Source organism: Heterocephalus glaber, unplaced genomic scaffold (assembly GCF_053883595.1).
Source record: "Heterocephalus glaber isolate CG9 unplaced genomic scaffold, H.glaber_assembly_v1.0 deba00001531, whole genome shotgun sequence".
Taxonomy (NCBI): domain Eukaryota; kingdom Metazoa; phylum Chordata; class Mammalia; order Rodentia; family Bathyergidae; genus Heterocephalus; species Heterocephalus glaber.
The window spans coordinates 7,438,600-8,592,032 of NW_028258329.1; the positions used below are offsets into that span (position 1 = coordinate 7,438,600).

At 41.6% G+C, this 1,153,433-nt stretch overlaps 4 protein-coding genes, 4 long non-coding RNA genes, 1 other non-coding gene and 1 pseudogene across 16 annotated transcripts; 4 read left to right on the forward strand and 6 right to left on the reverse strand.

Annotated features, from left to right (window-relative positions):
• Positions 1–33,523: 33,523 nt before the first annotated feature.
• LOC147824853 (uncharacterized) lies at positions 33,524–44,258 on the reverse strand. The gene is made up of 5 exons (XR_015441677.1): positions 44,143–44,258; positions 42,656–43,032; positions 41,213–41,287; positions 39,787–39,932; positions 33,524–34,951 (listed from the first exon to the last, which is right to left on the reverse strand). It is a non-coding gene; the product is annotated as an uncharacterized LOC147824853 (long non-coding RNA).
• Positions 44,259–84,417: 40,159 nt separating this feature from the next.
• Igf1r (insulin like growth factor 1 receptor) lies at positions 84,418–373,993 on the forward strand. 5 transcript variants are annotated; one of them, XM_004852704.4, is made up of 21 exons: positions 84,418–84,606; positions 134,398–134,943; positions 309,401–309,716; positions 313,160–313,308; positions 315,766–315,910; positions 324,020–324,234; positions 326,189–326,315; positions 327,877–328,115; positions 331,362–331,529; positions 331,753–331,957; positions 337,447–337,730; positions 339,303–339,439; positions 339,957–340,116; positions 345,151–345,253; positions 345,828–345,898; positions 349,546–349,775; positions 350,032–350,142; positions 353,503–353,662; positions 356,629–356,758; positions 361,996–362,130; positions 369,724–373,993. In XM_004852704.4, the coding sequence occupies exons 1-21, from the start codon at positions 84,513–84,515 to the stop codon at positions 370,103–370,105; spliced, it is 4,107 nt and encodes a 1,368-aa protein (XP_004852761.1). In that variant the 5' UTR covers positions 84,418–84,512; the 3' UTR covers positions 370,106–373,993. The 5 variants fall into 5 exon arrangements, with proteins under 5 accessions (XP_004852761.1, XP_087044427.1, XP_087044428.1 ...); XM_087188301.1 differs by lacking the exon at positions 84,418–84,606 and adding an exon at positions 84,772–85,496; XM_087188302.1 differs by lacking the exon at positions 84,418–84,606 and adding an exon at positions 133,911–134,235.
• LOC147824854 (uncharacterized) lies at positions 181,545–210,706 on the forward strand. The gene is made up of 2 exons (XR_015441678.1): positions 181,545–182,015; positions 185,357–210,706. It is a non-coding gene; the product is annotated as an uncharacterized LOC147824854 (long non-coding RNA).
• On the reverse strand, positions 319,054–320,612 carry LOC110350723 (uncharacterized). Its single transcript, XR_002397479.2, has 3 exons — positions 320,542–320,612; positions 320,252–320,447; positions 319,054–319,164 (listed from the first exon to the last, which is right to left on the reverse strand). It is a non-coding gene; the product is annotated as an uncharacterized LOC110350723 (long non-coding RNA).
• Positions 373,994–378,230: 4,237 nt separating the features above from the next.
• Positions 378,231–401,647, reverse strand: Pgpep1l (pyroglutamyl-peptidase I like). Of its 2 annotated transcripts, none has more exons than XM_013075060.3 (6): positions 401,488–401,647; positions 396,220–396,272; positions 382,228–382,350; positions 381,147–381,373; positions 380,746–380,890; positions 378,231–379,061 (listed from the first exon to the last, which is right to left on the reverse strand). In XM_013075060.3, exons 1-6 carry the CDS (start codon positions 401,645–401,647, stop codon positions 378,930–378,932), a joined length of 840 nt encoding a protein of 279 aa, XP_012930514.3. In that variant the 3' UTR covers positions 378,231–378,929. The 2 variants fall into 2 exon arrangements, with proteins under 2 accessions (XP_012930514.3, XP_087044433.1); XM_087188307.1 differs by lacking the exon at positions 401,488–401,647 and adding an exon at positions 400,900–400,992.
• Positions 401,648–401,671: 24 nt separating this feature from the next.
• On the forward strand, positions 401,672–486,976 carry Fam169b (Protein FAM169B). 3 transcript variants are annotated; one of them, XM_087188304.1, is made up of 9 exons: positions 401,672–408,914; positions 426,739–426,863; positions 429,584–429,683; positions 447,494–447,579; positions 453,123–453,300; positions 469,992–470,174; positions 473,188–473,319; positions 479,468–479,766; positions 485,985–486,976. In XM_087188304.1, exons 1-8 carry the CDS (start codon positions 408,884–408,886, stop codon positions 479,497–479,499), a joined length of 867 nt encoding a protein of 288 aa, XP_087044430.1. In that variant the 5' UTR covers positions 401,672–408,883; the 3' UTR covers positions 479,500–479,766; positions 485,985–486,976. The 3 variants fall into 3 exon arrangements, with proteins under 3 accessions (XP_087044430.1, XP_087044432.1, XP_087044431.1); XM_087188306.1 differs by having other exon boundaries at positions 453,237–453,300; XM_087188305.1 differs by lacking the exon at positions 485,985–486,976 and having other exon boundaries at positions 479,468–482,254.
• Positions 483,297–483,401, reverse strand: LOC147824855 (U6 spliceosomal RNA). Its single transcript, XR_015441912.1, has one exon. It is a non-coding gene; the product is annotated as a U6 spliceosomal RNA (small nuclear RNA).
• A 477-nt stretch (positions 486,977–487,453) lies between the features above and the next one.
• LOC147824856 (uncharacterized) lies at positions 487,454–570,467 on the forward strand. Its single transcript, XR_015441679.1, has 3 exons — positions 487,454–487,945; positions 559,589–559,730; positions 565,954–570,467. It is a non-coding gene; the product is annotated as an uncharacterized LOC147824856 (long non-coding RNA).
• A 9,776-nt stretch (positions 570,468–580,243) lies between these two features.
• On the reverse strand, positions 580,244–581,291 carry LOC101722902 (high mobility group protein B1 pseudogene; annotated as a pseudogene).
• Positions 581,292–914,383: 333,092 nt separating this feature from the next.
• On the reverse strand, positions 914,384–926,751 carry Arrdc4 (arrestin domain containing 4). Its single transcript, XM_004852706.4, has 8 exons — positions 926,498–926,751; positions 922,469–922,535; positions 922,088–922,235; positions 920,088–920,190; positions 918,817–919,073; positions 918,147–918,309; positions 917,459–917,613; positions 914,384–917,068 (listed from the first exon to the last, which is right to left on the reverse strand). The coding sequence occupies exons 1-8, from the start codon at positions 926,748–926,750 to the stop codon at positions 917,012–917,014; spliced, it is 1,203 nt and encodes a 400-aa protein (XP_004852763.2). The 5' UTR covers position 926,751; the 3' UTR covers positions 914,384–917,011.
• Between the last annotated feature and the right edge of the window lie 226,682 nt (positions 926,752–1,153,433).

Below are 1,153,433 nucleotides of genomic sequence, written 5' to 3' on the forward strand. Positions count from 1 at the left end.
GTGGCATCTGTAGCCAGATAGGAATCTATTTCTAATCAATACTCTTACTGGTCTGAACATTTATTCTGTTTTTTCCCAGGTTGCTATTATACAGCAGTCATTTATTTTCTCTTTTCCTCTTCCTGATCTTTCCCTCTTCCTGATCTTTCCCTCCTGGGTCAGTAACTTTTTAGCATGACCTTAAATATGTTAACAGAAAGATTTTGAGTTCCTCAGCCTTTTACCAATTCATGTTTCTTAATGTTTCAAGTGGGGTTTTCTGAGATTATCATTGATGTGTGTGATAGCTGCAGACCTGTCATTTACAGATACGTCAGAGGGGTGGAGTTGATATAAAACTGCACGCTGCACTTCCACACTGGTCCCCTTGCAGAGTTGCTGCACAATTGTTCCTCTGGAGTGTGAGACAGTTTCTTGTCCAGCACACAGGCTGAGAACCTGTTATGTTAGGGAAAGTGCAGGACACACAAAGGGAAGTAAGAGGATGTGCTTTCCTGGCTGGAATCTGGTGATCACGGCAAAATGTGGACAGATTTGGTTCACAGTAGTGTGCAGGGCAGGAAGCACAGGGTTATGGAAGCCAAAGGACAGGCATGTGACTTGCCTTTGTAAGGCCCAAGTGGCTTCCCAGGGTCAGTTGAATGTTACAGAAGACATGTATGGAAGAGCTGCTCAACCAGTTAAAATGGTGCTTGAAAATATTCTTTTTACATAAATTAAGATCTTGTTTGTCTACAAATAACAAAGATTTAAAAAATGACTGCAACATTGTAGAAGCACATTTTTCTCACCTATAATCAAAGTCCAGCAGTGATATGGGGCTCTATAGTGTCTGCCACCCAAGCCTGCTATCTGTGGCTCTGCCATGCATGGTGTATTAAGTGGCTTTTCATTGTTGGGACAAAATACCTGACATACACAACTTAAAGGAGGAAGGGTTTGTTCTAGCTCAGTTTCAGAGGTTTCAGTACTGGCTGGGTCCAAGGCAGAAATATCAGCATAGGAAAGCACAGTGGAGGAAAGCTGCTCACTTCATGGAAGCCAGGAAGCAGAAAGAGTTGGAGAGAGCCAGGGAGAAAGGGGCTGAGGACAACATATACCCTTCCAGCTTATACCCCAGTGACCTACTTCATCCATCTGGGCTCCCTCTCCTTACAGCTCATTGAATTTGTAACAGATTAGTTAATCCATTGATGAGGTCAGTGCCCTTGTGATCTAATCACTTCTGTAGGCCCCACTTCTGAATATTACTTTTTCGGGGACATTTCATATTGATTGTTTTGGGTTTTTTTGTTTGTTTGCTTGTTTTTTGGTACCAGGGATCGAACTTGGGTCCTTGAGCTTGCAAGGCAAGTGATGGAACCACTGAGCTAAATCCCCGGCCCTGGGACACTTCATATTGAACCCAAAATACATGGCTAACCTCTTGATCCAAAATACCTGCAAGAGTTCCAGCCAGGACATTATCATTCTAGGAAGCATAAAGGTGAAAGGGAAGGGAAAACAGCCTTTAAGGAGAGCTTCTAATATGCCATAATTTTCTCACTGACAAAACTTACCACATTATTCCACATAGCTGCAAGAGAGGCTAAGAAATAAGGTCTTCAACTAGATGGCAGCATTCCCAGGTAACAGCCAGTGCTGTTACTAAAAAAGAAAGGGAACTGTTGGGCAGCAACCACCTGTCTCTGGTGAAGTGGTGACTATGGGTGGAGAGAACTTTGTGTGAGCAAAGGAGGGAAGGAAAGCTTATCTCATCTGAGGGAATAAATAAAGTTAAGTAGGTCAATTTGGTTTAGCTTTTGGTTTGCTTTTGGTTTGGATAAGGCTGGGAAAATAAACAGATGCTAAGTCATGGAATATCTGCTAAACTGTGTCCTGCTGAGGACCTGGGATTTTATCCCAAGGACAACTGAGAGTGGCTGGAGGAGTTGTACCTGGGGTACAGAGGAAAATGCATGGGCAGTGAGGGCAGGGCCCTCCCTAGGAGGTGACCATCGCTTCTCAGGAGGAGTAGGGACTGCCTGGCCTAGTTGTCAGTGGCATCAGGGATGGGGAGAAATGAGCAGATTCCCAAGATGCTAGAGAGGTAGAACTGGTCAGATGCAAGTGAAGTGTAGGTGGCGAAGACAAAGATGGCCGACACAGGCTTCTCTGTGGATGTGATGCCATTCACCCTGGTGACAGAGAATGTGGAAGAATTTGGGTGGAGAAGGTGAGCTTGGTCTGGATAATCTATCTCCACTTACAGATTGGCTTGATCCACGTTTTAGGAGCATTGATGAGGTATAATTTACATACCATAATTCATTCAAATTAAGTGTAGTAGGAGTTGGGTGAGTCTAAGTAACATAGAGTTATGCAACCTTCACCAGGTTCCAGTTGCAGAAGACTTTTGTTGTTCCAGAATGCTCCCTCTGTGTCAAGTCCTTCCTACTCCTAGCTCCAGGCAATCACTGATCTGCTTTCTGTCAAATCTACTTTTTTTTTGGTACTGGGGGATTGAACTCAGGACCTTGCACTTTTGAGGCAGGTGGTGGAACCACTGAGCTAAATCCCCAGCCTCAGATCTACTTTTTAAAGAGTAGATGGAGTCAAATGAGTGCAGTGATTTTTCTGATGGGGGAAGGAGAGGGAATCGTGGTCCCTAGGACAATATTCTGGAATCACAGAGGGGGCTCTTTCTCATCACACACTGGCCCCTCACCCACTCAAGGGCTGGGTTTCCTTCCTGCTTCCTCCCCCTAGAGGGGAGTGGAGTGAATCAGGCAAAGGAGGATTCTTTAAGGGTGTTAGGGCAGAAGATGGTAGGGAAGTGTCGATCGTGTTGGGGTTTAGTAATTAGGTTGGTAGATATTTTATTTTATTATCAAGGGACCAACCCCAATTACTACTCCTTCTGTAAGATTTTCAAGTGCGGTTCAGCAATTTGCAAACTCAAAGGGTGCCTTGGCATCCTTTGATATCATAACTTCTCTTTTCTTTTCTTTTCTCCTTTTTTGACTGTGAATAATTCCACATGTAAACACAGATGGATAATCTTTTTTTTTTTGCAGCAATGCACCTCCACTGAGTGGTTTGAGAACAAATCACTTTGAATGTCCCTGGTTTACCTAAGGAAGACTGTTTATTGGGGATCTTTTTTCTTAGTCATTGACTTTAAACATATTATAGGCATCTAAAATTTCTCAAATTCCATTTCAATTATATCTATCTTGAGTAATGTCAAGATTTCTTAATTGGTTGTGGATGCTATCAATGCTAGGAAGACTATGACCGCTGTTTTAGAAGTGAGATTTATGTGGGCACTTTTTCCTCAGCTCTGTTCATAGTCTCAAAGCATTAAGGATTCAGAGTGACTTCTGGGTGGGGACTCGATATATCATATCTCTATTTCTCAAAGGGAGTTCTCCACTGTTTTAGTCTCCCCCAATCTTTCTGTCTCTTGGACAGATAGGAAAGGTTAGATATTAAGCACTGTTGAAACCAAAAGCTTTAAAAACCGTCAGAACAAACAGTCTTCAAACTTGACTTTGTGGCAAGCCACAATTGTAGCTTGTTGAAATTAACACATATCTCTCCACTGGAGAAAGTGGCAAAAGTGGCTGCGAGGCATTCACTTATCCCACAAATCTTCGTTGAGGACCGACTTGTGGCAGGCCGGGCATTAGGCACAGAGAGAGGGTACAGCTGTGGACAGGACAAGACTGGGCTGTGCTACTGGGGCTGACATTCCAGCCAGCCAGGAAGTAAAGAGGAGTAGGACCGAGTCAAAGTGCTAAGTGAAAGTGCTGCTTAGTGACCTGGAGAGCAAGCTCAGTGGGGCTTAGGCTGAATCCTAGATGATGAGAAGGAGGAGCTGAGGTCAGGAGGAGGATTTCCCAAGAGAGGTGCAGCGTGGCATGTTCAAGGTGCCTCCAGGAATCTAGTGGCTGCAGAGGGGGAACTGGACTGCCAGGCAGGGTCAGGATCAGCTGCCTGTAGCCTGTGGCAGACATTTGCGTTCTCTGGTAAGGGCTGCGGAGGGCCCTGGAGAAGGGTCGTAAGCAGACGTGAAACACACCCTGACTGCTTCTACGGAATGACCGCTGGCTGTGGCATGAAGGCTGGACCAGGGCTGGGGCAGGAGGAGAGGCAGGGAGATGGGTGAGGAGGCTATTGGGTAATGGAAATGGGAGGACTGTGGTCCCGAGTCAGTGGTGGTGAGGCAGATGGAGAGGTGGGGCATGTTTTAGGGTTAGAGCTCTGGGGTGCAATTTGTGGGGGCATGTGTGAGGGGAAAGAGAGGAACCACATAGCATCAAGGGTTTTGGCTTGAACAGCTGGCTGGAAAAGAAAAATGCTTCCTGGAGTCAGGAGAGGAGAGTGGGCGGGGGTTCAGAGTTCTCTTTCAAATGTGTTAAGTTGAAAATATCTATTCATTCACTTGGAGCCATTCATCTCATGTAGAATTGTGCCTTCCACTTCAGACACCAAGCACTTCCACTAGGATCATAAAGGTAAAAAATCTAGAGTTCTTGCTTTCTCAGATTCCTAGTTGAGCAGAGGAGGTTGTGATACGAGGTAATCAGTGACACCAGAAAGAGGTGTCAGGGACCAGGCAGGCCCCCTGAAGGGCCATTCATAACACTTAGAACACAAGAGCTCTCGCGCTCCCAGGGAGCATGGAGGCAGTTGGGTTCAACCACAAAAGGAATTCTTCCTGGGCACTAGAGATGGTGGCTGTAGGGTCTGTAATGCAGCCCTGGGGAAGGGGGGCTGGGGAAATGTGTGACCCAAGAGAGGAACCATGGAACCACCGTGACTTGGCATCTCTTTTAAACCTAGACCAAATTGAAGTAATAACATAGAACAAATATCATACATTTGTAAAGATGCACTATATGGGCAAATGTGCCCTACCACATTGGCCACTCATACAATTCTGCAAAGGAAAATGTAGTTTCCATTTTCTGGAGCTGTCTGTCCATATGCACAGAGGCCTGGAGAAGCTCAAGAACTTGCCTGTGGTCATTCAAGTGTTCCCAGGCAGATTTGCATTCCAGAAAGTCTCACTCTGAAGCCCACTGTGGGGAGAATAGAGAGGGACAGTGAGTGATATGTTCAGCGTGATCAGGATCCCATTTATGTTCGTGATGAGGTGAGGGTGCTCCTAACCACAGCCATGTATTCACACATATATGCCACATGTAGAACTTTTCTAGGAATAGTTTTTAAAGCAAAATACCTGAGAGGTTACCTTTGGAGGCTCAGAATAAAGGAGAAAAAACTTTTTTTTTTTTGGTGGTACTGGGAATCAAACTCAGGACCTTGTACTCACCAGGCAGGCGCGGTGCCACTGAGCTACATCGCCGGCCCCAGAAACTTTTAGTGATATGTTTATCTGTTCAGATTTTTAAAATATGAGAATGTATTAATTTCCAATTAAAATATTAAGGAGAGGTAGTTCATACAAGGGCATGACAGAACCCATGGACCACCTGGCTGAGCACCATTCTGCAGTGAGCTTTTTATTTTATTTTTTTAATTTTTTATTTTTTTAATTTTTTATTTTTTTTGCTTAAATTCTTTTATTGGTACATTTTAGGTATATAATACGTTTACATTTATCATTGAGTGCTTGTACCTGTACATGATGTATCTTGATTCTTATTTTTTCCCCACTACCTGTGCACCCTTCACCCCTCCACCCTTCCCTATTTACATACTTCATTTCCACTTTTTTTTTCTTTTCTCATAATTTTTCCTTTCCATTCTTTCCTTTCCCCATCTCCTCCCAACACCCCTACCCCTTGGACCTTTTCCTGTTTCAAAGTATCAATTGTTAGTTATTAATCCTCTTAATCCTTATTTACACTCTCAGTTTCTAACACTAGAGAAACTGTTCAGTATTTACACGTGTCTTATTTATTTCACTTAAGAGTATGGCCTCAATATGCATCCATTTAGCTATAAATGTCTCTAGTTTCTCGTTCTTTATGGCTGAGTAGTGCTCCATTTTATTAAAAAAAAAAAACACATCTTCTTTATCCAGTCTCCAGTTGATGGGCACTTGGGCTGTTTCCAAGCTTTAGCTATTACAAACTGTGCCGCTATGAACATGGGTGCACATATATCACTGTGGTATGATTCTTTTAATTCTTTTGGGAAAATACCCAGCAGGGGAATAGCTGGGTCAAATGGGAACTCCAGCCCTAGTTTTTTGAGGTATCTCCACACTTATTTCCATAGTGGTTGCACCAGTCTGCACTCCCACCAACAATGGAGAAGGGTTCCTTTCTCTCCACACCCCCGCCAGCATTTGTTATTGGTTGATTTCTTGATAGCAGCCATTCTTTGTGGGGTGAGGTGGAATCTCAGTGTTGTTTTCATCTGCATCTTGAATGACCAGTGATGTTGAACTGAAAAAAATCAGACCCCCCAAATTCAAGGACCCAATTCAAAAATGGGTATCTGAAATGAACAGACATTTCTCAGACAAAGAAGTAAAAGCAGCAAATAAACACATGCAGAGAGGTTTTTAGAATGCTGGGATCTTTGTACTCATTGCTGGGACAAAGTACTCAACACCCACAACATCAAGGAGAGGTTTATTTTGGCTAGTTTTTTAGAGAGTTCAGTGCATAGTTGGCTTCAAGACAAAAGGCTGTGAGACAGGCAGGTCTGCGCATGCCCTACCAAGGTCCCGAGTCGTGCAGAACACGCTGAATCAGCCCACTGCAGACAGGCAGGTCTGCGCATGCCCTACCAGGGTCCTGAGTCCCGAGGAACATGCCGAATCAGCCTACGCCCCAGCAACAATCCACTGCCCCACCCCGCTCCTCTGTACAGCCACCTGGTTCCACACTACAAAGAAGCATAGGATACCAGACCAGCAGACCACGGTACTGAGTCCCGCTGCTCCCGGCCCAGAGGTAGGGGCCTCTGAGCTGCCGACCCACTGCTCCTGGTCCTGAGGAAGGGGCTTCCCATCCACCATTGCTCCCGCTGCTCCCAGACCAGAGGAAAGGGCTTTTGGGCCACCTTCTGTCCTGCCGCTCCTGGCCCAGAGGAAGGGGCTTCCCGGCCACCATCCCTCCCGCTGTTCCCAGCCCACAGGAAAGGGCTTTTGGGCGACCATCCCTACTGCTGCTCCCAGCCCCTGTCCCACCTCTCCCAGCTCAGAGGAGGTAATCTGTGCAGGTGCCAACAGCCCCCCCCCCAGTTGAAATGAGAAAACACGTAAATAAGTCTCAAAACCAGACTTCCAGATCACCTACAGCAACCCCAAAGGGAAATGAGATGAAACACTCTGATACTTAACCACTTGGACCCACTGAACTGGCAACAAAAGGGGATCTGGAAAAAATGAAATCAGAAATAATTTTTCAGATAACAGGAGAAATTGTGCCCCTAGTGCAAGACATGATTAATAAATCTAGAGAGGAGCTCAGGAACATGATGGAATCCCAACATAAGAAACAAATGGAATCCATAAAACAGATGCAAATAGATTTCCAGGACATGAAAAACTCCATTGAAAGTCTACACAGCAGAATGAGCCAATGTGAGGACAGAATTTCAGATATAGAAGATAAGATTGCAATTAGTGACCAGGAAAAGAAAAATTGCTTCAAAATTATAAGGGAACATGAGAAATCAATCCATCAGCTCCTAGATGATGCAAAGAAGAATAACATAAGACTGATTGGAGTCAATGAAGAAACAGGAGAGAGTGGAGATGACATAAAAAATCTCTTCACAGAAATAATGGCAGAAAACTTCCCAAGTAGGGGAAAAGAGCTTGACATACAGATAAGTGAGGCATATAGGACTCCAAATAGCCTTGATCAAAAAAAATCTACACATAGGCATATAATTGTTAAGATTCCAGAAACTCAACAGAACAAAGTTCTACAAGCAGTTAGAGAAAAGAAACAAATCACATACAAAGGAAAGCCCATCAGAATCACAGCAGACTTCTCAACACAAACCCTCAAGGTAAGAAGAATTTGAAGTGACGTATTGCAAGCACTAAAGGAAAACAGCCTCCAAACCCAGATTGATGTACCCTGCAAAACTATCTTTCAAAATTGATGGAGAAATAAGATATTTTCATGACAAAGAGCACCTTAGGAACTTTGTGAATACCAAACCTGCACTCCAAAGAATTTTACACAATATCTTAGGAATAGACATTGAGGGTCACAACCCCAGGAAGCAAAGCAGAATGAACCCATCTGACATGACAAGAAATTAAATGTAAAGGGGGAGAACCCAACAAAAAGAAAAAGTCATGGCAATGACAAGTCAATATGTTTCACTTATAACCATCAATGTTAATGGTCTCAATTCACCAATCAAAAGAAATAGACTGGCAGAATGGGTCAAGAAGCAAAATCCAACAAAATTCTGCATACAAGAAACACACTTAATTCAAAAGGAAACTCATAGACTGAAAGTTAAAGGGTGGAAAACAATACTCCATGCGACAGGAACCCAAAAAAAAGCAGGAGTAGCTATCCTCTTGGCAGATCAAGTTGATTTCAAACCAACACTGATTCAGAGAGATGAAGAAGGACACTACATCCTTGTAAAGGGAACAATCCAAGAGGAAGAGATGACAATCATAAATATCTATGCACCAAATACTAGTGCACCCAACTATATAAAACAAATACTAACGGACATGAAAAGTCATATAGGTACTAACGCAATTGTAGTGGGGGACCTCAACACCCCACTGTCATAAATAGATAGACCAACTAGACAAAAAAATAAGTAATGAAATACTAGAACTCAATTGAACTCTTGAACAAATGAACTTAACAGATGTTTACAGAGTCTTCCACCCCACAAAATCAGAATACACATTCTTCTCAGCTGCACATGGGTCATTCTCAAAAATAGACCACATACTCACACATAGAACATGTTTAAGTAAGTGCAGAGGAATTGAAGTTATTCCCTGTATATCATCAGACCATAGTGCGATGAAATTGGAGATCCATAGCAAAAGAAACTCAAAAAATTTCATAAACATGTGGAAATTGAACAACGCACTTCTGAATAATCAATGGGTCACAGAGGAAATTAAAGAAGAAATCAGACAGTTCCTTCAATTAAATGACAATGACAATACAACATATCAGAATCTATGGGACATAATGAAAGCAGTCTTATGAGGGAAATTCATAGCAGTGAATATACATATTAGGTAAACAGAGTGAGCCCAATTAAACAACTGATGCTGAACCTCAAGCTTTTAGAAAAAGAAGAGCAGGACAAACCCAAAGCCCATAGAAAGGAGGAAATTATAAAGATCAGGGCAGAAATCAATGCAATGGAGACTAAGAGAACAATACAAAAATATCAATGAAGCCAAGAGTTGGTCCTTCGAAAGAATAAACAAAATTGACATACCCTTAGCCAACCTTATCAGAAAAGGCCCAAATCCATGCAATTAGGAATGAAAAGGCTAGAATTACAAGGAACCAAGCAGAAATCCAGAGGATCATCAATACCTACTTGAGAACCTACACGCCAATAAGACAGAAAACACAGAAGAAATGGACAGATTCCTAGACACATATGAATTATCAAAGTTAAATGAAGAAGACCTAAAAATTTTAAACAACCCAATATCAATCAATGAAATTGAAAACATGATTAAAAACTTGCCAACTAAGAAAAGTCTGGATCCTGATGGCTTCACCACTGAATTCTGCAAGACATTTAGAGAGGAACTACTGCCACTACTGTTTAAACTCTTCAATGAAATTCAAAGGGAAGCAATACTCCTGAATTCATTCCTGGAAACAAGCATCACCTTGATCCCCAAAGCAGAGAAAGACCCAACTGAAAAAGAGGGCCAATCTCACTAATTAACATAAATGCAAAAATCCTTAAGAAGATACTGGCAAATAGAATGCAGAAGATCATCAAGAATATCATACACCCTGACCAAGTGGGATTCATCCCAGGGGTGCAGGGATGGTTCAACATACACAAATCAACAAATGTAATACACTATATCAATAGAGTCACGGACAAAAACCATATGATCATCTCAATAGATGCAGAAAAAGCATTTGACAAAATCCAACATGCATTTATGATAAAGACCCTACAAAAAATTGGAATAGATGGTCTCTACCTCAATCTGATAAAATCCATCTATGAAAAACCAACAGCCAATCTCATACTAAATGGTCACAAACTGAAATCCTTCACAATAAAATCAGGAACAAGACAAGACTGTCCACTATCACTCCTATTCAATATAGTTTTGGAAACATTAGCCACGGCAATCAGACAAGAGAAAGAAATAAAAGGAATAAAAATAGAAAATGAAGAAGTGAAATTGTCATTATTTGCAGATGGCATGATACTCTATATAGAAGACCCCAAGAACTCCACCAAAAGTCTTTTAGACTTAATAACCAAATTCAGTAGATTAGCTGGATACAAGGTCAACACACAAAAATCAATGACTTTCTTCTACATAAACAACAGGCTCACTGAGACAGAAAGAGGGCAAAAAATTCCTTTCACAATAGCATCCAAAAAACTGAAATAACTAGGAATCAACCTAACAAAAGAAATCAAAGACCTCTTCTCTGAAAACTATAGCACTGTGAAAAGAGAGATTGAAGATGATATCAGAAAATGGAAAGACATCCCTTGCTCCTGGGTAGGAAGGATCAACATAGTGAAAGTAGCCATACTTCCAAAACCGCTTTATAGATTCAATGCAATCCCAATTGAAATCCCAGCCACATACTTCATGGACCTTGAGAAAACAATCCAAAAATTCATCTGGAACAAGAAGAGACACAGAACAGCAAAAGCAATTCTAGGTAACAGAGACATGGCAGGAGATATTACAACCTTCAATTTGAAACTATGCTACAAAGCCACTATGATAAAAACAGCATGGTACTGGCAAAGAAACAGACCTGAGGACCAGTGGAACAGATTAGAAGATGCAGAAACAGCTCCAGACATACTTAGCCACCTCACCTTTGACAAAGGAGCCAAACACCCTCACTGGAGGAAAGATAGCCTCTTTAATAATGGTGCTGGAGAAATTGGGTTTCAACTTGTCAAAGACTAAAACAAAACCTATATCTCTCACCATGCACTAAACTAAAATTGAAATGGATTAAAGATCTAAATATTAAAACAGAAAAACTGAACCGGCTGGAACAGAGGTTAGGTAGAACTCTTGAAGACATTGGTGTAGGAAAAGATTTTATGAAGAAAACCTCAGTTGCCCATGAACTAGCACAAACAATCAACAAGTAGGATCTCTTCTTACTAAAAAGCTTCTGCACAGCAAGAGAAACCACCAGCAGCGTGAAAAAAAAAACCCACAATGTGGGAAAAAATTTTCACCAGCGGTCCCTCAGACAAAGGTCTACTATCTCGAAACTATAAAGAACTTAAAAAAATCAGACCTCCCAAATTTAAAGACCCAATCCAAAAATGCGCATCTGAAATCAACAGACATTTCTCACACAAAGAAGTAGAAATAGCAAATAAATACATGAAAAAATGTTCAACATCACTGGTCATTTGAGAGATGCAGATGAAAACAATGCTGAGATTCCACTTCACTCCAGAAAGAATGGCTGCTATCATGAAATCAACCACTCACAAATGCTGGCGGGCTGTGGGAAAAGAGGAACCCTGCTCCACTGCTGGTGGGAGTGTAGACTGGTGCAACCTCTGTGGAAATCAGTATGGAGATAACTCAAAGAACTAGGACTGGAAGTCCCATTTGACCCTGCTATTCCACTGCTGGGGATCTTCCCCAAAGAATTAAAAGAATCATACCAGAGTGATATATGTGTGCCCATGTTCAAAGCAGCACAGTTTGTAATAGCTAAAACTTGGAAACAGCCCAAATGCCCATCAACTGGAGACTGGATAAAGAAAATGTGGTTTTTTTATAAAATGGAGTACTACTCAGCCATAAAAAATGAGTAATTAGAGACATTTATAGCTAAGTGGATGCACATTGAGGCAATACTCTTAAGTGAAATAAATAGGAAACACATATATAAATACCGAATAGTTTCTCTGGTATGAGAAACTGAAAGTGTAAATAAGGACTAAATGTATAATAGGTAAGGTGAAATAGGAAGAAAAGGGGCAAAGAAGAAGGAAGTGGGAGGGCTAGGGGAAAGGATAGAAGAGAATGGGATTAATATGAAAAAATGGAAAAATAGGAACAAAATCTTTGTAAATAGGGAGGGATGGAGGGGTTGAAGGGAGGGCTGGGCAAGGGTGAAAAATAAGAACCAAGAGAGACTATGTAAAGGTGCACATTTCCAATGATGAATGTCATTATATTGTATACCTAAAATGTACCAATGTTTAGAATGAATAATCGATAGTGCAAAGTAGGAAGAAAATGTCCAAAGGGGTAGGGGTAGTGGGAGGGGCAGGGGAAAGGAAAGAAGGGAAAGGAAAAATGATGAGAAATGGATAAAATGGAAATAAAGTCTTTGTAAACAGGGAAGGGTGGAGGAGGTGAAGGGAGGGCTAGGAATGGGGAAAAAATAAGAACCAAGATGCATTATGTAAAGGTACAATTCCCAATGAGAAATGTAATTGTGTTGTATACCTACAATGTACCAATAAAAGAATTTAACAACAACAAAAAAAAGAATCTCTATGAGTTTTATCTCACACAATGTTAGGACAATTTTCTTGAATTAGTTATATTTCATATGAATTAAAATTAATCTAAATTTATTGAAGAATTTAAGTATATTATTTTTTCACAATTATATAACGTGTTATACTTGGAAAAAAAAAAAAAGACAGAAAGGCCATGGTGGAAGGGTCTGGCAGAGGAGAGCTGCTTACATGGTAGCTTCGAAGAAGCAGAGAGAGAAGAGGGCATCTGGGGAAGGAGATGCATCCTTCTAGGTCACAGACTATCTCCTAATGCACACTCAGCTACGGAACACATCAGTGGATGAATCCACGGATAAATGTAGCAGTCCCATGATCAAATCACCTTCCCAAAGTCCTGGCTCTGACTGCATGAGAATCTGGGGAGCCTTTCTAGACCCAAACCATAACACTGGGTGTTTCCCCTGCCCACTACCCAAAGCCACTTTGCCTTTGCTCCAGGATATTGGAACTTCAGTTCCTGAACCTTCTTGTTTACCCTTGGCGTTAATGTCTATTGCTCTCATCTTGGAATACAAGGTGGGGGGCTGGAGGGAGGGAGGGAGAAACAGAGAGAGAGAGAGAGAGAGAGAGAGAGAGAGAGAATATCAAAGCTTACACAATTCCCTTGGAAGGAACTTTCTTTATCGTTTACCTTGAAGGATTGCAGTACAGGTCAGAGGGATTTTAGGGATGGAAACTCCAGTTACTGGATGATTTAGGATGCCTAGAGCGTCAAGCCAAGTGGGGCACTCTGGGCAGCAATAAAGAGGAAAAGGAGCAATTGAAGTTCAAATATTTCTTTTCCACATTATTCATGTGACAGCAACTCAGTGTGATAAATACCTTAACCACAGAGGTAGCAAATAAGTTGTTAACACAAATGCCAAAGCCATTCAGTTCCAGGAACACCAAATTGAAAAAAATCCCAAGGCAAACTCTGAGCTCTGCAGGAGAAACAGAATTGATAATTGATTAGTGATGTCTGCTGTGGCTAGGTACAGATAACTGAAATATGTGTGCCAAGCAGTTCTCATTCCTTTTTGAATTCAATCCTGCCCTTGGTTTTGTCCTCAGATGAGATGAGTAATTCAGATTCTCCTGGCTGATACGCTTCTCATTCTTCCCACTGTGCTCATAGCACTCAGTTTATACTTCTGGAACCACATTTGCCACAGCCTCTCTCGTGCCTGCATTAGTCACTTGTGTGTCTGTCTCTCTCCTTAGCTCACTCTCCTGAGGACCAGGGCAAGCCTATTTTCTTATTTCCAAACCCACTGTGCTACATGGAGTGGGCACCCAGATTGCTTAGGGAACAGAATGTTAGTGGAGCCCAGGACATGAGCCAATGGAGAATCCATAAAATACAGCCAGGGAAGGGAAGCTCTGGAGAGGGAGGGAGCCAAGTATGTAGAATCATCCACGTCACTTACTGTCCTTTGTATTCATTTTCTATGGCTACTGTAATAAGTCACCACAAACTTAGTGGCTGAAAACACAGATGTATTATCCTATACAGTTCTGTAGATTAGAAGTTCATGGCAATGCCACATTCTTTCTAGGGGCTCTGGGAAAGAATGTCTATCTGTGCTTTCTCCAGTTACAGAGGCTGCCTGCTTTCGTTCTATCTTCTAAGCCAATAAGAGAGCATCCTCCAATCTCTTCCACCACTCTTGAGAACTCTTGTGTTTATATCAAGCCAGCCAGGGATCATCCTGCAGAGTCTCTCTTGTCAAAGTCAGCTGGTTGGCAGCCTTTATTCCATCTACAACTTTAATTTTCTATTGCCATGTAAAGTAGCATGTTCCTAGGTTCTGGGGGTTAGGATGGGACATCTTGGTCTGCCTGCCACATCTTCAAATAAACCTACAGATGACTCTGACCTCCAGCCAGTGGATTTAGAGGACATGTCTCCTGACTCAGAGTCAAAGTGCCCTTTTCCTGTTTCACAAGGGTTAGGGTCCATGGGTATGGTGAGGGCCACTATGCTCCCATCCATCACAATGAATGGCATTGTGGTTGCACCAGCTGAGATGTGAGGTGCCTATAAGCCCCTACAGCACTGTCTATTCTGGAAACTTCAATAGGAAGCAAGGTGGGATATCCAGTTGCCCCAGGGAGTTTTCTTCATCCTCAAGATACTTCCCTTTCTGTTTGGGGATCTCCAGCAAAACTTGTCCAGTGATGGAATCCTTTCTGTACACACATGCACACACATACTTGGAGCTTTTAGTGGAACAAAAGTCCCTGAGGTGAAGAATTACAAAAGGTCCAACTACTTCCTTACAAATGGGGTGGAGGAGGGAGAAACACAGAAAAGGAAACATATATTAATACCTCAGAAATGTCTCAGGCCACACCTCTTGCCCAGTTTTGCCCAGGGACTATCTCAGCTCCATAAATGCCTCATTACCACCCTGCTTGGGGGATGCTTCCCATCCGGGTCATAGGAATTGGATAATATCTAAGCCCTAGGCAGGAGGCAGCTCCCCTGTCCACTGGCTGTGATATGGTAAATGCCCAGGCCAGACTGGGCACGTCAGAGCATCCCTAGGAGCTGAGGAGTGTTTACATGGCTGGCAAGGAGGCTGCCTCGGTGTGAGAAGGGGCCTGTTTAAAGTGGAAGGCCCAGAAGGATTTATGGAGGGCCAGCTGCTGAAATAGAGCCGTCATTAAGGAGCGATGGGCAGCCACTTGAAGTGGGAATATTTAGTAATGACATGAGCACAAACCTTGGTCAGGGAGGGCCTTCCTAGAATGTGCTGTTTTCTGTTTGCTTTGTGGGAGAGGAGAGTCCCTTGGCTTTTTTGGAAAATGGGAAAAAAGATGTGAGTTTAGTGCTGGTGAGAGGCAGAGGAAAGCCCTGAAAGCAAAAGTCCTTCATGTAGCCCCAGAGGCACAGGTGGGCCCTGGCTGTGACCCTGTGGCCTGCTGTAGGGCCGAGGCTTGGAGGAGAAGCCCACAGGGTAGGCAGGCCCTGGAGACTTACCCAGGTAAATCACGCCACTCCAGAGCCAGGGAGAGAATTCTGGTTTTTCCATCTTGCCTGTACTTCATTTTACTTGCAGAGACAAGAAAGACAAGCTTTTCCTTTTTCCTTTTTAGATTTCATTTAAAAATTTCAAACACTCTTAAAGACCTTGCAGTCTAAGACTTAAACAAATACAATTTCCATATATGCTACTTCAGAGTATTTACAAACTCAGTAGTTGTGCCATAAATAATTTCCTTAATGCATTCCTGCAACTGGGGACCCCATGTATTGTGGTCATGTTGCTTGGGTCTGCTCAGTATGCTTTTCTTTGGGGGAATACCTCTGCTTCATCCTTGCTCTGATTCTTCTGTCAGTCTTGGACTTTTCATCTTCCTCCAAAAAAATGGATGTATAACTTAAAGTGAACACTGTGATTGGTCAGGGGTAGACACGTGACCAGGGCTTGTCCAGTGATAGGACCACTTTCCCTGGATGTAGTGATTGGTCCAGGATGAGCACATGACCGAGGGAGTACACATTCTGATTGGTCAAGGGGAGACACATGACCCAGGCTTAACCAATCATAGGACCACTTCCTCTAGATACACTGATTGGTCCAGAATGACCACTTGATCCAGGCAAGAGTGAAGAGTGCATTTGGGGACTGGATGTCCATTAACTTGAAGAGAGGTATGCTTTCTACTGCAACGGTTAAACTGGACCGTCTTACCTGGCCATGGGAAGTAGCTTGTCTAGAGTAGGAGAGAACAGAGACCTGGCAAGTGTGAAACAAAATGGACACAGGGAAGGCAGAGAGAACAAGACATCATTCATGCCCTGGAACAGAAGTAAACTTAGAGTTGGTAACATAACTGGGCTTGTTTGTTGAGTGAGTTGAGAAATTCTCTTTTCATATTTAAGCTTTTTTGAGTTGAGTTTCTGTCATTTACAACCCAAAGAGTCCTGACACATTTGGCAAATACATTTTTTTAAAATGAAAAGACACTTTGTATATCCGAATGAGCATTTAAAATTCTATTTTCCCAATCTCTTTCCCTTGCTTATAATAGCTCAATTCTTTGTTTGCTGCATGTGTGCCTAATTCATCTGTAAATCCCCATATGTCTTATAACACAGAGACCAGGCCGCCTGTTCTTATCTCTGTCTCCTCAGCAGTGTCTCACCCCAGCTCCTTTGGCCAGCTCATGCAGCTGAGGAACAGCTGGAAGGAGACACCCTGTTGCTGATGGTAACATGGCCATTATAAGAATGGAAATCTGTGACATGGATTTTGTGTCCTTATGGTGGCAGGGAAGCCCCAGAATAGTGCAATAGGAGGAACCTTAATGACTGGAAGTGGGGTACCATGTAGTAGTGTAGGGCATGATTTCAGGAAGCAGAATGATGGCACCATCTCAGAGCTATCACTTACCAGCTAGTGTAAAGTTGGACTTCTCTGTGTACCCTGTTTCTTACCAACCTTATCTGTCCAATGGTCCTGATAATGACATCCAACCATTAGACTGGGCAGAGCATTCCACTGATACTATTCTTACTAATTGGACCCTAAAGCCCAGAAATACACTCCTTTTGCCCAGAATCTCACAAAATCTCTTGTGAAATCCTAGTCACCACTTTGCTAGCTATGTAACTTTTGTGAATCATTAAGTGTTTCTAAGCTCAGTTTTCCAACAGGAGAAAAGAAGATAACAACACCTCCCTTACAGGATTACTGAGGACTGGATGAAATAGTGCTAGTCAAATGCTGTGTCCACAGTAAGTACTCAGGGCACATGCGCTATCGAGGTGACAATTACAATAGCTCTTTCCCGGGAGATTAATATTGACCCATTTCAGCTATCTTTGCAAGTTGCAAATTTCTCCCAAGTGTGAGGCATGGCAGGGGGCTCTCAGCCTAATGTAGCATCAGAAATTCCATTTCTGGCATATTCCTCAACTCTTACACTTGCATGCACCTGCACACAAACACACACACACACACACACACACACTCGGGACCTTGTGCTGGGGGCTTTGCATTTTCATGGGCAAGAGGCTATTGCTGTTACAACTGCTTTGAATATTTTCTATTTGCTCCTTACCTATTTTAATTCAAGTGGAATATCCTGATGCCTTGTTCAATGTGTTATTTCCTTGTGCAGTGTTGCACAATGCCCTCTTCTCCATTTTCCAGGTCAGGAAATGTATTTCCTTGATACTTCCTTGTTCCTTTAAAAGGTGCTTATCTTAAAGGGTTCAATTATAGAGAAATAAATTAATATAATTTATTTTAATGTAACTGGCTTAAGACATCAAATTTTACCTTTAACCAAACTGAAGTTTTGATGCAATATTTACTTGATAATTGACTTTGTATAGATTTAAATGTACTAACATTATGCTAAGATGCTTTGGTATCTATTTCTGTCTCTGTCTCTACCTGTACCTCTCTCTATGATTGTTCCCTGTGCTGGGCATCAAACCTAGGGCCTCGTACATGCCAGGCAAGTATTCTACCACTCAGCTATACTTTCATCTCTTGGTATATTTATTGTCTCCCTCAGAAAAATGCTAATGCTACGGGAACAAAAGATTGTTAAACTTTTATTTGAAAGACAACTGATAGGTTTGGTAGAGTCAAGAAATGAAATAAATCAATATATAAATCAATATATAAATCAATATATATGGGGATATTTAAACATGTTTGTGAACCAGTTTTTTCAAGGAGGAAAAGAATGAAGAACTGGGAGAAGCAGAGGTATTTCTGAGCCATCTCGGTAGAGAGGACAAGAAATCACAGTCTAAACCTAGACCTGTGGAAGGATGGAGAGAGAACTCAAGTGGAGAAGAAAGCATTCTCCTCGAAGGATGCTGATGCTGGCTCTGGCTCCCTTGGGGGCAGAGAAACCATTTGCACATCTGCCCTCAAGCTTGATGGGCAGGCGGACCTGGGAGCAAATGAAAGATCCATTCATACGGCTCTTTTCATCCTTGAGTCAAGAAGGCCTGCTCAGTGCCCAGGTCAATGAGCCGTGGTGTAACCGCAGACGGCAGCCACCTCTGAGATGAAACACAAACCCGGGGTTCTTGCCAGAATATTCCACCAAGGGGGTGGGCGGCCACCACATACATCTCCAAGCAGTCATGAGCCACATACTAATGTATCTCTATCTCTGCCAAATGGTTTGGCCCTGTAGGGCTCAGACTCCCATTTTGTCCTTTCTGCCTCATGTGTGTCCCTGCAGTTTTCCTTCCCAGCTGAGTTGGGAAGCAGGATGGGTCAGTGTCATCAGCCCGGGATTTAGAATCAGACCAGACGTGAGCTCAGCAGAGTGCCCTGATGGTCAAGAAGAACTTGGAGCCAGATGTAGTGATGTGCGCCTTGCTCCCAGCACTCTCGGAGCCTTTGGCAGAAGGACTGCAAGCTTGAGTCTGACCTGGGCAACTTAGTGAGAGAGACCCTGTCAGAAAAAGTCTTTAGGGCCGGGGATTTAGCTCAGTGCTTTCGCCACCTGCTGCACAAGCACAAGGACCCAAGTTCAATCCCTGCCCCCCCAAAAAAAGTCTTTAGCTCAGTGCAAAGGCCTGGGTTCAGTCCCAGTGTAAAAAAGAAGAAGGGGGCAGGACACAGGAGCGGAGGGGAGGGAGGAGAAGGAAGAGTAGTTTGGCGTATACATTTGAGCGTTTCAATTTTAAGATTCCTTCTGGGCCTTCGTTTCCTCATCGATCAAATAGTACCTGCCTTATAGGTTTGTTGGGAGAATAAAGGAGATAACACAGAGGAGGACCCGACACAGACATCGGTACACAGTAAGTCCTTAGTACAGGAGATGCTCCCTCGTCCTTGGGGATGTATTCCAGGATCCCCTCCCACCCCTACCACGGCAGTGGATGCAGGAAGCTGTAGGTGGTGTGGAATTTAATGTCTTTTGGGGCTCACCTGGAAGTGCTTTGTATTAAGCCCTGACCATGCCCTGTAGCACTAACTTTTGCACTTTGAGGTGTGACAGCAAAACTAGCATCAACTTCTTTTTCTTCCTTCACGATCTCATAGATAAAAGATCCGTTCTTACTGTGGATCATAGCAACATCAGTACATGATTTTTTTCTTATCCACCAGTTAATTGTCAACTTGCCTGGATGAAAAGGCTTCTGGAGGTGATTGGAATGTGAGGCCACTGATGCCATCCCTGGGTCAACCCTCAGAGGAGTTCATAGTTGAATGGCTATTAGAAGGTGGTGGAGGAAGTGGGTCCTGGGGCATGGCCTTGTGGAATGCATCTGGTCGCTGGCCCCTTCCCTCATTCTGTTCTTTCCAAACCACTCTGCTTCCTGGCTGCCATGAAGTGAGCAGCTCTCTCCCACCACATCCTTCTGCCATGACGTCTCTACCTTGCAGCCGGACAACCATGGACCCAAACCTCTGAACCTAGGAGCCAAAGCAAACCTCTCCTCCATTAAGTTACAGGTGTGAGGTATTTTTTCCTAGCAACAGGAAAATGAACACACCTTACTAAGTTGAGACCCTTTACCTCTTCACCAAAAAACCCCAAGCACTTTGTGGCTTCTCTTTGGCATACCCAAATTGCCAGCATCACTACTATTGTGCTTTAGGGACAGTATTGTGTAAAATAAAACACTGTGATATTGCAAGTCAGTTTGATAGCCAAGATGACTGCTCAGGGATGCAAGGGCAGGTGGAGTAGACAACACAGATATACTGGGCAAAAGGATAATGCATATCTGGACAGGCAGGAATGGGGTGGTGCAAGGTTTCATCACACTACTCAGAGTGGCATGCAATTTAAAAGGATGACTTGTTTGTCCCCGGAATTTCCCATTTAATATGAGTAACTGAAGCTATGGGAAGCAAAACTGCAAATGGGGGGGGGACTGCTGTATCTATTAGCTACTATTATTTGTATTTTATTGTGATCACTGGAGTAAATGTGCAGCCTTCCAAGGTTTTAAATCACTCCATAACTAGCTTCCTGTGAAATGTTAAAAATAAGCCTTATTAAAAAATAACTTCCATGTATTGCAATCCCACATCAACATTAGGATATGAAGCCCTTTTTAAATTTGAGAATGATAGGGGCAAAGCAATTAAAAACGTGGAGATAAAACAAATTTTGGCTCAGTTCTCCTCCCCAGCAACTAGCAAGTGAGGGAGGAAGTGGGCATATGTGTGAGAGGTTAGGGTTAGTTTAACACTTCTGGTCTTGCATTCTACTCCAGGTCAAGTGAGTGGTGGTCCGTTCCCCTGACTCTCCCAAAGGGATCTTGGTGCCTTTGAATTCCTTCTTGCTCATTGGAATCCCACCACTGATGGACAGTTATTGGAGCCCTGCTCAATTTCCTCCCAGGAGCCTTTACTTCCCAGAGGTTGGCTTCATGTGTTTTGTTTTGTTTTGTTTTTTTTGGTTGTTGTTGTTGTTGTTTTTGTTTGTTCTTGTTTTCTTGAGACAGGATCTCACTCTGTAGTTCAGGCTGGGCTTGAACTCACTAGTAGTCCTAGGCTGGCCTCAAACTCACAGCAATCCTCCTGCCTCAGCCTCCCAAGAGCTGGGATTACAGGCGTGCACCACCACACCTGGCTTGGCCTCATGCTCTTAAATGATAGACAAACCCAAAACCCACACAGATTAAAAGTGTCCAGGCCTAGATTTTAGTATTTTAATTGTTACTCAAAGTTAAGACTTCTTCCATCCAGGCAAATAAGGACAGAGTGGCCTACATCACAGATTGCCTAGAGCAGTCCTAGTAATTCCTTTGGCCCTGGCATTCTACTTTTGTGTGTCCATCCAGGAGTTCTACTTTTCATGTAATATTGTTAGTTGTACTCCCATTGAAATAAGCTGGTATGGATTTAATAGATCACTAGATGGTTCTTTCAGCTCTTCTAAGGTCTCCATTAGGAGCACACAAGACTCATGCACAATGAATAGAGTTTGCACTCTAATTTAATGGGAAAATGGAGAGGTGAATGAAACATTTTTTTCCCCAGCCCTTTCCAGATTCAACATAACTAACACCTCCCTTCTAGGACAGCAGACTAAGAGAAGAAAGTGCGCACCCACATTGCTTGGGGACAGCTGACTTCTTGTCTCAAACAGGGGTGTGAATATCATCAACACCTCTGGCCAACAGCTGACCATGGTTGTGTGGAGTCACAGCTTCACTGAGCAGAGTTATATGAGAAATCAGTGGCTAGGTGTGAGCAGAATATGTGCAGAAAGTAGGAGCTGGGATCCTACTAGAGAGCACTGAAGGAGTTACCTGAAAGTTTTCCTCTGGTTGTTTTGTTATTTGTTATATGGTATAAATCCACAGCTATTAATTGGTAATGCTTTTTATTTTGTAATAAACTTTATCAATAGCAATGATCCCTCAAACAACATAAGAGCATACTTAATGGAATAAGTACTGCAATCCCATTCTTTCCAAAAATTCAGTGAGAAATATCCAGCTTGTACAAGACTTGTCAACATTTAAAAAGCACTAACATCTATTGCATTTATTGCATGCAGCTGAGAATGGAGTTTTATGGATCAATATACAAAGCATGACTTTTCATTTAGATCAAATTTCTGTCTTCTAAATTAATTTTTCTCATTTTCAACTCTGCAATTTTTGTGTGTGTGTGCAGCCATAGTTGTTAGTGTGTCAGCACCACTGGTAGCAGAAGAATTTTGCAAATGTTCAAGTGATGCCTGCTTTATATCAGTGGCATCAGATGCTTCAAACAGAAATCCAGTTAATTCTCAAATTAACATTCACCAATTCGTGGGCTCAAAGTGAGGTTTTTGAAGGTTCACTCTGTCAACACCAAAACATCTGAAATTATATGAACAGTTTTGTAAATCCAAATAAGAAGTTAGACACTGGAGATAAAATTGTTTTTACACAAAGATTTTATGAACAAAACCTCAGTGGCACAGGAACTTGCACAAAGAATAAACAACTGGGATTTCATCATATTAAAAAGCTTCTGCATTGCAAGATAAACCACCAACAGAGCTAAGAGACAACCTACAGTGTGGGAAAAAATTTTCAGCAACTGTACCTTAGACAAAGGACTACTATCTAGAATATATAAAGAACTGAAAAAAATCAGACCTCACAAATTCAAAGACCCAATTCAAAAATGGGCATCTGAAATGAACAGACATTTCTCAGACAAAGAAGTAAAAGCAGCAAATAAATATATGAAAAAATGTTCAACATCACTGGTCATTCAAGAGATGCAGATGAAAACAACACTGAGATTCCACCTCACCCCACAAAGAATGGCTGCTATCAAGAAATCATCCAATAACAAATGCTGGCAGGGTTGTAGGGAGAAAGGAACCCTTCTCCATTGTTGGTGGGAGTGCAGACTGCTGCAACCACTGTGGAAATCAGTATGGAGATACCTCGAGGAACTAGGCTTAAAGGTCCCATTCAACCCAGCTATCTCCCTACTGGGTATCTTCCCAAAAGAATTAAAAGAATCATACCACAGCAATATATGTGCACCCATGTTTATAGCGGCACAGTTCATAATAGTCAAAGCTTGAAAACAGCCCAAGTGTCCTTTATCTGGTAGCTGGATAAAGAAGATGTGGGGGTTTTTATAAAATGGAGTACTACTCAGCCATAAAGAATGAGAAACTAGAGACATTTATAGCTAAATGGATGCGTATTGAGCCCATCCTCTTAAGTGAAATAAATAGGACACACATGTGTAAATACCAAATAGTTTCTCTAGTGTGAGAAACTGAGAGTGTAATTAAGGAAACACACAGATGAAATTGCCTAATAACATATCTCTCGGATTGTGTTTCCATTGTGCGTCCTATGACTGTATTGAAATTTAAATTAGGGAGAAGCTTGGCTTATATGGAGTCTGCTAGCTAACTGGAGTTTTTTTTTCCAGATCATTATTTGTTCAATGTTGGTTTTGGGGATCTTTCTGAAACAAATCACATCCTCTGGTGTCTTGTTGGTGCTTGAGATGCTTTTTAAAATTATGTGGAAAAATGTTTAAGTGCTTTTCAGTTTTGGTTTGGTTGACTTCTACCATATTTGAATATTATTGCAATTTTTTCCCCTTGCATTCTTCTTCTTTGAATGGTTTTAATTTTCATATGTGTGTGTGACAATAAAGTTATTTAAAAATTGTTTTTACAGTAAGGACAGAATTACAAATTTTGAATACAGTATTATAGTTAAAGCATTGCTATTTCTAAATTAAGGATTTTGAGAAACAGAAATATATTTAGAATTAGTGGTGCTCAGGTGATTTATAATTGTACCTAAGCATTTTACTTCCAAAATATTACATTGATCATCTATGGGTTATCTATTTATTACCTTTCTATTTATACTTCTGCATGGGAGTATGTTCTCTCTCTCTCTCTCTGACAGGATCTCACTAAGTTGTCCAGCCTGGCTTCACATTTTTCGATCCTCCTGTCTCAGCCTCTGGAGTAGCTAAATTTCCTTTTCCTTTTTTGCAGTTAGTCATGAATACAATTTAAACATGTTAGAACCTTTGATAGACTATTTTATAAATCAACAAAAATATCCTTTAGTGGAATTAGACAATGAATCAACTAAATGTTGGATACATTTTGGCTACATTTGTTCCAAACAAATTATTCAAATGAATCAGATGGAAATATTCAAGGAATGGAATAACAAAAAAAAAAAATCAGCTTTTGAAGCTTTCTAGCTTCAAATTGTAATCATTTAAAAAGTGTGAAGCAGGGCTGGGGATTTAGCTCAGTAGTTCCGGCGCCTGCCTCACAAGCGCAAGGTCCAGAGTTCAATCCCTGGTACAAAAAAAACAAAACAAAACTGTGAAGCAGAAAGATATTACACTTCTTCCTCCACAAAACAAGAAAAGCACCATGTAGTGCCACTTCACATCTAGATAGATAGATAGATAGATAGATAGATAGATGAAATAGTAACAACATTGGTTAGGATATGGAGAAATTGGAATCCTTTTACTTTGCTGGTCGGATGTAAAATGGTTTAGCTGTTATGGAAAGCATTTCCTCAAAAAGTTAAACAGAGACTTACCAACTGACTTAGCAATTTCACTTCTCAGTAAATACCCAGAATAATTGAAAATAACTCTTCAAACATTTCTACAGGAATGTTTACAGCAGCACTACTCACAGTAGCCAAAAGGTATAAATAAACCTGGTGTCCAACCGAGGGTTGATAGATAAGCAAAATGTAGTACATCTGTACCACGGAGTAATATTCAACCCTATAAAGGAAGCAAGTACGGATTCATATTACAATAAAGGCAAACATCACAGGCATGTTAAATAAAAGAATTAAGAAACAACATCACATATTGTATGTTTTCATTTATATGCAGTCTCAAGAACTAACAAATCCGTAAAGACAAAACAGAGTTCAGTGATTGCCAGGGACTGGGGCTGGGAATGGGGAATGACCACTAATGGGTACAAGATTTCCTTTGGAGTTGATGAGAATGTTTTGGAACTAGATAGAGTTGATGGTTGCACAGCGCTATGAGTGTAGTAAATGCCACTAAATTGTACAATTTCAAATGGCTTTAATTAAAAGCAAGAAAGGAACTGAACATATTAAACCAAGTGATTTATAACCTTTAACTTTGAAATTCTGTAATTGTGCTTTGGAATATCTTGATTTATGGAAGGAATATTTCAGGAGGCTCCCATTTTTTCAATTAAATGTTTAGTGTTTTGTTCAGTAATAGAAATGAAAGCTAAAACTTTGCAGTACTTGAAGTTGGCAAAACATTTAAAAGAATAATAAATAGGGATAATTTACTCAAAGAATTTTGTACAAATGTTAGTCAAGGAAAGATTTTTATGAATCAGTGTAAAAATGTCAATATCTGCAGATATGTTTTGCCTAAATTTTTGCACAGTTCAAATACTGAAAAATTATAGAATACTTCACTTAACAGAATTTTCTCTGAGGTTACCAGGTAACTTTATACCTGTAGACAGTGTATTTTATTGTTAAAATCATTACTATCTATAGAGAAAATTTGCATCCTTAAGGATAGTTGCTGACAATTTTATGAAAAAAATTTTAGTTTTAAAACTATGCTAGGAGAACAAGTAAAACTAAGAAACTGATAAGAGTATGTGAATATCTGCCGAGATCAGTGATTCTGCTTATTTTTTAATTGTACATAATCAACAGAAAGGAATATTTTTGTTTTTCTTTTTTTATGTTTTTCTTTAATGTACATAAGTATGATTTTATTTTTAAAGAAATGCATTTCAAGAATAAATTTGGAAGATTTTTACAATGTAATAAAACAAATCGCTGTGTAATAAATATTTTGAAGTACCATTTTATGCATAGTCAGTCCCTACTTTTACTGTGAAAAGTATTGAATGTGGATGATCAATATCATGGTCAGCCCCGGGAAGTTCTGACAGACAGGCATGGGAGGCACCGGCCGCTCTACCCAGTTGTTTTCCATCCTTCTCTTCTAAGTTGGCTGAAGAAGATGGGAGGAGGAGAATTAAAGGTATTGGAAACTCCTGACTTGACTGGGTTAAGATAATTTGAAGCTGCATGTCTCATGGCCGCTTCCATGAGACTCTTTGACAATTTCCTACATTAAGAACCCCCAATGGGCCGGGGATTTAGCTCAGTGGTTTCACTGCCTCCTGCGCAAGTGCAAAGACCCGAGTTCAATCCCCGGTACCAAAAAAATAAAAATAAAAAGAGCCCCCAGTGAAGATTCCATTAAGTGACCATGCAGTTTGGGGGCAGCCACTCCCCACCTGACTCCTCACACCTATATGTGTGGATGGTGATTCTTGCTATTCAAGTCATGCCCTTCTCCCGGGAGGCCCTCTTAGATTTACAGCAGGATTTAACCTTAGCCTGGAATGTCATACCAGAAAGCGAGGAAATGAAAAGACCAATGCAGTGACATCAGAAAGACATAAGAGAAACAGAATGAGGGCCTGTGGTACAAATTTATGACAATTTACGTGTCAGAAAATGACTGGGATCGATTATAACATTGAATAAATATTCATCGGTGAATAAGTAGAAAACAGAAAAATGCAGGAAAATAGAAGTTCCTCATAGAAAAATATGAGGTTCTAAAGGTACAGGTGCAAAATTAGAAAATGACCGTTTTGTCACTAGAGTGTAACAACAGATTCAAGCAAGGGTCTCCAGTGGCTGAATGGAAACCATTAGACAGAAAACTGTCAGGGAACTGGACATTCACATCATTCTTTATAAATGTATCAGTCTTCTAAAAAGATATCTTGATATTGAGAGTCTGAGTCCTGGGTGTGCCTATCTGAACAAATGATCAAGTCCAGTATCATGGACAGTGGAAAGACTAATATTATATGCCTCTGATATGGTGCTATTTGAGGAAAACAGAAACACTTGGACTCCTGTCCCCAAAAGGGGAGGGGGACCCCTAACTTAAATACAATCCAGCCTCCAGGCTTAACTTCTAGACCATGGAAAACGAGGAAGAGCAGAGAAACAAGTCAGTAACTGCGTGAGGAAACCCAGTCAAGAGCTGAAACTGGAGCTTTCTACAGAACGAGACCAAATCCCTGAAAATCAACAATACTTCCCAGAACCCATAGTTTCATCTCTAAGTACCATTTCCTACTAAAGGGACACAAGAACCTGTGGAGAATTGGCCAGGTAGAAGTCTGGGGCTGCCAAGGTGTATGAAGAGTCTGTACTTCGTACCAGAGAGGAAGGAAGGTATCAAAATCCATTAGGGTCAGGTTAAAGACTCGGGAGCCAAACTGGAGATGATCAGAAACAATCTGAACAATAAGAATAAAGCTGCAGTGAATGGAAGCACCCCGAAGAAGCTAAAAATCAGTGCTTAAAATCATTGACTGCCATTGGATTTTGCTAGACACCAACTCATGTCCCTCAAATTTGATGAGAAAAGGCAAGGACTCATGCATTTATGCTCTTTCTTTTGTAGAATGTATTGCAAAGGTACTAAATGGTTTGTGGTGATAACTTTTACATATGTATTTCAGCTGATAAATGCAGAAGGAATGATGGAATTGTCACCATTTTGCAGTCTCAAGTGATATAATGTCTCTTGGCTATGCATCAATAGCTCCTTAGAGCATTTGTTAATGAAGGATCAGGATGATAGTGTAAATTTTAGTATCAAAAAGAGATAAGTCAGACACAGTGGGTTCCAAGACCTAGTACACAGCGCCTCTACTCCAGTGTTCTCACCAAAATATTGAACTCAAATCTGGTTTAGAACTAATCACTAGTTTACAGAAAAAATGGAAAGGAATAGGCTAAGACACCACGGATACAATCAGCAGAGTTTGGGATATGGGAAACTCTGTAGACAGATTCCAGTTTCTTCAACACATACACTGCAACTAAGGACAACAAGTGGAAGAGGGATTTATAGATTAAGAGTCTCAGAAGAGCTGTGCACCTAATACAATGTGCAAGTTTTGTTTGAATCCTGATTCAAACAAAGCCTTTGAATGGGAAAAATGAGAGAGGCAATCAGCAAATTTGAATATTAACTAAAAGTTAGGAAGGCAGAAAGGAAGAAGAGAGGGGAGAAAAGGAAGATGGAAAGGAGTATAAGAACACTTTCTCCAAGCAAATTCTTCCACAGAGACCCAAATGATACCCCAAATGGATCTGCCTGAGCATCTCAGGATGTCCTTTAAAAATCCTAGAGGTGGAGCCATGATGGCCTATGTTTATAATCCCCGCACTGTGGGCAGCTGAGGCAGGAGGATTTTCAATTCAAGCCCTGCCTGGGCAACTTAGTAAGACCAGTCCCCAAATTAAAAATATATAAGAGGGCTGAGGTATAACTCAGGCAAAGGTCCAGGGCTCAATCCTCAGTATTGAAAGAACAAACAGAAAAACCAGAGTGATCTCTGAGAAGGCTGAGGCTGAGTGGGCTTGTGGACATCAGGATCTACCATGTAGAAGATGCTGCCCACCCACTCCCACGTCTGGGCCAAAAGAGTCATCCCCGTGCCAAAATCTACCATGAAGTCTCAACCCCAACTTTCCTCATGGCCTCCACAGGTAAATGTGCCCCAAAGCTCATGAAGCATTCTTTAAGGAACGGTCAGTTGTAGAAAGAAGCCCCTCACAGTTTTCTCAAGAGGGCAACTTTAGGGTGGTAAGATTCTTTTTCCACTCCAACTTCCCCGCCTCCCATTTCTAATGCTAGCATCGGAACAGTGGTGGGAATTGCATTAGGTTTGGCTTTAGTGGGCTATGTGTGCATATGAAGGGGGTTGGTACCAGGACCCCCACAGGGTTCCAGAATTTGCATATGAACTATGCACGTGCTCCAATGTACTTTAAATCATCTCTAGATTCCTTCTAGCACTGATGCAATGTAAATGTTATGTAAATGGTTATTACATTGTATTGTTTAGGGAATGATGATAAGAAAAAGTCTAGACATGTTCTGTACAGATGCAAATATTTTTCAAATATTTCCAATCCACAATTGTTTGAATTTGTGGATGCAGAAGCTGTGAATAGGGAGAAATGAGTGTACTTGGCTTTTTGGCATTATCATGCACAGTGGAGCTACTGCTAGGTGTCTGGTACAGGGACAGCCCCCAGGCATACTTCTGCCTGCCACTCCGCTATTTACCTGATAGACAGAGACCATATATGTTATAAACTTGTCCTATGATATCTAGTACAAAAAGTTCACCGGTAGTGGAAGAGAAGCAAGAAGGCATAGGACTATAAGCCAGTCCAAAAAAGCCTGCCATATCTCACTAATGATACATAAAACAAACTCGATGGCACTGTCCCCAAATCTGACCACAGTTCTGATCATGTACAACACATTGCCAATAGTGAGCTGTGAGACTGAAGGAAACATTTCACAACTGTCAATAATAAAAAACAAATGTCATCCACCAACGCTGGAATAGTGGCACAGCTATCTTTTTCCAGCTTAGAAAACCCATTGCAAAATTGTTACTGTATGAAAAATGTGATTAAAAAGTGTGCAGACCAAAGAAATTATAGAAGTGTATGAAGAAGTCAATTAATGAAAATGTTACAAGTTGAGGGAGAGGAGATTTTATGTTGCAGTATTTTAAGATTTACAAATTTTATAATTTGTTGCCATTTTTTTTGCTGCTCTAAATATATATATCCTCTTCCAAGCCTGATTTGATATTTGTAACTTTGTACTTTTTAAAAGAGGACCCTCCTTGTACAACTTCAGGTCCTGCAAAATCTGGATCTCTTCAGGGATGCCTTACCTGAATCTCAAGGCTATTGGCATTGTCCTACAATGCTCGAGAGTCCTATAAAGTGTTGACTTCCTGTGGAACCATTCAGTAAAATGACTAATTCTGAGGGAGGCAGGGAGTGCTACGTTTCAAAGAACTTTCAAAACCGTAACATTTGCTGCAAATATTAGGCGTTTGCCATTGCCATCATCACCATCACTATCATCATCATCTGTGTGTTTACCAAGCATGAATATTTGAATATTATTAAACACATAACTTACACCAACTTAAGGTCTAATATTGAAAAGAACATAATTGTATGCATTTATTACAACATTTTAAAAAATCATATTTTTGCTTATATGAAATGTTTTCCTGAAACAAGAATATGGTGATTTATATGTACGGTAGCTCAGATTTTGAAAATTTACAACTAAACATTCTCTGGAATAATTTTTCAGAAAAAAAATAATTCTCTTATGGTGACTGCCAGTTTATTCTTTAGTAACTTTATGTAAAAGCGAGGTTTGAGTTCTTCCAATAGTAGTTTCCTTTTTTATGTCTATTATCATCTCATGACCTGGTGTTTAGAATTATTTTCTCAATGAAAAAACATTCTTTCACTGAAAATTAATAATTAAATGTACATTTTATTCTTTTCTCTGCAAATAATAAAAGTGGTACAGTGTATGTATGTATGGATGCCAGAAAACAAGGAAGCTTCTCATTAAGCACTTAATCCATTCAAAGGGAGTTTTAAAGTGTTCCTCTTAAAAATTAAAAATAAATACAGTAATTGCATTTGACCTGAGATGCTTCTGTTCTACTCTGATTACTCATAAAGCCCACCCAAGATTGCAATCATTGACAGATACCCAATCATACCTAAGTTTCCCATCTCATTTGCTGAAAATTGTCACAGAAATACAAATACTTCACGATTGTATTTGTACCTGAAATGAGCCCAGTAGAGCCTGCACTGATGGTCTTCCTAGTTCCTAGGGATCCATGTCACAAGATTCACGGGTCCATCACAGATGGCCCAGGAATGTGTATCAGAGTGTTCACCACCACAAAGCTAAATGATGCTCATTAAAAAAATGTAGACAAAACAGGACTGCACAAATCTTTTAAGAAAATCATAAAACCAGAAATAGCCTACAGTGAACATTTATGTAGGGGTTTGTTTGGTCTGTTTTCCAAATGCATATATGGTGATTTGTTTTTCGTGGGTGTCATCGGTATGATTTGTAACTCACTTTCCTCAAATAGTAGTACATCACGGTTGGTATTTACTTCATGAAATATATTCTGATCATGACTTTTAAATATGTTCACACTAACTTTTTAATGACTTACTTAACTCAGTGTTTAGTGACATTTGTACACAGCTTTGATCCTATCCTTTTGCATAGTCAGTATATACCTTGAAAGGAGAATTTCTGGCATTTGTCTTCATGTTTGATAAATCATTTTAAAATCCTTTCTAGTGGGCTTCAATAATTTAAATCTCAAATGTCCTCATGAGCCTTTGACATTAACATAAAAGCAACAATACACTTAAAATACTTATTACTTTAACTTGCCCACTTGACAACAAGTTTGAATTTTTAAAATATGTGTTCCTTGATGATTTCTATATGGTTTTTTTCTGTTGTTGTTGTTGTTTTTAGAGAGAGTGAGGAAGAATCACCTATCACTATGTATTGGGCAAAGCAGTTTTTTTCTTTTTAATTTGCCTAAATAAGTCTAATTTTTACAAATGACAAACAGAATATGCTGGAAGGTAATGGTCATGTTATGTTGTACTACATGGATGGGCTGGTGTATTTGTCCTTTGGGTAAAACACTGAAGACACACACACACACATACACACACACACACACACACACACACAATAGTGATCTGTAGCTAAACTGCTATGCTGTAAACTCACCCAGGGCATTTTGGTAGGGTGGACAAAGAGTAGGACCAACCCTGCCTCCTTCAGGACCAACGCCTTCTGAGGACTCAGTCTTCCAAGGAGGCAGGTCTAGCTCATTGCCCTGTTTCTTTTTTTTTTTTTTTCCTTTTAGTTTATTGGTACATTTTAGGTGTACAATAGTTACATTCCTCATTGGGATATGCCCTGTTTCTGCTGGGAACATTTCTCTGTGGCTGGGTCTCAGGGAGGGCTGGGACCGTTCCTTCCGGCCTAAGATGCCATGCAGCACGTTGGCAGGCAGACCCCACCAACTCCCAGCGACTGGCTGATTCTGGTCGAGCCTCTTCTCCCAGCAGCCTCACTGTCCTCACTGGGAAGTGGGAAACATAAATAGCAACATCTCACCCTTGGGTTTGCAGTGGGGAATAAGTGAGCTCAGAGGGCTAAGGCACTTCGTGGAACACACAACACATACTAAAGCTTTAATCTGCATTCCAATTGTAGAAGGTGGTTCACTTTTTCTTATCACTTTACAAAAAAGAAAAAGACAAAACAAAACCAAAACTGTCATATTTTAGAAATAACAATCAGGCCTTCCCAGATGACTTTACTAGCTGGTTGCTTGCTGATGGTTCAAATGTAGATTTAAATACAAATAATATCATGCTCCTTTCTTGGATAAAACACTCGCCAAACACCAAAAATATTCTTATTTCTCTTATCTTTCTATAGGACTGGCAGGTGACGAAGGACAAGAGGACAGGGTGGAGCACTGAGCATGTCTGGGCGCAGTTAGGAGCGGCTGACACCATAACACCCACCTAGAAGCAGCTTCGGCCTGCTGCCCGCCTGGAGCAGGGTGCTCCCCATAGACTGGCCATGGAGACACCTTTGGGTGTCATCCGTGAGACCTCGAAAATAGATTCCTCTCTGAGCTCTAGTCCTGTCCAACATTGACTTCTACCCAACGTGGCAGAGCAGAAGCCACGTGGGAGACATAAACGGAGCCCACACCCTTAGCCAAAGGCTGGCTGCCACCAGACAGCTGGCCGGGATGCTGCTGTCAGCGGAGAATGTGCTTGTCACCGAGAACGCCAGGAATCCGCCTGTTCTGGGCTCTGCCTCTCCAGCTAAACGATTTCCACTTGCTGCCTGCGTGAGGGGCTCTGTCGATTAGGTGAAGTGGTAGTATCCTTTCCCTGCACAATTGACAGCACTAATAAAAATAGATAACGTATTTTTAAAACCTACAGCAGATTGTCATGGCAATAAATAATTGTATCATGTTGCTGTCATAGCAACGAAGTCTGTGTAACAGAGACAAATCAAGGCTATATGAAATTTTTCTAAATTTAGGTGTTTGAAAAGAGTTAAAATCGTCTATAATCATGGGGAAGTGCATTAAAAAAACCTTAACCTTCATTGGAAAATATACTTTGGTCATTTTTTAAATATTGAATTATTTATTGTTATACTTCTTCATTCTCTTCAAATTATAAAACTCAACTTCCCTACTTTCCATATACATATATATATATATATAGACACACACACACATGCACACATAAATGTACACACACAGATCCTCCTCGTTTAACAATTGAGTCCATTCCTGTGAAAATTGGCCACAAAGTGAGGGATTGTATGTAGTATGTACATTGCAATATCCAGAACAAAGAAATGGTCAAAGGAAACTCCAAGTTGATGACTTTGCTTTTATTTGCATAACTCTTACATGCAGTACTCTAGTGTATAACAGAACATAAAGCTACAGTCCTGTACTGTGTGGTACAGTCAGCAAAAATTACAGTACTGTACTGTAGAAGAAGCCACCATAAGACCACACTGCCGCTCACATTCCTGGAGCTTAAGTTCAAACGCGAGTCGTAAGTCCGAGTGTGGATCATAAATCCGAACAATGCTCCTTGGTCATAAATCCAAACAGGTAGGTCTGAAGGAATATCTGTATATAACTACTCTGAAGACTTTTCATGAAGAGTGGAAGGCTAGACAGCATTCTCTTTCTCTTTCTCTTCAAAAGTAATTTACAAAGCAGAATATCATAACTCGTATACTTTCACTCAGCAAACAATGATACAATATTAATGGAATAGCAAGTTACATTAGCTAAGCCACACCATACCAAATTAATAGTTGGTTTCCATACACTTTTTCTTCGTTTATTATTACTACACGCTATCCAGTGTGTCATTAAGAACTACAGACTACCAGAGCAAACTATGATTATTTCCTGACACAGTAAACTTTCCTGACTTCAACAAAATGCTACCGAGATGACAAGTGACTTTACCCAAAAAGAAGAGAGTGATTTTTTCACAGGTATGTAATTATTATGCCATTAAGAGAAATCTTCAGTCCACAATAATTGCATGAAATACTGCCACAGTTCCCCATATGACAAAACAAGACCTCCAACACTCGATTTTGATGAAATAAAAATGCCTCTTTTTACATTTTTTTCTTCTGTAGAGATATCTCCTAGCAGGGTCCTCATAATGGACTATTATATCATAGAAATTGGGTTTAAATACAAACTTAGCTTAACTTGTAGCACAAAAGGCATTATTATTTAATTCTTTATACTATCTGTAGGTATTATTTTAGGAAAAAATTTAGATTACAAAATTTTTTAAAGTTTTAAACTTTTACAAAGTTTCAAAAATAAGTGATAATTAAAGTAAAATTAGCTGCTATTTTAATTGAAGTCCAAAATTGAATTATATATTCACTCTTGATAAGAAAGTAAAATGAAGAGATGCTTAAGCACTTACTCTGATGTAGAAGAAAACTAATATGAACATCGTAAATCATCTGAATAATAAATCAATGTCTCGAATGCTATTACTTTCTTTTCTCTGTCATGTCCCATTATCATTTTCAAAACTTATTTTTCTCAGCTGCCCAAGGTGACTCGAAGTGTGACTAGCTGGGCCTTGGATGAGGAGAAAGGAGGGGTGGTCACTACAGATATGGCTCTCACTGCTATCATGGCCATCGATTCGCTGCCTGGCCCCGGGGAGAGAAAAGGACCTTGTATGAGCAGGAGTAAATGTCAGGCTTCTGCGATTCTCCAAAACCCAAGGACTGACAGCAAGTGTCTGCGAGGAAACCTAGGAGAGAAGTAGAGAGACTACGAGTTTCCCCAAGTGCAGAAGTGAATATATTCATCCAAAGAGCGAGCACTGTGCTAGGAACAGGGCCTGCCTGGTTGCACTTTCTCCATGGACAGGTGACCCCTGACTGTGGCTATGGACATGGTCTTTTCTCTTGGCAGTTTGGTCAGGCACAGTAGAGATCACCATGGGTTCATAGAGAGAAACTTACTTTGGGGTGTGGTAGCTGCTTTTTCTCTACTCCTTTGAGGATTCTTTTTGCCTTTACTCTCTAGGGTTTTGTTTGTTTTATTTCATCTTAAAAGTACTTAGAACAATGTAACTTTTCAGTAATATTTTCCAAACATGGAAAATCATATCTTTTAACATAAACCACAGGAAGTTATCATGAATGCAAAAATTCCTTCACCAAAGAAGCATAGCTTGATCATTTTCCTCAGTGCAAAGCCTGAGTTTGTAGAATTACCACCTTGTGTTTATAGACCATAAATTTCACTACATATTTCTGAAGAAGGAAGGAAAAAATAAAATCAATCGGTATTATTTTTAAGTGATGGTAGTATGGAAAATTTCTATTTTCCTTTAATATTTTTCCCCACTCCTACATCTAGTTTTTATCCGAAAAACAATATTCTGTAGGGGAATCAAATTTATCTTCCTGTGTAGGTGGTGACTATAATCACTTCTGCACATCTCTGCCTTCTGTTTTCAGTTGTTCTGCTTATACTTAGAAGTGAAATCAACATGGTGGGCCTAGGTCAGATGAATGCTGTGACCCCTTTAGCTTTTAGATCCTGTGGGCTGAATGAAGTCCTACAATCACTCCATGCCAGCAGAGAAGAGGCAGAGTGATTAAGTCACCTTAACAATGACCCTAACTGTTACCTTTACTATCCTGATGTTATCGTCAATGTGACCATCACCTTGCATGTGGCATCATTAAACATTTGCAGTTTGTTTTCACATTATTTTCTCCTGAGACTGCATTATAACTTTACCCATTTTACAGAAAAGAAGACGGAACCATTCCACTTTGAGCTGTCCTGCACTGTAGGTCTCTAGGATATGCAGAACTTGTTTAGAGTTGACATTGATTCATAAGTAGCAAGTGATTTTTTGTGTGCATGTGTAAGAGGTGGCAGCAGATTTATCTTCCTAATTATGTTTTGCTTAGGCTAACATAAAAATCATCTTGCGTTCTCTGAGCATTTGCCAGCTGGGAAGTGGGGAATGTTTTGTGATGGGAGGATGCTGCCTTGAGATTGTAACTTGGCCATGATTAAAAGCAAACAAGCAGGGTAAAACGTGTAGTATGTGATCAAGCACATGTAATGTGTGTAGCGAGAGTTAATACCTTCAGAGCTGGCACACTGATGGCAATATTAACACCTAACAGATAAAATGAGCAATGCTTTCTGTTTGTAATATTTTCTATGACTAAGAGAAACACTTTTAGTTGAAAATATAGAAAGGTTTTTCCAAACATTAGATTTTTCCTCTACTCTGTAAGAACCAAAGAACCAACAGCCAACATCATACTAAATGGTCAAAAACTGAAAACTTTCACACTAAAATCAGGAACAAGACAAGGATGCCCACTATCACCACTCCTGTTCAATATTGTTCTGGAAAATTGGCCATAGCAATTAGACAAGAGAAAGAAATAAAAAGAATAAAGCTAGGAAAGGAAGAAGTGAAACTGTCATTATTTGCTGATGATATGATACTTTACATAGAAGACCCCAAAAACTCAGTCAAAAGCCTTCTAGACCTAATTGACAGATTCAGTAGAGTAGCTGGATATAAGGTCAACACTCAAAAGACAATAGCCTTCTTATGTGCAAATAGCAGACCCATTGAGAGAGAAATTTGGGAAATAATTCCTTTTACAATAGCATCTAAAAAAATGAAATATCTGCGAATCATCCTAACAAAGGAAACAAAAGACCTCTACACTGAAAACTACAGCACTCTGAAGAAGGAGATCGAAGAGGATATAAGAAAATGGAAAGATATCCCTTGTTCCTGGTTAGGAAGAATCAATATAGTGAAAATGGCCATACTTCCAAGACTACTATATAGATTTAATGCAATACTGATTGAAATTCCAACAGTATACTTCACAGAATTAGAGAAAACAATCCAAAAATTCATTTGGAAGCAGAAGAAACCTAGAATAGCAAAAGCAATTCTGGGAAACAGAGACATGGCTGGGGGTATCACAATCCCCAACTTGAAACTATACTACAAAGCTACTGTGATAAAAACAGCATGGTACTGGCAAAGAAACAGACCCGAGGATCAGTGGAATTGATTAGAAGATGCAGAAACAACTCCAGACATACTTAGCAACCTCATCTTTGACAAAGGAGCCAACCACCCTCATTGGAGAAAAGATAGCCTGTTCAATAAATGGTGTCAGAAAAACTGGATTTCAACCTGCCAAAGATTAAAACTAGACCCTTACCTATCACCACGCACTAAACTAAGATAGAAGTGGATTAAAGAGCTAAATATCAAGACAGAAACAGTAAACTTGCTGGAAGATAAGTTAGGTAGAACTCTCAATGACATTGGCATAGGGAAAGACTTTATGAACAAAACTTCAGTAGCACAGGAACTAGCACAAAGGATCAACAACTAGGACTTCATCTTATTAAAAAGCTTCTGGACTGCAAGAGAAACTACCAACAGAGCTAAGAGACAACCTACAATATGGGAAGAAATTTTTAGCAGCTGTGCCTCAGACAAAGGTCTACTATCTAGAATATATAAAGAACTGAAAAAAATCAGACCCCACAAATCCAAAGACTCAATTCAAAAATGGGCATCTGAAATGAATAGACATTTCTCAGACAAAGAAGTAAAAACAGCAAATAAATATATGAAAAAATGTTCAACATCACTGGTCATTCGAGAGATGCAGATGAAAATAACACTGTGATTCCACCTCACCCCAGTAAGAATGGCTTGTATCAAGAAATCAACCAATAACAAATGCTGGTGGGGGTGTGGGGAGAAAGGAACCCTTCTCCATTGTTGGTGGGAGTGCAGCCTGGTGCAACCACTGTGGAAATCCATATGGAGATACCTCAAAGAACTAGGACTAGAGGTCCCATTTGACCCAGCTCTTCCCCTACTAGGAATCTTCCCCAAAGAATTAAAAGAATCATACCACAGCGATATATGTGCACCCATGTTTATAGTGGCACAGTTTGTAATAGCTAAAGATTGGAAACAGCCCAAGTGCCCATCAACTGGAAACTGGATAAAGAAGATGTGGGTTTTTTATAAAATGGAGTACTACTCAGCCATAAAGAACGAGAAACTAGAGTCATTCATAGCTAAATGGACGCATATTGAGGCCATCCTCTTAGGTGAAATAAATAGGACACACATGTGTAAATACTGAATAGTTTCTCTAGTGTGAGAAACTGAAAGTGTAAATAAGGATGAAAATGATTAAAACGAATAATTGATAATTTGAAATAGGAAAAGGTCCAAAGCTGGAGGGGTGGTGGGAGGGGAAGGGGAAAGGGAAGAAAGGAAAGGAAAAAGTATGAGAAAGGAAAAGAAAATGGAAACGAAATCTACGTAAATAGGGAAGGGTGGTGGGGACGAAGGGCACACAGGTAATGGGGAAAAAAATAAGAACTAAGATACATCATGTACAGGTACAAACACCCAATGATAAATGTAAATGTATTGTATACCTAAAATGTACCAATTAATATATAAATTTAAAAAATAAAAAGAACCAAAGAAATTAGATTGAAACTAAATTGGGAGAAGGCATGTTCTGAAATAAACATTTAAATATGTGAAATCAATGCACTTAACCTTGGCAATTATGCTTTTAAAATATCAGTTGTCAATATTTTCCAGTGTGCATCAAGAGTCATCAGAACCTCCAGTAATTCTACTGTTTTAAGACAGCAATTATGTATAAGGGAAAATGCAGGGACATATTTGTGATATGTAAAGGTTGTAGCAATGTGGACAATATGTCTGATAAAATGTATTCTGGGAAAAGAAAAACGAACTTGCACGTAGCTTATGGTTATAATAACTTACAAATAAATATCAGAAAAGAATAGGAAAGATAAACACCTGGATAACAGTGACTAAGGGTGTGTTATTCCTTTTTTTTTTTTTTTTTTTTTTTGGTGCTGGGGATCCAACTCGGGTCCCTGCGCTTGCATAGCAAGCGGCGAAACCACTGAGCTAAATCCCCAGCCCCAGGTGTGTTATTCTTATTACCTTCTGTTTTCCAAATGGTAATCATTGGGATTTTTCCCCTTTTACCTTTTATTTCCAGCCCTTTCTCTCCTCCATGCTTCAGTGAGAAAAATGTAGCCTTGGATCATCCTGACTAGAAAACAGAGCGTGGGTCTACTCCCCCAGTGTCTCTTTCTAAGTTTAAAAATATATAAATGCACCCTAAAGTACAATAGGAAGTTGGAATGATTTTGTATGGATTGATATCTTTTTGCTATTGTTTTTATCATCAAGTCTGCAGAACCTCAGGTATGCTTTTACTCAATAACCATTTACCAATAACCATTGAGTAATGGTTATAATCTTCCATGGGGAAGATTATTACGGAACAGACTTTTTGTCTCTTGTAAGACAACACTTTAAAATGCTGTTCTCAGCCACTGTCTTGTCCTGTAAACCACGATCTATGTTATAAACTCATGCTTGAACTTACTTCTGGGAAAAAAATATTACAGGAATGAATTAACCTATAGGCTCTCTTTTTTTAACAAAACAAAACAAAACAAAACAGGCTTGTTCTATAGCCCCATTGCCTAGTTGAGAACTGTTTTTACCTGCTATTTTGGAGCTGTATCAGGGAACTTCAAGCCAAAGGCTTTGCTCATTTGATTATAATCACCCCGGTACATCTCTGCCTTCTGTTTCCTCCAGGTTGTCTAGGTCCTGTGGTTTTAATGCTTTGATGTTTTATCTTGAAGTTCTCTCAGAAGTAGGTAGGTACAGAGATTGAAAATAAGCAAGTGCACAAAAAGATTTTGTTATAACAACAGAACATAGCAATTGTTGTCTTTCAAGCTGTAGACGGTCTAAACTAGTAGAATATGAGAAAAATCAGTGTTCCTGCACCCCACCCTGTTCCCAGTGGTAATCTAGTTCAGAGTATGTCTTTTCATAGCTGTGAATAGACAAACTTACTTTATTCCAAAAGAGAAAGTTGCGTGGAAACATTTGTTTTAAATACAGAGTTTAAGGTAGTCTTAAGAATTTAAACTTTTTTAAAAAGTTTATGTTTTTTAAAAAAAATATAGAATGAGACCCAGGTTTGCATAATTGCTCACAATCCAGGCAAGTGAGACAACTAAGGTCCAGGTGAGTGTTCCAAAAATAGAATTCTGTTTTCTGTGGCAGACGAACTGGAAATTTACAGGTTAAGAAATTATCCATAAATCCAAATATTTAGTCAGACTCTTCTAAAGAATCTGAGCTGCTTAGCTTTGCAAATTCAGATGAAAATCTTCCAGAAACATGAGGGGGAAGCCCTCAATTGTTTCTGGATTTGATTGTTATGTGTTTGCATTTTGATTAAGCTTTGTCATTTCTTCTGGGAGGAGTGGAACTTCTGTATGGACAGTTCAGATATGTGATAAGCTTTACTAGTCATCTTTAAATCAGAAGTATTTGTTTCATCCATAGCTTTTCTTTACATTTAGTGCTTACTGGCAAAGGATAGGTTTGAAATCTGCTGAAAATGGATCACTCTGTCATTACAAATTATTAATGGTGGAGTTATATCATTTAAATAACCATGATGCTTTGAAAGTTGTTTTTTTTTTGGTACCAGGGATCGAACTCGGGTCCTTGCACTTGCACAACAGACAGCGAAACCACTGAGCTAAATCCCTGGCCCCAAGTTCTTTAATGAAAATAGATGATGCTATCTCTGTTAAAACAAATAATAGTTAATAGTTCATTTCCTCCACCTAAAAGCAAGCTGGAAAGACTACATCACTGCAAAAGGGGTGTTACATTTATTCAAAGAGGCTACATTCTTATAACTTCATTCTTTTAGGATGGCTGTTAGGCACAATCACTTAAAGTTTTGTTGGAAGTGTGGCTGGAAACATTGCACAGGATAACTAAAGAATGGGGTTAGGATACTCTATTAGGAAATAAATATCAAAAATCAAAAATATTTGTACAAGATAACAAAGGCAAAACATGTTAATTTGAAATACTAATGTAGCACTATACAATTCTTACCTGGCGCAAAGAAATCACTTCTTCCTCATGTGATGTTTCATATTTGTCTTGGGTAGTGACCAGGGACAGTACTACCTGGTATGATTTAGAAAAATGCCTTTGAAACCATCAAATCTGACAACACACACTCACACACATACATACATTCCCACACATACACCTTAACAGCAAATGTTTCCTTTTACATTCAACTTTTAGAATCTTATATAAATGGAATTTCAAAAATACATTGATTTTTTTTTTAGTTCAGCGCATTTCCTCCTTAGTATCAGCCAGCTATGGTGACACATGCCTATAATCCCTGCTACACTGGAGGTTGAGGCAGCAGGACTCCAAATTCAAGGCCAGCCTGAGCAACTTAGTGAGATCCTGTATCAAAAACAAAATAGAAAGGGCTGGGGATGTAGCTCAGTGATAGAATGTTTGCCTAGCATGGGTGAGGCCCTGACTCAGTCCTCAGTATCACACGCGCGCGCACACACACACACACACACACACATCATTTTAAATGGTCCGACAAACTATAGGATATCTATATTATGCAATACTATTTGGTGATTAAAAAAAGAATGAAATCTCAATGCATGGAATGACTTAGCCATCTTAATGGAAATCTAAACAGAAATGCTAATTCTGAAAGATTTTACTCTGCATAATTCTATTTCTATAGCATTCTTGAACTGATAAAATTATCAAAATAAAGAACAGATTGGTGGTTGCCAGGGCTTAGGGAAGAAGAACAAGGTGGAAGGTGAGTGTGTGTAGCTGTCAGAGGGAAAGGGAGGGGTCCAGGTGGTGCCAGAACCATTCTGGCCCTGGACAGAGATGTGAATATCCAAACATGCAGGTGGTCAACATTTTGTAGAACTAAAGACGTGAAGAAAAGTAAAACTATTGAAATCTGAACAAGATCCATAGATTGTGCCAATGCTAATATCTTGGCTGTGATATTGTAAGATCATTTTGCAAAATGCTATTGTGGAGGGCACCTGGGTAAAGAGTACACAAGATCTCTCTGTATTATTTCTTATAACTTCATCTGATTCCACAATTGCTTTCAACATAAAAAGCTTAATTTAAAATAGTGCATCATTTTAGGATCATGCCTCCTAACCTGATTAAAGCAATACATTGCCACTCTGAATAAGAATATCAGTATGACATGTGCAGGGAGAATATATACCACCCTGCCTGCCCTGCATCTTCACAGAGCCTGAGGACACCTTTGATGGAGTGGAAGAGTCCTCTACCTTTGGAACAAACCCAGACTCCAAAAAGCTTCCAAATGCTCAGAAGCTCCAGGGGATGCCAAGCTTAACCTGGCCCCAAAAGATATTCAGTGGAAGGTTTTCAGATTCTCTAGAACAAAGTTCTCATCTTGTTGTTACCACATATCAAAAATCCAGCTTCAAAAAACACAAAAGCACCTAAAACGTCTCTCACCTTCCGTGTGGACTCTCCTCTTTTTACAGCTGGTGGTTTTGTGTTTTGATAGGATAAGAAGAAATATATTTTCCCCCTTGCAAGCATGCATTCCTCACTCCAGAGCTTGAGGGTCAATATATGTCAAAAGCCTGCTTCCTAGCATCATGTCCTCATCCATTGGGGTCCCCCAAACCCCATGCACCTCCACATCCATCTTAGGCTGCTGTTGCTTCTTCCTTTTTTTCAAGCTCTGGGAAATGTCCAAGAAAACAGTTGTTTGGAAGAGTTCTGATGTGAAGTCCCTGTGTGAAGCCCTCAGATCTTCTTTGCTGAACTTTACAACTTTGTTGTGCTTCTCCGAATCCAGCTGGTCATACCAGGGAAGCTGTTAACAACTGCTCTAGAAAGAAATAAATCTTACTGTTTCTAAAGTCAAATACTTCAGCCATTAACACCCCAAATAGTTCTAATTCATCTCTTTCTGTGTCAGAACCTGTCCAACTCTTGCCCCTGGTTTGGTTTTAGTTATCATTCACTCATGTTCTTTCCTATGTTCTCCTGTTTTCATCTTACAGAAGCAAGCACACCTGCTTTGGTGTGACTTTTCTCTTTCAAGTCTTCCTAGCCCACACATGTCCAGAGCCACTAATTAACTCCATGGGGAGGATGCTACCTTCTCCCCCTGGTCATAGATGAAGCCTAGAAAACACCACTGCCTTTTCTTACTGGGGAGGAGCTACTGAAGTGGAGTTACAAAGATCCTTATGCACAAGTTGATGCAAAAAATGTTGATGCTCCAATCGGTTTGGAGAAGATGCGGTGTACTCCTCAATAGAGATCTTTAACATATGGTTTCCTAATGAAGTAGGGTGTCTCAGAATCCTCAAGTAGGGGCTGGGGATTTAGCTCAGTGGTTCCACTGCCTGCCTCACAAGCGCAAGGACCCAAGTTGGATCCCCGGCAACCAAAAAAAACCCCCAGAAAACAGATATACCAGAATCCTCAAGCTATGCTAGAGACTTTGGTGTACATGGTGTACAATAGTTCTGAGGTTTTCCCTTCTTTGGTATACTGAAGAGATAGTTTTGAAATATTAAAAATAAGTGAATAAAAATCGGAACACCTTTCTGATGGGTTTTAAATGAGGATGAGGAGGTCTATGACCCATGCTGTGGGTGAGTCAGCTCAGCTCGACATGGAGGGGAGGTTTGAAGATAGATACTCCATCACATCCCTGCATATTTGCGTGTCTTGTGGCTCCATCAGAAATCTGCCAGTCAGGGTGCCCTTCGGGGTCAGCAGGCACTCCCTTCCCTGTTGGACTGAAGGACTCCTTTCTTTCCTGTGCTTCCCCACCCCATCCATCACCCACCTGATGATGCACTGACATGGTGGGTGTGGATACCCCAGGTCGGGTAGGGGAGGCAGCCCGGGAGCATGCCCCCAAGGCCGGTCGGGCTAGTGCCAGCCTCTGGCTCTGGGCTGGAAGGCCAGTCAGCACTCACCTGCTCTCCCTCCCGCTCCCTCCTGGTTCTTCACAGCCGGTCCTCTCTTACAGGCTGCCTGACTTGGTGAACCCACTGGCCCCAACCCTGCTGGCAGTCTTGCATCTCACAAGAACAAGCTAGACAATAGAACAGTACAGTTTATTTCCACCTCTTAGCATTCACAATATTGAAACCGAAAACAAGGACATTAACTCCAGTAAGATTTTTGAGTTTTTGTGATGTGAGAGATATAAGTACTGGTCAGCTGGGGCTTCAGGGACCTGTTTTGAAAAGTCCATGTGGAACAAAACACTGGTTTCAAGTCACAACAACCCAGCGGCCTCGGGAAAGTCATTTCCTTTTCCCTAATCTGTTTGTCCTTTTGGAAAACAAAGAAATTGAAGCATGTGATTTCTGAGACTGTGTTCAAAGCTAACACCCAGGGGTTCCAAGAAATATATAAACAAATTCTGTGGAAGAAGGATGTTCCTGAGAAATGCAATGCCATTTAAAAAGAATTAGAAAATTTGTATATTAAAAAATCAAATTAGATTTAAATATTGAAAGTCCTTGTGTCTGAAGTTAATAATTAAGGACTAACAGACATAAATATTATGTGTATATAAAAGTCATGACAGCATCAAAGACCAAGGGACTGATCACTTATAATATGTGTCCTCAACTGAACTTCCTTCCCAGTGTCAGAATTACACCTATCACACCAGTGTTTCAGCTCAGTCTCTTTCTGGTAGTGATGGTGCTGTGGATATCTAACAACACAAAGCAAAAAACAAAATATTGCAAATGAATTTTCATAAAAATGAAATTATGAATTGAAAAGAAATGCTCTGAACTCAGAATGCTGAAAAAATATTCACATTTTCCTATCACTGTGGAACTATTTTGGCAAACCCCTTCCCACCAAAATGACAACTGAGTCATCCTTTTCTCAGAAAAGCACATGGTTGTCATTATTGGCTAGATATTTACTTTGGAGTAAATTTTAGCTCATGTTTTGGTAATAAGTTCCCAGGAAACGTGTCCATCCCCCTTCGGTGCAGTCTTAGGTGGGTTTATTTTAAGAGATGATGTCCCCAGCACCAGTCATCAGGCAGCAAGTACCTGCTGAGCTGACCAAAGGCCAAGACAGTGTGTCAACTTGCAACCAGCAGCTGGAACCGCCTCAGAAATCTCCAGTATGTGGATCACACAAAATTGTCCCGTGTCACTCAAGCAGAAGGGACTGGAGACAAAGATAGTGTGGGAAGGCTGTGGGGAACTTGTCGAAGAGAACAACAGGAAATCTAGAGATGGAGAGAGGAGGGAGAGAGGGAAGGGAAAAGGGAGGTAACAGTAATTAAGATGTGTTATGTACACATACCCACTGCCTGCGAGTAACGTAATCATTATGTACCGCAAAAACGTACTAATAAACATAAAAATAACAGTAGATGTTATTGACTGAGGGGTTCTCAATGGAGCTTCCCCATGTACATACACCTTCTCTTTAATTCTTCCAGTGATCTCATGTGGTGGTTCCTATTATGACCAAGAATCCAGGACAGAGCTGTCCCAAATTCATATATCACTTAGAGACAAAGGGAGAGAAAGACCCAGGCCTTCTGGACTCATGAAGAGTGAGGGTTCTTGGATTATGTGGAGCCATGAGAGGGGCACGGGGGCCTGAGTCCCTCTGAAAGTCTCCCAGCTGCTGGAGCTCTGCAGCAGGGAGGGGACCACTGGCCCACCCTGCAGGTTTTCACCAGTGGGCACCTGAGCCCCTGGGAGTCTTCTGAAGTGCTGGCTTTGCTCTGGAGGTACGCATATCCTGCGAGTCTACAGTTCCAGAAATCTCCAGGGGGAAGTTCATGCTTTGGGTTCATGAATCCCAGTTTGAGAAGCAACTTAGATGGTCTCTCTCCCAGCGGGGGTGGTTTTGAATGGCCGAATAAAGTTCTGGGAGAGAGTAACCCCCTGACTCATCTGCAAGCCACCTCTTGGTGGCGTCATTATAAAGATCCTTAAAAACTCATCCTCAACCAACTTTCCACAAGCAGGTGGCCTCTCTTACTTCATGGGGTGGGGAAATGAAGGAAAACCTAGTCTCTCATGAGGCACAGTAATACCGACATGATGTAGGTAAGCACAGAGAGGAAAATGATCCGCACCTTCCCTGTCCCTTCTCTGTCCTGTTGCTGGGGGAGGTCTACCAGCACCCAGGACTGAAAACTGCTTCTATGTTGGCATTTTAAGGGCAACTTCTTCTTTCCAAAGTGTCTTGAGGTCATTTTGGCTTCTTCTGCAGCACCAGGATCTGTGCCACTGGAGAGGAAATCCATGTGCTGTCCAGAGTGCAGCCAAACCCTTGGAGAGGGGGAGGAGGGAGCTCTTCTTGCCCTCCCATCCTTCCTGTTTCCCTGAGGCAATACGTGGCTGTTATCAAATAATTATTATTGTTTAACAGTAACTGAATCCATTGTGTACAGAAAGATATAGTCATCACCAGATGGACCTAAAATCTAAATGATGAAAACAGGCATCAAACAGACACAGAGAAGTCACGGGTGCCAGTGAATTGCATAAGGCCAGGGCACATGAGGAGTCACAAGGACTGAAAGATGTTTATTGTCATGACCGTGTCTGTGTCAAGAAGGAGTTGGGCAGTTTCCCTTCAAAGCGGAAGAGCAGTGTATGCATTTGAGAGGGGATGAGGCAAAGCTCAAATGCGGATGGGAAAATCAAGGCGTTTGATCTCTGCAGCTTCCAGAGGGTTACGCATGTGCGTATGTCTGTGTGTGTATTTACAAGGGAATGACAGAAAGAGAGAGAGCTACATAAAGGTAACGAGTTTAATACAATCAGCCCTTCATTATGTCACGCCCTATCTGGGAGTGGATTACACAATGTCAGTATCTTTGTTGTGATGTTTGGACTCTCCCTTGCCAAGAGCAAGCTTTGAAATCCCCTTGAAATGTGTCACACACTCTATTCCCACTCTGAAAACTTTTTCAGGTCCAGACCTCGGTGGAAAAGAGTCTTTTTTGCCAGAAATTTATCTGGAAGTGATTCATTTATTGTCTCATTTCTTGTTCTTGCTCTTTCATTTGGTGTGAATTGAAAGGCTCCGGAAGCCAGAGTCGCTGCTGTCCACCTGTGCAGTGGACTTCCAGCTGGCTGCCTCATGTTCCATATCTGCTGCCCCCCAAATGACCCATCACCTGTCCTGTGCCCCGAGACCCTCATTTCAGGAGGCATCAGCCTGGCCTAACCAGTTTCACTTTCTTTGCACCCCCTCACCCCCAAAGAGTGTCCTGGAGCAGGATCCATGACTCGTGTGGACCAAGAGCTCACGGCCCGGCTGCCTTCCTCTAAATAGCAGAACCCCGGGAACAGGGAAATGCCCGAAGCCGCGTTCTAGAGGCTTAATGGCACCTCCCAGAAGGGCACAGGCCCTCTGCCCTATAAAATAGCCCTGTGAAAACCAAACATACATTTAAAAATTCCTAGCATCTTCCATCCACTGCTATATCCCAAATTCCCATTATGATGACACTTTGCTCTGAAAAGATTCCAGTTGGCAATCTTAAGATTTTTTTTTAAGAAACTACTTAAATATCTGATGTGCGAAAAAACATTGAATTAAATTTACCATTTGTAATTGGAGCTAACATTAAGCAGAGTTTGTCAACAAGGTTTATGGAGAAATGTATATAAATACACAGACTTTTAGTGTACATACATAGCATGTGTTGGATGAAGAGATCTGTGAAAATATACAACATATAATTCCATAAGGCAGTGATTTCTTAGGCAAGGGAATAAAAAACACTTTTCAGGCTAAATTTTAGAAGGTTTTTTTTTTTTAATAAAAAAAACAAACCAGATGAGAGTTGGGTTTATAAAAAAGCATTTATCTCTTTTCGATCTCATTGGATGACTGGTCTCTTTCTTGCCACATTATTTGATCCATATTCTGGGGACTCAGTATATGTCTGTTTTCTTTTCTACTACACCCCTAATACCAAGCACCCAGCACAACACTTGGGACCATGATAGGGTTCTATGAATGGTTGTTGAACTCATTTATACCTGACTACCTGAAAAGCCCACCATTTCATTTAGAAAAGGGGTCGAGGAAGAGTTTTATTGCTTCCAAATTAATTTCTTTATTTCTACCCCTAGGAAAGCATTCTTTGACATTCCTGCTTTGATTGTATAGTATATGCAACTAGTAGTCATAATGTCTAATGTTGAAGGCTTACTATTTCTCACAAGTGTTTACAGTCTGCCAACACCTGTTGAGGTCAACATTGTCATCATCATGATGCCCACTTTACAGTGAGGGCAGTGATGTTAAATTGTTGTCCAATGTTACAGAGCCAGCAGGAGATAGAGCAAGAATTTGAGCCCTGGCCATCTGGCTTGAAACCACAGGCTTCATGGCTGCATATGCAGTTCTGCAAGCCCATTCCTGGGAGAGAATACTTCGGCTTTGGATGATAAAGACAAGCCATCTGCTTCCTCCAAATCATATGTTTTTAATTTAAAATCCAAAGCTACCAGACTCCCAAAACAAGACCTACTAGACTCAAATCCGAACCCAGAACATGTGACTGTGGGTAGATTTCTTAATCTCTTTGATGGCTGAAAAAACACTTAATTGCCCAACTCTCTGGCCCATGATTGGTACTCAACTAATGGTGACTAACTGTGTTTTATGTCATCGTTATAGTAGGCAAAGCTCGTATTCCTACTAGGTCTCCTTTCTATTGCCTCCTCCTCCCCCTTTTCATACATACTAGGGGAGTAATATGGATTTCATGTCCATGCCATCGAGATAGAAGATATTTATAGACAAACAACTGTAATTACAACAGGAAACAAAGGCAAGAAAGTGAGATCCTGATCTGCATAAATGCAGATAGCAGGGAAGTGATAACATACACGCTGGCAAATATTTTTGTGCCTAAAAGCTGGAGAGCTGCAAAACAAACCATCTCTATTTATAGTGGAGAATAGACAGCCTGCAGGCTTAGCCACTGCGCCTGCCTCTGCTGCTCACCATGAATGGGGGTTTTAGCCCAAGTCCCAAGTTTTGAATGACAACCCACACCAAGGTTTAGATTTAACATTTCCAGGGCCCCTATGTCATGAATTAAGTATGCGAAGTCCAAAAAGCTGGAATGGAATTTAGTTTCCAGAGGGATCAGGACCTTCTTCGAGTAACTGAGTATCTAGGGTGACTATCAAGCAAACACATGAGCAAGAGAACACTTTACCTATGAGGGCAGAGCTGAGGCCTCCCTTAAAAAAATGGTAAATACAATTCCGAGAACAAGCAGCCCCCTATATTCCTTGGGCTGGAGAGAATTGGGCGTGCAGGTATGTTTATACAGACTGGGCTCCCTGAAGAGGTTTTAAATCACTGAAAAGAATCTCAATAGGAAATGATACCTCCCTCCCTCATCTCCTCCTCTTCCTTCTCTCTCTGCTCATGCACATATGTGTCTGTACACGCGAGCAAGCACACACACACACACACACACACACACACACACACACAGAGCTCAGGATTCCATCCTCAAGGCTGCTGGCTTCTGTGGGTGGTCACTCCCCAAAGAATGTGTTCTTTTGGGTTCCCCTGCTAGAAGGCCTCCAGCCTTCTCTTCTGCCTCTGCCTTGCTTTCTGTAGGCTTTTTATTTAACTCTCACATTCTCTCCATGAAAGTTCTTTTGCTGATTTCCACTGACAGCCTGAAACCCTCTGAATCTGAAGCTACCCACGCTGTGTTCATTATAAACATAGACTGTATTATTTAATTTCTTTTCAAACTACAAAAATATTTCATTGCAAACAATAGTAACAGGAAGTTGGCCATATTGTTTAAGTGGGAAATCACGAAAGTGGCCAAAGAAAACCCTAATAAGAACCCAGGAAGAATTAATCTTTTTATATACATTTTTGTGTCCTTAGAAAAATTTACACTTCCAAAACTTTTTGTATTAGAACATTGAAAACCAAAAGTCATGAATCTGAAATAGCAAGGGAGCCAATACAGAAGTCATAGAAATGTCCAGATAATTTGAATTGATCCAGTCTCGATTTTGCCTTTAAAATATTTTAATGCTAAGAAAGTGAGAAGACAACTAATAAAATGGAAAATATATTTGGATTCCATGTTCATAAGGGAATAACATCTCAGATAGATAAACAATTCTTATAATTCAATATGAAAAAGACAAATAACCCAGTTGAAAAATGAGCAAAGGATTTAAATAGATATTTCTCCAAAAATATGCAGTGACTGATGAATACATGAAAAGATGCTCTACATCATTAGCCATCAGAGAAACACAGATCAAAACCACAAAGAGATTCTACCTCATGTCCTCTGTGATGGGAATAATAAAGATGACAGACAACAGCAAGTAGTAGGCAGGATGTGGAGAAATCTGAACCCTTATATGTTGCTGCTGATACAGCAATGGTGTGCCTGCTTTGGGGAAGAATTTTGCAGTTAAATGTATTTACCGTATGTGAAAGGTGAGATTTACCATATGACCTAGCAACTCTACTTCCAGGTATTTACCCAAGAGCAATGAAATTGGTACTCATACAAGGGAATATACACCAATCTTCATAGTAGTATTATTTATAGTAGTTAAAAAGTAGAAACAATCCATGTGCTTGCAGAGTCATGAATAAATAAAATGTGGCATATAGTATATCCATGGAGTAGAATATTATTCAGCCCTAAAAATGAATAAAGTACCAATATGAGATAAATGAGGATAAACCTTGAAAACACTATGAAAAAGGAAAGAAACCATTGATAAAACACATGTGACCCCATCTATATAAAATGTCTGGAATAGGCAAATCTATAAAGACAAAAAGCAGATTAGTGTTTGTCTAGACCTGAGGGTAGGGTGGAGGGAGCAGGGAGGTAATGCTGATGCATACAGGGTTTCTTTAGGAGGTGGTGGAAATGCTCTAAAATTAGACCATATTGAGTGCTGCACAACTTTATAAATATATTAACACTATTGAACTGTACTCATCAGATAGGTGCAGTCCATGGTATTTGAATTATATTTTAATAATCACATTTAAAATATAAAGTTAGGACCTTGTTAACATTTCTACCTGTTTGGCTATTTGAATCCTCATTGGTTTTATATGTCTATATATGCACACATATATATGCTTTGACATTAACATTTGAAAAATATAACAATGGATGGAAATAAACTTTCTACTTTTCTCAACATAAGTACTAGGAAATGCCATCATACAAAGGACAGAATTCATTTACTTTGGAGAACAACAAAGGATATACTTTTCAAGGTTTTTTCCATGGAACAATGCTACATTGCCTAAGTGTTTTCCAAAGCTTTCACATAAACACATTCCAACAATTATTTTCCTTTCTCGGGCACCAGCCAGCTATCTTACCTGGGAATCTTACTTGTACTGTTCCCCAGCCTCCAGCGTCTTGCATGGGGCGGTCCCTCCTAGGTGTGTGTTAAGAGTGTGCATATAGTTAAGTTGGCATCTGCCATACAGCTTGGGGTACTGCTGGTTCCACCATTTCCACCAGACACATGAAGAAAATGTTGAATGATTTCCACACAGTGTCTCTCTGTGTTAGGGACATCGTCCTGGTCTTCCCAGAGATTCCAATCCAACACGTACTCCCAAGAACAAGGGTGAGGACAGTGGGTCCCCTCTCAGGGTTCCTTCGGTCCACGTGGGGAAGAGATCAGCCTATGTGGACAACAGCACATTTCCAGGCGACAGGGACATCATGGTTAAAACCTAGAGCCCTGGAAAGGGAAGGGTCAGCCTGGGAGAAAAGTCTGGGGGAAGATGGAGGTGACTCAGGGAAGATCCAAGCCCCGTTTGCAATGCCATTGTGTGGGCAGCTCTGCCAGGCAGAGGTGAAGGAGAGAGAGCCAGGGGCACCTGTGGAATACAAGCTTGTGAAGCACCATGCAGAGAAACGGTGAGGTTGGCTGCCCATTTCAAGGGACTCTGTTCTGTGCGCTTAGAGGGGTGGCTGTGAAAGCACCCGAGTTAGAGGGATTTAGTGTCGATCCGTGGATTGGTGTACATGCATCAGTGGGGCTGGCTCTGCTGCGGGCGGGGGCGGGAGTGCTTGCCATAGCTCTACTGCCCTTCAGTCCAGCGGCACATTGTTATGTTGTTGCTAACTCTGCGATGGGTGAAGAATGGCCGTTGTTGTTCGAGGTGGGTTCCTGTTACGTTGCCCAGGCTGTCCTTAAAATTGCGATCCTCCTGCCTCATCCTCCCGAGTCGCTGGTATTACAGGTGTGCACCACTGTGCCTGGCTTGGACAAATAATTCATGGAAATTTTTCTTCATTGTCCGAAACAAGAACAGAAACTTTCACATAATATTACTTTGAAGTCTGGGAAAGATCCGTGGATGCAGAAAAGTTGAAATGCAGTGCCTACCCCACAGCAGAGGCTCGGAGGCTGCCAGCATCTTCTGGACCCCGAGTAGCTCGAGAAAGTGAGTGTGGAAAGAACGTGAATGAGAGCAAGCGGCTTCCGTCCCATACGGCCGGCCAGGGCCCTCCCTGAAAACACAGGGGCCCGCGTTGCATAGCAAACACCTGCTCCTCAGCCTTCTCGGGGTGCACCTGCCTCTCGACCCCCCAGGTAACTTTAACTCTCTCTCTCTCTCCGCAAGTCTCCTCTCCCCCAGAGCCTCCTGACATTTCTTCCCCAGCAGCGTCTCTCCTCGGCACTGTGGAAGCTCAGTATCCTCTCTCCTGGTCCTCACCAACCTGGTTCCAAAACACTCCCCTCTCTCTAGGCCGGGGCACAGGCTGATCCAGCTATTGCCTCCATGTCTCTAGTTTCCAGAACTACACTAGCACATTGCAACCCTCAAATAAATGTTTGTTGAGTGAAAAACCAATGTGTCTTTGGTATCTGATGGTGATCCCAAATGGAGGTTACCACTCAAATCTGTACTTCTTGCTTTGCTCTTAGTGGAGCTTATCTGGCTACGGTCTTTGGCTATTGAGATGGAGCAGAGAATAAAAATATGTTAGAGGGCCAGGGATTTAGCTCAGTGGTTTTGCCTCCTGCTTGGAAAGCACAAGGACCCGAGTTCCATCTCCAGTACAAAAAAACAAACAAACAAAAGTTAGAATCTAAGGGGACCAAAAAAAATCACCTGGTCTAAAATGCAAAATTTATAGATGAGAAAACAGGACTTTCTAGCACTAACTCTGATTTAACCACAGCTCCTAGGTGCCCAGCAATGCTAGTGAGCCCATGTCTACACGGGAACAGATAAGACGCTAGAAAGGAACGGATCCCGACACCTGCACTGAGGCGTGTACGGATGATTGCTCTGGAAGCAGGAGCCCTCGGTTTGAGCTCCACTTCTCTGGGGCTTTGGGAAAGTCCAGCAAACTTTCAGCTTTGGGTTCCCTATCTAAAATATGAACAATTATTCTTCTGATATTTTCCTCACAAGATTATTGTGAAATACTGGATCTGAAGGCTCTTTGGAACTTGTAAACATTGTATAATTGTTCGTTTTTACTCTGTTTGTTGTTATTCTCAATATACCCAGGGCTATTTAAGATGGGAGAAGACACTCTACTGTTGGGCAGTGAATTTTATAAATGTTGAAAGATCATAAAGATTGGACTTATGGGAAACAAGAATAGAGGGAGCTTAGCTAATGAGTATCAAAAGGGATTAGTTTTGGTGTTCTACAGTGTGCTACAGGGACTATAGTTTACAACAATTCACTGTATATTTCAAAATAATTAGAAGAGTCTGAAAGTTTGCAACACATAGAAATGATAAATGTTTGAGCCGAAGGAAATGCTAATTATCCTGATTGGATCATTACGGATTTTATATATGTATCAAATTATCATACTGTACTCCCTAAATATGTACAAATATTTTGTCAATTAAAAATTTTAAAACATTTTAGGGGCTGGGGATTTAGCTCAGTGGTTCTACCGCCTTCCTCTCAAGTGCAAGGTCCTGAGTTCAATCCCTGGTACCGCAAAAAAAAAAAAAAAAACTTAAAAAGTTTTAAAGGTAAAATACTAGAGGATGCCCAGGATCATTTGACTTGTAAAGCCTTCCTTGGAGTGTGGCTGGATTCACTCACGGGGAAGTTGCCAAGTGTTGGCTGATCTACTTGCATAAAGCCTAAGACAACAGACTATGAAATGGTAGGGTTACCCTGGGATTCTGAACACATCCTCTTGGCCCAGGTTCAGATCTGCAGCTTATCCATGAGGGAGAGCTGTATCTATTGCTTTGAAAACCCTCCTGAAAGGATGTGATCTGGTTGTGTTTATACGAGTGTAGGACACCATCTCCCTGCGTTCTTGCATATTAGCAAAATCTTTTCAAGGACGAATTACACAAATCAGTATCGCGTGTATGAATAGACTTAAGAAAGTCAAACAAGGGCTGGGGATTTAGCCCAGTGGTTCCGTCACCTGCCTCGCAAGCGCAAGGACCCGAGTTTGATCCCTGATACCAAAAAAAAAAAAAAAAAAAAAAAGAAAGTCAAACAAGATCAGATTGCCTGAAAAGGCTTCAAAAATGACTCAAAGTGCAGGCCCTTGGGGTTTATCTTCAATCTATTTCAGTCATCCTTCCACTGCAAGTAGAAATGAAGTCAAGTGTGTGGGGTCCATGTCATCATGACTCTCATTCACCTTCCTTGGCTTTTGCTGTCTTGCTCTAAAGAGAACAATAAGATTGTTTTTAGTCATCCCCTTGGGTGACAGATGGATGAGGAAAGAGGAGCAGTCCAGGATACAGGATGCTGACAGGACTCTACCTTGTCCTCCCTGCTGGGATCAAGCCCCAGCCCCTTGATTGTTTATATTCTTTCATGAAAAAACTACACATTCTTGTCTCATGCATGTCATTTACAAATTAGCAAGTTTAATTGCTGAGATATGCAATGATTTGTCTGGATTTTTCTATATAGGTACCCCTTGACTTATGAAGGTGTTACCTTCCAGTCACTCCATCATGAGTTGAAAAATCATATGTTCAAAATGCAATTAATGCACTTAGCCTACAGAGCATCCTGGCTTAGTGACACTGTACAGTATCTGTCACTTCCCTCATGATCCCAGGGCTGACAGGGATCTGGGGCTCATGGTCATTGATCTCTGCCTTCAGAATCAGACCACACACAGGTCCCTGGCCCAGGAAAAAAATCACAGTTTCTACTGGGTGTAGATCATTGTCACAACACCCTAAAGTTGTAAAGTTTTAAGTCCAACCATTGTAAGTTGGTTTTCATCACTATAATTATTCACAATGGATCCTCCAAAGACAGAAGCATGGCACGCTTACTTTTTCACTGATTTATCCACGAGTTTATCTGTTGTCTACCATGTGCCAAGATCTGTTTTAGGCAATGGAGAAATAGAGCTCAAGAGACAAACTCTCCACCCTCACTGAGATAGAGCCTAGGCAACTCTAGCTATAAGAGCCAAAGTACAGGGGAGAAAACTGTAACCCACCATCTTTAATCTCAACTGCTGATGGTTTAGAAGGTCCTTCCAATGCTCCTATCTCATCAAGCACCCCCTTGAAGGGCACAGAAGGTGGGCTGAGAGCAGATCCTGCAGAATGAATAGTCTCCCCACTCTCCACCCCCAGAAAATGCATCCCAAGAAACTGAGTTCTGTGCACAAGCTCTTTTTTGTGCATGTACTTGGCTTTGGATGCTAGGAGCAATAATCCCACTGGCTCTTACTACTGTGTCTTTACTTCAGGGCGAATGTAGCGGCCACACCACCAAATGAAGAAAAAAAGCACGTTCAAGTGCAGACTCTGTGGAATCCTGACCAAGCCTGAGCTTTTCTCTCTGCAGTGGGAATAATGCACAAGCATGTTGTCTTATTCTCAAGTTCTTTGGGAGAATTTCCTGAGTGGAGATAGGAGAATGAGCTTTGCAGCCAGTGAGCCATCAAGCAGCAAGGGATGGCTTTGTGGCATTTGCATTGCCTGTTGTCACCCTGTCTCCTGTTCCCCTGGCTGCTATCAAGTGCACTCCTAACTGAGGGGTGGCTCCAGCTGAGGATTCGCCTTCCTGGGTGTGGAGGACACAGGAGAAGGTACCAAATCATTTGATTATTTGCATCTTTGTTATTGGTCTCATCGCACTAGAACATCAACTCAGGAAAGAAGTTCAGTCCCTGTATTCACTAACCTAGCAGTTAGGACAATTCCTGGACCCTTTATCCATATTATCAATTATCAAGCTATGCTAGCATTACCATTGACACTTGTAATTGAAATATTATGTTCTTGTAGATTACGCATGATAACTTCTACTATGCAACACTATCAATTGTGGGATGACATTTCATTAATACTCTAATTATGAGCTCCCAGCAAGTGGGAGCAGGATGGCTTGGAGGACCCTGTCCAAGGGAGAGCTTTGCATCAGATCTGCTGGAAGAGTCACAGGGACATCCAGACTTCAGGCCTCACTGATGGGCAACCTTCCAGCTTCGTTGTTAGAGCTGCTCTGCTTCGCACTGGCCAACTCAGCTACAACACCATGCCTGTGTATTCTTTGAGGAACTCCAGAGAAACTTCTATTTGGAAGGGGATGTTCAAAGCTTTAATCTCAAAATAAAAATTTTTTTTGCCTCTCTCTATCCCATTTTACATGGTTGGATGAACTCCCCACGCAGCAGAAGCTTGGAAGGGCTGGTCCAAGTAAATAAATAGAATACCGGATCTGTTCTTTACAGGACCTGGAGTTCAGTAGGAGGATTGCAGAGATCCTGGAAAACGTAAAATAGGAAAAATGGAGTTGAGAGTTTTGGTCTCTCACGGGCGTAGCCAAGAACTACCTACTGGAGATCACAGGACACTGGATCTCTGCTAGGGGCAAAACACAAATAAATAAGATGCTGCCTGCCAAACTGGAGTTGTGCATCAACTAAGCAGAAACTTGTATTTTGTAAACACACTCTTTTTATTTCCTTTGTCTGTGTCCTTTGTTTTTCTTCCCCAGCACTGGAGATGAAACCCAGGACTTCCTAAAAGTTAGGCAAAGCTCTACCACTGAGCTACATCGCCAGCTGTTTTCTTTCTTAATTTTTTTGAGATTCCTTGTGAAAATGGCCCCATCCCATTTCAGCTCTTTCATAGGCACACAGGGAAAGGTCTGGATGCTTTCCTGTGCCAGAGACAGAAGAGAGAAGGGAACCCTCGCTTGCAAAAGCCCGTGGCCACCAGTGTATATTTGTGCAGCTTTTCCACATGCAGGAAGCTGTCTTCTCTCCCTTTTATCCTCAGAACTATTCTGTAATCAAGGTCAGCTGGAAAAAATTTTAGAGACCCCAGCCAGGGAGGGAAACATTCTAGAAGAGCCCACCGGGAGAGCTTTCCCCTCCTGTGCAAGCAGACAGCATTTTCTCAGATGGATTCTGGGGGCCAGGACCCTGTGGGTTGAGGCAGTCATTTCTCAAATAGGGCATTTCAAGGTCAAAGCAGAACTGAGTTATTACTTCAGGTTACCTCAGAGCCATTTGTACTCACAGGAGGCTGAATAACACATCACCCCCCGCCCCATGGTCCCTGGATATTTGTTTTTAATCCCCATACCTGCATTTAATAAACACGTATTTGCAGATGTGATTAAATTCAGGATCTTGAGGTGCAAGATTAACCTGGATCATGCAGGAAGACCCTAAATGCAAATGCAAGTGTCCTTAGGAGTGGTGAGCTGACGCTGAAGTGGACGATTCGACGTGCAAGAGAAGACAATGTAACCACAGCGGTAGAGACTGGATGCAGCCATCAGTCACGGACACCAGGAGCCACCAGAACTGGAGGAGGCCAACACAGCCCCACACACCCTGATTTCAACCTGGTGATCCTGGCTTCAGACTTTCAGATCTCAGAACTAAGGACAAATTTTTGTCATTTAAGCCATTAGATCTGTGGTCATATGTGATAGCACCCCACAGAAAACCAATATAGTGCTTTGATTTAAAACTGTACATTTCCTAAAGGTTTGGCGTATTGTTTGACTTGTTTTCCATTTGATTCCTAGACCCTAAATAAGACTGGGCTTGGGTCTATGCTCAGTACGTATTTGTGGGATAAGTGTTAGATGTTTATGACTCTTCAAGAGGAGTGTAATAATTTGTGGTACTTCCCGGACTTACTTAAAGAACCCTTTTGTAAAATGCACCTTTTAGTACAAGGGCTGCCTACTTTGGGAAATGCCAATTTTCTGTTTTGGGCTGAATCTTTGGAAAGATGTGGAGGGGCTTGTTTAAATGGTGTATTAAAGAGTTCTGGCTCCTCAAATAGGTAACCTGGTTTTCACCTTTGGAATGCCTGGCACTTCACAAAATGTCCCATTTTTAGTGGGTGGTGAGAAATGTTTGTGACTGTTGGTGCTCAGATTGTGAGGAAAAATATTTATGGGACTGAATGGCTCTGATCACACATTTATATTAACAAAGATGTGACACTGTGAAATGCTTAAATGCTACCCGAGCACTATTTATAGATTCTCCATTTAAGAGGCGAGGCAGTCAGAAACGTCATACTTACCTAGCTTTACAGTAATAACACTATTTATTGCAGGGATACAAATAGTAATGCTAGCAGTACTTAGCATCCCGCTTTCTGCTTCCAGCACATGCTAATGCAGCCTTTTGTGTGTCAACCTCAAATTATCAATTACAGTTCTCCTGAAGGAGTCCTATTTCCTTTCTTCTCCAAGGTGATTGGCGGTGTCTATAAGAATGAGAGAAGCCCTCACTCTCCTTGCTTTTCTCAGAGTGTTTAATTTTAGGCTTTTAAAAGAAAAAAAATGCCCAAAGACATCACTCAGATTTATAGAGAGTCTGAGTCCAGGGGCATGGTGGATCCAATTCTTTCACAGCACATAGCAGCACATAGCAGTGGATCCTGCTAAGCCCTGACCATGTATTATTCTGAATTTACTCACCAAATGGGCTTTGGGGAAGGACCCTGAGAAACACAGGAGGAAATGGTGTGAAGTCTGGGAAAAAAATCAAGTACCAGTGGTGAGGGTATTGGAACTATATCCAGTCTCTGTTAAGAAAGACTTTCTGGTGATGTTGCTTGGAGTGTTTTGTTATTTTCCCCAAAATAAGATAACTTTGTTGACAAATTCTAAGAAGCTCTGAAGAAGAGAGAGTTACACACCTAGTAAGCAGTGGCTGTGTGTGTGTGTGCGTGTGTGTGTGTGTGTGTGTGTGCTTGATGCTGAGAATGGAACCCAGAGCTTCTTCCATGCTAAACATGTGCTCAACTACTGAGCTACACGCCAAACCCAAAGTATATTTAAATGATGGATTAGGAAAGGCCAAACCCCAGAAATCAAAAGATGCAGAAGAAAAGAGGGCTTTTTAAACTCTAAGATCACAGGATTCAAAGAATTAAGTAACTCCTCACACCTGCCTCTTTTCAGGCAATCCACAACATCCAGTTGTGTTTTGTTATCAAGGTCAGTTGAAATAATGGACCACATTTGTTGTTTCACAAGATAATTTGCATTTCTCTCAGGTCCTCTTGAGTAAGTCAGGAATGCAGAGTTGTTCCTCTCTGATAAGATCATCGAGCTACCAATGAAAACATCCCAAATCTAGAAACTAGTGAATACAGTTAAGGTTTAGGAAGGAAGAAATTAGCCCCTTTTAGGAGCTATATATTAAAACAAGGAATAAGCATTTTAAAAGTAAGGGAAACCCCTATTGAGTACACACCATTAAAGCCCCTGTCCCTTCTCATACAAAGACCTAGAAGAATCACAATCAGAGTATAGATGACTTTTATTCTCGGATAAAAAGCAATGGGAAATTTAAAAAGCCATTGCATCTGTTGGGATTTTACCAACATGAAATGCAGTGATTGCTTTAAACAGAGCAATTTGGAATAGCTGAGAAGCAGAGAGACGGGGCTGGGGTGGGGTTGGGGAAAGCAATGCTCTGGAATACTGATTCGATAAAATAAAAGATGAACTAGATGATAAAGTGTACAATGAACAAGTATTAAACCCCTATTAATATCAGTTAATAATAGTGTCCCACCGTACCTCAAACTGTACACAAACTGAATTTCCAGAACAGATTAAAGGGCATAGACTGGACACTGAAATAGACAGTGGTGAATGTATACACTTGGTTTCATAAGCGTTTAAAGTATTCCACATCTCATTTGAAAAAAGAATCTCAGCTGTGTGGGGCAGTTACATAACAGACAGGCTATAAATAATAAAAAGAATTAGATCAATTGATATATAAATAAATGAACTCTGGGGTAATGGAATCATCACTAGAGGTTGACTTTTGACTACTCCTAGGAACTCTTTTGAGAGTGTCTTAGTTTTAGCAGAAGACGCTGGGTCAGTGACAGAGCTATATTTTGATTCCTAAACCCCATGCCCTTTCCAGCGAGGGCCCATGAATTCTGACAGCCATAGAAAAGCAGCCAGCTAGTGACTGAAGTTTCCCAGTCGACAAGAGAACACAACCATGTTCACTCAGTGTTAGGTTGAATACAAGCCATCATCTTGATTTTACCTGTTCTCTTCATACCCTTGTTTAAAATGTAACCAAGACTGGTAATTTTCTGCTTTTACACAGCGCTTCAGGTCAGGATGGGATCCAATTGAGACTGTAACATTTACAAAGGCAAGAGAAAACTCCTTGTAATCTTCCCTAGAGGGAAAGAAGAAAAGGAGATACAGAATATCTACCAGATTTGATGAAGGAAATCCGGCAGAAACCCCCTGAACATACCTTACACTTCTAAATAGCATTTCCAGATAGAAAAGCGTGAAAGCTATTTTAAGATTATTTATGTCGGATATACAAGCTATAAGGAAGAGAAACCAGAAAAGAAAAGAGGGCAAGTTAAACTTACCAAGATTCTAACAGTCAGAGGTTTTTCAAATTTTTATTAAATACCGATATTTGTTTCATGTTTCTTTTTAGAATTAAAAAGATGCTTTAATGTGACTCTTCCCCAAGTGAAGAAGCAAATTAAAAGTAGAACAAATAAGCAGAATAAGATAAATCAAATATACTCACAATTTTTTAACTATACGGTAATGCCAATGAATTAAATTCCTTTATTTTTTAAACAAGAGTTCCTGGCTATATTCAAGAAAAAAAATCAAGAATGTTTCACTTTAAAAGGAAAAACAGGTAGATGAGGACAGAATAAAAATAATTGGTTGGGTAAGGAAATATCAATCAACTATATCATGATATCAAAGCAGAATTTAAAGCAAGAGAAGTCAAGCAATTGAAGTAAGTTTGTTATGTGACCAAAAAAGGCAAAATAATTCTTGGAAACAAAAAGTATTACATTTATATGATCACCTTGCAACAAAGTACATGAAAAAAGCATGTACTTAAAATGGCAAGATAAAATTAAGAGATACAAAATTGTAGCAGGACTCACCATAAAAATTAGATGAAGTGGGGAAAAAAGAAAATAAAAATTTGTAAAACAGAAAATTACAAGTAAGACAAGTAAATGAATAATTTTATGGGGCAGATTTAATGGAAACACATAAAATGTGGAAAATTTTCACAGAAGAAAAGGAAAGACATTTTTATTAAAGGAAAAGTACAAAAAATTATACATACTACATTATAGAACCTGATTGCAAAAAAAGTAATACTTTATTTAAATAAACAAAGAATAACTAAATGGTAATGAAGTGAAAATTCTATCACCTCTTCAAAGAAATTTATAATATAATAAATCATTTTAAAATACAGAGAATGAGGATTCTAACCGTCAAAGCTTTGAACTTAAAGGAAGGAGAGGTTTAGGGAAAATACATTGCTTTAAATGTTTTTATTAATAAGAAAAACAAAAAATTTTAAACTAAAAATATACTAGATAAAGAACCAAGAGAAAACTCAAGTACATGCAGCAGGAAATAAATTGGTTTTGTAAAATTTTCACAAAAGGAAGAGTTTATGAAATGCCAAAGTAGAGCCTCTGTACTTTGAAAAGATGAAAAGGTGGAATTCATTAGCAAATTTAGTAAGAAAAAGTCTTTAAAAACATAGAAATTTAAAAACCCAATAAACAGAAGATAAAAAAACACTAGAAATTAAGTTACCCATTTACAATGGTAATACATTTAGATAACAGTTAAGTAAAATAAATGATTTTCTGAAAGTTACAGTATTTATAATGATACAATAAGAAACTGAGAATGTAAATAGGCCAGTACCTAAGCAAGAAATTAAGAATGTTACCCAGGACCGGCTTTCCTTGCTGCAACGAATTTACTGAAGATTTTTTCAAAATTTGAATAAAAACACATTACAACTCAAGAAATTTGTTGAGGTTGAACATTTCTTAGTTTTGTTTTTTTTTCTGAGCAGCAAAATGACCCTATTCTAAAAACTGATAAAATTAAAAAGATCTCTCTAGGCAAATATTATAACAATTAAAATATTTATAAATAGAATATGTTTATTTTTAGAGAATTGTCCACCATAAGAAGGGTCTATCATTGTAAATAGGCTCAGTTTAATAAAAATAAATTTATGAATAAAGTACATGATTTAAATAAATTAGAAATAAAATTTAGATGACCTTTTAAACAGCAGATTAAAATATTTGCTAAAATTCAATGGTCTTTCCTGGTTAAAAAATTTTTTTTGAACTAAAATCTAAAAATACTTTTTTAACCTCATAAAATCTACCAATTTATGATAGAGAAAAATTTGAAGCATTCCATTTAAAAACAAACCAAAAAAAAGATTTTGGTGTTGTTAAAATTGTTCAGCATATCTTTGGAGATTCCTGTCATTCTAACAATGCTTCAAAAATTCACTAGAGAATTAATATTATAAAGCATAAATCAGAAACATTAATTTAAGTTGAACTTGAAGAAACTAAGAATTCCAACTAAAAGTATTAAATTCAGGAAGATGTCCCAATAAAGGCAAAATCCACAAAACTCTAAAGCATTTCTAATGAAAACCAAAAAGTAACTGGCAATTGACTTGAATCAGTCCCATTCACAATACTGACAAGAAATACATAATATTATAGAATTTCCCTAACTTGAGATGTACAAATGAAACTAGAAAATGCTAAACTTTAAAAGAAAATGTAAAGGGAGATGAACAACTTCATTCATGGAGTGATTGAATATAAAGAACAATCTATTTGTTCCACAAATCACTTTTTGGACCTGATTTATTTTCAAACAAATCTACAAAAATACTCACAAAAATCTGATAAAAACTATTCAAAATTTATGCTTTAAAATAAACAGGTGTGAGTGACAAATATAAATTTTTAAAGTTTTCCTTATTATGTAATACCAAAATAAAATTTACTCATTGAAAAATTTTGGAAAATGCAGAATAATGTAAATAAGAAAATTTTAAATATTATGTTTTTTATTTAAATACAGAAACAAATTCTCTATTATATAAGCATTAGAGAATATAGAAGTAGACTATTCTGCAAAAGAAATTAGTAAATGGAAATAGTAACAAAGGAAATTAAAAAGTTATAATTATTTAATGAATACTCTGGAGATGCTTAAAAATCAGAATGATGTAAACTTAATTAAACGTACATCTCAATGGATATTAGTGTGATAAACAGTGGATGGATGAAATGATAAACTACTAATGATAGGAAAACCAGAGACAGTAAAATATGTATGGAAATAATTTTGATTACTTAAGCAACAGAAAGAGTAGACTGACAGAATTAGAGTTCTAAAAAGCACATGAGATAATGAAAAATATCTTAAGTAAATGGTGGACAAATGCTTGCTACCTAAAATAAGTGAAGGATTTATATAACTTTATGAGAACAGAACCAAATACCTCAAAAGACAAATATTAAAAGCAAAGGGGTGATATAAAGAAAATAAAACACAAATAGGAAACCAACATCTGATGAACTAGCTACCTTTTCCAAAATTTAAAGAAATCCAAGTGGAATAAGTATATTATCATTTAATTTAAAATAAATTAAGAAAAATGACAAAACTCATTGCTAGCCAAACTTTAGGGAAACAGGATTCCTGTTTTGTTAGTGGCACTAAAAATTGGTTCATTTCTTCCACAAGGATATCTGACAATGTATATCACAAATTTAAAAAATTTCCACCAAGAAGAACTTGTCTTTCAGAATTTATCCTAATGAAGTTAAATTTAATAATTATATGCAGTGATTCTTATAATCGGATTATCTAAAATTTCAAACACTGAAAACACTGTAATTGTATAAAAAGGGAAATTGTATAAAATGTTGGAATCAGCTGTTATAGTAGTTAGTCAAGGGCAGGGTAAATATCCCACCACATCAAGGAAGATTTTATTTAATAAAAGAATTATTCTAACGAAGTTTGACTCCTACTCCTTTCCAGAGGGAAAAAAGTTAAGGTAATTGCAGATACATTGACAAATGTGTACCAAAGAAAATCAAAAGTGGATAAAGGAGAGCATAAAAAAGGTAGGAAAATGTGGAAAAGAATGCAGAAAGGTAATGTAAAATCCATTAACATACGGATAAAAATCAGAAAAAGGCTTAAATAATGGAAATAATTGACTTAATTAAAGAAGGTGAATATTGTTTTAAAATTGGTTTAATAGTAAATAAAATGAAAGAAGGTAAGTTAAAGAATAGAAAAGGAACAGATAAACCCTAAAACTCCAGCTAGCTAGGAATCATACCCTTTGTGGTATGCAGTTTTGAAATCATAGCTTAGTAAGACCACCGGGTGGAATCGGAAATATATTCGCTCTGTCTGTGAGGTGGGGTGGGAGTGCGAAGTGAAAGAAAATGATTTCAGATCTGGCAATTTTGCCTGTTGGCTCATTCATTTCCTGGGGGTCTTTTTCTTTCGGCAGAAACGGTCGGAAGACTGGGTTGTTCAAGTAACCAAGCCAAATCTTTTGACTCCCTGGTCCTTGTGCCACTGTCTGTATTGTTTCTGGAGTCGATTAATGTGACATTGAGCAAATAAACTCTTCATGTTTTGTTTAAAAAGTAGAACAAAAACATTTTCATCAAACATCACTCTTTCCCTCCCTTTCTTGTGTGGCTGGGAGCGTGTGCGCGCGCGGTTTTGTGTGTGTGTGTGTGTGTGTCAGTGGAACCCACAGGGGAGTGGCGGGTCCTAGGGGGCAGTGATTCTTGCTCAGCCAAGATTCGGAGCATGAAGACCATGTGAGATTCATCTTCCTGTGACACAGCCTGACCCAACGCTGTTCCTGTATAAACCACAGTTGGCGAAAATAACCAAACCGAACAAAAATACTACGATAATTAGAAAAGAATGTGGTACATTAGAATGACAGTCTAGACTGCAGTTCAAAAACAAAGGAAGTACACGCATTTTAAAGAAAATGTGTCCTAAATCATTTGTTGCTAAAGTATCTTCTGCCCATTTATTATTAGGGTGCCCTTCATGATTTCCATCTTTCTACAGCCCTGACCAACAGCACCTGTGGGCTTTTTTTTTTTGGTACCGGGGATCGAACTCAGGTCATTGCGCCTGCACAGCAGGCGACCTGTGGGCTTTTTAACCCCTTCTTTTCAGAAAGGGCAACAAAGGCCCAGCACGGTGGTGCATGCCTGTAATCCTAGTACGCAGGAGGCTGAGGCAGGAGGATTGCCACAAGTTTGAGGCCAGCCTGGGCTACATAGTAAGACCTTGTCTCAAAAAACAAAAAACAAAAAAACCCAAACAAACAGAAAAGAAAAGGTATCAAAGTCCTTAAATTCTTTTGAGAGCTGTTTATATTATTAATTAATTAATTTTGCAGTTAGAGATTGAACCCACATTCTTCGAACTAAGCTACATCCCCTGCCCCCTCCCTTTTTCCAATTTTAAATTTTGAGACAGGGTCTTGCTGAGTCTAAATTGGCTGAGTTTGAACTTGTGAGTCTTCTGCCTCAGCCTCCCAAAGTGTTGAGATTACAGACATGTGGCATCATGCCCAGAAAAAGCCTTGTGCCAATATACCAGTTAGTTCTTTCTGAGCTTTATACCTCCTGGTCCATTCACGTCAGAACCGTCACGAATCGGAGTGGTCACATTTCTTGCAGGGTCTGGTGGACTGTCAGGCAGATGTTTCTGGAGGAGGTGACAAAAGCCTTTGCCAGAGTTCCTGATTGGCTCAGCTTTCCCAAACCTCCACCTCTTCACCTAGACAGTGCCATCATTCAGGCTGCCCTCTGACTTGGGATTCTCCTGTCTCAGCCTCCAGAGTAGCTGGGATTACTGGTGTGCGCCACCACATCTGGGAATTTTTTAAAAACTCAATAACATATGTAACTGTAAAAGTGCTATGCAAAGTCAATTCTTCTTTCATACTATCTGAAGACAGTTTTTCTCATTTTAAAATCTGAATGCTGTTTAAGAGTTGAGCATTCAGCATAAAAGCTACCATGCTCCAGGCACCCAAGTCATCACCGGCCATCCCTGCCCTTCTGTCCTGCTCCCAGGCCAGACAAGGTCCTGGGTGTCAGTCCGGCCCAGTGCCAGCTGCTGCCCAGCCACATTTCTTCCCAGCTTTCTTCATAGACTCCTCATCCTCCTGCCTTGTCCGTGTTGCCGCTGCCTGGCCGCATTCTGAGCCCTTGGCAATGCCCAGACCGTCCTCAAAGCCCACCTTAGATGGGGCTCGGCGCTCACATCTGTCTTCCACCTGTGGGCTGACTTTGCACCTACAATTCCTCTTCTTCCTCATGGTGCAGCTGGCTCGGCCTGAGGTCCATGGAGGTTCGTTAGAAATGGATCTCGAGGAGTGATTGGATGAGTCGGAACTGGAGGGCATGGACGAGGGAAAGCATTTCATCCAAAGCAACGGCAGAAGCAAAGATTAAGAGGTTGCAAAGTTTCCCAGGGTGGCTGGGGGGCCTGGGGCGGCTAAGGTCACCCCCTGCCCAAGGAACTGAGGACTTCTCCACCTAATGGTGCATCCAAGAGTGCCACAGGAGCTTAGTGTGGCAAATGGACTGATTCCTTCTACCCTATTTAATCTATAAAGGTACCTTTTCTACCGTCTTTACCAATGCTATCACTAGTCCAACGTCATTACATCTCTGTGGAATTTCTTCCCACCAATCCTGGAGACTTTTATAAGATGAGATACTCAGGGTTGCTGAAGATGCCATGAAACCTTTCCCTCCCACTTCCAGTAGGGGGAATTAATAGTACCTGGTAGTAAGAAATGTTTTCAAAAGAATACCCTTGAGCCAACCAATTTCCTTTGAGGGTTTTATTCTAGGGAAATAATCGAATAGAACAGAACAGATATGGACAAGGATGTGCAGTACAAATATATTTGTACAATATAATATATATTGTATAATATAACTATGTTTGTATTATATATATATTTGTATAATATATAAAACTAAGGCAATATTGAAAACTTCTTACATATCCACCAGTTGTTGACAGGTTAAAATAAATTAGGGCTTGTAGATAAGATCAGATTCTACTGATGTTTATACATGCAGTGAGAAAAGTGGGGAATTGAACTGCATAATCCCATGTGGAGGTAGGTGATCAATGCACATACATACGTGACCAGGAAAAGAAAAGGCATACCACATTAACCACAACACGCTCATGTAACAGGTGGTCCTACTTCTATTTTACTTTATAAGGTTTTCCAGGCTTGCTTTTCTCCCTGCATCTCTGTCTCTGTCAGTCTCTCCCCCCACCCTTCTTATAAGTATTTGTCCCTTTATGGAGGGAAGAGCATGAAGAAACATCTTTAATTTTTTTTCCTTTGGCCAGGTATGGTAATGCATCCCTGTAACCAATCCCAGCATTAGCACTGTGGAAAGCTGAGGCAGGGAGATCACAAGTTGGAGGAAGTTCTAGCCTAGACTACACAGCTAATGAGACCCTGTCTCAAAAAGCAAAACAAAAATTAAAAAAAAAAAAAAAACATAGATGGCTGAGGATGTAGTTCAGTCCAAAGATCCTGGGTTCCATGCCCAGTTCCCCGCCCCCCCCCCATTATTACTGTAAGGGCCGGGGATTTGGCTCAGTGGTTCCACCTGCCTCTAAAGCGTGAGGTCCCGAGTTCAATCCCTGGAACCAAAAAAAAAATTATTATTGTAAAATGTGCATAAAAATTTGCCATTTTAACCATTTTATTTATTATTTATTTATTTATTTATTTATTTATTTATTTATTGGTACCAGGGACTGAACTGAGGACCTTGCGCTTGCTGGGCAGGCAGCAGAACCACGGAGCTAAATCCCCGGCCCTTTTTTAACCATTTTAAAGTTTACAGTTTAGTGGTGCTAATTATATTTAAAGTGTTGCACAATCTCACTTTTTATCTCCAAACTATCTCCCTTAGATAGAAACTTTGTACCCATTGAACAATAACTCACCATTCTTCTCTGCCCTGGCCCTTGATGATGTATCTTCCATTTCTATAACTTTGCTTACTCTGGACATTTCATACAAGTGGAATCATATAGTATTTCTGTTTTTGTGATGGACTTACTTTGCTTAGCATGTCCTCAACATTCATCTGTTTTGTAGCATGTATCAAAATTCCATTTCTTTCTTTTTCTTCTTTTCTTGTTTGTTTTTGACACAGAGTCTCACTTTGTAGTGCACGCTGGTCTTGAGCTCACTATATAGCACGGGCTGGCCACAAACTTGAGGCGATCCTCCTGCCTCAGCCTCCTAAGCAAAATTCCATTTCTTTCTAAAGGTGGAGAGCCCTCTATTGTATGGATATACCATATTTGTGGATGGGCACTTGGGTTATTTTACCTTTCAGCTATTGTGAACAATGCTACAGAGAACATTGATCAAGAGTCTGTTTGAGCCTTTGCTTTTAATTCTCTGGAATACATTCCTAGAAGTGGAGTTTCTGGGTCATATGACAATTATCTGATTAACTTTTTTGAGGAAATTGCTGCTTTTTTATCAGAAAATTGATATATTTTTATATTTCAATGTGATCCAACTTCTGGGATACAGGGTAGAAAGTGGAAGTTTGATGTCACTATCTATTGGTTGTAAAAATCCAAAGCTTCAAAAATGTTCTCTTTCACATGTGCCCATCCCAGCTAGGAACCTAGTCAAACTTTTAGAAAATGTCAATATAAATTTAATTTATCCAAATATCCATGAGAGCTTCATGTATGCCAAGCATTTCAGGGCTAGAAGCTAAAAGAAACTTTGTATCAGTAACTCTTTTTTGGAACGTTTCAAGTTTCAAAATCACCCCTGAGAAAAACCACATCATTTACTTTATTGCAATTTTTTTTTCTTTTTGCCAACACTTACATCTTTTCCTCACATTTTCACACACCAAATTTTCAGTTCTAGGCAAACTCCAAGTATTTTCATTTAAAGGTTCTTTTTTTTCCTTAAGTCAGAATGTCACTTTGAAAATTTAGTCTGAAACTCAACGCTGTTTAGTTTAAAGAAAAATTTCTTAGGTAACTTGTCAGAAAAGCATGATTGATTGCTTATGACATGACTATCTTAAAACATGAGTCAAGGGCCAGGGATTTAGCTCAGTGGTTCTGCTGCCTGCCTCGCAAGCACAAGGTCCCGAGTTCGATCCTCAGTACAAAAACAAAAAAACAAGAACAAAAACACGAGTTAAGGAATTTAATAAAGCATATTATTTTCTCTTGAGATTAAGACATCTGCATAGTATCCAATTAAAATACGATGTTTCTTTGACCTTCCTGGATTTTCCCACAAAGCCATTTTATTAATCTAGCATAAAAGTAAAGCTAGTTAGCAGTTGTCAGGACAAAAGTATAACCTTTTTTATCTGCTTTAAAAACTCTTGTGTATACAAAAGTTCCATAAGTAAGAGAATGGGTGAAGTATGAATAGGAGAAGAATAATCTTTATAAACAAGTGTGCTTCAAACTTTTCTAGTTGTGTTACTCACTTGTACAATCTAAAACCAAAGGTGCATGGGAGAACAAAAGTAGTGTAGTTTATAGTGGAGTGTACTTTTTTTTTTTGGTACTGGGGATCGAACTCTGGACCTTGTGCTTGTGAGGCAGGTGCCAGAACCACTGAGCTAAATCTCCGGCCCATGGAGTGTACTTTTTTTTTTGGTACCCGGGATCAAACTCGGGTCCTTGTGCTTGCACAGCAGGCGGCAAAACCACTGAGCTAAATCCCTGGCCCTAAAGCAGACTTTTTACCACTACAACTTGACAAGCTGCATGACCTTGAGGACTTGGATCCTCTCCTTCTGCCTTGGTTTCCCCATCTGGAAAATGGGAGTGACAGTAATGACTTCTGGTGTTGGTTAAGGAAAGCAAAAAAGTACATTAGTGCAGGGCATGGCTCAGAGCGCTGCTCAACACAAGAAAGCTCTTTTCCTCTTCCTTGACAAGGACCTGTTCATAAAAGCAACATCTGTGCTGCACTAACTGCAAGTACTCCTTATCCATTTCTTTTCATAAATTTTCTAATTTATTGTTATTTTATTATCATGTTATTTTTCATAATTTTGAAAGCAATAAATGCCACCATTGGTTTAAAGGATTCTGCATTGCAAATGCTTCCTTTACAGTCACAATTTTCTTATAACACAGAGGTAGGAAACTTGGGGTTCCCTGAATGTCCACAGAGAGCCTTAGGGGATCCTGAACCCCAGAATCTGTTTCCAAAATTGTGTGTATAATTAGAAGCAGATTTTTTCAGGAAGAGAACCTGTAACTTTTATTGGATGATTGTCTTAGTTACTTTCTCATTGCTGGGACAAAATACTGGACACCCAAAGTTAAAGGAGAAGAGGTTTATTTTGGCTCACAGTTTGTAGAGGTTTCAGTCCAAAGCTGGCTGGCTCCAAGGCAGGGTGGCAGGGCAGAGGGACACGGGAGAGGAGAAACAGTTCGTGGCAGGGCAGAGAGGAAATAGAGCAATCAAGGTAGGAAGAGGGATCAAGGGACGCATCTAGCAACGCACACATGATCCAGTCACTTCCCAAAGCCCCACCCATGAGCGCATATGCTTGAGGGGGCATCTAGATATAAGCCATAACAATGATCCACTACCACTACTATAGATTTATATTGTGTCTCTTTTACTTTAATCCAGATTTGAAAATGTAGAAAAGATTAAATACTACTTGCCTACCTTAATACTGATTTTTTAAAAGAAAGTTAAGGAGGGAAATGAGAATGAGGTATAGGGATCAAAGAGAATGAATTAGTTAAAAAAAAAAAAAAAAAAAGAGGTCCCTGGCACAGATCAATAAAGTTGAATGTGATCCTCTGGTATCTGCAGCCCTTTGAGAAGTAAAAAGCAGACACTAGCCCAGGGGCAGCTGGTCTAATAAGCAGGCAAATGGGAGGATATTGGCTAAGTACAGATGATAGCAACTTAACACTGATTTGACTTAGGACTTTTAGCTTTTCAGTGGTGCAAAAATGATATACATTCAGTTAAAACAATGACGACGATAATAACTTTCAATTTTGGATTTTCGTGTTTGCCAGGCTCGTGATATGTGCTATGATCTTCTCTCACAATGTCGTCAGCCCCAAGGTTTTGATGGGACACAATGAATTCTCTCCAGTCCACTGGGTTGCTAAGCTAGGATGTCTGGTAGGTTCAGTATATTCTGTGCATTTTGGATTTCTGGTATTTTCAGCTTACAAAGGGTTTAATGTAGACACAACCCCAGTGTAGATGAAGGAGCATCTCTAAATGTAACGTGTTTATTGTTGGATAAATTTTCTGGTGGTCCACTGGATCATTTATTTAGCACCTGGCATATGGCCAGATCTGTGCTAGGTATTGTGTGAGCCAAGAGGAAGAAAAAGCCCTGTGGTTTAGGCACAGGTCTTTTTGACCTCAGGCATACACTGGAGAATGGGGAGTACATTGTAAACGTAATGTAAGGATGGTGCTGAACTCAATGCAACCTACTCTTTCTCATTTAATCTTCACCAGAGTTCGGTAGAGCATCAGCCAATTTCCCAGGCAAGGAAACAGACATTTTCAGAGATTTATCTGTGCCTTGCCTGTGTCATCTCACAGCAAGACAGGTTCCCAAATTTTAGTTGCTGCAGCAAGTTCTCCCGTCAACCCACGTGGACAAAATTGTTCTGGTGTCTGAGGCTTCGAAGATGTTTTTCCCAGATACCAAACAGTACTGTCTAGTAGCAACTGAAAAGGTGAATCAAAAATGGCATCACTTTTCCTTCCACCTCATAAAGCCTTCTCTGCCCTTTTTTCTACTATCATAGTCATGAGTTGCAAGGAAATATTTAAGAAAAACTCAACACCTCCATGACAATTGTCAAAGCTTGAAGAAAGAGGAAACATTTCTATATTTCCGCTCCCAAGTGCTTCAGATTTGGAGGAGGCCCTAGTTCCTATAGAAACATCCAGACCCCAGTATCCTGCCTCACCCGGCTTCCCGAGTTGGTGTCATGGTGACAAAGGAAATCCCCACATACCCTCTTGCCTTTGGTCCCCTAGGGATGATTTCTGTGTCTTTTTCCTGGCTGTGGTCTTCCAAGGAGTTTGTTGTTCAGGGATTCCTACATATGCTCTATGCCCCCTTTCAGGAGACATCTGATTGTCATGGTAATCCGGCCACGTCAACACTCACTTCCTCTTTGTGTATGTGGACACCTTCAATTTTCCCCTGGGCAGAGGAGTGCAGCTTTTGTGGATTACACAGAGAACAAAGAGCAGGGAATTTTCCCCCGGTCCAGTGGTGGTGGGATTTTAGTACCAACCAGCAGCTTTAGTTCTGAACCTGGGGTCTTGGTTGCCCTGCCCTAAAGACCCCAACCCCAGTGTCTTCAGCCTCCGCTCATCAGACGTCCACTCCTCCTTGCTGTCTCACTGCCATCACCATCCCCAGCCACAGACAGTGGTTTTTAAACTTTTAAAAAAGTTCACATGCTCCTTGACTTATATCGGGTTATGTCCAGAAAAACCCCAAACACACTGAATACACCCATGGTACTGTTGCAGCTCTGTGGTCTTTTCCCCTCAGGATCCCGTGGCTGAGCTGAAGCTGCTACCTCCCAGCGTCGCCAGAGAGGATTACACCACAAATTGCCAGCCAGGAAAAGATCAAAACTCAAAGTACATTTCCTATTGCATGTGTACAGTTTTCATACCATCCTAAAGAAGAAAGATCATCAGTGTAACCATCATTAAGTTAGGATCCACTGCAGTGGAGCCATTCTTTCCAAAGGAACTATGAAGCCCAAGGGCCGGGGATTTAGCTCAGTGGTTCAGGCGCCTGCCTCACAAGCGCAAGGTCCCCGGTATCAAAAACAAAAAACAAAAAAACAAACTATGAAGCCCAAATCCAGTCCATAAAACAACTGGACACCAAGCAGAGCTTGGGTGGGGAACTGGTCATATCTTTACCTTCCTCTTTCCAGCACCCTTCCTCCCGGGCAGGCAGCTCCCAAAGTCCCAGGAACACTGCTGAGGAATTCTTGATGGAAAGAAACAAAGCATTTACTGATCACTCTGTCTGTAACAGTTCTTGGCATAAAGAGCAAAATCCAATGCTGGGTGTCCTGATAAGCTCATGCATTCTTTGAAAGACTGCTGGGTAGCTGGACATTGTAAAGAACACTAGAAGAAACAGGCTCAAAAAACAGGGGGGAGCCTGGCATGGTGGATGGCACTCACCTGTAATCCCAGCACCCTGGGAAGCTGAGCCAGGAGGACTGCAAATTTGAGTCCAGCCTGGAGAACTTAGTGATTTAGTGAGATGCCATCTCAAAATATATACATACATACAAAAACGGCTATAGCTCCGTGTGACGGGATTATATCCCTAGTACCACAAAAAACAAAACCAAACCAAAAACAATGGGAAGGAGCAAGGGAAGAACAAGGACCTGTTCTGAAAGGACATTTTGCCTATGTTTACATTAGTGCCCACTGGAAGGCCCAGCACAATAAGCATGTCCTGGCCCATCAAGCTATCTGTGTGGTAAATGAATCAAGACATAAAAATGTCCTCATCCCCAAATGTCTGCTCTGTAAAGCACACATTTTTATCTAAATGCTGTAATAAGTTGAAGCACTTCCTTTAAGCTTTTTTTTTTTCCTTAAAAATGTATAAATGGAGCAATGGATGGTAGATGGTGTGAACCAGGTTTGTTGATGTTGGATGGGAGCAAGGGGGGAGGTGGCTGGAATAACCCCTACATATAGAAGTATTCTCACATATGTGTAAGTATACAGGTTAGTATACACACATACATTTCCTCGTTCTGTCAGCTGAGAAACCCTAGAAGCAATACTACTCCAGTAGCAACAAGCAGATCTAGTAGTCAGAGTTTGGTTTCCAACAGCAATCTCCTTAGGAGAACCAAGGCTGTTTGGAGAAACAGCTGATTCTAGGACCTGGGCTGGAGAAAAAACATGAGATGGGCCTGGAGCATCATGTAGTGCTAGAAAGTAAAAATGCCTAAATCCAAACAAAACCCATGGTGATGGATGTGGGTCAGCGGAACCCATGAGGCAGCTGCAATTGCTCCCAGTTGCTAAAGCTGGAACAGGTGGAGCAACGTGACACATAAAATAGTATTGATTTATAACCCAAAACATGCAATAATATCCAGGAGTCCATATTGATATAAATAAATGATTAAATGAATAAGTGGGGAGAAGAAACAGTTTTACATGCAGAAGAATTCCAAATAATTTACACAGATTCTGTGCCCCAAAGGAGGTGTGACTTTCTTCTGAAGGGTGTAGTTCATAAAGAAAGAGGAAAAGGGAGTAACTTTATGGTAAGAAACACTACTTCAGCAAGGTGATCCATCAACATCAAAAGGAATAATTACACTGATAGTGCGCACTTTTGATGGGTTATGAGAAGAAGGACATTTTACCTTTGTGATCTTCCTCACCAAAATACATCGCACAGTTTAATTATGAGAAAAAAAAATCAGACAAATGCCAACGGAAGGACATTCTATAAAATACCTGGCCAGTACTTCTCAAAACTGTCCTGGTTATTGACAACAAGGAGGACCTCAGAGTCAAGAGGAGTCTCAGGGGACAGGACAAATGTGATTTTGGATCTTGGGTGCGACCCCAGAGGAGAAAAGGAACATCAGGAAAAACTGAGGAAATCTGAATAAAGTAAGAATTTAATCAATAATAATGGATCAATATTGATTCATCAATTGTGACAAATATACCAGAGCAATGCAAGATGTTAGTAATATGGAAAACTGGGCGTGAGCACTGGGCACTCTTTTTGCAGGGGGGGACCACTCTTTATAATAATTCTGCAAACCCAAGACCATTCCAAAGTAAAAGGCTCATTTAAAAAAAAGGCAAAGGAAAAATTATAAACCAGATCACGAATACAGGACACATTGTAACAGATTCACATCTAGGATTCACAGATAGTAATATTTTGTCACATTCCTTTCAGTCTCTTTTGTCTTTTAGTGAAATAAAACACTGCCAATATAGTTGAAACGACACTCTATCCCTTCCCTCTCTCTTCGTCCTTGCAGATGATGTCTAAAGTTGCTGTTCATCACAGTAATGCATATTTTACACTTTTACCACATTATGTATGTATCTATTGACAATATATGCTATTGTTTTTGTGATAATAGTTACATAAATGGCAGCACATAGTTAACCTTTGCAAATTGCTCATTTGCACAATATTGGCTGTTAAATCTACGTTGATTCACTTAGACCTAGTTCATTCATTTTAACCTCTGTATAGTATTCTATTGCACAAATAAAGCACCGTTTTTCATCCTTCCTCCAAGAGACAATTAGATTGTTTCTTGTTTTTTTACTATTGAAACAGTGTTCTAATTAACATTCTTATATGTGTCTTCTAGTGCATGAGTCAAGAGCTTTTAGAATATTCTCTTTATGAATGGAATTGCTGGGTTGTTGGGTAGGTATATTTTTAAACTTTGGATATTGCCAAATTGCTCTCCAAAGTGGACGGACTAATTTATCTTCCCAGCAGCAGCAAATTCAATTCTCTCCATCTATCCTTGTTAATAGTTGGTACTGTCCAATTCTTAATTTTGCCACACATGGACCTGAGTATATCTTATTGGATATTCTGGTTTCTTCTGTTGTGAAATGCCTGCTTATGGCTACTGCTATTTTTGTACTGGCTTGGTTACTGAATAATATTTTATTTGTTACAAAGGCAAAACAAGATTCTTGGATATCTTAACCCAGGGATTTACTGGAGCAAGCTCAAACTGTCTTGTAAGAGTTAACAGGGTGCATCTCTTTGGAATATGTACCCAATAATGTCACAATGGTTGACCAAGTTGGTCATAGTGGGAATATTCGTATCAGTGAAATTGGCAAACTTAGCAAATCAGGACATCCCCCTCCCATAGCCTACATCAAAAATTTACCTGCATATCAATCACTATCTTAACCTCCATCTCTACTCCCACCTGTTCCAACCATCTCCTTCAATAGGACTGATTTGAAAGCAATACCTGGTTTCCTAACTTGGCTTCTCAGCCTGTTGGAACTGGGCCTTGAAACTCTTTCAGGAGCAAATTCATCAGCCTTTCTATAACGTAAGATAGATGTAATAGCCTTCTGAACTCATGCATCTTCAACTTTGAAGAACACTATACATTTTCAAGCAAAGCCAAGTTCCTTCTGCAGCCTGCTGGACATGGTATTCCAAGCACAGAATTAGAAGATTCAGTGATCCTGGGCTTGGAAGGGATCTCAAATGTCATCCCAACATCTTCTCAGTTGATAAGGTGCTTCTGTGGACCAGATTCTTCTAGCAGATGTGGGCTCTGTATGTGAATGGACATTCTGATGAAGAGGGCTCTCTTTCCCACATAAAGCACTGTTGCAAGCAGAGACTGCAAAATAATACTAATTATTTATGTCAACGGAAAAATACAGAAAATTCTGTCAAAGAACTGGCATATTTTCTTCTCATTAGTTTAGTTTGTCCAGCATGAAGAATAGTGGCCAATTTTCAGGTATTTGAAAGCAGAAGTCATACCGAACTTCTCTTAATGTCTAATATCTTATTCACTCCCCATGTGATGTAGGGACCAGCCCTTTTCTATGGTCCATGAGTGAGTGTTCAGTTGTCTGGTTGATCAGTGGTCAGAACAAAACATTATTCTGCAGATGCAGTCTCCATATGGCAAAACAGCAGAAGGAGGTACATAAGTTCAAGGGAGATCTCTATTTTGTAGCCTGTTGGTGCTTGACATGTTGACGTTGTCATAAAAAATTTCTGAAAAAACATACAAGCATACTTTAAAGAGTAAAGTTCAACTGGGATTTACTATTCTATTGAGAACAATTTTGTAGAAACATTCCTAGTGGGCAGTTAGGGGATTCCTCTTATGGATTCCCTGGGGCCACTTCCACCTGACTTGGTCATGTTTCTGCTTGTCTTTCTACACTCAGATTCTTAGTGGAATGTATAAAGGAATTTAGAATTTCTAAAAAAGTTCCTGCTCTGTGAAACTCTAATGTATGAAAAAAAATCTGTACTACTAAAGCAAATTAGGAAGTGATTATACCTCAAGCTGTTATTTCACAGAGAAGACAAATGCAGATGTGCAGATAAAGTGTATTAAGGTACCATGGACAATTAAAAACCAAAGACATGGGGGCTGGGGATTTAGCTCAGTGGCACCACACCTGCCTTGTAAGCGCAAGGTCCTAAGTTCAATCCCTGGTACCAAAAAACAAAAAAATAAAGGCATGATGACATTTTAGAGCATCAGTCCTCGCTATTTCCTATATCACTGTATTACAGAAGAAAAACCAGAGAGGTAGAACACCCTGTAAAAAAAGTCACACAGCTGTGCAGAGTCAGATGGGGCAGGGCAGAGGAAGTAGTTTGTCTCTTCCTGGCATGCTGCTGATAAAACATCTCAGAGCTGGTGGCATTAATCAGAGGGAACAGGGATTTTGATTTAACCTGAATTTTCATGTAATCTCAGATGCATTTCAACAATGAAGAAGCATCTTTTGCACTGTCTGCCAGACAGGGATCCTTATTATTGATGTGTTTGAAAGTTAATTACATGGAGGAGTAAAGACAGCACACTCATCTTCGAGACTAACCACTCCAAATGACAAGCGAAAAAGGTAGAGCCAGCACAGAACTGATGGCCCATGTGCATGTGTGCATCTGTGTGTGTGCATGTGCGTGCCTGTGTGTACATGTGTGTGCCTGTGTGTATTTTCCCACAGATCACCAGAGTGGATCGTACCTACAGACAAGTTCAAGTCAGGGACAGGCTGGTGTCAACCGCTCTTTACTTGGGTAGGAGGAGATCCCAGGGGTACTTATCACTCCCACCCCAGGCTTGGGTTTTCTAGGAACTTCCCTTACTGATGTTTCAGTAACTGTGGTACTGGAAGCAGCCACCAGCAGACATTCTCCCACCTGTGTCTCCACAAATGTTGTCTGAACCTCTACCTTATTTTCAAGTATCGTGGAGTAAGGCAGCATTTATGCCTTATGAGCTGGCTATCGGTGCATAACTAAAATAGAAAAGCTCATGCTGAGCATAAACATCTCAGTGAGAAGGAGACTTGTTGCTTGTCACTGTGTGGGGACCTGAACCACCTAGAGCAGTAGTGCCAAACCTATGGCATGTGTGCTGCAGCCAGCTGTTATCACTGAAAGCTTTGAAAGGTTCACCATCATGGAATGAGAGCCTTATTTCTATCTTCCCTGCTCCTCATTGCTCCACGGAGACAACCTGGTGTCTTCTACAGCTAAAGCCCCTGGCAGGGAACCCCCAACAGGCATATCTCTTAAAGTCTATCCAATTCTAGAGGCAACTGTGGGCAGGGCCATTGGAGTTTAGCATCTTTATTAAAATGCAGAATAGCAAAAATGGGAAGCATTGTGCTAGCCTTTTTTAGAACAGCTGCAAAATTTCTAAGTTACATAATGCACTCTTAAAAAATTTAAATTCAGGTATAATTACACACGATGAAGTGCACCTATCTTGTGTGCAGCTGGATGTTTTTGATGAATGTATACACAACCTTAGTCCATTGAGGTCTACAGCATAGTCGTCACCCCAGGAAGTTCTTCATGTCTGTTCCTAGGAGGTCATCTGAAACCCCTCGCTCTCCACCCATCAGGGGCAGCCATGGTTCTGATTTCTGTTTCCTAAATCAGTTTTGCTGTTCTTGAATTTCATATGTATGGACTCATATAGTATATATTCTTTTGAGTCTGGGTTATACATTCTGCTTTGGAGACTCACCCATGTTTTTACATGGATTAGTAGTTCATTCTTTTTGATTGCGAGGCAGTATTGCATTGAATGGATAGATTCATGATTGATTTATTAATCATGAATCCTTTCAATGTATCTTTACAGGTATTTTTGTGAGCATCTTTTCATTTCTTTTGGGTAAATAGCTAAGAGTAGAATTGCTAGATCCTAAGTTAGATGTATGTTTAACCTTCTAGGAAACTGCCAGTTTACATATTGTTACTCTTAGTTAATAAACCTGATTACTCAATGAAGTGAATTTTTATATATTTTTGTTTTATGATTTGCTTTTGTCTTAAATTGCATTACATGCTATGGATACACGTTCTACTAAGAGGCATCTTTAAGATTATCATTTTGGTTTTTTTAAATGCTTCTGAGTTGTTCATATGACAACTTAGAATCTGAAAAACTTGTATTGGAAAACCTGGACTCTTTCATGGGTCTTTGTATATTTTTCTTTATTGTCTTATTTCATATTCAATACACAGAATATGTGTAACAGCATGTTAGTTATGAAGCATGTAATTATAGAAGGTTAAGTTTGTAAATCCACCACTCAATCCAAGCACGAACACATTTCCAAGAACTCTGCAGGAGCCAGTGGACTTCTCCCTGCTTGCTCCAAGGGAATTCATACCTTTCATTAATCCTCCTGCTAAAACAATGCAAAACAAAACAAACTATCATATATTTAATGTCTTTGCTCTAAAAAACTTGCTGTAATTTCATAGTTTTCCCTGTTTTTAGGAGCTTTATCAAATGTTATCATGCTGTGCATGTTTTTTTTGAACTTGTATATTTTTACTCAACATTGTTTCAAAGATCAACACTTGATGTATGTGGCTGTAGTTCATTCACTTTCTCTGCTGTTTAACATTCCTTTCTGGGAATGTATCATAACAGGCTATATTTCTTGTGATACCTGTTAATTATTGTTTGTGTTATTTCTCATCTTTTCACTTGATACTTAGTCTTTGCAGAGTCTAGTACACTCAGAATAATTTGAGCTAAAACTGCTACCAAGAAAATAGCTTTTTAAAAAGAAAAAGAAAACAAGCCAGGAGTTTCTACCCTAAAAGGACATTTTATAAGACACCTGGGGAAAATGGTGCAAACCAATCAAAAGTGTGACACTTTGTCAGTATGGCTGTAAAGCAGACTCCAAGTAAGGTTTGTCTAAATGGTTTATTTCTAAGATTGAAAAAAAAAAGTTTGATTGGGTGTGCAGAATATAATCCTTAAACAAAATAAAAATATTTTTCAAACAGTCAGGTAGAGCTTGAAGACAACCTAGATTTTGTTTTTCCCCCCCTCTAAATGAATTGTATAATGAACCTAACTTCCTAACCTAAAGTTATCAATCTTGTTGACTTCCTACTATTTTAGGAAAACATTTAAAAACGTCACAAATAAAAAACCATCTTGATTTAAAAATCCCAAAACCCCAATCCCAAAACAAACCTCTACATTTCTTACAAATAACTGTATGTACTTCTTTGTATTCTACATATACTTTTGTGTTCTTGGGGACACACAGATGAACATTTTCATTACTAACACTAAGAATATTAATTTGTAAAGTTTTGAAAGATTTTTGGTTGCACTTCTAAAAATTAGAACTAAACTTTTGTTTTATTTTACCAGTATGTATTTGTCTTAGTTACTTTGCTTGTTGCTGAGACAAAATACCCAACACCCAAAGTCAAAGGAGGAAAGGTTTATTTAGCTCACAGTTTGTAGAGGTTTCTGTCCATAATGGGCTGGCTCCAAGGCAGGGTGTCACTGCAGAGGAGAAACAGTTCATGGCAGGCAGAAGGTAACAAAGCAACAAGGGACGATCACAAGTTTTTCTATCCTTTATATTTTATCTAAGCTACTTAGGCTGGGTGGCACTCACACCCTTAATCCTAGTGCCCTTGAGCCTAGCACTGCACCATGGATCAATCCCAGCATCACACACTCTAGATCCAGCCTCCTCTGAAGAAGCCACGAGGCTTTGGGGGGACGTCTAGACACAGCCATCACAGTATTTAAAAGTTCTAAATATATGAAAATATATTATACCAAATATATGAAAATACAATATTTATATTCCTTTGCGTTTAATTACAATTATTCTGCTTAAAGTACCAGGATGGATCTGCAAGCATTAAGGCTAACCTTATGGAGGGAATACTGAAGAAATATCTAAAAATTAGTAGACAAAATTATTCATGTGTAGTTTCTAATTTTAAAACAATGCATGCTAAATTTAAGATTCGACTAAATTTGTTGTTGTCCTGGAACTTCTAAAACGGAAATATTTTTATTTAAAAATTAAGCTGAATTTATGTTAAAGAAAACAATCCCATATGCATAACTCTATTACATTAAAAAAATGTTTTCTTTCTGTACAACTGATTCACTGAATTGAGCTAAAAAAAATTCCAAGGGGAAAACTGATCCAGAAAATAAATACAGAAAATAAGGGCTAAGTGTCTTTTATGATGGCTTTTGATTTGTTTTTAACTGTTAAGAAATCACTTACGAAAGATGGGTGCGCAGCGTAATGCAGAAATCTTTTACAACTCCCAAGCAATAAACCTTTCCTTCCTATAGACCAAGTCCCCTTTACCAGCCAGCCTGATTGAGGCACTTTTTCTCCTCGATCTGTTAAATCACAATCCTTCTATTAGCCATCTTCTTTTTTTATTTATCACTGACATCAATTAGCCTGAGTCATGCAACCCGACCACATTAAGAGCGACACGTGGTCCAATCACTATTTTCAAAAAGTCCACGTCTTTTCGAACTCCTTCCAGCCATTGCTGGGCTGTTTCCCCCTTTGAGGACCTGGCTCCGCAGTATTTGTGCATCCGATGGCAGCTCTGGAGACGTCGCGCCTCGGGGAAATGTCTCAGGCACACTCGAGAGAGCCACGGAGGAGACGTGGGGCTGCTGTGGCGCGGGTTGCCAGTCACTTACGCATCAAACGGAGCCAGGGGGACGTGGCGGCCCGGGCAGGTGCGGCGGCTCTCCGCAGTGGGCACCGCTCCCGGGTGTGCGCTGCACGTTCCCGGATTGGGACAGCAGCCAGCAGCTGTGTCCCCGTCGGGATCCCGGCCCCACGTCCCTTCCGGGGGCGCCCCTCGGACACGCCCCCCCCAGCTCCCGGATCGCAGCTCCGCACAGTGCACGCGCCCGACCGCTCCCCGCAGCCGCCCACGTGCTGGAGCTCAGAGCAGCGCGAGGCGGAGCGCTCAGGGCCGGCCGCCGAGCCCCAGCCGCGGAGCCCCAGCCGGGCCCCCACATTTCCTCCCCCGGAGGGCGGGAAAGAGGCGACGCTCGCTCGGCGGGCCAGCGCTCCCCGGGCCCCGCCGCGCCCTCTGGCGGCCGCCTTGGGGACGAGCCCTCGGCACGCGGGGCCGTCGATCTGGGCCGCTTCCCCGGCTGGGGGCCCGCGGCGGGTTCCCTCTCCTCGCGCCCCGGGCCCGAGGCGTGCGGGCCATGCCCGCCCCTTCGGGCTCCCCCGCGCCCTCCGGAACTCTGGGCACCCCGGGTGAGACTCTGCGGGCGCCCCAGGCTCGCGAGAAAAGTGCCCGGCGTGGTGGCCAGGGGGTCCCCCTTCTCCCAGGTGTGGCCCGCCGGCCGTGATCGGGCCTTCCAACCCTCTGCGAAAAAATGCCGCCCGCCCGCACTTATTTATTTATTTTGCAACAGCTGCAAGCAACAATGAAGCTTTTCACGAAACGGGGCAGCGCGCCTCCAGCCGCACTGTTGTTGTTTTCAATGAAGCTCTCGGCCTGCACTCCCGCCCTCCCGTCCCCGCCTCTCTCCCCGGCCTCTCCGCCGCTGAGCCAGGACCCGCGCCAGGGGCATTGTTTTTAGAGTCCTGCGGGAGGGAGGGCGCGTGCGGGGCGGCCGGCGCAGTGCGGGTGGGGGCGGGAGCGCGTGGGCGCGCGCACGCGTGGCTGTGAGTGTGCGCGTGTGCCGGGGCGGGCGGGGTGGGGGCGGCGCCTCGCAGCCTCGCGCCCCACGCCCGGGCTCCGCTCCGCACGTCCGTGGATCCGGGCTCCGGCTCTTGGTATGCGCCGGCCTGGGCCGGGCCCTCGGCGCGCCTCGGCTGCGGCGGCTCCGGAGTGTGCGCGCGGGCACGTGTGCGCGGCCCCGGGAGCGCGCGCGCGAGTCCCCAGCGTGTGGCGGCAGCGGCGCGGCGAGGTTGAGGCTCTTGTTTACCAGCATTAACTCCGCTGAGCGGAAAAGAAAAAAAAAAAAGGAAAAAAACCCAAGGAGGAGCGAGCGCACCGGGCGAACTCGAGAGAGGCGGCGAGCAGGGGACGCCGCAGCGAGCTGTCCCCGGCGTCCCGCCGGCGCTTCAGACCCTCCCGGACCCCCGCCCTCCACTCCCTGCGCGCCCCTCCCGCGGAGCCCTCCGGCGCAGCGCCTCGGCCGTGACCTTCAGCGCGCCGGGCCGCGAGGACCGGCAGGCGGCGGGAGCCGGGCGGGCGGCGGGAGCGCTGAGCGGTGCGGCCGGCCCGCCGCTTTGTGTGCGCCCTGGATCGGGGAAGGAGCTCGCGGTGGCGGCGGCGCTGAGGGAGGCAGCGGCGGCGGCGAGCGGAGCCCGGAGGAGGAGGAGGGGGAGCCGCTCATTCATTTCTCCTCCGCGTCCCTGCCCCTCGCCGGCCCTGCCCGCGACCTAGACTTCGGGGCGATCCTGCCAGCTGCGTCGCGCTCTCCCGCCGCGGAGGCTCGGGTGCCGACCGTGTGCGTCCCCGCGAGGCGGATTCGGGCTGTGCCCCCGTGCAGTTTCCTCCCGCGCCCGCCTCTCCTGAAAATGGAGGCCGACGACGCCGACAGCCCGCCCCGGCGCGCCCTGGGTTCCCGACTCCGCCGAGCCCTGGGCCGCGGCTGCCGGCGCTGAGTGGCCGCCCCGCGCCGCCCCGTGCGCGCTGCCCGCCGGGCCCGGCTGGCGCCGCTTTCGGAGTATTGTTTCCTTCGCCCTTGTTTTTGGAGGGGGAGCGAAGACTGAGTTGGAGACTTTTTTTTTCTGTCCCCCCCCTTTTTTTTGAAAAGAGGAATTTCGTCCCAAAGCAAAGGAATGAAGTCTGGCTCCGGAGGAGGGCCCCCGACCTCGCTGTGGGGGCTGCTGTTTCTCTCCGCCGCGCTCTCGCTCTGGCCGACGAGTGGAGAAAGTGAGTATGTGCCAGCCGCCCGCGGCCGCTGCGGGAACTTTTCCTTCGAGGGGCTGCGCCCTGCTTGCGAAACCCGAGTTGCCACCGTCGCAGCTGTTGGGCCCCTGGGCTCGGGCGCGGCGGGGCGGGGCAACGAGGGGCTCGGCCGGAAGGCACGAGCGGGCCCGGAGGGCCCACGATCGCGGGGTTGGAGCCCGCCGGCCCCGCTTCGCAGCATCCCCGCGCGGGAAGGGCCTCGGGTTTTCTCTTTGGCCATCCCGGAGCCCTCTCCTGCGGCTGGTGGTGAAGCAGCGCGCACACCCTGACGGCCCGGTGGCCGGGCCAGGCGCGGGGACTTGGCGGAAAAGTTGTCCCCGGGGCCCCCACCCTCGCTCTCCCGGGCGCCCGGGCCGCTGTGCGCACAGCGCCGAGCCCCGCGCTGCACTCAGACGGCGGTGACAGCACGACCCGTGGCCGCTTCTCGGGCCGCCGTTGGGGCGGACGGGGTTCTTTGGTGGCGGGATACTGGGGACCCGCCCGCCCCGCGGGGTCCAAGTGGACCTGGGGGCTGCCCGGTGGAGAGGCCCGCAGCCCCGGGATGTTTCCAAACATCCCGGGGCGGCCTCCTGCCTCCCAACTTGCCTTGCCCCTGGAACTCCTTGGGTTCATGGTCTTTCCCACCACACTTGGCGGTGGATCACCCCCTCCCGTCCGGGCGCTGCCCCGTGTGGCCTCAGGGCTGGGGGAAGCGCCCCTAGGGAAGTGGGAGGTCGAGGACCTCCATTGGCCAGGCTCTTCCGGGGAGCGCGGCCGAGCTCCTAGTTCAGAGGGCTCTGGGACGGTCCTCCGTTTCCACCCGCCCGCGGATGCCTTTTCCCCTGAAGGGTCTGGGGCGTCAGGGCCACGTCCAGGTGGGCACTAGTGGGCGAGGGGGTCAGAGGCCACGTGCATTTGCACACTCGTTCTCGGAACGCGGGGCATCGATGCAGCCTCACGGCCACACCGGGACACCTAGACGCTGTCCCTGGCCAGAGATGTTGAGCGCTGTCATCTCAGGAGCGTCGGGACCTGTGGCGGCAAGAGGGAAGTGTTTTGTTTTGAGAGTGGGCAGCCCGAGCCTTGGTTTTGTGGCCAGAGTTGTGTCGCGCTGCCAGCCCCCCGCCCCGCACTTCCTTTGTACGCAGTTAATAGGCAGTATAGCTCTGCGCCCGCTTCGCTTGCAATCTGATAGCTTTTGTTTTGGTGGTGTCGGGTAGGGGTGGGTAGCGGTAGGCAGGGAAGCTCGGGAGTGAGAGCTCCCCATGGCTTGTGGAGGCCGGAGAAGGAGGGGGTTTTGTTCCTCTCAAAAATAATAAAGTGTGGCATACTGGTACATTCGAGATATTAGGGTAATTGGAACACGATCGAAAGTTTAAGATGCAGACGCAGAACTGGGGCTGGGAACGGTCAGGGCTTGCTGGTGAGTAATGTTAACCCAGGGTATGCAGGTGGTGCCTATTAACTTCGAAAAATAACGACCCAGCCTTAAAGGGAGAGGGAGAGGAGCCGGAGGCTGCGGGGGCTGTGCGGCCCCATCTCGGGGAATTCAGGAAGGCTTTTTCTATAAACAAATCTTTCTTAAACTTCTCGTAAGAAAGGAGCCCACGATGGAGTGCAAGCAGATCTCTATAGAATTCGCCTGTTTATTGCATGGAGTAAGACGCAGGCGGGGGCCAGACCTTCCACAAATCTGGGCTCGCCTGTTCATTGTTTTCCAGACTTTGAGCACACACTGGATTGGGCGAAAGGCTTCAGGCTCCCTTTCTTTCCTCGGGGATTTAGGTGGGGTTTGGGGGACAGAGGAAGGTTTCTAACCGGTAAAAGCTACAGTTTACCAGACGCCTGAAAGCCGATCTTTTATAATAGTACGGCAGTTGAGTTTTATTGTTTAATTCAAGTTCTGAAATTCAAAATAGCAGTGACGGCCTGACTTCCCTGGGGCAGTACTCAGCATTTAAAATAGGACGTCTTACTGTTTGAAGTGTTTTACAGAAAGAATACTCTTTCTAAAAGGCGGCACTTTCTCAACACAGGCAGGGAAGGATACCTAAAGTGTGTTTGTAATCCTGTGCTGCCCAGACTCTTCCCAGGGATCCTTTAAAAATGGTTAATGCAGTCAAATCTGATGGATGGGCAGAAGGTACCCCCAAATCTTGACTCGGTCGGTAGCTGACTCTCCCATCCTCTTTGCAGCTCTGAAAACTAAATGATGTACTTAAGGCTGAAAGGTACAGACCACTGTGCTCAGGAGTAAGTGGCCCAGTCCTGTCAGAGATGGACATCTTTTGGCTGTGATCTCTGGGCAGATAGGAAGAGGGGGATGCTGTTGATCAGCAGTAGGTATTCTGTTGGCATATTTGAGGATTAATGATTTTTGAGTGGGACAGCAGCGAGGTGAGTGTTTTCTTTCTAACCTACAGTGGAACACTTGGCAGCTTGGGCAACGACTGCAGTCATATGGACATATTTACTTTGTACCACTGTAATGTGAGCGGATCTTCTAAATAAGGCAGGATTGGGAGTTATGAGTGACAGCCAAATAATCTGATGGCTGTTTTGTTGAAATCCACACCAACTTTAAACGTATTGTGGCAGCCCCCTGCCACAATTTAGTGGCACAATTTAGTGATCTTCTGCTCTTGGTACAGCAGAGACTACTATCAGAGAAATGTAGATAGGGGAAACGTTGGTGTTTAAAGAAGGTAGTGTTTTTTATTACCTCACAGAAGGAGAACCCAGAATAAGAACTTCTGAAAGTACCTAACTAGTACGTTGTAGTTTAGTCTCTCTAGAGGGAAACAGCAAGTAAATGGTGTTTTGTGGAGGGGTGGCTTATGGGCCAGGATTTGAAGATTAAAAGGTCATATGTTTGGTTTGTCAAGAGGATTGGAAAAATTCTTCTCTAAGAAATACGCAAAGGTTGAGTAGACGAGCCTTGAAAACATCAGAAAAAGTGAAAAAAGTCAGCTACAAAAGGTCCTGTCTTGTTGGTACCATTTATGTGAAATGTCCAGAATAAGCAAATCCAAGGACAGAAAGTAGATTAGTGGTTGCCAGGGGCCGGAGAAGGACAAGCACCGAATGGAGAGTGACTGCTAAGGGGTACAGGGTTTCTTTCCAGGTGGTGAGAATGTTCTAAACTTAGATTGTGGTGATGGTCGCACAGGTTTGAATATACTGATAGCCACTGAAGTATCCATTCTAAATTGGTGGCTTTTATGTATGTGAATTATATCAATAAACCTGTTTGTTTTTTTTTAAAGAAATATGCTAAGGTTGAAAATATATTGTGCTACGTTGGACATAAAATAAAAGTTAGTTCAAAATTCCAAATTAAATCTGATGTGTAGGTTGGTATGACCCTTTAAAAAAAATGGTGAGTTTTTCAGATCTGTGAATTCTAGCAATACTATAAACGATTCAATACCATCAGAGACATAGGCAAGCAGGAAATAAAGAGTCTTGGTCATATATAGTTTGAAGATTGGATAAACACAAGTGCATGGTCTCGCACACCTATAATCTCAGCAGTCTGGGAGGGGGCCTGAGGCAGGAGGATGGAAAGTTCCCTTCCAGCCTGGGCGATTTAGCAGTGAAGTGAAACCCTGCCGAAAAATGAAAAAATAAAAAGGGGCCAGTCTTAGCGCTCACTGTGGAGGTTCTATGTTCAGTCCCTGGTACCATACAACCAAAATACTAGTGATGTTTTGGCAGTAAAATCTTCATATGAATCTAAAACGATGTTAGTCTTTTCAGGATAGAGTTTAGACTGGATGCAGTATGGATGACTATGTGTCTTTCAGGTTTTATTGGGTATGTTTTCCAACAGAGAAGTAATGTGCTGCTTTAAGATGGTAAAGAATTGACACTCTTTTTTGATAGACCATATTAACCACAAGTGGTACTGTAGTGAAGATGAAGGATGTACTGTTTGTTTTAATGCAATGGTTTCTTTTTCTTTTTTGCTTATTTTGATTCTTAAATGGCTCCAGAATCTGAGCAGGAGGAGGTGTCTTTATTGGATGTAGTAGTTATTTCAGGCGTATAGTGATTTTCATGAAAAAATTAAATGTCCCATAGAACAAAAAGATTTAAAAATATAGCCAAGGCATTTTTGTTTTTATATTGCAGTGCCTTTATCCAAATTCATCTTTCCCTTTTGATCGTACGAAGACCTAGAGAATAGTTGTGTACATTGGTTTTTGGTCTTTGTCTAAGACATAGTTTACTAATAAAAATGTTTCTTGCTTCTGCTTTTGCAAGAGCCAGGGTGTGATGAAAATCAACTGTATCATTTTCACTTGTTGCCTTAGCTACTCTCCCCCCCCCCCCATATGCCATGGGTCGCCCTCATGGGATTGTTATTTCCTTTTTATTCTGGTCTCATTTGTTTTGTAAGATGTGCTGTAAAAAGCAGTTGAATCCAGCCAGCAATTAGTGGGCACCTACTGTATGAGAGCTGACTTTGTACTGGGCAGTACCTGAGTCTGCATAGAAAGAGGGCTTTGCTTTTGTTCTGCATGAAAGGAAGTTACTTGAAAATTTACATTGTTTTTAGACTCAGCATGGGATACATAGTTCTCAGAAAGTAGGCAGCCTTGTAAGTCCCTTTATCCCTTTAAAAACATCTCTGTAGACTTGAGACCTGCAGTAAACTAATGTCCTTGCTATTGGCTGCACTATTTTTTCCTTATTTATATTTTCCCTTATGTTGGAGTGTCACTGTAGGTAGTGATATACAGATCCTTGCCTACCGTACTGCTTTTCTAACACTGATTATGACAATTGTGTCTAAAAACATGCAGTGTCCTGGCTGCCTTTTGCCAGAGTGTTAGGTTTGTGCATGAATGTGGCCTTGCATGTTTGATCTGTGAGAAGAAGGGTGACTGCAAGTTCGAGCCCAGCCTGGGCCATTTAGTGGCTTAGCAAGACTCTGTTTTAAAAAGTAGAAAAAGGGCTAGGCATGCAACTCAGTGCACGGGCCCTGAATTCAGTTCCTAGTACACACACACACACACACACACACACAACTTACGTACTTATTTTGGAAGTTTTCTTGACTTGCACATTGCTTACTTAGCTCTCTGATAATCATAAGGAAATGTTTATAATTTTGGTTTTTTAAATAACTGTAAAAAACCTGGCTCTTTTTAAAAAACTGAGGGGGACAAAAATGTGATTGTGGAGGTGGTTCCTGAAAGTTTTTAAAGAAAATTTTAGTTATAAAACGTACATGTTTTGTACTTGGTTTTCTTTGATTTGTTTTCTAAACTCATTTAAGACTCAGCCCTGGTTCATAGAAGTATTTGTGCCCAAAGGCCAGCTTGCTTTGAACTGTTTTTCATAGACAATTTATGACAGGTGTTAGCCCATAAGATGAACTCTTCAGTTGTCCTAAATGTATAATAGTTGCCCACAATGCTAGGGATACGGTTTCTTGAGTTCTCTGAGATGATGTGAGGGAAAATTCTGAACGCTTTAAAGACAACAAAGCATGTAATGAGCAATGAACTCAGAGCCCCCCCCACTCCCACCCCGGAAAATGGAGTTTGGCATCAGATTAGCAAGAGGAAGTCTTCTAGTTCTTTGTAAAGATGAATTTGGCTCAAAATGGGGAGGAAACGAGGCAGGAGTTGCAATGTTGGGCCAGGGGTTTAGCTCAGTGGAACCACACCTGCCTTGCAAGCGCAAGGTCCCGAGTTCGAGCCCCAGTACCAAAAAACCAAGAGTTTTAGTGTTTGTGGACATTGAGACCTGTCAACATTTGAGGAACATAACTGACTTCCAGTATTCACAAAGATTGAAGCTTTGAAATATGGATACACCCCACCCCTAACCCACACCCCTGCAGGTCTGTCAAAGAAGTGATTTGTTCTTAAAAAAAAAAAAAAAAAAAAAAAGAGCATATGTTTGGTATATAAAACGGGTAGTAAATAAAGGATTTTTAAACAAGTTAGGTTGTCATCTCAACAGATGTACACATTCCCTCAGTGTTTCTTTTATTGAATCCGTTTGTTTTCATTTGACTGAAAATATTGACAGTTTCTTTGATTTTGAGACTTTTGGTCTTTAGAAGACTAAATCATTGTCTGTTTTTATCTTATTTTATTTTTTTGGTACCGGGTATCAAACTTGGGTCCTTGTGCTTATGGGGCAGGCAGTGGAACCACTGAGCTAAATCCCCGGCCCTTGTTTGCTTTTAAATGGTCAGTTGTACTCATGTTTTAAAGTTCCAAGTAGTATTTGAGAAGATGTTCCTCTTTTTTTCACATGTGTCTTATAAAACTAATTTCAAAATCTTAAGGAAATATTTTTTAACCTAAATTGAGAAATGGTTTACCCCCTTTTCCTTTAGGTTTAGAATTTTTTCTGATTGTGTATTTTACTGTAAGTTTTAAAGTTATGAATCAGGCCTTAGCAATTACTGCTACTCGTGCTGCTTTGTAAAATGAAAGAAACAAGCAAGTGAACAAGACTTTAACTTTTCTTTTTCTTGCCCTGAACTGCAAGGATTTTTAAACTTATGGATTGCTGTTCAGGTTTTACTGGAATACAACGAATTAGTTTCTTTTATGATGTGGGATGAAATCTTATGATTGCAGTGTCTTTTACAGTGTATTGTTGCTGTTATTTATTGTTTATGTTTCTCCTCTGGCTGAGTGCTGAGTGCTGGTGATGGCTTGGTTTATCAGCTGTGACCGTGTAGCTCACCAGCTGCCCACTTATCTGAGCTGATGGGCCTGAAGCTCCCACTTCCTTGTTTCTGGCGGCTGAGCTGCTCACTACAGAACTGTGTGTCTGAGTGCAGCAGTGCCCCTCTGCTGCAGAGATGGCTGTACCTACCTTACATGCCCCATATGGTCATAGTCTGCAAGACTTTACAAAAACATTTATGTCTTAAAGACTTCAGAATGTAGTCTGTTACTTACTATTCAGAAAGTTCTTGGCAGTGAGTGGAGGAGTTTGAAATTTTATTCTTTTATTCACAGCTCACTGTCTTAGGGCTTCCCCCCAGTATCACAGGGACCTTGTTTAGTAAGAGTTACATAATAAGAACACTATTTGTTCAAAATTGTGTATATCTCCACCCACCCAGTCAGATTTTGGCAGTTGGCACGTTTTTAGTATATGTGCTGCCGAAGCGAGCACAAGTTGGCACATTTTTGTTGGGGCTTTGTATACTTTTGTTTGGCCAGTTTCTTTAACGTGGCACTGGGTTTCTTTAAACTTTCTTTGGAATTATTGGTTAGTTTTAAAAGCATTCTGCTTTTTAAATTACACTCGACCTGGGAGAACAAATACACATTGACAATCTTAAAGCAGAAGAGTTTTATAGAACAGAACTTTAAGCTTTTCCTGAGATACTTTGAATGCTAACTAAGATACAGTTAGCAGTTTGTATAAAATTGATGTTTGGGAATGTGCTTGACTACATAAATAAAATTTTACCAATTAGGTTCAAGTAGATTTTAATTAATACCATTTTTAGGTGCAAAAGTCTGATGATACAAGGGAGCAAAGAGTTTTCCCAAAATTTGAGGTATCTTGGTGGCTTTTTCTCAATAATACTTGAAAAAAATAGGGAGCATCCAGAGAAAATCCAGGTGACAGTCCATGGTCCAGTCAGCTAGAGGTTTGTGGAGTTTGCTAAGTCATTAGCTACACACTATGTTTACATTGTAAGAGCCTCATCAACTGTGCCTGTATATTTGTCTGTATTTACTCTGTGTTTATTCTCCCCACCTGGCGTCCCTGGGTCTCATTGTATTGGGGTAACAGATTCATGACTTGAAGAGGAGATTGCTGCAAAAGCAGGTGAACACAGCGCAGTGGAGAATCTGCTGCCCGGTTTCCTTTAGTTCTGCTGTTGGATTTCTGTAGCAGTGGGTTCGAGGCACACGTTAGGTCACAGCGCCGTATAGTTTAATCACAGGGCGTTCTTTCGTTGAGAGTAGCCTTGGGTGTTTTAGGGTTGGGTGCTGGCCTCACAATTTTCTAACATGCACCTCACTAAGATTTTCAGCAACACAGTTGACTCGGAATGGGATTTTTAGTTAAATTTCAGCTTTGCCACCTGATGTTTTTCTGGAGAGCCCAGTTAATTGATGCTTCTTTTGACCTCACTGAGTCACTTGAAGTCGCTCAGATTTGTCCCTGTTTCTGGCTCTGCCCTGGTCCAGTCCAGACCCACATCTGCACACTCAGGCTCAGTCAGCCTCCAGACCAGCTCCGCCTCCTGTGCCAGCCCTTAGGTCCAGTGGACTTGCTGGGCCAACCTCAGACTCTGCCTTAGGCGGTGCTGCAGAGTGGTCCAAGAACCATGTCTCAGGCCCGTCACAGGCATGGAGCGGGCTCTTAGTGAGGTTCTTCAGCCCTCCCCAACCCTGTGCTCCAGCTTTAAGCCATGCTATTCCTGTCTCTAATAAGTCTTGCTCCTGGTTCCCGTAGTGTGGAGTATTTTTCCTCTTCTTTAAGCTACTAGTTCAACCCCCGCCCCCCGCAGTAACATAAAGTGCTACTCCAGAGCACGAGGAGGTCACCACATTCTAGATTCTTCTTCGCTGCCCATTAGTCCTATGTCTCTGAACAAATTATTTACCTTTTTTGAGTCTCAGACAGAAATATAGAGACTTAAAATAGCCGTGGAAGAAGGTTTCCTTTTCCTTACTAAATAATCAAATTAAGATATTCTCTAATGTATTTGGAAAAGCATAGTCAGAATATAGGGGTGGAATGTAGGAGTTTTTTTTTTTTTTTAAACTAAAAATCTCTTTGTTTTGGTCGTTCTGTAAAATGGGGATGCCCATACCTTTCTGAAAGTAGCATCCCAAATGGGTCTGTTTCTTCCTCCAGATGCATTTTATGATTGTAACAAGTTTGAGATGCTTCTCTGTGAAGCTTTTCGCAGACCTGATTTTCTCTGTGCACCTTTTGAGTTCATAGCCACTGCTGTATGGTTTTTTGTCCCCTGGCCCTCGTCATTTTAGGACAGAAGAGCCAGGGTGGCTGCTTTAAATCTTAGTTCCTCAGTGGCTGAGGTCTCAGGTAAATTATATAATTTTCCTATGCATTAGTTTCCTCGTTTGTGCAATGATAATTTTACTAGCTCTTTCATACATTTATTCATAAAAAAGTGAATTAATACTCAGCTCAAGGGCTTCAAGCAGACCTTTGCACCCTCTGAGCCCCTAGACTTGCTGGTGCTGTCTGTGTTCTTTGGATACTGCTAGAAATATAGTACATACTTGATATTTGATTGCCCTTAAGTGATACAGAGCCTGGCATGTAGTAAGTGCTCAATAAATGTATGTTCTGTAATAAAACTTTATTTTGCCTAAGGTGCTGAACAAGATTGAAGTTTTCTTTTAAAATACAGTGTGGCTTTTACTTTTTTCCCCAGTAAATAGTGGCCAGCCCCGAAGCTCCCCTTCCATTTCCAAGATCTATTTCGTTGCCTCTCCTAATCTTTTCTTTTGTCAGGTCCTGCCAGTGCTGAGGTGTCCAGTGTGCCTTTGCCCACCTCCCCAATACCCAGGCGCCATCTAGTGGCCAGACAGGAAATTCGGCCTCTTCCCTATCTGAGTTTGCATCCTCCAGAGGATAGGCTTTCTCCACAGCTTCCCTATTTTGCTTTCTGGCATGATTCCTGGGAGCTGATTGCAAGAAAATATGGATTGTGCAGGCTTCTGCAGAAATCACTGGGAGGTTGCTTCACTGTTAGGGAGTTAGGGTCTTCTGAGATGATATCAGCAAGCCCACTGTAGCTTTTGGGCAGATTCTTAAACATGGGGTGTCCTTTACAGCTGGGGTATTAAGGTACTTTTATGGGACTTATGTAAAAGTTTTAAAATATTTCTTTTGAATCTCAAAAAAAAACAATATTACTGCTTCATTTTGAGAAAAACACAGCAAGGCTTACCTTCCATCCCTCTAGTTAAATGTGTAGTAACACTTTTGTTATCATTCTTCTGTGTGTCCCCTTTGGGCTATTTTATGTACTTAGGATTTTCATGAGACAGAAATCCTAATAATGAATAATAAATACTTTCCTTAGTTGGCTGTGCTTTGTCAGATCATTTTCTGTATTTCATACTGTATTATAACTTTAGAACCTTATTTTCTCACTTCCTTGCTGAGATCACATACTCTACAGTGTACAGTGGCTTTAGACCTGTTTCCTTGTGGTTACCTTTTATTATTTTTTGTTCGGAGCTCATTTATTTGACCGAAAGGGCTTCAGCTTGCCTTCCACACAGACATTCTGAACAGCTCCTCCCTAGCTGGTTTTGAATCAGGCTTTGAATAGTGCTCGAAATACAGCATGGAACATACTTTGTATTTTGACCACCCTAAATTGTATAGAAGCTGGCACATAGTAAGTGTTCAATAAATGTGTGTTCAGTAACAAAGCTTTATTTTGCCTACGGTGCTTAACAAGAACTAATGAATTTCTGGTTTCCCTGGGTGGGTGGTGGCCTCTCTGTTTGGAAGGTCTCTATACCCTTGACCTCTGGCCGACTTCTTCAAGAATTAGCTGTTTCACCTTCCGGGGGCCTGGATTCTGCAGCGGGATGGTGGCTCTGATCCTGCTCTTATGCTACACTGTACCTTTCTTAGAACTTCTTCTTCGTCTGTGTGTCACTACTGTGGGGAGGGGGTGGTGCTTTGGTCACCTTTGAGTCCCCAGTTTCTGGTCCAGTGCCCAGCATATAGGAGAAGCCCAAGAAAAGGAAGATTTCTTAAAGGGAGCCCTCCTTCAGATTCACGCTGACAGATTTTTTATGTGTAAGAAGTATCTTTTCACCTAGTCATTGTAGCTCTGCCCTCTGAAACATTTTACCCCACCTGTTACTGTTCTGTGGATGTTGGGAGCAATAAGGTGATCTAATTTGTTTCATTAGGCTTTTTGCAGCCGGAGGGGAATAGAAAAATTAAAACTGGAAAACCCATTTGTGAGTCTGGCCTTATGTCAGGGAAGCTCACCTTGTGGATGGAGACCGTGTTCCATAAGTCTCCTCTGGATAAGGCTTAATGACTGTGAGCGACTCACGCGCTCTAGCTTGTTTGTAGGGTGGTAGCAGCCATCATGGAGCAGGCATCTGACGGCAGGTAGGTAGGTGTCTTTGGGCTGGCTCTGCTGTGCGGTGGTCTCCACGGCGCCTGAAGTAGCCAACACTCCCGAGGCCTCTCCCTCTTGCTGGCAGCTGGTTGCTCTCCCCCTCCTGAATGACAGGGTGGTTTGGGTCCTTTCTCAGCCACCGCTGGCCTGCAGAAGCCAAGATCCGGGCCAGAGAGAGATGGATTCTTACCAGAGTTTGTTTGGAACCAGGAGAATTACCGTGGACTGTTTGCTTCTGTTTCTTGCATTGTTTTGGTTTTGTGAGGCTGGTAACATTTTGCCTTGAACCCTGCAGGGACAGTAGCCAGATCTTAAGGGTCTCTGTACCCAAGCAGCCTGCTCTTCCCCTGCTGCTCTTTTGGGTGAAGCGCAAGGCCTCTGATGGTCTCTCAGGGGCCTCCCCGCACCGCTTTCCTACCTCTGGGAGAAGAAAGTTTACCTGTCTGGGATGTTTAAAGAGGCCTCCTGAACTTAATTAACATCTAAGAAATGACTGAAAGGCTTGATCTTCCTGAGGAGTCTTGTAAGGTGGGATTCTTCTTGTACAAAATGTAAGCATAGTCATTTGAATCTGGTCTGTTAATGTCGAGTGAGGCTTGTAAAAGGCACCTTGTGAGTCCCCCTGTGACTGTTGCGCTGCATGGATGTGTGGAGTTCCATCGAGGAGCTGCTGAGCCTCCTTGGCAGCCTCTCCTGAAGCCAGGCCCAACAGACAGTTCCCGTCTCTCCCGTGTGAGGCCTGGTGGAGCTGCAGCCCCAGGTCCCCATCTTTGATCCGGAATAACGCCACCCTAGCAGTTGTGCTGTGGGAATTAACAGCACTGTTTCTGAGATGCCCAGCAGAAAAAACAGATGCTTTTATCTCTGTCCTCCCTGTATGGCCATGGAGGGCCTGTCCTGCTGCCTTCCCTTCCTTACCTGCTGGGAGCGTTTGAACTGAGAAGTCTGAGCCTCATGTCAGCCTTTGGAACCAGGCAGCCAGGGTTGCTTCTCTGTACCCAAGAGGAGGAATCCCCAGTTATCTAGGCTGGCTCTGCTTCAAGGTTGTCTCCCCACCTGACCTTGGGGGTGTGGGCAGCGAACAGTGGTGAGCATACAAAGCCCTCTTTGTAGTTTCCAGACTGATGGCCTCCGGTGGACTCTGCTCCTTGAAGAACATTTGAAAAAAAATGCTTGATGTTTTTCTCAATCCCAAGGAGCTGTCAGGTTGGGAAAATTCAAATACAGGTTGGGCATCCCTAATCTGAAATGTAAAATATTCTAAAATCTGAAACGTTTCGAGCATCAGGCCAGCATCTTGTCAATGTTCAAAAAGTCACAGATTTGAGGATTTTACATTTTCAGATTAGAGACCTCTAACTGGTAAAATGTATGCAAATATTCCAAAATTGGGAAAACCTGAAATCTGAAACACTTCTGGTCCCAAGCATTTTGGATCATGGTGAACAGTATGAGGCAGTGCAAGTCCAGGGCCATGTGACAGGATGCTGAGTTTGGAGGAGTATGTGGGCTTTAAAGGGTTTGTTGGATTTCTAAGTCACTTTGGAAGTTTTAGGGAGGACATCTGGCCCTACTGTGCCAGACGGACGGAGTCTTTGACTCTCAGGTCTTGGGGGACTGCACCCCAGGAGGAAGAGGGTCGCATAGGTTGTGAGTGGCAGCCTGTGCCAGTGGAGTGGAAGGTGACATCGGGAGGAAGCGGGACCGCTGGGTGGAGGATGATGAGCCTGGGGACTGCTGGTGCCTTGCAGGGAGAGGGAGTGGGCAGCGGGTGTGCTAGGGAGGCTGCTCTGGCTTCTTGGTGGAGTTCGGGAGGTGAGGACTGGGCCAGGGAAGGGCCTGGGAATCAGGCACTCTGGGACTGCTTATCTTGGCTCCGGGCTGGTGGGGGTAACTGGCCATGTGTGGAGCTGGGTTGGTGGGGGAGACCTGGTGAGATGGTGGTCATGGAGGCTGGAGAGGCAGGGCACATGGCCCCAGGTTGGCCGGAGGACTGGGAGCCAGCCAGCTCACAGTGGTCCCTTGAAAAGGCCCCTGGCTCCTGTAGGGTACAGAATTGAGAGAACTAGGAGGGGCACACCTTTAGTTAGGCCTGATGCAGATAGCCCAGCGCTCTGGAAATGGTGATGCTGGTCTTTTTAAAGGAGAGGTGAACATCACAAAAGTGGAGGGACCATTTCCTTTGTTAGAGGGATGATAGGCACGGAGAGACCTTTTGCAAAAAGGGAGAGGGCTGAGCGGTGGACGGAGGGGGTGGGAAAGGGGTTGAGAAAAGAATGAAGGTGTGTTTGTGCACGTGGCAACTCCCCACCAGGCATGCAGTCATTATGCACTGCAAATGTGTACTAATAAAAAAGTAAAAACCTAAAAAAACCCGGTAGGAGTAATATGCCCTTTAAACTTACTCCTTTTCTCAAAAAATGAAAGTGAAAACTTCCCTTTTAGTGCCCAGGCACTAAAAAGGACCTTCGCTTTCTTCTGAGCTGGGTCAGGTGGGCAAGGCTGTCTGAGGGCTGAACTGCTGCAGTGACCTTGTGTTCCTGGAGGCTAGGATAGGGAGGGAGCCAGCTACCCTGAAGGGGGTGATGCCCAGCCCTCACACAAGCAGAGACGAATGACTTACTGAAAAGGAGATGCCAACTTTGCATCCTGGTCTGGGCTTTGCTACTGGTGCTTTTTAACTTGTGCTGATTTACGTTTTCAAACGGGTTGGGAATACTGTAATTCTTGATGGAAGCAACTGCATGCTTTGCCCGAGATTAGTGCTACTATGTAGCTGCCCGTTCTGCAACTGTAACTGTTTTCACCCACCCACAAATAACATTGAAAAATGCAGTAATGCCGGAGGCTTCTTGAGAGGGTGATACCATTTGGTCTCTGGGCTTTTCTGTTACTTTCTTGTTGCTGGGAATTTTAGTGCCCCTTCTGAATTTTAAATCATTTTTCATCTGTTCCAGTAAGCATAGCTTAAACATCTTAGTTTCTGTTTTCCCAAGTTCAAAAGTAAGTTTCTGCCTTGTCCCATCTGCTCCGCCCCCCCCCCCCCCATAGTTCTGATTCCCATTTGAGCTTAGAGTTAGATCCCAGAGACAGCAACTTAGAAGCCTGCTGACAAGGTGCACCCCCGGGCTGCTACTTACCCTCTGGGCTACAGTTTCCTCATCTGTGAAATGGAAAGTAACCGGGCTCCTTCCTCAGAAGGCTCCTTCCTCAGATCTGCTTCCTGACAGATTTCATATCCATGAGTCTCTTGAATGTAGTGCCTGTCAGAAACACTAGGGGTAAGTGGATGTTAAGGATGGGGGGAATACATGTGAGAGGTTATTTACTTGAGAGAGAGAGAGAGACAGACACAGGAGGGAGGGAGGGAGGGAGGGAGGGAGCTTCCTGGGTGTGTACAGATTTTGATGTTTGGCTCTTAGCCACACTTGCTCTTTCTGACTGTAGAGCTGAGACACTAGCATTGTTTTGTGTACAGAGAGTTTCACATGCGCTCTCAGTCAGGAGATGGAAACACACCCTCTCTTCCTCTACCCCTCTTCCTTCCAAAACTGCTCCTGCCTCAGGGGAAGGGGTTGAGGCATCCCTCCTCTGGGAGATGGATTATTTGGATTGCAAGTGCCCTCTTAAGGCTGACCTGCCTTGCTGTCCCAGGGGCCAAATGTCGGAAATGAATCATTCACATGTTGTGTGAGCTGAGCTGTGTAGTCTTTTGTCGATTCACTCTCTGCCTTCATCAAGGACGATGAAGTAATTAGGGGTCCTTCTGGGAAAGACACAGGTCAAGGGCAAAGGGAATGAGGCGGGGCTTGTGTTCCCGCCATATTTAGCAGACAGGCTCTAGAAGGCAGGGATGTATGGGTCTGGACAGCTAATTAGGAGAGTTTAAATTGAGAGTGGGCAAAATTGAGACTCTGTGCCACTTGTAGTAGCGGGCTGCCTGCAGGGATGAGGATCCCCGGAGTCCGGGCCCTGGAGTAGCCAGAGAAGGTTTCCCCGAGTCAGGAGGCAACCTGGATGTGGTGCCTGATGAGTAGATGCTTGCAGAAGAGTTTCTTCCAGGACAGGAGCTGCCTTCTACATCCAGCGCGCAAGGTCCCTGCTTCAAGCTTAGTCCTGCTTACATAACTTGTCAGTGGCTTGGGTGGTCTTGCCTGGTGCGCATCACCCATGGTGTTGCTATGAGAAATGTGACCCCAGCCTGGACCATTGAGGCCACCTATGTAACAATCTATAGACAGTAATGATTCTGTTTTCTTTTTGTGATCAAAGATCTCTCAGGAGGAGGAGTCAATTCCTTTGGTTTCAAACATTCCCTGAGACCAGCAAGCACATGAAAAGCTGTTGACTAGCACTAATTGTCGATGAAATGCAATTCAGACCTGCAACTGATAACACTTCACAACCATCCCTAGACTGCTGCCAGAAAACCAGACATAACAAGTATACAGGTCAGGATGAGGAGAAACTGTAAAATGGTGACACTATTTAAATGTAAGCAGGGCATGGTGGTGCACAAACTGTTATCCTAGCACTCTGGGAGGCTGAGGCAGGAGGATCACAACCTCAAGCCCCTTGGGCAACTTAACAAGATCTTATCTCAAAAGAAAAGAAAAATAAAAAGGGCCTGGAATGTAGCTCAGTGTGAAGGCCCTAGGTTCAGTCCCCAGTAAAGAAAAGCAAAAGATAACAAAACAAATGTAGAGTTGCTTGTGTTCTAGCAGTTGTATGTCTGGGTATAAGCCCAAAGAGGTAAAACCAGATATTTGTACAACAACAGACGCATTGAATAATGCTTTGTCTCAGCCAAAAAGTGAAAGCAACCCAAGTGTCCCTGGATGAATAAATAAAACACAAGGGAGCATATGCATATAATGGAGTAGCATTGGGCCTTAAAAAGGAGGAAATGTTAGGACTGGGTGTGTTGTGACAGGTACAGTTTCATTTGGGGGGAATGAAATCCCAAGATGAGTGGTGGTGATATTTGCACAAGAGTGTGACTACCCTTGATGATGCTGAACCATATGCACTAAAGGGATTAAAATGTTAGTTTTTATGTCGGGTGTGCTCCTCTAATTGTTAAAGAAAGCCCATATTTCTTGGTTGATTCAACTGTGGGTGAGTACCATGTGGGTCAGCAGGGAAACATTCCCAAAGACCAGTCAGTCACTGCCCATGGAGGGTGACGCCACAGCAGAGGGGAAGCTGCTATAGTGTGTTACCGGTGTCAGGGTGACCTAGGGGAACATGAGGGCGGGGCCAGGGAATGGGGAGGGGAGCAGATGGGTGCTGAGAATTGAGGAGGTGGGTCTGCCTTCAGCGAGAGAGTATTGTGACCCTGCTCTCCTTCCAGGGCAGAAGGTTCAGAGTCACACTGTTGGTGGTCACAGATGAAATTTATTGCTAATCAGCCATGTGATGTGTAACTGCTTTTTCATTTTCTCCTCTTTCCAGAGGAGAGATTTGTTTAGATATTTGGTTCCCTCCTTGATTATACTGGGAGTTGTTCATTTGTTTTGACAGCTCAATTTTTTATTGCAAGCGGATTCCCGCATCACACAGGGGTCCCTGAAAGGAAGGGATTAACTACCGGAGGTGAGACTGAGCCTCTGAACGAGGAGTGGGCCAGGGGCTCCTCTTCACAGGAGAGAACCCTGAAGGACCTTCAAGCACTGCGTGCGCTGTGTGAGGTCACAGGGCGCGTGCCTCGTGGAAGGCCAGGATTGCCTCAGCTCCTTCTGGGCACATGCACTCTGGGGCCAGCCCTTTGTACGCAGTTGTGAGCCTTGAGTTTAACAAGGCGCCAGGTTCAGGCCTGGACCTGCCAGATTCCAAACAAGACTGCCAGGTAGCCCAGCCTGTCTGGCTGTGGGCTGCAAGAGCTTTCTCCACCCGCCCTGACGGCAGCTCTTCGCTTCTGGGACCTATGGGAGGAAGTTGGCTGCCAGGCTGAGCCCGTCTGGTGTTAGACTGGCATTTTCCCTGCACTCTGGAAGCAGACCCGAGTGACTGCTCTGTCACAGTAGTCCCTGACTACGTGCTTGATTGTCTTTTTCTACCCGAGGCTCGGGCAGGAGGTGTAGTTCAGTGACAAGAGGTGGTGTGTGAGTGCCCCTTCCCAGACTGGTGACCACTCACTCTCGCTGGGTTGTACGGGCGCCTTCCCAGCATGGGCTGGACGGCTTCTCCAGCAGATGTTCATTGTTCATTTCTCGAAGCTGCCTGTACGTCCAAGGTCAAGGGGCCAGTGGTTTGGTTTTTGGTGAAGGCCCATTTCTTGGCTTGTAGATGGCAAGTGCCTTCTCCCTGTGTCCTCACATGGTAGAGAGGGACGCTTTCTTTATGCAGGGTCGCTGGGCCCGCTGTGGGGTGCGCTCCTCATCTGAGTCCAGTCACATTCCTAGCCCCCTTCTGACGCCGCTCCTAGGAATGAGGTGCACACCCAGTCATGTGGTCTCTGGTAAAGGATGCTGGGCTCTTGTTAAGAAGGAGTCCAGCTAAGCCCGGACTCTAAGCTCTTAGCCAAGTTGAGAGTTGGGTATAGATTAAATTTTAAAGCATAAATGGAATCCAGGACCTAAAAGTTTTATCAGCCTTCTTCATCTATGCGTTCCATACCCATGGGTTCAACCTCCCATGGCTCAAAAATATTTTTTGGGAAAAAATTATACCGCTATCAGACATGTATAGGCCTTTTTTCCTTTGTATTTTATTCCCATATCACAGTAGAGAAATTCTTTTCTTTCTTTTCTTTTGACAGGGTCTTGCTTTGTAGTTCAGGCCAGGCTTGAAGTCAGTAAGTAGCCCAGGCTGGCCTTGAACTCATTACAGTCCTCCTGCCTCAGCCTCCTGAGTGCTGGGATTATAGGGGTGCTAGAAATTGTATTGTATTAAGTACTATAAGTTATCTAGAGATGATTTAAGTCTATAAGAGATGTGGGGAAGATTGGCAAGCACAGTGCGATACATATACTACTCCTTTTAGTTTAAGGCACAGGGACATTCTTGGGTCTGGCACCCAGAGGGTCCTGGACCCAGTCCCCCATGGATTCTGAGGGACTTTGTTTTTCTTTTCTTTTCTCCTTCCCAGTACCAGGGATCAAACTCAGGACCTTGAGCTTTCCAGGCAGGTGTGGCGCCACTGAGCTAAATCCCTGAGGGACTACGTATTTTCAAGATGGCATGCTGCAATTTGTCTTCTCATGGAAGTGCTTGATAAGTGTAGTTCATCGTCTGTGTCCCCTGTTGTGTTTCTTTGACGTTGCTGTATGATGGGAGGCACTCAGTTCCTGAGAAATCTCACACTTTCCCATTCCCCACTGTAGGACATAGAAGTCGCTCATTTTAAATGATGCAGGAGCTACACAGAGAGAAGTTCTGTTCCTGGGGAGTTTAACTTTCACTTTTGGAAATCTCAGTATGTCTCTCCTCTCTTCCTACCTTGGGGAGCCTGTGCTCCTCTGACCTGTGAGGTTCCGGTCCAAAGTGTCTCTGGATCGTTCCGCAGGGTCTGTTTGCCAAGCTGACACCAGGGTCATGGGTTGGAGGGGTTGTGACAGAAGAGCCCTGTCCCTGCTGCTCACTTCAGAGCAGTAGCTGTGCTTCTTCCTCTGCCTCAGATCCAGCAGGCTGGGGAGGAGATTGCTAATTGTTTATAAGCATTAACTGTTTACCAGTCATACTTGCTATTTTAAATCTGACCCTGCTATTATGTTGTTTTCTTTCTGTTCACAGCTGAGCTTTAAACTGGGTAAAATTTCCTGGTGAGTCACTCCCATGACAGTAAAATCGGTATTGATCAAGCCTTCCTGTTAATCTTGTGAGCAGTTTAGAGACAGATGAAACAGTCTTAAGATTTCCGCCAGCTTGGATCCCCGAGTTCGTAGTACTTGGGCTTCCTGCTCATTGAGCCCCTTTATCTGCAGCTCTCAAACCTGCAGGGGCCCGGGGTGATTAACGTGCTGCTCAGAACCTCTGCTGCCTTCAGGGGCCTTCAGGGAACGGGAGAGGAGACTGTGGGAGATTTTTCCCCCCTTTTGCTCCTTGAGCTCCACCCTGGCTACCTGTTTGAATTTCCTGGAACCCTGTACAGTTATTTGTGAGGAATTTGTGACCTTTTGTTGTTGTTGTTTTTCCTCAGCCCAGGGCTTTGAATTCCTGGGATTTTTATTGAAGGCTGCTTTGAAAGTTGCCCTGAGGGGTGGATGTGCTGGCTGCTGTGAATTCTTATCGACTGATGGACAGAGAAAGATGGAGGGTTAGATATCTAGGAAGGTGTGGTGGGGCAGGGCAGAAGCGGAAACACGGGACCTTCTCCATAACTGGGCCTCTGGGCAACGTCTGTTAGGCCACCAGCTCATGCCCACCTTCCTGCAGTCCACTGGGCATCTCCCGGGGCTGGACAGCCCATGAGTGCTCCAGCTGTGAGTCCTGAGCCTGGCCCCAGTGTGGCCACCTGGAAAGGAAGCCACACGGGGCTCCTGCCAGATACCAGGCCTGCTCCTGGTACCCATGAGAGCATGGCCATGGATGCCACTTGGATTCAACTCTGGAGTTGAGTGGTTGGTGTTGCTGCTTCTGCAGAACAGAAGAGGCAGCTCAGGGGCCTAAGAGATGCTGGGCTGAGCTGGATAGGGAGAGTTTGGTTTTGTAGATGCTGAAAGACCCGGGGGAGGGTCTGTAAGATTCAGTCCCTGCCTTACCGGGAGCTCACAGTGTCCAAGGAGACAAGGAGTACACTGCTGTGGGGAATAGGACTGGACACTGTCCCGGTGAAGAGGAAACAACCGTGGAAATCGAGGAGGAGATCCCTGAAGGGGACCTAGAGGCTCTTGGGGGATCAATAGGGCTTCACCAGGCTTGGGTTCAGGTGGGTTCAGCGTGGGTTAAAAATGCAGGGCAGGGGTCAGCAAGGCTGGAGAAGGTGGGTTTTACAGTAGTAGTTGGAGATGAGGCTGTAGATGGTTTAAGGGGTCCTGAGAGCCCAGGCTACCGCATTGGATGCATTCTTAAGCTGAAGTGTCCATTAAAGACCGGCTCTGCTCTCCGAGAGGAAAGCAGTATCCTGGAGGTGCCTGGTCTCTTAGGGAGGGGTTTCTGTCTGGTGGAGATGGAAAGAAGGCTGGCCCCACCGATCTTGGGTGGACCTCTAACTTATCCAAGTGGGGCTGTATTTCCTCTGTATTTGACTGCCTTTGCCTGGGGCACATGGGCTTACACCAGAAAAAACCCTGCTAAATTATTACAGCTGACAACCAGTACTTAGAAATGGCTTTATTTCCTTTTCCGCCTTTGCTTTCCTCCCTGGATACGTGTTAGATACATGTAACATGACCTGCTCATATAAGGCAGCATGTTTACTTCCAGTACACAATAATTGAGAGTATTTTACAGATCATGGTACCTTCCTGTATTGGGGCCCTTGGCACTTCCTAGAAGGTGGAGGACTGTCCCTTGTACAGCCCTTTGTCAGAGGTAGTGAGCCCTGGCCTGTCCTGCCTGTTAGTGGAGTTCCATTTGAAGCAGGAGGCTGAAGTAAGAGCAGCAGGCACCCCCACCTGCAGGTGTGAAAGCAGCTTTGCAGTTTTATTTCATGGGTCTTTGCAGTTTACTCAGACTGAGCAAAAATCTGTCAGGTATCATCTTTCCTGAAAGCAGAAATGGCCATTGTTTCTAATCTGCAGGGATGTTCGGAGATGTAGAATGTTCAAGGTCGGAGTCCATTCTGTGTTGAATGTTGGAGAGAAATGAGGAGCCCAAAGCCTGGGGCTGGCTCTGTCTGCAGAAACTTTGAGGGCCCCCCCCACCCAGCATGGTAAACAAAACCCTGTTTGTAGAGAGCAGGTTCCAGCTGAGCCTGTAATTATGGGCATGAGGTTTCTGTGTTGATGGGGGCTTACTTACTGCTTAATTTACTCAGCCCTTCTCTCTCAAGTCTCAGCTCTTTTAAGATTCAGAAAATAATGCAAAATGCCTAAGATTTTTAAAATTCCTGGCCTTGGAAACTTGACTACATGAAAGAGCTGGGATTTTCAGGCTGGCCATTTCCCACTTCCTGATTCATAGCTTCCAGGATTTGTAAGCCTATTTTCCCCTCCTCACTTCTTTAAAAGTAGTGAAAGAAAAAAATAGCAAAATCTCCATTCCAGAAATTCTACTTCCTGTTGTTGTACTGCTGCGCTCTGAAAAATAGCTTTTCAAGTTTAGGCTCTTGTTTGGGCTTTTTCGAAGGAATTCCTGAGATCTTTTTGTTTAGACAGGCTGTATGAAGGCGATAAGTTAAAAGGACTTCAGCCTAATCAGCACGAAGGGCAGAGGCTTCATTTTAAGGTTTTTCTTAGCTTTACATTGTGTATATGAATAGAACCCGAGCAACTGTGAGGTGCCCAGCCAGGGTACACAAACATTCTCCACAGTGCCAATTGTTTCCCTCATAATATTTAATATTTACTTTAAAAGACATATTCAGACACAAATTACATATTGTGACTGTAAAGGAATTGGGAATATTTACGATTCCTGCAACAAGGGACAAAGATACAAAGTAATCAAGAAAATGTCGAAATGGCAGCCTTCACCTTTTGCTACCATCCCTTTTTGTGAAGTAAAAGTACAGATCAGCAGAAGCGCCCAAAGTTCAGATGCTTCCTTGAACAAATTTTACTTCTCTGATTTTAAGATTCTGGTTTCCTTTGTGATAAAAATCTCACTTTTTTTGTTTGTTTGTTTGTTTTGGTTTTGGTACTGGGATCAAACTCCGGACCTTGCGCTTGGGAGCCAGGCGGCGGCACCACTGAGCTACATCCCCGGCCCTAAAGATCTCACATTTTGAGAGACACAAAACCTTCCCAGCTTTAAGGGATGCTGTCTTGGCCCCTCAGTTGTTCCCTACTGGGTTGACCAGTTTTGGGTCCAGAATAATTTCATCTGTGGTGAATGAATTTTTTGGTCCAGATACTGATGCCTAAAAAGGATATCTGGTAATGCTTGATCAGAGTCTTAATGCAGATTAACACAGGTATTTCTGGTTAGGATTCCTGATGTGGAGCTTCTTGTTCTGTAGCTCAGTAACCTCATCGGAGACACTGATTGATGTCTTTTTAGCTAGGAGAGTCTCACAGTCCTCCCTGCCTGGGGTTATTGTAGGGTGCTTTTCGGGGCACACTTGGTTGTACACTCTATGTTAACTGATACGCTGGTGGATCCATTATACTCTCCGTCATTCTCTGGCTAATTGACATTGGTAGAACAGTCCTCCTCTGGAGGTCTCTTGTTTTGCACACTTCTCTCCGTGACAGATGAAAGGTTTCAAAGAAATAGAAAATTATCTTTCTTGTTGTTTTATCTTTCCTCAGCTGCCCTTCTAGTGGGAGATTGACAGGTCTTTTAGCTGTAGACTTTTGGAGGCTCTCAACAATAGAAATGGAAAAAACTCTCAGCTCCCTGGCTAGTGACTTTTTACTTATTAAAACAGAAGGACCTTTCACTCAGTACCCTTACAGATCATCTTTGAGAACACCTGTTCGTAGTGAATTGGGCAATGAGCACTGGATTCCCACAGGCTGGGTACATGCTCAGTAAATACAGTTAGACACTCCCAGTTGGACCTTTGGCTGGTGAAAAGTGTTTTCCCTTTCTGCCTGTGGGCTAAGGCTCCTGGGAGCTGGGAGCTCTGAATTTGGAGGTGGGCAAGTACTTTGTTTTTACTGTTCGGGATCAAACCCAGGGCCTCTCATATGCTAGGCAAGTGCTTTACCACTGAATACAGTGCCAGCCTCGTGGACATGTACTTTTAAAGACGGTTGTTCATTCTGTGAAATAGTTGATGTGCAAATACCTGATAAGCAGCCCCTCTGTGTCAGACTCTGTTTTATTTGAGACCAGTGTCTTTCTCTTTCTGGAAATCTCCAAGTTCCTTTTTTCTCCTCATCCAGTGAATTTTCCATTGTGGTTGTGATTTCTCTAGAAAATATTTGGACAAAATGTGCTGCCTTGTTTCTCTTGTCTTATGAAGGCTTTCTTGAGGGCTTAGACAAGTTTGATCAGTGGAATGCATTCCTGGTGGTCTCTGAATAGTTAATGCTATCTATAGTTCTAGAAAATTTGTGTTTTCAAAAGTATTAATGATAAAGCTTCAGCTCTTTGGACAGTGGCTTTTAGACATATTTTAAAATTATTATTGTAAAGCAGTTTGATTGTCACCTTGAAACAATTTATTATGAGACCGTTGCGAGACATACCACAAAAGTAAAACTATAGTGGTCATAGTGCTTGAACTTAGGTTTTTGGAAGGAGGAATTGTAAGCTCCATAAGAGCAAGAATTGTGTTCAGTGTTGGGTCCATGGTGACTGGTACATGGTGAATGTTTTTGTTCTTTTTTTTAAAAAAAGTGAAAATTATTTGCTTATTTATTGTTAGAAATAACTTTATGATATGATTTGCATCTCTACATGTACGAAATTACTTTGAGTAGCTAGGAATATAGCTATTAGATCAGAAAACACAAAAAGGAATTTCACTGCCTCCAGACTGGTTTCTGCTGTTTGACATCAGAGTGTTCCGTGAGTGTGAAGACACGGAGGTCCAAGAGCTCTGAGGTAACAGACAAGGCAGTAACCCGGGGCCTGTTCTCACCCCAGGATCTCCACTCCTATTGTCCCCTACGTGAGGTCTTCCCAGAAGGTCAGTCTGCTGTGATCATTGATTCAGCTATTCTGTCTGTGGAATGCTGGAAGGATCTCATGGTAGGACCAGTTTAAGGGTAATGTGCAGCACCCTTGGGGACAAATTTGTCTGTCACCTTATGCTAAAATCATTTTATTATGTTTAATGCTTTTTTAAAAAGTTGTAATAAACAAATGGCCATTAAGGGAAAATTAGAAAATACAGTTAGGAAAAACAGGAAAATGAAAATGAACCTTAATCCAGAGATAGCCTTTGTTAATATTTTCTTTCATCTTCCCAAGCGTTGCCCCCCCAAACATGTTTATATTTTTTAGAAAGTAACATTAGCATTATATTACATACACATAGAGCTTATTATACTCATTTTCTCATTTAGCATCATTTCAGATTTTTGTCTGTTACTATATCTTTATCAATTAGAATGTAGGCTTTAATAAAATTGTTAAAATTAAAATTCTGTAATTGCTAAATATAAGCATTTCATACTTTCTGCCATTAAACAGTGATAAAAATCATTATGTACTATTGTTGATGTGCTACTCAGATTCACTCTTTGGGTTAGACTTGTGAAAGTTGAAAGTATGGAATACTAAGAATTTGTATAAGTGTGCATGTTGTGATCCCAGATAAATATTATCAGAATATTTCTTAGAAAACTCCTACTTTAGGTTCCAAAAAGTAGTGCTTGTCACCCATACTCTTTACCAATATTGAAACTGAATTGTACCTTGCAATTGTAGCACTTAAAAAATTACATTTTGTTGTTTTAGTTTTCTTTTTAAATTATTGGTAGGATCTTCATTTTTCCCATTTTTTGTTTGGGTTACCAATGGATTCATAGAGATTTATGTAGATACTCTTATAAAGGTGTTCACCTTGTGTTGTCTGTATCATAGATATTTTCCCTGAATTACTATTGCTTTATTTTTAAAAGATTTTGGTTTTTCACCTTATTGACCTACACAGTGCTTTATTTTAATGTAGATCAGGTTTGTGCATTATGGCTTTTAATCTTTAGCTTTGAAAGTTTGCACTGAAGTTTGAGTCCATTTAGTGACTCAGTGAGACCCTCTCTAAAAAAATAAAAAAGGCCAGGATGTAACGGAGTGTGAATACCTTGGGTTCAATCCTCAGTGCTGCCAAAAAAACAAAAAAAGGCAAAAAAGTTTGCACTCATATGAAAGTCAATTAAATGTAATCATGCACGTGACTTCTCATTTGTGTCATCTTTTAATTTTCAGTATTTCTAAAATTTATTTTGCATTTACATAAAGTGAAGTATCTTCTCTTGTTAATAATTGTTTCCCCATGCTGTATTTACTATTTTTTTCCTTTACTGGATTGTCTAATATCTTTTATGTCAAACGCTGTATTTTAGGGCTTTCTTTTTCCACTGATCTGCCTGCTGAATGTGGTAAAATCATACCGTCTTGCATATTATAGTTTCATTGTACATGTTAACATCTAGGAAGAATCTTCACTCACAGAAATTTTGAAGCCTTCTTTCAGATGAACTTGTGTTTACGTGCCTGTGTAATTTGTTTTGTTTTTGCAAGTTTTCCCTACCACCCTCCCAAAAAGGAAAAAAAATTGGATTTTGACTGTCATTAATAAATACAGGGAAAATGGGAGAAAATAGTATTTACAAAAACTTGAAGTTTTCATTTAAAACCTTTCATGTCTCTCCATTTATTTATTATTATTATTATTTTTTGGTACCGGGGATCAAACTCAGGTCCTTGCACTTGGGAGGCAGGCGGTGGAACCGCTGAGCCAAATCCCTGGCCCTCCATTTATTTTTTTTAATCTGTCAAAAATCACGTCATAGAGATCCAATACTTTTCCTGATAATTGGCACATTTTTGTTGCTAATGTGGAAGGAATCTATTTTTCCATAGTATTTTTAACTAATTATTGCTTGTGTGTGAAGAAAGCTATGGTGTTTTGTTTACCTTGCACAGTAAATTGATTATTTCATCAGTCTATTGATGGCCCTTGTTTTAATGGTTTTCCAGTCGATTCCTGTAATTTTTCTGTGTAGAGAATCATTTATGACCAACAAGGATACTTTTGTTTTCATTTTCCCAGTACCTGATATCTCCTTATTGTGCTTAAGGTATTTGTCGTTTGGAAGTAGAAAATCAGCAGAATCCCATCTAGTAAAGGCTTCATCACCTAGAGGCTTTGTCTCAAGTTGGAGAAGTCGAGTCAGTCAGCCTACGGCTCCTGCTCTGTGTCCACAGAGGACACAGAGTACCTCCTTTCTTGACTGTACGGGGTGTGGCTTTTGTCCTCCTGGTCTCAACGTGGCCTCTGTACCTCCGGGCATCACATCTTTTCAGGCTGGAAGAAGTGGGAAGGGATTAAAAACAAAGGGCAGGGGCCGGGGATTTAGCTCAGTGGTTTCGCTGCCTGCCTCGAAAGCGCAAGGTCCTGAGTTTGATCCCTGGTACACCCCCAAAAAAACAAAGGGCAAAAAAACACAGAATGGGATGGCAGCAAGCCCCGCCCAGTCCGGTGTCCCTCCTGCTGGATGGCTAGAGTGGACTCACATGGGTCCTGGCCCCAGGGCCGGCAGGGTCTTGTTTCACCCACCTGTCCCGCCCAGAGCAGTGTGGAATGCTGATTAGGCACATATTTGTCTTAGTGTTTTTATTTTTGTTGATACTAATGGCAGTGGCTCTGATTTTTTTCAGTATGTGAGATATCCTTTGGTTTAAGAGAGGTTTTCGTCAGGTTGAAGGATTAGCTGTCTGCTTTTCATGGGTGATTTATTAGGGATGAGTGTTAAGTCTGCCTGTGTCATTTCGGCACCCATTTAGATTTGGTGGTTGTTGTACCTGTTGATGTAATGTAGGAATTGGCTACTCTGTAGTAATTCCTTCTCATATTCCAAGGGAAAACTATTTTTGCTTTTAATGGGTGACTCTTTAAAGTCCTAATTCACCTTGGTTTGTTAAATCACATATTTTGATCTTTTTCATCTCTCATTTAAGTGGGATAGCTTTATGCTATCTTTCCTGGATTTTGTTCTCAGATTTAGAGTGCTTTTGTAAAATGAGTTAATGACTTTCTCTTTTGCTTGGTTCTCTGTAACAATTATATATCATAGTATGGCAATAAACTGTCCTTTTGGTTTGAATGAACTCACTCGTTAAATGCTTGGTAGCTGGTGCTTTAAAAAATGGGTAGTTTTGTGTCAACTGTAAAAAAATTTTTTTTTCCCAAGGTTATTGGTGTGTCTTAAGTTTCTTTTTGAATCAGTGTTTGGAAGTTTCTCAGCAAATCAGTTAAAAATTATAGCTCAGTTGTTCTTTATGGTATTATTCCTGCTGTCTCTGTTTTCTTGGACTTTTAGTTGCTTTCTCTTTTATTCTTGGTTAGACCTGCCCAAGCTCTTCTTGTTGAATGCTCCCGTTAGAGCTACTTCCTCCCGAGCCCCCACAACCCTCCTTTCCATAAGGATTCCATCTCTGGGGCTGCTTGTTGCTGCATTGGCAGGTGCCGCTTCTCCTGTCCGTGCACCTTGCCTGTTTAGGGTGGCTGTCTGGCACCCAGCACCCAGTCTGGTGTTCATTCTGGTTTCTCTGCTGTCTTGGCTTACACCAGCAACTGATCTCTGTCGGGAGGGTTCACGAATTGCAATCCGCTCAGTGGGTGTTGGTGGGGAAGTGCACTGACCATGGAGGCTTTGTGGAGGAAGGTTTTTGCACGTCTGGGTTCATCCCAAGAGGTAATCCGTGGGTGAACCTTCAGTTGAGGTGGGGCTGTAATGTGCCAGATGTAAGAGCTGAAGACAGCTGCTTGCACAGTGGCTGTTGCTTCTGGCTACAAGAGGTTGGGCTGCAGCCTTGGCTGCCACCACCGTGGGACAGCCGGGTGCGGGATCCATGGCCTCTTGGGACTCCTGCTCCAGCTGCAGCCGTGGAGGTGCGGTGATACGTCCTGCACCTCACGTACAGCGAGGCCAGTCTGGCTCCATTATGGGTTAGTTTGACAGTCGTGTTCCTGCCGGCTTTAGACCTGCATTGGGCTTGAGTTTAGGGTCTTTCTCTGATGTTGTCCAAATTACTGTGTGGTGTGGTGTGCTGACTGTGAAGAGATTATTCATTATTCAGCATGAAAAGTGGGGAGCAGTGCTGTGATATGTATTGTTATGTAAAATCCATTAGGAATTTTTTTCCCTCTGTGGTTCTGTGGATTGACTCCAAACTTCACACTGAGCTATATCCCCAGCCTTGTTTGATTTTTAAAATTTCCTTTTTTTTTGTGGTACCAGGGATTGAACTCAGGACCTTGTGCTTGTGAGGCAGGTGTGGTGCCACTGAGCTATGTCCCCAGCCCGATTTTTAAATTTTGAGAGTCTTGCCAAGTTGTTAAGTTGCCCAAACTTTGGATCTTCCTGTCTCAGCCTCCCAGCCCTGCCCCCCCCCCCCGACTTCCTTTGGGAATTTTGATGGGTCCCTTGTATTCTTTTATGCTCAGCAATTTTTCTGTACAGGGCAGGGAATGTTTAGGACAGAGTTTACCACCCTCAGGTCCCAAAGACTAGGGCCTGTGCAGGTCCAGGATGGATCAGTGAGGGACAAGGTAAATGGTAGAGCAGGTGCATGAGTTCCCTTTCTCTATCCCCTTCTTGTTCTCCCCTTCCTGTTTCTCCCTCAGTTATAAAGATTCTTTAAAAGCAGGAAACAAATACACTTTCCTAGTATCTGATGAATGCTTGGCACACAGTAGGTATTAAGTAGAACAGGTAGATTTGGGTCGCTATCACATGCGTTGAAAAGAGATCTGGCTAGTTTGGCTGTGTGACCTGGAATGGAGAGACAGAGCCCTTTCTTCATGGGTATAACTCACTGATTTCACAAATGATCTAAATGTTTATTTAGGGTTCAAAAAGTAAAGTGCTCCATTTAGCAGATGGCGTCTTTCACGGTCCCATGTTCTCAGTTCTTCCCCCAGTGCTGCCCCGCCTCCTCTGTAGGTCCTGTTTTTTAGGAGCTGTTCTTACTTGGAAGGTGGGGAAGTTGCTGGGAAGCCCTCTGGGTTTTCCAAAAGGACTTGTGCTTGTGTAGGTATTGCGCAGTTGAGCTACATCTTGTTTACTGACATTGGCTTTTAAGGGATGAGATAATCTTAGCTCAGCTTAGTACAATACACAACAGTTTTGTTTGTTGAGGAAATCGTTGTCTGTTGAAGTTTTAAAAGATGTTCAGGACATTGGGAATTGCAATCAAGTGAGTATCCTCTTATATAAGTGCATCTGACAAGCCAATTGCACAAGTACATCTCATCAGTCACAGTTGGATGGCAAGGTTTATTGTTTAAAGTTGTGTGTGTGTTGTTTTTTTTTTAAGTTGGGAAGGGAAACCTCTATATAGAAACCAAATGGTTTCAGAGGCTAAGAAATGGTATGAAGGCCATGGATGTTTGGAAATCTGGACATAATTCATCGTTTAAAACTTTTTCTTCTGATCTCAGACGCAGAGACAGCTGTTAGTTGAACTACTCATATTTGTGCCTAATTTTTGAGATGTAATGAAATGCGACTGTCCCTACCACTCGGCATTTGTAGATCTTGGGGATCCTCCTGGGGGAGGAGGTAACGGCTACCGTGTGCTCTGGTGCTTGGCCAGTTTCACCTCTGAGCTGGACCTTGTGCTGGTGTCATTCCCAGGCTGTGACACTCATCCCCCAGCCAGCTGTTAAATCACTTTGGATGTGTTGACAGCCTCAGTGAGTTGCAACTTTAAAAAAACAAATTTCAAATTTTAAGATGGTAAGGAAATGATCTCTTAGTGAGACAGCTTCTGCCTAAAAAATAAAACCTTCTAAGACGTAAATTCAATGTTATAAACAACTTGTAATTTTCATAGTTTTCAGTTTCAGCTCCAGCAGCCTCTATGATAGATCTTAAATATGTTTATCACAGCTGGAAAAATGTTGTATTGTCATCCTTGTTTATCATAATGTGCCACCTACTCTGGTTGTGTCTTACAACTCTAGCTCTGCTTTTTTGTTTCATGCTTTCTAATGCAGATTTGAGGGGTAGGGGCCGATGAATATAAATGATACCTAGAAATTGAAACAGGGAAAAAAATGTATTTAGCCAGGACTCTTTCCAGGTTATAGCGAGACGTCAGTTGGCAACTGCCATGCTGTGGTTTATTGAATAATGCTGAATGCTTAGCACAACCCGCAGTGAAGGTCTTTTTATGGCCTTCTCTGAATGTTCTACAGACATAAGTGAAGCTTATCCAGAGGAGGATGGGACCCTCCTTTCCTTCCTTTTCAAAGGGAGCAAGATTCGGCCAGTGGGATGCTACAGTTCAGACTGAGAGAGAGAGTTGCGGGTGGGGAGGACCCTCTGTGGCTGAGAGCTTGTCTGGAATTTGGCTTTGGGAGGCCTGGGTTTGCACTGAATTCCCTGCCAATATTCGGTGACTGTGATTTGGGGCAAATTATTTACTCTTCCTGAACTTGAGATGTTTAGGAAAATTTGTGAAGAGTTTGTCCCCATCCTGTTAGGCCCCAGTTGGTCTGCTGTACCTGTGGGTTTTGCATCTGGCTTCAAGTCGAGAATACTCTTAAAACATGTTTTGTCTTTGAACCTGGACAGACTTTTTCTTGTCATGATTCCCTAAACAATGCAGAACAGCAGCTGTTTACAGATCATGGCACTGTATTGGGTACAGTCAGTCATTTAGAGATGATTTAAAGTCTGCAAGAGGGTGTGTGAGTCAGATGCAAGCACGATGCCGTTTTGGTAACAGGGACTTCAGCATCTGCAGATTTTGACATCTGCAGAGGGTTCTGGACCCAGTCTTCTGCAGGTCCTGAGGGAGGACAGGATACACTTCTCCTTCCTCTTCTTCTCCTCCAAACTCGAGATCATCCCTGCATTGGTTTTTCATAGCTTCGATTTGATCCTGCTACTGTACACAGGATTGGGTGCCATTTGTTAATGTAATTTGAAAAATCACAAATTCATTTAAATAATATCCTAGGCCAAGGATATTAAGGAAAGTCAGTTTTATGGATCAAGATCCTTATTACAAGATCCTTATTCCAAAGCTAAATGGAAACCAATGTTAGATTGTTTTAATTTTGTCAGTTTCTTGCCATTCTATCCCAGGTATAGTACAGGGTCAAATTTCGGTAGATGGGATATCTGAAGATTGGTTCCTAGCAGTTCACAAACCCATCTAACTTTTCAGTTGGAACTATCGACTTTTAAGAAGAACAATGGTATGTTGGTATAACAGCACCGTGACTTCTGAAAAGTGTATAGAAATCGAGCCCAGAAGTGAAATGCTGTATCCTTTGGACCCCTAGGGTTGATGGCTGCCTGTGCTTAGTGGAGGACAGGCCCAGCTTCCAGGGGTCAGTGCAGGGGGCTCTTAAGGATGGTTTTTGTCCTTGCCTTCATGAATGCTCTGCTTCCCATTCCCCGGCTGGGCACGTCTTCCTCTTTGTCTGCCATTGGACATCTTCCCAGTGACTCAGCCACAGTCCCTGTCCCTGACTGGCTCCAACTGCCTCAGGATCTGCCCAGGGTCCCATCAGAGAAGCCTCTGCAGTCGAGGACCCTGGTGCTGCTTCCCCCAAGTGACTGTTGAAGAAAGCTGGGACATGACTGTGTGGGAGCTGGCATGCTCCTGCTGCTGAGTCCCCTCCGAGCCCCCTGCAACCTGGTCCTGAGCCCTGGACCCTAAACCACTTTAACTTTGCTGTAGAGCAGTGCCACACAGAAGTGATTGAAATCACTGTTAAAAATTTGTTTAATTGTGGCACAGTACACTGTAGTGGATTAACTAATGGTCAAGCCGAACTGAATCAGCATGGTTGGGCGTGGAAGACCCACCTGAGAATTGTTGGCAACCGCATAAAAAGAGAACTGGAGGGGAAGATCGTGGGCTGTTGACTTTCTAGGAGAAACTTGCTGGGGATGGTTTTCCTGATGCAAACTTGGCTGTTCTTGTCGGAGGAGGAGCTCAGGGCCTCCATGTGGATGGGAATGGCTGCTGCTTTCATCAGGGGAGCTCTGATCTTCACCATGAACATCACTTCTTGGCTCCAGTGCAGATCCCTCAGCCTGGTGGCACAAATCCTTCACCCCCACTGGTGCAGGTTCTCTGGCTTCCACCACTGGCCTTTGGGTCTTTTTGTTGCATATCTTCGATACAGACAAGCATGAGACATTGCCGTGGGCTCTAGGCCACTGGCTGGACTTGGGGAGGACATTGCCTTGGACTCTAGGCCTTCAGCTGGACTTGTGCAGGATATTGCTGTGGGATCCAGGCCCTTGGCTGGAATTTTTGGGCCTCTAGTGTGTGGCTAATCTCTTGCACTTCTCTGCATTTGACTTTTTGGGTGAATATCATACAGTAATCCTTTAAGTTATGTGTCCTGTATTAAATGTATTCCCTTGCCAAAACCCTGACTACAGCATATGCATAACATAGCATTCACTGTCTTAACCGTTTTTGAGCCTGCAGCTCAGCACCACTAAGTACACTCACATTGTTGTACAACCATGACCACCATCTGTCTTTATAACTTACTCATTTTTCCGAATGGAAACTTCGTATCCATTGAACAGTGATTCCTCATTCCTCCTTTCCTTTAGCACTGGCAACCACCCTTCTTCTGTCTCTATGAATTTGACTACTTTAGGTACTTTGTATAAGTGGGATCATACAGTATTTTTCCTTTTGCATCTGGATTATTTCACACTGCCTAATGTTCTCAAGGTTCATCTGTCTTGTGCAGCATGTGTCAGAATTTCTTTTTAAAGGCTGAATAATATTCCAACAATAATATAGCTTGTACCCTATAGTATACAGTGCCTGTCCATTTATTTGTGGATGGACACTTGGGTTGCTTCCACCTTTGATTATTGTGAATAATGCTGCTATAGATGTGGTCTACAGCAAGTCCCTGTCTTTGATCTTCTGGGTATAGTATCCCCACAAGTGGGATTGCTGACTATATGGTATTCTATTTTAAATTTTTTGAGAAACAGCTATATTCTTCCAAGACAAGGTTCCAGTTTCTCCATATCCTTGTGAACATTTTTTCCCCTCTCCTCCCTCTTTGTTTTGGGGGATATAGTGATCACCCTAATGGGTATAAGGTGGTGTCTCATTGTAGTTTGATTGAGGGTATTTTGAAATTTTGATGTTTGAAAATATCAGTTATGAGTACAGACTGTCATGGGTATAGACTGGCTTACAATCTGAAGTTGTAGGGAGGAGGGACGAGGGTGAGTGTGAAGGACTGGTAGCTACTGCCCTCTGGTTGTCCTGCACTCTGAGCACTCATTCCTCAGGCCCCTCTTTGCCGGGGCCTTGTGAATGGCAGCGAAGCTTGGTGCGGTCCCTGTGGCCCTGTGCTCCCAGGCTGGTCAGCAGGTGAGGCCCAGGTTCAGCAGAGCTGAGTGCAGGCAGGGCCCTCTGGCAGCAGGGTGGAGTCTGCCCTGGGAGGGAAGATGGGTGTTGCAGCAGAAGGAGCTGCTGGGGGTGTGTGTGTCTTGGAGTCCGGAACCTCATCTTCCTGGCCCTTTTGCTGGGGGTCCACACTCACCTCTTTGGGGTGTGCTGTGTGTTTTCTAGAGCCAGCTCTCCTTGGCAGCATGAGACTGGGACTCTTGTTTCTGCCTGGCTTCTAGCTAGAGGTCAGATTTTGAAAATATTCTCAGATCTCCACAGACCCTAGTTTATCCATCCGTAAAATGGTATCACAGGTGCAGCTCCTGACTAGGTAAGGACCTGTAGTAACTCAGAAGCCCCATATTGAAGCTGTATGCAAATGGTTTGTGATAATAATTTTTGGAGAAAGGGCCCTGATTTTTTGATTATTTGTTTGTCTATTTTAATCAGATTTTCCAAGAGTTCTAGGACCTAAAAAGGAAGCTGTGATTAGTCTTGGACTCCCTTCAGCCCACCGTGGTTCTTGCCTTAGCTCACCAGTATCTGCATGTGAATGGCCCCCAGGATCCTGCCATTTCTGTGCCTCCTCCTTCCTTCTCTGTGGCGTGTGCGCTGACATTGGTTGCTCAGATGTTCATATCAAGTGGGCAGGCGCTCAGTCAGTTTTAGGGAAATTAAATCTCCCCGCAGAAATCAATGTTAGTGGAATTAAATCACTTGATCCTAAAAGCAACACGAAATAGATGTTTTTCATCTTCATTGGGCTGTTTTTCCTCTTTGGCTGACTTACAGTGTTTTGGTTTGTTCCAGTGTCCTTTTCAAGGAGAAACAGCTTTGAATGGCTGTACTAGATTACCAGATACGGGGGTCGGGGCTCCAGGGGTTTGTCATTGGTTGGATAACCAGAAAGTATTAAAGTATTAGAATATGTTCACTGCAGGCAGAAAGTTTGAAGGTGACACAGGAGGCAAGTTAGGATCTTGCTGTACTTTCTCCCAGCATGAGTGGTATTGGTTTCCATACTTAATGGCTCATCCTGGCTGCTCTGTTGGGAACAGCATCCACACTGAGCGAGGGCCAGGCCATCTCCAAGCGAGGACCCCTCGAGCCGACCTCTTTTCACTCCTGTGAACAGGAAGCTGTGAGCAGAGGATGGGGTGCTGTGCAGCATGGCCTGAGAAGCAGAATTCCAGTGTGTCTGTTGGCTCCTTTGGGTGTGGTGTGGGGGCCAAGCAGATGGAGCAGGCAGGGAATAAATATTAAGTATTTATGATCATTTTGCTTGATGATGATGATGATGATGATGATGATGATGATTATAGAGAAATAGAAGCTCATGGTAAACACTTAAACAGCAGAGGAGGGGCAGGAACCCCCTCCTCGCTCCGAATCTTCTTGCTCCATCCATTCTGCTTCTGGAAGGAACACTTTGCAGATGCCCCCATGTGGAGCAAGCAGCCTGTGTCCTGGCTGTTTTTTAAGCACACATTTGCAATTTGTGGTTTTCAGTTTAATGTTTTGGCTCTGTTCCTGTAGTAGAATGATCTCTGTTCCTAGAGTAGTTTTGAGCATATAAGAAATTTATGGATGTCAGCTCCTTGTGAATTAAATGATACAGAATCACACAATAGAAAGCAGTAGCCCACCTGCTCCTCACCTTGCCACTCCGTGTCCCTTTCTGTCCCGAGAAGGGACTGCTAGCAGCTCATTGTGTCTCCTGCCAGGTGATCTCCCTGGATTTATGTACCTGTTCATAGACAGGGGAGCAAGAGGGAAGAAACAAGCCACAGAGTAAAAAAGTTTTCTTTAAAAAACCAAATTGGATCACTGTTGTCTCTGAGGCTTGTTTTCCCTACCATATACATGTGCTCCCTTGGTCTTTTCTCCTTTAAAATAAACCTTATCTTTTAGAATAGTTCTAGATTTACAGCAGTGTTGTCACAACAGCATAGAGCCCCTGGATGCCCCTTAGCAGTTCCCACTGTTGACATCCTGTATCGCTGTAGTATGTTTGCCACAGTGGAGGCACCATCATCAGTCCGTGACTGTGAATGAACTGAAGGCACCGTTTTCAGTTGATTTCACCAGTGTTTGCCTGATGTTCTTTCCCTGGTCCCGGATCCCAGGCAGGACACCATGTTGCCTGCGGCTGTGTGTCATCTTAGCCTGCTCCTTTCCTTGACAGTGCTCAGCTCATCTTGTCTTTGGTGGCTGCAGTAGTTCTGAGGCACATTGGTAAGGTTTGTTGGAGACTGTCGCCTAGTTTGGGTTTGCCTGGTGGTTTTTGCGTGGTTAGCCTGGCACGGTGGGTCTGGGGAGAGGGGCCACGGGGCTGCAGTGCCCCCACCCCATCGAATGAAGGGTGCACATCACCAGCATGGCTTAACACCAGGGACGTTAGTCTTGACCTCCTAGACAAGACCTTGTGTGACAGGCTGCTCTACTATGAAAAGCTTTCAAAAATCAGCTGCATACTGATATTCTCTGTCTTTTTTAATTGCTGTGTATTGATCCCTGTAAGGAGATGTTGCAGTTTCTTTAAAAGATGAACAATTAGGTAGCTTTCTGTTTTTTTAATAACTAAGACTCTTCGGGATACTTTCACATATGTCTTTCTTTGCCCTACCTATGTGAGAATAGGATCCCTAGAAGAGAAGTTGCTGGGTCAGAGGTCATGGGCACTGGGACAGTTGTTTCCCCCCAAAATGACCATGTGCTCCTCCCTAAAGTAGGAGTGACCCTGCTGCTGCACATCCTTTCTCAAGAATGATGTTATTTTTTCTGTGGATATGATAAGTTAAAAATATTTCAGCTTGCATTTCTCCATTGTTGAGAAGTATATTCACCATACCCTGGAAACTTTACTAAGACGACAGTGAAACAGGAATCTCCAATCAGATTTGGGAAAAATCTATTAGTACCAAGCTCTGATAAAAACATGTACTAAATGGGATCCACCCTCAAGGAATCAAAGACTTTATCTAGAAGTTCTTTTTTGCACAGCACCTCTCTTTGATGCTCTTTGGCCATAGGCCCCAGCAGTTAACCATGGAGCTACTCAGTTTGTTGCTCTCTGTGTAGTGCATTGGTGACAGTAATGAGGAGGGCACCGGGGGGGGGGGGGAGAGTACCCTGCACCATGCTGGGCCCATTAAGCCTGGCCTGGTCCAGGATGAGCGGAAGGCAGCAGAGGTAGGGTGTTGTTGGCAAAGGGCAGGTGAGCGTTGACAGTTGGGACAGGATTTGCCAACCTATGGCATTTGAGAGTTTTGTTTGGATTCTGGTTTTCCTTTGCAGGGTGATTTCATCACCCTTCATTTGGAGCTGAGTTCCGGGTAGGGTCCTGGGAAGGCCGGTCCTCAGGATGCAGAGAGCCCTGCAGTTGGGCTCAGCGCGTCTCTGGCCCTGCCCTCCTGCCCTGAGCTCAGAGGCCTGCCTGCCTTTTGGATGCGTCCACCTCACTGGGACTCACTTGCTCCCTGATAGGATGACTGGTGTTTCCCTCTTTTCCTGCTGGAATCTCCCAAGCTGTACCTCCGTTATCTGAAAGAGGAGAGGAATGGAGGACATTGTTACTCCCAGAATGCTGTGCGCCTGTCTCATTCATGCTCATCATCTGGAAACATGTCTGTTGCCCAGGTCCAAGTAGCATTTGTGTCCATCCCTTTGTACTTAATTGATATATTTTTATGTCTCCAGTTTTTTTGGTTTTTTTGATGTTTGTGTGTATATGAGTTTTCTTTACCGCATGGTGTCCCAGCTCACTGACTTGAAATGAAGTAACACCCAGTGCACGGTGGAGGATCAGACAACAGGGAAACGCCTGCAGTGTTGTGAGGGAGATGGGGCGCTTCTCGTAGACCCTCTGTACCATCTGTTCACGCGTCCCCGTTCCATGCCAGGCTCTTTCATCCTCCACCAGACACCATCCCCAATGAGAGCCAGCTTGGAGAGGCTCACAGGCCCCGGTTGTACTGCTGTGTGGCTTTGGGAATGTCTGCCACCTGCCTGGAACGGCAGAGTTGTGGCAGCCCCGCTGTCACCGCAGCCCTTGGGACTCCATGTGCAGTGCTCCCGGCTCAGCACCCCTGAGCCCACCTGACTGGAAGCCTGGATGAGCCGGGACAGACTTGGGTGGGGCAGGGCTGGCAGGCTCCTGTGTCGGTCCCTATTGAGTGGTCTGCTTTAAAGGCAGGGCTGCTCGTGTTTGTCACAGCTCTCCACATGCTCGAGAATTATGTTGGTCTCAATCAGAACTTGTAAAGACAAAACCTCCCCAAACCAGTACTTCTCAGTTGTCATAGAAGAGGGTGTGGAGTTTGGGGAGAGTTGGTACTTTTAACAGCAGGGGAGCTTCGTGTGATCTGAATATCAGAATCAAAGAGTGTGTGTGCTGAGGTGGAGGAGGCCGAGTTCCCTTCTGGAGGGAAGTTGGAACTGTGCTGGGCACTGCGTGGAGGTAAAGCCAGGGAGCTGAGGTGAAGAAGGGAACGTGATTTGATGACAACAGGGAGCGAGCAGGAATGGTGGGGCCTGATGCAGCTGGAATCCTGTCTTCCCAGTCTGTGAGCTCTGCCTCCACGGAGAACAGGGCAGGAAGAGTTCTTACGCTTGGGTTATGTTGTGCGTACTTTTTTTTTTTTCCTCCCTCATGGGTTATGAACAGAAACAAGAATATGATGTTCTGTGGTGTGATTAACTCGTGGAAACAGTGTGTGCTTTCCAGTGGGATAGAAGATACAGAACAACAGCAGTTTTATCCCTTCACTGCTGAGTACAGGCTGTGAGACTGAAAACGGAGCCTGCAGAGCTGCCCACAGCTCCCTTTGTTGCCTTTTTCTGCAGTCATGAGCCAGGTTGACAGGTATCTCCCCTCGGGCCTGTACAGAAATGCCTGTGTTGATCACTTGGCTCTCGGGGGCCACAGTAGTGAGAGTCCCTCTTCCAGTCCTGAGCACTTGGCTGTAGCAATCTCTTCGGCCTTGAGAGATTCTCCCGAAGAGGGATGTTCTGCTGTATGCTTGTGTGCGGCAATCTGGAGTTAAGCCCCAGCTCTGTTGCCCAACACCTAAGTGATCCCTGACAGGGCATTTGTTCCTTATTTGGCTTCAGTTTCCTTTGATGTAAAACAGGGCAAATACTACCCCGAGAAGAATTATCAATAGTAAGTCGGTGAGGCTTATAAAATGGGAGAAGTGTGCTGTTCCATAGGAATCTTTATTACCTGTTTTAGGCAGTCTGGTCTGATTTCAAATACATCTTACTGTGTGCTCTTGAATGGAACACAGATGCTTCACCGATGCTGGTCCCAATTCTATGTCCCCCTTCCCCAGCAGCGCACACAGAACCTGACCCGCCCTTCTCCCCCTGAGGACCCTCACGCTTGGTTTCTGCAGCCATTCCCTGAGACGGGCTTTCTAGTCTCTGCTCCTCCCTGGCTGTCAGTTGGATCTGTTCTCACTGGGCTGACAGAGACCAACCCAGTTGGGGTGGGGGCTCTCCGAGGGCCCTTATTCCACTAAGTCTCCCTGAGGTACAGTCGAAGACTGCTTGACTGTTTTTGGGCAGACACAACACCCTATCATCACATACAGAAATTACATCCAATTAAATCTCCTAAGTCTCTTTCACACCTCCTACATTTGTGCATTTCTTTTTTTGCAACCAAGTGTCCAAATAACATTATTTCCTCTCTGTTGCAATTCCAATCTGTTGATCTTTTTAGCTCTGGACCCTCTGTCGCCAATGTATTTGCCATCTCTCCTAGAAACTTGTCATCCTTGAGTTAGAAACATTTTATCTGTGCCATTGATCAAGTGATTGATAAAAACATTGAAATTTACATGACTCAGAACCCCTTGGCTTTTCAGAAGAGACCTTCCTTGGGTTAGTGGTCAGCACTTTGAAAGGCCAGTACAGTATATTTACAAAAGAAAGACTACAAAATCCCACTTTGTTGTCGTTTATGAGGGTTTGTGGCCCATGACCTGCGGCTTCACTTTGAAACAGGGTTTTTTCTTCTGCTCCTGCCTACAGTGCTGCTAGAGTGAAGGGAAGGGAACGTTAGTACCCTTGGCTTGGGCCGTGTTTTGTGATTGTGGGTGGCTGCTGCCTAGCAGAAAAGTGTTGAGCTGCTAGGGAGCAAGGTGCGTAGACCCTTTCTGGGTAGCCAAGATTTGGTAGGGCGTTGGTTTTACACATCCTCTCCTGGCCAGATGCTAGGTAGGAGTGGCTTCCATGGGCTTTAAGGAAACAGCTCAGGAACACCTCAAGTTAGACCAGCAGTGGAGTGGGTTGTGGATCTTGTCCCGAATCCTGTCAGATTGTGAGGTGCTGCTGCAGTTTAGTTTGCAAAGATGGTTGGTTGCGTATGGTGTGTAGCTTCTGCCCACTCCACAGAGGGGTGTCGTGCCCACCTGCCCTACTGTGTGCTGCTGTGAGGCGGTGTACTCAGCTCCTTCCTGGTGAGTCCTTGCAGCACTCTGTGGCCCCCTGTGCCTGACATCTTGGGCTGTGCGGATGCAGGCCCAGAGCCACACCCAGCCTGGGTGCTGTTTTTTTGGGAGAAGTCCTGGGGATTGGACTCAGGCCCTTTACACTGAACTAAACCTCTAGTCCTTCTATCATTTCGAGGCAGGAGCTCTCTACGTAGCCCAGGTGGGATCTTAACTTGTCCTCTTGCCTCAGCCTCCCAAAGTGCTGGGATGACAGGTGCCTGGGTAGCATTTTGAAATGCCTGACTGTGTGCTTCCTCTGTGGCACAGTGGTGGCCTGCTTCCTGCTGGGCTCGCCTTGGCCCCTGGAAGCGGATGGGCCCTGTGGCCGCCTTCAGCCGTCTCTGCGCTTCTTGGCCCACATTGAGGGCAGGGTAGAATGCAGCAAAAATTTTCCCCTTTACTTTTTTCTTTGTACTTCTGGGGATTGTGCCCAGGGCCTTTGTACTGAGCTACACCTCTTGCCTTTCTTATTTTTATCTTGATACAAGATATCACCAGATTTTTAGGTTACCCAGACTGTGCTTGAACTTGTGACCCCCTGCCTCAGCCTTCTGAGTAGCTTATGATTACAGGTTTTCACCTCTGCGCCCAGCTTCTGCTATACTTAAAAAGCTGTGATAAAGTAGATGCAACACTTACCATCTTAACCATTTTTAAGTATGGTCATGTTAAACACATTCACATTATTATACAACCAGTCTCTAGAACTCTTTTCATCTTGCAGAACTGTGACTCTAGAACCATGATACATGAATTCCACATTCCCTCCACCCCTCCGTCTGGCAGCCCTCCTCTGCCTTAAGCCCCTGTGATCTTGACTGTGCTAGGTAATTCATATAGTAGAATCATGCAGTCCTTTTGTGATGGGCCTCTTTCACTGGGCATAACGCCAAGGTTTATCCATGCTGTGGCATGTCTCAGAATTTGTTCCTTTTTAATATTCCATTGTATGGACAGACTACATTTTTGGTGTTTTTTTTTTTTTGGTACCGGGGATTGACTTTGGAACCTTGCACTTACAAGGCAGGCAGCGAAACCACTGAGCTAAATCCCTGGCCCCAGACTACGCTTTCTTTTCTTTTTTTTTTTTTTGGTATCGGGATCAAACTCGGGTCCTTGCGCTTGCACAGCAGGCGGTAAAACCACTGAGCTAAATCGCTGGCCCCAGACTACGCTTTCTTGATCCGTTCACCCACTGATGGACATTCCACTCTATCTTTCGGCTTGTGTGAATAATGCTGCTATGGACACAGGTGTGCGATCCACTCTACTGTTGTGTGATTCCTGGCCACTGTTAGAGTGAATGTCCCACACATCATATTTACATGACGTTCCTGTGGGTAGTGAGTGGTGGAACCAGAGGCTTCTAGCTGCCTTTTCCCATTGTGTTGTGGGTGCTGAGGCTGCCTTTGCAGTGGCAGATGCCCTGCTTTGGGGATGCCTTCAGTATCAGGCCTCCTCTGCCCTTCTTTCACTACACGTGCCTCTTCCTGTTCTCCTTCAGACTCCTCCTCCTTCTTTCTTTACAACTGCTTAAACCCTGCCCTCTGCCCCCTTTCATATCTGTTTGATTGTTACGGGCCAGTCCGTGACAAGGCATCTGACATCTGTGTCCTGTCATGTTTTGCATCATGGCTGTGGCAGTGATTCATTCAACATCCAGCAGGGCAGGTGTCTTGGTCCGAGTGTGCGAGTGTGCACTGAGCACATGGGATTGACATTGGGACACCAGGTATACCACTACAGGAAGGCTGTGTGCAAGCGTGGTCACTGCTCTGGGTCACTGGACGTGGAGTCTTGACTCCATTGGGACTGGCTGCCCCATGAAGGCAGCAGTCTGTTGGTTTTGTTCCCTGCTGACTTCCCAACACTTGGGCAGTGCTTAGCACATGGTAGGCATTTTAGAAATATTTGGAAGAGTAAGTAAATTTAGTCTCAAACCTACATCTGAGCCTTGAGGAAACTGAGGCACAGAGTGGTGTAGTAAGTAGTCGCAGACCATGTGGATAGTTAGTAGTGGAACCAAGAATTGCCTGGTTTCTGAGTTCCAGCCCTGCGGCTTTCCTCTCCAACAGAGTCCCAAATCAGACAGAAGCCTCAGAAAGCCAAGAGGCTGGCCCACGTACTGAGGATGGAACCCAGGGCCTTATCCACACCAGGCAAGTGCATGCCATGGCTCTTCCCATTGAGCTACACTCCCAGCCTGGGGCTGATATTTTAGCTCCATGTCCATGAAGAATCACACTGCAGGGTTAGGGGAACAAGTGAATGGGATTTCCACACTGATTATCAGCTAGATTTAGGCATCTGGCTAATTGAAAAGAGTACAGGTCACTTAAGGAAATTGGAGCATTGCAGGGCAGAGTAAAGCACTTCTGAAATGAGCGTGTGAGCTGTAACTAGAACGATGTAATGTGTTTCATAAGACAAAGCCAGTGAGGGTAAGAGGGATCCAGGTCTGGCTTTTATGTAGACTGTTTGTCTGGTTCTGAGAAGAAAGTAAAAAATTGTGGGGATGAAAGGTGAGGAAGAAGGCAGAGGAGCCTGCCTTTTTATTTCTGGCAGGGTGCTTGCTAAGTGTGGGCCTTGTGCTGGGTTAGCCTCACCCTACATTTTCCCCAGGGCCCTCAGCCCAAGCTTCTGGCCATGCGTTCACCGTGGGAAGTGCACAGTGGCTCATCCTTGGAAGAGGCTGTGTGACTTTTAGCAGCTGCCCCTGAAGAAGGCCTCACAGTAGGACAGAGCTCAGGGTGTGGGGTGGGAGTGGTATATAACCAAGGGAGCCAGCACCTGTGTGCTGCTGCATCACAGTCACCGTCCATCCGAACTGTGAGTAAGTAGTAGGATTAGAGCCGCTTTCATGGGCAGATTTAAAAATACAGAGACTTAGAACATTGAACTTCAGGATATTTTAAGAGCAGAAAGGCATTTAGAATAACTGTGAGAGTGGGTAAAGTTGTTTTTATGAAGGTCCAGGAAAACAGTTCCTGCTCCTCCGTTAAAGCAAATAAAGCTCTATTCTGCACCAATCTGTTTGGCTACAGATGCTTTAAGTGGAGAGGACACTGGGGCTTGTGTTCCCTCTAGTCTTTGAATTAATTCCTTGTAAAGTTTCCATTTCTTAATTGGCATGGCAGGATATAAGCATCTCACCCATCTTTGTAATTCGTTGCTACATTGTAGCCTTCAGTTTTACTGTTCCCAGCCTGCAGGACTGCATTTCATGTGTGCATGGATTTTTAGATTATGTTTATATGCATGATAGAGATAGTTCTTATGTGGAGCAGTAAAGAACAATTTGCAAATTCAAATGACACATCATTTTTAATTTCTGTTCTCAAAGTCACCTGTGTAATGGAAATCCCTTACATTCCCATGATCGCCTTCAGTTATTGAAGGTGTCAGGTGGCCAGAATTGCTGTCTGTATGAAAGAGAAATGTACATATACAGTGTAAACACATTCTCATTGACACATGAAGATAAAAGACTTAACATGAATTGTGTCTGTTTACATTTAACACAGAAAATTCTACTCTAACAAACTCTGGAGTATCAGTAGTGTTTATTATCATAACATTGCCTTTTTTTTTCCCTCTCCTGATCTCTGAGTTTTTGGTTAGCTGCAGCGTACAGCAGGCTGAGGCTGCCTCCTTCCCCAGCTCAGGAGTGGTACACTAGACCCCAAGGGCAGGGGGCAAGGGTAACGGGACTGACAGCCCCGGGAGCACTATGTGGCACTAGAGATCCTGTTTCTGACTCTTTTTTCTTCTACCTTACTGTGTTCTGTGTATAGTTTTATAGGCTGCTTAGGGGTTTTCTGGTCAAGCACGGATCAGATTAAGAAATATGCATGCATGGGCTGTACCTGCATCACTCTGCAGGTCTAGGTGGGTAGGGAAGGTGGTGACAGAGCAGGGTAAAGGGTTCTTTCCTAGGGTTCATGGGGTGGCACCTGGAGCGGCAGGGTTGGTGTGGCCTGGGCACTTCTTAGAAACATAGATTTTTGAGTCCCACCATTTTGTGATTTATAAGCCCTCAGGTGCTTTAGATGCATGCTGAGGATTTTGAGTGAAGTCCTGCTGGGTGCGAAATAGAGTTGGCTCCTAAGCACCTTCTCAATCAGCTTTCTGGTCTCTGCCCTGTCTGCCGCTTCTGCTGTGACTCTGAGATTCCCCTAAGGCAGCGATGGTGAACCTTTTGGAGCTTAGTTAAACAGCCGGCTGCAGCAGGTGTGCCATAGGTTCACCACTACCCCTCTAAGACCACCAGCTGGTCACCTTTGGTGTGCAGTTCCTTCTCTGGACAACTACCCCCTCACCCTTCCCGGCAAGATCTCGGCGGCATTTGAGACCAGCTTCAAGGATCCAGTCAGTCCTCTGAGAAATCTTCCTGCTCTCGTGGAAACAGAGTCCTGAGCCCTCTCTCCGTTTCCAGAGTCCTGCCCATTGATCTACTAGAACTTTTATTTAATTTGCCACTTGCTCAGACTTTATTTGCACATTAATCCTCTTCTAACCTCTTAAATCATTTTGACTTTCACGGAATGATAGCATTTAGAGAGGGTTTTTGTTATATACTAAGTTACTGGTTCCAAAGAATTCATTTTAAGAGAAATAAAGAACTATTATGGTAGTTAGAGTGAGCCACTGGCTGAGACAAAATGGCTTTTTTTTGTACAAGAGAGTGAACTACATCCCCAGCCCCCTTTTTATTTTGAGACAGGGTCTTTATAACTTGCCTAGGCTGGGCTTGAACCTGGGGCGCTCCTGCCTATTCCTCCCAGAGGGTTGAGATTACAGGCATACATCAGTACACCTGGCTAAAATAAGCTTCTTATGCCAGCTCCCTCAGAACTGGAGATAATGGTTGGCTAATGTATTTTACTTATTTGTCTACTGTCAACCTATAGTAAAAGGATGCCAGTTTTATTTGCTAGTGTCTTTTATTTCTAACTCTAAGCTAAGAGTTCCCATATTGTTGAAGAGTTGGTCAAAACTGAAAACATTTTAATTAAATGGGTAACTTATGATATTCATTAATGGCACTGTGGACAGAAAGACAGAAGGGTAATCAGTGATTTTGCTAATTTGCCCTCCACTTTGTTGATATTTGTAATGGTTAGGTCGAGGCAACAAGACAGATTTTTCATTAACGTTTAATCAGTAATGTCGCCTGAAGCTCGTTACTGTTGACAGTAACACAGAAGTACTGACTTGATGGTTATAGCAGGTTCTACAGGGTTGGCTGTAGCAGCCCATTTTGGTGATGAGAAAAATAAAGTGTAGAGGTAGAGTATGTTCTTTTTTTTTTTGCATAAATTCTTTTATTGGTACATTTTAGGTATACAACATGTTTACATTTATCATTGGGTGCTTGTACCTGTACATGATGTATCTTGGTTCGTAACTTTTCCCCATTACCTGTGCGCCCTTCACCCCCTCCACCCTTCCCTATTTACAAAAACTTTGTTTCCATTTTTTCCTTTTCTCATCATTTTTCCTTTCCCTTCTTCCCTTTCCCCTTCCCCTCCCACCACCCCCTACCCCTTTGGAACTTTTCTTCCCATTTCAAATTATCAATTATTCGTTGTAATCCTTTTAATTCTTATTCACACGTTCAGTTTGGAGTGTGTTCTTACAAATGGCCCTCTGGGCTGCTGAACTCAGCTGTCTCATTTTTCTTCATCTAGGACCCCAAGGATGTGTCTAACAGAACATGCAGTAAACATGTGACTGCATTTCTTGCATGGCTCTTGCGAACACTTTGATACCCACCTTTTGTGGCTTTTCTCAGCTAAATGCTTTTCATTAACTTTTCCCTTTTCAGCATTTCTTAGGAATTTATTTTCCAAATTATATATAGGTTGTTTATACCTTTTGCTTACGTTCTAAAAGCAGAAATTCTGCCTCTTGAATTAAAAAAATTACATAGGAGTTTTGGGGAACAGATTTCCATTCAGCTGAAAGTCATATACAAAGTGCTGTCTTTGGGGAAGTGCATGCTGCCCCAAGTACCACATACCCTGGCTTCCCGGTTGGGCTGTGTCGGTGCCTCCATGTGTCTTGCTTCTGTGTCATTCGCTGGCCTAAGGGACCAGCTGGGACCTGCTGCCTCTCCTTTCCAGCTGTTTCTTTTTGCCCTGCTTCCTGCTGGCTGTCATTTCCATAAACTTTTATATTTTTTGTATGATTTAGAGAATGCTTTATTAGTTTCTGTAATCAAACCCACATAGATAAGACCTTACATATTTAACACAGTGTGTTAAATGGACAAATAGAAAGAAAAATTAAATTTAGCATTTCTAGAGCAACATGGCTACAAATTTCTGTACAATGCCATCTTAACATGGTAAACTGAGATAGTTTTTAAATTGACAGCACGCTTAAGAAGTTCCCAAATTTGAAGTTATATATATCTGTATATGTACAAGTATATTTATATTTATATAAAAAGAGCAATAATAGCAGTATGTTATACATCAATAGCAGCAAGAGCTTTTCCAGGTTCTGCAATCATCTGAAAAAAATTATAGAGACGTCCAGCACACTTCATTAAAAAGAAAAAAGAAAAAAAAAAACACCAGCAAATAACTTTTATTATTCTTTATAGGCCATTCTTGGATCTCACATCCTGAGTGTTTGGGTCTTTTTATGACATACACACAAACAAAACAGAAAAGTTGGGTCTTTTGCATCTGTAGCTTTGAAAAGGGAGAAATGGTATTTTGCAATTTCCTTTTAATCATCAATGAGCAGTAGTAGCACAGGGTGTATCCTTCTGCACTGTGCTGCGTATTTCCTTCCTCAGTGCACGTATTCTTCCATGGCGCGGTTGAGGCATGCTGTGTGCCCTTTCTTGTTTGTGGCTTGGGTCTTTTGAACACTGTGCTATCGTGCATGATCCAGCTTGGTTTCCTTTTTTTCTATTTCTATTGTGAAACACCCCAAAGACCAACAGTGCCAGTCACGGAATCCAGAACAGGTGGTTGCTGGGCCCTGCCTTGTACCTTGTGCCTTGGGCTTGTTTCCTCTTCCGGGATAAGTGAGTGGTTTCTTCCTCCATTTCTTTTTTTGTTCTAAAAATGGGAGGGAAAGTGTCAAGGATGAAGGCTGCTCTTTCATTAGAAGGAGCTGCCAGTGGCAGCTCTACAGCGCGGCTTCCATTCGCTGAGCGGTCTTCGAGGGCCGTGGGAAGGAGCCAGATGCCAGAGCGGAGCAGACTCTCCCCTCCTGCCTGCATTTGGATCGTAGGCTTAAAGATCGACACACCTCAGTGTGTGTGTTCATCCTCTTTCACAAGATTCTGAATTCTTGTGATCGGGAAATGATAGCAATTGATGCCGAACACTTCATAACGTGATGAAGCACAAACTGTATTGAATACAGTGATAGACTGAGTTCACACACTCCTGAATAAAAAACGCTGTGTACTGTGTGAGAGCACATTAATATATTTCATTTACAGTGGCATGGAAAGAATCCCGGCCCGAAAGAATAAAATATTTTAGGCTGGGCACGGGAAAAAAGGAAGTGTTTGCTCACCCTGGAGAAAAAGACTTGGTGCCTTGGGTACTCAAGGACTTTCAGTCATTGACCTGAAGTTGAGTAAAAGTGCAATGGAGACATGAGAGATGGGGAAGGAGGAAGAAGGAGTTAGGAGACACTGGGAGGGTGGCCACTGAAGCTGAAATATATAGGCAAAGCTCTGAGAAAATGACAGTTTGAACTGAAACTGGTGTGTGTGGAGGAGAATGGAACCGTGAGTGAAGGGGAGTGTAGTAGCTTTTTGTCATTGAGACAGAATACCTGACATACACGGCTTAAAGGACAAAGGGTTTATTTTGTTTATGACTTCAGAGGTTTCAGTCCATGGTCTGCTGGCTCTAAGGCAGAAACATCATGGCAGAAGAGTGTAGCAGAGGAAAGCTGCTCACCTCATGGGAGCCAGGAAGCAGAGAGGCAGAGAGAAGGTACACCCTTCAGAGGTGCGCCCCAGTGACCTACCTCCTTCAGCTGGTCTTTGCCTCCTAACAGCCCATTCAATGATGAGTTATGAATTCATCAATGGATTAATCCATTGAAAAGTTAGTACCTTCAATACATAAGTCTTTGGTGGAGTGGGGAGTTTCATATTTAAACCATAAGTGGAAGAAAGCAATCCAGGGAGCAGGGTGTGAGGATGGAAAGAGATTGGCATATTGAATATTGGTGGCCACTGTATGCTAAACAAGAAGAACATACTAGGAGACTAGGTAGGAGCAGGCATGGATGTATTCTGTAGAGTCTCTCTGGCCTGGTGTTGCCGTATGGATGGACTTAGGGGAAGGCTGAACTATGAGACCTTGTGTGCACAACATGACTTCTTCAAATCTACAGTATTTCCTCACATTTAAGGTGGCAATGATGTTGCCTTGAGTGAGGTAGGGTTGGGAACTTTGCATGAGATGGAACAAAGTGGTATATCCAAAACTTTCTAGCTTGCTTGGGCGTTTGTTGAGTTCTGGTTTCTCTTAGCCTCATTTTCTCATCAATAAAATGAGGGAATTGTACCAAATCATTTCACATTCTATATTACCAACTTTTGCCGACTCCTCAGCGCTTGGATCCTTCCATTCCTGTGCCCCACCTTCATCTCCACATAGTTCTTTCCATGGCTGTAATACCTGGAGCCTCCTTAGAGGGTGGGGCACTGCTTCTTTGGCTCTTGCATTGTATCATACATGTTGGGTGCTTCACACATTAGGGAATTGCATTGGACAGAAAACTTCAGTCTGTTTGAGAAGATTTAATAGTGGGATGGGAAGATTATGAAATCCCAAGAATATCTAGTAAGCAAGGGTTGTTTTGGTGTGTACATCTGGAATTTTAAAGGTAAGGTCCTCAAGCATTTTACCAAAAGCTTTTAAAATCTGCAGATGCATTTGTCCAGCAATGCCACTTCTAGGGATTTATCCTAAGACAGTAATATTGGATATCTATCAAGAACGTTCATTGGTATATTGTGTGAAATGTGTAAACCTGGAAATAACCTAAATGTCCAACAATAGGGAATTGATTCAAAAAGAACTCGTGATGTGTAGTAATACTCTAGGAATACCATCTCCTTATTAAAATGGTAACTTAGAAGGACATTCATTGGCTTGGTAGGATGTTCTTGTTAAATGAAGGAAGTACATTTACAAATATTGTTATTGTCTGATTTTATTTCCTTTCAGTTATTTATAGGGAAAGGATAATTGTTAGTAAGTGTTAATCTTATTTATCTTTGGATGTTGAGGTCACTGATGAATTTTACTGTCTTTTGCTATTACCTAACTTTACTATAGGAAGTATGTTTTCTTGATTAATAAAACACTTGATTAAAGAAGGACGTGTATGACTTTTTTCATCAAAGAATACTGTTTTCTAGTTCTGTGAAGTTAACCTTTGTATCTACATTAATGCCTTTCTGGGGAGAGCAGACAGTCACTGGGCCCACGTCAGATGTGGCAGGATGCATGGAGCATGGTTCTTTCATTTATTCTTTGCATCGTGATGACTTCTCCAGTGTAGACTATTGCTTCGTGCCTGCAGGCTGAGTGCAGTAGTAAGTTCTTGGCTGCTAAGCTTTTGTTCAGGCATTGGGAGCTGGTACTCTGCAGAAAGGACAAGCAGGGTATGTGAAGCCTGGCAGCTGTGGAGCTGGGCTGGCCCGGGTTACAACCTTGACTTCTGTGTGTAACCCCAGGCAACCCTGGGCTCCAGGCTTTAGTTGGGTGGTTAAGGCTGATTGTGCCTCCCACAGTTGCTGCATGTGTTGAACAGCATCTGACCCAGTGTGGGCCTGAGTGACAGCAGACTAAACAGCGACTCATGGATTCAGCTGCACCCATACCTCAGGTTGGTCTGCGGTGAAAACTTGAGTCTTTTCGCTTAATGAAACCAGGTTGTCTGCAAGCTGACCATATTATGCTTTGGAAAATAGTTTTAAGAATTTTTTTTAAAGAATGGTTTCCTTTTAACTGAGATGTGTCCTACCTTTGCCTCCTTGTCTCCCTTCAGTCTGTGGGCCAGGCATTGACATCCGCAACGACTATCAGCAGCTAAAACGCCTGGAGAACTGCACGGTGATCGAGGGATACCTGCATATCCTGCTCATCTCCAAGGCCGAGGACTACCGCAGCTACCGCTTCCCCAAGCTCACAGTCATCACCGAATACTTACTGCTGTTCCGAGTGGCCGGCCTCGAGAGCCTTGGAGACCTCTTCCCAAACCTCACAGTCATCCGCGGCTGGAAACTCTTTTACAACTACGCCCTGGTTATCTTTGAGATGACCAATCTCAAGGATATCGGGCTTTACAACCTGAGGAACATTACTCGGGGGGCTATCAGGATTGAGAAAAACGCTGACCTGTGTTACCTCTCTACGGTGGACTGGTCTCTGATCCTGGATGCAGTGTCCAATAACTATATCGTGGGGAACAAGCCCCCAAAGGAATGTGGGGACCTGTGTCCAGGGACCATGGAGGAGAAGCCGCTGTGTGAGAAGACCACCATCAACAATGAGTATAACTACCGCTGCTGGACCACAAATCGCTGCCAGAAAAGTAAGAACGCTACTTTCTCTGTTCCCCTTTCTTTCTTTCTCCTCTTCCTCTTTACTTCTTCTTCTTCTGAATGCAGATGTTCCCTATGGTGGGGTGGGATCCTGTTGCATTTAGGCCATGGCACACCTGCTGTGCAGAAGTGGTTCCTAATGGGGAGGTGTGTGTGTTGGGATATCTTGGTTGGCTTTCTTTTATATCTGGGAGCTCTTGGGGTGCAGGACTGTGGCATGGTTGGAGGCCATTGGCTGTTGTCAAGACTACTCAAATAACATTAGAAATACAGTGGTACCTCGGTTCACAAGCTTAATTTGTTCCATGAGTCTAGAGAAGATGGCCAAGTTTGTGTTCATGCAAAAAATATGCCTGTGGTCGTGTTCATCACCTCAGGGACAATTCACAAACGAAAACAAAATTTTGCCGATCACTTTAGTTTGCAAACCAAATTGGTACCACTGTAATCAGTACTTCTGGATTAGAAGCTTGTTGACTGACTAGCTTGGAAGTCCTGATGAGAAAGGTGACCTGTAGCCTCAGGATCTAGGAGCTCTTCTGTGTCAACTCTTCCATCCTTTTTTGTGAAGGAACATTTTTTTTGGCATGGCAGGACTTCCTTAGTAGGAAGATACTTCGACTATGGTTAAATAAAAGGTAGCAAAGAGCTTTCACATTTTGTAGCAGTGGTCTTTAGTTCTTAATGATGACCCCATAATGCTTAGGTGTTCTGGTTTATGGTGGGCCAACTCACCTGGTGGGGGTTAGGGCAGGGAACCTGTGCGTCAGTTTGTAAAAGTCTGCAGATCAGGCTGTACCTGCCAGCGGCTGTGCAGCAGGGTGCAGTTTGGGCTTCCATGTGCTTTCCCTTAGACCTGCTTACGGGACAGTTGTGAACATGTAAAATGTTATGAAATCAATCAGTGAAATAACTTTGAAGCTTCTTGTTTATTTATCTGCGTCATGCTTATTTTCCCATGAGAATAGCTGATCAGTACCTTGAGCATCAAGTTTTTTGTTTTTGTTTTTAATTTTAAAAATGTGGCCCTGGGCAAACATTTACCCTGTTGCATTCAGCAATGTTTAGGTATATTGACCAGGGAGAGTCCCCTCACTGGCTTAAAGTATTGTGTTAGCTATAAATGATTGGCCCAGTCAAAAACCCGCGGAGTTTATGTGGAATCCCACGTAAGGAATCCCATATTGTTAGGCTTGTCTAAATTGCATAGTGTGTAAAGTAAACAAATAAAAGGTCAGAGGCCTGGGAGACCCTTGTTTCAGTTCCCCTTCAGCCAGGGCTTAGCTGGAAAGGATGTGCTGACCTGCCACACACCTTTGGTGTCTGTGTGTTGGATCAGTGTGTGCATGTGAATCTTTGATTAGTAAGGGCAGGGAACTGCCAGTTCTTGAAGAGTTGAGAATGTTATAAGGCCACTTTGAGCATCAATTTGCTAGAGATGGAGGAAGGTACTTTTGTGATTGATTAAAACTGTGCCCAAATATTATCTTAACCACTGGTTTGAGAAAACATCAAAATACATTTTTTTTTTTGGTACCAGGGATTGAGCTCGGAACCTTATGCTCGTGAGGCAGGCGGCAGAACCACTGAGCTAAATCCCCGGCCACAAAATACATTTTTAAAGTAGCTAGCCTTAACATTTTAAAATTCTACTTTAAAAGTAAAAGATGTCATCAAGAGAGCCAGCGTGGGGGAGTGGACAGACATTAGATGTGGAGATGAGAGTACCAGGTGACCTCGGACAACCTATTTCTTGATGCCATAGTTGGGCATGTTCCTAAGCAGGCACTGTTATTCCTTCATGGTGATCAAATATATGCTTAGTTGGGTGAGGTGACACACCTGTCATCTGAGTGACTCCGGGGCTGGGGCAGGAAGATTGGTTCAAAGCCAGCCTGGGTAACTTAGCAAGACCCTGTCTCAAGGCTGTATCAAAATAAAAGAGGGCTGGGGGTATAGATCAGTGGTGGAGCATGCCTCTGGGTTTGATCCTCAATATCACAAAAAAACAAAAAGTACATGGACATGCATGAAGTGGTTTTGGAAACTCAAAAGATCTGCAGAAAAGGGAGGTGTTATTTAAAGAGTCACTGGGCCTGGGCAGGGGGCCACCTGCTCAGTGACTTGGCAGATGCTTACTTTGCTCTCACTCTGGGTTTTTAGCTGGTTCTGACAAGCTGCTTGCTGAAGAAGCGTGGAGCAGGGGTGAAGCCTGAAATCTGGGTTCAAGTCTGAGAGCAGTGACTAGAAATGAATGTGTGATTCAAATTGCCTGGGCCTCAGTTTCTTCATCTGCAAGACGAGATAGATCCCGCTTTCCACATAGGGTTGTTGAAAGAATAAAGGAAGAAAGCAGAAAAGTACCATGAGGAAGTTAGAAATTGGGCCCTGATGCTGGCGGATCTATTGGCTTGAGTGTTTCTCTGTCTCCCCAACATCATGCCCTGCAGCCTTTTCTTTGGCCAGCTCTCCCAGTCCTGCTTATGTTTTTCTGTGATTTCACGATGGAATACTTATTTAAAGTTGGTAAATTCAGAGAAATTGTCTTTTCTGTACTTTGTCCTGAAAATTCAGGCATGGGCACAATGTCTAAGAAGTTTTCAAGTTGAGTTGGAATTCTTTTTGTTTAGTTTCCCTTTCAACCTTTACTGTCTGATACTTTAACTGAGCACTTATACTGTGGCCTGTCTGAATTGAGACCTTCTCTAAGTAAAGTGTCCACTGGATTTCTAAGCCATAGTATGGGGAAATTCCTGTTAAATCTCATTAATAATTTTTATATTGATTACATGTTGAAACAGTATATGTTGGTTATGTTAGATTAAGAGAAATGTGTTTTTAAAATTAGTTTGCTTTTTACTTTTGAACATGGGTACTAGAACATTTGAAATTTCAGATGGTTTGCATTCCCTTTTTACTGGAGAGTACTGCTTTAGAGCCTTCCTTTAAGGTTGGAGCTCTTCCCCTTAATACCTCTCAGGCCTACAGGCCATGGCAGTGCTGCTATATCCTGTACCACTCCAGCCAGGGCACTTGTTACTTATTCATGGAGACAGGGAAGGGCATTGACAGACAGAATGTCTACCTGGAGTTTGCCACATACAAAAGAGGAAGCACCCAAGAGTCCCATTTGTTATTCTTCTGTTGCCTGGTACAAAAATGGAGAGGACACCTGGAAAGAAACATCAAGTCAAAGGCACGTGTGAACCTGTTGATGGAGTGGAGGAATACTCAGATGTGTAGTATTGATGTACAGTTTGACTTGCCATCCTTTACATTCCTCTTAGGTTAGGACTCTGCAGTGGCTGGCAGTTTAATAGTCCATGCCACTAGGGAAATGACCACTCTGTGGGGTTTCTGCACACTTCTGTATTTCTCTGTTCTCTTAAGGTACGAGAGAAGATTTTATGCAGGCCCTAGTTATTCCTTAAAAAGTGAGAGACCCTTAAAGAGTAGTCTGTGGCCTTTTCCCTTCAGCACATAACTGTTCATCTCATGTTTCCCTTTATTTCAACAAACTCCTCTTCTGGTTTTCTTCCTATGCCTGTAACTTGTTTGCTTTATTTTTCCCTTTCTTCATTCTGGTCTTTAATACTTGGTGGTTCTCTTAGTTACTTTTCTCGTTGCTGGAACAAAATACCTGACACTCACAAGTTAAAGGAGGAAAGGCTTATTTCAGCTCACAGTTTGTAGAGGTTTCATTCCATAGTTGGCTGGCTCCAAAGCAGGGTGGCAGGGCAGCACAGTAGATGGGCATGGCAGAAGAGAAACAGTCCATGGCAGGGTAGGCAAGAGGCAGCAACACCAAAGCAAGCCTTCCTTTCCCTTTTACCCTGTCCAGGCACAAGCCTTTTGGGTATTGCCACCCACAACCAGGGCGGGCCTTTCCATTATCCAGAGCTGTGCCAAACCAATCAGTGGACTAATTTAGTTCCACCACAGACTCAATCCCATTGCACACACCGTAAATCTAGCCAGCTCTGCAAAGCCCCACCTATGAGCACATGAGGCTTTGAGGGGATAGCTAGATACAAGCCATAACAGTGGTCCTCTGGTAGTCCATTTGGGAACTAATCCACTTGAAAAAAATATCTTAAACTGGGTAGCTGATAAATAGTGGCTTTATTTCTTATAGTTTTAGAGGTTGGAAGAACAAGGTTCTGGCAGATTCCATGTCTGCTAACATCCTGGTTCCTGGTTTACAGTGCCTTTTTGCTGTGTCCTCACATGTGGGAAAGGGCAGGGCATCTGTCTTGGGTCTCTTTATAAGAGTGCTAATCCCATCTATGAGGGCTCCACCCTCACAGCCTAATCATTTCTCAAGCCCCACCTCCTAGCATGGTCCCATTGGATATTAGGTTTTAACAGAAGAACTTTGGGAGGACCTAAGCACTCAGACCATAGCATGGCTAGAGTTCCATTTCTGTTGTTCCCATCGCATCCACTGTGCCCCTTTCTCCATCAGGCTCCCTAGTGCTGTCTCCAGTCCAGACCACATCTGTCCATCCACACACAGCCATAAGCAGTTGAACATCTGGTGGTCTTCCTCATCTCTTCTCTCTGATCTGTTTTTCTCAGTCGGGGAGCACCCTTGTCCCCCTAGTTCTCATATTAGAAACGTGGATGTTCTCAGGATGGGTCCTTTTCCAGGTGGATGCAAAGTCCTCACCAACCTAAATGTTGCTGCAGTCTACCTTCCTCCACCACTGTCCCCACGACGTGCAGTGACATAACCTATTTCCAGCCTCCCTGCTCTGGGCCGTGCAGCTGCACTTGGCACCAGTGAATATCCCAGCACACTTTGGATGGAAACGCTCCTTACCTACACTCCTGTGATAGGCCCTATGTGATCAGCACTTGTATACTGTATGATATCATACCAAAACTCCATGTGCCGCTCTCTCCCTCCTGCCTGCCGTGTCTCTGGTCCCCATTGGTTCTCTTTTGTGCTGACCAGCCACCCCCTCTGAGCTGGCCAAGCTCCAGCCTTGTCCTTTCTACTGGAAGACTTTAGGGCTCTGCAGTCTCTTTGGGCCTGACTCCTAGCACTTGGTGGGACACTCTTTGAAATGCTGCATAAGTTCTGGGTCTGTCATCCAGTTCATGGTTATCACCTAGTGGCAAACATGGCAGCTGGTTTGTGAAGGATTTGTTGACAGGAAGATCCGCTTTCCCACCTGAGCAGAGAGCAGTGTGCAGTGGATCTCTTCAGTGAGCCCAAAGATGCTAGGATTATGAAATGTTTTTCTGACATTTCCTGTGTCCTTGTTACTAAGGTGTACTGCCACACGAAAAATCTTTAGCTCTTAGTTGGCATAGAGGATCCACCATGGATGGGGGCTCTTTTCTCTCCTGCCATTGTTAGAATGATTCAAGGCCAAAGATGTAGATATGTGAAAATCATCTGAAAGATTGAAGCATGTTTCTTACTTCACACAGCATCTTTGCTGAAGGCCAACCACATGCAGGGAGGGGCAGGGGTGAATGCTCCAGGGTGCCTGTGGTTTTCTTTCCCAGTGCATTTGGCTAAGTGTTGCTTGTTGTTTGCTTAACATGGAAGCTCTCTGATATTCAGTTTCAGGTGTCGACATCGCCTCCAAAAACAAAACAAAATGAAAAACCAAAAAGACCTAGAACTTTAGACCTTACTACCAAGTCTCATCTCCAAGTACTTTTTAGTCTACCAGAATGAAAAAGCTTATGGTTTACTCACAGTGTCCTGATTATGTGTTCAAAAGCCTGGACTTTGCAGCAAATCCATGAAGGTGTAGACCTGGCTGTATTGGAAACTGGCTTTGCTGGTGGGGCAGCCTTATTTCAATTAAAAGGGCATTGACTGGGAACAGCGGTCCTGGAGTTTGTTGGATTGCCTACTGCCTCTGAAATGAGAAACCAGGGAAGTAGCAGATTGGAGCCTTCCAGTGAAAAGGCAGTAAATGGCTCCCTTTATTGACAAAAGGAAAACATTTTACTGCTGTGCCACTGATGGGATCAGCGATTTAAAATGATGGCAGGTGTGTAAAAAAGACAATTCTACATTTTTTCCTGCTATAGGTTCTCTGAGTTCTAGTTTATCAAATAATTCTGGCAAGGGTAGCATTGGCTTGTGGAGTAGAATTGTTTCCTTCTCTAGCTTTCTTAGAGTTCAGTGGTGGCAAACCTATGGCATGCATGCTGCAGCCAGAGGGCAGGGCACACAGAGCCCTCTCTCTTGGCACTTGAGCCAGGTCGCCCTAGCATCTCCCCAGCCAGCTGAGCATTCAGGTTTAATTGCAGTGTTGGCACTTTGTGATAAATACATGGGTTTTGGGTTGCAGTGTGGGCACTTGGTCTTTAAAAGGTTTGCCGTCACTCTTATGGATTGATTCACCTTGCCTTGCAGATCAAGGTGGAGGATTTGTTTAAGCACTTGTAAGTTTAAGCACTTTAAGCACTGCGAGATTGGGGTAGAGAACAGTTTCTCTGCCTGAGAGTCCACTCATGATGTGCAGCATTTCATCTTAACTTTTTTTTTTTTTAAACTTCAGCTCCCTGTGAAGACTGGAGTATATGTCTGTTTGGTGCTGTGTGTTCTGCCTCCAGGCTCCAGCAGGCTCAGGTCCTCCAGACTACTAAGGTGGATCATGATGTGGACCTGGATTTTCAGGTGGTGCCTGGCAAAAGGCCTGTGGCCCTGGATAAGAAAGCTGGCCCCCCTGAGCAAATGCACTCCTCCTTTGTGTTTTCTTGGGAGCTACTCTCTCCCCAGAACACCCTTGCTCTGCTCAGCTGCTCCCAGTGTGGGGGGTGACCTTTAAGGGGGTCCCATGGGCCTCACTGCTGTGCCTTTCATAGTCAGGTGTGGAGATCACATTCTGTTCTCCCCAGTTGTCAACCCTGTTAGCAAGATGGTGAAGTAGTTTGTATCCATGCCTCTTTGGAACACCTCTTAGCCTACCTATCTCTTAGAGTGTGTGTCTTGTTCCAGAAAGGCTTTGCTCTTGGCTAATTGTCATCTGATTAAGGTGTCACTCTCCAGGGTCTGCTTCCGAAGTTATTTTTTAAATAGGGATCTCATCTTAGACACTAAGAAGCTTTCAGAATGACTCTGAGTGATTTTTGCAATTTGAGATATTGGGAAAGTGCCCAGAGTCCCTTTAGATCCACCAGTTAAGCCTACTCGTGGGATGGTTCTTATTTCTTCCTGCTTCTAAGGAGCCTCTTTCTTTTGTGACATTAATATTTCTCTTCTGTTCTTTGCATGTGTGTGCCCGTGTGACATTGTCAGCTAGAATGGGGGTGACATGGAGCATGTGGGCCCGTGACTGATCTTGGCCTGGATTGTATTGCTCAGCTCTAGTGTTGAGAGTGTTTCAGAAGTGAAGTTTGGGGGCTGGGGATTTAGCTCAGTGGTTCTGCCGCCTGCCTCACAGGCGCAAGGTCCCGAGTTCGATCTCCAGTACAAAAAAAAAAAAGTGAAGTTTGGCTAGCATTGGAGCTGGAAGCCATCACTTGGATACACACCTCCTTCCAGCATATAGTGTGGATCAGGGGGTTAGGCTATAAAAGCTGGGATCTCTGACAACTGTCCTGGGCTGGAATACTTCCTCTTGACTTGGAGGTAGCATTGCAGAGCTCACTTTCCATCCATAAAACAGGGGTTTATTAGAATAATACCCGAAAACGCCTACCAGGTTGCCTGGCACACAGTAGAGTCTTAGTAAATGGTAGTACCTGCTGGTATTGTTTTAAAACTTTAAAAATAAGAACTGCATTCTGGCACTACCTAAACTTCTGAGCATTAAACTGGACTATGTTTACTGCCATATCTTAGGTTGTCTGTCTCTAAATTGCAGAAATTCAATTATTGTAAACAGCAGGGCATAGTGTAAGAGTGGTTCTTGCTAGTTTAATTCAAATTGTTCAAATTCTCGTGTCTGTCCAGATAAGCCATATCCTTAAAGAACATTCATTAGTGTATATATCAAGGTATGAATTTATTCTGTGCGCAAGCTCAATATTTGGGAGAATTTAAGAAATGTCAACAGATTCCTGTTTGATACTGGCATTACATACTATCTTTTAAAAATATATGGGTTTGTTTTGAGAGTATTAAAGTGGTCGCAGAATGGGTAAAGATAACAAGGAGGTGCATTTTTGTTTGTGACAACAGCACACCTCACAAAGTGAAGGTAGGTGACCAGTCTGCTCCAGGATGGAGCCTGTACCCATTTGTTCATGGGTTTGTGTGCATTTGCGTGTTTGTGTGTGCGTGTGTACCATTTTTTCTCCCACCCAGCCTCCTCTCCTGTTTTGTTTCACTTTCTTCCTCTCACCCCCATTGCAGGAAACAAACACTGCCTCTCTCTGTCCTCGCTTAGATCTTCTTTCCATTCCTGGGGATCAGGTGGGTGGGAAAATGCTGTGCAGGAATGCCAGGCCCTCTTCCGGAAGCTGGGCTTCTGTCTCATCTCATTATTGAACAGAAGTCACTTTTTGTTTCTTTCTTTTGGTCACAAACAAGCACCCAGTCCTCTCTTCTTTCTTTCTGCCATTTTTCCTGGCATCCACTTGGGATGGGAACGGAGGCAGTGTGTTTAGGGACTCTTGGTGGCTCAAGACGCACAGCCTTGGTGACAGAAGCTGTGTAGACTGAACTGCAAATCCTAAAAAGGTGTTGGATAAGGTAGGTGAGCTTGTGCAGGCGCCCAAGGTCTTGGGATGTCCCAAGAGCCCCCCAGGAGATGCTCCATACTGCGGTTACCAGCAAACCCTAGTATGCAGTACTTTTCCCTGCACATACATATACCATCAAGAAAGCTTAATTTATAAGTGAGTAAGAGTTGAACAACAATAACAAAGTAGAACACTATCAAATATACTGATAGAGTTGCTGAGCTCACTTTTGTAGTTTGGGGCCTGTATTAAGTAAAACAATTGTTACTTGAACATAAGCACTAGATACCATGGCAGTCAGTCTGATAACCAAGATGACTACTGAGTGATTAATAGGTAGGTAGCATATATAACATGGAGACCCCAGACAAAGGAAAACTTTGCCCCCAGGTGGGATGGCTGAAGATTTCATCACAATACTCAGAACAATGTGCAACCTCAAACTTAAAAATTGGAATTTTTCATTTATTATTTTTGTACTGGAGTGGACCATGGGTGACTGAAACTGCAGAGAAGGGAGATTAGGGTAGTTGCTGGAGCCCCTGGAAGCTGTGGAGCTTGGGTATCCTGTGTGCAGAAGCTCTGGCCAAGAGCAGTCAGTAAACTGAGGCTGGCTGGCCCGGGTGCTGGGCTGCCTCTGCCCACAGGGCCCTTGGGAGGAGAGCCAGCTGCAGCGCATTTACATCTGCCCTTGGCAGCAGATCTCGGAACCCAGGCTGCTCTTCTGGATTTCCTGGTAGATGCAGTGCACTTGGGGCAGCTTTTAGCAGCTGCTGAGACAAGGTAGTTGGGCGTCGTAGTAAAGAGGAGAGGAAAATAACTAACAGATCAGGAAGCAGAGGGCTTACAATGCAAAAATAGATGAAGATTGATAATATTAGAAATACTTCCTGGACGGCCCCAGTGTTGTTTGAATTAGGGGTAATTTTTTACCCCCCTCAAAAAGTATTAGTTGTAATAGAGAGACAAATAGAGACTAATCGGGTCCAGAAAAGATTAGCTTGGTTCTTTGGGTGTAACCTAGTATGATATTTGATTTCTTGACCTCTTAATGGCCTCTTTATGGTTTGCTAAGTAAATAATATTAGGTTCTTAGACTGTTCCTCAGGATGTTGGGATGTAGTTTTGTTCTGTTACTCAGTGAATTTGAATGATTGGATTATTTTGTAATATGTCCATATTCCTTTTAATGGCTTTGGAATAACTGTGTCAGAGAAGCTTTAGAAAGGGTTTTAAAGCAAAGTTGCAGAAAATGTAGCAAGTGCTTCTTGGTACTCACAAGGAAAGACAGAGAAGCTTCAGCATAGACTAGTAATCTGGTACCACCTCTTCAGAATTTCATGTGCTGTCCGAGTCCTGTGGTCCAGGTGGCATGTGTCACCTTCTGAGATCACTGTGTTTCCTGCCTCTTCGCCCAGCCCTTACCTCTTTCCTGGCTCGCGTGTGTGTGTGGGGGCCACTGTGGGGATCCAGTCTTGGAGGATCTTGTGTCATACACGATGATGAATGGAATTCTGAGAATGTATAATTTTCTCAAAAGAATGCTCCTTTAGCTCAACAAACATTTTTCGTTTGCTGAGAAAACAAAGCAAAACATCCTCCTTAGAAGAATCATCAGATGCCAGAGATGGGCAGTTAGGTGGAGGGTTGAACTTACAGTGTTAAGTGAACCAATGTGTATGTGTATTGCTAAACTCTGGATAAAATAGCCAAAGCTGCCCTCACGGGCTGACTTGCTTTTCAGTTTATTGATGACTGCTCAGCAGTGACAACTTTAGCCCTGCTGCCCACTGTGATGCTGGGTGAAAGGCTCAGATCTCAGTCAGACTCTGGGAACCACACGCTCAGTGTTACAGAGCGAGGGGACCTAGACCCTCCTCTTGACTTGGTCCCATTGGGAAGTTTATTTTGCTCTTTTGGATAACCACAACTTGATCTTATTTGGGCGCTGTTATCCTAATTCTTGGAAAGCCTCAGAGCATAGATAAAGGGCTGCAGAAGATGAGAAAGCATCAAGTGGTTATTAGAGAAAAATGATAATCGGCATGATGTTCAGACCCCACTTCAGCTGGTGAATAAAAGGTGAATGGGCTATGAGTGGTCTAGTGTGAGCCAGTTCAGGTTCTGCTCGGTATACAGAGTGCATTTTATATGTGCAAAATGTCGACTTTCACATGCCAGCTCTAAGCCTCCTGGAACTCCCTCTCAGGTTCCGCCAATGTATTCAAATAAATGCAAACCTTTCATCAGTGCCTTTCCATTACAAAGCCGGGCTAGGGAGGCGGGTGGTCTAGGTAATCACATGGCAAGAAGGTAAAGGTGGCAGCCCAGCCTCAGGATCAGCAGAACTTGCATGAAATTGGTGGACACATAAGCTTTGTTGTTTACTGCAGGAGCACGAAGCAGAGCTCCTCCACTGCAGCTTGGGTGAGTGGCCTGAGACTGCCACTCACTGCCCTGCTCTTTAAGTTTTCTCATCTTTTGAACTGAGTGAGCCCAGAATCTCTCTGCAGCTCTGAGATTGAGACTGAGATAGAAGAGGAGGTTGGTGGAGACCTTCGATGGATCTGTTGGCCTTGGCCGTTGGTAAGTGCTGAGACTGAAGAGGGGCTTTGTAGACTTGGAATAATGTGAAGCAGTCCACCCCTTTTGGATGGGCCCTGCTTTTAAGGACTGGCTCCAAGATTGGGTCCAGAGGGGTGGGCTGTGTACTCTAGGGGGTGCCTGTAACTCACAAGTTCCAAAGAGCTTTCTAAGAGGTAGTGGACATAGGAGGCTGAGAGGCTACTGAAGTGTCCCAGTGAAGGGTCAGAAAAGAATAAAAATGAATAAAGAAGGAGTTGAGAGCAGGAAATTTAGGTAGGACTTATGTTAATTAAGTCATATCTTTGAAGTGACTTTTTCTGGTCTGGCTTTTGCTATTACCAAAGTAAATTATTCCTAAGTACTCACAAGAAACGCTGATGTTACTCAATTGTGTGGAATGAATTTAAATTCATTGAAATCATTCTTTTTGATTGAGGCCAGTTTTCCCTCATCCAGAATCTGAGCAACTTTTTATATCACCCAGCAAGAATCTCTTCCTGCCATGGCTGACGATGGATGTCTTTCACAATGCCGTGGGGTGTTGTGGATTCTGCTATACTGTCAGAATGGTCAGAGCGAAATGAAAATGCTTTCTCAGTGGTTTGTGAGTTGGGTGCATTTTGCGCTGCCCTTGGGTCGCAGGCATCTGGGTTTGGCGCCATGCATGTAAGCCTCACCCACAGGAAACATGAACTGCTGGGGCCATGCTCTTCTCTGTCATCCATTCAGTCTTCCGAGGGGCCCTGCCCACTGTCCTTGCCAAGGCCTGGCCTCTGTGTGGCCCCTGTGCTGGAAGAGAGCCACTGGAATGTTGCTTGGTCAACTGTGGTCATTTTTCTCTGCTCCCTCAGTAGTTTGGGAAGATCTTGTTCGGTTCTCACTCATCTCTCTCCCCAGACAGTTTAGAAGACACTCAGTTTTTAGGACTGATGCCTTGTTGATGGTTTTTGCTTCTCCAGCTTCTTAGCCAGTGGGAGACCCAGGGAAGAGATTTTCTGTAAAAATCCGCTTCTGTGTGGGCTGGACCATACTTTGCATCTGCCTGGTTTGGTTCTCATGATGACTGGGAGGCTTGGCATGACAGGGAGGAGGAAGATGAAAAGAGAGAGGGGCTGGGACCAGGGTGAGGCCTGCAGATCTCAGAGGTGCTCTGTGGCAGAGCAGCGTGAATAGGAGGGTGAGCGCCTGTCTAAACGTTGTACCCAAGACTGTGATCTTGGCTCTTTCTTGGACTGGCCCTCGCGGGTATGGAAATTTTAAAAAGGGATTTGTAAAATATTTTCAGAAGACCAAAGTGGTCCCTGGTGCTGGCTAGAGTAAATAAAGCAACTAAATAGCAAGGGGGACGGAGAGACCACATGTGCACATCCACACATACTTGTTTTGGGTGAGTTCCTGCCCTTTGCTAAGTCGTAAATTACTCTGGGTCTCATGCTCCTCTCTAGCACTCCTGTGGACTGCAGTCCAGTGCCATTAAAGGAGTAGAAGAGAATACTCTGTACATAGCATTCCTGAGGGACAGGAGAATGGTGAACATGTTCGAATCATAAGTAACATCCAAGTTAGGTCTCCATATGTCTTTGCAGATTTTCACACTTATTACTTGGTCAAAGTGTCTGTCCTTTTCCATTGCCAGTCAATTAAGCTACCTTTGTTCCGTGGGTGTTCCAGGCTGGGCAGTATGAGATGACACAAATTTAAGATTTTGTTGGATGATAAGATAAAAAACACGTGACATTAAAAAAGAAGATGACAACTTCAATTTTGTGACAAGGCATTCCACAATTTTTGCAGAAAAAGTAGAGGCAACAGGTGCTAAGAGTGTGGAGTAGAGGAGCCAAGTATTCAGAGGTTTCCCTAGCAGATGTTGCCTCAGGTGAAATTGCGACCTTCCGTTAAGAATGCCCACACTTGCTCTAAAATGTTTGCTTAGCCTTGTATACATGGCCCTCATCTTGTGAATGGGTTGCACTCCAGAACTGGGCAGGGCATTTGGAATGTGGAGTAGATTATCTCATCAAAACAGAGGCCTGAATGGTGGTTTAGGTCCCACCCAGGTCCTGTTTGGCTTAGGGATGGTTCATGCATATCTCCCTTCTCTCCCTGCAGCTTTGATTCTTGGGGGAAAAGGCTTCACGAGCTGTAGCCTTGAAGGTGGTGCTTTTTCTCTCTGTTGGGGAAGGCAGGAGTGACAGAGGGAAGCTGATTGTTTCTACTTTATGTCCCTTATCAAAGCTCCCGTGAGGCCTTAGCACTTTCCAGATGTTCAGGATTGGAGGCCGAAAGGGTTGTGTTTGCAGGGAAGCGCAGACATGGGAGCTGGTCTTCAGTACTCCTCACTCCCCGCTTTCCTGGAAGGGAGGATTCCAAGTGGAACCAGGAACATCCCCTGAGGTACTGCTCCATGGAGAAGGCATGAAGCACGTGTGGGTCTTGTCCTCAAAGGACTTAGTTTCTCTGTGGCTGACATTTGGTTCTTTATTCATCCAATAATTTTTATAAAGTGTTGATTTGTGGTCCATGTCGGGTGTAAGACTCCCTGCTCTACTTTCAGGGCCATTCACTACATCAGATGACATAAAGTCAGCAAAGTAAATTTGAGGATGAAAGCATAAAGTTTTTGTAACTTTTTCTTATGGAGGATTGTTCTTTAGAGGGAGTTGTCTGCTGGAATAAAGAAATTTCCAGACATCCCCCTCCTCTCCTTGTCTCTTCTGTCCTCCAGTCAGAGAAGAACTCAGCGTATGATCTTTGGCCTGGAGAAATATTAAATCTGTGTTAAGTATGCAGACATGAATGGGCAAAGGAAGGATTTGTGGCTGATGATCTGCTGAAACAAATAAGTAATGTAAATGGGCAGAGAGAGATATTAAACTGATTGCATCTTTCAGCTCCTGGTACTTAACACAAAGATAAAGTAGTGAAAAAGGTTGTCATTTGAGGTAATGAAAAGATGAGGGAGTTTTGAAGTTAGCTGGGATTTTTCTGCCTGTTAATAGAGTGACTTGGATTACAGACTATAAAAGTAGAGTAGGGTAATTCCATTTAGCATGGATGACAACACCGACTGCTTTCTGAACAAGCTCTGTGCTGAGGGAGAAGCTAACATCCCCAGGCCTGGAATTTATTGGTAACAAACAGCTCATTTCACTCTTGTCAGAAGCCTTCATTTAGCATCCTGGGAAGGCTTGAGATATCTGCATTATGAGGCCATTTCGGTTTTTTTTAAATGCATGTTCTTAACATTATTTGTTTATTAAGTGAGGCAGTAGATTAGGACTCAGTGGATTTGATTCTCCTGTATAGTATACCCAGAAGCCCACAGTTTCTCTGAATTTTTATTATGTAATGAGGCACAATTTAATTAGCAGGTTTGAAAAGCATCGGGGGAACTTTGGCCAGTCCATGGTTAATTGTATTGGTGATTAATACTTGGAGAGAATAAAAAGAATTAAACAAATTTACCCATCTTTTAGGATTTTATGTTACCTTTCTATGTGATTACTATCACATAGTAAATGAGTAAACATTTGAGCTAACACACTAAGCCAAACTATGGCAGATAATGATGTATTTTTCTGACCTTGTGTCACCCTGTCCAGCAAGATTATTCCATTAGTACTGCTGGTGAACCGGAAGCCATAGCTACATGCTAACAGAATTATCTGTCTATCCATCCATCCATCCATCCATCCATTTTTGGTGCTGTTGAGGACTGAACCCAGTCCCAGTCCCTGTCATGGCCAGCAGGTGGTCTACCACTGAGCTGTACCCTCAGCCCCCAAGATTGATTTCTTAAGGAGACTCAGCTTTCTGATGTGAAGGAAGTTCTAGCTGTGGACTCCAGAAATGAGTTCCAGAGGGGAGCAGCTGTGGTCAGTTGAGGACCACACTGCGCCCAATCTGGCTTCCTGGCAGATAGCTTCCAAGCAGGGGCTTCTAGTGCAGGAAAAATTCATTGAGTACAGTGGAAGCTTAGTGATTACTGAGTCTGGTTCCCAATTTAGCCCAGGGGCCCAGCAAGCCTCAGCAAGTGCTCTTACTTCTGTATCCATCTAGGACTTAAGTAAGAGCAATCATGGCACCTTTTGCTGGCTGGTGGACCCATTTCCTGATGGAGTGGAGACCTCTGTAATAGACACACACCTCTGTTGTTTTTCCTTGTATTTAAAGTTACCTTATACAGCAAGGTAGCTCAGCTCTGCTTAGAAAAACAGGACATGATGCTTGAGAGCACTTTGCCCTTGTCCAACATACCCTGGGATGGAAAGTGAGGTGAGGCTTCCCTTGCAGTGGGTGAGGAGACCCACTTGTGTGTACAGAGAGAAGGAAGACAGGAGAGGGCCCAGACACATGACCGTCCTCCTCATCACTCACAGCAGGGTGCTTCAGACCTGTGCGGTATCTACTGATTTGGTTATTCAAGGGCACGCTGCCATGAAAATGGAAGAAAAGGAATCAGCCGGCCCTCTGTGTTCCACCAGCACTTTTTTCGGAAATAACTTCACATGCTCTATCTAATCCCTAGAGAAATCATAGTGACCTGGGGGAGGGGGAGTCAGCCAAGGCCACACTGGGAGTGGTGAAGGCGGAGCCTGGGGAACCTGGCCTCTCTCCCTTCCACTTTCCAGTCTCCCGCCTGAGGGCTCTGGTGCTTCTGCTCTCAAGGGGTCAAGGCTGAAAGAGGAGAGCTGGGTCGTGTGAGGAGCTGCACTATGGGCGGTGCTGACATAAAGGTGTCCCTCTGACCTCAGAGCACAGCCGCAGCATCTTACTCCGTCAGTCTTTGTCCCCTCTGCCAAGGGCTTTAGGTGGTTCCATATTTTCTGAATAGAAAAGGAAAAAAAAGACCGTGTCTAAATGCTGAGAATTGGGGGTGTGGTGTAGTGGTATAGCTCTCATCTAGCATGCCCGGGTCCCTGAGCCGGATCCTTAGCATATGCACGCGCATGCACCCACACACACCCACACCCACACCCACAAATAATATAGGAAAGATGAACATGAAAGAGTGATGTAAGCATAGTTAAATTACAGATGCTTAATTGTGAAGTATCTTGTTTCTGAATTTTAATTCCTTGCTTTTGTCTGAGTGCTTACATTCTCCTTTACTCCCTACCCCACGTAAAGAGGTTTCCATTTAACATCGATGAATTATTTCAGGTAGGAGGCAAAACTTTGATGTTGATCAGTATTCAAGCACCCTTATTTGGCTGATTTTTCACTAAGGGAACTTCTTTGTTTTTAAAACTATTCTTTAATTTTATGAAAATATCTTTAAATGGGTGAACACTTTAATTCTGATAAGTGGCAGGTTGTGGTAAAGGAAGAAAGGGATGTGGTTTACAGTAAACTTTTTAGTCTTTTATAAAAAAATGCAATTGTCAGACAGAAAGTAATATATATGAAGTGTCAGGAAATGATTTATCAAAATTAATTCTTGGATGGCTGATGTTTACCATGAATCAGACTCTTGAAAAATGATTGAGCCATTGCAGCCTTACGTTATTTTTTTGTCTTTTATTTATTGTGCAAACCAAGCTTGTGGCTGCCTGTCCAAAGTTACCGGCATTTGGCATTTACTGGATGTCTTTCTCAAGGAGAGAAAGGTGCACCCTGAAACTTGGCTTTCTGATCTCTCCGCAACATCAGGCCGAAGTGTGGGGCCAGATGCCACTACAGGGCCCCACAGGCGGCGGGTATTACCTGAGCATAGGGGACCACTCCCAGGGACTGGGGCAGGGGCGGGTCTGGACCTCAGGGCCTTCTTCCCTGCCTGCCTGAGCTCCGGGTGGGTCTGACACTGGCCTGCATTCCTGTGAGCTTAGTCATGGCGAGGCAGTGGCTGGAGGATGGGGAAACCGCAGGGCTCTCTGTCACCCCAAAAGAATGCAGGCTGGGCAGGGGCTGCTAGGCCCAGAAAGTTCTGTAGGCACTATGGCTTATCCATGTCAGCTGACTCAAAGTAAATCTACCTCACTGCCTTCTCCCATCAAAGCAAAAAGGAACACAGAACACGAGATAGCCGCTTTACTCGCTGAAGGTGAATGTTTTACTCACTTTTAAAAATGCACCTTCTGGATCTGTAAGCACACAGCTATTCAAGGTAGATGTTGTTGTGAAACGTGGTGTCAGAGGAGAAATCCTGCCTCTTGCTGCTGCTGCCCACCAGACATCCCTGTGTCTGTTGGCACACGGCTGTCTTGGATAGGTGGGTGGGAGTTGTCAGTGGCGGGGCCCCTCTGCTTTGCAGACCCTCAGGCGTACCACAGAGCAGGGACAACTTCCCAACTCCTGTCCTGGGGTCTGCTGTCTTGCATGGAAGTGCTTTAATGGCTCTTGCTTACAGCAGCAACCAAGAGCTACTTTGAGGACAGACCTGGCTTGCCCTCTCAGCTCTAACTCCTTGGTCAGGAGAGTTCCCCTCTCAAAGGCTTGCCATGTGCATGAGACCAGATGCTGCTCCCTTCTAAGGTGGCTGTGTGGAGTGGAGGATGGGGCTCAGTGCAGGGCGACATAGGACCATTCCTCAAGGAGATATTACCTGAGATACTAGTTTACTTTTTATGTGCCCATACATGTCATTGTTAAAGGTCAAAAGTGTTACAAGTACAAAAATAGTGCATTTTGAATTAGCTTCTCTCTTACACATTTTCAAAGGGTAGAATTTTTATCCTTTGTTCTTAAAAAATGTTAGAAATGTTATTATACATTAAGTGAAAAAGATGTAAAACAATATATACACACTGATCCTTCAGGTCCAACTTACGAAGAGCATATATGCTGGTATAGTCATTAAAAAATTTTCCAGAAGGAATCCCAGAAAGTAGTGAGCACCTACCTTTTGTGGAGAGCAACCGGAAGCGCCTGTGAGCTGCACCGCTCATCTTATTCTTCTGACACCATGTGGATTTTCTAACCATTTATTTTTATTGCTTTTATTCTTTTCAAAGGTCAACTTTTCAAAGAAAAGTCCATTTTCTGTTTTCTTCATTTTACTTCTGTGCGTTTAAAAAAACACCCCTGAATGTGTTGTTTTTAAAGCTGACTTTTCTGCTTGCCCCTGCCCTCCAGAGAGAACAGGCCATGTGGTCTCTGATCTCTCGGCTCCCTGGAGCATGGGCTGGGGCCTCCTCATTCTTCCCCAAGAGAATGGGGCTTTCTCAGGAATAGAAGCTTAGGCTTCACCTGTATCCTCCATGGGAGCCCTAACAGTAGGTCCTGGCAGGCCCAAGTCTAGAATCCCCGGGGGCAGCTTGTGTGTGCGTGTGTCTTCCCGTGGTAAACAGCCTCGAAAATGCTGTGAGCTTTTGGCAAGCACAGATGAGGTTTTTCCTGTGTAACCCTTGGAAAGCACAGTTCTCACTTGTAACACCCTGTCCGCAGGTCCATGGTATTATAATTAAAAATTTATGGGATCACAAGGGTGCATTTAACAGGGCATCTGGTCTAAAGGCTCAGATAAAAGCAGAATGTATGTCAGTGGTTCCCTTAATTTCTAAAATCCGATTATTTGTAGATTCACCTTACTGGATGCTTGTGTTGAATGTTCTACTGATGAAAGGAAAGAATGTTTAAACCCCAGGCAGACCCAAATTCTCCTGCCTGAACGTACCCCATCTTAATAGGTATTAATGACCTTGAGTACATCAGCTCCCTTCGCTTGGAAATAAGCTGTCATACCACATCGGTGGTTTTACTCTTTTTCTTTTTTTTCCCAGACCCATATTAAAACATTGATTTATACCATGATCCCAGGACAAAATAAATACAAAACTAAAATAAGTGTTTCCAAAGTACTTCTTATTTAATACAACCTTACTACTCATCTAGGACCACAGTATTTTCTTGTTCTGTTTTAGTGCTGGTGAAAAATATTTTAAAACCAATTTTGAGAACTGCCAATGCGTGAAAACTAATGGTTTGAAAAGCACGTTGCTGAGGTTTTTCCCAGCTCTGATTTTGAATCTGTTGGCTCTGGGTGAGAACTGAATCCTCAGTACTGATACACACAGTGCTGACCTTTGAGGTCGCCTCTTGTTTTTTTATGAAAACGAGGCTCCAAGGGAATTAACTGATTTTTTGCAGGGGCACCCCCCTGAGGACGGGCAGGAATTTAAGAATTTGAATGTATTTTCCCAACATAGGACTTATTTCATGGTTCACTGGCACTCATTTTTGAACATTTGAAATCTGTGTCTTAGATAATTTTTATAAATTCCTAATTTGTAAAGTTATTTAAGTCAGTTATTGAAGTAACGAAAACAATAGCTAACTTTATGCTTTTCTGCTTTTCTCATACTTTTAATGTTTAACCAAAAATTAAAGACTCATCACAGTACAATCAATAGATTATTTTCTGATGGCCTTTTATTAGAAGAACCTGGCTCAGAGTGATGACATAATATTTGAGTGCTTGTTATGTATCGGGTGCTCTTTCTACTGACTCACACTTGTAAATGACCCCGTTAGCTAAGTTCTAATCAGGCTTTGGTAGGAATGTAGAATCATTAGATGCATTTGTCCTAAAAGGCCCTTCTAGATCCAAGCTGTTGTGGATTGGTGCCTGGTAACTTTGATGGCCATTTTGAAATGTTACCATAGTGATAATTCTTCTGGAATCTCAAGTCATTAAAAGTGATATGGCCAACTCTGGGCTGTGTGCTATAAAAATAGATGTCATGGGATGTGTGAATCCTTTTTTCAACATTGTAGTTTATACCAACTGAAGGAACATTGGAGTTGTCTTGAATACTTATTAGAGTCTAGTTGCTTTGCTGAGTAATTCATCTGTTCACGTAATCATTAACCCCTAAGAATGAATGGCATTTTAAAAAATGATTCAATTTTTCCCTCATTTAATTTCACTTATTTTGCCCCTTCTTTTGTTCTTTCAGTGAATTTTTCAAAAGTTTGGTTATTACAGAAGATTAGTCATCATTGACACTGCTTCCATGGGTTTACTGAACTTCTGTCTGAGGCTCCCCAGCTTGGAGGCTGCCCTTGGTCTGCCTCACTGCCAGCCGAGGTGGCTCCTCTGGGGAGGACTGGATGCTGGCACGGTTCACACCCTGTTCCCCTGAACGTCCCGTGGACGTGTGAGAGGACAGTGTGCCCTTTCAGCCTGGTCCTGCTCCTCTTGCTTTTGAACCCCAGGGTAATAATTAAAAGGGTCTGTGTTAGTTCTTGTCTAGTTAGAGGAATCCAGGTTGGAGACTTGTAAATAGGGACGGACCAGTCAGTCCAAGGCATGAAGCAAACCATTGGAAAATGTGGTCGGCAGTGACAGTTGACAGCGTGTTTGCTCACAGTGGCGGTGTTTGGTTCTGTTGTTGACTGGAGTTCCTTTTGCCGGGGAAAGCCCAGCTTTACTTAGACAACTGGGTAGGGTGAGACCAGTTGCATTCCTTTGACCTTTGTGCTGGTAGCATCCATATTCACTGGATATTTGCTGCTCATTGCCTTCTCTACTGAGCTTGGCTCTGGGGATGCGAACAGGAGTAGATGTAGTTGTACTTCTAGGGGGACCTTGCTGCTGGGGAGCCCTATATGTATACTACACAACAGCCCTGTGGCCTTTACTTTACCAGGCTGTGTGCAAACTGCACTAGGAGGCTGGGAGGAGAGACAGGTTGGTATGACTGGGCGCAGGGAAAGGCTTGCCTAAGAGTGGGGCCTCAGAGGATGCAGAGAAGTTTGCACAGCTACCAGAGGTTAGGGGTTGGTGGTTGTAAGAATAGATGGACAAAGGCAGTGTAAAAGGATAAGTCACTGTGGGCTGATTGCTTCTAAAAATGAGGGTGAGGATGCTGGCAGAAAGCAAGTGGTGCTGGGTAGCAACTGCCTGCCCATGAAGCCTGACTTTATAGGCAGTGGCTGTGAAGGAGAGGGTGCCGTAAGCATCCGTGTGGTATACAAGTTCTCTCATAGCCACCGGGAGGGGACGAGAAGCTGGCAGAGCGAGAGGTGAAAGTGGATCCCGTTATGTGGAGCCTGAGCATAGAAAAGGGTGTCCTATAGGCTTGGAGAAGGATTTCTCAGGGCTTGGTAAGGATGAGGATGAGAGGGAAGGTGGAGGAGAAGCACCGAGCTAGTGGATGAGCAAGGACCAATTGGAAGAAACCGATTGACCTTTGCTGCCATTAACTAAGATCAGAGAGATCAGAGTAGGAATTTGGCATTGGTGGGGAGGGACAAAGAATGCTTGAGATGGTGGCTCATTGAGTTCGCACTGGTTGTGGCGTGGGTGGGTGGAGCTGGCCTTGGGAACACTGACCTGGCTGCAGAGATGGAGAATCTTGGGGAACTCCTGCTTTGGGGGTCACTTCAGTGGCACGCCTGAAGGGAGTGTGCTGTATTAGTCATCTTTCTGAGATACTGGGACAAATACCTGAGATAATCAACTTATAAGGAGGAAAGGCTTATTTTGGCTCACGGTTTGTTCTGGAAGTTTCAGTGGGAAGTGCTTCTGGGTGTGTGGTAAAGCGGTGTGCCGTGGTAGGGGAATGTGGTCAGCGAGGCCATTTACCTCGTGGCCAGGAAGGGTCTGAGGCCCCACTGTCCCCCTCAGGGACACCCTCCCATTACCTAAAGACCTCACACTGGGTCCCACTTCCCAAAGGCTGCTCTGCCTCCCAGTCGACTGCACCATGCTGGGACCAAACCTTTAAGCCTTGGTGGGTCACTTAATGTCTAAACTATAGCAGTGAGGGAGAGGGTCCTCCCAGGCCTGTGTTCTAATTTAGATGTTCATCTTTTAAATCATATAAGGAGTAGCTGATACCAAAAAGTGTCTGTGTGGGGCTCAGCACCTGGCATCTTCCACGAAGAAAAGCTGCAGGGCACCTCCATGCCAGGGAGCAATCAGGCTGATCCTAGGACTGCATCTGAAGGCACCTCTGACTCCAAGGAAGGAGGCTGTTTCGAAGGACCCAGGTCCTTTCTGTTGGGTTTCAAAGGAAGAAAGAGACAAAGGAATCGCAGAGAAAGGCCAGAGGAGGCCATCTCAGGTAGGGGACTCCCCTTCGAAGAAGCTTGCACTGTGGTTGCCGCTTCCCTTCCATCTTTTGAGAGAAGAATCCTCCAAAAGCCTTAAGCTTATTCTCAGGAGAAGCAATTTGCAGTGGAACTACCTGCTAAGATGAGAGCGTAGACCCCCCAGCAAGGTCTTAACAAGATCTGACTGAGCTTCGGTCTGCTTGCAGACTACTTCTCTTTCTGAAACCACTGTGATAGGAACCTCAAATAATCTACCCAAAGATATCTTCAGGAGGCAAAGCCTAGGGATTTGTCTTGTTTATCCCTAATCTTCTCTTCCTTTTTCTTTTTTGCTAGCTTTATGTCTAGATAATTTAGTACATTTGATCTAACAGGCAGGACCATAACAGGGGCTGATATTACATCCCCTGAAAGTCCTTTACAAACATACTGCAGTGGTGGTAGAATAGTGTTCCAAGCAGTGGGTAACATTAGCCTGCCTCCTGGGACCCTTAGACACAGGCCCTATCTGTTGCAATTCAGAGCTCTTAGATGTAAAAGAGCATTGCATCAAGTTCACATAAACGATATCACTATTTCCATCTGAAGTTTTTGTCATGTTGTAATTCTTTAGATTTTGTATTCTCCATAATGCTATCACTTGATGGGAAGATCGTCAGGCTGTGTGACTGGGCACAGTACCAGGTATTCTTGATTAGTCATCCTGCTCAGTAACATTAACCTGAAGTCATAGGACGTGCCAGTTTTGTGTTCTACTTTTTTAAAAAGATTTTAAATTGTCAGGTATAAATGCATCCTTTTAAACTTCAAGGTAGGTCAGCCTTAATCAAGTCTCAGTATTTCTCATCATGCTTTATTCTTCAAATGGAGAAAATGTAGCACGTTTCTATCCTTTGATTGTACACAGAATGGCCCACAAAAGACCCACAGAGTTTGGATCCGTGGAAGCTTTATAAAGGTGACATTTTAGCTTTGCAATAAAACCTCTGACCCCAAACCTGTGTCACTTCAGCTTTAGTCAAATGCTAACAGAGCAATTTAAAACTTAAACAGAGGTATGAACTTGATAAATAAGAGCATGTGGGGATTAATTGGTGACTACCATTCTGAACATTAACTGCCCTTTGTATTTGGAGGATGCCGGAAGGCCAATTGTGGACTTCTGAAGGCCTTGTTGATTCTGGATAAATACATTGTGGCAGTGCCTTCCATTTCATCATTACTTTACAGGACTCATGAAATGGCTTTCTTCTTGGTGTGATTTTTGCTTTTCTTTTTTTCTTTTTTCGTTTTTATGTTGTTCTGAATTAGGTATTACCTTTCTTTGCCAAGACAAATTTGTAGGGTAAATTTTTCTGTAGCCTGTATATAAAAACATGCATACCCATGTTTATAGCAGCACAATTTATAATAGCTAGATCTTGGAAACAGTGTCTATGCCCATCAACAGATGAATAAAGGTAAGGAAAATGTGGTATTTATACACAATGGAGTACTACGCTGCCATAAAAAAGATAGACTTGAGGCTTTCAAGGGTAAATGGATGCAACTTGAGAATGTGATGTTAAGTGAAGTAAGTCAGACACATGAGCTCAAATACTGCATGGTTTCTCTTATGTGAGAAACACAAAGAACAGAAGAGAAGAGAGACAAATGATAGGGAGAAGTTCAAATACTTCTCCAAATCACAAATTCCATGGTTTAAAAATATTTCAGTATATATGCTAACTGATTTCATTAGTACTACTTGTTTATGTTAGTTTGTTGAAAAGAAAGATTTGTATTATCTGTTTCTTTTTTGTAAGAATCTTTTTTGGTTTATGTCTTGTACTCTGAATAACTACTTTGAAGATAATGATACACAGTGTAATAACTTGTTACTCTTATTATTTGATTATGGAATTTTGTTTTATTTTTCTCATAACATTAAAAGAAAGGAGTATATTACATACCGTACTTCAGCTTCCAAGTGTGGGTGTGGATACCCTTTTTCCTCCACATCCAGGCCGTGTGTGAGACCCTGCGGTGTCCGAAGGGCAGTGCTGATTGGCTTGGCTGCCAGAGTTGGAGGAGCTTGGATGTGCTCTTCACTCAGGCAGGGCCTCTGAGTGTCTGGGCTCCTGCAGCACAAGGGGTGGCGACCTCCTGCGTTTCACCCCCTTCCTAACTTTCTCAGTCCAGGGAGGGCTTTGTAGCCCCAGTGAAAGTGTAATGAATGAAATATCTTCACTTTCATTCCTAGAGAAAAGGAATTCCTTTTCAACTGGCTTATGAAAAAAAAGAAGACCATTTTGCTGGACCTCAGTGATAAAGTCTGGGAGTGGGGCAGGCTTCAGGCAGGGAGGGGGTCTCCGTGATTCTGTGTGTCGTAGAAGGGTTGTCGGCAGTGTGAGTCCTGTGCCTGCCCTGACTTAGGGCTCAGTGCCCAAGAGCAAGGGGTCTCTATTCTTTTCCCTTCCCCTTTTTTGTCTTTTTGAGACAGGGCCTTGCTATGTAATCTAGGGTGGCCTAGAACTTGTTGTCTACTCAGGCAGGGCTTAAACTTGTGATCCTCCTGCTCAGCCACCTGTACACAGGTATAACAGGCATGTGCCACCATGCTGACACAACTCTGTTCTTTTTTTAAATTTTATTTTATTGGTACATTTTAGGTATACAATATAATGACATTCATCATTGGAAATTTGCACCTTTACACAATCTCTCTTGGTTCTTATTTTTTCCCCTTCCCCTGCCCTCCCTTCAACCCCTCCATCTCTCCCTTTTTACAAAGACTTTGTTTCCATTTTTTCATTTTCTCATATTAATTCCATTCCCTTCTTTCTTTTCCCCTACCCCTCCCACTTCCCCTTCCCCTTTGCCCCTTTTCTTCCTATCTCACATTATCTATTATACCTTTTAGTCTTTATTTACACTTTCAGTTTCTCACACTAGAGAAACTATTCGGTATTTACACACGTGTGTCCTATTTATTTCACTTAAGAGTATTGCCTCAATGTGCATCTATTTAGCTATAAATGTCCCTAATTTTTCATTTTTTTATGCCTGAGTACTCTGTTTTATTAAAAAACCACATTTTCTTTATCCAGTCTCCAGTTGATGGGCACTTGGGCTGCATCCAAGCTTTAGCTATTACAAACTGCACTGCTATGAACGTGGGTGCACATATATCACTGTGGCATGATTCTTTTAATTCTTTGGGGAAGATCCCCAGCAGGGGAATAGCTGGGTCCAATGGGACTTCCAGTCCTAGTTCTTTGAGGTATCTCCATACTGATTTCCACGGTGGTTGCACCAGTCTGCACTCCCACCAGCAGTGGAGCAGTGAAGAACTCTTTTCTTATGGTACAGACAGGTTCCTGGAGGCCTCTCTGCAGGTCATTCCCTCCATGTTTGACTTCCAGAAATGGGCCAGCTCAGGGCATATCATCCTCACCTTCCGGGAGGAAGACAACACAGTGGCTCCTTAAAAGAAAACATGCATATTCTGATCAGAAGAAAGAGGTTGCAAAACAACAAACCCTATCGTAGATGGCCAGTACCCGGTGTGTAGAAATGCATTTGGTATGTGAATACATTGAGGGGCTCCAGAGGTGGGCAGTGGACTTGGGTTTATTGCTGTCAGAGACAAGTGTGTTTAGAGTGAGGTACTTACGGTGGGGCCCTAGAAACAGCCTGTCTTGTGGCCCACATGTGTATGGCCTCTAGCTGCTTAACTTCTCCTCCTAAATGCTTTGCCCTGGAAGAGCCTGGTCCATTGCTCTGTTGTCAAAGTGGTATTGAACAGGCACATCAAATTAAAAACTTTGGGGATCACTCGTCAAAATGGTTTCCTGTACAGATCTCCCCTGAGGGGGGATTACAAGTACTTATGCATCCATTTCACTGATATATTGTGTTTATTAAAAGGGAAAAAAATATCTAACCAAGAAAGAAGGTGTAGCCAGCTGCTTAAAGAGTAGAGCTGATGGGAGATATTTTGATTACATTAATCCATATCCCGTTAGTTCACTTTGCCTCTGTTGCTGGTGAAGTTACTAATGTGAACTAATTACATTTGCTCTGAAAAGCCAGAATTTTTAATGCATCTCAGCAAGAAAGGTTAATATTATCAATTTAACGGCATGAATGAAACATTGTGTGTATTGAACTTGAACTGTCCTAAAAGCTTGCATAAGAAAAACTCGGTAGCTAGCTGCTTTTTGTAACTCCCTGTATATAAACAGTTCTTGGTTACACATGGGCAGTGGTTTCTTCTCTGCTTTAAGTTTCACAGGGGTGGTAAGTGGTCAGCATTGGATGAGGTCTCCTTATAGGGCCATACGGTAACTGTGTGTTATAAATAGCAGGCCATCTCTAATACAGGTGCTCCCTCTTTTTAAGAACTTCGCAAGAGAGCTGCATATATTTTCTCACTCGGTGAAGGTATTTCAAAAAAGGAAAATAAGTCTCTGCACTCCAGCATGGTAACACTGTCCTATTTTAGATGCATCTGTGAGTTACCATGACCTGTGGCACAAGTTGCTTTAAAAGTCAGTCATTTCCTTGGCGCCTCTGAGCCTCTGAAGACAGTATTTTGGAGAGTGGAGTGTTCTGGGCTGGGCACTCATCTGCAGGGACTTAAATGGCATGTCCTCTTGCCCTTGCACGTGGCACTCCAGTGATCCCTGATGTTTAATTATTTCCTGCTTTCATGTGACTTACTTAGCAGTAAACAATGAGAGTGGGAACAGCTGGCAGCCGCTCTCTGCCATGCACCCTCTTGGGAACTGCAGTGTGGCATTCTCTATGGGGCAGTGTGTTGAAGTGTTTGGCTGGTGACATTTTGGTGACCAGTTGGTTCCTCAGTGTCTTTCAGTGTAGAGATTAGGAACTGACAGAGGACTTGGAACCTTTGTGTGTTTTCTGCCCAGGACATGGCCTTAGAGTAGTGGAGTAAGTTGACAGGAACTGGAATACTCCTGGGTGGGACTCGTCCAAAAGGGTAGCTGAATTGCAGCCAGTTTGAAATAAGATAAATAAATCATAAAGAGTCCTCAGGAAAAGTTTGTAATTTTTCAAAAATAAGTCTTTAATTTTAAAAAGAAGAAGAAAGTTATCTTGGCCCTCTCCCTTCTTCTCCCCCTTTACCCTTCAACCTATACTTAGGATAAAGAAAAATAGGTTTAGAAAAGCATTTTTTCCCCTCATATGTATTTTAAACAGCCTGAGCCTGTTGTGATCCAGGAGAGAGAAGTGTGCTGGAGTGGGCAGAGGGGAGCGGCTTTGAGCAGTTAGGATGGGGAAGGAATGGAAGGTTCTGTGACCTTCCAACCTCCTCTCCTGTGCTCAGAGACTCAGGTCATCCCGTAGGTCTGTGCCATGAACTGGACTGCCTGGAGAAAACCCACACGGGCCTCTGATGGGTGTCATAGGAGCAAAAGGTTTCCCGTCCTGTTTGGAGTTGCGGGAGCCTTCTTTACTAGGGCTGTCGTCACTCCAGTTTGGATGATGGTCTAGGCAGGCTTTTCACTGGCCACAGTTGTCACTGCAAGTTTTTCCATGGTGCTCGGTCATCCCCTCATGTCTGGGACAAAATCCCATGACAGTTGGCCCTATTCATATCTAAATGAGTTCCAGGAGCCTTATGGTAGAGGAAATTGTAGCGGCAACAGATTATCCTTTACTTGGATAAAACATGGTTTATCCCACAGTTTGGTCCCTTGGTAAGGCCATGGCAGAAGCCAACTGATGAAGATGTCTTTTCTGAGGAAGATTTAAATGGCCTGTGGGGGCTGGGGATTTAGCTCAGAGGTGCTGTGGCTGCCTTGCAGGAGCAAGGTCCTGAGTTCAATCCTTGGTACCAAAAATTAAAAAAATAAAAATAAAAAAAATAAAATGGCCAGTGGGATTTGTTATCCTATTCAGCGTTAGGCTTTTCCAGTGCAGAGGTCCTTGGTAGATGGTGGGTGAGAGCCCACTTTTGCTGCCAGATACTGCAAGACATATCTTGCCTGTGACTCAGGACTGGTAAATATCAGACAGGCTCCATTTAGGAATGAGTGCACCAGAAGATTGTCCTACAAAATTCTGTGTGTTATGAGGCAGCTGTGTGACTCTGGGGCTAATTCATAAACACATTCCCATACTTTCTTTCTGAGACCCTCATTAAAGATTTGGAGTAAATTCCAGTCTTATATTCAGGTGAATTTACCCATTGAGGTCATAAAATACCAAAAGAAGTGGAAATTCAACCTTGTACTTGAACGCCTAATGATTCTCAAAATTCATATGGCTACCAGATCCTCCTTATAGGCATGCTAGGTAGGTATAATTAACCCCAGTTTGCACTGAAGACAACAGATTATATTCAATTATATTCAATTATATTCAATGACTTTGCAGATTTTTCAACTTCTTGAATGGCTTTGCTTGAACCTTCCTACCCTGCCAACTCTTTTAACCCTTTGTTACATATAGAAACACAAACAATGAAATGAGAACCAAACCCAAAGGTCTAAACTACATTTTTCCAACATGAAAACTTCATTGTTTATGTTGTTGCAAAAAAAAAAAAAAAGAGAGAGATTAGGGGCTGGGGTTGTAGTTCAGTGAAAAAGGACTTGTCTAGCATACACAAGGCCTTGGGTTCCATCCCCAGCACTCCAGGGGCGGCGGGGAAAAATTAGCGTAACTTTGAGTGTGGGAATAATTCACTCACTATATTTTTTGTTCTATAATGTACCATGTGGGGGTGTACTCTGCATGCATCTTAGAATTGACTTTGCTTATGGGTAAGACATACAGAACATGCATGAAAATGGTGGTGGCTGAGCTTGACCATTCTGTTTTGTGAAATGGCTCATGCATCCTGTCAACTGGGTGCCGCATTGAAGGTCTAGTCTGACAGATCTGCTGCCTTCCTGTTTGGTACACCCTTCCTAGTCTTAGACGTGCATACTATTTTTTAAAAAGTATTTCCCTCAAAATGGTACTTTGGAGTATTTTCAGAGTCAAAATATAATGGTGAATATTCATCCTAAATTGCGGACATTATGTCTTTTGATTCCAAATGGCGGATTCTCGGTGTCTGACTGGACTGTCCCATGAAAATTTGTCTTTTGAATCTGCACTGTCTGCATGAGGTTTTCATGAAAGTAGAAAGTAGTTTGTGCAAAGAGATACTTTTGCTAAAAGAAAATGCTAACTTTAGGACAGGAAATGCAATCTAAACAGTAGTCCTGTGACTGTGCCTAGTGTTCATCTCAGACCTCTGCTCTGTACACAGGTGAGGGGAGAGGTTTCACAGTAATAGGAAGAACCTGAGATGTCGAAGATTGCTCCAGCTCAGGAATAAATTTGAGAGCATGCTTTCATAGTGTTACTTTCCACTGAAAATATTTTGACTCCATTACTTACTTCAGAAAGTGAAAGTATTAAGGTTTCAAATTTGGTGTTAGTAATGTTGATATTTAAAAATCCCTTCAGGATTCCTGCATCTGTCTTGTTTTGCCATGTGGTTGTGGCCTAATATATGCATCTGTGTACATCATTAATTCACTATGGGTTTCCTTGGCTTTATTAGCTCCTTTCTTGTGTTTCCCTTAGAGAACATTGTGGCTTTATCAGTGGGACCAAGAGTAAATGCAAGCCAAAAAAGCATCTTACAGGTTAAGGATCTGAAGCTTTTGAGAAGAAAAAAACAATAGATAAGAAACCCAAATAGAGGCAAAACAAAGTCTTGTAGCTCATCCATTGAAACCCAGGTTCAGAATTGGCTGCAGGTTGCTTCCCAATCACACAAAAAGCTGACAGTTTTGAGGGTTAGTTACATGTGACATAAGAAACTGATATGTCTGGAAGAAGTAGGAGTTCTCTTTTTGAGGAAAAAAATTCAGCGAAGGGAAGTGTTTTATTTACAGTAAGCATGTGGCTTGCCATCTCCGTGGGGCAAAGATTTGGTTAGCCATATTTTGAAGGCAGGAGAAAGGAGGATAATAAAAATGCCTATACTTGGTTGCTCGTGTTAGGGCTGCACATGCAAAAACATTATAGAATCCACACAGCTTATGCCAAGTGGTTGGTTTATGAAAAGCTTCTTTCCGTTCCTTGGCATTCCCCACCTGCCTCTTTCTCCATCCCCTGTAATGAATTTGGATTGGCTCTTTAAAGAGATTGAGTGAAATTTAATTATCTAGGGAAACTCCACTTTGTCAGAAGTATAGTATTCCAGGAGAAAGGTCTTGCTGGCCAGCAAAGCTCAGTTGAGTATATTTGTGGTCTAAAAAATAGCCTTTCTCAACAGAAATAGCAAGAGTGATATTTATTTAATAATACTTAAAATTTTGATTTGTAAAAGAAATTTTATGCTCAGTAAACATCTGTATAACTTTTAAGGTTGATTAATGATCACAAGCTTATAGTTAGGAGAAAGAAGTTCTGGTGTTCTGTTATACTAGAGTGAGTACAGATAACAATGATTTATATATCAGTAACTGTATTTTATATATATATATACATATTTTAAATGTATAACTTTATCAAACACACATATACAAAAATTAAAATTATTCAAAGAAAAACAATGCAAGGGGAAAAAAAACTATAATAATACTCAAATATAGTCGAATTCAACCAAAAAACCCCTGAAAAGTACTTAAACATTTTTCCATATAATTTAAAAAAACATCTTAAGCATTAACAAGACATCAGAGGATGTGATTTGTTTTAAAAAGATTTCAGAACTAATATTGAACAAATAGTGGTCTGGAAAAAAAAATTCTAGTTAGCTAGTAGACTCCACATAGGCCAAATTTTTTTTTAAATTTAAATTTCAATACAGTCATATGACACGATGGAAATATAATCTGAGAAATATGTTATTAGGCAATTTTATCCGTGTGTATCACAAAATACTACACAGAGTGCCAGCTTCTAAGTGCATACTGAAAAGGTATACATCAGTCATCTGTGATAGCCCCTTGATATTATCCAAACACGCATTTAACACGAGGCTACCACTGGCATAGCAGCACACTGTTTTACAGTAAACTATTTTATATAAGTAGGATTATGCTCTAAAGGATGAAAAGCACAGTATGTTATAAGTACCTAAAACAAATAACAGTCATTTATCACAAATTTAAAGAAGAACTATCACCATTACTCTTTAAACTCATCAAGGAAATTGAAAGGGAAGCAAGGCTTCCAAATTCATTCCTGGAAGCAAGTATTACTTTGATTCCCAAACCAGGGGAAGACACAACCCAAAAAGAGAACTACAGGCCAATCTCTCTAATGAATATTGATGCAAAAATCCTCAAAAAGATACTGGCAAACAATACAAAGGGTCATCAAGAAGGTCATACACCCTGACCAAGTTGGATTTATCCCAGGGATGTAAGGATGGTTCAACATTCGTAAGTCAATAAGTGTAATATACTATATTAAGAGAGTCAAGGACAAAAACCATATGATCATCTCAATAGATGCAGAAAAGGCATTTGACCAAATCCAACCCCCATTCATAAAAAAAAACCCTACAGCAAATTGGAACAGAAGGTCTTTATCTCAGCTTGATTAAGGCTGTCTATGAAAAACCAACAGCCAGCATCATACTCAATGGTCAAAAACTTAAATCAGGAACAAGACAAGGATGCCCACTATCACCACTCCTGTTTAATATTGTTTTCCAAACATTAGCCACAACAATTAGAAAAGAGAAAGAAATAAAAGGAATAAAGATAGGAAAGGAAGAAGTGAAACTGTCATTATTTGCTGATGATATGATACTTTACATAGAAGACCCAAAATACTCTGCCAAAAGACTTCTAGACCTAATTGATAGATTCAGTAGAGTAGCTGTATGTATATAAGGTCAACACTCAAAAAACAATAGCCTTTTTATATACAAATAATAGACTCACTGAGAGAGAAATTAGGGAAACAATTCCTTTTATAATAGCATCAAAAAAAATGAAATATCTAGGAATCAATCTAACAAAGGAAGCAAAAGACCTCTCCACTGAAAACTATAGCAGTCTGAAAAAGGAGATCGAGGAGGATACAAGAAAATGCAAAGACATCCATTGGTCCTGGGGTAGGAAGAACCAATATAGTGAAAATGGCCACACTTCCAAAACTATTATATAGGTTTAATGCAATGCCGATTGAAATTCCAACAATATATTTCACAGAACTAGAGAAAACAATCCAAAAATTCATTTGGAACCAGAAGAGACCTAGAATAGCAAACGAAATTTTAGGCAACAGAGATATGGCTTGGGGGTATTACAATCCCCAAATTAAAACAATACTACAAAGCTACTGTGATAAAAACAGCATGGTACTGGCAAAGAAACAGACCTGAGGATGAATAGAATAGATTAGAAGATGCAGAAACAACTACAGATATGCTCAACCACCTCATTTTTGACAAAGGAGCCAACCATCCTCATTGGAGAAAAGATAGCCCATTTAATAAATGGTGTTGGAAAAACTGGATTTCAACCTGCCAAAGATTAAAACTAGACCCATATCTATCACCATGCACTAAACTAAGATCAAAGTGGATTAAAGATCTAAATATTAAGACAGAAACATTAAATTTGCTGGAAGAAAAGTTAGGTAGAACTCTTGAAGACATTGGCATAGGAAAAGACTTTATGAACAAAACCACATTGGCACAGGAACTAGCACAAAGAATGAACAACTCGGATCTCATTTTATTAAAAAGCTTCTGCACTGCAAGAGAAACCACCAACAGAGCTAAGAGACAACCTACAATGTGGGAAAAAAATTTCAGCAACTGTATCTCAGACAAAGGACTACTATCTAGAATATATAAAGAACTGAAAAAAATCAGATCCCCCAAATTCAAAGACCCAGTTCAAAAATGGACATCTGAAATGAACAGACATTTCTCAGACAAAGAAATAAAAGCAGCAAATAAATATATGAAAAAATGTTCAACATCCCTGGTTATTGGAGAGGTGCAGATGAAAACAGCACTAAGATTCCACCTCACCCCAGTAAGAATGGTTGCTATCAAGAAATCAATAACAAATGCTGGCAGGGGTGTGGGGAGAAAGAAACCCTTCTCCATTGTTGGTGGGAGTGCAGACTAGTGCAACCACTGTGGAAATCCGTATGGAGATACCTCAAAGAACTAGGCTTAGAGGTCCCATTTGACCCAGCTATCCCCCTGCTGGGTATCTTCCCAAAAGAATTAAAAGAATCATATCACAACAATATACGTGCACCCATGTTTCTAGTGGCACAGTTTTTAATAGCTAAAGCTTGGAAACAGCCCAGGTGCCCATCAATTGGAGACTGGATAAAGAAGATGTGTTTTGTTTTTTTTTTAATAAAATGGAGTACTACTCAGCCATAAAAAACAAGAAAACTAGAGACATTGATAGCTAAATGGATGCATATCGAGGCCATCCTCTTAAGTGAAATAAATAGGACACACATGTGCAAATACCAAATAGTTTCTGTAGTGTGAGAAACTGAAAGTGTAATTAAAGATTAAAATGACTAAAACGAATAATCGATAATCTGAAATATGAAGAAAAGGTTCAAAGGGGTAGGGCTGGCAGGAGGGGTAGGGGAGAGATCAGAGTTACAGGCTTGAATCTGGAAAGAATCCATATATAGATTGTGTCTAAAATTACAGGAAGAGATGTAGATAGAGAGTAGGCTGGAGCTCATCAGTGGGTTGGGAAGGGTCACTGAGATCAAACGAGAGAAGGGTGTGTTTCCAGAAGAAACACATACAGCTATGTACAGTACACAGTATTCGATAGTGTGATAAATGACTGTTACTGTATCATATATTTTTAAAGTTAGAAGAAAAGGATTCTCAAAATTTTCACTATGAAGAAATGATAAACATTTGAGGAGCTAAGTATGCTTTCTGTGGTTTGAACATTGTATGATGTATCAAAGCCTCATATGGTACCCCTAAACATGCATAATTTTTATGTACCGGTTAAATTTTTTTTTAAATGCTTTGTAAATTTCATTCTGACTTCACATTTCTAAACTTTTTATTTTAGTTGATAAATTATTAGCAGAAACTCTTGTGTTGACACGACCATTTTCCTGTCTAAGTCTCCATGATAGGTCTTTTGATATGGCTTAGCTATAGTTTTCCTGAGCATTTTGGGTAACAGGAAATCTGTGAACAATGAAAAATTCATGAGTCTTCAGTTTTTGTCATTTCTGAAACTCTTAGGTGCTACATATAGAAGATTTCTTTCTAGAGCTGGGTAAGATGGTAGATGTGCCCTTCCATCCTGCTGCCTGCTTTGTACTTTGCCTTCTTCACCTGGCAGTGGGAACATCTCTGTTGCCTTTTACCAGGTTTCCATATGGTCATGTTGCAAAATAGCTGAGCTGCCAAGTGCTTCCCAGGCCATGGCTAGATGCTTCCCACTCATCTAGTATTTCCTTGTAGTGGGACAAAAAGATGCCTTGCACGCCTGGTGACCAGTGCTGGTGCAGCACTGCATCTTTGCCCAGTGTCTCTTGTTCAGTAGAATCTTTCTTCACAACAGAGCAGGGGATGTCCTAAAGTAGTTGGATTTCCCAGGAGATACTGTGTGTGAAGAACCATCATCAAGAAATAAAGACAGCAAGTTGGATGTATAGTTCAGTGGTAGAGTGTGTACTTAGCATATGTGAAGCCCTGGTTTTTGTCTCTAGTACCACAGCAATAAAAAGAAATAAAATCAGGTCTTGATCTCTGTCTTAGTTACTCTTTCATTGCTGGAACCAAATACCTGACACTCACAAGTTAAAGGAGGAAAGGCTTGTTTTAGCTCACGTTTTATAGTGGTTTCAGTCTATGGCTGGATGGTTCCAAGCCAGGGTGGCATGGCAGAGAAGAAACAGTTCATGGCAGGGCAGGCAGGAATCAGCAAGCCTCTCTTCCATCTTTCCCTTTATTACATTCAAGCTACATGCCTATTGGTTGGTGCCACCCACACCCAGGGTGGGCCTTCCCATTATCCACACCAGAACTATGCTAAACCAGTCAGTGGACTAATTTAGTAATCACACACCCTTAATCTTTATCCACTCACCCTAGATCCAGTCACCTCTGAAAAGCCCTACCCATGAGCACATGAGGCTTTGGAGGCGGGGGATGACATCTAGATATAAGTCATAACAGTCTGTCTTCTCATACATATGAAAATGTGGTTAGTAATAAAGTTGTATATATTTAAATGTTTCCATTTGTATGTTATTTGTTCATGCTTATAAATATGCTCACTAATATGAGTGTGTGTATTTAAAAGAAATTTCCATCCCTGTAGCTCCAAAGCCAGAGGGGAGGCAAGGTGGTTTACATCTCGAAAATGGATACGTGTTGGATAGTCATAGTTAGTCCCTGTAGAAACCATCGTTAATAACAGATGTCTTCTGGGGCATACTCGAGTTTATGGTTTTGTTTTTCAAAACTCAGATTCAGCAAGATATGAATAAAGGAAGAGGCCACAGAAACTCATCTGATTCCAGGTCTGATAGAAGAGGCCACCAGGAAGCTCTCCCTGAAGAATGGGTCGAATCAGTCACCTTTGTGGTCCCAGTCCTCCTCCATGGCTGGTGGATGAGGAAGGTGAATCTCTGCTGTAAGAAGCAGACAACTAAGGGCCAGTGATTTAGCTCAGTGGCACCGCACCTGCCTCGAAAGTGCAAGGACCTGAGCTCGATCCCTCATACTAGAAAAAAAAAAAAGAAGCAGACAGCTAGACATGCACATTCATAGCAGAAGGAAACCATCAAAAAGTGGAGGCCTGTCTGGCAAGCACAAGGTCCTGAGTTTGATCTCTGGTACTGAGAAAAAAAGAGGTCTGGCTGTGCTGGACAAGTATATGAATATGTATGTCTCAACAGGATAGCTCTTGTGTTCTTACAGGTGAATGAGGTCATGCCAGCAATTCGCTCTGCAGGGACCTGGCCTGACTGATACATAGTTCTATATGTTTGGCATATGTTTGTCTCATTGTCCTTTTTTGTATTGTTTATTGAAATATCGATATAATTGTAATAAATATTTTTAGGTTGCATACTGAAAAAAAAGCTAAAAGATGCCTCCAACATATGTGAAAGCACCGAGCTGCCCAGTTGATGGCAGCCTCTGAGTACGGTAGCAAGTAGGTAGGTAAGCCAGCATGAGGTTGAGGCTTGGCTTGGTCTTTAAGAATTACTCTGTCCTCAGGAAGCCAAAGCTGTCAGCACTTTCTTTAATAACTGGGCCCTGAAAAGTTGGCTTGATAAGCCTTCAACTGGGTGTAGAGAAACCTTTTTCAAGATCAGGTCTTTTTCCTGAGGAGTATAACCAACCTTCTTACCTGTGTATCCTCTTAAATGTGCATTTAAAGTTAGCCAAGGCCTAGAAATTGGTCCACACAAAGCCAGATCAGTTTATGGATATATGAAGAATTTAATGAAATTTGAAAATAAACCCAACAGAACTCAGGCTGCTTTTTGTCATCATGAAAGCCAGAGGAGTCAAAGAGGACGTTGGTGTGGTGAGACACTGAAATTCTGAGAGGGGACGGGGTCAGGCAGAGAGCTGGCTTGGGCCAGGCCAGCTCCTGCAGTATCTGCATGCGCTCAGGGTTTGTTGAAGCGCATGTTTAAAATATAATATTATTTGAAGACCAGGAAGAAGTGCTGATTCTTCTGGATCATTTTAAGTAATATTATTTTCTCTTGGTAAAAAATTGGCTTATTTGTATATAATTGCACTCATAATGAATCCCTTAAGGAAACATGTTTATATAAATCATGATTTCATAATAAATAGGTTATTTTTATATATTTTTTTCTTTCACTCCTTTCTGCCAGGGACTAGCTTTTGAAAGCTGGTTCTAACTTTTGAAAATAAAGTACAGATTAGACATAAGGGAAGTCAGGTGGAAGCACATTACTTTTTAGAAATCATTTGCTCTTGATGAGATTTAGAAATGCAAATACAATAAACTGTTTCCATGACACAAATGTAGCATCAGGTTGTTCTGGTGTTCCTTTGAGGTCGCTGGAAGTAGCATGTTGTTTGGAATAGGGGCTGGTGATTCGTTCATCTCCTTTCATTTGTTCATTCGTTATGTAAACACATACAGTATTAAGTGCCCACTGGGTACTGTGGAGAGGGCGCATGTCCTTGTGGACTAATTGCTGGGAACATGTTAATCACACTAACCCTAACCCAGCCACAGGTAAATCGAATTGCATCTCTGATGAATGACACAAAGGTTACAGGTGGTGCTGCCCTGAGGCCCAGTGGGAAAGGGAATGACCTGCAAAGGGCCTGTGGTAAGAAGGAAGGGTCCAAGCCACACAGGGCTCTGACAGCCAGGTTGAAGGCTTTGTCTTTACCATAGAAGAAAGCTAAGTCAATGTCAGACATTAAGCAGGTGTGTTGTGTGACAGAAACAAGGTAGGCAAAATTGCCTCTGCGTGAAAAAAAATTGCATTGGCCAAATGTGAAGGAAAACTTTGGGAGAAGGGCAATTAGGAAGCTGTTAAGAGTAAACAAGGCAGAAAGGGTACAATTAAATTGGATTGGTAATGGAGGTCATCAGGAGTTTATTGTGGAAAGAAAGAGGGGTTAAAATGAACCAGACCTCTGCTGAGCAGTGATCAGGTTGTCAAAGGAACCTGGCTTAGAGGACAGCTGTGCCGGTGACCATGGCTGAGCTGGGCAGTGCTGGACTGAGATCAGGTGGCGAGGATCAGAGGTGCGACTGGTTTTCGAGGCACCTCTGAGTGAAGCCAGGGTATGGAACCTGGGGCTGGTGCTCGGAAGGAGTCCTGGGCAGGCGACTTACTTTATAGCAAGCGCCCTGTGTAGATGATACTTGAAGCAGAAATGCAGGTGAGAAGACCGTGCCATGGACAGAGCTTGAAGGAGGACCAGTGTCCAGTGGGAGGAGTATGTGTGGTAGAGGGGTCCCCAGTATGCTGAGGACAGTGGGGTAAGCAAGGGGCGTCCCAGCCAGGACTCCAGGGAGAAGGGGCTTGAGAGGAGCTGGCTAAAGGGACAGAAACCACACAGAAAGACAAGGGGAGACAGCCACTGGGTCTTGTAACAGCAGAGCCTTTGGCAAGCTCACCTGCAAGCCGGTGAGTGGAATGGTGGGGCCAGGAGTGCCATGGAGTGGGAGAGGACTGAGACGAGGAGTTGGAGAAGTGGAGAAGCAGGGCTGTCCGGAGCAGGCCGAGGGCTGGACTGCAGATCATGGATTCCTGAACAGAAACTGGAGATGGAAGGGCAAAGCTCCAGGAAGGAAGCAGGAAACACAGATGCAGACATTGGCTTTGCATGAGAGAAAGGAAAGATGCAGATGACAGTGATGTGACCTGCTCTCTGGTTTTTACCTCTAGGTTTGCTCTGAACTTTGTATTTATGTGGGCCTCGTTTGACCCCTGCCAAGCTCTGTGAGAAGAAACTGCTGTTCTTCTTCATTTGTACATGAGGACATGAAATCCCTGAGAGGCTAGGAAACGTGCCTAGGAGGAGGGCCGCACTGCGATGCGAGCCCCTGAGATGGGGCTCCTTTCTGCATATCCCCTCTACCAGCTGTGGGGTTGAATTGTGGCCTCCTACTCAGTACTCCGACCCAGGGGCCTGAGAGGAATTGTTTAATGATTGTTTTGGCTCAGTAAAATTTAACATGAACTGCATGCTTTAGGGGATGACTGTGTTTACTTTAATAATTAGTTCTTTTTCTAGTAATATTAACTAGCATAGGGAGGATGAAGCTAAATGCTCTTTAAGTAAAACAGCAATATCTGTATATTGATTTACTTGACTGAACTTTGTACTAAATTACAGGAGTTAATTTATACTTGGTTACCTTCTCGGTATTCCACAATGATGGTCATGCATTTACTATAGAACCACACTAGTTTCTGTCTCTCTCTCTCTCGGTCTCTGTCTCTGTCTCTCTCTCACTGATACTGAATTTAGGATCTTGTTTATGCTAGGCAAGTACTCTACCACTGAAGTCCTCCCTTCCCCCCTCCCTTCCCCTCCCCTTTCCCTTCCCCTTTCCCTTCCCATTTAGTACTGGGACTGACCAAGGGCCGCACACTGAACTGCATCCCAGACCTTCCCCTTTAATTTTATTTGGAGATAAAGTCTTTAAGTTGTCCAGGCTGGCCTTGAACTTGGAATTCTCCTGTCTTAGCCTCCCAAGTAGCTAGGGTTACAGTTTGTGTTAATCTTTACTGGAGCTTGTGCCTCCTGCTGCTCCTTGCAGTAAGCACTTGCTGACAAGACCCTACTTGGTAACCTGGTGGCCCTGTGGTGTGTGTGTCATTACTGCTACCTGTAACGGGAAGATGTTGGGAGGCGTGGGGGCAGTCAGGAGCTCACACGTGTTCTGGCCCATCCCCCTGGCTCCTCACCAGAACTGGTCTGGTGGGGCCTGGTAGTGGGGAGCAGTATGTGTTTCGGTGTCTCTGGTTTCGCTATGGTGTCGAGGATAAAGACACCCTCTACACCTAATCTTTGAGGAATTGCAGATGCTATGTGAAGGACAGGGTGAAACTCCTAATAGTTATTCAATGTCATCTTTGGAGAAGATGCTTTCAGAGCAAGAGGCTGCCTTGTGCCCCTGTGAACAGATCTCCAGGATACTAAGTGGAAAAGGCAAAACACACTTCTGTTTTGTAAAGTGGAAGAGGGGAAAGCAAGACTGTTTGCACTTGCTTGTACTTGTTTGGACTGACATGAGGAAAACCAAGAAACTGATAAAATATATGACACATTGGGTAGGTGGGGGAATGAAGAAAGGAACAGGGATGAGAAGGACACACACCTCAGTGTACATCTTTGTATCATCCTTAAAGTCTGTCCTTATATTAAAGCTTTCAAAAGTAGCTCTGGTGCTTTCTTCTGCTCGGTTGGGGAGAGGGGTCTTTAGAATACCCCAACCTAGGTTGATCTGCATGTTGGCATTATTACAAACTTGGAGGAAGTGCAAAAGGGTTCCTTTTTGTATCACTTCCTGTGTCTTTTCTGGGTTAAGGTGCATCTCAGAGAAATCGCCTGTCAGCCCCTGCTCTTTTGCATGTTTTCCCCAACCCTGCATCTTTCTAAAATCAGCCACACTAGGAGAGGGGACACTAGGAATTTTCATAGTTTATAGAAAGGAGCATTTCCAGACATGTTTTTCTTCTCCTTTTCCGTAGCGTTCAAGTCACAAGGTGTGCTGATCAATTATACCCATAGGGCTTTAAAATAGCTTGCTTTTTTGGTTGTGTTTTGCTTTTAGTTGGAGGATAGAGGCCCCTAGGTACATGCCGTGAGGAATTCAAAGGGCTCAGTGGGTGTGTCTAACTAGTTATTTCTTTGAACTTCTTTTGGCACTTGACTGGTGTCGGGTTTTTCACTAATTAGGGTTGGCAAAGGAACTCTTTGAACATTGGTTTGGAGCTGTGTTGTTCTTACACCCTATCTTTTGAGTTGAACCTGTGCTCTCTTGATGGATGAGCTTGTAATTCACCAGGTGCATGGATCATTATGATTAATTCTTGTAAGCTATCAGTTATTTAACCCTTCAGTGCCTGCAGTTCAAGAAACAGTACACAGTGTAAGGAAATTCAAGCTGGTATCCAGCAATTTCCTTTTCAAACTTTGGCGTTTTTAGTCCCCAGTTGTTTATACCCTGCTGTTTGGATGTTGACTGATCCCCAAAGGTCCATGCAGTAAAGACCAGGTTCCCAGTGTGGGGCTGTCAGGTGATGGAGGAAGCTTTTAGGGGTGGGGCCTGATGGGAGGTCTTTAGGTCACTGGGTGCCCCTGAAGGAGATCGTGGGAGCCTCCTGATCTTGCTTCCTAACTCATGGAGTGAGCAGTTTCTTCACGTTCACTCAGTCTTACCAGAGGCCCAGAGCGGATCTGCCCAATCTTAGACTGGAACCTCCAAACCTTGCGCTAAATACACCTTTCATCCTAGACACAGGTGATCACAATAGATGGTGAGTATTAGAACATTTATTACAGTAAAAGACATTGCCATTAATTCCTGTCAAAATATCCCCCTCCTTCACTTCAAACACACTTATCCCACCATTCTTGCCACTCTCTGAAGCAGTTTTGGAAGTTCTCTTTCATGAGTGTCTTTCCCAGGTGTGAACAAAAGTACAGTAAATGCTGCTGCCAAGTACTATCCAGTGGAAAGCAGGCTTGTAAAACCATTGCTGTGTGTTTTCATCCACCTTATTCACCAGCTGTGGTACTATGTGACTTCTGGCTTTTCCCCCAAATCAAAATGACAATGAAAGGTAAACATTTTGAATTGATTCAGGATTTCCAGACAGCACAGCAGTGCAACTAAACACACTAAGAAAGACTTCTAGAGCTGCTCAGAAAATGGCGAGAATGATAGCATAAGTGTATTCAAAGTGAGGGAGAATATTTTGAGAATTAATGGCAGTGTGTCTTTTACTCTAATAATTTTTTTGAAAAATTTAAACATTCCTCATAGTTTTCGATCACACCTTATAAGTTATTTGGGTATTTTATTATAGTGATGGAAAGTGCCTGACACATAGTCTTACCCTGCTAAGTCTGTAATCAGGTAGGGTAAATCATTTTTGGTGCAAACTCAGTTAATTGAATCTGGTTATTTTTCATCTTATCCTTATGGTGACTAAATCTTATGAGGAGAGGTATATGAGTTTGAGAAGTATGTTGGGGGTCCTGTAAGGAGATTAGCAGTGGATTACAAAACGATTTGGAGATTTAAAGAAAGTGAAATTGGGGACACAGATTACACACCTGGAATCCCAGCACTGAAGGAGGGTGAGGCAGGAGGGTTGCAAGTTCCAGACCTGCCTGGGCGACTTGGCTCAAAATAAAAAATAAAAAAGGGCTGGGGTTGTAGCTTTGCACAAAGGCCCTGGGTTTAGTCCCCAGGGACCCTTCCCCTCCCCTACAAAACCTGACTGCAGCCCAGGAACAGTGAATTGACTGGTGAGTCGTCACATTGTGGCTGCAACTTTTTAGGGAGTGCATAATGTTCGGCTGTATCTCTCTCTCCAGAGGGGACAGTATGATCACATTTGAGTCAGCTGTGTTGTAGTACACAGTTAATAGGTATCAGTAATGTGTTAGGAAATGGCTGTTCATTCCTTACGGTATCTGGATAATATCACCTATATCGTGAGCTTTAGAAACCCAGTGGTTTACAGAGAGAGAAAGAGAGAGAGAGAATGTGTGTGTGTGTTGAGGGGATGCAGATTAGTAAGGCCAAAGGATTTTAAAATGTATTTGAAAGACACAAATGTTTACCTGTTGAATAGTCCCAAAACTAAAAGTGCTTCCTCAGGAAATGGCCTTTATATGACAAAACTATGCTTTCCCATTAATGCTTTGGCATGCGTATCTCTTAATGTCCTTACCCTTTGGGTGGATTCTTCAGCAATTACATGTAAGACGAAAATGTGTGTGTAGATTGTCTTTTCCTATTGACTTTCATTGTGATATATGAAAATAGCAAGATCTAAAACAAATCCGCTTTTTAACTCCTAATGCTCATTTGTAGGACTCGCTTGCTTTTTTCTGCTTTCGTTTAAATGTTTTAAAACTTCTGCAACATGAGTAGTTAGTCCATTGGCCACTATGTGTTGGTACCCACACAGCAGACACTCACTTAATTGCTTTTATTCTTGGTTTTTTTTTGGTACCTGGGATTGAACTTGGGACCTTGCGCTTGCGAGGCAGGTGGCGGAACCACTGGAACCACTGAGCTAAATCCCCGGCCCGTTGCTTTTATTCTTGATTCGTTGTTGCTGCACTCCTAGGACTTGACTTTCAGCAGCTGCAGCAGTGCTATTCCAGGAGCTATAGAATTCAGAGGCAGATGAGAGGTGCTATTTAAGCTCCACCTAGGCTTGGCTGGATTCGTATATGTTGCATATGAAGTGTCTAAAGGGACTCTGCCCTGTGCGTCAGGGTAGGAATGCACCCCTGTCCTTGCAGAGACCCCTGATGTGCATTAATGAAGTGCTCCTTCTTGGTCCGTTATTCAACACATTTTTGCTGTTCTTGGAAGATGCCATCTCTTTTCTTTTTTCCTAGTTTAAAGAATTCCATTTAGGTAGGGTTAGTATTACAGCAGGAGAACTTAATAGGTGTTTACCATCTTCCTGAAACTCCTCTTCACCTGTAAGATGGGAGCGATACCACCTAAGAGTCAGCTGAGATGTCCCAGATCCACCTGTTTTGAAGTGCCAGGTAGTGAACATCAGGAACCCTGAACCTCGAGGTCAATTACAGAGATGATTCACTTTCGTTTTTAGGTTGACTGATAATTGGCAGGAGGCACCAGAACATTAGCTTGTGCTTTTCTCTTCTCTTCCGATACCCGCCTTCTCAGCCTTCTCAGTGGATGCTTTACGAACTTCATACCTGTCCACCATGAGCTACAGAATATAGCCTTTATTGGTACACCTACCTTCTTAATGTGCCATGTTCCTTTCTGTGCTTTCTCATCATAGATAGCCAAGGAAGTGCAGCCATAACAGTTAGAGCGGTATCTTAAATATTTGTACTGCTGTCTGTTCTTGGGGTCACAAAGTGATTTGGGTCACTCTGACACTGAATCAAATTAAACAACATGGCTCTCAGAAAATATGTTTAGCAGGTGACCAGAGAGCTGAAGTCTCATAACACAACTGAGAAATTTCATTAAGTTTAATTGATTAATTTCTCAAGCACCTATTGTCCATTTTGCCTTTAATTTTCATTTTTCTGAGTTTTCATTTAGCCATTGTGGCCTTGCTTGTTATTTAATAATGAATGGTTACAAATTGTTTGTGTGTTTTTGTAATTAGAATGTGATAGCAATCGTCTACCAGATGAGCTGACATTGTAATGACATGAAGTCAGTAACAATTATGCCTAACAGGAAAATTAATTATGTAATCCTATCATCCCATATTTTGCCTAAGAGATTAGATTTGGCTGTTACTAGGCTGCCTGGGTGGGTGACTGCATGGTGTAACACTTCTCACTTTTCTGGTTGGAGTAGCTCACCGTGTTTCTTATGTCACCTGGGAACATCCGTTTGATCATTTTAGATTTAAAAAATATTTTAGGCTTTTGTTCTGTTTTTGCATGGAAAGAGAGAAAAGGAATGGACCTGTTCTACCTGGATATTCTCCTATTTTCTCAGTGGACAAACATACTCAGTTTCAATCCTAGAGAGACCCTTTCTTCTTGCCCCTTTTCCTTAGCTCTAATGAATGGAAGCTGCAGATGAATTGTTGACATACAGCATTTTGATTCTGGCATTTGGAATTCCTCAACCTTGGAGCGGAGAAATCTGTTCCTCTGGCATGTAGAGCAGCTGCACGTCCGAGGTCCAGGTAGGGACGGAAGGAGGCCCGGAAGTCCTCCTCCAGTTACCTGGCACACCTCGCTGTGCCTCTCTGGGAGGGTCTTCCACCTGGTGCCTTAGGACAAGGGGGCTAGGTTGCCTGACCAGACACGATTATGATTATGTGAGGGATCCTGGAATTATCTAATCCAACCTCCCATCTTTCAGGTGCAAAAACTGATACTCTCAGATGTTTTGAGATTTGTGCAAAGGCAGTCCAAGTCCTGTGTGCCTAGTATGGTGTTCTGTCATACTTTGGTTTTATTTTCTTCTGTTTTAAACGTTTGCCTGAAACTACTCATCCCTAGTATAGTTTGTATATAGTCTCTAATGAATTTGGAAAAAAGTGGAAGAGTCAAGTTTCCAATAACTCCATCATTGAGAGAAGTGGAATTTATTTTCTTCTAGAGTTTTAAAATATGTTAAAATGGATTTTAATGAAGCACATATTTGAGTCTTCAATGGATATCTATTTACTTCTGGGTATTTTAAAGCCTTCCAATGCCTTATACTCCATATTTACCCTATTTTTGATGGCTGTGAAAAGTTACATGGGTGAAGTTAACACCAAGTACCTAACCATTCCCCAACACCACGCATTTGCCTTGGTTCCAGTTTCCTGTAATTATAAGTAGAGAAGTCTGCAGCTTGTTGTAACTTTATCTTTGTCCTTTATTTCAAGTTACTTCCCCAAAATACATGGCCTGAAATAGGGTTTTTAAATTTAGAGCTCTTGACCTCTGTGGCCACGTTGCTTTCCAGACAACCTACTCCAGTGTGTGCCCTGACTCGTACTTTTCTGTATGTGGGATGCTCACAGTGGTTTTGCAAAAAATTCTCCATGAAGAAGGAAAACACAGGAAGACAACGTAATTGTTTGGATGTAAGCTGTGGTTTGTGTGGGTTATTCCCCCCCACCAAGTTCATGTTATCCTGTGTAAACAACTTACATAAGCTCTTTACCGTTTATATTATACATTACTTTGTTAGTACGCTTCAGTGTTTTCATGGGAATTAGAGCACGAGGCTGTCTTTTTAGGGGTCTTCCCTGCAGAATTGTTTACAGGCATGGTTCCTTGGGTAGTGAGTAGAGGTGGCCCCAGACTCACACTTGGCCTTAGCATTGGCCCCCGTCAGACCTGCCCCCACTTGCAGAGTGTTAAAATTTAAGGCTATTCTCTGAACCCACCCAGGTCATTTTTGTATAAACTTAGGACACAGATCTGAAAAGTCAGTACTAGCTGACGGTTCCTGCTGTCTGTGGAACTGTTTCCATTGAGATTCATTTTTAAAGAATAGAGTGCTTATTAATGAATACATGTAGGCTTTATCCCATAAATAAATCTTACATGTGAATAGTATAGCTTGAGTTAATGATGTATATAACATTAAATTTACTTTGAGTTATTAAAAATCATCTCTACTTGAATGTTTGTCCAAATACATGATTTCAATCAATATCAAAGATTCCAGAAGGAGAACCTCATGTAGTACTTAGGTGACATGAGGAATTTGTTTTGGGCTGGAAAATTAGGTAAATTTTGATACAAATTCATGTTCTTCAAGGAAATGTTAATTTCCCCCCAAGAGTATATTTATAAAAATCAGTTGAACTTTACACAAAAGCAGCTTTTGAGTCACTTTAGTTTTTAACTTACTATATGAGAGGAGATTGTGAATAATTCCCTATTAGCCAAATAACAGTGAACTAATCTTTTTACAGATGCTTTTATTTCTTTGTATATTATATAGATTGTGAAGTAAATACCTTGGAAGATGTGAGCAGCAGAGATGTGCTGGGACTTCTGTACTTGGTCCTTTCCGTACCGAGAAAGGGTATTTTCAGGTTGTGCTGAGACGTTTTTCCTTTTCACTCTGTACTTTGTGACAGGGAGCTGAGTGACAGGAAGTTTCTGTGCCCTCCCCGTGAGGACAGCGTCTTCTCTGTGATACTGCCATGCCCCTCCCCCCTCCCCCACCCCCATTTCTCACTGAGGCCTGGTGTTCTTTTGTTTTGGGGAAAACTGAAATACTTTCAACGTACCATTTAACTTCCTTCTCTGTTGATACTTTTTCCTTCTCCTTATCTTGTTGTTAATCAGTAATATCTTTAGCAAATTAAACTAGTAGAAGGGTGAGGAGGTGACCAGGTTTCAACATTCCCCCTTTCTTAGTCTTTTTTGCTTCTAATGAATGACCCATAATTAACACGGGCAGCTTGGAAGCAGTAGCTGTGGGTGCCCCCAGCCCCCCTGTCTTCTCAGTCTTTTTCCCCTTGAAAACCCGAGGATTTAGAAGGAGTGTTTTACTTCTGCTTCCTTTGTCCTTTTCTCATTATCTGAAAGAGTCTTAAGTAATCTCCAGGAAATCCCTGGCCCTGCCAGCAGTCTGCCTGTGAGTGTTCCAGAGAAGTTTCTGCTTTTTAAGCGTCATCGGAGAAGGTGAGCTGGTGGTGTGGTTGTAGTGAGCTCCCCATACAGCAGCTGAGGACCACCAATGTTTCAGCTCAGCCGCAGTAATGTTGGGGAGGGAGCCCCCGAAATACCGGCTGCATTCAAAATAGCACAAGACATGGATTTAGGACTGTGAGGCAGCCCTTGGGAACCCCAAGGAGAGAAATTTAATTCCTTGTTTTTGTCTTCTTTTTTGAGAGGAATGAGCTAATAATAATTTTTTTAAAAAAGACTAGTAGGGTCAGGGATTTAGCTCAGTGCTTCCGGCGCCTGCCTCGAAAGCTCAAGGTCCCCAGTTTGATCCCTGGTACCAAAAAATAAAAAGACTAGTACTGACTAGCCTTCAAGACTAGGTGCAAATATTTAATCCTCTTAACAAGTCGGAGGGGCTGGGGGGTGGGGCGGGCTATTATTCCCATTTCACAGATGAGGAAACAAGCTGAGAGGTCAAGCAACATGCCGTCAGATGAAGTCCCAGTCTTGCAGTGTACTCTATCTGCCTTTCCAAGAAGGGAAAATGCATTAGAGAATTTCTAAAAATACATTAGAGGATCTCACGTGTGTGTGTGTGTGTGTGTGTGTGTGTGTGTGTGTGTTTGTGTGCGTATTTTTTAACAAAATGAAAACATTTAAAAGTGATTCAGGTGGCCTGGGGGGTGTAGCTCAGTGATACAGTGATTCAAGCAAAAAAAATATAGATGGTTAATTTAATCTCCACGTTTGTCTCTGTTCTTTTTCTAGGAATATAAAAATATATATGTATCTAATACCATTTGAAGTTTTTAAAAAATGAGATCCATGCTATTACTATGAACAATATTCTATATTTTCTAGCATTTTTATTTCTCTTAATGTATGGATATCACTTTAGGTCAGTTGTAGATATTGAAATAAAGTTTAAAATTATAGCAGTTCACAATATGGGTGATCCATAATTTAGTTACCTATCTCGTGTTTTCTTTTCTTTGTCTTTCCATGTTTTCTTTTGCTACTAAAACAGGACCGCAGTAAGTTCACTGTATATGTGTACGAATCCACCCTTATTTGTTTACTGGTACTTTTGTTTTTGTAGAAAAAGGCACTTCTGTGTTGTTCCTGGTTTAAATAAAAATATTTCAGTGTTTTAGCAATGAATATGCTTGTTGTTAAGTTTTGGTAAGTATAATTTATTGTATTTAACCTATGTATATCCATTCATGTTTTAATTTTTATTGAAGAGACTGATGAATTTTATTAAATACCTTTTTGGGATGATATAATTTTGAGCTTTTGCCTTTTTTGTGTCTGGTGTAATAAATTATGTTGATTAGATTTCCCAATAGTGAGTCATCTTTGCATTCCTGGAATAAACCCTAGCTTGTTGTGGTGCAGAATTTTTTTGATATGTTGCTAAATTTGATTTGCTAATGTTTAATGTTTTAGAATTGAAGACTTGAGATGGATCTGTAGTTTTTCCTCCTTACCTGCTTTCTATCAGATATTGATATTGGGGTTATATTTTTAGAATGATTTAAGTAGAATTTCATACTTTTCTAAGATCTTCATGTATTTATATAATGTAGGAAATGTCTTTTTTTTTTTTGGTACCAGGGATTGAACTCGGGTCCTTTGCTTGTGAGGCAGGCGGCAGAACCACTGAGCTAAATCCCCAGCCCAGAAATGTCTCATTTTTAAATATTACAGTGAAATAAACTGGAAAGCAACCAGGATGGGTATCTCTCCACCCTAACCCTATCCATTTTAACGCATTCCTGACAGGGCTGCGTGCGTATGATTGTCCCACAGTTGTTCAGGCACCACCAGTGGCTCCACTGGGCCGGAATGTGTTAAAGAAAAGATTCTTCAGAATATATTCAAGTTGTTCTTTTCAGCTCTTTAAATTTTTTTCTAAATGGTGATATTTTCTAATTCCTGGGAAATCATACAGTCTATTTAAAATTTAAGATTATTGCACAGAGTTGTAGTATAATATTGTTGTATCATTTTTACATGTTAATTTCTTCCTCATTACTAATGAAACATTTTTTGTCCTTTTTTATTTTTATTTTTTAATTTTATTTATTTGTTTACTTTTTGGTACCAGGAATCAAACTCGGGACCTTCTGATTGCTAGGCAGGTTGCGGAACCACTGAGCTAAATCCCAGCCCTTTTGTCCTTTTTTAAAGCCAGCTTGTCAGGTTTATACATGCCATCTTCAAAGGAATAGGCATATTAACTTTGTATTACCTTACTTTTTTATTTCAATATGTAATCTTTATTCACTTTTCTGCTTGACCTTAGTTTGTTGAATTGAGTGACTGTCTTGCTTGCTTGGTTTCTGGTATTCTTAAAATAATAGCATTAAAGGCCATTTTCTTTGAGAGCAGCTTTATGTATGTGCCTTCAGTGTGACCTTCATATTGTTATTTTCTAGATGGTTTGTAAATAAAATATTTACCTGACCCTTGACTTTGAGATTATTTGGAAGAATGTCACTGAGCTTTTCTATAGTTTATCTTTTGATATTTTGTTGTATTCTTTGAAGATAGCTCTGAAATTTCTGAGAAGACTTCCTAAGTTTTGCTTGTATCTAAGTATGTGATTAATTTTTCAGTGTTCCAGGACATTATGTGTTTTGTAAAATATAGAAGTTTCATTTTCTGTATTTAGTAAATCAGGCTGATGGATTATATTCAGATTTTAGCTAAGCTGCCCAGGCTGGGCTGGCTTTTGTGATCCTTTTGCCTCGAGTGCTGGGATCACAGGCTACCACGGTGCTAACCCTCTTGGTTCCATGTTTGTTTTTAACTGTTGAATTGAAAAGTAGTCAAACTATTGTTTTTAACTGTTAAACTTTCATATTTCTAAGAGCTTTTACTTAATGGCTTTACCTGTCATTTTGCTTATTGGATAAAAATGTATAATTTTTATGGTTGTCTCAAATTTTGTATTTATCATGTATAATATCCTTAGTTGCCCAGTTTAACACTTACAACTTTGAGTTCTTTGATTTTAAAATTGTTTCTTTTACTTTCTTTATATTTGTCTTTGCCTTGTATAGCTTTCTTCACCTCATTATTTAGCATTTTTTGGCCACTGTTTTGCAGAATAGGTCTCATGGATTTCTGGAAACTCAGTGCAACAGTTTTGTCTTTCATCAGGGAAATTCTGCCTTGTCTACGTTTACTACAGTAATAGATAAATTTAATTTCATTGCTTTTGTCTTAGTCTGTGGTTGCCACAGATCTAAATTCATTTTTCCTAATTCCCTTAATTTGAAAGGTGTAAGCTTTCCCATCCCACCAGTCTGTAACATTGAAAGTAAATCTTTATTTTTCTCCTAACACAGATCCCTTCAGATTACTGACTCTTCCACTGGCCGGATCCCTGCTGTTCCCATGACTGCACTTCACGGGTCTGTCCTCCACGTCAACCACTTCCACTCCTGAATTCCGTGTTCCTTCGGTTCTCACAGTTGTCCCTTTTGTCCTCCAGAACATTAATTTGATACTCTAGAGCAATAGATATGTTCTCTTTAATTTTAAAATTTTAAAAATATAAAACACCGGGAAGTTCCTAAGGTTTTGTGCTCCTATTGAGTCTTCATGTGTATACTCAACACTTCTGTGTTCAGCATCTCCTCTCCGTTCAAATGGTTCTGCTGCACTGGTGGCCACTGCTTCAGTTCAGCATGGCTACCCTACCTCAGGCTCCTGCGTGGTCCTCAGTGGGCTGTGGTTGTTCAGCGGCCACACAGGTCGTAGGTTGGTCACATTCAAGCAGTGGCGACCAGCAGGTGGTAGATGACAAGTCAGGAAACCGATACCCTGAAGCTAAGTTCCTGGGTTCCCAGTCTCTTGACCACAAGGCTTGGAAACAGTTCCCCCTTCCAGTGAAGCTGGGATGGCAGAATGACCAGGATCCATGGCCACCTTCCCTTCATGGACTCTCAGGTCCTTTGACCATGGTGGTCTACACCTGCTCTCGGAGATATTGAGGACACTCAGGCTTGGAAGGTCCCTGTCCGTGTGCTGCCTGTCAGCACTTTCAGCTACCATCTTTGGTTCTCCAGAGAGGGCACTGGGAGGGTGGCAGGATCAAGTATGTTTTTTCCTCAGGCCACTGTCTACTCCATAAAGATTTTAGTAGAATTTGTTTTGGGGGGGGGGGGTGGTACCAGGGATTGAACTCAGGGAGGCGGTGGCACCACTGAGCTAAATCCCCAGCCCTTATTAGAATATTTTTTATTTGCTGTATTTGTGAGACAAAGATAGAAACAAAGGTGTGCACACTTGCCTGTAGAAGCCCTGAAAGTGATGATATATCTGCAGTACAGAATTGTCTCCAGTGTAGCTGTAGGGAATTAGAATCCTTGCCTAAAGGAAGCCCGCCCAGTGCAGTATGTATCTGTTACAGAAAGGGCTCTTTCTTACCCTTACCCCAGCTCTTCCCCCACCCCAGCATCACTCAGTACAGAGAATAATAAATATCCATAGGATAACCTTTTAAAAATAACTTCTGTTGTATGCTTGTGAGTGTAAACACACATGCACACGCGCGCGTGCACACACAGGGAAAGGTGGCACTTCCTCACTTTACAGCTGGAAAATGGGGGGCAAAATGCCTAATCAGGTTGGCCCAAATTGGAGAGTGTTATCGTTGGCATCTCAGTGCAGGTGTTTGTGGCTTATATTCATGGTCTATTTATACAGAACATTGCTGGGGTGGCCCAGAAAGGGCTGCAGCACTAGTTTAAGCCTGTGTATGCTTATTCTTAATTTTAATGACAGCCTCATCTTTGGAATTATTTAGTGTATTTTCCCATTTTTTTCAGTATCTCAGGATTTTAGAGCCAAAGCACCTCTGTGACTTCCTTGGACCCAGGAAATATCTTCCCCCGAATCCCCGAATACCTGAAGAAACCCCCACCCCACCCCACCCCACCTCAGGCCATTTGATGAACACATGTATTTTTGCAGCAGATACTATAGAAATAGCTGCACGTCCTTGTAAAATTGCCAACACAAGCAAGGACCTGGAAATTGTTGCTATGCATGTATGTCAGAAGATTTCTTAACTACTTCTGTGCCGAATAAAAGGACACTTTTATTTTCAGGTTTTATAGGAATCTGGGCCAGTATGTTGGATACAGCTGAATATTTTTAATTTACTGGGCATGTATTTTAGGATAATCTGTGTTTATGAGTTCTAAACGTTAGTGCCTGCAGCCTGCTAATGGCAGAGGTGTCTACATTGGCCATCTGAGGTTCAGTCACAGTTTATCTTGCTAGCTCTTAAGTCCTCCAGCAGTCCAGCTACCTGTCCCATGGCACTTTGAGACCTGTTTCTTATCCAGGATGACCAGTATTTGCAGACATTAGCATTGGCTTTGCTGCCACGTTTTCTTGGTTATTGCACAAGAGCACCATCATTTTTCTCTTTTTTAATGAAGCATTATGGTCCGTTTACATAGTGATAAATAAAGTAATTACTGTAGCGATGGCTTTCTGCCTAAGTCATCTCGAAAACTGAATGCAAACTCTTTTTAATAGCTCCATAATGGTCTCTTGAAGTGTTACAGATTTTTATAATGATAGCTGTAATACAAGTGCCATTATTTACTGTGAGACTTGAACATTTTGACCACATTCATGGGCACTTGTGCGTCTCCAGCTGAGCTGAGCGCGTGCCGCCACTGCACTGCGGTCGTGCATGCACACTGGCGTCTGCAGCCTGTGTCTGCCAGGGCCTGGCTCGGCTGGAGAGCGAGGCCACACCACACCGGCCCTGCTTGCGGTGGTTGGCGTGTGTCTAGTCCAGCTCCCTGTTGCCATGTAGGAGGCTTTAGGAAATCTCTTCTAGCAAAATGGAGATTCTGTTTTGGGAACTGCAAGCCACTGCCCAGTTTGAGAGTATTATGTAGAGCATATTTCTTGTGTTTTTTGATTGCCCATCCTTTGAAACAGACCAAACGGAACACTGCAGTGATAAAAAGGAGAAGCAGACTTTCCCTGAGCTTTTAATAGGATGTCATTTGTTTTTTTGGATGGCAAACATACTAAAGCGTTTAAAAGTGACGCATACTCTGAAGAACCTCGTGCCAAATGTCAAGTAAAGCAGAGATGAGTTCAGCACCAAGCTGTGTGGATCCTGACTCTCTGTGGAGTCTGGACCTAAAGGCAGTGGCCGGGCGAGCGGCTCAGGTGAGCCTGGCTCCCGGTGCCAGCGTGTTCTCCTGTAGCAGAATCTGCAAGGGCACGGAGGTGTCCCTGGGTGTGCTCACCTTTGCTGTTGGCTGGTGTTGCTTTGGTGGCTTGTCTTATGGGGACCTGTCCTTGAGGCTTAAACACCAGTCAGTGCTGCTGGTCACTGCACAGTCCTTCAGCTCTTGCCGGGTCCTACATGTGTTTCAGGAACAGAGGAACAAGGTGGGCAGAACTGGTGCAGAGCCACATGAAAAAGAAGAAAGCACTTCAGAAGAGAGGAAGGGAGGGGAAGGGCGGACATGGACAGGGTGGCATTCAGGGAAGGTAGGGAAAGGACTTGCTGTCCAGTTCACAGAGGCCGGACCCTGGATTTGCTTCCAAGACTGGGTCTGGATGAATCAGAGCCCTGGGTGTAGACACCAGGACTCCAAGCCCCTCCCCAGCCTGGAAGGGTAGGGTGCAAGCGCATCCGCTCTTCTCTGCTGAGGTGAGAAGCAGACCCTGTAGTCACACTTGCAGCTAGCAGCCCAGTGACCTCATTTCTAGGCTTGAATCTTTGCCCTGTCAGAAAAGCCTTTTCTTCTATGGGTACCTCCCTGTCCTTCCGTTTTTGGGTCCTGTTCAGTCCCTGTCCTGTGTTCTTCGTGATGTAGCATTGGTTAATACAGTCATTCAGCAAATACCGATGGCCATTTGTCAGGCACCAGGCACTGTGCTTGTGTGGAGGGGTAGAGTGACGACGAACAGGTTAGGATTCTTGGCTCTAGGAAGCCCATGTTCTAGTGGGGGAAGCAGGACAAGTCTTACTGTTAATTACACAGGAGCCCTTTATTATTTTCTACCTGTTTTGTCTTCTAGTCTTGCTTCCTTGGCATTTATTTCCTGTTTTGAGGCATGCATGGTGTGTAAACACTGCTAGTACCAGTGCTGTGTAGACTGCTGTGAGCTTTTCTCCCCCTCTTGTGATGTGGCAACTTACGGGATCTGGCAACGCCCTGTAGTTCCTGCAGGTGTAGAGTGCCTACCGTCACTCCATTGCGTCCTCCAGAAATTCATATGCTGGAATCTTAACGTGCAGATTTCTATGTTGGTGTTTGGAGGTGTCATTAGGATTCGGGGATGTAGTCAGGATTAGGTGCAGTCATGAGGGTAGGGCTTACTGGCTTTCTAAGTGGAGGAGAGGCCTGAGCTACCCTGTTTGTTCTGTCTCCATGTGACACCCTCAGTCGGGCTGTGGTTGGGCAAGAAGCCCCTCACCGGGTGCCACGCCTGTGTTCACGGACTTCATCCTCCAGAAGCATACGTCCAGGAAGCTTCTCCTTACAAGTTATTTGGTCTGTAGCGTTCATAGCTGCAGGCCCCAGACTAAGACAGTGACCATTATATTTGCAGAAAGACATTTTGAAGAATGTACAGGAAACCTCTGAAGTTATCTCTTAACACCTACACCTTTTGTTATATCTTGGTTTTTGAACTTTGTGGTTCTGCTACCTATTCCAAAAACGTTTGTAAATGAAAAAAATTACAACTGTCAAAAATGCATATGTTCTGGAGGTTAATTTTTCTGTTATGGAAATCATGTGCATTCAAATACTGGTAAGTGAACTGCATTTAAAAGAAGAAAACTTTGAGGGAAAATTAAAACCCATGCCATGTGTATAAATGCCTTTGATAAAGTCTTCTATTTAATATTGGCATTATGTATGGCTTTCATCTTACGTAGTCTAGCTAGGGAAAATTTTTCCTAATCCAACTTTGTTTTCCTCCATGCATTTATGTTCTAGTTTCTGTCTTGCTAATTTTTGATGGTGGTTTTTGGAATAAGAAGGCAGTTGCAGATGATGGTGAGGGACTTCCTGTGCTTATTTTCCTCCCCGCCTTCTCCTCTCCTCTCCTCCCCTCCCTTCCCCAACCCCCATTGTTGTTGTTGTACTGAGGATTGAATCCAGAGCCTCATACATGCTGGGCAAGTGCTGAGCTATACCTCTTCCCTTTTTAGTGGTATTGAGGATTGAGCCCCAGGCCTTCACACTGAGCTACATCCACAACCCTTTTTTATTTTGGGACAGGGTCTTGTTAAACTGCCCAGTCTGGGCTTGAAATTATAATCTTCCTGCCTCAGCCTGCCAGAGTGCTGGGATTACAGGTGTATGCCACCATGCCTAGTTCCTTTTAAGAATCTTTTCATTTTTAAATTCTGAGACAAGATCTCACTAAATTGCCTAGGCTGGCCTTAAACTTGAAATCCTGTTACCTTAGCCTACCAGAGTGCTGGGATTACTGCTTGTTTGTTTTTAGCAAGAGTACACAGTGTACAGTTGATCTGGTTGGGACCTTTTCTTTTTATTTTTTAAATTTTAGAACAAATGATTTTGTCTCTTGTCCTGTCATGGAACCTAGTAACCTTTCCCATCTCCCTGCCACCTTTCCGTGGTAGTGAGGCATTGTAAGACGTGTTACTCTGTAGCGTCCTCAGGACCCTGGGAAGGTTATCAGGGCTCTTTGGAAACTTCTGGGTCTTGACCTCATCCAGGTGGTAAAATTTGCTGCAGCTTCACTGGTTACGAGGAAGTAGGTGGTTTAACCCTTTATGTGCCTGTGGTTTCAGTGCTCAGGCTGGAAAGTCCCGTGGGGACCAGGATCCCTGATGAAGTGAGGCTGCTTTGTTCTCACTGTGCCTCCAGGTTGGGGAGTGTCCAGAGGCAGCTGCAGGTACGGCAGCCACCCCACCTGGTAACACTGCTGCCCAGGGTGAACGGCTTAGCTCTGCAGTTCTTCTGGAGAAGGCAAATGTTGCTGAGAACACTTGGCGGATCTGATCGCATCTGACTTGTTCTGGAGGCTGCATTAGCAATAAATAGATGCTCCGTTCGCATATTTAACACCCCTCTTCCCTCAGCCCACACCTCTTCACTACGGGACTAGCTTTTCATTACATTCCAGAGCTTTTAATTACTGGAGGCTTTGTGTCTTCACTAGGATATAACTTTTCCTCCTGATTAACAAGCAGAAGCCACCTAAAATGCTGTAATTTATAACAGAATGGAGGAATGTTCACAAACAAGCTTTACTAGGTTTTAGTTTTTTCTTTTTTTTTTTTTTGTACTGGGGATCGAACTCAGGACCTTGCGCTTGCGAGGCAGGCGACAGCACCACTGAGCTAAATCCCTGGCCCCAGTTTTGTGTTTCTTATGCTACCTTCATTACAGGACAAGAAAAAAACTGTATTTTTGAAAGTAAAAATTAATTATTGATGTGCATAGAGTGTTTTTCAGCAAAGAAGTGACAGCGGGGAGGATGCTGGGGATGTCTGGCGAATAAGGGCCATCAGGTCTCATTACAAACAGAGGTCAGCACGGGGAACGGAGATCCTTTATAAATATTGTGAAGCATTTTCAGAGGTAGCAGATTATAGAAAATACTACACCAATTCATTTGTAGTATTTTTTTTCTAATTACTAAATGTTTGAATAATTCCTGACACTTTTCCATTCCCAGCTCTGCTGTGTACCGTGTGTGTGTCCACAGCATCAGAAATCTCTACTTTGAATTCTTTCCTTTTTTTCTTTGAGCACTAGAGATTGAACCCAGAGCCTTAGAGCTGAGCTACACCCCAATCTCATTTAAAATTTTTAAATTTTATTTTGTTGTATTGAGACAGGGTCTTGCTAAGTCACAAAATTGCTCATGCTTGGCTCAGACTTACTATCTTCGATCCCTCCTGCCTCAGCCTCCTTGAGTGATGGGATGAGGGGGCCTGTGCTACCATGCCTGGCTAGACTTCCTTCCTAATGTATATGGTAGGAGGTTTCCTTTTTAGAACTTTTTTATAATTAAGGTAAAATCCATATAAAAGTAGCCATTTAAAAGCGAACACTGTAGTACATTCATGGTGTTCTGCAGCCGTCATCTTTGTCCAGTTCCAACATACTCCCCTCACCCCAAGGAGGCCCGGTGTCTTTTTTTTTTTTTTTTGGTACCGGGGATCGAACTCTGGTCCTTGCACTTGTGTAGCAGGCAGCAAAACCACTGAGCTAAATCCCTGGCCCCTCAGTGTCTTTTAAGCAGTTTCTCTCCATCTCTCTCCTCTCTGCCCTGGGTAACTACAGTCTACATTCTGTCTCTGTAGATGTACTCATTTTGTATGTTTTACCTAAATACAGTCAAACAATATGTGAGTTTGTGTCCAGGTTTTTCACTTATATAATGTATAATGTTTCCAAGAGTCATCCATATCTCAGCATGTGTCAGTAGTTAATTCCTTTTTGTGGCTGAGTGCTAGTGTACTGTGTGCATGCACCACATTTTGTTTATATAAAAGATTTGCTTTTACTACGGAAATCCAGGACCTCAGACGTCTCGTCTCATCTGGGATAGATGCAAAGTTGGTGTGTGATTAAACCCTCTGTGTCTTTCCTTCTTTCTCTGAGACCCGGCAGTCATGCCAGGGCTGTTTACCTAGGGACGGTGCAAGTTCATACTCATGATAGTGAAAATACATACTTCAAAAGGAAAAATACTGGAAAATGACTACATATCTTGGATTCCTACAGTGCAGGCTAATCTTACCCGTAACTTAGAATGGCTCACTTCTGTACAAGCTCTCCTCTAGTGCTGTAGGAGTTCTCTGGCGCTTGGACAGCTTCTCCTCCCCACCCGGCATGCAGGGGTGCTCAGTTGTGTACCCACTGACCTCTCAGGGCCCAGGCATCCGGGTCCACTGGGGAGAAGGTGCCTGAGCAAGTGCTGCTGTGCTGGTGACAGGCATCACATGGTGGGCACGCCATGGCACACGAGGGAGAGGAGGGCTTCCAGGTCTGTGCAGTAGCCTGGGGGTGGCTGTGGGAACCTGGGCAGGGGCAGGGGCAGGGGGAAGAAGGTGTTCCGTGTAGATCGGAGGGGAAGGGGAAGATGGGAAGTGAGAAGGAAGGCTAGACACAGGGATACAGAGGACTGTAGGACCGTGCACCTCTTCTTCATGCTTTAGTTGGTAGGGGTCACCATGAAGGGTTTTTCCGCAGAACCAGAATTCCCCTAATTCATTCATTCTAAGGCTCGAGTAAATTTAATAACAATCAACTATCACCCAAGTGATGGATTTAATCCCAGCAGGCTTTCTAAGTCTCTGGAAGCCCCTTTCCTCGCCCTTCTGGTGTTGCTGAGCACAAGTCCTTATTTCCAGTTATCTTTGTTTTGATTCCCACCTCCTAGTTTTCCTCCATTTTCTGATTATTGGATTTATACTTTCACAAAAGAAGTATTGACAGTTCCAGTTTTATGAATGATTTAATACTTAAAACTTTGATCCATTGAAAGGTAAAAAGTAATCATTACATTCCATACCTCAAGGGCCATGTTTTGAATAAAACCTCCACCTAATTATCAGATGATGAATATATCAGTGTTTCATTCTGTTACACACAAAAGTATTGTGACTTCTGGGTGTTTCTATGTTGAGAAGTTTGAGAATCATAGAAAATCTAACTTCTAGGTATGGTACAGGCAGGATTCTCTGTAGCACTGAGCAACCTCCTAAAGACAAAGCCTTTCTTTTGATTAAGAAGGAATTTATTGTCAGTTAGTACAGCAAGAGTTGTTTAGCAGGCCATTAGTGCTTGAAACTCCATGTATGAAATTGCCAGATACTTCTCCCCTCCAGCAGTGGGTAAGGAATATTGTTTTCAGGGCACATATTTCCCAGTTAAGAAATGTTGATCGAGGTGCTTAACATCTCTGAGCTTCAGTTTCCTTGTTGGAGTAAAGAAGGTAATACTATTTCAAGATGTTCTATTAAATGATGTAGTAATTCGGAACCCGTAGAACCAGCAGCCGATGTGCCATTGTTAATGTAGCTGCATGAGAGAAATGTTAAGTCAAGTTGGGGATTGAGTAATGCATTTTTTGATTGTTTAACTCCCTGGAGCTTTATAAGGACCTATCTCTATATCTTAGTGGTCCTTTCAGTTCTCTTTTTAAAATCTTGCAATATTACCATCTGTCAGGGTTGATGCAGCTATTGTGGGTGGTAGGAAGCAAACATTTTGATTCATTCTTGAAGGCGTTGGAAACAGTATCACCTTCAGCTGTTTTGTCATGATCATCTTGTAACTAAGGGGTGGGTTACTCTGTTAATTCAAGTTACTGTGAAAATCTCAACAGGGGTTTACTTGCCCAAGTGACAAATTTATAATTTTGTTTGTAGAAAAATTCCAGCGGATCTAAGTAGCCAGCCACAGTGCTCTAGGGCTGCATGGTCTCAGAGTGGGGTGAGCCACAGCTTGCTTTTGGCCCCTCCTATCCTGGTTAGCTGTCTACCCTCCTATGATGGCTTCTGAACTATCAAACAAAACGAAAGAGAAAGCCAGGCTTTTCACATAGCTTATTGAGATTAATTTGTTTTCCCAGTTATACTTGTTTTCTTTGTATTCTCTGGTCATTAGGTATAGTTTTTGCATGCGTTTGTTAGGTTCTCCATGTAATCTCGTAATAAGTGGACTCTAGGATGAATGACCTCATCATCACTATTTTTTATATATGAGATGAAAAATGTTTCCAAGCATGGATTTTCCGGCTGCTTTCTTCTAAGGGGCGGGCTCCAAGTCTGGGGTGCTTCTGCTGGGGATCATGCACTGGAAGGAAGAGTGCATGGATGCACGAGACCTAACTGGGTGGGCTCAGTTTTTATTGTCCACCTCTGCATCAAATTTTGAAAAACTAAAACCAGAAACATTCACTTTTCCTCCTTAAAGAGAATCTATAAAATAAAAATATAACAAAAAAGCTTTATCAGAATAACCCAGAAAATAATTTTTTAATATCAGTATTCAACAGTTTGCAAAGGCAGTGCTCTTGTTGGTAGGTTTTTACCTTGATAGGTTTTTAGAAATGATAGAATTTGATATAACAAAGCTTATACTTCCTTGTTAAAATAGGGTGCTACAAGGATAGAGAGCACCAACCTTCAGAACTTTCCACCTGAATGCTTTGTGTCCTCTGGCAGTGGCCACCTCCTGCTGGTGCCCTGAGGACTGGCAAGAGGTGGGGAGTTCTATGTTAGCATTGTTCAGATATTTATGTGTTTGTGTAGGGGTGATGTTTTCTGGAGAATGTTGCCAAATAATAGAAATTCCCAGAGTTCCTGCATCTGCGGGCTGCTGCCCAGTGGGCTGTGCCTTCTGTGTAGCTGTGAGGTAAGATTCAGGTTGCTACCTAGACAGACAGACGGACTTTGTGAGTTAGTAAACTAAACTGCTGGAGGAGACAGCAGAGCCCTTCTGTGCTGGTTTCCCATTGAAGAGCGCCCTTCATTGGTTCTGCCCTCATAGACACTGTCCTTCAGTACTTTGGATGAACTTACATGTCCCAAAAATGGAACTGATGTGTCTTGATACCTTCTTCATTGTTGTTTTTTTTTCTTTTTTTGAGATTGGGTCTCACTGTGTTGCCCAGGCTGATCTGGACTTTCTGGGCTCAAAGAATTCTCCTGCCTCAGCCTCCTGAGTAGCTGGAACTATAAGTGTATGCCACCATGCCTATCTTTGAGATTTCTCTCAAGTGTTCTGCAAATTTTTCAACAGGAAGATTCTTCATATTTTCTTTGTTAGCAAACACCATCAGAGTAGCATTTCTCCATGTAATATCATGGCTCCTTTATCCACAAATGGCTACACTTTGTGTGTTGTTGCTTAAGTCACTTAAGCCCTTTAGAGCATAGTCAAACTTGTTTTGCTCTGATGAATATGGGCGGTAAAAAATGAATAGAACTTAACTCTTATTCTCATCTTGACTGCCAGCTTCCTTTGTTTTTTTGTGTAAAAACATAGTGATGTATGCACCCTTCTGCTCCCAGGAACCTTTTAAGCCCCCAGTCTTAACAACAATGCTGCATAGGACCAGAGAAAATAAGAACTCACTGTGTCATCAGTTCTTTCTTTTACATTTGGTAAGAAATACACTCAAACAGATCAGATGGTCTCAGAATCACAGCATGTTGTATTCTTAGTAATTAAAACTGAAGCCCAAATTGAATAAGAAATAATTTTTTATTGATCACTGGCATTTGTGAAAAAGGTTTAATTAGACGGAGACACAAAAGGGGACTTATTGGCACTTTCATTTAGACATTGCTGACACTGTTACTTTCTGTGTCTCGTTTTGCTTGGGAATTTATGATTGTTTTCTGCTTTGTTACAAGTATACCAGCAGTGAGCACAGTGTTACATTCGTTAGATAGCCTGGTGTGTGCTCAGAGCTATTTCCGGGCAAATTTTCTCTATCGTGGTTTTTGAGATGCTCTGTCTCCTTCTGCCTGGTGGATCATTGCTGTGAATGTTAATCTCCTATCTTTATCTTGGCCTCTGTGGTCTTGGGACGCCTCCCTGTGCTCAGTAGATCTCTTGGTGTGAAGTGGCCACTGCTTTTCCTGTCCCTTCTTTTCTGGCTCTGCCCTGGTTCTGGGAGGGATCTAACTTAAAATTTCTTCCTGATATGGAATCCTGGATTTCCCCATGTCCAGGTGACCTCCAAGTTAGGAGGTGATAATGAGTGTGTCTACTGTTTCTTTGCTGGGATTAAAACTTGGGGAAGAGGTAGGTTTGGGCACAGAGTTTTACTTTGAAAACCCTCGAGCCCTGAGTTCAGAGATATTTCAGTCCCTCGATGTTGTGTCAGATTTGTCTATATGCGCGGGCGGGGCGGGGGGCAGGCAATAAGGTTGCCAGTAGTCATCACATTCTCAGAGATTTCCAACCCTACACCTTTAGAAATTACCTAGCTGTCTCTAGCCCCTCTCTGCAGTGTGTTTGAATGTTTAAGGTTGGTGAATGACTCCTATGATGTATTTTTGTGGATGAAACTTTGAATAAGCATGATTGACGAGAGTGGGATCATCATTGCATAGTTGGGTGCACCTTGCAGTCTGCTGGGGTACTCAGAGTGGAGGCGTCAGTTGTCCACTGTCCCTCCTTTGTTCACCCTTCCGTCCACATGCTTACTGTGGAGATCAGAAAGGTCACTGACACACGCACCCTGCCACTCCTTTTGCCCTGGTATCCAGTAGGACCGTCGATACTTAGTGCTCTGAAGAATGAAGTTTATTAGGATTTGTGGGAGTTCTTTCTCTATGCTGTTCACCTTGTCCCCTCTCTGTCTCCACTGTTGTTTTCTAGGGTCTCCAGATTTGTCTTAGTAGAGTAAACCCATGTATAGGTGTGGAGGTGACACCTACATGTCTGTTCAACCAGGAAAGAGGGACAGGAGCAAGACTGGAAGGAGTAAGCAAAGTTTTATATATAGTGAAGCCCAGAAAACTGTCATGTCGGGGGTCAGTAGTTGATTTGAGCCCAGAATATGGCCCCAGGGAGAGATCCCCCCACAGGACCGCATGCCCTTCAACTGTGAAAAAGCAGCAACTTAGTCAAGAGATTTGAACATTCTCTGTGATAAAGGATAGGGGAAAAATTCAGGTCAAGGTTAAGCTTGGGTTGCTGGCTTATTTGATTCATTATTGGCAATTGTTACAAAGCCCAGGGTGTTTGTTTACCAGCCCAGCAGGATGCATATCAAGTTACTGATGTGCAAGCTGATGTTTGCTCCTCCCCTCCTTTCCTGCTCCACTTTTTTTTAATAAGCAGAAAGGCATTTAATTTTTAACAGCATGAGAATAGCTTAAATGGCCCCCCTCTAGTGGTGTGTTGGTAGCAGTTTAGGGGAGGAAGGACCAGCTTGGGCAGCTGAGCTCCAGAGAAGAAGTGCACCACTTCTGCCCTCACACACACACTGAAGTCTTCTCCAGTGAGGCTCCCACAGTGTGAACAACAGAATTTCCCTGGAACTCTTCCTTGAGATATGACCGCAAGGCTCCTGTGAAATAATTTGAAACTTACAGAAAACATGAAACAGGTATTTGCTTATGAGGAATTTTCTGACTTAAGAAACTTGTGAAATAAATCTTAGGCCAACTTTCATAAGAACTTCAAGCTCAGATTTGTAACTATTTCTTACAGTCCATTGATCATTTCTAGTCTTTTCCTGGAATAGGAACTTTTAATTCTGTTTTGCGATGCCTTTTTATCTTAAGTTGAGTCCTTATAGTGTGGTAGGCTCTGTTCTGTAGAACTAAAGATCCTCGATCCTCTGTATGTATTCCCATCTAAAGAGTGAAATTGAAGCTCTGTGGCTGCCATCTTCCTCAGAGACCAATATGGCTGCCATTGGCTTGGGAGCTCATTTTTACTAAAATGCCTAATTCAGGAAGATGGAGGCAACTGTGAATGCTGACTTCATCATAAAGGACAAATGAAAAATAAATAATGGACAAATCAGTTCCCCGAGAGGGGGAAAAATAAGTTAAAATGAGGTTGCCTGTTACTCTGGAAGGAATTCTCAAGAAGTATGTGGAACTTTGGCACGAGGCAAACTTGGGGCACTGTGGGAGTGGTGGATCAGCTTGCAGCTCTCTCCTCCTTCTGGAGACTCCGCATGGACTGCATAGCGGCCACATCTTTCCAGTGAGACTAACCCCAAACTTGGCATAAACTGACCAGAGGCTCCTCCTGTCTCCAAAGGAAAGGATACATTCTCCGTTATCAGTGTGAGGTATTTGCTAGCCTCAGTGAATAGTCCAGTGCAGGTTGATCCTCAGAGTACTGCTCAGGACTTTGGTTGGGAGATTCTGGGAAGCGATGCTGTCCTTTGATGTGAGCAAGCAAGCACAAGGCCCCCTTGTCATCTGAAGCCATCTTGTGATGAAGGTGGGGAAGCCTGGAACAGAGCAGGTATGGAGGGAGGGGGCGGGGCTAGGAGAGTCCCTGAAAACCAGAGAAGACGTTTGAAAATGCATTGCAGAACCGCAGCATCTGTGTTTCTCAGTCACCAGAACTATAGAGCTTACTGTGGAGCTTTGATTTGAAAATTGAGAATGGTTTCTGGAAGAAGAAAGGTAGAATATTACTCAGCCTTTTAAGAAGGAGGGAAACTCTGAGGATGCTGCCATGTGGGTGAATCTTGAGAATATGGTGCCAAGTGAAATATGCCAGTTGCAAAAGGGCAGCCCTTGTTTGATTCCACTGATAGGAGGTAGCTAGAGCAGTCACATTGGTGGAGATGAAAAAGGCTAATGGTGGTTACTAGGAGCAGGGGCGGGGGGCTGTAACTGGGGTTTGAGGTTTGCAAAATGGAGAAAGTTGTGGAGATGGATGGTGCTGATACTGTGTAGCAGTGTGAAGGCCACGTAATGCTGCTGTACTGCATACCTAAAATGGTGCAAATGGCAAATTTTCTTACCACAATCACAATAAATACAAGTAACTAGAAGAATGGTACAGCAGTCAGCTGTTAGGTCGGGAACCTGGGTGGGCTTTCCCTTGCCCAGGTACAGCTCACTCACCCGCTGAGCAGCCCTGGCTGTAGGCCTCCTGTGACCCAGTGAAATGCCTCCCTGCCCCTGTCCCCAGTGTCCTTACAAGGAGAACAGGTTGGTAACCCCTGGCAATTTGCATTGAGCCCTCCCTGTGCCAGGCCCCTGGGTGCCCTCAGAGCTGGGTGATTCCTGACCTGCCTTAGGCCAGCCTTCATCTAGGAAGTCTTCCTCCCACTGTACCGCCCAGCCATCTCCCATCCCTCTGTTTACCTGTGAGGTACCTTTCCTGCCCCGCCCCACCCCATCTGTTTTAACAGTCTCAGAACAGTGAGCAGATCTAAATTGTTTGCATATCATGATCACCTAGGGAGCATTTTCAATGCCAAAGCCAGGCTGCCTCCCCCACCACAGGGCTGGGGGCATGGGACAGGGGATTGGGATTTTTAAAGCACCCCCCCCCGCGCCCCAAACCCTGTGCACACAAGCTCAGGGACTTTGTCCTTCCCTTCCTATCTTAGTCTGCGCTTCCTACTGCTGCCACCACCACAATTATGCCACCTGAGGGGGGTCCCCAAGGCTCCGTGTGCCCCAAGTGTGGAGAAATCCCTCGAGTCAGCAGCTGCAAGGAAAAAAGCAGCACTTGCTTGCTTAGTGTGAGGGAACCCCGAGCTCCCCCAGGGCTGGCAGGTGCTGTGGCCCTCTGGGGTCCCGTGGGCTCGCTCACCTCGACCCCCGGGTTGGGTGTTCTAACAAGCTTCCTGTGGCCCTGCTGGCGGGGCACTCTGAGAACCAGATCAGGGAGGAAGAGGGCTAGGGGTTGAAAGGCACTTGCTTAAATGCTTCCCTGGGTATTTGCCAAGTAGGCGCAGCCTCCTTTTTGGCTTTCCTCACACAGAAACTGTCTAAGTGACACATAACCGAGGATCTTTCAGGCAGGTTTTCACTGACGTTGTTTTGCTCTGTATGCTGATTTTCCTTTAACTTCTCAAGAAGAAATGTGGAGAGATTTTATTTCTTTTATTTAAAATTTTTTAAAAAAATTAATGCATAACTTTATTATCGTTCACTAAACACACACATATACAGAAATTAAAATTATTCAAAGAAAAACAATGCAAGGGAAAAAAAAACTATAATAACATTATAATGGAACTCAACCAGAGCAAAACCGAAACGTACTTAAACATTTTTCCATATAATTTAAAAAAAAAATCTCAAGCATTAACAAGACATCAGAAGATGTGATTTGCTTTAGAAAGATTTTCAACACTAGTATTAAACAAATAGTGGTCTGGAGAAAAATTCTAATTAACTATTAGACTCCACATAGGCCAAATTTTTTTTCTGATTTAAATTTCAATACAGTCATGTGACACATGATGGAAATATAATGTGAGAAATATGTTACTAGGCAATTTCATCCATGTACTTCTCAGAGTACCACACAGAGTGCCAATTTCTACATGCAAACTGAAAAGGTATATGTCAGTCATATGCGATGGCCCCTTGATATTATCCAAATATGCAGTTAAACACAAGATACATGAGGCTACCCCTGGCATAGCACCACACTGTTTTACAGTAAACTATTTTATATAAGTAGGATTGTGCTCTAAAGGATGAAAAACACAGCATGTTATGATGAGTACCTAAAAGAGTAACAGTCATTTATCACACTATCAAGTACTGTGTACTGTACATAGTTGTATTCATTTTTTCTACTCTTTTAAAATTTTTATTTTTCTCTTTCTCTCTCTCTCCTTCACTCTCTTGCTGTCCCAATTGTTCTTCATCTCCCTTTGTGTTCCTGTGCTGGCCGTAATTTTTATTTCTTCTTTATTTTTCTTTCCTTCTCTCTCATTCTCTCGCCTGTGCCCTCTGGCCTCACTGCTAACCTTCCCCTATCCCTCCATCTGCCTATTCCTCCCTCCCCAACTCCTTCTAACTCCCCACCTCAAAGGGTAAAGTTGCTATATTGAAGAAGTTATTCACTATAAACATATGTTGGATTGGTTTTTGATCTTGATTTAATTCATACAGTTAAAGGTGATAGGTTAATAACCACCACAAATTATGATTTTCTCAAAGGTACTTGATGCTATTGTGTTGCTGATTGTATCACTTGGGCTAAGGTGTTGTGATTGATCTAATCAGTTTTCCTTCTTGGTATAATGAAAATGAGATAGCCTCAGAGCTATTAGAGATTCAAAACCTTAAGACCAGCTATACCTGGAAGACACCTCTGAGAAGCAATCATTCCATAAGGGTTCTAAATACATCAACAAAGATATTTACAGTAAGCAACTTCAAAGTATCAACCCAGGAAGTAAACCAAGGACAGTACCAAAAACAAAAATGAGAAGACATTTAAGCAAGTCACAAACTCAGACTTCCACCCCACAAAAGACAAATTCTGAGGGCAACAAGGTGGAAACATCTGATAATCAACCATCTGGACACCCTGAACTGATAGCACAGGAAGTAACAAAACAGACGAATGAGGCTCTAGAAAAATTCGAAACAAATAATCTCTCAGATGACTACAGAGATGGTGAGCAGAGTGAAAGACATGATTAGAGGCTCTAGACCAGAAACAGATAAAAAAAATAGATGAGCTCAGAAACATGCTGGAAGCCATGAATGCCCAGCATAAGAAAGAAATGGAAACCATGATCGTCCAACATAAAGAAATGGAATCCATGATTCAGATTCAAACACATATTCAGGAGATTAAAAACTCCACTGAAAGTATGCATACCAGATTAAAGGAATCGGAAGATAGAATATCAGATATAGAAGACAGGATTGCGATTAAGGACCATGAAAACAGATTTCTTAAAAATAGTAAGGGATCATGAGAAATCAGTCCAGCAGCTGCGAGGTGATGCAAAGAAGAATAACATAAGACCGATAGGAGTCCACAAAAAAAAACAGGAGAAAGTACAATTAACATAAAAAAACTGTTCACAGAAGTAATAGTAGAAAACTTCCCAGACAGAGGTGGAGAAGTGGGCATACAGACAAGTGAGGCATATAGAACTCCAACTAGCTATGATCAAAAGAAATCAACACCTACTCATATAATAGTCAGGATCCTGGAAACCCAGCAGAAGAACAAAATCCTACAGGGAGTTACAACAAACACCTACAAAGGAAAGTCCATCAGAATCACAGCAGATTTTTCAACACAAACCCTCAAGTCAAGGAGAGCCTGGAGTGAAGTATTTCAAGCCCTAAAGGAAAATAACTTCCAACCTAGACTGTTGTATCCTGCAAAATTATCTTTCAAAATTGATGGGGAAATTAGATACTTCCATGACAAAGAACACCTGAGAAATTTCATGAACACCAAACCAGCACTCCAAACAATTCTAAGCAATATCCTAGAAAAAAACAATGAAGGTCACAACTCCATGAGGCCCAACAGAGGGAAGCCACCAAGCAAGGTAAGACACTAAAGGGAAAGGGGGAAAAAATAAGAAATAAAAGAGCCAACAATAGTAAAACATCATGACAAGGATGAGTCAATATCTATCAATTATAAGTATCAATGTTAATGGTCTCAATTCACCAATCAAAAGAAATAGACTGACAGAATGGATTAAGAAGCAAAATCCAACCATATGCTGCATACAAGAAACACCTAACTCAAAAAGAAATTCATAGACTGAAAGTAAAAGGATGGAAAACAGTTCTCCACGCCACAGGAACCCAGACAAAAGCAGGGGTAGCAATTTTATTTTCAGACAAAGTAGATTTCAAACCAAAACTAAGACAAAGATGGTCACTACATCCATGTGAAGGGAACAAGAGGAAGAGATGACAGTCCTAAATATATATGCACCAAATATGAATGCCCCCAACTATACAAAACAAATATTAATGGACATGAAAAATCAAATAAGCACTAATATAATTGTAGTGGGGGACTTCAGTACCCCACTATCACAAATAGACAGATCATCTAGACAAAAAATTAACAATGAAGTTCTAGAACTGAACCAAGCTATTGAACAAATGGACTTAACAGATGTTTACAGAGTGTTCCACCCCACAAAATTAGAATACACATTCTTTTCGGTTGCACACAGGTCATTCTCCAAAATAGACCACATACTAGCTCCTAGGACATGTCTAAGTAAATGTAAAAGAATTGACGTTACTCCCTGTATATTATCAGACCATAGTGCAATAAAATTGGAGATCAATGACATAAGAAACTGCAAAACTCACACAAACACATAGAAATTAAACAACACCCTCCTGAACAACTAATGGGTCACAGAGGAAATTAAAGATGAAATTAGACAGATTCTACAAGTAAATGATAATGCCAGTACAACATACAGGAATCTATGGGACACAAAGCAGTTCTACAAGGGAAATTCATAGCAGTTAATGCCCTTATTAGGAAAACAGAACTGAACTCAAATACATAACCTAATGCAGAACCTCAAGCTCCTAGAAAAAGAAGAGCATAACAAACCTACAGCCCATACAAGGAAGGAAATTATAAACATCAGAGCAGAAATCAATGGAATGGAAACTAAGAGAATGATACAAAAAAAAAGAATCAAAGAGTTGCTTTTTCGAAAAAATAAATAAAATCGATAAACCCTTAGCCAACCTTATCAAAAAAAGGAAAGAAAAAGCTCAAGTCCATGCAATTAAGAACAAAAAAGGTGAAGTCGTAACAGACCCAGCAGAAATCCAGAGGATCATCAGTACCTACTTCGAGAACCTGTACTCTAATAAAATGGAAAACACAGAAATGGACAGATTCCTAGATACATAACGAATTGCCAAAATTAAATGAAGAAGATATAGAAATTCTAAATACCCCAATTATAATGAGTGAAATTGAAAATGTAATAAAAAATTTACCAAGAAAGAAAAGCCCAGGTCCTGATGGCTTCACTGCTGAATTCTATAAGACATTTAAAGAAGAGCTATTGCCATTACTCTTTAAACTTACCGAGATTTTATTTCTTAAAGAAGAGACACCAGTTTTTAGTAGAGTTCTCTTCAGCGTGCTAGATTTCATAGCTTTCTTTAGCTCTCACCCCCTGTGACTGAGTTGGGGGTTCCAATAGCGATCTAGCCCCCTACCTCCACCTCCCCACTACCCCTTCTTGGTGCTGGCCCCCAGCTCTGCTCACCTAAGACCACACCTCTGTGTAGGGCTGTGATCTGTCTTGTCTTAAGCATGTTTTCAAAGCTGTTGTTTAGCCTGTGCCTTGGATGTTATTCCATAGATAAGCCTGAGAAGGACCTGCATCTTAGAATGCGGGTGACCTTGATTGGTCTTTCTGGGGGTGGCAGCAGCTAGATTTCCGTGCTTGTCATCTCAGGTATGTGTCAAGCCTGCTTGTTTCAGCGCTGGACACAGGTGCTTAGGAAAATTCCTCACTGAAAGGCTGTTGGGATTTACAAGTTCTTGCTGTTTTTGTGACCTTGTATGGTTTCTGGTTTCACAGAAGGCTTTGTTTCTTGGTTTTGTTGCTGCCTTCAGCCTTGCCCTGTAATCACTGGGCGCCAGGGAGGGCTGTGGTCTGCTTCCTGGGGCATGCCCAGATTCTCTGTCAGCTCACATGTGTCACCGCAGTGGCAGGGGGCTGGGAGGGGGCAGGAGAGGGGACAGCATTCTGAAGTACTGGAGAGTCCTGATCACAGCCTTCATTTGAATTTTGCACATGCCTGGAGAGGGAGACATTCCGTGGAGCTACTCCATGTGGTTTGCTTTATAAATGGGCCATCCCTTAATTCATGTGATGGTGGAGCTTGGTAGACTAGGCAGGTGTGCTTTTCAGGGTTAGAGTTTAGGAGTGTTAAGGTGCAACCTTCCAGACAGGGGAGGCCCTTACCTTGAATTCAGTTTTGGGGTTTAAGAGTCTGGGGCTGGTCTTGAGGATACCAGAGAGGCCCCGAGGAATAAAGACCTGATTAAGGACACAGCCTGAGCTTCTGTAGCACAAGTGCTGGTATTGAATCATGGGAGCAGTGATGACCAAAGGGTACTCTCAAGGGGGCAGGTGGCTGTAGGATCTCAGGCCAAGCATCTCAGTGATGGAAGGAGCTGACAAGGAGTGATGCCCAGTGAGGGGCCTGTCCAGATGCATGTAGGTATGGCCCTGGTGCTGTGAGGATGGGCCAAGTGCATGCTGACAGTTGATAGAGTAGCATTTTAGCCAAAGAATAGGACACAGATGGAATCCAGAAACTGCCCTCCTTGAGGACACAGAGAGAGGAGGTTTGGAGCAGCTGCAGTAGTTTTCTGAGAAGTAGCAGGTGTTTTCTGTACAGGCCCCATGTAGACGATCATGGTTAGGGCTGGATGAAAGGACTGAAAGTCAGGACACGGAGAAGAAATAAGAACCTTACAGGATCAGTGGTGTCAGATGCTTTTCTGTTTTGGCGGTATCGATTGGGGAGGGAAGGAGATTGTGGTTTATTGAGCATCTACTTCATGACAAGTAAGATATTCCACAGTGGCATTGAAGACCTTAATAAGACCGGGCTCTGGAATAGGCTGGTGGGAGGAAACCAGACCTGAGAACACAAGTTGGGATTGATAGACATCATGACCTCTCCCCAGGCTAGTGCAGGGAAACAGAACTCCTGAGGCTGGTCCCTTCTGTCTTTGTCGACTCCATTTTCATCATTTGAAGAATTCAGTGTCCAGACATCTTTTGCTTCTTGCTGACAATCCTTGACACTAAGCTGGGGACTTGCTTTACAGCCACTCATTTTGTCATTGTGTGTTCCTGTGACCTCTGTATTGGAAGTCATCTGGCCCTAATCCTCACGTAGTAGGTAATAACCCGAGACCCAGAGAGAGGCCAGGATTGGCCCAAAGTGCGCGTTACCAAACGCTGCAGAAACACAGCATGGCGCAGTGGCCATCTGACCTTGTAGTCCACTGGGTCTTTGAAAAGGGGCAGTGAGATGGGCCTCTACAGAAGTGGGAAGTGGGTGACCCCGGGCTGGCTGGTTGTGAGCTGGTCTCTCACTAGCTTTATGTCCTCTTTGGTGAGGTGAGGAGATGTGCCTTGCCCTCACAGCCAAGCCTCTGGGCCGCCCTGCACTGGGCCACCTTCCTAGAAGCCCCAGGTCAGCTTGGTAGTGGCCTTAAAGTAAGAGCTGATAGATTGCGCACAGCAGATCTCTGGCAGTGACCTTTCCTTTGTGCCTTCCACTGACTGATCACTGTGACTTCTCTGGAAGTTAGCATATGCATAGTTCGCTGTCTTTTGAAAACAATGGAAAAACCCATCACCAGCCCCAAAACCAGCTGTCTTTCTTCTGATGAATAGACAGTAAACCCTGAAGAGCAGAAGAGTAGTTTCTCATAAGCACTCTGGCAGTGCACAATACGTTTTAAATAAGATTAAAAATTATGTATTATTCTTACCAGCTTCGCTGTCAGATAATTGTGCATGAGAGCATTCAGTGCTGCGTGCCTGGTACGAAGTATAACATCTATTCAGTGTGCAGTACATCCACTTTGTTCAAGAACATGTATTCAAGGTCAGTGTATTTTGGCTCTGCTACAGGGTTCTGGAAATTCCCAAGAGAATAAGTTTTCGCGGGTTATATAATCCAACACAAGTGACTGTAGCAGCAACCTCATGTTTAGTAATGATTTTAAAAATGCAATTGATTCTAAAATTTTGCTCTCAAAATGTGACTTTAAAAAATTCTTCAAGGTTTAAGGCAGGCTTTTTCCTTTCTCCAGGAAATTCGAACAGAGCATTACTGTGTGCTGGGTACCATTCTAAGTGCTTTACATATATTAATCCACTTAATCCTCAACTGCCTTAGACAAGTGCTTTTCCTGCTGTACAGGGGAGGAGACTGAGTCACAAAGAGGTCCAAGTATGTTGCTTAAGTTACACTCCTCCTACTTAGTGGTTTTGACTGGTAAGTTTCAAAATAACCACTGTGAAATTGTTACTGTCATAAGCTGCACAATTCAAAATCTTTTCTGATGCAGAGCTACCATTAAACAATACGATCCCTTTCTCTCCAGTCAGAGGTTGGTTACACATTAGCACTTGTTTTGGGCTTATCCCTGGAGGAGGACACCCCTTGTTTGGAGCTGAGGAGAGGCTGGAGCAGCTCTGGGGAACGGCTGTCCAGCAGAGGGAACACGAGAGCAGGTTAACCTTCAGGATGTCCCAGCAGATCAGGGGTGAAGCGGACAGAGGGAACCCAAGCAAAGAAAGCCAGAGATGAGCTCAGCAGCAGCAGTTTTCTCGCCAGGCTACACGGGCAGGTCTGCGTGGGCGCCTGGGGTCTGGCTCTGTTGTGATCATTGAAGGTGCCCACCCAGCTCTGTGACTTTATTGTCCAGCTGCTGAGTGACCTGCACAGGAAGTCCTCAGATGTCCCTTGTGCACTTCTCTCAGACATGTGCGGAATTAGTGGCTGAGCATGAAGCCAGCTGGATTTTTAAAAATCTGTGTAATCACAACTAACATTCATGTTTATTGAATGTTTCTGTGGTACTTTGCTAAGTGCTTTGGGATGTATTATTTCATTTAATGTTTCTTGGTAATATAAATCAATAGTGTAAATAAGCTTATAAAGTGACCGGGTAACCTTGATGAAACTCTTTTAAGTTCCTTGAAGAGCTTTATACTTTCTTATTTACAGGTGAAGTTAATAGTCAAATTACAAATTATTCACCAGTATTCATGCAGGCAGGCCAGCCCCCTAAGGATCTTCTGAAGGCTTGGATGGATAACTTCATTGAATGGCTTCAGATATTTGGAAGTGATAAAACAGCATTTCTTTTAAATTATATAATCCAGATAACAAGGAGTAACTTGAACAGGAAAGGTACAGGGTATATTTAGAGAAATTCTACACTGTCTAACTGAGCAGTATAGAAAAGATTTAAATGAAGCAGAAAGCACTTGTTTTCTCAATGGAAGAAGCTGGAATATTACGTCGCTTCTTCCAAAATTGATTTGTAATTTCAAAACAATTGTAGTTCTTTTGCATTTTTTTAGCATTTGATAAAATGATTTTAAAGTTTGTCTTGAAGCTATAATGGTGAAACAGGTTTATAATTTTTTAGAAGAAAAATAATTTAGAGGAAGGGATTTGCCTGGTCACATTTTTTTATATAAATAAATGCCCCCTGCCCGATTACTAGTGTAGCACATCAGATCATATTCAAATCCATGAAAAGATCTTAACCTGTAAGGAGAACTTCCAAATAATTGTTAAAGACTACTCATAATGTATGAAACCCAGTTTCTCAGATTTCAGTTTAAATTTACTTAACCAGACTTTTTATCAAGTTGACCTTGGTTGTACTTTTACTATTTGTTAAATGTTTTACAAAATGAAGTAATGAGTTAATTACATTTAATCTTCCTGGGCAAATTGTAGACAAAATTGTGGGGCAGATATGTACCCTGTCAGAATGTCTCATACCTTGCAGTTTTATAACCCCTGTCACATGCTCAAGTGTCAGCCTCCTGCCAGGCACTGAGGATACACTGAGTCTTTTCTGGTCTTCATGGACTTGGTGGATAATCTGGACATCAGGATATTACAGGATCAAGGGAATCAAGTTCACTGTTTCTCAAACTCTGAAATCCACTGAGCATCTTTTCATGCTCTGGTCTAAAAAAGTTCTCAGAGCCATTGAAAGGCCGATTATCTTATCCCTCTCTAATTTATGTTTTAAACAGCATGTTTCAAACCTATTCAAGCAGATAACTTTGTTGGTTGATATGCAGGATTCCTTGCAAGACTTTAGTCTGTGGGTTGCTGGTATAGCTATAATACCATCTGTAATGGTGTTTCACTTTTTAAGAAGAAACAAAACTTGGTGAGAGATTCAGGTAAAAGCTGAATACATTTATTTTGGGATGAAAAGGTAACTTTCCTACTCACTTGAATTAAGTGGAAAGCATCTTATTTTAATAATGATAGATAGAAATCTAAAGTTGTGTTTTATTTTTTTATGAGAATACATTTTAATGTCATTATCCCCCTCCCCCTGAAGTCTTCATTACAGATTTATTTAAAAATATCTTACATGTTTACCTTGTAAATGTACACATTCTAATACGTAGTTTTAAAGACTTAAAGAGGAACATTCTTTTTCTCTGTACTTTTTTTAAGCTTTATATTTTACTTTTACTTCAGTCAGTGCATGTGGATCATCCTTGTTATTTTTAACCATTGCATAATGCTAGAATGATGGATACTATTTATTTAATCATTCCATATTAGACATTTAGATTTTTTCCAATTTTTTAGTATTACAAATAACCCTGTAATAAACATGTCTTGGATATGCATTCTTTTAGTTTAAAAGAGTCATGTTCTTTCAGGAAGTTGCTCAATAATCAACTTAGAAATTCTCTTGTACTAATTACTGTGATTGCTTATTTTGAGTTCTTCCTTTATTTTCATATTATATAATCCTAAGCTATTATAACTAAGTACTTTTGCTAAGAATGCAGTTTAGCTGGAAGATGGGACTTGTAGATAGAGACTTTAACATTAACCTCTTTGGAGCAGTGATTTCCTGATGAAGTGTCAGGGCACAGGCAGAGTGTGTGTGTTCCACATCTGGACAGTCTTGGGATAGTGTGGTTTGTAAGAAGTTTGCTGCGGCTACTAGAGTAACAAGTTAACTTCTTTCTTGATATACTTGTCTCCCCATAAAGAAGCCCCCCCCAATTTTAAGATACTTAAACTCAAGTGCAGTTTTAAGAGATAATTGATTTCCATGCACCATTTCTCCCGTAGTAGAAACATTTTGTAGAACTCTATAATAAGGCAAGAGGTCTCTGACGTTGATACGGTATCTCATGTTGCCTTTTATAGCCACACCCACTCCTTTCTTACCCCTTGGTTATAATTAATCTGTTCTCTGTGTCTAGAATGTTGTCAGAAGACTGTTGTGTAAGTGGAATCATATAGTACATAACCCTTTGTGATTGATTTATTTCTTTTAACATAATTCTGTATAGATTCATCTAGGTCATTGAGTGTACCAATAGTTGTTCCCCTTTATTGCAAAATAGTAATCCATGGTATGGACATCCCATAGTTTAATTAACCATTCACATGTTAGTGTTCAAGTTTTCGTGTGGAGGTAAATTTTCTTTTCTGAGAGTTTACATGTCCAGGTGTCTGATTGGTAGGTTACGTATTAACCTATTCATGTTTATTTTTAAAGAAACGACCAAATAGTTTTCAGAGTGGCTGTTCCATTTTATACTCCCCCCACCAATATATGAGTGATTTAGTTTCTCTATACTCTTGTTAGCATTTCATGTTGTCGTTCTTTTTTTTTTTAAAGCCATTCTGATAGGTGTGGAATGATACTTTATTGTGGTTTTAATTTGCATTCCCCTGACTGGCGAATGATGTCAAACACCTTTTCATGTGTTTGTTTACTATTTATATATCCTCTTTGCTGAACATCTGTTCATGACTTTTGTTCTAATTGGACTGTTTTGTAATGTTGAGTTTTCAGGGTGCTTTATATATTCCAGATTCTAACGTTTTTTCAGATTTGTGGTTTGCAGTTGTTTTCTCCCAGCATGTAGCTTATCATTTTGTCTTAACAGGGTCTTTAAGAAAATATTTTTTTTTACTTTTGTGCAAGTCTGACTTCTCAGTTGTTTCTGTATGATTTTTATATATTTTATTTATGTATTTTGTGGTACTGGAGATTGAACCCAGAGCCTTTGCACTGAGCTATGTCCTAACCCCTTTAAAAATTTTTAAAGGTAAGATCTCGCTAGGTTGCCCCAGATTGGGCTTGAACTATTTGATCATCCTACCTCAGCCTCCCAGAATGTTGGCCTTGCTGGCATGCATCATTGTATCTGGCTTTGTTTTATAATTTCTGCCTTTGGTGTTCAGACTAAAAACTCTGCCTACTGCTAGATCTCAGAGATTTTCTTCTATTTTTTTCTCCCTAACAGTCTTATACTTTAACATTTTACATTTAAGTTTGTCTATTTTAAGTTAATTTTTTGTAGCTTGTGAGAATTAGGCTGAGAGTTTTTGTTTTCACTAGGAATGTCATCGTACTTCAGCACTACTTACACACCAGAGACTGTCCCTCCAGTGAAATGATCCTGACCCTTTGTCTGCACTTAGTGGTGCACATTTGTATGGATCTTGTTCTGGGTTCACCAGTCTATATGTTCATTTTTCTGCCGTGCCGCGTAGTTTTGAGGAGTGTAGCTGTATCCTAAATTTTAAATTGTGGTAAACTTATCCCACTTCTCACTCATCTTTCTTGTAATTGTTTTAGCTATTTCAGCCCTTTGCTTCACAATGTCAATTTGAGAATAATCTTGTTTACATCTAAAAGGTTTTTTTGGGGGAATAGGAATTGCAGTACATCTGCTGATCAGTTTGGGGGACAATTAACATCTTTAGGATATGTATTCTTTCATTCTGTGAACATGATAGGTCTTCCCATGTAGTTTGATTCTTCCACTAATATTTTTTTTTTGTATGTACTGGGGATGGAACTCAGGACCTTGGGCTTGCGAGGCAGGCGGGGTGCCACTGAGCTGCATCCCCGGGCCTTTTCCACTAGTATTTTGTAGCTTTCAATACAAGTCCTATGGATGTTTTATTACAGTTACCCTTAAGTGTTCCATTTCTTTGTCGCTAGGAAATGGAGATACAACTTTTTCGACTCAATTTATCAATTACAGCACTTCTACTGGAAGAAATTCTTGGAATTTTCTACCTAGGCAATCATGCCATTTATAAATAAGGACAGATGTATTTCTTCATTTGTAATGTGTGTGTCTTTTATTTCTCCGCTTATCTTACAATAATGGCTGAATGCAAGTGGTGAGAGCAGGTATCTTTGCTTTTTCATCTCCACATTTCTTTTTAACTTTAAAAGAACATCTGATTGTTCTTTTTTTTTTTGGTACCGGGGATCGAACTCAGGTCCTTGCGCTTGCACAGCAGGCAGCATCTGATCATTCTTAAAGGTAGAGTGGAATGTTTTTGGTTCCTGAGCTTTGTGCTGTGCTGTAGACAGTACTCACAACTGCCCTGTCACCACACTGTGGTACTTAATCTAGTCTAGAGTAAGTAGGCGGTCGGTACATGGAAACTCTTACTGTTCTTATTGTGTAACACTTGGTAAATTTTGTGGAGTATACTGAGGCTATTTTGTCACAAAGTGTGTTTATACCATGAATGTTCTGCATACACTCTAACACTAGATAAAATTTCCTTCTTCCTCGACTAGGTTAGATGTTATTAGTGTGCCATATATACACATGGCTTTTCATGGGGCTGTTACATGTGACACAGCATTGAAGTCCAATTTTTAAGTATAAAAAGTCTTTGTCCAACTTAGCATTAGTTTTTGGATGAGTCTAACATCCTTCCTCTCATGCCTGCCCTCAGAGGAGGCCTATGGGATCTCTTTTCCATTGGTGAATACAGAATAGCTGAGAATCTCTTTTTCTCTTTCAGTGCTAGAAAGAATAATATTAGAATAATGTGCCAACTTAGGTGGTCAGAGATGGCCAAAATAAAAACTTTCCTGTTGACAGTTTTAGGCTGGGTCAACTCATATTTGACTGTACGCCCTAGTTTAAGATCTAGGTTGTGGATTGCCTTTACCCAAGTTACTGTGAATCTAATCTATTACACAAAACTACATATTTATAACATGCCTAGTTTTTTGACACCTTGCATCAAACCAGAAAGAGTATGAATGCACATAAGGACATATGTGTCTGGATATGTGTGTAGAAGGGAGCAAGGTATTAAATGTGGAAAATAGTCCCTAATTCCTTGTTGCTTGTAGTTGCATGATTTTAGTTTTTAAAATTCAGTTTTGCAACTAAAATTTGACTTGATTGGTTAGTATCTCATAATAATCTCCAACTCATAAGAATGGCATCTTGTTAGATGGAATTGAACCTAATTTTCCTGTACACAGAGTGTAACTCAAAACAATACAGTGCATATGTCAATTGTGGTGAGAACTGATTGTACCAGATAGGTACCTGCAGTTCTTTTGTACTTGTTTCTTTATCCTTCTTTCTGCTACCTACCATATTTCCCTGTTCCTCTCATAGTGTGCCATTAATGCTAATACTCAGTACTCTGGCTTGTTTTTGTTTGGAATTCCTCCTAGCTCTCATCCTTGGCTCAGACAGTCAGGGAAAGAGAGACAGGAGGTCTGACTATGAAGGATCTGTTTTATAAATCTGGAGTGTGTCTACTGGGTTTCCTTGAAACCTAGCACACATACAGAACCTTTGTGCTACAGCACAGTGTGTGCTGGATCTGCCGGTTGGTCCAACCCACCCCAGTTACGGAAGGTCTCAGTGCTCAGCCTTGCAGCTACTGCCTCCACTCCCAGTGCAGACCCCACCTCTGTCACCCCGCTCTCCCCGTGCCCGGACTGTGGTGGCCCCAGAATCACGTGCACCCGTAGGCTTCAGCAAGCGCAGCCACATTAATCCCAGACATGGGCGGCCAGGTGCCTAGGTCTATAGTTTCACCACAAGTTGACCCCCAAGTGGGTCTTTTTTGTTCCAGGCCTTTGGGGCTGGTACCTGTTTGAATCTTGGACACTTAGATCAAGATGAGAGAAACTAGAAGGTATAACCTGGTTTTCTTGACTCATTTAACTGAGTTGAAAAATAATTAGTGTTATTTCAAATTGTCCTTTTTTTTGGTTTAATTGTTAACCGTGGAATTAAAAAAAAAATTTTAATGAAGAAGATGACGACCACCACCACATCATTCTAAACAGATCATCCAGGTGAAGGAAAGCTACCTCAGCCGCCAAGTATCCTTTCCAGCTCAGTGAGAGGTCATTGTATGCTCATTTATGTGTTTGAAGGCAGGTAGGCAGGCAGATCAACATTTATGAGCACCCTCTGGCCTTTCAGGTGTTCCGGGGAACTGAGGAAGATAGGTGATCTCTTTATTGACTTTGATAGAGTAAAAAACCACTGTGTCTTTTATTGGCATTGGCCAACAAGTGCAAGTTTATGTGTGTTCTTTTTATTCTCAAGGCTTGTTGGAATTAGTTGTGAGGACAGGGTCCTTGGGCCAGCCCCAGGCCACGTCTCCAGTCACGAGATAATGAGGCAGGAGCCAGTGCCCATGGAGATCTCTGGAAATGTGGACTCCCGCTTTGTTGTCCTAACCTTTGCCTGTGTTCTGCAGCACTGTCATGACTTAGGCATTCCTTGCCTCTCTCACCCACTTGAGGCTTGCTCAGAGCCGGGGTTCAGAATTGACGTGACCCTATTTCTGGTTGGTGATGACATTCCCTCAGCCTGCAGTGCAGCTTGAATATCCACAAGAGTGCTCTAGATCCATCAGCACCCGTTAGTAGCTGGTCATGAGACTTGGACCCTCCTAGGGAGGGCAGGGCATCCAGGGAGTTGAGTTGGTTTCTTTCCCGGCTCCTGGGAAGGCCGTATGATGCAGCAGGGGAACTCAGCCCCACATGTCCCTGTGCTTTGGTTGCTTCCTGAGTCTTCCAGGCCTGCAGAACAGAATAAAGTTACCTTCTGGCAACCTCACTTTTGTGTACTAGAGGCATGTGTAGAAAATGCCTGCCCCCAAAGTTCTTCCAAATAAAACACCTTCACACAAATCCAAAAACCCACGTTCACAAAACCACCCACCTCAAAATGGTCCAAATTTTAGGTTGACTAAATGTGGGGGAAGGTGTTGGGAGTATGAGCCGAGGGAAAATGGTTAAAGAGAGCCTTTCCTTTTCCGATCCAAACTCAGAGTGACACAGCCAGCTCCTGGCCACCTGTCCTAGAACCCTGACTCGTGGAAACAGATACCCTGTTTTTACTGAGCCCTCTCTCCCCACTGGCCCCAGGTAGATTCTAAACAAGTGGGTTCCACATTGGAAACACTATGGAAACAACTGGCATCCTTCAGTCAGGAAGAAGCAAGTGCAAGGCTCAGCTGGAAACTTCCGGTAGGGGTATGTGCCTGCTTTTTGAATGGGTTACATGAACTTTTGTACACGTACCTGGGCGCCATTAGTGGATGGAGAATATTTGATTTGAAGAGGAGAAAGGGAAGCAGACAAGAATTGAGCGTGTTTCTCAAGACAGGGTCTTCTCTAGGGAAAGTGCAGTTTTCAGCTGTGTACCACCTGGCTTGAGAACTATTTGCCTCCGGATCCTCAGGTCACATTCTAATACCGAGTAGGGATTTTTTTCCACCTTTGGTGCTGTTTTTCTTTTCAGTAATGGAATGGTGCTTGTTCTAGGTTAATGAAGAATGCCAGGGCAGTCTGCATATACCCATGTTGTATCAAGGGGAGCTGTGCAGGTGCACATGCTTGATGCCCCTCCCCCTCAATGGGGAGATGGTGACCTGAAAGCGTTGGATTATGTGGCACCTCCACAGGCAGAAAGGAGTCTGCTCACAGCATTGTTGCTGGGGTTGTCCTGATGCAGGGTTTAGAGAAACACCTTGGCAATGTAGGATGTTAGAGAAGGAAGTACAGGGTTTCCCCTCGGGTCGAAGGCAGAGTCGAGCTCAAGGGAAGAGTTGCCATGTCTGCCAAATCCCAAGCTCTCTTTTTCTGAGTCCTGTCACTCACCCACAGTGCTTTTTTTTTTTTTTTCTTGGTACCAGAGATCGAACTCGGGTCCTTGTGCTTGCGCAGCAGGCGGCGAAACCACTGGGCTGAATCCCCAGCCCTACCCACGGTGCTTTTAACTCCATGGTACTAGTGTCTGTTACGCATTGAAACATTTTAAAGGCATTTGTCAAAGACAAGTCTCTCTAGGAATCTTTTCCCTGTTGCATGTCAGTGACGATTACTTCGCAGATGGTGCATTTGCTGCTGGCTCTGACTGGGGCTCCCGAGTGTGCCCTGTCCCGGGGAGCTCAGCCACGGAGAGAGCCTGGCCCTGACCTGCAGTCTTCTGAGCAGGATGCTCAGGGTGGAGGCTGCCCAGAGGCAGCTCTGCTCATCTTTGTGGAAGATACAGTTTCTCCGTTTTGTTTTTCCTCTTTGCCTGAAACCTGTGTGGCTTTCAGCAAGCAGTATGTATCACAGGCAGTCTTCACAGTTGCTACAGCCGCTTTTAGCATCTGTCAGTTGGTTAAAGCAAATAAGAATTTTTTATGCTCAGGAATTAGTTAAACATTAATTTGCTTGACTTTAATTTAGGAGTGTAACTACACACTGGCTTTTTCCCTGTTTTTAAAGTTTTCAAAGGTAGACTGTGCCCCTAAGAGAAGAGAACATGGGGGATTTTGGCTGACTCGTCCTGGCTGTCTTTCCTGCTCACTTACTGTCCTATATATAACGTGGAGAGACAAACAAGCCCTTAAAGCTAACTCAGACTGCCACTGCCAACTTTTTCCTTTGTGTGTAAGTTGTTATATTTTTTCTGGGTCGTGCCTTCTTTATTTATCTTTGAAAGAAAAAAACAAAACCCTCGCACTGTTTGCCAGGACGCATTGTTCTAGGCTTGTACGGTTGCACCCGGGATGCCTTTTTTCCATTGGAGCCACAGGGGTGATAACTAACGTCAGGGTCCGTGGGTTAGCCTTTGGAAAGCAAGAAACCCTACAACCTAAATCTCACCATTTGCCCTAAGTAGGTAGCATGTATATCAGAAAATCAAACGGCAAATTCCAGCCTCTGCAATCCAGGTCTTATTTGCACGCTTCCCAGCTCTCTTGAGCCCTGCCTTTAGAGGAAGTAGTTATCTTTTATTGGAAAATTGAACATTTTGTACCTGACAGAAAAAGATGACATGCCACTTCTTACCATGCAACAATGACTTTTAAAGTCGATCTTTACAGTTTTGCCAGTGAACTTTTTCTTGGTGGTGGTGGGAGGGAGGGAGATTTCAAATTGGATGATTTTATAGTTTAATAAGGAATGGGAGGAAAACCAACAGACTGTACAGGGCATGAGTTCTTAAATTCTGGTGACTAAACCAGGGACGGTCATGCTCAGTCATCCATGTGTGAGGTGGCATTTTGAGGGGCTGTGTGTGCCATCGTGTGGGGGCCTGAGTGAGGCAGGAGGTGTTTTAAAGTGAAGGGGCCACGTGTACTCTTGCTAGAATGGATTATTGATGTTGTTTAAAGGGGGCATGTGGAAGAGCATGGGAGTGGATAACCTTGTCCTCCCTGTTATCCTAGGTGGTTAGACCCTCCCTAGGGCTGGGACCAGGAGTAGGGATGATGTGCCCGGCTGGCCTGGAGCCCTGTTTTTGTCCACATGGAGGGACCTCTGCTCTCCTGATTTCTTCCCGTTGCAACAACCTTCTGTGTGTGTCCCCTGAGGGAGTATATACAGAAAGCAAGAGGAGTTGGCAGAACCTACCCCTCATAGAAGTAAGAAGAAAAAAAAAATAACAGCATTAAAACTCAGTATAAAAGTTGTGCTGTTACACAGAACTGTTTCACTTTTTCCCCTTTTTTCTTTTCCTTTTACTTCATGTTGAGTGAATCAAAGAATGGTATTTATACTTATTACCCTAACTTAATGTGTATTCAATTCATTTATAATGCTCAGAACCAACGCAGGAAATTATATTGGTTAGGCTTAAAGAAAAGATCGTACTGCTTGTAAAGTAAAACCATTCCTAGGCCTTGTAGACCGAACCTTGTCCCCAAACTTTCTTTAAAGAAGTTTTTATAGTTGCCGATTAGAAAGTATTTAACGATAAAGAAGGATAAACTTGAATCATTTGTAGGAAAATGGATGCACCTTGAAGTCATAATGTTAAGTAAAATAAATCACACAGGTTTAAATATCGCATGGTTTGTTTTATATGAGAAAACCAAATTATAAATAAAGAATAAAATAAAAGATAGATAATAGGAAGTAGGGCGACAGGTCTTTCTCAAATGGGCAGGAGATCAGGAGATACAGGGAGAAAAAAAAGAGATACAGGGAGGAGGAAGGGAAGGGTAGGAGAAGGGGAAGTAAAAAGAATTAAGATGCATTATGTACATACGCCGAGTCCACACAAGGAAGGTAGGCATTGTGCCTTGAATGTTTCTATGTGCAGAACTCTGTAAACATGTGTAGCTTTGTCTACCATTGTCTATCCCTGTATTGATTTTTTTCCCCCTTCTGGAACGCTTCTGCCTGTCTGTCCTTTGTTGATACAAAGGCTGGTCTGCTCCCTAGGGCCACTAGCAGAGAACCTGTAGGGCATGGGTACTGTTGGGTATTACTGTCTGTGACTCACTCCAGTTCTCTTGTACCTGATCACAAAATTCCATATGAGACAAATTTTATATTGAAGTTTCTTTGTCAAAAGGAGTACCTGCTATTCAGCAGATCCTGCAGCTAGCAGTGACACATGAAAATTAACTATTAGCAAAATGCCTTCCCTTCTGAAGAAACAAGTTCTTTTAAAAAAAAAAAATCTTGCATCATCAATAAACTCATCCATTTAAAAGCATTTTCAAACATATGTAATGAAAGTGGAGGCTGATAATGTTACAGGGTTTATGGAAAGGCAGCTCACATGTAATCAGATGCTCCTGTTCCTGTTATCACTGCGTATTAGGGCTTAGTTCTGCCCGTTAAGCCACTGACTCAAGTTACTCCTGGTTCTAGCAGCAGAATACATTTTCTTTTCTTCAAAAAGAAAAGAGACCATTAACCCAGTGCTTCTGGAAGCAAGGAGAGAAACTGGCTTGCTAAAGTGACTATTTAAATGTTCTTGAAAGAAGTATTAGCAAATGTTTCATTATTTCTTGCTAAATATTTATACCACTGAATATAGACTCTGATGAATAATATTTTACAAAAGAAATATCCTTTGTCTCAGATCCCTTCCACACTGTTGACATCAGTCTGTGATTTACACCCAGAGGTCTGAAAGAAAAAAAGACTTTATTAGTATCCTTTATTCCAGCAAAGATAAAATTCTGTCATAAGGGAATCCTTGAATCTTTGGGACCTTTCCGGGTGGACTGTTCTGAAGTACATGTTTGTATGTATTCCATTGTTAGGATTGGCATAGCTTCACTTTTGCAGTGAGGGTGATTTTAGGTGTAATATTTAGTAATATTTTGGTTTCTGAAATGAAGCCAAGTACACCAGGGCAAGGCACCTGGTCTTGGCTGTGGCAGGCACACCCTGTATTCCTATCAAGAAAGCAAATGCTCTGAGTTCAGAAATGCGATTCAAAGACTTTGTCTAATAGCTGTGGGTTTCTAGGATGTTGTACACCAAATACTTTTCTTTAGCTCATTTAGAAATAGTCTAGACTTCTGCAGTTTGGGATTCATGGCTACAGTTTCGGATTTTATTAGATGGCTCTCCAAGGTAGTTTTCAGGTGGGCATTGATTTCATGCCAGCTCTCTGAGATGATTTTCCCTAAAAAAATGGATAGACGCATTCTGTGCTGAGAGCTGAAGTTGTCTAGGTGGGGCTCAATTTGATCATGTCTGAGAAGGAAAGACCAGAGAGGTAAGCGGAGGAATTGCCAGCTTCATGATGCTCCAGACTAGGCCTGTTAATGTTTTTATTTACAAAATGGACTTGAAAAATTAATTAGCGGCAAGCAGCAGTCTGATTTGTCTTTATGTAAAATTCTGTTTCCCAAATAAAATGATTAAAGGCATTTTTGTATACACCTACTGGAAACTGCTCTATAGACATTTGCTGTGTTTTGGTTGTTACAAAATCAGTAATGGATTTCAAAATGGAATACTTTCAGAGCCCTTCATTTACAGTAGTTTGGGAAACACTTGAAACACCAAGTGATCTTCATTCACTGAGAGCTCTCTATCTGGAAAATGCCCGATATATCCTTGAAGCAAAAATCTCTTGCCTTTTAACCCTCACTGTTTCATGCTTCAGCCTCCAACTTTGTTTTGTAGACGTCAGCATTCCTCCTATGTCATCAGTGACCTTCTTTCCCATTTTTGATTCTAAGCTTTGATTTATCAGTTACCTTAGCCTTGCTCTAGCTCGGTCTGGAAGGCCTGGCTCTTTCCTAGACCTTAAGCTCAGGGTGCATCTGTCTGCTCAAGGAAAAAGCTGTCCTAAGTGATAACATTTAACCCTCAAATCCATCAGCAAAGTAAGTGGGAAACCAAATATTGTGCCGGCATAGATTGTCCAGGAATCATTTAAAGGTAAATTTTTCTTTAAAGTTCAAAGAAGTAGGGTGTAAGTGGGAAAGGAAAGACAAAATTGCAGACTGTACTGTTTTTACCTTGCTCTTTAGACTTGGATTAAATGCTATTTTTTTTCTTCAGAGGCATTCACATGTATCTGTAAGCTAAATCAATATCACAAATTTTCAGTTGCCATTATATGTATTAAGAAATTAAAGAAAAGATTTAACTTAGATAAGCACACTTTACAAATGCTGTTTCCTGAGAACTGTTAATTCTAGATGGAATGTGCCGAAGGTTTACAGATTTTGTATTGTCCATGTTTTCTTTCTACTAATTTGAAACAACAATGTAAATTGCCTTTGGCAAATAAAATATCCACAGCACCATAAAAATGTCTTAGTATTTATTGGGGCGGTGTGGAGACAGGGTCTTGGTAAGTTGCCCAGGCCTGGCTCCAACTTCCACCCTCCTGCCTCAGCTGTAGTCCCAGTAGGAAGCTGCAGGGTCCCAAGTTGGAGCCCAGCCTGAGCAGTTTAGCAACTTACTGAGACCCTGTCTCAAAATAAAAAGTGAAAGGCTGGGATTTAGCTCAGTGGCCCTGCACCTGCACAAAGCACAAGGTCCTAAATTCAATCCCTGGTACCACATAAATAAAGGCAGGGGTTGGTTATAGCTCATGGGAAGGCCCTGGGTTAAATCCCAAGTACTGCCTACAGCAACAGCAAGAGGTTTATAACATACATTTAAGATATCTAAATCACTGCTTTATGATGTACCTTCAGGATGCCTAAAATACTGCAGTTCAGTGCCTGCACCCCCGGAGTCTGGCTGGCACTCATCTCTGCCTGGAAGATACGGGCCGGGGGCCCACCGCTCAGCACACGTGTGGTCCCTGAGCTCTGGCAAGTGCAGGTAGAGGCAGCTCTCCAGGAGCAGGGCAGCCAGGGGAGACCCAAGTCTCCCAGCCCCAGCGCTGGCTGCTTGGACCTTGTGTGCCTGCAGGAGTCAGGAGAGCGAGACTGTAAGATGCTGCCAGGGTGTGTTGGAGGGTAGCTTCTCGGGGTTTGTCGCTCACTTGGTGATCAGATGGGGCGACCTGCTTGGCATCTCCACACACTGCATGCGTGTTCTCTGCCTTGCCCACGAGGCCTCATGGCTGGGATAGTAACAATCCACCTCACCCGCGATTTTACTTTTCAGTTTCGGTTACCCTGGGTCAGGCGTGGTCGAAAAGTATTGAATGGAAAAGTAGAAAAATAGTTTGTAAGTTTTAAATACTTTTATTATAGACTCTTTCTATAATTGTTTTATTTTATTATTGTTCAATCTCTTACTGTGTCTAATGCATAAATTAACAATGAGCATAAGTATGCATATATAGGAGAAGACATCGTCTAACCTAAGAACATAGTTTATATGGGGTGTAGTAACATGTGGGCTTCCAGGCATTATGAGGAATGTCTTGGACTGTATCTCCTCTGGATGAAGGAAGATTACTGTAATTGGTGATTTTCATCTGGATTTCTCTGTCACACCTCTTTTCTAACGTAAAACTTAATCATTGTGACTTTTGTGTGTATTCTTACTTTCACACCCGTGTGTGAGTGCACACATGCACAGAAATGTAAGATCTATCTGAGCACAGTTGTTTTTCCTCTGTCTTACTTGTGTATCCCAAGCCCTGAGCACAGAGCCTGGTGCCAAGCAGAGGCTCAGCACGTGTTTGCTGAATGCCTGTTCACCCAGGACTCATTTGAACTTATGACTCCTGTTAGAGCCCTGAGGGTACATCTCTAAGTCTAAAAGCCCTGTCCTGGGGTGCCTGGGGGTGCTGTGCTCATTTTCTCCTTGTTGGCGGGGTGCTAACGTAGAAGTTGGTCCCCAAGTTGTTAATGCCGTCCCTCCCCTCCCGGGATGGCAAGGCTCTGTGTACACATGGTCACATTTGTGGCCCCTGGCTTCCCCAGAGGTGACCACAGAGCCACGAAACACCCCGCCTGCCCTTTCCATGGCCCGCAGGATGTGTTTTCCTCTGACGGAAGCTGTCTGATGTCTTTGGTGCATGGGAGCCTGTCGGAGCTGGGCCCTGGCTGCAGTCGGAGCCCGGTTGGAGAGCCTCCTCTCCTGGGTAGCCATGACGACTGCTCTGAAGCTCACTTGAGGGGAAGGTAAACCTGACTCAGGTGTCTGGACGATTAGTGCTGCCTGGGGAATATGGCCCAGCAGAGTCGCTCATCCGTGGTGACACATGTTGGGCTGTTATTCAGTGACTTATTTAGCAACTTTGCTTTCCTCTGGGTACAGCAACCTCTGGGTTCTAAGTGCTCCCAGACCTAATGGAAGTGTTTCCGGTCCCTGAGGTGTCCTTTGGAAGGGAATCTGCAGAGTACGTGTCACCTGGAGTAAGACAAGCCTTCCCAGCCTGTCTCCGGGATCTTTGCTTTTAGTTTTTAGAGTGTTAGAGTATGCAGCCCCATTTGTTCGGCAGATATGGAATGGGCATGCTGTTGTACTGACAGAGCCACTGGGGACACAGAGATGAACAAAGCCATGCCCATAGCCCATTAGAAGCTTTCTAGTGGTGGAAACAGACCACGGACAATAAGCAGTTAATGTCAGACAGTGGTAAATGCTATGAATTAAAAAAAAGTACGTGTGAGACAACTGGTTGGGGTGGTCCTCAGTTTGGGTTCCCAGAGAAGGCCTTCCATGGAGGGGACCTTTAATCTGAGACCATGGGTCAGCCTTGATGAGACATAGAGGGAGCGTGAGGTGGGGCATTCTCCTCACAGGGTCCTTTATTCACACCACAAATATTTGTTGAGCACCTGCTTTGTGCCAGGCAGTGTTCCTGGTGCCAGGAATATAGCAGTGGACCCAAGGCCCCTTGTTAAGGTAGGGAAGGGATATGAGAAGGCTGTGCTGGGGCCCAGGGTGTGGCACGGATATTCCCAGAGTCTCTAGTGAGGTGACATTTAGGCAGAGACCTAAAGGAAAGGGAAGGAGGGTTTCTGGGCGGGGCACAAGAAAGCAAGACGCATGGAGGTCTTTGTGTGGCTTAGTGGGGTCAGGATGAGTAGAGGCCAGTATGTCAGGCACCAGGCATGGGACCATGGTAAGGACTTTGTCCTGGACCCCAAGAGGAGAAGGCGAGGTTTGGAACTGCCTTTGTTTTACTAGGACCACACCGTCCACTGCTGGGTTTAAAGAGATTCCGGGGACAAGGACAGAAGTTGAGATCTTACAGAGCAGAGAAGATGAGTCTCAGCCCTGGGTGGTAGTGCAGAAGGTTGGGGAAGCATTCAGAGTCCAGAAGCACCCACGAGACTGTCTGACACCTTGGGGGCATGCAGATGGGATGGGCATCGAGAGAGAGGGAGGTGGCGGTGAGCAGGTCTTGCCACCTGGAACCAGGGAGCGAGGGCAGGGGTGGGGGATTGGGATTTCAGTCTGTGTGTGGTAGAAATTCAGTAGAGAGTTTAAGTGACATAGTGACACTGTCAGTTACAGCAACAAATATTTATTGATCATTTACTGTGTGACACCTCTTGATGACAGCCTTGCCAGGCTTGGTTCTGTTTTTAAACCTATTTTATAAATGAGGGAGCTGAGGCAGAGAGTTTAACCTAGTCCAGTATCACACATCCAGTAGGGCCAAACTTGGTTAAAATGTATGCGCCTTGGTATGGATTTCATTGCGCTTTGGAGAAGTTTTCACATGTTGGGGTGACCATGCCCACAGGGTGAGGGTCCATCTTGATTGCTATCAGGAGATGTTTAAGCGTGGAACCAGAGACCGTTTCGGTATTAAAATCACACTAAATTTGTATCCATTGTATAATTCATGAACATAATAATCACAGGTATGTTTTCTTTACCTGAAAAGTGTGTTTGTGGTCACAGAAAATGAAGATTCATTGTAGGAACTCTTCGGGTACTGTCAGCAAGTCCAGCACAAGTTAAAAGACAAATATAAAATAAAATGAGCTGCTATGGCTTCTAGCCTGTGTTCTTTATAAAACTTGGAGTAGTTTCTGTAAGACTTGTTTATTTTGATTTCATCTTGCTATGGTGACGTTTTTGCCTTTGAAGAGATTATAGAATTATTTCAGCTTAATCATGGGCCATGTAATTCACAAGATTCATGTAGTATCTCCACCTTATTTTCCTGTTTCTCTGATGGTCAGTCTCTGGGCAAAGGTAGGAGGAGGAGATCTGCATGGGTAAACGGATATTTGCTCACAGAGGCTGCCATTCTCAGAGTACAGGCTCCGGGCACACCAACGCCTGGTCCCCAACACTTCCAGGGAGGGTGGGGTGGTGGCATTAAAGTTAGACCTTTCTGGAAACGTGGCAGTCTTTGCATGAGCTTCTGAAGCCCTGTTTGTGTTTTGCACGAGTTAAGAGAGGAACAGCTAATAGCTCTAGTCATCCTGTCTGCAGAGTTTCTGTCTCCATCCATCAGAAGACTGCTCTGGTATTAGGACAACAGGAATGGTTTTATTTCTCTCTTCTTTTCTTACATTCTATTTCTGCCATTCTCCCATTAAATCATTCTCTGTACATTACAGCGTGCTTTTGTGTTCAGGCCCTGTTTAGATCAAGGCTGATGAGTTAAAAAGTTTGATAGCTTCCCATCGATCACAGAGATTTCTGACCTTCCTAAGGACGTGGGTTGCAAAACCTAGCCTCCCTGGGCTTTGCAGGAAGTAAAAGCTGGGAGGGCAGCCAGGGAAAGAAGAACCGGAGTAGGGAGAACTTTGCCTGGATGCAGCATAGTGACTGTTGTTTTGTTTGTAAATATGAAGAAAAAATATACTAAGAACTACAGTTGTCTCCTAGCTCTTAAGACTTCTGGCAGACTGTATAAAGTTTCAGTATGGTAATACCAATTTGAAAGCAATTAAAAAAAATCTGTCTCTTTTGGAAATGTGATACCAGATCTAACCGAATTTGACAGTTTTTAACAAACTGGCAGCCCCTATTCCGTCAACAGAGAAAAGCCTTTCTGATTTTTTTTCTTTTTTTAATAAAGTGGTGGGGGCGGGGGGGGGGGATGGGGTGTGACTCAGCAGATAGGAATTCCTTTAATAACATGCTGGGTGCTAGCATTAAAACCACCACCAACAAGCAGCTCTGCAAAATGCCCCTTTGCCCTCAGCCTGTTTGAGTAGGAGACCAGGTGACCACTCAGAGCCCAGCAAACTTCCCCAGAGGAGACAGACTGGGGGTGGGGGCATCTGCATGCCTTCCTTTGTTTCAGTTGTTTTTGCTTTGTCTTGGAAAATGTGGACGCAAATCCAGTCCTGGTTCTTGCAGCTGCTGGGGCTTTTTATGAATGAGGCCCAGAAGGGGGAGGAGAGGGTTTGCCTTACACCAGCCTTTGGGTAATACATTTCATTCACTGCAGCCATCCAGCCCAGGCTTTATGTTAAAGGATGTCGTCCATTTCTGGCTGTTTAGATTAGACCTCTTTTCCTCACTCCTGTTCAACTGTCAGTGAGTTTGAACACGAGGCACGTGTGTGTGTTAATTATTGTTTTTTGAATGTCTGCTCATTTTGTAGGGGGAAGTAGTAGGACAGGAGAACCGGAAGAAGGGAAGGCTTTGTCACCCCTGAGAGCCTTGTTATTTCTCCCTCTCTGTGCCACCCAAGAAGAGGTGGGGTTCCTCTGCCAGACCCCTAGAGCTCTGGGTGCCTGTGGTGAAGTGGCTTCTACCTGGAATTTGCCAGTGTAACTGTGCTATCTTCCCCCCCCTTATTCCTTTATCCTGCTCCCCTTTCCTGTCCTGGGCAAGGCTTTTTATTCGTGACACTCGAGGCCCCATTGTTGTGGTCATCAGAACATGAATTGGAAGCTGTGTGACAGTGCTGGTCCTCTCCCTGCTGCTGCTTCCTGTGGGGGGCAAGACAAAGAGTTCAGGCATTGTCTTGGGCAATAAATAACTCTCTGTCCAAACAAACACCCAGAGAGAGGGGCAGCCTGGGTACAGCTCCCTGTGTGAGCCTGACAGTGAGCCTGGTTCCTCACAGAGGGCGCCTTGAGGCCCAGAAGGGGCCTTTCCTTGATGACCATCCTGTGCATCCCTGCTTAAAGCGAAGAGGACTCCAGCCTGACTGGCTCTTCCTGCTACCCTCCTCACACAATAATGTCTTCAAGTCAGACATAGTGGGTTTGTGGCCCTGAGACTTTCTTGAAAAGAGATCCCCCAGGCATTGCAGCTGTGAATGTGGAGTATAATTCAGTTTTAAAGTTGTTTACCAAAGACTTTAAGAACTCCCTTCTGAAAGACCTCACCCACAATGCCAGTGCTAGCAAGAAGTAGGTGCCTTAAGACCCTTAGCACCTGATTGCCACAGACAGAAGATGTCCAAATCGTGATAGACTGAGCATCTTGCTTCTGTTGTCCATGCTTTGGTGTTTCACAAACACACCTGCTAAGGACCGGAAGCACCATGACCTGACAAAGTTGCTTTCCTCACAGCCCTGGTTTCTCTACTGAGTAGTGTCATGTGTGGCCCATTATCATGACATGACCCTTCTTTAGCCTTGAATGCCACATCTGGGCTGTTTTAGGCATGGGCAACACCACGTGGCTATTCCTCCCATGAGAGGAAGGGGAGGATTAGTTGTTAGTCATTTCATTGCAGTTATACCAAAGGAGTAGGTTGAGAAGGAATGGGTAGAGGGCCCCATAGCCAAGTAGAAATAGCGTCGGGTCCTAATTGTCACACTTTTGGGCAGTAGGCATGTACGTGACACTGCTGTATCCAGCATCCTGAGACCATGAAGTGAAGGAATGTGGTGTTTGTTAGTGCTGCAGTGCAGTAGTAGCTTTGGCCTCGGGATCTGGTTGAGACCCCCATTAGAAAAAAGTTACAGTGAGCTGGTACAGGGTATGGCTGGTGGTTACAAGACAGAGTTCTAGTCCTTGTCCTAGTGCTAACAGTTGCAGGCCACTTAGTGCCACCACCATCCTGGCCCCAGTCTAGGCCCTGGACAGATCCATGGAGGACTTGAGACATAAGGATGGAGGTCAGAGAAGGGTAAAGAAATCTTTGATACATTTTGAATTGATATTTGTATGTGGTAAGAGAGAGGGGTCTAATTTCATTCTTCTATATGTGGATATCTAGTTTTCCCAACACCATTTGTTTTTTTGGTACCACCATTTGTTAAAGAGGTTGTTCTTTTCTCAGTATGTGTTCTTCGTGCCTTTGTTGAAAATTAATGGGCTCTAAGTGGGTGTATTTATTTTTGAACTTTCTGTTCTGGTCCAAGTTTGTAGGTCTGTTTTGATGCCAGTACCATGCTCCTTTGGTTATTATAGCTTTGTAGTATATTTTGAAGTCAGGTCATGTGATGCCTCCAGCTTTGTCCTTTTGGCTGATTCCCTTGGCTATTTTAGGTCCTTTGGGAGAGAAGTAACCGTAGAAGGATAGAGAACAAATGGTTCCAACTAGGGAGAGGAGAAGTGAGAAATGTGAGCTGTACAAAACCACTTTACAGTAGGAGGTCTAGCAGGATTGCCCTGGGACTCCATTGTCAGCTAAGACAGGACAGCAGTGATCAATAGAAAATGGACGGGAATGGGCTGAAGCAGGAATGAGAACTTCAGGGCTTGCGGAAAGTATTGGTTTTGGTTTTGTTTTGATTTGGGGTGAGATCAAGAAAGCTGAGACTGTCAAGAACAAGAAGAGTTTCTCAGACATTTTGACCAGCGGCAGCTTTGTAAAGTGTACATAGACTTTGTACTTAGCGCCATGAAAAATAGGGCAACTTGTTTGTGAATTCATGACTAAATCATGTATCCAGTGGTAGCTGCAGTTAATATGTGCATGTAAACACCTACATTTTGTCTAGCATCATTGAAACAGTTTTTAGCTTGAGTTGATTTCTCAAGTAATTGAGCTTACTTCTTGGACAATAAGATATTAAAATTTTCTTCTTAATTGTTATTGATTGATAGCACTTAGCTGTCTTTAATAATGGATTCTTTCCTTGGTAACCCAGGACACTCTTATGAAGCAGAATCTGTTTGCACGTGGAACATTGATTTTCCTTGAGTGAAATAGCTTTGCACATCTGTGCATATTTGCATTGAATGCATTTTTTTGTATTCTTTCTGTATACTGACATCATGAATTCTGATCTTAGGTTAAATACCTCTCAGTAAAATAGGCACCTTTCAATTTGTCAGTGATTTTCCACGACGCCCAAAAGACTTTTGTTGGTGTCAAGTTGCAAGTGTTTCATGGCTGAGACCCCAGAATTTTGTCCCTCGAACAGCATTGCTATACACACATATGAACTGCAAATAGGGACTACTTAGTCAGTGGTTTTAAGCACTGTTGTTTATAACGCCTTCAATTTTTTTCCTCATAAGCCTTGGTGAGTCAGACTCCTCCCCTAAGAATTTTGGTTTCATTATCTTTTCCTATGTACAACTCCCTATGTTTTCTTAGATAGGGATTGTGCTAAAGAAAATGAAAAGTAAATGTCATTTGTAACATCCTGTTGATAATTTTTCATTTCCATTTTAGGTTGACACTGACCTAATGATTTTTAAATTGTAGCTGACTTCAGACACAATAAAAAGGTGGTTTCCTGCTGGTTTTTTTTTTTTTAATTGAACTGGATTCAGTAACTTGAAAATATTTAAAAATGAACAGATCCTGGAAATGTATTTAATATATTCCATAGTCCTGGGCAGACAAACCAGTGCTCATGTTTATTGGATGTAATATAAGTATCCAAAGGAAATGAGCAGCCTGTTTCATATACTTACTATTATTTATGTAAAGGAGTGGTTTTTTTTTTGTTTGTTTGTTTTTTTCCATCTTGCTTTTTTGTAGCTCTAGAATGCCACGAAATGTCTAGCTGGGACATTATCATGCCACTTTGCAAGGTAATCTTCTATTTTTGCATAGTGTTACAGGTAGCCAGCTCACTGAACACTGGTTTAGGACTAAAGTGGTGACTGCAGGAGGTATAAGTAGAGGGAAAGAAAGAAATACATGATTTCCTTTTAAAAGAAGGGCAGTAGTTTGCTTGTTGACTTAGCTTTGAGACTATGGAGATGCAGTTGCGCTGTAGGGCAAATAAAGTAGAGCTGAGGGAAGGGAAATGCACGCAGAACCCTTGAATTTGTGGTTGAGATAGGAAGACTAGGGCTAATACCATTGTACATACTCAGAAAACACTGGCTAAACCATTTATTGGAAGTTACAGTGAGCTATAGAGAACTTTTAAAAGAAATGGTCGTTTCTTACAGATAAGAAATATAGGATAATTACTTGTCAGAGTTTAGAATCATTGTATTTGATGGTATTCTTTTTGGGATGGTTGTATATTTAAGGTTTGAATTTACAGACAATCTAAATCTTGAAGTATTAGTGGACCATTATGGAACACTCTCATGGAGGTGCCAATGAAATTGAATGTGAAGACACTCCTGTTTAAACTTTTTGTTGCCAGACTTGACAAGCTAAGCAAAAGGTAAAGAATGTTCTGATATGTCTCGTTCTCCTCCTGCCTCCAAAGACTGCTTTTCACTGAGGATGGGCCATTTCCGGTTGTGTGCAGAGCTGTTTCTCTGGGATGGCTCACCCCAAAGAGTGTACCCGTTCACCTCTGCTTTTGAACAGATTGCCAGATGGCATGCTCATCTGGATGTGTTTCACAATCGTCCCTCCCAGGAGGAGCCATGTGTGTGCTATCTTTTCTTGTGTCCATGAATGATTCAAAGCATCCAGAGCACTTTGTGTCAGCACCCCGCCTGGCCCTGCTTCCAGCTTCCCAAAGTGCAGCAAACGCTCCCCACCTCATCTGCTTTTATTGCCCTTTGGGTAGCTAGCTACCCGTGATCATTCACAGAGAGTGGGCAGGAAGTATTTGCTTGGCTTGGCTTGCTTAACTGATTAAATCTTTAACCTGGTCTTCAAAAGAAACTCTGAAACCCCAAAGTCACTTCAGACCAAGTGTGTATGGGTCTTTTTTTCATACCAACAACCCATTCTCCAACCCTATAAACCCCACCATCCAATTCACTTCCAGCCCTGACTGCTCAGAGTCGGCGTTGGACTCCATGGATGTGTGGGCTCAGTCTCAAGATGCCCAGCCTGCAGATGCCAGGTGGAAATGCTGGGTCCACACTTGCGTTACCCTTGCCCACAGACTCTCAGGTAAAGCCAGTCCTCCCTTTTGGGCTTGGCTGTTTGCTAGAATGGTTTGCAAAACTACAGAAAGCAGTTTACGATTTCTGGTTTAATAAGAAGGCTAGAACTGGAAAGGGTGAGTAGAAGAGGAGCATAGGGCAAGGTGTGGAGGTGGGGTGGGGTGGAGCTCCTCTGCAGAAGCCCTGTAGAAAGGGAGGAAAGCATGCCCATCTGCTGAGGTTTCTTGGGGTACATTGAGTTCTGTGTGACTTCCGGGCTGACTGCGGGACTCGCTGGCCGTGTTTGTCCTCTCCCGCCTCTGTTGGTGTCTTTAAGTTTGAAGTCCCTCCTTCCCTTCCCCATCAATGATTTCTTCATAGAAGCTTTAAAATGAAGGTTCCAGCTGAGCAATAGGAGCCTCTCTCCATAATGGGTATTTATGGGAATAAATATGAAATGAACTCCTTCAAGTAGATGTTAACAGGACGGCTCCTGTGGAAATTCCCTCATTATGTTTTTGGCATTATAAAAAGTAAAGCCACCTCCCAGGGCTATCTCCTTTTCCTGGTTTTTCTTGTTGATATGTGTTTAAAAAGCCAGGACCAGCACTGTGGTCAGAAAAGTTATTCACTGACGTTAGGAGATCAGCAAGGGTGTATGTATGTCAGCAGTTGGCCCAGGCACTGCAGCATATTGATATAATTGGATATATTCCAAGACCCCTAGTAGGTGCCCAGAACCACAGATAGTATCAAGTCCTTTATATATTATGGTTATAGGAAAGTTTAATTTATAAGTTAAACAGTGAAAATTAACAGTAACTAATGGTAAAATGATTATAATAAGATACTGTAATAAAAATTGTCAGTATCAGTTATCTTGCACTCTGCCATTCTTGAGTAAAATAAAGAGTTACTGGAGTACTGGCACCACTGTACAGCAGGGTTCCTCCAACACTGTCACATAGATCTCGTAACCAGGACGGCCACTGAGTTGCTGATGGCTGGTTTGCGTACACAGCGTGGAACTACAGACAGGGCTGACTCACATGTGTGTGTGTGTGTGTGTGTGTGTGTGTGTGTGTGTGTATGGCAGGACAACAAGAGCCCTTCATTTTGTGAAAAATGGCATGCAGTTTAAAAGGTATAAATTGTTTTGTTTCTGGGATTTTCCGTACAATATTTTCACACTGTGTTTGATTTAAACCATAGAAAGCAAACTATAAAAAAGAGAGGATTGTCGTATCAGAGTTTTAGGGTGTGACTGACCCTAAACTTGCCATGACCCTTAAGTCCTGCATAGTGGGAAGTGTGGAGCACCTAACGGGTGTGCCTTCCAGGCACAGTGATTTGTAAGTTTTAGCACAGTAGGATTTTTATGAATCCAAATTACAAGGAGGTAGTTGTCATGTTTTTAGCAGCTGAAACATATTCATCATAAAGCTTAGAGTCCTCCAAGTAGGGTGTTAAGTATAGGCTGTATCCTGGATGTATTGACAGATGAATCAGACCACGTACACAGCTGGCAGACTTTCTGTCCCCTGAGACTTTCCTTTGCCCAGATGTTAGTAGTAACCACGCAAGTTCAGCATCGCTCTAGAGACTTTCCTGGTTGTGCAACATTGTGGAGTAACTGTTGCTTCATGATATTAGAAGCGTATGGATTGTATCGAGTTGTTAGAGTTGCATTTAGATGCTCAACATGGTTTCAGATCTGGAGGAAGTGAAGTAGGGTAGAAGCCATGACCATCCACTCTGCTGCCAGGTAGGTTTCCAGCTTGGCTCTGCCACTTCTGAGACTTGTGCCTCTGTTCCTCCTCTGTAAGATGGCATGAAGGGTAGTGCCCATCCTGAAGGACTGTTGTATTGTGAGAGTTCAGTGAACTGACCCACAGGAGTTTGCAGCGGGGCTTGTGCCGTGGTAATGCACCATTCTAGTGCATGGATGCATCTTTGCTGTCAGTATCTTCATTGTCATTAATACAGATGACTCTTTGCTGTTTTCCTTTCTGTAGCAGTGTACTTTATATATATATATATATATATTTTATACAGTGTAAGTCCAGAGGAACTAATAGGAACTGTGTGATAATAATAGTCATATTTGTGAATTTATGCTGAATATTTGACTCACAGGCTATTATAAACATTGCCTTATAATTGGAAAATTCTCTAAGAGCAGTCCCAGTAATCATTAGTTTTTGAAAGTTGAGTACCATTTCTATGTGGTAAAGATGTTATGATAGCAAAGATAAGCATATATATATATATGTATTTATAGTTCAAGAGAGGTGTTTGGGCCAGCTTAGCATGAGGAAGAATGACATTGGGGTATTCCCTGTGAGGAGCTTAGAAAAACCAAAGGTACAGTCACCTTTGGCGATGCAAGGTATATTAACATTAAAGATAATAAGATAGATATATGTTAGATACCAAATTAAATTTCCACATTTATAAAACCTAAAATTGAAAGATTTCTGTTTTCTTGGACAGTATTTTCATCTCCCTCAAAAAAATGTTTCCAGCTTTGGAATACATTGTGAATAATTATTTCACAAGGGTTTAAAATATTGGCTGTAGACCGGTTTTTAATTGTAAGAACTGTAGGTTTAAGGATGATTGTTCAACCTTTTGGGATTCCTGTGTATAGTGGTACATATTGTTCAGCTTTCATTACTATTAAAAATACACTAAGATGATCAACTTATAAAGAACTAAGATGATCAACTTATTTTGGCTCACAGTTTTGAGGTTCAGTCCATGAGCTGTTGGCCCTGTTATTTTTGGGCCTGTGGTAAGGCAGCACATCATGGTGGAGTGTATGGTGGGGCAGAGGTGCTCACCTCATGGCCAGGATGCCAAAGGAAGAGAAGAAGAAAAGAGCCAGTGTCTCACTCCAAGAGCCTCTAAGGACCAGAAGACCCTCCCAGTAGGCCCCACCTTAAAGTTTCATCATCTTCCAGATGTGACAAGCTGGTTACCAAGCCTTAACATACAGCCCATTGGGGACACTCAGGATCCAGACTACAGCACTGTGTCACCAACATGGGGACAGAAATTGCAGATAAATCTAATAAACATCCATTGAAAGGACACTGTACACTGTAAGCCATTATGGCTTTTGGTGCTGGGGCATAAAGATGAATAGGACATGGTCCTCACCCTTGATGTGCTTATAGTCATAGGTTCATGCAGGGACTCTAGGACAGGTATATATGGGAAGATTCCTCTTAACAGCTTAAATAAGAGGCTGCTCAAGACATTGACCTGTCCTAATTGTTCCATTTCCTCAGGTGCCAGTGGCTGTGATGATGTTCTGATATGGAAAAGAACACTCAGAAGAGAGTGCATCTTCCAGGGCTCTGTCTGAGGCCCTGTGGCATTTTTTAGGGGTACTCTTCCCATAACCATCCCCCACATGGACTAGAGATGGAGGCAGCCTCAGGGGTGGCCCAGGGATTTGCCATACTGGCCAGAAGTACTCAGGGTAGTGGGTGGCTTGCGGACCTCCTGTGGGAAGCTTGGATTCACCTTTCCCAGGGCAGCCAAGTCCAGACTCCTTTAGCTCAGGGACTTAGGAGCCTGGAAAGCCTTGCCTTTGCTAGGCTGAGTCTGGGAGTGGAGCCATGTAGGCAGCGTGAGCTCTGCTGCCACCTGAGTGCTGCTGGCTCAAAGGCTTGCATCGTGCCAGGGCTCTGGGCATTGGGAGTATTGCCTGACCTGCCAGGCAAGAAACGTGAACCACATTGGTGAACTGGCAGTGAATTAACAAGCCCTTTAACTGCCATCTTTTCTTTCCATGTTTTTATAAAGCCACCAAGTAGACACCAGATTATAAATCCTGTGCAAATACTTAGAGTTTCTGGATTCAACCGCAGAGGAGACTAGTTTGGGTTTTGAGGAATACTTAAAGACAATGTTTATTGGTGTTTTCTGAAGTAAAGTGCTGCAGAAGGACTGGCTGTGAGACCCAGGAGAGTCCACACAGCCCTCGGAGGGTGCCTGCAGCCACGTGGTTGCAGACATTCCCATCTTCTGTCTTAGTTGGTTAAAACTGTGTTCTGAATGTTGCATTCTGTTTCTGTGATGAAAACCCACTACCCCACCATCACGTCTAGGCATGTCTAGGCACACAGGCCAGCCGTACGGTCTGGGTGTGAGCTCAGTAGACTGCTCCACCCTGAGGGACAGCAAGATGACCCCAGACAGATTTCCTCTTTGGGGGATTTTGGATGAGCTAAATGAAGGTAGATCACAGGGGAAATGGCAAACTATTGAAATGGTTAAAGTGGAGCTGCTGTCCACCCAGCCTTGGGAGGTGGGGCCCAGGATCTCCAAGTGCATGGTAGAAGGCATAGGGAATGAGGGCACTCTGACCCTTTCAGCTGTTAACCCTGTCACCTTGTGTTATGTTTACACTGTTATTATTCTTCACCACTCTGTGCTCTTCTTGGGCTCAGTAGCCATGCTGGTGGTTTGTTTAGAATCTGTTAGATCAACTCTGCTTGAACCTATTATGTGCCTAATTTCTGTGCCTACTGAAGCTAGCACAACATTTTGGAGGTAAGATTACCCACGCCACCCTCCAATTAAAACTGCTCTTTTAGGGCCGGGGATTTTGCTCAGTGGTTTTGCCGCTTGCCTCACAAACACAAGGTCCCAAGTTCAATCCCCAGTACCAAAACAAACAAACACCTGCTCTTTTAGGTTGAACAAAGTAAAAAAGCGTTTATTTCTGTCCCTTTGGATATGTTAATTTGGGGGAAATAAATACTATTTGAATGCTCATGTATATATGTGGTTATCCCTTTATAACCTTTTACAGGTGACACAATTGGTTTTCTTAAGTTTAATCCAGGAATTGACAGACTAACCCGTGCTGCCAACTCCAGCCTGCCATGGTTTTCCCCCCTCAATGAAGTTGTATTAAGATGCAGCCACGCTCATATGCTAAGTGTTGCCCATGGCTCCATTCACGCTACAGTGGTGGAATTGAGTAGTTAGGACACAGACAGTATGGCTTGCACTGCCTTCTTACAGAAAAGGTTGTGTATGTGTATTTCTTCAAGGACTGACTGGTTTCTATTTGGATACCTTGACATGCAAGAAACTCATAATCTTATAAGCAACATGTTCCATTTTCAGATAGCTTTGAATGTCAGAAAATTCTTCCTTTATAGAAGCAAACAAAACCCTACTTCCCTCTAACTTGTATGGCTTGGGTCTTTTTCTATCCTGTGAACCATAAAAAGCAAATACCTCTTCAAGATAATTACGCCTTTGAGTATTTGAAGATAGCTATTGTATACCCTCCAAATATTTTCCTCTCCTGATTAAATATTGGTAGCTATTAGTTACCTTCTTTATTTCAGAGGTTTTAGTCTCCACTTGATAAAGTCTATTTTAACTCTCCTCTCAATGATATCCCTGAGATATAAGTCACCCTTGAAGGACATACTCTGTAGAAATCTTATCAAGACCATTGATTGACCTTTTTGGGATGCCACGGCTCTAGGGATGCAGCTGAAGATTGTATTTTTGTCCTTGAGTACTGCTGATTTATTGACGTGACCAGCAAAACCCCTTGAACTCTGGCGATTTTAGCCTTGTTATCATTGTATTATTCTTACATTGTTACCGTTCTTTCTAAAGGTTTTAAAAACGTGTTATATAAGATTTGTATCCTTCCAAACTTGGTCTTTGTATGACAGATTTCCACACGTGGTCCCTGTTTGAGGCTTTGACTTGGGCTATTAGGATGACTCCAAATTGGCTTGGCCCTAATCAAGATGTCTTCACAGGTGCCATGAAATCTGTCATTGATAGATCATCATTCCATTATTTTCTGTCCATAGTCCCACTCCCCTTTCTCTCGTGCTGTTTCCATCTTTAGCTGAAGAATATGGTTTTGGTGGCTGGTACAGTAGGGCTGTTGAAGTGGGAGCTTCAGTTCAGATGTTCTCATTGTATCCCTTGACTGGGAAGAGGGTCCCTAACTGGGGCCTTGGAGGTTTTGCCCTAGCTGACCATTCTGTATTAATCTAGCCTTTTGTATATTTCTGATACTTGGACATTTTGGAACCTTAGTGACCCTGGAGAAGCCCTCATACAGTTAGCCAATCTCTCAAGAGTAAAGCACCATGCCCTTCATATACAAAATAACCAATCCAGACCCCATGCCCCCAACGCCTCCTTTATGGGGTCTGCACACTCAAGGCCAACATTCTCCTCCCCTAATCTCCCCAGAGCCTGCTGAAATAATTAAAATGTGCTAATGCCAAGCCCACTTACACTGCCTCTTCTGCTCCATATTAGTCAAATACTGGACACAGGCTACCTTTATAAAGAACAGAGGTTGGTTTAGCTCGTGGCTTTGGAAGCTGAAGTTCCACACAGCATAGCACAGGCTCTGGCGAGAGTTGCCCCTTGCCCAAGTCACCACATAGAGGATAGCAATGGCAGGGGCACCTATGAGAGCAAGAAACCCATGAAGCAGAAGGGAAGGAGAGCCAGCGTAATCTCTTCCCAGCGCAAGGCGCCCAGTGGCCTAAGCACCTCCCATTAGGGCCCATCTCCTAGTTCCCACCACTCACCTCCCAGTATTTCCACCTGGGGCCCGGCCTCCAACGCATGGACCCTCCGGGACACCCTAGCCACACGCAGACCTTGGCAATTCCTTCCCATGGAAACCGTAATGAAGGTTCCCGTCCATGTTCTCCTCTGCTTCCCGAATGACCATGGTGCCTTCCCTTGCGACACCCATTGGCATGGCAGTGCCCTCCTCTTGGAATGGTAACTTCCTTTTCAACAGCAGTTGTCACTTGATCTGTTGGTCTCACTGTACCTGGGTAGCAATAACCCTCCATCTTACAGTACTTTGAGATTGTCACATTCTGAGAAATAGATGAGGGCGAGGTACTCAGTGCTGAGTGGCCCTAGACTATTCCCTGTGACTGTGCTGTGAGACTTTATAAAGGGTATAAGAGAGCCTGAGCATCAAGAGTTGCCATTTTTGGGCTAAAGGTATAGCTCTGTGGTAGAACACTGGCCTAGCGACATGCAAGGTCTTGGGTTAGATCTTGAGCACTACAAAACAATACAAAACAAACCAAAAGAAACCAAAAAAACAGAATGAAACAATAAAAACACTTAGGTGAAGTGAAGTGGTTGAAGACACATCAACCTCTTTCGTTAGTCTGGCTCCAGAAGGACCCAGTCCAGCACAGTAGGGGGCCAGAGTAGATCCTGATCTGTAATAGTCCACCGTTTTTGAGGTTTAGTACTTCCAGGGGTGAAGCCCAAGCAAGTGCAAATACATTCCTTTAATGTTTTATCCATCATGAGATAACTGAAGAATATCAGATGGGGAATCACCCAGCATCTTTTACTGTAGTTGACTTCATTGCATGTGAAGCTCATGATTGTGAATTGCTTTCCTCACCAGATCCTATTGCAAAACCAAGATTCAACTTTAAAATACATTTGAGTTTAAGTTACCCTTACTGGCATGAATGATGAATCACTTCAGAATAACTTTATGCCAACGCAGCCAAATATCCTTTTTATGCCCCATGTAGCATTGCTCTCTGTAGCCTTTTGTGCTTTGTTTACATGACTTTAAAAACTAAGTGTATGTTCTCATGACCTTCCCAGGGCTTGTTAGTGCCTTAGCCATGTGCAGCTGTATTTCATTTCAATTAGAAGAGCAAAACAAAGTCAACAGAGAAAGACCATAAAATAGAGGGAAAGACACCTATTTGTGTCTAACATAAGTGTGCCTCTGGTGAGAGAATAACCATTCTGAATTATTGGAAACATAAAGACCACTTTTTACCGTCTTTTAATAAAAACATTGTAACAGTATCTGTATGTATGGGAAGGAGTCAGACTTGAAGTTCTGAAAGTGAACTTAATGCTTCATATATTTAAACACAAAAGAATGTGTTTGTCAAGCAGTAGCTATGGCTTGATGAGCTTTGCCTTTCATTTAGTTCAGCTTTTAAAAGCAAACCAGGAAATGTGAATTAGTAATATAAAAAAAATGAGCTCATTTTAATTCTAATTCTAAAACTGGTGTGAAGATTCAGAAGTAAAATCAGGAACGTTTTCAAAGTTAATTGTTACAATTTAAAATCAGTTTGAAATTTAATAAACAATCTTAAAAGATCACAGTAGAAGGCTGGGGATTTAGCTCAGTGTTTCCGCTGCCTGCCTCACAAGCACAAAGTCCCAAGTTTGACCCCCTATACCAAAAACCAACAACAACAACAACAATAGAAAGATACCACAGTAAGAAAATGACATAATTTGGGTTTGGGAGCCAACCAGGCCCCTTCTGAAAGGAGAGCTTTCTGGATGGGGTCAAAAGGCAGCCGAAAACCTGGAGAACAATGGCTGTTCTCTTTAATGGGAGTTGGTCCTTTTTCTTGTGGGAACAGCCCCTTCCTGTTGCTGGCTTCTTAATGGAGTTGCCTTGTGAAGTTGTTGAAGAAATGGGGAAGGGGGGAACCTACCCATCTCTCTGCACGGGGGAGAGGCCCAGCCTATGAAAGCAGCCTTTGTGCACACTGGGCTGGGTCTGTGGCACACAGGGCACAATCAGGCTATTGTTTATTTGGGAAAGCTATGGCATCCTATTGCAATTATTTATGGAAGAAAATATTTGATGTTTTTGGAAGAGGTTGGATGTAGGAAGATGAGGGAGGGAGAGCTGCTGGGCTTTCTTCTTGTCCCATCCACTCTGAATCTCTCAGCGGTTAGGACAGGGCCGTGTGGTCCAAGGTGGAGAATTCTGTGTGACCCTGTGTTGGAGTGCTTGAGACAGAAACTCAGAGCACTTCCAGGTTAGGTTCTGGGGATGGTGAAGGCGATGGCTTTGCTCTACCTGATGTTGGCCTGAGGTGGCTTATTCCAGGGCCACCCTCTGCTGTTTGATGCTGTCTTGATACTCTCCCCGCCCTCTGCCTCCACTTGACTGAAGTTGATTCTCGGCTCACAAGTAATGAAAATGCTAAAATGTTCCACCTTTCCTCTCCTCCTCAGTGTGCATTTCTGTTAATCAGCTTTCTGTCACTGTGACAAGCAGCGGACATAATCAACTTGTGAAGGGTTATTTTGGCTCACAGTTTTTGAAGTCTTGGTCGGGACTGGTCGGCCTTGTGGCCTGGGGCCCCTGGCCAAGGGCACAGCAGGCAGGAGTGGGCCAGAATGCCACTCTTCCCCTCCAAAGCACATCCTGGAAGACTTCAAATAAAGGATCCATCACCTCCTAATAGCAGCACCCTGAGGACCAAGCCTTGAACACATGGGCTTTGGGGAATCCAAACTAAGATCCAAACTCAGCCAGGCGCAGTGGTGCATGCCTGTCATCCCAGCACTCGGGGAGGCTGAGGTGGGAAGATAGCAAGTTCCAGCCCAGCTTATGTGACTTCAGGAGACCTTGTCTCAAAATAAACATTAAAAAAACACAGAAAGCGCTGAGAATGTAGCTCAGTGCAAAGGCCCTGGGTTCTAATAAGACTGCAGCAGTGTCCAAGATTGCATACTCTCCATTCCTGACTCCATTTCTCGAAAAAGGGAGAAGGGGCCTCTTCTGTTTGCACGCCTTGCATTCTGTGCCCCTCTGGGCTCCCAGCCCTCCTTTCCCTGTGTTGCCCTGCCTGCTTCATCCCATCTCTTCTCCCTCACAGCCTCTGAGGCCACTCAGGTGGTCTTAATCACAGTCTCACCCTTGTTACCGGCCTTTCCAAGATTGGAGCAGGCATCCCTCCTCAGGTCTGTCCCGGAACTGCCCAGCAGTATGTCCAAGAGCTGCTCAGCACCTGATATACAGGAACTTGGGAGTGGCCTGTTTCGTTAAACGTTTATCTTCCCGGAATCATCTTTCTCACACTGCTGCATGTAAACAGCCCTACCTTTCAGAGAGCCATTCATGGAAATGCACCTGCCTGCAGCAGGTATGGCGGAGCCAGCAAATACTGATTTGGCTGGCCACCACTCCCGGTCAGACTACCTTGATTTCCTTTGGGTTTTCCCTGAGCATCCCACTGCTGACCTCACTCACCCCTACTCCGAATGCCCCCTTTGCAGAGAGGCCTCCTTGCCTACCCAGCTTCATGCTGCAGCCCTCAACCACACACTTCCCAACTACTTGCCTATCTTGCTCGGGGCAGTTCAGAGTTGGTCTTTTGGGTGTAAGTCTCGCTGAAGTAATTCTGTCACATCCTTCAGATCATAAACATTGCGGACTAACCTTGTGCCTCCTTGTGCCTTCATGATTTTTTTTTTCCAGACCTGCATTTTAATGTGGCCTTGAGCCTTGATGTCCCTTGGAGTGAAGGAATAGGAGTAACTGCTCACTGTGGGTATCACAGTTAATTATCCCCTCCTGTCCCAGTGGTCCCCAGAGGAATCTTGAGATTGGTACAAACATGACAGCTTTCTTTGGGGAGGTGGGAGTCGTAGATGAGTCAGCAGGCAAAGCATGTTCACATAACCTTATGGCTCCTCAAAGTCTCCCGGCCCAGAAAGCGCCTGAAAATGCCCACTTGTTTAAATCTGAGGTCTGCAAAACCAGGTCCATTTTTAATTTATTTTAATTTAAGTACTAAGCACCGAGAGTGTCCTGTCCTGGCCCAGCTATAAACAAGACAGGAAAGGTCTACACCATGGTGGTAGGCCAGACAGTGAGCAGGTGTGATGTGCTAGTGAAGGGCACCTAAAATAAGACACAGGGAGCTGTTGTCCAAGTGCAGGAATGCTGAGGGGTGTGTGGTTGGGGGTTGTGTTAGGCTGCGTAGACATGGAGGCTGCCGGGTGATTGAGGAGTCAGCAGTGGGAAGTTTAGGGGAAGAGCTCAAGGGCAGGAAGCCTGGAGGTGGGCACAGACTGATGACCAGCTAGGCTGGAACCTGGCAGAGTAGGGAAATTGTCTTTTAGTCGATTTGAGTCTTCCATAACAAAATGCTGCTATCTGGGTAGCTTAAACAATGGACATTTATTTTCTTACAGTGCTGGAGAGTGGCAATCTAAGATCAGGGAGCCAGCAAGATCTGATTCTGGTGAAGCCTCTCTCCTGGTTAGCACACAGCTGGTTGGCCATGCACTCCAACCGCTAGTCATGACAATCAAAACTTCATCCAGATATTGTTGGATGTGTGTGGCGATAATGAATCTAATACATGGGAACATATTTTTATTGGGGGAAAAACTCTCTACCCCTCTACCTACCAGGTGTGAGTGAAGTGGTATTGTTTTATGTGTTCCAAAATCTCTTTCATGTCTGGCTTAATAGAAGGCAAGTGGATGTTGATATCTGCTTCTACATTCTACCTGCTGGCAATATGACTCTGCTTCTGGAAAATGCCATTGTGGACCATCGAGTCCACTACAGTTACAAAGCCAAATAAAGTCTTAGTAGAGTTATAAAAATAGCTTTGTCTCATTTACCCCTTGCAGGAACCACAGAGCCCACAAGGGTTCCATACCCCTGTCTCTTAGATATGGGTGTAGGACTTCAGTTCCTGGGGTTTCTGCATTGCAAGTGTGTCTCAGACTCAACCACCACCTGTTCACTTGAGTCCTCACATTGATACTTCAGAGGCTGACCCTATCTTGGAGACTTGCTTAAGCTACTCCCATGAATGTGTAATTCCGACTTTTCTTTCTGGTCTTCAAGACATAGATAATTTTAGATCATAGAAATATTTATTAAGCCCCACAACCTTCCAGTAATACAAGGAAACACTTTAACATGCTATAGTTGCTTAGCCAGTGAGAATCATCATTTTAAGCAACACAAATTCAAATAATCATTTTAAAAGGAAATGGTTTTAAAGGATAGTTCACTTTTTTTTTTTTTTTTTTTGCATTCGAGAGACTATAATGAACGTGATCAGACTTTTTCTCAGTGCCCAAGGTCATCACTGTGAAAGTGCCTTCTTTTCGTGATGAGATAATAATATTCCCAGGTGGATGGGCAGTGTTTTTACTCTGAGGTAATCGAGATCCTTTAAAGGCAAAAGACATATTCATTGACTCTCATTGTCATTATAAATTACTTTGATATATAGAGACTTAAATACTGATAACCATAAAACTAGGTATCAAACTTCTTACGCTTCCAGGTCTTTCACAGCTATAAATAGATTTACACATTAAATGCATATAAAACAAAAAGTTGAAATCCAAACATTAATATAATGACACTAGTGTGATTTTGCTTAAAGCAAATCACCGCTCCAAATGTGGGAAACTGACCTGGAAGGCGTGAGTCCCTGGGTGTGGCTGAGCATCTCCCTTTGGCATTTCAGTTGATTTTTCTCTTTAGTTATTGCAAAGCCTCAGTTTGCACAGAATACCCTGACATGATTTGATCTCCACTTATTCATAAACACGCTTATATGTTAAATATGTGCTTGCTTTTCTTTTTGGTGTATAGTGCCTAGGATAAAATACTTACTTCCACAGTGTTGTGTATGTAAATGTTGATGTTAAAATCACTTGTCAGTACTTGGTTACCAGCGAGTCAAGTAGATGAACTAGGAGACTCATAGATCATACTCAAAAACAAGCAAAATAAAAATGATGAAGGAGAACTCTCAAGTTTAGCTTCTGGTGAGAGAAGCACTGCACTGTGCTACATGGTTTGTGAGTTAGACTTTCTATAGTTTCCCCCTTCCTTGTGTTGTTTTTTGGTTTGTTTTTGCTGGCTTTATTTTTACTATCACTAGCTTTGTGCCATAAATTTGGCTCTTGTGATCTGCTTTGGTTTTGGAACTTCAAAGCTGTCTTACTGAAAGTATGTACATGTCAGTAGTGAATAGACCATGAATTTAGATAAGTAAAACACAGTGGTGAATGCATAATAACTGTCGTGCCTTCTTTGGTGAAGTTCGAGTTTATAACCATTTTGGAAAGGAGTGGAAGGAGAAAGGGTGGCTTGCCAGCTACTTGAGTTGTGGTGAGGGAAGTGGTGGATGGGCATGGTGCGCTAAGTGCATCTGGTGTTTCTACCTGCAGCATGGCTTGTCCTCCTCAGATGATGAGAGCGAGATGGAGAAATGAGGTGGAACTCTTTTACTTTGGTCACCAATGGCAGTGGGACTGATTATTCAGGAAAACTGCCTTGAACCACTAACCCGTTTCTGGCATGAGCAAATTTGCTTTGATATTCAGAGAGCTTCAGATGTAGGAAACCTGGCCCTATGGAGCTGAGATTTGAAGTGACAGAGGATGGGAAGGACCCACACACAGACACGCACATCCATGATTACCTCTGAGTTTCCAACCCAGCCCAGCTCCATTCCCTTTCCCCTCCACAGGCAGTTACAGTGGCAGAGGATCTGTGAAGTGCTGAAATAGTTGCAGAGTCTGTTGCCAATAGGAGCCATTCTGTAAGGATAAACAATAATTGATTTGGCAAGTCTAGGCAGAGCACATCAGTGAGGTTATAAGCAAGGAGATGTGAGGCCCTCAGAAAGGTGGGAAATCACCTTTGTTTGTCTCTGCAGGGTCTGCTGTTACACACACAAGCCACCCTCAAACAGTTGCCTGCGTGTGCTCCTCAGAGCAAGCAGACCTGGGCACTGTTTGGCTGCAGGCTTGAGGCATCCTGTGTGGGGCACAGTCCTGGCCCTGCCTCACTGCTGCAGGCAGAGTTCTCCGGAGTGTACACACTCATCTCCTGATGTTGTTTCTGGCAGGGAGCAAGTGAGCACAGGATTGGGGTTAATAGGCATGTTTTTAGGCTTGAGGTGGCTTTGTGTGTTTGGTTAATGTCCTTACATTTCCTACATGATAATAAAGTTTAAGCTTGGGAGTTCCTGTCTTACAAGAGCCCAAAGAGAAGAATTGAACCTACTTTGGACTTTAAAATGATTTTTACCTATTGCTGGAAGCTGGTATAATTTCATGGCACTGAGCCATGGGGCTTGCAATTGGTTGGGTTTATATAACCTGTTATTAATTTATTGATCTATTTATTCTCCTATTAGGAAACTTTTTCTTTTCACTTGAACATACAAAGTTGGTCACTCTTGAATTCTACATTTTGTAATTTCTAGGGCAACTCACACTATATGAAATATGGAAAAACAATCAGAATGAACTGTTATTTTCCAAATCAGAAAGGGTTTGCTCCAACTTCTGGTGGTCACATTGCCAAATGTAAAAATAGTGGAGTTAGGTGAAATAAAATAAGACTAAGTATTTGGAGAGGGGTAGTGTTTGACTAAATTAGAAACGTCCTTTGAGTTTTCAGAGCTTGAATGACTTAAATGAGGTTCCAGCATAGGATTGCAAGTGGTTTCCATCTTATAGTTTTCCCAACTGAAAGCAAACTTTGAGGATTTTTATTGAAGTTGGTCAGTTTTAACGTATGCAAGGCTCAGCAGCCACCTTCCGCTCCTCTTCCCATTCCCCTCCTCGTGCTGTGAAGAAAGCAATACACCACTGTGGTATTGATGAAAACCTTTATTTCACCAGTTCCCGTCTTATAAACTGGGCTAAGGAGCACAAAGGATGTTTGGTACTTCATGACTTGCATAAGACGTGCTTCTTTCTCTGTCTTTCTCTTCTAAAGTGACTTGGCTGGGTGAGAGCCCAAAGTCCCTGAAAAGGAGGAAGCTGAAATGCAAACAAAGTTGAATAATGAATTGATGTCATTCTGAACCAATTGGAACAGTAGGTGTCACGTGCCTGGCAGCTACTTCAAATGCCCACAAAACAAGAGTAAGAGCTTAAGCGATCTTCTCCTCCCACCACCGGTAGGGAACACATGCAAAACAGTCACTACAGGAGGCTTAGCTGCACATGGAGGATGCATCTTAACAAGTTGGTAGGTTTTTGCAAAGCATTAAGACGAGTTCACAGCTTATTTTCTGGTTCTGCCCTAACAGTATGGCCAAAACCATTTCTATGGACAGAAACGGGGAGAGGGTCTGGTTTGATTCCAGTTGAGGTTGCCAGCCTGGTAGGGCTGGTCTGAGGACTGTGGCACCTTTCCCAGTATCAGACCCAGGAGTTTGACTTAATGTTCTGTTCACTGAGCTTAACAACCATAACTTCTTGGTTTCATTATCGCAGGGGTTTCTGCACAGCTGCCGTACATTCTGTTTGTGACCCAGTACTTAAAACGCTTCCAGGAAATATTTCTCACTGTGGACCACCCTGGTTCAAATAAACAAAACAACCACCATACACAAACAAACAAACTTGGTTAAACTACTCATTTGAGCGTATTTGGAGAGAGAGACACGGAGAAAAAGACCAGACATCCTAAAATTAGGCAACATCATTTTGGGAATGGCACTCATCTCTTACCACCTAGCCATTTGTGAATGCTGTGGCTTAAAACTGAAACAAGAATTGATTGTCTCATTAAAAATGGTTTTGTTGCACAGTCAGCACTGGGAGCCAGGGAAAGTAACCTGAGATAAATAGCGATTCTCAGAGTGGACTAGTTGACTGCAACCCATTTTGGAGGGGAAGGTATTGATAGTAAGGCCTGCCAGTTCTCCTCTTGAAAGAGAGCAAATGCCTTCGTGCCCACCCACTTGGTTCCTCCTCCTTCCTGGTGAAAATCAAGTGGCTCACATAATTAGGACTTGCCAAAGTTTTTCATCCCTGACTTCCTCACTCTTCTGGAGGTGGCAGCCCTTTTTCATTTTCCTCTTGATCTCCTTACAACTCAACTTTTCCTTCCCATCATTCCATCCTATAAATTATTATCTGGCTCTTTAATCTACAATGCTGCACTGGTTAAAACACTCACCTGTTCATAATAATTCACAATGGGTCCCTGTTGTCTATGATGTGAAATCCTGACTGTTAGACTCAACTTTTCCCCTAGGTACCTAAGCATATCTTTCACAGCTCTGTAGATGCAAGGGTCACTGGACTAGTTTCTTGTAGGTTCTGCCAAAATACTCACCCTGCCTCCATTCTCATGACATTACTCATGCTTTCTTGCTTTTGATTGGAATTCTTTTCCATGCTTTTTATTTGAACATCACTCCCAGCTAACCATTCTCATTCATATTCATTCTCCCCCCCTCCCCCCAATTGGTTGCAGTTGTAGCCAGTGGTCTCTTCTCTAAGAGTTGATTGCACACTATGTTGCTTTGTTCTTTTATTTCACAAACTTGGCATAGTCTCAAAGACATCATAGTGCTACAATATCCTGGTCAATTCTGTGGGCTTTTGGATTCGGGAAGGTCCTCCAGTGTCCCGAGCCCAAAACCTTTACCATCCTGAGCATTACTTTCCATATCTTTTTTTTTTTTTGGTATTGAAAAGTTGGGATTGAACTCAGGACCTTGTGCTAGTGAGGCAGGCAGCAGAACCACTGAGCTGAATCCCAGGCCCTGCTTTCCATATCTTTCTAATGGGGTAATGACCACCTCTCAGGAACGTTGCGGGGATGAAACATTGTGCTGTGTATGCGGAGTACCTGGAGCCGTGCCTGCCAGGGCAGTAAGTTCCCATAAAGCAGCTGGTCAGTAGTAGTTGCTACCTCAGAATCTTGGGGATCCCCAAATCCCAGCTGCACATTTGCACTTGCACATTTCAGGAGTTCAGTAAATATTTACAGAGTCTGATACCTGTATGCAGACACTGAAATAACGTGAACATTTAAAAACCAAATTGCAGCACTTTCTCACGGATTTAACTTGCCAAATGTAGAAGACTGAATGATAGAATATGTAAGCTGTATTTTTCTTGTGATTCTATACACTGTCCATGTTGCAACTTAAAGATTTTTGGAAAGCAATGTAAAAATGATTTAGTGCTCTGTAATTGGTTCCCTGAAAGCAAAATTATATTTATGTGAGCTTCAATGAAAGATGCAGCTACTGTAATTTATCATGGAAGAACATTCTCAAAGTGTATAGAATAAGTTAAGCTTAAGTGTATTAAATATTCTAGAGGAAGACATATTTAGGCCATAAATCTACTCTTCCTTTGGAATTTGTTTTCCTTCTTCTCTGCCAGGTGTATGAAGATTTTAAGTTCTCAGGCCTTGGTGGGAGGAAGATTTAAGGTTCCAAGAGTACATTTGTATCTCTTTTAAATTTCTATTGTTTATCAATGACATCTATAAAAGTTTTAGGAAAGTCTTTACTGTAATATTACCCACATTAGCTCTGTGCAGTTGTCTGGCAACCAATGTGATAAAGACAGAAGGAAGTGCTGTATTTTGTTGCTGACAAGTATATCTCAAAAGTGCCAGCACCTGAATAGGCAGTAAAATATTAAGGGCTGCTCCTGGAGCCAGTTGCTCTCTGTGATGTGTGAAAGTCTATGGGGTTTATAATTGGCCTGGCCATACGGCTGCCTAGGATTAGAATCTCTTCATATCCCATTAAACCCTCTCCTTTGAAGCAAGAACATGGAGATAGATAGCTTATTTTAAAATGTAATTGCTGTGTTACTGGAATTTGAGTATCCAGAATAAACTACATGTCTGTTTAAAGGCTGGTTAGCTAAAAATTTTCAGTCTAATTTCACCCCCCTCCCCACTAAATCAGAGAATGAAAGATAAATATGACAGTGAAGTTTCGTTTCATTTGCAGCCCCGAGTTTAGGAGTTTAGAGCAGATGGCTCTTGGAAAACATGCAAAATGCATTGGCTGGGCATTTGTAGCCACCTTTTAGATCTGGAGGAATTCTGCTTTGAGCCCTGTAACCTTGTTCACCTAGGGTTTGCACTCTACCATTAAGACCCCCTTAGTCCAGATCCCTTTGTTACATTTAGATGATGTTTACATTCCTGATAACTAAAGAGGAAGTAGTTGAGGGAGAATTCTAATGGTAACCAGCAGCCCTCAGACTTGGTAAACTTAGGCACTTAGAGATAATGGGGAACTGGTTTAAAAGACCATTTACAAAAGGAATAGTAGCTATCACTTTAGCTGATTTAATGTGGTTATTGAAACTACTAGTAACAATCAGAAGGGAAGAGTTTCTTATTGTTTTCGTCAGTGAAAAGTGAGGGTTGAGGAGATAATGCCCCTCCATCCCACCTGCTCAGATCTGATTAGCCAGACTAGGGACTCCTTATTGGTAGAAGGCTTTCAGAATCTGGGGTCAGTGAGAGGGTGACCTGAGAAAGCAAGACCCTTGGGAGAAGATCCTACCCCACGGCCAGCACGCAGTCCAGTGTACCCCTGAGAGTCATCTCTGCCCTCTGGTTTTGCTTGAACAAGACTACTCAGGTTTGATTTTTTTATTTCCTTAAAAAGGGGTTGATTGTATGGTCTCCCTGCCATATTTGGTCTGGGTAAACTTTTCAGTCTGAAAATCTGTTTCCAGAGAGGCTGCTGAGAACTCTTCCTTGGTTCACCTGCTCATTCACCTCCAGCCAGAAACTTAGCAGATGGGTCAGAAGCCCACCACCGACTCTGTAAGGCAAGCACCCATCAGCTGCATTAAGGAAGCAAGACCATGGAGCTCACTTGGGGGGAATCTGACTTCTTTGCTGTGCGTTCAGGCTCAAATGGGGAGATGGAGTGGCCTCTAGAAACCAAGGCAGGAAACCGGAGAGCTGAAATGTTTTGAAAACAGCACGGAGGTTTTGAACAGAGCACAGGCTTCCCAAACCCCTCTGATTACATTCCTGGGGGTCTCCAGTGCAGGCATTCTGGCCATGTGCTCTCCGCACCCCAGCTTCTTTGCAAAGAACTTAATGATCCGTGAAGAATCACAAGCTCAAATAGGACCTACTATTTAAAGGCATCGGCGTCCCAAGGGAAATTTTCTTTGAATACATATTTATCCTAATGTATTTGTTTAGTGTGTGTGTTTGTATGTGTGTTTCCATTTTGGAGGTTTTAACTATTTGAAACCTAGGGAATGTCTAATATGTACTACCTAGTGTGTTTGTTCATCTTAACCATTCCACTGCCTTGCAGAATCGACCAATTCAGCGAAATACCTTAAAATCCTTTATGGGATGTTGATGCTATGTGAACTACCACTTGAGAGTAACTACTTGCAGACCCTCGGAAGTTCTTAGTTACAATCGTTGGCCTAATTGCACATTATTTCTATTTTAAAACACATTCTGGAGCTTCTTGGGGTTACTGCTCCTTGTTATTATGAGTCCTTCCAAATAGAAAAACTTTGATTTAAAAATAATCTCCAATTGAGACTTTCATTCAAACGAGTCATTTTACTAAATCCAATTTAAAGAGGTTTTTAGTTCAGTTTAAAACAAAAAACAACATGTCAGCAATTTGACCTGCTTAGTGATGGAAGAATATTTCTGCTAGATTCCTTGTTATTGGTATTGTTTCTGATGCCTTTTTTTGCCTTTCATACCTTTAGCATTATTCATTTCTAAGGTATCATGATGCTAAGTAACAGAAATACTGATTTAGTAGAATTGCTCTATGATTTTCCCACAGCAATTGCTGCTGTGACCTTAAAAAAAAACCCTTGAGATTCAGTCTCAGTCTCTCTGTCTCCTCTTTCTCTGTGTCTTCTCCCTGGGTCTTGTACATACATATATACCATTAGGATTATAGATGACAAGCAAGGAGTTTACTTTTAAGAAGGTATTTGCAAGCCAGAATTGAGTGTTGAACTGCTTCAGATCTACAGGGGGCTGATGTCTGCTTTGCTTCGTTTTGGAATAATTTGTAACATTTCTATTTAGCATTCATAATACTGTAAATATCAGCAGAGCTCTGTAGCTCTTGGATCCCCGAGGGGCAAGCTGAGAGGGCTCCCACTGTTTGGGGACAGTCTGTGACTCTCAGTCTTTTAAATGCAGCAATTAGGGCCTTGATAAATGGTGGCTCTGATATTGGGCATTCCTTGACTCAAAAAACTTGTAATGCGTAAACCCAGTGACCGGGTCACCTCAGATGGACCAGAATTGATGAGTGCCATATTCTGGTGAAATCTGACACCAGTGCTTTTCTCTGTATGGGTTTTTTAAATTGGAAAATTATTTAATTATGAAAATAAGTGAGTGTGAAAAGCAAAGTATTATTAAATTTAAGGGGCAGTTCCATAGCATTGTGAATACGGTTTTCTAATCCAGAAACAAGAAGGATGAAGGGACCTGCTGCCCTTCGATGTCGTGTTCATTTGTCCCCACTGCGTCTTGCCTTGGAACATTCTTTCTCCTTCCTTCAGCAGACCTGTCCGAGCTGAATTGAACTTTATTCTCTTAGAGAAGATTCCTTGTCTACCCAGGCCCTCCTCCAAATCCTCAAGGCAGCGTTGTCATCCTGTCTTCCTTCTTTCCGTGTGGGGTGGGAGCTTTCAGAGAGCTCATCTCCTCCATGGGTGTGTCCATCACAAGCACAGCCACAATGTCCATCTGCACTTACTCCCCTGAGCGCTTTCCCTTTCCTGCTCCATGTCTGTGTCTCCACTAGATCCATAGTCTGGGAAAGCCTCCCGTTCTTCTACATTCAACCTGTGAAACATGAAGCATGTTAGTTTTTCAAAGCCAACCTGCATTCTGGACTCTACAATTGATTCAGTTGATAGCCTGTGCTCAAAACCTTGAAATCTGTCATCAGTGACCAGTTCTTTTTGCCAATTCTTCTCTGCTTAAATGCTCTCTTTTCTGTTTGTTCCAACCTTCTCCTACCTCAGGAGGGCTATGGGTTCCTACATAAGTTTCCTACCCACCCCGTCCATCCTGCCTCCTTCCCCATGCATAGGCTCTGTTCTGGGATGAGAGTGGCTTATTACTTGTTGGGGGCCCCACGTCCTCTTTTGCCCCCTCTGTGGACCTTCTACCTCCTTGCTCTGGCATGTGCCAGTGACATTTCGTATCTGGAGGACTTCTTGCTCTCTTGTGTTTGCTGGAAATAGCCTTTACTATCTTCTGCATGTTTCAGGCTCTGTCTCTTTAAACTTTAGGAAATTCCTTTTTCTCTAAATTTACCTCCTGGACCTTGATTTCTATTTAATTTTATCATTGTGTACAGGTTCTGTGTGCCCAAGGAGAGTGTAAACTTTTAGTGGGCAAGGATTGTGTCTTAGGATATTCGAAAGTACAAATGTGTCTTACCATATTTCTGCAGCACCATGGGTGCAAGAATTACAGCATCTTTCTTTTTCCCTGAGGAGTCCCCAGCACATCCTGAAAGCCCATTGCATATCTAAATGAAGGAAAGGGACCAGGAAGGAAAACACTTCCTCTGAGACATTTAACCTCACCACAAGTTAATTATTTTTAGGCCATAGTCTCGACATTTTATTCCTACTCAGAAAGCCTGAAAGATCAAGGATAATGTATTTATAGATACATGTTGACATGTCTCCGTGATTATGAATTAATTATGTTGATCTGGATTCCCTGCCTTGGGTGTATAGTTTTCCTTAGAAAAGCAAATTTAAGGTAGGTGTGTTGTCTTATGAAGCTGTAGGCTCCTTTCTGTTCCTTTTCTTCAGACACAGTTAATTACCTTATGCTTAATTGGAATATTGAAATTGACTTCTTAAAAAAATGTTTGCTTGCTGTGTCTACCAAAGAACCAGCTATGCTTTATGGAATTTCAGGCGCCTTCTCCTGGTCCCTGTTACTCATAGTGTTGTAAAACCCATTTATGATTGCAAATAATACTATCACCAGTTTAATTGCTTCAAATCCTAAATAGTCTCTACCTGTGACAGTAATTGCTTTCCTTCATGGTCTTATTTTGGGGAGCTGAATGTTTGAGGAGCTCTGTAGATTTGTTACTACTTCTTCTTTTTTTTTTTTTGGTACGAGGGATCGAACTCAGGTCCTTGCACTTGCGAGGTGAGGCAGGCGGCGAAACCACTGAGCCAAATCCCTGGCCCTGTTACTTTTGTTTGGAGTGCAGGACCTCACTCATGCCAGGCAAGAACTATACCACTGAGCCACACCCTCAGACTCTCCCGTATGTTTAGATCAGGTTTGACACTGGCCCTTATTGGGAAGAAATGGCAAACACTGCATTAGGAGCCTGCCACCCAGATTTAAAACTATTCAAAACAAGTCTCTCTGGGTTGAGGGTCCACCGGCATCATCTCCTCAAAGTGATAATAGAATAACATGATGTGGGGCACCGTACTAGACGAATCAACCACCCAACCTAGGTTCTTGTATTAACTCATTTGCTCTCTGACTGCCTCACTTTTCTCATCTGTCAAACAAAGGTTTGGAACAGTACAGGTCTGTACTCCCCAGTGGAAGATATAGGAATCACTGTTTATTGAGAACATGGCTGGTTGTGTCATACTGTGTTCTGGACTGTATTGTGTTAGCAGTGAGAGCCACTGTCAGGTGTTGTGCATGATGTTTCTTAAGAGTTCTTTCATCTTGACTGGTTCGTTCAGTCCCATCTGTTGGTCTGGCCACACTGAATTAGTCCAGTCTCAGAATGGCCTGTAGGTCAGCAACTTCCTAAGGTTGGCTTCTCCTAAGCCTAATCCTGGAGCATAGTGCCAGTCTGTTGTATCCACAGGTACAAGATTTAACCCCTGAAGATTTAACCAAGCATGGATCAGAAATATTTGAAAAGAATCATCTTTACTGAACATGGATAGACCCTTACCATTATTCCCTAAGCAATACAGTATGATAGTTGTGGACATAGCATTTACATTGTCTTAGGTATTGTAAGTCACCTATAGATTATTTAATTTTAAAGTATACAGAAGGATGACCCTGTGTTGTATGAAAATTCTACATCATTTTGTTAAAAAGGACTTGGGTGGGGTTTCAGATCAATCCCCCTACATTCTAAGGTATGACTGTTTTCATCAGCTGTTCTGTGGAAGTGAATGGTTCTCTCTTGATGTTAATACCTTCATAATTTTATGTGGACAATTTGAAAATAGTTCTGTTTTTGAATGGCCTGTTGATAGTTACAGTCTAAAATTTTCCAAAAATTAGGAATTTTTTTTTAAGGGAATAGGAGTGGGGAGGGGGCCTATCAATTTCAAAGGAACCTTCAGGGCAATTACAAGCTGTTAGGAAATGTCATGTAACAGTAGTACAGATACCCAAGCTTATATCACAGAAATCATTAATCATGCATGTTCTTGACAGGGAGATCATTTTCCAGGTTTTTAAAAGCCTAGGCTTTTTTTGTTTGTTTTTTTATTAAAAAGTAATTTGGAGCCAGTAACTTAACCTGTTTTTCATAAACATGCTACCTAGAGGCAGCCAAAAAAATATTCATGTTCACATAGTTGAGGTCCTCAAATGAACTTATGTGTTGGACCATGGGAACTCTAGCTAACTCGCTTGATTTATCCCTGTTGAGTAATAGTATGGACCCCAAATACAGGAGTTTGATCTATGGTCAGCTGTGCTCTGCTAGTTTATGAGGACTCATTTGTCCCCTTTTCTCCTCGTACCATTCTTCTCCCCTACCTGGAAGCAGTGAGTCCATTCCATCTCTGAAGCGTGTAATGGTTTGTGTTATAGTTACGTGTTTACAGCTTGAATTTCCCCCAGACTGTTCCTTTTTTGGTTAGAGTTTAGAGAGCTTGCAAGCCAAACCCTTTATACCCCCAGCATCATCACCGTGTTGCCTGGCATGCGTAGAGCCTTAGAAATGTTTTTGTTTTTGTTTTTTTTGGTACCGGGGATTGAACTCAGGTCCTTGCGCTTGGCTTGCGCAGCAGGCGGCGAAACCACTGAGCTAAATCCCCAGCCCGAGCCTTAGAAATGTTTATGGAGAAACATCCAGTAGAATCACTTCCACTGGCTATGACAGTAGCCATCTGTGTTTAGGTGAAAAGTACTCTTAAGGAAGTGGAAGAAACCATTAAACACTCTAGTTCTGGCGGTGTAATCTGTGCTTTCCATTATGTGAGTTATCTCTTGAAAGGATCAGAGATTCTGGCTAAAACAAACAAAACAAAACAACTCCTGCCTTCATAGTTCTGTTTTAGTCTGCCTTATTCCACACTTCGTCAGAATTGATATATGGGTTCAATAAGGCTCTAGTCCTGTGAGAACACATCAAGCAGGAAAGTCATTGAACTCTGGGGGGGTTACAAGAAATATCTGAATACAAAGCAATTTCTGGTAAGTGGGGATCTCCAAGCATCCCTGCCTTTGCAGATCCACCTAACCACTCTGAAAGACAGCATACCTGGGTGAGCTAGGCTTGGATGCTTCATTTAGCTTGAGAGCACCCTTTTCCCTCAGAGTTGGAAGGAGTTTAACTGAGGGATAGCACTTGGGGCATCCTTGTAAACTAGCAGACATAGACCTAGCGGTAGCAATCAGATACCTACTTTCAGGGAACATTCTTGTGCCTAAACTGTTGTCATAATTATCAGCAGTTTCAGGTGGGGATTTTGGTGGAGGAACACATCTTGATGCTTGCCTCTGTTTGTTACAGGCAGGACACTGAGCTGTCTTGTAAGCTTATATTGAGCCAAAAGACATGTGACCCTTTGGCAAAAGTACTTCAAGCTTTTTAGGTGTCCAGAAGAACCCAGTGTACACACACACACACACACACACACACACACACACACACACACAGGATTTGAAGGCCTTGACATGTAGGTAGCTGGCTGGAACCTACCATTAGGTCTTGCCCGCAGAGTGGAAGCACTCATCTTTTTTCCATTCTTACCCTTTCAAAGAACATTGTTGATGGGGACAAAGGTGACTTTCTGTGAGTTTACGGAGAGAGTTTCTCTTTGAACAGTTATTTCAGTCTGCAGAGGACAGGCTTCTGTAGTTGTAAGACAATTTCTCCACCCCCAAGAATAAACTCACTCTGCAGTTTAGGTAAGGTAAAGTTGGGGTCCACCAGGTGAAAGAGGGAGAGCTGGAGTGTTTGGAAACAAGTCTGTAAAGGAGGCACAAAGGAGTCAAAGCCAAATTCTGGCAGCTTTGTATGCATTTGGGGTCTGGGAAGAATGCTGGTCTCCAAATCACTTCTGGAACTAACTCCTGTAAAGTAAGCCTCCTCATCCTTCAGTGACTCCCCACAGGTTTGTTAGGACTGCATTTTCACCAAAGCCAAGTCTTGAAAAAGGAGTGTGTGTTTGGGACTCTAGCCAAAGCACTGAAGGGTTGTGGAGGGTGATTTTCCTGTGGAAAGTGTAGAGGCTGAGGTGGATTGGGAGTATGGCATAAAATATTTTAAAATTTTATATCTTTCAATATAATTCCTCCTCTTTCAGTGTCACTGTAACTTCTTCGCTGGTGTTCTTCCTACTCTGCTCCATTTGAATTTCAGTTGTATAATATCAGTGGCACTGAAGGTTATGAAATCGATAAAGCAGCAAAAGAGCTGCTGAGCCGGAACCCAAGCCAGCAATTGTGGGGTGAGGATGCCCCTACTCACCAGAGATAAAATGAACTGAACAGTCAGTCAGTCTCCTCCTCCCCTCCCCTCCCCTTAGCTTTTTATTTTGAAATAATTTTAGACTTACCAAAAGTTGAAAAACATCACAGAGTTCCTGAAATGTCGCCCACCTCTCCCCAGTGTTAACATCTTATATAACCGTAATCCAGTTGCCACAACCAAGAAATTAATGTTGGCACAATATTCCTACTATTGAGATCTTATCCAAATTTCACCAGTTTTTCCTTTGATGCCCTTTCTTTCAGTTTCAGAATCCTTCACTGCATTTAGTTCCCACATCTGCATGATCTCCTCTAGTCTGCAAGGGTTTCTGGCTTTCCCTGATTGCCATGACCTTGATACTTTAAAAGAATACTGGTCACATTGTATAGAATGCATCTCAGCTGGGCTCTCTCTGATGTTTCTCATCACTTGAGTCAGTTTATACATTCTGGGGAAGAGTCTACAAGACTGTTTTCCTCTGCATCGTGCCAGGATGTGTCGTGACAGGTGATATGAACCTTGAGCATTTGAATATTAACCTAGAGGTGATGCCTGCCAAGTTTCTCCCCTGCACATCCACGACTTTCCCTTTGGCCACTGATATCTTGGGGGTGAAACTTGGAGACTGCACAGATGTTCTGTTTCTCACTACACTGGTGATGGAAACATAATCTCATCATCCTGTGGCCTTTACCTGTAACAATTATTGCTATTGTGTTCCTATGGCAATTTTCTATCTTCTGCTACATTTGTTCATTGGCATTTTCCTGGAAGGAAGAGAGCTACCCTTCCTTAACCCTGAACACTGTCTTTCAACACATTTTCTCTGGGTAACTTTCTAGATGACTGAAGATGACTCATAAAGAATGGAGATGTTTTTAAATGTTGAAAGGGTGACAGGCTACTGAATCCTGAGAATGCCTGCCTCATCTGGTGTGGGGCCCCTACAGAATGCCTTGACCCTGGTTCGCATTCAGATCTATTGGACTGCCAAGCCTGCTGGAGTCTTTTCAAAATAGTTTTCCTAGCCCAAGAGTCGTTCTGATACTGATTTTTTTCATTGCTTCTTTACAAACAGACTTTATTTGGTAGGATATTGTTGGACAGCTTTGGGGTTCACCTTTATTGGAAAGAATTTAGATTTTCTAATTCAGCCCTTTCATTTTCTCCCACTAGCACCTTAGTGTACCATTCTTTCCTGCTGCTTGCTTTTATTTGGAAACACCTGCACTTGACCGTCTCTGCTTCTTGCCAGCATCTACACCAGAAGGTTAAAAGGCCAGTGAAGGAAATGAGATGTATCTCTTTGAAGTTGCATCAGAAATACAAGCTAAAGATTAGAAAAAGAGGAAGCTGAGATTGCTGACTGAAAGGATTCCTAAGATTATCTATAGATTTCAATGAGCCATGCCTTTTGAATTTATTGCAGATGTTCAACAGGCTAACTGTTCTGGAAGGAGATATGAGAGAGAGGTTGCTGTACATCCTACAAGTGATGCCAATGATATGTTACTGGTGCACAGCTACCAGCGGTGTGAGATAAGGTGGAGTCCTCAGCAGGGGTGGCAAAACTGGCTATGTTTAGAAGATGAACATTAAAATGCCCTTTGCATCCTGTATGTAAAACTAAATAAACCATGATCCTGAAAATCCTCTGCCTCTTGCTCCAGGTTTTACAGTTAAAACGCTTTCTGTGGAGTTAAGAACTAAAACTATTCTGGGGCTTTTGGGAGGCAGATGGATATTAGGGAATGGGAATGGTTGGGATGCCTTCGTGTCCATTCTTGAGTCCCACACTTACCTGTCTGCAGCTGGGCCAGGCTTCTCCTGCAGGGCTCCTTGGAGCTGGTGTCTTTGCAGCCCATGGCTTCTCATGCTTTTGCCCATCTAGACCTTTGCAGAATCTGAGGTCAAACAGTGGTATGAGCCAGGCTGATCTGATCAGCATGCTCCCCTCGCCTCACTCACCTCTGTTTATTCATAGGTCCCTGTGCCCAGAGCATCCCTATGGGCCTCAGAAATGGGACAGAGGACAACTTAAATAAGGTTTCAGACAAAAAGCTGCTGGCTGTAACTCTGGGGGAGGCGTTGGGCTCTCACCGCTGCTGGAGGCTCTGTCCTCCGGCACCACTGCTCTCCTGTGACCACTCAGCAGACCCTGAAAAGTACAAGTCTTGCTTAGTGTATGTGGGGAATGGGGCTCTTGCTTTTGCTGGGGGAGTTTCAGTTGTGTCTGTCCCCACTCAACCTCAAACTTCTTCCAAGTCCACCAAGGGCAGGAGGACTGGAGGGTGGATGAAGGAGTGAAGTGGCCACGCCGTGCACTGGGTTTCACAGACAGCATTGTCAGTCAAGTCTTAGCTTCCAAGTCTGTTGTCAGTGAGCTCATGCCAGGGTAACAATAATACCTGACATTTAATTACTTACTGTATGCCAGGTAATAGTCTAAGCCCTGTCTACATATTCTAACTCAGTTTTCATACAGATACAATTACTACCCCACTTTAGAGATGAGAAAATCGAAGCACAAAGAGGTCAAGTAATTTGATCAAGGAAACACAGCTAGTAAACGGCAGACCTGAGATGTAAACTCAGTCGACCTGGCTCCAGAGTAGTCTTAGACACTGCTCTCTATGCCTTTTAATAGAAGCCCCCTCCCCACCCCATAGATAGCAGCAGCAGCCTGAACTCCCCACAAATTAACTCTCTCTCTCTCTCCCCCCTCTGGTTCAGAGGGCTACAAGTGGTGTCACCCCTATATGTCTCAGACATGAAAATGTTATTTCAAACATCACTCAGACTTCAGATTTTCTGTTAGCCCTAGGTAGAGAAAGGAGAAAGACAAACAACCTTTCCTTATTGCAGGATTGTTTTCGTCTTTGTAATTTCATGACAAAAACTGCCCCAGATGGTGGGGGCCTGAGCAGCCTCAGAGATGCTCCTGAGGAGCTTGGTCATTCACTGAAGGGTCCCTCTCAGCCAGCCTGTGGGGTGTGCGTGCGGGGGCCAGGAGTTGCGTTCAGTCCCTCTGCAGTGCCGCTCCAGAGTGTGGCTCCTGACCCCACTGCCATGCTTGTTGGGTACAGGGCTGGATGTCTGCTCCTTCACCTGGTCCCAGTCTTCATTTCCTTCAGGAGAGCCAGTAATTGCCAGATGTCATTTTGTCTGTCACCCTAAGAAAACGTTGATAAAATCTAGGCTTTTAACCATGTTATGTATCTGGCAGGTACCCTTTCTTCAGGTCCCACCTGAAAACACACTTGTGCTGTCAAATTTTGCCATGGCCTTTGTGGTTGACTTTTGCCTCCATAAGTTATTCTCCTTTCTAGTTTTAATCACATGTTCCTTTTTTCTGTTCTTTCCAGACAGTTGGGGCAGGTGGGGGGACTATCAGAGTACTTCTCTCTTCTGGAGTGGAGGCTTCCAGCAGGGTGTGTTACGTGAGCCCCGCCTGATACGAGTGCCCTTGTGACAAGAAACTGCAAAAACAGCATGTCCTGATATCAAACCTGATGCCTTCAGCTCTTGCTTTCTGTGGTAGCAAAATAAACTTTTCGTAGTGTCGTTTTTCTTCTGGTATCATCTAAACCAGTAGGAAAAAGTGGGTAAGTGGGAACCTTTAGCAAAAAAGGGAAGGTAGAGGAGAAAAGGTACTGGAGTCCTTGCTTTGCCACCAGGTTGCTTTTGAAAGTGTGAATGTGTCTTTAAAGAAATACCAAAACAAAATAGTCTTACTGTCATCCTAATGAAGTTAACCTAGTACATTTTTACAGGCTACCAAAAGAGCTGTTTGCTGTAGCCAATAAAAATCAGCAGGTTGGAGTCCTGTGGTGGAAAGTACTGATGACATGCTGACTGTTGAGATGAGCTTTAAAAGAAATTACTTGTGGTGACCTGAGTTTCCAGCAGCCGGCTCGGCTTTTGCACAGATGTGATCTCTGTTCACTTGGCTTTGCCCTTTCTCATGGCCCCATGTTTATCTTTGAGGAGTTTGGGTTGCTATATATTGACTGGTGATTCTGCCTGTGTTTAACAGATACTCTGCCATACTTAGAGCCTTCAAAATGTAGAAACAACTTGTGGAACCATCTGCAAAATGTATGTAAGAACCAAGCTGCCCCACCGTGAATGGGAGTTTCTTTCCCTTGTTGTTTTGGTCATCTGCTATATGGGCAGGAGCTGTGGGTTGCTTCTGTTCCTTGGCACATGGATAGCTCTCCTCTCCTGTGCTTGTCCATTTATAAAGAAGTTCATCTGCTCCTTGGAACGTTCGGGCAAGGGGGCTTTCACACCATGGGCTTCCTGGGGAAAACTGCTGTCAGTTCTGTCTTAGTGCAGAGGGATGCTAGCATCCTTTTTCTAGATAAACACCTTCTTATCATTCCTTTCAAAGTGATTTTTGGTGTGTTTTCCTTTGCTGTTTTGTTCCTGTAGAAAGGAGTAACATTCTGACTAAGAAGTTCCCTGATATGATAACTAAGATGGCCTCCTTGGAAAATTCTAGACCAAACACTTTCCTCTTTGTCCCTGAAGGGGAGCAGACACAGGTGATGGATGTACGTTCCTGGCAAGCTGAGAACCTACCTTTTTTTTTTTAATATAATCTAAGCTTAGAAATCCTTTCTGCATACATTCTTTTTTGTTTTGTTTTGTTTTGTTTTTACTCCTTTACTGCCTTTGATAAGGAAGAGACTTCCGTATTAAAGCTAATTTTACTCCAAAGGGGCTAAGAGGAAAACAATCTGTTGTCCTGTGGAGGTCAAGGCCGTGCTCAACAATAAGACCATTGTGCTGCTGGCTCAGTCTGGGGGACAGGGGCATGTTTATAAAAACAAACTTGTGAAACAGGGAGAGGGAAAGGCTTAAGTTTACCTGGCACTCTAAACTTAAGGTACTCGTTTTGCCTGAGGAATAATGAAATGCAGAGTTGTAATTAGAAAAGGTTGATGTAATTGATGTGTTAACAGTCTTTGTTTGAGGGTTTTTTTTCTGTCTGCCTCTCTCCGTTTTAGGACAGTCCTACAATTATTTCTTCTGAAGCCACAATCAGAACCATCAATGGAAGGCTAAATCAGGCCTCAGGAGATACTCACTGTCTTTTGGCAAAGAAAGACAAAAACCCTTGTTCTCTGGGCCAGTGTGTGTGTGTTTGTGTGTAAGGTTTTGAAGAAAAATTTTGACATAAACTCTTAGAATGAAACAGAGTCTTTTATGGAGGTACAATAGGATATGTACAGATATTCTGCTGTGAGCCCATGTGGAAATATAGTCGTAAAGGGACTCATTCATTTTGAGGGTATCTGTCTAGGGGGCCCATGTTTCTAGAAAATATTTGAAAAATCAATTGCAACCCTCTGACTTTATGCTGTTCACAAATAGCAGTATTACACACACGCTCGCTCTCTCTCTCTCTCTCTCTCTCTCTCTGGACCAAGCCAGTGAAATTTAAAGTCTTTGTTACCAGGTTTAGAATATAGTTTTCAAAGTTTCAAGTTTGTTCTCTTCTTGTACCACTGAGGTGTGTCTTTTGTTTACTTCTAGTGTGTGTGTTCTTAGATTAGTTTGTCTACTGAAAGTGCTCACCATTCTTTAACCCACTGAGCCACCTTCCCAGATCCTAATCTATATTTATTTTTGTTCACTAGATTTATTCTCCATTTTTTTTGGCATCCCCCTCCCCAGAAGTTGAAGTACTGACAGTTCCTTGGTATTAATGAAATTCCCACTAATGCAGCAGTATGTTCTCTGATCTCCGAAACAGAACAGGATGAGTTAACTCCAAATGAAGGAGAACTGTCTGTCCGCCAGTATTAGAGTAGGCTGTGCATTGTACCACATACTGAGGAGTCCCACAGAGTACTGGAATAAATAGGACAGAGCCTTTTTCTGATTTTTACTTCTCTCTCTTTGGTTCAAATTTTGCCATCTCTGCGTTGCACAAAAAAGGAAATTTCTTACATACAGAATAGACGATTCAAAATAGTTTGTAAAGTAATCTTCTTTAAGCACTTGCTTTCCCATGTGAGACAGAATACCTAGCTTTTCTTCATTCTTAGCTTGACCTTTGCAGGGACCAACTCTGAAAGACGAAAAACCCTTTTGAAATATCTTTGCTCCCATTGAGGGATACAGAAGATACTCACTGCAGGTTGCAGGTCTTCTGAGCTTTCTTCAGAGTGGGATTGCTTTTTATTTTACCATAAGTAATAGTCTATTAAATTAACAGTTGCTAGAGAAGAAACTCCATCTAGATACAGAATGGTGTTCTTGTCAGCAGTGCATTTTCATAATAGCAATGAAAAGGAATCCATTCTCACCAGCCTCCAAAACATACTAATACTACAGAAATTGCTGTGAACTATGTGGTTGCTGTTTCCTTTTGTTTGTTTGTTTTCAGAGCAGATGGGTTTGTTTGCTTTTTGCTTAAACATTAATCAAAAATCAATTTATGGCTATGTAAGTGGCATTAGATACTTCTCATTCTGACTACAGTAAATAATATCTATTTGTTCATGTTAGATAAGTCTGGGTCGAGGTGAAATGTAAAATAGAATTACATGAGATACGACATATGGCTATGTGTTTTATAAATTAATGCTTTTATGCATGTGGGAGGAGAAGTAATTTAGCTTACTGACAAAAGAAAAAGCAAAGGAAATTCCAGAGAAAGAACAGGACCAAGCCTAAATAAATCTGGAAGATAAAGAGAATATGATGATTTAGTTCAGTCTTTTAAATAAATCGCCACAATTTATATATTGGGATAAGGATCACAAGCAAGGAATACAAAAATTGTAGTATTCTCCAGAGAGATTTGGGAACTCTACTAAATACCCTCCCCAAAATGTGTCTGATGATTGGGGTGGGAGGGTCCTGTCACATCAGACAGATAGATACGTTTTTTCCGAATCTAGCACCCATGCCTACTTGTAAACAAGTTGCTTTAGTTTGCTATGCTTGTGCAAATACAACTGACATTTCCTTGAAATTAGAAAGTAGAAAATTTTTGCTGAGTATAATTATATGTGAATATATATATATCTACCTATTTCTATATGGGGAGATTTTATAATTGTTACAATTTGAAATGTAAGAAGTTATTGACATTACTATAAATGTTCACCTTTTTCATAGATTTGGATGCGTTAATTGCAAGAAATTTGTTTTTAAATCAATCAACTGGGAACGTTTTATGTCTTCCCTAAGATTCATTTAGCCTTGAAAAGGCCAAAAGATTAATGTAGCTTCTCCGTGGCAGTCTTTCTCTGCTTCTGTTAGAGAATGTGCTCCGACTGTAATTACATTTCCATTGTTTGAAGTCAGTGATTCTACAGCCAGACCTCTAAAAGAGCTAAGAGGCAGAAGAGGAAAGCAGAACGGTATGATCAGTGCCTGGAGGCCCTCTCCACATGCCATGCGCCAGATCCCCCAGAGCTTCTCGTGTGTTCAGTGCCATGTTAGCCCCGGAGGCTCTGGGTGGTGTGTGGCACACTCCTCTCATAGCCCGTACACCATAGATGGTCAGTCGCACTGAGAGTCAGGAGAAGAAATATGCTTCTAATCCTGTGTTCTTAACACAGTAGACATTCTGACTTTTCCTGTGAATTGCGCTTTGGAATTTATTTTCCCTTTATCCTGGTTTGGGATCCAATCTGGCAATCATAACCTTCAAGGAGTACTGTAAGTACATTTTGGAAACTGAGTCAGTGATTTCCTCTCTCATATATTTATGTTCTCTATCGTTGCTGTCCATGGAGGTGAGCTTTCACAGCCCTCTATTTGCAGTTGATTGGCAACTTCTTACTCTCCTTTTACCACTGCATCTGAATCATTGCTTGCTTCGTTCAATTCTCTGAATGCCTCACCTAGTGATCCTGGTGGGGAAATTACAGTGATTAGTACTTCAACTCTTATTTGCCCGTAAGTGTTCTAAAGTAGTGTTTTTTATTAAACTCTCCTAAGATCTTCTCTCATAGCATAGTAGATATAGTGAATATTAAATGTGCCCCAATTCACTAAAAATTTTATACTAGAAAATTGAATTGGCAGCCTTACAAAGTACAAGGTTATTAGAAGCATAAGCCTGAGTGAAGCTCCATGTTTGTAATGACATCCTTGACTTGCCTTGCCCTGTAGTGTTTTGCCCTGTTGTCATAGGAAATACTATTACTGTTTAACTTGTGTTTTCCTAAAAGGGATACATAATTTTTTCCAAAGGAATCTCTCATACCAGCCAAAGTAACGAAATTTCCCTATAGAGGTCTCTGTCCCATTGACATTGATATAAAAGTTTACTCTTAAATGACTTACAAAAATTTTAGATTATGCTAGTTGTATAAGCCTTGCATAAAAAGCCGTCATCTGCATGTACTGGAGCGCATTCATACTTGGGGTGTCAAGCAGTTAAATATCTTCATTAGTTCCTTTGTGTTTCTGCAGTTTCTCTGATAAAGTACTCAAAGGTATCATTGGGTGTGTTGATGCTTCCCTTGGCAGTGACCCTGGTGCAGACAAAACAGCACAGCCCTACTACATTTGGAAATGGTAAATGGGTTAGGAGAACTTCGGGGTAAACATAATTGACTTTACTTTTAAAGCGCCTATAACTTCAACTACAGGTGAAGGAATGTTCTATTCCCAGTAGCTTCACTAACTAGTTGGGTGAGTCTGGGCTAGTGTGTTGTTCTATGTCTTTAGCAGTACGCAAGGCACTGTCTGGTCACTGGTTCATACAAGCTGACCTTCTCAGAGAGCCTCCTGGCTAGAAGACACAGTAAATAAAGGGTAGAACTGCTGGACTCTTGGGACCCAATTCAGCAAGGACAGTACTGATCCTCATGCTGACTTTAAAAAAAAGTGTGAAAGCCAATGGATACCCCACCTACCACCTGAGATTAATTTTAAGAGTTAAATAAATCAATGCTATCAAGGGAAATTATGCAAATATCTCAGAATATTTCTTTAAACAAATGTGTGAATGCTGTTTTAGTTTTGGCATAAACAAAGTATATCCTTGAGCCAGGAATATATGTGCACATTACATCCCCTTATAAGACAAAGGCAGGACAGCCCACCGTTAGTGCAGAGGCATCTTACTATATAGGTTCAGAAGCATTCTGAGATGGCTTGCCAGTCCTGAACCTTACTGCCTCAAGACCCTGAGCTGACAAGCTAGGAGTGTTGGACAGTGTAGGAAAGAAAAGTCTTTGGAACCATATAGCCCTGCTTTCATTTGAATATACTTTCAGCTTTTTTTCTACATCAGGTCTTCCCGTGTTTCTAAAATAGTAATGGTCATAACTAGTCCCCAGGATGGATTTATAAGGGTTAAATTGAACCAGAGCAGCTGTGTACAGGTTCAGCGTTTAGAAAATGTTTGTTGAATGCATGGAAGGTTGAAGAACTTTGAAAATTGGGTGAAGAGGGGCTGGGGATTTAGCTCAGTGGTTCTGCCGCCTGCCTTGCAAGCAGAAGGATCTGAGTTCGATCCCCGGTACAAAAAAAAAAGAAAAAGAAAAAGAAAATTGGGTGAAGCTAAAGTTCCAGTGAATATTAATCAACTTGTATGATTTGAGGGCTTTCTACTTCTGCATGCAGAACTGTCCATCCCTACCCTATGTGGGGATTTTAGCATCTTCTGAAAATTTGCTAGACATTTTCATTGCAGTTTGGGTTTTCCCTGAGATGAAGGTAGGGATGTAAAGGTTTTCTGAGGCTAACTGTGATGGAAGCAAGAGAAGGGGAAGATGGTGGGTGTGGTGAACCCACTGACCAGGATCCTTCTTAGACAGAACCTTGGAAGTCCTTAGGGAGCTCAGAGGACAGGGTGCTGATTCGAGGGGCCCCTTTTGGATGGACAGTTTGCTCAGTTACTGGCCAGGGCCTGCCCTAGAAGTGTGACCTTGGACCACAGCTGAGGAGGACCCTAGAAGAAGTAGCAGTTGGAAGCTGTCAGCCAGTTACACTGCAGCTAGACCACACGCTCTTCCTGAAAGGGGACCTGAGCTGGGCATCTGTGCTCCGATGTCTCAGGTCAGTACCTCAGGGTTTGAAAATGTACCTTTCAGGTGAGAGGCCGATTATTCTTAGAGGGACACATCTTTAAAACATACAGCTATGGAAGTGCAGTGTTGCTTTTTTACTTCAAACTCCAGCAGAGCCTTGGAGTGATCATAATTTACGTGTGAAATGTAGCCCAGTCACCCATAGTTTATGTATTCACATTCTAGTACCAGCCTCTTTATGGATTTCAGCTGGTTTAGATTTATGCATTGCTGATACACTCAGCCCCGCCAAGATGTTACCATCTTCCTTAAGCATGCCCTAAGGCATGCAGTCAGTCGGGTTTCCATGCTTGTTGCATCAGTCATCCTCCATCCGGCCATATTTCTCCTAAAGTCTCTGAATCTGTTGGGTTGGAAGCTTGCAGAACATCATGCTCTTAGCTAGAGTCTTGGGTTTGTGACTCCCACACTATGCCACATACCATTTGACTTGCTTTTTTGGATACATCAAAATATATTGTTTTGATGCTTGAGGAGGATCCCAACATTTATTTATTAAGAGTATTCCCTTTTGATTTTTTTTCTCCATCACATTGTATTCTTCTAACAGTTCAGGCCAGAACATCCTCTGCTAGAAAAAACATAAATAAATGTGTCATAATAGAACTCTATATAGTATGGAAATAACTTGTTAGAAGATATTATAGAAGAAAAGAGTCTGTTTCCAGAGAAAAGACCTAAAAGTCAGTGAGAAAACATAACACTGTAAAAAGATAGAAAAGAAAACTTGAATAAATGGAAAGACATCATGTTTATCAGGCAGGATAATCAACATTAATAAGATGTCATTTTTCCCATTTAGTTTATAACTTTAACTCAAACACCAAGTTTTTCTTTTAATTAGACAGATTGATTCTAAAGTAATCATTTTTTAAAAAGCTCTGAACAAGAGCAATGAAGACTCCTAGCCATACTAGATATTAAAATGTTCCAGAGTCTAAATAATTAAAATAACAAGGTACAGAAGAATCAGACCTGTAGAACAGACTAGAAAATACAAATACAAATACAAGTACCTGTGCAAATGTATTACTGGATAAAGGTGGTGCCTTGCATTAGTGGGATAAAGATGAGCTCTCCACTCATGGGCACTGGGGCATGGGTAACCTTTGGAAAAGAAATAAAGTTGAGTCTCTATATCATATACCAGGCTAAACTCCAAATGGTTCCAAGGTGAAAGTGTAAAGAGCAAACTGTAAATGTGGTAGAACACACAAGAGTTCCTTTTTTATAATTTTGGAATGGGGAACACCTTTTTAGTTACAATTCAAAATCCAGAAGCCAGAAAAGAAAACATTTGTGAGAACTGAATTTACATATACCGAAACAAACAAAAAAACATACGCGTGCCCCAAAAACCATAAGCAAAGAAGCCAGGCATGATGGTATATACTGCCATCCCAGTTACTCAGGAAACCAAGGCAGGATCACAACTGGGTTTTTTTGTTTTTTGTACCAGGGATTGAACTAAGGACCTTGCGTTTGCAAAACAGGCAAGGCACCACTGAGCTAAATCCCCAGCCCCCCCCTCCCCCCCCCTTCCCCCCCGTTTTGTGTGGTATCAGGGATCAAACTCCAGCCCTTGCGCTTGTAGGGCAGGCGGTGGAACCACTGAGCTAAATCCCTGGCCCACTGGGACCACAAATTTAAGGCCAGCATGGGCAACTTGTAGTGATCCTTCTCAAAAAAAAAAAAAAAAAAAAAATTTAAAGCCTGGAGACGTGGCTCAGTGGTAGGCTGCTTGCCTAGCATGCTGAAGGCCCTGATTTGATCCCTGTTACCATAAAAACAAAAAACAGTGTGAAACAAAACAAAAACCGCAAGCAAAGACAAATATCAAACTGAGAAAAAACCAAGGAGAGCTAATATTCCCAATTTAAAAAGCAAAGCAAACTACACCTCCTAGAAATTAATAAGGAAAAGCCTAATAGTTCAGTGGGATTTGGGATGAACCCATTAGTTACACAAATAGCTATTAAGCATATTAAAAAATGTTTAGTCTCACTTATATACGAAATGCAAATTAAAACTGCACTTTTATATCTGAAAAAAAATCTGAAATGTTTAATAACACTATCTGTTGGCAAGCTCATAAAATAATGCTCCCACATGAGTAGGAATACAGTGTCACTCCGTGAAGAGAAATTTGGTATTATCTATGAAGTTATTGTACACATCCCCCCACCCCGTGGAAAAATTATCTTCCACAGAATTGGTCCCTGGTATCAGAAGGGTTGGCGACCACTGCCTTAGACCAGTTAAAGCAATCTCTGGAAGATAGTGCACAGATTTATTTATTTATTTTTTAACTCTTCAATGATTTCAATGTACAGACAAGGTTGAGAATCACTGAGTTCACTTTTATCTACACAGTGGAATATTTTTTAACTGATAAAATAGAATGACAACTTTTAAAACTGGTAATATGACAGATTTGTGCAATATAGCAATTAAAAAAATGTGTGCTGAAAGTCAAATTGACAAGGAAGAGATTGTGTGTGTGTGTGTATCTGTGTGTATTATTTGTGTCTATCTATGTGTATTTTGCTTGTTTTGGTTTTCAATCATGTAAAATGATTACTTGTACAGAAAACAAACCCCATGAACAAAGAAGTATCTGTAATTTCAAAGCAGGGATCACTTCTATCATTGAAAATATGCACTGACTTTGTCAGTGATTTCCCCTTTCACACCATGACCATTTGTCCACCTGGGAGTGTGTAAGGGATGATAATGACATATTCCATTGAGGTTTAAGTAGAGAACCACAAATTCTGGCTGTTGCCATAGCCTAGGATTCTCAAAACACCTCTATGTTCCCATTGAGGGAGAAGAGAGACTCTAAAGTAAGTGAATGATCAGAGAGTACAGATAATAGTTCAGTGTCATAATGAAAATTAAAGAAGTCTCTGAGATCATTGTCAGCAGGTGGGCATTGTAGTAGGGTTGGTGACATTTGAGCTGAGACCTCAAGGGCAAGAAGGAGCCTTCTGGCTGGGAGCAGGGAAGGACCCTGTGGCAGAGACAAAAGGAAACAACGCTGCTTCTACCCTCAGGAGACACAGGGATGGTTTGCCTTTTGGCTCCTTGGCCCTTCAGCTTGCTAGTTCCATAGCTTTGCTCTGGCAGGAGAGGAGAGGAGACTCCTCTGAGCTCTGGGGGCACATGGCAGTCGGGTGGGGCTTGTGAAAGGTATGCCCAGGAAGTGAGTTTTAGGCAGAGTAGAAATTTGCCAAGCAGAGGAGGCAGGAAGAGGCATACCTAACACTAAGTGTTTATGTTGGGAGCCACAGAGAGATACAGAGGGGTGGAGCTCTGAAGGCCTTGGCACTCCTTGGTGTGGAGCAGGGACTTAAATAACATGAGAGCAAGCAGCTAGGTAGCAGGAATTGATTTGGCTGGCCAGGGGTTGCGTGGTGATGAGAACTGAATGCTGGAAAGTCTACATCTAAAAATCTACAGCGAGTGCTTACTGTGAGCCCGTGTTGCCAGTGGAGGCACAGATCTGAATAGATCACCATTTTGGCTCTCAGGAAGTTCAGCATCTAGCGAGGCAGACAGACCTGCCACAGGAGTCTGGATAGCGTGTTAAAAGCCCATCGGTGACAGTGCTACAGAGACAGATTGCCCAGCTGTTTTGCAGGAAGGGGGGGGCGGGGGCGGGGGCGGGGGGGGGGCGAGGCTACGGAAACCTTGGAGAACAGTGGCCTCTCCTGGGCAGGCAGGGATAAGGTCTAAAGAGCTCAGAAAAACAGTGTAGAAACGGTGTGTGTGGCCTGAGCTGTGACCTGGGTTGAAAAGCAAAGGGCTGGAGGGAGGCTGCTTGCAAAGGCCGCTGCTTGTTTGGAGGCTGGGATGGGCTGACTGGGCCAACCAGTGGGACAGAGTCCATTCCCCAGGCCAGGAGGCGTTTTACAGGAGTGGTGGTGGGGGCTGGGGGCTACAAATTTCTTTGGGTCTCCTTGGGAGCTGCTCCTCTGCAGACCTGAGGACCCTCGCCCTGGCCTGCTTGTACTGTTGATTCCTCCACGGACCCCTTTGTGCCTTTCATGCTTTCAGCTTGGATAGTCTGGCTATGAGTGACAGAGTGGCTTAATCATCAGAGTGGAGGACAAGGGCAATAAATGAAAGGGGGATTCCCTCTTGGGCCCAGCCTCTCTCGAATCTCACCCAGGCTGGTGGATCGCTTAGCGCTCTGGGGGTGACCGTGCACTTAGGGGAGCAGCGCCTCAACCCCGGAAGCAGGGAGCTTTCCCCTGTCTCCTCGCTGGGGTCCTGTGGGGATGGGATGGTGAGGCCAGAATAAGAATGGGTGCTGATTCAAGTCAGGCAAGACAGCCAGGGAATTACATGTAGTCCGCCATCCTGGGCGAGCTACACCTCCCCTCCATGGAAAGGGCAAGTTTCCTGCTTCTTTCTCGTCAAGTGACCCCAATGTCATCACCTCCGTTTCTTCTTATACATGCTCCGGAACTCAGGCACCTCGGAGTGAGATCACAGCTCAAGAAACTTGCCACAGAAAGGTCTGAAGGGCGTCTGGTGCACCGGGTGCCATTAATGGCGTATTGTGTGAGGAGGGCAACAATGTTTAGTCCAGGGATTTAAAACAACTTTGGAAAGGACATCTAAAAATTGATTCAAGGGGGTGGGGGCAGAAGAGGAAAGAGCCTAAATTGGCCCTCGCTCCAGCTGGAGTTCTAAAACCCCAAGATGAAGAAGAGGAGTCAAAGGATGGAAACAAAACCTTTGTGGCTTTGCACAGAACAGAAATGATGTGCGCGAGTCAGCAGCTCTGGCGCAGGGGCTCCCGGGGACGCCCACTGGTGCTTGCGTTTTTGGGGGGTGCCCGTTCCTGCTCTCCCTGCCACGGTGGCCGAAGCTCCTTTTGTCTAGTGTGTTCCCCACCCCGCCCTGCGCCAGCCTGCCCGAGCTGGCACCGCCTGCCCTCCCGCCGCCCCTGGACCAAGGTTGTTTACTACTTTCTACTCCGAATAACACGCCAATCACCAGGGCCCGCCCTCCCCACCGGCGAATCGGCTCATTGGGAAATTCCACCTTTCTGCGTGGCTTGGGCGGTGATTGGCTGGAGCGCTTGTCAGTCAAGTTGGCATCCCGCAAGGATGCAGCAGGAGTATTGGGGACGCGATCACCAGAGCGGAGGAGGAGTAACCTTCCCCATAAACAAGATCCATGCCCCCCTACCCAGCCCCAGCTAGAGGTGGGGGAACCAAAGCACAGCCTAGCCTGGGGCCCCACCAGAGCTGAGCGGGCTGAGCGCAGTCGGGGAATCCCTCCCTCCGCCTCACGCCCTCCACTGCAGTTGTAAACACGTTTCTCCCCTTGTCTGTCGCTGCTTTCTGACCGTGGCCATTACAGGCAGCTGTTTACAGAAATCCTCAGGACACCCCTCTGGCCCCATCCCCCATTCCCCTTGCCTCCCTGCCCCTTTTTTGGCTTTCTTCTTTTCCTCCCTGTGGGCAGCGCTGAGAAAAGGAGGCTGGGTGTGCACACTTGTTTTCTTTTTATTGCTGCCCATGTGGGACAAGTCATGCTTTATAGATGTGCACCATTTTCTAGGGATAGCGTCCTTCCACTTTGCATTGCGTAGATGGGCTAGATCGAGTTTGATTCCGAGTGCCATAACCCAAACAGGCGCACCTCTGCAAGAACTGAGTGGTTTTGTTGTTGCTGCTGCTGTTGTTATCGTTTCAGGTTGGGATCACATCGAATTTTAATTTTGCGTTTTTTTGATTGCTCTTGAATGCTTTCTGCTCTTAACACGTTTGAGATACGCGCGCGCGCGCGCACACACACTCCCGCGCTGCCTCTTTAAAGGCACTATTGTGTTGAACTGAATGTTTTTCTACCTTCTCTGATCTGAATCAGGTTTCCCATTTCCACCAGCACAATGTGGTTGTAGTCAGTGTGATAGGGGTGTAGTGGACTTGAATTATTTGCGACAGGGCTGCCTGGAATGTACGGAGTGGAGTTTGCGTGGCCCGGAGCAGCTCCGGTGCCCGACGTTTCTGTTACACAGGCTGCAAGCAGAAACCGCAAGCAAGATGGCAAAATACTGTATGTGACATTCAGCTCAGAAATGCTCTTTTTTCGAAGCTTTTTAGAAGCCCTTTTTTAGTCCAGGTGACAACCAGTGTTAAGATATTTCTTTCTTTGAAAAGTGGAAAAATAATCTATGAAGAAGGCTTGTTTGATATATTTCGCAAGAGAATTTGTCAACAGAAAAAGGATAGTTGTGAAGTTCGGCCTGCCCAGTGGAGGACAGGCCTCCCCTGGGACTCTGGAGTGGTTTTGGCTGTAGGAGTCGCATGGGAATAAGGTGGCAGCCTGCATCATTCTCAGCCCCTGTAGCCTCTGAACTGTTTCAGTGATGGGACACTTGGGCAATATCTGGAAAATGCAGGGGGCGGGGTGTAAATGTCTAAATAGGAGGCCTGGCAGGTGGTGACCAGGATTTGCAGGAGTAGCTTCCAGAACCTATCTAAGCCCCAGGAAATCTATTTCAAGTTATCCATATCATCTGATTTGGATCTCAGTCTGTCTCTTCCTGTTGTTCATTTGCACAACACTGCCTCCCCCCAAGGGCAGTTCTCCCAAATGATAGCACTGAGGCATAACATGCTGTGATGGGTAGAATAAATATATTCAGCTTCCTTTTTATTTAAGAGGAGCAGTTGTTGTGTATCATGTGGTGGTAGCAGGGTAAGGAGAAAGCTGGAGCCAGGGCAGAGTTCTGCCTCACGGGCACTAAGTTCCTGGCATCATTACACCACCTTGTGAAGTTACAAACTGGGCAAATGACTGAAGACAGAAAGACACTGTAAGGAAGGTGTCATGATGATGTGCACTCTGGCTCCTTGCCTTATTAGCTGTCTCACCTGGACCAAGTGATTTCGCCTCTCTTCACCTCTGTCTCCCCTGCCTGAGATAGGAGCTATGGTGTCTGTGCAGGATTTGGCAGGCTTAATGAAAAGGTAGGGAGTGTGCCTGGCACTGGGAGGTGCCTATGGAGGTGCCCAAAGCTGGGACTTTACCTCCTCTATCTGGTAGATCACTCCCCGTCCCCTTCTTTATTGAGTGGCCCATCATGTGCGCCTCTTTCTTATTTAGGGTAGCGAGTTGAACTCATCTTTTGCCGAGTTTCTTCGTCACCTGCTCCTTTCTGGCCAGGTCAGCCTGTTCATTTTTCCTTGCCAACAGCCTCTGTGTGCCAGTAAGTCACATCTGAATAACCAAAGCATGTTTCCCTGCTGTAGAATGCCAGAGCAAGCAGGTCTGGGAGCCAAGTAGATTTCTCCTGTTCAAATAATCGGGGGAAGCCCAAGAGCCCTGGCTGCAGGGCTCTTCAGTGACTTGAGACAGGTTCTGAATAGCAACCCAAATCACTACTTAATCCCATGCCAGTATTTCCCCACGAGAAGCCGAGCAAGAGCCCTGGCCTGGCTGTGAGTTCTTCCGGACTCAACTGGAGCCTTGCCTTTGGCCCATTGCCCACCCCACGCCCGTGAGCTGCCTGCCTGTAGACTTTCTGTGCTTCGTGACAAGGACACGCAGAGAACCCTAACCTGCCTCCCACTTCTGGAACGGCCTCTTGTATGCCATTTGTCACAGCTTAGGCGACCCTTCCTTACCCCGCCATTCTGGGCCTTTGCCCTATTTTTCACCTCTCTTGCGCTCACTCACTGTTTCTGGGACAGTGATGTTCTCTTGGGATATGTCCTCCTGTGCCCTCCAGGTTGGCTTTTCTTCCCGTGGAGGGGAACTTTCTGTGGGCCCCCAGGTCAGCGTGAAAGTGGTCTTATTTAATAGCACCACGGGGTGGGGAGCCAGGCGGACCTGCCTGGGATTTGTGACTGATCATGAGCCCTTCTTTCTTAATGTGGAGCAGGGATGGTAATACCTCTTCCTTGGGGAGCTGTAAGGATTAACTGCCTGGGTCTGAGTTTACACGTAGCAAGCATTTGGGAAATGTGAGTTATTGTAAGCATTGTTTTTTTTTACTCATCCATAGATGGAGATGTTACCTACTATATAGGATTGCCAAGAGAATAATTGATAGTTACCTAAAATCATTTACTGGAGACTCAGTGTTTACCATTTCCCCATAAGAACAGTTGCCTGTTATTATACTGCCATACTACCAGCTTTGTAAGTCCTTGATAAATATTGATTTAACAAAAAAATTAGCCCTTCATAACTATACGTTTAGGACCTGTTGCTGATTTTTATGAAAATAAATGCTCAGAGGTCAGACTTCTGGAAATCTTAATCTAAGGGAATTGGGCCAACCAGGGAAAGTCCAAGCCCCCTGTGGTAGTTGTCGTCTGACCAAAACCTACTGCTGGCTAAATCATTGTCAAGGCTTCTTTTTAAATAGTGGGGTTACTCGGTTAAAGTTCTCACTGGTGAGAAGAGATGTTGCTAGCTCGTTCCTCTCAGGTCCTGCAGCTGGTCATTTTGGAGGCACAATGCGACATGATGGCCAAAGCAGGGGAGCTGGGTGGTACATTCCTCTCTGCCATTGTTTGGAGGGAGGTGGGGTGTGCCCAGCTCTTCCCCCTTCTGTTAACCTCAAAGGGGCCCAGCATGCTGGATAGCTCTAAGGCCTGTTGAGTCTTGCTCAGCAGACTTTTGTTGGATGTCTGCAAAGGAGGCATCCCACATCAGCTAAGCTCTGGGGTAACAAAAATTCAGAATCCTGAAGGAGGACCATTGTAGCCTTTCTGATCCAAGCAAGAATTGTACACGCAGGCAGTATAATTGGCGTGGACCGTAGTCTTCACCAGAGGAACTTTTCCAACTGTTCATCTCTAATTTGTGGCTCGGGCAAGTTACTTAATTTCCCTTAAGCCTTGTTTTCTTCCTCATTGTAGCAGATAGAACAACCAGGTGAGGAGCAGATTAAAATTCCATATGTAAAATGCTTAGGACTGGGCTTGACTTTTCACTGTGTGATTAATATTAAGTCTTACATTATTGTTCTATAGCTGCTGTGCCTTTTGGAAGGAGCCATTGCTGAGTATTGAAGATGTTGAACTATAGCATGCATATTTGCATGAATCAGTCTGCTGAGTTATTTTAAGTTTGCATTTGAAAATAAAGGGTGGATTGCTGACCAAATATAAAGAATTGGATTCAGCTCTAAAAGGATGTTTACTGTTCTTTAGCAAAATATGAGTCTTCTTAAGTTTCATTCAATCATTCCACAAAAAACTAAGCATGTGTTTTATCCCAGGCATTGTGCTTATAAAGGGTGTGCAGCAGCAAGCGGAGCACTCACTTTCTGCTCACACAGAGCTGACTGTTGGACCGGAAATGCAGGCATTACAAGCATGATGATGGGCATAGAGCGAGAAGCCTTCGGTACAACCCGCTATATGTTGTGATATGTATGTGCTAACTTTGAGAGGTCTTTATATCCAAAAGTAACAGTCTGCCCTTTCTTCTGCAAATAACTCCTTTCTCTGTAGGCAACAAGAATCTCCTTCAAGCTCTGGGTGAGAAGTTCTTTCATTAGGGAAGAAGGCATTTTACAATAGAAAGTACAATGGGAGGTGAAGCTGAGGAGAGAGTATATATGTACACGTTGGGCTTGTGCCTTGGCTTATACATTAAGTTGCTTAGGGAAAGCACTTTTGTGCCAGTGGAAAAGTACTGCGTTAAAGAAGCTACCAAAATTTAGATTAAACCATTTTGTGAACATCTTTTAAAAAATAAATGTAAATACTTGAAGCCTGCACCTCCCTTCGTCCCTCTAGACATGTTCCGCTCTGTAGAATGTTCTGCCTTGATGGAATGCTCCATATCTGACCCATCAAATATGATAGCCATTAGCCCACATTTGCTGTGGAGCGCTTACAGTGCGGCTAATGCTACTGCCGAACTGAATTTCAGATATTTAATTTTACCTAATTTAAATCTGAATAGCCAAATGTTAATAGTGGCCACTAGGCAGTATAAAGCAAGGCACAAGATTAACAAAATACTTCTTCCTAATATGTGTGTTTCTTTGTTAAGGGTAACTCAGGCCTGTATACTTCATTTTTTCTGGCATATGTAGGGCTAATGAAAGGAGTGGGCACATCTTAAAAAATGCAATACAACCACTTAGACCAGCTGGCTCATAGCACACATTTTTGGGAGCTGTTGATGTTGATTCTTGGTAAATACTAAGTATTTGTAATGACTGAAAAACTCCAAGGCAAGAAAGTCACCTTCTGTAACTGAGTACTAATGGGCTGAGTGCTGAGTGAAATGGTTGAGAAAACAACCAGGAGAGGCCCGATGGTTCTATCAAGTGGCTGTTGATTCATGGATATTCAAAAGCTTTTGTGGCTGGGAAAATAAACTAGATTTTGAAATAAAATTGAAACTCATTTGAGTTGAAAATTTTAGTTGAGTTGATTTTTATTTCTTCTTTTGGTTCATTTGTGTTCTTTTCCCCCCCAGCTTTATTGTTTCATGAGATTTAAAGAATAAAGCCTGGCTGGTCAGTTTCAATTTTATTTAAATTCATTTTGCCTTCATTTCTTCTAATCTAACACAGTCCTGTGATGTATTGGGATCAGAGTGCTCTGGGGAAATGTTGAAATAAAAAAACATTTTCATGAAAACATTTCCACTTACATTTAATTTTTCTTTTCAATAGAAAAATATTTTCAACTTAATCCTCCCTCTCCCCTCTTGAAATGAATTGCATGCTTTAGAAATAACATCAATCCACCCAAGTACACAAGGACAATCTCAGCCATTTAATGGAGATATAAAGGCTCAGAGAACAGCCGGCTTCAGAGACACAGACTCTGCCTTTCAGGAGGCTGATGAATGTGGGCGAGGCTCTCTGGAGCCTCCCCTGGGCTCTTGGTTCCCTACTGATCAGCACAACAACCCAGCATAGCACTTGGCTCAGGCCCTGTCCCAGAGAAGTCTCTTTCCCCATCTTAAACCACCATCATCGTCATCCTTACCGTCATCGCCAGAGTTTTGTTTTTGAGTAACTTGTGTCTGCCAAGGCTGGTTGATGCTGAAACTTCCTCTTTCCAAACTTCATCCCACATCTGGGACCAGCAGTGTGGGAAGGTGTTGGAACACGCCACGGAGCGGCTCACACTTATCCAGAGGGAGAAAGCAAGCGAGCCCCGCTCGACAGCAGGGTTCTACCTTCACTTGATCTTTTTTTGTTGCTGTTCTTGCTTAGAACATCATTCAGCTCATTGGGAAGCCAAGGCTCAGGGAAAGTGAGCCTGACTTCTAAGGAAACAAGAGAACGCCAGAAAGAAGGGAGGGAGGGAGGGAGGGAGGGACTGTCCAGCATAGAAACACATTCAGCTTGAGCTGTGTCCTGCTGTAATTCCAGGTACAAAGCCCACGCATACTGGGGTCTGTGTAAAACTCTAGCACATTCACCTGCATTATAATAAGCAATGTACTAAGAACACATTTCACTTAGTTTTTGAAACAGCTGATGTGGAGGGTCCTACCAACATTATTTTACTGGTGAGCCAACAGAAGCCTGGAAAAATAAATTGTCCACCCTCACACACCTGGTAGGTGGTAGAGGGGTAGAGATTTGAACTAAGACAGACCTGGTTTTGAAATGTATGCTTTTCATTTGCTCTATTGCCTGCACAATCTCTGTACTTGGACACCTGAGAAAATTATGTGTTGCTTATTTTCCCCCAAGAAAGAGCCCAATAAAATGAAATTTTCCAATTTGTAAGCTTTTCTCTCAAGAGGGGAAAGAAACAGTTGGGTTTCTAAAGCAAGAAGAAAAATCAAAAGTAACTTCATTCTATCTGGGTTTTCTGGTTAAATTAAGATTTTTATAATGTAAAATTTTCAGTGTTGATATCTAGGATTTTCCCTTTTGAAAAGTAGGTCACTTTTTAAAACATAAAGATCACATTCTTAAATGCAAAATTAAATGTATAGATCGAGTTGTAGGATGTGATAGATTAAATATAAGTGGATATGTGTTTGAATTTCCTCAACAAGGAGAAAGAACTGGAAAATTTTAGTTCTCTTGGCTTTTTTGTGTTATATTTTTGTAGCCAAAGCCAAATATAAGCTTTAGTCCGTGGGCACATGACCACGTACACGGATTCAGGTTCTTGAGGATTGATTAACCTTGACTCCAAATGGTACGATCAGAGACTTTTGAAATGTTACAGTACTTCTAAACACTTGGGCCAGTTTCAGTTGCTCGTATCCAAAACTTAGAACTGCTTTCAGACTCAGGACATGGCACTGAGGACAAAAGTCCAAGCACTTGCCTTGGTAGAAATTTGGATCTTGAAATTTGGATCTGTCGATGCGTAGTAGGTCATCAACTCCAAGAAGGAAGGAGTCCGGCCTCTCAGCAATTTCTCCTTGTGTATGTTGGTCAAACGGAAGAATGACCAGAAGATGGAATACTCCAGCCATGCCTTCAGGAGAGCTGAGACTGCCACAACTTTTGTACACTAACCTCCTAGAAATCTTTCCAGCATGTATGTTGAGCCACTTTGCTTCTTCCTCTGGTGAATATTATTGAATCATTTCTCGCCAACTCAGAAGCATCAGTGAGCATGACTTATATTATGCATAATAGCAATACCCTCCAGGCCGAGTGGGAGGCAGTTTGCCCTCTGCTGAAGGTTTCTTGTGCTTATTGTGGCCTGGGTTTATCATTTTTATGTCTCCATTTATGTTTAATAGACTTACTGCAGTAAGAGAAAGCTGTCTCCATTAGCTCTTCTGGAGGTGATTATTTGCTGTTTCCACTTTGCTGAGAGTGGTTTGAAAAGAGATTTCCAAGCTTGTTAAAACTGTTAAGAGTAAATAGGTAGCAGGTGAAACCTAGCTTCTTTCTGGTACTGGACCATGCATACTCTAGAAATGTGTATGTTCCTGATAACTGCCTTCTGGGAAGACAAAGTGACAGTATATAAGAAGTTGGGGATTTTTTTTTCCTTTATGTCTTTTAAAAAATCTTTTCTATGAACTTCCATCTCCCCACCTATGTTACTATCTGTCTGCGTCTCTGTCTTCTGTTTGCTTGTCTCTTTCTCAGTATGATAGTTGCTGGAATAATTAAAATGAAAGGGACACATTTATCCACATCAAAGACTAACAGAGATCAAAAACTCATCTTCAGAAATGCATGTGATTCTCATTGCTGTATCTTGGACAAGCCCTCAGCCCCTACGGAATAGTGTAGAAGTGCCGGGCCCCCTTGTATCTTGCTGTCAGGTAGATAAGATACCCACAAGGGTTGAGCACTTTGTCACAGGTCCTCCCCTTGTCTCCTGCTAATAGCCCACCCTTCTGGTCTTTCTCCTGGGGTCTGTGGAGGCTTCCTTCTCAGACCCTCAGCTGGCAGCCCTTGAGCTCGCAGTGTCTACCTCCCAGTCAGTTGAGAATTTGGGGTTTCTTTTCCAGTCCCCAGGTTGAGCCAACCCTCCACACCACTGGACACCTCTCAGTTGTTGGATTCTTTGCAAGAGAACCTTAAAGTGATTCAGGAGGCAACATGGTATAATAGAGCCTGGATCCTGGCATGAGGCCAACCTGAGTTCCTGCCCTACTTTTACCACCCCCTGGCTCTCTGACCCTGCACAAGTCAGGCAAGATTTTTGCACCTTAGTCTCCTGTCTCCAAAACAGGGCTTGTATCTTGGTGCAGTGGCACAGCCTTGTAAGTATAGCCCCCGGTACTTGGGAGATAGAAGGATCGCTTGAGCACAGAAGTTGGAACCCAGCACAGGCAACATAGCAAGACCCTGTCTCCAAAAAATGAGCTTGTACTATGCTGATTTAATCAGACATCCAGCACATCTTCTAAAGCAAGCAGAGTTAATCCTGGTGCACTCTTGTCTTGCCCTTCAGTCTCACTGCCTGGATGGATATGAGCACAGTCCTTGACAGTAGAGTTGTACTCTTCTGTTGCTTGTCCCATCATGCTGCAGACACCAAAATAAAAATGGTAGCTTTTGCACATTCATTGTGGCCTCAATTTTCTATTGTTCCCCAGTGACAATCATTTCATTTGAGGCCAGACTCTGGGGAAAAAAAAAAATAGATCAAGCATTTCAGATGAGATTTTGGTGAAATCCTGACAAATTCTTTTTATTGCCTTCGCTACCACATAGTGGTGGATCAGGAAACTGTAAGGCTTGTGATGCTGGAAAAATGCTTCGAATGCAATAAAGATTTTTGCTGTTGAATGAATTGGGTCTATTTTGGGTAACAGCATGCAGAGCACACAGCGTATACTATTTGTAGCAGATGCCAGAGTATATGTCCAGGCTAGAAAAATGCAGATCCTATGACATTAGAAGCAAAGACGAAGAGTTGTTATGAAAATCGAGGAGAATCATACATAGTTTTGTTACATGTTTGGTTGACTCTCTTTGCATCCCTCAGCCATCTTTCTATTTGCCCCCCCTCCCCCAGTATTAACCTAAGTAAATAAATTGTTAGGCAGTACGTTGTGTCAGATTGGGAAGGTCCTCCGTGTCTAAGCCCAGCTCTCTGCCAGCCTGGGTGACCTCTTGCAACAGCATTTCTTTGGGAATCACCTGTACAGGGTACAGGGTTCTCTCATCATTTACCTTTTGTATGAAATTCTGTCAGTGACATCTTGTTCAAGTGGGGAGGAACACACAGTATGTCATTCAAAGTGAGATTTTTAGGCTTCCCAGTAATTGGTTAGTACAATATATATCTTTATATCAAAAAATCTTTTTTTTCCGATGTAGTTGGTGATTATTCTATACGTTGTTCTCTTTTCCTTTATAAACTCTGAAAAATTTCCTTTGAATATTTTCTTTTTCAAATTTGAAACATTTTAATTTCAGAGTTGCAAAAAAAAAAAAGTTCCAAAGAGTACCAGCAGTTCTAGAACATCGCTAACTCAGCCTCCCCAGATTTTAACAGCTTACATAACCATGCTACAGTTACCAAACCATCAAGTTAACACGGAGACAGTATCACTAGTTTCCAGAGTCACACTGGAGTCACCCTTTACCATTTTCCAACTGATAACCACTCTGTGGTCCAAGATCCAGGAAGGTTCCCACTTCACATTGCTTGGTATATCTTCTCAGTTTCCTTGATTCAGGTACATTTTCCTGATTCCTCCTTAGTCGTTCACCAGCTTCATCCTTTTCAAGAGCACAGGCTAGTTATTCATATAATGTCTTCCCATTTGACTTTGTGGGCATATCTTCATGATTAAATTTGGACTGTGTTTCAACCATAGAGATCACAGAGATGCTGCTGTGTATTTCTTAGTGCATCTTACTGGGATGCATAATGGTGACGTACTTCATTTTTGGTGATGCTAACATTGATTGCTTGGTTAGGGTGATCTCTGCAGGTTCTTGTATTATTACTACTATTTTTATTTATCCCTTTGCAGTTAGGAAGCACCTGTTTGGGGTAGATACTTGACACTGTAAAAATACTGTTCTTCATTATTCTTCCATCTCCTAAGTTTGACATCCATTATGGTAGTGTTTGCCAAGTGATGATTTTCTATTTCTGTTTTTTACAGTTAGAACTTGGAATTCTACTCTTAGGACTTCATGTATTTTTTTTTAAATGAGGAACATAAAACTTTTTAAATAGCAGTGTCAGGTCCACTTTTATCTGGGAGGACAATTATGAGTGACTCGAAGCAGAACAATATGTAGAAGCCAAAAAAATCAGAACTATGTATGTTATTTGAAATGTTCTTGGTACTTTTCCTTACAGAAGAGGTGAAAGAAAAGGCAGGAGATCTCCGTTGCCAAAATAGTCCCCTTATTTTTTAGTCCTGGCTGCAAGTATCTGTAGCTTTTGAGGACTCAAGCAGAATGCCCTGGCAGGGGGGACCAAGTGGCAGGCACAGACAGCTTGGGCTTACCGCAGTGGTGGCGAACCTATGGCACGTGTGCCACAGCAGGCTGTGGATATCATTGAAAAGCCTAAAAGGTTTGCCATCACTGCTTACCCTAACACAGGTGTTTAATTTACATTATGACATCTTGTCTCCGAGCTTTGTAAACTGCAAGAGAAAGGTATTCAAGCACTCTTTTCCTCTTTTAAAATGTATATTATTACTGAAAAGGCAAACAAACTGGAGGAGGCTATTTAATTAAATTTCACTAGTCCCAAATCTGATTGGTGTGAAGAAGTCATTATTGAGAAATTTTGTTTATTTGATTTTGTGGTGCTGGGGGTTGAACCCAGATCCTTGAGCATGCTGAACATGCAGTCTACCACTGAACTATACCTCCCAGCACAATTCTGAATTTTTTGTCACTAGAAGATTAAAACAGCTCCCTGTCTTAAAGAGGATTTTTAAAGGGAGGGAGGTGGCACATTTTATTCTTTGATTTTTTAATTCAATATACATAATCTTTTTATTTGCATGTACCTTAAGACCGAAAAAAATTTATATTCCTCACCAGTAATATTTTATTGAATTTCATGCATCTATTGATAGAACTGTGATTGACTATATACGGTATTTAAATATCCTGTAATCCATCTGAGTTGATTGTTTTCGCACTCAGACCAAGGTGTGCTAGGTACCATACCTAAGCTCTTTATGGCCCCGTTTTTCTTCAGTGATCTTTGTAGCCAGTCACAAATGAAATGTTGGGAGTTTGAAATGTAACTCTTGTATTTGGGGGGTAAAAACGAATCTCAGGCCTCTCAGACTCCAATGATCAGCAGGAACAGCTGTCATATCACTCATATTTGCTGGACCAAGAAGGAATTTTGACAGAATTCCTGACTCTTAACCAATTTGTACACTGTGTATGCCTCTGTTTTGAAGAAGACGCTGCCTGGAATTTATGGTATTATAATGCTAAGAGTTCTGTTGATCTTGCAATTTCTTGGTAAATAAAGTTGGCAACTGAAGGGAGCCTGATAGGTAAAAATTTGAGAGTTATTCTAGACTCTAAGTGGGAATCGGTGCCGGTGCCTGTGTATTCTTTGTGATGACTGCAGGTGCCAGCTTGGGTTAGGAAATGCCAGGGAACCTTTGGTTGGGCGTCCAGCGCCTGGGCAGCCACAAGGGTCTCAGGAGTGCGGGTCCCCACAGGTGGGCAGCCGTGTGGCTGCGCCTGGTGCCCAATGCCACCACACTTGGCCTCAGGGCTGCCTGGGCTTTCCTGGTGGTGGCAGAGGGTGGATGCAGAATGGAAAGTGCCCTTGGGTGTGGCTTTCTGGTTTGAAAGGCAGCAACTGCTTGGTCCCCCCACCGCCACCTTAATTCTTTCATCCCCATATTTGGAAATGCATAACATGATCATCATTTTTCTCCAACCATGTCTTCTAAACCTGGGTTTCGGTCCAGATGAATCCATCCCAGCTGCAGCACGCACTATGCCAGGCTCGGCATAGGCAAGGTTCTCGGATCCCGGGATTCAGTGATTCATTTTAGGCTAGAGGGAAATCATTTTGAATTATTTCACTACACACCCTCGTGTCTTAAAAGCTAATTTGGGTTTTGATAGAAATTTAGTAATCCTGTAAGCTGCTCCTGCCTCCGTGTGACTCTGGTGGAGCAAGTCTCTGGCCCCAGTCACCCACCCTGAGCTGCTTGTGCACTGGTGGGCAGCGTACAACTTCAGGGAGAAAGTACAAGGTGCAGATGTGCCTGCAGATGAGACAGATTAATATGGGATAAAGTCACGTGTGCTCGAGTTGAATTCAAGCTTATTGTTCATGCCACAGCCCTGTTACCAAGGTGCTGCGATTAGAGCCCTAATCTTAAAGCAGCCAGGACACCAGGCCTCTATCCCCACCCTGCTGCCTCCTTCTCTCCTCCTTCCCTTGTACCCTGAAAATGTACCCTGATTTAAATCTTCAGCACATTTTTACCATGTTGCTTGGGAAGTTTAAGGCTCTCTTTGGTTTACTTTCTCTTGGCCTTCATTAAAATGCAGTAAAGCAAGGAGTTTATTAATGGAGATCCCGGTCTATAGAGACAATTTATTGAAAGGAAGAAGAAAGGCTTGAAAGATTAGACTTCATCTTAAAAGACCAGAAAGAGACTCTTGTTATTAATAACTTTGAAAATAGAAATCCACCTTTTGATAAATTATTTCAAAGGCGTGGTTCAGACAGGTGGTAGGTAGGGGTTAGGCTGTGTCTGGTCATTAATTATAGTGATTTCCTTGTATTGGCTCCAGAAAATCCGCATATTCACGGGTGTGCTGGTCTGAGTCAGACCTTCAGGAGCCACACTGGGCTGAGAGGTAGTGCTGACCTCGATTTTGGTGGGTTAAGGAATCAGAAGTTGACAAAGGGCTGATGTGCATTTCATCATCCCATTTGCTCGCATCATCCTGCTTTTAATTTCTGGAAGTTTAAAAAATCATAGTAAATGCATGAAGCTTTTAAGGATTTACTGGGCATATTATGGGAGGGAAGGGAGAGAGAGAGAGAGAAGGAGAGAGAAAGAGAATATTTGTTTTAATGAATAACTGAGGGTTTGGTTTTTGCTGTCTGGGCAAGCAACGCTGCCACACTTGCTGTATTCATGAAATCCTGACCAAGGAGGCTGCCTTTAGCTCGCCTCTCCTTTTGTGATGGGAAGACAAGGAGGCAGACACCAGTGGCTCCTCTCACAATGGAGGTTTGTTTGTTTATTTTTTAATTTAATGGAGGGATTGTAACTGGTTTAAAACTTCCTTGTGCCAGGAGAGACCAAGAGAGTTCAAGAGAGAAATGACCCAGTCTGAACAACTTTAGAAATGGATGATCCATAGTTGTTATCTTTAGACTGCCTCAGAAGCCTCTTTCTGTACCTGGTCCTGTGATATTTCAACAAATTAAGTTTTAAGTAAAATCTTTCTGAAAGAAAAAATGCACTGAACTAATTTCTAAGAATTTCAGTCTTACCGTAATACAGATGATGATTATAATTTTCTGTCAAAGTACACAGGTGAGGAAGGCCCTATGCCCTTGTTGCTGCCTCCCAAAGGCTTTCCTGCCTACTTTCCTCGCAGGTACCCTTCTATTCTGTGGTCTTCTCAACTGAAAGCGTTGTGGTCCTCTCTGTGTGTGTCTTTTATGATGTGAATTTTAACCTTGAATTGTTACCTGTCCTCTCACTGGACTGTGTGAAGACCGTGTGCATCTCTGTGAGCCCTCCTGATGCCTGCCATCCCTTAGAGGCAGGTGTACTTGATAGTAAACAAACAGGTACTTAATTCGTAGGAACTTATAAAAGCAAAGTTCTTCAACATTATATGTATTTTTGACAAGCCATTGTGGGGCCAGGGATTTAGCTCAGTGACGCAGCACCTGCCTCGAAAGTGCAAAGTCCTGAGTTCGATCTCTGGTATTGAAAAAAGAGAAAAAAAAACAACAACATTGTGACTAAATCCATTGTATGGTGTGGTACTAATTCTAGCCTCCACCAATTTGTATAAGTTACAGCATTTAAAGTAGACATAATTGAGGACTCTTTTGATGTCAGGTCAAGGATAGCAGTCAAGTTTCCACTCTTTGTTTTTATTTTGTTTGAAGTGGCGATCTCTGTGTTCCTCCATGGTCCCTAAACTCCCAGGCTAAAGCGATCCTCCTGAATAGCTGGCATTATAGGTGTGCATCACCATGCCTAGCGTTTACTTTTTTTTGTTTGTTTTCGTACTGGGGATCAAACTCAGGACCTTGCGGTTGCCAGGCAGGCGCGGTACCACTGAGCTAAATCCCTGGCCCTATAGCATAACAGCTTTTACTTTTTAAGCAGCCAAAACCCTCATTTTTTCCCCCTTTTGGATGGCTCAGAATGGCCCTGGCATGTTCTTAAAGGCATGAGAATGAGTCTCTTGTGATCTACGGCAGCATTCAATTCTTGCCTTCTTGTCAGCTCTGTCTCCCCAGCAGGACGTGGCCTCTTAGGACCTCAGTCACTGCCAGTCCCCACCAGTGAGGTCAGGTTGGTTCCTTTATAGGACTTACCGGAATGACTATGGAAGCTCTGGGATAGGTGCAGGTGCACTGTAGCATATGGCTTGGGAGCATTGGCCTTGAACTTCACTTGCTTATGCAGGAGCTCCAGCTCTGCCTCCTGTAAGCTGTGACTCTGGCCTCTCCACTGTCACTGTCAGGCTTCTGGTTTAGAAGATAAGAAACAACAGACCCTTCCTTCTCATGTCTTGTCAGACAGCACATGTCAAGCTCTTAGCACATACAGCAATGAGTGCTACATAAATGGTAGGTGCCTTACTACTAACAGTAAGAGGCAGATGTTTTCCCTGCTAGTACCTTTAGCTTTTCCTCACATCACACTCTTGAGAGAAAGAATTATTTTCAAACATCTGCAGTATGCTCAGAAGTAAATGTAGCCTGTAAGAGAGCTGGGGCTTGTGGTTAGGTCAGATGATTTCTTTGGTTATCTTGGGGAAAACTAGCAAAGAAGTAAAGCCAGAAGATTGGACTTCATTGTGTTCCTCATTCCCTGAAAGTGGCTTGTCCAACTTTTATCGTATTTTCCCCCTTTATTTAGGAAGGGGTCAGGAGATAATTGTTTATGGTACTCCTGTCATCAGTTATTCTTTTAACAGTAATTCACTGTTCAAACACAATAGAAGAGCGTTCAGCCTGTGGGAAACTCCCTCCTATTTTGTGGTTTATTTGCTTTCCATTTATATTTTGCCTAATTCCACAGAGAATTTGAGGCAGCTTTCAATTAAATCATATACAAAAACAACAGCAAAAAATGCTGTGGGTAACATACGACCTGAATGGCCGAGTTAGCACGGGACCGCACCACACCAGAAGGAAGCTGATTCCTCCTGGAGCCTGGCTCCTCTGGGATCCTTGGCAGCGAAGGCAAAAGGAGCAGCACAGTAAAAGCTGTGTGTACACACACATGCTTCCTCTCCCCACCTTTTGTGTAAAAGTCAAGGGTTCTCTTCTGGAAAGTTCACCTAAGGAGGAGTCTTGGGTTCAATTAATGCCCGATTCTATCTGTAAGACCCTCTGGGAGGAACTGTGAGGCAAATCAAAATAAGGAGTGGCATGTGTGCCCACCAGGAGTCACAGGGTACATGTCAGGGGTCATTGAACTAATGCTCAGGAACTCATTGAACTCATAGTCATGAAACACAGGGATGAAAAGACACGATTCCTGCCCCAGTCTAATGTACACTAGTTCAAGGAAGGGAACCAATAAACACAAATCCCTTTTTCATGGTAATAAATGGCATGCAACTTAAAATTTACTGTGCACCATTTTTAAGTGCACAGCACAGTGGCATCAAGTGCACTCGTGTGGTTGTGCAACCAGCATCGCTGCCCAGCTCCAGAGCCCTCTTCATCTGGACAACTGAAACTGTGTCTGTGAAACAGTGTCTCATTTCCTCATTCTGTGCTGCCCAGATCCTTCACCAAAATGTAAGTCTCTGTAAATTCAGTCCATCCTTTGAAGAAGATGGAACGATGCTGTGAAATAAAATTGCAGGGCCACAGGCATGGCAGCTCCCCAGAGAGGGTGATCAGGAGAGGCTTCCTCAGGGTGATGACAGCCAAGGCAGGTAGGAAAATGGAGGAGACATAAGCCCACCAGAAGGAACACCAAGGTAAGGGCTCAGAGTCAGGAAGGGACTTCTTTCAAGAAAAAGAAAGGAGCCAGTGTATGTGAGCAAGCACCATGAGGGCAGAAGGTATTTATACTCGTGTGTCCTCGTGATGATTTAGTAATATCATCCACTCTGTGTCTGCAGCCCTCCTGAAACTGGGTACAGACTCACAGCTGTGTCCCAGGAAGGCCTGCACCAGGAAATTACAGAAATCTTTGCCGAAGGGATGAATGGATTCTGGCTTAGAGAGGGGAAGTCAGAACAGAACAAACAGGTGGTTGGCAGACTCTCGACATCCTCCTTCCCATGGCAGTGGCCATGGGTGATGAGGTAGGGATGAAGGACGTTCCCAGGGAGCCAGTGTGCAGAAAAGCTTTTGGGAAGCAGGAGCAGCAGGGTCTAGATGGTGGTGGTACAGTACAGGTAGTGTGAAAACTGGGCATTGTGGTGGCTGTCCTGGCCAGCTGGCCATCCTTCCAAGTCCAGGAGCCAGCACAGGGTGTGCACACAGCCAATGCTTTTTTCAAACACCCAGCATGTGTTCTTATTTGCAACTCAAGTCTAGTCCATGAATCCTGGAAGAGATACCTTTGACCTGGAAAGTTGAAATGGCAGATTGTCTTAGTCACTCCTGCAGAGGTGCTACCATCAGGCAGCCTCTCATTGAACCTGAACCTGAACCTAGGTGCAGAACCTTGTTGAATAGTTGATTTAGCACTGCCCATTAATTTGAGCATTTCCGGGAACATGCCCCAAAGGTTGGCATCATCTCATCATTTATTCCCTACTACCTTTATCTTACCTCTTCCTTTTGGTTACAGGCAATTGCTTTTATTACCATAGAGTAAGGAACTTGTAATTCATTCCTAACCCCAGAGGGTTTTCACCAAATCCATATAAAAGTTGAATAAAGCTATTTAGAAGCATGTTGTAATGGGGACTATTTTGTGTTTGTTTTTGAAGAGCTAAGTGAAGTCTTTTGAAACATGAAAAGTTATTTTCCTTGTCTAAGAGAAACTTGCTTCCTGGTGGAAGTTTCAACTTCCCAGGCTTGCAAAAGCCTTGGCAGACTTTGAAAAGTGTAATGTCCCATGAACTCAGCCCCTTACCCCGCCTGCATTCCAAAGACCCTTTAAAATAATAACTACACCAAGGGCCAGGGATTTAGCTCAGTAGTGCCTGCGCCTGCCTCAGAAGTGCAAGGTCTTAAGTTCAATCCCTGGTGGCGGTGGGGGAACAACTACACCAAACCTTCAGCTGATGCCTTGGGTAAGGTTATATCCACCTTGTACTATAGAAAGATTATTTCAGAGCACATGGATTTAAGAGCAGCACTGAAAACCTGGAATTCCAAAGCCAAGCTAATCTGAAATGTGTAGTATTTTTATTTCAGCAGAGATGAAATTTGAAATAGTTTAGAATCCTTGCTTTGGTTTTCTTTCTTAGCAATATAGCCTCCCCCATGAAACAAAAATCTGTGGATCCCCAGTATATGAAACCAGTCAGAGACACAGTTCTTGGTCTCCCCTTTGTTCTCTTCCCAGCACAGTATGACCCAAAAGGCACCTTTTGAGGATTAGAGACCAGCAGGTCCTCCGGTGAGACTCATCTTCTACCAGAGTTGGCCCAGCCAGGACTGGAAAGCCAGTCCAGGGATCAGACGTACTGGCTAATATTTACAGAGCACTTACAATATGCCAGGAGATACATACTTGTTAGTGACATGATTTGCCACATTTAGCACCAGTATCACTCCGTGGTATCATTTGTCTTATGTGTATGTTGAGGAAACACTGAGTCCATTTAGCCCACAGCAGCTGATGATGACAAAGCTGGTCTATAAATTCCTGTCTTAAACCGAGAGTCCATGTTCTTCTCAGTCCTCAGCCCCAGCTTGTTCTCCTATGCTTTGTCCCCTCAGAGCATGAACTGAAGCATCTCCAAACTTTATGAACACTCACTCTCCCTAAAACCACTTTTTAAAATGTAGACAAGACAGACATACAGACATGACCTGGGCCCTTAAAAATACAGCCAAGCTGGCATATAAATGGGCATAGGCTAATTCTAGGTTGTTGTTTGCAAGCCTTGGTTCTGAGCTAGTAGTTGTGTTTGCTTTTTAGTACATTTTTGATTCTGTTTATGTACAGAGGACAGCAACCTCATGCTGTCGGGTCCCTCCTGAGGGCAGGGTGAGGCTGTGGAGGGACCTTGTCAGGGAATGTGCTCTGCTCCCACAAGGTGAAGCAGCTCCCATGGGAGGGCTTTGGGCTAGATACCGATGATACTGGCCTGGTAGATTTTTAAAAAGTATTTTATAACCACTTCAGTGTGTGTTATTGAGTAGCCTGAGATACAGCAGTATTTTCTTCTTCCTATTCTTTCTGTTTCTGAATTTTTCATTACTAATCCTCTCAGAAATACCTCCAATAAATTCAGGAGCAAGTTAAAGATTTATCTTTATGTGAGTAGATTTGTATTCTCAATGCCTATCCTTGTCCAGTGAAAAGATACAGAAGGGACACCCCACCTAAAGGAAACACAATCAGTGGATTCTTTCTCTTGGCAGCTTGATGTGTGCACTAATTTTCAAATTGTTTCTATTCATCAAAAAAGCAAAACATCTTACAGAAGGACAAAAGGCACATGTCTGCTGTACCTCTGCTCCCCTGTGTACCCTGAGACTTGAAATCAAGCCAGAATTAGAAATATTAGATTGGGGCAATGTTGTTTTTTTAAACACCTGGCTAATTTAATATAAAGTGTTTACACTTCATTTTTCCTGGCATCAGGTTTTCTATGTGGGTGGTGGAAGATTTCCTGTAAGTTTTGCAAGTTCCAGGGCCAGGATAGTTGCAATATGTACCCTCTGTGGTCACAGCCACAGGAAGAAAAATTTCTTAATCTGCTGTTGTTACCATGTGTGTATGTGGATCTGGATATTACAGAGGGTGTCCTTTCAACCCCCAAACTTGTGCGGGTTTGCAGGTATATTAATGAAGATGAGTAAGAACGGTGATTTTAGGAATTCTAAATATTGAGTCTTGGAGGCAGATCATCTTTTCCTTAAATGTGTGCTGGGGTTGGAATTGCTGCCTACAGTACCTCGTGGGTGAAACGGATATTTCGAGCATGACTGAGCTTATTAAGAGCCCTAAGGCGCTTCCTCTGCTGGGGTTTAGAAATTTCAAAGGATGGGGGTGGAGAGTAGGGGAGGAATTATAGGGCATGCAACATGGAGAGGGCAGGATGGAAGTCACAGGTTCAGAATGTAGCATCTGTGCCCCTGTAGAACTCCAGAGTGGACCAAGAATGTGAATTCAGGAAGATAAGTCTTCCAGCCAATGGGGCGGGAGAACACGGACTTCAGGGAAAGTTTAGGTGCTGTTTATTTAGTTAGGAATAAGGAGAATCCAGTTGGGCGAAAACATGTTTGATAGGTTTGGCTTAGGCAGAGTGATGGCAAACCTATGGCATGTGTGCCATAGTGGGCTGTTTGTATCATTGAAAGCTCCAAAAGGTTCGCCATCACTGAACTAGGAGAAGTGTGGTTGTGAGAAGGCATTCCATAGGCAGTTTCAGAATTGGAAAGTAGGGGGAAATCAATTTCAAAATTTCTAGTAGTGTTAAAAGTTTGTGGGTTATCACGAGGGGTTGTGTGCATATCGAGGTTGAGAAAGGCTGTTCTGTTCTGGGACATGGGGAGTGGGGCCTTCATGATGAGAAAAGAGCCCTGGGCTTCAAGGCAGGAGGCCTAGCTCCTCAGCCCAGCTCCTGAGAGCAGGGTGACTTTCAGAACTCCAGTTGTCTGGGCTTCATTTCCTTCTTCTACCAGATGAAGACATTTTTCTGGGTGCTCAGCTCTTGGGTTGCTTTCAGCTCCACAGTCTGATAGCTCCTCCCTTTGGGCATTTGTTTTATTTCAAAGATGCCCCTCAGTTCAGAGATGAAGCAGAACAAGTAACACAGTCCTTTATGCTTGCTGCTCTTCCTCCCTCCTCCCTCCTCCTCTCCTCCCTTCCTCCCTTCTCCTTCCCAGTCCCTTAGGTGGAAGGTCCTCCTGGGTGAATGGAGAGAGGAGAAGTCTTTCTCCTCTTCGCACCGCTCCATTTAGCAAGCATTGCAGAGTCTGGCTTGTGCTGCATGAAGAAGTGCTGACTTCAGCCTTTATGCTGGGGCTTTCAGGTCATTCTGATTGTTTGCAAACTTTTTTTTCTCACGTGCCCATACTTGTTCTTTGTGTGAATAAAACACAAACACAGCCTGAGGAATGTTGCAGGTTAGTTTGCAAACTCTTGTGACTTCTACACCCTGGCTTACCCTATCCTGAGCTCTAGGTAGAGGATGCTCTGGGATCAGATGAGTTTCATGGAAGATGTTCTATACGGGTTATTCATTTGAAGAAGAAAAAAATAACTCTATAACATTTTTGAGATCCTTATTTTCTGGTTATTCAAGTCTAGAATTTTGGAAAACCTTTTGGAAGAGATATTTATGTTTGAAGTCCTTTTGTAAAGGAATCAGGAGGGACTGGGCTAGTTTAGGGCACCATTGTGTTTAGGGAAAGGGTTAGAAAGTTGATTTGGGAGCATGGCTAGGAGGCACTGTCTACTGATCTCTTCATTTAGCGAGTAAACTTTACACATGCTCCTGGTATGCCAAACATGTGGGTTCATGGGCACAATCATCAGAGCCCGTGTGCAATTTGACTCCTTTCTGTTTATGAGCTTTTCGTGCAAATTGCTTCAATCTTCAGAAAAAGGAGGGAATGATCCTTGAATGTGGCTTCCAGGTTGGGGGCTTCACTCATGCTTTCAGCTTGTAGAGCTATCCCACTTGTTGTGTTGTTTATGAAATTATCCTAAATGTCAAGTTCCTTCCTCTTTCAAAAGAAATCCCAAGGAACTTTGAAAATCAAGCTGCAGGGCTTATCAAAACATGTTTAGGAGGCAGTGAAAAGACATGAGGTGAGAGAGCAGCTTACACAGGAAGAAGGCTGAAACCTACATGTATCTTCCAGCACCACGCCAGGCTGTCTGTACGTGACCTGCAGCCTGGCCCGAAGAGGTGAGGTAATTTGCTGGCATTGTACAGTGACTGACAGACTTCATATCCACAGTGTCTGAGAGGAAAACTGAATTCTCCATCTTCCTTTTCAAGGGTAACAGTAGGCTTTGTTACCCATATTTTGCATATGGTCCAGATCTCCTGGAACCATACACGATACTAGGTGGGCCTGCAGCAATATAATTCACTTGATAGTTTGGGTACTACTCTGGAAGGAACCAGATACCTAAACTCAGGAAACAAGAGTAGATATTTAATGGTTCACAAATCAAATAAGGATTTACCAGCAGATGTTTCCTAATTAATTGGAAAAACAGAAGTTACCTGAGAGCCCATCTCCATTGGGTGTTTACATCTGAAACCTATTCTTTCAACTGGCATCTTACTCCTTGAATACCTGTGTTGGCTTCCCAGTTGAACCCAGTCTTACGTAGCATTTTAAAAAAACAACAGCAAACCCTCCCACCCCGAAAAAGAAATTGAACTATTAGAGTGAAAAAGGAAGAAGTCTTGGACTTTGAAATCGTTCAGTCGACAGCTCCCAGTGCAGAGGAGGCTTCTGGGTCAGTGTGCCACAGTTCCCAGTGCAGAGGAGGCTTCCAGGCCAACCAGCCACCGCACCCAGCCCAGAGGAGATGAGCTGCGTGGGTGCCAGCAGCACATACACCCCCCCAACCCCCACCCCCGTCGAAATGAGAAGACACGTAAACAAGCCTCTGAACCAGACTTGCAGATCACCTGTAGCAACCCCAAAGGGAAACAAGATGGAACACTGATACTCAACTACCTAGACTCCCTGAACTAGCAACGAAAGAGGATCTGGAAAAAATGAAATCAGAAATAATTTCTCACATAAAAGCAGAGATTGTGCCCATAGTGCAAGACATGATTAATAAATCTAGAGGGTACACAGATAAAAAAAATAGAGGAGCTGAGGAACATGATGGAATTCCAACATAGGAGACAAATGGAATCCTTAAAAGAGATGCAAACAGATTTCCAGGAGATTAAAAACACCATTGAAAGTCTATGCAGCAGAATGAGCCAATGTGAAGACAGGGTTTCAGATATAGAAGATAAGATTGCAATTAGTGACCAGGAAAAGAAAAATGTCTTTAAAATTGTAAGGGACCATGAGAAATCAATCCAGCAGCTGCTAGACAATGCAAAGAAGATTGATTGGAGTCAATGAAGAAACAGGAGACAGTGCAGATGACCTAAAAAAACTGTTCACAGAAGTGATGGCAGAAAACTTCCCAAGCAGGGGAAAAGAACTTGACATACAGGTAAGTGAGGCATATAGGACTCCAACCAACCTTGATTAAAAAAAAATGTACACATAGTCATATAATTGTTAAGGTTCCAGAAAGCCAACAGAAGAGCAAAGTTCTGCAAGCAGTTAGAGAAAAGAAACAAATCATATACAAAGGAAAGCCCATCAGAATCACAGCAGACTTCTCGAGGCAAACCCTCAAGGCAAGAAGAGCTTGGAGTGATGTATTTCAAGCCCTAAAGGAAAACAGCCTTCAACCCAGATTGATGTACCCTGCAAAACTATCTTTCAGAATTGATGGTGAAATAAGATACTTTCATGACAAAGAGCATCTTAGGAACTTCATGAATACCAAACTAGCACTCCAAAAACTTTTAGACAAAAATCCTAGGAAAAGACAACGAGGATCACAACCCCAGGAAGCCCAGCAAAAGAAATCCACCAGGCACGACAAGAAATTAAAAGCAAAAGGGGAGAATCTGACCAAAAGAAAAAATCATGACAATGATAAGTCAATATGTATCAGTTACAACCATCAATGTTAATGGTCTCAATTTACCAATCAAAAGAAATAGACTGGCGGAATGGGTCAAGAAGAAAGATCTAACAATATGCTGCATACAAGAAACACACTTAATTCAAAAAGAAACTCACAGACTGAAAGTTAAAGGGTGGAAAACAATACTCCATGTGACAGGAACCCAAAAACAGGAGTAGCTATCCTCTTGGGAGACCAAGTGGATTTCAAACCTAAGCTGATTAAGAGAGACAAAGAAGGACACTACATCCTTGTAAAGGGAACAATCCAAGAGGAAGAGATGATAGTAATAAATATCTATGCACCAAACACTAGTGCACCCAACTGTATAAAACAAATACGAACAGACATGAAAAAATCATATAAGCACTAATACAATTGTAGTGGGGGACCTCAATACCCCTTTGTCACAAATAGATAGATCAACTAGACAAAAAACAACCAATGAAATACTAGAACTCAATCAAACTCTTGAACAAATGAACTTAACAGATGTTAAGTTCACCTCCACCCCACAAAATCAGAATACACATTCTTTTCAGCTGCACACGGGTCATTCTCCAAAATAGACCACATACTTGATCATAGAACATACTTAGGTAAGTGCAACAGAATTGAAGTTATCCCTTGTATATTATCAGACCAGATTCAATTATGAATCTGATAATTCATATTATCAGATGAAATTGGAAATCAATAGCAAAAGAAACTGCAAAAATTTCCTAAACACATGGAAATTGAACAATACACTTCTGAATAACCAATGGGTCACAGAGAAAATTAAAGAAGAAATCAGACAGTTCCTTCAATTAAATGACAATGACAATACAACATATTGGAATCTGTGGGACACGATGAAAGCAGGCTTAGAAGGGAAATTCATAGCAATGAATACTCATATTAGGAAAACAGAGCAAGCCCAATTAAACGACCTGATGTTGAACCTCAGACTTCTAGAAAAAGAAGAGGAGGACAAACCCAAAGCCCATAGAAAGGAAATTATAAAGATCAGGACAGAAATCAATGCAATGGAGACTTAAGAGAACAATACAAAAAATCAGTGAAACCAAGAATTGGTTCTTTGAAAGAATAAACAAAATTGACAAACCCTTAGCCAGCCTTATCAGAAAAAGGAAAGGAAAGGCCCCAATCCATGCAATTAGGAATGACAAGGATGAAATTACAACGGACTCAGCAGAAATCCATAGGATCATCAATACCTACTTCGAGAACCTATATGCCAATAAGATGTAAAACACAGAAGAAACTGACAGATTCCTAGATACGTATGAATTACCAAAGTTGAACGAAGAAGACCTAAAAATTCTAAACAACCTAATATCAATCAATGAAATTTAAAATGAAATTCAGAACTTACCAACTAAGAAAACCCCGGGTCCTGATGGCTTCACTGCCAAATTCTACAAGACATTTAGAGAGGAACTACTGCCACTACTGTTTAAACTCTTCAATGAAATTGAAAGGGAATTCATTCCTGGAAGCAAGCATCACCTTGATCCCCAAAGCAGAGAAAGACCCAACCAAAAAAGAGAACTATAGGCCAATCTCACTAATGAACATAGATGCAAAAATCCTTAATAAGATACTGGCAAATAGAATGCAGAAGATCATCAAGAAGATCATACACCCTGACCAAGTGGGATTCATCCCAGGGATGCAGGGATGGTTCAACATACGCAAATCCATCAATGTCATACACTATATCAATAGAGCCAAGGACAAAAACCATGCGATCATCTCAGTAGATGCAGAAAAAGCATTTGACAAAGTCCAACACACATTTGTGATAAAGACCCTATAAAAAATTGGAACAGATGGTCTCTACCTCAACCTGATAGAAGCCATCTATGAAAAACCAACAGCCAATATCATACTAAATGGTCAAAAACTGAAATCCTTCACACTAAAATCAGGAACACGACAAGGATGTCCACTATCACCACTTCTGTTCAATATAGCTTTGGAAACATTAGACATGGCAATTAGACAAGAGAAAAGGAATAAAAATAGGAAATGAGGAAATGAAAGTGTCATTATTTGCAGATGACATGATACTCTATATAGAAGACCCCAAGAACTCCACCAAAAGTCTTCTAGACTTAATAACCAAATTCAGTAAAGTAGCTGGATACAAAGTCAGCACACAAAAATCAATAGCTTTCTTCTACACGAACAACAGACTCACTGAGAGAGAAATAGGGCAAACAGTGCCTTTCACAATAGCATCCAAAAAACTGAAATACCTAGGAATCAACCTAACAAAAGAAACCAAAGACCTCTTCTCTGAAAACTATAGCACTGTGAAAAGAGAGATTGAAGATGATATCAGAAAATGGAAAGAGATCCCTTGCTCCTGGGTAGGAAGGATTAATATAGTGGAAATGGCCATACTTCCAAAACTGCTATATAGATTCAGTGCAATCCCAATTGAAATCCCAGCCACATACTTCATGGACCTTGAGAAAACAATCCAAAAATTCAGCATGATACTGGCAAAGAAACAGACCTGAGGACCAGTGGAACAGATCAGAAGATGCAGAAACAACTCCAGACACATTCACCCACCTCTTCTTTGACAAAGGAGCCAAACACCCTCACTGGAGGAAAGATAGCCTCTTTAATAAATGGTGCTGGTGAAATTGGGTTTCAGCTTGGCAAAGACTAAAACTAAGACCTATATCTCTCACCATGCACTCAGCTAAAATTGAAATGGATTAAAGATGTAAATATTTAAACAGAAACGCTGAACCAGCTGGAACAGAGGTTAGGTAGAACTCTAGAAGACATCGGTGTAGGAAAAGATTTTATGAACAAAACCTCAGTTGCCCATGAACTAGCACAATCAACAAGTGTCATCTCTTCTTACTAAAAAGCTTCTGCACAGCAAGAGAAACCACCAGCAGTGTGAAGAGACAACCCACAATGTGGGAAAAAATTTTCACTAATGGTCCCTCAGACAAAGGTCTACTATCTCAAATCTACAGAGAACTTAAAAAGATCAGACCTCCCAAATTTAAAGACCCAATCCAAAAATGGCCATCTGAAATGAACAGACATTTCTCACACAAAGATGTAGAAATGACAAATAAACATATGAAAAAATATTCAACATCACTGGTCATTTGAGAGATGCAAATGAAAACAAGGCTGAGATTCCACCTCACCCCAGAAAAAATGGCTGCTATCATGAAATCAACCACTAACAAATGCTGGCGGGGCTGTGGGGAAAAAGGAACCCTGCTCCATTGCTGGTGGGAGTGTAGACTGGTGCAACCACTGTGGAAATCAGTATGGAGATACCTCAAAGAACTAGGACTGGAAGTCCCATTTGACCCAGCTATTCCCCTGCTGGGGATCTTCCCCAAAGAATTAAAAGAATCATGCCACAGTGATGTATGTGCACCCATGTTCATAGCAGCACAGCTTGTAATACCTAAAACTTGGAAACAGCCCAGATGCCCATGAACTGGAGACTGGATAAAGAAGATGTGGTTTTTTTATAAAATGGAGTACTACTCAGCCATCAAAAACGAGAAATTAGAGACATTTATTGCTAAATGGATGCACATTGAGGTGATACTCAAGTGAAATAAATAGAATACACATGTGTAAATACCGAATAGTTTTAGTGTGAGAAACTGAAAGTGTAAATAAGGACTAAAAGGTATAATAGATAATGTGAAATAGGAAGAAAAGGGGCAAAGGGGAAGGCAAAGTGGGAGGGCTAGGGGAAAGGAAAGAAGGGAATGGGTTTAATATGAGAAAATGAAAAAAAGGAAACAAAGTCTCTGTAAATAGGGAGGGATGGAGGGGTTGAAGGGAGAGCAGGGGAAGGGGAAAAAATAAGAACCAAGATAGTATGTAAAGGTGCAAATTTCCAATGATGAATGTCGTCATATTGTATACCTAAAATGTACCAATAAAAGGATATACAGTTAAAAAAGAAACAAACTGTGCAACAATCTAAACAGAAAGAAAGAAATCTTTAAGTCAACTTTTCCAAAGTAGAGAGTCAGAATTTTTTTTTCTTAGTTAGACTTGAGGAAATGATAGTTTTGAGGATGATTGGAATTCTATTGCCTACATCAGATTTTTAGCACTTCTGGCACATTCTGGCAACATTGATATCTTTTATTTCAAGTGCGCTGCCCCCCACCACCTCTGCCACTCACAAAAATAAAAGCTAAGAAAAATAAAAGAAAAGCCAAGAAAATTATGTGGGAATGGTGTTTTTCTAGGTGTGTTTGTGTGTGTGTGTGTGTGTGTGTGTGTGTTGTAATACTAGACTTTGCAAGGGCATTCCAGAGATGAAAGTTGTGCATTTGCATCCTTTTCTGAGGAATTTTTGAGTCATCAGAGAAGCTAAATATAAGTTGCATGTATTTTTTGCAGGTTAGGGTGTTCTGTGGTCCAGTTATCCAAAGGACCAGTTCTGTGAGGCTTCTGTTAACCAGAATGTGATTATCAGGGGCACCCTGTCCTACCATCCTGGATAACAAAATGTACTTTGAAAGACCAGTTGATCTTTTGTAATTTCTGCGCACCAGTAAAAGTACTATAACTTTGCGAAATGATGCCAGCAAACAGATTTGATAATGAAAAAGAATAGTGTGGTATTTTAGCATAACAGATATTCTAAGGTAAATATTTGGATGTCTAGCAGTGTGCCATCAGAAAGTCTCAAGATCAAAGCCGAAGTGACCAGAGATGCTGAAAAGGTAATAAAGGGTCAAGCTTAAGGTTGCTGGTCGCTATTGCTGTCCATGTTCCTTAGTTAGATTTAATTACTTAAAGACTGAGAGAATGCAAGCCTAAATTAACACGCAAAGGCATTTTCTCCCCAAGCCATGCATAATTAAAATTTTTAAGGCACAGTGCTGTTTAAAAAGCATATACAGACATTCCTCGTATAACTCTTACATGTAGTACTGTGATGTATAACAACATAAAACTACAGTACTGTACAATACAACCAGCAAAAATTGCAGTACTGTATAAACAAGGTATACTGAACAAAAGAGACGTTGAGGCTGTATCAACAAGATGTACAGAATTATACAAAGAAAAAAAGACAGGTCATAAGTCTGAACAGTGGTTAAACAAGTGGGTCACTAAATGAGAAATATCTGTACTTCTTTATGAGTTCATACAAATGTAAATACAGTCACATGCCATGTAAGGACATTTCAGTAATGACCAGACCCAAAAGACTGCGTGTATGACAGTAGTCCCTTAAGATTATATTACTAATTATGCCAGTGATATTCACACAGTGATGAAATTGACAACGGATGCATTTCTCAGAACGTATCTCCATTATTGAATAATGTATAACCGTATATGGTGAAAAACTTAAGTTTCCAGAAAGAAAATGAACTCAGAGACATTAAAAAGCAATGCACATGGCCAAAAAATTTTCAGAAAAAATAACTCATCAGTTTCAGCCATAGAATTGATATTGAGGTAGCTATTTCCCCTTTTGACATTAGAAAAGAAAGAAATGAAACCATGAGCCCTTCTTTCTTCTTATAAAGATTGACTTCTTTCAATGTTCTATCAAAGAATGTATTGTGGTTGCTAGAAGCAGTCTTCAAAAGAAGATTGCAGAAGTGTTTTTGCAGAATTGTGAGGTCATTGAAGGAGTTTGTGTCCTCATAAGCAGGCAGTTTTAGACTAGCTGTTCTTACTCATGTATTTAACACCTGTAAACAAGTGATATATGTATGCGTACAGGTGTGCATGTAAAAAAAAAACCCTCAATTCCACCGTTACTATAAAAATCTACCTCCACAGGTACCTTGTACATTGGTCAGTCTCCTGATAAACACTTCTGCTGATTTTGACCGAATTTCATCCAAAGCATTGTACACTGTTCTGTAAATAGTAGTCTCCCTATGGATCACAGCATTCGGTAATTTAAATTATGTTGACTTAAATGTTTATGTGTGTGAACAGAGGCTTTTTACATGGGTTGTCAAAGCATCGTACCTTTTGGATTAACAGTTTCACCGAAGTCAGTAGGAAGACATGGTGTATGTAAGCACTGCTCTATAGCCTTGTGTTTCTAAGGGTATGTGCAGTAGACAATGTATTGGTAGCATTCACACTTGGGTCAACATGAGGAAGGGGTGTAATGGCCCCGAAATGGGCCCTACACCAGTTCTAAGAGACACAGCCAAAGCCATGGTGCTGGAGGCCTCTCCCGCCAAGCTTGGCCTCTGTTTGGTCAAAACAGCCCCCAGTTTGTCCCTACGGGACACAGGCCTGCCTTGTTAGGAAATGAGCAACATTTAGGAGCCCACAATACCTCACATAACTCCGTGTACAGTAACAGAGAGTGGAAATAGGGCTGTAAGCACGAACAAGCAGACAAGTTATAAATATAGAATACTCTCTCAATTCCTCTTTAGTTAGTCATGCAGGGACAGTGTGAGTTTTATAAACTTATAAGGAATATACAAACAGTTCCAAATTTAAAATAACTTGGAGTAATTTTTAAGTGTGTGAAAGGAGTATTTTTTCCACCCTCGCCATGTAAGCATCTGTGATAGGCAGTCAGAAGGGGTCGGTGTCTGTCTGTGCTCCAGCCCGCTGCTCACTCTGTTCTGCAGAGTTCTCACTTGCTTTTCTAGAAAGACTAAAAAACAAATAAACAAAGAAGTGGAGGGAGAAGTGTGCGCTGTATGAGATAGACACACTGTGTGCTCACGCATGAACAGCCCAGTCCACATTGGCCTTGCATGGCTTACTGGAGAAGGGTCTAGCCAGCCTGGAGCCCAGAGTCAGTTGCTGTTGTCTTTGGATGCCCCATTCTTCCAATTATAACTTGTCTGTGTTTTCCAAATCTGTGTATAGGTGTTGAAAGAAGATTAAAGGAAAAACTTCTTGGATGAAAAAAACTTTTACACAAAAGTAGTCTTTTAGGGGCCAGGGATTTAGCTCAGTGGTGCTGCCGCCTGCCACACAAACGCAAGGTCTGGAGTTTGAACCCCGGTACCAAGAGAAAAAAAAAAAAATTCTTTTAAAAGAAGAATAATCTGTTTTATGAAAATACAGTGATAGTAAAAAAAAAAAATAGAAGCTCAGGTTCTCTCTCCCCACCACCTTTCTTAATGTTGGATGTTACTGCTTTTCTTTCCCCTCACTGCTGTCTCGGGTGACCTCCTGTGATGCAGCATCAGCCTCATTTGCTGACATTTCTGCAGCAGTTACACTTGGTTGTGTGTTTGTGTATTCAATTCTCCATCAGTGGCGCAAGCAGCACACACACTGATACCAGACAGAGAGAAGATTCACATCATAGTCTGATTCACATCAGCCCACCAGTTAGGTGACTGTGACTCTTTTCCCCCAATATCCAGGAATGACACAATTTAGTCATTTTGATGAGAGTTATCAAGTCCTCCTTCCTTTAGTAAATCAAGAGTGTAAATAGAGTCTAGTGTACAAAAACAGGCCTCAGTCACCAACTTTAGACCCACGTACCTGTAATTCTATCACTGCACATGAATAAAAGGCTTACACGGCTCATTTTCCAACAGTGTGAATCATAAAGGCCAAAATTTATGAATGAAATTTAGAAGAAATGAAGGACCATTAGATGCCACACTAAGGATGAACTTTGAAAACTTAAATGGAAGAAACTGATCACAAAAGACCACATGTTGTATTGTTCCAGTAAATGAAATGTTTGTAATAGGCAATTAATAGAGACAGAGTAATATTAGTGGCTGCTTAGGGCAGGGGAGGGGACAGGATAATGGGAAGACTAGCTAATGAGGGTAGCTTCTGCTTTGGGATTATGAAAATATGCTAACATTGATTTGGTGGTATTTTACCCAAGTCTGGAGATATGCAAAACCAATTTTATACTTCAAACAGGTGAATTATAAGTATATTAATTCTATTTCAATAAAGGTGCTATTAAAAAATGTGTGACAGAAGAAAGAAATCATCTGACCCACAGTAACCAAAGCCAGCAGCTCAGTCTGAGGGATTCCTGAGCCACGTTCTCTCTCTCAGCCTTTGTTGTTCATTGTAGTTTCCTGCCTTGAATCTTCTTTGCATTGATAGCTTTTCTGTCTTTCTCTTACTACCCAGTCCTGTTTGATAATGATGTCATTTATAGCTTTCCCCCTTCTGGTTTCCTGGTTGCCCTTTTTGCAGTGTTTGTTTGTTTTCCTGTTTTCTCAGTACTTCGCCCAGCATTGCTTGTTGGTTCCTAAGACTTTGGTGATCCTGTGGGCATGGCAGTAGGTGATTATTTCTTTTGCTCATTAATGAAATGTTCACAGATGTATTCAACAGTCAAACCTGTGCCTTACCTTCTGCCCTAGACTGTGAGAATCTATTTGGAACTTATTTATTTCTGTGAGCCTTCAGAATATGCTCTCCAAAGGGAAGCAGCATAAAACTATTATTTTTCCTGCATGATGAAGTTTTCAGTCTTGCTGAACTATATGAATTGATGAAGAGAATGAACTCTCCTTATCTAATGTCTTTAATAGGACTGTTTGGGTGGAACTGGTCCTGTGGGTCATTGAGTCTTGTTAGTCTGGTTTCCTGATAGCACAGTCATTTTCCATGAGTGAATAATCTCCAGTCACTAAGTACCTTCTCTGACAGGAGCTGCTGCTTCACTGTTGAAACTTGCAATGACCCTTGCTCACAAGACCCAGCCTTGCAGATTGTGCTGGAAAGATGTCCCTGAGGCTCCCCCTTGTCCTTGTGACTCGATAAAAAGGCTGCGTGGGTACATGTTGTCGCCTTCATGTCACCAGGATGCTCAACACGCTTCCTCAGTGGGTTTTGTCCTTCAGACTAAGTGGTGCACCTCAATGGGGAGGAAAGGATGCTTGGACTTGTAATTTATTTGTTCTCAGTGGATGCATACTGAAAAAGAAAAGTAACATGAGAAGAACTCCCCTAGCCCATTCCTTTCAGACAGCAGAGACAACCTGCCACCTCGGGAAGGGTGCAAGCCAAGAGGCTGCCATCAAAGTCAGGAGGATCTGGGTTTGAAGCCCAGGCTCTCAGTTTAACAACTCTGTGCTCTTGGACGAGTTATTTACTCTCTCAGTGCTTCCCTTTCATCATCTACAGACGATGAAAATCGTAGTGATCCTATGTGATTGTTGGGATTAAATTAAGTAGTGTATAGAAGATGTTTAATGTATTATAAAGGATATGGAAAATGCTCAGTGAATGTTAACTCTGTATTAATATGTGGTCCTGTATTCAGTCTCTGGTATGAGTTGCATTCATATAGGAGAGAGTGATTGTGAAAAAGCAGACCTGGGAATTTCTGGTGATTAGAAGCTGAAAAGGAGTCTACTAAGTATCATGCCAGTAGTTCTCAGATCGGTTGCCTTGGGCATGGCAGACTGTGTTTGATTTGTTAGTCTCAGCGTGTTGTACACCACTGTTCCCATGACTTCCATGCTGTTGGAATGGGTTTGCGGGCAGGTTAAGGGGCAGTGGTGTTCATGTGTGTTGCGTTTACTATAACTGATAGGGCTGTAGAGGAAGTGTGTGGTCACGATCTCAACACTGAGTTTTAGCTGGACAAAAATGCTCCAGGTGCCCCGTTCACCGGACCCCTGAGTGAAGGACCAGAAGAGTATACTACAGGGAAGCCCACTTCCTTTGGGTGGAACAAGGAACGGGTTCAGGGAGAGTGCTGTCTGGCTGTAGAGTAGCGCTTTCTCTAAAGTAGTAAGTTTCCTTATGCACTGCTGGAAGGGTCACCTGGGTTTTGTGCAGAAGTGTTTTGGATTGGTATGAAATGGGGGACCTGCGAACTTTCCACGCTGAGATACTCCACTTGGATGAAAGGGAGAGGAGGACTGCATTAAGTACTAACCTGTTGCAGAGGCACTGGGCTTGGCAGACCTCATGGCCCCAGGAGCTTTATGCATGTGTCTTCGCAGTATTGCACTTTCCTGGGGTTAGTAGCAGTCAATTTTATGTGTAATGATCCAGACCAATTAGGAAAGGCATCCTGTTCTTATGTAGAACAGTGGTTTGCCACTTAGGGCAATGCAGAATAGCTAAAATGTCCCTAAAGTACTCTGTTTTGATTAAGAAGCTTTACCTTATTTGAACATGTGCAGACTAGTTCTATCCTTTAGAAATTATTTGAGGTAAAATTGTTTGCATTATACAAAATTGTGTGCCTAAGTGGCCTCTCTTCCATTTGTAGTTCCTTGTAAAGAGGTTGATTCTTCCATCTTTGCCTCTAGCAGCACATACTTTTTAAACTGCTTTATCTGAGTTCAGACTGTTAGAGATTCCGGGCAAGAGTGAAAACAAATTTTTAAAATACCTAGAAAGAGTTTAATAAATACAAGGACTCTGGGGAGGGAGAGAGTTAAAGGCTCATGTGTGTGACTTGTTTTCCTTTCCCCCCAAAAAATGAAGAGAACAAGCTCTTAAATACAGAGCTGCATTTTTATGTGATTGTGATCCTGAACCAGTCCTCTTAGGGGTTGATGTGGTATGTGTTGTTAGCTTTTCCAACCATTTAGATAGGCTTTTGTTTTTATTGTTGGTCGCTGTAAGAATTCCAAGGAATAGAAAGATCTCTTGGGCAAAATCAATTTGCCTTTTCTTCTGTACATTTGTTAATTTATAGCAGCTTCCATTTCCCTCTCATTTTCCAAAGTTGAAATGCCTTTAATCACACTCCATGTGCTCCTTCTTCTCGGAAGCCAGAGCAGAGGTTCCTTTCCTCTCCCTCATAACAACGTAATTGGAAATTTGGTTACTGTACTAAATTGTAAATTTTGGCACTCCTGCGAAGCAGCCATCCATCTGCTGGCGAGACACACTGCCCCGGGCTTTTCAAGAAATCCCTTAATAGTCCTGAACACATAATATTTATATACATTGAGATGAGACAAAATTTACAGCAGGCTTCTGGGGCGGGCTCCAGGACTCTTAATCCCACACTTCCTCATGCTCTCCTGCCTGCCTTCCGGAATCCTCTTGGAGGGGCCTTCAGCCAGGGGAGCACTGGCTTGGCTCCTTGGAGCAACCACTTACTGATGGGGTTTGTCCTTAGCAAACAAGTTGCCCATCCTTCCTGCCTCCTCTCCTCGCCATCACACCCTGTGCCTGTTCCCCTTCAGGATACAGATGCATGTTTGTGCATACTTTGCATCACGTAACATAAAGGAACCCATTGCTTTGGGTTCCCTTTAAGAGGAATTGTTGTATCTACAAAGAAGATGATCCTGCCGACTTTAAACGTTCCTGAGATTCATTTGGAAGTAGCTCCCATTGCTTGCAGTAACCCTGACTTCCCTGGCCTGCATGTTGTCTGTGGCAGGATCTGACTGAGCCAGACAGCTGGGTCCCTTCCATCCTCCCTTTGGGAGGTCTCAGTGCACTCCTGCTCAGACCCTCTCTTTTCCATGAACACGAGGTGGAAATGCAAGACCTGATAGGTACTTGGTCAAGTATTTGTTTATTTTCCTTTCCCACCCCGGGAAAACACACAACACTTACATTTGGATATAACTAATTGTGAGCAAGTCCTCAGGGATGTTTCTGTCCTTCTAGATGCTCTTGAGTTCTCACTGGCTTCCATAGCCATTTGATTTTGGTGTCTATTATTTGTCATTTTTATAGCATTTTCTTTATATTGTGAGGAAAGGGAGGTTTCTGCAGTTAATACTGGTCCCAGCTACTCTTAGATGGTGATTGTATGATTCCTAACCAGTTTTCCCTCCAACCACAGAGCAGGGTGACAGGATGGGTGAAGAGCAGCCCTGTGTGCAGCGGGTGCGGTGTGCACCAGCCTGTGCTGCTGGTACACATCTGGTAAGCAGGACTGTGAGCTTCATTTCTGCAGCCAGTTTATTGAACCTCATGGATCTGTTATATTGTGTGAGTTTTGTGAGGACGACATAATAGGTTGTGAGTCTCCCTCTCCTCTTACCTGGTCCCTCTCCTTCCAGCTCTGTTCTTTCTGATCATTATGCCCATGGTTCTGCTGCCAGATGAGCTTCCTGACATGAAAATCTTACCCCTGCCTGAAACCTTCATTGCCACCTTGAGCTGGCCCCTGCAGAACCCCTTTCCCTCCCAACATCAGAGACCAGTCACCACAAGCACCCAGTCCTTCAGCTGCAGCAGCTTGTTTGCTTTTCCAAGCATTTACATGTGATTCTGTCTTTGGTGTTCTCCATTCTGTGGGACTTCCCTGGCAGCCGGGGGCCAGGAAATACCATCCAATTCTAAGTCTGCTTTACTTCTCTGATGCTGCATCCTTCCCTGAGGATGGGGACCATGGCTGGTCCATACATGCATTGCATCTGTCCGCACATGGGTGCAGCACGTGCTAGATAAATAGTTATTAATAGATCAGATGAACTTAGACTCTGCTGTCATCCATTCAGAAATCTGAAATCAGAATATGCAATTTTAGTGTTTCTTTGCATCTTGAGCCTTGAAGTGATCTTAGTAATGGATGTATTTGAAATTAAATATTCATTTAATGTGCTTTATTTTTCGATGTCTTTGAGTGAGAGATTTTATGTTGAGTGTGTTTGCTGCAACTCTGCTAGGCTTATAAATTAAGTCCATGCTACTTTCTCTGAGACAGTCAACATTAGTGGACAGTATGTGTCCCCAACATTTCAGGAGTTCCTGCAGCATTTTCTGTGTTACTGTGCTAATGGGCAGTGAACTCCTTGTTATTTGCCAGATACGTTAGTGTTCTCAAGTAGCCAGAAGTCCCTAAGCGCCAACTCTGGTGAATAGGATGACATAAACCAACAGGAATGGTCTTCTTCACTTACACATAGCTCTGGTGTGCCTCACTTGGGTTACTTCAGTCGCAGTGACAAACAGTAGTCATTGAAATAGAATGAAAATTTGTTTCTTCCACATCTAAAAACATCCGGAGTCTACTGTACCATCCTTAATGTAATACCTGATGGTCCAAGATGGCTCCATGAGCTCCTTGCATTACTTCTGTAATCCAGCCAGTGAGAAGAAAAAAGAGCATTTCCTCTCGGTTTTAAGGAGTTTCGCAGGAAGTTCCAGTAAAAAAAAAAAAAGTTGCATATATCTCACCAGACAGACCTGAAGATATGCCGCTACTTCTACTTAACATTGTCAAGGGAGATCACACTATGCTCAACTAAAAATTACCAAAGAGCAAAAGAAGAAAAATAACGAGAAGTAATCTGATGTTTCTGCCAAAAGATGATTTCAACGGAGAAAGTTACAATATTATTTTAAGCTTGACCATATCAGGACAATTCATCAGTTTTCTTCAGAGGTGATACTGTTCGTTTGAATATCCAAGTTCTGATGTCTGTTTTTAAATTCACCTGTTTGCAGTGAAACTGGAGCTCTTGTGCCCCTAGATGTGTAAATTGGTGCAGACTTTCCAGAGAACAGTTTGACTCAGCAAGGTCAGTTTGGAAATTGATCCTAATAGAATATTAAGACTGCTCGTGAAGATCACCGGACAGATTGAATAATAAAAAGTTGGGAATAGGGAAATGTCTAATAATGGGAGACTAGCTGTAACTTAGGTTCAACTCTACTGTGGGATGCGATGTTACTGCTAACTGGTTGCGGAATTCACAGTCTATTTTAAAAGTGCTTTCAGAATGGACTTTTTATAGGTATTTATATTTATGTGCCTGTGCATGTGTGTTAGAAAGGACAGGGGAGGGTGTTAACAAAGGAGCCATTTGTGGGCAGTGGACCTGCATGTTCTTTACATTTTCTCTTCTTATCTGTGATCTCTGATTCTTTTTAGAGCTTGTGTTTTTTTTTTTTTAAAGGATAGAATCTTGACTCATTATTGCATGACAGAGTCAGAAATATACATTTGAATAATTTTGCATTGTTTTCCAACTCAGGAAAGGAAAAAGTAGGACATGTATAATGCAAACCAGATTTCATATTTTGTTGATTTATACTTTATTTACGAGTAAGGCAAACAGCCCACAGAGTGTGATCATTACAGCATTGTTATGGAAATAAAAGCCAGCTCATCTGTTTGGGACGGGGATTGTGGGTCTGTGGTTATTAGACTCCGCTTTTGCCTGATGTGAGCACAGAAGGGTTTAGAGGAGGTGGTCTTGGATATCTTGTCCCCTGGACTCAGACACATGCACACACACCGGCTCCTCCCCGTCGTGACGTCTGTTGCTGACATGATGGCTTGTCAGAGGTCTGGTAGGCTAGGAATACAGCTCTGTGGTAGAGCACTGGGAGGCCCTGAGTTCAGTTCCCAACACGGGGGGGGGGGGGGGACACATAACTTTTATTACAGGCTACTGTTATAATTGTTCTACTTTATTATTAGTTTTTTATCTCTTATTGTGCCTAGTTTAGAATTTAAACAGTCATAGCTGTGTGTGTTTAGGGAAGCATAGTGGGGTTCAGTTATTCTCTAGGGGTCTTGGCAGGGATCGCAGGGATCACAGGGATACCGGGTCCGCAGTGTTTGGAATGCAGGCAGCACGGTGCCTTTTGGAAACCTAGTACACCATGTTGTTTATGGGGGGCTTCCTCCTTCACCTGCACCTTGTGGCTCCTCCCAGACCAAGAAAGGAGTGCAGAGGAGAGGCTGGGCCCGGCCTGTCAGCTCTGCCCTCGCAGCCCACGGTGGGGTGAGGGGACGCTGGGTCTGGGGTGTCACCCATCTCACCCGCTGACCTTCCTTCCGCCCACAGTGTGCCCAAGCGCCTGCGGGAAGCGCGCGTGCACCGAGAGCAACGAGTGCTGCCACCCCGAGTGCCTGGGCAGCTGCCGCGCGCCCGACGACGACACGGCCTGCGTGGCCTGCAGACACTTCTACTACGCCGGCGTCTGCGTGCCCGTCTGCCCGCCCGGCACCTACCGCTTTGAGGGCTGGCGCTGCGTGGACCGGGACTTCTGCGCCAACATCCCCAATGCTGAGAGCAGCGATTCCTCTGAGGGCTTCGTCATCCATGACGGCGAGTGCATGCAGGAGTGTCCCTCCGGCTTCATCCGCAATGGCAGCCAGAGGTCCGGGGCTGGGCGGGGCGGAGGGCCCTGCGGCGGCCATACTTTGCCTTGTCCTTTCCTGTCCTTCTCCTTGTCCTCTTTCGCTTCTCTTTTTCTCCTCCCCCTCCCCCTTCTCCTTTTCTTCCTTCTCCCCTCCCCTTTCTTCTTCTTCTTCCTCTTTTTTTTTTTTTTTTTTTTTTTTTTTTGGTACCGGGGATCGAATTCAGGTCCTTGCGCTTGCGCAGCAGGCAGTGAAACCGCTGAGCTAAATCCCCAGCCATCTCCCTTCTTCTTTTGCAGTACTGGGGACTGAATCCAGAACTTTCACACTGACCTGTATTTCCAGCCATTTAAAAAAATTTTTCGAGACAGGATCTCACAAAGTTTCCCAGGCAGGACTCAAACTTGTGATCTTCCTGTGCTGGTATTACACCTGGCCAGGACTACTTTTTTTCTTTTTCTTTCTTTCTCTGAGCTCCATCCCCAGTCCTTTATTTATAATTTTGAGATAGGGCCTTGCTAATTCACTAAGTTGTTCAGGCTGGGCTCCAACTTGTGAGTTTCCTGTCTCAGCCTCCCAATGAGCTGTAATTACAGGTTTCTAGGAGCAGCTAGAGTTCTTTTTGTTCGTTTATTTGTTTGTTTGTTTATTGGAGGGTACTGGGGATTGGACTGGGAATACATGGTGAAACAGAGCCATTTACCTCACGTCCAGGAATGAGAGACAGAGAGCAGAGAGAACAAAGGGAGGCCCACTGTCCCTTCAAGGACAGCCTGCAGTGACCAGAAGACCTCCCACTAGGCCCGACTCTTCAGGTTTCCACCACCTGCCAGTGGCATCCAGCAGGGCCCCAAGATTCCACTTTAGCACATTCTTAGCGTGTGGAGCGCTGTGTCCTTGCACACCTCGGACCTAGAGAAGTGCCCGGCATCAAGGAGTGGGTCGGCCACAGTGGAGACATCGCCTTCCTCCGGGGCCCTGGCGGGGAGGGGCAATGGTCTGTGGTCTCAGTGAGGTGTCATCTCTGACCTGGCCGTGCAATTTCTCAGGCTACCTGGAGGCCTGTGGTTCTTCTGCAGCTACCAGAGTGGGAGCAAAGTGAGAACCTGGCTTCTCAGTGTTGTTTTCTTCCCTTGTGGCACATTTAAAGAATCGAGCCATTGTTTCTCCTGCCAGTTCTTAACAGTCGGTTCAGAAATGCAGATCTACCTTTTCCGTTTTAAAATAAAACACTATCAAAAAATAATAAATAACCCCCTCCCTGCCTTTGAGTCCTATTTAATACTTACTTTAAGATAGTTTTAAAATACTGTTTATACTCTGTACCAGAATGAATTTGAGGAAGTTTAATCTATAAATATGTAATCAAAACACTTCCTTGCAAAACCATTTTTAAGTGCTAGATGAATTCTAGACATTTTAATACAGGGGTGTGTGTAGCTCAAAATTTTCTATTTGAAAAAAAGTTGGAGGGAAGCTAAACATTACAACCTAGCAGTAGTAACCCTGGACATCCCTCCTAGAGAAATGAAAACTTATGTCCACACAAAAACATGCACACAGTTGTTCATTGCAGCTTTATCTGTAATATCCTGAAACTAGAATGACTTTGCTGTCTTATAAAAGGTAGATGGTAAGGTGGGCTATGGTATACCCACACATATGGGAAGATCACTAAAGTGTACAAGGAAACAAGCTACGGAAATACATAGCAATGTGGATGGATCCCTAGGACAAGATGCTATGTAAAGAAAGCCAATCTCAAAAGATCCCCATACTATATGATTTTGTTATACAACATTCTCAAAATGATAAAATTATAGAGATGGAGAACAGATAAGTGGTTGCCAGGAGCTAAGGCTACGGGGGCCCAGGGCAGGGGGAGTGGCTGTGAATGGGTCACACAGAGAGATGTTAATCGTACTGGGGACCACACAGGTCTGTGTGTCGTGCCGGTGTTAATTTCCTGGTTTTACCATTATGTAAGATGTAGACATTGGAGGAAATTTGGTGGAGGGTTCATGGGTCCTAACATTTTGTGTCTACAGTTATTTCAAAATAAGAATTTTTTAAAGGGAGGGTGAGAAGGCTTATATGGTATTTGGGTAAATAAGAAACAACAGAAAATTAAAGGAAAATATAGAAAGGAAGCCACTCCCTAGGCTGGAAACGAGAATGTTGAGTGTGATATTAGGGGAAAGAGGACTTCCCCCGTTTGGGTAGATCCAGTTCCTGCAGGACCCCAGCATGAAATAGGACGATGCCAAGAAATTTTGTTTACCTGTTAGCTTTTAAGCATAACAAATTCCATGTCTTTGCCCATAGATGTAACATTTTAGGGGAGAGGAAAAGACTTTAATAAAAACAACTCTAACTTACACACTTTTTCTTACTTTTTTTTTTTTTTGGTACCGGGGATCAAACTCGGGTTCTTGTGCTTGCACAGCAGGTGGCGAAACCCCTGAGCTAAATCCCTAGCCCTACATTTTTTATTTATCTTCATGACGCTTAGAAAAGACCATTAAACAACAATAATTTAAATATAGTGGCTTTCCAACTTCCCATTTGATTACACACAGATCCCGTAAGGTTGTATCATTTATCTTGTTTGGAAATTGACCCAGCATTATAACCCTGATTCCATACATAGCTATAGATCCCAAAAGTTTAGCTGCTGGATTTCCATTTTGTCTTGTTTCCTAAATAATGGTAGATAAGCAGGAAAAATGCCGTCTTCTGTGTCCCTGACTTGGTGGTTTGTGGTGTATTCAGGATAGCATTTGAAATAGGAACTCGTTACAAAGTAATGAAAATGCCTTGCTTTTATTGTACACGCAGCAGAAACAACATTTGGATCAATTTACAAGTTTCTGCAAAACACTGTCAAAAAATAATTTCAGTTGTGCTTTAGCAAGAAAATAATGGATCTGTGCTATCCCACATGCCTTCTAGAACCCCTCACTGGGATTTACTGGGATACTAACCTCAGAAGTTAGACTCCCGGTAGTGGCAAAGACATTGCAGTCCTGTCACTGTCCCTTCCACTTCTCCAGACTTCTCCTCTGAGTGTGCAGCAAGGGCTGCATAGTCAGAGAACAGCCTCGTTCTCCTCCTGAGCCACCAGAGCCCCCTTTCTCTGAGTCTATCTCCCACATGGAACCAGCTGGCTCCCCAGTTAACAGCCTAGAGTACACACATGCTTCCAGGATGGATGCTGTATTTTGTCTGGAAACAAGCATTGTGTTTTTCCTTTGTAGCCACTTTCCCCTTTTGGTTGCGATTGGAACAGCTTATCCTGGGTGGGCTTCAGTATGAGATGCCATGTGACCACTTGAGCACTTCAGAACACTTGCTTTTTGTAACGCATGCTATAATAGCAACTAGAAAGCCTGTTTACAGTTCTGTAATGCAAGAAGACAGACTCAATTCTCTGTGGTTTGGGTTGCCTCTTTATCTTCCACAGCATGTACTGCATCCCTTGTGAAGGTCCTTGCCCCAAGGTCTGTGAGGAAGAAAAGAAGACGAAAACCATTGACTCCGTGACTTCTGCTCAGATGCTCCAAGGGTGTACCATCTTCAAGGGGAACCTACTCATTAATATCCGACGAGGGAGTAAGTATTCCAGTGGACCAGCGGCTGCAGCCTTGGTTTTCATTTGTCAGTACGTCTCGTGATCCTGTCCCTGAGTCACAACTAAAATACGAGCTTGAAGAAACAACATGGTGCGTAAGTCTCATACAAGATGTCTCTTCTTTGAGTTTCCCTCAAAGGTAAAAACACAGATTGAAAGGCAATCTGTGTGTAAGCTACTGGTACAGTTTATTCCTATAAAAAGGGCCATCCCTCATCTTTCTATTAGTCACATCTTGTGCAGGAGAGGCAGGCCCCAACACACATGAAACCCAGAAGGGACCATCGAAGTAGAGGATGACTCACCTGCTCCTACTGTAGCCAGATCCCCACATCTTTAAGGCCAGAGAATTTTGATTACTCACATGTATTGGAGAGGCAGAGTAAAGGGAAGAGTTTGATGTTGTCATGTCTGTATCTCATGAAGGCCAGGAGAGGGGTAGCTCTCACACCTTACTTTTGGAATCCATAAAGATGCAGTGATGTGTCATCACATACATAAAGCTTCAGTCTTGCCCCATAGAATTATCTTTGTTTTCAGTAGATGGCATTTCTGGTAAGTGGCTTCCAAATTGTGTTTGTGCAAAGCATTATGCACTGATTCTTTTCCCTTCTCATCTTCGATTGACAAGGGCTTTTAGCAATGATGTCTTCAGTTCTCTACCACTGGGACTCCGGGGTCAAGGTACTGATAGTTTTGTCAGCTAGAAGAAAGAAAGGAAGACCTTGCAGTTGAAAGGAAAATTTTTGTTTTGGTGGATCCTTTTGTAAAGAACTTTTTAGTTTGAAGAGAAAAAAAGGACTAGCATATTTATTCTGTAAATTTATTGTTCCTTAATATTTGTCAAATGAGCAAACTATTCTTATGGTTTAGAAGTAGCAGAAACAAGGCTGTGTATAGTTCTTTTGAGTTAATTGAATCCCTTTTTTCATTTCCCAGCCCTCCATGACAGAAACAACCCTATTCCCCATTAGAACTCCTCACCCTCATAGTACTTCTAAAGTTATGCTCCTTTTGCTTCTACTGCATTTATTTTACTTTCAACTTATACATCCCTAGAACATATCTTATAAGTAGCTAAAGTTTCTTTTTTAAAACAATCATTTTATCCTAAAGATAAAAAAATTAATCTATGAATTAAATCCAAGGAGAAGCATCATTTGAGAAGGAACTGGTAAATATTCGTGCATGATGTGGAAGTGTATGTAGGGTAATGGGACATCTTGTCGAAGGAGTTTCCCAACCCTTGACTAAGAGGCTCACTGCTTGCCCCACTTAGATTTCAAGATCTTGTTCAGAAAACATCAACTACAAACAGCCTCTCCTCTTTCCAAATTGAATTTTCCCTTAATTTTTCATGAAAAACCTTTAAATGTAAGACCTTATCCTCCAAGAAAACACCCTGTTCATTTATTCTTAGCAAAACGGAGCCTTTTATTAAGTAATCCTCTATAAATCATATGAGGTAAAATCCTATTCATTGAACTGTGCCTAACTAAAGTCTTTATAACAATTTTGACAGAGGTCAAACTAAAGTTTATGTTTATTGTTTGCCATGAGAAAAATATAGGCTAACAAGATTAAAGGAAATGCACAGTTTCTATGTGATTGTTTTTGCATCTGTTTTAGCAACTCTTTTTACAACTCTTTTCTAGTTATGAAAGTAATACATGATCATTATAGAAAACACAGAGATGTAGGAATGGCTTTTTAAAAAGTATCTGCAGGGCACTGCCTGCTTTGCAAGCGCAAGGTCCCGAGTTAGAGCCCCTGTACCAAAAAAAACCCAAAAACTATCTTCAGGGCTGGGGAGATAGCTCAGTGGGAGCATGCTTTCCTAGCATGTGTAAGGCCTTGGATTCAATCCCCAGTGCTTCAAATAAAAGGAAAAAAAAAAATCAGCTGCAGATAGCCATTGTGCATTCGGTGTGTTTTCCTCCAGTCTTAGTAAGATGGAATCTTTAAATATAGATTCTGTATCTTAGGAACTAGAAACACAGCAAAGGCGGTTCCTAATGAGACCAGGAAAATGCTGTTTATTTAGTCATGCCCTTGCCCTGTGGAGGCAGTCCTGTCTGTTGACAGAGCATATTAAAAGACGTTCCCTAGATTTGTCAGCCTGAGCTAATTGGCAGTCTGGTATTTATGATTTTACATTCTGCTCATCAGCCTGGGAACTGCAGTACCCAGACTCCTAGAAATTTGCTTTCCCCTGGCTCAGAAGTCTTGCCCAGGAGTGGCTGTTGATAGTCAAGATGAAAGAAGTGTGTTTTTAAACAAGGGATGGTTGGTCCTGTGCCAAGCTCCTGAGCATCTCAGTGGGCTCCCCCAAAACATGACCTCCACCAAATTGCTCCCCACACCATGCTTGTATGAGTCTGAGCACATCCCCCTGGCACCACGTGAGCACCTAGTGACACAGTCCCTTTCTGATGTAGATAACATTGCGTCGGAACTGGAGAACTTCATGGGGCTCATCGAGGTAGTGACAGGCTACGTGAAGATCCGCCATTCCCATGCCTTGGTCTCCTTGTCCTTCCTGAAAAACCTTCGCCAGATCTTAGGGGAGGAGCAGCTGGAAGGGTAAGTGCTCCAGGTTTTGTAGGATATCATCCTCCTGTTACAAAGTATAGTATGTTTGTGAAACTGTGTAAAGAAGGGGAGAGCCCTCTCTTGTTACACAGGAGAAAACAGGGTTGCCCTGCTACATGGATGATGGATGGAGTCTTGCCTGAGTTGTGATTCTCCACCCCTAGGACATTGCTGTTTTGGATAACAGAGATGTTTTCATTCCTGTTGGATTGGAAGCCATGGATCAAAGCTTGCCATGCTTTTGGGGACTCTGCTGCCAAAAGTGAAAGTTATCAGTCTAAAGTGCTTAATGCTGGGTGAAATTATAATTTACACGACCATATCTGCCTCAGAGTGTCGTACTAAGTGAAAACCAGTTCATATTTTAAAATATTGAAACATAAGGGACTTTGAAAGTATGGACGGTTTGCTTTGTTATAAAGTAATCTTGATTAACGAAATTGTTTTTATTGATTAGCTTATAGGATTTGCACAGTTGATCGAATTTTTGCCTTCTGCAGAGATGCGCTTTGTGATAGGGGTTTTAAAGCAGCCACGGGCTTCTTGGCGGAGAATAAAGGCTGCTGTTTGTTGCATACTTAACTTCTTTCCAGCTGTCAGCCTGCCTGTACCTCCACACCCATCCCTTTGCGCTCTCCCTCTTCCGTAAGGCTCTTGACTGACACTATGTTAATGCTTTGAGATAAAAAGGAGCTGTCAATGAAGAGGACTGAATTCCTTCAAAACAGAATTTGGGAAAATAACTTAGGAAAAAGAAAGGTGGCAAAGTTGTGGGAAAGGTTGTCCTTGAAGATTTATCTGCCCCAACTGGATAAAGTTACCGCATAAGGGCTTCTTTACAGCCTCCCCGTTTTTCTCAGACTAACTCTTGGTCAGCCTTAAATTCTTAAAATTCCATCATCTGATACAGCTGAAGAGAGAGGGCAGCTCTTCATTCCATCCTTGAAAAGCACACTGTCCTCCCCACTGGGAACACTGATTCTTTAGAAAAACCCTTTCTCTTTGCAAATCCAAGGAGACTGCACTGTGCCTAGCTCCAAAGTGTGATCATGCTTCCGGGGCAGGCTGGGGCCTGCCAGAGTGAGGGGTTGGTCATTGTGCGTTACATTTCAAAATGGGTTTAGCTCTTCTTTTTCCTCCAGATAGACTTCCTTTCTGGAATCCCTCGTATCATTAAGCACTTTTTATTTGGCAAATTGATAGCTGTCAGATTCTCTGGCTACTTAAGGATATGCTGTTTTTTGGGTGTTTTTTCCCCCCAGACTTGAGCAAGTGATAGGCACAAAAGAGAAGGCTAAGAGAAGACTTTAATTAATTTTTATTAGGAGTTATTACATGGTGCAATTACCTTTTCATTGTGCACTAAGTAAATGTATCATGCACTTAAGTGTAGCTTGAAATTAAAGCCAGATTTTTATTTGCAAGGATATTTATGATGTATTTCTCATTATATGAAACCTGCATAAAACCTGAGGTATCCCTTGGGTCTTTTTAAGGATGCATATGATTGCGGTCTTCCCAGGTAAGAGTCAGACCTGCCCTGCCCTGCCCTTAGGACAGCCTGTGTGCTGCTCCCTGAGACTGCCTCTAGCAAGGGCTCTTGGCTTTCTTAGTGGGAGTTGTTTTCTCACAGCTGCCTTCCTTACCTGTGAGCAAAAGATAATAGCTCATCTTCACTTGTATTGAACTCCCCAAGAACTCTGTTTCTTTCAGGGGTGACCAGTAGCAACAACTCACTTCTTTGTTCTCCTTCTTAGGCTAGGGACAAAGTTAGGCTCAGTACCTCTGGCTGCTACCTTCATTTCTTCTCCAAGAAACAAAAAGTCAGAAGAGGAAAGGAAAGGGGTATGATAAACAGATGAATGTCAAGAGTGCAGTGTGCAGCTTGCAGGGGCTTCCCAGGGAAGGAAAGGAATGTGCCATGGGAACAAGTGAGACCTGATGGAGAAAAGTGAACTGGCTTCCAAGAAGAGGTGGCGTATGAGATAGGCCTTGGAGGACTTCCGGAGAAAGGAGAGAGTGGCAGGGGCAAAAGCAACGAGTTGGGGCCTCCTAAGGCCTGTTTGGCAGATAACACTGGAGAGGTAGGTGGTACTAGAATCATGTAAGGTGTTAACACCCCGGTGCAGAGGTTATAATTTAGGTAGGTCGTGGAACACATTCAAGGCTTTTGAGTAGAGGAGCATTAGCAAAGATGTCTGAAATTTAATTTCAATGTGCCTTTGGTGTAAGCCGGGGTCATCTTTATACCAGTGTTTCCCAGACTGCTACACACTAGAATCATCAGGGTGGGTGGGGGAGACGTTTAAGAAATTCTTAACATCCATGTTGCACCTCACTCTCATTCAATCAGTGTTTGGGGTGGGTGGGATTCAGGCATCAGTATTTCTCTAAAGATTTCTAGGTACTTTCACCATGCAGCAGAGGTTGGACACCATTGCTTTAACCCTCTCATAGGCATGTGTTCCCAGAGCACTTTGAAAGTAAAATATGTTGTCTCATTGCTGCCTTGACATACGGAATTTCTTGAACCTTTCTCATAGCCATTGAGGACACAAATAAACATCTCTGTTTGGCCCAATAGGTTGAAAGTCCTGTAGGCTTTTGTTTTGATGGAGAGGGGAATAATTCATCATATGGAGGTTCTTCCAACCTGACAGCATTGGCTTTCCAAAATGTCACTGAGATCCCTCTCAAAATCTCCTAACCAGACTGCAGCAGGAAATCCAAGCACTTCACCCAGGGCAGAGCTCTGCAGTCCTCACACAGGCCCTGTTTATCTTTCTACCACACTCATTATGAGCTGCTTTCATAACCTGACTTCAGCCAGTGACAGGTAGAGGCCGACTCTCACCAAGACAGAGCAGGCTGATCTGTCACTGAAGAAGGGGGTGGCACAGATGGCCACAGGTGGCCTTCTGTTTGTCCAGAAAGACTTGGTCAGGGTCTCCTCAGGTACATCACCTGCTCTGTTTAATTTCTAGAGGATGACTGTAGATACTAAGAAAATCAAGGTTTTTCTGCTGTTCACAGAGGAAACTGATTTTGTAATCTATACGTATGTACGAGATTTCTATAATTTTTATGCCCTTGAATAAGAGAGCAAATATTTTTCTTACCTGTCTGAAAAATTCCCTGATTTGGACAAACATATTTTCTGATGCCATCGAGTAAATAAGGTGTTAAAATTTCAGATTGCCTCATGCCTGGTGGTGCATGCCAGTAATCCCAGTACTCTTCAAAGGCTGAGACAAGAAGATTGCAAGTTTGAGCCCAACCTGGATAACTTAACAACATAGCCAAAGCCCGTCTCAAAATATAAAGTAAAGAAGAGTTAGAGATTACAGCTCAGTGCAGAGGCTCTGGGTTCAATCCCTGGTATTAGAAAAAAAGAAGTCAAATTCCTTGGTCCTGCTAAGGATTGTTGTCTCAGAGTGAATAAAAATACATGGCGGTGGTAGACTGTAAGAACTGAAATTTGTAAGCCTGGGGATGTAGCTTAGTGGTGAGAATACATGCCTAGCATACACAAGGCCCTCGGTTTAATCCTCAGTAGAGGAAAAAAAATCCTTAGGTGCATCCAGGCGTTTCTCTGCTTATTTCTCAGCCCCTTGACTTTGCAGCACTTCATACTACCTTCTTGCAGCTCTGAGACATGGCTGCACTTTAACATCTTCCTGGGACTTCTAAAAAATACGCACTCAACCATTTGACCCAGAAATCCAAGAATCAACCCAAGAGTAATGAGAACATGCCCGTGCAAGACTTACGTGTGAATGCTCATAGCAGGGTTATTTGTAATAGCCACACTCCTCCCCCAAACCCAACCCATTGGAAATAATTTAGATGTTCGTCAACAGATGAATGGATAAACAAAATATGACGCAATGGGGTACTGCTGAACAATAAAAAAGAATGATACATGTAAAAACATGAGTAAACCTCAAAAACATGAGGCTGTATGGGGGGCAGACATAAAAAGCTATACATTGTGATTCTGATAGTATGTAATTTCTAGAAAAGGCAAAAGACAGCAGGTAGTGGAGATAGCAGAGAGGGAAAGGTGGGGCTATGCATGGGGCTGGACACCGACAGAAGTGCAGGAACTGGGAGAAATGTCTGAAACTGGGTAGTAGTGATGGTTGGAAAGCTGTGTAAATTTAATGAAGCTCGGAGAACCACACACTAATGATGGTTGAAGTGTTTGGTATGTAAATTATACTCCAGTAAAGCTATTTTTGAAAACACCCACGAGAAAATATTTTCTGAGTTTATAAAAAAAATATATATTTTCTGAGTATCTGTGCGGTACCCAGCTTCACCTAGGCATACCTTTCTGCCCTTGTCAAGCCCCAGCGGATGGTGTGATACTGGATTTGTGAAATTACTCACTGCAGCTGGGTTTCGGGTGCATCTGTGAAAAGGCCACTTCCTATATCAGTCGCAGACTGCTTGGTGCTGAAGATAACTCCCTGTGCTGGGTTCTGATGCCCTCTAGAGACAGCTGTCGGAAGACGGCAGTTTCTCCCTGGAGAAAAGAACAGAAATTATCTCTTGTATATTTGTAGATTTCCTTTCAGTATGTCAGCAAGAGCTTGAAAGGAGGGGACTGTCTTTCCTACCTCCATAAGCTGTGGACCCATATGTCAGGGCGCAGGACTTTTCTGTTCTCTGTCACTTTGTTCTGGGGGACTTTGACACTTCAGAGAGCAGAAGAGGTCATCCCACACCTTTGTGAGGTAATTCAAAGCTCACAGTACCCTTTTATATGTAGCTCATCCAGTCCTTCCAACTGGCCTCGGACCCAGAAGAGAACAGGGAAGATACCTCCCATTTGCAGCTGAGCCAGCCTGGGAGAAGCCAAACACACTGCCCAGAGTTGTTACTGACCCAGTGGTGGGAAGAAGGTTTAGACCTGCTCTTTGGATTCCCACCTAGAATGCTCCAAACCTTATACGGGGGCTGTCTTCCCAGGGCTCCCCAGATCCCCAGCAATTATCCCTCCCCTTGCTCCCACCTCCTGCGGCGGGGAGCAGTATTGCTGATACTTGGAGGGAGGACAGCCCTGAGATGGTAGCCGCAGTAACAAGTTGAGTGTGTGCTGTGTGCTTTGTGGGCATTTAGAGTATCGATGCTGATGACACACAGATGCCAATGGGAAGACAACCAGCCACTCCTGGCCCACCCCAGTTGGTCTACAGATTGGCAGGTGGGACCCATCTAAGTAGAGAAACATTTTTTTACAACATTGAGATAGCTGAAAGCCAAGAAACTAATATCAATAAAACCTGAGGATTATAGAGCCATTGGGAGCTAATAAAACAAAACACCCCCAAAATTCTATGAATGTAAAGGTAGTGAGCCTAGAAACAATTATGAAACCACATTTACTGAGTAATTTCCTTAGATAGTTATTTCCTTTAAGAAACAATGAAAATTTAAGTTTATTTTGAAGATGTACAGACAGGTCCCTGCCTTTCACCATCTCTTAATTCTCATCTGATCACGGAAAGGGTTTGGTGGGAACAGGATGCCGAGCTGGGGTTGAAAAACCAAGAGCAGTACTGACAGACAGCTAAAGAATGGCTCGATTATTGCTTCAATAAGGGTTTTATTTATGTTTATCTTGCATGGTCTCCATAGCCCCCAGGTTTTATTGATATTGGTATCCTGGCTCCCAGCTTTCTCAGTGTTGTAAAAAAAGAATGTTTGTGTTTACCATAAAAAGATAATCTTGCTTTTCAACGTGATTAATCAAATACACAGAATTTCTATGTGCCTGCCATTCATTGTCAAATTCCTGATTTATAATTCATGCTTCCTCCCATGGGGAGAAGAATGTTTTGTTCAGACAGTATTTTTCAGTGCAACTCTATTTCCTGCTAGTAAAATTAGTTTACTAAAAGAGGCTTCATTCTGGATTGAGGTGGAAGTTTGACCTGATTAATTGGCCCTTACTCCCAGCCCATCCCAGAGGTTTCTTTACCAGTAAGATTTTTGTCCCTAGGGCTGTCTCAGGGACTGGGGAGCAGCCAGATCCTTGGGGTTAGCAATGACATCGCAGAGTCTCCTCCATTGGAGTTGGAAATACTCCGTGAACAAGGATGAGCATATGATGAGACAAACCCATTATCTCTGCAATCCTTCTTCAGTTGTAGGACGATACTGAATGCCCCTGACCAGCAGCAAGAGAGGACAGGGATGGGCTCTGTCCCCAGGGATGGACAGACCTAACTGGGCTGTCCAGGACACACAGCCTTGTGTTGCCATCTAGACTTTTTTGGACAATGTGTTTGATTCCTTCTCCAGGGTATTAGGGAGAGAGCTGTTTCTGAAAGAAAAGGATTGTTGACTTTCATCTTCTCACCACTCATTTGGGAACGTACATGTGACCAGAGACCCGGAGTTAGGCTTGGGAGGAGGCACCTGGCTTGGCTCAAAGGCCCTGTCTTGGGACTCACTGTGTGAGACCCAGCCTGTGTGCACTAGGCCCAGTGCTCAGAGAAGGGTGGGGCTTCAGGTTGGCAGGGCAGATTCCACCTCAGTTCTGTGATGCCTCTGGACATTGAGGCTCTTCAAGCCAGCAAGGTTCTCAGCTGTCACCTGTTCATGTGCCTGTTGTCCTATCAGAGAGTAAAGGATGCTGCACTAAAGGTCTTTGCCTTGAGCTATGCGACTCATGAAAGACATTTCCAGACCTGAGTCCCCACATCTGAATTCTCCCCTGGTCCATGAATTCCCAAGGAAGTGTCCTAGGTTGCTTGGCAGTGTTGTACCAGTAACTCATGCTTCACTCTAGGTGAGACTCAGACTGAAGATGGATCAGCTGGCTAGAGGTCCTGGTAGGGGGCGATGAAGGCCCCAGCAGGTACAGAGAGGTGCCCGGCGGACACAGCCTCTAGGGCAGAAGAAGACTTGAGCATTCTCTTTTGTCCTGGCTATGTTTGTTTCTTGGGTCTGAATGGATCTTAGAAATAGCTCAAAGTACTCTCCCCAATCTAAGTTCTAAGGGAACCTCAGAAAGAAACCAAGGATGGGGAGCAAACGAGGGGAGGAGGATTCTAAGTCCATGGGGAGCAGACCAGATTGCTAAGCTGGGACTTACATGCTGTTTCCCCTCCCAAGGGGTGGGTTTCTCTTGACACCAGGTAGCCACAGGTAATTATCTTGCTGTCTTCGGATCTTCTCTTTGGAGGATAGCGTGAGCACTGGGGGAGCAGCCATGGCCAGGCAGCTAGGCTCTGGCCGTCCAGCACCTTGCTGCTGGAGCTCAGCTTCTATTAGACCAGTTGTTTTCCAAGTGTGGTCTCAGGATTAGCAGGATCAACCTTACCTGATATGTATTAGAAATGCAGATTCTCGGCCCACCCCATACCTCTGCATCAGAAGCTCCGAGTACAGGGTCTCGCACTCTGAAAACAAGCTTTATACACCTAGAACTTGGAGAACTACTGAATTGGACACAGAGTCATGCTACCTGGATGGGAGCCCTGGGGCAGGGGGAACCATATGGAGGGCATCTCCCCTCCCCGTACCTGCAGGGACTGAAGCGAGGGCATCTCAGGGTGAAAGATGTATGTGGAGGAGGAAGCAGCATAGGGCTGCCCACCTCTCAACTGTCTCCCATCCCATCATGTGTGGCTGATTGGGCACGGGTAGGATTTACTCCCAAGGATAATGGGAGACTTCACAGCAAATATGTAAGCTGTTCCGGTTGGGTAGCAGAGCATGTAGTCTCCCGTGGACAGATTTCAAGTACATTGTACATACCTGGCTCGGAGAAAAAAATAACCAAAGGCATTTCTAGGGAATGATTCGAGGAACATCCTCTAGTGTGAGAAGCTTTATATGTTGGTAATAGAGGTCATAAAATTAATTAGGTCCTATCGATTTCAATAAGTTGCCCTTGACTCATGCTGTTGCCATGGTTAAGAGTGCCTGTCTGCTCTTACACACCATCAATAACTAAATCTTGTAGTAGTAATGGAAATGTGTTGTGGAGCCAGGTACGCAGCAAAGGGAACTGTGTTGGATGGGCCACTGGCTGGTGTGGACTGTGCACACAGGCAGGTGCACTAATGCCGATTTCTCTGCCTCCAGGAACTACTCCTTCTACGTCCTGGACAACCAGAACTTGCAGCAGCTGTGGGACTGGGACCATCGCAACCTGACCATCAAATCGGGGAAAATGTACTTTGCTTTCAATCCCAAACTGTGTGTTTCTGAAATTTACCGCATGGAGGAAGTGACGGGAACGAAAGGGCGCCAGAGCAAAGGGGACATAAACACCAGGAACAACGGAGAGAGAGCCTCTTGTGAGTGACAGCGTTCAGTCCCCTGTGGGCTCAGCAGCCAGGATAACCACAGACCCTCCTCAAATCTGGACAGTGGCTTTTCCCTCCCCGTTTCACTTGGGAGACTGCCAAGCCACCAGAGCCCCTTGTTCTGTGTACATCTTCACAGCCAATAGGGGCAGCTCCTGATGTTTCCTTGCTGATGCATGTTCCCAGGCATTTGTATGAGTGTGTTCAACACTGATAAGTAGGCTCCCACTCGGACACTAAAGGGGTTCCTGCAGAGTGCACAGCTCAGTATCTTCTGCACAGGCGTGCAGTTAGATTTTTGCCATGAAAGAGCTGTACTCTGCAGCCCCGCAAGCAGGTCAGCTCCACCCTCCCTGTCCCATGGAATGGGCTGTTATAGACCACCCACGGGCTCCCCAGCCCTCCCACCCGGCCGCCTCCCTGCTCCCACCCCAGGATAAAGAGATGGAATGAGCCTGCATCTTTATGTCCATAATGCCTTCTTGACTTTGAGCAATATAATTATAACCTTCTTCTGGTGATACAACTTTGATGTTAAGGTTTCAGAGACCTGGAGCTCAGCCTCTGTTAGACCAATCGTTCTACAAGTGTGGTGCTGGGACTTGGATGTCGCAGCGCATTGCTCCTTTATTTAACCCTGTGTGGGACACTGCTTTTAAGAGTGCAGAGGCTCTATTTGGCTGGCCAGGGTTAATAAAAGTAAATTGTCTCTCCACCCTTGACTTTAGATTAAAAAAATAGAATACGTTATATGATCACGAGTGATTTGCACACACACACAGGGAGGCAGATCTGTGAATTGCCTAGCAGATGGCCTCAGCTTGTTTTGTGGGTGTCTAGATTTGCATGGGAGACTCTCAGGCCAGGAGGAGTTCAGAGGGAAGAGAAGTGAGAGGTGGGGGTGTGTCCGCAGCCAGCACCTGCCCCTTTCCTGACCAGGCCCCTGCCTGCCTCCCTGTTCAGACCATAGCAGAAGCAGATGTGGCAGGGCTTTTCCAAAGTGCTTCTCTCCCTAGAGTCAGCCAGCCCATCCTGTCAAGTCATGAAAGCAGCTGCCACGTGTTTTCCTGAGAATACAGTCAGGCTTTTCCCTCTGCATTACACTTAAGCAGGACCTACAGTGTGTTCCTGATCTCAGTCGAGCACCTTGGGCACAGAAGACTTCCTGTTGTGTCACTGCTTTTGTCTCTGTGCTCCACCTCCTTGGTGCATGATGGGATTTAGGCTAACACGAGGAGAGGACAAGTGGTCAGAGAGTGTGGGGTCTCCTGAAGGGTGTAGCAGCTGTCAGTCCTTCCTTGGTTCTCACTTTGAGTGAAATCTGGTGCAGAGACCACAAGGGGCTCAGGGCTGCATCCCTGCTGGACCACAGCGGCCAGGGCTCCCCTCCCCTGGAGCACAGAGGGCTTGGCCCAGTGCAGCAGCTTCATGGAGTTCAGGCCTCCAACTGGAGGCCTCCGAGGAATTCCTGTGTCCTTCCAGCTTCATTTCCAGTTCTCTCTGTGGCTCACCTGGAGACTTGTACCTGCCTTGGGTGGTTGTAGGCACCCACACCCGCAGAACAGGTGCTGTCTCAGAAGACTTGGTCCAGCTTAAGGTCACTCTCACTTGACTAGGCCCCCTTTGGCAACCAGCATCTTGAGGATGACACAGAAAGAGAAGGCCACTTCTTCCCTTGCAGTAGCCCCTCTTTCAGGTTAAGAAACAGTCACCAGTTCGTGTCCCATTCCCTGGGCACATAGCCAGAGCAACTGACTGAACCAAAACAAATTAACGAAACCCTCAGGTCTCCACACAGTGAAATATGTGAGTTGTTAGTGGAGAATAAGAAAGCCACCTGCAGTGTCCAGACAGGGACTTGGCGCGGATGGCCATCTTTGGGGAGGAGGGAGGTAGTGTCCAGGTAGGTGCCTGTCACTTATGGATGCACCTCTCTGTGCCCCAGGTGAAAGCGACGTGCTGCATTTCACCTCCACCACCACATGGAAGAACCGCATTATTATAACCTGGCGCCGGTACCGGCCCCCGGACTACAGGGATCTCATCAGCTTCACCGTTTACTACAAGGAGGCGTGAGTGTCTGCGCTGGGCAATACTCCGCTGGCGGGCCTGGGAATGGTTGTGCCAGTCTTTGGATGTTCTGTGTGTTGTCTGACAGGAAGTCAGTAGGGGCCCCATGGAGAATCAGGCCGAGTGACCCAGCTCCATCATCACGTGCCCTTCCCGGCTGTCCCGTGGCTCCATCCCAGTCAGTGACAGCCATAAATGGGAAAGTAATAGCTTGAGGCTTTCCATTGTTTTGTGGTCATTAGAGATGTTTGAATGAGTTCAACCTAAAGAGTTGAAAAGCTTGGATTTGTAGATTGGGTCAGTCTGAACTGTCATAAACTGTGAAGGAGGACTTGGTTGAAATACTGTTTCAGCTTTCAGGCCCATGAACCCCTACACCAGGAACACCCCACAAAAGTGGAACCCTAGACTGGCCAGTCACTGAATCCACAGGCCTCTCCCAGTCGCTGCTGAAGGTCATGAGCCCCAAACAGGGGAAGGAGAGTGGACAGAGACATGTGTCTCCACCTTTTCACGACTTCTCCCCAGATCTACCGGGCGTTTTTCTCATGCCATCAGATGACACTTGCTGCCTGTGCAGCCCTGGCGCACTCCTCCAGATTGCAGCTCTGCTTGGTCTCCCTGCTCCTTCCTATACCTCCTGTATCTGGCCCATTCCCCCAGTCTGCCTCGTCATCCCCTTACCCAGCTCCCTTCTTCATGCATACGTCTCTGTCCCAGCTGCCTGGCTTCCCCAGAGCAAGCCAGAGGCACCAGAGGCAGCATCTGGCTCCCTTCCGCCTGCTGGGCCAGGATCCTGGAATTGTCACAGCCAGTGAGAAATGGGGAGCTCGGGATTGCTAGGCATTCAGTGTTTGTATATGTGGAGTCGCTCATGATCTCCTGTTGTAACAGCAGGAAGGTCATGTTAATGTCTGTTTCAGGAGCCAGTAACCAGTGCCCCTTTCATCTCATAAATGTAGAATCCCCATCCAGCCACGCATCTGTACAAAATTATCTCTTCTCTTCAAAGGTCCTTGGTACTTTGGCAACGTCAGCTGGTAATTTCACTAAGGAATAGCTGATAGTTTCTGAGACAATCCGGAAACTAATATTTGAGTATTATAAAATAACTTGAGCATCAGAATGTGCTGTGGACAACTTAGATTTTAGAAGCTACTTTTTCTCTGTAGAAAAGTCCATTTTCTCTAAAAGTCATCTTTTATCAAATCTGATGTTTGTATTAAATGACTGCTTGTTTTTACTCAATGGTGAAAAAAATTGCTGCAGGTAAGGTAAGGAGAGAGAAAAGCAGCATTTGCAAGTTTTCTTAAGGTGCAGTATTTTTAATCCTGGTAACTTGTTCTTCCTGAGGCAGAGTATTCATTTCTGCACTGTGTAACTGGTGAACTCCAGAGTCCAGTTACTTGATACTCTTCTTCAGTACAAATCTAATTGATCATTCACTGTACTTGAAATTCCCATTATAGAAAGTGTGATGCTGTCAGCCACTAGGGAAGGTTCTGAAGAGCTTTGATGTCAGAGCCCCAAAACATTCTGTGGACGTGGTTGATTGTGTTTCAGACCCTTTAAAAACGTCACCGAATATGATGGGCAGGATGCCTGTGGCTCCAACAGCTGGAACATGGTGGATGTGGACCTGCCCCCTAACAAGGATGTGGAGCCTGGCATCCTACTGCATGGGCTGAAGCCCTGGACACAGTATGCGGTCTACGTCAAGGCCGTGACCCTCACCATGGTGGAGAACGACCACATCCGTGGGGCCAAGAGTGAAATCTTGTACATTCGCACCAATGCTTCAGGTATTCCTGTACCAGACAAGCCCTTGCCAGTCCCTGCTTCTCTATGAGCTCGCCATACCTGTATAGACAAAGTGTAGCTATAGGCTGGTTGTAAGGCATGTGTGTCATGTCTTTCTCATCAGTGCATAATGCTATATTGTTGTATATTTTTTGTTTTGTGGTACTGGGGATCAAATCCATCCCCAGCCTCATTTTTTTATTTTGAGACAAGGCCTCACAACATTGCCCAGACGGGTCTCGGACTTGCACCCTTCCTCCCTCAGCCTCCCAGAGTTTTAGGGTTATAGATGTGCACCACCATGCTGCCTGGCATGTATGTTTTTTCCCCACTGCTAGCGCTTCAGGCTCTCCTGTGCTGTATTTTGGACCTGGTACCATCTTTCATCATCTGCCTCTCTCTCCTGTGCCCATGATCCTGGACCTTCCAGGGTGTTAGGATGATGTCTTAGCTTTCCATTGCTGTGAAAAAAATATCCGAGGAAAACAATTTTAAAATAGGACAGATTTATTTTGGCTCACAGTTTTAGAGGTTCAGTCCATGGTCCCTTTGCTCTTCTTGTTTCTGAGACCTCAGTAAAGCAGAACATCATGGTGGAGAGGGTGTAGTAGAGCTGCTCAGCTCCTGGCAGCCAGAAAACTGACAGATAGATAGAGAAAGATACTGGGGACAAGATATAGTCCCCAAGAGCATCCGTCACTTCCACATAGCCCAACAAATTATGACTATAATAGCCACAGATTAAGCCATTGCTGAGGTCAGAGACCCCATGGACCAGTCACTTTCGAAAAGCCCCACCTCTGAACCCTGCTGCATTGAGGACTAAGTCTTCCACGCAGGAGCCTTTCAGGATATGTCAGATCCAAACCATGACAGATGGTTTTGTTGAAAGGCTCAGACAGGGTGTAGCCCATTGTGGCTGCTCTTGTTTATTTTGATGTTTGGCCTTTGGGGAACCAAAGCCATGCTGATTTGTGTACCACTCAGGTCTGGTGGCTCATTGGTTTCCATCCTTATTCTGTAGCCACAGAGGTTCCTTGGAGGTAGGTAAATGCTGAAAAACAGTAGATGTGTAGTGTGTTGTAGATGTTCAAAATATTGAATGATGAAAATGTTTCTCCTCCTCTCCATCTTATCTTCATGTTCTAAAGTACCTCATCTCTCAACTTTAGAATGTAGAGGCAAATATACATGTGTTTTCCAAGTATATAGTGTCTAGTTTAGAAGTAGCAAGATGCACTTCTTTGTTAAAGACATTTACTGTCTTAGTCCATGTGGGCAACTGTAGCAAAAATACCATTGCCTTCATGCTTCATAAACAACAGAAATTTATTCCTCACAGTTATGGAGGACAGGAAGAGCAAGACACTTGCACATTCGGTGTCTGGTGAAAGCCAACTTCCTGTTGCATGGAAAGCCATGCTTTTGCTGGTATATCCCTACATAGCATGACAAAAGAGCAAGGGAACTTAGGTATCGTTTTTGTAAGCGCACCTAATGCCATTTATTAGGGCTCCATTCTCACGACCTGATCACTTCCTGATACCATTACCTTGAGGGTTAGGGTTTCCACATGTGAATTTGGGGATGGGGACACAGTCTGCAGCACTGATATCTTAGCTATTGTTACAACAATCAGGGTGTTTTTAAATATCTATAACCTCACCCCCCAAAAATGTTTAAATAGCACAGAGAGAAAAAATGTACTGGGGAATGCCTTTAACTCAAACACACCCGCTCCCTCCTCCCCTCCTCTGCCCCATTCCACTTACCCTATAAACAACCAAAATCGTGTCACTGACACTAAAGCATTTATAGAAATAAAATCAGCACATGCGTCTGATCCTAGGCATGGTGTGGTATAGCACAATTTACATGCAACAAGTTATTTTAAGTTACTCATCTTAATATTTGGAAGTAATCCTTCCCAGCCAATCATTGTGGCAAGTTGGAGAAAAATAAGACTTTCTCCTTACTGTAGCAGATTCTTAAGAAACTTACTTCTTTTCCCCAAATGATAGAAAACCAATCCCTGTACAGAATGAGTCAGCTCCCTGCATTTCGGCCCTGTCCTTACAAGTGGTAGGGACAGATCATAACTTGTTCTTGTGCGCCTGTTTGTTTGGTTTTTTGTTTTTTGGGGGGACACCTATCATTGAAATATCCAGAAGTAAGCTGTTTATTTTTGAAGTACTTATTTTTGGAAACCACAAATTGGCCAAGGATCAAGTGGTTATATTTTCTCTGGAAAAGCTAGCATCAGACATAACCTTTTCCCAAAGTATTCTTCCTTAGAGATGCTCAGACCCCTGTATTCTGTATCCTCCAGCTGTTTATCTCTTTCACATTTTAAAAACAGCTTGGATGAATGTTTTGATTCAGTGCATACAGTGAAGGTGCCTCTTGTACATTGAAAAAATTGTCCAAATTGGTGTTTTTTGTGAACCCAGTGAGAACACAATTTCAGTGGTCCCAGGATGCATTTTTCCTTTCTGCATGCATCAGCTCTGAGCTTGAGTTTGGGTGTCAGCAGTAAGTCAAGGTTGATTGGATTATAATGCTTTGCCTATAAATCAATATTCTTTTTACTGGCAGCAGAGTCTTTTGCTTGAAATCGGGGCTTACATGTGTTTGCATCTTTAGGCTGCTTTACAGTTGTGTCTCAGTCAATCCCCTGAAGCAGATTATAGGTCTGGTGGGTTTCTGTACTCTCTCACAGCCTTTCCTCTGATCCCTTACACACAGGCATATTCACGCGCGCGCACACACCCTGCCAGCTTCACCTCCTTCCACCTTTTCCTTCAGCTTCTTGCCATTTTTATCAGAGATTCCTACTTCCAGGTGAAATCCAGATCAGTCAATTTTACCATTTAGTAAAACTGCCAGAGTTAAACACATTGGAGAATGGCAGTTGTAATAAAAGAAAAATCAGGTGTTTGAATGAACTATAGATTTTAAATCATCTATTCCAACCCTGTTTATGCCCTGGCAACCTTTTCTATTTGCAACTCAGCAATGTTTGTTTTCACAGAGATTGCCTGAGAAGAGATGCTATAAAGGGAAATGTTGGCGCTTAAGTTAATACTCTTTCAAAAGCAAGGTTCAGTTTTCACTTTGTGTTTCTGTTTTTATTGCCATCTTCCTATCCAGGTCATACTTGCAACATTCTGTTGGTTTGCCTTGAGTCCCTAATAGCCTCGAGCTTAAGTTCATTTATTTTCTGAAATGTCCTTTGTTCTCCTTTCCAGTCCCTTCCATTCCCCTGGATGTCCTTTCGGCATCAAACTCCTCCTCTCAGCTCATTGTGAAGTGGAACCCCCCGTCTCTGCCCAACGGAAACCTGAGTTATTACATTGTGCGATGGCAGCGGCAGCCTCAGGACGGCTACCTGTACCGGCACAATTACTGCTCCAAAGGTGAGGATGCGCAGGTTCCGAGTGGAAGCTGAAACTGTCCTTGCCCAGAGTCTGCGTGCGCCTGAGCCCTGGTATCACCCCTGTTAGGGAAAAGTGTAAGTCCTTGTGTTGGACACCAGCCACCTTCTTAATGACTGGCGCCGACAGCTCTTCTTTGTCCTTACAAGCATGTCATACCTGGCTCTCATTCCCACTCTCCTCTTGGTTTCTCTTTCCTGAGAAGACAAAATCCCCATCAGAAAGTATGCCGATGGCACCATTGACGTTGAAGAGGTCACAGAGAATCCCAAGACTGAAGTATGTGGTGGGGAGAAAGGGCCTTGCTGTGCTTGCCCCAAAACTGAAGCTGAGAAGCAGGCTGAGAAGGAGGAGGCCGAGTACCGGAAAGTGTTTGAGAATTTCCTGCACAACTCCATCTTCGTGCCCAGGTATCTGACCATTTGAAAACGTCCCCAGGCTGGTGCTACTGGGCTGGGTTCTGCTGCTTTTCTCTCCACTGGGTGGTGTGGGGCATAACACAAGAGCCACTGAGGAGGAGCAAGCAAAGATGGTTCCGCCTGGCTGAGTGGGGCTCCCAGGGGAGCTGGCTAGCCCTGAGGGGAAGGGGCTGGGCTCGGTGTGAGGTGCGTGGGTGTCGGGGGTGCTGCCCAGTCACACCACCTCCCTCGGAGAGCAGGTGGGCTCCCCTCAGAGGTGGGGAGATGAGGCTGAGTGGGCTTCTGTCACTTGCCCAGACTCAGGGACATAAGCCAGAGGAAAAGCCAGGACATGCCCTTCCCACTCTTCCCTGCTGCCCCATCGGGCTGGGGGAAGAGGGACTGAAACAAGAGGGGAAACTGAGTCAGTTTTGAAAGTAGTCCAGCTTCGCCTGGGCATCCTTGGCAGGCAGGTTGGGCCGCAGCATAGAAGGCAGTGTTCCAAAGTAACGGGAGCTTTGCCTCAGGGAGTCTCTCTGCTCCTGTGCTCAAGCCTCACTTTCTACAAAGAGGGAACAAAAGTGGAGTAAAGGAAGTGTTCAGTAGCATCACTGTTCATAGTAGGAAAAACCTGGAAACAACTCAGGGGTTCATCCACAAGATGAGTAGATGAACAAAATATGGCCCAGCCGTTCAGTGGGATAGTATTCAGCCACGAAAAGGGGGGGAAGTTGGACCCATGATGCAACATGCGTGAACCCTGAGAACTCAAGCCAAGCAAAACAAAGCCACGTACACAGGGGTCAGTACTTCATGATCGCCTGTTTCTGGAGTATGCAGAATAGGGAAGCATGTAGTGGAATAGAGTTCACTAGGAGCAAGGAGTAGGGTGGGGAGGGAAATAGGAAAATATTTGGTAATTGTTAGAGTTTCTGTTTGGGATGATGAAAATGTTTTGGAAATAGTGACAATAGTTGCACAACATTGTAAATGCAATTAATCCACTAAATTGCACATTTAAAAGTAGGCTAGGTGGGGTGGCACACCTGGAATCCAGCTGCTCAGGAGGCTGACTCAAGAGAATCACTACTCTAGGGCCAGCCTAGGAAACTGCAAGACCCTGTCACAAAATACAATTTTATAAGGGCTGGGGCGTAGTCCAGTGGTGGAGGACTTCCCTAGCAATGGCGAGGCCCTGTGTTCAATCCATGGACACACACACACACACACAGAGTTAAAATGGCAAGAGTTCATGTAATACATTTCTTTATTTTAACATTTTACTTTAGCACAACAACAACAACATGAGCAAACCAAATGGTTTTTAAAAAACTGGCAGAAACCTCAGTAGAGTAGCCTGATAACGTCGGGAAAGGAGCTCAATACGGTGTGGTGGGTGGCCCATGGCACCCTTTACAGAACTGGAAACAGCCTTGCTTCTGAACACTGGGCAGAGAGCAGGAGTCAGACCAGCCCTGTCCCCTCCGTGCTCAGCTGCCGGCTCTCCGCCTGGCACGTTCTCATCCATTGAGAAGCCTCAGAAGTGTGTAGCAGTTATTTATTCCATCTTTACAGAACTTTGTCCTTAAAGACTTTCTGAGGTTGTAATGACAAATGGATTTTAAAGAGTTTTTTTCCCCTCTGTCAAGTGACTTTTATGATACTTGCAAAATGGTCAAAGATAGCCACTCTGTCTTAGAAGAATCAGTAAAGTAGGAAATAAAGGCCTTTTAGAAGTGAAGGTGCTGTTTCCTCTTGAGAATGAAACTGCTGACTTCTTAGTGACTTCCTCCCCCTCCCTTCCTCTCTTGCAGTTTCTGAGCTACAACTGCAATGCCCAGGATCCCAGGGGGGCCTCGCCTGCCTGCTGGGGCAGCTCCCATTGGCTGGCAGATCAGATCTTAGCGCTGCTGACCAAGTGTTAGCCTTGAGCTTTAATGTGCAGTACGGTTTTCTTACCGTGGTGTCTGTGTATCATGTGTGGATCCTGGAACCTAGAAGCTCAGGTATCAGAAGGAGCTCAAAGATGCTTGGAAACTAGAACCTCGTGAAGTTTGGAGACCTTTCTGATATCTTAATTAGTTTAGAATCTGTTTGAGTCTTGGTCTACATCCTCAGACACCAAGAAGGCTCTTTCCTGTCCCTGCCTTCCCCACGCCATCCTGTCCAGCTGGGTCAGCAGAGGCTCAGCAAGGGGCGGGCAGCTCCTGTGGCCAGAGGAATGGATGAGTAAAGACTATCCCCGGCAGGCTTGGCAGGAAGTTCTTTTTGTTTGTTGTGGTGTTGAGGATCAAACCGAGGGCCTCATGCGTGCTAGGCCAACACTCTACCGCTGAGCTACATCTGCCAGCCCCAGGAAGTTGTTTATTCTCCGTCAGAGGCTGTTGGTTACACTGATGTGTTGTCCATCCAACCTCAGAGATTCCAGTTGTAAGTCAAGGATTTGAAAAGTTCCATTAACTCATTTTTCTGTTGTTATAACAAAATGCCTTAGACTAGGTAGTGCATAAAGCTCACAGCTTTGAAAGTTGAAGACCATGGAGCCAGCTTCTGCTCTGCACTGTGAGGGCCCCTGAGCTGCATGACCAGGCAGAGCCCCGTGGTGAGAACACTTAGGAGAAGATGCCAGAGAGACCTGGGTCTGCTTTACTCTTTTATAAGAACCCACTGTCAGGAGAACAGCTCACTTTCTCCTCAAGTCTACATTAATCCCACCTGAGAGCAGCACCCAAAGTTACCTGCTTATCTTCCAGCAGGTCCCATCTCATAAAGGTTCCACCACCTCTTAATACTGCCACCCGGGGAACCATGCTTCTGACATAAGAGGCTTTGGGACCCAAAACCTAACAGAAAGGCTTTCCTAAAAGGCCCCTTGCATTCAGTTGTAGTCACAAGATGATAACTTTTGGTCATCAGACGTGGGACACCAGATTGAGTGATGTGGTTGACATCGATGTTATTAATACACAGCATTTGTGTTATTAGGGTCAAAATAAGTTTCCTGTCTGCCATATCTGACATGACGAATGTGTTCATCCATCCCCACAGTCTGACTTTCTCTCTCCTAAAACAAATCCAGTTTGGCAGCTCTCTCTCTTTTTTTTTTTTTGTGGTATGAACATTGATACCATATTTTGTCCATAGGGAAAGGCCACAATTTATTAAGCACTTAATGTTTTTTTGTTTGCCTCCTACTAAGGCTTAAATCTGATATCCATACAACTTCTGACAGGTTCACAGAAATGAGCACCCAAAATGACTGAATCATGAAGTCTTTATTTTACAGCTAAGCTATCCCAAAGCTACTTCAATTTCATGCAGTTCATTCTAGGAACAATTTACTTGAAGGTGAAAACCACATACAACAGATTTACTTCCTTCTATGTGGTCCAGCATGCTGTGTGTTTGAAGTAGCTTGGAAGCTAGAGTTTGTAAAGCTGCTTTCTGAAGTCTGTGTGGTACAAAGTGCCTTTCATTGGCCACCATCTCTGTTTTTCAAATCACATCATTTGTTTTTTTGTAGCTAAAATATTGACAAGTACTGAGAAGTAAAAGGTTTTCCAATAGAAGTAGGTTGTGTGGCAAAGATGAGTGAGGAAAGTAGGCCATCATGTTTGCTCTGGGTTACACCATTTGGATTTAGCTGTTGACAAAGTATTATGCATGGGCCATTCTGCTTCCTCCACCCCTTATCTTCTTGCAGACATTCTGCTGTTTCCTTCTCCTGATCCCTGACTTAGTGTCAGTACTAGCAGCCATGGAGCCTCCAAAGGTGTGGTGTTTACAAATAAATGAACCGTTGAGTGTACTTGGTGGTTGATATAATCCCAGTTCAGTGGTGGTGGTCTAGAGCGGGGGTAGACACTGTATTATTTTGCTGTGGATCAAACCCAAGCAGTATCTTACTTACAAACACAAGTGTATGTCATGTTTGTTTTGAAGGGAAGGCAGGAAATTTCTTGGTAATGTGTTGAAAATGACCTCCCTAGCAGTAAATGTGGTTTCTTGTGTTCTTCCCTTCCAGGAACGTAGTTTGGGGTTGCTTGGTTTGCATGATGTGAGGATAGTGGATAACTGGCCTCATTTCCTAACTCTTCCTCCTCCAGCATTGTAAAAACAAATGCACCAGCCCCTGACCTTGTTTCTCTGCCTTTTGGAATGAGTTTCACGGTATTGTGCAGTTTCTGCCTTTGGTGGGGCCTGAGTGTTACTACACAAAGAAAGACCTTTTTACCTGCAGGGGAATCCATGACCCAAGAGAATTGGGAGCCAGTGGCCCTTTCCCCTGCCCCTACCTTCCCCCTCCAGATCTTGGCCTAGGGGCCAGGAAGAAGCCTGCCAGGCATCCACTGAGCCTTCACAGGGCTCCGGATGCCTTGCAACTTTTGCTCCAGCAGTTAGTGTTCTCCTGTAAGGGTGACTGATGCATTTCCCCTATTCTTGCCTCCTCATCTCCTTGGACTCGGAGTTTTCTTACCAGATGAGGCTTGTCCCATTTGCTCCAGGCCCTTTGCCCATTCATAAGACCCTTCACCAGCTGGTGGCCTCAGCATCCTGCTCCCCATCCTCTTCTGTTTTCCATGACCTGAGGGCTGCTCTCACCCTGACCAGATTCTCCTCTCATATTCTTTGTTTTTCTTGGTTCACATAAGTGGGAGGCGCCTGTGAAGATGCCCTGGAGGACCCTAAAAGCCCAGTTTTTCATATCCCACTAAAGCAACAAGTGGAGGATCACATTTTTATCTGCTTGTTGGGGTGCTAGTGTCCTTCTTGGGAGATTTTATGTGTTCCTTTTTGCTTTCCTTTTGTTATTGTTCCTGTAGCTGTTGTTTCAAGCCTTTCTCAAATCCATGACAAAGACTTTTCCCCTCTCGTGGGCAGGATATTGAGGAGACCACAGGTGTCCACTGCCGAGCAGCAGGCACAGCTGGGCTTGGGAGACCCACGGGAGTGTGGCACACAATGCAGGCTTGGGGTAAAGAGGGGGTGTCAGCAGGAGCCCTCACGGAAGGGCTGTGGGGCTCAGGCACATGCTTGCTGCCCAGATCAGGGCATCTTCACTTTATTTCAGAAGGAATCAAAGTTGTCACCACTGTGGGCCTTTGAATTCCTTCTGTCCCATTTTTCTGGGGCCTGAGCAACAACCTGCAATAAATCTTAGTGTGTAGTGAATAGGTTTGAACCCTTTAATGCTTCTCCATGACGTCTTTGACCAGATGGCACTCGCTTCTGAGGAAACAGGACTCTGCCTGGCCAAGTGGCTGAGGCACTTTGCTTGCAGATGTAATGAAGTAAACACTGCGGGAGCCAGGGCCAGAGTCTGTGTGTTGCTTCTCAGGGTGGAGAACAGCGACAGCAAGGTAAACACTGAAAAGGAAATGCCCTGCTATTTGATGGTGCTTATCCCTGGAGAAGATTCTTCTTTTCTGTTACTCATACTAGTCAAAGAGAAGACAAAAGGCAGAGGCGACAGCGCTTACAAGCTTCTTTCTTCCTTGCAGACCCGAGAGGAAGCGGAGAGATGTTATGCAAGTGGCCAACACCACCATGTCCAGCCGGAGCAGGAACACCACGGTGGCAGACACCTACAATGTCACAGACCCAGAGGAGCTGGAGACAGAATACCCTTTTTTTGAGAGCAGAGTGGATAATAAGGAAAGAACTGTCATTTCAAACCTCCGACCTTTTACTTTGTACCGCATTGACATCCACAGCTGTAACCACGAGGCTGAGAAGCTGGGCTGCAGCGCCTCTAACTTTGTCTTTGCAAGAACCATGCCTGCAGGTATGGCGTGATCCAGCTAGCCCCGATGCCAGCTCTGACACCCACGTTGGGAGTCTCAGACCTAGGCTTACTGAGGAATGTGCAGTGGTCGGGAGGCAGCGTGGTAGACCAACTGGCTGGGGAACAGCCCATGGTCCTGTCATGGAGCTCCCTGCAGGGTCCCCTCTCCCCTGCTTGGTCTCCATTGTGCATTTCAGCCTTTGCTCCCTTTGTGCTCAGGGAAATGAGTCTCCTCCTTGCTGGGATCTCACAGATTCATTATCGTCTCCAGTTACCTGCAGTGTGAGTGAGCTTTCAGTTATTGTGGCAAAATACCTGAGATAAACAACTGAACTGGAGGAAATGTTTCCTTTGGCTCATGGTTTCAGAGGCTTCAGTCTGTGGTCACTTGGGCAAGTTGCTGTGGGTCTGTGGTAGCACAGTAGTACATCATGGTAAGAGTGTGTGAAGGGGGGAAGCTGCTCACCTCACGGAGGGCGGAAAACAGAGAGGAAGGAGCTGGGTTTTCAACATGTCCTTCAAGGGCACCCACGTCCTTCCTCTAGGCCCCGCCTCCTCGTGATTCCACCGCATGCTGGGGACCAGGCCTTTAACACATGGGCCTTTGGGTGACACTTCAGAACCAGGCTATTGTAGCCACTTTCATTCCAGTGACCCCTGTCTTAGTCACTTTCTTGTTGCTGAGAAAAATACTCGGCACCCACAACTTAGAGGAGGAGAGGTTTATTTTGGCTCACAGTCTCAGAAGTTTCAGCCCGTGGTGGGCGGGCTCCAATCCGGAAATGTCATGGTGAAAGGGCTCATCACAGAGGAGGGCTGCTCGCTCACAGCCATCAGGAAGCAGAGAGGAAAGGGGGGAGCAGGGGACACACCCATGCAGGTCGTGCCCCTAGTGACCAGACCGCACCTCCTGACAGCACCCTCAGCTACTCGGCCCACTAGTGGATGAACCCACTGATGAGCATGGCATCCCCACCATCCGGTCCCCTTCCAAAAGCCCGCCTCTGAGTGCATGAGAGTTTTAAGGAACATTCTAGATCTAAGCCATAATACCCTCACTCCTCGAGACCAGCTCTGGGAGTAATGGTCAGAGGAGAGAAAGCTCACTTGCTGCCAAAATCTTGCTCACAGGCCGGTGTTGTGACCATGTCTCACACCCATGTAAGAATCGCAGTTGCTTTGTGTAGACATGGACTGCACAAGATCCATGTCACAGCCTGGAGGTCCCGTGCATCGCTCCAGTTGGTTGGCACCCCTGTGCAGTGCAGCAGTGTTGAGCAGGTCCTTTCTGCAAGTAGTAGAAGCAGAGGAGAAGAAGTTACTTAGGATGCCAGGAATTTCCTAATGTGCTTGTCACAGGCTTTTCTAGGGAGGAGCAGATAGAGAAGGGAGGGCACTGTGACACATTGAGACACAAGAGTCAGTGGGTAGAGCCAGCTCAGGAGGGGCCCACATGCTCACTGTGCAATAAGCGAACATTTGGAGGAGGGTTATTCTCAGCTTAGCCCAGCGTTTGTCTTCTTTCCTGAGGACCCGAATCCAACTTTGTCACTGTTTCAAATTGTTAAACAGAAGGAGCAGATGACATTCCTGGCCCAGTCACGTGGGAGTCGAGGCCTGAAAACTCCATCTTTTTAAAGTGGCCAGAACCTGAGAACCCCAATGGACTGATTCTAATGTACGAAATAAAATATGGATCACAAACTGAGGTACGACTGGGGCTGTGGTCTGTGGCTGCATGCACTTCCATCAGAGTTGGTATGGCACAGCATGGCTCGGCATGGCACAGCCTGGTATGACACAGGTTACCTCCTGATTCGCTTAACCTCAGACAATAAGATGAGGCAGTGAATGCGTGAGGACCGTGGCTGTTCCAGCAGCCCCATGCTCTCCAAGCAGTATAAGGAGCTGGGCTGCTTCTCACCCTTCCAAATGATGCATTGCGGAGACTGATCTCCCCACGTAAGCCACCAGCCTTAGTAACTTTTAATTCTTCTGGAGTTCTGTTTGGTTATTAAAATGATCACAAGTTTGGGGTGTGCTTTGAGTAACTCAGGGACTGACTACCATTGAAGACTTGGTTTTCTTCCCCCTTTTTTGTCAATTGGGATCATTCTTGGGGTGGCCCAAGGTTGGGTACCAAGCATCACCAGCGTCTTGAGCTGGCAGGTGCCAGCTGTCTCTCATGCTTGTAGGAAATTGACACATATGTTTTATTTCCTCCAGGATCAGCGAGAATGTGTGTCCAGACAGGAGTACAGGAAATATGGAGGGGCCAAGCTTAACCGGCTGAACCCAGGGAACTACACAGCCCGGATTCAGGCTACCTCACTCTCTGGAAATGGGTCGTGGACAGATCCGGTGTTCTTCTATGTCCCGGCCAAAAGTAAGGCTTGTCGAAGGAGTGGCATGGTAAAGCTGAAAGCTGAGTGGGCCAAGATCTGGGAAGCTGGGCCACTGAGGTTCTCTGATTTTCTGTTAGAACTGAGGCACGCTGAGAGCCAGTGCCTTGACTGGGAGCTCAGCCTGGGCAAGTGCTGGCCCTTGGATGCCTACTGCATGTGACAGGCTGGGAGGGCTACGCCTTCTTTGTGGGTGCACAGCCCCGGAGAGCCAGAAGAGATCTTTGCTTTCACCCTGGCCTGTGTTCAGAGCTATTATGCAGGCATCGAATTGACTGTCCTGTCTGCTACCTGGACAGTGAGCTTGTTGGGGTTTGTATTCAGGGTTCACACTCCTAGGAGGGATTCTCTGGTCCCACTGCTCCCAGCAGGAATCTCAGGACATCCCAAGTGGAGGCGATCCTAACTTCCCCTCAGTAAAATACGGCTGCACGTTTAACGCACCAGCATTCATGGAAGCACATAGGGCATCTTGTGCGTAGACTGGGTGGTGTTTTGCTGAAACCATCAACAAAACTGAATTCTTTGAAAGCTGTTCTGTATGATGATCGCAGTTTTGTGGGTTTTTGTTTTGTTTTAATGGTACCAGAGATTGAACCCAGGGCCTTCACACTGAGCTATATCCACAGCTTTTGTTGTTGTTCAGGCAGGGTCTCGGTAAATTGCCCAGGATGGATTCAAACTTGAATTCCTCTTGCCTCGGCCTCACAGAGTGCTGGGATTACTGTCTGATTTTAAAGTTGAATTTTGTAAAATATCTGAGCACAATGAGGACCATGTATAGTACTTTAAAAAAAATTTTAGACCTTTTGTTTAATGAAATTATATCCGTACTGAATTTTTTAAATTCTTATTAGAAACTGGTATTTCAGATTATTTTGTGTTCGTATAATGGGATCAAACTTGTGGCAATAGTGTTCCCACTACTCCTCGTTAACCATCACAGCCCAGAGCTGGGCATGTTGGTGCATACCCCAGGAAGCCAAGGCAGGAGGATGGCAGGCATGAGGCCAGCCTGGGCTCTATAGTGAGTTCCTGCCTCAAAAAGAGAAAGAGAAAATAGGAACCCAGCCAGGCATGGTGGCGCACGCCTACAACCCCAGCCACTTGGGAAGCTGAGACAGGAAGATCACAAGTTCCAGGCCAGCCTGGGCAACTCAGATCTTATATCAAAATTGATTTTTTTTTAAGAGACTATGGATTAGCTCACCAATAGAGTACCTCTAAGTCCAAGGCCTTGGTTCAATCCCTAGTATTGAAAAAAAGAAAAGAAAGTAAGCCCAGCTTCAGTTAATGGTAGTACTTTTGGGTCTGATGGGCTGATCCTTCCCAGAATTTGAAGCTTCTTTTATCTGGAGTCTGATTAAAACAAGGACTCAACAGATACAGCAGGCCCACCCTTGGGTGAACACCCACAGGAAATGAACTCGGTGTTTCTTAGAGATAGCTGCACTCCTGTGTTCACTGCAGTGCTCACAGCAGATGAACAGGTTTGAAAAGTACACATACACACACCTGAACACTGTTCATCTATACGAAGGAGGGCAGTCTCATCACTTGGAACAACACAGACAAGCACAAGGGCCATTGTGTTAAATAAGCCACGCACAGAAGGGTAAATACTGAGTGATCTCATTGTACATGGAATCTAAAAATGTTGAGCTCATGTAAGTACAGAGTAGCATGGTGGTTACTGGAAGTTGGGAGGGAGGCCAGTTTTGAGAAGTTGGGACTGGAGAAATACATTCAAGGCATCAGTTGTACAACACACTGTGGTTACCAATGACATTATATTCTTGAATATTGCTGAGGGTAGATTTTAGATGTTCCTACCACAAAAAATTGATAAGGATGTGAGGTAACATGCATGTTAATTAGCTCAGCATATGCATATTTGAAAACGTGTTGTAGACGATCAATAATATGTAATTTTTATGTTTCAGTTAAATATTTTAAAAACAAGGACTTCAGTAGTCCACCTATTGAGCACCAGATGTTCAAAGTTATGTAGGATATCTGGAAATTCTCATAGGGACCAAGACTAAAAAGATACTGCCAAATAGAATTCCACACTGCGAGCCAACATTGTATGCACCTGGACTGCACCATGCCTAGGTTCACATTTTAGGGGCCAGCAGATGCTTAGCAAATAATTTTGTCAATTGAAATAATTTGCATTCTCTCAGTCCACTTAACCTGCTCTTACCAGTTAACTTATGTGTTAGCTTTCTGATACTGTGAGAAAATACCTGTATTTCTCTGTGGCAGATCAACCTCAAAAGAGAAAAGGTTTGTTTTGGCTCGTGGTCTCAGAGGTTTCCACGCATAGTCAGTAGGCTCTGATGCTTTTGGCCCATGATGAGATGAATATCACAGTAAGGTGTGTGGAGGGGAAGCAAAGCTGCTCACCTCACAGTGACCAGGAAACAGAGAGACAGAAAGCAGCCAGCACCCCAAAGACCCCTTCAAGGCCACATTCCCTGACCTCATTTCCTCCCCCTGGGCCCCACCCCCCAACAGTGCCACAGGCTGGGGTCCAAGCCTTCAAAACATGGGCCTTTGGGCACACTTATGCAAAGCACAGTAGCTTTCACCACCATTCACCCCCAGAACACTCGAGATCTAGCCCTGTCCAGAGGAGTGTCTCCCCCTGCCCTCACTGTCCCTAGGAGTGGAGCCTAGGGCTCGGGGGCCAGTGTCAGGCTCTGGTCTGTGAAAGAGCAGCCTTGGCTCCTGAGGCTTAGCAAACTTGGCTTCTCTTGGGAGAGGAGATGTCCCTGTCTGCCTATGTCCCATTCGTAACCCTGTGAGTGCATGGATGCCCCTGGGGAATCCAAGCATCTCCCATGAAGCTTCTCCCACAGAAGTTGGCATCGACCACAGGGAAATTGAAACTGCACGCTGGCTTTGCTCCTGGAAGCTTTTCCTTATGTCAGACAAGACTCCTGCTACAGTTTAGTCTCATTTCCTGCTGTTTAATCCTCAGAGGAGATGCAAGCTTTGGAAGCTCTCTGGCACCTACTCTCTTTTTAGGAGCTCTTCATGTTCTTTAGTACTATTAAATTACCCTTCAGACTTCTCTTCTGCAGATTAAATATTCTTAGGTCTTTTGGGCTTTTCTTGTAGCCCAGTTGCAGAGGCCAGTTTCCTAGCCATTTAATCATTTTGTTCTTCTCTGGATGTATTCCAGTTTCTCCATGTCCCTGTTGAAATATGAAACTTGAAAAGAACACAGTACAACATGACCAGTAGTATAAGTGATACAAATACAAGAAATAGTCCTCGGGGGAAAAAAGAAAAGCCTACTAGCTTCCTATTGCCTTTCGAATATTTTCAGGAAGTGGAGGATGCAGGAGCCTGCATTCATTTTGGAAGATAAAATATCTTTAATTTCATAAAAATATCTTTAATTAAAAAACTAAAGCAGCTTTAATAGTCTCTAAAGAATATGGATAATGAGTTTGTAGTTGCAGTATAATCAGTGACAGGTGACTTAGCATCCATGTAACTCGGTCCCCAGTGACTTCCAAGTTCTAAGTACATTTCCAAGTAGACATCTCTGCTTGGTACCCAGTAGGTACTTCAGGCTCCTTGTACACCAAATCTCCAAATTGATGCCCTCAAAACACCTTCTCTCTTCTTCAGAGGTTCCTTAGCTGAGTGGCCTCGTAATCCACCAGCCACCCAAACAAGGAATCTCCTCGTGATACTTTGCTCTTCTTTCTCTCCAGATACTCATTTCTCATTTCAACCCCAGTTTTGTGGATTCTACCCCTTCAGTCTCTCAGGAATCCACCCTCTCCATGGCTAGTGCCACTGCCACAGCTCAGAATTTGCAGGTGACCTGTGTCGTGGGGATATTATGAGCTCTGGCTGCAGGAAGGCTGGACTCTGATTTGGGGGCCATGCCTTACCAGCTACCTGTGTGTCCCTGGGAAATCCAGGTCGTCCTGTGATCTTGCTTGTTTATAGAAAAGGAGCAATGGTTTCTTCCTGACGTCTGAACCCAGTAACACAGACCGTGTCCAGGAGTGTGGCGTGCCCCCTCGACTCCCCATGACATGGCAGTGGCCAGCACCCCCAGTCTGTCTTCCGTCACAGCCATTTCCCCTCAACATGAGTTTGGCCAGTTTATTAATGGCTTTGAAAGTTTTCACAGACTCCTTTCAATCTACAGAATGGAGTTGAAACCCCATAGCTTGGACAGTGCCCCTTGTCGCCCAGCCCTGACTTTTTTCCAGTATCACCCAGGCTTAGCGATCTAAGCCATCCTTCTCCTTGGAAAACTCTTTACCCCAGGAGACACATTTCTTTCTCCTTCAGTATGCAGGCAAAGGGAACTTTGCCTTAAGGATTATCATCCCTGGTCCCTGCTCCGTCCTCTCCCTCCCTCTGCATCCTGCCGTGTGTATGGTCCACTTTCCTCCACCTGTTCGCCCACTGATTTCCCACATGTGCTGCCGATTTCAGGGGTGCAGATGGGACTCGCTGGTCCCCAATCTGTCATCTGTCACACAAGTGCTGGTGACAACTTCTGCAGCAAGTTCTGTGATCTCCAGCTTTACACGTGGGAAACTCAGAGTAGCACTGACAAGGGGTGCCATCCAGTGGGGTGTGTGTGTTCATTTAAAATTGTCTCTGGAACGATAAAACAGAGTCAACGTGGCACTCACTATAAATGTATGAATCTCTTCATTTTATTTCAAGCATGAGTTCCATTAAGAGTGAACAGACTTCATTTAAGATTATTTTCCTTTGGTCCCTCACTTGAGCTTATAAATACCAAAATACAAGGCACTTTAAAAGTATATACCTCACTCTGCACTTATTTAACCTTTTTTTAATAATCCATCATGTTTGGTGTGTTATTGCTGATGCCATTTACCTGCAGGGATTCCTAGCACGGGGTAAAAGCATTTTCAGGGATTTTTCTTCATACTTCCCACAGAATATAAAAAGATGAAATGAGCAGATTGTTCACCTAGTGACACTATCTCGTTTCCCCCTCGTCTCTGCAGCAACGTATGAAAACTTCATCCATCTGATCATCGCCCTGCCGGTCGCCATCCTGTTGATCGTGGGAGGGCTGGTGATAATGCTGTACGTCTTCCACAGGAAGAGGTGAGCACCAGGGCCAAGTGCAGACTTTTTTGCGTCCAATGATTTGGTGATCTGAACCCAAGTGAAAGTCATCTTTTTGAGAAGATGCTGTGCTGATTGGAAAACATGATTCTCTAGTCAAACGTTCTTCCCAGGAAAAGAGAACATTTCCTAATGATTTGACAACAACAACAAAACAAAAATATTTTTCTCCAAGTACCCATCCTTCCCTTGCTAGCTGTTCTGGCACAGATACTTCTGGCATAGGTGGTTTTTCCAACCGTGCCGGTTTGGCCCTCCTGATCAAGTAAGCCTTGTAATTTCCAGTGAAGCAAAGAAACAAATGTTTCTTTAAAAGCTCCAATCTCAGGCCACCACAGAAGCCAACAGCATGTCCCCAAATGTCTGCTGCCCCTCCCCTCCCAGGCTGAATTGGGAGTTCAGGCAAGAGCTCCCATAGCAGTAAGGTCTGTCTTCAAGTGTCTTCTGGATATTCATGAAACAGAGCAAGTAAAACAGATGTACCAAAGATGAAGGTCTATCCAGAAGTGTTCGGGGACAGGGGTTTTCAACCTGATCTCATCTTTTTTGACAGAAATAACAGCAGGTTGGGGAATGGAGTGTTGTACGCCTCTGTGAACCCAGAGTACTTCAGTGCTGCAGATGGTAAGGCTCCTGGCCAAGGTCAGGTGGGGTGGGGGTTGTTCCAGGAGCTGTCTGGCCTGTTGCTAATTGGGGAAGAGGTTTGCATTATACTGAGGTGCCTTTGGCCTGGAATCTGTCTGATAACATTGCTTTTTTTTTTCAATCCAAATGTTTAGCAGTTCGGTGAATTTGTCAAAAATTGTGGGGCTATATGGGTTGCCCCAAGGAAGAACAGGCTTCAGAGATGGATGTGGCCCGCACAGTAATCAGTTTATTTAATTGCTTGAAATCTTGTGCCAGAATGAAAGAAGCATTCTAATTGCAAACATCCAGTCAGGATATGCTGCAGCTGACAAAACAGCCTTTTTCACCTGGTTTCAGCTTAGGGTCATAGCGTTCTGGTCATCTCTGGTCATTTACGGCTGCTCTGCTTTGTTTTATCTTGGAATTCTTCTGTCATTCTCTGCTGACTAGGGTCATGACATTCATTCCCTTCACATTCCCTTCAATAGCGAGTCACAAGGGTCAGTCAGTTAAGGGGCAGGAAAGGTTTAACTTGGAAGCTGGCTGGTGCTCAGGTTCATTTCCCTTTTTTCCTTTCCTGCTGTCTCACGTTGCCTGTAGACTTCAATCCAAACATTTTAAGGAAGTTGGGCCAGGGAGAGTTGCCATGGTCCCTCCACACTGAGACCCTTAGCTGGCACTTTGCTAGGGGCTGTCACCCTGCTGTTGATTGGTTTCCACAGCCCATCTGCAGGTGTGCGAAGGGCACACAATGAGGCAGTGGCACGTGGGGGAAGAGGGAGGGCATGGACCCAGTCCTTCCTGTCATATGTGGTTGACCAGATGATGCAGTCACTGCAGAAAGGGTCGGTGAGGTCCCTGGACTGGCAGGGAAGCTGGCCCACAGGAGTGGCCAGCAGTGGTTTATGAAATGAATAAACAAGTATGTTGGGGGGAAGTGCTTAGGAAAGCATTTACTGCCTTCTTGCTTCAGGACAAGAGAAAGATGTGTGGGAGACATGACACAGTCATGATTATTTCTAATTGTCTCCCATCAAATGAGAAAACATAGGAAAATACTTTGGTAATTTGAAAGCACCGTATACATGTGTGTGGCTTTACTATGGTTTCTTTAATCATTTCTCATTGAATTATGTTTATAGTAAAACTGATCAAAAACAGCCTCTTCTGAATGGAAATCAGGTGCAGAATAATAAGGACTTATTCCTGTTTACAGAAAGGTCTCAAAAAGTTGTCTTTTTAGCAGGCGTGTGTGTGTGTGTGTGCGTGCGCGTATGTGTGTCTGTGCTGCATAGAGAACGTTCTAGACGAATACACACACTAATAGTTATTTATGGAGGTTTTTATTTAGAAAAAAACAAAACCAAAAGATAATCGCAGGAATGGTACAGCACTTGTCTGGCAGTCATGAAGCCCTGGGTTCAGTCCCTAGCACTTCCAAGCAACTGTGAAGTGGCTTGGAAGCTTCCAGAGAGCATGAATAGAGTCACATCAGGCTCTAATGGTGGCTTGAATTCACAGTCTATGTCCTTCCAGAATGCTTTCATAATGAGTCCCAGTTCTTCTTTGGAACAAAACAGAAGCAAACTTATTGCCACCCAGAGCAACAGGTGGGAGCATTCACCTTTGAACTTAATTTGTTGGGATTTGTAAAGAGTACCATGTCACCGTTTTCCTCACAGGACAACAAAGTGACATTGCTTTTCAAAGGTGCTTAGAAACTTCCTTTCCCAAAGCTAATCTGCCTATCACCATTCTGCAGAGTACACTGAAAATCCCCTGCCAGAAAGTGCTGATAATATTGTACACACCTCCCACCGGCTGGTGGAACGTAGGACTGCTGGTTACATCAGAGCTGTTGGGTTGAATTTAAAGAAAGGATTGAGGGTATTGGACTTCAGGGACTCCCAAGGAATGGACGTGATGGTTTTAAGTCCGTGTTGGGTAGCACACTGTGAGCTAATTTTGGTTAAAAGCCAGCCTGGATCCTGAGAAATAGATGGGTGCAGTGACTCTGTACTTGCTGAGGGGTATTGTAAAGAGCCATATTTCCTGGCTCCGTGCGTCTTTACTCTTCGAAGCAAGCTTCAGCCTTCCCTTCAGGGACACAAACTGCCTGAGCCCTGCAGAAGGCTCTCTGAGAAATTCCTAAGCACATAAATGCAAAGAAATACAAAAATGTTTACCGGAGGAAATTCAAGCTTAGTATCAACCACGTTAGCTACTCCTCAAAGTACAAATTGGTGATGTCTCCCAGACCTAATTTGTAGTAAGCATCTTTCCCTTAAGACATCACCTAGAGGTAAGCACTGGGGCCGGGAGGTGGAATACAGCAATCTGCCCGCCGCAGGCCCATGGTCAGCTCTGACAGCGTGAGGCAAACAGTGCACTGCCCACTCCCCAGGCCTCTGCTCCCCAGCCAGGACTGGCTGCATCCTCCCGGGCAGCATGTGCTAACTGTCCCTCTCCAGCAGGACCAGTTCAGCACTCAGCACGTGGAGGTTATGGTCCTAACTGAAATTTCCTACAGATCTGGTAGACAAGAATGATTTTAATTTTTGCCCTGCCCGCTTGAGCTGTAGGTTGGAGCCTCTGTTTGGTTTTGCCTTGTTTCTTTCTTCCTGTTTTCTTTCATTCTCTTTCTTCTTCCTTCCTACCTTGTATTATTTCTTTATTTCTTTATTTTCTCAGACTAGATCAAATCTAACCAGACACAGAAGCTGGAGCAGAAACCATGTTCAGGCTTAGTATTTACCATGTCCACCCCCAGCCCTTTACCCTGTGCGTCACAGAGCCAAGGCTGAGGTCACAGAGTGTAGGCCAAGGTCCTGTGGTCACTGCCAAGTCCCCCTCAGTGCCAGAGCTTAGTCACTTCTGTATCTCATTAGAGGTCCAGGGGGCTATTCAGTCCAGTATATCCAAAAATACTATCGGCTTTAGTATAGAATAAATGTAAAACTTACTGGACAAAAAGGTTTTTACTGAGTCTTCGGAAGCCCATGTGTATTTTGTACTCAGAACACACGTCCGTTGGACTAGCCACATTCAGGTGCTCGGCTCCGCTGTTCAGGGGTGAGCTACCCCGTTAAGTAAGTACAGGATCTGTTCATCAGAGATGTGAGGCATTACCACCTGTCACACATTTTATTGGGACCTTTTCCCAGTCCAAAAGCTCTTCCTCCTCCTCCTGCTACTGTCTTTTTCTGATTTGCATTTTAATCCATTGATAAAGATGAGCAAAAGCCATTCCTAGAATTCTGTCTGACCATTTCCTTCAGTTTTTCTGTCTCTTGTAATTGAACTCTAATTTGCTTTTTAAAACTTAATTGATGAAAAAAATAAGAGGAACCACAGTTTTCTGTCTTGTCCTGCCTGGGTTTATTTTCTTTCCTCTCTTTTTTATGCTGTTAGTATCCACAAAGTATCTTGGAATCCTTGAAGACTGGGAAGGAACACCGTGCTTGACTGGTGCAGTCTTACTCAAACCCTTAATCTTTGGAGCAAGCCCTGACACTGTCCCCCGATGTTGCTTTCCCTTGCGGCAGGCGTTTTGTGTTCTCTGGGTGGGAGTTTCCCCCCAAAAGCTCCGTGCGGAGGGAGGGCTGGTTTCCACCCCCATCTCAAGCCCGATCTCTCTTCTCTAGTATACGTTCCTGACGAGTGGGAGGTAGCTCGGGAGAAGATCGCCATGAGCCGGGAGCTGGGGCAAGGCTCCTTTGGGATGGTCTATGAGGGCGTGGCCAAGGGCGTGGTGAAAGACGAACCGGAAACCCGGGTAGCCATCAAGACGGTGAATGAGGCTGCAAGCATGCGCGAGAGGATCGAGTTTCTCAACGAGGCTTCCGTGATGAAGGAGTTCAACTGTCACCACGTGGTAAGAGAAAGGCCCTAGGTAGCTAGCGAAGGTCCAACACCAGGAGAAGGTGTCCCCAGCGTTCGCCGGGCGTGTCCACCACCACACCTGTGGCTTTGTGTCCTGCCCTCCTCTGCCTCCTCCAGAGGTACCTGATGCTGAACCATGGCCTGCCACCCGGATCAAGGCCCCAGTGCCACACAGACAGTTCTAGATAGTGTGGGTAGCAGGCCAGACCACCCTCCTGCTGAGCCTTTCTCTTTTTGCCTCCACCCAGGTTCGGTTGCTGGGCGTGGTATCCCAGGGCCAGCCCACGCTGGTCATCATGGAACTGATGACACGGGGGGATCTCAAGAGCTATCTCCGGTCTCTGAGGCCAGAAATGGAGGTCAGTTTTGGTTTTCGCCGACTTTGTTATCCTGCCTGCTCTTTTTCCTTTAGAACTTCCATGAAGGAAAGTACTGTGCCTTTAAGTCAGTGTGCTTGGCAGCCTTGGGGGTTTCTTCTTGCACATTTGGTTACAGGTCCCTTAGGTAGAGGATTTCTCGATGACAGGCAGGTGTTAATCTTTGTGCCGGGGACATATGATTCCTCAGACCCCTGTCTGCATGGGCACCTCTGTGCCTTTGTGACTGCATTTCCTTCACCCCAGTCCCCTGGCCACCCACCAGGCCACGCCAGTGCTGCCCCTTCCCAAATCCTTGCCCCTCCAGCCATCACGTTCTCCTCTGCAGAATTCCTGATGCTCAGGACTCACCTAGCACCTGCCATGTCTTGCTGTGGCCCTGAGTGTATCCCCTCTCTTTCCCACTGCTTTTAGTTCTTTATCCCAGGCCCAGCATGGCGCTTAGGTAGCAATTAGGACCGGGGATTTAGCTCAGTGGTTCTGCTGCCTGCCAAGCAAGCACAAGGTCCCCAGTTCCATCCCCAGTACCAAAACAAATGTCAGTGATATAACATGGCACTTAGGGCCATGTTCTTGATTCTTTCCCTTGCCTCTGAGAAGTTCCTAATCCTGTGCACAAATCCGCATACTCAGGAGCCCACCACACACGTGCACACGTGCACACTCACATGAATGCATGTATGCAGGCAGCCCTTCCCTTACACCCTTACACCGTCAGTGATTTGTGCCTTTGAGACCAAGAAATAAGATTTCTTGAGCTCTGCTTCTGCACCTCAGGCTTGTGCTTTTGAATGATAATCATCTCAGCTGCACAGTCTCTGCCTAGTCTAGTAAGAATTTCAAATTCTAAGCCTGCTATAGTCCTGTGCAGGTTTTCAATATTCACTGTGGTGTCTCCCCTTCTGTCATATTAACCCACAAGCCAGCCTTTACCATATGCAGGCCTGACTTAGAAGTCATTAACTCTAAGAGCAAACTGCAGATAAATGCTGAGGAATAATGCCAGGAGCAAGTGCCTTTCATTGGCTGCCTCCCTGGGGCTGAACTCCTCCCTTTGACCTGACTTTGCTACTGGCAGCATGAGCAGTCTGTCTGTCTGCATTTCCTAGAAGCGGTGACTCCTCTTTTTTTGCCCCTTTTGCATTTCTGTTGCCATTCTCTTAAGTTTTTGTTTTCCTCTTTTAATCTGCAACTTAATCGTCTCCCCACTGACAGTTTCTTCATATTCATTCCAAGCACCTGTTCATAAATGACCTCATTTATTTACAGCACATGGTGTTTGGGTTGTGGGAAAGCCGGAAGGCCAAGTGTGGACCGAAGTTCTGTGCCAGGCAGTTGATAACTCTCCCAGATCCCTGTGTGGCAGAACCTCCTTTTCCTGGCTCACTTTAATCCACAGGCCACCCTGAAGAGGAAAACCTTGATCCAAGAGGTGACCAGAAATGTGGCAGAATACTTATTTAGCTGCCTCACTGGAGGAAGCACTTGTCCCTTTCATCCCCAGTTCAGGCACAGAATAAAAAATCAGAACTTGCAGTCTCAGTGCCGGGGCTGCCTTTGGCCACAGGTGTCCTTGGGCGGCCACAGCAGGTTCCTGGACTTCTGTTTCCTCATGTGTAACAGCTTGGATAAGACGGTTACTGAAGTCCTTTTCACATCCAAAATTCACCTGCAGATTTGTCAGATTTAAATTCTAATTCATATCAGGTGTAAAAAATATATATGTATAACTTTCAGTTTCATTATATTCTCCTTGCCTTGCTTCAGTTAAGATTTGCCGATGTACCTTGTTAAGTATAAGTGCAGGTGTATGTTTGTCTTATGCAGCTCTAACCAAATGAAAGATTTCTGCTCTCTTCAGTTGAGTGTAATACCATAAATTAACAATGTCAGGCCTCTCAACCCTTAAGATTAAGTTCCTTTTATTGATCCTGGTTTTTACGACCGCATGCACCTTTACTCGCCACCATCCCATTCCTGGTTCACCATGCATATTTAAAGCCCTGAAAGCATTAAAAGCAATGTTAAGTGTCAGAGGAAAAGCAAGTCTAAAGGTCCTGTGTGACAGACAGTGTGACTTTGGCTTTCCCGGCGATGTGATGTTACTTTCCTGAGTCACCAAGTGAGGGTACTGTGAGTTGCCAGAGACAATCTTGGTAGCCTCTCTGGAGCTCAACTGTTGTGCCATGGGACGTGGAGAACCAGTCTAGAAGTGCTTGAAGGTTGGTAGACTGCTTCTGAATGTGGCTTTCAGTGGAAACTCAGCCCCTCAGTGAGCTGGAGCGAACAACCACTGAGCCCCGGTCCTGGCCAGCTACCAGGCTGTCCCGCAGCAGTGGATCACTGGCAGAGTCCAGCCTGTCCAGACCCGAAGTTCTTGGCATGCTCTTGCCATGCTCTGGAGGCCTGAGCTGGGAAGGTGCTGGGTAGGAGCCATCAGAGCGAGGTGGTTTTACAGTGTTGCATGAGCTACTTTGCAGTTAGGAAATCCCCAGGAAAATCTGAGACACCAGTACCTACAAAAGCTAGTAAGCAGCTAAACTATGGGGTCATGTTTGGTTTTTGCATTCTTTTTTAGGGTTGAGAGCCTTGGTCATATATTTTCATAAATCTTTTTTCCAAACAGATTTGTTATTATTTAGGGATGACCCTTTCCCATTCCAAAGCCAGCATTTTGCCCTCCTCTGCAGAGAGGGGATGCTTATCCATGTTGCTTGGCACTGTTTCATGCTGGTCCCTCCACGGTGAGCTTCAGCTGGACTTCAGATGTCCTCAGTGCCCACAGAAAACATTAATCCAAGGTGAAGAAATCACTGCTGGTATTTGTATACCTTAGAAGAAAGCAGAAGGAAAAAAAGATTAAATATTCCTGATGGTGCTTATATGGGAAATAAAGTATGCAGTGTCCATTTAGGAAACACATTTGTATAACTCCATACAGCCTTTATAATGTGCTTGTCTTCCTTTTGCCTGCCCTTTAAATATGGAAATGAACACAAAAACTAATAGGGATCTGAGTAACTGAGAATCCCTACTATCAAAAATTCCTTTGTTTCTTTTTAAATACCCTTTGCCCTGTCCAAAATAGAAAATCCTGGTACCAAGTCATGCCTGTTGGGTCACCCTGTGTGTGATGTAGTCAGAGGCAGGCACGTGACTTTACCACCAAGCAGAGGTTGTGATCCTCCTTATAATACGTTCCTTCTGAGCAAGTCCAGGTTTCTTAGCAGACTAACCTGTGTGCTCAGATTGAATAAGGATGGATTTGCAACCCCTGAAGGAACTCAAGGTGAAAAAAGTCCTAAAATTTCTCAAGTGAATTTTCTTTTTAATCTCCAACAGAATAACCCAGTCCTAGCACCTCCAAGCCTCAGCAAGATGATCCAGATGGCCGGAGAGATTGCAGACGGCATGGCATACCTCAACGCCAACAAGTTTGTTCACAGAGACCTTGCTGCCCGAAATTGCATGGTGGCTGAAGATTTCACAGTCAAAATTGGAGGTGTGTCCTTTGCTTGAGCAAGAACTAAACCTACCAGTGGTTAAGGACCTTATGAGTGTTACCCTGCTGCTGGAGAGGTTTTTCCAACGTGTCTCTTGTGTGCAAAGACTTGAAATCGGTGTGATTGTCTCTGCTTGCTGATCAGTAACAAACCTACCTGGACTGGCTCTAATTCTCAGAATGCACAGACACAGTGGTCCAGGTAGTGGATGTGGTCCCCTTAGGTCACCCAGGCAGAACACTTCTTAGCATTGGTTACAGAAATCATTGAGACAGTGTCCTCAAGTTGGTTTTGACTTGAGAATAAAAGGCACTGTCCAATCTTACGCAGCTTTTGTATTGTGTAAAGAATACTTCCCCCACAGAGGTCCACAGAGTTTGCTAGGACACGAAACGCCCTAACAGTGAAACCCGTCGCGGAGCAGGAGCTGTGATGGGGACAGACATGCCCCGCCCAGGGAGGGAACATGACTGCTTAGTGGGTTTTGCACCCAGGGCTGGTGATCTTAGCTGGCAAACCTACCGGTTAGACCTCGTGTTGCCACCCACCACTGCAGCATCGAAGAAAGGGTTGGGCTAAGTTTCTAATCACTGCTTAGAAACTCTTTTCAGCCTTTCAGTTTTGCTCTGGACTTTTAATCCACCTAACAAAAACATATATAGTATCAGGGTTGCCCAGGAAACCACGGGCTGTTACCAGGACTTTTATCTTTCCGCTAAGATAGGATAATATTTAAGAAAAACACCAAATACTCACCCTGAGAAACTGCAGAGGAGACTTAGCATGCTAAGGAAAGGATTTCCGGTTGACGTCTTCATCTGGCTCTTGAACTCTGTGTTCTGGAAGTGTTTCCCTGCCTTTAACAATGCTTTTATTCCCTTTGGCAGTGAGTTTTATTAATGAAGTGCTTTGGCCCCCTAGTGGGCTATGAGCATCCCCCTAGAGTAGTTTCCGAACAGGGTGAGTGTCTTTCTTTTGCATTATATGTAGGCACTGGAGGTGCTGGGGTGCTGCTGTATCAGAGCGGAGACACAGTCATTGCAGTTATGCATCCAGATCTCCCAGTGTGTTCCCAAGCCAAGCCCCTCACAGGGCCCGAGCCCCCCGGGGAGGCAGAGGGAGCCAAGAGGACTCAGGGAAGAGCCATTCTTACTAGCTGGGCTTCCTTTCACCCCTTCTGCACTCCCCTGTGGGGATTCAGATTGTAGCTCCTCCTCCTCCTCCTCCTCCTCCTCCTCCGTGCAGGGGAGAGTGCCAGTGCGGCTGAGCTTCAGCTGCAGTCTGCCTTAATGGAGGAGGAGGCTGGCGCAGGTGTCTTCACTCTGTGAGCCTCAGTTTCTCCACTTCCCAGGTGCGGGCAGTGAGAAGACAGACCCCGGGAGGTTGTGGAAAGAACTAGGTGCAGGAAGGAACCAAGCATGTGGCCATGGGGGGCAGGGTCAGCAGATGTGAGCTCCTGTCCCCATCCTGTTCCCCCTCACCCTTCCTGGTACCCGGGGCCTCAGCCAAAGCTGCTCTTCTGTTCCACATCACAGTGGATGAAAGGCTTTTGGGGGCCACTTAGCGTTTTAATCCATATCAGCAAAGGCATGTTTATAGGGATGCTTTCTTTATACTTGTAGTTTTTCTTCCTAGGAGTGAAATTTCTGTGTGCATGTTTAGGAAGAAAAAAGTTTTTTGTGGAATTTCTTCTTTTCCATTTTTAAAGGTAAAGGCAAATCCTCTCATTTGCATGTCATGGGTTAATTCAGAGATGAGACGTTAGCACTTCATTTCTGTTCTTCATGAGCATTCAGAAATGTTTTCCTGGTGCCCCTTGTCTCATGGATTACAAACACGACAAGTAATTTTGCCGGAGGCGGTTTGATGGCCCTTAGCATAGTAGGAGGGAGCCATGAATGCGCTCTGTGTTTGCTTTTCAGCCTCACCTGTTTGTGGCAGGAGGTAGAGATGTGAATGGACATTTTCAAAAGTACAGCAGCTCTTTCTCCCCGGAGGCAGAATGGGAGAGTCTTGTGAGAAAAGGTTTTGTGATTGAGTGGAAAATCAAAATTTGACCAAGAGGCTATAATTTAGAATTGTACAGGAAGCCTGCCATCAAACCTAATTATGCGACATCTTCTAGAGATACAGAAAGTGGAAGAAAGTTTCACAAATGAGTGGGATATTTTGTTGAAGAACAGAGTTGAAGAATAGCTTCAGGGGCCTGGTCAGTAGTGTCCTTTAGCCTCTTGGATGTGCACCTTGTCACCTTTGTTACACTGAATATTTTCCCCTTTGTTAAGCAATGAAGTGCTTCACTTTTCCCTGGCACTGGGCCAGGCTACCAAGTAAATGAGACTCTGCAGTCTCATATATTTGATCAGATTTTTTGTTTGTTTGTTTTGGCTTGGGTTTCGTTCTTTTTGAGGTACTGAGGATTCAGCCAGGGCCCCGAGCTTGCTAGACAAGTGGTATACCTCTAAGTTTCATCCCCAGTCTTTTTTTTAATCTTTTATCTTGAGACAAGGCCTTGCTCAATGGCCTAGGCTGACCTTGAACTTGGAATCCTCCTGCCTTAGCCTTAGCTGGGATTACAGCCATGTGCCACCATGCTCAGCTTCCATGTCACTAATACTTGGTCTGTGCAGAACTTACTATCATAACAATCATGGGCCTAAGTAATTTGTAGACCACCTTGTATTTTAAATGCCATAAGGGAATTGGCTACTTGAAGGAACCAGATTATGAATGTATTAACAGCAAAGGTTTCTCGGTATTTGCTTGTCATGTGACTCATTGACCCTTTCTGTTTTTACCTTATAAACTGCAAACCCTAACATTGGGCCTCCCCTAAGTGAAGTATGCTTGTGTCTCACCTTGAATGTGAAGGTGGGAAGAGGCCCGTGGTGGGAGCAATGGTACCTTTGCCCCCAGAGCTGCCCCGACAGTGTGTGTAATTGCACTCCTTCGGTATACCTTTCAGATTTTGGGATGACACGAGATATCTACGAGACAGACTACTACCGGAAAGGAGGGAAAGGGCTGCTGCCTGTGCGCTGGATGTCCCCCGAGTCCCTCAAGGACGGAGTCTTCACCACTCATTCAGATGTCTGGTACGAGAGTCTTCTACGGCAAGACAAACCCGAGGCCCTCTGGCCTTGGCCATGTGGCCAAGTCTGGCTTGGGGACTGTCTTTCCTCCTGGTCTCTACTCATCACTGCCCATGTCCAGCTTTAATTCAGTGATGCAGGAGCAGCACTCCTTCATCTTTTTAAGATGTTCCTGTTGTCAGTGGGCTAGCTAAGGACAGAGGGCACTTGTGGGAATCCAGGGAATTTGTGGGACCAACAGTCTCTTCATTCTTGAGCAGATACCAGCTAGGCTTTTAGGAACTAGAGGATACAAGAGCCTGCCCTTCTCTGCTTCTCCCCTGCCGGCCAGCCCTGTCTTTGCCTCTTTTTCAATAGATAGGCACTGTGGGTGCACACATGCATGCCTCACTCCTTCACTCACTCTGTACATCACAGACAGTGCTTTTCTTAGACCCAAAACTACATGGGTCTTGATTGTGTTTCCTCTTGGTCCCATCTGTGCCTGTACTCTGTCCGCGGGCATCCCATGGTTGCTGACCCCTGGATCTTTATGCAAAGCAAAATGTCTCCCTTAGTAATAAAAATGTCTTCAGAAGCTCCTGGGCTGGGGGTGCAGACTTCCCTGTGGGATTGTTGATTGCAGTTCCTTGGAAATGCCATGCAGAGGCAGTCAGGTCTAAAACACAACTGAGGTTCTTGGCAGGCAAAGCCCTGGCACATCCACCTTCTAGAATGTCAGCAAGTATCTTGGCTTTCCTCTCGGGAGATCCCGTTGCTCTTGTGTTACAGAAATGGTAGTTGTTTACTGCAACTCTCTGGATGACCACACAGAGGAACTATTTCAGTAGTGACCGACATCATTTTTTTTAACCTCATGAACCTTTCATAGTCAAGGGCCTTGGATCTCATTTTGAAGACAGGTGCAAATTGGAAATAACTTTTGAATATGACCCAGCAAAGCCTGATCGATTCTTAAGCCCAAGGATCAGGACTGTTCTGCAGTCAGCTTGTCCGAGATGCTTAGCCCTTTTCTGTCAAGTCAGAATGCTCTGCACCATTTTTAGACTGAGGTGCAGGAGAGGGCATGCCTCTCTCACAAGTATGCATCTGTTTATTCTAGGCCAGTGATAGCGAACCTTTTAGAGCTTTCAGTGATAACAAACAGCCCACTGCGACATGCCTGCCATTGGTTCGCCACCACCATTTTAGGCTTTATGCCTCCAGGAGCTGCAAGGTCAGCTTGCAGGATGGGAACAGAAGCCAGTAGGAAGATAAAGCTGGGGTTGTTCACACCTCACAGGCTGTTTCTACCTAGATTCTGGTTAGTTGCTATTGCCGTGATCGGCAGGAGGGTGTTCCATGCTCATTTTCTCCCCTTTCACTGTGTGACCGTAATGAACCCATAAGGAAAAATACATAAGAGAGGAAGCATTTGGAAGTCATTCTTTTAACTGTTCAGACACTGAGTGCTTTGAAAGTTTCCTTCCTTACCTTTCCTTTTGTGTGTGTGTGCGCGCGCGCACGTGTGTGTTTTACAGGGGAGGTAACCCAGGGCCTTTATAAACTATATTCCCAGCACTTTTTTTTATTTGGAGACAGTTCTCACTAAGTTGCCCAGGCTGGGCTCAATTTACAGTCCTCCTGCCTCAGCCTCCCAGAGTGCTGGGATTACAGGCATGTGCCACCACGCCCTGCCCTTTTTCTGCTTTTGTCATTTCGGTTTGGTTTGATTTGATTTGCTTCTTAACTTAGCCTTTGAGGATCAGTTGAAGAAGCCCAGCATATTGGAATATGGGCTCTAGTCTGGAGCTGCCCCTCTGAAAACAATGGAAAGTACTTCAAATTGAATTCATCAGCCCAAAATAATGATCCTTCAGGATTTAAAATCTAGAGAAAAGTACAAAGAATTTTGTTTTGACTTTGTAAGAGACCCAAATATCTGAGGTCAGGAGGCACCTGAGATCAGGCTGGTCCTGAATTCCATCTACTGCATCCTGCACAGCAAGGGGCGAAGCTTCTCAGAGCCACCCCTATGGCGCCAGCCCACCTGACCTCAGGTCTGTGCCCTCAGCAAGCCTGCCTGTGTTTCCACCCTCCTTACACTCACTCCTGCACAGCCTCTCACCCCTCCTTCCCGATCAGACAGGCTGTGGGGCTGTCCAAAGACCCAGGTTCCTGCTGTCATCTGAGACTGTTCCTGGGCCCTTGGGTGCTTTGACTGCCCCCCCACCCCTCTCCGATAGCCCTTGGGGGTTCGAGGACACAGTGTGCCCTGGGCATAGAGCAAACCCATCAACGGCCTGGGCAGTGGGCCCCCACCACTCCTGATCACCCCTGAGCAGCCTCCATTCCCTGGCTTACTAAGAAACTTTCCAATATCCAGGGTTACTTGTTTTTTGGTGACTAATTCCCATCTGTGGGAAATGAAGGTCTCCCTGGGGCATCAGTTTGCTGGTGCCTGAGACACTGTCATCCTGCCCTCCTCATGTGGGGCAGCAAGGCATTGAATGCCAACCCCAGCCACACACCAGGGTTTGTCACCTGCGAAGACAGTGTAGTGTGTGTTCTGAGAGAATAACTTAGACACATTTGTCTGCTGTTCAAAGATGAAATCTGTCCACACAAAATAGAAGACTTATGTGAAGGCACTGATAACCAGCACCACGTAGTAAAGTGCCTGCTTTGAAAAACACATGGCAGTCGTCTATATCCCGGTGCTTCTGACTGGCTGCCTGCCCTTGGTCATGTCACAGGGCTTTGCTTGCTGTGTTCCTGCGCCCACTGTAGTACCTTGATAGGTGTTCGAATGGCTTCTGTGATGGCTGCCGTTGGATACAGATGGCATAGCCTCTGTGCCTTAGAGCAGAAGGGTGACAGGACACAGTTGTCACTTGGAGCAGTCCTAGAAGGGTCCCCACAGGCTGGAGCACAAGGCCTCTCTCAATGGCAGGTGATACTGACTGAGTCGCTCAGGGAAGAGCTTTTGTACCTGTGGCAAACCGGCTCTGTGGTCTCCTGTTTTATTTCATGCATGTGATTATGAGGACTTCTGAGTGTGGAAGTGGCAGGGATGACAAGAAACACCGTCCCTGTCTTCCAAGGATGAAGTCTTGGGAGCAAGAAGAAACCTGGCAGGTTGGGGCCAAAAAGCCTTCGTAGACAAGATGCAATCCTGGGGACATGATAAAGCAGGGATTGTCACCAGCCACCAAAGGAGGAGGGTTCCTGGCAGTGGGTATGCTCGGGGCAGGTGTGGTGATAGGAAGAGCTTGCAGATGAGAATGATGGGACTGCTTCAGGGAGTTAGGTTGATAGATCACATAAACTCTCAGATACCGTTGGGGATGCAGGACTAATTCTGCAGGCTCTTCCACGAATGTTAAGGTTGTGAAACAAGAGCGTGCCCGGGAGCTGCTGAAGAACTTTGCATTGACTAGATGTGGGGCTCCCTACATAGGATGCTGGAGCCAAAAATGAGGGGTGTGTTAGGCTGGGTGCAGAGGACTCCCCACACCAAGGAAGTGTTGGGGCCAGACTGTGGGGCAACCCTGCGCCTCAGCAAGCTGCGGTGGGAGCTTATGGAGGCCAAGAGCATTGGCGGAGGCCAGAAGAGCAGGGTGTGAGACAGTTCTGCTCAAGACAGGCGTGGATAGCCAAGGAGCCAGGAACTTGGAGTAGAGGTCTGCAGGTGGCAGGGCCCAGCTGGGAGCCCACCAGTGAAACCTGGCTGCCTGAAGCCAGAGACCCAGCCGGAAAGAACGTGTGAGGCAGGAGAAGTGGGCCCCGAGGGAACCAGAGTTGTCAGAGGATTCCCAGGCCAGCCCACTTGGCAAAGACAGCAAGCTCATTGTTTTGCGTGCTCCCCCCTTGGCCAGCCCAGGTCTTTTCAGTCCACGCTTTGGTTTCTGGGTCTTTGGCTCTGCTGGGTCTCTTGAGCAGCATGAAGGCTATTTCTTGGGCACTGACAGTTAGAAAAGACCTTGGGTTGGTCAGTCCTCTGGTTGCTAAGTTTCTATTTCTGTCTAACATCTGCTTTTAGTATCTATTTGCACAAAAACCTTTTTGTTCATAGAAAGGAATTAAAGCAGCCAACAAAACATTTTGATACAGAGTCAGAGCACCCCAGCTCCGCCCCACCCAGCTCCACCACAAGGCCAGGATCCCCAGCGCTCTCAGTGGGAAATACCCTGGCCATATTTCTGTAAGGTTTGCCCAGTGCTCTGAGGCTGGGTCAGGGCCCATCAGAAACCTTGCCGGCTGGCTGAAGTGACTCAAGTGTGAAGGCAGATGGACAGGGAGAATTTGTCAAGGGTGGGATAGCCCTGGGAAGGCACATTTGTTTTGCAGATTACAGCATGGCAGTGTGTGTTTGTTTGTTTGTTTTTTCTTCAGCATTATCTATCTGAAGTTTCTATGTATCTGTTTTAATTTGCTCTTCTGAACTCACAGGCAAAAGTGCATGCATGGCAGAACTGCTCACCGCTCTGCCTGCTGAGTTCCCTCCTCGCCCAGCCTCTGTGGGAGAGGCCTCTGTTGTCAGTGGGAGGTCCTACCCGCAGTCCTACGGTGCAGCCCACCCTGTTTTCTAGGCCAGTGACAGAGGCCTTCGAGCCAGCAGCTTCTGAGCTCTCTGGAGCAGGATCTTTTTTTTCCCTTGGCCTCAATGAACCTCAGGAACATTGTAGAGCTTTTCAATATGTCCAGGCCCAGGTCCCCACCCTAACCCATCAAATCGAGCTTCTTGTGGGACCCCAGGTATCAATCTGTTTTTAAAATGTCCAGGAGATTCTCCTGTGCAGTGGGTGTTGGGAGTAGAAGCCTCCAAACTGATTAGAAGAATCAGCTGAGGAGCTTATTAAGCTGTTTGATTGTCCCAAGTCAGTGTCCAGGATGGGACCTGGGGGATCTACATTTTTTAATTCTTGGGCTAAAGCAAGTTTGGGAGACACCATCCTGCCCAGGTAAATGGCTGTAGCTGGCACTTAAAGAGTGTGACCTAGATCAGGTGCTTCTGAACTATGCAGGGCCCACTGAAATCTCTGCCCGCCAGTGGCAGCTCCCTCCACTCTGCCACCAGAGCTACAGTCACGTGAACAGGAGGATAGATGTCCCACACTCAGCCCAGTGCCTGGCTCACCCTCCACCATGCACTGTCATTGCAGTGAGGACAGTGTCTCGGAGCTTAGGAGTGAAGAAATGCTGGAGGAGATGTCCTGCTGATCCCTGTCCAAGCTGCTCATATTCCTCTCTCCCTGTAGGTCCTTTGGAGTCGTCCTCTGGGAGATCGCCACCCTGGCTGAGCAGCCGTACCAGGGCTTATCCAATGAGCAAGTCCTTCGCTTCGTCATGGAGGGCGGCCTTCTGGACAAGCCCGACAATTGCCCTGACATGCTGTATGTATTCCTGAGCCCCCTCCACTCTCTGATTTCAGCTCATGAATAGCTTCTCCTGGGTCACGGAAGATTAGTAGTTCTGGGAGCCATGCTTTCTGGTCCTGTGGATGCAGAAGTAGATCAGAAAAGAGTTTGTTGATCCTCAGGTGAGGAACCCAGTTTGTAGGACCCGTGCCTTTCTGCAGGCACCTTGATACCACCCCATATTCCTTAATCTTTCATTTCGGATTTGCAATTTGCATTGTGGTTTCTCAGGCCCAGCGTCTACGTGAACTATCTGACCAAAGCATTCCTTGCTCATCCTTTCCATGCAAGGTTTAAAAAACAAGAAGATAATAAGGCAACACGTACTACTCAAGTCAAATTCAAGCGCCTCTCCCCAGCCTTTACCAGGCTGAGGACTGCCACATCTGGTGGGGGGGGTTTGTTTGTTTTTTGCGGTACGGGGGATTGAACTCAGGACCTTACACTTGTGAGGCAGGCATGGCGCCGCTGAGCTAAATCCCTGGCCCCACCGAGTTTTATGGTAAGGATTCATGGTGTGAACCTCAGTTCCAGCATAAAGGCACCACATTGGCATCACCCTCCAGCCCAGTTTTCTTCTCTGTTAAGTCACAAACCATCTAAGTGTCACCCTACGAAGCAGTGTGGACCAGCTGACCTCTCTGGAGACATAGCTCCGGGCCCACCCAGCTTTGGACACTGATGACTTTATCTGCTTATCCCTCTTCTTGTGAAAGAATACCTTCAGAATTCCTGGGAGCTGTTGGCTCATGAGCGTTCGTGATTCTCCTTGGACCCACTCACTGCTTAGCATTCCTTAGAAAACCCCCCTGCATTAGTCATCTTCCCATCACTGTTAATAAACACCTGAAATAATCAGCTTATAAAGAGAAAAAGGGTATTTGGGCCCACGGTTGTAGAAGTTCCAGTCCGTGGTTACTTGGCTCCGTTGCTTTGGGACTATGGTGAGGAAGCGCATCACGGCAGAAATGCCACTCTCCTCATAGCTGGGAAGTGAAAGTAAGCAAGGAGAAGAGTCTGGGGCCCCACTTCCCCTTCAGTGGCACACCTCCCGTGACCTGAGAACCTCACCAAGCTGAGGGCCAGAGCTGTACCACGTGGGCCTTTAGGGGACAATCAGCATCCAGACTCCAGCACCCCCGTGAAGGGAGGACTTGCTCTGCTTCCTGTTGGTGATGGTCCTTTGTGGCTCACTGGAGGTCAGAACTGCTGAAGGGGGAGGCCCTTGTCCTTCCTGGCCCAAGACAGAGGAGGGGCTGAAGTTGATCTGGTTGGGTTGTTAGGTGTGGGACAGGACTTACTTTGGCATGTACTTTAAGGAACCAATCAGGAGTTTTCTAGAAATGCTTCTCAGGACAGGTTCCACTTCACTTGAGAAAGGATCCCAGAGGACTTGTGTTTTTGTCTATATGAGATGTCACACAGATCTGCCTGCCCACCGGTCCACCCTTCCTCGGTGGAGCACAGACCCGTGGAGCCCCACTGTGGTGTGGCGGTGGTGTACAGGTACTGGTCAGATACACACATCCAGGGGGTACTAGGGAGCGGGCCCCGCAGGTAGGAAGCCTTGCTCGGTTGGTCTCTCAGTGTCTGTGTCCCAAGATCCAGACACAGTCTCAGCAGGGGCCAGGCTGCCATCCCACCAGAACCTTCTTCAAGTAGCTGGCAGGAGTTAGCCCCTTGCAGATTGTGGACTGAGGACCCTGTGTTCTTGCTGCTGGTCAGCTGAGGACCATGTTCATCCCCTGGAAACCAGTGCCGCATGAGTCCTTCCTATATGCTGCTCCACCAGCCCTCAAAACACTGCAGCTTATTTCCTCAAGACCAAGAAACTCTAGTGCTTCTACTGTTTCATAGCCAATTAAATCAGATCCACTCAGGATAATGTCCTTTTTGAGCAGCTCAGTGACCTTAGTAGAAGCCTAATTAAAGGAGTGAAACATCCCATCATATTCACAAGTCCCACTTCTACTCAGGCAAGGTATCTATGTGGTACTCACACCAAGGACAGGAATTTGGGGGCCATCTTAGAATCCCACAGCCTTAGAAGCAGAAACCATTGCTGTATCAGCAAACCAAAGCCTTCTGATGGTAAAGCACTTTGACTGTTGCTCCCAAGACTGAATGTCATGTAGAGCTGGCAGGCCTTGTCTCCCGGGCTCTGGCTGTGCAGCTGAAAGGCACATGGAGTGAAGGAGACTGGACACAGCCCCCCTGTGGTGCAGGAGTGAATTCGCTGAGTGCTGTTTCATTAGCTGCTGCTTGGGAACATTGGTCCAACTGCAGCCTGTTCTAACCCATGGGCACTTAGCATAGATTACGAAAGCGGTTTGTAGGGAGGGTCCCAGAGAAAGCCACAGGAGGCATTATCTTTTCCTGGGCTAGTGGTGGTGGGGGGTGCACTCCTCTGAGTCAGGCAGGGGCTGGAAAAATGAGCAAGCAGCCTGGGTGCCTTGGGCCTCGTGGGTAAAGCTGCCAGTGATTGAGCCTCTGGGTCTTCTGCAACCCTCATCAAAGACACCTCCCAGTACAGCCTCTTTGGGACTCTGAGCCCAAAGTTGGAAGAGCCCCAAAAGGCCACTCAGAATATTTTATTGCCCAGCACAGAAACACCCTCTTCCCGACCTGTGCCCAAAACCTAAGAGTCAGAAATACTGATAAGCATTTATTTTGTCACAGGGTTTCTGTAGGAGGGGACCCTGGGAGCAGGGTAGTGGCTCTTAGACTCTGCCTCCAAGTCTCCCAGGAGGTTGCAGTCCAGCTGTCAGTGGGGCTGCAGTCATCTGAAAGCTTGCCTGGAGTAGCAGCAGATCCACTTCCAAGCCACCGATGTGTCTGTGCACCATGTGAGGCCTCGGTTTCCACGTGGGCCTCCTCATAACACTGCTAGAGAGTCCTCCTGACACGCAGCTGGCTTGCCTTCCAGCAGGGCTCAGCAGACTAAAAGGCCAGCTAGTAAATGTTTTTGACTCTGTCCGCCAAAGCTTGATTGCAGCTCCTCAGCTCTGCTGCAGTGGTATAGAAGCAGCCATCGAGATCACATGACCAAGGGGGTTGTGCTCCATAAAACTTTAATTTTGGATACTGAAATTTGAATTTCACATAATTCCATGTTGCCACTAAGTATTTTTATTTTGATTTTTTTTTTTTCCCTGACCATTTACAAATGTAAAAGCCATTCTCAGTTCCGAGGCCTTAGGAAGTCAGGCAGGCACCAAGCCAGATTGGACCCATGGGCCTGGAGACTGCCTGCCCTGCCCTGCCCTGCCACCTGTGATCCACAGCAGAGTAGACACCACAGCGGGCTCCACCAACTCCTCCAGGTTACACGGTACTGAAGGAGATGGCCTGGAGAAACTGGGGGCTCCAGAGGTCTGCTCCCACTGCCCGCACCTGCATTTACCCCTCACAGGTGACCGGATGCTCTGCACCTTGAACAGCACAGCCTCTGCACTGGCACCAGGCCATCTCTAACAAAACACCTCCTGCAGAGCCAGAATACAAGTAATGGAGTATGAGCACTCATGCCTACTGAATTTGCATAAAGGTGCATGGTGCCACATTGAATTTGAACGCTCAAATCAGTGGTGTGTAGCAAGCTTAGCAACAGTCCAAGAGGGCAGGTGTGGGTTTTGTTCATGTGGTTTGGGGCTGGTCACAGCAGAGGTATTGTTTTTGTATTTTCTCTGACTCAGGTAAACATTTGTGTCTGGGAAACTTGCGTGACTCTTGAAGTTGATCCACCTCCAGATGACTAGAGTTTGTTTTTTGTTTTTTGGTGGGGTTTTGGTACCGGGGATCAAACTCGGGTCCTTGCGCTTGCAGGGCAGGTGGCGGCACCTCTGAGCTAAATCCCCAGCCCTGGAGTTTTAATATTAATTTAATATGCCTGGGAAGCAGCCTACCTGCCATGGGAAAGGCAGAGGACTTCCTGTTCCCAGCACAGAGTGAGGAGGAAGTTTACACAGAAAGGTTGCTCTTGGGTGTGAAATGTTTAATTCGGAAGGCATTTGTGCTTTGCCATCCAGACCCCCCTTGGCAGGTTTGCCTCCCTTCTAAGAACAGAAGGAAGGGAGGCATGCTGGTTTCGTAGGGAGTATCAGGATGTTGTTCTTGTGAATTTACTGATGAGCTCAGGGGAGGAAAGAGTGTTCTCAGAGCGGGGTTCTTTTGTTGCATGAAGTGAGAGGATGAACTATGTTTATTCCAGAGGAGGAACTCTGTTTATCTGTAAGGCCTTGGAAGTTGCCTGGATCCTTGTGGGTCTCATGTAGGAGAGAAAGTGCTTCTTCCACTGTGTGGTTTGTGCGGGGGAGGCACTTGCTGGTGATGTGGTGGTCACTGAGGGACTTCTGCTCAGCCTCAGGAAGACCCTTCAGCGGTTTGGTCATGCCTAGGCTAACACCCATCCTTCATCATCTCAGAGTCTTCTGGATGTTGAGGAAAGATCACAGGCTGAGACCTCTGGGGTGTTCCAGTCTGTGAGCCCCCAGGCCAGGGTTCCAATTGAATTAACTTAGCAAGTCACGTATGATCAGGTACAGGCTGCGGTCCCCCACTGTATTCAAGTTTTAAATGGAAGACAAAGCCCATCCTCAACCCTCTCCTACCCTCAGACCTCAAGCCACAAATATCACTGAACCCTCTGGGTGCATGCCGGCTGCTGAAATCACAAAGATGAGTAACGAGTAGTCCTGGATTTCACGAAGGCCAGTGATGTGAAAGGCCCCAGCTCTAATGATGCAGGATATGGGGATTTGAGCTTAGCAGTAAAAACCCATTGTCTGGATAGCATTTCCATGGCCCCATGTCGGGTCTTCAGCATGTTGGAGTCAGGGAAGAGCTTTAGCCCAGATAGGCACTCAGAGGAATCTGGGCAGCTTTCAAACTTGGGTTTTCCTTTTGCTGATGAAGCCCCCTCATTGCTCAGACTCCTGGGCGGCATTTGCAGGAATCAAGGGCTTGAGTCCAGATAGGCAGGAATGGCTGCTCCTGCCCAGTGATCAGAGCAGGAGCTCTGCCTCAGCACTGGGCCCACAACTCCCTGCTGCAGGTCCTGGATTGGAAGTGGCTCCTAAGACAGTCCTGGCTGTTCGGGCTGCCCAGGGGCACAAACTCAGCCCTGCAGGACCTCTCAGGAACTCGGTCTCTGGTGAGAGTCATTGCCAGGCTGAGGCTGTGCCAGCATGAGGCAGCAGTGCTCAGTCCTGAGCTACCTAGAGCACATATCCCTGACCACCACACAGCCCGGGCCGGGTTTGCTCTGGGAAGCTGCTGCCGAGCAGGGCAGGAGCTCCCTGCGGCCCTGGGAGGGAAGTGTTCAGTCAAGCACAGCTCAGGACTCGCCAGGGCTGACCAGTGGTTTTTTAAAAAGTACTTTTTAAAAGAAGACTTTTATCAGCTCATAAATCCTTCTAGAGTCTCCTGGAGAGTTTTCTTGGGGAAGTAACGTAAACAAGGTCTTGATTCCCACAGAGTGGAAAAAGACTTCCTTTTATGGGCAGCACTGGAAGGGCTGTGGCTCTGGAATGATTTAAAAGCAGGGTGACATGGCTTGTTTGTGTTGATGTCACCACTTCACTGCCCTCCTGGTGGCACCTCCTCAGCCCCCGGCCACGGGGCACAGGGCCAGACACAGCTCATGTTCCTGGCCCAGCTGTGCTTCTATTCAGGGAGAAGTCCCTCAGCCTGAGCGGAAGTCACAGGCTGGCGATAGAGAGGTGCCCCTTGTATTTATTGCCCATTTTAATTAATGTTTTTGGACTTGGTCTTTGTTGGGGGAAAGGATGGGCATGTCAAGGCAAGCCTGTGTGCCTGCTGACATGCAGGCGTTGTCAGGAGCAGGGACAGCGCACTAGGCAACCTTCCTGTGAGTGTCCAGGGGCAGCCAGGACAGGGTTGTCTCCCGAGGGGACTGGGTCACCCATGCCCACTCCACCCTGTTTGTGACCTTGCACAGATAGTACAGTCTCCTGGTGCTTCTTTTGCTTTCCACGTGCGAGGGATGTAGGCTATATAATACGCAGCGCTGCGCCTCCTTCAGAGACTCAGGAGGACCCAAGCAAGCACCATACCAAGAACTCACTGCGCGACACCCTCATGCTCAGCACTGCCCCCGGCTGGACTCAGAAGGGAGAATAATTCATCTGTCTCCTTTTGCCCCGTTCTTTTTCTTCCAGATCAGGGGTTGGCCACCTTGTTTTGTAGCGAGCCAGACAATAAATATTGTGTGCTTGCAGACTAAACAACCTGGTTCTAACTATTCAGCTGGCAGTTGGATTCTAAAAGAAGCCACAGGCGACATGTAAATAAATGGGCTACCAGCAGCATCTGGCCCACCTGTAATTTCCTGACCCCTCTGGCCCATTCTTGCCCTCCCCCATGGTCACTACCCTCTGCCTGACCTGACCCAGCGTGACCCAAAGCCTTCTAAGGAAGCCGGCCAGGTGGGCAGGGAGCCTGCCTCTCTGTCCACAGCTTCCACACTGATGGGGTGTGGTTATGTTGGGGTCTCACAGGGCCAAATATAAGTAGGTCTCTTGGCCACGTGATCCGCCTGACAGAAGGCTAGGTGTCAAGGTGGGGTGCTTTGCGTTTCCCGGACACAGGGAGTTCCATTTGGCCATTTTTATTGGATAGCATCTCTTTAGCCAGCAGTTTTAAAACAAAACAAAAGGTATGCCATCCCAGTAAGAGCAGAGATTGGAAGGAAGGGCCTGGGTCACCTGCTCAGGTCAGAGAGACCCACTGGGCCACCCTCCTCAGCACCACAGTCTTGGTCAGCTCCGACCTTGCTCCTTCGCCTTCTTCTTTGCCCTCAAGGTCTCTGTTTCCCACATTTGTCAGAGGCCCAGCCCATGGCTGGGAAGGCTCCCTGTGGCCCGTGTGACTCAAAGGGCTTCTGGGTTTGGTGGCCTAGCTGTTGTGACTGAGGCTCAGCACACCTTCATGCTCTGTTCTCTGCCTGTGCCTTGCTTGTGGACAGGACTCTTGTCCAGGGAGCTCCTGGCGGGCTTGTTGGAATCTGGCTTAAGGTCTCCATCTTGACTCATTTGCTTCAGCACAGTCTGGATCCTGACCCCGCAGGCAGGGGCTGGATTGAGACACAAACCGGCGGGTGCACTCCTTGGGTCTGGCAGCCCCACCACCACCTAAGCTTCTGCCAGGGCGGGCCTGTCCCAGGTGGAAGCTTAGAAACAGCATCGATGGGGCTCAGGAAGAGATCACTGTCGGGGAGGCTGCCGTTGCCTCCCACCCTTGTTAGTGGGAGACAGAGGCGCCCTGCCTTCTCGTTCTGGAAAGGATGTTCAGTGTTCACGGGAGATGCTTCAGCCGGAAGCTGCTTGTTTATAAAAACACTTAGCACTGTCACTGTCGATGAGCCCCATTGTGGCGGGCTCTGTGTGAGCCGAGCTTGGTCCTTCTCAGGCAGTGAAGTTTGGGGTTTTGTATCACGGGAAGGACTGAGTTCTGGGCAAGGTGAGCTGACAAGTGGGAGGGAAGAGATAGAAAGCCAGAGCCTCCGAGCGGCACGAGAGCAAGTCTCCCTTCCGCCTGTCTCCCCCTCAGGTTTGAGCTGATGCGCATGTGCTGGCAGTACAACCCTAAGATGAGGCCTTCCTTCCTGGAGATCATCAGCAGCATCAAAGACGAGATGGAGCCTGGCTTCCGAGAGGTCTCCTTCTACTACAGCGAGGAGAACAAGCCGCCCGAGCCGGAGGAGCTGGACCTGGAGCCCGAGAACATGGAGAGTGTCCCCCTGGACCCCTCAGCCTCCTCGTCCTCCCTGCCGCTGCCCGACAGACACTCAGGACACAAGGCCGAGAATGGCCCGGGCCCCGGAGTGCTGGTCCTCCGCACCAGCTTCGATGAGAGACAGCCCTACGCGCACATGAACGGAGGGCGCACGAACGAGAGGGCCTTGCCGCTGCCCCAGTCTTCAACCTGCTGATCCTGGACCCCGCATCCCGTGCAAACAGTAATGTGTGTGCACGCTCAGCGGCGGGTGGGGGGAGAGAGTTTTAACAATCTGTCCACAAGCCTCCTGTACCTCAGTGGATCTTCAGAGCTGCGCTGCTGCCCCGGAGACTGCTTCTCTGCAGTCAACACCTTGGGATGTTCCTTTTCTCAATATGCAAGCAGCTTTCTGTTTCCCTGCCCAAGCCCTTAACTGACACGGGCCTCTGAGAACCTTAATGACAACACTTAATAGCAACAGAACACTTGAGAATTGAGTCTTCTCATGCTCTTTCCTCTCTCTGTCTCTTTCTCTCTGTCTCTCCTTTTTCCTTCTTTTTTCTGCTTCATAATGGAAAGGTGTTTGCTGCAACCTGGCTGGAAAGCCCTTTTTGTCAGATGGAGGAAACGGCTGTCTCTGGGGCCCCACATCAGCCCTGTACACACCTGCCTGGCACCATGGGTTGTTACCTCTCTCACACACATGCACACACACACACACACACACAGATGGAAGTTTTTTAAACTATATCCATAACCTTTTTAAGGCCACCTAAAATTTTAAAAGGGCCATGGTTTATCTACGGTAGTTACCCTTTTAACGCTGCCAAATTTTGCCAAAATCCTGAACTTTCTCCCTCATGAAGCCCACACTGATTTCCTTCTGCCCAGAGGCATGGGGTGAGCACAGTATCTGTAACTCCACATAAGAGGCGTATTGGTGAAACACTCCATCCAACTGTCCCAGGTATGCTTTCCAAGCCCCAGTGCAGCGGGGCTCCCTGCTTTCAATGACTAGGTTATTCTCTGGAGGAACTGGACAGAAGGAGACTTTCTCTCATGAAGATGGGAAAGGCTGGGGGCCTTCCCAACCCCCAGCTCTGCCCCCAAGGATTCTGGAGGAAACAGACCAAGTGAGCCTGAAAGCCTGGCCCTGGTGCCAGTCTCCCCGGGCCCTTCCTGACCCCCGAGGGACGCAGGGGGGAAGGGGTTTCCAGGGACTCAGCCCAGCCATTGACGCAGGTGTGCAAGGGAAGGGACTGAGACGCCACAGCAGTGAGCAGCAGCGCAGGCAATGGATTCAAGCATTCTAAGCTTCGTTGACATTTTCTCTGTTACTAGGACTTCTTCATGGTCTTTCAGTTCTATGTTAGACCATGAGACATTTGCATACACATCGTCTTTAATGTCACTTTTATAACTTTTTTACGGTTCAGATATTCATCTATACGTCTGTACAGAAAAAAAAAAGCTGCTATTTTTTTTGTTCTTTATCTTTGTGGATTTAATCTATGAAAACCTTCAGGTCTACCCTTCTTCCCTTTCTGCTCACTCCAAGAAACTTCTTATGCTTTGTACCAGAGTGTGTGATTTTTCTTCCTCTCCTCCCAGTAATTGATACTTCTAGAACCTAATTGCCATGAACTGTTGGATGCCTTTTTAGAAAACCCCCCGCTCCCCGGCGCCCAGCCCATTCTCTGTCTTCTAACCCTGTAGGCTCTGTGGGCACGAGGCAGGTGAGGGACAGGGGCAGACCCGGGGCTCGGGCCCAGGCCTGGCCCCCTGTGCCTCCCACGGCGCTGGACCCTGTCACAGCGCAAGACATGACGCAAACTCAGGTCGGAAATCGCGAGGCTGAGCATCTCACGTGGCCCTGCTCAGTGTGTGTGGTGCCCATCGTTGATGAGTCTCACCTGCTCTTTCCCTTCCCTTGCCTTTGGTTTGTGACACAGACGTTTTTTTTAATTCTTGGGTACAACAGCAGTTTTAACTGCAGACACGAGGCATTTGGATTACTATTTCTTTAATGGATATTTAATCCTTCCATCCCACGGAAAACAGCTGCTGAGTCTCAGGGTGCAGCAGAACGTGGCCAGCAGGCCCCTCTGCCACCCTGTGCCACACCCTCACCAGACCGACCTCCCTGTCTCTAGAACCAGAGCATCCCACAGGACCTGTCCACCCTGGCAGGGAGCGGGACCCCGGCGCCCCAGCCAGCCCAGGGGCCGAGAGCCCACCGCCAGGTCTGCTGCTTTGAGTGCCAGGGCGGGCGGCCCAGAGCGCTCTGCCTGCTCCCCAAGGACCAGAGCCCTGGCACCAGCTGCCGCTCCCTGGCTGGGAATCCCAGCCCTCGGGCCTGGGCTCCTGTTTTGTTTACTTTTTAGCGCTTCGCATGGGAGTGATGACAGCACAAAAGTTGCTTCTGGGATGGAAATGTTTAGATTCCTAGTAAGGACAAAGCTCAACGATGATGATTGCTAGTTGTGACTGGAGATTAAACACAAAAAAGAAAGTTCATAGTGCTTGCTTGCCTGTGAGTTCCAGGCTCCAGACCTCCAGACTTCCTCATGGCCTCTGTCCCACAATGTTTTCCCTTAAAAGAAAAGAAGAAAAAGAAAACAAGGTAATTAAGAAGGTATCGTATGTAGGAGTCTTTTAATTTATTTTGTGATACCAGTTTTAATCACTGTAGAAAAGCCCCCATTATGAATTTAAATACTGAGGAAAGGGTGCGTGGTTGTTGAGAGTGTGTGTGTGTGTGTGTGTGTGTGCGCGTGTGTAAAAGACAGGACAGTTTTTGGTTTTTTGGGTGTTTTTGTTTTTTCAAACATTGATCTACCTCACTCTTATTTTTTATATGTGTATATAGAAAAAAAAAGAATACATCTCACATTTCTCAGCACCTGACAGTAGGCCACTGATACTGGTAACCTCATCCACACCACAGGCCACACACCCAGGTGTGACATGCAGGAAGAGGCCAGGCTGTATTCCGGGGTCAAAGCGACACTAACCCCCTTCTCTGCTCGTTTCAGACAGCTTGCCTTTTCCTGGGATGTCTTGTACTGCTTTTTTCTTTCTCCTAACCTGGTTCCTTCAGAGGTTGTGAGGTATTAGGGTTTCCTTGTTCCCGGCCCTGGCCTAAGGAGGACACGAGAACATGCTCTGGGGGCCAGCCCCCTGGCTGTCTCTGGCCAAAGCAAAGCTGCTTTGAATGACCAACCCGTGTCACCAGGGAGGGAGCAGGTGTTCCCCAGGCTCTGAGGACAGGAAGGTGGCCACGAACTGCACTCTTGTGGGGTGCTGGGTGAGTCCCCAGGCTGCTCTGGTGGGGCTTGCACTGAGTCAGGGATGTGCCACTGCTGCCGCCACCTTTGCTCTACTTAAGGGCGCAGCCCCATCAGCAATCAGAGAGCTCAGTCCTCCCAACCTGCTCCAGCCAAGCTGATACAGAAAGGAGAAGCCCCTCCCCTCTGCCACCTGCTGTCTCGCTACACCTTCCTGCCCCTCCCTGGGGAAGCACCAGACCTCCTTGGGGCTGGATGGCCAGTGGTCAGCGCTGGCCGCCTCCATGGTGGTGCACCTCTGTCCACCCCGCCATCCTGCTGCTCACGGGTGGACGGTGCACTGTCCAAGCCCAGCACCTGCTCTCACAGGCCCTGGGGATGGTACCTGGGAAGCGCCAGGAGTGGTTTCCCCACACGTGACGGCCCCTCCCAGTTGCAGCACTTGATGATGCCCAAGAAGGAGCCTTTCCGCTTGCAGGAGCGCTGGCCTTCCCTCCCACGTCTCCAGGATCTTAAGGTCACTGAGAAACACTTAACTGTTGGATCAGGGTTTTCTTCTTCCACACTGTAGGTGACCCCTTGGAATAGTGGCCTTGCCTCTCTTTTGCACATACCTGCCAGTTCCCACAACTGGATTTCTACAGATAATTCAACTGGTTATAAGGGTTTTGTTTAAACTGTCCAAGTTGTTGGTGTCATTTTGTTCTTGTTTTATGTAGATGGTTTTTCTTTTAAGTAGAGAGGAAACACTAACAGTATAGTGCTCATCCTAACAAATGCTTCAGAAGCACTTCAATAAAGGAAAATTTTGTTTGTGTGCTGGTGCAGTCATTTTACTGGACCAACCCACCCACCTTAACTCTACCAAGGCATCATGTATCCACAGTTCTAGCCTCATTTTATGCTGATTTTCCCACCTCTTCTTGATTTTCTCTTTTGTATGCTCCAAATAATCTAATCAAGCTAGTTGTGGCATTTTCCAAGCAACCTCCTCCTGACAGCAGCAGCTCACACTGCTTGAAGTCACGTGAACCACTGAGGCACCTCGCTGAATTGTGAGCATTGAGACGTTCTCACACAGCCCTTCCCCAAGGGAGGCTGCAGGAGCTGATGTCTTCTGGAGCTAGTGCTGAATTTGAGCTGTGTGAGGCCTCCTCTAAGGGATGCCATGGCATTTGACACACAGTTGGAATGAGCTTCCTCGTTGGAAGATAGAAGACTGTGTTTGGGGCTGCCGCTGGCCCCTCCTTCCAGCCGGTTTCTTAGGCTCAGGACAACACTTCAATGGTGGGAAAAACGGCTTCATAAGATAGAAAAGTAGTTACTGTGAAACTACCAAACGGCAGAATGCTTGCTTGGTGTGACATGGTGTGTTCTGGTTGGGATAATGAACTGACAAGCCATATATGATGCCAAATTCTAGGCCAGTCTGATCCACCGAAGCCGCCTTCTCAGCAGCCCACCTCTGTGGCCATGGCCGTTCCTAATACAGGCGGCTGAAGTGGCAGTGTCACACTGAGCTCAGGTGGGTGAGAAGAAAGCTAGGATGTTCATCCCAGGTCCTCAGCTGTCACTGTTGGGCCCTCCCAGGATTGGCCAGACAATGTTGAAGGCAACTCCTTTCCCAAACAGACACCTTCCGGTTGGCAGCAACACTCCATGGTAGGCCTTGGCCCATTCCAACAGTCCCAGTAGTGCATTTAAGGTTAGGGGTTTGTTCCTTTGTTAATGTTGCTTTTGTGTTTGTCAGCTGTCTTTTCATTTCCTGGGCTAAGCGGCATTGGGAGACATGGACCCGAGATCCGCTCTTTAAGAACCAGTGAGAAAAGTCAAAACTTTCTTCCTCCACTCTGAACTAGTCGGTGGTACAAATGAGAACTTCAAGAGAGGATGTTGTTTAGATTGAGCCTCTGTTGCCAGAGATGCTGAAGATACAGACCACGGGGCTTTATTTTTGGCCTCGCAACTTGGATGACTAGTGCGTCATTTAGAGGAAGGAGCACTCCTTGATGGTGGCACGGCCAGGCAGAAGGAAACCATTGTTCACAGGGGTCAGGACACGGAGAGAAATAACAGGCAGAAAGGTACAGGGCTTGGAAGAAGCGGGGGCCGTGGATTGAACTTGATGGTTTCCAAAGGAATCCACCCACATCAAGGGTCCACAGTCATCCATGGGCATTTGGTTTCAACAGTTAAACCTAACATCCTGCTCTGCAAACTTATCACAGAATTAAGTCACAGTGTATAAGAATATGAACTGCATCGCACTCGCCAGTTGTCAGTTCTGGGGCATGACTTTAGGGCTTTGTTTTATTTTGCTTCTATAAGAACATAATAATCACTCATTTGTATGTCCACGTTTCTGTGTCTGCATCTTTCCGGTAAGCATTTTTTAAAAATTAGTCACTCATTAGCATTTCCAATAGGGCTCTTAAGTCCAGTAGATTACGGGTAGTCAGTTGACGAAGATCTGGTTTACAAGAACTAATTAAATGTTTCATTGCATTTTTGTAAGAACATAGAATAATTTTATAAAATATTTGTAGTTGATAATTGCCGAAAATAATTTAAAGACACTTTTTTTTCTCTGTGTGCAAATGTGTTTGTGATCCTTTTTTTTTTTTTTTAGGACACCTGTTTACTAGCTAGCTTTACAATATGCCAAAAAAAATTTTTTTAAAGATTCTTTTCCAAACCCGAACCATGGTTCACCCTCTTTCTCCCCATGCTTTGTGCCCTTGTTTATAACAAAGGAATGATGATTTCAAAAGTACTTCTGTATCTTCGGTATCTTGGTCTTCTGGAACCCTCTGGTCGGTTAGGGGATCGTCTTCTGGTCATTTCCCCTTGCAGTGTAGCAACTTTAAGGGATGGAGAGAACCTCACTGGCTGTGGAAACGGCACAGGTCTTCTGCCCTGTGATGTACCACACTGCTCAGCATCTGGCCTGGCTGGCTTGGATATTGTCATAGTCCTGCAGTGCCACAGTGGTGGAAGGACTTCTCACCACAGCGAATGGTTTTCACAATGACCACACACACACAAAAGCAGAGAGCACCCAGGCCATCTGCATCTATGCCTCGTACCATGTCAAATGCTTTGTCCTAATGAGCAAGTGACCTTATTTATTTTTATCTAAGGCAGAACACTGATGATACATTTTTCCCATACAGAACAAATTCTTTTGATAAAAACCACAACAACACATCCACCCAAAGTTTTTTTAAGTTTGACTCCATGTCCTCTAGCTCCCAGTGGATTATTGGCCATGTCAACACAACTCCACAAAATCCCTGTTTTTGGAAACATCTGGAATTTTTGCACTCCATAGGAGAAAGGTCCAGAAACCATCTGGGGTTTTTGTTGTTGTTTTCAACTTCTTATTTGGTTGGTTGGTGCTGTGTTCACACATCCACAGGTGGAACAGATGCCCGGTGAAAACACCTGTCTGTTTTCTAAGCCAGTGAGGTTAAGGTGAGAGGTTTGCCAGAGTTTGTCTACCTCTGGGACTAAAAAAAAAAAAAAAAAAAAAAAAAAAAAACCAGAAGGCGCAATGGAATGGATGTATCACTAATAATGCATTGTCTGAGTTCTCTTGTTTTAAAAAAAAGTTTTTTTAAAAAAAGTAAAAAAAAAAAAAAGATGGCCAATTTGTTACATAAAATGACCTTGTGTATAAATTATTCCTAAAAAATCTTCTGTTTATATGAAAAATCAGTAGATGAAAAAATTTCAAAACGTTTTTGTATATTCTGTTGTAAGAATTTATTCCTGTTATTGCGATATACTCTGGATTCTTATGAAAAAAAAAACTATTTTGAATGGCTGAAGCTAAGGTGACTTTATAGTTTCTCTTACTCTGCTTTTTTCTAGTAAAGTACTACATGATTTAAGTTAAATAAAAATTCTGTATGCACTTTTTGTGTCCAATTTTCTTCCTTCTCTTTCTGGAACCATCACTACATTTCTGCGGCAAGGGAGCCAAGCTCAGTGTGACGTGTGTTCACACGTGTCACTTGGAAGTGTTCTGCGAGAAAGCGTTACCCAGTTTCTGTCATCTGAGCACTCTATGCACATTGCTAGAGCCAGGAAGCTCCTCTCTCATTCCACTAAATCTTCTGGAGGAAAATCTGAAGACAGAATACAGAAATTTTTACTTCATTTTTGACTGATTTGTAGCATCTTCTTTCCTACATTTTCCACTGACAAAAGTCAGGCCAAAGGTTTGAGCTGTCTGACTCAGGGGCAGAGCACAAAAATGCTTCTCTTCTCACGACCTTGTGGGTGGCCCAACTTGGAGGGCACCCATGAGACCCACAAAGCCCCACATAGGACGTGGCTTGCCACAGGTGCTCCAACACAGTAGTCTCTTTTTAGCTGGTGATTAATGAGCCCTGCCAGCCCCCAGGGACTCCACGATCTAATCATCATCTTTGTCCAGGAAGGGGCTGAGGCGTGGTAGGAAAAGGAAACGCTGTAAATGCCTTAGAATCAGACCACATCGGCATAGTCACAACACCTGGGTGACAAAGCTGGTCATTCAGTAAACTGTGATCGTGGGAAATTAAACTGCAGCAACAAAATCAGGCTGTTAGAAGAAGAGCTAAATAGTTGGACACAATAGAAGTAAATCAAAGGCCATGGTTATCCAAGACCTGGTGAGTCTCAGGTATAGATTGTAAAAGCAAAAAGCATTTAAAAAGCTCTTAAGAGACAGCACTGTCAAGCTCGGTGCTGGCCTAGGGGTCCTGCACACTGTGGTCATCCAGAGCCTGACAGGTGGGGGACTTCCTGTAGGGAACCGAAGAAGGTCTCATGTCCAAGGCTAGGTTGTCACAGTCTCTGACAAAGCTAGAACACCAGTTTCTGAGGATGAAGACAGTGGACCCTTAGATGTTAGAACCTCTGCTCTGTGCCACCTCTTAAGAGTACTAAGAGGGGCTGTTTCTGTGTTTACCCCGCCCCCAACCTGTGTGTTAGTCTGTTTTGCATTACTATAACAAAATACCCAAGGCAGGCTAACTTCACAAAGAGAAGAAGTTTATTTGGCTTACAGTTCTGGAGGCTAATGAGTATGGTGCAGGCATCAGGTTGCCTCTGAGGAGACCCTCCTGGCAGGAGCTCATATGGGAAGAAGACATCACATCTCAAAAGAGGAAGTCAGAGAGCAATTCTGGGTTTTGCTTACTCTTAACAACAATTCGCTATAAGTGTTCAGGGATCCCGAAGAAGTTCCTTAATCTCTCTTAAGGGTAACTACCCCAATGACCTAAGGATCTCCCATTAGGCTCCGCCTCTCAAAGGCCCTACCTCCTCCCAACAGCACCACACTGGAGGGCAAGCTCCCAACACATGAACCCGTGGAAGACCCACTGGGACTATAGCAAGCTATGAGGCCACACTCGGCTGTGTGTTTTAGTAGTGTTTTATTGTCGATGAAGGCCTTTCACATCCATTGTCTTCACTGGATGTTCACAAGCACTCTGCAATGGCAGGCTTTATTGCTCTGTTTTACAGCTGCACACATGGACATGTCCCAACCTCCCTGGCTATTAAGTGATCAGGGCTCAATCTTTTATGCTACCATTTTCAAACAAACTGAACTGCCCTGTAGCAGCCATTGCTGAACAGGCCCTGTTGTAGATCAGCAGGGATCTGGGACATACACAGAGACTAGGACATGAATGTACCTCCGGGGTTCTCTGTGGACAACTTCAGAAGCCGCAGAGTGGGAAATGGTGGGGAAGTTCATCACAAGAGAGCTCTAGGCCTCCCAATTGGATATCTAAAAAATTTTTCAATGTGTATGCACAGCATTGAGCAATTTGCAATTATATCGGAGCTCTGTCCTGGGGGGGTCTCTGGACAGTTCCTGCCAGGGTCCTGAAACAGGAGAAAGAATAAAGGGGTTGAGGGCTCTGGGTGGCTGCTACTTGCCCTGAGTACAAAAGTATCTCCACATTCACCACCATGCCGCTAGACCCCAGCACCATCTCACCCCACTTGCAGGCTTTGCTCCAGCAGTGTGACTTAGATCTACTGTATGTCAAACAATCCAAGTGTATTTACAAAGGGGGTCTTGTAAAGTCTATTCTGTGTACACAAATCTTCTGGAGGGCTAGTAGCAAAATGAGCAAGGCCTGTCCAGTTGCTTTGTTATTAGCTTACAGATGCCTTTTCCTACAGTACATGAATCCAGGCATTAATAGGCCAATTTTTTCTAGTATAATCAAGTAAAGAATGGTAGTTATGAGCAGACCAACATAACAAGAAATGTACTAGCCCTTAGGTGCTTCCATTCTATTACTCAAAAATAAAGTTGCCATTGGGGTTATGAGTGAAAACTGTGCCCCCAAAAGACACTGGACAAGCAGAACTTTGCTGTGAGCAGCTTGGCACAAGACCCAGTTCAGTGTCATAAAATCAAAACAAGGGAGATTCTGAGTTTTAAAAGTTAGGAATAATACTTATTATGGAGAGAAGCTAAGTCCAGCTTGAAAGCTTGCTGTAAGGGCAAACGCTGCTGGTGAAAATACCCAACAGTGTAGCCACTGTGAAAACCAATACGGCAGTTCCTAAAAAAAATTAAACACAGAATTCTCATTTGCTCCAGCAATTTATTCTGTGTATATACACAAAAGAACTGAAATCAGGGGCCTGAACACACATTTGGAGGCCAATTTTCACAGCAGTATTATTAGCCATACCCAAAAGATGGAAGCCATCCAAGTGTCCGTCCATAGGTGAATGGAAGAGCCAACTGTGGCAGGGACATATAATGGTATATTGTTTAGCCTTAGAAAACAATGAAGTCATATCATCTGTTACAACACTGAAGAAACTTGAGGACATTATAATAAATGAAATAAAACACAAAAAAGACACATACTCATATTAGGTACCTAATTGAGTTCATAGAGATGGATGGTATAATGGTGGTTGCTAAAGGCTGGGGAGAGAAGGAATAGGTAGCTCTTGTATATGGGTAGAGTTTTGGTCCAGAGTGGTGAGAAAGCCCTAGAGAGGGCTGGTGGTGATGGCTGCACAACAGCATTGGTGTGCTGAATGTCACTAAACTATATACTTCAAAATAGGTAAGACGAGTAGCAAAACAAGACAGGGAAAAACCACACACTGAACTTAGAGGAGCGGCTGCACCTGTGCCTCCATGGCCTGTGGTCCTCAAGCCTGGGCAGGATCTCACAGCCCCACTGCACAGTCTTTTAGAAGGAGAAAAAAAAATTACTGGGATTTCATTTTATTGTCATAAAAACCATAACGGAAGCTAGTTAATCCCTTGTGAAACATCTGCCTTTTAGAGAGTTCTTCTTACTTCTGACAATAAAATAACTGATTTTGTTGAGCGAATTCAGAATTTTTTCCCTCTGTGTAAACTGTTTTACAAGCAATTTTTAAAAGCCTCTCAAGGCATAATTGAACTCTGCACGTAGGACTGAACATTTATTTTTCTCTAAAGGAGACATTCCCCAACTGGTTCCCTTTGGGTGGGATCAGTGTGGTTCAGTTCTCTGCGATCCTGGCTTTGAGCTGGGGCTTTCCCACTCACCTCCAGCATTTCCTGGATGATGACTTTCAAGGCTTTTCCCAGCAGGCTGGCTGGGAACCCACGTGAAAGTGGAGGGACATGGATGAGTGCCGCATGCCCGTTTCCATGATGCAGAGACAGGTAGTAGGTGTAATCGCAGACGTACCTGCATCCCCATGAGACACCACATTACTATAACAATGGTACAAATCAAACTTTAGGAAGAAAGGGGCCCCAAAAGGAGACCTCAGGCCAGGCCCCGGTGTGAACAACTGTTCAGCAAAGAGGGGCGACTTGTGCAGTGGCTCCTGGCCAAGCAGCCAGCTGGATAGTACAGGATGGTTTCCTCAGGGGGGAAAGGGAATTTGAAGGTCATCTCCTCTCCCCTACTTGATTAGTGCGCCGAGACCTGCAAAGCTTACCTGCCTGCATCTCGAGAAAAGATCACCTCCACATCCTCAATGGCAACGCGTTTGCAGACCGCCTTCATGCTGACCCTTGACACAATCACTTCCGGGCCACCAGACAGGCACACACCTCCCTCCGGCCGGAAGCCCTGGATGTCACCATCTTGGTAGCCATGGTTCTTGCCACATTGTTCCAGAAAAATTGCCTTGGCCGAAGTGTCCACACCCACATGCACAACGAGCTGTATGAACAAAGGCCATAGCAGAGAGATCACACAAAACCGGGTCATCAAGTGTGCAGAAAGGCCAAGCCCTGGGAAAGCAACTCAAGCCCCAAATCCACCATGAAACCCCAGGGGATACCCTGTCTGTGTACCCAAATTAATACAGGTGGAACGAAAAGCTGAATTCTTTCGACTAAATAAAAACCATATCGCATTTATATTTCAATACTTTTATATTCCAAAATATTTTTACAAGGTAATATATTCTCTTTTTTAGGGGGGTGGGGAAAGAAAGCAAGTTTGTATCTAAGACTACCACAGAAGTTTAGGGTTTCTATAGAAGCATCCATCTTTTTAATGACACTTTAATAAAAGAAGTTAGTGACCGTCCAATAAAATTTTGATAGAATGTCTTTGGCTGGATTATAGTTTTCTTTTTCAAAAATAGCTGCTGAGTATTTTATCAAAGCATTTGGAACCTGGTCTTAATGTCTTGGTGGTATATGCTTTATTAAACACATCACATGGTCTGGGGAGCAGTATTGGTACCCATGTTTATTGTAGTACTTATGTGCAGGTAACATAGGTTGGGTATTTGGAAGATGGGCCCTCGTAGGTAGACCACCCTCCCAACAACTGTCTGAGCTCAGGAGGTCTTTGTCTCATTTCAACCAACCATCCCAGGTGGACGTGTGTGGGATATAACCCAGGGCCTCTCCCTGAGATGCAAACTATCTTAAGTGTTGCCTGATGATGTGGTGAGGTGCACTTCAGCCATCAGCCCCAGAACTAGGGTCCCAGATGTTCTCAGGCTCTGGCCTCCACCACATCATCAGTCTACAGGCTCCACTACCTCTCTGGCCATCACTTACTTGTGGCTGAAAATCTTTCCAGATTCTGGTGACCCTCTGCTTCACCTCCCTGTAATCTACAGGCAGCTGGAGAGTCCTCAGCTCCACCTCCATGTCAGTCTCCAGGCCCATCTTGGAGAGCTCCTGCAGAAAGAGCTTCTTATGTTGGGGTACAAAGGTGAGTCCCAGAAACCCCAACCCTTGGGCTTTGCTCTCAGGGATCTTCTGTGGCCCTGGACCCTGTCCCTCCTATCCACCACCCCCCCCCCGCCACACACACACCGGATCACACAGTGTGGAGAAGCCAACAAGAGAGCCATGGTTCCTGCCCACTAGGGAAATGCCCCCTTGTAGCTGGCCCTGCCAATGCCCTAAAGGGGCACGACTGACTCAGCCATGTGTGAGAGGTGAGTTCTATGGACAGATGGGTGAGCCAGATGGAGAAGCTGGGGACAGAGCAGCCTGCAAAGGCAGATGGGAACAAAAGAGCACAGGGCCTTTGGGATATTTGGTGTGACACGATACTCTTGGCAGGGCTGAAGGATTTGTCCATTTGTTCTGTGTGTCACAAGAGAAAACATCCAGCACCCTGGACTCTAATCTGTGCAGGAAGCATCTGTAGCATCCCTACAGATTCAGATTCTTCATTTGAGGACGAATCTACCACCACCAACCATGGTGTAAGAAGGAGGAAAAGAAAGGAAAACTAAACTTAGGGAAGTCTGGAAGCCAGGTTGAATGCTTAGCCAGGCTTGGACTTATCCTTAGGGCAATAGGGAGCCATAGAAGGATTGTCCGCAGGAGGCAGTGAATCAGATCTGCCTTCTAAGAAGGTGGAGGAGGAGGTAGCAATGAGCTAGGAAGATCATGGGGTTAAGTTAGGACCTTCCAAGTTTGAAGTACCCAGGGGGAGCTGGTCCCTTGATCCCATGAGGCCAGAGCTTGTAGGGAGGCTTCTGAGAAGACATCAATGTATCAGAGGCAGAAAAAGCCATGGTTCAAATGACATCCACAGAGAGAAGCGGGGAGCAGTGAGAAGAGTGAAGGGCTATGCAGAATGCCTGAGTCCGGAGCACCTTCCTGCCCTGAAGGGCAGCAGAAATCCTTCTGGAAGAAAGCCAAGAGAATGACATCTTAGTAGTGTGCATTTCATTCTCGGTAAAAGTTCCACCAGGAACCTAAAGCTGTCCCCTAAAAGGCCCTGTGTACCAAGGTGGTCTTCATTTAGGGACTGCATTTGTCCTGTCTTCCATTGCTGCTGAGAAGGGCCTCCAGGACTGTGTATCCTTGGATGGCAGATGGCCAAGGAAGACCTGCTCACAGACCCCAGACAGGAGATCCGGCCCTGCCCTAGGCTGTGGGGTGACCTGCACAGATGTGGGGCTCCTGAGCTGTCCATCCAGGGATTGGTGTTTCTTCTGGCCCTTTTTTGGCATCTCAGCTCCATCCCTGAGCAGCTCAGCCTCCCTGCGAGGCTGTGCTCTGTCCGCCAGACACAGGCTTGACTCCCTGAACTGGCTCAGGCTTTGTTCTCTTCCTAAACACCAAGGTGCATATCACCGTTTGACTTGAGTGGGAGATCATTTGCCTGAGTGATGGTGGGAGACAGGAAGGAGGTCACAGGGACAGGAAGTCACAAGGAAAGAGGCCCGGAGGGCCATGCAGAAGGGAGACCAGCTTCCAGGTGGACTTCACAAGGACACAGGCCAAGGGTATCTTAGACAGGCTAAGTTTCCAATCCTGCAGTGCCATCATGGCCTCCTCTCCTGAGTACCACGTGAGGCTGGAAACTGGGGCCACACAATTCAGGGAGTGGGGCTGGAAGCCGTGATGCTGGTGTAGGAGGCTTTGGTTGGTCTCAGGGCTGCTTCTCAGACCCCAGGCTCCATGAAGAACTAGTTTCTCCTACTTGGTGACATTCTTCTGGAGTCTGTGACCTGGCTCTGAGCAAAGGCTACCGTGGTGCCCTGGAACCAGAGTTGCCTGGGAATCTGCTGTTTCCCGAAGGCCACCCTAGCTCAGTTGTCCGTGGAACTCCCAGTTACCTATGTTCAATAAATCCACAGAAGAACGTCAGCCACAGGGTGGAGAGAGCTGCCCCAGCCATGTGGCCTGCTCTGTCCCTGAGCCCCGCTGGCCCATGTGATTGCTGGGCAGCTTCCTCTCCACAGAAGAACGCAGCTCCGCGGCTGGTGAGCAAATGTGCCATGTCCAGAGTGAGGTGGGCACCCCACCCCCCCGTAGCCTTTTCTTTCCATCCCATCCCCAACCTTTGATGGGCGGGGACAGAAGCGTCTTTGGACACCTTGGAGATCCTCCTGCTGGTGGGAGCTGGGTTTGGGGAGCCCCTCCATGTTAGTCTCCTAGGGCTGCCACAGCAATGCACCCCACATGGGGTGGCTCAGAACAACAGAAATATATTGTCTTGAGGTTCTGAAGGTTAGAAGTCCAAAATCAAGATGTCAGTGGGGCTGGGTTCCTCTGAAGCCTGTGGAAGGATCTTCCTTGCCTTTTCCAGAATCTGGTAGCTCCAGATGTTCCTTGGCTTGTAGGGATGGCTCCGGCCTCCACAGGGCATTCACCCTGTGTCTCTGGCCTGGTGTGTCTGTCTCTGTGTCCCAGTTTCCTCTTTCCGCCAGAACACCAGTCACATTGGATGAAGGCCCACCGCCATGACTTCATTTTAACTTGTTGGATCTATAGGCCCCTTCCCGGTGAAGGTCACAGGCACTGAGGGTTAGACTTCAACCCTATGTCCTAGGGGGACACAGTTCAGCCCACAGCACCTTCTCAGCCTGTACTTTCCAGAGGGCTGACAGCATCTCTCTCGGGAAAGTAGATACTGCAAGGGAGCCACCCCGTAGACCTTGCCGGCATTTAGGGACCCAATATGGGCTGAAGGGCACAGCACAAGAAGTGTCTTTTACCAGTCTGAGGAGCAGTGCCTAAGAGTCCTAAGAGGGTCCTGTTTGTGCTCATGACAAGTCTTCTGTTCTCACCCGGTCTGGGGCTGCCCTACTAAGCACCCACATTGGTGTTTCAAAGCTGCCTGGTAGGTGGACTAAATTCAGATGTCACACCCTGGCCCACTTCGGCTCATGTCAACTTTTGCCACCAAATAACTTAGGAAACATGTCTAACATTGAGAGAGTAGCAGAATTTGGTATCAGCGTTGCCGAGAAGGGACCATGGACTGGGGTAAACTCAAACCTGTTCACCTCTGGCATATGAGCAGTCTGGGGGCAGGACAACAACTGTCCTTCACTAGATGCAGACCTCGCCTATCTTCTGGCCAAGCTACTTGGATGGCTCTTAGGGTCTGTGACCATCGTGAGGCCACCAGGATGAGCCACTGGCTGTTGGGGATGCTATGGCCTGAATTGTACCCCCAGATTCATGTGCTGAAGCCCTAACCCCCAGTGGAATGGATTAGGTCCTTTGGGAAGTGATGAGGTTAAGTGATGAGGCTGGGGTCCCCATGATGGGATTAGTGTCCTCATAAGAAGAGGCGAGACAGGAGCCTTTCTCTCTCTCACCAGGTGAGGTGCAGCAGGATGGGAGGGACTTGCTAACAGGGCAGAGAGCCCGCACCAGGATCCAACTCTCCCAGAACCTTGATTCAGGCTTCCAGCCTTCAAAACATGAGGAGTCCCTGTCTGCTGTATGAGCCACGCAGCCTGTGCAGTTCTGGCCCAGCAGCCCCTGCAGGCTGAGACAGGGCTTCCAGACAGTCTTGAGATGAGACCTGGCCGGGTTTCAGAAATGGGCCTGCTCAGCCAACCTGCACATCGTTCAGCTTCAGAGGGCCACAGCTGATCTGCTTGGGAGATTGAAGGACTTTTCTCAACCTGATACCACCTTGATAGCATGGAGAGAGTCACTAGGTTCTGACTCCCCTGGAAACTCCTCTCTCTCTCTCTCTCTCTCCACACACACACACACACACACACACACACACACACACACACGTGTCCTAAGCCATTAGCATTGTGTTCTAGGACACACTTTACAAAACTGAGCCAGGGCTGGTGGTCGTTCTGAGCCTGGATTGGGTGGTGCCAGGCAGATGGGGCACATGCAAAGATGGAGCCCAACTGTATTGCTGCAGGCAAAGGCATGGGCTTTGAGCTCAGAAAGACCCAACTTGCAACCTGGGTCTAGCACCCTGCACTGGGTTAAGTTAGGCCTGTCATTGAACTCTGCTGTTCCTCAGTGTTCTCATCTATGCAATGGGGATAGTAAAAGTCAGAGGAATTTTCATGAATTTTAGATGAGATGATGCAAAAATACTTTGTGAATTTTAGATGGCATACAGTTGTTGGACCTTTGTAGGAGAGCGGGGTGATTACAATGAACCCACATTAACTTGAGAAAGTCATGCAAGATGGATTCCTTGAAAGTGATATTTATTAGAGTATGATGAGCGTGGGCCCAACAGAAGCAGTCTGAACATTCTGCACCGGCCTGTGGGCCACTGGCTGCCACCACCACTTCTGCTGAGAAGGCCAGGTGGCTTCAGCAAAGGGAATGTGGTTCTGTGCAGAACTGGAGTCAGGCAGGGTCTGTGCTTTCCGAACTGGCACTTGCTTGGCTAGAGTTGCAGTCTTTTGTGCTAAAAAGATGAAGAATAGTGCCTGGCATAAAGCTGCTCCCCAGAATGAAACCCAGCATATTGTGCTATCGGGGGCATGACCAAGCCCAGCAGGGTGCTCAGCGTCCGTGCCCAGCCCACAATGCCTCAAAAAAGCCTGAACCACACCAGTTGCAAAAGTCCTGGGGTGGCAGGGAGCCCCTCTTTCTGCCTCTTTTTCTCTCCCACTCTTCCATCTTCCTCATTGTCCAAAATCTGGTCGCCAGGAACACATGGCCGCTTCCCAGAGGGAGAGAGGGAAGGAAGACACCAGTTGCTCTCCAAATTTGCTCAAATCCACTGAGGCTGTGGCACCAGCAGGTGTTGAGAAACAATTGCTGTTTTTCCAAGATCTGATTCTTGAGCTGGTGCAGCCCCAGGATGCAGGAGGGAGCTGCCTCACTCAGGGGGTGGAAAAAGCACCTCAAAGGCCTGAAAGCTCTCTCTGCTCGGGACTCAGCACCTCTCACACTTGGAACAGAAGTAGGAGTAGCAGCCACTGTACTGGGCTGCAGAGCCTGAGAGGCCAATGATGCAGGGCCAGGGAGAAGGGCCCCAGACCGCACTGCTTCTGCCTCTTACTGGGGGAGTTTGCACAAACTACTGGGACTTGGCGAGCCTGAGTTTCCCTAGCTGTGAAATGTAGTATGGATGGGACCTTCCTCATTGAGTTTGCTGTGAAGGCTAAGCAAGACCGTGCAGGTGGAAGGGCTGCGTGGAGGAGCAGGTTCTTTGAGGCAGGAAAGATTAGCAGGAGGTGCCCAGCAAAAGAACTTGCCATGGAGCAAAGAGGGGCGAGGCCTGGAGGTGCGTGCGGACTTCCAGCTCCTGTTCTCTTTCTCTCTTTCTCTTAGTTTCTCTCACTTTTTTCTTTCTTTCTTTCCCTTTTTACTCCTTCCTTCCTCCCTCTTTCCCTTCCTCTTCCCCCCCTTCCATTCATTTTTCTCTCATTTTTCCATCAGTCATTGTACATAGCCGAGGCACTCTGCGTGCCATCTTGGTGCTGGGCTCTGGCTGAGGGTCTCCCTGTGTATAGAGGGAGGTGGAAAATATCAGGATCTCCCAGTTTCTGGCATCCGTTGATGGAAATGCAAATAGCCTTTGATGGAAATAGTTATCCCTTCAGGGAAAAATTAGGGCTGATGCTTCTTTCCATACTCATTAAGATTTTTACAACAGACACTCGAGTACCACTTTTCTTTTTCTAAAAATAGTCCAGTAATCATCCCAGCTCCACCTGGAGGGCTCTCGCTGTGTACTGCCACTGTGCCTGGCACTTCCCATGACTCTCCTAAGGAGGAAGTGATGGAGTCCCCATTCTACAGGTGAGGAAACTGAAGCCCAGAGAGTGCCCATTAAAAAGAGAGGAGTTGGGTTGGGATTTAGCTCAGTGCTGCCTGAGTTTGATCCCCGGTACCCACAAAAAAAAAAGTTGCAGGAAGCAGTCACAAAAGAGATTCTACTGTAAGTGGGGGCTAACCATTCAGTGCCAACCACAGCCCTTACCAGGGCTGTGGAAATCTTTGGATACCAGCAAAAGAGCACTCTGCCTTAGCAGTGTCCAGTTCATTGTCCAGTGTCAGATTCTGTTCTCTGTAGGTGACGCCTGCTCCAGTCCTTCAAGCCAGTCTTCCAAACAAGTGGACCAGTCTTGCATGGAAAAATCCAGGAGGGAAGACAGCAACACCACACCTCCCAGTCATCTCCCTACAGTGGTTGTCTCCAAATGTTTTTGATTATTTGCCGCATTTACGAAAATGTCAACAGGCACGTACTGTTAGCTGGTGTCTTGATGTCTTCATTCTTGATGCTATTGTTAGTAAGTGAATATACGTCTATATTTTAAGTGGTTTTCTTAATTTCTTCCTGTTTTGGGCCAATTTCTGATCAGCTTGTCATTGTTTTTACATAAAAATGTGACTGACAAAGAGCTCATGTGAGGTGTGGGAGAAGCAACCCTCAGCTGTTCCCTCATGGACTGTATTATTTATTCATAGCCGATCTGTGAGGTTTTGCAGATCATTTCCGTGAATTCTCCTTGATCATAACTTGGGATTAATTTAATTAAGACTGGGTAATATAATCTTGAAACCCATTAATGAGACGGAAATACTTTGTAAAAAATTAAAAGTGAATCAAAGAGGAAGGGCACTTCTGTCACCGACGTGTCCCTTTCCCCAAGTGAATGGTCCCCTCTTCCCTTAGGAAACCATGCTGTCTGGGGACCCAGGGACATACAAAATAAGGTGCAGCGCAAAGCAGTCCAGCCATGCAGTGTGTGTCAGGGGTAACCTGTTTCTTATTTTTCATAGTCTAACCATAGAAACTCACAGCGCCTGGGGTGGCCATGATTAAAAATCAGAAACCAAGTGTGGTGAAGATGTGGAGAAAACGGAACCCTGTACACTATTGGTAGGAATGTACACTGCTGCACCCACTCTAGAAAACCGCATGGCAGTTTCTCAAACAATTAAACACAGAATTACCATATGACCCAGCAATTCACTTGTGGGTATATACCCAAAGAAATGAAGGCAAGATCTCAAAGAGATATTTGCATGCCCGTATTCATTGTAGCATTATTCACAATAGCCAATAGGCAGAAGCCACCACTCAAGTGTCAGATGGCAGATGAATTCATAAGAAAAATGTGGTAAATATATACAACAGAATATTATTCAGCTTTTAAAAAGAAGATCACATATCACGTGTTAAAATATGGATGATCTCTTAGGACATTATGCTACGTGAAATAAACCAGTCACAAAAAAATAAAGTGCTCTCTAATTGCGTTTACACAGGGTATCTAATGTGGCGAAAGTCATAGAGACAGAAAGTGGTGCGGTGGCTACCAGAAGGTAGGAGGAGGCGGAATGCAGAGCTGTTGGTCAATGGGTGTAGAGTTTCAGTGTTGCAAGGTGAAGTCCTAAAGTCCTGTCACACACTCTGTGAATACAGTACAATAGCAGTTACAAGGGGCGGGGAAGGGGTCCCAGGGGGCTATCGCTGAATGAGTACGGAACTTCCTTTTGGAACAATGGAAACTTCCAGAACTGAATAGGATGATGGTTGTATAACAATGTGAATGTACTTAATGCCAACGAATTGTACCTTTGAAAAAAGTTAAAATGATAAAAATAATGGCATGTGTATTTAATACAATTAATATTATAGATTTCAGCTGCACCTTCCCCCACAACATTTTCTCAACTTGACTAAAAAGTGCTGTCTGAAGAAAGACTAAGTTCACAGGAAGTCAGAGCACAGGCTATATCCACCATTCAGATGAGGCTAAGGATTAAATTGGGTATCAGCAAGCACTGTAGAGTTCTACCAAGACCACAAAAGACAAGAAGCATCTCATGGTGGACAAAGGGTGGGGGTCCTGCAAGGATGCTGCCCAAAGGCACAGTGTGATCTCCCAACCATTTGCCCATTTCTATGGCTCCCAGTGCCTGAGCTGTCACTTACACAGCTCCTTTGGGCTCATTAAGTCCATGCCTAGATATTTGTGCAAATGCTTGCAAGAGAGGAAACCCAGCATCATGCAAGCTACCTGCCCAGAAGGAAGGCACAGTGTATGAGCCTGGGGTAGGACCTGAACCTCCGAGAGGCCAGAATTCCCCAGAGAGATTCGACTTCACTAGGTGTCTGGGGAATCACGTGTTCCCAGAGACATCAGGCAGAAAGGCTGGGGACCTGGTGAATGGCCCCCCAAACTGACTCAAAGCTGCAGGCCCAGGAGGCCCTCTGTGGATTTGGGATCTCAGGCATAGCACCTCAGTGTGATGCTGATATTTTTCAAGATTGTAACCTGCTTCTAATGTGTGTGTGGGTCGAGATGAGAAAAGGCACATCCATTACGGCCTCTTTCTTATCTTTTCCTCGGCCAGAATGAAGACGAGCTTAGAGCTGTGCTTTGAATCTAGATTCAAATCCTGTGGCCCCGAGTCCCCTGCATGATTTATCTCCTGGCTCATTCTTGTGTGCATACTTTTCTCCTGAATTTATTTCCTTGGTCATTCTAGTGTGCATACTTTTTGCTTGTGCTCCATTGTGTATGTAACATGCTGTGTTTTCATCACATTTAATGAAGCCCAAATAGAGCCCAGATTCTGGCCTGAATGAAGCAGATGAGCAGGTTGGAGCATTTCCCATGCCAATAGAGTATGGAACCTAGAGAGGATGCACTGCATTTGCCAGATCTAAGGCCCAGAGACTGAATACCAACCTCTATTTGTATCAACCAGCAAGAAAGTAAAGCACTAACCACTGTGGAAATCAGTATGGAGATACCTCAAACAACTAGGACTGGAAGTCCCATTTGACCCAGCTATTCCTCTGCTGGGTATCTTCCCAAAAGAGTTAAAAGAATCATACCACAGTGATATAGTGCACCTATGTGTATAGCAGCACAGTTTGTAATAACTAAAACTTGGAAACAGCCCAAGTGCCCATCAACTGGAGACTGAATAAAGAAGATGTGGTTTTTCTATAAAATGGAGTACTAATCAGCCATAAAGAATGAGAAACTAGAGACATTTATGACTAAGTGGATGCACATTGAGACGATACTCTTAAATGAAATAAATAGGCACACATGTGTAAATACTGACTAGTTTCTCTGATGTGAAAAACTAAAAGTGTAAATAAGAATCAAAATGTATAATTGATATTGTGAAATAGGAAGAAAATGTCTAAAAGAATAGGGGAAGTGGGAGGGGAAGGGGAAAGGAAAGAAGGAAAAAGAAAAATATGAGAAAAGGAAAAACATGGAAACAAAGTCTTTGTAAGTAAGGAAGGGTGGAGGGGGTGAAGGGAGGGCAGGGGAATGGGGAAAAAATAGGGACCAAGATACATCATGTAAAGGTACAAGATCCCAGTGATGAATGTAACTGTATTGTATACCTAAAATGTACCAATAAACTAAATGAAAAAAAAGAAAAAGAAAATAAAGGACTGCTCAACAATGACAGAGCATAAAATGCAGTTGGCCATGACATTTATCCAATGTCAAGATGCCAAAAGATTTTTTTTTAAGTAGTTCTTCAAATCAATGTAATATGACAAGTGGTAAGAACAAGGACAGAGGGCCTATACAGACTTAGGCAGTAGTTTCCCTTCCCATCTGCCCTTCCAGTTAACTAAGGCCAACCATGGTCTGAAAGTATTAATGGAAAATTCCAGGACTAAGCAGTTTATAAATCTTAAATAACTTTTATCATGCTATGTCATTATATAATTGTTCTATTTTCTTATGAGTTGTTGTTAATCTCTTACTGTGCTTAATTTATAAATTAGATGTTTTTGTGGTGCTGGGAAGTGAACCCAGAACTTTCAAACTGAGCTATATCCCCAGTCATTTTTTAATTTTTCACTTTGAGACAGGACCTCACTGAGTTGCTGTGTTTTCCAGGCTGCATTTGAACTTGTGATTCTCCTGCCTCAGCCTACCAAAGTGCTGGGAATATAGGTGTGCTCCACCATGCCCAGCTAAATTCAAGTTTATAATAGGTATGTTGCTATAGGAAAAAAAAGTGTGTGTGTGTGTGTATATATATATAGATATATAGATATATATATATATAGTGTTCAATACTTTCCATACTTTCACACATCTATGGGAGGTCTTGGAACATACTATATATAAAGAAGTAGGGCCAGGGATTTAGCTCAGTGGTTCTGGCACCTGCCTCGAAAGCTGAGGACCTGAGTTCAATCCCCGGTACCAAAAAAAAAAAAAGAAGTATACTACTATATATAAGAACTACTATGTATAAAGAAGTATAGTTCCTTACAAAGTGCCCATTTTGGTTTAACCTTCAATAGAGTTAATGTTGAGGATGCAATTCCTTTTCAGTGAATCTGAGGTGGTACTGACTCCAACATTTGACTATCTAGAAGTTAGAGGTCACAATGAATAATGAATGACCTATGGCCTGTGTTGCTATGTACAATGTGGACTTGAAGAGGGAAAGGTGCCCACTATGGGCAGCTCAGTGTTAAATACTTTGGCACATATTGTCGGTAAAGGAAATCAAGTCAATCTTCTGGGGGTTTGTAGTAAATGGTCATCTTCATTGTGAACTTTTAGCATTTATATTATTTTTCTGCATTTTCCTTTTGTTCCAACATTCATTTCCCATTTACAAATAACCAAAATCCATTAAAAATACATTTTTAATTTTTTGGCTACATAATTTTGGGTTGGCAATTACATTTTCAACATTGAAAATACTACTCTATGGTTTTCTGGATTTTATTGTTGCTTTTGAGATATTTACCCTTAGTGTCATTAGACTGCCTATTCTTGTAGGTCTCTTCTCTCTGGGTATTTAGAAATCGGCTTGTCTTTGCTGTTCTGAAGCTTTATTATGATGTGTTTAGGTGTGGATTCTATTTGTCCTAGCTTATCTCTGTAGATTGATGTCTTTTATAAATTCTGGAATATTCTCAATCTTTACTCTTTGAATACTGCTTTTTTCCCATTGTTCTCTCCTTTTGAACTTCAAATATACATAGGTTAGAAGAATTCACGTATTATCCATATCTGTTAATCCCCTCATATCCTTGTCCATCTCTTTATGCTGCCCTTTGAGTAATATTTTCAGATGTATCTTCTAGTTCACTGATTTTCTCTTCATCAGTCTCTCCACTGCCATGTGCATGTAGACAAACATTTCTCTCTTTTTCTATTGAGATATAATTCACATACCATACACTTCATGACTTAGTCTACAGTTCAATGATTTTTAGTATATTCAGAGCTTTGTAACCATCACCACAATCACTTTTAGAGCTTTCTCATCACACTCAAAATAAATCTCATATCCATCTACTGCCATTCCCCTTTTCTGTGTAGTATTTCCTGGCCCTACTTACTCTAGGCAACCATGAATCTCCTTATGTCTTAACTGATTTGTTTAATGTGGATACTTACATAAGTGGAATCATACAACATATGATCTTTTGTGACTGGCATCTTTCATTTATTCTAATTCTAAACTCCCTTTTAAGTCATCTTGTAACTGGCCCTGTGAAATAGAACTTTAAAAGTTAGGTTTTTCCTTTTACAGATGAACAGATTCTCCAAACCCCACCCCCAGCAATAACCAACACCTCCTTCCTCCCTCAGCCTTAGAAAAGTGACAGGATCTACAGATGCTGAGCCGCAGGACACTGGAGCCAGGCTCCTTCCCACAAAAAGGAGCAGATCCGCATTGCCTCCCTTGCTCCCTCCCTTCTGTCCCTTACTATGAAAGACCCTAACCCACCTGTACACAAGGAGATGGGGGTTTGAGGAAAGTGGGCAACTCTATCTCCTCAGAGCTAACTTTGAATAAACCCTTTTTCCTTTTTACTCAAATATATGGCTTCCTTTGATCTGGTCAGCAGCGAGCAGATGAATCTGAGTGTAGGAGCCTAAATGGCTGGTAACCATCTGTTGAGCTTTTACTTTAACACAGTACTTGTATCTCTGATTTCTGTAACTTTTACCACTCTCATTTTCAATCTGCCTGATCTTTTGACCATCTCTTGCTGGTTTTGTGACTATATCTTTAAATATTTCATTTTCAGTTCTGCTATTTTCTGATTTTAGTAGTGGAAGTCCTTGAGGTTCTAAATCTGCTTCTGCTGATTCTTATCCGTGGTAGCTTGCCAGCTTCCTTGCATATTTGGTGATCTTGAATTGAAAATGGACATTTAGTTCATCTTCATTTGTAGGAAGTCTGAGGTTTTAAATCAAGAGAAGTTACATGAGCATCTACAGCAGCTGGCGTGCCTGAGACTCAGGGTCCCCTTTCAAGGATCGGGTGGAATCTTAGAGGAGGCACTGGGTTTCATCGCCAAGCCTTTTGCTGATCACAGTGCTGGTCATGGAATTTGCCTCCATTTCCACGCATGCGCGCGCACATGTGCCTGTTGCTCTTTGGAGCTGTCCTCGACCTTCTACTTGCCCGGCAGCTTACAGAGGCTCTGTCCTCTCCAGCCGACGTGCAGGGAAAGAGCCCATGAGAGAATCTAATTTGCCATCTTGCTGCCACTTCCTGGAGCCCCCAGCGTGTTTCTGCTCTGGCTCGCTACTCCTCCTAGTGAGAGCCTTGAGCCTCCCAAATAATCCTGTCCATCATTCATTTCCTGTGTGAGTTAGCCAATCACATCTCATTGCCTGCAAGCTGAGAACCCTGACCAATAGAAGAGGCTTTAGGTTACAGAAGAACTATATTTGTGAGCACTGGCAATAGCCCACCCTGTCTTAAGGACTTTGCATGTTTTAGCACAGGTTAGCTCCCCATAACAAATGAAATAAAGGCACAGGATCATTGGATGACTAGAATGAGGAGGTGAACCCAAGCAGCCTTCCTCTTTTCCATTATCATGACTGCAAAGAAATGAAGTGTTCAGGACCATTTGGGATCCTATTTATGGAGGAACTGGCTGCACACACCCAGTGGCTCATGAAGGTCCCAGGCTGGCCTTTCTGGTATGGTGGGTGCAGCGGAGGCTTAACTGTGAGTCCAGAGTTTCTCTGAGTTTTTTTTCTGGTTGGAAAAAGGCTTAAAATCTAACTCTTGACCCAAGAGTCTCCTGACTGCATCTGTGCTGACAGGCTCGAAAATCAATGCCACAGTTGCTACAAGGGCATGACGCTGGTGGTTTTGTTGCATTTTCGGCTTGAACAGGAAACTGAGAATAGAGCAGAGACCCCATCTTCAGCTTGATCCAAAAAAGGCATGAAATTGAAGGTCAAGTGTGAATACACAGCTGTCAGTATCTGGACCCTCTAAGTGACACCCACATGGGGATGGATCACAATTGCTCCAAGGAGGAAAGGCAGGTTGCCCTGCAGAGGCAAGCCCTGGTGATCCTCACGGACTGTCTCTGAATTGGCGACTTCCTTAACAGTAAGGGCACTGTTTATACTAACAGCCACTTCCTAAACGCTTACTCTGCCAGGCAGTGTTTAAGCAGAGCTGCCTTGCATACTTACCTCTTTGAATCCACAGGTCAGTCTTGCAACTTCAGCCCCATTATCCCCCATTCATGAATGAGGAAACCAAGACTTCACAACCAGAGGAGGTGTGGACAATAGGAGCCTAGCTCTGGGGGCTTTGCCCTCCCCCCCCCCCGCCCGCCCCCCTACAAGTAGTATCCCTTTGGCCTCCTTTCTTTACCACAGAGGCAGGAGGAGCATCAGCAGGCAGGCACACTACAACCCAAGGACCAAAGACAAACCACTCTCCCAGGGGCCTGAAGATTTGTTTGTATGACCTGCTGTGTGACTCTGGTTACCACGGGTCCTACAAGCTGAGATTTCTCAGCAATCACAGAGGGAGACAGCTGGGTGTGTGGTGGCAGAGGGGAAGGGGGACAGAGTTTACCTTCACTGCTTCCCAGCTGGAATTCACCAGGTGCTGCCGAAAGGGCCCAAAACCTGAAATCAAAGGTACCCAGGTTTGCTCAAGCCAGGGTGCACCACCGCAAGAATCTCTGACTGCTTCCCAGGCCATTGTGGGCTCTGGGCTACTCCTGCAGCCTGGCCACTCTGGGGCATCTCAGAGTCCTGCCATGAGTCTGCAAGGAAAGGGGGTCCGTCACTGCCAACGAGGAGGGCTGGGGATGTATGTGTGTACAAGTATCTGATTGAAATGCAGGCTTTGTAAAGGAGCAGAGATAGACCCACAAGAATTGGCTCCATCATTTGTCATCAACAGTGCAAAAGTAATTCCAAGGAGGAGGGAGAACCTTTTCAACAAATGGTACAGGAGCGGTTAGACACCAAGAGCCAAAACACTGATCCCTCAGCTCAAGTCACATCTTACACACAAGTGAATTCTAAAAGGATCATGGGTTTGCACGTAAGAATTAAAACTATAGAATGCTTAGAGGGGAAAGAGGGAGAAAATCTTGGAAACTGAGGTTAAGCAAGGAGTTCTTAAACTTGAAACAAAAAAACACAATCTATGAAAGGAAAGCTGACAAATTGGATCTCGTCATAATTTAAAACTTTGGGGACCTGAGTGTAGCTCAGTGGTAGAGTATGAGCTTAGCACCCACAAGGCCTTGGGTTCAATTCCCTGCATCAAAAAGAAGAAAAATATTAACCTTGGCTCTGAAAACAACCATATTAAGAGGATGAAAAGACAAGCTACAGAAAGAGAGAAAATAGTTACAAACCACATATCTCAATAAGGCATTATATATAGAACGTATAAAGAAGAGTCAGAGTTCAATATTCAAACAATCTAATTAGAAAATGGGCAAAAGACAGGAAGAGACTTTTCACTGAAGATGTTAGCACATTGGCACATGAAAAGAAGTTCGACAGCAGCCGGGGATTTAGCTCAGTGGTTACGCCGCCTGCTGCGCAAGCGCAAGGACCCGAGTTCGATCCTTGGTACCAAAAAAAGAAGTTCGACAGCATTAGCCATCAGGGAAAAGCAACTGAAAACCACCCTGAGGTGTCACTATACAGCATTCGGGTGGCTAAAATAGAAATACTCATCACACCAAATGCTGGTGAGGACATGGAGGAGCTGGGTCACACACACGTTGCTGGTGAGAATATAAAATGGTACTGCCACTTTGGAAAGGAGTGTTTGCTTTAAAACGGAATGCACACTGTCCAGCATTTGCACACCTAGACTATTTATCTCAGAGAAATGAAAACTGGTTTTCGTATAGAAATTTACATGGGAATGTTTACAGCAGTTTCCTTTGTAGTAGGCCAAGGCTGGAACCTACCCTAATGTTCTTCAGTGGCTTAATAATTAAACAAACTGTGGTTCATTCATACCATGGAATATCACTCAACAGCAAAAAGAAAGGAATAAAATGGAAATTACCCACATGTCCATTAACTGATGAACGGAAAACAAAATGTAATATAATCCATACAATGGAATATTACTGGCAATAAAAAGGAAATGAATTATTAATACATGTTACAACATGGAGGAACACTGAAAACATGGCAGGTGAAAGAAGCCAGTCCCAAGGGACTACTTTTTTGTGTGATTCCATTTATATAAAATGTCCAGCTTGGGCAAATCCACAGAGACAGAAAGTAAATTAGTGGCTGCATAGGGCTTGTGTGTGTGTTGAGGGGAACATGCACAGTGACAGCTAAGGGGATGAGGATCTCTTTTTGGGGTACTGAATTTGTTCTACAATTGACTGTGACAATGAGCACATAACTGAAGATGTGAAGAGCTACCAACGTATACACTTTAAAAAAGTGAATTGTATAACAGCGACTTCTATGTCAGTAAAACTATTAAATGTTTTAAATGAAAGAACTCTTGATAACACACAAGAACTTGGATGAACCTCCAAAGAGTTATACTGAGTGAAAAACGTCAATCTCCAAAGGACACATACTGCGTGATTCCCTTGATACAGTATTTATAAAATACAGTAATTACAGAGATGAAGAACAGATTCATGCTTGTCTGATGTTAGCGCTGGGGGAGGGGAGTGGATGAGGCTGTAAAATGGCGGCCCGAGGGAGCTCTGTGGTGAGGGTAGAGTCATGTGTGCTGATTGTGGTTGTGGCTACAGGAAGCTACCTGTGTGACAGGATGTACAGAGCTGTATACACATGTGTGTACACATACACACACTGAATTATACCAGTGTCTATGTCCTGGCTTTGATACTGAAGATGAGAACATCAGGAGAGGTTAGGTGAAGGGTGCAGGGGACCTCTCTGTGTACATTTCTTTGAAAATTCCTTTGAATCTATAATTATTTTAAAATAAACCCTTTTAAAGCTGTGGCTACTTAGGAGGGAGGCCAGTCACTGTTAGATGGGCTGGTGGGAGCCTGGGGCACTCACCTCAGAGTGGTCTGCAAACATGGGGTGCAATCTATTATGCAGCTTTATCTGGAGTACAGCTGAGGACCTGATGTGTTTCCCAATTCACACAAATGCTCAGATGGGAAAAGAGGTGAGAGTAAACATCAACCTCTGAAACCCCAAGTCTTTAGAGGAGGAGTCAGTTCTGGAGAGGAACTCCAGTTATGCTGTGGCAGTTCCTGAACACCTGGGTCCAGATCACTATGGGAGCTCACAGAGGGCAAATTTCTCTCAGGGAATAGAAAGGTTTTCAACAGGATGTGAGAAGAAATGAAAGAGAAAATACTGAGATTAGGGAAAAATGAATAAGAAGCCAGATACCTCCTAGGACAACGAAAATGCAGACACACACACACACACACACACACACACACACACACACAATCACATTCTGTTTTAGAACCCTATTCAGATCAGCAAAAATTGCATCTCGCCTCTGTGAAAAAATTAGGAAAAGCCAGTCAGCAAGGGCAGGTTTGAAGCTCCCTTTTTTGCCAGGCCAGGCAGGACCTCACTGTCAGCTCCCCAGCCCGGGGTGGGACTTGCCAAGGGGTGCTGAAGGAATCTCTGGAACCAGGATGGCCCTTGGAGCAGGCCGGTGTGCTGAGCCTCTCCCTGTGATTGCTGGTGGAGTCAGAACACCTTGATCTTGAGGCAGTGTGTCAGCGCCCTGGCTTTCCCATTATCATCTCCGTGCCCATTGTCTTGGTGAGATTTTCGCATGCAGCAAATCCAATTAAGTGAAGAGACTGCCCCTGGCAGCTCAGAACCTTTCTAATAAAGGAGGCCACACTCTGAAACCCAGTGGGTATTCCCAAACTGCAGCTGATTGTCAGGTATTGCTCCATCACGCCATCTACTGTCTGCCAGCAAACCGCAGGGTGACAAGGCAAGTCAGCGGGACTCCTAAGAGGGCCAGGGTACTCCGAGGCCTGTATTGCATTCCTAAAACTGACAAAGAGCTCAGTTTCCTTAGGAATTCCAGTGCAATCTGAACCACTCAGCCTCTAACCCCAACTAACACAAAGGAGAGCGAGGGAGCTAAAAGCGCTTTCCAGGAATTTTCTTTTTTTTTTTTTCCTTCAGAAGGTTGATAAGAGTGTGAATTACAGTACAAAAATGTTACGATCAACAACTTTCTATTAAGATAGGTGACTTTTACCACGCAGGAATCCTCTCCTCTTCTCTTCTATATTTCCTTCGCCCAACACAACTCAAGAAACTTGGAATGTAGTTGGGTGTGGTGGTGCTCGCCTGTAATACTAGTACTCCAGGAGGCTGAGGCAGAAGGATCGCAAGTTTAAGCCCAGCCTGGGCAACTTAGTGACTTAGTGAGACCTTGACTCAAAATAAAAATTAAGAAAAGGGGAGGAAGCTGGGGATATAGCTCAGTGCAAAGGCCCTGGATTCAATCCCCAGTACTGGAAAAAAAAAAAAAAAAAAAAAAAAAGAACAGAAAAAAAGAAATTTAAAATGTGCCAAATGTACCTAACTAAAAATAGATAAGTAAAGACCTAAATAAATAAATAAAGAGCTTGGCATCTAACTAAAAATAAGCAGAGAGCTTTGTGAAGAAAGATCAAGTCCCCAGGGACCAGCTGTGAGGGGGACGTGTGAGGCATTTGTAGCTGGGTGACTTTGGATATCGTGCGGGACAGGGAGCAGCCATCCTTTCTTCCCCGTTGAGCTTTGGCGGTTCAGAGGCCTCAGCGAGTGCCAGGGAGAAAGGGCGGGTTCAGAGTTCCCCCTGAGGGAGTGCTGTCACCTGGGATGGGGCTGTGGGGCTCCTGGGAGGTGGTCTTGCTACGGGGCCTAGGCCAGCCTGGTGAGTGTCCTGCCCTTTCTGAGCACGCGGGTTTCTCTTTGCTATGAGATGTGTCCCAAAGTGTGCCCACTGGGTCCTAGCCTCAGGGACAGCGGGTGCCAGCCTGGGCTTCTTCCTCTAGGGGCTGAAGGGCAGACAAGGTCAGAGCCTAAGCCCGAGTGGGCACCTTCGTGCACGCCACGCAAGTTATCTACAGTGCATGAGGCACAAAGGGAGAGAGCTCTGTGCCTGTCTGGTTTTTAAAAGGACAGCAGGAAGTTCGCTTCCACCAGCTCCTTGTCCCCTCGGGGACTGTTTACGGCCAGGACCGGGCAAGTGCGCGTTCCAGGGGCAGCTGAAGGCAGCGGCAAACGGGCAAGCAGAGAGATTCAGTCTCACCCGTCACCACGACGCAGCTGGACTGCGAGTCCATGCAGCCGACGCGGGAAGCACGTCTGGGTCCGGGCGCTGCGGCTGGAGAGCACAGGGCTCCTGGCCCGGCGGCTGGGAGGGCGCAGGGCGGGGGAGGGCGCAGGGCGATGCCCGCCACAGAATTGCTTCGCAGCGCAGCGCGCGTGGGACTCTGCACGACCCCTTCCAGGTCGGTGTCTTGTTCGGGTGGGTGGCTGGGGGCACCATAGGGGATGTCCCTGGCACAGAGGGGTCTCCAGGGCCCAAAGCTAAAATGTGCTGAACAAGTAAGGACAGGGCAAACCAGGAAGTGGGTCACCCAATAAATTGCTTGCTTGTTTCCCCCTCTGTAGTAATCTTCCCATTTCCCTGCTTGAGACTCTCGAGTTCGGCTATTATGATTTGGTGAAATATGATTGCTCTGCAAAATCTGGCTAGATTTTGCTAAATAGACAGAAAAAAGAGAAATGAAGGAAAGAAGGCAGGGAGAAAGAAAGGAAGAGGAAAAAAGAAAGAAAAGACCCCCCCTCTGTGAACCCCCCTCCCAATCCCAGTGCTGTTGAAAGCCTTTCTCACCTCGAATCTTGGTCCTCAGGCATGTGCGTGACCGGGGCCCAGTATCCTGTCCAGGGCAACGCTGGGTAAATGGGCCGCTGGATGTGGCCACAGCGCCCGCCCTCACCTGGCTCGGCAGGCATCCTCTTAATTGTGTTGGAGCCACCAAAAAAGCTCTCATTCCGGGCTGTTTCTTCTATTGAAGAAGCCGCGTTATGCAACATCTTGACCTTTTGGGAAACACGATTAAAATATTTTTTTCTTTTTACCAAAAATACTATTTTTTTTTTCAAAAGCTGTGCAATAAGAGGAACAAAACCTATAATCCTTTCCCCTTCTGGGCAAGGCCATGAGAATGTCATTTAGGGTAGCTGCCCACGCTGCTTCTTGAACTTTCATGTGCCACGTGTGAAACAGTGCAGCTGTATAGTTCCAACTACGTAATTGGACCCCTGATTTTAAAAGAAGTGCACCCCGTTTAACTGGGCTCGCTTCGGAGGGCTGGGCTTCATCTGATGTTTTCCTAGGACTTTTAATTGGTCCCGGTGGGGTCCTTGGCTTCTTGACAGCTGAGAACAGGCGGGAAGTAGCGTTTGCCCCCCTGGCCTGCCATCACTTGCCCTGGAAGGCTGAACCCCACTTTGTTTTGAGAGGGATACAGAGGGCTTTGTACTATGCCTTGTTTTGGAATTAAAGTGGGCAATACAAAAATTCATGTTTCAAAGTCGATCCACAGCCTCTAGACTTGCACAAGCTTTCTTAGATGTCATCCCTACTCCTTCCAGGTAGCAGCTCCCTGGTTCAAGGACCTTACTGAGTTCTGCCCTGAGGGCTTTGTTTCTCTCTCAGTGAAAGGACCTGGACCCAGTGTAGAATGCACAGAATGCCCACATTTTTAAAGCTGGTTGCTGCTAGGATCAAGCTCTGACATCAGCACTAACAAATGAGGGCTGGGTGTGTTTACTAGTGTTAATTTATCCTGCGTAGAGAAAGCAGACTCCTTAAGTGCTAAGACTTCCAGTTTTGAACAGTGTTACTTTTCTGATAAGGAAGCTGTGATTATTAATATTATTGTTATTGAAGAATTTTTCAGATAGCATCTTAGGGGCTCCAGCCTGGCCTTGAGCCACTGGGCTCAGGTAATCCTCCTGCTTCAGTCTCCTGACTACTTGGGACTACAGGGACTACACTGCTTAGCCAACTATTAGTTGTTGTTTTGTTTTATTTGACGTGAGCCATTCTTCCATTAACCTAAACTCAAATGTGTCTTAGAGTTTTCACTTTCCCGCAATTCACTTAAAATTTTGCTTTAAAGTTTGCTCTAATTTTGTAATGAATAAAACCCCCAAGAAATATAAGCTTTATATATTTTTACCTAGTTGCAAAGCATGTCTACTATTGTATTCATAACCACTTGAAAAAAAAAGACAACCACATTTTCACTCTCTAAATGAAAACAACTCAGAGAAGTATGGATTTTGAGGTCTGCCATCTGCACTTTTATTTCTTTTTCCATTGTAAAAACAAATGGTCTCTCACAATTGCTGATGTCAAACACAATCTTTAGGCCCATGAAATACAGTAAGCCTGAGAAAGAATACGGCAACTGAAGGGAGATATTTTATGTAACAGAAATCATAGTGATCCTCCTTACAAGTTAGATTCCCAAGAGGAAAATATTTGTAATCATATTTGACTCTCGGATTAAGAGGGCAAGGTGCGACCCTCTAAGTGAACCGGAAGGCAAGCAATCATCCACATGTGTTCTCACCAGGGACAGCAAATAGAGGTCGCCCAGACTGCAGGATCCCAAGACCTCAAATATTTCACGTTTCGAACCAAACATAAAACTTTGGGATTTGTTTTAAATTTCTTATTGGCAAGTGATGACTTCCTGCTTAAGCAAGGAAAAGGATTAAAAGGGCTTGTTTATTGTCTCTGACACAAATAGTTCTTGCACAGCAGTGCATTTTATACCAAATGGAATTTAATCAAACTGGTCAAATTCCTTCGGGAGGTGGGGAAAAGAAATCAATCATCAAGAAGCATTTGTTTCAAAAATAATGATAATATAAGCGCTCCTCCATGTCAGACTTCTCTGATTCCAGATCAGCTACTTATTTCCACTGTCAACATACAATCCATAGCCAAATTGCTTCTTGTCAAAGCATTGGTTCTCCAAAAATGTTCACTCTGCCAGAGCAGAACTTGAGAGTCACTGTCCCATTTCCTTTGCCTCTCCAGCTTTATATCCCAGCAGGGACCAGCAGCAGTTTCTGAAAGGGTCAGATCATAAATATTTTAGGCTTCATGGGCCCTGTGGTGCAATTCATCCCTCAATTCTGAGGTTGTAGTGTACAAGGAGCCTACATAATATGTAAATCAGTGGGTGTGGCTGTGTTCCAATAATTGGCTTGGATGCTGATGTGTAATAGTGACAAGTCACACAATAATCTTCTTTTATTTTTTTCAACTATTGACAAGTGCAGAAGCCATTTTTGGCTCTTGGGTTATACAAAAATAGGCAGTGAGCTGGTTTGGGGCTGTGAGCTATAGTTTCAAAATTCTGCCCTAGAGCCCAATATTTTTCTTACAAAGAATGTGATATGGCTGCTGACACAGTGATCTTATAGTATATAAAATTTTTTCAGTTAAATGAGGAGATAGGCTACAGTGATTTCTTCTCCACACTTTTGCTTTTTCTAGATTTGAGTTACTGTAAGTCACCCATGGTCTGAAAATATTAAATGGAAAAATCCAGAAATAAACAATTCATGTGCATTTTCAATTGCGCATCGTCCTGAGTAGTTCCATGAAATATCCTGCTCTGTCCTGTCCAGGATACAAATTACCACTTTGTCCAGTGTGTCCTCTCTGCATACCTGTCCCTTTGTCACTTTGTAGCCATCTAGGTTATCAGATGAACTGTCATGGTGCCATAGTAATTGTATTCCAGTAACCTTTATTCTACTTACTAAAGACCTCAAAGTGTAAGAGGAGTGGTATTGTTGTTGCGTCAGGGTTCCCAGGGAACTTGTTTCCGGGTTCTTGGTATCTCGAACAAAGAACTGACCGACATGCTCAAAAGAAGTAACAACAGTAAGATTTATTACAAGCAAAAAAAGCAAAAGTACACTGTGCAGGGCAAGATCATGCCAATGAGAAGAGCTATGGCCCTTGACAGGGGCAGGGACTGGGTCTCTTTATGTTCTGGGAATACGGGAGGTCCTAAGGCTGGAGACTGATAGCAGTCATGGCCCAGTGGGGCTCCTGATTCAGCTCTCCCATCAGGATGGGGAGTTTTTGATCCTGGAAGGTTTTTAGGGGAAGTATCTTGGTGTGCAAAGCCCACTGTGGGTGGGGAGGACCAAAGCCTCAATGCAAATGAGGCTGGTCGAAGGCCAGGGTCATGTACTATTGGATTTGTGCATGCCTGAGGGCCTTGAGGAGAGGACTGGGTGTCTGTTGATGTTCTCATAATTTGATGTCGTTGTCTTGTGCTGGTTTCTCAAGTCTTGTCCCACAGCTTTCTGTTGTTTACTTGTCCTTGCTCTACCTCCTACCTCAGTGCTGGCAATTTCACTGCAATGTGCTCATTATTGATAATCTCTTACAGTACTTCATTTATAAATTCAACTCCCCCATAGATTTGTATGTAAAGGAAAAAGCAGAGCTCACAGAGGGCTTGGTATTGTCCTCTGCTCAGCCGTCCACTGGATGAACTTCCACAGAGAAGCAGGGACTATTGTAAAATTACAATCCAAGTAACTTGGAGTATTTGACCAAAACCCCACTGCTTTCCTTTTTTGTTAGATTCATGCAGAAGAGCATTCTGAATATGTGGCAAGCATTCTTGTTTCCAAAATTACATGATTTACGATTTTTATTAGGAATTAACTAACAGAAGGAGTCAGCTATTAACTTCGTCTTGTTTGATAAGGACAAATGGTTGCAATAGTCCCATTTCCCTCACTTCCGTATGAAATCAGTGCCTTCTTGTATATCGTGGGGTTGGACTCCAGGACCAGAGGTGATAAAGGACACTGATCTCCCTTCTGACATTGGAGGTATCAGACTTTAGATGCATTTGTGGTTTTAATCTTCCTCCTAAAGCATATCTTTCCAATGCTTATAGCATTCACTTATTTAAAAGTTAAAAATTTAGTACATTTATAACATCATGAAACAACTATTTAAAACTGTTTTAAAACAGAGAATTGGTATGTTAGAGAATAGAATACTGGGATTGTTTTCAGCAGTCCGTATGAAACTTACAGGGAAAATATTGGGTTTTCTTTTCTTTCTTTTGAGACAAGATCTTGCTATGCTGTTCTGGATGGTCCCCAACTCTGGGCTTTATTGATCCTCCTGCCTCAACTTCCTGGTAGCTTGGAGTACACATGTGTGCTACTAGTTTACTCAGCTAAAGATACTGGATTATATAACCTTGCTTATAATCTCTGAATGAATTGCTTGAAAATTAGTGTTTTAAAAGTCTTGGCATTCTTCTATGTTATTGCAGAAGATAACATTTTCTCTACATTTCATAAGAGAAAGACTTGGCTATATTTTTCCTCTATCATATCTTTCCCTTTGATTTTTTTTGCTAAACTTTATTTGATCATTTTGGCTGTTTTCAAGGACTACATCTCCTTGACTGAAGTAACAACCATTGCAATAGGAATTTGTTTACTCATTGTCCATTGGCTTGCTGGCCCTATTGTTTGTATACTGGATTGTTCTCTCAAATTTCACAGATCTCTTGGGACTGAGTAAAACAGTTGTGTTCTTGACACTGAAGAAATTCCTACATAGATAAATGAGGCCAGATGAAGGGTGCAATATTGGGTTTAAGGTCTTCCAAGGACGGAAGGGAGACTGTACCATGTATGTTCCAGGTCTAGGTGGAAACCCAATTGTCTTTTATGCAGATATGTGGCATTTTTCTTGCAGTTTGAGCATCAGTAGGAATGAGGAAGTAACCAGGAAGGCTTGAAAGAGACTCAAAAATATAACAACTTATGGAAAACCTCATTGTTTACCTAGAAAATTTATGATAATTAATCCTTTTGTGTGTGTTCTGGGGATTGAACCCAGGACCTCTCATATGCTGAGCATGATTAGCGTGTGCATTATCACTAAGCTAATTTCCAGCTCTGATAACTAACTTTACAAAATTATTGGATGCCATGAAAGTGGCTGGACCTGAGATCAGCATGAACCTAAGCTAATAGTTTTATTTATCAACAATAACAAATCCTAATGTAATTAGTGAAAAAGAAAGAGCCCATTCATCATAGCCATCAACTACCAAGGAATAAATCTGTATGGAATGTATGAGTTCTATTTGTAGGAACCTATGGAACTTCAGCAACAAACAATCAATCAAATAAACAAAAAAGACTTGAGTAAACCACAGTAGGCTGTGTTCTTCCATGGGGAGATTCAAAACTTAAAGATATTAATGCAACTTAATGTTTGTCTTAGTCACTTTCTCCTCCTTAGGGCACAAAATCTACCTCCCACAATTTAAGGGAAGAGAGCTTTCTTTAGCTCACGGTTTCAGTCCAGGGTTGGCTGGCTCCAAGCGGAAATAGCATGGCAAAGGGACATGGTGGGAGGAAAAAACGTTCAACCTCTGGCAGCTAGGAAGCAGAAAGAGAAGGGAGGATCCTGGGAGGAGGATACATTCTTCTAGCACCCACCTCTTCCAAGCAGACCCTTCCTTTAGCCATTACACCCCCACATCCTCTGAACACATGAGGCTTTTGGAGGACATCCTAGATCTGAACCACAATGTCAAAGATGAAATGTACTACGAATTAGCCCCCAACACCCCTAACTAGCTGGTCCTAATATTTAATGAGAAAGATCTGTCTTCTGAGATATCAAACATATGATAAGGTTACAGTAAGTAAAATTGTATAGTATTATTGTAGAAATAGTAAAACTGTCAATAAAATAAACACTTTAATGTATATGGGAATTGAAATATGGTTAAAGAGATCATTCAAATTGGGGAGGGGAAAGGATGTACCTCTTCATGGTGTGGGAACAAGTGGCTGTAGGTAGATCCATTTCTTATGCCATGTACATAAGCAAATTTTCAGATTGAATTAAAAATTCAAACCCGGGAGAACTAGTAGGAGGAGCCTGGTAAATGTGTGTCCAATGAGGACATGGTGTTTGGAGCGCCACTGCCCAGGGAGCTCTGAGGTTTTCTTTACAGAATGGAATCTCAGGCTTCCCAGAGGTGACCCCCAGGTTGCTCAAGGTGGTGGCGGGGGGTGCCCAGCTGGAGAACCTAAAGTAAGGGTGGTCAGTGCAGCAGTGACTGGTGGGAGCAGAGCTGGTCCATTTTTCATGCCATGCGTGGGACGTCCTGGGATCCCGCACTTGGTGGTTTGGAAGGTGGTGTGCAGAGTGGGAGGGGTTGGGGGCTCCTCTGAGCTGCTGTGAGCACCGAGCAGAGTGAGCAGGCAAATGAGTTCCAGATCTGTCCCAGGCTCAGAGGCCCATAGGTGCTGAGCGTGCAGCTAGCCTGAGGGGCCAGTCCTAAAGAGACAGCCTCACAGCTGCTGGCCACTCTATTCCCACACAGTTGCATTTTAGTTACAGTTGCAGTTTTGAGACTGGTGTCATTATATTGTCCAGGCTGGTCTTGAACTCATGAACTGCTTCAGACTTCCCTGTAGCTGAGAATACAGGAGTTTAACCACGCTTGGCTGCCAGTTGCATTTTAAAAATTCATTCCTGCACCCCCAGAAAAATAACACCTTGAAATAGGGCAATGGAGAAAAAAATGCCTGCACTGAATTTTGCTATTTCAAGCAAGTGCCAGCTTGAACATTTAATAAATAAAAGGGTTAGGTATCACCAAAAGAGGCACATTACAGTTTTCAGGGGAAAAAAATCGGGAAGACTTTGAAATGGACAAAAAAATTACTGAATGTCCTGTGTTTGTGTGTGTCCTTGACTGTCTCGAAGCTGCTGTTCAACCACGTACTTTTTTGAAAAATGGTTAATGGGAACTATTTTTGTCTAGAGAAATAGAAGCGGGAGAAAGGCGGCACGGGAAGTGGGTGTAACACAGGGTCGGTCCAGGCGCACCAGGCCCCATGGCAAATGTTTTTCAGGATTGCCGTTTCCCCCCACCAAAATAAAATAAAGAGCAAAACCAAAATGAAACGAAATAAATACTCTTGGGGCTGGTGAATAACGTGGGAGGGTGGGAAGAATGGTAGTTGCAAATCGTTTGAGACCAGGGTTTAGTAGTTAAGAAGGGTACTGGGCCATGGCCAGGGGGAGGAGTGAGGGCAATCTCGAGGGAGAGGTCTAGGTGGGGCAGCCCCGGGGGAGCCCCAAGGAAGGCGATAGGAGCCCCGGAGGCGGGGCACTGCTCAGGCAGCGCGGGAGCATGGAGGTCAAGGACACCCGCGGAGCCGCAGGTGAGGGGCTGGAAGGTGAGGGGCGAGCAAGTGATAAGCCGCAGGTGAGGGGCTCGAATGGGAGGGGCGCGGTGCTGCCAGGCCTGCCGCCGCCTCTACCTGCGTCTAGGATTTCAATGGCTGGGCCCAAGGAGAGCTCTGTAAACAGCCCTGCAAAACGGGACGTAAACAGCGGTGGAGGCCTGGGCCAGCTTCCCGGAGCGGGCGCCAGAGCGAAGCGAGCCGCACACCTGTCAGCACCCGCGTCCTGTCCGGAGCCCGCGGGGCTCTCGTGTTTCGCGCCGAAGCGTTTTGGTCTGGAAACTGCCAGATTTGAACTTCCCCAGCGCTCCAGCCCTGGGGGAGGGTGGAGTGGCCGAGCTCTCCGCCTTTCTGCAGCCTCCGTGGCTTTGTCTGGAAGTGGAACCGCCCGGCGGGGGAGAATTTAGCACTGCAACTCGGGTTAGGATGCCCCTCCCAGAGGCCTCCAGCCTGGACCACCTGGCAGGCCCCAGGTCTCAGGACCCCGGCTGGGTGCCAGTTCCACCCCAGTCTCCTGGCAGGGGCGGAGGGCCCCCCCCTCCCGCCCCAGCCATCAGGGGATCTTGGATTTGAAGACATACCTAGCCCTGGTCCCCTATCCGGACAGCTACACAAAGGGGTCCACTTCTGAATCCAAGATACGGACAAAACTCCAAAGGGCTTTCTTCTAGTCGTGCAGAGGAGCCGCATTGGCTGGGGTGGAGTAGGCCCAAGAGATACTGAGGAAGGGCCTCGAGCCCTCCTGCACCTGCCTCTCCTTCCTGTGGGGCCGGGCTGGAAGGGCGCCATCCTTGGGTCCCCTGCACTTGCATGTGGCCTGCTGCACCTCACCAACAGTCAAAGCACAGACTGTCCACCGCCTCTGGCCACGCATCTCTGTAAGGGAAAAGTAAGTCATCCGGAGGCACCTCTGCCTTGTCTTGGAAACCAAAGGCAGGAGCAATTATTTGCTTTTATGTCAGGGATTGAAAGCCTGTGAGTGGGCTGTTTTTCTCCTAATTTTAGGTGAAAGAGTTGAAGAGACAAGGTAGCCGCTGGCCAATGATATGGATTAGTAACAGCCTTTGCCAGGGTTTTATTTAGTTGGCCTAGAGCTTAAGAAAGGTTTTTACTTGGGCCGGGGACTTAGCTCAGGGGCACCGTGCCTGCCTTGCAAGAGCAAGGTCATGAGTTCGATCCCTGGTAACAAAAAAAAACAAAAGAAAAAAAAAAAAAGAAAGGTTTTTGCTTTATTTTTGGAGAGGGAGATACTCTTTCTCTTTTATTTTTGTCCTGTACTTCTCTCTAGAGAGTTGGTCCTAATGGCTCAGATAGTGAGTGCTGTTTTCATGTTGGACAAGTGGACCAGGAAAAAACTGACTTGCTATTTTGATCACTGTTGTCATCTACAAAACGAAGACACTGGCCAGGGATTTAGCTCAGTGGTTCTGCCACCTGCCTCGCAAGGTCCCGAGTTCGATCCCTAGTACCCCCCCCAAAAACCCACAACAAAGACGCTCCTTGGGGGCACAGTGTGTGCAGTACGATGCATTTCTTGGAGGTGCTGGTCCTTGCCAGCGGACCCCTCCCTTCCCCTCCCCTTGGTGTGATAACCACGAGTCAGAGCCTCGCTCCCTGCTGTTGCTGCACTCTACCCGGTCTCAGTGCATTTTAAGGGGAAAAGTAACCGGTTTCATCTTCAAGAAAAGTAGAGTTGGCCTGAAAGAGTTTAAGCATTTTCCTGTACTTATTCAATGTTTGCTGTGGTTTTTCTGGTCACCAATGGCCCAAATGACACAGAGCAGTTGCACATTAATCATTTCCACATGTGCTAGATCCTAATGGATTGGAGTTTTGCGTAGTTGACCCCTTGCCCAAGCTTTGATAGCCCATTTCCAAAAATGGTTTGGGCAAGTCTAGCCTGTTTGGGAAAACTGTTTCTTTCAGCAAGGAAGGATCACACTAAGAATTATGCTTTCAGGGAAGGCTGCATCACAGACCCTGCTTAGCTTTAGTTCTAAAACACAGGAAAAGGCGTGCACCCTTCCTGAAGCGCTCTGCTGCGTGACTTCATGAGGAGCCTCAGTATAGGAGTCTCCTTTCTTGAGTGTACTATCCGAAGGGGACTCTGGGGGACCCCACCATAATTCAAGTCTTCTTGATATGCCTGGGCCCTGCCCCTTCTCTCCATTGTAGAGTGTGTACATGTTTTTCATTTCCCTGATGTTGAAGATCTTCTTAGGTTCCTCTGGACCATCTGTTGCTGTTACTTCAGTTTAGAGGATAGAGGAAAGAGAAGGATGTCAGATGCAGCCCAGTACTGTTACTGCCCTCGTCTTTTACCTTGAACTTCCCTCCTCTGGAATAAGGACTTCACCTGCCTTGTAAGGATCAGATGACACATACCAGCCAACTTGTGGGCCCATTGTTTCACTGAGAGTGGATGCAGGGAAGGGCATTTATTTTGACTTTGGTGTGTCCTAACAATTTGCACTGGTAATAAAGCAGAGAGGGCTGGTGGACAAGAAAGCCAGAAAGCAGAGGGGCATCACAGAGGAGAAAGAGTTCATGGCGTGGCAGGCAGAAGGCAACAACAGCAAACTGCAAGCACCAAGCCTCCCTTTCCCCTCTTATTCCATCCAGGCTACAAGCCTTTCGGGTGGCACCACCCACACCCAGGTTGGGCCTTCCCATTATCATCACCAAGAATTATACTAATTCCAATCAGTGGACTAATTTAATGCCACACAACATTAATCCCAGGATCATATGCCCTAGATCTAGTCAGCTCTGGAAAGCCCCACCTCTGACTTCATGAAGCTTTGGAGGGAGTATCTAGCTACAAGTCATAACAACTTCCTGTTTCTGAAGACTTCTTCCTATCTCTGATGGAAGACATGTCCTGAAACATCCTAAATCACTTCATCTCAATTGTATCACATTCTCCCCGATGCCCTCGGATGCCTTTGTGGGCATCACCACTGTCACTGTTCTACCCTACCCAAGCTTCTGGGTTGGCCTTGATTTTCCTCCTTGCTTTTTGCTCTGATTTCTATGGTTTGCCTCGGGGAAGAAGAATTCTAGCTGGTATCATGATGGGCAAGAGGTAGGGGGGCAGGAGAAGGTCAGTAACCTTGGTTCAGGGGCCTTCCAATGCCCTTTAATTCAAAGCACCCACAATGCCCAAGCACCATACTTTGGGGCGTCATGTTTTGAGCCCCAGCACAGACAAAGTGAAAGACCAGAAAGTAAAGAAGCCATGGGCAAGGTCTGATGGGGAGGAAGCCTGAGGCAGGTGGAGATCTGGAGTAGCCAGAAGGGGACCCAGAGGAAGGGAGGGTGGGCATATCACAAAGGCCTCTGAATGAGACCAGGCCTAGCTGCTATTTCAAAAGGAACAAGAAAAAGGAGAAGGCCCAGCATGAGGGTGCAAAATGTGGCTTCCCTCTTGCATGTTTGGGCAGAGGAGCCTTGAGTTCATTTAATAAACTCACCTTTAGGGGCACTTTATGCCACATATGGTGTTCATTGAGCCCTTTGCAAGCATTAGCTTAATTGATCTTTACAATAAACAGTAAATAAATATACTGTTACCTCCATTTTAGTGGTGAGAAAACTGAAGCACAGAATTGAAGTAAGGTCACCTGGCTAGTAGCAGTATTGGGATTCAAGCGGGAATGGTTGGAAGGGTTTGGGGGTGTTGTTCAGTAGTAGAGAGTGTGCTCAGAATGTGCAAGACCCTAGGTTTCACTGCCAGCACCACAAACAACAACAACAACCAATCAAATGGAGGTTGTTGTTGGTAGTGGTCTGAGTCCCAGAGAACAGAATCTGTCTTGAGGTCAAGGTTCAGAGGGGACTCCTCAAAAAAAAAGGAAGGCCAGGAAGGAAATAATTCATGAGCCAGTCAATTCCTTAAGTAAATCCTTCAGGGATGCCCTCCTTTTATCATAAAACTTAAAAGAAATCAAATACTCTCTGCTATTTTGGATCTTCACATGTAAGTGTCCTCCTAGGACCTGGAAAGTCTGGAGATTTCTGTTCCTGGGTAGAGCACGTCACTGGGGACAGTGGGTGGCTGCTGGTGTGGCTGGCCAGACTCATGTCACTGCCATTGGTTCTCCTTGTGGCTTTCGCCGAGCCTCCTTTCATCAAAAGCGAAGGGAAAGGATGAGGTGGTCTCTTAAGAGTCTACCTGACCATGGGGGTTGTCTGTCGCCTCCTACCTGAGCAGATACTGCTTCCTCTTAGGGCAGGACCCTTGTTGATTTTTCTGCCTAGTGCCCCGAGCTCCATGTGTGTAGAATGGAGGAAGCACTTCCTGTCAAGTTCTGGTTAAGATCTTTGTTGTTTCTGCCTCTGTAAAAATGGATTGCTAGGAGGAGTTTTCTGCAGATTGTATGTCGGGAAGTGGGGTGATGTAAGCTGGCCTGCCACCCCCTGCACAGAGTGCAGACACTTCCCTCCCCAGAACTGCTATTCCTCTCCCTCTTTCCTATGCCATTCTCTGGCCACCGGAAGCCCTCCCACATCAACCCTTTGCTTTGTAGGATGGAGTGAATGCCCAGGTGGCTGGCACTCAACTGAGCAGTGGGTGCTGAAGTGTTATTTTCTGACCTTTGAAACCTTAGTCTGGTGACCAGCTGGCTGGCCTTCGCTGGATTTCCGACAGCAGCTGGCTCTTAGCTCCTCCGATATTATTTGTAGCTCAGTTCTGGGAAGTTTTAAACAGGATTTGTAGAAAACGGCTGTGTTTCATGCTACAGAAAGAAATTTCAGGGCAAAATTCAAGCCCTTGGTCAGATACCCCTGGGGTCATGTGACATAAATTCAGGGTGAATGTAGGGTGGGTGGAGTAGTTGCAGTTCAGTGACTGTCAGTAGCAACTGAAATCTAGAGCCTGAGTAAAGCTATCAAGACAGAACAGCTGTGATTCAGAAAAGCCAGGCCTTCTCGATAGCCCATCCTGGTTTGTGGTCTGCCTTTCCAAGGCCAGCGAGCAGGGCAAGCTTGGATGGGATGGGACACAGAGCTGGTGTGAATCCCAAGGCCACTGTCTGTCGAAATCCAGGCATGTCTCAACCCACCTCTGCTGCCTACCCACTTTCCTGTCCCATTCTCTGGCCTCCAGGGGCCCTCTCACACCAAACCCTTCGAATTTAGAATGCTCAGGCCGCATCCTCGTTTCCTGCTAAGAGGAACCTGCTTCAACCAATGATTCTTGATTATCCTAGCAAACTTCCCATGTTTTTTTTATCCTTCCAAACAGGGCAGCCCCAGGGTCACTAAAAACTACCCTGAGAGCTTGGGATGCCCAGGAGGCCAGCTTGCTCAGGGAAACAGGGAGCTCCTGCCAGTCCAGGTGGCAGGGAGTGGAGGGCTCCCAGGTCCCAAACCCTCCTGAGACTGCTTGGTTTTCTTGACTTGCTGAAATTATGAAAAATGTGTTTTTCTTGGAAACCAAGTATCTAACCACAACTCACAAATTCCATTAACAGAAAGCTGTGCTCATTTCTTCATTGAGTTTTGCTGAAATAAACCCTAATCAGAGTCCCTGAATATCTCAGTCCATGGTATGTACTTGAGAAGTTGATTTTGTAGAGTTTTCACTATTGCATAACACTTATTCTTACAGTATTACTCCTCTTATTCCTCAATGGGCTCCCTACTCAAGCAGTACTTGGTGGACTTGTTTTGGTGTTTGTATGTGTGTGGTAGAGTTGTATAAGATTCAAACTGAATTATAATAGTTGGTTGTTCATTTTATGTTTCCCAACAAGTGATTTGTGTAATGCATGCATGCTACCCACTTTGGGCTAGTAGGACTTCTTGGAAAAAAAATCTTAAAAGCTATGCCGAAGAGAAGGTATTGATTTACTTATGTTTTCTCATCATACATGAATAATAAATAAAACATTAAAATATTTGATGTAAAAACACAAATAAAACAAAATCTGTCCTTCAGTGAATGTCTAGTTATTTGTTGATGAATATCTGCTTTTAATCACAACAATTCAATGTGATTATTGGCAGAACATCTTCATTTCACTTCTTATTTTATATTATTTGAGATACTCCATCCTTGCCCCAATTTCTTTTTTCCTTCTCCTGTTTTGAAATTTAATACCCATGTTTTCTATTTTAAGGCTAACTCAGAAATTTTAATATTCATATTCAACTCTAATTTATTCTGAGGTTAGTCAAATTTTAACTTTCTCTGAAATAACTTAAGGGCCTTAGAATGTTTCAGTCTAATTATTGCCTTCCCAACTTATGTGCCATTATTATGTAGCACCTTAATTCTACTAATTTTTTAGCTCTTCAAGTGAGTTGTTTTTGTACTGTTTGGTCTGCATCAGCATAGATTTTTTTATCTACGGGTTTATTATTTTCTTTGGATCCATCCCTTTAACTAATCTCTTCTTTCTGAAGTCATTTTTGTTTCTCCTGATATACACTAGAACTAACATTAGGGGAGTCTGTTGGTAGTAAACTCCCTTAGGGTTTGTTTTTCTAATTATTTCTTTGTTTTCCTCATATTCTTGAATGTTACATTTGCTCTGTGGAGGATGAAAGTTATTTTCATTTAGCATATTAAAAATGGCATTCCACTGTCCCCTGGCTTTCATAGTTGGAATGGACAAAGTAGCTGTCAATCTAATTGCCAGTCCCTTGAAAAGAACTATCTTTTCTTTTTGTCTGCTTTTATGATTGACTTTTATATTTGTTATTTTGCAATTTGACCACAGTGTGTTTAAGTGTGGATTTTTATTGCTTTGGAGATTGGTTATGATTACAGAATAAGTGTTTGAGAGAAGGTGTCTTCCACTGATTCTAGAAGATTTTTTTATTATTGTTTCTTCAAATACTGATTCTTCCTCATTCTGTTTTCTCCTTCCAGAAGTTAAATTAGACTTTACTGCACCTTGTCACTCTACTCTTGATCTATCACCTCCCTTTCAAGTTTTTCCTCTGTGTGCCTTTTTTGCTGCATTCTGTATGACTTCTTCAGGTATATTTTCCAGTCTATGAGCTATTTAAGACACTAATTTCTAGATGTTGTACTTTTCCATCTAAAATCTTACTGGGTGATTTTCAAAATCTTGCCTTTTTAACTTCTGAATTTAAAAAATTTAAAGAATATTTAATAGCATTATCTTCTATATTATATTACTTCAATATCTGTAGTCTTTTCGAGGCTGATTCTGTAGTTTGTGCTGTCTCTTTCATGGCAGTTTGTGTTTCGTGTTAAGATTTTTGAAATCAAGTCTGAACAACCTCAAAGTTGGTGCCCTCTCCCTCAGCCCAAACACCGGTGTGGCTTAATGTGGAGAAGAGTCAAAATATTACTCTTTGGTTTTCTCTAGGTCTCAGTCCAACATATATAAGCCATCCTTTTGTGGCTATTTCATCTGCTTTTTCATTCTTGCTCAGGTTTTAGTCCCTTAAGAAAAATATTTAGTATCTTAGAATAATGTACAACATATTTTCTATTGGTATGTTCATCAATTTAACACTGGTAAATCTAGATCATAACAGACTCTTTCCATTGTCATTTCATAAATACATCATTATTAGAAAGCCTCCACCCCCTGAATTTCATTGATTTACATAGAAGGGAGGGGTTGAAGTAGAAGGTCAGCTTGGCCTCACTCTGCATCCTCATCAATCCAGCAGCAAGCTCTGCCATGTGCATTGCCAGAACCTGGCCCAAGTCTGCCATCTTTCCTGCAGTCTTCACAGCCATCAGTAGTCCAGGCTTTCCTCACGTTTTCCTGTGCTGTTTGTGCTGTCTCTCCACTCTCCTACTGTAATGTGTTCTAAATGAAGCACTCAGTACTTGCTCTAGCCTTGCCACTCAATCCTTTCTGAATGGATGCCCATCTTCCTACTCTTCACAAGTTGTTCAAAGCCAATGTTAAAAATTGTGACTGAGTTCAGGGATTTAGCTCAGTGGTTTTGCTGCCTGCTGTGCAAGCACAAGGACCTGAGTTTGATCCCCGGTACCAAAAAAAAAAAAAATTGTGACTATATAGGCAAAGCAATATATAGACAGAGGAATTTTTTCAAAGAAGATACACACATGACCAATAAACAAATGAAAAGATGCTTGACATCACTAATAATTAGGGAGATACAAACAAAAACCACAATAAGATACCATTTCACTTCCATTACTATGGCTTCTATAAAAATAGCCCCCATAGTAGAAAACAACAATGTTGCTGGTGACATAGGTCAATTGAAATTCTTGTGCCTTCTTTGCTGATGGGAATGTAGAATTTTGTGCCATGGTAGAAAATGGTATGGAAATTTCTTTAAAAGATAATCATAGGGTTGCCATATGAACCAATAATCCCACCTCAAATATATAGCCCAGACAGTTATAAGCATGTATTTGAATAGATATTTGTACATCCATATTCACAACAAGGTAATTCACAATACCTAAGAGGTGGAAGGAACTTTAGTGTCCATTAGTAGATAAATGAATAAACAAAATGTGGTACAGACTTATAATGGGCTAATATCTAACCTTAAGAGAAGCTCTGACACACGCTGCAACACTGGTGAGCCTTGCAGACATGATGCTAAGTGAAAAGAGCCAGTTCAAGTAGAAAAATACTATGATTCCACTCAGATGGCATGCCTAGAGTAGTCAAAGCCACGGACAGAAAGTGGAATGGTAATGGCTAGGGGCTGAGATGGGTGTGAGTGTCTGGAACGTGGAGTACAGTGTTTCAGTTTGGGATGAAGAGAAAATCCTAGAGATGGATGCAGTGGAGTCTGTACCACAATGTGATTGTACATAAGCCACAAAATGGTACACTTAAAATGGTTAAAATGGTAAACTGTACATTATGTGTGTTTTACCACAATAAAAACAGTATGAAACAACTGTGGATATTTGTTATACTTCCCATATAAAACAAGCCTTTTGAAGACAGGGACCAGTACTTTTTAAAATTTTTATTCATCGTGGTGAAATATAAGTAACATAAAATTATAATTTCAACCACTTTGAAGAGCACAGTTCAGAGGCATTATGCATATTCACGTTGTTGTGCATTATGCATATTCACCATTTGAAGGACTGCTATCCATTTGAAGGAGTTTTTCAGCATCCCAAACAGAAACTATTGTACCCAATAAACAAAAACTCCCCTCTTTTCCTTCCCCCAATTTTCTGGTAGCCTCTATTTTACTTTCTATCTCTGTGAATTTACCTATGTTAGTTACCTCCTGTAAGTGGAGTCATAAATTATTTTATTTTTATGATTGGCTTATTTCACATGGTGTAATGGTCTCAAGTTACACTTGTGTTGTGTCAGAATTTTCTTCCTTTTTATGGCTGAATAATATTCCATTGTATCTATGTTTCCTATTTTGTATGTGCACCAATTTCTTTGTGATGGGCATTTAAATTGCTTTTATCTTTGGCCTATTGTGAGTAATGCTGCTGTGAATATGTGTTTTCAAGTTCAGTGGTATCTTCAGTAGGGCTATTCTGAGTACCAGCTAATATCTGTATAGACACAGCTAACATTATGTTGGTAAGTAGATGAGTAAGCAAAGGCTCTGCTGGAATCTCAAGATCTGACTTTGAGCTCCATTACTAATTTACTTTCCATTTTTGAACCTTTGTCTGCACGTCTGAAAAAATGGGGCCAGTGCACCATGCTTTATTGGGCCTAAGGGGCTGATGAAGTTTAAAACAAGCTAGGATGTGTGAAATCTCTTTATAAACCAGAAAACTCTATACAAATGTAAGGTTTAAAAGAGTACCTTTTAATATGAGCACACATCACGTAGGGGGCAGAATTTTTCATTTCTTCAATTTAAAACCAAGTTGCGCTACCAACCTTGATGCAAACATTAGGCATTTCGTCCCCTTCTTCATTTACTTTTCAGCTTTACACAAATGGAGTCACTGCTCTTGTAAAAATGTGGTTACGTGATACATCGTCAATGATCTACAAGCGAGTGCCTTTTCCCTAAGTGAGTCATTATGTAGGTCAGAGATGAGCCCATTCAAGTCCATCCATTCCTTCCTTAAGTGCAACAGATTCAGGTAATGAGCATAAGCTCTTAAACAGCGTGCAACAACTTAATCCAGAAGCAGGGTGTGCAGGTGAGGACCAGTGTCCCTTCACCTCCTCTAGTAGCTGTGTACAAAGCAAGACCTGTCGGATAGTAACCCACTCCCCACCTCCTTGGGAGGTTTTATTTGAAATGTAATAGGCAAACTTATAAGGCTTTCTTTTGGAGAAAGGCTTATGAAGTCCATTAACAGCCACAATTTGGGGGTCAGTTCTGAGAAATGTTATTCTGTGACTAAGGAATAAAAGCACTACGGTGATGAGAGGTTATTTTTCTTGCTCTCATTGTGTGCTGTGTGGTTCTGGGCTCTGGGCCTGCACTGGACAGCTGGTCCACCACAGCATTTCCCCACCAGCTTCAGGGCCACCGCATATTGTGGTATTACCAACAGTGGCAGTTGGTATTTTTGTAAGCTGTTGGTCAATTAAATTCCGCATCTGATGCCTTGGGCTTTCTGTGTTGTCCTATGCATGTGCCAAAGCTCTCTTCCTTCCCCGGAAAGGTTAGACAAACAGAGCATCCCTGTAACGATCACCACTTGGGGTTGAGTGGCTTGAGGTCAGGGCCAAGGAAACCCTGAGCGGCTGGCAGTGATGCCAAAGTGAAGATCTTTGAACATCATTCATCTGGAAGCAGATATTCAAGGTGATATTTCCTGCTCTCTGCCCCAAATAGGACCCGACTCGTATCCCCAAATTTGAATGCAAAAGGAGCAGTATGTTTTAGTCTCACTCTGTATCATTTTGAATGATTCAGGGAGAAAAATAGTTTGGTCCTGGTGTCACTGACCCAAAAGTAATAGGCAGCAATGTGGAGCTCATGAGACCTTCATATTAAAAGTAATTAGGATAACATGAACTTTTGTGTGGGTAACACAGAAAGTCATCTGTGTAGTCCACCATCTTACATTTGGGACAAGTGATTTATTCTCAGTGAAGGCAGTGAGAAGTTGCAAGTTGGCCAATACTAAGTACGTGATAACAGAGCAACAGGCAGCCTGTCAGTTAGGGGTAACACAACCTTTGCCGTCATCACCTGTGGACCTTCAACAGCGCCTCCTCCTTTCCTGACAATTTTGCTCATCTGCTCAAAAAATTTGAACATATTCTACATTCTGTCTTCCAACTTAAAAAAAAATGCTTTGCTAAGAATACTTTGGCAATCAGATGCTCTCTAGAAGACAACAAAAATATCCAAGTGTTTGTGGGCTCACCTTCTGTTCGCTGCTTTTCTGTGGAGAGGGATGCTCTCCACGGCCGTGGCTGTTTCCCGGTGGTGGGTGCTCCATGCCCCAAGCTTCACCTCCAGCCACCTGCCTTTTTGCCGTCTCTCTGACAGCCATGGGTCCTTCCCGAAGCACTCTTCTCCAAAGTATCTTTTGTCATCTGTCAGTGTTGTGGCACAAGGGGTCCCTAGTTAAATGAGTTTGGGAAATAAATACGGAGTTAAGCAAATTCTTTTTGCTGTGGTATTCTGAAAGTCCTTGTTTGCTGACAGGAGCACAGAACTCCCAGCAGTGAGCTCAGAGCCACAGCAGGGCCTTTTGTAAACATGTTGGCACCAGAAAACCCCTCCCATGGGCATAGCCCAAGCTCATCTTGCAAAGCTGGTGTTCCACAAGATGCATTAGGGAAAACAGCAGCACAATACCAGGAAAGTTGTAATGACGTGTGCACAAACTGTAGCTGCTTTGCTGTTAAATAAATGCCAGGCACTGCCTCACACAACCATGTGAATGCAACAGCCTTTGATAAAAAATCCAGCGTATTTGGGATGGAGTGTAGCTCTGTGGTAGTGGGCACTTGGTTTGTGCAAGGCCTTGGGTTCCATCCCTAGCAGCCTCCCCATGCTGTACCCCAAAAAACCAAATCCAAAGCCAGTAACACTAAACATAATCATTCTTTAAGTTAAAAGCAACTCAGTTTAAAGCGTCTTGTGATGGGAACGTTGGAGGCTCAGTGTGACCTCTGCATTTGTGAACAATGAGTTTTCCCTCTTCCTCCCTTCCCTCCCTTCCTCTCTTCCTTCTTCCCTCCTCTCCCGCGTGACACTGAACACACAGCTTACAGACACACAGCTTGGCCTGTGCAGTGAGACACACACCTCACCAGACTGGGGCCTCTTAAGGCTGCCTGGCTGTCAATGCTGAGCAGCATCTGAAGTGCTCCTGCCTTTCGGGGGTACAGAGCCTCCGGTTCAGACCTCACAGCTTCTTGAGCCATGCTGCCTGAATTTCTGCTGCCCTCTTGTTGAGACAGAGGTAGAGGAGGTTCAGATATTAGGGAGCTGGCCTGGGAGAGGCAGCTGGCTGGACACAAATGCTAGACTGCGGCTGCGGAGAACAACAGCTCCTGAGTCAGAGAAGCAAGGGTTTGAGGCTTTCAGACCTAAGCCGGTGTCATACCCAAAAGGAGGAAGCAGAAGCTCCCTGAACTGGAGCATGCTCCAAAAGAGACCCAATACGCTCCTCTAGTGGGAGACTTAAGATGTCAAGCAGACCTGCCTAGGACACCCCAGGAGCCACTGCGAAGGCTCCAGCCTCACCCTTTCCTGAGAGGACCGGAAGAGGGCTGCACCCTGGCTGAGGGAGGGGTAGGAGACAGGGACTCCTCCTGGTTGGTTCTTTCTAACCCTTCCTGCAGCCTCTTGGGTTTAAGCATAAGAATAAAGTGTTCACTCCTGCATTTAAGTGTCTCCCACTAATTCTTATAGTGGAGGTCGCAAGGGCCCACAGAGGTCTCTAATACTGGTTAGAAACTAGTCGTGTGCACACTTTGAGAGGCTGAAGCCAGAAAATCACAAGATCACAAGTTTGAGCCCTGCCCCAGGCAATTTAGTTTTCTATCTATCATCTATCTATCTATCATCTATCTCGCTGTCTGCCAGACCCTAATTTAGTCAATCCACTCTCCCCCTGTAGATTTCTTCTTTTATAAGATTTCCATCTCTAATAAGTTCCTTTAAAAACTTGATTTGTGAAGTAAAAGACCAGATCACCTATGTGAAAAGTACAGGAAAACAAAACTATGAAAAAAGCTTCAAGGTGACTATTTGTACGTTTGTATCGTTTTTGTCCACATTATCCTGAGCAAGAGCTATTCTTAACCATAGTTGCAGAACGACAAGCTGGATTACGAAGAAATTCGAGTGATTAGAGCCAGGCTTTCCAATGACATAATGCCCTGGAGTTCCTGCCAGGTAGTGAAGTTTAGCACAGGCCAAGCTCATAAGAGTGGGGCTAGTAAATTTTAAAATACCTCCCTTAGTGTTTCTCCTAATAGTAGTCCCATCTGAAAAAAATTATGCTTTGTTCAAATGAAGGAATTTTCCTGATCTTTGCGGTGAGGTGGTGTTTGGAGAGAATATTTAGCAAATGATACTCCATCAATGATTAAGTACAGATCCCCGGTCCCTTGCAAGGTCTTCATTGTTTGCCATTGTTGTTTACATCAGAAGAGCTGGAACATGCTGGGAAAGGCCCTGAGCTTTAGGCCCGACCAATGACCAGCAGTGGGCGACCGAGTAGTGATGGTGGCTGATGACAGTGGGTGACTGCAGTGGCCCCGGGTCCAGTTTGCTTTTGATGCAGTCCTGGAACTCATGCTTTGGTGCAAAGATTGTCCATAATTTAAATATCTTCCCTAGACGAATGCTTTCAGATGTGTCATTATTTTTGTTTTTGGGATGCCTATGCCAATATATGCTTGCAGTGAATTCTTAAATTTGGGGTTTGTTGTGGGATTGTGATTTCTTTAGAGCTTGTAGTGAATTATCATTTCAACTGTGTGCCTTTTTAATAAAAGCATTTTACATTGTACTGAAAAGATTACATTCCTTTGGTTTGGGGAAAATATTTCCTGTTCAGCTGAAGCCATTAAAGCCTGTTAGCATTTCACATCTGGAACCCTGAATGGAGGCTGCCTTCCATCACAGCCCAACGAGCCTGGTGCTGGGCTGGGCCTCTGGCGCCTGCATGAAACACCCGGACTTGTTTATCCAGTGAGGCGGACTGGAGGTTTGGGGGTGGTGACGAGGAGTGTGGGGGTGCTGTGTGTTTGTGTGTGTGTGTGTGTGTGTGTGTGTGTGTGATAGGGAGAGAGTCGCCCTGCTTTCCTCCCGGGCTGGGGAGGGGTCCTCCTTCCTGCTGGACCTCGGATGGCCCCTCCCCTCGTCTTCCTTAAGCAGCTTCTGTTTTCCCTCCCACCCAGTTTTCCAGAAAGCTAACCAGCCCCAGCATTTTCTGTGTGAGAGGGAAGGGAGTGAGGTGCCCTGTGGGGAAGTTTTCCTCAGAGACAAGAGAACAAATCCAACAAAAAATGGCTGCGGAGTTGCAGGCCCCAGGCTGAGGGGCACCCTGGGCTCCACTCACTGCTCTCCGTGGCTCTGCTTCCCCAGGGTGGCTGCATGGGAACCCACACCCTCTTGAGTGCTTGAACGGGAACGAACATGGTGCAGCATTGCTTTGTGAGCATTAAGGCCGTCCTCCCTTTGCTGTGGTCCTGGAGGGTTTAATTTATAATGCCCCTCTTCCCCGAGGAGGGCAAGATGCAGCGCTCACTCAGGACAGCCAGCTGGAACATGTCTGCTCATTCCAGCTGCTTTAGGCTCTGAGAAGACACCTCGTCACCTGCCTCTAAGTCCCCAGGGGACAGCCGATGTTGTGGCGACATTGTTCACAGAGTTCTTTGAGGGGATCTAATAGCCCTAGCACCATAACCTGTGAAGGAAATGATCTCATGGTGTATAAGCTGTGAAACACATTCATTGTGTTTCTCCTGACTGCACACAACCGGAGAGATGCTAGGCCACTCTTGGCAGCCTGGGGAAATCGGGCAGGGGCTAGGCTTCTGGCCTGGTGGCCTTACCAGGGGTTTCCCCTCCCTGATGACCATGGTGTCCATCCACTCCTGCTGACAGGAGGGATAGTCTCAAGGGATAAGGTCAGCACTCTGCCGTCAGCCCCGGATCCTCAGTGGCCTGGACTGAGGGTCCAGCTCTAAAATCTCCCTCAAGACAGGCCCAGCAACAGTGTAAAAATCAAGGTTGGAGCCCTCCTTCCTGCCAGAGCTGGTGATGCTGAGCATGTTTGAAGAGCAGTAACTATAGCAGCTGGTTTCCATGGGACAACGAAGGGGCCCAGGGTCGAATCGGCCCTCTTTCCAATTTTCCAATCTATTGGGAGATTCACCCAATCTTCTTGCCCACCCTTGGGAAGACACTGGATCAACTTGATGAAATGAACAGCAATTCTAAGGCCTTTGGATGAGAAATGCAAAGAAAGGCATTTTCCTCCAGGGCTGGGCAAGACCAGAAGCTGCGTTGAGCTCACAAAGCCCCAGCATCTCTCCTTGTTTCTGGGTCAGGGGCGACCATGATGAAAAACAAAGTTGAATGTGAGATGGGGCATTGAGGAAAGAGAAGGTGGCCGACAGCTTGATCCCTATCTAGGCTGAGCTACGATTTGAGCACAGGACTCAATGATCCCTGGAGTCCTAGTCCTTCCCTTTTGGGGCTCAAGGAGGGCTCCCCAGAATGCTGGCCACATCTGTGTTGAACTTGGAAGCTACAGAAGCAGAAGGAGCCTGGCAGGATTGTTTGGCACCCACTGGGACACGGAATTGGGATGGAGCAGTTGATGGTTTCCATCTGGTCTCTGAAGATTTTACACAGACTCTGCAGTCACATCTGGGGGCTGCCACCTGCCTGTGAGGCCTTCATGTCCTCCCTGTAAGTTGGAGGGGAGCGGGATTCTGGGAAACAAGGGCAGGGCGTGCTCAGCAGCTTGGCAGTGGCTGGATCCCGATAATGTCAGTGGCCTCTGCTCTGCTCTTTGGAGGTGGTGGACAGGGGAGGGGGCGCTGAGACTGAGAACTAACGTAGGGATGGGTGTCGGGAGGAGCCGTGATACAGCCTGGCTTTGGGCGCTGAAGTGGTCCCTGGTGAGGAACAAGGGTGTGGCCTTGGATGCACCTGGCTCCCGAGTTGTGCACCCAAAGGCCCGGCGAGGAGGAGGGAAGGTCCGCAGGGTCAGCCCAGGGCCCTGCAGATCTGACTGGTGCTGGGGTTTCCTGGCTCAGCAAAGTGAGGAGGAGACTGGGCTTCCCTGAATGTGTTCGTGTAGGGAGGACTCAGGCGCGCACACACACACACACACACACACACACTCGGCCACACCACGAGTCTGTCTCCTTTGTAGACAGCTCCCAAAGCTCATCGCTGACACACTCATCACCACGAAATGGACTATTGATTCTCTGTGTCTTTATTGAAACATTTGTAATGTGTGCGTGAATTTCACACTCAAATTCTTTAAAAAAAAAAAACTGAATAGAGGAGCAACATACTGTTGTCCTTCAGTATCCACAAGGAACGAGTTTGAGGACCATGCCTCCCCATACCGAGGTTTGTGGGTTCTCGGTCCTTTATATAAAATGGAGCATTTGCTTTTGACCTAGGCACAAGCCAGGTCATGTAATCCTCAGGTGATTTATAATTCCTAATATGATGTGAGTATTTGTTACTTTGTAACACTATGTGCTTGTTACACGGCATTGGTCAGGGAATAACGATAAGGAAAAAAGTCTGCTTTTGTTCGGTATAGATGCGGTTTTCTCGCACTGATACATACAGAGCTCGACTCTTTTCATTGTGTAATTTACCTCCCCATGTGTCCATATTGCCACTGCAGAAGGCTAGAGTCTAGGCTCATGCAAGACCATGTCCCAGCCACTGTGGCTCTCGCCGCCCTCCGTTCTCTGTGTGCTTTCCCTCTGGTAAGTAATCAGTTGCAGTGACATTCTTGCTGAGCAAACTCGGTGGCCTGAGGACCTGATACTTTTGCTGCTGATGGCTGCCTCCCTTTCTGGCAAAGTGGCTGCAGGATGAAGGAACTTCTGGGAGAAGGGTGGGAAGTGGGTGTTCCCGTCCAGATTGATCCTTCTTTGGAGAGGAGGAGAGCAGTGGACAAGTCAGAGATAAGGGAAGGAGGAAGCAGAGGAGGATGGGGAGGAGAAGAGGTATCAGACGGGAGGAAAGAGAAGGAGGGCAGGCAGCTGACATGGCAGCTCTCTTCCTTTGTAGGAGGCCCAGAAGCAAATCAAAGGCAGAGGTGGGGTCTGCAGAGGGGGTACCTGCTTGCTGCTGTCAAGCTGAGCTGTCATCAGCCTGTCTGGTTATTCTAGGATAGCATTCTCCCCTGCAAGCACAGCAGTGGGAAGAGACAGTGAGCGCTTGTCTGAGAATAACTTGCACTTAATTTCTTTGTGCATGAGTACGTTCAGGAGTTTATCTGTGTTGGGCTGTGTGGTTTTCTCACTCATTCGGTCCACTGCCCACACTTAGTCTGCGACCAGAGGTGCCCAGTGAGGGCAAAATTGGCAGAATCTGAGAAATCTGTACCACGATATAAGCCAGCCAGATAAGGAGAGCTCAGCTGGGTTTTGATGGCTTCCATGATGCTGACCAGCTGTGTTCAGCTTTCGAGGCCCCAGCCCACCATGCTGGCTGCTGAAAGTATTTGGGAAGTCACTCTGCGGTTTGGGGGAGCAAAAAGAAGTTTCCTGAATAGTCCACGAGGGGACAGGGGAACGGCCTTTGATTTTTTTATTTTTTAGTTTTTTATGACTAACATTATCAAGCCCAGCGAAAGGCTAATGGTACCCTACTGCCAACACTGGACACTCACTATGCAAATTCAGTAGTCACTAAGCCCACTGTGTTTCAGGCAGCACCTCAGCCCGGGCAGGGACCTACCCGGTGGATCTCCTGGAAGATGACCCCGAGGGCCAGCAGGAGGCGGCTCACTACGCCTCACTTGGGGTCGGGACGCCGCCCTTCTCCGGGGAGCAGGTAGGTGTACGTTCCTGTCACGTCTAATTTAGACAGTAGAGGTCACAGAGGAGCGCTCTAGATTTAGAACAAAACCCAGCAAAACAAAGCGACAGCCACAACCCTTGTGGAGTGAGTAAATAATTCTATCTTGAGGAGCAGGAGGAACCCCGGATTAGGACTCTTTCTGTGTGACCTTAAATAAGTGTCTTAGCCTCTCTGATGTTGGTATGCTCATCTCTACAACTGGGACACTAACAGTACTTACCTCATAGTGGTTTTATGAGGATTAAATGAGATGCTGTAGGTAAGACCTGGCTGGGTCTCAGTTTCTCCATTGGTGAAATGAGGGGATTGTTCCCTCTTTGGTCTTGAAGGCTTGATTGAGTTTGAATGCGTTGTGAGTCAGAATCAAGTTCTGTCGATTATGATTTTTGGCACTGAACCTATGCATTGTGGGTAGGGACTAGAAAGGAACGGACAGAGAAAGTAGAGTAAGGAGAGCGCGCAACTCTCAGGCCGTCCCTGTGTCAGTCATCTTTCCTTCAGACTTCGGGCTGGCCTGAAAGAGACCCAGATCTCTCCAGTGAGTCCTCTAAGGTTCCCCTCCGACCAGACATCCTTGCTCTCCGGCGGGCAGAGTTGGTTGCGGAGGACGGGGCAGTTACAGCGCTGGGCAGCTGTTCCGGGTAAGGAAGACTGGGACTTCGGAGATGGGGCACCGCCTTGCGGGACTCAGGTCGCTGGGTGGAGAGGCAGGGAGGGCGCTGTCCTCCATGCTTTCAGTGCCCCCCAGTGGCGCTACTCCGGACCTGCGCAAACTCCGGGTCCCGACCCGGGGTTTCGCCTTAGGTAGCTGAGGCCTTGCAGGCTGCTGCTGCGGAGATGGAGGAAGAAAAGCACGCCAGTCGATCAGCAGGGCAGAGAAATGAAAGAGTTCGCCCAGAAGTCCTTGAAGGTGCAGTTTCAACCGTCCGCTTTTATTGCACGCATTTCTATGGTTCCACTTTTTCTTTTCCTTTTTCGGACTGAATAGCTGACCTTTGTCTTGCTAGGCAAGGGCTCTGTCAGTAAGTGGTATTCCCAGCCTGCCCATGTATTTAAGGACTAATTTACAAAACCCCTCGGAGTATGCTCAGGGAGTGAATAAAGTTAATGTTGTTAACAAAACTGAAAATGAGACCGGTGATAAACGAAGTCGTTTTGATATGATAGAAACGCTGAAATGACTTACACGTCTTTTGGCTTCTCCTCCTTCTAAAGACAATAATTTCATGAAAACGATCACTTGGTCTCCCACCATTTGGGGGTTCCTGGAGACAGGAGCGATTTCCTGCCTTTTACCGGGCTGAAATTGGCCCCACACCGGGCCTCCTACTTGCTTGGAGCAGGTTTCATTCTTCTTTTTGTATCTAAAGTTTTTTTCAAAATAAAAAGAAAGATGAGGAAGAGGTTGGAGGATAGAGGATGTCACCTTGCTCTGGCGCTGTCTTTTCTCAATGAACTCTTTTTTCCAGTCTCCTGATGGTCCTGTTGCCTTTCAGACACAGTAACACTTACTGATATTTCTGGTCCTAGAACTGAGCACGTTCATTGGGTAACATTTGAGAGCCAGGAATAAGCACAGAGAAAATACCACCCTCCGTGGCTGACGACTGTAAACATTTTAATGTGTTTCCTTTTGATTTTTATTTTGCTCACACTTTTTAAGGGGAAGCTCATTCTCTGGATGCAAAGCACTTTCCAGGTTGGCTGGACACTGAGAATATTGTGTCTAATGACCACATGGAGTGGCCATCCCGGGGTGATCCCTGCTTCAGATAACCTCTGCAGGATTCTTCATAACAGTGACCTTAGAGAAGAGGAGGTGGCACCAAGACGTTTATGGATCCCAGGATTTGTTTAGGAAATAGTTCTCTGAAACTGTAGAGGCTGCTGTAAACTTTTACAAGCAACCTGCCTGCCTGGCTCAGCCGACACATTCTTTTCTAATTTCCTATCCTCTCCTCAGTTTTCAAAAACGACTTGGTAATGGAATGTGTTGGCCTTTTGCTTTAGAGGGTGGGGGCAGAGAGTTTGATGGCCACAAAGAAGGCTTTGGATGTGGGGTCTTGAAAGACGGGGCGGTGTCAGTGCTAGACCCCCATTCCACTCTTGGGTAAGTAAACGAGTGGCTGGGGTTCAGTTTTTTTACCCTGCAGCTGCAAGGCACGGGGCTGAGTCTAGAGGTCCAGAGCTGGTGTGCATTTCCTGAGACTGCGCGCAGGGACCTGAGCTGGGGCAGCAGGCAGCCTGGTGACGTCCCGAGTGGCTGCCAGCTCTTGGGAGGACAGTAGAGACCAACTTGACAGGGACAGATGAGAGGCAGGTGTGTGGCTCCACTGCTGTAGATGGAGGCCCAAGGAAGGACTAGGATGGAGAAGCCTGCTGGGGCGGGAAGTCTGCAGAAGAGGGAGGTCCTAGGGCATTCGCCAGCAGGCTAGGCGTTTAACCAACCTGGGTAGACGGACAGGTGAACGTGGGAAGAGCTTTGCTGGGTGGGCGACCTTGGCCAAATTGCGCCTGTGCTGAGCGCAGAGTCGGGGAGGTCTCTATGTTCATGTTTCCTACATCTGACTAAACTAACTTCTGTGAAACAGCATTCTTTTTCAGTGAATACTGTGGAATTCATCATTCAGTAATTTCCTGTGTCCTTGGTATGTTGAAAGACCAAAGTGGTTATTTTATTTTAATTTTTTCAGGTGAAACTTGAAACTTCATCTGTTTGCTTTTGCCCTGTTTACCGGGATGAACCTCAACACAAAATACTGGTTTTGGTTAATCCCCGGGACACAAAGACAGGTTGGTAGTCGTTCATGGATAATTTGTGTATTCATCTCTCTGTGTGTGTGTGTGTGTGTGTGTGTGTGTGTGTGTGTCTAGCACTAAGCATTGAACATGGAGCCTCATGAATGCTAGGCAATTGCTTTACCACTGAGCTGCACCCCCAGCCCTGGATTTTCAAAACAGGGGTCCTGATTTCACTGAGTGCAATGAGTGGAAAAAGACACCTAGGAAATAATGCTTATGCTCACAGTCTGACTACAAGATCATCAAGGCAGAGATGGTTCATTTTCAGCTTTAGGGATCTAATAGTGCATTCTTATTACTGTTTATTAACACACACATCTTTTCATTTACATATTTTGCCCACATTGACAGTATTCAGAGCTGCATTCATGGGGGCACTTGTTGGTTTTTTTTGGCTTTTTTTTTGGTGTGTGTGGTATTGGAGATCGAATCTCACACATTCTGGGCAAGCACACTACTTCTGAGCATAAGCCCTAGCCCTTTATTTTTGTTTTATTTTGAGTCATGGTCTGTGTCTTAGTTACTTTTCTCATTGCTGAGACAAAATACCTGACACTCAAAGTTAAAGTAGGAAAAGTTTATTTAGCTCACAGTCTGTAGAGGTGGCTACAGTTTGTAGGTGTGGCTCCAAGGCAAGGTGGCCTGGCAGATAGGCATGGCAGAGGAGAAACAGTTCATGGCAGGCAGAAGGCAGCAAAGTAAGCAAGGGACCACCACAGCTCTTTCTAGTCCTTATGTCTTATCCAGGCCACTTAGAGCAGGTAGCACTCACATTCTTAATCCTAGTGCCCTTGATCCCAGCATTGCACCATGCATTAATCCCAGTGTCACACACTCTAGATCCAGTTACCCCTGAAAAAGCCCCACCTATAACCACATGAGGCTTTGAGGGGACATCTAAACACAAGCCGTAACAACTTGACTACATCGCCCAGGTTGGTCTTGAACTTGGAATCCTTCTGCCTCAGCCTCCTGAGTAGCAGGAATTACAGGTCTATGCCACCTTGCCTGGCAGCTTGCACTTGCTGTTCTTAGAAAGAACAATGCACATAAGGGACAGTGTCCACTGAAGGGGACACTGGTTGCAATGTCCACAGCCCTGTAAACTGAGGAGACTGTTCTCATCCGCCACCGGCAGAGGGGAGGGGAGGCTCTGAGTGGTCAAGTAACTAACGAAGGCCACACAGCTAGAGTTGGTGGAGGTGGGGTTGCAAGGTGATGATTGAGTGGGGGTTTTGATTCTGGCAGTGACGTTTATGCAATCTGCAGCTCATTTATTCTCCCTGTGCTTTAGGAAGAGCCCACTGTGACAGGCTCCAGCTCCTTGGACTGCAGCCTGCAGAGGAGGCTCTGTCAAGCTCCAATACTTCTGGGGCTGTGGCCTGGGGGCTGCAGGAGAGAGCAGGATAGGGATGAGGAGTGAGGGCCTGGGGTCCTCCCTCAGTCCTTGGCACCGGGGAGCCAAAGCCAGGCACCTTGCTGCTGACCTGATCAGGCTCTCACTTTGAATTTAATCCTATTTAGTTAATTTTTCACTTTTATTATGCTGCCCTGGGTTTTACAGTTTTCTTACAAGGAGTGTGAATTGATTTCCTGATAAGGACCAGTACTGTTTTCATCTGTCAGCTCGCCCACACTCATGTGGTTTCTGTGAACATGTAGGGTTGTGGGTTTTTGTTTGAGCGGTGCTGGGACTGGCACTCAAAGGCTCCTGCATGCCAGGCCAGGGCTCTACCACCAAGCTTCACCCTAGCCTGGCCTCTAAGGCTTTAGCTCCAGTGTGCAAAGGGCGATCTCCTCCTGCTCTCCACCTCCCTTGCACACTGACTTCTGCGGGTCACATGCGTGTCCGTCTGGGTTTCCATTCGGAGGATTTTCTGCTCTACTGGCATTGCAAAGCTCAAGGTGGTATCTCTGGAGCAAGCTGTTCAGCACGTGAGACTGTCTCTCTCTTGTGCCTCTTTTTTGTTAATTGTGAAACACAAGCGTGCATAGCTAGCTGTCTGGGAGTCTTCGGTTTCTAAACAAAGCCTCCTCATTGCTCCAGGGCTGAGGGAGACTGAGATTTGTTTGGAAGCTTCCCGATCAAGGCCATGGGAGCTTCTAGCCCAGTCTAGCAGAGCCCTGAGTGAGGAGAATAAAGAGGCTGTAGCAACTGCAGGCTTTTGACACTGCCTTGAGTGTGTGACTCTGTTTCCAGTTAGAAAAAGTAAAGATGTGCTCACTGGAGCCCTTTGATGCACAGACTGTCAAATAGTTTCTCTAGTGTGAGAAACTGAAAGTGTAAAGAAGGACTAAAAGGTATAATAGATAATGTGAAATAGGAAGAAAAGGGGCAAAGGGGAAGGGGAAGTGGGAGGGGTAGGGGAAAGGAAAGAAGGGAATGGAATTAATATGAGAAAAAGAAAAAAAGGAAAAAAAGTCTTTGTAAATAGGGAGGGATGGAGGGGTTGAAGGGAGGGCAGGGGAAGGGGAAAAGATAAGAACCAAGAGAGATTATGTAAAGGTGCAAATTTCCAATGATGAATGTCATTATATTGTATACCTAAAATATACCAATAAAATAAAAATTTAAAAAAATACACTTAAAAAACCCTGAAAATATTTTTGCCCACTTGAAGAAAATGTCCAAATATCAGCAGCCTCCCACCTCCTTTTTGGCATTTAATAATATTCTGGTTATAGGTCTTTAACTATAATTTGCATAATGTAAACGTATGACTGACTCTTAGAAATCTGTTTCCTATTTGTACTAGACCAAATTTTGGGAGTTGATTTTAAGAATGTACTGTAATAAATATTCATAAGCATTAAGAAATCTCACCGCAGACCCTTCCTCATTAATAGTGCTTTAAATAAAATTCCCAACTGTTTCCTGCTGCTGTGGGCCCCACTGTGTTGGCTGTGATTTTGCAGGATTTCAAAAAAGCACTCAGGTGTTCTTGGAGCCTGGTGCCCTTTAATCCGATATTTAGGAGCAGCCCGAGCTCTTTCCCAAAAGCATCCCACACAAAGTATGGCTTGAAATGAGTGGACCTTGTAGCCTCCAATGGCATCAAGGACTCTTCACAGCTTGGCAGATGCATCACTCTCCATGGGCCTCGCCCTAACCCTGGAGAAGCCTGGAGAATGCTACAGCTGCTTCCTTTGTCATTTTATTTGAGTTCAGTGTACCCAGGGCCATGCATGTTTGTATGCCCGTGTGTTTAACTGGAGCTAAAGGAACCGGCTCGGTTCTGGGTAGGAGTAAATTATTGATGAGTTGGTCGAATCCATCACTGTAACTTCCCACAACCCTGCAAGCAGATGGGAACATCCTGGAATCGGGAAGCCAGTCAGTGTTCCCGCAGTCGGCTCTGAAGCCTTCCTTCTAGCTTTTCCCTTCCGGAAGCTCCATGTGCCTTCCATAAAGGTGGTTGGAGAAGCAGGTGCCCTGTCCCTGTGGCCCTGCAGGGCCGCTTCATGACTGCTTTTCTGGCTGGAGGCTGGGTCTGTTCTCCGAGGGTACCTAGCTGAAGGCCATCAGGATCCTCCCTTCCCTGGTACCTTGTAATAGCCTTACACTTCACTTATTCCTGTCCCCCCCCCTTTTTTTGGTACTGGGGATTGAACTCAGGACCTTGCGCTTGCGAGGCAGGTGGCAGAACCACTGAGCTAAATCCCTGGTGCCCCCTCCGAGCTAAATCCCCAACTCCTATTTCCCCTTTCTTTATTTCCTTTGTTAATTATTAATTGATCTCAAGGGGTTTCAAAGATTAAAAAATAACCCCTCTTATGAAAAAGAGGTGCAGGCTTTTTGTGATTTTCTGTATTAAATCAAAACCACTTGTCCCAGCCTCGGGGTTACCACCTGCTGGTTACCTCCGCTCTTTCTGTCTTCCTGTGCCCTGCCATGTACTCGGCACACGTGGACTTTGGGATTCAACAGAGCAGACCTGGGATCCTGGCTCTGGCACTTTCCTGGGCGTGCCAGATGGGTCATCTGGGCTCTCTGAGTGTCAGCTTCGTCATTTGCAACATGAGGGCATTGTGAGGCTGAGATGACAGATGACAGAGACTGAGGTGCTTTATGAGCATCCGGTGGACTTTACTTCTCACTACAAGTTGAGCTGCCCTAGCTTCGAAACCCAATACCTGAATTATTCATAAATCTGAAACTTCTTGAGCACCAACATAACACCATAAAGTGGAAAATCCTGCACACTATTGGACTTTGTTTCATGCACAGACTTATTAAATATATAAATGTCTTAAGTACTTTATTAAATAGTACTAATTTATTAAATATATAATTACTTTTAGGCTCTGTGCATAAGTGCATGGGAAACAGAAATGAATTTCATGTTTAGACGTGGATCCCATCCCCAAGATAGCTCACTATGTACAATGCAAATATTTCCAACTCTGAAAAAAAATCCCAGATCGAAAGCATAGTTGGTCTTCAACACTTTGGATAAGGGATACTCAACTTCTGTGTATAAATAAACAGCTTTATTGTAATACAAGTCATACACCATATAATTAATCCATTTAGGGTATAATTCAATGGTTTTTTAAACTATATTCCCAGAAGTGTACATCCATCGCCACAACCAATTTTAGAACATTTTCATTATATCTGAAAGAAAGCTTTCTTCCCTCACCTGTCACTTATTTCTTCCCTCTCTCCTCCCTAGCCTCAGGCAACTGCTACTTTACTTTCTCATCTCTGGATTTGCCTATTGTGGACATTTTACAGAAGCAGACTCACACAGTAGATGGCCATTTGGGTCTTACCAACTTCCTCCTCATAAGCATATCAATAGGTATTTGAATGGTTCTGACCTTTGGGCTCTTGTGAAGAAAGCTGCTAGGAACATGTATGTACTAGTTTTTGTGGGCATCTTTCCTCATTTCTTTTGGGATCTTAAGAGCAAAACTGTTCAATCGGATGGTAACTGTATTTAATCTTTTTTGAGAGCTGTGAGGTTGTTTTACAACGCTACCATGCCATTTTGTATTTCCTCCAACAATGTAAAAGTTTCCTGATTTCTCCACATTGGGCTGACAACTATTATTGTCTGCCTTTTTGATTGTAGCCATTCTGGTGGATGTGAGGTGGTATCTCTGCTGTTTGATTTGCGTTTCCTTGTGACTAACGATGCTGAACATCCTTTCACGTCTTTATTGGCCATTTGTGTATTTTTAACTGGACAACTGTCTATACAGATCTTTTATTCATTGTTAAGTTGGGTTATTTGTCTTTTTATTACTAAGTTGTAAGAGTCCTTTACATATTCTAGAAACAAATTTCTTATTTTTGAATGCAAGTCCCTTATGTGATCTGCAAAACTTTTCTCCTATTTTATGGGTTGTCTTTTCAATTTCTTGATTGTGTCTTTTGAAGCACAAAAGTTTTTAATTTTTTCAATGTCCATCTGGCTTTTCTATTTTTCTCTTTGTTGCTTGTACTTTTGGTGTCCTATATAGGCAACTACCACCCAATTCAAGGTTAGGAAGCTTGAAGTCTATGTTTTTCCATTATATTTTAATTAGAATTATGATTTCATTTTGTCTGATGAGCAGATCCTGCTATCCAGTTGTATTAGCTTCCTGTATAGTTTGTGTCATTTGAAGTTTTAAAAGTATGCTTTCTTTACACGAAGTCCAAGTAATTAAAAATAATTATTTTTACTCATGTGAATATTATTATACCACTACAAACACACTCAGCTCAGTAGCAAACATTTCTGGTTAATCCATAAGGAGATCTCATGAGACTTGTTGAAATATGTACCTGGTCACCAGAATGGAGGGAAATCTGTCTGAAGAAGTGAAAATGATTTATGTTTGATTGTTCTCTTAACTCTAGACCAGGAATACGGTTAGGAAAGGAAGAGAAGGCCACTTTGCTTTATCTGGTCTTGGTGAACTGGGACTAACCTTAAACCCAATCTTCCTTTTCTAGGTCCTGATAGAGTTCCTTTCACAGTGTACTCCAGACCTCGGCCGGGCAGGAGGGGATGTTCAGGGAGCCAGGCACTGGCTTGAAGACTGGAATCCCCTCCTTGTGCACTGGTTCCCCTGTGACCTTCTGGTCCAACCAGTAAGCGCTGCATGCTCTCAGGGAGAAGAGGGCTCACCTTAGGATCACATCCTCGGGCTCTGGCTGCTGGGATGTGAATTCACTGGGTCTAGAAGCAAATCTATTCCTTCTGTTCTGCTGTTTCCGCCTATCTGCTATGCTCCTAATTTGGAGGCCACTGGCATTTCCAGTGAAGGTGGTCCCCTCTGGCTATCACAGCATCTGATCTTTCTTCTTTGGGGTCCTCCACTCCAAGACTAGCAGCCTCCCCAGGAAACTTGCTCTCGAGAAAATGTTGTTTTTGTGGTACAAAGGATTGAACCCAGGGCCTTAGCACTGAGCCATGTCCCAGACTGTTTGTTTGTTTGTTTTTGAGACAGGATCTCAGGAAGTTGATAAGCTGCTTGGGCTGGGCTAGAATTTGCAGTCTTCCTGTCTTATCTTCGCAGGGCTGGGATTAAAGGCATGTGTTACCATGCCTGGCTTGGCTTGTTTTTGAGCACTTTCCCAGCCTGTCTGAGCTTACTAAGTGCCCCAGGCCTACTCACTTTGTTCTTTCAGGCTTCTGGGATCTATCCTTGGTTATGTGGCAACTGCTTTGCTTTTTCACACTGTTGCCTTTTTGTAAGACAGAGCCCTTTCTGATGGCAGCCCTCTCTGTGGGCTTCACATTCAGTTTTGCTAGACCTTCTCTTCCTGTTGTCCCTCTCAGGAATCTTGTTGATCACCTGGTCAAGTTTCTTTCTTCAGCTGTCTTTCTGACAACACAGTAACTTCCTGACTCACAAACATTCCGGTTGTGAACTTTCACAGATATGAATGGGTCTCACATCAGGAGCATTTGTAGGTGTGAACACATCGCAGAAGTAGCTCACATGTTTGCGGACATTATCACCATTGGGCTGCTGTGTCTTACTGTACAGTGTGACAGTGTGCAGGAGTACAGTGCTCAGTCAGAGCCTGGGGTGTCCGGAAGCAAGAGGAAAAGCAGTGGTGAGGTGGAGGGGACTGCTAGAAAGCGCAGAGCAATGTACACTGTATATTTGTGTCAAAGGTATGGAAGGCTCACTTTGTCAAACTTATGAACAAATCTGACTTAGGGACATTCTCTTGGAATGGAACTTGTTTATAAGTTGGGGACTTACTGTACTGCATATATGCTCTACTCTACGAAATCCAGTAGTCAGATGGCCAGAATTCAGAGCAAAGAATGTCCCAGAGGCTGGTGAAGATGGCAAATTGTAATTCAGTCATGGGGAAGAGACACGATGCCATAGTGTTACTGAAATTTCTGGGATGGGGCACTGCTGGAAGGAGGCAGGAGCTCTCCGTGGTCCTTGGAAAGAAGGCGGCAGCTGGGCTGAAATAGGGGTGTGAGGGCTGAGAAGTTGCCCTCCACCCCCTTCGCAGGGAACCCTGGCCTCACCTCCTATTGTCCAGGCTCAGTGTCTGCGCCTGCCCAGGGTTCATGGAGACTGACTCTTCTTCCCTGCAGGCCTGGGGACTTTGGACTGAAGCACCAGGGCCCCTTTACTTCAAAGCAGCTCCCTACCTTGAGGACTCCAGCTGTGAGTCACGCTAGTCTCTTCCTTGAATGTTTCTGAGTTTCTGATCACAAGGTCTTCCTATTATACTCCTGGCTTTTGTCTGCAGGGTAGAGGAGGTAGAAGGAATGCAGACTTTGAAGATGCCTAATGACATTAGAGAGGATGGGGTGGTGCTGGGGCTGGGCAGGGGGCTATCTCACCTTCAATGCTTAGCAGATTGTCCTGCCATGATGAGAAAGAAAGATGGGCGAGGCAGGCCCATCCAGCCTGTTCATCCTGAGAGCTTGCTGATACCCAGGGAAGGGATGCTGCAGGGAGCCTGGCAGGAGGCATGGGCTGGAGAACCAATGGCAAGAGAGGACACGCGGTAGATGGAAGGTGAGGTGGAAGGTTTTGCATTGGCCTGGTGCTGGTGCTAACCATACTTGGTAATTCAGGAGAAGAATAATTTGGGAGACCTGTGATGAGGTCAACCTGAGCTCTTGCCTGAAGGGTTCGTGGGACAGCAGAGGCAGGGGGAGTAAGGTTGGGAGGGGGAGAGAAGTCTGGGCCCAGATTCTCCCTGGGAGCAACCTGGACTGTAGGCACACCTTCATGGCGGGGCATGCCACTTCACACGTGCTACAGGTCCCACTGCCGGGTCCTGTCACTTCCTGGGGGTGAACGGCATAGGTAGACCACAGGGTCTCTGAAGGAGAGTCCTGTTGCTTGATCTTCTGGGCTGCGCCAGGGGGCTGGCGCTGCAGCAGAAGCTTGGTGAATGCACCTTAGCTCTGGGGAGCTGTGCGACATAGAGATGCCCAAGGTGAAGAAGCAGAAAGCAGGACCCTTGGGAGAGGAGGCCAATTGTGGCCCCATGTCAACCTCTCTGATTAGAGCGCCCATCCCTACAGCCAGTGCTGGGGACATCTTGTGACCAAGCGTCACTCTCACCCTCAAATTGCTCCTAATTTATTTACAGTTTTTGGTGACTGCACGTCATGTGCACTCTGAGAAAAACAAGCAGGGAATCAAAAAAATGATGATTTCTTCCCGGAAAAACATGCCCATTATAGCCTGGAGTGACAGCAAGAGAGCCAGGCAAACATTTGGATGAAACCAGAGCCACTGTGCAGCCTGACTTCCGTTGGGGTTGTGGCCCATAGCCAGACCCCTCAGCTGCCTTGGGCAGGTGAGGCAGGCTGGGAGTGGACATGGGATTCCCCCCCTCAGTGGCTTGGGGGGCTGCCTCAGAATGGGGTGTGCCTCACCCTAACGCAGGATCTTCAGATTTGGGGGATGGGTCAGACATGGAGGCTGCAGTCAGGGGACCGTGAGTTTCTAACTCCTAGAAAGAGACCCATCTGCCAAAGCAGCTCCTGATTCCTGCTTCCAGCCTTCAAGGGAGGTGAGAGAGAAGGATGGGGTTACCCCAGCTCCATCCCACAGGGTGAGCCTATTAGCTTGACTCAGTGAAATCAGAAGTCTGTGTCCATCTAGTAGGTGACAGGCCGCTGAGGTGGGTGTGTGCGCGGGAGATCTATCCACTTAGGATCTTCCGAGCTTTAGCACCTGGACGAGTGCAGCTTTTCTGGCTTTGAAGAGTGCACCTCGCAGGCTCACAGGGATGCAGAGGGGCCTCTCTGGGTCCCACTCTGCCCCTCCTCCCCTGTTAGCTGGCACCCTGTTGGTCCCCGTGGTCCTGCAGACACCGTGTCTTTGTTTTAGTCTGTGCACTCTTTGGGGATATTGCAAAGGCAGACGCCAGCCTGAGGCATATCAGATCACCCCGTGATCTGCACTGAGGAACCCCGTCTAAGTAAGCCTGACAGCTGGGGGACAGCGCTGGCCGGAAACTCGGCGTCCATTTACATATCGGCCTCTCTGGGCAGCTAAGGCACTTGTGTGGCTGTAGGTGTGACCAGTGCCCTCGGTCATGCAGACCTGAGTTTTGGTTTTTTGGGCCGCAAAGGGGAGTTGCTTGTAGTGACACCAATGGGTTTTGGAAACACACACTGGCAATGGTTTGGGAATTCTATCTTTATTCCCTGTGGATTTATGGCACTTACTATAAGTTGGATTTAGAAATAGGGGACATGGTATCTCGCAATGACATGTCATTCTTATGAAAGGCCTCATGCTATTTGGAAAATGGGGATGCTTCAAGGAAAATATCCCCAGTGTCAAGGGTGGGCTCTTTGTCTTACAGGACAGGGAGGGGTAGGTTTGCTTCGTGGAGGCGTGTGGAAGGCTTTACTGCCACAACGGGGAGAGGTCTCTATGCTGCCGCCAACTGGGAGAGACTCGAGTGCTCGGCTTGGCCCAGCCTGATGACTGTAAGATTGCTTTCCTAGACCGACTGGCTTTGGTGTGGGTTTCCTTTTGCCCCCACATCTTGCAGTTCAGCTGTACCTCAGGGTCCAGGCCCTCCAGCACTCTTCCGCCCCTTCCCTAGAGTTAAAATGCAGCCTCACGAACACAGAATCGCCTAAGGGAAGAGAGGCCTGAGGAACCCAGGAGGCTGATGGGAAAGTGCTGCAAACCAGATGTTTCCTTCTCCATGACAAAGAGGCACCCAAGTCAACAGGCATGTGGGGAAGTGCTTTCCTTTAAGGAAGACATCTGTATGGGAATGGTAGCCCGAATAATGCAATGTGACAGTTGCTATGTCAACTAGCGTATTTTCCCCCTCCCCTTCAATTATTGACCAGCTTAGTCAATGTTGCATAAAAGTCGTGCAATGCCATGGAATGTGTTTATGTGCCGGCTTCTGCCAGAACTTTCCAGCGTTTTTTCCCTACATGTATTTTGCTTTGGGGAAGACGGACTGTCACTTTGGTTTAAATGTGCTCTTTTTTTTCACGGAGCTACATATTTCTTAGATTTGTAACGGGGCAGTGGTGGTTTAGACTCCAGGGGAGCAATATAGAGGGAAGGAAGAGGGGAGCAAGGACTTCGCTGTGATGAAGGAGTGTAGACCACGGGACAGGATATGAGCAATTTGCAGCTAGCTTGGGGTGGTAACATGCGCATGTGTGCAGTGTCCCTCCCTGGGTTTTACAAGGATGGCCTGTTCTCTCTCAGCCTGTTGGTCATCCTGTCCTTGCTGTCTCTAACAGGCATTTCAAAACTGAAACCCGTTTTCCTCGTGGTCGCCCTCAAGTCCGCCTTAAGGCATCTCCATCTCTGGCTCAAGCTTGTGAGCCAGCTGCCTCCCCCACTCCCCCTGCCCTCTGCCTGGGACCAGTCTGATTCCCAGCAGTTCCTTTCTGCTGCTTCAGTGCCACCTCCTCCCCAGCATGGTCACTGGTGTTCATCTCCTCCTCCTCTAGCTGCAGCTCCCCAGCGTCCCATTGTCCTCCCTGCCTCTAATCCATTCTCCACACTCTGAGTGACAGTTCTTTTCTTGTGAAGACTCTGTTTCACAGCAGTTTTAGCACATGGCTTCTGCTTTCGCAGTTCTCGGTTCGGGGAGGCCTGGAGGTTGTCCGTGCGCCTCTGCCCACGCTCCGCTCCCTTGCTCTACTCAGCACTGGCTCCACAGTGAGGCATTCGCTGCGACTGCTGCACCCACCTGGATGCATCCTAGTTACACGGAGACCATGGTTTACGTGAGATTCACTCCTGGTGTTGTCCGTTCTGTGGGTTTGGACAGTTGTATAATGATGCGTGTCCATCATTATAATACACAGAATATGATCCTCTTTTCTAATAAATTTCTTGTGCTGAGGATTGGATCCATAGCCTTGCACATGCTAAGCACACACTCCACCACCCAGCTATACTACCAGACTTCAAATAACATATTTTTTTAATTGCAAAAGGAATGGCTCCCCCCACTTGGATATAACCATGTGTTCTCTTTCTAAACCATTGCTCTGATCATACCTGCTACTTGCTTGGATTCTTCCAGTGACCTGTTAGCCTGATACCTTGACTGTTTGCAAGGAGCCCTGTCCCCTGGCTGGCCACTATCTGTTTGTCCCAGGCCGGGTCTTGTAACTTTCCCGCTGGCCGTCCTGGACTGCACCAACGGGGTCTTGATGGCTTGCTTATGTCTCAGTGTGTGGCTCCGGCTGGGTGGCTTGTCATCGCCCTGGTGAACGGAGACTTCTGTCTTACATCCCTGGTGCCAGGCCCAGTGCTTGGCTCTTGGTGCTCGCTGAATGCATGGCAGGTGCCCCTTTCCATCCCACAGCAGCAAAAAGCCCAAGGCCGTGGTTCTGCTTGGGTAGCCCATGCTAGCTTCTCCTCTCAGCCAGTGCCGTGGCCTGTCCCCTCCTTAGACCTTTTGCCGGATGTGACCCTGGCTCTGCGCTCTTGTCTCTGTCCCTTCTTCCCTTGGGGCCCAGTGAGACCCACCTGGACTCATGCGCATCCCCAGTGCAGCCATTTGCAAGGTCTGAGCACTCTTTTGAGTTTCACGGAGAAACAGAATTAGCTGGCTAACCATCTTGCAGAATACTAAACTTGGCATTTTACCAGCTGCTTGGACATGTGCTGAATTTTTTTTTTTCTTTTCAGTACTAGGGATTAAACAAGGGCCTTAGCACTGAGCTACATCCCCAGTCTGTTTTGAATTTTGAGACAGGATCTCACTAAGTTGCTCAGACTCGGCTCAAATTTCTATCCTTTGAGCTTAGCCTCCCAGAGTGCTGAGATTACGGGCATGAGCCACCACACCTGGCTGAATATAATCATTTTAAAGCAGTGATTGGCTCACACCCTTCTCTTCTGATGCCTGTGGCTGGTGGCTGAGTGACTTTGTTCCCCTTGCAGCTCTGAGGCCTCTGTGCTCTGTCCCGGTCACCCTGGATGGATGGGCTGTGACAGCCCCTTACCTGGAGTGGCCTTCTCCCTGCACTGCCACCTTGCTCATTTGCCTGCCATGCAGACTCTTCTCAGCCCCTTGCTTAGGATGCCCTGTGTGGCATCTCCTCCTTGCTCTTCTGCTCTGTGGACCCTGGGTTGGCTCCGACTTTATCTGCTTTGTGTCCAGGTCCTTTTCTGTCTTCCTGAGGGTTGGAAGGGTCCATATTTGCTTCCTAGAGTGGATGGAGCCAGTGCTTTCCACATAATGGCTACTCAGTCTGGGGGCTGCACTGGCAATGCGCACTGAGGAGGAATCATGACCTTGGCGGGTCTGTGTACCACTTTGCTGACTCCCACTGTCGTCTGTACTGGGGCGAGTGTAGAGGGACAGCAGACACAACCGCAGGAGCCACCGTCCTCTGCTGGATGGTGCAAATTCATTGCAGCCCTCCTCCTTGCTGAGTGAGGCCATAGCTTCAAAACCCTTCCCCATGCAGTGGCCCCAGCTGTCGTAGCCCATCCATCTGGGGTAACATGACAACCGGGTCTCTGACCTGTCCTATGGGAAAACCATGCTATTTTTCCCCTAAATGATTGTTTTGCCTATTTATCAATTCAAAACCTATTCAGAGAAAGAGACTTTAGTTGCTCTGAGAAATCATAGGTGGGATAGCAGGCCTCAGAATCTTGTTGGGCGGTCCCGGGCCTGGTATGGTCCACGTCTTAGTCAGATGTGGTGCCCCCTCAGCAATGGGTGACAATGGTGTGAGATGTGTGTGTCTCTGAAGGAAGAGGGGGGGTGACAGACAGCAGCTGTAACAGACCTTTATTTGCAAATGTGAGCAGAAAGGTGGTCAGGAGAAGATGGGGTGCCACACAGCCTTTTCCATTGTCTTACAGACAGTGGAAAGAACAAAGGCTTTTCATATTTCTTTGCAATCCTAGAGCAATGTTTATTGGAGCAGGTAGAGGAAGTTTCTAGAAGCCACCAGAAACCTTCCAGTGACTGAGGAAAAAGTTTGGCTGTGAACTGTCTCACCAAACCTGTGTAGGCACCGGGTGAGAGGGTGCTGTGGTCTGCATTTAACAGGAGTATGGACCAGGACCTGGGAGGGCATGAGGTCAGGTCATGCAGTGAGTAATAGCAGGAGCTGGCACTTGAGCCTGTCTGACTTTGAAGTCTGAATTCTGTCCCCTCCACAAAGTACCCAGGGCCATATCTAAAATGCCTCATGCTGTCTTGCTCTCCATTGGTTCTAAAGTCCCTTAGGAGCTTGTGAGTGAATGAAGCTGGTGTTTTGTGGAGCTGGTGTTTGTGGAGCTGGTCTTTTCCTTATTGAGTCCTTGCCCTGCTGTCCCAACTGCTTGCATTGGCTTGAATGTGGCCTTAGACATGTAGGGCTCTGGGCTCTGCTCACGACTGGCAGTGCTTCTCCCACACTCTTGCCTGGTGAAACCTTTCTCAGTGCTACAAGGCTGGTAAAGCTCTCTGGGGATACTTTTGTAATTCCCCTCAGCAGAGGTGTCTCCCCTTCTGGGTCTTCATGACAGCCATCATGCCTGCCCTGCGCTGGAGCAGCTGGTTTACCATCTCTTCCTTTGTAGGCTGCCAGCTCCCAGGGGCCAGGATGGAGGCTTGCTTATTCCCTAGCCCCTGGGGCTGAAGACAGCACTGTTCATGCCACTGGGAACTCAGCCAAGTAGAGCTGAGTTCGGTTGATCTTGCTGCATACTGGATGGATCCAGGCCACTGGGAGTTCGCTTAGGGACCTCACTGTCTTAACTTGTTTGGGAACCTTGGAGTGTCATGGGATAAAATCCATTACTGACAACTTTATGGGCCACATCACCTGTCACTCGGGGGAGGGAAGTGAAACTGGAGCAGCAAGGCTGGCTCTTCACAGTGCTTTGTCGGTGGCTCTCGCCACTGCCTGCCTATCTTGCAGCCGGCATCCCCTCTCCTCTGTCCCTGGCTCCCGGGTGGTGGGGAACAGCAGGATGCTGCTCTGGAAGGTATGTTTCCTTTTTCAAAAGCACAAATATTGTGGTTTCCATTTTCAAACCCTGGGAGCAGGCTGGCTACGGGATGCTGGCAGCGATGCCCTCAGGCTGGTTCTGTGGCACCCGTCAGCCCCCCTGGATCTGTCATTTGTCCTTGCTGAGCTGGGGACAGCTTCTGCCACCATCTCTCCTTCCAGCCTCCTCTGGATGAGATATCCGCTTCCTTGATCAAAAGCTGCTACTTTCTAGCAAGCTGATTCCGCTTTTAAGTGTTGGATGGTTTGGAGCACGGTTTATTTCAGATTGTTAAATTCGATCAGACTTCATTTGTACCGTTATGTATACTTAGCAGTTTAAGTGAGTTAAAAAAACCCTACTTCAATCTATTTTGCAACAGTGTGTGTGACTAATTAATGCTCGGCAGTGCATGGCGCCGTAAAACTTGCAAGGTACCACACGAACATGTTTTCTGCTGGAAACTGTATTAGTAAATTGAACATCTGTATTACAGGAACATAGTCTATCAGTAAACTGAACATCTTCTTCTGGTTCACCTTATTAAGCAGGAAAGTAATCCTTATGGCTTCATAAAGCTCATGTAAGTGCATGTAGGTGCCATTTTGGAAATGAATTACATAAATGAATAAAGGAAGGCAGGTGTCAAGCGTTTAATTGGCCCTTCTTTCCCAGCTGGCTCTAGGAAACTTGGAGCCACTGTCAGAGATGGTAATTCACCACCGACATGAAACTGCCAGTGGGTTAGATGTCTTGATTTTTGGAAAAGAGCAGCTGACTGTGCAGGTATGGTGAGTACCTGCCTCATGCCTTGTAGTCTCTTTTTCTCAGAGTTTTCTACTAATTCTTCTCAAACATCAGAGTGGAAAAGGGGGGAAGGCTGTGGCCCCTTACCTGGAGTGGCCCACAAAATTTGTTTGAAGTCTCAAACCTTATGTTAAATGTATTTTTTCTCCTACTTTTTTATTTTATCAAAAAACCCCACAAAATTTCATAACAAAATAAGAAGAATATCAATAATTATATACAGTGTATTATTATCTTCAAAGTAGTTACTCACAGACAAACAAGATTCTCTTACAAAGAATAAACAGATAATAGCATAAAACCTTTTTTTTTTCAATGAACTAAGAGAAACTAGCAGCATGAATTGAATGAATCAACTTTGTTTTTAACCTCATGCTGATATTGTCCTGTAGATCTTTCTCTAAACAGGATTGACTGGGAAAATCTGTCTTCTAGTTCCAGAGTCCCCAGCTTCAGATGTCTGGCTTGAGAAGCAGATCTCAGTCATGATCTTTAAAAAGTGTTTTAAAAAGTACTGGAAAGCAACCTCAGTAACTTTGGTGTTTAAAATGCAATTCTCAAGCAAGGAAAGAGGGTTGTTGAGCTGAGAGAATGAGGCAGAGGCGACAGTGGGACTGGCTTTGGCAGTGACACTCAGGAGGGATGGATTGGGGGGAGACTTAGGCAAGAGGACAGATGAGGGGCTGTCTCAGCCCTCTATGGAGACGATCACAAGGTAGCAGAAGGAATTGGAGAGATGTGGTGACTGCAGCATAAGGAGGAGGTGGATTTATAAGGAAGAGGAAGAGGACGATGAGGAGGGGAGGGAATCAGCTCGCTGACTGGAAGACACTGAGCACCTACCCTGTGCCAACCATGTACCTGGTATTCTAAACCAGAACCGGAGCTAAACCAGCTCTGGTGACTGATTTGGGCAGTTGTAGTGGGGAATCTGTGCACCCAAGGCCTGAACTTCAGAGCAGCAGGACTCATGTTCACGTTTGATCAAAGGAATGTTCTGAGGCAGAACCAATGGGCCAGAGGTATGCCAGAGTGTGTGCTATGATTTATTCCTAAAATGTCCCTAAAGCCTCATGTGCTTCCAGGTGGGGCTTGTGGGAGTGACTGGATTAGGGGTGTATGATACTGAATCATAGGTGTGATAACTAGATTAGTCCACAGATTGGTTTAGTTTAGCATAGTTCTGGGTGTAGCTGAATGGATTAACTGAAGACAGAAGACCCACCCTGAGTGTGAGTGGCACCAGCCAATAGGCTTGTAGCCTGAGTGGAATAAAAAGGAAAAGGGAAGCTGCTGCTTTTTCTGCCTGCCCTGCCAAGGACTGTTTCTCCTCTGTGATGTCCCCCTGTCTGCCACCCTGCTTTGGAATCAGCCAACTATGGACTGAACTCTCTATAAACTGTGAGCTGAAATAAACCTCTCCTCCTTTAACTTGTGAGTATCAGATGTTTTGTCCCAGTGGTGAGGAAGTAACTAGGACAGAGTGGGAGGAAGAGAGTGGTCTCTCTCCTTCTACTGCTATGAATCTTAACCCCAGAGCTTCCTATCCACAGACACCTCCGCCACCCCATAAGGGCTCCGTCATTCCTAAGAGAAGACCCCCATCCCTGGCCTGTTGCACAGCACACTGGATTTAGAGTCCAGTGTCCCAGGGCTGGAGCCCACTTCTGCTCCTTCCAGCTAGTTGCTTTCACATTACTTTACCACTCTGAACTTCAGTGTCCTCTTCCAAAAGATGCTGATGATGGTTTCATTGTAAGACTGGGAGAAAATCATGTAAAATAAGGCAGCCCTGACCTCAGTGTCAAGAGAATGCTCTATACACAGGAATTAAGTGGGTTCACTTAATTCCCTAATACTGGATTTCATTAAGTGTAGGGAGTTCCAAGTTGTGGCAAATGACTGGACCTTGATAAACGTTGTAATGTGAAAAAATTGTAATTACCTGTTGCCTTTTTCTGTATTTTTGTATATCCTGTTTTTTTGCAGCAACACTGGGATATATCTTGTTTTAGAGCCAAAGATGGGCTTCCTATCATGACCATTAATCCTGATATGTCAGCTTCAGTGGATTGACACCTGCCTGGCAGATTAGTGGAACATGCTCCTGGGTGTGTCCGGGTGGCTCGTGGAGGTGTGATCCTGGTGCTGTGCTCCATCTGGTCCCTTGCCTGTCCCTCTCTGGTGCTACTCCCTTGCTCTGCTTCTCGGCTGCCATGACGTGAGCAGCTTTGCTCCATTATGCTCTGTCACCCTGATGTTCCTGCCTTGGGGCCAGCTGACCATGGCCTGAATTCAACCTCTTCTTCTTTAATTTGGGGTAAAGCACAGATATTCTGTGTCAGCCACAAGAAAGCTAAGTGATATACTTATGAAACATCTGTGCTGTCCCCTGAGAGATGGTCACTTTATGTCCTCATCATTGCTCTTAAAAACTTCAATCTAAAAACATCACCTACTTTACCCACAAAGAATCCTCCCTTTGCACCCTGTCAGTGGCTCCATGCTGTCTTGTCTGCCCCCTCTGACCACTTCTCTGGGTACACATCATTGTTTCCTTTCTGTTTCCTCTTCAGTTGTAGCTGTTTACTTAAAGGAATCCTGGTGGTCCCTGGAAGATGTGCTCAGAACCGCTGACCCAGCAAGAGAAGGTCTCAGGAAGGTGAGGCAATGAGATTTGAAGGGAACATTTGCAAAACAGATTTTCAAAATCACTGTATTTATTATGCTGTTAATAACTTCAAACAGTCTACTCTGCTGCTGGCTATTCTTTTCCCAGGGCTGCCATCAGAGTGGGTGGCTTAAACAGCAAACCCTGGTCTCATGGCTCTACAGGGTGGAGTCCAAAGTCAAGTTCACCATGGCTTTTTTTGAGGGCTTAGAGGGAGACTGTCCTCCAGGCTGCTTGCTAGCTTCTGGTCATCCTTGTTGTTGCTTCTGGTGGCCCCAGGTGGCTTCCTTTATGTGCCTTCACAGGGTTCTTGCAGGAGGCACATCTGGCTCTATTGAATTCTCCCTTTTTATAAGGATACCAGACACACTGGGTTAGGGAGCATCCTCATGCTCAAATCTGAGCTTGATCAACTGTAAAAACCCATTTCCAAGTAGGGTCACATTCAGGGATACCGGGGGCTGGGACAGCAGCATCCTTTGTGGAGACACATCAATCCACACCACCCTGTAAGCAAGGGAAACAGTAACACCTGCCTACAAGCAACAGGTATTGTGCCGTGGTGCATGTATTTTACCTGCCTGAGTAGCTTGGTAACATTAATCTGCACTCTGTCTATTGTGTGGGAAAGTTCTACCTCATGAGTACCGGCTATGTTTATTGGCATGAGATTCTGTCCTATGTATTACCTCGGACTCTTTACAGAGCTTACCTAATTTCAGAATCTTCAAGGTATTTGTTTTTCACATGCAGAAACTGAAGCTGAGTCATGCAGCTAGCAAGTGGTTTAGCTGGGTCCAGTCAGCTCTGAGCTCAAGCCTGGCGTCTTTGAAGCAATGTTGTTTTGCAGAGCAGTTGTAAAACAGAGATCTGGGATGGTGAGGGTGAAGGCAGGCATAGCAGCAGCTCCTTACAGGTCCAGGCAGAGTCCTTTTGGCTGAATGTTGGCTAGGGCAGAGGCTAAGGAGGGATGTAGGTACCAGCCAAGATGAGGACTCTGACTCACGTCTGCCGTTTCATCTGATTGCTGTATTTCTATTAATTCTGTAGCTGGGAATTAAAAATGAGGCTTCTCTGTAGTCTTGAATTGGTTTTCTAGAATGCCATTTGGCCCATTTCACAGGTTCCAGTAGATTCTGAATGGAAAATCAGCATTTATTCAGGTTCAGTTTGGAGAAGTTCATGATCCAGTTTCTTCTGTCAGTTGAACAATTTTTAGTTCTATTTCCACCCCCTACCCTGACCTGGGAATTGAAGCCAAGGCCTTGTTCATGCTAGGTAAGCACTCTACCACAGAGTTCTACCCCCAATCCTTTTATAAATTTTATTTATTTATTTATTTATTTATTTATTTATTTATGGCACTGGAGATTGAGCCCAGGGCCTTTGTACTGAGCTACATCCTACATCCTCAAACCTTTTTCATTTTTTACTTTAAGACAAGAGTCTTTATAAGTCACTAAGTTGCCCGGGCTGGACTAGAACTGAAGTCCTTTCTCCAGCCTCATCCTCACAAAATGTGAATTTTATTTGTGAGACAAGGTCTTGCCAAGTTGCCTGGGTGGGCCTCGAGCTTTTGAACCTTCTGCCTCAGCCTCCCAAGTAGCTGGGATTATAGGCATGGGCCACCATACCCAGCCAGTTCTATTTTTAAAGCAACAATTTCATCAAGATGTAATTCACAGACCATAAGTTTCCTTCTTTTAAACCATAAAATTTGGTGACTTTTGGTGTATTCACAAAGTTGAATATCCATCACCAGCGCTCCCAGGATATTTTCATCACTCCAAGAGGAAACCCTGTACCTATTAGAAGATACCTCTCATTCTTCTCTTTCCCCAGGCCTGGCAAACACTAATTGACTTTCTCTCTTATGGAGTTGTCTATTCTGGACATTCCATTTCAGTAGGATCTTGTAATATGTAGGTTTTTCAGCTTTTTTACGTAGCCTAGTTTCAGAAGGGTCATCCACGCTATAACATGTATCAGTGCTTCATTACTCTTTTGGCTGAATAATGGTCCATTGCATGCATGTACTGCACTTTATCCATTCATCAGTTGATGGACATTGGAGTTGTTTCCACTTTTTAGTTATTACGAGCAATGGTTCAAGAGCATTTACATATAGTTTTTTGGGGACATTTGTTTCCGGTTTTCCTGGCTATGTACCTAGGAATGGAATCGCTAGTCATATGGCATCTCTATATTTCACATTTTGAGAGCCTGCCAAAGTGTCTTGCAAAGTGACAGCAGTTGCACTATTTTACTTTCTCACCAGCACTTACTATTGTCTGTCTTTTTTTGCATTTTCCATCCACATAGGTGTGACGTAGTATCTCATTGATGTTTGGATTTGCATTTCCCTAGTGGCCAAGAATGTTGACCATCTTTTCATGTGCTCATTGGCCATTTATATATACTCTTTGGGAAAATGTCTATTGTGAACTTTGACCCACTTTTAAATTGGATTATTTGACTTTTTACTATTGAATTATAAGAATTTTTCATATATTCTAGATGCATATAAATTCCTTTATATGATTTGCAAATATCTTTTCCCATTCTTTGGGTTGTATTTTATAGGTCTGGTCTTATCTGACTCTATAGGTATTATTTTGCAAAGACATTTCCCCCCCAAACAAGTTAAGAGTGACTTGAGTTTCACAAAGGAATATGATGTACCCAGCAGTACAGGATCTACCTGGATGTGTTGTTGTCCCAGCTCCTTTGTCACAGGTGGACCAGGTGGCTATTTAATGACTGGTTGTTCTGAATGCTAGGAAGAATCTGATTTGCTTTTTATATCATGTTTCAGAACAAGAGGGTTCACTTATTTCATTTGTCATCTCTTCTAAGTTTAAATGAGAAGCACCTCCCCACCCCAGTTTCTGCAAATGTGGCCTAAATGGTGAAGGAAAAGAAACTTGAACATTATTTTCACTAAATGAATGATGTTGTAAAAATCTATCCTACCTTCTCTGTACATGGGAATATTTCCTTTCTTCATTTGTAGAACTTTGTCTTTACTTTTTTTTCCTTTTAATTACACTTTGTTTCTTACCCAGTTATCCTTCACAAATTACCAAAAAAAGCTTTCTTAATGTTCTCTCTGTTAACATAATTAGTGGTCATAATGAGGAATTATAACTGGATCTAAGTATAATGTCTTAAGAAATGTTTCTAAGTCAAATTCACGTGCTACAAATTTTGCTCCCTATAATGAAATTGGACAAATTAAGTGAATTTTCTTTTTTTCTTGCCAGCTTTTGATTGGATATTTCCCTTCTGCCAGATGCAATCTGCTTTTCTCCTCTATCTTTCCTCTGAACCTTTTGCTTTTATAAGTTGAAAAATAGAACCTCCCACATTACACCGATAAGGTTTTGAGACTTGCTAGTTATTCTTAAGTCTGAGCGGGCTTTGGCTGCCACTGTCTGAGAGACAAAATGTGGCAGCTTCTCAGGCTGAGCTGGTTAGATTTCCACAAATCTTTTCCTCATCTAAAATTTGGCTCTGGATGAAGGTGAAATATTTTACATTCTAAGCCAATTAATAAGTTTACTGGCACTGAACACTTTGTACCATTTGCTAGGGTGCTGTGAGCTGCCTTATTTTTATGATCAGAGCATTTGAAATATAGACAAGTTTTAGAGGTCACATGAGTGAAGTCCTTTAACCATCCATTACCTGAGGAAACCAAAGTTCAAAGTGTGTGAGGCTGAATGTCTCCCAGCAAATCCAGGCTAAGAGCCCACAATTATAAATGACAATGATGATGATGATGGTTTAAAGGCCAAAGATTAAATATGAAATCAAGCATTAGTATTTGCATTAAACTAAGTCCCAGTTCTAATGGAAAAGGATGCAGAAGGGAATCACTTGCTGACTGCTCTTGAGGTGTGCTGGCTGGGGCCTCAGAAGCCCTGCCTGTAGTTCCCCACCTGCTTCTGACAGAGACCTTTCCAGATGTCTCAAGACCTCCTTGGAACAAGGCAGGAAAATCAATAAATGTAATTACTTACCCTCTTTGAGCTTCAGTTTCTTCATCTGTAAACCAAGATGTCCCCAGCGGGTGGTGAGACTCAAATAGTACCACTGTGTCGGTGGAAGTCATAGCCCAGTTAATGGTGTGGCTGATGTGGGAGTCATGCACATGTGCACGTGCACGCACACACACACATGTGCACCTCACAGCATGCAGGCTGTCTTTCACAATGGAGCACTTCTGTAGGAATAAAATCCAACATAACAATACTGCCACTGCACAAATAGATGATTGGTTGCATCTGGTGTGTCACATTTTAGCAGGTACTTGTGGCTGTTTGGAGGGCTGCATTTAGGAGGATTATGAGACTACCATTGTTCTAGTTTGGATCTGAGATGTCCTCCAAAGGACCTGTGTATTAAAGGCTTGGTTAACCAGCCACTGGTGCTCTTGGAGAATGGTAGAACCTTTGTGAGACTCAGTGAGAGGAAGTTGGGTCATCAGGGATATTGAAGGGAAGATTGAGACCCCAGATCCTTCTTGTCTTTCTGTTTCCTGGCTGTCATGAAGTGAACAGGCTTCCTCTCCCATGTGCTTTGTCCGTGATGAGTGAGCTGACACTGGCCCAAAGCAACAGTGCCCACTTACCATGGATTGAAACCTCTGAAACTGCAAGCCAAAGTAAACCTTTCCTCTTTTTAAGTTGACTTTTCTGAGGTATTTTGTCACAGTGATTGAACGCTTGCTAACAACATCTAGGCATAGCCATGTAGTGAGTAGATGCATGGGAGACCCTGATTGTGGCCATATTCTTGCCATCTGTGGGCTATAAAAATGCAGAGAATTTTAAAGACATGAGCATGGAGTCATTTTGACTCATGAAGGAGAAATCTTCCAACTCTGTGGTCCTGACCACAATTCAATTTCCTTATTTGTGATGACTTTGATATGGGCAAGACAGTTCTATTTTCTAGCCTAGAATGGGATGATCCTTGAGTCTCAGTAATTCTCTGGGGTTGGGACTCCAAGTTATGTTTGCAATCTGTCACAAGCTATCAAAAATCAGTTGCTTTTGATGTAGCAACTGATCCCCACCCCAATTATTTTTCCTCCTCCAAGGAGCAGAATTCTAGGGCCAACACCCTGCTGTTGTTAAAAATGGCAGATTGGGTTTATTTCAGGACATATTCAGCAAGTCTGATGACATGGCTTACCCTGGCTCCCCTTGAGATAACTTCCTGTTTCATTCACCTGTGATTAATTGTGCTTTGTCAACTTAATTCCACGTGCACATCCCTGGGGACTCAGGAACCTCCAGCATTGTCACCAGTTCCTGGAGGCCACACTGTTGTGATAGGTCAGTGGTATGAGAACATCTGTGAGAAGCAATGATTTACATTCTGGTTCCTGAGTGCAAAAACAATCCTAAAACAGTGGTACATACACTTGGCCCCAATTTGTGAGTCAATTCCAAGTGCGAAATTTATCATGTCTGATTTTCCTCTCAGGTCTCACTTGGTGGTTGTTCTTTTTTTCTTTTTCTTCAAAGGTTCAGTCCTTTGGGGAAAGGATTGTACTTTTCATTCTGAATGTCATTATTTTTGGAAGATTGGAGAGAAAGTTGGATGATGATGATATGTTTTTTTTACCTCACTCTGTGAAGGAGCAAGCTAAAATTCTGTGGAAAAATGGAGCAGCTGTTGGATTTTACACAACCAAATTGAAAGGTAAGGACATGTTGAAGCTTGGGGCCATGACTGTTTCAGGCTTTTGGTGGGGGATGAGGATTCTTTATGTCTGCCTGTCTCGGAAGGCTACCTTAGTGTGAGTATTACATGGAGAGAATCTTCTGGCACAGGAAGTATCACTAACTAAACCGTTGTGTAAATAAACCCAAGGTATGGATTTCATTTGCACTCCATTTCTTGTCTTGCTGGAAACCAGGCTGAAAAGCATGTCTGATTCCTAGGCAGTGCCATGTCCCCTTTAAAAGACTTGTGATAGTTAATGGGGTACAATGGCTTTGGAAGCATTATGCTTTTCCATTTCTTTAATATTACCAATTAGCTTTCAGGAAAAATACCATTGCTAATAGGTGACACGTGGAGCAGAAAACACACTGAATGCCAAGATTTACAGACATTACCTCAGAAGAAGGGAAGTCCGGCCATGATAACAAGGTTAGGCTAAGTGACTGTGACTTATTTTGAGGGGTAGTGACATGCTGGAAGTGTGGAACAAGTGCCGTTTTGCTGAAGGACGGGTTTCTTCTTTAAAAATGTTTTCTTTAATAGTTTCTTCAACTTTTAAAGACTGTCAACATTGCAGAACCAGCTGTTCCTGGTCCCAGCTTTTGGTTCTCACAAAGTTCTTGATTTTAGTAAAAAATTAATTTTCTTGGAAAATTGGCATAAATGTACTATTGTTGGAGTTGAGTTTTTCTGGGGGGATAAAAAGGCTGATTTTGATATTGAGCCCTGTTCACATTGTGTATATGGTCTGCCTGTCTAGGATGGAATAAACCTGCCCACTCTTTCTCTCATATCAGGGAGATCTGACCAGTTTTACACCTAAACAGCTCCTTCATTTGTTAGTTAAATGTTTGTCAAGGTCAATAACAGGGCCTTTAGCACTTAGGTCTTACCACAGCTTTCCTCATGATAGTCACCAGGCCCTGGATTCTGATGCACCACTTCACTTTTTCAAGTAATCATGGTTTTAGTTGTTTTAAATTTTTATTTTATTTTATTTTTTGGATGGCTGGGGATTGAACCCAGGGCCTCACACATTCTAAGCAAGTGCTGTACCACTGAGCTTCACCCGAGACCAGTGTTAATTTTAGATAGAGACCCATGGACCTGAAGAATAATTAAAATGGAAGAAAACCTTTTTGTACTTCTTCCTCCCTGGGAGACTCATTAATGACCATTTTTCTACCAAACAGCTGATTTTCAATCTGTAAGAGAATCATTACAGCACAGACATCCTGCTAGTCGTACCACTGTTAGCACATTCTGACTTGATGTGTGGGAACAGCAGGTGCAGGGCAGGAAGAGCTTGGCTTTCGCTGTGCCTGGTCTTGTCTCTCTCCTGGTCACAGCGATCCCAAGGGCTTCCAGCTTGGTGGAGATGAAGCAGAGATTGTGACTGCCTTGTGCTTCTGTAGGCTTTTATTTTATTACATATTTTTTTAATATTTGAAAGGTAGCTTATCAGAATAAAAATTATGAAAATATTAGAAACAGTTTCTTTTTGTTCAGCACTTGGTATATGTTGCTCCAACTTCTGGCTTTCCTAATTCCGGTGAGAAATCAGCTGTTACTCTTATTTTTGTTTCCTCATATACACTATGGCATTTTTCTTTGAATACTTTCAAAATTTCCCCTTTAACTTTGGCTTATTATTTTTTTTCCAATTGACGGTGATGTGTCTATGACTTAGTTCATTTGTGGTGCTATTACAAAGCACTTGAGATTGGGTAATTTATAAACAACAGAAATTTATTTCTTAGTGTTCTGGAGGCTTAGAAGGCCAACATCAAGGTGCCTACATGGATCTATGCATGAATTTCGAGTCATATGACTTAATCTCGTCTCTACAAAGCACCATGGTTTGATCACATGGCAATGATGATTAAATTTCTATGTGAACTGTGAACATTTTAGAGGATACATTTAAACCATAGCAGTCCAGGAGTGATTTTTCTTTTTTGGGACTTGCTGAATTTCTTGAATATATAAATTAATGTTTTCTACCAAATTTGGAGAGTTTGGGTTATTGTTTCACCAAGTATTTTTCATACTACTTACCCTTTTCTTTCCCTGGAAGTCCAGTCATATGTACATGGAGGTGTTTTATATAATTTTGTAGGTCTCTGAAATTTTATTTTTCTTTAAATTTTTATCTGTGCTGTGGTTATGTGATTTCATTAGATCTATATAAATTTCATCTACCATCTATAATCTGTTGCTTAGCCCTCCAAGAAATGTAGTTATTTTACATTTTAGTTCTAGAATGTTTCTTTAATAATTTTATTAATTAAAATTAATCATTTTAATTCTTTGAATGTATTTCTTTTTTTTTTTTTTGGTACTGGGGATTGAACTCAGGACCTTGCACTTGTGAGGCAGGTGGCAGAACCATTGAGCTAAATCCCCAGCCCTTGAATGTATTTTTAAAGCTATTTTGAAGCTGTTATCTACTAATGTCTATTTTAAGTCAGTTATATTCCATACTTTTTTTTTTCCAGAGTATGGATTATATTTTCCAGTTTTTTGCATGCTTAGTAGTTTTGGTAATTAGTCATTGCAAATATATTGCAGGAACAAAATTGCTTTGTGTTTTCTGAGAATTTTTGGATTTTGTCCTAGCAGGCATTTAACTTGCCTAGCTCACACTGCAAACCACTGGAAACTTTGCCTCCTTTGTGACTCCTGGCTGCCGATCTCTATTTCTATGGCTTCTTGTGGTTGCTTCTTTCACCTGGCTCTGCAGAAGCCTGCAAATTGATGTCTAAAACTGTCTATCTTCTCCTTGGGTTTCTTGCTTTTGCTGATTTTGGGTTTTGTACTCTGATTCTTCAAATGGTTGTGCTTCAGCTTTCTGTCGCTTGTGCTGCCCCAGCTGAGCAATAGCTTTGGTTAAGATAGGTGCCGAACATACCAACTGAACACACCAACTGATGGAACTGTGTAGTTCCATCTTTCAGGAGTGGAGGTCTCTCTGGTCTCTGACTTCTTTTAATTCTAGTCCTTTGAGGTCTTCTTCATTCAGTAGTATGTTAGCTATAAACCAGGGATTTAGGGATTTTATGCTGTCAATTTGTGTCTCATTTGTTCTGTGGTTGTCATGTTGTTCCTCATTGGATTTCTGCTACTTTTCAAGTCCTGATTTCTAATATTTGACACGTTTATCCAGCCAGGCTACAGTTTTTTCAACCAATATTTTCTGTAGCCACAGGATTAGAATTAGATTCTATGGGTAGTAAGCTGGAAACTCACAGGCTTTACCTATTTCACTTACAGTTTTCTGAAATTAAAAATTTTTCTGCCTTCCATGAGCTTTTGTATGCCTCATGGTGTCTTTGAACATTTTTTAAATTTTGGTTTTAAATAATTCTCATATGTGAAGATTTGCATAGTCACTTCATTCTACCACCAGTATCTGAGATGGATTCTATGCAGGTGTAGATCATAGAATTTTATCTATGATCTTTTTTCCCCATATCTTTAAGTTGGGAGAGCAATGAATTTACATGAACTTAAAAATAGTTGCTATTAGCAGCATGTAGGTAATTTAATTGAAAAGTAATTTAGATGATAGCCAGATATATTTTTACAGAATTTTATTATTTTACTTATTTAACTTGTTAACGTTCACTTGTATAGCTTTTCATCACAGTGATGCAATACCTGACACAGACCAACTTTATGAAGTAGAGAGGTTTATTTACTCAGTTTAGTCCAATCAACACAGTGCAGGCTCTGGTGAAGGGCTCATGGCAGACGGCAGAGCACAGAAGAGAGGAAGGATCACATCTGGAACAGGAAGCCAGGGGTGGGCAGAGAGGGGTCGGGCTTGCTTGCTCTTTTTATGAGAATCTTCTTTTGCAAACTACCAAGTAGTCTCATAAGGACCACCTTAAGCTTTCCAAGTGCAGTGGCCCCAGCGCGACCTGAGGGTCTCCCACAGGGCCCCACCTTTTAAAGTTCCCATTGCCTCCCAATAGCGCCACCTTGAGGACCACGCTTCCAATGCATGCACCGCTGAGTCTTCATCCAGTCCACAGCATACGTGTGAAGACTTGTGATGTAACTGACAGCGGGAAGGCTTTCAGTTCTCAAGTTGGAAACAATTAGTGATGTTTCTTCAGCCTTGGCTCGGTCTTGGAGCTGGTCAGTGTTGTGTTGACCTAAGATATGGGCACAGTGCTTCTCAGCTTCTCATCACTAGCTTAGATCCATGTGATTCAGAATATCTGTTAATTTAGCTTGAATTTGCCTGAAGGCTATAGTTTCATTTTGTGAGGAAAACAAAACATGAATTCAAAGCATAAATATGATCACATGAGCCAGGTTGTACCTACTGAAGAGTGTTCTAATGTCTCCAATCTATGATGGTTCAGCTTACCTTTAAAATTTTTTTATGATAATATGAAAATGATATACATTCAGTAGAAACTGTACTTTGACTTTTGGTCTCTTTCTAAGTGAGTGGTATTAGTACAATACTCTCTTGTAATGCTGGGTACTGGCAGTGAGTCACAACTCCTCATCAGTCAAGCCACCGGTGACAGTAACAGGTGACACTGTATGATGTACTGCATTGTTATTTCATTTGACAGGGTCATGGTCAGTGTATAAGTTGCATTTCTCCCTCACGATATTTTCAAACTTATGATGGGTTTTCTGGGGCTCATCATACCATCTTTTTTTTTTGCTTTTAAAAGTTTATTTGTTCCTTCAGGGAGCGTACTTGGACTTTTTTTTCCCATTAAGTTTATTGGTACATTTTAGGTATACAATACAGTTACATTCATCATTGGGATCTTGTACCTTTACATGACGTATCTTGGTTTTTATTTTTTCCCCATTCCCCTGCCCTCCCTTCACCCCCTCCACCCTTCCCTATTTACAAAGACTTTGTTTCCATTTTTTCCTTTTCCCATATTCTTTCTTTTCCCTTCTTTCCTTTCCCCTACCCCTCCCACTTCCCCTACTCCTTTAGACCTTTTTTTCCTATTTCACAGTATCAATTATACATTTTGATCCTTATTTACACTTTTAGTTTTTCACACCAGAGAAACTATTCGGTAATCATACCATGATTTAAGTTGAGGAGCACCTGTACATTGTTTCTAAGCATCTTAGCACATGCATTTTTGTGTCTATGAGATTTTAAACATAATTTAAAAAATTATAATAGACTAAAATTGGCTTTGAGAGAGTTTAAAGAACTGTAAAATTTCAATTCATATGTCATTTCATGTAACCACAGTAAAAATGAACATAAACTATAATTTCATCATCTGCCCCCAACCTTAATGTTTTTCCTTTATAGTCATTGCCACCCTTATCCTACATTGCCCCTGGCAACTGCTGCTCATTTCTCATCACTAGAGTTTTGTCTTTTCTAGACTACCATATGAAGTGGTGCTGGACAGTGTTTAGCCTTTTGCGGCTGGCTTCTTTCACACAGTGTAATGCCTTTGGGATTCATCCCAGTCGATGTGTGTATCAGTAGACTGTGCTTCTTCATCACAGAGGAGCCTATTCAATACTCAAACAAGTGGGTGCCTTTGTATTGAATGAATAAGATGTTTTCAGGTAGGCTTCTCTTTGGGAACATCCTGCTAATAGTCTGATTTGAATTTCTCCCTTTGCGTGGTGGCTCTATAATTGCTTTCCTTACAAAATATTGACACTCTAGTTATTTCCCTATTTCACGCTGATATTCTTTCTAGATAATAAAAATTAGTGAGGTTTTACTTTAATTTTTCCTCTCAAAGCACCAACCCGCAAGAGTCTAGCATTCAAGGGAAGAAAATACTGGACTGGGGAATGGAGAGTAGGTCAACGTAAGACAGAGCTTGCAAGTATTTTCTTTTGGGATAAAAATTTCAAAAGAAGAGCTTTGCATTTCAGGTTCCTGAAAGCTCAACAGGAACGAAAGTGAGAAAAGCAGGAGTGCTGCTTGACGCTATGAAGGAGGTGATCAGCAGCGCAGACCAGCATGTGACCCTTGGGGTGGCGATGGTGTTGCGAAGGTGGCCTGAGCCCTGGGGGACCCTGCTTGCTGTCCTGCCCAGAAAACTCTGGACCACAGGAACTCCTGCACTATGTCCCATGAAGCAGGTGTCCTGCGTGTCACCTCCTGAACTGTAGAGGAAACATTCAGACTAACACATGGAGTGGCAAGTATGCAGTGTTGTTTCAGGTGCCAACTCTGCCAACCAGAGAAGGGGACTGTGACTGTGAGGAGCAGAGGTCCACTCCTGGGCTTGTGGGATAGGAGGGCGTGGGCGGGGTGCAGGAGGTGCCACCTGGTTTCTTACTCTGGGATGGGAGCCCCTCTTGTCCCCTCTTTGTCAAACAGCTTTCTTTATTTGCTTATACGTAGATGTCCCCTAAAGCCTGTGGGATCACAGGGAGGACTCTGAGAAGGTGATTGGATTATGGGGGCTTATAGTCCAGTTGGTCAGAAGAGGTGGGTCACTGGGGGTGTGGCCTGGAAAAGTTTATCTCCTCTTGCTCCTCCCTCCACTTTCTGCTTCCTGTCCAACATGCTGTGAGCAGTTCTCCTCCATCATCCTCCTGTGCCCTGCCTTGGAGCCAACCAATTACGGACTGAAACCTCTACAAACTGTGAGCCAAAATTAACCTCTCTTCCTTTAATTGGCAGATGTCAGGTATTGGGTCTCAGCAACTAGTAAGTGACTAAGATATTTATGTCTCCTGTGTTCTCAGAGCTTGGACATTAGTGTGCTATGATGGCCACCTGACCTGTAGCTCTTCCTGCTCTAAAAGGCCAGTTCCTACTGTAGTGCCAGAGTCATTTTATTCCTTCAAAGCCTCTTGAAAGAATCAGGTTGGCCCAGGTGGTATGTGGCTTGGATGCTTGAGCTCACGGGTCCACCTGTATGTAACTCAGCTCCCTGTGTCAGGCAGGCTGGGTTTTGTGGCTCGGATATGGGCTTCTGGCTGTGTCTGTTTCACTGAGGCTGCAGTAAGGGCAGTTTTAGAGAAGGGCTAATGAGTTTGCCAGACACCACATGATATTCCATGGAAGATTTTCTTTTTCTAGAGTCTCAACTTGGACTGTGACTTTGTCTAGTCAAGACTATTAGGTAGCCCTTCATTGCTGGACAACTCTTAAGTTTTTGAGTGTTCCAGAAGCCACTGTATTATGTTGTCCATGCTTTGTAGGATACAGGATTTCTTGGACCCAATGGGACTCAGTGATCTGAGTTACCAAGTCCACTGTGTGATTCTCGTGTCCTGGAAAGTTTAAAACTGACCTAAAATATCTGTTCCTCAATGAAGTGGCATTGCTTCCAGGGACAAAAATTTGTTCTCGAGGAATGTGTTAATCAGCTTTCTGTTGCTAGAAAAATGGATGCAATAGTCAACTTGTGAAGAGAAAATTTTCTTTTGGCTCACAGTTTAGGGATTACTGGCCATGATCAGTCGGCACTGTTGATTTTGGTCCTGTGATAAGGCAGCACACTGAGGTGGGAGCGGGATGGAGGAAAACGCTCACCTCATGGTGGGAAGCAAAAGGGAGAGAGAATGGGACTGGGCCTCACAGTGTCCTCCAAGGACACGCATCCAGTGAGGCAGGCTTTCCTCTACGTAGGTGCTTTACAGCCACATGAACGAAACTTTGCGATATGAAATTCACTGACAATGGGGCTTCCACTGGCTGGGCACTCTATCAGCCACACTAAAACTTTCTCTGTGCCCTATTTTGGTTGTCAAAACAGCTGGGCAGAGAAATGCATTATGGTATCTGTCTTGCCACTTACCTGCGTAATCTTCTCCCTTCTGTCTTCTTCATTCTGGACAAATCTCTTTTTTGAAGCAGATAATTTCCTCTGTTACTCTCTGGCTGTCTTCCTTTATCCTTTTCTGGTGGACCATCTGTGAGCTCTGTCTCAGGTACTGTAAGAAGTCACTCATATCTTCACTTAAGTTAACCCTCTCCCTCTGTTTCTTTGATTTATTTTGGGGGTATATTATTGTTAAAGGGAAGTTTTCGGTTCCACTGTTTACTCTCTTGTAGGTTTTGCCTTATTCTCTGAGAGGTTCCTTGGTCCAGATTTCCCGGGCTGTTGAGGTACAGCCCTCTTGTATGTGCACTGTGCGTCCATGTTCCCAATCATGGTTTCATCTTAGGTCCCAGTTATTCAATGCATTTCTCCAGAAAGGTCCTGCCACTGAGCAGAAACACCAGGCTCCTGTGGTGAGTTCAATTAACTTTATACACAGCCTAGAATCCAATTCATTCATATTCATTTACTGTTTTGTCATTAATGTTCACCAGACAGCTATTATTTATCCATTTTTCTGCATGCTTAGCTATCTTTTCCTTTTTCTGGTTCCCTACCTTTGGCTATTTCTTTCTTCTTCAGAAGCTTATACTGTATACATAGACTGAAAAGGAACTGTTCTTCATTTTTCTGCTCTCTGGAAGGTATTCTTTAGAAGTTTAGCACAACCTACCTCTGTTGTGTTCAGTGTGGGAGGTTTTTAATCACTAATTTAAAATTTCAATGTTTATAGGACTGTTCAGTCTTTCTATTCTCCCTTGTGTCCATTTTTGGTAGATTGTATTGTCATAGGGATGTGTTTTTTAATTAATCTTTGATTTATTAGGATATTCTATTACCTTTTAAATCACTGTCACATCTCTGGTAATGTTTCTGTTTCGAATTCCTCATATACTTGATCTACTGTGTCTCCTTTTGCACTTTAGCACATTTTGAATGACAAAAAAATCCTTCCTATCTTTTATTTTATTAATTTCTTTCTTTTCATTTTCTCTGTCTTTTTTTTTTTTTTGAGTTTCTTTTGTTCTTGTTTAGTCTTTTAAATTCTGATGTTCAGTGTAGTAAATTTTGGCCTTTCTCATCTTCTCCAATTATCATTCGTGGTTAAAATAGTCTCACAGTACTGACAGTTTGATCAGCCCTTCCTGCTGTGGCCTCATGGAATGGAAATTCTGATTGGTTTGTGCGTTACCAGGCCTGCACTTGGCGCCTGGCTTCCTGCTTCCTGCAGTACTCACTGTCAAGCGTGGTCTCTGTGTCCCTCCCCATGGGCCCTTTTCCAGGACTGGTGAGCCTTCCATAACAAGGTCTTTCTGGATATTAAAATCTACCTGAGCGATAGCAGCTTTATTCTGACTTTGGAAAGTACACATCTGGAATATGTTTTAATCTTTTGTTCAAAGAGTTGTTAGCTGTAGAGAAAACCTGTGTAGTCAGTGAAGGTGATTTGGGACATGAAGTAGCCAGAAAGAAAGACACAGGATGCCGAGAGACCTTAGTTCTTGGCTCAGTTCTGCCACCAGCAGAACTGAGTGGCATGGGCTGGTCTCTGTTTGCACTGGGAGCTGAGCAGAGGTATTCTTGGGCAGCTGGAACCAAGTCCCTGTCCTCTAAGTCTGAAACCTTTTTGAGCCTCTTAGTTGCCATGTCTCTGCAATGAGTAGAATGGATGAGGTCACTACTAGGGCTCCTCCCAACTATTCCAGGTGACATTATAGCCATTTCTTTGGATTTTTATATTCTGGTTATGAGAAGAGAGCCTATCTGAGGGCAGCTAGCTGATTGCCTCAGGCCTGTCTTAATTAGGTGGTAATAAGAGTTGGTTTTGGGGCTGGGATTTTGCTTGGTGGTTATACCGTTTGCCTTGCAAGTGCAAGGTCCCGAGTTCAATCCCTGGTACCAAAAAAAAAAAAAAAAAATGAATTGGTTTTGGGAATTGCTGTAACAAGACAGATTTTATTTGACCAACCAGAGCATATGATCAGCCCTTAGAAAAGGCTGGTAGAGTAAATTTTTCTTGTTTTTCTTTTTCTTTAGCAGTTTATTTTGAGAGAATTTCAGATTTTTAGAAGAATTGTAAAGACAGTTCAGAATGATTCTATATACCCTTAACCACCTTCCCTAATGTCTACATCTCACATTACTATGGAACAATGTTCAAAGCAAAGACATTAATGTTGGTTAATTTTCCACTGATGTCCTTCTTCTCTTCCAGGATCTGATCTAAGATACCATGTTGTATGTTCTCCCCAGGCCTTCCTAGTCTCCTTTTCCAATCTGTGAGCATTCTTGGTTTTTCCCTGTTATTTGTTTATTTAATCATCTGGACACTTTTGAGAAGTATTGGTCAGGCACTATGCAGAAGGTCCCTTAATTTACACTTGGCTAACATTTTTGCATGGTTAGACTGGAGTTATGGGCTTGAGGGATATTGGGGTATCCTTCTCACATGCAGGAGGGTCAGGGTCCGTGACATCAACATAGCCAGGTGATAAACCTGATCTCTCGATAAAGGGGGCTCTGCAAGGTTTCCAGTGTTAAGTTGGTTTTGTTTCCTTTTCATTCTTGCTTTGCTACAGTCTTTAAAAATTAATTCACTGTATCTTCAAAATACTGATATAAAATTATATTTCTGTGGTATGGTAGAGAAGCTGATACATGTATTTGATGTGAAATGGTCAAATCAGGGTCTTTAGCATTTTCATCTCTTTAAACATTCATCATTTCTGTGTTAGCAGCCTTCAAATTTCTCTCTTTTAGTTCTTTATAGAATATATAATAAATTTTTGTGAACTATCATCATTTACTGCTCATGTTCTCATTATATCATTTTAAAATCAATTTCATTGAAATACAATGTTATAGCCCTAAATTTTCCCAGTTGTAAGTGTATAGTTCAGATACTTTAGAAATTTTAGAGGGTTGTGTAACTATCACCAAAATCCAGTGTTAGCACATGCGTTAGTCAGCTTTTCATCACTGTGACAAAACACCTCAGGAAAACAACTTACTTAAATGAGGAAAGGTTTTTTTTGGCTCAAGGTTTCAGTCCATAGTCAGCGGAGCGGCTCCATTGCATTTAGGCTTATGATGCAGCAGAAACATCATAGTAGAAGGGCACGGAGGAGGAAAACTCACTTCATGGCAGCTGGGAAGTGGAGAGAGAAGGAAATAGCCAGCAGGAAAGAGCTGAGTTCCAGGTAAGGTACACACATCAAGCCTCTGTGACCCAGTCCATTCAAGTGGGTCTCACCACCTGTTTCCCAACAATATTGTGATGGATTAACCCACTGATGATGTTAGAGCCCTCATGAGCCAATCACTTCCCAAAAAGGCCCATAGCAATCAAGCCTTCCACACAGTGAACATCTTGGGGACATTTTGGATCCCAAGCATAGCAGGACATTACCATTACCCTACTCGGTGGTGTCTGATGTCAGTCTGTTTCCATCTGAGTCCTAGGCAAGCACTGATGTGCCCTCTGCCTTTTTCTGCACATTTCACCCAAATGGAGTGATATATCTAGTCTTTAAGTCTAGCTTTTTCCACTTACCATGGTCCTTTTGATGTTCTACAAAATGGAGCATGTGTTAGTATTTTGTTCCTTTTTATTGCTGAGTAAGATTCTATTGTGTGAACATACTATATTTTGCTTATGTATTTATCATTTGATGGATTGTTTTCCATTTTTTGACCATTATGAGTAACGTAGCTATAAATAGTCTCTTAACTGACTTTCTATGGAAATATGTGTTTAATTTTCTTGAGTAGGTTCCTAGGAGTAGGATTGCTGGGTCATTTGATGATCTTACATTCAATGTTTTAAGGACTTGCCACATGGCTTCACAAACTGGCCATACCATTATACATTTCTTTCAGCACTACTTGAAGGTTCTAATTTCTGCATGTGCTTGTCAGCACTTATTATTGCTGGTCTTTTTTATTCTAGCCACTCTAGTAGCCCAAAGTGGCATTTCATTGTGGTTTTAACTTGCATTTCCCAAGTGATGAATAATGTTGAGTAGCTTTTCATTAATAATTACCTACGTGAATGTCTTCTTTGAAGAAATGTCTGTTCAAGTTTTCTTTCCACTTTTAATCAGGTTACTTTCTTCTTATTGTAGGAGTTCTTTCTTCTGGTTGGAAGTATTTTATCAGAAATGTGATTTGCAAACATTTTCATGTGGTCTGTGGGTTGGCTTTTGCTTTCTTAATTAAATCTTTTGAAGAAAAAGTTTTAAAATTTTGTTGAAGTTAGATTTGTCAATTGAGTGTGCTTTTGGTGTTGAATCTAAGAATTTTTGTCTAACCCAAAGTTTTGAAGATTTGTTTGCTTTTTTCCCACAGGAGCTTTATTGTTTTCATCTTTGCATTTATCTCTGAGATCCATCTTGAATTAATTTCTGCATTGAATCTGTTGCACTAGATGTGTGGCAAGGGCCCAAGTTGATTTTAAGAACTACTTCATACCTATTTTTGCTTTGATTTTCCTGTGTGCATTTTTATTGGTGCATATTACCCAGTAGAGTGAGTTTTGTTTTGGCGTATTCATACCTGCAGACAATCTACTTCAAACTTCTATCTCCTCATCATACCACACCATGCACTTCCCTCTTCCCTTCCTCATATTCTCATCCTCTTTTCTGCTAGTCTACTCACCTGATACATTTTTAAAGTAACTTTTTGTTTTTGTGATGGGATCAAACCCAGGATCTTGTACCTACTAGGCAAGCATTCAATACCCTCAACCTGTAATACATTTTAAAAAATAATTCCAGATTTTACTCATGAATTGACAAAAGCTTTTAGAGTATAAAATAACCAGCCTTTCTATAAAATATTGATTTTAATTATACATAAGGTGATATACAAAAATAAGAATGTTTTTATTTCTAAAGTAAATATTTTAGTCAAAGTTGCATCTGAATCAAATATTCCTTTCATCTTTTCCAAGAGATTTTAGTTATTAACTATAATTATAGTTGTTAGTATTATATAGTAACACTTTGTTTGAAATATATTATAAACTTTTTCCTCATTAATTTAAATGAAATATAAAATTAAGGATTTTGTAATATGATTCACATAGGAAAACATTTATAATGGTATGAATTACTCTCATACAGAAAATGTCATTGGAATTACATAAAATATTCTAATGCTTGAAGGTGCCAGACACAATGCTTGGCACTGACTCAGTACTCCATAAATTTAACCTGTAATACATTTTACAGCAATAATTGACATCATTTTTAGAGCAGTTTTAGGTTTACAGAGAAATTGAGACTAAAGAACAATGTATTCTTTTGTATAGGACCCCGTTTCCTCTATTATTAATTTACTGCATTAGTTGTGATGAATTTATAGTCTATGAACCAATATTGATATCTATCTACCTACCTACCTACCTACCTACCTACCTACCTACCTACCTACCTATTAGGAATCTCATGATAAAATACCATAGTCTGGTTGTTTAAACAACAGAACTTGATTCTCTCTTAGTTCTGGAGACTGGAAGTTAAAGATAACAGATTTCTTCCTTAGCCCAGCTACTTGGTTTGCAAACGTCCACCTTCTCATTAAGTTCTTTTCTTGTGCATGCAGAGTGTCTTTCTCTGGACCCAAATTTCCTCTTCCTCTAAGGACAGCAATCACAGTGGAACAAGGGCCAACCTAATGGTCTCATTAGGTTTAAGTGTTTTGTCCTGATACATATTCTGAGGCCCTGGGGGTTTGAACTTTAGCATGTGAGTGTTAGGGAGACACAATTCAGCCCATAATAGTACATTATTATTAGCTAAAATCCATAGTTTATATTAGGTTCACGCTTAGTGTTGGATATTCAGTGGGTTGTCTCATGACATGTAGTATCGTACTAAGTAGATTCTCTGTCCTAAAATTCTTCTCTGTTACACCAACTCACCCCACCTCCACCCACATAACCATTTTTTAAAAATTACAACCTTAACTTTTCTTTTCCTAGGATGTCACAGACTTGATGGAATGTTGGGATCTGGGGCATTAAAATGGTGCCTGTTCAGGTCGGCTTCTTTCACTTAGTAATATGCCTTTAAAATTTCCCTATGTATTTTCATGGCTTAATAGCTCATTTTTTAAAATGCCGAGCAACATTCCGTTGTCTGGGTGTTCAGTTTGTTCATTTGTTCACCTACTGATGGACATCTTGGTTACTTTCACTTTTTGGCAATTGTGAATATATCTGCTCTCAACATTTGCGTGCAAGTTTTTGTGTGAACATAAATTATCAACTCTTTTGGGTAAATACTAAGGAATGTGATTGGTGGATCATATGGCAGAAATATATTTAGTTTTGTTAAGAAACTGCTGTGGTGCCTTGCAAAGTAGCTGTACCATTTCTTGCTTCCATTAACAGTGAGTAAGAGTTCCTGTGGCTCTGTGTCCTTCCCAGCTTCTGGTGTTATCCATGCTTTGGATTTCGGCTGTTGTAATAAGTGTACAGTGGCCTCTCACCGTTTTAATTTGCAGTTGCCTATTGATCATTTTATATGCTTATTTGTCATCCGTGTATCTTCTTGGTGAGGCATCTGTTCATATTTTTGCCCATTTTATCATCAGAGTCTTGGTTTTCTGATTGAGTTTTAAGAATTATTTATATATTTTGGCTAATAGTCTTTTTTTATCAGACATATCTTTGGGAGATATTTTCTCCTAGTCTGTGGTTGGTTTTCTCATTCTTTGAGTGGTGTCTTTCACAGAGCAGAAAGTTTATATTTTAATCATTCCAACTTACCAATTTTTTCCTTCATGGATCATGCCTTTGGTGTTGCATTTAAAAAGTTATTGCCATACTCAAGGTCATTTAGATTTTCTCTTATGTTATCTTCTGGGAGTTTAATGGTTTTGCATTTACATTTAGGTCTATGATTTGTTTCATGATGATTATTGTGAAGAGTGTAAAGTGCACTTCTAGATTCATTAGTTTACCTCTGGATGTCTAGTTATTTCAGCACCATTAATGGAAAAGATTATCCTTTTCCCACTGAATTGTCTTGGCACCTTTGTTGAAAACCTAAGTGTAGGAGTTTATTTCTAGACTCTCAATTCTGTTCCATTTGTCTATTTGTGTATCGGGGTGCCAGTATTACACTTGATACTCAACTTGATACTTGCTGAAGTCTTGAAACTGAGTAGCATAAGACATCCAACTATGCTCTTCTTTTTCAAAACTATTTTGATTATTTTAGAGACTTTACCTTTCATATAAATTTTAGTATCAGCTTATACATTTCTACCAAAAAGCCTGCTGGGGTTTTGATAGAGCTGGCATTGACTTATAGATAGATTTGTGAAGAACTGTCAACAGTTTTGACTTATCCAATTGATGAACATGGAATTTTTCTGTATTTACTTAGAACTTTAATTTCTTCCAAATAGTTTGTGGTTTTCAATGTTTAAGGCTTGCACTTCTTTTGTTAAATATATTCCTGAATATTTACTTCTTCTTAATGCTTTGTTGAATGGAATTATATCTTAATTTAAATCTAAACTTTCTTAACTTTGAAAGACTTCACATTAGGGGAAACTTTTTCTCATGTTCTACAAATTGAAATATGAAAATTTCAATCAAGTTGATACTATCCAACACATTGAGGTCAAAATTCCAAATATTTTACAATTACTATCTCAAGTGAATTGAGTTCCCTTGTTGGACATATATTGTTGATTTACTCATTTTTAGCATAAGGTAACAACTGTCCATTTAAGGACTGTCTTGGTTGGCACTTGAGCTGGGATCAGCTGAGTGGTTTTCTAATGTTGCCTTTGTGTCCACAGTGACCTACCTGTCAGCTAATTGGGCCTGTTGCTTAGGGCTGGCTGTAGCTTGGCTGGGACCACAGGGCCGTTCAGACCATTTTTCTTTCATGGTATCAGACAGGTCTGTGCTGGTTTGTAGGTATCTCAGAGAGTCTAGAGGGACACTGGACCCATGCAGCCCAAGCTCAGAATTGCTGAGCTGTTACCCTGCCTCATTCTGTGGCTCAGAGTGAATCACAGGCCAACCTGGATTGAAGGGGAGGGGAGGTAGACTCTGTTTCTTGATGGGATGGGCTTCAAAAATCCCAAGGGTAGGGATATAGGAAGGGAAATAACTTTGGCCATTTATGCAAAGGGTTCACCACAGTAGTGTGTATCTTTGTAACAAATGACTGGCTTTGAGGTCAAGTTCTCATTGCAGAAATGACAGCCATGCTGGTGTCAGTGTTGGCTGCAATAAAGTTAAATTCAAGGTGGAAAAGTGGGGAGGGGACCAACTGGAGGTTCACTTGCTGTTCTGCAGCAGGGTTATCAATGTTTCGTGGGAGGCAGGGCCTGGTGCTGTGTCTGTTTGGGGCACATGCCTTTTGCCCTAATTGGGCACTGTGAGCCCATGTCGGAGTTACTGATACAAATCCATATCCTGGAGATGAGAGTGTTTGGTCTCCCAGCCCATGTTCTCTGGCTTCAGGATTCACTCTTGCAGGGAGAATTTTGATGCTTCCAAGATAATCTTTGTTGGCTGAAAGGTGAGGTCTTGAGGTTGGGTACATGAGACATTGCTCTGCTCAGTCTTCCAGGTTTCCTTCTCATTTTGGTGGAGTGGTCCAGTGGTCCAGTGGCTGCCCTGTAGCAATTAATAAGACATGAGACTTACAAGAAAACAGATTGGTCAACTAGCTAACTAGTGACTTGGAATGATCTGCTATTTTAGCATTGACTGTTTGCCTTGTGAAGCTAACTCTGCTTCCAGGTGGCAGCAATGATCCTGGCTATGCAGGGACCCCACAGGGTCCTGGTGGGTCCACATCCAACCCAAGAGACAGTGTGTGCGTCTTGCTTTCCCTGCAGGCAGTCTGTGTAGCAACAGCACTGGCGCGTCCTATCTGTTGCCTGTTTTCGATACTGTGTTTGTCAGAAGGACACACCGTCGCCAAGGCCTGGGAACAGCCATGCTGAGGGACTTCTGTGAGACCTTTCCAGAAGATGAGGCCCTGGGCATCAGCTATCCGATTTCTCCTGCCATGTTCCAAGGTAACCCCACCTTGTGTGTGTGAGCATTCGGGTGACGGGGATGAAGAGAGCCTGTGTTTTCCAGGTGATTCTGGGGTGGGAGTCTCTCGGGAGGCCCTGGGCGGATGCAGCCCTCAGCTTTTCCTTCCTTCTAAGGAGCCTCCCATGGCTTCAGCACAGAAACCTCATGCTGGACCTCAGGAAACGAACCTTCTCTACCTGAGTCATCATTGGATTTGAAAATGTGGGTGGTTCCCGAACTCATGATGGCTTAGGAGCTTATTGACTTTATGAAGGTGTGAAAGCAGTACATATTCAGTAGAAAGTGTATTGCAAATTTTGAGTTCTGATCTTTTCCTGGGCTTGGGATATGTGGTCCCATTCCATCTCTGGGGATGCTGGGCGCTGGCTTCGAGCCCCAGGTCCCCGTCCACCATGGCATCGCCAGGGTAAATACCTGCGATTCTCCAGTAGACTGTGTTGCCGGTTCTCTTTTGGATGCAGAGTTCAATAAAGTACACAAGCCATCCCACATTTGTAAAATAGGCTTTGTGTTAGAGGAGTATGCCCAACTTCAGGCTTGTATAAGCACTCAGAGCACATTTGAGGGATGCGCTAGGCTAAGGGATACTTCTCAGCAGGTGACATGTCTTACATGTACTGTAAAATTATGAATTTACAATGGGTTTATTGGGATGTGACCTCATTAGGAGCTGAGGAGTATCTGTAATCAGAAACAAAGCAACAACCTCAGACAGAAGCAGATTCCAGAGAACTGCCTCTGGGACCCTCCCAGTGAGTCCACTGTTTCATTTGAAGCTTATAGTACATGACTTTGTCCTTTGAAATAGAAGCTGCAGGAGAGCCCAGGAGCTGACGGAGGAAGGCAGGAGAGAGTGGAAGCTTCCAGCACCTCTGATGTTTTCACTTTCCTTCCTCTCTGATCACCCTGCTGGATCCCTTTCCAAGTTCTTGACATTCTTTGTATGTATTTGCCAGAGCAAGATCAAAAGCTCAGCTGCTAAACGTCACACACTCCAAGTCAATAAGGGTGGGCGGGCCCAAGAGGACCTCTCTGGGCTCCCTGCTTCCCATGAAGCACGCCCACCCAGCTCTGGGCCCTGCCCCTCTGCTTTTCATACAGATGCTTTTGCAAGTTACTCTTTAGTCCCAGGGTCCTTCTGGAACGAAGAGAACAATGGATAGGAGGGGAAAGTTAGGAACGGCAAGGAAAATTCTGTTGCTCTGAAGTCGCAGAGAAAAGCAGGTGAAAAACACACTTTCCCTCAAGTGGGTTTAGTTATTTCTTTGTGTTTTTCAGACCCTCAGGCTATTATTAAACTCAAGAGAGCCTTGGATTTCTGCAGAGCATGCCCCAGGCTTCCTGTGCTGGGAGCTCACTGTCAGAGGCAGGGCAGGCCGTGGCAGTCAGGCAGCAGGTCCTTTGGATAAGGACCACACCTGCCAGCCTCTCATTCTCCTGTCGATTCTGAGACCTCTGTTGGAGCATGTTGGCCTCCGAGTTCGGGCCACCTCAGGCTCTCAGTGTCTTGAAAGTGGGGGCCTAGGAGCCTGTCCTCCGGGAACGGCTGTCCTTCCTTTGTCTCCCTCTGCAGAGAGAGACCCGAAGGTCCTGATTCGGAACCACAGTTCTTCTCCTGGTGGTTCAGCCACCCACCCTCCCTGGCAGGCTTTTATTTGGTAGTCTTGCCCTTCTTTTTTTCTGCTCCCTTTGCTTTCAGCCCCTTTTCCAACTGGATCCCAACTGCAGGGGACAAGGACACTAGGCCAAGGAGATGTGCCCTCTGGACCCACACTGCTCCTTCTGAACCAACTCAGCGTGGCAGAACCCCAGATTCCTACCAGTGGCTGCCTGGGGGCTGATTGCACTTCATCCCTGTGTCTGCCCTCATGGGGTGGACACGGCACCCACCTGCACACCCCTGGGGCCCTGGGCAGCTGTTGGTGGGCTGCAGATGGAGTGTGGGCCAGCGTCCACATCTGTGTGCAGCGCCCCCTTGAGGAGGGGAGGGAGCAGGGCAGGGGAGAAGCCCGCTCTTGTGGTATTGCCACTTCCTGATGGAGAACTCCAGGAGTCCAAGAATTCTAAGTTGGACCCTGGCTTTCTCTGTTGTTAAGAAGTTGTATTTGCCAAGCTAGGAGGGCAGAGCGGGTTACACCTAGCACTTTGATACTTTCAAATAGTTAGCATTGCATTCTATAGATTTCTGCCTGTGCTCTCGTCCCGTACCCTACAAAAATTAGGAGAGGGCTTGATGAGGACCCCTCAGACCCCTGCAGGGCCAGAGCAGCTCCCTATTTGCCCGTAGTCAGGCACTGGCATTCAAAACTGCCCACTCCAAACCCGTGACATCTCGATTTTGGACCTCCAGCTTTCAAACTGTGAGAAATAAATTTCTGTTGTTTAAGCCACCTGATCTGTGGTAGAGTTGATCTTCCATATCTGTGGCTTCCAAATTCTGGGATTCAACCAAGCATGGATTGAAAACACTTGGAAAAAAATATGTCTTTACTGAACATATACAGATTTTCCCCCTGGCCATTATTCTCTAAACAGTGTAGTGTCACCACTATTTACAAAGCATTTACATTATATTTAGTGGACTGTAACTCCTTGTAAATCAACTCCTTGATTTAAATGTGTAGGAGGATGTTCCTAGTTATGTGCAAACACGATGCCATTATATATGAGTATGGCATGCTCAGATTTGAGTGCCTTCAGGGGGTTCTGGAACCACCCCTGCCAGATATCAAAGGGGATTGTGTCTTTGAAATGAAATGCGCATGGGATGGATGGAGTTGGGAGCACCACTGCGTGGGTGAGGCTGCAGCGTCCAGGGGAGGCTGGTGAGAAAGTGCTGAGTGTAGCAGAGATCAGAGCAGGTTGCTGGGGGGGCAGGGCTGCTGCAGGAGGAGCTGGATGAGGGCCACGTTCGAGACACCAGAGAGAGCTGGTCCGGGTGAACCGGGGCTGGGCAGGGGTCTTCCTGACACATGCGTGTTCTCCCCTCAGTCTGCAGGCACTTCCTGCTGGCCTGTCCAGAGCTTCGGGGTCGCCTGTGGGAGGTGGAGCCCCCCGGGACCTGGGACCAGCGCATCAACATCTGGCTCCAGGTTCAGCTTCAACAGGCAGGACTTCCGGATGGTGAGTGGGACTGAATACAGTGCCCTTTGTCTGGTGATTCCAAACATGGATACCTGGTACAGATTAACTCCCATGCATGTGGATTCTGTGTTTGTTGGGGTTATGCCAAGAACAAAGGAGGGAGAAAGACCTGGCTGCTGGCATCATTTTGTACATTTCCTTCATGAGTGAAGCTCACCTTGCCATCTGTCTTGCTCAGAAAGATCTCCACCTATTTAGCAATGAAAATCTCTCCAAGACTAAGGGGTTCCCTTCTGCAATTAGAACAGTCCCTTCAAACTTCTAAGGTCAGTTTCCTGTGTTTGGCTGAAGATCACTTAGTTGCAAGCAGTATTTTGAACAGGTAATGTATGCACATGGGTGAAAATTCAAGACCCCCATGGTTTGCAGGTCCAATCCCTGTCTTCTTTGAGGGAAAACACATCCATGTCAACAGCAACATCACACACACAATGCTCGCTTGTCTCTTTTCTCCTTTTTACCGGCAGTGTAGTATGGCGCCGTAGAGCCATGTTGTTATTTATTTCCCGCTGATGGCCAGGCACACCATCTTCCATTCTGGATTCTTCCAGACAGAGCCCTGGTGACTTTGTCAGTGGGAATTTTGAATGGAGGTGTTTATAAGGGAGGAGGACAGGGGCCCAATGGTGGGTCCCAAGGGAAGGCAGCCCTTGAGATGTTCCTTAAGTAGCCAGACCCACTTATCTCTCTACTTCCAAAATGCTTTCTGTCAGTGTTATTTCCCTGCTCCCAAGTGGGGTTGGGTTGCATGCAGCAGGCCTCCCTGGGCTCCTGGGGTCCCCTGAGGGGCTGGGGCCAGGGCAGGAGGTGTGATACCTCCAGGCTGCAGGTGCCCTTGTGGCTGTGAGACTCTCTCAAATTAAAGCAGTGGCTCTCTTTCTCTCCTGGAACTCGAGTGTCGATCTTGGACATTTCCATGGCTGCAGGTGCTCATTAGGGGACCGATGGACCAAGGTGGGTGACTGATTTACCTTAGGTGGTGACAGGCAAGAGCGCCTTGGAGTTTATTGATGATGATAGTGATGAGTTTTGCTTTTGTGGTGCCTTTCAGCTAGAGGGCTTGCCGGATTTTACAGATATTAATGGGGTGAACAGGCACTGGGGAAGAGACCGTGGCAGGGCTGTGACTGTGATCCTAATGAGGTGGTTAAGTGACTTGCCCTGTGGCACTGAGTTAGGAATGACAGGGAAGCCAGTCTGCCTCCCTGAGCACTCAGCTGACCAGTGGTGTCGGTTTTCGGCTGAACCTCACAAACGAGGCTACAGTCTTTGTTGTGGACTCCACAGTTTCTTGGCTGGGAAAAGAAAAAGAAAACGGATTGCATATCAGAATGTGGGAACTTCAGGGGCTGGAGGGGGCTGGAGGGGGTGAGCAGGGAGGAGGGTGCTTTTGCCTAATGGGGAAGATGGCTTCCTCCTGGAGAATTCCACTGGGGCTTAGATCAAGAATGGGAATGACTGTGGTCTGGTCAGAGGCAGCTGAGCTGGGAATCAGATGCCAAACCTGTCACTTTAATTCACTCTGAGATTCGCCAAGTCCCCCTTTCAAGCAAATGAGAAGACTCGCACAGAGAATGTTCCAGAGGCAAGCTTGAGTCCCTTGAAGGAAGGAGGCCATCGTTATAATTAGGACATAATTAGATTAGTAAAACTTTGGAATTAAAAATTACTCTTAAGTCAGGATCTTTCACTCCCTGTATAAACTGGGGGTAGTTCTCAGTTTCACCCACACCTCCTGTCTCCCCCAGGGCCCGCAGTCAGGATTTTAATTCACTCAGGAGGGTTTTTTCAGTCAAGCAGCACTGGCTTGTAACCATCATGTCAGCGCTGACATCTCAGGTTTTTCCAAGTTGCTAAGTGAGGGCTGCAAATGCAGTCACAGATGCTCTGCACTTTCTCAGTTCCTAATCTGTTTCTCCTTTCATAGAAACCAACAAGTCTTAGCAGACAAGAATTTCCCCTGGGTCCCCCAATAATGCACGTTCCAGGATCCTCTTTTCCCTGGACATCTCACCGAGCTACTTAATTTTAGCTTTCAATGACTAAGTGTTTCTTAGAGTTCCTTTCTGGACTTATCTTTCAAGTTCTATCTCTTGTCCTTTTATTTCTGACTGTTATTTTGGAAGCTCCTTACAACTTCACTTGCTATGGAAATAGAGTGCTAAGCAAAAAGCCTAGTGGAGCCAATTGCTTCTTACTCTAAATAAGGCATGAACATTTTACAACATTTCAGAAGGAAATTCACTTGGTTTCCTTGCAAATGTTTAAAAAACCTATTTTTGAAGTAGTCTCATGTGTGGACTGGGTCTTTTAAAGTCTGTACAAACCTGACTGTGGATAACATCTGTGGCTTATAATGGCTCTGGAAATATTTACAGATTTTTCAGACCTTTTGAGAGAGAGTTTATGGGAAATTTCTTTCTTCCTACACTCAGCTGCACGCAAGGCCTTTGAAACTTGACCAATAGGATCCCGATTCCATGTGATGTGATTTTCTGGTTAGCCTGCACATGCCTTCAGTTCCTTGACTGGAGGGGGTGAAATTGAACAAGTCAATGGTGAAATGTTATTTTGCAGAAATGTTGCTGGAGATAAGAAATAATTGTGCCCTGCTTAAAAATTTTATTTTTCCCTTCTATAGGTCCATACTTTTGCTTTTCGTTTCTCCAGGTGAATTTGTCATGGACTTAGTTGCCATCTGTGGGGAAACACTTTTCTTCCATTTATGCTTAATTTTTTAAACTGGAGGGGTTATCCAAAAAGAGATGTGGGCAATTTGAGATGGGGAGGTGGGCTTGCTTTTCGAAAAGTTTGATGCATGGCAAATTGAAGTTCTACACTTTTTTCGGCTTGTTCTGGTGAGTGGTTGGACACTGTACAGTGCAGCAGCAATAGCAGTTTTATGCTGGTGCAGTGTGCTGGGAAGCGCGCACAGCGAAACCATCACCCTGAAGGGTTTTTTTTTTTTTTTTTTTTTTTTGCCTAACGCATCTTTGACAAGTTGTGTAACTCCCTCTAGTGTCCATTGTCATATACTGCAACCCATGACTGAGTTGGCGAGGTTGATTCTCAGATGCTTAGGCTTGCAAAGGAGTGCATTCATTTTAAAAAGGTTTATTGAACTTTTAAAATACAAGCAGACCTGTGATATCTGTTAGCATGCTTTAGCTCCTAACATGTGAAAATGTCAAAAAAGGTGGAAAATTGATAATGATTACCTACTTCATTCTCCATTGATTCACTCACATACTCCTTCACTAATCTCACTTGATAACTGTTAATAGAGAATTGAAATATATCAGGCACTTTCCTAGCTGTGAGGGATATAGTAGTGACTAAGGCTGACCAAGCCTCAGAACTCATCTATAAGTACAGTATCAACTACTACTGTATGACATAAAAACTCTGTATCAGAGAGAACTAAAGTATCCTGGCATTTTTAAATGCTTCGAATTAAGTTCTGCCAAACCAACTGTTTTTGATTTAGACAGCTCTGTAAATAAACTTAAATTTTTTCTAGTGTAGGTAACAATGAAATACTCCATTTATTCTTTAGTTTTAAAATGTGTTACATATGTATTTTCAGCTCAGATGCAAAACTGTGCTTTTCCTTCTAGGGATTGGAACTAACCCTCCTGCTCCAAGGATTCTGGGGAATGGGCTGGGGAAGTGCACAGTAGGATAAGAAAGTTGCTCTTTTCCAGGTAGTGCTGATTTTGCAGGAGGGGGAGGACGCCTAAATTAACACAGTGTATTAATCAGCTGGGAGAGATAATTTAGCTCATGGTTTCAGGGGATTCAGCACATGGTCAACAGGCTCTAAAGCAGGAACATCATGGCGGAAAGGCATGACCCAACAAAGCTGCTTAATTCTTGGTGGCCAGGAAGCAGAGCAGGGAGTAGCGCTAGAGAGGAAGGGTTGATGGACCAGGCAGAGTACTCAATACCCAAGGTCATGCCTCCAGGACCTGACCTGACACACCCAGAAGTGTGCTTCACCAATACCCTGGTGGCTTCCAAGCCAATCAAGGTGACACAATCAAACTTAACTGTCACATATGGTGACATGGACTTTCTTATCAGTAAACTCAGCATCGAGCAGAGTAGGGCCTGAGGATAGAACTGGAAAACCAATTCCATTCAGTGACGGAATATTGGAAAAACAGATCCAAATTCCACGTCATAAATGCTTGGTAGAACCACCATTTTGTGTCTCCTGGCATCTCTCCCTGTCCTCTGGAGAATAATGTAGCAAGGGTTCAAGTGAAGGTCAAGAAGATGGAATGGGATTGGGGGCATCCATCTACTTCCAATCCATTTGGAAGGGTCCGCAATGTGTTCCTGATCTTTCAATTGTCCATCCCTTAGCACTATCCCTATTTATGTATCCCAATCTCTTGCTTAGGAAGGGCAGCACACCTGGGAAATCCCCGACCTATGCAGCTCACTAATGCAGAAGGCCATGAAGTAGAGTGCAGATGTGCCATTCCATGAGCTTCTTGTCTCCTTTGTCATTGTGTCCTTGTTCCATGAAGCTGACATGTGAACCTGCAAGGTAGCTTCCTAGACAACTCCCTGTGGGCTTCTTGCTGGCAGTGGGCTGCATTGGTTTATGCTTAGAATCTCCATGCCATGGGTGGGGAGAAGGGGTGGAATAAGGAACAGCTTTGTAAAAAACTAATGAAGCCAAAAAGAAATGGAGAGCACATGGGAATCGAATGTAGTCTTGCATCATTAAGGAAATGCTGAAAAATTTGAATTTCAAATTTTTCTATGGACCAGCATCTTTCAGGCAGAACAAAATCAAGACAAATTCCTCCCTGCCTCTCAAGGCCAGATTGTGGAATACAGCAAATAGAAAGTGGAATACAGCATTAGGTTTTAGCATGATCCAAAGCGAGTGTAGAGTGAAATTGTGGGGAAGGATAGTTACTGGATAGTTTTTAGTGGCTTGTGTGTTTAGCATTTTATAAGACTTTAGATTTTCCTGAAGCCAAGCCCGACATTGCCTGCACAGAAAAATCTTTGGTCTCAAGTGCCTAAAGAATAAATAATTATTTTAAACTCTAAACCGTAACGATTGTACATTGTGGAATGACATATCTGTACTCCACCTCATAGCCTTCTGCATTAGTGAGCTGCATACATAAGTCTGGGATTTCCCATGTGTGCTGCCCTCCCTAAGCAAGAGATGGGGATGTGTAAATGAAGGTGGTACAGGGGAGGAATACTGCTCATTAAGTAGATTGTTCTAGGATAGAGATTCAGTATTGAAACCCTACAATGTCCAAGTGAGGACTGCATTGTCTTAGAAGGCTGCATCGTGTCTGGTATTGGTTCTGCCCATCTGCCAGAAAGGAGCTTTTATTCTCTTTGGTTTGCAACAGAAAGATGGGCTACCCCCACCAGGTTGCTGAACTAAGCCCTAACTTTTAAATTCTGAAGGCTCTTAGAAGAAGCGACAAGAACCTTGGGTATTTCACTGCTCATAGATGTGTGTGTGGGACATCTTCACAGTCAAGCATAAAGCCCCAACTTTTAAAGTATAGCCATCTCTCAGCACCCACAGAGAATCAGTTCAGGGCCCCTATGGATGCCGAAATCCTCACATGCTCGAATCCTTTAGATCAAATGGCATATCTGCCTGGAGCCTGCGCACATGCTCCTGTATACTTCAACTCATCCGTAAGCCACACAGAACGCCTAGTATACTGTAAATGCTATGCATAGAGTTGTTATCTGAATTGTTTAGGGAATAACGACAGGAAGTAAAGTCTGTCCATATTCAGTATAGATGCAGTGTTTTGGGGCAATATTTTCATTTCATGCTTAGTTGAATTTGTTGATGCAGAAGCCCAGGATAGGGAGGAATGGGCGGATTGTTTCCTTCACCTGCCTTCCTCAGATCTCCCTGCACTGGGTTCCCTGTGGTTTTGTTCAGTAAATTTGCACTCTTAGGTACAAAACAGGTTTCCTGCAGCCAGCCGGGGTGCTTGGCCTTGCATCTCATCTTCAGTCTTAGCACAAAGTGCCAGTTCCCTTCAGCTAAAGGTTCAGCCCTGACCATCCATGATGACCTCCTCACCATGTTTAATTGGAACTCCTGTGGATTCTCTCCCGATTTCAGGAGCAGTGCCTTGGAGAAGAAGTAGAAAATAAGAATGATCAAGAACATGGAGCGAAAGAAGAGGAAGCTGGGCTGCTCCTGAGACTGCTGACCTGAGAGATCTGGAAGGGAAGAAAAGCCAAGAGGCTGGGGCCTCACGGGGCTACGTCAAGAGCTCTCCTAACTCCAGCTCCTGACTCGCCCAGCTTCTGTGGCCCTGAGCCTTGGGTGTTTCAGGAGACAAAGGCCCGAGGCCCTGCTGATTTCTGACTTCCTTCTGGTGCTAGCTCCAGGACTAGACTGGCTGAGACAGTGCTGGTGTAAGCAGTAGGCTCTCTACAGGGGCATGGGTGTCCTCCCAGTTCCCCCAGCCAACTGTGGGCAGTCCGGAAAGATTCCAGAAGCTCACTGTTTAAACGTGATATAATTTCTGCTGCTTAGGATAAACGTGTGAAGCAGCACTGGGACCATGTGACAGTTTCCCTGAATAACTTCCCCCCGTAGTGCAAGTGGCCTCAGAGAGGGGCCTCACCGTTCTGAGCCATGCTGTAGAAATCCTTTCCACCTTCAGCCCTGATGAGACCATGAGATCACAGACACCAGAATTTCCAGGGAGATAAGTTCCTTTTCTGGGGACACTTCAGTCACTCCAGAGCTCCCTGGGGGTAGGGCTGGGGCTGGAATGGTGCCCACCACAGGTCTTGGCTCCTAGGGACCCCGTGTGCAGAACTCAGGGTAGGTTCTGGTGGGCTTCTGTCCTCACCTGATTTAGATGGGAACTGGTGGGTGGGAATCTGGATGGAGGGCCCTTCTGCCCTATGGAAAGGCTTGTGGTGGTAAAAGTAACTAAAAACCACAGCCTAACCCAGGGTGGCCTTGGCTTCCCCCTTCCCACACATCTCCCGGCTTGTGGGGGACTTCTACTTGGCCATGTTGGGGCTGCAGAGCCCAGCCTGGATATGCCCCCAGGCCTGGTGCACACAGCTCCGCATAAGCCAGGCTTATCATGGGGCTGGGACCTGCTCCCTGAAGGCTGGGCACTGCTTTCTCTGTGATAGTCCCAGATGCAGATGTGCAGTAGGATTTTCCCCAGAGAAAGCTGCTCAGCCCTCCTGAGGTTGACAGTCCAAGTTCCAGCCCCTACTTCTTGGTGCCTGCAGATCTGACTACATCACTGAAGATCCCCAGACCCCTCTGTGGCTTATGGTGGCCTTTGAGAACCCAGGGACTGTCTCTGTGGGTCTGCTGGCTCTGCTCCTTCCCCTCTGTGTCCTGTTTGCCTGGGCTGGAGGATCTCTGGTCTCTTCTTTCAGGGCTTGTGTATGTGACCATGACACTCATTGCCTTGGATTGCCTTGGGCATGTGCTCTTTCTTACACACATACACAAACACACACACACAGACACACACACTCAGTCAGGCTCACTTCCACCTATTCATCTATCCATACATCTGTCTGTCTATACAGCTCTCTTCTGTCTTTCCCTTCCATCCTCTACTTATCTCAATTATTTACTACCCATCTATATATATTCTCACTGATTTATGTCTCCATTCAACTCTCCATCCATCACCCATCCATCCATCCATCCTTCATCTGTTGTCCTCTCTCCCTCCCTTCCTTCCTTCCATTTATCTTCCCACACATCTGTCTCTCTCTGTCCATCCTCCATCCATTTGTCTCCTTGCCTCCCTGCCTCCCTCCCTCCCTCCCTCCTTTCCTCCCTTCCTTCCCGTCACACAATATTCTGCATGCTTTCTCAGGGACAAGCTCTGTTCTTTGCACAGGTGTGAAATGGGCTACGATTTCTGGCCCGGGGAAACTCTTCTTCCTGGAAGGGATCCTTCTGGAGTGTCCACTGGAGTTTTATCTCTCTTGAATCCATTACACAGAGGGAAGTGTCCAACTTACTAGAAGTAGGATTTAGAACTCCATACAGGGACATCATGAAGCTGTTCTACTTCTCTGCGAAGAAGGCTCAGAGCACAGAAGGGGTCTTGAGTCTGCAGCCACAAGTGCTGTGTGATACCAGAAACCCCCTTTCCGATGGGATGCATGGACTATGCATACTGTGGTATTTGCAGTGAATGGTTGGTGCATTGTGCTTACATGAAAATAATCTGATAGAAGTGTCTCGGGTTTGATGAAGTTTTTCTTCCATAAAGGAATTCTCTCAGGGAAGAAAACCTGCTGTGTTGATGGCTTCATGTAAGGCTGTATAAGCCGATCTCAGAGCTAGAAGGGCATTCTTTGGAGCTCAGAGTGGCCTCTTGCCAGCTAAGGCACCTTGACGTCAACCCTGTGGTCGAGTGCATGGTTCCTGCTGTGCAGTGGGAGCAGGGAATGCCCACCCTACTCGCATTGGTGTGGTGTGCTGGGTTATTGCCATGGGGCAAGCCTGCAGATGGCCCATCGCCTCCTCCCTGCTCCCTTTCTCCTCCATCGTCAGTCTGTTTGAGTAAGGCTGTAGACCCTGGATGGCACAGCCCTGGAGACAGTTACATTATGTACCCTTCTTCCCTGTTCCCTTTCTGTGCATACCCTGTTCAGGAGATGATCACACTACGTTCAGTCTAGGCCACGAAGGCCACGTAGCACCAGTTACCCCGCCTTCTCTCCCTGTTTGTCTAACACTGTAAATAAAGAGCACGCTGGACTCCAGGCAGCCCTTAGCTCCCGACAGGCTATGGCTTCACCTGGTCCCAGCTTTAAGCATAATATAATCTTGGTGTTTTCATTTTTCTTCATCTCCCACTGCTCTCCCCGGCTTCAGACCCTATGCCATTCAGGTCACGGCAGTTTATGAAACCAGTTTTGTTTATTATTCAGTCTATGTCCTTGTCTATTATTTTTTAATTTTTTTTACTCTTTTTTATTTTTAATATTCTTTTATTGGTACATTTTAGGTATACAATACGTTTACATTTGTCATTGGGTGCTTGTACCTGTACATGATGTATCTTGGTTCTTACTTTTTCCCATTACCTGTGTGCCCTTCACCCCCTCCAGCCTTCCCTATTTACATAGATTTCGTTTCCATTATTTTTCTTTTCTCAGAATTTTTCCTTTCCCCTCTTTCCCTTCGCATTCCCCTCCCACCACTCCTACACCTTTGGACCCTTTCCTATTTCAAATTATCAATTATTCCTTTGAATCATTTTAATCCTTATTTACACTTTCAGTTTCTCACACCAGAGAAACTATTTGGTATTTACACATGTGTGTCCTATTTATTTCACTTAAGAGTATGGCCTCAATATGCATCCATTTAGCTATAAATGTATCTAATTTCTCATTCTTTATGGCTGAGTAGTACTCCATTTTATTAAAAAAACACATCTTCTTCATACAGTTTCCAGTTGATGGGCACTTGGGCTGTTCCCAAGCTTTAGCTATTACAAACTGTGCTGCTATAAACAGGGTGCACATATTTCACTGTGGTATGATTCTTTTAATTCTTTGGAGAAGATACCCAGCAGGGGAATAGCTGGGTCAAATGGAACCTCTAGCCCTAGTTCTTTGAGGTGTCTCCATACTGATTTCCACAGTGGTTGCACGAGTCTGCACTCCCACCAACAATGGAAAAGGATTCCTTTCTCTCCACACCCCCGCCAGCATTTGTTATTGGTTGATTTCTTGATAGCAGCCATTCTTTCTGGGGTTAGGTGGAAGCTCAGTGTTGTTTTCATCTGCATCTCTCGAATGACCAGTGATGTTGAACATTTTTTCATATATTTGCGGCTTTTACTTCTTTGAGAAATGTCTGTTCATTTCAGAGGCCCATTTTTGAATTGGGTCTTCGAATTTGGGTTTTTTTCAATTCTTTATATATTCTAGATGGTAGACCTTTGTCTGAGGTACAGCTGCTAAAATTTTTTTCCCCTTGCGCAGGGGCCATGCTAATCTTCTCTGCATCATTCCAATTTTAGTATATGTGCTGCTGAAGTGAGCACTTGCCTATTATTTTTTAACAGCTCTGTTGAGATGTAATTTACAAGGTATAAAATTTACTCATTTAAAGTAAATTCAGTGACTTTTAATATGTTTACAGAGTTCTAAAACCACTACCACAGTCAGCTCCCCCAAAGAAATCCTGTTCCCGTTAACAGTCTCTCTTTTCATTTGCCATCACCCTTCTAGCCACAGATAGCTCCTGATCTATTCTTTCTACACAGTTTTGCCCATTCTGAGCATGTCATATAAGTGGAATCAGTACTATGTGTTCCTTGGCAGCTGGCTTTCTGCCCTTAGCATAGGGTTCTTAAAGTTTATTGATGTTGTATCATCTGTCAGCACCTCATTCTTTTTTATCTGGATGAATAATATTCCATTATATGGATATATGGTACTGCATCTTTTTTTTTTTTTTTTGGCACTAGGGGGTCAAACTTGGGACCTTGTGCTTGTGAGGCAGGCAGTAGAACCACTGAGGTAAATCTCTAGTCCAACTGCATCTTGTTTATCCATTTGCCAAGTAAGTGATGGATCTTTGGATTGAGTCTAGTATTGCACAGAAAAATAATAATAATAACATTGAGAAAAAATCCTTATCAATAATGCTTCTATGAACCTTCATGTATAAGTTTTTGTGAATGTATGTTGTCATCTCTATTGGGTATATAGTCAGGAATGGGATTTCTGAATGATATGAAAACTTGATTTACCATTTTGTGGCATTGCCAAATATTTAACAAATGGGAAACCCTATCTTACATCACACCAGACCTGTTTGAGGGTTCCAGTTTCTACCTAGCCAGCCCACACTTTTTACTGCCTGTCATTTCAGTAGCAACACTGTCCCAGGGCATGTGAAGAGACATCTCATTGTGGTTTTGATGTGCATTTCTCTGATCACTAACGATATTGAGCACCTTTGCAAGGAATATTGGCCCTTTTTACTTCTTCTTTGGAGAAATATCTATTTAGATCCTTTGTCCACTTTATAATTGGACTATCTTTTATTATTGTGTTGTAATAGTTATTTATATATTCTAAAGTTCCTTCTCAGATATGTAATTTGCAAATATTTATGCCCATTCTATGGGCCCTCTTTTTCACTTTGTTGGTGTTTCTTGAAGCACAAACATTTTAAAAAATTTTTATATAGTCCAGCCTGTTTCTCTTTGGCTGCTTGAGCTCTTAGCATTGTAATAGTAATGTTTATATTTTTCTAAGTGCATGTCCTTTCCCATCTAAAAGGTGTTATTCCCATCTAAAAGGCTATTTGACTCCAAAAAGAATATAGAAAATTCCATGAAGAAGTCATTACTGAGAAAAAGGTTGTCCCTTGGTGTCAAGAGGCCCATGCCCTGCGAGAGGCACAGTGCCCTGAGGCTGTTTCCGCCTGCACTGGTAAATAGGCTCAGGTGGGACAGACAGCTGTGGAGAATCTGTGGTTGGGTGAAAGCTGGCATTCAGAACTCAAGGCCTGGCAAAGGTCATGAACATCCCGCTGCCACACTATGGTCTTCTTTCAGGGAGTGGATATATTAGCCAGTTTTTCTATTGCTGGGACATAATACCTGAAACCCACAAAGAGAATTTTAATTTGGCTCATGGCTCAGGGGATTCAGTCCATGATCAGCTTGCTGTAAAGCAAAAATGTGGCAGAAGTGCATAGAAGAGCAAAAACAGTTCAATTCCTGACAGCTGGGAAACAGAGCAGGGGGACCCTATATAGTACCCATGGTCACACTCCATGAGCCACCCAGACATAACAGGAGTGTGCTTTACTAAACCACACTTAATCTCAAAATAAAGAAAATAGCAAGTTTGTCATTCTGCCTAACATAACACAATATCCCACACATATTCAGAAATGCAATAATCCCCTCTCCAAAGTCTCAGGAGTTTCAGCGTTTTCAAATGTCCAATTTCAAGTCTCATTTGATGCTGTGTTTTTGTTTTTTCAGCACCAGGGATTACATCAGGACCTTGAGCTTGCCAGGCAGGCTTGGCACCACTGAGTTAAATCCCTGGCCTTCAGGTCTCATTTGAGACTCAAGGCAAACCTTTAGCTGTGAAGCTCTAAAAAGTAAAAAAAAAAAAAAAAAAATTACATAATCTCAGGTACAATGGCACATTCTCCTTTAAAACATTCTCATTTAAAAAGGGAAGATTAGGGGAATAGGAAAAAATTAAACCAAAGCAAGACCAAAACCTATTAGGGTAAAGATTATGCCCTGTAGCCCCATATCTGGCATCTGGGGTAATGGTGGTAAGTTGTGCATTCCAAAGGGCAGAAACCTCAGGGGGGTCCCTGATTTTTAAAATCTTCATTTTCCAGGAAGCAATATCAAATGTTTGAATTTTGATCTAGTTCACTTTCCTAGTGTTATATTAAAAAAGTAAAGTTTCATAATTTATCAACTAATGGTTTAGAAGTTTGAGAAAAACTGTGTCATGCTTTTCAGAAGCCTTTAGTTCTTCCTAAGATGCCTTTTGGATCTGAAATCGGTGCTGCTGGAGGTTTCCTGGGAAACTGCTTGGTGTCCCCACCACCTTTGTAACATTCTGCCGTGGTTTCTGCTCTCCAGGTTGGTAACCGTGCTGAGCTTGCAGCTTCCCCACATGGACTCCTGCTCTGGAGTCCCTGCTGCCACCTGCTGATGCTTCTGCCCATCCTAATCAAGAACTGACATGTGGCTTGTAGGTTCTCTCTCACCCTATGGCTTCTACATTCCTGACCATGTGTGATCATTTGCCCCACACCTTCTGGGATGCTGCAGCTTTGGTTTGAGACTGTTCCCCACACCCTTATATAGTGGGTCCAAGAACACTTCGAAGATCTGGGACTCAGGCCACTCTTTGGGGCTGTCTTTGTCACTTTCCCATCTCTGGGACAAAATAACTGAAACCTGAAACTTGACAGAGAGTTTTATTTTCATTCATGGTTGTAAGCCATGGTTGGCTGACTCCAAGGCAGAAATGGCATGGCAGAAGGACACAGTAGAGAAAAGGTGCTCAGCTCATGACATTCAGGAAACAGAGAGAAACGAGAGTCAAGGACAAGAATGCACCCTTCCGGGTTATGTGTCCAGTGAGTCACCTCTATCCAGCATGTTCAGCCTCGAACTCACCAATGGATGGATCCAATCACCCTCCAAGTGTGAGACTTTCGGGGAACATTTCAGAACTAAACCAAAGCCGGGGCCTTTCCTTCTCTAGAACTCCAGGCTGAGAGCAGGGCCACATCTCCCTTCTTCCTGGGAGCCCTCAAACCTGTTTGGGAATCTTTATCACTTCTTCCTTCCGCTCTCCATGGGAACCTGGCTTTCTGGGCATCAAAACCAGTAAGTAACATCTCCCTTTACTTCCCTGGCAGAATCCTGCTTCTCACACTGAGTGCAGGGCCACACTCAGGTCTCACCGCAGTGCTGCAGCTGCGCCTCTGAGCTCATCCTGTCTGTCCTTGAAGAGCTATAGTTTCCATAGTGTTCCCACATCGAGCCCCTCAGGCAAGCCTCCTGTGCGGGGTTTGTGGTGTAGACAGTGAGGTGTAGACCACTGCTTCTCTCTCCCTGGCCTGATGCAAAGCTTGAAACCCCACTGTGAGAAATGCTATTCTTTAGGGGTGGGTAGGTTAACATAGACTTGTCCTCGGAACGGGAAGAGCGGGGGTTCTGGTTTCTGCGGGGCTTGGGGTGGCCTCTTATCTCCTGGGTTCTTGAGGGTCCTCACGGGTAAGTGAAGAGAAGGGTGCGATGGTTTGCATATGGTGTTCGGTCCCCCAGGTTTCATGGGTTTACATTCAATCCTCGTAGCAGGGCATTTAGGGGGTGGACACTGAAGCTGACTATGACGTTCAGAGGTGGAGTCTTCAGGGCATGATCAGGATTCGCTAAGACCATCAGGGCAGAGCACCCACGGTGGCTTCGGTGGCTTTAGAAGCGGGAGAGAGTTCTTCCCCCCACACGTCCTGCCTGGATAGGGTGCAGGCCCACACGACCCTCGCCAGGGCTGGGCCGGTGCCCCCCCCCCCCCCCCCAAGAGTGAGCTCCTGGCACCTCTAGTGTTTATCAGCTTCCCTTTGCGGGGACTAACTGCCTGCTACTCGCAGGCTGGAGGAGGAGAGGTTTAGCTGGCCCACGGTTCAGGCCCCCGCTGGCTGGCCCAGAGGTAGGAATAGCGAGGCGGAGCCAAGCTGGCCGCCTGGTGGCATCAGAGCAGGTGAACAGTGCCGGGGAGGAGGGGGCAGAAGGAGCCCACGTCACGCCTCCAGGGCCCACCCGGAAGCACCCAGACGCGTGCTTTCCTAGCCTCCTACAGGGCCAGGCGGCACCCAAGAACACAGCAGTGCGGACCAGAGTCCGGGCCCTCCCTCCCTCGCGACTCCAGGTGCGCGGCGGTCCGTCCTCGCTCGGTAGCAGCTCTCGGGCTAGAGCTCAGCCCGAGGACGTCGCGAAGGTCCCCCGAGCGGCTGCTTACCGAGCCCCGCGGGGCGCAGCTCCCGGGCCCTGTGCGCATGCGTGCTACCCCGACCTGTGCACCCAGGCAGGTAAGCAAACTCTTCCTCTTTAGAGGGGAAATTGCTGTCTGTCGTATTGGCAGCTTACAGCACGCCAGGGAGGCGCCCTGGAGAAGACTCAACCCCCACGGCAACATTAAAGCCCGATTTCCCACGGTCTTGCAGCCCCTCTCCGACTGAGGCAGGAAACGCCCAGCGTCCTAGAATTTGGCAACTAAACTGCGCTCGCGCTCTTTGAAGGGCCGTTTCCGAGAGCGATACCCGCGGCGGCCACACGATGGCAGCCTCGCACAGACCAAAGTGCGCCGTGCCCCCGCCCTGGGCCCTGGGTCATCAAATTTCTCACCCCAGCCTTCCAGCTGGCCCGGAGGGGAACTGATTAGTTTTAAAATGGAGCTGTGTTCGTGTTCCCCTTCCCCACATTTCAGTGATAGGTAATACAGCAGGACTTAACTTATCCTTAAGAGGAGATTAGGAGTTTTTCTATTTTTAAGGAAAAACCGCTTAGTTTCATTTTGAGTCCAGGAGTGCAGATCCCCAATTTATCTTTTTTATCATTAACCTTAGAGACGTGGCAATACGGACATATATACTCTCACTGATCCACTAAAATGCATCCGGCCTCCCTTCACCCCGGTGAAATGTGGGAGCCCTCGGCTGGGGGTAGATGCAGCTGGGGTCCCCTTTCTGCTCCTCTGGGCACCCCCTTCCTCCCTCTAGCATCTCTGACACCTCTGGCAGCCCCCAGAGGGGGAGGGATTCCGAAAACGGGAACCTCGGACCTAGCCTATCTCACGTCCAGTATGACTTGGACTCACTTCTGTTCCGAGCGATCAGTTTGGCCACATATTCCCTCTTAGTTATTTTGATGAGCTCCTTGGGCTTTTCTCCTCAGCAGCAGCAACCAAAGTATGTGGGGACCCGTTTTGCTCCGGTTATGTAGTGAGGACCGCGTTCCGCTTGCAGGGTTCCCTGGGATGGGTGAGGCCTGTGCCTAGTATCTCAGGGATGTCCAGTTCATGGAGCCTGTGGCTCCTGAGGAGGAAGGTGGATGTCACCAGGGCTGTGCAGAAAGGGAGGGAAGGATCGAGCAGAGCAGGTGCCTCTGGTCCCAGTGGGGAGGGTGGAGATGCTCTCCTGGCCCACGGGGCCTCCCCTGGTTAATGAAGGCTTCCAGGGATGGATTGGCCACCTTGAGCTCTGAAGCAAAGTGCCACTTGTGGATATTTACCTGGATTGGAAGCTCCATGAAATCCGGGTCAGGGCTCACAGGCCCCTGCATCATTGACACAGTTGGACCGTGTGACTAGATAGAGAAACCTCCAGAGAGACTTGGACTTGGCCAGATCCAGGGGTGTTTCTGTTGATGAGGGGTCCCCCACAGGGATGCCCTGGATGGGGTGGGCTGGCTGGGCATACTGACCGAGCCGTTTAGCCACAGTGAGTTCCTGGCAGCAGAAGTGCAGGGCAGAGCTGGGCGTCCCAGGCAGCTGAGGCTCCAAGTGGATCAGCGACCCCTGCCTGGGATGGGCTCATTGCTGGTGGTAGCTCTGTACACTGGCCAGGAAGCGCAGTAGCATCACTGAAGTAGTCTATGCTTCTGAACTCCTTGCTTACAAAGTACAGCTGCATACATAATGGTAAAAGATTGAATCACAATGCAATCTATTCCTTGCATTTGAGTATTACCTGAGTTGTTTTACCCCAGTGTGGTGGTTCCTGGACCACTGGCCAGGTCCCTGAGCTGACATAAATAGAAGTTTCTCAGCTACCAGGTGCTGGCAGCAGTTGCCCTGTGCATCAGAGGGGAGTCTGCCCCCACCACCCAGTTTTCATTCTTCCAGACAGAGCCTTCATTTTTGCCTAGAATGTCCCCATTTTCCCATGTGGCTTTAGGGGGACAGGGGACCAGGTTGCAGCAGTCAGAGCCAGGATTCCCTGAACAGGAGTGGCTCTGTGCGTCCAGGTGGCCTTACTGGTCCAGGTGGCCTGGAAGTGAGTGTGCAGAGGCAGCTGTCATCTGGTGGGCATGGGAGGGCAAGAAAATGGAACGGAACTGAGAGCTAGGGAGACACCGGGTCCCCCAGTCCAGCTGCCCGAGGCTAGCTCTGCCTCTAGAGTTCTCCACTGCAAGAGTTAACCATCTCCTCTTGCCTATATTAGTTTGAGTTGGTCTTCTGTCACGTTGTTGACTGAAGGCGAGCATCCAGACTGATGTATTCTTTTTCTCCATTCATTCTTTCTTTTATAATACGGAGTCACAGAGGGCTAAATGTGTACAGGCCTTCCAGATGACCCGATTCTGCCTGTGAATTTGTGAGTCCCAGAGATTCTTGTTTAAGGGGCCCCTTCCTGCACACAAAATATTAAAAATTATATTTTTCTACCATGCTGGTATAAAGGTGAACATACGCCAGGACAGACTGAAGGTGGTGAGGTGAGAAAAGGGCCCTCCCTGGGAACCGTGCTGGTTGTACAGCAGAGAGGTTTCTCACTGCGTTGGTAAACGCCCCAAAGCAAGTCTTCCGTGGCTGTGGCGAGGTGGCCAGGGGCGGTCCGTCTGCTGGAGTGCGGGGTGGGGAAGAGCCCCATGTTCGGCTCTGTCTCGTCTTGATGTACCCTGCTTTTCCTAGAAGGGACGCAGGCTCGGGCCCTGGAGCTCGGCCGTCATGGCCCAACAAGATCAGCGCAGACTCGAGAGCACTGCAGAGGTGCAGGGAGAAGCAACCCAGCCTAAGGGTGGGTGGGCCACCAATAGCACTGTCAGCGGGGAACTCGACGGAAATGCAGATTCCCAGGCCCCGCCCAGGCGCTGCCGGAGACTGGAGGCTGGCCCAGGACTCCGTTTCCACAGTGCTTCCATATGCACCTCCGGCCGCGCACCGCAGGTCTGCTCCGGTCCGTGGGATAGTCTTCGCCTCCCTCGGGAGGAAGCGTTTCTGTGACAGCCTTGCTGACCTGCGCCCTGGCAGACAGAGGTCCCGAAGCCTGGGAAATCTCTCTATAGCGACTCCTTTAGGACCCTCTTTTAGGATCTTTTGACCGAGCCAAATGTTTTGGCTTTTACTTCTCTTATGGAGGTGGCAGTGACAGCCAGCCTGCTATTTAGGACGCTGTGAAAAGGCCCCGTTACCGCGCTGTGACCACGATTTTCCTAGGATGGAAGATCCCGCTGGCAGCCGCACCATGCGGCCACTAGATGGCGATGTTGCACTGTCTGCGGGCTGCTGGGGGCGCGGGCGGCTGGGCTGCTGCCGGCCTCAGCAGGGTCCCCGAAGCGGAAGCGTAGTAAGTGGCGGCGCTGTGAGCCCAGGCTTGTTTCGCTGAGATGTCCAGGAAATGCTGTGCAGCCGGGGTTTGGACTGGAGGGAAGCTTGGCAGTGGGATTGCAGCGGGAACGAACTTTGGGACTTTACATCCCCCCCCCCCCCCGGGCTGCAGAGTTGGGGTCCTCACTTCAGTCCGGGGAAAGAGCTCCCATAAGGTGGCGACGAGCTGTTTTCTTGTCTCTGGTCCGATCGCAGCCCAGGCTCTGCTGGGTGCCTGTGAGTCTGGCCGCTCTCGGCAGGGAGTGAAGAGCAAACCGCGAATTGGACCGAGACCGAGACAGGAAGGCTGCGGGGTTTGAGGGGCCCGGGACTGGGGTGTGAGCGAGGGGCACACAGGAGGGCGACAGGGTCCGGCTGGGGAGCACTGAACACAAGGCAGGAGCGCGAACTCTGATTTCACCCTCCCCAGCGCCAGCCGCCCGAGGAGGGGCAGCTGGGCCCAGATGTCAGGAGAGGAGATGGGGTGCGGCCCAGGAAGGCAGCGGTAGGATTCGCACCCAGACTTCTGGTCCCGGGGCCCCTCCCCTGCTGCGATGCCCAGGTGTCCCTGGGCGGAGGCTTCTCTGGCTTGAGGCCTTCCTCTCTGATCTCCGCAACTGCCCAGGTGAGCTCTCGCCCTGGGGCTGCGGGCGACACCGGTCCAGCTCCCAAAGCGCAGCTCCGATTGCACCGGAAGTGCGAAGAGCGGGCACCCAAACTCAGGGTAGGCACCGCCCTGCCTAGGGCTGCGGCTTGGGAGTCAGGCCGCCCCTCAGAGCTGCAGGCCAGGGGGCCCTGAATCGGGGCAGCGGCGAGGGGGAGACCCATACGAGGCTGGGGGGGGGGTGCCCTGCAGCTAAGAGTGAGGCACTCCCGGACCAGGCCGCACGTCCGCCTCCGCCCTGGCTTAAGTTACCTTGAAGCGGGCTCTAGTTTAGGGTTCTGATTTTACCTCCCCATAGCCCCACCCATCTTTCTTCTCGTTTTTAAACTTCTTTAAAAGTCTGTGGGGGTCTATTCAATGGGGTGGTACTGGGCTTGGCCTCTCCTTCCCCCTGCTCCACTGTAAACTCCCGAGACCTCACTATTCAGGCGCCTTCAGAACATTGGAGGACTGAGGAACTGGACTGGGTGCCCCCCTGCGCCCCAAGCTGGTCCCCATCCCTGCCCGATGATCACACGTCGCTGCCAGCTGATGCTTTAGGGCTGACACAGGATGTGAAAGGCCAGATTTAAAACAAAGTTGCTCTATTTGGACTTAAATGTAAATTTACAAATGTTGCAAAATGCAGGTAATGTAAGGAGTTTCCGTGTGCCCTTCACCCGTATTTGCCGTGTGATTTATTTCTGAAACTTCCAAGCGTAAGTTCCATGCATCATGGTCCTCTACTCCTAGCTCTCCAGTGAGTATTTCTCCAGGTCCTTCACCCCTAATTAGTCCGTGAATAGTTGTTAAGCACGGAGATTTTCCCTCACTCCACCACAGTGCAGTTGTCAGTGTGACCAGCTTGCATCGATAAAATGCTTTCGTATCAGTGGCTGTCCATACCATAATTTTGTCACTTCATCTAACGTCCTTTGTCATTGGCCTCCCCCTCTTCCTGCTGTACAGCACAGGGTCCACTCTAGGGAGAGGTGCTACACTTAGTCATCACGTCTCTCGTCTCTTCAGATCCCTTGATCTGCAACATGTCCAGAGGATTTCCTTGTCTTTTGTGACACTGCCATTTTTGCAACAAACAGAAGCGTTTTGATTTTGCGCTTGTCTGATGTGACTTGGTAATGACGCTGGACCGCAGCTTGGAAGGTATTGCTCCTTCTCAGGGCGTCACATTTGGGAGTAAACCTAAGCCCAGTTCCCTCTCATAGCTCTGGCTCCTTCAGCCTCTCCTTGCTCCCTTGGGATCTGTGGAAACGTGGGAACATCAGGAGGTGGCTCTCTCTGAGCACTGTTTGGTTCTCAGCTGTGGTTGAAAACCTTAATGAGCCTCCTGGCTTCTAGCAGGAAGGCGGACTTCAGGCATGAGTGCCGCTAGTGGTTCTCACGCTTCTCAACGCCCTTTTCTCCATCCTGACTGCCAGGGCCACACTATAAAGTCCTCCCCTGGGAGCAGCAGGGGCTGGGAACAATCTACCTTTTACCTCCTCAGTGGTTTTTCTGCATAGTTTTAAAATCACTGCAGTGTGTCATGCTGGGGCAGGGCTGGGAGGGAAGAGTTGGAAGCCTCCCTCCCTTTCGGGCTGCTTCTCTGCATTTGGAGTGCTGCTAACTGCTGAGGTCTCCTTAGGAGAAGCCACTGCGAGCTGTTGGCTGTGGGTGACCTGATGCGTCCCTAGGGAGGGGTCGTGAAAACCGGGCTTGGGGACCACAAGCCCCCTGTGTGGCTGAAAGCAACAGTAACCCCTTTGTGAATGTCCTTGGCTGCCCAGTCCCTGATGGAACATTCCTGAAAAGACCCTCCCAACCCCATTTCTGCCAAGGCCTGAAAGTGTCCATTGGGAAGGCAGGTGAGGAGTGGGGAGACAGTGAGCACTTAGGGCTTGGGTTGGCCTACGAGTCTGTTTCTGGTTGGTGCGGGGTTATAACCTCTTGTGTGTGCCATGGTTGTAGCTGTGATACAGTTGACAAAGTGTGGAACGAGGGCAGTGTGCTCCCTCCCCTCCACCTTCTGGCTGCCTTTGCAGCCCGGATGTGCCACCAGGACCCAGGCCCAGTGTCAGCAAATGCCAACTGCCTTGGGCCTTTTGACAATTTTGCAGGTTTGGCATTGCTTTCAGGGCACTCTGGGTCTGTTTTAATCGGGTATGGGAAGACACGGAGATACAGAAATGTGACTCTCACATGCGGCTATAGTTTCCTAAAAACAGCAGTGGAGGGCTGGGAGGAAGCCCCGGGTTGGTCAGGAGGCAGAGGGAATGTAGGGCGGGAGGATGTGGGCAGGAGACTTTCTTGTTGTGCTCATAGGAAGAAAAAGGGGGTCCCCATGTCAAAGCACCCGACTATGACAACAGAAGACATGGGGAACACAAGCACTTCCGGTGCCCAGGCAGGAAATCAGGTAACTGTAGACCCCCTGGTGCAGCTGCTCCCTGGCCCCTCCAGGCCAGGGCCTGTGCTTGTGGTCTGCAGTGCATGTGGCACTGGCTTCCTGGATGACCGCAGAGCGCGGGGCTTCTCATTGGAACAGAGTCTTCCAGCATGCTGTAAAGTTTGGCCAGCAGCCGCTCCACCATCTGTCTCCTGTTCCATGGTCAGACAGGACGGGCAGCAGGAGATGCCTGCCTAGGGGTGGGCTAAGGATGCTCAAACAGGGGCGGAGTGCTTGGGAAGAGAGAAGCGAGCTGGCTTTGCCTGGTGTGGTGTTCGAGTTCTCTCCGAGGGCAGCTCGGAAGGGGAGTTGGAGCATTGCACGCTGGACTCCGAGACCTGTGGGTTCCGTGCTCAACACGTCTTGTCTGCCGCTGGGAATAAGACCATCCCAGGACACCAGCTCCAGCAGGGGGCAGCAGAGTCAAGGGGCCCAGCGTTTGTGCGCCTGTGTGCGTGCGTGCTTGGGCACGGGCGCGCCCGCGTGTACACACGCATGCGCTGTGAGGAGGTTAGCGTGCTTGAGGTCTAGGGGTGAGGGCGAAGTTCAAGATGCAAGACCATCATGGCGCACACGAAGGAAGAAAGACCACCTTTTCAGCTGGGCTACAAGAGGCTTCTTAACATTAAGGTTGGACTGGAAAATTTTGGGAATGTTGGAAAAACCTTTGACAGAGATTCTGCAGCACGTGGATAAAGCCAAATTCAGTAAGCCTCCTTCGTTGGGGGTTTGAGTTTCACCAGGCAGGGCGCTACGTGGCTCCCTCCCTCTCTTCATCCTTTTTTTCTTTTCTTTCCACTCTCCCTTATTTACTACGAGGCAGTCGCTATATATTAGGGAAAGGAGCTCAAGAACGGACCAGAGAAGGCTCAGTGCCTGGCAGTGTGGAGTTTACACTCTAAATCGGGTTCCTCAGCCTCAGCATGGTTAGCATGTGGGCTGCTCCTTTCTTTGTAGCGAGGGCTTGCCCTGCACCTTATGTTGTATTAAGCAGCATCCTTGGTCTCTAGCTATTAGACCCCCCCCCCTCCCAGTTTTGGAAATAAAAAAACATCATCAGACATTGCCGGATGTCCCCGGGGTGTGACCAGTGACTTGAATGAGAACTGATGACTAGTAAAAAGGTAGACCACCGAATAAGCCCGGCAGTGAGGCTTGCCTAGGCGGCTCTGTGCCTGCCTGGAATCTGCTGGAGTCGTCTACTGCTCACAGAGTCCGGGCAGTGGAGCTTGTGGGCGTGTTCGCACATGTCTGTTGTGAGAAAGTAAGCGACCACAGGCTAAGCAATAAACCCAGGTCAACAGAGGATGGCAGGATCATCACAGATGCTTCTGAGTGACACCATCCACACAAGCGTGTGGAGGTGTCTGTGAATAACACGAAGAATACAGCAGCCTTCCCTGTTATTCTGTCTCAGCCTTTCCTTCACCCTGAAATACCTGCAAGGTAGGAGAATGGATCTGTTTGGTGGCAGACCCACACTGTGAAGCTTTTCTGTTTTTCGAGTAAACCTCCAATTCTCGTGGTGTCCCCATGGCCTCTTAATGGGGGAGGCAAAGTGGCTTTCCTGTGCCCCATCCAGGGGCCCAGCCTCGGTTTTTGCCAAACACTTAGCTGTAACTGATGCTTGTTCAAGATGCACATCTGCTGCCCATGACATGAGACAGAAGGAGGCCATCTGACTCAGGAATCCATCTAGGAGGAGGCTGTCAACAACCCTGCCCATTCCTCCCCCATCCAGCGGAGTTCTTTTCTCTCTTTCAACTCCCAAGTGTTGATGGGTCAATCAGTGAGGCTCTTGCTGCTGTGTCTTCTCTGGGAACTCTGATGGGGTGCCGTGTGCTTATCATGTGCATGTGAACCAGCTCCTTGGCCACTGCATACTTAAAGTGCTCCAAGATGTGCTAGGAAGGGTTTTATCTTGTTCATTTGACCATTGGAAAAGGCCACACCTGCTTCGAGTTTCTCACATACTCAGAATAGAGTAATTACAAGCATTTGGAAAAACATCAAAATGGGAACTTTTCATGTAACAGAACATGCTCTGGCCTTTTTAATACTTGAAACGATAGGACTGGAAACCCTCTTGAGTGAGATCATGCCGTCTTTTGAGAATATATTGTTTCAAAGGAGAACTGTCCTGAACACCAAGACTGACAATGGAGACAGTGAGGGGATTTATAGTAAGAATGACAGATCGCCATAATTTCCATTTCCATCCGAAGTCATTTTGGTCTCTCTCAGACACTCAGACTCCAAAACTTGAAATCATTTTTGTAACTTTCTTTTCTGCATGCCTCATGATCAGCTAGTTACCAAGACCTCCACAGTTTCCATCTTTCACCAGACGTGTGTGTCCTCCTCTTTCTTGTCCCCAGCCGCCCTTCATACATCATTCCTAAACCCTGGCGAGGGTTGCCTACCAGCTCTCCTTCCTCCCTTCATTTTACCGTTCATCTTCCAGCCACTGCCAGGGTATCCCATTGTGTTAGTTATCTGCTGTTGTGTGACAAATTTGCCCAGCTCGCATGGGCTGAACACAGTGATTTATCATGTCACACGATTTCTGAGGGTCAGGAACTTGAGGGCATCTTAGGCAGGTGGTTCTGCCTGAGGGTATCTCATGAGGTCCTAGTTAAGATGTTGGTTGGTGCTGCAGTCAGATGCTCCAGCTTCTCTGGGGCTGGAGGGATGACACCCAGGTGACTGGGTAGGAAGCCTCCGTTCCTCCCTAGAGTTGCCTAGGAGACCTGGTCTTTCATCACACGAGTGACTTGACAGTGCTGCTTGAGTGTCCTACAGGGTCAGGCACAAAGTCCCACTCCACTCTGACCTTCAGGACACCTCAGCTTTCTGATTGTGGCAGCTCCTACTCCCCAAAGGAAAGTGTGCCTTCAGGGTGGGCCGAGCGATGTGCTCTTTTCTGGACACCTGTGGTCCCTCTTCCTTATGGCCCCCTTACTTCCCATCACTGTGAAAAGCTCTTCCCTTTCTCTTGCCTTGCTCTTTATCACCACGCCCTGCTGATTTCACTGTCTCAGTGATTACACTAATAGTCCCATCCCCTCTCATACACACAGGGGCAGACACTTGGCCATTCCCATGATTCCTTTTTTTTTTTTTTTTTTGATACCAGGGATCGAACTCTGGACCTTATGCTTGTGAGACAGGCACCGGAACCACTGAGCTAAATCCCCAGCCCTCCCGTGATTCCTGCAAGAGCATCTCCTCTGAGCTCTCTCTCCATCCATCCTTGTCTACTTCCTCATCAACTTTTGTGACAATCTAAACTGTAAATCCAGTTGTGTTCGCTCTTTTCTTAAACTCATTCCGGATTGCCTGCCTGGTCCTGGCCTGCTGGTCCTCTCTGGACTCCCACTGCTGCCTCCTGCAGCACCACAGCCCTGCTGTGACAGACCCCAGCTGCCATCTACATTTGTGCCTTGCTCAAGTTTCTGTTTGGCAGGTGGGGCTGAAGAACCAGTGAGAAAAGAAAGCAGCACTGTAGGGGGCCACGTGGATATGAGCCCTGAGAGCTCCAAGGCATTCTGGGGAGTAGTGAAGTTTATACCTGGCAAAGTAGGGGGTCTCCAGTCAATTAGGACAAGGTTATGTATAGACTCTGAAAGTTGCTAATTAAACTTCCTGATGATCACGACCTGGAAAATCAGGTCCTACCCCGAGTCCCCAGTAAGGCAGGCATTGTAGCTGTTGCTAATGCCTCACAGTCATACCTGGAAGGGTAAAATCCGTGGAGGAATTCTGCTTCCTTTTGTACTTTTAAATTCACTTCCAGATTAGGGAAAAAAACACCTCCTCACCCCTGTGCTAGAATCCACTTCTACATTTTCCGAGGGGTTCCACCTTGCTCTTGCCTAACACAAGAAATGTTGTAATGCTGTCTTCGTGCTCAATTAGACAGGGACCTGGGGATCCTCAGGGATTTGATCCCCAGATCCCTGTGTCTACCCAAATTTGCAAATGCTTCTTTCTTTTTATATAAAATGGTGCAGTAGTTGGATAGAACCCACACATATACACATACATACTTTAAATTAGATGATTTATAATATCTAATATGGTGTAAATTGTCATGTTGTTTAGGGAACAGTGAAAACTTAAGTTTGTATGAGTTCAGAGCAGACATGTTTTCCCCCTCTGAGTAGTTTTAGTCTGTGGTTGGTTGAATCTGCAGATGTGGAACTGAGTCAGGAAGACAGGGTGGTCGAGGGAAGGGAGCTGTGACCAGATCCATGTGCCAAATAATTCTCAGGACCCCATATGTGGTCTTCTCATGGTTCCTGTGATGTGTGGAATGAATAAAAACACAAGACCCCATTGAAGGCTCACTACTGTGCCTCTTCACAGTAGCCTGTCCTGCACCTCCAGGGTGTACTTTTGCTCTATATTTTTATTTTTACTTTTTTCCCCCTCTCTTTTACTCAGCCCAAGTTGGCTCTGTGGAGCCAGTTTCTCCCTTATCCTTCACTTTAATTATTTGTACCTCAAATAAATGTGAAACTTTGTCACTGTTTTTGCTTCTTTCGTTCAATTCTTTGTCTGCAAAGGAACCTAGAAACCATCTCCAGAAGGGGATTGCAGCACCTGAGAGCCTGGCAACCGCCCATGGATATGGAGGCCTGGTTACAGTGTGAGTATAGTTGACTATTAAAGATGGCAGTAAAGAAATTCTGAGGTCCCTCACACTCCACTAAATGCAGGACGTAGGTATTGTCTGCAAAGGTCTCCTTCCACTCTGAGCTGTTAGAGCTTGGAAGAAGGTTGACCCTTTATCTTGCAGTAATTTTTGTGGGAACCGCTGCCCAAGGCTGATTTGTGTGGTACTTACTGGATGTCTCTGTTTTGTGGTGTGTGTGGCTCTGTGATGCTATTTGCTAACTACTTCCCTTCCCTCCTACTCTGGTTCCATAGTGGAATTGCATTTCCTGGCCCTCTTATGGTTGAATGGTGTGGAATGATCATCTCAGGCTGATGATGGTGAATGGAGCACATTACCCATGCCCTGGACTTTTTATTTCCAGTATAAAACCCTTCATAGCCCTTATTCCCTCTGCCGTTGGTGCTCAGCACTTTCCAGATGATCGTTGTTCAGGAAGCCCAGATCTCTGACAGAATTCCCTTGCTGACCTGCAAAAGACTTTAACATGATCTTTAACTTGCAGAGATTTTGAAGTTGTTTATTACTGCAGCACAACCTCAGATATTCTGACTGATTCATCATGTTGGTGTTCTTGGTAGCCTGGTTTATCAAGTCACATTAAGTCATATTCTCTCTCCCTCCTTTTTCCCTCCCTCCCTTTCTTCCCTCCCTTCCTCCCTTCCTTCCTTCCTTCCTTCCTTCCTTCCTTCCTTCCTTCCTTCCTTCCCTCCCTCCCTCCTTCCTTCCTTCCTTCCTTCTTTCCTGTGGTATTAAGGATTGAACCCAGGGCTTTTGCACTGAGGTGCAGCCCCAGACCTTTTAATTTTGAAAAATGTTCTTGCTATATCCCCAAGTTTCCCAGGCTGGCTCCAACTTGTGATCCTTATGCCTTGGCCTCCCAGATTTCTCGGTTACAAACTTGTGCCATCATGCCTGGCTTATCAATTCCTATTTTTCATGAAATTTTTTGCTATTGGTTTATTAGAAGGTCAAAATTTATTATCCTTTTCAAGGTTGGAAAAGGGAAGTTGTGGTTTAATATTTCTGGCAGTTTAGTCCAGTGGTCTGATGTCTTAGCATGACCTCAGCATGCTCTGTGAAGTTAACTATTCCTGGCTTGAAAATACATGCCCCAGCTTTAGTCATGTACTGCAGGGCTTGGCCATCACTGGTAGTAAGCAAAACTTACTGAGTATCAACTACATGCCAGGCACTGAGTGTACCTCATCTCATCATTACCACAACTCTATAAAGTCAGCTATGTATTATTTCTATTTCTCAGTGACAAAACTGAGGGCCAAGGGTCTAAATGCTTGCCTAAATCCCCTTTGTTAGCAGAGCCTAGATTCAAACCCAGCTCTAGATGCAAAAGTCCATGGACTTTTTATTGCATCAAGCCAGTTCTCCTTTGCAAATAGCTAGGAAAGGGATGAAAGGCACATCTTTCCTTGGGGATATTTTCCTTGAAAATATTAGCACTTTAATATTCTGTGTTTGGTTGGATGCCACATTTTCATTCACTGAATCATTCACAAATTCATTCATGCATTCATTCACTCATTCAAAATTTACTCATTCACTAGGATTTGTTGAGAATTTATCAGGTCCTTGTGCTTAGTTATCTGGTTAGGATTCATGCCTTCAACTTCAATGGTCTACACCATTCTCTTGGGAGAATAGCAGTGCACACGCACACATTACAGGTATGTTCAGGAAAGGGCGGGCTCAGTGGGGACATGGCTTCTGGTGTAGACAGGGTCAGAAATTGAGGCAGAGAGAGTTGTAGAAGTTTTATCTTCTGTTTCTCTTTGAGAGTCTCCTCTCAACTCCTTCCCATTCCACTCAACCTACAGCCTGAGGGTCAGTGTCATTATCACCAGCAATGATCCTGCTGTTTCTGAAGGTCACGGCATCAATGGCTTCCATGTTCTGTCCTCTGCCCTGGCAGGTGCTCACCCAGCTCCTCCTCCTATGTAACCCTCATTTCCTACGTTTCTTATCTAGAAGGTTAATGACCCTTCTTAAAAAATTGTGAGATAGAATCCTGGCTCTTTGGGGGCATAAATAGATTCCCCCGAAGTTGGGCTTGTCACTTTCTCTTAATAGCTTGGGGTCGGCTGTAGAACTATCCAGCAGGAAAAAATGACAAGAACCCTCTGATTATGCACTCCAAGATGGCTGGGGTAATTTGAGCAGAAATGGCTTTGCAGCTCTGGGGAATAAAAAAATGTAGTTCTCGTGTATGAAAAGCGTGAACCTGAGTTGCTATGTTCACTTCTTGTTTTTAAAGCCCCGGCAGGCCAAGTCACATATCTGGGTCAGAGGGTCTATTGATTACCTGTCAGGCCCGGAGGTGTAGGTGATCAGTAATACTAACCTACACGAAAGGTGGCCTTGAATGCAGAAATCTCATCACGTTGACCATCTGTTTCTTCTGGTCTGTAAGTGATCTGCAGGGAAGCAAAACTCTCCAAGCTAGAACCACAAATGCCCCAAACCCTGACAGTGTTCATCTAAGCCAAGAACCCCTCCAAGGACCACAGGTGACTCTTCATTTGTTCTCTCAGCCCCTAAAGCAGGGAGGCAGAAAAAGATGAAACGAAGGTCTTGGAGCAGGAGGAATAGAGGAGTAGAGGAGAGGGTTTTTGTCAGGAAAGCTTGAGGACCATGGCCTTGGCCTTGTGTCTGATGAGGTGCTTAGAGCAAAGCACTTAAAAATGTCCTGAAAATCCATAACCGATGAAGGTCCTGTGGTGGAGGAGGCAGGTGCTGCCGGGATGGACCTCTGAAGCTCCACTGTGCATCTGGCTCTTTCTGGAGAGAGGTGGCCCAGTGTGTGTTGGCTTCTTGTCTGTGGCGTCTGCCACAGGCTCTGGTCTGAGGTTTATGCTGCCAAGGGCTGTGTCATAGGAGCTGCAGTGGCTCTTGGGGCCACCTACCCAGAACCCAGTCCCTCCTTCCTTTTTTTAAGGGAACCCTGATGTTGTTAATCTCCATCCCTCACGGTACAGCTGTGGGAGGCAGGAATCATGACCACAAAATCAGTATGTGGAAGTCTCCTGTGCCTGAGCTGAGTCCAGGGCGGAGCATCCGACCTACACTGGCCCAATCAGAAAGTCTGGGTGGCCCATTGGTGAAGAAGGGGCTCTATTTCCCGCAGGATAAGATCAGCCTACCGTGTAGCTTACCTTTGTGATACGGCCCACCTGTTGCTAGGGCCTCTCTCTCTGGCTAGTAGATGGTGCATTTTTCTGCTTCTCCCTGGGTCTCCATGTGATTTTCCTTCTGTAGTTGTCTATGTTCAAACTCCCTTTCCCTTCCCTTCCCTCCCCTCCCCTCCCCTTCCTTTCCTTTCCCTCTCATTTTAGTTACTTTTCTCACTGTTGAAACAAAATACCAAACACCCAAAGTTAAAGGAGGAACTGTTTATTTTTGGCTCACAGTTTGTAGAGGTTCAGTCCATAATCATCTGGCTCCAAGGCAGGGTGGCGTGGCAGACAGGCATCACAGAGGAGAAAGTCCATGGCAAGCAGGCGGGTGAGAATGAGCAAGGGGCCTTACCAACTTTTTTTCTGCCCCTTTTATATTCCATTTAGGCTACTGGGATTAGGGCAGTACCAAACTAAATCAGTGCACTGATTTAGTAACCACCCACCCTTAATCCTAGCATTGCAACATGAATCAGTGCACACTCTAGATTCAGCTACCTCTTAAAAAGCCCCACCTATGACTTCATGAGGCTTTGGGAGGACATCTAGACACAAACCATAATACCTTCCCTTTGTCTCCCCTTTCTTCTTTTGCAGTACTTGGGATTAACCCCAGGGCCTTTGCATAGTAGGTGTTTGATAAATGGCATTTCCCTTCTCTGCTACTCTCCTAGGTTGCAGTCATGAAGTTAAGAGAAAATATTACCTGTGTTTTGGGAATCACACATATGAGAATGTGTGGGATATTGTCACTCTGGTCAGTATGTTTCCTTCTCCTCCCCATCCAGGGTTAGACCCTCCCTGAGAAGCCCAGCTTCTTTTCTAATTCCATCATTTTGGACTGCTGTGGGCTGCCAAGTGGCTAGTGCAGTGATCTTGGGGGCAAAACTTAGAACCCTAAGAATGGTGGGTGAAAGACTCTGGACCCACATAACATCTACTTTACTGTAGGGATTTAACCCTGCAAGCAAATACCACTAATTACCACCCAGGAGCTCAATGCTATTGTTTGATTAGGCTAAGCCAGTGTTTTGGACCAACAGACTTACTGATTTCAGAGTTGGCCTGGAGGGAACATTTGTGCACTTTGCAATGGGCTTGGTCACCTTAGAAGTTTCCTCTTGTAGATCCCCTGGCCACAAGGCTGTTTCTTAATGCTGGGACACATCTCTAAGTGAGCACTACACAGACCCAGCAAGCATCCTCAGATTGAGCAGCAGCCCCAGTGGGGATCCCTGCTGACAGCTGGTACACGCATTAGGGCCCCAGAGCATTTCTGTAGGTTCATCATCCACACCCTGATTCCTCCTCCTGCCCTCTCATTGTCACCCTTGGATGCTGCCTAGGGCCCTCCCCTGCCTAATACCTTCCTGTTCTTTAGAGTTTGAGTCCATCCATGTAGAAACAAGAACACTATGACTAATTATAAAATCATTATATGATTAAACTCAATTAACTTTAGATAACCCTTGAAATTTGCTTAATGTCAGCCCTTGGCCCTGCTTGAACTGCTAAATATTGCTCTCCCTTGAAATTCTGCTGGGATGAGCTGATTGTGAAGTGGTACCTGGTGCTCTGAGGAGACATGAACCATGCATGTCTGGTCATGCAGGACAGGAAATGATGGCCCAGCACTGGGAATCTAGGATGTAGATGAGGGGAGCCCTGGGGAAACAGTGGAGTTGGAATTGGGGAGCCTGTGACTCTGCTGGGATCATTTCATGAATTGCTGGTGGGAACCCCAAGGGGCCATTCACCTGGGCTCTGATAAGTTTGTTGACATCTTTGACTTTGAACTTGGTTCCTGTCATGGCCTGGATGATGTGCCCCTAATGTGCATATGTTGAAGTCTTCACACCACTAGCTCAGCCTGTTAATGCATTTAGAGGTAGGATCTTTGAAAAATTAAACAAGTGCATATGTATGGGGTCTAGCCCAGTATGAATGGGGTCCTTATAAGAAAAGGAATTTGAATAGATATCTACAAAGGGAAGATCACATGGAGACCCAGGGGGAAGCAGAAAAAGGCCACCAACAAGCCAGTAGGAAAGGCTTTGGAGGAACCAACTCTGCTCACACCTTGGCTTTGGACTTCCAGCCTCCAGAACAGTGAGACTATAAATCTCACTGTTATTGGCAGCCTTAGTAAAAGAATAAAACATCCTCACCCTCTGGTGCCTTGTTACCCAGAAGCTCAGACTGAGTGCTGGTAGCACAGTGGGGAGGCAGGTGCCCCTCACACTAATGAGAAAGAGAAAACTGCAGTTTGGGGCAAGTGACCCAGGGTAGGAGGGGGAGAGCACCTCCCAGAACTTCAGTGCCCACTGAACTTAGAATGCCCAAGAACTGGCTGGTCAGTGCCTGTGTCTCCTCATTGGTAAAATGAGGATGAGGAGAGTGTGTACTCGTAGGGTTGTGAGGGCTAAATGAGCAAACTAAGAAGAGGGAGTGCTGAGAAATGTTAGCAATTGTATTCATTTGCCAATTTTTGTCACCATTCCCAATACTGTGTGGTAACTATTTGTATCAGATATTACAAGTCACCTAGAGGCAAAGTCTGCAGGAGGATGTGTGTATGTTGTATGCAAATACTGCAAATCCATGCCATTTTATAGACGGGATTTGAGCACCCTTGGATTTTGGTATCTGAGGGGAGTCATGGAGCCAACCTCCTCAAAGAGATCAAGGGACAAACATATTGACTCACAGTTCTGTAAGTCGGACATCTGGGTATGGCATGAATGGATTCTTGAGTGGCCGTGGCCACGTGACCTTCCTGCACCTGGGATGAATCAGCTTCCATGCTTGGTTTCTGTTTTCTTGCTGGTTTTCAAACAAGGGCTGCTCTTAGCTTCCAGAGGTCACCCACATTTCTTATCATACAGCCCCCTCATCTCATACTTTGGGTCTCTTTTGCCTAGAAGAGCCCAGTCCCTTATAAGGGCCCAGCTAATTAGGTCAGGCTCACAAAGGACAATCCTCCTTCCTTAAGGTCAACTGGTTTGGGACCTCAATTGATCTGAGATCCTTGGAGAAGCATCCAGGTTGATGTTGGAATGGCTATCTGGGAGAAAGTGTGTGGGTACTTGGGAAAGAGAAACTCAGGGATCATTTCAGCATTTTGTTTATCGAAGGAATTCTTGTTCTGTGCACGTCAGTCCTACTCTGGGGAACTCATCTTGGTAGTGATGTCTGTTTGTTGGCCTCTAAACATTGTCTCTGCATTTAGAGGGCGGCAGTAACATGAGACATGACTTAGTCATTTTAGTCATTTTCTTAATCAGTTTTTTTTTGTTGCTATAACTGAATACCAGAGACTAGGTACTTTATAAATAATAGAGGTTTATTTAGCTCATGGTTCTGGAGGATGGGAAGTCCAAGGTCCAGGGGCCAGAAATGGTGAGGTCTTTGTGTTATGTCATCCTATCACAGAAAGGCAGAAGGTGCATGCAAAAGAGGAAGCTTTATGACAACGGACCCTGGAGATACTTAATCCACTCTTGTCATAGCAACACTAATCCATTTATGGTGACTCCACCTCCATAGCCTTCCCCCTCTCAAAGACCCCATGTCTCCAAACTGTGACACCTAAACATCAGCGTGAGTGCTGGAGGGCACTTTCATTCAAGTCACAGTGGTCACTGTGTGCCCTCTGCCAAATGACTGAGAAGAAGTTCACAGTGTTCCTTTCCCATTTTACACCAGCCAATCCTCCCTTGATTGAGCTCATCACCCCTTCTGGGTTGATTGCATCACCGCCTCCTCCTTTGGGGATACCACCCCATGATGATCCACAGTGTTTGCTGGGGTGGCCCCCAGTGCTCTGCAGTTGGAGCACTCGGCTTCCCCCCGTGGAACAGGCTCTCCTGGGTGGGAGGGAGCCCAGTACAAGAGTCAGAGACTTCGCTTGCTGTTACTTATTAGCCACCCAACCTCATTTCCTCGTTCCTAAATAGAGAATAACGAACTCAACCTCCATAGCTGCTTCAAGGATTGCACAAGAGGAGGTACATAGACACATCCTGCCCTTTGGAAAACATCAAATGGATGCAAGATAATATTGTCAATCATGTGTCCTTTAGGTCATCCAATAAGTGAACTTGTCAGTCTGGCTAGAGGTATTTAGACAAATTGCAGTCCTGGTATAGATTAGTATTTGCTGAGTAGGGCATTGTTCATTTATCAGGAAAGGCCCTGTCAGCTGCACAACTCCAGGGATTTTTCCACAGTCTTCCTCCTTGGTCATACTTACTGTGTGGGTGAATTCTGGAATCTTTCCTCCTGCATTGATGCAGAAGCCTGTAGTTGGCCTGTGGGTGGAGTTGGAGAATCTCTAAAGACTCCACCTGAAGGAAAAGACGTGTGTACTGCAGGTTGAATCACAGGAGTCCTGATGTTCTGGTAGTGTCTACTGGAGTCTCTCACACAATTCTTTAAGGAAATGTGTTTCCAGCCTTGGTGGCTTGGGCTTTGAGATTTCTGTACTAAATAGAGCAGCCAGCTCTCGCCAATGGGCAGCTGAGCCAGTGGGTGCTTTCGAAGTCTTGATCAGTTTTGTGTGTCAAGTTGGTGAGTATTTTTGGAGAGATTAACATTTAGATTGGTGAACTTTGAGTAAAGGAAGCTGCCCTCCATATTGTGTGGGCCTCATGCAACCAGTTGAAGATCTGCACACAACAAAAAGATTGGCCTCCTGGAGCAAGACTGAATTCTCCAGCAGATGGCTTAGAATTTACCTGCACTATAGGTTCCTGGTTCTCCACTTGCCTGGCAGCCCACACTGCAGGGATGGAGTTACCAGCCTACATAATCACGTGAGCCAATGCCTTGTGATAAGTCTTTTGCTATGCACACACACCCCCTGTCACTTCTGTTGCTTTGGAGAATATTGACTAATACAAGTCTTTCCCTAAAATCAGCTTTTCTTTTTTCCCCAGATGAGCAATGTCCCATCCTCTTGCCCTCCAAGGCTGGAAACCTCATGGTTGCTCTCCATCACCTCCCACTGACAGCCATCAGGTGCTTCAGTGCACTTTGGGACGTCCTAGCTGTGTCCCTCCCCTTCATTTGTACTCTGTCACTCAGGCCTTAATAGCTTCCTGGATAAAGAAGTTCCAAAGCTGCATGACTGGTCTCCTTACTTTTAATTTAACTCTCTCATTCTTTTCAGAGACATTCCCTAAACATGGCTTGCTTTAGGACATTTCTCTCCTCAAGTCACTTCACATTCTGACCACAAATTATGATGCCACTGTCTTTCTATGAACGTCTGCCTCACTCATCCTGACTTACCTAATCTTGTTCACCCGTAGCACCTTGCTTAAAGGCTGCCTGCCCAGTGAAGTCTTTTCCAGTCTCTTCTGGTTATTTTTTGAATAAGCATGATGTGAGGATTTGCTCAAAATGTGACTCAATCTCTCCCCACTGTCTCTTCTCTGTAAGGACTTTCCCACAGGGTCTGGGGTCTGTGGCTGTAGAGGTCACTGTGAGGTAGGAAAAAGTGCCACAGCTTTTCCCACAAACACAGGGTCCATCAGGGATGAAGATGCCCTGTTCTGTGTGATATAGACCACTGTAACTCTGATTAAAGTCAAAGCTTCTCTCCTCCCCAACGCAGGCCAACTGTGTACACCGTGGCAGCTCACCTGCTCTGCCTCCTCCTCCTGCATCTCAGTTAGTCTCCTTCTGTCTCACCTAAGGCAAGGCTATGGAGGGAGAAGGGGCAAAGAGGCAAACATCGTTAGTACATGAGGTCTTAGACAGCTTGGTCTGCCAAAAAAGCTCTAGTGGCTTAAACAATAAACATTCATTTCTTATAGTTCTGGAGTCTGGAAATTTCCAGATCAAGGTGACTGCATGGAGGGGTTCTGGTGAGGGCTCTGTGCCTCAGATGGCTGCCTCCTCCCTGTGTGCTCACATGGTAGAAAGAGACAAAGCAAGGTCTCTGGTGTTCTGTCACGAGGACCTGTGTTTGGTCAGCTTTCCTATTGCTGGGACAACTACCTGATACCCACAAATTAAAGGAGGAGAGATTTAGTTTGGCTCACAGTTACAGAGGTTTTAGTCCATGGTTAGCTGGCTGTAAGGCAGGAACATCATGGCGGAAGGGAATGAAGCAAAGCTGCTCACCTCATGGTGGCTGTAAAACGGAGCTGCGGGGACAGTGCCAGAGAGGAAGGAGTCAGGGACCAGATTCAGAACCTAAGGTCACACCTCCATGACCCACCTAGATTCACCCAGAAGTGTCCTTGGCAGCTCCCAAGACAATCAAGTTGATAATTAAGCTTAACCATCACAGGGCCCTACCTTCATGTCCTTGTCAAATCTAATTATTTACCAAATTCCCCATATCCAAATGTCATCACATTGGGGATTAGTGCTTCAGTGTATGAATATGGGGCAATTCTGTATAAGCATTGACTCATTCTTTTGTAAATGTTAACAGCTCTCTGGGCCTGGCTTAACTCTCCTGTCACCCACTTATTGTGCAGATGTATCTTTTGTTTTCCACTGGAAAAAGGTTTTTAATATCAACATAATTTAAATACATTTTTGTTAATATTCAATTGCTTAATATACATTACAAAATGTTTAATTTTAGAAAGTTTCCAACTTCTAAATATCAAAATAATTCTATTTCTGGTACAAAGATGAACCATTTTGTATACTATACCAAAATTAAAATTTACCCGTATTCTAAAACTTGGAAATGAGATGAAACATTGTAGTCTACCTAGAATAGATCAACAATGACCACACAGACTGTCTTTACATATATATAAAATTTTATCATATTTTTGATTTTAAGAGACATGACTCGTTCTATTTTAATAACACACTTATTAAGGAGTTAGACTGTTGAGGGCAGAGAGTATTTAGAACCAGACCTGTACTCATTCCAGAACTTTCCAGACCACAGGAATATTTATCTCTTGTGAAAGTTGGTAGAGAATATATGTGTGAGTTATAAAGATTTTTTTCTTGTCTAAATCAGAGGTAATACCACCTAACACACATAAATTTAAGAGAAAGAATGGGTATCAATGGTTTTGTAAGGCTGAGTTAAACGGTTTTAGGAATCTGTGTTAGTAAGGTTTGTTATTTTGGACAAAATATCAAACTGTTAATAAATTCTAGGACTTGGCTTTGATGTAATATTTTTTTACTGATGTTTTCCTCTAAACAAAGGTACTATTACAAGTTGAACATTTTAAGGTAAAAATGTCTTATAACTCAATACTACATTCCAGTCAACCTCTACTGTCCTACTTCCTTTGCTAAGTTTTTTTTTTTTTTTTTTGGTCCTGGCAATCAAACTCAGGGCTTTGTGTTTACCAGGCAGGTGCTGTGCCTCTGAGCTACATCCCCAGCCCTGGTAACTCATTACTTTAAAGAAAAGCATTTGATTATAAAAAGGTCTCAAAGTTTATATGTTCTCATTGAGCTCCAATTCAACAGTGTTTACAAAAGTACATTGCATCTATTTCTTTTTTAGCACTAGTATATTGTATTATACATATTATCTGTTTCTCTAGGGAGACTGAGCAGCGTAAGGGCAGAAAATCATGCTTCCTTTTTTTTTTCTTTTCTCTTTTTGGTGCTAGGGATTGAATCTAGGATCTCACATATGTTAAGCATGTGCTGTACTTCTGAGCTACACCCCAGTGTACAGGCCAATATTCATGTTTATAACAAGTGCCTGGCCTGCGGTTTATGCAGATGTACCTTTAGAGGCCATGCTCCTTAGAAAGGCAGCAAGGTTTGTCTCCTACAGACCTCTCTGCGGTAAGACCCTTTCCTTTATAAATTGTTCTCAGGACGAGCTCCAGCCAATGGTGTCCTCTGGTTCCTGATTGTCTGCTTGGGCTCCTGCCTCTCTTCAGATTCTTTGGGCACCCGCCAGGCAGAGTCCATTGTGCTCCGAAAATTAAGGGCCCTTCTCTGGCCTCCCAGACATCTGTTTTAAGACCTGTTTTCAGGGAGAGTCATGCAAACTGAAGCCTGGCGTACCAAAGCCGTGTCCTGTTTCTTCAGAGCCTCGAGTCACCATGGTTCTGGCCACACAAGCTGCGTGAGATCTTGTTCACTTCTGCTCAGTCTCCTCTTGTCTGATCTTTTCTGCAAGCTGAGTCCATGTGGCCTTAGGAATGCTGTACTGGCCACATCTTCCTGCTCTGTCTTCTAAGGTTCAACTTATCAAGAAAGATGACCACTGGTTTCAAAATGAAGAATTCATTTTCTACCTGACACGTGGGTACTGCTGTGTCGAGTCTGGGGCCACACACCTACCCAGCCCCACCCTGGCCACCAAAGGGGGCAGGCCCTCCAGGACAGGCCTCCTGTGTGTACCCTGGGGTCAGATTTTATTTTTCCTTCTGGCCCTGGTATCCAGCCCAAGATTTCACGTGAAATAGAAGCTCAGCTAGACAGTAAGAAGGATGCATTTCTGCCTAAGAAAGACATGTGGTTGGTTCTTTTCCTTTCTCCCCACAGCACTTTGCAGCATGTTTCATACGACAGAGGTGCTTGATAAATATTGTTGACTGATTCATGGGAAAAAGGTGGTCTAGACATGCCTTCTGGAAATGTCCAATAAGGCCCATTATTCCTTTTTGCAGTCACTTGTCATGGAATGGGCCTTTGGCATTAATCCCGAAAGGGCAGTAAACAAAGAGGGCTGTATAATTTTATTGTTTCTGATCCTCCATCAAGCCAGCTTCCTTGCCTCCATCCACCTCTCTGCCTCATTGCTTCTGGGTTCACCCCTGGTACAGCTGTTGGATCACGCTAATAGCCCCTGGATCTTCATTTTGAGCAATAATGTTTGTTTCCAGGATAATTGAATTCAGCGGGGACACAGAGGGTGTAGAACACTTTATAACACTTGCTGTGAAAAAGGGAAAATAAAGACTTTCCTTGATGGCATTTAGTTCAGGGAACACAATTCATCAGAGTTGTCTTTGTCTACTTATGTTTTAGTGGTTAAATGCTGGGGGAAAATAGCCTCAGACATGAAATGTGAAGAGCACTTCTGGCAAAGCCTGCCGGTTTAATTCAGGTGTTAAATATTTTCAGGAGGGTCAAGTGCTCGAGGCCTGCCTGTTTTGTCCTTTGCGTGAAACTAGTGCAAATGAAGAGGAGATAATCAGAAGCCCCAACCCGGGATACAATTCGACGTTGAAGGGGTCAGAGGTCCCAATTTTACAGGAAACCAATGTTCCCACTCTGGGGCTCTGAGAAAAGAATTTGAAATGTGGGTCATTTCATTATGTAAAAGGCATCTTAGAAAAATCCTTTTTCCTAAGAAATAGAGAGTTTATTTAAGTTTGATTAAAGTTGGCACTCTCTCACCAACAATTTTTTTTATTTTTAAACATTTTTGATTCATAGGTATTAATTACACATAAATGGGATTCCTTGTGATATTTTATTATATACGCCCTGAGTGCACTAATCAAACCCAGCCTCCCTCTGTCCATTCTTGCCTTCCTTGCCCCCATCTTTACTCAACCTTTAGCCATCACTATTTGAGTCGACTTTTTCTTTAAACTTCCATGTAAGAGAGAACATGTTATATTTAGTATTTATCTTATTGCCTGGCTTATAACTTAAGATAGTTTCCTCTAGTTACATCCATTTTGTTGCAAATGATAGGACTTTATTCTTCATGACTGAATAATACTCCACGTTGTATATATTCCACATTTTCTCTGTCTACTCATCTATTGATGAGCACTTAGGTTGATTCTGTATCTTAGCTATTGTGAGTGGTGTTGCAGTAAACATGGGTGTGCAGGTGTCTCTTTGGTGTGCTGTTTTCATTTCGTTTGGATACATTCTCAGAAGTGAGATAGCTGGATCATATGGTTTTCTGTTGGAGGAGCCTCCATACTGTTCTCCATTCTGCCTGTACTAACTTACAGTCCCATCGATAGTGCATGAGAGCTCTTTTTTATCCATCTCACTAGCATTTATTATTTTTAGTTTTTTTGATAATAGCTATGCTAACTGGTATTGGATAGAATGGCATTATACTTTTGATTTCCATTTCCCCGAAGGCTGATGGAATTGAGTATTTTTAAATATACTTGTTGGCCATTTATATTTTACCTTTTGAGAGGCATCTCTTCAGATCACTTGCCCATTTTTAAATTGGGTTAGTTGGCATTTTATTATTAAGTTTTGGAGTTCCTTATATACATGTTCTAGATATTAATCATTCATCCTATGAACAGTTGGCAAACATTCTGTCCCGTTCTATAGGTTGTCTTTTCCGTCTGTTGATTGTTATCTTTGCTGCTCAGAAGCTGGTCTGTTTGATGTAATCCCATTTGTCTAGTTTTGCTTTTGTTTCCTGAGCTTTTGGGGTCATAAACAAAACATCATTGCCCACACTGATGTCTTGAAGTAATGCCGTTTGCCCAGCTGAACAAGTGGGTCCTGACTGAAGGGGCGATGCACCAGCCTCTGGGTGGAAGAGGCGATGCCACACTCCCCTGGGCCCTGTGCTGATCTCCAGGAGCCAGTACAGATGTTTCTCTGTCTCCTTCCTGCTGTGTCCCAGCAGTAGGACTGACCCCGTGACCACTTGTCAGGAGGTCTTGGAGTATTGGTTCAATACTGCATCACACCGATGAGCCAATATGACACAATTCTTCTTTTTTTTTTTTTTTTTTACAACTATCCTTAATCCAAATATCAGATTTAAACATAATTTAGGGAATTACATTTTTATGTTCATCTTTCCCTACTGACTAGCTGTAGCTTAGAGAGGGAACAGGAAACAATTCTGTAAGATGGAACTCTTTTCTAACTCAATTAAACATATACATTAATCAGTTTAGTGTAAACAGTGAAAATAAAAGGTGAAGTTAGAATAAAATTTAACCATCTCCTTTATTAGCTGTACTCACAGAGCAAATTAGAATGATCTAGGTAGGGTGGGGAAATAGCTCGGTGGTAGGGTGCTTGCCTAGCACATGCAAGGTCCTGGGTTCAATCCTGGCACTGAAATCAGGATATAACTTAAAAACCAAACAGAAGACTTGTACTTTTATTTTTTTTGGTACCGGGAATCAAACTCGGGACCTTGCGCTTGCGAGGCAGGCGGTGGAATCACTGAGCTAAATCCCTGGCCCAAGACTTGTACTTTTAAAGAGGGCATTGTAAAGTTTTAAAACAGAATTTGGGGAAAGATTTTCCACTTCCCAGGATCACTGGACTTGTGGCTGTGGTGTTGCTGACTGAGATAGTGGGAATTTGGAGTGTAGAGAAATCTCCAGAGGAGACTTAAGGACTCAGCACTTAAGAATCTTAAATTAGGGATTAAATCTGCCAGCTTTTAAAAATTGACATAGTAATTGTACATATTTATGAGGTCCAGTGTGATGTTTTGATTCATGTATATGTTGAGTAGTGATCAAATCAGAGTAATTAGCATTTCCATCACATTAAACTTTTTATCACTTCTTTATGGCGATTACATTCAAAATCCTCTCTTCTATTTTGAGGTATATAATGCATTATTATTAACTACAGTTTGCAGGAAAACAACAGTTAATTTCCACAAAGTGTATCTCTGGGAATTATTTTATTATTCATTTTATGTATATAAGGGGTGATCAAGAAAGGCATGTATGTTTAAATAAACAAATTCATTACAGTAAAAGACACATTGCCCTTATTTCCCTTCAGAATACTCACTCTCACTTTGAGCACACTTATCCCATTGTCCTTACTACTTTCTGAAGCAGTTTTGGAAGTCCTTTTCTGTGAGCATCTTTATGAGATGTGATAAAAAAAAATACAGTAAGTGCTTCTAGTTGGTGCCATCAAATGGAAAGGCAGGTTTGCAAAAACATGATGGTGTATCCTCATCCACCTTATTCACTGGATCTGGCATTATGTGATTTCTGGCTCTTGCCCAAAGTCAAAATGACCATGAAAGGTTTTAAATCAGTGCAGAGCCTGGAGGCATCCAGTGCAACTGAAAACACTCATGAAAGAGGACTTCCAGAACCTCTTCAGAAAGTGGTACAAATGATGAGAAAGGTGTGTTCAAAGTGAGGGGGAATATCTTGAGGGAGGAATTAATGTATCTCTTTTTTTTTTTGGTACCAAGTATCAAATTTAGGACCTTCCACTTGCCAGGCAGGCAGCAGAACCACTGAGCTAAATCCCTGGGCCTTGGTCATGTATCATTTATTGTAATAAATTTCAACATTACAATTTTTGATAACACTGTATGTATATCCTTCCAAAAGTTTTAAACCTGGAATAACCGTGTACTCTATCATCTTACCCTGGCCACTTTCTAGAGTGAAAGAGGAAGCTGTTACTATACTAATTAAGCTGGGTAAAGGCTCACCACCAGGAGACAGGAGTGAAGTTGCTGCTGGATTCTCATGCAGGATACCAGTGCAGTCATGGTGCCATCATGTCTAATTTTACCAACACTAAACTGGGATTTGCTTTCAGTGTTCTCTGAAGTACTCCTAAAGATTTAAAATATGCAAAGTAGCAGTGCTGAGGAGGAATCTTCCCTAAGAAGCTGTTGGAAGGCTCGGCATTTAAGCAGATATGCAGCAATTTGACACAATCTTCAGTTTTACCTCAGTATCACCATTAATGAGCTAAAGCCAGTTACTTGACCTAATTTGCCTTGACTTTCCTCATCTGATTATTATGAGGGTTAGAACCCTCAATAACTGGCGATTACAGCATAAAGCATTTTTAAATGATCAATTTCATTAGGCTCACACAGAGCAAAATTTGGGTCTGACTTCTCCAAAAACTGTGTTTTGCAGAAGCCTGGTAGACTTGGAAATATTGAAGTTGAAGAGGTCTTGTCATAGTTTATTAAATGTTAAAACTGCTTTTCCCTGAGAAGGCGCCCTTTGAAGGGTGAACTGAGGAAATGTTCAGAGAAGAATTTGACTCCCTGAGCAGTCCCCGATCTGGCCAGGCTTTGGCCACAGCTCCGTACTCGGCTGTTGAGATGGATGCCTCAGTTTGCATGGCCTTGTTCAGTGAAGGAAGCCTAATCATCTACATTCCCAGAATCCTTATTTGGCCCATGGGACAAGGAGCCTGGACCCATTTTCCAGATGAGGACATTGAGCTGCACTGAGGACACAGGGAATCAGGAGCAGATCTAAAGGAACTAAATTGAGTTCTCTCTGCCCAACTGCCTACCTCATTTCTTTCAGGTTTAGGAGAGAGCAAAATCAGAATGTTCAGTATTACAAAAGCTAAACTTGGAAACACTGGGACACACATCGTCTGCTGTGTGACCCATAGGTGCCCCAGCAGGCAGCCAGCAGGACCCAGACCCTGCAGACACTCAGGTAACATGTGGTATCCATGAGGAACTGGGTCCAGTACTCTGCAGTGATACTAAAATGCATGGATGCTCAAGTCTGTTATATAAAATGACATAGTATTTGCTTTGTAATCTGAGTATTTTCTCTCCTTTAAATAATCTCTTAACTCATAATACCTAATAACAATATACATGGTATGTAAATAATCATACTACATTGTTACGGGATAATGACAAGAAAAAAATTCTAGACATGTTCACTGCAGATGCACGTTCTCTCAAATGTTTTTTGTTTTTTTTTCTTTACTGGGAATCAAACTTGGGACCTTATGCTTTCGAGACAGGTGGTGGAACCACTGAGCTAAATCCCTGGACCCCCAAATGTTTTTGATCAAAGTTGGACTTAGAATTCACAGATATGGGGACTGGCTGTAGTTTTTATTGAAATCATTCTTGGATATTCTTGGTTTTTCATATGTAGCTAACAGAATGCTACAAAATCACAGTGATTTTTAAAATATGCACAGATATTTCTTTTTTAATAGAGAAAGAACAACTCTGTTTCATCAGGTATTTGTACAGCATTCTCTGCCTGGTGTAGATTTCAAGTACACATATGGATGGGACCACACAGTAATGCAAAATACATATAATGCTTCAGCTGGCATGACTAGTATATGGTGTGTGTGTGTGTGTGTGTGTGTGTGTGTGTGTGCAGGCACAGCCACTGAGGGTTGGGAGACTCAGAATCACGGAAGGACCTCCAGCTGTCTCTTTGGGTGTGAATGGGATGCTTGCTCACGTGTATGTCGATTTCACAACGCAGTGCTCTGCAAGTGTGTATTTTGCTGCTCAACATCTTTATTTCTCAGCCACTTGGTTTCAAACTTGGAAAAGCTGCATTTGATATTGAAAGCTAAGTTCACACCATGCAGGGTATTTTAAAACCCAGCATCTGATGCCTGAAGTGTGAAGAAAAGAAACCATGTTTTTAATCCTTTTGTGGGTCCTGAATGCTGGGAAACATTTTCTTAACTAACTAGGAAACACGGCATTGACAAAAGAGGACATATCTATCTTTTGCTTGGGAAGCACTTTGAAACAATCCCTGACATTTCAGTCAGAAAATAGTTTCGGTAGATGTGAGTTTGGTAGGAAAGTTGTCCAAACATTCAATGGTGGGATAATCTTTTCAGAAAAGATGACTCAAATTCAATCAATAAAATGGATTTATTTGAATTTTTAAGCAAATTGTATATCCACACACATAGATTGTAAGTTTATAAAGCAAAAGACTACAAGAAACAATTGAGAAAATCAGGGATAAAAGAAGAAGAGTAGCATAATGAGAAAGTCAGGTAGGTGACCTTACAGAAATGATTATAGCCACCTCTTGGTTCTGCATCTATGGAGTCAACCAATCCTGGATGGAAATATTCACAGAAATCTGCTTGTATGCCCAATTTACATAGACATTTTTCTTGTCATTATTCTTTAAGTAATACAGTATGATAACTATTTGCATGGCATTTACATTGTACTAGGTATTAGAAGTCCTCCAGAGCTGATTTAAAGTATATAAGAGGATGTGCATAGGTTCTATGCAAGGACTATGCTATTTCATATAAGGGACAGATTTTGTTATCCACAGGAGAGGGAGGTCCAGGGGCCAACCCTCTGCAAATACTGGGGAATCACATTCATGTTTATGGGAATCTTCCATTGGACTGGCCATGACTTTCTCAGTGCTATATCTAGAGATGAGGCCCTTCTTTCCCAGTTCTTCCTTCTCCATCATCTTTCCACATGTTGACCTGCATCATATGCTAGTCTCCCTCCTTCCTCCTGTCTCTGGCCCCTGTCCCTTTTTGTAAATCTCTTATACTCATAATTCCAGCTGGACCTGTCCTTCCTGAGGAGTCACCTGACATACTTGCTCATCAGTCATTTTCTCAGAAGGCAGATTCAGATACAGCCCTTCTATGGTAGGTCTGTGATTCCCTGTTTCCCACCAGGTCCTGAGGGATCCTGGGGCTTCTGGTTCCTGGGCCCCACATTGAGTACTGGGATACTCATTTGAACCCATGTGGTACTTTGTTCTGCAGGTCTTATTTTATAGTGTAATTCTAACCAGAGCATAGGCATTAAGGAGAGAAGAGTTTGTCTCCCCAGCTATTCTACACAGCACAATGCCTTTTCCATGGAAGAGCTGAAAGGAGAGAATTTATAGAAGAACGTTGGAGAGAGGGCTCCATACTCAAAATATCTTATGAAAAATAAATTCTGTATTTGTAGAGGCCAAATCTGGTACCATATTATGCTTAAACTCTAAAGATAACTTTTGAGTTAATGAAGCTCAGAGAATAAATTATTGAAACTAAGAAGTATAAATCCCAGTGTCCTCAGTTGAGTGGGAGGCACTGTCCAACTTATTTTGAGGGTGTCATGTAGCACAGATGGCAGACACTCACAAGAATCTTCTCTGGTCCTTAAAACTTTCCCAGCTTCAGCCACCAGAAAAACTAGACAGGAGTAAAGGAGGGTGTAATAGCCAGCTTTCCATCACGGTGGAGAGCTGATACCTGAGGTAATCAAATAAAGGAAGAAGTGTTTATTTTGGATAAATATTTCAGAGGTTCCCCACCCCCCATATTTACTTGCTGTCATTGCTTTTGGGTCTGTGGTGAAGCAGAACATTACGGCGGGGTTATATGGTGGAGGAGCAGCTCACCTCATGGCAGCCAGGTAGCAAAAGAAACAGGAAGAGGCAGAGTCTCAATATCCTCTTCTAGGGCAGAGCCCAATGACCTAGCTTCCTTCCACAGAGCTCCACCTCTTAAAGACTCCACCACCTCCCAGCAGCGCCATAGAGCAGGAGGCCACGCCTTTAACACATGAGCCTTTGGGAACACTAATCCACAGCACAGCAGGGGGTGGCACAGTGCCAGGACCCACAGGCTTTCTACTCTCTTTCCTCCTTCTGGATCAGTAGTTGACAATATTGTCCACAAAGGGCCAGATAGTAAATAGTTTGTTTTCAGGGCCATAAGATCTCTGTCCTAACTTCTTAACATTGCTTTTGTGGCCAGGCATGGTGGTGCACACCTGTAATCCCAGCACTTGGGAGGCTGAGGCAGGAGGATCATTATGAGTTTGAGGCCTGTCTGGGCTCCATAGTGAGTTCAAGGCCAGCCTGAACAAATAGTGAGACTATCTCAAAAAACCAAACCAAACCAAACCAAACCAAACCAAAAAAACCCATTGCTTTTGGGACAAACCAGGCACAGGCAATTCAGTGAATAAAACATGACCGTGTTTCACTTTATTGATAAAACCAGGCAGGGGGCCAGGGTGGCCTGTGGGCCATAGTTTGCTAGCTGCTGCTCTAGAACTGTCTGTGACAATAAAGATGTAAATTTGGAACATGTTCCTGAAGCTCTCTTCTGAGAAGGGGGCTTTCCTACTAATATTTAATACTCCGTGGAGGAAGGTAGCCTTGTCCCATTCGGCAGATGAGAACAGTAAGGCTCTAGGGCATCACCCAAGTTCCCCATGCTAGCATAGCTACTAAGAGATGCAGGCGAGATTAAACCCAGATCTGCTGAATCAAAATCCAGTATTCTGTTTACACTTGGACACTTGTTCTTGTCTTGAAATAAGGGCTGTTAGGTCACAATGACCACAGTGCCAACAGAGGTTCCCTCCACTTTGTCCTAACCAACATACAAGCCAGGAAGCTACCTCTTACCCCATCTTCTGCTATGAATAGGCAAAGCATAAACAACGGTGTGTTACTTTGAAACATGTAGGAACTGGGCTGGGGCTTTTCCAACAGGCCTTTTTGCACCAGCCAGTGAAACATCAATAGAGAAAAATAACCTTATCACAAATTAAAAGAACAATCTTTAGAAAATAGCTGAAATGTAAGGTTAATTGGAGCCAGAAATGTCAAATTAATGCAGCAGTGCACTGGGGAATCTGCCCTGGCCCTTGTGCACAGAACCAGTGCACATGACGAAGGGAGGCAGGGAAGGATATAATAGGATTTTAGGGAGTCCCCTGTCATATTAAACAGGCTTTGCAATTAATTTCTTGCTGCAATGTTATTTTCATTGGCCTATATTTTCTTTGACCTCTCACATGTTTTAAGCTACCAATGCAAGGCAAGTGGGATTTAGGGTTGAAACATTAAAAAAAAAATCTAGACAAAACTGTTTTGACTTAAAATGAGTAGAACGTGGTAAAATTGCATTGGGTTGAGCGAGTGGTCAGAGCGCCCTTGGGGTGACATGAGGTTCAGAGGTTGTTCACTGGGAAGATGCTGCCCTGGCTCACTGAGCTTAGTGTTTACCTCCTTCACCTCAGCCCCGTGCAGAGCCCCCAAGGCTTCATCTTGCAGGAAAGTCTTGGGGTATCCAGGAGGAGGATGTTGGCCTTGGAGGCCAAGGTCTTTCATCTATTGAAGGCAAAGCATAGGTCAAGCACCTTTAAAAAGCATCGTCTTATTTAATCTTCACAAAACCCCTTTGAGGTATGTTCTATAATTGTTGGCATTTTAAAGTGGGGAAATGGAGGCACAGACTGGTTAATTGTTGGCTGAAATCATGCAGCTAGTGAACAGAATATTCCAGGCTGGGATTTGAATGCAGGCCTTTCTGACTCTGTGGGTTGTGTGCCCAGAGAATGTACAGTTCAATGTACATTTCAGGATCCACTCAATATACAGTTCAGTGTTGTGCAACAATTACTACTATCTGTCTCCAGAACTTCTTTTGTCTTCCAAGTTTGAAACTCTGTATGCATTTAACAGTTCCTCATCCTTCCTTCCCCTTAGGCCCTGGCATCCACCATGCTACTTTCTGTCTCTGTGAATTCCATGCTTCTAGCTGTCTCCAGTTGTAGTGTGGGTCAGAATTTCCTTTCTTTATAAGGACTGGTAATATTTCTTTGTATCTGTGTTACCACATTTTGATTATTGATTCATCTGCTAGTGGACGTTTGGTTTGCTTTCACCATTTGTCTACTGTGAAGAATGCTGCTGTGAAGCACAACTGATCCTAAAAGTTGTTATTGGGATGTGAATACAGGGTCGCCTGATGTGGTAGTGGCTTGTTCTATGCCCTCATGCTGGTGGTTGTTAGGGAATCAAATTGGACATGTGTGTGTGCACAGGCACTTAGGAAATGTGTAAAAGTTGGCGGAAAGTGACTAAGTGTGTAGTCTGGATAACACTACTATGTTAAAGTCAGTTCTCTGGTATTGAGGTACTACTGTTTTATATGAGGTCACCACTGTATAGTTCTCTTCCACATAAGCATACAGACTCCACACTCCCTTTGCAGCTTTCCATGAGGATATAATTGTTTTGCAATAAAAAGTTAAATTGTGCACATTAGAGAGAAATTAGTAATTGGTTTTCTGTCTCAGCTCAGCCCGGATAATACAGGGTGTCATATTGTGAGACATCAGTTGAGGATGTTGCTGGAGAGTCTTCCAAGATTCCTTGAATTATCAGAGACCACACATTACTATGTTAGGAGAAAATTCTAATGAAAACTTTCATTCACTAGAAAAATGATCCAGTGTAAGTAATGGCAACTTAGGGTAAGGTTGGCACAGGGTTGTGTTTGGGGTTTTATTTGTGCAGAGAGAAGCATTCAGAGCTTTGCTTGTTGGAGGCCCTGGGAGTTTGGGGGGTCCAGCACACAGTGGGGGCCAATGACGCTGAGTTGTAAATGTGAAGATTGGGTTTTGTGGATAAGGAGTTCAGGAACAGAAGGGGGAATTGACTGTCCAGTGTCACACAGTGAGGAAGCCAGTCAGATTGAGCTCTTTTATTTGGTGGCAAGTCTCTGTCCTTTAACCCACACTGTTCTTCCTCACAAACAAAACAGAGCCATGAGAATCAGAGGCTGTGAACATGGGCAGGGGTTGCCTGGCCTAGTGTTGGCGACATAATGAAATAATGTGAACGCCTGCTCCTCAGCCTGAAGATGCCAACAAGCGTCTGGGCTGAGGTTTTTAAAGCCCAGTCAACCTATAAAACAGCACATTCTGACATTGTGATGTTTATTTTTACAAGGCACACAGTGTTTAAATAAGAGACAAAGTGCTATAGAACTTTGCTACATTAGAAAGAAATGTGTACCAGAAATTCTTTGGATGGACTTGGGCCTGTGAATTTGAAAGGATTGGTACATTTAAAAGCTAGAAGCATGAATTCTGAGTATCATTGGTAGAATGTAGTATGCCTCTAGAGGAAAAGGTTACTTTTTGGAATTGTTGGAATACAAATGCACAGCTCTACTGTGGTTCATGCTACTGGGTCCAGTCTCTCCGCCTATCACACTGTATTGAAGCATTCATCCACTGTCACTCTAATTTGGACTTAAATGGCCTATTAATTTACAAACACCTCAGGAGAGTGAGTGGGTTTTAAAGCCACCTCCAGCAGTGTGCTGGAGGAAGACAGTTGGATGCTTCCTGCATTTTCAACAGTGCCTCTCAGAGGGCCAGGAAGTCCTGGCCAAGTGCAGCTTGGAGAGCTGGCTTTCCCTCTCCTCAAAGGAAGGTGAGCACTTGGCTGCTTCTGTTTCAGTGCACCCTCCAACCCTGAAGATAGATTCTGTTTTCTCTACCACTGAGGAAACTGAGGGTCAGAGGGGTTAGCTTGCTGAGGACTGTGAACTTGCAAACAAAATAGCTAGGGTTGATTTTACCTTCTGATTCTAGGCTCAGTCCTCATTTCTGCACATGACGATAAATGTGCTGTTATTTGTTTCTTCAGGACAAGTAAGTCAGAGATTAGAGAACTCTGGCTTCTTTATGTATGCCCATAGATAAATCTTTTGTGCGTGTGTATTTATACATTGGCACTTAATATTTAATATGTGATGGCACTTGATCTTTGATATGCCAATTAAGTGTTAAAAATGTTAATTTCTTTTGTGTGTATATGTGATGCTGGGAATTAAACTCACAGTCTCCCTCATGCTAGGAAAGCACTCTACCACTGAGCTATTCCCAGGCCTGAAAATGTTCATATCTGACATGAAATGTGCAATTATTGAAAATCCACCCAAACTGAAGAATGAATTTGAATGTATTCAGCCAACTCAGCAATTTGTGATCTCTTAAGAGACATGGAAAATGATATAAAGATTAAATGTATACAGCTGGCATATTTCCAGTACTTTGGCCTCCATTGGGAATTTAATATTTAGAGGTATCTTTCAATTTTTTTAAACTCTCCTCCTATCTTAAAATTTCCCCAATTGTTTGCATTTCCAGAGTACTGGGAAGGTGGGGAGTATTTAGTTGTGATACAGGCAAATCCTTAATTGTCTCTGCCAACCAGGTGGCTAGTTGATGAACCACTCTATTTCAATGGCACAAGCACCAATTTATAGTTAAATATTTGCACGTGTATCTAATTGCCTCTGCAAAATTGTTCCTGCCAAACAGGAGTCTGGTTGAGGCTTCAAAATAACTTGGCATCCAACATGCATTAATATTTTAAACCGTTGCGAATACTTGGTGCTGTAGATCCAATTTTACTAATGTGTGTGTTTTTTTTAATAAAAACCACCTCATATTGCACGGTGTAATTTTTGCATATCTGTAGCATGCCTAGAATGTTATTGTTAGGTTCTCAGAACCAAGAATTCTGATGGTGTATTCACAATGCCCAGATAACTAACAGGAAAAAAGATTCTAGTTAATGGGTTGTTTATTTTTTCCATATGATATTTTAAAAGTGCTCTGTCAAGGAAGGCTCCTGAGTCAACTTTGCATGCTGCTTTAGAGTATGGATAGTGACTCAGGCACCATGACCACGAATGAAGTCCTTTATCAAACTACACACGGGTACCTGCTGGATGCCTGGCTCAGTGCTGGAGCAGAGCAGCATCCTACAGGCTGATGTCTTGAAACAATGAAACAGTGGGGTTATTCCACCCTGCAGAAGGGAGTAAATGCAAAGCTCAGATCCACAACCTCAGAAACCACCATCCTTCAGGGAGAAAAGAAAGGCCCATGTGGTCGAGGGTGAAGACACAGCCACGAGCCACAGATAAGGAAAAACAGCAGGCCTGTATATAGAGCATGGTAGGCTGGCGTCATTTCTGGCAGATAAGAACCATGGAAGGCAATGGTGTAGTAGTCTGTTTTGCACTGCTACAACAAAGTATCTGAACCTGGCTACCTTATAAATAAAGCAGATTTATTTAGTTCATGATTCTGGCACCTCAAGGGTCCAAAAAGTATGGTATCTGTGTCCTGGAGATGCATCCTTGGATGCATCGCAACACAGGAGAGAAGCAGAAAGGGAAGCAGCCACATGCAGAGGAGTCAAGTGCACGGGGTGGGTGGCTTTAAAACAACCTGCTTCCTCAGGAACTAACTCAGACCACGAGACCAACATGAATCCCTTCCAGGCCAGGCCCCAGGACCTGCTCACCTTGCACTACACCTTGCCTCCTAACAGCCCCACATCTCCCAACACCACGGACACCAAGCTTCTAGCACAGGATTCACTCAAATCATCTCATCCTATGAGTGCTAGTTCAAAACTGATTCATCTCCCTTTAAAATACATTGTGCTGTGTATATGTAAGATACTGTATATAACATATATATATATATATATATATATATAAATGATTACTATAGTGGAACAAAGTAACGTATCCATCATCTCACTTAAGAGTTGCTTGGTAAACATTTGTTGAGTTGAGTTAGAATCCAGTCTTGCATGAAATCTTTTACACTCTGGTGCTCTTTCAGGAAGAATGTTTTCAGAGTGTCAGAAGTTTCCAAATGATGATGTAGCTTGTGTTAGAGGGAGCAGCCCCGTGGAGAAGCATCCCCTGCTATCCCCAAGGTCCAGCAGGTACATTTCTCAGCCTGGGCCATACTTCCTGGCCTGCTTTTACAATCACCTAGTTACCAAAGTCCCTACTTCCTGCTGCCTTTTTGTGGTGTGGTGGGTGAGCTGCAGCTACACTGGCTGCCAAAATGTGGAGAGCGTTCCAGGTGTTTGGGCCCTAGGAAGGGTGGTTTCTTCTCAGCCCAGGTGCCCCACCTCAAGGGCCTCTGCAAATTCAAGCCTGCAGCCATCCTTTCTGAGACCCTGCTGGGTTCATGGAGTCATTAGCAGGCACTCCAGGTCACAGCAGCAGATACAGCAACAAGATGCAGCACTGCAGTTGGACCTGAAGACTGTGCTGAAGCAGATGAGTGACAGGAATGGAGCACATAAAAATTCCTGCATGCTGGAGAAAGATTGAGCTGGCTTACCCACCGAGTTCCTGCTGAGCGTGGTTGTAATTGGAATGTACTCTTTGCAAAGTTCATTGGGTCCTGGAGTGACTTGTTACTGAACTGGTCAATTAATCTATTATTATTATTTTTTAATGAGTTAGGGGATTTCCTTTAGTAGAAAATCACCAGGATGCATGACCAACTGCCCAGAGCTCAGGGAAAGGCTGGCCTTTCCTTCCAGAAAACCCCACTCAACAATTAGAAGCGGAAATGGATGCCTCCCACTACAGGTGGCAAATTGGGCTGATCTGGGAAACAAAGAGGGAAGATGGATTCTGCTTGGAGGTGAGCACAGGGAGGTCACCATGAAACTGATGACTCAAGGGCAGCAGCTTGAATCCTCGGAAATAAAGCCGTTGAGTTTCCCTGCTGAGAGACAAATGATTTCTATTTAAAAACCTACTTGTTCTGTGCAGTAACTCCCAATGTAGCAATAATTAATGCTATCAGAAGGTTACGAAAGACCTTCTGCTGGAATCCCTCTGCTCCAGGCATGAAATTGGATTAAAGTGAAGATAAACTTAGACTTTAAATCTGTTGAGGAAATCAGTAATTATGTGGAAATGTACACATTTGGAGCTTTTTGAGTGAGCGAGGCTGATGCTCTGTCGCTGCTCTGGTTCCAGGTATTTGGGGCTCCATAGAGTTGAATTTTCAGAAGAGGTCACCAAACAGGGCATCATTTCCGGGTCCCAGCTCTAGATGGAACTTTTTTCCCCAAGTGATGTTCTGTTGGCCTTTTAGGTGTACTGTACTATTTGTTTTCCCCTATTCTTTATTAGCAGATTTTTTCAGGGGAAAAAGATACAAATAAAAATCATACAGTCCTCCCTGTGTATCTGAAGGGCATTGGTGATATTCAAATCAGTGGCTGATCAGGTCCCTTATATCATATGTCATAGTATTTGCCTACAACCTATACACACCCTCCATATCCAGTACTTTAAATCATCTCTAGCTTACTTCCAATACCTAACATAGAAGTGCTCTATCTGCAATTGTTATGTTGTATTGTTTAGGGTATAATGAGAAGATTAAAGCCTGTATAAGTTCTGTACACATCCAAATTTTTTTTTTTTTTGGTACCAGAGATTGAACTTGGGTCCTTGTGCTTGTGAGACAGGCAACGGAACCACTGAGCTAAATCCCCAGCTCACATCCAAATTTTCTAATAGTGTCCGTACATGTTTGGTTGAATTCATGGAAGCAGAACCCACAGGTCTGGAAGGCTGAGTGAAGCTGCCAAGCAGGATGGCAGAGAGGTGTGGCATGGGACACAGTTCTGGCCAAAGACATTTAAGGGTAAGTCTGTTGGGTGAGACCACTGGCAAGGTCACTTTTTTTCTGATAACAAGGGACAGTGTCATCTGGTGTGGACCTTTTGCCTTCCTGTCACCCACTCTGCCGCCTGGAAGAGCAATGGAAATCCTGGGCTGCCATTTTGTAACCACTGGCATGAAATTTCTCTCTTAAGTATGGTGGTGTCAGCCACTACCAGCAGCCCTTTGGCTTCTTTGTGATTTCCTTGGGCACATAAACAGGAAGGAGAAGGCTCTGCTATGAAGTCCCAGATTATGGAATTTAGATTTAGAAAGGACTCAGTGTGAGGCCCTCTGGCTTCCCCAGAGGTAGAAAACTTGTGTCTGCTTCCACCACTCAGAGGACAGTTGCACCAGCAGTGTCACATTCTCTGAGCATGGGAAAGATGGAGGCAGAGGCACTGATGGCTCTGGGATGACAGTAGCTGAGGGACATCGGTCTTTATGTCCCCTCTGGCTCTCTTTGCTCATCCTCAGTGCACCGCATGTTTGTTTCTGTGACCCAAGCAGTTCTGTTTGCTGCTGGTATCAACACTGTTATCGCTAATAGAACACAACACAATAGAACAAAAACCAAAACCAAAATTTCATTCCCTCTTCCAAATCCAAAGTTACCACTGTCTAGACAGAAAGGACTGGGTATGCATTTGGCCAGTTCTCTTTGATTTTAGAATGCTAGGTGCTGTATGGACCCAGGCAAAGCAGGAGCGGGGGTTCGTTTTCTCCTTTGTGATCGGCTTGCCCTGCTCAGCACTTGAGGAGCAGAGCTAGGATATGCAGGAGCCCTGTGCTGAGCAGGGACTTCTTGGAAGGATGTGAGGCTGGGTACCTGCTGAAAGACACCTCCCCCAACCACCTTCTCTCTTGTAGCTTCCATGCAGGTTCTCCACTCCTCTGCCGACATCCTCTCCTTTCCAGGAAGCACACAGACTGTTGGCTGAGCTGCTAGCACGCATATATTCACATTTCCACCCTTTCAGGACACACAGCTAAACTGCTTCCCCCTAGGCTTCCTTTGCATTGGATGCCACAATGAGTTTGGGCCAGTGATGTGAAAGAAGTGATTTTTTCTACTTGCCCACGGTGTCCAAAATACCCCGTGTGTTGTAGATGTTTTGCATGTGAAGGGCCCAGGGAGATATGAAGAGGAATCAATGCCTGAGCCACAAGTAAAAAGAGGCCCGACACATGATTAGAAGAGAGGTGCACAGCTTCTATTGCTCTTTCATACCACTGAGAAGTATGGGGTTGTTTGCTTCAGCAGTTAGTTGTTAGTAGTTCCAGTTGATACAAGTTGCTTGTGTTCCAGATGCACGAAAGTCTGTATTGGATCTTATAAAGACCTTGACTTCTTAGTGGAAGAAACTATGTACCAGATATTCTGTCATGGGCATAATAAGGTCTTGGTGGAGAGATTCTCTTCCAACTTGAGACTCTAATGACTATATGTCTTAGAAGATGGTTTATGTTTTTCAGGAGGAACCCAGAGGTATGCAAATACCTCCAGCCCCCAGGTATTAGCTCTCTTGGCTGTCTTTAGGATATGAAAATTTCTTGTTGGGTTTTTTTCATCAACACAAAACTGACCTGCATCTACGTCCTGAATCTTATTTGTAAGGAATTACTTTTAAATTGTAGACATAGAGCTAGACACCTTCTACTACTCTCCCCAACATACGCACACACACATGCACACACACAGTTTAAAGGTGCATATCGTTTTGTTTTGTTCTCTAATAGTAGCGTGTCTGAGAATGTATTCATGTATTAAAGAGCAAGTTACTTCATTTCTGAAAACCAGTCTTTTCACGTGGGAAATGGAGATAAAAGTCCCCACTTTTTAAGGTTGTTGTGGAAACAGAATGTGATAGTCTATGCAAAAGTGTTCAGCATTAAGCTTAGAGCCTTGTGAGCTCTATCAACAGAAGATACGACATTTATAACTGTACAGACTTGATTTCAGCATCTCATCAGAGCGTGGGGCAGGTCCAGAGTTCAAGTTGGTTTGGTAAATACGTGTGTTACGAAAAGCTATATAATCTGAAAGGAAATGCAATAAAAAATCTGCAAGTCAGTCATCGAGTTTTTGAAATACTTAAACTTTTTAGAAGAGCAGCTTTAGCATCACAGCAAAATTGAGCAGAGGGTTCAAAGCCTTTCCAGGTACTCCCTGTTTCAGTTCCTCCAAGTGCACATATTACCCACATCTAGCTCCACTGTGTATTTGTTACAGTTGATGAACCTACCTCGACACATTACCGATAGTTTATAGTTTATATTAGGGCTCATTTTCAGCATTGTATAATCTATGGTTTAAGACAAATGTACAGTGACATATGTCTACCATTTTAGTCTCATAAAGAATGAATTCACTGCTCAAAAATTCTCTGCGACCCTCTCATTTATTCACGCCTCTTTTCAGCCCTTATGACTAGATTTTCTTTTATGTTATCATAGTTTTGGATTTCGCATCTGGGTGTATGACCTATTTTAAGTTAAATTTTGTGGAAGGGTGTAAAGTCTGTCTAGATTCATTATTTTTTTGGCATGTGGATGTCTAGTTGTTCCAGCACCATTTGTTGAAGACAATTTTTGCTCCATTGTATTGCACTTATTTTCTAAAGATCAGTTGCCTATATTTATGTAAATCTATTTTGTGGCTCTATATTTTATTCCATTGATCTGTTTGACTGTTCTTACAGAAACACTGTCTTGATTATTGTAACTTTATAGTAAATCCTGAAGTTAGGTAGTGTCAGTTCTCTGTCTTTGTTCTTTCCCTATTCTGGATCTTTTGCTTTTACATAGAAACTTTAAATTAAGTTTGCCAATACTAACAAAATAACTTGCTGAGGTTTTGATGAGTTTGTATTGAATTTAAAGATCAAAAAGGGAAGAAATGACACAGTGACAAAACTGAGACTTCTTACCCACGAATATAGAATATCTCTTTGGTGATTTACTTCTTTGATAATTTTTGTCAGGGCTTTGCAGTTTTCCCTCATAAAAGTCTTGTACATATTTTGTTAGATTTAAAACTATTTCATTTCTGGGGGTGCTAATATAAACAGTAATATGTTTTGGACATGACATTCTCGTTGGTCATTGCTAGTATGTAAGAAAGCAACTGACTTTGTCCATTAACCTTATATCCTACAATTTTGGTATAATTTTTTAGTTCCAGAATGTGTTTTGCCAATTCTTTTGGATTTCCTACATTTTGATTCAGTATCTCTGAAACAAAGAGAGTTGTATTTTTTCCTTCCTTATCTACCTTTTATTTCCTGTCCTCATCATTTGCATCAGCCAGGATTTTCAGTACAATGATGAAATGTAAGAAAAGGAGAGGGGAGATCTCTGCCTTGTTTATAATTTGTGGAAAAGCTTTTATTTTCACCATCAAGAATGATATTAAGCATAGGTTTTCTCTGTAGCTGTCCTTTATCAAGTTGAACATCTGAAGATGTTCCTCGACTCTGCTGAAAGTTGTGATATAAATGAATGTTGATTTCATCAAATGATTTTACTGCATCTGTTAATATCATCATGTGATTTTTTCTTCTTTAGCTTGTTTAGGTTACATTAACTGATACTTGAATATTGACTCTTTCAATTCATTTTTAGAAGTACCTTCTTATGTTTATTAAAAAATTAATATTTATCAGGATCCAGGAGTTTTTTTAAAATTTTACTTGAATTTTTATTCACTATTTCAGTTACAATACACTTTCTAATATCTCCTTCAAGAAAGGTTAATATATATTCAGGTATCATTTAATAAAGAGATACATTCTGAAAAAAATCTGAGATGATTTTGTCAATGTGTGAGGATCATAAATGTATCTAACAGTGGTTCTGCTGCTTGCCTTGCAAGCACAACATCCTGAGTTCAATCCCCGGTACAAAAATAAATAAATAAAATTTAAAAAATGTATGTAACAAAACAAGGCAGCTACAATGTCACTGGGTAATGTAATGTTATGGAACCACCATCATATATGGCTGTTATTGACTGGAAGGTTGTCATTTGGTATATCTGTGTGTGTGTGTGTGTGTGTGTATGTGTGTGTGTGTAATTATTACCTCTTAGATAAATTAAGAATAAGAAAAATAAAATTAAAAATCTTACCTTCACTTATTCACTTTCTTTTTCTAGGATATTGCTTAAAATTGTTTGGAGTGCTGATTTGGTGTTCATGAAATTTCTCAGGTGTTCTTTGTCATGGAAATATCAAATTTCCCCATTGATTTTGAAAGATAATTTTGCAGGATATAACAGTCTAGGTTGGAAGTTATTTTCTTTTAGGGCTTGAAATACTTCACTCCAGGCTCTCCTTGATTTGAAGGTTTGTGTTGAGAAGTCTGCTGTGATTCTGATAGGCTTTCCTTTGTATGTGATTTGTTTCTTTTCTTTAACTGCCTGTAGGATTTTGTTCTTCTGTTGGGTTTCTGGGATCTTGACTATTATATATCTAGGTGTAGATTTTTTAAAATCATGGCTAGTTGGAGTTCTATATGCCTCACTTATCTGTATGTCCAATTCTCCACCTCTGTCTGAGAAGTTTTCTATTAGTACTTCTTTGAACAGATTTTTTATGTCAATTGTACTTTCTTCTGTTTTTTCGTGGACTCCTATCAGTCTTATGTTGTTCTTCTTTGCATCATCTAGCAGCTGCTGGATTGATTTTTCGTGGTCCCTTACTATTTTTAAGAAATCTCTGTTTTCATGGTCCTTCACTGCAATCCTGTCTTCTATATTTGATATTCTATCTTCAGATTCCCTTAATCTGTTCTGTATGCTTTCAGTGGAGTTTTTAATTTCCTGAATATCTGTTTGAATCTGTTTCATGAATTCCATTTCTTTCTTATGTTGGGTGATCATCGTTTCCATTTCTTTCTTATGCTGGGCATTCATGGGTTCCAGCATATTTCTGAGGTCATTTGCTTTTTTTTTTTTTATCAGTTTCTGTTCTAGAGCCTCTAATCATGTCTTTCACTCAGCTCACCATCTCTGTAGTTATCTGGGAGGTTATTTCTGCTTTGAATTTTTCTAGAGCCTCATTCATCTGTTTTGTTACTTCCTGTGCTATCAGCTCAGGGTGTTCAGGTGGTTGATTATCTGACTTTTCCACCTCGTTTCCCCCAGAATTTGCCTTTTGTGGGGTGGAAGTCTGAATTTGTGCCTTACTTAAATGTCTTATCATTTTTGTTTTTGGTACTGTCTTTGGTTTACTTCCCGGGTTAATACTTTGAAGTTTCTTATTGTAAGTATCTTTGCTGATGTATTTAGAACCCTTATGGAATGATTGCTTCTCAGAGGTATCTTCCAGATATAGCTGGCCTTTAGGTTTTGAGTCTCTAATGCCTCTGAGGCTGTCTCATTTTCATTGTACCAGGAAGGACAACTTGATTAGATCAATCACAATACCTTAGCCCAAGTGATACAACTAGCAACACAATAGCATCGAGTACCTCTTAGAAAATGACAATTTGTGGTAGTTATTAATCTATCACCTTTAACTGTGTGAATTAAATCAAAATCAAGGACCAACCCAACGTATGTTTATAGTGAATAAACTCTTCAACATGTCACCTTTACCCTTCGGGATGGGGAGTTAGAAGGGGTTGGGGAGGGAGGGATAGGTAGTTAGAAGTATAGGGGAAGGTTAGCAGTGAGGCCAGAGGACACAGGTGAGAGAAGGAAAGAGAAGAAAAGAAGAAATATGAATTAAGGCCAGAATAGGAACACAAAGGGAGATGAAGAACAATGTGGGACAGCAAGGGAGCGGGGTGGGGGTGGGGGGGCAGAGAGAAAAGGAAAAAGGGAAAAATAAAAAAATTTTGAAAGAGTAGATAAAGAAGGAAAAAAATTAAAAATAAGAGCAAAAATAATAGTGGTAATTTTGAAAATAACAAATAAAAGATAAAAATGAAGGGCCTCCTTCAGGGTATGTCTCTGCTGTCACAATAGACAACGTGGGCAGCAGTATGCAGTTATAAGTCAATGAATTTCAGTAAGTCAGTCACAGACCCGTGAGATTCAGGCTGATTTCTGCCTGCAAGGCCCACGTTGAGCTCCCTGTCCTCCTGCAGGGTTGAACTCTGCAAGGTTCTATTGCAGGTTCCAGCTGCCCTTCCCCTGGAGATAGTGCAGGTTCTTTCTGATGGAAGGTGATGATCCTTCTAACTTAGCAATTACGGTGGTCTGGTGTGCTTTATTGCAGAGATTCTCTTCACTTTTCCAGTGGGCTTCAGCTTTCATCAGGGAGCCTGAGAGAGGGCCTCTCTCTCTTGTTCACTTCTGCAGTTCAAGACAATGGCCTTTATGGCCCCCTGTGCCTCTGTAGTGTGGAAGGTAGCTGCAAGGCCAAGAGGCCAGAGGCGGGGGTGGGGGGCTGGCACTGTTGTTCTAGGCGCCCCCGCGGCTCCACGGGCGGCTGGGGGGCGTGCCCAGGGGGGTCCTTACAAGCCCTTGGTGGCCAAGTGGGCATAGCCAGTCGGGCAGAGCTGGGCTCAGTCCTGGGCGCTCTGCTCCCCGCAGGGCTCTACCCGCGCAGCTCCACGGGGGGCTGGGGGGCGCACTTGCTCACTTTCTAATGCTTTTTTTTTTTTTTTATAGATCTGAGTTTCTGACCTATATCATTTTCCTCTTCTCCGAAGTATTTCTTTTAACATTTTTTGCAGGGCAGGTTTACTGGTAACAAATACTCTCTGCATCTGTTTGTCTGAGAAGTCTTTTAGGTTGGTGGGTTTTTATCCCTTAACACAAAAACCCTAAATATTTTACTCCATTCTCTGTTACTCGCATGATTTTGAGAAAACATTTTTATCTTTGCTCATGTAGAGGAAGTTTTATTTCCATGCCTCTTGGTTCTTGTAGGATTTATTCTTTTACTTTTTTTTCTTTTTTTTGTAATTTGAAGATGATATCCCTGGGTGTAATTTTTTGGGGCATGTAGTTTGCTTGCTTCGGCTCCTCTGAGCCTCCTGTAGGTGTGGGTCATTGTCTGACTTTAAATTTGGAAAATTTTTGGCCATTATGACTTCAAATTTTCTTCAGTTCCTTTCTCTCTTTCTTTGCCTTCTGGTATTCTCCTTGTGTCTTACCCATTTTGCAGTTGTTCCATAGTTCTGAATATTCTTTTCTGTTTTAAAGGTCTATTTTCTCTTTGCTTTTTAGTTTTAGAAGTTTCTATCATTATATCCTCAAAATCAGAGGTTCTTTCCTCAGCTGTGTCCCATTTACTTTTGAGCCATTCAAAGATGCTCTGTTAAAGTGTTCTTGGTTTCTACCATCTCTTTTTGAGTCTGTCTTAGAATTTTCATCTTTCTGCTAAAGTTATCCATTTGTCCCTGCACATTGTGTAGTATTTCCATTAAAGGTCTCATTTCAGGATATCAATCAATTTTTAGAAAGTTCCTGGTCTGACAATTCCAATATACCTACCATATCTGAGTTTGACTCTAACAGCTTATTCAGTCTCTTCAAAGTGTGCCTTTTGTCTTTCACTATTCTGTGATTTATTGTTTTTGTTGTTGTTGGACTAGGGACACAAAAGGGCCTTCAGTGGTTCAGCAGTGAGGTGTAGAGGGTGGGAAATGTTCCGTAGTCTCGGGATTAGGTCTTGCTCTTTCCGTGAGCCTGTGCCTCTGGACTGTGAACATCATCAGTGTATCTTAGTCTCTTTTCTCCCTGCTTAGGTGGCACAGGACTGCCAGAGGGATCTACAGTTAGGGATTTCCCCCTTCCCTTAAGCAGGGTAGGCTTTGCTATTATCCCAGTGGCGTTAAGCCCTGGCAAAACCATTTCTCTTGTGGACAAGTTTTGGATAAAGGGTAGAGTGGTCTGGTGTATTCAGAATGATTTCTTTTTCCCTCTCCCTGCTGGAAGCATGAGGGATTTTTCTCTGCAAGGACCTAGTAGAGCTCCTGGAAGTAAAACTCACAGAAGCGTGGACCCCTGTAACTGGGCTCCCCTGGAGTTTTGACTCACACTTGTCTACACAGAGCCTCGAGCTATTCATCAATTACAGCCAGGTTCCTACCCTGTACTGGCTCCCATGGAGGTTTCTGCCCTTAGGTTTCTGTTAAGTTGTGATTGTCTGTATCTACCTGTTTATCTCTCCAATTCTGGGGTCATTGGTTTGCCCTCTGATTTCCCTTTTTGGAAAGATCTAGGAAGAATTGCTGATTTTTCAGTCTATTCAGCTTTTTATTGTTAACTAATTTCTTCTGTACCAGACCGGAAACCAGAATTCAATCCATTTATTTGTGAAAAAAGCCTTCTTATGCTTTCTAAAAGAATAACATTTTATCAGGATCCAAGGATTCTCCTTCCATTTTACTTGAACTTTTATTCTCTGTTTCCGTTAAAATTTACTGTATACTGCTGGGTTATTTTTGAAGAGTCCAAAAAATTTGAACACTTATTTATTATTTATAGCATTGGAAGAAGGCTTCTCTGCTCCTCCTCTTACCAGTTGCCTGCTGACATTTCTGATCAGAAGCTGAATTTAGAATAAATGTTCCTCTTGGTGAAATTTACTTACTGTTCCTTTTGGGATGGCTTCCATTTGAAGTGTGTTTTATGGTATTTCAGCTCCTTCTTTTTATTATGCTTTAACTTTGCTGCTTCTTACATCATTGGAAGTGGCCAGAGTTGGCAGCTTTTACATTATGTATCCAAGGAAATATTTTGGGGGCCTATTAATTCTCAACAACTTCAGTTGGCAAATAGAATACCTGGAAACAAATGAGTTTGGCCAGCAGCCCAGGCTGTCAAAGCAGGCTCCTGTTCATTAGTGAAAACCTACCTTTTGTGCTCTGATGCAGTTCTACTTTGCAGATGGTTTCTTTATCTGAGTGAGTGGATGGCTTTGGGAGCTTGGGAGTTATTACTCCACACACCGAGGCAGGAACTGGGAGGCATAGAAGGTTGTGTAAAAGGCAGGCACAACTGAGCCTTTGTTACAGGCCTCTCAGTGTACTCTACTTGCATATTTTTCCTCTTTCTGTCTCTGAGGTGTGCATTTCAATCCCTTAGATGGGGAAGCATGAACTCAGAAAGACACTTTTGTCTTCCTTTTGGAACACAGTGTCACATTCTGGCACATGTCTTGTGAATGTCTTGCCTGGGAGCAGAGCCTTGGGCTTCTCAGCTGTTCCATCATTATTTTCTCACCCTACTTTCCTCTCTCGGCCACCATCTTGGTCTCTGCCTGGAGATCCCATTGTCAAGTTAGAAAAGTGAGAAAGTTTCTAGAGGTTCTCTTTCTCCCTATCCTCCTTTAAAAATGCTTCTAGAAAATTATGTCTATGTTTAAAATTACCTAATGATCATGTGTTTCTTGTAGAAATTGTGAAAAACACATTTGGGAAAGATGCCTTAGCTGTGTTTAAACTTGGATTTGCCTGGTTGACCAGGTGGATGATGTGTCTCCTTCCACTATCTGTTCCCTACCACGTGGCTAGTTGATTTGTAGGAATTTACTATTATTCTTCTTATGGCAGGGGTGAAGTGGGAGGCTTGCAGTAGGAGAAGAGGCACATTAATCAGAGCATTGTACATATAAGAAATGGTCCAACTCACCTGGCTTTCTTCTATGGAATCTTGTTTAGGAATTGCATTTGCTTTTCTAGACCAGCGTCTCCATCAACAATTGGTAAAGGGTATTGAGCAGCCCTGAGGACCCCCAGGACTTCTTCGGGGGGTCTGCAAGATCCTCTGCTTTCCAATTACATATCTCTGTGTGAGTCTGAGTCTTCTTCTTGTACTTTAATCAAACAACATATTGCAACATACTGAACTCAGAAGCAGACTTAGTAACACAGCTGTGCTCTGTGAAGCCAGATGTTGAGAAGATGGGAAAAATGTAAAGCAGTTCTCACTAATTTTGGGAGGAAACACGTGTATTTCAATGAAAATGTTATTTATGTTAACATATAATAATTTTTTTGTCATTTTAAAGTAAAATAGTATTACAATATTTCTCAGTTTTCATTTCTAATATAATAAATATCAATAAATTAAACATATATTTAAAATTGTTTTATGGTCCTCAATAAGTTTTAAGAGTGGTAAGGGAGACCAGAAATTTGTGAACAGCTATTCTAATTATCCCTTTCAGTGCTCCAATAGGTATTTTTGTGCCTTAAAACCAATGATTATTTGAAATGATGGAATATACCAGGGATGGTGAATCTTTTAGAGCTTCTAATGATATGAACAGCCCGCTGTGGCAGGTGTGCCATAGGTTCACTGCCACTGGTATATACATAGTCACAATAGTATACATTTGGAAGCTGCCTTTGAACTATAAGGGGTAATGAATGTTGGTGTATTCATACACAGAATACTATGCAACAATGAAAATGAATAAACTATAATTTCACATAATTATGTATTGAGTGAAAGAATGCATACATAAAATATGCACTGTAAGCTTAAAAACTAGTAAAAAATGTGATCATGGACTACATAATGACATCTTGGCTAATGACACACTGTTTATACAATGGTGGTCCCTTAAGATTATATTATGTTGTCTCATGATGCCATGACCATCTTAATCTGTGTAAGGACCACCCTGTGATGTGCAAGTATTGGTGAACTTCCCAGTGACCTGTTTCTCAGAACTTATCCTTGCTGTTAAGTGATGCATGGCTGCAGGACATTGGTTTGTTTAAGAAGGTATCATATGCAAAAGAATGTATGCGAAAGTATAAAGCGCGGAAGTGACACCTTAAGAATTAACATCATGATTGCTTTTGTGGGAAGGAGTGAAGAGTGAAAATTGGAAAGTGGATGTAAGAGCTTTTTGGAGCTGGCTACGTGCTTAAGTTGTGTACTAGAGGCTTTATGCTTTTCCTTGCATGTGGGTTTACTGGTTATTACCCTGTTGTCCTTTAAGCTCTAAGTGCACTGGAAGCCACACTCTCCTTTACCAAATAGCCCTGTTACCCAAGGCCAGGAAAGGCCTTGAGAAAAACTGGAAGGCTACAGGGAAAAGAGGTAGTTTGTGGTTTCTGTAAGCTTTCTGCTCTTGTTGATGTCCCTGCAGCTATGCCACTTCCCCCTGGTAGGTCTTGTTGATTCTAGTAGCAGTAGTGAATTCCAATATTCAGTCTTCCCATGTTCTCTGAGCCAGCCTTATCACCCCTCTTTGGCAGTCCCAGCTCTGGACACAGGGCACTCGGTCCACGTGGAGCAGTGGCTTTCCTTGAAGACCTGATTTCCAGCTCTGTAGAGTCCTTTCTTTGAGCTTCATATTCCAACTCCTTCCCTTTATTCCTGAAGCCATATGGGTAGTAATTGCTTTGGATAGAAAACACTTCTAACATACTATTAACTATTAATGGCACTTGGACCTTTTATTGTTATCATTTGCATCTAATTATCAAATATTATAGATTGAAAGAACTGCTTAGGACTCATGAGTATGGTTTTTGTCTCTTGGTTGAATTCTTAGAATATAAGCAGAGTTTCCTAATCTGAAAATTAAAAATCTGAAATGCTCCAAATTTCAAAACTTTCCAATGCCACTATGATGTCTAAAGTGGAAAATTCCACACCTTAACTCATGTGACAGGTCCTAGTGACTTTGCACGATATTGAGATTAAGGACAGCAGTCTCAGGAAGAGGAAATTTCATAGCAGACCAATGTTCAGATGCTCTAAAAATGTTATATAATTTTACCTGTAGGCTGTGTAAGTTGTATATGAAATATACAATAATTTCATGTTTAGAATTGGATCCCATCCCTAAGATATCACATTATGTATACTCAAATATTCCAAAATCCAGAAAGTTTAAAATCTGAAATACTCTGGTCCCATGCATTTTGGATAATAGATACTGAATTGGAACAAAAAATGGGTAGAGGAATGATCCTAGGAAAAAGACCCTCAAACATGGGACTTGGGCATTGTTTGGGTGTGCCATAGAGGTGAATCCAGTGCTGAGGTCCTTGTCATAGCACCCAGGATCCCCGAGAGTGATCCATGTGCCACCTCTGGTGGCTGTGATGGAACAGTTACTGAAAGACATGCTTGAGGATCAAGTGGCTGCTGTACATGACTGTTAGAGCAACATAATGACCACAGGGGCTGCGGATGCAGTGGCTCTCTCAGTGCACTGGAGCAGTTACAGAAAGAAAAATCACCCACTCAAGTCTTTTAAGTTTCAGTTCTAATCTTGGTCAGAGAGCCAAAATGATCCCCCAGATCTCTTATTTTCTTGAAGCTCCAGGGCTAATCTTGGTGAATATCGACAAAATATTTAATGAAGCATGATGTAAAATAATTTCTGAAGTGAATTTGAACCAGTGGCAAATCGGTCACCTGAAGTTTAGGGTGTGCTTTGGGCCAAAGTAGTATGGAGACTTCTGGATGGATTCAGGTGAAGCTGGTAATGGTGAATTCCTGAATCATCTTTGATCCTTCCTTATCATCTGTGTACCAGGCTTTTACAGCTAGGTAACACTGTGATGGTCTCACGTGGGTGAGTTGCCTTGTGTATTAGGCAGCTTTCTGTTACTATAACAAAATACCTAAAATAATCAACTTAAGAAGAAGGAAGGTCTATTTTAGGTCAGAGTTTTGGAGGTTTGATTCCATGATTGGTTGATCTCCTTGCTTTTGAGAATGTGGTAAGGAAGAATATCATGGCAGGGAGTATGTGGCAGAGGAAGCAAACTCATTTTATGGTGGGGATGCAAAAGAGAGGAAGAAGAGATCACGGTCCCACAGTCCCTTTGGAGGTTACATTCCCAATGATCTAAAACCTCTCACTACACCCTCCTAATAGCTCCAGCTGAGAAACAAGCATTTAACATGTGAGTCTTTGGGGACATTCTTGATCCAAACTCTTACACTGTACTCTAGCTTTAGCTCCTCCAGACCTAGCCCACTACCTCTTGTGACTTAGCATGCTCTGAGAACAAGTACCATGTCTGATGGAGGAAGTAACATATTCAAAAGCATTGCAAGATTGTGCCAACGTGTATTGCTAGGAACTGGGGAATAATACAAGTAGTAATGTTACTTATGGGTGCTAGACAAAGAAGTCAGAACACTACATAGAATAGGACCAAATTTCTCTCTGTGGTTGCACACTCCAGAGATCCTGGATTTAATGTGTGGTGAAATTGGATATAATGATTTGTTTGGTTTGGATGGTTAAAATGTAGACTCAGTGGGCATCTGTAGTTAATGAGGATGAGATATTAGTCTTGCCATAACAGAGAGGAAGAGATCCAAAGGCTTAAGGACACAGGATGTTGAAGTGGAATTATGTGAAACCTTTATCTCCAGCCCTCTGCCTTTCACATTATGTCCTCAGAAGGCCCAAAATGCCTTCTCTTTCTTACGAATTTATGAAGTACAGTGGTGAGGGAGAGGGCATAAGATGAAGGGAGATGTTGCTGCTCAGGTAGGTGCTTTGAGTACAGTGGGAATGAATGATAAGTCTTGGAGTATTAGAAATAAAGTGGCAGGTAACATCTGGGACACTAGGGACAATGTGGGCCATGTAGGAACAGGCCATGAGGATGAGAGATCAGCAGGCTGAAGGTATCCAGGTGATCTTTGCAGTAGCTAATTGGTCATGGTGTCCTTAGGAATGAGGTAGATGGACAGTCCACTAGAATGTTGCTTTGTCTATGATAATGTTTCCATTTTTTTTTTTTGGTACCAGAGATTGAACTCAGGTCCTTGTGCTTGTGCAGCAGGTGGCAAAACCACTGAGCTAAATCCCCAGCCCTGTTTTGTCTAATAATGAGGGAAACTTCAGGTCTGGTAGTCAGAGATGTACAGTGGAGAGCCACATTGCCACATTCTCTTGTTCTCAAGCTTAAACCAGTTATTAGATTGGCAGTCCTTGACTGAATCCCTTGAGGGATGCTGTACTGTTATAAGCATATACTGTAAATCTTCCTCTAAAATTTCCCCAAAGGGCCACGAGTCATTTATGAGAGTAATAGTCATTATATTTTAGATCTAAAATGGTTGTCAGAAGTCTCATGTGTTCAGGGGTGGGGCTTTTGAAAGGTGATTAGATCATGGGGAGTATACATTCTTCAATGAATTAGTCCATTGATGAGTTTATAGTTGGCTGAATTGTTTGTAGGTGGACCCTGGTTGATTGGTTGATATAAATTGGAAGGTTATATTCTCATTTCTTGCTTCTTCTATCTCTCTCCATTTTTTTTTTTTTTTGTACCAGGGATTGAACTCAGGACCTGGCACTTGTGAGGCAGGTGTGGTGCCGCTGAGCTAAATCCCTGACTCTATCTCTCTCTGTTTTTTGACCTCTATGCAGTGAACAGCTTTCCTTTGCTATGCCCTTGCACTATGCCATTTCTGCCTTGGAGCCAGCCAACCACGGACTGAAACAGTGAGCCAAAACAAACCTCTCTTTTAAATTGAGGGCGTTGAGTATTTCGTCTCAGCAATGGAAAGTGATTAATACAGAAAATTGGTACCGGGAGGGGGACCATTGCTGTGATTATAACTGACCACCTGGTTCAGAAGCTGTTGGAACTGGTTTGGGATATGTTTGGAAAGGTTTGGAGATGTGGGCTAGAGAAGGCCTAGAATGTTGTGAGCAGTGCTTGATTTCTGGTATTGATTAGATCTCTGAAGATAAAAGTGCTGATAGGAATGTGGACAGTAAAGGTCAGGCTCAGGAGGTTTCAGGAATTGGAATCAAGGACTCCATTGGCACTTAGATTAGAAGTCATGTGTTTCAAACTCAGGCAGAAAATTTGTCTACATTTTGTCCATATTCTGAGATTGTATGAGTCTGAGATTAAGGGTGGCAGTTTAATTAAACAGACAGAGAAAAATGTCATGGAACCCAGTGTTCTGGCTGTGGTATGGATACTGGTGACTACTTTTAGCCAGATCTACAGTGAAAATAAGGACCTAATGTCAGAACTGCATGATTTGAAAGTTTGCAGTTTAATCAGAAAGGAAGGTCCTGTGAAGTTGAGGCAAAGAAGAGAATGGCTGGTACAAAGATTAGCATTGAAAAGAATCTAAGTACAATATCTTGGTTCACTAATACTTCTGTTTGCAAACAATTTGCTTCCTCCCCCCCAAAAAAAGTGGCAAAATTTTGCTTCTGTTTACAAACTCTGCATAGGGTGACAAAAACAACCACAGCCATCTTTCCCACAGAAACACAAATGGAGCCATCTTCCCCCAAATCATACAAAATTTAAGTTTGTAAATTGTGGTACCACTGTGCTTTGTACAAGGACAAGAGAAAATCCTTTGAGAACATCTCAAAAATCAGCAAGAAGCCACCCATTGCAGGCAGGCTCAAGGGTGCAAAACTATAAAGCGTTCATTTGATAAGAAAGTCCCTGGGATGCCTGCCTATTCATAGCCACACAGGAAAATATGTCCCCGAGTTTGACCATCCAAACACTCAGAGGCTACTACAGCCATAGTCCAAGGAGGCTTGGATACTGCTCAAACTGGTGGCTGACCTTGGCATTATTCACATGGTGCTACTTTTTCAGACAGGTAGAACACAAGATGTATGGAATCATGGAGGTTTCCATGCAGATTTCAGAAGACGGCCTAGGAGGCCAGGCAAAAATGTGTAACAGGATCACAGTCCCTGCTAGGAGCCCATGAAAGTTGTGAAAATGAGGCCAAAGGTATAGTGGAGACTGTAAAAGTTGGAGATTCCAGAAATTTGAAACATCTACTGAGGAAAGCCAGAGGCAGAGAGGAGCCAGCCCAAGAAAGATGCCACAAGGGCTGCAAGTGGCAAAGCCACAAGGGTGGGGCTGCCCAAATCCTTTGGAGGTCACATTTTACTACAACCTCCCCTTTGTGGAGGACTTGCAGCTATAGGATTTAGTGCTAGCCTTTCAGAGTTTCAGTCTGGTTTCGTCTATTCTACTACACCTCCCTTTTGGAGTGGGAATATTTACCTTGTGCCATCTTATTTTGGAAATGTTTAACTTTCTTTTTTTTATTTTTACAGGTGTTCTCAGCTAAGAGTTTTACTTGAGTCTCAGAGGAGACTTTGGATTTGAACTTTTCAGTAATACTGGAACTATTAAGAATTTGATGACTCTTGGAGATGTATCAAATGCATGTTGCATACAGAGATAGACATGAGTCTTTTGGGGGTCAGGGGTTTCGGAATGTCATGGTTTAGATCTAGAGTACCATCCCCCTGGTCTCATTTGTTCAGAGGTGGGTTTTTGAAAGATGATTGAATCATGGGGACCATATACTTATTTGTGAATTAGTCAGTTCATGAGTTTATAATTGAGTGTACTGCTTGGAGTTGTGCCCTCTTAAAAAGAGGTGGGCCGCTGGGGGATGACTTGCAAGGGTATGTTCTCATCCCTGGCTCTTCCTTTGTCTCCCTGCTTCTGGGCCACCATGTGGTGAACAGCTTTCCTCGCCCATTCCCTTCTACCATGCCATTTCTGCTTTGGAGCCACGTGCTAAAATTTCATGTATAATCCCAGGTTGTCTGGATGGTAGATGGATCCTGGAGAATGAAAGTTATGTTCTATTTAATCAAGTGGTAACTTCAATCATTGCTGCTATTACAGATGTGGAATTTTATTTTGTAGCAAATCATCACAGTCTTATAATGAAATGCAGATATTGGGCACATAAATGTTTTTCTGTAGACCTACTTGCAGGGAAAATCAGAAGTTTGCTTTTACCTGACCAAGCCACATTACACCTGATTGATATATAGCATTTTAGTTCACCATAAATTTTTTTTTAAACAAAAATTATCCTAATGCAACTCTTACCTATGTAAATAAAGTTAAACTTCTGTCTGTGTTGTTATTATATTAGGAGAAAATGACTGAAGAGATTTTTATTTGAATTACGGGGCATATTCAAAATTAAAAGATAGGTGTTATAGATGTACTACAATTGCTTTGGCGGTCGGGGGGACATGCCACCAGGAAAGGTTGTCATTTTTGAGCACTTTTAATCAGCACAAACTGAGATTGAGAGACCTAGTGACTGCAAAACAGGACACAGAGTTGTGGGCCATAGGTGGTCAAAGGAAACTTTATGCGAAGTTTTTCAAATTCCAGGCCCTGGTTCAAGACTGAGCTCTTCTCACCAGGACATTCAGGAGCTGAGTGCTCTGGAACCAGGGAGGGCAGGGCTTCATCTCATGGCTGCACTTGACCCAGGAACAGCATTGGGTAAGACTCAGGTTCAAGTCAGTTGGTCAAAGCTGAAAGTCATGTTGGTTGGTTCTGGTTAATCTAGGTGATATGTAATTAATTCAGGGTACCACTATCCTCCAAATGAACCAGTATCTTTCATTGTAATAATTAAAAAATGTGAACATTCACTGTATATGTTGATCATACTTCATATATCTTAGATCTGTAACTCTGAGATGTCATGATTGAAAAATGTTCCTTTCTTTTAGTTAATGATCAAGTTTTAAAAACAAAAACTTTCCTCCCTTTGGGGTTTTATATCTCTCTCAGTGTTTTTTTTTTTTTTGTTCCTATGGCAGAATGCCTGAGGATGGATAATTAATATAAAAGAGAAATTTATTTCTTACAGTTTTGGAGGCTGGGATGTCCAAGGGCATGATTTCATCATTTGGTCAGGGCCTGTGTGTTGTGTCCTAACAAGGTGGGAAGACAGCAGCAGGAAAGGAGGGGGTTGGCCTTGTATAACGACCCACTCTATTGGTAAGTAAGCCACTTCCACAGTAAGAATATCAATGCATTCATGAAAGCAGAGTCTTCATGACCTGATCACCTCTTAAAAGCCCCAGATCTTAATACTGTATAATTGGTAATTAAATTTCAACATGACTTTTGGAATGGATGTCCAGACCACAACAATGTTTTGTCTTGGCACTGACATGACTGCATATATAGTGATATTTATCTAGATTTACACCTAAGTGGATGGAAAATAGATAAAATAGATGGCAGAGTCAGGATGGGCTTTTTTACTCCAATCTCTCAAATCTTTGTTCCTGCTTGCATTCTTTCCTAAGATACTGTGTGGTGTGTTTTTTGGGGTGGGGTGGGGTGGGGTAAGAGTCCAAAAGAGACACTGTTGAGACTATGGCTCCTCTAAACTATGCTATTAAAGGCAGTCTAAGTTGGCAGGAGAAATGACTTCTGGTCTTTCTGGGTCTTCATTGGCAAGACCTAGGTCATGCCAGCAAGGATCCTCAGGAGCCTCCATCCTTGGGGTTGGGGTGCTGAGGGTCCTCTAGGAGGGGCAAGAGAAGGAAGAGAGCAGAACAGGGACCTCTCAGACACCTCTGTTAGTAAGGATGGGAAAGGCAAAGAACTGGATTCTTTGTGTGACCATAATCATTTAACTGTAAGACATGTTTGTGGCAATATATGGTACCAGGTAGGTAGTATTTGTAGACATTTGTCACACAAGGAAGAATTGACAAATATAATCCTATTATCCATCTCTCTATCTCTCTGTCACTATCTATTTTTAAAAGTGGAGGGGTGGGGATTTAGCTCAGTGGCGTTACGCCTGCCTTGGAAGCGCAAGGTCCTGAGTTCGATCCCCAGTACTGCAAAAAAAAAAAAAAAAAGTGGACCCAAATGAGTTCTCTTCTATTATGACCAGGACATAGCACATTCAGGTCACTCAAATTTTAGAATAAAAAATAGCAGATAAACTGGACAAACTTTAATAATGTTTAGACATTGACTGCATGACCTTCAAATGTCACATAAAGGAAAATTCTTCTGTTAATGAGGGTTCAGAAGTTTTAGAGTCACTGGGTCATGTGAGAGCATCAGCTATTGTGAATTGGGACAGGAGGGTCCTTAGCCATCATCATTTAGTTAAAGGATTTGGGGGGGTGTGATCAGTTGGACTCAACTCTATAAACAACGGAAGATTTTAACCAGGTTTTAAACTGTATTTGTTTTTCAGGACGTCTATAACAAAGTATCACAAAAACAACCAGCTTAGGAGAACAGGAATTTTGTCTCATAATTCTGGAGGCCAGAAGCCTAAAAACAAGGTAGTGATAGGGGTGTGGTGCCTTTAAAGACAGAGAAGTGTGTGTGTGTGTGTGTGTGTGTGTGTGTGTGTGTGTGTACAGGGTTTGTTCCAGACCTTTCTCCTAGCTTCTGGTAGCTTCATGTTTTCTTCTGTGTGTGTATCTTCATGATAATTTTCTTTTGTGTATGCATGACTCTGTGTTCAAATTTCTCCCTTTGAAAGGAGAATAGTTGTGTTGGGTAGGGACCCACCTCAGTGACCCCATTTTATTTAACGAACTCTGTGAAAACTCAGTTTCCAAGTAGGGTCCCATTCTGAGGTACTGGGAGATAGGATTCTAAGAGATCTCTTTTGGAGGGAACACAATTCAACTAACAGTTGCTAGCTATTTATTTATTTATTTATACCAGGGATCGAACTCAGGCCCTTGCGCTTGCGCAGCAGGCAGTGAAACCACTGAGCTAAATCCTGGGCCCAAACAGTTGCTCTTTAAAGAGTGGAGCACTTGGTAAGATGTACTGGAAAATACATTCACTGCTAAACATTTTGGAAATCTATCCTCTGAAAGGCGGGCAAACCAAGGTTCAATGGAGCAAATGTTCTAGTCATACAGCTTATATAGCAGGTTTAGAACTTGAACCCATGGCCTCCAGATGTCTTCTTGTGGCTTTTCCTCCACAGCAGTAGCTGACATGCTAGTTGACAGGAAGCTCTGATTGCTAGCATGATTGCTAAGCCAACTTTGTTTTTTCAAGTTTTTTTATTAGTCTTTTTTCAAAAACGTCCCTTTTAATTGGAGAATTTGACATTGACATTCTATGGGTTGAAAGGAGCCTGAGGCAATACAGAGTAATTGTCTTTCATTAGAAAAGTTCAGAAGTATATTTGATAATCTTCATCTGCTGCTGAAAAATATTCATTTCTTCCTGGAATACTTTTGAAACTAAAAGGTGGAAAACAATCCAAGAGTTACTGGCACATGATCAATACAGAATGGGGAGAACATGATTCTATTCCTGGGCTGTGGCTTCTTTTTTTTCTTTATTCCCTCCCACCTTTTTTCCCCATTCTTTGAGAGGTCCTATTGGCAGATGTTAATCTGAAGCATTTAAGATTTATGGGAGAATGAAAATCAGTCTGTAAAGCATGTGTAGTTTTGATTCCAATGTGACAATTTGGGAGTATTAGACACCCACAACATGACAGTAATGTCAGTGAGATTCATCTTGTTAGACCAAGATCTATGTTATGCTGTTGGCAGGCAGGGCAGTTAAGGGTCTGTTTGGGAGGCCATTGCTTTGGCAATGCTGTGTAGTGGCACATCTGTCCTGAGTGACTCCTAATGCTTTCCTTCTGTCCTAGTCCATTTTTGGTTGCTACAACTTGTGCTGGACAAGGAGTTACAGGATTTAGTTTTTGCAACTGCTGAGCTTTGTTCTGGCGTTTGTTCCATTTCTTTCAATCTTGCCATTTCTCCCTTTTGGAATGGGAGTGTTTGCCTTGTGCCATTGTATGTTGGAAGTGTTTAACTTTCTGATTTTTACAGGGCCCCACAGCTAAGAGTTTGCCTTGAGTCTTAGAGGAAACTTTGCTATGGACTTTTCAGCAATAGTGAAATTATTAAAATGTTGGCACTTCTTAGAGATGGATTAAATGCATTTTGGGCAAGGAGATGTACATGAGGCTTTTGGGGGCCAGGAGTGAAAAGTTATAGCTTGTATCTAGAATGACCCCCAACTCAATCTTATTCATCTAGAGACAGGGCTTTTGGAGAGTGTTTGGATCATGGGACACTATACTCATTGGTGAGTTCATCCAATGGTGAGTCCAGTGTCTGAGTGTAGGGAAGTGAGGCCTGGTCGGAAGAGGGGAGGTTATTAAGCGGATGACATGAAAAGGTATATCTCCTTCCATCATTTCTTCCTTCTCTCTCTGCTTCCTGGCTGCCATGGTGTGAGCAACTTTCCTCCACTGTGCACCTCTACCATGCCATTTCCACCTTGGAGACAGCCAGCCATGGACTGAACCCTATAAAAACCATGAGCCCTAATACATCTCTCCTCATTTAATTTGTGGGCGTTGGGTACTGTGTCTCAACAACAAGGAAAGTGACTAAGACACTTTCTAAACTCTCTTCTGAGATTCATTGTTCTTCAACTTTTTGCTCTTGAATGAATCTTGGGTCTGTGCATCTTAGATAATTCTATGCCAGTGTAATAATCAACAGTCTGCTTCCCTTTTCAGCCCTCTACATCTCTCTCTGCCACCTACCTTTAATAGGGTAGTGATGCCGGTTGATTGGATGACCTTATTTCTCCTTGCTATATCTGTCCTTGGTGCCTCTCCAGGTCAGGATTGGGACAAGGAACAGTTTAGTATAGCTGAGACAGTTGGAAATGAATTCTTCTTGTCCTCTAGAGACACTGCCATCTGTTGGTGAGCTATGTGTAGATCCAGATGACAGATTGGGTTTGAATTTTGGCTCCTTTTCTCATTAACTCATATGTTCTTGATTGAGTTAATTGGCCAAACTTACTTTGCCTCAGTTTCCTCACTTGTGAAATGTAATAATAATACAGGGATTTTTAAGATTATGAGTTAGCTTATGTTCAGGAACTGGTGAATGAACATCCTCACTATTTTATATTACAGCTTCTGTACATTTTCAGTTAACCTTTGGGAACAGGGATGGATTGATATTTATTTGGGGCTCTTGGAGCTTCTCAAACATCCATCCAATACTAACCTGCATTTTATTTCTTAGATTGGGCTACTTTAAAAAATGACTGAGTCCATCCAGTATATTATAACTTAACCAAATTCTAGGGCATCTCACTGTTTCCCCATTATGTTGTGTTTCTCTTCCAAATAGTAGGCAAAGATCATGTACTCTGCATTTAAAAAACTGAACAAAATCAGTTCCTTCTAGGAGGGTTCGTGTCAAGCAGAAAATCATGAAACATCTTAAATGAGTTTTAGCCGTGTGGAAAAGCCAGAAGGATGGCATTTCTCAGAATTGGGGCTTGGTTGGTGTGACATTATCCTACATTTGTCCCCCTGAACATGGCCAAAATCTGGTGCTTGGTGTTAAAATAGGGGTTGAAGTTGATGGTATCAGCAATAAATTTTCTCTTCTGTTGTCTCCTTTCTTATATCCACCAATCCATCCATCTATCTTGATTTCTAACAAAAAAATTTGAAAAAGATGGTTCTCTGTATTCAATTACACCTTGGATACATGGTTGCTTCTTAACATTTATTGTCATGAACAGGTGCTTGTCTCTAATTCAGATGGAGCTTACAGGTATGTTCAAGACTTTGGTGGCTCTGTGACAACTCCCACAATTGTCCTGTGTTCCCATAGATAATCACAGTTGATTTTTATTTCTCAAGGCCAGAAGAACAAGAAGATTCCTTTGGTGTTGATTGGGACCATTAAATGAAACACATGGAGAAAGTACATTGCTCCTATTACTATATTTCCTACATTGGATAAAGAACCCTCTTATTTCATAAAGCTTTCAAGCACTGATTTTTTAAAAAAATACCATTTGCTTTCATCTATGGATGGTGCCTGAGGCATCCACTATCCAATAGGTGCTTATAAAATAATAATAACAGTTATTATTATGGAGCAGAAACCTCCTGATCCTTCCATATGAATGGAACCTTGAGACCTCTTTTCTATTATGTAGGAGGGTGTATTTGTTTTAACATCACATTATAGTAGCTTTTTATTTCAGTGCATCAGCATTCCATTTATCCACATGCTTCAGGATTTATGGTTATTACTGGGTCTGTTTTTCTGTCTCCTCCATATTCCCAAGCTTCAAATTCTTTTCTTTCTGAATTCCAAGAGTTCAGATAACAACATGAAAAACATAATAAATTTATGCCTCAGTAAATAATACAGGAAGTGAAGGAATCTCTGCAGGTGATTAGACTCATTTTGTCTGTATTTTTCTGACTTGACAAAATTTTGATCAGTTTCTTCTTTATCATTTTGGGATATAATAGAAAATGTGATTAGTGGCCTACATAATCTGGGCTGTGTTCCCAGAACTGTTTTTATTTAGTGTTTCTGTATTTAGGTGAAGAGATGTTTACCCCACATAATGGACTTTTCAAGTTTACCTCATATTTAGTAAAGATTGCATTTTAACATTTTATTGTATTTCCATTTTGCGGTGATTGGGGGAGCGAGATTTTTCTCTTTAAACCTTAGGAAGTATTTTGGATGGAAACAATTTCAATAAGGATAACACATGTCCCACCATTTCATAAAATGAATATGCTGAGATTTTTCTTTTATGACTCACAGTTGTTATGCACCGAAGTTGGAGAGCATTGCAACGTCTCTAGGAGTTACCAGGTTGTTCTCACACTAATTGTCCCCAGACTGCTTTCTTAAACTTCTACCTTTTTGGTTCTGTCTTCTCATGTGTTATTAGGCTGCTAATTTTTCCCATCTGATATTGTTTTTGGTTCTAATGTCCCCCTCCTCTTCACTCTGTATTATAATGTGAACTTTAGGGGGAAAAGTCCATAATCAGTACTGTTGTTATTAAGTAAGCATCAATGGCACTGTCTTTTGTGACTCCTCTGGGCACCCAAATATGATTTCAAAGATTGCTTCACTAGGAAGAATGCATATTCATGGCAAGTAAATGTTAAAAATTTTCATTCTGAATACAGTTTTCCTATGAAACCATTGCAAGGGGAAGGGGAGTCTTATGTGCAATATTTTGTCTTCTTGAGTGGAGGGACCACCTGTGTCTCTGAGGACCATCTTGTCATGAGTTGAGCAGGACTTACAAACTGTAAGGAAAAAATCCACTAACTACAAGGTCTATCTGTGAAGAGAGGCTAAATTTAGTAAAAAAGACAAAAAGAAAACACAGAAATTAGGAAGAATGACACAGGAAAGTAGCTAATAACTTGTGATTGCAGCAATACCTCAGTTGACAAATGGCTGTGTTCGAGAACAGTTCTGTTTGGGAACAGAGGTGTTCAGCAAAATTTTGCTTCTGTTCATGAACTCTGCACTGGGTGAAGAACATGACCATGGCCGTGGGTCCCAGAATTGTGGGATGAATTAAATTTGTAAACTGAGGCACCACTGTACATTGCACATTGTAATTTATAATCCTTTTAATAATTATGTCACCAAATCTTCATGAAAACCTCATGGAGGGGCTCTTCTAAAATAAGTTGTACAGAAGAGCACACTTAGGTCACATTCCTACCTCTTAGGAAAGGTGGCATCAGGACTCTAGAGACAGCTCTCCAGTTCTCATCTGTAGCTTCGCTATTGTCTGCAGAGAACAAGGAGTCATCGTCAGGACAGATTTCATTGTAAGGACTAGTTCAATCCAAAAATTTACTAAGGGAATTGTTAGTAAAAATCCAACCCTTTCACCTTGCCTGGGATTGTCCTGAGCTTTCCACAAAAGTCTTTTTTCCACTAAAAAGAAAGCATCGGAGGCCTGTGGTTCTGCTGGTTCACTCTATTCCAAGAACATTTGGGATATGCTATACCAACCTCCCTGCTGTCTCAACCATCCAAAAATGTTTGTAATCCTATAAGCCATAGGTAAGCTCACATCTCTTGTAGTTATGTATGTGGATCAGTGTGTCTTTTTCCTTTATATTAACCAATGATGTTTTATCTCACTTGCTTTTCTATTCACCCAGAATCTATTTAAAATAGAACGTATCTAGAAATATAAGTGAGAAAACACTTTGGTACCACCAGTATATCTGATGCTTACCCTGTAAACAGCAATTCCAATCCTAGGTACATATCCAAGATAAGTTATTGAAAGGAAGTTACATGAATGTTCACATCTGTTTTTCCCATAATCAACCAAAACTGGACACGTTTCAAAGGCCCATCCTCAGGAGAATGGGCAAATATAATAATACATAACCAACAACAATAGTAGGAATTATTGATGTACATCAGAGCATGGATGGATTAATGATGAATAGAAGAGATAGAACCCAGAAGAATCATTACGGTGTGATACCATGTGCATGGAGACCGAGAATTGCAAAGCTGATATCTGATGACTGTACAACACTATACTAGTATATCCCTCTGTAGGATAGTTAGAGAAAAGGAGGGGGCACAAGGAAGCCTGCTGGGGTGCTGGCAGTGTCCTATCTTTGAACTTGGTGATTACATAGAGACATGCGTTAGCATTTTGAGTTTGTAGCAGTCTTACCTCCTCTAGGATTTAGGTACTCATGCTGCTGGCTAACTTCTGCGAAAGTTAGCATCAGACAGCTCTTAGATGAATCCATCTCCAGGACATGCTGTTGGCCCTGGAGAGCATCCTTGACCAAGATTATGCTTCTCCCTCCCTATGGGTACCCAGAATTCAATGCTGGCCCATTGGGTAACGGCCTATGCACCCGCTAATTCAGGCAGCTCTGCACGGCCATCCCAGTTTTGCAGGTCCTGCAGGATCTTCAGAAGGCCTTTCTTGTGACCACCTCATAACATAGTTCCTCTCTCTGCCCCATACTGCTTCTTTACTTACCAAAATTGGCTCATTTTTAAAGCCCAGGGCAAAATGAAAACGTGAAGTTTCATTCAGAAATTATTAAGAATTTCAAAATGGTGACAGCAGAGGATTAGACCATGTGTAGGCCCCTCTTAAGTGCAAGATCCTATGTGATTGCATAGCTTGTGTGCTCAGGAAGCCAGTGCTGTCTCTAGGTGTTCATCCTGGGATCCCTCCCCTATCAGTGCCTGGCAGGAAAACCCCTGTTTCAGCAGCTGCTTCCTACAAAAATCCTGACTGGTGACCAAGTTACAAAATACAGACTTATGTGCTTGACAGTATGTACTGTACTAAAAAATTTAGAATGCTATATAAGAAAATGTAAAAACACCTAGCGGGATAAATAATGGATTCCAAAGATGGACAAGCCCTCATTTCTGGAACCTATGAATATATTACCTGTGAAGGAAAATGAAGTAATTAAGGTTAAGACCTTCCAAAATGTAGTCAGAACATCATGAGAAGACTGCACACATACAATTCTGAGGGTTAAACTACAGAATTTTCCAATATCCTTGGATAAACAGTCTTTAATATCTCTCAGCTGGGAGTATCCTGCTAACTAACCAAGAATGAGTTTGCAATTTGGGATTTCTGTTTAGCTAATGAACTACCCGTGAAAACAGCTACTGTACAAAAATCCCTGTAAGAAACCTCTGCTGTGTTTGCCTCACGGGACATTATTCTGATCTGCCTTCATTCCTTGGGCCCAAATTGCAATTTTTATTTTCCAAATAGATTCTATTTTTTTTACTTCTGTGTCAACTTTCTTTTTTAGCTAACATACTTTCCACAGTAAAAGAAACCCTGCGTGTATTAAGCTGCGGATCTTGAGATGAGAAGATAATCTTGGATTACCAGACGGGCTCAACATTACACCAGGATTCTTATATAGGGCAAGCAAGAAGCTGATTTGGAAGATGGAGGAAGGGGCCACAAGTCAAGGAATGCAGGCAGTCTCCACTCATTAGAGAAGCCAAAGAAGCAAGTCTTCCCTAGAGCCTTCAGAAAGGAGTATGACCTGGCTAACTTGTTGATTTTTATCCTTATCTGACCTGGGTTCAATTCTCTGGCTCCTTTATCCTGGGTGTCATGGATTGTGGATAAGCTTTGCAGATTTCCAGGACAGGGCATGACTTGATTCCTCTATCTGATGAGGACAGCCAGTGGACTCTTGTTTCTGCCTGTGCTTCCAGGATGCAGACCTTCCTCATCTCCTCTCACCTTAGCTTTCACTTACTCTTTCTGGCTCCACTGCAAGTCAGGATCCATCCGGGCTCCCACTGTAGGTATTCTTCCCCTAGAGGCTCCCAGTACTCGGCAGTCCCACATGGTGCCTGGGTGACCTGAGCAGACGTCACCTGCATCTGGGCCTCTGACATTACCTGCTTCAATCCAAGGGCCTCCCTGGCTAGACTTCCAGTCATAACTCCAGCCTGGGTACCTTTACTCTCAGTCTGCACACTTTGAGGCATTCAGTGTTCATGTCCTGGAAGAGTGAAGAGGGATAAGGACAACTGAAATGTAAGACTCACAAGCAACAATCACAGGAAGACCATTTCCCTTGGTTTGTATTGGTGTAGTTTCTTTCCATTTTCCACTAAGACACAGTTTATGCTAGAAATGCTACAACGCATGTCTTTTTACATCCAAAAAGGAGCATTTGGATTGACTGGAGCCCTAGTTATGCTCAATAATGAACTATGCTTTCCATATGGAGGGGCATTCCCATTTCAGACAGCTGGAAATGCTAATTCATTTTCTCTTCTTATGGTGCATTTTTTGGACATCCCTTGGTTTAACTTTTATGTGCTGAGGGAGCTCCATGCTCCTTGTTTATAGAATTTGTTGTTAGAAAGACTGTGTTAATTATGGTCTTGTGTAAATTGTGCTTCATGGTGAGGAAAGCATGGTGTTAAAATAATGACTTCTCTTCCCTCCAGCACATTAACTAAGGGCTTAATGGAAGTCATTCTGCTGCCAGGGCATCCCCAAGCCATTGGCATAGCATCTGAGATGCGTGCAAGTTACAGAACCCATTGATTACTGGTGCCAATCTGAAACACTCATCCAGGGAGTGTTACTTTTGAATTGTTTTATTTCCTAGATTTGCTGGATATTGATATAGTTTGTCCCCCAGAGTTTCTTGTGCTGGAATCTTGGTTGACAGTTTGGTGGTGCTCTGGTAGTAGAACCTATGAAAGGTTAGGTCAGTTATGAATGTACTGTACCTTCTGAATTTGTCTCATTGATCGCTGATGCTCTATTCTATTTTTTATTGGTTTTATTCTTTGCATTTCAGTTTGGAGAGTTTCTATTGACTTATCCTCAAGCTCCCAGGCTCTGTCCAGTCTATCCATTAAATGCATTATCCATTTCTGTGACTGTATTTTGTATTTTTAATATTTTATCTCACTCCTTTCTTAGAATTTCTGTCTGCTTACACTTGCCATCTATTCTTGTAGATTCATTTTTCTATTAGAACCTGTAGGACATAAGTCATAGTTATTTTAAATACCTGTTCTGATAAGCCCCAAATCTGCTACATATAGGTTTGGTTTCTTCATATTTTCTTTGTTTCTTTCTTTCTTTTTTTTTTTTTTGGTACAGGGGATTGAACTTGGGACCTTGCGTTTGCACGGCAGGTGCCAGAACCACTGAGCTAAATCCTCGGCCCTCTTCATAGTTTCTTAAATATATCCTTTCCTTGTATTTGGCCTGCCTGGTAATTTTTTGTTAAATGCTGTATTGGGTAATAAGACTGATTGAGAAGGCCTTGGCTATGTGGGTTTATATTAATGCAGTTAGGCAACTGACTGTGTTTAATATTTGCTGTAGCTGTAGATGTCAAAGGCTGTGAATTCCACAAGTGCCTTGTTTGTATGTTCCTGATTGACTTTGAGCCTCTTTAAATATTGTTCCATAGAGAAAGTCTACATCTTACAGCTTAGCTATACTCCACTAGTGGTACCCCAGAGCAAGGGGGTGCGGTGTTAAGTACGAGTGAGGGAAAGTGTTCTATAGTTTCATGATTACGTATCAGTCTTTTAGTGGGGCTATATGACCGGGCTGTGATCTCCATAAGTGTTTCCAACTATTACATTTTATTAATCCATTCCTTACTTCCTTTGTTGTGGTTTAGATTTCAATGTCCTTCTAAAGTCTCAGGTGTTTACAGGTGAGCTGTTCAGAGTCAATCAGCTCATCTGGGCATGATACTCATCTGTGTACTGATCCATCAATTAGTTAATGGGTGAATGTTCTGGTAGGAGTTGGGCCCTACTGCAGGGGAGCCTGTGGAGGGTGTGTTCCCCTTCCTGTGCCCTCTATTCTCTCTCTATTTTCTGGTCACCACGATGTGGGCAACTTTCCTTTGCCAGGCTCCTCCACCATGCAGTTTCTATTTTGGAGCTGGCCAACCATGGATGCAACTCACTGAAACCATGTGCCAAAATAAACCTCTCCTCCTTCAAATTCCAGGTGTTGTTCATTCCCAGTGTGTTCCAACTTCTTCTTATAAGAAGGAGGGGAGTGACAGTTTCTAAGCTTTGAGCTCCTGAGGCCCAGAGACTGGGTACATCACCGTGCTCCCTGGAGTAGCCCGTGGGTAGTACACAGAGCTCATTATGATCCATTCCAGAGTTTTCAGTCTCTGTTACTAATCTTAATCACTTATGGAGCTTTTAAAACCTGTAGCTGTCTGGCTTGAGTCCCAAGGATGCTGTTTGAGCAGGTCTGACAGAGACCCAGGCATCTGTGTTTCAAAAGCTCCCATGATGAGCCTGACCTCCACATCTGTGAAACGGAACCAGTTATCAGATCTACTTCTTAAGGACAGAATAGTCCTGGCATATAATAAGCTTTCGCTAAATATTATGAATTACCATGATGCTTGTTCCTCCACTTAGGAAACTACTTAAGAAATTTTCAAGGGCAACTTTGGCTCCACATGGTTTTCCCATTATTGCTGAATTTTGTAAATTTCATGGGGCTTAGCTAAAGAAAGCAGCTCTGCAGGACATCTCCACCAGGAACATCTCCAAAGTAAATCTTCTCAGGGAAGCTTGAGGATTATGAACTCCTTCTGGCTCAATGGAAGGAGGGCCACACCCTGGCCAGGCTCTCTGACCTCCTCGTGGCTAAGCTAACCTTGATGGAAACTTCTGGCAATGAGCTTTTGCAAAGCAATCCATAAAGCCTGACCTCGAGCTACATTAAACCTACAGAAATAAACCTCCCACAGTGAAAATCAGTTTTATATGATAAAGAAGTGACTATATATTCTAATCATTGCTCAAAATATTTTGTAATCTGTAGGGAATATATATCATCACTCCTGGGAGTCCTTCCAGCTCCCCTATTTGTCATTGGAAGTTCTAAGTGGAGGACAGTACATTAGGAGAGCAATGTCGGCATACATTATCCCTTCGGGAACTCAGCATATACGATGCCCGTGTAACTTGGGTGTAACAAGCCTGTCTGGGATGATAGTGTTTGTCCTGAGCAATAAAGACAAAACCTTGTATGGATTACACATTGGAGTTTCCTCCATCCTCACCTCATGATTCAAAAATATGAATAGGATCTTATTTTTCAGACTCCAGGTGAAGTACCGACATTTTCTGTTTTCCTGTCAGAAAGTTTTTCATAGTTTTGCAAAGTCCCCTGCAGGTTTTCTAGTGAAGTGTCCTGGTCTAGCAATTTTCTTTTCCTTTTTTTTTGGTACCGGGGATCGAATTTGGGACCTTGCGCTTGCAAGGCAGGCGCCGGAACCACTGAGCTAAATCCCCAGCCCTTGGTTTAGCAATTTTCACTTAACCAGCTTCTTGATCAGAGACTGTCCCACCCTTTCTTCCTACTGATCTTTTAAGCCTGGCTGGGGCTTCCAAAGCAAGCATTCTGGGTTTGAGGTCTGAACTGAAATGAGAAGATTTCATAGTTTTTCTGCAGAAAGAATAGCTTTCCTTCTTTTAACTTGCCATTGCTAATCATGAAAAAGACGCTATGGATCCAGATTCTAATAAGGTGTAGAAAATATGGGGAGACAACAGAAAAACAGAAATAGGATGTGTTGAGCCTTTTTTTAGGCCTAGCTCAGGATTGGCCTCAGAAGTGCTTTTTAAAGTTGATCTCCAGGGGACAACATTGGCTGTTACTGAGAATGAAGCTGAAAAGGTTTTTCTTATTTGGAAATAGGCACTGGATTCCAAAGACTGCCCTACAAACAATAAGCAAGAATGCATAATCTAGCACAAGACACGAAGCATTATATATAAGGAATGCACACACAGTGCATGTATACACACATGTGCCTGTATGCACGCACACGCACACACACGTATGCCCCAGTGTCAAGCTCAATGCTGCGCGTGTGTATTTCATTAAAGGAGCACCGATGTGGAGCCGGGCTATCATTTCCAGTGACTTGTCGCCTCAGGGACAGCAGGGAAATGAAAAGAGCAGGGCAGCTTGCTCTCTGAGCGATGCTCACTGCCTCTGAAAGGTCATGTCGTGTTTCCCAGCAATTGACTCAATGGATTTGGATTCAGCAACATAAGGTCGGCCGTTTCCACTCTGCTTGTGTTTCCTGGGGAACGTGCCTTCCAGTTGTTTTCACATTGACCTCATTACCCAGCCCTGGTGATGAGCTTGGGACAGACAGAATGTGGTTCAGGGCTGCTCTGCCCCCGCAGACCTGGCCCCTCTACCCAGGCCAGGGTGGGTGGCATGGACGCTTCTCCCTCAGCTCAGAAAGGCCTGATCTCTTCACCTGCCCTGGCCAAGACTGGCTGCGAACCACCAAGCCAGAATTATAAGAGCCGGGGAATGTGATGCAGGGGCAGAAGACCCTATTTTCCTGTTCAAGGGGAATGAAGGGAAGAGGAAAGAAGAGAGACACCAAGGCTCCTACTCTCCACTCTTCAATGCATGAACAGAGAAACCTAATCAAGACCAATAGAAAATTTCCAAAATTACACAACTCCTTTTCAGAGTGAATATTTTCTGTTCTGCTCTGGAAGCCACTTTGAGGCATGGGAAAGTGATTTTCTTAAATCTGTTGTCTTTGAATACTGCCTGCTTGCAAAAAATTTCTCTTGGGTCACTTTCAAGGGAGTTACAACTTTTCTGAAACAAGATTGTTCCATGCCTGGGAAGCTAAACTATTAGTGGATGCCACCAAAGTTAACCCCCCTACTGCTGATGAACTTGAATGTGAATGAGTGGCCAAGTGCTTCTATTAATTGATCCTAGACAGCCCAGAGAAGCACGATAGAAGCAGAATTTTGGTTCACCAGAACCAGATCTTGCCATGGCTCCCTTCCTTGTGTCGTGACTATAGGTGACTTATTTGAAATCTCAGAGCTTGTCAAATGAAGACCATGTTCCCTATCCTTATTAAGAGGATTAAACAAGGCTGTACCTCCAGAGTGCTTTATGAAGGCTAATTGAAGTTATTTATGTTCATGTTTCTGGTTTTCACTATAAAGCTATTTCATTTACCAGGTTCTGGCCAATTATTTGCTGGAGTTAGGGGAAAAAATGTCTGGTACAGAGAAGAGAAAATTCCAAACCATGAAGGTCAATCAGGCAGTAGAATAATTTCACATAGTAAGCTGTCAAGACACAAGAGCTAGAGGTATTCAAGGGAAATTGGATGTAATACTTAGGGAAATCATATCAGAAGACTTTTTGCCCTTGTGTAGGAGTCTGAAGGAGATGACCCAGCAGCCAATCTATAAATAAAATGCTTTTTTAGTTGTTGTTGTTGTCTAATATTGGGGGTACTTTGGGAATGGTGGGCTATGTCAGGCACTTCAAAAAGTGATAATACAAAAAGCATTGCAGTAAAATGAAGGCTCAATGTTTCTCTTTATCATAAAAACTGTATTTGAAATGTGAAGCTCACTTGCTCCCTGCATTCATACAGACTGAGTTCCCCTGTATTGTCAAAAAAAACAAAATTATAACAATTTCAAGACCTTAATTGGCTTTATTTTCAACCCTAGAATGGAGCAGTGGTTTGCTGTACATGAAACAGAATAAGCGTTCTGATGGTTTCAGCAGAGGGGGTTGGTGTTATAGACAGAGAAGTGTTGTTTTTTCCTTTTAAGACAGCAGAATCAGAAAACAAGGGGATTGATCATTGCAAAGTTATTTTCTGTGTAAAGCAGGGACAGGGAGACAAAGCAATAGGAAAATAATTGATTAGTTAACATCAGGTTAATTCAGGTTACTTCCTTTTTGTGCAGGGATTAAAGCAGAGGGAACTTCATTATCACAGCAATTGAGACTGGTCTGTGTGGGAAATTTGGCCCACACCTCTCTAATCCTGGTGTCTAAAAGGTCAGAAAAGCAGCTTAGCTTTAGCTTGCTGCTACAGAACTTTAGTGTGAGTGTTGCCATTTTGATTTTTAGCCTGGTCTGTTGGAGTCTAGTGCAGGAGCTTAATCCAACATAAACGTGAATGTGTATAATGGTTCGACATGACAGAGGTTTACTGTCATTTTCTACGTCACTAGTGGAGGGGGACAAGATGAGTGGGAAAGATGGCTCCTCCTTAAAAACACTTTGGCCAAAGCAAGTGTCGTTTTCAAAGTCCACTGGCTGGGACTCAGTCACTTGGCCCTACGTACCAGTAAGAGAGGCTGGGAAACGCATCAGCCTGATGCCAGAAAGAAGAGGAGGAGCTGGTTGAGTAGCCTGTGGTATCACCACACTCCTGTTCCTAAAGTTCTTCAGCAGATTCTCACACTCTGAGGCTGGAGCATTTCCACTGGAGAGAGCAAAGTCACAATCTGTTGTCTCTAAAAAAGAGTAAGAGCAAGGGAATCTTTTCCTGTTGTTGTATCAATTGCTAATTCTGCTTTCTGGTTTAGGGACAGTTCCCAGAAGCCAGCAAGGGAATTCTTGATCTGGAGCTACAGAGGAGTTGTTCTATGACAACAGTCCAGCCTCTGAAGTAACATTTCATGAAGAGCTTTGGAAGTACTGGAGTGGAGTGGAGAGATCTTGTAAGAGGTGAATTTTGATGCCAGCATCCTTAGAATTTGTTGCCGGGGGAAAGACAGAGGTAAAATGCTAGCTATTCACATTATGAGCCTAGCCATTTCCTCCACGGCTGCTGCTAATAAGGCCCTGCTTGATGGCCAACCGTGGCTATGCAACTCCCCATCGGAAAGGCAAGGCTGACTTGTGTACACAAGTGATGAATCCCAGGGGCCCAATTGCCTAGAAATGTGCTCAGGTGTCATAATTAGCCATTTCCGGCCCAAACCCCACAAATAAGCTACAACTCTCAAGACTCAGCTCTCTGGAACCTTTTATAGAATTGTTTGCAGACTAAATAATATTCTTCTGTCGTTTGTTTAATTACTCTAGCCATATATTTAACTGTCCTAGGCTTGCTGGTACAAATTTCACAGAGAATCAGATGTGAGGGTGGTGAACAGCAGGAGGGTGTGTCACCACCATTGGGAGCTCTGCAAGGCTGAGAGCAAAGCTGGTCTGTGTGCACACCCGATAGAAGAGCACAAGGAAGAAGATTCCTGGTCTATTCCTTGCCTGTCAAGGCCAGTAAACATGTCATGAAGTGACTAGAAATGTGTGCATTTGGGAAGTCAAACATTGACATTGAGCACAATGCCTTGGTGCTTTGAAATGCTTCTCTTGTGCCTGATGAGGGGAAGTTAAGGCCTCCTGGCATTCCCTGCACATCTCAGCCAATGTGGGGGCCAAACAAGTATTTTCCTTCTAAGACAAAAACCAAATTTTGTGTTAAAGTCTAAATGATGTTTACTAAGTATCCAGGCAATGGCTTGGACTACGCGTGCTACTAGCTTAAACAGAACCCTCCCTCCCCATCAGCAAGGCATTGTGGGAGCCATCCTTCATTTTATACTCTAGGGGAGACACCTCCTGGGGACACTATCACCATGTCTGCCTCCAGAAAGTTAAGGTGGGTGGTGTTGTTGGATATGCAATTTCTCAGGTTATCTAGAAACTCATGCAAATACACTTCCATCACACAGTTCATTTGTCAGTGCTTTGATAGCCACAGCTTCCTCTTTCTTCGGATCATGGCTCCCATTTGATTTGGGAGTTTAAAAGTCCTGTGATGTGTCCAGTAGCCATTCCCTCTGGCTGCAGGCCGCACAAAGGCTGTTCTTGGGAAAAAGCATACTTAACTGCATGATTAGATGAGAAAATTCAGATGAAATGCAACACTAGGAATACTAAACAAGACATGTTAGGAATGGAGAAATGGCAATTTTTCTCCCATATTTGCAAAGTATAGTGTGTTGGGGTGGGAGAGAAATTGGGTAACATAGTAATTTGAACAAAGCTTTATTTCATTTTTGAAATTTGAAACAAAGGTATATTGTTTCCTTTTCTTATTATAAATAATGATCCAATGAATCTCTTCCTGCAAATGACTTCTTTTCTTCCTTTAAATTACTTTTATAAGAATAAGCTTTATGCCTGGGAATATTTGATCAAAAGACATAATTTAGTTTTTGATTCAAAATATATTTTTCAGTTACTTTTCCAGAAGATTTATGCTAATTTATACTGTCACTGACAAATAATGATCTAACAGTTCCACTGCAATATTACTGTATCATTGTTGGATTCTGTCTCACTCTCGTCCATTTAGTAGGACTAACCGTGGTACTCATTATGATCTCAATCTATTTTTCTTTAATTTATGGCAATGATATTGACCATGTACTTACTTACTTTTGTATTTTGCATGACAATATTCAAATGTCATGACTTTTGCCGATTCTGTGACATAATGTCCTTTTCCATTTATATGAGACTTCTCTAGTGTGAATCTGGTTGCCCCCACCAGAACTCAGGCTTGGTTCCCAGGGTGGCAGTGTTGTGTGTGTGGGTCATGGTGGGAGATATTTGGGTCAGGGAGGTGGAGCCCTCGTGAATGGATTCATGTTTTTCTTAGGTGAGTAGTCCCTGGCTTGGCACGACTAGATCAGCTACTGCAATGGTGGGTGGTTCTAAGGGATGTTTGGTTTCCTTGTCTTTCTTTAGCTTCTCCACAAGTGTCCTTCTGCTTTCTACCATGAATTAAGCAGCACAAGGCTCTCAATAGATGCAACTTCCTGAGTTTGGACTCTTTGGCTTCATGATCTGTTGATTTTATCTGTTGGTCTGTTGGCCTCAACCTGTTTTCCTTATAAATTAGTCCATCTAAATGAGTCTGTTAGACCAACAGAAGACAAAGACAGAGTCCTTTATAAACTATAATCACTATCCCTTTAAGGAGATGATTGTATTTATATCTGGAAGATGTAACAGTTTGTTCTCTGGGTTATTGCATTGAGTTGCTGTGATAATGTACAGTGGTACTTCAGAGCCTGAACTTAACTCTTTCCATGATTCTGGCCGCAAACTAAATGGAATGAGAACTGAATAAAATTCAATGGTTAGGATTAAGGTTGACCTTATGGAGATATTTGATTTGGTTCTCATCCAATTTGGTTTGCAATCAGAATTGTGAAAAGAATTAAGTTTGTGAATCAAGGTATTTGAAAGTATTTTGTAAAATCCTAAGCATGAGATACATGAAGGTATATGATGAGCTTAATGGAAAAATTTATATTTAGGTAAAAGTGTATAAGCATAAATAGGAACATACCAATAGGAGAAATAGTTTCATAGAAACTTTTATGCAAAATATCTGAGCATTTTAGCTGATTACAAATTCAATAAGATACTAGACGGGACACAAGTTGTAAGAGGTTAATATAAAACCCAATTTACATCTCTAAAAATGTTCCATTAGAAAAAAAACCCACCTTACATTCAAGGTCCAATAAGTTTATCAAATTATAGGAAACAGGAAACAATAATATATCATGTTGTGAAGACATATAGAAAGGCATATTCCCCCAGTTAATAGTTGTTTTGATATTTATGGAGGCCTTTTGATAGCATCAGTAAAAAAAAGAGAAACAAAGAAATTTCATATCAAGCTAGTGATTATTCCTGAGTGTAAGACCTTACAATTATCAAGTTTAATGTTTATTTAAACAAGTCTTTTATTGATTTTTAGAGATTACTTGACAGAGCCCAAAAGGGGGTCGCATGTTGTGGAAATCTCATATGTATAAACTTATGAGATGAATTTTAAAAATCCAATTGGTGTAGTAACTGCTAACTTCGGGAGCTTAGGGTGTGTCCCAGTTGTAGAGCACTTGTCTGGCATATGACAGGCCCTGGGTTCAATCCCCAGCACCACAAAAACAAATAAGCAAGTGCTACATATTATGCCAATAAGTACCAGTGGCTTGAAAGAATAATTTAGTAAGTGTATCACACACAGTTTTAAACAGTGCTCTGTTCCTTGAACTAAAGCCAAAATATGAGGCAGTGTAGGTGGCTCTTGTGAGCATAACATTGGCCACAAGTCTGTAAACAGAAAAAGCCTTTATGTAACTTTCAAAAAAGGTATCTCTTGTCAACTGTGGTAGAATTTAGGATGGTGGTTTCTGTATGGAAGTGGGAAGGAAGGGGGCCTTAGGGATGTTGGTCTTGTCATAGATGCAAAGTCACTTTGGCAGCTCACTTTGTGCAAAGTCAGTGAGGTAAATATGAATGATTGTGCCTTTTCTGTATATGCATGTTGTTCTGTGGTAAGAAATACTACATTGTGAACAACCAAGAGCTAAAGTTGATGTCCTTTGGAACAGTGTTTGGCATGATTCCAAAGGTGGCTGTAGTGATGGCAAAGAGGAGTGATTTCTTAGTGAAGTAAATGTGGCAAAGAAAAGCCATGTTCTTTAATTTATGTATGATATTAGAATATGCAACTTAGAATAAGTACGTAATATAATTCCTAAGTTACAACTTTAAGATTTTAAAGTAGATCCTTTACTATTTGAACTTATTCTCTCAATTTTGATGATGCTTGTTGACTTATGATACAGTTACATCCTCATAAATCCATCATGAGTTGAAAGTATCTTAAGTCAAAAGAGCGTTTAATAACTCAGCCGACCAACACCACGGCTCAGCAACACAGTTCAGCACAGTCTCCCTTGTTTTCCTTCATGATCACTCTGACTCAGGCTGCTGCTCACTCCTGCCACCCAGAATCAAAAGAGAGAACCATAAGGCACATTGTTGGCTTGAAAAGTTTGGATTTCAAAGTTTAAAGTCCACTTGCTACTGAATGGCTATCACTTTTGCACCATCATAAATTAAAAAAAAAAAATAGTCTAAATGAGCTGTTGTAAAGGAGAGGCCATCTTCGTACATTCAGGTTGGCCAGAGTGTTGCAAGGCTTTCTCTTTCTCAGTGTCCCGTTTTCCTTGAGGCCTGGTTATATGGGCATGCTTGACGGAATCATTGATCAGATGATATCACAAGGACTCAAAGCTGTAAGCTCTAACCACCAGCGGTCTTCTGCAATGGCCAGCCCTTGTCCTGAGTCATCTCCTACCCAAACTCTCCTGGGGCCCAGCAGGAGTCATCACATTCCGCAAGTAGGGCCCACCTGGAACCAGAGTGTTATTACTCTCAAAGTTCCAGGAGTTTAGAGATGACTTTCCAGGAGCTGGAACAGACTCTTCAGGTGACATTGATTCTTCACTACACTGGCACCCACCTGTGGCAGGCAGCCTTTGAGCTTTGACCCCTGGGTCCCTACTTCTTGGTATTCACACCTATGTAACCCCATCTCCAGCTGGATCTAGTGACCCATGTCTAGCAAATAGAATGCTAAAAATGTGATGAGATATCACTTCTGGGATTAGGTCGCAGAAAGACTTTGGCTTCCTTCTCTATTGTTTACCCTCTTCTCTCCTGTTTCCTGCATGGATGAAGCCAGCTCCCAGGCTGTGAGCTCCCCTGTGGAGAGATCTACATGGAAGGAAGTGAGGGAGGGCTCTGGTCAATTATCCAGGAGGAGTTGGGGTCCTCAGTCCAGCAGCCTGTGGGGCACAGTGTCCTCTCAGCAGCCATGTGTTTGTGCTTGGGACTACAGCTGTGCCCAGTTGAGCTGTGGATGAGGGTCTATACCTTCTGGCACCTTGACCGAAATCCTGTGAGAGACCCCGGGCTCAAGACCCTCAGTTAAGGCCATGGCTTGAGTTTTGACCCAGAGAACAGATGATGGAATGTGTGATAGAATACATATTTGCTAATAATAAATGTTCCCTAATTGGGGGGCTAATTTTTTATAGCAACAGATAAAATTATATACCACCCTATTCTTTTGCTCACTCTTTCCCTTTGAAAATCTGCTTGTCCATTTACAGAAGAAATATCTTTGAAAGATAGATTACAGTTGCAATATTTAAATTTACCCTGTCCTTTACAGCTCTTCATATGAGCTTTGATGCATAAAATGGTGATATTATTTTGTTCCTCTTTAGGACATTTACTTACCTTTTAGAATTTTCTTAGGAATCAGTTACTAAAAGATTAATATAGTTGGTCATTTTGAACTTTCTTAATTTTTTTCAAGCAAAGCATCTTATCCATTTTTTAAAAAGACTAACTAGGAGAAAGCAGTCAAAATCCTGCTACATTTATTTTCATTTCCTCAAAATTGAGCATATCAAATTAGTGGGGGATTGAATGATGAAAATGCTTAGAATCTTTTTAATAATATGAATAGTCAGCCCTAAATTAAATTTTTTGTTGTAAGTTATTATTTTGGAATTTGAATTTTCTTGGAGCTAACCCACCAGTAGTTATACACCCTACACTTGTAAATTTACTCCCTAGAAGACACTTTTGTTTAGTGAGCAATTGTTTCTCTGTGGATAAATTCAATTATAAATCACAATCAAATTGACTTTTTCATAGCATCCTTCTTTCTAAGTATCTTAAGTCCTCTGTTGATTATAAACCAATTACAGTGCTTGAAGGACAGTTTAATAATTGTGTACATGAACACAGTCTCTCTTATATGTTCAAGAGGGGCTCATTCCCACAAGGAACATTAAGTTAGTTTTTATTGAGACCAGGAACTGTTGGCCCAGACAGCCGATCCCCTGGGCTGTTTTGAAAAGTATCCTGGGATCTTTAATTTCCACCTGGATGGTCAGGGAGGTGAGAGATTGGCCCTTACTGGGTATGACCTTATGTTGTGCCTCCGTCTTGAACCAGGCAACCTCCCACCCTAGAGGTGAGATGTGCAAAACGGGCAACTGTGCAGCCTCTTAATTATTTCAGCTGAATCCCAGCTCTGTTCTCACGGTTACATCTCTCCCAGGTGACTGCAGATGGTGGCCAAGAAGAAATATTAGAAAGTTCCCAGAGAGCTGTTAGGTGAGAGTGTTTTCACTGATGTGTACACATGATGCTTTTCTGTTGTAGTTGTTACTTTTTGTTTTTATTCTTTTGGCTTAAACCACTGCATTCTTTATTAGAGCATGTTTGCAGTTCATAATGTTTACCTGCCCTGTGTGGAGTTGGTGCACGTACCTAACCCATCTTCATTCCCTTTTCATCCCCCTCCCCTCCCCCATTCTCCCCCTCCCTCATCTCGATCCCCTTCCATTTGGAGAAAGATCTGTCTCCCTACTTCCTATTATCTATCTTTGATTTTGCTCTTTATTTATAATTTAGGTTTCTCACAAAAGAAAACTATATGATATTTAAGCTGTTACTTTTTAATATGAGTTTTTCTTTCTGTGTTGGCATTCACATAATAAGCACGTGACAGACGCTCAAGGTCATTTGGTTCCATGCCACACTTTTCACTTGGCACAGCTAAAAGGAAAGTCTTTCTCCTTTCGTTTCCTTTCATCTGTTACCTTGGCTCTGTTGGCCGAGAGAGTAAATAGTAAATGATTGCAGGTCTTTTATGGCTCACCTTGAGAGGCGTTGGTATGAAAAGGTGCTAATTACGCTCAATGTGTTGGCCCTGTTGTTTGAGTGGGTTCCAGAAGGAGAAGACCTCTCCTGGCTTGCATGTTTGTGTGTGTGTGTGTGAGTGTGTGTGTGTGTGTGTGTGTGTGTGTGTGTGTACCTACGCATTCCATTTTCAGTTATGTGGGGAATTTTACCAGTGAGAATGATTTTAGTTCTCATAAACACTACAAATTCTTCAAACCACCTCTGGATTTGGCTCAAGACCCACCCAAAGATAGTTTGGCAGTGCAACTAAGTGTGATTTAGTGTGTGGTCATCGTAATGCTACATGGCTGTGTTGGAATATTTTCTGTATCTAAACAGAAACAGTACGTTCGAAGAATAGTAGTTTTTTTCCTCCCCCACCTCGCCCTATAAATATTAGGAATGAAGACTAGAAATTAAGAACTAGGAGAAATTTTCATCAGAGTCTAAAATGTGAGGCTAATTGATGACCTTGCTTCAACTTGTTAGCGCCTTACCCATGGAGTTTTGACAACAAGGAATTCTGCTAGGAGTTGGTTCCTAGGCACTCATGATTTTCCTTCTGAAGCTAACACACTTAGCTTCCTTCTTGTGCCTTTGCACAAGATTTGTAGGTTTCAGCAGATTTCCCAAGTGTAACACTTGATATCTTTCACAGCTTAAGGTAAATTCTGTAGGACTTTTTTTCTTTCACCTGGAGTGAGAATACACCTTTTTCTAGTGCTACTTTTTTCTGAGATACCTTTCATTTGTTTACACAAATTCTCTTTTTCTTGCCATGATTAAAAAATTATGCAAGCTGTCCACAAAGGTGTGAAACTTTGGATGTAATTTCCTTGTGGCTAGTGGCTAGTTGGGACCAGAACATTTCTTTATTTCTGTGTCCTGAATGCCTGACCCATTGCCTGGCTCAGAATGGGCACTCAGTGAACAGTTACTTAACAATGCTGTATGGATAGTTTCCATCAAAGGATTAAATTCTTTTTCACACAGTTTGCTCATTGCTTGAACTAACCTACTCCTGGGCTAATTTGATCATCAAGGGAAATTTCTACATTTCTGAAAAATGTAGAATCACTTTGCTTAACAATATTTATTGGAAGCATTAAGTTGCAAGGGGCTTGAAGAGTCATGGTTGAATTCTGCTTGGGCATAAAGCCATCTCCCATCAGAAATCTGATTAGAACTTTTTTTGGTAACTGATGTGAAAATGTTAGTTCCAAATGACAACCAGAAATTCTCCTGCAGCGAATGAACAAAATACTCAGAGGAAACCTGAGGAATAGTTGATGTTTTATCTCTCACCTATGGCAGTAGGATGGCTGAAGTCACCTAGGAGAAGATGGTCTCTTTCTGAAATAGTAGAAGGAGCAAAGCACCTACCAACCTGTGCTTGTTTGGAGAGGGAGGGAGGGAGCTTAGAGCTTGGGGAAAGGCTGATCTCTCTAATTAGTGACAGCTGAAATAATAAAGACCTGTCATCCATGCTGCTTTTTGCAGAAACCACAAACATCCTTGTGAAAGTTAAAAGGAAAAGGAAACTATGTTCTTTGGAGGGGGCATAACTGCGAACAGGAGGTGGGGATATAAAGAGTGCTTTAACACAGCCAGGGGAACCTTCAGATTCGCCCCTGAGGCTTTTGCCTAACCCTGTCACTGTCCCAACACCTTCTCCTGGCTGACAGTCTTGGTAATTGATGGGTTGGTGGGGGTCTGTTCTGCAAATGCATGAAAGCAGGAGGGAATACTTCAGCCCCTGCCTCCCTCTCCATGGCCTGGCACGGGGGACCCGGACTTAAGCAGATGCAGGGGCAGATGCAGGGGCTGGCAATGTTCTCGGGAAGAAGGGATCGATTCCGTCAATCAGGCTGCCCCACTACTGTCAGGCTCCAAGACCTTTCACCTGCTCCTTGGAGTCATTAGAACTCCCAAATCTCTTTGCAGGCCTTTTCTATTAGGCACATCCTCCCATGTTTTGATTTTTTGCTCCCAAAGTCATTTTTTTTATAATTACCTGCATTGAACCACACTTACCATCAGTGGGCTAAGAGCGGGAAGATGATTTATTAGTCTTGGTTTCTAACTGTGCTGACTGATGTGGGATTGATTTGGCTGGTGACACGCACCGTGGGCGCTCTGATGGGTGGGGGGAGTTGGTGTCAGGAAGAGGCTTCTCTGGGAGCTGACGTGCACGTGGGGACCGGGGCTTTGGTGTTTGGTCAGTAGACTGTGACATTGCAAAAGTGGAGTCTCAAGTCAGGGTGGGTGACGTCAGGGAGAGAAAGCAACAGAGGGACAACTGGGCTTGCTCTCAGTAGAATAGTTAGAAAGTAAAAGTGCATACAAAAAGCAGAGACTGTGAGTACATCTCCCAGCACGGGCAGAGAAGGCCCTGGATATCTTGCCTCCACTGCCTTCCTTGTGTCCAAGGGCTTGACTGCGAGTGCCAGGCATGGTGGTGGTGGGGGTTCAGCTCTTGAGTTGGCATTTGAGTGTGCCTTGACTCGTACCCAGATCTATCAAGACATCCATCAGCAGAGCCATTTCCACTGCTGGGCATTATATATCCAGGGCTAATTCTAATTTGATCAATGATCCAAGTGCATCTTGGCCCTCATGTCCTTGGAGAATCACTTGTCTTCCCACATAAGATACTGGCCACAGAAGTCCTGTCATAGTGCTGGGCACACAGTCACTCTATAGTACCAGTGGCTTCCTTGTTTTCTTGCTTATAGCCTCTTGCCCAGAACACCCAGACTTAGGCTGACCAAAAATGCTTGGAACATGAAGAAAATAATATGAGAAGAAGCGGAGGGGGATGCATTGTGACTTCTGTGGTTCTATGGACTTTTGCCTTCATGAACTCCTTTTGCCATAAAAATATGAAGAATTGTATTGTACTATGTGTTGGTATAGTGATAAAATTAAGAATATTATGTATTAAAATTTCTCCATCTACCTAAAAGTTTGTGGGTTTTCTTCCTTCTGGTCTTAAAAGAAATTAAAATATTTCCACATGTCCTTAGAAGTATTGTGGCCTGGGAGTGGTGTCTGCTGGGCTTTATGGACACTTGGGTGATGGCTGGAGGAGAGAGACATCAGTGTCATTTCAATGTCAAGTGGAAAATATGACATCTCAGGGTCTCTTCCTAATGATGTATGGAGTAAGGCACGTGAGTCATGTTTTATTACTGTGTTTGATGGACTTCGTGATTTCTCAGTTCTGAATGCTGAGTATTGTTAAAATATAAACTGAGGCACAATACAATTTTGAAGTTTATTGGAGCAAACGAGGTTTCAGAAAGCTGCACGCCACAAGTGGTTTAGATACGCCATCAAAGAAGTACAAGGAGCAGGTTTTTATAGTATGAATGGAGAAATCCTAAAAAGGAAATATTTGGTTGTTTATGTTATAAAGTTGCCTCATTGGCTTATCCTGGTGGAAAGCCCTTCATTCTATAATTCTAAGTTTGTCATTGCTTCTAACTGGTTGAGCTTCAGTTCTGTTTTCCTTCATCTAAACATTTATAAGCAATGGGTCAAATAAAGTTTTGCTTCCATTTGTAAATACAGCAAGATTATCCCATCACTTACAAAAAGTAACTGGCTTTTACGTCTTCTGGACTGTAAAGAGCTTTAAAATTGGAATCTTCATGTGTTGACTCCAAGACATGCTTTGAAGTTTGGACTTTTTTTGCTAACTCCTTGCTATGAAATGTTTGTTCTGTGTAGTTAGAGTATGGTAGATTGTTGTGCTGTTTAAAGATAACTATACTATTTAAACAAACCAGGGAAACTTGCGATGCAAAGAACTGTACAATAAATCTTTATAAATAAATAAGTAACTAGAATTTCCTCAGCCCTGAAAAATGTCTGTCATAGAGCAAACACTACCTACTACTGTATTTGCTGGTTCCTTGTGTTTTGCAACTGTTGGTATATTTTAAACTGAATGCATCCCCATGCTTTCTGAGAGACTGAGCCATTGCTCAGTTTTTTCCCCTACTCTGACCAGTACTCCTGAGAGCAATTGTTCTCGGGTGGTAATAGCATAGGGTACCAAGGTGCCTGAGTGGGGCTCACCAACTGGCCTTGTCACGTGCATTGGGTGGCAAGTTACTGAAATGTTCTGTGCTTATGTTGCCTCAACTATAAAAGAGGACAATAATGCAAATAAATTATATATATATGGTATATTATATGATATTTTGATACATGTACACATTATAGAATGACCAAATCAAGCTAATTAACATGGATTACATCTCGTGCTTTATCATTATTTGTGTTGAAAATCCCTTTTAGCAATTTTCAAGTTTGTAATGCATTGTTATTAACTGTAGTCATCACGTTTTACAATAGATCTCTGAACTTATTCCTCCTAATTAGAATGTGGCATTCTTTGAGCAACGTCCCCTCATCCTCCTTCTTCTGCAGTCCCTGGAAACCCCTCAGTTTACTCTCTGCTTCTATGAATTTGACTTTTTCAGATTCCTCATGTGGGTGATATAATGTGGCATTGGTCCTTCTGTATCTGGCTTATTTGACTTGTGAGAAAAATGATGAAAACATTTCTAGCTTATTCTAAGATCTCAACTAACTTCTTCCAAATCCCTGAAACACAAACTCTTGCATGAAAAGCGACTGAAGATTTACATATAACACAGTGTCTAAAATAGTTTATTTCATTTCTTAAACAATTAACTCATTGGTGGGTATGCTTGCATGTACAGGAGCCAGGGGGATTATTTTCTTTCTTTATTAAACATATACTCTAATATAAATGAGCAGTGAAGTGGTACGTTAACAAACCTAAAAAATGGTTAGTGAAGTAAAGTAAGCAAAGCAAATTTAAAAGCAAAGATTCCTCACAGATTGAAGGTTTGTAAGACTTGCAGGTGAGAGAAGGGTGGCCTGTCCTAGTGTGTATAGTGACTTCAGTATCACCTTCATAATCGACCGCGCTAGAGTGTCCTCCGTCAACAGGAGTGCTGATGGCAAAGCATTCACTGTGCATTGAACTGTTAATGGACAGTGACAGATCCTAGCACAGTTGCAGTGCGAATGCCCAGTGGCAGATGATGCCTTCCCTTCAGTGTTGCTGAAGAAGATGGATGTTAGAGTAATATACGAGTAGGAGTTTTAGCTAATGCCTTCTTCATGACTTCCTCCAAAATAGTCTTCACCTCTCTTTAGATATAAAAATGCTATCTATGCCTAATTTCAGCAACTAAACCTGAAAGATTGGTTTGCTCTTTTTTTAACACCTTATAAAAATATTTATTCATAAATAATACACATTATCTCACTATAAAAAATACTGCATTGATAAAAGCAACTTCACATAATTTTTGAGCATTCTCTTCTAAGGATACATCATTCCTCATCTTTCCAACTCATTTCTTCTAGGACTCCAAATATTATTGATTTTTTTCATTCCCTCAGGAATAAACCGTTATATTACTTTCACTACTTTTTAAATTGTTACAGTGTATTTCCCTCCTTATGCGATTAAATGATATTGTCTGTCTTCACTCAAACTTTCACACTCTCAAATGTCTTATATATCACTTCTTTCAGTGTACCCTCCTGCAAAATTCCAGATCCTAAGTTCATGCATACGTGACAGCTTATTCACAGTAAAACACTCTGCACCACTTAGAGACGTTACTCAGGAACCTGTCCCTTTGCTTATTTCTGCAATCATTATTCCTCCCATAATCAATAATTCTGTCTGTTCACAAACCTACTTTGATGTCCTCTAAACACCCCATAGATGCCACTTCATATTGCTTTTCTTAGAAAATTTAAAAGACATACTGAAACAGTGCATCAAAAGCTCTGATTTAGGTTTGAATCTTGATAAAAATCAGACTCTCCTGCAATATGTCTTGAGTACATATCTAGTGGGATGTCAGGTGAAATCTTTTTTTTTTTTATAAGTAAAGATATTTCATATTCTTTTATTTTTTTTCCCTTCCCCTATCCCTCCCAATTCCCCTGCTCTTTTAGACCTTTTCTTCCTGTTACACAATATCAGTTATACATTTTTAAAATTACAATATTAAGATCTAGGAGACATTACCACAGATTTTACAGAATTTAAAAGGATATAGAAAGCAAATTACAAAAATCTTTTTTGAAATAAATTTGACAACTTCTAAGAAGTACCTTGGAAGACAAATTAATGAAACTAACTCTGGAGGAAATATAAAATTTGAATAGCACCTATTAAAGAAAGTATATTCCTAGCTTGAAACCCTACCTATACGACAACAGCCGGCTCATAAACATTTTAACTGATAAATTATAACAAACAATTAAAGCAGAAAAAAGAAGGAACACTTCTCCCCTCATTTTAGGAACTCAACATTGTGCTAATCCTAAAACTGGATAAAGATAATAGAAGAAAAAAGTATGAACATAGATAGAAATTTATTTAACAAAACAAATTATTGGAAGTCAGATATGGCAGTATGTAGAAAGTGGTTTTGTTATAGGGATGGCAGTGTTGGTTCAGCATTGGAAGATCCACCCCCAAAAGTCATCATTTAAACAGAGGAAAGGAAAAAGCCATATGATCCTGCCACTAGTTGGAGAAAAAGTATTGGACTGAATTCTACAGCTGTTCATGGTGAAAGCTATCAGGAGACTAGAAGTAGAACAAAAACTTCTCAACAGATTAAAGACATGTACTCCATACTTCCAGCAAGAATGCCTTATATAAATGGGGAAGATACAATGCTTTCTCCTTAAGGTGGGGAACAAGGGCAGATATGCTTACTCTTTATCTGTCCATTAAACTTTGAAACCTAGTCCCCACCAAAATAGTCTGGCAATAAAATGACAAAACTAGGATAGGACTGGCACGACAGAAGCAAAATCTTTATATGTAGTTGAAATGATCATCTACGGAGAAAATACTAAGAAATCTCTAGGAGCCCCTAGAACTTGTACTTGAATTTAGCAAGATTAGAAAACACAAGGTATAAATAAAAATTCAGGTCTATGTATACTTGCTATAAATGAAGAATTGGATAATGAAATTTAAAAGTTATGTAGGAGTACAAAGGATCTAGAAAAGTTAAAAACAAAAACAAAAACAAAAACAGTGTTGGAAGATGTTTAGTACCTAATTTTAAGACTTCTTCTAAAGCTACAGTAATCAAGGCAGTGTTGGTGTAAGGAAAGACATATAGATCATTGGAATAAAACAGAGAATCTAGAAATAGAACCACACATATATGGTCCACTGAGATTTGAAAGATTATTTAACATTAGCATTTTATAGAATATAACCTTAATTCAAGAGCCAAGGAAGAGATAGTGTTTTCAGCAAACGGCACTAGAACACCTGGTATCCGTATATAAAAAATTAACCTCAACTCTTTTTTTCCATACATGAAAATAACTTGAAGGGATTTATGAACCTAAATAAGAAAGCCTAAAAGTATAAAACTTTAAGAAGAAATTATAAGGGAAAATATTTATGAATTCAGGGTAGGCAAGAGCTACTTAGGATACAAAAAACATGATGTATAAAAGAAAAAAATTGATAAATGAGGTTCCATCAAAATTTAGAACTTTAAATGACATCATTAAAATGAAAAGTAGTCCTTAAACAGACCATATTTACAATGCATATAACCTATGACCAGAATATACAAAGAATTCTTAGAGTTCATTAATAGACAACCCAATTAAAATGTAGACATAAGAAGATGATAAATAGCCAGTATAGCACAAGAAATACTGTACAACTCTAGAATCAGAAAAATACTAATCAGTACAATAACAAGATTAAATTATACACGCATTAGAGAGATGAAGTTAAGTTTTAAAAGCCTTGTCATGACTTTTTCTTTTTGTTGGATTCTCCCCCTTTGCGTTTAATTTGTCACACCCAGTGGATTCATTCTGCTGGGTTTCCTGGGGTTGTGATCCTCATTGTCTTTTCCTAGGGTATTGTCTAAAATGTTTTGGAGTGCCAGTTTGGTATTCATGAAGTTCCTGAGGTGCTCTTTATCATCAAAGTATCTTATTCCTCCATCAATTTTGAAAGATAGTTTTGCAGGGTACATCAATCTAGGTTGGAGGTTGTTTTCCTTTAGGGCTTGAAATACATCACTCCAAGCTCTTCTTGCCTTGAGGATTTCCATTGAGAAGTCTGCTGTGATTCTGATGGGCTTTCCTTTGTATGTGATTTGTTTCTTTCCTCTCACTGCTTGTAGAATTTTGTTCTTCTGTTGGATTTCTGGAATCCTAACTATTATATGCCTATGTGTAGATTTTTTTTGATTAAGGTTAGCTGGAGTCCTATATGCCTCATTTATCTGTATATCAAGTTATTTTCCCCTCCTTGGGAAGTTTTCTGCCATCACTTCTGTGAACAGTTTTTTTTTTTAAGTCATCTGCACTCTCTCCTGTTTCTTCATTGACTCCAATCAGTCTTATCTTATTCTTCTTTGCATTGTCTAGCAGCTGCTGGATTGATTTATCATGTTCCCTTACAATTTTAAAGCAATTTTTCTTTTCCTCCTCACTAATTGCAATCTCATCTTCTATATGTGAAATTCTATCCTCACATTGGTTTATTCTGCTGTGCAGACTTTCGATGGAGTTTTTAATTTCTTGGAAATCTGTTTGTATCTGTTTTATGGATTCCATTTGTTTCCTATGTTGGGATTCCATCATGTTCATCAGATCCTCTATTTTTTTTTATCTGTGTCCTCTCTAAATTTATTAATCATGTCTTGCACCATGAGCAAAATCTTTGCTGTTATCTGAGTAATTATTTCTGATTTCATTTTTCCCAGATCCTCTTTTGTTGCCAGTTCAGAGTCCAGGTGGTTGAGTATCAGATTGTTCCATCTTGTTTCCCTTTGGGGTTGCTGTAGGTGATCTGGAACTCTGTTTTTGAGGCTTGTTTATGTGTTTTCTCATTTCCACGGTTGGGGGGGTGCTTCTGGTGCCCACGCGGCTCTCTTTCTCTGCCCTAGGAGCCTAGGATGACAGCAGGGGAGCTTCCTTCTGGGTTCTGGGACCAGCTCAGCTCCTCTGCCCTAGGAGCCTGGGATGGAGGCAGGGGAGCTTCCTTCCAGGTGCTGGGACCCACTGAGCTTCTCTGCCCTAGGAGCCTGGGATGGAGGCGGGGAGCCTCCTTCCTGGTGCTGGGACCGGCTGAGCTTCTCTGCCCTAGGAGCTTGGGATGGCAGCAGGGGACCTTCCTTCCGGGTTCTGGGACCAGCTCAGCTTCTCTGCCCTAGGAGCCTGGGATGGAGGCGGGGGAGCTTCCTTCTGGGTTCTGGGACAGGCTGAGCTTCTCTGCCCTAGGAGCCTGGGATGGAGGCAGGGAGCTTCCTTCCGGGTTCTGGGTAAGATTGGTTTGCTCTTGACCACCTTGCTCCATGTCTACTGCCGGGACTGTGGCCATCACTTCAGCTTCAGCAGCAGGTGTAGCACCACCTATGGTTTTGAAAGCATTGTCTTCCTTATTGCATTCTGCCTTATATCTGTTGAACCACCCAGGCCTTTGTTTATACTGTTTTCTAGTGCAATGTCTCCTCCACAAGCTTTTCGGAACCGTGTAGGTACACATCTTCGATTGTATAGACAAGATAGCTGGTGGCATCCCAAGGTGACCCTTGAGCCCCTCAAAAAAGTATTTCTCTGGATTTAAAAAAAAATATTATGCTTTCCTGAGCAGCATTGAAGGTTTTCACAACCATTCAAACTTTTATAATTTTCTTTATTTTTCTATGCATAGAAAAATAATCAAGGCATATGCACACCAGATGTGGGGTGTTTATGACTTCAGTTCTGTCTTTATGTGCCTGTCTCTCTTACTTCCACATTTTTTCAAACTTATGTGCTTTTTTAGGCTTCATGGTCTCAGAGGGTTTTCCACTTTATAAGGAGGCATTTTGCTTAGAATGAAAAGAAGATGATTGCATATGATACATCCATTTAAACCATGCTTAAATTAAATCAGCGACTTGATTCTGTGACTGCCTCCTCTGATGCAGGAGCACCAAATAGTAAAGCTTGGGTTAACCTGTTTCCAAAGTTCTCTAACAGTTTTCTAACTAGAGATTGAGGTCAGACATACTTGTGGTACCTATTGCATATGGCAGTGCAAGGTGGTCACACTTGCACACTAATATAAGCAAAGGGCCTTTGAGATAAGCCACTGATCCAGTGTGATGCTCCTACAAGTTACCTTTGGTCCATACCACATGCTCAAAGCTTATTTCAGGCAAATTTCCATCCTGCTGTCCTTGTACCATGTTGGGGAAATGATCCTAGGGAGATACCTACAAAAGATTGTTAGAGAAGACTCAGGAGCTTGGAAGTGAATGAAGAAAGATAAAAGAAATAAGCTTCCCCCCCTTTTTTGTTGAGGAAGCTGAGTGAGTTCTGCCTGAGTCTCTGAGATTTTAGGATGCAGAGAAGCAGCAACATAGCTAAAAGTTCATGTAGACTTTGACAAAAGACACCAGGAATAAGGAAGTAGAAAAGATTTCTGGGTGGACAGAGAACCCACTGAAAAGCAAGTTGCTCACATCTGATCAGGAAAAGAAGTTAAATAAATCACCAGCTTCTCCTTCCTGTTCCTGGGTCCATGAGGTCTTTTTTCAAGTTAGCTTCACTAATGTGTCTGAGTCAGTGATGCCCACAAGACCCGAGTTGTCTAACAGGTGCTTCCATGTCAAACACACATTAGACAAAGTTAAATGTTCATAAAATTCTCCACCTGGGCACTTCAAGCTGTACAGAGGCATCATTTTAGGTGGTGAATGGAATTAATTTTTTCGTAGATTGCTGGGAAGTTTGTGTCAATTTTTAGATTTTGTTTCATATTTTTGCAGTAATTAAGTGCTGACTTTAAAACCAGGACACTGTTTTGGGTCAGGTTTCTATACAGCAGCAATGAAACATTTTACCGTACTAAAGGAACGGGGGGTCAGAGCTCCATGATTGCCAATTCCTTTCTTCTGGCTTTGTAACCCTCTTGCTTCACCAGGTGATTGCCTCTTAGATGGGGCTGTCACATCACTTGGACAGCTTCTTGGTGAATAGAGAGAAGCGAACATTGTGGGGACAGCACACAGAAGCCAGACAAAACTCTGGTAAAAATCGAATGTGACCTAAAGATAATTTCACCTTAGGAATGATGCCTGGATTTAAAATTTGCATGCTTGTAGTCCTAGCACCCTGGGAGACTAAGGCAGAAAGTGCACAAGATCAAGCCCAGCCTGGGCAACTTAGTGAGATGCGGTCTCAAAATAAAAAATTAAAATGGGCTCAGTGAGAAAGCACTGGATTCAATCCCCACTAAAAAAAAAAAGACTATAGCACTGTCACCACCTGCCACTTGCTGGCCAGAACCAGGAAAGGTACAATATTAAGATAAAGCTCCCTCAAAAGACATATAGTAATTATGGGGTACAATGTGACATTTTAATACATGTGTACAATATATGATAATCATATTATGGTAATTGGCATATCTATCAACTAAGATATTTGGCATGTGTTTGTACTGGGAATATTACTAATCCACTCTACTAGCCATTTTGAGACATTCATTAATTGCTGTCAAACACAGTCATCTTACTGTGCTATAAAGGTATTGTTTTGACAAAGTAAAATTTCTTAACTACTTCTAATGGTTATTGTATATAGAATCTTTATCTGAGTTATTTTTAGTTTGTCTAGAAAATGTTTTATCATTCTCAAATTAACATTTTTATTTATAAAACCCTGTCACTGTTTAAAAATTTAAGGGTTATATTTTATATATTTTATTAGTATGAATACACTTTAATAACAATAAAACTTGGATTATCTTATAATATTTCTTTGCTTTATTCAGTTATTGAGTTGATTTTTATTTTGTAAGTATGATATTTTAAACAAACCTCCAATGTAAGAACTTATTCTCTACATTTAACTTTTTTTGCTACTTGTTTGCTTTAGATTATTTTTAAGGAATTGCAACTTTACAAATACAGGTGAAATTAACATTTTTCAGCCCCCCACCATCAATTTTCCTTCATTCTTCCTCAAAAATTACTGAGTCTTAAAATTGATATGAAATACCTTACATATTTCATTGCTTCATACGCTAATACCCATAAACAATCTAAACTCATTTTTAATGTGTTTAAAATTATACAGAATGTAGTGATACTCTATTCTTATTTCAATTTGCTTTTTTATCAAATACTATATTTATAAATTTTATTAATGTGTACATATGTAGATCTATTAGATTTACATATAGCTGAATTAGAAAAATCCAGTCTGGAAATAGGATCTTTAACTGAAGAGTTTGATCCATTTACATTTATTGTTAGTTTATGTAGATGTATTTCTTCTATCACATTCATTTTCTTTGTTTTAAATATCTTCTTGTTTTCTATTAAAGGCTGAGTATACTTTTTTCTTTCTCATTTACTTGTGTGGTTATATATTCTATTTATTTTCTACTCTTAAATTTGCATGCTAAGCCTATTTAACTTCAGAAGTCTAACAGCAATTATTCTTCTGCAAAGACTACAGACCTGAAATGTTTTAAATTCTTTTCACATTTCTCCCATCTTCCATGTTATACTTCATAAGATTTTTAATATCTTATTGCTTTAGTTTCCTCGTGTTAGCTGTCACAGCTCCTTCATCATTATTGTCCAGTGAATTAGTACTTACATGTAGCCACATGGCCACTTGTTAAGTTTTTCACTGCTGGAGATTGAACCCAGAGCCTCACATATGCTAGGTAAGTGCTCTACTACTGAGCTATGACCTTGGCTAATTTGGTTTTTTTCTTTTGACTTGTCACTTGGCTTTTGCATCTCACTGTTTTCTTACGTGTCATTTTTTTGTTGTTGTTTTTACTGAAGAACAACATTTTTATTTTCCTTTAGTAAGGATCTTAGAGATGAATTCTGACTAGAAGAGTTTTCATTTCTTCTTACTCTTGAGTGAGAGTGTAAGTACATATAGAATTATACGTGTGGCAGGCTTATTTCTTCTTAGCACAATGAAAATAAAATCTCACTGTCATTTTTTCTGTACTGTTTCTTCCTTAATTATGCTACATTATGGATACTTATTTATGCTATATTACGGATAATTTCCCTTCCTCTGATTTCAAATTCATTATTGCCCTTTAGCTTCAGGTAAATTGCTGGACAGGTAAATTAAACTGCTGTTTAATCTATCCATGGGTTTTATTTCAATGACACTATATTTTTTGATGTAAAAAGTGGCATTTGTTTTTAGTTTTTCTGCTTTCCTACTTTCAATGGTCCTATTATTGTCTTATGATCCCTAGTTTTTCTTTCATCTCTGCACATTTAAAGTGATAAAATCTCCCATTATATTTGTACACTTCTTTATTTATGTTTTTGGTTCTGCTAATTATTGCTTCACATGTATTTTTTACTGATAAAAATTATATTTACTTAGAAGCATTCAGAATGTCAATAAAACAGCTGCAACTTTTTTTTTGCAATTACAGAGTGCTATTCAGTTAACAGAATAACAATTATTTCGTATAAGCTGCATCAGAGACAACTGAAGATGAAAAACTACCATCCCCAGGCCAGGGATTTAGCTCAGTGGTTCTGGCGCCTGTCTCGCAAGCAAAAGGCCCTGAGTTCGATCCCTGGTACCAAAAAAGGAAAAAAAAAAAAAAAGAAAGAAAAAGAAAAACTATCATCCCTGTATGTAACTAATTTGTGCTGCTTTAAATTTCTATGCCAGTTTACAAGCCACACACTGTACCAGGCAAGGTTAGTGGCTATAGAAAATACCACCAGGACAGGGCTGTCTAGAGACCCATTTGGTAGTGTGTTAACAACACAAAAAAGACACTGTACAGTTTAAAAACAAATCTTACACAGCCTTACATTTCAATTTTTTTTCTTTAAAGGGAGTGAGTTTTGTACATGGGGATTAAATTCTTTATAGACAAGACAAAAAACTGTGCTAGAAGCAACTTATTCTTCATTATCTTCTTCCTTTTTTTTTTTTTTTGTGGTACTGGGGATTGAACTCAGGACCTTGTGCTTGTAGGGCAGGGGGTGGAACCACTGAGCTAAATCCCCCTCCCTTTGTTACCTTCTTTATCTCCACACTCTTATCTTCTTCCTCCTCTTCCTTCTTTTCCCTTCTTTCTTCAGCCTTGACAACTCCCTTTTTTGCCACATCAGGTTTTCCTTTAGCCCGGTAGGCAGTGATGTCCTTTTCGTACTTCTCCTTCAGCTTGGCAGCCTTCTTCTCATAAGGCTGCTTGTCATCTACTGCAGTGTTAGTCCACATTTCTCCCAGTTTCTTTGCAGTATCACCAGTGGAGAGGCCAGGATGTTCTCCTTTGATTTTGGGGTGATACTCACAAGAAGAAGAAGGCCAAAGGGGGCTTCTTGGGCACATTGGGATCCTTGAATTTCTTTTTTGTTTCTCCTTTAGGAGGGATATAGGTTTTCATTTCTCTTTCATAATGGGCCTTGTCCGCCTTTGCCATGTCTTCAAATGTTCCTTTCTCTTTAGCAGACATGGTCTTCACCTCTCTGAGCACTTCTTACAAAGCTCTGAGAAGTTAACGGAAGCATCTGGGTGCTTCTTCTTCTGCTCCTCTTGGCAAGTATGCACAAAGAATGCCCATGATGACATCTTGCCTCTCGGCTTCTTAGGATTCCCTTTGCTCATGTTTGCTTGTTTTCCTTGGTGAGGCACAGAGTGGCTCAGGGCCCTGCTTACCCTCACTGGCCTTGGTGCTGTCTCTGTGTTGCTCAGTGTACTGCAATAGCTATTGCTTCTTATATTTTTGAAGCTCTGTTATTAAATGCACACCCCTTAAGAATGCTAGGCCTTCTTGGCAAATGTAACACTGTATCATTATGATACAACCTAGATCTCTTGATCTGTGGTAATTATCCTTGTGTTAAAGACCACTCTGCTTGATATCAACATAAGGGCACCAACTTTTAAATTATCCGAAGTGTGATATGTTTTTACTCAGCCTTATACTTTAAACTTGACTTTGTTGCTATACTTACAATGAATCTTTTATAAACATCATACAACTGAATCTTAAAAAGAAGTCCGATAAAGTCTGCTTTTCATCGGAGAGTCTAGTTAATTAGCTTTTAATGCAGTTACTGAGACGGGCAAGTTCCTGTTGGCCATTTTTGTGGGGCCTAATGAGAGGTCCTAGGGTGTTGGATGTGTGCTTTCAAGGGACTGTGGGGCCCTGTTCCCTTTTGCTGCCTCCTTTTTGGCTCCTGAAGATGAGATGAGGGGCTGTGTTCCACCACAGGCTCCCATCGTGATACGATGTGTGGTGCCCAAAGGAATCCAATAAAGAAAGTGAGATCATAGACTACACCCTTCAAAACTGTGGGCTGATATAAAACTTCTCTCTTTATAAGTTGATTATCTCAGGTGTTTTATTATAGTGGTGGAAAGCTGACTCACATGAGAAATAAATCCAAGAGGTTGCTACAAAGAATATGGGACACGAGGGTAATTGAATAATGTAATTTATTATTTTAAAAAACAAGTCCATACATAAAAGAAAACCAAAGAAGAAAAAGTGTGCATTCACCCAGATGAAAGTCCTAGATGACACCAACATCATAAGGAGCATGTGTCGCGGTGAGGGTCAGAGCGAAGTGGAAGAATGAGGAAACACATAGGTTGTTCAGGGCTAGTTACAAAATATGGGCAAATTAATAAGGAAAAAGAGATATAAATAGATAAGAATAAAATGTATAACATTTAATTTAAAAGACAAAAATGTAGTTAGCCTTTTTTCATAAAAAATTAACAAAAACGGAAAAGTATACAAAGGTAATTAAATAAAAAATACAGTATAAAATGGAATAAATATTTCACCATATAATAGCATTTGAAAGATATGTAAGTGGATTAAACTACCTAACCAAAAAATGCATTCATATTAGAGTAAATGAGTAAATGACCTAGCATTATATTGTATTCAGCAGATACCCAAGAACCAAACTAACCAAATAAAAAAAATAAGGAAGTGCCAAGAATATATAAGCCAAAGAAAGAAAATGTGATGGGCCAAGTAGGTAGCTCAGTGGTGGAGCATTTGCCTTGTATGTGCAAGGTCCTGGGTTCAATCGCCAGTGCTGAAAAAAATAAAATCACAATATGACAAATATGCAACAAGAACAGGTGAATCAACATTTAAGACACATTCTTCTTAGAAACTGATAGATTAAGGAAACAAGCACAATGACAGAGGAGTTGAAAAATACAATCAAGCAATACTGGCTACTATATTAAATTTTTGTCAACTTGATAGTTGAAAAATTCTGTTTTAATTTTGCTTTAAAATAGTTATTGATGTTTATTTTTCATGTTGTTAAATATCCTCATTTTTGTGTATAAATTTACTGTCTATGTTTATGAAGGCTGTTTGTTGTCTTTAGAGAGTTGTAGGAACAGTATGTATATTAAATGTTTCTTTATTAGATATGTTAAAATATTGTTTTCAGATTTATCATTTGCCTTTTAATTTTTCTTACGCTTTTCAGGGCTTCTGAGGAGCTTAGTATTTGGGCTCTGTTTGGGGGAGATTCTTTTATGGAAAAGATAAAAGGATGAAGAGGAAAGGCTATGGTGGTGATGAGATCAAAATGCAATATGGAAAAAAGTTGAAAGAGGAAAAGAAATAGGAACCTAAAGAATAAGGAATATAAATGTCTAGGATTAGCAGAGAATTTGTCAAAGCACCAAATGAGGCTCATTTTTTTTGTTGCCATCTCAAACATGAAGTTAATGTTTCTGGACGCCATGTTTTACACTTGTGACCAAGAGACTGCCTGCTCTTTTTGGGGCGGGAATGTAGCTCTGTGCTAGAGCTTGTGCTTTTAACACATGTGAGGTGCTGAGTTTAGTGCCCACCACACACACACACACTAATTAATTTAAAAAAAGATCCGCCCTTTACTCTGATTATGTAGTCACGTATTTGTGAGCTGCAGTCAGAGCTGGACACAGTGGGTATCTGCTAGGACAATCTCCAATCTTAGGACTGGAAACAGATTGAGGGATATAACAGAGATATCTTATCCTTGGACCATACATGCCTTCTTTAATTTGATTCTGTAAACTAAAAAGAAAAAAAAGAGTGGTTGGCCAAATTTATTCATTTTGAGACGAAAGAGATGAAGAGACACCAAGTTTTATGAGATTTTTAGTGATGTGCTTTTCAATTTTTTACTTTTGCAAACATTCCCTACTTTCCCTTTTGTTGGGAAAGCTCTTGGCTTTGGGTGACCATAGATGTAGCCTGTTGGGACAGGGACATACAATTTATGTTTCCTGGAGCTTGCTTCAGTGGTCTAGGGCTAGTGGAAGTTGTTTTTGTTGTTGTTTTTGCTTTTTGGAGTGCCTGGGATTGAACCCAGGGCCTTCCCACTGAGGTACATCCTAGTCCTTCTTACTTTTTATTTTGAGACAGGGTCTCACTAAATGGCTAAGTTTCTCAGGCTGGGCTCAAACTTGAGTTCTTTGTGCCTGAGCCTACCAGATTTTAATGGGCAGCTCTTGAAACAAACTGAGGATTCAAAGTAGCATGTTTTATTTTGTCTCATCAGTAACAGCTTAGTGGTCCATGACAGATAAATTTCCTTTGACACACAACTGGCACATCAAGCAGGTTAGCCTAGAAAACTCTAGAAAACGGAGGGCTTTAGAGAGGGAATTATCCAGTCTTTCACTTTGCTAGAGGAGGAAATAGGGTTCACAGTGGTAGACAGTGTCCTCTGAAGTATTCTTTAGCCTGCCCTCTAGAACATGTTTATCTTGGGGTTCCAGGGCAATAACAGTACCATTGTGAACCCCAAAATGACCCATGCCTGCTCCTAATAAACAATGCATCTCTCGTCAGAATCCTGGGCACCAGTCACCCTGTGGTCTGGGAAGAAACTGAGACACACATTGGGCGATTGCTGTTCAGCTTCCATGTGGCGATCCCCAGCCAAGTGAACAAGAATCACTGATCTCCAATTAGGCACAACTGAACTCTTCCCTTTATTCCACTACAAAGCTTTCCCTTCTGTCCAAGCAGCACAAGCTACCAGCTAGCTGACCTGCTTAGTCAGCTTTCTACTACTACATCAAAATACCAGAGATAAGCAACTTATAAGGAAGTAAGGAAGAAAGGTTTATTTTGGCTCACAGTTTTGGATTGTTCAGTCCACATCTGGCTGGCTCTGCTGTTTTGGGTCTGTCATGAGACAACACATCTTGGTGAGCATAATGATAGAGGAAGCTGCTCACCTCATGGCTGAGACAAGAAAAAGACAGGAAGAGAAAGGAGTCAGGCTCCCATCATCCTTTTCATGGCATGTACACAATAACCTAAATTCCTCTACCTCTTATATTTCCACCTTCTTCCAATAGTGCCCAGCTTCAGACTAAACTTTAACACATGAATTTTGGGGGACATTTCAAATCCAAGCTAGTACTACTCATTTGCCACTTAGTAGCCTTCTGGGTAATCGAGTACACTGTCCCTGTTTCTCAGTGTTTGTGTTCAAGTGACTTGTATTTTACTTACCAATATCCCCAAAATATAATAGTATTGAAGCAAAGGAGGCACCAGATGTAAAATATGGAAGTGTTCAGTGCTATGTGGCAAAGCTGCAGGGTGCATGGGAAAGGACAGTGTGTATAAGGTTCTGGACTGGCTGTGGTTTCAGGTGACCCTTGGAGGTCTTGCAGTCAGTCGCTGTGGATAAGGGGGAGCTGTTGTTGCTGTGGTGTTCTCATTTACTTGGGCTTTGTCCCTTTCCTCATAGCAGTAACACCAGGGGTGAGGCTAGAGTGCCGCCCCCCCCAACCTCCGTCTTCTTCATGGCTTGTGGGTGCCAGTAAGGTGAGAAGCCAGCGACACTTGGGAGAGCACCAGATCCTCCCTTCCACCCCAAGACCCATCCATTCCTGGCTTTTGAATGCTGTTTTGTACCATCTTCTGGGTAGCTGACCCTATAAGAGAAAAAAGAGACTTATGATGAAATATAAAATCTGTGTAACTTTAGCCTAAGTCTCACTGCTGGCAGTGTAAGTAGATGTACATTTTGAGTCAACTTTGACACCTCGTGCTGGAAAATCACCACCGTGTGTCACCATCAGATTTGAGTTACACATTTTTGGGAGCAATGGAGTATGAAACCCAGAACATTTTGCTCACATCTGGGGAATCTTTCTTCATCTTGCCTTTGTTAATGATAAATAATTTAGATACTTTGTTTAGAGAAGAAGCAACACTCATTTATTCGGCAGCTATGGGATTCCTGTTTGCCAGACTCATGACTTCCTATCAAAACTGACCATCATCATTCTTATGGAAGAGCAAGTTCATGTAGATCTCACTGATCCATTTTGACCACTTGCTGTTTCCTCTTTCTTCTACATTGTTGGCAAATTTGTTGATGGATGAAATGTTGGCTGAGAAAAAGAAGCATAGGTCACTGGCTTTTTAAAATTTTTGTATGAGAATTTCTGACCACTTGTGTGCATATTTGCAGGGATCTTTATTATAAAAGTGCAGTATACCAGGACCTACAGAATGAGAAATTCTGGAGGATGGAATCTGCCCATGCCATGTGGTTTCTGCATTCCTAGATGGAGAGGAATTTTATTATGTATGAATAAACTCAGAAAATGAGGTTAAGTGGCCTGCTAAAGGTCACCAAATCAGCTAATGGGTCATTGCAACATACAAAACCCAAGGAGGAGGATGATAAAGCTATTTGAATCTGAGAGTCTCGCTGAGGCGTCAGGTCAAGCACTGACTATTTGCAACTCATAAAAAGAAATCACTTAGTAAAACCAATACTGTTCTCCACCAAAAGTTCACTGAATGGGGTGGAAAAACTGAGCTGTTTCTGGGGGGGGGGGTCCTTTCTCTGTGTGGCTACTGAGCAACCGGGTGTTAGGGCCTCAGTAATGGGGACTTACACAGCCCCTCACTCTGAGGGGCTCTTTCACTGAGTGAAGGAAGAAGGATCTGGTTGCCCTGTTGGTGAAGAGGCAATTGTAATTTTCAGAATAGTTGAAGATCATAGCATCTTTGGCAGAAGTTTTGCCAACATCTGTTTTTTCCTATGGTCTGGGAAATTTTGTGGAAGTTTATGTCCTGACTGAAAAACTCATCCTCTGCTTTTTTAAAAAATATTTTTTAACAACTTAATGAGGGAGACTATTTTCATCTGAAAGATGCTTGCTTTTCCTTACCCAGCCCCTTCCTTTTCTGTTTGTTATTTTGCATTATTTTATTTGGTTGTGATCCCTTGGCAGGACTCTGGTATCTGGGAGGGTGGAGAGAGATGGAAGCCATTGCCACTTCCCAAAAGAGCGTGTGGCTGCTGCATCTTCAGTGCACCCTGTGACTGCTTTGCCTCATGGTTAGAACCCTGGGACCCAAACTGGACTGGTCCCTGGGGATCCCTCTCTTTCCATTCTGCTGTTGAAAAGAATATAAAACCATTGGCCAAGTTCCAACTGGTCCCAGACCAGAGGAAGGGGCTTCCAGGTTGCCTTTCCACCACTCCCAGCCCAAAGGAAGGGGCTTCCAGGCTGCCATTCCATTGCTCCCAGTGCAGAGGAGGTGAGCTGCACTGGCAACAACAGCACCCCCCTACCATGTCGAAATGAGAAGACATGTAAACAAGTCTCAAAACCAGACTTCCAGATCACCTACAACAACCCCAAAAGAAAATGAGATGGAAAACTCTGATACTCAACCACCTGGACTCCCTGAACTGGCAACAAAAGAGGATCTGGAAAAAATGAAATCAGAAATAATTTCTCAGATAACACCAGAGATTGTGCCCATAGTGCAAGACATGATTAATAAATCTAGAGAGGACACAGATAAAAAAATAGAGGAGCTGAGGAACACGATGGAATCCCAACATAGAAAACAAATGGAATCCATAAAACAGATACAAACAGATTTCTAGGAGATTAAAAACTCCACTGAAAGTCTATGCAACAGAATGAGCCAATGTGAGGACAGAATTTCAGATATAGAAGATAAGATTGCAATTAGTGACCAGGAAAAGAAAAATTGCTTCAAAATTGTAAGGGACCACAAGAAATCATTCCAGCAGCTGCTAGACAATGCAAAGAAGAATAACATAAGACTGATTGGAGTGAACAAAGAAACAGGAGAGAGTGCAGATGACATAAAAAAACTTCACAGAAGTAATGGCAGAAAACTTCCCAAGCAGGGGAAAAGAATTTGACATGCAGATAAGTGAGGCATATAGGACTCCAAATAGCCTTGATCAAAAAGAATCTACACATAGGCATATAATTGTTAAGATTCCAGAAACCCAACAGAACAAAGTTCTACAAGCAGTGAGAGAAAAGAAACAAATCCCTTACAAAGGAAAGCCCATCAGAATCACAGCAGACTTCTCAACGCAAACCCTCAAGGCAAGAAGAGCTTGGAGTGATGTATTCCAAGCCCTAAAGGAAAGCAGCGACCAATCCAGGTTGATGAACCCTGCAAAACTATCTTTCAAAATGGATGGGGAAATAAGATACTTTTATGACAAAGAGCACCTTAGGAACTTCATAAATACCAAACCAGCACTCCAAAAATTTTTACATAATATCCTAAGAACAGACAATGAAGATTACAACCCCAGGAAGCACAGCAGAATGAGTCCATAGGATGCGACAAGGAATTAAACGCAAAGAGGGAGAATCCAACAAGAATAAAAAGTCATGACAATGATAAGTCAATATGTATTAGTTAAAACTATCAATATTAATGGTCTCAATTCACCAATCAAAACAAATAGACTGGCAGAATGGGTCAAGAAGTAAAATCCAACAATATGCTGCATACAAGAAACACACTTAATTCAAAAAGAAACTCATAGATTGAAAGTAAAAGGGTGGAAAACAATACTCCATGTGACGGGAACCAAAAAAATTGCAGGAGTAGCTATCCTCTTTGCAGATCAAGTGGATTTCAAACCAACACTGGTTAAGAGAGACAAAGAAGGACACTACATCCTTGTAAAGGAAACAATCCAAGAGGAAGATGACAATCAATATATATGCACCAAATACTAGTGCACCCAACTATATAAAACAAATACTAACGGACATGAAAAGTCATATATGCACTAATACAATAGTAGTGGGGGACCTCAATACCCCACTGTAACAAATAGATAGATCAAGTAGACAAAAATAAGTAATGAAATAGCAGAAATCAATTGAACTCTTGAACAAATGAACTTAACAGATGTTTACAGAGTGTACCACTCAACAAAATCAGAATACACATTCTTTTCGGCTGCATATGGGTCATTCTCCAGAATCGACCCCATACTCGCTCATAAATCATGTTTAAGTAAGTGAAGAAGAATTGAAGTTATTCCCCTCTGTATTATCACACCGTAGTGCGATGAAATTGGAGATCCATAGCAAAGGAAACTGGAAAAATTTCATAAACACATGGAAATTGAACAACACACTTCTGAATAACCAATGGATCACAGAGGAAATTAAAGAAGAAATCAGAGAATTCCTTCAATTAAATGACAATGACAGTATAACATATCAGAATCTATGGGACACAATGAAAGCAGTATTATGAGGGAAATTCGTAGCAGTGAATACACGTTAGGAAAACAAAGTGAGCCCAATTAAACAACTTGATGCTGAACCTCAAGCTTCTAGAAAGAGAAGAGCAGGACAAACCCAAAGGTCACACAAAGGAGGAAATTATAAAGATCAGAGCAGAAATCAATTCAATGGAGACTGAGAGAACGATACAAAAAATTAATGAAGCCAAGTGTTGGTTCTTTGAAAGAATAAACAAAATTGACAAACCCTTAGCCAACCTTATCAGAAAAAGGAAAGAAAAAGCCCAAATCCATGTAATTAGGAATGAAAAGGGTGAAGTTATAACAGACTTAGCAGAAATCCAGAGGATCACCAATACCTACTTCCAGAACCTATGCACCAATAAGATGGACAACACAGAAGAAATGGACAGATTCCTAGATGCATATGAATTACTGAAGTTGATCGAAGACCTAAAAATTCTAAACAATCCAATATCAACCAATAAAATTGAAAACAAAATTAAAAACTTACCAACTAAGAAAAGCCCAGGTCCTGGTGGCTTCACTACTGAATTCTACAAGATATTTAGAGAGGAACTACTGCCAGTTCTGTTTAAACTCTTCAATGAAATTGAAAGGGAACCAATACTCCCGAATTCATTCTTGGAAGCAAGCATCACCTTGATCCCCAAAGTAGAGAAAGACCCAACTGAAAAAGGGAACTATAGGCCAATTTTACTAATGAACATAGATGCAAAAATCCTTAATAAGATACTGGGAAATAGAATGCACAAGATCATCAAGAAGATCATACACCCTGACCAAGTGGGATTCATCCCATGGTTGCAGGGATGGTTCAACATATGCAATTCAATCAATGTAATACACTGTATCAATATAGCCAAAAACAAATACCTTACGATTATCCCCACAGATGCAAAAAAAGCATTTCACAAAATCCAACATGCATTTATGATAAAAGCCCTACAAAAAATTGGAATAGATGGTCTCTACCTCAATCTGATAAAAGCCATCTATGAAAAAGCAACAGCCAATATCATACTAAATGGTCAATAATTGAAATCCTTCACATTCAAATCAGGAACAAGACAAGGATGTCCACTATCACCACTCTTGTTCAATATAGTTTTGGAAACATTAGCGATGGCAAGTAGACAAGAGAAAGAAATAAAAGGAATAAAGATAGGAAATGAAGAAGTCAAATTGTCATTTTTTGCAGATGACATGATACTGTATATAGAATACCCCAAGAACTCCACCAAAAGTTTTCTAGACTTAGTAACCAAATTCAGTCAAGTAGCTGGTTACAAGGTCAACACACAGAAATCAATAGCTTTCCTCTACACGAATGACAGACTCACTGAGAGAGAAATAGGGCAAATAATTCCTTTCACAATAGCATCCAAAAAACTGAAATACCTACGAATCATCCTAACTAAAGAAGTCAAAGACATCGTCTCTGAAAACTACAGCACTCTGAAAAGAGAGATTGAAGATGATACCAGAAAATGGAAAGCCATACCTTGCTCCTGGGTAGGATTAACATAGTGAAAATGGCCACACTTCCAAAACTGCTATATAGATTCAAGGCAATCTCAATTGAGTTCCCAGCAGTATACTTCATGGACCTTGAGAAAACAATAGAAAAATTCATTTGGAACCAAAAGAGACCCAGAATAGCAAAAGCAATTCTAGGTAACAAGATATGGCAGGGAGCATCACAATCCCCAACTTGAAACTATACTACAAATCTACTGTGATAAAAACAGTAAGATACTGGCAAAGAAACAGACCCGAGGACCAGTGGAACAGATTAGAAGATGCAGAAACAACTCTAGACACACTCAGCCACCTCATCTTTGACAAAGGAGCCAAACAGCCTCACTGGAGGAAAGATAGCCTCTTTAATAAATGGTGCTGGAGAAATTGGGTTTCAACTTGACAAATACTAAAACTAGACCTATATCTCTCACTATGCACTAAACTAATATCTAAATGAATTAAAGATCTAAATATTAAAATAGAAATGCTGAATTGGCTGGAACAGAGGCTAGGTAGAACTCTTGAAAACATTGGTGTAGGAAAAGATTTTATGAACAAAACCTCAGTTGCCCATGAACTAGCACAAACTGTCAACAAGTAGAATCTCTTCTTATTAAAAAGCTTCTGCACAGCAAGAGAAACCACCAACAATGTGAAGATACAACCCACAATCTGGGAAAAAATCTTCACCTGCAGTTCCTCAGACAAAGGTCTACTATCTCAAATCTATAAAGAACTTCAAAAAATCAGACCTCCAAATTTAAAGACCCAATCCAAAAATGGACATCTGAAATGAACAGACATTTCTCACACAAAGAAGCAGAAATAGCAAAGAAACATGAAAAAGTGTTCAACATCACTGGTAATTCAAGAAATGCAAATCAAAACAATGCTGAGATTCTGCCTCACTCCAGAAACAATGGCTACTATCATGAAATCAACCAATAACAAATGCTGTCTGGCCTGTGGGGAAAGAGGAACCCTGTTCCACTGCTGGTGGGAGTGTAGACTGGTGCAACCACTCTGGAAATCAGTATGGAGATACCTCAAAGAACCAGGACTGGAAGTCCCATTTGACCCAGCTATTCCCCTGCTGGGTATCTTCCCCAAAGAATTAAAAGAATCATACCACAGTGATATATGTGTACCCATGTTTATAGCAGCACAATGTGTAATAGCTAAAACTTGGAAGCAGCCCAAATGCCCATCAACTGGAGACTGGATAAAGAAAATGTATTTTTTTTAATAAAATGGAGTAGTACTCAGCCATAAAGAATGAGAAACTAGAGGCATTTATAGCTAAATGGATGCACATTGAGGCGATACACTTAAGTGAAATAAACAGGACACACGTGTAAATACCACACAGTTTCTCTAATGTGAGAAACTGAACGTTTAAATAAGGACTAGAAGGTATAATAGATAATGTGAAATAGGAAGAAAAGGAAAGAAGGGAATAGAATTAATATGAGAAAATTAAAAAATGGAAACAAAGTCTTTGTAAATAGGGAGGGATGGAGGGGTTGAAGGGAGGGCAGGGGAAGGGGAAAAAATAAGAACCAAGAGAGTATGTAAAGGTGCAAATTTCCAATGATGAATGTCATTATATTGTATACCTAAAATGTACCAAGAAAATAAAATTTTAAAAAAACCCATTGACCAAATCCAAACTTTTCCAGAAATAGACTGCAGAGGCAAGAGGATCTCTGCTTTGATGTAGAACCTGCACTTTGTGTAATGAAAATGTTTTTTGTATGGCCTGGGAAAGTCATGTGTTTTTTTCCAGTGGGGCCACTTCCTGAGAATGTCTCAGGCGGTCTCATTGTGTTAGCATCATATAGTTACTTCCACCACACACATTGCTATGATGTCACTAGGCAATGAAATCTCATAGGTGGTCCATCACTGACCAAAATGTCATTCTGTGGTGTTTGAAGAAGAGAGAAATAATTTTTCCTGAAACAACAGACTGCAGGCGGTCCTGTTTGGCGGCTTCACTCCCTCTGGGTTTCAAAGCTACATCTATCTTCCTAGATGGTAGGTCTCTTACTGCAATGCCCAATGCATGTGGTGCCCATGAATCATAGACCGCACATGCTATGCACTAGAGTCCTAAGGAAAGTGTCAGGATTCTCTCTGACATCTTACTGACATTCCTCTCTAAAAGGTAAGGCTTGTGTGTGTTCCTGTTCCCCCCAACTCGGGCTTTGTGGATTCTTTTCCACTTGATTTCATACTATTTCTTGTGTGAGACTGTGTTGAAGTTGATCAAAGTTCCACATCTGTAGTCTTTTTTGTGGCGCTTACAAAGAGGTATTACTGCCTTCCACAGTGCTCTGAGAAATGCTGGCCACTAATTACTTATTAATAACCTTCCTGTGCTGCAGCTCCAAGCTCTGCCCTGTGCTGTCTGCTAGGTCGGTGATTTGGCTCTTGGAATTCTCTGGTGCACTGTGGCGAAGGGAAGATGAACACAAAACAAAACAAACAGAAACAACCATGGTTTCTTTATTCATCCCAGTGCAATAAAAAATGCAGAAAACACAGATGAACTAAAAAGAGAGATCACTTTTGATCTCATGGAAGAAATAGAAACATTATTTTGGTCTATATCACAGGGGACCCTGCTGAATCCATCATCTGCAAATAATGCAGCATCATGAGAACATGTTCAAGTCATTTTCTCATCTTTTTAAAATGGTAAAGTCAGTGTAAAATGGTAAGTCAGTGTAACAGTGTGTCCATTCATTGCATGGAGATTCCCTTTGTATCTGACTACTCTTGGACAACATAATTTGTTTCTAACTTTTTGATATTATAAACAATACTGGGGCAAACACTTTGTGGTTTCAACTTGAAGCATCTTTTTTTTTTTTTTTTTTAAATTTGTAGCTGTTTTTTTTTTTACTCCAGGGCAGCTGTTTTCCATGTCTCTTTGGTTTAATTAAATCCAAACTGAAAATGGGTTTCCCCATAGGCAGAAATGGAGATGTCATAATGTTCCCTGGAATTTGGGCACATCCCCTTGGTGGTGCTGTCCAGGGATCCTGTTAACTCTTTCATCTTGCTTTCAGGGATGCACATTCTCATGCCCAGTGATTCCTCTCCTGGCCAGACACAAGAGGAGGTAGGAAGGGCATCATGGTGGTTTGTGGAGAAGAGAGCAGACTCACACTAACTTTGGTGCCCTTGATGTTCCTCCTCTACACACAGCTTATCCCTGGTAGGACTTGTCCTTCACTGATTTCCATTTCTAATCAGTGACCCAAGTCCAAGGCTGATGCTGCTCTGCATTTCTGCTGTTGCCCTTTCTTTAAGAGTGTGAAGGAAGGAGTCATCAATTTTCTCATTCCTATTCCTCTTTGATTGCTCTTTGAGTCCCTTGGTCACTCAGTGCAATAGACTTGGACAATTCAGATAGAAACGGGATGACTGCCAGTCATTCAGATGGATTTGGAGATAAATGCATCATCAGTGGCACTGTGGCTGATGGATCTTCAGCAACTCTTTGAGTTTTCCTGGTGCAAGGGAGGCTCTTTGGGAGATGGGGGTTGAGATTCTTGGTGCATTTGGATGTAGTGATTTCTTCTTACCTCACTGTAATTCTTCCAGCCCCCCCATCAAACCCATTTGAAAACTAGACCCTGGCACAGGGAGATAATTTAGTCAGTGACAGCACCTCACATGGTCTTGTAGAAACTAGATCCTGCAGTGAGAGTTAAAAAATCTCCAAGCCAGGGTTACAATTCTGTGCAGGAACAAGTCTAGCAATGATGGTGTGGCTCCACAGTCTGCTCTGGTCACTTCAGGGCCCATCAGGAACATGGGAACCTGGGGTTGTCTGAGTTTGTTTTTCTCAGTCTGTATGTGTGGTGTATTACCAAGGTGACCTCATCAACAATCAAAAAGATGTTTCAGAATTATAATATCTTTTGCCCCAGCTATTCAATTTCTAGACATCTGTTAGGGAAGTAATCATAGATCTTCAAATAAGTCTTTTCAAGGATGTTCACTGTAGTGTTATAATACTGCTACATATAAGAAGAGCAAAAATTAAACAACTGAAATGTACAACTAGAAGGGATTGGTTGAGAAAATCATGATAAGCAGGGCAACCATTAATAATGATGAAGGAAAGGTTGCTTATATACACAAGGAAATGTTCAAGATCTCATTCTGAGGGGGAAAACAGGATATAGAGCTAGCATAATTATGTGTGGTTCTGCTATATGTATAGAATTATTGGTTACACACCAATATGTTTGGATTGGCTAAGACCTGCTGGAAGCATTTCTTTGTCTACTTCTGTGTCTTTCTACTTTTTGTTTTGTTCTTTTTTGGGTAAGTGTTCAGCTATTATGATTAGCAAGACCCCAAAAATAAAACTTATGCAATTACATTCATAGAGATAATAATGGTGGTGCCGTAGGCACCATTTTATATTTTCAAAATAGAGATAAGGTGCTCCACATTTTTCCTAATATAAAGCAGGGAATTGGCTGGTGTTTAATGCTTCTGAAGCATTTTTAACTTTCCCATAGTGTGCACATCTTTCTTACTACAGCCCAGGTTGGGCGTATGGCCCCTGGGTGTTAGAGAACTTATGTGGAGTACACGCTAGAATATTTGAAGTTGGGACTCATCTGGAAAAGGCAGTGTGGTCACCAGCTGTCTCTGGGCCCAAGGCTTCCTCCAACCACCCCAGGAAGAAGATAGTGATGATTCGTCCCTGCTCCACCTCTTGCTACCTGCCATGGAAAGTATGGCTGAGAAATCTCATTCCACATAGTGGGAAAGTTTTTTAAAAAAGAGATGACATAGTCGGGATAGCTTGGGCAAACTGGCTTTAAACAGAAGGCTCCTTCTGAAATCCTTTCTGCAAAACACACAGCTGTGTGTGGGAAGGGGTTGGGTGGGTCTACGAGACACAGTGGGATCAGCAGCCTATGGAAGATCTCGGGCATTCTTTCCCAGGGAGTATGGAGGCAGAAGGCTCATAGGAGAGAATTGCGGGAAACGGTGAAGTAGAGAACCTGCGAAGAAGGAGGAGAATTCCCTGCAAAGATGTTTGGATAAGAGGGCAACTGCTGTATTCTTATTGGAAGAATCAGGGCTGGCTTGGCTGCGAGTGGAGAAAAAACTCATTCTGGAGATATTCTAAAGGGGTTTTGTCTTAGTCCTTTGGGCTGCTATAAGAAAATACCATAAACTGGGTAGCTTATCTAGACCAGCTCTTTATCACAATTCTGGAGCCTTGGAAGTCCAAGACCAAGGCAGATTGGACGTTTACAGGGGTCCTTCCTAGTTCATGACAGCTGTCTTCTCTCTGCAACTTTGTGTGATGAAGGGGCCAAGGGAACTCTCTGGGCCATTAATAAAGGCACTAATCCTCTTTATGAGGGCTTTGCTTTCAGGATTTAATCACCTCCCAAGGCTTACCATCCTGATACTGTCCTCTTGCCATCCCCTTGGAGGTGAGGTTTCAAAAGACACATTTTGTGGGAACACAAATATGAAGGTGCAGCAGGTTTCCTGGGGTTTCCTGAGAGAGCCTAGGAGAGGGGAGGAGTGTCAGCGGGGTCCAGCAGGAGGGCTGGGAGTACAGGGGAGGGATGGCAGGCTGAGAGGGATCCTGACTTTTGGGAGACTCTGTTCTCTTCATGTAGTGGCCAAGGACAACATGGATGTAGGGGAGTCCAGCAGGGAGTGGAGAATATGCAGAGCTGGGGGTGCTGGGAGAGCTGGTTAGTGGGTGGGGAGGGGATAGAAATCAGGCAGAACTTGGGGCCCCCTTGGAGCTGGCTGTGAAGGGGATGCAGAGGGAGTACAGGGATCTAGACAGGAGGAGAAGCCTTTGCTCTGCACGGAGCTTCCCCCTTCTTCAAAACCAGAGGGAGCCTTGGCTATCATAACAGTGAGCAGAGTCACTGGGGCTGGTGGCTGTGTTGCCTCTGTTGCTCTCTGGCTTTTTCCTTTTCTCTCTTCCATGGCTCTTTGGGTTCCTGGAGGCACTTGGTGTTTTTGTGCTCTTTGTGTCTTCCCTTCAATTGAAAGCCACTATGACTTCACCAAGACCACAGGTTACTCCATGATTTAGTAGCAGATGTGCATGGGCTGGAGCAGAAGGGTATGGGTGTGGTCATTCTAACTGCTCGCTACCAGTCAGGGGCACAGGGAGAGATGGGCTGACTCTGGAGGAGGTGTGGGCTACGGTGCAGGGGAATTTAAGCCGAGGGTGTTGCATGTTGGCCTGGAGAGGTATACAGCATGGTGGCAGTCCTGAAAGTCCCCAGAGCTGCACATGAAGTGAACCAGGGTGCAGGAGTGAAGCTGAGCACACACAACCTGTCCAAGGGGGCAGTCTTCACACAGCTCCTGCCATTGCCCTGTGCACAGTAACACTGGCTGATGTCAGTGCAGGGGCTGTTTTCCCAGGGTCTCTGAAGAGTTGTATTTCTGTACAACATCTTTTAATTTTAAACTGCAGTTAGAGTTAAGAATAAAAAATACTGTGTCAGCTACAGTACATTTTCTGGGCCCCAGGGTAATGACTTCTGCTGGCGTTGAGAACCTGACAGCTCTAGGTCTAGCCTGGCATGGTGTGGGGTGAGGCTAGCCTTCTTGACTCAGTCTGCTGACTCAAATGTTGATCTCTTCCAAAAATTCTCAGAAAAACACAGAAATCCTGCTTTACCAGCTCCCCGGGCATCCTTTAGTCCAGCTAAATTGACACATAACTTAACCATCATAATTACTGTTTTAGTTACTTTTATCATCGCTGAGACAAAATACCTAACACTCACAAGATAAAGGAATAAAGATTGATTTTTACCTCACAGTTTGTGGAAACTGCCTGGTTCCAAAGCAGGGTGGACTGGCAGAGGGGCATGGCAGAGGAGGAACAGTCCATGGCATGATGGGCAGGAAGCAGCAAGCAGAGAGCCTTCCTTATCGTTCATCCCATCCAAGCTACAAGCCTATTGGATGGTGCCACCCACATTCAGAATGGGCCTTCCTATTATCCACACCCAAAACTATGCTAAATGGATCAGTGGGCTAATCAAGTACCACACACCCTTAATCTTACTATCACACACCCATGACCCAGCCATCTTTCCAAAGCCCCACCTATGGGCACATGAGGCTTTGGGGGGGGTATTTAGATACAAGCCATAGCAGTTACCATTTCTAATGCTGATACAGCTTATCAGTCATGTTTTTATTCCTCCCAGAGAAGAGGGCCACCTACAGCCACCACAAGGCCCCCACCACTATTTTATCCAATGGGATCTCCTACTCTCTCTCCAATGTGTTCAAGTGTGTGGGTTTTTCCTGCAGCACTGTGCAGCATTTCCAAAAAAAGCCTGACTGAGGGGTCAAGGTGACTATGCAGTGATGGTGCCTCTGAATTCAATTGTTTCTACTGATAGGAAAAATATACACCTGTGTGTTATTTTTCTGTTACTGTAGCAAAAACTTGAAGTAATAAATTTATGAAGAGGAAAGCCTTATTTTGGCTCACACTTTTTGAGTGTCAGTCCATGACTGGTTGGCCCCGTTCCTTTGGCCTGAGATGTGGCTGCACATCATGGTGGGACTGCACAGCAGTGAAGAACTGCTTGCCCCTTGTCCAAGAAGGAAATAAGACAGCACAGATTGGGCAGGTGCCCCTCAGTCCTTGTATTAGTTAGGGGCTGCTGGAAGAACATAATCAATAGAAAATATATGTATAATTATGCAAGGGGAATTATTAGGCTTACAGGATCATAGGCAGGAGAGTTCACAAGGGCTGTCTGCAGGATCAGAGGTAGGAAAATCCTTTGTGCCAAATGCACTGGAGAGCTGGATGGTCCAATAGCTGCTCAGCCCAAGAAGATGGGAGCCATAGAACAGGAGGGATCAAGGATGCAGCTACAGGCCAAGGGCAAAGGCCTAGAAGCTCACTGTCCAGTTGCAAGTGTGAGCCTGTGTTGAAGGCTGAAGAAACTGGAGACTCATATCCAGAGGCCACAGTTAAGGTCAGATCTCTTCCAACATGGTGGCACTTCCTTCTTTCCTCTTTGTATCCCATGCAGGCTACAAGCCCATTGGCTGGGACTGCCCACACATCTGAGTTGGGGCTTCCCCATTCAGTTTGCTGGCCTAGGAGTTGATCATCCACAGACACACCTAGAACTGTGGTCCATTAATCTGTTGGTGTTTCTTAATCCATGCAAGCTGATGAACCATGACTAATGATTAAAGTCACAGCCCCTTTTGAGGGTACATCCTAGTGACCTTAAACTCCCTACTAGGTCCCACCTCATAAGGGTTCCACCATCTACCTACCAGTGGTGCCACCTCGGAGACCAAGCTTTTACCACATGGGCCTTTGGGAAACATTCCTGGTCCCAACTATAGCAGTAGACATAAGCCATGAAATGTGAATTTTGGAATTTTGGTGATTGTGCACTTGAGCTAAATGCCTTTCCCTTGCCTTGTAAGACAGTACTGCACAACATAAAGATGAATGGCAACGTTCATGGCAAAGATGTAAGAGTATCATTTTTCTCAATTTAGAATGTATTAGATAGCAAACAATACAACTGCGATCGAGCAAGAACACAGGAGGAAGGAAATGCCCTTACATCTTATTTACTCTATTTAATGGCTCCCTCTTTCCTGATTTTTGAATAAGGACCCTGTGTTTTCATATTGCACTGGGACTGTGAGCTCTGTGTTCAGTGCTGGCCAGTTCAACTGGTGCACAGCAAACCCTAATCCTGCTCGCTCCCTGCCAAGTCCCATAAAAACTGAGCCAACAAGTCATCACCATGGGCTTGGCTCTGGCCTCAGAGAGCTCTTCTGTGCTTCCCCTACTTTCACTTTCAAAGAATTGAAGGAAAATAACCTCCAAACTTAAGGTTTTGCTGCAGTCACTTTTCCTTATTAAGAAGTGCCTGTTTAACTTAAGAGGAATAATAAGGGATTTGTCCCTAAGCCACACAGCACTGTAAGGTATCCACTTCAAAATTATATTTTCACACAACCTCAGCACATAAAGAAGAGAAAAAGCCAACAATGAACCAGAAACCCAACGTAGATCGTAACTGTGCAAACTCTGGAAATTCCCATGACAGAAAGTTTAGAACATTCCATAACTGATGATAGTTTGAATATCAATCAAGAAGTTCACATCTGTATCTGATTATGCAGATTTCCCCAGGACTTTCCCTTTGTTCCCTAAAGGCATGCCATGTCATGTCATACACTTTAAGACTGGGTAAAAGATGTCAATGTTTGATGTTATCATTAAAAAAAAAAAAAAAAAAAAATCCTTCCCTTTTAACACTAGAGGTCACTCTGTGACCACAAATGTGGAAGAAGCATCCTGGGCTCCTGAAGGTCAGAGAAGCTAATCTGTATAAATTGCTGAACCATGAGCCAAATTTGTACCTAATTACTGGTTGCTTTCATGCAGGCTGGTCCTATTAAAAGTTTTCCTCTTTCCTGCAGAACTCTGGATGTTGCTACTTATAGATTTCAAATCAGCCGTAATAGTTTTCAGCCAAGCAGTGGCGTTTCGGGCACTGTAACCCAGAACCCATATCTTCTGTGATCCAGATTTTTTTTTTTTTTTGTACCGGGGATTGAATTCGGGTCCTCGCGCTTGCGCAGCAGGCAGCGAAACCACTGAGCTAAATCCCCGGACCTGATCTAGATTTTTGATGTTCACTATCCAGGTGGAGGACAGCATCTGCCACTTGCATATCAAAAGGCGATAACTTGGTTTTTATTTCTTTATGAGAGTGGGACAGAGATATAGACTTAGCACAGCCCAGGATATGGGCATGCAAAGACCACGAGCAAAGTGTAAGGTAGGGAAACAACTGCTAAACATTTTCAGTTCCTTCTTTCCTCCCTCCCTCCCTCTCTCCCTCCCTCTCACCCTCCCTCCTTCTTCCTTCCTTCCTTCCTTCCTTCCTTCCTTCCTTCCTTCCTTCCTTCCTTCCTTCCTTCTCTCTTCTCTTTCTCTTTCTCTTTCTCTTTCTCTTTCTCTTTCTCTTTCTTTGAGATACGTAACACTAGTGTTGCCTCCAGAATATAAAATAGCAGTTTTATAACTTTTGGGGGATCTGAACCCTTAAATAGCAAACCAATTGGCAATGAAAAATCCTATGCATCCTTCCTAGAAGATTCCAATATCCTTCGGTTAGTTACCCTTTCACAGTAACTAATGTTATTTCTGAGGCTTTGAGTGTTTGCCCATGTAGAAATTTCATATGTAATTGCAGGCGAATATTTATATATATTTCATTTCATTAATGGTTTCTACTCATTGGTGCCCTGCCTGTGTCAGGCAGGACATAGGAGGGGCCTCTTTTGGGCTTCCTTCATCAGCGAGAGTTCCCCAGCTGGGCAGCGTGAAAGACGGAAATATCAAACCGAATGAGAAGTACGAGATGGTTGTTTTGTGCCATGGCTTCCTGAGCCCTGGTTGAGGCTCTGCCGGGAGGGTGGGGCCCAGGAGAGGCCCGGGGCCTTCTCTGGAAGGCGGCTGGGCTCCTTGCTGGGAGGCCTGACTTCAGCAGTGTCCGCTGGGAGGAGGCGACTCCCCTGCTGCTCTGCTAAGCTCCCGACTCTCCTGGCTCTCCTGGATCCGAGTCCTCGAACGGGGGCAGCCGCTTTTGGAAAGTCCTTCGCCATGGGCAAGACCAATGGCTCCCTTTATGGGCTGTCACACAATCACCTAATTGCCCCATCTCCCAGGCTGGATTAGATCTTTGGTCTGTATTTTGCTTAGATTTGGTCTCTGTTTTGCTTAGGTTGAGATCATTATTCTCTGTGAGGAGGTAACAAAACCACTGGGCTCCTAACCCTGCCCCGGCTGACTTCCCACCTCGGCCTGCAAGGTGCTGGATGGAGCCAATCAGTTCAACAGCGCTGATGAGGCCTGAACATTCCCATAATCTATATACCAGCGGGCTTCCTTCCCAGTGTCCTCGCCTGACCTGGCCGCAGCAGCTTCTGGACTGGAGGGAAGCTTTGGGGGGTCGTCAGCTTTAGTCCTGCCGCTGGAGGAGCCTGAAGGCTCACGCCCTGCCCCTAAGGCCTTTGCTAATGTACAGGCTTGCATTCCCCCGCTCGGATTTAAATTAAAAGCCCCAATTAGTCTTCTGTTTTCTAGCAGCCTGCAAAAAACACCATTTAGGGAGGAACTGTTTAGAAAGCAGGTTTTTACTTAATAAGCAGTGATCAATCGAATTGATTAGCCATGAATACATTCCCACAGAGTCTGTGGGTGGCGCTTGTTGTAGATAATTGCGGTTCCCAAGTACAAGACTATTCAGTAGCTGCCGGTGGACTATTTCCCAGCTCTTTCGCTTAATGGAACCGAGGGCGGGGAGGAGGCGGGGATGCCAGCGGTTGTCGACGCCTGAGCCAGCTTGTTGGCCCCAGCAGGTCTTCGCAATGTTTCCCTCAACTGTGGCCATTTACTAGGCACGGCTAAACCTTTCGGGCAAACCTCGCATCTGTGCTTTATTTTATTTATTTATTTGTTTTGGTAATTCACGTGGTAATTAGATCCTTTTCACGCTGGCTTTGTGGCTTTATACAAGCCTTAAGTGTTTGGCGCTGCCTGCGCCTCAGAATTAGTGCCGTGTTCTGCGAGCGTTGATGACCGCCGAGGTGCTCCCCTGCGCGCTAAATGCCAGCTCGAACCCGGGAGGGGAGCTGCGGGCGGCAGGAGCTAACTAGCTGCCTCTGCGGGAGAACAGCCGGCTGGAGACGCAGGCCGGTTGCCGGAAAGCCTCGGGCTGTCCGCGGAGGCTGCAGCGGAGCCCAGGGGACAGGCTGCGCTGTGCGTGCGACCGGGGGAAGGAGACGCCTGGCCCGTGGAGCCCCCTTGCGATGCCCCATTTTAGGCAGGTTTCTGAGCCTTTGTGCTTTACCAAAATACCCAAAGCTCGAAGTAGCCGCACGGCGTGTTCTAAGCGGCCGGGGTTCCGTGAGTCCTCGTCACAGGTTCTGGCAGATGGGCTCATTTAGGTGGCTTAGGATGACTTGTGTGTCCCCGGGGAGCTGGGGAACCAGCGGGGAAAGGGCGATCGCACAGGCTCCAGGCTTGGTCTTGGCTGAAGCAGCTCTCGCGCCCCCTCGTGGTCGCCATCGTACGCTCTGGGGACCCTGAGCCCAGAGTTGTGGTGGTCCCGAGGGAGTCTAGGGCGAGCGCAAGCTCCCCTGAGATTCTGCTGCGCCAACACCGCGTGGAAGCTCGGCCAGAAACCCAGGCCAGGCAGAGCTCCACGTGGTAGGTGGTAAACCACGAAGGTTTGGCTTTGGAATAGACTGATTACTTCTGTATGTACTATTTCCTTACATAACATTTGCACACAGGTAGTTATAATGCGGAAGCGTCCAACGCCGTGGAAGCCCCTGCAGGTTACTTGGCTTGGCAGCCATGCCCAGCCGGCCCTCTCTTCTGCTAAGGAGACTGCAGAAACTAAATAATTGTGAATTCCCTACTTTCTCTTAATGCAGAGAATGACCAGTATGACACAGAGCTGGTCAAGATAACATAAGAGAAAGCGCACTCTTGGGTGTGTTTCTGGGAAAGCCTTTTCCCCTCTATTAAGATAAATAGATGTGGAAGGTCACCACCAACCTCTTTTTCTTGCTCTGAATGTAGATGCAATGCTTGGAATTCACCTGCTAATCTTTGAGACCATGAGGGTAGGCGAACAGAAAAAGGAGACCCTGCCTCAAACAGGACAAGCTAACCCCACAGTGACTTGCTTCCAGACTTCTGATTATGGGGGACAGATACCCCCTTACTTAAACCCCTGGTAATTTATTACACTTTTTTTTTTTTTTGGTACCGGGGATCGAATTCAGGACCTTGCACTTTTGAGGTAGGCGGCAGCGGTGCCACTGAGCTAAATCCCCAGCACCTGGTAATTTATGTTATTTGCAACCAATCAATTTAATAACAAAAACACTTTCAAATGAAACATCATAGTGAAAAACTGAGAACCATGAAAAGAAAGACATTTGCTCCGAATGCCTATGGTGAGCTAAGTCCCGAGTTTTCAAGTGCATACTTGCGAGCACCAAGATATGAGTAGGATTACACTCATTTTCAGTTGAGAAAGCCGAGACTGAAGAGACTGAATATTTTTCCTTCATTTAGAGCAGCTTGGCATGGAAGACCAACTAGGAAATGCAGGAGCCAAATTTCCAGTGAGTTTTATCTGTCTTCAGAGACAATGTTAGGTGGATTTTCTAGGAACCATTTCTGTCCCAAGGAGACACAGTTGCCCAGCATTGCTGGCGAGCATAGTTAATCCAGCCAGGCTGCTGCAGCCAGGGGGAGGTGTATTAGTGAGCAAAACCCGAGAAAGTCAGTTAGAGGAGGAAAGGTCTTTTTGCTCATGTTTTCCGAAGTTTCGTTGGCTGGCTGGATCCAAGGGAGAAATGTCATGGTGGAGTAAAGTCGCTCAATACATGGCATCTAGCAAGCAGAAAACCCAGGGTGAGCCAGAGTAGAAACGATCAGGGACCAGAGACAGTCCTCATGGTAACACCCTGGTGACCATCCAGATACACCTACAAGTAAGTGTCCTTTACTAATCTAGGCATCTCTCAAGCCAGTCAAGTGGACAATTAAGCTTAGCAACACAGGAAGTTTATAAGGCCACAGTGCTACTCAACAGCACCAAGAAGAACATGGCCTGTCTGATGCTCACAGCCTCCAACTGCTCCCTCACCCCTGATCCTGGGAGCACTCAGCTGGCCAGAGCATAGGGACAGCTTCTTACACAGAGAGACTGAGAGACAGAGAGACCTAGCTCATGGAACTATGCTCAGGAGCAGAGCACCAGGAAGCCAGAGGATCAAAGACTCCAGCAAAGCTTTCTTGAGAGCAGTGTGTAACTTTGAATGATAAACCCAGGGTCATGGGCTCTGGAATGAGAAGCAACATCTTCCCCTGAGTTTCCACCATGAGCAGGGGACAAGCATATTTAGTGGAGAGGGGTAGAGAGCCGACCCTGGAAACTCATTGGAGGCTGCCCATTATGCATTATGTAAGCACATGCAGTGTGCAAAGTGTGGATCTTCTTTAAAGACCATGGGCTCGACCACTCTCCATACTGTTTTTATCTTCAGACAGCACTGTGTTAAAGACCTTTCTCTGGACCACTGTTATATACAGCTGGGCAGGCATGGATCCTGGATGACTTGGACACAGAGGATTCAAATGCCCAGAAATTGCCCTAGGTGGACCCCACAGCATCACATTTCAGCATCTTCCATTCGTTCCAGGGTGGCCCTGCATCCCCTCTCTGAGTAGAGCTGCTGGATTCTGCTCTAGGTTCCCTGTATCACTGATTCTCATCTTCCCCGGCTGGCTCGCTCGTTAAGAGAATTGGTTTACAAGGCTCTAGCTGAGCTGTTGGCTGTGGGAGAGAGAGTAAACAGACGTTAGATAGAGCTGTAACATATGATGTTATAGCCAATGCTCAATGAGGCCAATAAAAACAGGGAAGCGGGATTAGCTGCAGATAAATGAACATGCCTTGTGGAGAATCGAGAGTTGACTGTATTTTATTTGATTTAGTCCTAGAAATAGCAGATGTTGTGTCAGTTATGGCAAAGTAATTTCAACTAATCTCTTCATTGAATTCATTTAGATGATTGAAATAAATTAAAAATTATTTCATTTCCATAATGGTAAAAGTCATACAGTGTCTGGTAGGAAATATTCAAAAGAATAAAATACAACATTAAAATGACCAGAAATCTCAGCATTATCAATGATTTAAAAACTTGATCCTATTTGCCAGTGCTGACTAGTTCCCATGTGCTATCTGCAACCAGAGCCCTACTAGCTCAGTAACCAACCCACTGTGAAGCAAGGAGGACTAGCAACCACTTGCTTAACAGGAAAGTGAGATACAGAAGAAGTTTAATAACCTACTAGTGTCGCCCACATGAAGGTGGTGGGACTCAGAGTTTGACTTTCACGGTTTGGCTCAGGAACTTGTATTTTTTCTTTTCCTGTGCTCAAACTCAGGACCTTGGGCATCCCAGGTAAACACTCTACCTCTAAACTGCGCCCCCAGCCCTGGAGGCTGCATTTTTAGCCACAAAGTGCTCCTGCTTCTGAGGGAAGCCATTATCATAGTCTGTTTTCTTCATCTGAAACTGCAAGGAAATACCTAATTTGGGACCACGTCTGAAGTGCTAGCTTGCATTATTTTTGGTCATGTGACTCTGTACAGCACTATGATAAAGAAGTGTTGGATGACCCCACGGTATTCCTTTATATGGAGTGCTAAGGTTTGAATGTCGCCCCCAGAGTTTATGTGTGAGCAGTTTAACCCCATTTACGGGTCAGCCCCCATACGGCAGTGTTAAGAGATGGGACCTTTAAGAGGTTGTGAGGCCATGACTTTTCTGTTTTTTATTTTGAGACAGGATCTCGCTAATTTGCCTAGGCTCAAACTTGTGATTGTCCTGCCTCACCCTCCCAGAGTGCTGGGTTTACAGGCCTGCACTACCTGGCCTCAGTATCTGGTATTCTGTTTTAACTGCACAAAACCTACTAAGACGTGGAGTCACACTGGGTTTTTAAAAATAGTAGTTTCCTAACCCCAGGCATTTACACTGTTTCCAGGTGTTGTCGGTTCATTTGATAAGTAATGCTGAGATGAAAGCCAGTCTTATTCACACATCTCTGAGAGCCTGATCACCACCGAAGTAAATTTCCACAAGTAGCCTCACTGCGTGAGGATATATGAGCAGTTTTAATGGGCACCATACTTCCGCCGACTTTTACCCAGAGTCAGTTTGGTGATGAGTTTTGAGCCCAGCGATGAAATGAGTCCACTGGATCCAGGCGTGGTTTTGACCACTGCTATTCCTTCAGCTAACCACAAGAACACATTTGATGGGTTGGAGGAGAAGTCACACAGTGGCTCTAACAAGCTGCACTATGGATTGTCCTCTTTGGTGCCCTCCTGGTACCCTGCTGTGCCCCTTGCTCCTCTGACTTTGCCCCGGACTATGAGCAGGGGAAGGGTCACTTCCTGGCCACATGCTCACTGGGTGTCTCCCCTCGGAGAGAGGCCCTTCCCCACCTGTCTCTCAGTGGAACAGGAAGCTCTGGTGGCCCCTGCAGGGCTGCTGAAGCAATGCACCCCTCTCTTCACCCCATGATTCCCTGGAGCTCAGCCTTATGCCAGGCCGGTGTCATGTGACAGTGGGTCTAATGCTCTGGAGCATCTTGAAAGGCAGGGGCTGCTTTATTATCCCATTGTATGGATGGGACAGCAAAGGCATTGAGAAATTTAGTCACTTGCTCTGGGACACACTTCTAGCAAGTAGCAGACTTAGGATTTGAATTCACATCTAATTCCCGAGCCCTTGTTCTTTCCACACCATCTTGTAGGAGTGCGGCTCAGTAAGTCAGGTCTGGGTTAGTTGTGGGGCTCCGTAGGTGCCCTGCCTCCTCAGCCTGTGTGGCCCCAATGTGGCCTTGCAGAACACAGGGCAGGTGCTCCTGGTCACAGCTCTGGGCTCTGGGAGCGTTCTCAGCCCTGTGCAAGGAAAGGGATCCTGGGTCACTGCAGTCACCAGGATGTGAGGACTCATTCGCTGTCTGTGTCTGATGGTGAGGACCTTACTCTACCTGTTCTAATGTAAAAAGTGCCTTTTTTTGAGGGTGCTGTTTTTAGAAAAATGGCTTTCACTTCTTTGTCAGCGTCAAATCAGGAATTCAGGGCTGCTTCCTCGGATCATGATGTTTGTTTGGCTGCTTGTGAGCCCTTCCCAGGGAAAGGGTTTTGTTCTTGGCCCTGAGAATCCAGGGGGCCTGGGAGAAAGCCTCTGTCTCCATGATCTCCTCGTTCAGTGGGGAGGACTTGGAAATGGCCCACCACTATGACAGTGACAATGGGATAATTGAATGCCTGTAAGAGAAATCATTTCTACCAGATGCGGAGTGACTGTGACACAAACAGCTCCTAGGGATTCCTTTTTGAAGAAGAGCAGCTCAAGGAATGGCAAACCAGGCAAAACAAAACAAACAAACAAACAAACATAACCCCAAACCTACAAAATGAATGACATAAATTTATATCAAAACTAAGCAACGATAAAAAGTCGGCTTGCCAGGTGCGGTGCGGCTCACCTGTAATCCCAGAAGATTGGGAGGCTGAAGAAGGAGGATCCAAAGTTGGAGCCCAGCCTGGCCAACTTAGTAAGACCCTGTCTCAAAAACAATGAAAGCAGGGCTAGGGATGGAGGCTCTCTATGAAGGTCTTGGCTTCATTCCCCAGGACTGAAAAAAAAAAAGGAGAAGAAAGAAGAAAGTAGGCCCATTTAAATTTCCTTTCACCCCCCACCCCCCCAAAATTCCTTTTCACCCAGTAGCTAAAAGGAAGTGGAAAAGGGAGATAAGTGGGAGGCAATAATAAAAAGAGTGGATTTTTATTCCTTTCATGCAGCAACATTTGCTAAGCTCCACATAATTTGTACTGCTATTTTCCTGTGAAGTGTACCAGTCTAACACTTCATAAAATAATGATACTCCTAACTGTTCCTTGTGGACTGGAAGCTGGGACTCCATACAGCAGTCAGAGAACAGAGATTTGGAACTGCTGGGTTCCCAAAGGCACTGCTGTCCCCAAAGGATCCACAGTGTCCCACCTGGACAGAAGGGAGCAGGGTCTTCCCCAGGGGCTGGGGACAGAGGACAAGAGGTCAGAGGCTGCCAGCACTGGGCCTGTGAGCTCAGGCACTGGTCTAGGGAGCTGTGCTTTGAGGAAGAAGTAGAAGCACCTAGACCCTGGCCATGGGGCCACCCACTGAGACTGTGGCAATGAGGTCACTGTCAAAGTCAATCAGGAGTCATCAAAGTTGAAATCAGTAGCTCCATGGGCAGGCACAACCATAGCGCCTTGGCCTTAACTGGCAGAAGTTAAATCTGTTTTTCCTCCCTCCTCTTTCTTCTCCATTTCAGGTGGTGTACTTTTGCCCATTAGTCCACTTTGTGAGATAGAAGGTCACCCTGCAAGCAGGGGAGGGACACAAAATGACAGAGTGCTTCTCCGGCATCATGTGGTTTCGTTCCTGTAGAGTAACACTGCTTCCTAAGACAAAGGCATAGGCACTCTCAGTGTGAAATGTCCCTGGGATCCTTTCCTTCTTGACTCTTGGGCCGAAGCGAGATAATGTGTGGGATGGTACTGCTCAGAAGGGTCCACAGCAGCCACGTGCCTGCACAATGGCTGGGGGGTGGTGGGGGTGGTCCGTGCATGTGGCCTTGCTCTGGAGAAGTAATATTCAAATTAGGAAGGATTTACACCAGGAGTTGTAACTGCTGTCATTCCAAAAGGAGAGGCTGGAGTCTTTCAGATGGAAAGTCTTTCAACACTGCAAGCTGATTGATTCATACTCCCTGCTCCCAATCACTGCACTCAGTTGGATCCAGGCTTTAAAAAACCCCAGTCTACCTGCTATGTCCAAGCACCACAGAGCTCAGTGCTAAGCCAGTCCCTATGACACCGTCTTTCGTTGATGAGAACTCGGATATAGAGCAGGATCAAACCAGACATGGTGAGGGTTTTACTCTTCTCTCTTTTAGATAGTGTCACCTTTAAGTCGCTAAATTGCCTAGGCTGAATTCAAATTTGTGATCTTCCTGCTTCCACCTCGAAGAATGCAGAGATTATAGGTGTGTACTTCCATGCCTGGATTGGTACCCTTACTTTAAAGAAATGTGTATGAGACTTCTTAATCATAAGACATGACGATGTTTCTTATAGACAGTTTGAACAATAAAGAAAGCTGTCGTGGATTTATGAAAAAATCACCTATATTCCCACCTCTCAAAGCTAGTTCAAATATGAATTCTACTTCTTTAATATAAAACAAGACAAAGGCAGTGCAGCTGTGGTTATGGCAGTCTCTATAGTGGATAAGGTGGATTAAGGTCCATGGGTTCTTTTTAAAAAAATTTTATTTGCTTGTTGCTTTTTAAGCTCTTTCTCCCTAAGACACTGTGACAACTGTTTGCCACTGAGGTGTTGCTGACATTTAATTTCCGTAAAGGACCCTCCTGAGTCTGAAGAGATGTCCCTGTGAGCAGGAGTGGTCTGTCATTGCCAGAATGAGTTTCTGGGCGCCCATCTCTGATGCTGACCCAACTCACAGCAGGGAAAGATAGACACGACTGTCCCTCACTACATGAAGTCTCCCTGGCCCTACTTTCATGGTCTTCAGATCATTTCTCTTTTGCTGATATTTTTTTCTTCTACTCACTGTTTTTTGTCTGTGGCCCCCATTGCTGTACATGCTGCATGTGGGCAGGGATATCCTCACTCTGGTATCCCCCAGCACCTAAACAGAGTTCTCCCACAGAGCAGATGCTCAGCTGAAAGTCTTTGACATGGGCTGGGCATATGAATTGTTATGACACAGAATGATCCAGTCTTCAGTTTGAAAGAAAGAAGCTGCCAGTGACTGCCACAGTCAAGACTGCACCCTCTATGTTCTGAAGTTGATCTCCTGACTGGCTTGGACTCTGCTGAATGGAGACTCAGCATCTCCAGAACCGGTCCTGAAGGAAACTCGAGCAACTCTTACCAGGTGACATTAACGTCATATAGCTCCAGGCCAGTAATTCTCAACTGGGGAATATTTTGCCCCCAAGAAGTTTTTGGCAATGTCTAGTGACAAAACCAGGGAGGGGGATGCTGCTAGTTTTTAGTGGGTAGAGGCCAGGGGTGTTGCTAACATCCTACAATACACAGGACAGCCCCAACCCCCAGAAGAAAGGATATGCAGGCCCAGTGTATCAAGAGAGCTGGAACTGGAACACCTGGCCCGGGCCCTGCTAGAAGGAAAACGAAGTTAACACAGGAAGAGAATGATGAGAACTAGGTTTACTGTTATCCCTGGTTCCTGTCTCTGTGTTAGATACTTCACATGTTAGTGAATGTCTTATTCCGTCTTCACAATGCACCGTGAAAGAGGGTCTTATAGGCCCTATTTTATAGATAACAAACTGAGGCTCAGAGAAGTTAAGTAACTTCACCAAAGCCATGCACATATGAGCCCAATGGGCCTTGGTTCAAAGTCCACTCCTTTCCCACTAGACATACTAAGTGCAGCAGATGGGTGTCGATCACTTCCTATGGAAGCGTATCTAAGGAGGGTGGATGTCTTCAGGAAGGATGTAATTAACCTATTGCATTTTAAGGGCTCATTGATCTGGAATCGGGAAGTCGACAGGCTGAGTCTGAAATTTCCTTTGGCATCATCTACAAAGGAAAGATTTGCACTGTGTAGATAAGCTTATAGGGTGAGAATAGTGAATTCTTGGGGGCGTCAGTATTTCAAAGGGACTGATTGTTGGTTTGAACAATACCGGATCTGAAATGGTAACCAACTCACTGTTGCTTAGTAATATGAACTGGAAAGTTAGTAATGTCCCTAGCACTGTCCATGCAGGAAGATGTAGCTTCCTGGTCATAGTCATCCACGAAGACCTTGGACAAATGTCTACGGAGTGCTTAGTGTTTAGTACTGAGTGCTGCTTCAGGTCCTGGGAATGCCCTAGAAAGACACATTGGCCACACAAAGTTGATAGTCTATTTCAGGCTAGAGCTAGACTATACAAAGTGCCACAACTTAGACACAAATCAAGTGATAGGGAGATTGTAGAGGAGATGGTGAGAATCCTGCTTGAGGAGTCAGAACAGGAAGTGTCCCTGGGGAATAATGGTTGATCTGGGCTTTGAAGGGTGAAGGTGCTTGAGTGGATATGAAAAATAAAGGAGAGTCAGGGAGAGGGAGAGGAAGCAAGGGTGGTAAGGTCTTGTGGCAAGGGAAATCATATTATTTTCAGAGACAAGCAGCTGAGCCCTACTATGTGTTAAGCACTGGAAACAGTGATGAATAGCAGATACACAAAACTGATATACAGACCATTATGAGTGCTACGAAAAAAACCCAAAATAGGGTCAAGTGACAGACAAAGGAGAGTTAGAAGGGGAATGACATTTGATCAAGACTTATGTGGAATCAGCCAGTTATGGGACCTGAGCATTTCAGGTCTAGAGTCTTCCCTTCCTCCACCCCAGGCTCCAGGCCTAGCATTTAAGCCTTGGCAAGGAATCTGGGCCAAGGAACCCAGGACCCAGTGAAGATGAAAGGGAAGGACTAAGCCTCTTTAGGGGTTGATGAGGTCTTCCCCATGTTGACCATCCTTCCAACAGCTCCTCAGAACACCTTCCTGTTCGATAGATCTGCTAAACATCCTGCAAGACTCAGGCAGCCTCTCAGATTAAGGTGCTACTCAGAAGACTCCACCCCTGGTGGTGAGTGTACCCCTAGAGTCACAGGAAAGGGGACCTCACTGGGAAGGCAAGGTGAGCTCTGATTGGGACTAGCTCCTTCCCAGTGGCCTGAAGCAAAGCTGGGCATTCATGGAAGAATACTACAAGTGAGGAAGGAAGGGAGCTCAGTGCCCAATGAGGATAGAAGTTGGAGAGTTGGGTTTTTTTGGGAGGCAGGGCCCTCAAGGTCATTACAGTGTTGTCTTTGATATTTGTTGTGGCCTTGTCACTATGGAAAGGACCAAGTGGAATAGGCCAATGAGAGCTGAGCGAGGTGAGGAGTCAGCATCTAGAGCCCCCAAGAACTGTGCAGGTGGATGTGGGGGAGGGATGGGAATGTGAGGCGGAGCCTGGTGAGAAGTCTTGACCCAGACCTTGGGTTCCCCTCAGGTGATCAAGAGAAGACACCCAGCGTTCCTGGGTGGTGAATGGTATTGTGGATTTGTACTCTAGAAGGGCTTCCTCTAGAGACCACTTGAAGGATGAGTGAATCGGTGAGGGACAGGGAGGCTGTGACTAGTCAGCATGGCATGTTAGAGGTCATAGGATCAGGACCAGGTGGCATCCTGGGCTTCTGACATGGGCTGAGAAAGGGGATGGTGGTGTGTCCTGCCATCAAGTGGAGAAAGCAGGGTCCCACCTGGGCAGGGAAGACCTCAGATTTGGAGGATGCTGAGGGAAGAAAGCCAGGAAGCTGCTGGACATTTAGGGCTAAGGTTCACACAGCCAGAGACAGAGCTCATGACAGAGGTGGTGCTCTGGAGATGGAAAGCACAAGAGGAAGTAAAGGGCAGGACCCTGGCAGATCCCTGTGTGGCGTGGACAGTGTCGAGGAAAGAAGTTCCATGAAGGTGAGAGGGAGGGGTGGCTCAGGAGTCAGAGGAGAATCACAGGGAAGGGCACCATGGCCACTGACACAAATGGTGACACCTACCCATGGGAAGTTTATTTTTTATGACACTGAATCTCAGAGAGCTTCCAACTGGTCACCCAGCTGGTCGGTGCAATGAGCAATCCGAGTTTAAAGAGAGATGTATTAACCAAGCCACCCAGTTTAGATTGGTTTTACAGCTTCTTAAGAATTACATTCACAATAGTTACACGTTTTAAAAATATTAGATTAATATACATATATATTTTTCATGAGAAAGAGTATAAATGCATTGGAGAAAATTGGAAAATAACATCAACCATATTCCTCACCTATTACCCTGTCACTATCAAGGTTTTGGTGTGACTTTGGTGATCATTTTTCTGATTTAGGTTCTCATCTTTAGAAACCTCATACTGTAACCAGTTGTTGAGGTTTTGGAGTCTCAATAACCATCCTTTTTAATGGTCACATAAAAATCCATTAAGTGAATGTGCCACTTACTAACTTGAATGTTTTCCAATTTTAAAGACCTAGGTTGTTTTCTCTTTTGTCACTGCTGTTTGGGGTAATATTACTACACTGTACTGAACATTTTTCTGAATTAAAGATTATCTCCTCATGAAAGTTTCACAGTCAATATTTTTATTGGTCTTAATATGTATTGCCAAATTGCTTCATAAGAGAGCTGTACAAGTAGTTACTCAGTAAATGTGTGACTAGAGATGTTTACTTTTTAATTCTGAATTTATTCATTGGAGTCACTGAGCTCAGAGAAATGGAAGTCAGAGGCCTTTTGATACCACTCATAAGAAGAACGCCACCTTAGATTTGTCTTCTGGCTTCATGTGTTAACATTAAGGTGGTGGGAATGTAGACACATCCAAACTGATCTTCAGTGGAAACTTCACTATCAATTGACAGAATTTCCACAGGCATGAGAGAGGACAAAAGGGACCTGGGCAGGACTGGGAGGGGGAATGGGTGGGCAGGAGGAAGACATCTTGCCAATGGGGAACCAAGAGGGAGTGAAACAGCTAAGGGAATGGTGGCCCCAAATATTATCTTGGATCATTCCTAATCTCTCCAGAGAATTCACCGCTGGAGGCCATCCCCTTGGAATTCTTGGAGGACTCATTTATTGGACTAGTTGAGGATCTTGCTGGATCCCCCAAGGAGCAATAGAATCCTAAAGGGGCTCTCTTGTCTGGCCCAGTGCCTGTGGAGAGTGAGACCCCTCTCTATGGCTCTGTCTGTGGTTCTTGGTGCTGCAGAGCCCGGCTGTGCTAGTGAGGCCTGGGCTGGTGTCTTGGATCCAAGACCCATCCACATATTACCAGCTGGTTTGAGGTGAAAGGACACACCTCTGCATGCACCTTCCTACTTCTTTGACTCCCAAAGTTCTTTAGGAAGACAATGGTAATAGAAGAGAATTAAGAGAATAGGAAGGGGTTGTGTGCTGGCTTCCCTTAGACAGGATACGACAGTGAGAGCTATGCATTGCATTGCCAGGAAGAAAGGGGAAAGCGACCCCACCCTGTCCTTGACACACACCTTGGTAAACCAAAGCAATTAATGGCTTGGGGATGCTTTTAAGCTCCATGTGCGTTCATGTGCTTTCTGTGTGGTGTTTTTGAGTTCTGAATACTGAGAGGTTCAGATAAGGACTCTGGATTCACGAAGGAATAAACACCGCACAATTGATGGCAGCTTTCCAGAGAAGTCTTAGGACAACAAAGCAGTCCTTAGTGGAAGAAATATACTGTGGCAGACACCTATATTTTTGTTTAGTCTTTTGACAGGATTGGAATGAAAGGAGTTATGCAATAGGGGGAGAAAGTCCTCCCTTCATTTAACTTGCTGAATTCTGTGGGTATAATTACCTCTAAGTGTAATTACAGGGAAGAGAAATGGCACTTTTAGCTGTGGTCTTAAAGAGCGAGTTAATTTCTGACTTTGACCAGAACTATGTTAATTAGCCTTGGTGCACTCTCCCGCTCTCTCTGTCTGTCTCGGAGTGCAAGTTCCTCACCCAGGACTGAGCGAGGCTGTTTCTTCTGTACTGTTGAGTAATGGAAGGACATCACACGCCAGTGGAATCAGGGCTGCTGTATTAATAAGGCGACTTTCCTGTCCATTTATCATCAATTAAAGGTGCGCTAGTTTGTAAAGTAACCCCACCTTCAGCCTGGCTGCCCAGAATGGCTGCTCATTTATTTTCTGCACGGTTTCCATTGGAGTTAATCCCACCTTTGCAGCTCAGAGGTGACAGGCGGCATGAAAAAGTACACTAATTGAGACATCTCAAGGGAGAAATAGAAGAAAACTGAAATGGTAATTAGAATGAGAAGATTTTAAGCTGGGTAAGGAAAATCGAATGGAGGTGCATGTTAGGGGCTGTTACAAATGGGATGAAACTACTGGGGAGACAGAAATGGATATTAGGGTAGAGCGTCCCCTCTTAACCCTTCTGGGAGAGAGAGGAGAGTAAGAAAATGCATGGGGTCAAGTGCATGGACTTGTAGGAAAAGGGGTCTTTGCATGCAGGCTGCAAAGAAGGGCTAGTAGGGAAATCTGCCAGAAGATTGCTGGGCTGATGTTGTGGGGAGAGATGTGTTGGTCTCAGGTAGCAGACGTAGTTCTAAAATTGAAATGTGACTTCAAGTGCTGCCAGGCCTGTGTGCAGAGGCAGTGAGAGGCTGCAGCGAGATTTCCTGGGACTCCCACCGGAGTGCTCCTCTGCTTCCATCGCAGCGCTCTCATCAGTATACCCTCAAGGCTGAGTCCTCACGGGACCCCAAGGACCTCACCACGAGTCCAGGTCCCCCCAAGGTCAAAGGGGAATGGGTCAGTTCTCCGGCAGCATCATGCCTTCTTCATGGGTCCATGTTTTCTTTATTTACTTACTTATTTACTTTTTTGGTTAGAGGTTTGGATTCATATTCTTTCTGAAATATTAACTCCCAGGAAAAAGATACAAATGGGTCATTCCCAGAAATATTCCTTTTCGTGTGGGACTGCTTATGTATAGAAGCTTTTCACATTCTGGAGAAACCGTATTTTAGATGTCAATGGACATGATCATGAGAGTCTGTGGGTCTGGATTCCATTGCATGGTATATGTTTTCTCTGTCTCCACTGTGCTCACTTTGCTGTGTGTGTCTCCTCTGGCTCATCTGGCTTGCTGAGTGTTTTAGGGTAAGACAGCGCCCTGTGGCACTTCCCTACACAGGGTGATCTAGAGCTCTTCATGGGCACATGTTAGTTCTTGACTACTCTTTATCAGCCTGCCTGACTTCCCCAGGCATTGTCTGGGAGGGTGTGGGGGAGAGAGATGCCACTTGGCCAGGCAGCCCTTCCCAAGCTGGGCTGGGGTTGTGTGCTGCTGCTGATCCTCAGGATTGTCCATGCTGGGTGTGGTGGTCTCTGACTTGGAATGACTTCGATCCTGCCTTCATTCAGGTTGTTGTAACAAAATGCTATAGACTGAGTGGGTTCTAAGCAAGGGACATCTATTTCTCACAGTTCTAGAAGCTGAAAGACTAAGGTCAGGAAAGTCAGCTTGCTGACTTAGGTTCTGGGAAAGGCTCTCGTTCATCTAGGTTGAAGATTGCTGACTTCTTTTTTTTTAAAAAAATGATTTCATTTATATGGAATGTCTAGAATATGCAAGTATACAGAGACAGGGGCTAGGGGTAGGTGGTCAGGGTATGGATGTGATGAAAAATATTCTAAATTTGATTGTAGTGATGGAAGGACAGTTCTGCGACTATACTAAGAATCTCCAAATGTCAGACTTCAGATGGCTGAATTGTGTGGTGTATGAACTAGATTTCCATGAAACAGGGTGCTGTCTTAGCATGGCTTCATGTGGTAGAAAAAGCAAGAGAGCTCTGGGTGTCATTTTTTTCTTTCATTTTTTCTTTTCCTCACATTTAAAAGAAATGACTTTATTGCATCTACATTTAATGATTCATTATTTTTAATTTTTTTGAGTAATACAGAAAGGCAATACAAAGAAAAAAGTATCTACAAAATCCAAATAGATAGAAGTAACTGTTACTAGTGAGTAACATTAGGTGAACATCTTTCTTCTTGTTTCTCTCTGTGTAGACACTCAGATATGAGCAGAGATGGATGACATAGCTTAGCACATAGAAATAGTTTTATAAAACTAGGTATATCCAATGCATGCTACTTTTATTAATTAATTAATTAATATATTTAATGGTACATTTTAGGTATAAAATACATTTACATTTATCATTGAGTGTTTATACCAGAACATGATGTATCTTAGTTTTTATTTTTTTCTCCCATTACCTGTGCATCCTTCACCCACTCCGCCCTTCCCTATTTACACAGAGTTTGATTCCATTTTTTTTCCCCATAATTTTTCTTTTCCCTTCTTCCTTTCCCCCTTTCCCTTCCACCATCCCCAAACCCTTGGAAGTTTTCTTATTTCAAATTATCAATTATTCATTTTAATCATTTTCAACCTTATTTACACTTTCAATTTCTCACACTAGAGAAACTATTTGGTATTTACACGTGTGTCCTATTTATTTCACTTAAGAGTATGGCCTCAATATGCATCCATTTAGCTATAAATGTCTCTAGTTTCTCATTCTTTATGGCTGAGTAGTACTCCATTTTATAAAAAAAACCCCACATCTTCTTTATCCAGTTTCCAGTTGATGGGCACTTGGGCTGTTTCCAAGCTTTAGCTATTACAAACTGTGCTGCTATAAACATAGGTGCACATATATCACTGTGGTATGATTCTTTTAATTCTTTGGGGGAGATTCCCAGGGGAATAGCTGGGTCAAATGGGACCTCTAACCCTAGTTCTTTGAGGTATCTCCATACTGATTTCCACAGTGGTTGCACCAGTCTGCACTCCCACCAACAATGGAGAAGGATTTCTTTCTCTCAACACCCCCGCCAGCATTTGTTATTGATTGATTTCTTGACAGCAGCCATTCTTTGTGGAGTGAGGTAGAATCTCAGTGTTGTTTTCATCTGCATCTCTCGAATGACCAGTGATGTTGAACATTTTTTCATATACTTATTTGCTTCTTTTACTTCTTTGAGAAATGTTTGTTCATTTCAGATGCCCATTTTTGAATTGGGTCTTTGAATTTGGGGGGTCTAATTTTTTTCAGTTCTTTATATATTCTCTATAGTAGACCTTTGTCTGAGGTACAGCTGCTAAAAATTTCTTCCCACATTGTAGGTTGTCTTTTAGCTCTGTTGGTAGTTTCTCTTGCAGTGCAGAAGCTTTTTAATAAGATGAGATCTCAGTTGTTGATTCTTTGTGCTAGCTCCTGTGCTACTGAAGATTTGTTCATAAACTCTTTTCCTATGCCAATATCATCAAGAGTTCTACCTAACTTATCTTCCAGCCAGTTTAGTGTTTCTGTCTTAATATTTAGATCTTTAATCCACATTGATCTTAGTTTAGTGCATGGTGATAGGTATGGGTCTAGTTTTAATCTCTGACAGGTTGAAATCCAGTTTTTCCAACACCATTTATTAAATAGGCTATCTTTCCTCCAGTGAGGGTGGTTGGCTCCTTTGTCAAAGATGAGGAGACTGAGTATGTCTGGAGCTGTTTCTGCATCTTCTAATCTATTCCACTGATCTTTGGGTCTGTTTCTTTGCCAGTACCATGCTGATTTTATCACAGTAGCTTTGTGGTATAGTTTCAAATTGGGGATTGTGATACCCCCAGCCATGTCTCTGTTGCCCAGAATTGCTTTTGCTATTCTAGGTTTCTTCTGCCTCCAAATGAATTTTTGGATTGTTTTTTCTAGTTCTGTGAAGTATATTTTTGGAATTTCAATCAGTATTGAATTAAATCTATATAGTAGTTTTGGAAGTATGGCCATTTTCACTATATTGATTCTTCCTAACCAGAAACAAGGGATATCTTTCCATTTTCTTATATCCTCTTCAATCTCCTTTTTTTTAGGGTGCTGTAGTTTTCAGTGTAGAGGTCTTTTGCTTCCTTTGTTAGGTTGATTCTTAGATATTTCATTTTTTTAGATGCTATTGTAAAAGGAATTATTTCCCGAATTTCTCTCTCAATGGGTCTGCTATTTGCATATAAGAAGGCTATTGTCTTTTGAGTGTTGACCTTATATCCAGCTACTCTACTGAATCTGTCAATTAGGTCTAGAAGGCTTTTGACCTAGTTTTTTTGGGTCTTCTATGTAAAGTATCATATCAGCAAATAATGACAGTTTCACTTCTTCCTTTCCTATCTTTATTCCTTTTATTTCTTTCTCTTGTCTAATTGCTATGGCTAATGTTTCCAGAACAATATTGAACAGGAGTGGTGATAGTGGGCATCCTTGTCTTGTTACTGATTTTAGCATGAAAGTTTTCAGTTTTTGACCATTTAGCATGATGTTGGCTGTTGGTTTTTCATAAATAGCCTTAATTGGGTTGAGATAAAGACCTCCTATTCCAATTTTCTGTAGTGTTTTTGAATCATGAATGGGTGTTGGATTTTGTTAAATGCTTTTTCTGCATCTATTGAGATGATCATGTGGTTTTTGTCCTTGACTTTGTTAATATAGTGTATTACATTTATTGATTTATGTATGTTGAACCATCCTTGCATCCCTGGGATGAATCTGACTTGGTCAGGTTGTATGACCTTGATGACACTCTGTATTCTGTTTGCAAGTATCTTGTGAAGGATTTTTGCATCTATGTTCATTAGGGAGATTGGCCTGTAGTTCTCTTTTTGGGTTGGGTCTTTCCCTGATTTTGGAATCAAAGTAACACTTGCTTCCAGGAATGAATTTGGAAGTCTTGTTTCCCTTACAATTTCCTTGATGAGTTTAAAGAATAATGGCATTAGTTTTTCTTTAAATGTCTTGTAGAATTAAGCAGTGAAGCCATCAGGACCTGTGCTTTTCTTTGTTGGTAAGTTTTTTTTTTTTTGGTACCAGGAATTGAACTTGGGACCTTGCGCTTTCAAGGCAGGTGTTGGAACCACTGAGCTAAATCTCCGGCCCATGTTGGTAAGTTTTTTTTATGACATTTTCAATTTCACTCATCATTATTGGGGTGTATAGAATTTCTATATCTTCTTCATTTAATTTTGGCAATTCCTATGTATCTAGGAATCTGACCATTTCTTCTTTGTTTTCCATTTTATTAGAGTACAGGTTCTCAAAGTAGGTATTGATGATTCTCTGGATTTCCACTGGATTTGTTGTGGCTTCACCTTTTTCATTCTTTTTTTTTCTTTATTAAAGTCATTTATTGGTACATTGTAGGTATGCAACACAATTACATTTCTCATTGGGAATTGTACCTTTACATAGCGCATCTTGGTTCTTTTTTTTTTTTCCCATTCCTAGCCCTCCCTTCACCCCCTCCAACCTTCCCTATTTACAAAGACTTTATTTCCATTTTTTCCATTTCTCATCATTTTTCCTTTCCCTTCTTTCCTTTCCTCTGCCCCTCCCACTACCCCTACCCCTTTGGACCTTTTCTTCCTATTTTGCACTATCGATTATTCATTCTAATCATTGGTACATTTTAGGTATACAATATAATGACATTCATCATTGGAAATTTGCACCTTTACGTAGTCTCTCTTGGTTCTTATTTTTCACCCTTGCCCAGCCATCCCTTCAACCCCTCCATTCCTCCCTATTTACAAAGATTTTGTTCCTATTTTTCCATTTTCTCATATTAATCCCATTCCCTTCTATCTTTTCCCCTATACTTCCCACATCCTTCCCCTTTGCCCCTTTTCTTCTATTTCACATTATCTATTATACATTTTAGTCCTTATTTACACTTTCAGTTTCTCACACCAGAGAAACTATTCAGTATTTATATATGTGTGTAGTATTTATTTCACTTAAGAGTATCACCTCAATGTGCATCCACTTAGCTATAAATGTCTCTAATTTCTCATTTTTTATGGCTGAGTAGTACTCCATTTTATTAAAAACAAAACCACATTTTCTTTATCCAGTCTCCAGTTGATGGGCATTTGGCCTGTTTCCAAGTTTTAGCTATCACAAACTGTGCTGCTATGAACCTGGGCACACATATATCACTGTGGTATGATTCTTTTAATTCTTTGGGGAAGATACCCAGCAGTGGAATAGCGGGGTCAAATGGGACTTCCAGTCCTAGTTCTTTGAGGTATCTCCATACCGATTTCCACAGTGGTTGCACCAGTCTACAGTCCCACCAGCAGTGGAGCAGGGTTCCTCTTTCCCCACAGCCCCGCCAGCATTTGTTATTCATTGATTTCATGGTAGCAGCCCTTCTTTCTGGAGTGAAGTGGAATCTCAGCATTGTTTTCATTTGCATCTCTCGAATGACCAGTGATGTTGAACATTTTTTCATGCATTTATTTGCTATTTCTGCTTCTTTGTGTGAGAAATGTATGTTCATTTCAGATGCCCATTTTCAGATTGGGTCTTTAAATTTGGGAGGTCTGATCTTTTTAAGATCTTTATAGATTGGAGATAGTAGACCTTTGTCTGAGGAAAAGCAGGTGAAGATTTTTTCCCACATTGTGTGCTGTCTCTTCACACTGCTGGTGGTTTCTCTTGCTGTGCAGAAGCCTTTTAATAAGAAGAGATCCCACTTGTTGACTGTTTGTGCTAGTTCACGGGCAACTGAGGTTTTGTTCATAAAATCTTTTCCTACTCCGATGTCTTCAAGAGTTCTACCTAACCTCTGTTCCAACTGGTTCAGAGTTTCTACTTTAATATTTAGATCTTTAATCCATTTTGATTTTAGTTTAGTACATGGCGAGAGATATAGGTCTAGTTTTCATCTTTGGCAAGTTGAAACCCAATCCAGCACCATTTATTAAAGAGGCTATCTTTCCTCCAGTGAGGATGTTTGGCTCCTTTATCAAAGATGAGATGGCTGAGTGTGTCTGGAGTTGTTTCTGCATCTTCTAATCTGTTCCACTGGTCCTCAGGTCTGTTTCTTTGCCAGTACCATGTGGTTTTTATCACAGTAGCTTTGTAGTATAGTTTCAAGTTAGGGATTGTGATACCCCCTGCCAGGCCTCTGTTACCTAGAATTGCTTTTGCTATTCTGGGCCTTCTATATCTGAAATTCTGTCCTCACATTGGCTCATTCTGCTGTGTAGACTTTCAATGGAGTTTTTCATCTCCTGGAAATCTATTTGTATCTGTTGTATGGATTCCATTTGTTTCCTTTGTTGGGATTCCATCATGTTCCTCAGCTCCTCTCTAGATTTATTACTCATGTCTTGCACTAGGAGCACAATCTCTCCTGTTATCTGAGAAATTATTTCTGATTTCATTTTTTCCAGATCCCCTTTTGTTGCCAGTTTCGTGGGTCCAGGTGGTTGAGTATCAGAGTGTTCCATGTCATTTCCCTTTGGGGTTGCTGTAGGTGATCTGGAAGTCTGGCTTTGAGACTTATTTACATGTTTTCTCATTTCAATTGGGGGAGCGGGGGTGCTGTGGGGCTTCCTGGCCACCATCCCCATTGCTGCTCCCAGCCCAGAGGAAAGGGCTTTTGGACCACCTTCTGTCCTGCTGCTCCTGGCCCAGAGGAAGGGGCTTCTGGGCCACCATCCCTCCCACTGCTCCCAGCCCCTGTCCCACCTCTCCCAGCTCAGAGGAGGTACTCCGTGCAGGCACCAACAGTCACCCCCTCAGTTGAAATGAGAAAACATGTAAATAAGTCACAAAACCAGACTTCCAGATCACCTACAGCAACCCCAAAGGGAAATGACATGGAACACTCTGATACTCAACCATCTGGACCCACGAAACTGGCAACAAAAGGGGATCTGGAAAAAATGAAATCAGAAATAATTTCTCAGATAACAGGAGAGATTGTGCTCCTAGTGCAAGACATGAGTCATAAATCTAGAGAGGAGCTGAGGAACATGATGGAATCCCAACAAAGGAAACAAATGGAATCCATACAACACACGCAAATAGACTTCCAGGAGATGAAAAACTCCATTGAAAGCCTACACAGCAGAATGAGCCAATGTGAGGACAGAATTTCAGATATAGAAGGCCCAGAATAGCAAAAGCAATTCTAGGTAACAGAGGCCTGGCAGGGGGTATCACAATCCCTAACTTGAAACTATACTACAAAGCTACTGTGATAAAAACCACATGGTACTGGCAAAGAAACAGACCTGAGGACCAGTGGAACAGATTAGAAGATGCAGAAACAACTCCAGACACACTCAGCCATCTCATCTTTGATAAAGGAGCCAAACATCCTCACTGGAGGAAAGATAGCCTCTTTAATAAATGGTGCTGGAAAAATTGGGTTTCAACTTGCCAAAGATGAAAACTAGACCTATATCTCTCGCCATGTACTAAACTAAAATCAAAATGGATTAAAGATCTAAATATTAAAGTAGAAACTCTGAACCAGTTGGAACAGAGGTTAGGTAGAACTCTTGAAGACATCGGAGTAGGAAAAGATTTTATGAACAAAACCTCAGTTGCCCGTGAACTAGCACAAACAGTCAACAAGTGGGATCTCTTCTTATTAAAAGGCTTCTGCACAGCAAGAGAAACCACCAGCAGTGTGAAGAGACAGCACACAATGTGGGAAAAAATCTTCACCTGCTTTTCCTCAGACAAAGGTCTACTATCTCCAATCTATAAAGATCTTAAAAAGATCAGACCTCCCAAATTTAAAGACCCAATCTGAAAATGGGCATCTGAAATGAACATACATTTCTCACACAAAGAAGCAGAAATAGCAAATAAATGCATGAAAAAATGTTCAACATCACTGGTCATTCGAGAGATGCAAATGAAAACAATGCTGAGATTCCACTTCACTCCAGAAAGAAGGGCTGCTACCATGAAATCAATGAATAACAAATGCTGGCGGGGCTGTGGGGAAAGAGGAACCCTGCTCCACTGCTGGTGGGACTGTAGACTGGTGCAACCACTGTGGAAATCGGTATGGAGATACCTCAAAGAACTAGGACTGGAAGTCCCATTTGACCCCGCTATTCCACTGCTGGGTATCTTCCCCAAAGAATTAAAAGAATCATACCACAGTGATATATGTGTGCCCAGGTTCATAGCAGCACAGTTTGTGATAGCTAAAACTTGGAAACAGGCCAAATGCCCATCAACTGGAGACTGGATAAAGAAAATGTGGTTTTGTTTTTAATAAAATGGAGTACTACTCAGCCATAAAAAATGAGAAATTAGAGACATTTATAGCTAAGTGGATGCACATTGAGGTGATACTCTTAAGTGAAATAAATACTACACACATATATAAATACTGAATAGTTTCTCTGGTGTGAGAAACTGAAAGTGTAAATAAGGACTAAAATGTATAATAGATAATGTGAAATAGAAGAAAAGGGGCAAAGGGGAAGGATGTGGGAAGTATAGGGGAAAAGATAGAAGGGAATGGGATTAATATGAGAAAATGGAAAAATAGGAACAAAATCTTTGTAAATAGGGAGGAATGGAGGGGTTGAAGGGATGGCTGGGCAAGGGTGAAAAATAAGAACCAAGAGAGATTACGTAAAGGTGCAAATTTCCAATGATGAATGTCATTATATTGTATACCTAAAATGTACCAATGATTAGAATGAATAATCGATAGTGCAAAATAGGAAGAAAAGGTCCAAAGGGGTAGGGGTAGTGGGAGGGGCAGAGGAAAGGAAAGAAGGGAAAGGAAAAATGATGAGAAATGGAAAAAATGGAAATAAAGTCTTTGTAAATAGGGAAGGGTGGAGGGGGTGAAGGGAGGGCTAGGAATGGGAAAAAATAAGAACCAAGATGCGCTATGTAAAGGTACAATTCCCAATGAGAAATGTAATTGTGTTGTATACCTACAATGTACCAATAAAAGAATTTAACAACAACAAAAAAGATTACTACCCCTGCTTTTTTCTGGGTTCCTGTGACGTGGAGAACTGTTTTCCATCCTTTTACTTTCAGTGTATGTGTTTCCTTTTGAGTTAGGTGTGTTTCTTGTATACAGTATATTTCTGGGTTTTGCTTCTTAATCCATTCTGCCAGTCTGTTTCTTTTGATTGGTGAATTGAGGCCATTAACATTGATAGTTACAATTGACAGATATTGACTCATCCTTGTCATGATGTTTTACTCTTGTTCGCTCTTTTATTTCTTATTTTCCCCCCTTTCGCTTTAGTGTCTTACCTTGTGTGGTGCCTTCTCTCTGCTGGGCCTCATGGAGTTGTGACCTTCATTGTCTTTTTCTAGGACATTGCTAAAAATTGTTTGGAGTGCTGGTTTGGTGTTCACAAAATTTCTCAGGTGCTTTTGGCATGGAAGTATCTAATGTCCGCATTGATTTTGAAAGATAGTTTTGCCAGATACAACAGTCTAGATTAAAAGTTATTTTCTTTTAGGGCTTGAAATACTTCACTCCAGGCTCTCCTTGATTTGAGGGTTTGTGTTGAGAAATCGGCCGTGATTCTGATGGGCTTTCCTTTGTAGGTGATTTGTTTCTTTTCTCTAACTGCCTGTAGAATTTTGTTCTTCTGTTGGATTTCTGGGATCTTGACTATTACATGTCTAGGTGTAGTTTTTTTTGGTCATGGCTGGTTGGGGTTCTACATACCTCACTTACCTGTACATCCAATTCTCTACCTCTGTCTGGGAAGTTATCTACTATTACTTCTGTGAACAGTTTTTTTATGTCTGTTGTACTTTCTCCTTTTTTTTTTGTGGACTCCTATGAGTCTTATGTTATTCTTCTTTGCATCATCTAGCAGCTTTTAGATTGATTTCTCATGGTCCTTTACTATCTTTAAGAAGTCTCTGTTTTCATGGTCCTTAACCGCAACCCTGTCTTCTATATTCTGTCTTCAGATTCTCTTAGTCTGCTCTGCATGCTTCCAGTGGAGTTTTTAATTTCCTGAATATCTGTTTGAATCTGTTTCATGGATTCCATTTCTTTCTTTTGTTGGGCGATCATGTTTTCCGTTTCTTTCTTATGCTGGGCATTCATGGCTTCCAGCATGTTTCTGATCTCATCTATTTTCTTATCTGTTTCTGTTCTAGAGCTTCTAATCATGTCTTTCACTCTGCTCACCATGTCTGTATTTATCTGGGAGATTATTTCTGTTTTGAAATTTTCTAGAGCTTCATGCATCTGCTTTGTTACTTCCTGTTCTATCAGTTCAGGGTGTCCAGGTGGTTGCTTATCAGACTTTTCCACCTCATTTCCCCCAGAATTTCCTTTTTGTGGTGTGGAAGCCTGCATTTGTGCCTTGCTTAAGTGTCTTCTTATTTTTATTGTTGGTACTGTCCTTGATCTAATTCCTGGGTTGATATTTCAAGATTGCTTAATGTAGGTGTCTTTGTTGCTTGTGTTTAAAACCCTTGTGGAATGATTGCTTTTCAGAAGTGTCTTCCAGATATAACTTGTGTTTGGGTTTTGAGACTCTAATGACTCTGAAGCTATTATATTTTTCTTATACCAGGAAGGAAAACTAATTAGATCAATCACAACATGTTAGCCCAAATGACATTGTCAGCAATACCATAGCATCAAGCACAACTTAGAAAATGACAATTTGTGGTAGTTATTAATCTATCACATTTAACTATGTGAGTTAAATTAAAACTGGGGACCAACCCAACATAAGTTTGTAATGAATAAACTCTTCAATATAGCATCTTTCCTCTTTGGGGTGGGGAGTTAAAAGGAGTTGGGGAGGGAGGGATAGGTAGGAAGAACAGATAGGATTAGTGTTGAGGCCCAAAGACACAGGAAGATCACACAAACTCTAAGAAGTTGTTAAAGGCAAGAGAAAATGGCAGAATGAAAGAACAAAGATGTGAATAGAATCACCTAAGAGCAACAGGGAGGCTAGATACCAAATTTACTTTCCTTTAAACCTAATGATAATCAAGAGAAGGAAAAGGAGAAGAAAAAAACAATAAGGAAGAAATCCAAATTCAGTGCAGAAAGGAACAAATGGGGAGATGAAGAGCAATGTGAGACAGTGAAAGAATGAGTGAGAGAGAGAGAGAAAGAAAAGATAAAAGAAAGAAAAGAAAGAAAAGTAAAACTTTGAAGAGTAGAAAAAAAGTGAAAATTAAGAATTAAAAATAAGAAAAAAATATCTTTTTTTCTTTTTTGCAAATAGCAATAGATTATGGGCCTCCTTCAGGGTATGTCTCTGCTGTCACAGTAGGCAACGTAGGAATCCCTGTACATATACGAGTCAATGAGTCTCAGCAAGCCAGCAGCAGACCCAGTAGAGTGGTCTGATGTGCCTTTATTGTAGAGATTCTCTTTACTTTTCCGCTGAGCTTCAGTTTTCATTGAGGAGCCTGAGAAGCCCTCTTTCTGTTACTAACTTCTGCTCTATCTTGTGGTGCTCAGGACAAGGGTCTTTATAATCTCCTGTGCCTCTGTAGTGTGGGATCAGGTAGCAGAAAAGCCAGAAGGTAGGAGGCGCACGGGGAGGGGGCTGCTGAGCATTGGAGGTGCCCGCGCAGCAAAGAGGACCTCACCGTGCCATGGGCATGGCCCGGGACAGCTGCAGGAGCTTCAAGCTGCTTGTCTCACCGGGCCGGTCACTGCAGCTTAGAGAGCGTTGGATGAGGGTGCATGCTACTTTTAAATAAAAATATTAAAATTATATTTACTTAAGTTCAACAAGGGAGAGAAATAGATGAAATTAATAGATAATAATTCCTTTTCAATTAAGAAAGCAGCCACTAAAAAGCCTTCTGAAATTAAAAGGGAAAATATTTATAAGTTTGGTTGTTTTAGCAACTCAAATGTGTTTTTGAATTTTATAGAAGTGTCCCTCATACTACATAAAAACAAGAGTAACTAGTATGTATTGCAAGCATACATGAATAACAAATGAAAATATTATAGGTTTCTTAACTGGTTCTGCACAATCACAAACAATTGGAACTTATGTATCATCATACCCATGAACTGAATGAACTAAGATGAATAAAGTTATTGCTTTATACCTGCTCCTGACTCAGTGTGTATCAGTGAGAAAAACAGCTCCAGGTAATATTGTAAAAAAGAATAAAGGTTTCAGATTTTCCTATTTTTCCCTTTTTAATTTTAATTATAAAATATAACTGTATTTTGGAATTCAGGACAAGCAGAGTTAGTTTACAGCTTCTGAAATGAAGATTATACAATATGGGGTCCTTTTATAGAGGTACGAATTTCATTCTTGAGAGCTCTACTCTCCTGATCTTATTTACCCCCAAAAGCCCCATTTTCTAATGCATCACTTTGAGATGGCTAGGATTTCAGTATCTTCATTTGGTGGACCCAAAACACTCAACACACTGCAGATCCCTACACAGTCCTTCTCCTGAGGAGCTTACATGAAAGGTAGTGTCACATTTTCTCCTGACTGACTGTTGGCTGAGACTGAAAGCAGCCAATGACAGTAGAGCTGTCACCATTGGGAAGGTGGAGGGAACTTTTAGTGGCCACGCTCATGGGACTTAGGAGGTGTCCTGAGAGGACTCAGCCTTGATTTGAAACACCTTTTCTAAATGGTATTCTGCACTGAGGGGCAGTGAATGGCCGACTCAGTTGTCATAGGGTCCAAATGCTTACTTTGGTTAACACCTGAAGCCATTTGAGGCTTTCTAATTTTTATTCCAGACAGTAAACTCAATCCCACTCCACCAGTGTGGATCCAACAAATGTTGAGTGCCCAACTACTAATGCCATGTGTATGGATTCCTTTACGTACTTGGAGGCATCTCTGGAGTTCCAGTCCCCAGTGGGGCTCCCGCTGTGCAGGTGTCCCATTCTGTCTGGTCTCCTTCTGTTTTTTTTTTTGAAACAGAGTCTCACTGTGTAGTCAAGGCTGCCTTTGGACTCACTGTGTAGCCCAGGGTAGCCTGCAACGTGCAACAATCCCCCTGCTTCAGCTCCCCAAGTGCTTGGATTACAGGTGTGTGGCACCACGCCCGGCTTCTGGTCCCAAACTGAACTCCTGAAGTTGTCAACTTTCTGTTTTCTTGTTATTAGCTCTGAGTTGAATGAATGCTGTTTCCTTGGTGCTCTCTGTGCCCAGTGTGAGACAGCCTTAGTCTTTCTACCAGAAGTTATATACTCATGGTCCCTGGAGTTGAGCGCCTGCTGTATACACCAGAAACAGCTTTCTTCATGTGAGTGCTCTCTTCTAGTGCCTGCTGTTTGGCCCCTCTACTTGGCCTGGCCAGTTAGGGCTTTTCCAAGGCACTGGTGAGGAGAGGGAGGATCATATAGACTGAGCCTGGCTCCCTCTCAGGAAGAATAGGATCAGCAGAAGCATATGCTCCTGTCTGAACCTCAGGCTCCAGCAACTTCCTCTACTCCCTTGATAGATTTTTCCCTGGGTGGACTAGGAAGGTGGCTCTGTCACCCTGTCATCCCTCCTTTAAGCGGGCTACAAATTTCTGATGGCAACTGCCAATTAGCATGCTTCACTGTTAATAAGCATAGTAGTGGTAGAACTCGTTTCACTGATCAGGCAGAAAGAGTTATCCAGGCAGCATATTTGAATGAAAATGGGTAATTTTATAAAACCATGAAGACACAGCCTTATGAATGTTGGAAGTTCAAAGCCAGTGCCACTTGGACATCATGTTGTTGAATTTGATAATTACAGTGGTTTTGTAACCCTGTTTGATCATTTTTTAAAAAAGTTTCTCCCTCTCCCAACATACACAGTGAAGCAGGCAAAACCCTATCAGACAAGTTTCTCTTTGAATTTAAAATTACTCTAGAGGGCAGGGAGGTTTCTGAATCACAGATGAAAATGTGAACATCAAAGAGATTGCCCCCTTCTGCTAAGGAAGAAGAGCCTTTTCTCCTTAATTATAGAAGAGTGGGGGAAAACCCACATAGATTTGAAAGTAAATTTTCATGAGGGCAAGAAGAGAGTAAGAAAACATCAAGTTCTTGTGTGGGAATGAGTCTCAGTGTTGCTCTGATGACTGAAAAAGAGAGAACCCATGTAGTCTTCAATCAGGTCCAGGATTAAGGGACTGTTTCTCCCTTAGCAGATCACACTCCAAATCTCATCTCCCACAAACTGTCAAGGAAAGAGAAGCATTGTTCTTTCCCAACATCCGGTTAACTGTGAGCTTGCCTCAAAATTTATTCTTTAGAGAAGGATTGTTTAAGAAATGACTTTCAGTCATTGCAACATTCCCAGATAAACAAGTATTTTGTCTTAATGGATCATCAGTTTCTCAGTATAGTCACATATGGAGGATATACATCCACTTAATTTGTAAAAACAATAATTGTGTTTTCTTCTCGGCTTGAATTGTGGAGCTGCGTCATGATGGCCGTCACATTTTCACAGACTGTCCTATACTTCTTTGTTTTCTTTCTTTGCTTTCTGGGATTTAATGAATGCCAATTAGCTCAAGTACAATAATCTGTGGCTTATAAAGTGCTATCACGCATTGTTTCATTTGGTTTTTACAATAGTCTTGTTAAGATAGGGACATATTAACTCCCACATTGTCAATTAAGAATACAGTTAAATAAAAGAACTCCTACACCTGGCATCATAGTTACGAGTGGGGCAAAAACGAGTGTTCTATTGAAGACAGGGAGGGGTCATTAATAAGCAAGGATGGACCTTCTGCAGGATGCCACCAGCATGCTACATGCTTTCTGTTATTCCTTTTGTTTAATCCTCCCCATGACACCATAGTATAGGGACTGTATCCCTGTTTTATAGGCAAGTGACAGTTCAGAGAGGTTTTTACTTTGAGCAGAGTTGTACAACAAGCCATTGCTGCTATCCTAGCAGTCTATACTGAAGAAGCAGCACTGTGCATGGTCTGGCACAATCCACTTGTTTTAGAAATTTGGGGATGAGAAGGGATAGCCATGACCAGCCTGTGCCTGGAAGTGGTAGGCCAGGATAGGACTTCAAGCATGCAATGCCCCCCTTTCTTCTTTTTCACTTACTAGTTGTAGACTAGACTATTGCTAAGTCTTTCAGTTTCCATACATTTTGAGATACTACATGCTTAAATAAAATTCTTCCTTCTCCAGTGAAAAACAAATTTCAGTTGGAAGTTAAAAGAATTAGATACAGCCCTTCTATTTTAAGGGCTTTGATTCTGTAAAGTCTATTCAATATATTGTTTGCTTTTTCTCGTGAAAATATAATGCTTGTTAAATTAAATAGACTACAGTTGTTTAGTTGAGTGAGGTTTCACACTTAATGTTTGGTTTTCAGTTTCTTCGGTTGTAAATTGGATTTGATGAGACTTTGGCATGAAGTTGAGAGCAGAAGCCTCCATCAAAAATGAACTCGAACAAAGATAGGGCAAAATATGGCAGTGCTGGGTTTCTTCTTCCATGCAAGCAGCTGCACTGTGAGCTGGGACATCCCACAAAGTGATCCCTGTGGGAGTCCATCTCCACCCTCCCTCTGCATAGGCTGTTCTTTCTTCAGCCCACCTGACCATGCTGGAAAGGGAAACTGGGCAAAGAAAATATCCTAGGGGTAAGAGGGAGTAGATTTCTATTTCCCTCCAGCACCATTGCCATTTTCTCCTCCTAGTAAGTCCCCTGGGTGTGGCCACAGGGGGCCAGTTGGGGAGGGAAGAGGAATATCCTTCTTAGAGTACACAAGCAAAGTTGTCCCTGCATTTAATGTCAACACATGTAACTCCAGCCAACTTGAAGTCTCCTGGTAGGAGCAAATCAATGTACGCAGTGGGCATGTAGACATGCTGCAGCTTCCAGCACATTGTATGAATTAATATTTCTGATTTTTTCTGTTAAATTAATTGGCTACTGTATATTCATTCAGTTTATTATCTGCCCTTGTTAGCAAACATGCATTAGCATCTGTCAAATACTTAAGAACATTTTCGAGAGAAAGGAATACATCTAAAACATCGTTTATGTTTTGGAGGCAGGAAAAAGAATCAGGCAAAAAAAGCTCTTTAGTCTTTGTGTGTGCATGTGTGTGTGCATGTGTTCGCTCTATTTTCTTCTAATTTCTGTATATTATATTATTATATGATAAATTATAATAGTGTAGCATGATAATAACTATAAAATAGTCACAAAATTCAATTATCAAGAGAAAGTCCTCTTACAATGATGAACTTCTAGTACTATTTTTTAAAATTTGATTTTATTGGTACATTTCAGGTATATAATATAATGAAATTCATCATTGGAAATTTGTACCTTTACATAATCTCTCTTGGCTCTTATTTTTCCCCCCTTCCGCTGCCCTTCCTTCAACCCCTCCACCCCTCCCTATTTATAAAGACTTTGTTTCCATTTTTTCATTTTCTCATGTTAATTCCATTCCCTTCTTTTCTTTCCCCTACCCCTCCCACTTCCCCTTCCCCTTTGCCCCTTTTCTTCCTATTTCACATTATCTATTATACCTTTTAGACCTTTCAGTTTCTCATATTAGTGAAACTATTTGGCATTTATACATGTGTGTCCTATTTATTTCACTTAAGAGTATCACCTCAATGTGCATCCATTTAGCAATAAATGTCTCTAATTTCTTGTTTTTTATGGCTGAGTAGTACTCCATTTTGTAAAAAACCCCACATTTTCTTGGTCTAGTCTCCAGCTGATGGGCATTTGGGCTGTTTCCGAGTTTTGGCTATTACAAACTGTGCTGCTATGAACATGGGTGCACATATATCACTGTGGTATGATTCTTTTAATTCTTTGGGGAAGATACCTAGCAGGGGAATGGCTGGGTCAAATGGGACTTCCAGTCCTAGTTCTTTGAGGTATCTCCATACTGATTTCCACAGTGGTTGCACCAGTCTACACTCCCACCAGCAGTGGAACAGGGTTCCTCTTTCCCCACAGCCCCGTCAGCATTTGTTGTTGGTTCATTTCATGATAGCAGTCATTCTTTCTGGAGTGAGGTGGAATCTCAGCATTGTTTTCATTTGCATCTCTAGAAAGACCAGTGATGTTGAACATTTTTTCAAATGTTTATTTGGCATTTCTACTTCTTTGTGTGAGAAATGTCTGTTCATTTCAGATGCCCATTTTTGGATTGGGTCTTTAAATTTGGGAGGTCTGATTTTTTGAAGTTCTTTATAGATTCGAGATAGTAGACCTTTGTCTGAGAGACCGCTGGTGAAAATTTTTTCCTATATTGTGGGTTGTCTCTTCACATTGTTGGTAGTTTCTCTTGCTGTGTAGAACATTTTGGTAAAAAGAGATCCCACTTGTTGATTGTTTGTGTTAGTTCACGGGCAACTGAGGTTTTGTTCATAAAGTCTTTTCCTACCCCAATATCTTCAAGAGTTCTACCTAACCTCTGTTCCAGCCAGTTCAGTGTTTCTGTTTTTATATTTAGATCTTTAACCCATTTTGATTTTAGTTTAGTGCATGGTGAGATATAGGTCTAGTTTTAGTCTTTGGCAAGTTGAAACCCAATTTCTCCAGCACCATTAATTAAAGAAACTATCTTTCCTCCAGTGAGGGTGTTTGGCTCCTTTGTCAAAGATGAGGTGGTTGAGTGTCTGGAGTTATTTCTGCATCTTCTAATCTTTTCCACTGGTCTTCAGGTCTGTTCTTGTGCCAGTACCATGCTGTTTTTTATCATAGTAGCTTTGTAGTATAGTTTCAAGTTGGAGGTTGTAATACCCCCTGCCATGTCTCTGGTACCTAGAACTGCCTTTGCTGTTCTGTGTCTCTTCTTGTTCCAAATGAATTTTTTAATTGTTTTCTCAAGGTCTATGAAGTATGCTGCTGGAATTTCAATTTGGATCACATTGAATCTATATAGCAATTTTGGAACTATAGCCATTTTCACTATGTTGATCCTTCCTACCCAGGACCAAGGGATGTCTTTCCATTTTCTGATATCCTCTTCAATATATTTTTTCAAAGTGCTATAGTTTTCAGAGAAGAGGTGTTTGCTTTCTTTTGTTAGGTTGATTCCTAGGTATTTCAGTTTTTTGAATGCTATTGTGAAAGCCATTGCTTGCCATATTTCTCTTTCAGTGAGTTTGTTGTTCATGTAGAGGAAAGCTGTTGATTTTTGTGTACTGATCTTGTATCCAGCTACTTGACTGAATTTGGTTATGAAGTCTAGAAGAATTTTGGTGGATTGCTTGGGGTCTTCTATTTAGAGTATCATGTCATCTGCAAATAATGACAATTTGACTTCCTCATTTCCTATCTTTATTCCTTTTATTTCTTTCTCTTGTCTACTTGCCATCACTAATGTTTCCAAAACTATATTGAACAAGAGTGGTGATAGTGGACATCCTTGTCTTGTTCCTGATTTTAGCGTGAAGGATTTCAGTTTTTGACCATTTAGAATGACATTGGCTGTTGGGTTTTCATAGATGGCTTAATCAGATTGAGGTAGAGACTGTCTATTCTGCTTTTTTCTAGGGTTTTTATCATAAATTCGTGTTGCATTTTGTCAAATGCTTTTTGTGCATCTATTGAGATGATCATATGTTTTTTTCCCCTGGCTCCACTGATATAGTGTATTACATTGATTGATTTGTATATGTTGAACCATCCCTGCATCCCTGGGATGAATCTCATTTGATCAGAGTGTATGATCTTCTTGATGGTCTTCTGCATTCTGTTTGCCAGTATCTTATTAAGGATTTTTGCGTCTATGTTCATTAGTGAGATTAGCCTATAGTTCTCCTTTTCGGTTGGGTCTTTCTCTGCTTTGGGGATCAAGGTGATGTTTGCTTCCAGGAATGAATTTGGCAGTATTGTTTCCCTTTCAATTTCTTTGTAGAGTTTAAACAGTATTGGTAGTAGTTCCTCTCCAAATGTCTTGTAGAATTCAGTAGTGAAGGCATCAGGCCCCAGGCTTTTCTTGCTTGGTAAGTTTTCACTTTCATTGATTGATATTGGGTTGTTTAGCATTTTTAGGTCTCCTTCATTCAACTTTGGTAATTCATATGTATCTAGGAATCTGTCCATTTCTTCTGATTTTTCTATCTTATTGGAGTATAGGTTCTGGAAGTAGGTATTAATGATTCTCTGGATTTCTTCTGGGTCTGTTGTAATTTCACTGTTTTCATTCCTAGTTCCATGGATTTGGGCCTTTTCTTTCCTTTTTCTGATAAGGTTGGCTAATTGTTTGTCAATTTTGTTCATTCTTTTGAAGAATCAAGTCTTGACTTCATTTTTTTTTTGTATTGTTTTCTTAGTCTCCATTGCATTGATTTCTGCCCTGATCTTTATAATTTCCTCCCTTCTATGAGCTTTGGGTTCATCCTGTTCTTCTCTTTCTAGAAGCTTGAATTTCAACATCAGGTTGTTTAATTGGGCTTGCTCTGTTTTCCTAATATGATTATTCACTGCTATGAATTTTCCTTATAAAACTGCTTTCAATGTGTCCCATTGATGCCAATATGTTGTATTGTCATTGTCATTTATTTGAAGGAACTGTTTAATTTCTTCTTTAATTTTCTCTGTGACTCATTGGTTATCCAGGAGTGTGCTGTTGAATTTCCATGTGTTTATGAAATTCTTGCAGTTTCTTTTGCTATTGATCTCCAATTTCATTACACTATGGTCTGCTAATATACAGGGGATAACTTCAATTCCTTTTCACTTACCTAAATATGTTCTATGAGCAAGTATGTGGTCTATTTTGGAGAACGACCCCTTTTGCAGCTGAAAAGAATGTGTATTCTGATTTTGTTGGGTGTTACACTCTGTAAACATCTGTTAAGTTCATTAGTTCAAGAGTTTAATTGAGTTCTAGTATTTAATTGCTTGTTTTTGTCTAGTTGTTCTATCTGTTTGTGACAATGGGGTATTGATGTCCCCCACTACTCTTATATTAGTGCTTATGTGGTTTTTCCTGTCCATTAGTGTTTGTTTTATATAGTTGTATGCACTAGTGTTTGCTGCATAGATATTTATTATTGTCATCTCTTACTCTTGGATTGTTCCCTTTACAAGGATATAGTGTCCTTCTTTGTCTCTTTTAATCAGTGTGGGTTTGAAATCCACTTGATCTGCAAGGAGGATAGCTACTCCTGTTTCTTTTCAGGTTCCCATCGCATGGAGTATTGTTTTCCACCCTTTAATTTGCAGTCTATGCGTTTCTTTTTGAATTAAGTGTGTTTCTTGTATGCAGCATATTGTTGGATTTTACTTCTTGACCCATTCTGCCAGTCTATTTCTTTTGATTGGTGAGTTGAGACCATTAACATTGATGGTTGTAACCTATACATATTGAGTTATCATTGTCATGAGTTTTTCTTTTTGTTATATCCTCCCCGTTTCCTTTTAATTTCTTGTCATGCCCGGTAGATTCATTGTGCTGGGCTTCCTGGGGTTGTGATCCTCATTGTTTTTTCCTAGTATTTTGTCCAAAATTTTTTGGAGTGCTGGTTTGAAATTCATGAAGTTCCTAAGGTGCTCTTTGTCACGAAAGTATCTTATTTCACCATCAACTTTGAAAGTTTTGCAGGGTAAATCAATCTGACTTGGAGGTTGTTTTCCTTTAGGCTTGAAACACATCACTCCAAGCTTTTCTTGCCTTGAGGGTTTGTCCTGAGAAGTCTGCTGTTGTTCTGATGGGCTTTCCTTTGTATGTGATTTGTTTCTCTTCTCTTACTACTTGTAGAGTTTTGTTCTTCTGTTGAGTTTCTGGAACCTTAACAATTATATGCCTATGTGCAGATTTTTTTTTGATCAAGGCTAGTTGGAGTCCTATATGCCTCACTTATCTGTATGTCAAAATCTTTCCCCCTGCTTGGGAAGTTTTCTGCCATCACTTCTGTGAACAGTTTTTTTTATGTCATCTGCATCCTCGCCTGCTTCTTCATTGACTCCAATCAGTCTTATGTTATTTTTCTTTGCATCATCTAGCAGCTGCTGGATTGATATCTCATGGTCCCTTAAAATTTTAAGGAATTTTTTCTTTTCCTGGTCACTAATTGCAATCTTATCTTCTATATTTGAAATTCTATCTTCACATTGGCTCATTCTGCTGCATAGACTTTCAATGGAGTTTTTAATCTCCTGGAAATCTGTTTGCATCTGTTTTATGGATTCAATTTGTTTCCTATGTTGGGATTCTGTCATGTTCCTCAGCTCCTCTATTTTTTTATCTGTATCCTCTCTAGATTTATTAATCATGTCTTGCACTATGGGCACAATCTTTGCTGTTATGTGAAAAATTATTTCTGATTTCATTTTTTCCAGATCCTCGTTTGTTGCCAGATCAGGGAGTCCAGGTGGTTGGGTATCAGATTGTTCCATCTCATTTCCCTTTGAGGTTGCTTTAGGTGATCTGGAAGTCTGGTTCTGTGGCTTGTTTACGTGTCTTCTCATTTTGACACAGTGGGGGAGGGGTCAGTGTGTGTTTCTGGTGCCCACGGCTCTCCTCCTCTGTGCTGGGAGCTGTGGCACATCTACCTGGAAGCCCCCTCTGTGCTAGGAGTCATGGCACGCCTACCCGGTAGCCTCCTCTATGGTGGGAGCCATGGCACTCCTACCCATAAGCCTCGTTGTGCCTGGGTGCTTTATAGAGTTTTAATGGGGTTTGTAATCTCCTTGAAAATCTGTTTGCATCTGTTTTATGGATTCCATTTGTTTCCTATGGTGAGATTCCATCATGTTCCTCAGCTCCTCTCTAGCTTTATTAATCATGTCTTGCACTATGGGCACAATCTCTGCTGTTATGTGAGAAATTATTTCTGATTTCATTTTTTTGAGATCCTCTTTTGTTGCCAGTTGAGGGAGTCCAGGTGGTTGAGTATCAGTGTTCCATCTCATTTCCCTTTGGGATTGCTATAGGTGATCTAGAAGTCTGGTTCTGAGGCTTATTTACATGTCTTCTCATTTCGATGGGGTGGGGGGTGGTGGTTTGCTGCTGGTGCCCTTGCCACTCACCTGCTCTGTGCTTTGAGAGGTGTTATGTTGGCCCAGAAGCCTCCCACTCTGCACTGGGAGCTGTAGTACATTGACCTGGAGCCTCCTCTGTGCTGGGAGTGGTGGTAGGTTGGTCCAGAAGCCTCCTACTCTTCACTGGGAGCTCTCTAGTACTATATTTTTTTATAGAAAATTAATTATTAATTATAGCAGTTTCTGGAGATGCTGGAAGTGTTTCTTTTCTTCTACGGTTTATCACATTTGCTTATTTGCAAATGAAAGTGTTCAGGAATATTTAATCTTTGCAATGCAATAATAGAAAGATTTAGATATGTGCTTGGTGCACTTTTTCTTTAGAAGAAGAAACATTTGGGTGAACAGAGATGTTTTAAGGGGAGGATTTGGATTTTTCATCAGACTTTGAAAACTCACATTTTGATTTTAGAAAGAAAATTGAGAGTTGCTGTTTTTCTGTGTGTGTTTTTTTGAAGGTCACTTTCCGAAAGACCAGATCCCCCTTTCTTACCTAGCTGGGCTCTTGTAAATGCCATGGAGGAAGGATCTTCTTTTCCTGGGGTAGCAGTGGGGTGAGTGCTGCCTCATATGTCCTTGCCAAGTTGAGGATGAGCTTCAGAGATGTGGGGGAACCATGGTGTGGTGTTTCCCACATGCATCAGACACAGACCCCTATTTTCAACTGAATTTGTGATATTAATGCTTAACTACAGCACTTATACACCACTTCTTCCAAATGAGAGCAGAATTATCTTTTTTTTTTTTTTAATACCAGGGATCGAACTCAGGTCCCTGCACTTGCATAGCAGGTGCCAAAACCACTGAGCTAAATTCCCAGCCCAGAGAGCAGAATTATTGACTGCTGTGAACTGGGTATTTTCTTTTGAGCATTTAGTATATGCTAAATGCTTTACATGTACCATGTCATTTTATTCTCATGGGAATTCTTCAAAGTATATATGATTTGTAAATAAGGAAAAGAGGTTCCCAGAAATTAAAATAACCTGCTCATGGCTATACAGTTAATGGCTGGCCTAAATTCAGGTCTCTCTGGTTCCAAAGACTTACTGTTAATCAATACATTTTTCTACCAATGGCAAAGGGTCTTTCATTTTTTTTAATGAAAAAATTAATCTTTTAAAAATAGTTTATCTATCTATCTATCTATCTATTATCTATCTATCTCCATACCTATACGTGTACCTATCTATCTACATATCTATCAGTCTCAAGGACAGTGTGAAATTCTCTACTAACAGATTTCCTGTTGAAGTGGCAGGATGAGGCTGAAGCTCCAGGTCCCCTCACTCTTTATTGGCGATGAAGGAAGCTCAGCTTTCAATCAACATTATGTCTCCAGGCTCCTAGTGCAGGCACCTTCACTCAGAATTTGCAGTTCTGTTGCTAGACGCTGGAGCGCATCCATTCCAAGTGTCTCTGGATTACTCCTGCTACTTTCTGTCTCTCTGAGAGGGTCTTTGTAGACGCTTTCCAGGAACACCTAATGGGAGTGCTGGTTGGACACTTCTGTTTGCTCTTTACCTACTGCACTGTAATGCGGATCCCTCCCAGACAGCTGGTGTACATCTAATTTCTTTAAACACTTTTTTGTCGGACTGAGAATTGAAACCAGGGCCTTTGCCCTGAGCCACATACCCAAGCCTTTCTTATTTTTTACTTTGAAACAGGATCTTGCTAAATTGCCCAGTCTGAGCTTGCACTTGAGATCCTCCTGCCCCAGCCTTCTAGAGTGCTGAGATTACAGACATGCATCACCATGCCTGGCTTCTTAATGCTTTTTTTTAAAAAAAAGTTTGAAACCCTCATAAGAGACAGAAGAGTATAATGAACTCCATGTATTAATCATCAGCTTTCAGCAGCGATGACTCATGGCCTATTTTGCTGAACTGATACTTGACACTCCTCCTCTCTCTCCCAGTGACTATTTTGAATCAAATACCATAAATTACATATTTCTTCTATAAGTATTGTGTGATTTTGAAAAAGTTTAATTTGATACCCAAACCAGACAAGGATACATCTATAAAGGAAAACTACTGGGCAACATCCTTGATCAACATAGCTGTCGAATCCTCAAAAAAAAGTTAGTAAATTGAATCAACAACTCACACAAAAAAATGGAAAGACACTTCACATTCATAGATTGAGAATCAATGTGATTAAAATGTTCATCCTACCAAATGGTTATCTCCGTATGTTTATAGATGTGTGCTGACAAAGCAGCCTTTTCCTAATCTGCTGTCTTGGTCCCAATTTTTCTCCTGAGAAGCCACTTGAAGCAAACTGCCTGCTTCCTTTATCTCTGGAGTCCCTGTATACACTCTCTGGATGTACTAGCTCACACCTGGATTCTAAGAACTCATCAAAACTTAACTAATTTCCTTTCCAGGGTCATGTGGTGCCCACCATTTCCTCCCAGGCACTGCCAAATGTGGACACTTCCGGTGTCTCGTATCTCCTTGGAAGGATTTGTCACTTGTGGGTAATGTTTCACCTGGTAACTTGGTGACCGTATACTTAGAATCTGTAAAAGAAGAGTTATTCTTTTTGTAGATTATTTAATTTTTCTCTTGCTAATGTGGGAGTGATGCTTTTGTACTTTTATATATTCTAAACAGAAGCATATATATGTACAATTTTTGTTTAAATTTTTTACAGCTTTAAGTGGTACAATTTAAATATAATAAGCTGCATTCATTCAAGAATAAAATTTGGGCCAGGGATTTAGCTCAATGGTTTTGCCGCCTGCTGCACAAGCGCAAGGACCCAAGTTCGATCCCTGGTACCAAAAAAAAAAAACTGAATAAAATTTGATGAGTTTCACAGGTGAATAGAGCTGTGGAATTATTCCCATTGTCAACATATTGAATATATCTGTCACCACAAAATTTCCTTCATGTCTCCCAGTAACTAATCTGTCTTTTCCTACCCTAACCCCATACCTTGGCAACAAATGATCTGTTTTCTGGTCTTAAACTGTCTTCACATGAAATAAATAAATTTCAGAGATAGTACACTTTTTTGGTCACTGTTGACAAATTGCACTAAAATTAACACATGTTGTAACACATGGTCCTTTGTTTTCAACTAATAGTGCAGAGAACATAGGATTTATCACATGAGTTAGACCTAAGTTGACATGGCCTCAACAGGTCTATACTATGTTCAGGGAGACAACCTCATGGCCAAAGGGCTCAGATGGTAAATTATAATATTAAACTTCCATATCGTTTCTGGAGGCTTGTTCTTAACTTCTATACTTCTCACATTAGGTATGGACTAGTAGGAGCATCTTGGCCAGTGCTTCTCAATCGCTCACACTTTGAGTAGAATTGCTAGTTTCCTAAGTCTAGATTTGTTGATTGCATTCTTGTGGTATCTTTAACATGTTCTAGGAAGCCACCATTTTCTGTAAACTGATGATTCTAGAAGCTTGATATGATCTAGATTCATTTTTTTCTCAGAAGTATTTATTTATTTATTTTTGGTACCGGGGATCAAACTCAGGTCCTTGAGCTTGCGCAGCAGGCGATGAAACCACTGAGCTAAATCCCCGGCCCTCTCAGAAGTATGTTTATCTGCGATGTTATGTATTTTCTTTAGAGAGTGTATAATGTCCGTTTCTCTCTCTTTCTCTTTCAGCATTGGTGATTCTTGACAAGATTCATTAGTTCACTAGAGGTTGAAAAATGCTGTTATTCTAATTTTATCGTTCAATTTTTAAAATCACCTTCCGTATCTCTTTAAAATGACACTTCCACTCATCAGCCATTGGGTTGCTTTCCAGTAGCATTCACTTTTTTTGTGTGTGTGTGTGCCAGGGATCGAACTCAGGACCTTGCGCTTGCGAGGCAGGCGCCAGAACCACTGAGCTAAATCCCCGGGCTCCAGCAGCATTCATAAAGAAAGGCTGGATAAATACTTGCTTTCCCTATTTTATTTCCCACTTTTTGAAGCAATGAGTTCGTGACCTAGCATCTGCCAAAGAATTTTAAAAGTTACCATGAACTCATAGAAATATTTTTGATAGGTTTTTAATCCATTTCACTTATTGTTTTTATGTTAAAATTGTACCTTCTTTGGCCAGTGGATGATCTTCCAAGATGGGTTTTGTTGTCTTTTGGATACAATCCTATTAGTGTTAAAGTGCCTTTTAACTTTCCAATACAGTGCTCCAGATTCATCTTGCCCATGTCTTGTTGCAGACATGGAGTCAGGAATACTGGTTTGTCTTCAGTGGAAAATGGTATTTAGAAACAATAATCTGGGTACTAGGAGATCTAAATAATTTTAATGTGTACACAGTATTCAAAAATATATCAAGTTTAATCTCATCCCAAATGATGTACAATGAGTACTCTTTAATACTGGCCTGAGTCTTAGCTACTAAATAACTGCTTTTGTGCCTTGTATTAGTCATTCAGCAGAAGAAAGAGACCAGCAAAATAACAAACTGTGCTCCAGTGTAGATGTATTTATTAGACCTCAGATGTTCATTGCTCCATCGGTAGGGGGAGCTGTGCGGTAGAAATTCAAGCTGGCATAAACTTTGTTAAGTCTCTGAATCATAAATCTGAAAAGGGGAGACAAGAATAGAGTCTTCTCAATATGCATTAATCATTGAGGGACTGATGAGATAAGTTCCTTTTTCCTACGTGTAAGATGAAGTATCATCTGTAGAGGACCCTCTGCTCTGGCAACCATCTGGTAAGGCTTATCCAGACTCCGTGGGTTTTCTTGATCTGATGAGGCCAGCTAGAATCTGTCACTTATCAATGAACATTGTTGCAGAGAAATCTTTGCATGTGGAGAATTGTGTGAAAAAAACATTATTCTTTATCAAAATTAGGAGGTGAAGGAAAAATGTGGGCATAAGAATTGGCCTTCTGTGATAAATGGACTGCTTAGATTTTAAAAGTGGAAGAATTCTTCCTGGAGAATGATTTCTTTTGTCATTTATTCGTTCACTCATGGACTAAATACTGAGACCCTGTTTTATGTGCTGGGCCTCATGCTGGCTTCTGGATAAACAAAGGTGAAAAAAATAACATGCCCACCCACCTGTACAGTTCACAGTCTTGTGGCAAATGTGAATGTTTAAACAAAAAGCATTACAGTGCCACTTGAAATACAATGTGGAGCAGACAGAAATCTACAGGAATGAAATGACATTTCTGGGCTGCTGACAGGAGAAAGGATGGATGCTATAAAGACAATGACATTTGAGTTTTCAAAGAGGCAGTTAACATCATGGTAGAGAGCTTGGAAGGGGCCTCTTAGGTCTGGGTTCTTGCTTTACCATCTCCTTGGCCACTCCTGGAAATGGCCCAAAGAGGACCATGGTGGCACTGTGAGCTTTCAATGAGATGGTGTCTGCGAGATGCTTAACGTGGAGGAGTGCACAAAGTAAATTTTGCATAAAAGTGTGGTCTGTCATCATGGTCCTGGCTGTCATCGACTGTTGCAGAAAAATAAGTAGGAACTTGTCAATCAAAGAGAAGGGGGAACAGAAAGGAGATGAAGGAGTTTAATAGGCAGGCAGAGTGGAGGAACCATATTTAAAGGTGGTGGTATGTGTAGAGTATCCTTCCTCTACCAGTAAGAGGGGGCTGAATCCTGTTTAATTTTGGTTTGTATTTTGTGGAGCAGGGATGTAGATGTTGTTTAAAATCCACAAGGACTCTTCAATTAGTTCAAAAAGATGATTTGGTCCAAGCTATTTCAGTACCCATTTTTAGGAGGAGTGTGCAGAACCACACATGAATTGTGAGTTTTCAGAGTGGATTTTATTTTAAAATGCATTTTTTTCCCTGGTGAAAAGCAGGCAGGTTGGATATCAGTTAAGGCATGTGCTAGGCAAACTTACACATATCCCTCCACCTACCTGAAATCATCTCTAGGTTACTTATAACACCTAGTGTAATACACATGACATGTAGAGAGATGTAACACTGTATTGTTTTTTATTTGTATTACTTTGCATTGCTCAACCATTATTCTTCTTTATGTTTTTCTGTGTATTTTCTATCTGAAGTTGGTTGGATCTGTGATGTGGAACTGCAGAAGAGGAGAGCTGACTATATTACATAATGAAGGTGCTTCTGGCTTGCTTGAGTTGTTTCCTGCCCTCATCCAATTTAACTTTCATGTTCAGATTTATCCATCAATAGGAACAATTTATGTGCCTTTGGACAATATATAAAACTCTGTTCTGCTCTTGGTCTTCTCCCTTCTCTCCACCAGCTTTGGTTGACTGTTTTGAGCCTTCTGAGCCTTGACACTTTCAAGCCTTCCCAGTCTTCGCTCTTGGGGTGCCCAAAGAATTCACCTCTTTCTGCGGTTCTATCTGGACACTGTGAGCAGGATGCCACACCTCACAGATCCAAAGGCAGAGGTTTCTCCTGTCCATGGGCTGAGCCCACACTCCATTCCCAGGCATGAGTGTCTGTACGCATAGGGCATCACTCCTGGAGGGAAAGCCAAAGGAAAGGCAGTTGCTGAAGTGGTCCAAACAAGTTCTTTCTAGAAGCATCAAATAGTGCCTTCTCCCCAGAATCAAGTTAAATTAATATGGATTACCTTTCTTCCCAAAAGTATGATTACTGGACTGCAGAGGTAGAAGCTGGACCTTTTGATCCTCTGTTAAGTATTCCCTGGCAGTTCTGACTTTTGGATTGAATTCTGGGCAGATTTGCTCAGATTGTTTGAGTGTAGCATCCATGGGCTGAAGGATACAAGTGCCCTTCTTGCAGGCTGCCAAACTTCAGAAACTGGCACTGTACGAGGTGGAAATATTTGCATGGTTCAGTGCACAGTGATTGATGAGGGAATGAAGATCAAAAATAGTAAGACAGAGAATCCTACTGTCAGAAGATGGCAGAAGTCTACTAACTGGAAAAGAGAGGGCATATTCTTCATATATAAAGGATCTTATATGTGCATTTTTTATATTACAGGAAAATTTCTTAGTTCTCTAACCCCATATAAGGAAAAAGCCCTAAAAACGTATGCTCCGATGACCACAATAATTGCAGATTATTCTCCTACATCTAGCAGAGCATCTAAGTAATAAAAAACCTAAGCATGACAGAAATAGAAAAAAAATTTCAAGTTACATAAAATTCAGTATGCAGAGTTGGTGATTTTTTTATGTTTGAGATGTTTTGACTGAAGCACGACATGATTAATTTCAATAAGTAAAAAATGATTGTTGCACAAGCACAAGTACCCGAGTTCAATCCCTGGAACCAAAAAAAAAAAAAAAAAAAAAAAGATTGTGAGCCCAGCCTTTCTCCAGTGAATACTGGCTGTAAATGAAAGCTCACATGCGGGTGCTACAGCAGAGAACACATTGTACTAGTGATCCTTTCTACTGGCTGTTTAATAATGCAAGCCTGTTAATTGTGGAGGAAGACCGCATGGTGTTGCCTGCCCTTTATAGCAAAACTACCCATGTTTTCATTTCAGAAAGTGAGCATCAGTGTCATTCCATTGAAAAAACAGTTAGGTACATTAAAGCTATTTTTTCTTTCACTTTATTTTGGAAACATGTCATACCTTTGGAGGGGTCAGGATGGCTGAAAAGTGGTTAGATGGACAGCACTGTCTGACAGTTATCAATAGACTGTCTTGGAGTATTAGCTGTTTATTTCACTGACATATTCTGAAGGGTCTGTAGGGGGCTTTTGCAGAAGTCAGGACCTCAGTGTAATATACAAGCTTTGATTCTGATATTTCCCTTGGTAACAGTACTTGACCATATTGGGGTCGTAAGTCAGTAAGGTTCATTGGCTGCTGCAATGCTCACTGTCACCAGTAATAAGAACAAAGGACCAGCTCTAAAAGCTGGCTTATAAAACTTTAAGGAAACTTGGATTGCTTAAGTGAACTTTCAGGACTCTGGGGGGTCCAAACAGACCTTAGTTGTCTACTTATATTAATTTCACAGAGTTTAAAGGGTCAAGAAAGGCGGTTGGTTATGCTTATTAATTTATGAAAGACAGACTCTTGTCTGACTCACTCTTTTGCTTTGACCATTCTGCCTTTCCTTTTTAGAAAATTTAATATAAATTAAACCTTACCAGACAAGAGTGCCCTAAAGGATTAAGTCTAAAGTTCACAGCTGGACTAAAACGATCCAAGGATGCTGTCTTTTTGCTGGCACAATTTCATTTGAAGTGATTTTTGAACAATAGAGCCTCATAGTGGACATAAAACATGAGAAAAAAAGCAATTAGAGGTATACCACAGTTAGTCAGGGATTAAAATATTTAAAAAATATAAAACATACTTACTTTTAAGGATTTTATGTTCTTCTTTCCTCAAGAAATAATGGCTTGTAACAGGAGTATCTTCTTGGCCTTAAACCGGGGCATGGTTCTTGTTAAAATGGGATTATTGGTGTGGCACAGCAGTGTCTCAAAACATATCTAACTGTCAAGGCCACACTGCTCAGGAGGAATGAATAAAGGGAACTAGGACACTGCCATAGAATCTGAAGCCACGTTTACTAATGGGAATGTTCCTTCTTGGTTGATTTACTTTTGAGTAAAGGCGAGAAGGCTAGAATCACGTAATGACAGGTATTTAAAAATGCAATACCTAATTTAGCACTCACAAAAACTTTGATTTTTCTCACTCATTTTACAGATGAGGCATTAAGATGCAGAGGGATCCATACATTTTTTAGCTTGCACAGTTAGAAAATAAAGGCTTCTTCCTTTCCCCTCCCCTAAATTATAGGACCAGATTGAGGGTCACACTCTCCTTTCAGGAAGCCCTTTTGAGCAAACTCTTCCAAGGAAGGGAAAAGCATGTGTGCCCAGAGGATGGAAATCGGGCCAGCCACAGTGCAGCGGGCATGAGGTGGCATGGGAAATGAAAATCAGACTGAGAAGGACAGGTAGGTATGTGGGGTCTGGTAAGCTAGTAATTTCATTTTTTACTTTTAGAGCAATGGAGTGATTTGGAAATTTGAAGCAAGAGAATACTTTTATGTTTAGATTTATGAGTTTTAAAAAGGTTACATTCACTTCTCCTGTTGGGATGGAGTTGCTGGTGGTGGATAATGTTTCTATAGAGAAAAACTAAAAAGCTGAGTGTCTTAGTCCGTTCAGGTTGCTGTGACAAGATACCACAAAAAAATCCCAAAATAAAACAAAAAAACTAAAATTGAGTAGCTTATGCATAACAGAAATTCATTTCTTATACTTCTGGAGGATGGGAAATCCAAGAGCAGGTTGTTTTCCAATTCAGTAACTAGTGATGACCCACTTCTCACAGGTGATGCCTTCTTGCTGTGTCCTTGAATAGTGGAAGGGGCTATCTAGCTCTCTGAGTCTCTTTAAGGGCCCATTTATGAGGACAGAGCCCCATGACCAAATCACCTCTCACTGACCCAGCTCCTAATAGCATCATCTTGGTGATCAGATCCAAACTTCTAATATCGTCACCTTCTAACACAAATCTTCAGACCATAGCTCCAGTTAAAACTTAGAAATCATTTGTTTGAAGGCAGAAGCCAACTGCTAAGGCAACCTGAACTCTAGAAAAGTGAACTGATTTCTTCAGCCTTCTTTAAATGTGTTCTACTGGAAGCTGATCAGATCCCCAGTCACCTGACCAAGGGTACGGTGGACGGATTAAAGAAAAAGACATGACATAATGCATAAATGGGGAGCCCAGGATGGTCAGAGCTCTTATCTGGCTAAGACACCAACTCCTGGAGCTCGCCACTATTTATTGAACATGCAGGTTCTAGAAGGGGTAAGGGGTGGTGCAGGCAACAGTGAGGTGGAGAGCATGGATGTGAGCAGGGAGGGTCCTAGCAGCCGGGGAACAAGATAGTCTAGCAGGGACAGATCATTGATTAATGGGAAATTTGTTTCTTCCATGGATTGATTTTTGCCTCTATAGGAGTTTTCTGTGTGAGTCATGCTGCCCTTAGCTGCACTATTGTCTTGCCATCCAAGACTTCACAGCATCATGGACCACTGAGAACTCTGCTGTAACCAGTGGTGTGGGGAGTTATTCCTTTCCCACAAACCAACTGCTGGCTCTTCAGGCAGCCATTGTGGGCCAATAGGCAGACTCAGACTACCAATTTATGAATCTGTAGCTCACTCAGAGTGGTCTCCATCATGTCTACTACTTGTTCTAGGCACAGTGGGAGGTAGAATATGCAGGATTTACATTAGTGTTAGACTTTGCTAGTTAGGAAAAGAGGAACAAATAGAACTTGTCTCAGGGTCTCAAGCATGCAGCCAGGTTTGTATTCAAGATAGTTAAATTCTAATGCTACATAGGGTAGGAGATTAAATAAAAAAACCTAAACAGGAGTCCTTAGAAAAAGAGCACAGCAGAGTTTTCACAAAGAGACAAAGATTTGAACTCAGAACTCACTGTTTAGGGTGATGGTGGGATCCAGCGAATACATCAGACTTTCAGGTGAAAACCTTGCAAGGCTATGCCTCAGATAAATATAGAAAGGAATCAGACTGAACCCTAACCTTGACTGTAACACAGACTTGATAAAGCACGATCTCCAATTAGATGATCAGCAATTACTCTCTCTGCCTGAAGGAGGGAAGAGAATATGTAACATCTTCTAGGATGGTGGTGGTGGACCTATGGCATGCATGCTACACTGGGCTGTTTGCATCAGGCTGTTTGAAATTGGGGTGTTTGAAAGCTCTAAAAACTCACCAACACTGACCTAGGGTCTCCAAAAGTTTTAGAAACAGTGTCCATTAAATTAATAATTAATAGATATACCAAAGCACAGGGCCACATGAGTGAAAACCAAGGGAAAAATGATCAAAGCAAATAGGCCCACAGATGATTCAGATATAGACATTAGTTAACAAGACATTAAATAACTGATACTTATACTTAAGGATGTGGAGAAGAGAGCTGAAAATGTAAGAAGATGACAGCATTTTCAATCTATAAAATAAAGGAGGAATTCTAAAATAGGATAATAAAATATCAGTAACAGTAATCCTGACGTAATTGTAAGAAGAATTAGTGAATTGGAAGAAAGTTCATTAGAATATTTGAATGCTAAAGCACACAGAGTGAAAAGGACAGAAAATACAGAAAAGAGCATTAAAGAAATGTGGAACTTGGTCAGTATATATAACCTAAGTAAAATCCCAGTGGGAAAGGACAGTAATGGATCAAAGTCGATATTTAAGAGGCAATGATTGAATATTTTTTCAAAACTGGTGAATGATGTTAATCTATAGGTTCATGGAAGCTCAGTGATGTCATTAAGTATGAATATGATATCAAAGAATTGTAATGTAAGTAAACATCACAATAGGACTGCTGATAGTCACAGACAAAAAGAAAAATGCACATTACCTGCAAAGGAGCAATAATATGTCTGACACTTAACTTATCAACAAAAACAATGGAAGGCCAAAGACAATGGAATTATATCATTAAAGTACTAAGAAAGGAGGATAGGTTTGGGGGTTAGAGTTGGCTAGACAGGATATGGAAAGAACAAACAGTAGGCTTTTAGACTATGATAGTATCTTGTAGGAGGTGACTGTGGATTAGACAAGAGCAATGATGAAAATCTAGAGAAGAAGACTGATGCAATAAATATTTAGGTCAAAACCTTCAAAAGAAGTAAGACAAACTCACCCATAAGCCCTCCCAAAGACCGTACCTCATCTCCATGATTGCTTTCTTCTTTTATTAGAGGTTTCTTTAGCCACCTCATGGATCATGTAGTTGACTGAAATGAAAGCACATCTTTTCCATAAGACTGTCTCTTCCACAACCTTATTCTCTCTCATTGTCTTCACATCTGATGCTTAGACAACAGTTGAGTACATCTGTGATTCTCTGTGGAGAATCCCATGTGACACTGTGATAGGAATTTGGTAGGGGATATCAGCTTCCATCTCAATCCAATCCCCTCTTATCCAAGTGTGTGATGGAGGGCAGGGTTATAAAGAAATGGGCATAACAATAAATCAGAGGCTGGGTTAGGTAGTTGTGGTGCTTTCTTAGAAGCCTTTCAGTTGAGAGAAACCAGGACAAAGATAGGCTGAGTTCGTTTCAGACTTCACTGTATCCAAAAGACTCAACATCTTTTACTTGTAGAATCAGATTGCTGATATAGTAGTTCCCTCTTATCTATGGGTGATATCTTTCAAGGTGCTCAGTGCATACCCGAAACTGTAGATAATCCTAAACCTTATAATTTAAAGCCTTTCCCAACTTAACTAAGGACTTATTAAGCACAGTGGCTGTAACTTTTGCATTTTGAAGTGTGACAAAATACTAATTAGAATTTCCTTTTTCTTCATAATTTCATGAAAAGACTTTTTATATTATCACATATCTTCATAATCACAACATACAACTTTTTCTTTCCTTATTAAGTTGAGAACTTTCCCTTTTTCATTTAAAGGAAGCATTCTGTAGCTTCTCCTTGGGATATTTGAATTGGCAGGATCAGTACTCTTGCATATTGGAGCTATTATTAAGTAAAATCAAAGTTATTTGTACATATGCACTGTAATATGGCAACAGTCAATCTAATAAGAGAGATGGCTACTAAGTGATTGATGGGTAGATATCATGTAGAGCATTGATATATTTGACAGAAGGAGACTCACTTCCAGTATGGGAGGAAGTGGGATGGAGTGAGATTTGTTATTATGTTATACAGAATGGTGTACAATTTAATACTTGTGAAGTGTTTATTTCTGGAATTTTTCATTTGATATTGGTTGGCCATAGGTCACTAAAACCTCAGAAAGAATAATTGCTGACAGAGTCAGAGAGGGGTGCTCTCATAATATCTACACAAGGTGGTCACAGATACAGGGTCTGGCACATGTCAGTCAATGCAAGATTGTACCCCCCTGGGTTGGTGGGATTGAGGAGAAAGACCATGCATCAGGATGAGGCCCTGAGGGCCGCAGACTATCCTGGCTGTTTTCTTCCCATGTGCACCGGGATCTTTGAACATGCAATGTTGTATCTTTGGGCAGGAAGCAAAGGGGAGATCGAAAATATGAGTGAGGTCAGGACCGTTTGAGCAAAATATAATCATGGCAATTAAGAAGGGGAACAGTAGTAAATATTACTATGTTTTTTTAGAAGTCCAACTTAGCTCTACCTAAAAATGGAATTCTGCTCCATTAGGTTCTGCTCATGCAAGTGTTTGAAAAGCAAGAGCTATTTAAGTTATATATTTATTTCCTATCATTGCTGTAACACATTCATATAAATCTGACGGCCTAAAACAACACAAATTTATTCTTATACGGCTCTAGAAGTCAGAATTCTCAAATCAAGGAGTCTGTAGGGCTGTTAGGGTTTAGGGCTGAGCTGTCCCCCGAAGTCTCATGTGTTCAGGGATGTGGATTTTGGAAGGTGACTGGGTCATGTGGGATATGGATTAATGGATTGAGCCACTGATGAGTTCATAGCTGAATGTGCTGTCAGAAAGCTGTCTTGGTTGATGGAGGCCGACCGCTGAGGGCGTCATCTGGAAGGATGTACCCATGTCCCTGTCTCCTACTCCTCTCTGTTCACTTTTTGGCAGCCAAGGTTTCAGTAGCTTGAACCTTGCCATGCCCTTCTACCATGCTGTCTCTGCCTGGGAGCCAGCTGCCCACACATAGTCTGAACCCTCCGAAAGCACAAGCCAAAATAAACATCTCCTCCTTTAAGTCATGGGTGTGGGGGGTGATGGGAAAGTGACTAATACAGGGGCCGTGCACCTTCTGGAGTCTGGAGAAAATCTGTGGTCATATCTTCTTCTGTTTCTGGAGGCTGCCTGTCCTTCCTCCTCGGCTGGTGCGCCCTTCTCTGCATCAATACCATCTCTTATGAGCCATGTCGCATCTGCTGACTGATTCCTGCTTCCCACCTCCCTCTTGTGATCACTTCAGCCTCTCCAAGATGACTTGGCTCAATCTCTCCATTTTGTTTTAATCGCATCAGCGAAGTTCCTTTTACTATGCAAGGTAAGGTACTAACAAGTTCCGGGGACTATGATATAGTTATCCTTTGGAGGTGTTCTTATTAAGCTTGGTATAATTTGATTTTTTTATCGTGACAAAATCTACATAGTTATAAAATTTACCATCCCTAACAATTTGTAAGGGTACAGTTTTGTGGCATTGCTGTGCAATGCAATCTGCTTGTAGGATGTTTTTGTCTTTCCCAGTTGAAACTCTGCATCCATTAAACATTAACCCCTTATTCTTTGCCCCTCACTCCTAGCTCTGGAAGCTACCATTTGACTTCCTATGAACTTGACTACTCTAGAACCCAATATAAATGGAATCAAATATTTGGCTTTTCTTGACTGACTTATTTCACTTTGCACAATGTCTTCAAGTTTCTATGTTGTTGTATGCATCAGAATTCCATTCTTTTAAAAGACTGAATACTATTTCCTTGTAATATATACCACATTTTTAGAAATCCATTCACTTTTGGTGGATATTTGGGTTGCTTCCACCTTTTGGCTATTTTTGCAGTCCTTGCTGCCATTTCTTCTAGGTATACACCAAAAAGTAGAATTTGTTGAGAAATTTTTCCTATCTCCTACTTCCATACTTCTGTTTTCTGTAATAACTTTCTTCATGGGAGTAAGGTGGTATCCATATGGCACTGGCTTTCATTTCTCTAATTATCAGTGAAGTCTGGTATTATATGGCTTCTGTTAGTCATTTGTGTATCTTCTTTGGTGAAATACCTATTTAAATTTTTTGTTCATTTAAGTATCAGGTTACTGAGTTTTTTAGTTGTAAGGAATATATATATTATATATATATTATATCTTATATATATATATATCTTATATATTTGGTAGCAAATATTTTCTCCCATTCTGTCCCCTTTTTTCATTCTGTTGATCATATCTTTGATGAATAAAAGCTTTATATTTGGATGCAGTCAAATTTATTCATCTTTTTTTTTGTTCCCAGTACTTTTGCTATTATATCTATGAAATCATCATAAATTCAATATAATGAAATTTTTCCTGTATGCTTTTTTTTCAGAGTTTTGTGGTTTCAGCTCTTACAATCAGATCTTATATCTGCTGAGATACGTTTTGTGTATAATATGAGTCCAGTTTAATTCTTTTGTATGTGGATATCCAGTTTCCCTGCAAACATTTGTTGAAAAGACTGTCTGTTATTGAATGATCTTGGCACCCTGATCAAAAATTATTTGACCATGTATACCAGGGTTTATATCTGGGCGTTTTGCTTCACTGGTCTATATATTTTTTTTTTGCTAGTATCACACTGTTTAAATTACTGTAGCTTTGTGATAAGTTGTGAAATCAAGAAGTGCGAAATAGCTATTGCTGTGTCGAGAGTTATTTTGTGGCTATAAGTTAGAAGGAGTCCTGTAATGGTAGAAGGTGAAAGAATAACGACCATAAAAGCACACAAAGCTGTGTGCTCCCTGACAGCAAAAGACGATGCATATTTAACTGTATGTCTTTTCTTCTGCTAGAACCATGCAGAAGAACTATCATTAATAGGAAGATGAAGTATGATTTTAGATCCTGTTGAAATTATTAGTTAGATAAAGCCTGAGGCTTCTGGCCTAGAGCAACCTTAGGAAAGGAAAGTAAAATGTCTTCACCCAATTTGACTTATTTTTGATTTCTATTCCTCATCTTTTCTTTCCTCTTAGCATAAAATTTATACCACTTGAATAAATTATGACTGGGTTAGTCTCCAGATAGCAGAAAGCAGAAGAAAGAAGTTTGATGGTATCTTAGGTAACAAAGTACAGAAGTGGTTAGTGCAGAGATGATGTGTAGGTAGCCACACAAGTTTTTAGGAACCATGTTTACTTCCAGATCTCTATTCTCCATTTCCAGTAGCTCTCATTCCTCCATTCCAAGATCAAAGCTGTATTTCTACTTGTACTATCACATTACATGTCATGCCCCAACACATCATTTATGTCTTATTACAAAAGTAGGAAGAAAAACTCAAACTCCTCCTTTCTCATGAGACTTCTTGGGAGAATTACACAACAATTTCACTTACCACTCATTGGCTGGCACTTAGTCACGTGGTTACATCTCTGCAAAGGAGGCTAGGAAAAGTAGTATTCTAACTGAGTTACCACTGACAGTTTTCTTAGTAAACAAGGAAAACATGTTTATTGTAAATCAACTTGAAGCCTGCCACACTTCTGAATACTTTCAACATAAACAACTATACACACAAACTTTTTTGATCCTTTTCTGTCCCATATTGTTATTGATGCATATGAAAATAATAAAGGAACAAAAGGTGGATACTCATCACTGCCACAGAGCAGGATATAAGTCCTCAGGTGACTTCCTGGAATAAATGAGCATAAATGGCACAGGTGAGTCTGGTTGTTTCATTTTAACCCTAATTCAATCTGCTTTGAAGTCCTTAGCACTAACCTTACACGGGAAGGGACTGGTACTCTGCCTTTGCAGACATGTTGCTTTGGTAATCTCATGCATGACCCACTCAAACTGGGGAGCTTGCCAAGCATCAGATGGAAATGAATGCAACTGATCTGTCCAGCCCTCCTAGTTATCTGAATCCTGACTGTGATGCGCTGTTGGAGTCTGTTGGATTCAAAGATCTAACTATAGAAAACATCTGAAGGGAATCTTTAACCTGGAGCTAAATTATTCAACAAAAGGATTAAGAACATTGACTTGAAAATAGAAATAGTAATTAATGGAGACTGGAAAAGGTGGTAGCTGGGGTGGGGTCCGTGGGTGAAAGAAAGGTGCCCGGAATTGATCAATGCACATCATATCCATGTATGGAAATATGACACCAAATCTTATTAATGTGTAAAATTAATATGTGTTAATAAAGAAGAATTGAAAGCTACACATAAATACAAATTTTGCTGCAGAGTTAAATTAACAAAGAGATATGCATCTATGCGCATACATTATGGGCAATCCTTTGTGAAGGAATTACTGAAATTCTTGGCCAAATATAGCTAAGGAAATTCCATCTTATTTCAGTTCAGATGCTCTTCTTTATTATTCACCTATTGCTCTTCTTTGTGTCCTATTTGTTTATGTTCTTTGCCTTTGCTTTGGAACATTGCTTCTTTGATTAAGTACTTTTAATTATTGATTGCAACAGCTTCTCATTGTTGTTATCAGCAAAGGCTCAGATCTACTTTTCCCTCCAAAGTGATTATCAGTTAGAAATTTTAGCTCTCTGGGTGTACAGTCCATGCAATGCTGCAGTTTAGTAAGACCTCCTATCCTGCAAAATAAGGCATGCCACAGTAGCTTCTAGAGAATATGGCCTGTTCTCTGAAGGTTTGATATCCCCCATTCTCCCTTGTGTTGCTTACTGCTGCTGAGGAGTTATCATGCACATTGAATGGCTTCTACCCTGAGGAGTCCCTAGTCTGTCTAATAATGATTCTGAATATTCTTGAAAGCTGGTCTTTCAAAGTAGATACAACGACATCTGGAAGCATTTTTTTCTTCAAATTTGAGAGCCAAATGTTTTAATTTTGCTGATATTTTCCAGGTAGATGGACTTGGACAAAATTCAACCAAAGAATATCAGTTAGGTCAGACACTGGCTGAACATTTCTCAACAAACATGTTATTTACTCACTTCCCTTCCCCCAAACACTCTCCATTCTCTGTAATTGCAAAGTAAATTGATTACTCTTTAGTTTATCTGAATAGTTCTAAGAGTATTGGGAAAAATAGTGATTAAAGAACAGAAATCCTAGATTGAGGACTCAAATATTGAATTTTGTTTGTGAAATCTGGATAAGACACTTATCCCCCCATCTTCCAGAATTACAAGAGAATAAACTTAAATAATGTATGTAAAATGCTTTGTATAGTTTAAAATACTATAGAAATATGAATTGTTATTGCAAGCTTTATGCTAATGTTTTCCTTGTGCCTCTTAATTTGAAGCATGAGAAGTTTTGAACTATTTTTATGGTTTTTAGTTTATGCTTCATCCCAAAAGAGCTCTGTTCTATGGTAGTTTCAAAGAAAATTAAGCAACAGATAAAACTTAAAGTTTCATCCTACTGATGAGCCAAATCTTTCTTCAGGCACAGTGAGATCCAGGAGCTCCATTACCGTCATCAAGTTTTTTCTCATTCTCTCAGGCTTTTGGGCTGATTCTGTCTGTTTGTGGACCATGTTTGTTTTTTGGACTAAAGTTTCCTTCATTTATCCAGCTAGGGTGGTTACAGACATCATGGTATAACTCAACAGAGAGAGAGCTTCTTTTCTCTAATGTCCATTTATCAGTTGCAGGGAAATATACCGGGGATGGGCCTGATTGTGTGACTGCTGAGAATGATATCTGTCACGAGGGAGATGGGTTTACTTGCCTGAGTGGCTGCTTCCTAGGGTTCAGGGAGAAATAAGCACAGGGCCCAGTGGCTGACTGTCTACTCAGTGGCACAGGGTGGGAGAAGGGTAATTCTCCAGAGCAAGCATGTTGGACAGAGGTAAACTCCATGTGCCTTCTGAAAACGATGGGATCAAGCATGTCACAGAAAAGGAATACAAAAAGGGAATAAACACAAAAACACACTCAACTCAACTTCATTTGTAGACAAGGTAATGAAAATTGCCAAGAGATATAACACATCATGTATATTGGGAAAATTTTAAAAGCCTGAAAATTCAAATTTGGGCAGGATGCAGAATGATTAATCGACTGTTTAAAGTATCATCTGGGATAATTGTTTTGGAGAATAATCTGCCATTATTATGAAAGCTGAACATTCACATATATAAAATGACCTAGCAATTGTATTAAATATATTCTAGGGATTTTGTTCCTGGTGCATGAGGAAATGTGCAAGAATGATCCTAATCAACTGATCCAAAGTTGCAAAATATTGAAAGTAATTTAAACGTCCATTAGCAGGATGACTGACTACTAGACACATTTAGAAATAATCATACAATGGGATACTATTGACCAGTGAAAACAAACAGTAGTAACATGAATTAGAGTTGATTAAGCTTGGGAACTGGTTAGTGAGAAAGCCAGTTCCAGAGATTAACTATGGTATGCTGTTAATTTTTTAAAGCTCAAAACAAGAAAAGTATAATTATATATTATTTTGTTAATTAACAAAAGCAGTAGAATGATATTGTACTTGCTTATGGGCGATTTGGACTGGCTGGATGATGGTACTAGTTCTGGTGTTTTCTTTCTTTGTACTCTGGAGGTGAGTTTGCAGACATTAGTGTCATCATGCTTCATAAAACACACATATGCATTATATATTACATATATTTTATATTCTAAAATATTAAAAATATAAGCATGTAAAAAAGCATATGTTTACTGTAGCTCTTCCTATACTGGATAAATCAGAAATGTTAATTTCCACAGACATTTATCTGCATATATCTAAAGAAATTTAGGAGTGAAAGGATGATTTATAGGTGATCATTGCTGTGTATTTGAATGTACTGAAAGTTTAGCTTAGCCAAGAAGCTAATGGAGCATTTGATAAGTTACCAAACTTTAAGACACAAAGAAGTCATCAAAGAAGAACATGCCCTTCTCTGCCTGACCAAATGGAAATGTGGATTAAGTTGAAAAAAACAGAGGGTTGATTAGAGGAATTTATTTTGAATATTTTGAACAGACATTGGACATGGGACAGTTTCCACAGAAGGGCTTCAGATGATTCTTGTTTTTGCAAATATGGATGTTTAGTTGGAGAATGAAAGTCAGCATGAGTCATAGGCTGCCTGATTTTTGACTTATGGGAATTTCTAACTCCTATGACAATAGTTTGACTTTTGCCTTTTTAAATAGAATTTTAGAAAGGGAGTTTTGCATAGCCTGACATTTTCCTTAAAGGAATTATATTGGAAAGGAGAATTATTGAAAACAAAGAAAGGAAATAGAAAAATGGAATGGGGTAGGGGCATTAACAGAGATGGAGGGAAACAGAATGGGACACAGAAAAGGGCTGTGTCTTGGTGGTGAAGAACATACTGTGGTTTAAATACGGGCTCTTCCTTTTGCTAGATGTGTGACTTGGCCAATTTCCTCAATCTCTCTGAATATGTTCATTCAGCACATCTCTATGTGGAGCATCAGCTTTCACCTCCCCATGTTGTTGGGATCACAGACTTTGCAAGCAGGGGAAAATTGCTCCAGGAAGGACCAATGATGAGATACAGAGATCAGCCATATTCTTAATGATGCACGTGTGTGTAACACGTACTACACAGTACTAGATAAAAGGGCAGTATCACAAGTATGGCTGTGAGTGAATGACTAGGATGAAGGAACAGTTTGAAAGTGAAACATTTTTAGGGAGTGGGATTCACTCTGTAAATGAGGTAAGTGTGTTAGTTACTTTTCTCTCATTGCTGAGACAAAATATCCAACACTCAAAGTTAAAGGAGAAAGGGTTTATTTAGCTCACAGTTCGTAGAGGTTTCAGTTCACAATTGGCTGGCTCCAAGGCAGAGTAGCACATGGCAGAGGGGCACCGCAGAGGAGAAACATGGCATCCACACATAGCAGAAGCAGCAGGGGAATTTAACAGCCTCTTTCTGCTCCTTTTATCCAGACTAGTTAGGGTATGTAGCACCCATACCCTTAATCCTAGTGCCCTGGGGTTCTGCCCTATGAATCAATTCCAGTGTCACACACTCTAGATCATCTCCTCTGAAAAAGCCCCACTAAAACCACATGAGGCATTGGAGGGACATCTAAACACAAGCAATAACATTCCACCTCTGGCCCCCCAAAGACTCATACATATCCTTTTATGCAAAAAAGCATTTGGTCCATCTCCAAGAGTTGCCAAAGCCCTAACAGTTTCAGTATTGCTGAAAAGTAGAAGTCCAAAGTCTCCTCTGAGATTTAAGGCAAACTCTTAGCTGCAAGCCCTTGCACAAATGAAAAGAAAGTTAAATACTTACAACATCCAATAAAGCAAGACAGACATTTCCAGCCCAAAAGTTATAAACAGAAATACAAAAGAATGGGACCAAAGCAAGTCCAAAATCCAGCAGGGCAAACATTAAATCCCACAGTTCCACTTCCAGCATCCTTGGCAATCTGTGGCAAATTGTAAACTCCAAAGAGCTTTGGTGGCTCTGCCCCTATGGCATTGCTGGTGGTTGTAGCTCCCATGGCTTCTCTCTGGGACCTGCTCCACCCCCTTTTTGCAGTTTTCCTTGGGCAATCCATGTTCCTGGCATCTCCAAACTTATGGAGTCTCCACTGCACCTTTGGCTTCACGTGCACAGCTTCACACACTGCCCTCTCAGGGGCACACTGCCTGCCCTCACACAGTCCTTCTTCTGAAATCAGGTGGAAGCCTTCCCAACAACTCTTGCATTTTGCTTGCACCTAAATTCGCACCACATGGATAAGGCCAAGGTCTGCTGCCAGCTGGAGCAGTAGCTAGGTTTTCTCTCTTGGCTATAGGGTGCCTATGAACCAAATCCCGAGGAAAACTTCTGTAGACCAATGCCTCTCTGCAACATGGTGCTCTGGGACTCCCTTCTCAAAGCAAAGTCTTTCTTGAAATGTTGAGGCTGCAGAGGGTGGAGTCCTGCTGCTTTTTATGATACCGTCAGGCCATCTTTTCTATTCTCCTCTCCCTTCTCAGCAATCAAGATTTCTCCTGCTCTGTCTTTGCAGTCCACAGCTTTACTGGTGCTTCCCTTCTGCCAAATTCAAAATATTTTAAATCATTCTGCTGGGCTTTTTGCTCTTGATTTTCAAAATAAATCTGGCTAAAAGCCCCCAACAGCACCCATGCCACGGCCTCAATATTATCCTGCCTTGAAATTTCTTCTGTGAGATTAGTTCTGCTGCCCTTAATCTCAGTCTGAGGTGAAGACTTTGGACACAAGCAAAATACAGACAAACTTTCTGCCAAGCCATAACATGTATCATCTGGAGTCCAACAGCCAGTGCAGTCCTTCTTCCCAGCAGAAACTTCCCAAACCTGTTTTTTACCTACTTTCTGGTCTTATGAGCTCTGACCAGAATTTTCTGTATAGTACGGCCCAGGGTGTTCCAGCTCTACTTTTTTCAGCTGCATCTCTGAACCTTTCCAAAAATCTTCCCATAAGCCAAAGGCTCCTGCACCAGATGGTCAAGTATAGTCACAGCAACATCCCACTCCCAGTACCAAATTGTGTTAGCTACTTTTCTCTCAATACCAACACCCAAAGTTAAAGAGGAAAGGGTTTATTTAGCCCACAGCTCGTAGAGTCTATAATTGGCTGGGTCCAAGGCAGAGTGGCACATGGCAGAGGGGCATTGTAAAGGAGAAACAGTTCATGGTGCCCACAGATAGCAAAAGCAACAGTGGAACGTAACAGTGCCTCTCTGCCCCTTTTACATTATCCAGACTATTTACAGTGGGTAGCACTCACACCCTTAATCCTAGTGTCCTTGGGTCTAGCATTGCACTGTGAATCAATTTCAGCATCACACACTCTAGATCCAGTCAGCCCTGAAAAAGCCCTACCTAAAACTGCATGAGGCTTTGGGGGGACATCTAAGCACAAGCCATAACAGTAAGGAAGAGATAGCCGGTGTAAATACAAATGTTATCTTTCGCCTGGCTCCTGCCTTGGAGTTGAGCTAAGAATTGTCCCTGTCTATTGGATACAGGTGGTTGTCTGGAATGCAGATGGGATGTTCTTGTAAGTCTTTGTGTTAGGTATTCTATCATGTTTGGTTGTGCTTTCCCAAAAACGAATGATACCAAATGATGGCTAAAAAGGAAGGGGAGATGTTTTTAGGTCTCTTGTTAAAAGTGTGTTAAAAATGCAAAAGTTCTGGCTTCAGACAATCAGGTATTCTCTCTGTTTTTTGGAAGTAGTGATGAGAAAAGAAAGAGCAGAGGATCTGGAGCCAAGCCCACCTGGGGTGCAACAGTTTGTTGTCCTTGAGTGTCCTTCCAAGAGTCCATTGTGATTGAAGGCTTAGTCTGGAGACTGGGGCTGGTGGGAGGTGGTGAAAGCCTGGGGAAGTGGATCCTCATGGGAGGTCTGCGTCACTGGGATGTGCTTTCTGGATGCAGTTCTTTTCAGATCCCTTGAGTTCTCTCCAGAGGGCTTTGCAAAACAGAGCAATCCTGGCTACTCCTGTCCTTCCTGCAGTTATCACTTGTTTATTTTCACACTCTCTTTCCATGCCATGAGTTGATGCAAGCCAGAGTCCAAAGTGATGTCTTCACTACAGAACCAGCTACATGTTGTTTGTACTTTGATTGAAAGAAACCATTTTCTTCATAAATAGTGTGTGTTACCTATTTCATTATAGTGACAAAAATCGAACTCATACATGATGTTATGTTGTGGTATTTCCATTTATAGTTGAGTGACCTCAGATAAGCTCTCTGAAAGATGGGTAAACATTATGATTTCTTTTTGCTGCTTCTTAATCTTTGCTTTTTAACTTTGGTTTTTGATATTTACCTGTAGACTTGGTCATTGCATTTGGCCTTCTTTATTTGAAATGGGCTCCATTTCTGAAGAACTGTATCCTTCATCGCCTATATTGCCCACACCCCATTACCTTTAGTGGGGAGGGTTTTTTTTTTGGTACTGGGGATCAAACTCAGGACCTTGCTCTTGTGAGACAGGTGCTGGAACCACTAAACTAAATCCCTGGCCCCTAATATATGTCTTTTTTTTTGGTAGTGGAGATGGAACTCGGGACCTTGTGCTTTTGAGGCAGGCAGTGGAACCACTGAGCTAAATTTCCAGCCCTCACACCCTATTACGTTGAACCCCAACAGAAGGGCCTAAGCTTCATAGCAATCACAATAATCATTGCTCGTAAGCTGTTTTTGTCACTGAGTGCATGTCATGACAGTAGCTTCCTTCTAAGATTAGTTTTCTTTTTCCGTTGTTGAGAATCAAATTTAGGATTCCTGAGAAATTCTAATATCAGCACATTTGCTCAGTAATTCTCTGCAGCAACAGTGACTCTTGCTTCCTAGTCCCTAGTTCTAGAATTATAAATCATCTTATTCTGAAGCCAAGACCCAGAATCCATGCCTGAGCATTCCAAGTGCCTCACCATTGCAAGTGTGGAGGATTGAGACCATAAATGATTCAACTACTACTCTCTTGTGTGAAGCACCCATGAATTCCAAGGGATTTGTCTATCGATTTTCTGTATTTGGCACCAGGCTCTCTGCTCTATGTGATGTGATTTTTATTGCAATCCTTATCACAGGCAGTGCACTATTTGGTTTCAAAAGCTCATCAGTGTTCTAAACTTAAAAAATATTAATGCACAACCCAGAAGCCCTTATGGCCTACAGAAAAGTGTACATCACCTTAAACTGCTAATATTTGCTTAAATCTTCCCCCTCCTCAGCTTGTCTTCCTGCAACTCAATGCTCTGAGACCAGGCGTGTGTTTTTCAAATGAAATTGCAGTTAATGGTACAAAATACTTGCATTTATGTCCTAAATCCAATCAGCCACAAAACTTTTTTTTCCTTTTGTAGTTTCAATATTTAATTAGTGATGGAGCACCAGAAACCTGCAGGGAAGAGGCACCCCATTATTTTTTAAGTTACAGTGTATTTACAACCCATTTCCACCTGCTCCCTTTGTCTCCACCCGTCTTGGCTGCACACGGATTTGTCTCAGCAGCCCCTCAGGAATACAGCTGTATCATCACATACTGTGGCATCCTAATATTTCATACCAAGCTTTAAACCAATTAGGAATGACTACTGGCTGTGCTGACTCATGGGAAGAGAAGGGGATAATGTGCCCTTCAGGTAATGAACTTCTTTGGGGACTTGACACATATTTCATTTTTTAGCACTGTTGGTGTTCCCTGGTCACATTTCTGTGGATGTGGCTCCATTTTATTTCATTGTGTTAGGAGGATTATGCAGAGATTAATTTTGGGAACTAAGTGTCCAACCTCTGAAGCTCTAGGGATGCCCCAGAGAGTTCAGGCAGATCTAACTCAGTGAATGTGTCTTTGGCAGGGAAGGGTGGGTGCTTTGTGTGGTTTGTTTGTCTCTACTCCGGTGGTTTTCAATCCTAGATGTAGCAGAGTCATCCCTTGGGCTTGTTAGGACACACTGCTGGGCCCCCAACTCCAGAGTTCCTGACTCAGTAGGCCTGAGGTGGGGCCTGTCAATGCCTAGATGCATCTGATGATGTAGGTCTGGAGCCACACCTTGAGAACCACTGCTTTCCAGCGAGGATGCCATGCTTTAATTCTTCATGTGAGGAGTCCCTCAATGGAAGTACAAGCCAATGTCAGATGTACCTTTGTGTGATTGTGTCAGAGGTTAGAACTCCAAAGCTTTGGGGGCCAGAGAGGTGTTGTAAGTACCTTAATGAATCAGAAGGCAGAGATGGGAGTAGGGAAACCTGTGGGACTGGGTCTCAGACCCTATCTACACTCAGCTCCATCTGAGCTCCACCAGATTGCGACACAGGGGAAGCTGATCTTTTAGCTACTCTGTGTGAGAGGGACAATTGGTCCTTGGGTTGTCACTTTGCAATCTCTGCTCTAAACAAATCTACTGGCCATTTTTCCAGAGCATGGATAGGTTTGTTCCATATGCATAGATTTATTTTAGGGTTTCCTCTAACTTTGCAGCTTGACTATTCTTGTCCAGTGGACACCTGGGTCATGAGTCTCTGTTTGGGTCCTGGTGGTGGAAGCTTAAGTTGAGGGTTGGGCAGTCAAGCATGTGCTGGGCCAGCACATCATGGGCAGCTAGAAGGGAGGCCAAGTGAGAGTTACATGGTGTATTAGTTAGGGTTCTCCAGAGGGACAGAACCGATAATGTGTGTGTGTGTGTGTGTGTGTGTGTGTGTGTGTGTGTTTACACCTGTCGGTATAGTTACGTGTGTATAATATATATATATTATATAAAGTTATGAGAGGAGATTTATTAGACTGTCTTACATAATCAGAAGCTGAATAGTTTCACAATGGCCATCTGCAGGCTGAAGAGTCAAGTTCAACCCAAGAAGCTGTGAGCTTCAGAATAAGAAGAACCAGTGATGAAGTTCCAGTCTGAAGCTGAAGGCCTGGAAGGCCCCTGGAGAGTCACTGGTGCAAATCTACTTTCACAGGTTGAAGAATCTAGAGTCTAATGTTCAAGGGCAGCAGCAACAGCATGAAGTGCATCAGCTCAAGAAGTGCTAAGCTTGTGCATGCACGAGCTTGCTCCTTCTGCTTTTTCATTCCTTCCAGGCCCCTCGCCTGTTGGACAGTGCAGCCCACATTCAGGGTGGGTGCTCCTCATTCAGTTTACTGACTCAAATGCCAATCACCCTTACAGAATGATCCAGACCAGCTTTCTAGGTGTCTATCAATCCAGTCAAATTGACAACCAATATTAGCCATCACACGTTAAATGGACCTAACTCTCTTGAACTAGAGAGACAATTCCAGCCCATGGTAGCAGTTGGGTCTGGAACAATCTCTGAGCAGTAGATTTTCATGGATCAGGCAGCTACAGTCAGAACCAGAACAGGAACAAGGCTCAGGCAGCCTGACCATGTTCTGTTTGATGAAGGCACACATTTAGGGGCCCCTACATACTGTATCTTTTTTAATCTTTATAGGAAGTTCATGCGGTTACTATTGCTATTTTGCTGATGTTGAACAGAAGGTCAAATGCTTTTGTGGTTGGCAAGTGGTTAAGCTGTGGCTTGCACTAAGATGATTCGATATGAAGCCAAGTGACCCTCCACCTTGGATAATGTAAGGTACCCCTGTCTCTTGACTGGCAATATACTCTGATGAATGGCTAGATAACCATGGTTTTCATTTTTTTTTTATGATCCCAAATTTTATAATGGGAATTTAGCTTTATATTTGCTCATATTCCTACATAGAAAGAGCTTAATTTTTCTTAATTAGCATAAAAAATGACCCCAGGAGAAGTTCATTCCCAGCTCAAGTAACCTGTGTTGAAATAGGATGTTAACAGAAAGCTCATAGCCCACACCTGAGTCATTAACACCCTCAAGTTTGAACAGGGTAGGTTTTAATTCTTTAACTGAGATTTCTTTGCTCCACTAGGTTCAATCCATGTTGGGGCTATTAAAATGTTCTTTCAGTGCTTAGTCTGAAATTACCCCCTTTTACAAATTTCCCTTTTACATAGATCTATAGCCATTTGGAAAACAAATGGCTTTTGGTGATGGAGGTGGGATGCCTATGATTTTAATATTATTATAAGATGTGTCTTAATGAATCAATGTTCAAGAGCCACATAGCTCTAAGTAGCTCTAAGGTGGATTAAAAGTAAATAAAAATGAACTTGGAACTGAACTCTTGTCTCTTTTAAAAAATCCTCTGAAATAGAGATGATAGAAGCAAAGGAATGACAGTGCCTGCACCCAAGAATGTGGAAGGTTTAAGTGAGGTACTTAACATTCATCTGGTATTCATTGCAATCACATCAATCTTACCAAATTCTCCTGGTATTAATGTCGATGTTCTGCATTTAATATATACTTCCAGTGGAATTTCATTGTAATCGAGCACTAAATGATGTCCACTTATGGTAAAGTGGTTCCAGAATTTTCTGTAATAAATAGGTTTTAGTAGAAAAGGAGATCCCAAATTCGTCGCCGAGTCTATATTAGACTCTTTATGCTCTAATTGTAATTGACGGGCTTTCCTGTATTATTTCCAGGCAGTTCATAATTTCTCCTGCTGAACAAATGATGTTTTGTGAGAGGACTAAGACACTGGCTGGATTATGCGGTGCCACTGGTTTTTTCACTGCTCTAGCACTGTGCAATACCCTTGCTCCTCTGTATCTGCAGGTGCTGCATCTGTAGTTCCACATCCATGGACATAACGAACTATGGATTTAAAATATTTATGAAAATTGTGTCTGTATTGATCTTATATTGTACAGGTTTCTTCCTGGTTATAATTCCCTCAACAATTTGGTATAACAATAATTTATATAGCATTTACATTTTCTTAGGCATTATAAATGATTTGAGATGATTTAAACTATATAGAAGGATGTATGTAAGTCATATGCAAACACTATGCCATTTTCTATTAGGAATTTGAGCATTTTGGATTTAGGTATCTGATGGGGGTGCTGGAGCCCATAGCCCCCAGGATACCACAAAATGACCGTGTCTTTTAAAAATCACTTGAATCATCTCAGTTGGTGTCATTATTTTGTTGTTGTTTTTTTTTTTGGTACTGGGGATCAAATTCGGGTCCTTGCGCCTGCATAGCAGGCAGCGAAAGCACTGAGCTAAATCCCCGACCCATGGTGTCATTATTAATGGCTGTAGAATTACAAGGGGTGATTTGTATACCAGGATACAAATGTTGCAGGATAGCAAAAATATGTTGAGTGCTGACTACCTAACAAACACCTTGGGAAGGTCAATGGTTTGCCTTCATTATCTTATTGAAACCTCCTAACAGCATGATAGATCCAGTTCCTATTTGTACTTTAGTTAGGTAAGCAGGGCTTTGGGGGTTTATGAATTTGTATAAAGTCATAGAGCTCGAAAAAGGCAGCTTTGAGGTTTGAATTCATGTCAGCCTGGCATCAGTCTTCCAAGTCTGTGCTTTTAGTCACTCTACCAGCCAGCTTGTGTGCAGTTAATAGACATGGAGTTCCCTATAAGTAAATGGAGAAAACTATGGATATGTGGACAGGAGAGAAGTCCTCTTTTTCTTTTTTTAAAATCACAAGAATAGACTTGTTATGATTAATCAAGCAGTTCTTAAGAGACAGCTCCCCCTTTAGCTCAGGGATGACAGGGAGCTGATATTTAGGGAGAATATCTTTCTGAAAACGAGACACACAATGAGTCCACAAAGTGAACAACCAATAAGCCAAACACAGTACTCGGACTGCTTGTCATCCTCAGGCTGCTGATGCGGAAGCTGTGGAGGCCCCACAGGAAAGGCTGTTCTAGTGCTAGTGCTCAGCAGCTGATGCCCGTGACTTACCTATCTCGTCTGCAGCATAAGGGAGCTGAGCTGAACTCCATCTATCTAGATTGGCATGGTATGTCTTTCTGTAGGAGAAGTAGGATGTAGAATGCTAATATGGAGAACAAATGAAAGCAGAACATCTCTGATTGCAGTAGACACTGCCTTCTTCGCTTCTCGGCTGAAAACTTCCTGGGCTTCCTTTCCTTGGTCCAGATTCCCGAGATACACTTAGACTTCTCAGGACAAGTCAAGAAAACCCCTGGCCTGGCAGCTCCCTCAAGCTCATGCCAACCCACCCTCTGACATCAACTATATCTAGATATGAAGTATCCAGGAGGATGTGTATAGTCATGTACTAGACCAATTGGTCTGTTCTAACTGGGAATTGGTCTTCAATCAACTTTCTTTGGCCATGAAGTCTGTTAGCCTGCTGAGTTACTTAGGACAAAGGTGTGAGACACTAAGCTTACGTGTTTTGGGATTAACCATATTTTAACATTTATGTCCTCATCACTTCATATTTTTCTTCTTCTTTATTTCTAACACATGTAATTGTGTGTTTAACACAGTTCTGCAAGCCACTTTAAGATTTTTCCTCTTTTTTTCTTAAATAATGTGAATTAGGAGACTAATCTAACGTAAACCAACAAAAATCGCCCCCAATCTTTTCTTATATTGTTATCTTCTACAAATGTTGCAGCTTGGAGCTCAAGTGTCACTTCTACCTTTATACACATCACTGCCTCTATTCCTGCCCTCATCACGCCCATAGACTCTTTTTCTGCTTTCAGCATAGCTTATGATTCTGAACCTATGTGATTAATTCTATCCTGAGCTGAAATTTTAGGAGAGGAAGCTGGAAGAGTTTGAGTTAGGGCCCAGTTAGACTGGGGCCTTGTGAAGGTGTTTGGCCTTCACCCTGAGGAGTTACAAAGTTACCCAGGCACACAGTAGGTTCTCAGTTAACCACTGAGATGGCAGCTAGAATCAAATGACTCTTTAGAGACCTAGCAGGAAGCTGCTATGGCCACTTAAGTCTCCACAATGGGAGAAGGCAGTTCCTTATTGTTAATGCTAACACCTCAGATAATATACTTTTTATCTCTGCTCATAATGGTAATGTAGATAAATTCCATAAATCAAATCTCAGCAGTAAAAAGGTTAACACGTTTATGCTGTATAATTGAAAGCCATACTGGTGATTAAAAGGATTTTATATATCAGTTTTCTGGGTCACCAACTAATTATTTTCAATGGCCGGTAATAAAACACAGCACCATGCCTGGCTAGACATTGCAAACTGTTAGATGTTAAATCATGTAGAAAGGACTTGAGCAGGTTACCTTAAGTTGGCTGGGTTTTCCCTTGGGGCCTGAAACCAGTGAAATCTCTGTTGTTTGTTTTGTGTCAAGCCTCCATGATGCTTTGGGGTTCTCTTCTAATAAAATTAAGGAAGCTAGGGAAACCTCCCAAATGGGAAAGGACATATTAAACTCCTGGGACTTTGGGACAGCTGTAATCATTCATATTTAATGTTTCATTTACAACAAGAGCATTGCTACAGTATGGCACATACTTGGCCATACTTGTTGAGAATGGAAGATTTGCAAAAGAAAACCCAAGTATGTGATCTGGAGTGGATTACCATTTATTGACTACCTAAAATGTTCAGGAAAGAGTATTTTTAGATTTAGATCCAGTAGAGGCCGATAAGGTACGCCATGTCAGCCCAGGGGAATGGTGGGAGCATTGAGACTTAGCAAGTGTTAATTGCTAAGAATTGGTTAAAATTATGACTTTAATGCAGCACAGCTACCGTTCAAAGTCAAGTTTGTCAGATTCCACACTCAAGTGATTCCACTGCTGAGTTATATATTTTTCTTCTGGTTTTGTGGAGTACTCTATGAAAATACAAAAACAGAAATAAATAGTTTATGGTTGGTGCCAGGCTTGATTTGGGTTCCAAGCTTGATTTGTGTCACCAGTGGTGGGGGGAAACAAGGTTGCTGTGTTGTAGGAAACACACTTTACATTTTAGGTAATTGGAGTCGCACAAGGTGGCAGAAAGTGCATAAAGGTGGGATTTCCAACTTTGGGGTGTGTGTGAAGGTAGATGGAAATGGGACAGGTGACAAACATGGGGGAAGGAGCATTTGTTTTAACTTCCTTAAGATATTGTTCCTTATTCCTTAAGAGTGGCCCTGATATGTCATTTAGACAAAATACCATCACCTATAGAGTCACAAAAAAATCTTTGCAGAGTTTATATCAAAATGAAAGCAAAACTAAAGTATAAATTTAAGTATGAATTAGTGGGCATAGACCTACAAAAGTCATTAAATTCTATGTCAGTGTCTCCTGTTTGACCGTTGAGTGTGTCCAATTTGCCCCCATTATGAAGAGGTATTAAAGTTGCAAAATTCCCTGTTATTAGAAGTCTTTATTTTTTTCTCTAGTTCTTTATCAGGCTCTGGAATTACCTTGCAAATAGGCACCTTACTGGGTTGTGTGTCTGTGGAGGGAGAAATCTGGAGGATTTGTAAAACCAGTCCAGTGGGGCTTTAAAAAGTCAGCTAATCACAGATGAATCAGACAGTTTGAATTACTCAGTTATTTCATCAAAGGCAGATGACTCGCGGATGAAACAATGAAAATTGGAAGGTGAAAGTCATTGTCTTTGCTGCAGAATTTAGTCTTTTAATGAATTTAGTCTTTTAAGAGTATCCAGGATTGCTTTAAAAATGTATTTGACAGATACGTTAATCAAACCACCAAATAAGGGAGACAAGCTGAAAATGGCACTGAGACTGGGCGTTCCCAGAAGTCCCCATTAGCTTGGTAATTAAACTCAGGTGCTTTCTTTTCTCTGCATCCAGTGCTGGAAGGGACTGACCTAACTCCCATCTGCCATCAGGTGGTTTGTGAAGTGCACGAGCAGCCTCCATTCTTCCTGGAGGAAGAAGGATATGTGATTAACCCAGTGACCTGGTGGTGGTGGGGAGAGACTCAGAAGAGTGCACAGAGGAAAGGTGGAAGAATCTCCTTGGGGTCAGAGTGGAGCGGTTCACGTTGCTGGGAAAAGTTGGTTTCTCACATTACAGGGATTCTTCTGTCCATTTGTGCAATGCACATTCCAAAACTCCTGTTAAGTGCTCAGCTATATTTTAGAAAAAAATATTGATAATAAGGTAGGGAATGAGGGGTGAGGGGGGAAACAGGTGGAGAAGAATGGAGGGTCAGACTTAAAGGGCAGAGAGAAAAGGAGAGAGAATGACACATATATTTCCATTAATATGAAAACACATGTACTTCAGATGGCTTGAGGCACAAGTGACATTTATCTTTAATGGGGAGCGTATTTTGAATAAAACCCAAAGAACATCATCTCTCATCCTTCCTCCTGACAGGCCTTCACAATGTGTATCAGGGCCTCGGTGACTCATGTGGGGGTTGGAGGTGAGACCTAAGTCAAGAGGTAGCAGTTTATTTGGGCTGTGGAACACAGGGCTCGGGTATGGCTGCGCCTCATGCGTAGTCATGGCATGGCATGGCATGGGCTAGAGAAACCAAAATGGCACCACACACCAAAGGTGTCCATGGGGGACTGCTTCCTCCATGAAAAACCCATCTGCGTTAAGAGTGTGGCCATTGCTGGTGGCTTGTTTTTACCCTAAAGGAAGCTGATACAAAGGAAGTCAGAGGGAGAACAGGGACTTGACTTAACCCGTGAGAGGCTGTGAAAACAGTATATCTAGTGTGATCGGAAAATAGGGTAGAAGTTTAATTTTTAAAAAATTATTAGAGTAAAAGGCATATTGTTATTCATGACCCCAAAATACTCCACCTTGCTTCCAACACTTTTATCCCATCACTCTGGCCACTCTTTGAAGCGGATCTGGAAGTTCTCATTCATGAGTGCCTTTAGTTGCACTGCTATGGCTGTCATGATGTTCCAAATTGATTGAAAATGTTTACCTTTCATGGTCATTCTGACTTTGAGGAAGCATCAGAGGTCTCCTGGCGCTACATCTGGTGAATAAGGTGGATGAGGACACCCAATAATGTTTTTACAAGCCTGTCTTTCCATTGGATGGCACTTGACAGCAGCATTCACTATATTTTTGGTTTTATCTTCTAAGACATTCGTGAAAGAGAACTTCAAGAACTGCTTCAGAAAGTGGCAAAAATGAAGGGATAAGTATGTTTGAAGTGGGGAGATGTGTTTTAAGGAGATTAATGGCAATGTGTCTTTCAGTATAATAAATTTTAAATTAAAAATTTGACTGCATAATTTGATTGCCCTCATATTTTTTTTTTGCTTAAATTATTTTATTGGTACATTTTAGGTATACAATACATTTACTTTTGTCTTTGGGTGCTTGTACCTGTACATGATGTATCTTAGTTCTTATTTTTTCCCCATTACCTGTATGCTCTTAACCCCTCTGCCCTTCCCTATTTACATACTTTGTTTCCATTTTTTTTTCTTTTCTCATAATTTTTCCTTTCCATTCTTTCCTTTCCCCATCTCCTCCAACCACCCCTACCCCTTTGGACCTTTTCCTATTTCAAAGTATCAATTATTAGTTATTAATCCTTTCAGTCCTTATTTACACTCTCAGTTTCTCACACTAGAGAAACTATTCAGTATTTACACATGTGTGTCTTATTTATTTCACTTAAGAGTATGGCCTCAATATGCATCCATTTAGCTATAAATGACTCTAGTTTCTCGTTCGTTATGGCTGAGTAGTACTCCATTTTATAAAAAAAAACACATGTTCTTTATCCAGTTTCCAGTTTATAGGCACTTGGGCTGTTTCCAAGCTTTAGCTATTACAAACTGTGTTGCTATGAACATGGGTGCACATATATCACTGTGGTATGATTCTTTTAATTCTTTTGGGAAAATACCCAGCAGGGGAATAGCTGGGTTAAATGGGACCTCCAGCCCTAGTTCTCTGGGGCATCTCCATACTGATTTCCACAGTGGTTGCACCAGTCTGCACTCCCACCAACAATGGAGAAGGGTTCCTTTCTCTCCACACTCCCACCAGCATTTGTTACTGGTTGATTTCTTGATAGCAGCCACTCTTTCTGGGGTGAGGTGGAATCTCAGTGTTGTTTTCATCTGCATCTCTCGAATGACCAGTGATGTTGAACATTTTTTCATGTGTTTATTTGCTGCTTTTACTTCTTTGTCTGAGAAATGTCTGTTCATTTCAGATGCCCATTTTTGAATTGGGTCTTTGAATTTGGGAGGTCTGATTTTTTTCAGTTCTTTATATATTCTAGATAGTAGACCTTTGTCTGAGTTACAGCTGCTAAAATTTTTTCCCACATTGTAGGTTGTCTCTTAGCTCTGTTGGTGGTTTCTCTTGCAGTGCAGAAGCTTTTTAATAAGATGAAATCCCAGTTGTTGATTCTTTATGCTAGTTCCCGTGCTACTGAGGTTTTGTTCATAAAGTCTTTTCCTATGCCAATATCTTCAAGAGTTCTACCTAACTTATCAACCCCCTCATGTATTGTTTCTGGTCCATTCTCTCCCTCCAGGACTCAGAGCTTCCTGAAAGCTGATTCTTAACTCTAGTTTCTCCCCAGTCAAAAGCTTTATGCACTGTTTCTTACTTCCTGGTCATCTGATGAATACAACTGCTCTGGCATAAGAATTCTTACCAAGGGCCTCATCTGTTATTATCATGATAGGAATGAACTAAGACATCAACAGAGCCTGCTGGGATGCAGTCCCCTTGATGAGGGAGGGCTTGGATGGAGAAAGTTCAACCACTGTCACAGGCAGGCAGGAATAATAGTGGTGGGAGGCACTGGCCTTGAGTGAGTGCACCATCTCATGGGGAGCAAAAAAACTCCCTAATTAAGATAAAATATTTTATCAAGTTATTTTAAGGAATAAAAATTAATCCAAAAATCTATGATGAACAAACATTCAAGTTTTAAATACAGAACTCTTGAATCGGATCATGAGTAGGCTGAGGAGAGTGAGGTCCTCAGTCCAGATTATACAAGTGCTTGGTGCATCTGGGTTTTGTTTAAAACTTCGATAATTGTTCTTGTAGAGTTGGGGCTAGTGAGGCTATGACAGGTCAGTGTCTGCTTCTCCAGCTCTAGCCCCAGCCCCCTGCTGCAGCCCAGTGAGATGCTCTTCCTGAATTAACAATGCACTGTACAATAAATTCCCTGGTTGAGTGGGGTTGTTTCCAGTGACCAATAATGCTCAAATAAGACAGAAAAAAAATGCTCATTTGTGTCCTTTCCAACTTCACAGAGCCCTGTCAGAGAATTGAAAAATCTTTTCTTCTTGATTCAGTCTTCGGTTTCAAGTTGTAAAGAGAAATTTTATAGCAAGAGGAAAGGATTTTCTTTTTTAAAAAATATATTACCTCAATTACCATCAATATAATTTAGTGGTTTTCATTTTTGCATGTTCCTTATAAGAGCAGATCATAGTCTTTCATAGTCACGATCATAGGGAACATGTAATTTTGTAATCTTTTTTTTGGGTGAACTTTGCATACTCCAAATCTTCCATGTTGTTACACATCGATGTCTGTAGGCCACTCTATTGAGTTTTTGTTCCATATTTTACTTATTAATCTTTTATTGTTAGTGTTATAAATTTTCTCCAAATTTCCCATATAATAGATAATGTGAAAATGAATATTGTCATCACCATAGTTTTTATTTTTCCCACTTTTCCTTAAATTAGGGTTCCAAAGGTCTGATTTCTGAGTCAAAGTCTATTGCTGTGCTTCTTAACGTATAATTTTTATTGCCATATAAATTTTCAACAGGATTTGAAATTTATAGTGCAAATAACAGAATTTGAACCAAAAGAATTTTGATCATAAACTACCTTACTTCAAGTTTAAATGGAAGTGGGGAAAGTATGAATCTTTTAAATTTGATTTACTTATGATATTGTTCAGCTTCAAAATTAAACTATTGATGGATATTTTTGTTTTTCATTAGCCAGAGAGCCTTACAGATACACGAACTTCCTTCTCTCTCCTCAGGTCATTCTGCAAGTCAGAGGAACATCATATTTTATGATTTTCCAAGAAACTAGTTTTGACTTCCTTGGTGATGAACAAATAGTCCTATGATTTGCAAATTCAAATTGGAATTCTCTCTATATAGCAGATACTTAATACCCAAATATTAATTTAAAAATCAGCATTAGTATCATACCTCAAGAAAGAATTAAAATATTCTATTCCAATCATGAACATATGCTGCTGTCCAACTTCCCCTATACTCCTCAGTAATTAAGAATATGCAAATGAAAATTTCAAGGCATATCTCGCACTTCCGTGGTTTATTTTTATTGAGGCACTTTAAGACCATTCTTAAACAAATAATAAATACAAAAGAAATTCTCAAGGTCCCAAAGAGCTCCATTTTCCCAAATCCAATCAATGACCGAGTAAATAAATATTGCTCATACATGGGTCCTTCTATCAACATTTTCCCTAAAACCCACATTTTGACACATGAAACTCCATTTCAATGTAGATGAACAAAATGGAAGTAGAAAGGCAAAATATAACCATGGAAGATTGAGTCTCTCAAAAGCACATGTTGTTCTGGCTACATGGAATGACAGAAATGCTTTTGACAAAGTGTTGAAAACCCAAATGCCTTCCAAAAGGAGGATCTTCTGGGGGTAGACACACAAGGAGAAGACAACTGAAAAAAGAGGCTTGGCACATCACAATGATGACACTCAGCCAAAGAGTCTAAGGAAAAGCTCACTCCTAAAAACAGAAACAGTTTCAGGTAACAGGTAATATTGGAGATAAACTGCCTCGAGGTCAGTGAATGCCTCCAGGTGAAGAATTGAAGCTTCCGTACCTTGTCCAGTGTCACATGGATGGATTGTTCCAATACCAGGCATGCAATCCAGCTTTTTGGGACAGAACTCACCATCAGTTCATCTCACTTCCAGATTGTGGAACAGTAGTGTGGTCTTCCTGGTGACAGGTTTCCAATCCTATCCCTCTTTTTCCTGTGGTACTCAGGTCTATGCCCTGGGAAGCAAGTAGAGGAGTCTCCATGTTAGCTAGTACCGTAGCCTGTGGGCAACTAATACTGGCTGACCTGGTAAGATCACTCCCAAGTTCTCTTCCTCTGTCCTCTCAGGGTGGGACCCTGTAGTTCACCAAGTTAGTCACTGTTTTTCTTAGCTTGCATTCTCCAGAAATTATTTCATGGACTCCACAAAATCTATGAATTTATTCTTTTTGAGTTGGGTTTGTCTACTGGTCCCTTCCAAAGGAGTTGAATCATAGTTCCAAACAGGCAGTTGTCCACAGTAGACACGATTGAGCATCATTTCTGTGCCCTGTATTATGATACATATAGAGTCTTGGCAAGAAACAGAATTCAGTCAGGGCTTTGAATGAAGAAGCTTTCAAGAAGAAAGTACCTGCAGAGGAATGGACAGTGTTAAGAGACCAAACAAAGGATGTTAAGGCACACCGAAGCCAGTAACAATGGGAAGTTGTTGCCATTGCTCAAGTAGAAAATGGAAAAAATAGTGTTATAGAATCTAATGTGAACTGGAGCCCTGTGATCAGAGAGGCCTGATGAAGATGTAACCGTAGAGGATGCTCTAGTGCCAGAGATGCTGCACTGAAGCAAGGAGGGCCAACAGAAAGGAGTAATACCCTTCCCTCTCTCTTACCACTTTCCGTGACCTATGGGCTTCCCATTGACCAAACCCAAAGGAAACTGGCCAACAAAGGAGCCGGGATGTGGTTTGTGACTGCTGGCCTCCCTGGGGCACAGAGCAAAGCAGAGCAGAGAATGGAATTGGGGAATGAAAAGGAAAATATCAGCAAGTATCTCTCTGTATGTCTTCTTATCTAATATTCAAAGCAGTCCCATTTTACACTCAAGGGACTCAAGCCAATTTGATGAGCTATTTTGAATTCTTTCTGAAATAAGATAGCCTATCAATCAATATATTTGCTCATGGTTACAAAGCCAGCATTCCACTGGGACATGAATATGTAGGTTTGTTCCCAAAGATGATAATAATCACTAACACCATATAGGTCAGGTAATATCAAGGCACTGTGCTAAGACATCCACAATCATTGGCTCATTTAATTCTTGCAATAGCATGAGGGATAAATGGTGTTGTTATCTTCATCTTCCCACTGGGAGTGGAGTTTTAGGGAATTTAAATGTAGTCAACACTTGGTGTCTGCAAGCATTTGGTTTTACGTACATCCACAGATAACAAAATCTGCAGATACTCAGGTCCCTTATGTAAAATATGTTGCATTTGAATGTAACCAGTGCACATCCTCCCACAAAATTTTAATTCATCTCTAAGTTACTTATAATATGTAATACAATGTTAAAGCTGTGTAAATAGTTCTTATACTGTATTGATTAGGTTACAGTGTACACATTCATACAGACACAGTTTTTCCTAGAATATTTTCAATCTGTGGTTGGTGAAATCCACCAACACAGAACCTGCATGTGCAGAGGTCCAACTATATATTGTGCACCAGCTTGTACCATGATAGATAGAATTCAATCAACTCCTGTCTGGATCCACTATCTCATGTGAGTGTCCAGTCTCTGACCTGGATCCAGTTTCCTCTGAGGATGCTGAGGTGGGAGTATCTGGTCCATCTTTGGGAGGCTACTGGAGGGTACTAACAGTTATGTGATGTTATCTCCTATAGAATAATAATAAGCACAAAGGATGCTTCCCCTAATCTGCAGAATGAGTCTGAAAGCAAGTGCTATTCCTATTTTGTACATGACAAAATTCAGGTTTGGACAGATTTGTGCCGTAAGCAAGCTCATATGGTATATGTTGCCAAAAGAATTTGTAGCCAGGACCATAGCACCTATCCACTAACTTTTAATCCACACATGACACTTTCTCATCCACTACAAAGCAATTAAATTCTTGAAAAGAGACCAAGTAGCCACCATAGATGTGATATTTGGCTCATAATTCATCTATGCAGGAGGACTCGAAACCTCCCTCCTCTTTTTGTCTTCTGTTGGATAGGGTGGCTGGTAAAAGTCTATGGAAGAGTGATTGGGTGAATGAATAAATAGATTCTGACCCTGAGAAATCTGACCCTCATTCTCATTCTGACCCTGAGAAATCTGTGACTACAATTCTTTCTTGTGTCACTAAGACCATGGGACAGGTAGTTGCTTCTGCTTTACTGAAAATCAGGCATGTGGAAGATGAAAGCTCTGTGCTTTTAAATGTTTTCCTTGTGCTTTGGAAGTTGCCTCTATTATTGTTGAGAATGGAGAGGGCTGAAAAAGCCTGCAGTACGTATTTAATAGACATATTTATTTGGTGTCTGGACAGAGTCCTTTGAGGGTTTATAATCTGAGAAGTGGATGTTCAATCCGGCAAATTAGTGGGGCCATGCAACTTGTCCAAGGTCAAATAGCCAATTTGTGGCCTCTGAGAGGTGTAGTCCAGCTTCCCTTTGGGACAGATGACTGCCCCCTTTTGGCCATGAGGTTGTCCTCTTACATGAGCTTTGAGATTTAAGAGGGTATATAGAGCTGGGGCGGGGGGCCAATGGACACTTCACTGGGCAACTCTGAGTCTCCCCTGAGACTGTCCTGGGGGTATGGAAAAGGCGCTACTACCACAGCTATGTTTTGTGCATTTCTGGCACTTAAGAATCACCTGGGGATCTGGTAAAAATAAAGATGTGGATTAGCTTTGTCTGGGGAAGAACTGAGAGTCTTCAGTTGTAAAAGTTGGCAGGTGGTGCTGACATGGCTAGTCCATGAACTATTATGGTTCATCACTGAGTAGCAATCTTTGAGGATATGCATGTATTTGATTGGTATAGTGGTCTTATGATCAGGATAGTGATTTATCAGTGGCTTTACTTGGGAAAGGGCAATGTATATAAAAGCATTTGATGGTATGGAAGTCATTGTCATTAGTGCTGGAGACATCTTGGAGTCCTCATTGTTACTACTACTCTTTGCTGAGGATGTAATCAAAAATATTTGCAAGCACAGAGAAATTCACTTGAGGATTAAATTGAAAAGAAAATTTATTTTAAGATACAAACACGTGAGTTTTGATCAAAAATACAGTGAATGTTCAAATCAAACAATTACTACAGTAAAAGACACATTTCAATTAATCCCCCTGAAAATATGCCCCTTCCTTCATGAATATGGCTGGTTGTGCTGTTGTGGCTACCTTAGTGTCCAAATCAATTCAAAGTGTCCACCTCTCATGTTTATTTTATCTTTGAGGAGGAGTCAGAAGTTCCACATTGCCAGACCTTTGAATAAAGTGGATGAGGACATATTGTAATGTTTATATGAGCCTGAATTTCCATTGGATGCAACTTGGCAGCAGCGTCCCCTGTATTTTTTATCGTATCTTGGAAAGATACAAAAGAGAACTTTCAGAACCGCTTCAGAAAGTGCCAAGAACGATGGGATAAATGTGTCCAAACCAAAGGGCAGTATTTTGAGGGGGATTAATGGCAATGTACATTTTACTGTAATAATTTTTTCCCAAATTTAATCATTTACTGTATATTTTGATCATACCTCATTAGAACCTAATTATAGCCACATATGGGCTGGCCTTAGAAAAAGCAATTCTCTACCTTCTTTTCCTCCTGCATATCTTCTCATTCCAGCTCCCTCCTAGCGGTGGCTTTGGTAACTGAGTCTGTACAATCCAGAAGTACATCCACTCACACCTAACTGATGCACCTGTGAAGTTCCAATTCCAATTCTCAGATGCCCACTGATCTAGATTTAGTCTGCAGTTCAGCCTGAGAGGGACATAGGCAGTGTGATGTGTGCCAGAGCCTGCCAGGTCTGAGGGCGAGGGCAGAGGCATGATGGGTGTGTCGACTGTAGCAGGCTTTAGCACTCTTTTCCTTGTTGAATACATGAGACAGGAGTGGCTTGAAAATGTTCTAGCTAGTATAGCCATTCAGCAAGTGAACTGGGGTTTACACCCACATCTTTCTCATGTTCTAGTCCAGGAACTTCTTATCCTGCTAGTATCTTGTCATGACTTGTAGGAAAAGTCCTCTGTAACCTGTCCCCTCTCTATCTCCTTTAAAGAAATCTTTATTTTAACACTTCTCAGCAGAACTGCAGTTGAGAAGATGATAGTGGAACTGTTCTAACCTGCTATTTAATTGTCAATATGTTTACTGTCTGTGTGCCCCACTAGATTTCAAGTTCTCTGGGGAAGGGGTTGGACGTCTTGGTGACCCCAGGGTCTCCTGTGTGCCTGGCATGCAGTGACTGCTCATTATGTTGTCACTGGCTATATGGAAGCCTGGATAGAAGTGGCAACATCTTTCAGACTGTGGGATTGGTTTCTGGTCCCATGATCTTGACAGCTGACTAAGGAACAGGGTACTTGGCCACAGTTCAGGTTTTGTCCTTGGCTTGAGAATAAGCAAAAGAACAAGGCTTGTAAGTAGCTTTTGACGAAAAAGCTGGTTCACTAGTTAGCTTTTCTCTAGCTGGGACAAAATATCTGATGCCTTTGATTAAAAGAGCAGAGGTTTAGTTTTGGCTTACAATGTCAGAGGGTTAAGTCCATGGTTGGTTCATTCCAAAGCAGAAGTGCAAGGCAGAAGGGCCTGATAGAGGAAAGTTGTTCAACCCATGGCGGGCATAAAACAGAGAATGAGGAAGAAGGAGGGAACTCCTCCAGATCATACCCTCAAGTGACTCATCTTTGCCAACTAGGCTCAACTCTTAAAAGCACATTCACCTATAAACTCATCAGTGGATTATGAATGTAACACTTCCACGATCCAGTTGCCTTCCAAAAGCACCAAGTTTGAACACATGAGACTTTTGGGTGACATTTTGCATCTAAACCATAACAGATGGGAAGTGAGATCATGAGGAATGTGGTATGGAAATATATTGTCACTTGTCACATGCACCTGGTGGCAAAAAGCCACTCATCAATAGACTCAGTCTGAATCTTTGCCATGTTGCTTTTCCTCTCCCAGCATCAGTGTTCCCATCTGTAATGGTGAAGTAATAACACTTGGTTGATAGAGATATTGCTGTGGTATTAACTAAGGTAAAGCCAAGCAAGGTTCCTGACATTCAGAGAGCTATTTTTATTATATTATCACTAAATTAAAAAATTGCATAACAGTAAAATTATTACCATGGCAATTCAGTATACTGTAGTGTAATGGAAAGGCCATGGCATTTGGAACCCAAGAACCTTGGCTACAAAAAACTGGATATTTCTTTTAAGTTTGCTGAACCCCATTTAAAAAATCAGTTCTTGCTACATGGTGACAGGAAGGATTAAATGAGATGATACATCGTAGTACATTGATTAAAAGTAAGACACTATTCCAGAGTAGGTTTTTCCTAACCTGTGATGGCTGGGAAGATGCTAGCTCAGGGAAGATTTAAGCAAAAAATGATGGAAGAATTGAAAGATTGTAATTCTTCTTCAACTCTATTACACCTTTTTTTTTTTAAAAGAAGTAGAGATTTTAAACAAAGCAAAGTAAAATTTAAGTTAACAGTGGCTTCAGTTTTCTTAGTGATTATCTTCCTAAGTGTAAATTCTGGTGCCTCCGGCAAAACATTATACTCTTTGTTAATTGTAACTTCAGTGTCTCCTGCAGGAACATTTCTTACCCACACCCCTGTAAAACAGTGTGTATGCCTGTGGCTGTCTCTACAGCCTTTGAAAATGCTGTAAAAGAGACCCACAAAAGGAAAATCGAGCACCTAGTGACATTTCCCCTCTCCCTTTTCACCTTTCAAATTTCATTGAGCATTAAAGGTTTTTATGAGTAACGAGGAAAGGCATTTTGCCACTTCAAGTTAAGGTGTGATTCGAATTACAGGATGGTACAGTCCATTTCCAAAGTGGTATTTAACAAGTTTCCATATACATATATATATATATATATATATATATATATATATATATTTATTTATTTATTTATTTATTTTATTTTTTTTTTTGGTACCAGGGATCGAACTTGGGATGTTGTGCTTGCGAGGCAGGCACCAGAACCACTGAGCTAAATCCCCGGCCCTCCAGATATATTTTTTATAGGATATTTCTACTGATGCAGAGAGGAGGAAAAAGTGACAGGCTTAGAAACTCTCTGCCACTGCCCTTTTGCCCTGCCCTTGGCTGTGGTGCATCATGGGCCACTTTGTCCTTCAATCCTTTTTTCTTCATACTGGTTTGAATAACCTCAGTATGCTTTCCCCTGAATGAGCTGCAACCACTCACCTATATAAGCTGCCACCTTAAGAGACACATGTACAGGTGAAGGGGCTGGTGGGTAGTGAAAAGGGCCTGCTTCAGGGAGAGTACAGTGATTGTGTCCAACTTCTGCTGGGCCAATACTAAGAGCTTGGCATTGTACCATTTGCATCTAAGCATTGTCTTAACATTTGTTCTATATACAGCGAAAGGAAACCGCATGCAGATTGAATACAGACCAGTATCATTAATGGTTGCAAAGTTTTGCTTCATAATGCTGCAGATAGCTTTAAAAGAACAAATGAACAAACAAACAACCAGAATCACCTCCTTTTTTAGCAGAAGGGGTAAGTATTATTGACACAGAGATTAAATTAAAATATTCCACCAATGTAAGGAACATGAACAAATGAATACCTACAGGTCATGAATGAAAACTTGGCAGTGGCTCTTCTTTCCTTCTCAGAAGCAATGTCCTCTTGCCAAGGGCATAACTAGCACATTATCTGGTCAATAATTCAAAAGATTTTTTTTATGGGAGAGCTGATTTATCTTGTTTGTTTTTTTATTGTTTGTCAAATTAGCTGGATAATGACCAAATTGATACTTTTCCCTTCACAAGCAGACCCAACTTGAATGTAGAACAAATTAAAATGCTCTTCCCTGGCAATTAGAAATAGAAGCAGTTCTTACTCACGTACTGTAGAATTTGTGGTGATCTAGAGAACAGGGGCATCAGGGACATGGGGATGAGGAAACTCTCGTGTTCTTCTTTCATTTAGCATAAAACCATCTCCATACAGGCCAGATAGCTTCTTTGGTTCAATTCATATTGAAATGCCTTAAAGAATTAATAATAATAAAATCCTCCCAAAGTCTATTTACGCATATTTACAACTGAACTAAAGGACATGGGAGACAAATTATGTTTTAAACTCTCAAGAGAAACCTCTTCTCCTCTTAAAGTCAAGCAAATTTGAGTTGACTTAGATCATAAATTCAGGAATAAAAAGTTATAAATTGATCAGATGAAGGACATTCTCTCTTTTCAAGTGACATTTCCTTACTTTAATGGATTTGGCTATGGCAGGGAATCAGAGAAAAGCTGTCTTAACTAAATCTTTGACTGATTATGCATTTTTTTCCCTATTCATACAAGATAGATTCATCATCCCAATTTGTCAAGCTGGCGAAGTTCCAATTAATTATATCCGGCAAACCTCGGCTTGTGTTATGGCCATGTCAGGCCTAATCTAGTGCCTCATTTGCTGGCGGCTCGATGAAGAGGCATCAGAGGTGGCGTTCTTTGTGGTGCTTACTGTGATGAATGCCCCTGCAGCTTGGATGGTGGCAGAGGCAGAGCCCTGGATGCGTCGCCCCTCTAAGCCTGAGGACTCACTGCTCCTGTACTAATTTGAGGGCCCATCTGTATAGTGGATGTTGTTACAAAGTCTATCCTTCACAGCCAGGCTGAAGGCTTTGCCTGACATGTGGGCTGTTTAAACATTGACACACATCTAAACACATCTGTGTTCTGTCAGCTTTGTCCTTGCAAACACGGAAACTAAGAAGGAGACTTGTCCTCAAGCTGAGTTCTAGAGCCCTTAGCGGCCCCTGTGTGTTGTGAGGGAGACCCATGGGCACGAACTAGGCATACTCGAAGCATTTCTGATCATATCTCTGTGTTCTCACATTGCCATGGGGTTTGTAGGGAGTGCTGTGCTCTTTTGACTGTGGTGATTTTGTTTTTAGGCTTTTAACTTCTCAGGCAATGACCTGCAGGCCAGTATTATTCATTAATGAATGTGAGGTCCACTGGATGTTGATATACATTCCTACTGCATGCAGATTGCAGATACTAATGTTTGATTGAGTGACTCATCAGATGTTATGCCAAGTGCTACATTGGCATAGTATCTGTAGACCAATGGTTATTATCCCTGTGTAAGATGGGAAATTTAACTCAGAAACATTTAGTGACACACCCAGAGTTGTATACATTATAAGTTGGGGAGATTAGATTTTATCTCATTATAAAGTTGAACTCTTTCCAGGATCCCAAGGTATGTTTCTGAGGCACTATTTATTCCTTCTCCTGCTGTCCATACTCCTGACCCACACAGTACCTTCCATGTGATCAGGTTTGCAGAGCCCCATGATGCTATGCTGCTGCCAGAGCTGTTTTTCCACTGGGCCATGAGACTGTCCGGCACTGGATGTATTAGAGCTAAAGGTTGGACATGTTTTCAGATCTCCCTCCCATACCTCTCCATTACTGGCTTTGGATGAAATGTCACCCAAAGGACATTGAGTGTAAGTCCCATAGTGGCCCCTGGAGGACTGGATGGTGTGTCCTAGAAGAGTCGAGCAGTTGGCCACACACAGGACAAATTTTGACCCATGGCAAACAGGAGGTGGGAGGAAGTCACGCAGATAGAGACACTCCCTTTTTGTATTCATTGACTGCCCTGGGATGTGGCTACTTCTTGTTTCCTTTGGAGAAGAATCCCATGTGTTAAAAGAACACATTTGCTGAGCATTGGGCTGGGTCTCTGTGGCTCACTGTGGATCAGTGGCCAGCGAATCCACCGAGTCACACACTGTCTTGTGTTGCTTTGCATGCTAGTGTTGCACCTTTTGCAACTTAACCCCTCTCTAAAACGAAGTATGGATATCTTCATCCTTGTTGCTGGACCTGAAACATGGATACCAAAACACTAAAAGAAAAGTCGACCACATCTTACCTTTGCAACTTCTGCAGAAGAGATCCCGAAAAGGGTTATTATGTTTTGAGAAAAATTATATCAAAAGCAACTTTTAATTTAAATGAGACTTCAGTGCATTAATATTCAGCATTTACATTCCTTCCTGGTTCTTAAATATAATGTGTTTTACAATTATCAAAAACATATGCTGCTTTTCAGCAGCATTTTATATACGACTAGCTCAACAGAAGGTGCCAGCATTCCAATATGTTTTGCTTAGTTAGGGCTTTAACCATCGTGATGAAAGAATTCAAGTGCAGCAGTGTCATCTTTCGGATGTAGGTAGAGATGTTGCTGAAGGTTCACTCCTGAACCAAGAAAGAAGAAGGGGGTTATTTATTCTTTCTTTCATTTGAATTAGTATTATGATAGTTCTATTATGGAGAGTGCTTTTTCACAAGTCTTAGTAAGAGCTACGTGGTTGAATCAATCTTAGATCTTGTTTTCAAGGAACTTTTAGTCTAATAAAATATTTTCTTTAAAAGGATGGAGGTGGGATTCTCCATTTTAAAAGAGTTGGTAATAATTATCTTCTGCTGTACTTGTGGAACGCTATTAATAGCTAACATACCTGTTGGCAAAGATGCATTATTCTAAGCCTCCTACACCTGGTGTATCTCACCTCTCCAGTGTGGCCCACCTGCTAATGCAGTGATGCTTTCAAGGCAAAGGATCCCAACACTTTTCACTTGCACTATGGCCAATGTCTTATCTGAATTCTCAGAAGCCGTGCATCACCTGTTGTTAAATATTTGGAATGTCTTTCCTGAATGAAGTGATGCTGTGCCTATTGTGTTCAGATAATCTGCATCTGTGATGGTTAATTTTGTGTCATTGTTGACTAGTCTAGAGTATGCTCAGAAAGGGTAAAACATTTCTGAATATGTCTGGGGAGTAAATCACACTTGAATGGGTAGATGAAGAAAAGAACCACACTCCCCATGGCTGGTGGGTACCATCCAGCCCACTGAGAGTCTGAATAGATGAGACCTATAGAGGAAAGGTGAATTCACTCTTTCTGCTGAGCAGGAGTGGGTCATCCATCTCCTCCACTGTTAGACCAGTGGTACTTCTGGTTTTGGGGCCTTTGGACTTAGACTAGAACTTACACTATTAACTCCATACTTTTCAGTTCAGAGTGGAACTACACCATTGGCTTTCTTGGGACTCCAGATTGTGGATGATAGATCATAGCACTTCTTAGACTCTGTAATTGCATAAGCCAATCATCATAATAATATTCTCTATATGTCCTACTGGTTCTGTTTGTCTGGAGAACCACGACTAACACAACATCCTTACTGTTATAATCTCCATTTAGAATTGTGGGTCTGTTTTGGTCTTCTTGCAGTTCTTCAGTTTTTGCTTCATGTGTCTGGAGATTCTGTTATTAGGTGTATATTCATTTAGAACTGTTAGATCTTCCCGAGGAATGGAATCATTTATCATGCAATTCCCTCTTTTTAAAATCTCAGCAATACTCTTTATCTCAAAGTTTATTTCCTCTTATGTTCATATAGTCACATCTGTTTGGTTATGTGCAGTTTGTATGAGATGTGTTGTAATATCCCATTTTCTTTACCTCTGTATGTGGCTTTATATTTGAAATTCTTCTCTAGGAGATAGCCCATAGGTACGTTTTAGGATTTTTAAAACGTAGTCAGAAAATCTCTGCCTGATAGGAATTGTTAGTCTATTTACATTTCATATAATTTTTCACACAGTCGTGCTTATTTTGCTATTTATTTTTTAATTGTGCATCTATTTTTCATTCTTTTTCAAGTTATAAAATATTTTTTAATGTTTCATTTTAATATTGTATTGGATTTTAGCTATACCTCTTCTTCATTTCTTTTGTTTTTTGGATTATTATATGTGACATTACCACAACTTATTCAATATTATTATTGTACTGTTTAGTTTAAAATAGAAGACCTTTGAAATAGTATGATTTATTTATCTTTCTCCCTTTTTGTGCTACTGTTATCAAATATTCTTACATCTATAAGCATTATGAATATATTTTATACATATATATAGGGATACACACAGACACATGCTTGCTTTAAACAATGAGTTGGCTTTTAAAGAAATTAACCAGAAAAGAAAACTAATTGTTGCTATTTGCCCCCACTTACCTTATATATTGCTCTTCATTTTTTCCCGTGGCTCTAAATTTCCACCTAGTCTCATTTTACCTTGGCCTAAAGACCTTCCCTGGGCATTTGTTATGATGTAACTTTCTATATATGCAGATTTTACTGCTTTCCCCTTTCTCCACTGCCTTCAAATAGAAGTAAATTGTGAATTGTGGATTAAAAATAAAACAGATGAATTTATATCTCAGGTGAGGAGGCATTTTCAGGGGCTCATCTTTCTCACCATGATCATGTAAACGAGATCCCAAAATCAGGAGCCTGTGGACTTCTGCCTGAAGATGTATCACACTGACTTGCACAGGGCTTCACATATTTTAAATGTATTTTTGGATCTGGAAGATATCAAATGAAATTTTAGATTTCTGTGTTCTTTAAAAAAATTAGAAACCCTGTAAATTTGAGGCCTTGAATTCCATGATCCCATTTGGTTGGGCACCATTGGTCAGAAGTAAATAGCACCTCCACCCATGGATAAGAATCCCACTGGCAAGTTTCAAATTTCTCCTCCTGATTTACTCATCAACATTGTCTTTTTGGGTTCCAACATTAAGAAGGAGGAACTAGAAGTTTATCCTGGTGTGAAGTGGAAAGTGAGTGGAGGTAATATACACATTTGCAAATAGATGTGATGTATCTTAGTACATTTCTTCTTTATTGGGACAAAATGTTATTTAAAGGAGGAGAGGTCTACTTTGGCTCATAGTTTTGAGAGAATGCTGTCCATATAGTCAGCTGGCTCCAAGCAGGAAGAACATGGTAGAAGAGTTTGGTGGTGGAAAGCTGCTCACATCATGGTGGCCAGGAAGCAGAGTGCAAGGGGAGGAAGTAGGGAGGGAAATATACCCTTTCAGATCATGCCACCAAATGACCCACCTCTTCTGACCATATCCCTCTTCCGAACAGCACATTTGGCTCTGATTAGTATAGTGCCCTTGTGAGCCAATTACCTTGCAAAGACCACACCTCTGAACACATGATCCTTTTGGGGAGCGTTCTAGATTTAAACCATAGATGTAAGGTTAGATGTGAAGTTTGGAATATCCTATACTGGTGCCTCTGTAAAGCCAAATTAAATTACCTTTGAGGAGAATGTAAATATGGACAATTCTGTCATAGTGAAAGAATCTCTTTAATTCTTAGATGATTTTAAGACTAAATAAATGGCATTGAAGTTTCTTGGACTACATAAATTTAGGCCCATTGGATAAGTGACTTCTAGCTCCAAATCCTATCAGAAGCCACGTTTTCTGAATGTGTTTCCCACCCTTGACACTGAACCTTCACCATAAAAGAGTGGCAAAAGTCCATTTTTTACCAGAAGTTGAAAGGCTGTAGCTTGTCCTAAAAAGATACACATGAAATGTAAATTAATCGTTCTCTGAATTTGGTCAGACATTCTGGGAAATATTTTTGTCTTTATCTTGGACTCAATCTGTTTTTGATTATTACGTTGAATTTTGGTGACTCCAGAGTGATTTGACTCCAACACTTTGCCTCTGGTAGCTGGATTTCATGGCTCCATTCATGGGCAACAGTGTGGTATGGAGGGGATGTGTAGATTAGGAAACATAATTAACACACAATAATTTGTAGCTTCATTTTATGTATATATAAAGGAGATTGTATCCCAAATGAGTAACATGCTGGTTGTAGTTAAGAGTGAAGGGTAGAATTCATGATCTAGAGTGTGATCTTTGCAAGAAGAATCCACGAAGAAACCATGAAGAAACGTTTAAGTTCTGCTGGGATGCCACATAGCAGTCTATCAATGGTAACAGAGACAAATACTCTTTGGTTCATTTTATCCATCTTGGAGCTTCATTGGGGAAAAATAAACTCCCTCTGATGATAGAAAATTTAAAAAGACAAGAGGAATGGGATCTCTGCCCCAAATCCATCCTTTTAGATTAATGCTCACTAATGGATATTAAAACATGGTAGATTAATGAAAGCCCAATAGACCATGCAGCTGAAAAAACACACTTTCTTTTGACAGCCAGGCAATCAAGATTTGCCCAGGGATTAAAGAGCTATTCAGATTAAATTACCCTCTCCATTAGGATGTGCTTCCTTGGTATTTTGGGAGCTGGAGGAAGGGGCAGAGAAGTCATGAGCACCAGAGGTCACTTGCTCAAACTGTTCTTTTGGCCGTAAAAGTGAGGGATACATGTAGATGTTATATGCTGGCAGGTTAGCCACATGCAGGTCAACAGGAGACAGGAATAAGGGATGCTGGAATTTGGGACAAGCAGGTGTTGGAAATTATGAGAGCATAACTGGGGAGAAATGAAGGCCATTCCAGGAGTCTGTCAGCTGGTCAGCACACCAGTGAAGCGATTTTCATCATTGAATCCTTTTTTTGTTGCTCTGTGGTGGGTTTGTGCTGTATGAATTTAGCTAATATGGAACTACATTTCCCAGAATTCACTTGATTTCCCCATTTCAGGTTTGTGTTGGCCATTGGAGAAATCTGTGTGAGGTTCGGAAAGGTGGAAGTAAGCAGCTGCTGATTTTGTGTTCCTAAGGTTAGGGTAGATGGGATGCGTCGACTACTATGGTGACAATGGTGTCTCCGGGTGCTGGCTCACCTTACTGGCACAGAAGTCTTAGGCTTCCATAGGTTTTTTCCTGGTGCTGCTCAATGGCAGAGGATGTTAGCTCTTTCTTATCAACTATGTATTTTAGGTTAGAGGTGTTGAAAGACAGGTGTTGCGCTCAGGTTGTATTTGTATATTCTAGCTTATGCCTGTAGGATAGGGTTCCATTCATCATCGTCTCACCCTTTCCTTTCCAACTTCCCACCCAGGTGGTCAATAGTAGTGATTGCCATCAGGGTACTTGATACAGAGGTAATAACTTTTTGTTCATTCTCCTCCCACTTCAGGTCTAATCTCAGAAATACATTTCTTATTCTTAGTCACTCAGAGTGGTTCTGCTTCTTGGATCAAATCTCAAAGTCAGGCTGATATGCTTATTATGTAGTATTATATGGTAGATGGACACTTGGGAATATTATTACCCTTACTGTTGGAGGTCTTTGTCCTCATAAGTGTTTGCCTACCTTTAGTTTCAAGATCCAGAAAAATCTAAGTTAAACCAAATACAGTAATGGAGATTGCCAAAATGGAAAGTTTCCTATAGATTTAGTCTGGAAAAATGGAAAACAATCTGCCTATTTTATCTCTCCAGTTATTACTTTTGTCATATATCCTTGGCAGTAAATATAATCGCTGCCCTTTTATTATCAAAACACTTGAAAGTTGGGGGGTGTTCATCCTTATTTTGTCTTCTGCTTTTAATGGTTAATGAGGAAAGTATTTCTTAATCTAGACAAACAAGGATCATTTTCACAGTTTTATGGAGAATCAACTATAAATCCTTGATTGGAAACTTCTGAGTGCAAAGCTTGAAGTTATTTATTTCAGTTGTTAATTGACAAAAATTCTATATACTTGTTGTGTATGATGTAATATTTAAAATACATATGCATTGTGAAAAGACTCCATTGAGCTAGTTAATGTATCTATTAACTTACGTATAATTTTTGTAGTGACAAACTTAATACCTACTCTCTTAATGTTTTTCTAAATATAATAGATTGTTATTATCTATGGTCGCCATGCTGTACAATGAGTCTCTAGGATTTATTTTCCTATCTAACTGCTTTTTGATCTTTTGCCCAATATCGCCCCAAACCCTAACCCCCAGCATTTGTTAACTCTCTACTTTTGTGAGTACGACATTTTTAGGTTCCACAGATAAACAAGATCATGCAGTATTCATCTTTATGTATCTAGCTTATTTTATGTAATATAAATTTCTCCAGGTTCCTTCATGTTGTTGAAAATACCAAGGTTTTTAAAAAATCTAATTCTCTACTGAGAAACACTTAAATTGATTCTATCTTTTAGCTATTGTGTATAATATTTCAAGGAACATGGAGTACAAGTGTCTTTTTTATATACTGACTAAATTTCCTTTGGATATATACCCAATAGTGAGATTGCCAGGTCAGAAGGTAGTTCTATTTTTCACTTTTTGAGAAACTTCCATATTGGTTTCCATAATGGTTGTACTAATTTATGTTCCTATCAACAGTATGCAAAATTTTTTTCTCCATATACTTATCAACACTTATCTTTCGTCCTTTTGATAATAGCAATTCGAACATATGTGAAATGATACCTCATTGTGTTTTTTTTTTCATTTCTCTGATGATCAGTGATATTGACTATTTTTTCATAAAACTGTTGGACATTTGTATGTCTTCTTTTGAAAAAACCTCTGTCCATGTAATTTGCCCATTTTTAAATCAGCTTATTTATTTTCATGCTATTGAGTTATTGATTACATTATATACTTTGGCTATTAACCTCTTAGATGTATGGTTTGCAACTATTTTCTCTTATTCTGTAAGTTGTCTCTTAACTGTGTTGATTGCTTTCTTTTCTGTGCAGAAGCTTTTTAGTTTGATGCAATCCAACTTGTCTATTTTTCTTTGGTTGCCTGTGCATTGGTGTTATATCAAAAAAATCATTGCCAGGCCAACGCTAGGGAGCTCAACCCCTATATTTTCTTCTGGTATATTTATGCTTCAGGTCTTATGTTTAAATCTTTAAATCATTTTGTGTTGAATTTTCTCTATGATGTGAGCTAAGGATGTAATTTTATTTCTTTTAATGTGGATATTTAGTTGTTCCAACTCCATTTATTAAACAGACTGCCATTTCGTATTCTTGTAAATTTGTCAAAAATCAGTTGATCCTGGGTTATTTATCATGGGCTTATTTATAGGATCTTTATTCTGTTAAATTGGTCTATATATCTGTTTTTATGTCTACACTGTGCTGTTTTTATTATTATAATTTTGTAGTATATTTTGAGGTTGATTTTGCTCAAAATTACTTTGAGTATTCAGGGTCTTTTATAATTCCACATAAATTTTAGTGTTATTTTTATGTTTATGTGAAAAAATGTCACTGGAATTTTGTTAGGGATTGTATTGATTCTGTAGAGTATTTTTATAGTATGATCATTTTATAATATTAATTCTTCCAGTCCATGAATGTAGGATATCTTTCCATCTATCTGTGGCCATCTTGAAGTTATTTTTAGAAAAATGTTTTCTTTTTAACAATTTTATTAGTAGAAAAGTTTTTTTTGAATTGTGAGACTGAGAACCACTTGTTTATTGCATCAGAGATCTTTTGGTCAACAAAAGGAACTGGCATTTGTTGAGTAATTGTTATGTACTCAGGGCCTCATGTGTATTATCTACCTTATGTCCTTTAATCCTCAAATTATGCAATAAAATTATTGTTATTATTCATACTTTATAGGTGGTAATATGGAGCCTTGAAAAGATTAAATAATTTGACTGGGCTTATTGGTTTATTTCACACATTTAAATATCTATATGCCATCAGTAGTTCTAATCAAATTCTGGTCAGAGATGAAGATATGCTCACATAGTCTCATTGAGCTAGATGAAAGCCTCTCGTTAATTTACATAATAAGAGTTAACTGGAATGAAAAGTTTGCAGCATTGAGACATTCCACAATAAGTTGGCTATGTAATAAACTTTTCAAATATTATATCATTAGTGTGTTCTTTTCAGTCCAAATTCAACTCAATTTCTTTTGCTCCTACTGTTGTCACACTTACTATCACCCCTAGAAGTACTTATCAAGTCTTCCTGTGAGAATGTTAGACATATCTATGTGATAAGAAACATTTAAAATGAGAGATACAGTTTAGTGGAAGGAGAAATAACTGAGAATCAGAGAACCAAGTTCTTATTCCAGCTTTCCAACTTAGCCAGTTCTTGTGCTGGAAAGTCCCCCAAGTGAGAACAAGGGTGCCTCTTCCTTCTTATTTCAAAAGATTAATAAGAATAACCTTAGCACTCAGTGAACATGACAACATACTGGATAACAAAAAATTAAATGTTTACTTCTCTACAACCCTGGTGGCTCCAGTTTCTTGAAAGGACAGTGGTTTTCATACCCTGTGTCCCAAACATGTTTTCAGATGATATCATAGTGGTGAAGGGCTTAAGCCTTACCACTAGAAGAGGTCTATTTTTCATAATATGATTTTTCCATTGGAGTAAAAAATATGTTTTATTAGAAATAAAAAACAAGAATAAATTTTGGTACTAAGGTTTGCAAGCCACCAGTGTTGAGTAAGGTTCTTAATGAGACTTTGTTTAGAAAAAAACATGAATTGAACAGGGAGATGTCTGCCATGTACACAAGTTGAATCTGGAGTAGAAGGCAAGTCTAGGTATTTATTAGGGGTCGGGTAAGGGAAAATAGTCCAGGAGTTCTAAATGCAATTCTGATTTTGTGTCTTTGGCAGGTGGTTGTGAATAAATTTGAAAGTTCTTATCTGACTTTAGGAGGTGGGGCTAGGAGGGGCTTAGGTAACTAGGAATTGAAACGCAAGTGTTATAGGTCCTAGACATAACAATGAATTGGAAGACAAGGAGACATGATCTAGTACAGCAATTGCACCCATATGTGATAATTATCAAGTCATTTCCTCATGAAAGTACTCATTTGTGCATTCACATACACTTATTAAGAGTCTTTATTGTGTAGGTACTGAGGTCAAAGTAATAATGGCTTAGATGTCTAATAAGGTTATAATATTTTATGCTCAGTTGCTGCTGTTTAGAGAGAGGTTCAGATGGGTGGGAAGAATAGAGAGTGGTCTAGAAGCTGGGAGAGAAGGGTGAAGAGAGTGTGAAGTTGGAACAGCAACTGGAGCCTGAGTTTTCCTCTTCTAGCACTTGATTTCTTCTTCTCTCTACAGCTGTCAAGAGGATGACAGTGATTTTGGCAAGCTCTCTTGACTGAGAGCACATACTGACTTCATGTGGCTTCATACTTCACTTTGAGCGATTCTAGCAGCCTATGGAAGCCATCAGCAGAATCCAAGTATTCTGCAGAGATGATCTCTTTTCAGAGGAGAGAAATGGGAACCCATTCACCTGGTTTCTGGTTTTACCAACATGGAGTATCAGAAGTGGCCAGCTGACTTGTGGACAGTCACTTTGGACAGAAATCACAAAGAGAGCAGACTTGGAGAGATTTCTTTTTATGAGGACACAGGCCATCCATAGATATAAAAAGGAGAAAAAAGTCTTGTTAGTTATGGAGAAGGTGAAAGGCTTAGAAACTGATTAGCGTAGCAGTGTGGTCAGATGGAAATGAAAGCTCCGAAGCATAATCGTTAATTGGGTGCTTACCTACTAATTTGAGCTTGGATGTCAGCAGTACTGCACTTCATTTCAAACCCGGGGTCAGACTTTAATGCTACATCATAAATTACGTAAAGGCACAACACTAACAATTAGATAATTATGGAGACCCATGCTGTTGCAATTTAAGTGGGTAAGTTCAGGGCAAACATGACAGGAATACTGCTTAACCCTTACACTGCTGGCAGGATTTTTTTTTCCAGAGAGACAACTGAGTCCATAATATGATGTTTGTTGGCTGGTTTTCAAAGCCTATGGATTAAATAATTTCTTTCCAATAGCTGGATTCGTCAGATGGTCTAAGCAGACTCAGAAGAAATATTAGAGAAATATTAATTATATTTTTAGGAAAAAAATCCAGCCTTTAAATCCATACCAGCTAAAGCACCTGGGGGTGGGCTGGGTTCCAGCTAAATTTTAAGCTAAAGCTTAAAAATCAAAGCTAATTTTCACAATTATGAGATGTTTTGCAGATGGAATATGTGATTGTTCAATCCCAGTTCTCCCACATTAACATATGAATCAAAATAGAAGATTCAGGTCAATATTTTGTTCTCCTTGCATGCTTGGAGCCAAACTAGTGGCTGATTCAATAGAAGAGAGTGTTTTCTTGATCAGTGTGGGTAGTCAGGGCTTTGCTTATGTTCCCGTGACATGCTTCATTCACTTACTTGCTCATTGACTTGTTTACTAACATATCCCGAGCACCTTTGTATGCTTAGCTTGGGGAATACAGGCATCATTAGACAGTCACTTAAACATCCTTCTGATTTCCTGATGGAGAGAAAAGACCCGAGGAGGTTCAGCTCATGTGCCTGTAGTGTGGGTTCTGCTTCTGGGAGTTTCGTCTTCGCTGTCAGACTGTGAGCTTGAGAAAGGCCTGCAGCCACCCCTCTGTCTCCGTTCGCACAGATTCAGCACAGGGGAAAGTCCCCCTGAAGACACAGCCAAGTCTAAAAGTCTGCTGGGAGGAAGAAATAATTTTTATATTGGAAAAGAGAAAGAAAATGATGGATAGTTTAACCAGTATTTAGGGTTTGGAAGTTTGTATTGCTTGACAGATGAAGTTACATTTTAACATGAGCAAAAATAATATTGCAAAACTGAATCCTGGCATGTAAATACTTGTCTGTTACAAATAGATCAGCTTCATTTTTCTCCTCTTATTCCACACATGACACAATATGGGCAGATTGTAGAATCTACAGGGTATAAAATCAGATACCATGGAATTTAAGATTGTTGAATTCAATAAGAACTCATTTCCCATTTTTTAATGTGTAAGAGCATGGATTTTCCCAAGACCTTTGTGGTACTGAGATCTGAATTGGGAGGGATATGGTTCAGGGCCATAATACAAAGATGGAGAAAGAAAGGGGGCTCAGATTGTCAACCATCCTCCGGCTCACCAAGTTGGTATCAAGGACATGCTCCAGGGGAATCTTCTCTGTGTGTGTGTGCGTGTGTGTGTGCGTGTGTGTGTGCATGTGTGTGCCAACAGTTGCATGATTCCATCAAAAAGAACTGTTGGAATTTTCCTATTGGTTGAGATTTGGTATAATTGTGGTCCAACTTTGAAAATGTCTTTAATAAATTTACTTCATATACTCATTAATATTAATAAATCACCTTCAGAATCCATCTGATGACTCCTTATTATACTTTTGGGAGGGAAGTCAGCTTTTATCATCATAATTGTGGATATGAGGAGAGTATTTAAAATTTAAATAATGATCCTTTTCCAATGGTGTGTTGGTGTCAAGAAACTTACTTTTCTAGCCAATATTATATAGATACAAATAATAATAATATACAGAATATTCTCTTAATCCTGAAAAATTTTACCAAAAATATTAGTGAAAATTAGTAGCTTGCTTTCTTTGAGCTATATAAGAAATAGACTTAAACGTTAAGACTTAAGACTTACAAGTTTTGGTTTTTTGTTTTTTTGTACATTAATGGTTGGCTCAAAATTAAACAATTAACAATTAATTAAACAATATATATGTGTTTCTAGTGCCTGGGGGGCATGCAAGTAGAGATCTCCAAAGGGAATGAGTCCAGGGCTCAGTGGCTCTTACAGATTCTGACTCAGAGGTTGGCCTTTGAAGGCACCTGTTTTACTACTGGAGGTTGAGATAATACCCTCCTGGTGCAGTAATGGCATTGTAGAATTGTGTGTCTTGGGTGCCCATGTAATTTGTAGCAGTGTGCTAGGCACTGTCTATAGGAATATTGGGCCGATTGCAGGTGGTCCTTAGCATTCCTTGGCCATTCAGCAGGGCCACCCCACTGGAGAAAGACCACATGGCTTCTTGACTAAGGGGGGAGAGCTCAGCAAGACCTTTCCTGCTCTTGGCAGCCGAAGTGTTTCTTAAGTGACGGCTGAACGGTCGAAGCTATTACTCTAAGTGAAATTTGTAATAGCTCGCTAATGCTTTCAAGAGATCTGGGGCTCCTTGGGATGAAAGGTGACTTTTAAAAGTCAGTAATTATACTTGCAGTGAAAATGTGTCTCTGACACGGTGTGTAACTATAGTATGCAAGGCATCCAAGAATTCACTCCTGGACAGGACTTATATTAATCATAGTTTCAATGCCCTGAGAACATGTTCTCAGTAGTTAACCATCCTCCTTCCCGCCCCTTAAAATGTGGACCTTGTAATCAAAATACAGACACACCCTCCACTATAGTAGGCTGCTGCACTAAATAAAAAATTATAGTTATTATATGTGGACTTCATATGGAGCAGGGCTAGTTCTGACACATCTGGTAGACTCCATTTGAAGAACTGAGTTATGTTCAGCGTGTGTTTTAATTAGCCTGTGATAAACAAAGAATCAAAGGCCATTCCGCTCTGGTGGCTTTTATATTTATGACTGCCTTCACCTGCACTTACACATGGCTTTATGAAGTGTAAAAGGGAAGAGTTCTAGTGGTGCTGTCTAGACCATTTACTGTGATAGATCAGTTAGGAGGCTGGAATTCTGAGCCAGCCAGATGTGTACAGTGGCCTGCAGAGCCAGTGGTTTATAAAACCATTTGGGACAAACATAGTCTCATCTCCCAAGAAGGAAATTGGCATCAATACTTTGGATTGCTCAAGTTCCCTTGCAGTTTGTGAAAATCCATGAGAACAATGCAGTTTAGAAAGAATTGCCTTCTCTTCTGAGTTTGAACCTAAGTAAATCCTTGTGCTCCTGAATGATCCAAGGAGAACACAGTTTTAGAGGGGAAGACATTAGGCCAAAAACCACATCTGCCCCATCCCTTCTCACCAACTTCCCACTGGAACAAATCCTATGCAGACTCTAAGAGATTTACTATAAAATCTTCCAAACTTTAATAATCTCCGAGGTATGTTCCAGTTCTATGATTCTTGTGTAAAGGATTAACTTAGATATCATGCTCCTGAGGTGATCTGATGGTGTCAGACTGGCCTGTAAGAGGCCATCTGGAATAATTCCTGTTTCCTTGGTTCTTGGACACAGTTGTCACCATCTCCTTGCTGTTCTCAGAGAGGATCCCCTACCAGCTTCCACCAGGGAATTCATTCATGCATTTGGCTCCACTTCTACTTTTCCTTTCAACCACTTTAAAAAAAAACTTTTTGCCTTTAAAAGAAAAACTTGTATTTTGAAGTATAATATGTAAGCAGAGAAATGCAAAAATACCAGGCAGCAAGCTTAGTAACCCCCATTCAAAATGGTTGTGTTAAAGATCTGGGATATGACAGCATCTGAGAAACTTCCCTAGGGTCCCCTTGCAATTATTTTCTTTCTATGTTCCCTGAAAGTAACTATCCTGACCTCCAGGTTAGCTTAATTTCACCTGTCATTGAAGTTTGTAAAATAGACCTAAATGGAATGCATTCTGCTGTGTCTGACTTCTTTCGCCTAACATTTGTGAAATTCATCAATGCGTCATTGCTGCACATGGCTGTAGTTCTTTTCTTTTTTAAATTGCAGTGTGATATTCTTTTGCAAGAATATGTACTTCATTTAATCACTTTACAGTTGATGAACATTTGGTTATGTCCAGTGTTGGCCTATTATGAACAAAGACAGGACATTTTTGCAGGCCATTTGGTAACACATGCATTTCTTTCTTACTTGTTCAGCCAACTTGTGATTTGACCTTTAACAAATCACCAAATGTCTTAGGATTTATGCTCTTCTTTTTGAAGCATGTTAATGAGGTCAGGCTTGATACACCCCCCATTCATTGTCTCTACTGCACTGATTGTGAAATATTTTAAATAGGTTTGTTATCATCCACAGTCTTGGTTTTTCTTCTTGTTTCCTGCACATAAGCATGTGTTGAGAGTGCCCTGACATCAGGAAATTTGCACCGAATTCTTTTAGACCAGGGGTTCTCACAATGTGATCTAGAGAGCTGCAGGAAGCATCAGTACCATCTGGGAACTTGTGAGAAAAGCTCAGCCTCAGGTTTCCTCACAGGGCTTCAGAGTCTGAGAAAGGGCTGAGAGCCCAGCACCCTGTTTTATTGAGTTCCAGGGAATTCTGATATTCATTCAAATCTGAGAACAAATTCTTTTCAGCACTGAGGATTGAACCTAGGACCTTGGCTACCTTCCCAGCCTTTTCTACTTTTTATTTTGAGACAGGATCTGGCTGAGTTGCTAAATTTTCTAGGCTGGGATGGAACTTGTAATCTTCCTGCCTCAGTCTCCCAGAGTGCTGTGATTACCAGGTGTCTCTTATCACAACTTGCTAAGAACAAATACTTTTGTCTATTCTCCATTCATATCTTCTCTCTCAGTGTCTATAGGGTAGGAGGATGTGGCAAATTTATTCATTTATTTATTTTCCATTCATTCAAGCAGTACCTGTGAGAACTTGCTAAGTCCTGAGCTATGCTCTGCTATGAATCGGGAACATAGAGATGGTTCTTGCACCAAGAGAGCTCAAGGTCAGCAAATGGAAGTAACACAGGGTGATGATTACAATGGAGACATGAAAAAGGATGATCAGCTTTGCTGGGGAAGTGAGAAAATGCTTCATTCACAAGGTGAGCCTTATACTCAAAAGTGTTTTAAATGAAATCATTGAATGGCCTGCTGCCTACAAAGAACTAATGGATACTTGCACATTTCTAGTAGCCTCTTAGTCAAAAAGTGAACAATGCAATTGTTACTTATGAAATTCAAGGGCGCAGAACAGAGTCAACAGCCATTATATATGTGTTGAATGTCTAAATGAATGGCTAGTATTTTCTATTATTTGTCTTGCAGTTCATTCATTCAATATGCATTTATTGAGCACTTGCTGTATGACGGGAATCATGCTATGTACTGACTTTAAAGAGTGAAGGGAGCCCCAGTGCCCAGGAGTAGAGCTACCCTCGGTGCAGAGGAGGTGAACCTTCCAGGCCACCGTACCACTGCCCCCAGTGCCTAGAAGCAGAGCTGTCCCCAGTACAAAGGAGGTGAACCTTTCAGGCTGCCGTACCACTGCCAAGGAGGTGAGGAAGGTGGGTGCCAGCAGCACACCACCCCCACCTTGAAATGAGAAGACACTTAAACAAGTCTCAAAACCAGACTCCCACATCACCTAAAGGGAAATGAGATGGAACAATCTGATACTCAACCACCTGGACTCCCTGAACTGGAAACAAAAGAGGATCTGGAAAATATGAAATCAGAAATAATTTCTCAGATAATAGCAGAGATTGTTCCCATAGTGCAAGACATGATTAATAAATCTAGAAAGGACACAGATAAAAAAATAGAGGAGCTGAGGAACATGATGGAATCCCAACATAGGAAACAAATAGAATCCATAAAACAGATGCAAACAGATTTCCAGGAGATTAAAAACTCCATTGAAAGTTTACACAGCAGAATGAGCCAATGTGAGGACTGAATTTCAGATATAGAAGATGAGATTGCAATTAGTGAGCAGGAAAATAAAAATTTCTTTAAAATAATAAGGGACCATGAGAAATCAATCCAGTAGCTGCTAGACAATACAAAGAAAAATAACATAAGATTGATTGGAGTCAATGAAGAAACAGGAGAGAGTGCAGATGACATAAAAAAACTGTTCACAGAAGTGATGGCAGGAAACTTCCCAAGCAGGAGAAAAGAACTTGACGTACAGATAAGTGAGGCATATAGGACTCCAAATAGCCTTGATCAAAAAAAAATCTACACATAGGCATATAATTGTTAAGATTCCAGAAACTCAACAGAAGAACAAAGTTCTCCAAGCAGTCAGAGAAAAGAAACAAATCACATACAAAGGAAAGCCCATCAGGATCACAGCAGACTTCTCAATGCAAACCCTCAAGGAAAGAAGAGCTTGGAGTGATGTATTTCAAGCCCTAAAGGAAAACAGCCTCCAACCCAGATTGATTTACCCTGCAAAACTATCTTTCAAAATTGATGGAGAAATAAGATACTTTCATGACAAAGAGCACCTTAGGAACTTCATAAATATCAAACCAGCACTCCAAAAAATTTTGGAAAATATCCTAGGAAAAGACAATGAGGATCACAACCCCAGGAAACCAGCAGAATGAATACATCAGGTATGACAAGAAATTAAATGCAAAAGGGGAGAATCCAACAAAAAGAAAAAGTCACGCCAATGATAAGTCAATACGTATCAGTTATAACCATCAATGTTAATGGTCTCAGTTCACCAGTCAAGAGAAATAGACTGGCAGAGTGGATCAAGAAGCAAGATCCAACAATATGCTGCATACAAGAAACACACTTAATTCAAAAAGAAACTCATAGACTGAGAGTTAATGAGTGGAAAACAATACTCCTTGCGACAGGAAAAATAGAGTAGCTATCCTCTTTGGAGATCAAGTAGATTTCAAACCAACACTGATTACGAGAGACAAAGAAGGACATTTCATCCTGGTAAAGGAAACAATCCAAGAGGAAGAAATGACAATCATAAACATATATGCACCAAACACTAGTGTGCCCAACTATATAAAACAAATACTAATGGACATGAAAAATCATATAAGCACTAATACAATAGTAGTGGAGGACCTTAGCACCCCACTGTCACAAATAGATAGATCAACTAGACAAAAAATAAGCAATAAAATACTAGAACTCAAGCTCCTGAACAAATGAATTTAATAGATGTTTACAGAGTGTTCCACCCCACAAAGTCAGAATACACATTCTTTGCAGCTGCACACAGGTCTTTCTCCAAAATAGACCACATACTCACTCATAGAACATGTTTAAGTAACTGCAAAGGAATTGAAGTTATTCCCTCTGTATTATTAGACCATAGTGCAATGAAATTGGAGATCAATAGCAAAAGAAACCGTAAAAATTTCATAAGCACATGGAAAGTGAACAACACACTTCTGAATAACCAATGACAGGTCACAGAGGAAACTAAAGAAGAAATCAGACAGTTCCTACAATTAAATAAGAATGACAATAAAACATATCAGAATCTATGGGACACAATGAAAGCAGTCTTATGAGGGAAATTCATAGCAGTGAATACTCATATTAGGAAAACAGAGCCAGCCCAATTAAACAACCTGATGCTGAACCTCAAGCTTCTAGAAAAAGAAGAGCAGGACAAATCCAAAGCTCATACAAGAGAGGAAATTATAAAGATCAGAGCAGAAATCAATGCTATGGAGACTAAGAGAATGATACAAAAAAATCAATGAAGTCAAGAGCTGGTTCTTTGAAAGAATCAACAAAATTGACAAACCCTTAGCCAACCTTATCAGGAAAAGGAAAGAAAAGTCCCAAATCCATGCAATTAGGAATGAAAAGGATGCAATTACAACTGACCCAGCAGAAATCCAGAGGATCATTAATACCCACTTTGAGAACCTATACGCCAATAAGATGGAAAACACAGAAGAAATGGACAGATTTCTAGATAAGTATGAATTACCAAAGTTGCATGAAGAAGACCTAAAAATTCTAAAGAACTGAATGGAAATGCACATAATAAAATCCGAAAAAGACACAATTTTCACAAATCCCTAGACTGGAGGTTGAAGTTACTACTGTAATTGAAAGCCATTAACTTGAATGGTTGTGGCATATGGTCAGTGTTTACTTAGGTGTATCAGGTAGTTCCCAGAAAGTAATTTCAATGTTTCTACTCTAATTGGTCAAGATCACCCAAGTGGCAGTGGGGCTGGGACAGGTCTCTGTCTAGTATTTGTGATGTGGGAGAGCATGGCATGAAAGAAATATACCTCCTCAATTTTTTAGGGTGTTTTATGAGAAAAGTTCTTTTGATGGCAGGATATTACACACTGACCCTCAGATAAATGAGAGGCAGAGCTCTTTGTTACTTATAGCTGGTAACAAGGAGGCTGCCAGGTGGAACCCTCAGGAGATTCTCCCCAACCCCTGGGACAGGGTCATAGCAAGCTGAAACTGTAGGGGGAGGTTCTGCATGGTAAACCGGGCTTCTGCATGGTAGCTAGTTCCCGAGTCTGCACGAGTAAGTTAATTTGAAGACTTTCTTGGGCTTTAGGATACAGTGACGGTTGCTAGCTGTCTGGTGCTTGGCTCTAGTCCTGGAGCATGGGGCCCTGATAAAGGAAGTAATTGAGATGTGGACTTATGCAGCTACTCTAGAAAAGAAACTAACAAGCTTGAAGTTGTAAGAGCCTCCAAACTGGATCAAACCTACACTTTAAGAAAACAATTGTATTACATAGAAAAGGTCTGTAGAATGACACACTCCTGTTGTTTGGAAAAAAGCTGTTGTACAGTCTCCAAGTGGCTGCCTCTTTCCCTCAGTCCTCAGCTTCTTCATCTAAGTAGGGGACAGGTATATAGTTCTTATGTGGAAACAGAGGTGGCAATTCTGCAACAGCATAAGTAAGCATACATCAGAATCTGAATTCTATGTAGTATTTTAGCCTGGTGAGGGGAATGATTATGTTAAAGATGAACTCCATAGATCTTCAGTTGAAGCTGCTTAATATAGAACATACTTCCTAAAAATGTGTGATAGCCAAGCACTCCTTGGTTTTGTTTGAAATCAATCAAATATATAAAAGGTTCACCTGTTATATAATGGAGCTCCTACACAGAACCTGCAGACCTTTGCTGGAGAATAGATATTAAAGGTGAGCAACCATTTAAACTGTCTAAAGGATTCCAATTAATGTTTTTGTGGTCTGTCCAGTGTTGTACTTTTTGCTTGGGTGAACCAGAGTAAAATCTAGTGAAGCATAAGAGATGAGTGATAGCAGAAAGCAGCTGCTACTTTGGAGCCCAGTTTTTTACTAGGCACAGTTTGCATGAATTAAGTGGATGGGGATTGATCTCATTTAGATGCTTCTGTTGTGAACTCTGTCCACTGGACGCAACCATTTCACTTGAGTTCTTCTGCCACACAGTGTCTGTGTCTGCTGTCATTGTGGCTAGCCGTGCACTTGAGCACACACGAAGCGAGCTTGTGGGACTAGACACTTGGAAAGAGCAATTAGGTCCATCCAAGCCCCTAGACAATCTCTTTCCCAGTAAAGCTTGTACCCTGCTGGAAAAGCACAGAGATGCATATCTGAAGTTCATTTTACAGACTAAACTGCATTTATATTTAAAGCATCCAGTGTTCCACAATACAAAGCAAAGTGGTGGTATGTTATTCTTGGAGGAGTTTCTGTCTGAAAGCTCAAACATTTTCATCCCTTTCATATCATCCTGATTCCATAATTCATTGTCTATTAAAAAAATTAATCTGCTCCCACATTAAAAACAAGAGCACACCAAATAAAACCATCACCATTGTGCTTATTTTAGCAAGTTTGTTTTTTAAAAAGATAAAAATCAATATTCTCTCTTGCACAGCTGATGTCCTGGGGGATGAGGTACAGGAATCATGGTTAAATTGCTGCTGGTCTGTCTGTGATAGAAAAGGCCAATATTTTTCTAGAAAGTAAGTGCTCTACTTTCCTTTTGGGAGATAAGAGAATGTTGCAGTAGTAAATTACTGGATTTTGTGCCTGAGTTATTTCAGGTGGTAACTCCACTTCTTGAATGGAAACATTCTCCCTCTGCTATGTTTCTGTCTTCTCCTATCTCATCTCTTGATATAGGAAGTGTTTCCTTTGGTCTGTGTCACTAGCTTACCCCTGCTGAACTTTTGGCAGGAATTACCCACACCTCTAAACTCAGCAGTATGGATTGTTAACTATATAAGTTGTCTGAAGGATTCAGACCTAAAATACTGCTGTTTCAGTCAGGATAAGCTGGGTTGTGCTAAGGTAACAAAAAATCCTAGTCATAGTTACTTTAAGCCACAAAAGTTTAACTCCTGCTCATATTACAAGTCTACTTGTATCAGGCAGTGCTCACTAGAGAAACATTTAATGGAAGATATACAACTATGTAAGAACTTACAAGATTGGCTTACAATGGCTGCCAATAGCAGATGTGGAAGAGTTCAAAAGGTGTGTCTGCATGCTGGAGATCCGAAGGATCCAATGGAAGGCCTGGAGCCCAGTACAGTATCCTGTGTGAGTCCATATCAGGAGGCCTAGGAGTCTGTGATAGAAGAGTCTGCCCTGGAAACCGGGAGACAACTCCAAGGTGAAAACTGGAGCTCCTCTGAAGAATCAGAAGCAAACTTTCCTCTTCATTTCTCTTTTATACCATTTTGGTTACAATCCCTCTTAGGGTGGGTCTTCCATACCCAGAAATATGCTGATCCAATTTAGTTGGGCATTTCTTACTGGAGTCGATGCAATCAGTTGACTGTCACAGCACCACAGATGAGCAGGAGCTTCTGCTCATTGGAATTACTCAGAGACCAAAGCTGAAGAAAATCCCACCTCAGTGCTCATCGTCATGACGACCAAGCAGTGCAGGTGGAGCAAGATGAGTTGAGTCTCATTCTTAAGGCCTTGCCCATAAGTGACACACATCACTTTGGATTATATTTCATTGGCCCAAACTAGACATCTGTCACATCTACCTTCCACATGCCCAGAAGGAAGAAGGAACCGAATGTCTGTGAACAGCATACATGGTCACTGTGACTGCTAATCCAATAAATTGGAGTGTTGGAAAGGATTAGAGAGGCATTGTCTCTGGGCTTCTTCCTAAGGGGGCTACATCTCTGCTGCAATATACCAATATCTTCCTCCCACCATGCCCAACACTGCTGGAGTTTTCCAGTGAGGGGAACTGCCCTGCTTCTCAAGGTGGCTAGTGTGGCTTGGCACAGCCTCTGTTTAAAGAAAAGAAGCGACCCCTGGGAGCCTGAGTGTCTGTCTGGAGCATGGTCTCATCCTCTGTTCTCCGGCTGTGTGACCCAGGGTATGGAGCTCACATTGTGAAATCTGATTATCCTTATTCACATTTGAATTGAGGAATGAATGAAGGAAATGCAAAGCCCCAACATGGTTGACACAAAATTGAAAATGTTATCTTATGTTCTTTTTCTTGCTCTCACAGAGGCAGCTATGAGACTGAATGTGAAAATGTATGAAAATTAGTATATATATATATTTATATGTATTTAGTGCTCTGCTAGTTGTAGATGGGAAAAACTGACTATGAACACAATTTAAAAATGCACTAACAGTTTTGGACTGAAGTGGCTATGGAAAGTCTTAAAAATCAAGTGTCAAAGATCAGTTATAAATTATTCAATCATTTCATACATTGACTTACTTTAAAATAGAGGATTTTTGTTTTTACCCTTTCTCTACTTGCAATTTCCTGGCCAGACAGCTTCTCCTTCCCATGGTTTACTTACTCTGAATTATTCTTCATGTCTTATTTTTTCTCCAGTTTTTACTGCCTAAAGTGGCTTATATTTATCCCAGAGAGTATAATTTATCATGTGGAATTGCCTAAGATTTTAAGTGCCTTGGGACTATTTTCGAATCCCATTGTATCCATCCTCACTGTTTCAAACAAACAAATGGATAACATGTAAAGCTGCAGTGTGTAGTACTTAGTAAGTCTTCAACATATCTTCACTCTTTTTCTGTTCCCTTGGGTTATCTTGGAGGACAGTTGGACCTCTGGTTCTCACTGCTTAAACTCAATATGCTAAGTGAAATTCAGAAGCATGTTGCTTGTCATTGCCCTTCATAAAATATTACCATCATTTCGGACACATGGCTGAAAGGACATCTGGTTATTCTCCGTGAGTTATGGTGATATAGCAAAGCAATGGCCGTTTGAAGAATGGCTAAAGGCATTCAGGAACAGTGGGTGAGAAGAAACCACAGTGGGGCCAAGAGAATGCCACAGAGGAAGGGGGCAAGTATCTTTCTCAGGTATTTTTATATATAAACTGATTTAATGATGATTTATATATGAAGTGATTTAATAATGTTTTAAATAATGCTCCAAAAATGTTTTGTTGAATAAATGCAAGATTTTACAACTATATTAGTTAATTGGACAATGAACCTGGAGAACTTTTCTCTGCATGATGAAGACTCTGGATCCAGCTTCCTAATACCTTTCAAAGTGTCTTCCACTGAGGCCCACCTGGGCTGGTCCAGCTTTCTTCCACCTGGTTGTTGGACCAGGAATAGGGAAGCTCCTCACATCTATGCTTTGGGAGATGGTCATGCAGAAGAGCCAAAGCGCCTGTGAGATCACCTCTGACCTTTGTAACTCATCTTTGTGATCTGGTTTAGCTCAGAGCTGCCTTGATCCATTCAAATTAACTAGTTTAGATCTGGGATTTTGATCACAAGGTGGAAGTCTATTGGGTATTCTTAAGTCTTGGGCCAGTCGGTTCCAGGAAGCAGGAAAAAGCCTTGCTGAGTGTTGCTGTACAAAATTAATGGTGTAACAGCTGAGTATGTGTGATGTAGCCATTGTTCCAATCTAGGTTGGTATCCTTATTGGCAAAGGGCAAGAACAAATGCCTTTCACAATGGCTGGGCTCCTTGTGTTTATTTGCTCTTGCTGCTTTGTCTTTAATGGCCCTGTGAAAGGACATCTTTACCCCCTTCCTATGGGAACTTGCCACTGGCTTCTGGTGAGAGCCTTCCCTGACTTCTCTAACCCACCATATGGAAAGAATGTCTTACCATCCAAACTCACATGATGTTTTAGCAGTGTTCCCCTTTGCGAGGCTGTCACATTCTATGTTGCATAATAAGTGGTTGGGTCCATGTTGGAATTTCCATTAAAGAGAATGAGCCTCCAAAGGGTGTGTGTTTTAATTGATTGATCCTTGAATCTCCCACAGTACACAGTGGCTCCACAGTTGTGGCTTAAGAAAATGTACCTGGGAAGTATTTAGCTATATAGCATTGTGGGTTCCCTGAAAGAAATCGATGGGCTGTGCTGAAGTCTATTCAAATCTCAGGATACAGCCTTCACTTCACTGAGACTAGGGTGATGCATGCATTAGAGATCTCATTTTTGAATCGCTTTCTATGGCATTAGGTTTTAATGGTGGTTATGGTTAAAGTGATTGCTATTTAATCAAGTTTGTTAGTGCACAGCAAGGCAAATAGCAAGTGCTCACCAAAGTTGGTGGATGAAATGTACAAGATATGAATACCTCAGGGTGAATCTGAATGAGGCCCAGCTGGCTAAGGTTTTATCAGGCCAAATTAAAAATTGTCATGGCCATGAAGAAAATCGGTCGCATGCTAATAAGTGTTTACATCTCAACTTTCTGGGGGAGCAGCCCTGATTTACAGGATTTGCTGATTTCTGTGGTACAGAGGCTCTCATCATGGCTAATTTCAGCTACCAGGGTTATTCCACAGCCTTGAAGTTGGCTGTCCTCTGACTCATCTTGAGTAGCCTTTTCCAGGGCTCACAGGCCCAGCAGGAGGTAGCCTGGGATTGATGGTGACCAAGGCTGGGTGCAGACTGGGAACTTGCATGCTCTAGTTTTCTATGGCTACATGGAGCATCCTACCACCTGGCTGGTCCAGCATTTCCAAGCTCTTGACCCTCCCAGCTATGGAGCACTATTTTGATGATGTTTAATTCTGTGTCTGTTAATCAGACACAGCAGATGGAGTGGCTTGGGCCTCAGAGTTAGTAGCTAAACATGAAATAAGCTTCCTGCAGTCTGCACTCAAACAGCTGGGGTTGAAATGCATCAAAAGAAAATCATCTACATCTGGGTTTTGAGATAGGTTAGCTGAATTTGAACAGATATACTTTAAAAAGCCAATCTAAGACATAATGGTTTGGGTACAAAGAGACAACTCTAAGTATATCATGAAAACTGTAGAAATCTGTGCCTAGCATTGCTGCTTGTCTTTATTCCCTCTCATGTAACCATCAGAATAAACACAAATGCTTGAGAGTTTAGTTAAGCATGTCAGAAGTTATCTTTAAGGCATAAAATTTGGAGTGAGACAGTCCTGGATTCAAGACCTAGCTTTGTGACCTTCACTGTGTAACCTTATATATAAATCGGGTTTAATAACAGTCATATCCCAGAACAATTTATGACATGTAAAATAAGAGAATGCTTCCAATTCACATAGCTCATAGAAAGTTCTAATTGCTGTGCTGGCAGTGACTAAGGATTCCACAATGCTCAATAACACCGAATACCTCATGGTATTTTCCTGGTTAGCTCTACTTTGTACTTTATTGTTTCCCTGTATATTGGTGTTTGTGAAGCAAATTATATTATCTGAATTGGTGCTTATGATAATCCTACGATAGATTATCTGATATATTGCCATCCAGTGAATCAAGGTGCTCAGCGTGACATTTAAGGATGAAGTTAGGATTCTGTATTCAGTGGTCTTTCTGCTGCTCCTCTCTGCCCAGCCCTGGTCTGTTCGGCCCCAGCAGGTGGAAATGGTCACAGGACAGGGACTGCTGTTGTTGCTGAACTTTTCTAGGGACCAGGGCAGAAGCTCTTCAAGGAAGGGACCACATTTCTCACATGTGGATTGTCACCTAATTATGTTTTGGAGATAGAACAGCGTAAGTGGCCTCAGAGGGTCAATGAATAGTTACCTGTGGTGACTGAGAACTAGTGCTACTTTTCACTCCAACTGCACTTGTCTTCCAATGGTCTCACATTGTTTTCAGTCTACAATGTTGAGGGCATCTTGTTCACATTTCCAGTGTGTTATTCAAACCCATACAGGAAAGTTTGTATTGCTAGTCACTGACTCAGTGGAAAAGAAAATTAACTAAAAGCCTAAGTACAGTGTACTTAATGTGTACATAGTGCATTTTTTTCGAAGAGTACAGTGTGAAAAGGGAAAAATAATTTTACAGTAGGAAAAACAATGCTTCAAAATCAACATGGAAGGTCAATATAAGCAGTTTTAAGCTGTGCTGATGTGTGTACCATAGATATGATATGAAGAGAGTGATGCTTTACCCATGTGGTCTTCCTCCCAAGCTTATAACCTCCATCTAATTATGAGAAAAACAGTAAAAAAATTCTACTTGAGGAGTCTACGAAATTCCTAAGTAGTGTTCTTCAAATTGTCAAGGTCATCGAAAACAAGTCTTGAGAAACTGTTGCATCCAGGAGAAGTCCAAAGAGATATAATGACTAAATATAGTATGGCTTCCTAGATTGTATCCTAAACCAGAAAATAGACCTCAGGTGAAAACTAAAGAAATTGAAATAAAGTATGGATCATAATTAATAATAAAGTATCAATATTGGTTAATTATGATGACAAATGTGCTATACTAATGGAAGAGATTAATAAGAGGGAAAACTGGTATGGGGTACATGGAAACTCTGTGGTATCTGTAAATTTTCTAAAAAATTAAGCTATTTTGAAGTTTGAAAATTATTGTGACTAGAAAACTCAGTGTAGAGGCTTGATTCATTTATTTATTCAATTGTTCATTTACTCACATTTTTGAGAACCCAATTAAAATTTATAATTGTGAATGTGAAACTATTCAAGGAATGAAGAATTTTAAATATCACTGTGGATTATATTCTACTGATAATTCAAAGGAAAAGATGGGGACAAACACAGAAGGAAGAGAAAATGTGGAGGCATATAGATATGGCGGGAGCTGGGGACCAAGGGACACAGAAAAAGACTGACAGCGACAAGGACCTGGTCAAGGATTGCAAACCCAGCCAGACACAGAACAGAGCTTTAGATGCCAATTCCAACAAATGCCACCTGGAAGCAGCAATATTTCCATTGTATGCCTACTTGGGGCTGCTATTTCTGCATCACATAACCCACTTAAAATAATATTTTACATAATAATTTAAACATTCCTTTCAATAAACCCTGCTTGAAAGAACTTTATAAAGAAAATAATAGGAAACTAAAATCTGTTGTCTAATAAGATTTGTAGGAAATGAGTGATCACTCTAGTGATAGAAAAACATTCTGCACAATGCCTAAATACAGGCAGTATTTCAAAGTCAGAAACAACTCTGGGCATAATGGTTAGCTTGCAGTGTTGATGGTGTCAGGAATGTAGGCTAAACTTGAATGCCACGTGCCTGAGTTTTGGGATGTTTCTGAGCTCCCTTCACCTTTCACTTAGGAACAAAATACCATACTGCTCATTGTCTGCTTGGAACTACGTATGAATGTAAGAACTAAGTGAACAGACAAAACTGCTGACAAAATGGCATTAGAATTTGTATTTCTAGCTGTGGTTTTACATGTTAATCATTGAGAATGACTTGCTGATCTATGATGTATGCTCTCTCAAAATATCTTGTATTTAAGCACTTCCTTTTATGTATTATTTTTAGTTTACTGAAGCCTCTAATTATTTCTCTTTTTTTCTTACTGAGAAAAGAAACATCCCCTCTCTTGTATATTCTTATTAACTTTAAGCTGTTGAATCATATGATTGAATGAGATCACTTTTTTAAAGGTTTGTCCAAGTGCTATATGACTTTCTTTTTCTTTGGATCAATTCCCAGCTTATTACACAGCATTGATGCCAGGAGTTCATTTATTTTATTCTAAGTTAGCCCCTGTATTTTTATTATTCTCTGTTTTCTCTCATTATGTGTTTATCTTACTTTTTTGGAGTGTATTTTCAAGTAATTTAAAATGGTTTTGTCTTTTCTGGGTATCTAAAATGTCTTCATTAAAACTATCATTCTTTTTTTTCTTTTTTTTTGTTACCCAGGATTGAACTTGGGACCTTACGCTTGCAAGGCAGGCGGTGGCACCACTGAGCTAAATCCCTGGCCGAAAATGATCATTCTTTAGTGATAGTTCAAATAGAGATGGAATTCAAGATTTAAAATCATGTCCTTGTATAAGTCTTAAGATATGACTCCATTATTTCTTAGCAATTAATTTTTTGTGATAATTCTGATGCCAATCTGATTTTTCTTTGTAAATAAACATTCCCCCCCCCCATGTCTCTAATTACTTTGAAGATAATTTCTTTATCTGGAATTCTGAGATTTCTTTATAGTTTTTATTTATTATGTTTCATAGTCAATGGAATCTTCAATCAAATGTTTCATGTTTCTTTGGTAATTTAAAATGAAGTTTTAGTGAATTTCTTCCTTTCTAGATTTCAAAGGAGGTGACTATTGAACTTCATGGATTGATTGTCTATATTCCTAATTTTCCCGTTTTTGATGCTTTAGTTCTATGCTATACAGATTACTTTGACTTTATATTCCAACCTCCTTTTGTTAAATTCAGCCATGACACTTTTAATTTCCAGGAACTCATTTTATTCCTGAATGGTCCTGTTTTTATTTTAATGGATTCAACAAACTGGGGCTTTTTGTGGGGTTAAGGACAGTTCTCTTCTGTTTCTTGACATCTTCTTCCCTTTGGGGCAAACATTATACTTGTTCATCCCAACCTTTCTCTTCCATGTTTTGTTGCTCAATTACCCACTGATTCTTGGCTAAATTTTCTTATGTATGATTGAAAAGCAAATTGGTGAGTGTAGTTAGCTGGCTCATTTTTCTTGTAATATCGAACGTTTCTCTATCTGTACACAGGTGTTTTAGTCTGTTGTAGGCTGTTTAGGTGTTTAGGCTGCTGTAACAACCTTTAGAGTGAGTAATTTATGAACAAGAAAATTTATCACTAGCAATTACAGAGGACTGGAAGCCCAAAATCAAGGTGCCAGCTGACCCGGTGTCTGGTGAGGGTCCACTCATGTAGATAGTGCCTTCTTGCAACTTCATATGGTGAGTAGGGCAACTGGAGTCCCTCTTTACAGGGCAGAGCCGTTAAGATTTAGTCATCTTCCAGTGTCTTTGCTATAAAAGTGAAGATTTGGTTTCAGCATAGGAATGTTGTGAAGGAACAAATACTTAGACCACAGTGCAAGCCAATATGACAAAGTATTGGCTTCTCTTTGGGGTATAACTTGTTGGCCACTCTGCTTCCAGGACCCTTCATGTTGCAATATGAGTTTTGCAGTGGAGATGCATCATCTGCCCTAGAGCCCACATTTTCTCCTGGCCACTCTGTCACTTGCTTTAGGGTATAATTGCTTAAAGGTAATTAATTAAACCTGATGCCCATGCCTGGAAATTGAACTGAGAAATCTGTTTGTGGGAGGGGACTGACACACCAACCCTGCCTAGGACCTTTCCACCTTGCGTTCCTTGAGTTTCTTCATCTCAGGAAAACTGGTTCCATCTTCTCTTCTAGTCTTCCCTGTGTGGATTTGTTATGACAATGACACTGTTGTTCTAAAATTTTAAAAATCAGTATCTAACCCAACCAATCAAGTTTCTGTCCTTTAGATTTTCTTTTAAATTTAAAGTACCTATGTTATCTGACACCTTACCATTCTCTTATTTCCTTTACATACTTACAGTGTTGAATTTATTTACTTTCATATTTCTATATAATATTTCCAGTGGGAATATTCGAAGAGAAAAATGTAATTGGATGTATTCATTCCATCATCTAGAACGAGAAACCCTTTTAATTCACTCTTAATCATCCAAATAGCATTAGAGGTACTATCATCCTTAGCCTATGAATGGAAAAATGAAAAAATGGGTTCACTGGATATTTTAACCCAGAGAAAATTTTTATGTCAAACTAGTTAAAAGAGTAGATTTAATTCCAGTGCCTCTCCTGTCTCAGCTAAGGAGTCTATGGACATATTTCTTAAAGGTTTCTACCCTCAGTTTCCCCATCTATGTGACTGGGGATAAAAATGGTTCCTCTTTCAAGGAGTGGTGTGAGAATTAAAAGAAGAGTTTGTACCTGGCACAAAGCAAACCTTCAACATATAAATGGACTTTAAGTTTCTTCGTCAGGGGGATTCTGCAGGAGTTTTGTTGAAAAGCTTCAGGGTATCTAAGGCTGTTTATATGGACTTTGATATTCTTGTAACAAAGAGTCACACATGTGATCTGAGAAATGATAGAATAGATAACATACCTCAGGTTAAACTAAGACAAGGCTAGAAGGAGCTTTGAACCCATTAAATGTAATCAACTGGTTTCACCCCAAAAAACCATAGCTCAAGTGGTAGGAAAGGAAAGCTGGTTTTTCGTGGTGACAGAGATCTGCTCTGTATCCAGGTCTCCCGATTCTCTCTGGAAAGGAGTGAGTGGCACCAGTGTTTTCCAGACCCAGTCCCCTCGCTTAATTTAACAGAAATGCTCTGCTGCTGTCTGTGTCTTATGAAGAGAAAGCTTGGGCTCAGAGAGGTTGAGCGTAGGAGGTAAGCCTCTTAGGTGAGGCTGGGTTCTAATGTCAGCACAGTGAAAACTCCACCAAGTTACTCATCCTAACTGCTTTGGGGAATTGCAACGTTGGAGACCAACACATACACTGTCCATAAATCCAGTACAATGTGTCTTTCTTCCTGCCTTGGGATAAACCATTATTTCTTCAGCTGGGCTTCAAGTAAAGCTCGACTCGCAGTCAGTAGGTCTCGATGTGTAAATATCCTGACATCTGAGCTGGGAATGACAGAATCCTTTGTTCTAGCTCTTTCTTTCTCTGGGACAATCACTTCCTGAGTGAAATGGCAGCAGCACTCTTCCTCATCAAATCCTCTCTTTTCCTTTTGCATGTTCCTGGGATTGAACTTGTGAAGTTCATTTAGCACAGGATGCAATCTAGTGTTTGAATTTGCAGAACCCACACAGCTTTGCAATGGGGAACTTGGGTATTACACCTTATTCTAAGCCCTTTATGAGGCTTTTCCCTGCTGCCCCAACAGGGCTCTCTGTCCTCCAGTTAATCATGGCTGGCTAATTTAGTTCAGTTTGACATTCAACACATGAGACTTCTGTTTTCTGGTATAAATCTCCCGACATTTTATGGACCAATAATGTCCAAAGAGTACATGGTCTCTTTTGCTTTGTGGTAATTACCACTGACCTCTTTCCCAGACCCTTCTTTGTAAAGAGGCCACCTCTTTGGAGTGTCTCTGCTGTCCCTTTTTCTCTGAGGCTGTAGGTGGAATATCCAAGTTCCTAATTAGCCAGGCTGTGTGGGGAAGCTCAGTGTCAGGTTTTCAGGTCAGTGTTGATGGAGGGGTAGTCAGGGGAGGTGAGGCAATGACTTTGATTAAAGAGTGGTGATGAATGAAGATAAAGCTGACATTTAATTTCTTATAGACTAAACTAATCTTGCAGAGCAAACTTAAAGGAGAATTGTCTTATTTTTTGGTTTGTGGGGTAAGGGGATACACCTGGAAACCCTACCAAAATTTGCTGTAATTTCTTTCTCAGATGGTTTCTGTTTCATCAAAAAAAGGACTTTTGTGATGATTCAGTGGAGATGTTTCTTGGACCAAATCTGAAATCTTACTCCAGCACTCACAAACACATTAGGAAGTCCATTCACCACTGCTCTTAGCTGGAGAATCCTGCCCAACAAGGGTCCTGACCACGTCCTACATCACTTACTACCATGTCCATGTCACTTCTTTAGCCAGTGAAAGATGATCCTGGCTGAGGAAAAGAAAGAAAGAAAAAAAAAAAGGAAGGAAAAAACCGTTAGATAGCAACACATTTAGATTAAAGATGTGCTTTGAGAACTACCACAAAACGTGTGATATTTTTTCCTAATTAAACTCACACCCTTCTTGGGGGAAAAAAAAAAGAAAGAAAGAAGAGGAAACAGCTTCAAGTGATAATTGTCTTTTCTTTGATTGTCAAAAGTGAAATAAATAATAGGGAAACAGCAATGCATCCAGCCGGTAAGCCAGAATATTGTTAATTATTCTTGGAACACACACACCCATTGACCCGAAAATCTCGAGGTGGAGTGATTTACAGCAGTGAATCTTCCCGTTCCAGCCTGAGTGGATGCAGGGCAGGGCTCGCTGGTTGCATAGGGCTGACTGAGAGCTGCCGGGGAAGTAGCAGCCTTTTGTCAGTAGATGGGAGTAGAGCAGCGCAGATGAGCCGGCTGGGCAGCCAGTCCTGAAAGTTTCTCCCCTCATCCATGCGCACGCGCACTGACCATACAGCCGGGAAGAAGGGACTTACAAAAGGCTGAACGTCAGAGAGCAGGAGCTTTCAAATCCGTGTCATACTGGGCAGACCAGATCCTAGGCAAGTTCAGGAAACCATTTCCTACGGGGCTGTACACTTCAGTGTAAACTTTTAAAATTTAATGAAAAAATTGATACAATTATTACTTTTAGTTTTGATTTTCACTGTCTTTATATAGGTTTCTTTCTTTATCCATTCCCTCTCGTCTTATTCTCTTCATCTTTTCAATCTGTCCACAAGTCCTTTTGTAGCCATCATACATTTTCAAAGCAGGACAAAGTGTTGCTGAATACATTTTTTTTTTTTAAATGCTGAAAATATTCTTGAGAAGCGTATGAAGTTGATTTTGACTTTCTTTAAAAATACTTGTCTTTTTTGGGGAAGGAAATGAGATATATTTAATATATTGGTTTTGGTAGTTAAAATGTATCCTAGTATTGATAGAATATATCCTAAAGTCAGACCTGAGGGTTATTTACGTGTCTCAGTGCTTGGTGTGTTTGTCAACGTCAGAGAGTTAGATGCTTCCATCCACTCACCCATTCATTCATCTGTTCATTCATTATCCTTCCCTTCCTCTCCTTCTCTCTCACTGGCAGTGTTGAGAGCAGAAACTAGGACCTTCGCACTGAGCTACTTCCCCACCTTTCTATTTTTATTTTTATTATTTTCTAAGTTTGAGACAGCGCCTCCCTAGGTCGTCCAGGCTCGACTCGAACTTGATATCCAGCCTTCATTTCTCACTTCCCTTCCCTCCTCTCACCTTTCTCTTAGGGCCACCACATAAAGTCTTTTATTGCATTGTATCTATTTATCAGCAGGTATTGCTGTAAAATCTGTATTATTGTTTGTGGACATGTTTTCTAATTTGCATAAATGGTACGAGGGAGTGGAACTTTATTTTTTCCTCCTCAGCACCGTTTTAAAGATCCATCATGTAGCAGTGTGTACCTTCAGTCTCTTACTTCTATTGGCTGGAGAGTGCTCTACCTGGGACATGATATTTCACGATACCTGGGCAGGAGTGGACGGCTAGATTGCTTAGGGCTTCCCAGATCTCAAACAGTGCTATGGTTGGTATTCTTACCCGGTTTGTCTCCAGGTGAACTTGTGTGAAGCTTTTGGGGATACATGTCCGGAACCAAGATTGCTGGGCTACGAGACACAAAGTGTTCAATCTGATGACTTTCCAATAGCTGCACCTCTTATGTTCCCATCAGCAGTTTCCATGTCCTTCCTTTGGCATTATCTAGACAACAAAGACATTCTCTCCATTTATTCAGATCTTCTTTTATATTTCTTATTAGAGTTTAAAAATATTTTCTATTTTCTATTAAATAATATATAATATAATGAATATATACTATATAATATATTATAATATATAAAATTTATAATATAATATATAGTATAAAATAAAATATATATAATATATAATAAAATATTAATATTTTCTATTTTAAAAATAGAAATTTGGGGTATACTTTATTAATTCCTAAATATTTTGTTAATTTTTGAAGTGACTTTTTTCTTAAAATGATGATTTTCTAGATGATTGTTGCTTGTGTAGAAAAAAGGTTCTTAATTTTTTGTAGGTGATTTGTGTTTAGGAAGTTTCCTAAACAAACTTAGTTTATTGATAATGAACATGTCACCTGCAAATATTGACAATTTGTCTCTTTATCTTCGTGTGTCTTGTGTATGAGTTTCTTAAGACATATGTTAAACAGTAGCAGTAATCATAGCAATTCTTATCATTTTTTCCAGTTGAAGGAAATGTCTAATTTTCCCATTAACTATAATGTTTTCTATAGGTTTTGGTACATACATTTTGTCAATCTCAGTAATTTCTATTCCTTTCTGTTTCTGGTGTCCTTTACTTCTATAGTCTATTAATGTAGTAGATTCCATTGATAGATTTCTCAGATATTAACCTATTTTACATTGCTGTAAGAGATATTGTTTTGGTGATATTCCAAAGCTAAACACTCCCAGTAGAGGTCCCTCAGCATTACATTCTCTAACATATTATGCTAGTATATTTTTTCAAAAACAATTATATTTGAATTTGTGTCTTTATAAAATTAACATTTTTCAACTACTTCATATTAAGCCCTTGATTAGATGCTGGGGATATGTTGTACATTACACCAATATTGTGTCCTTTCAATGTAAAATGTGGCCTTAAAATAGTCAGTGGTGGCCATGTTTACAGCATGGCTAATGACCATTAATTAATGGAGAAGCAACAGGCCTGTGTTCATGTTTAGTCCCATAATGAAAGGTTATTTGTCACTTCTGACTGTCATTTTGGGTGTGACCAGTACCCAGGTTGTAGGAGCTAGAATCAAACTGCAAGTATGAATTGGATGTCCATCCAGTTTCACCCCTGATGTCATGCAGATTTGTTTAATTCATTAAGGAGATTTAAAAAAAACCTGGATTTACTTGTTTATTACTGATTTATTTTAGTCATATTGGCACAGTTATATAACAATTAGTGCAATAAACAAACACTTGGCAAAATAAGTGTTTTAAGATCCCACCTGACCATTATTGAAATAATGACAATATAACTCATCTCTGACGATTATTTTTTTCATTTGAGAAAATGTCTAAGTTTAATACATATTATGCTCTTCCAGGAAGAAAGGACAGATCCTAAAGAAGACCAATCTGGAATGTGAGCAGGGAGTTATAGATGCAAATTACACAACACCTAATGCAAACACAAAACTACTGGATTGCAGATGCAGTCGGGGTGGGTTTTATCCTGAAAATAAGTAAGGGAGAAAATAACAATTTAGGATACCTGAGATAAAGTAATTGGACTTTCTGATTTCTTCTTTCACCTAATTGGATGTGCAAATGATCTATCTGCTCAATGAGCTCATGCCCATGACTCTTCTATTCCACATTTTGTATGCTGTGAGCGTGTGCATGTGTATGAATGTGCACCAAATCCTACAGGATTTACTTTCCTTCAGTGAGATCTCAGTACCTCCAAAACAACAAAAAAAGGAAAAAGACCCCTTAATTCCAATGGTCTTTGCAACATTCCCATGCAGTTTTCTGGTCATTTCAGTTGACCTGTCATAAAAGCAAGAACAGAGATGAGGTGGTACCAATTAAAAGGGACTGTCAAAGGAGTTTTTGCTGTGCATTGGTTTATCTGTGGCACTCGGTGGAGGCCACTTTATTATACATCACTGTAATATTTTGCCTGTGTGTGTTCTTATGCCCAGTATTTCAGACTTCTTGGTATCCTTTGAGCCACTCTCCCATGCTGAGGCTGCTAAGTTTAGGCTGGACTCTGATCCTATGGGAAAATCTCTCTGTAGTCCAGAATCTTTTTAGAGATTTCCATCTCAATACCATTCCAGATTTCCATATGAGCTGAATTAAACAAACAAGATAAACTAAATGAACAAGACAAATTTCCCTCAGTGGTCTCTGTGTATTCTTTCCTTTTCCATATAAAGTGACTGCAGCTTTAGGAAGACCTAACAAAACCCAGAGGGCAAGAGTGGAAGTAGTCAGAAGTTTCTTGGGAGGTAATTTTATACTGGAGTCTTAGGTGCCAGGTTAGTTTAGGAAAAAGGGATAAGGACACCCCAAGCAGAGTGGATAGCAAAGTCAAAAACTTAGAGGTGTGAGTGGAGGTGGCCCATTGGGAAAGTGAAGGCAATAGAGTGGGTGGAAGGATGTGATGGCTTAAATCTAAACTTGTATTTTCATTGCCATGACAGGTCACTGCAGTGTCTCAAGCTCTATGTCCCTATGCTCTCTGCCTTTGAAGCTCTCTTGTCCTGTAAGTCTGCTTGGTCAGCTTCTCCCTTCGTAACAACTTGTTACAGGTTCAATCTCACCAGAAAAAAAATGCATCTGAACCTGGGGCACTTGTTTATACCTTAGGTGAAAATTTTCCCCCACCTTTGGTTACTTAGGCAAACTATTACAATAATAGTCTTAAAGGGAACTAATAAAGAAATAAATGCCTCTGTGATTCTCAGGTTGCAATTGTTTAGATTCCTACTTTGTGAAAACCCTCATGCTGCTGGATTTCAGTTGCATTCCTGAAACATAGTCATGGTGAGAGAGTCACCCCATGAGCAGATCACTAAAAGAGTTCACTGAGGGCATAGAGGGCAGATTTTCCTTTGGACTTTATGCTAATTTAACTTTTCTACCCAAGCAGGCAGAGTATATATGACTTAGAGTTATGATGACATAAACAATTGCAAATTTTGACCTGTCTGACTTGTTATGGTTCACAGAGGATGGTAATATAATTAAAAGAACATTAGTTTACAAAGAGCATCGAGTTCTTGGGCAAGAGAGACTAGAGAGAGGGCAACCAACATTTATCGAACATTTACTATATGCCAGACACTGTGGTCGGCATTCTTGCATATTTTCTCATTCAGTGCTTACTACAGTCTTTTGAGGGATGTGTTATATCTTTTTTTATTTCTGGTGAAGGAAACTGAGAACCAAAGGACCTGAAGCAAAGTAGCGGTTAAAGTCAATCAACAATAAAGAGTCACACATTCTCATTTCAAAGTGCAAACTCTTTCTATTACATTCAGCTGAATGACAACGATGTGCATCTTTCTAATTTGTGCCATATAAATTTTGAAAATTGTTCACATAGAAGAAAAACTGTAGATGCTTGTTGAAAGCCAGGATCGTCTCTTCCTCATTTTTGACTCCCTAGATCTTTGCCGGGAATTTGTCACCTACTGGCTGGGAACTGTTGGACGTTTGAGAGGAATGAGAAGAAAGGGAAAGTGAAAGATGAAAAGAGTGAGGAATAAATAGAAAGAAAGAGAAAATGAAAAGAGTAGAGAAAGAGAGAGGGAGGGAGAGAGAATAAAAGGGCAGGATGCAAGCAAGAGAGGGGCACATGACTGAACTAAAACTGCAGCCTAACTGAAGACCACTGCAGAGGAGCACAAAGCTCAGTGAAGTGCTTTTAGCTGGATGTTGGAACTGAAGTAAAATATCTGACTTCATCCATTAACCAAGACCAGAATATCAGAATTTCTACTTTTGCACAAGAGGGAGTAATATAAATCACATCTACTCTTTTACTGAATGAACTAAAAATAGAGAGAAGGAAAAGATAAAAGAAAAAGAAAAACATACAACTGAACAGATAAAATATGTAAAATAAAATAATGGTTTTTGAAAATATCAGTGCATCAAGTAGTGAAGAAGGGTGGTCCCTGAGACAAGGAAAACAAACTAGGTGAATCATATAATTGCCTCCAGGTTGTTGCCTGAAGACAGTTTCCTGACTGGTGAAGGAAGGGGGAATCTGAGTTGTGCTAAGAGATTTTATGAGTTAAGAGAGGACAGATACCTGGAGTTCACAGGGCAGAGTATGGGAGACAAGAGAAGAAAGGAGAGAAGAGGAGAAGAAAGGAACAAAATCTGAATATTTGTACTGGATCTCCCCAGTCTTCAGTAATGATTGTTTGGCACTTATGTGTGAGGAAAGTACCCCAGGCTTTGGACTGAGTGATCTGGAATAATTAGAAAATTCTCAGGACTTCTGCAGGGCCAAGAATTTTTCCTGTTATCATTATCCAGAATGAAAAATAATTCATAATTCATAATTCTGTGCATATAATGTATAGTGTTCAGAAGTATTTTGTCTTTCTAGTGGGGAGAAATTAGCCCTAACCTAAATTTTGTTCTGAGGTAACAAAACAGAACAGTAAGATATGAAAAGGTCAATCTATTTTTGTATAACTCTTTACCAGAACAGACTTCAAGAATATTTATAAAGAAATAAAAACATCCAGCATTTAGTGCAGCACAATTTATGAAATTTGACATACACTATAAATTACCAGTCATGCAAATAAGCAGGGAAATATAACTCATAAATGATGAAAATCAATCCAAAAAATCTGATACATAAATAGCACAGACGATAGGGTTACCATGACACATAAACAGTTACTATTAGTATATTCCTTATGTTCAGCAAGCTAGAAGAAAAAGTGAACATAGGACATAATGACATAAAATATATAAAGATACCTATAGTGTATGAAATACAAGATACAGTGGATGGGGTAACCAACAGTTATACATCAGAGTAGAAAAGATTCATGAACTTGCAAATGTAACAATAGTAATTATCTGAAACAAAATAGGAATAAAAAAGAGTGAAAAAATCAGTTAACTTCCGGGTAACTTCAGTTAATATAATATACATGTGTTTGGAGTAAAGGGGAGGTAAACATCAAAGATATTGGAAGAAACAATTACCTTAAATTTTCCAAATTTTTAAGAACTCTAAAGAGATCCAGGAATATCAACAAAGCCTAAACAAAAGAAGCATGAAGAAAATTATACCAAATCCCATCATTATCAAATTGTTAAAAGTCACTGGTAAAGAAAATAAACTCTAAAAGCAGCTATATAACAGGACATAATGGGTACAGAGAAACATTGATGAGAATGATAGCAGACTTCCCATCAGAAGAAATGCAAGTCAGAAAGCAGTGGAGGATATATTTAAAGTACTAAAACAAAATAAATACCTGTCAAGCTATCAAAATATCTTTTAAAACTGAAGATGAAAGGAAAGCATTTCTGGATATATACCTTAAAAATTCATCCCAATAAAGCTGGATTCTGTGGTACACACTTGTAGTCCCAGCTACTCAGGAGGCTGAGATGGAAGGATTACTTGATCTAAAGAATTTGAGATCAACCTGAGGAACAGAGCAAGACCCTGTCCAGGAAAGAAAAAGGAAGAGGAGGGGAAGATGAACGAGAAGAAGGAAAAGGAGGAGGAGGAAAAGGGAAGGGCTTGGAGAAGAAGGGGAGGAGGAAGGAGAGAGGGAGGAGGAAGGAGAGAGGGAGGAGGAAGGAGAGAGGGAGGAGGAAGGAGAGAGGGAGTGGGAAGAGTAAGGGGAAGAGGAGGAGGAGGAATAGAAAGAGGAGGAGGAGGAGGAGAAGAGCAACTTTTACTTTTTAGCAGAATTTCATTACAAAAAATGTTTTAAAAATAACAATGCAGAAAGAAATGATACAGTAGTAGGTGAAAATTTGGATCTACTCAAGGGAATAAAGAACCTCCAGAAGTGGTGATTATGTGACTAAATGTAAAAAATTAATTTTCTTATTGAAATATCATTAAGATATTTGATTTTTCAAGCAAAAATAATGTCAATATATTGTGAGTTTTATAACATATACAGAAGTAAATATGACAACAACTCTTAGATGGAGGAATGGAAATATATTGTTTTAAATTCTTATAAGTGAAGTGAAAGTATACAGAAAAATATATAATACTGGTACTAATTTTTAAAAAGGTGCAGTGACTAAAATAGACAAAGTATCTTTCAGAGCAGAAATAAATAATAAGAGATAAAAAGCTATTTCATATTGATAAAGTGGTTAACTCATTAGAAGAGCAACATTTCTGAATATGTATGTTTTTAATAACAAAGCTTCAAAATATATAAAGATGAGGCTATCAGAGGGCTGGTGTCTTGGGACATGGGCAAAACTGTCCCTGAACTGTACTCTGGAACTGTGCACCTGGGCCTTTTCTGAGGACATCATGAGGGACAACTCCTTGAACCTCAGTGTTCTATTTCCTACAGGGAAGTTAGGAAGAATTTTGTTCATTACCCAACACACAGTTGATGCTTTTAGGGAGGACCTAAAGAGTATGTTTTCTCTGACCTTAGTATCAGAAAATCCATGTGCTTTTAAGGAGAACCAACATTTGTTAAGTATTTAAAGAAATCACCTTAGTACTTTACAGGTATTATCTGATTTAATCTTTGTAATTGCAAAGAAGCCCATGCTATGGATTTCTGCATTTTATAGATAGGTTTTTTTTGGTCCTCTCCCACACTTTGATTATTGGGAATTCTGAGATTTATTTATCAAGTATATAGAATTTCCTTGTCTATGCTTTGTAAACTATATTCATTCTTTACCCCAAATGTTCATGTTTTCCATTTAATTGCATCATTGGTGTTATTCATTTAAAATTATTTCTATCTAGCTCTACTGTATACATCCTTGTAAGCTTCCTTGAAGTATTCTTTAAACTTTGAGGCAGGATGTGACTCAATATATAATAAACAATGCTTTATTAGCTCATTAAAAGAAGGCACTAATCTCATCTGTAAAAGACCAACATCATCTCTCCTGGGCAGTTATATATTTACCAATGATTAATGTTTGGGATAGTAATTTGAGTGCCATATTTCTGGCCTCACTCTTTTACCCTTTATAAGGGCATAAAGCTGAAGAAGATTTCTGGAAAATATGTGCTCTTGGAAGATGTTGAGTCCTGATAGAAGTTCCAGCCACATGGACTGCTGAGGCCTGTGGGAAAGCCACATTCAATGGGAATCACTTGGAATGCTTGCATGGCATCTTCATTCATCACATGAGATGGGCCTGCAGGTTATCAAACCATTGCCACTAAGATCAGTCAAGATCAATGTGGGTAAATCCAGAGCTCAAAACTCCCAGAAAAGAATCCAAATCATGAGACATGGGGATAGGTGGGATTTGGGGGAAACCAATGTTGGGCACAAGTCATGAAAAGTGACTTGAGTTGGGAAAGAAAGGAAACTAATTTAGAGAATGGGCTATAGAGCAAATATAGGTACTGATAGCTTTTGTTTATTTTTCATGTGGTGTACAACCTGTGTGATGGGAAAAATAGGCTGGGAGTGTGTATGTGATAAGGCTGGGAGTAGAGATTTACTGCTTTAAGTGAAAAGGCAGGCAAAGAACAAGGCAACCCAATCACACAGCCTTCTGGGCCCCAAGACTACCATGAGCTACAGAGGGGAGAGTTGGAGGAATAAGCAGAGCTCCTGGCAGGGTCTCTGTATCCTAGTGTCTCCTCTTGTGTGTGGGAATGGTAATGCCAACTCTTTCCTCACACCCTGTAAGGAGAGAAAAACTCAAGTGAGAGAACATTTCTGACCTACTGAATACTGAAGAGGCTTTATTGGTAGCTAGATTGTTAGGAGGGTGGGTAGGGATGATCTGGTAATCTTCAGTGATACAGTGTGGGGAAACTCCAGCCAGAGGAATGATTGAAATGAGTGAAAAGAGGAAGGGACCCCTGGAGCAACAGCACAGGGCTCCTGGAATGCCTGGTTAATGATTAGGGCAGATCTGCAGAACAGCAAGCAGAATTAGAAACAGTTACTCTTAGCGATGTTTGCTCCAGTCATTGTATTCCTCATGCCTGGTAAGCTTGCTTAGCAGACCATTTTGTTCTTTCCCTTTTCTTTGAACAAAACTCCTACATAAATGTTTTCGTTCCACACTTTTGTTCTCATGCCCTTAGGTTACAAATAAAAGGCCAAGGGATTCTCATATCAGTGCTGTTTTCCTGAGACTTTCTAACATTGATGAGTCTAAGTAAAGCAGTCCCTCTGGGCATTTGAAATTTAACCACTTACCAGTCTATTTAAATACAGGGTGAACAAAAATTGTGTATTTTTAAATTAATTTTTATAACATAATATAATAGGAAATAGATAAATGACAATTCTTTCAAATTTATTCCATGCAAGAATCGACTGGTTGAAATGACACCTGCCTGAGTAACAGTTTGGATCATCAGTATATTAACAAACATGCTGCCTGAGTAATGCTTGGGGTAAACTGTTAAGTGGTTAAACTGAACTTCAACTCTGAGTAATTTTTCATCCTCTGTGCTGCTGTGGTCATACATGGCTACAGTAGAGAACTTTGCTGCTGAATTTTTACAGTGAAACATGTTGACTGGGGGGACCTGGAAAGACACAAGAATGGATGAGAAAGCTGTGAGCATGCCCCATACCATTGTGTATAGAGGAGCCATGGGAGCAAATCTGGCAAGGGTTGCCTTTCAGAGGCTGCTAGTGTGCCTAGATTAGGAGTAGATGGAGGAAAAATGGGGAAGAAGGAACTGGTGATAGAGTGTGTTACTTACGCCCTCTAGTAGTTCTTCCTGCAGAGCATCATAGCTTGCATCTGCATCTTCCATCTGCTTTGTAGACCTACTTTAATGTGATCACAGCTGAGTAATTAACATTTCTATCTGTCTCTTTGAACCCTTCTCTTCTAGTTATTGATAAAATGCATAATAGGTTATTGTAAAGTATAGTCACCTACACATTGTATACACATTTTGGAATATGGCAATGTACTCCACAAATATGTACAATTATTTCATGTTAATAAAAAGTTTAAAAAAATACTTAGAGATGGAAAAGCTAACTACCTTGATTTGATCATTGCACATTGTTACATGTGTCATATGATCAAAATGTGCTCCTAAGTACATACTGTTAAAATAATAATAAAATTTTAGAAGGTTTCACTGGAGTGAAAAATCCCAAAGCTTATTTTTTAAAAAAAGTGGGAAAAAAAGAATGAAAGAAATGGTGCTAAAGAAGGAATGGTTCTGAAGGGCAACACAGCACAGTAGGACCATGGAATGAATGAACACCCTATACCCATTCAGGTGCCAGTTGGGTTCCAAGGTAAGAATTGTGAAGATCCTGTAGCTTTTGGATTATGAACTTGGTTGCATAAAGCATTGAGAGATTTGTTTTGACAGTCAGCTGGAGTGTTGTTACAAAATGCTTTCTATAAAATCCACCTGTCAGCTAATGTAAGCCAAGTAAGCAATAAGAATTCTATAATCAATACACATTGCATGACTGGCCTTGGCTTCCAATCCCTCTTCCTAGGGATGAAGGCACGTGTCCCTCTGAGTCCTGTCTGGATTCTCTTGTTTCTACATTCAGATGTCCAGTAAGGCGCAGGGGTCAGCCTCTTGGTCAATAAATGCTCATGGTTTGTACTTTAACTGGAGATCCTCATCAACATATCCCCTGCTCATCTATGGTCTTCCCTGCAGACATCTAGAAGTTGCCTCTGCTTTTTGTGTACCCTGAAAAAATGGGTAGTGCCTCTTGTGTCTGTTGCTTGGGTTAGGCAGTGGGTTTTTTCCACCAAATGCTGAATGTTTAGCCCTTCCTCTTTCTATCCCATACATGCTTCCTAATCCCACCACATCAAGGGGGTGTTTTGCAGTGTTTAGAGTTTGGCAAGGGGTAGTGTGTCAGAGCAGAAAAGGAATGGATTGCACCTAAATTATTTATTCATTAATTCTACATGTAATTATAGAGATGGGGTAGGTGCCAGACATTGTGCTAAGGATAGAAGATTGAACTCAGCAGCAGCCATCTAAAAGGGAAGTTGGAGTGGGAATTTAGGAACTCTAGACCACTTCTTGTAGATACCTCATGATTATTTCTGCTTTAGATGTGGCTTCTTAAGGAGTTTTCAATTTACTTATTCTCATTGTCCTGTAAATTACAAATTACACTGTAGAACACAAAAATTTTGTACCAGTGGAAAGGATTGTTTATACATTAAGAAGATCAGACTGGTGATCTACCAGCTCAGTGGGTCACATTACCTGTGGATCAAATCTACAGAAACTTTTGTTTGGCTGAGACAGTGTTAATTATTATTTTATTCCAAAGCTTTCACATAGGCCACATGCTCCATGATTTGCCACAAACCTACTGTGACACATCTACTTGTGCTTATTTATTAGCCTTTCCTAATTTCATCCTGCATATATTTGTATTTGTGATTTTTGCCCATACCTTCCAGAAAATGAGATTAAGACAAATACAACTATTTATAACTATAAAATTCTAAATGGAGGACCCAAATGATTTTATAAATGTCTGTTGAGTCTCTTACCATGTGCCAGGGTATGTATTGTAAGTTCAATAGGGATTTGAAGAAAATAATATATGGTAAGTAAATGGGCTACAAGAGTAACAGAGGAAGGGGCTGCTACCTCTTTACTGCACATCTAGAGAATATTTCACAAGGATGCTAATGAATCTAGGATTTATTATGTACCTGTGGTCTGCCCTGTAGTATGTTCTATAGCTTTTCACAGAGTTTTGTGCAGAAAAGTGACAGGAACAAAGTAAAAAGATAATGATCCACTCAGTGGGAGAATTAAAGAAAGTCAAGGCAGGGTTAAGGACAGGGTTATCCATTAGGAAGTTCTCTTTTGAACAAAGCAGAATGAAAATGAAGAGAAAGAGCCTTTGGTGGGTGTGTGTGTGCAGGAGGAGTGGACAGGGGAAATACGTCAAAGTTGTAAAGAGCAGAGCAAGTGCTCAGGCTGTGAACACCGCCCAGGAGTTGTGATGTTGGAGTCTGGAGTCAAACACTGGGTGGGGCTCCAGGTCCTGACAACTACACAGTGGTGCTTGGAACATTTTCAGTTTTTTCCCCCAGAGCCCAATCTCTGGTAGTGCCAGTTCTTTTTTTGTAGGCACAAACTCCCAGGGTCCCCTTTGATTCCTATCTCTCATTTTCAGAATATTCAAGTCCATGGCTTCAGGGTGTGGATATAGGTGCAGCCAGTGAGAGGGGGAAGGGATGGAAGAGAGAGAAAAGGAGGGAGAGAATGAAGGAGGCAGGGAGAGAGAAATGAGAGAGAGAGAGAGAGAGAGAGAGAGAGAGAGAGAGAGAGAGAGAGAGAGAAGAGTGGGTGTCTGGCGAGTGGCTGGTGATATAGTTTGGCCACCTTACGTTTTGGTTCTGCTGTGACACTGAAGGAGTGGGCAGAAGCAAAGAGTCCTCTCTTGTGGATGTTCAGCTGGATGTTGTAATGTGCTGCTTGAATTCCAGATCAGGGCTCATAGCCCCTGCAACATTGAGCAGGTCCATGCGAATCTCAATTGCAAACCTGAGTCAATTTTTAAAAAAATCACTCAGGGTGACTCAGACTCTGCCAAATCCATTGGGACTTCTTGTGGGGTGGGATCCCCTGTGATGGAGCTGCCTGAGGGGGGGGGGCTGGGCACCTGACTGAGCCTCTGAGCCTCTCAGTTCCTGGTGACTGCTCATAGGTATGTAGGGCTGCAGGGGCAGGGCTCTGGGCTCTAAGTCTGGGCTCTAAGTGGGAACAGGGCCCCTTGCCTGTAATTGGGTCTTATTTTAAATGCCATATATTTCAACACACTTCTAGAAGTAAACTAGCTTCACTATGGTTTTGTATGCTTCTAGATCCTTTGCTTAAAATAGCACCATACACCATAGTAGTAATCTTATAATATGTACAATCTACTCTTTGGTTTTAAAAACATTGAGCATTACTTGAGTTATTTTACTCCAATGTCTTCAAACTGTCATACTTGCACATAAGTCTGTATAAGAGCTCATAGAATAGGTGCACTCTGGTTGAAACAACCATTTTCCTCCTCCTGACTATTTAAGCTCTTTAGGCGCAAATACAATGGTGGTCCCATATGATTATATCACCTACTGATGGCCTAACCACTTAGGTATGTGTAAGTACACTCTGATATTTGCACCAGGGTACAACCACCTGATGACACATTTCCCAGATCATTTCTTTGTCATTAATTGACAGATGATTGCATTATGTTTTTAATGCAACATGTGTAAGATACATTTTAATTCATAAATTAGGCACAGTAAGTGATAAACAGTAACTAATAGGAAATAGGACAATTGCAAAAATATAGTGTAATAAAAGGTAATTAAAACAGGAATTATTTTTCCATTTAATATTTTTGGATGGGGGTTAACTAACCATGGGCAACTGCAAATAGAGACTGTGAAATTTTGATAAAGAGGGACCCTGCACTCACAGAGTTCCTGAGAAAGAACCAGTCACCTCATGTTGGTGGTATTAGTGGCTCCTTTCTAGGTCATCTCTTATCCCTTTATACTGGGAGAGGGCTCCGTAATGGTTTCTTACCTGACTCGTGAGTTGTGTCACTTAGACGTCGTTTAATGACAAAGTCTGTGGCTCTGATGGTCTTTCAACATATTCCACATGCCAGAAAACTTGTAAAACTATTAGGCCTAAGCGACCTCATTTTTGACTCAGGGAGATATATGATTTTATCCATCCTCTTTTTTTTTAAAGAAAAAGGAGAACTGATGCCTAAGGGACACACATTCAGGATTCTTGATTTAAATTGAATATTCAACTCTAGTTTGGCTTATTTAGGTGTGGTTCTTTTTTTTCCAGTAATAAGGATTGAACCCAGTGCCTTTACACTGTGCTACATCCCTAGACAAATTTTATTTTTTAATTTTTGAGACAAGGTCTTGCTAAGTCCCTAAGTTGCCCAGACTGCATTTAAACTTGTATTCCTCCTGTCTCAGCCTCCCAGAGAGCTGGGGTTACAGGGATTAACCACAATACCTGGCTTGGCTACTTAGTTTTAATAGTCCTAAGGTATAGGAAATGACATTTGTCACAACAGGTGAGCATTTTGAGGCTAAGGTAGTGACCAGGTGACTTGCCTGAGGTCATGCACAGTATTAGAACTTCCATCTTTCTGAACTCAATGCCTATTTTTCCTCTACTTCACTACTCTTAATCTGAATAAGGCTTCACTAAAAGATTATCTTTTGAAGAAGAATGTGAACTCCAGGTGATTTTCAGTTTCAGTGGCTGCTCTTGAGGCCCCAAGTCTTTGGTGAGACCCTCAGAGAAGCCTCAGTTCCACTTGAGCAGTGGCCCTGAACACAGTGGATTGGCTGTAAAATCACCCCCTGGGGCTCTGGTACACAACAAGGCTAGTGTAGCCCAGCTGGTGCCCAGGGAAATTTAGTTCTGTTTTTGCTCCAATAAACAGAGATAGGTGGAGAAAGTCCTTCACCTGGTTGCTGTCATTTTTGTCACCTGTAAACCCAAGGCCATGGGTGTGGAATCTTCAAAGTTCTCTCCTGCTTAAAAATCATTTGTAGCATTTTTGGCTAGTGCCTCCCACCACCACAGAATAACCACTTTTCTGTATATTGAACTGGCATTTTTCTTTATTATCTGGCTTCTTTTTTTGTGATCTCAGTTGTCTGATGTCAGTCAGTATTGGCTCTTTCTTTAAGAGCAGCAGCTCAAATATCCAAGTGTGGCACTTGTTCAGTGAGTCCCCATGATGAGAGATTTATATTTTAAACCAGTTGCCTATTCTATTAAAGTAAAAAAACAAAGGTGTCAGATATCCCCATATAAAACACCAATGAGTCAGATTAACTGTCCAAAAGTGCTTCACAAACTCGTTCTCGTGTGACCGTGAAGCAGAGAGTGGAACTGCCATAGCATTTACAAAGTGTGAGCTGACATCAGACATATTTGAATACCATGAGATATGGTATCGCTGGGGACACAGAGTGAGTTTAGTTAATAATGAATGGCATATCCCATAAAATACCATTACACAGTGTTCAGGGCCCAAGAATGATGACATAATTATTAGGAGACTGGGAGATTAAGATATAATTTTAAAAAAACATGACAGGGGAGGGTGTAATTGGGGAGACAAAATACACAGGAAGTTTGTAATTTACATGTCAAAATACCTTTTTCATGTTTTGATTGGATTAGACGCTGCCTTTCCACTCCGTTTATCCTGGCTTCAATTAGACGCAGCCAAAATGACATCTTACGTTCATATTCTTGACACCCGCTGCTCATGGGCACTTCTAATTCTAACCGACAGGAAGGGGGAAAGGGAAACTCCATTTTGCCTCTGTCATGCACTTTTTATTTAACCCTTAATTTGTTTCTAAATGAGCCTGTCACTGTGGTTCACAGGGCGTTGTGCACAGGCTGCTGGCGCCTGGTCTTAGTGGAAACCCCACCATAACTTGATGTGCTCTGACTGAACCCTGCAGGCTTGGTGGGAGCCTCAAAAACTCAGCAGGAGAACTGCAGATTCCTTTTAGAATAGCATGGGCCAGAGACAAGCGTTGAGGAGCCATGCTACATTATCATTCATGGTGTGAGTGGCCATCAAGCACGAGCTATCCAAACCTGAGGACAGAGGGTGGCCAGTACACCTCTCCATATACAGCTTCACTGGGCTGAACAATGTCCAGTAGGTGCTGAGACATTTTTCCTGAGTGTGTCTGTGAACTTGTCTCTGGGAGAGATTAGCATTTGAGTCAGTAGATTGAGCAAAGAAACTCTATCTGCACCTATGTAGGTGGGCACCATCCAATGCATCTAGGCACTAAGTAGGAGAAAAGGCAGACAAGGTGAAATGTACACCTTCTGTTTGGGATGGGACATCCATCTTTGACTTCCTTTGGATCCTGGAGTGCCTGTTTCTCAGGCCTTTGGACTTAGACTAACTTACACCACTGGCTTTCTTGGGTCTCCAGCTTGTACATGGTATGTGGTGGGACTTCCTGGCAGCTATAATCATGTGAACTAATTCCCATGATAAATCTCTTAGGTATCTCTCTATGTGTATACCATTGGTTCTGCTTCTATGGAGAACCCCAACTATTACACTCCCCTTATTTTCCTTTGTTCCTTTCCTATTGGACCTTACCTGGAGGCATCGTGCATACATTCAGTGGGGGTGAATCCTAGAGTTTTCTGTTTTTCGCTTGGGATCCCTCCCTATAGTACCACCTTCTTCCATGGACCTGACATTCCAAGGACCATCTGAAAACCATCAGTGAAATGTTTCAGTCAGTGGTGGCAAACCTATGGCATGTGTGGCACAGCAGGCTGTTTGTTATCATTGAAACCTCTAAGAGGTTCACCATCACTGGTTTAGATAAATTCCTTTTCACTGCTGAGAGTTACCTAACAACTTGAAGGAATTAAGAACCCAGTTGACAATTATAATTACCTTCAAGATGAAAGATATTATTACATTCTCACCTATTTGATTAGATATATTGGGTGCGAATATACCATCTCATCTAGATACATCTCAGAATCTGTAGTAGCAATCAGTGTGCCATGAAGATTTTATAAAGAATTCAAACATTTTTCTTGTGCTTATCAGTCATTTGTATTTCTTTGTGAGATTGCTTATATTAGTGTTTTACATTTGCTTTTGCTTTTTCTCATTTATAGGTAGGACCTATCTTTCTTTTAATGTCGGAACCCCCCTTTTGATCATACCTATTACATATACTGTTGCTTATTTTATTTGAGGCAAAAATTTTAGTAACTTTTTAATAAAACATTTTAAAAATATAAAAGTACAGAGAATGATGCAGTGCATCCCTGTGTAGCCCTCACCAGCTTCATACCTGTTAGCTGGCTGATGGTCGGCCCAGTTCTACCTTACACTTACATCTATCCACTGCTACCTCTCTGAGTTATTTTGAAGCAAGTCCTACATACGAGCCCATTTCTTCTGTCATTTTTGAGCATGTGTCTCTAAAAGGCAAACTTTCTTTTTAGATAATTTTCATATCATTATCTCACCTACAGTTGGACAATATTTTCAGCTATCCAGTGTTCAGATGTCTCAGATGGTCTCATAATTATTTTGCAGCGTCTTGGAATTCTGATTGGAATTATACCTTGTTGCAATTGATTTTATGCTTTTAATTCTCTTTTGCTCTGAAGACCATTTATCTTTTTTCTTGTAGTTATTTAGTGAAGAAGCGACATTTTTTCATATTTAGTCATCTCTTAAATATTTTTGCAGTATATAGTCAATACATTCATTGTGGAGAATTGGAACAAATATATATCCCATCTTGATCCTTTTTACTTTTACTTCCTTTTCACTTACTCTCTCTCTTGTCTTTACCCCATTTCCATATCCTCATGTTAAAAACAATGATTTAGTTACCTGTCAATCTCAAAAATTTACCAATGAGTTTTTGTTAAAAACTTCGATATCATTATGAACACATGAATTTCATTATATTTTAAGTGCATCAGTTTATACAATTATTACTCCTATTGCTATATAAACATGATAAATTACCTAATAGTCTTCTAATCTGTAAATTGAAGTCATTTGCAACATATACTACAATCCAAGGTGGTATTGAGAGGTGCTCAAATTAATATCATAAGCCTTTATTTTTATCTTATTATTAAAATCAAAACTCAAAAATAGTGAAAAACATTTGATTTCATGAAAGAACTCCACATATCAAGTTATAAGAGCAGTTTCCTTGTCTTTAAATTTTTTTTCTAGGAGTACTCACATACAACAGCATACATTTAAATGCTGGTATTCTTTGGGTCCCAAACCAAACAATAATCACTTGGCTTCAGAATTCTTTTTCACATTTTTATCTTGCTTTAAGAATGCAGCCCCATATACCTTGCATTTCCTAGGGTCTTTTGAATGAGGCTGTTATTTTTTTCTACTTCACATTCTACCATAATACCATTAGGTTTCAAAAAATATTATTGTGGCGTACATATGAAGACAGAGAAATGTGGATATATATATGCATGATTAAGATAGTAACAGTACTAAAATGAACAATCACAAGTCCTCCATGAAAGCAAAGAATTAGAACATGTCTAGCACCCTGGGAGCCCCTCATACTTCTTTTCCCAGACAATTACTTCTATTCCAGCTTTTGTGTCAATCATTTTTAAATATTCCTTAATATTGAAACCAACTAGCTATGTATCCTAAAGCAATATACATTAGCATTTGTTTTTAACAGCTAGATAGCAAGCACCAGCTGAACTATGTAGGCACAAAGTGCTGTTACTATTCATTGATGGTGGGAGATAAGAGCTCTGAGTGTGAACTGGATGGACTGACTTTGAGCTCAGATTGGGGTGAACTGATTGATGGGGAATCCCAGATCTCAGCATCTCTAGATCTACCTTCTAGAACGAGGTACACTTTCCAGGTAAGTCCCTTCCAGTAGTCTCTTTGGAAATTTTGGGTCTAGCTACAGATACTCTGAATTGGGGGGCAAGGCAGAAGCTGAAGTGCTTCTGCATTCATGATTCAGAATGCACACAGCCACTTCATTCTGATATGTCTGGCCATTCCCTCAGGAGAGCTTCTGTTTACCCCCTCCGAAAATGCATTCATAGTTTTCAACTTAGGTGGAAGGTGATGATGATGAGCTGGACATTTCTGTATTTTCTGACATCACTGCACACTTTTACATGAGTATATTACAAATACCTCATCTAAATTTGTCAGTGGAAGAGAATTTTCATTACATCTAAGTCTAAAACCAGAAACTCTTTGGACCCCTCTGCATTCAGAAAAGAAATGTCAGTGAAAATTTAATTCCATATTATTTGATTTTTCTTGCATTTTAGCAAGGTCTCCAACCCAAGTTGTCCAATCTCTTTCATCTTTTATTATTTCCCCCAGTTAATGATGGATGCCTGGCTGCCCCTTCTCACTTCACTATCATCAAACCTCAGCTCCTTATATATTGCACTAGCTGCAAGCCTTTCCCTTATAGACTAGTCTAAATTCATAATAAGGAATAAATAAAGATTTTTAAAATAGGAAAACCAAAGATGCAGTTATCTTTAGAATTTTAAACCTTTGATTCTGTGTGGGATTTAAACCAGAGAAAATGCCACTTTGGGAGGATGTTTCAAGACCTCTCATGAACTCTGGCTCCTTCTCTGGACTGGACCACAGATCCCAGAGTCGAGTGAAGATGATGCCATCTTCCCACTGTCTCTTTCTGACTTGCCCACCACAAGACTTTACTTGTCAAAGATCCATCAGAGAGTGGTTATTATAAAGAAAAGTAATCAGATAAGACGTTCTTTAATCTATCTTCTGAAGATCAGCTTCTGTTCCAAAGATAAAAAAACCTGGATTTGAATTCATGTATCAGTTTGGGAGATCTCTAATTTATATGGCCTTCAAATCACATTGCTTTTCCATTACTTGTTGGAGAACTGTAGTTAGGGCGATGTTTTATAAAATTACAGACCTGAGTTCCAATTCATACTGTATTACCTGCTAACATGTGACTGAAGGGTTAGGACTTCACTGCAGAGAGGAGATTCGTAAGGAGGGCACAAGGTAACCTCTTACCCTTGTGGATACCAGCCAGCCTCTTTGCAGCCAATCTGATGTTCTCAGTGATCTTTTGAAGTCAATGGAGAGGAAGGGACAGACTATCCTTGTGCTCAACAACATGAATTTCTCTTCCTTATGCTTGACTACTGTCTCCATTGCTGAGCACCCAATTGGCAAGAAGCAGCAATTAAACCAAAGCTTCCTGCAGAGGAGGAACAAGCCAGCTACCTGGTGGGATGTTGATGACTATGTGAGACCCAACTTATAGGTGGGAATCAAGGATTGGACATGGGACTGGCATCTTTTACTAGGAAACTCATGTAATTGTTGCTTGCTGTTCTCTGGACTGTGAAGTGACTTAGCGCCCAAGGAAGAAATGCCTCTACCACGAAGCACAGTAATTGTTTCATTTAGCTGGAAGCTGACCATTTTGGGCCTTTCTGGAAAAGCAGGGTAAAAAAAGGGCGTTAGAGAGTTTTCGTTAGAGTGGTTTATCTCTTTGCACCTATAATTGTTGCTGTGTTATCTTTCTAACTTCATGTGTGTGTGGATTTTCCACATCAATTTTCCGGCTCTCCAACACTGGTTGGATTTCCAACAGTTCAGTACCATTCTGACGATATCTAGAGTTAACACAGACCCCAGAAGTTAAGGGCTCATTTCTTCTCAGAAAATTGTTCCAACCTCAGATGCCAGTCTCTGAATGAGCTGCTATAAACTTGGATGTTCCCACAACATCCTCTCCTCAGGCTTTGTCATTCACTAGAATGACTCACAGAACTCAGGAAAACACTTAGATTTATCTGGTTATTATGAAAGATACAACTCAGAAACAGTCAAATGGAAGAAAAGCGTAAGGCAAGGTCTGAGGCCCTCTAGGGGCACATCACCCTCCTAGAACCCTGAAGTTCTCACCAAGGAGGAAACTCTCTGAGCACTATTATTTAGGCGCTTCTATGGAAGTTTCCTCATACAGCTGTGATGGAGTAAATCGTTGGGCATTAGTGATTGAACTCAATATGCAGCATTCTTCCCTCCCCAGAGGTCTGGGCATGAAAGCTGAAAGGTCCTGCCCTCTAATCATGTTCTGGCCTTTCTGATGACCAGTCTTTATCACGAAGCTACTTACTATATCTACCTCACCTCCGCAGGAGTTATCTCATTAGCACATAGCTGACACTCATCACTCAGGAGCTCTGTGCCAGACAAACTGGGAACTAAGACAAAATATTTATTGATTTTTATTATGCCATAATTTCCATATCTAATATAAAAATTGAGGGCAGACCACATCAATTCTAAATGGACAGTGCCATGCAAGTCCCAGATTTCTCAGAAATGTTTCCTCTTCTGGTTGAAAAATATTTAACTTGTGTTAATAGAGTGGATATTGAAGAAATGAAGTCATATTCCAATTGGGATCACCCGGAAGGGAAAGTGGCTTTTCACACTAGGAAACTTGTTATAGAAATGGAATGTAAGATTTCAGATTTTCTTTTTTGGTGTATAATGTATATATTACACACTACTTGCTTCCCTAGTATTTTCTTTCTCGATTTCTTCCACAGTTTTATGGGGTGTATCATTGGTGGTGAACTTTTCAATGACCAAATACTGAGAGTAGATCATGGAGAAACCAGAAGGTGGATGGACATTACCCAGAAATAGTCTTAGCAACGGATGCTTTGACCACAATCCTTTCTGTTGTCTAACTCGGGGGATGAGTTCGATTTGTGTTGTATGTTGGAGTTGCACTGGGTTCCATTTGAAGTGCTTTTACCTTTTGATAATTTAAGTTTGGCAAAAGGAGTCTATATTGAGGGAAACCCAAGTTGACTCCAGGGAATATTTGTCAGTATTTTCATCCATGCAATGTCTGCATGCCTGTTCTGTGTTTGGGAGATTCTTTGCTTTATTGTTCAAAATAAGAGGCAGCCTCCACTCTAGCTATAGATACTGAAAGACCAGCACTTCCTCAGCCTGTCTTTCATTGACAGTGGTGTGTTGGTATGTGACCGTGACTCTGCCAACCACGCACAACCTTACCAGTCATTTAACTCAGGGGACAGTGGTGCAAGGATTCAGGGTTCTTTTGTGGACTTCATTCAGTGAGCATATAGCCTGCTGCAGTAGTGTAATCAGCTTCCAGAGTCAGCCACAGTAGTGGTTTCATCAGTAGGACCCCACATTCACCCCCAGTGTCTTCAGTGAAGCTCAGAGTTTAACATGTTCTGTGCTTTGAGTTTGGACATTGATACTAGGCATGTAGTCCCTTCCGGTGGGCTAAATATTTTGATAGATTTATTTATTTAAATTATTTTAATTGGCTTGGTTTTTCTCTTGCACCAAAAGTCTGCCCTGTCCCTGAAAGCTCGCTAACTGTCTGACTGCAAGTGCATCTTTATTCCTATGGTGATGTCCCAGAGCTTGGCCTCACTGGGGTCCCTGCCTTTCTGTGTAGGAAACACCTGGAAATGTGTGTCTAGTGGGCAGAAGGGCCAGTTGGTCATTAGTTCAGCCAGGGAAACGCCCCCTACCATCAGATTTTCCCTTCCAGACCCCCAGAGGGAGGTAGCTTCTGAGGAGCCTGTGAATTTGGCCCAGGAACTTCTAGGGCAGATGTTTGTCCTCAGGCAGAGATGTTTCCTGGATGCTTCTCTCCTTTGTCTCTCAAGGGCCAAGGCCTGGAGTGCCTGGCCCTTGACCAGAGTCAGGAAGTTCGGCCCTCAACATTGCATCCTGCCTGTCCACCAGAGCCTCAGAAGAGAAAAATCAAAAGGGAGAGACCCAAAAGAAAGAAAATGAAGTGCACCAGAGGAATTTCATTAGGTAGATTGCTTCAAGATGAAGAGTGTCCAGAGAAAATATCCCCAGGAGTTGAAACATGTATCACAATGTTTTTAATGCCAATGATGGGGATTTAATTTCTCTTTCTTTCTGTCTTCACATTGCTGACAACTTCCCTCATTGTCTTAAATTTGGGTTGCCAGAGTCAATTAAATATGCAAGAGGACCAGAGTACATTTTGGAGGAAAGTAATTATTGTTACACCTTAGCACACCTTAATGAATGCATTAATAAATGATCCTTCCCCATGTTTTTCTCTTAATAGCCATCAAAATCTTTATAAACCTACTGCACAATACATAACATCTCGTTACAAGATTCGCTTTAAAAAAAAAGAATCAATGCATACCTAAGTTATTTGTGTCAAAACTCATTTATTTTCACAATAACGTGGACTGTCAAACCTGACATCCTGCTAATAACATCTAGTGCATTTGCATATTATTCAAATATTTCCTTTTATGAAATGGGGACTTTTACTCACACTGCTCTGCTCACCGGTACAGCATGCATTTGCACATTAGCTCGGTTCACACAGCCAGAGAAGGGTTACCTGTGGCAACTAATTATGCTATCCTTTATGCATATTAATGAGTCTTGTGAGCAGCCATTCTCTGTTGTGTAGAGAGGAAAAAAACAATCCCAGCTGAAATGGGAAACCGATTATAGCAGAATACCATAGTAGAGGAGAGTGATTTTTGATAATTTTCCATTTTTAATGTTCCTAGCTGTATTCCTTTCTCTACTGCTGCTATAACAAATTACTGCACACTTAGTGGCTTAAAACAAAACAAAGCTATTACCTGACAGCTCTGAAGGTTAGAAGTCCTAGGTTTCACTGGGTTAAAATGAAGATGTCGGCAGAACAGCATTCCTTTCTGGAGACTCAAGGGGAGAATCCCTTTCTTTGCCATTTCCAGCTTTCTGAGGCATCTCTCTGGTCCTTGTGGCTCAGCTAGTCCTACATTTCAGATCTGGCAAGGGGTTAGGGGTGCTTAGCACACTGCCATGTCTCTCTGGCTATAGCCAAAAATAGGCTCACCTGGATAGTTTCAAATACTGTACTTTCCCTGTCTTAAGGTCTTTAACCTTAATCACACCTGCAAAATCCTTTTTGTGAGGGAACATTCTCTGGATTTGAAAGTGATATCTTGAGGCTGGCATAAGGTGTCACCTTAGATCTGTTTGAAGAGACCAAAGGAAATGCTAAGTGGGATCTTGAATTTCCCATGGTTAAATACCCATACCTCCTTTTCTACTTTCTCTCATTGATTTCTCATTGGCTTTCTTCTCTTCTACTTGCTCATTACATCTTCTTCATTTTCTCTGGCCATGACTGACTTCCTCTGTCTTTTCTCTTTATTACCCAAAAGAACTCCTAACACCCTCTTTGAGCCAACTGCCTTGCTGAGCTCCACTCTGTCCCTGGTTCTGCTTCATGTTATCAGTTGCTCTTTTAAACTTTACTCACTTTATCTCTCTCTCTCTCTCTCTGGTACCGGGGATCAAACTCGGGACCTTGAGCTTGTAAGGCAGGTGGTGGAACCACTGAGCTAAATCCCCAGCCCTTACTCATCTTATCTCTGTGTAAATATATTGACTGTTTCTAAGTTTCACACCTCCCACAAAGGCAAAACTAGGGGACCACAAAGACATGGAGAATTGGACAAGAACCTTGATGTCATGCCCAAGGACCCTTGAAATACCCAAGGTCCTACAGACACTTTGCTTACAGGTGGCATGGCATGCTGCATCTATTCGCCTGAGAGTTTCTTGGAGTTTGAAGGAGGAGACAGAGTAGTGCCAGGGAATGAACAAACTTCAGCCCATGAGGAATAGAGATTGGTTTATACACACCCTAGCTTTCTCAGTTTCCAGATAGTTCAGGAACCTGCCTGTTGGCTCATAGTGGTGAGAGTGGGTTGAAATCCAGCTGCTTGCTGTGATAATCCAGTCTACCACTCACCAACTCCCTCACAGTGCTTCCTGGGTCACCTACCAAAAGATCACCTGCACTTACCTTCCAGTCTCAGAGTCTTGTGTGATGGTTATTTAAATCTGTCTGGGCTCATGAATGCTCAGATAACTGGTAAAATATGATTAGATATGTCTGTGAGGGTATTTCTGGAAGAGATTAGCATCCAGATCAGACTGCACAAAGAAAGTCCACCCTCCTCACTGTGAGTGGGGATCACACATGGATCCCACATGGGACAGAGAGGAAGAGCAAATTCTCTCTCTTCTGGAGCTAGGATGTCCATTCTCTCTTGCCCTTGCACACTGGACCTCTTGACTCTCCTCAGACTTGGGGACATAAGCCAGTGACCTCCCTGCTTCCCTGGCCTTTGGTCTTGAACTGAATTTTATCACTGGCTTATTTGACTTTCCAGCTTGCACACAGTATCATGAGACTTCTTGGTTTCCATAACTGCGAGATCCAACTCCCCTCATGAATCTCCTTTTCTGTCTTTCTCTGTATTCTGTTGGTTCTGGTTCTCTGTAGAACTCTGATCAATATAGTCTGCTTTTGGGAGGACCTGGAACCTAAGGGAAGACCTGATTCCTGGGCTGAAGAGAACCAAGGAGAGAGGCACATTAACAAGAGGGTCAAGGTTGAAGTGACCACTGTTGTAGGCCCCAGTGTTGTACACAAATATGACCCTCTCCTGGGTCCTCTACCCCTCGCAGGAAATATTTCCCCTTGCTAAATTGTAAACCCACCTTTTGAATTACTCCTGTGGAACTGGCTGTCCTGCATTTCAAAGTGCAGAAGGCCTCATCCTCACCTCCAGGTGACAAAAGGTAAAAGAGGAGTTGAGGAATCGGGTCAGTAGGCCCTTTCCCACACCAGAAGGTAAAGCAGGATGGGCAAAGGCAAGGGCAGGCCTGTTTGTGTGAAAAATAAGTGTCAAGTATCCCATGGCAGGAATTCTTCACCTCTGCACGCTGACATTCTATCTCTTTCCTCCTGGGGCTGGTTCCAGTTGTCTTGCCCCAGGTGCAGAATCTAACTGTGACATTGACATCCCAACCTGGTGGAAGAACTCCAGATTGCTTTTGTCCCCTAGGGATACATTCCTGAACTTTGAGGAGGGAGCCCACAAGATATGCCTATAGCAGGGAGCCTTAATTTTATAAAACCACAGCTGTCTTTGAAGTAATCATCACCATAGCAAATTTATAAGCTAATCTGATTTCAGAAGCATGGCCAAATCTCTGATCAAAATTTCCTAATTGTCAGGGTCTGGAATCTACAGCTATAATTTCAAACCAAAAAAGTTATAAATACACACTCTCCTCACTAGCAGGGCCACCTAACCTGAGCAGATCACAGAGGTGGCCATCTTGCTTTGGGAGGAAGTGTGGGTAGATTCACCCATGGTTTCCAGGGGAGATGTAAAATCAGCCCAAGTAAGTGGGCATTAAATCTTTTTGAGTCACTGCTGCCTGAATTTCCTTTCAGATTCAGGTCTAGGAAAAGGGCTAAGGGAGGTGGTGTTATAAAGATGACTATAAGAAGGAAGTTTGGAGCTGGGATTCTCATGGTGGTAGTAGGGAAGGGAAGAAAGGGAGTCAGCTTCCTCATTGAGGCACCTGAGAGAATGGGAAGTGCACATGTGCAGTGTGGAAAAATATACTCAGCATTGGGTTCAGAATAATACCAGTGTAAATTTAAGTTTCTCAACTGGTGAGGTATGTAGAGCTTTGAGACTCTTGAGGGTATAGTCCTGAGATTTTTATTTATAAAAGAAGACAGGGTTTTCAAAAGAAATCATGAACACCTTTGTGTGTGGGAGAAACGGAAAAGTTAATCGGTCCAAAGATGATGCCTACATTTAGGAACAAGAAGTGAACAGGAAAGAGATACTTTCAGTCTAAGGAGACAGTGGAATGAACCTGGGGCAAAACAATAATGAAATCCTTCCTGACTCAGGAGGAAGAGAGAGCTGTACCTCACCCTACCCAGGCTTCCAAGGAACCACAGAAGTTTGTGACAGTTTTCTCTGCTGAATGTGAGGTTATAGGTTGGGTGGGGAGGCCCTACTTAGCTTTCCTGAACTCATAAATATATTCATTCCCTCAGCAAAGGTTACTGAGAACCTACTGTGTCCCAGACATAGTGCCTGGTGTCAGGACTGTGTTGATTAGCAAGGAAGATGGACAGTTACAGGTGGATCTGTGTCATTTGTTACAGTTTCATGCACAGTGACTGCAGAATAACAGGGGTCTGCTGAAATGGAAGGAAAGAGAAAGTCTTGGGTAAACTGAGGCCTGGGGAGCGGGGAGGAGTTGTCCAGGTAAAGGGGGCAGGGGCTGTTCCAGGCAAAGTGAAGAGCTCAGGCAAAGGTGCAGCCACAAAGGAACACAGAACATTTGGAGAGCAGAAATGAATGTGGTTGTGACTCCCATGACAAGAGGCACATTTGCAGGAGCTGGCCTGAGGAGATAAGGAGGGGCTGTCAGCCATGCTGAGCAGTTTAGACTTGATTCTCAAGGCAGCTGGAGGCCACCAGTCAGAGAAGTAATATATTGATCACAGCTGACGTTTGCTTATTGCTTGCAATAAATTGATCTAAAATTACACATTATTTCTTTAGGCCTCATCATGTAAATATTCATAATTGCATAGATTTTAATGTTTGTAGGTTACTAAAGGCCATTTACTAGCAATCCTATGAGCTACCTATTGGTTTCAAATTTTGGTTTTTCTTCAAGTGTTTTTTTTCTCATTGAATTATTTTTTCACTGGTATAATTGGATCCCTACTACCCAATCGGAATTTCCATTGGTAATGGTGGGAATGGATAGACTACAGAAATACATAATTACAAAGTCTTTGAATAAAGGTTAGAAAAAAAGGTGTGGCATTTGGAACTGCAAAAGTGGGTAAAATAAACAAGGGCAAAACATCACTAATAGTTTCCTCCTCTACAAAATGGGTAAAATATTGTGCGTGACAAAGGGTAGGTGTAATCACTACATGAAATAATGTAGATGAAAGTTCCTTTGCAGTTCCTTTTTAAGTGTTGTGCATCTAATATGTATCCTCTTGGAATGCCAAAGAATATGGTTCTGTTATACTCTTAATGAACTATATAATTAGTTAATGCAAATATACACAGTAGTTTTACTGAAAACACAAAAATAGAAAATCACATACTATTAGTGCATGGCTGGTTCCCTGTCAGCCTCCAATGGTGATTTATTTTTCTTTAAAGACATTGTGAATGCAAAGATGTAAAATGTATGGCATAATGAATTATATTAAGATGAATATCCCGTAACCATTACTTCAGGAAAGACAGAGACCATGGCCATCTACCCTAGAAGCTCCCTCCTTGTTGCTTCTGTCCGTATCCAAGACCCATCTCCCTCCACGAAAAGCCAGTTTCATGATCTTTGTAGAATTTATTTCTTTGTTTCTTTCTATTTTACTGCCTAGATGTGCGCCCCTAAATATTAGACCCTTAAGCTACCTTTTCTCTCCTTTGCTATTTACTCATTGAAAGATCTGGCTATTTTGACCCGCAGTTTCCCGTAATCCAGGATTTTGTGGACTCCTCCCTATGTGTGGTGAAACTCCGCGGGCTCCTGCTTCCTGCAAGTAGTTCCAGCTTCTTGCTCAGACTCAAGTTGGGCAGATTGATGGGTGAAGCTGTTTTCTAGTAGATCTATGATTTGGGCTTCACGTCTCATGACATGGGAAGCCTTGGAGGAGCAATGTCCCAGTTGATTGCTTAATAGAGGACTGGAAAATAGCAATATTCTAATTTTATAACTTTTTTACTATTTAATAGTTGGACTTCTTTTATGAGGAGATGCTGCTCCTTCATCTTTGCTTACTTGTTACTCATTTGGCTGGTTAAGAAAAAGCAGAAAAAATATTTAGTTCTTTTGCTTTCTTTATCAGATTTTAAGATAACAGGCTGGTTCCCCAACAGCTTCTGAAGGTGATTTAGTTTCCCTGAAAGTCATTATGAACTCATGGATGAAAAATACTTGATGAGTTAAATTCTTTGATGTGGTGCCAGTTCTTTGCAATGTCAGCTTCTTTTTTGGTACCGGGGATCGAACTCCAGTCCTTGGGCTTACACAGCAGGTGGCGAAACCACTGAGCTAAATCCCCAGCCAGCAATGTCAGCTTTTAAAGTAACAAGCCATTGTAATCGAACAGTTTAACATTCTTCCTCCACTTTTTTATTTTTACTGCTGCTTCCTCTTTTCTTTTTGGTTTAGATAATAGCAATTCTTTTCTGATCCCAATATCACCGATCTCACCTCTCCTCCAATACCTTTTTCTTATAATATTTTGGCATTTTAGCCATAATAGCCATTTTAGCCATAATACATACTACATGGCAGAAAACATAATACTTATGAATTATCATGAAACAAACACTAGTTTCTTCAAAAGAACCTTTCCAGGACCCTAGAATCCCCCTCCAAGTAAGCTCTCTCAATTGGTGTGACCTAAATCCTCTCCTGCTAATGATAATTTTAAAGAATGTGGTTGTGTTTTACCATTTTATTTAACTTCCTACAATGGTATAATATTGTATCGCTTCTATAGTTTCTGTTTCCTTTTTCTCAACACTATATTCAACAAACTTTATCCATTTTGGACATGTACCACATTTTAATATTCCACTATACAAACATGTCAAGATTTTATTTGTGCAATCTCTTGTGAATGGACATGCAGTTTGTCTCTGGTTTGAGGCTGTTATAAATAATGTTGCTATGAACATTCTCATACAGATTTTTTGGTGCACATATCCACGGATGCATGGTTGGATCCATTTTTCAGATTGGAATATATTATTTGCAGGGTGTGCCTGTCTTCAACTTTAGTCATTCATTGCAGTTTTTCAAACTTCTACCATTTACAATACCACCAGCAGCTCTGGAGAGCTCTTGTTTCTTCATGTCCTTGCCAGCATTTGTTATAGTCAGTAGTCAGTTTTAGTTATTCTGGTGGTATGAGTGATGCATTACAGTTTTAATCTGTACTTCCTCAATGACTTGTGAAGTTGAACACATTTCCACTTGTGAAATGTGTGAGTTCCTGTTGTACATTTCTTCTATTGACTTGTCTATCATCTTGTTTGATTTGCAAAGGTTATTTATTCTGGATGCAAGCCTTATGTCTGGTAAATACCTCTGCCCTGCCTTCTGTCTTAATGAAGTCTCTTGATGAACACAAGTTCTTGATTTTAATGCAGTCAAATAACAACTTTCTCCTTAATGGTTAGTGCCTTTTAAAGAAATGTTTTCCTACCCTGAAGTCATTAAGATTAATTACTGTGTTGCTTTTCACATTTAGACCTATAATTCATGTGGAATTTTTGCACATATGATGAAGTAGGGGTCAAATTCCCCTCCTCCCATTAATATCTAATTTTCAGACTTTTGTCCTGCACTGAAATTAGTAGCCACATTCTTGTCCAACTCTTGCAGCCTACAGAAAAAAATAGTTTTAAATGATGACTCACCTCTCTGGGTTTCTATCTTGTCGCATAACTGTTCTGTGCACCTTGTTTTCTAATACTGTCAAAAAGACATCTCCTTGGTATTTTCTTTTGGCCAGTTCTATTTCTCCTTAGCGGTATGAAGAGGCTCACACTACCACTGCTATAAAGCAACGCACTCTAATTCACTCCTCTCAGTTGCTGCCTAGGATCACTGCTAAAATGCAGATAACGACAAATCAGCACACTCACTAGATCCAAACATTTCAATCATTTCTGATACCTTTGGGGAATATTTGCCAATGGGAATTCTTGGCCTCTCTAAGAGGGTTGCAGGAAAATATAAAGTGTCTGTGGTCAAATGCCTTTCTCCTGAGAGTCCAAACTGCCAGAATAGCCTGTGTTAATGGAGAGATTCTTCACTGCAGGCTCCTCAGGACCTTTGAGAGGTAATGTGCATTGTGGGAAGGGCCTTAGATCCGCTGCCCTTCAAATCTATTTGCCTTATACAGTACTGTCCTTGACAAGCATCTCAAAAAAAAAATATTATCCTTCCGGAGAACTCACTGGAAAGTGCTGCTGTAGATTGAAAGAATTCCCTCCGTGGGACATATAAGGCCCTTTGTCATCTGCTCCTAGCCACACCCCTGGCCACTTCCTGGCATGCACCATGTTCTGGGCTCCATGAGCCACTTGGATTTCCTTTAGCCTGCCCGATCTGTTGTTTCCTTGCTGCAGCCTACCTGTCTTTTCAGGCTTCTTGGCCAGACGTATGCTTATGGCCAAAGTGGGCCTCATATTCTCCAGGAGGTGCTTTGACCTCTTGGGCCTGTGTGGATCCTTTCTCTGTTCTTTCCAAGCTGTGCCCTGGGGTGATTTGTTATAAACTGAGATCCCAGGAGTAGAAATGTCTCTGACTCCCTCAGCCTCCTTATTGTGTGCTTCAGAAGAAGGGTGCTTAGCCAGTCCTCTGCCTCATGTCTAGATCGTGTGCCTCAGCACGTTGGAACTCCCAAAAGCATTTGCAGTGTCCCTATCGCTCCAGTATTAATTGAGTCCCCACTGTAGCCCGTACCTCATGCTGTGTTGTAGGAGCAGAGATGCCAAGAAGATGACAAGTGCTTCTGTCTCACATTCTCACAGACAGGAACAGTCCCTAGAAGACACCAAGTGTTAAATGTCTGACGAGACTCCCTTGGCTTTTTCTAGTCCATGCCAACCTCAAGGAAATTCAAGATGGCTCTGGGTGCTGTCCAATAAGTTGTCTTCACGTGGGAGCCTGTGCCTGGTCTGCAGTCAAGGGAGGTCAGGAACCAGAGCTTTTTTCAGGCCTGTAACATTGTGTGACTTGTAGAATCCTAACTGAAGTTCAGACCCACCACAGCGTCCATCGCAGGGGCCATAGCTGCTTGCTTCACTGATGAAATGCAATCTCATGTATATCTGTGCAGGAGATGTCTCAACAGGGATTATCCCCAGGGCAGCTCTTTGAGGTGCATTCATCTTATCTGATTCTTCATGGGTGGAAAATGAATTTTAATTATGTTCATGTAGAAGCTTGAATATATTTACATGACTCTCCAAGACAGGTTGTAATTGTGTATCCATGTCTCATCCCCAAACCAGCAGCAGTTTCACTTTCCTTGATTTTGGTTACTCAAGATCAACAAGATGAGTGAGGACAATACTACATTTTGAGAGAGAGAGCCAGAGACCATGTTCGTATAAACTTTCTTACAGAATATTATTATAATCATTCTATTTTCCTATCAAGTATTGTTATTCTTTACATTTAATTCATAAATTAAACCACCATTTATGTAGGAAAAAGCAATACATATATATATATACATATATATATATACACTATGCATGCTTTCAGATACCTCCTGGGGGTCTTGGAAGATAGGTCAGGGGATTGTTGTTTTTGTTATTATTTTAGGATGACAGTGGCCATAGCAGCTGTTATTTATTCCATGTCTACTATATTTCAGTTGATAGTAAATAAATGCCCTGTTTGGAATGGAGCCCTGTCCCAAATGCTAACCAACCTGTCTCAAAGACAACTTGGTACAGTGGAAACATGTGTTGTGGAATCAAACAGACCTGGTTTTGACTATGTACACTGTCACTTACTGGTTGTGAGATTTAGGCAAGTTCCTCACTTCTACAAGTTCCAAGATTCTTCTCATAAAATGGTAAATTAAGAAATATAGTACATGTCTTTCCCATCACCAAGTTCCTGACACATAGTCAGTACTCAAAGCTTAGCTGTTTGCCGTGTGGCACACTAAATCAACCTCTCTCTCAGGAGGCCTGAGCCCAGACCCCATACCTGTTTTCTGACCTTGCTGTTCTCTTTGTCTAGCTGTTGCCCATCATGGCTTCGGGAGACTTTCTACTGCTTGGAAACGCCTCCTGCTGGGACCCCGAAACTCCTGTTGGATACCCCCATGGGACCTTGACCTCAAGTAGCCCTTACCTTATGAAATGTTGAAATCCAATTCTTCTCCTGAGTTGAGGAGGACTGGAGCTTTTAATGAAATGTGCCAAGGCCCCGCAGAGGTGCTGCCCGGGAGAGCAGAGCCCTGTGGATGGGTGTGTTCTGACACCTTCTGGTTGGGCTGTCTGCTCGCCAGGGGCTTGGGCCTCAAGAAAGCATGGCTCAGACCAGCTCTAGGGTGCAGGGTGATGGTGGGCTGGAGAGCAGTGTATTTACTGATAGACGCCCCTCTGGATTATAGGAGGCTGGTCCTCCTTACCTGACAGTTTGGGCTCTAATTGTGTGCAGTTTATTATCTTGACCCTCTCATCAAGATCCTTTGAGAGATAAATAGACCTCAAAGGCTTGTGAGGATTCAAGTTGTGTGCAGAAACCCCAACATCAGGATGTAGATCCCGATGGAAACTGTTATTCAGAAGCTGAGGCTTGATCAACCCAAGAACCTGATCCCCTGTCTTAAATGACCCTAATGTCCACCTCTTTCATTTTCCCACCAATAATTTTCTGCAGCTAGAAAGGGCAGAAGAGTTCTAGGGTGGTGTTATTTAACTGTAGCAGGAAATGCAAATATTTATTGAATAAAACACAATAGATGAGTGGGTGAGTAAATGAATGTAACGTGCAGCTGCTTTTTTTCTACAGAAATCATATTAGGTATGACCAAAACATATGGTGAATATTTAAATTTTAAACATCTGTTATAGCAAAAGACATACTGTCATTAAGCCCTTTCAGAATATCCCCCCATCAATTCAAACACACTTATTCCATAATGTTGTTGACACTTTACAAAGCAGTTCTGGATGTTTTTTCTCGTGAATTGTGCTGCCATGGCTGCCTTGATGTAATGAATCAACTCAAAATGTTTACCTTTCCTGGTGGTTTTTGACTGTGGGGAAGAGCCAAAAGTCGCACAGTGCCAGATCTGGTGAGTTAGGTAGAAAAGGACACACTGTAGTGTTTTTATTTGACAGAAATTGCCATACCAGAAGTGATATTTGACAGGCACTATTATCATCATGATAGAGGATGAAACTCTCCATTTTTCAGGCTATTTACTATGCACATCATTTATTAAATGTTCTAATAAGCCCTTATAATATTCGGACTTCACAGTTGTATTCCTGGTTAGAAATTCAGCTTCCACAATTCCATCAAGGTCAAAAAAACATAATCAACATCACCTCCATGTTGGATTTTGATTAACTCACTTTTTTCATTGGAGAACTAAGTGATTTCCAGAGAACTATGAACCTTGGTCTCGGGATCATAAATATAGACCCATTTCATCTCCCATGATGAGATTTTTGAAAAGGTGGAATCTGAAGAGGCAGGATTGTGCAACTCCAGTGAAATTGACAGAATTTCTCTTGGCCATCTTGTTCATGATCCATGATCAATGGCACACTTTAAGGCATACCTTCTCTCAACCACAGCTCACAACTGAGTGCACCAAACAAACTGAAACTTGTCACACACTAAGATTTGATGGCATTAACCACTTTCAATCACTCCTTATAGGACTGGCTCTAAACTTTTTCCATGGCCACCAGCTCACCTTAGTCCTGGCTCTACATTCTGTAGCTCAGTCATGAGGTCAGTTTTGGAGACTGGAGTTATTTAATCCCAAAGATTTTAGAAGTATCAAATACTGTTTCTAAATGAAGCAAACTTTCATCTCATTTTCTTGGATGAAATTAACATCTCATGTATTGATATATTCATATACATATCTATTTGATCTGCATTTAGAGATTAACCATATGCTAGGTACTTGTCTATGTGCTGGGAATAGAAAGATAATTAAGACAAAACAGGGAAGAGCTCCAAGGCAATTTACATTCTAGTGATCAACTAGACAGCATAGTTCTATGGGAACATGAAAAATCTGTCTTAGAGGTTCAGTACAAATTTGCCAGACGGAAAGAATAAAACATGCAAAGGTGCAGAGGCCTGCGAAGCCATTGCACTTGTAGGAGTTTCAAGTTCAGCAGTGGTTGGAGGGAGATGTAGCAGACAGTTACGAGCATGGGCTCAATCCCTCCTCTGACACCTATCACCTTTGTGGTTTGGTTCAAGTTATTTAATTCACTATGCTTCAGCCTTCTCTATTGAGTTTGGGATGTTGTTGTTGATGAAGATAAATATAAAAAAGGTAAGCAGCAGTCCATATGTACATGGCAGTCTTCTAAGTGCTTTACATGGATTAATTACTTTAATCTTCAAAATAATCTAATGATATGTGTAACTATTGTCCCCCCTCAACCAGTTTTGAAGACAAGGAAATGAAGCAACTGCCTCAACAAGGTACGATTGTGATGATTCAGTGAAGTGTGTGTGTGTGTGTGTGTGTGTGTGTGTGTACATATACATGCACAATCTGATAACAGGGCTTCCTGGTCAGAACCAGAATTCCTTAGTTTAGCAGTAACGAAAAGGAGCAAGACTTGCCTGATTACAAAGCCTTGAAGTATTTCTGCTGATATTGTTGAGTCTGTCACATACTCAGAGCAAGGGATAGATCCTTGCTACCATGCTTTTGAATAAATCATAGGGAAAAAAACCCTTCAGTCATTGAAGCATTTTACAACTGTCTTCCAAGGTCAGCTTTCTCCCAGTAGTATGACCTCCTTGGAAGTTATCAGGGGAGTCTTGACAGCCTGCCACTGTGAATTCTGCCCCCTGTTGACAAATGCTTGTCTTGTGATTCCCTGCAGTCATTTTCTATGGGAATTCTCAGCATCTTGCAACATTGAGCTGGATATTTTGGAGCTGAATCCTCCCCTAGGTTTAGTACCAAAAGATCAACAAATGCTCAGCATTCTGTAGAGCCTACATGGCCATTAGGATAAAAGCAAGCTTTCCAAAGTGATGTAGGAAGGCAACAGATTCCCAGGTGGCTCTTAGTGGATAATAATGACTGGTGGGATCATGAGAAAACATCTATAGGGAAAAAGAAAAGGCTCTGCAGAGGATATTGACTCTAAACCTCTGTATATAGGAATATGATGGGCTGGATGTGGAAGCTGAAACCAATTCAAGGAAAGTTATGGAGGTTAGAGAGGTTGAAAGCCATCCCATAGTTGATGGGAATTTTCTGGACGATTTAATCAGTGAAATTACAAGAATTGAAATTTACAGAAATCATTCTAGCAATAGAACAGTAGATAAATGGAAAGGGATGATAGAAGAGGAGAAGATGAGCTAAGAGCTACTGCTGTGTCACAGTGGAACAGATGAGGTTCTGAACTCGGGTTGCTAAAGGAGGGGGCACATTTATAAGATATTAAGGAGTCAAAATTTGTAGGGCAGAAAATGATCTCAAGTGAATGAAAAATTCTTCAAGAGCTCTTGTCTTTATTTGAGCTCCCCCAGAAGAAGGCCTTGAGACAAGGATTTGAAAGTACATTGTTTCATTGGGAAGAGATTGCAGAAAGCACCAGATATTTCCTTGGGACAAGAATGCTAAGTCTTCCCCTAACTATAAGACAGGAAAGAGAAAGAGGCCAATACAAGGTGCTTTAATAAGCAAATAACCCCTGGAGGCATCTGTGGCTCATTGTACTGTGCTGTTTTGGGAAATAGAATGGAATATGCCTTAGAGTTGTCCCATCTAGGTGATGAGAAAGTTGGGGTATTTATCCTCTAACCATCATCCATGATTGTCAATAGCTACTCCTGGGGGGGACATCAACTCCCTGACAGTTCCATTCGGCCCTAAATTGCAACAAATTTCTCTACTCAAAGCAGATATTATAAGTCAAAAGAAGATTGAAGGTAATCAGATAGCAAGTGCCTGTGACCAGAGAAATCCCTAAGCAAAAAAAAAAAAAAAAAAAATCAAAGGGGCTTACGGGAAGAAGCCCTGGGCAGTTCCATTGGGTTCATCAGCAAAGGGGCTTTATTGCTATTGGCAGAACTTTTGTGAAAGGGTAGAAATAAGCTATCTATTGCATAGAAAGGTATTAAACAATGATATATGCAGTCTGATGGACTTAGATTACACCATTAATAAATAGGAGGTGAGGAGTATGCTCTTGTTGGCTGTAATGAATACTAATGGGGTGACCCTGCTAATGAAACTTTTTCCATTCTGTCATTGTCCTCATCAGTTCTGCAGCCATGATTACTGCCTGCCTCTTGAACCTCCAGGCTGAGATCTGGGTGACTTAAAGGAGATGCTTCCCTCAGTAAGGTGGTAATTAGGTTAGGAAAACTGAAAACTAGAGAAAGTGGTTTACATTATAATCTGTTTCATGCAGTGAAAGTAAGACTTTTTTGGGTTTTGATTTTGCAGGTTTGGCCTTTAAAGCCAATATGTTTTACTCAGGTTGAGCTGAAGAAATTTCTAAATGTTTAATGCTTTTGATACTTATACAAATGTATGCCCATGATCCCCTCAAAGCATCGACCATAAGTTTGGTCATGAGCAAAGTCTATGTGAGAATCACCTGATCTCATCTTCTTCCATCACATATTCTGAATTCTAGGTAGCTGTACAATCTGTCCCCTTTTCTATTCATGCCCATAACCACTGTGCTGGTTCAGAACTCATCAGAATGATGTTTTACAAATTGTTTGGGGATCATGGTCCAGCCATGCTAACATAAAACACAAGCCACTGCAATAACCCATAGTGTGGGGTTTGATATCACAGATGATACCACTTTGTACATTGTCTTCTCCTCCATACCTCCTGTATTTCTACAGTTGTTTCCATGGACTCTAAGTCACACAGCTCAAATCCATTTTCCAGTCCAGCATGGACAGCTTTCATCAGCTGAGTGTCCTTCCTCATCTCTCAGCTTGTTTTCAGCATTTCAGGAGACACTTTCAGATGACTCTTAGGATTTCAGGTCAGTGCCTAAGAATACAAGGAATATTACCAGCTTTCTTTAATAGTTCTTATTTAGGAACTTAACACATGGTTGCTTAGAATATATTTTTATATTGTGTCAAAAGCTGCATGTTAAACAATTGCCTATCCTGTGCTAAGTACTGGGCTTCTTTTTAATTTATTGCATGCTGTCGTTTAATTTAACCCATGTTAAAGAGGTAATGTAGGTAATACACTAGCACTCATCAAAAACTATAGTGTGTGTTTAAGAAAAAATATTTATTATGGTAAAGACACACAGCCTTAATCCCTCTCAAAATATTCCCCTTCCCTTTGAATGCCCACATGCCATTATTTTTGCCACTTTCTGAAGTGCTCTGGAAGTCCTCTTTACAAGGTGTGCTAAAAAAAATAATACAGTGAATGCTGCTGCCAAGTGCCATCCAACACAAAGACAGGTTCATAAAAACATTATGGGTTATCTCATTCATCTTATTCACTGGATATGCCACTATAGGCTTGCTGGCTCTTCCCCAACCATGAAAAGTAGACATTTTGAATTGAGTTAGGACACTGAGGTGAATTCAACTGCTTCTCTAAAGACACTTACAAAAAAAGGACTTTGAGAAGTTTCAGGGGGTAATGACAATGTGTCTTTTATGTTTAAATTTTAAAAAATTTAAACATTCACCATATATTTTAAAAGTTAATTTTATTGGTACATTTAAGGTATACAATATAATGACATTCATCATTGGAAATTTGCACCTTTACATAACCCATCTTGGTTCTTATTTTTCCCCCCTTCCCCTGGCCTCCCTCCAAGCCCTCCACCCTTCCCTATTTACAAAGACTTTGTTTCCATTTTTTCTTTTTATCATATTAATTCCGTTCCCTTCTTTCCTTCCCCCTACCCTTCTCACTTCCCCTTCCCCTTTTCCCCCTTCTTCTTATTTCATATAAACTTTTATAACTTTTAGTCCTTATTTACACTTTCAGTTCTTATTTACACTTTCAGTTTCTCACACTAGAGAAACTATTTGGTATTTACACGTGTGTCCTATTTATTTCACTTAAGAGTATCACCTCAATGTGCATCTATTTAGCTATAAATGTCTCTAGTTTCTCATTCTTTATGGCTATGTAATACTACAATTTATAAAAAATACCACACTTTCTTTATCCAGGCTCCAGTTGATGGGCAATTGGGTTGCTTCCAAGTTTTAGCTATCACTAATTGTGGTGCTATAAACATGGGTACACATATATCACTGTGGTATGATTCTTTTAATTCTATGGGGAAGATCCCCAGCAGTGGAATAGCAGGGTCAAATGGGACTTCCAATCCTAGTTCCTTGAGGTATCTCCATACTGATTTCCACTGTGGTTGCACCAGTCTACACTCCCACCAGCAGTGGAGCAGGGTTCCTTTTTCCCCACAGTCCTGCCAGCATTTGTTATTGGTTGATTTCATGATAGCAGCCATTCTTTCTGGTTTGTGGTGTAATCTCAGCATTGGTTTCATTTGCATCTCTGAAATGACCAGTGATGTTGAACATTTTTTCATATATTTTTAAATGTATAACTTTATTATCATCCACTAAACACACGCATATACAAAAATTAAAATTATTCAAAGAAAAACAATGCAAGGGAAAAAACTATAATAATATTCAAATATAATAGAACTCAACCAAAGCAAAACTGAAAAGTACTTAAACATTTTTCCATATAATTTAAAAAACATCTCAAGCATTAACGAGACATCAAAGGATGTGATTTGTTTTAGAAAGATTTTCAAAACTAATATTGAACAAATAGTGGTCTGGAAAAAAAATTCGAATTAGATAGTAGACTCCACATAGGCCAAATTTTTTAAATTTCAATTTCAATACAGTCATGTGACACGTGATGGAAATATAATCTGAGAAATATGTTATTAGACAATTTCATCCGTGTGTATTGCAAAATACCATACAGAGTGCCAACTTCTAAGTGCAAACTGAGAAGGTATACATCAATCATCTGTGATGGCCCCTTGATATTATCCAAATAAGCAGATAAACATGAGATACACGAGGCTACCACTGGCATAGCAGCACACTGTTTTACAGTAAACTCTTTTATATAAGTAGGATTATGCTCTAAAGGATGAAAAACACAGCATGTTATGATAAGTACATAAAACAGTAACAGTCATTTATCACACTATCAAGTACTGTGTACTGTACATAGTTGTATGTGCTTCTGGAAACATACTCGTCTCTCCTTTGATCTCAGTGACTCTTCCTTTCCAACCCACTGATGAGCTCCAGCCTAGTCTCTGTCTACATCTCTTCCTATAGTTTTAAACACAATCTATATATGGATTCTTTCCAGATTCCAGCCTGGAACTCTGATCTCTCCCCTTCCCCTCCAGCCACCCCTATCACTTTGAACCTTTTCTTCCTATTTCAAATTATCCATTATTCATTTTAATCATTTTAATCCTTATTTACACGTTCAGTTTTTCACACTAAGAGAAACTATTCGGTATTTACACATGTGTGTCCTATTTATTTCACTTAAGAGTATTGCCTCAATATGCATCCATTTAGCTATAAATGCCTCTAGTTTCTCATTCTTTATGGCTGAGTAGTACTCCATTTTATTAAAAAACCCCACATCTTCTTTATCCAGTTTCCAGTTGTTGGGCACTTGGGCTGTTTCCAAGTTTTAGCTATTACAAACTGTGCTGCTATAAACATGGGTGCACACATATCACTGTGGTATGATTCTTTTAATTCTTTGGGGAAGATCCCCAGCAGTGGAATAGCAGGGTCAAATGGGACCTCTAACCCTAGTTCTTTGAGGTATCTCCATACTGATTTCCACAGTGGTTGTGTGAGTCTGCACTCCTACCAACAATGGAGAAGGGTTCCTTTCTTTCCACACCCCCGCCAGCATTTGTTATTGATTGATTTCTTGATAGCAGCCATTCTTTGTGGGGTGAGGCGGAATCTCAGTGTTGTTTTCATCTGCATCTCTCGAATGACCAGTGATGTTGAATATTTTTTAATGTTTATTTGCTGCTTTTACTTCTTTGTCTGAGAAATGTCTGTTCATTTCAGATGCCCATTTTTGAATTGGGTCTTTGAATTTGGGTGGTCTTATTTTATTCAGTTCTTTATATATTCTAGATAGTAGTCCTTTGTCTAAGGTGCAGCTGCTGAAAATTTTTTCCCACATTGTAGGTTGTCTGTTAGCTCTGTTGATGGCTTCTCTTGCAGTGCAGAAGCTTTTTAATAAGATGAGATCCCAGTTGTTGATTCTTTTTGTTAGTTCCCATGCTACTGAGATTTTTGTTCATAAAGTCTTCTTGAAGCCAATGTTTTCAAGAGTTCTACCTAACTTATCTTCCAGAAAATTTAGTTTTTCTGTCTTAACATTTAGATCTTTTTTTTTTTTTTTGTACCGGGGATTGAACTTGGGTCCTTGCACTTGTGCAGCGGACAGTGAAACCACTGAGCTAAATCCCTGGCCCAACATTTAGATCTTTAATCCACATCGATTTTAGTTTAGTGCATGGTGATAGGTATGGGTTAATCTTTGGCATGTTGAAATCCAGTTTTTCCAACACCATTTATTAAATAGGCTATGTTTATTTGTGTTTATATTATCTTCCTATGTTTATTTGCTATTTCTACTTCTTTGTCTGACAAATGTCTGTTTATTTCAGATGCTCATTTTTGGATTGGGTCTTTAAATTTGGGAGGTCTGAATTTTTAAAAAGTTCTTTATAGTAGATAGTGGACCTTTGTCTGAGGGACAGCTGGTGAAAAATGTTTCCCACATTGTGGGTTGTCTCTTCACGCTGTTGGTGGTTTCTCTTGCTGTGCAGAAGCTTTTTAATAAGAAGAGATCCCACTAGTTGATTGTTTGTTATTAAAGAGGTTATCTTTCTTCCAGTGAGGGTGTTTGGCTCCTCTGTCAAATATGAGGTGGCTGAATGTGTCTGGAGTTGTTTCTGCATCTTCTGATCTGTTCCAGTGGTCCTCAGGTCTGTTTCTTTGCCAGTACCATGCTGTTTTTATTGCAGTGGCTTTGTAGTATGGTTTCAAGTTGGGGATTGTGATACCCCCTACCTTGTCTTTGTTGCCTAGAATTGCTTTTGCTATTCTAGGTCTGTTCTTCCAAATGAAATTTTGGATTATTTTCTCAAGGTCTGTGAAGTATGCTGCTGGGATTTCAATTGGTATTGTATTGAATCTATATAGTAGTTTTTGAAGTATGGCCATTTTCACTATGTTGATTCTTTCTACCCAGGAGGAAGGGATGTCTTTCCATTTTTCCAATATCATCTTCAATCTCTTTCTTCAGAGTGCTATAGTTTTCAGAGTAGAGGTCTTTGATTTCTTTTGTTAATTTGATTCCTAGGTATTTCAATTTTTTGGATACAATTGTGAAAGGAATTGATTGTCCCATTTCTCAGTGAGTCTGTTTTTCATGTACAGAGAAGCTATTGATTTTTGTGTGTTGATCCTGTATCCAACCACTTTACTTAATTTGGTTATTAAGTCTAGAAGACTTTTGGTGGAGTTCTTGGTGTCTTCTATGTAGAGTGTCATGTCATCTGCAAATAATGACAATTTGACTTCTTCCCTCCCGATCTTTATTCTTTTTATTTCCTTCTTGTGTCTAATTGCTGTGGCTAATGTTTCCAAAGCTATATTGAACAGGAGTAGTGATAGTGGGCATCCTTGTCTTGTTCCTGATTTTAGTGTGAAGGATTTCAGTTTTTGACCATTTAGAATGATATTGGCTTTTGGTTTTTCACAGGTGACTTTTATCAGATTGAAGTTGAGACCGTGTTTTCCAATTTTTTGCAGAGTTTTTATGAAAAAATGTGTGTTGGATTTTGTCAAATGCTTTTTCTGCATCTACTGAGATGTTCATATGGTTTTTGTCCTTGGCTCTATTAATATAGTCTGTCACATTTATTTAATTTTCCTTAAATTCTTTTATTGGTACATTTTAGGTGTACAATACATTTACATTTATCATTCAGAACTTGTACCTTTTCATGATGTATCTTGGTTCTTATTTTTTCCCCATTTTCCTGCTCTCCCTTCACCCCTGCCACCCTTCCCTATTTACAAAGACTTTGTTTCCATTTTTTCCTTTTCTCATAGTTTTTCCTTTCCCTTCTTTCCTTTCCCCTACCCCTCCTACTTCCTCTTTCAGACCTTTTCTTCCTATTTCACATTATCAATTATTCATTTTAATCCTTATTTACACTTTCAGTTTCTCATACCACAGACAGTATTTGGTATTTACACATGTTTGTGCTATTTATTTCACTTAAGAGTATGGCCTCAATGTGCATCTATTTAGCTGTAAATGCCTCTAGTTTCTCCTTATTTATGGCTGAGTAATACTCCATTTTACAACCCCCCCCCCCACATCTTCTTTATCCAGTTTCCAACTGATGGGTCCTTGGGCTGTTTCCAAGCTTTAGCTATTAGAAACTTTGCCGCTATGAACATGGGTGCACATATATCACTGTGGTATGATTCTTTTAATTCTTTTGGGAAGATACCCAGCAGAGGAATAGCTGGGTCAAATGGGACCTCTAGTCCTAGTTCTTTGAGGTATCTCCATACTGATTTCCACAGTGGTTGTAGCAGTCTACACTCCCACCAATAGAAAATGGTTCCTTTCTCCCCACAACCCCGCCAACATTTGTTACTGGTTGATTTCTTGACAGCAGCCATTCTTTCTAGGGTGAGGTGGAATCTCAGTGTTGTTTTCATCTGCATCTCTCGAATGACCAGTGATGTTGAATATTTTTTAATATGTTTATTTGCTGCTTTTACTTCTTTGTCTGAGAAATGTCTGTTCATTTCAGATGCCCATTTTTGAATTGGGTCTTTGAATTTGGGAGGTCTGATATTTTTGTTGTTGTTGTTAAATTCTTTTATTGGTACATTGTAGGTATACAACACAATTACATTTCTCATTGGGAATTGTACCTTTACATAATGCATCTTGGTTCTTATTTTTTCCCCATTCCTAGCCCTCCCTTCACCCCCTCCACCCTTCCCTGTTTACAAAGACTTTATTTCCATTTTTTCCATTTCTCATAATTTTTCTTCCCTTCTTTCCTTTCCCTTGCCCCTCCCACTACCCCTACTTCTTTGGACTTTTTCTTCCTGTTTTGCATTATTGATTATTCATTCTAATCATTGGTACATTTTAGGTATACAATATAATGACATTCATCATTGTAAATTTGCACCTTTACATAATCTCTCTTGGTTCTTATTTTTCACCCTGGCCCAGCCCTCCCTTCAACCCCTCCATTCCTCCCTATTTACAAAGATTTTGTTCCTATTTTTCCATTTTTTCATATTAATCCTATTCCCTTCTATCCTTTCCCCTAGCCCTCCCACTTCCTTCCCCTTTGCCCCTTTTCTTCCTATTTCACATTACCTATTATACATTTTAGTCCTTATTTACACTTTCAGTTTCTCACACCAGAGAAACTATTCAGTATTTATACATGTGTGTCCTATTTATTTCACTTAAGAGTATCACCTCAATGTGCATCCATTTAGCTATAAATGTCTCTAATTTCTCATTTTTGATGGCTCAGTAGGACTCCATTTTATAAAAAAACACATTTTCTTTATCCAGTCTCCAGTTGATGGGCATTTGGCCTGTTTCCAAGTTTTAGCTATCACAAACTGTGCTGCTATGAACATGGGTGTACATATATCACTGTGGTATGATTCTTTTAATTCTTTGGGGAAGATACCCAGCAGGGGAATAGGGGGGTCAAATGGGACTTCCAGTCCTAGTTCTTTGAGGTATCTCCGTACTGATTTCCGTAGTGGTTGCACCAGTCTACACGCCCACCAGCAGTGGAGCAGGGTTGCTCTTTCCCCACAGCCCCACCAGCATTTGTTATTGGTTGATTTCATGATAGCAGCCATTCTTTCCGGAGTGAGGTAGAATCTCAGCGTTGTTTTCATTTGCATCTCTCCAATGACCAGTGATGTTGAACATTTTTTCATGTATTTATTTGCTATTTCTACTTTTTTGACTGAGAAATGCCTGTTCATTTCAGATGCCCATTTTTGGACTGGGTCTTTAAATTTGGGAGGTCTGATCTTTTTAAGTTCTTTATAGATTTGAGATAGTAGATCATTGTCTGAGGAAAAGTAGGTGAAGATTTTTTTCCCCACATTGTGGGTTGTCTCTTCACACTGCTGGTGGTTTCTCTTGGTGTGCAGAAGATTTTTTTTTCTTTTTTTTTTTCAGAAGCTTTTTAATAAGAAAATATCCCACTTGTTGATTGTTTGTGCTAGTTCACAGGCAACTGAGGTGTTGTTCATAAAATCTTTTCCTACACCGATGTCTTCAAGAGTTCTACCTAACCTCTGTTCCAACTGGTTCAGAGTTTCTAATTTAATATTTAGATCTTTAATCCATTTCGATTTTAGTTTAGTACATGGTGGGAGATATAGGTCTAGTTTGCATCTTTGGCAATTTGAAACCCAATTTTTCCAGCACCATTTATTAAAGAGGCTATCTTTCCTCCAGTGAGGGTGTTTGGCTCCTTTATCGAAGATGAGATGGCTGAGTGTGTCTGGCGTTGTTTCTGCATCTTCTAATCTGTTCCATTCATCCTCAGTTCTGTTTCTTTGCCAGTACCATGCTGTGTTTATCACAATGTCTTTGTAGTATAGTTGCAGGTTGGGGATTGTGATACCCCCTGCCATGTCTCTGTTACCTAGAATTGCTTTTGCTATTCTGGGTCTCTTCTTGCTCCAAGTGAATTTTTGGATTGTTTTCTCGAGGTCCATGAAGTATGCTTCTGGGATCTCAATTGGAATTGCATCAAATCTATATAGCAGTTTTGGAAATATGATCATTTTCACTATATTAATCCTTCCTACCCAGGAGCAGGGGATGTCTGTCCATTTTCTGCTATCATCTTCAATCTCTTTTCAGAGTGCTATAGTTTTTAGAGAAGAAGTCTTTGATTTCTTTCATTAGGTTAAATTCCTAGGTACTTCAGTTTTTTGAATGCTATTGTGAAAGGAATCATTTTCCCTATTTCTCTCTCAGTGAGTCTGTCATTCGTGTAGAGGAAAGCTATTGATTTTTGTGTGTTGACCTTGGAATCAGCTACTTGTTTGGAATTTGGTTACTAAGTCTGGAAAACTTTTGGTGGAGTTCTTGGGGTATTCTATATACAGTACCATATCATCTGCAAATAATGACAATTTGACCTCTTCATTACCTATCTTGATTCCTTTAATTTCTTTCTCTTGTCTAATTGCCATGGCTAATGCTTTCAGAACTATATTGAACAAGAGTGGTGATAGTGGGCATCCTTGTCTTGTTCCTGATTTTAGTGTGAAGGATTTCAGTTTTTGACCATTTAGTATGATATTGGCTGTTGGTGTTTCATAGGTGGCTTTTATCAGTTTGAGGTAGAGACCATCTATTCCAATTTTTTGTAGGGTATTTATCATAAATGCATGTTGGACTTTGTCAAATGCTTTTTCTCCATCTACGGAGATAATCATATGGTTTTTGTCCTTGGGTCTATTGATATAGTGTATTGCATTGATTGATTTGCATGTGTTGAACCATCCCTGCATCCCTGGGATGAATCCCACTTGATCAGGGTGTATGATCTTCTTGATGATCTTCCGCCTTCTATTTACCAGTATCTTATTAAGGATTTTTGCATTTATGTTGCTTAGTGAGATTGGCCTATGGTTCTCCTTTTTGGTTGGGTCTTTCTCTGCTTTGGGGATCAAGGTGATGCTTGCTTCCAGGAATGAATTTGGGAGTATTGCTTCCCTTTCAATTTCATTGAAGAGATTAAACAGTAGTGGCAGCAGTTCCTCTCTAAATGTCCTGTAGAATTCAGCAGTGATGCCATCAGGGCCTGGGCTTTTCTTAGTTGGTAAGTTTTTAATTACATTTTCAATTTCATTGGTTGATATAGGGTTGTTTAGAATTTTTAGGTCTTCTTTGTTCAACTTTAGTAATTTATATGAATCTAGGAATCTGTCCATTTATTCTGTGTTTTCCATCTTATTGGCATATAGGTTCTCAAGTAGGTATTGATGATCCTCTGGATTTCTGCTGGGTCTGTTGTCATTTCACCCTTTTCATTCTTAATTGCATGGATTTGGGCCTTTTCTTTCCTTTTTCTGTTAAGGATGGCTAATGGTTTGTCAATTTTGCTTATTCTTTCAAAGAACCAACTCTTGGCTTCATTGATTTTTTGAATCATTCTCTCAGTTTCCATTGCATTGATTTCTCCTCTGATCTTTATAATTTCCTCCCTTGCATGAGCTCTGGGGTGGTCCTGCTCTTCTTTTTCTGGAAGCTTGAGGGTCAGCATCAGGTTGTTTAATTGGGCTCATTCTGTTTTCCTAATATGCATATTCACTGGTATGAATTTCCTTCGTAAGACTGCTTTCATTGTGTCCCATACATTCTGATATGTTCTATTGTCATTGTGATTTAATTGAAGGAACTGTCTGACTTCTTTAATTTCCTCTGTGACCCATTGGTTATTCAGAAGTGTGTTGTTCACTTTCCACGTATTTATGAAATTTTTCCAGTTTCTTTTGCTATTGATCTTCAATTTCATCACACTATAGTCTGATAATATACAGGGGATCACTTTAATACCTTTGCATTTACTTAAACATGTTCTATGTATGAGTATATGGTCTATTTTGGAGAATGACCCGTGTGAAGCTGAGAAGAATGTGTATTCTGATTTTGTGGGGTGGAACACACTGTAAACATCTATTAAATTCATTTGTTTAAGAGTTTGATTGTGTTCTAGTATTTCATTCCTTATTTTTTGTCTAGTTGATCTATCTATTTGTGACAGTGGGGTGTTGATGTACCCTACTACAATTGTACTAGTGCATATATGACTTTTCATGTCCATTAGTATTTGTTTTATATAGTTGGGTGCACTAGTGTTTGGTGCATAGATATTTAAGATTGTCATCTTGTCCTCTTGGATTGTTCCCTTTACAAGGATGTAGTGTCCTTCTTTGTCTCTCTCAATCAGTGTTGGTTTGAAATCTACTTGATCTGCAAAGAGGATAGCTACTCCTGCTTTTTTTTGGGTTCTTGTCGTATGGAGTATTGTTTTCCACCCTTTAACTTTCAGTCTATGAGTTTCCTTTTGAATTAAGTGTGTTTCTTGTATGCAGCATATTGTTGGATTTTGCTTCTTGACCCATTCTGCCAGTCTATTTCTTTTGATTGGTGAATTGAGACCATTAACATTGATGGTTATAACTGAAACGTATTGACTTGTCATTGCCATGACTTTTTCTTCTTGTTGGGTTCTCTCCCTTTACATTTAATTTCTTGTCATGCCAGATGGGTTCATTCTGCTTTGCTTCCTTGGGTTGTGATCCTCAATGTCTGTTCCTAGGATATTGTGTAAAATTCTTTGGAGTGCTGGTGTGGTATTCACGAAGTTCCTAAGGTGCTCTTTGTCATAAAGTATCTTATTTCTCCATCCATTTTGAAAGATAGTTTTGCAGGGTACATCAATCTGGGTTGGAAGCTGTTTTCTTTTAGGGCTTGGAATATGTCACTCCAAGCTCTTCTTGCCTTGATGGTTTGTGTTGAGAAGTCTGCTGTGATTCTGATGGGCTTTCCTTTGTATGTGATTTGTTTCTTTTCTCTAACTGCTTTTAGAACTTTGTTCTTCTGTTGAGTTTCTGGAATCTTAACAATTATATGCCTATGTGTAGATTTTTTTTTGATCAAGGCTATTTGGAGTCCTATATGCCTCACTTATCTGCATGTCAAGTTCTTTTCCCCTGCTTGGGAAGTTTTCTGTCATTACTTCGGTGAAGAGTTTTTTTATGTCATCTGCACTCTCTCCTGTTTCTTCATTGACTCCAATCAGTCTTATGTTATTCTTCTATGCATCGTCTAGCAGCTGTTGGATTGATTTCTCATGTTCCTTTATAATTTTGAAGCAATTTTCTTTTCCTGGTCATTAATTGCAATCTTACCTTCTATATCTGAAATTCTGTCCTCACATTGGCTCATTCTGCTGTGTAGACTTTCAATGGAGTTTTTCATGTCCTGGAAATCTATTTGCATCTGTTTTATGGATTCTATTTGTTTCCTTTGTTGAGATTCCATCATGTTCCTCATCTCCTCTCTAGATTTATTAATCATGTCTTGCACTAGGAGCACAATCTCTCCTGTTATCTGAGAAATTATTTCTGATTTCATTTTTCCCAGATCCCCTTTTGTTGTCAGTTCATTGGGTCCAGGTGGTTGAGTATCAGAGTGTTCCATGTCATTTCCCTTTGGGGTTGCTGTAGGTGATCTGGAAGTCTGGTTTTGAGACTTATTTACATGTTTTGTCATTTCAACTGGGGGTGGGGTGGGGGAGTGCTGTTGTTGCCAGAGTGGATCACCTCCTCTGAGCTGGGAGAGGTGGGACAGAGGCCAGGAGCGGTCGTAGGGATGGTGGCCTGGCAGCCCCTTCCTCTGGGCCAGGAGCGGTGGGACAGAAGGCAGCCCAAAAGCCCTTTCCTCTGGGCTAGGAGTGTCAGGAGGGATGGTGTCTGGGGAGCCCCTTCCTCTGGACCAGGAGCAGTGGGACGGTGGCTCAGAAGACCCTACCTCTGGGCCGGGAGCAGCAGGATGGATGGAGGGTGGCCCCAAATCCCTTTCCTCTGGGCTGGGAGCAGCAGGAGGGATTGAGGTCTGATTTTTTTGAGTTCTTTATACCTTCTAGATGGTAGTCCTTTGTCTGAGCTACAGCTGCTAAAATTTTTTATCACATTGTAGATTGTCTCTTAGGCCTGTTGGTCGTTTCTCTTGCAGTGCAGAAGCTTTTTAACAAGATAAGATTCCAGTTATTGATTCACTGTGCTTGTTCCCATGGTACTGAGGTTTTGTTCATAAAGCATTTTCCTATGCCAATGTCTTCACAAGTTCTGCCTAACTTATCTTCCAGCAAGTTTAGTGTTTCTGTTTTAATATTTAGATTTTTAATCCCCTTCAATCTTAGTTTAGTGCATGGTGATAGATATGGGTCTAGTTTTAATCTTTGGCAGGTTGCAATCCAGTTTTTCCAACACCATTTATTGAAGAGGTATCTTTCTTCCAGTGAGGGTGGTTGGCTCCTTTGTCAAAGATGAGGTGGCTGAGTATGTCTGGAGTAGTTTCTGCATCTTCTAATCTATTCCACTGATCCTCAGGTATGTTTCTTTGCCAGTACCATGCTGTTTTTTATCACAGTGGCTTTGTAGTAGAGTTTCAACTTGGGGATTGTGATACCCCTTCCATGTCTCTGTTGCCTAGAATTGCTTTTGCTATTCTAGATCTCTTCTTGGTCCAAATGAATTTTTGGATTGTTTTCTCTAGCTTTGTGAAATATATTGTTGGGATTTCAATCAATATTGAATTTAATCTATATAGCACTTTTGGAAGTATGGCCATTATTGGTTCTTTCTACTCAGAAACAAGGGATATGTTTCCATTGTCTTATATCTGCTTTGATCTCTTTTTTTCAGAGTGCTATAGTTTATAGTGTAGAGGTCTTTTTCTTCCTTTGTTAGATTGATTCCTAGATATTTCATTTTTTGGATGCTATTGTGGAAGGAATTGTTTCCCTCATTTCTATCTCAGTGAGTCTGTGATTTATGTACAAGAAGGCTATTGATTTTTGAGTGTTGACCTTGTATCTACTTACTCTACTGTATCTGTCAATTAAGTCTAGAAGTCTTTTGGTGGAGTTTTTTGGGTCTTCTATGTAGAGTATCATATTGTCAGCAAATAATGACATTTTAACTTTTTCCTTTCCTATCTTTATTCCTTTTTCTCATGTCTAATTGCCGTGGCTAATGTTTCCAGAACTATATTGAACAGGAGTGGTGATAGTGGACATCCTTGTCTTGTTCCTGATTTTAGCATGAAATTTTTCAGTTTTTGGCCATTTAATATGATGTTGGCTGTTGGTTTTTCAGAAATAGCCTTAATCAGGTTGAGATAAAATCTTCTATTCCAATTTTCTAGGGTTTTTATCATGAATGGGTGCTGGATTTTTTCAAATGCTTTTTTTTGCATCTACTGAAATGATCTTATGATTTTTGTCCTTGGCTCTGTTAATATAATGTATTACATTGATTGATTTACATATGTTGAACAATCCTTGCATCCCTGGATAAACTTAACTTAATCAGGGTGTATAATCTTCTTGATGACCCTCTGTATTCTGTTTGCTATATCTTATTGAGGATTTTTGCATCTATGTTCATTAGGGAGATTGGCCTGTAGTTCTCCCTTTTGGTTGGGTCTTTTTTCCTGGTTTTTGAATCAAAGTTACACTTGCTTCCAGGAATGAATTTGGGAATATTGCTTCCCTTTCAATTTCATTCATGAGTTTAAAGAGTAGTGGAAATAGTTCTCTCTAAATGTTTTGTAGAATTCAGCAGTGAAGCCATCAGGACCTGGGCTTTTCTTTGTTGGTAAATTTTTAATTACATTTTGAATTTCACTGATTGCAATTGGGGTATTTAGAATTTTCATATCTTCTTCATTCAACTTTGGTAATTCATATGTATCTCAGAATGTGTCCATTTCTTCTGTGTTTTCCATTTTATTAGAGTACAGGTTCTCAAAGTAAGTACTGATGATCCTCTGGATTTCTGCTGGATCTGTTGTGACCTCACCTTTTTGTTCTTAATTAAATGGATTTGAGCCCCTTCTTTCCTTTTTTGATGAGGTTGGCTAAAGGTTTATCAATTTTATTTATTCTTTCAAAAAACCAACTCTTCATTGATTTTTTTGAGTCATTTTTAGTCTCCATTACATTGATTTCTGCACTGATCTTTATAATTTCCTCTCTTGTGTAAGTTTTGCATTTGTCATCCTCTTCTTTTTCTAGGAGCTTGAGGTTCAGCATTAGGTTGTTTATTTCAGCTCTCTTTGTTTTCCTAATATGGGCATTCACTGCTATGAATTTTCCTTGTAATACTGCTTTCATTTTGTCCCATAGATTCCTGTATGTTGTATTGCCATCATCTTTTAATTGTAGAAACCGTCTAATTTCTTTAATTTCCTCTCTGACCCATTGGTTGTTCAGGAGAGTTATTCAATTTCCATGTGTTTATGAGGGTTTTGCAGTTTCTTATGTTATTGATCTCCAATTTTATTGCACTTTGGTCTTTTAATATAAAGGAGTAACTACAGTTCCTTTGCAGTTACTTAAAAATGTCCTATGAGCTAGCATGTGGTCTATTTTGGAGAATGACCCATGTTAAGCTGAAAAGAATGTGTATTGTAATTTTGTGGGGTGGAACACTCTGTAGACATCTATTAAGTCCATTTGCTCAAAAGCTTAGTTCAGTTTTAGTATTTCTTTGTTGATTTTTTTGTCTAGATGATCTGTCTAATTGTGACAGTGGGGTATTGAATTCCCTCAGTACAATTGTACTAGGGCTTATTTGTTTATTAATGTCCATTAATATTTGTTTTGTATAGTTGGGGGCATTCATATTCGGTGCATGTATATTTATGATTGTCATCTCTTCCTCTTGGATTGTTCCCTTTACAAGGATGTAGTGTCCTTCTTCATCTCTCTTAAAAAAAAACTGAGGCAAAGCCATTTTTCTATGATTATAGTGATCGTAGTTAATATTTCTTCACTTTTCCTGCTTTAAAGTGCATCTTTCTATATCTTAATTTGTAAAAGAAAAAAACAGATGACCATGCCACCAACATGTCACAATATGTAACATCTCAGAAGCCTTAGTGTGGATTAATAGGAATTCAAGTAGCGCAGAAGATACTTTTTCACTGTGCTCAAAATCAGAAGGATATTCTGATTAACTTTGAATCCTGTGGCTGATTCTATTACTCAGGAGTGACATGCTCCCTCTCTGTGACTCTTGTTTAAGACAAGTTTGCTCTGGGACATACCAAGGGTGAAAAACACAGACAAGTGGCCAGGGGGCTGCTCACCCTTCACATCTCTCCCATCTTCGTTCCTCCAAGACACACTCCATGCAGCACACAATCCACACACCTGGGCTCAGGTGTGGCTGTACACAATCCAGGTACATGCAGCCCCCAATATGCACATACCTGCACTGGTTTCCATTAGAAAATCACATTTGTCTTGTTTGGGTTTAGTAAGGACAAAGAGAACCAACAAGCTAAAAAAAGAAACATGCAAACACATACAACTCGTGTGCACACAGGTACAAGCATGCTCTCATGTATACACATGCGGTTATGTGTACAGATGACTCAGCAGAAATGCTGGCTTTATGGAGGAAACCACTATCAGCCAGGCATACCTGACACAGAGGAACTAGTAGAATTGAAATGGGTTTATTTTCCTTGTGGAGAAACTTGGCACAGGGCCTGACATGTGATTAGCATCCCATGTTCAATTTCCTCCTGCATCATTCTTTCTGTGAGGGCCATTTTCTTTAATTCACACAAACAGTGAGCACACTTCAGACTGAGACTAGATTAGCCTACTGGGGGCCTCAAACATTTCTTAGAAAGTAAATTTCAACATAACAGTCCAAAAGAGAACTTTCCAAGATAAAAATCTCTCTGGCATGGCTCTTACTCAATTACCTGATGCCTCTAGTCTCCCACTGAAGAGGAAAGGAGACACCAGCAGTAGGATGAATGCACCCAGAGGAGCAGAAGCCATGCACATAAGTTGAAGCTGATGATCTTGGGTTCAAATTTTCTCTTTTTCTTTTGTGGTACTGGGGAATGCACCCATGGCTTTCACACTGAGTTATAGCTCTGTCCCTTTTTCATTCATCATTTTGAGACAGGGTCTTGCCAAGTGGGCCAGGATGGACTCAAACTGCTCATCCTCCTGTCTAACTCTCCCAGGATGCTGGGATTCCACATGTGCTACCACATCCATTCTATTTTTTACTTTCAAAGAAATAACACTCAGTGTTAATGAGGGCTCAGGAAAATTTCCAGAAGTATGTTCAGTCTCATAGAACCCTAGTGGATGGCTAATGCTTCAGCTTTTCTTTGATGATATGTTTGAAAGGCCTCCAAAGTATATTTCTCCTTGATCTGAATAATTACATTCTTCTAAACTTATATTAATAAAATAGTCAGATTTATACTCAAAGAGGTTTATTGAGGAATTATTCATAGTTATGTAAAAATAGGAAATGTATAGATTCAACTAGAGAATATTTGTAGAGCATTCTTCTGAAGAAATACTCTACAGTTGAAAATGACATTATATCCTGATTTAATCATTATACTTTGTATACATGTATATTATCATGCTGTATATACATAAATGCATACAATCAAAATAATACTTAACTTTAAAATAGCAGAGAATTTTAAAATTCAATATCAGAATTCTATGGCATATTGTCAATAGAGAAAGAAAATTTACAAAGCAATGTATCCCACATGACTTCTGTTTCATCGAAAAATAATCTGTACAGCACTTATTTAACCACTAAAATATAGTCCCTTCCTGATGGGTTCGACAGATTTTTCTTTCTCCTCTTTTATAGGTATGTTTTCCAGATACTTACTAAGGAAATTATATGATTTTCCATCTGAAAAATATTACTAAATAATATACATATATTAAAAACTAATAATATCAAATAAGGGCCCCATGGAAGTGCTGTGTGGAGAAATGTCAACATGTCAGAGTGACGGGAAAACCTGGGGAAAGATTTCTCCTTAAATTTTTGGAATAAAGCCAACAGTCTTCTAATTACAATTATGGCCAAATTTTAAGAGCACCCTATTCTTTTCGATCTCTCTTCCTTCCTAGACTGCAGCTGTCTTCAAGAAACCTATGAGTAATTAAAACATAGCCCATGGACAAGCTTGAACATTTTGATAAATACATGTTGATAAAAGGCAGACAGAGAAATAAATACGTGTTACTTGTGAAAATAACTCTCTCCAAATATGCTGTCATGTTTCCCTATAACTCTGCATTTGTGGTGGATTGCTAATACACTTTTGATTAAGAACAATATTTGTATCATGTATCATCTACTCTAAAAAAATGTACCTGGAAGGTGAGCCTGTGTAGAAATCTTGGCCTGGGTTCTTCCTAGGAATTAGATGTCCTATTGTCCACCACTGGGCAGGAGCCAGATCAACTTTAAGAGCTGAAGAAAGTACAGTGATTTCCAGTATGTCAGGGGTCTCAACACCTCCAAATAAGTCACAATTCAGCCTGAGCTTTCCCTGTGAAATCTGTCTCCATCTTTGTTGCAATGACCAAGTCAAACTTGACCAAACTTGTCCTAAATATACAGATTTCCTGAGTCCTGGGGAGGTGTGGATGCTGAGCATGGTGAACAATGAGCACGTCTTAAGCATAAAAAAGCATTTTTGAAAGCAAATGTAGCATGATAGGAGCATGGAAATTTCAGCCACAGCACCAAGATTATCTGTACCTTCATCCACAGTGATGTCTTAGAATTCAATGCAAATTTTTCAAAATGGTAGCTAGAAATGATTACAAGCATATTTAATACCTCAGGCAGAGTGAAAATTGAAAGGACCTGTTGTATTTCTGAATGTGGTCACCATAGAGTTGGTAGATAAAATGCAGGATGTTCAATTAACTTTGATTTCAAGCAAATAAAGAATAATTTCTTTAAGTATGGTATGTCTCAAATATCACATGGGACACACTAATATGATGATTTTCCCTTGTTTATCTGAAATTCAAAGTTAATGGGTATCCTGTCTTCTCTATATCTGGCAATGTTTTATCACCACCTCCTGAAGAAAGGGGCTTTGACAGCACTTCTGAGACAGCTTCGATGTGAATGCACAACTGCTTTCATTGAGGCCACAGGACAGAGGTGGCAGAACACGGAGTGGGCCATGCTGCACTGATACAGGCTTGTACCCCCAGAGTGTCAGAGAATAATGCTTTGAGTATCTCCCTGGGAAGAGACCTGAGTCACACAGGAGAGTGGGATGGGCTTGTCTTAGCTCTATGATACAGGGAGGACTGGGCAAAGGAAACTTCAGCAGAGAGGAATCAGAGTTGTGAAAGAGGCCCTTGTGATCAGCTCTCCAACAGGAAGACACTCATCCCTTCCAAAAGAACCACAGGTAAAGGGTGTGTGTGTGTGTGTGTGTGTGTGTGTGTGTGTGTAACCTCAGAATGGAAAAAGTGAGTTTTAAATGTCAGCCAAGTTCAGAGCATAGAATTTGATGACCAGGATAAATTGGTCATTTAAGGGGCTCCTATTTCCTTGTCCTCCTTAACTCCATTTTCTTGCTCAGATTTCAGTCCTGTAGACTTCATAGGTCTTTCTGTAGGAAATATAGCCTTTTTCTGGCTTCTCATTCACCTGACCAGTGGCCAGCCTGAAATGAGAAAGAGCTGAGAGAGAAGAACAATCTGAAGAAAGAATATTTTGTCAGCATTAAGAGGACTGTACTTTAAATTATTAATTTGAGGATTTTTACAACTGTAGTAATTGGAGAACCTAATAGCAATAGGCAAAATCACAATTGACCCATAGATCAGTTATTAGAGTGGTTTAATGGTAAATAGAAAAAATAATAAAGTTATAGTTCAACTGTACCTATGACCTCTGATTGTTGGAAGTATTGACTGTGTTGATTTTTATTAAAGTTCATATGTAAGGAAAAGATGATTATTTAAGGTTTATCTTTTGTCTCTCTGTGTGTGTGTGTGTGTGTGTGTGTGTGTCTGTGTGTGTGTGTATAGTCCTGATCAAATCCAGGGCCTTCTACATGCTAACATGCACTCTATCGTGGAGCTATATCCAGTCTAGGTTATTTTTATAAATGTAAAGTTCTGCCTAAGGTGGGCAGTGATTTCTGAAAATCCCCTGGGTTTAGATGACATAAGTAACACAGAAAAGAAAGAAAGAATGATTGTACAAATCTCAAACAGGTAAGACTGAGGTCTTTGCTATTGGCATAACCATTTGTTCCAGAGTAGCCTTCGTTTTACTTTAGGGAGGGCTCCCATTAGCAATTGGGCCAGAAGCCATGTGTGCTACTCTTAGACATAAACTAAATACCTTTTGCATAAAGAGGCAGACGTGATTCTTTTGGAGGCCAGGAGCAGAATATTATGGTTTGGATGTAGAATGTTTCCCGAAATCCTTTTGAAAGGTGACTGGATCATAAGAGTGCTTGAATTCTTCAGCTGAATGAGCTGTGAAAAAGTGGGGCCTGGTTGGAGGTAGGTCACTGAGGGCATAACTGAATGGGGTGTATCTCCTGCCCTGCCTCTTTGGCTCTTCCTTTTCCTCCCCCTCCTCCTCTTCTTCCTCCTCCTCCTCCTCTTCCTCTTCCTCCCAACCCCTCCTTCTCTCTCCCTCTCCCTCTTGTTCCTGGCTGCCATGATGTAAGCACCTTTATTCTGCCAGATACTTTCCACCACACATTCCTTTAAGTTGTAGGTGTTGGGGATTCTGTCCTGTCCTGGTGATGAGTAAATACCAGTTTCAGAACCAGGAACTTGGTAGAAAATTATCCAGGCTCCTTAGTGACTGACAGAGATGTCTATTATTAGTCCTTTTGTTGTTCATTCCATAAATGTGAATCTCTAGAATGTATCAGGCCATTACTAACGTAACCAGACTTAGAAAGCAAGGGTTTTGCACTTAGGCCAAAACCAAAAATAGTACATCATCCCCCAGTTCCTATAACCTTCCTTTTCCTCTACTTCACCAACGTCAGAGCCATCTGAAGTTCACTGAGGCCTTTCCTTGAAGTGCTACTGCTCCACAGCCTTCTCTACAAGGTTAAGTGTAAACTGTGCCTCCCTCAAATATATGTTGGAGTCCTATCTCCTTCCTCCAAGTATTATTGCAAAATGTGATCGCATTTGGGGAAAGGGACTTTACAGAAGTAACTAAGTTAAGCTGAGTTCATTTGGTGTGAGCCCACATCCAATATAACTGGCTCTTTATGAACTGAGAAATTTGGGCACAGAGCTGTACATAAAGGGAGGTTGATCTGAAGACACAGGGAGAAATTGACCATCTACAAGCTGAGGAGAAAGCCCTGAACTAGTGCCTTCATTCAAAGCCCTCAGAAGGCAACAACTCATCATGGTTCTACACTTCTAGCCTCCAGATCTCTAAGACACATTTCTGTGACTTACACCATTGATTGAGCATGTGAACTTTTGTAATGGCATCACTAGAAATCTAGTACAAATAGGAATCTCTATCTGCAAGACTGAGGAAATATTTATTTTTATTTTATTATTTTTCAAGAGCCACCACAGCTGTGACAAGATGCAACCACTTGGATCTGGCCTATAAGTCCTTTCTGACTTTTGGCTCAGAATGTCCTTCTCTCCTTTCCTTCAAAATCCAAGTCAGACATCACATTAGAATATCAAAATCTACTTTTTCAGAACTCTAGATACCAGCCACATTTTTTTTGTTCATTTATTGGTACATCTTAGGTATGCAATGCCTTTACATTTATCATTGGGTGTTTGTACCTGTACCTGATGAATCTTGGTTCTTATTTTTCCCCATTACCTGTGCACCCTTCACCCACTCCACCCTTCCCTATTTACATATATTCATTTCCTTTTTTTCTCTTTTTCTCATAATTTTTCCTTTCCCTTCTTTCCTTTTCACATCACTTCCTACCACTCCTGCACCTTTGGACCTTTTTGTATTTCAAATTATTATTATTATTATTACTTTTAGTAATTTTAATCCTTATTCATACTTTCAGGTTCTCACGGTAGAGAAACTATTCGGTATTTACACATGTGCATCTTGTTTATTTCACTTAAGAGTATGGCCCCAATATGCATCTATTTAGCTATAAATGTCTCTAGTTTCTCATTCTTTATGGCTGAGTAGTACTCCATTTTATTAAAAAACCCCACATCTTCTTTATGCAGTCTCCAGTTGATGGGCACTTGGGCTGTTCCCAAGCTTTAACTATTACAAACTGTGCTGCTATAAACATGGGTGCACACATATCACTGTGGAATGATTCTTTTAATTCTTTGGGGAAGATTCCCAGGAGGGGAATAGCTGGGTCAAATGGGACCTCTAGTCCTAGTTCTTTGAGGTATCTCCATAGTGATTTCCACAGTGGTTGCACCAGTCTACACTGCCACCAACAATGGACAAGGGCTCCTTTCTCCCCACACCCCAGCCAGCATTTGTTACTGGTTGATTTCTTGATAGCAGCCATTCTTTGTGGGGTGAGGTGGAATCTCAGTGTTGTTTTCATCTGCATCTCTCGAATGACCAATGATGTTGAACATTTATTCATATGTTTATTTGCAGCTTTTGCTCCTGTCTGAGAAATGTCTGTTCACTTCAGTTGCCCATTTTGAAACTGTGCCTTTGAATTTGGGGGTCTGACTTTTTAAGTTCTTTATATATTCTAGATAGTACACCTTTGTCTGAGGTACAGCTGCTAAAAATTTTTTCCCATATTATAGGTTGTCTCTTAGCTCTGTTGATGGTTTCTCTTGCAGTGCAGAAGCTTTTTAATAAGACAAGATCCCAGTTGTTGATTCTTTGTGCTAGTTCCCGTGGTACAGAGGTTTTGTTCATAAAGTTTTTTCCTATGCCAATGTCTTCAAGAGTTCTACCTAACTTATCTTCCAGCAAGTTTACTGTTTCTGTCTTAATATTTAGATCTTTAATCCACATTGATCTTAGTGTAGTGCATGGTGATCGTTATGGGTCTAGTTTTAATCTTTGGCAGGTTGAGATCCAGTTTTTCCAACATCATTTATTAAATAGGTTATCTTTCCTCCAATGAGGGTGATTGGACCCTTTGTCAAAGATGAGGCAGCTGAGTATGTCTGGAGTTGTTTCTGGATCTTCTAATCTATTCCACTGATCCTCAGGTCTGTTTCTTTGCCAGTACCATGTTGTTTTTAATCACAGTAGCTTTGCAATATAGTTTCAAGTTGGGGATTGTGACACCCCCTGCCATGTCTCTGTTGCCTAGAATTGTTTTTGCTATTCTAGGTCTCTTCTGGTTCCAAATGAATTTTTGGATTGTTTTCTCTAGCTCTGTGAAGTATATTGTTGGAATTTCAATCAGCATTGCATTAAATCTATATAGTAGTTTTGGAAGAATGGCCATTTTCACTATATTGGTTCTTCCTACCCAGGAACAAGGGATGTCTTTCCATTTTCTTATATCCTCCTTGATCTCCTTTTTTAGAGTGCTGTAGTTTTCAGTGTAGAGGTCTTTTGCTTCCTTTGTTAGATTGATTCCTAGATATTTCATTTTTTGTATGCTATTGTAAATGGGTTTGTTTCTCTAATTTCTCTCTCAGTGAGTCTGCTATTTGTGTATAAAAAGGCCATTGTTTTTTGAGTGTTGACCTTATATCCAGCTACTCTGCTGAATCTGTCAATTAGGTCTAGAAGTCTTTTGGCTGAGTTATTTGGGTCTTCTATGTAAATTATCATATCATCAACAAATAATGACAGTTTTACTTCTTCCTTTCCTATCTTTATTTCGTTTATTTCTTTCTCTTTTCTAATTACTGTGGCTAATGTTTCCAGAACTATATTGAACAGGAGTGGTGATAGTGGGCATCCTTGTTTTGTTCCTCATTTTAGCATGAAAGTTTTCAGTTTTTGACCATTTAGTGTGATGTTGGCTGTTGGTTTTTCATAAATAGCCTTAATCAGGTTGAGATAAAACCTTCTATTCCAATTTTCTGTAGTGATTTTATCATGAATGGATGTTGAATTTTGTCAGATGCCTTTTTTGCATCTATTGAGATGATCATTTCATTTTTGTCCTTGACTCTGTTGATAGAATGTATTACTTTTATTGATTTACGAATGTTGAACCATCCTTGCATCTCTGGGATAAATCTGACTTGGTCAGGGTGTATGATCTTCTTGATGTCCTTTGTATTCTATTTGCCAGTATCTTGTTGAGGAATTTTGCATCTATGATCATTAGGGAGATTGGTCTGTAGTTCTCTTTTGGTGTTGGGTCTTTCCCTGGTTTTGGAATCAAAGTAACACTTGCTTCCAGGAATGAATTTGGAAGCCTTGCTTCCCTTTCCATTTCCTTGATGAGTTTAAAGAGTAATGGTGATAGTTCTTCTTTAAATGTCTTGTAGAATTCAGCAGTGAACCCATCAGGACCTAGGATTTTCTTTGTTGGTAAATATTTTATTACATTTTCAATTTCACTCATTGTAATTGGGGTGCTTAGAATTTCTATATCTTCTTCATTTAACTTTGGCAATTCATATGTATCTAGGAATCTGTCCATTTCTTTTGTGTTTTCCATTTTATTATAGTACAGGTCCTCAAAGTAGGTATTGATGATCCTGTGGATTTCTGCTGGGTCTGTTGTGACTTCACCTTTTTTTATTCTTAATTGCATGGATTTGTGCCTTTTCTTTCCTTTTTTTGATAAGGTTGACTGAAGGTTTATCGATTTTATTTATTCTTTCAAAAAACCAACTCTTTGATTCATTAATTTCTTGTATCATTCTCTTAATCTCCATTGCATTGATTTCTGCTCTGATCTTTATAATTTCCTTTCTTGTACAAGCTTTGTGTTTGTTATGCTCTTCTCTTTCTAGGAGCTTGAGGTTCTGCATTAGGTTATTTATCTAGATGCCAGGGATTTAGCTCAGTGGTTCCACTGCCTGCCTCTCAAGCACAAGGACCTGAGTTCAATTCCTGGTACCAAAAACAAAACAAAACAAAAAAAAACATAGCTCAGGTTATTTATCTGAGTTCTCTCTGTTCTCCTAATATGGGCATTCACTGCTATAAATTTCCCGTGTAGAACTGCTTTCATTGTGTCCCATAGACTCCTGTATGTTGCATTGGCAGTTTAATTTACTTCTAGAAACTGTCTAATTTCTTCCTTAATTTGCTCTGTGACCCATTGGCTGTTCAGGATGGTGTTATTCAATTTCCATGTGTTTGTGGGAGTTTTGCAGTTTCTTATGTTATTGAACTCCAGTTTTATTGCACTATGATCTGATAATATAGAGGGGGTAATTTCAATTCTTTTACATTTACTTAGACAGGTCCTATGAGCTAGCATGTGGTCTATTTTGGAGAATGACCTGTGTGCAGCTGAAAAGAATGTATATTCCAATTTTGTGGGGTGGAACACTCTGTAAACATCTATTAAGTCCATTTGTTCAATAGCTTGGTTCAGTTCTAAAATTTCATTGTTAATTTTTTATCTAGATGATCTATCTATTTGTGATAGTGGGGTATTGAGGTCCCCCACTACAGTTGTGTTAGTGTTTATTTGGTTTTTCCTGTCTATTAATATTTATTTTGTATAGTTGGGGGCATTTGTATTTGGTGCATATATGTTTAGGATTGTCATCTCTTCCTCTTGGATTTTTCTCTTCACAAGGATGTAGTGACCTGCTTCATCTCTCTTAATTAGTTTTGGTTTGAAATCTACTTTGTCTGCAATTAAAATTGCTACCCCTGCTTTTTTCCAGGTTCCTGTTGCATGGACAACTGTTTTCCATCCTTTTACTTTCAGTCTATGAATTTCTTTTGGAATTAGGTGTGTTTCTTGTATACAGCATATTGCTGGATTTTGCTTCTTAATTCATTCTGCCAGTGTATTTCTTTTGATTGGTTAATTGAGGCCATCAACATTGATGGTTGTAATTGGTAAATATTGACTCATCCTTGTCATGATGTTTTACTGTTGTTGGTTCTCTTATTTTTTATTTTTCCACCTTTCCCTTGAATTTCTTGCCTTGCCTGGTGGCTTCGCTCTCTTGGGCCTCATGGAGTTGTGTCCTTCATTGTCTTTTTCTAGGATATTGTTTAGAATTGTTTGGAGTGCTGGTTTGGTGTTCATGAAATTTCTCAGGTGTTCTTTGTCGTGGAAGTATCTAATTTCCCCATCAATCTTGAAAGATAATTTTGCAGGATACAACAGTCTAGGTTAAAAGTTATTTTCTTTTAGGTCTTAAAATACTTCACTCCAGGCTCTCCTTGACTTTAGGGTTTGTGTTGAGAAGTCTGCTGTGATTCTGATGGGCTTTCTTTTGTATGTGATTTGTTTCTTTTCTCTGTAGGATTTTGTTCTTCTGTTGGGTTTCTGGAATCTTGACTATTATATGTCTAGGTGTAGATTTTTTTTGATCATGCCTAGTTGGAGTTTTATATGCCTCACTTTTCTATATGTTAAATTCTTTACCTCTGTTTGGGAAGTTTTTTGCTATTACTGCTGTGAGCAGTTTTTTAAAAATGTCATTTGTACTTTCTCTTGCTTTTTTGTGGACTCCTATCAGTCTTATGTTATTCTTCTTTGCATCATCTAGCAGCTGTTGGATTGATTTCTCATGGTCCCTTATTGTTTTTAAGAAATCTTTGTTTTCATGGTCAGTAACCACAACCCTGTCTTCTATATCTTATATTCTTTCTTCACATTTGCTCAATCTGCTGTGAATAATTTCAATGGAGTTTTTAATCTCCTGGATATCTGTTTGCATCTGTTTCATGGATTCCATTATTTTCTTATGTTGGGCATTCATGTTTTCCATTTTTTTCCTATGCTAGACATTCATGGCTTCTGGCATGGTCCTGAGCTCATCTACTTTTTATCTGTTTTGTTGTAGAGTCTCTAATCATGTCTGTCATTCTGCTCACCATGTCTGTAGTTATCTGGGAAATTATTTCTGTTTTGAATTTTTCTAGAGCCTCATTCATCTGTTTTGTTACTTTCTGTGCTTTCAGTTCAGGCTGTCCAGGTGGTTGATTATCATATTTTTCCACTTAATTTCCCCCAGAATTTGCCCTTGGTGAGCTGTAAGTCTGGGTGTGTGTCTTGCTAAGGTGTCTTCTCATTTTCAATTTTGTTGTTGGTGTTGATTTTTGCTTTACTTCCTGGGATGGTTCAATATTTTTATTGTGAGTATCTTTATTACTTGTGTTTAGAGCCCTTATGGAGTGATTGCTACTTAGAGATATTTTCCAGGTATAGCTGGACTCTTTAGGTTTTGAGTCTTTAATAACTCTTAAGCAATCTCATTTTCAATACACCAGTGAATACACCTGATTAGATAAATCATGACACCTTAGCCTAATTGACACAATCAGCATCAACAATAGTATCAAACACAGCTTAGAAAATGACAATTTGTGGTAGCAGTTAATCTGTCACCTTTAACTGTGTGAGCTAGATCAAAATCTACAGTCAGCCCAAAATATGTTTGTAGTAAATAAACCCCTCAATATGGCAAATTTACCCTTTGGGATAAAGATTTAGAAGGGGTTGGGGAGGGAAAAATAGGAGAGGGAAAGGTTAGAGGTGAGGCTAGAGGACACAGGAAGATCATGCAAATTGTGGGAATCTGTTGAAGATAGGAGGAAAAGACCAAGTGAAAGAATAGTGACAAGTACAGAACAAATTGTCAACAATAGGGAAGCTAGAAATTGTATTCACCTTCCTATAGTAGTGACAATTGAGAGTACAGAGGGAGAAAAACAATTCAAAATGGGACAGGAATAGGAACAAAGAGGGAGAGAAATACAGAGCCAGAAGGGAGAGAGAGTGTAAAAGAAAAGAAAAAATATATATATATAAAAAAGAAACAAAAAAGGTCTCCCTCGGGATATGACTCGGCTGTCCAGGTAGACAATGTGGAGAGCAGTGTGCAGGTCTAAGTCGATTAGTCTCAGCAAGCCAGCTGTAGTCTACTGAGATTCAGGGTGATTTCTGGCTGCAAGGCCCAAGTTGAGGTCCCTGACCTCCTGCAGGATAAACTCTGCAAGGTTCTACTGCAGGTTCCAGCTGCCCCCCACCCCCAAAGCGAGTCTGGGTTTCTATGAGAGCTGCTGATCCCACCAACTTACCAACCATGATGGTCCAGTGTGCTATTATTGAAGAGATTTTCTTCACTTTCCCAGTGGGGTTCAATTTTCATTGAGGAGCCTCACAGAGGCCCTCTCTGTTGTTCACTTCTGCTCTATCTTCTGATGTTCATAACCATGACCTTTGTGCCCCTCCCCCATTGCACCTCTGCTGTGCGGATTCAGATACTGCATGGCCTGTGTGGAGTGGTCTGGTGGGGGCACGGTGCACATGATGGGTTCCGGGTCCGGTGGGCTACATTTATTGATTTGAGTGTGTTGAACCACCCCTGTATCCCTGGGATGAATCCCACTTGATCAGGGTGTATGACCTTCTTGATGATCTTCTGCATTCTATTTGCCAGTATCTTATTAAGGACTTTTGAATCTATTAGTGAGATTGGGCTATAGTTCTCTTTTTCGGTTGAGTCTTTCTGTGCTTTGGGGATCAAGGTGATGCTTGCTTCCAGGAATGAATCTGGGAGTATTGCTTCCCTTTCAATTTCATTGAAGTGTTTAAATGGTAGTGGCAGTAGTTCCTCTCTAAATGTCTTGTAGAATTCAGCAGTGAAGCCATCAGGACCTGAGCTTTTCTTAGTAAGTTTTAAATTACATTTTCAATTTCCTTGATTGATATTGGGTTGTTTAGAATTTTTAGGTCTTCTTCATTCAACTTTGGTAATTCATACATATGTAAGAATCTGTCCGTTTCTTATGTGTTTTCCATTTTATTGGCGTATAGGTTCTGGAAGTAGGTATTGATGATCCTCTGGATTTCTGCTGGGTCTGTTGTAATTTCATCCTTTTCATTCCTAACTGCATGGATTTGGGCTTCTTCTTTCTTTTTTCTGATAAGGTTGGCTAAGGGTTTGCCAATTTTGTTGATTCTTTCAAAGAACCAACTCTTGACTTCATTGATTTTTTTGTATTGTTCTCTTAGTCTCCGTTGCATTGATTTCTGCTCTGATCTTTATAGTTTCCTCTCTTGTATGAGCTTTGGGTTTGTCCTGCTCTTCTTTTTCTAGAAGCTTGAGGTTCAGCATCAGGTTGTTTAATTGGGCTGGCTCTGTTTTCCTAATATGCATATTCACTGCTATGAATTTCCTTCTTAAGGCTGCTTTCATTGTGTCCCATAGATTCTGATATATTGTATTGCCATTGTCATTTAATTGAAGGAACTGTCTGATTTTTTTTCAAATTTCCTCTGTGACCCATTGGTTATTCAGAAGTGTGTGGTTCAAGTTCCATGTGTTTATGAAATTCTTGCAGTTTCTTTTGCTATTGATCTCCAATTTCATCACACTATGGTCTGATAATATACAGGGGATAACTTCAATTCCTTTGCACTTACTGAAACATGTTTTATGAGCAAGTATGTGATCCATTTTGGAGAACGACCTGTGTGCAGCTGAAAAGAACGTGTATTGTGATTTTGTGGGGAGGAACACTCTCTAAACACTTGTTAGCTTCATTTGTTCAAGAGTTTGATTGAGTTCTAGTATTTCATTCCTTATTTTTGTCTAGTTGATCTATCTATTTGTGACAGTGGGGTATTGAGGTCTTCCACTACTATTGTATTAGTGCTTATATGATTTTTCATGTCCATTAGTATTTATTTTATACAGTTGTGTGCACTAGTGTTTGGTGCATATATATTTATGATTGTTGTCTCTTCCTTTTGGATTGTTCCCTGTACAAGGATGCAGTGTCCTTCTTTGTCTCTCTTAATCAGTGTTGGTTTGAAATCTACTTGATCTGCAAAGAGGATAGCGACTCCTGCTTTTTTGGGGTTCCCATCGCATGGAGTATTGTTTTCCACCCTTTAACTTTCAGTCTATGAGTTTCTTTTTGAATTAAGTGTGTTTCTTATATGCAGCATATTATTGGATCTTGCTTCTTGACCCATTCTGGCATTCTGTTTCTTTTGATTGCTGAATTGAGACCATTAACATTGATATGTACTGACTTATCATTGTCATGACTTTTTCTTTTTGTTGGATTCTCCCCCTTTGCATTTAATTTCCTGTCATTCCTGATGGATTCATTCTGCTGGGATTCCTGGGGTTGTGATCCTCATTGTCTTTTCCTAGCATATTGTTTAAATATTTTTGGACTGCTGATTTAGTCTTCATGATGTTCCTAAGGTCCTCTTTGTCATGAAAGTACCTCATTTCGCCATCAATTTTGGAAGATAGTTTTGAAGGGTACATCAATCTCGGTTGGAGGCTGTTTGCCTTTAGGGCTTGAAATACATCATTCCAAGCTCTTCTTGTTTTTCGAGTTTGTGTTGAGAAATCTGCTGTGATTCTGATGGGCTTTCCTTTGTATGTGAGTTGTTTCTTTTCTCCAACTGCTTGTAGAATTTTGTTCTTCTGTTGGGTTTCTGGAATCCTAACTATTATATGCCTATGTGTAGATTTTTTTTGACCAAGGCTAGTAGGAGTCCTATATGCCTCCCTTAGCTGTATATCAAGTTCTTTCCCCCTGCTTGGGAAGTTTTCTGCCACCACTTCTGTGAACAGTTTTTCTATGTCGTCTGTACTCTCTCCTGTTTCTTCATTGACTCTAATCTTATGCTATTCTTATGTTATTCTTCTTTGCATCATCTAGCAGCTGCTAGAATGGTTGATTTCTCATGGTCCCTTACTCCTTTTAAGAAATTTTTCTTTTCCTGATAATTAATTGCAATCCTGTCTTCTCTATTTGAAATTCTGTCCTTGCATTGGCTCAGACTGCTGGTTAAACTTTCAATGGAGTTTTTAATCTCCTGGAAATCTGTTTGCAGCTCTTTTATGGATTCCATTCATCTCCTATGTTGGGATTCCATCATGTTCCTCAGCCCATCTATTTTTTTTATCTGTGTCCTCTCTAGATTTATTAATCATGTCTTGCACAACGGGCACAATCTCTGCTATTATATGAGAAATTAGTTCTGATTTCATTTTTTCCAGGTTCTCTTTCATTGCCAGTTCAGGGAGTCCAGGTGGTTTAGTATCAAATTGTTCCATCTCTTTGCCCTTTGGGGTTGCCCTAGGTGATCTGGAAGTCTGGTTTGGGACTTATTTATTTGTCCTCTCATTTCAACAGATGCAGCCTGCTGTGACTTTGTTGAGTCAACTTTTTGCTCACTTAGTGCTTTTGAATTCTCAGCAAGCCACTGAGCAGCCTTCACTTTGCTGCTCATCAATACACCAGTTCCTGGGTTCAGAATGATGGCCTTCTGGATCCCTGAGCTGACTTGTTGCCTGGTTGGGCTCCTGGGTGGGGCCTGTACACACTTGGGATGCATCTAGGTTGCCTCTCGCTGGGCCCCTATGTAGCTGTTGCCTGGGAGTGCCTTTGGCTGGGAGCTGTGCACCCCAGTTCCTGTTATCTGCGCAGGGTCTCCACACACTTATCAATGGCATTGGGGCAAACCTCTGGCTGTTGCTTGTGTGCCTGTGTAGGTCTTTTTCAGGTGGTCCCTTGCCTGTGGGCAATGATATGGCAGGCTTCTGGCTGAAGCTTGTGCACCTGTGCAGTTCTTTATGGGCATGTCTTTGGCTTGGGCAGGTGTACCCGAGCATCTCAGTTCTGGGTGGAGCCCTGACTGGGATGTATCTGTAGCCGTGCCTCTCTTGGCCACACAGCTGCTCCCCAGGTTCTGCACACACTTACTGATGGTATGCTGGGCCTCTCATTCACCATATATTTTGATCACACCTTATAGGTAGTATCCTTGGGCCCATTTTGTAGATGAGGAAATGGAGGCTGCAAAAAGAGGAACATTTGTTCAATGTCTCTTGTTCTAGTTACCTACTGCAGCATAATTGATACCCCAAGCTTAACTGCACAAACCATTTTGTTATGCTCAGGATTATGTGTCAGGATTCAGACAATGAATAATGTGGTGGCTGCTCTTTGGTCTATGGTGACTGAAGCCTCAGTTAGTTTGACTGCTTGAATGGATGGAGGAGGCTGAGACAACTGGTCTAGGTGCCTGGTTCTAGCTCTCTGCTAGGTTTCTTGGTTCTTCGTCATATCCTGTTTCCTGGACTGAAATGTCCAAGTTCACACATTTCTTTCTTTTTTATTTTTCCTTCTTTTTTTCTTGTACTGGGGATTGAACTCTGGGTCTTCACACTGAGCTACATCACCAATCCTTTTTTATTTTGAAATAAGATCTCACTAAATTGCCTAGGCTAGGCTCAAACTTGCAATCCATCTGCCTCAACTTCCCCTGAAGCTGGAATTACAAGCTTCACCACCACACCTGGCCATACTCACATTTTTCACTCACATGTAATGGGACTGGCTGGACCTCACTCTCTGTCCCTACATGTTCTGCTCCCTCATAGGCTGGTGGTTTCAGAGCAATTGAATGTTCTGCATGGAGCTGGTATCCCCCAGGATGGAGGCTGCAAAAGTCTGGAGCTTTTTATGTGTTAGTTTCATGTCTGCTGTATTTTATTGATCAGATCACTCAGAATGGCCTACATTTGAAGGAGAGGAAATGGGTTTCCATCTTTCAATGGGTGGGGTGTAGCAAAGAAATTCAATCATCTTTAATTTATCATACCTAGATTCAGTAAAAGGTAGAATGGGGACTTGGAGTTTAGATTTGCTTTACTTCAAAATCCTTGCTTTTCCCCTCAATTACTTCATCTCTGCCAGGATCCTGTGTGTGATGGCCACAGGGTTCCTCATTATGAGCAGGACCCTCAATCACCATATAAGTAGACACTTGCAAGAGGGTCAGGAGATGCTCCCATGATGTGTCCAGGTGGGACAATAAGAAAGGTAAGTGCCAATGTCCTGTTGGGTAAAAAGGGCAGCAATGTCATCCCTCCTGCTGCAGGAGGTCTCTGGCTTGAGAGGAGAGCAGTATTTCAGAATGGAAGGGAAAATACTAATGACCAATGCTAATGAGAGAGAAAACAAGGAGAGAGGGAGCCACTTTGTAAAGTAAAAATATAGAGGAATAGAGTATATGGGATGTGAGGTGGAGGGGCCAAGTCTTCCCTTCCATTCTCCCCCCGGGGGAAGGATGGAGACAATTCATAAGCCTGTTCTCCAGAGAGAGGAAGGCAGGGACTTAGTTCTGTAGAGCCTTTGCTTTAGCAGCCAGACTACTGGTCAACAGCACCTGTAGTCTCAGAGGAGTTAAGGAACCCTATAGAGGCAGGACATCACCTTAGGAGTTCATTTATTTTGGTCTCTCCTGCCTTCTATATTTGTCTCCTGCCTTTTATCTTTTGGGAACAGTTATGGAATTCACTGGAGAATTGAGTATTATTTTTTAAAAATCTGACTAAAGCATTCAGTTCATGGACCTTTTATGGGCAGCACTTTATAACTTGTTAGGGGTTATGATTTCATAAGGGCGCTTCTTTTCTTTTCTTTTCTTTTTTTGGTACCTGGGATCAAACTCGGGTCCTTGAGCTTGCACAGCAGGCGGCAAAACCACTGAGCTGAGCTAAATCCCTGGCCCAGGGCACTTCTTTTCTAATTTGCAAGAGCAGTATTTTCATCCAGCTAAACACTCTGCTTTCAGAAGGTTTGTCTTACTTCCAACACATGATTGCTCTTTTAACACTTTTGCGACCTAAAGAGGAGAGGATATAATAAAGTGTGTGCTATGTTTTATAGGCCACCTCTTGGCAGCCAATCCCTTTTTCTGTTACTAACAAATCTATATTTTTGGTGGAATAAATGTGCCTGTGTTCCAGGCATGAACCATGATTAGTGGTAGCCAGTCATGACAGTACCATGTTATTGCCCAGAGACTGGGGTAGAGGTGAGCATGAGTCTTTCTAGTCTTTGTCAGTGAAATGTCATAGGAAGTCAGCAGGCGTTTTCTCGGTAAAATTCTTTCTCATAAAGAAATAAAGCAGCACAGAAAGAAGACAATCCACCTCCAACCTGTCCATTTTGAACTATATTATGTGAGAATCTGATGCTTTTGGTTTCTGCAGCCATCTTGTAACCATGAGGAGGAAAGACCCCTGCCTGAGAGAATTGCCATTGTTGAGTTACAGAATGAGATCTGACACTGCTTGCTTTCAGACTTCTGATTTTCAAGATATTGGTAGTTGGGTATTCTATTATTTGAAACAGAAATCTCGCTAGCATGTATGTTGTAACATTGGGTTCAACAATTCAACATTTGAAGCCTGGCTTGCATTTCAAAATAAAAAAAAAAAAAGAATTTGGCATAGAGCTTTCTGGGTTGGCTTCTGAGAGGGTAGTAGTTTCCTAATTCTAAACTCAGGACTCCTTCCCTGGTTTACTTAGGCTGTGTGTGTGTGTGTGTGTGTGTGTGTGTGTGTGTGTGTGTGAATGGGGGGAGAAAGAGATTGGTTAGAAAAGAAAAAGGGTGTTATATTGGCTAAAACCCTCTTTCTTAGAGGGAGAAGTCATGTTTCCATTTTTTTCCTTATAACTTGAAGCATGAACAATAGTCTTCAAACCTTGTATAGCTTCAAGGGACCTACTCTAAAGCAGTGCCCTCTTTGAAGAGACATCCACCATAATACCTTATTTTCCCTACAAATTGATTTATTTGATGAGCTTCTGTGGTCTTAGGATTTTAAAATCCAACAAGTAAAGGTCAGTCAGCTTTCAGTGTGCTATGACACAATTGCCCCCAATGCTTTCTAACTTAATGATCATAGACTTGTATCCTCTCATCTGCAAATTTGGACTTCAATCCCTTGTGAGCCATAAAGGGCAGTGCTGTATGGTGAACACCATTTAAGCTTGGTTAGTAGAGGGCACTGGCATCTCATTCTGGTTCCACAGCTGCAATTTTGCTTTTTCCCTTATTTGACTGCACTATCAATCAGGAATGTGGGTGTGTGTGGCCATCTGGTGGTTCTGTGCCCCAGTCTTGTACCAAGAGCACACAGACTCTTGGCAAACTTGCATCTTGCCTGGGTCATTTGCCAATCTCCTGGAGCCTTCCTAATAGACATACCCACTCGCCCCGCTCCACCATGCTTTACATTACTTTTCTGTGAATGGACTCAATGCACACTCATGCCCTTTGTGCCCATGTATCAGCCTGCACCTGGAGCACTGGTTCCTTCCCACTTGCTCTGTGACTGTGGACCAGCTCTGGCTTAAGCATCTGGGAAACCTATCACCTAGTTGGTTGTAACCCGATCTCCTATGTGTCCTGAATCTCAGCCCTTCCTCCAATCCCCTTAGAGTTCCCATTACATATTCATGGTTACTCTTGTATCATAACTTCACAATTCCTTATTGTAAGTTTCTCCTCATCCTGTTCTTGGAGCAGTTGATTTTCTCACCATCTTCCCATTTCTCATTTGTCTCAGGCCCTTGATTGGACCCAGACTGACTCATTGAGTTGCAGAGTTAAGTACATTTAGTTTTACTAAAACACCAGGTTGGTGACTCTTTAAGTCAAAGAATGAAATCACAGACAGGGGAGGCAAGTTGCTAATAAGAAAGTTTATTGTGAACATGGACAAAGGAAAAGCTCCCAGTAACTGGGGGGGTGGGGTGTCCCAAACAGGTTGTCAATGAAGGTTATTTGTCTAGAGGTTTTTATGAACAAGCAGAATAGAGGATTTTGCTGGGCATCAGGTGGGTACCTCTCACAAAAGGCCCCAGATCAATTAGGGCTCACGCTTCCTAATGTAGAGCTCAAAAGTCCAGTGGCTCAGTGTTCCTGAATTTCTAAAAAACAGCCCAGATTCAGGGATGTGTTGTTTACTCAGACCATTGTAATTCTGTTGGCATAATTCCTTCCCAAAGCCATGGCCCCAACTGCTGCTTGCTTGTATCCTGACTCCTATCACTAGGTAAGAGTTTGATGATGAACGTTAGCATGATAAGCCATGTGATGGGGAAAAGCTTGTGGCTTCCAGGTAATGTCCCTTAGCAGAAAGCAAGGAATATTTGTAGTTGCATTGACAGAGCTGGTGGTGGAAGAGTGAAACGCAAGAGCTGAGGTGCATTAGGAGAGGGGAATTAGTGCCAGTTTCTCCAAGGGCCAATAAAGGTACTGCCAAGGGTGAGCCACATACAGGGCTGTTTCTCTAAGTGTGACTTCCTGGACACTTGTCTGGGATTCACCATTGTAGCTGGATAAAATGCTAAAAATGCTGCAAACCCTCATCATTTTGGAGGTGTGCCCTAGAAATCTTCCTGTAAAAACTCTCCTAAGAGGATCTTTAAATGCATGAAGAGCAGGCAACCCATCTACTTTGGAGAATCTCTACCACTGAAGACCCTTGCAAAGCATGAGACAGCAACTGTAGAAGGTTCTGAAATGTCATCTCTGCTCCTCTTTCCCTCATGTGGGCCAGTGCCTTGGGGATATGGTTTTACAAATAGTATGGGAGTTCCCATGGCAGTGATTAAAGACACTTCTGTGAAGATGCTTAAGACTCTAAGTCAAGAAAGATTTATTTGGGAAGAAAAGATGAGGAAGAAAGGCTCATTTCTGGCTGGACCTGCAGAACTTCTCTGGAGCAAGCTAAAGCAGAGGATGTTTGCATGAGATTTGAGAATGCAATGGTCTGTATTCAGGAAAATATGTTGCTGAGTCAGGTTGGTAGATTATCTGATGCTGGTGCCATAGGTGTACAGAAGTGTGACCCTGTTAGAACAGGCACAGGCTAAAGAAAAATATGGGGAAATCCATTGGGAAAAGAATGCCCCACTTGGCTGTGATGAAGCACTGTTCAGCGCTGACTTCACACACTGTGGCAGGCACTCTCTAGGAGAGCACTTATAGTGGACCCTGTTAGCACCTGGCCACAACGCCATCAATATTTCACTACTCACCCAGGCTGCACCCTGCAAATGCCCCAAGCCCTGCCAGGGCACTTCCATCTGTATTGAGGAGTAGGTCTGAATTTGCCCAAGGGAGAGCTGCCTGATAGAAGGCTAATGACTCAGAATGCATCCTTCAACTAGTGTTTCCAAATACCTGATGGACATTTATTATAGGGATTTGGGATGAGAACTTAGAATTCCCTTGTGGAATTTGTGGAAATTCCTAAAATCATAATATAGTGTTTCATAGTTGTATTAACAAATGAAAATTAGTATTCAGTATGTTAAAAGTATTCTTAAAAAGCATTTTGGCAGTATTTACAAAGAATTATAGCATATAGCAATGATGGACAATAATAGAGCAAATTATAGAGTAGAACTTGTATAACATAATGTTCAGGATCCTACTAGGGTTAACAGTAGTATATAGAGCTGGGCTGGTGGCTCATGCCTGGAAACCCAGGACTTATAGGGCTGAGGCAGGTGGATCACTGGAAGTTCGAGGTGAGCCTCGGCTACATAGTGAGTTCAAGGCAGCCTGGAATACACAGCAAGATCCTATCAGGAAAAAACCAATTGCCTTACAAAATAACAAAAACCAATACTACACAGAATCATGCAGAAATGGCTAAAGACTTATTTAATACCTTCCTAAACTTGTTATTTATTGGCACACCAACAGACTCATAAGATTTGTATAAGGTCTTGTGATGATTTCTTCTGGCCATCAACTTGACAGAGTTTCCCAGAAAACAGGAAAAGTTGACTTCTGGGAGTGTCTGTGAGAAGTCCAGAAAACTGCCTGTGAGATGTCCAGAGAAGACTGGCATGTGGATCAGCGAATCCAGTGGGGAAGACCCACCCTGAATGTGAGCAGCACCGACCAATGGGCTGGGGTCCCCACTAGAACAAAAAAGTGGAAGGGGAAGCTTGCTCCTCACTCACCTCCAGTTTGACTCTTCTCAGCAGGTGCAGTTTTCTGCTGCTGTCACTTGTGGACACCACACTACAGGTTTCTTAGCCTTTGAACATGGGCTTGTACCTGTGGCTTTCCAGGGAGCCTTCAGACTTTAGGCCTCAGCTTGGGGCAGCATCATTGGCTTCTTTCTCATTCTGAGGCTTCTCGCTACTTGGACTAAGCAGCTACCAGTTTCCCTGGCTCTCCAGGCCACAGACAGCCAATGTGGGACTTTACAGCCTCTGATTGTGTGAGCCAATCTAATAAATCCATATTATATATGGATTTTATATATATATATATATATATATATATATTTGTTTCCGTTCTCTGGAGAAACATGAGTATAATTGGTATACTCAGCACATGAGCTTATTACTCATTACTACTTATTACTTATTACTACTCACTGTACTTGCAAGAATGGCACCAGGAGTAGACAAGACAAGACCAGGAATATGCCCTTGTCACATGGCTATGCAACCAGAAAGATACACTGTTCAGGTTGTGTTGTTTCTTTGCTACACATTCCTGAACTGTTCCCTAGGACTGTCAACATCACCCTTTCACTTCGCACACCAGCATTTCTTGCTGTTACTTTTTAAAAATTAATTTTATTGGTACTTTTTAGATATACAATATAATGACATTCATCATTGGAAATTTGCACCTCTAAGTAATCCATTTTGGTTCTTATTTTTTCCCCATTGGCCTGCCCTCCCTTCAACCCCTCCATCCCTCCCTATTTACAAAGACTTTGTTTCCATTTTTTTATTTTCTCATATTAATTCCATTCCCTTCTTTCTTTTCCCCTACCCCTTCAACTTACCCTTCCCTTTTGCCCCTTTTCTTCCTATTTCATATTATCTATTATACCTTTTAGTCCCTATTTACACTTTCAGTTTCTCACACTAGGGAAACAATTTGGTATTTACACGTGTGTGTCCTATTTATTTCACTTAGGAGTATCACCTCAGTGTGCATCCATTTAGCTATAAATGTCTCTAGTTTCTCCTTTATGACTTAGTAGTACTCCATTTCATTAAAAAAAATCCCACATTTTCTTTATCCAGTCTCCAGTTGATGGGCAATTGGATTGCTTCCAAGTTTTAGCTATCACAAATCGTGCTGCTATGAACATGGGTGCACATATATCACTGTGGTATGAGTCTTTTAACTCTTTAAAGAAGATATCCAGCAGGGGAATAGCTGGGTCAAATGGGACTACCAATCCTGGTCCTTTGAGGTATCTCCATACTGATTTCCACAGTGGTTCCACCAGTCTACATTCCCACCAGCAATGGAGAAGAGTTACTCTTTCCCCATAGTCTTGCCAGCATTTGTTATTGGTTGATTTCATGATAGCAGCCATTCTTTCTGGGTTGAGGTGTAATCTCAGCATTGTTTTCATTTGCATCTCTCAAATGACCAGTGATGTTGAACATTTCTTCAAGTGTTTCTTTGCTCTTTCTGCTTCTTTGTGTGAGAAATGTCTGTGCATTTCAGATCCCCATTTTTGGACTGGGTCTTTAAATTTTGGAGGTCTGATTTCTTTTTTTAGGCTCTTTATAGATTCTAGATAGTAGACCTTTGTCTGAGGAACAGCAGGAGAAAATTTTTTCCCACATTGTATGTTGCCTTTTCACACAGTTGGTGGATTCTTTTGCTGTGCAGAAGCTTTTTAATAAGGAGAGATCCCACTTGTTGATTGTTTGTGCTACTTCACGGGCAACTGAGGTTTTGTTCATAAAATCTTTTCCTACACCAGTGTCTTCAAGAGTTCTACCTAACTGCTGTTCCAGCTAGTTCAGCATTTCTGTTTTGTTTTTTTTTTTGTATTAAATTCTTTTATTGGTACGTTGTAGGTATACAACACAATAATATTTCTCATTGGGAATTGTACCTTTACATAATGCATCTTGGTTCTTATTTTTTCCCCATTCCTAGCCCTCCCTTCATGCCCTCCACCCTTCCCTATTTACAAAGACTTTATTTCCATTTTTTCAATTTCTCATCATTTTTCCTTTCCCTTCTTTCCTTTCCCCTGCCCCTCCCACTACCCCTACCCCTTTGGACCTTTTCTTCCTGTTTTGCATTATCAATTATTCATTCTAATCATTGGTACATTTTAGGTATACAATATAATGACATTCATCATTGGAAATTTGCACCTTTACATAGTCTCTCTTGGTTCTTATTTTTCACCATTGCCCAGGCCTCCCTTCAAGCCCTCCGTTCCGCCCTATTTACAAAGATTTTGTTCCTATTTTTCCATTTTCTCATATTAATCCCATTCCCTTCTATCCTTTCCCCTAGCCCTCCCACTTCCTTCCCCTTTGCCCCTTTTCTTCCTATTTCACATTACCTATTATACATTTAGTCCTTATTTACACTTTCAGTTTCTCACACCAGAGAAGCTGTTCGGTATTGACATGTGTGTCCTATTTATTTCACTTAAGAGTATCACCTCAATGTGCATCCACTTAGCTATAAATGTCTCTAATTTCTCATTTTTTTATGGCTGAATAGTACTCCATTTTATTAAAAAACCACATTTTCTTTATCCAGTCTTCAGTTGATGGGCATTTGGGCTGTTTCCAAGTTTTAGCTATCACAAACTGTGCTGCTATGAACATGGGTGTACATATATCACTGTGGTATGATTCTTTTAATTCTTTGGAGAAGATCCCCAGCAGTGGAATAGCAGGGTCAAATGGGACTTCCAGTCCTAGTTCTTTGAGGTATCTCCATACTGACTTCCACAGTGCTTGCACCAGTCTACACTCCCACCAGCAGTGGAGCAGGGTTCCTCTTTCCCCACAGCCCCGCCAGCATTTGTTATTGGTTGATTTCATGATAGCAGCCATTCTTTCTGGAGTGAAGTGGAGTCTCAGCATTTTCATTTGCATCTCTCGAATGACCAGTGATGTTGAACAGTTTTTCATGTATTTATTTGCTATTTCTACTTCTTTGTCTGAGAAATGTCTGTTCATTTCAGATGCCCATTTTTCGATTGGATCTTTAAATTTAGGAGGTCTGATCTTTTTAAGTTCTTTATAGATTCGCGATAGTAGACCTTTGTCTGAGGAAGAGCAGGTGAAGATTATTTCCCACATTGTGGGTTGTCTCTTCACACTGCTGGTGGTTTCTCTTGCTGTGCAGAAGCCTTTTAATAAGAAGAGATCCCACTTGTTGATTGTTTGTGCTAGTTCATGGGCAACTGAGGTTTTGTTCATAAAATCTTTTCCTACACCGATGTCTTCAAGGGTTCTACCTAACCTCTGTTCCAACTGGTTCAGAGTTTCTATTTTAATATTTAGATCTTTAATCCATTTTGATTTTAGTTTAGTGCATGGTGAGAGATAAAGGTCTGGTTTTAATCTTTGGCAAGTTGAAGCCCAATTTTTCCAGCACCATTTATTAAAGAGGCTATCTTTCCTCCAGTGAGGGTGTTTGACTCCTTTATTGAAGATGAGATGGCTGAGTGTGTTTGGCGTTGTTTCTGCATCTTCTAGTCTGTTCCACTGGTCCTCAAGTCTGTTTCTTTGCCAGTACCATGCTGTTTTTATCACAGTAGTTTTGTAGTATAGTTGCAGGTTGGGGAATGTGATACCCCCTGCCATGTCTCTGTTACCTAGAATTGCTTTTGCTATTCTGGGTCTCTTCTTGTTCCAAATGAATTTTTGGATTGTTTTCTCGAGGTCTATGAAGTATGCTGCTGGGATCTCAATTGGAATTGTATTAAATCTCTATAGCAGTTTTGGAAGTATGGCCATTTTCACTATATTAATCCTTCCTACCCAGGAGCAGGGGATGTCTATCCATTTTCTGATATCATCTTCAATCTCTCTTTTCAGAGTGCCATAGTTTTCAGAGAAGAGGTCTTTGATTTCTTTCGTTAGGATGATTCCTAGGTATTTCAGTTTTTTGGATGCTATTGTGAAAGGAATCATTTTCCCTATTTCTCTCTCAGTGAGTCTGTCATTCGTGTAGAGGAAAGCTATTGATTTTTGTGTGTTGACCTTGTAACCAGCTACTTGCCTGAATTTGGTTATTAAGTCTAGAAGACTTTTGGTGGAGTTCTTGGGGTCTTCTATATAGAGTATCATGTCATCTGCAAATAATGACAATTTGACTTCTTCATTTTATTCCTTTTATTTCTTTCTCTTGTCTAATTGCCGTGGCTAATGTTTCCAGAACTATGTTGAACAAGAGTGATGATAGTGGACATCCTTGTCTTGTTCCTGATTTTAGTGTGAAGGATTTCAGTTTTTGACCATTTAGTATGATATTGGCTGTTGGTTTTTCATAGATGGCTTCTATCAGTTTGAGGTAGAGACCATCTATTCCAATTTTTTTAGGGTTTTTATCATAAATGCATGTTGGATTTTGTCCAATGCTTTTTCTGTGTCTATGGAGATAATCATATGATTTTTGTCCTTGGGTCTATTGATATAGTGTATTACATTGTTTGATTTTCGTATATTGAACCATCCCTGCATCCCTGGGATGAATCCCACTTGATCAGGGTGTATGATATTCTTGACAATCTTCTGCATTCTGTTTGCCATTATCTTATTAAGGATTTTTGCATCTATGTTCATTAGTGAGATTGGCCTAGAGTTCTCTTTTTCAGTTGGGTCTTTCTCTGCTTTGGGGATCAAGGTGATCTTGCTTCCAGGAATGAATTTGGGAGTATTGCTTCCCTTTCAATTTTATTGAAGAGTTTAAACAGTAGTGGCAGCAGTTCTTCTCTAAATGTCTTGTAGAATTCAGCAGTGAAGCCATCAGGGCCCGGACTTTTCTTAGTTGATAAGTTTTTAGTTACATTTTCAATTTCATTGGTTGATATTGGGTTGTTCAGAATTTTTAGGTCTTCGTTCAACTTTGGTAATTCATATGTTTCTAGAAATCTGTCCATTTCTTCTGTGTTGTCCATCTTATTGGCGTATAGGTTCTGGAAGTAGGTATTGATGATCCTCTGGATTTCTGCTGGGTCTGTTGTCATTTCACCCTTTTCATTCTTAATGGCATGGATTTGGGCCTTTTCTTTCCTTTTTCTGTTAATGTTGGCTAAGGGTTTATCAATTTTGTTGATTCTTTCAAGAACCAACTCTTGGCTTCATTGATTTTTTGTATCGTTCTCTTAGTCTCCATTGTATTGATTTCTCCTCTGATCTTTATAATTTCCTCCCTTGTATGAGCTCTGGGGTTGTCCTGGTCTTCTTTTTCTAGAAGCTTGAGGTTCAGCATCAGGTTGTTTAATTGGGCTTGTTCTGTTTTCCTAATATGCATATTCACTGCTATGAATTTCCCTTGTAAGCCTGCTTTCATTGTGTCCCATAGATTCCGATATGTAGTATTGTTATTGTGATTTAATTGAAGGAACTGTCTGATTTCTTCTTTAATTTCCTCTGTGACCCATTGGTTATTCAGAAGTGTGTTGTTCAATTTCCACGTATGTATGAAATTTTTTGAGTTTCTTTTGCTATGGATCTCCAATTTCATCGCACTATAGTCTGATAATATACAGGGGATAACTTCAATTCCTTTGCACTTACTTAAACATGTTCTATGTGTGAGTATGTGGTCTATTTTGGAGAATGACCCATGTGCAGCTGAGAAGAATGTGTATTCTAATTTTGTGGGGTGGAAGACTCTGTAACATCTGTTAAGTTCATTTGTTCAAGAGTTCAATTGAGTTCTAGTATTTCATTACTTATTTTTAGTATGGTTGATCTATCTATTTGTGACAGTGGGGTGTTGAGGTCCCCCACTACAATTGTATTAGTGCATATATGGCTTTTCATGTCCATTAGTATTTGTTTTATATAGTTGGGTGCACTAGTGTTTGGTGCATAGATATTTATGATTGTCATCTCTTCCTCTTGGATTGTTCCCTTTACAAGGATGTAGTGTCCTTCTTTGTCTCTCTTAATCAGTGTTGGTTTAAAATCTACTTGATCTGCAAAGAGGATAGCTACTCCTGCTTTTTTTCAGGTTCCTGTCACATGGAGTATTGTTTTCCACCCTTTAACTTTCAGTCTATGAGTTTCCTTTTGAATTAAGTGTGTTTCTTGTATGCAGCATATTGTTGGATTTTGCTTCTTGACCCATTCTGCCAGTCTATTTCTTTTGATTGGTGAATTGAGACCATTAACATTGATGGTTATAACTGAAACGTATTGACTTGTCATTGCCATGACTTTTTCTTCTTGTTGGGTTCTCCCCCTTCACATTTAATTTCTTGTCATGCCAGACGGGTTCATTCTGCTTTGCTTCCTGGGATTGTGATCCTCAATGTCTGTTCCTAGGATATTGTGTAAAATTCTTTGGAGTGCTGGTTTGGTATTCACGAAATTCCTAAGGTGCTCTTTGTCATAAAGTATCTTATTTCTCCATCCATTTTGAAAGATAGTTTTGCAGGGTACATCAATCTGGGTTGGAGGCTGTTTTCTTTTAGGGCTTGGAATATGTCACTCCAAGCTCTTCTTGCCTTGATGGTTTGTGTTGAGAAGTCTGCTGTGATTCTGATGGGCTTTCTTTTGTATGTGATTTGTTTCTTTTCTCTGACTGCTTGGAGAACTTTGTTCTTCTGTTGTGTTTCTGGAATCTTAACAATTATATGCCTATGTGTAGATTTTTTTTGATCAAGGCTATTTGGAGTCCTATATGCCTCACTTATCTGTATGTCAAGCTCTTTTCCCCTGCTTGGGAAGTTTTCTACCATTATTTCTGTGAAGAGATTTTTTATGTTATCTCCACTCTCTCCTGTTTCTCCATTGAGCCCAGTCAGTCTTATGTTATTCTTCTTTGCATCATCTAGCAGCTGCTGGATTGATTTCTCATGTTCCCTTATAATTTGGAAGCAATTTTTCTTTTCCTGGTCACTAATTGCAATCTTATCTTCTATATCTGAAATTCTGTCCTCACATTGGCTCATTCTGCTGTGTGCACTTTCAGTGGAGTTTTTCATGTCCTGGAAATCTATTTGCATCTGTTGTATGGATTCCATTTGTTTCCTTTGTTGGGATTCCATCATATTCCTGAGCTCCTCTCTAGATTTATTAATCATGTCTTGCACTAGGGGCACAATTTCTCCTGTTTTCTGAGAAATTATTTCTCATTTCATTTTTTCCAGATCCCCTTTTGTTGTCAGTTCATTGGGTCCAGGTGGTTGAGTATCAGAGTGTTCCATGTCATTTCCCTTTGGGGTTGCTGTAGGTGATCTGGAAGTCTGGTTTTGAGACTTATTTACTTGTTTTCTCATTTTGACTGGGGTGGGGGCTGTTAGTGCCTGCACAGATTACCTCCTCTGAGCTGGGTGAGGTGGGACAGGGGCTGGGAGCAGTGGTAGGGATGGTGACCCAAAAGCCCTTTCCTGTGGGCTGGGAGCAGTGGGAGGGATGGTGGCTGGGAAGCCCCTTCCTCTGGGCCAGGAGTAGAGGGACAGAAGGTGGCCCAAAAGCCCTTTCCTCTGGGCTGGGAGCAGCAGGAGGGATCGTGACCGGGAAGCCCCTTCCTCTGGACCAGGAGCAGTGGGACAATGGCTCAGAAGCCCCTACCTCTGGGCCGGGAACAGCGGGACTCAGTACCTTGGTCTGGTGGTCTGGTGTCCTCTGTGTCTTTGTAGTGTGGAACCAGGTGGCTGCCTGTCTGCAGCAGGGTGATTCAGTGTCTTCCGCATGACTCAAGACCTCGGTAGGGTGTGCACAGACCTGCCTGTCTGCAGCAGGCTGATTTGGCATGTTCTGTGTGACTCAGGACCTCAGTAGGGCAAGGGCAGACCTGTCTGTCTGTAGCGGGGTGATTAGGCATCTTCTGTGGGACTCAGGACCTCCATAGGGCATGCACAGGCCTGCCTGTCTGCAGCGGGCTGATTCGGCATGTTCTGTGGGACTCAGGACCTCGGTAGGGTATGGGCAGACCTGCCTGTCTGCAGAGGGGTGATTCCCAGCATTTCTGTTTTAATATTTAGATCTTTAATCCATTTTGATTTTAGTTTAGTGCATGGTGAGAGATATAGGTCTAGTTTTCATCTTTGGCAAGTTGAAACCCAATTTTTCCAGCACCATTTATTAAAGAGGCTATCTTTCCTCCAGTGAGGGTGTTTGCCTCCTCTGTCAAATAAGAAGTGGCTAAATGAGTCTGGAGTTGTTTCTGCATCTTCAGATCTGTTCCACTGGTCCTCAGGTCTGTTTCTTTGCCAATACCATGCTGCTTTTATCACAGTAAAAGTATAGTTTTGAGTTGGGGGGAGTGATACCCCCTGCCATGTCTCTGTTACCTAGAATTGCTTTTGCTATTCTGGGTCTCTTCTTGTTCCAAATGAATTTTTGGATTGTTTTCTCGAGGTCTATGAAGTATGCTGCTGGGATCTCAATTGGAATTGTATTAAATCTCTATAGCAGTTTTGGAAGTATGGCCATTTTCACTATATTAATCCTTCCTACCCAGGAGCAGGGGATGTCTATCCATTTTCTGATATCATCTTCAATCTCTCTTTTCAGAGTGCCATAGTTTTCAGAGAAGAGGTCTTTGGTTTCTTTTCTTAGGTTGATTCATAGGTATTTCAGTTTATTGGATGCTATTGTGAAAGAATTGTTTGTCCTATTTCTGTCTCAGTGAGTTTGTTGTTCATGTAGAGGAAAGCTATTGATTTTTGTGTGTTGACTTTGTATCCAGCTACTCTACTGAATTTGGTTATTAAGTCTAGAAGACTTTTGGTGGAGTTCTTGGGATCTTCTTATAGAGTATCATGTCATCTGCAAATAATGACAATTTGACTTCTTCATTTCCTATCTATTCCTTTTATTTTTTTCTCTTGTCTAATTGCTGTGGCTAATGTTTCCAAAACTATATTGAACAGGAGTGGTGATAGTGGACATCCTTGTCTTCTTCCTGATTTTATTTTGAAGGATTTCAGTTTTTGACCATTTAGAATATGATATTGGCTGTTGGTTTTTCATAGATGGCTTTTGTCAGATTGAGGTAGAGACCATCTATTTCAATATCTTGTAGGGTTTTTATAAAAAATGCACATTGGATTTTGTCAAATGCTTTTTCTGCATCTATTGAGATGATTATATAGATTTCGTTCTTGCCTCTATTGATAATAGTGTATTACATTTGTTCATTTACATATGTTGAACCATCCTTGGATCCCTGGGATGAATCCCACTTGGTAAGGGTGTATGATCTTCTTGATGATCTTCTGCATTCTATTTGCCAGTACCTTATTAAGGATTTTTGCATCTATGTTCATTAGTGAGATTGGCCTATAGTTCTCTTTTTCAGTTGAGTCTTTCTCTGCTTTGGGGATCAAGGTGATGCTTGCTTCAAGGAATGAATTCAGGAGTATTGCTTCCCTTTCAATTTCATTGAAGAGTTTAAATAGTAGTGGCAGTAGTTCTTCTCTAAATGTCTTGTAGAATTCAGCAGTGAAGCCATCAGGGCCCAGGATTTTCTTAGTTGATAAGTTTTTAATTATCTTTTCAATTTCATTGGTTGATATTGGGTTGTTTATAATTTTTAAATCTTCTTCATTCAACATTGGTAATTCATATGTATCTATGAATCTGTCCATTTCTTCTGTTATTTCCATCTTATTGGTGTATAGGTTCTCGAAATAGGTATTAATGATCCTATGGATTTCTTCTGGGTGTGCTGTAATTTCATCCTTTTCATTCCTAATTGCGTGGATTTGGGCCTTTTCTTTCCATTTCCTGATAAGGTTGGCTAAGGGTTGGTCAATTTTGTTCATTCTTTCAAAGAACCAAATTTTGACTTCATTGATTTTTTTTTTTTTTGTATCTTTGTCTCAGTCTCTCTTGCATTGATTTTCTGCCCTGATCTTTATAATTTCCTCCCTTGTGTGAGCTTTGGATTTGTCCTGTTCTTCTTTTTCTAGAAGCTTGAAGTTCAGCATCAGGTTGTTTAATTGGGCTGGCTCTGTTATCCTAATATGAGTATTTACTGCTATGAATTTCCCTTGTAAGACACTTTTCATTGTGTCCCATAGATTCCAATATGTTCTATTGTCATTGTCCTTTAATTGTAGGAACTGTCTGATTTCTTCTTTAATTTCCTCTGTGACCCATTGGTTATTCAGAAGTGTGTTGATCAATTTCCATGTGTTTATGAAATTCTTGCAAGTTTTTTGCTATTGATCTCCAATTTCATCACACTATGGTCTAATATACAGGGGATAACTTCAATTCCTTTGCACTTACTGAAACATGTTCTATGAGCGAGTATGTGGTCTGTTTTGGAAAACGAACTGTGTGCAGCTGAAAAGAATGTGTGTTGTGATTTTGTGGGAAGGAAGACTCTCTAAACATTTGTTAGGTTCATTTGTTCAAGAGTTTGATTGAGTTCTAGTATTTCAATCCTTAGTTTTGTCTAGTTGATCTATCTATTTGTGACAGTGGGGTATTGAGGTCTTCCACTACTATTGTATTAGTGCTTATATGATTTTTCATGTCCATTAGTATTTGTTTTATATAGTTGTGTGCACTAGTGTTTGGTGCATATATATTTATGATTGTCATCCCTTCCTCTTGGATTGTTCCTTTTCAAGGATGCAGTGTACTTCTTTGCCTCTCTTTATCAGTGTTGGTTTGAAATCCAGTTGATCTAGAAAAAGGATAGCTACTCCTGCTTTTTTTTGGGTTCCCATCACATGGAGTATTATTTTCCACCCTTTAACTTTCAGTCTATGAGTTTCTTTTTGAATTAAGTGTGTTTCTTTTATTCAGCCTATCGTTGGATCTTGCTTCTTAACCCATTCTGCCAGTCCATTTCTTTTGATTGGTGAATTCAGACCATTAACATTGATGGTCATAACCACTACATATTGACTTATCCTTGTCATGACTTTTTCTTTTTGCTGGATTCTCCCCCTTTGCACTTAATTTCTTGTCGTGTCTGATGGGTTCATTCTGCTTTGCTTCCTGGGGTTGTGATCTTCATTTGTTTTCCTAGGGTATTGTCTAAAATTTTTTGGAGTGCTGATTTGGTATTCACGAAGTTCCTAAGGTGCTCTTTGTCATGAAAGTATCTTATTTCACCATCAATTTTTAAAGATAGTTTTGGAGAGTACATCAGTCTGGGTTGGAGGCTGTTTTCCTTCAGAGCTTGAAATACATCACTCCAAGCTCTTCTTGCCTTGAGGGTTTGCGTTGAGAAGTCTGATGTGATTCTGATGGGCTTTCATTTGTAGGTGATTTGTTTCTTTTCTCTAACTGCTTATAAAATCTCTTTCTTCTGTTGAGTTTATGGAATTGTAACTATTATATGCCTATATGTGGATTTTTTTTTTTTTGATCAAGGCTAGTTGGAGTCCTTTATGCCTCACTTATCTGAATGTCAAGTTCTTTTCCCCTATTTGGGAAGTTTTCTGCCATCACTTCTGTGAACAGTTTTTTTTAATGTCATCTGTATTCTCTCCTGTTTCTTCATTGACTCTGATCAATCTTATGTTATTCTTCTTTGCATCATCTAGCAGCTGCTGGATTGATTTCTCATAGTCCCTTACTATTTTAAAGCAATTTTTCTTTTCCTGGTCACTAATTGCAATCTTATCTTCTATATCTGAAATTCTGTCCTCATGTTGGCTCATTCTGCTATGTAAACTTTCAATGGAGTTTTTAATCTCCTGGGTATGTGTTTGCATCTGTTTTATGGATTCCGTTTATTTCCTGTGTTGGGATTCCATCATGTTCCTCAGCTCCTCTATTTTTGTGTGTGTGTGTGTGTGTCCTCCCTAGATTTATTAATCATGTCTTGCACTATGGGCACAATCGCTGCTTTTTTGTGAGAAATTATTTCTGATTTTATTTTTTCCAGATCCTCTTTTGTTGCCAGTTTAGGGAGTCCAGGTGGTTGAGTATCAGATTGTTCCAGCTCACTTCCCTTTAGGGTTGATTTAGGTGATCTGGAAATCTGGTTTTGAGACTTGTTTATGTGTCTTCTCATTTCATTGGGGGGTGGTGAAGGATGTGTGCTCCTGGCACGCTTGTAGCTCACTTTGTTGGGGGCGGTGGTATGGAGGCCCAGAATGTTCTCAAGCTGGGTTACTACACTGGCTCACTGTAGCATCCTTGTTCCAGTCTGATTTTGGGAAGAATTCAATTTCCCATGGTTGTAGTATCCAGGTTCTCACTCTCTTGCAGCTGTCAGCTCAGGTCTTCTGAAACTTGGCAGCTGATTTTGTCAAGCCCTCTTTTTGTTGTTTTTGACCTCATTTGATGTCTTTACATTGGTTCTTAACATTTATAAGGGTTTCTCCCATTTTTCTGAATTCTCACATGATTTTGCTTGGGGTTTTGACGTAAGATACATAAATTTCTTCAAAAATTTTGAGAAAGAATTCTCACATGGAAATACTACCTTTGACCAATGATGAGCAGGGATTTGATGCATAAATGTTAATGTTCTTTGTCTTAAATTTGGGATAATTCTTAGGCACTTTATTGACTTGCTGTCTCCCAGAATTCTCCTGTGGGACTGAGTTCCATTTGCTAAGAGCAGTAACTGACATGACAGCACCACCTTCAATGGTTCTTCACTTTTCCTGTCTTATTTCAACACTTCATATGACTCTTTCTTTAGGATGGAACGTTTTGGGTGGCTGTAGTGATATGAATTATGTATTCCCCTTAAAGTCGTATGTTTGGAGAAGGTGTCATTGCAGAAGTAATGAAGATAAAATGAGGTCATTAGAGTAGAACCTATTCCTGCATGAGTTTGGACATAGATACACACTGAAGAAGTACTTTGTGCAGACACAAGGAGAAGACAGCCATTTACAAGCCAAAGAGAGAGACCTCAGAAGAAATCAATCCTGCCAGCACCTTAACTTTGGACTTTCATCCTCCAAAGCTGTGAGACAGTAAATTTCTGTGTATAAACTACCCAATTTGTGACAACCTGAGCAAATGAATACAAGTTTATCTCCCAATAAACTAATTACTCTTGATTCTTTGTCTAACAATCTTTTTAAGCAGGGACCATAGCAAGAAGACAGATCTTCCTTTAATCCTCACAACTTGAAAAGTCCACCTTTGTTAACATGTAAAAAGGTAAAGCTCAGAAAGGTAGAGGTGAGGGAAACTTTGAAATTGGTTTTGTCTAAATCCAAGACCCATGTTCTTTTCTACACAGCCCCATTATGAAGCCTGAAGGTGACTTCTCTGGTAGTCTCATTCAACAGTAGTTTTTAGTCCATCTGTTTAGATTTTTAAAGCATGGCTTGGCCTGTGAGAACTTTAGCCTGAGCATGGCTCTGTCACTGACTTCTATGTGGAACAGGTAGGCCTTGGGCTTGCATTCCAGAGAGGGCATGTTTGGAATGGCAGTGCCTTGTGACAGACACAACTTTAAGATGAGGAGGCAGATGAGTAGAAAAGGTTTTTAATTCCACCATTTATGGTTCCATTCTTTATAAGTATCAAAATCCTTCAAAAGAGAACAAAGTATACAAATTTGAAAAGCAGCAAAATATTGAGAGAGTTAAACTCGAGGCAAAGGAACTCAACCTTTAGCACATGGAAAGGGCTGTAGATATATTGCTATCCTGAGTCAAGAGTGTATGCAAGCAAGCAAGTCCTGGAGAATTTCCAGGAGAAAGGGAAACAGGGACAGGGATGCTGGGGGCCCGTAGAGTGGCTGGAACCAAGCAGAGTGTTTCTATGATGAAAAGGAAGCTGGAAACAGGCTATTTGGTGAGAAAGCTTTCAGTCCCAGCATCCTAATGTTTCTGGACCTGGAAGATTTATCATGGGTAAATGGCTGGTGGTACTTAGAGACAGATGTGGCCTTCCTTCAGCAATGCGACCAGATCATCTGTTTTGCTTTCTTCATAAATATGTCTCTTTAAATGTCAACAGGGAAATAAAAAAAATTACCCTATTGGGCATGAAAGGCTTAATTTATCACCAGCCTTTTCACCAAATGAAAATGATTTGCTCTTTTTTTTCAAAGACTGCTGAACAAATGTTTCAAAAATGCAGTAGATTATTGCAATTATTGTACCCACTTAAAAAATTTACCCATGGACAGGCAGGTATTCTGAAAGTGTTTTTATACCTTTGTCTCTGAAGATGGCACCTAAGATGAAATCTGGAAAGAGTTTGGTCGAGTTTAGAGAAACTAAACGTGGACTGTTTAACTTGCTTAGCTGTTACCCTTTGGAGCGGGGCCTGAGGTGAGCTATTTGGTGGGCTCTAAGGTTGCAGTGAAATGCTTGGTTTGTACTGACAGTAGGGAAGATGCTGGTGTTCTTGTCTGCCTCACAGAGCCCACACTCTATCAGAATGTGGAGGAGAAAGACCTCCCCAGTCTCAGCATCAACAAAAAACAATCATCATCTTGAGAATTAGGGTATTTTTGTCCTATGCATTTGATGGCTCTCGGTAAGGACTGTATTTCCTTCTCATCACTGGGAACCTTAGATGTGTAACACTGGGTGTAAATTTTTTGGTGCTAAATGTGATTTTGTTTTATTCCTCTTTCCTTCATGTCCCTGTAGCTGTCAACTGACTCCCTGCGTGTTTTCATCTTGATGTTGTGATATTAGAGGCTTCATCAAATTTCTTTAGACTCAGGTGCTGTCGTGGATGCTGTTGTGTTGCCTGAATCTCCATTCCAGACCAAGATGCTCACTGCCCGGAGGCCATGAGTACAGCCTGCAGACCAGTCAGAGATGAGCTTCTCCAGGAGTCATCCTGCCTTTCCTGCCTCACCCAAGGCAAGGCAACTCCTTCCCTGGGGCAGTTTGCATCTCACATCTGGTTGATATGAAGGGTATAAAGGCTTGTCAACTTTATCTCTCTTCAGAACAACTTAGCCTCTGAGCTCCTTAGGAGATTCTCTGAGAACTCTTGCACCTGCCCAGCACCCTCTGTCCCAAAGCCTTTGTACCTGATTCTCCATCTCAAAGTGTGTTTCCTGGGAAAATTGACCAGTAGCAATTGGTGTCAGCAGTGGGCTAACAAAGGAGGTTCTAAAATGGGGTTTTAGACGTGGAGCCCCACTATGCCACTGGTAGTGAAACCCTGTCTCTGGAGGTGAGTGGAGTTCTGACCATGCTGGGCATAGGAAATGCTGTACTGTTAGACTTCTCACAGAAGGGCTGGGCTGGGAAGCCAGAGAAAGGGAAGACATGAAGGACACAATATCTGAAGTGTTTAAAATCTGCTAAAGTTTAAAAGTTACTAATCAAAAGGACTGTAGATTGGATGGCTGTTGATGGGGCTGTAGATGCATTAGAGAAAGACAATGAAAGGCTGAGGGTGCTTACTCATCAGTTTAAGGCAAAGTGTGAAAATAATAGGGCCTTCTTGGTGGCTTTAAAATTTTATTTTATTTTTATTTTTGCAGTCCTATGATCGAACCAAAGGCCTTGAGTATGTCAGGCGAGTACTCTACCACTGAGTGCCATCCCCAGCCTGGCAGCTTTTAAAGATACTTACGTGCTCCAGAAAGAGTACAGAAAAAGCCCAAAATTAGACCTGGAACTTAATTATGAGAGCAGGAACCCAGTGAGAAGATGAGTATGCAAATATCAGGGTTCTCATTATGTTAGGTATGGGTCATCGAGATTGATGAGGACATCTGGACTGATGCACTCAAAAATCCCAGATTTCCAAATGGTCCTGAATTCTCTGGGCCTTTGATATGGATGTAGTCTTTCCTGTTAAAACCTAACATTCTTCACTTTCTTAAAGATGGTGTAGTGGCCTTTGTCTGCAGTACAAAATCCTTCCCCTCCCCGCTGCCACCAGGATCTACACTACCTCCAATCTTGGCCTCCAGACCAAGAAGTAGGGATTAGAGTCTAAGCTGCTCAGCTAAGGGCTAGACCTGCAAAATGAGAAAAGGACCTATACTATGAAGGAGTCGCAGCATCTAGTTTAGCTGAATGGATAGGAACTAAGGGAGTATGTGGGAGAGTGGATCCTCAGGTACTGGATTGAGGGAGGTGGTATTAGGACATGAAACTGGATAAGGAATGGCATATCAGCAGCAGAGCACTTCCTTATAATAAAGACTTACATCCTCGTCCTTATAATCCTGTTCATTATTACAAACTCAATCAAGTAGTACCCTACATTGTCCCTCCTGTGCCATATATAGCATCTTTACTAAAGCAGATTAACATGGTGACAAGTTTATGGTATGTGGCTATTGATCTGGTAAATGGATACTTTTCCATTCCTATGAGGAAGGAAAGTCAGAAGCAGCCCAAATCAACAGTATTGCCTCAGTGCTACATTAACCCTCTCTCCTACACTCTGTCTTGATATATTCTGGAAGGTCCTGAACTACACTGTTCACAATACCAGTGACATCTTGTTGATTGGACTGAATGTACATCAGAGACTGCTAAGTCACATAACCCCAGAGGGTAGGAGAAAACTTATACAAATAACCTATATAAATTTAGTAATCTGCCAAATTGGTAAAGGTTGTAGGGTCTGGTGGTCTTCATACTGTGGTTGTATGCATATTGTGGTAGCTCCTGCAAAGTAAAAGACAAATTATTTCACCTTAAATCTCCTATGACCAAGAAAGGAAACAAATGTTTGGCTGGCCTCTGTGGTTCCTGGAAGCAGCACATCCCATGCTTGGAGATACTGCACTAACCCATTCACTGAGTGACTGGGAAGGCTTCTAGCTCTGAGTAGATACCAAAGTAGGAAAGGGCTGCAGTAGGTTGAGGCCAGAACTCAAACCTCTTCACACCCTCCATCTCCCCACCCTATGACTATGGTGGGAAGGGATACTATGCAGAGTCTATGCAAACCCCAACATGAGAATCATAATGTGGATTTTTAATGTTCTAGAACAAGGACATGTGCACCAGAGAATTATCAACCATTTGACAATATCTGCTGACTGGCTCTTGGCCCTAGAAGACATGGAGCACCTGCCATTGGATATGAAGTCACCATGTGGCCAGAACTTCCTACAATGAGCTAGATTCTTCCTGACTCATTGACTTATAAGCTGGAAATATTGTAGCTCGGATGGGGCACATGAAAATCCAGATAAAACAAGAAGCCACACAAGCAGGTGTCACCTTCCACTATCAAAACCCTGAATCTCCTTAAGCCCATATCCATGGTTGTGTGGGTGAACCTCAGCACAAGCCATCAGAAGAGACAGAATGTTGACCCTCTCTCAGATGTGTTGGTTTGCTATGTGGGTGGAGCATGAAAAATGGACTGCTGCTATATTATGCTTCACTCAAAGGTGACCTTGGAAGACAGTGGTGAAGAACATCCATCCAGTGGGCAAGTCTTGAGTAGTGCATCTGGAGATGACCTCCATCTTGGAGATTTTACTGTCAGTCTCATTGATAAGAAGTGGATTGCATGTAACTTAATTACAGGGAAGGAAGATTGGGAGCTTTGTCATCTGGAAAGGGGCAATCAGATTGAGGTCTTGACTCATTCCCTGAGTAGAGTGTATGACCCCAATACAGAGCCATGGTTTCGCTACAAGGATGAAGGAGGATTTCTGCTAGGTATTCAAACACCAGTACCTGTAACGAAATCACTCATGGGTCACTGTAGGGATGGATGAGAGTTATTAACTTCCTTAAACCACTTCCAAAGTCAATATCATATTATTTACAATGTTGCCTTATTATAATATTAACATCCTTTAATAGTGATCATTGCACTAAGAAGTCTGAGAGCTTGCAGCTGGGTGTGCATATACATGTTAGTGGTGCATCCATTTCATAGCAGCTTTCATCATGGCTAGTTACTCAAAAGGCATTTATTAATACTTTTACTGATTAACTCTCATATGTGTTGGATGGAGGATAAAATTAGCATGAATAAGATTGTCCTGCTTACCTGTTATTTTACCCCAGATCAGTGTAATAATTCTTCTGCTCCATCTCTGGTTTTCTCTCTTTCCAGAGCCACTTGCTTTCTCCAGCTATATGCACTTCTCCCTTGTTTTGTGCCTAGCACCCTCATGACAGGTCCCCTCCATCTGTACTCTGGTATGCTGGCTGCTGCAGTGAACCCTGAAATTGGAATCAAAGACCACTGTTGGAGCCTAGGTTCTCCCTTTAGTTGCTCTAGTTTGGGCCAAGTCATTTTACTCCTCTGGGTCCTAGATGGATCCGTGCAAACCAAGGTAGAGGTGAGGATGTGAGTAAAGTGGAATGACTGTGACACCTAGAAACCACGAGTGTTCATGACTCTCCACACTTGGTTCTCCTCAAATGGATCCTAATCATTTGGAGTCGCATGACTTAGTTTCCCCAGGAGTATTTGCACAGTCTTACATGCGGTTGATTCTCAGCATGAACTCATTGATTAATTACTATGGCATTCGTTTCTCTTTACGTAGCTAAGAGGAGGCAGCACTTCAAATGGATAGCAAGGAGTATTTTAAAATCTGCTTTATCAAACTTTCCCTGGCTGTGTCGCTATGGGACATGGCCCTGGAATTGGCAATTCACTCCCTACTCACTGACCCTGGAAAAGGAACTTAACCTCAGAGAGCTCAAGGTCAGGAGGCAAGTACCTTATGGCACTAAAGGACAGTCTTTTACCCCGGAGTTGGTGTTGCTCTTCACACACCCTTGGCACCATGCCTGAGTCCAAACTGACATTCTGTGTTGTTGTGTTCACTTGGAATTGCTGGAAGACAGGTACTGTGTTAATCAGCTTTCCATCACTATAATGACCACTGGGATAATCAACCTATGACGAGAAAAGTTTTATTTTGCCTCACAGTTTTGGAGCTTTCAGTCCATGATGGGCTGGTTCTGACACTTTGGGCCCATGGTGAGGCAACACATCATAGTGGAGCACAGTGGATCATCTCTTGGCTAGGAAGCAAAAGACAGTAGGAAAGGGTCAGGGTCCCACCACCACTTTCAAAAACAAGCCCTCATGACCCAAAGATCTCTCTTTAGGTCTGATGTCTCAAAAGTTCTGACACTTCCCAACTGTGCCACTTTAGGGACCAAACTTTTAACACATGGCCTTTGGTGACATTCTAGACGCAAACTACAGCAGCTGCCATATCTTACTCATCCATGGTGGCCGTGACTACCAAAGAATGTAGCACATCCACTGGAATTGACTCACAAACCAATTCCTTTGCCTTTCTTCACACCTCTCTAAAACCTGCTCTCTAAACTTTCTGGAATTTCTAATGTCTCTTTTGCTATTTTCTTCAACGTTATAGACTCAGCGAGTCCCTTTGTTAATTCTAAACACTGAAACTCCAAACTAGGGGCAACAGGTAGCAGAGATACTCTTCCAGAAGCAAACTGTGTGCTTGATGAAAATGAGACTCAGGCTAGGATAGCACAACACTGGCTTGATGAAAATGAGAAATAAGCTTTAGGGGACATGTTTCAAAATAGCAGACATTTGGCTTCATTGGATGCAGCCAGGATGTGGAGTAAAATTTCTGGGCTTCTGATGCTTCTGACCTTCTGTTCCAGCAAAGGCCATGGTTGGATCAACCTGAAGCCTTGTCTTCTCCAGTCTCTAATTCTCCACTCACCTTTTGTAAGACCTGTTTCCTTGGTGTTTTATCATTTTTATTGCTTTTCTTTGGATCATCTCCAGGTCCTGACATCTCTTTTAAAATGTGGAGGCCACAAACTGGGTAAAGAACGCTAATGAGGAGGGGAACAATATGGAGCCCATTAGAAGGATTAATTCCCGGCCCCTGCATATGCTGCTAATTCATCCCAGCTTTTAAAGTCACATCTGGAGGCTCCCTAGCAGGAGAGCATGGTTTTCCATGACCTGTGATACTTTCATTGCTGTGCTGCTCACAGGCCTATCACTCCACAGTTCTGACCCTCTTAGTTTGTTTTTGCTCCTAATCAGGTTTCCTTGTGTTATCTGCACTGGGAGAAGCTCTTTCATTTTCAAAGATTTGCCTGAAATTTAGTCTCACCTAACTGTCTGCAAACTCCCCATTTTCTCATCAAGCTGAGCCCTGAAAATGCTGCAGGCAGGCAGCTTCTTGCCAGGCCTAAGAACCAGCATGGAGGTGGACAGAACTGTCTCACTCTGTTCAGGGTGTGCAGCAAATATGGCAGTCTTCATGACTTTGCTGGTAAGAAAGTGGCCATTGTAAAAAAAAAAAAAAAAAAAAAAGAACCAATTGATACAAAAAGCTGCATTTGGCACTTTCATAGTTTTATTGTTCAAAGAAAGCATGCTTTACATGCTGACTAATGGGTTTAAACTGACTAAGCAAAGATGTGTGGGTGTGTACCTGTGCATGCATCGTGGGGAGTAAAGAGAGTGTGCTTCATTTAGTATTTTATGGAGTTCTCTAATGAGTACTCTAGTGAGTAACCCAGTGCTGTTTGGAGAATCCTGGCAGGGCTGTCTCGGGGTTAGAAACAGCAGGATCATGGACAAGCCTTACTGACTCAGGACTATTGGATGCATTGGATGTAGAGATTGTGTCTGGGTGGGCTTCTGGGCAGAAGTCCAGAAGTCCTCACAATCTTTGGCCTCCTGCCAGCTTCAGATCTCAGAGACTTTTCACGTGCTGTTAAAAAAAAATAGATTTTCCCTGTGTATCTCTCAAGGTTGTTGTGAGGATCAGCCAGGGCAGAGGATGTTAAAAGGGCTTTGTACATGCTACAGCCTTCTACAGGAGGCCAAGACCAAACAGCAGCGTAAATTAAGTTTGGTGGCACAAAGCAGAATGAGGCCCTAAACTGAAAGAGCTTAACAAATGTTTCTCTTGCATGCAAAAGTACAGAACTTTCTAAGTACAGAAAGCTTTCAACACCCCAAAATAAACCCAAACCCATTAGTTTTCACTCCCCATTTGCTTTTCTCCCAAGCTCCTGCAAAGCAATGATCTACTTTTTCTCTCATTGGATTTGTCTATTCTGAATTTTTCTTATAAATAAAATCATATAACATTCAGCTTTGTGTGTCTGATTTGCGTCACTTATCAAAATGATTTCAAAGTTTATTCATGTTGTAGCCTGCATCTATGTATGTCATTCCTTTTTAGGACAGAATAAAATTTCATTATGTGGATATGCCACATTTTGTTTGTCCACTTAACAGTTGTGGATTTTGAGTTGTTTTAGCTATTATGAATGATGATGAACAGAGATATACACATTTTTGCTTTATACTTTTACAACACATTATATTTTTATATTATGCTGTCACACATAATTGTTTTCATTCTCTTGAGTATATTCCTAGAAGAGGAATTATTAGGTCACATTGCTATCTCTAGATTTAACATTTTGAGAAACTACCAGAGTGTTTTCTAAAGTAGATGCAACATTTTCCATTCCCATAGAAATGAGCAAGGGATCACATTTCCCTGTATCCTTAGCAACACTAGCTGTTGTTCATTTTCATTTAAAAAATAACTTTTTGCATACATACTAATAGGTATGAAGTGTTATCTCCTTATGGTTTTGACTTACTGCAATGATTAATGACATTGAGCAGCTATTGTATGCTTATTGGTAACTGGGATATCCTCTTTGGAGAAATGGCTATTCAAATCCTTTGCCCACTTTTAACCGTGTTATGATTGATGAGGTATGAATTGTAGAAATATATATGTGATATATATGTATATGTGTGATATATGTATGTATATATGTATTCTAGATGCTAGATCCCCCTCAGATATACAATTTATGAATAGTCTCTCCCATTTGTAGATTTTTTTTCTTGAAAGTATCTTTGTATCAAAAAGTTTTAAATTTCAGTGAAGCCCTATTTATATATTGCCTAATCCAAGGTCACAAGGGCGTGTACCTGTTTTCTCCTAAGACTTTTAGACTTTTAGCTGTTATATTCAGAGCTTTGCTTATTTTGAATTGCCTTTTGTATATGGTGTGAGCGAGGGGCTCAAGATGATTCTTTTTTATGTGGGTATCCAGTTGACTAAGCAGCATGTGTTAAAAACATTGTCCTTTTCTCATTGAGAGCTCTTGAAATCCTTCTTAAGAATCAATTGACGATGGATGTAAATATAGATTTATTTTAGATTCTCAATTCTGTTTCAATAATCTTCATGTCTGTCATGGTAAAAACATAAAATCTTGATCATAGCTTTGCAGTCTATTGGGGAATGTGAGTTCTTTAGCTTTGTTGTTCTTTTGTAAGGTTTTTTTTTTGGTTGTTCTGGTTACCTTCCATTTCCATATGAATTTTGGGGTCATCTTGGCAGTTTCCTTAAAAATATCACCTGGAATTTTTCCAGAGATTTCACATAATCTGTAGATCAATTTGGAGAGCAATTGCCATCCTAATAACAATTTTTCCAATCAATCTATATAAGATTTCTTTCCATTCTTCAGCCCTTCTTTTTATCTTAACAAGGTTTTGTACTTTTCAGTGTACAAGTTTTTAACTTCTTTAAAGATTTTTTTACTAAATATTTCTTTTAATATAGAATTGTTTTCTTAATTCCATTTATGATTGTGTATTGCTAGCACATAGAAATACAATAATTTTTGCATTTTAATATTGTTTCTTGCAATCTTGTGGAATATGTTTTTTGTGGAGTAGTTTTTTGAGGATTTTTAAGGATTTTCTATATTCAAAATTCTGACATCTATTAAGAAAGATAGCTGTACATCTTCCTTGCCAATCTAGATTCCTTGTATTTATTTTTCTTTCCTAAGTAGACCTTGTTAGCACCTCCAGCACAATGTTGATCAGAAATGTAAGAGCAGACATCCTTAACTTGTTCCTTATCTTAGGGGGAAACTCTCAGCCCCTTATCATTAAATTATCTTAGTATGGGATTTTCATATATCAAGTTGAGGAATTTCATCCCTGTTCCTAGGATTTTGAATATTTTTACTGTGAAAGAATGTCATATTTTTTGGAATGTTTTTCCCCCAACATCTATTGAGTTGATCATGTAGTGTTTGTCCCTCGTTCTATTTATTTAGTATATTACACTGGATGATGTTTATATATTAAATCAGTCTTGTGTTCATTGGAAAATCCTATTTCTTTACAGTATATGGGTTTTTTTGTGTGTTGTTAGACTTATTTTGCTGGTATTTTGTTCAGAATATTTTTACCCATTTCCATTAGAAATATTGGTTTGTAATTTTCATTTTTCATGATGACTTTCTCTGATATTGGTATCAGGGCAATACTGACCTCATAGAATAAGTTGAGGAATGTGCCTTTCTCTTCTCTTTTGTTTGGAAGAGTTTTTGAAAGACTAGTGTTAATTCCTCCTAAAATATTAGGTAGAATTCACCAGTAAAGTCATCTGATCCCGTGGTTTTCTTTGTGAGTTTTTGGTTGGTAATTCAATCTCTTTACTTGCCATAAATATATTCATATTTTCTATTTCTTCTGGAGTAAATTTTGTAGTTTTTTTTAGAAATTTGTTCATTTTATCTAGATTAGCATATAACTTTTGCCAACCAAATTTTTGTAGCATTTTTTTATAATTCTTTCTCTTTCGAAAGATTGTAGTGACATCTTCTCTTTTCTCATTTTTAATATGAATATATGGCCTATGTCTTTTTGTCCCCATTACTGCCTTTTCTGTGCTAAATAGATACGTTCTGCTGTGGTAATTTTAATTCTTGAGTATTACTTTTACTATATACTTTGATTTATTTTCTTAATGATGGCCATGGGGGATCAAATAACCTATTAGCTTATTATAATTTAGTTTGTATTAGTATCAGCTTCATTATATTGTCATGAAAAACTTTTGTGATATGAAATTACACTCCTCCTTTCCTCCTTTGTGTTGTCAGCACTGAAATTACACCTTATATATCTTATACCTATCAATACAGATGTATAATTATTGCCTGAGGCACATTTCTTTTAAATCAGAAAGGAGATACAAAGAGCTATAAGGAAAACTACATTTACATTTTATTTTTTTACTTACTTATGTAATTACCTCAACTGGTGCTCTTTATTTCTTCATTGGATTTAAGATATTTTTCATTTCAATCCAAAAACTTCTCTCAGGGAAGGTCTAGCAATGGATTCTTTAAGTTTTTTTCTTTAGGAAAGTATTAATTTCTCTTATTTTGAAGAACAATGTTGTTGCATAGAGAACTCTTTTCTCTTCTTTTCTATCAGAATTTTGACTATGTCATGTAATGTATTCTGGTCACCATGCTTTCTGATGAGTAATCAGCTGCCAATCTTACTGAGGATCTTTATACATGACTTGCATGTTTTTGTGCTTTCAAGTTTCTGTTTTTCAGCTGTTTAGTTGTGATGTGTTTGGGTGTAAAGCTCTTTGTGTTGGTCCTACTTAGGTTTTGTTGAGCTCCTTGGATGTGTAAATTAATGTTTTCTATCACATTTGAGAAGTTTTCAGTCATTTCTTCAAATATTCTGATTCATGCTTTCCTTTCCTTCTAAGATTCTCCTTACATGTGTTGGTTTGCTTGACAGTATTCAAAAGCTTTTGAGATGGTGGTCATTATTTTTATCCAACTTTCTTTCTGTCCTTCAAACTGGACAACATAATTGACCCATCTTTTTTTTTTTTTTGGTACTGGGGATCGAACTCAGGTCCTTGCACTTGCGCAGCATGCAGCGAAACCACTGAGCTAAATCTCTGGCCCATGACCCATCTTTACATTTGCTAGTGCTTACTCAAATTTGCTACTGAGCCACTACAGTGAATTTTTCATTTTATTGTACTTTTCAAATTTATAACTTCTGTTAAAATATATCCTTTCCATTCCTGTATGACTATTCTGTGTTTGTGGAGGCATTGTTTTTGTATTTTCCTTTAGTTTTTTAAACATGGTTTCCTTTATTTCTTGGAGCATATTTAAAATGAATGATTTGAATTCATTTTCCTAGCATGTTGAAGGCCTGTGCTTCCAGAGGGAAGAGTTTTATTTCTGATGACTTCCGGGCAGCACCAAGAATATGGGTTGTTATTTTTAAGGCTATTGCAGAACTGGAAAATTGGGATGAGGCTAAAGCAAGTTAGAAATCATGAAGCTCATTGCTCTCACTGGGATCTGACTGATTTCCTCAATGCATACTTCCTGAATAGCTGAAAGCCTTTGATGAAGAATTCTGAGGAAAGTTGATTTTAACAGTTTCCATCAACTTCTCCATAGCTTTTATGTAGATGAGAATTTTTGGCAGCCTTCACTCTGCCATTTGTACTGATTTCAGTACTTTTTATATATCAGTCATCAAAATAACAGCCCTATCTAATTGTCCAAAGACCATAGTGCTCAGGAATATGATTTCTGGGCTTCACATTTTGGCTATTCCATTTACTACTTTGTAGTCCTCGGTAAATTACTTAAATTCTCTGGGTATAAGTTTTCCTTTATAAACTTGGAATGTTAATAGTTCCTCACAGGTTGGTTGTGATGAATAAGGTGAATTAATACATGAAGAAGTTTCATGAGGATGCTTAGCCCAGCACATACATTATCCATTACTACTCTAGTTTGAAATCTCACTAAAATCCTGCATAGCTGACAGGTCAACTTCCAAATCGAATTAGTAGCATTACTTATTGAACTTGCAGAGGTAATGAGCGATTGATTCATCTCATCTAGTAGAGTTGTTACAGAGCATAGTGAGAACATATGTAAAATTTTCAGTTTATGCAGAAATAGATGCTCTTTAAGGGGAATTGCTGCAACAAATCGTGATGCTTTTCTCCATAATGAGTAGATGATACAAACTTCCTTGAATGTTTTTACTTAGAAAGTGTCAGATGAGTATGTGTATTTGGATTCAAGTGTATTTTATACCTGCACAAAAGTTAAGGTGAGATTTTGTTCTGTCTGAGTTTTGGCAGAGGTCAAAGCAGAGTTGACCACGACGGGTGGATGGACATGGTTACTGGACACATAGATCAGCGTGGTTAGCCTGATGTGGGGCTTCAGCACATTTTGTTTTTTATTGTGAGATCTGAAGATTTTGAGGAGAAGCAGGCAAATGAAAGCATGGTGAATAGGGTAAAAGCAGTTGATCAGGAGCAGCTAAAGATGGAACAGGTGGCCTACATAAATACCAGCTGTGCAAAATGGCTGGTTTTATTGCCAGCTTCAAATGTTGTCCATGGCTATTTGACCATAGTTTTCTTTGTTCATACCATTGCTGTAAATCTTCCTGTGAAATTGTTCTAATGCAGCAGAAAGGCTGTGAAGTGAAACAGGAGACTTCAAGAGTCAGTCGATTATAGTGGAATGGGAAGGGGGCTGAGCATAGCCAGAAAGGAAAAAAAGGAAAGCCGCGGGGAAACGTTAGTGGGCTGAAGGTCTCGTTATGTGCTAGAATTTGTCCTCTCCAAGGCAGTGGTGAGCAAGAGGAGGGAATACTTACAGGATGCATCCACCAGGTGGCACTATCACAAACATTTCATAGGCGGCTCTAATTTCTCAGAAGCTAGTCAACCTGTTATCTTTAGAGGTGGAAATAATATTCATTTGGGGGGATGCTTATCATGTCATCCTCTTTACTTTTTGTATTTGTGTATGTGTGTGTTTTAAACAATCAAAGTCCCTTTCCCTAAAAGCCACAACCTTCACTTGGCTTGAATTTGTGAGGGCTAAGTTTGAGCTAACCATTGTAGATTTATTGATGATTAATATTAGTATACTTTGTATTTCGTTCTCTTTTATTAACCTGAGTCTATATAAGCTTCTATATAAACTTTCTAAGTGTCTTATGTGAGGAAGATCATTAAACAGTCCCTGTCTACCCATTCTGAAAGCTGGCTGCTGTCTGCCCCAATCTGGTCCTTTCAGGTCCCGAAACCCTTGGGGAGGCTGTAGTGTGTGTGTGTGTGTGTGTGTGTGTGTGTGTGTGTGTGTGTACCCAGTATTCTTAAAGTCATGCACTAATACAGATCCCAGAGTTGGGAGTCTGAGAAAGTGGGTCCCTGAACCATTCTGCCTTTTTTTCTCTTGCTACTTAATTCAAAAATTATCACAAAACTTAAAAAAAATAACAGTATGTACAATGTCCTTACCATAAAGTCTGACACCTGCTAGGTTCTCAGTGCTTGAGGAGGGGCAAAGAGTTAAGAACTTGTACTTATATCTTTCCAGCAGAGGCACCAAGAAAACCTTTTGCCTATGTCAGCTTTATAACTTTTCTAGGGATCAGAAAAGATGAGAGGAGCTAGGAACTGAGATTTAGTGTTATGCATTTACTCTTTGTGCTGGCACTGGGCTTTGCCTGATAGCTACACGATAGGCTGGTGCTTTTGATTTTGACTTGGGGAGGGAGTGGGGGGGGGTTGAACCCAGAGCCTTTGTATTGAGCTATACTCCCAGAACTATTTATTTATTTATTTATTTATATTTATTTATATGGGGTCTTGCTAAGATGCTCAGACTGGGACTGAACTTGTATTCTTCCTGTCTCAGCCTCCCAGAGTGCTGAAATTATAGGCATTTGGCACCGTACCTGGCTGATACTGAGTTTCATGCCGCCTGCACTGGGGCCTCCAGATCACCCTCTTCAAGGCCAGCTGGGCACCCCAGCAGGACCACCCTTAGGGCATAGGCCCCAGAAACCAAAGCAAATGGCCTGAGGCTGATGGTGGAAATGTGGGTAGAGTGAGTATGCAAGCCAGTGACATAGTTGTTTGTTTTCATTATCAAGCATTATGTACTGTCTGTAATTCTGCAAGGGGCAGCACTGTAGGTTTGTTCATGCCAGCATTGCCATGAACACATGGGTAATGTGTTGTCCTGTGATGTTAAGAGAGCTCGATGCCCGCAGGCAATAGAAATGTTCCAGCTCCCTCATGATCTTATGGGACCACTGTTATACACACAGTCCCTAGTTGACTGAAATGTTGTTATCTGGTACCTGACAGTATTTTCCAAGCCCTGGATGGTGATATTGATACTCCAAATGTCCCAGGGTCAAGGATATAGAGCAGTGGCAACTTAGGAGGCACTGGTCAAACAAAACCCTTCCACAGGGCCTAGGCTCTGACTCTGTGCCTTCTGTGTGGACTCCATCAGTGCTGTCCGCACCATTCTGGAAACCCTGCTCCCTCTGTGTCATGTTGTCCTCCCAATTCAGGAGTGGGGGGTATGCTCCCTGTTTTATTTGATAAATTCCCTTTTCATGGGAAGAAGATGGCATTCCTAGACTCTCCTGGGCTGTTTGTGAGCACAGCAACTGGAAGCATCTGGACTCCTTCTCAAGGTGGGCTGCAAAGAGGCAGGAGGACTCTCTTTGGAGCTTCTGCCCAAGCAAGGCTCTTCAAATGGGCACTACTGATGCTGGCTCAGGGTGTGTATGTGGTGTACATGTGTGTTTTTGGGGACACACACATGCTTTCATGTCTATTGCTCTAACTGGGGCAAGAGAGCCTGAACCAAGTGTCCCTGAGCCCATTACATTTGTCCTAATGAAAGCCCTAGACATGGTCAGATCAGTCCCATCCCACCCTAGCTTGGCTTGGTTGTGTCTCCTCAGACTGATTGCATGGTGACCTCCTGTTTTAGTCACTTTCTTCATCGCTAGGACACAGAACTCAACACCCATAACTTAAAGGAGGAAAGGTTTATTTTGGGTCACAGTTTGTAAAGGTTTTAGTCCATAATCAGCTGGCTCCAAGGCAGAATAGCATGGTAGAGGGGCATGGTAGAGAAGCAGCTCTTGGCCCGGCAGGCAGGAAATAGAGAGAGATCAAGGAGAGAGAGACAGAGGTAGACCCTTCCAGGCCACACCCCCAGTGACCCACCTTCTCCAGCCAGGCTTCACCTCCCAACATTATAGTTAGCTATAAACTATCCACACTGATGAGTATCACAGTCTATGATCCATTCACCTCCCCACTCCCCACCTATGAGTCCAGAAGGTACTGGGGGGATGGAGAAGACAGCAGTGTGGGGAGGAGCACAGCACCGATCATGGCCTGGGCGCCATCAAGCCTCCTCAGCAGATGTGAGCAAAGACAGTAAATCATGTCCCAGCTGTTGTCGTTTCAGGAAGTCTGATAACATTTATAACCACCACCTGACCCAAGAAAGGTGACCTCACTCTACCTGCCCAAATTCCTCAAGGCAGTAATCCCTCGCCTTCCCTTTAAATTTTTCGTTCTCTGCTCACTCATTGCTGAGTTTCCTTTTGCCAGACTCAGCCCGTCCATGCACCTGCACGTGAGTGAATAAACAGCCTCTTTGCCCACACAATGCCTGCCCAGATGTTCTCTCTCTCTCTCTCTGTCTCTCAGTCTAGATATCTAGATATAAAGGCTAACATCTCCCAAGTGGTCCTCATTATGTCCTGTGAGTGATGTCTACTTTCGAATCCAAGACCAGTCACAAAACTGAAGATTTTAACATCCAGGTAGAAGCAGGGGCAGATCCTGGTTTTGTGGGGCCTTGACCTTAGCCTACAGAAGGATCATTTTTAAGGAAATGAATACAAAATTATAAATTAGTACCATGAGTAAGGAAAAATAATACGTACAATAGAAAATAAGTCAGAAGCCACACAATTCTGAAATTTACAAATATTACAAACATCACAAATTAATAGTATTTTTGTTGTCCACCTGGCATACTCCACAATATTTTTTTTTCTCGATCTTTTGGCTGCATTTGATTTGCTAGCAATTTTGTGGTATTGCTTTTTTATAGACAGAATAGCAAGATAATTTCATCTTTACTGTGGTTAAACTTTTTTTTTTTTTGGTTAAACTTTTTATATCGGTAGTTTGAGAAGTTTTTTTAAACTCACCAACGTTTTACTTTTAGGACAGAGATAAAATCACTGGCAATGTCAAGTAAATATTTAGGATTATGGACAAATTTTGAAAATCCTGTCAAGTTTCTTGTGCCATTTATGAGCAATGAGATTTGGAAGGATAATCCACACTAGCTTCTGGCTTTGTACATTTTTTTCTACACTAATTACAGGCTCTGGTGTTGGGGACAATGGGAAATGATCACTTCAGGACATGGTCTCTGACCCTGCATCTTGGTGTCAGGATGCTGAGTGAGCCCAATGGTGGATGGTACCAAATGGTGGCTCCTTGGAAGCCATTCCTACATTGTGATATCATCAGTACCTCGAGTCCACAAGGAAATCACTGGGAACCTTAAACTTTCTACTAAAGTCAAAGTGACTGCATCCCCAGCTCAACTTGCTCTGGATGCCAGAAGGACTCATGTGCCACCTGACACCATGGGAGATGTGATGTCACAGACATTGGAGAAAAAGAGACATAGGCTTAACTGGTCAAAGTGAAAATATGTTCATCTTGAAAACGTGACAAACACACATGACCATGTGTACGTACTGCCGGGGCCTGAGGAGGGGCTCTTGGGAGAGAGATGCCCTGAGCCTTAAGTGTCATCAGCCTCTCATTAGCTCCGGCTCTGGACTCAGGAAAGGGCCTGATATGTTTGGCCTTTGGACTATTTCTTTACTGTTCTATAGTTTTCATTCCATCTGATACAAAAGTAAATTTAATTCGTGTTCCAGCAGAGATCAAACACATTCCTAATTTTGCTAAGCCCTGAAACATCTTTTAACCAATGCTTGTGAATGGAACTGGATGAGTAATTGGAATGCTAATGGGAGGAGATATGTTTGTGTAAGAGGGGCCCTTGTTGTTCACTGATCACTAATTCATAGGTCTAAAAGCCAGGAACAGGAATGACCGGTTGAAGGTGACAATGAAGGACAGAGATGAAGTCACAGCCAAAATAAAGTGGCACACTGCCTTCACTTGACTACCAGTGATGAAAATGGCATCACAAGTCAGTGTAAGTTGATGCACAGAACAAATAGTGGGGCAGGGGTCTACAGACACCAGTGGTGAGTAGCTACCATACCCTGAGGGTTTATGGTAAAATGTTATGCTGAATCCTTTAAATGCAGCTGCCTTTGTGAGTCATGACTGTTATTTTCTCTAGTCTGTGGGAGACAGTCCCTTCAGCTGCAATGTGGTACCATACTGCCAGAGAGGCCCCAGTTGACCATGTTTGCACCTGGCAATGTCCTTCTCCGTGGGCTCAACTGAGATGGGCCACCCGAGTGCAGCAAGGGTTGTGAGGGAATTGGGATGGAAGATTAGGCTGGTGGGTGGGACAGGCATAAGCCTCCCAGGCCAGGAGAGAGGAAATAGGGTCATTGCCTCCCAGGTGCAGGCTCAAGTGTGGAAAGGAAACTGGGGCTTCATGGACCCTGTAGGCTAGAGGCCCTAGGGGTGTCTGTTGGGGTGGAGGTGTGTTGAGCCCAGTGGGCAGTGTCCCATGGGCAGGACTGCCTGCAACTTGGAAAAAAGGCAGCTTTGGCAATGAGACTGACATAAAGATGGGAGAACCCCAGCACTGGGGACAGCAGTTCGAGGTGGAGCTTTAGTGAAGGCAGACCACCTGGTACTCGTTTGGCCTCTCTGGGCCTCTACCTCTTGGTTTTTGAGGTGAAAAGGATGATGGGTAGAGTGGTTATGAGGATTACATGAGCTATCAAGTCAGAGTGTAAAAATAATAGTGTTTATACTAATTATACCCAAGGGCTATTTTGAATAATCTCTCAGCCCCTGCAGGCGTGGAGAGCAGCAGTCTCTGGCTGGGCTTGGGTGGGGTCTTGGGGCCCACAACTATTTCATCTCAGGCTCAAGTGCACGTGCCCTGTTGCTGGCATTCTTACTCACCCTTGCCAGGTGTCTTTGGGTGCTGAGCCCTTGGGAAAGGTCAGAGATCTGTGCTTCTGCAGGGCACCAAACCCCTTACTTCACCCATATCAGGCCCTGTGCTTCAGTCTGAGGTTCCAGGGCTCTCCTGGGCTGGTTGTCCCCTTGACCCTTTTCCCATGTTCTAATGTTCTATGGCTCTCTTCTCCACTGTTGCTCTCTCTCCTTTCCTTTGTCCTTGTCACTTTTTGGTGAAGAATTTCTTTTCTGTCATTTCAGTTCCACTTTGGGAAGTCAGCACTATGAGTTCAACCCACAAACATGGAGTAAATTGCATTGCTACTGAAATTTTTATAAATATATGGAATAAAGAAAAACCATTATAGTTAGCTGGATCATCTGGGCAGGGGAATTCTACATGAGAAGGTTTAAGAGGGCCTGTTGTTCTTCTAGCAGGCATAATCTCTTCTTTCGTTGTCCCTAGAAGACTGCTAGATTCAGAGGAAGTGTTTCTAAAATAGCCTTGGCATCATTATTTTCACTACCATCAACAACTTTTTTCTGTATTTTTTTACAACTTTATAATTTACATTGCTAATAATCAGTGTTAAATTGGCACTCTGATTTCCCAGTCATGAGGCAGATACACCATGCTTATCAAAGGGATTACTTTTTGTACTTTGCGCACTAATTTCCCTCTTTCAGAGTAGGATGGATTCATTTAATCTGTTTTAAAAGATTAGATTATTTTGTTTCTTTACATCTCAGGGGTGACCCTCGGCTTCTCATGACAATAACATCTAGTCAAGCGGAAACGTAGGCTTGAGTCTGCCGCCTCCCCCAGGTACCATGTGCATGCCTTCAACCTTATAGGTAGTGCTCTAGTTAATTTAGAAAATAATGCGTGGCCTGCCCATTCTTTGAACAGTCAAGACAGATGCAAGCCACGAGCATGTTATTTCAGCTGTCAGTAATGAAACCAGCAGCTAAGCGGTTCTAGTAACTCTGCATTGTTGAAGACACAGCAACTTGGCAGGGTGTCTGAATAAGTTTGTGTGTGTTTTCCGGCTCATATCTTAAAACTAAACATCATTCAAATGGATTGTTTTTGTAATATGCGATGAATATACTGGAAAGTCAAAATAGAAGTGCCCATTAAGAGCGTAACTGTCAGTGCCATGGACAAAGGTACTGAAGTCTACCTGTCATATCCATTTTAGGTTCTATGTTCCTGTTAATGCTATTTTCCTAGTGACTGACTTTAATCAGATTCTCCCATCTCCTTCTGACCTCCCATAACTAGTTTGGGAGGAGGAGCATCTAATTAAGATCATGTTCATACTTAAATCTCTGCCTAGAGGGGATAGATAACATTGTCACTCAGAGTTTGGGGCAGATAATGATATTAAATGCTTTTCCCCATAGGCAACACAGTGGAAGCAGGGCTCTGTCCTTCTGAATTTATAGAGACTTCAGCATCTTTGAAGGGAGATCGACGTTCCTAGGGAAGCAACAGCAGGCTTAATCTGAATTTTTTATGATCCTTTCTCCTCTCCTCAGAAGAGAGTTTAGACAGCTATCCATCCTGGATACAATAGACTTGAGATCTCAGGTTTATTGAAGAATTACCTACATAGAATAAATTTACTCCTTTGTTTGGATTCTGTGCATTTTGACAAATGTATACAGTTGTGTGATGTGATGGTTAATCTTGTTGATCTGATTGGATTTCCTGGGAAATTAGTAACGCTTCCTTCTGGGTATGTCAGTGAGGGTGTTTCCACTGATGATTGGTATGTGACCCAGCAGACTGAGGGGATGTGACCCAATGTGGGTGGCACCATCCAATAGGGTGGGGCCCAAAGGGATCAAAGGCAGAAGGAAGGGGAAGCTGACTAGTACATACTCTCTTGCTGTGTCTCTGCTTCGTAGCTGCCATTGAGGCCAGGAGCTTTCCTTTGCCAGGCCTTTCCGCCATGATGGTTCTGCCTGTGGCAGGCCTGGGAGCAACCAAGCCAAGTGAATATGGACTGAACCCTCTGAAACCATCGGCCAAAATAAATATTTCTTCCTCTGAATTGATTTATCTTATGTCTTTTGTCACAGTAACAAAAAGCTGTCTAACACATACAACAACCATAATATGATCCTAAAATGTTGCCTCTTGTTTCTTTGTAGTTAATCTCGTCTTTGTGCCTCAGTCTCTGGTTAACACTAATCTCTTTTTGTCCCTCTTATTTTGCGTTTTCCAGTCGGTGTTGCAGTCACATGCTACATAGTGATGGTTTGGTCAAAGACAGACCTCCATGTATAACAGTGGTTTTATAAGATTATACTGTGTAGTGACATTGTAGCCATGTTAGGTTGAATAAATACCCTTTAAAATGTTAACACAATGACAAAATCTGCTAGTGATACATTTCTCAGAATATACCCCTGTCATTGATGTATGATTGTACAAACAGCATCAGTGCATAGGCTCTTTGTATCCACTTCACATGATGTTTTTTACATTCTTTCATGTTATTTAAACATTTTTTCTTCTGATTTTTTAAAATAGACTTTTACGGTTTGAATTTACCAAAGTTTGTCTAACCACTCACCAGTTCAGGCACATTGGGATTGTTTTCCATTTTTCAACAGTTCCAAATCATGCTTCTATGAACCCTAGCATACAAGACTTTGTGAGTTTGTGCTTTCATTTCTCAAAACACCTAGAGTTGGACCCCTAGGTTGTGTGCTAGGTAGAGGATTATTTTTCTATGAAGGCACATACTGTTTTCTAAAGCCACTTCATCACTGTCAAGGAAAGAATTCTAGTCTCTCCATGTGCTTCCCAGATCCAATTATTACTGCTTTTTAGGAATATTAGCCATTCTAGTAAATGGATAGTGAGATCTCATTGTGGTTTTAATTTGCCTTTAACTAGTGTCTGATTTTGAGCACCTTTTTATATGCTTATTTGCTAAATGTATCTCTTATTTCACTTGTTCCTATAGAGGGTCTGTTCATATGGTGTATTTTGGGAATTTTAAAATGAGTTTTCTTTTCCTATTATTGAGTTTTGAGAGGATTTTATATATTTTGGATCTGAGCACTTTATCACTTATCTGCTGTGCAAATATTTTCTTCTAGTCCATGTCTTTCTTGATATATTTTAACATTATTTCAATTTTATTTTTTATAACTGACAATATGTTGCCATAGTTTGAAAGGTTGACAGAAAATACAGTGAATTGGGGCCTGGGATTTAGCTCAGTGGTTCCACCCCCTGCCACGCAAGCGCAAGGTCCTGAGTTTGATCCCCAGTACCCCCCCCATACAGTGAATAGTAAGTCTCTTCTCATGAATCCTCACAATCCAATTCCTCTTCCCAGAAGTCATCAGTGTTGCCAGGTTGTTGGCAGGAAGGCAAGGAAGAGAATATTATCTAAAAATATTTTTATGCAATTACAAAAAATGCACACATATATTCTCTTTTGCCTCAGTGGATGATGATGAATTATGGACATGGCTATGTGTCTGGCTGTTTTCACTTAACAGTTCATTGTAGCCATAGTGCCACATCACTGCATGTGGAGGTGTCTAGTAATTCTTTTTAATTGCTCAATAGTATTTCACTGTGTAAGTGTGTGCACCATAATTTATGTACTTTTTCCTTCTACTGGTTTCCAATCTTCTGTTGTTACAAACAATGAAACAATAGTTGTCTTTGAATGGTAACAGCTCACATTGGAATTAAGTTACAGGGAGTTGGCATTTAATGTTGGAAGTTATTCCTTAATTTCCTTCATAGGTATTGAACCAATGTTACATCCTCCCAATGACTCATGAGAATTCCTGTTTCTCCACATCCTTTCAAACATGTTTAAATAATTGTTAACCTTATCGTGAAACTTATAAGTATGTGGTTTTGTTATTAATGAAGTATCCATGCCTGGTATAGTTCTTGTTTGTGAGCTACTTATTTATATCTTTTGTTCATTTTAGATTAGATTTTTACTCTTTTCCTTATTTATTTAGTAGTCTTTGTAGTTTAAGGAAATTAGCACTTTGTATTGTGAATTGAAAAAAAAGTATTCATAGTTGGGTTTTTGGTGACTTCGTTTACAGAGATTTTTTTCCTTGAAGGAAAGTTTCATTTGTTTAGTCCACCAATTTGACAGAAGTGTGCAAAAGTGATAAAGCAGAGCAGTCAGTGAAGGTCACTGAAGATAAGTAAAGTACTTGTGCACACTGTTGTCTCCAACTATTGAGCAGTTTTCACAAGTCATTTATTATCAAAAAGAGAGAGGAGAAACTCATGGTATGCGTAGGTAGTTTACTGATCAAAAGTTTGATTAAAGATCACAGATAGAGTGATTTACTGTCAGGACCATGTGTCCCTACATGGGAGGAAAGTGGGTTGAGAACGCTTGTCCCTGGGGTTGAAGTTGGATACATGGAAGTGTTGGTGCAAGGGAGTCTCATCCATGGTGTGTTCTTACTGAAAAACTTGAGAACTCTTGGCTGGGTCTCAGTGTGGCAATAGGCACTGAGTAAGTCACTGCAGGAGAGACACAGTCAACCAAAGCCTGTTCTATAGTGTCTATAGGGAGAAGGAGGATTGGAAGGAAAATCTAATTGTGTTCTTTGTCTATAGTCAGCAAAATTAAGCAACTATACCTAAGTTAGCTAAGAGTACTCAATACATGCACACTATACCATAATTGTTACTCTTTTTATACTGTAATATTTGTTAAATTCTTAAAAATAATACTCTAGATTCTTGTTATTAATGGATTCTGGCTTACAAATTCACCTGTTTGATAAAATTTATTTGTAATCCCCAAATCAATACTTGTGGTATTTCTTGGTCATTCATAAATGTGCAGAGTAGCAAAATAATTTGAGTTGTTCAATGTGTATAATAAACAAGTGCCTTTTTGTGGTTGTGTAGTGCCACATTTTTCACATTTAGTGGATTTTATTAGTGATCTTGCTGTTTAAAATTACTTTACGGCTAAGGCTGCTATCTAATGTCCCTAAGCCCAAGTCTGTGATGAGAAAATAGATATGTTAAACAAGTTACCTTCAGTTCTCAGTTACAGTGCTGTACGTCATGAGTTCAATGTTAATGAATCAACAGTTTGTAACAAACGAAGTGTTTTTAGGCAGAAACATGCATAAAGCAAGGATATGTACTGGTTGGTTGACACAAACATTGTGACCAATGACTCATGGGAATCTAATCTCCCTTCCCTTGAAGCAATGGTTTACTGTCCACTGATTCATTGTGCGCAGTGACTTTATTGAGTACAACTACCACATATAATGAGACCAGAGTGTGTATGTGAAACATTCTGTCTGGTAACTTGTATTTTACTTATCAATGTATAATCAGTATTTCCTAGCATATTAAACAATCCCAAGATTATTTTCTAAACTTATTCATGTGATAATTTACTATATAAAATCGGAAGTGAGTGAATTTTAAATTTTGACTTCAAGACAGTGAAAAAAATTAATAAGCACACATCTGGCTTTCTGTTTGAGGTCAAATATCCAGGTTTCTCAAAGCAGGAAACAGAAGGAGTCAAATGAGGTTTTCAGTTTTCATGTAGGTGTTTGAAAGGATGCTGATATTTGGCTCTACTTGAGAGATTACATATATTTGGTTACTAGAGTAACATCTTCATCAATTTATTAATAGTGTGAAGCAAAGGAAATAAAGGATTTGGCAAGAGGACAAAGTTGTGCCTCAAAATATTTCCTAATAAGTAATGTGTTAGAAAACAAGATCTGCAGAATATTTGTAGGTGTTATCCCTGGGGTGCAGTTTGCATTTGCAATCACTGTGAGACCAGAGGGTACGAAAAGTCCTATTACTCTGTCTCCCCAAATCAAATTAAATCTGACTGCGAACCTTTATGCACACGACAGGGGCGGGGAAATATTTAAATACAATGATCAAGGGGCATTGTCCTCCTATCCACTCACCATGATGGTAAGGTTGCAGGGAACTTAGACACATCAGACCACTCGTGGAGGCGCCCTGGTTGAAGCACTCTAAATCAAACTGATAGGCTCCATTTCTAAGGCAGTGTGGCCCCTTGTGGTGGTAGCAAGGAGATAGCTTCCTCATTCATGTCTGTCTTGCCCATTTGACTCTGGTCTGAGGTCTAGTCGAAGAAGCACAATGCCCTTCCCCATATGTTCATCATAAAAAGCTTCACTGAGGGCCGGGGATTTAGCTCAGTGCTTCTGCTGCCTGCCTCACAAGCACAAGGTCCCGAGTTCGAGCCCCAGTACCAAAAAACCAAACCAAACCAAAAAAACCCAAACAAACCAAAAAAAGCTTCACTGAGGATCTCCCCCTTCTCAAGACTGAAACTTCCAGTCACAGGCTGCTTCCTGTTTGGAATATCTCTTTTTCCCAGTGCCTGCTGTTTCAGTCTTCTCTCCTCTAAACCTTGAAGTCCTATGCTACTCCTTGGGCGAGTTAACTTTTTAAATACAAAAATATTTTCCCTTGACATTTGACACAGGAATGTCCCAAGTCTTCAACACAAAGGCCAAGGATATAGCTGTGGGAGAGTCACAGTTATTTTTTATTTGACTCTTCCATAAATACAGAAATATGCCCCATTCTCTTAATAAATTATCTTACCATTCCCCCCAAAATTAAGTGAGGGCATGTGCTCGAGTCAAAACAAGTCTGCAACAGGAGTGGGTTCATTTTCTTGGCGATGTCCCTGAGGCTTTCTGGTCTGCTCTTGAAGACTTCCCCTTGTGGGAAAGTCAAGGGACAGAGCACTTGTCTCTTGACAGAGCCCTCCCTTGACCAGAGGACCATGGTGCTGCCCTTTGCTGTGAGAACATGAGGGTAGCGCTCATAGGCAGATTCAAGCACAGCCTGTGGCTACTGCCCGAGAAGTGAGAGGCATTGGATGAGTAGAGGAATCTATGCACTGGAACCCACCACACCCACAGTGAATGATGTATCTCTTAAGAAGGCACCTCACGTGTGCAACAACTCTGAGGCCCTATGAGTGCTTCCATTGGCATTGCCAAGACTAGCGGTGTTAACTACTGAGCTGTGCTGTCCAGAGCAGAGACCTGAACTAGCTTCTCATTCTACTGGCTGATTTGCAAGTGTGCTGTATCATCCTCGAGAAACTCTGAAGGACTGGCACTTGTGTGTGCACTGGACTGCACTCTTGGTCAAGAGGATTTGTATAGAGTGTAATGAATCCTGTGCACCATCTGTTCTCCCCACTTCACATTAGAAGCTTTTCTTTCAAGGGTTACTGTGCCCCTATGCACTAGGATGTGGGTGTAATTTTGATCATTTGAAGAGTGTGAGTAATGCTTGGCACTTACTCTGGGCTGTATCTTCTCCAATCACCCATGTCTCTTTATTTCCTATTATGGGGGATGAAGCAGTTATATTACAGCTATCACCTTCCAATTGCACTGCAGTCTGTAAGGCAGTTGACGCTGCAGGCTCTACCTATACTTGATCTTGAGAGAAAAAAATGAACTTCAGAGGTTCTTGTTTATAAGACAGAGCTTAGCATAAATTGAATTTAAAAATCCAAGAAAAAATTCAGTTCAATGAGAAGTCTGACCCCTATGCTCCACGTATTTCCAGTTATTGTCCATCTTTGAGATGCTTTCCATGCAGGCCCTAAACACATTTACTGGGGCTAGAATTTCCAAAATTCACATCCAGATTCACATTTTCCTTCTCTGAAATATTCCACTTAACATATTGTGCCACCATGTCTACTATGGGGGTCTGCCAAATATCTAAAGGATTTACTTGTGTTGGTGATCATTTCAGGGTCTTTGGGAGACTGGGCTTATGGTATAGGCATTTGGTAAGTAGCAGACAGAGTTCTGGAATTGAACCACCAGAACCCTGGACTGTGAGACCCAATCCTACCAATGCTGGCTTAATGACCTTGGACATATCACATGACCTTTCTAGACCTCTGTGTTTTTCCGTTTTGAGGTTACCATTAGTAGCACTATTGTGAGGATTAAAAGATGACCTGTGAAGATGGACATAGCAAGATGACTATCCTGCCAGGGAGTACACAATGGATGGTATCTGCCTACTCATATTTGTAAACACTCAAGCCTCAACCTTTTTCATGTACTAATTGGGGGTAATCATTTCTGCTCAACAAACTTCTCAGACATGTTATTAGAGCACAACAAAAACTCCATCTGTGGGAATGTTCTCTGGGAAGTTCACAGAATCCTTAGCATTTCATATGGCTCTTAATTTCTGGAATCCTATACAGCTCGTGATGCTTTGACCTGACAGATGCTCAGTCGTTCTGTCTATTGAACAAAGTTTTGCTGCTCCTGAAGCTTGATTCTTTCCAAATTCCTCTTGGTGGCTGTTAAAGGATAAATGAAGTCACCTTACAATTTTAAAGTATTTATTGGAGTAAACAATGATTCATGCTTAAGCCAGCACCAGGTCATGAGTAGTTTGGGACTCTGCTGAAGGAGCATGGGAGGAAAGGTGTATAGAGGTTAAATGCAGAAGCAAGGCAAGGAAAATTTTTGATTGTTAACATAAAACAGCCTTATGAGGATCATCCCACTGAAAGTCCCTAGTTAGAGATTGGTTCACAGTTTCTGATTGATTAAGCTTAAATTTTAAGATTTACCCTTTACTCTGAGCTAAGTTCTGATTTGTCTATGGAGGAAATGAGGCTGGTTCAACCTGGCTGAATTGAGGAGGAGCCACATTGAAGCTACTCAGAAAAAATCAACTAAAAATACAAGTAATTGGAAGAAATGGAGGGGCATACTTCCTGATGCCAAAATCAATCTGAAATAAGAGACTTTGTAGATCAAATAAAATATAGACACAGGACTTCATAAAACAGCATACCGTAAGCCCACAGGGTTGCCAGTGGTACTGAGTCTGCACACTGAGCAATAATTGCCATACTGGGAAGTCTCCAAGAAACTGATAGACTGCAAAAGTGCAGCTTATTCAAGTCACACAGGATAGATTTAGGATTCAAGGCCTTGTTCCTCTCTTGGCTTCTTCCATACAGAGGATGCTATAGCCTGGCAGCAAATTTGACTGGCAAACACAGGGTCAAGTGAGCAGGAAACTGCTCTCTCCCTTAGGGACAGATCACCAGCTTTCTTTTTTCTCTGTCATGCACCCTAGTGGCTAACTGGAAATCCTAGTGACAACAAAGTTTGGGACCACAGCACAGTGGAGGAAGTGAAAGAAGTGAGTGGTGACCAGTAGCTTGAGAGAAAGATGCAGATGCATGGGATTTAAACACTATAGGATTAGCACAGCTTGTCAGTTTCTAGGCTGTATTTATCTTTCATTCCTAAGTGTACCACTTTAGCCAGTATGTCATACCTGTTTTAATCAGTTTTTCTCCCTTGTATGACAACACTATTGTCTGGGGTCATAATCATCACCATAGTTCAGTATCAAAGGACTGGGTGCTGAGCCAAACAGATAGCAACTTCTCATCCTTAATAAATTGGGAAGGTAGGATCTTGGGACAAACACAAAGACCAAGAATCACATACACCCAGAAGTAATCTCTGAGGAATAGACATTTCCTAGGGAAGCCTCAATACTATTGATGAAGCTATCTGCCATAAGAAATTTACAAGCATAAACACAGAAAACATAAAACAATTAAAAAATGGAAATGACAATATGCAGAAGCAAAATGCAACTCCAGACCTCCAGCCCACCCAGGAGAGGTCCAGGGAACAATGAGATAGAGGAAATCAGAAGCTACCTACTCAAATTTTCTGAAATAATAATAGCAGAAGTAAAAAAAATAGATGCATGAGGCTACAGAGAAAATAATCTCTCGACTAAAAATGAAATGATGATCAAAATGAAAGACATGCTCAATGAATCTGAAGTAGATACAGATAAAAATAATAGAGGAGCTTAGAAAAATGATGAAAACCATGAATGCCCAACATAGGAAAGAGATGGAATCCACAAAACAGTTTCAAACGTATATCCAGGAGATTAAAAATTCCATTGAACATACATGCAACCAATTGCACAAAGGCAAGGACAAAATATCAGATCCAGAAGACAGGAATGTGGTTAGTGACCATGAAAAGAAAGATATATTAAAAATAGCAAAGGACTGTGAAAAATCAATTCAACAGCTGCAAGATGATGCAAAGAACAACATATGATTAATTGGAGTCAATGAGAAATCTGAGGACAGTGCAAATGCCATAAAAATACTGTTCACTGAAGTAATGGCGGAAAACTTCCCAAACATGGAAAAAGAATTTGATATACAAATAAGTGAGGGATATAGAACTCCAGTTAGCCATGACCAAAATAAATCTACACCAAGGGATATAATTATCAAGATTCCAGAAATTCAGAACAATAACAGAATATGATTATTAAAAGTTGTTCAAGAAAAGAAACAAATCATCTATAAAGGAAAGCCTATCAGAATCACAGCAGACTTCTCAATGCAAACACTTAAGTCAAGGAGAGCTTGGAGTGAAGTATTTCAGGTCCTGAAAGGAAACAACCTCCAACCCAGATTGAAGTACCCTGCAAAACTATCTTTCAAAAGTAAAGGAGAAATAAGATAATTCTATAGAAAAGAACAACTGAAAAAATTCATGACCAAAACCCAGCTCTACAAAATATTCTGAAGGATATTTCAGAAAGAGATAATGAAAATCCACAATTCCACACAAGGCAAGCAATTAAACAGAGGTGGAAAGACAGGGAACCAACAGCAGGACGATAATGTGACAAGAGTAAGCCAATACATAACATTTAAAACAGACTAGGAGAATGAATTAAGAAACAAGATCTAACAATATGCTGCATACAAGAAATACATTTAACTCAAAAAGAAATTCATAGACTGAAAGTCAAAGGATGGAAAACAATACTCCATGTGATAGGAACCCAGAAAAAAGCAGGTGTAGCTATTCTATTTGCAGACAATGTGAACTTCAAGCCAACACTGATCAAAAAGCAATCATAAATAAATATCTACCAAATACCGGTGTACCCAACTCTATAAAACAAATATTAATGGACATGAAAAAATCTAATAAGCACTAATACAATTTTAATGGTGGACCTTACTACCCCACTTTTGCAAATAAATCAACTAGATAAAAAATCAAGAAAGAAATATCAGAACTGAACCAAACCTGTGAATAAATGGACTTAGCAAATATCTACAGGGTATTCCATCCCACAACATCAGAATACACATTCTTCTCAGCTGAACATGGGATGCTCTCCAAAACAGAACACATACTAGCCCATAGAACATACTTAAGTAAATGCAAAAAAATCTGAAAATATCCTATGCATATTATCTGACCATAGTGCAATGAAATTGGAAATCAATGGTTAACGCCCCCACAAAAACTCTATAAACACATGGAAATTAAATAACACACTTCTGAACAATTAATGAGTCACAGACGAAATTAAAGAAAAAATTAAACAGTATCTATAATTAAAAGATAATGCTGATACAACATACCAGAACTTATGGGATGCAATGAAAGCAGTCCCAAGAGGGAAATTTATAGTGGCGAATTCTCACATCAGAAAAACAGAATGAACTCAAATAAACAACCTAATGTTGAACATCAAATGTCTAGAGAAAGAAGAATAAGTCAAACCCAAAGCTTATACAATAGAGGAAATGGTAAAGATCAGAGCAGAAATAATGCAATTTAGATCAAGAAAATAATACAAAGAATCAGTGAATTGAAGAGTTGGTTCTTTGAAAGATTAAATAACATTGATAAACAGTCAATCTTATCAAAAAAGGAAAGAAAAGACTCATTCATACAATTAAGAATAAAAGCATGAAATCAGAATGAATCCTGTGGAAATCCAGAAGAATCTGTACTCTAATAAGATGGAAAACACAGAAGAAATGGACAGATTCTTAGATACATATGAATTACCAAAGCTTAATCAAAAAGATATAACTATTCTAAATAACCCAATATTAGCCAATGAAATTGAAAACATAATTAAACTCTTACTAACAAAGAAAAGCCCAGGTCCTCATGGTTTCCCTGCTGGATTCTGCAAGAAATTTAGAGATCTAATGCCACTATTCTCCAAACTCTTTAATAAAATTGAAAGGGAAGCAATATTCCCAAAATCATTCCTGGAAGCAAGTATTACCCTGATACCAAAACCAGAGAAGGATCCAACCAAAAAAATAATTACAGATCTATCTCCCTAAAGAATATAGGTGCAAAAATCCTTAATAAGATACTGGCAAACAGAATGCAGCAAATCATCAAGGAGATTGTACACTGTGACCAAGTAGGATTCATTCCAGGGATGCAGGGATGGTTCAACACATGCAAATCAATAAATGTAATGCACTATATTAGTAGAGCCAAGGACAAAAATCACATGATCATCTCAATAGATGCAGAAAAAGCATTTGACAATGTCCAACACCCATTCATAATAAAAATCCTACTGAAAATTGGAAAAGATGGTCTTTATCTCAATCTGATAAAAACTGTCTATGACAAACCAATAGCCAGCATCATACTAAATGGTCAAAAAAAATGAAGACGTTCCCCCTAAAATGAAGAACAAGACACAGATGCCCACTGTCACCACTCCTATTCAATATAGTTCTGGAAACTTTAGCCAGAGCATTTAGACAAGAGAAAAAAATAAAAGGAATGAAGATAGGAAAGGGAGAAGTTAAATTATCTTTATTTGCAGATGACATGGTACTCTATATAGAAGATCCCAAAAACTCCACCAAAAGATTTCTAGATTTAATAACCAAATTCAGTAGTGTAGCTGGATACAAAATAAATACTCAAAAATAATAGTATTCCTATACACAGATAAAGAACTCACTGAGAGAGAAATTAAGGAAACAATATCTTTCATAATAGCATAAAAAATGAAATACTTAGAAATCAATCTAACAAAGGAAGTAAATTATCTTTACATTGACAATTATAGTACATTGAAAAAGGAGATTAAAGAGGATATCAGAAAATGAAAATATATCCCTTGCTCTTGGCTGGGAAGAACCAATACAGTGAAAATGGCTGTACTCCCCAAATTATTACACAGATTTAATGCAATCTCAATCAAAATACCATTAGTATACCTCACAGAATCAGAGAAAACATTCATAAAATTTGTTTAGAACCAAAAGATACCTAGAATAGCAGAAACAGTTCTGGGCAACAAAGCCAAGGCAAGGCATCCACAATCCCCGACCTGAAATTATACCACTGTGAAATTATACTGCTCAATTAGAGCTACTGTGATAAAAACAGCAAGGTACTGGCAAAAAAACAGACCTGAGGATCAGTGGAACAGATCAGAAGATGCAGAAACAACTCCAGACACACTCAGCCACCTTATCTTTGACAAAGGGGTCAAACACGTTCACTGGAAGAAAGATAGTCTCTTTAATAATTGGTGCTGGAAAAACTGGCTTTCTACATGCCAAAGACTAAAATTAAACCCACGTGTCTCACCAAAAACTAAAATCAAAGTGGATTAAAGATCTAAATATTAACACAGAAACACTAAATCTGATGGAAGAGAGACTAGGTAGAACACTTGAGGACATAGCTTTGGCAAAGACTTCATGAACACACTGATCACATGGGAAATACTACAAAGAATCAAGAACTGGAATCTCATCTTATTTAAAAGCTTTTTCACAACAAAAGAAATCACCAACAGAGTGAAAAGACAACCCACAGAGTGGGAAAAAATATTAGCTAGTTGTTCCTCAGACAAAGGACTAATATCTAGAACACACGAAGAATTGAAAAACATCAGACCTCCCAAATTTAAAGACCCCATCCAAAAATGGGCATCTGAAATAAAAAGACACTGCTCAGAAGAAGAATTAGAAATGGCAAATAAATATACGAAAAAAAGTTCAACATCACTGGTCATCGGAGAGATGAAAATTAAAATAATTCTGAGATTCCATCTTATTCCAGAAAGAATGGCTGCTATCAAGAAACCAACCAACAACACATTCTGGCGGGGTTGTGTGGAAAAAGAAACACTGCTCCACTGTTGGTGGGAGTGTAGACCGGGGCAATCACTATGGAAATCAGTGTGGCGATTCCTCACAAAACTAGGATGAAAGGTCCCATTTGACCCAGCTATTCCCCTGCTGGGTTTCTTCCCAAAACAAATGAAAGCATCATACCACAGCGACATATGTACACCCATGTTTATAGTGGCACAGTTTGTAATAGCTGTTGGAAATAACCCAAATGCCCTTCAATAGATGAATGGATAAAAAAGATGTGTTTTTTTTATACAATGGTGTACTATTCAGCCATAAAAAGGATAAAACTTGAGACATTTCTAGGTAGATGCATGCACCTTGAGAACATAATTTGAAGTGAAATAAACACACATGTGTAAATATCACATTGTCTCTCTGGTGTGAGAAACTAAAGTGAAAATAAAGACCAAAAATAATAAGATAGTGAAATAGGAAGAAACTGTTCAAAATAATGCTGAGTGTCAGATACTTTGTTAATAATTAAAATGTTTTATGTAAAAAGTTATAGTTTTCTTAGGATTTGAGTTGAGAGATTAGCAATTGAAAATATATTCTTTTAAGATCATGATACACAGTGTATTTACCATTGGTATTCTCTATTTTGTTATGAATTTTTATTTTTCCATAGATTTATAAATTTTCTTTATTAATATTTACTCTGATTAAAGTGAAAAGATATAAAAAACTTATAGAAAGGGCAAGAAAATGTAGAAAAGAGATGTAATACAATTTATACACTAGTGGAGTAGTATTGTGTGTTGGACTAATATTAAATGTAACTATATATATAATGAAACAAATATAACTGCTATATTTGACTCATAATATAAATAAAAGTATTTTTAACAATTGAAGATTAATGGTATCTTGAAGTGCAAGAAATAATATCTTTCAAATGAATGGCATCTTTAATATTCATTATTTCTCAAAGTAATAACTTTTCATTGTAAAAACACAGATAATTATGGAGGAACCCAGGGTTCCGGAGCTGCCTTCCTATTAATTGCAGTTGTGTACCACTTAATGGTGAGATAAGCCCTGAGAAATGTGTTGTTAGGGTGTTTTATTGTTGTGTGGATATCACAGAGCGCACTCACACAAGCCTACACGGTCTGGATCAATCACCTAATCATGAGATGTAGTAAACACAAGACTATGAGGCTGCTGTCCTTACACAGCATACTGCTATATAAGTAGAAGTGTACACCCTAAAATAATGATAAAATTATAGTATAGTAAGTACATAAATCAGTAACATAGCCTATATCATTATCAAATATTATGTAGTGTATACAGCTGTGTATGATATGCTTTTATTTGACTGGCAATGCAGTAGGTTTACATACATTAGCATCCCCTACAGACGTGTGACTAATGTGCTGTGTCATTAGCATGACCGCATTACTAGATGATAGGAGTATTTTCAGCTCATTACAATTTCAGTAGTTCACAGTTGTGGTTCATCATCAGCCAGAATGTTATATTGCACATGGCTGAGTTTAATATGGTCAAGGGCTGGTGGTTTGGATGGGGACAGCCTTGCCTTGTTCAAGACAAAGACCTTTCAGGGCGTTGCCTTCCAGCCTCTTCTTTTTGGGTCAAGGAAAGAGTGAAGAAAGTAGAGAAGCATTGAATCTGAGTGTGTTGTGATAAACAGACCACCTTTGTTTAGCTGTGGTCTATCTGCATGTGCACGGGTAGCCATTTTCTTACCTTTAGTACCCTGCACCTTTCAGAGATTTGGGCACAATGGGAGATGAGATGGGGCCTTCATTGACCCCTTAACTTTTATAGGGAAGATAGGGGTGAGGTGAGCCAATGCATGCACACACTTCTCTTGCCAAAATCACATCATCCCAGGAGAGTTTGCCAAAACTATGTCTTTATACCGACTGTGCATATTGAGAAAAATGCTCTCGGAGCTTTAATTTCCCACATTTTAAAAGAAATTGGCTGTGTAGACCCAGCTTGTGTGTTGTTAGAATTAAATTTGAAAATATGAGCTGAGGAAGCAGAGAGCCATTTTTATAAACTCCAAGATGAGCATCTGATTGACACGACTGACTCAGCATTCTTGTTATTTTCACCATAGGCAGACAGAGCTAGCAATGTAGCTGCTGCCTTTCTGTCTGTCTGGGTGAAGTCTGCAGCGATTATGAGTCCAGGAAGCCATCTGCAGGAGCAGTTCTCAGAAGGAAGCTGTGGGTGTCTGAGGACACACCAGGGCGGTAGGTAACATTTCAGGACACTGTTCAGGCAAAGCACAGGGCCTGGGATCTTGTTGAGGCAGTGAGACCTCTAATGATTCTGCAGGGCCTAGCAGGGGCTTCTCCTAAATGAAAGGTCTGTTCTGGGTACTGTGAGGAAATAGCCTTCCACACCTGCGCAAGTCAGCGGGCCACTGTGTTATTAACTTCAACCAAGTTATTGTGGCACCTTGCACCTATATTCTTATTTCAGTCTACAGAGAAAGAAAAGAATTCCAGTGCCTACAAAATGGTTCTGCAAACTATGAAATCAAATTACAGCTTATATCAGAAAGTGACACAAAATAAACAAAAGCAAAACCAAAAAAACATGAGAAATAAAGTTGCAGGGTATGGGTTTTACCAAATTAAATCAGAAGTAAGCAATACTGGCTTCTCTTGTACAGCCAATGCTTGAAATAAAATGAATGCTTGCCGGGGTGTGCAGCCTCTTGTCGACATGCTCTGATGTGTGAGGTGCCCAAGGCCACAGGGTGAACATCAGAATGGAAATGATAATTATTTTTTATAGCAATGTCTTTTTGAGCTTCAAAGGAAGAGGCTTCTCTTCTTGCACGTGCAAGCATCAATTTGGGAGCTGTGGAAGGTAATTTTCACATGCAAATGCATATGAGTAGAAATGAGCAGAGGCAGCAAGTACTCTGTTAAAGATACACTACCCCTCTCTTCTACTACAAAAGAGCAGGAGCTTGAGCAAAAGCAGGAAAGGTAGCAATTTAGCAAGTTTCTTTGCTCACTTCCCTTGAACACTTCTTTGATTCCATGGTGCTCTACAAGAAATGTTTTATTAATAATTAACCCTGGCAGCAAATCGGAGCAAGCTGCAGTGCTGGAGGGAAATGTGTGGGTCTGGAGTTTGATTTGGCTGCACATCCTCCTGTTCTGCCTGCTGGCTGCTAGACCTCACCCCAGTCACATAGATTCTGGGAATCTGACTTTCATCATCATGGGTTATAGTTGGGGTCAGTGAGTGTTCACTGAGAAGTCCCCAGGGGTATGAAACGCTGGTCACACGCCCAGGGGAGAAGTAACCAATAATCCTGCACTTTTTAAAATAGCAATTTCTATGATAGACCGTCAGCCAGCCATACCTTTTAGAGTGACCCATTCCAAAATCACAGGAAGACTCTGGAATCAGTAGATAACATGGAGCTGATGGCCATAAGGCTGTTCAAAGCCCCCAGCTCAGAGACTCTGTTATTCTAAGCCATCCTTGAAATACGGGGACTTTCCAAGGTGCCTGGGGCCCTATGTGCCTGGGCTAACCCTCAATTATTGTTTCTTTTAACTTGTGCTGTTTAGATGACAAAAGACTCTGCTCCTTGTGCCCCCCTCTCTGTCTCTGGATCAGCTTCATGGGAATCCTCTTTTTATGTCTCTCATCAAGACACTGCTGTTTTTGAATCTCACCTCAGTCCCCCCTGGGGAGTAAATGCAAGGAAGCATCATAGGAGCTCTGCCTTTGCCCTGCTCTCTTTCTTCCTGCAAGCTGTGAGCGTGGGCTGGTTATTAGCTGGACTAGGGAGGCACTGGGAAGGCAAGAAGAACTTTACCATAGCTGGATGAAGAGTCATTGCACATACAAGAAGGAAAAATGTTCCTTCTTCATTGTCTCCTTTGATCTGAGATTAAAGACCCCTTCTGACCTTCTCAATTCTGTGATTCTTTGGGTCTATAAAGATGAATCAAGTGATCTTTGTGTCCTACTTTGGCCTTCTGAAACCCCCACTTTGGGGGATGACAGCTTTGCCTCTTCCAAAGTTTAAGTTTGACATTTTGGATTAGTGCACAAGAACTTTAAATGCTTACTTTACCAAGATGTCTTGGTGATTTTAGGAAATTGCTATTGGGAAATACAGGCTTGCAACATTAGCTACAACTTCTGCTTGTGGTTAGCTTAAAAATACCCAGGAAGGCTTCACGAGAACAGTGAAAACTCTGATCACATCAAAAAGACCAGAAATTGGATGAGAAAATGTTTGCCAGATCTCTGTGCAGGGCCAGAAGGGTCTAGTTTTCTGCCTTTCCCACCTATGACCACATAAGAGGATCACTAACTGCCGAATACTTAGTGCTGGTAGAGTCAGGTTGAAGATGCTTTTCTCTTGTTCCATAGAAATAAACAAGTGATTCCTCATTTTGTGTTTAAACTTCTTCCAAACAAAGACTCTTCCCAGTAACACTTCAGGCAGTGTGTGTACAGCCTGGCTGTTGCCTGACTGCTTACAGCTTGGTATCAGGGAATTGTATCACCTTATTGTGATTTCACAGGGGTTGCTTAAGTCAGCACTGAGGTTTGGGTCATCTCACAAACATGTCTAGGGGTGAAGGGGCCCCCCACAGTGGTATTTAAAATGACTAGGCAATAGGTCACCTGGATTCTGCTTGGGGCTGCAGCAGCGAACAGCTGTGTATCTGGAATACATTTTTTACCTCTTTAGCCCAATTCTTCATATGCAAAACAAAATTCACACAGATGATAAAAGCTTCTCAGGTTTCATTTTTCTATGTTTTGAATTTTTTTAAGGAAAAGAGCATAATACAGGAGAAAGTAGGGTAAATGGTGTTTTACTTTTTCCAGCAGGTACATTAAATATTTTGGACATTATATTTGAAACTACAGAAGACAACTCTGGAAAATGAAGAAAAAATAGAGTGGCTAAGGGCTTCAGGATCAGAGGGATGACATGGTGGCAAGTTCCCTGGATTTTTTATTTTGCATCACATGCTATGTCTTCTATTTAGAAGCAAAGAAGCCAGTAGCTTGATATTGTGAACGGGCATAGAGAGAAGCAGCTCCAAGGAAAGTTGTTACAGCCAAAAGACAAGGAACAGATCTAGTTAGCCAGTCTGAAAACGTTATATACCAACTCTACTCTGCCCAAATACCATAGAATAAACTATGGATTCACTCAGTCACACCAGGAAAACTCAGCTGGGTTCTTAGACTTTCATTCTCATGAAGCTGTAATGAGATAGCCTAAGCCCCACAATGGTCGAGTCAAAAACTGCCAAATTAAGAGCCAAGATTTTCATCCCCACTGGTAATGAACTCCTACCCACCACAGTGTCTCTTATATTAAATGTAAATGGTGTAAATGCATTAACTAAAAGAAAGATTGGTGGAATGAATTTGACAGCTACATGCTGGCTGTAAGAAATTGACTTCAAATAACATAAGTAAATTGAAAGTAAAAAAGACGGAAAGAGATATATCATGCAATATTAGTTAAAGGAAGGACTAATAACATCAGATAATGGAGGCCTCAGAGAAAGGAAAATGATGAAAACATAGAGGACATTATGGATGGTAAAAAGTTCAGGTTACCAAACAGACAACAATCCTACATAAGTAAGCATCAAGCAACGAAGTTGAAAATTTTGATTAAAAAGTAAAAAGGTCATGAAGAATTCACATCATTTTAAAGAGCCCAAAGAACATGTTCCAAGTTTAAACATATCCTGGGCCACAAAGCTTCAGTGAATTTTGAAAAGTTGTAATTATACAATTTATGTCTTCTGACCACTATAGAATCAAGCTACAAATCAATAGTAGAAAAATAATGGAAAATATTGAAACAATTGTATATGAAACATTACATTTTTAAATAATCCATGGGGCAAAGATAAAATCTCAAGGGAAATAAGAAACTATATTGAATGGAAGGAAAATGAGTACACAACATATCAGTTTTGGGAACCCAGATAAAGCAATGATGAAATAAAAATTTATAGCAGTAAACTCATATATTAGAAAAGAAGAAAAGTTTCAAGTCACAAATCTGTGCTACCAACTCAAGAATTAGTGCAAGCAAGATCAAAATACACCCAAAAATAATAAAAAACCACAATAGCAAATATAACAATGATATGAATAGAAATTAATGAAATTTAAAACAAAGCAATAGAGAAATTCAATAAAATAAAAAGCTTCATAGTTCTTTGAAAATTTCACTAAATTTGACAAATTTCAAACAAGACTGATGAAAAATAAATACAGAAAGTGAAATTTATTAATATCAGAAATAAAATAAGGAATCTAGGTCTTACTGGTTTGGGTATTTTCCAGGTTCTTGATGTTCTAAATAAAGAACTAAGCAGGACACCCAAGTGTAACAGTGTGATCAATGATTTATTTGAGAGAGAAAAGACAAGATCCACTCCACAGGGTGGGGGTGGGCCAATGACAAGTACTCACACCCCCAAGGGGTTGTGTGTTGAGGGTTTTAAGCATTAGGATTTGTGCGGAATTGTGGATTTGGTCTGAGGTATGAATGAGTCAAGCCAATGAGGGGCTTGACTCAGCCCCTTTGTTGCGGTTGGGATTTTTGACCTTTTATGGCCCTTAGATGAACAGTCATGGTGTTCAGAGCCCACAGGGGTAAGGGAGGGTGGGGCAGATTTGCATAGTCAATGACATGGTGATTAGGGTTGAAGATTGGTCATGTGTTGGAGAAGACCAATAAACATATCCTCAGGGACTTACTGTCTGTAAGCCAAGTTAGACCTGGGTTATCCTGGCCTTAAGGTAATGTTTAACTCAGAAGGTAGATACAATCTCAGAAAGGAGGCTCCAAGGTGAGCTCTCGCTTCTTTTCCCAGCCTTTTCCTTGGTTTCCTTGTGCTTGAGATCCAGCGCTGAAAGGGGCACCAAGGCAAGCTGGCTCTCCCTTCTTTCTCCAGCCTTTTCCTTAGATACCTCCTGCCTTGTTACTACAGACCCTATGGAAGTCAGAAGGATAACAATAGAATAGTACAAATGACATTTTACATATAAATTTAATGACTCAGGTGAAATGGACTACCATTCCTTGAAGAACACAAGGTAGCACAACTCATCCAATATGCAGTAGATAATTTGAGTCACCCTATAACTATTAATAAAATTCAGTGATTAACTTAATATCTCCAATTTCCTAGCTCAGTTAATTTTACTGGAGAATTCTGCCAATGTCTGACAAATGTTTACAGAAGAATTGACACAAATGCCACAAAATCTCTTTCAGAAGACAGAAAATAAAGGATGAATCCCAATCCATTTTATGAAAGTAGTATCACTGTGATACCAAAACTGAACAAAGTACACAAAAAGAAAACCAATACTGTAGCACAAAAGCTCTTAGGGCAACAAAAAACCAAAACTAAAACCTAAGTTTTACTAACATCCCTCATGGATATAGACCTCGTAATCTGTAAAATTATATTAATAGTATTAAGTTAAGCAATGTATTTAGAACTATAACCACCAAATAGACATACAGATAGCAAATAAGCATATGAACCAATATTCAATCATTAACCATTAGGAGAAGGAAAATCAAAATTACACGAACCTATCACTCTACTGTCACATGACTAAAATAAGATGTACTGAAGACACCAAATATGGGAGAAGATGTGAAAAAATCAGTCTTATAATATGGATGGAAATGCAAAATTGTACAGAAACTCAGGGAAACATTTCAACAAATTAAATACACAACTAACATATGACTCAAGAAAAACACGCCTTAGCATTTATCCTGAAGAAATGGTTTATGTTTACACAGACACTTGCACATGAATATGTATAGCAACTCTATTTATTGTGGTCCCAAACTGGAACCATCCCAGTTATCCTTCAGTGGATAAATGTTTAAACAAATTGTGGTGGTAAATCTATACCTTAGAATGTTACTCAGTAAGAAAGAGGAACAAACTGTTGATAATACAACCACTTAATGAATTTCCAAAGGGTTATACTGAGTGACAAAGATTATGCAGTATACAATTCCATTTCTATAATTCTTAAATAATATTACACACATGGAAAAACTGACTTGTGGGTTAAGGAAGAGTTTTGGTCTGGATGGAAGTGGGTGTGGCTATAAGGGGCAACATGAGAGATCTTTGTGGGGTGAGAATGTGGAAATGCTGTGCATTTTGATTGTATTACTGTCACATCTTGGTTCTGATCCTGCATTACAGTTTTACAACATGTTGCCATTGGGAGAAATAGGAGAAATGATGGAGAAGTTCTCCTTTTTATTATTTCTTAGAAATATATTTGAATCTTAATTATAAAAAAAATAAAAAATTTTTCCTTAAAAAGCTTATAAATACATGAGACACAATAATGAATATTTATAAAACGAGTGAGTTGAATTCTGAAGTTGTTTGGCTTGATGTAAAAATCCTTGAAGGTCGCACCACAAATTTCCCTCTCTGCCACCTCACCGGCACCATCTCTCCTTCTTTGCCATTATTTGCACTGCAGCTCTGCTGGGTTCTCTCCGTTTCTTGGATATACCATGCTTTCCCCACCCAACCACTTCTCTTCCTCCTGGTTTTCCTCCTGTCTTCATTTGCTTAATTAAGGGACACGCCTCTTCTGCATCAGCCAAGTAAAATCTCTATCTTATAGCATCCTACATCTTCCCCAGGCAGAGCCAGTCTTCTTGTTGCACTTGATTTCCAGCTGGAGTTACTTTACTTAAGGTCTTTCTTCCTCACTGGTCTGTAACCTCTGAGTGTGGGTGCCAGGTCTGATTTGACTCATCGATGTACCTCCAGCACCTTGTGCTGTGCTTGGCACGGAGTCATCTCACTGAGTATTTGTGGAGTGAATGAGAGGGTGCTGAGAGGATTATTCACCTTTCCATTCTTAGACTAGCAAGAGCTTCAACAGTGTTCAAATCCCAGGCTAAGACACTCATTGTTGCTGTGTGTGGCCTGACATCGCAGGAGGAAGTGCACATTGCTTCTGTAACTGTCCAAAGTCTTTAGTGAATCCGACAACTCAGGAGGTTCTCAGAGAAGTGGCCATCCTATGATGGTCACATTACAGTTGGAGAGTGATGACCAGGAGCCAAGAGAAGATGTGATCAGGGAAAGGCTGTGTCTGACACACAGACAGGCTCACCTTCCCCGGGGGCAGGGGTCATGTGCTGTTTCTCTCAAGGAATCTCTAGAAATTAGTAAGTGTTGGGCGACTGATTAGAGCTGTGCACTTCTGTGATGACTATTTGTATCCTGAGGGAAGGGAGCAACTACTCCCCTGAAGACTGGGATTATGACAGAATAAAGATGTCCAGTGTTCCTTGCAAACGCCATGCTGCTGGCTCCCAACCCTGGCAGCTTTTGCCCTGCTCCTGGGTGGCTTATGCCCTTTCGTAGGGTGACTGCTGGTGGAGAGTGGGCTGGCTGATTCAGGGCTACCTAGAGTGAGGAGCAAGGAGACCCTCACTGTGTCACCACGGCAGCCAGATCATTTGGCGTCACAGCTCGACCATCGATCTGGTCTCCATGCCTATTTGCTCTGTTAAAAGTGTAAGCTCTTTAAAAAACGGGAAAAGGAGTCCTGTGTTATTCGCTGCATAGCTCTAGCATCAAACTCTGTGCCCACCCCATACATAGTAGGTGCTCGATAAATGTTAACTACATAAGTGAATAAAACTAACATTTTTCATCCCTTTACTGGACTCTTTTTCAGGTTTTGTGATTTGTATGAATCCTGGATCACCACTGTGTCTGCCTTATTCCTTCTACCATACTCTCCCACATATGACACCCGACTGAACTAGATTCCACTTTCAACTGAAAGCAGCCTAACCAGCATTACCTTCAGAGTGAAAAGGGCAAAATCCGTTTGGAAGTTGATGCTTGGCCCTCCCAAAATAAGCAAAGTTTACTAGCAAATGTAAAGATTTGAGTAAGCGAGAAAATGAAAATTTATTATACGTCTGCACTGGACATTTTGCTTTATGGATATTATTTTGTCTCTCACTGTGGGAGAGATATTTTTATTTCCATTTTCATAGAGAAGGAAATTTTTGTCTAAAATGGGAAGCTCTTCCTCCAGGGGCCAAGACTCTTAAATTCTGCTAAGTCCTAGCTCCTTCCTACAAGGACTAAAATATCTCTTAGAAAATTTTCTGACAATAATTTTAACTTGAGGAGAAACATTAGTCACTGTTTTATTTGACCTTTCCAATTATCTGACAAGCCCAGTTTTAATCAGCTAAGTCAGAAGTCATCACCTAAAGATGGCTCAAGCCCCATACCATTCTCTGGTGAAATGGTAAAACAAGACTGCTAGGCTAATTAACAAGTATTAAAACATTATGTGAGTTCCAATGATGCCTTTGCTTCTGGCCAGTCCCACACCTTTCCCAAATAAGAAAGCAACTAATTTGCAAAACCCTTGCTTCTGCAAAGCAGCTGTGAGAGCTACTGACATATGATTAGCATAAAATTAATTCCTGATGGGGAAGCATTCTTAACACCCTAAGGAAGTTCTTTTAATTCCAGATGAAATGTATTTGGGATGCAATTTTCAAAATAAAGATTGGAAGCAAAGTTCACATAAAGATCATACATTTATGGGGTTGTCTTAGTCCATTTGAGTTGCAATACAAAACTATAGGCTAGGTGGCGAATGAACAATAAAATTTTATTTTTTATACTTTGGAGATAGGATATTCAAGATTAAGACAATGATGCATTTGGTGTCTGGTGAGGGTCCCCTTCCTGGTTCATAGATGCTATTCTGTGTCCTCATGTGGTAGAAGGATCAAGACCATGCTCTGGGGCTTTAAAAAAAAAATAACAATAATCCTACCTTGAAGGCTGCACTCATGACCTAATACTTCCTAGAAGCCCCATTTTCTAATATTATCACATTGGAGATGAGGAATTCAACATGGATTTCGACTGGACACATTCAGGCTATCGCAGGCATCTTCTGCAAAGTAGGCTTTTCTTGGTGATTTGGGACTTAAAAAAATTTATGACAACATAAATTTTTTTCTGGTATATTTCCATGTTATCATTTCATAGAAAATTCTGTGAAGAAGATGATTATGACAACTTTAATCCCTTATATTGAATGTCCTTTAACTGAGCTAAATTTTTACCTTTAATTCCTGTATCTGCCTCTGACTCACATCTTTGCAGAGAGGCTGAACTGAGTACCGAAACTCATAGAAGTAAAATTCATAGAAGTTGCTCTTTCCCTGTAAAACTGAGTAAACACATATAAATTCCCTGCCATCACCAAATTACATTGTTTTGCTTAAACTGGTTGTCTTTAAGCCTACAGTTAAACAGATATATATATTCAGAGATTCAACAGAATTAGGGAAGAATGAAGTGGGTCCCTTGGGTTTAACTATGAGAAAAGCCAGAGAGCCTCCTGAGAAAGCCATGATACGGGAAGCCAGAGAGGAGGTGTGTAGGCTGGCTCAGTGACACTTGGCTCAAGACTCAGGGTGACATGGACTGGCCAGGAAAGGGAAATTTGGGCTGGAGGTCATGCCTGCTTCTAGGGACCAGGACAAGGGAGTTATGGTTATGTGAAGTGAGACAAACCTGAAAAGAGGGTTCATCTGGTGTTTGAGGCACTGGGAGCAAGGAGGAGCCTGGCTTGTGGCATGGACCCCAGAGAGGGGAGAATAGATGGGGAACAAGGTGGGTTTCTAATTTGGACTCAGTGTTTAGCTCCAGGGACATTCTGGGCCACTGGACAGACGAAGGGACATTCCGTGTCTGCCCTGCTTGGCATCCTCAGGAGTTGCCAGCAGTGGGCCCATCTCAGATATGAGCCTGAAAGGTCTGGGGATGTGCTCCCCCTATGGAGATGCCTCCAGGGTCCCCAGAGCTGGCTGGGGATGAATCTGAAGGCCCAGGAAGTCCTCCAGAAGGAGCCCAGGTAGAGGCAGGAAAGAGCTACAGACTGTGTGTGACCCTGTGCATGTTCCCTGGCTGCTATGCTTGGAGATGAGGGCACAAATGCATCCCAGAATCCTCCTGTCTGTGCTATTTTGACCTAGACAGCCAACCCTGGGATAGCAGCATCACTAAGGTGATCACATAAGACATAGATGTCATTGGAACATTTTTTTCTCATTTTATTTTCCTCTAGTGGAGTTGGTGAGATTAAATCTGTTCTCTTAAAAACATTGACTACTGAAAATTGAATGTGGGATTCTGGAGGTCTCTGTGGCACTGGCAATGCCAGAGGACCACAGCAGGAATGTGGATAGCAACATGGATTTTGCCCAGGTAAGTAATATCTGTCTCTTTCCCATGGACTGCCTGCCAGGTCCCAGGTAAATGTGAGACGATAACATGCTGTTCTTGTCTCCTCCCTGGACTGGGTTTGTTACATTGGGGGTGCTACTGATCCTGGAAGTGCCTCTTTGCTAACGAACAAAGGGAAGGGAGCTTGTCCTTTGTAGAAAATCAGAAAGTCAAAGTGTCAAAGATGAGTGAAGGGAGGGCCGCTGTGGTGTCAGGAGGCTCCAGGAGGGCTCTGAGTGAAGCATCTCCCAGCTCCACATCCTGGGGCTCTTGCCTCCGGCAGAGCCATCACAGGCTCTGCGTTAGCTCAGGACTCAGTGGGACTCAGTAGCTCATGGGGTTCTCCTGCCCTACACCTCCTGCCCCCACCATCAGGGCTGAATTCCCTCCTAGGGATCCACTATAGTGTCCACTATACTGTTCACCTTTGTATTCTCAGGGTGCCTAGCACATAGGAAATATTCACTTAATATTTATGGAACACATAAATAACAAAAATATCACTTTCTTCTCAGACCCCACCAAGATGGATAAATAAACAAGAGAATTAATTAATTCTCTCACCCATTCACTGACTCAATGAATATTTATTTAGGAGATAGATAATATTTACACCTAACAGTGACTTGTAGATACAAGACTTAATAAATATTTCTTAAATTACTGGGAAAATCCAAATACAGCATAGAGCACAGACTGCTTCCATGTGTATATGCATATACTGTTGCCCTTGCTCATGTAACTTCACATGCACAAGCACACATACACACACACACACGCACATGCACACAGGCACCACATTTTGGAATATTCCTTTCAACTGAGGGAATACAAAAAAACCTCATTTTTATAATCATATTTTAGTTTATGGATTAAATGTATTTAATGTCTACAATGTACTGACTTTGTGTAAGAAATAAGATGTATCTCTGAAGGGTATTTTAGATGGCCTCCGCAGAAAGATTCTTTCATTGATGAAATAGGATGCAATAATGGCTCAGAGAAGAAGGTCCAATTCTAGTGGAACAGAAGTTGTGGCCCCTGCTGAAGATGGCACAGGACCTTTGCACACCCAGGAGTGATGAGAAGGAACAGATGGCATGATAGGACCAGAGTGGAAAGCTGTACAGGAACCTCATGTGCATTGCAATGTATTGTCTGGCTCATGGCAAAGGACTGGTTTGTCCATTGGATTCAGGGCTAGCCCCAGGAGAAGTCTATGTAGGACGCAGTGAAGAGATGATCAATAGAAGCTAGAGCAATGTAGGAGCTAAGCTCTAGGGAGTGATTACTCCTAGGAAGTTAAGGAATATGAAGAGGTAAAGATCAAAGGGATTTTGGAGGTTTCAGGGCTCCATGACAGGAAGAAAGGTGGGTCGCCTCACAGAGAGAGTGGCCAGGAGGATGGATGCTTGGAGGGTAGGAAGAGGGAATGCCAGTTCTGCTTTGAACATATCACATTAGTAGGGGTGATGTAAGACTACAAAAATCAAACGATGTGGTGAAATCACTCCACACAGTCCTGAGGGTATAGAAATTCATCAGTTTTAGCTATCGTAAATAGAAGAGCAATTAAAAATAAGGAGACCGATCAGACCAGCATAATGTTAGTTACATTGATAGGATGCCTTTGGTTGTTTAAAAAAGAAAGACTCCTTGGAATGGATTTTATCACCAACTCTGTATTCAAAAGTGATGCAGATTTGACAATATATCTCAAACTTTGATTCCATCTAAGAGAAAGGAGGTGTTGGGTTGGCACTCTGACACTGACAGGCAGCAGAAAAAGTAATAAGCCAGCATTTCCAACCAAAATGTTTCCATCATTTATCTAGAGACTAAAATTTTCAGCACTGTTGAGAACTTTGACTGACCCCACTGAGCCTTCTGTCTTCCCTGGTCCCCAGGAGATTTGCACCATACGTCGCAGCTGCTGGGGATACTGAAAGGGGCTCTGGATGTTAAACCAGCGGTCTGGCATAGCCATTAACTTAGGAATCCTGTACACTCCTATTCCAATTTAAATACATTATTAAAATTAAGAAAGGGAAAGACTCTTCATACCAGCCTGCGCCCATTGGGTATTAGTTTTACGATTTGCTCAGCTGTTAAATTCAATCTCCCAAATGTTTTGGCTCTTGTATCAAAGTCTGTGTCCAGGCAATAGTGCCCTGTCCCATCAAGTTTTAGCCAAAGATGCCACCGGGACATGGACTGAACAACCTCTGGGACTTTTTCAATTCACATTATGGGTAGTTTTCAGAGCTGGAGGCTGAAAAAAACCCTGACAGTACAGGAAGAACAAAATCAGATTTTAATTGAATTGCTGCAATGTACTAGTAAGGCTAGTTAAGCATATAATTAATTGTTGTAACTATAGCAACAGGATTAGTTGGAACTATTACGGTGGGCACCAGGGGTTCAATGAGAGACTCTTAAAAAGACAAGTGTTGGAGATTGCAGAAAATAATTCATTCTCCTCCAGTGCTTCTCCAGAGGGTCTTATACTCTTTTGAAACCCAAAATAAATCTATTTAATAATATTTTCTTACATTCATGCTGCTTCTCTTATCCCAAAGGGCCCTGGGGTGCTTTGTAAGCCATGAACATAAATATAGATCTGGAATAATGTATCGGGCCAGATTTTCCTAGTGGTTAAACAACTCTCTGGTGGTTTGTTCTGCACCTTTGGAAGCTCCATTACCTTCAGGATACATGCAATCAGTAATTTATTAAGTAGCATCCCCATAGGCTCTGGGCTGAAAGTCTCTGCTAGGGGATGAAGCAGCTCTAGAGATAGCATATTTATTTATTTATGCCCTACCTCATTCCAAAAAAAATTCAAGCAGCCTTACAAAATACACGGAGTATATCAGGATAAAATAAATGCACCAGGAAATCCTGTGGCAGAGGCACATTACAGGAAGAAAGAAACAGTTAGATGTAAGGAAGTGTTGTCACAGACTATGTCAATGAGCTCATCCAGAGGAGCTGAAGATGTGTAAAATTGCAGGTGTTCCTACTCCTGGCTCAGACAAAGGAAAACAGAATTAGGGGCAGGAAAGGACTCCTGGGTCTGGGTCCTGGATGAAGTCTTTCCTTTTCCCTTCAGACTCTACTCCACCCAACAGCAAAGCTCTGGCCACCTCTCATTTTATAATTATGTAATAGCCACTCATAAAGACATAAAAACATCGAGGAACCACCATCCATCTCATTAACTATACCTCTCCAATAAAATCTTAGGAAGACTAATCTATCAACTACGTACCGATGTTTTAGTTGGTTTTGTGTTACTGTAACAAAATACTCGAGGCAATTATTTAGAAGGAAATGTTTATTTTAGCTTATAGTTCTGGACTTTCCAGCCCAACATTAATGCCTTTGCTTTGGGCTTTTGAAAAAGATGGCACATCATGGCAGGAGGATGTGGCAGAGCAAAGCACTTACATCAAGAGGCCGTAAGCAGAGAAAGACAGAGATACCAGAGTCCCACAGTTCGCTGTAAGGTCACACCCCTTGTAACATAAGGACCTCCCCATAGGACCCACCTTTTAAAGTTCTACAGCACTCTACTCTGGAGATCAGACCTTTACTCTTTGGGGGGGAAAACCCATACTTAAACTATAGCAACCATCGATAACTATAATGATAGGTCAACCCAGAAGAAATAAAATTCTATCAGGTGAGTGAAATATAAATAAATATAATTTCAAAAAGATAAAGGAATTATCTGATATTTCTGATTGCTAACAAAGAGCTTGTTTGTGCATTTGTAAAATGGGTAGTCGGAGATTTCTAATCCTTACGGTATCCAGATTTCATTTGACATTTTAAAAGTAGTATCAGTTTTAGTTTTAAAAGTCAATATCTACAGTGTACTAAAAATAAACCCTATGTTCTTTGTAGCTCTTTAAACTTCTAATGACATATTTTAGAAGTCAAATTGTAAATTTACCAATGAATACATACAGAATCTCCAAACATTTAAAGATTATTATGTTAATTGTTATAGTTTTTTGTAGTAATTTGATATTTCATTGTACTATAATGCTCTCTGGTATCTTTTGACTTATGATTTCATGCCTTTAACTTTAGCCTCTGCAGTTGTTAAAAGCCTTACATTTCTATGAATTTCCAGTTAACCAGTGTTTATCATGCATCTACTCTGGGCGTAGAATCGTAGAGGGTAAAAACAAATGGGACATAATTTTTCCCATTGAAGAATTTATATTTTATTTAATATTTAAAAAGCAAAACAGTAATAAAAATTTAAATTTTATGTTTAAAAGACAAATAGGAACTTTTTGTTTAGCAGTTATTCCTTTAATATTGCAAGTATTTGGAGAAAGACCAAAAATAGTAAACAAAAAAACTATAATCAGATTAGTTTGAAAATACAAATTAAAAAACCATAAGGGACAGCAACAACACAAACTCTTAAGAATTTTCTTGGAACTTATTTTCTTATATTTTCAAAATAATATTAATGAGTCCTACCTCTATCATCACAATAAAGGCAATATCCAAAGCGGAGAATTTTAGAGTGGGAAAGCAATTAAAACTTTCCTTCTGAGTGTATTGTGCTATGGGTTTGTGTCCTCCCCACATCATGGTGGAGCCTTAACTCCCAGTGGAATGGAGTTAGCGGGTAGGGGCTGTGGGGGCTGATTAGGTTTAAGTGAGGTCATAGGGGTGGCCCCAGGATGGGATTAGCACCTGGACTAGCTTCTGCATGAGCAGAGGAAGGTAGAGCTGTCTTCCTCCACCATGTGTGGATATAAGAGGAAGGCCCTCTAGTCCATGAAAAGAGCCCTCAGCAGACACTGGATCTGCCAGCATCTTGACATTGGGCTTCCCTTTTCGTAGAACTGTGACAAAAATGTTCTTTTGCTGAAAGCACCCAGCCTAGGCATCTTCTTAAAGCTGAATTAAGAGAGGGTGGGAAGTGTCTTCTTAATAGTGAAGTACAAGAATGTGGAAAAATTGCAAAAGACAATGAGGTAAGATAGAAGAAATACAGATAGGTAGAAAGAAGATGAGGAAAACTACAATTTATAAAGTGTACTTTATAGAAGATCATGACTTCAGGACACAAATTTACCAAAAGTTATCCATTTCTGCATTCCCTAGGTCAATTTATGCTTCTTTTCTTCTGGGCCCATCACACCCAGAATTCCTTAAGGATACATCAAATCCATAAGCTAACTTAGTTCATAAAGTAAAAGGCAGAAACCCAAACTCAAGATAAAGAAAAAACTTGAGAGAATGTAAAGAATGCTTAGATCCTTGATCTTAAAAACATAAAACAAAACTGGGTATGAACCTTTTACCTGTGAAACGGGCCATTACCCTTCAGGAGGATGTGTTATACTTTCTTTTTCTTATTTTCTTTTTTCCATAAGCCAAAACCAAAACGGAACTGCTTATATATTCAACAATTCCTTGGGTTTTCACCCCCTCAAGAGAAGCATAAATGTTCTCAGTTCCACAAAATAATGTTATTATTCTCCGAATGCCCACATTTCACTCATGAGTATGTACTTTTTCTTCATAAATAAGTCTCTTTCGTGCCTCCTACTGAATAGTCCTGAAAATTTCTTTTTTGCCACCAAACTTATTCTGTGGATAGGGTGGGTTTAGTTTCCCCATTTCTGCTTTGAGGACATCCCTGAACTTTGTCTGGTGACAGCAAGACATTTGGGCTGCATGCTATAAGGTTGTATACTGCTTTAGCATCTCTTATAGCAACAGAATTTTAGAATCAGCATTCATGAAAACAAGTGCACTAGATTTAATTTACTTTGCTTTCTAAGGTATGAGGATGTAAAATAATTCTTTAAGAATTAAAGGGTTACTCTTGAAAGTTTCTACATTTGAAAGTAAAATTGGGATTAAAATTAGAAGGTTACTTTTTCACTATCAGATTCATTTAATGGAACCTTGCCTTCCCATATGATCACCAGGCTTTGCCACAGATAATTCAGAGGGAAGTAGTGCGATTCAGGCTAAAGGTTCTCTTTTATTACCTGGCCCAGGCTTGACAGAGTACTCATCTCCATGTTCCCTTGTAAGGTGGCTGGAAAACATGCTGTTAAAGCTCATTCTACAGGGGCAGACTAAAGAGTTGGCTGTTCTTGATCCAATAGAAGCCTGCTCTAGGTTGTGTCCACACAGCGTGACTCACGAGAAAGTTTTGAGCTCAGAATTTGGTCTGCTGGGAGTATGAAGTTTGATTTCTGCAGTTGGTAATGAGTTCCTTGGCTTTTCTGAGCCATTGCCCAAGGGAGGTTGAAGTCATTTAGCTTAGAGACTCAAATCTCAAAGGGTTTCCTAAAAAGGCAAGACAGTAGGGAGATGAACAGCCTTGACATTAAAAGAAAATAATGCATGTATAAAAATGTTGTGTGATATGAAAATGAAAAATGCAGCTAAAAGTCATATTGAGGTAGAATAGAAGTAAAGGTAGATAAAAAAGAGGACAATTATAATATTAAAATTTTACTTATAAAGAAAAACTGCAGTTTCAGGACACAAAAGTTATTCAATCTGTTTTTTCCCCCTTCCAGGAAAACTTCCTAAAAGCCTTAAAAATAATAAGTGTGTAAGTTGGACCTTGGACCAGTAAATTTCTGCCCTTCTACCCCCATCCTCAGGAAGCTCACTATTAAGAGGACAGAATAACTCAGCTTCAATCACATATAATGGTTTGCATTTTAAAATAGCCCACCAAATGGCAAAACACTATGGGGATAGAACAAACATCTCAGATAACCCATTTTATGGCCACCCACAAATCCCCACATACACACTCGGATGGGGGCCACAGGTTTCTCTCTCCCTCTTGAGGGCATGCACTCTATCTCTCTGAATGTGTACTTTTAAAATTCTCTCTAGTAAATCCCTTATGCCTTTTTCTCATGTGTCCTGAAGATTCTTTTCCTGTGATGGAAGTCAGTGAACCTGCAACCTGCCCCATGGGTTGAATGAGTCGAGGTTCTCCATCTGCACTTTGGGGACCTCCTTGGACCCTGTGTAGTGACATTTTATTTTGGGAGCCAGTGGCAGGAGGTGACCGAGGCATTAGGACTATAGCTTTGATAAGTCTAGCTGAAGGCTTTTCAGTTTTTTCCCAAAGCTCTTCAGCTTTGGTAATAACAGCACAAGGACCTGGCAGTGTTGGCCTGGCTGGGACAGTTTTCTGCAGGACTGGCAGGAATCCCTGGGCTAGGCTACTTGGGCAGCTTGACTCTGGAAAAACTGGGCTAGTGATGTCTATTAAAAGGACAGACAGTACCACTGCCCCAGAGCACTGAGGAGGTGAGCCTCTTGGGCCACCATACCACCACCCCAGAGCACCAAGGTGAGCCTCTAGGGCTGCTGTACCACCACCCCAGAGCGCTGAGGAGGTGAGCCATGTGGACACCAGCACACATACCCCCCCTCCCAGCTGTGCCGAACCATTACCTAGATCCACACCACAGAGTTGCAGGGGTCATAAAGGACATTGTTCTGAGCTTGAGAAGATAGAGTAGAAGTGAACAACAGAAAGAGGACCTCTCTGAGGCCCCTTGATGAAAATTAAACCCCACCATAAAAGTGAAGAAAATCTCTGCAATAAAAGGACTCTAGAGCACTTTAGTTGGGGGAGCAGTGTGGCTGCAAGCAGATACCAGCCAGGGCTCCACCCCAACCCCAGAGGCTGGGGCACACCTGCCTAAGCCAAAGGCCTGCCTGGAAAAGAGCTGCATAGGCACACAAGCAACAGCCAGCAGTTTGATCTAGTACCATCAGTAAGTATGCAAGACCCTAGCCAGAAGCTTGGTTACACAACAGGAACTGTCATGCACAGTCCCCAACCAAATACCCTCCCAGAAAATAGCCACATAGGGGCCCTAGCCAGTGGCACAACTAGATATCATCCCAAGTGTGTGCACAGGCCCCAGCCAGAAGCCCACCAAGACAACAGGTCAGACCAGGGATCCAGAAGGCCACCTTTCTGAACCCAGGAATTAGTGTACTGGTGAGCAGCAGAGAAAAGGCACTTCTATGGCTTGCTGAGAATTGAAGACCACTGAGTGAGCAAAAAGTTGCCTCAACAGAGGCAGAGGAGGCTACATCTGTTGAAATGAGAAGACACATAAACAAGCCTCAAAACCAGACTTTCAGAACACCTAAGGCAACTCCAAAGGGAAATGAGATGGAACAATCTGATACTCAACCACCCGAACTCCCTGAACTGGCAAAGAAAGAGGATCTGGAAAAAGTGAAATCAGAAATAATTACTCAGATAACAGCAGAGATTGTGCCCATAGTGCAAGACATGATTAATAAGTCTAGAGAGGACACAGATTAAAAAAATAGAGGAGCTGAGGAACATGATGGAATCCCAAAATAGGAAACAAATGGAATCCATAAAACAGATGTTAACAGATTTCCAGGAGATTAAAACCTCCATTAAAAGTTTATGCAGTAGAATGAGCCAATGTGAGGACAGAATTTCAGATATAGAAGATAAGATTGCAATTAGTGACCAGGAAAAGAAAAATTGCTTTAAAATAGTAAGGGACCATGAGAAATCAGTCCAGCAGCTGCTAGATGATGCAAAGAAGAATAACATAAAACTGATTAGAGTCAATGAAGAAACAGGAGAGAATACAGATAACATAAAAAACTGTTCACAGAAGTGATGGCAGAAAACTTCCCAAGCAGGGGAAAAGAACTTGACATACAGATAAGGGAGGCATATAGGACTCCAACTAGCCTTGATCAAAAAAATCTACACATAGGCATATAATTGTTAAGATTCCAGAAAGCCAACAGAAGAACAAAGTTCTACAAGCAGTTAGAGAAAAGAAACAAATCACATACAAAGGAAAGCCCATCAGAATCACAGCAGACTTCTCAACATAAATCCTCAAGACAAGAAGAGCTTGGAGTGATGTATATCAAGCCCTAAAGGAAAACAGCCTCCAACCCAGATTGATGTACCCTGCAAAACTATCTTTCAAAATTGATAGTGAAATAAGATACTTTCATGACAAAGAGTACCTTAGGAACTTCATGAATATCAAACCAGCACTCCAAATTTTTAGACAATGTCCTAGAAAAAGACAATGAAGATCACAACCCCAGGAAGCCCAGCAGAATGAGCCCATCTGGCATGACAAGAAATTAAAAGCAAAGGGGGAGAATCAAACAAAATAGAAAAAGTCATGACAATGATAAGTCAATATGTATGAGTTATAACCATCAATGTTAATGATCTCAATTCACCAATCAAAAGAAACAGACTGGCAGAATGGGTCAAGAAGCAAGATCAAACAACATGCTGCATACAAGAAACACACTTAATTTAAAAAGAAACTCATAGACTGAAAGTTAAAGGGTGGAAAACAATACTCCATGTGACAGGAATCTGAAAAAAAGCAGGAGTAGCTATCTTCTTTGCAGATCAAATGGATTTCAAAATTTCAAACACTTCTGGTCCTCAGAATTTCAGATAAGGGACAATGAACCTGTATGTACAAATCTATTGTGAACATGTGTTTTCATTTCTCTTAAGTAAAAACTTAAGAACAGAACTGTTGGTTCTTAACAGTAATACAAGAAATTTCTATATTGTTTTCCAAAATGGTTTTATCTTTTTTTTTTTTTTTTGGTAACGGGGATCAAACTCAGGACCTTGCACTTGCAAGGCAGGCACCGTAACCACTGAGCTAAATCCCTGGCCCTGGTTTTATCATTTTACATTCACATTTGCAATATTAGGAAGTTCTAACTGGTTCGCACCTAAGCTGACATTTGTTCTTTTAAAACCTTTAACGTAGTCTTCCTAACGAGTGTATAGTATGATCTTGTTATTGTACTGATTAGTATTTTTCTGATTCTAGTGTCGCACACCTTTCCTTGTGCTATACTGGCTATTTATCATCTTCTTGGGTCTACTTTTTAATTGGGTTGTCTATTAATGAGCTGTAAGTGTTTTTTATATATTCTGGTCATAGGTTATATGTATTATAAATATGCTCTGGTTAAGGACTACTTTTCCTTTTCTTAACAATGTATTTTAAAGTTCTAAATTTTGATGAAATCTCATTTATCAATTTTTTTCTTTTATACCTCATTTTTTTTGTATCCTAGGAAATTCTTGCCTACCCTAAATTCATGAATAATTTCCATTATAATTTCTTCTTAAAGTTTTATAGTTTTAGTCTTTCATATTTAGGTTCATAGAGCCTTTCAAGTTATTTTTATGTATGGAAATAAAGGATTGCTTTTTAATCTTTTACATATGAATACCAATTGTTCTAGTACAATTTGTTGAAAACATTATCTTTTCCTCTGTTCTTGAGTTGAGTTTATGTTCTATAAAATGTTAATGTTAAATTATCTTTCAAAAATCAGTGGACCATATATGTGTGGTTCTATTTCTAAATTTACTGTTTTATTCCATTGATCTATATGTCTTTCCTTATGCCAACATTGCCTTGATTACTGTCGCTTTGGAAGAAGTCTTAAAATTAGGTAATAAATGTCTTCCAATGCTGTTATTTTTTTTTCTTTTTACTTTTCCAGGTCCTTTCTACTCCTACATAACTTTTGAATTTCAATATCCAATTCTTCATTTATAGCAAGTATATATAGATCTGAATTTTTATATATACCTTGCATTTTCTAATCCTGCTAAATTCAAATACAAGTCTTAGGGGCTCCTAGAGATTTCTTAGTATTTTCTCTGTAGATGATCATTTCATCTACATATAAAGATTTTACTTCTACCTTGCCAATCCTATGCTATTTGTTTATTTTTATTGCCAGACTATTTTGGTTTGGGCCTAGGTTTCAAAGTTTAATGGACAGACGAAGAGTAGGCATACCTGCCCTTGTTCCCCACCTCAGGGAGAAAGCATTGTATCTTCTCCATTCATATAAGGCATTGTTGCTGGAAGTATGGAGTATATGTCTTTTATCTGTTGAGAAAGTTCTGTTCTACTTCTAGTCTCCTGATAGCTTTTACCATGAACAGCTGTAGAATTGAGTTCAATACTTTTTCTCCAACTAGTGACAGGATCATACGGCTTTTTCCTTTCCTCTGTTAAAATGATGACTTTTGGGGGTGGATCTTCCAATGCTGAACCAACACTGCCATCCCTATAATAAAACCACTTACTACATGCTGCTAGATCTGACTTCTCATAATTTGTTTTGTTAAACAAATTTTTATTTATGTTCATACTTTTCTATTATCTTTATCCAGTTTTAGTATTAGCACAATGTTGATTTCGTAAAATGTGGGGAGACGCGTTCCTTCTTTTTTCTGCTTAAAATGTTTGATATAATTTATCAGTTAAAGTGTACATGAGCCTGTTGTTGTCATATAGGTAGGTTTTCAAGCTAGGAGTATACTTGCTCTAACAGATGTTATTCAAATTTTACATTTCTTCCAGAGCCAATTTCATTAATTTGTCTTCCAAGGTACTTCACAGAAGTTGTCAAATTTATTTCAAAAAAGATTATTGTAATATGCTTTCTATATCCTTTTAAATTCTGTAAAATCTGCGGTAATGTCCTCTAAATTTTGATACTGTAATTTTAAAAAAATGTATAATTGATACTGTGTAATAGGAAGAAAAGGTCTAAAGGAGTAGGGGAAGTGGGAAAGGTAGGGGAAAGAAAGAAGGGAAAAGAAAAAATATGAGAAAAGGAAACAAATGGAAACAAAGTCTTTGTAAATAGGGAAGGGTGGAGGGGGTGAAGAGAGGGCAGGGGAATGAGGGAAAAAATAACCAAGATACATCATGTAAAGTTACAAGATCCCAATGATGAATGTAGATGTATTTTATACCTAAAATGTACCAATAAACTTAATGGGATAAAAAGGACAGACAGATCCTCCCAATCTAAGCAGTGGATATTTTCCCCCTAAGTGGGGGTCCCTTGGGCCTGAGGAACTACTGGATAAAACTCCCTCTCTGTGGCTAAAAAAAGCAGCTGACTTAACCAATTTTTTGAGCGTTTCCTTTGCTCATGAACATGCAAGCAGTGTGAATAGCACCATCTTGTTTTTGAAAGTGTTTCTGTGGCAAAATAATGGTGAATTGAAAAAAACACCTCAGCTGCCTATCTGTGATTTTTCTATAAAAGACAGAGATCTATGCTTCATTAACAAATGAAGGTGTGGCCACCTCCTGAGCTTAAGCCAGTCCATTGCACTTGCCTTTTCTGCCAAGGTCTATTGAGTGAGCTTGTTCTCTTTGAGGCTCAGCCTGACACCCGCAAGTGGTGGACATGACAGAGTCCCTGAACTCTGCCTAGAAACAGTGCATGCCTTAAAGCGGAATTTAAAAGAAAACAGTGGACCCTTGACTTGCAAACTCAATTTGTTCTCGAGGGCTGGTTGCAACTGATATCGGTTGTAAGTCAAGACTGTTTTTCCCTTAAAAAATAATGGAAATACACATAATGCACTCCAAATCTCCAAAGCCCCCCTTAATTATCTTTGCATAATGAAAAGGGGTTGTATAATGTGTGTAACTTACCAGAAACACCAGAATTTTCCTAATGTATTCACCAAAAAGTTGTAAAATGCACCTACTTTACCAGAAAAAAAAAAAGAAAGCAGCTTCCCAAACCAGTTTGCTTCAGTTTTGCCCATTGATGGGCAATCCTCCTGGTTTCCCCAGAATCTTATTTTGCCCCACCCCAAGAAGGATTATTTTAAAAATTATGATTATATATAATTTACCATAATTAAAAAGTGTTTTAAGGAGTCTTCTATGTCTAATGCAATAAGATTTTCTTAAGGTATTGATCTGCTCTTGGTAAAGATTTATAAAAAGTGAAATAAAACATAATCTTTGTGTTTTATCAAGATAATCTCTTGCCTTTTCTGGTGTCAGACTTTTGATTACTTCAGAAAAGCTGAGTTTTAAGAGAGTTAAGGTTTATTTCAATACTGGCTTGTAAAATGTTTTCACTAATCAGTTTATAACTCTGAATAACTATATATTCCACCAAAAATCTATATACATGTCAGAAAAAGAAAAAGAGTATGATATTTTTTCAACAGGTGATGTTACCCTTGTACAGGGGACCTTACAGGATGTTGTATATCACAGAAATCCTATACACTGCTGGCCCTTAGAGAAGAAGTTGAAAATGCATGTCCGTCAGTCTCAGTGACCAAGGTTACCCAGGCAGCAGCTCACCATACTGGAGCCAATGGCCACCACTCTAAGCACTGTTGTAATTGTAGAGGCCAAAGGTAACTTATATTAATCTCATGATGTCTCAATAAGTTTAGTATTAAAATATTTATACAAATTTTTCTTTTCCTGAAGTGTATATACATTTTTGGTGCTCTCCCTCTCTCTCTCTATATATATGTATATATAATTAAAATATATATTTCAGAACTAAATATATTAAGCCTGAACTTTGTCAAAATGTGCAAAGTTTATAAACTTATGTTAGTATAATACATGCAATTAACAAATAAATGTACTCTTTTATACTGCATATATATTTATATATAAATCTTAACCAAGTCTGCCATTTGTATTCAACATTTACTGCTTGATCTACCTCTGTTGGCTTTAAACAAATATTTTGTTATTGTATAAATGAGATATATTTATATAATTGAGTGATAAGTTTATTTGTGGTCAGTAACAATGTTTTCTAAGCTAAGTGTTCTAAAGCCATTCTTCGATTATTTTTGTCAGTGCTAAATCTTTTAAATACCAAATCAAGTAATTATAGTGATATCACTGAGTCATAGATTTAAAGTTTTGCCTGAAAAGTAAAAGCTAAGTTAATGTATTTAAAAGACTTCTATATATCTACAATACTAATTATTGCTAACTTTGTCATATATCATTTCTCTCCTCAGATGCATAAGCTTCCTAAAATACAATGTTTAAATTGACCTCCTATCATTCCAATCACCTCCAAACTGCAATTATTTATAATGATACGCCTTTTCAGGCTTATTTTTATGTGTTCTTAATTGTATTGATAGTTAGATGTGCTTCAAAACTATGAAGTTTAGGCAGTGTCATACTAATAATTAAAGATTGGGCATTAGTCACCTATAAAGTACATCTGCAAGCAAGGACATTCTGCTTAGCCAATATGTAAATGTGCCAGCTCCTCACAATGAATGTATTCATTATGTATCACAAACATGTACAAGTGAAAAAAGAACAAAAAAGTACACCTTATTTTTAAAAGCTACACATTTAGGTGAGGATTTATTTATGTCACTTAATACTTTGTAATTGGATAAAGGCTACCTATTATTGACAAGTTACTTTATACAAAAATTGGAATTTCAATGTATTTTTATAGAAATAATAAAAAGAACTTAATAATCCTGGTATGATGTCATCATAACTGTTATCCTAAAATACTATGTTTTTTCTTATTATTTTTACTTTGCATTTTTCTTGCAAAACTTTATAACTGCTATCCTTTAATATTCTGCAGAAATAAGACTTCTGCTAACCTGAACAGTATGTTAAGATGGTAAGTTATCACCTACTACAGGACAGATAAAATATGACACTGGTTCCTAATGCTGACCATGACTAATGAAAGGGGGAGCTGTTCTCTGGTCATACATTATACCTCCAAGTGCCTCAATATGCAAAAACCATCTCAATGATTAGGATTAAGAACTACTCTTGTCACTCCAAGACTGATGTAACTGACTTTCTAAGTGCTCAAAACCAAGGCCTTAGAGACCAAAACCAAGGAAGATGAAAAAGCTGAAATGAAAGCCAATATTTTTGGCTCTTGCCCTCCAAGGTCAGCCAGAACACAGAGTGCAACAGGATCCCCCTGAGAGGGTCCCTGTGACTCTTGTGAGACATGCAAACTCCTGAGTAGGGAAATTGTCGAACCCCTAGAAGACAGCAACCAATGTTTATTTTGCAAAGGCGGGTCATTAAGGAAGGGAATGTCCTTTCAAGGGGAGACTGTGGTCAGGCAAGACTGTGGCCCATGCTGGCAGATGACACATCTGGTAGAGGAGAAAACTAGAGGAGGGAAGAGTAACCCCAAAAGTAACACCTGGAGAAACTTAACTGACCTTAACAGGTCAATATATAGATAAATAAATAATTAGAGAGAGAGATTAATTTTGATTACCACAGGTCTTATTTTGACTTGGTCTTAAATACCCAGTAGAACAGTATAACTGCTCAAAAAGTAAAGTAATATACAAGAGAGCTAAACTTACATGTAAAAAGAGACTTCAAACACAACACCAGCTGTTTATAGTCTCAGCCACACCTGTATCACCTTAACCTATAGCCATGAGAGATTTGAACTCTCAGTTCCACTAGCTTTTCCAGAATGTGTACTTCAGCCTGTCTTATATAATATCATTATGTTATTTTGATATGCATTAAAGAATCTCTCATGTAAAAATTTAGCTTCTTTTATAGGTCTATCTAGATTAAAAATGCAAATATTAAATATGTAAATATTTGCAAATGTAAATATCAACAATATTTAATTATAATTAAATAACAATAAAATTAATAATATTAACATTAAGTATTAATAATATTTAATTAATATTAAATGTAAATATTAAAATGTAACCAATGTAAATATTCTAGATATTAAACATTACTGTGATATAAACCAACTCTGTGTTATGTACTTCTGGCTGTGTATTATCTGGAGCCAGTTAGTACAAAAATCTTCAAGTCTACAAAGTACAGGCTGGATCCCAAGTTCTAAACCCTGTAATAATTAAAATTTTGTTGGCCCAATATTGACCTAGCATATGACATGGGTTTTTGAATGTATCCCTCCATCCCAAACATTTCTTTTAGTAAGAAAATAGGAATACAAAGATTGACATGGGTGAATTTAAAAATTTCCTTATAGTTTATGGTCACCTCATGGATAAAACTAGGGATGAGGTAAGAATATCTGTCTGGTGGAAATCAATAGTTGCTGCATATGTGGTCAATGGAGATAAAGTATTGAACTGTTATCCACATGGGTAAGCTGTGTTCATGTCAGCCATATATAGATAGTTGAACATTAGAAATTGCTTGACGGAATTCATGAAACTAGTTAATTGTAAGGAAGGCCATCTTAATAAATTTGGGAAATCATGAGAAAATCCAACACTTAGTCATGATTTTTTTAAAAAGATTGAGTAAATGTGATAAGATGAAGCTACCATGAAACTACAGCAGCCATGTTTAATAATAAACATTTAGATATCCAAAAATATGCCTAGAACCACTCTTTCTATGTATGATCTGTTTACCACATATGAGAAGATGAAATAAATTGTGTAAGAGCTTAAAGGAAAAATTCTACAAAGTTATCATTATTTATGTGATAATATTATCATATTATTATGATGACATTATCATCAGCATATGAACTCAAGAGGTTCTCTAGAAAAATTATTACTATCAATGATGTATTAGAAATTTTATAGAGATTATCAGTCATATTGGTAGGTATCAGTAACAAATACAAATGCTACTTAGAAAAGACGATTCTAGCAAATACACATAGTTTCTACAAACAAATTTAATAAAAATTGTCATTGATATTTATGGAGAAAATATAAACTATCACTGAAATTTATTTAACAAATCAAAATCAGTAAGACAGATAAATTGTACATATGGATGGATTGACTTAAAAAAATCACAAAAGCTTTGATTCTTTTCAATTTAAAGATGAAACATTAATATATTAGGAAATTAGGTAGAAATTGATTAGGTGACTGTAAGGCATAGAAAACAGATAATAGCTGTTAGTTTGTAAGAATATAGAGTAACTAAGACCAGAATTCAAGAATTATTGCAAAAGTATAGTAATGTGGCCAGTGTGATATTGGCACAGGTCAGGGATACAAACCAATGGAGTCAATATGTAACCCTGGAAACTTGCTCATGATTATATAGAAACCTGATATATGAGCAGGCTATGTTGTAAGTCAGTGTCAAAAGTATGGTCTACTTAACAAGTTGCTTTGGAACAATTGGTATCTATCTCTCACACAGAAAATGAAATTTATTCTTATTTCATGCCCTATACAAAAATCAACCCTAGAGAGAACAAAAAAATAAAATGTAAAAACTTGTATTCTTTTATAAGAGCACATAGGGGGAGGGGACTTCTTTGTGATATTGGGCTAGGATATTTTTGTTTAATAAAGATTCAGTGAGAACAAATGTAAAAGACACAAGAATTCAACTTGATCAAAACTATTTTTTTAAAAAAGCTCAGTGCTTTAAAACACAGTAGAGGAGGGGAGATGAAAAAATTCTGAGATAAAATATTTGCAATGTATATACATATAATTAATATATTTATGTATAATATATAAAGAACACTTAAAATTAATAGTAGGAAGATAAATAATTCCACTAGAGAAATGGCCAAATTATATAACCAGGTCATCTATAGAAGAAAATACCTAAATGTTCCATAAAGATATGAAAAGAATACTCAGCCTCATCATTGTCAAGAAATGGAAAAGTAAAAGATATTTTATACTCATCAGACTGGCAGAAATTAAAACATCCAAATATGCTAAACGTTGGTGAGGATATAGAAAACCAAAATCCCACTATTTTTGGTTAGAAAGGAAAATTTGTATAACCACTTTATTTAGTCGTATATCATATCATAAAGATGAAAAGGAGCATGTTCTTTTGACCCAACACTTCTTTAAATATATGCTAGAGAATAGTCTTATACATGTATGTGATGACTGAGTGATTGTGTCAACTTGAGAAATTTGGTTAAGAGATGCTTAGCTAAATTGGATCAGTGATTCCATGCCTTGGGGCATAGAAGACCCACCCTAGGGGGCTCCTTGACTGGGTGTTATAAAGGGGAAATGAGAAAGGAAGCTGCTGCTTCTGTTCCTTTGGAAGAGTTCCCGTCTTCACCTTGGATGTCATCTCCTGCCTTCTAGAACAGACTCTTCCACTTCAGGTGCAGATATTTCAGCCTTCAGCGTAGGCTTTTCAGCCTTCCGGTGCAGACCTATTGGCCTCCTGTTATGAGGACTCACATAGGACTCTGCAGTGAGTTCCAGATTTTCCACTAAATCCTTTGGTCTCCAGTGTGCAGACAGACCCTCTGCACTCTTCCTCATCTGGCTCTGTGGGTGGCCACTGTAAGCCAATCTTGTAAATTCATGTATTTGTAAATCTTGTGTTATATCTGTTTTTCTAGTAAATACTGACTGATACAATACATAGGAATATTCATATCATTTTTGTTTATAATAGTGAAAAGCTATAAAAATTAATAGAATAGCAACCAGAGAAGGGCAAAATAAGCTGAAGTATTTTCATGTACCAGAATACTGTAAACGAAGGTAAATGAATGAACGAAAATAATATATATGAACATGGATGATTTTATATGCATATTGTTGACTGAAAGAAGTTTCAGAATAGCACATTATGAACACTGTCATTGGTATACCATTTATATACTACTTAGTTATACATAAATAATATTCAATATTATTTAGGTACAAAGACAAATAGGGTAAAGGTAGACCTGCCCAAGTATGAGAACATGGGAAAAACAGTGCATCAAGTGTGTTTGCATCGTTTTATGAGTTAAGCTTGTGTGCTTTTTTGCGTTATTTTCTTTATGTGTTTTGCTTGTCAGACATATTTCACTAGAGATTTTTCAAAAATAGCAAGAAAGATGCAGCTATCTAATGACCACTAAAGAACCCTAGTAAGTCATGTGTATCATGGAGAGGCTGATGGGAAAATGTCATGGCTTTTGTCTAGATATCCCCCAAAGCCTCATGTGGTCATAGGTGCAGGCCTTTTTAGAGGTAGCTGAATCTTCTGATGCTGGGATTAAGGGTGCATGATTACTAAATTAGTCCACTGATCGATTTGGTACAGTTCTGGATGTGAGTGCTACCTGCCCTAGGAACGGGTAACCTAGATAGAATGGGAGGGGACAGAAAGAAGAATAATTGCTACTTGTTGCTTGTCGCTGGTCCGTGCTTATTGCTTGCTGTTTGCCACCTGTGTGCCTTCTGCCTGCTGTGAACTGTTTCTCCTCTGTGATGTCCCTCTGTTATGCCACTCTGCCTTGGAGCCAGCTGATCCTATGCCGAAACCTCTACAAACTGTGAGCCAAATAAACCATTCATCCTTTAGCTGTGAGTGTCTGGTATTTTGTCTCAGCAATGAGAAAAGATAACTAAGACAGAAAGTTACCCCATGACCCTAGGAAGAAAGCACCAGTCTAATTTCCTGTGCCATATGGAGTGACACAGAGCCAAAGGCTAATTTTTCTCTTCAAAAATTAATTTAAGCCATGTGCTTTACAGCTCTTCTTCTCCTTTTTCTCCTCCTCCTCTTCTTCCTCCTTCTCCTCCTTCTTCCTCTTCTTCTTGGCTTTCAAAATGATCTACATCTCCAGCTCTTTTTATGTATTTTATTTTGAGACAAGTTTTTGCTAAGTGGCTAAATTGCCCAGATTGGGCTCAAATTTGCAATCCTACATCAGCAAAGTCACAGAGTGCTGGAATTACAGGAAAACATTTTAACTACAAATTAATGAGGGTTTTTTTTTTTCAAAAAAATTGAAATACTTTTCCAAGTAAGATGACATTTCTCCACGGATCATGAGTCATCAAGTTTCACTTGGAGATATTAGGAAATGCAGCCAAAAGTTCTCTCGGAGGCTATTGCTAATTGTTATGTATTAAGTGCGGTTCCTTTCCTTATTTGGAAAGTCCTATGAATAATCTGATCATATCTGATAGTGGGGCATGAGTTTTCTTGTTTTAGCCCTACCTGGCCTTTGCAACCTAGCACAAATATGTAGTCTTGGAAAATGTGAGGCTATTGGTTTGGAGAACCAAGAGCTGCTTTTTTCAGGTTAGACTTCAGAAAAACTCTGAAGTCAAGGTTTGTCACGCTTTCTATTTCCAGAATGTTGTGAAGGACTGGCTTGGGGGCTGGCTGGGAGAGTCAGTGTGAGCTTGATCAAACTTTCCTGGGAATAACTGGTCCACCAGCCTTGGGGTGAGGACAGGATCCACGGGTGTGTGTGATCAAAGGCTGACTCCATTTATCACGGATGTGATCTAGGGTGACTTACTTAGTTTATTTGAGTCTCTGAAAAATATCGTGTTTTGAAGATTAAATTAAATAAACCAGATAAGTCCAGTGTACATGAAAGATGCTACTGGTATCATCAACCAGATAAAGACTCTGTCAGGCCCACTGAAATAACTTTCTGAATCTCCTTTGAGAATTCCCCAAATGATCTTTTAACATTCAACCCTTAAGGCAGTCACCATCTTGCTAGATTCACCAAAACATCGCCGGCAAACAGAAGTTAATCCATGAATGGGCGGCCTCAACTGCATTCCTATTTCCCAGTGTGTAGTGTGCTGGTTGTTTACAAAGAGATCTTCAGCGGTGCAGTTCTGTGTGATTAATTTAATGGCATACTTTTGTCACCCGACTTTATGGTTGTCATCTGGTGTAGAATGAATCTTTAGCATTTAGACTGGCACGTAGTGAGTGCTTAGCAGGTCAGGCTGTTGTTAGCACTCTCTTCTGTAATTAATACTGCTCTGGGGTAGATTTCCACATTCAGAACACTAGAGCTCTGGATTGGAGACTTGGTGTGGGTTCCACCGGGCTGTGGAAAGAGGAAAAGAGTGCAGACAGCAATGCACTCAGCCCGTCGCTCACTCACACCAGCATCACCATCTCAGACATAAATGAACATGGCAAAGCAGATGACAGCAGATCCGAGATGGAGTTACCTCTTCCATACGGTAACTCAGGCACACTGTTCAGATTCTCCATCCTTTGGTCTCCCAGGAGTATCTCTGAGGTCACTGAGGCCCATTGAGTCATGTCTGTTTCCCTGTATATACCAAATAACCTTAGCCTTCTGCATTGTTTCCTCATCGTGGGGTTTAGATATCAGTTACCTTTATCAGCAAAGTCACCGGTCCCTAATATGTGATGCAATTAATACATATTTATAGCAAAGAATGACAGCATCTTTTATTTCCTGGACTTAGTGAAAGAATGACACAGCCAGAGAGAAATTTCACTTTGCATGTTGTTAAACTGTGCCACAGGGATTTCCCCAACAGTACAGAACAATAGAGTTTTGGCTGCTAAGGACTGTAATTTACGTGCATTGTTTCCTATAAATGCTAGGCCACTTCCTGTGAAATGGGCTGGCTGATGTTATAACTACTATAGAACCAGCTTTTCCACTGTACTTAGTACCTGGTGTTCCGACAGAGGGCTCTTTATTAGTCAGTGCATGATACTCTGATTCTAATTGTTATTCAGGGGTGCTACATTCTAAGGTCCAGATATTGCTAATGTATTGTTCTAGATTTTTTGAGAAAAGTAAGAGCATGCATTTATTTTTTTAAAAACAGTAGGATATTTCTTCCTATTTCAAATTATCAATTATTCATTTTAATCATTTTCACTGTTATTTACACTTTCAGTTTCTCACACTAGAGAAACTATTCGGTAAGGGGTAGGAGTGGTGGGAAGGGAAGAGGAAAGGAGAGAAGGGAAAGGAAAAACTATGAGAAAAGAAAAAAAATGGAAATGAAATCTATGTAAATAGGGAAGGGTGGAGGGGGTGAAGGGCGCACAGGCATTGGAGAAAAAATAAGAACCAAGATACATCATGTACAGGTACAAGCACCCAATGATAAATGTAAATGTATTGTATACCTAAAATGTACCAATAAAAGAATTTAAGAATTAAAAAAGACAACAACAGTAGGATAAATTTACCTTCTAATACATAAAAATACATTTGTGGAACTAAAGTCAGTATTCTTTATTATATTCTGTTTGTTTGTTTTTGTTGTTACTGAGGATAGAACTCAGGACCTGAGCTTGTGAGTCAGGCACAGTGCCACTGAGTTAAATCCCCAGCTCTTTATTATATTCTAATGAGATCTAAGATGACTCAACTTCCCTTAGTTTTTTTTAAAAAAATTCTTTTTTCAGTACATTTTAGGTATACAATATGTTTACATTTATCACTAGGTGCTTGTACCTGTACATGATGATCTTGGTTCTTAGTTTTTCCCCATTACCTGTGCACCCTTCACCCCCTCCACCCTTCCTTATTTACATAGATTTCATTTCCATTTTTTTTCTTTTCTCATAATTTTTCGTTTCTCTTCTTTCCTTTCCCCTTCCCCTCCCACCACCCCTACACCTTTGGATCTTTTCCTATTTCAAATTATCAATTATTCATTTTAATCATTTTAGTCCTTATTTATACTTTCAGTTTCTCACACTAAGAGAAACTATTCAGTATTTACATATGTGTGTCCTATTTATTTCACTTAAGAGTATAGCCTCAATATGCATCTATTTAGCTATAAACGTCTCTAGTTTCTCATTCTTTATGGCTGAGTAGTACTCCATTTTATTTAAAAAACACATCTTCTTTATCCAGTTTCCAGTTTATGGGCACTTGGGCTGTTTCCAAGCTTTAGCTATTACAAACAGTGCCACTATAAACATGGGTGTACATATATCGCTGTGGTATGATTCTTTTAATTATTTTGGGAAGATACCCAGCAGAGGAATAGCTGGGTCAAATGGGACCTCTAGCCTTAGTTGTTTGAGGTATCTCCATACTGATTTCCACAGTGGTTGAACCAGTCTGAACTCTCACTGAAAAAGGAGAAGGGTTCCTTTCTCTCCACACCCCTGCCAGCATTTGTGATTGGTTGATTTCTTGATAGCAGCCATTCTTTCTGGGGTTAAGTGGAATCTCATTGTTGTTTTCATCTGCATCTCTTGAATGAGCAGTGATGTTGAACATTTTTTCATAAATTTATTTGCTGTTTTTCCTTCTTCGTCTAAAAAATGTCTGTTCATTTCAGATGCCCATTTTTGAATTGGGTCTTTGAATTTTGGGAGTCTGATTTTCTTCAGTTCTTTACATATTCTAGATAGTAGTCCTTTGTCTGAGGTACAGCTGTTAAAATTTTTTTCCCACATTGTAGGTTGTCTTTTAGCTCTGTTACTGGTTTCTCTTGCAGTGCAGAAGCTTTTTAATAAGATGAGATCCCAGTTGTTGATTCTTTGTGCTAGCTCCCATGCTACTGAGGTTTTGCTCATAAAGTCTTTTCTTATGCCAGTGTCATTGAGAATTCTATCTGACTTACCTCCCAGCAAGTTTACTGTTTCTGTCTTGATATTTAGCTCTTTAATCCACTTTGATCTTAGTTTAGTGCACAGTGATAGGTATGGGTCTAGTTTTAATCTTTGGCAGATTGAAATCCAGTTTTTCCAACACCATTTGTTGAACAGGCTATCTTTCCTCCAATGAGGGCGATTGGCTCCTTTGTCAAAGATGAGGTGGCTGACTATGTCTGGAGTTATTTCTGCATCTTCCAATCTATTCCACTGATCCTCGAGTCTGTTTCTTTGCCAGTACCATGCTGTTTTTATCACAGTACCTTTGTAGTATAGTTTCAAGTTGGGGATTGTGATACCCCCAGCCATGTCTCTGTTGCCCAGAATTGCTTTTGCTATTCCAGGTTTCTTCTGCTTCCAAATGAATTTTTGGATTGTTTTCTCTAGTTCTGTGAAGTATACTGTTGGAATTTCAATCAGTATTGCATTAAATCTATACGGTAGTTTTGGAAGTATGGCCATTTTCACTATATTGATTCTTCCTACCCAGGAATAAGGGATATCTTTCCATTTTCTTATATCCTCTTCGATCTCCTTCTTCAGAGTGCTGTAGTTTTCAGTGTAGAGGTCTTTTGCTTCCTTTGTTAGGTTGATTCCTAGATGTTTCTTTTTTTTAGATGCTATTGTAAAAGGAATTATTTCCCAAAATTCTCTCTCAATGGGTCTGCTATTTGCCTATAAAAAGGCTATTGGCTTTTGAGTGTTGAACTTATATCCAGCTACTCTATTGAATCTGTCAATTAAGTCTAGAAGGCTTTTGACCAAGTTTTTTGGGTCTTCTATGTAAAGTATCAAATTATCAGTAAATAATGACAGTTTAACTTCTTCATTTCCTATCTTTATTCCTTTTATTTCTTTCTCTTGTCTAATTGTTATGGCTAATGTTTCCAGAACAATATTGAACAGAACTGGTGTTATTGGGCATCCTTGTCTTGTTCCTGACTTTAGCATGAAAGTTTTCAGTTTTTGACCATTTAGCATGATATTGGTTATTGGTTTTTCATAGATAGCCTTAATCAGGTTGAGATAAAGACCTTCTATTCCAATTTTCTGTAGCATTTTTATCATGAATGGGTGTTGGATTTTGTCAAATGCCTTTTCTGCATCTATTGAGATGATCATATGGTTTTTGTCCTTGACTCTGTTACTATAGTGTATTACATTTATTGATTTATGGTTGTTGAACCATCCTTGCATCCCTGGGATAAATCCAACTTGGTCAGGGTGTATGATCTTCTTGATGACCCTCTGTATTCTGTTTGCCAGTATCTTGTTGAGGGTTTTTGCATATATGTTCATTAGGGAGATTGGTCTGTAGTTCTCTTTTTAGGTTGGGTCTTTCCCTGGTTTTGGAATCAAAGTAACACTTGCTTCCAGGAATGAATTTGGAAGCTTTGCTTCCCTTTCAGTTTCCTTGATGAGTTTAAAGGGTAATGGTGATAGTTCTTCTTTAAATGTCTTGTAGAATTCAGCAGTGAAGCCATCAGGACCTGGGCTTTTCTTTGTTGGTAAATTTTTTAATTACATTTTCAATTTCACTCATTGTAATTGGGGTGTTTAGAATTTCTATATCTTCTTCATTTAACTTTGGCAATTTATATGTGTCTAGGAATCTGTCCATTTCTTCTGTTTTCCATTTTATTAGAGTACAGCTTCTAGAAGTAGGTATTGATGATCTTCTCAATTTCTGCTGAGTCTGTTGTGATTTCACCTTTTTCATTCTTAATTGCATGGATTTGTGCCTTTTCTTTCCTTTTTTTTGATAAGGTTGGCTAAAGGTTTATTGATTTTATTTATTCTTTTGAAAAATCAACTCCTTGATTCATTAATTTTTTGTATCATTCTCTTAGTCTCCATTGCATTGATTTCTGCTCTGATCTTTATAATTTCCTCTCTTGTATGAGCTTTGGGTTTGTTATGTTCTTCTTTTTCCTGGAGCTTGAGGTTGCATTAGGTTATTTATCTGAGTTCTCTCTGTTTTCCTAATATGGGCACTCACTGATATGAATTTCCCATGTAGAACTGCTTTCATTGTGTCCTATAGATTCCTGTATGTTGTACTGGCATTATCATTCACTTGTTGTCTAATTTCTTCTTTAATTTCCTCTGTGACCCATTGGTTGTTCAAGACGGTGTTATTCAATTTCCATGTGTTTGTGGGAGTTTTGCGGTATCTTATGTTATTGACCTCCAATTTTATTGCAGTATGGTATCAACCCAGGAACTGAACCGAGGACAGTACCAAAAACAAAAATAAGAAGACATTTAAGTAAGGAACAAATTCAGACTTCCACCCCACAAAAGGCAAATTCTCGGGGAAAGGAGGTGGAAAAGTCTGATAATCAACCACCTGGCCACCCTGAACTGATAGCACAGGAAGCAACAAAACAGATGAATGAGGCTCTAGAAAAATTCAAAGCAGAAATAATTTCTCAGATAACTACAGAGATGGTGAGTAGAGTGAAAGACATGATTAAAGGCTCTAGAACAGAAATAGATAAAAATATAGATGAGCTCAGAAACATGCTGGAAGCCGTGAATGCACAGCATAAGAAAGAAATGGAAATCATGATTGCCCAACATAAGAAAAAAATGGAATCCATGAAACAGATTCAAACAGATATTCAGGAGATTATAAACTTCATTGAAAGCATGCAGAGCATATTAAGGGAATCTGAAGATAGAATAGATATAGAAGACAGGATTGCAGTGAAGGACCATGAAAACAGAGATTTCTTCAAGATAGCAAGGGACCATGAGAAATCAATCCAGTAGCTGCTAGATGATGCAAAGAAGAATAATATAAGACTGATAGGAGTCCATGAAAAAACAGGAGAAAGTGCAACTGACATAAAAAAATGGTTCACAGAATTAATAGTAGAAAACTTCCCAGACAGAGGTGGAGAATTGGACATACAGATAATTGAGGCATATAGAACTCCAACTAGCCATGATCAAAAAAATCTACAAGTAGATAATAGTCAAGATCCCAGAAACCCAACAGAATCACAGAATCCTACAGGCAGTTAGAGAAAAGAAACAAATCACCAACAAAGGAAAGCCCATCAGAATCACAGGAGACTTCTCAACACAAACCCTCAAATCAAGGAGAGCTTGGAGTGAAGTATTTCAAGCCCTAAAAGAAAATAACTTCCAACCTAGAGTGTTGTATCCTGCAAAATTATCTTCCCTTAGTCTTAATAAAGGATCACCCGTCTTTTAAAGGGATTGTCTATCTAAGGTGTCTGTGGAGCAGGGAGATAGTTGTATAGGAAATAGGAGGAAAACAAGGGGTAAGAAAACAAGAGGTGCTAGTGGTTTTTGACATACTCAGTAGCTGTATCATGACCCATAGAGAATATGCAACTACTTCTCCACCTCTATCCTGGCTGCTTAAGAATAAGAAGCAACATTTTGTGTATGACCAATATTATTCTCTCATGTCTGTGTGGTTTCCATTTTGTCTCTAACAAGTTTGCTGAAAGAAACTCTCTTAGATATATTAGCTAAAAGGATGCCTATGGAAATTGAAATTCTCCTTGACTCAGCAAAGTTAGGGTCTTGTCTGTCCAGTTTGCAGCACACTCTCCGGGATTCCCCCCTAAATTCCTCTTCTTGTTTTACTGTGACCTCTACCTGAGGTCACTAGACCTCGAGGGCAGCCTGTACAGGAAACAACTTTGTGGTTAGATCACATGGTAATCTACAACCTTTGACCACTCCATTCTGTATCTGCAGAGGTAGAAGGCTGCTATTCAGAAAGTTGCCAGGAAACCATATCTGTCTCATATACCAGAATGCTATACAATCCTTCCCTTCATAGAAAGCAAGGAAAGGTGTTGGCATCTGCTCTTAGATGAATCTCAGGGAGCAGAGAAAGGCAGTACTTGGCCTCTGTCATGGGAAGCTAGAGTTAGGCATCATGTGCCTAAGAGAAAAGGAACGGTTCAATAGAGTTGAGGATCCCTATAGTTTTGTTCTTCCTGAGGCCTGCAAATTACTTATAATACCATGTGGCTCTGGCACCACGATGGACATTCAGAATGGCAGATGACAAACTGTGTGCCTGTATGTATGTGCGTGTGTGTGTGTGTGTGGTAGACATTGACCTGTGTCTTGTCTTTTTTCTCTGCTTTTCCTTTGTGAACAATTGCCTGTTAAATATTTATGGTAGAGAAAATATTTTCTGAAAAAGTTACACATGGAATTACAATATGACCTAGGAATTCTACTCCTTGATATACACCCAAAAGAATTGAAAGCAAAGTCTCAGACAGGTACTTGAATACTCATGTTCATAGCAGGATGATTCCCAGTAGCCAAAGGTGGAAACAAATCAAAGGGCTTAATGGATAGATGGAAAAACAAAATGTTGTATATATAAATACAACAGAATATCATGTGATGTTAAAATGGAACGAAGTCCTGATACCTGCTGTATGAAATGGAATGAAGTCCTGATACCTGCTGTATGAAATGAGTGAATCTGCTGTATGAAATGTATGAAATGAATGAATTTATGCTAAATGGAAGAAGCTAGAAGCTAGATACAAAGGGTCACATAATTTATGGTTTTTTCATAGGAAGCATCCAGAATCGGCAAATCCACAGAGAAAGAAAGCATAGTAGTGATTGCTAGGGGCTTGGCAGGTCAGGGGATGGCCTGCAAGGTGGATACAAGGTTTCCTTTTGGGATGATGACAATGCTTTGAAATTAGGAAGAGGTGATTACTACACAACCTTGTGAATGTACTGAATGCCATGGAGTTGTATACTTTAAAACTGTTTTTTTTTTTTTTATTATATAGATGTGACCTCAATTTAAAAAATCTGTGATAGTATTGGAAGAACTTGAGAGAATGAAAACAGGTAAAATAAATACATTTATTGAATTCTGCACATGCACTCACACACACACACATACACACACATGCACGCACATGCGCACATGCATATTCGGATGGGTATAGGAAAGTCTCAATATGGGGACTATTAACCTGGATTGGTCAGGACTACACTTTCTTTTGACCTTTTAATACATGACTTTGCTCCCAACAGTCTCCAGGTCTTTTTTTTGAAGTGAGATAAAATTATAACTAAAAATACTAAAATCTCTCTTTAAACTTAATCACAGAAAAAACCACTCATCTGAGATGACACAAAACTTTTATCAGAAAATAAAACTCAAACTCCATTGTTATTTTGACTTAAAATTTACTTTCCCAAAATTTCACCACATTATACATGGTTTCATGACCTTTTTCTTCTTATGAAGAGGATATTGTTCAGATGGGCTGTTTCTGATGTGCCAGTTTTGATAGTGAGGCAACTGGGTTGACCTCCATTCATACTGGCCATTCGTATGTTATGAGGCAGTTTATGGCTGTCATTAACTTTGATGAGTATAATTAAATGAAGCTGTGCATCATATCCAGGGCCAGTCCTCTGAGTGCTCCTGATTTGTTTCAACAAACAATCAAGAGATGATGGGACTAGCTCAGCCAGAATCCAGATACAGCAATCTGAAAATAAGAATGTTTTCTTAAAGAAAAAAGCCAGAAGCCAGTAAGAAAATATGGAGACATCCTTTGCTATGTTTATTTTCCTTTGTAGTGCTGAGGATTGGATTCAGGTTCTCCTGCTTGCTAGGCAAATGCTAAACCACTGAGCTACATTCCCAGCACCCAGTGATTAGTACAATAACTGCATTTATGGAGCTTTAGAGGAGAGGAGGTGCTTCCTTGGGTGTCCCTATAATTTAATGAATGAGGAAAGCTAAGTGGCATCTATGGCTCCTTTGCAATGAACTAAGCATATATGATCCCATAAATCCTCACAAAAGCCTTGTAAAACACCATTCTCCTCATCGCAGAGACAAGTTCAAGGATGCCTACATCACTGTAAGTTTGTGGCATAGAGAAGAGGCCTCTGCTATGAGAACTAGGGGGGGTGCATAGCTCAGATCCCCAATCCCTCTGTATGGTGAGGTGCACAGGCCCAGGAGTCTGTCTGGTGCACAGTGAGCCAGGGTCACAGGAGCATCACATCGCTCCTGTCCCTCCCTCTAAGAGGAAGATGGCATCCCATCACCTTATGCCCGATTCCAAGGAAAACAGTGCTGCAAAAAGGAGTGGGAGACAATGCAAAAGGCAAGGTCATAGGGCCTTCCAGAAGACAGTCAGTCAGTAAGAGTCCCCAGAATAAACAGCCGTGTAACATCGAGGAGTAGGTTGAGAGTGCAGGTGAGGGAGCACTTCACAAACCCTCATCCCAGGGATGGCAAAGTGGGAATGGAAAGCAGAAAGTGTCTGTGTTAGAAGATCCTCAGAGGCAGAAGGTAAGTGCTTTCCAGAGATGCTGGGAGCTCCGAGCAGAGGGACCTGGGGTGAAGGCAAGATTGAAGCCTCAGTGAGTGGGGTTTGAGTTAACACCTGTGCTAGATACCATCACGATCTTGGGAAATCTACAATAATAGGTAGAATATTTCTCATATGATGTCCTCACCTTCTAGAAAGGAAGGTAAAATTGAATTCTAATTAATATGACCACAAGCAAATCTACAAATAGATTGATGTTGCAGAAAATAATTCAGAAAGTAACCAGTGACTATTTGGAGCATTAGTATAAAATGATCTTTCAAACCAGAGTTTGCTAACTACTCAATGAATGGTGTTAAAATAATTTATTATCTGCTGGAGAAAAAGTAAAGGTAAAGCAAAATTCTAGACAAATCAAACTTCATTAAAACTTCATAAAAGCATTGGAAGAAAAATGGATTATATTTCTAACCTTGAAAATCAGGAAAGGATTACATGGGGAATAAAATACAAAAGGCGTAGGGAAAGGTGACCAAGTCAGGGAGGGAGAGCAAAATGGTCCCACTGAAGCTTGTTCTTAGGTCTCAGGTGAACAAAAGCACATGGTCTTTCCTGACTCCACACAGATGGAGGGCTGAAAACTTGCATCAAAATTTTCAGAGTCCTTTCAGGCTCTTGATACGGTTGAGGACTTACAAGTCACGAATTATCTGGCTACTTTCTGTGATGTCTCCCCAGTGAGGATCTTCTGTCTCAGTTTGGGACACAGAGTCTGTTATCTTGGGGTAAACAGTTTCATTCTGATATGTTAGTGCACGCACATGCACTTGCATTTGTGCCTTGTGACACACTTCAAGCTGATGTCAGGTTTAACTCCCAGGGAGAGGAAATAGTGGAATGGTGAGTGGTCGAGAGGGATTTTTAATTTATCTGTACTGTTTGAATTTTTATAGTCACAATATATTTGTGTGTTACTTTTGTAATTAAAAATAAATGAAATTAAATATACTCTGGGCTGGTTGGGTTTCTGTGACTTAATTTCCATCTGCCAATGAAATAAATCTGAAACCTTTCATTTACATTAATGTTCCAACTTAATGTGTTGCTCTGTTGGAAGAAAACCAAACTGCGAGGCGCTGTTCAGGGCTGTGTGCTTTTGATGGCTCTTACGGTCACAGCATGTGCCTCCTGATGTTTGTTTTTTCTAGATATGTACTCAGTGTGCAGTGGACGTTTGCCCTGGTGTTTTCCCTTGTTGGTCCTGGGCCAACCTAAAGGGACCAATAACAAGGCCACAACTTCCTCTCTTGCAAACATGAGAGAATACATAGCTACCTGGGCCATTTCCAGCTGGAATCAAAGTCCTATAGGTAGGATGTTTATTGGAGTTGTGAATTGAAGTGGGCCTATTAGGCTTCCCAAAATAAGCTAAATAACCAGCTTTCTGATTTGCACACGACAATCTGGGGATATGTTGGCAAAGGGGCAGAAATGGAACAAAAAGGTGATTGATGCTAAATGTGTAATGTGGCTCAACTGGAAACACACAAAACAAGACATGGCAGTAAAAGCGTGAGCCCCAGTCTTTCCAAGATGCCTCTCTTCTGAGCAGTTTCCCACCCTGCAGTAACACTAGCTTAATAACACCTGCTTAGTGCTTGGTAAACATGTCCAAGTGCTTCCCCATCTATTTAGAAACACATTTACATCTATTGAGCATCCACAATTACTGGTCCCAGAGCTGGGATTAGAAAGAGCCGTTTCCTCTTGGAGTCTAATTTGGAGATGTAGACATTTACACCAACATTATACCCTGGAAACTGCCATGAAGACAGAAACACAGGCACTGGAGAAGAACTAAGTCAGGCATTAGAGAGAGACAAAGCAGAGTTGGGTGTTTTGGGAATGGGGAATGGCATGTGCAAAGGCCCCAAGATAAGGAGTTGCACATTTTTGGTGAACATTAGTAATCAAGGGCAGCACATGGGCAGTGAAGTTATATCCATCCGGAACATCTCTTGTGCTTAGCCTTGGAGTCTGAACCTGACTTGGAGGCAGGGAGGACATTTGATAAATCCAAACAAAGGAGGAACTGGAACATATCTGCACTACAGAGTGAAGAATTAATTGAAGGAGGAAACATTGGAAATTGGGAGGCCAGTTGGGAAGCTTCCTCAATAATCTACAGGAAGGAAAGCTGCTCTAAGATACAGATACCAGAAGAAGGGAGAGGTGAGTGGAATTGAGAGAAGTGAAGAAGTAGGATATGCTGGTGACTTGCTGGCTACTGGAGGTGTACAGAAGGTGTTGCAGGTGCTGGCTTTGGTGCCTGGATGAGTAGAGTCACCATTTACAAGGCAGAGAAAGCCTGGAGGAGGATTAGGCCCAGGGAAAATTGATAAGTATATTTTCGTAAAATATGGAGTGTCTCACACATTCTAACCAAACTGTAGTGAAGCAGATGTAATAGCATGGACAGGTCTACCTTCTGGCAAAAATACTGGACACTCAAGTTAGATGGACTCATCCTGATCTTCGCCCTGGTTAATGCCAGATATGAGAGTAGAATCAAGTCTTAGTTGCTCCTTAAACTGAACAGTCAGTCACGACCCTTTGACTCTACATCTACACATACCACTGAAAGCAGGATAGATGTTAAAGGCACTTTGGGCTGAATTTCTTCACCTTCTCATCTGGTATGTCTGAAGCCTACCCTGGAGCAGCCACTCCTTTGGTACTGGGAGTTCAGTGGTGGAAACCCTGATGTCATGAGGCTTAGGTCTGGAATGTGGACTGTGACAGCACCGACCTAAGAATCAGATAAATGCAGACAGGTGCTGTGGAGGAAGGTGAAGCAGGGAGAGGTGACAGATGTTAGGTGTATGGCTGCTTCTTTATAGAGGGCCATGAGGGAGGGCCACTTGGATCTGATGTTGAGTAGAGAATCAGGGGGCTTTTGCCTGAAGGAAATGAAGGAGCCAGTCATGTAGGTCCCTAGGGAGAGTATTCCAGGCTAAGGAAACTGCAAATGGAAAAACACTGCTCTAGGAGGGGTTGTTTCACACTTCCAAGGGGCCTGCAGAGGGCCAGTGTGGTACAAGAGGAGGGAGCAAAGGGAGAATGGAGGACAGGAGACAGGAGGTCAGAGAAGTGGGCAGGCTGATCCTACAGACGCTTCTGGCCAAATTCAAGGACTTTGGCTCCTGTTCTCTGGAGTCATAAGGAACCACTGGAGGGACCTCTTTGCAGAGCAAGGACATGACTTGCCTTTTAAAGGACCACACCCTTCCTGTGGGGAAAGGGCAGAGCATGGGGACCGGGTCGGGGGAATCCTACAACCAGCATGGTAAGAAGGTGTCAGGTTCTGAATATGTTTCGAGGGTAGACATGATAGGCTTGTTGACTGAGTGTATGATCCAAGACAAACACAAAAGTCAAGTGGTGCTGAGACTTTTTCCTAAATGATTGTAAGGATGAACTTGTCATTTACTGAGATGAGGGAAGAATGAAAAGAGTAGATCTGGTAGCTGTTGGGAGATATTTGTTTTTGGCTGTGTTAATTTGAAATGTCCAACTAGACAACCAAGTGGGGATGTGGAAGAGCAGTTACACATGAATCTGATGTGTGTTGAGGTCTTGGATGGAGACAGAACCCTGAGAGTCATTGCCACTTAGCTCAGGAGACTAGGTGTGGGAGAGACTAAAGACAAAGGGAAGAGGCCTGAGGACTTTGCCCTGCGGCTGAACTGTAATTAATATGGGAAATAAGGAGGATCTTGGAAAGGAGAGTGAGGAGGACCCCTAGGTGAGAAGAAGAGAGTGAGAAAGATTTGCCCCCAGAGTCAAGTAGAGAAGCATTCCCACAAGAGACACTTATGGTGCTAATTGATAGGTCAAGGAACATTGATAGATCGAGGTCACCATGAAGTCACTGGTGACTTGGACAAGCATGGTTTTGGAGCAGTGCGGAGACAGAATAGAAGGACAGGAGAAGAGAAGCTGAAGACTTGGAGTATGAACAACTGTTTCAAGGAGTCTTGTTATAAATGTGAGGAGACAGTCAGAGAAGTACTTGAGGGTGGTGGAGTTACTTTAGATTTGCACATTTTAAAGGAAAGTATTCTCCTGTGTTCACCGCTGCTGGGTCTGTTCGAAAGAAGGACACATGGCGTGATACTGCAGACCATGCACACCGTGACCTAAGCGGTGGGGGCTGCAGTAAGGACAGGTGATGCAGCAGTCTGAGAATGTCCCAGTGGAGAGCTCCAGGATCTGGAGGGACTGGTTAGAGTGGCTCATAGATGTACAAAATCTTGGGACAATTATGATAGAAAAATGTTGGATTCCTGCCTTGTACTTTACATTACAATGGATTCCAGGAGTAATAAGTTTCAAATGCTAAAGAGTAAAATTATGAAGGCATTAAAAAGAAACTATAGAAAAAATTCAAAACAGTCTTGAAGAAAGGAAGGTGTTTGGTAGTATGACACAAAAGCAAGTACTCCAACATGAAAATGTTGATAAATTCAATCTCAAACAATAGAAAACTCCATGTAGCTGAAAATGGTCAAAAACATTAAAAAAAACACACAGAGCGATTGTGATTGTATGTGACTCATAAGACCAATAAGTAGCTAATTTCTAAAATATGTATATAGTTTTTAGAAATCAATAATATAAAGAATAACATCCCTGTGGAAGATATGCAGACAGGCATTATAGACTGTCATGATTTATGTAGAAGATGTCTGGAAGTATCTTTCAAAGTTAAAAATGCGTATGCCTCTGTCCTAAGAATTCCATTATAGACATTTTTCCTGTAAATACTCTTCTAAATGTGTGAAATGATTTTATTTAGGGATATTCATGGAAGGGTTGTTTATAGCAGCAAATTATTAGAGGAAAATTAAAGGTTATGTCTCAAGGGGAGACTGGTTTTATAAATTATGGCACAGCCAGATGAGGAAATACTATGTAGTTACTAAAAAGTGGCAGGAGGACTACAAGTTCAAGCCAAGGCTGAGTAACTTAGTGACTTAGTGAGCCTCTGTCTCAAAATAAAAAATGAAAGGGACTGGAGATGTGGCCCCCAGTATCTGAAAACAAACAAAAAACAAGGCAGCTTCTATACACTTAGAGCTCTAATATACATTCTTAGAAGAGAGATACCTAGATTTTAACAAAGGATACAGAACAGTGGTATCACGGTCCATCCTGGTCACAGAAGCAACATAGGAATAAAGATAAACATGAAGCTGTGCCAGAAAGGAGAGTTCTGCAGTCCCTGCAGATGAGAACAGCAAGGAATCTCTGAGGCTTTCAGGTACAAAGAAGAGGGGAGGCCACACCTCTTAGCAAAGCTGAGACACACACGCCTCCTGCTAATTCCAATTTCAGAAGTCAGGAGGCCACAGGGAAGAGGAGAGCTCATCTAGGTAATCAGTTGAAGGGTTATGGGAAAGCTGTTCTCCTCTCCCACTTCAGAGAGGCCTGTCTTAGTTGTAAGCCAGGATTAGGGCTCTCCGCCTGGAGCGCTTGCAGGGATAGAATGAGGCTTTCTTAACTGGGTGAAAGTTTATTAATCAGTGAGTGACAGCAAGCATCATATACACTGAAGAGATAACAGCAACTTCCTACTGGTGTGAAGAATATGTCAAAGGTATGCAATCGGCGCTCCTGTTTCACACTGTGCTGAGTTCCATTTTTTTTTGGTACCAGGGATCAAACTCAGGACCCTGCGCTTGCAAGGCAGGTGTGGTGCCACTGAGCTAAATCCCTGGTGAGGCAGTGTTTTAAAATAACAATTAGAAGATGGATATACAGTAAACTGTCATTAATTACAGATTGGTATTGACCACTTTAAGAAAGCTTCATTTTTTTATTTAACACATTATGAAACTCTATTATTAGAAAGTTCTACTTGCAAGTCAGTTGAAAGTCTTGAATTTCTTTTAACTCAAATTATCTGTATGTGGTGTTGTAAAAAAATTAGAAAATAAAGTTGACATCCGTTATTCAAGCGATGCCTCTCTTTCTCTCTGTTTCCCTCTGTCTCTCTGTCTCTGTCTCTCTCTCTCACACACACTATACATATATATTAGATACTACAAAGGAAAATCACTGGTAGACTCATTACAAAAATACTGAAAATGTCTGCACTCTCAAAACTCTAATGAACAAAGTACAATGACAATAATGACACAGGACAGACTGAGGACAAGTGATTAGATGCAAATGATCAATATTCAAATAAATATAGAGCAGTCATAAGTTGATAACACCACAAATGACTCAATAGAACAATGGACAAAATGGATGAATAGGAGAATCATAGAAAAAGAGTAAATGTTAAGCACTGATAATGTTGCTCAACCCCACAGGTAATCCAGAAAGTTAAAATTAATGAAAAAGACAATAATAGTTTCACAGATTAAATTTGAACATCATTGATAAGATGTGGGTAAAATGGCTCTTTTATAAATTGTTAGTTGCAGTAAAAAATGGTAATTACTTAGAAATGAAATTTGAAGTATCAAAGCATGTTAAGAAGCACATACTGCACTTCTTATTTTAATATTTAACCATTGCATTGGGCTGGATAGTTGATCCTTGCTCCCTGGGAGCTCGGGGTGGAGTGGGCGGATCCATCTCATGGAGGAAGGAATTCACAAGAAAGTAATACTTTGAAAGAAATTATTGAATTAAAAGTACATTGATGATCTATTTTCTTTTACTAATCTATTAAAAGGTACAAAAGTGTACTAAAAAGTATAGTTTTTACTATGACCAAATGAAGAAGGACTCAAGCTTGAACCCTAAAGTCCAAAGCTTGATGGTCAAGGAAAGGAATGAAAGGCCTGATTGCAAATGACCCCAATGGCACTGGCTCCTATTGCTCCTCTCCAGCCCTCACAAGCCATGAAGTTGAGTTTTTCACAAAGCTTAAAATTCTCACTGGGTACCCACATCTCCAAAGAAGAGTTCTCGTCATATTTTCCTTATGTCTGAAAAACGTAGGCATGACTGCTGGAGAGACAAAGCTGAAATGGAATGTGAAGAATAGGATGGTGTCTCTTTTTACCCAGAGAAAAAACATGGCAGCCAGATAAGGAATCAGGCACATTCCCAATGGAACTGTGGCCATCCCCTACTCTAACACCAGCTGGATCACATGAATCCTGCTCTGACAAGTGATGCAGAGGGAGTAGAATGTATCCATTCTTTTAGAAAGAAGAAAGGCAGAAGATAAAGCATCCATTGAGCATCCCATCAACCTCTCATATTTGCTCAGGGTAGAGGAAAGTAGGTGGAATATGAGATCATCTAAAAGCCATAATTCACTGGGAAAACAACAACCTTTTATCAGACTTTTATCAGAGCAAACAGAATGCCCGATGAGAGCTGGGCAAACAGAGCCAGATGGGAAAGGCAATACAATGACCAAGTCCTCCTACTTCAGGTACAGAGTGCTGTGGAGTGGGAGCCAAAAGAACATGGGGTGAAAATAAGAAGAAGGCCAACCGGAGCTAAGCAGGGGGTGGACGAAAGTTCATAGCAATTGCTTTCTATTCCAGTGTAAAAGAGCAATTAGATATGATAGAGTAATTTAGAAAAATAATTTAGGGTAGCTGAAAATGATAAGATGAGAGACATTTAAATTAAAAGTAGAATTTGCAGATCTCAAGACATAGCTAAAGCAAAGTTATTAAGAACTCAAACATAAATTAGATTTTAATGTTGAACAGGTACACTACATACCTGGAGAAAAGACTTACAAATAACATTCAATAAAGAACTTATGTGCAGAACATGTAAAGAATACAGAAAATTCAACAAGATGACCAATGCTCCAAATTTAAAACAGGCAAAATGAAATGACACCTGGTTGTACACAAAATTGAACAGCTAAAGAAGCTTTATTTGTAATCACCCCAATCTTGAGTTACCTAAAATATATCCCTCAAATGGGGACTGGATATACTCTATAGTACACCCATAAAATGCAATTGTCTTTAGCAATAGGAACAAGTAACAACATTAATGAATGTCAAATGTGTTGCACTAAGTGGAAGAAGTCAAAATCTGCACACTGTGGGACTCCACTTATATAACATTCTGGAAAAAGCAAAGCTGTAGAGACATAAGACAGAAGAGTGGTTGCCTGAACCTGCTTGTGAAGGCCAATCTGCGAAGAAAGGAGCGTGTGGCAAGTATTTTGAAGATAAGGACTTTTCTACATCTTGGCAGTGATGGTGGTCACGTGACTGATAATCCACTCCACCCACAGAGCTCTACCCTGAATAGGTGAATTTGTGGCATGCCAACAATACCTTAATAAGAAAATGGAAAGGGTTTTTTAAAAAACTAAAGTAGAAACACCATAGAATAGAGATTTTGAGATCAAATTAGCAATGTGGAGAAAAAAACTAATCACAGAAAATGTAATGATAAAGGCAAAGAGATTAAAATAAGAAAGCAACTGATATGTTTGACCACAAATACTTCAACATGTGTTTAACTGTTGTCTCTGAAATAAAATAATACCTACAAGTGGAAAGACTGTTTTCAAGGCTTCAAAGGAGAACTTTACTGAAAAAAATACCACCTTTCAAAATACTGTTCCAGGACTCTTACTGTGACATTTACTACTGCAGCTACTGGGTTTTACAAATATTGTTTTTTCAAGAGTCTAGGCAGAAATGTAAAAGTGCCCCCTACAAAATGAGAGAAATGTCAGCTGGGCCCAGATTTTTCTACAGTGGTATTCTGTACCAAAAAATATGCAGTCGTAAAACCAAAAGAGTTACCCTAAAATGTTACACAGAGCCAAGATTGCAAACCAGGAAAGAACTCAGGGAGTATCTCTGAACAATTTAACAAATTAGAAAATAAATCAAACAATGAGCAAATACCTCTAATCAGTGGCATCCATCTAATGGGTTTAAAAAATAAAGAAAGCAGAATTGGAAAATATATACTAAGTGACTCCGTAGAGAGCACTGGATCAATTTCTATATAAAACCTTTGATTACTAATTCTAAAAATTATGGTTACTGATCATATTGCAAATATCCAACTGCAAATGCTTTTTAAAATATTCTAAAATAACAAGACTGATGCGGCAGTGCACATCTCCAATTCCACCCTCTGGGAGGCTGAGGCAGGAGGATTGAAAGTTGAAATGGCCCGGGCAATTTAATGACTTAATAAGACAGTGTCTCAAAATAGGAAATGAAAAAGGACTGGGGATTTAGCTCAATGCAAAAGGTTGGGTTCAATCTGCAATGCTGGAAAAAAAGGTTGGAAAATAAAGCAATTGTTAAAGGGCAGGGAAGATCTTGGTAGAAAAGCTAATGACTCTGTCTAAAACTGAGGCATGAAAACGTTTGTTGGTAAAATGGCTCTTTCCCTGCATTAATACCCATTTTATACTTTAGAGAGATTTGTCTTGAAAGAGCATCTTTTTTTTTCTTTTGATACTGGGGATTGAACCTATAGTCTTCACCCTGAGCTGTCTCTCAATCCTCTTTCATTACTATTATTTTATTTTATTTTATTTTATTTTGGGACTGGGGATCGAACTTGGGACCTTGCACTTGCGAGTCAGGCGGTGGCACCTCTGAGCTAAATCCCCGGCTCTCTTTCATTATTTTTTTGAGACAAGGTCTTGCTAAGTCACTAAGTTGGGCTGGAATTTATGATCCTTTTGCCTCCCAGACTGCTGAGATTATAGTACATCAAAGATTATAGTATATCACAGTGAAGTTTCTTTTTAGTCAGTTCTTTCATTTTCAAGTTCAAATAAAAATTAAATACTCCAATAATTTTAATAAAAATGGAACAGTGGCCCAATGTTTATGACAGCATTTATAAGCAGTTACTTACCCTTTCAGCTGTGTATATGCATGGAAAGTAATAATAACGACCATAGAAATGACAGTCAACATTCACTGTAAGATAAGCACATCTTAAGTGGGTTCCCTCACGCATGCTCAGCCCTGTAGGGTAAGTCCTATCATTGTCCTCTCCCTTTGCAGATGGGGAAACTGAGTCCCAGTGTGTCCTGCCCAAGAGCAGGGACAAATGATCCAGGAGAGGTCTGGAAGCAGCTGGTTTAGCTCCTGCCCCCTCCTGCTCTGTGCCCACGTGCTGGGCTCCTCTCTCCCATCAACTACGGGCAGCTCTAGAAAAAGGAACCGACCTCACCTTTCAACTTTTAACGATATATATTAATTTAAATAAAAGAGAATAACTTTTCCTTAAAAATGTTGCAAGGAGTTGAAAGAAAGTTTAAAATAGGCCAAGATGCAAAGTAGGAGGTGGTTTTGCTTCTTTGAATTGACGTATATTTTATAGTTTCATTTTTTTAAATATTGAATGAAGATGAGTGATTTTATTAAAAATGAGACTATGTTTTAAACAGGCAAAGCAGATAGCTATTTCTCTATGAATTTAATTTATATCTAATTTTGATATGGTGGTACTCGGTCCTTTTCATGTGAATTTCTCCCCACGTCCATTGTACACCCGTTCCTGCTTGCTTCTGAAAGGGTATTGGGACCCACCAAAAAGAGGAAGGCTGTTTTTAAAAAGAGCATTTCCAGGTGTGGTGGTGCATGCCTGTAATCCCAGCACTCAGGAGGCTGAGACAAGAGAATCACGGGAAGTTCAATGCCAGCCTGGGCTACAGTGTGAGTCGAAGTCCAGTGTGAACTACACAGTGAGACCCTGTCTCAAAACAAATAAATAGATAAAAGCACAAGTGATTGGGTAATTGCAGTAAAATAAAACGGGGAAGAAAATATACCCAGTGGGGGGAAAGATATTATTTTAAAATAATTGTATTTGAAAGAACTAATGTCAGATCTTTATAATCATCATTATGGAATGTTATTCAAAGTTCTGCCACCAACTTTCTCTGCTCCTGTAGAAACCCTACTGAGAAAAGTTGTACTTACGAAAATAACTTATTTATATAAATAAATATTTTATCATCATATAAAATGGCTGGATGGATTCTCACTAAATTTGGAGAGTATTTGGGGCCTAGATTTACTTCTATTGTAGGCTATCTAGTGCGCTAGAAATTACATGAGGAGGCATGGGAGTCGTTTCAGAGCAACTGGAACTCAAGACAAGAATTTATTAAATTTGGAGGTTCAGTTTGAAACAATCTATTTAAAGTATAGCCTTTGGAACTGAACTTAAACTTCTTTTTGATTTTTTAATGAGCCCCTCAAACAATGCCCAGCAGTTTTCTATGTATGCACTGATGAAAAGTCTCAGGGCAAATTCTGCTATGAACAAGCCAAGATAACTCACTTCAGCGATTCACCTGAACAACGACTCATCGCTGATTTACTGATTCATTAAATGTTGAATTTGATGATTCCACAATGGGTACACTGAGGAGGCTGGGTAGAAACAGTAATAGTAATAATTTCTATACTGGGTGTTCAACAGAGAGATGCTGTGGACTCCTCCAGTCCTGACAACTGACCCATGAGGAAATAGAACTCCCCTCGTACGCCAGGTAGACCCTGAGCAATGGCACATTTTCCCCATGGGTCCTCATGAATGGCAGAAACAGCAGACAAACCAGGCTTGGCCATGCAGTGCTGAGTTCCACTCCACCATGGACTATGTGTGTGGGCTGAGCAAGTTCCTGAGCTGCTCTGCATTGTTTCTCTGGCTACAGAATGGGAAAAATAATAGTATCCTCATCACAGGGATATGATGAGGGTTAAATAAGTTACTGTGTTCAAACCTGGCCTATTCATGAACCTCCAAAATGTGCACTGTTATTATTGTAATTGTGATACCTCATGGAGACTGCTATGCTTAACATTTGTTACACATTACATATCAATGAGGAGATATTTGATGCTACCCCAAAATTCCAAGCAATTTGATTGATTTTTCTAATTCTATATTGGTTTATAACATTAGGCAAGGCTCGAAATCCAAGATGCTATGATTGGAAAACATCTGTCACTTCCTTATAAGTATGTGACACGGATACCAGAGTGATGGACAGTGAAGATCTTGTCTATCAGGTCCCTTCTAGGAGGGGACCATGTTGCTGGCAAGCAGGAAATGGAAACCTTGCCAACATGCCATGGAGCTTTCTGCAGGATTTAGAATGATGGTGCTTTGTGACTAATCTGGTTCCACCCTTCTGTGTCAAAGCCTTAATTCCTACCACTGCTCATCTCTCAGGAAGTTCTTGTTTCCCATGGTCAAGGTCTCTCGGCCTTCTTTTGATATTACTAAGGAATGCAATGACAACGAGGAACAATCCTACTCACTGAGGGGATTTAGGCCGTGTGTGGGGGCACTGACTGATTAAGCTCTGCTTGTGAATGAACCACTTTTTGGTTCAAGTACACAGTTAACGTGACTGTTGTGACGCTTACGTAAGAGGAGTGCTTTAGTAAAGTGCTATTGACTTTTCATGGTGTCTTCACTCTGTTCACCTAGTTGACATGACTATAAGCATATTCATTTCTCACTGGAATGAATTTGAAAAATAAACGAAAACCAGAAGCTGGCCATCTGAGGGGTGGGAATAGAGATGGAAAGACATCATCAATATTCCCTGGGCTAGAGGGAGATGTTATGGGAGATTCCAAAGCAGATTCAGGAACATAAAGAAAAGCCAGCCAAAGAAAAGGGCCCAGAGTAATGACACCACATGGATTCATGAGAAGTTTTATTATTTACCACTTGTTAAGCATCAAGGCATTTGAAAATGAGAGGAGGATGGACACATAGAGAAAGAGAGGAGAAAACCTCCCAGCTTAAGTTGTCTAGAAGGATGCTTCAGGTAACTTGGGATTATCCTATCTGAGTTCTTTGACTCCTTTTCACCTTACTGGAGACCCCTGCAGGTAGGTTCCAGTCTCCTGCCCACTATACACAGCAGGCCTGTGGGAAAAAAAATAAAAGGCAGAACTAGGAGAGAGAGTAGGGTGCCAGGACGACCAATTCCAGTGCAACCAATAAAGGTGCTAGAAGTCCAAGCCACTGAATTTTATCGGCAATCAATTGGGATACGAGCGAGCTATGTGCAATGGTAGGAATGTGTGTGAGGAGGTGCAGTGGTGCCATTTCTATGGAAATTAAAGTAAACAAGACTCATAAAGGACTTGACAAAGCATTCTCAAATTAGGAACAGAATAGACAAAATATATGGTTGTAATTAGGACATTGTCCTTCTAGTAAGAAGGCTTCAACTGTGGGAAGAGAATTTGAGTGCGAATTACTCTGACCTCGGCATGTAGGCTTCAGCCAGACTCACTTCTCAAAACTAGCTAGTTGTGGGATTAACTTCAAAGTCTATACTGCTTATAGCCTGCTTTGGGGCATAATCAACATTGCAGTCTCCTGCATGCCTTACAGGGGTACTATTATGCTTGTAAATCCCCAGTAATTCTCTCCCTGGGTCAACCCTTGTCCTGGGTATAAAATAAGCGTTCCTCCCTATCTGTGCTGAATGTGGATGGGCCTCAGGAGGTTTCCTCCCCAAGGCAGTGGGAGGCAATCACCCACTGGATCTCTTGTTCGAGCAACATCCAAACCAATACACAGTTTTTGTAGCCTGAACTAGATTGTTCCCAGAGTTCTCTACTTGGCCTTTTTCCCTGCCCCAGTTCACTCTCAGCAACACCCTAAACTGCAAATGTGACCACACCTCTGCCTGCTTTGACCCCTCCTTCCAGGCTCCTGGTCACAGTGCTGTGTTCACTTCAGACTGAGCCACCAGCTGTTCTCCACATATTCTGGGCTGAACCTTTATTTACAGTCCCACCTTGTCTGGAATACTCCTTTTACCTGTCATTACCAGGAATGTCATTACTCATCTTTCAGGTATGGATTCAGCTGCAGTTGTCTCCAGGAAGTTTTTCTTCAACTTCTGGGTAATTCTGTGGGAGACCTGGGCACTGTTCTACAGTAACACTTATCTCCAGATTACATGTTCATCTTCCGGGTGAAACCATGAAATCCCCTTTGGCAGGGACCTTGCTGTTTGTTGCCTGGCACTGAGCAGCAGCTGATAGGCTGGTTGGTCCCATGGGGATGCAGTGTGAGGAGATCCACCTCAGCAAGTCTGTGCCTTCTGCTTGTGCAGTCAGGGTCCTTCTCCTGAAGCTGAGTGGGGCAAGGCCTGGAGCTGAGGCTGGAGGTGACTGACAGCCTCCTGGCAGAGCCAGTCCTGAGCTCCCTGAGGGACACTAACCTCCTGGCCTGTGAAGGCGTGAGTGAGCCTTTGACCTGCTTCCTCCGTTCATCTGGTTGTTGGCAGATGTCTGTCTGCGGCTCTGTCCCACGCTCTGTGGTCTCCTGCGCCCTGTGGCTGTCCCTGACTCTTGAGGTGAGCTGGCTGCTGCACACAGCACCTTTCAGAGGCTCCACCAGGCCTTGGCAAACGGCCTTCCAGCGCGGGCCATACCGACATCCTCCAGAGAGGGCGCCCGAGCAAGGGACAGTCAGGAAAGACCCTTCATCACTCCCGGTCTCCTCCGGTCTTCTGCTTCACTTCCCAGATGATGGGGGCTGTGGGGACGGCGGGGCACCCGGGAGCTGCCCACGGCACCTGGGTGCAGACCTGGTGAGAAGGACTCAGTGGACAGTCCTGGGTATGAGCAGCACCCCTTCCCCTGCCAGCCCAAAGGGATGCCGGCTCGCCCTGATGAATGTAACCGTATACTGCAAACACGCACTATTAAGATTAAAACTGAAATTAAACAAGAACGAGAGTGACAAGGTCACCATGCCTGTGCCCACCTGACCCCCACACTCAAATGCACAGTCACAGCTGTGCACACTGCACGCATCACACATACGTGCCACAAGACACCCCCACAGCACATATACACACACTCTGTACTATACAGACACACTGCGTATAAACCATGCACATACCACACACATCACAAGCACCCCATATGGACACACTACATACCATACATGCAGACAAACTAGTCATACCACATGTAGCACCTATATACCAAATGTAGCACACATACTACACATATGCACATCACCACATATACATACAACATACATATACCACAGAGCACCACACACCCCACCCCGCATACGATGTCACACACATACCACGGACCATACACTATATACACCTCACGCAACACATAAACACATCACACATCAAACACTCCACTACACATGCACACCACAGACAGCGTATACACACACATACACCACACCAGACACAGCATGTGTACCACATAGGCACCATAGGCCACACACCAAACACATAGCACACATACCATGAATAGACACACATATACCACTCATACTTCATACTACGTACACAAAACATAAAGCATATGCATACACATATACACCAAACACAGTACACACACACACACACACACACACACACACACACAAACCACATTTTTACTTGTTTGGAAACAAAGATCCCAAGTCAGAATTTGTCCTGAGGACAAATGACAGGGGGCTGAGGATGCTCTCCCATGTCCAGGACCTTAGATGATAAGTTTATTTCCGTCTACACTGCTGTCATAGATTGGGGAGAACTGGGCATGGCTCTTGTGACAGGAGCGTATGTAGCTGGACACCCTCAAAGGTTCTTTTTGCTTTGAGTAAAGACAAAAGCTGGGAGCAGAGAAAGAGAGGAGAGCTGGGAAGTTACCATTTCAGCAGAGATGAAGCCACTTAATGGGTTGATCACTTTGTTGAGTTCCAGTAATGCCAGAGTCAATTACTTTATGCTGTACAGTAGGAGGTTATTTCGTACTGTTTTGGACCCTTTGTCCTAAGAAAGTCTTCATGTCCATTGAGTACTCCAGGAAGAGGCCAAAGGAACTTGCTGCTGTCTCACCTGTACTCAGGTGGAGGACTGGACCCAGTTTGGATTTTGAAATGCGCAGCCTCCATATGCATGAAACTTTGGAACCGGTTCAGCCACACCACACATGGGTGGGTGGCCAGGGCCTTACTCTGTACCTGACACACATGATGTGTGTGGTGTGGCCACAGTGTGACGTCCCCTTCAAACTGGGAGGAAGCATTGGATTCAACCTGGAAAATTAGCTTCCTTCCATCAGAACCTCCACTGAGGGGGGAGGAACTTCTGAATCTTTATCACCAAGCATTGCATTTACCATACCTGGTGTATTGTTTATTTGAGTTGCCGTGATAAAGTCCCACTGACTGGCTGGCACTAAAACAGACATCTAATGTGTCTGAGTTCTGCAGGAGAGGCCCTGAGATCCTGTGGCCTCTCTGACTCATAGATGGCAATCTTCTCTCTGCATGTGTCTGGGTCCAAATCTTCTCTTATAAAGATACCATCACACTGCATTAGGGCTCACCCTAGTGACCTCATTTTACCTTTAACTGTTTTAAGACCTTATCTCCAAATACAGTCACAGTCTGGCGTACTGTGGGTAAAGGCTTTTACATAAGAATCTGGAGGGTGAGGGGAGACAAACTCAGACCACATGAGCAGGTAGTGCTTAAAATCTTCTGTCTATGGTTTTGTTAAAGACTTTGGTATTTTTTTTAATCAAAGGAAAAGAAGATTTAAATTAGAGAGGCATTTTCTGCCATACAATAACAAGAAGCCATTTCCTGTTGAAATTACTTTTTTCCTAAAGGAATTTTCCAACCTATCCCTTGGGGTTTCATTAAGAGCAATACATTCTCTGTCTTTACCTTTCATAATGTGGCCCTGGACTGAGTGTAGCTGTGCTGTCTCATTCAGTACAACAATGACAGAGCAGTTGCCCATTAAATTCTATTATGCGTCCTAGAGTGAATAGGTTAGGTGGGAATCAGTGGTGAATTATTTTGGGGATGGTAGAAATTGGTTTGTAAGTTGCAGGCAAATTGTGTGTGATTGGGGACTGACATGATGACCAAGCCTCCCAACCTGTTCCAGGCATATGGCCCTGGACTCCTTCCCAGCAGAGTGGATGGGAAATTTCCCATTAATCTATCCCTGCTGCCAGTGCTCAGAGCACGTTGGGAATTCCCAGAAAGCCCTGTAGCAGGATAATTTCCCTGCCAGCATAGTCTCAAACTTTAGCTTTTAGAAACCCCCAGTTTCTGTGTAGAGCCAAATCGGATGAATAATGAGGAATCAAACCCAGTGGTACTGGAATATACAAAAAGGAGGCTCTTTGGAGAGAGTCATCATGTTTGTTTACATGGACAGTTTAGAATCTGCTTCGGAAGATAATTCCAAGAGATGGTTTGCAGCAGAGCTTGTGACCAGTGTCTATGGGCCTGAAGTAATTGTGTAACCTCTGAAGGTCCCAGCACTCAGCATATTTGTATGGTGGCCATTTTTTAAAAGTTGGCCCTAATTCCATACCCCCTAGTAAATAAAGAGGAACAAACATTTTCTGAGTACCTGTTGTGGGTCCAGAAATCTGCTAAGCACTAGAGAAGAGAAGTGTAGCTGTCCTGGTCCCTATGCACTAGTTACAGAACCATAGACCCATGTGTGCGGGGCAACCAAAATTATCTAGACATACTCATGTCTGGAGCTAAGAGGGTGACAAGGGAGCTTATAGTCCCACTTTCTTCCTCTGGGGTGCACAAAGAGCCAGAAAAAGATATAAAAGAAGATAGTTTGTTACCTAACAAAATCAACCATCTGTCCAATTTCAACAGCAGTCATTTTTCTTTTTTTATACTAGGGATCAAACTCAGGGCCTCACGCTTGCGAGGCAGGTGCTGGAACCACTGAGCTAAATCCCTGGCCCAACATCAGCCATTTTAGAGTTGATATTTTATATCTCTGCTCTTGTGAAACTCCAAGTTTATAGAACTAAGCTTGAGTTTTGCATTAGCCTGTTTTTCAGTGCTACAAAGCAAAACTTGAGGGTGAGTACATTATAAATAAAAAATCTTTAGTAGTTCACAGTTTTGAAGAGTCTAAACAGCATAGTGCAGGATAGAGCAAACAGCTCTCTCACCAGAGAGCTTCATAACAGAGGGAACATGTAGGTGATGGGGAGGTTGTATAGTGAAATAGGAAGCCACTGGGGGATCCAGTTTTGCTCTTCTACAATAAGGCTTTCCTGAGAGCTAAGCAGGGTCCCATGAAAACTACATCAATCCCTTGCAGGGGCAGCTTCCTTTATGGCCCCCATTATGCGCTACCCCTTAAGAGTCCTACCACCTCCCAACCCACCACACTGGGGACCAAGGTCCCAACAGAGTAACTCCTGCCGACCACATTCAAACCATATCCAACAAGACCAAGTGCATTCTGATGTCAAAGTGACCAGTACTGCAGGTCTCAGCGTCCAGGTGGAGTCCTGCGCACACTCCGTCTTCTCCAATCAAGGTGCGTAAGTTAGCCTGTGCGGACTTTGAGCCAAAGGGTTCCTCTGGGCTCCCCATTCCCAGGCACTGGCATCCGTCCCATTAGGAGTTTGGGAATTTCAGTGCTGGTCAGGACAGTGGCTGTAGGCTTGGTCTCAAAGAAGGTTCCTAGGAAAGCAGCTTTCAAGGTGGTGAGACAGCTGTTAGGTAGAGGTTAGTAGGGCCTGTCCTGTATCCTTTAGGTAACAGGACACACAAATCATATAACATGTACATCTGCTTTGTCCCATATTTTCCCATCGGGCTCATCATGTGAAGTTAAGAACAAAGTCTATGGTAAGAAAGTTGCAAAGAGTCCGAATGTCCAATAGGAGGGAGCTCGTTAAATTAATCATTATGCACTCAATGTCTGGACTATTATACTGCTGTAGGATTATGTCGATGAAGAACCTTTTAGCCTCCAGGATAAAGGTCGAAAAAGACAGGTTTTATGCCTGAAGCCACATTAGATCTCAATGATGTCTAAATATGTAGTTGAAACAAACAAAATATGAACTGCCAATTTCTTTCTGAGTGTGAGGTATTGAGTTTTTAATTTTTGTGTTTTCTGAATTTTTATAAACAACAAAAACTATTTAATTATTTGAAAAATGAAAGTTCCACCAAGCCAAGCCTCCATGGATTCTCTGATATTGTTGAAAACTTCCAGGGGTTAGGTCTCCTACAGGGCAAAGACTTTTGTCTTTTAAAAAATTATCAGTGTCTGTTTGTAATACATAACAGTTATGCTCATTTTGGAGGATTGATACATGCAACATAGCTCGATCGATCACTTCTGATCCCTTCTGTATCTTTGTTTCCTCCTCTACTGTCCTCCCATTGTTCCCTGGCCAGACATTAAACCACAGGAAGTGCTATAAGCTCAGAACCAAATTGACAGGGAATAAGAACCCACGCCAAAACTGAAATTGCCTAGGATCCTTTCATAGTGCCAGAGCCCTTCTTGTAGAGGGTTTGAGCACTTTGAGAACTCATTCACTGAGCAAATGCTATATTCCAGGCACAGATCTGTACACAGACAAAATCTTTCCCCTCGGGTCTACCTTTTCTCTTTGCTAAATAGCCTCTGTCTTCTCTTTGAGGGTCCTTCTCCGGTTGTTTACAAGGCAGAAGTGGGAGGAGGGAAGATTTAAACTTGAAGAGAGCTGGGCTCCACGTTATCTCATGGAATCCCACAGTCACCTGGTGAGGACATAACATAGGCAGCAATGAGGTCAGAGGGTGTTAGGCAGCTTTCCCTCACTATGAAACAGACCTGAGATCGCAATTTAGAAAGAGGAAAGGTTTATCTTGGCTGACAGTTTTAGAGCTTCCAGTAAATTATCAGGCAGCCCCGTGACTTTCAGGTCTCTGGTGGTGGTGCCAGATGGCAGCGGTGGGACCACGTGGCTGAGAAAAACTGCTTTCATCACGGCCAGGAGGCCTAAGCGAGTGAGGAAGAAACTGTATTCCCACACTGTCTTCTTCCAAGGACTATGCTAGGGACCTGAAGACCTCCCCAGCGGCCCCGCCTCCTGTAGCTTCCACCACCTCTCTATAGCCCCACTCTGAGGACTAACCCTTTAACACAGGGGCCTACAGGGGACATTTAGCATCTAAACTGAAACAGAGGGCATAAGTAACTTATCTAAGGTCATAGAGCTACTGAGGGGCACAGGGTGGCCAAACCCATGCTTTTCCTATGACACTTTCCTTTAAAGCAGCATAAAAAGGTTGAATTCAACTGGGGGTGATGGTGCACGCCTGCCACCCTAACATTATGAGAAGCTTATGCAGGAGGGTTGCAAGTTCAAGCCCAGCCTAGGCAACTTAGGAAAACTCTGTTTGAAAACTTTACAATAAAATATAAAGGGTTCAATCTCCGGTGTCACCAAAAAAAAAAAAAAAAAAGAAAAAGAAAAAGTCAAATTCTTTTATTACAGACCTGGCGTAGTATTCCATTAGCTTTAATACATCTAGATTTAGGAACTTGCCAGAATTTTTAGATCCATCAGATCTAAGGAGGCTTATTGACATTCCTGGCTTAAACAATTTTTAATTTCGACAGACAACTGAACAATAGTAAGAAACTCTATACATTGTTTTCTTTCATTCTTCATCTTCCCTTAGGCCTTATTAGCCACTCATATTCTATAGCACTCATCTTCATAGAGAAAGTCTATGAGCTGGTCTGAAAGTAGAGGAACGTCTTACGTGCAGGGGCACAGCTGCTGATCGATGGCATCTTGCTTCTCTGTGTGCTCCCTGGTTCCTCCTTGTTTCCTTTAGCCCAGTGACCTCTGCCAAACTCTTTGTCCCCTCCATACTTTGTCCCTGATCTTCTCGAGGGTAAAACTCGGTAGGCTGGCCCTCTTGGGGCAGGCGTATCATCCCTCTTTAGCTCACAGGCTGTCCTTTGGTAGTGGCATTCCCTAGTTCTCATCTGAAGATCATTCCCAAGCACACATTTTCCTCTTTTTTTCTGTGTATTTTTTCCATATTGTGAGCCAGGAATTGCAATCATCTTACTACATATTTATTCATTTGTTTATTGTCTGTCCTTCCCCTGACAAGGCCCTAATTTCCAGTGTTGTTTCGGCCTTTGTAGCAACTAAAACAGGACCTGACATACACATGGCACTCAGTAAATATATGTGAATGAAGAATCAGGTCTCCCAGAGGCCTTGGAGATAGCTTTGTTCCAACACATCTAACCTGAAATGGCAGGGTTGGGGCAGTGAGATGAGAGATAAGGAAACCAAAACATCATTGTTGGAAGCTTGAACACAAGGTCACCTTTCAACTACCTAGATCCCTCCACTCATTTCTTCCACACCCTGACTCCCATCCCATTCAGGGTCTGAATCTGAGAGGCTTCTCTCAGACACTTTGACCACAGCATCCATTTTCTCCATGAACACAAAGACAGAACCACTGTAGCAGCAACACATTTTTAAAAACTAGAATCCCTGTCTCACTTAGGCACAGTGCTATTGCCTGCCCTGAGTTTTATGTCGTTGTTTTCCTTGTTAAAAGATTCAACCTTTTCCCAAGGGGGACTTTGCTCAGCTTTCCTGACTTCACACTGATCCCTTCTGTTGCAAAAATCAAGCTGTCACCTTTCCTGATGAGACAAGAAGGGCTTGAAGTCAGAGGGTGACCCAGTTACAATGTTTGTGTTCTGTCCCAGAGAGAAAACCAAAGCTGAAATCCAGTAACCACTGATACGAAGATGTAGAGATAGAAGCTGACCTGAATTGTGAATAACAACAGGAGAGAAGGAAGTTTGAAAACAACCTGGCATTCCTCCAAAACTTGTTTATTGTGTGAATTCCTAGAAGATAAGGTGGCCTTGGGAAATGAGGTGGAGTGGCTCACCCAAACAGTGATGCTACAGAGATCCACACAGGTAGAAAAACAAGCACAGCCGCTTGTCCAGCCTTGGACAGAGGACAGAGTCTGCCCTGGGTTGGTCAAATGCTTTGTTTGTTTTGCTGTTGCTGTCACTGTCTCTGCTGATCTCTTAAACTCTATAGAATGATAAAAACTTTAGCACAGGATTCATTCTATAATTTGCTTTCAAGCAACAATAGCAGCAGCATTTGGTCACCTACCATTACCCTCCCAAACTAAAACTGGACTCATTGACTACCTGTCGAGGCCACAGGATTAGAACATTAGTGGCTCGACTTAGGTGTCTGCTCAGGTTTTCAGGGGCATGTTTCAGAGATGCATGTCTCATAAGATACTTTGAGAGATTAAATATAACTGAACTTCATATGGGAAAAGCAGGACATGGCTCACTGGATTTCACCAGCCTGTTTCAGGCTGTGGAAATGCAGTAGCAAAATGCAATATGACAGAAGGGACCATAGCATCTAAAAGTTTTAACACTCAGTTTGTCTCAGTGAAAGACTGATATAGAGGAATCTCTCCAATACACATTCATAATGTCATCACGTCATGAAGCTCTTTGATCCAAAATATTGCATGGAAATCTCACCAAACAAGATCTCTCTGTGGAAAGTTAAGACACGTGAGTATTCTCTAACTGCAAACATTACTAAAATGGCTCCTTGTTATGATTTTTTTACTCTTTGCCTGTCAGATATCTATGGTGACACTGCTAAAGAGTCAAGTCTTACGCTGATAAGAGTAAGAACATTTTTAAATGCAAAGATTGAAAATCCATATAAACTATGCTTTGACAGTTCCTTCTGCTAGCAATAAAGAGTTAAGTTCACAAAGGGGTATTTATTTGGACACTAATGAGACAGTGAGACCATGAGAGAAGACAATGCCATAACAGGGCAAGCAGGAATGAGGCACAAGGAGACCTGAGTTCTAATCTCCCATGTAATCTTGGACAGTGTCAGGCCACTGTCCTTCTACATCCTCTTGCCTAAATAGAGATGTGTTATCTGGGGGTCCTAAGAGACAACGCTAAGGCCCAGGTTTTATGAGCCTATGAAGAACAAAAATGTCTCACCTACACTGTTAGATGGTGTATAAGTAATAAATAGCTGGTCTATAACAGATCATCCAGTAATTAAAACAATGGTTTCAAATGTGAAAAATACCACAACCATAACAACTGACATTTGTCAAAAGCAAATAATGTGCCAGACACCGAGCTATAAACCTTTCCATGTGGAATCTGTCCTTTAAATTTCATGAAAATCCAGTGGCAGAAGCAGCATTGAAAGCCTCCTCCCCGTTTTCTCTTTTCAAGCAAATGCAGAAAATTGAGGCTCAGAACAGTTCCACCACTTGCCCAAAGTGATAAAGCTGAGCGAGAGCTGACAGAAATGAGCCCACGTGTCAGGCTGCAGCTTCAGAGTTCCTCCAGAGGCCGCTCTTTCAGGAGCAGCCTGCCTGTCTCCACCAATGGTCTCTGCAAGCCCTGGAGGGAGGAACCCGGATGCTCTCCCTCCCTGGGTTTCAAGTGCAGGAGCAGCTGGGTGGAGCGGGCCCACAGGAAGGGACTCCTTGCAGGCAAGCTGAGGCGTTACCTTGCAGCTGACTTTCAATTATACATAACTACCACCCACTCGAGACCTGGTGCTTTGACCCAGGAGCCCAGACACCACCCAGCACCCAGTGACTCACGTAATTGCTTACCTTTCAGTGGCACTGCATTAGAACACTCTGGTGGCCCGACTGAGGTGTCTGCCTGGGTCTGAAGGGATGTGTCTCTGAGACGCAACATAAGATGTTCAGAGATTGCTAAACTGGAGAGCGTGTGAGAGTCAGAGGGAGGACTCAATGCATCACAGGCTGATGTCAAATGATTTGGTAGAAACGAAGCCTTTAGAAGAGCCTGTAGGTGGAACAACCAAAAACCTTAAAATGAAGAAATGAGCCTTGGAAATTGGCCAGGGACAAGTCATTAAAGTCATTCATTCATGAGTTAAGCATTTCTTGAGCTCTGTGCTAGGCTCCTTGGAGGCAAGGTGTGTAGGAGCAGTTGTCACCTTTCATGGCAGATATCAGTCATCAGAACACTCTCTGTAGTATTCCCAGGAAATCTCACAAGTGACATTGCCGAAAGCATCTCTTGGTTTTGAAATCAGAATAGCAAACCAATTTGAATCTCTTTCTTGTCCGTGTGAGGCACACTACAATTCTGGAATTCAGTTTCCTCTTTGGTAAATCAGATACAGTCATTTCCACATCACTGTGTCATTTCCAGGATTGATACACCTCATATAAATGTAATTTTCAGATGATGTAATGAACAGAGTAATGAATACATTGGGTATGGTTTGGGGCTCCATGAACAAATTTCCCTCTTCCATTTGTATTCCCAGATTTTACTCAGAAACTCACAGAAATACATGTACATTTTTAAAAAGTTGGCTGATTAAAATTATCCCGCCTTTGTTTTTCAAAATGAGACATGCTCCATGTACTGGTTTTTATCTCTTGAATGAGACATGTTCAATTTTCAATGATGCCTCAAGGTTATAAAGCTTAGGGATTGTGGAGTCATTTGTGGCTCTTGAACACTACAAACCAAAGCATTGAGTGTTCTTCTCACTTGAAAGGCTGCCTCAGGACTGAGACAATGGGCATTTTTGATAAGGCCATCAGGGCCAGAAGCAAGCCAGAGAACCTCCGGACTATTGACAGGAGCTTGTGTAAACACTACTGACCAATTTTCCTCTTGCTGTCCACAGCATGAGCCACCTGGTGACCACAGGTTTCCCTACAATTTCTGAACAGTTTCCTGTGTATTACGGAGGCTGACTCAGCTCCTGGTGGTGCCCATAGTGGGCACAAAGCACGTCCTTCTGTTTATAAGCTGCCTGGAGTCAGGCAGGCTTTGTCTACCTGGCTCCGCAGTGTACCAGTGAATATGGGTGTGTGTGTGGGCCAGGCTGGCTCAGGGCCGAATTGTTTGTGCTGTCTGTTTCCAGAGATGTTGGCGTTCCTGCTCCCTACATCCTCATCTGAGTGCGCCCTTTCTCACCACTCCTTGACCTTTGCTGACCACCCATGACCAGCTCCTATGCAGTCTTCCCTTCATGACCCTTCAAGGCCCATCATCCTTCTGATTTGTATACTTTAAAGATCTTTTAATGTTTCCCAATTTCAAGTCTTCCTTAGAACCGAGAAGCCTGAGATCCACATCTAGAGAATTCTTTCTGCTTTCCACTGTGTCACAGAAGTCTAGGCAGAGTTCTCAGAATTTCTGACTTGCCAGATAACCGGACAGGTCTGAATCAGACTCATCTAGTTTCCAGAATCACTAGTCTTCACATATATCCCAGGGGATTCTTATGATCAAACAAGTTGGAGAAATAGCTAGAGTACTTGTGCTTGGAGTGATAAAAGTTGCTAAAATTGCAATTTTACTTTGTCATATATATTTGCATTCTCTCATAACAAAGTGACAAGACTGCAAAAGATTGGCTCTATGGATAATTCGACTGGTAGGTAGTGGCTTTCACAGAGTGCTATGAATTGCTGTGCGAAGATAATTTAAAAAGGGCATGGAAGCCTGCCATCACCCTCCTCAGACTTTAACTAGGTCTTTGAAGCATGTTGGTCCTCTTAGAGCCAAGAGGATACATTCTCAGTGGTGGTAATCTGGTTATCTTGGAAGATAGGGAAACGGAGTTTGGGGTCAAAATCTACATAAAAGTACAGTCTGGAATGCATGGAGATATTTATGAGGACAGGGACTTTTACAAGCCTGGTCGATGGCTGGCATATAGTAAGCTCTTGATAAAACAATTGAATCTATAAATAAATGAATGAACTTTGTATTCAGGGACTGAGGCATGTCATTTCCTCCTCTTTCTATGTCTGTCTTCCCACCTGTAGGATGTTTAAAGGACTATAATTCAAATCACAGGAGTTGGATGAAAACATTTGTTTGGCTGGACATTTACCTTCTATGGGTTGCTTGCTATCTATAGGGCACTCATTATTTGTGTGGCATCTGTAAGGGGGTGGAATATCTTCTGATCACTGTCTAAGTGCTAATTGAGACAATGGACTCAAGGAGCTACATCACTTGCCAGGGGCTGAATAGATAGGAAGGATTACTGTGCATCTCTTCTCTACTTATTCATCTAGTTTTCTACCTTGTGTGTCACAACTATCACTTCTTAGTATATTTTTCATTTTGTTAGGAATAGGCAGTGCCCAAGATCTGACACTAGTGTGTATTTGCTTGTTTTTCCTCATATATGCATCTCAGTATATCTCTACTCCAAGGAACTAATGGTAAACTCTAAACTAGACAGGAGAAAATAGCCAGAGAAGAGAACCATGCTTGAGTGACCATGGGAAGATTCCTTCATTCCTAGATGTTGGTTTATTCCTGCATAGTGGGTAAATCTGTTTCCATCATCTGTTAAGTCCCTTCTAGGTCAGCTTGCAAGACTCCTTGAGGAGGTAAATGGTCCCTCTGTTCAATGCAGAGATTAACTTGGAAAGGGCTCAAATGTGTAAGAAAAGAGAATGTAGGTCATAGCCCTTTTAACTTTTTCCACAGTGCAGATATGGGAGGATAAACAGTCGTGAGAAAGAAAGAACCTTTAAAAGAAAACAATAGTGGCCTTATTTGTGTTTCCACGTGCTAAGATGAACTTCCCAGGGCCATTTACCAATGTTGCACATGTATTATTATTCTTTTCTCCTTCATTTACATAGTCATTCAATAAATATTTATTCAGCAGGTACAGGCTTCAATTGGCTCTCTCATCTCTACAATGGTGCATTTGGGCTTCATGCTTTCTTGTTGCTAAACTTTTATCTTCAGCAAAAGAGCAGTTGTTCTAGGGTTGTGGCTTAGTTTCTTACAAGGTCAGATCATTAAAATTCTCACTGGCCCATGACTGCTCCCACAATGCAAAGCTCTCCCTCCTCATCTCTAACCTACTTCCTTCCTTTCTTCCAGCTGTAGGTCTCTGTGTACCAAGGTAGCAAGTGATGCTTGGACCCTGTGGAGCAGGTCAGTCTATCGCCATGCTATGCATGGTCTCCTGGCTTAAACCCTTCAGTCCCACGGAGACAGTAAGCACAAAGCTCAGAAGCCAGTGAAATGTAGGTTTGGCTGAAATTCCAACATTAACTAATTTTGAGAATTTTTTCAAGTTTTCTAGTTCCCTGACATATAAAAGATAATGATAACAACTACTTTGCAAAATTGTCTTAGAGGTCTAAGGAGATAAATTATGTTAATTGTTTGCCAAAAAAAGAATAAATGTTTGCTCGTGAAATCTCCTCCAGCTGAATGTCATGAACACTATTCTTGCATGTTCAATTTCTACTCGACTTCCCAAGTTGGATTCTCATGTCACTTTGATTTTGAAATGTCCAAATCACATGCTTTCTCAGCTAGATTCCCTCTGACCACTAATGGTACAGTTTGTTATGTATTTTAGTCAGCCATATTATTATATTTCCAACTAGAAAGTAAATATTTTATTCTCTTTTATTTTACTCCAAAGCCTGGGAGAATTGATTGTCCATGTTATCCAGTACTCAACAAACAAACAAACAAACTAAAAGCCTATTTTTTGAAATGAATTAGTGAATGAATATACAATGAGGTAATAAATAAATATGCTAGTAATAGAAATGTATATATATATAAAAGGCCAACAAGGGCATGTTAGCAGATAGATATTGGAAATAATTATTGACAATATTCTTATAGTAAGATATTTGAGCACATACAACTGTTAAGAGGATTAGGATCCAGAGTATATTATGAATCATTTTAGAAAAAAAGTCATTATGAACATCAGCAAAGTGTAGAAACATTTATCAAATGCTCATTATGGCTTCATGATTGAGAGGATCTAGGCTTTGTGGATGCTACCCCTCTATTTCTCTTCTCAACCACTGAGAATGTATTATTTCCATTTTTTAGACAAGGAGATTGAAGCTCAGAATAGTTGAGTGATATGCCTGAGGCTGAATAACCTGGGTAGCCAGGAAGTACACTTAAGTCCCCTTCTGTTTGGTATTGCCTGTTAGATAATTAACCTATGTTATTGGTTTTGCTCTCTAGTGAGGGATAAATCTTTATCTCTCTTTGAAGGAAAAGTTCTTTAGTTTAAACCTATGTTTTGAGAATAGCCCTTCACTTTTCCCTGAAATTCCCTGTGTAATAACATCAGTGGACTGAGGTAAAAAGAGAATCCCACTGATCACTTAACAGGCCTTTGCAAGTGGGGTCAGAAACTGACCTTAAGTCACCCTTGCAACTTTAGATCATTCACAATGAATGTTTTATTGAAGGCCTAGCAGGAGAGAGCCATTATAGGATTATCTTTAAGTAAGAATGATGATAACTTTGTGTTTTTCCAGATATGTGGCAATTTATTATGGAGTGGGAAATGATTTGTAATATTTTCCAGAAACTTGAGATAGAATACTTATTTTTAATGTTGCTATATCAGATCTTGAATATCCCCCAAGGGACCATGTGTTCCGGCTGGGTCATCAGCCTGTGGTGCTATTGGGAGGTGATGAACCTTTAGGAGGTGGGGCTTAGTGGGAGGAAGTTAGGTCATTGGAGAAATGGCTTTGAAGGAGATGATGGGACTTCAGTCCTTTCCTCTCTCTCTCTCTCTGCTTTGTAGCTGCCATGAGGTGAACAGACCTCCTTTCTCTACCACACAATCCTTCTGTGATGCACTGTGCAGCTACAGGCCCAGAGCAGCAGGCACAAGCAACCATGGACTAAAACCTCTGAAACCATGAGTCAAAATTAATCTTTCTTTTTATAAGTTGTTTACCTCAGGTATTTGTCATAAAAATGGAAAGCTGCCTAATGTAAATGGTTTCCTTTGTTATCTGTTCATTAGTAGCTGCAAACTCAGAGATTCTCCCCCAAGTCTGGCATCTGAGGGACCATCTTGAAGGCAGCACTGCTTCTATTTGAGGCTGGCCATATTCATTCACATAAATCTTCCCATTAGTGTGAAAAAATATGACTGGACTCACAGGAAACAGATTGAGGGACTAAAGAAAATTGTTTCTTACATTGCTTTTCATATTGGTTAAAGAGTTCATGCCCAGGGGACCAACACAGAGAAGTATGACTAGGAAGCACTCAGTTACAGATATAGTGGTCCAAAGTGAGGTTATGTGGTGTTCCCAGCTTTTGGAAACTACCTGAAAATTCCTCCACTAGCTCTGTTTACAAGTGCAGTGATGGAAAGTTCTTGCTTGATCATTTTTTTGAAGGAGAGTCCCAAGGACAGATCTGAGGAAATTACATAGGTAGAATGTTGAAGGCATTTCTCAGAACAGCAGTCTTCCTCTCAACACCAGTTCAGTATTCTCCACAGAGCTGGTGTCTTGCATTGTTGTGTGAGCTGTAAAAGCCAAATGAGATGCTTTTAAATTATTTCTGTTGCCTACAAAAGAGAAATATTATCCACAGTAACAAAATCATCAAATTTTATTAGGCACAAGTTAGTGCTATATACTACAGAGTTTTGCTTGAAAGGATATCATTTGGAAAAATGGGATAGCTTTTGATTGGCTTGGAAGTTTCTATTGTCAAAACATATTACCAGGAAAGTACAATCCATTGTAAAATTACCAGGAATGATGCCTCAGCCCTATTTTTACTTTATTTATAAAAACACAAATTAATAGCAAATGAATAAAACTTTTAAACCATTATCTGAGTAATAATAATAAACAAAACAACTAATAAAACAGCCGCATTCAAACAGCTGTTTAAGAAAAGCCAATGATATTTCATCCATTGTCAAACTTGGCATTTGAGCAGAATAAAGACCAAAGTAAATATTTATTGATTCATGTGAGAATACTGAAAATTCCTCTTTTATAAGTAGAATAAGCAAATAACCCATGATTTATAAAAACCCTGGCTACCTAAATCAGCTAATGGGCCTATTCAAAAAATTCTTATCATGTAAACTGTGAACTGACAATTATAATTGAAAATTACCAGTTTCTCTATGAATTTAATATACATGTAGTTAACCACCTGCTTGACTGTTATACAGAGCCATTTAAACGTATAAATGGATGTACAAATGTTTGAAGGCTTTTGAACCAAAAGCATTAATTGCCTGTCTGTGTTAATGGAAACACACAGAATAGATGCATGCCTCTCTCTGTAATAAATATAAAAAAATCCCTGGGCTTTGGACTCTCTATGCCAAGCACACATGAAGCTTTTTGTAGGAAAAGCTCATTTGAGAGATTGAATCCCTCAACCCCAGCCAGATAGGTGAAAAGAAGAAAGGAAAATGTTTATCACCTGAGTAGAGTGGTGCACACCTGTAGTCCTACTCAGAAAGCTGAGGCAGGAGAGTCCCTGAAGCCCAGGAGATCTGGACAAGACTGAGCAGCATAAAACTTCCATCTCTCAAACAAAATGTATATATGCTCATTTCTAACACTGTCCTGGATAAGCAAGGGAATGAATGCTTCTCAATTGAGCACAGATAGCTAAAGAATAGACAGTGAAGAGCAAGGTGAAGTTCAAAATCAGCTTGGTGGGGTTATCAGTGCCCAGTTCCTTCCTGTGGACATCCAGGTATGCAGCACTATGCTTTCCCTTAGTGGTCAGGGCCCCATTAGGACTCCCATCAACTGGCTGCTCCAGGCAGCGAGTCTCATCCAAGATACTTTTCCTACTCAGCACAATGGGGCAGGCTTCTGCCCCAAACAGGGCCTCTGGCATGGATGGCAGAAACAACATGGCACCTGGTGCACTGCTCTGCCCAGCCTCTCAGAGAGCTCACTGGCATAGGTGACCACTACAGAAAGGATTCGCTTTTATTACTATTTTGAAAAAAAAAAAATCAGTGGCAGTGCAAGATTGTAAAGATTGCAGGGCTTTAGAGGTGATGCTAGGGGTAATGGGATCTGACTTCCGGGCATCCCTGGGCCTTCCAGAAAGTTCTTAGGAATAGAAGAGGAAATTGGTAAGAAGCTGAGATTTTTGAAAAATAAGTTGGGATAAGAATCAGCAATTTGGGGATATTTTTGCTCTTATTTATTTGTTTGTTTGTTTATTTATTTATTTCCGGGCTGGAGATGGAGCCCAAGGCCTTGCACATGTTAGGCACATGCTAAGCACTTGCTCTTATGCTGTAGCCTGATGGCAGTACACCCAAGGAAAGTACAATATGAATAAGCCAATGCAGATCAGAGACTTAGAAATTTTCTTTAGATCCAGCTGTCAAGCTCCCAAGAACACCCTGTTCACTGATGTCCTTCGCCTTGCCTCTGTTCTTTATCACTGCTTTGCCTCACACCAAGGCCACCTCCAGTCCAGCATCCCACTTTACTCCCCAGGCTTGTTTCTGAATGACCTTGAGGTACTGTCAAGGATCAATTTCAATCTCAAGGGGTAAATACTTTTTACCAGTGACGATTCTAAGAAGGCTAAGCTACAGGCTTTGAGGACAATGTGAAGAGAAGTCCTCTAGGACTTGGATGTAGCTCAGTGGCAGAGCATGCACTCAGCATGTGGAGGCCTTAGGTTTCAGCCCTGGCACAAAAGAGAAGGGGAGAAACAAAAACTCTAGATGTCCTTTAGTCATTGCTGGGTCATCGATCTCTGGAGTTATTCTTCACCCACATGAGCATGTTTCCTGGTCCTTGTCATGACCCAGGATGGTGATTATGCAGGGAGAAAAGCCCAGCTCTGATTGGACCCAGTTGTTATTGAAAGAGCTGCAAGAGGAAGAAAGGGAACCAGCATATGTTAGTCAGCTTTCTGTTCCGGGGACAAAATTCCTGACATAAACAACATAGAGGAGAGATTTATTTTGCTTAGTTTCAAATGTTTCATTGAATGGCCAGGAAGCTCCGTTGTTTGGGGGTGTGTTGTGCCAGAATCATCATGGCAGAAAGCTATGGTAGAGGAACACTTGTCACCTCATGGCACCTAGGAAGCAGAGACAGCAAGGAAGAGGCAGTGGGGAAGGGCCAGGAACAAGAGGGACACTTCAAAGGCTGGTAACCCATCTCATTTGATTAGTCCCAATCTCCCAATAAGCTCATCAAGCTCCTGAGCTAGGAACTCATCAAGGGATTAATCCACTTGATGAAGTTAGAATCTCATGATTCATAAGCTGACAATCATACCTTTAACACCGTGAAGCTTTGAGAGCTATGTTGGATCCTAACCAGAGCAACACTTGGGAAATCTGGTCTTCATTGTAGATGAGAGAGGGAGAGAGGGAGAAAAGGAGACACACACACACACACACACACACACACACACACACACACACAAAAACACAGAAAAAGCATTTCTGTGGCCTCTGACCAAGTACATCTGTCATAATACTCAAATCTTGGGAGGAAATGCATGCACAAGTGTGATCTATGGCCTTTTATGACTAAATGGGGCAGGAGAGGCACTGGAGTGAGGAGATGGAGACTGAATCAGCTGTAGGGGTTGCCTCTGTAGGGGTCACAGTCCAAACTAAGTGACCAAAGGACATTCAGTTAGTGTTTTGTTCATTTCTAGGAAGACAGTTCACTTGGGGCTGTTGGATGACAGTAAGAGGAATTTAGTACTGGAGTCTCAGAAGGAGGTGACAGCTCCTCTATGAAAATCCATAGCTGGTTGCTGCAGGTGTCTCTGACGGGAGGAGTGTGATGGGAGACTAACTGTGCCATTTTGCCCAGAATTGCGGGAGCCCTGGGCCTTGGGACTCTCAGTGCTAAAACAGAGAAAGAATGAGGCAAACTGAGACAGGCTGGTCCCCTGAGCATGAGCAGGGAATTGCTGGGAGTTGAGAGACTCCAAGTTGGGACTGTTTAGATCCAAAGGTCTCAGCTTCCTTTATAAAATGCAGGAGCAAATTAAAAACAAAGAAACAGAGAACATGCACACACTCAAACCTACCAAAAAGACAACTTCCTCTTAGTGAGCTTTTCTGATATACAGAACCCTGCTGACAGCCATTTCTGATTCATTCCATGGCTTAAGGAATTTCTTGTACTTTCTTCTCCCTGGGTTTCCTGGTGTTGGAGCTGTGGTTCTGGGTGTTGGCTAAGTAGGCTTCTGTCTAAGGAAGAGCTTCCCTACAGGGTGTGGCCAATCCTTCCTGTATGTCTCACAGCCACTGCAAGGCAACGGCTGAGCAAGGCATGTGGTCAGGTGTTCAGGCTGAGACCAGACTTGGGCGAGAGATGCATTCCAGCTCTCTTCAGCAGCTGTCTTGGAGCCTTCAGAGCTAATGTTTGTCTTGGAACTAGTCAGGCTAAGGCTGAGGGTTCAAAGATCTGTTGTCTCCAGTTAGCAGAGGCTGGAGAGAGAAGGTTAATAGAGAAGGCTCCCACCAACCCAGTTCTTTCCATGAGGCTTCTATGTTGTGCTCAGGAGCAAGTCTGAGACCACTTGAAACCTCCTTTCAGTGTAGATGCTGTATAAAACTCCTTCCCACGGGCAGAGGGAATTACTTTTGTGCTGGGGCCAACAACTTTGGGGCGGTTTCTTTTGTTTTTTTTTTTTAAGCTTCAATACACTGAGAGTAATTTTCTGAGAAATGTGCTATTTATGTGATTCAGTCCTGCCAGTCTGGTAGAGAAACAGATGTTGGTGTTCATGTCCGTGGACATTGGTGATACATTACCTTTGGCCATCGGGACCCAGGTGTTTGATATGTCAGATAAGATAAAAGTCCGTATTCACTGCTACAGTTTTCCCTGGTACCCAGCATCATGCATTTATGTAAGAGGGCCAGATGGTTGAATCGTGGATGAAATCTCACATGTTGAGATTTGCTTTTAAATCATCTCTGTAGATGCAGGTTCTCTTAAGAGGTTTAGCAGGAGACTTTGCCATGCATATATATAGTTCCACATACTTCTTCAGCTTATTTTAATTTAGACAAAAGAAAAAATTGTAATAGTGTTTAGTTCCTAAGCTGTTTTCTTGAAACTGCTGAAGTGTGTTTGTAGCAAAGCTCTCCAATAGTGCACACTCAGTATAGTTTCTTGCATGGAGGCGAATGTGATCCTTGACTTGTCTCAGCTGTGCCCTGGGCCCTTGTGGCTTTGATTTTGGCTTTCTGTACTGCAGGGATCTAGGGTGTGAGTGGAATCTGCCACTGTATCCTGGGATGAGTCTTTACCCCTTACCTGTTACTGCCCACCAACAACATATCAACTACGAAAAAAAAAAAGCTGTACTTTGTGTTCTTGCAGTAGTGGGTTGAATTGATATTAAACTGTGCTTGCTCTGGAGTCCAGATATATAAACAATGGCTTTGCTGATGAGTTGTCTTGCTTTGGGGAAAAATCTCTAGCCAAGAAATAAAACATGTGTGTGCATATATGTATGCATGTGCATGTATGTGCATATTCTTGTGTGCTGTGTTTCAGAGCTTACCCTAACCCTAAACTTTATTGAATCAACTCAGTAAACCAGTTCAGGGAAGTCTAAATGTTTTCAGTGACAGTGAAGAAAGATACTGCTCGTGTATACTACTCATGTATAAAGATACTGCTCATGTATAAATCATTCAAAATATGAACAATTAGATGGTGTCTGGCAGCTAAAAGGAAAAGACAAATTTTAAAAAAGAAAATCTTCATGTTAAGGTAAAGTAGTTCACCTATCTAAGGATTATAGTAATAGATACTGCATGTGTGAGTTATTATTTTGGTCTGGAACTCTTTATTTCCTTTTGTCATTAAAGATATGGAGCTGGGGTTATGTGGAGATAGAACTATTACACCATGCAGTAATTTTTTTCAAAAAGAAAAGAATAAATTCCTGGTGTCAACTGCCCTCAGTTTACTCATTTAATAAGTCCCTGATGTCTCTTCACTAGTGTTTTACTGTCTGGAGGCAGACTGGTAAGAAAGCTGGTGGAAAATGCTTCTTTTCCTTCAGATTCCTGTGGCAATAAGAAACCATTTCTTATTTTGTAACAGAGCTTACATTCTTACCTGACATAGACCAAGTCCTACAGGTAAAGGGTACAGATGAAAGAACAAAAGAAAACTGTGAATGTATGTGTGTGTGTGTGGGTATGCATGTGATGTTGAGTCTTATGTGTACATATGCCTATGTGTGTGCATGGTACATGCATGTGTGTTTGTGGACGGGGACATTTGCAAGTATGAGGAAAACACCTATGTTTTATTTGTTCCAAGTGGGAGATACTGCCTGAAGCACGTCTCTTCCTGTCCAAGCAAGATATCTTGGTTCTTTGAAAAACTGGGCAAGTGTAAAATCTCCACTAGTGAATACAAAAATAGCTCTACCAAAGACACTTGAGTGAGTTAGGTTTTTGTGATGTTCTGGAAATGCTTTTTATGTACCCCTCGCCTTCCTCACTGTGTATGTCTGTTTCACTGCTTCCTTCCATCACCAACAGGCTCAGGTCTGGTTTTGGAGAAAAGCACCTTTAGTGTGACAACTTCTACAAGATGAGAGTTCTGCTGTCCATAAAGATGTAATATTCTTAACAAGGAAGGCCATATTTTATAATAGTTTCATTAAGAATATGAATAGAATATATTTTGTAGTGAAAAACTTTTTCGGCAAGTGAAATTTTTATCTCATCAGGTACTAAGAAGTGGGACTGTGAATGAAGGAAATTAAAGAGATGGGGGGGGAAACCCCAAAACTCACAAAATGTAATATACACACATAAGGCAAATGCATCTTTTTCCTGCATGATTAATGTTCAAATTTCTCAGATTCAGAAGCTAATAGCCCAGTATAGTTTTCCCTGTCTACAATTTCATCACCCATGTATCTTGTTCATTTATAATGTGATAGCTTGCTATTTAGAGGCAAAATATTTCCAGGACTTTGATAAGCTGAAAAAGTACCTCTAAAAGTTTGTAAATCTGCGTTAATGCATTTTCTACATAAAAGGTAGCTCTCAAACGCAAAACTAAAATATTTAGGAAAGCACAGCGTGCATAAAATTGTTACGTTTTCTTTGCGAAGTGCAGGATGAAGTTTTAAGTAGTAATCTGTTCCTTTTAAGATGCTTCAATTGAAGTATAAAGAAACAAAACACTGATGCAAGCAGCAGCTTGTATGAATCACAGGCTGGTATGTAGAGTAAAAAAGAAAAACAAAAACAAAAAAATCAACCTCAAAAGTACAGACCAAATGATTCCACTTATCTAGCATTCTGAAAATGACAAAATTATAGAGATGGTAAACAGATCAATGGGAAGGGGAGCTAGGAAGAAGCGGGTAGGGATATAGAGGGACCGCTGCAGTGTTTTGAGGTGAGGCAGCAGCTCTGTGACTTGATCGTGGGGATCCTGTGAACCTCGGTGTGATAATGTCATAGATCTACATACAAACATACGTACAAGGAAAATGAGTGCACACAAACACCGGGTGTCTGTACGACGTCGAAGTCCTGGTTTTCTAGCGCACTGCAATGACGTAAGACACTGCCACAGGGGAGTCTGAGAGATGGGAGCCTGGGATGAGTATATGGGACTGTGCTGTCCTATTTTTGCTTCTTGTGAGCCTATAATTATATCAAAACATAAAGACCTTAGATCTGCTGAAGAAAAGATTTCAGTTACTAATTAAACATACTTAGGAAGCAATTTAGTCAAAGACTGCTGTTTTTTCTGGAGGCAGGGATTTTAGATATAAACACTGAAGACTCTCGATTTCACGTATGCTTGCATCCAGCTCTGGAACTCCTAAGCTGTGTAACTGAAAGCAATGACTGTTTTCCTCACTTCTCTAAAGCTGCAGAATCAGGACATTTCAGAGCAAGCAGGGACCTCACAGAGCATGTGGGCCAAGCTCTCAGGTTACACCTCCCTGGCTTTTGGTATCTCCCTTGGTAAAATGAGAACTTTGTTCTAGTTTCTTCCTAGTATTAAGCCTAGTTCTAAAATTTAGAATCCCCATCTTCCCAATGTAAACTACAGAAACTTTTAACAGCAACCTTCTAAGTTGTGCCTTAGTATTTATTACAAATATTCAGATGCATGTTGAGTACATACAAAGGTATGCACATGCAGAAACAACCTATTTATTACACAACCCTAGCTCATGGACTAAAAACAACTGGACAGCAACCTAGCCAGGCTATTTAGTACTTGGTAGAGGTTATGAGTTTTCTGAACTTGAGATGACTTATCTTCCCATCTTCCTTGTACAAATCATAGTGCTGGTAACCACCATCATTTACACAGAAAGGGTAGGTTTACATGGGTCAGTGCTTCCAAGTGAGGGACCTTTCACAGCTTCTCAGACTTACTACGTCAGTCCTGGGAAGATTCTACTCAACCAAACACTCAAACTCAGGGGGATTTGGAGTGGCCATTATCATTTATGCATACACGAAGATATTCTCTCAATGACCAATGTAGGTGCTATGACTGAAAACTGATGAAAAAATTACTACAGTGACAGAGTCAATAATGCCCCTTGAAACACTCCTCCCAGCCCTCACTTCAGAAACTTATCCCACCATTCTTTCCACTTTGTGAAGCAGTTCTGGAAGTCCTCTTTTCTATCTTTTGTTGTGCTGCCCTGGCTGCTTCCACATCCTGAACTGATTCAAATCGTCTAACTTTCATGGTCACTTTGACTTTGAGGGAGGGTGAGAAGTCGCACAGCGCCAGGTCTGGTGAATAAGATGGATGAGGACGCACTGCAATGCCTTTGCAGTGGATGGGACTTCGCTGCAGCATTCACTTTATGTTTTATCACGCCTTATAATCCTTACTAAAGAGGACTTCCAGAAATGCTTCAGAAAGAGCCAAGAATGATGGGATGAGTGTGTTTGAAGTGAGGGGGAGCATGCGGAAGGGGATTAAGGCCAGTGTGTCTTTTATTATAATACTTTAAAAAAATTTAAACATTCACCGTGTATTTGGATCACACCTTGTACCTTAATTTACTTATACATCTGTTACTTTTCCTCACAGAATACTAAAAACCGATTACTTTGGAAAACTACGTGCAGTGTAAGAATAAGCTCAGAATCCCTAGGGCTGCACCTTACCTTCTGATAACATGAGAACAAAATGATTGGAATTGCAGTAACATTTTCATTTTTAGTACTGATTTTTCTTAAGTCTGTGATAATTTAAATCAGTCTTTTAAACAAACAAATGGCTCACAGCATTAGTAGAATCATTTTATTAACAAAAGGAACCCACAGGGTTCAAACAAGAGTATAAAATACAATCTTTTTTCTTTTTTTGCTTGTGGGTTAAACTGTTACATTTTTAACAAAAATAAAAAAAGCTCTTACAGTTAACTTATCAAAAACATGTTCCCTGTCTACTGAGTTTCTTATTGTGCAAAACAAAAACATCAAAAGTAAAATTTTACCCAGGGAATGAAAGAGTTTGTGTGCCAAAAACAATGTACATTTTCAATTTCAAACTTTTTGCATACAAAGGAAAATTCTAAGGCCACGTTTTTTTCCAAACTAAACAAGAGCAGAGGGGAATAAAGAGGAAAATAATAGCAGCTAAATGTTTTCTTCATTCATAGGTTTTCTGGGTGCCAATGTAGTTTTCTACATTCCTACAATGCTATCTTGAAGGTGTGCAGTTTCCCCCTCCTGCTTATGGTCAGGCGTATGGATAGTGTCAAGTCAGACCTGTGGCCTAGTCTCTTAAATGTTAATTTTGCTGGGCAGAGTTCACAATTTCTCTACTCAAGAAGATAAAGTAACCCTACTGAAGGGTTCCAGTAAGTGGTTGCTTTTCTATGTGGAGCCAAATAATTAAACTTCCTTTCTGTCCATACGGTCTGAGTTTGCTTTCTCTTTTTTCCCTTTGTTTTGGTTTTGTGGACACGGACAATGTCCTGACATGGACTGTAAACTATAGCTGTGAAGTCAATAAATAGCTGAAGATGAGCTGTCGGACAGCACTTAAATACACATACCTGTTTAAAGACATACAAAAAGACCAAACAAAGTAAAAGACCTTTAAAAACCAAAGCAAGGAGTAAGTTTTGTGACAACTGTACTATAATCACAGGTATAACCATTATACACTGTGATTTTAAATGGTGGCTTATAATGAAAGAAATGTGTTTGATATTTCATGGTTACAGCGATGAGAAGTACATCCAGGGGTGAAAATCACACATTCACTTAATGTTTGTAGAAAAATCCCTGATCAAATGGTCGACTGATTTTTAAATACAAAATTTAACTGTGTAAGAATTTTTCTATTTCTAAGTGAACACAATTACTAATTACTTTATCAAATGGAGCACAGTATCTGCCTGGGAAGCACCAGGGTATCTGGATCAAACCCTTAGGAATCAGCTGGTCCAGAATTTCAATTATGGCAATTCCTACCTCCCTTTCACTTAGTGTCCAGAAATGTTCCCAGTTCACAACACTAACAGATCGATGGAAAAGCCAGTGAGCATGTGAACATGAATAGGAGGGGAAAGGGGACAGTACAAACACTGCTGAGACCTCGAGCAGCAACGTAATCCTGCTGGTCGGAGTATCCTGAGGTTAAATGACAACAAAATATTGCACCAAAACAATAAAGAAAGTCACAGTTTAACTAGAATTACTAAAAGTTGGAATAACAATGTATTATGCAGTGATGGCCACCAGTCTGCTTAAGCCTCTTGACAGGAAATTAAATTTATGTCTTTTTTTTAAAGTAGCATTTCTACCTTCTTTTGAATTTACATTTCTTTTGAAATGCCTGTAGGTATACATATATTTATTTCCTTTTAATGCTAACCTTACAGATTTTTCCCTCGGTTTAATTTCTAATTAAATGCACGGTGAGATAAGACTGCTGCTATAAATAACAGAAACTTCAAATAAGGTTGAGCAGGCCTAGGGTTTTGAAAAGCTATCTGATAACCCCACTAGAGGTAGGTGAAGAAAATGATTTTTCTTGGCTGTGTGGTTATCAAGGCATCCTAAAGATGTAACCTTTTCTTTCCTCCTCCTTTTTCTGCTGTGCCCTCAGATAATTAAGATATGAGGACAACTAAACATGTATCCTGTTGAAGTACTTAGAGGTGGCAAAAAGTATAGCTTTCAACAAAACACAATTTCATGTTAAAATTCATCATCTTTCCCATTTGAAGTGGCAAGCTTTTCAAGGAAGCCTCTGCAGGTTTCCTAATACTGCATAGCCAATTTAGAAAGTATATTTTAACCTACGACTGAAAGAATGGAAACTGTACTACCTCATTGGGAATTATGTGACCATAATTTCAAGAAAGGGGACTTGCCAGGACCTTGACCTTTGATATGGTAATATGACAGGAAATCAGGAAGACCCTGGAATCTGAAGGTCTCACTGAGTATTTAGAGTAGGCCACTTTCATGCACACGTCTATGCGGCTACACTCTCAAACCAAGTCTGCCCAGTGAATCCTTCACACTGCCTTCACGTTTGCTTGTCTTTGCAAAGCCTTCTGAGAGGCTTCCTTGCCTGGTTTCCACTCCACAGAATCCCGCCTTGCCAGTCAGCAGACCTTCCTCGCTTTCCACCTCCACCAGCACTTCTGCTTCACCTTCATCCTCATGGCGTCCTCCCGTTCCCCAAGGTGACAGATGGCCATCATAGAAACTTGTGCAACCACTTTCTTGGCCCACTAGAAAGTTCTAGTAATCTTTAATTTCTATTTTCTTCAGTCTGAATGTTCATTTATGGTCTTAAATTAATCTTTCCGCCCTCTCCCCCAAAAAGGCAGGTGGGAAAGAATTCCAATTTGATGATGAACACAGTGATTTCTGAAATACATTCATTCAGAGAATGAAGGAAACAGGCTGGGTCTCCTCTATGTCACTAGGGTGTGGATCAACCTGCAAAAAGGAAGAAGACTGCAATTACTGTTGTAGCATTTTTTAAATGACTCTACTACCTACTCTGAATTACATGATGACTGTAACCCAAGATGCTCAGTCCTATCTATTAGCCAGTCCCCATAGGCTGTGAAGTTCTCTGTATTCCAATGCCACATAGAACACCTCAAAGGCAATCATGATACCATGTATGCATGCCATAGCTCACAAGGAAGATACCAGAAAGCAAGCTAAATGGACAGTGATGATCTATCGCCACTGTGAAAGCAATTTTATATGTATCCTTTACTAATTATGAGCCAGCAACAGATACTTTAAATGAATGGAGGATAGCAAATGATTACTGGCAAATAGCATAATAAAAGTCTTATTTTCTTTTGTTTTGTTTACCTCTGAGTAAAGCGGTGGAGGCTGAAACCGGAATTCTTGTATGCAGGCAAACAAAGGGTAGCACGCTTCTCCCTCACCATCGGGGGGCTGAGGGTAAGGAGGGATGTGTCTAGAGAATTCTTCCTCGGACACCACATCTGCATAATTTGGTGGTGCTGAAACAGAAATGGAGTTGAAGCTGACCAATTCCCACAAAAACTAATTTTCCTGAACCCCTTCAAAAATAAGAAATTTAGCTACACTGAAGATCAAATTAAGGCATTTTTCTCTCTAGTCAGCAAGCTTTTGTGCCCATCACAACAAAAACAAGTTTACTCCTGCTTTTATGAAACTACTGCTAACACTGACTGAGGAGTGTGCTAGTCTAGGGAAGCAATTATCACTGAAATGTGGCCACAGAAAATATGCAACACTCTACACTTTTATTTTGACCATTTGTCACTTTTTAACTGTAACAAATCGCCATTAGGAGATGTACATTTTATCCCTGAGTGCCGTCAAACAACTTTGTGTCCTGGATAAGTTAAATTTTCGATGTCCCATTTTTAATTTTTTTTAGTCGTAAGAAGAATGAGGCTAATTGTACTAGCTGTAATAACTCACATTTGAGCACTTACTACCTTACAGTCCTGTTCTCGGCTACTTTCTGTATATACCTTCAGTATGAAAGAACTTCAGACTATTTTACCTTCCGGCTGTTCTGGCAGCGTCAGTGTCAGCCAGCTCATACCCATGCTGAACTGGCTGGCAATGCTGGAGTTTCTGCTGCCAAACCCATTATACGGAATGGTACCAATGACTAATGGCAGCTCGAGCATCAGCTTTTTAGCACCAGGAATGTGAATGTACACCTGAAAGGTCAGAAGAAGGAGAGAGGCGCACATGTAAGTTAAACCACACAGGAGATTGACCCGGTGATGTCTTTTTTCAGAAAGGAATGAATTCCTTTGTCAACTACTACCCCACTCCCATTTCAAATGCAGACAGTCCTGACTAAACAAACTGAACAAACAAAATGAAGAGGACACAAAATACAGTAAGTACTCTGTGACAGGGACCTGTGGCCTTCACATACTTTAATGGAAGCTGGCACTGCTTACAATTACACAAAATTAAGTGTATCTTCAGTGTGACAGATACCTCGTAATCCACCACCATCCCTTTATGTGACTTTCATTCCCTGGAGGAGTGACAGATTTTTAGTAAAGGCGAAGGCCAATCTTCATACAGCCCACAAGAGGTGGTAACAGTGATACGGGAGGACAATTTTCTCAGTTTCAAATAAGGAACTGACAGCAACATGCCTCCAGGTATTCCTCCATTCTACATGGTTTTAATTTTAAAAAGAGCTCTCTTACAGCTAAGGAATAGTCCACTCTGATAATGCAACAATCCAGGATGGAGGGAGTAACAGGTGGAATTTTCAGAGTCTTCCCATTCCATATGTCGGTGCTCCCAGAGGCGATGTGGTTCCCTCGCACATTAGCAACCATGTGACGAAAGGTCTTTGTTTTTCCACTAGCCAAATATGTCTGGGTTTGGAAAATAGCTGCTTTGGGAACGATCAGCCGAGATGAACAATTTTCTATTTCTGCATAAATAGGAATAGCTTCTCCTAGAAAGAAAAGAAAATCAGGATGGACTCAAGAGACTTTTCAAAAAATTCTCACCAAAACACAGTGAGGCCATTACCGATTTAAGTCAAAATGCTCCAACTGGACTTCAACAAACTGAGAAGCCCTGTTGGAAAATGTGTGTTGTAATACTGAGTCAGATAAATGAAAACTCACTGTAGTTTGTGGTAAATACGATTTTCTAATTATTGAATTATTCACTTTTGTACTCTAGCAATATTACATTAACAGTTCTAAAGATATATAAATGATCAATAGGCATATGAATTAAGGTAGGGCTTACAAATAAATGATTTAGCACTACATTAAATAAACAACATTAACAAATTCACCTATTAAATTAAAATCTGCCCAACAGTAGAACAAAGCTCTTGCTTTTAAGGAATTAAAGCTGAGGCAAATATAAAAGAACAGTGGGATATCCAAGTTTTACAACATTACACCACACTATTCATACCACATTCATTTCCAGCAAGCCAGAACCTGGGAGCGGGGGCCAAACCTGCTCTAGGAATTGGGGTATTCACAAATGGTAGCTCTAATATCAACATGCCTACAGTTTGTTCATGTTTTATGTTCTAAGCCCATACATTTCTGTATCTCAGACCAGCATGGAATCAGGGTCCTAACAGTATTTTCCCACTGCAACTGTCCTTTTCAGAGGGATCTAACTCTAGGCATTGTTTTGCAACATTCAGCTGGAACTGTATCTCCCCACTCTTCAGATTTTACTCTTTGTCCCTAAAATAACAGGATCGAAGTCAGAGACACTAGAAGTTTCACTGGAATCTATTCATAGGCTTAAAATATTTACTATCAATTATTTATATTAAAGCTAGAATTTTACCATTCATGTTTTAAAATAAACTACATTGTATAAACTACAAAACATACTATTTAAAATCACTGGAAATTAAACATACTATTTAAAATCACTGGAAATTATTCAGTAAAATGAATTATCTTTCACTTGGACTTTCAAATAAGTTGCTTACCATTACAGTATCCCTTTCTTTCAATTTTGGCACTCAGTGAGACTGGACCAGAAGTGAAAAACCAACAGCCAACCATTTTTTCTTGAGTTTTCAATACAGGAGTCTTGAAAATTTCAAATAAAATGACATTAATTAAACCACTCTAGAGAACTCAGAGAACTTAAAAATTACATCTCTTATCATACAATAGTTGTAAAGAAATTACTTTCATATTTCCATGTGACGTATCAAGCAAGACGTACTGTAACACAAAGTGCTAAAATTTATTTCCTTCTTAGGAAAACCAGGCTGAATCTATTTCACCCTGAAGTCAGTGTATTTCTAGGAAAGGATATACTATCCCTTCAAAAAGGCAATATTTATGTACATATATTAGTGCATAAAAACATGTTAGAATTTTTAAAAACTTTATCTACCGATCAGGTGAAAGGAGCAATAATATAAAATTATTAATCAGAATATCATACTTGTTTTGGCATTGACTATGTGGAATGAACAAATAGCCTTTTTTTTTTTTTTTACTTCCAGATGCATATCAGACAGACATTTCTAGTGTTCCTGGAATGGTTTGGGGGCTTTCTGTAATAGTGCAACAACATATTCACTATTAACAGATCTGCAAGGCTATTGAACACATTATACCTTACTACAGTTATCTTATTTTGTATTATTTAATATCAAGAAAAATGACACAAGGTAAGATGCCCAGTTTACAAGATGCATACACCAAAGCTTTCTGTAAAATCCAAAGTTACTTGTAATATGTTTTCCTTACAGAAAGAATAACTGGTATTCGTTTTTGGAAAAAACATAATCTTTTTAAGTAATTTGCCATAAAGATTATAAAGACTTTAGAAATATTTAACCTCCCAATTCCAAATAGATTTTAAAAATATAAGACATTTTAGCATTATCAATTTTCAAAAAGAGTTTTAAGGAGGTGTTAAAAGTTGTAGCTGCAGACCAGGTGAGCTGATCTGTAAATCATTAAATTTAATGACTTAGTGATTTTGGGCCACAAGAAACTATGCTGACTATATTTGTTATCTTTTATTCGAAGTAAACAGTAAAGTATATTCTATCTCTTTTTATGTGAAAATAGGAGTTAAACAACTGTTGGCTTTCTTCCTTGTCTTTAAAAACACTGTCAGAAAAAGAATAAATCTTTGTCACACGCGTATCATGATGAAAAGTTTAAATGATCTCAGTATTTTCTATGAAGTAAAAAAATCATTCATTCATATTTAAATGAAGAACCATTAGGTCCTAGCAGCTATCATGAAAGTACAAGGTATAATTTTATATTATTTTGATAATATGGGTTTAGATAAAAGAATCCAGCTCATTAGCTCCCATCTTGCCTATGCTGTTGTTACTTATAGCCTGATCTTTCTTATCAGGCTACAGTATTTCTGGTGATTATTAGAAGTTCAATGCTTTAATGTGGCCAAATCTGTCATAAGGAAATGATAAGTGAAAGGATCTCAGCAGCAGCTGCATGTACTTACTTAATGTTAGAAAATGACATGCAAAATGGAAGGATCCATAGCATAATGGCATGAGCTTCAATAACAGGCTGAGCGTGATTAATACTCTTCCATAATTACTGTTCTTCAACCTGCTATTATTGAAGAGTTTAGAATACCACAGTCCTGTGAATGTGGTCCCTCTGGTAAAAGTAACTACTCTCTGTGTGTGCATTATTGTTATTAAGCCTTATTAATGCATTTCAAGCCTGTGTAACTTTTTGGCAAAAGAAGCTCTGAACAGCAGGGACATAATCAATAGTATTAACACACACAATTTGTAATTTGCCCAATCTAGAATCATATATTTATAGTGAATGCCTATGGGTTACCAGATTGTATTTTTGAAGCCATCAGAAAGTGACAGGACTGACTACCACTGAACTTGCTAAATACAGACACCGCTATTGAAAGGAAGGAGGAATGGAGCAAAAGAGAAAGAGAGGAAGCAGGAAGAGAAAAAGAAGGACTGACCAATAATGCCGGTGTGTTGACATCAACATGACTAACAACCTGGAGTTCCCGTTTTACACTCTGATCAGGTACCCTGGGTCGTTCTAAAACTGCCCTCACGCAGTACTGAATACTTCCATATTTCCCTGTAAATGAGGTCACCAGAGGTCTGAAAAAACAAGAGATATTAATTTATGAGTCTATTTTTCAACAAAGCCAAAAAAGCATGGTTTACAAGGTTGGTTCAGACTGAAAAAAACAAGAACAAGCAAGCATGGCTATAACTGGGGCTATTCAGAATAAAAGTGGATACTTCAGAAGCAGAAGATATGTACTCTACTCAAACATTCATGTGGATGTAATTCAGGGAAAGAAATCACAAAACTATATAGCTTCACTTACTCAGAAGGAAGTTGAAAGCGAAATGGAAATTCATGTTTTCCAGGCTGTAATAAAATGATGCCTTCACCTATAAAAGAGATTGCATTTTATTTTAACTAAAGTTAGCATCAGCATCAAGACTTTCATAATCTAAGTCATATTTTTAAAGGTGGTTTCATGGCTATAGAATGCAGTATACTTCAGAAGTTCGTTAAATACATTTAGATATATTTTTTTAACAAGTAACACGTACACATATGTATATATATATATATATATATATATATACACATACTCACAATTTCTGGCCTCTAAATGAACAATTATGCAAGTAACTACCATAAAGTGCTAGAGCCCATGGCTCCAATATGCATATACAGTACATGTGTATACACACGTATGTGGAAGTGTGTATATATACACATATAAAAACAAATTATTTACTCCACTCTATCATACTAACAGGAAATGGCAATATTAACTTAGAACTAAAACTACTTTAGCGAAAGAGGTTTATTTTGGGTGTAGCATAAAACTTTACTATGTATTCTTTGGGCAGAGACAGAAAAGGAAGTAAAAAATTTGTAAGTATTAATAGTGAGTATAATACAAAACAGCCAAACCAACAAGACAAGCTACTAAGCCAAGAGTTAGGTATTTACTGGTGAGTTGTACCAAGATGAACAGGGTTTTGGGGAGTTCAGCTTGGGAATCACCAAGCAAGGCCATGCCCCTTCTGCTGCTCTGGCCTGCCAGCTCGGCTTTATTTCAGGCACAAGCTTATTAGCACTGACTGTGAGAAGGTAAACGGGGTGTGGGCAGACTCTGTGAGACTAGGGGCACTAGATCCTCTCAGGAATGGGCCTAGACACTCTGTTTAATTCGGATCCAAAGTACACTCATGGCTTCCAGCACTGGTCAGGTGGCTCTTGAACTACTTATAAACTTTCCCTGCATTCCATGCTCAGATTTAAGACTACTATCTCTTTCTTGTGGATGAAATAAGATGAAGAAACCATGCCATAGTGAGCTTTGAGATTTGCCTGGTTATTAGACACTAAAATGAAAATTTCTGTTTTACACATTAAAAAAAACTTTTTGAAGGGCAGAAATCACTAGTGAAATAGTATTTCTTTTCATTTAGTTACTAGAGCTTAAAGACCCTACATATTTCAATTAACATTGCAGCCTTACACTTACACTTTTAGAAAACAGGAGTGTATTATGGGCCCATTAAGTCTTCTAAATTTCTTCAATTTTTAGTGCACAGTACACTGGAGGAGCAAGAAAGAGTGACATAAGTCCCTTTGAACCGAAGTATTTTATAGGTGGTGACTTCCAGACTAAGTAAACCATAACCAGTTACAAGGACAGGAAATCAGATGAACTGACAGAGGGCGTAGCCCGGCTCAGGCTCAGGACTGGGGAGCTGCCCTGTGAGCCACAGCACGGCTGCAGCAGAGCTGTGGCACTTGAACCTAGGGTAGCTTCTGGCCTTCACAGCGACCCAGGCAAAGCTCAAGGCTATGCCAGCGCTCTGGAGAGCACTGGGCTGCAAGGTCTAATTTGTAATCCTTAGATTACAGAGTACGACAAAGTATGTACAAATGTTCGAAAATGTTTTATCTAAGTTCAAAAGTTCCAGGGCGTAGACGTGAGGCACTTGGAGTCCATATAAAGACGAGTAACTTCAATCCTCAGCCAGACTAGTGGGAACAAAGGGGTTGGACACTGTGCACAGGCAATGACCAGAATGCTAGAAGCCAAGCATCCAGGCAGGTGGGGTAGGCTTCGAGCACCCGCGGCCTGGACTGGAGATGAGCGATGAGCGGAAGGGGTGTGGATGAAGTGAACAGCATAAGGGAGCGTGTTAGGCCGGTTGAGAACAGCAATGCTGAGGATTACTGAAAGGAGATGGAGGTAAGAGAAAGATGAAGTTCCCCTTCCACAGAGAAAACAAATGAACACAGGAGTTACATCTCTTAACTATGCTAAAATATGAAACGAAGCAATTTGAACAAACTGATAAACATAGGTTTTAATATGTGGAATAATTTTTGTCACTGTTTTTAATTACAAATGTTCACAAGCTGGGCCCATTTCTGCTTCTGCTCTCATGGCTCATTACTTCTGTCTTGTACAGAGTACTACAATGTAAGAGAGAAACATCTTTTCATTTGCTAATGGTCTTATGCCAAAGCTCATAATTAGAGGCTTTCATGAGCCCTGGGATCTAGAGGACCACTGCGGAGACAGAGGCTGCCAGGAAGAGTGAGCGGGTGAGGGACTTGCCTAAGGTCACATGGCTGGTGTTGCCTCAGAACTGAAACCAACTCTCTGGTTCCGTATTCTTATCTTTCTGTCACAATGCCTCAATAAAAATATGAACAAAATCAGTCACAATGATAGCAAGGTTAGACGGACAATGCCAAAGTATCATCTAAGGAGATTTTCTGAAAATAGATCCCAGGGTTATATTTCTTAGAAATCTAGATTTCTAAAAACCTCTTTAGATGATTGAAAGATAGCCTAGTTTTGGAATTAAATGATCCTGAGAATCTATGACTGTGAAGTTGCTCACTTTTTCCAAAGTTTAGATATCAGGGGTGATCCCCCCCCCCCCCACAATTAAAAAAAAGACTATGATTTTAAGTAAAATATGTGTTGCTGGTATTTGTTATGATACATTCTAAAACAAGTTGAAAATTTTCAAACTGTGCTTGTTTAGATGATTCATTCCATTAGAATGAAGAAATAAGACCTGACTTGTGAAATCAAAATGATACCTGTAATTTTACCAATCATAGACTTTACCAGTGCAATTTTCATTGTCAATTCCAGGTTCAACCGCTTTTACTGTTATATCCATTTACTCAGTAGTTATGGGCTCAGGGAGTTTAAAGACTTAGACAAAAATCATTTGCTTCTCTCTTCCATGGCTCTTCCCACCAGGCAGCCATCTTGAAAATCCAGGCTGGCTGTGACCACTGGGTGATCTCGAAAACCCTTCTGATGAAGGGAGGTAAGAAATGTCACCTACCACACTGTTTTTGTTCATCAAAGTAGAGGTTTGGTTCTAAATATTGTTTGCCTCCCTAAGTTTTGGGGATCAGAGAGATTATCACATAATTTGAGGATGTGACTGTGGACAGCCTGCTTCTGAGCAGTGGCATAAAGGATAAGACACAACCACATTCTACTTCACGTAAGTTACAGCAACGTTTGTTTAAATGTCTAGATACAATGCATTTTACTCTTCAAATTTAATAGCTAAAACTTAATGAGGCAGAAAGGTCAAACGGTTTAACCTCTGGCCGAGAGAGGACTAAGAATCACTGGTCTCACTGATTTCATGACTTTTCATGATTATTAAAGAAATCAAATTCTGTATCTAGTATTATTGCAATATCCACGTAGTTGGCCCTGACATGGCCACTTTCTGGAAAAGTCTACACTATGAACACCACCGCGAAAAGGAAAGAGTAATGGGAAATGCTCACATGGCTTTGTCTCCAACGGCCTTTTGGGAAAGCAAGGGAGAGCAGGAAAAGGCTGCAAAGGGACCACACAGCAATATGAGGTGGGGACCGCCCTGCTCCCCAAAGGAAGGAACCCAGGTTACGAAGGCCAAGTCTAGAGACCTTTCCTTTGAACACCCCATCCAAAGCTACTTCCCTCTTCCTAAAAATGACTTTCTGCCAAATCATCATGAACCACGAGACTGTAGAGCTCCGGGATCCGAAGGGGTGGAGGCCCCTGGAACGCTCCGCATCCCAGAGTGGAAGGGCACAGAGGCCGGTTCCGCTCTCCACGCCTGGGGCTGGAAGGGACCAAGCTCTTCGGGTCCCTACGAGTCTAACAGCACGTTCCCATGACAACCGCCCGCAGCTTCCAGAAAATAGTGCGATGCCCAGCGCTTGTCCGCCTCTGCAAGCCGGGCCGGGAGCCGGTCAGCGCCGCTCACCGACGCGCCCGGGCCCTCCGCCGTCCCGGGGCGGCCCCCGGCCCACCCGCCCCGAGACCCCCGCCCCGGGCCCCGGGGGTACTCACCGGCCGCGGGCTCGCGCAGGCTCAGGCGCACGTTCAGGTACTCCACCTGGGAGGCCGCGGCGGTGGCCCGGCCTTGGGCCTCCAGGCGCAGCGCGCGCAGGGCCACCGGCTCGCAGGCCTCCAGCAGCACGTGCCCGGCCACCGTCTCGCCGCTGGAGTAGCAGCCCTTGCGCTCGTCCTCGAACACCAGCCCCAGGCTCTTCACGCGACCCTCGCAGCCCACGGCCGCCCCGGACCCTGCCTCGCCGCCCATCCCGAGAGGCGACGCGGCTTAGCCACCGAGGTCGGCAGAGGCCCGGAGCCGGGGTCGCGAGTCCAGCGGCGCCGCTGTCACGGGCGCCGGCCGCAAGCCGAGGGCCACAGCCGTGGCTGTGCGGTGCGGCAACAAGCACCGGCGTGCCGCGTCGCCTGTCCCTTTAACAAACCTGTCTGGGCCTGGAAAGGGGCCGAGACGGCCCACCCCCAGCGCGCGTCCATACGTCAGTTGTGAAACCTGCTTCCTGCCGATTGGCTGTATTTGACCACTGAGTCATTTCATCGGCCCCCCCCTTCCACACAAGCGCTATCGCTGGAAGGCAGTGCGTGATCAAGGGGTGCTGACCAATCCGGAGACGCAACAGTGCACGTGCACAGGCCGTTTATTGGCTGGAGCAAGGCACCGGCCCGGGGCATAGACCAATAGTGAGGCGGTGCGCCCACGTGGACAGACAGTGGGAAACAATATCTGTCAGGGAGGGCGGTGGAACAGGGTATCTCCCTCTTCGCGTGCTGGCTGTTCCCATGGTTACAGACCCGGGGCAGGGGTTCCTAGCTGCCAGCAGACGTTTTGCTGGAGTCACCGGGTTCTCTGTAGAACTCCGAGTTGTTGCTGCAAGTGGCTGATAGTTAAGATAACATCTGCAATACAAGAGAGGAAGTAGTTGCTCCGGAAAATAGAACTCAGCAATGTATCTCTGTGAAACTTGAGGGCTAGCTGCATTAGAACTTTAATGGGTGTTTTAGAATTTACCGACGTCCAGGTTTCTGAGTCAGCCTCTCCTTGCTTTCAGAATGCCCATACTAGGTAAGAACTGAAGACCTGAGTGAAAGCTATTTTTCTAAGCCCGATCTCTTCTCCCACCGTCTCTAACTCGGGAATGGCCGGAACTCTAATTCTTCCTGTTCGAAATAAGGTCGTGAATCAGGTTGTTTCAAAACAGTATCTATCACCCACGTTGCTGCGAACGACAGGATTTCATTATTTTTATGGCTGAATAATATTTCATTTGATCATTATACATCGTATACATGTATGGAATTATTGTACCGTACCCAATAAAGAAATACGCATATTATGTCTCAAAAAGGAGACATAAGAAGCAACATCTGCCACTCACATTTCTGCCCCACCCAACCCAGTTTCCTGACCGCTGTATCATAGTCCGTGACAATTTCCAGGTTGATGACCTACTCTCCATATCCACAGCTCTTCTTCCCTGTAGTCGGTTTCAGATTTTTCCTTAATCTTCCATTTTTTCACCCTTATAAATTTATTTTGCTGTGAAACATAGCTGTCACTATCTGACTGTGATTTTATAATCTTTTAAATCTTCCACTTATCAAAATTCCAAGTTTGTGATCTGTTATATGGATTGATTAGTCACAAATTCAGATTTAAAAATTTTCCTGATGTAGATTTTTTTTAAAGATCCCAAAGGAAACGTTATTCTACTTGGGAGTATAGATTATTAATGTGGAACTCTAATAAGGCGTTTGGTTTTCAGAGTCTCCTTAAGACATCTCAGAATGGAAAGGACCACAAATCTAGCTTTGCATAGGGTTATGGTCTGAGTTTTCCTATCTTCTTCCTTAGAACAGTCTCCTATATGTTCTTCCTTGGCCTATTTTCTTTTGTAACAACCTGATCTTATATGTTTACTTACATATACTTGTATGTAGGTCATTCCCCTGGGAAACAGAAATCTTGTTATCATCTATTTTTTTCTTTACCTCCAGTATCCAACATCAGCTTAGCATACAGTAGGCACTCAGTAAATGTGTTGACTCATTGAATGAAGAATTCCAAGCTGCACTGTATTATTGGTTCTGCAGTAAATGAGTAGTATCTGGCTCTTACTTAATACGGTTTCATTGTCTCCAGGCAGATGTTCTTCAACCCACTCCTGGAAAAATAAAGTGGCTGGGGAAAGGGAAAGGACAATGATCCTAACCAAATAATGAAAGGATGTGGCATTCTGTGCTAAAAAAGACTAGGCTCTATTCATTTGTCAGGTAACACTTTTGACTACAGGCAGCAGAATCTGTGACCAACTGTGGCTTAAACAGTATATTTCTTTCTAGTTTACTATATAAGAAGTTCAGTAGTAAACATACTTAGGGTTGGTTCATAGACTTTTGAAATTGTTCTCCTCTGCAGTACTAGCTCCTTTCTGGTAGCAATGATGAGCACAACTCTAAACGTCTTTCTCAGAAGATCAAAACATAAAGCAAAGGCAGGCATGTCTATAGACAAAAGAGAAAAAAATTCTCCCTTCTGAGAGAGAAAATGTATTTTGCTAATGCCCACAACACATTTCTGCCATGTTATTGGCTAGATCTGAATCCTGTGTGCACTAATAGGTTGTTAACTAGCAATTCCTTTAGACTAGTGATTTCTTCTTTTCGCGTTGATCAGAATCAGATCCCTGTTAACAAGGAAGAGGGGCAGATGGCTTTTGATTAGGTAACATGTAGAACCATTGGAGTGGCTTGAGTAGGTCTCGCCAGGTTTGCTACAGAACAGCGCTGCCTCAGCCAAATATTAAAAAGTACAGTTAATCAATCTCTAGAAAGAAGGCAGTCTACATGGTGACTCACCACACTCATAGATAAAATTCCACTTGTATGTGCATACATCTTAATGCATATTTGAGATGAGCTAACAGTATAGCAACATAGAAGAGTTATGAATAAAAATCCAAACTGACAATCTCTGTTTTTTAATTGATATGCTTAGACAATTTACATACAATGTAATTTTGATAAGGCGGAAGCGATCAGAATGCTTGTGTCCCCCTTGAATTCCTATATTGAAATCTTAACACCCAAGGTGATGGTATTAGGAGGTGAGGGCTTTGGAGGTAACTAGATCCTAAGGGCAGAAACATCATCAGTGGGACCGATGCCCTTACAAAAGAGGCCCCAGAGGGACCTCTTTCTCCTTCCACTATGCCAGGACATGGAAGGTACCATAGATGAAGTGGGCCCTCGCCAGACACCAAATCTTCTGGTGCCTTGATCCTGGGGTTTCCAGCTTCTAGAGCTTTGAGACATAAAGGGTGCATAGAAGCCACCTTGAACAGCAGTTCAAGTGGACTTATGCAGTGGTTTCATGACTGGCTTTGATTGTACCTTAATTTACATGTATTTCTCTCATCTCCCTTTCTTGACTTCATTTTGATTATTTGTACATCTTTCAGTGATCTAGTTAGATTTATTTTTATTATATTTATATAATATAAGTATTCATTTATTTTCAGTGGTTGGTCTAAGAATTATTAGCCACATTAATCTTACATCATAATTGTCACTTTTATTATGTTTGCATACATTCAACATTCCACCAGAAAATATTTATATGTTTGCTTTCAGTAGTTACATGTATTTGAACCAACTCAAAAGAAACACAGTGGGGTTAGGGATTTAGCTTAGTGGTTCTGCCACCTGCCTTGCAAGCACAAGGCGCAAGGTCCTGAGTTCAATCCCAGGTACCAAAGGAAAAAAAAAAAAGAAAGAAATACAATGTATCAGTCAGTATTTATGAGAGAAAAGGATATAACACAAGATATACAAATATATATGAATTTACAAGATTGACTTACAATGGCCACCCACAGAGTTGGATGAGGAAGAATGCAGAGGGTCTGTCTGCACACTGGAGACCAGAGGATTTAGTCGAAGCCCTGGAGCTCACTGTAGTGTCCCATGTGAGTCCCTGTAACAGGAGGCCAATGGGTTTGCACTGGAAGACAGAAGAATCTATACCTGAAGGCTGAAAGATCCAGGCCGGAAACCGAAGAGTCTGCACTAGAAGGCAAGAGATGATGTTCAAAGGGAAGACTGGAGCTCCTCCGAGGGAACAGAAGCAGCAATGTCCTTCCTCATTTCTCTTTTATAATAAACATCCAGGTGAGGAACTGCCCTGGGGTGGGTAGAGCTGCCTTAGGGTGAATCTTCTACTCCCCAGGGTGAGGAATTGCAGAATAGATTTAGTTGAGCTTCTGTTAGCCAAATTTCTCAAATTGAGACAGTCAGCACACACAGACTCTATAATTATCAGGATATTTATGATTTCTATGCCCTTTCTCCCTCTCCTCCCCTCCCCTCTCCTCTCCTTTCTTTAGTACCGGGAATCGAACTAGAGGACCTTGAGCTTGCTTTCTTTATTCTTGAAGTTCAAGTTTCCCTCAGGATAACATTTCAGTTTGAAGAATGTCCTTTAGCATTTGTCTTAGAGAAAAACTGTTGGCAGTGAACTCACTTAGTTTTCCATTATCTGACAATTTTATTTTGCCATCATTTCTGATGGTTATTTTTGCTTGATAGAGAATTCTAGGTCAGCAATTCTTTTAGTCCTTTATGGATGTATCACATTGTCTTCTGAGAACCTTGGTATCTGCTAAGAATTCAGCAATCCTTCGAATTATTGTTCCCTTTAAAGTCTTTTTCTGTCTGCTTTCAAGACTTTTTTCTTCATCTTTAGTTTACATCAGTTTGATTATAATGTTGATGGGTTTGGTTTTCTTTGAATTTGTTCTCTGTGGGTTTTTCTTCAATTCTTGCACATGTAAATGTATATCTTTTACCAAATTTGTGTTTTCTGCAAATATGTCTTCAAATACTTTTTCTGCACTGTATTCTTTCTCCTTTCTTTTTGGAACATCTTTGCCAGAAGGTTAGATCTTTTTATAATTTTCACATAGGTCCCTGAGTCTGATTTTTTTCTAACCCATTTTCTCTCTTTATAAAAACTGGACAAATTCTCTTCGTCTATGTTCAAGTTCACAGGCTCTTTTCTGCCACTTTCATTGTATTATCAAGACCATCAAGTAGATTTTATTGCAGATATCTTATTTTTCAGTTCTAATTACTTTTAAGCTGATTTTATTTCTTTACCAAAATATTTATCTCTCCATTCGTTTCAAAAGTGTCTATATCTCATTGAGCACAACCATAAGAACTGTTTTAAGACCTTTGAAAGAATTTTAGTATCTCAGTTATCTTGAGGATGACATCTGATTGTCTTTTCCCTAGAGAATTGCTCACATATAATATTTTAAAATGCTGAATAATTTTAGATTTTATCTGGACATTTTGAATGCCATGAGCTGTTTTCCTGTTGAAATCTTCTGGAGATTGCCAGCTCTTTGATCTCCACAGACATTGAACTTGGCATATACAGACTGTAAGTTTTGCCTGACTTTCTGTGGCTGAGTTCAGTGTCTGTCTGACAAATCTCAATGTCTTTGTTCTCCTGATGCTCATCTGTCCCATACACGAGCAGCTCAGCAGGAGTCTGGGGATTGTGTCAGTTCACACCCAGAATTAAGGGATCCCTGTTTTTATTTCTTCACTCTATATTATTTCCTCTACTGCCTGTGGCTTCTAGGAACCCCTTTAACTAATCCTGTGGATAGAAATTTGGTGTGTTTGTAGGTGTTTTAGGCATGTACACAACGGAGTAGTTTTGTCATCTGGTAGGGCAGCAAGGAAAATCAGAATGGGGATTTTCCTCATTTTCTAGAGCTTTCAATGATGCAAAGAGCCCACTGAGGCATGTGTGCCATAGGTTTGTCACTACTGCTCTAGATCATAGGGTCTTCTCATTTTCTTTAGCCAGAAACACATGTTTTCTCTTTGGCTTTAGGTGCCACCATCACCTCCTAAAAGTAGCTCCAGAACTGATGGGAATCACCCACCGGGCATAAATAAATGAATAAATACCAAAAAAGAGACAAATCCATTGAAAAGAATTCTAAGTAATGGAAGGTGGATTCTTCTTTTCACTCTGAGAGTCTTAGTGACTTCCTTTCAATCTAATGATCAGTACTGTACTTCGGCCAGGTGATGAAGGTTACCATCAGTGAAAAGTTTTGTCAATATCATATGCCTCTGACATAGTGTTAGGGAAAGATCACTTGACCTCTCTCATATTCTTGCCTGAAACCTATGACTCCAGTGGAAATATAAGGTAAATTTCAGACAAACTCAATATAAAGGACATTTTATAAAATATACAAGAAGTACTCCTCAAAACCCTCAAGGCCGTGAAAACCAAGGGAAGCCTGAGACACTATCACAGAGCAGAGATATCTGAGGAGATGTGATAACTAAATATGGTATCCTGGTTTGAATCTTGAAACAGAGAAATTACATTAAATGAAAAAACAAACCCAGTTAATCCAAATGAGATCTAGAGTTTAGTTAAGATCTAGAGTTTAGTTAGAGTTTACCAACAGTGGCTTTTTGGTTTCCCCAAGTGAACCTGGGAACGTGAGATGTTAACAGTGGGACACATTGGCTGTAGGGTACATAGGATCACTCATACTATCTTTGGAACATTTTTGTAATATAAAATTAATCTCAAGTAAATTTTTATTAATAACTATGGAACTCTTTCAAACTCTTTTGCTTACAGATACTCATTTTTCTGGTTATTTGATGGAAAGATAGTTTTCTGCCTGAGTTTCTGATACTTGTGCTCTTGGATAATTCCATAGTTAGCTCAAGGCCAGGAGATAAAAGAGAAAACTCTCCTCAGTACGTACTTTTGTTAGAGTTTGCTCTTCAATTTTTTGACCTCCTTCCCCAAACCACCTGCTATTGCCAGTGCTCAGATAGTTGCTTTTATTAGTAGTAATATTTATTAGTAGTAGTATTTTTAAAGATTTGGATGTGATCTCTGATTGCCAACTACTAGAAATCCTAATTTGTCTTTCCTAATACTTCCAATCTCCAAAAAGTACTGAAATTGCGGCCTAAGTTCTTAAAACTCATTCCTTATATTTTCATATTATGTATACATTCATCTTGTCATTGCCTACATATTTTTATTTTATAAATTTAATTTGTTTTTTGTGCATACCTAGATCTTAATTGAGAGGCTGCACCTATATGCTTGCTGATATTTAAAATTCATTTATGGACCTACTTCCTGCTTCACAATTTTATAATTAGAAATAAAATTCATTAAACTAGTATCTCTAGAAAGAAAAAGCAGCCCTGACCTTTGTCAAATATTTGCTTCAGTCCAGTTCAGATGTTCAGTCTTGATCCAACTCACAAGCAGCCTGTGAAAGGACATCTTGAGGTAGAGAAGTCCAAGGCTGGAGACAAGGAGTCCAAGATGTAGAAAGATGTTTTGCTTCACATTCCACATACAAGAAGTGGTACGGCCAAGATCAAAGCAAAGTTTCATATTCTCTTCTTTTTCTGAACTGTTTTCAAGGTTGAAGGGGAGAGAATAAGAACAGGAAGACCAGTGGAAGAAGGAGGAAATGAAGAAGATGGACTTATTTGAATAATTGGAAAGAATAACCAATTTCCATATAATTTCCATATGTATGAATTATTGACCCTGAGATGCTGCGGTACAGATTAGTAACAATTGAATGGAAATAGTAGTATCCATATGTCTAAATTTGCCCTCTACCTTCTTCCAAAAATAATTTGTGGCAGCTGAGGAGGAAATAATAGAAAGGTACTTTTTTTCTTTTTTTTTTTTTTGCCTTAAAAGGAAGTTAGTCCTAATTTACACTTTCAGTTTCTCACACCAGAAAAACTATTCGGTATTTATACATGTGTGTCCTATTTATTTCACTTAAGAGTATTGCCTCAATGTGCATCCACTTAGCTATAAATGTATAATAGGTAATGTGAAATAGGAAGAAACGGGGCAAAGGGGAAGGAAGTGGGAGGGCTAGGGGAAAGGAAAGAAAATGGAATTAATATGAGAAAATGGAGAAATAGGAACAAAATCTTTGTAAATAGGGAGGAATGGAGGGGTTGAAGGGAGGGCTGGGCAAGGGTGAAAAATAAGAACCAAGAGAGATTATGTAAAGGTGCAAATTTCCAATGATGAATGTCATTATATTGTATACCTAAAATGTACCAATGATTAGAATGAATAATCGAAAATGTAAAATAGGAAGAAAAGGTCCAAAGGGGTAGGGGTAGTGGGAGGGAAAGGGGAAAGGAACGTAGGGAAAGAAAAAATGATGAGAAATGGAAAAAATGGAAATAAAGTCTTTGTAAATAGGGAAGGGTGGAGGGGGTGAAGGGAGGGCTAGGAATGGGGAAAAAAATAAGAACCAAGATGCATTATGTAAAGGTACAATTCCCAATGAGAAATGTAAAGTGTTGTATACCTACAGTGTACCAAAAGAAGAATTTAAGAAAAAAAATAAAAGGAAGTTAGGAGGAAGAAAATATACAGGGAAAAAGAAGGCATCCTAAATGTAAGAAAATGAAACAAGCAATGAACCCTGTCCCCCCAATCCCCAAACACCAGACGATTTTTGTTTGATTCTCCATTTTGTTGGAGATACAGGGAATGATATAAGGGCACAGGATTCTTTTGCAAGAGACATCTTATTCTGAACAATAGAAAAGGTCCTGCTTTCTTATTTTATGGTTTACACATACATAATGTAATTAAACTGCAGTTACAACGGAATGGGCAGAGAGAGGAAAGAGTTTCCATGAATGAACTAACGGATTATGTTGCCATTATTAAACTGAGCAAGCAAACATAAAATCAAGACAAGTAAGGTAAGTCACAATTAAGGCTCTTAAATATAATTAGATCTATATTGAATATAAAATCAATGAGAAAATTTCGTGTGTGACCAAACCTTATTTGTTCTACATGATTGCCTTTTAATATCCCTTTTTCTCCCTTGAGGATCTACTTCAATTGAAATTTCCAGGTGATAACTGACTCTATTATTGATTTCACAAAACCCTCCTTGCAAGTATTTGGCATCACAAAAACTTCTAATTGAATTGAAGAATAAAATTATCAAAGCAATGATGGAGCTTGTAACAGCTTTACAAAGTAATTTTATGAAAGAAGGTCCAGAGTTTTAAAACCTTGAGATCCAAAAGAAAGACTCATAGCAAAGAGCAGGTGAACGTGTGGCTTGGTCCATTCAAACCATGCCACTATTGTGTGCTTTTTTCTGTTTTGAAGTGATTTCCACTGCTCCCGGCTTAGCGCATGCATTTGCAGACACATGTGCACTAACAGTGCATGAAATCATTTTAAAATTTTCCATCATTGGATATAGCCAGGCTGAAAATTTTGCCAACCAAAAGTGCAAAAAAATGACTTAAATTGGCCTTTTTGGTGAATATGAGGAAGTATTAGTGAAGCTGAGCATATTTTCATATACTATGTTTCTTTATGAAATCGCAAAACATTTCTGGGTCTACTTTTTCCTTGTAATCATTGATTTTTAGATATTTTTAGTGTATTCTGGGTATTGGAACTTGATGTTTCATGTTGCAAATATTTTCTCCTATCTTTTACAATTTCTTTTTGTTTTTCAGGTATCCTTCATTTAACTGAATTAAATTCATTTAATATTTTCATATTTAAAAATCATTTATGTTATGCCAACATTTTAAAAAATCAGAAGGCCTTACTATAGTGAAGATGGTAAAGCTTTCATCTGTATTTCCTCCTAATACATTGGGTTAAGCCTTAAGATCTTTAATATTCTGAGCATCTTGTGAAGAAAAATATTTAATTATTTTCCCCCAAAAGATAGCTAATTCCTCCAACATAATTTATTGAATAATCTTTTTATGTACTAAGCAGAGCATTCATTAATAATGAATTGATAATGAATTGGTATAGATTCATCGTATTGTTTTTAAATTATTTTCTCTTCTACTGATCTATATTCCTGCATAACATTTTTGTTTATTACAGCTTTTTCTATAGTATGTTTTAATAACTACTAAGCCAAGTGTCACTGTCCTTTCATGCACATTTAATTTCGACTATTTTTGTATGCCTTATCATGCAGAATTTCAGAACTAATTTATCAGGTTTTCATTTAATAACTTGGCTATTTGATTAGAAGTGGTAAAATTTTGCATTTATTCATTAAATTGTGAAGAATAAGTTGGTTTTTTTGTTTTGTACCAGGGATCAAACTCAGGACCTTGTGTTTGTGAGGCAGGCAGCGACAGAACTGAGCTAAATTCCCAGCCCTAAGAATGAGTGTTTTTTAAATATTGATTTTTTTCCAACCAGAAATTTAAAAATTCTTCAATAAAATTTTATCCTTTTCTAATCATTTCTCCTTTTATTTTATAACTTTCCTCCACTAGTTTGGATTGAAAGGGATGATTTTTCTCCTTGGCATTTGTGTTAGTTACTTTTCTCTTGTTCCTGAGACAAAACACTGGACACCCAAAGTTAAAGAGGGAAAGGCCTACTTGGCTTACAGTTTGCAGATATTCCAGTCCACAATCAGCTGACTCCAAGACAGGGTGGCAGAGAGGCAACAGTTCGTGGCAGCAGAACACAACAAAAGCAACAAGGGACCTTCACAGCATCTTTCTGCTCCTTTTATCTTATTCAGACTACTGGGATTAGGGCAGTGCCAAACCATCACTTGTGTGTAGTGGTTTAGTAATCATACATCCTTTATCCTAACATCACATACTCTAGATTCACCCACCTATGACAGCATGAGGTTTTGGGGGACATCTAGACCCAAACTATAACAGCATTTTGGTGTCCATTTTTGGTATGTAGAGGAGAAGTATTGTCTTTCGTATCAAGATCCTGTATCCTTGGCCCATCTTTTAGAACACTGGACTTGGACACAAAACTGCTAAGGTTTTCCTCAAGGGTCAGATAGATCATAGGACCATAGGGAAAATTAAGCATCAAGCTATTAACATGATACTTCAGCTCATTTTTTCTGATTTTAACTTTCTTGGGTCCATGGTGCTACTTGGGCATGCAAGGGAACAGGGTCAGGCCACACAGAGGGACCTTCTAGCTGCCCTTCTCATTGCCAGGATGGTGGGATGACTGGTCGTCAGCCTCAGCTATGGGGCAGCACACTATTGAGAGATGGGCATATAGTGTGAAGTTCAGAGGATGTGGATGGAAAGTCTATTCACAGATGAAGGGCACAGGAGCAGAGAAAACAACAGGGGCTTTAGTTCCTAGGCTTCAACCTTACTTCTAGCACTTCCTGTGTAAAAGTGAGGAAGGGCCCAACTCACTAGACTCCAGATGTTAATGCCTTCCTTGTTTGTGTCCCTACCATGGTTAATGGAATATTGCATAAAAAAATCCCTGGTATATAGCAGGTGTTCAGCAAATGGAGACCCTTGCTGTTGTTGGTAAGATGATGGTGGCAGAGATGGACTTTTAGTCTTACAGGACTGGTTTGGGGTCCTAGCTTTGCCTCTTCTTAGTGGCATGACCTAGGACAAGCTACTCTTGAGGCCTCAGTTTCCTCAAGTTGGGCTGCTCACACTTAAAGATTTGAGAACATGCCACTGTTGGAACTTGGTGGGCTGTGATATTTCATGTAACAGTGGCTGGTAATCATGCCATTCTTGGTGATCCTACTTGTTTCTGAGGCTAACAGATAGGTTCTCATTGAGAAATAGAGCAGAAATATATTTTATTAGCTTATATTAAGGCTGAATTTTGTAATGATATTACTTAAAGGAGGATTTGCATATCCTTTATATCTTACCAAGTATCTAACTTCTAATATGAAACTGAGTAGCACAAGACACTGTGGTACTGAGACATAATGAGACCACAGCCTTGGTTTCTTGCCTCAATCCTCAAGGAAAGGTGAGGTAGAAAACTAAGGGAAACAATGAAGACATAGCAGTTGTACTGAGCCCAATGTTACTCTGCTCCTTAGAGGAGGGTATAAATACTCCTATTCATTTATTGTTTAAATTTAGGCATAAAAGAGATGCATTTAAATTATTATTAATATGAGTGAACTGATTATCACAATTTCAAGCCTGAACGAGTTCTTTCAAATTAGAGAAGTGTAAGGACTAACTGTGGTATAAGAACTAACATCTTCATCAGAGAAACTTTTTGCTAAGATACTACTTTCAAAATATAGCCAGATCCAGATCAGTGGTTGATTTAAATATTCTAGAAGAGAAGCCAGATGTTAATCATTCACCATACTGTGCCAATCATTCATGCTATCCTTGGGGAAAGTACAAAACAAAATAAAAACAAAAACAGAACAAAAAGCAGAAGTCCTTAAACATAATTAAATGCTGAGTCAAGTTGTAAGATTTTCTATTGAACAATCATCAAATCTGTTGCCAATATCCATGAGTCTTAAATTTATTACTCAATGATTTTCAAAGAAGTAGCTTACTTTAAGGATTAAATGGAAAAATACATCTTCACTTAAAATGATGCGCCCATAGAGATGAGAGGAAGAGCTATAAATGTGCACCTTTGTGATACTGATTCCCAACTTACTTAATGCCACGTGACTCACCTGGACCTTCTCACCACAGGCACTTAAAGGTAGGTATTGTGAGAGTGCTCACTGGCCTTTCCCCACCTTGCTTCTGGAAGACTTTTGACCATCATAAGAAGAGGTGGAGGCAGAGTTTACAGCTTATAAACAAATGTTGGCTAAAGTCCAGTTATTTATAGTATTTTTCCAGGTTTAGTGATTAAGACAGGCTTGCACCTGAGTGAAAAACATACAAACAGAAGACCTGCTCCATGCCCACTTTGCAGGCTTAGCATTACCAGCTTCTCAGCAGAGATGCCAAGAGGGAATGGGCAGGGGAAGGCAGGGTAATGATTATTGCTTAGTTCAGATCCACCTTAGGGCAAAACATCCGTACCAGTTGTTTTTAAATGAGACTGTACTTAGAATTCCCTGGGGAGCGTTCAGGATAGAAATGTGTTGGCTTTCCAGGTAATTCCAGTGTACATCCAGGGTGAGGACCACGGCTCCCAATACTTGTCAGAAATATTAGTTTTCATTGTTCTCAAAGAATGGGATATAATCCAACAAATCTTATTTATGTAAAAAAAATTGGTAAAGTCAGGGTTTAAATTAGTACTTTTTTTTTTTTTTTGGTACCTGGGATAGAACTCGGGTCCTTGCACTTGCAAGGCAGGCGGCAGAACCACTGAGCTAAATCCTCAGCCCTAAATTAGTACTTTTGAAGGATAAATAAAAGTGTAGGAAAAGTCCTACGTATGAGCTCTTAACCCTCAATCCATGGAGTTCATAGGGATTCCATAACTCTTGAAATGTATGACAGTCTTTGAGGATATGTGAGTCTCCACTTTGGGAGGGGGTAAAAGAACAAACAAGTTCATCAATTTCAGAAGGTAGTAAAAGAAGCTACAGATAACAAATCTTTTAGGAACCACCAAGTGAAAACTCGATTTAATGCATATGCTCACAAAAACCACACATGTAGTTTTTCAAGAGAAAGTCTGCAGATCCCGAGTGCTTCCCCAAACCTTCACCTTTCTCCTCTTGTTCCCACACTGTCATTGGACTGGCCACTAGTCCCTGATTTCCAGGGGAGTAGAGTAGCTCCCACCTCCATTCTCACCTAGAGAGAGACACCTTTCCTTGGATACCTTAGCACAGCTGAGTGACCTTGATCTTCTCCAAAGCACACGTGGTGATGTGAAAGTAATGATGGAGATGAACAATGCTGAAACATGTAATGAGACCCAAGAATCAAATGGGGAGTTTTGTTCATGCTCATATCCCAGGTTTTGGTTTCACTTTCTAGATAGCTTAACATCTTTCCTTCCAACCCTCTGTCTCCTCTGGCTGGAATGGTCCTCGTTCTGGCGACATGGGGACCAAAAGAATTTCACAGACCACCAAGAGACTCTCTTATTACTTCTTCAATGTCTTCATACCTCTCAGCATCCATGCATATTCCAACTGGATTGGTGAGGGAATAGGTTTGGATTTACCAGTTAAATCCCACCAATGGATAAAGGCATCCTAATAGAACTTTTTAAAAAAATATATTACAAGTTTGTAGTACTTAATGTTTACATTTATCATAGGGAGTAGGCATAAATACTTAACACATCTTAATTCTTTTTTAATCCCATTCCCTTCTGTTGTAGTCAGGGCTTGTAAGAGAATAGATCTAATACAGGATACATAGTTTACAGGATTAATTCATAATATTCACCCAAAAAGTCAAATGCAGAGCAGTGCAAGAGATCTGTCCACACACTAGAGACCCAAAGAATCCAGCTGAGGATTGCACAATATCCTTCATGAGTCCAGACAGAGGCCTAGAGCCCAAAGCAATGATTCATGCTTTGGATGTGCACTGGGAAGGCCCTCAGGCCAATGGTGGAAGCTAGAAAGTCTGCACTGGTGGGGTGAAAGATTTATGCCACCAGGCCGAGAGATCTGCACCAGAGCCAGGAAATGATGCTCAAGGTGAAGATCATAGGTCCACTGAGAACAGTAGCTATCATGGGTGACAGTGAGTACCCGAGCTCCTCTGATGATGAAAACAACCGAGTTCACATCAGGAAAATCAGCCACAGCAAGCTTCTCCAGGAAAATCAACTGCATACAATCTTCCCCTCCAGTTCACTTTTTATGGCATTGGTAATAATCCTCAGGTGGGTCTTCCACGCCCAGACCATGCTGGCTTAGTTCAGCTGGGCGTTCCCAGTTGAGCATTAGTTAATCCACCCCATCCTCCCCCCATCTCTAGATCCCTGTCCCATTTGCAAAAGATCTGTCTTCCTCTAACAAAACTTCTTAAATTGAAATATATAAATGGGTACCTTACTAAAATGCATATTCTGATACCCTCTGAGGACCACTGAGAGAAGCAAGGCCCTGGAGCATTCTGTTGAGAATGACACTGAAGCTGGTGTCAGCAGGTTCCGGAAACAGTACTTCAGCTGTGTCTGCCATGAGGTTGGGAAAGGGACAGTGCACCCCAGATGGCATGGATTTAACATATCAGCCAATGGCTCCTGCTTCTTATCAGCCCTGCTCCTATCTGGAGCACTAGGAGGTTGTGCCAAATGAACCGTCACTGTGAGCTGTTTACTTACATTCTTTGTCCATTTTATTCCTTTCTTTAGCTTAGTGAGGGAGAAGGTGTTATCTCTATGAATAAGAAATGGCTCACCTCACTTATTGTCTTCAGCCAGTCTTGCTCCCTTCTGCTGATGAAGTGGGACTGATACCCAAGCTAGCAGAGTGTGAACCAAGCTCTGGATGTTTGGCAGACATCAGTCTGTGACAGTCTGGCTATTTTGTTTCTTTTCCAATCCAGGTATTGCCTTCCATGATCTGCTGATACTGGAGCCCAGCCTTGAAACATAGACGAGTTCTTTCCTCTCTTCTACTGAGTTCTAACTCTGCACATGCTGCTCCTGGCCCGGACCAGATGGATTGAGATGTGATGCTGATGGTGGCTGCTGTTCACCTCTGACTCTCTTCCTTCCCAGACTGTTGCCTTTGGCAGCTGATGTCAGTTCTATGTTGATCAGCTTTAGCCCTGTGACCATGACTTGGTGAATCATATGTCCCTGAGCCTTGCAGTTCCAGACCTGGAAGTTGTTGATGTGTTAAATTATTATTAAGAGTAGCACTATTTGTATTGATAAACCCAGTGATGAAAGCAGTAATAATGAGCATTTGTTGAGGGATCCCAATGTTTCAAACCCTGGACTAAGTGGATTGCATATATTGTTATATTAATTTTCAGAAGAATGCTATGAGATAGTTTCCATTTTTTGGCACAGTTTTCCCAACAGAGAAAATGAGGCCCAAAATGTTTAACAAACTTGCCTACAATCACTCAGATAAAAAGTGGAGTTTAGATTGAAACTCACAGTTTTTGGGTTAAATGTCTGTGTCTTTAACCATTGCGATACACTGCCTCTACTGCCAGGTGCCCTGACTGACAACTGCTTGAACTCTAATTGAAAGAAACAATAATGATGTTCTTTTAGTAGCTGCTCAATATCAGCTGTGTATTTTTTGTTTTTGTTTCTCTGTACTGGGAATTGAACTCACAGCTTGGTCAATGCTAACCACGCTCCCTTTGAATTTTGACTGTTTAAGTATATTTGAGAGGCATCTGACTGTAGCATTTGTATTCTCAGGTCTGTATAATCAAAATGCTCAAAAGTTCATGGGCACTCTTTTTACATAGAGATTACTGCTCACAGCTTAAATACTCAGGAGGGGAGTTGATGCCTTCTATCATCCCTGATTGCTGTTGTGGATTAGTAAGGAAACATGACCAGAAGAAAACAGAATTCATTAAGTATTTCATGCCTGCAGTAATTCTAAAACTTTACTGCAATAGATGAGCCAACAGAACAGTGGCTTGCAGCTGACATATGTCAGTGCAAAGCAGGAGGAGAAGGCAGTTGCCTTCCTAGCCTAAATATGAATATTTAGTGCAATTTCCAAAATCTTTGGCCTCTCTTGGCATATGATAGCCCTGGCATACAGCAAGGCTGCCACATGGAAATGCTTCTAGACAATTCAGCCTTTGCAGAAAATGACATTTTGGACTATCTTATTAATTGCTTACTTTGCATTTACAATGCATTTGTCCTCAAGAATGTATAAAGTTTTAAAAGGATCCCTCAGTGCCTCCTTTGTCTATAGCATTTTCTAGTTCCCACTTCTTGCAAGGTAAATAGGTGCTGAAAAGGAGTACTTTCTAAGGAAACTTTCTAAGGCCAGCACATGCTCAGGGTTTCTGCAGCCTCAGGCAGGATAGTGGCTGAGAACCCAGGCTTCTTTGGTAGTGAGCACCAGAAACTGAGTCTAACTTGATTAGAAGAGAAAGGCATTTAATAGAAAACACGTGGTAGTTCACAAAAAGGAAAAGCTGAAGAGCCAGGCAGAATAAGAAATGGGAAAAGTCCAAAAATCTAGTCATCAAGGATGAATGTTCCACCTTTTCAAATGCTCATCATCAGGATGAAATCATTCATTTCGCTCTTTGTGACACTCCAGCCAAGACTTCTTGGATAAGGAGTATTTGTCCTTGATTGAATGGAGATCCTAACTTTGGGATGAAGGGCAAGAAGCCCCGGACATTCCTCTCCCTTTATCCAGTCCCCTTGGCATGTGGGATTGTAACTCTTCCTATCAAAAAAAGATGTTTGTTTCCCTACCCTTGATTCCGGGCTGGTTTAGTGACTCCTATTCTTCAATAGTAAAGGTAACATGTGTGTCTGAGCTTAGACCTCAGGGAACCTCATAAACTTATTATCTCTTTCTTAGAATCTTGCTGTGATGTTTAATTTTGTGTGTCCACTTGGCTGGGCCAAGGATTACCAAGATAGCTGGTAAGCATTAATGATTGAGGAGTGTGTCTCTGAAGGTGTTTGGGAAAAGATTAGCATATGAATTTGCATGTAAAGAAGACTGCCCTCACCCAGAGAGAGTGTGCCTCATAGAGTCCATTAGGGGCTCCAACAGAAACAAAAAATGGAGAAAGTGTTAATTTACTTGCTGTTTAGGCCAAGATGTCCATCTTCTTCTGTCTTGTTGGACATTGGCACTCCTGGTTCTTCAGATCTGGGGACTTATGTTGCCCCATCCCGCGTACTCTGTTTGTCAGGACATTGGCCTACGACTGAGAACCATTGGCTCCAGTGGTTCTCAGGCCTTGGAGCTTGAACTAAATTACCCCACCAGTTTTCCTTGTTCTCCAGGTTTCAGGTAGTAGACCATGGGAGTACTTGGCCTCCATAATTTCATGACCCAATTTTCATAGTTCATTCATTTTCTTTCTCTCTCTCTCTCCCTCCCTCCTTTTATCTCTGTCTCTCTCTCTCTCCTAGCCCTCCAAATACATAGTCTTAGTCCATTTTGTGCTGTTATGACTCATTTTCTGAGACTAGCTAATTTATAATGAACAGATTTTTATTGACTTATGATTTGGAGGCAGAGGAGTCTAAGATTGAGGCATGGGCAACTGGCCTGGGCCTTCTTGTTGTGTCATCCCATGGTGGAAGGGCAAAGAAATGATGAGAGAAACAGTAGAAAGGGATCAATGTCTTTTATAATGAGCCCTCTCTTATGATGATGGCATCAATTCATTCACTTGCCCTCATAGCCTAATGAGTTCCATCATATTCCAACTCCCTCACACTGGAGATTAAATTTCAAACACATCATTTTGGGACAACACACACACACACACACACAAACCACAGCACATTCCCAAACTATTGATTTTGTTTCTCTAGAGCACTGACTAATACACTTATAAAGCCATGTGAACAAGTCTGGACTAGCCAGCACCATGGAGGATCAGTGGCCACATAAGTAAGTGATGAGTTGTTTCTGCTGAGGTCCTATTTTCCAATGTATCATTTACCTTTATTGTGCAACAGATTATTCCAAAAACACAGTAGCTTCAAACAATAGTCACATTTCTTATTTCACAGTTTCCAAAGGTCAGGAATCCAGCTGCAACAAATTCTGGCTTGGAGTCCCTCATGAGGTTCCAGGGCTTCATTGTCTTGTTTTTTTTTTTTTTTTTTTTTTTGGTACCAGGGGTCGAACTTGGGACCTTGTGCTTGCAAGGCAGGCGCTGGAACCACTGAGCTAAATAATCCCTGGCTGGGGCTTCATTGTTTAAGGGGTGGGAGGCACTTTCAAGGTGACTTTCACAGGACTGGCAAGTTGGCATTTGGCTGGAGGTCTTGGCTATTCCCTCATGAGTGCCTCTCTGCTCATGTTGCTTCAGTGTCTTCAGGGACAGGATGGCCAACTCTGGCAGAGCAAGCAAAGAGAGCCAGCTGAAAGTGGCAATGCCTCAGAAGTCCCATACCTTTGCTCTGCCACGTTCTGTTTATTAGAAATGAGTCACACATTTGGCCTGCATTCAGAAGAGGAACTAGCACTTTTTGAAAGGAATCATGTGAAAGAATTTTCAGATACTTTATAAAATTACCGTGAAGAGCCATTCTCTAGTCAACGTTCCAGCTGACTGTAGATGCACAGGTGAGCCCTCAGGACTAGCCTGGCCAGCCCACACCAGCAGAAACTCCCAGTCAACCTGCAGACCCCTGAACCAGATGAATACTTTAAGCTAGGAGGTTTCAGTATGGTTTGTTATGGAGCAATAGTTTATTGATGGCCCGCTAAGACTGCAGTGGTGGAGGGCTGTTTCTCCAAAAGAGAATCAGGATGCTGCAAGGCTCAAACCAAGGTCAACTGAAGTAAATGTACTTCATGCTTGTAGCTCCTTAATGGAAAGGGAATGGATAGTTGTAATTCAGGGGAATAATAAAATAGTAGAAAGCATTTTCGAGGTCCCAAATGTTCACAGATTATAAGCACTCAGAGCATATTTTCTAGTACTATAATGAAATGCCCAAAGCAGACTAACTTTGTGAGAAAAGAGGTTTATTTAGTTCACAGCTTTGGGGGCTGAAAGACCAACCAGCATAGTGCAAAATATGGTAAAGTCCTTTCTTGGCTATGTCACCACATGGTTGTTGTTGGTGGGCCTGCCTTTGATAGCAAAACAGGAAGCCTGTCACAAAACAGGAAGCCAGAGAGTGATTTAGGGATTGTGTTTACTCTTCCACTAAGTGGATCATATGAGAGCTCAGGAGTCCCATGAGAGCTGCCTTAATCCCTTCCAAGGGTAGCTCCCATAATGTTCTGTAGACAGCTCACTGGTCCTCAACTCTTTATGATCCCTTCACCTTCTACATCATCACCCTGGGAACCAAGCCTCACACATGACCTTATGTGGGTCACACTCAGCCATATTCAACCCATCGCCTTATGTTTATTCTGAACAACCCTGCAAGGTGGGGTACAGTGCATGTGCTCAGTCATGGATCATTGATTAGATGAAGAAAATGGTAGGCACTGGTGGATATTAGACTGGTTTCTCCTAAGAGATGCCAGCTGAGTTGGGTTGTAAAACTCAGTAGGAGTTTCTGCAGCACTCACTCACAATCCATTCAGAGGGCTTTGAACGTACAATTCCTTGAAAGTATAAAGCAGTATGGCATGTGGTGGACGTGAAATTGGAGGTGCCTAATTCAGCATTCCTAGAATCTGAGGTCTAAGGAAACTCTGACAGAAAACCAGACTGAGGAAATAGGTAGGCCACCAAAAGTGTTACATATAGATTGATCATCCACCTTAGTTTTTCAGGACAGTCTTGATTAACATGCTGTCATGGTATCGGGCCCTGTTCACAGTCACAAAGTCTTGCTTTGGTCAAGAAGCTACACGGTCAGTTTAATCTTGTACCATGATGAGAAGAGATGACCACAGTTTAGTCAATACTTGGATTTTTCACTGTACAGTAAAACAATGAAAAACAAATGGAACTATTGTATTTTTTAGTTAAGAATAAATTAGAAAAATGAGAATTATGGAAATTGATTTCAGGGAGGGATAGAAACGGTTTTAAGAAAGTCTTCTTAACGTGTTTTCTAGTTTTCAGCAAGACCCTCGCAGATCCCATGATCTGTCCTACTGTCTTCTGTTTGCTCCTGTACTCCCTAGGCTCTAGCTATCTTCCCAGACCTTCAGCTCTGTTTTCTTAAATCTGAAAGCCTGCCATTCCCTCCTGGATTACTTCTTCATGCTCTGTGAAATGGGAACTCTTTTCAGGCAGTGAGCTGAGGAATCATAAGGACCACCTTGATAATTTTCCTTTGATTGAGCACACTGTTTGTTCTTCATTCTCTGGTGTCCAGTGTCTTAAAATTCTTGAAGCTATTGATTTTATTTATTGATTCTCTAACCTCATATCTTACATATCTTTTATGAGTTTCTAAAATTTACTGAATTATATTTTTGGATTTTCTGAGAAAAAAAATCAATAGGTATAAAAAGATGTTTCCATGTTTTTCATTCTAAATTTAGTACCATTTTCTCCCTTAATGTTCTTCTAGTAATACTGTACTTCTAGTCCATTTATGAATAATAGAGGCAGAAATGGATATGGGTCTTTCCTCAGACTTTAATGGGATTGCTCCTAAGTTCTCATAGTTAAGTATATTAGCTGCAGATTTAAAAAATTTATTGTCCACTTTTGATCAAATGAAGAAAAATGTTTCCCATGCCTTGTTTAGCTTTATTTTTGCTCAAACACAAGGAATCTTGATTTTAAAATTAACTATGATTTCTTTTTTTTTATCTCACTGGATAGAAGAATAGTTTTTTCTTAACTCAAAACAAATATGAATTATATCCCTTATTCCAGGTCTGAATTCTACCATTCCTACTATAAGTTCTTAGCATCCTTGGAAAGAAGTAGTAAGTTTATAAAATGGTATGAGATATTTGTTGTTCAGAAAAGCAATATTTTTAAAATATTTTGTGAATATATTTCAGAAACCATAATAAAGGTGATTTCCACTGGGAAAATTGTTGTAATTTGTCCAACTAAACTAAAAGTCAGTTATAGATAAGACAGCTCATATCTGTAAAAAGCAGTGGCCTATAACAATATTGGAAGGGACTATAGTTAGACTATGTTTGAGTGAAAGAATTTTTTCAAATGTGTTTATATTCACTGATATTTACATATATATTCACTCTTGCTTTGTGGGGTTGAGACTTTTCCAATTTCCTTCATGCTAGGCTCTTGCCATTTGGGAGTCCTCTAGGCAAAGCAGAGAGCTGATTGAATGACATTTGATTGACTCCTTCATGTTTGCTCTTGTGGAGTTTGTATCTAATTCGTTTTTGTGCTTCAATAGTAATGGTTGTTTCAGTCAATTTTCCATCACTGTGACAAAATACCTAAGAAAAATCAACTTAAAGGAGGAAAGATCTTATTTGGTTATGATTTCAGAGATGTCAGTCCATAGTCATTTGGCTCCATTGTTTCTAGGGCTGCTGTGAGGAAGAGCATGATGGTGGCAAGCACTATGTGGTAAAGCAAAGCTGTTTACCTCAAGGTAGCCAGGAAGTAGAGAGAGGGAGGGAAGAGAACAAGTAAGAGGGCAGGTAGGACAAATGTATACCCTTCAAGGAAACCCTCAGAGAGCTACTTCCTCCAACTACCCACACCTCCTGAGGTTTCCACCACTTCCCAATAGCCATTAAACCCTGAATTCATCAGTGGATTAATCCAATCACCTTCCAAAGGCCCCACCCACGAACACTGTGCATTTGAGATCAAGCCCTGAATATATGAGCTTTGGGGGAACATTTCAGATCTAAACAATAGCAGTGATGATTACAGTCATTTTTTTTTAATACAAATAGAGCACACTTCATGGTACCATCAGACTGCTAGGTGTTCAGCATCTTCTCTTGAGATGTCCCAGTCCCAGTCCCACAAGATCTCTTCTCTAAGCTGTTCTCTGCAGTTGATCTTCTTTGATAATTTAGAATTCTCTTTTTTCCCTTCGTCAAGTACTTAGTTAACACCCTTACACCTGGTTAACAAATTGTCATACTAAATTCTTTCAAATAATGTTTTTGTTTCTCTCATTTGACTGGCCTCTGATTGATAGCACTCATCCATTCCTATTCCCTTCCACAAGGTTACCACTGTCAACAGATAGCTCTGAATCTTTCAGTCCATTTTGCCTTAGTTTTAAACCATTCATACATGCAAACTCTCTCTCTCTCTTTCTCTCTCACAGACACACACACACATCATGCTATCTACATAGTCTTTCATTTTTCATGATGGGATAGGGAAGCACCAGATGTCTCTAGGATTCTTTTTAATTCCTTAGAATCAGTTTTTCACATGTATTCCTTATCTAGATCCTATGATTTTACTGAATGCTTCTATATTCTTTCCTGCTAAGCCAATGTGAATTTCATTTCTTTGAGTTCCCCTTAAAAAGTGGAGATACACAAAAGCACTGATAGGCATTAGACTTTAGTCAGGATTCAATGCAGGGATGAAGAAGATCTTGAAAGTTTATATTAAAGACTTCTGTCCTCCAGAGTTCCCTCTCACTTGTCTTATCATTGGAATTTTCACTTTATGTTTTTTTCAAAGCTATATTGTTTAGTGCATGGAGAAGCATGCTTATTGTATGATCTTGGTTGGTTGCACATTTTGTCAATATTAAGTACAATCTGTTTCAATGTTCTTTGTCTGCCCTTGGAGTGTTTGTTATATATCTGCTCTACATCTGTGAAAAAGTTGTTCAGTGTCACAAGGCTGCCATATGCCAGTGTCCAGCTGCTGGGATTCAATGTTAGTCAGCTTTCAGATCTTCCTGTATGTCTGAGTTGCATCGCCTTATGAGGAGATGCCAGCCACCACTCACCAGTCTATAGTGGTTGCAGTAACTGCAGGACCACTGGGCACTGGAGATAAGGCTCCAATCTGAATTTTTCTGGTCTTGGATCACATCACTCTCACCTCATTTTGATGTCAGATTTTCCAGGCCTATAAATAGTATTAAATTCTCTGTACTCAACTTGCAGTAGTTTCTGTTTTTCTGATTAGACTCAGTAAAATACTTGTCTGATATTTATATTGCCATTTTCTTCCTTTTTTTTTGGTACCGGGGATTGAACTTGGGACCTTGCGCTTGTGAGGCAGGCGCCGGAACCACTGAGCTAAATCCCCGGCATTTTCTTCCTTTTTTATTAATTGCCTGACAAGTCTTCATCGACTCCTTATTTTCAAGTGTCTGCCTCAGTTTAAGTGCTTTGCTTTTAAACACAATAGAGGTGAGCTATTTTTGTTTATTTGCCTAATTGGAGAAGACTTTTTTCTTTTAAAAGAAGAAAGTAAGTCTTTTGCATTTATTTGATCACATTCTTTCTCCAATTTTATACTATCTAATTATGTTCCTGTTGTTTCTTTAATCACTTATTCAACTTTCAATTGATTTATAAAGATATTTATTCTCTTTTACCTATAACTACTAGAATTTCTCATCTTATTTTCTGCCATTAAGATCATATAAAAAAGTTTTAATCAAAATTGCTCAAAACAAAGTGTATAGTTTGAGAAATCACACAGTGAGCCCAGTTTGTAATTGGGATTCTACAAGGCTCCCTGTTGTTCTCTTTCACTTGCTTCTGCTTCCCCAAAAGTACCCCTAAATTTTGGAAAACATTTTTGAGCCTATAGCTTTCTATCACATCAGTATATGCAATCTCTGAAGAAAATAAAACTTTTAGAATTTTTAAAAATTTACATTCACACTCCTCTTTCCTTCAAGATTGAAGTTTTTTGTTTTTTGTTTTTTTTGGTACCTGGGATCAAACTCCGGTCCTTGGAGCTTGTGAAGCAACCACTGAACTAAACCCCTGGTTAAACCAACCACTGAGCTAAACACCTGGCCCCAAGATTGAAGTTTTGATAGCTACAATTTTGTCTTTTTGAATTTTGACTCCAGATTTTTGAAAATATGGCTACGAAATTTCCTTATGCCTCTTGTTTATAGATGTATCCATTCTGAACAGTTGTGTTAAGCCCTAGAAGTGCCTTGTCATTCATGTTTTGATATAGCTCTAGGTTTTACTGGTTACTTTTCTCTCTAGCATGTCTCGTATCTAAGAGTTTTCTCTCTTTGGATATACACATATTTTTTATTTGAATTGAGGTATAAGTGCAGAAATGACATATTTGTTGGTATATTTTCTGAGCCCCTGAACAACCGGAGAAGTGCCTGGTTTGTCTTTATGTATGAAGGATGACTTGGCTTGTGAAAGGGCTCAAGATTTCAGTATTCTTTTCAGATCAACAAAGGCAGGCATTTATTCATTGCATTCTTATGTTTAGTATTTTCTACAACAAATTCAATATATGTTTGGTTCTCTTAATGAATTCATTTTATTTTTCTAGAAGTTCTTAGTTATATTGTTTACAATTAAGCTTTGAATTCAGAAATGATAGGTGGATATAGCTAGTAATATGAGGTGCTTTTCAGTATTGTTTTTAAATACTTTGGTACTTTAGTTCTAAAAACTCAAAAAATATTTCTCAAAAATACTTCTCAAATATATCTCATTTTTGTTTTGCTTTAACATTCTCAAACTGGGCTTTTCAATGGCTGCATTGGAGGTGACGTGTGTGAACATATTTTATTCTGTCACCCTCTGCACTTTATATAATGGTGGTCATATTTTTATCTGTCTAAGTATTTTTAAGTTTCTAATTAGAACTCTTTATCAGTGTGTTTTTTATTATATAGATACATGCAATTTTACCTTCAGCTTTACAAAATATTTGGCATTAGATAGATGCCTTTCTCTAGAATCCCTGAAGCTATCACAGTAATCCTGGCCTCCCTGTCATGACCCAATCAATCACTTGACCAGAGTCCTCCATCTATTTAGCTTTCATCTCCAGTCCTGAAGCAACAGAGACTCTGACCTGGATATTTGCATGGGTCTATGGGACATCAAGTGTAAGCTTTAAATGCAGGAATTTGAATTGCTCACGCCTTTCTTTAGAGGTTGAGTTTATTTCTACATCATGAACTCAAACTTTACCCCACAGAATCCCACAATATTTGATGGGCCATTGAGAAGGTACAAGAAGGTCTCCTGATTAAAGCAATTTGATAGTACTTCTCATGGATTTGTTTCAGTTTTTAATATGTACCTGCTGATTAAGAATGGTTGCCTATTGATATTAGTTTTCTTAAAATATTATCTTTACTTAAATATACAGTCAACATGTGTTAGGTTTTAAATAAAATAAGAGACTAGCATTTCATTTGAACTGTTATTTTGAAGGCCAAACATTAAACTTTGACCCAGAGTGAAAGGCAAGGATATTAAGAGATAATAAAATAGCTACAGCAAACAGTTTGTAGATTGAGAGTCAGTGACCTGGGTTGTTCCTTGCCCACTATTTCTTCACCAAACTATTTTTTTTTCCTTAAATTCTTTTACTGGTACATTTTAGGTGTACAACACATTTACAATTATCATTGGGTGCTTGTACTTGTACAGGATGTATTTGGTTCTTATTTTTTCCCCATTCCCTGTCCTCCCTTCACCCCCTCCACCCCTCCCTATTTACAAAGGCTTTATTTCCATTTTTTCCTTTCCTCATAAGTTTTCCTTTCCCCTCTTTCCTTTCCCCTTCCCCTCCCACCATCCCTACACCTTTGGATCTTTTCTTCCTATTTCAAATTATCAATTATTCATTTTAATCTTTATTTACACTTCCAGTTTCTCACACCAGAGAAATTATTTGTTATTTACACATGTGTGTCCTATGTATTGCACTTAAGAGTATAGCCTCAATATGCATCCATTTAGCTATAAATGTCTCTAGTTTGTCGTTCTTTGTGGCTGAGTAGCGCTCCACTTTATAAAAAAAACCACATCTTCTTTATCCAGTTTCCAGTTGATGGGCACTTGGGCTGTTTCCAAGCTTTAGCTATTACAAACTGTGCCACTATAAACATGGGTGCACATATATCGCTGTGGTATGATTCTTTTAATTCTTTTGGGAAGATACCCAGCAGGGGAATAGCTGGGTCAAATGGGACTTCCAGTCCTAGTTCTTTGAGGTATCTCCATACTGATTTCCACATTGGTTGCACTAGTCTACACTCCCACCAACAATGGAGAAGGGCTCCTTTCTCCCCACAACCCTGCCACCATTTGTTATTGATTGATTCCTTGATAGCAGCCATTCTTTCTGGGGTGAGGTGGAATCTCAGTGTTTTTTCATCTGCATGTCTCGAATGACCAGTGATATTGAACATTTTTTCATATGTTTATTTGCTGCTTTTACTTCTTTGTGAGAAATGTCTGTTCATTTCAGATGCCCGTTTTTGAATTGGGTCTTTAAATTTGGGAGGTCTGATTTTTTTCAGCTCTTTATATATTTGAGATAGTCTTTTGTCTGAGGCACAGCTGCCAAATTTTTTTTCCCCCACATTGTACATTGTCTGTTAGCTCTGTTGGTGGTTTCTCTTGCAGTGCAGAAGCTTTTTAATAAGATGAGATCCCAGTTGTTGATTCTTTGTGCTAGTTCCCGTGCTACTGAGGTTTTGTTCATAAAGTCTTTTCCTATGCCAGTGTCTTCAAGAGTTCTACCTAAATTATCTTCCAGTAAGTTTAGTGTTTCTGTTTTAATATTTAGATCTTTAATTCACTTCAATCTTAGTTTAGTGCAAGGTGGTAGATATGTGTCTATTTTTAATATTTGGCAAGCTGAAATCCAACTTTTCCAGCACCATCTATTAAAGAGGCTATCTTTCCTCCAGTGAAGGTGTTTGGTTCCTTTGTCGAAGATGAGATGCCTGAGTGTGTCTGGAATTGTTTCTACTCTTCTAATCTATTTCACTGATCCTCGGGTCTGTTACTTTGCCAGTACCATGCTATTTTTATCACAGTAGCTTTGTAGTATAGTTTCAAGTTAGGGATTTTGATACCCCCTGCCATGTCTCTGTTGCCTAGAATTGCTTTTGCTATTCTAGGTCTCTTCTTGTTCCAAATGAATTTTTGGATTGTTTTCTCTAGTTCTGTGAAATATATTTTTGGAATTTCATTCAGCATTGCATTAAATCTATATAGCAGTTTTGGAAGTATGGCCATTTTCACTATATTGGTTCTTCCTACTCAGGAACAAGGGATGTCTTTCCATTTTCTTATATCCTCTTCAATCTTTTTTTTTCAGAGCATTGTAGTTTTCAGTGTCAAGGTCTTTTTCTTCCTTCATTAGATTGATTCCTAGATATTTCATTTTTGGGGGATGCTATTGTGAAAGGATCTGTTTCCCTAATTTCTCATTCAGTGAGTCTGTTATTTGTGTACAAGAAGGCTATTGTTTTTTGAGTTTTGACCTTTTATCCAGCTACTCCACTGAATCTGTCAATTAAGTCTAGAAGTCTTTTGGCAGAGCTTTTTGGGTCTTCTATGTAAAGTATCATATCATCAGCAAATAATGACAGTTTAACTTCTTCTTTTCCTATCTTTATTCCTTTTATTTCTTTCTCTTTTCTAATTGCTGTGGCTAATGTTTCCAGAACTATGTTAAACAGGAGTGGTGATAGTGGGCATCCTTGTCTTGTTCCTGATTTTAGCTTGAAAGTTTCCAGTTTTTGACCATTTAGTATGATGTTGGCTGTTCATTTTTCATAGATAGCCTTAATCAGGTTGAGATAAAGATCTTCTATTTCAAATTTCTGTAGGGTTTTTATCATGAATGGGTGCCAAGCTATTTTTGTATAGAAAATGATTAAACCTAGATCACTTAAAGCTATGCTTCATTAGGAAGGGGTAGAAACCTAAAAGGGATTGTTACAGTTTTAGTGATCATGGTGTTTTCTACCTACATGTTAGTAATGAAATGTTTAAATATTTAAATTCTGACTTTGATAAATTGATTAATAATGTATTTTCTATTGACATTTCTAAAAGTCTCTTTCACCCCAATCACAGTATCTGGTGAATAATTAATATTTAAAGCTTTTTAATTCCCCACTCCTGGAATTACTCAAGTTTTGGACTGCAGTGGGTGCAACAGGAATAAAATGGACTTGAGCAGCATTCCCATTTGAATCTGAGCAGCACTGCTTCCTACATTTGTGAATTTGCACGTTATTAAAAGTGCCTGGCTTCTATTTCCACATCTTATGATAATGAGGATAATAATTTTGTGTTTAATAGTGGAGGGATAATGCCTGTTTCAGAGGATGATGATTAAAACACTAATCTCTGAAGTTAAGCTGGGTGAATTTGTATCATCACTAATGTATAGCTGTGTAACTTGTGAAAGTTGCTCATTTCTTCCAGGCTCAGGTTTTTCATATAAATTGAAAATAATAATGACACCTTCCCATAAGGTTTTGGTGAAAAATATATATACATTTATATTTTACTGAAAAACATACCATTTTAATTTCACAGTTTATAAGATTATAAATGTTCAATAAATTTAAATATTTTATTAAAATCATAATATATTAAAATATATTTATTAATTTTCTGTTTCATCCTCTTTTATCCTTCATTTGTTATGTGCATACTGACTATAATATCACACAATATATGTATTATTTATACCATATTTTATTGGGAAACCCAGAAATAGCCAAAACAATCACTGACAATGGAAATTTGAGAATCTACGCTTTGCCAGTTATTGAATATATTGTGATTTGACAGTTTGCCAAAGAAATAAACATTTTAATTTTATAGAAAAGACTATAAATATGCTTCCATTTGTCTTGCTTCAACTGGTTTTTCTGACAGATCATTTCCAAATGGATTAAGGGCATTATGAATTACTGTGTTTCTATTATAAATTAGATAGGATGCTGTTTATTTTTATATGTTTTTTCTCCAAATACTCTCTATGAAATACACACAGTTTTTAGTCACTTGTCTGAATTTCTCGGGTATAGATGAATTTCAAAATTTTCAATTTTCAGTCTATTTAAAAGCATAACTTGTACACATTAACTTTTACCAAAAACTCCTATTGAAGTTTAAAGAAGTGCTGCATTATCAGAACCATTATTATTTCTTTAATGACACCTATTTTTATACATATTCAAGCTAAGAATGGCAAGTTATATAAAAGTCCCTATAAGAATTTAGGTCAAGTTAAACACAAGATGATTTCATGTTATATTAAGTTTTATGGAAGTTGTGATAGTGGGTATGTGTAGGTAGCCTTTATTGCGTGAACTGTCCTATAGAACACAAGTGTAAACTGTTACTTAAAATGTAATGTAGGCCGGGGATTTAGCTCAGTGGTTCCGCCACCTGCCTTGCAGGCACAAGGTCCCGAGTTGGATCCCCGGTACCAAAAACTATATATATATATATATATATATTGTAAAAACTTTGAAAGCAGAATTGACATGTAAATGAATAGGATGACACTGAGTGTAAATTCCACAATTGATGGCCTTTCTAGCTTAAGGGCAGGTTCAAGTTGAGGTCTTGCTAGAGGCTTTTAAAATTATAAATAGAAAACTCATAGTGCAAATTAGTTCAATTAACAGAATACATATTTGGGGGTAAGTGTAGAAGCTGGAAAGTGACATGGCAACCTAAGAAATGGAAAACATAGAAGGATCCCCAGAACCTGTAGGTAAGCATTGTTAATCTTTCATTAACACTTGAACCACACAAGCTAAAAACTGACTCTAAGCAATGTTTAAATTTGAGGGTAAAAATGGATGTTAAATTTCAACTGCTGCACACCATAGAGGAGACAGAATTTGTGATTTTAGTCCATTTACATTTACTGTTCTCTAAAATAACAAAGTAATTTGTTAAAGTAATGCTTTTTGGATAAACACACTAGAAACCGCATTTTTTGGAATATAGCACTCACAATGTCTAGGATGGTTCAGAATTACTTAATATATCTAAATGCAAACAAAGGAGACTGATATTCAGGAGAAGACAGTGGATATTCAGAGATGAACATATTATCACTGTGAGGATTGACTGTGAGAATTTACATTAGCAGATAAAGATGTTATAATCATGCTTACATATAAACACTGTAAACAAAGTTTATAGGAAACTATTCACAAATAATAAAAGATAGGAAGTCTCAGCAGAAGAAAGAAAAGTATGAAATATGTACATGATAGAATTGAAAAATAAAATATCTGGAAAATCTACTGAATGGATTTAATACCTGATTGAAGAAGATAGAGGAACAATTGTTGTCTTGTCAAAAATAACCCCAAAAACTATTTAATGTGAAGAATAAAGGAAAAAATTTGGAGGTGGTAGAACAAATCTACAGTGATGTGTAGGACTGTTAAAAGATCTAACATCCATGTAATCAGAGTCTAAGAAGAACAGTGAAAGAAAAGAACTGAAACTGAAAAATATTTGAAGAAATAACAGCACAAATCTTTCCCAATTGGGAAAGATATAAATTTACATATTCACACAGCTCTGCCTAGGCTCACCAAGGTAACTTTTTCAAAATCAAATATAAAAAGCTTAATGGCATGCAGAGACAACTGACACATCAACATGAGAAATGTGATTGGTGTTACAACTGACTTTTTATCTGAAACAGTAGAGACAGAAGACAATGGAACAATGTCTTTAAAGCACCAGGGAGGAGAAACCCTGTTAGCTGAATTATATATCCCATATTTCTTTAAGAGTTTTTTAAGAGAAAAAAATGAAAACTTTTCACCAGCAAACTTTCAAGGAAGTCCTATGACTGACAGGGAAAAATAAGAAATTTGGATAATTAAGAAAGAATGAAGAACACTAGAAACATGTGGGTGAATATAAGCCTGTTTTGCTGTTTTTTTAAAAAAATACGTAAGACTGTTTAAAGCAAAGTTAATAACTTATTTTTCAGATTCAAAATATAACATATTAAACCTATAATATAGTGGTTAGAGAAGAAATAAATGGACCTATACTACTGCAAGATAGCTATATTTTATAGGAAGTAGTACAGAATTAACTCTAGCAGACAGAAATGTCAAAAATGCATATTGTAGTCTTCATAATAATTACTAAAATGCAAACATATAACTTGAAAGGTAATAAATAAAATTAAAATTAGAGTTCAATAAAACTGATAATTTAAAAATTGGCAATATGGAGAACAGAAAAACAAAAAATTAGAGAGGTAATAACCAGGAAAAATAGTAAAATGTAACACCAAAATAAAAATATTCATTCTTGCACTAATTGTAAGTGATCTAAAAATTCCAATTTAAAGGTCTAAGTTTTTCAATGTGGATATGAAAAGTGAGACACAATTATATTCTGTATATAATAGGCATGCTTTAAATGTAAGGACACATGATCCTTAATTGTGATACTTCAATCTGAGTAAGAACCACCTAGTAGATTAGCAAAGCTCTGGGTGTGTCTGTGGGTGATTGAAATGTAGCCTGCAAACTGAGGAGGAAAGACCCACCCCAGATGTGCTTGTAGTCTGGATGGCACCAAAAAATAGTCTTGTAGTCTGGATAAAATCAAAAGGGAAAGAAGGTAGTCTTCTCTTTTTATACTCAGAGGAGTCCTGGTATTTGCCATTGTTTTTGGACATTGGCCTCTAGTTCCTGTAAGCTTCCAGTGCAGACTCTTCAGCCTTCCAAAACAGACCTTTCAGCTTTCCAACACAGAATTATACTGGACTTTGCAATAAGCTTCAGCTCTTTTGCTTTCAACCTTCAATAGGATACCATCCCATGACTCTCCAAAGTGCAGCTGTCCATTTTGCATTCTTCCACATCTGATCTGTCAGATGGCCACTGGAGTTCTTCTGAATTCTGTAAGCCTAACGTATATATATACATATAAGTATATACAATATATATACATAGTTTATATGTATGGTACCATATAAACCTACCATATATATAAAATACAATATAAATATGTGGTATATATATTATATATGGTATATATAATAATTTAATATATGGTAATATATATGGTAACATAATATATATACACATATATTTTATATATATGGTAGCTGTATATGGTACCATCTATATATGGTAGGCTTACAGGATCCATTTTATATATTTTATATATATATATATATATAATCTTCCTTTAGTGAACTCTAACACAGATACAGAGAGCTTAGAAGGAAATCAGTGGAAAAAACAAATACCATATGAACGAACAGATTAAGAGGGATGGACTATCTTTATTAATATCTGATTTAGACACAAGACAAGGGAATTTAGTTTACATAATGAGGGAGATTTCCTGGATGATACTGAGGTCAATTCATTAATAATCCTAAATGTGTACCCCTGAATAATAAATATTCAAACTACATAAAACAAAAATTGGACTTAAAGAAGAATCATTGCAGAACTTAAAGAATCATCAGTTTCACAATTGTAGTTAGATATTTAACTCCTCTCTTTCAACAGTGAATAAATTAGCCAAAAAGTATTGACAAAAGACTTAAACATAATCACTTTTAACTAATATTGGCAAATATCTTACTTATTTTTAAGTGAATTGAATAACTTCGTTTTTAAATCTTTTAAAAAATAAATTTCAGATAGGAGAAGGTGGACTTAATTTATTAACATTGTTTTAAAAAGGAGAAAAACTGGAATACGGCCTTTATGTCACTAGGGAAAAAATGTTGCTGTCTTTGAACTCCCCATATCTATTTGATTCCAATATCCTTTTAAAATATTTAACCTGTACTTATTTTTTTTTGCTAATAAAAGTTTTATTGGTACATTTTAGGTGTACAATATAATGGCATTCATCATTGGAGATATGCACCTTTACATACACTCTTTGTTCTTAATTTTCCCCCTTCCCCTGCCCTCCCTTCAACATCTCCATCCCTCCCTATTTACCAAGCCTTTGTTTCAATTTTTTCATTTTCTCACATTAATTCCATTCCCTTCTTTCCTTTCCCCTACCCCTCCCACTTCCCCTTCCCCTTTGCCCCCTTTTTTCCTATTTCACATTATCTATTATACCTTTTAGTCCTTATTTACACTTTCAGTTTCTCACACTAGAGAAACTTCAGTATTTATACATGTGTGTCCTATTTATTTCACTTGAGAGTATCACCTCAATGTGCATCCATTTAGCAATAAATGTCTCTAATTTCTCATTTTTGATGGCTGAGTAGTACTCTGTTTTATAAGAAAACCCCACATTTTCTTGATCCAGTCTCCAGTTGATGGGCATTTGGGCTGTTTCCAAGTTTTAGCTATTACAAACTGTGCTGCTATGAACATGGGTGCACATATAACACTGTGGTATGATTCTTTTAATTCTTTGGGGAAGATCCCCAGCAGGGGAATAGCAGGGTCAAATAGGACTTCCAGTCCTAGTTCTTTGACGTATCTCCATACTGATTTCCACAATGGTTGCACCAATCTACACTCCAACCAGCAGTGGAGGAGGGTTGCTCTTTCCCCACAGCCCCACCAGCATTTGTTGTTGGTTCATTTCATGATAGCAGCCATTTTTTCTGGAGTGAGGTGGAATCTCAGTGTTGTTTTCATTTGCAACTCTTGAATGACCAGTGATGTTGAACATTTTTTCAAATGTTTATCTACCATGTCTACTTCTTTGTGTGAGAAATGTCTGTTCATTTCAGATGCCCATTTTTGAATTGGATTTTTAAATTTGGGAGGTCTGATTTTTTAAAATTCTTTATAGATTTGAGATAGTAGACCTTTGTCTGAGGAACAGCAAGTGAAAATTTTTTCCCACATTGTGGGTTGTCTCTTCACACTGCTGGTGGTTTCTCTTGCTGTGCAGAAGCTTTTTAGTAAAAAGAGATCCCACTTGTTGATTGTTTGTGCTAGTTCACGGGGAACTGAGGTTTTGTTCATAAAGGCTTTTCCTACCCCAATGTCTTCAAGAGTTCTACCTAACCTCTGTTCCAGCTGGTTCAGCGTTTCTGTTTTTATATTTAGATCTTTAATCTATTTCAATTTTAGACTAGTGCATGGTGAGAGATAGAGGTCTAGTTTAAGTCTTTGGCAAGGTGAAACCCAATTTGTCCAGCACCATTTATTAAAGAGACTATCTTTCCTACAGTGAGGGTTTTTGGCTCCTTTATCAAAGATGAGGTGGCTGAGTGTGTCTGGAGTTGTTTCTGCATCTTCTAATCTGTTCCGCTGGTCCTCAGATCTATTTCTTTGCCAGTACCATGCTGTTTTTATCACAGTGGCTTTGTAGTATAGTTTCAAGTTGGGGGTTGTAATGCCCCCTGCCATGTCTCTGTTACCTAGAATTGCTTTTGCTATTCTGGGTCTCTTCTTGTTCCATATAAATCTTTGGATTGTTTTCTCAAGGTCTATGAAGTATGCTAGTGTGATTTCAATTGGGATTACATTGAATCTATATAGCAGTTTTGGAAGTATAGTCATTTTCACTATGTCAATCCTTCCTGCCCAGGAGCAAGGGATGTCTTTCCATTTTCTGATATCCCCCTCAATATCTTTTTTCAAAGTGCTATAGTTTTCAGAGAAGAGGTCTTTGATTTCTTTTCTTAGGTTGATTCCTAGGTATTTCAGTTTTTTGGGTGCTATTGTGAAAGGAATTGTTTGTCCTATTTCTGTCTCAGTGAGTTTGTTGTTTGTGTAGAAGAAAGCTATTGATTTTTGTATGTTGACCTTGTATACAGATACTTTACTGAATTTGGTTATTTAGTCTAGAAGATTTTTGGTGGAGTCCTTGGGGTCTTCTACATAGAGTATCATGTCATCTGCAAATAATGACAATTTGACTTCTTCATTTCCTATCTTTATTCCTTTTATTTCTTTCTCTTGTCTAATTGCCATGGCTAATGTTTCCAAAACTATACTGAACAAGAGTTGTGATGGTGGACATCCTTGTCTTGTTCCTGATTTTAGTGTGAAGGATTTCAGTTTTTGACCATTTAGTATGATATTGTATGTTGGTTTTTCATAGATGGCTTTTATCAGACTGAGGTAGAGACTGTCTATTCATATTTTTTGTAGGGTTTTTATCATAAATATGTGTTGGATTTTGTCAAATGCTTTTTCTGCATCTATTGATATGATCATATGTTTTTTGTCTCTGGCTCTATTGATATAGAGTATTACATTGATTTGTGTATGTTGAACCATCTCTGCATTCCTGGGATGTATCCCATTTGGTCAGTGTGTATGATCTTCTTGATGATCTTCTGCGTTCTGTTTGCCAGTATCTTATTAAGGATTTTTGCATCTATGTTCATTTAGTGAGATTGGCCTATAGTTCTCTTTTATGGTTGGGTCTTTCTCTGCTTTGGGGATAAAGGTGATGTTTGCTTCCAGGAATGATTTTGGGAGTATTGCTTCCCTTTCAATTTCATTGAAGAGTTTAAACAGTAGTGGCAGTAGTTCCTCTCTAAATGTCTTATAGAATTCAGCAGTGAAGTCATCAGGACCCGGGCATTTCTTGGTTGGTAAGTTTTTAATTATGTTTTCCATTTCCTTGATTGATATTGGGTTGTTTAGAATTTTAGGTCTTCTTCATTCAAATTTGGTAGTTCAGATGTGTCTAGGAATCTGTCCATTTCTTCTGTGTTTTCGATCTTATTGGTGTACAGGTTCTGGAAGTAAGTATTGATGATTCTCTGGATTTCTGCTGGGTCTGTTGTCATTTCACCCTTTTCATTCCTAATTGCATGGATTTGGGCCTTTTCTTTCCTTTTTCTGTTAAGGTTGGCTAAGGGTTGGTCAATTTTGTTTATCCTTTTGAAGAACCAACTCTTGGCTTCATTGATTTTTTTGTATTGTTTTCTTAGTCTCCATTGCATTGATTTCTGCTCTGTTCTTTATAATTTCCTCCCTTGTATGAGCTTTGGGTTTGTCCTGCTCTTCTTTTTCTAGAAGCTTGAGGATCAGCATCAGGTTGTTCAATTGGGCACGCTCTGTTTTCCTAATATGATTATTCACTGCTATGAATTTCCCTCATAAGACTGCTTTCATTGTGTCCCATAGATGCTGATATGTTGTATTGTCATTATCATTTATTTGGAGGAACTGTCTGATTTCTTCTTTAATTTCCTCTGTGACCCATTGGTTATTCAGAAGTGTGTTGTTCGGTTTCCATGTGTTTATGAAGTTTTTGCTGTTTCTTTTGCTGTTCATCTCCAATTTCATCATGCTATGGTCTCATAATATGGAGGGGATAACTTCAATTCCTTTGCACTTACCTAAATATGTTCTATGAGCAAGTATGTGGTCTATTTTGGAGAATGACCTGTGTGCAGTTGGAAAGAATGTGTATTCTGATTTTGTGGGGTGAAACACTCTGTAAACCTGTGTTAGGTTCATATCTTCAATAGTTTGATTGAGTTCTAGTATTTCATTGCTTGTTTTTTGTCTAGTTGATCTATCTATTTGTGACAATGGGGTATTGAGATCCCCCACTACTATTGTATTAGTGCTTATATGGCTTTTCATGTCCATTAGGATTTGTTTTATATAGTTGTGTGTACTAGTGTTTGGTGCATAGATATTTATGATTGATTATCATCTCTTCCTCTTGGATTGTTCCCTTTACAAGGATATAGTGTTCTTCTTTGTCTCTCTTAATCAGTGTGGTTTTGAAATTCCCTTGGTCTGCAAAGAGGATAGCTACTCCTGTTTTTCTTCGGGTTCCTGTCTCATGGAGTATTGTTTTCCACCCTTTAACTTTCAGTCTATGACTTTGTTTTTGAATTAAGTGTGTTTCTTGTATGCAACATATTGTTGGATCTTGCTTCTTGACCCATTATGCCAGTCTATTTCTTTTGATTGGTGAGTTGAGACCATTAACATTGATGGTTATAACTGATATGTATTGAGTTATCATTGTCATGACTTTTTCTTTTTGTTTGATCCCCCCCTTTGATTTTAATTTCTTTTAATGCCTGAAGGATTCATTGTGCTGGGCTTCTTGGGGTTGTGATCCTCATTGTCTTTTCCTAGGATATTGTCTAAAAGTTTTTGGAGTGCTGGTTTGGTATTCATGAAGTTTCTAAGGTGCTCTTTATCATGAAAGTATCTTATTTCTCCATCAGTTTTGAAAGATACTTTTGCAGGGTAAATCAATCTTGGTTGGAGGTTGTTTTCATTTAGAGCTTGAAACATATCACTTCAAGCTCTTCTTGCCTTGAGGGTTTGCACTGAGAAGTCTGTTGTGATTCTAATGGGCTTTCCTTTGTATGTGATATGTTTCTTTTCTCTAACTACTTGTAGAATTTTGTTCTTCTGTTGGGTTTCTGAAATCTTAATAATTATATGCCTATGTGTAGATTTTTTTGATCAAAGCTAGTTGGAGTCCTGTATGCCTCACTTATCTGTATGTCAAATTCTTTTCCCCTTCTTGGGAAGTTTTCTGCCATCACTTCTGTAAACAGTTTTTTTATGTCATCTGCACTCTCTCCTATTTCTTCATTGACTCCAATCAGTCTTATGTTATTTTTCTTTGCATCATCTAGCAGCTGCTTGATTGATTCCTTATGGTTCCTTAAAATTTTAAAGAAATTTTTCTTTTCCTGGTCACTAATTGCAATCTCATCTTCTATATCTGAAATTCTGTCTTCACATTGGCTCATTATGCTGGACAGACTTTCAATGGAGTTTTTAATTTCCTGGAAATCTGTTTGCATCTGTTTTATGGATTCAGTTTGTTTCCTATGTTGGCATTCCATCATGTTCCTCAGCTCCTCTATTTTTTTTATCTGTATCCTCTCTAGATTTATTAATCATGTCTTGCACTATGGGCACAATCTTTGCTGTTAGGTGAGAAATTATTTCTGATTTCATTTTTTCCAGATCCTCTTTCATTGTTAGTTCAGGGAGTCCAGGTGGTTGAGTATCTGAGTGTTCCATCTTGTTTCCCTTTGGGGTTGCTGTAGGTGATCTGGAAGTCTGGTTCTGTGTCTTGTTTACCTGTCTTCTCATTTTGACGCTTGTATGTGGGGGTGTAGGGTGGGTGTGTGTTCCTAGCGCCCACTTGGCTTATCTCCTTTGGGCTTGGAGCCATGGCATGCCTACCTGGAATTTTCCTCTATGCTCACCTGTACTTATTTTTTGAGTAATATCTAGTATCACAACTTGACACTCTATCTACATGCTTGTGTCTTCCAATTTTCTACTCAATATCAAGTTAAATCTGCAGACTCAATTGATATGAGAGATCTCCTTTTGAATGAGCCCTTAAACTTTACTTCTAAACCTGTCTCAATTATTTTTCCAGGTTAATGAAAAGGATTTTCCCATATTTTTGAACTAATATGTTTGTTGAGTTTTGTGTTTCTCACATCATACATCCCATAGATTGTAGTTCTTCCTTTTACATATATTTAGAATATTACCACTTCTCATTATTCCCACTCCTCCTACCTTGGTCTAAGCCACCATCAATTCTTACCTGAACTATTGCATAATCTATTTTTATCTGATTGTTCTAGTTTTATATTGCTGCTGTGATTACCACTGAAGCTTAAAATAACACCCACCTATTATCTCGGGGTTCTGTAGGTCAGAAATCCAGGGAACTTGTGGCTCATCTGTTTCTCTTTCCCAGGTTTCACAGGAGTAGAATCAAATTGCGAACATGGCCACATCACTTTCTGGGGGCTTTGAGGATAAGTGAGCTTCAGAGTTCATTCAGGTTTTTGGGAGATTATAATTCTACATGACTATACAAGTGAGGGCCCTGTTTCCTTTCTGGCTCTCTGGTGGGGCTAGTTGTCAACTTCTAGAGGCCACCAACATCCTTTATCTTGTTCCCTTTTCCTGAATCATCAAAGCCAGCTACAATTGATCAGATTCTCACACTTTAAATCTCTCTACTCTGTCTTCCTACCTCATTTCTCTTACCATTTTGCTTTTCTGTCTGCTTTTAAGTACGGGAGGTTATGTTGAATCTACCTCAAGAATGCAAAATATTCTCCCTTATTTCAAGTTCAGCTGATTAATATCCTTAATTATGTTCTGCAAAGTCCCTTCACATACAGTAGTATGTAGATTAGTAGTTGATTAAATAAGCAAGGTTTAGATTTTTGATGGGACACTTGAAAAATTCTAACACATCAGGATTGCAGATTCTACCCTTGCTCTTCATGTTTCTCCCAATAGTATTTTCTAAGAACAGCACCCACACTGATTCTTTAAAAACATAATTACTGCCATCTCTGTGTGGAGAGTCTTTCCCTCACTAATGTAATTAAGCTCTAAGAAGAAAATGACATCGTGTGGATGGGGTTCTTCTCTATTCTAAGTTCTCAGAGTGATGCTGATTGAGCAAGTAAACTGTTTTAACTTGCTTTTCTTTTTTCCCTTCAATTTGGATTTATATTTTACACCTAAAACACAAAATTTCAGAGAATAATGAAGGAAATACTTATGTACTCATTAACTATATCTAACAAATGTTGATTTTTTTGCTATTTCCTTTGAAAAATGCTTTCACATATAAATAAGCACAATGTTACACACACAATTAAAGTCCCTTTATTGACTCCAAAAAGGCAAAATTACTATGGTAAGCTAGAGGTAGTGTTGTCTTAAAAGCTTTATAAAGCCAGTGTGGTGTTGGCAAGGGGATAGGCATAGATGGAACAGAATATAGAACCAAGAAATGGACCCATGCAAATATGACCAACCACTTGTTGGCAATGATAGGCAAATCGATTAATGGAGCAGGGACAGGTTTTCATATTAGTGGTGCTGAGACAGTTGGATATTCATAAATTTAAAAAATAAGCCTCAATTTAAATCTTATGCTTTATTAAAAAACTAACTCAAAATTGATCGTGGACATATATGTAAATTGTAAAACTAAAATGTGAGAAAAATCTACAAGACCTAGGCCCAGGCATACTATTTGTAGAGTTGACACCAAAAGCGTGGCTTATTAAAAAAATCACAATTGATCAATAGACCCTCACCTAAATTAAACACTTTGACTTTGTGAAAGAGCTCAAGAGATGAAAAGACAAGGAACAGACTGAGGGAAGAATATGTGATTCAAAGAACATATCTGGCAAAGATTTAAAACTACTGTGAAAGCTGTACTGCCAGGAACACTAAGTACTTTCTGTGGTAGCCTCTGGGCTGTTGTCAGTGTGATCTTAAAGGAAACCTTCGACGTGGTGGATCTGGCCTGGCAGTATGCCATTGCAACTCGGGGGCAGCTGCCTCTCTTCCTGGGCAGTGAAATTCACCCATCCATTCATTTTTAGCAGCCATACATAATATACCTAAGCCAACGTTTGATTATTGGTTTCTTTTGTTTATTGGACATTTATTTCCAAACAATGCATAGACTGTGCAGTAGGAAGCTGCCTTGGCTACAGGAGCCTGTTGCTAGGGAAACTGAGCCCTGCATGAATGATCAAGGAATGAACACACTGGAACCCAAGAGTATCCTCTTCTTGCACTGTCTCGTGTGTGCCCTCTACTGACAATGCTTAACTGTGCCAAAATGACTGGAAGAGTACTCATAACACGTCCCAGATCCCTTTTCACAGAGCAGCCAAAAGGAGTGAATTTGGATTTGAGAGGTAATAATAAATAATCAGCCCAAAATATAATCAATGATACTAGCATTATTTCAGAACTTTGTATCCTTTTCTTACTGACATTAAATGTCACATTTATCTTATATGAAATTTCCATGTATGTGTGCATTGAGTGTATGCATTATACTATTTCCTTTGTCAATTTATTTATTATTGTGCTAAGCCTTAATCACTTTACCTTTTTAATATATTGCAGTTCTGACAAGGCAAGAGCTTCTATGTTGCTCTTATGGACATTTCTTTTGGGGATTATCTATCTACTTTAAACATTTTATCTTTGTCTTAGAATAGGGTAGAGATTGGCACACAGTAAGTTCTAGCCCCTTTTTATTATTCCTGTTGCTATTATTATTATGCCACATTGTATCTTCACATCCAGTAAGAAGTATGTTTCATTTATTTAGTTTTTTAAAAATGTTATGTCCATCACAGATACTTTACTTTTGTAGAAGTGTGGCGTATTTCTCTGCAAAGATTTATTGTCAATGGCAATAGTAACTATTGTTGTATTAAAGCTGTCTTGTACAATGGGCTGATGAATAAAGATGCTATTGATTTTCTGTGCATTGATCTTGAGCCCAGAAACTGTACTAAATTCTTTTATTCACTTTACTTGTCTGTCGGGTCTGCCAGATTTATTAAATAGAACAAGAGTGGATAAACTGGTTTTGGAAAGGACCAGATGGTAAATTTTTGGCCTTTGAAGGTCATGCAGCTAATGTCACAACTAACTGACCTTTACTGTGAAGAAGAAACCATGGGTGGTATGTTAAACACGTGGGTGAGTGAGGTTGGAATTGGCCCACAATAAGGCCTCATTTGAAGTACCTTGATGTAGATAATTTTAGTATCTTTATCCTAAAAGACATAACATAAGCCTCTTTCTTCATTTTTGTATCATATTTCATGGGCTTGTGTTTCTAGTGAAGTATTATACAGTAGAAACAAGTAGTGGGAATTCTTGTCCTTTCCTAGAAGTTAAGACTCCTCACAGAGTTTGATGTTAAAAATGATGTCATCCTTGGGTTAAAAAGATTTCCTGATAAAACTTTTCCAAAAGCTTTTTATAATACTTAATGCTGACATTTAAAACTGCTTTGCCTCTGTAGATACAACCATCATTCTTTGTTTTTTACACTTAATGTTGATCAATTTAAAAATTTTAAAATATCTTCGCCTTACTGATATAAGTCCAATTCATTCACAATGTATTAGTTTTTAGACATCATTGGTTTTGAGTTGGTATAATCTTGTTATTTTGCATTTATAAGTGAGTTGGATTTAAAAATTTTTTTCTCACCTTTGACTGGTTTGGCACAGCAATGTTATAAAATGAGTCACAGTGCATTCCCTGTTTTTATTTTCTTAAAAATATTTATAAAAATAGAGATTTTGGGGCCAGGGATTTAGCTCAGTGGTGCTGCTGCCTGCCTCGCAAGTGCAAGGTCCTGAGGTCAATCCCCCATAACAACAACAACAATCTAGAGATTTTAGGTCTTTGTGGATTTAATACAATTATCCTGTGCAATTGTTGGGGAGTGCATTTTGACAGCTTAAAGGACTGCTTACCTATTCAGGATGCATGTATTTGTGAGTAATTTTGGTGATTAAGTGTTTGTAGAAAGCTTTACATTTTATATATTAAAACATAATTGCATATGGTGTTAATATAAGTTACAATGTATCTATGATTTAGGTTTTTTTCTATTCCTAATTATATTAGTTCGTGACCTCTCTGTTTTTCCCTTGATCAATTTTGGCAGAGATATTTATATAGTGTTCATCTTTTCAAGGAAGTAGATTTTGGTTTTGTTGTTCATATCAGAATTTTAAAGTGTATTAAAATTTATTCTGATACTTGTTCATTTTCTGATACCTTATTTCAATTGACTTTCTTACCCATTTTTGTCTGCTTTGGTTGAATATTTTATTCATTTATCTTCAGTCTTTTAAAATTCTTATTAAGGCTCAAAATTTCCTGAAAGACTAGTTTAACTGTAACCTACAAGTTCTAATATTTGCTGTCATTTAATAGTAAATATTTCATAACACGTCAGAATTTAGGAGTGTTTTTAAATCCCTAACATTTGGAGATATTTGGGATTTTTTAGTATAAAATTTTAACTTTAGTGCGTAATAATTATATAATAACATTTTCATTGCATCAACTTTTTTTTCCTCATTAAGTTTATTGGTACATTTTAGGTACAAAATACATTTACATACATCATTGGGATCTTGTACCATTACATAAGTATCTCAGTTCTTATTCTTTTTCCCCTTCCCTTGCCCTCCCTTCACCCCCTCTACCCTTCCCTATTTGCAAAGATCTTGCTTCCATTTTTTTCCTTTTCTCATATTTTCTCCTTTCCCTTTTTTCCCTTCCCCCGCCCCTCCCACTTCCCCTGCTCCTTTAGACCTTTACTTCCTATTCCACAATATCAATTATACATTTTTAAAATTAAAATACCAAGACCTAAGAGACATTACCACAGATTTTACAGAATTTAAAAGGATATAGAAAGCATATTTCAAAAATCTGTTTTGAAATAAATTTGAAAACTTCTAAGAAGTACCTTGGAAGACAAATTAATGAAATTAACTCTGGAGGAAATATAAAATTTCAGTAGCGCCTATTAAAGAAAGTATATTCCTAGCTTGAATACCTACCTATATGACAAGAATAGGCTTGCATACATTTTAACTGATAAATTATATCAAACATTTAAAGCAGAAAAAAAAGGAACACTTCTCCCCTCAGTTTAGGAAATAAACATTGTGCTAATCCTAAAACTGGATAAAGATAATAGAAGAAAAAAGTATGAACATACATAGAAATTTGTTTAACAAAACAAACTATTAGAAGTCAGATCTGGCAGGATGTAGAAAGTGGTTTTGTTATAGGGATGGCAGTGTTGGTTCAGCATTGGAAGATCCACCCCCAAAAGTCATCATTTTAACAGAGGAAAGGAAAAAGCCATATGATCCTGTCACTAGTTGGAGAAAAAATATTGGACTAAATTCTACAGCTGTTCATTGTAAGACCTATCAGGAGACTAGAAGTAGAACAGAACCTTCTCAACAGATTAAAGACATGTACTCCATACTTCCAGCAAGAATGCCTTATATAAATGGGGAAGATACAATGCTTCCTTCTTAAGGTGGGGAACAAGGGCAGATATGCTCACTCTTCATCTGTCCATTAAACTTTGAAACCTAGGCCCAAACCAAAATAGTCTGGCCATAAAATGACACAATTAGGATAGGATTGGCAAGGTAGAAGTAAAATCTTTATATGTGGATGAAATGATCATCTACAGAGAAAATACTAAGAAATCTCTAGGAGCCCCTAGAATTTGTATTTGAATTTAGCAGGATTAGTAAACACAAGGTATATATAAAAAGTCAGGTCTATGTATACTTGCTGTAAATGAAGGATGGGATATTGAAATTTAAAAGTTATGTAGGAGTACAAAGGACCTAGAAAAGTTAAAAAAAAAACCTTGTTGGAAGACATTTAGTACCTAATTTTAAGACTTCTTCTAAAGCTACGGTAATCAAGGCGTTTTGGTGTAAGGAAAGACATATAGATATTGGAATTAAACAGAGAATCTAGAAATAGAACCACACATATATGGTCCACTGAGTTTTGAAAGATTATTTAACATTAACATTTTGTAGAATATAAACTCAATACAAGACCCGAGGAAAAGATAGTGTTTTCAGCAAATGGCACTAGAACACCTGGTATCCGTATATAAAAAATTAGCCTCAACCCTTTATTTCCATACATAAAAATAACTTGAAGGGATCTATGAACCTAAATAAGAAAGCGTAAAAGTATAAAACTTTAAGAAGAAATTATAAGGGAAAATGATTATGAATTTAGGGTAGGCAAGAGCTACCTAGGATACAAAAACCATGATGTATAAAAGAAAAAACATTGATAAGTGAGATTCATCAAAATTTAGAACTTTAAATGACATCATTAAAATGAAAAGTAGTCCTTAAAAAGACCATATTTACAATGCATATAACCTATGACCAGACGATATAAAGAACTCTTACAGCTCATTAATAGACAACCCAATTAAAAAGTAGACATAAGAAGATGATAAATAGCCAGTACAGCACAAGGAAAGGTGTGCAACTCTAGAATCAGAAAAATACTAATCAGAAAAATAACAAGATTGAATTATACTCTCATTAGGTTGATGAAGTTAAAAGTTTTAAAAGCCTTGTCATAACTTTTCTTTTTGTTGGATTCTCCCCCTTTGCATTGAATTTGTCACTCCCAATGGATTCATTCTGCTGGGCTTCTCGTGGTTGTGATTCTCATTGTCTTTTCCTAGGATATTGTCTAAAATTCTTTGGAGTGCTGGTTTGGTATTCATGAAGTCCCTAAGGTGCTCTTTATCATGAAAGTATCTTATTTCACCATCAATTTTGAAAGGTAGTTTTGCAGGGTACATCAATCTGGGTTGGAGGTTGTTTTCCTTTAGGGCTTGAAATGCATCACTCCAAGCTCTTCTTGCTTTGAGGGTTTGCATTGAGAAGTCTGCTATGACTCTGATGGGCTTTCCTTTGTATGTGATTTGTTTGTTTTCTCACATTGCTTGCAGAATTTTGTTCTTCTTCGAGCGCCTGCCTCGCAAGCGCAAGGTCCCAAGTTCGATTCCCAGTACCAAAAAAAAAAACCAAAAAACCCAAAAAACCCAGAATTTTGTTCTTCTGTTGGGTTTCTGGAATCCTAACTATTATATGCCTATGTGTAGAGTTCTTTTGCTCAAGGCTATTTAGAGTCCTATATGCCTCACTTATCTGTATGTCAAGTTCTTTTCCCCTTCTTGGGAAGTTTTCTGCCATTATTTCTGTGAAGAGTTTTTTTTTATGTCATCTGCACTCTCTCCTATTTCTTCATTGACTCCAATCAGTCATATGCTATTCTTCTTTGCATTGTCTAGCAGCTGCTGGATTGGTTTCTCATGGTCCCTTAAAATTTTAAAGCAATTTTTCTTTTCCTGGTCACTAATTGCAATCTTATCTTCTATATCTGAAATTTTACCCTCACATTGGTTCATTCTGCTGTGCAGACTTTCAATGGATCTTTTAATCTCCTGGAAATCTGTTTCCATCTCTTTTATGGGTTCCATTTGTTTCCTATGTTGGGATTCCATCATGTTCCTCAGATCCTCTATTTTTTTATCTGTGTCCTCTCCAGATTTATTAGTCATGTCTTGCACTATGAGCACAATCTTTGCTGTTATCTGAGAAATTATTTCCGATTTCATTTTTCCCAGATCCTCTTTTGTTGCCAGTTCAGAGAGTCCAGGTTGTTGAGTATCAGATTGTTCCATCTCATTTCCCTTTGGGGTTGCTGTAAGTGGTCTGGAAGTCTGCTTTTGAGGCTTGTTTACATGTCTTCTCATTTCCACGGTGTGGGGGGGTTTGCTTCTGGCACTCATGCAGCTCACCTTCTCTTCCCTGGGAGCATGGAATGGCAGTGGGGGAGCCTCCTCCTGGGTGCTGAGACTGGTTCACCTTCTCTGCCCCGGGAGCATGGAATGGTGGCAGGGGAGCCTTCTTCCAAGTCCATTGCATCAACTTTTGAGTTGTGTTGAGACTTTGCAAGTATCCCTGTATGTAACATGAAAGGCACCTTCTTATGCTTCTTGTATTCCCTGGGCTGGTACACAGTGAGGGGTCCTGGAGCTTGGGTGTGGGCAGGTGTGGAGATGTAGGCAAGTAGAGTCTCACCAAAGACATGGACGCGCATGAGTTCCTCCATGCTGTCTAGCTTTCTCATTTGCCAATCTATCAATTTTATGATGTGGATTTTTATAATATACTGTCTTGCATTTTAACATTCTGTATTCATTGGCATCAGGTGTGTATTTTACTTAAGGACAATTTACAAATCAAAACAGAGACTTGTAATAAACTCTGCTTACAGTTGTAGCTAGAAGAAGCCTCCAATTCCCTGAGGCTTGATTGATAAAATGTGGCATTTATCCTATTCCTATGACGATGTTCAGCAAACTTTATGAGAGAGGGAAACAGCTGGCAAAGTGGGTTCATGGAAAGGTGAAGGTAATATAGCCATAACAACAAGAGGATAATGATTTTTAAAAAGATAATAGTTGTAACAACACCATTAACCTTTTGCTTCAAATTATTGAGTGTGTGGCCTTTTTTAGAGGTCTAATCAGAGGTTTGTAATAACTCCAACGTGGGAGAAATAAGGAGTAATACAGAGTTTGTCATAATTTTCCCCTTCAAATTCTTCTTTTCTCTAATCCATTAAGAAAACATGACCATTGCTGGGTGTAGGCTTGTTTTGGAAGAAATATAATATCATTTCCAAATAAGTATATCAATTCTTGTAATGGAAAGAATATTAAAGAACATATATATATATATATTTTCATGTAGTAAATCAGGACTGAAATACTTGGTAATAAGACCACCCATTAGCTTTGATTGACAACAGAAGGTATTTTTATGAAAAGATAGCAAACCACCATGTTTTCTTTTATAGATTTAAAAATACACTAGAGAGTTTTCCTGCCATTTCAGCAACAGTTCAATTTAGTGGCAACTGGATTCAATCCCCTTTTAGACTTTCTGATTTTACTACTGATGGAGGCTGTATGTATGCAGGAAAGGTGAATTTACTTATAGAGTAAATTAGATCAATGGAAACCAGATAATGTCTATGTTAGTGGGAATAACTTAGAAAATTATGATAACAAAATTTCTGTTGAAGGAAAGGAAGAGACTAAGTTATTTTAAGCTGATGAACTTTGATGCTTTTAGGCTCTTGTGGTTTTGTGGATTCCCTTAGTTGTGCTTGGGGCTTATAATCACGTCCTTTAGGACCTATCTGTATATTCTATGCAGTGGGTGTGACATTTGCTCTTCCTAACTGCATCTCAGAAGGTAAAAGCTGACTCTTTTACACTGACATGGAACATTGTACTTACCTATACTATGGCTCTTAGCATACTGTAGTTGATTTATTTGTGTACACATTTAAAAATTAATATCTGTTGCCCAGACACCAGTAGAAATTTTGTAGTTAATCTTTTATTTGGATTTTTATTTGTGGAATGAATGTTTCATGGTATTGTCAGGTACCATGGGAAATTCATTAGCAGAGACAATTCAAAACTTAAAGAATCACCAGCAGATAACATATAATTGTTCTGCCCCCTTCTGCTTTTAACACATTACGTGACAGCAATTTGATTCATTACATTTTATCTTTTATTTAAAAAACCTTAGGAACAGTATGAGTGTATAAGGAGTATTAAGAACATCTTATTTTTGGTAAAAGAATTTAAATTATGGAACTGCCATCTATTATCTGGTGAGCTTGGTGGAAGCCTGTTGCTCCTCTTAAAACTTAACTTTTTAATCTCTACATTAGACACATAGAGATATATTTTTGTTTCAGGATAGAGCTACAGCATTGTTATTATTATACTTCCAGATTTTCAAAACCATTGCTTTAATTTGAAAGTCAATATCAATTGAAGGTATAAAACAAGAATTTGAGATTTAAGTGTCTCCATTGTTACCCTCTTTTCCTGTCCCATTGGAAGAGATCACTAATGGATGTCATCGCTGAGGCCACACTGTTTCAGCCTCCTTCTCCAGCAGCCATTACCAATTGATCAGTGTTTGCTCAAGAGATAAAGCTCACCTCCTCTTTTAATGCTAGCTTCTGAGATTGATGAAATATAGAGGAGTAATAAAAAAAAAATCTTGTTAATGTTTAAAGGTTTACAGGCAAATGCACTATCAATAATAACTATATTGTTCTATGGTCTTTTATGCCACAGAAGTAGAATTTTGCATGGGGACTTGGTTCCTCAGAATACAATAGAATTTTCTGGCCTATTCTATACACGTGGCCATAGATTTAGATCTCTGGACGTGGGATGTGAGCTTCTGTGTACCTCACCTTCTGGAACTGTTGTGGGAAGGCAGCTGGTATAAACTCTTTGCTTGTCTTCTTGGTCTTAACTTGAATTCTGCTGCCTGTAATATGGACCTAACATGGACTAAGAGAGGGGTCCAGTAAGTTGGAGGAGTTTATTTCCCTGAAAACATTATAGAACTAGGCCTCCAGGTCAGCCCTTGACCATTTTGTTTTGCCTAGGACCCTTGATACATTGTATTGCAATCTGCTAAAGATTGTTATTCATCATATGCTGTTCACTTAGGGTCCTTTACTAGGAATTGTTATCATATTATGAGACTATCACGACAAAAAGGTGAAACACATGGATTTGGGGGGCAGAAAAGCAATGCAAACACTTCTGTATACCTTGCCAGCTTGAAAACCTGTATTGTGTTACTGTCTATCAACAGCTGCCATAGACAGCAAGCAAATGATGTGTTAGAACCACAAACTGGGAGATGGGATGCCAGGCCTTGGGTTCAGATCTTTAGAAGTTGTCTGAAATATTTCTACCCACATAGTACTTCAGGTTTTTAATTAAAGATGATATGTATGTAACTGATAAGATATGGAACCAGTGTAGATACCCATTAATGAGATAGACTGATAAAGAAAAATATTACATATATAAATGAATATTATTAAAAAATAAAAGGCATAAAATCCTGTCATTTGCAGTAAAAATAGATGTAATTGCAGGACATGATCTTAAGCACAATAAATCAGACCCCAAAAGGCAAGTATTGCATGTTCTCTTTCATTTGTGGAAACTAAAAAAATAAAAATATAAATAAGGCTGACTTGAAAGTAGAAGAGGGGGTACTAAGGCCTCGAAAGGGTGGAGGATAGTAGTGAAGGTGAAGGTAGAAGGGTGAATGGACATAATCAGTTCACAACGTGTGAGTATTTGTCAGCTTTTTCTCTCTGGGAACAAATATTTGACATGTACAACTTAAAGGAAGAAGGGTTTATATTAGCTCATGGCTTCAGAGGATCAGCCCATGGCTAGCTGACTCGAAGGCAAGAACATTATGACAGTAGGACGTGGTAGAGCAGAGCTGCTTCATTCATGGTGGCCAGGAAGCAGAACAAGGGAACATCACCAAAGAAGATAAAGTGGAGATCAAATATAGTACAAAGGTTCTACCCACATGACCCACCCAATCTTATCTGGAAATGTGCTTTACTAATCCTCTGGGTAACTCCTAAGTCCATCAAGTTGATAATTAAGCTTAACCATTAGTATGCCTGTATGGAAACAGCAGAACATTCTACTCATCTGCAGAATAACAATATAAAAATGATGTGTATATCTGAGTGGATGTGATAAGTTCACATTGATGAGGAAAGATAGAGGGGCGTGAAGATGTGGGAACAAAGACAGGAGGTTTTCTAGTTTCAAGACAAGTAGTCATCAAGTTGAGGAGTGGCCTGTTAGCCAGCAGAGGGCATGTTAGGGGATTTACAAATCAGGAACAGTCAATGAGTGATACATTCATATTGTGACAACTGTGTATTCGTGCACTTCATGAATAGACCTCATATACCCTTAAGGGTGAATAGTTTCCTACATTTTGATACGCACTGCTCACTTTAAATTGCTATCACAAAGTCCCACGTTCTTTCTTGTATATCTACATATTCTGTTTATGTTTGACTATCTATAGTTATACTGACTACAGTGAAAAAGTATACAATAAAATCACTTGACATCAAGAACATCTTTTTATCTGCTTTGTCAGAACATCATTTAAATAGCTACATTCTGTTAACGCACAGTAGTTAAACTCCAAGATTCTTACTCTGCAATAACCCATTAAATCATCTTAAATACTATGTCATAATGACAACTTGATGCAAACAGATGTGATATTTGGGGATTAGAAAAATACTTTTCTAAAGACATAGCTTCCTGATTTTACGTTCTCAAGCCCGTTTGCACAGCTGTTAAATCTCTTGCCTCTACTTTCTTTGGGTGTATATCACTTCTGTTCTGCTTCATGCAAAACATTACTGAAGTGCAAAGGAATGTTCCCCAGGACATTGTGATATGTGCTTTTGTGAGATCTGTGCCAGTTCACTCATTTTTGAAAGTATAATTTTCTCACTCTGGAAAGGTGTTGACATGAGAGCATTAATAACAGGTTTTGCCAAGTTCCCCGTGGTCTGGGAGTCGGGGTAAGTCAGTCCAGAACAGTATTACTCCTACACGGGTTCAGTAAAGGCTAATAGTTTCCATCATGTATAGATAGCTGCAATTTACTTATCCACATCTGGACTGAGATTTGCTTTCTGTTTGTGTTTTAACATCATTAAAATAATAATCAAATACTTCCAGTTCCTGCCCTGCATCGCAATAAATTATTCACAAGAGGAGTGAGATTTGTAATACTTAAACTTACTATGGTACATGGGTTGGAAGTGAACTTTTGAACTTCTGATTTTATCTGTTGGTATAAAAGTTGGCACAATTCAAAGTTGTGTATATGATGAACCATCAAAGATGGAGAACCCATTTGACTACCACGTGATGCACTATACGCTATGCGCGGGGAAGGATAATGCCACCGTCAAGCAGGCATCTTAGAAATTAGGTCATAATAGGCAACACAAGTGGGCCCTAATGAACCCGGATGCATATCTGCGGTGAAATTATACACTGGAAAATGTCCTCTGAAAAGCTGCCATGTTTCAATCTGGAAGGAAGCCCATTGCTGATATAACAAATCAATTGATAAGAAGTGTCTTTATTGCACTCAATAAAAAAGCAGCACAACCCCAAATAAACATACACGGCTCGTAAAACAAATTACTCACCTAAAATGAATTACGCTCTAAGTTTTTTTTAAAGTAAATTACGCCACAGAATATTCAGTGATGTATCCATCCACTAAAGAGTAAGATTATAAACAGTACTAAAAGTAAATGTTTACACGTTTGCTTTTAGTTTCGATTTTTTTTCAATCTACAGGATTACCAAGAGCAAAATGTAAAAGGAAAAAAAAGTGGTAGAAATGGCCTGTTTTGTGAAATATAGGAAAAAATATACCATCTGTGATCTAAACACAGTTCTCAGTATTCCATCTGTGATCTAAACACAGTTCTCAACAAAGCCTGAATCCCATTGTAGTTCAATATGATTTTTTAAAAAGTTTTTCTAAGAAAACTTATTTTGTTGACACACTATTATTCTTGGCATGGAGAACAGGAGTGAAATAGTAAATAAGGCTGGTACAGGGCATTGCCTGACGGGGTTTAAAATCTGATAGCTAAAGAACTGGGGTCTTGCCCTGTCAGCTCTCAGCAAACTTCCCTGTAGAGAAAGTGTATTTTACACCCAGTGTGATGGGCCTTTGGTTCTTCATTTATTTAGTAAATGCATATGTATTAACCAGCATCATATTAGATGGATTTTCTAAAGTACTAAATTGTATAACCATGTTGACTCAGTCACTGTACCTTTTGTTCAGTATTAAAAAGAAGACATGATGGCATGTTTCACAATGACTCACAGGCCTTTCTTTAAGTTAGCATGGGTGGGTATTCCCTCTGGCTGACTGGCTCAGGTGGGCAGTTCCCCTGGGCCCTAAGTCCTGCAACCTGGGCACTTCTGATATTTTAGGCCCCGGGGGCCTCTGGGGACTGACTGTACCCTGGTCTGTGGGGTGCTGAGCAGCACCCCTGGCCTCTACTCATGCTATTCCAGTAGCAGCCCTCCACCCTGTACCCCATCGTGACCATCCAGAATGTCTCCAGAAATTGCCAAACGACTACCTGGGGGAAATTGATTTTGACTGAAGACCACTTGTAAGGGGAATCATTAGATTGTCATATTATCAATTGCTGAAAATGTTTACATGTTTTTCACTGTCACTAAACAATAATTTATATCTAGCTTTTTATAAGGAAAATATGTTGGAGATTCACTGTAAGCATAGAAAGGGAGAGAGTGGGGAATGACTTAGGGGAAGCCAGGGCTTGGGACAGATGTTTTTGTACTTGTCATGATCACACATGGGACTGGCAGCATTATCCTCTCTTGACACAGTGTAGTGAGGACCGTGCTTAAGCCATTTTGTCTCAGGCCACCATCTTTTCCTTCCTGCAGGGTCCTTGGTGTGGTGTTGCCAGTCCTCCTTGTCTGGGAAAAATTGAATTTTGCCCAATCCTGTTCTGACGTCTTCTTCATCTCTTCCTTAAGGGTTTCTCAGGTCCTCTTTGGACCACATCTTCCCTTCTGTGTCCATGTGGAGGACCTTTGCTCACTTGGACTTGCTTGGCAGTTCTGTTTTGATCACGAGACAGCAAGTGACTTCTCATCCATCCTTTGCCTCTGCATTTTAGGCAGGCAGGAGTAGGGTTCCACAGAGACCAGCAGGCTTTCTTTGTATAACATAGCTCAGAACTGAGTCACATGGAGCTATTTTTTTCCCATTAAGTTTATTGGTATATTTTAGGTATGGGATACAGTTACATTCCTCATTGGGATCTTGTACCTTTACATGATGTATCTTGGTTCTTATTTTTTGTTTGTTTGTTTTGTTTTTCCTTAAATTATTTTATTGGTACATTTTAGGTATACAATACATTTACATTTAGTGTTGGGTATTTGTACCTTTACATGATATATCTTGGTTTTTATTTTTTCCCCATTTCCTGTCCTCCCTTCACCCCCTCCATCCCTCCCTATTTACAAAGACTTTGTTTCCATTTTTTTCCTTTTCTCATGTATTTTCTTTTTCCCTTCTTTCCTTTCCCCTACCCCTCCCACTTCCCCTACACCTTTAGACCTTTTCTTCCTATTTCACAATATCAATTATACATTTTGATCCTTCTTTACACTTTTAGTTTTTCACACCAGGGAAACTATTCAGTATTCGCACATCACATGGAGTTATTATTTGTACTAGGGACTAAACCGAGGGCTGATCTACATCCCTATACTTTTTAAATTTTTTAATGTGTGACTATTTTTCAAATGAGAGTTTAATAAATTTTCATGCATCCTTAACATTTATGGTAGTAAGACTCTCCAGGGACATGGAATGGATTCAATAGAAAAAATGTGGTAGAAGCCGCAGAAGACAGACAAGAAAATTTTGAGGACAGAACAGGTGCTGATGGTTGCATCCATCAATGTATGGGAGGTGCTAGAGCCAGGGGACCTGGGAACTGGCCAGTGTGAACAGTGGCATTGGTGGGATTTCTAAGAAAGGCTCACCTGTTAATACATGATTTTAAGGTTAATCCAGCAGAGAAGCACAGCATTATCATTTCTTTTTTCAGATCACTTGAAAATTCAAATAAAATTACCAACTCTAACAACTATCTGAAATTTCTCTTTTGGTTTTATTATATTCCCAAACGGTCTTACATAAAGGGCACAAACTTGTCTTGGGAATTTGTGCTCGTGTGTGTGTGTGTGTGCATGTGTGTCTGTGTGTGTGTGTGGTGCATTTTTTTTCTTTGCAAAATATTCATGTTGAGATATTTTACCCTGCCACTGTAGGGTTAAGCAGAATACATTGATTTTATTTTCTTCTTCAGTGAGTATGACAATTTGAACAAGAATGGCCAAATTGCTTTCTTTCTTTCATTTTTCTCCCAAATCAAAATGTCTATTCAAAAGAGGATCACATTGCGGTTCCATTAAACAAAATAACATGTTCTGCTCTGACATTTAATAGGGCGGACCTCTGCCTCACCATCTCTCTGCTTTACTGACACAAGAGCTTAGAGAAGGGACATTTTCTTCCCACTGAGAGGATGTTTCGCATTTTTTTCCTTTTTCCAATGGTTTCTGCTGCTTCATCGACTCTTGGGTCTGATGAATGACACAGGACTTGTGGCTTATATGCAAATTCAAAGAAAGAAAAATGGGAGGTAGAAAAAGAATATCTCACTTCTCTTATCTAAAATGATAAGCTTAATTTAATTGACTCAGAGGTCTTTTCTTATAAAACAGTAAACCTATTAGAAAAGAGACAGATAATAAGTTGTGGAGAGATCTTTGCAAAGGGTTGTCATTGGCTGGTAATGGTGGAAGTAAGGGCATAAGATTAACCACACCTGGCTGACTCTCAATACAGCTGGTCCTATAGCTTGTCATTGGCAGTAACACCAGAAGATGCAATTGTTTATGATGTTTTCATTAAATGTGGTTTGTCCCTAAGCATCAGACTGGACAAATAATGCTGTGATATCTATGCATTTAGCTAAATCACAGATTTATGTTTGCAGGTTCTATATTCTCTGGAAGAAAATAAGCTTTTATTGTTTGTATAGTATTGTTTGACTTTCTATTGCCTTTTAGGTGTCCTGACATCCCTTTGAACATTTTTATTGATTGATTGATTGATTGTAGTTCTATGAATGGAATCCAGGGCTTTGCATGCTAAGCAAATACTCTATCTCTGAGGTATGTCTCCAGCTCCCATTTAACAAAAAAACCCTTAAATTTTGAGATAGAGTTGTGCTAAATTCCTGAGGTTTTCCTTGAGCTGGTGATCCTCCTGCTCACTCTCCTGAGATAGCTGGGATTACAGGTGTACCCCTCTATACCTGGTTGCCTGAAGAAGAATGCTATAGAATTCTTGGGTTTAGAAAGCAGAGTAATGTTCCTCTTATCCACACCCTAGTAAGTTTAAAAATTACTTAAAATTATTAAAGCAATGAAATACCATAAAATATATAGAAAATAGAAAAAAGTCCTAGAGAAATCTGTAAGCAGGGAGATGTGTGTTGTATTATTGATGGAGAGGGGAAATTTGGCAGCAAACTAAGTGATCATTAATGGAAAGAGTTATATAAATTGTTGCTGTGAATACATTAGGGAAGTTGAAGTAGCTATTAACAAATAAGGTAGAAATTTGTGTACAGATACAGACCTTTTTTCAAGACATATTTTTAATTTAAAAAATTAAATTGCAGAACAGCACACAGGGATGTGCCAACATTTATATTGTGAAAGCAACATAATTATGTATTTCTATAATTATCTATGTATCTATGTTAATGAATCCAGGTATCTATGTTAATGAGTAGCAAAAGGTCAAAAATGATGTTTATTACTGTGGAGAGGTCAGGCATTGGAAAGGTAAGGATTTTTGCTTTGCTTTAAATATTTTACAAGAATATATCATTTAAACTAGTACATTTGAAAATAAATCTGAAAGAATTGTTTAACATAAAGGGGAAAATTAGGATCCTGAGTCTCTTAGCTAAAACCAAATGCTGTGACAATTTTGTTACGATTTCCCTGCTACTCTTTTTTATTTGTATCTATTTTGCATAGTTGTGCTAAATGTGAACACAACACTTAAGAAAACCAAAGCGTCCCATAGGCCCATTGTCTTACATCATGATACAGGTGTTTAGGAAAAGCAAGCAGTTCAAAATGAAGCGAAAGGAAAATGAAAGCCTTCCTCTCTTTGTTCGTGAGCATCCTCTCTCATCTTTGTCTTTCTTCCCCAGTTTCCCAAGGACCATGGCTGGTGATATTTTCTTAGGCTTCTTTTTAAAGAAACAAAAAGGGGTATTCAGCCTGCCCTCTGCATCCCTGGGTTCTGCACCCATGGATGCAACCAACAGCTCATTAAAATATTCAGGAAGAAAATGCATCTTTGCCTGAACATGTACAGACTTTTTTCCCCTTAATCATACAGCATAACAGCAATTTACCCAGCATTTACATTGTATTAGGTATTGTAAGTCATGCAGAGGTGACTTACAGTATTTGGGAGGATGTCTGTATGTTGTATGCAAATACTACCCTTTTTATATAAAACACTTAAATATTCATGGATTTCAGTGTCCACGTGAGCACTAGAACCAATGACTACACACACACTACTTTTCACAGCTCATATTTAGTGGATGTTTATATGACCATTATACCCCATCTATAGTACTTTGAGTGAGCCTACTTAACACCTAGCTCTATGAGTTACCGTCTGCATTGTTATTCTCTTATTGACGAGGAGACTGAGCCCAGGGAAGTTAAGGGAACAACTCACCATCATAGCCAGAAGAGGTAGGGATGGAATTCCTGTCTGGAGAATGTGGCTCCATCCTGTGCAATGATAAGAGATCGTTCAAATCACAGACCCACAATGCCATACACTTAATGCATCTTTATATTTCACACACAGGAGGTCACACAAACCTGTGATTCTTCTTCTTTTTTTTTTTTTTTGGTACTGGGGATTGAACTCAGGACCTTGAGCTTGCAAGGCAGGCGGTGGAACCACTGAGCTAAATCCCTGGCCCACCTGTGCTTCTTAATCTTGTAATCTTGTTTTTTTCCTTTTAAGTTACTTTAATATCATCTTATTCAAAGAAACTTTATTCATTTAACAAGATACAGAGTTTTCTGTGGTAAGAAGATGACTATTCATGTATGCTACAATTATTTCCTAGATTTTTTATGTTTGTTTCTTCACTTTATGTTTTCTCCCTCTTCTGGAGTCAATTTTAGACCATATAATTTTCTTAGAAAATGCTCCATTTCTTTTGTATCTGTTTTGAAATTTTAATTTCTGCCCTCACATTTATTTTCTGTGTCCGTCAGAAATATGGGTTTATTTTATTGTTATTTTTCTCAACTTGTTGAGTTGGATGTTCAAGTCAGCAATTTTTTTCTCATTTAATTCTGTGGGTTTTTAGTGTCGTGAATCACAAAAGGCCATAACTTCCTCTGAAACCCTACTTGGAAAATCAGGAATTACATAAGAGATAATTTAAGATTTTCTAGGTGGTTGGTATTTTTCTAATTTACATGTCCTCCTATTTTTTCCTGTCTTGCATATCCTTTTGGGTGATTATTATGCCTTCATTTCTTGTCTTGTCATGGTGTCTGACATTTATCTCCTGTGCCTATATGACCTATAAAAATTTAGTTTTATTTTATATTTAAATAAACATAATGCTCATATAGCACTTTGATCCAGCATTTATGACTAATATCATCGTTTTGTTCTGTATCATTGTTGATGACCCTAAGCACTATATTCTATCTATACCATACTTTCCTTGACTGTTTCTTTATTGTTGAGCATTTGGGTTGCTTCTAGTTTTGCTCTCTTGCATATTATACTGTCATTGCTGTGTTTAAGGATGTGCCCCTCAACTCCATAGTTCGTACTATTTCCACAGTGGGAGAATTTCACGAGCGACATTTTGAGCATCGGTCAATGAAAGCCTTAGACAGTTTACACCACTCAGCCCAGCATCCCTGAATCCTGCAGGGATCGAGTTAGACAGCCCCCCTATGGCAGCCACTGTGACTGCATGTGCCAGGTCTCACCCTGTTTGAGTAGGAGCCACAACTGTTCTGGTGGTATTTGTTCCTTCTGATGTCCAGAGTACTTCATATACTAAATACCAGAACATTTTCTCAAATCATCCCTGAGACCAACAACATTGCCATAAGAGAGCCATAGAATTTAGACTAAGCACAGCTGAGATCTGTTTTGCTAGAAGATGCCTGCCATGTGCTTATCTGTGGCATAACCCACCTACCACTTTTTACTTTGATGGGAAACCCTGGAGCACTCCTCTGCTAGTCAATACCCATCAAGTGCTGGTCACCCACACAATGCTACTTTTGTGGCTGAGAAAGGCTTTCCTGTTACTTTCAGGAGGGTGGACAGCTGGGCTCGGGTGACCCACTGACTTGCTCACACAGGAGGCTAGAGAGCTAATCTCCTGCTGTGAAATAAGATTTTACTGCAGTGGTCCTGGCCACAGCGACTCAGCCTGGGCTGATGCTCTTGTCTGAAGCTGGTTTAAGCTGGAATCCCGAGTGCCTCTCTGGCCCTTCCTATTCCCTTCACCTTCCACACCTTGCCAATTCTGCCTGCCACGTGTCACTCATGGCTGCTCTTTCCTGTCACCACCACCGCCTTGGTGCTGCACTGGCTCCCAGCTGGCTTCCAGCTTTCTCACTTGCCTCTTTCTTTGCTTCCCAATCTGCATTGCAGAGAGAGGGATTTTTCTAAAATTTCTATATGATTTTTTTTGGTGGTGTGAAAGTCCTCTGTAGCCTCATAACTCTTGTGATACAGTTCAAATGCATAGAAGGAACAGGCTGAACTTTGTCTCCTGCCTGTGGGTCCTTGAGAATATTCATCCTTTCTTTGGAACACACTTTTTTCCCCTGTGGGGCCCAGGTCAGCAATCGTGTGTCCTAACCTTAGATTTTACTTGTCTGGAGAAAAAGGTTCCCACATCCTCCAGGTTTCCTGGATTTGAGCCTTCAATAATCCCCTAATCTATAATTCCCACACAGGATTAGTTCTAGCCAATGAGACTTTATGTTCTGTAAAGTCAGGGGTGTCTTGCTCTCATTTGTTGGGCATAAATGTGTTTGGCTGCTAATAACAGGAGAGAGACTAAACATGAAAAGGTTCAAAGATATTTCTCTCATATATCATCATCTAGAGCAGCGGTTGCTGCAGCAGGCTGTTTGTGTCATTGAAAGCCCTGCTACTGTGTTTTTCTTTTAATATGTGAGTTGTTTTTTCTAAGCCAACATCTCAGGATTCACATTAAATTGCAGTATTGGCACCTTGTGATAGATAATTGGGTTTGGGGTTGCAGGTTGAGCACTTAGTCTTCAAGAGGCTCTCCATCACTGGTCTAGAGAAAAGCACCTTAGTGCTGGTATGATTGTTCTTCAGGCATAATGCAGACACAGGTTCCCTCTGTCTTGTTCTGCATCCTTTGTTGTTGGTTCTTATCCTCAAGGTTTCCTTGTGGTACAAGATGGCTGTTGAAGCTCTATGCATCACATCCATGATCCAGCCAGGAACAGGAAGAGAGATGGGCAAAAATAATTTTCATAGCCATTTAACTTTCCCCCAAAGATAATTCTCATCATCTTCCCCAATAATATCAACTCTTCTCTCACTAGTCAGAACTTAATTTCATGGATATCCCTCACTACCAAGTAGGCTGAGAAAGAGTCTTTGCGTAGATACAACACCACATCAACTAAAATAGAGTCTGCTATTGGGGAAGAAGGTAGGGGTGGGTCTTTTGCAAACAACTAGCAGTCTCTGCTATTGTCGTTATAGTACAAAGCGTTACAGAAAGATACAGGGAATGCTTAAATTCGAAATTGCAATAAAAGACACGTTGCCATTAATCGCCCCCCAAAATACTCTCCTTCACTGAGAACCTACTTATCCCACTGCTCTCGCACTTTCTGAAGCAGTTCTGAAAGTACTTTTTCCTGAGGGTCTTCAGTTGGGCTATCTTGGTTGCTTTGTTTTCCTCCTGAATTGATTCAAAATCCTGACCTTTCATGGTCATTTTGACTTTGGGGAAGAGCCAGAAGTTTCTTAGTTCCAGATCTGGTGAGTAAGGTGGATGAGGACACACTGTAAGGATTTGATGAGCCTACTTTTCCCTTGGGTGGCACATGATAGCAGTGTTCACCATATTTTTGATCACAACCGGTAAAGACACTCACAAAAGACTTCCAGAACTGCTTCAGAAAATGGCAAGAGCAATGGGATAAGTGTGTTAGAAGGGAAGGTGAATATTTCGAAGGGGATTAATGGCAATCTGTCTTTTATTGCCATGATTTTTAAAAATTCAAACATTCAGTGTATATTTTGATCACACATCTTATCTCAAGATTGACCTATTTGAGCTTTCAGTAGAGGTTTATGGAAGAATGAACTTGACCCCCTCCAAACACAACAGATAGCCGTGGACACCGAGCTTCGAGGAAATCGAATGGAATAGGAACTATCATAGTGCGGCCATAGAAACCAGCCTCCTGCAGGTGATGAGCATGGCCCACCTGCATGTCAGGCCAGGACACTTGTCTCGGGGACCTACCCCTGGCTCTCCTTTCCCAGGGGCGGGGACATGGGAGCAGGTTCAGTGTCATGGGGAGAGTCCTGGACATAGAATCAAAGAGTGAGTTCTGGACTTTGGTCTGTTATTAGCACACCCCATGGCTTTGCTTTGTTCCAGTCACCTGCCCTTTGGTTTCACTGCCTTTATAAAACAGGAGCTGTGCCACGTCCTCTACCTCCTACAGGGTGGGTGGGGGATGACCCTAATGATCTGTGGGCGCACAGACTTGGTGGCCAGTGGGCATTCACACTGACGCTGTCCTGTGCCTGGGCTCCCCTGGGAGCTCACTCTTGTGCCCAGCAAGTCTCTGAGCGCAGTTCTGGGTGTGGCACAAAATCCTCACTCTGTGCTTGCTTTGATGCTCCCGGGTGGGCCAGTGCTCCCCTCCCTGGTGTCACTGCTGGGGGAGGGGGGTGAGCAAGGGAGGTGTCAGCCCTGGGGTTCCCGCCCCACTCCGGAGATGCTGATCCCACATGAGAGCTGTTCTCGCCCTACCCTCTCCAGTCCACGCTCCACACCACGCGGTGCGTCCACAGGGCCCTACCAGGGCAGCCCGTTGCCCACCAGAAAGCTGCTCCTTTCCTTAGGAAGGTGACCTTGAGTTTCTTCAGACTTTTGCTCTCTGGGCCATGTGTTCTCCACTGTCACTGCTGGCCAGGTCATTTAAAAATCCTGTGTGGTCACAAACCTGTACTTCAAATAAATGGAAACCTTCCCAAATAATATCGCATAATGAAATGAAACAGATGAAACCAATGCAAGGTATAAATTAACATTTGCTGTTGGTCAGTAAAAACCTCCACAGCTGATCCACAATATTTTAATCTTTGCAATAGAGCCCAACCATGGCCTTGGACCTCTGGCCTGAGACCACTTTCAGGCTGAAGCAGGAAGGGCACAAGCAGGGATTTTTATCTGGCTGGTGTCACAAAGCTGACTCGATCTTCACCATTGTTCTAAGTTCATGGGAACAATGAATACTTGTTTAGAAAAACAGATGGATAGATAGAAAAAGTAGATGAAAGCAAATTCCTCATGATTCCACTTTGCAAAGGCAATCATTGTAAAGTTTTTAATATCTTTTCTTGTAATCATCTTTTTTTCTATTTAAAATTCTGTAAATTTAGATTTTAAAATGTTCACATTATTTTATAATTGTTATCTTGGTTCTGAGGTACACAGGCAGGTGTGCATGGGGCAGGGAGGGGGCCAGTGCTAGGTAGCTACTCCTGAGCAGAAGCTGAAGCCAGCTGGCCAGGGCCCCGATTGGAGCCTGGTGACCAGGCTGACAGGCTTTTTGTCTCTCTCTGAACCTCTCATAGGATCTGAGTACAGCAGACATGCTCTGTAATCAGCTATCAGTATGAGTGTTGAGGAAATGAAGGATTGCACAGTGCATTCTCTGCTTATCTACATAGCAACTTGGAGGTGGGACTTTAGTTGTCCTCATTTTGTAGATGAGAAAATCGAGGCTGTGACCACATTAGTGTATCATGGTCACATTCTTTAAAGTGAGGGATATAAACATGTTGTGTCTATAAATTCTGGCACCATTATGATGAGAACTGGAGCAGTGGTCTCCAACGTTTTTGGCACCAGGAAGGAGTTTTGGGGAAAATATTTTTCCAGGGATGGGGGTGGGGAGGGCTATGGTTTCCAGATGATTCAAAGGTGCACACAACCTAGATCCTTTGCTTGCCTAGTTCACAGTAGGGTATGTGTTCCTACGAGAATTGAGTGCTGCAGATGACCTGGCAGGAAGCGGAGCTCAGGAGCCAAAGCCAGCTATGGGAAGTGGTTGTCCTATAGAGGAAGTTGAACTGCTGCCTGCCTGTCTGCTTGCTTGCTGGTTACCTCCTGCTGCGCAGCCAGTAGTGTGGGCCGAGGTTGGGCTCCCTGCTCTGAAATGAAGTGCAGGGACACCCAGCTTGAGCCAGGAGAATCGACAAGGGCCCCTCAGGACAAAGACTGAGCAATGAACTCTGTGATGCGCGTGTGGTGGGGAAGGAGACCCACTTTCTCCACTTTGCTGCACACTCCTGGGCTCCAGTGTAAGCTCCTGTGTGAGACTCCAGCCGCTTCACAACTAGATATGCAAAATACACAGTTCATTGGTCATAAGAGCAATTCTGTTGTCCAGAAGACAGTTTGGGGCACCATTGGCCTCAGCAAATGACAAATACATCAGTGCAAATTGCAAGCAGACAGTCCCTCTGGGGGCAGGTAACAGGCACAGGGAAAAGGCTCGCCCTCTCTCTCTGAAGAGAAGCAGGCCCCACTCTAGATCCTGCTCTAGGGACTGTGGCTTTGGGCTTAGCCCCTGCCTGTCTCTTCAGCTGGACACCTTGTTCAGTGCACTTCCTGCACACCAGTGGCAATCAGAAGTCCTTGGTCCTGAGCTCCAGGTTTTTGGCTCCTGGCCTCTGAACACGGCAAGTGTCTCTCCTATGCTCTGCTTCCTGACATTATGGGCCGAAAACAAAGTTGTATCCTATCAGCATGAAGATGTAACAACAAACACTAGATCTTTTCTACAGTGAGTTTTCATGGGGCCACAAAGTCCAGGCCTCCCAGAGTCCCCAAGTGCTCGAAGAGGGTGGAAAAAGAACAATTCCAAGGATAGCAAGGCAGGCAGGGATACCAGAGCCAGACTCCTCCTCCTTCCTAGCAAAGCCCAATCAGCCTTACTTAAACTGGCTCTTCCCTGCCTCTGCACCTTGAGAGTCACTTCAGGGAAGAGAACTTTATTTATCCCTAATTATTTTTATGTGACTAATAAATTACAAACCATTCTGGCACTCCTTCCTAATAGCAATTAGAATAAACAATAAGAATCATTTCAGCTGCTTGATAATTAAGGTTGTAATGAGTAAAATGGAAGTCTTATGATGAGGATTTGGACAATTCATTAGTTGGGAACATCAGCATTTAAAAAAAAGCTAATGAAGTCTTTAGCTAAATTATTTGAAGGAAAACAACAACAACAAAAATGGATGGGAGGGACAGATGCCAGAAATAGGCCATATTCTTCAAGTTAGAAGGAAAAACTTGCTGAGGGAAATCTTTTAAAAGGAATAAGAACAGCATCAGAATGTTTTGAAATCTTACCATCCGTGAATGGTAAAAGTTCAATTGTTTTTGCTCATCTAAGTGTACACCCCATGAAATTTTACAGCTGTACACGTGTACACTTCTGTTAGTGCAGGAATCAAGAGTTAACAGATTTCTGTTAATCCAGGAGGTGCCTTGAGTTTCTGCACCCCCAGGCAACGCTGACCCTCGCCCTGGGCTGGGTTGGCAGTCGTGGAAAGTCCTCTGAGTGGAACCACACACCAGGAATCTTTTCTATCTGGCTTCTTTCTCTCAGGTCAAGGCTGTGTCGGTGAACATATTAACGGCTCTTCCTTCTTATTGCTGAGTGCAATTCCACAGTATGTATGGTTGCAACGCAATCTATTCACCCCTTCTTTGGTCTATGGACACTAGATTATTTCCCATTGTGAATGGAGCTGCTTCCAGCATTCTTGTAGATATTTTGTGGCTGTCAGTGCTCCCTGCTAGAAGTGGAATTCTTTCATCACCAGTTGGAATATGTTGAATTTTATCAGAAAAGGCCTTTTTGTTTTTATTTTCCTTTTTGCTTTATCACTTTATAAATGTTCATTGCTGAGCTCAGACTTTACCCACTGGCAAAATCCCAAGAGTTAGGATAATTTCACATCTTTTGGTTTCCTTGTGACCAGCTCTTCAAATCTCACTGTAACTAAGGAGACATTGATAAATGCATCAATGATCTTGTCAGCAAAATTTGCCTACACATATCTGCCGGGGGTAGGGGGGTTGAGCGTTGAAAAATAAAGGTGGTGTTTTGTTCCGCGAACGCTAGTCGGACGGCGGAAAGAACCCATGCACGCATGCGCGAGCAGAGCCTGTCTTCTGGGATGAGTTGCAGGACCGACTTCCACTACCCTGAGCTGGACCGCGCGCTGAGCCGCCGCCGCGGGCTCCCTTGCTGAGCGGCGCCACCTAGCGGCGGCAGGGCTCAGTGCCGCGCCTGCTCAGCGCACCTTTCTAGCTTTGTCACCAAGTTCAGGCTTTGTAGGACCTTGGGGTGCAGACAGGGGCTCCGACCAACAGGCCGCCTCTGTTCGCTTCCTTTTTCCTGCGGCTCTAGGAGGATGAGGACAGCAGCCAGGGCCTAGGAAAACACTCCATCCGTCTTTCCCACTGTTCCTCTTCTGGCTGGGCCTGGATCTGTCAGGCCCTGCATCACTCTGGGAGGCCTAGGCAGGAGGATCCCAAGTCAGAGCCCAGCCCGGGCAATTTAGAGACTAGGAGAGACCATGTCTCCAAAATAAAATTTTAAAAAATTAAAAAGGGCTGGGTTGAGCTCAGCATGGAGGCCCTGGAGTCAATCCCCAGTAACACGATAGAAAGAAAGAAAGAGAGAGAGAGAGAGAGAGAGAGAGAGAGAGAGAGAGAGAGAGAGAGAGAGAGAGAGAGAGAGACGTAGGTAAATAATGAAGTGAGAAAAGATGAGTCCAGTGCGGCTCAGCGGTGTGAACAGCAAGCCAGGGTGGAGCACTGTGCTCTGAGCCGCCCGGCAGCTGCCCCTGTGTGGACAGGCATTCAGGGTGTCCACGCCCAGCCTGAGTGGAGGAGGGCGTTGGTTGGGGACGGTGGGAGGGTGACAGACCCGCCCTTGAGAAACGAATCTGAAGGAAGCAGGCCCCTCTCCTAGGGGCCTGGGGGCCCAGTGTCCTTGGCTGGACAGTGTAGAGGTGCTGAGCCGCAGGTTGAGCGAGTCCCTCCCTAAATTCATGTGCTGAATTACTAACCCGTTTCCTCAGAATGTGACCTTACTTGGAGATAGGGACTTTACAGAGATAATTAGCGAGGGGACAGGAACTGCAGTCTTGTTCTGGGCCTTCATCCAATAAGCCGGTGTCCGACACAAGAGAGAAGTGTGGACACAGACGTGCACAGGGACAAGGCCACCGGAGCATGAAGGCAGATGCCTGTAAGCCGGGGAAGGTAGGAGGAAGCCCACTGGAGGCCTTGGGCAGGTTCCCCTTCACCACCTAGGAAGGGGCCAACCCTGACCACACCTGGCTTTCAGGCTCCTGGGGTCTCAAACTGTGGGAGAAGACATTTGTGCGGTGTAACCTGCTGGGGCTGGGTTTGTTAGGACACCTGGTGAATAAGCACAGGCTCTCCTGCACACACCGGAGGTCTGGGTCTAAGGACAGTGCCCTGATTGTCATCCTTCTGTTCTGTGTGGGCCTGGGTCATGCATCTGATCAAAATCCCAGCTGCTTTTCTCATACGTCTGCATTTTTTCCATGAAGAAATGAGTTTGGTGGGACAGAAACATCACAGTCTTGCCTCCCATGCCATTCAGGTTGAAGGGAGATAATGCATATTTGCAGGGCTGGAACTAGGGAGAGGGAGAGTTGGTTCACACAGGGGCAACTTCAAAGGGGAGGCCACGCCCAGGGTTGGCTCAGAATCTGTCCCTCTCTTTGAGGCTCCTGGGCTTCCTGACATTTGCATGTTAGATGCCCTGGGCCCCTCACCCTCTTGCGAACCCAGTGTCTTTGCACCTTGACCAGAGAGGATAATGCACGCATGCGTTGGGTGTCTAAATACTGATCTTTCTGGAACTGTTGCCACAAAACCCAGGCAGATTCTCGAAAAGGCTCTTCTGAACAGGGTGCATATCACCCTGTGGTTCTCCCCGTATAGACCTGTGTAAAGGATTAGAGTCCCCAGTGGGTGGGGTTGGAGAGAATTCAGGGAGGACACAGCAGCACACACTGCCTGATCTGAACTCAGAGAGGTCTGAGGAGGTCCAGGCAAAGGGGTAGAGTCCCCAGGGCTGAGCCTGCAGTGACAGAGTATAAAGAACAATCACATTCCACATGGCACACGGCAGAGCTTCTACATTCACTCTAGGTGAAGCACCAGCATTCCTCAGACAAGACACCTCATCAGACTTAGAATCACCAGACTTAATAAATAAAAATACAGGACACTCAGTGGAATTTGAATTTTAGATAAAGAATGAACAATTTTTTCAGTGTAAGTATGCCCTAAATGTGTCACAGAATATGCACATACAAATATTATTTATTGTTTATCCTGTATTTTATCTGCTACCTCTCCCTGGATCTTGTGTGAGTCGGCACCCTGGAATGATTGCTGATGTCTCCATTGCTCAGGAGAACATATGAAGGGTTTCTCTAGCAAATGTCTTGGCCTTTTCTCTTGGGATTTGTATGATTCCAGGTCTAAGAAGAGGCCATTAATCTGGATAAATCAAGTGCTTCTAATTATTGAGGCAGGCATGTATTACCTGGAAGAATTCAAACCAAGCTTTTTAGATGATACACTTGTGGCTGCATAAAGAAATGGAAATGGGGGTGGTAGAGCAGCCTGTTTCACTTGGAATTTAAATGTGATCCAGCTCTAAGACAAGCCTTTTGTTATTTCAAACTGTTTCCTTGAGATTTCCTCTAGGAGTTGGTGTTCAGGGACTTACTGTCTTTGAATGTAAATTAATTTTTCTTTAAAAACAGTTTGGTCTTAAGAATTATCCAAGCACTTTGGGCAAGAAGAATGTCCTCATGGTAGATGTGCTTTGAACTGGTGTCTTTGGTAAAAATGCAGGACAAGGGAAAGTTGAGGGCCTTTCCATGGAGTGTCACCAGCTCATCCTTCTGTCCATCCACCGGAATGGGTGTGAAAGGTATTGAGCAAAGTGTGAGAGAGAAGACAGTTGCATCCTTTAACCCCATTGTCTGATGGAGAACACAAGTATGTAACCAGACAATTATAAATTGTGACTTTTCTATGATAGAAGTGGAGGAGAATAGAATGGGGGAGAATAGAATGGGGGAGAATAGCATGGGGAGAATAGAAATGCACAGATGTAGGATTTAATTTAGGTGTAGGAAGGAAGAGGAATTGATGTGGTAGTAAATCTGGAAGGATTAGAAGTTACTTAAAGGGTTGAGGCATTAAAAGGTTGATCATTATTTGATTTACTGGGCAAAGGGAGAGAGAGAAATTAAAGGTGATTTCTAGATGTCTGACTGCACATATGACTTGGAGCCTGGCTGGATATTTAGACTTGGACCTTCAACACCGCCTCCCTTGGAAGTGCGTGACTAGAGGGCAATGAACGCTGGAAAAACCTCAACATGCTCATTCTCCGAGAGAATCTCTAGGGAGATTTCACAGTAATCAATGAGGAAAAGTCACCTCTAGTCTCTGGCAACCAAGAAACAGGCATGCAGAGTGCCGACTGCCTAGGAAACATTCACACGCCCGTCGTGTCACACTTTCCAGCTCTGTATCTCTTTCCCGTGAATCCACGGTCCAGAATGGGTCACATCCAGTAGCTCACCGGCAGAAAAGAACAAGTGGGGAAAGTGGAAGATGGCTGTGTGATCCGGCTCCGTATGGAGGCGGCTGCTGCCGGAGAGTTGCCCAGAGAAGCTGACGCATCAGCGAAGCTTGGCAGTCTGGCCCTGTAAATTGGACTGCGTCATTAGGAGACATGCTGCCAGGAAGTGGGTGATACCAGTTCCATAGATCGTATTTTTGGGCACAATGTACCAGAGGAGCTACAGATTGTATTTTCCATGCCTTCATGACTAATGTTTGCAATTACTAATCGTTGGGGACAGCTCCCACTGGAACAGACGTCTCCAGTATTTTTTTTTTTTAATACAAAATTAGTCATGTAGATTCCCTGGAACTGGATGTTTTATTAAATCAGACTCTCTCTCTCTCTCTCTCTCTCTCTCTCTCTCTCTCTCTCTCTCTGTCTGTCTGTCTTTTCAGAGGAAGCTGTGTGCTGTATGCTCCTGAAAGATATTTATTTCATGTACATGTAAGTCAAAGCAAGGCAGTTTCTGCTCAGAATTCAAACCAATGCCTTTTCTGGTCAAAATGACAAAAAGACCTAAAAGACAACTCTTTGATCAGCATGATCAACTATTGGATGATACTTTTGTTTTACACCCATGCAGCTTGCAGAATGTTTATTTGGCAATGGAAAAAAGGTCACTGTTTTAAGGCAGTTCAGAAACCAAATGTTCCCATAATATGGCAGATTTCTCACAAAGCACCCCTTGGCTTTGCCACTTTGGAATCTGCGCTTTTGACAAGCTCAAGCTCTCTAGAAGTGCGTGTGTGTGTGTGTGTGTCTGTGTGATGTGGAGGACTAGGTGGTTGGAGGTCTGTTAATTGCAAAGCAGAGTTCTCCAGGGTTAGAAAGTATTTATACCACAAGGTGAGCTCTTTAAATAAGAAAAGGGGGTGGTGGGCAGAGACTGAGCAAGGTGTGACATATGTGAGAACAGAACAGTATGTGCACAGAAATCTGAACCAGGTTTTGTTTTTCATTATCCAATCCTTTCTTTCAAGCAGCATTTGTACAACCCTGCCTGAAACAAAAAACCTCTTTAATTAGCTCCTGGAGAATGCATCTCCCTACTGCCACCTGTTGTTCAGGAAAATATTAGGGCTGGATGGGCCTGACGGGTGTGCCTGCCTTGTGCTGGGCCACTCTAAGTGGAATTCTTTGAAGCGCATTTATAAAAGCGAGTTCGGCCCCAGCTAGTGGAGAGAGCTGGAAAATGACACATTTTTGTGACACAGAGCAAGCTGCACACCGAGTCGCTAATCATTATTCGTTTAGAATCTTAAAAAGCCATGCTTCTTGTTTCAATAAATAGAGCAATGCAAGGTATTTTAGAGGTGGACATTGCCTCTTCAACCAATAGTAAGGAAAAATACACCAAGTCAAAGAATTCCAAGGTCAGGGTTGTTAGCCATCATGGCCTTTGATATGGTGATTACACATAGGAGAGAAAAGTGGAAACTAATCACAGGCACAGGTCATGGCCCTAGTCTCCTCTAGTTAGCCCAAGTGGCCCTGTATCCAAGACATTTATCTTTGCTTCTCTTGGGTATAGTAAATGTGTCTGACTTTGTTCATTAAAGCCTCAGATTGGGCTTATTTGGTAACATCTGTTGGGATTGGGGTCTTATTTTAATTAGTACCATATGGAAAGGAAGAGGAACACACAGGGAAATCTTAATGGCTTGAAGGTGGAGTAGTTTTATATTACTGGTTTTGGTTGAATATATATATTATATACCATATATATGCCATGTATATACACACCATATATATATATATATATACACCATATATATGCTATATATATGGTGTATATATGGTATATATATATATATATGGTAATAATAGTGCGGAGATATATATATATATATATATATATATATATATATATATATATATGGTGTGCATAGAATATATATACCCAGTATGTATACTTGCACTAATATAGTGAATATGTACTATATAATATTTGTTATATAAAGATTTAGGTTATATACTGTTTATATTCTGTATAGACTGGCCAGGGATTTAGCTCAGTGGTTCTGGCGCCTGCCACACAAGCGCAAGGCCCTGAGTTCAATCCCTGGTACCAAAAACAAAAAAACCCCCAAAAAACTCAAAAAGAAAACCAGTATCTATATTCCGTATAGGCCATGTTGTATGGAATATGTGCACTATAGATGGTATGATATAATATAGTGTACATGTACTCTCTCTGTATTTGTTCGTGTGGGAGACTTGGGTTTAAATGCCCAACAGTATACAAAAAAGAATGACGAATGATTGGGTATGAGCGCGCCATCCTTTGAGGCACTGGTGCTGTGTGTGTGTGTGTGTGTGTGTGTGTGTTTAGGGATGCTCTTTTCCTTGGTGGGGGCAGGTTTCCATTTCGCAGCCCCTAGCCCCACATCACGGCCCTGTCTTCCTCCTCCTCCTCCTCCGGCTCCCGTTCTCGGGGCCGTGGCTGGTCCTCCTCACTTGCACACAGATGTCAGTCTGCGCTCTCAAAGCCACAAGCCCACAGAGCATATTCCTGCTTTCTGTGCCTGGATCTTTCTTCATGCCATCTGAGAGCTCATGAAGAAGTACCATTTTGTGTGGCTGAAAAATAGAAAATGACTCCTGGGATCAGAAAATAAAACCTGAGAAGACCTGAGTAAAGAACACGGTGCATCCCTTTTGCTCCCTACTTGGTGACCACCGAGATCAGTGGCGAGGTCCGCGTGCCTACTCGCCAGGCCCCTCCCCATTCTCCATATGAGGCAGCCGTCTCCGGAGCCTGTGGATTGATTTCCAGATAGGTCCTCGATGTACAAGGGCTTCTTATAACATTCTAATTTCATTCTACTTCTTTCTATCTTATTCTTATCCTTGCCAGGAAGGTTATTTGTGCGCATGTGTGTGTGCACACGTGTGTGTATGCACATGTGTGTGTGCGTGTTTGTGCACTTGTGGATGTTGGAGGGCTAAACTTCTGGGCTGTGACCCAAAGTGGTTCCACAAGGATGCAAAAGCACCCCTCCCACTCTTTGCAGGGTTCTCTGCAGCTGCCTGTGTGTCTGCTGTTCCGGAGAGGTCGGGCTGAAATGTGAAGCCGCCATTCAAAGCTAAACTCCTTGTAGGCCTCCCTCCTCACATCGCAGTTGGCTTCTTCTCAGGTTTTAGCAGAGTGCAGAGAACACCCCTTTGCTACTCCCAGCCGTGACTTCACAAGCTAACCTTGGCACAAGCAGAAAGATACACCGTGAGTTCTTCCAGAAAGGCTGGAAGAGCAAGAATGTGTATCTGACAAGAGGCTGGATGTTTTATGTGGCTCCAATATGTTTGGTAATATTTTCCCTGTCTTTACTTTGCTTCTTGTTTGACAGACACAAGTGTGTGTGTGAGCGTGTGTGTGTGTGTGTGTGTGTGTGTGTGTGTGTAGACTTCCTGTCCTTAAGCACACTTCCTCACAGGCTCAGTTAGGACCCTTTGCTCCTGGGCTTAGGTTGTTATTCCTCAGTGAGCAGTTATTGAATTATTTTGATACTTTTGGGATCTGCAGATGATCTTAGATCCCACGATATGGCAATTTTGCAAGAATGGGCTTAGGATATAAAATTCTGTGTAAGAGTTGGGGAGGTTTGTGCTGGCTTGGGAGGCAGCCTTCAGCCACCAGGGCAAGGGTTCTCAGACCTGGTCACTGAGGAGCCAACCATAGCCTGGCACGCAGTGGCACTAGGGCTGCTTCCCATGTGTAGGGAGATGGGGTCTCAGACCCAGGCTGTGGCCTGATCATCACTGTAGTCATGAAGACAGCAAAGGAAGGCTGTGTATCAGAGTTCTGCAGTCGTTTGCTGAGATTCCAGCACTTCTGCCATAACACGAAATATTTGGGTTCCATGTAAAGAATGCATTTTTATAGATCCCTCCCATTCCAGAGTAATGGAGAGTCATGGAGATAGAATACACAAATGTTGGGACATTTAAAAAAATAATCTCAGCCATAGAGGTAGGTAGATCAGTAAGAAATGATTGTGTCTTTTCCAACTTGTGTTCTAAAGTAATTTATTCCCAAAAGTGTTTTTCCAGTGTGAGTGCTGGTATAGCCATCTAAGAGCTTGAATTTTAAGACTGTAACATAGGAAACATTTTAAATTTATGCCAGTGTGTTTAAAAGTAACTCACCATTTATTAAAGTCATGTATACAATTCAGAAGCAACTAACAAAAGGTGATGGAAATTTTTATCAGTTAACGCTGCCAAGTATTGTTTTCAGTGTGCTTCATGGTTTGCTTGAACTTTGGACCCCGATTTTATGTGGTTCTTGATTAAGTGCAGAATTTAAGGATGATATTTCCATTTCTGGTTCATTATAATTATTAATATTTTCATTATGCCCGTTTCAAATTTGTACAATACAAATTTGCATAAACTATAACTGCGTAGTATTTTGGAGAGTGAAAGTATGTAGTTAGAAGCTAGTTCTGTGTTTGGGGAGTACTGTGGTGGTTTTAGCTTGTACGGTTTTAAAGGTGTTTCACAGTAGTAAAATAAATATATTAAATTTACCTTCTTAACCATTCTGAGTGTATGGCTTAGTAGCCCTAAGTATATTTATTTTGTGTAACCGTCATCATCTGTCTGCACAGCTCTTTTGTTGTCTTGTAAAGCTAAGACTCTATTAAACACTAATGCCTCATTCTTGGCTCCTCACAATCCCCAGAAACTACTCTTCTACTTTCTGTCTCTATGAGTTTGTCTACTTACTTTTTGGTACTGGGGATCGAACTCAGGACCTTGTGCTTGCCAGGCAGGTGGTGAAACCACTGACCTAGATCCCCAGCCCGAATTTGTGTACTTTAAGTACCACAATAGAGCAGAATCCCATATGGTATTTTCCCCTTTAGGACTGGCATATTGCACTTGGCGTAAAGTCCTTAGTATTCATCTGTGTTGTATCAAGAGTCAGAATTTCTTTCCTTCCTTTTAAAAACTGAATAACTTTCCATTTTATGTATATGCCACATTTTGCTTATTCATTCGTCCATCAGTGGAGATTTGGGATGAATCTATCTTTTTGCTAATGTGAATAACATTGCTATTGAATCTCTGCTTTCAATTTTCTGAGTGCCATACACAGATTTGCACTTTTGGGCCTCCACACTTACATACAATGTTTGTGTTCATGATGCTCACTCTGGAATATCTTTTCTCCCATTTACCACCATTACTGCCATTACCAAAATACTTTTCATGCCTCAAGGTCTAGATTTAATATTTGTTTTTGTGATACCTTCCTGGAAATTCTTAGCAGCAAGCAGGCTCCCTAATTTGTAAGTCCATGACACTTGACTCACATAGGCTGGGTGTACACATAGGGTGCACGGTGTACAGAGGAAGTGACGGGAAGATGATAAACCATGGCTGCATGTGGAATGTGTTGCTTATCCTTTCATTAGCTCAGACCAGTCCTGTGGCAGGCACCAGAAGGACTCATGCTGGTTACCAGCAGCCCCTCTCTGTGAGGTATTCCTGGTCACCTCCTTGTGCAGACAGGACATGTCTGTATAGAAGACACATGATGCGGTATCTACCTTCAGTGGTGAACTTGATGTTAGGGTACCATTTAGCTGTAGTCTGTAATACCAGAAGCTAATTACTAGAGTATTTAAATTTGATCAAAGGTAATTCAGTGCATATATATATGCTTCCGACTTCAGAGGACAAATCTTCAAGGTGTTGAAGACTGGCATGATCACAGTGACGCCGGATTAAACACATGTTAGCAGATACTTCTTATCTTGGTGATGGAATCATTTATGACTCATGATAGGTGCTACACATACTTTTGAATGAATGAATCAGTATTTTTAAACCCTTTAGTGAGACTTTATCATATTTTTATTTCTTTTCTGAATAAGTGATATTTTCTGGCATCTGATCATGGGATTCAGCCACAAGTTCATTTAACTAAAGCTGCTGTTTAGCGGAAGATTTCAGTACTGCTCTCTTACTAGTCTCCCCTTGGTGGAGGTCAGGGAGGGAAGGAGCAGTAAAGGAGGGACAGAGTTGGCCTCTGCCCTTGTGAAAAGGCCAAAGTTCTGCTCTGTCTCTCAATATTCTACATTTTGTAGGCCCAGTGTCAACTGCCCAGCACCTATCAGGTGGCTTCAGAGATTCACCGACAGCTATTCTGCTGGTGGCTGATGCAATGTCAACATTGTCCCTCCTAGAACTTGTCCCTCCTCCTGGTTCCCCTAGGTTTACTGTTCCAGGCATTCAAGATCAAGCAATTAATGAAACCACCAAAGTCTACACAGGGCTGAGTAGACCAGTCAGTTTTTCAAACTCAAAAGGAAAACTTGGTTAAATCCTAAGAAATTAGCCTTTCCATTCCCCACCCCTTCATCAGACTTCAATTTGGGTAGAATTGTTTGCATTAATTCCTGTAAAGATGAGTGTATTAATTCCTGCAAAGTTCTGATGATTGACGCTGATGAGACAAAGTCGCTCAATTAAGTTTTGTATTTGATTCAAAAGGAACAGTTTGACTTCCTCAATGTGTGCCGCTCAGCTGTGGAGTGGGAACATCCAGGGGCTTTCTTCTGTATTTCTGGCCCTCTGAGCTGGTGAGAACTGAGGGAAGATCATGACACAGGCACACAATAGTGATGGGATCAGTTGCTAACACTAATGGAGCCTTAGTCTACTCTAGGCATGGCCATGTTTGTATGCATGATCTCATTCGATCCTTAAGGAGCAGAGAGGTAGATGGTATCATTATTTCTGTTTCATAGATGAGGAGGCAAAGGACCAGGGAGATTCTTTCACTTGATTGCATGACTGTGGAGTGATGGATGCTGGGTTTTGAACCCAGGCTATCTCCTTCTAGAGTCAATGCTATAAGCCACATTATGCTGCTGCTGTTGCTAGCAGCCAGTCCTTACTGGTGCTGGATCTTTAAAAGGATTATCATCAAAGAGGAACCAGTATCAAGATGAGGACCTTGATGCATAGTGAAGTTAGTAACCTGACCAAGACCACATACGGCAAAGCTGAGGTTTGAATTTCTTAATCTGCTGTCCAGTTACAGCTTGGGAACATTGTACCATGTCACCTGGGAACAACAAACAACCAGTGTCTAGAACTTTAGGTGATGGGGTGTGTTTTGCTTTGAGGAGAGCTGTCATCACCTCTTTAATGGAAATTTACCATCTCAGGGCTCTGCTGAGGGGTAAGGGAGGCGCTCCCTGAGGTGACAAGTGAGGTTCAAATCTCAGCACCCTTTGTTTGGTGAGGTCCATCCACAGCCTGGGGAGTGGCTTTCTAGCTGGCCTGTGCTTTTTGTACACTGTGAAAAGGAATTTTGGATTCTTTTTTCTTGAGAAGTCCCCTACTTGAAATTGTATAAATTGTATAAATTCTCAAAGTCAGCACGTATGAGGTAGTTAGGAAGTTAGGCTCTTGGGGAAGCATGCCCTTGAAAGGGATATTAGAATCTTGACCCTTCCTCTCTCGTTCTCTTTGCTTCCCAGCTGCTGTGAGGTGAGCAGCTTTGCCCTGCCATGCATCCTCCACCATGATGGAGCCAAGTGACCATGGACTGAAGCATGGAACCTTGAGTCAAAACAAGTCTTTCCTCCTTCCTAGTTGATTATCTCAGGTACTTTGTTACAGTCACGAAAAGCTGACTAACAGAAACAGAAACAACTAATGATGCCTGCTAACTCTGACAGCTCTCCTCACTCTATTCTGTTGCCTCCTTTTGGTCCTCAGCACCAACCGTTTTCCATATTTCTTGAGAGTCCAGTGGTTTAGATCCATGTCCTAAGACTTACATGTAAGAAAGTCTAGTGCAATACTTTTAATGCTTAGTGGAAAATATGAAACACTATGAAGAAATTGAATTAGTGGGATGCTTTGTATATTATAGGAAACCTTAGCATGTGTACTTCATTAAAATAATGTAATCATTGAAATGATGATAGAGAAAAATTGCTAAATGGAAAGGTTCAAGACTGTTGGTTTATAAAACAGTTGTAAATTATTATGCCCAGTTCACCCTGGTTTTGTAAATATTGTCATAGAAATAACAGTGAAAATGTATACTCCAAAATGTTAACAAGGTCATGTTTGAAATGCAGTGGGATGTCTAGTGATTGTCTCTTTCTTGTTTTTTTCTTGCTTTGAAATGACATGCACCAAATACATTTTATATGTTGTAATCACAGAATAGAATTGCTGTACTAGCAAATTGGATTGTCACAGTATTTTTAGTACAGCATGGGCATTTTAATGTTGCCAGGTTTAAGTGAGACTTTTCAGCATGTGTAAGCTGAGAAATTGAATGTAGAGAAGATGGCCATACTATATGCAAAAATAGAACTCCAATTTACAACCTAAAGCAGCTAGTCCAAGAAGCCAAATACCAACTCCTCCAACAATCAGCCCCAAATGGCAAGGGCTTGACCAATAACAGAGCTTTCCTGATATTCATCTGCTTTCCAACTTACTAGGAATTGGAGAAAGTTAAATTTGCTCCCCTAGTCAATCCCATAAAGTGGCCTACTTCTAGAAAGCTGCCTACAATCTCTCCAAGTTGTCAACCTCCAATCAGAGCACACCTGAAGTCTTCCCTTTTCTCCCATTATAGAGCCTTCCCACTCCTCTGTCTGCCTTTGAGTCTCTGCCAAACACAAGGGATGGTGGCTGACCCCCTTGATAGAGCAAGCTGTGAATAACTAGCCTTTGCTTGTTCTCACTGGGTGGTCTTTTTTATTTCCACACAAAATTCAGTCTTTTGAGAAACAATGTGCATTTCAAAAATAGTTGTCATATATGCAACACTATGTTAGCCTTGGTATGAAGAATCCAGTTCCTCATTGTTCACAAATGTTTAATCACTAAGTCCAAATGGCTCCCCAAAGAAATTAGAATCCATCTCCTAATGAATAAAATAAAATACTAAATTTGAAATTTTATTGTATTATGATTTCCCAGTAAACAGTGTCAGGAATATTCACAGTTTTTATTAGCAGATCTCTAGGATCCTGATGTTCCTAACATGTTTTGTAAGTCTTATGACCTTGTCCTGGTATTTAATTCAGTTTATAGGAAAAATTTAATTTTTATTAATTATTAGAATGATTAGAAATTAACTGTTAGAAATGATTAATTATTAGAAATTAATTAATAGAACAGTTATTACCCAGGAAATGAGGTTGGTCTATTGTAGTTGTCAAACCTGCAAAGGAAGGGTTTGACCTTGAATAGGACCCCATCAGAGTTTTTACTGCCTAAAGATTATGCACAGCTGACTGGATCTATTGAACTTTGTTATTAATAAAGGTAACTTTGTGCTTTAAGGAGTTTGCAACTGAGAGAAACCTAGGGCTAACTTCAGAAATTTGGAGAATACCAAATAATTTGGAAAAAAATATGTTGAAATCATGCAGGAGGGCCAGAGTCAGTGTTAATATGAATGAGGGATTCTGGTTATCTAGTAGATTTTCAGAAGACATCAGTAGTAAAATACTTGAAATAAATGTAACAAGGACAATTCATATCTGTATTAAAAGGTATGTACAGGCGTAAGTAGTGTAATGGGGAGAAAAAATCACAAATTTAAGGCATTAAAGTGATTAAAATGAAATAATGCATCTAATGTGAATAATCTATGCATCTATGTGTTAGATTAGCATTAGGGTAAGGATGAATCTATGCATCTATGTGACATAAAGCATCTATGTGAATTACCAAAGAATTGGGTTACTTATTAAATATCAGATAATTCAGGTCCTACCTGTGTCAGTAGTTCAGATAGCTACATGGTATATAGTAGAATCATAGTCCATGTATTATTCAGCTTCTTGTCCTGAGACATAATACTCATCATCCACAACTGAAAAGAGGAGATATTTAATTTGCTCATATTTTCAGTCCATGATTGGCTGGCTCTAAGGCAAAGAGAGACAACATGGTGGAAGAGCATGTTGGAGGAACTCTGCTTAGTTCCGGGCAGCAGGAAGAGGAGCAGGGGAGCAGCACCAGAGAGGAAGGGGCTAGGGATCAGACATAGACCCCACAGCCATGCCCCTATGACCCACACAGACAAACCAGAAGTGTAGTCCACCAATCCACAGGGAAGATCCCAAAATATCACACTTCATATGTAACAAATGTGTAAATTCTGTGCAATGATCTGGAGATGAAATGGGTTACACAAAATGTTGTAGCTTATATCTGGATGTCCAGTCGAAGCCTCATGCATTCATAGGTGGGGCTTTGGGAGGTGACTGGTCCATGGATGTGTGATACTGATCCCTTGATAGCTCCCTTGATAGCTCCTTGCTTCCTGCCAGCCATCTCCCTCTGCCATGCTACCCTGCCTTAGAGGCAGCTAATGACAGATTGAGACCTGTACACACTGTGAGCCAATTTAAACCTTTCCTCCTTTACATTGTGGGTATCATGTGTTGGGTCTCAGCAACAAGACAGTAAGTAAGACAGATTTTTGTTCCAGGAGTTGGGTTGTCACTGTGATGCTCCCTTGTCATGTGTTTCAGAAGTGTTTGGAACTGGTTTGCAGGATGCTGCCTTTTTTGGCACAAGGGCAAAGGAGGCAGGAAACAGTGAGCCATCAAGGTTTCCTCAAATTCAAACTCACTGATAAAATTTGCTTACAATTTTTAAGTGGGTAGTTTTCATAAGGGAACACTACAGCTTCTTCCTCTACATTTGAATAAATTCTGACAAGTTCAGAATTTGATGGAAAAATTGTATGAGTATAGCATTTAAGAGGAATAGTAATTTATTTTGTTTTCTATTGTGTTTAAATGTATAAAAAAGATTTAGTTGAAAACATTAAAGGTAGAGGCCTTGTGTTAAACCATTAAATTCTCAGTTAGAAAAGAAACTGTCACTGTTTTCATGGAGCAGTTTGCAGATGCATAACTTTTTTCTGGTGTCAGAAAGTGTAGAGCACAGGCTGGTTCAGCTTTGTAAGTAGGAGGTGGGGTGCTGTCATATGTTTACTGTAAGATCCACCTTCCCCACTTTCTCAAGCAGCTAGAAACCCTGTGCTTATCTTAGCAATTGTAATTTTTGCTTTTGGGGAGTAAGATGATCATGACAGTTTTCAACTTTCAGACCATTTCCAATCCACTGGAAGCCATTGCTATGGATTTTAAGATTGTGTCTAGAATTAGAGGGAACAAATGTAGGACTTTATCAGTAGGGTTTGTCATAAGCAGGTAAGAGGACTGTTGTCTTGGATCGATGGTTTTACTCTCAGGAGCTGCTGCACAATGCATGCACTTTAGTTCTTACTTGAACAGGTTTGCTCTTTTGGTATCTGCAGTTTAGTAGGGTCTACACAGGTTAGGTATACTTGGACAGCACTGAAGAAAAGATTCCACTGCTAAGGTGAAAAAGACTTGTCCAATTTGAGTTTCTGCAGTGGACAAATGGAGTTCCCTGTTAATTGTGAAAGAAGTAGGAGAGTACTGTGGGGAGCAGGATAATGGTGGGTTAGGGAAGAATTTGGGGAAGGCATGTGCTTATGAAAGAAGTAAGAAAGGAATGGTGGTGCATTCCTCTAATGCCAGCACTTTGGGAGTCTGAGGAAGGAAGATTATGAATTAGAGCCCAGCCTGAGAAACATAGCAATTTAGCAAAACTCTGTCTTTTAAAAAAGTAAAATAAGGGCTAAGGATGTAGCTCAGTGCAAAGGCTCTGGTTTGTTCAATCTCCAGAACTGCAAAAGACAAAACAACTGGCATGGTCATGCTTTTGCCAGCTCTGGCTCCATCATTCTTTCTAACAATGCTGAAATTCTCAGGTTCCTCTGTTCCAAAGGGCAACATTTTTGTCATATTTCCCACTCCCAAACTCTGTATTTATCATATTCTCAGTGCAACCTGACCAGATATTTCTCAGTAGCTTTCAAATAGAAGCAAAGAAACATTTGGGTAGTGAAAACTAGATGCAGGTGAGTGGAAGGCAGCACATTGTAGATATTCTTCTGGGAAGTGCTAAGGGCAAAACTGTATGTATTGATTTTCAAGTAGAATTAGGTGGGGGACATCTTTTAAAGTTGGCTAAAAAATGAACTTGTTCTTTCATGGCCTAATTAAGATTCTCTGTCAGAAACTGCAAAAAGAACTATATAATATCACTAGGGACAATGAAAACCATTGGCCCCTTTTGCATTTAATAGAATTTCATGATCCAAAGAAGTTGCTTTATTATTATTTTTTAAATTGAAGGTAGATAATGAAAAGGAAGTTCTTCTCATTAGACTATATTTGAGTGACCCTCCTGGTCTTATATCTGTAACATATTTTTAGTGAAATTCATGGATCGATATGGTGTCTGAGACAGGAGAATACATTTCACATGGAGATTTAGGTTCACTTCTATTGCAACATGCTTAATGGACTTGACTTGTTAAGTTTGTGATTGATAAAACATTATATAATTTTTAGTCTGGAATAATTAGGGAAAAGAATATTGCGAAAAATTTCTGCAATAAACCATTGCCCCATTGTTTTTCTATTTCTCTCAAATGCAAGAACACTGGACAAACAACTGGTCCCTGGCTACATATGGCTGCAATATGGGTTTCAGAATGCTCGATGACAGAAAGCAGAGGTGTAATGTATTCCAAATGGGCCATCATCTGAATATTTGAAATGCCATGCCATAAACAGTGTTCCCTTGTCTTATAGGATGTTATGTAGGGCTGAATGCAGATGAAAGCCTAAATTTATATCATGCTCCAAAGCATAAAATGAATGTTAACCTTCTAAGTGCTCTTTCTTTTTCATTGTCAGATTCTGTTAACTGCCTGTCTTCTAGTGGCAGTGCCACTAATATCTTTAATGCTTTGGCCATTTGGTGACCTTCGTCATCCCCCCCCCCAAAAAAAAAGTGAGTGAGAAACTTAAAATTCAAAAGAGCTTTGGGAATTCTTTAGTTCACCCAACCTCACTTTATAAAGAAGTGGGGAAATGGGAAGCTATAACCTCATGCATCCTAGTAAGTGGTAGATGAGCCAGGAATCGAGTCTGCTGACTTCTAAGATAGACTAATTTGTATGCTGCTGACTTGACTTTCAGAAAATACCTTTCTTGACTTATCCTGAGTCTCTCTCTAGGGGAGAGCTGATTTCATCAGCATGTCCTTGTAACCAGAATAGGTACGTAGAATTAACAACTTCATTATGTAGACTTTATTCATTCAAATTTCACTCATTCATTTAGAAAATATTTTCCTTAACCTTTTGTTTTAAAAATATGCATACTCAATGTACTAAATACCAGCATTTAGAAATATATATTGGGGTAAAACCCCTCCTCTCTCTACTTCTCAGAGATGTCTGCTTATGAGAACATACTGTATAACCTTTCAGATATTTTCAGTACCTAGAAAAATATATTTTTATACACAATATAATAAGTATGTGTATACCTGTTAAAAATGGAAGCATCCAACATGTATTTTTTGTAACTTTCTAGTTAGCTTTTTTTTACTTAATAGTATTGTAGTTAATTTTCTTTATTTTATTTTTCTAATTTACCTTGGTTATCAGGTACACATGTGTATGTGTTGTATTTTTTATATAGGCTAAACTATAGTTTACAGTGCATGAATGTTCATTTCACCATTCCTTTGCTGCTGGGCATTCATGTACCTCCCAATTTTCATTGCTGAAAACAATATATAATAAATATCTAATTTTAACTTTGTGCCAACACAACTACAGGATGCTTTCCTAGGAGAGGGGAATTTCTGGGTCGTTTAGCTTACATCTATTCAGCAATGGCTATGTACCAAGTGCTATGAAGACTATCAGTAAATGGAATATAATCTTTGCAGGTAAAGAAATGACTGCTCCTCTCTTGAAACTTGCAGTTTAGATGCCAGGAAGTATATAAAAATAATGGGTTTCAAGTCAAAAATCATGAATGCTCTGTAGAAAACACAGAGGAATCCCTGTGGGAAGATGAAAACACCTTGATTTTTTAATTCAGCCTGTGCGAAGTGATAATTACTTAGAGATGGGGATCTCAGTGGGAATGCATTGAGAATTTCTAAATCAAGTTCCTTGCCAAGGTCAATATAAATGAGTTGAAGCATATGGGAATGCAGAAGGTGACTTGTTTATTGAAAGAAGTGCATAAATGTCCAGAAAGCCTAATTGGTTTTACACTTTTGGGAAGTATTTATATTTGTGAAGAAGAGAAGTGTTATAGTTTGCTAGACAATGTAGGACTAAAAGAACTTCTGTTTTGAAGATCTTTTGTCAGTCCTTGATGTAAGCAAAATACTTATTTTGACTCAAGGATAATTTGCTTTTGTTTTTTACTTTATATATGCATGAGTTTAGCCATACATAGCCTCTTCTTGATATGGGCTGTTTTGATAAATCATATATTTGTCTTTAATGTAACAGAGGTTAAGCAAGAGCATTCATGCATTTTTCTCTGCTTGGGTTTGAATCCCAGCTTGCATTTTCCTTGGGCAGCTTCTCCTCAGACTTGCATAGCTATGGTCAGGTCACCTTCCTGGGCACCTTTTGGAAAAAAGGGGAAACAGTGTGCATGCTTGGGCCTATCCAAGCATAAAATTGTTCCTTATGAGATGAAGTTTATAAATATTGCCCCACTGTCTTTTTAGGTGAGAAATTGGGTGAGGGAACAAAATCTGATTTTGAGCTTGTTGTTTAGCAAAAATTCCTTCAGTAAAATTCCTGAATCCTTTTTCCCTCCATTTGGCTTCCAGATGTGGAAGATAACATCCCTAGGAAGCCATGCACGCTCAGCCCTTACCTGGACCCTCAGAAAGTGGGACATGCCCACCAAATCACAGGATGCAAGAGGGTCGTTAGGAGGAGGCTGACCCTGGGGCAATTCAATGGCAATTTTCAGAGGAAAAATTGAAAAAACCTTGAAACATTTTCCCCATTTGAAGCATTTGTTCAGCTCCTGGAAAGAAGAAGGCAAAAGTCCAAATCCTCAGCAACCAGATTCCAAGCCACATCCTGATTCCCACTCAAGGAGGTAAAAGCCAGAGGCAGAACAAAGAGATTTGCATTCTGAGGGACTCAAAGCAGCCGGCAGTGTGTAAGTGTTCCTTGTGGCCTGTGACGTCTTCATCAGGTGGACCAAAAGACTCCCTGGAGCCTGCAGAGCAGGTTTCCATGGCACGCTCAGGCCACACATGGGTAGATACCACTCCAGGACCACCAGCCTGCTCACAGCTGGGATCTGATGTGAGGCCCCAGGGAAGGAGCTCAAGACCAGGACACAGATGTAAGGAAGTAACAGTTCTGTCTTTCACAGGGGGGGTCAGAACTGCAAACAAAGGACTGTGAAAGATGCAGCGCCCTCCCTGCCCATGTTGGATGAGTGTAGTTAGTGGGTTATATAAACGTGTGCTATTGGTTTTCAAGGTAAAGTGTGTTCACAGTGATGAGCACTCCTATCTGTGAGATGTCCTCTCCAAACTCCAAATGGAGCAGTTATCCTGGTTATTGATGATCAAGAATATATTAAAAACAAGACCCAGCTGGATTTCAAGTAGGCTTACATATTGCATTGCAGTGAAACAGCTTAGAACTGCTTTCATTAACTGTATTTTTTAAAATATTAAAAACAGTAACTGAAACTAGTTGGTGCGATCATGGGTTACAACATCGGAGGCTTCTAGCAACCTTTGCCCTTGGTCAGATTTTAAATGGTGCGGACAATATAAATGATGACCCATCTCTGCCTCTGTTTCCACAGATGTACAATGAGCTTAGTAACAGAATCTCTCATATAGGTTACCAAAAGAAGTTGTTCATAGAGCACTTAGCACAAGGCTCACACATTATAAATTGTCACAACTCATGGTTGCAAGTTACATTAGGGTTTAAATATCAACTACATTCAATGCTACTACTCTGCTCCAGAGTGAAGAGCCTTTAAGCCAAAAGGACTAGCTATTGCTATTTGGATTTAATAACCTCCACTTTATCCAGAATGTTTTGAAAATGAAAATTAATAACTTGGCTTAGTAAGTAGGTAACACATATAGCAAGGGGCCACTGATTTAAAAAGCCATTTGGTTTACCTTCTTCATTCATCATCTCTCTGATGACGCAGGAGCCATGAACAAATTCTACTGTGTGTTGGACCATCATTCTAAATCTTGAATCTCAGGGTCATCTGTGAAGACAATTCGAGGGTTTGCCACCCGAAGTTTCAAAAGGATAGACATGAGCTTGCCCTGTGATAAGCACTCAATAAATAGAAATTATTTTTTATTTTCAAAACTTCATGTTTTTTTTGGTATTTAATCTGTTTTGACTTGCTCCAGCAGATGGTGCCCATCATGTGGGTACTTGGTTGACACTGCAGGGCAGATTAACTCAAGGACAGGTACAAGATCTTCTATGCTGAGGAGTATGAGGCATCCAGTTAGAACAGAATAGGTTCTCAGTTAATCAACAGATATTCTTCACCTTAGGGTAGTGTTGCTGGGTCCCTAGATCCTTTTCCCCCTGGAAAATGTAGATGTCCACATTCTTCATTAGTTTTATGCAGCAACAAGGTCTTCCTTGGACATTTCATCACCTGTAGTTAAGAAATCAGAACTCTTGGAAATCAAGGGACAATATGAAGCACCAGACCAGCAAAAACTACCCCTACCAGGGGCCTCAGGGAATTATGGCGGGATGACAGGCAATGTTAGGCTGAAGAGGAAGGGACCAGGGAGCACCCTCTTATGTTAGGTTTGATTGTGTGTCCAATTGTCCATGAGTGAGAAGGTAAATTAACTGTTAATTATTGCACTATAGTGGGAAAATGTAGAGACGTTGGGGAAAACTATGCTTCCTTCATCTTAGAGAAGAAATTGGGTGAGTTTATCTGACCATGGAGTGTGATTCCAAATCATAGGGAGAAAGGGGACGGTTGAGAGTCCAGAACTAATAAGTACATGGGATTCGTGAGAGATAAATTTAGGAAGCGAAGTGAGCAAAGCCACAACAAATAGGGAAGACGAAGATGTGACAGTATGGCACCTTCAGACTCAGCAGTTGTCCATGCTGGAGATCAGTATGTTGAAGAGTAGGGTGAGAGCAAGTGAATCATCACACACATTTTCAGCTCATACAGAATTTTCCCCTTCATAGGTAGTATCAGTGTTTAGCTTCTGGCTGATGCTACCTGGGTTTCTTTCATTAATTCATGAGTTGTGTAATCAAAGGGAAGGAAGCAACCCAAAATGCACCATCTTTGGATGCTCCTTGTGATTATTTTTTAAAGACAGCCTTATTTCCTGCTGTCGCCCCTAGCCTTCTCTCTTTTGATTTCCTTTCTTTCTGTGACCCTCCTTCTCTCTGCTGGATGTCCCTGCAGACTCCTACGCCTCTCCTTGCCTCCCTCTGCCTGCTGCCACTGCCTTCTGCCCTTCCTGCTGCCTCCGCCCCTGCCCATTCCCAGAGGAAGGAAAGCTGCTGACCCTTTGGGGTGTGAGAGGCCTACCCAACAGGTGGCTCGTTGTTTAGCCTCAAGAATGTGTCTCTTCGTCCTTAGTGAGAGTGGCTCTGGGATGTGGAGCAGAGAGTGGGGATGAACAGCGACAGTTGCAGCAAGCCCACCAGTGCCAGCAGGAGGGAAATGTTAGCCTGCCATTTCTGGATGCTGCAGAGCATATGGAGATCCCGGGACTGTTGTCAGCAGCCCAGATCTGGGCTGTGCCATCCCAAGTCTCCATTGTGGCTTGCTAAAGAAAGCATTTCAGTGAACTCCCTTACCTCCGGTTGTCAGAGGAAAGGGTCAAACACTGGGCCTACGGACTCCCCTAATTTCCTAAATATATGTCAAGGTGCTACTATTTTGTATTTTTGAGGAATGGGAGCCAAGTTTTTGTTTGTTCATTTCTTGCATTTGAAGTACGTTTTGATGATATTCTTGGCCTGAGAGCTTTGAGATCCTTCACCAGCATACAGCCCAAACCAAACATTCTGCAGAGATTTTCCTCTTGGGCAGTTTCAACCCATGCCTACGTGTACCCTTTCCATCTCCCTTAGTGCCCTGTTGTCATCAACCTAGACCCTCCTGCAACTTGATACACACAGGCTCATCCCAGTTGGACATGCGCACACAATGATGGACTCGGCATGTGTCTAAGGATTTGACAGCCTCACAAGTTTGACCGCTAGAGCCTCATGGATGAGGATGATCATCAGCACACCTTGTAAAGCAGAATTCATGTTCATTGTATCATCAGCAGTAACACCTTCCCTGGCCTTAGTGGGTGAAGTCACATTGTGAATGCACTCACACCTCTGCCTCAGACTCCACAGCAGAAGGGAAAAAGGGTGCAGTTATTAAAGGCTGCACACAGTGTTCTATGGTATGTACACACCCTGTAATTTACCAACAGGACCCTGAAGGCTGGGCATCTATTTTCCTTCCATTTTATTAACTGATTCTATATAACACTGTAGTGAATATATTTTGAAATACATTTTACATGCTTTACTCAATTAACTCATTAGCAATGTAATTGCCAGATCAAAGTGTGATTGTCAAATATATTTCTAGGACTTCTGATACATCAGTAGGCCCTAGAAAACTTGTACCAATTAGTATGCCCCCATCCATATGTGACAGATTACAAAACAGCTATAGTACCATATACTCATGTAAAGGACATATTCAGAAAGATAAGTGTCACGTGTGGACATTGTTTATTTCTCGGTACTAGAATTTTAGAACTCTGCATTTTCTTTGGTAGGGGAGGGGGTTGATATTATTTCTTCTTTTCCACCATGGACATTTATTACTTGTGTAATTAGAAACTTAATTCTTTAGCTCTTTCAAAGGTAGGATGTCTACAAGAGAAAATAATACCCTAGTTCTCCCTAGGAGAGTTGTAGGGATCTCAAGGTTAATCTCTTCTAACTCTATCAATGTACTGATGTAGAGACTGCATCTCTGGGAGATGAGCTGAATTGCTTATCTGGAAGAACCAGGAGCTAGAGTCCAGTAATATTCTTAACTTTTTATTGATTGAGCATTTTTAATACTCTTCCCTGTACTGTGAAAAAATCCAGATTCCAATTCCCAGTACCAAAAATAAAAAAATCCAGGTTGCTCTTATTTATTTCATGTTTTAGAAGTACTCATGTTAGCTGATAAATAACTAAAGATAGGTAGAACTAAGTCAGTATTTGTTGAAATCCAGAGATATGTTCTCAGCTTTGTTTAAGGGAAGAGGTAGATTCCATTTTACTTAATGAGTGCTCAATAAATATCTGGTAATAAAGTCACAGAAAAAATATCAAAGATGAATAATAATAATAGAACAGGCCACTGTATATTTACTACTAGTATTTCTTATTCTGTTCTTCACTTCATTTTCTTTTAATTTTCACCTATCTTCCCTGTACTTTATCACTAAATTAAAATAAAAACTTCACATTGTCCTTTGAAGACAGTCATTTTAGACCATAGAAAATTGTCTTCAAGGTACCTGAATAAGTCTCCATATAGTTCAGTGGGGTGACGTGGTTTAAATTGCCATTTCCTGGGAGGACTGATGTGTGTCCAGGGGAAACTTATTTTTACAAGTGACCCCACATGATCCACGGGGCTTTATAACTAAAGAATTTCGATAGAGATGTTAAAAATCAGAGAAATACTGACATTCTGGAGTTCAGAGTTGCTAAACATTTGGGAAGCAGATGCGCCATACCGGGATCTAATTCAACCAAACTGTAAAAGTGATAGGGTAGTCTATGGTGTGCGTGGGGCTCTGGAGTGACTAGAAAGTACAGCCAGACCCCGGAAATATGAGTCTTTTCTCTTAAGGCATAGTTAGGCTGGCTTGGGAGAATAGAGGAGCAAGCGTCCGACTCCTGTTCAGCTCACCTGTGGCCTTAGAGGAACTTTGTCATTAGATAGCAGCGTGGGTACAGTGGTTGTCCCAGATTTTTCCACAAGGGTGTGAACTCTCCTTGGTAATAACATAGAACAATTGGCCTCTGCCAGTAATACAAAACTGACATAGAAATATAACTATATATATGAATATACAAAATAGATACACATATTGTATATACACAATATATAAAATAGACCTGTGTATGTGATTCTTCTATAATATATAAAGCTTTAAATAATAGATACATAACAGACTAGTATATACATTTAATGTAATAGGAATGTTAATAAAAAGAAAATAACCTCATTATATACACACATGAAGAGAGAGAGTCTCTCATTATCTGGAGCTCCTCCTCACATAGCAGCTCCCTGAGAAATTAGTGTAATGTAGTAGAACAGGAGAAAAATACCTAATGAATAGCTTTCTTTCATGTAGTTGATATAGGTTGGAAAACAATAGTATAGATTTTTTTAAAAAGTCATTTTTAAAAATAGGAGCTTGGCAGGTCCTTAGCTTTGAAAGCTCCCCACTGTCACCCCACTTCCTCTCTGTTCCCCATCTTGTGCTTGATTGTACTTTATCACCTTGTGGGGAACAGCTGGGTTGTCCTGAAAGGCTGTTAATCTCCTTGTGTCTGCTCTAACACCTATTGACAGCTCGAGTCAGGGTGGTCTACTTTGACTTTGGTGTCAAAATTCCTCAATGGTTTTATATTCATTTGAAAAATACTAGGCCCCCTGCAATTGCCCAGGAAGGATGTGTCGAGATCCCTATTCCGAATGACCTGGCAGAGTTGTAGGAGAGCTGCCTCTGATGGCTGGGAGACATTCTGTATGCTGCACACTCCAGCCTGGAGTCTGCTCCTGGAAAAAGGCACACAACCAAGCGACCATACAGAGGCCTCACTGTTGGACAAAGAAGATCGCTGCTCTGCCAGCTGAAGATTTTAGTGTTCACCCTCCCCGCTTCCCAATACTGGACTGAACCAGTTCCTCCCTAGAGCATGCTACGTAAGTGCTCTATCACTGAGCTACACCCTCAGCCCTCCTGTTACTCACTGAGATTTTCAGCAGTAGTGGAGTGAAAGAAGTGAGTTCCAGATCCCCCTCTGTGCTCCTGCAGGGATTCAGGTTCCCTGGATTCAGCCAGAGGACCGTACCCACTCAATCAATGGTTGAATGTGTATGGAGTGTCTGTCCACTTGATGAACTCAAGGTGCTGGAAATCATCTCCCACTGGGTCTGCAGGAGAAGTAAGGACCTGCACAGCAGGGGCCCTGTGTATAGGAATCACCCAGAGCATAGGCAGCTGTACTGGGATTTGGGCTGTGGCTCAGTCAGTCCTTAGCTATGGTGCCAGACCATGCCATAGCTAAACTCATCAGCGCATCGGGAATGTGATAAGGTGATTTCTGATAAGGGGATGAGCATTTGAACAGGGCTTTGAAAGGCCAACCACAGGATGAGGGCATTTCAAGCAGGGGATAAAGATTTAGAATCTGAAACCCTTATCTATGGTTGGGCTGGGCTGGTTAGTAGGGTAACCAAGTCTCCTGGTTTCCTTGGCCCTGCATGTGGGTTCCCAGGTCATGAAAGTTTTAGTGTTAAAATCAGCATAGTCCTAGGCAACCTGGGATGCTGGTTATTCTATAGCATGACCAGGAAGACAAGGAGGGTCAGAGCCAGACCAGGGAATCATGGTCCCAGTTCAGTGGCAGATTCTTCTGGTTTAAATAAAAAGGAAATAAAAACCCCACATGGACTTGCAATCTGGTTGATGAAGATAAGATTAGTGAGCACCCAACTGGTTCAGCATTAAATGGATATATGAAACACTGAACAGGTCTTTTGCTGTTGTTGTTAATCTGTGCTTTGTGCAATTTGTGCATGAGTGAGGTGCCAATTGGAGAGCTAGAATGAACTGCACTGGGTAGGCGGCTGTTGGTCAGCTAAGGAGGTGGGTGGAAGGGTGTGGCCTAAGTAGGAGAAGGAAAGTAACCTTTATGGGGAAGAGAACTTGAGTTTGGACCAGGAACTGAAGCAGGTTTTAATGAGGCAGGTTCCAAAAATGCCCTGGAAAGGAAAATGTTAATGGTGAATAATGAAGGAGGAATGATTAGGCAGGGGGTGGGGTCCAGATGGAAACCAGAGGCTATGAGGAGGATGTTGTCCAGGTGACCCAATTCCGGGAGGTTCTTAGAAAGGCGAGGGCTTCCATGAGGTGCTCAGTGTGGGAAACACTGCAAGTTGTCTTCTTTTGGAGATTCATGATTAAGGTGAATACCCTGAAGGTTTGAAGAAGTCCTGCCCTAAAGAATCTGACATTTCTAATAGAACTCAGCATTTCCAACAGAAATGTCTGGAGAGAGAACCAAGCATGGTGTTTATTATTCTTGCAAGAAAGGTTCTGCCAAAAATGCATAGATCGGGAAAAGAAAAACTTGTATAAATATTTCAATACTAACTTTATTGAGATATCACGAGATTACCTTTGGCCTCTACAATTACAAGAAGTGCTGAGAGTGGTGGCCATTAGCTTCCAGACATTTATTAGTCTGGCAAACTGCTGAAGTGTGTATGCATTTTTTGGTGGACTCTCTGTCTTTCTCTCTCTATATCTACATCTATATCTGTTTATAACAGATGTCACATTAATCCTAATTAATATTAATGGACATTGATGTGTATTTTAGAAGCTTGTCCTAACAATGGCTGCAAAACAGAGTGGAGGAGCTCCCAACTTGCAATTGACACACAGGTACAGGCAGCCCTGAGTCCAGACTTGCTGCTCTGTGCATGTGAGTCAACTATGAGTTTGCATAGTTTGATTAAAATATAGTTTTAAAGATCTTGGCATAAACCCTAACACACAGTAAGAAGTTCTTATATGGAAGCTATTCCATTATTTCACTTTATCATGATAAACTGGGGCAGACTAGGCCAAGTCCTCAAAGCAATCCCACCATGGGGCCTGGCAGCGTAGCCCACGAGAGGAGGAATTTCCCTGCAGGAGACCTGAAGGACACTGAGGGGTAACGGGAAGCTCATATGCTGTGGTGCCCTGAGGTGGGGAAAGAGGACAGAATCCTGGCACTAAGCTCAGGCTGTGACATCCAGCAAGAACATTCAGATCCTGGAAGGGCATCCTCCTGGAAATAGGCATTTGCTTTTGTTTTGAATTTTGGAACAAAAAGAGTGATAGTCATACATGATCAGCCAAACCCAAAATGAGGGATGAGTGAAGGAAGAACATTTATCTATCCCTATTTATCCAAACAAGTTCCTCTTCATTCTGAAGTTGGCAAGAAGCAATGTGGAGCTGTGGCCTATTGCTTACCACGTCTCTGAGCCCTGAGACTTGCTCACCCAGATTCTGTAGAGAGCTTGGGGAGCACAGATCTTCTGGGTAGAGGCAGGATTTGCTCAACATGAGTATTTGAAGGCCAGGAGGGGCAGGATATCTGGCGAGTAGAGAAGAGTTTAAACTTCACCCATTCTTGCGTGCTTTAGATGTTTTACTAATCCTGCTGACATCATAGCATTGAAGGATCAAACTGGGGGAGTTTTGAGAGAAATTGTGAGTGCTGCCTAATAATTACAGTGTGACCATGAATGAGTTTCGACCAAGCCTCTCAGACACAGCAGATGTCTACCCATTGCTACAGGCTAGATTTTATCCTCCACCTTCCACATTCATGATTGGAGCCCCAACCCCCAATGCCCCATAATATGTCTGTACTTGGAAATAAAATCTTTAAAAAGGTGATGAAGTTAAAACGAGCCCTTTAAAGTGGGTCCTAATTCAATCTGACTTGTTCCTCACAAGAAGTGGAAGTTTGGCCACATAGCCTCACCAGGGCTGCTTGCACAGAGCAAAGACCAACTGAGGACACAATGAGAAGGTGACCATCTGTGAGTGAAGGAGGGACCTCCATTTCCCACACCTTGATCTTGGACTTCTCGCCTCCAAATGGTGAGAAATAAACTTTTGTTGCTTGAGCTTCCCACTCTGTGGCATCTTGTTGTGGCAGCCCTAGAAGAGTAAGGTAGCCACCTGTTTTCCTCATCTATGAAACAGAAGGGAATAATGCCTAGCACTCTGGATTAAATTCGGTGACATTTATGGCGCTGTCCACATTGTATGGGACTACAATGCAGCGTGCATTTACCTTGACAGACTTAAGTCTATTGGAGGATACATCCTGAAATTTCCTGGCCTAACCCATTCTGGGCAATGCATTGGACTCTTAATTATACAGACATTAAATAGCCATTGGTCCTGTAGACTCTTGGAAATGATAGCCTGAAGGATTTTTTAAACTTGGAACTTACGGGAAAAAAAGGGGTTACTTAAAAATTACCAAACCGGAACTCTGGAACGTGAACTAAATAGTACAACTTATTGTAATGTAGCTAGCTTAAGCATAATTGCAGGTACTGAACATTTAGTCAAGAGCAATGGCTTCTGATGAGATTTTCAAGACTGGGCTGCAGGGCCCCTGTGGTACAAGGTTGTGTCTGAGGCTCATCAGCCTGGCTCCCCCATGCCCTGTTCATACTCCCTGACCCTCTCAGGGTGCCTCTTGAAGTTGCTACTCCCAGGTGCATATGGTGGGGTCTTCTTTTTTAGTACAACTCTCATGACTCTGTGGCATTTTCAGGCTCTGTTCCTTTCACGATTAAGCACAGTGGATTTCCAAGGAGGCGTGAATCTTCCAGATGAGCTTCCAGTGTGGAAGCTCTTTACAGGGTGAGAAGTGGGGATTTCTCTTCTTCTGGGTTGGATGCAGGACCCATTGCTATGTGCTTCATGGACCTGGAGGAGAGTAAACACTGACAGGAGCATCCTGCATATGCAGAATGTCACCCTTCTGGGTGGGGGCCTCAGGAGCATTGGGGATCAGTGCAGACCAGTGTCAGGAAGAAAGCTCTGCTGATCAGTGCCCAAGGAACAGCAGGCACTCGGCACATGGTGGCTTTATCTTCCAGGCTTCTTTGCTGGGAATTGCTCCAGGGTCATGGTCTTGTGCTCTGCTGGTCTGAGGCAGAAAAGAGCCCTTGCTTCTTCCTTATGCATTGAGTAAGGACACCCTGACATTCACAGAAAGAGAGGCTGTCTTCAGACATTCACATGGCCGAGACACTTGCACCCTAACTCTCTGCCTGGGAATCTTTAAGGGACATCAGGGCCACCACAAGGGGCACCAAGGCCTGGAAAGTTAGCCATGCATTCAAGATTGTTTCGTCCCTGGTTAATTTCATTCTCTGGGCTTCAACTTGTCTCCTCTGGCTGAATCCTTCTGACACTTTTCCCACTGGTCTTTATGACATCTGCCCTTTAGGAAGCTGATTTTTTACATCAGACTAGAGGCCTTATTAAAAGAACTAATTTCATTCAGTTATTCAACAGTTGTCACAAATTCATTCATTCATTCATACATATTTATCAGGTTTCAAAATAGTTTTAGGTATCAGAGATTCAGTGGGGGAACAAAATAAAGCCTTTACCCTTGTCAGAGGGAGCAGGGTATTAATATTTAGGGGTAACTAAATATGATGTATTAGAGTTAGTGAGTGTGATGGGAATATACAGCCAGGTAAGGCAGGTGTAAGTGGATTACAAATGTATGTACCATGGTCTCTGATGGGCTTTCTCATTTCAATAGAGAATTGATGGATGATAAGGTGAAAAGAGCATTCTACATAGGAGAACAGCAAGGGGAAAATGGCAAAGAATGAGTGTTTCCTGTTCAGGACCAATGGAGAACTCAGGTGCTGGCAGGAGAGAGGTACTATTATGGTTTAAGTGTGTAGTGGCCCCCAAAGTGTCTTGCATGGAGGGCTTTATCCCCAGTACAGCCATGTTGAGAGGTGGGGCCTAGAGAGGTGACTGGACATTGCTTAGTGGGCTACTAAGTTTTGGGGCCAAGATGGAGGAAGTAGGTCACTGGGGAGTGACTTTGAAAGGTATATACTATCTCTGGGTCCCTTCCTTCCATCTTTCCCCACCCCCTTCCTGGATGCCATGAGATAAACAGCTCAGGAGAGGTTTCTAACATGATGTTGATGTTTCTGCCTCGCCGGGAGCCTAAATAGAGCAAACCAACTGTATACCAGTTCTGAAACCATGAGCCAAAATAATCCCTTCCTCCTTTAAGTTTGTTTTTCTCAGGTGTTTTGTCACAGGAACAAAAAGCTGCCTAGGTGAAGTGAGGAAGTGAGGCCAGAGGGACAAGGAGCAGGGACATGAATTTTGCAAAGAGAAAGAGTGTATTTGCAAAAGGGCTAAACGTGGAGGTGGAAGACCCAAGTCTCAAATCCGCCGTCCCTGAGGATATGGTGCAGGGATATTTATGGGACAAAAAAGCAACACAGAAGGTACAGTGATCAGTCATTTGTACAGCAGAATCAGTCTTTGTGGTTCTTCATGGAATGCAGTTTCAGAAAAACGGCAAGGTTAGCATGATTCCAGGGACTTTCGCTCCCTGCTGTCAGAAGGTCACCTGTTGGGCATTTGCACAGGCCCAAGTGAGGGTCAGGGGTTTAAAGAAAAATGACCTTCAAGTCCCTGCAGTGAGCTCAGGAACCAACATCAGAATGACCCCCACCTCAGAGGTGTCACCGGTAGCAAAGAGATGGGAGCCACGGGACCACCAAAATGAGTGAATTTTAAGGCAGCCAAAAGCACATAAAGCAAGCGAGGCCAGAGGCTTAGGTTTTCTGTTGGCTCTGACCATATTATTACTTCCAATGCACCCTTGGAGAAACTGAGGCCCAAAGAAGTTAAGCCACTGGTTCCCAGGGTACAGAGCCAGTACTTGGCAGATCCAGGTCTCTCGTGCAAATCCATCTGTTTTCAGATCTGTAGTTTATTCACTCCTCCATAAAGCATCTTGCACATTCCTTTCTCATATGGTTCCTTGAGATGTAGCACCTTCTGGGACTTGAAAATTTTAACAGTTAAAAAACTTCCCATAAGCCATGTCTGCATCCTTGTAAGTTTCTGGCATAAGACTGTCCCCTATCCCCATGTTCACCAAAAAATCTACTGAATCTCTATTGAGAGACTGATACAAGTTCCAGTATCCTTCTAGAAGTCTAAGGCATGGTTCCTGTTGGAAATCCTATGTGTGATGTCAACGGTCACTTAAACACAAAACGCTTATACTACGATACTACAGTGCCATGTGTACAGATATGAAGAAAGTGAATCCATATAAAAATATTTCAAGACCTTACTCTTTGAGTCTTGTCTTTCATTAGATCACAATATGCTCAGTTATTTGTGACAACTACTTTTTGATCATATTCAAAATAAAATTGCTTACATCAGATGAATATTCCATTTCTCTAGAAAAACAAATGAACATGCTGATCATTTAATCCAAGGAAAATGTACTTGAGAAAGGCTGTATTTTCTTCAGCCTAGATTTCTTTCAGTCAAGTGAAGCCAAATGAGATGGTTGTCTGTGAAATCAGAACAAAATCCTTAGTACTCTGTGGGATTTAAGATAAGCATATTTAAAAATTATTTTCATGAATTGCCCAAGTAATTTTGTGTTTTTAATATTAATGTTGATTCCTAAAGATATTTTAATATTAATATTTATTACTACCAGGTGTGGTGGCACACGGCTGGAATCCTAGCACTCAGGAGGCTGAGACAGGAGGAGTGCCATGAGTTCAAGGCCAGCCTGAACTACATAGAGAGACCCTGTCTCAAAAAATAAAAAATTGATTCCTAAAGAAATTTCTCTGCACTTCAGGTATTTTAGTGCACTGTAACATTTATTCAAGTTAGTCCTAAACTTCTGCTCAGAGTGGATCTTTTTTGTGAGCTTGGGAAAGCTTCATCTGAATGTTGGAAAAAAAAATGTGGCATGAACTGTAAGCTGAGTCAGTGTGAAGGTCAGGGTGGAGGCCAGTCTCCACCTCCAAAATCTAACCTGGCCCAGGTGGCTGCTGTGTCTTGGTGACTTCCGGGATGCCAACATCTAGCCTGAAAGAACAAAGAACTTCCTGGAGTCCTGGTGGCTGACCTGGAAAAGTTGAGGTTTGTCGGATGGATTTGGACAGGGCCCACACGGGCAGGCACAGGCTCCAGTGCGAAGGTGGACGCTTGCAGCTGGGTGTCCACAACAGAGACACAACAGCCTCTGAGACCAAAAGACTTTTTTCCCCTCCTGGAAATATTTTGCTAATGCATGGGTGGGGAGTGTGAGTCATCTATACATTTTCAGGTTTTCCCTACGTTTTTTGTGCTGCTTCCACCAGGCCCTATACATCACATGCTTGATAGAGAGTTCCAGAACATCTGTCACATCAGACTTTGTTTGTAGGCAAAGAACCATATACTTCCCTCCTCTCTTTTCCTTAAAAAGCATGATATGGTCTTAATTGTACATTTTAAATCACTGTATATCTTTCATAGGTTCTGTTGGACTAAAATTTAAAAAAAAACCTCTACACTTGCATTCAAGGTATGGTTCCTGGCCCCACAGCACGAAAGTCTGCTGGGAAGGGGTCTCATGAGCTCCATTCCAGAGCTGCTCACCACTGTCTGAACTTGACCTGCTCCCTGGGACTCTTTCTAATGTTAGAGGTGCTGCTGTTGAGTCCAGTCCATGTGGACCTGGAGGCATGAATATGGACAACCTATTTAATCCACCTCTCATCAATTTCCTCAACTACAAAGCATGAACAAAATGTACAGTGAATATTTAAATATGAAGTTATTACAGTAAAAGACACATTTCCATTTACCACCCTCATAATACTTCCCCCACCCTGTTTGGTCTTCATGAGGTATGATTATGGTGAATGCTATTGCCTAGGCTCCTGAAAACATTATGGTGTGTCCTCATTCACCTTATTCACTAGATCTAGCACCAGACCTTTGTGGCTCTTCTTCAAACCTGAAGTGATCATGAAAAGTGCATTGATTACTTTTCTCATTGCTGAGACAAAATCATCAATACCCAAAGTTAAAGGAGGAAAGGTTTATTTAGCTCACAGTTTGTAGACGTTTCAGTGCACAGTTGACTGGATCCAAGGCAGGGTGGCGTGGTAGAGGGGCATCGCAGAGGAGAAACGGTTCATGGTGGGCAGAAGATGGGAGGCAAGAAGCCACCAATGAGCAAGCAGTGACCCTGTGTCTGTCCCTTCTATTTCAGCCAGGCTACTTCCCCTCAGGGAGAGTATCACTTACAGCCTTAATCCTAGCATTACACTGTGAATCAATCCTAGCATCACATCCTTGATCCCAGCATTACACAGTCTAGATCCAGCCACTTCCCAAAAGCCCTGCCTATGGTTGAATGGGGCTTTGTGGGGAGATCCAGAAACAAGTCATAACAAAAAGTAAATGTTTTGAATGGATTAGGACAGAGGTAGCCATGACAGCACAACTAAAGACATTCATGAAGGACGACTTCCAGAACTGCTTTAGAAAGTGGCAAGAACAGTTGCATGAGCAATGGGGAGTATTTTGATGGGGGTTAATGGTGATATGTCTTTTACCGAAAGAAATTTTTAAAAATGTAAACATTCATGGTATTTTTGGATCACGTCTTGTAGACCCTGCATACAAACAAGGCTGGATGGGGGAAGGAGAGCCCAAAGCTGGGCCCAGGAGGAGAGCAGGGTCATGGGAACTTGAGAGTCTTCTTCCTGCAGAGTAGGTGCAGGGCACTAGGGAGTCAGAGCACAGTGATCACCCAGGTGGGAATATGCAGCTAACACTATCGACAGACAGCTCGGGAAAGGCAGCCAGCCCTGACTGAGAGGGAGCGGTGGGCTCCATGTGATGCCAACCACCTGCCAGGCTGAGCCCAGCCCCCATCACAGAGTGCACTGCATCCAACTGCCAATCAGCTACCATCTCGGTGGACCCTGACGACAGGTGCCTCATTAAACATGTCTCACCCTCCCAGGCTTACCCAGTGACAGGCACCAAACTCACACTTGATCACCGCTTAATCACAGCCAAACTCCATTAACAAGTCATACTAATTACCAACTTCTAACAGTGCTTCCAGTTCCGAGGCAAAATACCGTCTTCATTTTAGATGAAAACTGGCTTGTGATCCTGCAGCAAGACCCATAATTGGGTCCTTTAAAAATGAAGGTCAAGGGAGGAGGTAGGGGAGAGGCTGATGGGCCCAGTATGACTGCAATCCTGAAAGTGCACAATGGGAAGCTCTGTTTGTTTTAATTTCATGCCTGCTGGGTGACCCACAAGGGTCCAATTAGCTTGTTACAGATGCTTGTATTGGTTCCATCCTCTCGTCACTGCCCTCCCCTTATCTATTTTTTCTCTAGGAGGGATAAACTTGTAGCACAGATTGCAGGCCTGCAGGCATCCAAAGATCAACAGCTCGCTTTCTGTGATCGAACTCCCTGTGAACAACAATTCCTTTGCAGAATTCCTAAAGCACAGGGCAAGGGAAGGAGAGCGCTTTGGTGGCACGAATAGGGTCTGGTGCCTTTGCAAAATGGTCAAAAGGTAGATAGTCTTCTCTGAATGAGAGCCACTTTGTAGAGTGGGTTTTCACTTCCCCCCTCTTAATCATAATAAAATCAAGACCCTTTTTCTGCCATATTTCTCTATATTATTATTTGGAAAAGATCTTGCTGTGAGAATTTGTACAATGTCCTTTGCCAGCCAAATGTAACAAATAAACCAACAAAATGCATTCCTTATTAATGTGGACAGGTACTCAGCCTTTGGTCCTGGTCCCTTTTGTGCTCATGTTAAAGCAGCCAGCACTAGCAATAGCGGGATGGGTTAGGGTAAGAAGCAAAACTGCCATAAAATACAGTAGGAGTTTTGATGGTTACTTTCTGCCCTCATCTTCCTCTGTTGAAAGAGGGGTCAGATAGTCCATGTAGTCCAGATAGTTCAGTCCATCCTTCCTTTAACTGAGACCTTTGAGATGGAATCAAATCAACTTTTGAAATGTATGATTCTGTGCTCCTTAGTGACCATGAGAGAAGAGTTCTATGGGGTACGGCTTTCTATGGGGATATGGATGTGTTTTCTTTACAAATTTCTTATCAGAGAATGCTTGACATCATCAAGGATCCAGACAAATAAATTTTGTCACCCTCATATTGTAAGTCCTTCCACCCCCAGGTGATCAGATTTAGCTTCTGAGATGCAGATGACATTTGCTGACATTCACTGGAGATGATGACCTTGAATCCTATGAGGATTATGGAGTGTTTTGGATGCTGACATTGGAAAGGGATATTAAAAAAAAAAAGCATGGCATTTAGAGGCTAACAGATCTAGTTCCGGTTTTGTGCTACTATCTCAATGACATTTGGTCAAATATGTCACTTACCTGAGTGGTAGGTATACCACTGCATATGACAATGTATGTGAATGTCCTCAGCCAGTGCCAGCTATGCAGAAGGTGCTCAATAATACTCCTATTTCCTTCTTTGCTATAGCCAGAAGCCTCTTCTTTAGAAGCTTCCACAGTGGGACAGACTTGGTTATTAGCAGCAGATCATAAGTCCCAGACGGTGAGCTGGAAGGGGAAAAATGTGCTGGCAGTTGGGAGCCTGGAGCTGTGGGTCACCAGGTTTGGCTACAATATGCAGAGCTTTGAAAGGGCTGAAGGAGCATCAGGAAGCCTAACAGGGGACAGGAAACCCAGACCTGGCAAAGTTCTACTGAAAGCAGATGCTCTGAAAGACCATGGGTGTAGTCACTGTGCTGTGATCCTGCAAGGGGCTCTGAGTCTATTTCCCTAGACCCCTCTCTGCCCATGATTTTTAGTATGTGCCCTTAGGCTTTCTCCCTGGGAATATATTGCTAAGTCATAGAATTCTATGGGAAAATAAGATTTCTCTAACAAAATTTCATTCTGGCCCAACTTTAAAATGCAAAATACCATTTTTCTTCTTCTTCTTCTCATAATCTCACGAAGATCAAGAAGGCTGGATTCATTTACCAACCCATCCAAAGGCCGTGGTTCTGATAGCTCAAACTCTGCTTTTCAAATTATGAGTACGTTCTTGTATTGATTTTGTGGACTCAAAGAAGCTGACTGGCTCAGTGATGTGAGAGATACCTTTCTCATCATTGTACTTCCTAGAAGGAACTAGAGGGCCAGGCATAGTAGACATAACTGTAATCTCAGCCCTAGGGGCTGAGACAGCAGGATCACAAGTTCAAGGCCAGCCTGCAATATATAATGAGAACTTGCCTCAAAAAACAAAAATAAAGCAAAAGACTAAAAAAGAAAAGAAAGAACTTGAAAAATAATCATTTTCTTTGTCCTTATAAGCATGGGTAATCTATTTATCTTTCAAAACCTAATAAATTTAGTGTCAGGTAATATTTAATTTATGTTCATTTTTATATCCTGTCCTCCTGGTGTTTCTCCAGTTCCCCCAGACACTGGGGAGCTAGTGTAAGACTACCCATGTGCATGTAATTCAGTATTTATTGTTCATTTAGTTTACTATAAGCACAAGTAAATGACATCTTACTTTTTTTAGCAACTCATACTTTTAGAGTTTTTATCCAAATAGGTAACACATGTCTCAACTCCAGGTGCTCTTATGGTAAGTAAGTGTTCTTATGATTGAAACCTAATTGATGGGTTAAATTGCCATTTTAACCAATTATCATTTAGGAGCCCAGTCTAGGTTTAGAAATAGCAGACACATTATAGTGTAGAAGGAAATGCACAGGGCTACACAACAGTGTTGTGGGTCATCTTTGGATGCTCCCCTCCCTGAAACCTTGGTTAGTTTCCTGGGGCTTGTTTTTCCCACTTATGTATAGAGAATGTTGATTGTATTTTCAACAGGTCAGTGATCAATAGAATCAGAGTAGCATAGCCCAAGACAGAAAGGGACTTCTAGTGTATGAAAATTATCCTATGTGATGCAGGGATCTATAGCAGGCAAAGAGAGAGATAGTGCTTATGAACTCCAATCTCTGCTTCCCAAGTGTGGTGGATTAATTAATAATGGTCAACTTGTATCACCCAGCTGAACTGAATCACCATGGTCTGGGTGTTGGAGGATCCACCTGAAGACTGTTACCAATAGCCATAAAAAGAGAACTGGAGGGGAAAGATCTTGGCTTGTTGATTTGTAGGAGAAGCTTGCTATGGATGGTTTTCCTGATGCAAGCTTGGCTGATCTCATTGGAGGAGGAGCTCAGGGCCTCGCTGTTGGTGGGAATGGTTGCTGTTTTCATCAGGAGAGCTCTGATCTTCACCAAGAGCATTACTTCCTGGCTCTAATGTGGATCCCTCAGCTTGGTGACAGAAATCCTTCATAGGGTAGATTTTCTGCTGTCACCACTGGCCTTTGGGCCTTCCAGTGCAGATCCTCAATACAGACAAGCATGAGACATTGCTGTGGGCTCTAGGCCACTGGCTGGACTCTAGGAGGACATGGCCTTGGACTCTAGGCCTTCAGCTGGACTTGTGTGTGACACTGCTGGGATGTAGGCCCTCAATTGAATCCTTTGGGCTTCTAGTGTGGGGTTAATTTCTTGCACTCCTTTGCATTTGACTCTATGGGTAATTATCATAAAATAACCTTATAAGTTATGTGTCCTGTATTTAATGTATTCCCTTGCTGAATCTTTCTGACTAAAACACCAAGGAAAGACAAAAACATGTAAAATGATAACATTCTGATTTTTTAACAGTGATAGTTACAAGATTGTTCATGATTCTGTGGTTTGTAGCATAAATTTATAACTGAAAGAAATGCTAAGTTTCATTTTCAGGTTAGTGAAAATTAAGAAAGTTTTCCCAGGGAATACTTGATTTTTCTTGTGCAGGGGCTCATAAACTAGGGTCTGTAGACCCCTTAAGTGTTCTTAGATGGGATTTACAGGATCTGAGAACTTACATCTGAGAAAAATTTTCTACGTAGTTAAAAGTCCATGCTTTAAACTATGTCAGTTACCAGGGGACAAAAGGGAACAACAGACTTTACCTTCTGTTTAATATGAAACAGCAGAAACAAATTTACCCTCTGTTTTAGTCAACTTTTTATCACTGTGACCAAAAACTTGAGAAAAACAACTTAAAAGACTTATTTTGGCTCATGGTTACAGACCATCAGTCCATGGTCACTTGGCAGCATTGCTTCTGGCCCATGATGAGACAGAAACATCATGGCAGAGGGGTGTGGTGGACAAAAGCTACTCCCTTACACTGTGACCTAGTCACAACAGCAGGCTCTATAGACTCTATAGACAGTCTTAAGGCAGAAGGGGATGCCGAAAGCTGCTGCTGCTCCACAGCTTCTCCCTTGGCATAAGGTGAGAGCCATCATAGGGTTTCTGAAGGGCAGAGAAGGCTTCTGCTGGGTTCTTCTATTGCCTGTGGTAGTCCTTTTGGTGCCCCCTAACCTGTCCCTTCGAGGCAGATCCTAACAATCATTTTGTGGAGTTTAAAAGCCTGTTTTCTACAGTTAGAATTTTGTATACATGGTGAGTGGCTTGATCTTGAGAAATTGATAATTTCTCAAGGACTCAGCTTCCCTTTTCAAAATTAAGAATAATAAGGATACCTGCTTTGTAGGGTTATTGCGAGCATTAATCTCCTTTTGTTTTCATTTTTATTAATTTTCTTCAATGTGCCAGAGACTTATTTAGAAACTAGAACTAGGAAGATAAAGTGTCATTTCCTGACCTCAGGGCAACATAGATTAAAGGCAATACAGACATTAAGAAGATAAAAACACAATGTGGTAGGTATGATGATAGAGATAAGTTTGAACTCCAAGGGGTGGAAGTGTCTTCTCAGAAAAGGTGACCTCACATTGTGTCAGGGAAGATAAGCATCAGTCCCCTCCCAATTAGGTTGCCCTGGCTGATGGAAATGTTTGATGGTAAAGAGGCTCCAACCTGTTCACAGGTACTAAGAGTGTTGCAAGGATATTCAGGTGCTTCTGGAACTGGACAAAATGACAATGGAATTGTAAAATACTGGAAAGATGAATTGCTGAGCAATTATTTGCAGACTGTAATGATGATGTTGATGCTGCTGCTGCTGCTGGTTACTATTATCATTTGCCCACTGGTGATGGGCCATGTCTTCTTGAACTAGGATAGTGCCTTCCTCTGATAGCAACATACCCCATTGACCAGCTTCCACAGTCATTTTGTGAGACCCATGAGCCCTTTGAATTCTTCCCACTGTTCATATTTTTCTCTTGACAATCCATGCTCAGTGTCTTGAATATTTTAACATCCAGTCAAAATGACTTTGTTTGAAGGGGGTTGCATTTCCATAATGGGCTAAAACCTAATGGTATTTAGTAGCTCAGTGGAAGGTGAAAGGTGCTGAATTTTAATCAAGGGATTTTTTCCTTTCATTTTCCACACCACCAGATGTAATCCTCTTTCTGCCTTTCATTTTATCAGATATTCACAATGCCAAGTGGTGCTTAAACTAGTGTGTGGTGTCACTCAGGTCTGATTGCAATTGTACAGCATGGGAAACGCCAATGTCCCTTGGATACTAATGTCCTTCTCATAGTGGATAAGCCAAGGAATCAAATACAGAATGTAAAAAGTGTAGATGCAGGCTTGAAAATATCACATTGGGTGGTTATCTTAGCTTGGCTTTGAAAGGGCTTCACAACTCTCTTAAATATATAGGATGCAACATCTGTAGCTTTCTCCAGAAGTTTAAATACAATGCTAGCTACCCAAACACTCTTTACTTGGATTGACAAACCTTTCTTGTTAAATAAAATCATTATCTACTGCAGGAAGAGGGAGACCCCAACATTCCAACAGCAAAGTATGCAATGGATTGCCTATCATTTACTCCAGATTTACAAAAGAAAGCCCAAATTTACTCCTCTTGATCTATTTTTTCAGCTAACCACCATCCATTTGCTCTGTTGCTACTTAGAGTGGAATTCTTCGAGCGTTGTCTGTGTGGATTGTTTTCAGGTCCTTGCCTTTCATTATTCCTTACAGCAACTGTAGGTATGCTTTACTCAACACTCTATGGAAATGAGGAACTTTTATCATGGTCAGTTCTCATTGCTGTGTCCCTTGCTCAGCTTTCAGTCTGCATCTCAGTTGACAATGGGCAACATTTGTTACAATTCATATCTTTCCAAGGGGTTCCATATTTCCAGTTTTTCCTCTATCACATAAGTTGCTCTTTTTCAGTTTCTGCTATTGTTCGAATCTTGCATGTCCCCAAGGCTGGTGTGTGGAAGGCTTGTTCCCCAGTGCATGACTCTATTGGGAGGAGGTAGAATCATCAGTAGGGGTAGCCTCGTGGAAGTTAGGTCAATGTGGGTGTGCACTTGAAAAGTCTATTTGGACCTTGGCCCCTCCTTTTCCTTTCTCTTTTCCTTCTGGGTGTCATGAGGTGAACAGTTTCCTGACAAAGGGCTCCATGCCATAGGCTCAAAGCAATGGAGCCTTGAAACCTCTGAGCTGTTAGCCTAACTAAAACTTACTTCTTTTTGATTATCTCAAGTACTTTGTTGTGTTAATGGAAAGTTGGCTAACACAGTCTCCTTTTCTGATTCTTTTTTTCTTTAATTCTTGCTGTTGTAGTTTGAGGCTCAATCCTTTTTTGCTATCTTAACTTACTTTAAGCTGTCATCTCAATTCCCTGCTATGGCCTTAAATGCCATCTATGTGCAGATGATGGAAAATATTTTATCTCCAGCATAGATCTCTTTTCTAAAGTCCAAACATGTTTATTGTATTGGAAACATGGACCACTCACTTCTTTTAAGAAAGATCTTGCCCTCCAGCTAAGGAGTAAGCTAAGAGCAACCTCTGTTGAGGCCCAGGTCCCAGCCAATGACTGAAAAGAGAAGGGAAATGTGGGGCTATTTCTGCCCACAGTGGTGATCCTCTGTATGACAGTGTTTAACTTCAGGGCACCAGGTTGGGTTGGCTGGACTTGTCAGATCTGCATCAGTCTACATCTTCCTGACAATTCTTACTTCTTTTTCCTTTATCAGTCACTAAGGGAATTTTATTGCAGGTCAGATGATGTGGTTTTTGCCTGGTTGAGTATTAGGAATTTTGTTCATCAGTACTGTACTCATGGACAGACGAATCCACTGATGAGTATAGTGCACCATGATCCATTTACCTTCTAATAACTCCACCTCTGAACATATGAGGCTTTGGGGACATAAGATCTAAACCATAACAATCAGAAGATGTGTAGGAATGTATGCAGTAAAGACCATGTTCATAATGTTTCCACTGAGAATGAGGACTCTTGGGTATTGGAATAGAGGCAATTGATACTTTGGCAAAGGACTTGTCTACATTATGCCCATATCCTGAGACTATACAGGAGGCCAAGTATAAAGGCAATGAGCTAATTGAGATTTCAAAGGAGCCCAATATGCAGGCTGTGACATGGCTAAAGCTGGCTGTTTTTAGTCAGGTTTAAAGTGAGAATAAGAAATAAAAAGCAGAGCAGGAAGACGTAAGAAACATTCAGCTTTGTCAGAAAGGAAACATGTGAAATTGGGTCAAAGAAATTGTGGTTGCTGAATAAATTAGCAGCAATAAATAAAATCCAAGTACTCTGCCCTGGCACAACAAGAGATGCCTTGAGGCCATCTCAAGAATTGGTCATCAAGAAGATGTATTTGAGTGTCAAGTTGATAAAGATTGGTCTTGTGATGGTTAATCTTAATTATCAACTTGATTGGCTTGAGAGACACCTAGATTACTAAATCACACTCCAAGGTGTGTCTATGTGGGCCATGAGGGAGTGACCTTGGGAACTAGAAGTGGCCCATTACTCTTTCCTCTCTGGTTTTTCACTGTCTCTCTGCTTCACTGCTGTCATGAGATGTAAAGATTTCCTCTGCCATGCCCTCTACCATGATGTTTCTGCCTTAGTGCGTGCTGATGTGGGCTGAAACCATGAGCCAAAATAACAATTTCTGCCTTCAAGCTGTGTATGTTGGAGATTCTTGTTTGCTGTAATGTGTCTAGCAGCTTTATCTCTCCAAAACCCATTTCCAGATTTCAAGTATATCCTATGATTTTATACCTGGAATGTAACTTGTTTCTGAATATTGTCTTTTTTTGTGTGTTTTGCCTTTGGCTGTGACTTTTCCTCATTTATTTTTGGTCCTCATTCTCCAACCTTTATATTTTCTACAAAGTAGTTTTTTCTTAGATTTTAATTCAATCTACCTTGTCCTTTTGTAATGAAATCTTTCATATTAAGATCACATCATAAAGTAAGCTGTTTATTGGACAAACTTAGATATATCTTTTAGAAATCCACTTACAAATTGTTATACACTGGATGACTGTTTAGAAACAGTTGTTCCAATGTTAAACTATCACCAGATCAATTGATTTTTGCTGTCACTCACCGCCATTTGATAAACACAAATATCTCTGGGTATAGCATTCACTTCCTGCTCCTGAATTTGAAAGCCTTGAATATGTATAAGGAACACAATCAGTAATTCTGGAGTTTACACTCCCTTTTGATCAGGACTTCCTATGACATCCCGCTTTGTGCTGCATCAGTGGATTATAGCTATTTCAAGACTGCAGTCACTTGGCAGGGGACCTCCCCCTTTGCATATTGTAGTTGGTGCTGCATATATAGATGAGGACACCTGCCATCTGGGTTTCTGGAAAACAGATGATGAAGAAGAATGATGCTGTTTATGCTAAGGATTTGCAATTTCATCAAACTGCTGAAATGAGTATTTTGCATTTTTAAAATACTCTATTAACAATAGGACCACTGAAATATCTCTACAGTGAAGAAGAAAGGCTACTCTGCCTGAATTAATTAGGGTTTTCTGGAGAAACAGAGCATTTCAGAAAAAGTCAACAATTCTGTGAAAAGACTGTTAAAGGTGTTTCTAGTGAAGGGTCAGAAGGAAAGAGGAAAGCTCTCAAAGAGGATTTCATGTCTGTAGAGAATAGATAAAAAGTCATGAGCAGAACCTGAGTAGAAATATGACAACATGCCATTCTAGTGGTTTTCAGATGCAAATGAGGAACATGTTATTGAAGGAAATTGGAGGGCAGGTGACTTATTCAAAAATGGCAGAGAACTTGGATGATTTGTGTTCTAGTATTTTGGAGAAGGCAAAACTTGTGACAATGAAATTTGAAGTTGAAATTTTAAGCAAAGCTTTCCCCTTATTTATATGAAACACAACCAGAAAAAAGAAATTGATGAAATTGTGGAGCAAATTTTTTAAAAAATCTTGGAGATTTAGAAAATTCACCACCTCTCCATGTTGAAAATAATAAGAAATCTTGTTTTGAAGATAACACTGAGGATATGGCTGAGCAAGTAGTTAATAAAAGGATCATAGGTGTAACTTATGGATTTGATCAGTTATTTTAGCAAAAGTCAGCAGAAGAGATGGTATACCCATGAAGCACTGAACTTATTGGAACAGAGGAGGAGGGACAGTGATTGTAAGGTATTGGAGTTCTTGTCTACTAGGGCAGGACACTGAGATATTTTGCTGTGAACATTTTATATGCCTCAAGCAAAGCAGAGAAAGACCCTAAAGGTGATTATGAGATCATCAGAGCTACCACCCCCAGTATAGATCCAAAATGCACGGGCCCTAGGGGGCCTGTTTCATTTTTCAAAGGATTTGTTCCCCTCACTGAGTTGCTACAGAGGTGGTGCCCTGCCAAGTCCCTGGGATGATGTTGCTCTCCAGTGGATCAAAAGATATCATGAGATTTGCCTCGATACATTTCCCAAATTCATATGTTGAAGCTCTAACCTCAGTGTTTTAGATGGAATCAGGAGGCTGAGGGACCCCTGATAGGAAGAGGCCAGAGTTCTCACTACCTCTCTCCATGGACAACACAGAAAAAAATGCAGCCATTGGTAAGTCAGAAAGATAGCCCTCACCAGAACCAGACCATTCTGGCATCTTGATCCCAGTCTCCAAAAATGTAAAATAATCTGGTCTTTAAGCCAACCAGTTTATAACATTTTGATATAGCAGATTTAGCAGACCAATACAGATTATTTCCAGTTTGGGGCTATTCTGAATAATAATTTTATAAAAAATTGTATAAGTATTTGTAGGGATATATGTTTTAATTTCTCCTGGGTGTATCCCTAGAAGTAGAGCTGTTGGGTCATATGGAAGATTTTAACACTTGGAGACACTAATTGGTTTACAAGATAGCTGGACCACTTTACAATTCCATTAAGTAAGAAGTTCCCATTTCTCCACATTCCTACCAACATATGTTTTTATATATCTTATTCATTAGAACCTTTCTAATGTATGTCTTATTGTGGTTTTAATTTGCATTTCCCTAATGTCTAATAACCTTGAGGAACTTTTTATGTGCTTATTAGATATTTGCATATCTTTGAACAAATATTGGTTCATGCCATTGTACACATCTGGCTTGATTGTTTGTCTTCATATTATTGGGTTATAGGATTTACTTTGTAAATTTTGGATACAAGTCCTTCAGTATGTGCTTTGCCGATATTTCTAAGTTGTTTGATGGGAATATTTAGGAGGCTACCGAATGCAGGGTCACATGATTGCTAGCATTGGAACATAAAATATTTTATGCTGTGACACCACCAGTCCTTTTCTCACAGACATTTCTTCTAGTAATCAAGCTGTTTATGTTGTTAAATTGATTCAGCAAATGCTTCTTGGGTGCCAGGAAATCATGCTCACATTGTTCCCTGCTAGGTTTGGAGGTAGGAAAAAGAAGGAAATGGTTTATTTTTATCAATTAGCGACAAACAAGCCCTCAAAGAAAACTTGAAGCTGGTAATAAAGAAGTTTGGTGATGCAAGGATTGAATATCTTTGAAGATATGTGTGATGTTTATTACTTATTGGCATTTTAGGGTAGAGTGTAGTGGGTAGGTATACAGAACACTGATGCACAGAACTGTTTCTTCAGAACAGGACTTTGGAATCTTTCAGACAATGTATTTGAAAGTTATGACTTCATTGATTCTAACTTCATTTGAAAACACTTGTTTTTTTATGAAAACAATATTTTTTCAATGTGTGAAAAATGAAAGTCAAATCAAATGTGTGATAGAAAAAAATCCAGACAATTTTGGAATGTGAACAAGTATCAATGTTGACTTGATGCTCAGAACTTTCTTTATAATAAGACCCTCATTTCCTTTAGTTAGTGTGTAGAAACCCTGAGTCTCATGCGAGGTTTTTCCACTATGTTCCATTCTTTCTCACTTCATGTCCATTTGTCATCCAATATAGTCTACATTGAATAAAATAATAATACAATTAGTATTTGAATATGAACACTTTCATACATTTCTACCTGAATTTCAATCCTGGTGTCTTCCTTTATCACTTTCCTGAATGTATTTCTTTACTTGGTTTGGTCATCTCCTTTGGCAATAGGAACATTCTATAGAGAAACAGGCATGGCTGTAAAATCTCAGAGGGGCTTCTGAGAGTCCAGTGAGAAAATCCATGCAAGTCTTCTTACTCTTCCGGAAAAATCCAGGTTATGGAAAAAAATTAGACCAATAAAATTCTGTTGGTAAAATTTATATTGTCTTGTATGAAAATAATGCATTGGAATGGGACGTTGGCATGTGTTCCAGCAATATGCCCATGTAAAATCCACACATTATAGGGAAGGGGAAATTATGATTATTAAGGGTTTATAAAAACAATTACATATATAGTGACACATGATTCTTGCTTTTGTTTTTCTGGGACAAGATAACAGTTGTACTTTTCAAAAAAGATAAAATATAAAATCAGAGACACTCAAAGTATCATCTCATAAAGAGAATTACTTTTGCTCATATTATCTCTGCACATCACCCCCTCCCTTAGTAGCCCTTCCATCTTCCAACTTTCTTTTCTTAGCATTGACCTATAACTCATATATTCAGAATTCCCTTGAAACAGGATTCTCATGAAAATCAAATCAGGATGGAACAGAAAAGAAAGTAGAGATCATTCATATTTCTGCCCCAAATTCTTTTAGGTCTTTGGCACTTGCCCAGTGCTTAGTTTCTCTTCTTAAAAGAACTTAAAATTGCTTCTAAGTATTGGTTTGCATGAATAATAGCCATGTGAAGAATACTGAGGATAATTAATCATTCTGTGTTAGATTCAGGAATACTGAATTACTGAAAATACATCATTAAACTTTATCTTGAGTTAAGTGTAAGTTCTTGAAAAGCTATTTACCGTGTTTGAGTAAACAGAATTGTTTAAAAGACAGTAACAGGTTTGTGTGTCTAGAAGCAGCTAAGGTGTATTGTAGGAGGGGACTGAATGCATAGCATAGTGTGTGCCTCCTCAGTGGCTGGTTCTATGAGCACAGAATGTAGTGTGTCACTCAGATGCACAGTGGGGCTACTCCCATCTGTGCTGCAGGAGTTGATCCTCGTGCCCTTTGTAGAGTGTGTGGAAGGTACGGGTAAAATAAGGAAGGAAATAGACTTTAGGGTCTTACAACCTCAGGTCTTCCCCTGGTCCCTTTCTTCTCCATTTAATGAGTCACTAGAGTTGCATGCACTCAGTGGAGATCCAAGAGGAAGGCTCATTGCTTCCGGAGACTGACCTCAAACTCAACTTTTGCTGGAGACTGGCCAAGCTGAATGAAGAGGCTGGAGAACATCTGAAAACAGTTCCATGTACTGATCTTATGGTGTTGACCTATTCTCTTGTGATATACCTGGTAGAGGACAAGGTCTCACATTCCTGGACTTTTAGTATGCTGTATACTGTGTGGCTATGCCTGTACCTATTTCTCTGTCTATATCTATATCGTTGTCTATATATATACTCCTTCTGGTTTGATGACTAAATCCTCAATTTCCCCAGTCTTTGTCTCAATGAGCCACTCTCTACTTTCCTGTGATGGTCACCTCCAGTACTCCTGCTAAGAGGATGGAATCTTAAGCGCTGGGCTCTTTATGTAGCTTAGAAACATCAGCAGTTCACAATTTGGTTTCAGGCTAATGGAATAATCCTTTACTCAGATGATTTGGTACCTGTATTTGTCAGTGTTTACTAGAGTCAGATGTAGAGGAGTGCAAAATGTCTGCAGGCTGGAGACCCAAAGGACCCAGTCGAGGGTATGGAGCCCACAGCAATGTCCCATGCAAGTCCAAATCAGGAGGCCGAAGGATCTGTGATGGGAGACTGAAAGGTCTGCACTGGCAAGGCCCAAGGGCCAGTGTCGGAAGCTGAAGGATCCATGCCAGAAGGCTGGGCATCTGCACCGGAAGCCGGGAAATGATGTCCAAGATGAAGACAAGAATTGAAGCTCCCCTGAAGAAAGAAAACAGACAAAGCTCTTTCCCAGAAAAACTGCTGAAACTCCTCCAAAGAAAAGCAGTCACAGTGAAGTTCCTGCAAGGAAGATCATCTGAAATCCTTCCCTCCCCTTCCCCTTGTATACCCTTCTGACAGCAATCTTCCTTAAGTGGGTCTTCCATGCCCACTCCGACTCAATTCAGCTGTCCGTTTCCACTCAGACTGACAGTTTATGAATCACCACAGTATCTGAGAAAGCAGCAATGGATCTCAGGAAATGGTGATGCTCTTGCTACAGTACTGTGATTTCCTAGAGAGATCAGTAGCAGACTCACCTGAGATCTTGCCATAGTTAGATTTTTTTCCCCTTGGAAAACAGAGGCTAGTGCCTTAAAAGGAAGTCATGGGACTTGATTATCATAATTTTGAACAAGCTCCTCATATAATTTACTTCTTAGAAAATAGTGTTTGGCTTCTTTTCATGTTGACTTATGCTACAAGAGATCTAAATAGTGGAAAATGTCTCTTAGATATCCAGAATGAATGAACTGTCACTAATAGTAAAATGTCCATATCATTGGGTATGTGGGTTCAAGACAGTTCTTTTTGGTGGACAGGTTCTAGCTGGGTAGTCCAAGCTGACTTTGGCCTTGAATTTACTATGTAGCCCAAGCTGGCCTTGAACTCATGGCTATCCTCCTGCCTCAGCCTCCTGTGTGCTGGGATTACAGGTGTGTACCACCACGCTTGTCAAGATAGTTCTTATTTTGTCATTGTGCTATGAATGCCACAATCTACTTCTACTGCTTAGAGTATAATAGATTACCTTGTTTTTAACTTTTCAATCTAGCCCCTGTGAATCAGCATGTAGAAATAAGCATCTCCACAGGCCCAAATGCTTGCTTTACTTTTTCTGAGAATGCAGAGACAATGTCAGTCTAAAAAGATTTTTCCTCCTATTAGGTGTATATCTTAGGTATTTTGTCACAGTAACAATAAAGGTGACTCATGTAAATTCTTGCTAAATACTTTTGTTGAGATTAAAATTTTTCTTTATTCCAGGGCCCTGTCTTTCTTGCCAATATGAAGAAACAACCACACTTGGTTAGCACCTAACTTCCATCCATAGACATTGAAATTTAAGTGTAATAAAAGCTTTTTTAGTGTTTCCAAATGGTTGTGAACACTTGTTAATATTTGATGTTCTCTGGAAGCTCAAACAGGAACAGGATGAACAGTTACAAACGGGAGCTTGGTATTATAGGGTAAAAAAAGGCAAAAGACTATTGCACTCATTTTATGTTTTAGGTCTTCCTAATGATTCCAGGTTCCAGGTTTGGTTGTGTGAGATCTGCACCAGAGTGGAGGGAGGAGGGAATCATGGTTAAGGCAGGCAGGTTACAGCAAATGGCATCAAGGACAGTCCTGAGCTCCTGGTCCTTCTATACCCTGTATGAGCCATGCCCAATCTCCCTCCTTACAGAAGCCTTTTTTCAGTGTACACTATTTTTTTGCTTATCACCTTCCCCCAGCTACATTCATGGGGTAAATGACACATTGGCATTAGAGTGGAGAGCCCATCCGTAACAGATATGCCATGTGCACAGTGGGGACTGACAGACAAATCTGACCCCCCAAAGCCAGCGAAGACTTGTGGTGATGCTCCTCTTTGGAAAGCCTTCTGCAGCCAGCAAGTACATTGTCTGGCATTTGTGGTTATAGCATGGAGCCTGACTTCTTTTTAATGAACATAATGCCATTAGTATGTCCTAATGTGATCACATTCTTGCTAACATGGCCTGAGACATTCTAACGCAGTACATTCAGTGAGTCATGCTCTCTATGTAACTTGACTCATTCAGCATTTCAAACAAGTCATTAAACACCTACTGTACACTAGAAGTTGTGGGGAGATCAAAGAACAGCACTGGATTTTACACAAAGCAGCTGCACTTTCTGCATCACACAAAGCATTCTTTTTTAGGATATTTCCAAAAAGTGGGATTGGATATATAGTATATACAAAACAAAGTTGTCCCATAACATGAAATGATGTGAGTAATAGATAATCAAACCAATGAACTCAAATGAAAATATTTTATTCAACATAATTCATATCAGTGCACTTAAGTCTTTTTCTTTTTAGTATTACATGCCATGTTATTGAATGTCTGACTATGGGTTTGTAGAAACAGGCTTATCCATACTGAATATAGGTGGCAGCCTGAGTCCCAGCACATTGCCTGCTTCCCTGAAATGAATCCCCGCTGAAGGAATGACAGGGACCTGGGAGTACACTGCTCACACCTTTGTCTGGACCAAAACACAGGCTTCCTGCTGGCTAACTTCTCCATGAGTGGACTCGTCCTACCCTTTCCACAGCTCAGTTTCATCATATGGCTGTGTTTTGTACATTCCTATGCTAAATATTTAAATATGCAAGGACACGTGTGTATTACCTGTTATTTCCAAATGCAACAGAAGTAGACAGGAAAGCTAACACACTCTCCTCAGGGAGTAATTTTAATCAGATAATATTTAGTGCTCAGCTGAAATACTTAGTGGCACTTGCAAGCAAATCCCCTTTTCATCAAGGAGATAGATTTTCATTTTCCAGTCCTAACAAGAGAAGATGTTTTCATCCCCTGACAGTTTTGGGGTTCATTTTTTTCCAGTTGGCTGCAGAATGTAGAGGGACGACAGCAGCTAGAGGTCCCCTGGCATGTGGAGGAGCAGCGAATCACTTCTCCCAATTACAGATCCTTCAGGATGTCATCAGTATGCACCAGCAGTTTCTCACTGTTTTATTTTTTTTCTTTCTTTTTTAGCCAGAAGCAAATGAATATATTATTCGTCAGCAGCACGACATGGGGCAAATGGATTGGAGAGTCGTGGATGATTGGGATTCCACGAATGCATGGGGGTGTGACTGTACTTTAGAACTCATTTCCATGGATGCTGACATATGAGAGAGTCCTCGGAGACCCGTCTGTCAAACTGCGAAATGCTCTGCAGAAAAATTAGATTACTCATGCTCAGACAGAGGGAGCAATGGCAATTTAGGATAGCCCCTTAAATACCAATTACACTTGTATTTACAAAGCAAATTAGACCCATATAAAGGACATTGTTCCCACTAGCTACATAGACTATGTGTGAATGTACCTCGCCAGTCTTTGAAAACTCATGCAAAGATGCAAGCCCACACACACATACACACACACATAAAGTGTACACATTTTTCTTCCTCTTTTAAATTTAATTTCAACAACTCCAAAAGGCTCACTTTATTTGTTTAAGTGGCTAGATGCACTGTTTTATTAGTACTGGAATATGACTTGGTTTGCAAGTCCATCGCCTGTATACCTATTATCCACATCCAAATGGTCATTATAAGTGAGAAATGTGTAGGTGGATTCTCTTTGTCACAGCAGATGCTGGGACATTGCTCCCTGGCTCATGGTGGGGAAGCATTGCTGGGCTCTGCATTTCATTCAGTGTTTGCAGAATTTCTGAAGACAGCAGATGGCTCAAACTCCTATGATCAACCCAGCACAGTTATGTGCAGGCTTGCCAATGAAATCTATTTTTCAAAATGAAAATATGAATTGGTAAATCATGTCATGCAACATTCGCTATCATAGATGAAATAAAACCTCATAGAAGAACAAGAAGAGTTACTGGGGAAAATTTTTAAAAGAAACCAGGAAAGCTCACAATGACTCTTGACTGAAAGTAGATGCTGCTGCATGGGGGAGGTCAGGTGTTTCCCAGTACCTAACAGAGGGCTTTTCACAGCACTGGGTAATGAAAGAGGCTGGCTGGGATAAGAATCCCCTTGTCATAATGACAGGACAGTGCTAGGCTCTTTGAAACCCCTAGAGTATGTTCTGGAATGCTAACTGAGAGTTGGACACCCATCTAGTGGAGTATTTATTTGAATTTATTTACAGCTGCTCAGTGGCAAATTCTGTTTGATTCTTATGATCATTGTAGCAATCATGTGGGATTTCTCTGACATACAACTCCATAGATCATGGCCCTTGCAGCTTAGTACTGAGTTTTCTTCAGATCTCCACATTGGGTACCTTTCTATATAATGCAGCATCCATTTGTTTATCTATCATTCTGTCATCTAAAACATTCTGTTAACTTTTGCACCTGTTCATTGCTATTATTGGGATTACTGATCAAGTTCATCATCGTGATCCTAAAACAATTCAGGTACCTTTTGAATCGCGTAGGAGTTCATTATATTTAGTAGGGGTGGAAGTGAGGGTGCCCCTGGGGTCTTGAGATGGTACAGGGGTTTTGAGAACCACTAGAGTGACTAGCGTAAGACAAGCTGGAACTTGAAAAAAAAGTCCTCCTTGTACAATTGAAGATACTTTCTCATTCATACTTATCTTTTGCATGCATCTGGTCCCTGAGTTCAGAGAGTGTACAACTGCCAGGCATCATGGATACACAGGAAGATTAAAGTCAGGCTGTCGGCACGTAGACCCTCAAAACAGAGTGGGGCAGAATCATACTCTGTAGTTATAAAACACCAAGCATGATTCACAGCATGGGTTTGAGTGTAGAGTATGGATGTGGACACCCAAACTCAGAAGCTTGAGAAAGAGGAAGGGGTTGAAGTTTTTAGGTGGAGATTGTGCTTATACTGATTGTAAAATCTTGAATGGAGTTTGAGCTGGGAAGGAGTCCATGGCAGAGTGCAGAGAATGAGTGAACACAAGGAATGACTTAGCATGATGTTTGCTGGGAGCTGCAAAGAGTTTAAGATTGCCGATCAGCTTTCCATGGCTGGGACAAAATATTTGACACCTACAATTTAAGGGGAGACAGGTTTATTCTGGCTAAAGGTTTCAGTCTGTTGTTGGTCAGTTCCAAGGCAGACACAGCATGATGGAAGAGCATGCAGGAGGAAACCTGTTCACCTCAGAGCAGCTGGAAAGCAGAGCAGAGAATGGGTCAGGGGCCAGATCTAGTCCTCAAGGTCACGCCATATGATCCACTTCCTCCGAGTAGTTCCCAGCCACCTGTTCCTAGGCCATTCAGGTGTGAACATCAGTGGATTAATTCACTGATAAAACCAGTGCTCGTGAGAAATCTCTTAATGCAGTCAAAGATTAAATGCAAGAAAGCGACATGGGGTGTTGTATACTTGTGTGGGGTAATCATGAAGGAGATACTTGTATAATGTGAAGAAACTGACCTTCACTTTAACCCCACAGAGGACCACAACAGTTTTCAGCAATGGCTTGTCATAAGCCATGATCATATTTTGTGTCAGATTGGAGTTTTCTGTGACTTTTCTTTTTGCTTGCAGAATCTCTCCTCTTTCACGTCTTCCATTGCAGTCGTAAGTACTACTTTGCCAAAAAGAAGAATAAACTCGAGTCATTTGTAGAAAATAGATGCACCTTGAGACCCTAATGTTAAGTGAAATAAATTGGATACAGGTTAAATACCACATAGTTTCTTTTATATAAGAAACCTAAAATATAAATAAAGAGCAAAATAAAAGATAGATAGTGGGGAAAAAGGGAGGTAGATCTTGTGCATATTGGAAGGGAGCCAAGAGATGAAGGAAGGGGGAAGAAAGAAGAGAAAAGGAATAATAAAAGGAATTGAGACGTGTTCATACCTGTACTAAGTGTTTATGAGGAATGTGATCATTATGTACTACAAATATGCACCCATGCAAAGGAGAAGGGGTCCAAGAAATGGAAGGAGTAGAAGGTCAGGAAGGAGGAAGGGGGTAAGAAAGGAATGAAGATATGTTATGTATGTGTAACCATTATATACTACAAACATGTACTAATAAAAAGCACAACCACCCCTTGAAGCAGATCGCAGTGGAGCTTTCCTAGTTGAGGCCTGTGGGCTGCCTGAAACCCCCTCCAGGTCCCTCGTGTTTCAGGTCCTCATGGACTGCCTGGAGACCTCGTACCTTTTGCATGTGATTGTTTTAGAAAGTCCAGGAGACAAGCGATGAAGATCTGGAATATGCTGGTGAGAGTGGAACTTGGGGAGATAAGATAATTTGAGAAACATTTAGAAGGGCAAACTGGTTGATGTAGCAGGGAGCCTTATGCAGACATTACCAGTGCTGGATTTCAGTGCCTCAGCAGCTGAGGAACTAGAGTCCTGCGGCTCAACCCTGGTTTGGAGACTCACCTTGTGTGATTAGGAAGGAATACATAGTGTTTTCTCCCAGAGAGGGTGGAGAAACTTCTTAGTGCCCTTGAGTTTGGAGTCTTTCTCAGAAGAGATCAGCATCTCTTATGTGTGAGAAGAAGTGAAAGAAAAACTTTGTACTTAGAAGATTAGAAAATAAAGTTCCTTGACTTTCACAAAAACAGAAGAAGGAACATGGCTTTAGGTGACACCAGAGTTTAATTACACTGGCAGAGAGTTCCAAGAAGGATCTTTCTGTGCATAGCTGGACAAACTCGGAGGCAAGAGACAATATTTGCTTACTCGACAATCACAGGGAGATATCTATAAATTTAAAACAAATATAAAAAATATGTTAAACAACATCAATTTCTGCAGGTAGAAAAATTCAGACTGAAGGAAACCAGGAGAAAAATCACCCAGTTTCTTCATTAACTAAATCACTTAAAAAAAGAAATTATATTCCACGAGTTGTGGGGTATAGACTTTTTTGATATGATTCAACAAAATATTACAAAATATCTTTCTGACCATAGGGAACATGTGAACATTACTTGGATATTTAAAGATAACAAGAAGTTACTAGTATTTGGATTAATTTGGTAATGGTATTTCTAGAATGAATTTCAAAGATATTTTAACCTTTTGAGATATATTATGAAATGTTTACTGATGGAATGATAAAATACATAGGATTTGCTACAAAATGCCTGGAATGAGGTTGGTAGAAGAGGAGATAGTTAAACAATATTGACAATGAATTGAGAGTTCATTATTTTAGTCTCTTGATTTTGTATGTTTTTTAAATTCATGTAAAGCAAAATGCAAATGGTAAAATATTAAAAATAAATCTAGGTGGCATTAAAATATAACAAATGAGAGAATGATCAATAGTGTCAATGGTGCTGCATGTCTAGTCAGAGGAGAGCTGAAAAAAGAGTCATTTACTTGGCGATTATGGAGCCAATGCCACAACTTGTGTAGTTTGTAGTGAAGGAAGTACACAGAATGTTTGCATTCTCCTTTGAGGAAGCTTGATACAAGAATAAAACATTCAGCGATGGTAGCTTGAGAGGACAAGTCAAGTGATAAAAAGATGATGAGTTGGCTAGTTCTAGTGGAAGAAGGTAGAAATGGAATGCAAGGGAATGAATGAGGTAGTAGTGTTTTCCATAAACAGGGGGACATCTTTTGTAGGGAGCAACATAATTCGGCTGACAAGAGGGGAACCTGGAAGCCTCAATGAAGTGGGAAGTGGGAAATATTTCTCTGCTGAGAGTGAGACAATGTGGTTGTGTAGAAAAAATGAGAAGAGTCATAAACTTTGTTGCTGATTGGCCAGTTTTGGTTAGAGATCATGAATGTGAGTTGACTTGATCAACATGGTTGATGTGGCATTCCTCAGAATCAATGAAGAGAATACTTCAAGCCCTCATGGAATTTGTGGTTTGGTTGGCAGATTACAGTAGAAGAAAGAAGTCATGGAGACAGATGTTCAGTGACAAGCCAAGACTATTAGCCTTGGGCTTCCAAAAGAGTCAAGAAGGAGGGATTTCAAGCAGGGACAGCAAAGCTGGACAAGATAAAGGGATCTAAGAAGGAAGCTGTGGTTCATTCAAATAGTAAGTGAAGTTCTGGTAGAATGAAAAATTACGACCAGAAAGAAGAATATGATTTCTTCGGAGTGGTGGTAAGTTGTGGGGTGTGAATACAGTGGAGTCTTGGTCATAGTCACTGGAGTTGAGAAGGTCAAAGGGTGATAAAGATAGGGTATTTGTTCATCATCCACACCCCTTTGAAATTATTCAGAGTGATATCAACTTGTAGTGAAAGAATGATAGACAACAAGCTGGTAAAGTCTTCTATCAAAGTGTGATAACCAGATGTGGATGTGATCATTAAACTTCATGAACTTATAATGAACTAGATGTACTGACACATGCTGGTAATTCTAGCACTTTGGGAAGATGAGGCTGGAACATCACCAGTTGAAGCCCAGCCTGGGCAACTTAGTGAGTCAGTTAGACCTTGTCTCAAAATAAAACATAAGAAAGGGGTAGGGCTCCAGCTCATGACGAAAACTCTGAGTTCAATCCCAACTGCCACAAAACAAACACAAATGAACAAAAAGATTTACAAGGCCAGTGGCAGTCTAAAAATCAGGCAGAGTAACTAGCTTGAACTTATCCCTTCAAAATATTCTTAGAATTTTTATCTCCATAAACAAGTATTTTTTTCTTCTGTGAGCAGAAGCTACATGTGAGGATTTTCTGTCAGTTCATCCCTAAGCCCCTTTCTGTGAAAAACATGAATTCAGGATGTGATGAAATAACTGAATCATAATAATGTAACTATTCACTCAGGAACTTCCAAATATACAGTATATTAATTATAATGTCATGTTGTAAAATAGGTCTCCTAAACATTTATCTTGCATACCTGAAACTGTTGCCATTGATCCATAGTTTTTTCTTCCTACTCATCTACAACTGCTGTAACTTATTTTCTACTCCCTGCTCTATGAGTATATATTTTCTAGATTACACATATATGTATATTACTTATTTCTTTTTCTGTTTCTGGCTTATTTCACTGAACATAAATCTTCTAGGCTTATCCATGTTGTTGTAAATGACAAGACTTTTTTTGATGACTGAATGATATTCTATCTATCTATCTATCTATCTTTATATATATGCCAATTTTCTTCATTCATTCTTGGGTACTTAATCTGATTCCATATTTTGGCTATTGTCAATAATGTTGAAGTGGACCTTATAGTACACATATCTCTTTGATATACAGATCTCATTTCCCTTGAATATATCCCCAGAAGTGGGATATTTGGATCATGTGATAAATCTATTTTAATTTTTAAAAATCTTTCCATATTACCTTTCATAATGCCTGTACTAGTAAATAATACTTGTGGCAAAGAAGAAATCCTAGGATAAATTAAAACATATTTGCAATTGAATGAAAATCTAGGCATAACTTATCAAAATTTGAGGAATACAAGAAAAGCAGTGCTAAGAGGAAGATTCGTAGCATTGAATGCATGCATTTCATAAGAAGACCTATAACTAATAATATAACTTCTGTCTTAGAGCACCAAAAACAGAAATGCAAATTGAACTTGAAGTAAGCAGAAAGAAAGAACTAGTAGAAATCACAGCAGAAGTTAATGGAATTGAAAACAGAAACCGGTAGAGAAAATCAACAATGTCAAAAGCTGTTTTTTGAAAATGTGAATAGAATTGATATGACTTTTTAAGCTAACAAAAAGGAAAACATTTAAATTCCTAATATAAAAAATGAAATGTGGTATATCCCATGGACATTAAAAGGAGGATCGGGGAATATGATGAACAACTCTGTGCCTATATGTTTGATAACTATATAAAATAGATTCCTTGGTAAATACAATGTACTTATTCATATACTAGAAAAAAGAAAAAATCTGAATCAGCCTGCTTCTATTAATGAAATTGAATAAATAATTATTAATTGACCAAAATAGAAAGTACACGGCCCAGATGAATTTATTGGTGAATTCTACTTGTTTCAAACTTAAGGACTATATTATACTAAATCTCTATGAACTTTTCCAGGAGATAAGAGAATACAGGCTAGATTGTGATTGAGCTATATGGCCAGCATAAACCTAATGCCAAAACCAGAGAAAAACATTAAAACCAAAGAAAATTATAGACCAATATCACTTGTGACCATAGAGGTAAATATTCTGAAAAGATATTGGAAAATCAAATCCAACAATGTATAAAAAGAGTTATAGTCCATGACCAAGTGGGGTTTATTCCAGATATGTAAGACTGGTCCAACATTTGAAAAGCTACAAAAACCCTAGAGCTAATATCATACTTAATGGTGAGAAACTAGAAGCTTACTCACTAGTATCAGGAACAAAGCAAGGTTGATCCTTCTCTTTGCCCTTTTAAACATCATGTTGGAGAACATATCTAACTCAATGAGACAACAAAACAAGTAAAAGGCATATTCTTAGAAAACGAAGAAATTCTTTTTGTTCCCAGATGATGATTATCTATGCAGAAAACAATTGTCAAATAAATGTTAATATCAATATTAATGAATAATTGCAGAAAGGTAGTAGGAGACAAAGTTAACATATAGAAGTCAAACACTTTCTAATATCCACCAATGAACCACCAAGTGGAATTTGAGATGATATAATTGACATTAGCATCCCATAAAATACTCATGCATAAATTTAACAAAACATGTATGCAATCCTTATGGGGAAAATTGGTGAAAGAAATAGAGGCAGAAATAAATAAATGAGAACGTGTTTCATGTTCATGGATAGGATTATTCAATATTTTCAAAATGTTAGTTCTTCATCCCAACTTGTTATATAAACTCAATGCCACCCAGTTGAAATCTAAGAACATTACTTTGTAGATCAATGAACCTATCCTAAAAGTTTGTGTAAAGCACCAAAAGAACCAGAATAGACCAAGGAGCAGACCACCCCCAGTGCCCAGGAGGTGAGCCTTCTGGGTTGCCATACCACTGCCCCCACCGCTTAAGGGCAGAGCCACCCCCAGGATCAAGGAGGTGACACTTCCTGGCCACCATACCACTTCCCCCAGGGCCGACGAGGAGGCTTCAAGGCTACTGTACCATCATGCCCAGCGAGGAGCAGCAGAGCCACCCCCAGTGCTGAAGAGGTGAGCCAGGCAGGCACCAGCAGCACACACCCCTCCTCCTCCCACCATTGAAGTGAGAAGACACAAAAACATGTCTCAAAACCAGACTTCCAGATCACCTAAAGCAAACCCAAAGGGAAATGAAAAGAACAATCTGATACTCAACCACCTGGACTCCCTGAACTGGCAACATATAGGATCTGGAAAAAATGAAATCAGAAATAATTTCTCAGATAATACAGAGATTGTGCCCATAGTACAAGACATGATTAATGAATATAGAGTGGACACACATAAAAAAATTGAGGAGCTGAGGAACATGATGAAATCCCAACATAGGAAAAAATGGAATCCATAAAACAGATACAAACAGATTTCCAGGAGATTAAAAACTCCATTGAAAGCTAACACAGCAGAATAAGCCAATGTGAGGACAGAATTTCAGATATAGAAGATAAGATTGCAATTAGTGACCAGGAAAAGAAGAATTTCTTTAAAATAGTATGGGACCATGAGAAATCAATCCAGCAGCTGCTGGACAACGCAAAGAAGAATAACATAAGACTGATTGGAGTCGATGAAGAAACAGGAAAGACTGCAGATGACATAAAAAAACTGTTCACAGAAATGATGGCAGAAAACTTCTCAAGGAGGGGAAAAGAATTTGACATACAGGTAAGTGACATACAGGACTCCTACTAGCCTTGATCAAAAAATCTACACATAGGCATATAATAGTTAAAATTCCAGAAACCCAACAGAAGAACAAAATTCTACAAGAAGTTAGAGAAAAGAAACAAATCACATACAAAGGAAAGCCCATCAGAATCACAGCAGACTTCTCAACACAAACCATCAAGGCAAGAAGAGCTTGGAGTGATGTATTCTAAACCCTGAAGGAAAACAGCCTCCAACCCAGATTGACGTACCCTACAAAACTATCTTTCAAAATTGATGGGGAAATAGGATACTTTCATGACAAAGAGTACCTTAGGAACTTCATGAATATCAAACCAGCACTCCAAAAAATTTTAGACAATATCCTAGGAAAAGAAAACAAGGATCACAGCCCCAGAAAGTCCATCAGAATGAATCCATCAGGCACAACAAGAAGTTAAATGCAAGAGGGATAATCCAACAACAATAAAAGTCATGACAATGATAAGTCAATACGTATCAGTTATAACCATCAATGTTAATGGTCGCAATTCATCAATCAAAAGAAATAGAAGGGCAGAATGGGTCAAGAAGCAAGATCCAACAATATGCTGCACACAGGAAACACACTTAATTCAAAAAGAAAGTCATAGACTGATAGTTAAAGGGTGGAAAACAATACTCTATGCAACAGGAACCCGAAATAAAGCAGGAGTAGCTATCCTCTTTGTAGATCAAGTGGATTTCAAACCAACACTGATTAAGAAAGACAAAGAAGGACACCACATCCTTGTAAAGGGAACAATCCAAAAGGAAAGGATGACAATCATAAATATGCACCAAGCACCAGGGCACCCAGCTATATAAAACAAATACTAACAGACATGAAAAATCAAATGAGCACTAATACAATAGTTGGGGACCTGAATATCCCACTGTCACAAATAGATAGATCAAATAGACAAAAAATAAGCAACAAAATAGTAGAACGCAATCAAACTCTTGAACAAATGAACTTAACAGATGCTTACAGAGTGTTCCACCCCACAAAATCAGAAAACACATTCTTTGCACCTGCATATGGTTCATTCTCCAAAATAGACCACATACTCATTCATAGATCATGTTTAAGTAAGTGCAAAGGAATTGAAGTTATCCCCTGTATATTAGCAGACCATAATGCAATGAAATTGGAGATGAACAGCAAAAGAAACCACAAAAATTTCATAAACACATGGAAATTGAACAACACACTTCTGAAAAACTAATGGGTCACAGAGGAAATTAAAGAAGAAATCAGACAGTTCCTTCAATTAAATGACAATGCCAATACAACATATCAGAATCTATGGGACACAATGAAAGCAGTCTTACAAGGGAAATTCATAGCAGGGAATACTCATATTAGGAAACCAGGATGAGTCCAATAAACAACCTGATTCTGAACCTCAAGCTTCTAGAAAAAGAAGATCAGGACAAACCCAAAGCTCATACAATGGAGGAAATTATAAACATCAGAGCACAAATCAATGCAATGGAGACTAAGAGAATGATACAAAAAAATCAATAAAGCCAAGAGTTGGAAATTTGAAAGAATAAGCAAAATTGACCAACCCTTAGCCAACCTTATCAGGAAAAGGAAAGAAAAGGCCCAAATCCATGCAATTAGGAATGAAAAGGATGAAATTACAATGGACCCAGCAGAAATCCAGAGGATCATTAATACCTACTTCAAGCACCTGTACACCAATAAGGTGGAAAACACAAAAGAAATGGACAGATTCCTAGATACGTATAAATTACCAAATTTGAGCAAAGAAGACCTAAAAATTCTAAACAACCCAATATCAATCAATGAAATTGAAAACCTAACAACTAAGAAAAGCCCAGGTCCTGATGGCTTCACTGCCGAATTCTACAAAACATTTAGAGAGGAACTACTGCCACTACTTCAATGAAATTAAAACTCTTCAATGAAATTGAAAGGGAAACAATACTCTGGAATTCATTACCGGAAGCAAGCATCACCTTGATCCCCAAAGCAGAGAAAGACCCAACTGAAAAAGAGAACAGTAGGCCCATCTCACTAAGGAACATAGATGCAAAAATCCTTAATAAGGTACTGGCAAAGAGAATGCAGAAGATCATCAAGAAGATCATACATCCTCATCAAGTGGGATTCATCCCAGTGATTCAGGGATGGTTCAACATATGCAAATCAATCAATGTAATACACAATATCAATAGAGCCAAGGACAAAATCCATATGATCATCTCAATAGATTCAGAAAAAGCATTCAACAAAATCCAACATGCATTTATGATAAAAACCCTACAAAAATTTGGAATAGACAGTCTCTACCTCAATCTGATAAAAGCTATCTATGAAAAACCAAAAGCCAATATATTAAATGGTCAAAAACTGAAATCCTTCACACTAAAATCAGGAACAAGATAAGGATGTCGACTATAACCACTCCTGTTCAATATAGTTTTGGAAACATTAGCCACAGCAATTAGACAAGAGAAACCAATGAAAGGAGTAAAGATAAGAAATGAAGAGGTCAAATTGTCATTATTTGCAGATGACATGATACTCTATATAGAAGAACTCCACCAAAAGTCTTCTAGACTTAATAACCACATTCAGTAAAGTAGCTGGATACAAGGTCAACACACAAAATCAATAGCTTTCCTTTACAAGAACAATAGACTCACTGAGAGTGAAATACGGCAAATAATTCCTTTCACAATAGCATCCAAAAATCTGAAATCTCTAGGAATCAACCTAACAATAGAAATGTAAGACCTCTTCTCTGAAAACTATAGCACTCTGAAAAGAGAGATCTTAATGATATCAGAAAATGGAAAGACATCCCTTGTTCCTGGGTAGGAAGAATCAACATAGTCAAAATGGCCATACTTCCAAAACTACTGTATAGATTCAATGCAATCCCAATTGAAATCCCAGCAGCATACTTTATGGACCTTTAGAAAACAATCCAAAAGTTTATTTGGAACAATAAGTGACCTAGAATAGCAAAAGCATTTCTAGGCAACAGAGACATGGCAGGGGGTATCACAACCCCCACCTTGCAACTATACTACAAAGCTACTGTGATAAAAGCAGCATGGTACTGGCAAATAAACAGACCTGAGGACCAGTGAAACAGATTAGAATATGCAGAAACAACTCCAGACACACTTAGCCACCTCATCTTCAACAAAGGAGCCAAACACCCTCACTGGAGGAATGATATCCTCTTTAATAAATGGTGCTGGAAAAATTGGGTTTCAACTTGCCAAAGATTAAAACTAGATCTATATCTCTCATCATGTACTAAACTAAAATCAAAATGGACTAAAGATCTAAATATTAAAACAGAAACACTGAACCTGTTGGAACAGAGGTTAGGCAGAACTCTTGAAGACACTGGTGTAGGAAAAGATTTTATGAACAAAACCACAGTTGCCTGTGAACTAGCACAAAAAATCAACAAGTGGGATCTCTTCTTCTTCTTCTTTTTTTTTTTTTTTTTTTTGGTGCCGGGGATTGAACTTACATCCTTGTGCTTGCAAAGCAGGTAGCAGAACCACTGAGTTAAATCCCCACTTGGGATCTCTTATTAAAAAGTTTCTGGAATTAATTTGGAAGTATTGCTTCCCTTTCAATTTCCTTGATGAGTTTAAAGAGTAATGGCATTAGTTCTTCTTTAAATGTCTTGTAAAATTCAGCAGTGCAGCCATCCGGACCTGGGCTTTTCTTTGTTGGTAAATATTTTATTACATTTTCAATTTCACTCATTGTAATTGGGGTGTTTAGAATTTCTATATCTTCTTCATTTAACTTTGGCAATTCATATGTATCTAGGAATCTGCCCATTTCTTCTGTGTTTTCCATTTTATTGGAGTAGAGGTTTTCGAAGTAGGTATTGATGATCCTCTGGATTTCTGTTGGATCTTTTGTGACTTCACCTTTTTCATTCTTAATTGCAGGTATTTGTGACTTTTCTTTCCTTTTTTGATAAGGTTGGCTAAAGGTTTATTGATTTTATTTATTCTTTCAAAAAACCACCTCTTTGATTCATTGATTTTTTGTATTGTTCTCTTAGTCTCCATTGCATTGATTTCTGTCCTGATCTTTATAATTTCCTCACTTGTATGAGCTTTGGATTCGTTATGCCCTTCTTTTTCTGGGAGCTTGAGGTTCTGCATTAGGTTATTTATCTGAGTTTTCTCTGTTTTCCTAATATGAGCATTCACTACTATGAATTTCCCACATAGAACTGTTTTCATTGTGTCCCATAGATTCCTGTATGTTGTACTGGCATTTTCATTTACTTGTAGAAACTGTTTAATTTCTTCTTTAATTACTTCTGTGATCCATTGGTTGTTCAAGAGGGTGTTATTCAGTTTCCATGTGTTTGTTGGGGTTTTGCAGTTTCTTATGTTATTGATCTCCAATTTTATGCACTATGGTCTGATAATATACAGGGGGTAACTTCAATTCTTTTACATTTACTTAGATATGTCCTATGAGCTAGCATGTGGTCTATTCTGGAGAATGACCCATGTGCAGCCAAAAAGAATGTGCATTCCAATTTTATGGAGTGGAATGCTCTGTAAACATCTATTAAGTCCATTTGTTCAATAGCTTGGTTCAGTTCTAGAATTTCCTTGTTAACTTTTTGTCTAGATGATCTGTCTATTTGTGATAGTGGGGTATTGAGGTCCCCCACTACAGTTGTGTTAGTGTTTATTTGGTTTTTCCTGTCTATTAATATTTATTTTGTATAGTTGGGGGCATTTGTATTTGGTGCATATATGTTTAGGATTGTCATCTCTCCCTCTTGGATTGTTCCCTTCACAAGGATGTAGTGACCATCTTTGTCTCTCTTAATTAGTTTTGGTTTGAAATCTACTTTGTCTGCAAATAAGATTACTACCCCTGCTTTCTTCTGGGTTCCTGTGGTGTGGAGAACTCTTTTCTGTCCTTTTACTTTCAGTCTATGAGTTTCTTTTTGAGTTAAATGTGTTTCTTGTATACAGCATATTGTTGGATTTTCCTTTTTAATCCATTTTGCCAGTCTATTTCTTTTGATTGGTGAATTGAGGCCATTAACATTGATGGTTACAATTAATAGATATGATTTATCCTTGTCATGATGTTTTACTTTTGTTGGCTCTTTTATTTCTTATTTTTTCCCCCTTTCCCTTTAGTGTCTTACTTTGCTTGGTGGCTTCCCTTTGTTGGTCCTCATGGAGTTGTGACCTTCGTTGTCTTTTTCTAGGATATTGTTTAGAATTGCTTGTAGTGCTGGTTTGGTGTTCATGAAATTTCTCAGGTGTTCTTTGTCATGGAAGTATCTAATTTCCCATCGATTTTAAAAGGTAATTTTGCAGGATACAACAGTATAGGTTGGAAGTTATTTTCTTTTAGGTCTTGAAATACTTCACTCCTGGCTCTCCTTGATTTGAGGGTTTGTGTTGAGAAGTCTGCTGTGATTCTGATGGGCTTTCCATTGTAGTTGATTTGTTTCTTTTCTCTAACTGCTTGTAGGATTTTGTTCTTCTGTTGGGTTTCTGGGATCTTGACTATTATATGTCTAGATGTAGATTTTTTTTGATCACGGCTAGTTGGAGTTCTATATGCCTCACTTATCTATATGTCCAATTCTCTACCTCTGTCTGGGAAGTTTTCCACTATTACTTCTGTGAACAGTTTTTTTATGTCAATTGTGCTTTCTCCTGTTTTTTCATGGACTCCTATCAGTCTTATGTTATTCTTCTTTGCATCGTCTAGCAGTTGTTGGATTCATTTCTTGTCGTCCCTTACTATTTTTAAGAAATCTCTATTTTCATGGTCTCTAACTGCAATTCTGTCTTCTATATCTGATATTCTATCTTCAGATTCCCTTAATGGGCTGTGGATACTTTCAATGGAGTTTTTGATCTCCTGAATATCTGTTTCAATCTGTTTCATGGATTCCATTTCTTTCTTATGCTGGGTATTTGTGGATTCCAGCATGTTTCTGAGCTCATCTACTGTTTTATCTGTTTGTGTTCTAGATCCTCTAATCATGGCTTTCACTCTACTCACCATCATTGTGGATATCTTGGAGATTATTTCTGCTTTGAATTTTTCTAAAGCCTCATTCATTTGCTTTGTTACTTCCTGTGTTATCAGTTCAGGGTATCCAGATGGTTGGTTATGGGACTTTTCCCATCTCATTTCCCCCAGGATTTACCCTTGGTGGGGTGTATGTCTGAGTTTGTGCCTTGCTTAAATGTCTTCTCATTTTTGTTTTTGGTACTGTCTTTGGTTTAACTCCTGGGTTGATAGTTTGAAATTGCTTATTGTAGGTATCTTTGTTGCTTGTAATTAGAACCCTGATGGAATGATTGCTTCTCAGAGGTGTCTTCCAGATATAGCTGGTCTTTAAGTTTTGAGTCTCTAATGACTCTAAGGCTATCTCATTTTCCTTATACTAGGAAGGTTCATTGACTAGATCAATACCAACACCTTAGCCCAAGTGATACAATCAGCACACCATTGCATTGTACATCTTTGAACATGACATTTTGTGGTAGTTATTAATCTATCACCTTTAGCTGTGTGAATCAAATCAAGATCGAGGACCAACCCAACATATAGTGAATAAACTCTTCAATATAACAGCTTTACCCTTTGGGATGGGGAGTTAGAAGGGGTTGGGGAGGGAGGGATAGCTGGGAAGAAGGATAGGGGAAGGTTAGCAGTGTGGTAAGAGGACACAGGTGAGAAGGAAAAAGAGAATATTAGAAAAATAAAGAACACCAAATGAGGACCAAAACAGGGACAAAAACGGAAGAAGAACAATGTGGGAGAGCAAGAGAGAGAGTGTAAGAGAGAGAGAAAGGAAAAAGAAAAGAAAGAAGGAAAGAAAAGAAAAAAAGGAGAGAAAAACAAATGTTTGCCAAGAGTAGGGGAAAAAATTAAAGATAAGAGGAACAAAAGAAAAGAAAAGAAAAGAGAAAAAAACCCAAAATACTAAAACTAATTTTGGGAATAAAAAATATCCATGAAGATGAAGGGCCTCTTTCAGGGTATGTCTCTGCTGTCACAATAGACTATATATAGACTATATAGATTCAATGCAATGCCAATTGAAATTCCAACAATATACTTCACAGAACTAGAGAAAACAATCCAAATATTCGTTTGGAACCAGAAGAGACCTAGAATAGCTAAAGCAATTCTAAGCAACAGAGACATGGCTGGGGGTATCACAATCTCCAACTTGAAACTATACTACAAAGCTACTGTGATAAAATCAGCATGGTACTGGCAAAGGAACAGAACTGAGGATCAGTGGAATAGATTAGAAGATGCAGAAACAACTCCAGACATGCTCAGCCACCTCATCTTTGACAAAGAAGCCAACCACCCTCACTGGAGGAAAGATAGCCTATTTAATAAATGGTGTTGGAAAAACTGGATTTCAACCTACCAAAGATTGAAACTAGACCCATACCTATCACCATGCACTAAACTAAGATTGAAGTAGATTAAAGATCTAAATATTAAGACAGAAATACTAAACTTGCTGGAAGATAAGTTAGGTAGAACTCTTGAAGACATTGGCATAGGAAAAGACTTCATGAACAAAACCTCAGCATCACGGGAACTAGCAGAAAGAATCAACAACTGGGATCTCATCTTATTAAAAAGCTTCTGCACTGCAAAAGAAACCACCAACAGAGCTAACAGACAACCTACAATGTGGGAAAAAATTTTTTAGCAGCTGTACCTCAGACAAAGGACTACTATCTAGAATATATAAAGAATTGAAAAAAATCAGGCCCCCCAAATTCAAAGACCCAATTCAAAAATGGGCATCTGAAATGAACAGACATTTCTCAGACAAGGAAGTAAAAGCAGCAAATATATGAAAAAATGTTCAACGTCACTCATCATTCAAGAGATGCAGATGAAAACAACACTGAGATTCCACCTCACCCCACAAAGAATGGCTGCTATCCAGAAATCAACAAATAACAAATGCCGGCAGGGTTGTGGGGAGAAAGGAACCCTTCTCCATTGCTGGTGGGAGTGCAGACTCGTGCAACCACTGTGGAAATCAGTATGGAGATACCTCAAAGAACTAGGACTAGAGGTCCCATTTGACCCAGCTATTCCCCTGGTGGGTATCTTCCCCAAAGAATTAAAAGAATCATACCACAGCGATATATGTGCACCCATGTTCATAGCGGCACAGTTTGTAATAGCTAAAGCTTGGAAGCAGCCCAAGTGCCCATCAACTGGAAACTGGATAAAGAAAATGTGTTTTTTTAAATAAAATGGAGCACTACTCCACCTTAAAGAATGAAAAACTAGAGTCATTTATAGCTAAATGGATGCATATCGAGACCATACTATTAAGTGAAATAAATAGGACACACGTGTAAATACCGAATAGTTTCACTAGTGTGAGAAACTGATAGTGTAAACAAGAGTTAAAATGATTAAAATGAATAATTGATAATTTAAAATAGGAAAAAAGGTCCAAAGATGATGGAGTGAAGGGAGGGGAAGGGGAAAGGAAAAGAAGGAAAGGAAAAACTATGAGAAAAAAAAATGGAAATGAAATCTATGTAAATAGGGAAGGGTGGAGGGGGTGAAGGGCACACAGGTAATGGGAAAAAAAATAAGAACCAAGATATATCATGTACAGGTACAAACACTCAATGGTAAATGTAAACGAATTGTATACCTAAAGTGTACCAATAAAATTAATTTAACAACAAAAAAAGTTTCTGTACAGCAAGAGAAACCACAAACAGTGTGAAGAGACAACCCACAATGTGGGAAAAAATTTTCACCTGCTGTTCCTCAGACAAAGGAGTACTATCTAGAATATATAAAGAACTTTAAAATATCAGACCTCCCAAATTTAAAGACCCAATTAAAAAATGGACCTCTGAAATGAACAGACATTTCTAAGACAATGAATTAAAAGCAGCAAATAAACGTATGAAAAAATGTTCAACATAACTGGTGATTCAAGAGATGCAGATGAAAACAACACTGAGATTCCACCTTACCCCAGAAGGAATGGCCGCTACTGTGAAATCAACCAATAACAAATGCTGGTGGGGCTGTGGGGAAAGAGGAACTCTGCTCCACTGCTGGTGGGAGTGTAGACTGGTGCAACTACTGTGGAAATCAGTACGGAAATACCTCAAAAAACTAAGGATATAGGTCCCATTTGACCCAGCTATTCCTCTGCTGGGTATCTTCCCCAATGAATTGAAAGAATCATACCACAGTGATATATGTGCACCCATGTTCATAGCAGCACAGTTTGTAATAGCTAAAATTTGGAAACAGCCCAAGTGCCCATCAACTGGGGACTGGATAAAGAAAATGTGGTTTTTAAATAAAACAGAGTACTACTCATCCATAAAAAATGAGAAATTAGAAGCATTTATAGGTAAATGGATGCACATTGAGGTGATACTCTTAAGTGAAATAAATAGGACACATATGTGTAAATACCGATTAGTTTCTCTAGTGTGAGAAACTGAAAGTGTAAATAAGGACTAAAAGGTATAATAGATAATGTGAAATAGGAAGAAAAGAAGCAAAGGGAAAGAGGAAGTGGGAGGTGTAGGGGAAGGAAAAGAAGGGAATGGAATTACTATGAGAAAATGAAAAAATCGAAACAAAGTCTTTGTAAATAGGGAGGAATGGAGGGGTTGAAGGGAGGGCAGGGGAAGGGGGAAAAATAACAACCAAGAGAGATTATGTAGAGGGGCAAATTTCCATGGGGCCGGGCAATTAGCTCAGTGGTTTCGCCACCTGCTGCGCAAGCACAAGGACCTGAGTTCAATCCCCGGTACAAAAAAAAAACAAAAAACAAAGCAACTCTCAAAAGCAAGTGTCACAAGGTGATAATTTCCAATGATGGATGTCATTATATTTTATACCTAAAATGTACCAATAAAATTAATAAGAAAAGGGGGACCGGGGATTTAGCTCGGTGGTTCTGCTGCCTGCCTAGAAGGCGCAAGGTCCCAAGAGTTTGATCCCTGTACCAAAACAAACAAACAAACAAAACAAAACAAAACAAAAAAAACAAAAGACCCAGAATAGTCAATGAAATGTGGAAGAAGAATAATAGAGTTTAACAGAGTTGGAAGACTAACATTAACTGAAGGGTTATTATAAATCTATAGTATCAATACAGTATGTGGTATTGGAGATTCCAAATGAATGACATCTCAGAAAAGGTCAAGTTACAGAGACAGTGAAAAGACTGGTGGTCGGCAGGAGTTGAGGCTGAAGAAGTACTGTGTGTACAGCACAGAGAAGTTTCATGGCCTTGAAGCTACACTGCTGGGAAATTTTTGTGCTTTCCCTCAACATTGTCGTGAACTCAAAACTGCACTAAAATTAAATCCCATCTGAAAAAAGTCTTGAAAATAATTTCTCCAAAATCTGCCTGGATTTAAGTGAAGAAATGTGCTCTGTTTATGTGGAACACAATTACTCAAAGTAACCTCCATGCAAATGTGTTTGCTAAATGAATACGACTGAAATCTGGAGCAAGAAGGAAGAAAATGGAAAAGAAACAAGTGGGAAACACATACACTGTGAACTCTGCAAGTTTTTCCTAAAGGATGAACTTCGTCCTGGCTTTCTTTTACATTGTTATGGAATGCTCTTCACTTTCTAATTTGGTAAGCATTTCTTCATACATGTTATTTATTTTTTCTTAACTTATACGAATATATAGATGATGATCAAGTAATTGTAAAAAGAATTATGTGACATTTATAAAAGTATATATTCAGCTATGACATATTTTGTTACCTTTGATAAACCTCCATACCAATATCAGCATTTGATGTTTTACATTTACCTAGCCCTAATGCTATTTAGAGGTACTGAGTCTATGACAGTACATTCACTGAAAGCGCAGTGTTAGCAATTCAGAAAACAAGATAATTACTTGGGAAAAGCCATAATTGAATAGCCAGTTGGGATCTTGTCTATGTGTCCTGAAAAGATGCTGCCAATTACAGGAATTGCTGGAGCCTCTGCTGGTTTTGATCGGAGTAATGTACAGCCCAGCATTTCCAGTCAGCAGATTGAAGTTTTGTTCTAGACATTCCTTCTAATCAGCTCTACAACTTTGAGAAATTTACTTGTTTCTCTTTGGGTGCAAAGTAAGGAGATTTCATGTAAAAATTTCTAAGGGAACATTTGGCTCTAAGACTTAAAGAATCTTCTTTGTGAATCCTGTAAGTTTTGTTTCACCTTATGAAAATCCCATCAGATTCATTCTTACATGAGGTAAAGGAGTGCCTCAATCAGTGAGTTGTAAACATGACTGCCAGTAAAAGTTATCTGGACAACTGAAAAAAACGGAGATTCATTGCTCCTCCAAAAGACTTCTTTCTGTGGTTTAGATAAATGTTCTTCACAGGTCCATGTTCTGAGGACTTGGTCCTTGGCCTGTGGTGGTACTGGGAGTGGTAAAGGTAGGAGGTAGTGGGAATGCTTGAGGCCATTAGGGCTGGGTCCTTGAAGGGGATTATGAGACCCCATTCCCCTCATTAGTCTCTATTTTGCTCTCTACATTTGAGGTGAGTGGTTTTGCTGTGCTGCCTCACGGTGGGCCTCAAACACATTGGGGCCAACCCAAAAGGGACTGCAAACGCCAAAAGCGTGAACTGAAATATCCACTTTCTCTCTATAAATCGAGAATCCCAGATATGTTTTAACAGAAAAGTGACTGACACACCTACTAAATTATGCTGTCTGATGGAAAGGTTTAGGAATCTGTACTCTAAAACTGTGCCAAATAATTTGATGCAATGGGTCCTGAGTTTAAAATATTTCGCTTTAGTTGACCCTCCAAGGCCCTTAGATGTTTCATCTTCTCAGTCTCTCAACCAATGCTTATTGAAGTAGAAACTATCCTCATATATTCCAGTTGAAAAATGAAGTTATGGGCATATACTACACAGAAGCTATAAGTTAATCTACTTAGTCATTTAACTCCTTATAGAGATATAATTTGAAAACATGCATATTCTAAACACAGAAAAATAAATTCAGTATAGTTAAACACAAATGAAATTCAAATCATTTTGTCCATATTCCAGTTTAAAAACTCTTGCAAATTTAAAATGTATGGGATAAGTTAAAATATACAGCAACACACAACAAAACAATCTGTCTAATGTAACTGTAGGACACTGAACAATGGTCTTATTCTGGAACTGCAGAAGCGAGAGAACTTATTTGATGCTTTTCTGCATTCTCTTAAGTTGGCTAAGCATCAGCAAAAGCTTCTCACTGCAACTCCCTTTGATTGAGATGCATCCTATAGGGAAAAGTTGGCTGTCTGGGTTCACAGCATCAGACTAAACATAGTTTTGAAAAAAAAAGTGCAAGAAGAAGCAAAGTAAACAAATACAAAACACACACTAACAACAAAAACAGCTAAAAAATAAGAGCAAGGGAACATTATTGTAAATAAATCATCTATCATCTTTGATCTCAGTAAAATGACTACTGACATGGCAAACACTCAACAGAGCATCTCTTTTATGGTAAAAGTTGAAATGATTCATCATGATATTATTTTTGGTGCCAAAGCTGAGGTTATTTTCTCTGGCTCAACATCTGTGGCTACCCCAAGGAACTAATTGGGCAATAAAAGTTTTCAGGCTCATGAAAATCAAGTATTAAAAAGATGACTGATAAAACTAGTTTTATAAATATAACAATAGGGCTTGGTAACTGATCTCTACCGTTCGTGCCCAGAGCAGATTTCAAAACGTCGGAAGTAAAATCGCTGTGGCCAAGTGTTAGAGTTGAGGATGTTTGTCTTTGACTGCATGCAAGACTTCTTTGATGTGGCTTAAGATGTGTTTTTGTATTTCAAACAGCCTGCAGAAGGGAAACCAGCAAGGCATCAAATTATTTACCCTTCTCAGGAAAATATTTTAAAAGCTCGACGAGGGCTCCATTTCCTAAAGCCACCTGTCACCTAAAGCACATGTAATAAGCCCCAGATGCTGGATCCCAACCTGCTAACCCCATGTCTCGAAGAGAAAATATTTCACTTATTCCTCGGCACATCCTTAATTCGTTCGAAGTAAACTTTCAGGCCATATTTTCTGCTTAAACTTAATAACTCAGCTTTGACATTCCTTCTCAGTGACCCTAAAGTTCCATTTGGCTGCCTGGACACCTGCTCCCAAATGCATTAGAAGCACTCTGGTTTTTCATAAATGTAAGTATCAGTTTTGTTTTCTTTCCTCAGCCTTGAGGCCATCCTTTGAATGCACAAAAGTAGAGAATATTTGTTTCTGTCCCATTGTGAGTATATTAGTATCCTACACATCTGTATTCAAGTTTTTGTTGATGTTTACTTGGATGCAAAGCTATGTTGGCTCATAGATTTTTAGAAGCTATTAAACTTATAGTTTCAATTCTAGATTTTGGAAGATAATAGGGGAAAGATCTCCAAAACATCCTAAAAATGTTAGATACCTGTAAATGAGTTTGTAAGAATAATACTCCTGATGTATCATAATTTTCTGTGATGTTAAAAAATTGGATATTTAGCTATTGACATAAATATTAAATATACTCCAGGATAGGCTATTCAAAAATTCAGCTAATGTTTTTCAAAAATCTATAGGTAAAATTTTAAAGGGTTCGAGTTGAGGTTTTTAATTTTTATTACATTTGTTAGAAACCTGAGAACATAGAAAAATGTTCAGTCTCTTTCTTCTTTCTTTTGTCTAATTGCTCTGGCTAATGTTTCCAGAACTATATTGAATAAGAGTGGAAACAGTGGACATCCTTGTCTTGTTGCAATTTTAGAGTGAAAACTTTCAGTTTTTGATCAGTCTACCTTAAAATTCATAATTCTTTGGATTTTCAGTGGGGTGGGGCAGAACTTTAGGTAAACTTACTGCAATTTGAATAAGTGGCTAAAATTAACCTACTTCCTAGATGATATCTCACTCTCACACTTAATCTATTTTTAAAACCAAGTATCTTTTGCATGTTAATGAAATTACCAATCAAAACATATTCTACAAGAGGGAAAATGTGTTGATTCTGGAGTGTGTGTGTGTGTGTGTGTGTGTGTGTGTGTGTGTGTGTAATTATTGGAAATAAATTACTGTGCTTTGAAAAAAGGCAAATCAGAGTGTGAAAAATTTTAAATTGACTTTAACAAATTTAAGATGACTTTACAAAAATATACTTTTCTCTGAGAGCATTTCCATGATAAATGTGTTTTGCTATATGAATACAGTAATACCTACCCATTATTGATATTTCTCTATGAGACGATTTAAGAAATGCTATTCCCAAAACAGCATTACCATATGTCTCAGATAGTGATTGTAAATGGGGATCTTTTATTTTTTGGAGCAAGGAAGTCAAGAGGTTAAAATAATAATGTCTATGTACAACCTATTTTGAGCTGCTTTATGCTATAAAACTGGGATAGGCATATGAGGAGCCCTAAAAACTGGGCTCCCCGATTATATTTCCTTCTAACTCCAGATAACACCAAATAAACCCTTAATCACACAAGAAATCACTCGACTTTTACTACTCCTCCTGCTCCTTGACCTGCCACTAGCTCATTTCATTTCCCATGGTCTGGCCTCTTGGCCTCTTTCTTTATAAGCCGTATCACCTGGCTATCATGCGACTCCCAGCTCCCGCATCCTGTCTGGTTTCTGGTTTCTTCCAGGTTACTCAGAGTTTACAGACTCCTTGTGCTGCCTCTAGTCTTTTTTTTTTTTTTTTTTTGCTGTGGGAGATGCTGTTTCCCAGACATCAAAATCTTCTTCTAGTGCTGGGCCTGTTGTCCTAGTAGCTACATAAAGATCTTCATTGCTGCAGGATGACTTTTTTCCTTTTCCACCAGAAAAGTGAAACATTTATTCCCATCCCAAATAGCAGGGTTAAAATGATGCCTTACTTGGTAGTTTTCTTTATTATTTTCCATCCACAGTTAGATTTTTCCATAAGACTGGAGGTATATTTAGCTACAAGTCCAAAGCCAATCAAGCACCCTTGATAAAATTTAAAAGATATGTAATTTCTCACCTGAAAATTGAACATCTAAGCCTTAAAACTGTCTCATCCTCTCAACTTCAGCATGTCCCACATTACCTTCACCTACATTCCTCCTTTTTAAAATCCTCCCTCAAATACCTAATTATTGTCTTTTGCTATTGTATTCCACTATGTCTTGTTTCTGTTTTTGGTACAAAGATTCTTCCATCACCAACCTAGGTGGGGCCACCACTTCTCACTCCATATTGGCAGCAAAGGGATGTGTTAGTGCCCAGCTGCCCTAAGTTAGACACAATTTTATGTCAAGTGCTGTGACTTTGTAGAATTGTGAGCTCCAAGGATGATCTGTCGAAGGTTGGAGGTAGCAAGAGGCATTTCTAGGGTTAACTCAAGGATTAATAAGATTAGATAAGATATCTTGCACAGTGCTGGAAAACAGGAAGTGCTCAATTAATGTCCACTCTTATTTTCACCATTATTAATCATTTTTATGATTCTTAACCTCCAATATCCTGTCTCATTGCCCTTCTGTGTGAGTCAGGGTTAAACTAGAAAAGTAAAAGTACTGGGTAATACACACACACACACACACACACACACACACACACATGCACACACACGATGCTCTTTGACTCATATGAAGATATGTCTCAGTGAACTTATTGCAATTGAAATCATTTTAGGTAAAAAGTGTATTTATTACACCTAACTAACTCACTAATATGACCAAAGATCATAGCTTAGCTTAGCCTACATTAAACATGCTCAAAATACTTACACTTCCCTACAATTGGACAAAATTACCTAACACAAAGCCTATTTTAGAATCAATTGTTAAGTTGATCATATAATTTATTGGGTACTGTCGTGAAAATGAAAAATGGAGTGGTTGTAGGAGTTTGCTTCTGCAACACAGAGAAGTAAAAAAAATTAAGCCTCACCATCATAAATTGAGAACTGCTTGTACCTCATACAGTGTGCAGGGTTAATGGTAGTGGGAGCCTGTAAGTCTGTTATGCTTATTTTTATAGCTGATTCTAGAGCTCCAAGCCCACAGGACAAGTAGTTGGGAATGAAATAAACAGAAGGCTGGATAGAGCAAGTTGGGAGAAACCAAGCCTGTGCTAGCTCATTTTGCCCTGTGATGGTAGGTATATCCTGCACAAAATAAAACCCTGCATCCTACAAGCAAATGCAGGAATTTGGCTCGGGAGCTGGAGAAACTGAGGGAATATCCAGGGGAAGGTGGAGCAGTTTCACACACAGCTACTGCTTCACATGGCTCCGAGATATCAGCAGATTAGCAGCAATGCCTAAGTGACAAAAGCAACATTTCTGTTGCTTCCTTGCACTCTAAAAGTCTTTGTGCTTCATCCAAACCAGAAGCATATAAGAATATGCATTCTGAAAGCCTACTGGACCTGTGACAAAGCCACCACAGTTTCATTCAAGATATGTCATCTTCATTTCCCTTTCCAGTTTCCATCAGAGCATTGGTCTAGAAATCGTTCTTACTTATTTTTTTCTCTTGCCATCATTATCCCCATAGGCTGCTTTCATAGGCCTCTGCTCCTGTCCCATTGCCATTCCTGATCCCGTGCCATGGCAGGATCCATGCAAGGAGGACTCCACTTGTTGCTGCACTGTGAAGTTCCTATGGTAGTCGGGTTGATTTTCCTTCCCTTCAAGAGGCATACTCGATCACATCAGCTTCTGAATTTTAGATGTATTCCCAATTGAAAATCTCTCCCCACTCCAGCTTTTCCCTTCACTCTCTTTAACTACAACTTAGCCCCTTGGAGTCCCACAGGAGCCCTTCCTCTCCTGGAGACCTTTGGACTCCGGGCAGTTCGGTCCCTGCAGAGGCTTTGGGGGCCCAAACATGTGCTCCTCCTCTGGAGCAGTGTCTGTGTTTTATTTGATGTTTTGATGCCACTTGAAGTCTCTTCCACAGTTTGCAACCTGATAAGAACTGGTTAAATGGTTTTCGGTGAAGGAATTATGATTTTGTGTGATTTATATTATACACAAGTAAAGAAACAGAAGGGTTTCACTGTTGCAACTGAGTTCTCCAGCATAGACAGTGGCATCTGTCTCTGGCTGTCACAAGGTTCCCCAAGCACTAGTGCCTGATGTCTAATCCTGTGTAGTCAGAATTGTATCTTTGTTTAACACAAGTGCTGAGAGTTCAGTGTTAACGTGGCCCCAGGGAAATGCTTTCTCTTTCTTTCACAGTTTTTTTTAAAGAAAGAAAATGTGAGTCTTGTTTACTACACAGACTCAGGCCTTTTTCTCTCCAAAAAAGGATAGACACACTTTTATATCCAATCTCGACTCCTGGATTAGTTTCTTGGGTTTGCCATGACAAATTACCTCAAATTATGTGGCTTAAAATAAGGAAGGCCAGGAGTTGGAACGAAGTTGACACCTGGGCCATGTTTTCTCCAGAGGTTCTAGGGAGGATCCTGGAATAGCTTCTTCCTGCTTCTGGTGGCTTCGGGGGCTTCTGTGCTTGTGGCTGCATTAAGCCGGTCTCTCCCTCTGTCCCCATGTGGCCTTCTCTGTGCACCTGTTGGTTTGTGTGCATGGTGAAAGGACTTTGGCTCATCATATATCTATGAACTCGGTTACAGGTGAGAAAAGGACGGGCCCAGCAGTCTCCCGAGAACTAGTTTGCCTTTATTCTATGTGAGAAAGAAAATTGATTAGGTGGAGCCCAGGCTCACTTTGGTCTTCTTGCCCTTAGCTCTGCACATAAACATGTTTTCTCAGAGCCCCCTGGATGGAAGTGGACCCTGAAGATGGGGACATTGTGTCATAGAGGCAGTGGAGAGAGTCAAGCTGTAATGACAGGAGGGCTTGGTTTCACATCCAGTCCATGGGATGTTAGTTGGAGGTTTCTGGCAGTGTCCCTATGGCCCAAAGTCATCCCCAGTGCATGCAGCACTTGGCAGCTTCACAGACCTGGGCTGCAGAACTCCACAGGCTGCGCAGCCAAAAGAGGCTAAAGGTTCAGTTGGGGGCAACAAAGATGGAATTGTCTGGGAGTGTCCCCTGGGGTGCTAGGCAGAAAGGCAGCTTCCAAGGTCCTTACCCTTTGCTGTGTTTGTCCCAAATTCAGCTCCATGTTGAAGTCACTCACTGCCCACCCATGGGCCACTTCCTGTCAACCATGAGACTCTCGCTCCTTCTGCTGCTCCCCTCGGTTCCTTCTTTACACGTGCATTACCTGATCAGTAGTTTACATGAGTAAGACGCTTGGTTCTAAATTCAGCTTAATTGGCGGTGTAGCACAGCGGCCGCGGACAAATGAGTGATCCCCACATGGCCCACAGGCCTGGTCTGCAGCATGGAGCTGTGGGGGGGGGGGCGAGGTAGCCTAGTGGCGCTGTCCCCGGGCTGCAACAGGCGGCCCTCAGGGAGCGGCAGGGCCCAGGTGCCCACCAAGGGCAAGGGGGTGTACAGCAGCCTGGAGCTCGTGCAGGTCCTGCCCTCCGACACGCTGCCCAACCGCACGGTCACCCTCATGCGGAAGCCCTGGTAGTACCACTTGAGCTCGTCCAGCACCCTCTGCTGTCTCAGTGACTTCTTTCCTGCCACCGGGGCCCCTGGGCTCTACACCCTCCTCCAGCTTTTTGTTCTTGACCTTCAGGGACTGGAGTCACGGCTGAGAGGGGGCAGCGAATGCCAGCCACGCACCGGAAGGTACTGGCCCCCCAATGAACACACCGGCTGCAGCGGGAGTCCATGGCACTCCTGCCACCACACACAGGTGCTCAGGCCTTGGCATCCAGTGGCCGCTGGGCTCAGCTCTGAGACACAGCTACAGCTTCTGCTGTGATATTGAAGAAAAATTGTGAGAAGAGAAATCTTTGCCATATTTCTGATCTCAGCAAGAAAGATTTGTGCCTCTCATCATGCACAGCAGCGATGGTATCCATCAGTGTCTTGTACATGTTCTTTCAAGGGATGCTACTGAGAATGTCCATTAATGGAATGTTGCTCCAAGAATGATGCAGGCAGGGTCAGCTGAAGAAGCCATGATGCGACCAGACTCATGGTCCCTAATATTGAACATATTTGAAGTCTTTATATTATGAGATGGTTCCTTATGCAGTGAGAATTGAACCAGGATGCTGATTTCTGTGATGACATCAGGATCAGGGAGTGAGGGGAGGACAAGGAGCTGTGCTGCCTCCTCTTGGACATCAGAGAGCCCCTGTGATGGAGGTGCAGAAGCCACACCAGCCCCAGGCATGGGATCTTGCTATGCAGTTTGGGCTGGCCTTGAACACAGTGTGTAGCTGAGGCTGACTTCAAATGCATATCCTCAGTCTCCCGGTGCTGGGATTACAAGCATCCTCCACCACATCTGGAAGCAGTTAACAATTTGCTGGCAGCACATGACCTGATACTCTCTTCCTGATATATGCTGCTGCTCCCAGCTGGCCACACAGTCATGAAGGGTAAACAAGCAGTGCTCCAAAGGGGACTGTCCTGTACAAGCTATCTTCTTCAGGTTCACCTCTTTGCAGATCCTGAAATCAAGATTTCAATAGCTCAACATTGCTGGTATCAGGTTGACCCTCAAGTAGAAGAAATTTGTTATACAACTTTCTAGAGCAGGCCCAGGGACACCATAGCCACATAAAATCCTCAGATGCACTTCACAGTGCAAAACAGCCAAAAACTGGAGGAGCAGAGGCTCCCCACCCCCGAGTGCTGAGGAGGTGAGCTGCATGGGTGCCAGGAGCACCACTTTCCCCCACCCCGGTGGCTGCTCTGAGACAGTATTGGGATCCACAGCACAGAGGTGCAGGGTGTCATAAAGGACATTGTTCTGAGCTCCAGAAGACAGAGCAGAAGTGAGCATCAGAGAGAGGGCCTCTCTCAGCCTCCTTGATAAAAATGGAAGTCCACTGGAAAAGTGAAGAAAATCTCTGCAATAAAGGCACACCAGGCTACTGTAGTTGCACACGGAATCAGGCAGGATGGTGTGTGACTGCAGTCCCAGTACTCTGGACAGCTGAAATAAGAAGGTCACATGGTGGAGTCCACTCCGACCAATTTGGTGAGTTAGTGAGACCCTTAATGGGTATCTGAAGTAAAATGTCTGAGGATATAGTTCACTGAGGAGATGCAGAGTACAAGCCCCAGTAATGCAAAAGTGAAAAACTAACAGATAGATGTGAAATAGAAAAAAAATATTCATAGATAGATAAAAATAACAAAAGAAGTGGCCACTGATTTATTTAGTATGAAGAAAAAATGGCTGTCACAGGCAGAGACAAGGGGAGAGTCCCCACAGTCCCGGGCCTGACTGTCCTGATGACATAGAAGGTTGTGGAAGAATCAAATAGAGACCGAAAGCATAGAAGCAAAATTGTACTTTTATTCAGCAAGCATGCAAGAGTACAGCTGCCTTCTTGCAGAAACAGGCAGGGGTGCCCAAAATGGAGCCACCACTGCAGGGGGGCTCAATATGCTGGTTTTCTAGTAGTTGGGGCCTATCCTGCCTCTGGGCTGAGGGCGCCCCTACTTGATTTGTTAATGATTAACTTAGCTCATTACTAGGGACAACAGGGAAGGGTCTTTTCAGGGGCCATTTACATCTTAGGGCCAAGGTTCTTTTTCCTTTTGATCTTAGCAAACCAAGCTTTGCAGGGTACAGCATGAAGAGGAGGTGCAGCCTCAGCAGACTGTCAGCTTTTTATGGGTGGTTAAGCCTGTTCTGCCAGCTATCTGAACTCCTTTGGGGAGGGGCCCATCTCTCCCTGCTTAGGGATCTCTATTCCTACAGGGCTCTAGGCTTTTCTATTACATGGGGACTCAGGCTATGGAACCCCCAAGACATGAGCTCACTTCCTTGGCAAATCTCCAAACAGAACTTGGAACCCTTGTTAATGGGTGTCACAATCTAGTAACAGCCATCTCCCAAGCTCACTTTGCCAGAGATGGTCAACAGCAAACATGCTGAGCTGCTTTTCCATTTTGAGAGGCCACAGGCTTCAGGACCCCAGGCAGAGAAAGTATTGTGAAAGATTAAGAAAATGACTGACTACATCCAGACACCGCAGGCCACACTGCAGCAGCCGCATGACTGTCACAGACACCCCAGGAATGGTCTCCCTGGGAGTGACCACCAGTGACCTACCGAAATCAAGGTACCCCCAGTGAAGTCTCCCTAAGGCCAAATACCAATGGCACAGAAACTTGGAAGAGCATGGGGCAAGTATCACCAGGCCCAGAAACTCCCAGTAGCTCTGGGTAGACCTCCCCAGAGCTGGGCACAGAAAACCTAGAGAGCCAAAGTCCAGCGGGGGAGACTGAAGTCAGCCACTGGGCCCCGACAGACACTGAGAAGCCTGGTGTCCATCCATCCAGGCCTGGCTGCCACTATTGGAAACAACTTCACAAAGAGCCTTGCAGAATTCCGGCCAGTGTGGTCCCTGCAGGCAGTCAGGCTGCTCTCGTTGTCTGAGCCCTGCCTGCTTGTTTCCCTGGGGAGCTAATCCATGTATGGTCCCTTCTTCCTGGGCACCTCCACCACCCACACCTCTACCTGATTGGTCCTGATTTTGGGAAGAGACATCATGACAAGGTCTTTTGAGAATTCCATCCCCTTTGAGGGCCTGTGTGATAAAGATCGAGATGTGTGGTGTTTGGACAATGAACAGCTTTTCACCACACACTGGGTAGAGGAGGGAGAAGACCTGTATACTGTGTCACCTCAGTTGGAGTTAGAAGAGGCCATTAGGCTTTCTGAGCTAAAGAAAGATTCTGAGCTCTTAATTCATTCATCGCCTTGTATACCAGAGGATCCTAAAGTGCCTTGTCCAGGAGGAGAGAAATCCATCCGCCACAGAGCTGCAGGCTGCTGGAGAAAGCTGTATTATGCAAATGGTCACACTTTTCAGGCCAAACGCTTTAGCAGGCAGGCTCACTGTGCTGTCTGCACAGACAGTGTAGGGGGACTTGGCTGCCAGGTGTATAAGTGCACCCACTGTAAACTCTCAGTTCGCAAGAAGTGCCACAAATTTGTCACAATTGAATGTGGTGTGGGGAGAATTCTTTACCATCAGAGCCCATGGTGTCAGTCAGTCCAACATCCATGGCTTCAGACCCTGCACACACAGCGATCCCACATAACCTTTCAACTCATGAGGCTTTAGGACAAGTTGATGAAGAGAATGAGGCCGGGAACACTGGGGAAGGTGGCAAAGCTTCATCTGGTCTAGGTCTAGAGGACTTTGACTTGCTCCAAGTGATTGGCAGAGGAAGTTATGGGAAAGTACTCTTAGTCCAACAGAAAGAATCAAATTGTATGCATGCAATGAAAGCAGTGAAAAAAGAGCATGTCAATGTTGATTGGGTACAGAAAGAGAAGCGCATTCTAGAGCAGGCATCCAATTGTCCTTTTCTAGTTGGACTGCATGCTTGCTTCCAGACAGAAAGCAGGCTGTTCCTTGTTCCAGACTATGTCAGTGGGGGAGATCTACTGTTTCATGTGTAGCAACAAAGACAGCTTCCTGAAGAATGCACCAGGTTTTACTCTGCAGAAATCAGTTTAGCAGTGAACTACCTTCATCGGCAAGGAATACTTTACAGAATTTTAAAATTAGAAAATATATTACTCGACTCAGAAGGGCACATCAAACTCATTGATTTTTGCTTGTGTAAGGAAGGCTTACAGCCAGGAGACATGACCTGCACTTTCTGTGGCACTCCTAATTTCATGGCTCCAGAACTTATAAGAAGGGAAGATTACAGTTTCAGTGTGGACTGCTGGAATCTCGGAGTCGTAATATATATCATGATGATCAGAGAGTTCCATTTCATCTTGATGAGAGCTCTGATAACCCTTATGAAAACTCAGTCGAGCATGTCTTGCAAGTAATTTTGGAAAGAGACATTGTCATACCTCATTTTCTGTCTGTACAAGCTGCAAGTGTCCTAGAGGGTTTTCTGAACAAGGACCCAAAAGAATGACTGGGTTGTCATCCTCACAGGGGCTTTGCTGATATTCAGGAGCATCCATTCTTTCAAAATGTGGACTGGGACATGATGGAGCAAAAGCAGGTGGTGCCTCCATTTAAACCAAATATCTCTGAGCCATTCGGTTTGGGCAACTTTGATCCTGAATTTACTGATGAACCTGTCTGGCTCACCCCAGATGATAATGACGTCGTGAGGGATCCTGATGGATATGAATTTGCAGGTTTTAAGTATATCAATTGTCTTATGATGTATGAAGAAGAAGGGGTCTGATCCCCATTTTTGAACTATGCATTTTGCTTATGTTCCCATTTAATGCTTGGAAAAACTTGTTACCAGCCTAGATAGAATTAATCATTTCAGAGATATCTAGAAGCTAATTTTAATTTATTGTTTTGAAGCTATATTTAGATGTAATACTTGATTCTTATAGTCTATAGTAGAGAATATGGAATTTTTTGTTCAGAGATTAGAATTTTATGAACTGATTTAAATAACAATGAGGTAATCGCTTGTTAACCACACTTGTATATGAATTCCATTTGTTGAGTAGGACATAATGCCTAATATTTTTTCTTTTTACTTATGATACAAGAAAACATTTTGTCTTTTCAGTAAAATATCTTACCTATGCTAGTTTCTCTCCAACCACACTTTTGAAACTGACCACATTTTGAGGTTGTTTATATACTCTTCAGGAAAATCCAAAACATACCAACAATTGTGAATAAAAACACATATACTTGTATCTTTTTTATATGAGGAAAATACAATATACAACTATGGGCTTTGGAAGGGTAGTGGTTCTCATGAAATGGGGCATCTGAAAGGAGTTGGGAGATAATTTATTAAATGTTTATAAATTTTGAATTGTTCTAAATTTAAAACTGGAGCAGTAACTAAAATTAAATTAAACTAAGATTGTAGCATTATAACTTATTTACATTTAGATGATGATGGTTACCTTTCACATCCTTGGCATAAAAATGATACTAAAACAGAAGGATGATATATAGCGTCCTAATTTTAGTTAATGATCTAGTTTTAAATTCAGAATTATTTGGGATTTGTAAACATTTAAGAAATTGTCTTTTGACCATTTTTAGATGCCCCATTTCATGAGAAGTGTTACTTTTCCAAAGCTTGTACTCATGTATTGTCTTTTCTACATATAATTTAGTTTGAAACTAATGAAAACATCAAAGGAAAATGTTTATAGACATTTTCCTGTTCATTTCTGAGGCAAGTACATTTCTCTTAATGCCTGGAACTTGTTTTAAAACAAAAAGCAGTATTCACAACATAAACTTATAGAGAATTCTAACATGTCAGAAATATGTTTAGGATCTCGCTTTTAAGTGTTGCTGTTTTCCGTAGGGCATTTCAGCGTGTAGAGTAATCACCCAGGGTGTTTGTTTACCATGTTTATTACTGAGCCCACACTAGAATTCTTTTGGACTTTTGAACTTCATTTTGAGAAACACTTTTTTCAAGATATTCTTTTGTCCTCCAGTTAAACAGTAGAAAGTGTGTTCATGGTATAATATTTTAAGATGTTACAAGCAGAAATTTACAACTTTATGAACATTTTTGAACAAATTTTACATGAATGACTTCATTAGATACCTTCCTTGTTGCCCTCAACCAAATCTTATCAGTTTTCTGCCAATGATATCCAAATGATGAGCATTTTTCTTTGTTGAGGTTTTCACCATTATTCTAGGTGGTCTTTTGCTTTTCAATTTTTTAAATAATAAGATTAACTGTATATTTTATAGAGAACTGGATTACAAATATGTTTTCAACTATTTTTGTAGTATTTAAGTGTTATGTCAGTTCTTTTCCTGTCATACAGAAATTGTCTCAAAATACTCCTTAGGGGAATAAGTCAGTTTATAGCCAGAATGGGTCACTTTCTGGTGTTCTAAAAAAATTTATTTTGCATAATCCTGTAGTCAGATCATTTTATGCATATGCAGCTTGGGTTAAATTTCAAGTACTGTGTTCAGCACTGGTATATTTACTGTATACATTTGTTTTGTTTTGATTTCTGTCATGTAGAACGCTGCCTTGGTCATCATAATGTAATCTGTGTTATGTTCTTCCTTTTTTATGTTACAGCCTTAAAAAAAATTTAATATAAATTCAAAACAAAAAAAAACAAAAAGAAAAAAACTAAATCCTTAACTTATATTTTGACTTTAACATGTAGCAAGTACATACATTTGGAAACTTTTGATCATTATAAGGTCCATATTTTACCATGTATGAAATCTTGATGTAATGCAATTATCATTATATTAAAAAACAGTAATGTAAAAAAGTGAAATAAATTCAGCTTAATTGCTCATTTTTTCTTGAAGCTTCATCCAATCATTTTGTTTCCCTGAGCCTCAAACAGTTTTACCCATAAAAGAGAAAGAACAGTATCTATGTTGGTCCACATATGTGCAAAGATGAAGTAATTAAGTGAAGCAGCATGTGTGAGAGCATCCTGTAACTGTTAGGTGGGCCTCACAGGTGTGTGGTGATTGGCATGTTCCTGGCTGGACATGATTGGTCAAACAAAGACAGACTGGAATGTTCTAAAAAGGTGCAGAAAAAAAGTGGACAGAGAAATTTAGGCAGGTGGTGCAGCCTCGGCCAGGAGCATTAGGGGAGTGGGAAGTGACCCTGACAATGATCTAGAAGTCCACTTATGTTACAGGTGAGAACACTGAAGTCCAAGAGGTAAAGGCTTTGGCCTCACCCCAAGACTTCCTTTCTTGTCTTCTTTATTTTAGCTATACTTTTAGTCAGTGGCGAAGACCTCCTTTAGGGGTTTGTTTGTTGCTTATCTGCTCTCCTGCCCACCAGACTGTTGGGCCCTTGGAGAGCTGGAGCTAGCCACACTGGTGCATTGCTGTGTGCCCACAGCTGTGAACAGTGCTGCACGTATGGGCCCTGAGGAATGTCTAATAAGCAATGTGCCCAGAACCTTGCTGGTTCTGCTACATCTTCCTGTTTCAGGGGTGGGGTGCATCCTACAGGATTGCCCCTTCTTTTAAGCTGTGGACAGCACTGTGGTAGAAATCCTGGCTGTCATTTTCCCATCTGTTTCTAGGAAATTAATAGAAACAGAAGATTGCTAATAGGTCAAGAAGCTACTCGTGTGGAAGGTGTGAGAGAAGAGAGCTCCATGAGGTCAGACACTGGGCTGGCATGTTTATGGCTTTGTGTCAATGATGGGGTGAGTGACTAGCCCAGAGAAGACCCTTGGAAAGTGTCTGCTAAATGAAGGAGAGAATGAGTGGCCTCTTTGGAATATTGATAAATGCAGAGCACAACTGCAAGACAAACATCCAAATGACACATTGATGGCCCTTCAGTACTCTGAGAAAGTGGGGACAAGGCTGTGGGATGACACAAGGACACGGCATGCTTTCATCTGTCAATGGAAGTCAGAGGATGGGGTTGGGTAGTTTCCATGCCAATGAGGGTGGAGTGAGGGAAGCAAAGCAGCTGCTGTGGGAATGAACGCGCCATCGCTGAGACCATAAATATGCCACAGACCCACACCGGGATGCTGACAGATGCCTTCTCTATGAGGCTCAGATGGGAGGGACTCATGGAGTCCCGATTTTAAATTAGATTCACCTGAGCCCACTCCATGAAGTGTCATCCTTCAGATGGAATGGAAAAGAAGAGGGGGTGGTGAATGCTAGGAAATCTTTGTAGCTGAGCCTACCTGACTCCCCTCAGTGGGAGGCACATGAGCAGTGTTTCATGTCAAGGAGAAGTAGTTAAAATGCAGAAATCCATCCTAGTCTCAGAATTCGGGAGGTGTGGTTGTTGCCTGTGGACCACTCATCTCCCCTTCCTTTGATCTATCACTTGATGCGGAGCGAGGCTTTTATGTGCTATTCTTGTACAATGGGTAATTTAGTTCATCCCATTATAAAAAAGGAGTAAGTCTAGTCCTAGTACATTTGCTTCAGTTATTCTTTAAAGTACTTAGGAATGTATTGTTCTCATATGCTGTAGGTAGCCTGAACATGTTTTCCTGGTTGTTTATAATTTTTGAGCTTTTTTTAGTCAGTTAAATTAGTAAGTTGTAAATTTAAAAATAAAGATGAAGGTATATACTCTGCTAGTGTGCATATTTGTTTGAAAAAGTGATGCCAAGGGAATGTATTGGCATCCCATCAACCAAGGAAGATATACCTTATTTATAACAGAAACTGGCACATCATTATGCCTGTTAAATTTCAGGCCCATTTCTGGTTTTTTTATGCAATGTAATTCATACTGTAAAAAATATTTCACTTTCTACTCAAAGCCTAGGAATTATATTTTTAATTAGCTTTCTTGGATGGTCCATAGGCAGGTTTTAAGAAGTCCTCACAAAATTTTGATCTGAGATTTAGACATGACCATACTTGAGTGAAGTAGCTGCCCATAGAGAAGTGCAAGTTCATCAAACTTGGGTGGACCTTTACAACCCAAGGTGGTGACTCTTGATTTATAAACAACATATGCATATTTCATTTTAAAATCTTTTCAAAAGTTTCAAGTTTGAAGGAAAAGAAAGCTTTCTTTACTTTGTATTTTGCAAAGTAAATTCTACACAGACTGACATTTGTTTAAGAAAGAATATACATTTAAAAATAATTGTGGATTTGCCATTAACCTTTGACATAAACTCTGTAACTCTATATACACTTGGTGTTTCTTGGGGAGGGCTTAGAGAAGTAGAGAAGTATAAAAGGGAATAATAAACTTTTGAGCTTCTATTTTGGTTGAAATAGAATGAAGGAAGAAGAAGGTAGTGTCTTAGCTCTTTAGTGTTTCTGGTACAAAGTATCCAACACTGAGAAATTGAGGAGTCTTTGAATTATGCCTCTGGAAGCTGAGACATCTAAGAGTATGGTCCCAGGATCTGCTGTGCATCTGGTGAGGGCCTACTTGCCGTGTTGTAACATGGTGGAGAGCATCACATGGCCGGACAGAGCAAGGGTTATCACACAAGTGTCTTTTCAGCACCTTATAAGGCCACTAATGCCATGGGGAAAGCCCAACTCTCATGACCTCACCCAATCCTAGGTACCTCTCAAGGGCCCCATCTAAGTTTGGGGGTTAAGTTTACAATATATGGCCTTTTGGAGGACACATTCAAACCATGGCTGATGGCTTCCGAAATTGCATGGGATGGAAGATGTTTTATTCTTTTTTAACCTAAATGAGAGAATGGGGTAATAAAGTGACTTTGAGTCTTTTTTGAGGTTTTATATTTGACACTATTTTCTGCAGGCTTTTAACCTCAAAGTAGAGCTCTATCTAAAGGGATGCTTTATGGACCAACTTGTAGTGGAATTAAGGTGACAGAATTTGTGAATAGAGCAGGGCTGGAAATGAACTGAGAATGCATGTGCAGGAAACAAAATCTTTGTGGAACACTGTGAATGACAGAAGACCTCATCTATGGGAGAGAGGCATGGTAAAGCTAGAAAACAATTTCATCTGCCTCAAAGTTAAATGGTTTTTAAGGTAAAATATTTCAAGCTTTCCTCTACATCTCTCTCACCATTAAAGGAAAATAAATCTTTTAAAACATTTTCAACTTCTTGTAGAATACCCTTCTGTGCCATAGAGAGTAACTTTTGCATGGTACTAAAAAGTTGGTAACATGACAGAATATTTGAGATAAAAATGTGTTCTGTCTGTATTTTTCTACCTCCCATGCAGGCAGCTAGGCTGTTTATGGCCTTGTTTGCAAAGAGTCAGAGCAGAGAGAAAAATTTTATCAAAACCATGATGCTCAGCATCACAGAACTGAAAGGGAACAGTGGCTTCCAGGTTGGTGAGGACTCAAGGGAAGCAGGTGTTAAATCAGTTAAGATCCTTGAACTCCTCAATTACAGGCTTCTGGGAAAAGTAGAAGGCTTAGACAAAAATGAGCATTCTGGGGGTTTACATTCTGTGTTTCCCAGCCTAGCAATCTTTCTATGACCCACAGACGTGTGAAATAAAGCAAAGTTAGGTAGCAAGACATTTTGCAAGCTTTACCTGTGATACCATTAGCTCTGCCCAGGATATTTTTAGAGATTAGAAGCTTCTGTCCTATTTACTTTTAATCAAGTAAATCATATGGATTTTGGAGTGAACTTGAGAGACTGTGGCCTGAATAATGTCAGATTTTTTTACTGACTCATTCAGATAGGGCTAGGGTAATATTGAAAAGAGTTCCACAAATTCTTTGACATTTCCTCCTTGAATAAAGAAACTCTGTTTTCATTTTCTTGAGTGTAGTCTATTCTTGATGTCTTGCTTTCAATGAAAGTGTATAGTAGAAGTGGTGGACATCATTTCAAGTATAGGTTACAAAAAGGCTGTGGCTTCTATTTTGGCTGTGTTGTGTCTCTTTCTCTTGAATGTCTTACTCTGTGAAAAGCAAGCTGCAATCATCCAATGTGGATAGAAGTCCCTAGCAGGCAGCCAGCAAGAAACTGATGGTTTCTGCCCATAGCCATATGAATGCCAATAATGTCATAAGTGAGATCCTATCACTTTTGCCCCATGTTTTTCACTAGACACGAGCCACTTAGCGCAGCCCACACTTGGGGGGAGAGCTTTACACAAGTTTATACAGAAAATGGGAATCATCGGGGGCCCTTTGGAGGCCATCATAAGCACCAATTCAACTTCAATAATGTGTCTTAAGGATGAGGTCATACGTGTTTCCTGTAGATATGGCTTGCTGCAGCAAAGAGTTCCTTGCTAAAGAGAATTTGTTGATGCTATGCTTTGTGGCACTCTGGGAAGAATAGATAGTCAAGTTAAGCCTTGGTTCCTCTTTTGATCCTTAAATCAGTAGGATGATGCTTTGAAAGACTGTCCATAACCTTAACAACCAGGCCCTTTCTCTCTAACAAATCAGACCTTACAAATAATCTCCACATCAGAGCCTTTTAAACCTGACAGGCCTAGAGTTAAGTTGCTCCATGATGAATGCAGAATTCACACATAGGTTTAGAGAAGTGGTCTGAGACCTGCTTTCCACAATGATATGACTGTTCTGAAGAATCAAGGAAGAAACAGATTGCTATGATGACACTCATTCACTCAGAGAAATTGATAACATCTATACAGCTTTTGAATAAGAAATCCAGGACTGACAAATATTTTTTATTTGCAGTACGAGAGAGAGAAAACAAAACAACAATGTATCAGAAACATTCTATTAGTAAGCTAATTATAAACCTTTAGCACAGAATACATTCTACTACCTAGAATGAGATGAGAGAGAGAGAGAGAGAGAGAGAGAGAGAAATAGGATTCTGTAGTTGCCACCTTTTAAAAATAGTAAAAGCCAAGTGGTGAAAGAGAAATTACGTATGAAGACCGGTGAAGAGCCAGGGGCTAGCTTTCTTCCTGTGAATCCAGCCATTTACATTTCTGCTGCATATCTCTGAGCACCACTACAGCAATTCCCTGAGTAGTCCTTGTTGGATCTTTGCTCTGGTTTTGTTGGGTTCTCACCAGGATTCCACTTCCAAAATCCCTACTTTGTGAGAGCTGCTTGTTTCCCAGATTTCAGCTCAGTCTTTTTTTTTTTTACTTTAAAATACAGATTTGTGAAATATAGTCTCTATTACTCCTCAGGGGGAAGGAATTGTGCTAAATGAGATTTTAAACAGATCTTCTAAGCATATGTTACAGTAGGTCTTGCAGTGTGTAAATGATCAGCAAATGAGTTTATAGAGTAGATGTTTGGTAGCGTCCAGGTCCAGCATGCTCCTGTAGAGCTGTAGGTCTCCAGTAGAAGGTGGTGACATTTAGCCCAGTTGCTATCACAAGACATGGTTCCCACAGTGGCTAGATTTGCTCCTCTCCTCTTGAGTCCTTCTGGTTGTGATGGCCAATGATTCTGCAACTTGTGGGGCTCCTTCAGGGAATGGGATGTGTCTTGCTGGTCTAAGGCATTTTGTCCTAGTTCCCTATCTTAGGGCTCTCATCACATGATTTTTGAATGAATTAAGGAATCTAGGAACACACAGTAATTAGATATACATGTATCTGTGGACAAATCTTCTGACATCTAATCTTGTGTCAGGTTTTATATGAGCTGGTGATGTGTTGTGGGAAGGATGTATGATTTGGCTTTGGATGGCTTGGGTTTAAGGCTTCCTCTTTATACCAGCTGAATAAACATGGACACAATAATTAAATTCCCTTCTACACAATGCATATCATATTGGTAATGCTGATCCCACAGGATCGTGTAGGGTATAAAAGTATCAACACAGGAAAACCAGGAGGCAGTACTCAACAAATATTTGTATTCCAGGTGGTGTAGACAAAGGATATGGACTTCTTTTTTGCATGTAATTTGACAGTTAGTGATTTATTTCATTTTTTTCTCTTTTTCTTCAGACTGGAAGCCATTGGCCAGGTCATATAATTCCTGATATCTTGGTGCCTGGATGAGTACTTTATAGTAACCACTTACTTTAAATAAACTATAATAGTAAGAGTTGAAAAACAAGTTGGTTAAGTGAAAGAAGGTCTTGATTCAAATCCTGGCCTGAAATCCTTGTGACCACGATGTTTAATATTTCTGGGTCTCCTTTTTCTCATCTATAGAAATTTTAATTTTTTAAAAAAATTTCATGGTTGCAATGGCAAATGAATATGCTACAGTGCTTGTTAGGGTTCCTGGCTCATAGTACGTTCATAATACATTTTAGTTTCCCTTCTTCCTTATACTTAGGATGGCAAGAATTGATCAGGTGTGCTCTGGTCATGAGTGACCTGGATGACTGCTTTTGTTCCGAAAGTCCTTCTAAGTCCCAGGGAGTGTGAATGGGGGAACATGGTGGAGTGTGCATGTATGTCAAGAGAAGCTGGCCATGACCGAACCCACCTCCCTCCGACCTTTGCTCCTTCCTTTCCTCACATTCTTCCTTCCTGCATTGCTACTTCTCAAAGGCACTTGGCCAGTTGATTATATGAAGAAGGAAAAGCCACACTAGCAAAATTCAAAGAGAATGTACTAAGTGGTGCTGATGGATGCCTTGATGGATGGTTCTGTCCTGCAAGGTGCAGGCCTCTCCTTCCTTTGAGGCTCTGCTTCTGCACCCCTAACTTCCAGCATTATGGCTCTTTATCAAGATGAGCCAATGACACTGGTGTGTGCTTATATGTCCTCTTAGGACAAACAGTGGCCCCTTGCAGAGAAGGAAGACGTCCCACTCAAGAAGTTCCTGCAGGCTCTCAGTGATTTTTCCATTTACTCCCACACCTCAGATGCCCCCTGCCTGTGTCCACAGGAACCCCTGTGTAGCTCCAATATGACAAATTGATGGAAACTTGAGTGCAGATAGTCTTTCTGCCTCATGTTTAGAAAGTGGTACTTAATGTACGGTAGTGTGCTTTTCACATCTGCCTCCTTCTCCTACACTTGTGACTCATCAGTGGGCCAGAAATAATATGCCTTGTTTATCCTTAGCTTCTCTCCTCAGTCAGTGTTTACTTGGGAAAATTTTGTCAAACAAGAAGATGAATGGATTAAAAAGATAATAATGATGAATATGCAAAACACAGTGGCTCAGCTCAGGAGCCAAAGTAGCGTTTCTGGTGACCAATTTTCTTTGATTTTCTTCCTTCCTCCTTCCAGCTTCCTTCCTGGCTCCAGTGCTCATTTGAAGCCAGACCCTGTGTCGATCTGCCACTTTTCTCTTCCAGCCCCTCTCACTTACATAACTTTGTAGATTGGTTATCATAATGTAATTTGCCTGCTGCCTAAAATAAATTTGGTATAAGAAAGCATCAATAGTAATAAACCTGATTTTCATCTTCCTATATTAATCAACTCCTCACCTAGGGGAGTGGTCATGGCTACATGGAAAATGGTTGCTTCCAAGGGGATGATATCTCAGGCTTGACCTATGTGTCTTCTGCTCAGAGTATAGACTTGATTTTCTTCCCTAATGACAAGTAGGTTCTTTTAAAGAAAGCCCCTGAGTTTGCTGGGAGCCTCAATCACATTGTTGAAGATACTATTGAGAGCCTTTTAATCACTTCAGAAGAAATTTGTGGAATAATACAAGTTTGGGGTCAAAGCCTATGCTCTTTTTCAGTCTATTTCTCCTTCTCCCTGTCTCCCCCAGCAATGAATGAACCACGACTCACTCTGTAACATGGAGAAAAGGGATAAAAGTAGTTTCCTAGCTTTGGTTGTAAAAGCTCTAAACACATCCAAAGTATTTTTCTAAGTAATTCCAAAGTAAACATTAAAAACATGGTGCCTTTGCTAGAAAGTCATTATAATTGACAAAAGAGAAGTACTTCTTTTAGTAAGGAGGACAATATCTTCTGGGATGGAGGTTGACCCTGCCTGGAAGAGATGAACTTAGAACCACATTTGGTGTGGAACACTCAAAAGTTTGCAGCTCCTTGGAGAGAGTTCTGCCCATGTGTCTTGCCCATAGGCAAGATCTTGCAGAATCCCCAAGAGATGTCTACACTCTCAGGGGAAAACAGAAGTAGCCCAGAGACTATCGCTGCACTAGAAAGGGAGTCACAGTGTAGCAAAGGTTTCAGCAGACAAATGGGTGGACCTAAGGCTTAGGAAGTCTGGAGAGTATCACACTGACAGAGATCTGAATGTACACACCCCAGGTGAAATGGGTGTTTGGAAAAAAATTAGTTGTCAACAAAAGTAAATTCATTATACTTCAGGATGTATGGCTCTAAAGGTAATTTGTCTACATATATGTCTCTTTCTGTCTATCAGGCCCACACGTGCTTGTAGTTAGACTTTGCAATGGTGGCTGTTGGCAGGCAGTGGATCATGTTTGGAGCTCTTTAGGAAGTCTTCCCTGCTGCTGTTTTTGCTCCATCATCTCTAATTGCTTAGGCTTCACCTATTTGTCATTGCTTTTTTTTTTTTTTTTTCTGATTTCTCTTTGCTGTTGGGCCATGGACACTCAGGCCTATATTGCTATACTAGACCTAAAAAAAAACTACAAAAAAACCAGTGTGCACAGAAGCTAGGGAAATAATGAAATTCCAAGCCCTGAGTAGAAAAGTGCAAGTTTGTTGGTGTACTGGGTGCAATATTTATCAGGAATTTTGTTGAAAATCACAGAAAATCCAATTCAATTTAGTTTGAGCCCTTAGGCAATTTTCTGGCTGATAAACTCAGAAAGTCCAAGGAAACTCAGGTTTAGTAGAATCAAGGACAATTTATTCAGGACTTGGTTTCTTTCTTCAATTTATCTTGGCTCTGTTCATAGGCATGGACTGTTTTTCTAGAGATTCTCAGTAAGTCAAGGTTAACACCTGGTCACCCCTTATCCTCCAGAGAGAAAGTTCTCTTTCAATCATCCTAACCAGTGTCTCCAAGGGCCTTCTTATTGGTTCTCACTGTTTTCCAAAGTTTTCCCCTAAACCAAATACTGTACTCAGGGGATACCACATTCTGATTCTCCAACATAAAGGGCATGTTTAGTCCTAGACCCGCAGAAGTCTGTATCCACCAAACACATGGATTGAGAAGGGGCTAAAGTGGACCCAGCATGCGGGGCTCGAAATAGTAGAAAACCAGGATGAATTTTAAACAGATATGAGGCAGGCCCAAGAGGCGCTCGTCAATTTTACATAAGTCATCCCTCAGTACCCTTGGGTATTTGTTCTAGGATGCTCCTCAGATACGAAAATCACCACATGCTCAAATCCTTTATATCGAATCCATCCTGTATACTTCGCATAATCTCTAGAGGATTTATAATACCCAAAGCGATGTAAATGCTATGAAAATGGTGTTATGCTATATTTCCGAGAGCATAGTAATCAGGAAAAATGTCTCTACATGTTCAGAACAGATGCCCCTTTTCCCTAAATATTTTTGGTCTGATGTCTGTTGTATTCATAGAATATGGAACCCATGTCTATGAAGGTCCAACTGAATTTTCTTTGGAAGAAGCAGCTGGAGAAATTGATAGGACTTGGCTAGAAAGGGGTTGAGATCTTGAGTTTGGGAGTTGGATTTTATTGCTTTGTAGCAAGTAGAACACAATTATTGGAGATAATGGAGGACTATGTTTTATTAGTGGGAAATAATGTGGATACATGAGAAGCAGAGGCACCAAGCATTCATCAAAGCATGGTGCTGGCTCATCTTTGTTTTCAGTTTTCAAGGAGAGCTGTTTTTTGAAGGGAGTGCACCAGTAGACTGTGATGCTTCATGTTTTCTTTTTAAATACACAAAAACAAACTAGGCTATCAAAATGGTTATGTTTTTAATTGTATTCATTTGTTAAATGCAATTGGAATCTCATGCCACAAAGGCTGTTTAATGGATTTGCGAAGAGAAGAAATATAATGGATGCACTTATGAGAAATATAATGGATGCCCAATATATTGAAGATTAAAATATTTCTACCCTGGAAAAGAGAGATTTGAGTTCTTGTTTCTCACCAGAATTTCTTACCTTTACACCATCAAATGAGTAACCCATATATCAAATGAATACATGTCCGCACTCCTGAACTTTAGTATTGATGCCTATCACACAACCACATAAATGTTTGGGAATTTCAACCAAAGAAACCTAGTATTTATGAATTATGAGATGCATGTATTTGAAATCATCATAACCTGACCTCTAGAATTTTTAGAAGTAGGGTTCTTCACTTGCAGTGATTTTTCCTAATCTAAATGACAAAGAAGAAAGGATTTTAAGGCTACAGAATGAAAAAGTGTGGAATCGTGAAGTTCTTCCAGATTTTTCCCCCAAGAGGTTTAAACATGGTTTTAGGACTTGGCATCTGGGTCCTCCACATTTTGCAGAGCTCACAGCTGTTTAGGTTTAAGATATAATTGCATTTAATTATCAGTGTCAGATAAAACACACACAAGCCCCCGTGGTCCAAGTAGAACTGTAACAATGAGGAAAGTGAACTTGGTCATAGAAAAGTTACACTTGCAGATGCAGCTTGAATTCTTCCAAAGAAGTTCCCTGCCACAAGAGTTCTATGAATGTTTATCAGAGGGAAGTTACAGTAGAGACTGAATATAAAGACTCTTTGGAGATTTATGTGCCAATTTTCAGTGAGATTTATTTTGATAAATTGTACTGTATCAATATGTAAAAATCTAATAAATATAACTCTTTAAAGAGGAGGCTGGTTTTATTTTACTGTTTCAGAGAAGAGGTTTGGCAAAAAGTCAGAATGTGCATTAAAAGCACACTTTCAAGAAGTCTAATAAATAAAGTCTTTGAAATATGGTTTCCTAGTGAAAGGCATTTTAAATCATCTTGATAAAGAATCTAAATTAGACCTTTAAATAAGAAAGGCGAGTTCCCTTAACTTATTATTTATAGATCGTTTGGAAATAAAATCTAGGCAAACTGATTTCTTCTTCTATTCTTTATAAGGCAACTATAATTGTCAAGTTTCAACAGCACATGTGGTTAGTTAGAGAATGTCCTCATTAGAAAGGGGAGGCAAAGACTGGCTAGTAAACTAAATGATTTACTGAGCACAGATGCTGAATGAGATATTTCGTGTGTGCTGTGTCTCTTCGTCCTGTGTGAAGAAGTAAAGCAAATAGGTGCTGGATCCAGGTTTCCTGCCAAGGGCTAGCTGCATGAACTTGAGCTAATTTCTTCCCCTTGCTGTGTTTAATTTCTTACTGTGGATGGGGCCAATCGTGGCTCCTGGCTACTTCGGAAGGTGAACAGGGTTGGGACATGTAAGTGTTCAGCACAGTTGCCAGAATGGAGAAAGTGGCAATAAATGTAACTCGTAACATAATCATCCTTATTTTACATAGACTGAGATGGTTCAGATATTGGTTCATAACCACAAAGGCCTGGATTCTGGTTTCAAATCCTGTGTGCCGATTATGTCCAGGAACACTCTCAGATCAGTGAGCATTCAGAATAATGCTGTTATGGCTTCCGTCTCAGACGATGCTGTGTTTTCATTCATTCAGTCTATCATCTTTTTAATATATGTATGGTATGTATCTGTTGCACATAATATAGTATATTATATCTAATCTATGCTTCATATTATGCAGCATGTACTATATTACACTCAGCCTATAATACATATTACAGATAGCCCCTGAATTATGATGGTTTGACCTAAATTTTTTTTTTACTTTAAAATGGTGCGAAAGCACACACATTCCCTAGAAATCAAACTTTGTTTTTCTAAGTATGATTTTTTTTTGAGAAAGAAATATGTAGTCTAACTCTCTCTCTTGATGCTGGCTGGCAGCAGTGGGATACAGGTCCCAGTCAATCTTGCAATTATGAGAGAAGAAAATAAATACAGCATGGTCATCCAACCTTTTGGCTTGATTGGGCTGCACTGAGTAAAGAGAAATTGTCTTAGGTGTATGTATGTACACCTTATGATATATATGTATATACAGTGTATATGAGTAACAAAACTTCTATTTTTATCAAATTATTTTATGAGATAATGTAAGCATCCTGTTTAATAATTAAATAAAAAACTTACAGGTTTCCTAAATAATAATAAAAAGCACCTGTCTACACAGACACATCACACACATGTAGATAGATTGAAATGCTATTATAGGTAATGGCTGCATTTTGTTTGCTAAGTGTCACATGTGCATGTGCCATCTAATATGACTTCTAAGAGTGTGTTTCCATTTGACTGACTGTGTGGTAGGCACAGGAGACAGAGTTAGCAATGCCCTGTGCTTTCCCCCCTACAGCATTTTGCTGTTGCCTCAGTAGTGGGGAATCCAGTAATGAAAAATATTTCTAAAAGTCACATGACCGTGTTAAAAGTTTACAGTCTTATGGGGCTGCAATACCAGCTGTCCAAGGCTGCATGTGGATGTGGCTTGGACACACCTGCTCCACAGTGTTTCATCAGCAATTTGGGGATATAGACATTCCATAAATTACACGAGACATTTTATATCATAAAATAGGCTTTGTGTTAGATGATTTTCTCAATTTTAGTACTAAGTGTTTTGAATACATTTTAGATAGATTAGGGTAAGTTATGATGTTTTGTAGGTTGAATTAAATGTATTTTCGATTAGGATATTTTCAATTTATGGTGAGTTTGTTTAGATGAAATCATCATGAGTTTGGGGAGGATCTGGATATTACAGATCCATCTTATAATTTTATCCTGCAACATACCATATTACTATGCATTATATAGGTGGCATACATACTATGTGATATATAATATAGATAGGTGTATCCATATGCATACTGAGGATTTCATGCCATGTACTGGGGATGAAAGGTAAAAAGACCCTATCTAGTAGCTCACTTTAGAGTAGAAAAGGAAAGTCAATGTGTGTCAACAATGACAATGATGTGTGTTAACCATTATGATCAAGAGAAACGCATGTTGCGGACTGAGGTACATAATGATGGAGCTAGGGAAGTACATTGCTGTGATATAAAAAGATATTGACTGTCTAGTTGTTTCCATTAGCCCCTATTTGCTAAGGTTCCATTTCCATTTACTGTACTGTCCCATTCCCCAAATATTTTGGAGAATTAGGCTATTACTGGAACTACCACAAAGATCAGGCATGGCCCAGATACCCATTAGTAGTTTGTGTTAACTGCAAGCAGCTCGGTGAAATAGGAAGAAAGGCTGGTACAGTGAGCTACACTTGGATAAGAAACCTGGTTCTACCATTTACTGGTTTGGTGAATTAACTATGATATTTAGCTTGTCTGAACCTCAGTGACTATGTCTCTAAAAAAGGGGAAATGCTTCTTTTATGGGATTTGTGCATGCTTACATGTCCCCATGCTCAGCTTCATGCCCTATATAGTTTCTTATCCCTGACTTGTGGGCAGATAAAGCATACCGGGGGCTGCGCAAGTCACTTGGGTCAAACTCCTGGCCCCTGGACAATTTAATGCTGAGTAACATGCCACAACATGAGCTATCACTGTGCCTGTCTGTTCTTTCTGTAGATTTTTCATGAAAATGGTGAACTTTGCATAGGATAGAAGAATGCTCAGGGGTTCTTGAGATTTTCTGTTCATTATTGGGAGATCCTGTGTCCTATGTACCCATAAGTCTAACTGGTTGGGTCCACTCTAAATTGTCTTAGGACAGCAGAGTTTAGAGCCACTGTATTGACAAGTTTTCAATCAGTCTGTACTTCCCTTTCTGTATCTAAAGTCAGCTCAGAATTCCCTGTCTAGGCTTCACAGTTTTCTTGTCTCTTTAGGAAATAACACAGAACCCCGAAGAAGCACTTTATAGTTGGTGGAGTTAGGAGGATGTTGCGCTAGGATGTATTAGAGTTTAGATTTGTGCTTAGTGGCCTCCCTGCCTCCCCTACCCCAGGCATTGATTTGAAAGGAATTGAATTCTAAATATTTATTAAGGGAAGGCACGTGGATAACACATTTGACTTTTGAACTTAGAATCTGAAAACTTCACCAGAAAACTTATATACCAACTGAAGCCATCCACTTTCCATTGCCAAACTGGCAGGAAAGAGAGATTGGAAATTTTATGAATGCAACCGATGTAAACCCCCATCTTCTGTACATGCTCAAGAACACAAATTTTGGAGAAAATTTACTTGCAAAGCACTGTTTGAAACTATTTTAAAAATCAGCATTTATTTACAAGAATGCTGTCTAATGTCACCAAAACTTAGATCCCACCCTTTTGCTTTGCAAACTTAATAGCAAAATACACCAAAGGAAATGATTTCTTTATTCCTTCCAACATTCACACAAAGGTGAGCACCAAAGGGCATCACTTTGCAGATTACTCCATATTTGTTCATATCTCCAGTACCCAAGGAAAACCAAACTGCATCCTTGATGGATGAATTGTATTTCTCTGCAGGAGGAAAGACAAACAGCAAAGCAGTTAAATGTCAGGAAAAATCACATTCAAAAGCCCATCTGAAATTAAAAGGATGCCACAAGATGTGACATTCTTAACTCCATCTCTACCCAGTAATTGTTAATTAGATTAATTACTGTCCAGTACACTGAGCTGGAAACTTCATTTTCATGCATTAGGGTATGAGGTCAGCTGCTTTTCCTGCTTGGGACTGATTTTGGGGTATCTACAGCACCTGCAAGAGAAATGTAGCCATAAGACTACTTCAACTACTGGAGAAAAAGAGACAGAGAGAAAAAAAACAAAGTCTCAAAAGCTTTGAGGGGTTTGTGCTTCCTCTACAAACCCACTTGTTGAGTAAATTAAAGCTTTCCTCCCATCTCAACTTCCTAGTCTTCAAACGAGTCTCAATAAACTGTGTGAGATCTTAGCCCTTCTAAGAAATGAATCATATTTTCTCTGTTGCACTTGATTGCTGTTGACTACTAATTCAGCTGGTATCGATCTCAAGACCATATTTCTTTCTGTTTACATGGGAAATTATCTCATGCTATTAAAATGCTGCCAAGTTTTAGATACCCTTACAATTCCTGTACCCACAGGCCAAGTTCTTCCTTGTGAAACACTTAAGGATTGGGCAATTAGACCTGACTTTTTGACCCTTAATTTTCTTGTGCTTTTTGGGTAGATGTCTATTTGTGGGAAGAAGGGGAAACTGCTTCTGTAGGACTGAAAGTAAGCAGAGAAAGAGATGACATCTCTGCAGAGAAGCTTGCCAAATTACCTTCTTTTAACACTTTTCTCTGGTCCTGGAAACTTCAGGCACCTTATTAAAAAGCTCCTTGATACTGAATTTTCTTTTTTTTTTTTTTAACTTTGTCTAAAATGTAGACAATGTGAAAAAAGGAAGATGTAAAAATACCATGCTCTCCTGATTATAAATGTAATATGTATTCATTGCAGAGAATGTGGATGACTTAGAGTATCATAAATAAGAAAATAAAATTGATCCATAGCCCACCTCTTAGAGATTGCTGTCACCAACCTCTGTATTTGGGAGAAATAACATATCGTGTAAAAACATAGACTCGAGCCAAGAAGGCTTGGGTGTGACCTTAGGCAGCACGATTTAGATTTAATAATTATATGACCCTGTGCAGTATGCCTGCTTGTATCATGGGGACTTAATGACAACTTCAAAGAGGCATCGTGAGGACCAAATGAGATGATACGTATAGAGAACCAGTCTTGGTACACAGCACCCTAGAAGCATTTAGTATATGCAGCTATCCCATTTGATTTTTTGTGTTAGAATTTCTTCCCTTTATAAGCAGGCACGCACATGTACAGTGGAGGTTTCTAAGCACTGGCCACTATGTTACAAAAAAGAAAAAAAAAACACGATCGGACACGTTATGTTTTTCATATATGGAGCACCTGAATTTAATGTACTTGTCATACAACTTTATTGAATCATGGTAATTTATATTGTTGCATAAATCATAAGCCTGAATAGGAAACGGAGGTCCATTTTTTCCCCAGGCAGCTGAGAGTGATTCTAAGGAAGTGCTTGCAAATGGAGCCAGATATAGGATGTAAAGGGCAAACTTGGCTCTGGGCATGAGGCTCATATTAGGAAGGGAAATGAAAGCTAACCTTACTGGTTACCTTCCCCAGTGGGATAGTTGTCGAAGCAGAGAAAGAAAAGTGAGGAAAAGAGCTCCCAGGCCCATTTGCCATTACCCACTGCCTGAATGTTAACAGAGGTCTTATTGAAAGTACCCCTTCGTGGGATTTGAACCTGTGACCTATGAAACATGAAGCAGCTCCACTGCCCAAGCTCCTGGAAAAGATTTTGTCCTGGTGGACAGAATCAAACTGACCAGAGCTGGCATTTAGCCGAGTGCCCGGGGAGAATAGTTTCTTTCTCTTTGAGCTGGGAGGAATTGGTGTGAAGGAGTGTTGAAGAAGAAGTTGCTGTAATGATTATCTTTCCAAGAACCAACCTGGGGAGGCAGAGTGCGATTATCTGGGTTGAAATACAGCCAAGACCTGGGGCTAATATCTTTGCTTTTGTAAGATGTGCCAAGGGGTTGTTAATGAGCCTCTGGGTTAAGACCCACATTTGCAAGAGAGAAGAGATGGAAAGAAGAGAGGATGCTAGGCTTGAAAGAAGCAGGCTTGCTGTGTCCAATCTTTTCATCAGGTATTGCTTTGACTTTAGCTCAGAGGGACAAGCAATAGCACTGTGGTTGCCTTGAAGGACCTTCTGACCTACTCCATGTCTTGGCCCCTTCTGAAGCTATTCATTGGTGTTGCTGTTGAGTTGGGGGAGGGATAATTTAATGGTACCAAGTTGGTTGGGAGTGAGCTGTTCTCTCCTGCCAATACAGAGGACCTGGGTCCAAAGCCTTTAGAGCAACAGAGCTCTGCAACCCATCTCCACACCGAGGCTCCAGGTGATCTCATTTCCCTCCAAGCCCACCATTCACTTGCAGTCCCCTCCCTTAATATTTTTCTCATTCTTTCTGTAGTGTGCATTTAACTAAACACTGGTTTCACATACTTGGAGGTTTCTGTTCAAATCATGAAGATATGTATATGCCTTTTTAACATACCTATAGAGTCTTCACACACAGATTAGGTTCCAAATGGGAAACGTGCTCATACCATACCATGCTCCTTTCCAACATATTCATCTTCCAAGAGGTGAGCAGCCTGTGTTCCTTCACAAAGGAGTAAACTGAGGCCAAAGATCTGGAGCAATTTGCTCAAAACTCTCAGCTAGTAAGTGGTAGAGCTGGGGGCTGAGACAGCCTAAATCTATCTGCTTGTGAGGAAAATGATGAATGGCCTTAACTGTCATCTTTTTCACATTGTATACAAAAAAGAAATGATAAGCCTCAATTATGGTCTCTCTTGGTTTTGCAAAGTAGCTAGACTTTCACTTAAATTAGGAAGTTATGTGCTTGTGATATGCTAGAGAGAGTTGTCTTCCTGTAGCAAGACAGCCTGAAGAGGTGTTGTCCCTCTCGGGCCTCTTAGATGCTGAGGGGTCCTCCTGGCTCCTGTGTTCAGCCTCCTGGCCCTTCTCCATCTCCCTTGTTCTGGATGAACCCTTTTTTTTCCTAAAGGGTCTTCCCCATCTGCTTGGCTTACCTCAGCTCATCAGGATGTCTTTTTGATTTAAGGCCAAGTCTTCGCGCCCAGGTCAGAAGGGGCTTCTTCTGGGAGCCCTGGCTGCTTTCTGCATCACCCACCACAGCAGTTGCAGAGGCTGCTTCTCAGGAATGACATGCCTCTCCTCACACCACACCTCGTTTGGTGCTTTGTTTTCTCATTTCTTTCCCAAGTCTTGGCAACCGAATAGCACCTCAACACAGTTAAAAACTTGGACCATGAGTTGTCACTGATGTTTTCCAGGATTGAAATTGCTTGACTTTTTTCACCCTTTTCTATCTGAAGCTAAATGTCATCCTGGGAACAGGCTGGGAGAGCCTGGCAAGGCACTGACTATGCAGGGAAGACTCTGCTCTGGCTAGAGGAGAGGCAAGCTCTCCATGCCATAAAACTGTAGGGAAAACAAAGAGGAGCCAAACCCCCATCAAATGAAACTCACCACAATTCACATTCTTCTTTATTCAGCAGGTATCTATTGATGAAGCACTGACTTCATAATGGAGTGTGTGTGGAGCTGAGTGCCAGGAATGTAATATGCAGTGAGATGAGGCTTCTGCCCCAGAGGTCCGGGGCAGCAATGTGGTTGCTTTGACAGGGCTGAGCACTAAGTAGAAGTACAAGGCTAGATATAATGAAAGACACATATCCTACACATTTCTCAATGGAGTGGCACTCGACAAACTAGCTCAGGCAAAATCAGAGCTCAGGAGTTCAGCCAAGTGTAGGAAAAGTGTGCTCAGGCAATGGAAGCCTCATCCATGAAAGCCCAGGAAAGAGAGTGCTGCACAGGACTGTAGCACAGGGAGAAAAATGGGGGATCTTGTGCAGAAGGTGGGAGCCACATTGGGGGAATTGAATGATGCTTTAAAAAACGAGAGAGGTCTCTGAAGGCTTTGATGGGTTTATGTTGTAAGTGTCAAGGAGGCAGGGGGCAGTTAGAGTGCAATGCCATTTGCCAGGGGAGGAGAGAGGGGGACCCACACCATTTTGGTGGCAGTGGGGATGAAGGTGGGCGGAGCTTTTTCAGAAGCTGAAGTACAGGGGCTTGAGACTGAGAGGATAGAATCTGCAAAGGCCTGCTTCCTGTCCAAAGCAACTGATGGATGGTGAATGGTTGGTGAAGCAGGACATCCAGACCGGCAGGCAGTGATCTGGTAGGCTGGAGAAAAACACGCCTTCGGATATGAATATTCCTTTGGTACTAAGGAGGATTTCAGACAGGTTTTCCTGAGCTTGTCAGATAAGTTTGGCCTGGAAGTTCCTTCCCATGAGAAGGAGATCTGCTGTGAATATTCCTTATGTCCATCTGGGTCACCATTTTCACCCTTGGAAAACACCACGATAACATCTGAAGGCTAAAACGTCAAAAAAATGTGGTAGCTCCCAGGGCATGGACAAGGTATGATTTTGCTGCTGACTCAGGTCCTTCTCTGTCTCTCCCTCCTCTCAGCATCCTTTAAGGCAGGAGTTCTGGTTTGCTATGCAGTGTGGTTAACGATGCACTTGATTGCACAGCATGCAGTTGATACCACTGGCAACCCTATTCCTAGAGCACTTTTATGATCTCATTTGATCTTCCTAACAGAGGTGTAAGAGCACGAAGATACTTTCTTTTATCTTCCTTGATAGAAGAGGAAATTAGCTCAGGGAGGAAAGGACCTTGCTGAGAACCACACAATTTGGAATTGGTGAAGCTGGGATGAGGTTAAGCTCTTCCTCCTTTGGAGGGCTCAAGTTTCCCTATCCATGATGCTCATTTTGGAGAACAGCTACTTCTGTTATCTAAGAATCCAGGGCATCTGGGAAGCACTGACCTATTGAACACTGAGCCTTTTCCATGTGCTCACAGATAGGCAAACTACTGAGGAGGTTTTCTGATTTTTGTTTTCAATCAACCAATGTATCTAACTCTGGGATTATCTGTCTATCTGTCTATCTATCTATCTATCTATCTATCTATCTATCTATCTATCTATCTATCTGTCTGTTTATCTCCTATTGAATGACAGAGAAAACACTCAATACAGGACTCAGTGACTGCATTTACTTAATAATATATTTCCCTTTCCCGGGAGACTACAACTACTTTTCTATTGTAGACAATCTGATTTTTTTTTCTCAGTGAAAGATGATTTCCCTGTGGATTTGTATTTGGATTTTGAGCAACCACTTTGTACGTTTCTCCTTATGTCTTCCCACTTACCATATCTTGAGAAGCTTCAATCAAAGCTAAAACACTTTATTTGTACCATAATGGTGGTCTCGGGTAATCTTTGGTGAGGAGGAGAGAGGCCTCATCTTTACAAAAATGTATGACTGTATGTCTAAGCCTGGAAGTGTGTGTGCACACCTGTTGTCTTTTGTGTCCTACGTCATCAGCAGCAGACATGTGACATTTTCTGGCTTTGGAGGTCTCTGAGGAATAGTATACTCAGGGGGCTGGCTAGGTGCATTATATGCAAGCTTTGAAATTTCTGGTTCCTTCTACTAAAGATTTCTTGAGATTATCACACATGCTCCAGATTTTCAATATCCTCCTCCCTCCTAATGGCAGTGGGCAACCAACTCTGACACACATGAAGAATCCAATTTTCTCTGAATTGAAAAAAGGAAAAGTATTGTTAGTGAGTTTTCATTGCTAATTTTCCTTTTATAAAATATAAAAGCACTTGGTTATTGCAGTCCAAACACACATCAGCCATGCTGAGACAGGGTCAGGCTGTAGAATACAAATCATTCTGACCAAGTGCACAGAATAAAATTGCCCAGTGTTCACATTTTACTAATGTAGAAGCCAATACAAGAGGAGAAACTGTTTACAATCAAGAAATACTGGAGACCTGGCAAGGAGTCATGTTTTGTCCTCCCTGTACATGTGAAGATACTGAGCCCCAGTGCAGGTGGCCACTTGCCCAAGGTCATATGCAACACTAGGGCTGAATTTTCAGAATTCTAGCTCAGCGTTCTGCCCACTCCACAAAGGAAAAATCCTCCTTGAAGTCCCAGGTGTGTTGAGCTTCACAGCACTTCCTCTTCACAGCTCAGAGTTCGGGGAAGAACCTTTCTCAGGACTCAGGAGAGCTGGTACTTTCACCTAAACTCGATACAAGACCATGGGGATTCCTCATGTGGATTCTTATCCATAGTCACTTCCATCAGAAGAAGCTATAGAGTAAGGCAATATTCTAAGTGCTGAAAGAGAAAGATTGTAGGAATCCTTTACAGGTAAATAAAAACCAGTATCAGTGAGATAAGGTTAGTTGCTTAATAAAAGGCTGGTGGGTAATGGGAGGAATGAATTCAGTCTCACGTTTCTGTTAAAGCTTTGTGTTTTTCTAACGAAATGTCCCATAGCCTCTGCTTATAACTACTGTAATTTATATACTTTCAAAAATTTTTTGAGATAGGGTCTTGCTAAGTAGCCCCAGGATGACCTTGAATTCAAGCTCTTCCTGCTTCAGCCTCCTGAGTTCTGAGATTACAGGCATGAACTATGATGCCCGCTTGCTTGTGCCAGTTATGGTTTTGTGACAGGCTTTGTTCCCTGGAAGTTAATTTGATCCTCATAGTACACATAAGGTTTAGGTTCTAGTCCTAGCCATCTACTGACCAGCTCTGCCAAAGGAAAAAGGACCTCTTTGGCTTTAGTCCTTTCCTCTATAGCATAAAGGCTTAGACATAAAATCTGTAATTTCTTCACTCTGGATATAATGTGAGGTAAGCACTGAAGATATTCCATGCTGACTGACTTCTCTGTCTCCAGATATCTTTTACAAAATTAACTGTTTGTTCATTAGTTTCTGTAGACCAACTCTAGATTCCATATAGGCCCATATGCTATGAGATAAAACTGTGAAATAAAGGATAAGTTTTCTGGGTTATGTGGTCATTAGTGAAGTCCAAAAATATAGATATTTCACTGAATTTATGTTTTTTGTTTGGATATTTACCATCATGAAGACAGGACCCAAACAGAAAGGTGCCATTTGCTATTTGGGTGAACTGAGATCCTTTTCTCATCTGCTCCTAACATCATGCTGGATGTTTCATAAAGGATGGCCCGTCACCCTTAAGCAATTACTGTTTTGAATAGAACAGTTTTCTTCATTGGTGTTGCATATTTCTACATACAGGGAGTTTGAGAGTGAATATAGAGAGATTTCTTCAGAAAGATGGAGGGCCAAGATCCACATGCCAATAGTAACTAAATGAAGAACTTCCAAATACTAGGTCTTAAAATCATTCTGGCAAATTATTTTACAGCTTGCATCTTTTTTGGTCTCCAACGGTTGGTGATGGATTTCTGTTCACTTGGAAAGATTTGGAGTTTATGAAATTAACCTAGTTGCTAGAGTGAGGAAGGTGATTTCTTCTTCACAAATAATGGATCTCATTCTGAGAGCATTTTTTTTTCGTATATCCTTTTATTGGTACATTTTAGGTGTACAATATAATGACATTCATCATTGGAGATATGCACCTTTACATACTCTCTTGGTTCTTATTTTTCCCCCTTCCCCTGCCCTCCCTTCAACATCTCCATCCCTCCCTATTTACAAAGACTTTGTTTCCTTTTTTTTCATTTTCTTATATTAATTCCATTCCCTTCTTTCCTTTCCCCTACCCCTCCCACTTCCCCTTCCCCTTTGCCCCTTTTCTTCCTATTTCACATTATCTATTATACCTTTTAGTCCTTATTTACACTTTCAATTTCTCACACTAGGGAAACTATTTGGTATTTACACATATGTGTCCTATTTATTTCACTTAATAGTATCGCCTTAATGTGGATCCATTTAGCAATAAATGTCTCTAATTCCTCATTTTTGATGGCTGAGTAGTGCTCCATTTTATTAAGAAAACCCCACATTTTCTTGATCCAATCTCCAGCTGATGGGCATTTGGGCTGTTTCCAAGTTTTAGCTGTAACAAACCATGCTGCTATGAACATAGGTGCACATATATCACTGTGGTATGATTCTTTTAATTCTTTGGGGAAGATACCCAGCAGAGGAATAGCTGGGTCAAATGGGACTTCCAGTCCTAGTTCTTTGAGGTATCTCCATACTGATTTCCACACTGGTTGCACCAGTCTGCACTCCCACCAGCAGTGGAGCAGTGATCCTCTTTCCCCACAGCCCCACCAGCATTTGTTATTGGTTGATTTCATGATAGCAGCCATTCTTTCTGGAGTGAGGTGGAATCTCAGAGTTGTTTTCATTTGCGTCTCTCGAATGACCTGTGATGTTAAACATTTTTCAAATGTTTATTTGGCATTTCTACTTCTTTGTGTGAGAAGTGTCTGTTCATTTCAGCTGCCCATTTTTGGATTGGGCTTTAAATTTGGGAGGTCTGATTTTTTTAAAGTTCTTTATAGATTCGAAATAGTAGACCTTTGTTTGAGGGACTGCTGGTGAAAATTTTTTCCCACATTGTGGGTTTGTCTCTTCACACTGGTGGTGGTTTCTCTTGCTGTACAGAAGCTTTTTAGTAAAAAGAGATCCCACTTGTTGATTGTTAGTGCTAGTTCACGGGCAACTGAGGTTTTGTTCATAAAGTCTTTTCTCACGCCAATGTCTTCAAGAGTTCTACTGAACTTCTGTTCCAGCCAGTTCAGCGGTTCTGTTTTTATATTTAGATCTTTAATCCATTTCGATTTTAGTTTAGTGCATGGTGAGAGATAGAGGACGAGTTTCAGTCTTTGGCAAGTTGAAATCCAATTTGTCCAGCACCATTTATTAAAGAGACTATCTTTTCTCCAGTGAGGGTGTTTGGCTCCTTTGTCAAAGATGAGGTGGATGAGTGTGTCTGGAGTTGTTTCTGCATCTTCTAATCTGTTCCACTGGTCCTCAGGTCTGTTTATTTGCCAGTACCATGCTGTTTTATCACAGTAGCTTTGTAGTATAGTTTCAACTTGGGGGTTGTAATACCCCCTGCCATGTCTCTGTTACCTAGAATTGCTTTTGCTATTCTGGGTCTCTTCTTGATCCAAATGAGTGTTTGGATTGTTTTCTGTAGGTCCATAAAGTATGCTAGTGTGATTTCAATTGGGATTGCATTGAATCTCTATAGCAGTTTTAGAACTATGGCCATTTTGACTATGTTGATCCTTCGTACCCAGGAGCAAGGGATGTCATTCCATTTTCTAATATTTTCTTCAATCTGGCTTTTCAGAGTGCTATAGTTTTCAGAGAAGAGGTTTTTGAATTCTTTTCTTAGGTTGATTCCTAGGTATTTCAGTTTTTTGGATGCTACTGTGAAAGGAATTGTTTGCCCTATTTCTCTCTCAGTGAGTCTGTTGTTCATGTAGAGGAAAGCTATTGATTTTTGTATGTTGACCTTGTATCCAGCCACTTTACTGAATTTGGTTATTAAGTCTAGAAGACTTTTGGTGGAGTTCTTCTATATAGAGTATCATGTCATCTGCAAATAATGACAATTTGACTTCTTCATTTCCTATCTTTATTCCTTTTATTTCTTTCTCTTGTCTAATTGCTGTGGCTAATGTTTCCAAAACTATATTGAATAGGAGTGGTGATAGTGGACATCTTTGTCTTGTTCCTGATTTTAGTTTGAAGGATTTCAGTTTTTGACCATTTAGTTTTTGACCATGTTGCCTGCTGGTTTTTCATAGACAGCTTTTATCAGATTGAGGTAGAGACCATTTATTCCAATTTTTTGTAGGGTTTTTATCATAAATATGTGTTGGATTTTGTCAAATGCTTTTTCTGCATCTATTGAGATGATCATATGGTTCTTGTCCCTGGCTCTATTGATATAATGTATTACATTGATTGATTTGCATATGTTGAACCATCCCTGCATCCCTGGGATGAATCCCACTTGGTCAGGGTGTATGATCTTCTTGATGATCTTCTGCATTCTATCTGAGAGTACTGACTATAGCAAAGCATTACAAGTTTCAAAGAAGAGCTCCTTGGTTCAGAAACCCTTCTTATCCCTTCATGAATGGGATTTTTTGGCTACCATTGACAAAATGTTGGTCATAGACGGTTGAGAAATTATTTTTTTAGTCTTTTATCACTTTTTAGGTGAGCATATTCACAAAGAAAGTTTTATAGTCATCCTTAAATTTCTTTATTCAAGCAAACTATGATTTAAGATGTTAACGATAAACTATAGCCCATGTTTCCATTCCTGGGGATGGCTTCATTGTATTCCTATTGTATACAGTAGAAATAAAGCACAAAGAGGTTTCTTGATTTTCTCCCATTTATCCAGTTTTAAGTGACACTGCAAGAACTATAATTTACTATTCTCTTTCTTTTTTCTGAAAACTTCCTAACAGGTGCTCAAGGTACTAAGATCTCTCATTTACATTCTTATCAACAAAGATATAACATGTGGTTCCACTCATAAAGAAGAAAACATGCATTCAACCTACTTTCAATTGATTAAAAATGATAAAAAATTTTCCCCAGAATTCCATTTTACAAAGAGCTCATATAGAAAGTGCAAAAATATCCTTTAATTTCAGGACCCTGGGAAATTCCAATAAAATTCTACAGTTGTATTACCCAGAATCAAATTTTAAAGCTCTCTTCCCTTATTAACAATACTGCCTTCATATATTTCAGAAACATAGACTATTTCCCTTCACTTACATGATTCTAAGCTTTTCCTTTTCATCACAAATATCTAACCAGTTGTCTAGAAAAATCATCTGACTTAGAATTGCCAAAATGAATGTAGTTTCTAATTCAGGTCCTTCATATAAGATTATTGTTTGGGGAATCTCCCTTCCAAGCTGATTCTAGAGTTACCACCATACCAACATTATCCTAATTGAAATTTGACTTTAAATTGTGGATTTTATAGGTCTATTATTTATTCATAAATAGCATCATTTTGTACAGTAAAGAAAAATGCATGGATGCATCTTACAATGTGGTTTATAAACATTTTATGGTTGTAGATAGTTAAAATAAGTGATTCTTGCTATCGTTTGAACAAATATCCTAGAAATGTCGATGTGTTGAAGTTTTGATTCTCAACCTGTAGGATACTGGAAGATGGGAGAAAATTTAAGTGGTAGGGCCTAGCAGGAAGAAGTTAGATCATTGAGACCTTGTTCTTGTTGGAGATTCTGGGGCGCTGGCCCTTTCTCTCTTCCCATGGTAGCTGCCATGAACAAATCTGTTCCGCCACACACAACTCCCATAATAGACTTAGAAACTGTGAGCCAAAATAGCTTTTCTTCTTCATAAATTGACTACTTCAAGTGTTTTGTCCTAGCAATGGAAAGCTGATTAACACACTTGTTGAATGAAGGAAGGTCACAGTGAACAAGTTAAGTGGATATATGCTTTCTGCCTTGAATAGAACCTTCAAGCTTTTAACTTTTTTCCATGTTGGTACTCCAGATTGTTTTATTTCTTTTCGGTTTTTTTTTTTTTTTTGGTACTGGGGATTGAACTTGGACCCTTGCGCTTGCTCAGCAGGCGGCGAAACCACTGAGTTAAATCCCCAGCCCCAATTTCTTTTTAAGAAGTCAAATCTTAAGTAAATGGGAAGATTATTTTTTCATTCACTATGTAAATGGAGAAAATGATCAGTATTATGAATTGTTGACATAAAACTTTGCTTAACTTGGAAATCTTCCTATAGTGAGTCATGTGCTATCCCAAATCTAGTTGTTTCACAAATCTAGTTATATTTTCTTACTTTTCATCATATACAAAGCATATTCCAAGGATAGTACATAATCCATAACAATGCATGATCCTTTTTTAAGTGTCAGGAAATAGTGAGCAACTGATTTTCCAACTTATTTGGCTTAAATGTTAGAGTCAAGACTTCCTCATCTTTGCATCTCAGCAGCTCCTTTATAGCCACTGAAAACAGTGCTGCTATGCAAACATAGCCTGAAAATATGTTGATTGGCTAATTTGAGAGAAAGGAAATGCCAGGCAGGCTACAGAGATGGTTTCTCTCTGCTACTGCATTTTATGTTTGCAACCTGACTGCTACCATCTGAATGACTGTGTACCCTCAAGTTCACATGGTGATGACATTAGGAGATGGTGAGGTCATGGGAGTGGAGCCCTCATGAATGGGATTAATGCTTTTATAGAAGAGGCCCCAGAGTGGACCCTTGCTCCTTCAGGAGATGTGGAGAGAAGGCTTCATCTTTGAAGGAAGAAATGGGCCTTCACAAGATAGCAATTTGCCAGTGTCCTGATCTTGCACTTGCCTGCCTCTAGAAGTCTAAGACATAAATTTCTATTGTTTATTAGCTACTCGGTTCATAATATTTCACTATAGCAGCCCAAATGAATTAACATTCCAGCTTACACGTAGTACTGAAGGCCAAAATGGTGACAGAGATGGTAGAAGCCAAGCTGATCAAAGCTCCCTTCTTATAGTATCTAGGAGTTTTCAGCCACAAATTCTTTGTCTTGTCGTCTCTCAGATGCTTGAAAATAGAGTGTAACAGGACCTATTTGTTTTAGAGCAAATCACCTTGTGATAAAACCATTTGGGTATTTATTGTAATGGTGAATTGAGGCTACCATTTGCTCTCTAGGGCTCTGCTTGCAATTTTCTATTTTATCCAAGTATAATACCAATTCATACATCTATACTTTAGGGTTAACTACACTTGATTTAGTTTTTAATTATCTTGATCCATAAGTAGTGAATTAGAAGGGAAATAACTTTAATACTGAGGTTTTAAAACTGATTTGTAGATTAGACCTCCAGTCATAGACTTTGGATTAGGGATCACTCAGTTTACACATAGGGGACTTTGTCCTTTACAAGCACTTTCTAGGTGTCAGTCTACTCAACAAGAATGCTACCTACATGATTGCCCAGATTGAGAGATGTTTCCTTGCTTGAAGTGTTTTTGGATGAAGCCAATTAAAACTGCTTTGATTCATTTATATTTCAGCTAAAACAAATCCTCATTCTTTCTTTTGCCACACATGAAGTTTCATCCACAGAGATGAACAATAAGAGACAATGAACTGAGTGTTGAGTGTAGCCTTGATACACAGTCATCACACCTGGGCCAATGGAGACCAGAATGCAAAGGCCTTGCTAATTGTATGCTGGAGGGAAGGCTTTCCTCTTGAGGATGGTTTTAGGATATGTCTGCAATAAACAGGCCCTTCCCTTCTCATTAGGATGCAAGAGGTACATGTGAAATGTAATTGTTTCCTCTCCTAGATTTATAATGCTGACTTCACTTGGAAACATTTCCTGAAGCTTGGGAGGAAAAATAAGAAATTGAGGACATCTTCTCCTATGTATAGCTATGCTTAAAAATAACATTTTCACTCTTTAAAGCTACATGTGGCAGTATTTTTGTGTTCACGGAGGTAAGGCAGCACATTTCTGAAAGTATGATTTTTCTCTTTTTGTCTTCCTGGGTAGAAGCTGTTGTGATGTTTATAAATACCCCCAAATGAATTGCTCAATGTGAATTTTTTGTGACTAGCAGTTGTGTGAGAAAAAGCAAGAGGAAATGTTCAAAGCAGAGGCAGCTCTGGTTCCTTGCAATGGTTGACTTGTCTGAAGAGTATATTCAGAAGTTGCTGAAGCAAGCCCATTTTCTCTCAGTTTCCAACCCACTTGAAGATCAGTTGTCCCCGGCAGAATAGTTTTTATGAGCCAGTTACAGACTTAAGAGAAAGAGACAGGAGGCTTTGGTAATGGAGATGCAGAGTAACCAACAATCTCGAAGAGCAAGGAGAGGTCTTTAACTATGGTGACTGATTTTATTTTCAGGGCTAACGCTTTCATCGCTAACCAAAAGGGTTCACAAATAAATGAAGCTTTTTCTGGCTCTGGTGGATTAAGTCCTACAGATAGCATCTGATGGTTACATAAAACACAGTTGACTTGTTATTGGCAGTAGAAGGATTTATAGCACTTGGGTTCTTTGCTGACTCATATCTCATTTCTAGATCACCCTCAGATCAAAGTTGAGAGTAATGGGATTAATAAACTTTGGAAAGAGATTTATTTTGGAGGACTTGCCTCATCACACTGTTAGCTATATTAACATTGTCCTGTTTAACTCTGTATCATGACTAAAAGTGAGTGCTTCTGTTGGCAATGAAAAGTGCAATACTGAAGCATTGTTTTCTTGAGATGGTGGGGATCCTTGAAGCTCATCAAAAACAAACAAGCTTACTCATGAAGCAAGAGGAATACAGGTGTTGATGGTCATGCAGAAAGGAAGCATGCCAGGAATGTTTACCATGGGCCTAGAAAAGTACAGCTATTGTGTCTCTGTTTGCTTTTCCATTGTCATAATCTGCTACTCCATCATGGTTAAAGGCCACTAGTGGAGCATGGGAATGTAATAAACTAACTTATCTGGGCCTTATGTGTACCCGCTACACATCCGCACATAGTATCTGTCTGAATTTTACAACAGAACTGTTGGTATCTCAATTTTACATGAGATTCAAACTCTGAAGGGTAAAACGATGTTCCGATAGTAATCAACTTGCCAGTGACAGGTATATTGATCTTTTGTTCTGTACCTGAGTTCTTTTTAAGATACTACATTGCTGTGAACTATAGGTCAAAGTAGGATGAGATTTAGAGTTTGTGTATAGCTGGATTACTTTGTCACTACCTGGGTTCCCATGTTATTGTATCCAATCTGAGGAAATTAAGATTTAAAAAATAGCCCTGCCTGAGGCAGTGGATCCAGTTGCACTTCATCTTTACAAGTACACAAGGAAGCTACATCTGAGAGTTCCAGAACTGAGTTCAAGGCTTATTGTTCAGAGAATTAGACACAGTGTACCAAAATATCCCTCAGTTGTAGGCTAAATGTGTCATATATCTTTTAAAAATGAAGTTTTCACTTTTCTCAGCCTCTTTAGTAGTAAAAGGCTCCATCGTTCAAAACAAAGGTTCCATGAATTTATTATCCATGATGTGAGTAGTAGTGTAATTTATTTTTATTGTTTTTTTAATATTAGAAATGTAATTGATTTTTGTTGTAGATAATTTGCTTTTTTCTAAAAAGGAAAAACAAACAAATAATTCATTCAACAGTCTGACATTATTATTTTGATATGTTTATAGCCTAACTGTAATATTTTAATATTGTGTCAGGTTGTGAAATGTTGTAATAGGAATAATTTCTTAAAAAAAAGTTTTTATATTCATTTCCAATTCTTTAGATATTTAGGCAGCTTTATTGAGTAATAACTGATACATAATAAATTGCATATATGAAAAGTGTTGTTTGACCTATGTATATACTTATGAAATCATCACCATAACAAACATATTCCAAAATCTCACTTCTTCCTCTTTGTAATCTCTTCCCACATCTCCATTGCTTATGCAAACCCTTATTTAGTTTCTGTTACTATAAACTAGATTATACTTACTAGAATTTTATATAAATGGAATCCTACAATAGAACTCTTATTTCTTGCTTTATTCACTCAGCATAATTATTGTTAATTCATCAATATCATATATGTCAATAATTCACGTCTTTTTTGCTGAATGATATTTTAGTTCATTGGTGTACAACTTCTTCATCAGTCATGTGCTGATGGATGTTTGCGTTGTTTCTTGTTTTTGGTCATTATTTCAAATCTATGTATGGACACAAAGTTAATTAATCTCAGCAAATTACCAAAGAGTGGAGCTGTTGGCGCATACAATAGGTCAATGTTTAACATTTTAAGAAATTTCCAAATTTTTCCAAAGTGGTCCTACCTTTTTACATTCTCAGCAGCAGTGTGTGAGAGTCCTAAGCCTCCACAACTTTACAAACACTTAGAATTGTCAGTCTTTTAAGTTTAATCCAGTCTAATAGATGTGTAAGAATTTTTTAGCTATAGTTTTAATTTGTACTTCCCTAATCACTACTGATGGTGGGTACATCTTCTTGTCTTATTTTTAATCTATGTTTTATCTTTGGAGACACATACTCTCAAATATTATGTACATTTGGGCTCTGAGAGGATAACTCAGTGGTAGTTGCTTGCCTCACAATGCACCAGACCATAGGTTCGATCTCCAGCACCACACATATACACATACATTATGCATATTTTAAAATATTAATTGTTTCTTTGTTGTCAAGTTTTTAAAGGTTCTGGGTATAAGTCCATTATCAGTTGATTATTTGAAAATAGTTTCTTCAAATTTGTGGCTGGTCTTTTTATTTGCTTAGCTGAGTTGTTCTTTTTTTCAAACATAGTAAAATATATTTAAAATAATTCACAGTAATAATTCTGAGGTATTTCATATGTGGGTTTTCATCTTTAAAAAGCTATGTGGAGGCAACATCAGATCCATAGATCACTACAGTCAGCACACAACAGTTCTTGGTTAAGACAATGCTGGATGGATTATTATTCCACTGTCATCTTTCAGATATTGTCCTAGAGTAAAAACTAGCATTTTATAAGCCTTAGTTCTTTTTCTACATTGGAAAAATTAGCTTTAATTCTCAATTCTTAATGTCTGTGGGCACAGGTAAATTATGTTAACAGAAAATGAATTGCCATTCCCAGACCTATGAATTATTTGTTTGTGTACTCAAAAATACAGATGGTTCTGAACTAGCCATGGTTAGACTTATGATGGCTCAACTTCACTATGGTGGGAAAGTGAATATGCATGGATTCAGTAGACACTGTGATTTGAATTTTGAACTTGAATCTCTTCCAAGGCTAGTGTTATGCAGTGTGATTCCCTCTTGATGCTGGGAAGTGGCCGTGAGTTTCAGTTTTCGGTTAGCCATGAGATCCTGAGAGGAAACAACCAATATTCTGCAGTGTATTTTGTTCCTAAGGTATGACCTCAGTAGGTTAGATGCATTCAGTGCACTGTCAAATCTGATATTTTCAACTTACAAGGAGTTTGCTGTGAGGTAACCTCATTGTAACTTGATGAACCTCTCCATCATTCCAACTGACTCTCTCTTGCAACATCAAGAGACAACATCAACAGTTATAAATTCTGACATGTAACTTTTACTAAAATCCCCATTAGCAAGACTAAAATGACCCAGAGGAGCAAGAACCCTCACTATGGCACCAACTATTTCATGGCTAACTCAATACTATCCATTGCATGGATGGGCAAAGATCGTTTTGGTGGTCCAACTGAGTGTAGTCTATCTTTCCCAACATTTCTCATTAAAATTTCTGCCTGTTGTTTAGGTCCTACTGAGTAAAATTGATCCTGAGAGACACCAAAAAGCAGAATCCCTATTTTGAGTTATTTTTTATTTCAAATTGGCATGACTTGACTGCTGACAGGCTTTTCTCCACTGTAGCTGAGCGATAAAACCTAGAAAACCCACAGCTTGGGAGCCAACACAGCTGATGATCCCTGACCACAGGTCAGTCATTCCAGGCTTGGTCACAAAGATCAGTGGGGGACCAGTCACATCGTATCCAATGTCTTTAACAATGGCACCAACCTTCTGACACTTCTTTGCCTCAGAAGGCTGTCATTTGTACAAATAAGACCTTCAGAGAGGTGGGAAAAAGCATTAATTGCATTAATTGCCTGAGCCAGCTGAGCAATGATGTGATTGTTCTATACTGAAAATGTACCACAAGGTCCTTATCACTAAATTGCATGATACAATTAACAACAAATGGCTCTGTAGCCAGCAGGGCCACTACAGAAGATATCTTTGCTCCATGCTTCCAGTACACAATCCATTTCCTATCTGGAAATGAGCAGCCACTGAAGCCTGTAAGTGTCATTACATAATGACAACCACTTCACACACAGCAGACTAGACTCCCAGATCCCACGTACCAAGGACACTGTTCAGGAAACTCCTGGTCTCATAGCATCAACATCTTGAATATAGCCAGGTGGAAAAGGAAGAACCAACCATACAGACATTTGAGGGACCAACACATCCTTGTAATTTGATGTACTTTTTTCCTGAACATGTAGAGAAAGAAGAGGGGAACTAAAGTCAATTGTAAAGTCATACTGGCCAGTGTAGAACTCACAAATCCAAGACATGGTTGATGGCAAAACATCATTGAAAAGGCATTGACAAGTTGCCTATTATTCCAGTTATGATCTGGAACAGTATGATTCATTGGTTGAATACATATTTAATGCATATTGTAAAATGAAAGGTTGCTGGAAGAGCTGGGATGAAGGTCATGACTTAAGTCTGGTGAAAGCTAGACATAGTCAGGTCCTGTCTAAAAAAAACAGCAGGATGTGCTGGGTGTTGAAGAGGAGTATCGCCTTAGTCACATTTTTTGTTGCTGTGACAAAATACCTGACATAAAAATCTTAAAAGAGGAAAGATTTATTTTGGCTCATGGTTTCAGATATTTCAGTCCATGGTTAGCTGGCCCTATTGTTTTAGGCCTGTGGTGTGGCATAAATATCATAGCAGAAGGGAATCATGGAGGAGAGATATTTACCTTATGGCAGGCAGGACACAGAGAGAAAGGGGGAGAGAAGTCGGAGCGGAAGGGGCCAGCGAGTAGATATATTTCCCAAGGTTACACCCCATAATCCAATCCTTTCAACTAGGCCCCACTTCCTGTTTCCATCACCTACCAATAGTGCCATCAGATTATGATGTCATCAATCAATTGATTCACTGTCAATATTAGAGATCACATGGTCCAACTCCATCATCAACCTCTGCTTTGACACAGGTAGCCTTTGGGGGGGGGTGGCACACAACTGGAATTTCAACTGTAACAAGTGCCCAGCAGGGAGTGACACAGAGGACCGGCACCACTGTGGTTCTCCTGTCTGCAGGACAACACCCACGTGTCTGGAAGATGAAGGTTACAAGCAGAAGATGAGCCAGTGACATCGATAACTGCAATTCCTAGTGCAAAAGCCTCCAGTTCCAGCTTGTCCAGGTGGCCTCAGAATATGAGCTTCGGAAACTTATCAAAAACAGCATCAGCTGTGCCCCAGCTCCTCTCCAGAGTAGTTCAGCTGTGTGCACTGCCACTCGTGGTCTTAGAGATGGTCCCCTGCCTGCTGTATCCATGCGCTGCCTCTGCCAGACCCTCTGTATTGCCCATGCAAGTATCTCTGCTTTTCAAGGAGTAGGTGATACTAATTTGGATGAAGTTAATTTTTATTCTATGAATCATTCTTTTAATGTCATATAAAATAAATCTTTGCTTAATCTAAAGTTACAAACATTTTCTCCCTGTTTTCCTAAGTATTTTATAGTAAAATTTAGTTCCATGATTCAGTCTTATGTATGGAATACAAAGTAAAGACCAAAGTTTACTTATTTATTTGCAAATAGCTAGCATTTCTTGAAAACAAGCCTATTCTATCTTTTGTCAATTGTCTTTGTGAATTGCCAAATGTCTCTGAGTATTTCTGGACTTTCTCTGTACCACAACCTATTTGCTGATCCTGACAGCATTACTATACTTTCTGAATTGCTTCTCATAATTAGGCAGTATTAATCTTTAAACATTGTTTTCTACAAAGTTGTTTTGGCTAGTCTGTCAATTGCATTTTCATATAAATTTTATAAAAAGTTTATCAACTTATAAAATAAGATTCCATACTTTTTCCATGAGGATTGTTACACATGAAACATGTGACTTCATCATATAAAGCTGTCAATTAAGCAAAATGACATAACATTCCTAAGTGATGATGTACCTAAGAGGAGAGGTCTTCAAAATACATGGAAAAGCTAATGTGAATCCAAAGAGAAATAGACAAATTTACAAGTCTTGCCAGATTTCAATATGTCTCTCAATAATTTACAGAATACATAAGTAAAACATTAGTAATGATATAAAATATTGAAATGACACAATCTACTGAATTTTTTGATATTTAAAGAGCATTCCACTCCAGAAACAAAATATAGGTTCTTTTCAAGCACAAACAGAACAGTTACCAAGATACACTATATTCGGCAGTCCTTGACATAGCGGTTGGTCATGGTATGTAACATTTCTTTTTATTGTTAGATTTGGGTTGCTAGCAATATGTTGAGGGTTTGTTTTTAAAATCATCAAGATTGGCCTTACAGATTGAATTCAGTAGTATTCCCTTCATCTGTATTTTTTGGGAGAGTTTGTGAAAAATGGTTGTTAATTTTTTTTAAAAGAATTTTAATTTACCAGAGAAGCCATCTGATTTTGGACTTTTCTTCTTGCAAACTTCTAAAATTGCTAACTCAATTCTTAACTCTTTAAATTATTATAGTTATATTTCAGTTGTTGTTTTAGTTGTGTTTCACTTGTTGTCAGTTTTAGTAGTTTGTGTCTTTTTAGGAATTTACTTAAACTAATATCTAAGTTACCTAATTTCTTGGCATGTTCTTGTCCATAGTATGTCCTTATAATTCCTCTTATTTATGTAATATTCATAGTTATTTTCTGTCTGATTCTCAATCTTAGTAATTTGAGACTTTTTCTGTGTTTCTTCCTCTTTCCTCTAGCTAAAGAGTTTTTCAATATTGATCTTTCTAAAGAATCAACTTTTGTATTGATTTTTCTATACTGATTTTCTATTCTTTATTTATTTTCAAATATTTATTATTTCATTTCTTCTCTTTGCCTTAGTTTTGCCTTACCTTGATTTTTCCAGTTTCTTAATGTTATTCAGTAACATTAGGCAGTCTGAGCTATTTCTTCTCTTTCAACATGAGTGTTTACACCTTCCTCTTTGCACCATTTCAGTTGTATTCTATGAGTTTTGGTGTGTTGTGTTTTCATTCATCTCAAATGATTTTCTAATTTTCCTTTTTGAGTCTTTGACTATTTAGAAGTATGTTATTTAAGAGCCACACACTTAGAAGAAATTTTGAACTTCCTGCTGTTACTGATTTCTAATTTCATCTTATTTGGTTGGAAAACACACTTTATATGATTACAATTATTTTAAATTCATTGAAGCTTATTTATGACTTTACATACGGTCTATCCTGGAGAATAATTTGAGTATACATGAGAAGAATGTGTAGTGTGCTCTTGCAGGGAGAAAAATTCAATCATTAAATATAGTTGTTTTATAACATAGCACTGTTTATTCCTTTTGTCTCCTTGCTGATCTCCTAGATACTGTATTAATTCCTGAAATTGGCACATTAAATATTCAACTATTATTTCTTGATCTGTTTCTCCCTTCTGCATGTGAATTTTTGCTTCATGTACTTGGGGTTTGTTTGTTAGACACAAATATGCCTTACAGAGTATTTTCTTTGCCTCTTTAATTACTTCTCTCTTGAAAAGTCTGTTGTATCTGCTAGTAGTTTAGTCACTCTAACTCTTTTTTGTGACTATTTACGTGGTATATCTTTTTTTATACCTTTACTTTCAATGTATTTGTATTTTGAAATATAAAGTATGACATTTGTAGACAGCATAGAGTTGAAGCATGTTTGGCTTTATCTATACATCGTGACTATATATACCTATACCTAAATTTGGGCTTGTATTTATTGCTACTTAGCCTTCATTCAGTGCTGACAGTTTTTTCATAATCTTCATCTTTTGGCAGTTTGACTACACTATATTTAAGGGCAGATCTCTTTGAGTTTATCCCACTTGCAGCTTTTTGATCTTCTTGACACATGTGTAGTATTTTCACCAAATGTGGAAAGTTTGAGCCATTATCAAAATACTTTTTCTGCCCCTTTCTTTCTCTCCTTTCTTTGTGGGATTCACATTATACATATGTCATTATGCTTGATGTAGTTTCACTTGTCTCTGTTCTTTTTTCCTTCTCCTCTTTTTATACCTTCAGACTAGATAATATCAAATGAACTATCCCTGGGATTACTTTTTCTTTCTTCTTAAAACTCAAATATGCTCTTAAGTTTCTGTTATATATTTTTCATTTCAGTTATTCAGTTTCTAGCCCAGAATTTCCTTTCAGTTGTTCAAACTTCTCTCTCTTTATTGAGGTTCTCTGTTAAGACATTTGCTAACAATTAAATTGGCCACACTCTCTTCACTTGTTGAAAGCCCAGTGTGATAGTAGGTTGATAGAGGGCCTTTTTTCTCATTGCTGAGACAAAATACCTGACACCCACAAATTAAAGGGGAAAAGATTTATCTCACAATTTGTAAAGGTTTCAGTCCATAATTGGCTGGCTCCAAGGCAGGGTAGCATGGCAGACAGGCATCACAGAGGAAAAACAGTTCATGGCAGGTAGAAAGCAGCAAATCAAGCAATAGACAACCACAGCTCTTTCTATCTCTTATATCTTACCAGACTACTTAGGGTGAGTAGCACTCACACCCATAATCCCAGTGCCCTTAATCCAGCATTGCACCATGAATCAATCCCCAAGTCACACACTCTAGATCTACTCACCTGTGAAAAAGTCCCACTTAAGACCGCAAGAGGATTTGAGGGGACATCTAGACATAGCCACAACAGGGCCTCTGTAAAATAGGTTTAGGTGAAGTCTGTGGGTGGACCCCTCATGATAGCTTTAGTGTGCTTGTGAGAAGGGGAAGCAGAGGTTTTGCTTTTTCTCCTTGCTCCATGTGAAGACCCAGCAAGAGTTGGTGACCTACAGGCCACTAAGAGAGTATTTGCCAGAAGGCTACCATGATAACATCTTGATCTTGGAGTTCCAGCTTCCAGAACAGTGAGAAAACACATGTTGTGGTCCCTGCTTAATGTCTGTCCTGTAACAATTCTGTGAAATCTGTAGTCTCAGTTGCATGCCACCATTGTTTCTGTTTAATTAGCTCACTCGTCAGCTAATAATTGGCCAGAGAATTCCTTAAATGCATTTGATGACTGAACCTCCCACCCTCCCCTGAGATGTGTTTTTCAGCTCTCTTTCAATACCCTGGTAATTTACAGCTCTGCTTTCTACTTCACTTGCTGGTTCTACAAGTACAAAGGACAGTCACTAATGTAGATCTGGACCTTACAAGGTTTCTATGTATATTCCTGACCATGCGTACAGCCCTGCCCGTGTTCACAGCTGTACACATCCCCATGAATACATCAGAGCTGTATAATGATGCCACTGAACATCTTAGTCTCCAGGTTTTCCTTCTACATATTTTTGGCAGCCTCTTGCTTGTACCAACAACTATTACTGCTGCAGGCAGTTGGAATGTTAAATAATTGGTTTTTTTTCAGTAAATTTCCTGGTTGCTATTTTTTTTCAACAAAAAAAATAAGACTTTTCTCACTGATTAATCTCTGAGTCATGCCATATAAAGACAAGCTCTATGAATGAGGCATTTGTGGGGTGCCCACACACAGGGAATATAGTGACAATCTTCCCTGGGTTGGGTGTTTTAGGGAATTTTAAACCCATTCTACTCACTGCAATGGTGCTAGATTATTGGGTTTCACAGCTACCACAGTGTTGAGGCTGCTGATTTCAGAGACTATCTTGGAACTGCAAAGAGGGTTTAAAATAAGACATCTTAAAAAGTCACAAAGCTTACTCTTCTTACTGGTATTTGTGCTCTCCTCTACTATATGCTCTTGTGGTTTCTGAAAAATTGATTAATTAAAGAAATGTGGAGCTTGGCCATGCATGCAGGCAGAGCAAGCGTGGGCTGAGAGCACCCTGCTCAGTCCAGCTCGCTCCTCCCACTTTTGACCAGGAGACCAAGCCTGAGACCTAGCTGGAGACCTAACTGCTACTTGGATCCAGACTACAGAGGCACAGGGGAACATAAAGGCCATTGTCCTGAGCTGCAGAAGTGAACAACAGAGATGGTCTCTCTCAGGCTCCTTGATGAAAACTGAAGCCCACTGAAGAAGTGAAGAGAATCTCTGCAATAATGGCACACCAGACCACCATGCTTGGTAAGTTGGAGGGATCATCATCTCCCATCAGAACCTGGACTATCTTCAGGGGAAAGGCAGCTGGAACCTGCAGTAGAACCTTGCACAGTTCAACCTTGCAGGAGAACAGGGAGCTCAACTTGGGACTTGCAGCCAGAAATCTGCCTGAATCTCATGAGTCTGTGAATGGCTTACTGAGACTCATTGACTTATAACTGCACATTTCTGCCCATGTTGTCTTTTGTGATAGCAGAAACATACCCTGAAGGAGGCACTTCATTTTTATTTTTTATTTGTTATCTTCAAAATTACCACTACTTTTTTGCTCTTATTTTCAATTTTATTTCTTCTTTGCTACTCTTTTAAAATTTTTATTTTTCTCTTTTTTCTTTCTCTCTCTCTCTCTCTGCCTTTCTCACTTGCTGTCCCACATTGTTCCTCATCTCCCTTTGTGTTCCTGTTTTGCCCCTAATTTGTATTTCTTCTTTATCTTTCTTTTCTTCTCTTTCCATCTCTTGCCTGTGGCCTCTGGCCTCACTGCTAGCCTTCCCCTATCCTTATACTTACATATTCCTCCCTTCCCAACTCCTTCTAACTCCCCACCCTGAAGGGTAAAGTTGCTATATTGAAGAGTTTATTCACTATAAACTTATGTTAGGTTGGTCCTTGATTTTGATTTAATTCACACAGTTAAAGGTGATAGATTAATAACTACCACAAATTGTCATTTTCTAAGAGATACTTGATGCTATTGTGTTCCTGATGGTATCACTTGGGCTATGGTGTTGTGATTGATCTAATCAGTTGTCCTGCCTGGTATAATGAAAATGAGCTTCAGAGCCATTAGAAACTCAAAACCTAAAGACCAGCTATATCTGGAAGACACCTCTGTGAAGCAATCATTCTGTAAGTGTTCTAAATACATCAATGAAGAATTTACAATAAGCAACTTCAAAATATCAACACAGGAATTAAACCAAGGGCAGTACCAAAAACAAAAATGAGAAGACATTTAAGTAAGGCACAAATTCAGACTTCCACTGCACAAAAGGCAAATTCTGGGGGAAATGAGATGGAAAAGTCTGATAATCAACCACCTGGACACCCTGAACTGATACCACAGGAAGTAACAAAACAGGTGAATGAGGCTCTAGAAAAATTCAAAACAGAAATAATCTCCCAGATAACTACACAGATGGTGAGCAGAGTGAAAGACATGATTAGAGGCACTAGAACAGAAACAGATAAAAAATATAGATGATATCGGAAACATGCTGGAAGCCATGAATACCTAGCATAAGAAAGAAATAGAAACCATGATTGCTCAATATAAGAAAGAAATGGAATCCATGAAACAGATTCAAACAGATATTCAGGAGATTAAAGACTCCATTGAAAGCATACAGAGCAGATTAAGGGAAGCTGAAGATAGAATATCAGATATAGAAGACAGGATTGTAGTTAAGGACCATGAAAACAGAGATCTCTTCAAAATAGTAAGGGACCATGAGAAATCAATCCAGCAGCTGCTAGATGATGCAAAGAAGAATAACATAAGACTGACAGACATCCATGAAAAAAAAGGAAAAAGTACAATTGACAAAAGGAATGTTCACAGAAGTAATAGTAGAAAACTTCCCAGACAGAGGTAGAGAATTGGACATACAGATAAGTGAGGCATATAGAACTCCAACTAGCCATGAAAAAAATCTACACCTAGACATGTAATAGTCAAGATCCCAGAAACCCAACAGAAAAAATCCTACAGGCAGTTAGAGAAAAGAAACAAATCACCTAAAAAGCCCATCAGAATCATAGCAGACTTCTCAACACAAACCCTCAAATCAAGGAGAGCCTGGAGTGAAGTATTTCAAGCCCTAAAAGAAAATAACTTCCAACCTAAAGTGTTGTGTCCTGCAGAATTATCTTTCAAAATAGATGGGGAAAATAGATACTTCCATGACAAAGACCACCTGAGAAATATCATGAACACCAAACCAGCACTCCAAACAATTCTAAAAAATATTCTAGAAAAAGACAATGAATGTCACAACTCCATGAGGGCCAACAGAGGGAAGCCACCAGACAAGGTAAGAAACTAAAGGGAAAGGGGGGGAGAAAAAAGAAATAAAAGAGCCAACAACAGTAAAACATCATGACAAGGATGAGTCAATATCTATCAATTATAACTATCAATGTTAATGGCCTCAATTCACCAATCAAAAGAAATAGACTGGCAGAATGGATTAAGAAGCAAAATCCAGCAATATGCTGTATACAAGAAACACACCTAACTCAAAAAGAAATTCATAGACTGAAAGTAAAAGGATGGAAAACAGTTCTCTATGTGACAGGAACCCAGAAAAAAAGCAGGAGTAGCAATCTTATTTGCAGACAAAGTAGATTTCAAACCAAAACTAATTAATAAAGACAAAGATGGTCACTACAACCTTGTAAAGGGAATGATCCAAGAGGAAGAGATGACAATCCTAAACATATATGCACCAAATATGAATTCCCCCAACTATACAAAACAAATATTAATGGACATTAAAAATCAAATAAACACTAAGACAATTGTAGTGGGGGACCGCAATACCCCAGTATCACAAATAGATAGATCATCTAGATAAAAAATTAACAATGAAATTTTAGAACTGAACCAAGCTATTGAACAAATGGACTTAATAGATGTTTACAGAGTGTTCCACCCCACAAAAATGGAATATACATTCTTTTCAGCTGCACACAGATCATTCTCCAAAATAGACCACATGCTAGCTCATAGGACCTGTCTAAGTAAATGTAAAAGAATTGAAATTACACCCTCTATATTATCAGACCATAGTGCAATAAAATTGGAGTTCAATAACATAAGAAACTGCAAAACTCCCACAAACACATGGAAATTGAATAACACCATCCTGAACAGCCAATGGGTCACAGAGCAAATTAAAGAAGAAAATTAGTTTCTAGAAGTAAATTAAAATGCCAATGCAACATACAGGAGTCTATGGGACACAATGAAAGCAGTTCTACACTGGAAATTTATAACAGTGAATGCCCATATTAGGAGAACAGAGAGAACTCAGATAAATAACCTAAGCTGTTTTTTTTTTTTTTTGGTACCAGGAATTGAACTCAGGTCCTTGTGCTTGAGAGGCAGGCAGTGGAACCACTAAGCTAAATCCCTGGCCTCTAGGTAAATAACTTAATGCAGAACCTCAAGCTCCTAGAAAAAGAAGAGTATAACAAACACAAAGCTTGTACAAGGAAGGAAATTATAAAGATCAGAGCAGAAATCAATGCAATGGAGATAAAGAGAATGATACAAGAAATTAATGAATCAAAGAGTTAGTTTTTTGAAAGAGTAAATAAAATCGATAAACCTTCAGCCAATCTTATCAAAAAAAGGAAAGAAAAGGCACAAATCCATGAATTAAGAACGAAAAAAGGTGAATTCACAACAGACCCAGTAGAAATCCACAGGATCATCAGTACCTACTTTGAGGACCTGTACTATAATAAAATGGAAAACACAGAAGAAATGGACAGATTCCTAGATACATATGAATTGCCAAAGTTAAATGAAGAAGATATAGAAATTCTAAGCACCCCAATTGCAATGAGTGAAATTGAAAATGTAATAAAATATTTACCAACAAAGAAAATCCTAGGTCCTGATGGGTTCACTGCTGAATTCTACAAGACATTTAAAGAAGAACTATCACCATTACTCTTTAAACTCATCAAGGAAATGGAAAGGGAAGCAAGGCTTCCAAATTCATTCCTGGAAGCAAGTGTTACTTTGATTCCAAAACCAGGGAAAGACCCAACCCAAAAAGAGAACTACAGACCAATCTCCCTAATGAGCATAGATGCAAAATTCCTCAACAAGATACTGGCAAATAGGATACAAAGGACATCAAGAAGATCATACACCCTGACCAAGTCAGATTTGTTCCAGAGATTCAAGGATGGTTCAACATTCGTAAATCAATAAAAGTAATACACTCTATCAACAGAGTCAAGGACAAAAATGAAATGATCATCTCAATAGATGCAAAAAAGGCATCTGACAAAATCCAACATCCATTCATGATAAAATCACTACAGAAAATTGGAATAGAAGGTTTTATCTCAACCTGATTAAGCCTATTTATAAAAAACCAACAGCCAACATCATACTAAATGGTCAAAAACTGAAAACTTTCATGCTAAAATGAGAAACAATACAAGGATGCCCACTGTCACCACTCATGTTCAATATAGTTCTGGAAACATTAGCTACAGTAATTAGAAAAGAGAAAGAAATAAATGAAATAAAGATAGGAAAGGAAGAAGTGAAACTGTCATTATTTTCTGATGATATGATAATTTACATAGAAGACCCAAATAACTCAGCCAAAAGACTTCTAGACCTAATTGACAGATTCAGCAGAGTAGCTGGATATAAGGTCAACACTCAAAAAACAATAGCTTTTTTGTACACAAATAGCAGACTCACTGAGAGAGAAATTAGAGAAACAATTCCATTTACAATAGCATACAAAAAATGAAATATCTAGGAATCAAACTAACAAAGGAAGCAAAAGACCTCTACACTGAAAACTACGGCACTCTAAAAAAGGAGATCAAGGAGGATATAAGAAAATGGAAAAACATCCCTTGTTCCTGGGTAGGAAGAACCAATATAGTGAAAATGGCCATTCTTCCAAAACTACTATATAGATTTAATGCAATGCTGATTGAAATTCCAACAATATACTTCACAGAGCTAGAGAAAACAATCCAAAAATTCATTTGGAACCAGAAGAGACCTAGAATAGCAAAAGCAATTCTAGGCAACAGAGACATGGCAGAGGGTGTCACAATCCCCAACTTGAAACTATATTGCAAAGCTACTGTGATGAAAACAACATGTTACTGGCAAAGAAACAAACCTGAGGATCAGTGGAATAGATTAGAAGATCCAGAAACAACTCCAGACATACTCAGCTGCCTCATCTTTGACCAAGGGCCCAACCACCCTCATTGGAGGAAAGATAACCTATTTAATAAATGATGTTGGAAAAACTGGATCTCAACCTGCCAAAGATTAAAACTAGACCCATACTGATCACCATGCGCTAAACTAAAGATCAATGTGGATTAAAGATCTAAATATTAAGGCAGAAACAGTAAACTTGCTGGAAGATAAGTTAGGTAGAACTCTTGAAGACATTGGCATAGGAAAAGACTTTATGAGCAAACATCTGTACCACGGGAACTACCACAAAAAATCAACAACTGGTATCTTATCTTATTAAAAAGCTTCTGCACTGCAAGAGAAACCACCAACAGAGCTAAGAGACAACCTATAATGTGGGAAAATATTTTTAGCAGCTGTTCCTCAGACAAAGGTCTACTATCTAGAATATATAAAGAACTTAAAAAGTCAGACCCCCAAATTCAAAGACCCAGTTTCAAAATGGGCAAATGAAGTGAACAGACATTTCTCAGACAGGAGCAAAAGCTGCAAATAAATATATGAAAAAATGTTTAACATCAGTGCTCATTCCAGAGATGCAGATGAAAACAACACTGAGATTCCACCTCACCCCAGAAAGGATGTCTGCTATCAAGAAATCAACCAGTAACAAATGCTGGCAGGGGTGTGGAGAGAAAGGAACCCTTGTCCATTGTTGGTGGCAGTGCAGACTGGTGCAACCACTGTGGAAATCAGTATGGAGACACGTCAAAGAACTAGGGCTAGAGGTCCCATTTGACCCAGCTATTCCCCTGCTGGAGATCTTCCCCAAAGAATTAGAAGAATCATACTACAGTGATATATGTGCACTCATGTTTATAGCAGCACAGTTTGTAATAGTTAAAGCTTGGGAACAGCCCAAGTGCCCATCAACTGGAGACTGGATAAAGAAGATGTGGGTTTTTAAAATAAAATGGAGTACTACTCAGCCATAAAGAAAGAGAAACTAGAGACATTTATAGCTAAATAGATGTATATTGGGGCCATACTCTTAAGTGAAATAAACAAGATGCACATGTGTAAATACCGAATAGTTTCTCTACCGTGAGAACCTGAAAGTATGAATAAGGATTAAAATGATTAAAAGTAATAATAATAATAATAATTTGAAATACAAAAAGGTCCAAAGGTGTAGGGGTGGTAGGAGGGGATGTGAAAAGGAAAGAAGGGAAAGGAAAAATTATGAGGAAAAGAGAAAAAAAGGAAATGAATATATGTAAATAGTGAAGGGTGGAGTGGGTGAAGGGTGCACAGGTAATGGGGAAAAATAAGAACCAAGATTCATCAGGTACAGGTACAAACACCCAATGATAAATGTAAAGGCATTGCATACCTAAGATGTACCAATAAATGAACAAAAAAAATGTGGCTGGTATCTAGAGTTCTGAAAAAGTAGATTTTGATATTCTAATGTGATGTCTGACTTGGATTTTGAAGGAAAGGAGAGAAGGACATTCTGAGCCAAAAGTCAGAAAGGACTTATAGGCCAGATCCAAGTGGTTGCATCTTGTCACAGCTGTGGTGGCTCTTGAAAAATAATAAAATAAAAATAAATATTTCCTCAGTCTTGCAGATAGAGATTCCTATTTGTACTAGATTTCTAGTGATGCCATTACAAAAGTTCACATGCTCAATCAATGGCGTAAGTCACAGAAATGTGCCTTAGAGATCTGGAGGCTAGAAGTGTAGAACCGTGATGAGTTGTTGCCTTCTGAGGGCTTTGAATGAAGGCACTAGTTCAGGGCTTTCTCCTCAGCTTGTAGATGGTCAACTTCTCCCTGTGTCTTCAGATCAACCTCCCTTTATGTACAGCTCTGTGCCCAAATTTCTCAGTTCATAAAGAGCCAGTTATATTGGATGTGGGCTCACACCAAATGAACTCAGCTTAACTTAGTTACTTCTGTAAAGTCCCTTTCCCCAAATGCGATCACATTTTGCAATAATACTTGGAGGAAGGAGATAGGACTCCAACATATATTTGAGGGAGGCACAGTTTACACTTAACCTTGTAGAGAAGGCTGTGGAGCAGTAGCACTTCAAGGAAAGGCCTCAGTGAACTTCAGATGGCTCTGACGTTGGTGAAGTAGAGGAAAAGGAAGGTTATAGGAACTGGGGGATGATGTACTATTTTTGGTTTTGGCCTAAGTGCAAAACCCTTGCTTTCTAAGTCTGGTTACATTAGTAATGGCCTGATACATTCTAGAGATTCACATTTATGGAATGAACAACAAAAGGACTAATAATAGACATCTCTGTCAGTCACTAAGGAGCCTGGATAATTTTCTACCAAGTTCCTGGTTCTGAAACTGGTATTTACTCATCACCAGGACAGGACAGAATCCCCAACACCTACAACTTAAAGGAATGTGTGGTGGAAAGTATCTGGCAGAATAAAGGTGCTTACATCATGGCAGCCAGGAACAAGAGGGAGAGGGAGAGAGAAGGAGGGGTTGGGAGGAAGAGGAAGAGGAGGAGGAGGAGGAAGAAGAGGAGGAGGGGGAGGAAAAGGAAGAGCCAAAGAGGCAGGGCAGGAGATACACCCCATTCAGTTATGCCCTCAGTGACCTACCTCCAACCAGGCCCCACTTTTTCACAGCTCATTCAGCTGAAGAATTCAAGCACTCTTATGATCCAGTCACCTTTCAAAAGGATTTCGGGAAACATTCTACATCCAAACCATAATATTCTGCTCCTGGCCTCCAAAAGAATCACGTCTGCCTCTTTATGCAAAAGGTATTTAGTTTATGTCTAAGAGTAGCACACATGGCTTCTGGCCCAATTGCTAATGGGAGCCCTTCCTAAAGTAAAACGAAGGCTACTCTGGAACAAATGGTTATGCCAATAGCAAAGACCTCAGTCTTACCTGTTTGAGATTTGTACAATCATTCTTTCTTTCTTTTCTGTGTTACTTATGTCATCTAAACCCAGGGGATTTTCAGAAATCACTGCCCACCTTAGGCAGAACTTTACATTTATAAAAATAACCTAGACTGGATATAGCTCCACGATAGAGTGCATGTTAGCATGTAGAAGGCCCTGGATTTGATCAGGACTACACACACACACACACACACACACACACACACACACACACACAGAGAGACAAAAGATAAACCTGAAATGATCATCTTTTCCTTACATATGAACTTTAATAAAAATCAACACAGTCAATACTTCCAACAATCACAGGTCATAGGTACCGTTGAAATATAACTTTATTATTTTTTCCATTTACCATTAAACCACTCTAAATAACTGTTCTATGGATCAGTCGTGATTTTGCTTATTGCTATTAGGTTCTTCAATTACTACAGTCATAAAAATCCTCAAATTAATAATTTAAAGTACAGTCCTCTTAATGCTGACAAAATATTCTTTCTTCAGATTGTTCTTCTCTCTCAGCTCTTTCTCATTTCAGGCTGGCCACTGGTCAGGTGAATGAGAAGCCAGCAAAAGGCTGTATTTCCTACAGAAAGACCTATGAAGTCTACAGGACTGAAATCTGAGCAAGAAAATGGAGTTGAGGAGGACAAGGAAATAGGAGCCTCTTAAATGACCAATTTACCCTGGTCATCAAATTCTATGCTCTGAACTTGGCTGACATTTAAAACTCACTTTTTCCATTCTGAGGTTACACACACACACACACACACACACACACACACTTTACCTGTGGTTCTTTTGGAAGGGATGAGTGTCTTCCTGTTGGAGAGCTGATCACAAGGGCCTCTTTCACAACTCTGATTCCTCTCTGCTGAAGTTTCCTTTGCCCAGTCCTCCCTGTATCATAGAGCTAAGACAAGCCCATCCCACTCTCCTGTGTGACTCACGTCTCTTCCCAGGGAGATACTCAAAGCATTATTCTCTGACACTCTGGGGGTGCAAGCCTTTGTCAGTGCAGCATGGCCCACTCCGTGTTCTGCCACCTCTGTCCTGTGGCCTCAATGAAAGCAGTTGTGCATTCACATCGAAGCTGTCTCAGAAGTGCTGTCAAAGCCCCTTTCTTCAGGAGGTGGTGATAAAACATTGCCAGATATAGAGAAGACAGGATACCCATTAACTTTGAATTTCAGATAAACAAGGGAAAATCATCATATTAGTGTGTCCCATGTGATACTTGAGACATACCATACTTAAAGAAATTATTCTTTATTTGCTTGAAATCAAAGTTAATTGAACATCCTGCATTTTATCTACCAACTCTATGGTGACCACATTCAGAAATACAACAGGTCCTTTCAATTTTCACTCTGCCTGAGGTATTAAATATGCTTGTAATCATTTCTAGCTACCATTTTGAAAAATTTGCATTGAATTCTAAGACATCACTGTGGATGAAGGTACAGATAATCTTGGTGCTGTGGCTGAAATTTCCATGCTCCTATCATGCTATATTTGCTTTCAAAAATGCTTTTTTATGCTTAAGATGTGCTCATTGTTCACCATGCTCAGCATCCACACCTCCCCAGGACTCAGGAAATCTGTATATTTAGGACAAGTTTGGTCAAGTTTGACTTGGTCATTGCAACAAAGATGGAGACAGATTTCACAGGGAAAGCTCAGGCTGAATCGTGTCTTATTTGGAGGTGTTGAGACCCCTGACATATTGGAAATCACTGTACTTTCTTCAGCTCTTAAAGCTGATCTGGCTCCTGCCCAATGGTGGACAATAGGACATCTAATTCCTAGGAAGAACCCAGGCCAAGATTTCTACACAGGCTCACCTTCCAGGTACATTTTTTTAGAGTAGATGATACATGATACAAATATTGTTCTTAATCAAAATTGTATTAGCAATCCACTACAAATGTAGAGTTACAGGGAAACATGACAGCATATTTGGAGAGAGTTATTTTCACAAGTAACACGTATTTATTTCTCTGTCTGCCTTTTATCAACATGTATTTATCAAAATGTTCAAGCTTGTCCATGGGCTATGTTTTAATTACTCATAGGTTTCTTGAAGACAGCTGCAGTCTAGGAAGGAAGAGAGATCGAAAAGAATAGGGTGCTCTTAAAATTTGGCCATAATTGTAATTAGAAGACTGTTGGCTTTATTCCAAAAATTTAAGGAGAAATCTTTCCCCAGGTTTTCCCGTCACTCTGACATGTTGACATTTCTCCACACAGCACTTCCATGGGGCCCTTATTTGATATTATTAGTTTTTAATATATGTATATTCTTTAGTAATATTTTTCAGATGGAAAATTATATAATTTCCTTAGCAAGTATCTGGAAAACATACCTATAAAAGAGGAGAAAGAAAAATCTGTTGAACCCATCAGGAAGGGACTATATTTTAGTGGTTAAATGAGTGCTGTAAAGATTATTTTTCGATGAAACAGAAGTCATGTGGGATACATTGCTTTGTAAATTTTCTTTCTCTATTGACAATATGCCACAGAATTCTGATATTGAATTTTAAAATTCTCTGCTATTTTAAAGTTAAGTATTATTTTGATTGTATGCATTTATGTATATACAGCATGATAATATACATGCATACAAAGTGTAATGATTAAATCAGCATATAATGTCATTTTCAACTGTAGAGTATTTCTTCAGAAGAATGCTCTACAAATATTCTCTAGTTGAATCTATACATTTCCTATTTTTACATAATTATGAATAATTCCTCAATAAACTTCTTTGAGTATAAATCTGACTATTTTATTAATATAAGTTTAGAAGAATGTAATGATTCAGATCAAGGAGAAATATACTTTGGAGGCCTTTCAAACATATCATCAAAGAAAAGCTGAAGCATTGGCCATCCACTAGGGTTCTATGAGACTGAACATACTTCTGGAAATTTTCCTGAGCCCTCATTAACACTGAGTGTTATTTCTTTGAAAGTAAAAAATAGAATGGATGTGGTAGCACATGTGGAATCCCAGCATCCTGGGAGAGTTAGACAGGAGGATGAGCAGTTTGAGTCCATCCTGGCCCACTTGGCAAGACCCTGTCTCAAAATGATGAATGAAAAAGGGACAGAGCTATAACTCAGTGTGAAAGCCATGGGTGCGTTCCCCAGTACCACAAAAGAAAAAGAGAAAATTTGAACCCAAGATCATCAGCTTCAACTTATGTGCATGGCTTCTACTCCTCTGGGTGCATTCATCCTACTGCTGGTGTCTCCTTTCCTCTTCAGTGGGAGACTAGAGGCATCAGGTAATTGAGTAAGAGCCATGCCAGAGAGATTTTTATCTTGGAAAGTTCTCTTTTGGACTGTTATGTTGAAATTTACTTTCTAAGAAATGTTTGAGGCCCCCAGTAGGCTAATCTAGTCTCAGTCTGAAGTGTGCTCACTGTTTGTGTGAATTAAAGAAAATGGCCCTCACAGAAAGAATGATGCAGGAGGAAATTGAACATGGGATGCCAATCACATGTCAGGCCCTGTGCCAAGTTTCTCCACAAGGAAAATAAACCCATTTCAATTCTACTAGTTCCTCTGTGTCAGGTATGCCTGGCTGATAGTGGTTTCCTCCATAAAGCCAGCATTTCTGCTGAGTCATCTGTACATATAACCGCATGTGTATACATGAGAGCATGCTTGTACCTGTGTGCACACGAGTTGTATGTGTTTGCATGTTTCTTTTTTTAGCTTGTTGGTTCTCTTTGTCCTTACTAAACCCAAACAAGACAAATGTGATTTTCTAATGGAAACCGGTGCAGGTATATGCATATTGGGGGCTGCATGTACCTGGATTGTGTACAGCCACACCTGAGCCCAGGTGTGTGGATTGTGTGCTGCATGGAGTGTGTCTTGGAGGAACGAAGATGGGGGAGATGTGAAGGGTGAGCAGCCCCCTGGCCACTTGTCTGTGTTTTTCACCCTTGGTATGTCCCGGAGCAAACTTGTCTTAAACAAGAGTCACAGAGAGGGAGCATGTCACTCCTGAGTAATAGAATCAGCCACAGGATTCAAAGTTAATCAGAATATCCTTCTGATTTTGAGCACAGTGAAAAAGTATCTTCTGCGCTACTTGAATTCCTATTAATCCACACTAAGGCTTCTGAGATGTTACATATTGTGGCATGTTGGTGGCATGGTCATCTGTTTTCTTCTTTTATAAATTAAGATATAGAAAGATGCACTTTAAAGCAGGAAAAGTGAAGAAATATTAACTACGATCACTATAATCATAGAAAAATGGCTTTGCCTCAGTTTTTCTCCCCTAGAATAAGTGTGGTGATTCCATTTCAGTGGATAGGATTAATTTAGTGAGTACTTTAGGCAAATGTTTCTATTTTGTTAGATGTCTAAATGAGAAATTGCCGATGTTTAGGCTTTTCCTCCTGCAAAATCTTTGAGGGAAAAAAACCAAAAGAAAAAAATATCCTTGCTCAAAACGGATCCACCAACAGAGCAAAGATCACCACAGACATAATCTCAATCTATACCGAGCTCAAATCTTAATAAAGGGGATGAAACTTTAAAACTATGTAAGTCACCTGATAATGTTGAAAGTAGATAAATCAAACTATAGCAGTCTCAGCAATGTTTTTAGAAGTTATAAAAGAAACCACAGGAAAGAAAAAAAATGGAAGGAGTTAAGCGTTGTGGGTAACGGGTGGGGTAGAGTGGGAGGCACGGGTCTTTCTTGTAAGGATTCTGCCCCATTTGCATTTTTAAAAAATGCAAATGTTTACATTTATAATAAATTCAACAGCATTAACTATTAATTTTGAAACTAAAGTTCAATGAGAGAAAATGAGAGAGGGAGAAACAGACTGGAGATGCCTCTGTGCCCATACTTCTGAAGATCACCAATTTGGGTAAGGAGGGGAGGTAAGGCCATGATGGAGAACAAAGAACAACTATCCTGGTTAACTGTGTTCTGCTCAAGGTGCCAGACTGAGACAGGAAGGACAAGCAGAGAGCAGAAAGCCTGGGCTCACTGCCTGCTGTTTTCCAGCATTTTTGAGTCCCACTGCTCAGTGCCCTGGGTCTGCAGACCCTGGCCAGGGACCTGCTGGGTTACAGTCAGCAGTCAGATGCGGAACTCTGTCCTGCAGAGTTAAGAGTCCTGGAGACACCAGGGGAGGCAAAGTGACAGGCCAAGGGCTCCAGGGGTCCATCCCTGGCCACCACAGTCAGCTGTACACAGAGAGGGTCTTTCAGCAGTGTCTTGGGGCCTGTGTAGTTGGCTTCTGCCCCCAACCCTATTTCATGGCCTTGAACATACAACTTTCCTATTCAGAGGCTAACATTTGGTCAAAAATTGAATGTTTCTGCTTGTTCATGTGGCATTTGTCAGAAAAACTTTGAATTACTCATTAGTTTTTTTCTCAAGATTTTCTATTATCAGTGTACATTTAGAAAAATTGAATTGCCCTTAGAATTTAAAAAATAGACTCTTTTTAAATTTATTTATTTTTTTGGTACCAGGGATCGAACTCGGGTCCTTGCGCTTGCACAGCAGGCAGCGAAACCACTGAGCTAGATCCCCGGCCCAAGACTCTTTTTTTAAAAAGCCAAATAGGGTAGGGTGGTACATACCTGTAATCTCAGGGCTCTGGCAGGCTGAGGTAAGATCACAAGTTTGAGCCCAGCCTGAGCCCATGTCTCAAAAAAAAATTAAAAATAAATAAATAAATAAAAAGGGCTGAGAATGTAGCTCAGCATGAAGACCCTGAGTTCAATTCTCTGTACTTGGAGGGGGAAAAATATTATTTTTAAGGGAAAGGATTGAAAATTGGTGAAGGTTTTGATTTATCTTTTCTCCTTGTGGGAGGAACATTAACCCTCCTCTCAATAAACATATTAGGAGGTACTCTGGGTTAGGTGAATGGTATGCATTTTTGTCCAATTATCAGATGATAAAAAAATGGGTTATCAAACCCCTGTGTATACAGAGTCTATTAAAATACAGCAATTCTGAAGCTGGGTGTGAAGCTTGATGGCAGAACATGGGCTTGGCATCTGTGAGGCTCTGGGTTCAATTCCCCCAAACTGAGTAAGTAACACAACATAACATAATTGTGGCCTATGGATATCCACTCTGGGTCATTCCAAAGACCTGAAAGCACAGTGTGTATCCAGTGTGTCCAAAGAGCTGTGTATGTGGGAGTGTTTCTGGGCTGAGCAAAGATTCCCTGCAAGGCTGGGGACCTCGTGTCAGCATTGATTCTGCCAGGGGTGGTGGGGAGGCTCATCAGGTGATCCCAATGAGGCACAGCGAGACCATGGAAGCTCTTTCCTTTCCCTTCCTCTTAAACTTGCGATTTGTGCTCACTTTTTCTCAGCAGGAAGAAAGTCTCTTAGGCGAAGCATGGAAGTCAAGGTAGGACAGTGGGAGGGGCTTTCTGCAGGAGGCTGCTGGCTGGTTCAGGGACTTGTCCCCTGGGAGCTGAGAGTCCAGTGCAGGAAGCCATCTGCTACTTTGCCTCTATCTGAGCCATGGTGAAGAGTGGAAAAGGCAGAAGATGGCATTTGAAGAACAGTAGAAATTGTGAATTATCATGGATTCAGGGATGTGATCTTTAGAATCCATGTTAGCATCATGACAATGCATGTCATAGACTACAACTACATTACCAGTTTGGACTAATTGTTTTTATTGATGATAATAATCAGAATAGCAGCCATTTATTGATGTTTCATGATGTGCTAGGTACTAGGCTCAGCTCTTAAATAAAATCTTGTAATTTTGCCTATAAAGTGCCTGATGATATTGGAGAATGTCTAAAGAAATACAAAAAAGTGGGTTGGAGGGAAATAGCTGATAGTAGGATAAATAAAAAATACTGATGAGTGACAAATTCACGAGGGCTATGAAATTGGAGAAGATGGTGGACTTAGAACCCAAAAATGTTTTGGCAAGCTGGAACCATGGGCAGTTGAGTTTATTTCATTGACTGAATGTATAGACACGTTTTTAGATACAGCATTTAAAGACAAATTTAAGAGAAAGGAAGAAGGATGTTCCGAAGACAGCCATGTGGCTTGTGAAGGTACTGGCCACTATGTCATATATAGAGCTGGTAAAGAAACGAAGGCTCAGAGTGTCAGTGTGTGTGTGTGTGTGTGTGTGTGTGTGTGTGTGCGCGCACATGTGTGCGCGCGTGTGTGTGAGAGGGAGGCCTTGAGCATGTCTCAGAATTTTGAAGGGTTAAAGAGGGAAATGATATTATCCTTAGAAAGCACAGAGGGCAAAGCCAGGCCCAGGAAGTTGTAAAGTTCAACTGAAATTTAAAAAGTATTGTCAAACATTTGGAACAATCTTTAAAGTAATGAGTTCTCCCAGCACAGCCTTCAGTGTTTGGGGTCTAAAACTCTAATTTCATAAATGTAAACCTGTCCCTTTAAATCGTAGTAGGCCAACAATTGTCAGTAGATGGCGGTAGTATACCATAGATTTTGCCCGTAGCATCTGGAATTTCACCATTAAACATGCTGGAAGTAGATGATTTTTTTCTAATTATTATTTGAAGGTGTGTCCTAATCTATTGTTCAGAGAGAAATCTCTGACTTGAAAAAAAGGAAATAATATTTCCTAATTAAATGAGCAAGAATGATTAACAAATACTACTTTAATTTTATCTCAATGCTACCATAATTTTTTTTGCTGGCCTCTAAAAATTCATGGTAGGAAGTGTGTGTGTGTGTGTGTGTGTGTGTGTGTGTGTGTGTGTGTTTGTGATCGACAGGACCAGTTTTTATTAAAATAATTTCAAAGTTTAATATGAACTAATTTGTGCAAAATTTTTAAAATACAGAATTTAATAGAAAATATTCCTATGAAGCAATTCATTGAAAAATGTTTTCTTCTTTATACAAGCATGTTTTATACCTAGATATGTATGAATTTAAAATAAAAGTATGTATTCTTCATAAATGCACTGAACTGACAATGTTTTCCTAGGTTTTTTTGAAAATAAATTTTGTTCAGCTGAGTGATTTTCATTTCTACAAAATTTGCTCCTAATTTAGATCCCTTTGGGAGCTTTACAATAGAGAGACAGGCCTGTATTTTTAGCCATACAATCCTAAGTATATATTCTTCAGGATTACACATATGTCAAAACATGTGGAAAATAAAACATGATAGTTTTAATTTGGAAACAAGAAGATAATGATGACTGCCTCCACCTCCTTTTCTGTTTTTCAGAAAAGCATAGTGAGACATTTCTGCCTTGGGGTTCAGAAGCATCTCACAGAACACCACCTTATTCTCATCTAATTCTGAGCAGTGTGTTTACTCCAGGTGCCACGTATACATATTCTAGGCTGGTTCTTTATTTGAAAAGTTGATACTCGGAGAGCAGTGAGTCACAAAAGCACATGTGGGCTCCCTTATTCCTCTTCAATTCTAAGCAGTGAAAAGTACCCTGGGCTTCCAGGGAGACAAACTGTTTTAATTTGCTAACATTTCGGGACTCTCTAGGATTGTGAGAGCTTATTCCAAAGTATAGAGAGACCTCTGCTAGAGTCTTAGCCAGACATTTTCTAAGATGACTCTTCTAGCAAAAACCAAGCAAAAATTAATTTCTGCCCATGGTTCCCACCCAACCCACCCAGTCCACTCAGGCACATTCTTTCTCATTTATTCTCTCTCCTTTTCCTCTGTCTCTCTGTTTTATTTTAATTGATGGGAAACACAAGCAGAGTTGTACTTCCCTGCAAAGGAAATGGAAACCAAGACATCTGCAGTCTGTAGAGAAAGGTTTTGTGGCTCTCGCTAGACCCTGCACCTTCTGAGTCTTCCTCTTTCCAGCAAACATATTTGCTCTCCTTCTGATGGAAAGTTTGCAAAGATTTATGCAATAAGTGTCTGAAAAGTTTTGTTATGATTCTTTTAACAAAAGACTCTAAGTAAAATGAAAGTAATGTGTGCCTGTATCCAGAACCATCAAAGCATTTCTTTGGCTAGAAATATAATCATAATTAATAGTCATCAATAAAATTTTCTATAAAGCCTTTACATCATTCTTTTAAAGGAGAAAATCAAAAGATACTGAGCTATCCCCTAGAATAAATGCTATCATTATTTTAGTAATTAATTCTAATATTCTTTTCCTAATATACAATATATTCCAACTATATATTTAGATACCATATATGAATGATGTGTTGTATATTTTTCTTGCTTCAATGTTTGTACATGTTAAAATGTACCAAATAAAATTCAAATTCTTTCTTACAAGTATTAATTTTTGATACATTTTCACCAATTAGAGTATTATTTCAAGGTAATAATTTTACTTGCTTTCTTAAAAATAAGCATTACTTAATGAGAGGCTAGAATAATATGTGTCTTTTAAAAACATATAATTTAAAAATTTTAGAGACTTGCATCAACCAAAAATCTTCCTAAGCTCTCTGTACAGTTATACACAGATTTCTAGATTATTGAGTTTGAAACTCTTAAAAGTAAGATCCATTTTTTTTTACCATATCTTGATGTGAAAGAATTGAGCAGTGAGCAAATATAATCATGCTTACAAAATAAAATTTTAAGGGAGTATCATGATAGAAGCATTTTATTTCATACAATTTACTCAGTCTGAACTCATAGACGAGCCTATGATTTGTTTATTTATTTGCTTGTCTTTTGCTCTGAAAGATAGTTAATTTCTGAAGCACCGAGAACATTTTATATTCCAGCTTCGCGATTGTGCCTTGCAAAACCTGAGACTAATGAGACCAAGTTCTCACCCTAACTCTGAACTTGCTGACTTATCTGATTTAAAATCTGAGGCTCTGAACATCGGTGAGTTATTTTAAAAAATGATTTTTTTGTGTGGTTGCTGCTGCTTTATGAAGAATGATTTTTTTTTAATACAACAAAGACTGTGCTTTGGAGCTAATGTAGGAAAAAGGAGTGATGGGTCTGGCAGACATCTATGCATGTATATTTATTTAAGGGCTTGCTATAATGCATATTATTAATGATGACAATCATGAACTTGCATGCATTGTTTATTTTGTAAATACACATAATGGAGCTTTCAAAAAAAAAAGATCAGCTGCCCTTGCAACGGTGGCCTTCTGCTGTGAATGTAACTACTCAGGAGCCCTTTGTGACTTTGGTTCTGACCCAGTCCATTTGACTATTTATGCTCGTGGTACAGTTTTAAATCTATCTATAATTTCTCTGAGCAAGCATCTAAAATGAACCAGAGGTCTACTTTATATAGTAGATTACATAGGCTGTTTATAAGTGGATTGAACATCAGCAGCACCTATAAAACTAAAAATGCACAAGACACCATGAGCTTATGGTCATAAAATGCAGAGAAGACTCCAGGACCCCTGAGTGACAGAGAATCCTCTTAGATTAGTGACTCGTGATTTAATTAATATGCATCTTTCATCTGCTCTATTTTAACTCTGAAAAAAGGAAACAGAATGGAGAAAAAAACCCTCTACTGTCCATGAGACATGAGGCTTTCATCTCCTTTTATTTCAGTAATTTTAATTTTTATTTGATATTTCATGCCAACTAGTATAAATGTCACCAGGACTTTTGGGCTTCATTTTGACCCTGCCTTGCTCTCTCCCATTATCTGAATTATTTGGTTTTAGTAGAAATAGATGGGATAGAATGAACAGTGGCTCAGGAAGGCAAGTCTGGTTGAACATTAACTTGGAATGCATTTGTGTGTTACCTGAACCCTGGACCATTCAGCCTGCCTCACATCTATTCCTCTGTCTGCTTGAGAATCAGAAGGAGGCCGAGGATTCTTGAAACAAGAATCCTAGGCAAATATTCAAGTGAAAAGAAAGAAATGTTTGCTTTTGTAAATTTTATAAACCCTGGCCTTCACAGATCTTAAAAGTCCACCTTCCATAGTGAAGAGGTTCTACACATTATATCTGCCTTAAATATTGTTGGATGTCTCAGGCCTTTGTAGAGAGGGTTTGATGCTATCTTTTGTTGTAGGACAACTAGTGTATTCTGCAACACAGAGGAGTTGCCAGTTCAAAGGGTACAGCCTTGTTTAGGGGTGTCCTCTCCGCCCCCCTGTTCTTCTCCCCTCCCCCACCTCCACATTGTGGTCTTTGCTGGGGGCTTTACTTTAAAATACTTGCATGAAAGTCCCACTCTTTCTTCTTTCAAGAAAAGACAAGCCCTTTATGATCACAGTGACACAAATCTGTGGTCAGGTTTGCAAATTGAATGTGGAGTAAAATACATGTCCTGAATTAGGTAAACAATTACAATGTTGGTGTTCATGGGATGGGAAGTATTTATAGGTATTATTTTAATTACTGTCAAGCTGATTTAAAAGTATCCTTTATTAATTTTTTCTGGTTTCCCAATTTTCAGCAGCCACCTACATGCAAATCTTTCAATAATATTCTTAATTATATTAAAATCTACCACTTCCAGTTTAAATAGTACTTTAAGTACTTTTAAAAGGCTTTTTTCCATATTTTTTATTAAATTGAATGTTAGGTTAGACAGTGGAGAAATTGGAGGCCCAGGGACTACAGCAGGCCTTCAACATTTCCCCGACAATGATTTCGGCTAGGCGACTGTGTGTTTTGTTGAGAAAAGGGCTGGATGGGATATTGACAGTTTCCCATCAATAGCTGGGCCCTGGAGGCCTGGCTGTTTGGGCCCACACTGACTGACTACTCCTTAATAGACATATAATTGTTGACAAATACCTTCCAATACACTGTGGCAGTGCCCAGACAGACAAAGGAGATTTCAGGATGATAGAGACCAGAGCCTGGCCATTTGGTAGAGGCGGTGATTTACAGAGGAAAGACATTTCTCTCATAGTGAATTTTCTAAGGGAAATCAGGGCAAGGCATCTTCATTGCCAACCCTGCTAAAATGGACAAATTAAAAAGACTCATTATGTCCATGTTTCCTGGAGTTCCTGGTGTGTGTGGGGGGAGGGGAATGAACCCAGATTGTGTTGTGCAGCTTGGTATCAAATCTATTGCTTTGCTCATGTTAAAAAAAACTATGTATGCATATGATAGGTGTGTGTGTGTGTGTGTGTGATATGCAGTATATGTATATATATTGCACACACATACACACAAAGGTGTGAGATACCCATATGAAATTTAATATCTAGAATATCTTTTAGCTTGTTTATGGTGTTATAAAACCTATCAACCTGATGCTTGCAGGCACACACTAGGCTATTCAGATAATTTCAAAGAGCCTTGGGTCATCATAAGAACACTGGGAAAATGTGGATTTGGACATCCGCTCCATTTATTACTAAAATACTAGAGGAGCCCAGAGCTGTCCCCACAAGGCAGGCACCTCCAGGAGCATTCCAGAACCTCAGTCTCAGCTTCAGCGCTATCTGGCTGAGCCTACCTTCTTAGATCAATGCCTGGCTGAGAAATAGCTCTTGAAAGTTTGCCTCGCAGGATGCATTCCCTGGGTCCGAGCAGTTTCGGTAAATCTCCCTCCTTGGGGGCTTACTCTCCACCATGGGAGGCCATGATTGCTTTCAGCTCCTGCCCGGAGCCTGCCTGCCGACAATGAGACTAGGAGAGGTTTAGATCTGCAAGATAGTGTAAGCTGACAAAATAAAATGTAAACAAAGTTAAAATGCAAACTCAGCTTTATCGAGTGGCATAAAACACCAGGCAGAACAGTAGACCAAGCTGGGCCTAAAGGGATCAGAGAAGCTGGTTCCACACCGAGTCCTGCGAATGCATCACCGTGACACACCAGGCCTCCTCTTGACACTGTGTGAAAATGAACCTGCTTGTGCCCAAAAGACCTTGAGTCCTGCCTTTGATTCTTATTGATCAAATACGCAGATTAAATCTCACATCATACAGAGCCACAATCCTGAGCTTTCTATGGCAACTTCTAGGAATCCTGGTGAAGCCCTTTCTGAATCATCTTTTTATGCATGAAGGAGAACCGCAGTGCACATGTATTTCAGAAAGATGTACAAAGTAAGAGGGCAGATGTGGGGCCTGATAGCTCCCAGCCTCCATGGCAGAAGGATGAGCCAGATAAGAATGTTACTTGTTACCTGTTGTCAAATTCAAACCTGTAGTTAGGATTCATTTCAGGGAAAAGAGATTATTTTTGAAGTTGCTTCTTTTGCAATCTGTGAGCATTCCTAAACAGGCCAGCTCCTGCAAACAGCTGCCTCAAAATGTTGTGTGTGTGTGTGTGTGTGTGTGTCCATTAATTCAGAATTACTCCAATTACAAGCTTTTGATGCTCTGAAACCCTCTCTCTAACCCAAAAGAGATGGAGAGCCCTCGGACCGTCCAATCAGATCATTTTCCCTGCCGCCTGCACCAGATGTAAGCAATTTACTTTTTTATTTCTGCATATTCAGTGTGAGCCGAGCTGTTGGGGACCTTTCACCCCAGAGCCTGCAGGATTCTAACCCTATCAAATTAAAGCAGTTTGCTCACTTATTCCCAAACGCTTTGCTGGTGCTAAGCAGACATCCCGCTGCATAGCAATGGCGGGTGTTCGTGTCCACTCATAGGCCCAGCCTCATCAGAGATTATTAAGGAAAATATACAGTGCTTTAATTTGATGAGATTGGTTATAGGTAGCGCAGTTAAAGGTCACAATCCTGCGTGTATCTCCCTCCGTCTCTGTAATATTTTCTTCTCGCTTGACAATCCTGAGCTGCAAACAATAGGCCAAGGCGACACATTTATTTTTGACATGCTGTGATGGACTCAATAGGGATAAAGATGAATTATTTAGAGATTGCATAAACAAACATCCTGGGCCAGGTTTTGGTTACATCTTTCTCTTTGTGCTCTGTGGATGCTGTTGCCTTAAAAGAATATGTTGAAGAAATGTGTGTCCTTTGGCCAGAACACATTTAGAAGGAGGATCCAGATCGGCAGCTGCCAGATGGCTGGGTCGGCTGCCTAACTCCTGTTGCTGGCTGAGGGGAACCCAGCAGCTCCCAGCTCCCAGGAAAAGGAGCCTCTGAAGAAATGATTTACTCTTCTGACCCTGGAAACTTCTTCACCTGCTGTGAGCTAATTGAGCCAGCCTATCTGCACCCGTGGGAGAGGTGGGGCCGCAGGCAGCCTGGTGGCTGGTTTTTTTTTGCTTCCTTTGTACCATCCTAGGGAGGACGCCAGGCTGATGGGAGGTGGCCCAGCCATTCCCTGGCAGGCGAGTTACCTGGCTCTTCTGCTCATTTGAGGGTTGATTTTCATACCAACTTTTCTTTCTTTCACAGGGAAGCCCTTTCTGATTTCAGTGCATCTGAGCATTGGATCTGTGTAGGTAACCAGGAGAGAGCCTTGCTTCTTTGTGGTGTTTGGGAATTTCCTCCCTTCCCATTTTTCTAATTGGGACACTGTTGAAGGCATAGGGAATCACACAGGAGGGAACAGGCCAACTTCTAATCTTTGTCACACTTAATGGCTTCTGTGTTTGTGTCTATGTAATAGCCCCATCGCAGGCTGATTTACCTAGGAATTTACATGAAAATTGCTGTATGCAGCTGTATGTAAAAATTCAAGCCACACCGTGTCACTGAACTGCCCGGGTCAAGGCTCAGCCTGGGGGTATTGTAGCCGCAAACAATTTGCTCCCTTTCGTGGGAGTGGGGGAGGGATGCCCTGGGGTGGAGCCTAGGTCGCGCTAGCGCTTAGGGAGCAGGAGGAGCAGACCAAGGGGCTGGCTCCTCTTCCTTTCCCCCGCGTGTGCCCAGACTCCCCTGTTTTCAACGGTGTTTCCTTGAATCTTTAATATTTTAAAGGAAAATTATGCCTGGTTTATTGTCCCAGCCCCACACTCTATTACCTAATGATCACAGCAAATTATTTGAAAAGTTTTAGTCTTTAAACTGGGAAACTGAATGAAGCGCCTTAAAGTGCTGCTGTGTGCTCCTGAAGATGGGTCCAAAAATTCCACACAATCCTCTCTCCATATGTTGTTTCGTTTTCCATGCTTTCTCCTCTTGAAATGTGATAATTTGAAGGTAATAGAGAACTAATAATTCATAACAATAATAATGAAGCAGAAGATTTGGGAGGAATTTCTTGATGGGAGCCCAGAGTAAAGTAGGGTAGGGTGCTCTTCGAGGGGGTCTGGCTCAGGGGGGCCAGTCATGTCTCCTTCTCCAGGACACAGCGATGCCATGTCTGAGGAGTCTGCCTACATTCCTCAGGAGCCTTCTCTGCATTTAGAGTGGACATGCAGGTCACCTCCCCCTGTGTGTACTCTGGAGTCCACAGATCAGAGACCCTGCCACAATCCCCAGGAGGTAGCAGTGCGGCCTCTGGAATTGAGGATTCTGCCTTTTCTCTCAAGGCAGAGCCTGTGGGCCTGGAAATGAACATCTCCCCAGGTTCCTAAGGAGGAATGTCATGATCTAAAAATGCCAATATCAACTTCTTAATTTTATGTGCCTCATAAATTTGTGCCCAGTATGTTCACATATCTGCATTGAGCAAAATCCTGTTTCATTTATGCTATCAAATGTTTCCATAAAGACGGTTCACATGATAACTCCTGTTTTCTATCGCTGTGTGGCCCCATTAGTATCTTTATTTAGAGCAGTTTGTCATAGTTGGGATCTGGATAATTTTGAGAGTGCCTTAATTTGGATGGTGAGGGGTGGCTGGACCCCGGCAGCCTCTTCGTTGGGACCAACTCGGTCCCTTCATTTCCTTGACGTCAGAACTTTCCTCCTTAATTCTTTTGCTTCTTTTAAAAATTATCCGCCATTTACCTGTCTCATTCTTTCTTTTTTGTGCTCCAAATTACATTTTCTCACATAGAAAGTAAACCTAAAATAATCAAAGGAAGATAAAGGGTCCATTCACCTTTCTTATATAGTGTGCAGTTTAGATAAATAATGCTCCAAGCTTTTAGTTTTAAGATAATAACTCTGCAATGTGGTCCATCAAATTTTTGCCTTCAGCTAGGTATTTAAGGTACAGATGAGACAGGCCACAGATCCTCTTTTGAGGACAATGCTGAAGACAAGCCATAGGCCAGCTAAGAAGATGCTCTTTTGTTAAATAACTGAAATGTTCATTTGTTACAAAACCTTTCTTATATCATAAGAGCTTACAGTAGAAGCCTGATTAGTTGAAGATTCATAAGAGTTTAAAGGATGAAAATATTTGCTGATTTTATTCCTAAAGGAATTTTAGTATAAAGAATAATGTTCTTAGTGGAAAAGCTAGTAGTTGTTGGTTGATAGGTGTTTTGAAGCTCAAGGAAAGGATGAATCTGGTTTTGCAAGTTGTTGAATTGATTATCCAAATTTAGTAGGACTTTTTGGGAATGGAAATATTTCTTTCACATTAGCCTCACACCGATATCATTTTAATATCAACATTCATCTCCTAAAGGAGGTGGAGTATTGTTTCAATACCTGCTACAATGTTATAAAAGTTGCCACTTTCCTTTGTGATTTTCTTCACAAATTTCACATAATTGAGCCCCTTCACCTGTTACAATGCATTACTGATTGTGTCCTGCTACCATACATGACCTGGTCATCAGGAGACACTGGACAGAGAAGGTTGCTAACATTTAGATGAACAACTATAATAACAGTAAAACCAATGAGGTTATTTTTAATAAAAATATTTGAGTTACTCCTAAGTTATTGTCTATGTAGAATATATGATACCTCTAGTCTCAATTATATGATTTTACCTCCCTTGATCTTCCAATCAATCAATCAATCAAGCAAGCAATCAATCAAACTGCTTAGAATCCAGGTATTTCAGTTTAATGTAATGTGACAGGATTTAATAGCCATCATTTTTCTGTTGTAATAAAGTATTTTCCTAGTGTGTTATTGGAATTCTTCCTTTTTATGTATCAGGTTTTTTTTTTTTAGGTACTAGGGATCAAGCTCGGGACCTTGAACTTGCAAGGCAGGTGGCAGCACCATTGAGCTAAATCCCCAGCCCTGTATGAGGTTATTTTTGAAAGACCTGAAAAGTAAAGACCTTGATTTTTGTGCCCGGATCCTTTGCATGTAATTCTGAGAGAGACCACTAGGTGGGAGTGGTGCTAAGGAGGGTAGTTTAGGTCCACAAGAACCAATCGGAGTCTGGAGACTGGGTGATTTCCATTTATGAATGTGGCTCTCTACGAAACAGAACTGTTATTAAGGTAATAAAACTAATATCTGTCAATCACAAATCATTGTCGTTTGTGTTTGAGACTAAAGAGAAAACACTGTGAGGAAGAGAAAAAACGTCATCTAGTTGTATATAACTGGCATGCAATCTACATAAATGTTTTAGTTGATAATCGTGTGGGCCTTCTAGGCTAATACCATCAACGACGACACTGAACAGCTACTCAAGGGCAATGTTTTTACTCTGAGTAAGAAACAGAGAAGTATAATAAATTTACTTGTTGTAGATATCTGTTGAGAAATTAAAAGAAAATTTCAAAAAATTCATTTTCTAAGCCATTAACAAAGGACCTTCCAAAATTCCAAAAAATGTTACATGAAAAAAAGAAGTTTAGATCAACTTACTTACAAGTTTTAATGTACACTTCTAAAATTCTATCAGGTCAAGAAAGAAACAATAAATATAAATTTTAAAGTGAAAATGGCATACTACTCATAAAAGATATTGGATGCTTCCAAACATGTAGTAAAAAGCATATTCATAGCATTAAGTAAGACAGGACAAAAAGATATGAATTAATCATTCAAATAAAGAAAACATAACAAACTATAATAAATATGAAGAAGCAATACTGGAAAATAATAAATGGGCAAATCTAAATCACTACTGTATTAGGTAAAGATTTTGAAACATACCTCTAGAATTCTCCTCAAGATCATACAATGACCAACACAAATAAAGTTAGAATTGAGGAAAGGTATAATAATAAAATTGAAAGAGATAGAAATTCTAAGGTCTATCTATAAATTTATGCTAAAAGATTGAAGCATTCAGTTTAATTAATTATATTCTAAGAAAAATAGAAAATGCTTCCATCAATTCCAGAAGAATAATTATCCTGCTATGTTAATATCATAAAAAATCAGAAATACATACTTAAGCATTAAAAAGGGCTAAAAGGAAAATTGACTCAAACAGTATTTAAGAAAATAAAATATAAGATTCTATGAATGCACAGAAATATAATCAACCTTGGATGCCATTATTTTAGAAAATTAGGCATACACATCTTAAATTTCTAAGATATAGGCATTATCAACAACACATCCCATATACACTCAAATCAGAATCTAGACAGGGACACAAAATCTAGACAGGGACACAAATGATGTTTTTTATATTAGAAAGAAGGTTGTAAAAATGAAACCAGGAAAAGATAAAATATTTGGAAAAATATTAACATTAACAAGGTATTTCATTGAGGTGGCTGAATACTAAAGAAATGTGAACATTTTAAAACATAATTCCTTATATCAGGACTAGGCATTTAGAAATATAATTGAAACTTTTTATTCATGAGAGAGAAGTAATTGAAGGGTACATGAAACCTTGAGTAATTAAGTAGTATTTTCACAACAGTGACATGGCTATTGCAATTCCAGGCTGATTTTTTTGTTTTTAATTTTAACAAAATCTTCAAAATCCTGGTGTTATTGTTTTGGCAGTTCTTTATGTGATTGGACAGTTCCCTGGCTCAATGAAGAGTTGGAATAATCCAACATATTAAGAAAAGAATAAGTAAGTAAGACTCACTCTGGTAAATGTTATTAGATTCTTTTTGTATTGAAAATGATTTAGAAAGGCACAATAGTATGAGAATCAGTAGAACACATGAATATATAAGAAAAGGACATCTTACAGTCCACTGTAATGCAGATGTACCCACTGAACAAATTAAAGAAGCATCACAAATTAGTGCAGAAAAATATTTTTCAAAAGAATGAGATTGAGGTGATTGTTATTGAAATAAAAGTAAGGTCACCCCAAGTCTTATCAACAACCATAGAGGAGAAAGGGAGCCTCCTGAAGTGACATCAGGTAAGAGCACAGGATCACTATGCCTGAGTTAAAACCAGAATATCTGACGTAGCTACAGTGATTGTTGAAGTTGGTGCTAAGAAGCCAGGCTTCCCTGTGTTGAGTCATGCATTCCCATCATCTCTGAAATGGACTAATCACTGCCCTTCTTTCTTCCCTCTGCATTTTCTAATTTTTCTCATCTTGTCCTCTTGTATCTTGAGATCTGTGATCTCACCCCCTACATCTTCAGCATTTTGCAGAATGTTCCCTCAGAGGGGTGACATTCTGCTAGCAGCCTGGCTGTTACCTCCATCTTTCGGTCCAGCAGTAGAGGCTCATTTTTTCTTAGCATCTTTTATGTGGGGGTCTGAAGATAGAATGCATTCAGTATTCATGCACAACAAGCCTTCTCCCTTCTTCCTGGCTAAATGCTGTTGGTTTCAGAAGCTCTGCTGTTCTGTTTCTTGTTCACTATCGTTCTTCTGTACCGTGTCCTCACTCACTGAAGACCCCAGCTCTGCCTCACACTTGTACTTTCTATTTGTGACTCTAATACCAACCACAGGGATGTTTCATCCAACTCATGGTCACTTGCTTTTTTGACCTCATCATTGTATATGAATTTTACTCTGCTTCAACCACTGGCTTCTATGTTCACATCTTGACCTTCACCACATTTTAAATCTTCCCCTTAAGCGCCCAACATCTTCCCACACTTCATCTTTCATGTCATTCATGCCTCTGCCCCAACCGTGATCATTCTTGATCACATTGGCAAGTATTTCCTCTCTGTTTTTCAGCCCTTCTTCTGACTTCGCTCCCTTCATTTGCTTGGCAAATGCATCATTATAATCATGACAAGGCAAATGGAGGTCATTGCCAAAGACCCCTGTGTTGCTCTCTGGATATATGGCCACTTTGTGTGAACCCAGTTGACTTGGCATTTTACTGACCACATTCAAAGGAGAAAGGAGTCAGAGCATAAGCAAATTGATTGATCCCACTATAAATTTATTTTCTCAAATGAGCAGTGAGAGCTTGCTGGAAATCTTCCTGGTAATTTCCCTGGAGAACTCAGTTATGGGAGATGAGTTATTCACACTCTTTCCTTACTCTGCACACCATTCTCCACACTCGTATCCTCACCCTTCTCATCACATTTACATCACTATCAGCATCTTCTTCCCTCCTTGCTCCCCTCTTCCTTCAATTAGAAAACAGAAGAAATATCTGCTTTTGCTTTGGATTCTACTTTTATCTTCTTAACAACTCTAATTTTTAATATATATCTTTTCATTCATCACCAATAATTTCCTCAGTGCCTGAGCCTGCCTCCTGGCACATAAATCTGTTGTAGTGCCTATGCTTAAGAAAAAAGGAAAAGCCAAGCCTCCTTTCCTGTAGTAACCCTCTAGATAGTACCTCATCTCTCTGTGTCCGTGTATAGCCCGAATGCTCTGCAGAATGCCCTAGCCATATTATCTTTTCTCTTGTGTTCCACTTACCTTCTGCTTAAAAAAGAAGTCAGGATCTGTCTCCATTGCCTCATTGAAATGCTCTTCAGAGGGCCAAATGAGACCCAACCTGGTTAATTCAGTGGATATTTCTTTTTAATTAAGGGCATCGTTTGAAATATCCTCATCACTTGTCTTGCTAAGCTTTCTTGGATACTATTGGACATTCTAATTTCTTACCATCTGCAGCTTCTCTACTAACTCTATGGCTTGGTCTTTTGATTTTGTTCTCTCCTCTGTCTTTACTTTTGCCCGGTTTCATCAAGTCCAGTCCCATGACTTCAAACACCTACTACATGCCAATGACTTCCCCAGACTGTGTCACCCATGTCCTCTTCCCTCCTGCACACTTATCTAGGGATCCAATTGCCTGCTTAACTGTCAGTAGGATTCCCAGGGGATGTGACTAGGATGGAATGGGAACTGCTTCCTCTACTCAAAACAGTCCTTCTTCCAACTTTTTCTACTTCATCCATCCCCCTACAGAAAACAGTTTCTATCTGCCATCTTACTCACATAGACCACCTACCAGTTGTCCTTGGTACTTTCATTCTTTCACCTGGGCTTTTCTTACTGCCCAGGGAGTGGCTGGCAGCATAACTGTTGCCTGAATGGGTTACAAACTAGACTTCCATCTCCCTGGTCTCCTACAGGTTTCTCCACCCACAGTGAGTCCTTTCCTAATCACACATTACATTATGCCATTCATGTTGCTTAGAAACCTCCTAAGAGCTTTGTAGAACTCTTACAATAAATTTAAATCCTTGACTCTAACCTGATGTAGGCTTTTCCTTTCTCCTTCAAACTGGATACATTTCTGAAACATTTTCCTGCTTCAGGGCCTTTGCCCATGCTATGCCTTCTACCCAAAGGCTATTCCATTAGTCTTTGATGCCTGGCTCATTCTCATCTTTCAGGTCTTTGGTCAATACCCCTTTATTGAGAAAATGCCTTTTTCTTTGACTTCCCAGCTAATGTAAGGTCAAACCTGTTCTCAACCCACAAATGTACTCTATCTTAATTTTTCATATTATTTGGCTCTCAACACGATTTGAAACACTCTTCATTTACTTTTCTGGGAATAAAAACTGCAGGAATAATTAGAGTCCTGAAAGAAGATTTATGAATGAGCTTGTATATATCTATTATTTTAAAATGGTAAAATATGCGAATCAACTTAAACATTGAAAATAAGTTTCAGTAAATTATAATGAACCCTGTGAACAGAGGACTATTGCAAAGACATAGAAAGTATCTTATTCAAAAGTAGCTATTAACTTATTAATGATTATATTTTCTGCACAACAAATAGTACCACATCGATCACTCCTATATCTTTGTACTCCATATATCTTTATGCTTAATTTCCTACCTACCTATAGATATGTAGATATAATGACTGATGATTTTATTTTTATAGAATGCACTTACAAAAGTGGAAACTGCTCATTTAACCAGTGTTGTCAACACTGACTTTTAATCCTCTTATTTATTCATTTTTCCAATCTTTAATCATTAAAAGTAGAATTTTATTGTTTAATTTGCATTACTTTATCCAAGTCAAGAACTTAAAAGACCCCAACTCTTAATAAGGGTGCAACTGGGGATGAGGAGGCCAGAGGATTCCAAACTGGCCTGTTGACACTTTCAGTAACTGAAGTTATTTACTCATCATTTTCATCATAGCTGAAATTTGCATAACAATGTTTTTCCATTTATAAAATACTTTCATATATATCACCCAATTTAATATGAGGCACAAACCATGCCCAAAATGGTCTGTGAAGCACAGAATGAGCTCATTTTGCATGAATATAAAGTGCCCTTTAATACTCTGGAGATTGCCAAGAAAGAATGTGCAGTTCTTCCTCCCCACCACTTGTTTTAATACTGATTCAGGAGAAGCTGTGAGTTGTATATATTAATCCGTGTGTTTGTGGACCTGTTCCATCTTCAATCTTTCATTGCAGAGTACCTTGGTAACAAGGTACTTGATACCAAGTGCTACTTGGAGATCCATTTAAATTCTCCATGTGTGCCCCAAAGCTTGCAAAAAGTATAATGTCTCAGAATGGCAATTTCAGGCTCAAAATGTTGCCAGACTGGAAAATGCACAGATAGAGAAAGGACAGCAGCCCAAACCCAGGGGAGAAGCAAGGTCTATTTAACTGTGCTGTTGCTCACCGTGGCATGGCAGTACCATAGGAAAAATAAAGCCGTGTGGGCATCGCTCTCACCAAACGAACAGGGCATGGTTTGGCAGGCTGAAAGGCACATGCAAGATCAAATTAAGAGAGGATCAACTCTCTGGGTCTGGTTAAGGAGAAAGGAGCCTTCTGCACACAAAACCTGCCTCTGAAACAGCTCAGTGGGACACAGCCTCTGAAGGGATTTGCTTCAGTCTTATATTGAAAGTCAAATAGCTCTCATTCAGGAGCAAAGCCCATCTTCCCTTTTTATGTCTCCAGTGCTTATTGACAAAAGCAAAGTTGAGAATGGTAAAGAGCGATTGTTCCACTGTGGCTTTTATACAGAGGAGGCACTGGCTGTACAGACAGGGGGTATAGTGATTCTCTCCTCTGGGGAGGGACCACGGGCAGAGCAGTGACACACAGAGACTGATCCAGGAAAGGCTCATGGCAGGCATTCCTGCATCCTCTTTCCTGTGGGCACTGTGTATGTTAGTTTCCCATCACTGTCATGGAATACCTGAGATGATTAATGTATAAGATAAAAAAGTTTATTTAGCCCACGTTGCACAGGTTTCAGTGTGAGATTAAGTGCACCTATTGCCTTGGATCCCAGTGTGATGCCAGTTGGCCAAATCAGAGGACACATGGCAGAGCATGTTTTTCATTTCCTGAGCCAGAAAGCAAGAGTGGGAGGATGAACAAACGTCCTACAGTTGACCTCAAGGTTGTGCCCTAGTGACCTAAATATCTTCTGTAAGGCCTTACCTCCTGAAAGCCCCACTGTCTCCCACCAGTTCCATCCTGGGGATCAGCTTCCAGGCCATGGAACTTTCAGGGGACACTTATCCGATCCTGAGCAAGGACTCATAGACTATTATGATTGGAGGGTATGTCATGAGTTGGGGCAAAGATGAGGGCCTTCTTCTCCTGTCTTCCCATTCTGCAGGTCATGAAAAGGAGGGATAACTCTCCTAGGGAAGCCCGTATGGCCACCATATCTACAGTGGGAAGCACTGCCTCTCAAGCGGGTTCCAATGTGAAGAGCTTCCTGGGAGCTGTGTAACACACTATGGCCAGGATTCTCCAGATCTTTTCTTGTATCATCTAATGGCACTCAGAAGTCCACTGGTCACGCTCTTCTCTTCTGAAAGCAGCCACGTGGTAAGAACATGAATAACTGCCCTGTGGCTTCTCTCACTTTGCTGCTCCAGATATATTAACACCTGGTGCAGAAGAGACACTTTACTTGAAATCATTTTACTTTTGATTTATGTTTCATCAGCATTGCGAATTTCATCCAAGGAAACTAGATCCTCACAATCCTTTGGTGTGCTAGGTGGAAATATTTTGCATTTGCATGCCTGAAGCTTTGGTCCTATGAATTTTATCTTACCTGCTCAATAAGTTGTTCAGTGACTTTAAATAACTACTGAATTAAAAAGAACCTGTAAGTTAACTACTGAATTAAAAAGAACCTGTAAGTTTCCCCTGAGTCCACCTAGTCATTGGTACTGAGACAGCAGTTAGAAGCTACGCTAGGCTGAACTAGTTATGAACTAAACACATGGGTCTCTCCTACTAAAGAGATGAATTGGCCTGTAAGATTCCCTCTTTGGAAAGGGAAGCTGCCTGTGCCTGATCTGACCTTTCACGAATGCTTTTATAGCTATTGTTCCAATCAGTTAAATAAATTAAAAAATTAAAGTTATTTTAACCGGTGAATCTTTTCCACTTATTCATGATTCAATACCCATTTTTTAATTCCTGCGAATCAGTCTATAGAACTGATTTGAGATCCTAAGTCTGACACAAGGCTGTAGGACATAAGCAATTTACAAACCTGATGGAAAAACAGAACAAACCATCCAGCTTCTTCACCTGTGTCTAGTTAGTTACTTGCTATCACCCCTGATTTTAAAAGTTGCTTAGCTAAATCAAAAAGTATCAGTTCAGCACTCACTTGGATATAGATGACTCCTCAGACAAATGATCATTATGTTAATGATTAAGTTATTTTTCAAGAATTTGGAGCTAATTTTGTCTGGCTCACACTGGCTATTCCTGCACAAGTCGTCTGATGGGTAACCACTGACGTCAGAGGAACCAGACTCCACCCATGGTTCATAGCAGTGCCACCATTTTCTCAGTTTGTGTTCTGTGGAGTTTGATTACACATGTGCCGACCTCAGAATATTCCAGTCATCCTTGCTTTAAATTACAGTTTTCCATGCCTTAGGCCACCTGTTTCTTATCACATAGATTTCCCAAAACCCTAACTGTGGGGAGGCAGATTTGACACCATTTTCATATGGTCACCATGGGAATAAAGGGTCTCTTATATAACTGGTACTTCTGGTGACTGGCATACTGAGCAGCTGGCAAAATGAGCCTAGTTCGTTAATATGTAGTCCTGTTGAGAAGGGCTGATTTTGAGATTAGGTGTACTATCTCATACAAGAATACTTACACATTCCTTGGCTCACTGTGGAGGTTCCTCTCTCCAGTGACTGAGAAATACAGGAAGAAACCAATATCTGGTGAGTGCAAGGGCACTGGGGTCATATATAATGAATTAGTCCATTATTCTTCAGTTATTCTAGATTCCTTCTGGAAAATGTCCCCAATTCATTGTTGTAGTGAAAATAATAGCAACCCATTCTAGATATTTTCTTTTTTCCTCAAGACTGCCTTTCCTCTAATATTTATCGGATTCTTAGTATGTCCTGTGTGTTCCAGGTGGTTGAAGGCAATGGAGAAGATTAAAAGATGGATTAGAAATGAACTACAATCTGAAGAATTTATATTAAGGAGAATTTATGTTAAGGAGGTTACTGTGAATAAAAGTGTCACCTGGTGCTAAAGGCGATGGTAATGACAGTGAGTCAGGGCAGCAGGGGTCTTAGTTTCCTTGGATTACTTTTGTCTAGGGATGTTGCAGAATTATCCTTATCCATCTTTGCATTGCCAGCACCTAGCAGAGAAGTCTCAGAATCCAAGTCAAATGACGGAATGAAGAGAATAACCTTGCCCCAGCAACTGTCACTTCTTACTACAGAGCTGCACTGGCTCTCAAACATTTCTCATTTGAATCAGCTTGAAGAGCCTCTTGTTTCCATTCTGTTCTTTAAAGAGGTTCTTTTACAAATGAAAAGCACTACAAAGCAAAAATTACAATACCACACATGCTAAAATGTTACTGAAATGTCAAAGATCTCCAATGCAACAACTGTAATGGAAAAGCAAGAAAAGTAGTTAAGGAAGCTGATCAGAAAGCAGAGGGACCATCAGCCGGTGCTTTTACAAAGCTTCCTGCCCCAGAAACCACTTCTGAGAAGCAACTGTGAGGCCCATTTCCCTACTATGAAGGATGCACTAGGAGCTAAGTTGAACTTGGAGCATGAGGTGGATGTTTTTAAAATGCTGGGAGAAATTCTATTTCTCTCTGCTCCAGGCTTTGATGGCATGGGGAAAGCTTGCTGTTTATTGTCTTGTATAACATGCTTGCAAGGAAAAGATGTAATTTGAATTCTTTTCCTTGGGGTATCTTGCACCCCTTTGTTCTGCCTCTTGAATACTGTCAACTCTGGGGATTGCTCACTGCAACTGCCACTGTGGACTTTTTACCCATGAACCCTGAAGATGGACTGTTCTGAAGAAATTGCTACTCATAAACTTTGAGTTCACTCAGTAACCCTAAAGCAATGAGTTCTCTGTCTCACAATAGCCAACCTCTGTCTAGTTTGCTATGTGTTCCCACTGTGTTAGGCTCCAGAAATGTGTCCTTGTTTGAGCTATTCCTAATTTAGGAATTCCCTATGGTTCTGAAACTTCTTGTAAGACAATTGGTGATGAGACACAAACACCAAAGTTTCCAAGTGACTGGCTATGTCTGCCCTTACTTGAGTGTCATCAACTTTTGGGACACAAGGGCAGGGAGTAATATCTTTATTTTATTGGGAAAGAAGCAGTGGCTCAGTTAACTCATTTTTATTCACCCTACCAAAAGTCCACATCTTTAGAAATGCGGATGGGTGTAGACTTGGGATATCTGACTATGATTTCCATTGCAACAAACTGTATGAGTTGCGGAATTAGTCCTTCTCCTCTGAGAAGTCAGAGCAGAAAGAAGGAACCAACACACCTCAGAATGAACATGTTCCAAACATCACCAGTATGGCTGAATATTGATTTGTATCTCAACATCTCCATGTAAAAGTCACCCAAATACTTGCTGACTCTTATTTCCTCCAAGTATTCTGCTGCAGATAAATTGGCCAACCAAAAGTTCCACACCTTTAATCAGGTCCTTCTGGGGCATATGAAGAAACTAAGCCTGGATGGAGGAAACCTTGGGAAATGGGAGCTGACCTTCTGCTCTTCTTCATGGCTGGGAGCAGGTTAGTGCTTGGCTTTGCAGATGAAACAAGTCTCCTTCGCCCCCACAGAGCCTTCTAGCTATGTTGGCCTTTGCTCTGTGGACTCTGCCCTCTTATTTACAATAGGGCATTTCTAAAACAAAGCCAACATTTGTGAAAGGTCAGCTGCCAAGAAAAGCAGAGAATATCAGTGAACATGACAGGAAGAAGATAAACAAACTGGAAAACATCATTTCAAATGTTTACCCAGGCTGGCCACTTCGGGATAATGGCCTATAGAGGTGACAGCAGGAGATGCTGGGTGATGTTATTTCCTGCCCTGTCCTCCCTGCTCCCAGACTTGAAGGGGACTCAGACACTGGCTTACTTCTTGACTGTTCCTCAAGGTGGCTCTGCTTATTTATATATGCTACTGGCTAGTGTTCACAATTTAAAAGGTCAAGCTTGGGGGACGTAGTTAGCATTTTGTGAATTATAGTAACACTTCAAAGTAGTAAAAGTGGAGCAAGGATTGGCAGATGGAGAGATGGAAGGACAGGGTCTGCTTTTCATAAATCCTGATACCATCACTTATTCATGTACTTATTTTTAAGGACTGATTATTCTTGTACAATCACACAGGAGTAGTGTATCTGGGAAGAACAATGTCCAGCCTGTCCTTCTACCAAAGCCCAAAGCACCTGGGTTACTTAGCCTTACCTGCTTTTTCTGAATCTCTTTCTAATAGTTCTTAAGTGACTCATTTCATCCCATTATAAATGTCAGTGGCTTGCCAGGGGACAAATTAAATCCCATAGAAATGGAAAAATGCAAAATGCAACCTGAGGTGGGGCACCATTCAGCCCACCAGTGGCAAGCAGAGAACACAGACACCAGCAAGGCTTCAGGTTTTCGTTTATAGGAAATGTGCTCAGAGCTCACAAGGACCCAGAGTCCCTCAAAGAGGAAGTGTGCTCTGACTGAGCCCATCCTGAGCTCATTGGAGGCAGTGATTTACTCAGATATTATTAGGTGAATTTCATGGCAGCATCTATCATGAGAGACAAACTTCCTCCAGATTTACCATAAGGTTCTGGACTTTGTCTTTGAAATCAATATCATAAGATATTAATGTTTCTATATAGGTCAGTACCAAAGATTTGCGGTGTGGCACTGCTAAAATTTATTAATTTATAATAGCAGTAAGGATAATTCCTGGAAATTTTCACTCTTGCAAGAATAGCCGAAGGCCCTCCCCTTGTTGAAAAAAATGTGGCTTATTATAATAGTGATCTGCATATCCTGAGGCCTAAATCATTTTCTTGGAAATGAAGCAACTCTAACAATTAAGTCTCGATAAAAAAGTTGCCTATAACACTGGTAGGAATTCTTTTCCACCAAACTTATAATATAAATTCTACTCAACAGCTGTTAGAATGTTTCAGGGTTCTGTGAATGATCTTAATAATAGGTTATTTCTTTTTGTCTCATCATTTCATTTTAAAATTTGATTTTCATGTATATACATATATAAATTAAAATATTAGTGTGAATATATGTGACACCTCTCTTGTCTTCTCTCTCTCTGGTACACACAGACACACATACACACTGAACACATAGAAAGCCTTTCCCCATGTAAATTTCTTTGGTTTCTATCAAGTTTTTCTCTATACTTGGCAAACATGGAAGGTTTTGAGGCTGGTTTCTGTTTACATTTCTGCTACCAATATGCTGGCTCTTCTTGTCTCAGGAGGAATGTCTAGGAAACAGTTGAGAACATTTGATTGAGGGACAAACTAACATGAATCCTGTGTTATTTATAGGCCACCTGAATTCAGATAAATTATCTAGGTTTTCTAAAACTCTGTTTGATCATCAGTGAATTTATAGATTTTCACATCTTGATGTCTGCAGTATGTTGCTTAGAACAGCACCTGAAAGAAAATTCTCAGGAATAAAGGTTATTATTATTACTCTATAACAATAATTAGTACTGTTCTGTTTCCCATATATTACCAAGAATATTTCTTTTTATTAAGAAGTTAGGATAGTATAATAGTCTAATGGATCTATGGTTTGAAAACATGTTCTTTTTCACTTTATAAAACTTACGTTTCATTTTTCAAATATCAAGATGGGTACAGACAACAGTCTAATATTGAATAATCTTGCCCTGAAACTTTGCAGTGTTTGAATGAAGAAAATTGGAGATAAAGAAATAGTATTGGTAAACAGACCTTATAAATCAGAAAATGATCTTCAAATGTTGCGAATTATTCTTGGGCCTCTCATCACCACTGAGAGATACTGTGAATTGACTTTGGATGTCCCTCAGAAAGCGATCACATTTTATATACATTTAGATGGAGCACTCACTGGTCCTTACAGTATGGTATAAGATTACGTTATGGCAATGGCCCCTAAAAGCAATGTAATAAAATGTCAATGTGAAACTTTAGCAGCCTATAACAATTAATAATTTCTGTTAACTGGATGAGTTTTTTAAAAGTCAGATACATTAGGACATGCCACATGTAACTTCTTCAAATAGGTTTTTTTTTGGGGGGGGGTAAGAAGCATTTTAACCAAGAGCACAAGAATACCAAAGACTCAGGTGGCTCCTGTTTTTCCCCATTCCAGCTGATTTCACAAACCAAAATAGTATACTGTTTGATGCCCTTGGTTACTCCACTTTAGATCGTCACAGTAGTAGATGAATGAAGTGATCTTTTTCTAAGACGTCTTGAAGATCTAAAATTGAATCACTTAGTAAAGACTGAAGTGAGTCAATTATGTATATGTGAATAAATGTGCATATGAATGTTTTTACCTATGTATGTATTTGCTCAGTACCTCGAAGGAAGTGTCTCACTTTGAGAGAGAATGGAAGTGAAAAAATAAAAGCATGTCTGATATATATTTTAAAAAATTAAAATTAAGATGAGATTATATCAATTTTCTAAGAAAAAAACCCTATAACCCTTTGGCTAATACCTATCATATCCAAACCTGACTCGTAAAATGCAGAGTCTGCTTTAAATCATAGTTCTCTTAATTAGGGTCATTGCTACAAATGAAAGCCGATTTGGGTGCGAGTCTAATAAGAAAACGCCAGTTACGGTATATTATCAACCCCGACTTGCCAGGCATTGAATTTCCTGATATGGTCTGCTGGGAACCTTAAATGAACAAGAGCAATTATAAACCTAAAGTCTGCAGCCATTTGTTGGCATTATCTCAGGATAATTTCCCTGAAACATTCATGATGAAATGCAAAGGTAGATAATTTAAAAATCCATTTAAGATAGCTGTGGTATAATTTAAACTAAGGTCTCTCTGCATAGTGGACATTATAGCAAGACTGCATTTTGAAGCAGATCTTTTACAAATGATCTTTTCTTATGTATTTTTTGCCTGGGGAAGCAGTTTAAACAAGTTTAAATAATTTTCTTAAATGTAGTATGAGTAAAACAAAAACATTTTCATGATTCAGGTTTTGTTTAAATCATAAAGATTTATCTGAAAGGAAGTCTGCCAGTGGCTTATTATTGGCCACAGAAAAGTAAAAAAATAAAAAATAAATAAATAAAAAACTTGAAAAAAATCAACAAATTGGAACTTTACTACGTTTTCTTCCTCAGATTTTGAAGTGTTAAAGTTCTTTAGGTGACTCGAGTAGCAAATTCTGAGGTCATCTTGGGACAGGAGTATGGTAAATGTTTAGAGAGAAAACTGATATACTTTTACTTTTTAGTTTGCCCTCTGTCTCATTCCTTGTCTGGTAAGACACAAATCCTCTCTTAAATGGAAACAGCATTAAACAAAAGTAAAATTTAAAATAGGAGAACTGCTAAAATCAACAAATATTGAAATCACCATGCCACATCCACAGGTTTTTCTTTCTACCTCTTTATCTCAACCTATTTCTCTTTAATTTCTCTTTTTAAGTTCTTCAGCAGGAATGGAATATCAAGATTAAGACTCAACACTAGCCCAATTTTATTGTCGATTTCTCCACTCAGAAAATAGAAGTTTGTAATGGAATTCCTGACACAGGCTCCGCTCTAATAAATGACAAGATGAACCAATAAACTACACCAAGAGCCTATTACCAGAAGCCATAGCTGCTCAGAGAACAGAGTAAAATTTATTTTTGTTCTGAATCTTGCTCAAGATCTCTAGCATCACACAGTAATTTGGGATTTTGCTTCACGTTGAAGAGAAGTCATTCCCTGCTTATTCCAGAAGCTCTAGATTGGGAGGAAAAGAGGTCCCTCCGCCAGTATCCCAAGTGTGTAACAAATGTGGGACAGGACTCATCACTGAGGAAACTTATATTGGGATAAAGCACAGAAAGGCCATAGGATCATATTTATATTTGATTTTAAAGACATCCACTTGAGAAATCGTTAACACGTTGCTTTCAGTTTCAATGGTGCCTTTGTATTGTATGATGTTTTCCTTCCTCCTGGAGCTATGTTATGGGTTACTTTAGAAGTCGTACAAGGGTCATCCTTTAAACATTTATTTTTAGTACCTTTTCATCAGCTCAAGTTATCATCTCACCTATAGCATTCTAATCACTTGGGAATGACAACTTGTTGAAAATGGTCCTTTAACGTCACCCATGGTAGAATGACAGCTGAACCTACCGCCTTACAGATCCATGCTCTGTCTTTTAAATTCTTTCTTCTTCCATATCCCAGGTGTTGGTTGGGCATGCAGTCATTCTTACTCATGTTACAAGGTTCTCAATTCCTAGAGTTGAGCTCAAGATCTCAGGTGTTTTGAGATGGACTTTTAAGAATGGATGCAAACAATTTCAGTTTTGAAGAAACTGTCACCCACGATGACCTCCTGCTTCCATCAGAGTGCAATAACTTTGAACCTGATTCATCTTAGGAATTCCTCTCTCTTGTTTTTGGCCCAAAAGGATTTACTTTCTCATTTGCTTTCCTGGAATCTGACACTGATCTTCTTTCCTAGATTCTTTCCTGGCTTACAGTTTGGTCTTGGCCTGCAAGCTCTGACCATTTCTTTGTAGTCACATTTATATTTCTATGCTCACTCCTTTGCCCTAAAT

Coding starts and splice junctions, on each gene's coding strand:
- Igf1r (XM_087188301.1), top strand. CDS start 85,184: ATGTTTCCAAACATCCCGGGGCGGCCTCCTGCCTCCCAACTTGCCTTG. Junction 313,309..315,765: donor CATTAATATCCGACGAGGGA/GTAAGTATTCCA, acceptor TTTCTGATGTAG/ATAACATTGCGTCGGAACTG. Junction 345,899..349,545: donor GTACTTCAGTGCTGCAGATG/GTAAGGCTCCTG, acceptor TCTCTTCTCTAG/TATACGTTCCTGACGAGTGG.
- Pgpep1l (XM_013075060.3), bottom strand. CDS start 401,647: ATGAGAGCTTTTTTGGTGGCTCCAACACAATTAAGAGGATGCCTGCCG. Junction 396,273..401,487: donor CCTGAGGACCAAGATTCGAG/GTGAGAAAGGCT, acceptor CTTTGATTTCAG/GTTTTGGGCCCTTTCGGCAG. Junction 381,374..382,227: donor GGAAAGATTTTCAGCCACAA/GTAAGTGATGGC, acceptor TTGTTCATACAG/CTCGTTGTGCATGTGGGTGT.
- Fam169b (XM_087188304.1), top strand. CDS start 408,884: ATGGAGGTCAAGGACACCCGCGGAGCCGCAG. Junction 408,915..426,738: donor GGACACCCGCGGAGCCGCAG/GTGAGGGGCTGG, acceptor ACTGTGTTTCAG/GCAGCACCTCAGCCCGGGCA. Junction 429,684..447,493: donor TCCCCGGGACACAAAGACAG/GTTGGTAGTCGT, acceptor TTTCCTCTTCAG/TTGTAGCTGTTTACTTAAAG.
- Arrdc4 (XM_004852706.4), bottom strand. CDS start 926,750: ATGGGCGGCGAGGCAGGGTCCGGGGCGGCCGTGGGCTGCGAGGGTCGC. Junction 918,310..918,816: donor GAGTGGACTATTCCTTAGCT/GTAAGAGAGCTC, acceptor CTGACCTTTCAG/GTGTACATTCACATTCCTGG. Junction 917,614..918,146: donor GCTGCCAGAACAGCCGGAAG/GTAAAATAGTCT, acceptor TTTCTGTTTCAG/CACCACCAAATTATGCAGAT.